Source organism: Gopherus evgoodei, chromosome 1 (assembly GCF_007399415.2).
Source record: "Gopherus evgoodei ecotype Sinaloan lineage chromosome 1, rGopEvg1_v1.p, whole genome shotgun sequence".
Lineage (NCBI taxonomy): Eukaryota > Metazoa > Chordata > Testudines > Testudinidae > Gopherus > Gopherus evgoodei.
This window is the reverse complement of record NC_044322.1, coordinates 177,911,613-178,908,461: the sequence shown is the minus strand read 5'-3', so window position 1 is coordinate 178,908,461 and position 996,849 is coordinate 177,911,613. Positions and strand designations below refer to the sequence as shown.

Below are 996,849 nucleotides of genomic sequence, written 5' to 3'. Positions count from 1 at the left end.
TAATAGCCTCTCAGCTCCTATTCCAGTTGAATTCTCTTTCTTAAACTTGGGAGACCTGGAATTGCCACAGTATCCAGATGAGATCTCACCAGTGCCTTGTATAAGAGTACTAGCACTTCCCTGCCTCTACTGGAAATACCTCACCTGATGCATCTAGGACTGCATTAACCTCTTTCATGGCCGCATCATCTTAGTGGCTCATAGTCATCCTGTTATCCACCAATACATCCAGGTCTTTCTCTTTTGTTGCTTCCAACTGCTAAGTCCCCAGCTCATAGCAAAAATTCTTATTAGTTCCTAAATGCATGACCTTGCACTTTACACTATTAAATGTCATCCCATTTTTACTTCTCCAGTTTACAAGGTCATCCAGATATTCTGTATAATATTCCAGTCCTCCCTCTGTATTGGTAATACCTCCCAACTTCGTGACATCTGCAAATTTTAATAGCACATTCCCACTTTTTGTGCCTTAAATAAGATTGGTCCCAAGACCAATCTCTGAGGTACTCCACTATCTTTGCAGATGACACAAAGCTTGGAGGTGTTGCCAATATGGAGGAGAGCCGAAGTATCATACCAGGAAGTTTGGATGACCTTGTAAACTGGAGTAATAAAAATGTGATGAAATGTAATAGTGCAAGGTCATACATTTAGGGACTAACACCCAAATTTGTAAGTTCTCCACTATGAAGGCCCTGGTATATCCTTCCTTGCATGTATTCTATATGATTTTCATGTGTATGTAATGCTAAAGGTACAGAAAATGTCCAAAGAAGATCTAGCCTCCTATTCTCACTAGTGTAGCTGTAGCGAACACATCTCAGTGCTCTGTTGCACTGTAACTTTTTTTATTGAGGCATTCACCTAAAGCTGTTTGCTTGTACAAAAATACAATTTTTCTTAAAGAGCAATCATTTCAAGGCATCTTTAGAAGATACTTACCTTTAAAGATTTTTCTCTTTCTGTTTCTCTAACTCAGACTATGCCAAGGTTTCCTAATATATTCACTAAAAGTGAAAGATGCAACACTGGCTAATCCTTTTTAACAACTAGTGTCAAAAGCAGTGAGGTCTGTTTTGTCTGTCTATCAGATTTGTTGTCAGGTTTTTTATTATTCATCCCTGTGACAGTAGTGTACATATCTCTGTCATTACTTTATTTTAGTTTAAGAGAAAATTTCCAGTAGACTGATATACAAATACTTGCTTTTGGGGAGGCCATGCCAGTCTCACATCTCTGAACATTTCCATCAGTCTAAATATTAGTGACAATTTGGGGGACACTATAATTAACATACCTGAAAATAAGTTTTCTCTTAGAAGTTCACTCTTGAAAATGAAATCACACTATCCCACACCCAATTTGCAAAGGTGTAAATGGCTACACAAATTTCAGGATAGTGGAGAATCAGACCGAATGTGTCACGGATGTGTGAAGAAAACCGTTTTCCTGTGTATATAAGGCCTAATTCATAGCCATTTGAAATCTCTGGAAAACCTCTCATTGATTTAAGCCTTTGGATCTGGCTTATGGTTGCAACAGAAAGTTGTACTGATGTGCATTGAGGAGAAAATGTCCTAGCCAATACCATGGAAACCATATCAAGTGTGAGTGTTGAATGTTTTTTTTTTATTGTATTGACCTTTGACAAGATACAGAAACAAATGATACCTACCTGTACAAGGGCATTATAACTCTGATGTGTGTATATATATGTTTTTTGTGTGTGTTTTAGTTATATGGAAGCCTTGCTTTACCTTATCTATGCTTATCAGAATAACAAAGAACTCTTGTCCAGAGGCCTATATAGAGGGCATGATGAAGAGCTGATATCCCATTACAGAAGAGAATGTTGCTAGTAAGTGGAATATGACCCTAATTTTTTAGTTGTTGTTGCTGTGTGTGAAATACACCTCTACCCTGATATATGCTGTCCTCAAAAATCTTACGCGTTATATCGAACTTGCTTTGATTCGCCGGAGCGCACAGCCCCCCTCCACCTCCCCCCTCCTTCCCCCAAGTGCTGCTTTACCATGTTATATCCGAATTTGTGTTATATTGGGGTAGAGGTGTAGTAGACAACCTTAGGTAATTGTGATACAAAGTCACAATTAAAAACTCTTTGTACATTCATTTAACAAGTTAAGAGCATCCCTCCTCTGGTAAGAACAGGGCCAACAATGGAGAAGTAATCAGGGCCAACAATGGAGAAGTAATCAATGTAAAATATGAGAATTAAAAGGAAAAATTATAATTTCGGTTCCTACAGAGAGTGTAGCTGCCTGTTTTACTGTGGCATTATAATGAATCTGTCCGCTGCTACACATAGTGTGACAAAGGATAGCGGCACTCCTAGTTTTGGACAGCAAACAGTCACATTGCCACAGTGGAACTAGCTGACAGGAGATCAATGCTAGAAAAGGCAGCAATAGAAAATTGATTCTTTTCTCTCTCCTCTTCTCCCCCCACACTCCCCGCCTCCTTATCTTGATTTAATCAGCCATAGAAAGAAGTAGCAACAAAGGGACTGGGGATCTAGCCTTCGGCAGGGATGGCTACAACATTATGAGTAATCAAGAAACCGTTCAAGGGTCTGTTAAGAGGGAGACTAGCATAAGACCTGACATGTTTAGTGAAGAATTTGCAAGATTGCCCTGACTTAAAACTTGTGATATGGTCACTGCTGATTTCAGATTGTTTGTTTGTTTTTTGTTTGAGGAATAAATCTTTTTTTAAAAAGCTGATACTTGGCGAAATGTGAAATACTAAGTACTTATAAGTTTTCCTTTTCTGTGGTGTTGCATGAAGAAACTAAATGAACATGCTGCAGCACTCTTTGAGTCTGGAGATGATCAGGAAGTAAATAATGGACTGATCATTATGAATGAGCTTATTGTCCCATGTTTGCCATTACTACTGGTGGATGAAACGGAAGAAAAGGATATTGCTGCTGTAGAAGATATGAGAAACCGCTGGTGTTCCTATCTTGGACAAGAACTGGAACGTAAGTCATATGTACTTAGGTGATCAGATGTCCTGATTTTTATAGGGACAGTCCCGATATTCGGGCTTTGTCTCATATAGGCACCTATTACCCCCTCCTCCTGGACCCTATTTTTCCCACTTGCTATCTAGTCATCCTATACGTATTTCTTAATTTCGAAGGCTCCTCCACACACACAGTGCTGAAGACAAAATGATTCTGATCTTGAAGTCGGATAGAGCTTTGATTTTATCTTCAAGTTCTATCTTATCTTACCAATCTTTTATTCTTTTGAAATATGCTTTGAAATCCATAGATGACAAGTATCCTTGTATTGAGTCCTAAAAGAGCTAAGTATTGTATGAAGTTTGTTTAAAGATGGAAAGGTTTAAACCATTGCATATTTAATCTTTGTTTCAGTATATTCCTGATGATCTTGAGAATATTTTAGTCTAGTACTGAGCACTGTCATACTGAATGACTCATTTATTCCTAGCTGAAGCCTAGAGTACTAAGGAAAAGTGTTTTTAACAAAGTGAAACTAACTAAAAAGCAAGGTTGGTGCAGTGGAGCAATTTTTCACTTTATTGCTCCTGTGGCAGCAAGTGTTTATATTGACTTTTTTTTATATATTTGCAGCTAACTTGCAAGAAAAGCTGACAGACTTCTGCCAAAACTTCTAGATTGCTCTACGGAGATTAAAGGTTTCAATGATCACCAAGTTACCTTCCTATTCCACACATGAACTGTGTGAGCGATTTGCCCGAATCATGTTGTCACTCAGCCGAACTCCAGCTGATGGAAGATAAACTCTGCAAACCTTCATAAGCACATCATATAAACTTTTTTAGTTCTTAACCCTTGCCTACCTGTCACAGGGTTTGCTTGTTGCTGCTATAGTTTTTAACTTTTTTTATTTTAATAATCGCAAAAGACAAAATGTCTGTACAGACATTAGCCAAACTACAAACAATTAAAGCTGAGAATCGCATGGGGCTCGGTTTTGTTTCAACCAGAATTGTTGCAACATTACAAAACTGCTTTTTTGCCACCTGTCTGTTACAGTATTACTTGGCTTTTTATCTTAAGATCCTTTACTTATCAACGGCTTTCTATTCAGTCTGGATCATTCTGTGACTGCAACTATTTTAAGTGTCCAGTGCTGTGTAAATACATGGTACTTGATAGCTTGTAAATGAAATGGAAGAATAAAGTTTTATTTATGGCTACTCCTGTGTTTGCAAGCAGATACATTGTATATAGTGTATTATATAGCTATTTTTTTAGACCAGAAAAGAATGCAATATGTTGATGGGTCATTAAGTCATAGGCATAGTTCTTTAGGATTTACAGCCAATTTCTTTAGAGATGGTCACAGAATACTGTATGTCAGCACATTGGAAATCTGTCACAGATTATTACACACCTTACTTTTTGTATATTCCTACTGATCTGTATAATACTGCATCTGAAACACATTTATTTTGAAGCCACATTGGGTTTAAAGTGAGTTAGAGGCTTGTTTCTGAAACAAAAATTAATTGCACCTTTCTTCTATTCATAGGAGACCTTTTTTAAAAAAAAAACAAAAACTATTTTCCGTAGGACTAGAAGCTATATTAGATACAGCAGGAGCTCAGATTTCTTTTGAAAGACTTGATTGAGTAGAGTAAATTAAATGGGAGCTTTGTAATTGTGACATATGTAAGAATCTAGAATCCATCACAGATTAAATTCTCATATTTTTTGTTTTATGAAGTTTGTGTTTTACTTATGTAAACTGCACACTACTCTAGCTCAGAAATGTAATCTTCCACTAACTCTTGCTGTGAAGTTGGTTGCTAGTACTGTTATAGTAAAGGATTTCAGAAATAATATATCTGCCCTAATTTACTTTCTCTCAGAAGTAAATGAAGAGCTTTGTAGAGTTTGTTTTGTAGAACTGAAATACTGTCTGATTTTAATGAAGAAACTCGATTATTTTGTGAAAAGGAGTTAATGCATCCTTTTACCTGAAAATATTTTGATTCCTCGTCCTATAGAGAACATTTTGTGCTAGAACAGTAAAAGATGTAAATATTTGTGTGTACGTGTTTATTGGAGCGACATCAATAGTACTGTTGTTGGTTCTATCTTGTTTTTTCTTTTACTACTAATAAAATAGTGAAAAGGGGAGGAAAGAGGGGATAAAATTCAAAAATTGCCCATCTGGCAGTACAATGGGTCTCACTTTGGACCTCACAAAAATAAATGGTTTAGATTATCCTTAAATCTCATCAACAACCTTAGGCTCTTATTATTACATTTTTTGGGATGGCCCCATTATTTGTATTGGATTGAAGTATGTAAACTGTTGACACATAGATTCAAAGTCTGTTAAAGTATTTTTCTCTGCTGTCATATCAAAAATATTAACCATATTCAGAAATATGCAAAATAGTAACACTACAATAATGCCCAGAAGCCAAGTAGTATTTCTTCTTCCAGGAAAGGAAAAATATAAAAGTCTGAAACTCTGCATATTGTCTTGCACAGCAATTAAGGACAGTGTTGAAGAGCTACAGATACGTGCACTAAGCAGGTGAAAATATGATTTCAAAGAGTGTGGTGATGGTTATCTATCTGTAGCACATTCCATCTGAAGGTGTGACTCAATTGTATATTTACTTACAGTAACTTTTTAAACCTAGAGCTTTTGACAGATTTAACCAAAACTGGTAAGCTTACATCTTCAGGAACAGATAAAAGTGAACTGGGGATTAGATTGAATAAAATAAACATTATCAAGATCATGAGCTTCTTTTATAGTATATAAAAAAGGCCTGAATGTGATTCAGACTGTTTTAATTCCCTCCCCATTTTTCCTCCACTTGGGAGAAAATCTCTTTTTTTCTAAATCTCCAAATATCCACAGCTTCAACTGAGGGCTGAGGAATCTCCCTAACCAGTCCTCCATCAAAAACAGAGAAGACAAGACATTCCATATTTTTAAAATGAAAAGTGGGGGGAAATCGCTCTGTTTGAAAGAAAAGGAGACTTTCAAGATCTTTTATACTCAAGAAAGAAGCAAACAGAAGGTAAAACACAAGTGTTTTTCCTGTGAGTTATCTCCAGTGTTTCCCAGCTAACTTTGTCAGCTCTTCACTGAAATATCGTATGCCTTTCAGTGTAGCATAGTCCATATTGTGTGTTTATTTCACTAGGAAAAGTTTTAAAATACAATTAATTTGTTGTTGAAGAAAAATCCTGTTTTGGATACTTGTTTATTTTGGGATCTTGATCCAGAAGATCCATACAATCAAAAGCATTTTCTCATACCTTATGTGAACTTAAAACTTTGGCACTTATAGGTGGTGTATGGAAAATGTGGAACTTCTGCACTGCCAAAGTCATAAGGTCAAGGAACCTGATGGGAGTTGCATATTCTTTGGCTGCACAGAACTTAGACGAACTCTTTTGGTGAACCCTAAAATATATAAAAACATTCAGCAGTGTAATACTATTTCATATAGTCAGACATTCTCACTGCACCACATTAGTCATTGGACTGTGACCAAATCTGCTCAGTGTATAACTACACATACATAGAATGGGGTAAAGGAAGTGAACCCAAGCTCTTTACCAGAGTACCAGTAGCTATAATTAAATGCACGCCATTTTTTGCTGTCATATAAAACTAAGGACTCTGTAAATTTTATCCAAATTTGAGTAAATGAAGTGCTTGTCAATTTACTGTTTCTGGTACTGATCTTTGTCTGTCTGAGCCATCATGTTGCCACCAGTACATTGAAATCAATGGCAAAATGCCATTGTCTGTCATTAGTCAATGCTGTTGCCAGAGTGCCAGCCAGTACCACTGCTAATACCAATGCCTTGGACAGAAGGAGCAAATGAATCTGAAGAAGTGGAAAGGATGGACCTGGAATGAATCCATGCCCCTAGCAGAAATGTTCATCTTGAAATCATATCTCATGTCAGTAAGGAAGATGATAACCTCACTACTTCATCACCTTTGCATTCATGCACTTTTTAACTGCAGTGCTTCATTGACAATGTAAACAGCTTTGTTCTAGGGCACTTCACCTGTCAGCTCCCTCTTCTTCCGTTCTGCCACTTGTGATAATGAAAAAATTGCTGATGCCTGTATTATGCCTAAATATTCCTTTTCCATTTATTGTTTGTAGCGTTAGTATGAGAATAGCACATAAAAATACTGCTTTTTTTTTTTTTAAGTCCAAGTGTAGTGTGAATTGAACCGTTACAACACTGTTTTCAAGGTTTATTTTTCTGGTTTTGCTGGGTGAATTTTAATGAATATGTTTTTCTACTTTGAACAAAATCTACCTTCAACTTTTGGGAGGGAAGCTCATTGAATTCAAGACATGTATCTTAAAGTCAGCTGGGGGCTTCCTAAAAATATAATTAATCTAACTAGAAAATCTAATTATAATCACCATACAAAATGATCAAACTCTAAGAAGGCTATCTTTTAACCACTTGGCTGCTCAAAGGATTTGAGGAATAAGAGCAAGAAATACCTCAGATTTCCTTATCCACCAGAAGATTTAAAATTTTCTGTGTAAAATAAAACCTTATGGTAATGTTCCAGTTCCAACTCAGAGCGTGATTCTTTTGTTTCTTTTGCAGATAAAACTCCCCTTGATCCTTTGGTTCAGATTCAGAAGGGACATAAAAGTTAGACTCCCTAACATATCAGTAACTCTGTCCTTTGGTTTAATATGCACATTGGGATCCAGAGGAAGGCATAAATTACACCCGCTTATACCATTGTGTTACTTACTACTCTCCTCTCTTCTGGCTCTTCAGCATGTGTGTTACATCAGTGTAGACTCCCTTCAACCATGTGGACCAAATTCAGAGGTGATATGAAATGGCAGAAACTTATTACACTTTTATAAGTAAATGTGTATCTAAAGTTGAATGGGGGTGTAATTTGGGGATGCTGGGAGGAAAAAGTAAAATTATGCCAGTTAGGCTCCCTCTAGTCTTACTGTTACCACTAAATTTGTCCCTGGGATTTCAATCGAAGCGTAACTTGTATAGCCACCAGCTATATGAAGTATGGCAAGAGATCACCCCAGACTTAACCAGGATATCTTCAATTATATAAAAGTCAAGAAAGAGTCCTACCAAAAATGGAAATTAGGTCAAGTTACAAAGGATGAATATAGACAAATAGCACAAGTATGTAGGGACAACATTTAAAAAGGCTAACGCACAAAATGAAACATTCTTCAAATACATTAGAAGCAAGAGGAAGACAGGGTAGGCCCATTACTAAAGGAGGGGAGAAACGAGAGGATAAGAGGCTAAATGTGGGGAAGAATGAGTTAAAATTACTTAAATTAGATGTCTTCAAGTTGGCAGGGCCTGGTGAAATGTATCCTAGAATACTCAAGGAGCTGGCAAGGGAGATATCTGAGCCATTAGTGATTATCTTCAAAAAGCCATAGAAGATGAGAGAGATTCCAGAGGACTCAAAAAGATCAAATACTGTGTCAGTTATAAAAAGGGGAATAGGACAACCTGGGGAATTACAGACCCGTCATCTTAACTTTAGTACCTGGAAAGATAATGGAGCAAATAATTAAGCCGTCAATTTGCAAACACCTAGAAGATGATAAAGTGATAAGTAACAGCATGGATTTGTGAAGAACAAATAGTGTCAAGCCAACCTACTTTGACAGGATAGCGAAACTTGTGGATAGGGGAAAGTAGTAGATGTGGTATATCTTGACTTTAGTAAGGCTTTGATGCTGTCTTGCATGATGTTCTTATAAGCAAACTAGGGAAATACAACTTAGATCTGGAGCCACATAAGGTAGGTGCATCACTGGTTGGAAAACCATTCCCAGAGAATAGTTATCAGTGGTTCACAATCAAGTTGGAAGGGCATATAGAGTGGAGACCCACAGGGATGAGTTCTAGTTCTGTTCAATATCTTTATCAATGATTTAGATAATGACATAGAGAGTACACTTATAAAATTTGTAGATGATACCAAGGTGGGAGGGGTTGCAAGTGCTTTGTAGAATAGGATTTAAAATTCAAAATGATCTGGACAAACTGGACAAATGGTCTGAAGTAAATAGGATAGAATTCAATAAGGACAAATGCAAAATACTCCATTTAGGAAGGAACATACAAAATGAAAAGTTACTGCCAATGAAGGAGTACTAAATATGAGTCAACAGTGTAACACTTTAAAAAAAAAAACATTCTGGAATGTATTAGCAGGAGAGTTGTAAGCAAGACAAAGAAATAATCCTTCTTCCACTCTACCTTGTGCTGATTGGCCCTCCGCTGGAGTAGTGTGTCCAGTTCTGGGCACCACATTTCAGGAAAGATGTGGACAAATTGGAGAAAGTCCAGAGAAGAGCAACAAAAGTGATTAAAAGCCTTTAAAAAAGACTTTTAAGGGAAGATTGAAAAAATTGGGTTTATTTAGTCTGGAGAAGAGAAGACTGGTAAGTTTTCAGCACATAAAAGGTTCTTACAAGGAGGAAGGAGAAAAATTGTTCTTATTAATCTCTAGGTTAGGACAAGAATCAATGCACTTAAATTGCAGCATGGGAGGCTTAGGTGGGATGCTAAGAGAAACTTCCTGTCAGGGTGGTTACGCACTGGAATAAATTGGCTAGAGAGATTATGAATCTCCATCATTGGTGATTTTTAAGAGCAGGTTAGACAAATACCTGACAGGGATGGCCTAGATAATACTTAGTCCTACCTTCAGTTCAGGAGACTAGACTAGAAGACCCCTCAAAGTCACTTCCAGTCCTATGATTCTATCTCTTGGGGAAAAAATCAGCAATGTTTATCGTCACATAACAATATTTCATGACAGTTGAGTACAAGAAGTATCCTGCTGAAACTGAAAAGGAATTTTAGGTAGGCAAATTCTTCAGTAATTACCAAGTGACTGAGGTGGAGGAGTGCCACCCGTTGGATTACCAGCACTGCTCCCTGCAGCATCTAATTTTTTTTTTTTCTTTGGAGGTTTCTTTCCAAGACAAGATTAGCTTAGTTCGAGAGCATTGCCCCAGTTAATGTGGTTATAGAAATAACAACAATGATCTTTAGTGTGACCAACTTAAATATATGTTTAATCCATTGAATTTTAAAATGTAGCAGCAATGAGCCCCAAATTCTACTCCATTTCCATGAGGCTTTAAGTCTCAAAAGTAATACAGCAGGTGTACTTCTACTATGCAAATAATTATAAGGTCTTAAGGCCAAAAACACCATTATGACCATCTACTCTGATTTCATGCAAAACACAGGCCATAGAATTTCACCCAGTAATTTGTATATCAGGCTCATAATTTCTGGTTGTGTTAGAGAATATCTTTTAGAAAGATATCCAATCTTGGTTTAAAGACTTTAAGAGACAGATAATGCACCAAATCCCTAAGTAAGTTGTTCCAATGTGCAATTACCATCACTTAAAAAAAATGTGCTTCATTTCCAGTCAGAATTTATCTAGTTTCGATCTTGAACCATAGGATCTTGTTAAGCCTTTGCCAGTTTCAAACAAACAAACCCAGAGATCAGAAAATTCTCTCCGTGTAGGTATAGACTGTGATCAAGTCACAATCTAATCTTTTCTTTCACCAGAAGCTTAGTCTTTTAGCATAAGTTTCTTACACCGTAAAGGCAGATTTTTCCAGACTTTATATTATTCTTGTAGCTCTTTTCTGAACCCTGTCAGCATTTCCACCGGCATTTTTGAAATGTGGACACCAGAATTGGACACAGTCAGGGCAGCCGAGAGCAAGTTTGGGGCCTAGTGAAATTTTTTTCAGCCGCCCCCCCCCCCCCCCCCAGCAAGGGTGGACCAACTAAACAGGGCCGGGGAAGCTGGGCCCCCTTCCGTACCGCTGGGCCCCAGTAATTTATACTGGCTTCCCCCTCATCAGTCCTGAACACAGTGTTTTGGTAATAGTCGCACTGGTGCTGTACACATATGCAATATCTCCTTATTCCTACTTGATGTTCTCTTGCTTTATATATTGAAGGATCACATTGTCCCTGTTATCCAGAACATCACACTGGAAGCTCATGTTTAGTTTGGTTATTCACCATCCTCTTGAAGTCTCTTTAAAAATAACAGGATAGATGCCATCTTGTAAATATGCCCTACTTTCACTTTTCTTCATTGGCCTTCCACTTGGCTGTTTTAAAATGCATGTTGTTCAAATGAGTCTAGTTTACCAAGCCATCTAGATTGCTCAGTACAGAACAACTGTCTTTGCTATTCACTGTTCTCATGTCATCTGCAAACTTTATCAGCAATGATTTTATATTTTCTTCCAGCTTGTTGATAGATATTGAATAGCAGTAGGCCAAGAAGAGCCCCCTGAGGGTCTGCTCATCCACTATTCAAATTTCCTGGACTAATGAGGCTGCTGCAGTGGTCTTCAGCCTCTCTCCTCAAGTAACAGAGATCCCCTGCATGTGGCTTCATTCAATCAGGCTTTGTACGGGAGCCTTAGATACAAGAATAACATACAGTGATGGTGTAGTAATCGTGTTTCCCCAAAGATAGCACAAGTTGTTCTAAATGTACAAATAGCCAACACACAAGAGCTTCCATAGGAAATAGATTGGGTGTAAAAAGCCTGTGGTGTGTATATCATTTGTGAAATATATTGACAAACTCCCAGGATTTCAAGGTTAATGCTGACTCTCCTGAACCTGAGTTTGACGTAATAGTTGTTCCAGAGCAATAGGAATATAATTAAGGTTGCATCTGAGTTTTCTACAGAAGTGATTAAACCTTATTTTTCAGAAATGCTTTAAAAGGGGCAATAAACTACATGTTGAAATTTTTTTAATGACATTTGAATTTTTCATTGGTTTAATGGTGATTAGGTTCATATAATGCCTCATGTTATTTTTTTTTTAAATTTTAAAGGGGGTATCTCCACTTTGATTGGAACAATTTGCAACACAGCTTATAGCCTTCTGGGGTCTGATTGTGCTTCATGTTTTACTGTACCCCTAGATGTGCCGCTTACTACCATAACAATTAGGTGATCATGCTTTTTTAAATAAAAATTTCAAAAGAGAAAAATAATTAATAAAGAGGAGATGTTAACCCAGTTTTTCAGGTGTGAGGTTTACTATTCTAGAGAAGCTCCAGCAGACACATTGAGGTGACACCATGGGTATGTCTACCCTAGAGCTGGAAGGGGTAAATTTCAGCTCAAGAAGCCACACCTGTGTTAGCTCTCATTGAACTAGCATCCTAAAAATAGTAGCTCCAGTGGCAGGAGGGGCTAGACTCCCTGCGTATGTACCTGTGATCTCAGGCACCCCTCCTGCCATGCCTGCTTTCATAACGATATACCTATTTTCAGTTTGCTAGCTTGATCAGAGCTAGTGCTGGTATGTCACCTCAAGCTAGAATTACACCCAATGTCTGAATCCTAAGAGTTAACACAACTGAGGGGTTTTGGCACAAGAGGTACTTTGACAGACGGTTTGGAACATGAAGCATTTCATGACAATATTGCCACCCCCAAACATTCCATATCTTCAGGGTTTTTTTATTATTACTTAATTCTTTGTCTTCTGGTTTCATAAGCCTTTTGAATACACTTGCTTCATATTTTCCAGGATTTCTCAGCAACCATGAAGCCTAAAAACTTCTTTTTTTTAAATGAAAGCTGAGATTTTCATACAATTCTTTGTAGCAGGTAGGATTTCGATGGGGGTTTCATTCTCCAGTCCATGTTACAGAAGCTTACCACATTCTTCCAGTTCACTGGAGATGAGACAGCGTACACTGACAGACTAATAACCTAAGAGGTTATAAACACTGTTGCTGAATCTGCAAATTCTCCAGTGTCTTTAGCCAAACTGCTGACTTCTGGATCCCCACTGGCTACTTACAACTCGAATCCATGTAATTTGTAAACTGCAAGCAGTTTGCACTACCAGAACCCCACTCCAGTTGGCCTTTTAGTTGTGGCAAACAAGTATATGCCAGGGCTAAATCAAACCTAGGAAGTGTCCATACAGAGTAACTCCATTAAATTCAGAGCTTTTATTTGCATGTTTCTTTGGGAAAATAGATCGCTCTATGCAGAAACCCAGAGCATTTTTAATCATACATTGATGTTCATCTGAATATGTTGGGGACAGATCCTCAACTGGTGTAAATAGTCATAATGCCATTGAATTCATTGGCATTACTCCAGCTAACATCAGTTAAGGAGCTTGTTTGTAGTTTGAAAATGACTTATTTACCCAACAAACAATAGGTCTTCTAGAATTCATAGTCATAGAAATGTAAAGCTGGAGGGGACTTCAAGAGGTCAGCAAGTCCACCCTTTCTCTGCCACTTCTCCCTGGCCACCCACATTGAGGCGGGACCAAGTAAACCTAGACCATCGCTGACAAATGTTTGTCTAACCTATTCTTTAAAATCTCTGATGATGAGAAATAAATGACCTCCCTTGGTAACCTATTCCAGTAGTTAACTATCCTTATAGTTAGAAAGTTTTCCTGATATCAAACCTAAATTTCCCTTGCTGCAGATTAACCCCATTACTCCATGTCCACTTAATGTAGGACAAGAAGAATTGATCGCCTTTCTCTTTATAACAGCCCTTAAGACTGCTATCATGTCCTCCCTCAGGATATGTCTGCACTACAATAAAAAACCCACAATACCGATTCTCAGAGACTCAGGGTCACATGGCTCAGGCTGCAGGACTGAAAAAAACAGTGTAGATGTTTGGGCTGGGGCTGGGGCTGGAGCCTGGGCTCTGAGACCCACCCCATCCTGGGTAAACATACTCTGTCATTTTTTCCCCCCCTCAGACTAAATTTGCCCAGTTTATTTAACCTTTCCTGAGAGGTCAGGTTTTCTAAACCTTTCATCATTTTTGTTTCTCTCCTCTGGATTCCAGTTTCTCCACATCTTCCTTAAATTGTTGTGCCAACTATGAAACATACATAATATATGTTAATGTATTGCAGCAGATCCATATTTGGATTACTTATTTGTGAAATGGTTTGCAGAGCCAGGCTGAAATACACTGGGTTGATCCCATCAAGGGCAATAGGGAAGCTCCCTTTGTCTGAGAGCAGGATCAATTTAATTATCTGTCCTCTAAATCTGTGTGATCTGTTTTGTTTTTAAATTGGATTTTTGACTTAGAGTTTTGTGTCTTCAAAGGAGTTGTCATGAACTATTATGTTAATACTAGCTTCTATGCTTCTGTGCTAATCCACTGATCAAGAAAGGCCCCAGTCCTTTAACCAGTTATGCGTGGGTGAATCCCTGTGCTTGCATGCAACCCCATTGAAATAAAATAAATGGGGCTCCATTTTGGTGCAGGACTCCTCCCAGGCTGTGTCAGTTGCAGGATCAGGGCCTTAATGCATAAACTTTTTAAGCAATAAAAGTCTTTTCAGCCTCTGCACTCCAAGCATTTCTAACAGACACAATAAATGTAAAAAGAACTCTTGTTTTAAGTGACAGCACTGTAGACTGATGTCCTGGTTTTCTTTCAGAGGCTGCGTACAGCATGGCCAAAGGCAGTGTAAGCTGCCACTCTCTGTGCCCAGCCAATGTGCACCAGCTTTCTTTGAAAAGGCTCCTCCAGGGCTAACAGACTTACTCACTCCTTGGTGCCTCCACTGAGACTGCCAACAGGACTGTACATCAGTGCCAACTGTGATGGTGATCTTTGTGGTGTGGAACCATGTCGAGGAATTTGAATGCTTTTCACTCTATTGCTGCGTAATATCTGGGAGAAAAGTTTGTAGTGTATTTTAGGGTATGACTGCGATGGGGAGCACCAACCTTCAGTATTCATAGAACACTTCGGACCTGTATCCTCCCTACCCCAAGTGGATCCCTGGGTAAAATTCCACTGCTCCTGCTACTACAGATGCCCATACACCTCTTAGAGTGAGTTGCTGAGGTTGAGTTTTTTCTGGTGCTGTATTTTATTTGCCAGTAATGACTGTTCAGAAATGGCTGGTGATTAAATCAGCAGGAGAGAGAGAAGGATCAGCCAATGAAAGAAACTTTACCAATGGAAAGTACAAGATCTATGTGGCATTTTTGGGGGGCTGTAAATGGTATTCAGTTGCTGAAACCTCTTTCATTCTGTGGTGGTTAGTGGGAGGATATCTGTAGTGTTGGTAAAATTTCACAGTCTGGCTAACCTCTCATCCCTAACTGAATCTTGTACACTTGTTTTGTCTTCTGATAAAATATTTGGGCTGAAATTCTGGTTTTGCCATCATCTTCAACAGAGAAAATTTTACCCCTAAAACTTACCACAGAATGGTCTAACTTATGTTTATGTCCTGGTGATCCAGTGCACAGTCAGTAATTTAGAAACACTGCAAAAATACACACCCACACTGTTATTGATTATAAATTCTACAAAAACCAGGTAAACCTCTGACACAATTATCCTCTCAATTTTCTGCTCTTCAGAACATTCAGGATATACACACAGTCATGTAATGCTCCCCATGCCTCTTTCACATTATCAAAGACACTTCACTGATGCACAAACAGGATTTTTGGCAGGGTTGAAAATATATTCCATGAAGACTTTGCCAGGTCACTCAAGTAATCAGGGCCAGGAAGCACACACACAGTAAGTCCTGTCTCTTTGGAAATGACCACACTTTGAATTTTTGTAGCCCATTTGTGAAATGTTGCTTCTCTTTGCTATCAGAGCTGACACTGTTGTCAAAGAGGAATATTTGCCAATACGTGCATCAACCTCACTCACTTGAATCTGAAGAAAATCCATGTAAGGCAGTTATCATACATCTGTGGAATTTCTGTGGTGTGGGGTTTTTTTGGTTTGTTTTTTGGTTTAGTTTGGGCTTTTTGCATGAGTCCAAATGTACTCCTATACTTTTAATGTTGGAAATCACAGCAAGAGTCAAAAATAATACTTAGCTCTTACATTGTCCTCTTCATCGGATCATCTCAAAGGACCCACAAAGAAAGTTATTTTAAAATAAGTGCATTAATTGGACTGCTTTTCTTGTGTAAATATATAAAACTTTTGTGATGTATCATTCACCATGTTCCCTAACCTACAAATATCACAATACCCAGCCGGATCTGTTTATTTTTTATACCATTCAGAGGAAAGTGGCTACTGTTTTTGTTATCCTTTCTGGGGGTTCTAAAAATCCCTAACGCTTGAGAATGGCTAATGCCATGTTATTAGCTGGATCCACAGCCCCAGAAAAGCCTGAAGCAGTTTGATCACTCACTTAAATAAGGTTTCTTGTTTCTAACCATGAGTTGGTGATTCCTTATCTAGGACCTCTGCTGCTGAAACTGCATTATTGCTCTGGGAAGAGTCACAGGTTTTTAACCTCTAGTTTAGAGAAACCCTACAAACCATTTCATATCTCAACCTCTCCTCTTTCTATGTGTACATGCCATGAGTCTGGAATCAGAGAGTTATTTTGCAGGAGGATTTGCAAGGTGATCTGTTGTTCAAACAGGAACAATTTCAAAAGACCATGGACAAGATTTTTCAAGTGCTCAGAACCCACAACTGGAACCAGATTTTCCAAAGACTTCAGCTCTTATTTAGGCACCCAAGTATAGGATTGATGTTCAAAAACACTCAGCATCCAGCAGCTCCCGTTTTGACACTGATCAGATTTTCAAAAGAGCTCAAATCACACTGCCTAGCACTTCTGAAGATATAACCACTTATTGTGATGGAGCTGTGCTGTTTTGAGGAATCTGCCCCATTGAATCATTTGAAGATGCTTGTCTGTGTGTACACAAGTTACACATAGTACAGCTCCTATTGCCCAACACCAGTGGACTTGCTCACATTGATCATGGGCATTATATACTACCTCCTATCCAAGCAGGAAATTATCCTTTAGGATCTCCCTGACTCATACGATGAAAAGGACTCTTCCAGTTGCATTTCTGTGGAGCAAGAGTGACATCCAGTGGCTAGCAGATTAGTTTTCCACCAGGAAATACCCAAAAAAGTAATTACCTGTTTTGGGTGTTTGAAGATCAAAGAATTATGCTGGGTAACAAAAACTATCCTTTTTTTTTCCTTTTTTTTTAAAGCAGATGTGTAGTGGGGATAGGTGTCCCAGTCAGGAAATGGATTCTCCTTAAGTGTCCCTGGGCTAGCTTGACTTGCCTTTCCCCACCATTGAAAAACAGAGCTGTGTTCTGCTATGTCCCTGTCTGCTTAATAACAGATGGCCTGATGCTTCTTTGCCTCTTCTGTAGAAATTAATGGGAGTGACATGAATGCTTTAATGTTGTTGTACTCTTGAATGAATAACACAACCTTTGATTAAATAAAATCTAGTGGGCTTCTAAATGAATTTTTACTTGTTCAGCATTTAATCCCGTACTAGCAAGTACATATGGTCTGACAAACGACACTTTCAGAATCCCATGGACAACAATGTATCCTTTGTGTTCTGATATGTCAGTTCTGCATCTAGCCATACTCAAATTAATTACTGAAGACAATTTCTTCATGCAAATTGGGACAGCGTCTCCCTTTTTTTCATGAAAAAATAGCATAGATTAGAAACCAGCTATAGAGATTAAGGTGTTGGTTTTAACCTATAAAGCCCTAAATGGTTTGTGTGCTGGGGTTATGAGAGATCATTTATGCCCCGGAGTGATACTGTGGCAGCTGTGATTATTGAAATCACCAAAGGTGATAGTTCCCCGATTTAAATAGGGAGGGAGTTTGGCAGCATGGCGTTCTTAGTGAGGGGTTGTTGGCTTCGGAACTCACTCCTTGCCTTGACTTGCCAGTGGATATGGTATCTGTAAGGAGAAGCTAATACAGGCACCTAGCTCCCAGGAAGTTGATTGGGCCTCCTGGAGCTACAGAGCGCCCATTGGGAGAGTTTGTTCTCCGTCATTCAAAAAGGATTGATTCTTAAAATATATCTGACACATTTCATATTGTGAATTATATTACACCCTGAGGTTTGGGACTAAATGGGGTTTAGGAGTAGTGGCTGGGTAGGAGATTATTTCAGGCTTAGGGAGGGAATTTGATGGATTGTGCAAGCTGTTGCTAGATGAGACAATAAATCAGAATAAAATGCACTGTAAATAAGACATCATTCACAAGACATTTTGGGCCTGATACTGATAGATTCAGAGACTTGAGGTATGTCTTCACTAGCAACCTTAAAGCGCTGCCACGGAAGTGCTTGAACATGGCTACGTAGTTGTAGCACCAGCGCTGGGAGAGAACTTTCCCAATGCTGGTGCACTGTCTACACTGCCACTTTTCAGCACTGAAACTTGCTGCGGTCAGGGGATGTTTTTTCACACCCCTGAGCGATGAAGTTGCAGTGCTGTAAAGTGACAGTGTAGACAAGGCCTTACTCATTCTCAGACTATAGAGGGAGTGGCAGGAAGTCAGCTCCTTCCAATATCAGGCCTGTGCTACTCTACAGGAAAATACAGGTAGAAGATGTTACACTACTACACATGTACAGTTTTAAAATATTATTTGAGCTATTTTAAAATAAGGAAAAGCTCTCCATGAAGATATATGAGTGAAGGAGTGAAATTGCCACTGCTTATTATTCACATAATATTTTACCGTTCACCGTTTGGAGGAAATGAAGTCTTACTAGGGCTGTATTTGACCAGTGGTGGCAGCTCCAAAGTTAAGGTTGCAAATGAATTCCTGCAAGGGCTGTCAATTAATCGCAGTTAACTCACATGATTAACTCAAAAAAATTAAGCGTGATTTAAAAAAAAATTGTGATTAATCATAGTTTTAATTGCACTGTTAAACAATAGAACACCAATTGAAATGTATTAAATACTTTTGCATGTTTTTCTGAATTTTCAAGTATATTGATTTTAATCACAACACAGAATACAAAGTGTACTCTGCTCACTTTATATTACAAATATTTGCACTGTAAAAATGATAGGATTTGTATTTTTCAATTCACCTCCTGCAAGTGCTGTAGTTCAATCTCTTTATCATGAAAATGCAATTTATAAATGTAGATTTTTTTTGTAACCGCACTCAAAAACAAAACAACGTAAACCTTCAGAGCCTACAAGTCCACTTAGTCCTCCTCCTTGTCCAGCTAAGACAAACAAGTTTGTTTACATTTTCGGGAGACAATGCTGCCCACTTCTTATTTACAATGTCACCAGAAAGTGAGAACAAGCATTCACATGGCACTTTTATAGCCAGCATTGCAAGGTATTTACATGCCAGATGTGCTAAAATTCGTAAGCCCCTTCATGCTTCGGCCACCATTCCAGAGGACATGCTTCTATGCTGATGACGCTCGTTTAAAAAAGTATGTTAATTAAATTTGTGACTGAACTCCTTGGGAGAGAATTGTATGTCTCCTGCTCTGTTTTACCTGCATTCTGCCATATATTTCATGTTATAGCAGTCTCAGATGATGACTCATGTCGTTCATTTCAAGAACATTTTCACTGCAGATTGGTACTTTCTTTGCATTATGTCAAATGTGAAATTTCTAAAGATAACTACAGCACTCAGCCCAAGGTTTAAGAATCTGAAGTGCCTTCCAAAATCTGAGAGGGATGAGGTGTGGCGCATGCTTTCAGAAGTCTTAAAACAGCAACACTCCAGTGCAGAAACTACAGAATCTGAACCACCAAAAAAGAAAATCAACCTTCTGCTGGTGGCATCTGACTCAGATGATGAAAATTAACATATGTGTTGGTCTGCACTGTGCTTTGAATTGTTATCAAGCAGAACCTGTCATCAGCCTGGACGCATGTCCCCTGGAATGGTGGTTGAAACATGAAGGGACATATGAATCTTTAGCACATCTGGCATGTAAATATCTTGTGACGCTGGCTGCAACAGTGCCATGTGAATGCTTGTTCTCACTTTCAGGTGACGTGAACAAGAATCAGGCAGCATTATCTCCTTCAAATGTAAACAAACTTGTTTGAGCGATTGGTTGAACAATTGCTCTAAAGCGGACTGAATGGACTTGTAGGCTCTTAAGTTTTACACTGTTTTATTTTTGAATGCAGTAATTTTTGTACATAATTCTACATTTGCAAGTTTAACTTTCATGATAGAGATTGTATAAGGTGAATTGAGAAATACTATTTCTTTTGTTTTTTACAGTAGAAACATTTGTAATAAAAATAAACATGAAGTGAGCACTGTACACTTTGTATGCTGTGTTGTAATTGAAATCAATATATTTGAAAATGTAGAAAACATCCAAAATATTTAAATAAATGGTATTCTGTTGTTTAATCACATGATTAATCACTAACTTTTTTTTAATGGTTTGACAACCCTAACTTCTACTGCAGTCCATAAAATATGGATTCCCCACTTCTTCTGCCCCTTTCATTCTAAAGTCTGCACACAACATATCACCCTGACATCTACTATGTGAGGTCTGTGGCTGAAGTAGAATTTATTTATCAAATTTGAGTTTGTTCTGCCTAGGGATTCATGATATACAAAAGGTGATCAGCACAGCTGATCTGTTTCAAGTTTTTTGTTTTTCATTTTTTTAAGTGGAGGAAAATTTAGAACTTAATTTACTGGATTCATCCAGTTTTAACTGTTAACTAGACTCTTTAATTAGGTGTTGAAAGTTATTATTTTAAATAATCTCTTTAGAATGGTACTTCAGCAGCTGCTGAGCTAATTTCAGCCAAATGGTAGTTCCAGATGCAGGGGTGGGAAGCAGAAGTCAGGGGTGATTCACTCCCTGATGAGTGGAAATGGAGAAAGAGGGTGACATTTTTTAGGAGAGCCCTAGTTTGCTATGACATCAGAGGCTCAGGAAAGCAAGCTGGGGTGAGGCTGTTGGTGCTCGAATTCTAGAGCCTGAGCATGCAACACGAGGCAGGAAAGGTCTCTCCTACAATGGTGCCCACTAATTGCATTGCTTATTGCTAATGAAACACTGCCTAGTGTAACACTCCAGCACAGGACATGGGGTGGAGGAAGAGAGCGATATTACCACCTTCTCCCTGCAAGCACTATGCTTGATGTGCTCCCCTTTGCTCTTATTATTTCATTTGTTACTTGGCTTTTCTGTGACACCTATCACCATAGTGTTTGATCACCTCACAAGCATTAAGGTTGCGGGAAAGTGGGAGCCGTACCCAGGGGGCTGTGGGCTAGTCTGGTATAGGGGTGTCTATCTCTTCCGTTGAAGATGTTCTACTTTCCATAAATAATTAAATAGTCATTTGAGCAAGGACTTGCATCTCCCACCTCCCAGGTGAGGGCCCTTAAACACCAGGCTACTGAGTCATAAATAGTCCATCAGTGTCTGTCTGTCTGTCTGTCTCTCTCTCTCTCTCTCTGTCGTCTCCCCTCCCCCCATGACTATTTGCCACCATCTCCTCAAACTATTTGGTGAATCTATCCCTTTCTTTCCTTTGCTTTTTTTTAAATGCCCAAAAACAAAATGTGTGTGTGTTTTAACACAGTGCCCCTCCCAAACAGCCCTCTTCTACCCTTTCATTCAATTGGAGCCGCACATATAAAGGCACCTGCAAAGGCAGGTTTAACCTTAAGTGTCTTCCCTTCTCTAATGTTCAGTTTTCATGCACCACTGAGAAAGTTACAAAACAAAACCCAAGCCCAGAATTGCTGACACTGAATTCTTTTGCTGTTGAAATTTATCTGTGGATGTGGAATGTTGCACCTTGGTGAGTGTTTACTTCTTGCCATAGTACATGGTGTTCCATAGCTAAACCACTGGTAAGTCAAGCCAATTACTTAGTGACTGGAATGCTGAGCATTTTGAACTCTCAGATGCATTTGGACACTTGTTATAGCAGACACTGAAAGCAGGTATTTGAAAGGCTTTATTAAAATAACTGCATATTTTGTGCTTACTAAATTCCCCACTACCTTCTTGATCCAGGATGTCCTGTACTCTGTGCAATATTTTGAATTCTTGTACTTACTAACAGAGACTAACTACATGCCTTGTGGGGCCATATCATCATACTCTACCCCTTTGGTATATGGAAAATTGGAATCTTTACAACAACTGTTAGTTCAAGACATATTCCAGCCCGTCATGAACCTGTGGTTAGAAGGGGTACTGTCACTCTATTGCTACTGACATATTTAACACTTGTCACACCTACACCTCAAGGTGCTTTCCCAAAGTGTAAGATCATTGTCCCTATTTTTACATATGAGCATGCCAAAGCATCTAGTGAGAAATGGCATGCTAAAAGTCAAACATGGCATGCAAAATGGGAATGGAAGTCAGATCTCCTAACACCCAGTCCTTTGACCTTTCATCCCCAGTGATGCCTTATCCCTTATTTATTTATTTGCAGGCAGTGCATCTAATTAGAGCTGTGAAAACATTTTTGGTGAACCTTATATCTAGGTAATAAACACCAAACCTAGCCCTGGTTCCCAGAGTTCTGAGCAGACTGACTGATGCGTAGACACGCTGATGACTGAAGCACAAGAAGTACTTATCCAGAGTTCGTTTTTGATGGAACTCATTGGTTTCAACCTGAAATGAAGCAAAATGTAGTTATTTTGGCCAAGTTCCATTTTGAGATTTTGGATTTGTCTGAATGTGGCACATGGGGGCTGGCAAATCACCCAACGTGGGCCCTGCTTAATCTTGACAACACTAGCCTTGGGCTTCTATGAAGGAGAGGTGCTCTGATTATGAACTTACATGCCTCGGTGGCTATTTTGAGTTGAGATTTAATTTGTTTTCTGGGTCTTAACTGAGAGCTGACCTGGCTGGAGGGCTAGGCCATCAAAGCTGCAAACCATTATGGAACCAGGACACAAGGGGGTACTAGAGACGAAGAGTCCCTGCAGTGCCACATCCTGACCTGAGGGGTGTTTCACTGGTAACTATGTTTCCTGCTCTTAGTTATCCTCAAACTATTTAACACTGGCTCTGTCTTCCTTGTAATGTAGAGGATGGGGGAAATGCAATTATCTGACTCCTCTGCACCAAGGCTGTCTTCCCTTTGGGGCGTCTGCCTGTAATCATGTAGAATGAGCATGGATAGAGCCATCTCAAACTATGATAAACATATATTTACATTAACTGCTAAATATCTCTGTGCTTTATATTGTTTCAAGTTTTATTATATATCCTTACAAGATACCCTGCTAAGATTTTTTTAACAAGAGTTATGAAAACTTAACCTCACTGTCCTGTTAAAAATGGGGTTTCCTTTCAGAGATGGGCTTATTGCTCTCCGGGCTTGACACGTGCACATCATGGATAGAATTCAGCCTGGGAGTAATTGAGCATGGCGTTCGCTTTATACCTGGGTGGAATTTTAGACTTGCACTTGTTTGTATTGCAGTGTTATCAATATCAACAATATCAGAATTATTGCTCTGTAGTACAGTAGAGCCTAGAGGCTCCATAGCATGAGGCACTGGATACAAACACATATGTGGTAAGAGACAATCCCTGCCCTGAACGTCCTACGGTGTAACTAGACAAGACAGGTGAAGGATGGGGCAAAGGAGGTACAGTTAATCTTTGTACCTTGGTTACTTGCCCACGTACTCACAGGTAATGAGTAATAGAGTGGAGAACTGAACTCAATCTTCTGAGACCCCAAATTCCACAAAAATAGTGTGTGCCTACCAGTCATGGAAAGATCAGCTCCAACAATTATAAGATGTTAGAAAAACAGCAACACAACAATCTGATTCACTTCAAGTCCTTGGGCTTGTTTTTCCTATGAGTTACTGACACTAGAGAGCAGTTGCTCAAAGCCTAGGACTCGGCAGAAATATGTTCTTTCACTCTCCCAGTAGTTCATGCCTATTATTTATAAACTGATGCCTGATCTGCAAAGGAGAAAATCAATTGCACTATATATCCAGTGGAAGACAAAAAGCTTTAGAGACTTGTCGATACACTTTAAGCATTACCTCATGTCTGTGGGTTGCTGTATGAGTATGGTTGAGAAGTATTTTGTTGCTCTGTATGCTAGTTACTGGGCTGTCTGTCCCAGAGTGTGTGGACCTTTACAAACATTGTCACTTCAAGAATGAGTAAAAGGGAGATTTCTGAGATACCAGGTTGGTTTGATTTTGTTTTTTTTAATTTCTAAATAATGTTGGTGGTTTTTTAAAGTTTCTTGCTTTAAAATTTAATTACAAAAATGAAATTTTCTTTAGATAAGGGTCAGCTGCAACAAAGTATCAGGTGTTATATGTACTTTAAACAAACAGAATATTAGTGATGCTATTCTATTTGGTCTGAGAGCACTAGAATGTAAATAACTAAATCTCAGTGTTACTGCTTTGATTAATTAGCAACTTGGTTTAAAAAAGTAGGCATTTTAAGGAAATGGTTGCTCTGAACAGTACACTAGTATACGTAAATTATTGTTGAAAACTGATACTTACGTTGTGATTGCATTGTAAGTGTAATGATATGTTTACCGACAGGGTATTTTTCAGCCACTGAATGTGTCTGTGCTGTACAGAATTCCAAACAGGGTGTGGTCCCTGGTTTTATTAAAAAAAGACAGACAGACAGACAAAACTGGGAGTCAAACTGTGTGGAAGCCTGTTTGTGTGTCTAGTCCGCTTTTCTTTATTAAAATGTGCACATCTAAAATGGATTACAGTTGGATTAAAACCTCTTTCTTTCCATGACTGCAATATGATATCATTCTTTGTATGAATAACTGTAGCATCTCAGATACCAGTGCATGACAAGTTTGGATAAATAATGACCATTTAATGGTGATTGCTATTTATAGAGCCAACTCTTGGGGTCCTTATTTAGTTTCACTCAGATAAAACTTCTGTTGTAATCAGCGGAAAGTTTGCCTGTGTCATGACCACTGCCATACTACCTAGTCACAACAGGACAGTGTAACCATATTGAACCCAATTCTCCCCTTTGAGCCTTAAAAGGGGTGGAATGAGAAGGCAGATTTGAAGCTGGAGTCACTGCTGTCTTGCTATGTTGAGAGCAAGACTGGTGCTGGAGCAGATCTAGGCAGGGGATCTGAAGGCCAAGGATCTGCATACTGTAGGAATTTGCATCAATGGGTCTGTGGCATTGCTACATGGGACACCCAGCTTCCTCCCATGACGAGATGGCTGCTGTAGTATTGAGATTCTATGAAGAGGAATTTCTGCTGCTTCCAGCATCATTAACTTATGATGCTAAATGAATTGCCCCACTGAGAAACATCATTAGGGATAGGATAGATGCTTGCTTGACTCTTCCTCTTTGCCTTCTCCTGGACATGCACTGCCCACCCTTCCTTTTCATGCCTTTTTGCTCCCCCTCTGAGTTTAATGCTACTACTGATGTTGGAAGGGCAGTGGTTCAGGAGCTTCAGATTGCCCTCCTATTCCAAATGATTGGGGGAAGGGGAATAGAAGCCAGCCTGGTGTGTGTGTTTGTGTAACTTACTATTTAGTATCTTTTTTCTCCCACAAAATTCCCCTTACCCTGAGAGCCTCCTCCAAGATTCAGCCGTCCTCTGCAGTGCACATGTGATTCAGGGCTGGGAAGTTCTTAAAGAATGAATATTTGTAAGGATTTTTAAAAGAAGTTTATTAAAAGCATCAGAAGGATCCATATGAGGTTTAGAAAATGTATCTGAAGTGTTTCTCATAATTGCTTTGTGGACATCTTTTGTTTAATGTATAATAGTATCATTTCTTTTAGGAAAATTAAAATGAGAAATTAAGGGTTTGGAGAGAACTTTTCAAAAGCCTCTAAGTCAGCAGTTCTCAAACTGTAGGTTGGGACCCCAATGTGAGTCGCAACCCCATTTTAATGGGGTCATCAGGGCTGGCATTAGACTGCTGGGGCCTGGAGCTGAAGCCAAATCCTGAGGATTTTCCACCCAGGTCACAGGGTCCCTTCCTGGGGCTGAAGACCTTGAGCTTCAGCTTTGCCCCAGGGCAGTGGGGCTTGGGCAGGCTCAGGCTTCAGTACCCCCCTCCTGGGGTTGTGTAGTGATTTTTTTTGTTGTCAGAAGGTGGTCACAGTGCAATGAAGTTTGAGAACCCCTGCTCTAAGTCCCATTTTCAGAAGTGACTTAGATACTTAGGGACTTGAGTGCTATCGAATTTCAAAGAGTTAGGCTTATAAGTCCCTAAGTCACCTTTGAAAATGCACCATAGAGTAACATTTGCAAAAGACCTTTGGTTCCCTTTTCAAAGATGGCTAAGTTGTATTGGCCTCCTAAGTTATGTAGGTGCTTTTGTAACTAGAACTCAAGTCACTTTGGCACTTTTGAAAATATTATCTTTTGAGAACTGCTGTAAATAGAATGGAGGAAGTAAGGATAAGAGAGAATGTTGACTTGTAGTGTCAGCCTACAAAATATTTTTGTTTCCTTAATTTAGGCTTGCTTTTTTCAAAGAAGGCTCAGGGAGTGAGACACACACATCTCACTCAAATTCAGCAGCAGCTGGGCACCTAACTCCTTTAGGCACCTTTGAAAATTCTGCCCAAAATATCTTAATGGACAAAGAAATGATTGTGGGGGTGGGCGGAACCAACCTAAAAGCTAAATTCTCCTCCTATCCCAAACAAGTACATGAACTATGTAAACTTATGCCAGGTCCAAACATCTCTCTGTTAAGTTGGTTTGCCAACTTTTGTATGGTGTCTTATTAATGGATGTGCACAGTTTAATGGGAACAGTTTGTTTAGATCTCTTCATAGCATTAAGGAAAGGCGGGGGAGCCATAACTTATTGTCTGTGAAATACATTTAAATATTGATTTTTTTTTAAGAGAAATGAGCACTTGAGTAACTGACAGGCTTAATACGTATTATTAAATATTGGCATTTCAAAGGCGCCATGAGGGTGCTTTTAAGAGCCTGTGGAATTTTATTAAGTAGGCTTCAGAAACTGCACTGTGTGCTGTGAGGTATTTTGGTATGGGTTCACAGAGCTGCTGTGACTGTTGCTTTCAAGAAATGTAACCTTTATTTAGAGTATTGTAAACTGAGGGATTGTTGGGGAAATAGGATGTTTGTAGCAGATAAAGGAGTGGAATCTAGCCCTGCTGTCTTCCTGAAAGCATCTGTTAGGACCAAGTTTGGCATAGTTTAGTTATGAACCCAAAACTCCCGTAAGATATATACATACACCTCTACCCCCATATAACGCTGTCCTTGGAAGTCAAAAAATCTTACCGCGTTATATCGAACTTGCTTTGATCTGCGGAGTGCGCAGCCTCACTCCTCAACCCCCGATCGCCGTTTTACCGTGTTATATCCGAATTCGTGTTATATTGGGTCGTGTTATATAGGAGTAGAGCTGTATATCAAATTTGACACTTTTTTCAAATAAGTTTGGCCAAGCATGGCTAAGCTCCCTCCTCCTCACATATCTGTCCTTTCCTGCTTCTTGTGCCAGGTACTATGTTCATGGTTTAGTGTGTGTTTTGCCTGCTGCCTTTTTCCATCCCTTCCTCAGTCTTAAAGGGACAGCCAAGGGGTCAACAACTCCATGCTGACCTTTTAGAAGTGGTATTAGGAGAAGCCTGCTTCCACCCACTGCCATTCTTTGGTATCTTCTGGTGAATGCAGCCTGCCTGCCCACCCCACTGTTTCTGCAGAATCATAGAATATCAGGGTTGGAAGGGACCTCAGGAGGTCATCTAGTCCAACCCCCTGCTCAAAGCAGGACCAGTCCCCAACTATATCATCCCAGCCAGGGCTTTGTCAAGCCTGACCTTAAAAATCTCTAAGGAAGGAGATTCCACCACCTCCCTAGGTAACCCCATTCCAGGGCTCCACCACCTTCCTTGTGAAAAAGTTTTTCCTAATATCCAACCTAGACCCCCCACCACTGCAACTTGAGATCATTACTCCTTGTTCTGTCATCTGGTACCACTGAGAACAGTCTAGATCCATCCTCTTTGGAACCCCCTTTCAGGTAGTTGAAAGCAGCTATCAAATCCCCCCCTTATTCTTTTCTTCTGTAGACTAAACAAAATCAGTTCCCTCAGTCCTCCTCCTCCTTTTTGCATACACTGAGCCTTCAGTGAGGAGATACACCCCATAGGATAGAATATTAGGTTACAGAAAGTATGGAAATTAGCAAAAACCTGCTCACTTTGCAGAACCTTCCCATAGAATGCATGTATTTTTAATTTGGAATTAAATTGAATGTTGGCCTAGTGGATGTCCTTTAGCCATACAATACCTCTTGGAATGTATCTGTAAGATACAGTATATGTCAGACCTGGGTAATTTAGAGAACTAGTAGTCTGAAAGAGCTTTAACTTAATTATGGTAGTACAGAATAATTAGCAGAAAACTAGGATCCAATTTAATCTAAAGAATGGCTGTTCTGAGGCTTTACCTCACCTATAGGCTTTCAAGGCTTTTAGTATCCTGACAAGCAATCTGTCAAGGGAGGAATGTTGAGTGCACTTGTTTTTTTTTGTTGGTTTTTTTTTTAACTTCAATTCCTTCTTTACAGCAGCTCAAGTGACTCCACAGGAACTGTGGCATTTATCACAGACAAAATTAGGTTGGAAGAAAGCATAAAGGTACCAAACTAAAAAGGGATCTATATTCATCCTTAGAAGAAAAACGTTCTCACTTTGCAAACTGGGGGTTAATTCTGCTCTTTCACATAAGGTAAGAGTTTTCCTAAGGGAATTTCCAGCTGGGTTTACAACATATATGGCATAACTATACTTGTACATAGGTTTATATATGGTATAACTATACTTCCGCGTTTCCTAGAAAAAGAAATAAATATTTTGTGTCAAGCTGTGTGATTTGGAGTTGCTAAAGGGAAGAACTCTTTCCCCCTCCCCCATGTAAATAAATACTGATTAGGAAGAAATTTGCATAAAGACTGGGCATATGCTATGGGCCCGATCCTGGGAGGTGCTGAGCATCCTTAGCTAATAGTGACAGCAGTAGAAATTACTGTCCTCATCACCTTACAGGATGATTGTATGTATTAATCATGATGACAGGAATGATAGCATGGGTAGGAGAACTAGAGAGTGTCAAATATTAGCTGCTAAGTAGCAATTAGAGAAGCAAATGTTATTTTTGATACAAAAGTCATGTAATATTTTATTTCAACATGCACACTGCAACCATTAATTTATGTAAGGTTTAGGACTTTTCCAATGGGCATGCCTATTGAAAATATGAAAGTCTTTGTTTAAAAAGCAAGGGTTAATATAGAAAGAATTGAATGCACACAAGTAGCACAGCATAGCTTTCACTCACATTGACATTCTGAAAATAAATGCTTTTGGTTTCATTACCCTACAGGATCTGTTTGCTCTTCAGCACACATAAATTACTTTGATCTCTTGCTCAATGGCCATTCTTTTTCAAATGCCTTTGTAAGTAAATAGCACAGTAAATATTGTGGCAAGATTAAACAATGCGAGGACATTGTCTCCTTGAAAAGGTAAAATTAGAAAGTGATCCTTGTAGTTTATGTATCAAACACAAATGTTTTGGATATATAGTGATCAATAAAGGATTTTTTTGTAAATCCTCTTATATAATCTAAAATTCTCCTTTTAAAAAGGGATTGTCTGAACTAGACCAAATTGCTCTAAATCTATCATATGTCAATGCCATTGGGTCTCTGGATTTGGCATGACACTCAACTGCCTGGAAAGGCAGGAAAGTAGTACAGGTGACAGCTCAGGTTTTGAAGCATTCTCCTGTGACAATAATGTGTTCCAGTGCAGCTCTTAGTACAGGTTGTGGAGACTGGCCTCCAGTGCTTAACTTTCCTGTCATGGTTAATTTTCATTGGGGCTACTTATGTGAGCAAAGTTCAGCGCAGAGCAGGGTATGTCCTGACCAAGAAGGGAAACTTATAAGAACAGCAAGAACTTCATAGAACTATGTCCACTGGACTGTAATAGTAAGGAAAGCCAGCACAGGTGGCCACTGAGTCCTAAAATAATTAAATTCAACACCAGTGAAATACACACAGGTCCAAACCATGGAACCATTAAGCCTGGTGACTGTCAGTTTGAGGTGATGAATTGGAATGTGCATCCCATTCTTCAACATATTAAATATCTGAATAAACCCTCCACCAAAACTCCACATCAGCAGTCCAAACCCCTGGGCCTGTAATGAGCTCTGTGTGGGCACAGTTGGGCCTAAGAATAGGTCAAAAGGTAGCAACAAATTCCTTCTTGTTTTGAATGTAAACTAAAGTAGACATTTCTTAAATGAATACCTTTGTTGAATCAAGGTCCTGTTTTCCACAGCTCTGTGCCTTTAACAGATCTGTATATAATGAGATTTTGCAGTTCTTCAAAAAATACTTGATGTGGCTGGCAGAGAAGATGCTTTATTTAAAACCAGCTCTTCTCTTATCCGGTCACTTTCGTGTAGTAACTTAACTTTTAATGCTTTAGAAACTGATTTTAATAAGCTTCCCCACACTCCCCAAGTTGTCAAATATTCATATTAAAGGGATTGCCTGTTTATCTGGACATGTCCTGGGGCATTGAAGCTGGATTAAAAAAAATCTATTTTAAGAGTGATGGTAGTAGTCTTGCAGATCTCCTGGAAAAATCAAATTCACAAAGAAGAGGACTTTGCTCTGGTTAATTAACCAAAGTTATTTTGTCAAGATTTTAAGCTGATTGCTAGAGCATTTAATTTGCCAGCATCTAAAGAATGACCAGATCTGCATATGGCAAGAAATCACTGAGGTAATAAGAGCAAGACCTTCTTAATCTCCTTGTAAATAACAAGAAAAATGCTAAAGATTTGCCTGTGAGCCAATGCAAAAGATAAAATTGGTGTAATGTGCTGACCTGATCATCTTCTGACCAGTAACCTTGCAGTAAAGTTTTAATTCAGATGGAGCTTTTTTGTAGACCTACCAGAAACCAATGTGAATAATGAACTGTCTTTTGTTGAACGAAACAAGGAATACCCTGGGATTTTATGTATTTACAATGGTGGGAAATGGATCTATGCTTAGACTATCTCTCTCTCTCTCTCTCTCACTGTGTGTGTGTGTGTGTGTGTGTGTGTGTGTGTGTGTGTGTGTGTGTGTGTGTGTGTGTGTGTGTAAAATTTGTTGTGAGTGTCTAGGTTTTCTTGATAAGACATAGATACTTTTAAAAATCTGAATAATAAATATTTTGTAACATACAATCTTTTGGAGACCCTATGTCCTCCTTCATTTGACCAAAATGTCTTCAACTATTAATCTCTGAAGACCTAATAAACAGAAATTTTGTAACGAATAAATCAACAAAGCAAGCCAGAACTCCTGGTCTTGGCAGGAACAAGCAGATTTTCAACAGCTGATTTAAAATGTTTTGAACGTTGTGTGTGTTTACACTCTAAAACATATTTTAAAAAGAAGTTAAGGTTGCAAAGTCAAGCACAAATAAATTAGGAAAAGTGGCCTGTGTTGTTTAGTTTCCTTGGGTGTATGATTAGAGCCAATTGGGAATTTTTTGATGAAATGTTTTTTTGTTGAAAAATGCCAGTTCATATGATTTTTGATGAAACTCTCATGGAAATATTCTCAAGTCAGGATGGAAGTATGTGCATGAACATGAGCCCCCTCTTTTTTCACGGCCCCCATGGGATTTGAACTTAGCTCTCTTACCTCTGAGGTGAATGTCCTAATGACAGAGGTAAGTATCTCTCCCAATTTTTTTTCACAAAAAAACAGAAGGTCTAAGTTTTGTCCTGATGCAGAACTGGAAAAATGTTTGAAATCTCAAAAGTTATTGGATTCTAGTTTTCTCAAAAGTTTTTGCTGGACAGGAAAACTGCTGCCCACCCAAGTCTAATGAAGATAGCTTTTAATTACTTGATCTCATGCTATTTTTTTTCTCTTCGACCACTGCCTCATTCCATGCATTGGTCTGATAATGCTCAGGGAACAAATCATGATTGTGTAGTTAATCAAATCAGTTGCTGTCTGTAAGTCCCCTGTCTATTTGCTGTGGAATTTGGAAGGCATGTAGATAGGTACTGAGGCAGGGGATTGCAGGAGGAGAAGAATGGACTTGAGTAAGGCACCTGAATTGCACACAAGAGATACCATGACATTCTGATCAGAAATTAAATAAAATAACACTGTACAAAAACATTGATTACAGAAAGTAATTGTAAATGAGGAATCATCATATTAGGAGAGTGTTTCTACCAGGGTCCTATATGGATCTATTCTTGGCCCAGTGTTGTTCAATATATTTATCAATGTTCTGGAAGAAAAAATAAACTGTAATACCATTGCTGGTTAAATCTGTGGATGGAGTGGTAAATAATGATGGGAGCACAGCAGTTATATAGCCCAATCTAGATCGTTTGGTAAAGTAGGCTAATCTGAACAATATGGGTTTTAATGCAGCCACATATAAATTCATACATTGAGTACAAAGAATATTGGTCATACTTACAGGATGGAGAACTGTCTTGGAAATCAATGAACTGAAAAGGATTTAGGGCTCACGTTAGAATGAGTTGGATTCAACATGAGCTCCCATTGTGATGCTGTAGCTAAGAAGGCAAATGTAATCCGAAGATGTATAAGCAGGGGAATGTCCAGTAGGAGTAGAAAAGTGGTGTTAACTCTATTTACAGCATTAGTGAGACCATTACTAGAAAGTTGTGTCCACTTCTGGTGTTCTTACTTCTAAAAGCATGTTGAAAAATTGGAGAGGGTCAGAAAAGAGCTACAAGCATGATTCAAAGTCTGAAAACATGCCATGTAGTGAGAGAATAAAGACATTTGATTTATTTAGTTTATCCAAAAGAAGGTTAAGAGGTGACTTTGATCATATTTTTCAAGAAGAGGTTTCTTAGAGTAGATTGGTTTTTAACCTAGCCAAAAAAGGTATAGAAGGATCCAGTGGTTGGAAACTGAAACTAGACAAATTCAAACTAGAAATAAGGTGCACATTTTTAACAGTAAAGGTAATTTTCTATTGAAACAACTTATCTAAGGACAGGGTGAATTTTATGTCATTTGCTGTCTTTAAATCAAGACTTCAACATAGGAGGACTGGAGCCTGGACTAGATGACCTCTCGGGGTCCCCTCCAGTCCTATGATTCTATATCTTTCAAGAAGGTATGTTATAGCTCAAAGAGAGGGTGTGGGCTTGAGGGTGCTTGTGAAGTTCTGTGGCCTGTGTTATGCACAAGGTCAGACTAAATGGTCATAATGATCCCTGCTGGCCAGAATATGACAATCCCATTTCCTGAAACCATTCTGAAAATTTATTGGTTTTCCACATCATTCCAAGGTTTTAAAATTTGTTTTCATTTGGCATTGTTTTGCCTTTTTCTTTCAGTTCTCCCATCTTCAGTATTGCCAATACCAAGCATTAAAAAGTCATGCATCAGGCCCCAAAATAATCTCAAGTTAAAAAAGAAAAGCATTATTTTCTATTGCCTTCTGATTTTTTTTCTCATTTAGAGTGAAGCTGCCTGCCCCTAATTAGTATGTGATCATTTAGGTTCAAAATTCAACCTTAAATACACACAAACATGCAGACGTCCCTATTCATAGCCTAGAGTGGACTCTGCTTTGCCCTGTCCTATCTCCCTAGTGGAGGGGAATTGCTCTTCTATTCTTCTGTATCCCTTTCCCCATATAAACGGGATAGATAACTGCCACACTCGCATTCTGCCTCAATGCTCCCTCTGTATTTCCATCCTTTTTCTCCTCAAATCTTCTACATATCATATTTTCAAAGGCATTCAGATATAGTACAGTGATGAGCGTGGTATCACGACATATATAATGTAGAATAGAATTCTCCCCTCAGTCCATCTCCTGCTTCCTGCATTGCTATGACTCCTCAGTGCTGTTCTGTTTCCTGACACATACCCCCTCCCTGCTGCCTTCACTCCTAGCATCTCCACATTCTCCTGGCCTGTGCCAGGCTTTCATATGGTGAATAAGGTGCCACCATCTTCCTGAAGAGCAACCTGGCTCCAACCTCATTGGAAACAATGGGAAGTGGAGGCCATCTTTGCTAGGCGCAGCCTGATTTTTACCTACAATGGGAAGGGACTTGATGGCTATCTTGCTGAGGGCTGCCTCTGGCTTCAGTCCCATTGACAGTAATGGGAGATGGTGGTCATTTTGAATAAGGGAAGAGGGGAATTAAATTGAAGGTAGAAATTAGAAAACTATGAGAACTGATTATTTTGTTTTTGGAAACTTTGGTTCCTAAGACTAGGCAATATTGAAACTGTAAAAGTCGGGTAATACATATATTTTACATACATATCACAGGAATGCTATGAGGATTAATCAATCTATATACAGTACTTTGAATGTACAAAATGTTGTAAGAAAACGCTAAGTAATCTGAAAAATCAGTCCTGAGATTTAAGTTGGGTGCCCACTCAGTGAGAAACTCAACATTTTATTGAGAATTTTGCAAATGTTGGACTTAATCTATTTGTATCCCAGTATAATAGTTACACTGTTGTGAAGATCGTGTGAGGCAGCCAAATACAACAGTGATGAGTGCAACTGAGTATTCCATGAAGAAAATAATAAATCATTGTCAAAGCTTATTTTGAACATCACATTGGCCATATATATGTAAAAGCTCTGTCCTTCTCCCAATTATATTAACCCCTCCCCTTAATTAATTGTTAAAGTTGCAAAGGGAAGCACGCAAAGGATAGGAAATGCCAGAGCTAAGGTTGCCTTGCCTCCATGTATACACCTATCGAATCTTTGCACACAGGCTTTAATCGATGATCACATTGTATTTTTTTCCGCAGCACCCTGCCTCATTCAGTGGACAAAATGGATGGTGCTCACTGAATGGGTAACTATTCACATTTTCTTTCAGACTAGAAATAAGGTGCACATCATTCACTGTGTAACACCAGGCCTTAGTTAGTGGATACCATCCAAATTCTGATCTGAGTACAGAGTAGATCATATGACTTGTATTTCTTACTCTTACTGTTAGTCATCCCTCTACAGTGACTAAATGACTAAACGAGTAAATGTGCTGGATTTATCATACATCTGATAGGTGACCTGGTTTAGCATTAGGAGTACACGTAATCCATTACACCAGGATAGTATGAGATCCAGGGTGGCAGAGGATTTCTAATTTGCTAACAATTTCCTTTTAGCAATGACTCGAGCTTTCTGGAGGTTAGTTTTTACATAGACTAGATAGCTATTCCTTTTAAATTATCCATATGATCTACTTTTAAAAAAAAATCAGTGAGTCTCATGGTAAGTTCATGTCTGTTCGGTTCTATCTCTGAGTTCATTACAAGATATTGGACTAGTCCCGCTTCGATGCTATTGCAGGGAATTGTGCACAAGTAGGAGCCAAAGTTTACATTTGTATTGGAGCATAGGATTCAGAATCTTTCTTCTTTTTATACCTGTCATGCAAATCTTTGCTCCTCTGTTTGTGTTATGGAGTCAGATACCTTGGGCTCCAAATCTTAAGCTAAATCCTGCAACTTGACTTCAGTGGTTTTAGAGGCATAGGTTTACAGGAAGATTACACAAAATTTAATGAAGAAATGTTCTGAATTTTTAATTTATTTAAGGAAAAGTTTTGCAACCCAAACATTGCAGACTTGTGCTAATGCCCAAAAATGGTCAGTTTCTTTTTGTTTATAGTCAATCTGTTTTCATTTTCAAACTGAAGTATGATAAATGAATACGCAGTGAATGGTGAAATGTATTTTTGCTTTTAAATTTGCGTTAAGTATCTAAAGTGATCATCAAGCTGTAAGGCAACATTATTTTTAATATCTGAGTTTTAAACTGTTTTAACATGTATGTGTATCTTATTAAAGCTGCTTTGCAATTTTCCACAAGCCTGTAATGATGGAATCCATTTTTACAATTGTTCTGTAGCTTTAGCTGAAGAAGATATTTTAATGCTGAGATTTATCATATTTTGGTATACTCTGATTGATTGTAAATATTCTTGATCTTCTGCATTTTACCCAGCACTCCAGGAGCAGTTGAGAGATGCAGTTGTGATTATAAAATAATAATAATTTTAAAAAATCCCGAGGGAAAGTCTGTATCTTCATCAATACAAGGTCAGAAATCTCCTTCCCTCTTCAGAATGGGAGGCCCTTACAAATTAGAAAGATATTGAGCACTTGCAGCTGCCATTGACTTCCAGTGGAGTTCTGAGTGGTCAGCACTTTGGTAAAACAGGCTCTTCTGTCTCAGTGCTGCAGGCTGTTAATCACATTGCTGTAAGGTACTGAATGCCCTCAATTCCCATTGACTTAAGTGGGAGCTGCCCAGAAGACTGTGGGATTGAGTTGTCATTAAATGGAGAAATCTTTCCCTGTCTTTTCCACCTCCATCCTAACACATGGGGGATACATTAAGTACTTCCTTCACTGGCTTTCCTACCAGTTTACACCAGTGCTTGAGAGAGCCCTAAATCTCACATGGAGACATTGAACTTTTCAGTCAGCAAGCAAGCCCCCAAATATGCCCTATTGACGGGCTTGGATCCTCCTCCCCTATGGAAAGATTAATTTCTCTGTCTCAAAACCATGTCAGGACTGGGAGACTGTGGTCCCTGCTGTCCTGACCAATGCTTTTAACCAGCCGCCTTCCATTCAGAAGTTTAATTGGAAGTGCTGTGTGCAGATACAGCAGAACCCCATTTATCCAGTCTAATTAGGACCAGGGCCAGATCAGATGATCAAAAATTCAGATAATGGAAAAGTGCAAGGCTGTAGCGCCACCTAGTGGCCACATGAGACCAACCACTTCAGAACCTTTGTGTGCTGGTTGTTACATTAACAGAGAGCCCGATAATGGAGGGTAGGATAAATGGGTTCTACTGTATTCCATTTTAAGCTCTTAGGGGCCTGATTCTGCTCTCACTGAAGTCAAGGGAAAAATCATACCCTATGTGATGAGAGGATATTACACTTGACCCCAGGCCCTTAGAATAGTTGTTATAAGCAAGTCTCCAAAGCAGACATATTTACATTTATATCTGTTTATTTGTTAAACCTGGGCAGCCTCAAAGTATTTTGGACTGTGTTGGGGTTCTCCTGGAAAGAAAGTGGTAGTCTTTATGTATAAGCCATTAGAATCTTTAAATATCTGCTAGATTCATGTCTTCTCCCATTATCATTACTTTACACACTAAATGTCTCCCAACGGAGCTCTTTTTGGACATACTGGGACTCTTTCTCTCTTGTCCTGGACTTTGTGTCATCATATTCCATTCTATAGGTGTGGATGATTTTTGGAAATCATACCTTTGGCCTCCTTGCCACGTACCCCTCTTCCTAAGATAAAAGTAATTTAAAATATTAAAAATCACGTATGTCGCTAGAAAATCTTGTGTTTTTCCTCGTCAATAGCGGTTACATTTGGAAGCTGGTGAAGTAGTTCAAATAAAAATAGGTCTAGCCTGTGATGTGGATATTGCCACATTTATTCACTTATCAACTGCCTTCTCTAATTGCAGAATAACACTTCAGATCATTTATCATACAGCACTGTGCAACATCAGTCTATGGACTTTTTCCGAACTCTTTAGACTTACGACTTTTATTTGAACTCCTGCCTTTCAGTGCCATTGACCATGTTGCTCATTTATAACCGGTGTGCCATTTATCACTCTCAAGCTTACAAATATTGTTGGGGAAAAGCCTTGAAGTGCAATTATTCATAGTATAGACGCTTTGTATTTGGACTTCCCAGTTTCCATATAGTGTAACTGTTAGGGAGAGATTAGTTACAAAGCTGTAATTCTGTTGAGTACTGTGATACTGTATCATAAACTGTATAGTGATACTCAAGAGGTTTGCGATCGTCAGAGCCCTGAGATTGTTATAGCATCTACAATCCATCTCTGTCAATATCCATTTTATAATAGCTTTTCTTGTAAGCTAGATGTAAAATATTGGTTTTTCTATAGGTTATTAAACAATTTGTTGTATTAATCCTTTCAATGCCACAGCAGCTGTTAACCAGTGCCAGACAGAAACCAGATGATACAAATAGACATAACTGTGCATTCTAAAATGCTATAAAGAAATCTTATATTCTGATTGGTAACTAGATCTTGGAACATCAGAATAAATCAGAACTGCTTTTTTTTTATAAAATTGTATTGTAAATAATTATCCACTGTAAAAAAGTAATGTAGGCCCATTAGAATGCAGGAGTTTCTGATGACGATTGCATGTTTTAATCCAGTCAAAGCTCAGTGTGTAATTAAAAATCAGACCAAACCTAGCCTTTTTCTCTCCTGCATCATCTCCTCCCTTGTGTTCTTTCTGCTCAGGGTTTTATTTATTTAATTTTGTTTTGGTTAATAATGTACAATATTATAATTTCAGTAACTTTTGTCTGTCTTGAAGACAATGGCTTTAGCCTTCCCAGTTTACTGCTGCTGCTTTTCTCTTCTTTTCATTCTCCCCCACCACCCAGCTGTTCTTCATTTCTTATTCCTTCCTCTATTCTCACTTTTCTATCTGATCTCCTGTCCTCTCATGGAATATGTTCATAAGTTTACATACAAAATCAAAAGATGTAAAGTATTTTTCATTCAGCAGTTTATTAGAGGAGCAAAGGTTATGCCTGTCTCAGAAATTCCTTCTTCATCTGGCTGCATGCAAGAATCCAGTGGTGCTTCAGGCTCTAATGGCCCTTTTTGGCCAAAGAATATTTGTTCTTTTAGATCAATTTGTAACGTGGAATCACTTTAAAACTCCATTTGAAGTATGAAATAATTTCTCTGTTCCAGCTAAGATCTCTTTTTCAACACTTCTTCCCTCCCCCCACCCCCCCGCCAAAAAAAAAGCATGGTGGAAGAATTTAGAACAGGGAAGAGTTTAGAGAGTTGAAAACCCCAAACCAAGTGTATGGGATTGAATTGTCCAGTTTCTTTGTCATTAGTAGAGTTGGTCAAAAATCAGAATTTCATGACACAGGACACTTCTATATTTGTTTTTGTCTGAATTGAGATGAAAAATAAAAAATGTTAAATTTTTTTTCAGAACCTAAAGTTCAGAAAATATTTGGTTCAGAAATGTTGAAATATTTTGATCAAAACAAAATATTTTGACATTCTCAAATCATTTTTTTTCTTTTGTTGAACCAAATCAAAATGTTTAGTTTTGGCCTTCTTTGACATTGAACTATGTCTGCCTGATGTGCCATGGTCCCTTATGGGACTGTTCGTGCAGGTGCCTCATGCTCCCTTGTAGTCTGGCTAAAGAATTCTGGAATTCCCATGATACACCATGGTAGTTCAACCAGAGTAAAGACCATGAGACATCATGGGAGATTGCTTAAACTCCCTACCTGCACTACATCCTAGGTGCAACTGAAATCCAAGTAAGTAATAGTAGTTTTATGTGAGCTAATAAAGTATTTTCCCCGGTTTACAGATGAAGAAATTCAGGTGAAAAGGTTGAGAGACTTGCTAATGTTCCAACAAGTCTTTGACAGACCTCCTGAGAACTAATCCTATGCTTTAATCATAAAGAAAAATATTTTGATCTGAGAATGTCAAAATATTTCATTTTGTTCAAAATATCACAGCATTTCTGAATCAAGAATGTTCTGAATCTTTCTTTTCTAGTTGTTGTTTTAAGTAGGGCCTGTGTAACCTATTGACATCTTAAAATTTACCAGAATTTAGCAGAAAGAAAGAAGGATAGGTGACCGAGTATAATCTAAATGCCAAAATAATATGGTAACTATGTTTAGATACAGTGAAAGGCCCTGATTGTGCACTCCATTACAAGCATCCAGATCCCAGTGCAGAGCCCAAATAAAGTCAGTAAGACTCTGTGTGGTTTGTGGGGACCAAATCTATGCATCATTTTGCAGAACTGTGGCCTAAATAGGTTGAATTTATTGACTGCAACATTCAGTCAAAGGAAAGATTATGTTGACTCTTGTAGTGATCACCATTAAAAAAGACAGCAAGTGTGTAGAGGGTAGCACATGTGTATACAAGTTTTCACACTTATCTCGTATCCAAAGAATAAAGAAATATTGCAATATTTCACTGTAACAATTGGCAAGGTATGAACTCATCTGAGTTACTATAGAAATTATAAATATTTAATTTGGACAGACCTAGTCATTATAAAATGCTGTAGCATTTATTTGACCTTAATCTAATAGACAATATGAAATATAGGCATCAATTATACACAGAGTCCAACTTATGTGTAGGGGTCCATTCATGTGGCAGATTGGGGGTCACATACACCTCTATCCCGATATAATGCGACCTGATATAATACAAATTCGGATATAACGCGATAAAGCAGCACTCCAGGGGGGAGGGGCTACGCACTCCAGTGGATCAAAACAAGTTTGATATAACGCTGTTTCACCTATAACGAGGTAAAAAATTTTTGGCTCCTGAGGTCAGTGTTATAGAGGTGTACTGTATATATCCTCCATTACTGGCCAATGATATAGTAGCTGCTGATGTTCAAAGGGTTAAAAATGTGATCCTGAGATTCTGTCGTCGTCATTCACAGAGAAACAGATATGGTAGCACAGTATGTCTTTATATTCTAAATTACAACTTAAATGAGAAAATGCAAATCTCTGCGTGTGTTATGAAGGCATAAAATGAATGATGTGAACCACTGATCACTAAATCTGTTGGCTTCTTAAATCTGATGTAGTTTAAACAGCTTTTCATAAAGAGTCTGAACCTCCACATATATTAAAATAACACAATGGAAGTCCCAAAATAGGAAGTATAACTTAATCTCAGAGATTATGAGAGAAGATTATTCTGGCTAATTATAGGATGACTGGTTGATGGTTATGCAATTCTTGAGAAGTCCTCACTGACTCTGTTTGGAAGCTCTTCTTGATTTGGATATTTCTTTACGTTGTGATCAGTGCATACAGCAGTTTCTTTTCGTCTTATTAGACACATTATTGCACGATAAATTGAGACAAATCCTGCACTGCCTGGGTTTAATAAATTAATTGGTTCCTTTTTTGTAATCATGAATGATGCAGAGAGATGACAATTTCTTCTGTTTTTCAGGAAAGTGATATGATGGTCTGTCATGAAAAAAATGCCATTTTTTTCTCTGAGAGGGGGCTGGGTTTTTGTTTGTAGGCATTTACATTATCCAATAAGGATTTTATTTTGTTGTGTAAAAGGCTCTCTACTTGAGGGCTGATTTCACAACTCACTGCCTCTGTAATAACAAATTATCCTCTATCTCAAAACTGTGGATGAGTGTTTTTGAAGCTCCCAGCTTGACATGAAATTTTTTTTCCTTAGAAACTCGGGATGCACTTTAAAATGTGCACTTTTTAAAAATGGTCACAGCATAGTATGACTATAATAAAATGTTCTTGAGGAAGACTAATCTCCATACACATTTTATTCTTTTTAGGGGTTTAGCATTCACTTCTTTTTTGTTCCTGAGAATGTAAATCCTGTGGAATTCTCCTCTGGAGTCTGCAGAAGGAAAAATTAGGACAATTAAGTCACTTGTCTTTTTAGCTAATTTTTTTCTCAGTGGGTTATGAAAAATTAAATAATTAAAATTGGGCTATAAATAATGCACTGAACTCATTCTGCTGGGAGGTACAGTGTTGTTCTCAGTAGGAAGAGAAATTATACTGTAAATAAAATGACCTCATTCTGTTATCCAGGGAGAGAAGAGGCAAAGAGGAAGGAGTGACTAACACAAATAGCACAGTGGTAAGTCCAACTTTATTTTATTTATCTAAACCTGTCTTGTTTCTGCAGCTCCATACATTTTTAAATAAGAATGATCTTGGCATGTATAAGGGAATTTAATTTAGTATATTCCCTATCTGGCAATATATATTTTTTATACATTTCAGGTAATTTGTAAGACAGCTTCACCCAGTCCCCAAAGAAGGTAAAAACTGGACCATTGGTTGCAGCAGTTGGTGACGGTGTGTTTTCACTTGCTTGCTATAATGTTTTCTAAATTTAAAATTTAGAAGAAATCCTTGCAGTATAGAGACAGGAGAATGTTGATAGCTTAGTTTCTTTGAAAACGTAAAAACACCTCATGACATGAATGCAATTTAGCCTCTTAACATTCTCCTGTACAGTGCTCTCTCTGGTCTCTTTGCTTCCAATGTACTTTCAACCCTGTTATAAATGCCTCAAGGTCTAACTTGTTAACTCTCATAAGCCAGAGTGCTCTGAACCAGTGGAAAATAATCAGCATGGTCTGCAAATTCATGCATCTAAATGTTCACAAATACTTGAGACATACAGCTTTCTCCTAACACCTGCCTGTAATTCCATATTAGATTATGGCCCCTGTGTTTGGAATTATGTCTACAAGTTAAGGACTAATTTTTGGCAGATCTTTCCTTATAGGTAGTGCCAAAGTGTGCCCTTTAAGAGACAAAAATGCATTTGGAAGGCTGGTATTTGTTGATCATTTTTCCTTGAGCAGTGATTTAGGGGTATATCTATAGCTGGGGGTTGACACTTTGTGGCTAATTTTCAAATTAGATAACTGTGAAAAGGGGTTAATTTTAATCTAGAGCATGTATATAATTAGAACTGCTCTTCTTTTCTCCAGCCCCTCAATCCTGGCTGAAAGATGAGATTTCTATGAAGAGAAAAGGTACGTTCTGAACAAAATAGCAATAATCAGTAACATGCTGTAAAATCACACACTATTTTTCATTATTTTTTATTATTCCTTTTCATAATAGATGTGTCTGTGCATTTGAGAACTGTGCGCACTGGTAAAGAGTAGGAGTATTAAACTGCACAGAGACTTTTTTAATAGCATAAATGTTCCTATTGAGTCATGGCTGATTATAGGCTCCATCCCTGTAGTTTATACTCAAACAAAACTCCCGTTGACTTCAGTCTGCAGGATCATGCCAGTAGTTTTAATGACAATTTAATTACAGATGCAAACATTCTCTAAATCAGAGTCAAAGAAAGGCTTTGCAGGTCCTCTCAGACATTAACAGGAGAAGAATAGTCCAAGGTAATGCCTGTGTGTTAAGGTGCATCATCTGTATGTTCATATGTGCACATTTGGCCTAGCAACATTACACAACCTCAAAGATTATTCCATCATATGTCAAGAGCAATCTGCATGGAAGATATTTGAGATGGAGCCTTTTCAGTCAAAATATGGGTGTGTAATAGTTCAGGTTTTGCCATTTACGTGTGTCCATTTTAGAGCCATTCTGAATGGATGTAGGTGTAGCCATACTTTTGTACAGAGTTAGGAAATTCAGTTTTCCCCCTAAAAGCTGAATTTAGTGATACCATAAATTCTTCCCTAAAAATGACTACATGCTTTCTAACAACTTTATCGTTGTTCTGTTTTATGGCCAAATCAATTTGTAAGTTTGCATGAGCGAGAGGTCTAGGTTGAATATTAGGAAACACTATTTCACTACAAGGGTGGTGAAGCACTGGAATGGGTTACCTAGGGAGGTGGTGGAATCTCCATTCTGAGAGGTTTTTAAGGCCTGGCTTGACAAAGCCCTGGCTGGGATAATTTAGTTGGTGTTGGTCTTGCTTTGAGCAGGAAGTTGGACTAGATGACATCCTGAGGGCTCTTCCAATCCTAATTTTCTATGATTCTATGATCAAGATATTTGAGTTGTTTGTATCTATGAATGCATCTCCTACAATTTGTAACACATGAGGTAAGTGTTTAGAACCTTAAATTTATGTAAGGCCACTGGCCTAGTCATCAGTAGAGGGGATCAAACCTGAGACTTCTGTCTCTTACTGTGTGAATCTCTACTGCCTAAGCTAGAACACCCAGCTCTCTTAGCCAAGGCTGAAGCAAACTTATAGGTTGGGTTAGTTGCTACTTGTTTTTGAAATTTCCCTGTTTTGTAACTTTGTAGGAACATGCACATTATGCCTTCCATATGCCTGGGGTTGGGACACCTCTGGGGTTTATGCCATACTTTTCCACAGCTGAAACATGTCAGTGGGTGCTGGTCCTCAGAAGGAGATGGTCTCCCCTGTGTCTCTGACTATAGCTGAATTGGAATGAGCTGCCTAGGTTGGATATTTTCCTTCTTCCTGATACGTTGGGAGAAGCAAAAATGACTGTGCTATTTGCAGCACAGCCACCTGATCCTTCAGGTTCTTCAATTGCTTTTGCACATCCACATCTCTGGTGATCACCATCTCTTCATTAGAGACAAGGTAGATGAGGTAATATCTTTTATTGGACCAACAACAGAAGTTGGTCCAATAAAAGATATTACCTCACCCACCTTGTCTCACTAATAGTCTGGGACCAACATGGCTACAACAACACTGCATGCTATCTCTTCATGACTTTTAAATGCATTTGCCTTGGGCTGTGATATAGGAGCCATCAAAAGCCTTCCTCACTACCTTCTTGGTTTCTGACTTCTGTTAATAGTGCCAGGAAGGTGGGTGGGGTTTCCAACCTCTCCCTCAAACATAGGTTAAGAAGTACAAGAGCATTGTAGAGGGTACTCCACAATACCTGAGAGAGCTGGGCATGGTTCACTTGTTCTGGAGGTATATCTTTTTTCAGAGTCATGCATACTATCAATTTCTTCAGCTTCAATGGGGACTTTGACATTTTTTCTCCCAGATGTTTTTCTCAACTGATAGTCCATATCCTCACAACTCAGCATGGTTTTGGGGTTTTTCTAGGCCAAAGAATCCTAAGAATTAAGAGGCAGCTGAGATCTGCCCCTTAACATTGTTTAAAGAGTAGTATATTTAATAACAAATGTAGTTTTGGTTTCCTAATATTTTTGTCTGATCATTTCTCTCTCTCTATTTAACATTTCTTCATTTAGATGTAAATTGCACATTTTTTGAGGTGAGTAAGCATAGGTATTAGAGGACCTGATCTAACAACATTTACATATGCAAGTAAAGATTGCAGAATTGGATCCAAAATGTGAAAAGCAAAGCTTTTAATGTAGCTTAAAAAATATTTGTAGACTTAGTTTTGAGGAGAATAAAGTTTCCAGGCTCCAGATTGCACTGTGAATTAGCTATTCATAAAAGAAATTGATGACTTGAGGGACTTTCCAGACAGGCAATATAAAGTGTTATTTTTCCTTATATAAATAGCTTGTTAGGCTTTTTAAATGTCAAAGTGGTGAAAGCTCTCCAAATTGGAAATACTATAATAGACATTTGTCATTTATCCTTAAAGTACAAGTAATCTTGTTTCATTAGGAAGAGGTGGTTAAGAATACTTGTCTACTCCTTGTCTGACTTTCATTGTTTCAAAGCAAAAATGATAGTTTTGGAAATATGACATGACTTGACTTGGCTTGAAATCTTTCTCAAGCCTTGAAACTCCTTTGTATTTTCCTCCCTTTGCCGCTATATATATATAAAAATAATATATCTGTTTGGACACTGAACTGCAAGAAGCTTTCCTGTCAAAAATATAATTAGCAACTGGGCATCTATTCTGTTCTCTATAGTCTAATGATGCAGGTCTCCCAGGAATCTTTTCTATTTTTCTAATCATTTTATGGTACTTATCTGGCTCCCATCACTGTAATATTTGAGTGCCTCACAACCCTTAATATTTTTATCATCACAGCGCATACATGTTACAAATGGGGAATTGAGGTGCAGAGACTTTTGGCTCAGATCCTCAGAGGTAATCAGGCACCAAACTCCCACTGAAACAATTTCAGTGGCTTAGTTGGCTCAAGGTAAGAGAGAGGGAGTCTCTGAAGCAGTGGATTGAACCTGTGGCTCTAGAGTCCCAGGCTAGCACTCTAGCCACTGGATCATCCTTCTTCTTTCTCATCATTTAATGTCTTTGAAAAAGTACCTTTTGGATTTGTAAATGTTAAAGATGAAAATGCTGGTTGGGTGAGCGCTACAAGGAGGGAGAGGGAGGCCTATCATTAATCTGTTGTATTAATATCTGACAGGATAATGCTCTTTGTGGGTCATTTGTACTGCTGATTATGTATGAAATCTTCAAGAGTCTGTGGAGAGCTCCCAGAGGCTGGGATGTAACACTGCTCTACAGCCAAAATGCTTCTGAAATAAACGTAGTCCAACTTTACTAATTCTGGGTCACTGAGAACGAAAATGATGCTTAAAATTGTTGATTGGCTCTAGTTTTCAAGATATGATATTGGGTCAGTATATATGACTCTTGACTTGGGAATGGTGGAGGATAAGTGAGTTATAAAAGGAAGGGATCTCAATTTAAACCAGAAATGACTAAAATACATCTTTGACTGGATCTATGAATAAATCTCTGACTGGGTTTGGACAGTACTTGCTTTTGAGGCAAAACAATGAATGATGCAATCTGAAGTTGGTATTGCATCATACATGATATGAATTGCATCATGTTATTCCTAGAAGTCATGGATGATGCAGTCATAACGAAGCTTACATCACTCTGCTGAACAAATTGCCCTATATCAGCTCTAGAAATCATACAGTGTCGTGCTCTCTTCTTTGTCAGTGTTTGATTTTGCAAAGGGACACATTTCTGTTTAGCCAAAGTGAGCAGAGATGCCTCGTACTTGTGTGAACAGTGCAGATAACTTCTGCTATGTTTGTGATGAAGTGACTTTTGCATCACAAAAGCGCAGTATAACCACTATGGTTAAGAAAGCCTATCACCTTTCTTTTGGCTGCAAAATTGGAGATCAGGACAAGAGGTGGGCCCCACACATATGCTGCAACATTTGTGCAACAAATCTTCACCAGTGGTTGAACAGGAAAAGGAAATCTATGCCTTTTGCAGTGCCAATGATTTGGAGAGAGCCAACAGATCATAGCAGCAATTGTTACTTCTGCATGGTGCCTCCAGTTGGGAAAGGTGTGTCAAAGAAGAAAAAGTGGACTGTGCTTTATCCCAACATTCCATCAGCTATATGCCCAGTACCCCACGGAGAAGGACTCCAGTTCCTGATGCACCAGAATCATTCTCACTTGAGTCAGACGAGGAAGAGGATGAAACTTCTGGTCCTGAACCATCAATGTCACAGGACCCACATTTTCTCCCATCCGCCTCCTCTGAACCATACCTCATAACACAAGGTGAACTGCATGACCTTGTCAGGGATTTGGAACTACCCAAGAGTAAGGCAGAGCTGTTGGGCTCCAGACTACAGCAGTGGAATCTCCTGGCAGGCTATCAGGGCAAACAGAGCCCATCAATGCTTGCAGACTATTGCTGGACAGTGACAAGAGATGCTCCATTGAATGAATACAAGAGACAAGCCAAGAAGCTCTGAGTAGACCCTGAATAGGACTAAACTATGTACATAACAGTTTTTTGCCTTTTGTTTCATCATAAATTTTATTTATATAACCCTTTTGCTGATTTTTAAAGTGTTACATAAACAGGACAGTTGAAATATTATCATGTAAAGCAACCATAAACACATGAAAAGACCTAGGTTTACAAAGTATGATTAAAACTCTACACAATATACATAGACATAAAATGTAAAAACTTAAATATCTTAGAAACAGTAGCCAATCAGTTGTTTTAATTGTCATATTTGAATTCAGCACATCAAAATACATAATAAATATCACATTTTATCTCCAAAGCAGACAACTTCTCAAAAATTGTGGACCAGTGTAATCTCTGGACCACACTTAGTCCCCAAGAACAATGCAGTACACTTATTCCTCCCTCCAAAGTGACTCGCCTTAGGACTGCTGGACCTTCAGGTCTTTGGTCCTTCTCTCCTTCTATCAGAGCATAAGTGAGGTGCTGCATCTCTTTGACTGCTGGAAGCAAACTTCCCATAGCCTTTTCCCCTCACCTGCATGCTCTACCTGTACAGCATCAGTGCACATCTGGGGTTCCAAGCAAGAAGCCAGCTGTCTGAGACCTGCATTTGGTTCCTCTGGCATGTCAGTGCAGTCCACATCTTAGGTAACTTCTCTTCTCTGGCTTGGCCCCCTTAAGCTCTGTATTTTGGGAACATAGGTTGGACAGACCTTTGAGACTCTGTGGGGACCTTCTCTTTTCTGAACCCTCCTGATAGACTCCCTGCTAAATTTCACCACACAAATATTTGCATTTGTCATTTTTCCCTGGCTGCCACTTCTGGGCTAGTACCTGAGGGAACTGGTGCTAAAAAAAATAAAATAAAACATTTTTGAAAAAATCTGCAGACCAAATTATGCTGTGGGTGGACCTCTATGTACTGGTGTCTGGATTTCAGTGTAGTGGTTACACAAGGGTCACTGAAGCCATGATTTGACATGTAAAATCTTTTACAGGTGAAGCTGACTCTTAGTCCACTCTGAATTTGCAAGGCTGGCTAGTTTTGTTTTGTTTTCTTTTTTTTTTAAATGTCTTGTTCACCAAGCACATTTGATATGGAAATATTAAGGGACAATAAACATGTAACCCTTCACTGGCATTTTTGAAGTAAATGATCAGAGCAGAAAGATACCCCTGGTTTACACTAGGAGGTTAGGTCGAATTTAGCCATGCTAGGTCGATTTTTATAAGCAATATGTCTACACAACCACATTCTGTCGACCTAAAGGGCTCTTCAAATTGACTGCTGTACTCCTCCCTGGTGAGGGGAGTCGCACTAAAATCGACCTTGCTGAGTCGAATTTGGAGTAATGCAGATGCAATTCGACAGTATTGGCCTCCGGGACCTATCCCAGAATGCTCCAATGTGACTGCTCTGAACAGCAGTTTCAACTCTGATGCACTAGCGAGGAACACAGGAAAAGGCCCGGGAAATTTTGAATTTCATTTCCTGTTTGGTCAACATGGCCAGCTCGACAGCACAGGAGATCATGCGGTCCCAGAATCTTAAACGAACTCCAGCATGGACCAAACAGGAGACACTGTATCTGATTCCTATATGGGGAGAAGAATCTGTGCAGGCAGAACTCTGATCAAAAAGAAGAAATGCTAATATATATGCCAAAATTGCACAGGGCATGGTGGAGAGAGGCTACAACAGGGACACACAGCAGTGCCATGTGAAAGATAAGGAGCTTAGACAAGCCTACCAAAAGACCAAGCAGGCAAACGGTCACTCTGGGTCAGAGCCCTATACATGCCGCTTCTATGATGAGCTGCATGGCATTCTAGGGGGGGACCCTACCACTACCCCACCACTGTGCATGGACACCTGCAAGAGGGAAGTCTCACACAACACGGAGGAGGATTTTATGGCTGAGGAAGAGGAGGAGGAGAATGCGCAGCAGACAAGCGGAGAATCCATTCTCCCTGGCAGCCAGGACCTTTTCATCATCCTGGAGTCAATATCCTCCCCAGTTGGGTTCCTGGACCCTGAAGGCAGAGTAGGCATCTCTGGTGAGTGCACATTTGTAACTACACTATAGGGGTTAAAAGCAATTGTGTTTAATATTTAATTTGTCCTAAAGAAGCAGGATGCATTCGCGGCCAGTACAACTACTGGAAAAGTTTGTTAATGTATCTGGGGATGGAGCATGAATCCTCCAGGGACACCTTCATGAAACTGTCCTGGAGATACTCTGAAAGCCTTTGCAGAAGGTTTCTGGGGAGGGCTGCCTTATTTCGTCAACCATGGTAGGACACTTTACCACGCCAAGCCAGTAGCAAGTAATCTGGTATCATTGCAGCACAAAGCATGGCAGCGAATGATCCTGGGGTTTGGTTGCATTCAAGCAACATTCAGTCTTTATCTTTCTGTGTTAGCCTCAGGAGAGTGATATCATTCATGGTCACCCAGTTGAAATAGGGGAATTTTTGTAAGGGAACAGTAAAAGGACCCCATTCATGCTGGACTGTTTGAGCTTGACTAAAAGGGATCATCCCTGAGAATAGCCACGCAGTGGGGGGAAGGGATTATCCCAGAGAATAGTCATGGGGTGGAGGGAGGGGTGTGCTGCACACCCACCTGAAAATCACAGTTCCTCCTTTTAAATTGTAAACCCAACCAACATTGCATGCTATGGGAAAGGAGGATGCTGCAGTTTGAAACCATTCCAACATGTTATGAAGGTGGAAGAAGCCAATCTCACCTATCCTCTGGCTTGCCGTGGCTGCCTGGAAAGCAAATTCTGTTGCCCAGCCATGTGTGATGTCACCATCCTGGCAGGTGCTCAATATAAAAGGCAAAATGTGACCTTGTACCTAAAGCACATGTGCTGTCTGCTGTGAATTGTTTGATTCACTGTGAAAGACTCTCCCTTTTGTTCTCAGAAATGTATCATCTTAAATTCTACTCTCCCTTTTTATCACCCCGCAGGTGCAAATGTTTCTATGCTCCCCCTATCATCTCCATCCCTGAGATTATCACAGATTAGAAGGTGAAAAAAACGCACTCACAATGACATGTTTTCCGAGCTCATGCAGTCTTCCTGCACTGATAGGGCACAGCTAAATGCATGGGGGCATTCAGTGATGGAGGCCAGGAAAGCATTAAGTGAGCATGATGAGAAGAGGCAGGAGGTGATGCTGAGGTTAATGGGGGAGCAAATGGACATGATCAGATGTCTGGTGGAGCTGCAGTAAAGGCAACAAGAGCACAGACCACTGCTGCATCCATTGTATAACCACCTGCCCTCCTTCCCATGTTCATATCCTCCTCACCCAGATGCCCAAGAATGTGGTGAGAGGCTCCAGGCACCCAGCCACTTCACTCCAGAGTATGGGCCACGTAACAGAAGGCTGCCATTCAAACAGTTTTGATTTGTAGTTGGGCTACAATAAGCAATGTGGACTTGTCCTTCCCTCTTCCTGTACCCCACCTGGTCTACCTTGTCAGTTATCTCACTTTTTTTTTTAAATTAATAAAAAAAATACATGGTTTCAAAACAATAGTGACTTTATTTCCTTTGCCAGCTGTGATTGAAGGGGGGAGGGTAGCTGGCTTACAGGGAATTAAAATCAACAAAGGGGGTGGGTTTCCATCAAGGAGAAACACATACAACTGTCACACTGTAGCCTGGCCAGTCATGAAACTGGTTTTCAAAGCCTCTCAGATGCACAGCGCACCTAGCTGTGCTCTTTTAATCACCCTGGTGTCTGGCTGATTAAAATTGGCTGCCAGGCGATTTCTCTCAACCTCCCACCCCACCATAAAGGTCTCCCCCTTATTCTCACAGAGATTGTGGAGCACACAGCAAGCAGCAATAACAGTGAGAACGTTGGTTGCGCTGAGGTCTGACCTAGTCAGCAAACAGCAACACTGAACTTTTTAAATGTCCAAATGCACATTCTACCACCATTCTGCACTTGCTCAGCCTATAGTTGAACTGCTCCTGACTGTCCAGACTGCCTGTGTATGGCTTTATGAGCCATGGCATTAAGGTCTAGGTTGTGTCCCCAAGGATAACTACTGGCATTTCCACATCCCCAATGGTAATTTTCTGGTGTGAGAAATAAGTGCCTTCTTGCAGCTGCTTGAAGAGTCCGGAGTTCCTAAAGATGCGAGCGTCATGCACCTTTCCTGGCCATCCCACTTTGATGTTGGTGAAACCAACCCTTATGATCCACCAGTGCTTGCAGCACCACTGAGAAGTACCCCCTGCAGTTTATGTACTGGTTGGCAATGTGGTCCGGTGCCACAATAGGGATAAGCTTTCCATCTATCACCCCACAACAGTTAGGGAACCCCATTGCAGCAAAGCCATCCACTAGGCCTTGCACATTTCACAGAGTCACTACCCTTGATAGCAGAAGGTCAGTGATTGAACTGGCTACTTGGATCACAGCAGTGCCCACAGTAGATTTGCCCACTCCAAATTGATTCCTGACTGACCGGTAGCAGTCAGGCATTGCAAGCTTCCACAGGGTTATCACCATTTGCTTCTCAACTGTCAGGGCTGCTCTCATGTTGGTATTCTTGCACTTCAGGGCAGGGGAAAGCAACTCTCAAAGTTCCATAAAAGTGGCCTTACACATGCGAAAGTTTTGCAGCCACTGGGAATCATCCCATACCCACAACACTATGTGGTCCCACCAGTCTGTGCTTGTTTACCAGGCCCAGATTCAGCATTCCACTATATCAACCTGCCCCACTACCACCATGATGTCCCAATTGTGTCAGCCTGTGCTTTCAGGAACGTCCTCCTCACAATCGTCCTAGTGCTGCCATCTCTTAGCCAGGTTCTGCACATACTGCAGGGTAATGGGCAAGGTATTTACAATGCTCGCAACAGCAGCAGTGAGCTGAGTGGGCTCCATTCTTGGCTAGCTATGGTGTCTGCATGGATAACCCAGGAAAAAAGGCATGAAACGATTGTCGGCCTTTGCTTTTATGGAGGGAAGGAGAGGAGACTGACATGTATCCAAAACCACAGGCAACAATGTTTTTGCCCCATCAGGCATTGGGAGCATAACCCTGAATTCCAATGGACAGCGGAGACTGCAGGGACCGTGGGATAGCTACCCACCGTGCACCACTCCATGAGTTGATGCTAGCCAGGGTAGTGAGGACACACTCTGCCTAATTAATGTGCTTAGTGAGGACATACACAATCGACTGTATAAAATAGCTTTCTAAAGATCGTCCATAAAATCGACCTAATTTCGTAGTGTAGACGCCCTTAGATTTCATCATCCCTTCCCCATGCAATTGTGTATATTTTGTCTACTTATATTGTAAACTATTTGGGGAAGAGACCTGATAAACTTTATGTATGTGAAGCACCTAGCACAATGTTGGCACATAATTCCCCTCAAAACCACTGTAAGATGACTAAGGCCTTGTCTACATGAACACTCAGTTTGTGGCAAGCTAAGATGAAAATCTCTTTCCCACTAGGCTGCTGCATCCATATGGATCCTGCATCCTTGTGCTAAACATCTCATAGTGCACTTTGATCTTGCCAACAGTCCCTTACTACACGGGATGTCACTTAGGTTTTTCATCTCTGTACAACAAGATCGGGAGTTGCTAAATGCTACAAAAAGAAACAAGAAATACTCATAGTGAGTATATATTATCAACATTATTTTATTAATAATTAATAATTTGGTATGAGGGGCTAGCCATCCTGCATACATGCCTTGCACCTTGGGAAGGTACATATTTGAGGTGTGCTGCCACAGCTTCCCTTGATTTTTAGCCCACTAGTATGATCAGAGAGATAACACATGTAGGTCTACCCAAGCTGGGAATTACACCATGAGTTTGGTGTCTAGATGTACCAGTAAGGGGTAGATTTATACCCCAGGTTGCTGAGGACTAAGTGTTCATATATACAAGTCCCCAATATTATAATCCATGTTATACAGTGGAGAAATTGAGTGAGAGACTTCCCCAAAGCCACGCAGTTATTCACAGTAATACAGGGAATTAGAATTCACAAGCTGCCCTGCTCTGAGTCCCATACTCAATCCAGTAAATAATGCTGCCCTTCATTAAGGTTGAAATATAACTTTAGCTTACTGTCCTGCCATTGATTAAATATGTATTTAGGAAGCTTGTACTCTTCCACAGCTGATTTGATATATCTCCAGTAATTTCACCGCTTTGTTACATAGGAAGGGAGCGGGGAGCTGAGATGCTCCATAATTTATATTCACAGAAACTAATTGCCATTTTTTCCCTCTAAAGCTTTTACAGTGTTGGATTTGAGTTTGGGGAAAAGATACTAATACTGATATTTTCTCAGGAGATATTATTCTTCCAAGTGTGTTTTTTAACACTAACTTACACCAAAATCATCAGATTCTACTGAAATAATGTAGGACTTGTTTTTTCCAAATAGTCTTGCTCCTAAGAGCTTCTGCTGTCTGCAAGAACTTCAGTTTTGCTGCAACAACTCAAATTCTATCTCCCTGACAGTACCTTTACCCTGCACTGCACAGTGACCTCTGCCCTTCTGACCTGTCGGTTGATGCATTTAAATGCAAAGGCAGGTTTCCCATAGTATTTGGTCATATGGCTTAGGTGGGCAGATGGCTATTCTATTGGTTCTTGTCCTGTTGCATTTCTCACATGCTTGTTGCTTAGGCTGGTCTTTCATTACTCTTGTCTTTTGCCCCTATCTCAGAGGGTTATTTCAGAGAAGGGACTTGGGTCTGAGGCCACTGTAAGTATTCTGGTGGCTTTAATGTCTCAGATATGGCCCTGGTGGACAAAGTCCCTCATCATAGCCCCAAAGGTGATATGTGGATTTAGCTGAGAGACAGGAGTATGACTGCAGCTCTGATCTATCTACATCCATTAAGGCATAGGACTTAGTGTCAGTAGTCAGGTTATTGAAGTGGCAAGGAAAATCTTTCAAGGTCTAAAGGCTTTGAGATATTTTCACAGTAGGTACTACACTTAACACAGGGGGAGGTTTTGTCTTCCAGTATTCTTCTGGACATTGTGACACTGATTTACACCAGTTCAGGATCTGACCTGCAATCCATAATTTCTAGAGATGGTCTCGAGAAGTGCTGTTTCATTGTGATTTTTTTTTAGTTTTCATTGGTCAGATTTTGGTTTTGCAGAACCAAACTCCAAACATGAGTGGACTAGTCTCGGGTTCCATTTTATCTTATTTGCCAGAGTTTGACAAATCTGATTTTAACTTATGTCGAACAATAACAAATGCTGATAAAGACAATGCAGATTTATTTTATATGCTATTGACTCTCCCATTGTTTTTTTTTCTTCTGGAACAGAGAGAGAGAGGTTTAAGGGCAAACCTGAATATCGAGTTAGCCTGTGACCCCAGAATTTTTGTAACTGTCCATCACCTTTCATGTATTAGTAAATTATATTAGCTCTGGGTATTGAAATTCAGCATGACTGCCAATTTCCAGTAATAATGCCAAATTCGTTTATTTCCTGGCATTTCTCAGTAGTTAGCATAGTTGAATTGTGCAGCATTCTTGGTTTCTTGTGTGAACCAAGAAGAGTTAATTGTTTTCTTGATAATATTGAGTAATTGTTTGTTTTTTTAAGAAAGTCTGGCTTTAAAACTTAGAGTAGCTTTGTGAATTTATTTTAGGTTCAGGTGATGTTCTATGAATGTTTGTTTCTTTTTGTAACTGTTGATTCTGTTCTCTTTGGCTTCCAGTCCTCCTCTAAAGAGCCACATCTTAAATGCCTCAAAACAAAATTTGGTACTTTATCAGCAGATTAAAAAAAAACAACCCACATTCAATTAACTTTGAATATAACTGATAGAATTAGATCCAGTATTGAAAAATACTGTTATACCAGTATAGAAAAATAACTATTTGCATCCTTTTTTAGTTTCTAATAATATTGTTACTCTCCACCCTTGTTTAACCAGTCCCCTGCTTTTCTTACTAGTGAAAGGATGAAAGGCAATGCTGTGTCTTGGTAAATATTTTTTTATAAATTATAACTTACATGGTGATGTCTTTAAAGATTTTATACTGCTATTTCAGTGTGAGTGTTCTTATAACTGTCAGTAGAGGGCAGGATAACATTGTCAGATCACTTACAAAACTATTGAAAATTCATGGAAAACTTATCATTTATCCTTATGGTTGCATGCAAAATATTTGAGCATACAGCCAAAGCACTGTGTGCTTATTTTTGTTCCTGTTGGGTATTAGCAGAAGCTTTGTAAAGTCCAATGACAGAGCCGTCAAGTTTTTTACTTAAAAATATTGTAGGATGGCTATGGGAAGGGGGAAGAGTGACCCTGAAGAATTAGCACTGCCATTGAAGAGTAGGTCTGCTACATAGTTTTATATACCAGAGCTTCATACTTGTGTCTACACCACTTTAACACTTTGGGGGTTGGGAAACCTTTTAGGTTTTCCATAGTTTATCCTGTTTTTTGTTTTTGGTTTTTTTTTCACTCAGTGGAGGAATTGGCTGCTGATAGTGATGAATATGTGAAGGGGAAAGATGCCCATGTTAGAAGGTGTGCAAAGTGCCTGGCATGGTGCCACTGAAGAGTGCCCAAAAAAGGTGGAGTCGAGAAGACTGCAGTGTGACCATTTAATGTTCTATGCATGTTCATGTCCTAATCATGGTCTGCAACCATAAAGGTTTGAAATATAACATTTAAAGAATAAATAAGTGTTCAGATTCTGGAGCACAATTTGTGGCCAGGTGGTGAATTTCACAGTAAATTCTGTGATGCAGAATCACTGAGTACGTGTGGCTCTGTACCTTAGTGCCACCAAAAGCCTAATGAAAACTACTTGCTGCAGCAATCTCCCTTCCCCCCACCACACACTCCAGAACACAACCAGCCTGCTGATCTCTGATGTGCTTAAGAAACATACAGGCCACAGGACATGACTCTCCTGCTGTGCATAGTCCATTGGCTGCTGGCACTGTGGAACACACATTGAAATTGCCCCAAGTTGCATGAAGAGCTGATGTAGAGTTGTTAGAGGAAGCCATCTGTAGTGTGCAACAAGTTGGCCTACAAAAATCCAGGAACTGTGCTACTTATTCTTGAGCACCCCCTTCTGGCCTTTTTAGCTATTTTCGTAAATACAGATGTAAAGCGCTCTCACAACACTGTGCGTTCTTCTTCCTGCCTGAAGTGCAAGTGTTCATGATGTACTGGCTCAAGTCCTGTAGTCACGCCAACCTTTCAGTGAACTCCATCGCCTCTCCCTGTGTCACTCTCCTTCTGCATACAGCTGCCTTACACGATGGATTGCTGTTGCCCATGCATAGAGGGAGCCACAGTGGTCCCCATTGTTTAGAGCAGATTACTGCCACTTTGTGTAGCTCCTGCATAATTTCCACCACTTCCCATTGGTGTGCACCACAAAACAGATGAAACAACTATGTCTCCAAAGTGCAGCTGCTTAGACTTTTACTAAGACAACTGGGTTGAGTTATCCATCGACAGTGTAAAACATTGAAGAGAGAGATGAATTACTTAGGGTGGAGAGTAATTGGATGAAAATGAAGCAAAATCAGCTTTTCTTGCTTTGCAATGTAAATTTTCCTGACAGTAAGATTTTATCAGTTGTGGCGTTACTCCTCAAAGGGAAGCAGTTAAAGTCTCTGTTGGTTGAGACATTAATAACTGGAGTGGAAAAACTCCTTTTGTCCTCACTGGGAATGATCCTAAATTCACAGGGAGATGAATTAGGTAACTGAGTGAGTCTTTTTCTATTTAATTTCAGTTATAAAACATGATATTTAACCAGCCCTCTCTCCTGCTGTAGAAATTATTTCATACTAACACTGATGTTCAATTCCTTTTTTATGAGAAGAGGGGACAAAGCTCACTGGCAGTGTGAAACTAAGCAGCTCTGGTTTAAGGTTTGAAGATGAGAAATAAAATGGCATTGTCTTAAACTGTATGCCCCATGCTTGGCAGATAAGAGGTGACAAATCCACCTTTCATCTGAGAAGGTGAGTTCTCTTCCTGAGTAGGCAGACTCTTCCTTTTATTGTTTAAGAAATCTCTCACCAAAGTCCATCGATGCTTTGGAACGAATCATCAGTTGTGAGGGGAAGTGAAACTTTCTCACACTCATGGAGCAGCATTGGTAGTGGTGTCAGCGAAGACTGCAGGTTCATTCTTCTGAACCCGCATTGTATAGTTTCTGATGTATAAGTGCATATTGGCTGACTGGCCAGCCCTGAAAACACCATTATCCTGCAAGGGTATGTGACTCTTAGCTAAGAGTAAGATACCCTTAATCATATTGAACAGTACCATTGAAGTCAGCATGGCTACTTTTGGAGTAAAGGTGATTCCCAACAAAAAGATATCAGACTCTGGCTGTAAATCATATTTTTAAAACTATGTTTTTGTTTTTATTTTCTGTTGTCTTGTCATGTTAGTAGACATACTGGCTGCCGCTTCCAGCAGCTCCCACGATCAATCGGACCTGCAGACATGGCAGGTAAACAAACCGGCCCAGCCCACCAGGGGCTTTCCCTAAACAAATGGTGTCCCAAGTTTGGGAAACACTGCTGTACAGAATAAAAATAGCGTGTTTAAATTTGGCAGAACAAAGAAGAAACCCATCAGAATGGAATACAATTGGTTTCTTTGTGCTACAAACAATGCTATCTTTTACAGGTACAGTACCTGGTACCTTGCACAGTTGTTAGGCAGCCCTGGTTGGCACTCGCCAAGACTTGTACTTTTACCTCCTCTTCTTTACATATATTTTTCCACACCTGCTCATGATGAGTACATGTGTCTTTTGCTGCTATGTGATAGTGAATAGCCATTTGTACAGCTATAACACAAGAACTGCGCCTTGAATTGGCTGACAGAAAGTGTAGATCAGTTATACTAGTACATTTTCCACTTTATATGACATTTTATACATCCTGAAAGAGGCTTAACAGGTCAGGGAGGTAGAATTCCACTTTTGACTCTGTCAGCTAGATGTGTTGCCTGCCAGTTTCTCTTCTCTAACAGGGTCAGCTCATTCTTCTGCTGGTCTTGAGTGGTACTGTCGGCACTTTAATTATCCAAGTGCCGTGGGTACAGTTAGCAAATATTCTTGTACCTTCATACTAGTAGGTAAGATATTAGTTCTGATAGTATTTCTCGTTATATTTGATGTGCAGAGAATAGCTGCATAAACCAGATGTCTTTCTCAATTGTTTTTTTAAAAAAAAGTAAATAAAAGTAACACCTATCAGATGATATAAAAGAAATATGGTGGAACATTCATTGTGATCAGCTGTTATTTCTTGAGAGTAGGTTAAGCTGGGAACCTTCTCCAGGATATAAAACAGAGTTTCCAAAGGAGATGTGGTCTTGGAGTGGGATGTGGTGAAGAAAAGAACTGCAGTCACTGGGGTTTGCTTCCAGTAAGAGAATCCAGGGTGGAGGTAGAACTTTAATTTATTTTCATTCTCTGTATTTACTTCCTTTGAACAATAAATTTCAAATTTTTGGTGACTTTTCTTGTTCAAAATTTTTGAATTGACAAAAATATTAAATGTTGAAAATTTTGCAAAAATTTCCTTTAGCTCTAATAGCAAAGTAAATAACTTTGTATCCGCTGTGTCCTTGCAGTACTCACATTCTGATGTCTGGGCTCCAGAGAATCCTCAGCACAGTCTTTTAAAGTGTCATTTTCATTTATCCCTGAAAAATGTCCCTGGCAAATAAGGCACAAGCTCCCTCAGGTGATTGCTGTTTAGCCTGGCTTCAGAGTTTATTAAGTACAATCCATAATGACCTCAGATGTGGAGGGAAATGCCAGCTGTTCTACATGTTGATACTTAGACTGTAAGCTTTCTGGGGCAGAGATTCTTTTTGTTCTATGTTTGTACAGCACCTGGCACAATGAGGCCCTTGTACATGACTACGGTTGCTCGGTGCTCCAGTAATACAAATAATAAATACTACTACACCTCTACTCCCAATATAATGCTGTCCTTGGGAGCCAAAAAATCTTACCGTGTTATAGGTGAAACAGTGTTATATTGAACTTGCTTTGATCCACTAGAGTGCACAGCCCCCTCCCTTCCCCTCCCTGAGCACTGCTTTACTGTGTTATATTTGACATCGTGTTATATCAGATTGTGTTATATCGGGGTAAAGGTGTACTACTGTGGTCACAGGTTCCAAGCAATTTCACTCCGTGCTCTCAAAACCATGTTGCTTCAGTTAGATGCATATTGGATTACCCAAGTGTATATGACAATATATTATTTTCAGGATTTAAAAGAGAACTAGATAAGTTCATGGAGGTTAAGTCCATTAATGGCTATTAGCCGGGATTGGTAAGGAATGGTGTCCCTAGCCTCTGTTTGTCAGAGGGTGGAGATGGATGGCAGGAGTGAGGTCACTTGACCATTGCCTGTTAGGTTCACTCCCTCTGGGGCACCTGGCATTGGCTGTAGGTGGACAGGATACTGGGCTAGATGGACCTTTGGTCTGACCCAGTATCTCTGTTCTTATGTTATGTTATGGTCTTATGATTTACAAAGTACTCTAAATTTGTGGCTCTGGAGAAGTATTTTCTTCCATGAAATTGTTACACCAACATCTCCAAGCTGGGAAACAATCCACCTGATTTAATTCTACAATTCAGAAAAATGTAAGTTTGCAGCCACTGGACAGAGATGGTTCAGGTGCTCCATATGACCTTCTAATGAGTTGGGCAGATAATAGGAAGCATGCATCCAAACACTTGGATATTTATGTGAAACTCTTTGTTATGGAAATCATTTGAGTAATGGATTTTTAATGGATCTTAATATAAGTTACCAAATGCTGTGCCTGTGCTGCTCTGTTCACTAAACTAACCACTTTCCGTGTGCTCCTTACTTATGCACACCTGTGTCCTCATTAAAACTTCATTAAGGAATACACCTGCAGAAGCTTTACTTGCTCTTATTGCACTCAGGACATTAAATGCTATACATTACATGCTTTCTTACAAGTCTTTGCTCTGAACTTCCAGGAGAAACTTAGGAGCACAGAAAACCACCGATGGCCAGAAATGTCAACCAAACTTTTGAGATTCAAAAATGTTTACTTAATTTTTGGTGGATGGCTCTGATATTATCCAACCCCGTTCACTCATCCCTTGTAATAAGTGAACATGAGAAACCTACAAGGATGCTCACTAAACCACTATGGGCTAACTTTCTTCTTCACTGAAACTCTCCAAGATTTCTTTCACCCAAGGGCATCCATTAAACTTAGCAAGCCTCTATAAAGTCTCCACACACCATGGGGATGCTTATAGGAAACTAGCTGTTCACTTTATTACAGGGTTCAAGGAACATAAATCTACTATTACTGCATTTAACACCTTAAATAAATCACGTATGGTGCATATATAGTGTATATGTTCAAATGAACTTCCTCCAAAAGCTGACTGCGTAGGAACATGTACTCAATGCCCACTGGTACAATTATCAGTCTCTGTTCAGTAGTAGAAGCCCAGAACTGAAGGCCAGAATATGAAAGCTGAATTACTTGTTGCATACAAAAAACCCCAAAACATTACTCTGGGTCATCACTGAGGTCACTGACAGCACAGACTGGGGGAGTTCAAGTTTAGTTTCATGGCAGCAGCTAGTCTCTGGCTTTACATGAGAACTGCAGTTCCCATTACTGGCATTTGCTTATATTAACAGAACCAAAAGTATGTTCTTTTATTTATATATGCGTTAGTGTACACACACTTTTAAAATAATCCTTTATATAGAACAGTCCCAAGCAAGCACCTATTGTATACTGTTCAGTGAAGAGACTGATATTCACATCTTTACAGTGCCAATTGCATTCATAAATTCTTATATCTGTGTTCAGAAAAAAAACCCTCTGAATTCCAAGCACTTCTTTTCTGTAATTATTAGATCTAGTCTTTTTGTCAGATTGTAGCCCAGCTTTTATCATTGTCCCTGGGCAGAATAGTACAACATTTGGGCACTTGACCTCCCCATAAAAACTAGAACAGGAAACTGTAATAAAGAATCCACTCCAAAGGCCACTTGAAAAGAGTATTGCACTTTATTTTTTATAGGACTGAAAATGGGGTCTACTTCAGAGTAGGTAAAGCACTGGATGAGATTTTTGGAAACAGTGGTTTTATATTCTGTTAGTTTTTTCCTCAATTAAAATTACAACTTTCAACGGCATTGTTTTAAAAAAAAAAAAAAAAAAAGCACTCTTTTTTTTAAAACACCGGCATTCAGTGGGGCTTCAAACTTAATGCTAGTTAAATCCTGTAACGTAAAAAAATTAGTAAAATTAATGATGATTTAAAATAATGTTAAAGATGTATAGTATATAGTACACATTCTGACTGTATTTAAAAAAACCGTACATCTCTAGCTCTATATAATGCCGTCCTCGGGAGCCAAAATATCTTACCGCATTATAGGTGAAACCGTGTTATATTGAACTTGCTTTGATCCACCAGTGTGTGCAGTCCCGCCTGCCCAGAGCGCTGCTTTACCGCGTTATATCGAGTCAAGTTATACTGAGGTAGAGGTGTATCTGATTTCTAATTCTTTTAAATGGGGCAACCTGGTTCTTTCTTCCCTACCTTACATCATCAAACTGAACCTCTTGCAGGAAAAGAAGGGTTTGATCCAGAACCCGCTATATTGTAGGTGGGGGAGAATCTTTCCATCAACTAGATAGACTCTTGGGCTTTGGTAAGATGCTAGCTGTACTTGTTGAATGCAGATACTAAAAGAATAGTTTGGGATTTAACATTTCTTTTAGATAATTTTATTCATAGAGGCCCTGACTCTGCAATGATCTCCCCATAAAGCCCCACTGCCTTCACTGGCGCTCTGCAAGGAACTCATTGTAGGATCCGGGCCATAATGTGAAGTGTGTATGTAATTTGTATATAATTCACATATTGGTGTATGAAGGTTTTATCAGAATGAGTTTGGAATGGCTATATCACTCACATCCCTGTTGGGTACCAGATATAGTGATCTATGAGGGAAAAGCAAATGATGGAAAAACCTCTAAGAGTTACCTAAACTGTTTTTGTTGTTTTTAACTCATAACAATGTCACTTGTTTAACATCAGACAAACTAGGACCTTCAAGGGTTAGAGGCAAAAGCTGTGCATCTTCCATTCCTACTAGTACAAACCAGTTTCTAGCTCTTTTGGGTTCTGTCCACAGCTGGCTAGGAACTCCTACCCCTGCTAAAAATTTTCATCTTTTTTTTTTTCATTTTTATCCAAATGAAATGCGATTAAGTTTTTTTTTCAGTTTTTTGGCATCTTGAAACTAAAACAAATTGACTGGTTGGAAAAAAACTGTTTGTTACAATTTTTTTTTTTTTTGCCCAACTGGCTAAAATCTTCTTTTTTGGCTACTGAAAGAAAATTAAAAAAAAAAACACCAAAACTTTGAGGTGCTAGTGAATGAAATTTTTTGGACCAGCTCAAGTTCTACATAGTAGACCTTCAACTTTCAGCTGGTCTGAGTTTGAATATTACATACCCTGTAACTTGGGCCACTGTAACTTGGGCATAAAATTTCTTCATCAGGGAAAAAGAGAGAAATATTTCTGGGATAGCAGCAAAGAATCCTGTGGCACCTTATAGACTAACGGACTTACTGGAGCATGAGCTTTCGTGGGTGAATGCATGCATCAGACGAAGTATTCACCCACAAATCTCATGCTCCAAAAAGTCTGTTAGTCTATAAGGTGCTACAGGATTCTTTGCTGCTTTTACAGATCCAGACTAACATGGCTATCCCTTTGATACATTTCTGGGATAGGTTGCCATTTTGGGGGGAGGAGGCTTAGGAGAAAGGGGACAAATAGTAACTACTTGGATTATTAAAAGTAACCAGTGCAAAGACAGATTAGTGGACAGAATGCAGGGGAAACTGTCAAAGATATTTGGAAAAGTCAATTCATATCATGGATATTATCAGCTCTTCTTACGCAACACGAGTTGCTGCCTGGGCTAACCCCAACTAGGCTATTATTTGTAGCATGCTAGCTCAAGCCGAGCTACAGCATTTCTGTCAATCTGTGCTGGGAAGCACATTCCCAGCTGCAGTGTGGATGTAGCCTAAAGATTCTGGTCCATGCTCCACCCTCTTTCCACCATGCTAATGGTACAAGTGAGCTGGAATCTATCTGAACAGGTCCCTGAGAAGCTAGCTCCACCTGCTGCAGGGGACACAATTGAAAACTAGTTGCGATAGATTAGAACAGCCCTGAAGTTCCTGTGATTTTTTTTTTTTTTAAGGGGCAGAGGTAGGAGCTAAGCCTGTGAGCTGATGGAGTGCAAAGACTATGCACAGCCCCTTCACCCTACACTCATGTACAGCATGAGCGCACCTTGGGCTAACCCCAGCACTGGGTCCCATATCTATCTATAGTTACATATTGTTTTTAATTTAATGTTAAGGATGAGCCATAACCTGAATCTCTTATCAGGAGTCCTTGGAACTTTGGTGGATTGGATAAAATGCAACCCAAATTTGAACCCGTTTTTGACTTTACACAATTAAAACCTTGATTACTTTGTCCAACCATTTTTAGTAAACAGTTGTTTAGATATCTAAAGTAGTCTATACAATTCCTGGAATTTTCCTTTGTGTTTAAAAGGTTTAAACTAGTATGGTTCAGACAAACGTCCAGCCTTGATATGCACCTAATTACTGCTTTAACAGGCTTACTGTCTTATCAAGTATTTATTTGCTAGACTTTCAGTCTATATAGAATTGACAGGTTGGTGTAGGGCTGATTTATTCATTTAAAATTTCTCTCTTATTGACTATGCAAAAGTTTCCACTAATAAGAATTTTCCCCATTGTGCATCATTAATACATTAAGTACACTTCAAATTTTTCCAGTAATTATACGAGAATTGCTTAGCTGATTTAAATGACACAGATGTAGTAGTAATTATACATTGTACATGTGCGACAAACACAATTAATTTGCTGATTATCCAAAACAAAAGTAAACTTTTTATTATAGTAATTTACTCTAATTTAGACACAGAGCCATTTTCTTTGTGTTATGTTTATGCATCTGAGAAACTTACAAAGAGACATGTAATTAGACCTGTTTCATCCCTGGCTGACTGTCTTTAACCAGAAGTCTTATGTGAATAGCTTAGAGACACTATCAGATTACACACATCATGGTGGGTTTTTTAAAATGAATGTATTTATTTTACTAGTAATATCTTTAGATTACTCAAAATGAGAGGTTTTTTAAACAACTGAATTTACACTATTTTAAGCCATTTTTGCTAGACTGTTCGCATTGCACTGGGCTTGAACAATGAAATTAAGGTAGCCGTTTTCACTTTCTGGTTCTCTGGAGCTTCAGGGCTTGGATTACAAATGCTATAGGGGAAAATTCAGTGCCAAACAACTCATTACTGAAAGTGTTTTCCAAAATTTGTGACACATTTCTGTGAATGTGCCTGAAATCTATGGGAGTTTTGCTCTTGCCTTAATGGAAGCAGATTGAGGCCAAATATTAAAATGTTAGAAAGTTCTTTTAATCCAAACCTAAATTTTAGGCATTTAACAACTTGAAAGTATTCATGTTAAGAGATTATTATCAAATACTAAACAGAGTTCTTTTCTGCTGCATGTAACATTACTAGGAGTCACCAGATAGATGGTACATTTACAGATAGTCTTCAAGTTCTGTTTAACACACAACTTGGAGAAATATGTTAGTTTTGGTGTAATTGTTTATGTTGGTCATATCACCAGTAATATAAAAGATACAAACTCTTTTTTTGAGAGGAAAAAGACTTTCAATTCCTTTTGAAGTGATAAATACATTTTTATGACATAATCTAATGGTGGTTGGATATCTCCAAATAAAGAAAAATGATAGATCTGTTTTAATTGGAATGTTTGGGAGGAATGGAAATTAACTTCTAATTTGTCTCTGGATTACCAGTGGTGAACATAATAGGGATACGCCATCTGAATTTTAAAAAAAAGAAAAATCCCAGATGTTGCAAATACTAGGCTTGATTCACCATTCTGGTACACCAGGCTTCGACTGAACCAGGAGAATTACTTGTTACTCTCAGGAAAGGATGATCTTGTAGCACCATGCAGAATAAAGCCTATAGCCTTTTATTCAGCAATCCTGAATGTTCAGAAACATAACTGGAAAAGGGGTGATAGGCTATATGCTTTATATTTTGACTTTTTCTCATGTACCCTGGGCAATTCCTTTACCTTCCCTAGAAGTCACTTTCCTAGGTTCCCCTCTTTCTCAAAATGCCTAGGGAAATCCTTCATTCTTTTGACTTGACTTTAGGGGTAAATTGGTGGCTTGAATCCTAGCTCCTTTCAATTAAAGTGGTCTGCTCTCCTCTGCCATGTCATCTTCAGGTTGGTGCCTGGTGTGGCTGCTGCTCCCCCAAGTCGGTCTGAGGTGTGTTTATTGGGCTAGAGCAATTGGAGGAGAGGTGATGGCAACAAGTTTACATTGTCAATGGGACAATTTGTAGTGCTTAGTGTTAGGACAACACAATGTAATATCAGCAGATTGCTCTGTTGATTCTGAAGTTCTACAAGGCTGAGCAGCGCTGCTGTATGTTTTCTACTAACATTAGGGCCCTGATCTTGCACCGAGTTCCTCAGGGACACATTATTCTACTTTCATGGAGCTCGTTGCAGGATCGGGTCCCTGTCTCTGTATGCATTGATCTATATCTTCCACCAATAGCAATGGACTCTATGTTAGCAATTATGTACTTGAACATTTGCACATCACGAGTTAGAATGCTCTCTGTTTAAACCAGCATATGCTGTCCATTACTCATTTTTATTTATTCAAGATGCTGTTGCTAGTAAATCAAATTTGAATTCAAAGTTGCAGAATCCAAATAAAATCTTACCATGACATTTGGGTCTACGTCAACCCATTTTTATGGATTTAATATTTAGCTGATGGATACCACAGAAGAAGGGAAAAGATTCCACTAAGTGAATATGACAAAGTGTGTGTTTGGTATATATTGTCAAATTACTCCACTGCTGGGAATGGTAACAGCTGTGTAGTGTGCGCCTCATTTTTCTGTTAAAATCAGCTCAAGGTTTGTTACTTGGTTATTTCAATCTTCCTCAGTCTTGGAATATATTTTAAACTAAACTTCATTTGAGTCAGGTTGCTGATGGGGTTTTGGCTAGAAAGCAGCTATCTTCATGGTACAGCTGTGATCAAGGTTATGGCTGCCCTTGTCACTTGTGATAAATGGTCAATGTAAAAGCATAGTTTTCTGGTTATAGAGATCTGTGTGATGACCATTTTCTGTGCCTTATTTTGGGGAAGGAAATGGGCTTTTACAAAGAGCTCTCTATTCTGCCCTGGACGTTCGCATTTAGATACTTTGCTGCATATCTGTGGTAGCCTCGACTAATGGCCAAAAGGGTAGAAAAATGCTGCAGTGTGCTGAGGATAATAGAGGCCTGGGGGTGGGAGTAGGGGGAAAGAATTGGTTGTGAAGACAGGGGTCTCTCAGTCCCTGTGGTATTGTACAGCGGGTGATGAGGCAGCAAAATTGTATATTGTGAAACATAGGCCCAGCTAGCAATGTAGTATGCAGTTTTCTCAACTGTTAGCTTGTCCCACCATTCCCTATCCCTTTGTTTGTCTGCTTATTTACCTGTTACATATTATCCAAATCCTAGACATATGAACTTTCTAAAGCAGGGCCTCTCTCTATGCTCTTTTTAAAAATCTAGTGCTGAGTACAATGGGGCCTTCAGCCCTGTTTGGAGTCCATAGACACTACTGCAATATCACTAAGCAATATCAATGTCTAGTCTTGATTCCATGAGGCGTGCCTTTAATGGTTTCTTACCGATACAGTGTGTTCACAAGCAAGGATTCCTTCTCTTCAGTTGACGGTGTTTAATGTAAGGTTGTTGGTCAGTTACATATCTGTTGTTGGTGATTTATTTAAGGAAGAGGCAGCCAACGCTGCATGTGTCACTGATATTTAGTAGGTTGATGTTGCAAGATCAGTTCTAGTTCTGTTGGTGCTGGTCAGGTACTCAATATAAAATTAACTAAAGAGACGTCAATGAGATGTTGTGGCTTTATTATATGCATATTACCTAACCTGCAGGAAGCAGGTCCCTCCCCATAGTTGTATGAAGTAGTGTATGTCCCTCTATATACTTAGCCTCAGGAAGGAGTTAATATGGGACTAGGTTTGGGGTGTAACTTTTACCCACTTCCCCTCAGAATCCCTGTGTAAAATTTCTCATGACTGACCACCTATATTTAGGCGGGAAAGGAATTTATATCCATTTTAGAACATAAATCTGATTATGGAGCTGCTGCCATGCATGGCTATAATAGGATAAATACTCTTGCTTGTTTTATGTTAATCTTGGGAGTGTATGTGTGTGTTTTTTGTATAGGTATGTATATATACAGTAGTTAAAGAACAATTTCCAATTTATCTTTAGTGATTTTTTAAATATAAAATTTACTCTTTTATGCCTTTAAAAACAAACGTGGAATTATTCTTGAACTATTTGCATCTTTGTCTTACTAAAGGGATTTTGTGGATCATTTGGCAGAATGACAGATTTTTTTTCAAACCCGTTGTATAATTGCTTTGTTAGCTATTTTTGTTATAGAAATAAAGTAATGAAGAGATCTGTGAAGGTCAAGATTTTCTGTTGCAATATTTTTCTCTTTGTTTTTATTTGAAGTTGTCTCGTTTCCCCGTCTCCTACAACACACACTCTTTTGTTGACAAAAAAGTCACCAATTCTATGTCAGGAAAAAAGTGTTTATTTTTCATGTGGGCTTTTGAAAACAATTTTACTACATTCCAGCCTCTTCCTTGCTGAAACCCATCTCAAAATAATTTTGCAGGCAAAACTGGCTTTGTAAACATTTTCTGTACTTCCACTATTTGGCTATGATGTCATTTTCTTGCAATTATGCTCCATGCCCTGAAATATTTTAAGTGGTCAATCATGAGGATAAATTCTCTGCCTCTTTGCACTGTTCCATTGATGCTGGATCTCTCCATAGCGCCATCTATGCCTCCCTTCCTGACTGCTGTTGTTCTTAACTTTAAAATCTCAGCATTAAAATGAATTGCTTGCCTAACATTGTTTCTTTGCTTTAATCTTTGTTGCACCTTTCCCTACTCACCACCTTTACCACTAAAGTCACTGGGAACTGTAGGTCTTTCAGCACATCTGAAAATCAGGCATGTGGTGGATATGTCTACACTGCAATTACACACCCGTGGCTGGCCCATGCCTGCTAACTCAGGCTCTTGGGACTTGGCTCAGGGGCTGTTTAACTATGGTGTAGATGTTTGGGCTCTGGCTACAGTCTAAGCTCTGGGACCTTCCCATCTTGCAGGGTCCTAGAGCCCAGGGTCCTAGAGCCCAGGCTCCAGCCCAAGCCTGGACGTCAACACTGGACATCTACACTCCTTTGCCTGAGCCCCACAAGCTCGAGTCAGTTGGTGTAGTGTCTAGGGGCTTGGCTACACTGGAGAGTTGCAGCGCTGTAAACCCACCACCAGCACTGCAACTTACTCACCGTCCACACTTGCAAGGCACATACAGCGCTGCATCTCCCTGACTGCAGCGCTGGTTGTACTCCTGCTCTGCCTCGGGTATAAGGATTGCAGCGCTGGTGATGCAGCGCTGCTCCGCAAGTGTGGCCACCAAAAGCACTGTAATTGGCCTCCAGGGTATTAGGAGGTATCCCAGAATGCCTATTCAGCCACTCGGCTCATCAGTTCGCACTCTACTGCCCCGGCCTCAGGTGACCTGCCCTTTAAATGCCCCGGGAATTTTAAAAATCCCCTTTCTGTTTGCTCAGCCAGGTGCGGAGTGCAATCAATCAGTGAATCTTTCCAGGTGACCATGCCTCCACGCGCCAAACAAGCTCCAGCATGAGGTTTGATGGACCTCATCAGTGTTTGGGGGGAGGAAGCTGTGCAGTCACAACTGCGCTCTAGCCGTAGGAATTACGATACCTTTCGGCAGATCTCAAAGGCCATGCTGGAAAGGGGCCATGACCGGGACGCGTTGCAGTGCAGGGTTAAAGTAAAGGAGCTGCAGAGTGCCTATTGCAAAGCCCGCGAGAGAAACCACCACTCAGGTGCTGCCCCCACGACCTGCTGTTTTTACAAGGAGCTGGACGCAATACTTGGGGGTGACCCCACTGCCAATCCAACCACCATGATGGACAGTTCAGAGCGAGGAGAGAAGGGGGAGGGGGGGGAGGAAACCGAGAGTGAGGGTACTGGGGTGGGGGGAGACACCCCGGAGTCCCAGGAGGCATGCAGCCAGGAGCTCTTCTCAAGCCAGGAGGAAGCTAGCCAAGTCACAGCAGTTGGAACTTGTTGGTGAAGAAGAAGCAGAGGAGTGTGTTCCTGGTAAGCAGCTTTTATTTTCAGGATGGAAATGTTTAGGGAAAGGAGGGGGGGTTATGGCTGCATGCATCCATGCCTAGATGTGGAATAGCCCATTGATGTGGTCTATCACATCGTGGTAATCGGCCTCGGTAATCTCTTCAAAAGTTTCTGCCAGAGCGTGGGCAATGCGCTTGCTCAAGTTTATAGGGAGAGCCACTGTAGTCCTTGACCCAGTCAGGCTAACGCGTCCGCGCCACTGTGCTGCGAGGGGTGGGGGGACCATTGCTGCAAACAGGCAAGCTGCATAGGGGCCAGGGCGGAATCCGCATTGCTGTAGAAGACCCTCCCTTGCTTCCCAGGTGACCCACAGCAGTGAGATATCTTCCAGGATAAACTCCTGTGGAAAATGTTGGGATAGTGTTCAGTGTAGGTCCCCCTGCAGCTGTTTGCTTTCCTCAACACACAGAAACCCCAGTACAGCCCTGAACCAATCAGTCCCCCTTCCCAGGTGACCCGCAGCAGCGAGATATCTTCCAGGATTAATTAACTCCTGCACCCATTCCCCCTTACTCACCATTTCTTCGCTGCTGTGGGTTTTGTGTGCTCTGGTATGTGGAAAGTATGCTAAAGTGAGACTGTGAAACTCCTTCACTGTGATTATACACAATGCTGCCTCTCTGTTAAATGTTTCAATTTTTGTCTTTCTAATAATAGTGTCCTTGACTACTCAACTGGCCGTATCAGAGACTGCTGAGAGGCTACAAAACCTGAGGAAAAAGCCACAAAAAAGCAAAGAAGATATGGTGAAAGCAGTTATGAATCAGTCTGCCAAAGAGAGTAAGAAACTGCAGGACTGGAGAGAAAAAATGCAGCACTGGAGGGAAAGAGAAAGCAGGAGAAAGGCAGTGGCTAAGAAGAAAAGCATCCTGGCGCACCAAATGGACTGTATCCAGTACTCGTAGCCATGCAGGCAGAGCACTACCATGCCGCCACATCCCAAAGCTCTTTCCCTTGTGCCCCAATGTCAGCTCAAAACCCCCTTCTCCAGCATCCAGGTTCTTACCACCACCAGCTGCCCCCAACACCTATACGTTCACCTACCAGCCCTGAGAACTACGACCCTTACCCTCTGCACTCAACCCCCATCACCATGCAGCATTTTCATCCTGAAGTGCAGCAGTCATTGCACAGCACTCCAGACAGGACATATTCAAACCTCTGACTGTACAGTTCATCTCCCCCACCCGCCCTTTTAGTTATTTTCTTTTCAATAAATGAATTCTTGGCTTTTAAAACAGTTTTTGTAATTGCAGAAAGTGTAAGATACCGTAGCCCAGGAAAAAAACAGGCACTGCAAATCGTTGTAACCACTGCACTTCACTCTCGTGCAAGGCACCAAACATTACTGTTGGCTTTCAGCCTCAAATTCCTCCCTCAAGGCATCCCTAATCCTTGTAGCCCTGTGCTGGGCCTCTCTAGTAGCCCTGCTCTCTGGCTGTGCAAATTCAGCCTCCAGGCGTTGAACCTCGGAGGTCCATTCCTGACTGAATGTTTCACCCTTCCCTTCACAAATATTATGGAGGGTACAGCATGCGGATATAACTGCAGGGAGGCTGCTTTCCCCCAAGTCTAGCTTCCCATAAGGAGATCTCCAGCATCCTTTTAAACAGCCAAAAGCACACTCCACAGTCATTTGGCACAGGCTCAGCCTGTAGTTGAACCGGTTCTTGGTCCTGTCAAGCTTCCCTGTATACGGTTTCATGAGCCAAGGCATTAACGGGTAAGCGGGGTCTCCAAGGATCACAATGGGCATTTCAACGTCCCCTACTGTGATCTTCCGGTCTGGGAAAAAAGTCCTGGCCTGCAGCTTCCTGAACAGGCCACTGTTCCTAAAGATGCGTGCATCATGCACCTTTCCAGGCCAGCCTGTGTAAATGTCAATGAAACACCCACAGAGATCCACAAGCGCCTGGAGAACCATAGAGAAATATCCCTTCCGATTAATGTACTCAGATGCTAGGTGAGGTGGTGCCAGAATAGGAATATGGGTCCCATCTATCGCCCCTCCACAGGTAGGGAAACCCATTTGTGCAAAGCCATCCAGAATGTCCTGCTCGTTCCCCAGAGTCACATTTCTTCTTAGCAGGATGCGATTAATGGCCCTGTAAACTTGCATCAACATGATTCCAACAGTTGACTTTCCCACTCCAAACTGGTTCGCGACTGATCGGTAGCTGTCTGGAATTGCCAGCTTCCAGATTGCAATAGCCACCAGCTTCTCCACCGCCAGGGCAGCTCTCAATCTCGTGTCCTTGCACCGGAGGGTGCGGGCGAGCTCCTCACACAGTCCCATGAAAGTGGATTTTCTCATCCAAAAGTTCTGCAGCCACTGCTCTTCATCCCAGACTTCCATGACGATGTGATCCCACCACTCAGTGCTTGTTTCCCGAGCCCAACAGTGGCTTTCCACGGTGCTGAGCGTTTCCGTTACTGCCACAAACAATTTAGTGTCATACGCATCAGGCTACTCGATATCATTGTCAGACTCCTTACTGTCACTTTGGAGCTGAAGGAATAGCTCAACTGCCAAACGTGATGTGCTGCCGACACTCATCAACAAAGTCCCCAGCAGCTCGGGCTCCGTTTCCCACAGAAATTGCACTGCACAGAAACCATTGGGAGACTCACGATGGTGCCAAACGTGGACTTAAAAACAGTGACTGCTGGGATGTGAAGCGATGCACCCCGGAGCGTTGGGACAGGAAGCAGAATGACCCGCACCCTTCCGTTCCCTTCCCACAACCCACGGCGCCAAAATGGGACGAGGTGCTCTGTGGGATAGCTGCCCACAATGCACCACTCCCAGCAGCGCTGCAAATGTGGCCACACTGCAGAGCTGGTAGCTGTAAGTGTGGCCACACTGCAGCACTTTCCCTACATAGTTGTACGAAGACAGCTGTAACTTCCAGTGCTGCACACCTCCAAGTGTAGCCAAGCCCTAATTGCATTGTAGACATACCCAGTATCTCAAGTTGAGCAACCAAAAAATGAGCCACACAAAATCAGCAGCCACATGTGACAAATTTTGGTTGTAGGATACTTGCTTAGAGTCACACAGTACATAATTGGTGGTCCTGACAATCAGTCCTTTGTCCTAGCCACCATACACTATTGCCACCAAATGTAGAGGAATCTGGGATTGCAACAAATGCAATTTTCTGTGACTGCATGTGCAAGTGGGTCTGCTTAGCAGTAACTCAGTGGCAAGAAATCAAGCTCTAAGATGGTATAAGGTGTGAATAGTTACTTGGGAATCCATTAAATCAGGTAACAATTCTTGTACTGAATAAACAATTGACTGTCTCTATATGATTATACTTGTGCCTAGATATCACAGTGATTGGTGCCTTAGAAATAATGGTGAAGAATTAAATGAACTTTGGTGTATTTTATTTCTAGTTAGGTGAATATATAGGCACAAATCTTTACTATGCCATTGAGGATATCTCTTCTGTTGGGCTAATGCACAATGTGTCTTGTGTGGTTTTGACTGTCAATCAAAATGTGAAATTATGTTCTAATGTCACTGAAACTGCTTGCAGCTGTGCTGTGGTTGGCAAAATAGTGGGGATGAACTCAAGCAATGTAAGCTGAGTAGCCTGACCCTATGACAGTTTATATGTCCTCATATATTAACTAATGATTTATAAAAGGTTATCAGTTTTGTAAGCTTGCAAAATAAATAGTCAGACTTGTCTGAGCATAAGAAATGTCTGCTGCTTCTTCAGCTGTCATATTTCTGAGACTGGTTTAGCAACTTGATAGATTTTACAGCTCAGCCTACTAACTGATTTAATGACTTGGTCTATTAGAAATGCTAGCTGAAAACTAATTTTGGCAGGAGGAATGGTCAGATGCATTCTTCAATGTCTTCAGTTTGAACCGGTTACGGGGCGGGGGGGGAGGGAGAAAGCCAGGAGAGACTATAAATAGCTTCACAAATATTTTACTGTTTGCTTTTCAGTCTAGAGGTAAGATGTTTGGGGACTGATTGTGCAACTTTACCATTGGATCATGAGAAACTAAGTAGGAGGGATAATTATTATACAATTATGTACCAGGTCTTTAATTTTCTTATTGCTATTTTGTCTTCTGTTTTTAAATGACCAAAACTCTGCAACGTCAGCCTGATTCTTCATCACATGAGGTCTTCAAATAAAGATTGGGGTGAAATCCTGAATTTAATGGCAAAACTCCATGCCTTTTCTAAAGAATAGGCACTAGCTCAACTAGACATTTTGGGCCTGCTGCAGGAATTGCTGATTGAAATTATATGGCATGTGTTACACAGACGGTCAGATGAAATTATAATAATCTTCCTTTTGGGCCTTCAAATCTATGACTCTATGTAATTGTCTAGCCTTCTTTGTGGCCTAGATTCATCAAGGAACTGAGGAATATATATAAATAGTGTCACTGAAATAAATAGGACTATTCAAGTCTGTTACTCACATTACCTTACCTGAATTGGAGCTTATGTCCCCAGGGTTGCCCTCTGGCCTTCGTTCAGAGATAGACAGACACTTCTGTGTTCTTAGCTCAGTACACACCAGGCACCTTAACACTTCTCTGCCTTCCGTGAGTCCAGCATTCCGTTTCTTTTTAGAGTGTCAGCAGCTAAGTACCCAAGATTTATATCAAGTAGTCCAATATAAGTTTAGCTCAATGAATTGTTCATTGACAATTTATAGACCAGTGAGCAAAACCAAAATCTAAGAGTATGTCAACACTGCAGCGTAAGCCCTGTCAAGTCAGCTTATGCTGGGTTAGAAAACCCAGACCCTGAGCATCTACACTGATTGTTAACTTTTTGTTAAGAACTTTCTACCCCAGGCTCGAGCCTGGGCCTCTAGCATCCACATTGCAGCACACAGACCAAGTCAAACCAGATGGCTTAGCACCCTCGCAAAATGTTGCTGCTCTAATCCATTGATCATGGTGCATTGCGGGAAAACTTGACTGTCCATCCTACACATTACTGGAAGTCTGAACAGCCCACCAACACTTCCCGCCAGGCAGCCATTTTGGTCTGTGCAGTCCCAGCTCCTGGAGCCAGCAGTGTTGAGGAGGCACCTTTGTGAAGATCTTGTTTATGCTTTCACTCCTGTGTCAGGAAAAAGGCAGAGCTTCTACGAGATGCTGGTAGACATTTTAGCAGCATGTTCTGACCCACCAAAGTCAACTGTCAGAACCTGATGCAGGAGGACACAGATATGGCAGAATCAAGCTGGCTGATGTTGCTCATGACACTCAATGTAACTGCTGATGCTTCCTATGTAGACTGGTACTTCTGGAGCAGGGTCACAAGAACAGACTGATGGATCACTTTGTCATGCAGACCTGGGATGACCAGCAGTGGATCCAGAACTTTAACATGAAGAAAGCTACATTTCTGAAGCTTTGTGAGCAGCTTGCTCCAACCCTCCAGTGTAAAGACACATGCATGAAAGCGGCCATCCCAATCCAGAAGCAGGTTGCTATACCCATCTGGAAGCTGGCTGCTCCAGGTTGCTACGGGTCTGTTGCCAACCAGTTTGGTGTTGGAAAGTTAACTGTGTGTAAAGTGGCAGCAGAGGTTTCTGAGGCAATTGGGCATGTGGTTTACTCCAAGGTAGGATCATAAAAGATATTTGTGAAGTAACTGCTTCCTTTTAGGCAATGTGGTTTCCAATGGAACCAGCCATTGATGAGACTCATGTGCCCCATAGTTGGCCCTCCTTGAGGAGCACATGAGTACATAAACTGCAAAGAGTACTACTCCATTGTTACGCAGGCCTCATGGACCACAGAGGTCGATTTACATAAGGTAAACATGGTCACCACTGGGAAAGTCACTGGTTTTAGAGGCCCTGGCAAAAGAAGGTTTAGTTAGGTGCAGGTGCAGAATGGTTCTTGCATGTGCCATGGGCAGATGGAAATCCCATTACAAACTTGTTTGGATTCCAGTGGCATTAATGTCCACGTCACTGTGACTTGCTGTGCTTTTCACAATCTTTGTGAAGCCAGAGCTGAGACATTTCCCCCAAATGGACCTATGCCAGCGAGGGGCCACTGAATCAGTACCCTTAACCAGAAAGTTCACCTACCACAGCTGGGGTTGGCTTCATCCAGGCAACAGAAATCAGGGATGCTTTATGCTTTCACATTATTAAGTGGCATGGTCCAATGGAAGAGGGAGAATAGTACCTCAGTGAAAGTGCTTGTGAAGGGATCGGGATGAGGCTCATTGATTGTTGGAGGTTTCCATATTTGAGGAAGGGGTGGAGGGTTGATTGCCATGTAATGTACTTGTGAATGACATGACCACTTATCAAATGGGGACGGAGGGGTTGATTCACAGTATGGATTGATGTAAGGAAGCAATTTAAGTATGGATTGATGTAGACAACTGTATTGAGGAATAATGTTTGCATACTAATTCCTAATTGTCTCTGATCGTGTGCTTACCTTTATTATTTGAAATACACATTCTATGAAGTGATGCAGTGAGAGCAATACACTTTCTTGATAAAATAAAAAGCTTTTATTTATGAACATGTATTAGAAAAGTACAACATTCTCCCATTGCCAGGCAGGCCAGGTGCCATTACTGCACCAAAACAATAGGAAGAACAGAACCATACAGAAACAAAAAATCCCAACAAAAACCAGAAAACAAAGTGTGTGGAAAAGTGCAAACAGTCTAACCATGTACAAGACAAACTCCCTTCTGCTGCATGTCCCCTGTCCCGCCCCCCATCATCCCCTTCCTACTTTTCCTGTTTTCCATGCTATGAATAGGTACTTGGATGGGCCACAATGAGAATGCTACACTCAGGGCAGAGTCCCCAAAATGGGGCAGACAATCCCCCAAACAGGTGGTTTATTCTATAATTAGATTCACCAAGCCAATAACAAAGCAGCTTCTATAATACCACACCAGCTAACAAGAAACCAAATACAGTCCCTGTTAAGCATTCCAGCCCTTGATTCCCACCTAAACAGCCAAGTCCAATACAGTGAGGGGTTACTGAAAACCCGATTCAACGTATGTGAGGTTGTACTAACACCTCATAAAATAGGCATGTAGTCAGCGAGTTACCCAAGGTGTGGTTCTGAGCCCTGGTTTTCCTGTACTCAGGCTTGAGCTACTTAATCTGGTCTCTGCACTGGCCACCAGTCTGGTAAATTTGCAGTGCTACCAGCTGCTTTGCTTTTTGCAGATATGTTTGGTCATTTCTGATACTTTTACTAAAGTCCACTCTTTTGCTGGCCATGCCAGATGCTTATCAAAATCTGTCTGTGCTCCTGTGACCATGAAGCAGCATGCTTTTCAAAAGACTACTTCTGATCAGTCTCCATTGCAAACATAGAAGGCTCTCTAATCGTGTGTGCGCAGCTCAGTGGTTGGAAGACAATGGAAGGGTTAAACACTGACTCACCCAGCTGCTGCCGTACACCAAGGAGGTTGCTTCCATTTACTTAGCATCAACTGGAGATCTTGGGTTAGGGAGGACAAAGGAAGTTGGTATATGGTATTGTGGGATACTTTTTTGTTGGACAGCCAGAACCTGAGCAGGGGGCTGTGTCTACACTTTAAAGCAATAGGGCTCTTAACCCTGGGGCCTGGCTTGACATGGACCGGAGACTTCCAACCCCATGGGGTTCTAGAACCCTTGGTCCAAGCCCAAGTCTGAGGGATTTGTGTGTAGACAAAAGTGGGGTTAGGCTCAAGCCTGAGTCTGAGCCTGGGCTTACACTGCAGTGTAGACATACTCTAAAAGGTTTGTAGGTTCATATATGTCTAAATAAATAGCGGTGAGAGGAACTTTGTTGGCTCTAACTTTTAATGTAACTTGAATCCAAAGCATTTTTCATAATAAAATAAACACCCTCACTATTCATAGCAATACACTAGAAATGTTAAATAGAAATCTGTTTCCTTCCAATTTCTTCACAGGTGCATGCTACCTTATTATTGCAAGGTTGTACCTGAATGTTGAGCATTAGTTTTGGTTTCTTAATGAAAAGCGAAGAGTAACGGCTAATAGAAAAACCTCTATTGGCAGTGTTAATTTATGCCTCAATTCAGCAAAGCATTTAAGCACATGCTTATGTTCCATGGAAGTAATAGGATTTAAAAACATTTCTAAAGTTTAGTGCATTTAAGTGTTTTACTAAATAGGGATCAGCTGCAGAGTTGGAGTCTTAATGATCAAATCCCTCCCCTATTTCTATGCTAAAGGGTTCTAGCAGTCTCTTTCACTTTGTTCTCATTTCATATAAAATTGAGATCTGTGGGATGTATGTTCATAAGGTTGAATGTTTGGAACAGCCTGTTCAAACAAATTTTTGAATAATCTACCTGATAGATATATAAAAATATGAAAGAGTTCCTAGGCTTTCCTTTTCAAATCTGAAAGAAAGCAAAATCATCTTGCCATGTGAATCTCTTAACTGTTTGGAAATTCTTAGAGTGAGAAAAAGAGAGAGAGGGAAGATAGTGATTGCCCCCGACACCAAAATTGTATATTAGGCCATTGGCATATAGTGCAGGAACAGCCAGGAGAAAAAGGTTATACCATTTCCTGAACCCATTTTAAATCTCTATAGTATATTAATAGCATAATTTCCTCTGCTAATATGAACCATGGGGGGAGGAGGGGAGCCTTCTTGGTCATGTTCTTTTGAGTAACTCACCTACCACCTACATACTGGCAATCTCCCCAGTTCCTGATCTAAAGTTTGGGAAAGCTTAGAGTTGTAGCCAGATAATTCATCTCCAAGTTGGAAACCCTTAATATCCCTAAGATCTGTGGGAAATATTTAGGCACCTGAATAATAGATATGTTATATTAGGTATTGATTTTTTCTTTATAATAGTATGATCAAGATTTAAAATCAAGGAGCAAAAATCCTGATGGGATAAAAAGACACCCAGATTACACCCAGAAATTTTTCAGACCACTCTAAATTGTTCAGTCAGATCCTATTGTTTTTACCTGAAGGCATCCTCCCCACCCTCTATTTTTTTAAAAAGTCTGTATCTGAAAGACATTTGTCTTTGAACACCCCTGGATTAATTGTGCGTATGGATGCAAAGTTCTGAGGTTCTGGAAAAATGCAGCTTTAATTTAATAGGTTATCAATCTATTCAAAAACCAATATTGTGATTTCTTTAGAGTAATCATCTTAAAAGGTAAGGTGTCTAAATGTGGCAATTGTACATCTTTGCTTTTCCAACTTAGGAAAGTTTTCAGTGATTAGCAACTGCTAAGTTCTGTTATTCACAGAGACTCATGTCCAGTAAAGAAACATCTCTGTTAGCCATGATTGAAAATGCAGTCAGATGGCTGAAAGTGAGAAAGCTGAACTATATCCCAAGGTGGTTTACTAGAAAATAATGCTAACCTCTGCAGCTGTCTGCAGAATACATAACAAGTTGCTTGGCTACTTGAAAAAACTAAGTCTCTAGATAATCAGCCTATATCCCTTTAGAACTAAGGTTCAGCACAGATATATTTATTTTATACAGGTTAACATGGTGTGTTGCTGCAGTGATTGAAAAGCATGTTGTCATGGTATAATTCCCCACTCTGAAACTTAGCGTCCAAGAGATGGGGTACCAGCATGAATTCCTCTAAACTCAATTGCCAGCTTAGGACTTGTAGTGCTGCCACCAACCAGGAATTACAGTGCCTGGTACACTCTGGTCCCCCCAAAACCTTGCCCGGGGATCCCCAAGACCCAGTCCCTCTGGATCTTAACACAAGGAAAGTAAACCCTTTCCCTCACCGTTTCCTCTCCCAGGCTTCCTCTCCCTGGGTTACCCTGGAAGATCACTGTGATTCAAACTCCTTGAATCTTAAAACAGAGAGGAAAATTCACCTTCCCCCCTCCTTCTGTCTTCCCCTCCCAGACTCTCCCTGAGAGAGAAAGTAATCCTAACACAGAGAGAAAATTAACCTTTCTCTCCCCCTTCCCTCCTTTCTCCCCACCAATTCCCTGGTGGATCCAGACCCAGTCCCCTGGGGTCTCACCAGAATAAAAAAACAATCAGGTTCTTAAACAAGAAAAGTTTTTAATTAAAGAAAGAAAAAACAGTAAAAATTATCTTTGTAAATTTAAGATGGAATATGTTACAGGGTCTTTCAGCTATAGACCCTGGGAACACCCTCCCAGCCTAAGTATACAAGTATAAATTAAAATCCGTTCAGTAAAATACAAATTTGAATTCCTTCCAGCCAAATACACATTTGCAAATGAAGAAAACAAACATAAGCCTAACTCGCCTTATCTACCTACTACTCACTATTCTGGACATATAAGAGACTTTATCAAAGACATTGGAGAGAAACCTGGTTGCACGTCTGGTCCCTCAGAGTGAACAACAACCAAACACTAACAGCAAACACAAAAACTTCCCTCCCTCAAGATTTGAAAGTATCCTGTCCCCTGATTGGTCCTCTGGTCAGGTGACAGCCAGGCTCACTGATCTTGTTAACCCTTTACAGGCAAAAGAGACATGAAGTACTTCTGTTCTATTAACTCTTAACTATCCGTTTATGACGCATGTCAAAGAGAAAACAGCCAGGTATTAAGAGTAGACGATCAACATTTTCTTTTGAAATTGTGATGGAAAAGGCAAAGGAACTGACTCTTAACTTATTTGCAATATATTGATCATCAGCAAGCTTTTGATTCGGCTTATGATTCTCTGTTGTGAATATGGTCACAAAATGTTTTTCCAATTAGTGTTTTAGTATTTTGCAAAGAAACATCAGTTTTTCATCAAGTATAAATTGGTATAGTTACACCTATTAAACAATGGAACAGAAAGGACCAATGATACAGTGGCAAATTCTCCTTGTCTAATACAGGAAGGATATGCAAAAAATAATAATAAATCAAGTACATCTACAGGTTTTTTTTTTCTTATCAGAGTTGCACCAAAAAGAGATCAAGGCAAAAGGAAGCTGAAAAATAACCATCTATTAGAATTACCATCTTAAGTGAAAGCTTCACGTAAGTAGTCAACAATCAGAACTGGAAAGGAAACAGTAGACGTTGTAGCTGGATATCTATCCTGGCTCTTTCAGGAGAAGTTTTCCACTTCTAATACTGGAATAGTAACATGGTATGTGGCAGTGAGAATGGAGCACCCATTTGTGTCAGTTAGACTTTTAATCAACTGCTGATAATATACAAATAGTTCTCGTGTCTGGCAAACAGCAGCTGACTTAAATTTTTTTAATATTATTTCTGTTCCCCCGTTGGAGAGCTGGGGAGAGGAAAATCTGATTTTAAAACATCCTCTAGTTATAACTTCTGATTGTCCTCAAAATGAAATTAATTGGGTGGTCAGGTCTGATATGTGAGAGCATTTTAGCAGGATTTTCTCATAGTACTCGATTTCAGCAAAGCTTTGACAGTCTCAGTAGCAGTACCTCCTGAGCAGCTCAGATTTGTGTGTGTCAAATTTCATTTGTAATATGGGTAAGTTCTCAGTGGTAGCCTCGTGGGGAGAGAAGGTATTCATAACAAAGAGGTAGTATTTCAGAGAGACATTGTGGGAGGCTGGTATTCTGGGAGAGATGTTTCAGTCAGGGCCATTTGCTCCTCAAAGTGTTCGAAGTGGATGGTAACAATTTGTAAGAAACTAGAGTCAAGCTAATAAGAACCTTAGGATTGCATGAAGTTCAATAATAGTAGATACTGAGAATAAAGGCCGTTTAAAAATGAAATGTTAACTCCTCATACAAAAACTCCACTGTTGGATGATTCTAAAAGTGTGACAATAAGTAAAGAACGTAATACCTTCAAGAACCCAAAGGAGGAGAATCTGAAGTGTAAAAAAAAAAAAGTCAGTTGCAGAAAGAAATTATGATTATGATTATGATGAGGGAGAAGAACAATGTAAGGCTCAATGAAGGCCAGGTGACCCATATCCAGGCTGGGTGAGCGTGATCAATATGACCTATATTTGATTGTAACATAGATTTGATAGGATTTGCTGAAACAAAACTTCCCATTGGGACCCACTCCAAAATAAATTGAGAGGATTACTACAATTGGTTATGAAAATGTAATTTTTTTGCTCTCGAAAAAAGCACCTCTTCTAAGCCTTTTCCAACATGGAGATAACTGTGGAGAAAAATGTGGGATTTGGGTTAAGTCCTCAGATGTGCTGAGTGGACAAAGCTCCCACTGACTTCCTTAAACTTTGCAGGTACTCAGGAGTTAAGATTTGGTGTTTTACTGTGAATGAAAATGGGTGCGTATAGTGATGTATGACAAGTAGTGGGGAGGAGCATAGTTGTATCCTGAGTTTAGTACATTTTGACCTTGTTTTAGCAATTTGCCGTTATCTGTTGCTTAAAAAACAAAACCTTGAAAAAACGTTTTTATTTAAATGAAAAAAAATCCCCCCTTTAGGCTCATTAGACATATTTTGTCCTAAACATCTTTTATTTCTTCATCCTTTATCTGAATGTTGACATTTTCCTGTTGTGTAAACATTTGCTTTTGACCTTGGTTTTGTTGGTTTGCCCATTTATTCAATATCCATTATACACACAGACCTTATCTAGATTCAGATTTGCCCTGGTTTAAGTAAAGATGTGATTTTAAACCAATTTAGTGGTACATAAGCCTATGCAGATTCATTTTATTTGATTTATATCTGGCTTATATTGGTTTTAGTTTAACTTTATTCCTCATCGATTTAAGCGAATTCACCATATGCCAGGTTTAAAATTACTTAAGTGAGGCCACATAGGTTTTTGTACCACTTTAACTAAGCCAGTTTTTAAACTGATTGATTTAAAGTGCAATTTAAGCATACACAAGGCCATAGTGCTACTTGCCAAAATGGAATGCATAGCTACTCTTGATAATTTTTTTTCCTTTTCAATCTGATCTGAATTTCCTGCCATAAAATTGAGAGGATATTAATTATTTTTTTCCCTACAAAAATAACATTCCATAAATGGAAAACAGGGGAAGGAGAAAGGCTAATCTATATGTTCTTAACTTAATCTTCATTTGAAAATCCGATGTCTCCTGTTATTTCCTGCTTTTTCCTTTTTTCTTTTTTTTTGGAAAGATTTTTCTACTTTCTTTGCTTTGTTACTGAAAAGGGCTTTATTTGTTATTTGTATTGCAGTAGTGCCTAGAGGGAAGGCCCCATAGTGATCGGTGGTGTACAGATGTATTAAAAAAGGGCCATTTCCTGTCCAAAAGATTTTAATCTCAATAGAAGACTATGGATAGTAAGTGTATATTACAAACAGCCTGGTGAGTGAGGAGCACAGGAAAACAATGAGCCTTGGCTTTCCTTTTACCGACAATTGCATTGATCTCTGCCAGCCCTTCATTCTTTGAAAGAATGAATTCACTCACCTTTCCTCAATGCTGCCTTCTCCCCTCGCTAGGTCCTCTATTTTGCTGGATCCTATCTAATCTATATGACCCCATTGTCACCAGAATATCAGACTACCACATTACTTTCTCTCTCTCTCTCTCTCTCTCTCTCTCTCTCTCTCTTGCTATCGCTGTGGGGTGCTTCTCTTCCTACCAGATGACCCCTGAATCTTATTTTCATTTCTGTCCAGCGGATTTGGTTAGCAGATGTGTGTATTTATTTTCATCCATCTAGCTCTGCTTTTGGCTGCAGAGGAATAGCAATTTGTACATTTGAGTTAAATACTCTTCATGGGTAAATTATTTGGATAGACAAGAGGACAGGAAGTTACTTCTAGTAATTCAGCTAAATGATTGGATAAGCATCTTTATTCACTTACAATACCATGAGTGGTGTTTTGTAGCCATTTACAGACACTGTGATTCATTTGTTACTATGATATTTGTTGTAGTGTGGCTGATATTACTAATCTGATGGATAAACTCAATTATTACTGATGCACAACAAATCTCCAGTTTTATTTCCTATTTTAATTTCAAGTGAACAAATTTATTGCTTTTTGCTAAAGAGGCCATGTTAAGAAGAGTCTAGTGTTGTAGCATCTCCTCATGTTCCTTAGTTTGCCTCACTGATATACAAAATTCTCAGAACTTAATGTAGCGCTTGAAACTCAAGCTATTCAGAGTCCAACAACATAATAAAGAATTGTTCCACTGCATGTCTTCCATTATCAAAAACTCAAGTTTGAACAACAAATTCAGTGACATGATCCATGTATCTTGTACTTGGCTTCTGCTGATTTAAGTTACTTTAGTCAATTTTGTAAGAGATTTAATAATAGAAGGATTTTGTTTGTAGTTTTTGTTAGAAATAAGATCTTAATTGCTGCAAAGGAGTAATATCTGATCAAATTTCCAGTGACAAGGAAACTGACTATTTAGATTTTTGAAGTCAATCTTGACTTTTTAGCCTGAGACAAAGATGAAATAATCTGTTGGTATTTATGCACAACAGGAAGTAGCATTGAAAACAGTGCAGGGCAATGGGAGTGTGACATTTGAGAGGATATGACTGATGGTCATGTGAGACGCAAAGGGATTTGAAACCATGCTGATCATGTCAATTCCTACCCAAATGGCTGGAGAGCCTTTTGGGGAATACCAACAGAAACAGACAAGATGTATATGTAACTGAGAGATAGTTAAAGGTGTGAGTAACATTTCTCCTTCTCAGGTTGCTAAGCCTAAATTATCAGCAGTTGCATAACCTACATCTGTTCTCTTTTTCTCTCTTTAAATTGAGTTCTGGTACCTGAGCACCTGCACTTCCCTTTGAAATAAATAAAATCAGGCATCTAGTGCTAATATTGACAGGCACACAATCACTCTCTTACTTCTACTGCCTGTTGTCGCTATTTTTGAGCAGCATGGGCAAACTCTTGGTTCATTAGGAACCCTGGAGTTTGCAGGAGATAAGAAAATTATAGTGAACAAACACAAACTTTAAGAAATTACTCCTTTTGTTTTTGAGAGGTACTCGGTCTGAACAGAAGGGAGAAGAAAATCTTCTCCATGTCCTGATTTGCTCTAGATTATATAGATATAGGGAAGAAAGAGAGATCTTGTATATACGTTGTTGCTTGTACATACATCTCTCTTTCTCTAGCAAACCTTATGCTCCTTTTTTATCTCAAGCCCCGCTTCCTGACACATGCACTTGGAAACTAATTGCAGTGTCCTTTTATTTACAGAGTAATTCCCTCTGGTAGAGAAGAGCACCAGTTGGGGTTAAATAGGTATTTCTTCATTATGGGCCATTATTCTAATCTTTTGGACATAAATGAGTGCATCTCTGACTGCTTAATGAATTCAGAAGTACATACACTTCATAGTCTTATGCTGGAAATACATAGTCGATTAATGATGAAGGGTTTGCATATTTAGGATCATGCCAAAGACTGGCAGTTTCAGATAGGCTCATGGAAATGATTAGAGCAGGCTGAATCCTGCAAAATAACATTCACAAACATTCATCTGAATTCCATACTGCTGAGTATGAGCAAATTGATGCCCCCTCTTGCTTTTTGATTCCTGCAGGGAATCGTCATGCAAATACATGAATTTATATCCAGAAAAGGACATTTGCTAATGAACAATGGTATTATTCAGTGTTTGTTCTTTTTCTATTTAAGAATTTCTGAGAACAGAAGAGATTCCTTGTGAAGTAATTAACTAATCAGTCACCATAGGTGACTGGCAACAAACAACAAAGAGATAAAATGGGGTAGTTCACAAAATCAAGAAAAGATCTGTGCAATTTTTGGATTTTTATTGGGTGAAATCCTGCAGGCCCTTTGCACACAGTACTGCCAGTGAAGTCCCAGGGACCTCGGAATCTCAATACCATACATCAAGCCATATATATATAATATATATGCTGAACTTCCTCAGCATTTCTGGCCAGATGATTTGCTCAGGGTGGTGGTGGGGTTCCAGGCCATAGCTCTTTCCACTTTGAAGTTGCTTCATCCTACATTAGCACTAGTCTCACGCAGTGCTTGTGCCTAGGGGAGTGCTGGAATCAGATTTTGTACCTACTCAGGGCTGGGCACAGTCTTGCTCTGAGCACAGAAAGATCTATTCTTCTTCCAGTGCTTGCTCATATCCATTCCAGTTAGGTGTGTGCACACCGTATGCACGTTCATCGGAAGATTTTTACCCTAGCAACACTCGGTGGGTCGGCTGGGCGCCCCCTGGAGTGGCGCCGCTATGGTGCCGGATATATACCCCAGCCAACCCAGCCACCTTTCAGTTCCTTCTTACCGCCCGTGTCGGTCGTTGGAACAGTGGAGCGCATCGAATCTGGTGCCTGACAGCTCCCCGGTACGCGCTGTGGTTGAGCTTACTATTCCCTCCACGCTGGAGACATTCCCAACGGCGAGAGATCTCATTGCCAAGCGGCACTGTTCATGATCACGGTCCCACAGACACTCCAGGTCTTGTCGGCACTCTCGACCCCAACACCACTTGCAGTCCTGGTGCTGTTCTCCTCCTCAGTACCGGTCGCACTCGCCGCACCGGTCTGTATCCCATTCGCCGACCTGCTACTCTCGGCACCATTCCAGCTCCTGGCACCGCTACAGGCACCATGACTCCCATAGCCGCTCCCGACCTCGAGCCTCGAGATTTCGGTCGACCTCCTGGCACCGCTCTGGCCGCAGGTCCGGATCTCATTCCAGGTACCAGTACGCCGACCGGTGCCGAGTTGGGCAAGGTCTGATAGAGCCCATGGCTTTTCAGCACCTCCACAACCATCCAGACACACATCAGTGTCATCCCACGCGGACAGCTCTTATGCTCAGGACCGCTATTCTGATGTGCCCACCAACAACCTGAGAGCCCATCAGGACCTCCTAAGGAGGGTAGCACTCAATATGGACCTGCAAGTGGAGGAGGTCCCGGAGGTAGAGGACCTGGTAGTGGACATTCTATCGCCGAATGACCCATTAGAGGGACCCTACCCATTTATTCGGACCATCCAGGCGAATGCCGATAATATATGGCAGTCCCCAGCCTCTATCCCTCCTGCGGCCAGGGGAGTCAAGCGTAAATATATGATGCCCTCTAAAGGGTATGATTACCTGTATCTCCATCTTCCTCCCTGTTCACTAGTCGTTCAGTCCGTTAAGGAGAGGGAACAATATGGCCAGCAGGCGCCAGCCCCGAAATCGAAGGAGGCTAGGCGAATGAACCTACTCGGCCGCAAAGTGTACTCTGCAGGGGCCTTACAGCTCTGGGTGGCACATCAACAAGCCTTGCTTAGCCGCTATAATTATAACACGTGGGTGGCGGTGGGTAAGTTTATGGAGCTTCTCCCTCAAGACTCCGGCCAAGAGTTTGCTGCCCTCTTGGAGGAAGGGAAAAAGGTGGCCAGAACTTCCCTCCAGGCCTCGTTGGATGCAGCAGACTCAGCAGCCAGGACTCTGGCCTCGGGTGTTGCCATGAGGCGCATCTCATGGCTTCAGGTTTCAAACCTCCTGCCAGAGCTGCAGTATACCATTCAGGACTTACCATTTGATGGTAAAGGCCTCTTCTTGGCAAAGACTGCCCCAGGCTGCAAAGCCTGAAGGACAATAGGGTCCTAATGCGGTCTCTCGGCATGCATACGCCGCTGACCAAATGCAGGCCTTTCCATCCCCAGCCACACAGCCGTACTCTGTGCCTAGCCAGAGACAGGACTTTGGCACGCGGTGCGGCCGAGGTGGTCGCAGACGACCATCAGGACCCCAAGAGGGCCAAGATCAAGGTCACTCGCAACCACCACCAGGACCAAAGATGAACTTTCAAAGGTGCGCCCGAGGGCGGTGAACTAGTTACAGGCCGGGATCCCACTACTACTACCTCCTGGTGGGGTCCCAGTTAACTTCAGATGGCTGGGTCCTACGCACGGTGGAGTATGGGTACCACCTCCAATTTGTTCTAACCCTGTCCCTCTTTAGGGATCCCTCTCACGAGCAATTCCTCTTACAAGAGGTGCAGACGCTGGTGGACGAAAGGGGCAAGGGGGTTTACTCCTGTTATTCCCTAATCCCCAAGTCAAACGGAGGTCTCAGACCTATCCTAGACCTGCGAGGACCCAACCAGTTTATGATAAGGTTGAAGTTCCGCATGGTATCCCTGGGAACATTTATCCCATTCTTGGATCCTGGAGACTGGTATGCCGCCCTCGATATGAAGGACGCGTACTTTCACATCGCCATCTTCCCTCCGCACAGGAGATACCTCCGCTTTCTAGCCATCCGTCAGTACTTCCAGTTTACAGTCCTGCTGTTTGGCCTTTCTACAGCCCCAAGTGTATTGACCAAATGTACGCCCGTAGTCGCCGCCTACCTCTGCCGACGTCAGATATGCATTTTTCGGTATCTGGATGATTGGCTTATCCGAGGAGACTCCGAGACACACATCACTCAGCATATGGGCATCGTCAAGGACCTATTCACACGTCTAGGCCTGATGATCACTATAGAAAAATCCACTCTGGTTCCCACGCAGAGGTTAGACTTCATAGGAGCTATCCTGAACTCCGATCTAGCCAGAGCCAGCTTATCACAGCCACGGTTTCAGGCAATGGAAACAATCATCTGAGGTCTGCAGACTTTTCCAACGACCTCGGCTCGCACTTGTCTCAGTCTCCTGGGTCCATGGCTGCCTGCAAGTTTGTAACCAAACACGCCAGGCTCCGCCTCCATCGTCTCCAAATTTGGCTCAACTCGGTGTACCGCCCGGACAGGGACCCAATGATCACGATATTCACCATTCCTTCGAGAACCCTAGGCTCCCTAGAATGGTGGCTCACTCCCTCCCTGGTGTGGGCAGGGATGCCGTTCCATCCGCCCCAGCCCTCAATGTCCCTGACGACGGACGTGTCATCTCTCGGCTGGGGTGCTCACCTCTGTCACCTTAGAGCTTAAGGCCTTTGGTCTTCTCAGGAGCTGGCATTCCACATAAATGTCCAACCATGAGAGCAGTCCGCCTGGTGTGCCAGGGGTTCCAGCAGTAGCTGCGAGGCCGTGGTGTCTCAGTGTTTACAGCCAACACAATGGCCATGTGCTACATAAACAACCAGGGATGGACATGGTCCTCCCCCTTTTGTCAGGAGGCCATCCATCTCTGGGACTTTTGCATAGCCCACTCGATAAATCTGGTAGCATCCTTTCTCCCAGGTGTTCGGAACGCCTTGGTGCATTGACTCAGCAGGTCTTTCCTGTCTCACGAGTGGTCGATCTGCCCCGATGTAATGCATTCTGTTTTCCAGAAGTGGGGATTTTTTCCCCACATAGACCTGTTCACTTACAGCGAGAACAGGACATGCCAGATGTTCTGCTCCTTCCAAGGTCTCTCCCCGGGATCGATCTCCGACGCTTTCCTGATGCTGTGGAAAGGCCAACTCCTTTATGCCTTCCCACCGTTCCCGGTGATTCATAGGGTCCTGCTGAAACTCTGCAGGGGCAGAGCGCGCATCATTATGATCATCCAGGCAGCACTGATACACTACGTTGCTCGACCTGTCGATAGCCAACCCAATTACCCTGCCACTCCACCCAGGCCTCATAACTCAGGACCACGGCAGGCTTCGCCACCCAGGCCTGCAGTCTCTTCATCTCACGGTGTGGCTGCTGCGTGGCTAAACCAGGGTGGCAGGAAGCCTTCCACCTGGTCAACGTACCTGGCCGAGTGGAAGTGTTTCTCCTACAGGTGCGAACCGCTTGATCTTACTCCTACTGAGGTCTCCATCCCCTCTATTTTGGACTACCCCTGGCCTAAAACAGCAGGGCCTAACGGTATCATCGCTGAGGGTACACTTGGCAGCCATCTCTACCTTCCACCCAGGCTAAGGTGGGCGTTCCGTGTTCTCACACTCTATGGTTTCGAGGTTCCTCAAGGACTTGGAGCGCTTATACCCTCAAGTACGCCGCCCAGCCCCAACTTGGGACCTCAACCTGGTTTTAACCAGACTTATGTCTCCTCCATTCGAGCCGTTAGTGACCTGCTCGCTGCTATACCTGTCTTGGAAGACAGCTTTCCTCGTAGCCATTACATCGGCCAGACGAGTCTCCGAGCTCAAGGCTCTTACGGTGGTTCCACCGTACACTATGTTCTAGAAAGACAAGGTGCAGTTACGACCACACCCGGCTTTCCTCCCTAAGGTGGTTTTGGCCTTTCATGTTAAGCACACTCAACGCAATGGGAGCAACAATTGCACTCCCTGGATGTCCATAGAGCGCTCGCATTTTATATTGAGCGGACAAAACCATTTTGTAAAACCCCTCAACTCTCTGTCGCGGTAGCAGACAGAAGGATAGACCTACCCGTTTCCTCTGAGGATCTCATCTTGGGTGATGGCGTCCATTTGCACTTGTTATGATTTGGCTCATATTTCCCCAAGCCACATCACCGTGCCTTCTACCAGGGTGCAGGCTTCATCTGCTGCCTTGCTGGCTCGTGTACCTACCCACGAGATCTGTCGCGCAGCTCCATGGTCCTCCATCCATACCTTTGCTTTGCATTATGCTCTGGTTCAACAGTCAAGAGATGCTGCAGCCTCTGGCTCAGCAGTTTTACATTCTGCCACATTTCAATCCTATCCCACCGCCTACGTAAGACCTAACTGGAATGGATATGAGCAAGCACTCGAAGAAGAAAAGACGGTTACTCACCTTTGTAACTGTTGTTCTTTGAGATGTATTGCTCATATCCATTCCAAACCCACCCTCCTTCCCCACTGTCGGAGTAGCTGGCAAGAAGGAACTGAAGGGTGGCTGGGTTGGCTGGGGTATATATCCGGCGCCATAGCGGCGCCGCTCCAAGGGGCACCCAGCCGACCCACCGAGTGCTGGTAGGATAAAAATCTTCCGACTAACGTGCACGCGGCACGCACACACCTAACTGGAATGGATATGAGCAACACATCTTGAAGAAGAACAGTTACAAAGGTGAGTAACCGTCTTTTCTTTTCTCAGTGAAAATGCAAGGAAAATCTCAAAGGCATGGAATTTCCCCTAGAAAATGTTTATTTTTTCAGGTAGACCATTCTATTTTCTTCTCAGGTGGGAGATGAAAGAGACAGCAGACAATCCATCTTGATTTTTGGGTAGGGAAATCAAACCTAAATTTGTAACCATAACTACCCTGACCCACTAGACCATTAAATAAGACTCTAGATCTTTTCTGGATAGATTTTCATACCGCAGTCTCTGCAACTTCTCTAGTTCAGCTGATCTTCAGACAACGTCTGTCATGTCTTCAGTTGCTGCTCTGAGCCCTTCCACAACTCTTTTCAGCTTCTCAGGGCATCTTCCTTCCTGACCACTCAATAAATGTCCTTGATCTCCCATTTAACCATTATAGGCCTTCCCAGTTCCTCTCCATTACAAGTTACCTTTGGAGTTCAGCAGCCAGTGCCAATTGTTTCTTGGATGTCATATTCTTAGTGCATATCAGGGTTGATCATATTTTTATAGTAAACTACATATCACTGCTTTAAATAGCAGTGACCAAGTTCTTTGATTGAAAAGTGCTTTTTATCACCACAGTTTCTCTGATTAAAATATTATTTGCTGTCCATAACTTAGGGCCTCATTTAACAGCTAAATACATTATTGTTGGATATTTAAAAGGACATTGGAGGTATTTTAGATAATTTCTGCATTTTCTGAACTCAAATCTTCAGTTTTTCTATATTTCTTCAGCAAAAATATTTGTTTTTAATATAAATGTATTATATTGGGGGAAAGTGGACAAAACTCTCCACTTTGAGTCTCCAGTATTTTGCTTTCTTGTACATTGCACCAGTCTGACATTTAAATTGCATAGCATGAATAATTCTGTACCTACATTTAGCCTAGTCATACAGTGATGGCATTAAGTGAGACTTCAACCTGCTGAGCAGACATAGAGCCCAGCAGAATAGGCAGCTGATGCCTTCATCCCAGAGCCTCTCTCCTACTATTATGTTGCTACCAACCTCTTATTAACCTCCCTTGCTCCATGATTGGAAGCACTGGGGGTGGAGGCGGGGCGGGGAGACAAAACCTGGACAGCCATGTCCTTCCATCAATACTACGGGTGTACATTTTCAAAGCATTGTGCAGCTAAATCCCTAAACAATTTGCACTGGTGCTAATCAGAGTCACATAGCTAAATTTCTTATTGTTATCTTGAACATGTCTTCATTAGGATCTCCTCCTCTCCCTCCCTGGGCCAAGAAATCAATTCTGAAACATACAACAATTAAAGAAAGGAAATGTAGTTAATGCAAGCACTGTCTCTTTACCTGACCTTGTAGCACCCAATTAATGAAGCACTTGTGATATATAAGATCACTTGCTTAGTGGGGTAGAATACATAGTGTTGCGATATGGAAATAAAACAAAACAAGGTAAGAATGTTATGGAAGTTTCTGATATCAATCTCTGGATTTATTTTCTTGGAACCTTTAATTATGTCAACTGTTAATACTGTGTTGGTCTAACTTGAATATCGCGATCTCACTTTTGGGCTGGCAGATTTTGGGAACAAGTTATATATTAGAATGTAGAGCTCATGGGTAAATGTCCACATTGCAGTAGTTGCATGATGCACTGTTAAACGTCATGTCCTTACCATAATATATTTAGCCAAGGTCTGATTTCTGTGTATGTCTGGTGGGCATTCAGGAGAAATGTAAAGATACCATGATGTGTTTGGAAAGAACAGGTGATACTTCCAGTGTCTTATCCCCTATAACTTCTCTCAAGAAAACAGAAGCTGATGACCAAAGCCATAGGGACAAAGGAACTGCCAGGATCAGACCCAAGTTCCATCTATTCTAGTATCCTGTCTCCAACAATGGCCAGAGTCAGATGCTTCAGAGGACGGTGTAAGAACTCCACCATGCGCACGTGTGGAATAATTCGTTCTCCACATTAGCTCTTACTTTGGTCTCTACTAGCTATACATTGGCTTAAACCCCAAACCATAAGGTTTCATATCCCACAGACAGAATTTGTTGTCATTAATTATAACTATGGATATCCTTGCTCTCAATAAAAATGTCCAGTCCCTTTTGACTCTTGCTCAAGATCTTCTGTGGCAGAGAGATCCACAATCTAATTACACATTGTATAAAAAATTATTTTCTCTGTCAGTTTTGAGTTTTCCATCTTGTAATTGCATTGAATGTTTCCTTATCCTCATGTAATGAGCAGAGCTGGGTGAAATGCAGCCACCAAACTGAAAAATCAATTATTCACTTACTACTACTTATGACTCAATATGTGAGCTCTTGGGGAGTACACAATGAATGATAGACAGACCCTTGGCACTTCCTTGTCTAAGCTGCTTAAATCCTGGAATTAGGGCTTCAGCCCTCCTGAGCACCCAGTTGCTTAAACATGTTCCTGCCCCAGAGCCCATCTGGCTGTGGGAGCTCTGAGTTCTAGGTAAACTTTTAGGAGCAATGTGGCTGTAAAGTAAGGAACACTGACTCAGCAAAGGAATTTCTAATACACACATACTTTACTCTTAAAGCACAAAAGTTACAGATTTATGGGAAACATAAAGTTTTGAACATTGCCTTATCTGAGGAAGCTAATCAGAGCCAGGTCTCACAGACAGGGTGCGAACAGATTTAGAGGGGCTGAATCCCTCCTGCCTCTCTCCCCTACTCTGCCCCCCCGTGGCTGTGATGATCAGCATGAAGCACCTAAAATAGACTGGCCTTCTCAAAATTAGACTGATTTTCAACACCACCTGGATGTCTTAACCCAACATAGTGAAGGGCTCAGTGAAGATTACAACCACAAAATGGTACTCACAAAACAAAATAGAGTTTACAATTTGACTGAAACATACTCCCAATTGGTCACAATCATTAATATTTTGTGAAACAGCAACTTGAACTGAATATGCATGTATTTATACCAGGAAAGCTATGGTCTGTTAATTGTAGCCATTAAAATAAAACTTCACCATTTGAAAGATGCTATATAACTTCATACAGCTAATTGGATCTACCAAATCTTCTGGATTTGTACATTTGAGATATGTTATGCCCAGCCAGACAGAAACATTTTGCAATAGGTGGAATTCTATAGCTAAATGCCTCACTTAACAGATTGTAAGTATCTTGTGTATATTCCCATGTAAAATCTACATTAAAATGGAGTTAAGATTGGTACATAATAGTAAAGGGGGAAATCATTACAGAGGTGTTGCAATTATCCCCAAAACAAGCACTGAAAATCCAGCAAATTCAGAGGTGAGGCTAAATTTAAAAAATATATTGAAGGATGGAAAAACAGTGAAAGTACGCAAAAGCCTGGACTCGGATAAGTAGTGACACCATGCAATAAGCATACAATTAAAATAATTGTTAATGTATTTGTAGTTTCTGATTACATTACATTTTTTAAAAACCCACTTGATATTTGCTCAACTCATGATGTTATGACAGAGCAGATTTCAGTATTGCACATTACAAGTGAGTTCTCAAAAAAAACAAACAAGATTTATTGAGATAAACAAAATCTTGGTTCATTATTTATTCTTTTAATCTTTGTTCTGTGAAAACCAACACAGCTTTTTAAATGAAAGAGAAATATATGAAGAGGTAGCAAACATTGCAATCTTGAGCAACTATGGGGTAGCTATGTAAGGGCTGCCATGACTCTGTTTTCTTTGTACTGTAGTTTTAAACGTTAAGAGCCTATTTATTTTGCTTCCATCACTGCAGTATCTGAGCTTAACCCAAGTTTTTAACAAAAGAGAGGGATGGATTGTGATGCCATGCAGGGAGTAGGAAGGTATAAGGTGTCCCATTTCTGTTGTGCCTGGGCTATCCACATTGTAGTTACAGAGGGGGTGAGGGAGTAACTTTAGTAGGGCTTGTACTAGTTCTCCTGCACAGGTGTGGCAGGGAATGGTTGGAGTCTAGACGCACCCAATATTCTGGCCCACAGAACTGAGCCAGCATGAGGAGAGAACCAGTAGCCATTTATTCACCTCCTCATCCTGAACTCAGCAAGGGGGAAGCAAGGAATGAATTACGAGTCTACTCCAAGGTGCTGCCCCATACACAAAGCAGACTAAGGTGATGATCGACTTCAAGAACACAAAAGCAGATTTTGTTTTCCATAGGGAAAGACACTAGAATGGATCTGTAGAAACCGGGGCTGGGTAGACAAAATGGGGCATGGCATGGCAGCCTGCCCCAGGACCTGGGGCCAGGTACTCTGGGCATTTCTGGACCCTTTCCTGCCAGGTTTGCTATATCTGATTGCCCATATAATGTAGCTGCCAGTGAGGCCTGTCCCAGCATGGTGCCATGGAGGCTGCTTTTGCTCTAAGCAGGGGGCCTGGTAGATCCTGCCTGCACCTACTTGAGGCAGAATGAGCTGGCTGGGTCTTCAGGAGCACTTCCAGCATCTCTTGACAGACAAGTCTGGTTCTGCCTCCCGAGAACTGTGAGCAGAGGAATAACCAATCGTAATGGATCTATGGACTTTCATGATAGAAAAATAAGTTTTGGGGTAAATTAAGATATCTTTCTATTTCAGGATGTGTGGCTTCATTTTTAAATGAGGTGAAATAATCAAGTGTGGATTTTGCAAACACATGGATCACAGTGGCCAGGTCTGTGTTTGATAGGAAGGAGCACAATATTCTGTCCAGGCACAGATGGAAGTGGGCATTTTTGTACCACCATGTCTCTCTTGAGCATTCAGTTGGTTTGAGGAATCTAGAAAGGATCACAAGACCTGTGGACCAGCTTAACAATCTGTGGGAAGATGATACATCAATGGTGATAGAGAAGATAAGTTCTCCAAAATGCCCTTTTATCTTGTATCACCTCTGTCTTCGCTGGGTTCAGCTTTAGTCAGCTGTTCTTAATCCAGATGATGATTTTTGACTAGACACTGAATTACATAGGTAATGATGCTGTTCATGTTTGAGCTGAGGAGGAGGACCCAAGACATTTCAGGACGATTGTTTTTATCCTTGCAGTTTTATGGAGGTGGGACAGCAGGATGAATGATTGTGCTTCCTGTATGTATGAACATGGAAAGGTCGTCCACCAAAGCAACAAGCTCTGTTGGTCCCATAAGAGGTCTTGAAGGTTGATTGACAGGGAAATAGGATATTGGAAGCTGACAGGTGGTTTTGAGACCTTCTTTTTGCAAGCTAATTTATTTGCTTGCTTAGAAAACTAAATTTAGGCACTGAGCAGCAGCTCATGACATCTCTAACATTCAGCAAAGTTGTCTTTAGTTTTGTTTTGAGTATTGTGTTTTAGGGTTGTGGTAGATTGTCCACACCTCATTGGATGAGGGCTATGGCTGTCAAAAGAACTCCCAAGTTTTTTGTATTCTCTTTGATCACCCTAGAAGTACAAGAAACAGTGTTGTGGGTGGTGGCACTGATTGCTGTCATTGCTTCACTGACTAGGGTGACAATATTTCCCTATACTGAATATGGGACCCCTGGTAAAATTGCTTCTGTTCAAGCAAGTTCAACAGCAATCAATCAGAACTATGTTGTATAAACTTTCAAATTAACATCAGAATGACTGAGCCTCCATTAAAAAGAAATACTGTGTAGTTGGATTCTTTCTATTTACCTTCTTAACTTTAAGGCTTTAGGGTTCACATGGGGAGGGGTCTCACATACAGACCCCTACCTCTCCCACACCCATGGGGAGAGGTGACACACACCCATAACCCACTCTCACATGGGGAGTGACCGACAGACCTATCCCTCTCTGTCTGGTGCTCTCTGCCGTCCATGCCCAACTGGGCCCCTGGGATGGACTCGCTTCTCCCAGTTCCTGGTGCTGGGTCTTACTGAGGCAGTACGTGTGAGAGTGGGCGGGAGGAACATGCAGGGTCACATGCCACCCCCCAGATTTCTGCCAGGGTTCAAACCAGAATGTGGCCAGCAGCAACCTTTCGGCAGTGTGCGGGAGGGAAGGGACAGGAGCTGCTGCTATCTACAGTGGAGGAGGAGGGGTGGAAGGCATGACTGGGCCCATCTCTTAGGAGAGCTCATCCCTCCTCTCCCGCCCTCACCCCCACCCCCTATGGTGGGCAGCAGTTTGTCTGTTCCTGCCTGCACAGTGTCAAAAGGCAGCTAACACCTCCAGGCTGCTGCTGGCCACCGGCATAACCCAACCGCCGTCTGTCCCCTGGCTACAGCATGAGCAGAAAGGGGCTTCAGCAGCTGTGGAGCCCAGTTAGAGAGGTGGCTCAGCAAGGGAAAGTGCCTAGAGGACGAAGGAGCACCACTCTCCCTGGGGGCAGGACCCAGAGTGGGGAGCAGGAGGCAGGCGAAGAGGGTGTTAACTCCCTGCCCACGGGGCTGCTGTGGAGCCTGTAGGTTAAGGGTGGGAACAGGCTTGAAATTGCCTCCCTGCCTACTCCAGAGCATAGCTGAGGGGTGGAAAGGCTTCCCCATACCAGTGCTGTGCAAGCCTTTGGCACATAACAGGCTTGGATCCTCCTGGCCAGCGTCCCAGGCTGGAGGGTCTTGGGCTTTCCTGGGGCACCAGCTCAGCCACAGGCAGTGGAGGAAGGAAGGAGCCTGCCCACCAGGCTGTTGGTGAGCTGAGCCCTCCAGCCAGGGACTGGTTCTCCGCACAGCACTGGGACAGGGAGGCACTCCACCGAGGGGGGATATGGAGGAGCAGCAGGGATGGGGAGGGCAAAGGGGGCAAAGCAGAGAGAGGACAGCAAGATGGGGAGCGCATGAAGGGATGATGAGTGGGCAGCAGAGGTAACAAATAGTCACCTGCGCCTGCCCACACACTCTAGCTGCCATGGTATGGATCCAGTGCCAGCTAGAAATGGGACAGGGCGGGGCCAGGGCCTGAGACCCAGCACACTGCAGGGGCTGTGCTGATGGACCAGCAGGGGGAGTGACCTGGGCCCTGCAGCTTCATCTCACCACCAGCCTTGCACACGCACCCCCATCATTGGCAGTGAACCCCCATCCCCACTGACAATTGGTGGGTGGGTGGCTGGTGAGCAGGGATTCAGCCAGCAGCAGAACCTGTCAGTACTGATGGAGGGCTGGCAGAAAATGTGACAATTTGCCAGTTTTTAAGAAAAAGTCCGGACACCTGCAGGAGGGCTTAAATACAGGACTGTCCCGTTTAAAAATGGGATGTCTGGTCACCCTATCCCTGACAACTTCTTGTATGTAAAGGCTGAATTCATGGACGGAGGGCATTGCAGTTTTGATCCTCTGCTTAGTAGATAAAGAGACCATCCAGGATATGAGTGGATCTTCTGTGAAATATGATTATTCCTTCTGGCAACAGGTTCTGGACCTGAGAGGGAGGCAATCAGGGTTTACAAAACAATTTACCGCCCAGAAAAGTTACACCTGAACGTGCTTCCTCTGTGTCAGAAGGTAAGTAGGCTTTCTGCTTGACTTCTGGGTAGACAGTATAGTGAAGCAATTTGAGTTCCATGGAGACTGTTTTTCATGGAGTTTCTACATTAGTTTCTTTGTCATTTTCCTTAATCAAAATAAGCTCTCTAAAGCTAAAGACACGTTGTTAAATTCTCTGTGCACAAAAAACATAACAGATACATTCTGTGCCTTGGGATTGCAGATATGTCCATCCCCCTTTCCACAAAAGGGAACAATATGTCAACTTAAGGTAAATTGAGATGGTGACCGTATGGGACATTAGTCTTTGTGCTGAGGTCCTGGGAACTTATGACATTAACCCGCACTGTAGAGTTCCTGCTTGTGAGAGAGAGCAACAAAAGTAGATAGACTTGTTTCATAGGATAGTTTACAGCCATTTTGGTGCTAGTATATGTCAAATCATTAAACAAACAGTCGTTACCATTTAAAATCAATTTATCCATAATTGCATGTATGAATAGCTGCAGGAAATGCTTGACTTTTGTAATACTAGTCACTATAAATCACTCTTTATTTTATTTATAAAAAGTACATAGTGTTCATATGATACTGTCTGTCTCTTTAAAAGGACAAAGGAATGGAAGAATTCTGGGCAAGAGGCAGGAAGATGGGATTGAGTAGGAAACAGTATTAATTAAAATCAGGTAAAACAGATCTCAGAGTGAGAGGAACAAATAATGTGCTCACTGCAACTGTATGTGGTGGGTCCTTTGTCCGGCTTGCCAAAAGAAAAGGTTCCCTCAGCAGTTGGAGGGAGAGGAAAGGGATGGATTACTTGGATGGGGCAAGGTAGAACAGGAAGGGCCCCCCTCCCAAATCAGTGGAAGCAATTAAAGAATAATGACAACCTGCACAGTACAATTTATTCCTGGGTTCTTCCTAGGGTGACCAGATAGCAAGTGTGAAAATCTGGGTTGGATGAATGTGTGTATGTGAGAGTGGGCGGGGTAATAGGTTGCCTAGATACAGGGGTGAAAGTAAGGCACCATGGGCTGGTACGGTGTACTGGTAAAAAGTGGCTGCATTACCGGCCTGTACAGCTGACTTTGCCCCTTTTTTCCCCCCTCCGGCCGCTGACAGGGGTGGGAGAGGCAAAAGGAGCCGCTGCCCTGGGGCTGGCAATTTAAAAGGTCCCAGGGATATGGCTGCTGCTGCTGGCCCTTTAAATCGCCGCTGGAGCCCTGGGCAGCAAGGACCAGGCAGTGCGGATGGGCTGGCTGGGGGATGCTTTCACCCCTGCCTATATAAGACAAAGACCCTAATAGTGGGATGTCTGGTCACCAGAGTTCTTCCAGATATTATAGGTGAATAAAGTTGTGGCCTAATAAATGCCAGCCATTGCCTCCTGGCTTTTTTCCAGCAGGGCTGGACAATGGCAGGTATGAAAACTATTTTTCAATTATTTGTTAACATAAATATGTACAGAAAATACATTATTTAAAAATAAAGGACAGTAAACCAGTATTTTATATGAATTCTCTTTTAAAAGTAATTAAATGAAAGTAAGCTCATTTTAAATGTTTGTGTGCAGTATTCATAAATAGTGTGTAAAATTATGTATGACTGAATGACATTTAGGAGGATTGGGCAGTTTTTCTGATATTAAAAAAAATCTGAGGAATTTAGTCTTGTAGTAATGCACGTAGACAGGTGTAATTTTTTAGAAAAAGCAAATTTTAAAATAGAAATGCATAGTTTCCTCCTTTTTAATATTTTACTAGAATTAATAGCCCTTTAACTACATTTATTCATTTTGTCCAATAAAATCTGTTTCTAAGTCATTATTGTGTATAGAAAAAAGTTGATATTCCTCTTTCTGGCCCTACATGGCTGGCTGATTTAGTAAAAGGCATAATGGTGGAAATCCTTTGATATATTTTACTCCCTGGCTTTCTTTCTCAATCAGTGTTATTCTGCTACCATCACCATAGTATCTGAATGCCTTCTCCATAAAATCAATAGGAATAGTGAAACCCTCAGTGAAGTTCATAGATCCTCTGACACTTTTTTCCTTTTCAGGGATACAGGGGATATAGAACAATGGAATACAGGTTTATAGTAGTTATTAAAAATGGAAAAGACCTATTCAACCATTGTGTCAAACTCCTTGTGAAAGCCAGAACGTAAGCACCTACATCATATTTAGACATGAGTACCCCATAATTCTCATTGACTACAACAGCTGTAGGGGCTTCTAAGCACCCCTGATAATCAGGACATTTGCTTATTTAGGTACTTAATGTTCCAATGTTGCACTTAGCTCCGCAAAGGTCCAGGAGTCCTCGGCATGGAGCTCATTACAGGAACAGGGCCTAGAGATGGATGTAGCTGCCTGTAGTCTGAACATTTTGGTCATGGTTCTCATATATCAAATGTATTCCAGATGATAAAATGGAAACAACTTTAGTATGTGTATGCAAGGAAATATTAATTGTTGTAGTTTGGACCGTGGGAGTGTTGAGAGGCCTTGGTCAGGGACTGGGGCCTGTTGTGCGAGGTGCCGTACAAAAAGACATTCTTACACCCAAATAGCTTACAATGTAAGTATATCGCAAGAGAGGAAAAGTGACCGCAACAGAGGGATGCGGGAGGCAAGCAAAAGATGGTTAAGAATATTATGATCAGTGCAGCAAGCAATAGCCATAAGTAGTAACATTTAAGCAGTAAACATGGAAATGACATATTTTATGCATATCTTTTGGGGGAAGTAATTTGGCTTGAGATATTTTTTATATTGTCCAATTTTCCATTTGTTGGTTGCTTTTTTATTATACGTCTAGTCCTTCAATCTCTGATTTATACATTGATTATTTTGGTAAAGTTTCTTAATCTAAAATTTCCTTTTATAGTTCTGATTTGAGAACTTATTTATGCATGTAACTGAAAGAAGAATTTGGCATGTTCAATGCTACAAAAGACAAACATACGTGATTCTGAACTCACTTTTAGTGTTGTTTTTCACCCCTGGTGTTTTTGATTTTGCTGATGTATAAATACCTGATTTCAGTTATACTCCTCTAAAACAAGCTTTAAATTAGTGGAAATATACTTTACATCTTTCCCCCCCCTTAAATCAAGACTACTTTGAGGTTCTGAAGTGTTCATATCTTAAAAATAGATGCACATGATTCTGCTATCCACAGGAGTACCTTGCAGGGATTACCCTTATTTTTGTGCCATTTGATGTCATCACCCTAAACTTAGTGGACAAATTAATAATTTGCTTGGAGATCTAGAGACACTGGAGTTTGAATCTTGGATAAATAAAAGTATAAAGAAGACACCCAACTGATTGTTGCCTGATTATTGGTCTGACTAGAGAAATATACATTAGTTTATGTAGTTGTAGCTATTAACATTTTCAAAAATCTGTTTGATTTTTAGCTTTTGAAACTATTATTTCTTAGAACTAGTAGCAATTTCTCATGGGATTTTATCATTTTATGTAGCTAATGTTCTGTCAGTACTGCTATATTGAAAAACAAACAATTTTTAAAATTAATTCTAAGAACTTATTTTATGCAGCATTAACACTTAATATGCTAACACGACACAGGAGTTAAGTACACCAGTAGGAAACAAGCATTATATCTGCAAGAAATTTTTGTTCTTGACATTTTAAAATGGGCACGTGATACCTAGATACTTTTTATTCTTCTGTAATATTATTGTATGTAGTGAGAAATAGTTATTTTCAGTCAAGGCCTATCAAACACATACTAAAAAGTTTTCAATTTCCCTGGAGAACGAAACAATATTATCTCATTATTTGGAGCATTATCGTACCAAATGTAAGGAGCAATGAGAATGTAATGTTATCTAGCTATTTAAGGGAAAATAGGGATGTTTAGAAGGGCAGCTACCACACAAATAAATAGACAAGTTTTATAGAGTACCTTTCATTATTTATACTTAATGTACAATAAGGTATATAGTAACTGTGGAGTTATTGTAGAAGTCCCTTTTGTGATGAAGGCACTACAAAAATCAATGCACACTGTATTTATCATATGGTAGGAATTATCTTTCCACTAGTGACATTTTTGTTAAAAAAAAAAAAAAATTTGAAACTCAAAGCTGAATTAAGCCTGCATTTTTAGACTTGAAAAGCATGAGATCATAATAAGATGGAAAAGAACTATGCTAACATAGAGCCACACCTTGCTTAGGCAAGATATGGTTCCCCAATATAGATCAGATATTAAAATATGAAATAACATTTAAAATATAAAACTGAAGTGCAGGTTTTTGTTAATTAGTGTTTTCAGCAGCACTGGATGTCCACAATCTAAGCATCCACAAACTTAGAATGATCTATAACTGCAAAGGCAAAACTTGCAGAATTTGAGCACCAATTGTAAAACAATTTTCTTCCCACAACCAGTGAATGATCATTAAAAATGCAGGTTTACTTTACTTTCAAATTCAGTATACTTACATATTTTTGTAAGCCGTCTACTCGGAAATTTTGTAAATAGGAAATCAACATAACCCTGAAAACCAAACAACTTCTCCTTCTTGTCGCCATATGCTGCATGTTTTCCCCCTAGATTTTTGTATACTCTATGCTGAAGAATGGTTTCTTTTCTTTTCATGTTGCTCTGTCGGCGGTCATAACAGCTATTCTCTTCATGAATATGTAAATCCCATGCATAAAATCACAAAAATTAGCATGGCAGTTCCCACAATAGAACTTGCCCAATAATGTCTGTCTAATACATGAAAAGTGATGATTTAATCTTTTGAATCTATGAGTGGTTTCAGGTATTATTACACAAGATGCTATAATTACAGAATGCCCAAATACACAAGCTAGATGCATGCACATGCTGAGTGATCACCACGCTTTTAATAAGAACTGGGCATCTGATGTGCGGCTATGATGGAGTGCGTGCAGAATACTTACAGGCTCTTACTCTGATGTTTAGTGACAAGAGGAAAAATACTCTAGATCTGAAATACAATTTCATTTCTAGACTGAGATTTGTTTGGCTTTGAAGATATATTTATTATTTCTTAGTTACTAGCTAAAAATTATGTTTTAAAAAATGTTCGCTAGGTAAATAAGAGGAGGCGGTGATCGTATTCACTGTGTGTTCTTAACTCATGTAGTATGTCAGTAACGAGTGTGGGGGGGAACAATTGATGCATTTTATTATTTAAATAAGCAGGCGTGCTCATGCATATTTATATGACGTACATGCCTATGCGCCGCTCTGTGAATAGTGGCACTGCGGCTTGAATGCAGTAAGTAGGATGATGTAATTATAATAAAACAAAGGGAGCCTCAGTTGATAATTTTTACAATGGAAACATTACAGACGTAAGTGTATTCCGTACACAATAAATGAACCTGAACTGCTGTCAGGGGCTAGAAGGACAGTGTGGCCAGTGCACCTATTGTGTCATTGCTGTAAAAAGCAGCTTACTGATTGGCCACTGTCTGCAGCACATAATACTGACTGGTTATAAAGGACTTGTCTGGGGAAAGCCTGTAGGTACTCCATTGTCTGGCAAAGTTGATATGACTGCATTCTTTTTGCAGGAGGTCAGACAGCTGAACTGTAAAAGCTGCACAGATTTTTTTCTCTCTCTCTCTCTCTCTCTCTCTCTCATTCTTCATTCAACATTTTTGTTTCATGCCCTGCTCTGTTTGCATAGTTAAAAAGAATGCTAATTAAGAGCCCTTGTCTTAAACAGAAAATAATGACTCGGATGTAAAAAAAAGAAACCTGATGATAAGTTTAAAAAATGTTTGAGAAATCAGTCACGGTTCTAGGGAAAAATGAAGATTTTTTTTTTTTTTGTAATCAAGGTAAACAGAGTTTTTATTTTTCTCTTTTTTAAAATGAACGCTGTTCTGTTACTGCAGATTAGGTAATGTTTTATTTCAGGAAGTGTGCTAGCTACATAATTTAGAAGTACACAAATCAGCTGCAATTCAGTGTTTACTAATCCTTCTTAGGATGTAATTCAGTGAAATAACTGGTTTTTTAAAAAAAATTCTTTTCTGTATTATAGACGGATCTAACAACGCAGTCTGGGCTCTGTGCCAAGGGCTGGTATTTCACAGCAGCGACCGCCTTACAGATGAGCTGTGGGAAGCAGGAGGGAGACTCTCTTAGGGTGCCACTACTATGGAGACACAGCTGGGCTGAACAAGATTTGCTTCAAACGACAACAAGAGAGACAGAAAGTGTCTGGTTCGACCGCTGCCCAAGCAGGCAGTAACCAGAAGAGCTAGCAGCCAATCCGGCCATGCTGCACTGTTCGAAACCAGCTCCGCATCTCAGCCAATCAGTGACATCATTGGTGAGAAACTCATTTACATCATGCAGTAATGAACTTTGTTTAACGTATCCTTTTTTTCTCTGAGATTAGGTCCCTCCATTAATTATTCTGCCAGCATAATTTGAATCGCTATGCAAAACAGGGCTACATTTTCCCTGATTTTTTTTTTAAACTGTGTGCTGTCTCTGCAGGTAATCATGGGCACTGTTTCATTTCTTTTTTTGGCACGGCTAAGCCTTTAAAATAGCCTTTCATTGTTAATATTGAGCATATAATTTTTCTTTTTTTTAACGTTTGTTTCCTTGTATTCCTTATCTAGTATGACATTGCTTCCCCCATTAATGTCTGACATCACCTTGCCTAATCTTGAAAGGTAAAGAGGAGGCTGTAGCATGGAGTTTGCATATTTAGCCGCAATCAGTATCTAAGTACTTATTTTAATGCTTCAGTATTCACATTGGAGTGGCCATTTTAGAAACCAGGCTTTCTCTGAAGGCTTTTACATGCATCTGTCACAACTGAGTGAAGTTCAGCACTGTTATATTTCATTTTCCGCCACTTTCAGCCAAGATGTCATTTTACTAATGAATAGAACTGAGGTCATTTCTGAGAAAATTCACCCCCTTCCTCCCACCTCAGCACAATGCACCTGATTTGCATCCATATACCAGAATAAATGAATACCAGAGCCAGTATGAAAGGAAGTTAAGGGAGAGCTTGCATACTGCTTCAGGGTATATTGCAGCAGAGCAAAATATAGAGTTTTTGCTTAGCTATAACCTTTTTGTATTTAACAGTTGCATAGGAACAGAGAAAATATTTGATCTTAGCCCGCAACAATACTTTCTAGCTAGCTAGCATTCTATATCATTAAATAGTTCCTATCTTTTTTTTTAACATGCACATTTTCCTGAGCTGCATTCATTTATAAATGAAAAACATTTGGGGATCCAAGATTGTGTTGAACATTTGGATTTAGTTCTTTGTGGGTAAAGTAATTTGTTATGCAAGTGATTTAAAAGCAGCACAGAATATTGGGGAATTTAGAGTTTTCAGATGTCATAATCTAGTGAAGAAAATTTTTGTTCTACTGTGTCCTAGTAGCTGTAACAGGATCAAATATAAGACAATTGAATATTGTCTTATAAAATTAACCCCTGTGGGCTTCAAGAAGTCATCGATCTCCAGAGAAGCAAAGTTTATTTATTTTTATTTATTTACTTAAAACAAGCAACATACTCAAATACTTTTGCTAGAACGTGTTTGTTTTTTGAATCATGAGAATGTACAATTTGAGGCTTCAGTTGTATGGTGATCCATGTAGTCACTTTCAAAAGAATACAGGGATTTAAACACTAAATCTTGGCTCTTTCAAAGCCTGACGCATTCCATCATCAGTATTCTGTGTGCGGCTGTCCTGATACAGCCACTAGCTCCCCTGCTGCAGATCCTGTAATTTGAATCATGCGTAATAATATATTATCCTACTGGGGGCCTTCTTTCAGTAGGAGAGTGGTTTTATACATTCTGCTATAAGAGAACTCTTGGCTCTTTGCCATCTCATAGCCATTATTCATGCAGGCAATCAAGATGGTCTTCCTTAAGGAATAACATCTGTACAACTGCATGTGCCAAAAATATGCAACCTCCCCCACATTATAAATTAGGCTTCCTTGAAAGCAGGACTACTTGAAAATACAAAAGAATGAAAAACTGAGATTTAAAGAAATTCATCAAGAGTATATTGGGTGTGCCACTTGATGAAATCCAGGAACAGAGACTATCAATGTGGTTAATGGGGGGGGAGAGAGGTAAAACACAACCCACAAAAATCTAGAGGTTGTCCTTTAGCTCTCACTTAACTTTTCCAGTCTTATGTTGCGAACTTAGTTCCCAATTATTACATTTTGCAAATGTGAAGTATACTCTGCTGACAGACTGGTTTTCCAGAAATAGGTCTATGATATCTGGTCAGTTGGAACAGTATGTGCATTTCCCAAGGTGGGCATCTAGGGTAATTTGATGCATTCAAAGAGATGTTTGGTCAGTGTATAGTGAGGGGGGAAAAGGTGGTACAGAAAAGAGGCAAAGGCTATGGAAAATACTGAGGCTTCAACATGAGGGAATGAGCAGCATAAATCCAGAATTCCAACATATCTGAAAAATTAGAAGCTTAATGAAGTGCTTATAGAACTGCCCCTCATCCACTTCAGTTTGTAGGAGGGTTGCTTACATAGCACAGATAAAACACCAGTCGCACTAGACCTTACCATCTCAGGTTATGCCTCACAGCATTTCACACCATCTGGGAACATATCTGCTTACCTTTTCACTCATTCCTAGGCACAACCTCCTTCAACCACATTAAGGAGAGAGAGAGAGAGAGAGAGAGAGAGAGAGAGAGAGAATGTGCCTTTTAAAACATTCTTCAACAGTTAATTTGGTTTGCATATTTAAAAAAAATTTTTTTGACCGTTTCTGCTTTTCTCGATGGAGACAACGGGGTCTTTATTTTAAGCCTGTGGGAGAAGAGAAGGAAATAAGACTGATTTTAACTAGTTGAACTTGCCCTGTATGTTACATCTGTTTGTCTGTGGAATAATACTGCAATAGCTAATCCACCAAAACTGTGTCTTGTTACATTACTGTAGTCTAGTTTGTAGTTATTTTAATTTTAAGCATGAATTAAATTTTTACCTTAATTGCCCTGACTCACCTCTGGTTTCACTCCAAGGAATGATATCTTGCCAGCTTCTTATCCATCAATGCCCTGTATTTCTCCTGTACTGGGGGAGATGGAAGTTCTTGCTGTCATTCCTCCTCTTCCATCCTTCTACAAGAAATAAATATTAAAGGTGATATGGTTAAAAAATCAAACTAAATGTTGCTGATTTAATATTTAAGAACATGCTTTCTTGTGAGATTGGGAAAAATGATTGAAGGAGTATGGCTGGAGTGGTGATCTGAACATGTAAGTGGCTTTGGAACTAACTGTGAATTGTGCCCGCTGTCTCAGCACCTGCGTGCCTTCCAGGATTTTGTCAAATTTAAAATGCTGTAATAAAAAGACTATTTTTTTTTAAAAAGGCCTTATCCTGTCCCTAATATGGTCCAGAGATCAATTAAGTGTTTGACCAAACTTGTCTTGTGCTGCTGCACCATCACTCTTGCAAACTGCCAGAAAGCAAGCTCCAAAGGCATTGAGAATATCCTGCAAACAATCCTGGAGTTTTCAACCCTGGGAACCAACAGAAAGAGCAAACCCAGCAGAACATAATGATCTTGATTGGACATAGGGAGACATAATCTCTCCAGTAAAAATTGCCATTGGGAATGAATAGGTAGACAGAACAAAGTGTGGAGCACTGGTTTTATGCTCATCATAGCTCTCACTACCCAAGAGAAGAGACTCTTAATTATGTTGTGGGTGCAGTATTGGTTGCAGACCACACACATTTCTTTTCTGCTCCTTTTCAAATACATATTATGTCTATTATTGTTCTTTGGTGTTTCTGCATGTTGATAGAAATAATGACAACATGTATATTCTACATGATTCCTTTAAATGGATGATTTAATTTTAATCTCCAAAATCTCTACATCAGGAAGAAATGGACATTGATGTCTGTCTTACTTTTGCTGCTGAATAAAATAGGACATAGATTTTTTTTTTTGAACTTGAGATCTGAGCTTTTATGATCAAAACAATGGAGCTGGATAACTCAGAGAATTGCTAAAGTGGATACAATGGCTGCATTTAATCATTTCTACCATGTTAGATTTTGCACAGTTTGAGAAAGATTCCCCATTTCCTAGAACAGGGAATACTGGCAACACCAGTAGAAACTTATTAGGGCTTGGCTACACTCACACTTTACAGCGCTGCAACTGGGGTGTGAAAAAACACCCTCTTGAGCGCCGCAAGATACAGCGCTGTAAAGCGTCAGTGTAATCAGGGCAGCAGCGCTGGGAGCACGGCTCCCAGCGCTGCACGCTACACCCGTAAGGGATGTGGTTTACATGCAGCGCTGGGAGAGCTCTCTCCCAGCGCTGCCGCTCTGACTACACTCACACTTCAAAGCGCTGCCGCGGCAGCGCTTTGAAATTCCAAATGATAATGATAATTGAAGAACTTGTCACCTCTAGGTCATTGGTTTGAGACCAGACTTGGATAGATGCTTTTTATTTGGTATCACAGGTGATTTTTTTTTTAAATCCCAGACACCCCTTTTCCATGTTTGAGCTTTCTTTTTGCATCAGTTTGCAATGCCTTTCTGTCTGTGAACAGTGTGTTCTTCTTCGAGTGATTGCTCACATCCATTCCAGTTAGGTGTGCACGCCGCGCGTGCACGTTCGTCGGAAACTTTTTACCCTAGCAACTCCAGTGGGCCGGCAGGTCGCCCCCTGGAGTGGCGCCGCCATGGCGCCCAATATATAACCCTGCCGGCCCGCCCGCTCCTCAGTTCCTTCTTACCGCCGTGTCGGTCGTTGGAACTGTGGAGCGCGGCTTAGCTGTCCTCCACGTCCCTAGCTCTCCTTGTTATCTCTCGATTTTCTCTCGTACTGTTAATCAGATTGTTGAGTGTAGATAGTAGTACTTAAGTTAATAGGTTGTAAATAGTTCTTCGCCGGGGGCTTAGCCCTTCACGGCACCCGGCACCGGGCTCATGCCTGGTTCGTCGGGCTTCAAGCAGTGTGCGGCCTGCAAGAAGCCTATGCCCACCAGCGACCCCCACGACGCGTGCCTGAAGTGCCTGGGGGAATCGCACAGATCGGACAAGTGCTGCATCTGCAAGGCTTTTAAGCCAAGAACAAAGAAGGAGAGGGATCAAAGACTCCGAACTCTCCTTATGGAGGCGGCACTTGACCCGGCGGCTTCGCAGGCCGTGATCTCGGCGCCGGCACCTGCTCGCACCGGCACCGAAAAGACTCCCCGGCACCGACCTTCTCCTGCACCGGGGACAGAACCGAGGCCGTCGAAGTCTACTACTCTGGCCAGGCAGACCCGACTGGAGCGCCCGGCCTCAACACCGGCCGCGGCGCCGCCGGCACCGTCGACTCCGGGCCCGGCGGGTCCGTCGAGTCCGGTGCCGCCAAGCTCCCCCATGAGATCTGGGGTTGAGATATTGGTCCCATCCACGCCGGAGACCTTCGCCTAGGCTCGGGACCTCATAGCACTGACTGAGTCCACTCAGCAGCCACCTCCGGTGCGGGTCGTGTCCCGAGGCAAGCCCATGATGTCGGCACCGTCTCGGGACTCACGCTCACGATCGAGGTCCCGACGCCACGGTCGCTCCAGCCGCCGCTTGCAGTCCCGGCACCGCTCCCCTCGGCGGTACCGGTCGCACTCGCGGCGCCAGTCGACCTCAAGACGGTCGCGGTCGGACTCCAGCCGCGGATACCGGCACCGCGACTCCAGGAGCCAGTCCCGACGTTACTCGCCGCACCGGTCGACCTCCCGGCACCGAGCTGGTGGCAGGTCCCGGTCCCGGTCGACCTCCCGGCACCGAGCTGGTGGCAGGTCCCGGTCCCGGTCGACCTCCCGGCACCGAGCTGGTGGCAGGTCCCGGTCCCGATCCCGGCACCGAAGCGGCGACCGGTACCGGTCTAGATCCCGGCACCGTGATAGAACCCGGTCCCGGTCCCGATCCCGGCACCGTTTTGACTCCTGGCACCGGTCCCCGGCACCGAGACATTCTTCCATGCCGTCCCGCGCAGACCCTTACCAACCAGGGTCAGCTCCGCCGAGGCCTTCTAGACAGCCGTCGGTCTCTTCCCAAACGGACAGCGGGTATGCGCTGGGCACCGACCGGCAGGCGGCGCTATTTAGCGATCCGCCACAACAAGACCGAGGCCCGCAGCAATGGGGGTTCTGGACACCCTGGGCATACCATCAAGCCCAGGGGCCCCAACAGCTCCCTGCTAGGCCTGCGACGGCGGAGCGCAGGGCGCCAGAAGCCTCATTGTCTCACCCCCCTCCCTCCCCGGATCGGGAGGAAAGGTCCAAGCAACAAGACTCCGCTCTGGCTCCTGAGGCAGAGGCGAGGGCCGAGGGAGACCCTCCATTAGACACTCTCTTGCCGGGGGTCTCCTCCTCCTCCTCCCCTGATGAAGAGGTGGCTGGTACCTCCTCCAACAGCCCCCCCCCCGCTGGACCTCAGAGCACACCAAGACCTCCTCCGGCGAGTAGCCCAGAATCTGAGTCTGCAAGCCGAGGAGGTCTCGGAAATAGAGGATCCGATCGTCACCATCCTCTCAGCAGATGCTCCCACCAGGGTCGCCCTGCCCTTCGTAAGAACCATCCAGGCCAACGCCAACACCATCTGGCAGTCTCCGGCCTCCATCCCCCCTACTGCGAAGGGCGTCGAGAGGAAGTACATGGCCCCTTCTAAAGGCTATGAGTACCTCCATGTACACCCGACGGCGGGTTCCCTGGTCGTTCAATCGGTGAATGACAGAGAGCGTCATGGGCAGGAGGCTCCAGCCCCCAAATCCAGAGAGGCCAGGCGAATGGACCTCCTCGGCCATAAGGTATACTCGGCTGGGGCGCTGCAGCTCAGGGTTTCGAACCAGCAAGCCCTGCTGAGCAGATATGCCTTCAACTCCTGGGTGGCAGCAGACAAATTTAAGGAGCTGCTGCCGCAAGACGCTCGCCAGGAATTTGCAGCCATCTTGGATGAAGGCAAGAAGGTTGCACACACGTCCTTGCAAGCTTCTTTGGACGCTGCAGACTCGGCTGCCCGTACCCTCGCGTCGGGAGTAATGATGCGTCGCATCTCCTGGCTGCAGGTTTCTGGCCTTCCGCCGGAGCTCCAGCATACCATCCAGGACCTCCCCTTTGAAGGCCAGGGCCTGTTTTCTGAAAAGACAGACCCCAGACTTAAGAGTCTGAAAGATAATCGGGTCATTATGCGGTCCCTCGGGATGCACACACCGGTAACGCAACGCAGACCCTTCCGGCCACAGCAACAACAGCAGCGCAGGCCGTATTCCCAGTTCCGCCAGCGGCAGGACCTCTACAGGCGCCGTGGCAGGAATGGAAGGCGCAGGCATTCGGGGAACCAAGGAGGGCAGAACCAAGGCTCCTCTAAGCCCCCGCCTGGACCCAAGCCTTCATTTTGAAGGTGCGCTCGAGGGCGCAGTAACAGTTTCCCCCATGGATCCTTCCCCCCCGTTTTCCAACCGCCTTTCGTTTTTCTTCCTGGCGTGGTCCCAAATAACATTGGACCGCTGGGTCTTACGCACGGTGCAGACGGGATACCACCTGCAGTTTGTATCATTTCCTCCTTCCCGCCCCCCTTCCTCGTCCCTCTTCAGGGACCCCTCTCACGAGCAATTCCTTCAGCAGGAGGTGCAGACGCTCCTCAGCAAAGGAGCTATAGAGGCGGTTCCGGAAAACGAGAAAGGCAAGGGGTTTTATTCCCGCTACTTTCTGATCCCCAAGGCCAAGGGAGGCCTCAGGCCTATCCTCGATCTGCGAGAGCTCAACAAATACCTGGTGAAGTTGAAGTTCCGCATGGTATCCCTGGGGACCATTATCCCATCCCTGGATCCGGGAGACTGGTACGCCGCCCTCGACATGCAGGACGCGTATTTTCACATTGCCATTTGGCCACACCACAGACGTTTCCTTCGCTTCGTGGTGGGCCTCCTTCATTACCAATTTGCAGTCTTCCCATTTGGCCTGTCCACGGCCCCGAGGGTGTTTACAAAATGCATGGCAGTGGTTGTGGCGCATCTTCGGCGCAATCGTATCCACGTGTTTCCTTATCTGGATGATTGGTTGATTCGGGGCACGTCGGAACAACAAGTCCGCAGCCACGTCCGCGTGATCACCGGCATGTTCACCACTTTGGGCCTCTTGATAAACACGGACAAGTCCACCCTGATTCCCACGCAGAGGGTGGAATTCATCGGGGCCGTGCTGGACGCCACTGTGGCCAGGGCCTTACTGCCATTGCAGAGGTTCCAGGCCTTGTCGGCGATCGTTCAACGACTGCGGACAGCCCCCTTGACATCAGTGCGGACATGTCTAGCCCTGTTAGGCCACATGGCGGCTTGCACCTTTGTGACCGGTTACGCTCGGCTCCGCATGAGGCCCCTCCAGTTGTGGCTCATCAATCATTACAGGCCGGCAAGGCAGCCACTAGACATGCTAATCACAATCCCCCAAAGGGTGTTAGATTCTCTCGACTGGTGGCTAGACCAGTCCGTGCTATGTGCGGGACTCCCTTTCCACCCACCTCAGCCCTCGGTGTCCCTGACAACGGATGCCTCAGATCTAGGCTGGGGGGCCCACCTAGGGACCCTGAGAACGCAGGGCCTGTGGTCCCAGGAGGAAGCGGGGTTGCACATCAACATGCGGGAGTTGCGAGCGGTCCGCCTTGCTTGTCAAACGTTCTGCCATCAGCTTCAGGGTCGTTGTGTCGCAGTCTTCACCGACAACACGACGACCATGTATTATATCAACAAGCAAGGCGGCACCAGATCCTCTCCCCTGTGTCACAAGGCGATGCGACTCTGGGACTTTTGTGTAGCCCACTCCATTCACCTCACGGCTTCCTTCCTCCCCGGAGTACGGAACACGCTGGCGGATCGATTGAGCAGATCCTTCCTGTCACACGAGTGGTCCCTTCGCCCGGACGTCGCCCTCTCCATCTTCCAAAGGTGGGGTTATCCCCGGGTGGACCTCTTCGCGTCCAGAGGGAACAGGAAGTGCCAAGCGTTCTGCTCCTTTCAGGGCAGGGAGCCCGGGTCGATAGCGGATGCCTTCCTTATTCAGTGGTCGACCCACCTGTACTATGCGTTTCCCCCGTTCCCTCTGGTCCACAGGGTCCTTCTGAAGGTGCGCAGGGACAGGGCTCACGTGATCATGGTAGCCCCGGCATGGCCCAGGCAGCACTGGTACCCCATGCTGCTGGACCTGACCATAGCCGACCCAGTTCCCCTGCCCCTTCACCCGGACCTGATTACCCAGGAGCACGGGACCCTCTGTCACCCGGACCTGCAGTCGCTACACCTAGCGGCGTGGCTCCTGCGTGGCTGACTGGTTCTGAGCTGCGCTGCTCCTCACCGGTGAGGGAGGTGCTTTTGGGCAGCAGGAAGCCTTCCACGAGAGCGACATATTCGGCCAAGTGGAAGCGTTTCTCCTGTTGGTGCGTGGAGAGAAATCTCCGCCCTATGGAAGTGTCGGTGGCCGACATCTTAGACTACGTTTGGTCCCTCAAACAGCAAGGTCTGGCCATATCGTCGTTGCGAGTCCACCTAGCAGCTATCTCCACCTTTCACCCGGGTGCGGATGGTCGCTCTGTTTTTTCTCACCCGACGGTGTCTAGATTCCTTAAGGGGATGGAACGTTTATACCCTAACGTCCGTCCCCCTGCTCCAACCTGGGATCTTAACCTGGTGTTGTCCCGGCTCATGGGGCCCCCCTTTGAACCGTTAGCCACTTGCTCCCTGCTTTTCCTCTCTTGGAAGACTGCCTTTCTAGTAGCTATCACCTCAGCTAGGCGGGTGTCGGAACTCCGGGCTCTTGTGGTAGACCCCCCGTATACAGTCTTCCACAAAGAAAAGGTGCAGCTGAGACCACACCCTGCCTTTCTTCCCAAGGTAGTCTCGTCCTTCCACATCAGCCAAGAGATATTCCTTCCGGTTTTTTTTCCCGAAACCTCACTCCTCAGGCAGGGAGCAGCAGCTCCACTCGCTTGATGTCCGTAGGGCTCTCGCGTTCTACGTGGAGAGGACTAAGCCCTTCCGCAAATCCCCCCAACTTTTCGTGGCGGTAGCGGACCGCATGAAAGGGCTTCCTATCTCCTCCCAGAGGTTATCCTCTTGGGTGACGTCCTGCATCAGGACCTGTTATGACTTGGCCCATGTCCCTATGGGCCGTGTGACTGCGCATTCTACCAGGGCTCAGGCGTCATCGCTGGCTTTCCTCGCCCGTGTGCCCATCCAGGAAATCTGTCAGGCAGCGACCTGGTCATCGGTCCACACCTTTGATTCCCACTACGCCCTGGTCCGGCAGTCAAGAGAGGACGCGGCCTTCGGATCTGCAGTGCTCCATGCCGCAAATTCTCACTCCGACCCCACCGCCTAGGTATGGCTTGGGATTCACCTAACTGGAATGGATGTGAGCAATCACTCGAAGAAGAAAAGACGGTTACTCACCTTTGTAACTGTTGTTCTTCGAGATGTGTTGCTCACATCCATTCCACACTCGCCCTCCTTCCCCACTGTCGGAGTAGCCGGCAAGAAGGAACTGAGGAGCGGGCGGGCCGGCAGGGTTATATATTGGGCTCCATGGCGGCGCCACTCCAGGGGGCGACCTGCCGGCCCACTGGAGTTGCTAGGGTAAAAAGTTTCCGACGAACGTGCACGCACGGCGCGCACACCTAACTGGAATGGATGTGAGCAACACATCTCGAAGAACAACAGTTACAAAGGTGAGTAACTGTCTTTTTTCTGAAGCTCTCTTGACACAGCCATGCTCATTTTTATAAGATTCATATTGTCTGAAAGGTTTTCACTAAAATATTCTAACTTTTCATCATTTAAAATGAGAGAGAAACATTTTTTTTAGAAAATCCTCAGTCCAATAGTTAAGTTCTCCACCCTTACCCCCCCAACAAGGTTTTTGAAGCTATTACTTTACCCCTCAGCAACCTATGAAATTAGTCTTTAATACTCTGTAATACTCTGTAATCACACACAGTCATCTACTTTGTTGGAAAATGTCTTTTAGGAGGATTTCATTTGTCATATACTGGGGGGAAACTGTCAGATTAAAAAAAAGGCTTATATTCAAGAGAAAGAAGGAGGGAAAGCTATCTCTGAAGATGGTAAAAGGACTACGATAATTTAAGGTAACAGCTGTTGCAAATCATTATGGCTCTAAAAATGGGGATTTTTTTTTAAATGAGTGAGTTAGTCCAAAAGGCTTGAAAGTTATTTTAAAACAAGGTTTAAATTTGCACAGTAGCTCCATAAAAATAAAACAGTCGCAGAAGCATATTTGCCTCTAAACAAAAAAGAGGCAAAAAAAATGGCAGGAAATATATATTGCAATTACATATACATAGATGGTCGAATAAAGCATGTTAACCTAAGGACAGGCCTACACTACAGACCTATATCAGTATAACTATGTCGCTCAAGAGTGTGAAAAATCCACCTCCCTGAGTGATGTAGTTATTATACTGACCTAACCCCTACCCCGTATAGACAGCGCTATGTCAATGGGAGAGCTTCTCCCATAGATTTAGCTACCGTGTCTCAGGGAGGTGGATTAACTATGCCGATGGGAGATGCTCTCCTGTCCGCATAGGGACATCTTCACTGAAATGCCACAGCAATGTAGCTGCGTTGCTGTAGCTCTGTATGTGAAGCAGGGGCGGCTCTAGCTTTTTTAGCTGCCCCAAGCACAGCAGTCAGGCAGCCTTCGGCAGCTTGCCTGCGGGAGGTCCCCCGTCCCGCGGATTCAGTGGCTTGCTTGCGGGTTGTCCGTCGGTCCTGTGGCTTCGGTGTACCTGCCGCCAAATCCGCGGGACTGGTGGACCTCCCACAGCCAAGCTGCTGAAGGCTGCCTGACTGCCGCTCTTGCAGGTACTGGCAGGGCGCCCCCCATGGCTTGTTGCCCCAGGCACGCACTTGGAACGCTGGTGCCTGGCACCACCGCTGACATCAAGATGAGCCCCAAGTATCTTAACCATTGAAAAACTGAGGGAAGAGCCTCATGGAAGTGCAGGAGGAAACCAGGCAGCAGTTGCTGATGGGTCCAGCCTGCAAAGATATGGCCTACATCTACTAATTGGTCACACTGGCAAATGGGACAGTCAGACCCTGCCTAATGTCATTAGCAGTACATCTAATCACTCCACATCAGAAACAATTGAACTTTTCTCAATTGACTTGAATGCTGGTATATGTAGTGTTAATGTCAAACCCACCACATACAGATTACCAGCTTTCCAGACCGTGTGGATGTTAGCAGCATTCAAAACAAATAGAAGTTAGTAAAATAGTAAAATGGATTGAAACAAGCCTACCCTACCCCCCATGTCAGACTAAGTTTTAGAGCATGAGGATGTTTTTGAATGTTTAAAAATACAAAAGAGGAGAATAGCCTTATTTTTCTCTATTTGTTGTCTTTTTCCTGTCCTCCCATACTCTGATGTTTACTCAGAAAACCATGGAGTTATTTTTTTGCACCTATGCTTACCAATTTTTTAAATTTTTGTGTGTAAAATAAAAAATAAAAAAAAAAACAAAAAAAAACCCGATAAACTCCCAGGAAACTTTAAACAAAATAAAAACTGAAATAGCACAAGACAAGCCCAGAATTTGAGTGTCTGCACATTGGGCCCCTAAGTAAAATGAGCTTGTTTGCTAATCAGGTTGTTTCTTGTCTTTATTTTCAGCAAGGCCTTGGTAAAGTGTTCCCTGAAAGTCAAGGTTGAGTCCAGTGTAAAACCTAGATACTCAGACTGTGGGTCATGATCCAGCCTGTGTTCATTTAGAAATGTTTATTGGCCTTTATTTGACATAGATGGAAGCATAAGGAAACTGTCTTTTTAGTATTAGGTGTAAGTCTCCATCTTTTACAATAACAGGCTATAATTTCATGTCAGCATTGAGAACTTCTTCTAGGTGACTGAAATCCTGGTCCTGTACTGCTAGACAGATGTTGTCTATGTGTAAATAGAATGCCTGGCAGTGGTATTTGGAAAATCATTTGTGAAGGGGTTGAAAAATGTTGCTGCTTAAAACTGAGTGTTTGGGGACATCCAGGAACTGGTTTTTGTCCAACTGAAACTTGGAACTGTCAGCCTGTTAGCAATACTTCCATAGTCATGACTGTCATAAACAGATAAGTAAGAGTTAATAGAACAGAAGTACTTCATATCTCTTTTGCCTGTAAAGGGTTAACAAGATCAGTGAGCCTGGCTGTCACCTGACCAGAGGACCAATCAGGGGACAGGATACTTTCAAATCTTGAGGGAGGGAAGTTTGTGTGTGTGCTGTTAGAATTTGGTGGTTGTTCACTCTGGGGTCTCAGAGGGACCAGATGTGCAACCAGGTTTCTCTCAATCTCTTTGATACAGTCTCTTATATGTCCAGAATAGTGAGTAGTAGGTAGATAAGGCGAGTTAGGCTTATGTTTGTTTTCTTTATTTGCAAATTTGTATTTGGCTGGAAGGAGTTCAAATTTGTATTTTGCTGAAAGGATTTTAATTTGTACTTGTATACTTAGGCTGGGAGGCTATTCCCAGTGTCTATAGCTGAAAGACCCTGTAACATATTCCATCTTAAATTTACAAAGATAATTTTTAGTGTGTTTTTCTTTCTTTAATTAAAAGCTTTTCTTAAGAACTTGATTGTTTTTTTTTCTGGTGAGACCCCAGGGGACTGGGGAGAAAGAGGGAAGGGGGACAGAGAGGTTAATTTTCTCTCTGTGTTAGGATTACTTTCTCTCTCAGGGAGAGTCTGGGAGGGGGAAAGAGGAGGAGGGGGGAAGGTGGATTTTCCTCTCTGTTTCAAGATTCAAGGAATTTGAATCACAGTAATCTTCCAGGGTAACCCAGGGAGGGGAAGCCTGGGAAAGGCAACAGTGAAGGAAAGGGTTTACTTTCCTTGTGTTAAGATCCAGAAAGTCTGGGTCTTGGGGGTCCCTGGGCAAAGTTTTGGGGGGACCAGAGTGTACCAGGCACTGGAATTCCTGATTGGTGGCAGCGCTATAAGTACTAAGCTGGTAATTGAGCTTAGAGGAATTCATGTTGGTACCCCATCTTTTGGACGCTAAGGTTCAGAGTGAGGAATTATACCATGACAATGACAACCTACTTCATTAGGACCAATGACAGTTTGTACAGTAGGCCTGTATGCCAGATTGTATCATACGCATGGTACTACTTGGACCTGTCTTCTGTCTGGTCTGGAAGCTGTTCTCAATGTAGGTGGTGAGTGCCAGCACTTGATCACAGATAACGATGGTTTGGTCTGAAACCTGCTTAACCTACACTCAGATTATCAGAGAAATTGGACAGTAACTTGTTGCCAGTCTGTGGCCTTTCTCAGATTTTGGCAAGGCTATTACTTTTGCTCTGTGCCAGATATTAGGTATTTTATTTTCCTGGATGACTGTAGATAGAAAGATGGCAAGCCATTCTCTGCTAGTTTTCCCCAGATTCTTAGGGAATTCAGGGGAGATGTTGTCAAACCCATGTGCTTTACCTGTTTTCGGTGTTTTGATCACCCTTCCTATTTCATCTGTGGTTCTTCTATTTCATCTTAGAAATGTTCCAGCTGTCTAGCAGATGTGTGACAAGGTCTGAATCACCACTGTCTTCATATCCTTTGAGAAGTTCTGCACACTCTTTATATAGGCAGGGAATGTAGATCTTATAACAACCTCTTGGAATTGACTTGCTGACAGCTTTGTAAATGGCCTCTGTGAACCATGTGTAACTTTCTTCAATAGAGATGTGTGGGATATAATGCTCAGGTTTACCTATCTTCTGATAGTTCTAGGAAGATTTTTATTGGAACTCACAGTAGATATGGTTTTTCCGACTTTAAGGATTGGATGATGATGACTATGTGGGGAGTTTTTTCATACACTGCTTATTGCTTGGAGTGGATGATTATGCTAGTGGTCCAGGTGAGGACAAGGAAATAGGTTTGCTTCCTTCTGGCAGAATGAAAAGTACTCCATTGTTTTGGTTCATGGATAAAATTAAGGTCATGGAGCAAGTTCCAGTCCAAAACGTCAACTCCATTTTGATTGATTTTTCCTCTATCTCCTGGTGGTGTGGTGCCTATTAAAATATCCAACATAGATGGCAGGTGGTGAGAGTTTAGGAAGAACATTTGGGGTTAGCCAGGGTTGGTTAGGGGGCTTTTACACATTTGATACTCTGAAATGACACACTCACAATATCACAGAAGTCTGAATTAGATAGGAATGGGTCCATGTCAGCAAGACCTATTCCAGCATAGGTAGCACAGCCATATTTTTTATGTAGAGAGTAACTTACAAGGTCACAACCTTTTAATGTTAAGGTGGCCGGCAGAAAGGGAGTTGATAAGTGTCTCATGAAGGCAGAATTACCTCTACATTATGTTTGGAGACTAAGAAATGGAGAAAGGAGAAACCTTTGACACTTAGCCAAAGGATTTTCAAGAATGGGCCACTGGCCAAGGTTTCTTGGTTATGGTTAAGATTGTTGAGAGAGCTTGAGAGTCCATGCTGGCCAAGATCTGGAAGATTTAGTAGCAAGTAAACCACTCTGACTAAATGGCAAGGTCTAACGGACTGCTGAAACGAAACAGATATCCTTCAGAAAATGGAACTGCTACCCTCAGTCTTCCAGGCATAAGTCAATCTCTAACTAATGGGCGTTAGGAAGAAATTTTCATCAGAGGCAGGTTATTCCATAACTGCTTTCTCCAGGATTTATTATGTCTTCCTTTGGAACAGGGGGTGGTTTGATTTGGCTGAAACTCTAGTGATCAGCTTTATCAAATGCTGAAGAGAAGTCCAATAGGATGGATATGATTGCACTTCCCTTCTTTATGAACAGGAGAAGGCTGCCATGGACTGCAACATAACAGAGGCACCCACGATTCTGCAACTGACAAGTGGCTGTGGAGACTGTTCAGTTCTCCTCCCTGCCATGCCTTCTTGATTAGCTTCTGCCATCTTTTTATCCCGTTTCTCCCATGGAACTTCAATGTTCTAGGGTTATTCTTGGTAGAAGAACTCAACTAACTGGTGGTTTAAGTGAGAACTATTTTAGTCATTACAAGGCTTAATTTAAGATATTTCATATGGCAGCACATACTGACATTATTGGAAGCAAAATAGATCTAGTCCCCAATGCAAAACAGGTTAAGTTTGTGTAAATACTTTTAAAAAAACCTTATAATTAAAACACTTCTACAAAATTGAAATTATTCCCTAGGTCATCTTGTCTGCAAAATATGGACTTAGTCCTTTGATTACGAGAGTGCTGTATACCTAGCTGAAAAATATTTACAGTGTAAACAGCACCTAAGCGCCAGTTAAAGCTGGAAACAAGACTCTGAGGATTTGGCAATCTGTTTTGTTTTGTAGAATCTATTTCCATATGGAAAGTTGTTGGACAGCAAGGTGGGGCTAGATGAAGATAGGCATAGTGATGCTGAGCCTATCTTTTAGCTGCCTAGAAAATCATTGCAATCCACAAAGCTTGAGTTAGGCACCTCAGCTCCCCACACAGTGACTACCATACAATGAATGGGGGAAGACAGGTGCCATAGAATGCAATTCACAAAAGTGGGCATGCTAGGTGGGAAGCTGCCTAAGCTAGCCAATAGGAGATGCTGACAAGAAGGGTGTGTCCTAAGCCTCATCCCTCTCTCAGAGATAGAAATCTAAATTCAGACTGCAGGGAGATAACTATCTCTGCTTGTGATTCCCAGCTGTGAACCTGATGTTGCCATTAGCTGCCTGTGCCATTGGAGGAAGTGATGGTGCCATCCAGGTTTTAGTCCAGTGGTTAGAGCACTCACCTGGGATGTGGGAAACTCAGGTTCTGTCTCTGCCAGAGGGGGAGAGGAGATTTGAATGGAGGTTCTCACCTCTCAGGAGAGTGCTTTAACCACTGAGCTATGGATAAATACTTAAATAGTTATTGGGCCAGGGAGTGAGGATGACGCTGTAGTCCACCAGTTAGGACACCCATGTGGGAGGTGGGAGGGTCCAGGATCCCAGCTCCCATCACTCTTTCATTAATTATACACAGTGGAACAGCTTCAACAGGAGAGACTGAGAGTGACCCACCTGAGAATATCCCATAGCTCAGAGTTAGAGCGCTTTCCTGAGAGGTGGGAGATCCCTGTCCAAATCCTCTGGCAAAGAGAGAGAGAGAGAGGAATTGAACCTGGATCTACCACATCTCAGGTCAGTGACCTAATCACAGGATTGGCAGGAGTTTTATACATCACAGTGGAGACTAAAACATAATCGACTTAGGCACCTAACTCCTTTTGTGCCTCTAGTCTATTGTTTTTTAGTGTTAGGAATCAGTGCTATGTTTTCTCTAGTTTTGAGAAACAGTCAGTGATTATAAACATGGATGAAAAATGGCTGGATAGGTTTCTGTGCATTAGTATTTAGGAGTTTTGATGTAAAATATACCTTTTGGTCAAGATACTGTTACTGTAAATAATTGCTGGTGGAGTGGTCGTAGTTATTGTGAAACTTGGTGTATTTTTGTTTGGTTGTTATGTTTAAACTCAGATTTATGAACCAATTTTGGAGAAGATGTCAACATACCTTTGGTATTTATACATTTTGTGATGTTACGGGGCACATATTTGTATAATCTCATGGGTCTGGCGCAATTGAAGCAAAGACCATTACTGAGTAAATGCTGCTTCTTCATTTTGAATTGTGCCTAATATTCCTCAAAGCAACTTGAAGTTCTAGTGTTACCCATCTCTCTCTCATATCCGTCCACCTGTTGTCTCGCCTTATACTAACATGGAAAGGTCTTTGATATAGACACCATCTTTTTGTTATATGCATACTTACAGTGCCTAGAACAATGAAGCCCTGATTTCTCAGGTGCTGTATCAGGGATTGGCAACTTTTGGCCCACAGCCCACCAGGGTAAGCCCCCTGGAGAGCCAGGCCGGTTTGTTTACCTGTTGCATCCACAGGTTCAGCTGATCACAGCTTCCACTGGCTGCGGTTCGCCGCTCCAGGCCAATGGGGGCGGCAGGAAGCAGCGGCCAGCACATTCCTTGGCCCGCGCCGCTTCCCACAGTTCCTATTGGCCTGGAGCAGTGAACTGCGGCCCGTAGGAGCCAAGATCAGCCAAACCTGCAGATCTGGCAGGTAAACAAACTGGCTGGCCTGCCAGTGGGCTTACCCTGGCGAGCCACATGCTGAAGGTTGCCGATCCCTGTGCTATAACAATACAAATAATAAATGATGTGTGTCATTGTGCCATAGCTGTGGTCCAGTCATAGACTCTGAGGGCCAGCTCACACTTCAGCACCAGATTTTCAGAAGAGCTAGGCATACCTGGGGGAGTTTTCGAAAACCTGGCAATTAATTTTGGTGCTGAAGTGGGAGCTGAATTCTTCTGGAAACAGGGCCATGAATGTATGTGCTGAACCCTTCTAAAAACTGCAGTCTGACTGAGGTAGGCAAAGGAAGGAATAGGATCCTTATGCCTATTCTCTGCCCCTGGGCTAAAATCAGAACTTTACAAATGCCTGGGAACAGGGAGGGAAATAATGGAATAGCCTATTGGTCCATCTAACCAGGTGTCTTGTCACTGACAGGGGGCCTATTCTTGATGCTTCAGAGAAAAGAGAACACCCTTTGTCTCCTATAATACATCAGACCAATTGTGTAGTTGTTTGTCACGATAAAGGAAAAGTCCTAATATTTTCTTGAATCATACCTCATTATTTAATCATGAAGAGTGGGGGGCAGGGTGGGGGTGTATTCCAGTTTCTAATGGGGGAGGGGGAATAATCAAACCATGTAAAATGAAAACTTGTAAGAATAAACTAAATTATTTCAGGCCAAGATGTTGTATTCTAAGTTTCAGATAGCTGTTCAGTTCAGTTCTAAGTTATAAACTTCTCCAAAATGGGAGTTAATAGAAAGAATAACTGACCTTTTAACTTTAGCAGCATTGCTGAGTGATCATATAATGGGTGTATGGTCCATGGTGTCTGAGTGAGTTATGAAGACTATTTCAGTAGTGTCAGCAGAACTGACAGCCTCCTAGCTATAAATTACAGTGGTGTTGCCTTACTTTTAAGATATTTAGCTGAAAATGGGCACATTGACTTTCTCCATCTGCTGCCTAGTTGGAGTTCTTAGGGTGTAGAAGGAGTTCACTTTCAGGGATGTTTGGGAATGGATTGGCACGCTGGGTCCTGATACATAATTAATTAGAGGCATGGCAGCCATACTGCTGTTAGCTAATCTAGAGCTAGCAGAACAGGATGGATTGGAGTATCCTCCTCTTATCTTCCCAAAAGCTGTTCCATGATTGGATTTAGGGTTCCTTTAATGCCCATAGAAGCATATTGCCATACCACTTTTCCTGTGGGAATGTCTATATGTTTAGATTGTTCCCCTCCCCACCCCCTTATTCTCTGCTGCTGATTCTTTGCCTAGCTGTTTGTAGGGTATGTGAAGGGAGGAAAGGAGAGCTTCCAGACAGTCCAGAGGAATCGTAATCTAGTTTCTTATAGAGGCTAAACTACAGTGTCCCTTTAAGAAAGAAAGTATTACTATAGAATACTATAGAATTCTATTTACTATAGAATACTATAATCTATAGTAAAGTAATAATCTTTACTATAGAATATTAAAATTCTATAGTAAAGATTGCTGTTTTAAAAGAGTTAGTTGGTGATTATGATTGACTGATGCCAATCTGAGCAATTCCCAGACCAGAACATTTACTTAAAGCTTTGGAGTTTCTAATATAAAATATTTTATAGTACAGAGAAGACATTTTTGCCCAGCTCTACTTTTTAAGATGTGTATCTTTGCACACATTTGTGTCTGATTAGGCACTGTGCTACACATAATAGATTTTTAAGCAGTTCCAAAGTAAACTCGAAATTGTCCTATAGAGGAATCTATGCATTTATATATGTACATTTCCCCTCTACAGGAAGATCAAAGAGCTGTAAAGACATTTTCGTCAGCGGTCTTTTTTTATGTCTTATCTTGTGTGACAAATCAGATAACAGTACAATTTATATTCCTAGGGGAGTGAGCAATCTTCTTCTCAGAGGTGGGGTGAGTATGCCGATCTGACAGATTAACCAAAATGAGGAAATATTATTCACAAATGGAATCTAGTGAATGCAAGATGCTGAAGCACACAATGTTTCCATTCTGTGGCATTTCAGTAAAGTTTGGGTGAGAACAGAGATGTTTTTTGAATCAGGTGCATGTGGTGGTGGTGAACGATTTTTCTGTTTCTTTGTTTGCTTTCTTGACATACCTGCATAGCCTTCCTTTGACAAGTGCAGAGTAATTGATTTTATGTACTCCACTAACCTGTTAACAACAGTTTGAAAAACAGAGAAATCATTACATATCTATTTATCAAATATAGCTTATAGCATCTCCTTTCTTGTGCCAAGATCTAGCCCATGGGTTAACCCTTGCCCTCAAAAAAAAAAAATACAAGAGGAATATTCTTGAATATAACTGCCCAACCATCAGCTAAGCCTCACCCCAACAACCTGATAACAGAGAGCGAGAAACAGGCTTTGCACTGTGTCAGGAAGGTTCACAAATCTAGCAGACCAAAAGTGGAAGCAAGTTCCAGAGTTGAGGACCCCTCACAGAGTGCACCCTGCGGGCATGCCCTTTTCATTCATATTGCTGGCCATTATGGCATGAAATCATGGGGGAAGAGGCAATCTGAGGTAACCAGGTCCCAAATCATTTAACCTTCATAGGTTAAAACCAACACAACCAACAGATACAAACTGAGAGCCAGTGTAGATCTCGGAACACTGCTTTTCATCCAGCTGTACTTTAGAAGCAGGTCATAGCATTCTGCACTAATTTCAGCCTCTGAATGGACCTCATGGAGAGCTCATTAGAATCCAGAGGTGATGAGGAGAGCTGGGCAAAGAATGGATTTTTCATTTTTCTGTCAATTCCAAAAAATCAACACATCCCTGTTTTCATTCAAACCAAAAATGAAATTGTGTGATTCTTTTGGCAAATAAAAATTTTGAAAAAAATCATTTTCAGCTGAACAAAACATTTCATTTGACCACCCAAAATATTTAATTTTGATTTTGCGTATTTTTTAATTTTTAATTATTTACAATAAAATTAAAGGCAATTTCAAAAGTTGTTTTGAATTGAGAAATCAAAATCTTTCCTTTCGATAATTGTTCTCAGTTTTTCCAACCAAAACAATTAAGTGAAACTGATACAAATTTCCAAAATGTTTCATTGTTATCAAATCTGCATTTTTCAGCCAACAAAAGCTTGGCTGACATTTTTTCCCCAGGTCTAAGGACTAGCTGTCTGTAGACTATTTACTTAATAGATTTATTTGCATGGCCTGATAATAGCTGTATTATAAATTTTCTATTATCTCCTTAGACAGTTATTTTGCATCTGTCACTTCTGAAGTGCCTCTTATTGATATATGTTGTGTTATATTTAAATATGTTAAACCTTTTCAATAAATTCAAGCTTCTGTAGCAGCCTTCCCTGCCCAACAACCTTCTCCTCATTATTATTGTTATTGTTTTTAATATTCATATTATGGTAGCATCCACAGCTCATTCAGAATCTAGGCTCAAATGTGCTAGGCACTGTACAAAACCTAAGAAGATGCTCTCCTTGTCCTGATGCCAAAAAGAAAGCATGGTTCAAATTTCTTGGTCAAGGTCCAGACTCCAGAGAAAATAATACAAAAATAACAATAATGATGATAATAAGTAAATAAAAAGATTTAACGGTCTGTTCAAAAGCATCTGGCAGTCTGGATTTATCCACCTATTGACTACCCCGATCTAGGAGTTCCTTTTAAGTCTGTCCCACAGCAGTATAAAGAAATGAACATTTGACTACTTCCTTACTTACAAATATTGCATATTTTAAAATGTTTACACTAGCTTTTCATCTACTATTAATGTCACAAAAGAACACTTAGTTTCTTACATTTGATAAGAGACCAGTAGTGCTAAGAAAGATAATGGCTGGTTCTGTATGTGGCATATATAGGCAGGCAATACTGACACCTACCAGTAGCTGCAATATTCTGATCTTTTATATTTAAAGAGCTTTTCTACCCACAGCGATAATCACAAATCACCCAAGTGTGGGAATATAAAAGGAGAATACTAAGTCCTGCTTGAAAACAGTAAAGCAGACAAAAAGAGCCACCCATGAGCAAAAATGGAGGGTTGATTTATCTTCTAATATTGAGTCTTCTGAATTATATTAAGAGGCTATTATCTAAAAAGTGCTGCTTAGGGATATTGATTGGACTCGAGTCCCAATCATTTGAGGAAGATCTATATTTTGAAATTCAGTCAGTGCCAAACTTACAAATTTATTGTCTCTCTGGTGTGGTGGGGGTGGTAAGGTGAAGAGGGATGAGTTAAAGAGGACAAACTTGTAAATTAATCAATTTGCCAGTTCTTTTCAGATTCTTTGTGAACTGGCTAGCAAACAAAGCTATTTTACAGAGGCTCTCCCACAGTTGTCTTCAACCTATTTAAACTAAGAGTTGTACATTTACCTAAGACTATACTTTAAACACTTCAGTCTATTGCTAATATCCTTCCTATTAAATTTGGTGAATAACTTTGACAGTTTCTCAGTGTGTGATTTCAGCTTGATCCTGCCCTTTCCATCCAACTCTAGAGTAGTTACATGGGTTCCTAAGGAAGCTGCAAGTCACTCTTCTTCAAATAGATTCCATTGAGGTCATGAGTCATTGTTAAAATAGAATACCAACCAGGAAGTATAGCAGCATGACTATAGATTTATTTTCTACTTAGGGCTTCTCGAAATGAGCAAGTTATTGTGAAATCAACTATAGTGTGAATTTAAAGTGTAATAGGTATTCCTAACTCCCCATGTGGACAATCTTATTCTTCACTTCTGCAGTTTAGCTTAATCCACTTCCAAAATGGATTAAACTCAACCTCACAAAAGCACTCTTCGTGTGGAATAGAAGTGTCCAATGGGGAGTTAGTGCGGAATAGTGATTCTGAGCTATTTTCCTCAGATAAGCTTTAGAAAACACAATTTAGCAATGGGCAGAACACACTGTGATGAGGCAAGTCCAGATGGCTACAATAAAGTAGTAAGGAACAGGTATGTTAGCCCCAGGCTAAACAAATTCCTGGTACCCTGGTAACCAAATGGCAGTTGCTCCAGGTTAATCAAGACTCTTGGGGCCAATTAAGATCTTTCTAGAAGGCAGTGGAGATAGCTACATTGATTGGGACACCTGAAGCCAATCAAGGGCTGGCTGGAACTAGTTAAAAGCCTCCCAGTTAGTCAGTGAGATTCACGTGTGAGGAGTTGGAAGCAAGAGGCACAAGGAGCTGAGAGTGAGAGGGTGTGCTGCTGGAGGACTGAGGACTACAAGCATTATCAGACACCAGGAGGAAGGTCCTGTGATGAGGAAAAAGAAGGTGTTTGGAGGAGGCCATGGGGAAGTAGCCCAGGAAAGTGTAGCTGTCATGCAGCTGTTACAGGAGGCACTACAGACAGCTGCAATCCACAGGGCCCTGGGCTGGAACCTGGAGTGGAGGGTGGGCCTGGGTTCCCCCCAAACCTCCCATGTCCTGATCAGACACAGGAGGAGTTGACCCAGACTGTGGGTTCCACCAGAGGGGAAGATCACTGAGGTAAGCAAATCCGCCAATAAGCGCAGGACCACCAAGGTAGAGGAGGAACTTTGTCACATTACTTATCTCCTAAATTCTAGCTTTCCAGGCCACAGGTTCATGTAAAATGTTCATAGAAAGTACTCCTATGAGGTAACCTATATCATGCTAACAAACAAGTTTATCTTCTACAGAGAGAGAGTTTTTGAAGCTTCATATAGATATCAAAAAGATTCCTTTATAAAGTGGCTTCTGAGGAAGTTACTAGACAGAGAGAGAAAGAGGAGTTTATTCCTTTAAGCTCTTTCAGCTTGTCTATTTTTTCTCATCCTACTTGTATGAAGTACCAGGTAACTGTCCTCTTCCTACACTTAGACAAATCCCAGACTTGGGAAATGTCCTCAGTTACCTGCATCAAACATGCCTATCTCATCAAGACTGAAAATCTGCAGATTTGCACTCTTCTCTTGTTTTCTTTACAATACTACACAACATGCCCTTTTGTATTAGCTGAAACATCTTCTGATGCACAGACCAATCCTAAAGACTTATTCTTTAAACTTACGTGGTTTGAGAAAATGCTTGCCCTGGAGCATTTTTCCTGCTAACAGAAATTCCAATATAATGCTATGGGTAGAAACATAGAAAAATAATATATGAAAATATAAAACTCTGTACAACACTTTCTGTAGTGTATGGGTTCTACATGGAATTTACCCGACTTGTTAGCTTTCAATGAATAGTATATAATTATACAATGAATAACAGCCTTTCATTCAAGTTCACTGATAGAAAGATAACTCACCTGAGGAATTGCTCAGGGGAGTGCTGTCAAAAATTGCTCATTTCCCTAACACACATGGCATGGCCTTGTTTCTTGTGTAGCACCAACAATGCATTAGTTGATTTTACAGACAAGTAAAACTCTTGAGAGCTATTGCAAGAGAAAACATAATTTTGGTAGCTGTTTTGTGGCCAACATGACAGAGATGGGATTGTGGGATACTTTCAGACATTGTTGTCTTCTAGCACAGGGGGGTTACTATTCTTATTTGTGAATGATTACTTATTTGCTTGCCCTTTGTTGTTCATATAGGGCTTTTATTGACTTTATGTGAACTCTTTTATGGATTATATAATAAATTCATGTAATATATATAATTTATTGATGCAGCACAGTTTAAATAATGCACATTTCTGTAGTATGTGTTGTAAGCTCCAAAACTTGTTTTGATCTTTCTAAAATTAAAAAATTATCAAAAATTAGCATTTCCTAATAAATATTTAAGATATCTCTCTATTTTTAATCACAAGCTAAACAAGGTCTAGTATGGACAGCCCTGGGAGTAAAACCTATGGGTCTGCAGGAAATGATCTTGTTGATAGAAGTTAAGTACTGACAGTAGCACGTTGCCAAGAGAACAATAGGATGTTTTCCCAAAATATATGCTCTAGATCAAATAGGATTAATTCAGGAAAGTTTGATGGCTGGCCTCATACAGGTGGCCAGACAAGGGGATTATAGTGATCTCTTCTGGTTTTATAATCTAAGATCCAAGTCCATCCTATTTACTCTGTGGGGATTGCAGGGCAAATGAGAGGTCTTAAAACTGGTTGGAGAGGGAAATAAAATGCAAATGAGATGAAATGGATTTCTGCCACTTGAGAAAAAGGGATAATAGATATGCTGGGATTCTGATACCCCTGAATCTCCCTGAGAGTTTCAGGCAGGGAGTACCAAGGGATACCTCTACTGTAGGTGACATACTGAGAAGGAACAATCCCTTGAATTTAAACCAGGAGAAGAAAGCCTTGAAGAAGTACTGAAATTCTTTTATTACCCACAGATGTACTGTGGATTAAATGTTACTAGAAGAAAGAGGAAATATATTTCCTCTGTTAGTATTTCAAGACAAGTTTTGTGCTTTATATTATTACTCCTTTCTAATGTTCTTGTATGTCTGTGAAATATATCCACATACATATTGGTGCAATGGTAAAAAAGTTTAATCAGACTGAGTTTTGGGATGGGTACTACGTATGAGCCTTTTACGTGTGCGGCTGCGGTTTAAGACTCCTCCCTCTTCTCTCCCAGGTGTGTGGTATCAATGATATTTGGAGCAGCTTTGCCGCTCTCCTTGTGCAGGTTGAGTCCCAGTTTTTTTTCTTGGTGCCTGATGCCTCTACTTAGAGTGACTTCCCATTGTAGTATATATGCAGGAGTGCTGTGCCTTTAGAACTCAATGCTAATACTACAAGCTGGCAAGGAGTGTAAGTACCTATACATAGGAGACAATAAAGTAAATTTAAGCAAAGGGAATGATACACCAAAAATAACAGTATATCAAATAGAGGAACTTTATAGGAATAGGAAAATAGGATCTGGGGAAAGAAGAGATTAAGGTTAACTGCAAATTAATCAACATTTATAATTAAACCAATCCCCCCATCTCCTAACACCCTCAAACTCCTCCAGCTCCCTCCTTGGCAATTTCCCAAGGTAGATGGTATGACCAAGGTCAAATGTCCTGAGATGGAGTGTTGCAATGCTGTGACAGTGGCCAGCTTAAATAAAAATCACCTTACTTTTTCTTCACCTGTATGTGGAGCAGGGTTCTCATGTCTCCAACCAGGCTCACTGGTTCCCTGATCTGGAATCCTCCTGTGGCCTCAGCTGGCTCTTGGTAGCCAGTGCTGGGTTGGATCTCTCTCACTCTGACTCTGGTCACCGCAGATACAGTGCTCGAGTTGCCTAGGCCGTGCAGCACATTAGAGTTCAAAACATCTTGTTTCAGAGGGAGAGGAGATTTAGCAGGGACTCCATGAGCTGCCCTGTCTCTCTTGCAGCTTTCATACTTAGGACTGGTCTACACTTAAAATGTAAGTTGACCTAGCTACCTCACTCAGTGCTGTAGGTGTCAGGAGGTTAAGGCGATATCTCAATCCCCAATAGAGCTGGAAGGGGCGAATTCCATTGGAAAGAAAGGATTGTTCTGTAGCTCAACAACATGGAATTATGGTGGAGAAATTGCGCTTTTCATAGAGGCTGAATAAAGTTGAGTTGGCTTATGTATACTGTACATGTATAATTCTGATTTTGTCAAGATGAAAGATTTTTAAGCTGTAACAGGAGGATGGATAAGGAGACTCAGCGCTGTGCCACAAAACAGTTTCAGTTACAATTTAAAAAAATATATATATAAAGTTGCCCTGAAGGCCTCACCTATTTCTGGATCTGCCTTTGGACTGACACACAGGATTGCTATGCAGAAGTACTGTCTTTGTGTATAGCAAGGTGTTAGACTTACAGCTTGAGAATGACTGACTTCCTTGCTCAAACAATGACAGTCCAACCATCAGATGGTCACTTTTGCCTTGAAGTGCTTTTGAAAAACTCAGCATTAACCCTAAGGCAGCTTTTAGACTAGTGGAAACAAATTGTTTTCTTCATGGTGGAGATGGAAGCTAAAGGTCAAAACTTAAATTCAGGTTCCTGCAGCAAATTGTTTTTGATCTGATTGCTGCTCAGGAGACCTGCAGTACTTTCATTTGCATTGGGTGTTGTAGCAAGGGATGACATCCAACAAAAATATCCCTGAAAAATTCATCAAAATAATTTACTTGTATGTAACTTATGACATTCTGTTTGTTCCTTTTATATTTGAAAGAATATTGGGAAGAGATCTATTTTTTGTTTTGTAGGGTAAAAAGGGAGAAGGGAAGCATAAGGTGAAATGATGGAGCATCTTTCTTGGACAGGAAAATGAACAATAATGAACTGGAGGAGAGAGTTGGAGTGAGGGAAGAACAGTGACCTCCCACCACTATATTTTAGTTCCCTAAATTTCCACTATAAAATAGCATGAAGCAAAGAAATAGCAGCAGGGACAGAATTAGTGAAATAAGTAACAAATGTGGCCATTGTGACGGTTTTCCCAATGATTTCTGGGTCCTCCTATTTCATCCTGTCCTACATCAGTGCTGACTTTGTTTCCCCTGGGGTGCTCCATGGCCGCTCTGCCCCCAAGGCCCTGCCCCCACCCTGTCCCTTTCCCCAAGGCCCTGCCCTCACTCTGCCTCTTTCTGACCCTGTTCTGCCCCCTCCCTCAAGGCCCTGCCTTTGTTTTGCCTCTTCCTGCCACTTCATCCCTTCCCTGAGGCCCTCTGCTCTCTGCCCCTCCCTCAAGTGTCTCCCTGAGCTGCCAATCAGCTGTTTGAAGGTGCTGTCAATCAGCTGTGGCTGGTGGGTGCTAAGCACCCACTACTTTTTTTTCTTGGGTGCCCCAGGGCTGGAGCTCCCACAGGGTCAACACCTATGCTGTCCTATTGCCTCTAATTCAGTCCCTGCTCTACTTAAAGCAAAAGAGACATGCCAAAGAATAAAGCAAGTGCCATTAGTCAAAACAGACCAGTGCTGATGCAGAAGGCTGTAGTTATGGTTGATGATGATGGGTTCCATAAATTCATGAATTTCATGTTTTATGGGCATTGCTGAGGAGAATGATTCTTCTGTCATGTGGCTTTTATTTTTGTTCGTATGTACCTTGTTCAGATCATTTCTTTTACTGTGACATAATCATTGTTAGTTTTAGCCAAAACAAAACTTTATATTTGCATAAGGACTTGCAAGTCCATTTGCTGTTGCTGGGGAAGGCTTTGGAACACCCTAGTTCCTAGTTTGCATCATAAAAAAAAATCCCAAATGTATCATGATTATTGGCACATTTTGGCAGTTTCAGCAGAGAATTCATGGACTGAATGGATATGGAAGACTGAATTACTCACTCTCCCATAGAGGTAGTCTCTTTGTAACTAGTCAATATCACATTAACAGTTTCGTATAGGAATCTGTGCACTGTTGCTGCCTATATGATAATTCTTCCATAGATAGAAAATTTAATTCTCCAGGACTCTGGCTGGTATTAATTATTAACTCTGAATAAACTGACTTTTTTGTTTCTGTTTTGGAGTTGCAAGTCTGGAAGGAGCCTATTACAAAGGAGATGCAGCAAAGGCTTATATCAAAGATGACATGAGGTGTCTGCAGTTATAGTCTTCTGAATTTGAATGATTTAATATATGACATTTTGTCTGCTAATATTCAAAGCACAAAACGCATCTGCTCTTTAAGTATACCCAAGTTTCCCAATGTGGAGCTAGAGATTTTTAAAATTAATCTACACATTTCCCTATTTACTAAAGTCACAAACTTTCAATATTTGCCAACAAAAGGGTACATGGATAGATGATAGCACAATTTAGTAATCAAATTCTTGCCTTAAATAAGTTTAACAATTCACTTACTATCACTAAAAGTGTTTGGTTCTCTATCTCCCTTTTTCAATTTTCTATGTATCTAATTATTCCTAATGCAACTAATACTGCATTATCTGTATCTGAGCAATTCTTTCTTTGTGTTGATCTATTTTCTGAATTAGGGCCTGATTCTACTGCTTTTTCTCACCTTGAGCAGTACCTTACTATACAATTAGTCCATTGAATTGAATGAGTATTACTTGTATAGTAAGGAGGTACTCAAGGTGAGTAAGGGTGGCAGAGCTGGGCATTTAGTGATTTGATAAGGGTATTTTGAAACGTTTGAGAGGTGGATTAGCTAGTAGATTTTCCATAGAGGATCTGTTGTTTGTAGTTTGTAAAATAAAAGCTAAGTATATTCAATTTAGAAAAATTGAGTGCCATACACACCTGCAAGTTACTGTTAATAGGTTTTTACTTTCATTATAAAGTACAACTAAAATACATATTTGCAGTTTTTTTAAGTCTCCAAGTACCATCTGATTCCTCTGAAATCAGATAAACAACTCCCCTCTTTACGTTTGTAGCATGTTTGTATACATTATGCAGAAAGTAGCTTTTATTTATTATATATATGCACGGCAGTTGTAGTCATCTGTTACTTTTTGCACAGTGGAACACCTAATTCCTTTATCCAGATTTTTTCCATGTCTATGGGCAGACATGTCTTTTCATTTATTAGAGCTGCTTCATTCCTCTGGAATCCATTTAGGTTATAACTGAGTGCTTGAAAGCTTTCATTGCTAACAGTGTCTATTTAGAAACTTGATGGACTGGTAATCAGAGCTAAGCAGGTAATGTTCCTTTTGAATTCAAGTCAAGCTGTGGACAATTTTGAAGTGGGCTTGTGTGGCACTTGCTAGCTCTGCAAAACTGTGGCTTAGCCTCTGTCATATATAGCTGAGTATTTTCATTTGTCTTTGCTTTCTTTTAAAAACTTTGATTGAATCCCCTTTCTTCATGGTTGGTTTGACTCTCCTTAGTGCCAGTTCTCTAAAAACATTGCATTCGCTTTGTAAGTATTTGTAACAGGAAATTTTGAACTGAGATTGTGGTGGGAAGCAGTAAAAATATTAAACATGTACTATTAAGATTTGATGGGCTTATAAAAATCATTGATGTTTATGATTTAGCTCAGATTTATTTAGGGTTTTTGCTTTTTCTATTTAAAAAAAGAAAAGAAAAAAGTTTCCTTTGCAAAAAGATGGGATTTATCTTTATATGCAAAGCAGGTAATACAGCGACTGAAAACTACATTGAAAAGGTTTGTAAACTCAGTGTGCTTGACATAACCTTATTCCCAGATTTTGGACCTTAGCGTCCAAAATATGGGGGTTAGCATGAAAACCTCCAAGCTTAGTTACCAGCTTGGACCTGGTACTGCTGCCACCACCCAAAAAATTAGAGTGTTTTGGGGCACTCTGGTCCCACTGAAAAACCTTCCCTGGGGACCCCAAGACCCAAATCCCTTGAGTCTCACAACAAAGGGAAATAATCCTTTTTCCCTTCCCCCCTCCAGATGCTCCTGGAGAGATACACAGACACAAGCTCTGTGAAACTACGCAGAGTGATTCCCCCTCTCCGTTCCCAATCCTGGAACAAAAGTACTTTCCTATTCCCCCAGAGGGAATGCAAAATCAGGCTAGCAATCCAACACACAGAACTCCCCTGATTTCTTCCTCCCACCAATTCCCTGGTGAGTACAGACTCAATTTCCCTGAAGTAAAGAAAAACTCCAACAGGTCTTAAAAGAAAGCTTTATATAAAAAAGAAAGAAAAATACAAACAAATGCGCTCTCTGTATTAGATGATACAACACAGGGTCAATTGCTTAAAAGAATATTGAATAAACAGCCTTATTCAAAAAGAATACAAATCAAAGCACTCCAGCACTGATATTCATGCAAATACCAAAGAAAAGAAACCATAGAACTTACTATCTGATCTCTTTGTCCTTACACTTAGAAACAGAAGACTAGAAAATAGAACTACTTCTCCAAAGCTCAGAGGAAACAGGCAGACAGACAAAAGACTCAGACACACACTTCCCTCCACCCAAAGTTGAAAAAATCCGGTTTCCTGATTGGTTTTCTGGTCAGGTGTTTCAGGTGAAAGAGACATTAACCCTTAGCTATCTGTTTATGACACGCCCCCCAAATTGCAGACAGTGGGGAAGCTCACTGGCGGCAATTTCCTTGTAGAACTTGAAAATAAACAGATTAATACAACACATGCACCTTTACATATACTACTAAGTATATAACTAACAGACTTTTACATTTTAAGAACACTTTTTAACTACTGGATTCTGGGAAACTCTCACGGGAGAGTGCATCAGCAACTTTGTTAGAAGCTCCTGTGATGTGTTGAATTTCAAAATCAAAATCTTGGAGAGCTAAACTCCAACGAAGAAGTTTCTTGTTGTTCCCCTTGGCAGTATGAAGCCACTTTAGTGCAGCATGGTCAGTTTGTAGTTGGAACCGCCGTCCCCAAACATATGGGCGTAGCTTTTCCAGGGCGTACACAATGGCATAGCATTCCTTTTCACTGACTGACCAGTGACTTTCCCTCTTAGACAGTTTCTTGCTGAGAAACACGACAGGATGGAAGTTGTGATCTGTTGCTTCCTGCATGAGCACTGCTCCTATACCACGCTCAGATGCATCTGTGGTTACTAGGAATGGTTTGTCAAAATCCGGGGCCCTGAGTACAGGGTCAGACATGAGCGTTGCCTTAAGCTGGGTAAAGGCTTTTTGACACTCATTAGTCCACTTAACGGCATTTGGCTGGGTCTTTTTGGTTAGGTCGGTCAATGGGGCAGCGATTTGGCTGTAGTGTGGTACAAATTGCCTGTAGTATCCGGCCAAGCCTAAGAAGGATTGGACCTGTTTCTTTGACCTTGGGACAGGCCACTTTTGGATAGCATCCACCTTGGCCTGTAGGGGGTTTATGGTTCCTCGACCCACCTGGTGCCCCAGGTAAGTTACTCTGTTTTGGCCTATTTGACACTTTTTGGCCTTAACAGTTAGTCCTGCCTGCCTGATGCGCTCAAAGACCTTTTCCAGGTGGAGTAGGTGTTCGGGCCAGGAGTCTGAAAAAATGGCCACATCATCGAGGTAGGCAACTGCAAATTCTCCCAGTCCAGCTAGTAGACCGTCTACCAGCCTCTGGAAGGTGGCGGGTGCATTTCGAAGGCCGAAAGGAAGGACATTGAATTTATACACCCCCGTATGGGTGACGAATGCTGACCTCTCCTTGGCAGGTTCATCTAGCGGTACTTGCCAGTACCCCTTGGTTAAGTCTATGGTAGAGATGAACTGGGCACGTCCCAACTTTTCCAATAGCTCATCAGTACGTGGCATTGGATAGTTGTCCGGACGAGTTACAGCATTTAGCTTACGGTAGTCCACGCAAAAGCGTATTTCCCCATCTGGTTTGGGTACCAGAACCACTGGAGATGCCCAGGCACTGGTAGATGGGCGGATTATACCCATCTGTAGCATGTTTTGGATCTCCCGTTCTATAGCAGCTTGGGCATGAGGAGACACCCGGTAGGGTGGGGTTCTGATTGGGTGAGCATTACCTGTATCAATGGAGTGGTATGCCCGTTCAGTCCGTCCTGGGGTGGCTGAGAACAATGGGGCGAAGCTAGTGCACAGCTCCTTGATTTGTTGCCGCTGCAGACGTTCCAGGGTGGTTGAGAGGTTCACCTCTTCCACGCCACCGTCTTTTTTTCCGTCGTAGTAGACACCGTCAGGCCACTCAGCATCATCTCCCTGGACTGTAAACTGACAAACCTGTAAGTCTCTGGAATAGAAAGGCTTGAGAGAATTAACATGGTACACTTTAGGCTTTAGTGAGGAATTGGGAAATGCTATGAGGTAGTTTACAGCTCCCAGGCGCTCTTGGACCGTGAATGGCCCTTCCCATGATGCTTCCATCTTATGGGCCTGTTGCGCCTTCAAGACCATAACCTGGTCTCCTACCTTGAAGGAACGTTCTCTGGCATGTCTGTCATACCAGGCCTTTTGCTCTTCTTGAGCATCCTTTAGGTTCTCTCTAGCAAGGGCTAAAGAGTGTCGGAGGGTGCTTTGTAGGTTGCTTACAAAGTCCAGAATGTTAGTTCCTGGAGAAGGCGTAAACCCCTCCCATTGCTGCTTCACCAACTGTAATGGCCCCTTAACCTCGTGACCATACACAAGTTCAAATGGTGAAAACCCTAAACTGGGATGTGGTACAGCCCTGTAGGCAAACAGCAACTGCTGCAACACTAGGTCCCAATTATTGGAGAATTCGTTGATGAATTTTCTTATCATGGCCCCCAAAGTTCCATTGAACCTTTCCACCAGGCCATTGGTTTGATGGTGGTACGGGGTGGCAACCAAGTGATTCACCCCATGAGTTTCCCACAGTTTTTCCATGGTCCCTGCCAGGAAATTAGACCCTGAATCTGTAAGGATGTCAGAGGGCCAACCTACCCTGGCAAAGATGTCTGTTAGGGCCAGGCACACAGTGTTAGCCCTGGTGTTGCCTAGAGCTACTGCTTCTGGCCATCGGGTAGCAAAGTCCACTAAAGTCAGTACGTACTGCTTTCCTCTGGGCGTCTTTTTTGGGAAAGGGCCCAGAATATCCACAGCTACTCGCTGAAATGGGACCTCAATTATGGGGAGTGGCTGGAGAGGGGCCTTGACCTGGTCTTGAGGCTTTCCCACTTTTTGGCATACCTCACAAGACCGGACATACTTGGCAACGTCCTTGCCCATCCCCTCCCAGTGGAAGGATTTCCCCAACCGGTCCTTGGTTCTGTTCACCCCAGCATGGCCACTGGGATGATCATGGGCTAAGCTTAAGAGCTTCCCCCGGTACTTAGTTGGAACCACCAACTGTTTTTGCGGCTGCCATTCTTCCCGGTGTCCACCAGAAAGAATTTCCTTGTATAAAAGTCCTTGGTCTATAACAAACCGGGATCGATTAGAAGAGCTGAGAGGCGGTGGGGTGCTCCGTGCCGCCGCCCACGCTTTCTGAAGGCTGTCATCTGCTTCCTGCTCAGCCTGGAACTGTTCCCTTGAGGCTGGGGTCACCAGTTCTTCCTCAGACTGGGGACTTGGGCTTGGTCCCTCTGGAAGCGATGTAGGTGATGGGGTTGTTTCCGTTGCTGGTGAACCGCTCTCCGCTGGTGCACCTGAGGGCATTTCAGGCTCTGGCTGAGCCTTTTGGGTATGGCTGTCTTTTGCTTCTGCCAGTTCTGGCTTGCTGGCGCCCTCTGGCGTTGAGTTTGAAGATGTGGTTGCACTTGCTGGTGCTGGTTGCGGTTCCAGTTCCGGGCCTGGGACTGGAGATGCTGTGGCTGTTTCAGTGGTAGGCATGGAATCCAGGTCCACTGCCTCTGTCTGGGTCTCTGGTAACACAGACGGGGCTTCTGTGGACGGCTCAGGAACAGGAATGGGTCTGGAAGCTTGCCTGGTTTGGCTACGGGTAACCATTCCCACTCTCTTGGCCCGCCTCACCTGGTTGGCCAAGTCTTCCCCCAGTAGCATGGGGATAGGATAATTGTCATAGACTGCAAAAGTCCACATTCCTGACCAGCCTTTGTACTGGACAGGCAGTTCAGCTGTAGGCAAGTCTACAGCTTGTGACATGAAGGGGTAAATTGTAACTTTGGCCTTTGGGTTGATGAATTTGGGGTCAACGAAGGATTGGTGGATAGCTGACACTTGTGCCCCCGTGTCTCTCCACGCAGTAACCTTCTTTCCGCCCACTCTCAAATTTTCCCTTCGCTCCAAGGGTATTTGAGAGGCATCTGGGCCTGGGGATCTTTGGGGTGATGGTGGTGTAATGAATTGCACTCGCATGGTGTTCTTGGGACAGTTGGCCTTGATATGTCCCAGTTCATTACACTTAAAGCATCTTCCATCTGATGGGTCACTGGGCCGAGGTGAGTTACTGGAGACTGGTGAGGTTGAAGAGTAGGGTATCTGTGGCTTTACTTGGGTGGTATGTAGGGTCTTTGGCTGTCCTCGGTTGTAGGGTTTATGGTCTGTGTGCCCCCTGGGGTAATCGTTCCCCTTGACAGTAGCTTTTTTGCTTTCTGCCAGTTCCATCCATTTGGCTCCAATCTCCCCCGCCTCAGCGATAGTTTTGGGATTTCTATCTTGTATGTACCGTGTGATGTCTTCAGGAACACCATCCAAGAACTGCTCCATTTGTATGAGGAGGTTCACTTCTTCCAAGGTTTGAATGTTGTTTCCTGTTAACCAGGCCTCATAGTTTTTTGCAATGTAGTAGGCGTGTTTGGGAAATGACACCTCTGGTTTCCACTTTTGGGTTCTGAAGCGCCGACGGGCATGATCTGGGGTTATCCCCATCCGGTATCTGGCCTTGGTTTGAAAAAGTTTATAGTCATTCATTTGCGGCTTGGGCATTTCAGCTGCCACCTCTGCTAAAGGTCCACTGAGGTGTGGCCTTAATTCTACCATGTACTGGTCTTCGGGGATGCTGTACCCAAGACAGGCTCTTTCAAAATTTTCCAAGAAGGCCTCGGTGTCATCACCTGCCTTGTAGGTGGGAAATTTTCTGTGCTGTGGAGCAATAATTGGCGCCGGGTTGTTAGGGGTGGCTGGCACATGCAGCCCAGCTTTTGCCAACTCCAGTTCATGTTTCCTCTGTTTTTCCTTCTCTTCATTTTCTTTTTCCATTTGTTTTTGTTGTTTTTCCATTTCTTTTTGGTGTTTTTCCATGTCTCGGCGGTGGGCCGCCTCATCTTCTGCTTGTTTCCTTCGGTAGGCCACCTCTTCTTCTTCTAGTTTTCTTTTGTGTGCTGCCTCTTGGGCTGCCTGTTCTCTTTGGAAGGCTGCCAGTTTCATGTTTTCTTCCTTTTCTTTTATCTCCATCTCTTTTTGTTTTATTTCTAGTTCCTGTTTGTGTTTTTCCATCTCTCGCCTGTGTTCAGCTTCTTTGAATTGGTCTTCGGCTTCCATTTTTGTCCTGGTAGACATGGTTCCTGTTTTCTTGTGTTGGGGTGCCCTCCGGTGTTTCTCTTTTGAACTGCAGGCTCTGTTGCCTCCTGAAGTCTGCCTAGCAACAGTGTTTTTTTTCCCTTTCTCTCTCTAGCTAATGTTCAATTAAGGGAAACCAGAAAAACCACTTTATTTGCATGCATATAAGTGCTGGTACTTGCCACCTAATGGGAGGGCTATTGCATGACAAAAGACCCTCAACAGTCTTCTCGCTTAACATGCAAACCACAAACTGCTAGAGAGAGCAGAAAAAAAAAATTCTCTCTGGTTCCCTTTTAAAACCAAACTGTTTCTCTCTGCTAAAAAGCCCTTAGCAGAGAAAAGAAAAATATAATATTCCTACTGGCTTCTGGATTCTGTCTAGATCCCACCGCTGCTACACCATGACATAACCTTATTCCCAGATTTTGGACCTTAGCGTCCAGAATATGGGGGTTAGCATGAAAACCGCCAAGCTTAGTTACCAGTTTGGACCTGGTACTGCTGCCACCACCCAAAAAATTAGAGTGTTTTGGGGCACTCTGGTCCCACTGAAAAACCTTCCCTGGGGACCCCAAGACCCAAATCCCTTGAGTCTCACAACAAAGGGAAATAATCCTTTTTCCCTTCCCCCCTCCAGATGCTCCTGGAGAGATACACAGACACAAGCTCTGTGAAACTACGCAGAGTGATTCCCCCTCTCCGTTCCCAATCCTGGAACAAAAGTACTTTCCTATTCCCCCAGAGGGAATGCAAAATCAGGCTAGCAATCCAACACACAGAACTCCCCTGATTTCTTCCTCCCACCAATTCCCTGGTGAGTACAGACTCAATTTCCCTGAAGTAAAGAAAAACTCCAACAGGTCTTAAAAGAAAGCTTTATATAAAAAAGAAAGAAAAATACAAACAAATGCGCTCTCTGTATTAGATGATACAACACAGGGTCAATTGCTTAAAAGAATATTGAATAAACAGCCTTATTCAAAAAGAATACAAATCAAAGCACTCCAGCACTGATATTCATGCAAATACCAAAGAAAAGAAACCATAGAACTTACTATCTGATCTCTTTGTCCTTACACTTAGAAACAGAAGACTAGAAAATAGAACTACTTCTCCAAAGCTCAGAGGAAACAGGCAGACAGACAAAAGACTCAGACACACACTTCCCTCCACCCAAAGTTGAAAAAATCCGGTTTCCTGATTGGTTTTCTGGTCAGGTGTTTCAGGTGAAAGAGACATTAACCCTTAGCTATCTGTTTATGACAGTGCTAGAGCAGTGTTTCCCAAACTTGGGATGCCGCTTGCACAGGGAAAGCCCATGGCGGGCCGGGCCTGTTTGTTTACCTGCCACGTCCGCAGGTTCAGACGATCATGGCTCCCACTGACCGCAGTTCACTGCTCCAGGCCAATGGGGGCTGTGGAAAGCCACGTGGGCCGAGGGACGTACTGGCCACTGCTACTGCTTCCAGCAGCTCCCATTGGCCTGGAGCAGCAAACCGCGGCCAGTGGGAGCCGCGATTGGACCTGCAGACACAATCATGGCTCCCACTGTCCGTGGTTCACTGCTCCAGGCCAATGGAAGCTGCTGGAAGCATTGGCCTGGAGCAGTGAACCGCGGCCAGTGGAAGCCGTGATTGTCTGAACCTGTGGACGTGGCAGATAAACAAACAGGCCCGGCCTGCCAAGGGCTTTCCCTGAACAAGCGGCATCCCAAGTTTGGGAAACACTGCTCATGCCACAGGATTCCCATTTTGCTCCTTGGCTGCAAAGTCAATCTAAGTCACGAAGCTCCAGGTGCCCAGAGTCAGGATTTTCCTCATAATGTAGATCTGACTTCTTAAAAATAATTAAGAAGCAACAAGTGAAATGGCACACTTCATATTACGGGAACCTGAGGAAAGCATTGCACTTCCAAAGATCAATAAAGTAAGAAGTTAATTTTCAACATGATTGTTTGGAAGATTGTTAAATTATACATGTAATTTATTATGTAATATGTGGTGGAAGAACTCAGACTTCAAGCTTCTGATAATACTAAAAGTGGATCTCGTAAAGAATGGAATAACATGAATGCTTTAAAGCTGTTTTGCACAAGGAGGGTTGACAGCTTACACCTATCCATTTCTCTAAATAAACAGCCTTCTCAAATATATTCCTGGAAAATCAAGAGCAGCATGCACCAGCTGCTTTATAACTGTTAACGTTCCCAAAAGAGTGTTTAAAAAAGAAATTGATTTAAGGAGAAAAAAACAACAATGACCACATGCAGTTTATATCTTTTACAAAATGGTGAGTGTTTGAGTCCATTCTGAGTCAAAATATGCTAAATGGGATAAATTCTTGTTTTAGTCAATGGGGATCTAGTGAAGGGTGCTGGATTAACAGCACTGGGAAATGAAGTCATCTCTATACTGAGCAGACTATCAGTAGTACAGCGTAATAGTAAAAGCACACTACCCTGCCTTTAGCCTCAACACTGTTGTAAGAGAATCATGTGTAAGGGTGTGTGGATATGTAATAATCCACACACTCACATGGTCATCAGCAGAATTTAAATTTTTTACCTTCAGCACCAAAACTGAGATTTTCACCACTTGAGTTACCTTTGCTGTTATACCAATTATATAGACCAGTAAAAAAAAACCAGCAGGAACTTTTTAAAGGGGACAAGACAAAGATGTCACATTTATTATGATAACAATTGATGACTAATAACTAATATCTTAATTCTTATACACACACATTATACCTATTACCTATATACACACACACACACACACACACACATTCACATTATACCTAATACCCATACACACACACATTCACACACACACACACACATTCATCAGGTGTTCTGCAGCTGCTGCATAGTTACCAGTCCTGAAGATAGCTTAAGTTCATGGCTTGATTTTGCAGCTTGGGTTCGTAGCTTGTGGCAGCTAACTGGCCAGGAAAGCCGGGCACAAGGACAAGCTGGATCTCTGTTGGGCAGGCACTGATGTCCTTCCATGTTGGCAGCAGAATGTTACCCAGAGTCTCTCATCTCATCCTTCTTTTTTATAGGCTTTTAGTTTGGATTCAAAGTCTATAGGTCTTGCTGTGTCAAGCTGCCTCTGGGTTTAGATTGATCACCCATCAATTGCAGGCGTGACTTTCAGCCTTGGACCTGGCTTTGATCTTCCTTTTGTTGTTCTGTTGTCCTTTTCTTTTTAGGGTAGATGCTTCTTACTTTGTTTAGGGCTGTTGTCTAGGTCTTCAGCCATTGGTATTTGAACTTTATCTCATCAGGACGGGCTGGGGCTGGAGGTTGATTCCATCATTCATACCTACCTCATTCACACATCTAAACTAAACTAATAAGATTACAGCAGGGTTTGCAAAAATGAAGGTTGGAGGAAGCTTTTACAAAATGGAGTGAGTGTTTTAAAATGGGGTTTGAATTACAATATGGAACAGAAGTTACAGTATAGGCAAGTGTAGTGAATGGTGAACAGAAGTTACATTAATAAAGTGAAACAGTTTCATGTATCAGTTCTACATTGTTTTACCAACTCAGTGTGTATTGCAAAGAGCAGCCTAAAAGTGCACATATTTAAAAAACAAAATAAAAATCCCCACAGCGTTTTAGTTATGGTTCCAAAAGCTTCAGTTGTCAGTTACTACAGTGCTTTAGACAAATATTAATATTTATTTGTATATCAGTAGCATCTAGTGGCCCCAGTCAGAAGCCGTACAAGCATGTAACACAAAGGGACCCTTGTAAGAGAGTTTATAATCTCACAGTTCAGTACAACAGACAGACAGAAGGATCTCAAAGTAATAGTGAGACAATTATGATTAGCATCAGAAGCAGCTGTCATAGCAGGATGAATGCTTCTATAGCCTATAACCAAGCCCTTTCAAGCATCCAGACCTTCTCAAAAAAGAAGAAAACTTTTTTCTTTTATGTTACCATAGCTTCCAGTATATGAACCTGTGTTCACTGCCATTTCCTTGAATAATCTTCTTCTGTTCGCTCTGAAGACACAAGTATTACTCACCATGCAAGCCAGATGTTTCTTCTATCACTATTAGGAAACAAGATGATATTTCTGTTCCCATAGCCCCTGTCTGTACACTACACAAGTCCTACCTCAAACCAATAGTCCTTTTTATCCAGATCAGACTAGAACTCAGTGGATGGGTCCATAATTCAATGATCAAGCTTAGTTCCCTGAGGTCAGGGCTGGCGCTTCCATTTAGGCAGCCTAGGCAATTGCCTAGGGTGCCAGGATTATTGGTGGGTGGCATTTTGCTGGAGGGGGTGGCAGGCGGCTCCGGTGGAGCTGCCGCAGTCGTGCCTGCGGAGGGTCCACTGGTCCGCGGCTACGGTGGAGCTGCCGCAGGCGCCACTGCGGCAGCTCCACAGGAGCCGTGGGACCAGGGTGCGGCACGGTGAAATTGCCGTGCACCTAGGGCTCTAAAACCCCTAGTGCCGGTCCTGCCTGAGGTTGCTTATTAACTGTCCTGATCTTACGATAACTCAGTCACTTTCTAAAACCATATTAAATATAGTCATGCCAACATCAGATCGGTGACATCTGGCTAATATAAAACCCCCTTGTAAAATTCTGTGAAATCCCTAAATTATTTGCTCTAATTTCTCTTTCTGTTAGTCTGTGTTTAGGGCTTCTTGTAAACTTCCATATGTTTCAGTGCATTGCATTCAGTACAAGAACACCATTCTTACTGAATAGTGTCCGGTGAAAAATGAAGACTATCTTGATGTGCACATTAGAATATTAAATCTTTGTGTTTTGACATCAAGTTCATTACCTTCCAGGTGCGTGTTAGGCCCTACAGTGCTTTTAAGAGCATAAAATGCTGATTGCCCATATACTTTGGTCTGTTGATAAAATGCTTCTTTTCCCAAGCTGGAAAAGTAATTCCAATTGACAGATTCAAACTTGCTGAGTCTCATGGCTCCAAAACCAGTCCTCTTTATTTTACTTTTTTTTCTCTTTCTCTTTCCTTTTTTCTTTTATGCTTTGCTTTTCTGCAATGACTTATGTGGAATAGTTTCTACAAATCCAGATTTTTTTTACAAAATTATCTTTTTTTGATAAGCTCAGAAAACAATATAATATAAAATTTGGTATCTGAACCTACTACCCCTTCTTAGTTTTCCCAGTAACTTCTTATAGCTCATCCAGTATGGGTGGTTGTGTGTGGCCCCATTCCAAAAAAATGCAGTCTACATTTTCATGGATTAAAATCTGTTGTGTTACAGATCTTCCACTTTCCAGTTGCATTGGTATTGGGGTATATGTAGATATGAAATTCACATACTCTGAAAAGTTGCTAAGGAGACACATGCATCCGACGAAGTGGGTATTCACCCACGAAAGCTCATGCTCCAATGCGTCTGTTAGTCTATAAGGTGCCACAGGACTCTTTGCTGCTTTTACGGATCCAGACTAACACGGTTACCCCTCTGATGCTAAGGAGACAGAATAACTTTGCCATAGTCAACATGCCTGTCATAAACAGATAGCTAAGGGTTAATGTTCTTTTACCTGGAAAGGAGTAACCTGAAACACCTGACCAGAGGACCAATCAGGAAACAAGACTTTTTCAAATCTGGGTGGAGGGAAGTTTGTGTGTGAGTCCTTTGTTCTGGTCTTCTGCCTGTACTCTCTCTCGGCTATGAGAGGATTTCTGTCTCCTGCTTTTCTAATCTTCTGTTTCCCAGTTGTAAGTACAAAAGATAAGATAGTGATTTATATGGTTTTTTTATTTTGTATTTACATGGTGTAGTTGCTGGAGTGTTTTGAATTGTGTTCTTTTGAATAAGGCTGTTTATTCATATTTCTTTTAAGCAATTGACCCTGTATTTGTCACCTTAATACAGAGAGACCATTTTCATGTATTTTTTCTTTCTTTTTACATAAAGCTTTCTTTTTAAGACCTGTTGGAGTTTTTCTTTAGTGGGGAACTCCAGGGAATTAAGTCTGTAGCTCACCAGGGAATTGGTGGGAGGAAGAAGTCAGGGGGAAATCTGTGTGTGTTAGATTTACTAGCCTGACTTTGCATTCCCTCTGGGTGAAGGAGGGGGATGGGGGGAAGCTTGGCTCTCTCTCTCGGTACCTATTTCCAGGACTGGAAATAGGGAGGGTGGAATCCCTCTGATTAGATTCACGAAGCTTGCTTCTGTGTATCTCTCCAGGAACCCAGGGAGGGAACACCTGGAAGGAGAAGGGGGAAGGGAAATGGTTTATTCCCCTTTGTTGTGAGACTCAAGGAATTTGGGTCTTGGGGTCCCCAGGGAAGGTTTTTGGGGGGACCAGAGTGCCCCAAAACACTCTAATTTTTTGGGTGGTGGCAGCTTTACCAGGTCCAAGCTGGTAACTAAGCTTGGAGGTTTTCATGCTAACACTCATATTTTGGACGCTAAGGTCCAAATCTGGTAATTATGTTATGACATGAGTGGCAGTGGTGAGATAGATAGAATCCAGAAGCCAACAGGAATATTATATTTTCTTTTTCTCTGCTAGGGCTTTTAAGCAGAGAGAAACAGTTTGGTTTTAAAAGGAACCAGGGAGATTTTTTTTTCTCTGCTCTCTCTTGCAGTTTCTGGCTTGCATATTAAGCAAAGAACCATTAAGGAACTATTACGGGTCTTTTGTCACAAAATAGCACTCCCAGTGTGAGACAAGTATCCAGCAATATACATGCAAATAAAGTGGTTTTTCTGGTTTACTTTACATTTAAAAGATTAGCTAGAGGAAGAAAGGGAAAAAGGCACTGTTGCTAGGCAGACCCCAGGAGGCAACAGAGAACCTGCAGTTCAGACAACAAACACCGGAGGGCACCCCAACACAAGAAAACAGGATGTCACGAAAACTGGGACGCAGTACAGCTTGAAGCAATGGAAAAACAGATAGAACTGCTCAGAACACAGATGGCCAGAGATGAGGCAACTCACAAACAAGAGATGGAAAGGCAACAAAAACAAGAAGAAGCCAAAAATGCAGCCCACCACAGAAAACTACAAGAAGACGAGGTGGCCCACAGAAGAGAACAAGAAGACAGAGAGGCAGCCTACAAAAGAGAGCAAGCAGCCAAAGATGCAGACCACCAAAAACAGCTGGAAATAAAAGAGAAAGAGTGGGAACTCCAGAGGGAAGCCCACCGACAGGCCATGGAATTAGAAAAGGCTAAGCAACAGGCTCCAGCCAATCCTAACAACCCTTCGCCAGTACTTGTTCCACAGCACAGGAAATTTCCTACCTACAAGGCAGGTGATGACACTGAGGCCTTCTTGGAAAATTTTGAAAGAGCCTGTCTTGGGTACAGCATCCCTGAAGACCAGTACATGGTAGAATTGAGGCCACAGCTCAGTGGACCTTTAGCAGAGGTGGCAGCTGAAATGCCTAAGGAGAACATGAACGACTATAAACTTTTTCAAAGCAAGGCCAGATACAGAATGGGGATAACCCCAGATCATGCCCGTCGGCGTTTCAGAACCCAAAAATGGAAACCAGATGTGTCATTTCCCAAACACGCCTACTACGTTGGGAAAAATTATGAGGCCTGGATATCAGGACACAATGTTAAATCCTTGGAAGAACTGCACCTCCTCATACAAATGGAGCAGTTCTTGGATGGTGTTCCTGAGGACATAACACGGTACATACAAGATGGAAAACCCAAAAATCTCACCGAGGCGGGGGAGATTGGAGCCAGATGGATGGAAGTGGCAGAAAGCAGGAAAGCTACTGTCAAGGGGAACGATTACCCCAGGGGGCACACCGACCATAAACCCTACAACCGGGGACAGCCAAAGACCCCACATACAACCCGAGTAAAGCCACAGACACCCTATTCTTCCACCTCACCAGTCTCCAGTAACTCATCTCGACCCAGTGACCCATCAGATGGAAGATGCTTTAAGTGTAATGAACTGGGACATATCAAGGCCAACTGTCCAAAGAACGCCATCCGAGTGCAGTTCATTATACCACCATCACCCAAAAGATCCCCAGGCCCAGATGCCTCTCAAATACCCTTGGAGTGAAGGGAAAATTTGAGAGTGGGCAGAAAGAAGGTTACTGTGTGGAGAGACATGGGGACACAAGTGTCAGCTATCCACCAATCCTTCGTAGACCCCAAATTCATCAACCCAAAGGCCAAAGTGACAATTTACCCCTTCATGTCACAAGCTGTAGACTTGCCTACAGCTGAACTGCCTGTCCAGTACAAAGGCTGGTCAGGAATGTGGACTTTTGCAGTCTATGACAATTATCCTATCCCCATGCTACTGGGGGAAGACTTGGCCAACCAGGTGAAGCGGGCCAAGCGAGTGGGAATGGTTACACGTAGCCAAACCAGGCAAGCTTCCAGACCCATTCCTGTTCCTGAGCCATCCACAGGTGCTCCGTCTGTGTTACCAGAGACCCAGACAGAGGTAGTGGACTCAGATTCCATGCCAACCACTGAAACAGCCACAGCACCTCCAGTCCCAGGCCCGGAACTGGAACAGCAACCAGCACCAGCAATTGCAACCACATCTTCAAACTCAATGCCAGTGGGCGCCAGCGAGCCAGAACTGGCAGAAGCAACAGACAGCCATACCCAAAAGGCTCAGCCAGAGCCTGAAATACCCTCAGGTGCACCAGCGGAGAGCGGTTCACCAGCAACGGAAACAACCCCATCACCTACATCGCTTCCAGAGGGACCAAGCCCAAGTCCCCAGTCTGAGGAAGAACTGGTGACCCCAGCCTCAAAATGCCCCCTTTCTTTTCTCCATTTCTCACATTATTTTGTGTATTATTACTTGTCCAATGGCAACTTGTCTATATGAGCATTATTTCACCCATTGTTGAAGTGATTTCAGGTCGCAAACACTACAAAAATAATCTAAACAGTTTTGGAGATGCCTGACCTTACTAGTGTAACCTGAAAAGCAGTACAACATAGCTTGTGAGTAGCAAGCTATTTGTATTTGAACAAGATCTCTTTTGACTTTCCTTTCATATTCCCATTATGCTCTTCCTTCTAAGTATCAACATGAAGACACAATAACTCAGAATTCAGTAGAAATGGATACTTTTGCCAGCTGTGACAATATCAATGCATGGCTCTTATGTATCAGTCTTTGATTTGATTTGATTGTATTTGAGGTCCAGTCCAAAACCCATCAAAGTCAATTAGTCTCATACAATGAGTCAGACACATACTTCTCTGGAAATATGTGAGATTAGATAGCACCAAAGACTGTCTCTCTCTTTCCACAACATAGGAAAAGTCAAGCTTCCCCTTCCTTCTACCAATCTGCCTTAACCCTCGTGGTTGTGGTGGGACCTATTAAAAGTGTGAGATAATGGTTAAATTGTGATGCCCTTTTGGTTCCTCTGTTGGGAGTCCCAGAAAGCATAGCAACTTGCACAAAGCATGATGGCTTTTCATAGTGTGGAAGCTAGACTGGGACTGTAAAATCATCTCACATAAGCCATGGAAAAGCCATTGATTTTTTTTTTAATGACTTTTAGCCATTACCAGCCTAGGATAGATTCAGATAAGTGGCTTGGAGACAAAAGACCTGAGTCATTCAGTTCTCCAAGTGCAGGACTCTTGCGAATGAAATATATTACACTGTAGTGAAAATAATTGATATTACCCTTGTATTATGATTATCTTGTCTCTGGGAGAAAGTGTAAGAAATGTCATTCTGATTTTTTTTAAGTACCAACATTTTCAAGGATATATGCCTAAAGTTAAACACCAAAATAAAGAGGCTTTTACAGTTAATAGCATCTGCAGGTCCCAGTGAGTTTGATCAGAGTTGCAACAACAGTAAAACCAGGCCATTTTGAATTAGGTGTCTAATTATGGATGTAAGTGTCTTAACTGTAGGCAGCCAAGTTCGAATATTTTCACCTAAAGCTTTAATCAAGTTTCCATAATGTGACAAGAAATTATGCCCAAACCTTAATTGTGGAGTTGGTACTACAGCTCTACAATAACAGTCAGGTGAAGACTTTCTGAAAAACATCATAAGCTTTTAAACATATTTAAGCAAATATGCTGAGGGAACACTGTAATAAAGACAATGTGTAAAGTCCCATAAACAATGGGCACTAAACATTGGCTTTATGTCTGGCATCAAAATAAGGAAGAAAAATCCTTTGTTTTGGAACCCTAATATACAAGGAATATTTATAGTGTTTGAAGAAAAGCTGCCTCTGTTTTTTTTAAACAGATGCCAGCGTGGCTTAATGCTGATTTAACCATGATGGCCAAATTCTACTCACAGTAGCACCTCGGTAAATCCAGAATAACTAACTCAAGAAATCAGGGCAGATTACACCAATATAAGTGAAAACAGAATTTTGCCAAACAAGTTTCATGTTGACTCCAGCCACCAAAGCTGAAGAAGTTCAAAGTTCAGTGTGCCAGATTTTCAGCTGGTGTAAATTAGCAAACTTGATTTAAATGGAGCGACCCCAATTTACATCATCTGAGGATTAGACCATAGTGGTGTTCATTAGTTTAAACTGCTCCCATGACAGAGACCATTTTGCATCACACTTCACTCCTTTAATTAATTCCAAATTCATTGCCTTCTGATACACCAGGAAACTGCTGCGTGCTGAACTTGGTAACTACACTAATTTCTACAAGGACTCTCCATTAAAGCATTTGAAGCGCACACATGAATCTTCTAGATTTCTTATTGTATTCAGAGGTTAATTTTATAGTAGGATGTGAGGTTTATTTTTATACCTCTTGGTCTCTTTTACCTTCCCCTGGGGATGTTACATTATGTGGAAGAGTCAAGTGCTCCAGTAACCAAAAACCTGCGGAGCTGGTGCCCCCTGTTTCTCCCCCATCCCTCTGGGGCAATTCAGATTTTTCTGTAACATCTATTTTAACACTCTCTGGCTGAGAGCACTAGTCCTTATTCCCTCTGCTATTAGGATGTTCAGCAGGGCTGTTGATTAGTTGAAATCTAGCCTAAATGGGTAGAATACAAATGGCTCCCCGCCCCTCCCCCACTTCACAAACCTTTTTGTTTCGAATGGGGCCTTTCCCATATAAGCAGTGGTGTTTAAATTGGATAGACATGTTACTGAAACTTGCCACATCCCAGAGCTTCAAAGCAAGTGCTGTAGGCATGGCACTAAATTAGATCCTCTCAATATATCCACTGTTACTGCATCTCTCCTCTTATTCATTGTGCTCTGCCGATGATGCCAGCCTTGAGCACCATTTGTCTACTTCTGTTCTTTCTTCTCCACTGCCTCTTATAGATGAAAAGCCTTCCCAAAGCTAATCAGTAAGGCCATGACTTTCTTCAGACTCCATCTTTAGACCCCCTTTGCTGTGACACCTACAGGAAATCAATCAGTCAACTAATGATGACCAGGTTGAAGGGGAAACTCAAATGCATTATTCTTTTTTATTAATAGTTAGGCTTGGAAGGATTAGATTTTGTTGGTAAAAGTCAGCAAACATCGATTTCGCTGTATACACACAAATTGACAAAGAGATTTCCATCGATAATTGAAATTTACACAGTCTAAGTAAGAAAAATGCTGCTTAAGAACTTAGCAGAGTTTGATTTAATGTGACATTGACAATTTGTTTTAACAATTATAAAGACTGAGCTATTGAAATCGCACCGTCTGTCATTAAATAATTATTTTGATACCTACCATCATTCCCTCAACTGTGAAGATTTAAATCAACAAACATCTAAAAATGGTTAAAAATAAACTTTGAAATCTGTCAACATTATAAAAAATTAAAAAACAAATTCTGGTAAGCTTATTCATAGTTTTGAAAAATCTCATATTTTGAACACAGCAAATTGTGATGCCCTCATCTTCCCTTCCCCATTCTCTCTGTAGTTTATGGCACTTGCCGTTTCTCTTTTCAAATCAGATGGTACACTTTTGGAGGATGGGCCCATTTCTTAATAACTCTGGCTCTTCCAACTTTTGTTCCTCAGTGTTCCTTCACTTCCTGATAACAGCTGGAGCCCAGATTTGCTCTCAGATGCAGCTTGATTCCCCTCCCTCAATTGTTTCTACACCATCGCTTTCATTTTTCTCAATTTTGAACCTAACACAACTTTCAGTTGGTCCAACCTCTTGCCTGTAATCTGGCATTCAGAATAGAGGTGTGTTGCTGACCTTCTGCCAACCTTCTCAAGTTGAGTGGTGCTTTATTCCGCTATAAACCTCACTGATTTCAATGTGATTACATGTTGAATAAGGCGCTGCACAATGTAATGTGGCAGAATTAGACCCAGGATATGTAGCAAAATGTCTTACAAATTGGTGAGAATAACATTTGTAGCATAGGGCTCAATCCTGAAAGAGAGAAGTCCTCTGGCTGTAATCCACCAAAGCACTTAAGTATTTGCTTAAAGTTAAGCACATGCTTAAGTGCTTTGCTGGACGGAGACCAGAGGGTTCAGTCCCTTGCAGGACCAAAACCATAGTCAGTGGTGCCTTCCATGACTAGGCAGGCCGGAGCTTGGGGCAACCCCGTACTGTGTTTAAATAAATCTAGGAACTAGAGGGCCTGAGAAAACAGGGGCTTTTCTGTAACCAGCAGCCTGAGTAAAGAAATCTCTGTATATCCATCAATTCTATCAGGAGTGTTGCTTTTGTGTTTTTTTTGTTTTTTTTTCTTTTTAGGACTCAGCCATCTGGTTCACATTACAAAAGAACTAGCCTTCATTATCTCCTGAAACTTAAACTAATGTTTTGAGATGCCACAAAACTTGGTTTAATTTATTTCTTCAATTATTTTTGTCTGGCTTAGCAATGCCTGGCTTGAAGGACAAGAAGTGGAAGAGCAGAGACATTCTTGTGACACTCCCTATCCATAACTGAAAACAACATAAGGACTCTTTGGATGTTTATCTGTGATCAAAAGTCCTTCTTTAGCCAAGACTTCCAGTACTTTACCTGAGGCAGGTTTTGGTCCGTGGACTTTTTCTTTGATATGTCTTTTCAAAGAAAAAGCCTTTGAATTTCCCTAAAATTCCATAAAATCAGTAGACAGAGGGGTTAAAAAACACAAACCCATACTATTCATCCTACGGTACAAATACTATTACATTATGAAATATGGCGGGCAGGATTTAAATTTTTCATTTTTTCTCCAATAGTTTAATTAAGTTGGCAAGACTTCAGATATCTTAAGTAATCAAATAAATTATGTATTCATTTAAAAGGCCTACACTGAGGCTCAGTACCAGTTGCACACATTTTGATAAATTTTAGGCAGAAAATGTCTCAGTGGAGTCCAACTTTCTGTCTTTTAAAAGCTTTTTATAATCATTTAGTCCAAAATGGTGATGTAGGCCAGAGTTTGAATTCATGGCATATTGCTATAATGCTGCATTAGCTTAATCCTTCATTTTCTTGTCAATTAAGGACTTATCTTTATTCACAGATTCCCTTATCTGTTGTTCTTAGTGTATTTTAATGCTAGTAGTTAAAATCCCTTTGTTTATGGCAATAAGGCACCATTCAGTTTGTGAACTTTATAAAACCAACTTCTGCCAATTTTGCTGTTTGAGAATATCTGGAAAGAAGTGTTCCCACAGTAATTACTTATTCCAGAGATGTTCACTAAAGAATGAAGTAAAGGGAAAGTGTATAAAACAATTGTACACCAACAGAGGCAAGTTTTACCAAGCCCCCTCCCAGCATCTACAGACCACTTACCAAAACATGCACAACAAAACCCCACCAGCCTTGCAAAATAGTACTCAAAAATCTGTTTTCTTTAATGCAGTTACATATAGTGACTTTACAAATATTGGCAATTACTTAAGGTGGTCACATTTAAATAACAGCTTAGCCATAAAGGGTGGGAAATGGCTAATAGAGAGGGAGGGGGTAAATTTTGAACACAGGTCTCAGCTGTCAGTCACTACCTGCTATGACTACTATGGGTCATGGGTAGTGTCACTCATTTCTAATACCCATTTATTCACATTGAAATAGGGACAGGAATGTTAAAATAACAAAGGAGGGAAACCTCAATAAAATGACAACTTAGGCAAAAACCAAGCTTGTATTTTTAATGAATTTTTTTATTGTTTGGTTTAAAAAGAAATCTTGAAATTTTAGTTCAAATGGAAGCTCGGGATGAAAAGGAAAAGGGCATGCTATTTTCTTTCATTAACTGTGGAACACTATTTTCCTTAAGAGGTATTTCTATTGATTGATTGATTGGAGCACCCATAAGACCCAGCCACCATTGAGAGCCCATTGTACAAAACTCTGTGAAGAAGACTTTAATAGGGCCAGTGTTTCACCCGTGTTCCATGCACCAAATTGCTCATGGCCTCAACTTACAAAATTGACTAGCAAATTTGGGTGCTTCCATTTTGAGCCATCTTGAAAAGAGTGCAGATCCACCCCTCCTTTGAAAATCAGGGTGAAATCTTGACACTATTGTTGTCAGTTGATGTTTTTCCCAAGCCCCTTTAAGTTGTTTCATGTTGGACACCCAAAATCACTGCTCAGTTTTGGAAAATTTAGGGTGACAGTTGAAGAAGCCAACTGACATACAAAGTGTATGTGTGTGGGAAGCTGGAGGGATACAATCAAATATTTACATTTTTGTACACACATTTGCATTTTTGGTTTGTTATAAATAAAGTAAAAGTTAGCTGTCCCCACTTGTTTTTCAGACCAACCATCAAATGGCTTACCTCTTAAGGAGAAGGGTCCTTATGATCACTTCCTCATTATTAGGAGCAAAGCTTTAAGGGAAGTCTCTTTATCTTTCAGATGCTAATAGTGTTATGTGCCTGATCTTATACAGATAGCCCTATGTGAATAAGTGTGTGCCACGTCAATACCTTGTGACAGAGTTTGGCATTGGATACCCAAGGAAGTTTTTTCTACAGAAGACAAAAAACTGCAAGTTTTACATTTCTTGACATATATAAACCTGGGTATTTTATTTATGAAATAAAAAAGAGGTGTATCCTGCTCCTGTTTAAATCAGTGACTCTATGTACATCAGGAAGACCAGCATGATTTGTACCAAAGTTTGCAGCTGAAATTGGCAGCTGCCATCTTGTTGAAAGTGACATTTTTAAGAGCCCAATATCAGAGGCTGAAAACAATGTTATGCTTGGATTTAATAAGAGTTAGAACTCTTTGTGCTCCATAATTCTACAGCTAAAGGAATGCATGTGGAATTTCTCCATGACTAGATCTTCAGTTACCTGCTGCAAACAGGAACATGCAAAAAATAAAATAAAATATGTTAAAATAAAATCCAAGATTCACTTTAGGATTAGAAAATGTAAATATTTCCCCATCATTCAAAGTGTTTACCTCTTTCTGCGTAACACAGGGATATGTGCTACAAGGTAACCCTTCTGGTAGCACCTTGAATTATCTTGTTGATACAAATGGATTTTTCATTATTTTATTTCCATTTAAAAAAAACAAAACATTTCAAGTATTGTGGATGTTTTTAGAGGATGAAGTTGGTGAGGAAGGAGGGAGAATAGAACAGGAGGGTTTTTTTTTGTTTTTTAAGTCTGAGGGATTGATGGAAGGGCAACTGAAGCCAGAATTTGGCTGATGGATTCTTTATTACTATTAATCATGCATGAATTGTAAGGAACAGAGCTTGATTTTCAGATCCCATACTGGGTGTGCAGTAATGGTATTTGGAAAAACTATGGTCTGCATCCTCTGCACCTGTTCCAGCTGCATTTGCTCCATTAATGGGGCAGTTGAGTATTCTTTTCTAGCATGGGAGTTCTCAGGTAGCACAAAGCCAACATACCCAATTTTTAGTGCCGCTTCTTACCACTCCCTTCATCTCAGCTGCCCGAAGTATAAAGCTGGTGTAGCTAGAGACTGAACCTCAAATTTGTACTTGTAAACTGGGCAAATGTGATATGGAGTCATTGCAAGGCAAAATGCCATTTTGCCCTTTTAGAGGAATCCTCTTTCAGGCTGGAGCATCACATATTAAGTTTAAATGCTGATTTAAACTTCTATTTCTAATTGTGAAAATATTTTACAAGTAGGATAATAGTTGCATTACAACCTGGAAAACTGGGCTCCTTTATTATTTTTACAAATGATGAGCCATTATCCTGCCATTCATTTTAACTTGCAGTTTAATGGCAAGATATGACCTGCTGTCACTTTTCCACAAGATGGCAGCTGTCAGCAGGAGGATCACAGTTTAGAAATGAGTCTCACCATGTGAATGTCTAGTATACTGCACTGAGCTAAGTGAGTATATTTTTCAGTAGTGCCTGTTTTTTAGAACTGCTGTGTACCTGTCATAAAGACAGACACAGCCTCTGTCTTTTTGTTGTGAACCAAAAGTGATCTTTTTAATCGATAGAGATTACCGAGAAAACATATGACTGCTGGTTCCAACTGACCTGCATACTGAACCCTGAGCTCCACACTTGTCTGCCTGGTTGAACTCTGACTCTTACTTTGCATTCCACTTCTTGTTGTTTAAAAGTGACATTTGCCTGCCAGAAACACAACTCAAGCCATAGCTATAAAATATTGCCTAAGGATGAATATGCTACTGAGACGATTTCACAATTGAGTTAGGTTTCCTTTTGCAAGGAAAATACTTTACATGGCAGTTGCTTGAAAACAAGGGTACTCTCCATTTCCATTGCACTTTCCTGTGTTTGTTTTAATGTTTTTTTGTAAACATCACTCTTGTGCAAAATCAGCCATATTGCTTTTTTTGAAATGTGTGCCTGTATCACAAGTTGCTTGCCTGATTTTAATCGTTTGCCTGATTTTGAAAATAAGGCACAATCATTTTTAATAATGACACATTAACCAGCCAGAACCATTGAGAGAGAAACAAAAGCATCATAAATTGTGAATTTTATCATTTTCCCCATTACCTGTGCTATTATTTCTACAGTGTATTATGTTAATATGTTGTTATAGTAATGGAAGTTAGATTACAAAGTATAATCTTTCACTAGTATGTCACACTTTAAACTCCATTAAATGGTCCTGGTCTTTTAAGCAATCAACATGACAAATGCTTAACTCAGAACTTTTGCTGATATACAGTGGATAATTTAATTGCCAGAAATGATCATTTATAAAGGATGATTCTTCTTCAGACAACAGCCATCTTGTGGGCAAAATGAAGTCAGGCCACAACCTGCTATCAATCTTCCTGTAGAATTCCCATGGAAGTAAAAGAGAGGGTTTTAGCAAAACTTGATAGCTGGCTGATTCTCCAACAACTCACCTTAATTAAATCTCTGAATTAAGGGTGATTTAATTCCCTTATTTAATAGCAAGGGGACACTAAGAATTCATTCATTTAAAATCCCCTTAAGTCCATTGCAACCTAACTCTCCCCCCCACCCACAACAACTTACATCCTTCACCAACATAAGTGATAACAGTAGGAGGGAAACTAAAAAAAACACTAATCAATGTCTGGAAAGAAGATCACCAGTCAGCTGCATCCAATGCAATGCAATCCACAAACAGCTACCTCACGTGGCACAGCCCCAAACCGACAAACAGTAGTTCTTTGTCTTAAAACTGGTCAACACAAGATGTGTGATTAATAAGCCCTTCACCACTGACAAGTTTATCAGCAAGATGTTGAACCCGAGTTGTGTCACAGAAATTGAGTAACCGAAACTGCAGAACTTTTTGTTCTACCTCCCTGGCACCGTCCACCACTAGTCACTTCCACCACCAAATACTCTATACCCAACATATCCAGGCACAAGGAGAACAAATGTGGAAGTAGAGTAATCATTCTGTCCCTTTCTGGACTTATGTGCAGGGAGAGATCACTCAAATCCAAATCTTTTAAGTATGTCTCTTAATATGAAAGTCTAGAGAAGAGATTACTTTGGGCATTCTGCTATTCTCTAAACACTCAGATGCCAAGCACTTTCTAGAGGCACTAACAAAGAAGCAGGTAAAAGTTTCAAAAGCATTTAGAGGTCTAAGTCCCATTTCCAAATGCTATTTAGGAGCTGATGTCATTGATTTCCAGTGATACACAGACTCTGCTCATTCATTTTTGAAAATGAGTTTTATATTCTTTGGAACATTTTATCCTTAGACTCAAAAAGTATTTAGGCAGCACTGAAAATAGGTCTTAGGCTCTGAGTCCTGAGTCAGTTGCTTTTGAAAATTTCACCTGTCTTTCTCTGGCCTGGGAGATTTAAGCACCAGCAGGGATGACACCTCTGATATGATAGGCCAAAGAGCATTTTCCCATTTCATGTTCGATTTCTCACAGATGCTTTCTGGACAGGGACACACGTGCGCGCGCACACACACACACACACACACACAGTCTGCGCTGCATTATTGGGCTGAATATAGATTTAAGAAATGCAAAGAATTACCTTTCCATCCTTATTAGACCTCAGTATATTGTGCAATTATTTCTATATAAGCATACTATTTCTGTTTATGTATAATGATGCTCTCTATGTAACTTATTGTATGTGTGTAGTAAGTTAATAGTCACAACTTTATGATAAGTACATAATTTATGATATAGTTCCCCATTATTGGATTACAGTGGAAATACTTGTATTTCCAATGGGTAGCATCTCTGAAAGAAGCAGAATAAAATGAAGTGTGAATTTTAATTAGAGCATCAGATTGTTATTGATTTCATTTTATAGTTTTTATTTTTTGTATTTTAACTGAAGTATTTTCCTATCATCGCAATAATGCCAGCCGGCTAGGGTAGAGCCATTCTTTTTAGGCCAGTGGAGGTTATAGTAACTTTACCTTGTGGTTCTTACAATGCAAATTTTGCCAATGTACAGTATCTAAATCTCTTTTTAACATTATTGGAGGCAAATTGCTTTCCTGTCATCAGGGATGTGAAATTTTGCCCCGAATGATTGGCTAACATAGTACGATGGAACACAGCCTGATTCTATAATTCTAGTGCTTCTTGACCCTTCCCTCCTCAATCTATCTTCCTCAAATTTAATCCTGGTGTGGATTTTATTACATTTACATAAACATGCAGGATATATACAGTCTAATATATAACCAATTAATAAAACTATAGTTCTACATGGAGAATTAAATGATAGTAAATCAGTGTAGATTTCCCAAGTTGGTAAATGGTTACTTTAACACATTATATCCTGTAACTATGCAAAGTTCTTGTAGACTTTCTGCAGGATGTTTTCACCTCACAAATATTTTGGCCTGTTATTAATACAATGATTTCACCCTTTTTCTTTACACAGGATAACTTTATCAAGGTTTCCCTTTTGACCAAAATTGCAGTTGGTTGATCATGTGTTGTACATTTAAAAGCTGGCTAAAGCTAATGTTATTTTTATGAAGATTGGTTCATAGCAGAACACCAAAAGATGAGGTAGTCTTTTTAGAATTCATTCATATAGTGCCAAGTGTCTGTGGGGCTGTTATAAAGCTGCTCTGCTATAAATGCACAAGGTCTAGCACACTGTTTTTGCTACTTAACTGAGCTCTTCAAAGAAAAGTTCCAAACATAGGTCTCAGTCTTGTAGATACTTGGGCTGGTGCAAACCCATATCATCTGGGCTGATTCTTATTGAAGTCGGTTTTGCACTGAATTAGACACAATTCAGGAAGGCACTTAAGCATATGTGTCAGTCAAAGTCAATGAACTACTCTGTTTAAAGCTATAGAGGTTGTGATGGTGTCGTAGTATAAATCCCAAATCTGGACCTTAGCGTCCAGAATATGGGTACTAGCATGAATTTCCCTAAGCTTAATTACCAGCTTAGATCTGATATGCTGCCACCAATCAGGAATTTTCCAGGGCCTGATACACTCTGGTCCCCCCAAAACCTTCCCTGGGGACCCCAAGACCCAGATTCCCTGAGTCTCACAACAAAGGGGAATAAACCATTCCCTTCCCCCTCTCTTCTTCCTCCCAGCTCCTTCCCGCCCTGGGAACACTAGGAGATCGCCTGATTCAACTTCTTGAATCACCACACCAAGAGGAGTGTTACCTTCCCCCTCACCCAGAGGCAATACAAGCTGCGTGAATATAACACAAAGAGAAAATTTATCCTTCCCTTCTCCCCACCAATTTCCTGGTGAGTACAGACACAATTCCCTTGAAGCTTAACTAGGAGAAAAAAAAATCAAACAGGTCTTAAAAAGCAAAACTTTTAATAAAAAAGAAAGAAAAAAAGTAAAAGGTTTATATCTGCACTTTAGATGGTAAACAGTTACAGGGTCTTCAACTTATAAACAATAGAAAGAAACTTTCTCCAGCAGAAACACAATTTAAGCTACTTCCAGCAAGTACACATATGCAAATGAAAAAAAAAAAAAAAGACTATGACCGCCTTTTTTCTTACTCACAATTCTGAATAGATAAGAGACTGTAGCAGGGAGATTGGCAGAAACCTGGTTGCACCTCTAGTCCCGTCCAGGACCCAGAGAGAACAAAGCCAAACCCAAAACCCACAAACAAAGGCTTCCCTCCACGAGATTTGAAAGTAATTTGTCTCCTGATTGGTCCTCTGGTCAGGTGTTTGCAGGTCATTGTTTGTTAACCCTTTATAGGTGAAAGAGACATTAACCCTTAGCTATCTGTTTATGACAGATGGGTTCCCCTGGGGTGCAACCTGGAACTGGAGTACTGTTGTGCCCTCTGTCTTACCAACTGGAGCTCCCTTTCACACTCTGATGCTGTGACAAGCTATAAACCTCTCCAGGTCCTGCACTCACAGAGACATCCACAGGCAGGACACACCCAGTCGAGTTACATGCATACTTCTCCTAGCCACTCATGAACTAACAATAGAGAGGCTGCAGCCAATTCCTAACAGCTCCACAGCCTAGGGCCCCAAAGCTGTACCATCTTGCCCTGGTCAGAAGCTTGACCAGTGTAAGCTTATTACCTAGTCTTCCCCTCCCTCAATGTTAGATGATATGTGCCAGCTCTAGTTCCTGAGCAGATTTTCCATGCACTTCGACCAAAACTCACTGTTTAGGTAAAATATAAAAGAGAATTATTAACTACAGAAAGAGAGATCTTAAGTCATTATAACGAATAAATGTACAGATCAAAGTTAGTTACCTAGTACATGACACTTTGTGCTGTCGGCTCAAACTCCCTGTGCTATAGAACCCCATCCCTGAAATGCAAAGAGGACTCAACAGCCCTATCCCTGCTGGGGGCCCAAAAGAGCCTGGATTTCTGAGGCCATGTCTACATCTAAAATTTTGCAGCGCTGGTTGTTACAGCTGTATTAGTACAGCTGTATAGGGCCAGCGCTGCAGAGTGTCCACACTTACAGCTAGCAGCGCTGCAAGTGCTGTTAGATGTGGCCACACTGCAGCGCTGTTGGGAGTGATGCATTGTGGGCGGCTATCCCACAGAGCACCTCGTCCCACAGCGGCGCTGGGGCTTGTGGGAAGGGGAAGGAAGTGTGATTGTCTTTCCGCTTCCTGTTCCTGTTCCAACGGCCAGCGTTGCTTTGGTACACATGCGGAGCACTGTGGCAGCATTGTGACTGTACAGCGCTTTTTTTGCATTATCTTTCAAGAATGGATCCTCAGCTACTGAATACCTTACTAATGACTATTGCCAGCACATCTCGCCTGGCTGTGGAGCTATTCCTTCAGCTGCTAAATGTGAGTGAGAGTGACATCGAGGAGTCAGACGATGATAGTGAATCGCATCAATGTGCAGACAGTACATTGCTAGTGGCAGTAACAGACGTGCTCTGCTCCGTGGACCGGTGCGTTTGGGCTCGGGAAACCAGCACTGACTGGTGGGATCACATTGTCCTGCAATCATGGGATGACGAGCAGTGGCTGCAGAACTTTCGTATGAGGAAAGCCACTTTCATGGCACTTTGTGATGATCTCGCCCCCAACCTGCGGCGCATGAACACGAGATTTAGAGATGCCCTTTCTGTGGAGAAGCGGGTGGCTATTGCAATCTGGAAGCTGGCAACTCCAGACTGTTTCCGATCGGTGGTGAACCAGTTCGGAGTGGGAAAGTCCACCGTTAGAATGGTGCTGATGCAAGTTTGCAGGGCCATTAATTGAACACTGACAAGAAGAACCTTGACTCTTGGGAATGTGCAGGACATTTTAGATGGCTTTGCAGAAATGGGGTTCCCTAACTGTGGAGGGGCAGTAGATGGGACGCATATTCCTATTATCTCTCCACCCCACCTGGCATCAGAGTATGTTAATCGCAAGGGGTACTTCTCCGTGGTTCTGCAAGCGCTTGTGGATCACCGTGGGCATTTCACTGACATTCATCCTCTACACCATCCCCCACTTCTCCCTGCTCTGAACTCTCCATCGTGCTCCTAGGATTCACGGTGGGGTCACACCCAAGTATGGCATCCAGCTCCTTGTAAAACCTGCAGGTTGTGGGGGCAGCTCCTGAGCGTCGGTTTCCCTCACGGACTTTGCAGTATGCACTCCTCAGCTCCTTAATTTTGACTCTGCATTGCAAGGCATCCCGTTCGTGGCCCCTTCTCATCATGGACTGCGATATCTGACCATAGGTATCATAGTTTCTCCTTCTGGAGCGCAGCTGTGTTTGAACAGCCTCATCTCCCCACACACTAATTAGATCCTGCAGCTCTGCATTGGTCCATGCTGGGGCTCGTTTGGTGCGTGGAGGCATGGTCGCTGAATGATTGATTGATTAATTGCACTCCACGCCTGGCTGAGCAAACAGGAAGGTGATTTTTGAAATTTCCCGGGGCATTTAAAGGAGGGGTCAGGTGAGCACAGGGCAGAGGAGTTTTCTTGATTACCAGAGAGGTATCCTCAGGTATGCTGAGATACCTGCTTATTCCACGGAGGTCAAGAAAAGCGCTGGTAAGTGTCTACACTTGATTACCAGCGCTGGATCCTCTACACCTGAGACAAAACGGGAGTACGGCCAGCGCTGCAAACAGGGAGTTGCAGCGCTGGTGATGCCCTGCAGATGTGTACACCTCCTAAGTTGCAGCGCTGTAACTCCCTCACCAGCGCTGCAACTTTCTGATGTAGACAAGCCCTGAGAGCCTATCCTTAACAGCACAGGTGATGGCAGCAACTGTTGGGGCTTGGCTTATACAGGTTAGCCTAACTTTGTGGCCAGTTGCCAGATCTGATGTTCTTTCTCCCTACACTTGTTTATCCTTAGTTTAAATCATGTGCACTACAGGTGTTCAAAATGTTTCAAATTTCATTTCTTTTAAAAATTTTGGAAAAAAAATTCAGGAGAAAGATCAATGACTTCCTTCCTCCCCCCTTCACTTTTGTCCAACACTAGAGCTCACTAATTTTTTTTTTAATAAAAATAAGATGAACTGAAGAGGTAGAGAATGAAGCTGCTGCATTTAAATATACCTTCTGTCCACAAATGTGGCTTCTGAGTTTGATTCATAATATTTTCCTGACTTTGGAAAGCTATATTTTTTTCTCTCCTCTTTATTGGAATAATAAAAAGCCACATTCACAGCTGACCTCAGTCAAGCTATGTCAATTTGCACTAGCGGAGTATTTGTCCCAATATGAATATGAATGGCATAAGACTGTGTTAAATTTAGTGAGATATTAGGATGATTCTCTATGGTGGTACCATTCTTTAGGCATGTCTGATAAGACTACAGAGGCACAGCTGATTTTGTACAACTTCCAGAAATTCTGAGTGTAAAGATAAACTCTCAGAAGTGTGGACTGTGAAAGCTAGAAATAACTGGAAAGATGTAAAATCTGACTGCAGCAGAGTAGTAGAGTTGTGCATGATTTGGAACTACAAATGTCTCCAATTTCAGAACATGCAGGGCTGTTAAAGACAAATCTTTGAATTTTGTGGTGGTATTCAGAATTTAGGACAGTGCCCCTGACCAGTATGCAGTGGCAGCAGGCACGAGTCAGTGGTAGATGGAAGTTGTGTTTATCATGGACAGAATAGCTGGAAGGCCAAAGACATTCATTTAGGCAGGCAAGGCAGAGAAGAAATGCACATAGGTCATTGCCACTGCCCATGCACTTTTGTATCAGAAAGTTATAATTTGCTCAAACACAAGTTACTGGGCTCAGTGCAGGAGTTATTCAAGCATGTCAGGTGTTGCTGGAGTTGATCTGCCACCACCTTTTCACACACCTTTACCAGAAAGAGGTTTTGAGTTTTATAGCATTCAGAGTATTATAACTTTTCCACAATATGCTTACCATGTGATGAAAAGGATGGTTTGGAGGAATGCACCAGGTATAGCCTGAGGGAGAAATTTAGAAGGAAATTGACTATACTTACAAGAGTTCAGTGACAGCAGCCCAGACAACCATATCTCCCATGCATCTGTGCACAGCTGTCTGCAACTCTAGCACTACCCCTTTGCTTGTATGATTGTGACTTGTTGTCCTTCCATGTAAGATTGTGTGAGGGGGGAAATCTTCTAAGCTGCATTGTGGAATGGGTTAAAATGCCCACTATACCTGATGTGGGTAATGGACACATTTATTTTCTATTTTATTTTGTTTTTACTTATTGCACAGGAGAGAGCAGGAGCATCTACCCCAAGTCCCAGAGACTGGAGCCTTTTGGAGTGAGATGCATGTCTGGGCCAGCCATGATACCCACAGCAGTGCTACTATCAAAGGCGGTTCTCAGCATTCAAAGGCAAATGGGGATGAGGTGGGTTAGTCATCGCTGCTGTCATGATACGCCTGTGATTATAGTTTCAGCTACTCAGAAGTGCAAGGGAAGAAAAAATGATGTATTTGCTTGAGGCCAAGTCTAGAGTAGGAAAATAGGGCATGTTTTAAAACATGTTAGCTAACATGTTAACATTTTGATTAAAATGATTGTAACTAGGAGTTTGCACCTAGGGTAGACAGGGCAAATTGTGTTTAAAAATGTTAGTTAGTTGTGATTAATCTCAAATCTTACCCCTAGGATTGACCATAACTAGCTAAGATGTTTTTAAATATGACTTGTGTACACTTATGCAAAGGGTTGTTTGAGATCATGTTAGTTAAAATGTGTTACCTAATATGCTTTAAAACATGTCCTTTTTTTAAGCCTAGGAATGACCAGAATGTGTTAGAATCAGAAGAGCTGCCCTAAAGAATACATCAATGGACGTATTTGGAGACTGTTGCCCAGCTAGAAGCAGCTATTCAGGGGACTAAATGAGATACATGTCATAATGAATTCACTAATCTAATGAGAAACACTGTCATTACAGAGTCTCATCACTGGACACAAATCATACTACTAATATTAAAAGATCCTTCAGGATATCCCAAAGGTTTTCTTAGCTGGTCATCAAAGTACTTGCCCCCTCAACTTCAGTCATGTGCCTTATTTTGCATTGTAAATACAAACAAACTAATTTAAATTTTCAGTCAGTCAATGTGTGCTCACCTGTATTTTTGCGTGCACAAAGGCTTTAATATCAAACCATAATGATAACATAGACATCCAAGCTCTTTGCAATCCAACCCAGGTCTCTGCCAAAATCTGTGAGGTTCCCAAGCAGTTAGATTGTGGAAACTTTGTTGGCCAGGGGTGGTGTGTGTGTGTGTTTTCCCCCTGCAATGGCATTATTTCATTGCCTGGGAAAATGACAAGAAGATATAAAGTTCCTTCTTTCTCTCGCCATTTGCCCTTGGCTTGGACATATTCTAATCAATATCTAATTCTACTCTTGTTTAAGTAAATGAAACTCATCCAAATAATGAATACAAACTTGACATATGCATACTTGGAACCACAATTTAATTCTGTGGGGCCATGGCCATGTACTAGGGCAAATATTGGAACAATTTCTTCTTGTAGGAATTTGGAGTTCTTCTTTTACTGCCCAGGCACCATTGATCAGTTCCTGTGCTGTGGCAGTTTAACAAAGGAGAGAAGGACAGAATCTCTGTGCTCCTTGGCATTCCTGAGGAGAACTGAACATTCCTTTTCAGCTCCATGATGGTGTAACATCAAATTTGGAAAAAAGCTGTGTCATCTTATTAGTGTCCACTAGCCCACATCACAGTGTTCTTCAGAGGGATGAGGTCTCTCCATCTTCCAGAACATTCTTGCTTAAGACTGACTGACTCCCTTAGAGAGCTCACCACTAGAGGGTGCTGGCTGTTTGATTTTTAAAGGCACAAGACCCATTAGACAGAAATGTTGCACGTGCATTCAACTGTAGTTCCCCAAAGATAAGATCTTAGATCAGACAATGCCCATCCAGGCTTGGATATGTGAAATTTATATTTTGCTTGGTCACACCAAGACATTTTTTACTACACAAATAGAGAGAAAATTTCATTAATTCTGGAGACTGAAGCTGAGAGATACTTATCAGCTATTGTGTGGAATGGGATTAATTTCCACCTGGTTAAATCATGTTGGTTACAATTTTTTAAAAGCAGTATGTCATTACATGGTGTGTCCTGCTAGGATACTGTCACACCTGGGCTACTTTGATGCTACACATGGGTTTCAGCACTGACCCAAACATACACTGAGTTCTGGAATCAAACCAGATTTTTTTCCCCCAAATAAGTGGAATGAAATTAAATGCATGTACACTAGTAAACATGCCTACGGAAATAGTTCCATAGTTTCACATAAAAACTAAAGTTAAGTAATGAATAAAAATGAATATATATATTAGGTCTGAAAGTTTTCATATTTTTTATTTTTTGATCCTGTATTACAAACTCAAAATTTCCATTGCAGTCTATGCAAGTCCTGGGTGCACAGGGAATGCTGGATTTATATCAATATTATACTCAAAAAACTACATTAAAAGAGAACATTATTAAGGTTGTAAAGTCAAGCCCTCAAAAATTAGGAAATGCCAGAATTAAGATTCCCTGTACAAACTTAATTCAATCCCCTTTAGTGTATTCATTACAATATAGTCTGTATATATGTGACATCTATCTAATTCAGTGCACAGGATGGACCTGCTCTGGGGATGAATCAGGATTGGGTAGTGAAGGAGACAGTTATCTACATGATGCTTGCTGTATTTGCTGCAGAATTTGGAATTGTAATTTGGAAGATGTGTTCCTGTTCTGGTTCTGAGAGATGGTGAGCTTAAGCCCACGCATAGCCAAAAGCCCTCCCCCTCAACAGAAGAGGAGGGACCAGTGAACTCAGGCCATATTGAAAGCTGTATAGTGAGTGAGTCAGGGGACTGCAGGAAGAGAAGATGATCTCAGGGTAAAGGAAGTTGATGGTTGCCCTAGAGGCTTGGATTCTATCCCTGTCTCTGCCACAGAGTTTCTGTGTGAAATTAGGCAGGTTGCTTAAACCAAACTCTTCACAGGTGGTCACTGATTGTTGGTTCCTCATTTTCTAGTTGCCTGATTTGATACCCTGGGATTTGATTTGCAGAAGTGCTGAGCACTCACAGATGCAACTGAAGCCAGTGAGAGCTGTGCTTTGAATATTTCAAGTGGTATGTAATGCTAAATACTTTGAAAAATCAGGTCCATGATGTCTCAAATTGGGCATCCAAAGTTAGTGACTGCTTTTTACTTTAATCTCTTTGTGCCTTAGTTTCCCACCTGTTAAATGGGAATAATAAGCCCTCCTCTCACAATGGTGTTGAAATAAATAAATGTGTATGAAGCACTAAGATGCTCTGGTGATGAGTGCTATAGAAAAGTCCATGAGGAAATAGATGTATCTGTCTTCAGGTGATGGTTTGAATAGAATGCAGTCAATAAGGCATGGGGCCACACGTTGAACAATGAGAATAAAACAAAAAGTTGACCAGGTGTTCAGTAAGCGAGCACCATCCATCCTGTGCAGTGAAATATGTGCAAAGTGGCCAAACTAAGGTTGAACCAGTTATCCTTAATTCTGTCATTTTCTAACTTTGCAATTTTAATAATCTTTATGGCTGTGGGTTTGTATTGGCAGGAAAAAAATCACAAATAGTGTGATTTTGTCATTTGTCCCCATCTTTTTAGTATATCAATGACTCTCACCACAATGGCGGCTCCTGCAGCTCCTGTCTTGCAGGGCTGGGCCTGGCTCCCGACTCCAGGCTTTGGACCAAGAGTGCAGCGTCACAATGCCCCTCAGGTTTGGCCTAGGTGCATTCCATCATGAGGAAGGACCAGGATGAATTTGAGCATCTCTGTAACCTGGTGCACCAGATTAAAATGTCTGGAGCTGGAAGCTGTGCCCACCTGTGTGGGATGCAGAAGCTGCCACTGCTGTGCCTGAGGGGAGAGTGGGGCAGAGAGTGGCCCCACATCTTTTTTTTTAACCCCCACCCAGGCTGGGATTAGGGTTTTGGTGTGGGGCAGAGTGCACTGCTCTGGGTGGTTGGTGCCTCCTCATTCGTCAGGGCACTATTTATCAAAAATCAGGGAGCAGTCAAAAAAAATCTCAACTTACTAAATTTACCACGACTGTTCCCTGATTTTTTTTCATTAAAAAATACTGACACAAATCTGCAGCCCTCATATTCTTTCAATGCGGCAATTTATATATAATACTAAAACTAAAAACATTTCTGGGGATGGCACTTTTGAGGGTTAACCCTGCTAAAATTCAGTAGAACCCCTCCCAAATATTAATTGCTAAGTTTGGCTTAATTTTGATTCTCACCTATATTGCTTGATGAATCATCCAAGGAATTAAAATTGAAATCTGTCTCCTGGCACAAAGAGCAAGCAACGTGGTTGTCTGTGAGGATTGGGGTGGGAAAGAGTCCATAGTTTCCAACCCAAGAGTTCAGACCTGCATCGTATCCCTTCCAAAGTCACTGTGTCTATCCTGACCTCTGTGCCTTTTTTGAGGTGTTGTGGACCACGGTATCCTCATAAATGTTGATCCAGTATCCCTTCCTTCATGCCCTAGTACATTACTGCATTGGGCATAGGTTTGAATGCCCATCTACACAGCAACTCCACTTGTTCCCTCAGCCTTACCATGGGATGTAAGTTGCAGGGAGAACTTAGTGGGCCCTCTTCTGCTAGGTGGAGTTCTCCACATTTGACCATTTAGTGAAGGAAAAAAAAGAAGGCACCCAAAAGAGCTGATATGGAGACTGTACCGCTCCGCTGTGATACACAAATCAGTTTCCCTTTATGGATTCAGAGAATTCAGCTACCTTCTTCCTACTCTGACAATATAAATGTGGAGCACTCATTCTCCATCTTTGTTATGTCTAGATCCCAGAATGAAGCAAAGTAATCACATATTCATCAAAGCTGTCATTCGTGATTCAGGTCAATCCATTTCAGTCATATGTGTTAGAATGCAAAAATATATAACATTCATTTTGACCTCTGTGTAACTTGGTCTGAAATATATTTGAATGATATAAAATACAGGTTTTGTTTTTTGCATTATTCAACTGTTTTTTAAATAAAGCTGCGTAGTGTTTTCTCCTCAATTCAGAGGTGTTATAAAGTGTGTTAGTGTAGTGAGCCTGAGGGGATGCTACTTTAAAAATTCATTCAGGTGTTGTCTTTAAAACTCACTTTTTTCTCTCTCTCTGTACAAGCTGGGATGTGCATTAAATTTAAGTAGAGAGAGATGAGGGGTAAAATTTTCAAAAGTGCCTAAGGGACTTACACACCCAAGTCTCACCCTCAAGAGCCTCATTCAGAGTTCTCAATACTGCACATATAATTCAACATGTGTCATTTTTGAAAATGGAACTTAGGCTTCTAAGTCACTTAGGCAATATTGAAACTTTGACCTGAAGGTTAAGATACCCCCAGAGGTCATTACATATAGTAATTTCCTTATGTTTCAAGAACTGATAGATATCTCAAACTTTAGCTTGTATCTGGAAACATTCCTGAAAGCTTCCAGAATTAATGTAATGAAGATAAGAATGGGATTGACAGGAAGTGTATCATAAATAGGCTTGGAAAAATTAGGTTTTTAATAAGTAAATATTTCATCATACATACATGAATCAATGAAAAAAATATTTCAGCTGATAATAGTAAAAATTTACAGACAGGCAAAGTAAGAAAATTACTGCTTGAAAATTTATCCGAGTTGAATTTAAGGCTATTTGCTTTATATATTTTGATGTAACATTGACAATTAGTGTTTTAACAGTTATCAATCTTCAACTTTTTGAATCTCAACATCTATTGTCATTAAATAATTATTGGCTGATTTCCACCCCACCTTGCCTAACCATCATAATTTCCCACAACTGTGAAGATTTAAATAAATAAATAAAAATTGGGAAAATTTAAATAAAAATTGAAAATGCTTACAAATAAACTGATAGGTGTCGAAATTTAAAAAAAAATGGAAAATTGGTTCTAACTCAGGTTAGAAAATTTCCATCAATCCCCAAGATTCAATATTGCTGTCTTCAAAAGCTACTCCATTCTGTGACCTATAGTGAGATTCCCTCCTTTGAAGTCAATGCCACCGTTTTTGCTGTTGTATCACTTTGTAGTGCTAACATTTTGGTTATTAAGCTAGTTGTAGTGTGGATTTTCTGTTTTTCAGTGTGCATTGAAGGCAATGGTATTGCTGAACTAAGTATGTTGGAGGAGTGTGTACTAGTGTGCTGGTTTCATTTTAGGTTGGTATTGTCTTGCGTGTGAATAGTGCCTTAACTAATGATGTCTTTGGTTTTTAGTGTTTGGGTTGTCGTGAGGAAGTACATTTGAGCAACCTTAACTCTGCCTAGTGAGGATTTTTTGTGGAAGAATATAAATATGAGGCTTGATCCTGCATATGGGAAGAAAGGGTATATTATGAGAATCAGTGGATCTGAGGGGAGGTCACTCAGCTCAGAATACTGCACTTCTTGTAACTCTGGGAATTTGGAAATTGAGCAGTGTGGAACTAGTTGAACCAATGCTTTCAGCCAGAGTACCAGAACTGCTGGTCATTGTGGGATGATCACCTAATTTCCATAACAGTGTTAAGGGCTCAGTCTCTGGTGTACCAGGTTTTTCAGTCTCCACTCATTGTTGGATGGTGCCAGAACTCTCAAGGGGGATGTTCCCTGTTTTGGTTAAATCAGGTTTCCTGTTTTGTTGAGGTAGGAACTCCCCTTGCAGCCTAAAGGAAAGTACACTGTATCATGAGACCAGAGTTCAGATCTGACCACTGCAAGCCTACATTTCACAGTTCTTATTACTGACTGAATCCTAATACATGAACTCGAGAAGGCAATCAGGTACTACCAGTACCACCATTTCAAAATGTAAGTTAGCAAAGGGGTTAGTCATAATCACTTCAGGCAGAGCTGGGAATAGAATCAAGGTTTCTGAGAGGGCAAATCTAAGTTGTATTCACTCAGCCATGCTGCATTGCAGAATGAATGTGACTGTGTGTGTTCTGGCTATCCTGTTTGTAATCACCACACTCCCAGGACAAGAGATCAAACCCAGAATTCCTGGTCTCCCATATTTTACTACTGTTTAGCAAATAGCTGTTCAACCCACTGGAAAAGTGTCTGTCAAGTTCTCCTCTACTGGCTGGTCCAGTAAGATATAGTAATTGTTCCAGTAGCCGATGTGATTAGAGATCTATGCTGGGGAACTGCAGGGTCAGGATTCACACTCTGATGATCATTGTCCTCCTATTGATTGTGACAGAATTTGTTTTATCCAGTTTTGTGAAATGGTTTATCTAATTCACACACTAAGAAAGCATATTTTAAAACAGGTTTTATAGTTCAAAACAATATTATTTGCACCTGACCCACAACGAAGTACAGATGTTCGATATTTCAGATATTTGTCACTCATTTTGATTGCTGATGTCATGTTCTCTGTAACATTTGAAGGATTCACAGATTTTTAAGGTCAGAAGGGACCATTCTGATCACTTAGTCTGACCTCATGACAGGTCATAGAACCTCACACAGTAATTTCTGCATTAAGCAAATAACTATCTGAGCTACAGCACATATTTTAGAAAGATATCCAGTCTTGATTCAAAGACTTCAAGTGATGCAGAATCCACTACATCCCCAGGAAAATAATTCCAATGGTTAATTTCCCCCACTGTTAAAAATGTGCATCTTCTAGTCTGAATTTGTCTAGTTTCAGCTTCCAGCCATTGAATCTTTTTAGACCTTTTTCAGCAAGACTTTTGAGCTGTCTAATCTCTTCCCCAGGTAAGTATTTGTAGACTGTGATCACATTCTCTCTTTTGAGAACAGTGTGTGCCGCATGCCCATGCAGAAAGAACTCTGGGTGCAAGAGCGGTTTCCAATACTGGACATGGTGTGATCTTCACCATCAAATATAGCTGCCATCGGCAGACATTTAGAGAATATGTATCCAACTCATCAGGTGTGCATCTGCCTGTTGTGGGAGGCAAGATCAAGTCTGTACTGGCCAATTCAGTATTTGAATTTCCGTGGGATCCTTCTGGATAAGAGGCACAACAATTGTTATCCTTAGTTAAGCCTTCAAGAAAGTGCTTTTGGTCTGTCCATTCCATCACTCATTTAGAATAATAGGGATGAAACACTAAAAGAGTAGTGTTTTACATGAATTTTGCACCAACTCAGCATGGGTGTAAATAGAAGCTCTGATTCATATTAATACTTTTAAAACCCAGGTGCAGTTTGTAGAGTTCAGGGCTCTAGTTGTCCATTCTGGCTAAGATATGTTTGTGCACAAATGAAGAGGATGCTTTTATGACACTTTTCTTTCTCCTCCTATTCAAGCTGTCCAGAGACTTTACTCCCAGCATGTCTCGGAGAAGCTCTTACTCTCTCAAAGTTGACACAGACCTTTCAATCCTGTTCTAGGAGTAGGGTGACCAGACAGCAAGTGTAAAAAATTGGGACAGGGAGTAGGGGGTAATAGATGCCTATATAAGAAAAAGCCCCCCAAATTGAGACTGTCCCTATAAAAGCGGGACATCTGGTCATCCTATCTGGGAGCCAAAAACCTCTAGAGCACACAAGTGCTCTTGCTATGCCCTATCCCCTGGCCACACCTTTTGGCACACTGCCTAGCCTGGGGAAATTGAAAGTGGTGGCATTTGGAACAAGTGTAGCTGTCTTACATCAGCAAAGGAAAGCTTTACATTGGGTTTTTCTTCCAGTGAAGAAATCCACACTGCTTTTATGGCCTCTTTATGCTGCTGGAGCCATGTAAAGCAGGTTCAGGGCAATGGATGAATGACCCCAAGGGATTGATTTTCCTTGTTGTTAGCTTTTTTATTTGCTCTATTTCTTGGTGTTTGTTTTTTCTCCTTCGTTCTTCTGAGCCTCTAAAGGAATGCTGAGAATTTTTCAAACAGTGTCCTATTTCCCTGGCCTTCCTTCTCACCAGCCTTTGAGTTCCTGCATCACAATTATTGTACCTCCAGTAACTGAGGCCTTATCTACACTAGAAAGTGATGCCACTTTAACTTTACCACTATAGTTAAAGCAGTAAACCCCTAATGTGGCGCCTAGTTATACTGGTATAAAGGTGCCTTATGCTGATAAAATTGTGAGCTCACTAGTGGTTGTACAGACGTAACCATTTTGGTTTTAAAAAAAAAAATCCTCCCCCCGGCAAGCCAAAATAATTAAAGTGCTATAAAGACTGTGTAGATCAGGCTTCAGAGTATTGGGTGGGACCAGAGAGGCTACTGTTATGTTAATAGATCTGAGGCTCTTCTCTTCATAACCCACCCCAGACTGAGTGCTTTGTTTTTGTAGCATTTCCATCCCCTAAAAGTTTTGAGAATGAGTGACCAGGAGAAGAAATCAGTCATGGTCTCCCATGTGGTGGTTAAAAACACTATTATTAAGCAACAGAACTGGACCCAATAGGATCTTTATTGATTACTTGTTGGCACAGGTTAGCTAGTTGCATGTTAGTAAGCCTGGTGTGTAGCTCTTGATTTGTTTCTGAAATGTCTAAGGAATACGGATAGCAGTACTAATGAGAAGTAAATGTTGAATTAGTGGAAGAATCACTTGGCCTAAATTACTCTGAACTTTTAAAATGAGTCTTTCCCATCTCCTTTTTCTTAGCCCACACCCTTTAGAAGCCTGCCTGATTTAACTGATGCAAGACATGTAGCTAGCTTTTGAGCGATGTATCTTTTCTTCTTCTAGAGCAGAACACAAGTTTCGTGTTCATGTCTTAAGTTTTTGTAATGATTTGTTTATTTTTTAAATGGCTAGATCTTTGCTGACTCCCCAGAGCCACACCCAGTGTTGTACTGAAGTCCCCAGGTAAACCAGTTTCTACTTTGATTCATTTCACTTAGAAACAGAAATGTAAGCCATGGCCTCTTGTCCCAGTGGAGTCCTCTAAATGCAGTCTACATAACAAAAGGCGAAGGAGCCAAGTCTGAGCTTAATTTCCGGACAACTGTTTATAGGAGCCTTTATAAAGGCATTCAGTTCAGGAATTGTCAAACATCCCTTATTCAGAAGCCATATAGTTGAATTGTAATGTATGAGTTGCTGTATTAAAATTGGATACCACAGAGAGGTTGGAGGGCAGTGAAATATAGAGCTTTTCCCTCTAGGTTGCTCATTCAAATCTGGCCTTAATCAGTCGTTCACAAAAATTGTCACTGTTTAATTACCTGTGTGAAATGAGTTGGTGGCCTCAATTCAGTTCCCAGAGAGGTTTGCACATCCCCAAAGCAGCCAACTGGCACTAACTGGCACCCTATCTAACCATATGAGCAGGGAGCCAGAGGTCTGAATGGGGACTGATCTACTCACTCAACCTTAGAGATGTTCACTCTAGGTCAGAGTTGAAGGAATATTAGTAGGCTAGTATGTGGAAATCTGCCTTACAACTGGCTACATTATACCTATGTTATGGTGAGACAACTCTATTTTCTATGGCACCATTCATAAACTCTAAAATCATTTCTAAAAACATGAAATTTCACTGGACATAAATGTACAGAATTAATTTGCTGAACTGTAAGTTGACATCAAGGCACAGGAAAGTAAAATTAAGCCCATCCTTGATTAGGGTTTAGTGAATCGTGTGATGGGAGGGGGAAGAAAAAAGTTGTATTTAACTTGCCTTTGTTGTGATGTCTTGAAAAAGCTTGACAACAGTTAGGCTGGTTGATGTGTTGAGACCACTGCCTATTCTGCTGACCAATATTGTGTCTGTCTTTGCTTGTACTTCCCACTCCCACCCCCCATCTGTCAGTATTTATCTGTTGTCTCTTGACTTATACTTAGATTATTAGCTTCTTGGGGCAAGGACTGTCTTTTTCATTTTTATTTATAAAGTGTCTAGCACAATGGAGTCCTGGTCCATGGCCAAGGCTCCTAAATGCTAAGGTAATATAAGTTGTTGTTGTTGTATATAAAAAATATGGGAAAAATTTCAGATTCCTACAGGGACTTAAGTATCTAGTATATGTGTTTGTATGCTCTGCAAATTTGTTGTCCTCTTGTCAGCAGGAAGAGTATTTATTTACTGCTGGTTGAACAATAAAGTAAAATTGCTTTGTGAATAGATTTGTGGGGATTTACTGTTCATTATGAGCAGATATAGAGACAACCACAGGAAATGTTTCCAAATCAGAAACATTTCACAAACTTTTGCACAAATGATTATTCATCAAAACACTGTACCCAAAGTCTCTTGTTTGTTGCTCTCCTGTTTACAGGGTAAGAATCATCCAATCAGGGAGTGGAAACAGAATCATGTATCTCAAGGAACTAACTATATCTCATGAATAGTGAACAGTAATAGTGAGTAAACCATAGTCTTAGTTGGGCCATACTGTTCAGCAGATACCTTAGAAATATGGAATACATTCAGTGAAAATCAGTGCTGGCTCACAAATAGTTTGACCAGCTCTAACACTAAGTCCTTCAAGGCATAAGCTTAGTTCTCTGCTTACTGATAAGAATGGAGCCTAGGAACTGCATATAGTATGTATATTTCCACAAAGCCAAACCGATGTGGTTGGGTTCATCATAGGCTTATATTACTGAAGTGTTGATGATGTTCCTCTAAGCTGCAGTTTATTATCTGCATAAGGTAACAAAGGAAACCAGGGTCACAACTACTCATAACTGAAATGATAAAGTTAAGAAAATAATGCCCATTCCCAGTCATAAAACAATCTTCTCCTCCCCGCAATGCTCTGTCAGAGGATGATTCAATGCTTGGTTATCTGACCGACTAAAACTGGAACACAGAAGGGAAGATAATGATTCTTATCCCCTAAGTGTAGAATTATCTTCTGTGGAAAACGGGAGGGTTTGAAGCCTGATAGTATTCATAACACTGTCAGTGGGCCTGAGAAGAAAACTTACCATTTCCACCAAAACAATGCTCTTGTCTTTTCCAGAATGTTTGTTTTTTATGGTCCCAAAAACTCTTTAATTCCCTGACTGTAGAAAATTTAACTAGGTGCAAATGCTGCATATCAATCTAACATTTACCACTCTGGACATTTGATGTCTCTCCCTGCATTCCCTATAACAAGATGTACCCCAATGGTCACTGTGTCTGACTCTTAAACCTAATAAAAACAGCAAAGAGAGAGAGTGAGATTTTCACCATAAGGGTCCAGAATGTGTCTGCTCCTGATACAGCTCTCTTGGCAGGCACAAGGGTTTTCTGTCTACCTCCTGTGAAGTCCAGGTATGCTTCCCTTGTACTCTGGGGAGCTTTAGGTCTGTTCCCTCCATACTTCGCCAGGATGAAGAGGAGAAGTTTGAGCCATGGTCCCCAAGTCCTCTCCACACTGCAGCAGGACCAGCGCACTCAGGGCCGGCGCAACCCATTAGGCGACCTAGGCGGTTACCTAAGGCACTAACATTTGAGGGGTGGCAGCCGCCCTGGTTGTTGGCGGTATTTCGGGGGCAGGACTGTCTGCCGCCTCTGTCGGGGTGCCATTTCAGGGGCGGGACCTTCCACCTCCTAGGGCGCCAAAAAAGCTGGCGACACTCCTGAGCGCACACAAGGAATAGTCTGTACCTCATAAATAAATGTAGCAGTGTGCTGGTGAGGCCGTGGCACGGTGTGGGCTTTGTACTTCCCATTGTCTGGCTAATCATATATGGTACAACCTAGTTTAAATGGATTAAAAATAAAATGATTAATGAAACCTAAAGTCAGTTTCTTTTGAGCTGCCTGGTTCAAGGTGATACATGAAGCAGAAATGTGGTAGTCCCAGGGCTGGATTAAGGCATAGGCCCTAGGGCCCCAGCTCCTGAAGTTCCATGAGATCAGAATCTCAGTTCTCATTTAAAAAAAAAAATGTTTCTAGCCTCCATGGATGCAAAGAAAAGCATGAGTGTAACTGGTGGCCATTTGTGTGTGCAGAGAGCCTGAAATAGTAGCTCCAGGCATAAGTGTGGGAACTAGGGGTGCGGCAGGTGCCACAGAACCCCCAGGTTTCACAGTGAAAAGGTGGCAGGTGCTGAAAGAATGAAGCTAGCATGATTTCCCAATTCTTGATAATCCCAGAGCTGTGCTGAACCTATTTGGTATAAGCAGGAATTGTGCTTTTTCACATTACTTTTGAACAATCCTGGTTTACGGTTTTGTTACCTAGCCTTCAGCACGCCTGGTATAAAAAGTGTTCCAGTGCCTCTGGCTCCAGGAGATGTGAACTGCTCCCTTAATCTTATTTCTGAAATCTGTTCTCACCTCTGAAAGGATGGGACCATGGTGTGATGGCAGGCCCCAAGTGTGTTTTTCCTGGGGCCCTGGAGTACTTTCTTTCCACCCTGGGTGATTTCCCTTTGTTTGGCCTTTGTTGCTAGAATTAAACTACCCATCTTTGGGCACCTAGGAAGATACAGTTCCATGGGGAATGATGGAATTCACAGTAGAACAACAAAAATTAAGCCCTATTGAGAATATCTTTATTGTAAAAGAGCTGACTACATACTGTAGGCCTAAGCACGGCCAATGTGTGTGTGAGTGGTTGCACATGGGACATAATGGTTAGAAGCCTTTGAAGGTCATGAATGCCAAAGAGGGAGAGGATTTACTTAGAGGGGTTCAAGGAAGAATAACTAGCAATAATGAGATAAAATTAAGACAAGAAAAATGTGTGCTGCATACAGAGGAAAGCTTTCTGACATTACCATTACACCCTGGAGAAGTGTCCCAGAGGGATGTGATGGAAACCCTATCACTTGAGATGCTTAGGATTAGACTAAGTAAAATAGTAGAAAAGATACTGGCAGGAAAAGGGAATGAGGTAAAGTGAAGGATCTTGTACATCACTACATCTACAGTTCTTGACTCTGTTACTGTTTCTTAACAAAAGCTTTGATTTTTGAGTAGAAGGTAACCATTAGCTTCTGCGGTTCATTTCCCTGTGTTCCTCAATTGAGCAGTACCGCTTTGAGCCTTTTGTTTTTGTTTGATCAAAAAGCATCCCTAGAACTCACATCACTGCTGGGGGAGCAAAGGACCACACTCAAAAATCCACACTGCAAAAATGAACTGCTTCTGGATTGCTGAGCAGGGCCTAATCTTACTCTTTGATGTTGTGTACCATAACATTAATTTGGTGGTCATGTGACACCATGAAGTGGGACTGCAAAGTGCCTGGATATTCTGAGGTAGTAGCTACATTTAGCTTGTGCCTGCTAAGTTTCATGATGGGGCAAGAAAAGCTGCTTCCTTCCCTTTACCATTCCTTGTAATTTCCATAAGAAACTTATAATAAAGCTATTTAAAGAATAGCAATATGCATTCTCTTTCTGGCACTTGAGACACTGTAGGCAAAATTGCACGCCATGTTGCATCAGTCCGCAGAAACCTGACTCTATTGTTATGATTGAAACTAATGGCAGAAACAAGTGGCTGCTTTTGCCTTAGCACCTTTGTTCATCTCCCACATTTTCTCCCTTCACTTACACCCCCACACAACCAACCAACCATTTCACTGTATTTGTGTGCTCACCCAGCGATGTGGAAAATGACATACATCACCACTATAACTGTGTGAAATGTTAGCACGCAATTGGTTTTTTCCTGAGGTGTACTTTGGGTATGGAAATTGCTTACCCTTAGATGCCATCTCAGTCCTATTTATCTCTGCTTTCAAAAAAATCCCTTAATATTTTGTTTTCCTTTTTTCTTGTTATGATCACTGGTGGCCCTAAATATATCATCTTTACCTCTCATCCTTGTTCTTGTTTTTCCTTCCTGTTACAGAACCTCTATTGTCCCTTTCAATCCATTCAGTTCATAATTGTAAAGGATTTTTTAAATTTGTTGTATTTTAACTATCTCATAGATTTTAAATATTTTGAAATAAGATCAGGGCGGTTCCAGGCCCCAACACGCCAAGCACGTGCTTGGGGAGCGCTTTGCCAGTACAGCGAGGGCAGCAGGCAGGCTGCTCCGGCGGTTTGCCTGTGGAGGGTCCGCTGGTCCCGTGGCTTCGGAGGACCTCCAGCATGGAAAACTGTCAGAGGCAGCCTGCCTGCTCTGCTTGGAGCGGCAAAATCCCTAGAGCCGCCCCTGCATAAGATGATTATATAGACCATCTCTAATTTTTTTTATTATGTGTTCAAGATCCTCTTCGTTTTTCCTAATGAAATAAGGTCTGTCTTTCGAAAACCCTATTTCTCCACTCTGATGAACAGCAACTGCTTCCATGTGTCAGGGCTTTGTTACTGTTTGTTTATTTGCATAAGAGTAGAAGCTAGAGGTCCCAAATGAGATCAGAATCCCATTGTGCTAGTCGCTGTCAAAACCTATATTGAGATAGTTTTTGTCCCAAACAGTTTTCAATCTAAATAGACAAGAGAGACAAGGGGTGAGAAAAAAGAAGCATTATCCCCATTTTACAGATGGGGAGCTGAGGTACTGAGAGATTAAGGTCAGACAGGAATCTGTGCCTGAGCTGGGAATTGAATGCAAATATCGTCAATCCCAGGCAAGTGCCTGAACCACAATGCCTTTCCTCTTCATCCTTCTTGCTTCAGATCTCTTCATCAATGAACATAGCAAGTACTTTGAAATTCATAGGCTAAAAAGCCCCGGTTCCCATTACTCATGAAATTCAAACAAGAACTTTAGTAAGAGGAGATCCTTATTACTATTTTTTGCACTGATGTATGAGATACAGATCAGATGGATGAAAAGTAATTGCTGATATCCGTATTCTGTTTTTTGTTTAACTCTTAATTTTGTTTAATGGAAGAGTGACCACTCAAATACTGGCTTGATGATTTCCAAGCACTTGTTTGTGCTGAGTTAAGCACATTGCTAAACTTTGTACGTTGCCACTGACAGTTGAGGATTGATTTTTGTCCCTAAAGAGATGTCTTTTTGTCTTCAAAAGAAATTGAAGTTGATTATTGGAGCATTCCATGATAAGAGAGAGACTACTTTATGGATATCTTTGTACCAAGAATTCATTTTTAACTGAGTAACATCAGCAAGGTCATGTTTTTCCTGGCACAAAGAAGGGTTAATTGACAAAGAAATTCACATGGACTTTTAGGGTAAATAAATAAGAATGAAAATTTCCAAGTTCTGATCAGGAAGCTTTATTGTTGTTTTTTGTTTTTTTGGCTGGTAGGTTCACAGTTGGCATAGATAAGTTTGACTACCCAGCTCTGTCCTGTCTGTTTCTTAAATATATTTTAAAAAGCACTGAAACTTCTAGCCTTAATTGCCAACTTTTGTTGAGAACAGAGGTAGGACTTGTCAGGAATGGCAGTGTCACAGCTCCAATTGACCTCCCCTGGATGGTCATTCATCAGGCTGCTGTGAGGTTATTCAGCTGCTGGATCTCATGTGATTTAGGAACCCAAAGTCTGAACAAAATCTAGACACTGCTGCTATCTAGGAGCACACTTTGGGAGCAGATCCTCATTTAGTACCCTGTTCTGAGAATTGCAACCATGCAGCCTCATAGTCCAGCCCCCTAGAACCAGTGCTGGCCACTCAGACTCTTGTAAGATTCAAGTGTCTAGGACACAGTCTAGTGTCTAAGATACAGGTGATTTTTATATACCTTGAATTATGAAAATTTTATTTTCAGGTGACAGACCACTTGCTTCCATCACTTTAGGGCTTTAAAATTTGACTGCCAGTAAAAATCTTATATTAGGAATATTTATTTGTTGAGTGCTCCTAAAATAAGACAGACACGCGTGTGTCTCTGTGTATGTGGGTGTCTGTGTATATATGTGCATGTATAATGCGCGCGCACACACATATATCTCTGTGAGTGCATATCTCATCTTTTCTTACATCATAAGAATGAAAAGGTCCCAAGCATCTGAATAACTGGGATGAATCCACAAATTCTAGGAAGAGAGGTGGCTCTACAGAGTTTTGAGATGGTACATTCCAGCTTGTGTTTGAGGTGTGCACACATCACAGAGCTCTCAAGTAAATGTCTCTGTGTCATGGCTACAGCTCCCTTTTGTCTCCCTGCACACCAAAATTTCACATTCTTTTACCTTCATCTTTTTATTTAATCATGCTCCCACGACCAAAGTATCTCCAGAAATGATGCATTTGATTGATCCTTCAGTGAGGTGCCATATGACAACCTGAAGTCACCTGTTTTCACCTGCTGCCAGCCATGTTGTGGTAAAGCATGGTGGTCAGTGCAAAATCTCTAGTCCTTCACCACATTACTACTGAAGAAAGTGTTAAGAAGAAGCTTCCTCCAGGTAAAACTCCTGTTTGTGAAATCTCCCTCCAAGTATCTTTAGGTGTCTGCAGACTCTAAACCTCCTTTCTTTGGACTCTTGTCCAGATATCTTACCTGAGAAGCCTGAGGAACTAGATTATCTCATTAGTATGTTTTAGGGGCTTGGCTACTGACTATCAGGATTTAGATTGACACTTTGATCATTTTGCGGACCCAGATATTCCTTCCCCAGTTACTTCTGTAACATTGTGTGATGATTATTCTGTCTCCTCTCCTTTTAACAATTGTAAGGCTATGACTAAACCTTTCTGCAGTTCTGAGAAATGCAAGAAAGAGTCCACAATACAGTAGTCCTCAAATCTCTTGATCTGTGCTCCAGTCAATGGAGGAAAAACCATCCCTATAGCCCACCATATTCTACAGTGTTTTGCAAAGGATTGGCAGATTGGAATCAAATGGAAATCAAGGTCCAGGAGAAAACAATAGGCAGTTTTTAGGCTATGGTAGGGTGGGAATGGAGGATAATATGATGTGAAATGCAAGGGCTTGTCTGTTTTGCTGGGTAGGGACTACTATGGTCAGCAGTATGAACTGCTCCTTGTTCCACTTGGGGAAGTTTTAATAGTGACAGGATCTTAGAGTGTCTTAATAAATGCATGATTCTGCCAGGTTTTTTCCTCAATCGATGGGTCATGTGACCCACACAGCACCTTTTTGTGTCCCACAGATTGATCAGCGCTTCTAAAAGCCAAAGAAACCAGCTAAGTAATATTACCAATATCTTCCCCTTCTTTTTGGTCTTTCCTAAGATCCTGATAATTCTGATCTCTTCAGTGATAATCCACCAATTCCATTGTTTAGACAACCTTCTGATGAAAGCCCATTTGTTCCTGAAGTAGTACAGAGGCTCCCAGAGGGTGCTTTGGTAAACCACTAGTCAGTGTGTGCTGTGTGTCCCCCTTCATATACAGGGTGTGAGTGTTTCAGCCCAGAACTACTAAACTTGGCTCTTTAGCTCAAGCTTTCAGCTATGGAGGTCCCCATTCAATCTCCTGGGCTGGGCAAGATGGCTGCCATCTTTGGTTGCCACACTTTGAAGTCTTTCAACTCTCGAATTTTGAGATAATTGCTCAAAAGAGCTCTTATGCATGACCTCTCCTTGTGGGAATTTGCTTCTTTCCCTGAAATGAGGTTTCTTTAAATTAGTTCACACCATCTGGGAGGATGGAATTCAAGAAACCACAAGAAGATTTTCCACCCATGAGAATTGCTATGGATTCTAGTTTTATGGGCTCAGCAACCAATCAGGGTCACCATTCTTACCTCTTCTAGAGTCCCACTTTTCCCTCAGTTACCTTGAGCTAAGAACTGACGGTCTGTTAGAGAAGCAAGAAGTTTGTTTTATTTCAGACACCTGAAATCCTTATGTAGCCAGACCTTTCCCCTGGCAACTATCTCACCCAGTTGAATGTTGGCAAACTGTTTTTAGATATTACGTCTGCCTCTGCATCTTCCCTGACTTATTTTCTAGGCACGACTGTACTGCATACATCTCCCTTTTTCATCTCAAAAGCCAACCTCAATAACCTTAACCAGCTTATTTCTGTACTGTCCTTTGACCTATGTTTTTGGTCCTGTTATGTCACTTTGTCTTCCTTCATTTTTTCCTGAATTGTGTACCCAGCCAGGGTCAACTGATTGCCAGTCGATGTAGGCCCTACACCATTGTCCAGCCTGATCTATGTTATACATACAAAATTTGGGGAGGAGGGCTCCTTCTGAAATAGACTGTGGCTGAAGTGGACTTGGTTGTTTTAATATTTCACTTTTACTCTTTCATTCTTCTGCAAACATGGCTAAGCATGAATACTCTGCCTTGGACATGTTTGGCCTACTGAGGGAGCACTGTGCTAAGGTTTGAAAATCATGAAGATCTCAATGTGCTTTTGAGACACAGACAAATGGCAGCCTGAAATTCACAGTCATGTTTTGCAGGCTCTCATTTAGGATTTTACAGCATTTCAATATTTATTAAGTTCATATAAGGTTTTGTCTGTATGTTAATTAAGGAATTAGTATACACATTTTTACTGGCCACAGGGTAACGTTTGTTATCTGAAGTGCAAAAGTTATCTCCTGGATTATTATCCAGGACCCAGTAAACTTGTGTTTTACTGGTTCTAATTTATGTGTGTTGATCTAATTGAGACGGTATGAATATCATAAAATTCAGTTGATAATTGTGAAGGATGGGGGGAAGTAGGGTTTTAAGCACTAATGCATTGCGAATTAGATGCACAGCTTCTATTGTTATCAATAGGAGCTGCATATCTAATCCACCAAGCGTGATACTGAAGAAAATATACCCTGGGATGTTAGGTGTTAAGGGAGAATGGGCCTCTCACATTCTTTGCACTTACAAGCCTGCTGTAACCTTTTGACACTCTGTCTCTCTCGAGTTTTGTTTCCTGAAAGGAAAAGGAGGTGGGAGAAGAAGGGTTAAGAAGGTGTATCATGCGGAAGGTCTGTTTCAAAGTACTGTAGCTCAGCTGTAAGCTTTCCCTTTTTCCTAGAATTAAATATCCATTTCCTTTTCAAAGAAGTCTGCATCATTAATGTAAAGTAATTCAGTTCAGAATTAGGACATTAATATCCTACTGAGGGCAAAGCCAAGAGAAGTATCAACAACTATAGAACTGGAATCATTGTGCCCTATTATGTATTGCTTATTGAAGATTTTTCTGTGTCTTGAGATGCACATATCTTAGTGTCCGCCACCCCCCAATGAAGCTGATCTTTTGGAGTTGGGATTAAATGACATTCCCTTGCATGGAATCAGGGGTAGGAGTGTTTAAGTAATCAGATGTATAAACTACCTTTGATCACCAAGGATCTCAGGACACTTCACAAACCATGGTCCATGTGCTCTGTCCATTGCATAGCAAGAAGCAAAGATGCCCTGAACTCAAGCAAATTGGGCCATGCTGGATGGAGAGAGTGACTATGGGCTGGTTTCCTTCGCTTGTTTGCTGTGTCTGAGTTTAAAAAAAGATTGGGGATGTCCCTGTGGAGGGAAAAACTGTGGAACATATGCTCCCTGTGTGAATATTCACCTCTCTAAGTGAAAGAACTTGCATGGCTGATTGCATTGAACCGAAGTACCCACAGAAAGAAATGGTGGTTAACTGGTCTCCAACCTCCAGGTGTTTTGAGATAGAAGGGGAGGATATAGGCCTATACAGTCAATGGAAAGGAATCACTTCACCCTTCACAGAGATACAGCCACCTCTGGAACGGACCACGACAGCTGCTTATATATAAAGAGTTTAGGACAGGAAGTGAAAAATATCCATTCCCCTATGGAATGGTAAGAGGAACCCCTTACTTAAGTCAGTATTTGATTCTGGTAATTAAAAAGTGCCATTTGGTCACAGGAGAGAGTATGGAGCCTTGCAGGATTCCCCCCAAGGAGTTGTACAATCCTGGCTATCATCTTGGATTTGCTCCTCTGAAGAATGTGTCCCTATTACAGGTTTATAGCTTCCTTTATAAAAGCTTATTTTGAAATGGCTCATGTTGCCTTTGCTTAGCTGAAATGTGGCAGCAGTGGAGAGGTAATGTTAGAACCAGAAATCAGGAAAAGGAAGAGGCATCAGCCAGGGAAATCAGCAGTGCCAAGAGAAGCCATTATTCTATTATTATTTCCAATGTGTAGGCATTGTTTTAAGTTACATTAAAAACATCCTTTAAATGTCTCATTAGTTGTGTGGTATATTTTCCACATTAATCCATCCAAAAGAGTTGAGCGTGATACTACGATGTGTTTCCAAATGGAGTCTTTGGGGAGTGGCTTGGTTTAACGTTTGTGTGTTAGGGGGAAACCTGAGATAAAAGGCAGTTCCTCAAATTTAGGATGCCTGAAAGATCACAGATGGAAGAACATAGAATGGATTCTCCACTCCTTAAAACTGGCCAGAAACAATTGCCTTTGTCCCTCTTCCAGGTTTCCTGCCTTTTGTTTGCTAAGCTTAGTTTATAAAATCAAGGCCCTTCAGCCCCTTTCTGTATAATGGCTTGATCCTTGAAGTAATCCAGCATGTGTTGAACTTTACTTTTGAAGGTAGTCTTATTAAACTCAACAGAAGGAACAATGTGCATAAAGTTACTCTCATGCTTGAGTGTTTCCAGAGTTATGTCCTCAAATTGCATTTGTCTCCCAGACAGTATACATATATGCTGAAACCCAATAGCAGAACATGGTTGAATTGCAATTGATGAGGGTTGACTTAACTAGTTGTCTTGCTTTAAATTACCAGGAAATCCTTACATGTGTGGGCATGCTGTGTGTATACCTATGGACACAATCATATTATAACATTAATTCAGCTGTATAGTGCATCTACTGTGAACCATTGTTGAAGGGTGCTGTATATTAAATATTATTTATTCATTCATAAATATTAAAGCTAGAAGGAATTATGATGATCTACTCTGATTTCCTGCATGTTACAGGCAGAATATGAAGAGAGATCAGGGTTACATCTACACTACACACCACTGGTGGTGTCATGTAGAGTACATGTAGCTACATGCGGTAGTGAAAAGGAGGTTGTGCCCACATTGCGGTGTGGTAGCTACATGTGTCAGTGAAGGGCTCTGGCTGAGGGGAGGCAGCGGAAAAAGATTTCCTATCCCTGCAGCTTCCTTTCTGCCAGAGCCTTTTCCCCCACAGACGGGAAATGCCAGGTTTACAATGGCTTTAGCGGCTCCATGCTCAGAAGGAGCCCCGGCCTGCTCCGCTTCACTGCACCACAAGACCCTGCTGGCTCCCCCTCCCACCACTTGCTCCTCTTGGCCTGCCCACCAGCTGGCTGAGGGCTGCTCTCCATCACCTGGCCCCACCTCCTGCTTCTCTCTCAGCCCACTGGCCAGACCCCAGTGCATCTCTGGCTCTGGGCAGTCTCTGCTTCCCACCACTCGTGGGGTCCTGCCCATCTCCTCAGAGCCGAGTCACCTGGGACTGGTGCAGAAGCCTGGCCAGTTTCAGCCAGGTGTGGGGGGGGGCGCAGGAGACAGTGTGGGGGGCTTGACTGGGCCCCTCCAGGCAAGTGCATCTTGAGGGACCCTGGCCGGGGCAGGTCCTGGCTTGGCTGATCGCGTCACTCTCTAGGGGCCGAAGCGATTCCCGGCCCTGGGACCAGCCCTGGCTGCACCAGTGGTTTCCCCAGGAATTGAAATTAGGGACGGTGTTCGAATTTACAGGGGGGTGTCAGGACCAATGAGATAAATAAGAGAGATATGAATAAAGTAAATGTTTTGTTAGGACTATGCAAATTTAACATAAGAATAATACAAGTTACATCAAAACACATAACAGGTCTTGATTTCTAAAAAAATATATACATTTAAAAAAATATTTAATTTAAATTGACTTTTGAAAAGTAAGCCATCATGGGGTAAGAGGAAAGTCCTCTCATGGATCAGTAACTTGTTAAAAGATGGGAAACAAAGGGTAGGAATAAATTATCAATTGTCAGAATGGAGAGAGATAAATAGTGGTATCAGGGGTCAGTACTGGGACTATTACTGTTCAACATATTCACAAATGATCTGGAAAAATGGGTTAACAGTGAGGTGGCAAAATTTGCAGATACAAAACTATTCAAGATAGTTAAGTCCAAGGCAGACTGCGAAGAGTTGCAAAGGAATTTCATAAAACTGGGTGACTGGCAACAAAAATGTCAGATGAAATTTAATGTTGATAAATGCAAAGTAATGCACATTGGAAAACAATCTCAACTATACATATAAAATGAAGGAGTCTGAATTAGCTGTTAACATTCAAGAAAGAGATCTTGGAGTCATTGTGGATAGTTCTCTGAAAACATCCACTCAATGTGCAGCAGCAGTCTCAAAAGCAAACAATGTTGGGAATCATTAAGAAAGGGTTAGATAATAAGACAGAAAATATCATATTGCCTCTATATAAATCCATGGTACATGCACACCTTGAATAGTGTGTGCAGATTTTGTCACCCATCCTAAAAATATATATGTTGGAACTGGAAAGGGTACAGAGATGGGCAACTAAAATGATCAGGGGTATAAAACAGGAGGAGAGATTAAAATGACTGGGAATTTTCAGCTTAGAAAAGAGATGACTAATGGGGATATGATAAACGTCTACAAAATCTTGACTGGTGCGAAGAAAGTGAATAAGGAAATGTTATTTAATCCTTCACACAACACAAGAACTAGCAGTCACCCAATGAAATTAATAGGCAGCAGGTTTTAAAAAAACAAAAGGAAGTACTTCTTCACACAATATAAAGTCAACCCAGGGAACTCTTTGCCAGGGGATGCTGTGAAGACCAAAAGTATAACAGGATTATAAAAAGAACTAGACAAATTCCTGGAGAATAGGTCTATCTGTGGCTATTAGCCAGGATGGGGAGGGATGCAACACCATGCTCTGAGTGTCCCTAACCTGTTTGTCAGAAGCTGAGAATGGGCAACAGGGGATGGCCACTTGATGGTTACCTGTTCTGTTCGTTCCCTCTGAAGCACCTGGCCTTGACCACTGTTGTAAGACAGGGTACTGGGCTATATGGACCATTGGTCTGACCCAGTATGACCATTCTTATGTAAAAAAATAATTATAATAATAAAAATGTTTAGTACAGAGACTCCCCAACATAATGACCTCCCAAGATAGCAACAATGTGAGATAACAACCTTAGCAAATAATGCATTTTAAAAATCTTGGCCTACTAGGAAACGTATTTATATAAGTTTCCATTTCCAGTCACAAATCTAGCATTCTGGAGCAAAGTGACTAAAATATAGTCCAACAAACAAATGTTTATTTAACATGCCCCTCACTTTTCCCTCCACCACACTCCACTCACCGGTGTTGTCCTAGGTCAGTGGAGACTCAGAGTTCAGAGGTGCTTTCACGTGAGTACACCTTCCAGGTGGGGAACAAGAAGGCACCTTGCTTGTTCCTCCAGCTGCTCACTGTTCGCTCTGGCCACGTCTGTCCATTGTGCCACCGTTCACTCCACCGCTCTGTTGTCAATGGCCCTGCGCAGTCACCTTCTCCTGCCACTGTGACCTCTGTGAGTTGGTCTCTTGAGGTTCCACCAGCTCTCAGTGATTTCAGCTGAGCTCTCAGTGTGGGAGCCTCGCTCACTGCTAGTGCAGTCTGGGCTGTCTCTTACACAAAAACACTGTACCCACAGGAACACTGTCCCTACAACAGAACTAAGCACTTAGACCTGATTGTCAGTGATTTCAGCTGCAGTGGTCACTTAACAGAACAAAAGACTCTCTATGGAGTCTAATCAGCTCTGTTAAACAGTGGAGAGGGACAGGTCTCCACCCTCTCTCTTGATGCCTTCAAATCATCACAGGCTAAGTACAGTTCTACTGCCTTATACTCATACAATATGAACAACATTTCATCTCCCATTCCCCCCACATTCAAGTGGTTTGTAACCCAACCCCAGCCAAAATCTATCACTTGGACAACACAGCTCTGTTTGCTGGATACCTAGGCAGATTAGGTGTGAATGTAAATATAATCTGGCCCTGAAGCCTTTCCCCACAGCCCTCGCTCATCACTAGCTGTCAGGGAGAGCTTATTTAGACTGTGCTTACAAATAATCATTTGAAATAATTAGGTTGGCCAACATCACCGAAATGAATGCACTGACATCATAAAAAACACAGCTGTATAAGGAAGCAAGGAAGCTAGTCTATGTTCATACTTTTCAAATGTATTCTACTTTTTCAGATACACACATTTTATCATACACTGTATAAGCTTTTAAAGTGTGTATTAATGTTTCAGTTTAAATTCAGATTTCCAAACAGTCACTAAATTGGTATGGAACTAGCTCACAAAACTGGGGGTGGGGGTTGGGGAAATTTGGGGGGGGGGTGTATACCCCCACTGCGGGCGGCGTGTAGGGAATCACTGGGCTGCATTGCCAAGTCAGCCTGGCAGACAGTCACTTCCCAGCAAAGCTGGAGAGTGCAGCCGGGAGGCAGGGCTTGGGAGAGTGGTCTGGGGTGGGGGGCTGGGCTGTGAAGGGGCGGGGAAGATCTGTGTGTTGGACCACTAGGGAGTGGGGGTTCTGTGTGGGAGCTGCTGGGCAGTTGTGGTGGGGCTGTGGGCAGTGGTGGTGTTATGCAGGGTGCTGTGCATTTGTGGGTGGGTCTGGGGGGCCTCTGGGCCATAGGAAGTCAGGGGGTGTTGGGGCATGCTGGCTGGAAGCACAGGGACGGGCAGGCCACTGTGCATCTGGCAACTGCCAGTTTATAAATCATGCCCTCACATTGGGCGGAGCAGGGCTGCCCCGCCATGCCATGCCCCATTGCCTCTGGCTGGCGCCTCACTCTGGGGACTGACCTCCCCACACCATGCTCCATTTCCTACATGGGGCCCACAAAAGGTTAATCTGGCCCCACCAGCAGCAGGGAGCTGGCAGAATCTTTTCGTGTAGCAAGGAAATGCTCCAGTAGTGGGGAAGGCAGCAGGATACTACACTCCTAAAAATAGGAGTGTAGATGAGGAGTCATTGCTTGGACAAGCAGAGAGTGTGTAAGATGTGTACTAACATAAACACCCACTCCCTGTCTGTGATCTACTTGCCAAAGCCAGGCCCCACTGACTACACTGCTATTTATACCAGTGTTGGGGGAGGGAGCTATGTACCAGTGTGCAGTTAAGACATACCCTAAATGAGTAGCCCAAAATCACTGTCAGTCTGTGGCAGAGTCTGGAATTGAACCCAGGGCCAGTCCAGAGTCTTAACCACAAGCCGATCTTTTCTTCCAAACAAAAGGTCCCACAATTTTCACCTTCCTGGGATTTAAACCTGATTTAATTGACTAAGCACTGACAGTGTGGTGTTCTGTGTATGCGAAACAAGGAATTTACAATCTAAGGCCCTGAACCTCCAAGCTGATCCATGCAGGTGATTCTCTGAATTTACAGAGCACAACTGACTATTTAGAGAGTTTTTAACTAAGATTTTAGTGGAGAATAATCCTTGTGAAGGCCTTCAACTGGGAATGAATTTTTATGTGTCATCTTTACCTTCCCATTTTGTGTGTGTTTTCCTGGCTCTTTTCCCTGGTTTCTCACAGCTGTCAGTCTTTTACTTTACAAGTAGAGTGGAGTTGGGCTGAATTAGCTTTCTTCAAACCAGGCACAAGCCTTGATTTGTGGAACTAGTAAGAGGTGCTTTGTGATGCTCCCTGAGATTAAAGTGCATCACCCCTGCAGTGCATTAATCTTGTCTTCCCAGAAAGGGGGAGTCATAGATCTGCTTTTGAAATCAGGACTCCTTCATGGCTTTTCCAGGGAATCATCTCCATGTCATTGGGCTGGCAGAATATGAATCTGAAAATCTTTTTGAAGTTTTCTTTCACACCAAGGAGTGCATTTTTCATGTGTAGGAATTAAGGTGCATCCTCTCCCCACCATGTGTTAAGAACCATGAGACCATATCAAAGCACTTAAATGTTTGAGAACTATTGTTTTGTTAGTCATGGTAGAATATTAAAATGAAAATGTGGATTCTGAACATAAAATGGGAATGGGAGAACCCTGCCTTTCTGCTGCACTCATCTGTTGGAATATTTATAATGAATTGCATGCATTTAATAAAATACTGAGTTCTACACACATGCTGTCCCTTCACAGTTAGGTACAATATAATCATATTTTATACAATAAAACCATGTGCCTCCTTAAACAACCCAGTCACTCTGGCATTTTTGTATGCTTTTGTACGTACTTTAAAGCAAACATTACTTTCTTCTCTGTAATGCTTGCTTGATCCATCTCACAAAATATTATTTTCTGATTTTTCATAGAGAAAACTTTATTTGCAGATGTATTACTGGGAGAGCAATTTAATATTTCTTTGGTTGAATGGTGTTCTTCCTGCACATATGTAGTACTGGAAAATAATTTGTACTTTCAAAGTGTTTATTTGACTTTTTTAAAAAACATTTTTGGTTATGAAAGTTGTAATAAGCAGCTCTGGTACCCCTAATGGCACACCCCACACACTTATGTTGTGTGACCTAAGGTCACAAGTAATGGCTGCAAGCTAATTGATTGAGAAAGGCTTGTCTAACTGGGCCTCTTTGAGTCCTCCCTTTACATTCCTAAATTCTGTGAAGGAGGCACTGGCAGCTTAGCCTTGCGGGGCGGGGGGTTAGAAAGGGAGGAAGTTTCTTCCAGTTGTGATTATGCGCAGAGTTTCCTTGTACTGAGCTTAGTTTTCTCCACCCACTACTTAGGGAGAACTCTTTAACTAGAAGACTAACAACTTAAAGCTTTATCCCTGTGAGTACTAGAAAAGTGATCGGAGTATTTATTAAACAGAGAGAACAAACTGCCTACTTCAGGCAGGGAGGAAGCGTATGGAAATTATATTAGAACTTCAGCAAAGTGCAGAGCTGCATAATACAGAAGTTGGGACTCATATTGACAGGCTAATAAGCCAGCTCACTGAAGGGGGCTCTGTGTGGCAGCTCTGAGCTACTAAGTGTTGGACAACTGTAGGCAAAATGTGAAATGGAACAGGGCAGAAAATAACACACTAACTTCAGGCAATGGTGCTTTCTCGTGGTGAGTCCAGATTTGAAACATTGTTTTAAATGTACCGATTGTTGTTGTTTTACAAACCCTTCTGTTTTAACAAAGCAACAACCCTTTTTGGAAACTCACTGTTTTGCAGATTATTTATCCTTGTAGTGTATGTTAATTCTGAACAGTACAAAATTGGGTCAGAGGTAGTACTTTCCTTGCTGCTTGTACATATGTTTGTCTTTTTCAGGAGGTGTGTCCCTTTTCTAAATCACATTGCTGTAGCTTCATATTTGGTGCAAAATAGCTGTGTGTAAGCAGCATCAGGTTTGCAGCAAACATATAGGTGAAAATAGGAAAACCATCTATAGCAATAGTTCATGCAGTGTGAGCTTTGTGGCATTTCTCCACTACTCCTTATTTTGCCGCCTTATCTTGAGAATGTATGGCACGGTCACTATGAAAAGAGCTTTGTGTTTGAATTCCTGGTGAGTCGAAGGGTCAGGGCCTGTGAGTTATCTGCCTGCCAGCAAGACTCATTGCTGTGCCCCCTTATTTTTCAAGCTAAAATAGAAAACCATATGTCCTCATCCTTTTCAAACATACGTATTTTGAATCCAGGGTTTGCAAGCTCTTTGTTGTGTGTGCTTTGTTCTTTTGATGGTCATATTTTGGGGGGATCCACTTTTGTGCCTATTTATTTCATTGACTTGAGCTTTATTACAGCTTTTTGCATTCCTTTGTTGAGATGCATGTAATTTTATCTTGTGGCAACCTTCAGTGGTTTTGACTTCTATCTCGATATGAAGGATTTTTATTTGTGCACATATTTCTGAAAAGCTTAGTGAGATCTGAGATATTTTGATTTTTATATAAATTCCAAAATTGTATTCAAGACATGGTTTTGTGGGATTTCTTGTATTTGTTTTTATCTTGAGTGCTATAGGATCCTTCAGGAAATGTTGTTTCAAATATGTGCTAACAAAATTAACCAATGTAATGGTAATAAACGTAATCTAAATCACAAGGTTATTTCAGTAATTGACTTTGAATAAAAGCAGTTTTATTAACAAGGCAACTGTATGTAACATTACAAGTTGAGAGTAACATTAGAAATATGTTTGCAAAAATCGCTGAGTTGATAAAATATAGCCTAGTAAATCATCCATGCATTTCAAAGTTACTCTGTGTGTGTTCATTTAAAATGCCTGCTATTTAAAAAACAAACCAACCTAACTCCTGTTCCCATGGTAATGAAAGTACAATTAAGTAAAAAATGGGATTCAACGTAACCCTTTTTTTAAATTTATGGACTTTGTTTTCAGAGAGTAAATTGCTAAATTTGTAAAGTACTGGAGAAGTCTTGGAACTAGAAATCATTTATGTTGGGTTAAAGGGGAAATAATCCTTTAGCAGGATAATCTTATTGAATAATATAAAGAAGTTAGTTGAATAATTTACATAAAGAACAACAATGTTTCTTATTTGTAGCATTTTCTTTTTTAACGTTAATAAACTCATTTGGGAAAGAAAATATTTAGGAGGATGCCTATTCTTAAAGATGTTGTTGTTTCAGGTCTGAGTCAAAAGTGTTTGGCAGAGATGCAAGCCTTTCCAAGCAGACAAGTTCACTGTTCACCTGTAATGTTCATTCTTGTCTGCCAATCTAAAGGTCTCCCATCTGCCCATCAGACTTGACAGAGTCAAACAAAACAAAAACTGGTGAATTTCTTCTAAGAAATGTAAATGCCTCCAGCCAAGTATGGGAAAGAGCTTCTGAAATGTAAGGTAACATTCTGAACAGATGCCATGCCTTATGTTCTTGTTGATTGGATTCCTATCCATTTTAGATTGGGACTTGGGCCGAAGTCTCAGACTGCCTGAAAGAGCAAGCATAGGTTGAGTCCTTAAACGGTAAACTTGAGTGTATTTTTTTTAAGTTTTAGAATACGATTTTTTTTTGTTTTTAAATGAATGGGGGGAAAGGAATATGGACTTGAGATTCTTAAAAACTCAGTCAGCCAAAGTAGATTTTTTTCTTGGCTGGGGGAAGATGGGGGAGAAATAAGTTTTGAAATGTTTTTTCCACATTAAAAGCCTCATGGGAGCATAGATTGATCCCCCTGAAAGCTTTTCAGCTCCTCTAGAGAATACTATGCTTTTTGGTGGTTAGAAAATAGGATTGAGAGTGGGGAATTGTGGGTTCGATTTCTATCTCTGCCAAAAACTTCCTGTGTGATCTGGGGCAAGTCACCTAACTTTTCTGTGCTGCCATTTCCCATCTGTGCAAAAGGGATACTTTCTCACATGCCATAATTAGTGTTTATAAAATATTTCTATGTCTTCTGATGAAAGGCACCATAGAAGTGCAAACGGCTCATTATTTTTGCTGTTCTTGGAAATGTTTGTGGTAGTGACTCAGACGATAAGGAGGTAGTGTGGTTGAGTTCCCAATGACCAACACAAGCTATTGTTAGACACACTGTATCATGGTAGCTACTGTACACAACACTATTGTATATATTTAATATTTGTGTCTGTAGTTAGACGAGAATGACTTCATGGACACATGATAAAATGTGCTCATCTCAACTGTATGTGGTGGGTCCTTATCTGGCTGGCTGGAAGAAAAGGGGTTGTTGCTCCTTTATGGGTTCCCTGCAGGGCCGGTGCAAACATTTAGGCAAACTAAGTGGCTGCCTAGGGCGCCTAGTGATTGGGGGCGCCTAAAGTCCCCTCGGGCGAGGAGGTGGAGTGGAGGTGAGCTGGGTGGGGGGGGGTGCGTGGGAGGGGCTGCCTGCAGTAACGGGGGGGGGAGGGCACACAGGGGAACAGCTCCCCGCCCCAGCTTACCTCCACTCTGCCTCCTCTGCTGAGCACACAGCCCAGCTCTAAGTCTCCTCCAATCAGCGCCGCAAGCCTGGGCGGGGAGGAGAATTAGAGCAGCACCCACGTGCTCAGTGGAGGAGGCGGAGCCAAGGTGAGCTGGGGCGGGCTCCCCAGGCGGGGTTAGCTGCGGTGGCGGGTGGGGGAAGAAGGGGGAAGTCTCCCCAGGCAGGGTTAGCTGCGGTGGCAGGTGGGGGAAGAGGGGGGAAGTCTCCCCAGGCAGGGTTAGCTGCGGTGGCAGGTGGGGGAAGAGGGGGGAAGTCTCCCCAGGTGGGGTTAGCTGCGGTGGCGGGCGGGGGAAGAGGGGGGAAGTCTCCCCAGGCAAGGTTAGCTGCTGTGGCAGGGGGAGGAGACGGGGGAAGTCTCCCCAGGCAGGGTTAGCTGCCGTGGTGGGCGGGGGGAGAGGGGACAAGTTTCCCCAGGCAGGGTTAGCTGCCGTGGTGCGGGGGGGGAAGGGAGGAAGTCTTCCCAGGCAGGGTTAGCTGCCGTGGCAGGGGGAGGAGATGGGGGAAGGCTCCCCAGGCGGGGTTAGCTGCCGTGGTGGAGGGGAGAGGGGAGAAGCCTCCCCAGGTGGGGTTAACTGCCGTGGGGGGATAGAGGGAGTCTCCCTGGGCAGGGTTAGTTGCTGTGGGAGGATGGGGGGGAAAGGGGTTAGCTGTTGCAGTGGGGGGGTATCTTCTGTGGGGGGGCTTCCCAGATGGGGGGCTGAGTTAGCTGCCGTGGGGGGGGGTTAGCTGGGTGGGGGGTGCAAGGGTGGAAGTTTCGCCTCGGGCGCAAAACTTCCTTGCACTGGCCTTGGTTCCCTGTGAAACTGGTAGCAGAGAGGGAGAGAAGCGAAAGTTTTACCCAGATGGAGTGAGTAGTAGCAGGAAGTAGCAGTACCACATCAGAGAGGGGGCCACTGCGCTTCCAGCTGACCAGAAGGGGGGTGGTATTTATACCCCATGCAATCTCAGAGAAGCCTTCTTTCTCACCTAGATCAGGTGGCAATACCCACTTACCCATGAAAGCTGAAAGAGAACTGCGTTCCTTCCTGGCCTGCTGTGGGCATTATGCCAGTCACCTGTTTTTATCTGGGAACTGGGAAGGAATTTCCTGTCACTGCTAGATTGACTGAGGCAAGGTGGTTTTTTTGCCCCACTATGAGGAAGCTGTCGCAGTTCGAGGCAACTGCACCAATATCTTACCTTACTGGTTCAGCAAGAGGGACCCATTTACAGACTTCTGGCTTTCCTGGCTGTCACCTCTATTGGGTGGAGACCTGCATCTCACTACCTCCTGACCAGGCTATCTCCATGCTGCATCAGTCCCTGACCATACTGTGATTTTTCTAGCAAAAGACAGTCTGCCTAACCAGGCCTGCTTGCCTCTCCCCTCAGAGATGATACACAGTGTAATTACCAACCGTTTTAAGTTATCCCACAGCACTTCCTATGGAAGCCTACTGTTACTCTTAAAGTAAAAAGCATTAAAAAGGAAACACATTAAAACCAAGAAAATAACCTATATGCATGCAGATAAGCTTACCAGAGACCATCCCAACCCTAAAGTGGGCCCTGGTCGGGAGCAGTCTTTCAAAACTCCACCCAATGGGTTTCCTTGTGGTTTCAAGTGGGGCACAGTTTCTCTTACAACAGTCACTCACTCTTATGGGGCCTCAGTAGGCCTGGTCCTTTCAACCCTTGCTAAGGATTGTGGTCATCCAGGGATCAGATGACCTGTCCATTTGCTGAATTAGGAAAAAAACCTGTGCCTGTTTTGAACCAGACTTTTTATCCAAACCCCCTAATCCCCTTTTTTTGTGTGTGTGTGGGGTTGTCTGTTGGTCCCTGGAGAATCCAGTTTGAACTAGTATATGTACACCACTCCAGGGGTTGAAAAAGCTGTTAACCAGAGAAATTACATTGGCATACCCTAAATTACATACAGTCTCACAGTAACACATAAACAATTGCATTTTTAATAAATGGATCCAAAAGGCATTGAACTTAAGTCAGTAATGTTTATCTTACTTTCCTAAGTTTCGTCCAGGATATTGTCATATCTGTCACAGAAGACACAGCAGGTTTGATACCCAGTGGGGTGGAGCAGAGGGGTTAGGTTATAATATTGCAACTCAGCATGTAAAACCTCTGGCAGATGTTCAGTGCAGGCACTTGATAGGAAGGGTTATAATTATCAGACACAATGTATTCAAAGGGGATTTATCGGAAGACATCCCTTAATGGAGATGAGGAAAGGAGGTTTGGGGCTTCCACATCTGGAACAGTAGGGAGCCACCCTCCCCCCTTTTATAGCCCCATTAATCCTCCTAGGAGGGGAAAGTAGCAGGATTTCAGCAGCAGGATAGCTGGGACCAGGCTGGGGATTATGTGGAAGTGGTTAAGGAAGTGATGATGACTCGCACTGTCCAATTTATCACTGGGTAATCCCTGATATTTTAAGGAATAATGTTGTGGCCTAATTAAACCACAGCCATCATCTTCTATCATTCTTATGGCATGGCAGAATAATGCTTCCCTTGGCTGGCTTCAGTCTGATACCAGTTTTAGAAATTACCAAAAAAAAAAACCAACCCCCCACAAAAAAACTCCATAGTGCTTTATTCCTTTGGAAGGTTTATATTTAATATATCCTTGATGATAAGGCAGGAAGATACTGTTATTTGTAACATGAGCTAGAAAAGTGCAGATGGTGATTCCTTTTTTTTTTTTTTTTTTTTTTTAGATTATTGTGTCTGAGGAAACTAGTGAGGAAGAGAACCCGGTAAAAGCTTTGTGAAAGGGTGTATATATTTTTTCTTTCAATTACACTTGCACACTTAAATATCAGAGAAAGATTTATAGAGGGGTCTTTCTGGCATCTGAGGTAGTTTTAAAGAAAGTCAGGTAAAGACGGACATATTCTGGGGTTGAAAAGGGGTCATGCATCAAAGAGGTGGGGTCAGGAGCAGGAGAGCTGCTGCTACTGAGAGGTTGAGCAGGCTAGGGCAGGTATAGTAGGAGAACTGTAGCATCTGGGATGTAGGTTGTCACATTATTGCCAAACCCAAGTTTTCAAAAATCATAAATCAGGCACCAGAAATTATTAGATGGGCTAAAAAAAAATCATGATTTTAAAATAAATTAAATAAATAGGGTTTATTTTTATATCTTCTGGTGTCATAGGTGTCTGGCATCATGTTTTCAATTTGTTTCTGCAACCATGAGGGCTAGAAACTTACTTTTTACTTAACAGAGTCTCACAGAATCACATGATTCCAGGGGTCAGGGCTTTAAGAAAAACACCAAAATCATGACTCTCAACAAAATTGTGAGAATTGGGAACTCTGAAGTCAGGCAAGTAGTTCAGAGAATGAGCAGGAAACATCTGCTGGAGAACAGTCCAGATATCTTGAGGGAGACAATTCCTGTCAGTCACTGATAGAAGGCACAACCTCAAGAAAAGTCAGGTCAGGCATGTGGAAGGGCCTAGTCGTCTGATCTGTGTAAAATAAACAAACAAATATTGAGAAGAACTGACTAGTGTGAAGAACCAAGGAAAAAGTGCCGTGTTTCTTCTGATTTGTATGAAAATGTTCCAGTTCATATCTTTTAAAGTTACACACCATAAATAACATATCCATGCAGTAAGATAGACATAAAACTTGCGTCCTTCCATAATTACTGCCACAACACTTCAGAGAAGTGGTAGTGAGGAAATCACTCTCTTCCAGTTCATTTCCACTTGTGTTTGCTTTGCTCTGTCCCACTTCTGTTGGCAGTGACTGCTGGGGTGAAGAGACATGGTAATGCAAGCTGTTGATTAGCTCCAAAAGACCAGTTCCGTCCAATAGCAAAAGCACTTCAAAACATTGTTTTTTAAAGCCAAGCTTGACTTTGCTGCTAAAGTTACCTTCAAGGTAAGAGCTATGTTTGCAGTTTGATTCAACACCCTCTGAAAACATTAAATCTATTTTTGTCTTGTGTATATTATAAATAAATTACTAATCCTTCACACTCAGTGGCACTCAAATTTTTAATATTTCTGCCATTCAGTGTAAAATCCCAGGGGCTGATTGTTAACTACATATGGATTAATCAGATAAGGTTTGTATACTACTGTAACCCTTAGGTGACATATTTTCCATCTTTTTGCATCTGTGCAGTGATTTACACCAGGGCAAAGTGGGTGTAAATCATTACCATTCGGGTTTAATAGTATTTTACACTCATTTACATCTGATCAGGAAAGTCCTCCATAAATACTAAGCATCATTATTATTGATAATATGATGAGTCTGTACTTAAATATGCAGTAGATGGGAATGTGTTTGATAGAGGACTACAAATTAGGACTCCTCAGTTTTGTTTCTGACTCTGACAGGTCCTCTGTATGATCTTGGGCAACTCAGGTCACCGTAATGTCTATTTACTCATCTGTAAAATGTATACGGTAATGATCTCCAGCTCCTATATAGCTCTTCCATCAGCAGATCTGAAAGTGCTTTACAAAGGTCAGTATCATAATCCCTATTTTACAGATGGGGAAACTGAGGCACAGGGCAGTGAAATGACTTGCCCAAGGTTATTCACCAGATTAGTGGCCAAGCTAGGAATAGAACCCGTCTCCTGAGTCCAAGTGGTTACATTATTTGAGGGCATTAGAGTGGAGCAGGAGAGTGACTCGGGTAATGCTAACTGGCTTAACATTGCAGTATCTTGTATTGTTTTCGTTTTTCCTCTGGGGTCAACTGGGTGAATGATGCCATGGAAAAGGGCCATCCCCTTGGCCTGTCCTCTTCCTACCCTGGAGAGCTGCCGCAAGGGGGGCGCCTCAGGGTGGAGGAGGGTAGCTGCTGTGGGGGGGCGCCTCAGGGTAGGGCACGGGGGGTGCACAAGGCGGAAGTTTTGCCTAGGGCGTGACATATCCTTGCACCAGCTCTGCACTGGGTGGCAGAAGGAACAGAGGGTTGAATGTGGGGAATGCTTCTATTAGTTCCATTTCCATCAGTCTGAATTAGGGATTAGCCACCAGTGAGATTTCTATAAATTGTTAAAAGACTGAGTATAGGCCACAATTTGGTCTAAAATCATGCTCCTTACTGCACCATATGTCCGTGCCTAAATAAGTGACATGATTTTTCAAAAGTGCTGAGCATGCAGCAGCTCACACTTAAATTGATTGCAGCTGCTGGATTCTTGACACTTCTGAAAATTATGCCACTCATTCAGGTGCCTGAATATGGATTTAGGAACGTAACTTTAGGCTCCTATTTTTGACTGAATTAAATTATCTTTTTGTTTAGAGTTTCACATAGATATTTTAATTGTCATATTTAATAAAGCTTTTTTCTTTGTTTCAGAGAAGTGGGGAGAGGCAGGTAAGTATGCTTAAAAGAGACAAAGGACCAAATGCAAGAAATAAAAAGTAGATGAGTTACTTGGTGTATACAAACAAACAAGAATATCATGTTTAGCATTGGTGTGAGAGTCATATCTCTAATTCTGTTTTGATTTGGCTAGCATTTTGCCCATTATGTAAAAGTTCAGATACTCTTAAATCTCTATGCACTGTATTAAATATTTTTAGTTGCTATTGAGCTTGTGTAAGATGGATAACGATAGTTTTTGAGATTTGTAGACATAATGAGATAGGAAGTCAGATATTAAGGCAAAAGAAAATAAAGTTTTTATGTAGAAACTTCTTTTTAGAACAGGAGACCTAGTCAGAACTGAGTTCTATTCCTCGGTCTGCCATACTCACCATAAACATATGTTGACTAGGATCAAAGGTGGTCTTTAAAATGTTGCTAACTTACTTTAATATATGCCTTTTAGCCTAGTCTGGAGATGTACTCAATATGACATTGGCCAAGTCATATTAACCTCTCTGGGTTTCAGCTTTCTTGGTAAAATGAGTATAATAATTCTTATGCTTACCAATTTCAAAAGGCTGTTTTAAAACTTAAGTTTATCGGGATAGCTCAGTGGTTTGAGCATTAGCCTGCTAAACCCACGGTTGTGAGTTCAATCCTTGAGGGGCTACTTAGGGATCTGGGGCAAAAACCAGTACTTGGTCCTGCTAGTGAAGGCAGGGGGCTGGACTCGATGACCGTCCCTTCCAGTTCTATGAGATAGGTATATCTCCATATATTATATTATATTAAGTGCTGTGTGATCCTCAGATGAAAGATGCCTATATAGGTGTGAAGTAGTCATTCTATTTCACAATTACATCGGCATAACTTTCTAACATATAAGGGGTTAGCTCAGGGCAGGTGCACAGATGTTTCGCGCCCCAGGTGAAACTTCCACCTTGCTTTCCCCTCCCCCAAGACCTGTAGCAGCTCTCTGCCCCACCCTTCACCCTAAGGGACCCCCCGTGGCAGCTTCTGCCTCCCCCTTGAGGTGCCCCCCCTCACAGCAGCTCCCCCTGGCCTGGGAAGCCATGCGGCAGCTCCCTGCCCCAGCTCACCTCTGCTCTGCCTCCTCCCCGAACACAGTCACCTCTCCACTTCTTCCACCTCCTAGGCTTGCGGCGCCAATCAGCTGTTTGGTGCCACAAGCCTGGGAGGGAGAGAAGCAGAGCGGGGCAGCGTGCTCAGGGGAGAAGACAGAGCAGAGGTGAGCTGGGGCAGGGAGCGGTTCCCCTGTGTGCCGTGACCCCCTTACTTGCTACAGGAGGCACTCCCCATGCCCCCTTGCCCCAAGTCCCTCCGCCTAAATGCTGACGACGACCAGGGTGGCCGAAGATCCGGCCACCACGGTCGCTGCCTCCATTTCCAAAATGCCGCCCCCCAAATGCTAGCACCCTAGGCGACTGCCTAGGTCGCCTAATGGGTTGCACTGGCCCTGGGTTAGCTATCAAGTAAAATCATTGGTCTTAACCTGCACTACTTGAAGCAACTGACACATACCACTGGATTTCAGTGGAAGTGAATTGAGCCCATTCTACAAATTGTTAACTTGCCATAGTGTGACCTTGTGTAAAGGGTGGTTTATTTACTAAAGAAAGAAATTGGAAGCCTGTGACATTTTAATGTCAGTTGTCTCTGACAGGCTATTTACAAATGTATTACTGGTGAATATCCTACTTTGTATTTTTCAAAGTAGATATGTTAATGCCTGCAACAGGGAAGTCTTCAGAGTCTAGTTTTGGAAACAAATTAATTTACTAGTAACTCTAGGAAGACAGCTGCAGATGTAGCAGAAAAGTTACAAGCAACTACTTTATGACTCTGAAACAGTGGATAGTACTGTCGAGTTTGCCCTGTAGAAACTTTTGCAGAAGCTTCACAGCTCATCAAGGTATATGTTGCGCTGGGCACCAGCACAGAAGAAAAGAAAAAACTCAGCAGAGACAGCTAAATAGATTTTAAACTAGTGTGTTAGTAGCACAAAATGTGACAGAACAACAGCCAAACCAAAAATATTTTCTATGTGAAAGATGGAAAAGTGGATTAAACTCTCATGATATCCTTCTTAGCTATTCATTTAGTCAGTTTTCACAAGAGAGCAGCACTCACAATTGGGGCCAAATTTTCATAAGAGATCAGCTCTCATTTAGACACCAAAATAAATGGCCAGATTTCAAAAGTGCTCCACACCTTTGGTATTAAACTCTTTCAAAAGCTGGGCATAAGAGTCACGATGGGAACTGCTAGGTGCTCAGCACTTCGGAAAAAATTGGTTCTTATTTAGGTTTCTAAATGGGAGATGAGTTCCTGTGAAAATCTGTCCCTGGTTATGGTTGCAGAGCCCCTGGAAATCTGGTCCTGAGCTCTTCAGAAAGTCTGGACCCACCTGTCTGGCCAGATAGTTCTTTGGTGGCCAGACAAAGCTCCATTTCTACAACTGCTAGCATGCATATAGGTTCAGAGCTCAGACTGCCAGTCTTTCTCCTTGTTCATGGCATCTAGAATTATAATGTTTCTCTAGGCACTCCTCCATTGCTCACATAACAGATGCCAATGCAGAAAGAGAAACAGGATTCTGTGAATGTGACACAATTCTAGAGCCTGTCTGTAACTATTTTTTATATATTTCTAAATACCTTTTCTGTAAGGGAATGGGAAGGGCTCTGAACTAAAAGATCCTGATGTACATACTCTGCTTTCCTTCATCTCATTATCAAGACCTTTCTTTATGTCTGAAATACTTCTGGGCAAAGGCAGACTGTCAGTGTCACCAGCAAACTAACCAGATGGATTGCTAGGGAGCAACATAGTTTTTCATTCCACAGGGCTGAGCATGCTCCCTTTCAGCTCTCCCACATCCAGTCTGCTCAGAAGTAAGGGACCAAACAAAGATTGTATTATTTTCCTGCATAAGCAGCATGTTTTGATACCATTAGACTTTCCTGTACTTTATACATCACATCATGTTTTTAAACTTAATTACATTTTTAAATATTTCAAAATGAATCTACATAATATGCATTTAAAATGCAAGAAGCTAAAACTAGGTATGCATTAATAGGCTATTAAAGCCTGATCCTACACCCATCAAAGCCAATGGACATCTTTGGTGTCAGTGGGTGGATTGTACAGTAACTTGTGTAATGTGGTAGTTATTTTCCTGAAAAATGTGACTTTAAGCAAAATGAATGTAAATCCAATTTCCCCATAAGAATTAATGTAAATGGGGAGGGGGTTAGGTTCCAGGGAAATTTTTTTCACCAGACTATCTATCTATACACACAGAGAGTATAAGTTATACACACACAATATAATACTGTACACAGCAATGATAATTGTGAAGCTTGGTTGAGATGGTGAAGTCAGAGGGTGGGATATTTCCCAGGGAATGCCTTACTGCTCTATGGAGATGGAGTAAGCATGGGGGAGAGGGACACCCTGACATTAGCCCCTCTCTTTCCCCCTCCCCCAATACAGCAAGCAGGAGGCTCGCAGGAGCAGCACATGGCAGTGCAGGGATGGACAGCTGAACTGCCCGGCAATTGATAGCCTTCTGGGCGGATGCTGCACAGGGAACTTAGGGGAGCAGGAAGTTGATGGGGGGCTTCTGGTCCCCCTGGTTCCAAGCCCCCACCAGCTAGCTCCAACAGGCTGCTCTTTCTGCAAGCAGTGGACAAAGCAGGCAGCTGCCAAGCTATGTTATAAGGCAGCATTGCACAACTTTAAACAAGCATATTCTCTAACTGATCAGCAATGAAACAATGTTAACTGGGACAACTTTAAGTGAGGAGTTACTGTAGAACCTCAGAGTTATGAGCGCCAGAGTTATGAACTGAGCAGTCAACCACACACTTCATTTGGAACCAGAAATACACAATCAGGGAGCAGCAGAGATGGAAGGAAAAAAAGCAAATACAGTACAGTGCTGTGTTAAATGTCAGCTATTAAAAAAAGGGAAAGCACCATTTTTCTTCTGCATAGACAGTTTCAAAGCTGTATTAAGTCAATGTTCAGTTGTAAGCTTTTGAAAATACAACCTTAACATTTTGTTCAGAATTACAAACATTTCTGAACAACCTCCATTCCCAAGATGTTCGTAACTATGGATCTACTGCATGTCTACATTGCAATAAAACACATGAAGCTGGCTCATGTCAGCTGACATGGACTTGGGCTCTGGGGCTATAAAATTGCAGTGTAGCCATTCAGGCTCTAGCCTGAGCCTGAACATCTACACTTCAATTTTATTGTCCCACAGCCTGAGCCCCAAGTCAGCTGACATGAACCAGCCACAGTGTTTTATTGCAGTGTAGATATACTCCTTGTGCACATCTCAGCTGTATGCTGTATAGTGTTGCTAACCAACTGGGAAGCATACAAACAGCCTTGTAATCCAGAGGTCCTGTTACTATAGGAAACACTTCCTTGTGCTTGGGCATCTCAGAAGACATTTGACAGAAGACTCAGTTCCCTGCTACTGCACCTGTGGCCTCCTTTCCCTAGGTGCAGCTGACATTAATACAGGTTCAGGGTCAGTGCCACTGCAGCCAGCTCCTCGGCTTTTCTCCTTTCCCTTCAAAGTTGCACCCCTCTCTGAGTACATGGAATTTGTTGCCGGGAAGGGAGGCACTGACTCAGCCTCAAGCAAGAGCATCAGATCAGCTTCCCACCTAATGTAAGAGATGATGGGATGTGTGTGCATAGTAAGTAAAGCATTCCTTGGTTTCAATGGCATTGGTAGATGCTCGGCACCTCTGAAAATCAGTCTGCTTTTAGCTCCTGGTCTTGCAAATAGTTAACTATGTATTTACCTTCACTGAGTAGTCCATTGAAGTCAATGAAAACAACTCACCTACATCAGGTTAGACTTTTGCTTACTTGGTTACAGGATCAGGGTCTTGTTTAGGTACCTAGATTTGGATTTAGGAGTTTAACTTTACTTGTCCTTGTTTCTAAGTCTCCTGATTTCCTTTGCCAGTGATGAGATTTTGGCTGGAACTGGAGCCAGTCTCACAATGATGCAAGAAGTTCCAGCCCTCTGGTGAATTTGAGCCCTACTTTGAGGAAAAAGACCTGTTGTAATTGCCTGCCTGGCTTACCTCACTGCCTGCCTCTTGGGGCAGAGAAGCCAGAGCTGCTGCTGCAGGAAGAGCTATCTCTCCTCCTTTCCCCACAGGCAGCAAACCAAAGCCATTCTTGCAGCAGGGAAAAAGGAGCTAAAGAGCCCAGCAGCTCAGGGCAGCTCTGCTCTTCTATGAATAAAAAATTGTGCCTCTACTCCCCAGCACCCACTCCTTCCCTGCAGCACTGGCCCAGGGAAAGGGGAGAGGGTAAAGAGCTCTGAGTCACTCCTCCCCTAGCCTGGAAGAGGGATTGGGGTGTGCTGCCACCCTCCCAACCCTGGCAGAAGTGAGTGAAGAACTGCAGGAGGAGCAGAGGTGAGGTTGAGGGATGGAACTGGAAGGGGGCAGAACTGATGCAGGGCCTAAGGTACAGAATTGCTTTGGGATAAAATTAATTGCTGGTCAGGGGATGGGTAGGTGTGGGAGTCAGAGCTCCTGCAGACGGGATCAAAATCATTTAAATCTCTTGAGGCTAGCAAAACTACATACCTTAGTTTAAAAATTTAGACCCGTATTTTTAAAACACTAAAAAGGAATGCTTTATAAATATGAATGTTAGCAAATTTCCTTGATGGTTACTGTTCTTGCATATTTTTCCTCAGTGGAAAAAGGGATAATTACCGTTAGTGGGGCACCTCCTCCTAGCCGCTCTGGGGATTAGCTCATCAGGTCAATGCCCATTCCCGAGGTTGTATGCCATCCTCCGCTTCTCTCTCTGGTCTGCAGTCCCTCTCATATTTCAGAAATCACTGTGTCCTTTTTGTGACTCAGCCCTCCGACAAGGTCACTCAGCATTTCCCCTTTCCGGGGTATATCAAAGTCTTTCCGTCAGCAGCCCTAAGTAGTCTTCCCATTCACTGCCACACGTACCACTCCCTCAGTGGCTAGTAGGGGAACTCAGGTTCCAGTCCAGGGATCTTCAACCCAGCAATTCTGGGCTTTACTCTTCCAGCCCTCACTGCTCCTTCCCTGGACTGCTTCCTACCATTCTTGGTCCCCGCTTTCCCTGGGAGTACCAGCTTCAACCCTCCTTCCTCTTCCCAGGGAGTGACTAGCAGCAGCCCAGCTCAGTTGCAAGGTTCCTGGCTTTATAGGCCTCACCTATTCCTGCACAGTGGAACCTGCTTGCAATCAATTCCCTGCTCTGGCTTTTCCTCCAGATGCATCCTACAGAGTTAATAGGCCTACCTGTCCACCTTAACCCCTTCCCGCCCTGTGTGGGGTGGGCACCCCATCACAGATGGTCTCTAAAAGAGAGTAGAACTGTTTAGTATTATCTATGTTCAATTTTGTTATTGATCCTTGACTTAGATATTTAACCATACATCTCCAAGTGAAACAGGGGGGCAAGACTGGAATCAATTTTACATCTTTAAATTTGGCTAAAATGTAAAGATGTAGCTGGATTTTGTTAATATTATTTTATTGCTATAGTTGAGTAAAATATGGTAGTGTTTTTTGCTGGTTTTGCAGAAAGAAATCCTGACTGATAGGATTTTACCAAACCAAAACATAACTTCAATTGGGATACACAGGACACTCGAGTTGTTGGTAAACCAAATGGGTGACTGTTGCCTGTAGCTATTACATTAAATTGATTGAAGGGAAACACTGCTCCCACCCAGTGACAGAAAAATAATCTGCAATAAAGGTGTATGGTATTACATGTGAAATCAGTTTCACACATTCTATTATGATCACAGTGAAAATACATGTAGACAATGGCATCTTAGCCTCTCATAACATGAAGATGAATGACAATAAGAGTGCCACGAGGAGGAAAGATATCAAAAGTCCAGTGACTAAATATATTAGTGGTCATACTTATTCCATCCCCACTTTAGAATATTTGGGTCTGGATTAAATATGCCTAATTTAGAAGATGTCAGTGGAAAATATTCACTGCAACAGCAGGAATTATTGAATGAGCTCCTCACCTTCCCTCCACTCACTTATTCACCAAATAACATAAGAACATAAGAATGGCCGTACCGGGTCAGACCAAAGGTCCATCTAGCCCAGTATCTGTCAACCGACAGTGGCCAATGCCAGGTGCCTCAGAGGGAGTGAAGCTGACAGGCAATGATCAAGTGATCTCTCTCCTGCCATCCATCTCCTCCTCTGACGAACAGAGGCTAGGGACACCATTCCTTACCCATCCTGGCTAATAGCCATTTATGGACTTTACTACCATGAATTTATCCAGTTCTCTTTTAAATGCTGTTGTAGTCCTAGCCTTCACAACCTCCTCAGGTAAGGAGTTATGTTCTTATTTAAGGAGTGGGACTGAAGTCATGGTCCTTCTATGGAAACTGCACCCACATGTTTGAAAATTTAGGCAGCCCTACTGGGTGCTCTAATAGTGGTATATATACAGGTTTAGATCCATATTTTGGTATTCATTTGATCTCAATCAGCAGTAATTGCATGCATTGACAGCTGTATGCTCATATTTTAGAAATTAGTTAATCTAAATAAAATGGAGATTTAGTCTTATGAAGCCTCATATTGAAATATAGGCAAGTTGGTAAATGTTAACTTTTTCTTGGCCATTGAGGTAATAAATTGGATGGACAGCATGAGGGGGTATCAGATGTGTCACTGAAGTTCCATTATGATTTTAATGGAACTTTGGAACATCGGTGCAATTTTGAAGTGGCGCAGATGCTGGAGTGAAAGACCAGCACTGAAGCAATTAACTGCTGAGAATGTGGTAATATCTATTAGTATTGACATGTAATGGAACTCATACACTGATAATCTCTAAAATGGTCACAGAAACAGATTAAGTATTTTTCAGCCATTTTGTGTTTAATAGTTGCTATCATAAATATAATAGTTCGTATCATAAAAAAACATAAAATATGTGGTTTGGTGTTTTCAGTGTAATCAAAATAACTTTTTTTTTAAAGAAAAAAGCTACTTATTACAATGGATTTATTTAATAATGATCTGAAATGGAGGGAAAATGCTGTTTTTGTTCCATGGAATTGTGACTTGTCTCATTTATATTTGTTACACCACTTCTGTCTGCTTCTTTCACAAAGGAAGTGAGCCAGATTCTTGGTTAGATGACTTTTTTTAATATAGGTGCCTGGATAATCATCTATGAAAATGTTCATAATAATGGAGGAACCATAGTCTGCCCAGGAAACATCTTTTTAAAGTTAGTTTGTGATAGAAAAATAGCTAAATTGGGAATATTCTGATCTCCTTCTTCTACTTGATTCAGTAAGTGCTCAGAGAAACCTATGGGATCCTTCTATCGGGTTTACTTTGTTAGTGGTTGCTGGAAATTTCCATTAGTCATTAGACCTTTCATCTGTTTATCTTATTCATGCAACTGCTAATGTCTTGTTGAGTATTAAATGACAAAGGGTGTCGCCACCATGAAAAACAATATTCAAGCTTCAATCTTTTGCATGTTAGCATATCCATAGATAATGTGTTAAAACGTGCATTTCTCATTGTATATGGGTTCGTAAGAAATTGACTTTCACACCAGATATACAGTAGTTGTTTGAGATAGGTGTATCCATTATCAAAACCTGCTGCTGGAATCCATAGTGTAGTTGTTGTTGTATGTATTGGCCTGGTTATATTGGGAGACCAAACATCTAGTGCTTACGTATTCTTGTGATGGACACATTAGAAATGTATAGAATATAGACACAATTTGGAAGAAAAATACAACTTGGGAGCCCTGATGTGCCTTTTGGTTTTGTATTTCCTTTGTCATTTATCCCCAGTACTAGATCGTTCCCCAAATCTTTAATTGTTTACCTCAGTTTACAGCAATTTACCTCTTTTGGGAAGTGTTTCATTTCATTAAGGGGATCTTTATACATCTTCCCTTAACAACACTGTTCTCAAGCATGCCGTCTTGGAGAGTGAACTCAGCATGGAAACAGCACTAATAATTCCTTGGCTCTTTAATGACTGTCTTTAATATAACTGCAAGGTTTCTAGAGGCAGTGTGGCTAACTGACATTTTTATCATGAATCTTGTGATATTTGCTATGTTACATAAAACCTGAACATCTGGCGGAAATGTGATTTAGTGAGAATCTTAGCTTTCAGTTTAAAAAAAAAGGTAAGTTTCTAGCCCTCATGGTTGCAGAGGAAAGCTTGTAAATGTGACCTGAGTGTAACCTAAAGGCTCAAAAAGGAGACTATAAATTAAAAGAATCCACAATGTATTATGTTTAAAAAAATCATGATTTTTTTTAGAGCTTGACTCATAATTAGTCAATGTTTAGTGCTGGTAAAGTTGCAGTGTGTATCATTCTGCTGGACCTATAATTAGAGAATCTTCCCTTTACTACTGCCAGCTGACATGATTAATGAAACTAAAGAAAGACAGCAGAAAACGGTCAGAAACAAGCCAATCAGTAAACAGATGAACCACCACTAAAATATCTGTTGATGTATATGGTGTCTGGGATCACTGGTACTCTCCTGCTGCTTTGTAATGCCCCAGGCAATTCAAAACAGCCATAAACCCACCTTAACAGGATTTATGGCTGCTTTGTGTTACCTGAGTGGTGCAAAGCAGTCAGCGAACGTACTGGTGAATCTGGCCTAATGTCATTTTTTGTTTTTGTTTTTTTAATGAATCTGAGGAAAAAAATGTAATTGGAGTGTCTAATGCTGTAGAGCAACATGTCATTTAGGCTGACTCCCTAAATTAGGTATAAGAGAAGCCGCTTAGAATGGACAAATTGGTTAGAGGCTATTTAGTCTGTATTGTCCATTTGGTGATGAAAAAATGGCAGCTGGAGCATGGAGACTCAGACTGTAGTCTATCCAGAGAGAAAAATGGCAACTGGAAGTTGGGAGGTATCCAAGATTTGAATTTGGCAGTGAAGGTAGATGGCAGCTGGGATCAGAGAAGCATCAGAGAACTGATAGTAGGATTTGGCTGGGGAGGGAGGCAGCAGCTGGGAGTTGGCAGGCCTTAGAGGTTCAAGAAAACACATTTTCTGTTTGGTATATATAGTTTCCTGTGCCATGCTTTACACACATTTGTTCTGGGAAAACAGCTTTTGTTCAGTATATCTAATTTTCCGGACTCTCATCCTCTATAGGAAATGGAGGGTACCAAAAGTAGAAATGTAACCTTTTCCCCTTTTTTAGAGCTGTTTGCTGCACAGTGGTTTCCTCCAAATTTTTAGTTAATCAGATTTAAACTTGCTGTATAGATATTCAAGTATCTTTACTTACATGTGCACGCGCCAGTCTAAGTTCATAGTTCTTTGTCACACTTGTTTCCCACAATTTAACCACTTTTATTGAATGTGTGCTGCAGTAATTCCCTGAATCTGGACCATTAATTGCAATTTTTAATAAGTTTTGGAGAACTAGCGAATTTCCAAAAGATTGTAAGAAAGCTAATGATGTGCCCCTCTTTAAAAATGATAAATAGAATAAGTCAGGTAATTATAGGTTGTCAGCCTGACATCAGCCCCAGGCAAGATAATTGAGTGGTTAATATGGGACTCAATTAATAAAGAACTAAAGGAGGGTAATGTAATTAATGCAAATCAACATGGATTTATGAAGAACAGATCCTGTCAAACAAACTTGATATTTTTGATGAGAATACAAGTTTAGTTAATAAAAGTATTAATGTACAGACTTTTGTAAATTTATCCATCAACGAACAAAGAATGTAGGCCATACTTATGGGAAGGGGGACTCTATCCTGGGAAGCAATTCTCTGAAAATGATTTTGGGATTGTGTTGGATAATCAACTGAACATGAACTCTTAGTATAACGCTATGGCCAAAAGAACTAATGCAATGCTGGGTTGCACAAACAGGGGAATTTTGAGTAGGGATTGAGAGGTGATTTTATCTCTCTCTTTGGCACTGGTGTGACTACTGCTGGAATATTGTGTCCAGTTTTGGTGCCCACCGTTCAAGAAGGATGTTGATAAGTTGGAGAGGGTTCAGAGAAGAGTCACGAGAGTGATTAAAGGATTAGAAAGCATGCATTATCATGATAAACTCTGAGTTCCATCTATTTTGTTTAACAAAAAGAAAGTTAAGGGGTGACTTGATTACAGTCTATTAGCATCTACATGGGGAACAAATATTTAATAATGAGCTTTTCAATCTAGTAGAGAAAGGTATAACATGATCCAATTCCTGGAAGATGAGGCTAGACAAGTCAGACTGGAAATAAGACGTAATTTTTTAACAGCACGAGTAATTAATCGTTGGAACAATTTACCAAGGGTTGTGGTAGATTCTCTATCTCTGACCATTTTTAAATCAAGATGGGATGTTTTTCTAAAACAGTGTTTCTCAAACTAGGGATGCTGCTTCTGTAGGGAAAGCCCCTGGCAGGTCGGGCTGGTATGTTTACCTGCCCTGTCCACAAGCCTGGCCAATCGCGGCTCCCACTGGCTGCGGATTGCCGCTGCAGGCCAATGGGGGCTGCTGGAAGTGGTGGCCAGTAAGTCCCTCAGCCCGCGCTGCTTGCAGCTCCCTCCAATTGAACTGCATGGCAGAGTTACTGGTGGAGCTGGGTTAAAGGTTTTTCACTACATTTTTTTTCAGTGTAAAATATGGATTCAGTGACACAGAAATGTTTTGCTCATTTCCCTCAAATGTTCATTTTTTAAAAATCCCCTAAAATTGAGATGTTTTGTTTCAATATTTCTTTAAATAAAATGTTTTGATTTTGTGGTGTTAAGTGGCTTTTCATTTCAATATTTCTTTTAATTTTATCTTTTAAAATTTGAAAAAGCTTAAACATGCTCTAAATCAAAACATAACATAACATAAACAAAACATAATGTTTAGTTCAACCCAAAACAATGATTTCCAACTTTTCAACTGAAAAATGTGTTGTTCACTTAAGCTCTAGTTACTAGTGCCAAGAGTGAAACTAACTTCAGAACTTAGAATATCAGGCCCTCTGCAAAAATGGTGAGAGGACCAGACCCTCTGTAAAAAAGTTACACTGCATGGAAGATAGGCAGTTTCCTCAGCTCTTGAGCATCTTCCTGTTCTAAATGGTTTATTTTCTTTCTGGCCTTACAGAGCTGTCATTTTCCCTGGATAGTTTGGCGCACTGCTTACCCAACATGTACTGTTTGTGATGTCTAGCACAGGAGCACTTTAAAACATAAATTGTACAAATTGCAAGTTCACTATAGTGATTGGTTACTTTTCCTGGGTTTGTTCTGTATAAAATATTTTTGTTTTAGTGGTTTGGGTTTAAAAAATGAATGGCTGCAAGATGCTACAGTAATAGGTGCATTGGGAATGGCTAAAATGGATGATAATTGGAACAGCGTGTAAGCATGTAACAGAAATTTAGTAAATAAAAAGACAGGCTTTTCTGATTGGTTATTAGGCATATGTTTTATACAGGTTAGGTGCACTACGTTTTCAAAGTAGTAAATTTGCTGTGTTGTTTACACATCAGGCTAAGTAACAGACAACTTTCAATTACTCTTGCACTTCAGCTGTTTTTTCATCCACTAGGTATTGAGTCCATATAAAACTGAAAAAGCAATCTTTGTCTTGCTTGGGTAAATAGAAGGATCAGCTTGTCTTTAAGTGATTGATTACTTTCAAATTACAGGGAGCTACTTTTAAGTAGACCAGCTTAAGTGATAAAACAAATAAAGGGCTACTTTTTAGGCAAATTAAGCATTTTGGCACATACTCAGCTTGCTTAAATCCAACCCAGTATGAACAAATTTAATAAATGGTACATGGTTTATATTGGGTTGATTTTTCAGTTACATTTTCAAAAAAGTCTTTTAAACAAAAATGATGCATTAAGAACAATTTTAATAATTTCCATCGAATCTTAATCATACTTTTATTTAACTAAAATAAAATGAGTATTTATGGAGGCAGAATTGACAGCATATATCCTAGTTTGCCAATAACCATGTAACAATATGCTTGTAGTTATATTGACTTGTACTTCCATTGCCCCACATTTTCATATGTAGGACATAATAGGAAAAGAGACCTTTTAAAGAATACTAGCACTTTTTTCATAGATGAATGGAGAACAAATGAATTTTAATTTACCACTACACTGTATACATGGGAACTACTGTTTGCATGCATTTACTGTATAAATATTCCTTTAAAAACAGGTTAGCAAAGGAAGCCCTACTAGTGATTTTAGGACCAAATTCTATATAGCCTTTATACAGATGTGCTGTGTTGCAGGGCTACTGTGGTGTGGGGTAGAGGGCAAGAGGCAAAAGGGTCAGTTTTCTATGGGGCTTCTGTTTGAGAGGGCCCCCAAACTGAGTGATGTTGTGACCTAGCTCATAGGGTCTCAGCCTCATTCAAGTTCACCCCAGCCACCCCTCTATTAGGATGGAGGGGCAGCTGTGCCAAACCTGAGTGGTGCCTACTGTATGCCAGGTTGCAGCTCCCAGAACTGGAAACCTGGCCCAGACTTGTGGGACAGGATCTGCTACTGTAGGGTGAGTGTAGGGTGGGCTTGTCCTCCTACATTATCCTCCCCCGCAATGGTAATTTTTTGGAGAGGATGGCAGCTCAGTTTCAGACTTTGCCCCAGGCGTCCCAATATGCATATGTGGCCCTGCTGAGCTGGGTCATGCACAGGGAGCCTGCCCTTTGTGTGACCTGTAAAAAATGTTAAAATTGCAGTCCATGCACTCAGGAGAGTGTGGCAATTGGTCCCTCACTGCATCCTCAGGAGACAGCCCGTAATAGTAATGGTAATAGCCCATCCCCTTTGCCCCAGCCTTCAGAACAGGGTAGGCATGCTGTGGTGAGCAGGCTATACTAGCTCTGCGAGAGATTGTGAACAATCTTTTACTGTCTCTTTATCCCCCTTTTCTCTGCTGTCCTCTTCAACTCACTATATCTTTCTATCTCCAAACCATTTATCAGCTCTTCTCATTTATACCGCACTTCTTTTTTCCTCATCTCTTTCTCTCTGTTCCCTATTCTAAGGGCTGGGGAGAGGGAGAATGGAGGCATCTGCCCTCTGACTACCACTTGATCCTGCTGTGGTGTTCACCCTCTGCTGTGGGTGAGAATGAACTGTGAATGTACCCTGTCATGGTATAATCCCCACTCTGAACCTTAGCGTCCAAAAGATGGGGTACCAGCATGAATTCCTCTAAACTCAATCCCAGCTTAGAACCTGTAGCGCTGCCACCAACCAGGAATTCCAGTGCTTGGTATACTCTGGTCCCCCCAAAACCTTGCCCGGGGACCCCCAAGACCCAGATCCTCTGGATTTCAACACAAGGAAAGTAAACCCTTTCCCCCACCGTTGCCTCTCCCAGGCTTCCCCTCCCGGGGTTACCCTGGAAGATCACTGTGTGATTCAACTACTTGAATCCTGAAACAGAGAGGAAAATTTACCTTCCCCCCTCCTTCTCTCTTCCCCTCCCAGATTCTCTGAGAGAGACAGTAATCCTAACACAGAGAGAAATCAGCCTCTCTCTCTTTCTCCCCACCAATTCCCTGGTGAATCCAGACCCAGTCCCCTGGGGTCTCACCAGAATAAAAAAAACAATTAGGTTCTTAAACAAGAAAAGCTTTTAATTAAAGAAAGAAAAAACAGTAAAAATTATCTTTGTAAATTTAAAATGGAATAGGTACAGGGTCTTTCAGCTATAGACACTGGGAATACTCTCCCAGCCTAAGTATATAAGTACAAATTAAAATCCTTTCAGCCAAATACACATTTGAACTTCTTCCAACCAAATACACATTTGCAAATAAAGAAAACAAACATAAGCCTAACTCGCTTTATCTATCTAGTACTCACTATTCTGAATCTATAAGAACCTGTATCAGGGAGATTGGAGAGAAACCTGGTTGCATGTCTGGTCCCTCTGCGCCCCCAGAGTGAACAACAACCAAAAACTAACAGCACAGCACAAAAACTTCCCTCCCTCAAGATTTGAAAGTATCCTGTCCTCTGATTGGTCCTCTGGTCAGGTGACAGCCAGGCTTACTGTTCTTGTTAACCCTTTCCAGGCAAAGAGATATGAAGCACTTCTGTGCTATTAACTTTTCTTATCTGTTTATGACATACCCTGTCATGGCCGAGAGGGCTTGCAAGGCATTCTGGGCTGCTGGCATCCTCCCACTCTCTGCCTTCTACCAACCATGTTTTGTGCTCTACACTAAAATTCACAGAGATGGTAGTGGAGGGAGGCAGTGTTCTTAACCTTCTGAAACTCAGTTTTCAGGCTGAAATATTCAACGTTTGTTCTCTGCTTGAAGGCGGTGGTTTGGTATGGTTTGGTTTCTTTCTTTTATTTTTGTAAGTTTGGGAGTGGAGAAAGGTTTTGACTGTTTACAGTATGAAGAGAGTGGGAATAAATATAATACTTTTCCCATTTATATAATATAATTATAAGCTCTCTTGTGACCTATTTTTAAACAGCTTCACAGCTGAAACAGTTGGGGGACTGACAAATAAAATTTGGCAGGGAACTAGCCCTCATTTTGTAATAATACAAAGAGGAGACTGGTTTTCATTTTACTGAGTTTTAAGCTACTGAGTGTGCGCAGTAGATTTGAATGACGCGCATGTTAACTGCACAGCTAACACAGAATTTGCTAAGCATGATTGTGAAGCTAAGTTAACTGCATAGTGGAAATCTGGTCAGAGATATTGCTGTCTATTAGTAGGGACACCTGGGGCTGAGGAAAAGGCTCTTTCAGACTTCTTAAAGTACACCAGGACTGAGGCAAGGACTCTAAAAGAAAAATACATTTTTATTTTACTGCTGGAGAAACAGCATGTTTTCATGTAATGAAAGACTGCATCATACTTCATGTCAGCTCTGACCCCTACCCTGCAAGCTGCATAGACTTCAGTGGAATTCTGACCAGGTACTTGGATCTGTGTAGCACGGAACAACTTACAGGATCACACTATAAGGGAGCAGAGTTAAGAGTGGCTATTCAAGCTTCATTTCTTGACTTCTGAATAGTTAATTGTGCAACTTTAACATTCTACCACTGTGATTTATTACTATGGTATAATCTACATTGCTCAAAACAATCTTGAGCTATCTCCAAGAATGGCACCAAATTATTATTTTAAGAGTGACACAACGTCCTATTGGTTCAAAACAAACAAAAACTTCTCCTGAGGCTGCTGCTGTGGCCTTATGCACCCTCTGAGTGCTATAATGGTTTCAACAAGGCTGAGGAAATGGAGTACCCCAAGGAGATAGTCATTTCAGAACAGATTTTGCTTCAAAGGTGAACCCTAAAACTTTGAAATCTTCAGAGGAGAATTGCCCCCCTGGCCATATGGAAGTAGGGTGACCAGATGTCCCGATTTTCTAGGGACAGTCCTGATTTTTGGTTCTGTTTCTTATATAGACTCCTATTACCCTCCTCCCCCTGTCCTGATTTTTCATATTTGCTGTCTGGAAGAGAGAAAATGTATCAGAAATGCAGATGAAAAGCTGCTGATTCTGGCACTGAGACTGTGAGGACTCACTGCTATGCTAGCCTGAGCTTGGAGCCAGAGGCCCTATGGTTTTGCTGGATGTTTTCTCTCCTGAATACATCCCCACTGCAATTTCCTCCATGGTGTCCTGGAGTTTCTCTGTTCCTGTCATCCATTCCATTTTAGGAGCCAGAGTGGGAGCTTGTGGTTCTCTCTCAGACCTGCCTCCTGGTGCTTTAGTGTTTGTGTCAAGCACAACCTCCTCTTGAGTCCTCAATCTCTGCGAGCAACTGTCTTGCAGAGGAAGTTTAACTGCACGTGCCATTCATGTACCCTGCCCCTCCCCTTTGCTGGCACTGTGGAAAAACATTCCCAAGAATGTAGAGGCCTGGAGTGAGGGGCTTAAATCTCTCCATGGAACCTGCAGAAGTTGTTGTTCAGGAACCAGAACTGAAGGATCTGATGTAGGCTAAATTATTTCTTCGGGGCACAGATTGGAGCAACATGGCCCAAAACAGTTTGCAGAGAGGATTCATGTCTGAACAAAGGAGAAACATAACTGACTGTAATGACTGTGGCATGCCTGCGTCTCCCAAAGGAACTGAGGCCCAAGTTCTGTGGTCCTGAAGCTTGCCAAAGAATAATTGGACACAGCATGAGGATTTAGGGGGAAAAATGTATAGAGAAGGCAGGCACAGAATGAGTCCCCACTTGCTGTGCAGCTCAGCAGTCTGCTGGTCAGTCAGAAGTCCTTTGAGGGGTTATTGGGCCATTTGTATGTTCAGTAATAGTCTGTGTGTCTGTCTGTGAGATCATGTGCCTATCTGTAGATGACCCCTGTGAGGTTCCAGCTGTGAGAGTGCATAGCAGAAACGGATTTATTTCTGGAACATATTTGTTACCACTGCAAACACAAACGTTGTTGAGTTTTGAATTTAGGAATTTCACTAGCAAAAGCCACAAGCCCCTATTAGTTGTGCTAAAGATTCCACGTTTGACTTTTGTGTCTTTGTCCATGGGGCCTATGTAGTGGATTCTGCCTTTCAGAGACCTGGTAGCAGCTCACCCCAAGAAATGCAGCTGGTGGGATCCAGGGTGTGATGCAGGCAGAGTGAGCTTTGAGTAAGGTGCAATAAAGGTCTGTTTGTTTGAACCTCTGAACAGCTGCATTATGCTGAAAACTCATTGAAATCTTAAACTCTTAACAATATTTAGAGATATTGTTAGATTCCGTTCATCTTAGTTAGAATGTAACACATTAATCTGATGTCTAATTTTCAATACTGTACTTCCAAGATGAATTGAATGGATTGTGTCTGATTTCAAGCAACCCTATACTTGCTTTCCCCATCCCTGCCCATTTCTATTTATTTATTTTTTGGAAGGAAGTATTCGTTCTGTACTCAAACTTCTTTAATTACCTAGGATAATGCAGTAGAACACAATACAAGTGTCCCAAGTCAAGCTGCCATTGACTCATGTTGTTATAAAAAAGATATGTGAAACAGCATGAGCTTCATATACGTTCATATATGATTTTGATGCATACTCTTATGAAATGAATGGATTAGAAACATAGGATTTATCTTGCTGAAGAAAAGCAGTGATCAGTCTAGTCTAATATTCTCTTTCACACTGGTTTATTATTATGCTTCAGAGGAAGGTTCAAGAAATCCTGTAGTAGAGAGTTATGGAATAAACTGGCCACAAGGAGCTCCAGTAGCTAGAGGCTGGCTTAACTCCGGAGCATGAGAATTTATATCACTTCCAAATCTTTTAAATTCTTAATTCTTTTAATTCTAAATATTATTGATAGTCATATAAAATATTCTTCCTGAATCCTGCAAAGTTCTTGGCCTGGGTGATACCTTGTGGCAATGAGTTCCACAGACTAATTATGTGTTGTATGAAATTTTTTTTTCCATTCACCGGTTCTAAAATTGTCACTTTTCAATTTCACTCAATTTTCCCCCTTTTTCTTTTTTACAACCTTAAATTAACATACTGCAAATAGTGGGTTTTTTTCCCCCCTTTTCCCATGTCATATTCAGATAATACTGGCCAAGATAAAGGCAATTCCAGGAGTAAAGTTCTATGTGTATCCAAAGACAAGGTAGGGAATAAACAGATACTTTCTAAGCTTCCCCATAGTGTCTGCAAATGACTTGCACCATGACCTGCAGGGATCTTGTGCAGGGGTACAAGGTTATAGAAACTAAACTTTTTCATTGGGGTAGATCGGTTAGATCAATTTGGCAGCTGCCTTGTCTGATTAGGAACTTGTTTTTCATTATTTGGGAAACAGGTTTCTATTCATCCTTACTTGGTCACACTGGAAGTAGAAGTGAACCTGAACAGGAGATGTTCTGGCTCTTGGCCTTGAGGTTGTCTATATGGAAATACGACATTGACTTTTTTTTCCTCTTAGGATCGGCTTGGAGTGTTGCCTTCCCTCCCTTTCTGCTATCAGTAGAAATTAAGGTTTAAGATTTGTGCTTGCCCACATTTTTAGTACTATTTTGTATTCAGGCCTGGGGGAGCTTAGAAAGTATCTGTTTATTCCCTACCTTGTCTTTGGATACACATAGAACTTTACTCCTGGAATTGCCTTTATCTTGGTCAGTATTACCTGAATATGACATGGGAAAAGTAATTAAAAACAGCTCAACAGATATTCTAAAAAGATCCAGTTGAGCTGTTTGTAATTACTTAATTTCTACTCTGGAACAGGTAAATGTAGTAAATATGCCTCTTAGGAATCTGAGTGGGGATTTTTAAAATAGTGTATATGTTTATTATATAACAATATATCGTGACATTCTGTGCTTACATATTATCTGTATAAATACTTTTGCCATACACAAACATTTTTATTCTTGTTCCATCCATGTACACTGCCTTAGGTTTCTCTTTATACTACATCCTGTACATTTAAAAAAAAACCTCTTAACTCTTTGAATTTATTTGCCACTTCAGATTCCACAGAAGAAGTCATTATAGTTTCACTTTGTATGCTGAGCAGATAGAGAAGGGTAGGCTGACTGGAGGCACAGACCACTTTTGCAAAACAAGTTGGCACTTGCAAAACACAGATGCCCAAGACTGAAATGAAACTTTCCACTCAGGCACAAGTGTGTCATTTTTTCTTTCTCCATTTTTTCCCCTTGGCTTCTTAAATGTATTGTACAGAATCCATTGCTGGTTTAGCTGTTGGCAGTGGAGCAGCTGTGGAAACCTAATGCAGCTGTTCTTTTGGAAGCCATTTTCATGCGAACTAAGGGTGAATGTGAAGAATTTGTACCTTGTTGTGTTAATGTTTTGAAAACAGAAAGAAGATGAAAACTGTGTGTGTGAAACAAGCCTGTTTTTTTATTCCCCCCCATGCTGGCCAGATTTGAAATGTAAAATGCGTGCTACATTCCTGGGAAGATCCAGTTCAGCCCAAAAACTTGTATTTTTTCTGTCCTGTGTGGATGTTTATGCCTCTCGTTAAATATTCTCTGATCAAATATCTGAACAAGCAAAACATCTCCATCTGTTTCTTATACCTGACACCTTACACTACTATCACCACCACTCTCCTGAAACTGTTCCTGTACCATAGAGTCATAGATTATTAGGGTTGGAAGGGACCTCAGGAGATCATCTAGTCCAGCCCCCTGCTCCAAGCAGGACCAATCCCCAAATGGCCCCCTCAAGGATTGAAGCCTGGCTTTAGTAGGCCAATGCTCAAACCACTGAGCTATCCCTCCCCCCATATGTTTAGAAGAAAAGTCATATTCATTTAATTAATGGTGCCAGGAGGCTGTGTCCAAAGACAGTAAAAAGCCAGTAATGGCAACATTGCCAGGAAAACTAACCATTTGTGATATTGAAACCAATGTGAAATTATGTGGTTAAGTAGTGGAAGTCAAACAAACAAAAGCAACAACAAACATTTTTGATGGGCATACTTACCTATCATGCTGGTGAAAAGTTTTATACTGATTGATCATATATTAATTGACTGACCACTGTTACTTTTAAGTATAAGTTAGTGAGTGGATTTTTAATCTTTTCTCAATACACATGTACATTTTAAACTGTAAAAATATGAGAGAGAGGTGAGAAATGGACGGATTTATTTTCAGAACTTTGATATGGCTTGCTTTTGTTGGAACATTACTCCCTTATTTATGGTGATGTTTGCATTTAGGCTTGCTGGAAAGCAGGAATAGATCTACACCCTACTAGAGGCAAAAGTACCTCTCCTATCCTTCCCAGGAGTTTGAGGTTGCTTCTCTTTAAGAGCAGTTGATGCATGTCCTGTACTATCTGTGCTGTGCTGATGACCTCTGCTCCCTCCTTGTTTCCTTTAAAGGAGAAGACAGGATTTCTCAAGAATGGTTTTGAATTGGAAACAACTTTATGGACTTGCTTTTTTGTTATGCAAATTAACTACTTTAATTACTTGTTTACTATGTTTATGAACTGTCTTTTCCTTATATAAGCCACTTTAATTATCTGTTAGTTCTAATACTTGCAAAAGATTTACAACAAAAGATCTCTATTGATATCTCCAGTTCATAGTTTTCGTTTTATATGCAGTAGCACTCCACCAGGGAATGTACAGGAAGTGAAGATCATGTTGTGGACTTGTCTTAGGCCATGTATATGTGCCTTTCTTATGCTTGCAATTAGATAACAGTGGGCAAGAGGTGGTACAACATCTTTTAGAGATGGTACAGCTTGTTCTCTTTAGTCTAATATTATGTTCTCAGGTTCTTAGATTGTATTCATCTGTTACACATATCTGACTAACAAGGAGAAAAAAGCAAATGATTAACAGCATATAAGTGAAATGCAGACTCAAAAGAAGAGACAAAATTATTCAATGTGTTATACATTTCAATTAGTTTTAATGATCTTTTCTGTTTCCAGCAACATAAACGCACCTCTCCATCCAAAGTGCTTGTTTAAATCTTTTGTGGATTGCTTAGAAAAATGTTTCCACTTCACAAGTCAAGCAGAGATTCAAGTTCTGAATAAAATTTTCCATCAAAAAAATAAATATTTGTTCTCACTTTTGATTTTTTCTTCCTCTTTAACCTTTTGCAAGTTCTCACTGCCAGCTTTCTGCTGAGTGTGGACCAAAACAAATTAAAGCACTTTGTTTTCAAAACTACCTTAAGGAAAAAAATGGTCATGTCACCTCTCTTATTTTGGTTTCTGATTTTTCTGCATTCTGTGAGATTTAGTGCTGAATAAAATTACTGTTCTATTTAGTACAAATGATAGTTTGGGTATGGACATTTTATTTTATATTTTATCCAAACTTGATAGACTCTTATGAAAAGTGATCTAGAAATTAGTGTTAATAAAGTAACAAACTGGTATAGTATATGTTCTATTGTTCTAATAAAGCCCTAGCCCAATGTCCCTAGAATTATCTGTTAAATATGCATCAAAAATCAATACAAGTAAGAATTGTTTTCTGTTTTTAGCCTTTGTTCTAAAAGAGGGGCTCAAGAGTGATCTAGCATAAACAATGAACTATTTCTTATTTTCAAACATCACGATCAGGGTTGAGAGCATTAGATCTTGAGGGTAGTGAAGAATGCCAAACTTGGAACATGAATAAATAAAGGACTTAATGTTTTGTGCCTGTGAGTACCTTAACCTTTACAGGCACAATATTCTTGAGAAATCCGAAGGTTTTAATCACTACATCTTTTAAAGTGCTCTTTAACTGAAGTCTTAAAATAGATTTCAAAACACAAATCATATAAAATTGACAGACACTTAGAAAAGCATGTGCTGTTCTAACCCCTTTTTATTGCTTTTGTTTTCTAGGTCTTCAGGGATTTTACATTCTGTAGCTGGCAAAACAAGTCCCCATTTAAATACTAAGCTTACTACCCTAATGGTAAGTAGTAGTATTGTACAGTAACTTCTCACTGAATGTTTAGTTATGTTCCTGAAAAATGCAACTTTAAGTGAAACGATGTTAAACAAATCCAATTTTGCCATAAGATTTAATGTAAATGCAGAGGGTTAGGTTCCAAGGAAATTTTTTTAGGGCAGACAAAAGGCATTATATACTGTACAGTACTGTACTGTGGTGGGGAGGTGCCCTGGCTTACCCCTGGGGCTCAGGGCTGGGGGCACAAGGCCTGGGAAGGAGTTAGGGTGCAGGAGGGCGCTCAGGGTGGGGGTGCAGGAAGGCGCTCAGGGCTGGGGCAGGCAGGACGTGCAGAGCACTTACCTGGGGCAGCTCCTGTTTGGTGCAGGGGGTGTGCAGGTGGCTCTGTGCAGTGCGGCACAGCCCCCATGGCCGTGATTCTGGGAGCTGCCCTCCCCCAGCAGGCAGGGCCACCCAGAATTCAGGGGTCTTTAGGGGTTGCAGGGCCCTGGGCTAGGGAGGCAAGCCCTCCTGCAAGCACGGGCCGGAGGACTCAGGAGGAGCAGGGGCAGCCACGCAGCCAGTGGGCGGAGAGAAGCGGCGCTTTCCCCTTCAAAGTGCCGCTTCTCTCTGGCCGGCTTTGAAGGGGAAAGTGCCGCTTCTCTCCGACTGCTCACTGTGTGGTTGCCCCTGCTCTTTCTGAGTTTTCCAGCCCGTGCTCGCAGGGCTGCCTTCCGAAAGGGGCTTTAGAGCTTCAGGCCAGGCCCCTGGGGCCCCCCTTAGCCTAGGGCCCTGCAGCTCCTAAAGCCCCTGCATTCTGGGTGGCCCTGCCTGTAGGGGGCAGGGAGGGAACAGCTTCCCCTCTTCCTCCCCCCCCTTCCCAGAAAGTCCTAAGCGCTGCCAAATACCTGTTTGGCAGCGGGGGAAGCGCTGGGAAGGAGGGAGGGAGGAAGGGAGGTGGAGGAGGCGGAGAAGAGGAACTTGTGCAATGCTTTCTTGTAAAGTCAGCCAAAGGACGTTATAAGGGAGCATTGCACAAGTTTAAACGAGTGTGCTCCCTATGGAGCAGCGATGTAACTTTGAAACAACATTAAGCTGGAGGACGTAAAGTGAGGAGTTACTGTATTGGTATTGCTTAATTAGTATGAAGTTGATGACTTGGATGGAGGTAAGGGAATTCTAGTCTTTTACTTGGCCTTTTTAAAATATTTTTATTAAAGTCCTTATGCAGGGTTAGTCCAGTACTGTATATCTGCACTTAGTAGTTTTGTATGTAAACATACTAAACAAACTGACCTACTGCTTACCATTTGGGACCTAATCCTCAAAGGTGTTGAGCACCTTCAGCTCTCAAGACTGGTCCCTTGTATATTCAGAATTCAAATTTAAATGATTTAAAATTCAAATACAATTATTTTCCAACTGCTTTCAGCATGTCTCGGTACTATTTTAGCACATATTATACATGGCATTGATATTGCCAAATATATGGTTTATGCTAAAGGGCAAACTTCAAAAACCTTCAATTTCATATAGTATTTATATGTGTAACTACCTTACTTCTGTTATGTTTACTGTTTTTTCTCCTACCGTTCATATCTTATTCTCTGGCAAAGCTGCTTGTGGTCCTTGCTGCTGCTTTAGTTTCTACATACTATATAAGAAGATGTCAGCTAGTTTGTTTTAAATTCTGGCAATCACAATAATATAGGATCAGATTCCCTTATTCATGCTGAATAGTCCCTTAGTCCACAAGGAGAGACCCATTAACTACAGTGAGACTGTGTTGTAAGGTAGTATTCATTGTGAGCTGGGATAGCAGAATCTACAGCCCATGGGTCGGCAACCTTTCAGAAGTGGTGTGCCGAATCTTCATTTATTCACTCTCATTTAGGGTTTCACATGCCAGTAATACATTGTAACATTTTTAGAAGGTCTCTTTCTATAAGCCTGTAATATATAACTAAACTATTGTTGTATGTAAAGTTAATAAGGTTTTTAAAATGTTTAAGCAGCTTCATTTAAAATTAAATTAAAATGCAGATCTCCCCAGACCGGTGGCCAGGACCCGGGCAGTGTGAATGCCACTGAAAATCAGCTTGTGTGCCACCTTTGGCACACATGCCATAGGTTGTCTACCTCTGGTGTAGCCCATAGTGAGAGAGAAGTTGTCTCTTTCCTTTAAAAGTTACCATTCCAGACACACACACATTGATCAAGGAACTTCTTAAATAAAGAAAATTATATTGCTGACCTGATGCTCCAGATGTAATGCATGGGCTACCATCTATTCTTTTATCCACTGATTTTTAGGCTATACAAGGAATGTCAGAAATAAGGCAAGCCTGTCTGAGACACTGAAAGTGAATAACAGCAATGTAAGAAATAGCAGTAACAAATTTTTGCCAACTTAATCTCAAATAAACAGTATTTGGCTCTGAAATCTGTGCTAGGAGGACAATCGTCCATTTTGCTAAAGGATTATTTCAATTGGTCCTGCTTTGTATGGATATTGCTTACATTTATTTAAAACATTTTTTCTAAGGGATTCCTAGAAATAATATTTCAAGCAAGACGTTATGTTTTTAAGTCCAGAAACCACTTAGATGACCATTAAATGTCTGAGGTCTATACAAAACAACACAGGCTGGTTACATCTATTTTCTCTGCAGGAAGAAGACACCTCCTCATTTCTCCTTGTGCACATGAATGAAAGGGCCTTTTGCTGAGTTTTATTAGGGGTATCTAGAGTAGGTATATTAGCAAATATCAGAAAGAAATGCATTTAACAATGAGAATTGTCAATGAAATGGTATAAAGTCTCATTAACTTTTTAAAAATTGATACTTAATTATGTATAATTTGGTTGACTAAACATTTTAAGATTGATATACAATCTTTATTTATCACTGGGTAATATCAAATGTGTTACTTTTTTATTGGTTATTATATTTATCCATTTGTAACATGCAATACTGAAATATACTGTAGGGTATGTAGATAATATCTCTTAATAAAAATATCCTAGATTAATATGTGAAAAACAAAACAGCAATTTTGTGCTTCCACTAATGTTTTTGTGTAGCTTGGAACAGAAACGGCAACTTTCTCAAACTTTGAGACACTTCACTAGAACTCAGTGAAGAGATATTAACAAGAAGTAGACACGTTGGATTGACACAGTTTGTTAGAGTACAATTACTCTGGGTTTTGTAGTCGCTTCTCATGTTGAAGGTTTTCTCAAGAGGTCATCAAGTCCAGCCCCCTGCATTGAGGCAGGATCAAGTAAATCTAGACTATCCCTCGCTGGTGTTTGTCCAATCTGCTCTTGAAATCCTCCAGTGATGGAGATCCACAACCTCCCTTCGAAGCCTATTCCAGAGCTTAACTACCCTTATAGTTAGACAGTTTTTCCTAGTATCTAACCTAATCTTTCTTGCTGCAGATTAAGCCTCTTACTTCTTCCCCTACCTTCAGTGGACCTGGAGAACAGTTGATCATCGTTCTCTTTATATCAGTCCTTAACACATTTGACAGTTGTTATCAGGTCCTCCACTTTCCTCTGTCTCAAGATTAAACATGCCCAGTTTTTTTAACCTTTCCTCATAGGTCAGGTTCTCTAAACCTTTTATCCTTTTTTTTTTTATGTTGCTATCCTGTAGAGCAGGACAATTACATCCCATGTCTAACATACAACATACCCCAGAAAGATCTTAGCCTGTTTAGCAACTTCATCAAATTGTTGACTCGTATTCAATTTGTGCATTTGGTTTTTCCTTCTTAAATTTAGTCTTTCACTTCTCTTTATTTAATATTGTTTTGGTGATCTGAGATCAATTCTCCAATATGTCAACGTTGTTTTGAATTCTAGTCTTGTCTTCCAAAGTGCTTGCCAGCCCTCCTGGCTTGGTGTCATCTGCAAATTTTGTAAGCATACTCATCACCCATTATCCAAGATATTAATGAAAATATTGAATAGTGAGACTGGGATTGGAAAGGTGAGGAGAAACATACTGGGACTAAGAGCTGGGGTGGGGAAGAAAAGGGCTTGGACAGGTTCAGGGGATGGGTCAAAAGGGGTCAAGGATCAGGGGAATGGGAAGAAGAGTCTCTGCCCTCTAGAGAACACTCCCATTCAGAGTCTGGAGTGCAATTCAAGATGCCTGAGTCTCACCATTCATCCACTGTCTGCAAATATCTGTGAAATCCACTGGAAAAGTGTGCATCTTTTCCCCCTTTAGTGCTGGTCCACATAGAGGACGACAACCTACTATTGCTATCCATTACTATATTAGCTCAAGTGAAGTTGGCTCTAAAAGTTCCAACCCTGCTGATGACCCACATGGATGTCAATATCCCCTACATAAAGGCATTTCCTTTTTTTTTTTCAGTTTGCTTTTTAAAAAAACAAAACCAAAACAACCTAGGATATTACACACAAAAAACTATGTTAAAGCAATATTATTACTGTTGCAAAGTCAAAAGTTAGGAAATGCTAGCATTAAGGTTGCCTGTGCAATTAATCTTTAATTAACCACATATTTTTCCAATTGTAATGATGGCATCTGAAATATCCCCCTCAAAGCGCAAGAGGCAGAATTCAGGTGCAGCAAGCAAAGGGGGATTCTTTATTTGTGGTGCTAGACACATACTCATCCTGCAGTTCTTTGGCTTGGCTGAAAGAGGAAAACAGCTTGCCTTCCCCAGAGTTACCGCACAGGATTTGTCCAAATCTTGGCCCAAATCATGGAGTGGTTTGCCAGCTACACCACCGTATCAGAAAAGAGCGAGAAAAATATAGGTAGCTAGACTACAGAGATCTTATATTTGCCTGTGGCATTGTTTGAGTCACAGCAATAGCTCCTGTTTTCTGATAGTGGTCCCTAAATATATTTACTTGACCCAAGAAACCATATTTTTCACAAAGAAATTTTTCTGAGTTTATAATACTATGGCTTAGCCCATTTTATAGTATGGGTTAAAACTGCATAGAAAGAGATCCAGTTATACCACAAGCCCCATGACAAGCAACACCAAGAAAACCTATAATCTCACAAACATTCAAACTGCAAAACCAAAAAATCCCAACAAAACAAGTAAAAACCCAACAACAAAATTCCCCACAACTCAACCGTCTTTCAGTCTTGAAAGCTTACTTCCCTTTAAGGTTGTAAGTGATAATTTTCAGATTATGCTCTTATGGACAAAGAATCAGATTTTTTTCTGAGAAGCAGTAACTATTGGTTGAAGCATTTTTAAGTGCTGAGTGATACCAAATTTTATCTGTTGGAATAAATATGATACAACTCCAGATGATTGAACTTCGGTTAACCAAAACTCATTAATGTATCTAGGAGCAAACCCTGCTCTCCCCTGTTCTCCAGGTTTCCCTAGTATAGAGAGCAGTGGAGAGGCACTGGCCAAATTACTAAAGGCTCTGGAGAGGGTGCGTTCTGGGTTCCCTAAGTCTGAAATGCTGCTGGATTGACTTATCTGATTTCACAAAATGCGTTTCTTTCAGAAAGTTGTGATGTCCCTAAAGCCTTCAGAAAGTCAGGGTTGTTCTATGTAGCCTTTTCCTTCAAAATTCAAATGATGTAGTTCTGGCAACTATTCATCCATGCCCTATGGTGAGGGTGGGGGCACTGAATGAGATGGTGCAGAGCGGGGATCGCTAAGGCCTTGATCTTGCAAACTGTTCCACACTTGTGGGCCCTTTTGTGGAGCTGTGCCCAAGTCCAAAGGTCTGCCCCTGTTGTAGGATCAAGGCCTTGGTGAAGAAAAGAAGTGAAACTTGTTTGATAAATTATTCAGTATGAATGATTCATTCATATCTGGTACCATGTATACTTGCAGTACTAAATGGAAAGGGGTCATTTTAGCATATTGGTAATTAAAAAACTCAAACAACAAACACAACCCCCAAACCAACAACCTTGAAATATTATAAAATGGCTTCAAATAATACACGTTTGAAATATTTCCTGAGTAAAATTGTTACCTTTATTTAGAGCACTCTAGGGAGCTTTGTACTTACTTATGAAGTCTCTGATTGCCGAGTTTTGCATTTGGAGCCTGTCACAAGGTGAACTGGCCCTTTCCAGGGGATGGGACTCAGCTGCACACTGTGCCAGGCTCAGCTCATCTTTCCAGGTGAATGGAATATGTCCCAGGGTCACATGATAGAAGAGTGTGACTCAGAGCCAGGGCTACTGGCATGTAGAGAGCAGCCCAAGTTCAGGGAGGAGGCTAGAGATGACAAAGGAATAGAAAGAGTCTCCTTATTTTCCAGGCAGACAGCCTGGGAGTGCAACTTTGCAAGAGTCAGGTTAGGACGGATGGAAGCTAGTCTGTGGGAGGAAAGCCTCAGAAGGTGGAAGTAGAGAGCTCAGTGAGTGAGGCTTACAGGGAGTAAATAGGCTCCTACAGGAGACTTCAAGGCAGAGGAAGAAGGCATGGTTTGCGTGTGGATCTTATGTAAAACTGTTTATTTGGGTGACATAAAACTGGAGTCCTGAAGAAAAGGGAATGAAATTCTCGGTTTCCTGAGAATTCTCTGGTGTGCAGACTAGTGCGTTGGGCCACTGGCTTACAAATCACGTAGTCAGTCCAAAAACATGTAAACTCCTCAGGGCAGAGCTTCTCTTCTGATATGTTTGTTCCACAACTAGCACAATGCCAAGAAGCAGGAAGTGTTCTAGTTGTCCCAGCAAGAATGTGGTCTATATATACTTGTTTCAAATATTAGAATAAAAATAGTGTATTAATAGAGCGAAAGCCATTTAAAATAAATATTTTTCCTATACTTAAGTCTTTTTAGGTTCCTCACTAGCCAAACAAAAGTAGGGAAGTCTGGTGGGATGCAAAAAGTAGCAATGAAAGGTATAATTTTATATATTTTAGAACATTTAAAAGCATTTTAAAACAAAAAATATGTGAAGCCTGCCTATTTATCTGGAATTTTGTCAGGATAATCCATCAATGTTTGGGACATGCTTCTAGGTACTTCAGCAGAATCTGACTTTGAATGTTGTGGAAGTGCTATGTAATTTGTGAACTCTGAATGTGACTTAGTGAGGTAAAATTACTGTATAACCCATAGTGGGATATTAGAAATAGCTTATGTTGGCGGTATTGAAATGGTTATTGCACACTTATAATGCTTGAATTCAGGGGGACTAAGCTGGAAGGCAATACAATGGCTTTGATAATAACATCCAGAATTCAGTCCACAGTGACACAGGTGTTTTGCCAGGCTTGGACCTACACATCAAAAGGGCAGTAAACAGTTAAAAAGTACTTCTGGGGAAAAGTAGTGTGTGTGTGTGTGGGGGGGAAAGTCAATTGTTAGCAGCTCTCCAGGGAGACAAGCTGATAGAGGGTGAGGCTATGCAGGGAAAGTCTAAAGAAATTGGGACTTGGACAGCTTCCAGGGACTGGCAAGCCTTTGGGAAAGAGCATGTAGACTGGTTTTATTGTTTTAAAATATGTTCTCTCTTAAATGCTTTTTGTTCTAATAACACTCTGCTTTGAGAGCGCTGTGCAGTCAGTATTACCACTGTTATTGCTCCCAGAGGGAAGAGAACTGCAAGGTCTTCTGAGCCTAAGTCAGACCTGCTGAAGTAATCATGGTTAGCTTCTGGGGACTGCAGCCCAAGTCCTGGTCTGAGAGTGGGAGAGTTGCATGATACCACCTGGAGCAAGGTGACTGATCACCTCAATGTGGGGGGGAAGAGGAGAAGCACTTTGGGTGACCAGATGTCCAGATTTTATAGGGACAGTCCCATTATCCAGGACTCTATCTTATATAGGTGCCTATTACCCCCCACCCCCTGTCCTGATTTTTCACACTTGCTATCTGATCACCCTAGGGCAGAGATCGGCAACCTTTGGCCCCCTGGTGGGCCGGGCCAGTTTGTTTACCTGCCACGTCTGCAGGTTAGGCCGATCGCAGCTCCCACTGGCTGGGGTTTGCCGCTTCAGCAGGAAACAGCGGCCAGCACATCCCTTGGCCTGCGCCGCTTCCTGCAGCCCCCATTGGCCTGGGATGGCGAACCACGGCCAGTCTTGCTGGGAATTGTGCCAGGCTGGGCTCCTAAACCTGTACCACTCTCGGCCACAGGCACTTTCAGTGGATTAATCTGATGCTTATCATATTCCATGAGTAGATATTTCATTCCATTCCATTGTTTTCCCTGTAGTATTCGAGCCACAGTCTGTACAGATTTTTTCTCACTGTGATCTGGTGTGCTAAGGAACCTTTGTTCTATTTCCCCTACCCGAAATAACAAACTGTAACCTTTTTCTTTACCAGTTTCTGACTTTCTCACATTTGAATTGCTCAGAATCTATGTTAGCTGGTAGATAAGTGCTGGGAGTCTGACCCTGGGCTACCGAGACAATAGGGTATAGCTCCTGCTGACTACGCCACTGTGATGCTTCCTGGGGGTAACGAGGCTCATGAGAGTTCTGTCTTTGCATTTCCAACTTTTTAAGCTCGTGCTTCCTTTTCTTCTCTCAGTCTTCACGCTTTCGGTGTTCCAGCTCCAGTAGTCTAGTGAGCCACCCGCTGTGTCTCCAGGGGAGGGGAGTGAGGAGTTGCTTCCCTTACTTGAGACAGCTCTCAGTGCAAGCAAAAGCCAAATGGAGTTTGTTCCAGAGCAGAGTGCAGACACCTCCCTAGAGAGCAGGCAGGAGGTCATCCTCAGGAATGCCCCAGAGAAAGAGAACAGGGTGAGGGTCTTTGCAGAAGAGGGAAGAATTTACAGGGAAGCCCCAGATGGGAAATATAGAAGTCTCGAGGAGCCCTATAAACAGTTAATTGTGCCCACAAAGCATCATGTGGAGTTAATGTTATTAGCCCACAATTATCCTTTTGCTGGTCACTTGGGAATGGACAGGATATATGAAAGACAAAAGAAAAATTTCTATTGGCCCAATATTCAAAATGAGGTAAAGGAATACTGCAAGACTTGTGAATTATGTCACAAATGGAAAAAATCCTGTGGATCTCTGCAAGTCTCCGTTGCATCCTTTATCAGTGATCAAAGAAGCATTTTTTAGGGTTGCAGTGGATATCATAGGGTGCTTAGTCAGGCCAACCCAGAGAGGAAAAAGCTTTGTTATTGGATTTTGCCACCAGATATCCAGAAGCAGTTGCTCAGTCAAATGTAGACGCTGAAACAATTGTTAAGGCACCGGTCTCTATATTCAGCAGCAGGATTTTCCCAAAGCGAATTTAACAGATTGGCGGTCAAATTTCAAGTCCCAGCTATTTGGTGAGTTGTGGAGGATGTTGGGCTAGAGCAACTGAAATCTGCCCCATACCACTCAGAGACAAACAATTTAGTTGAGAGGTTCATTGGGACCCTAAAATCTATGCTGAAAATTGTGTGAACAAGAGGGCATGTGGCTTAGATGCCATGTTACCCTATTTGGTTGTTTCCTTACCTGGAGGTGCCCCAAGAGTCTGTGAGATTAGCTGCATTTAACCTGTATGGGAGAAAGGTCAGAGGTCCCCTGCATATCACTGGAGACTCCTGGGAGGGTGACACTGAAGCAGAAAGGGAACTGGTGGCTGAATATGTGCAAAAAATTAGGGAGGATTTGAAGTCTATGGTGGGACTGGTGCAGGAAAACCTCACAAAAAGCCAAGCAGCTCAGAAATACAGCTCGCAGTACCTGTTGTTGGTCACTTCATGTGGGGGATTTGGTACTGGTGTTACTCCCTGTAGAACTCATGGGAGGGGCCTTTTGAGGTGGTAGAAAGGGTTTACAATGTTACAGTGTATAAAGGTTGTACGGCAGGGTTGCACCTCAAACTGTGCATATAAACAGGTTAAAAGTGTATCACAGGCGTGAAGCCATTGTAAACATGATCTGCTGTGCAGAGGAGGACTCTAAGACAGCCCTTCTTATTGATTTGATGACGGAATGCCATAGTGAAACCCCCTAGAGAGCACTGACCTCTATAAAGGGTTAATCTGGACTAAAAAGACAGAGATTATGATTGTGCTGCAAAATTACCAGCAGGTATTTTCCAGCAGGTGGAACTGACCCATGGAATGGCCCGTAAAACCACAGCCTGCACCCAGCAGAGCACACCGGACTACTGGCAAAATGCAGGAGCAAGTTTGTAAGGAGATAGCAAGCATGCTGGAAATGGCAGTAATTACAGTGTCTAATAGTCTCCGGGCTTCTCCACTTGTTATGATCTCCCAAAAGGATGGGACTATAAGGATTGATGCTGATTATAGAAAGCCTAATGCTGTCACTGTTCCTGTTGCAGACCCTACGCCCAGAACTACTTCTCCTTCTCATTATTATTATTTATTAAATATGAATATTGCAGGTGCACCCAGAGTCAAGACTGGAGCCTACTTTGTAGGTTCTGTACAAACGTATACAGAGACTCAATCCCTGTCCTGATAAACGTGCAATCTGAGGGAGCAAGTGACACAGCAAGGTTGTGGGAAGTATATGCAATTTGTTGGATATTTAAGACAAGAAATACTAATAAAGTGTCAGCTATCTTCATCTGTCAATCCAGCCCTCATTATCTGACCAATTTCTTATAGGCATTGTTGTACAGATTTTCAAGGAGCGATCTGGAGGAGGAGAGGTTATGGCCTCTTTTGATGCATACTAGTTTACAGGCGTTATCTGGCAGGTATTTGTATAGAGTAGTTTAAATCCCTTATGTGAATGGGGTCCTGTGCTTGAGAGTATCTTGAGAGGCGGGGAGGGGGCAGGAGTTGTTTTCTAACTTTACTAGAATCTTGGTGATCTGGATCAGAGGCCTACTTTTGTTTCTACATTATTTTTCATCCTTCAATCAACCCATTCTCTTCACTGTTGAATTACAGCTTGCTGGTATTGTAATTACTATCAGTGTCTCCTCTGTCTAGTATTCCATCTCTACTTCTTCCCTTTTGGGGTCTCCTGTATTGTGCATGGTTTTGGGCTGTGGTGACAATGGTGGCAAATCATCAGACCCGCTCCCCACCACCCCACTCCCAGTTCTTTGCACTGCAGAAGGGAGCTTTACGTAGAGCTGCTCCCAGCTTCTACTATCATGGTTAATCATAAGGAGTGACCTTGGCCAATCAGGAATCCAGAACCACTACCATGTGAACAGTCACCAAACTATGCAGTTTAAAATGCAAAAAAAAAAAAATTAAATTAAATTAAATTTAAAAAGTGGGTGTTTTTCACCTCAAAGATGTCCAAAAAATCCTCTAACTTAAAAAAAATCCATTTTAGAACATATTTTTTGAAAATCAAGGATTTTGTCAGGAAAAAAATATGAATATTTAACTCTGCTTCACTTTGAAGACCGACTACCATGTTCATGATAAGCAACAGACTTACCAGGCAATATTGGTTTTATCATTTTCTTTCTTTGTCTTGGTGTCAGTCTCAGACCTTAGCCTGAAATGTAACCTAGAGCTCGCTTAAAAGATTTATTTTCACTCTTCCAGGGTTTAGGTATATGCTAAAATACCTGTCTCCAGGATATCTAAACCCCAACCCTACAATATCTTTATTGCTATATAAACAAAACAGTGCAATTAAAACATAGGTAGGTTTCAAGGTAGTTTTTCGTAAGTGTCAGAAATTTTAGATCTTTATCCCAAATTAATTTGTCTGATCAACATAGCCATTGTCAGCCCTATGCTGATGCTGAAATCAGGCAACTTTTACTTATTCATTATCCTCTCCAATGCTCTTAAATGAGTATGGTTTCACTGTACTTATGGAGAGGATCAATTGAGCTAATCTTGGGTTAATCCCATTATACTATTTGGCTGGGCTTGTTTACTGTCTCCTTTGTTGTCAAATGTGTACAAACTGTTCAAAAAACATTATCCTGGCTGGGTATTGCCATTAACTTTTATTATGAAATTTCCCTCCCAAAAAGTTTAAATCTGTTTATTATGCTACACATGTGCTCACAAACACATAGAGAGAGAGAGAGTCAAAAAGTGAAGTCTTGATTCATATTCTTTTTGGTACTTTAAAAATATGCCATTTTAGGCACCAATCCTGCAAATACATATGCACGAGCTAACCTTCAGTAACATCATTTTATTTCAGTGGGGCTATCCTCAGTTCTAAAATTAGGCTCAGCCTTAAATGTTTCCAAGATCAGGATTTATAGATTTTAACTTGAGACTTCTAACCATCAATGAATTTAAAAATCTCTAAACCATAACAGATGAACATAAAATGAGGATATATATAAAACGTTAAAATAGGGGATATATACTTTGAGTTCAAAACTATTAACACAATTTATGGATAATAATTAATACTTGTGGAAAGAATGCTTTGTTAAATAAATCTGAGAACAGCTTCAAGCTCCAGGTACTGTAATTTCAAGTTCAATTGTATTATTTTTGATATGTTGGTAGGAAGATGAGTTATGTATTTCTTCTAAAGTGAAAGTGGACCTGAATCAGTCAATTCTGGTGTATAATCAAGAGTCTGACAATATTTGTAAAGTGAACAAACCATGATCTTACTCTCTCTTCTACATGATGGCTTTTCCACACTTTTGTCTAAAAAGTGGGTAAGATAATATGTGGCTAAAATATTTTTGTTTTAATGGTTTTTTTTTCAAGATATATGCTAGGTTTTTTATATAGCTGGTCTTTACAAACTCTGATTCATAGGGAGACTTAGATTAATTTAGCATTAACTGTCCTTTTGTGCTTACAATGTTTATCTTAAATGTTTTACAGTGTGGAAGTTAAAGTTGTTTATTTTGTTTTTTAAGGAAACAATTGACATTTTTATTCATGGAATAAAGATCCTGGTGTTTCTGGAGAAAAAGTAAATTGCACATTTAAAAGTTGATCCAACTTTGAAAAGGGATCATTATAAGCCCTGTAGTTTCTTTTGTTGAGGTTTAAAGCCAAAACTGATTTTGTGCTTTCTAAATATTTATGAAACAGGAAAACTCAGCTGCTGGAATCCATATTGAGGATGGTATCATGGCCATAATGGAAGCACAACTCCTTTGTTGCATAATTGAACTGTGGGAATGATATGACCCCTAATATATATAAATGTGCTAGTTGATTATCTGCACTGCATTTCTACTTACCTGAGTTTCTAATATTACGCTTTAATTTTACTGTAAAAATTCTTGGCATTGAGAGTTAATGTTTGTCCACGTTCCTAAACTAAATATCATATAAAATGTTGCAAGAAGTCTTAGTCACACATATAAGAGTGCAGTTAAGGAATGATTTTGATGTACTCTTACTCTGTTAAAGCCTTATTTTTAAAATAGTTTAAAATAGATATCAATGAGAGGATGTGTAATTGATTGACCCAGACCTGAACTGGGCCCGCGTTAAAAACTCATATTGCTGTTTCTGGCAGCTCTGCCTGCAGAAAACTTACCTGATTGTGTCCTTGATTGAGACAGCACTATTATGATTATTAGCAATTCTGTGAATGTGTCATGTGTACAAGGATTAAGAGTTTTGGAAGTTTTGCACCTCCTGTATATTCTCTGTTATCTCTAACAAAACCTACTTACTTTGATTTTGTTACCCAGATTTCTTTTCCTCTCATTTCTAAAATCTGTGGTGCAGGGAATTGTTCTAATGAACTCTAACTCCCGCAAGTAACACATACTCATGTAAGCAATTTCAGCTCAAGCTAATGAGATTGCTCTCTGGGCTAAGGGTCTACAGGATAAGGCCCTGTGTTTATAAAACATGAAACAGTGGTTTAAAAATAAATAAGCTTTTCATGTTCACTTGTGTGTGGAGAACTTTATATTGGTGAATCTCAATGATATCATAGACATAAATGGTAATTTTTTAAAGGATTAACCAAAAAAAGTAAGTAAGTAATTTTTTTCATAGAAGAGTGATTCCCATCAATCTATGCTTCACAATAAAATATCTTCTCCCACTTTTTTCTCTTCCTGAGCTAACATTTAAGCTACTTTTTAACATCAAGTATTCTAGAAGATGTTGAAATGTTAGTGTTTCCGAGAATTAAGATTATTTTGCCCTTTAAAAGTAAAACTTTTTTTTTCAGTTTTGTAACTTTTGTAATATTCCACACATTTGGTCTTGTGCTCTGTGAAAACTCTTCTTCCTCCACCCCCAATTCCAAAACAATACACAATTGTAGAGTGTAGTTTAATTCCATTTTTTCCCCATGGCTATGATTCTGCAATCCGTTTCCCTCTCCTCTTCCTGGTATCCTTGTAGCAATTTCTAGTCTGTGGGAGATAACTTCCTCCCCATTACTAACCAGCAGGGGGGCCCATGTTTCCTTGTTTCGGAGCTGCAGGACATTTGTTCTACCCTGTTTACAGCCAGCGGGTGCTGTTTTTTCTACCTTATTGCTTGCCTTTTTTATCAGCACATGGGGGGCTACAAAATTGGAAATGATCTTAATTAAATGTTTTCTATACAGAAACAACTAGGCCTTTTTATGTGAAATGCAGGCAGCAGACCTTATCACAAAAGACAAAGACAAATATTTATCAAGGAACAAAAGATGTCTATGGTTGCTTACAACTGGTTTAATTTTTCTTTCTCTCCTGGTGAAGATGTTTAACAAAGTATGATGTTTATCAGGACTTCTTGTTGAAATTCTTTGTTTCCCTGTAAGATCTACAAATGAAACTATTTTTTCTTCCTATGAAGTGCACAATGAAATATACAAAATGCAAACACCTGTGTGTGTTGACTTTGTATTTGAAGATTTTTCATTTCATATAACAGTTTTTTTTTCTTTGTGTTATGAAAGAAATGATCATCGTGGCTATCTTGTTGTTATGTTACTACTGACTCTGTTAAATACAAAATATTCCTTTGTCATGGAATGGTATGTGCCCTCAAGTGAATAAGTTACTAGATTTTACTGATCGCCTAACTGGTGACTACTTATTTTTCTAAATGCTGTGATTAATATTGCAGATATGATAAAACTATTTTTATATGCTGTAAATAGAAGAGATGGAATAGGGATTTATAGACTCTCAATAGTTTTTTTTAATGTTTGGTTGATCCTTTGCCTTTTTTTTTGTTTGTTTTTTTTGAGAATCTTGATCTTTTAAGTGTACTTTAACAAAGATTACTCTGTTATTTTAACACACATTTCCTTAATATTAACATAAATTGATGTTTAATTTACACTTGGATATAATAAATCCTTACTTCTGTGAAATTCTGTTCCAAATAAGTAAGTCATTGGCTACTCTTAAAATCTTGTGCAAAAGCGAGATACAATCTCCTATAAGGAAGAAAAGTAACTTTACAAAGTATCACATCATTAATGGAGAAGAAAATTGTGATTACATTTACTGAAATACCAAGTGTTTAGAATAGCAATATGTACAATATAGCCAATGTTACTGTACAGTTTTCTGGGTTTGATCTTACTGTACAGCAGTGATTAAGCTCCTATATTCGAATTCATATTTGTTTACATGGTTGAGAAACACTGTAAAATATTTTTCCATGGAAAGTTACAGTAGAGTTTTACAACTTACATAAAATTTTTATTACAATGCATCAGAATAAACGTTCTCTAACACAACATAATGTTGTTTCCATTTTCAGCTTTTTGCCATTTTAATGTATTTTGCAATTACTGAGGGCCTGATTCTGCAAGTATTGACTCCCACAAGTAGTCATGCTTACGTGAGTAGTCCCATTAATGTAAATGGGACTCCTTTACATGACCAAGGATTTGTGGGATCAAAACTCGTTTATTCCATATCCATTGTTGTTGTATTTTAGCTTAGTGATGGCAAACAGAACTTTGAAATACCATATGGATAAGAGCTTTTTTTATCACAATATTATCATTTTTCTTTGAAGTTTTCAGCTTCACACTGAGTTCCACAAAACTGTTTTTGGTAAAACTGTATATTGGTATATGAAAAATATTTGTGTGAATTTCTAAATTATTTATCTTTGTACAGTATTTAAGGAACTATACTTTTATAAAAACAATCTATTTTGATGGAAAATGCCCATGCAATAGAATTATTGTAGCCAAAATTAAATCAACGTGATACTTCCAAAACTGAAGCTATTATGTGATTTCTTCTTTAGGGAGATCTGTTGTGATAATGGATATAGAGTTTCCATTATGTTCCTGCTGAATACACAATACAGATGTTTTGCTAGAAATACATACTATCTTTCCTTCTTTCCTTTTCTCTCTCTTTCTCACACACAGACACTTCCCCGCCCCCACAAACAAAGGGTTTTGAAAGCCTCTTGTTATACATAAAAAAACTATTTCCTCTTATTTATGTCTCTCTTTCCTCTGTCACTTTCTCTTTATGCTCACTTGGATAAAATGGTTATGATAGACTGCAGTATGTCAACCCTTTGTGTATTTCCTGTAACATTATTTTAGACTATATTTCTGGAAATAAGTAAATAGGGATATATACATAATACTGTGCTGGTTAACCTATGTCATCTTCTGTTCTAATTGAATAAAATGCTTATCCAGGCTATCTTGGTAATCTTTTGCTGAGGCCCTGTGACAGGAAACAGCAATACAACAGTCACTCCAGTAAGAGAGAGGTTTATTGTTCAGACAGAATACATTTTAATAAAATGCTGGAATATACATTTGGATTGCTGTTGCCTCCTGAGACACATTTTTGTTTTTAATATAAATGTAACTAATTAGACTTGTTAAAAAGCATATACTTCTGTGTTGTTTTCCCAAAAAAACATTTGTGTAACTTGGAGGTTATACGTTTTTGTAACTTGCACCTAACAGAACCTATAATAAATTGATAATACTACAAGAAGGAAAATTAAAAAAAAAATTACTGCTGAATACAGGGCCCAAGCTGATAAGAAAAGCTTTCTTAAGATAACTTATCCCTAAACATAGGCACTGTGCTTTCCTGTTTACTTCTATCACATAACATACACATTATTTCTTGTACCTATAAAGATGTCCGTAATATATTAGATAATATGCTCAAGTACTCAAAACTAATGAAAAATATGCTTCTGTTGAAATGCGCTCACTCCAGAGCTAGACAGTAATTTGAGTTCAGTGTTAATGAGTTACTGCTTGCAATGGCAGTGCTGACCATTTGATATGCTATCTGTTTTCCTTCGGCCTGTCAACATTTTTTTACATGAGCAAATTATTTAGAATCAATTTAATAGAATAGAGAACAATAACTCAAATGCCAGTATTTTTGTTTCATATTTGTACTGTACCTCTTATGTATGGGCTGGATTGTAGCTACCTAACAATATTTTATATGCTTGAAATTGTTTAAAGAGCTCCAGCTTTTCTGCTAGTGCGTTTCAACTGAAAACTACAAACTACGGACCTGATTCTAAAGACACTAACACACCCAGTAACTTTTCTCATGAAGTAGCACAATTGAGATTGAGAGATCACATGAGTAAAGTTACTAACTGTTTTCTCGATAGTGCTATTAAGGACTGACTATTCCTTAAATATCTGACTGAAAACATTGATTGGGCTAATTCAACATTTTCCTTGACATTTTCACAATATTGCCTGAGATCTGAGTATGATCCTTTTCCTGCTTGTCTTTTCAAAAACTAGAAGACTCTTATGTCCCTCTTTCCCTATAAACACATTCCAGCTCACTCCTCCTGCTTTCATTTCCTTTATGTACTGAGAGCAGGGCTGGTAATGACCCCAGACAGAATTCTAAAACTGCCAAGAGACTTGATTGTATTACAGAAACATTTCAATCAACGTTTGTTTTAAATTTTTTTAAAGAGTACTGTCTCTGAAAATATCTTAAACCAACTTCTGCTTTTAATTTTTGTAGGACATTTTGTGAAATATGTTTTATATAAATGTATAGAGCCAACAAGCGCTAACTGAAGTAATACTGGTTTCAGAGTAGAAGCCGTGTTAGTCTGTATCCGGAAAAAGAACAGGAGTACTTGTGGCACTTTAGAGACTAACAAATTTATTTGAGCATAAGCTTTTGTGGGCTACAGCCCACTTAATCGGATGCATGCAGTGGTAAATACAGTAGAAAGATATATATACACAGAACATGAAACAATGGCTGTTACCATACACACTCTAACAAGAGTGATCAGTTAAGGTGAGCTGTTACCAGCAGGAGAGAAAAAAACTTTTTTTAGCGGTAATCAAAATGGTCCATTTACAGCAGTTGACAAGAAGGTGTGAGGGGCGGGGGCGGGGAAGAACATGGGGAAATAGTTTTACTTTGTGTAATGACCCATCCACTCCCAGTCTTTATTCAAGCCTAATTTAATGGTGTCCATTTTGCAAATTAATTCCAATTCAGCAGTTTCTCATTGGAGTCTGTTTATGAAGTTTTTTTGTTGTAATATTGCAACTTTTAGGTCTGTAATTGAGTGACCAGGGAGGTTGAAGTGATCTCCGACTGGTTTTTAAATGTTATAATTCTTGATGTCTCAAAGTAATACTATGGTTCAGAGCAACATTTTCATTCTGTTATAAGCGGTCCCTATTTTTTAAAAAAGTTTCCATTTGTCCTTTCATTTTGCATGTTAAAAAGCCAGTAAATCTAAATATTCGAAAATATTTTATGTAGTGCAAAATTTAGTAGTTATTTCTTGTCCTGTAATTATGGGCACATTTACTGTTCTTTTGTAATCAATGGGAAATTTGCAGTAGATTTAAATAAACCACCCTATAGTTGAATCAGTTTTGAAATGTTTTGTTTGGCCTTCCTGTCAAATGAAATAGGTCTTTTTAGATACAGGTATTAACTTTGCTCATGCCTTCTGTGATTTCTGTCCTTCAGTACTAAGAGGACTTTCCTATGAGAATTTAATATGGTTGAAATCAAATGGTTCACTAGAAAGGTAATAGGATTTTGTAGAAATTACACCTCTACTCTGATATAACGCTGTCCTTGGGAGCCAAAAAATCTTACCGCATTATAGGTGAAAACGCATTATATCGAACTTGCTTTGATCCACTGGGGTGTGCAGCCCCACCCCCCCGGAGTGCTGCTTTACTGTGTTATATCTGAATTTGTGTTATATCGGGTCCTGTTATATTGGGATAGGGGGGTAGGGGTGAACTCTAAAAACTTTTGAAGTTTAAAAGAGAATGTTCTCCTTTCTATAGGATTTTTTAAACATTTTATAGAAAGGATAAAATGTTCTATTCATCTATATAGTATGGTTCAAAAATCCATACAGAATATTTATATTTTTCAGTTAAATTCTATAGGGATTTGCATAGGGGAAAATTTTTCTTATCTTAATTACTATATAGTGGGGATAACTATATATTGCTGTTGGGTTATCGTATAGTAATTTAAGTGAAGATACTTTAAGTTTAGGCAAGGTAACAAAACCTACCTTGTAACCACCTTTGGAAGGCTTCAACAGAAATTAAAGAACTATACAAGTATTTTTTCCATCCTGAAAGAAAAACTGTAGACAAAGATATTTTCAAGTGTGTTCAAATGCTGCTGTTTCTAGTTGATTTGAAAGAATCATACTTACGTAATGATTTATTTTGATAGAAACTAATGTAAATATAATTATTAAATAAGGAGTAGACGGGACAAAAGATTAGATTGTTTCAGATGTTATAAAATGTTGAATCATAGAGGTTTTTTTAATTTATGCAATCCTTGTGTCAACGCTAAAAATGAGGATGTGATTAATGGAGTACTTAGAAGGTTAAGGTGAGGTTTCAAGATGGATTCCAAAGCAATAAAATGTGTAACAGGAAACTTCATGTTGCCTAGTGTTAATGTTCAGGGCCAGATCATAACTACTTGAAGGATAAGAGTGTGAAGTCATTAGTTGTCTGGGTTTATATTGACAAGTTTGGAATAGCATCTGGGGGAATATAATGAATTGTGCATTGATTGTTAAGAGTTTACAAATGAAAAAAAGGTGTTCTATATTATTCATTATTTGTATCATGGTTGCAGAAATGTGCCAGGTGCTATACAAACAAAGGTATTGCAAATGTTGTCCCTAATCCTGCATACAGCTTAATGCATACATAACTCTACTCATATGACTAATCTGATACTAGCAGGTGACATATAGACTTACGTATTTGTGAGCTTAAATCCATTAAAATATATTGTTAGATTCCCATTGCATTATCATATTTACTGAAGAGAGTATGCCATATACTGATAACATTTGTAAAATATAAAAAGAATGTCTACTAACAGCTACATTATATGTCTGGTTGTATTTTTTTTTTTAAGTACCACCCCAGATAAAATACACTGCAATGTTTTAGCTAATTTATTGATAAAAAATAAAGCGTCCTTTGTATTGTCAACATGCAACTTCCATGTTGTATTTCAGGTTACCCTTTTCATGGTTGTCTCTCTGAAAATACCATATTAATAGAGACAGCTGGTTCATACGAGAAACCAAACTAAAGCTGTTAGTAGTTAACGTTTTTTGAAGGCTAAATCCAGCTAGTATAGAACAATGCAAAGCACAATAGTTCTTGTTTTTCCTCCTCCCTCTGACTATAGTACTTTGTAACTTGAGTGCTATGGTGATGAGGGCATTAGAAATACTTAGGCATATGGACATTTTACCAATGTTTTACTACGTTTACTTCTTTTATCCAGTCATGTTTGTTTTAATTTATGTATCTAGAGAGTGGCAGCAGTTAACCAGGTCAGCTGTGTTTGTGATGGGCTCCAAAGGTTCCAGTGTACAGTATAATACATTCCTGTTCCAATGTACAGTATAAAATGGGTCATAAAATACTTGTACTGAGTATGCCATTGTTAGTGCTGGCTATTTGTCAGAGTAAAACCAAATGGAAAAGGTCAGACTTTATTTAAAAAAAAAAGCTATGACGGTCATTGTTTTATTAGCATATACAACTAATATAACTATATGCATGCAGAATACATCAATTAAAATACTGAAAAGTAAGTCTTGTTTTGAAATAGGGTGTATTATATGGTTTAAAAATTACTTGATTTAAAACCATTTAAAAATCAGGTAATGCTGAATGGATTTATTTAGAGCCAGTTTGAAAAAAACAATAATGGTCTCGCTCATTAGCAGACAAAAGGGGTGACAGAAACCATGACGTTTTATGCAAAGTCAGTTTGGTCACTGAAATCAAGGTCATGAATAACTGGCTGCAGGGCTTGCTGGGACAGGAACTATCTTCCTATAATATGGGTTTGTACAGCACCAAGTACAATGGGGCACTGATTCTGACTGGTGTCTGGAGGCATTACTGTAAAACAAGTCTCAGCCCATGCTGACTGGAGTGGCCCCAGGCTGGCCAGAGGAACCCTAGCCCCAGGCTGGCTGGAGGGACCCCAGCCCTGGTCACCCCATACCAGCCTCTGACCCCATCGCAGATGCACCAGGCTGGCTGGAGCAACTCCAGCCCCTCTCCCTTTAATTGGTTAACTGGTATAATTTTAATCATTTAAATGGTTAACTTTTTAAACGATATTTACATCCCTAATGCAAACCTGAACTGTTTTGAGAGATCTAGTATACAATTTAACTGGGCTTCTTTCTGCAGGGTTTAACGTCTTTTTATACAAACTGCATCCCTGATTGCTATAGGAAAATATAGTTAGTGTTACCTAATAACTAATACCAGTGGGAGAAAATATGTTTCCAGTTGAGATTTGAAAACAGAGTCAAGGTGGAAAATGCAAAAGAGGGATCTTGCCGCAGAAGTATAGATGACATAGAAAGAGAGATAGACAAGTCTGATGAACAGGAGAGGAATTTTGACAAGAGGGAATCAAAACTGTCTGCACTGGAGGTAGTCCAGAAGGATGTCCCCAGTGTTGTAGCTTCCATTATAATTAAAGACTGAAGAAGTACAAGGAACCTTAGTTAACTAAGAGGAAGAGGGTGGTAACTAAGTGGTAACTAGCTTTTACCATAGTATGGAAAACCTGAAATTCTAATAAGAGTTAGTGCAGGATATTGTTACATGAAAGGTAATTTGAGACATGGGGTTGCCATCCATCTAGGTTTCCAGTCTCTTTTTTTGGCTTTTGTGTCCAGGTGCCACTTAGGATTGCCAGGTGCCCAGTTTTCAACCTTAAAGTCTGGTAAAAAAGGGGACTTGGCAATCCTAAATGGCACCTCAACCGAAAATCTGGTTACTGGGGGGTGGGAAAGGTGCCGGGTCATTAACCTATGCCAGCTCGTGCTCAGCTGGGGTCACCTGCCACCTGCAGGCAGTCTCCTTGAGACGATCCAGCAAGTGATGTAGGGAGGGAGAGGAGTGAGCAATGGGGGCAGGGCTTTGGGGGAAAGAGGCAGAGCAGTGATGGAGTCTTGAGGAGAAGAGGCAGGGCAGGGGCAAGGTTACCAACAATTAGAAAGGTGGCAGCCCTATTTGAGAGATGAGAGAGAACTGCTTCCGCAAGCAGTTTCTTTAAATCTAGATTGGATGAAAAGATGTACTTAATTAGATGTTATGGGCTTGATATAGATATCACTGGGTGAAGTTCTATGGCCCATGTTATGTGGAAGGTCAGATGAGATGATCATAGTGATCCCTGTGGCCTTAAAATCTATCATACTGTTAGGGGCTTCATAGTAGTTAGGATGGCAGCTAGTGTAGAAGCAAAGGAAGGTTTTTTTGTTTTTTTTTTTAAGAAGGCAACAGACAGAGCCTGATTTCTCAGAATTAGAGAATGAACCAAAGGAAAGGCCATAGTGGTAGAAGAATTAACTGGTGTTTGGAGACAAGAGATGTGTTGTTTTTCTCAATAGACTGGATAATGTAAGAAAGGTGTGCATGGTTCTGTACACAAGAGCAAAAATAGGATAAAGGCATGCCAGTACATGTTAGGCACTACATTCGCATCAGTATTGTTCAGAAATATATTTACATGAGAGAGCTGGATGTCGTGTATGAAATTAGTTTTTCATTTTTTTTTTTAAATTGGTTTCACTGTTCAGGTTCAATTGAATTTCAGCTATTGAAAGGAGGAATTCTTCTGAATAACATTGTAGAACAGTTTTGGCATTGTCCCCACATTAGCAGCATGTTGTTTCTTTTTAGAAATATTTGTCTCATAATGTTTACTTGGCATAGATTTCTGTAAAATGAGACAAGATGGTGTATGTTGGTTACAGATATTGTAAAATAAACATTTGAGTTGCTTTAGAACTTTGAAGCAATCGTTCTTGGATCTATCTCACATAGATTTCATTCTTAGCTTTTCTGGCTCCATTAAATTATCATAGTTTTCTGTGGATCATCTGGTGTGTACCCTAGCTGGTATCATGTTCCACCATAATTTAAATCCCACTATGATATACTAGAGGTATTTTTGGAACACATACCTTTTTAGACCAGACAGAATATGAATATACACTTTTTTTCTTTATGTGCTCAAACTAAATCCAAAGGGGTCTAAGAAAACCTGCCAAAGTCACTCATCTGCAGTGACATTCACACATTTGCACCTAGTGGTGCTCTCAGTCATGCCAGCTAAAATGCCATTTATAAGCAGGGCTGCAGGCAACAAGAAATATTTCCTCTCTAATGCATATGAGTAGGCAACCAAGGCTTCTTCCCTTTTTCCCCACTGTGCGGCACACAGGGAAGGGGAATGGGAGGTCAGCACTGCTGCTACTAGCCCTGATTAGCAGCATGTTCCACTCTCAGCTGAGTAGCCATAGTATGAGGGAGACAGTGCCAAAGGAGTAAGAAATTTAAGGCAGAGTAGAGGGCGGGAAAAATGGAGAAAGGAGTTAGAAGGGCCAGGTGATAGTTCAAGAGGGAAACACTGGGGGAGGGAATAAAGGAGAAGACACTGGGGCTCAGAGGAAATAAGTCACCTAAAGGAAGGGGAAGAATGGTCTTGCAGCTAGTGTACAGTATTGGGAGTCAGAGGTCCTGGGTTGAAATCTCTCATCACTCTTACTGACTTGATGTATGGCCTTGGGAAAGTCATATCACTGCCTTGTGCCTTAGTTTCCCCATGCATGAAATAGGAATAATATTGATCCATCAGACATGTAGGTGAATGCAGCTTTGGATCCTTGCTCAGAGATATATTAGCACTGATTTGTTATTAGACGGGGAAATGATTTGAATCCGAAATGTACTTGCTGACCTTAGAAACTCACATCTGCAAAAGTGTCATTTGAGGAACCACATAGAACCTGGCAGCAATGTACATACATCCATATATACACGCACACAGGCTGTCTGGAAGGAAAATGTGGCCTTCAGATTTTGTCAATTAATCATGAGGTTTCATTTTCCAAAAGGTTAAATGCTAATTTTGAAAGCTGGCAAAATTCATTCTGGAAAAGCACAGATTCTCAGCTACTGTAAATTGTCAGAGCTCCCCTGACTGCAATGGAACTACAGCAGTTCACAGCTGTGGATCTGTTGCAGAATGTAAATGCTTAGTGTATGGTTCACTAATTTCATATTATGATTTTATCCTCATACTTATCTAGTTTTATAAAAGTTGCAGTGGGCTCCTTGAAGTCAGTGGGAGTTGCAGACACTTATGCCAGGGCTGAATTTGATTCACTGTGTGTATTCAAGAATTAAGATTAGGATTGTAGGAGAAAATAAGATCTCATGGCTACAGTGTTCTACATTATTTCCTTCTTGTATGCCCAGATTTGGTCCTATTTTCCAGGGCTGTCTGGAAAAACAAGAATTCCATTTTGTGAAAAATATCAACTTTTTTATATTTGTTTTTGTTTTGCATTGGAAAATTAGAATTTTTCCCAAAAAAACGCACGAGAGAGAGAGACACTCCACCCCCCATAGCCAATTATGCAGTTAATCCTCATTGTGCACCTCAGTCATGAGGTTTATGAAAAATGTGAAGATACTCAGCATCACATGACAGGATAATATGGAACTTCAGGTTCCGGTAGTTAGGGCAATTTACCTTGACAGTCCATGTTATCCTGTCTTGTGAGTGCTGCGTATCTTCAAATTTTTCATAAACCTCTTGATTGAGGTACATAATGAGGATTAGCTGCATAACTTAAGGTATGGCTATACTGCAGCTGCAGGTCTAATTTCCAGTTGGGATAGACATACCTGTGGGAGCTGTGATCGAGCCAGCATGCTAAAAATAGTGGTGTGGCTGTGGCGATGCTTGTGTCAGCATGAATAGCAGCATGGGCTAGCTGCCTGAGTGCAATCCCATCTGAGACCCGAAGTAAGTACTCAGGTGGCTAGCTTGGGCAGGCATCCACGCCACAGCAGTTACACTGCTATTGTTAGAGCTCTAACACAAACAAAGCTCATGTAGGTACGTTTGCTGAAGCTGGAGACTGCATCTCCAGCTACCATGTAGACATACCCAGAGATACGAACACTGCTCTGTCCTGGGAAGGGTTTACATCTTTCAGCCAATTATCTTATGTAAAGATGCTTGTGGGTTTTCCATTAACAATGCAGCTGATCAACAAAGAGAACCTGTCTTATATTTAAAAGTATTGTTGTCTTACAGCAGTGTTTGCAAATAGGAGCCTGAATAGCTGATTAATAAGAGCTAATAATTAAGATTTTTCTACAAGTCTAAGAGAGTAATTTAAAACGACTATCAGGTAAGGACTAGTGTATACTGGAAAATTTCAATGGCATAGCTATCTCTCTCAGGAAAAATCCACACTCTGCGGGCTTGTCTACATTACCTGCTGGATCCATGGGCAGTGATCGATCCAGTGGGCTTTGATTTATTATGTCTAGTCTAGACGCGATAAATCGACCATCAAGTGCTCTCCCGTCGACTCCAGTACTCCACCGGGGCGAGAGGTGCAGGCGGAATCAACGGGAGAGCGTCAGCCATCGATTTACCGCAGTGAAGACACTGCGGTAAGTAGATATAAGTATGTTGACTTCCGCCATGTTATGCATGTGGCTTAAGTTGCATAACTCAGATTGATTCCTCACTCCCCCCGCCAGTGTAGACCAGACCTGAGAGATGTAGTTATGTTGACCTAACCCCCAGTGGAGACATGGGTAGGTTGACAGAAGAATTCTTCCATAAACCCTGCTACCATCTCTCATGGAGGTGAGTTACCTATGCCCATGGGAAAACCCCTCCCATGAGCATAAGTAATGTCTATGCTGAAGTGCTCAGCAGCTCCACTGAAGCTTTTTAAGTGTAGACCTACCCATAGTCTCCATTCATTAGCAGTTAATTAGAGCTGTGGTGAGAGTTTTGCCAGAGAATCAAGGCCTGGCAAGCATTTGTTTTTTGGCTCTCTTGAAGAACCTTGTATTCTCACTGTTGTTCATCCTTTGGCTTGGAGACGAAAAGCAGGACTGAAAGCTTGCCAGTATTTGTGTATTTGTAACTCAAGGTTCAGTCATTTTGTCGGAGTAATGATAGTTGCAAGGAGAAAAGAATATTGCACCTTTTAAGTGCCTATTTTTTCCACTTTGGAAAAATTTCCATTATATTTAATTAACTTCTCTCTAGAGAGCTTTAAAACTAGTCAAAGGAACATTCTTGCCAGTCTCTGTTTCCAGTTTAGTTTTCATAGTTCTGCAAATGATACCTCATTTTAAGCAATCTGGATGAATGAATGTTTGCCTGGAAAAATATTGTTAATGAATAAGCTATTTTGAAGTACGCTTGTTTGCTGCTTTCTATCATTGTAAAGTAGTGTCTTCAAATGTCACTTGATGAAAAATTCTTAGCTGTAATCGCCCTCTCAATCTCCTGATGCAATCTTGACTTCAGTCCACACACAAAAAATCTATTGACTTCAAGAGAAGTGCTTCACATGGAACAATAGCAAAACCAGGTCTAAACAGTAAGATAGACATGAAATATAGGAGAGGATAAATCTATGGATCATTTGTGTGTAGCTCCTTGTACAACAGGCAAACCTGCATATAAATTCCATTTAAAACCTCTTTAACTACATTACCCATCATCAGCAATACTATGATTCCAAAATGCTGAAAACTTATTTTGGAAGAAAACCTTAATTTTTCTCTTTTGTAGTACCTGGAATAAGACCTCTTTGGAAACAAAATGAAGTAAGTGCTGTGCACTTGAAAGGCAAGTGTATATTATATGTTCTGAACAGTCTTGTGGAGTTGCTTATTTATGTTAGCTTGATTGATGACAATCAGACACCTGGTATGAGAGTGCATAACAAGTTAGGGATGAGTTTGCAATGCAGTATAGCAGCAATGAAACGCCAGTGCAGCTTTGGACTTCACAGGCACCGCAGCACAGAGCAATTGGCAGCTTACTTTGGATATCTGAAATATTTATTTTTCTTGCAATGTAGTGTTTACACTACAATTAAGAGACTTTACTTGAGATAAGTGTTCTGTTTTGCAGTCTTACCTTTCATGTGTTAATCAGCGGTTTTGTGACTACAAACAACAGAAGAATTTATATGCAACTAAGTATTATTAGTCTTAACATTATGATTTGCAAAAGAAGTTCTGCCTTGATACATTTCCTTTATGAGTGATTATTATCTATATGCTTTTTATTAGGTAGAATCTGTGTATAAAGTATATACTAACTGCTTACTATGGTACTTGTAGGTCCTGATGTTGTCCCAGTACAGTTTTTTAAGACTGTAGTCTTTCAGAGATTTATAATCTTTCGTTACCAAAACATTCCTGAGCAACATAACTGAGGGTTTAAAAATTTATTTAACATAATAAATAATTCCAAATCAGGTGGTTGATAATTATGGATGCAATCCTTCAAACACATTACTTTTGTCCATTGTCTTAAGTTAACTTGCATAAGTAGTCCCATCTTTTTGTGTTAGATAAGTCCCTCTCACAAAATAAATGGTTTTTATTATGTATCCATAATGTGGCAAAAGAATAATGGATTAGCAGGTGAATCTTATTGTTTTGGTTGGTGATTTTAGGAAAGAATGACAGGAGTTGGTTGGTGGAGGCTTCTTTCATTCAAGTATTATTATTAGTCAAGCATCAACAAATAAATATCAAGAGTTTTGCTGCTCAGAAAAACTTTAGAGATTTTCTTTGGGGGACTAGAGAAGTTCCAGTGAGAGAGGGTCTCTCACCAAGGATCACAACCAACATGGCTCCTCCAGGTGTTAAGTATAGCATGTAAATACACTTTCTAGGTTTTTCCGAAAAAGCTAGACTTCATCAAAGTCAATGCCAAGTGCCTAAATTATTGTAGCTTTTAGTAACAGCCATCTTAAATATTTTCTTCTGCCACTGATTTTGTGTAATGAAACATTTTTGAGGTCTTTATATATCTTATCCCAGAAGATGCTGATTCTCTCTGAAATGTTGTGACCTGCAAACAAGCCTTAAATAATGATTAATAGATTCCAAGACTAGAAGAGACCTCTGTCATCTAGTCTGACCTCCTCTATTACACAGGCCACAGAACTTCCCCAAAATAATTCCCAGAGCAGATCTTTTGGAAAAAAAAAAAACCATCCAATCTTGATTTTAAAATTGTCAGTGATGGAGAGTCCATTATTAAGTTGTTTCAAAGGTTAATTACTCTGTTATAAATGTATACCTTACTTCCAGTCTGATTTTGTGTAGCTTCTACTTCCAGCCATTGGGTCATGTTTTACATTTCTCTGCTAGATTGAAGAGCCCATTATTAAATGTTAGTTCCCCATATAGGTACTTGTAGATCTATAATCAAATCACCCATTAACCTTGTAAATTTGTGTCTATTCATTGTACATCAAGCTGTTAGTATGTCTGTGGATGAAATATTTCTAGTTCAATTACAAAATAATTTCCTATTATTGTGGTTTAGTCTGTAGCTTAAAAACAAGGCCTTGGGCACTCCACAGCTAGCTGGATCTAAATTCTGCTGCAAAAACATCCCCTGATTTTTAAAGCCTGCTGGTGGAGGGAGTCTTTGTTTAATTTAAAACATGTAGATGTTATAGAATTCAATATGAACTTAAAAAATATCAGTACAGTAGTTCCTCTTTCTTGGATAGAAAATACATTGTATTCTCATGTTTTCAGTGGGCCACAGATTTTGTATCTTCACTACCCACCAGATGTAGGGTATCTCCTCTATTCTGCCGTAACCTACAGCAGTAGCATGCCTTGCTAATATATGTGTTAAAGGAACAAGTATTTTCAAGACCTCGGTGAACCTCATTTGTGAGCTACAGTGGACATCCTCAACAACTGTCCAATTTTACCTTAAATGATAAATATATCATGTTACCTAGATATACATATTCGGTCAAAACTTAATATAGAGAATGTCTAGTGAATACTACATACACTACGCTAACATTATTTAGATCTGTATGCAAGTAAAAAGTTTCTAAGAGTAATTCCACTTTTTTTCCTGTTAGTTTAAAGTTAAAATTTTTTATAAGGACTTTCAGAATCTGTAGGCAACTGAGGAAAAATGTATATTAATGTTACCATAACTCTGCCTGATTATATGATTTTGCTGAAATGTTAATTTTGGGTTATAAATCACAATTAACCTAATATTCATATACATGCTTATGTCATCACTAGATTAGATAAATCTTGGTATGTTGATTAATATTCAAAATGAGGAGTGTCTCAACTATTTCAGGCAGATATGTCTGTGTTGGATAAGGAATTTTGTAAATTTAATTGATACATACCTGATATAATTTTAAATAATAAAGCAGTTTGTGTTTTGTTATGTAACTTCACATAACTCTTAACACAGTTGAAATGGATTGAGTGAAGCTGGATTGGTGGATTTTGTCTTTCCTTTAATTCCCGAGAGACTGATGCACCTTTCTTCTTCTTTAGGACCTAAAGACAGTAGTATAAGAAAAAGAAAGAGAAATCATTATTTTACATACTCTTCACTTTGAACATATATGAACAGTGTTTTATTCAGTGGGTCTTTTGCTAGTTGGAATAATTTGAAGTCCCAGATTATAAAGTACAGTATATTGAGCAGTTAATGGGATGCATAGTCTAAAGCAGTTGACCAAACTACAGAGAGCATTTAATTAGGGTGTAGAGGCAAGACTGGGCCTCATTTGTTTTGTATGGAGCTAAATGAAAAGCAAAAAGGCCCCAGTCTGGAAATGTACATAAGCATGTACTTAATTTTAAGCATGAGAATAGTTCTGTTCCTATTAGGGATTCAGATGAGAGGTCCATAGAGGGCAGTTTATATCACATCTGATGACCAGTGGGATACTTCCTCTAAAGCATCTGTCACTGACCCTCATAAGATACAGATACTGGACTGGATCGACCAAAGAACTGATCCAGTGTGGCAATTCCTATGTTCCCATCTTACAATATTATAATTGGTTAGTGGCCTCTTAGGAGCATGCTAAATGATAGGGCATTATTGTGCTTTGTTTTGTGTCATGTATCCTGAGAAGAGATTTTGTAGAGGACTATCCATTTTGTTATCCCATCTGAAAATGCTGTAGTTGTGAGCTCGTCATAGAATTGCCAACTTTCAAATTGCACCAAGCCAAACACCACTTCCCTGAAGCCTCACCCTCACTCCATCCCCCTCCCTTTGCCACTCACTTTCACTGGGCTGGGGCAGAGGGTTCGGGTACAGGAGGGATTGCGGGGTGCAGTCTCTGGGAGGGGGCTCAGGATTGGGGTGCAGACTCTGGGTGGGAGTTCCAACCTGGGGCAGGGGGTTGGGGTGCAGGAGGGGGTGCAGGTGCAGGCTCCAACTGGGTGGTGCTTACCTCAAGCGGCTCCTGGTCAGTGGCACAGTGGGGCTAAGGCAGGCTATCTTAGCTCTGCATGGCTCTGGTGGAGGGGCCAAGGGGCTCTGCATGCTGCCCACACCCATGGGCGCTGCCCCCGCAGCTCCCATTGGCCATGGTTCTCAGCCAATGGGAGCTGCGGGGGTGGTGCCTGTGGGTGTGGGCAGTGCAGACGAAGTTTCCCTGATCACCTCTCCCTGCCAAGGGGCCGCAGGGACATGCCTGCCGCTTCTGAGAGCCACACCGAGCTGGGCAGGGTGCCTGCCTTAGCCCTGCTGTGCCACCAACCGGACTTTTAACAGCCCAATCAGCTGTGCTGACTGGAGTTGCCAGGGTCACTTTTTGACCAGGCATTCAGGCCGGAAACCGGACACCTGGCAAACCTAGCTCATCATTCAGTGTGGTTGATCTTAAAATCATGCTTTTCTTTTGTGAACTAGGTAACATAAGTACAGTAATTCCTAACTAGTCACTGTATATGGTATAGCGAATATTATTATTACCACATTAATGTTGTCTAATTACTAAAGACAAAATTAGGAAGTTTTAATTTTCTCTGTGTATGTTCCATTACTGTGCATTATAGGAAACAAAATTAGGTTAGAAGAAAAACACAATACTGGCAAAAGAAGGCTAGATGCTATCAAGAACTTCCTCTGAGATATTGATCTGGTCACAGTCAGCTGCTTGGAAATTTCTATATCTAAGGATATATTTCTGTATATCTAAGGAGTAGTATAGTATAGTATAGTATAACTGAATCAGTCCATTCAAATGCCTCAAAAATCAACCAAAGATTAATAACCCTGATAATTCTCTCTGATCTGCCCTGGTGTGGGATTAGAGCCTTGTATAGCATAAGGATTAATTCTACTGCATTGGTTAGAATGATAAACACATGGGGCCATGTCCTCAGCTGATGTAAACCACATTGACTTCAGTAGTCCACTAACAGTAAATCAAGAGAAGTCAACAGATGACAAGCTGTGGGAAGATTTTCAGTGGCACAAAGAGCAGTTAGGCATCCTGTTGAAAGTCAGTGGTATTTTGGTGCTGATCTACCTTATGGGCCCAGGCAAATTTCTTCCAGAAGTGATGTTGCTTATAATAATTTTTCAAATATATAATATTAGGTGGAAATTTCATGTGAACAGGTGTTTGGGAACAAATTCTGACACTGTTGCTTCTGTTTGAAAATGACTTGAGAGAATTACCTTTCTCGTCGTATTTTGACACTTCTAGAAAATTCTTACAAATATCTGAAACCCTCAAAAATATTTTTGTGAGTTCTGTTCTAAAAATAGACAAATATTTGGGGGTGGAATGGCATTTTCTTAAAATAACTCTTCCATCCTTCTTATGGAGGTTTAGAAGATCAAAAGTAGTGTTTCAACCATGGAGACCTTGGGCTTCGAAGAAATGAAATTTAGATGGGGGCAGAGGAAATTGTGTATCTAATGCCAGGCAAAAATTAAATAGATTGGAGCTTTGGGCTGGGTACAAGAAAGCAAATATCTAAGAGGGTATTCATACCCAAGAGGCTCAGATACTATCAGTGATGAATGTGTTATAAATCCTTAACCAGATAAGAACAATTAGATAGGTAAAGAGTAAGAGTCTGTTCATGCCCCGATGTGAAAAGCATGATTTCAGGACCAACCATACAGTGGAAAAAATAAAGATATGAAACAGTTAGATACACTATAATGTTTCTCTAATTCCCTTGATAAATGGCAGTTTGGGAGGAAAAACACTTAAATGTAACATGCATACTGTTCTATTGCTTTCTTGTCAGTGTATTCTGTAAAAATAATAACACTGTTCATAGGTTAGAGATAACAAGTGCCTGAAGATGCACAAGGCTGTCTCTTAATATCACGCCCAGCATACATTTATTACATCCCTCCACATTTCATCTTTGGAGTTTTAATTACTGCCTTTATCAGTGATTTGAATTTGGCAGATTGCTAGGATTCATAGGCTAAACATACCAGAATAGAGTTGTAACGTTCTCACCCTAAGCCAGACTTTTACAGACTTTTAGCTATACTTCAGATAGAGAGAAATCAACTTTATTGCTCAATGTTAAATGTTGCTGCATTTCAGTTTTGTTTAATATATTTCAAGAGATGCTGTCAGACACCAGGTTCAGGAGATGAGTTTAAAATGCAAGGAGGATTAATATTGTAGTAAAGGGGTCAGACTAAGCCATGTCTACCATGAGTAAAAGACACTCAGAAGATATGTAAGCTTGCTTTCTGATACTTACAAAGATCCCCTCTTCTGTCTGCAAATTTAAATAGAAAACTTGTGGTTGTTAGGATGATTGTACGCTGAAGTTCACTTCGGTGCACTCAAGTAGTTACCCTTATATGTATTTGGGGGCCATGTCTTTGGCCTTGCTTTGGTGGCAGAAAGGAGCAGTAAAGCACACTAACAGATTAACTGAAGATTCTCCAGATGTAAGGGAATCTCCCTGGTGGCAAGAAGATAACACAGCTGATCCCATCCTCCCACTTTCTGGCATAGGAGGCATCTCAGGGGCAAGCCAGGTGGCAGGAGTCTGAGTAGCCCTGGGGACTGAAGGAGCACAAAAGTGCTTCTGAAGAAGGTTCAGTATAATGCTCTTAAACATCCAAAACTTTATTTAAAAAACCATTTTCTTTAAACAAGGAAAATTCTTGGACCATATGCTATTAAATAAGCATTCCACATCCCTGAGCTGCCACATAAATCTGAAATGTTTAAAGAGCTGTTTTTTGAATGCAAAAAAGATTCTGAAAAATGTCTTAAATGAAAATATTTTCCAAACCTATTCAGATCACTTATAATTGGCCAAAGCCGATTTTTATGGCACTTTCCCAGATTCACACAAACAAACAAAACCTGTTGCTGAGCCTGGGCAGTATATGAGAAATTTCAGCCTAAAAAGAAAATTTTGAGAGATTTTATAAATAGTCTTTTTCCACTTGCTCAGTGTGAATATATATGTATTTTTTCAAAGGCAAGTGACCATCTTTATTAGGGTAAATGCTAGGTAAGTTAAGCTTTTGGTAAAATTTCCAAAATCATTTAAGTGATTTACATGTTTAAGTACTCAGACTTTCAATGGGACTTAGACGCTTTTGAAAATTTTATCCTTTGTGCCTAGCATGGGAAGGTTTTGTGACTATTTTCCAATATTGATTAGAAACTAGGGCTTGCGATTAATTTCAGTTAATGCATGCAATTAATGCAAAACAAATTAACTAGATTAAAAAAGTCATGATTAATCACAGTTTTAATCGCACTGTTAAACAATAATAGAATACTAATTTAAATTTATTATATATATTTATGCTTTTCTACATTTTTAAATATATCGATTTCAGTTATAACACAGAATTCAAAGTGTACAGTTATATTATATTATTATTTTTTATTACAAATATTTGCTCTGTAAAAAAGATAAACAAAAGAAACAGTGTTTTTCAATTCACCTCATACAAGTCTACTCAGTCCTACTTCTTGTTCAGCAAGTTGCTAAGACAGACAAGTTTGCTTACATTTACAGGAAATAATCTTGCCCACTTCTTAATTACAATGTCACCTGCAAGTCAGAATAGGCATTCGCATGGCATGGCTGTAGCCGGCATTGCAAGCTATTTATGTGCCAGGTATGCTAAACATTGGTATGCCTCTTCATGCTTTGAATTGTAGGCTCTTAAGTTTTACATTGTTTTGTTTTTGAGTACAGTTATGCAAAAAAAAAATTTACATTTGTTAGTTGCACTTTCACAATAAAGAGATTGCACTACAGTACTTGTATGAGATGAATTGAAAAATACTATTTCTTTTGTTTCTTTTTTACAGTGCAAATATTTGCAATAAAAATAATATAAAGTGAATACTGTACCCTTTTTATTCTGTGTTGTAACTGAAATCAAAATATTTGAAATGTAGGAAAACATCCAAATATGTATATAATACATTTAAATTGGTATTCTATTATTGTTAAACAGTGCAATTAAAACTACAACTAATCACAACTATTTTTTAATCTCATGATTAATTGTAATTATTTTTGTAATTGTTTGATAGCCCTTTTAGAAACTATTAACAATAATGATTTAAAATGAAAGTGAAATCTTAATCTCAACTGGAATAGCATTACAATTATAATGTGTTCAATGATCTTGCAGTGGCATTGACCCTCACCCCACAACAATTATATTTCCTAATCAGAGAATTTTTTAAGAATATTTGGAATGTCCTGTGGATCCACTCCATTTAGAAGGTTAAGAACAAAAGGCCTGGTATGGAATGCAGCATCAGAGGACAGGCCTGTTTCAAAAATGTTATGTTATATATTTATTTGGTACTGAGATGAATTTTTCTGCATATGAAACTTTTATTCTATTAGCAATTTCAAAGGCTGGTAAAAAGTAGCATTTAGATCATAATCTTTTCAGTGCTAGAAAGACTGTGATTAAAAAAATTCTCTGTTTTGCTGTGCCAGAATGGTGGTATACTTAAAAAAAAAAAAAAAAAAAAAAAAGTTGCTATTGTGATGTAATCTATTTATGTGGCCCTCGTTATCCTAGTATCTGACCTTTCACAAATCTGCGTTTAATATAGAACTATAAAGGCTCTTATATTGTATATAACAAATAGGCAATGTATTACCTTACAGGTCTTGTCTTGCCAACATCTGGGGGCATTGTTCTAAAAAATATGGATTATTTAGGCCTCTGCTGCTTTGCAGGTTAGTTATAAATTCAGGGCAACAGTGTCCTATCACCAGTTAACAGCTCAGGTCATCCCAAGCAGACAATTCATCCTCCTATTTTCCTGTAATCTGTAAACCTGCACTGTTACTTGGCTCCCTCTCTCCTCCCATTAGCCAGTTATGCCAGATAATAAGAAATATTATTTAATGGGGCACCTACATCTAAAGGTATGTTTAACAAAATCTCACCGAAACATCAGGCTGCCAATTCTAATGAGATCAAGTGGGCTCTAGGGAGCCAACTTATCCATCCCAGAGGTTTTTGCAAGAAGCTAGTTGGCATTGCAGTGGAGCTATAGTGATGAAATAAGATTTGAGTAAGGAAGCACCCTGGTAAAAGGGTAGGCATCATATTGTAGTTGGAGAGGTCAATATATAATGAGTTGTCTTTAAACAGATTAAAATTACTTGTGTGATGTCAATTAAGCCGGTAAAAAAAGTGTTGAGAGTGAGATGCTTGGGAGTCTGAAAAGGAAGTGGCAGTTTGTGGAGAGAAGATGGGTGATGGGCAAGGGTTACGGAGAGATTGTTCCTGGGACTAGATGCATGGCTGCTTCTGCCTCAGTGGAAAAAGACCACTAGTGAAACAAACACAGGCAGAAGTAAAGTGCACATGAGGGCCATGGTGGGCTTCAGTTGCAACAGAACCAAGATGGTGGTTCTGTGTGTCTGCATGAGGAATTGTGGGGAGGATTTGAAAAGCCACCATATAAAGCTTGTCCATGCTGCACATTGCAGAGGCCAGCTGTCTGGGTGCTCCCCAGAGGACCCCTATGCAGCAGGGTTTTAGAGAGGCATGGCAGAGGAGTAGCAGGCATGGGTCAAGTGGATCTGCAACTCTGCTTCTCTACTGTCCTTGCTGAGCAGGATGGAGGGCTGGCAGCAGAGCTCCTCCACTGCATGATCTGGATCTCTTTCCTTACCAAACTCCATACAACCTCCCTATGTCACACCCAGCTGCTGAGACTTGGATGGCAGGGAAAGAGACAGGATTTAGCCCCAATATAGGTATGAGATAAGAAGGAAAAATATCAAACAGGGAGAAGAGAACTCACTGATCTGATGCTGTCATGCTGCAGGATCTCTGCCAGAGCACGTGCTACCACTTTCAATAGCATATAATGTAGTAATAGCCTTCAGGGCATTGAATTCTGAATGAAAGGCTGTGGGATTGTGATTTAGCCACTAAATCAGTTTAAGATCTACAAACAATCAGTTTTTTTCACACTGAGAAATATCCAGGGTGTATGCAGTAACATCTTCTCAGTGTGAACGATGGTAAATCCAAATGTCATCAGTTTATTTAAGGTCTCCTGGGCAGAGTAGGATAAAATTAATAATTCCATGTCTTTGCCTCTCTGACCTGATGCCACTTCCTGTTTTTGAATTCCATCACTGCAATATGAACTCTTTTACATGTTGGATTTTTAAATGGACATTAAGGCACTCAGTCACCCAGTCTGGCAATAGTTTCTGCTTCATTCAGAATATTTTTAAATGCCTTTTAGAATATTGTACTCTAGCACTAATTCAAATGAAAATCTACTGCAGTGCAAAAATGCTTCCAAATTTGCTGAAACATGAACTTTTCTTCTGAGGCGGGCTTCACGAATCTCACCACACTGACAGTGGGGCCCAAGGCACCGGGGCACAAGGTACGGGGAAGGCTGCAATCCTCACCTGGTGCAGCAGTGACCTGGCCAGGACTGCAAGAAGGAGGCAGAGTCCCCAGCTGAGGGGTGTTGCTGAACAGTTCCTGCCTGGGCATGACTCGTGCACACATTGCTGGTGGGTGAGTGAATGAGCAGGGTTGTGACAGCAGAGGTGCAGAGGGTTCCCTGCATATCTGCCTTGCTGGTGACACTCTATTGCTGCAGGCACAAGGTATGGGGAAGGGTCTGGTTTTTGCAGGGCAAAGAAATGATCTCTGGCCAGAGCAGCAAGGAAGACGAGGACGAGCCCCTGGCCCGGTGGGAAGCCTCTCTGTTGCTGAATGGCTCTGTCCTCAAACAGTTCTATTGGTTTCATCCCTAATTACATTTTTTAGCATTTTTACATAAGGATGTAAAGTATTGGGGCATTCAAATTTCTTGACGAATTCAAATTCCTGCTGCACTTCCCTTAAATAAAAATGCATTTCTGTTTGCTCTTTCAATCCTTGGCTAATGATGCAAGCACCCGATCATACTTGATCAAATCCTAGAAAATTAAATAATATAGCAAACCTAATTCCTCCATAAAAGAGATGATCATAACATTGTGATATATGAAGAGGGTGGGAGTAGCTCCCTTTTATGGCTACTCAGCCAGCCAGTAGCTATAAAATCCCTTTTAGTAGCTGTTCTCTAATTGCTCCACCTGTAAAGGGTGAAAAAGTCTCATGCTATGCATAGCAGGCACCTGGCCAAAAGAGCCAATGGGAAGGCTAAAACTTTTTAAAATTGAAAAAAGACTCCTTTTTGTCTGTCTGATGTTCTCTAGGGGAGAGGTAGACAGGGCAGAGCTGTGCTGTAAGAAGTTTGGGCCAGGTATGAAAAAATCATTAGGATCATACCTAGAAACTACTTATTTTAAACCCCAGATATGTAAATAGATCAGGAAATGTGTAGGAAGATGCAATTAGGTTTATCCCTTTTATTTCATTATGGCTTGTGGATGCCTCTCTGCTAATCCCAGGTGCTTTTGTTTTGCTTGTAACTTTTAAACTGTAACTCAAGAAAGTTATTCTTAGTGCTTAATCCTTGTAGTTGCACTTTTAAAAATCTAGCAATAGCCTGAGTTCCCAGATGTATTTTCTTCCCTTTTTTATTAATAAAATTAACCATTTTTAAGAACAGAATTGTATTTTTGTGTTTTAAGACATTTGTGCACATGTTGTTTAATTAGCTGGTGGCAAGAGCTGATTTTTTTTGTTTGTTTTGTTTCTCAGCTCTTCCCCGGTGGTGGTGGTGGAAGGGCTTGAGGTACCTCACAGGAAGGAATTTCCAAGTGCGCCTTCCTGGGTTCTCAAAGGGGTTCTGCACTTGAGTGGTGGTAGCATCTACCAATCCAAGGTCAGAGAGAAGCTGTAACCCTGGGAGTTTTAATCCAAGCCTGGAGTGGCCAGTATTAATTTTTAGAATCCTTGTGGGGCTCCACCTTCTGCACTCTAAGTTCCAGAGTGCATTTGTGTTTGCTCTTTCAATCCTTGGCTAATGATGACCTCTAGCACCCGATCATACTTCAGCAAATCCTAGAAAATTAAATATAGCAACCTATTTCCTCTCTAAAATCGGTGATTAGAACATACTTAATATAATATATGTAGTTATGTAGCTTCTATTCTAACTAGACCTGGCTGAAAATTTTCTGACAGAACATTTTGTTGTTGTTGTTGTTGGAAAATGGTTATTTGACTGAATCAAAATTTTCAAGAGAAACCAGGCAGGCCACCTGATTGCCTGCTTTCCCTGACTTCCTTGGCTGCCTGGCAATCTGGGCAGACAGTTTGCCGGGAGACTGGAGAGCTGGGCAGCCTGCCTGCTCACCCTCCAGGCAAATAGCTGATAAGCCAAAAAAATCCATTTTAGTTCTCCCCCAATGGAATTTTCTCACTTTTCCTTCCTGTGAAAAATGTTGAATTTTTTTCATTTAAATTCAGATTTTTTTTCCAAAATCTCAACCTTTTTCATGGAATGGAAAATGCTGTTCCCACATATATCTAGTTCTAAGTCTCTGCAGTATGATGATTTCCATAGATCTGTGCAATCTAATAAACATCACCACAACGTGCGTGTCTTAATTTTAGTTTTAAAATAACTAAAGTTCTTGTCGCAGACTATGGTGAGAAAGAGGCCATGTCAGCTGTATTATGATTTGTTTCGGGTTCTGTGTTAGATGTGTATTAAGAGATGGGCAGGTTCAGTTGTGAGGCAGAGCATGTCAACGACTCCCTACTTCAGCATACTTAAACTAGACCCAAGTTCTGTGACACTGTTGTATTTCCTTTGATATTCTACATAAGTTATTGTCCCTTCAAAGTACAGAGCTCAGCATTTTTGTGGCTAGCAATACAAGGGGCATATGTTTCAAATTATTCTCCTATGCATGTTAGGCAGATTAATTGTGATACTGAAAATTAATAGGGACTTGAGTCATGCAAGGTGTCCTGACTGTAGTGATATTCAATATGTATATTTTTCTTTATTACTACCATCAACTTTATGCCTCTGGCTAGAAATGGACCTCCTCACTCATCATCTTAACACCGTGGAGAACTTTTTGCAGAGAGTGTGAAGGTGAAGTTGTTACCAATGTATAAGTATATAGCTTCTGATTGATAGCCCACCAGTTGAGGCTCTGAAATTTGAGTTTATCCCATAAAGTTTAAACTAATTCAGTCCCTGATTGCATTTAAATCTGCATATCATAGGTTAAAGCAAGTAGCTAGATGAACCCCAGTAATTGTAACTGTATATGGCTTTGTGTATAGGGATTTTTGTGGTGGGAGATGGGGAATTTATATAGAGGATACCAAATAACTTATTTGCTTTTATGGACTATCTCAACTACAGTATATACATAGCTGACTATACTTCCTATAGATTTTGTCCTCTTATAACATATGTATGGATGCCCAGACAAGGTATAGAACTGTATGTTAATGAAAGAGATGTATTCCATGGTAAATCAACTGCTTTGTATGTTCTGACAGTGAGTGTACGTTACTTTCAGTTGAAAAATAAAGAAATACTGGTGCAATGATCATTTTATTATCCAAGATGTAATTTATAAAGGAGATTGTTCACTTGCCTTGAGTAGGTATATACATGGCTCCCAAGCCTGACAATAAAAATGAGAGATATTTGAAGTTGTTTTAGCAAAGCAAAGTAGAAAAAAAAACTGCAGAGAATTCTCAGCATATTTTTCCCTTTCTGTATTAGCCATTGCATAAATGGGTGCAGCACCATTGATTCAACTGGAATTGTGTCCACTTGCATCCAGGGCTGAATTTGGCCTGAAATTCACTGATCATCAGAAAAGTAATGGTCTGAGAGCTGCAGATTGCCTGTCTGTATTCTACATTCTCTCTGTTTACCCCTTAGTAACAAAACCACATTTATGCTCTACTTTCTTACTTCTGCTCGTTCTATAGAAATCAATGCAGATTTAGGGGGGGAGGGGCAGGATTCCATTTTGGCTCACGCATCATCAAAAGAGTTAACTAAATTCCAATAACATAATCTTCATCTTGATATGTGTAGCCTTCAGCTCAGTTGTGCAATAACTACGTCTGTAGTGGTCACCATTCAATTACTGCAACATTTTGAAACTGTTACCATGGCATTCAGTATTCTACTACATACTAAGTACATTATAAATACAAGAAAGGGGCAAATGCCAAGATAAAGTGAATTTTACCTGTCAATGGTAATTGTCAAATTTTTAATGGCAGTCATTTTATAATATTCCTGAACTGGGTTAGGACTATTGCTGGTGATGCACAAGTCATAAAAACACAGCATGATTCTCAGATCATCAGCTGAGTTTGCAGGGCTGAGAGAGAAAATATTGTTCTACTTGTCAACTGAGCAGATCTGATATGGGATCATTGAAAGACAATAATCTTGGAACTGTGCAATAGGGTTTTTACAGAATCACCATTCTGAGTGGAATTGTGCTTCAATCTTCTGTTGCAGACTGTGAAGTACTTGTTCCCTGGAACTGCACCTGTTCAGCATGACACCCTGCTTTGCTGGCGATGTCACATGCAGCACAGACTATAATTGGAGAATGAAACCTGTCTATGGGGGCAAGGTATGTTCCATTCTTTTTCAGCAGTTCATGGTTTGCTAAGGTTCTTCATATTCATTTTTCTACTCAATAAAATATAAGAGTAAAATATGAATTTTATTTTGGTCACAACAGTAGATATCTTTGAGCTATAGGCAAGCTCTATTCTCCATTGCTACTCAGTGTTACATGTGACGCTCCCAGCAGAGTGTATGCTGGAGTGTCACCACTGAGTTACAGCTGAGGGGACAATTCATGGACCAAAACAGAAATTAAAAATGGAAAAGGTATGTCTAAAATACTGCCCTGACTTCCAAGCTGTCAGGACTTCAGGCGCCTGATCCTCCACTCAGCTACATCAGTTTTACATGGCTGTAACTCAACAGTGTAACAGAGGGGAGAATTGGCTCTAATGAGAGGATTATTTCCTTTGGAGAGAAAAATAGGTAGTTGTAATCCCTGTGATTCATACATCTTAAAACATGTTTAGTTTCTGGTAGTATTATAGATTGCAGCAGCAGCAATATCAAATTAAGAGTTACCAGCATGGTACATCCACTATTGGTTACAGTGTAAAACACATTTTATATTTTTAATGATTCAAAGCCGTCAAGTTGTGCATACAGTTTGCTTATGGAAACACACATTATTGGTGTTATCTTTGTCTCCCCTCCCCATTTCTATCCTCTTGTTTCATTTGTTGTGTCTTGGCTTTGTTGTGAATCTGTAAGCTCTTTTGGGCAGGAAATGTGCCTTCCTATGTGTTTGTATAGCACCTATCATAATGGATTCTCCATCCTATTGGTTTCTACCAAAACATGATATAACGAGCAGGCAGGAGCTGGGGAGAATGAAGGAGGTTGAAAAATGAGAGCTTGTGAAACTTTGGGTAGAGAGCAGGGATGGGGAAAAACCACATGGTGAGAGAAAGCCAAATATAGGAGAAGAACTCTATTCTACATAAGAAAGTATCACAGTATAGGGGTTCGATGTTGGGGTGTGTATATGCATTTTTGACGAGGTCCCCACATTTGGATAGATCAAATCCCTATTTCATCTTGATACTTCACTGCGTACAATGGCTTCCTCTGGCATGCAGCTTTATGATTCCGTTGGCTATAGATTTTATATTGTGCTGGAGTTTTCCAGGTGTTTTAATTATTCTAGCATCTGGTTATCCCTGTCCATACATGCATTCATGAGAGCTGGATTATATATATTTAACTCTAACTGGGAACTGGCTCTATAATCCATTTTTGTGTGTTCAGAAGTAATACATATGTTCTTTGATCTGTAAACTTCACAGCTAGTGTTGTTTCATCATAGAATTTTTTTCCAAGGATGTGGTTTTGGGTCACCAATCGTATTAAATTTTATTTGCTTGTATGTGCCACAAGACATGTGTCAAAATAGTGTATTGAATAGAGATGCTGCACATAGACAATAGCTACAGTTTGCCATTTTCTTGTCTATTGATAAATTAGGTTTTAATATCTATTGCAAGGGACTAGGCTTATTTGAACAGGAACTGCTCCATTAGGAAGTTGGCAGCACACAAGCCAAGGAACCTAGGGCCAAATTCAAAGGTGACATAAATGGTGCTGTAAGTGACATGTTGGAAAGTGGGTGTAAATGAGAAACTGCAGGCCAAGGACAGAAAGTTGGTGTTGTATTAAGTCAGGCAACCAACAGGAAGCTATAAGTAAATAGGGGACCTATTTGATCATAATTTGCTGTTGGTTGCTTTTTATATTTTCAAGTCACACCCACTTTATTACATTTACGTAAAACCGCAATGTCATTACTGCTGAATTTTGTCCCCCAGACAATAGTTCTGCCACCTATTACTTCATGCAGAGGAATTTTATTAATTATTGAGTTTTGTTAACGAAGCCACATGAGAGCTCCTCCTCATTGTGCACAATTGCAGGGGAAAATGTTACATTTAGAGTCTGACATGTGGAACTAATTTGCCTGCCTCTGTTGGAGTTCAGGGGGAAATCTTGGCTCTTATGGTAAGGGAAAACATGAGGAATTGTGGGTACCCTGATTCAAGATGCTTCATTTTTACTTTCTCTGTGCGGTACTGCACTGTGAATAAAATATAGTGGTGAAATCCTGTCCACATTGAAGGCAATGAGAGTTTTTGAGTTTGATGGGACAAAGATTTTGCCCTAGGAATCTGTTGGTTTCTACCAATGGAACCTTTCCTTTAGCTCAATTAAGCAGACCTCTTCCTCAGCCTTAGATCCTAATGTCATCACCAATTTTGCTTCCTAGATAATTCTCTGTGACTAAAGTTTGCATATAATTGTTTCAGAGATCTATGCTCAGATACAAAAACATACATGTAGAAATTCTTAAAGATCTTTCCTGTCAGAGGAAATTGTAGGCTGAATATCAAGAAATACATCCTGATGGGGAGACAGAGTGGATAGTGGAATCGTTTTCCAACAGAAATGGTGGTTGCTCTGTTGCTAGATATATTTTAAAACTAGACTGGTCTCTGAGGACTAAAAAATGTACTGTAGGGAACAATTTAGAACTTCCAGAGGAAACACTAGATGACCTAATAGGTCTTCATCTTCTGTTTCTAAGATCCTGAACTCTCTTCTTCATTGTGTGGAGTTTTTCTCCAGATGTCTTTGGTTTACTAAAACCTTTATTTTCAGGATTGGTAGGTGTTTGTTTATTCTCAGTAATTACCCTACCTTTAAAAAAATAATGGGTATTGGACCCCATCACCATTGCATTTGTTGCATATATGACTTTCAGGTCCTATAAAACATCCTATAAAAAGGTATTAATATTCGTACCTACTGCATCATTTCTCTTCTCCATCAGCCGAGTTTGTGTCTTGAGCCTACAGAATTTCATGGTCAGAAACATTAGTGTTGCCCTAAATGACACGCTCATGTATCATTCCTGTCCACACAGTGTTTTGTTAGTCACAAGTGTTGATATTTAGATTTTGTATCAGATCAAAACTCTGGGGGTAACTCTGCATGTGCTCCAAACTACCATTCTGTTTTATTTATTTTTTTCTTTCAGTGTCTCTGAGGCTCACTCACCTGGTTGGAATGGATATACCAATGAGACATTTCCTATACTTTAGTGTAATTTGTGGTGCTTTCTGTTCTGGATAATTAAGAAAAAACTCTAGATAATCTTCAGTTCCCATTGGAGTAGTTTGTGCCTCTAAAGAGTAGGCCTGAATAGCTTTCCATGGTGTATGGGAAGTCCTAAATAGCCTCTCTGAGAAGTGCTCCAGCTGAAGTTTCCTTTATGATGCATCTGTAGCTGCTCTTTGGACTTTTTCCTGCTCCCCTTGCACAGAAGGCCAGGGTGGCATCAGGATGTTCCTTTTTTAGTTCTGCTGCTTCTGGTCCTTCATCCCTCTTGTTTTATTTCTGTACACCGAGCAACCATGCTCTCCTACTTTTAAATGCTTCTTGAGTCCTTGCCCTCATCCCTCACCTTGTCTTTTAAGTTAGTTCATGAAAAAAATAATTTGAAAAAACCCTTCACCTTAGAGAAAACAAGATGCGTACCAACCATACTTGTTTCATCATTTGCTTCTGTATCCTTTCTGTCTGCTCTTTAGTCAGTTACTTTGTCTACTTAGATGTTTAATATCTTTAGGACAGATCTAGTATTCATTCAGGGTGATATAAATTATTAAAAAAAAACCCTTAATTAAATCTGGTTGTTCCTGTTACTTTTTAATCAACATGTTGAATCAATATTAAGCCTTTGTTTTGTTACTTAAAATTGCCAGTGTGTCACTTATTCAACTGAGAGATGCTGCAAACAAGACCCGAGTGTTGGTTCCATCACAGTAGGCTCAGATTTTCAAAGTAAATAAAGTGTTCCTGAGGTAGCTAAGCATAAACTAATTTGCAAAATATTTGATATAAACAAATCTATCTCCACCCAAGATTTCACAATCATAAGAATATTTGATTGTGGGTAGGGGGCGGCGAACCATTTAGTATGAATTGTAACTTGGAGAACATAATAATTTGGCTCCTCTTTCTGATTAATACAAAGGACTTGATAAGTTGCACAATGTTCTTTTTTTTAATTAAACATTTTATCATTGTGCAGCCTTTTATTGACATTCTTCATAATAGAGCTGATAAGATCTTGACCTAGTCTTCAGTAAAGTAACATATAACTCAATATTCTGGCACTCACTGTTCCCTTTAGAATTAAACACATGGGTTCTGATTTTAATTTAAAACCTTATGTACTTTTACTTCCATTTATTTGTTTTACCTTCTCTGTCTTTATATCCTTGATTTATTTGCACTTCAGATACAACCAATTCTGTGGATCTCTATTTCTATTTATTTGGATGTTTAAGGTATCATCTGAATTCACTTCCTCTCTATTATTCTACAATTCTTTCCTTTTCTTCTCTATCAAAAAAATAACAACCACCAGCAAATAAAACACACCCAAAACAACAAAAAACAAACCACAAAACAGTAGCTTATCCTCTAACCTTGCTTCATATGGTACCTATTACATCCAAATTTGATTTGTTAAACTAGCTTGACTCATTTCTGCCTTGTGAAACTTCTTGAGAAGCTTCATGAAAATATGCTTATGAAAATGTTGTTGCTAATGATGCACTGGAAAGCTATTCTATCTCCAGTGACCATAAAACACTCGAGTATGTAGAGCTGGCCAAGTGTCTTCTAACTTTCATGACAGTCGCCTGTTTAGCTGCCCTGTCACTCATTCTCTCAACCCAGCTGGATTCTCACACTTTCAGCTTCGCTGTGGGAAGGCGAGTAAGCATTTGCCTGCAGTTTTGGTGGTGGTAGATGGAGAAGAAGGTGGAAGTCGAGGCAGATGCATAAGTCATTGGGATGATATTGGCCTGAGATTCTCACCTCACTCCTGCAGTAGGCAACAACAGAATCTGCCCAGCAAACTCAGCTCCAGATACCTAAAATGTCCTTCTCCTCAGTTGCTCCAGTACCCAACTATCCCTCAGGAGACCAGCACCCTCCATCCCCAACAAAAGTTACTTTCTCCCACAAGCAGATCCTTCATTCCAAGGAGCCTGAGCACCCAACAACCCTCCCCCCACCCAAGACCACTGACTCCTAGCTGTCTCTACACTCACATATTTCCCATCAGTGTCGTAACCCCACAACAGTACCTACCTACCTTCTCAGTAACCCCCTCACTCCTAGTAGTATCAACAGCCCCAGCAACCACCCTCCCAGCTACCCCAGAGCTTCCCCTTCACTTCCCTTTACCTCCCCTCCAATTATATCCTGACATTCCTGAGCATCCTCCAACCCACCTACCTACTACCCCAAGGTGCAAAGTTTTCTTCTGTCCTCCCACCGCTACTCTTTGGGGAAGGATGCATTGACTTTAAGTAATTTTAAACTTAATGAGATAATTTGCAAATATTTTGCATCAACTGTCATATGTGGTGCAGAACAAAACTTGGCAGCTACAAAAATGCAATAGGAATGCTACAACAGAGTACATTAATCCCTCCCACTGCAGGCATGTTCCATACAGCCATGGCTCCTGATGTATTCTGTGGTGCTCCAGCTGACCCTGAGTAATCACAGAGAGCCTATGAGTGCTGAAGAAAAAAACATGCATCTTACATGGCATTTGTAAAATGAAAACACTTAATTACTGTTGTCAGTTAAGTTCCTGTCATGGTATGAACCCCCACTCTGAATCTTAGCGTCCAAAAGATGGGGTACCAGCATGAATTTCTCTAAGCTTTATTACTAGCTTAGATCTGATAGGGCTGCCACCAACCAGGACTTGCAGTGCCTGGTACACTCCGGTCCCCCTAAAACCTTCCCAGGGGACCCCAAGACCCAGACCCCCTGGATCTTAAAACAAGGAGGGACTGATTATCCCCTCCCTTTCCCCCTCTTAAACTTTCCCTCCCTGGGTCGTCTGGAGAGACTTCACCAACTTACTGGTGAAACAAGATCCAAATTCCTTGAATCTTAACACAAGGGAAAATAAACCCTTCCCCCACTGTGTCCTCTCCCAGGCTTTCCCCCTGTGGGCTATCCTGGAGAGAGAGACAGATTCAAACTTCGTGAATCTAAAACAAAGGGAAATTCGTCTTCCCCCTCCTCCTTTCACCCCACCACTCCCTGGTAAGTTTAGACTCAATTCCCTTGAGCCTTAACAAGGGAAAAAATCAGTCAGGTCTTTTAAAAAGAAAAGCTTTTAATAAAAGAAAGAAAAAGTAAAAATTGTCTCTGTAAAATCAAGTTGGAAAATGTTACAGGGTCTTTCAGTTTATAGACACTAGGGAGAGTCCTCCCCTCAGCACAAATACAATCCTTCCAGCAAAATACACATTTGCAAATAAAGAAAACAAACAAAAAAGACTAAACCGCCTTTCTAACTGGTACTTACTAATTTGAACAGAAGAGATTTTTTCAGAAAGATTGGAGGAATCTGCTTACATGTCTGACCCCTCTCAAAACCCAGAGAGAACACATACACACACAAAAAACCAAACCCAAGAAGCACAAACAAAGGCTTCCTTCCACGGAGATGTGAAAGTATCTTGTCTCCTGATTGGTCCTCTGGTCAGGTGTTCCAGGTTACTGCTAGTTAACCCTTTATAGGTAAAAGAGACATTAACCCTTAACCAGCTGTTTATGACACGGCCCCCAAATCGCAGACAGTGGGGAACCTCACTGGCGGTGATTGCTTCCTAGAACTTTAGAATAAACAGATTCATACAACACATGCACCTTTACATATACTACTAAGTATGTAAACTACAAGACTTTCTACATTTTAAGGACAATTTTTAACCAGTGGATTCTGGGAAACTTTTACGAGAGAGTGCATTAGCTACTTTGTTAGAAGCTCCTGAAATATGTTGAATTTCAAAATCAAAATCTTGGAGAGCTAAACTTAATCGAAGCAGTTTTTTGTTGTTTTCCTTGGCAGTATGAAGCCATTTTAGCGCAGTATGGTTGGTTTGTAGCTGGAACCGCCGTCCCCAAACGTATGGGCGTAGCTTTTCCAGGGCGTACACAATGGCGTAACATTCCTTTTCACTGATGGACCAGTGGCTTTCCCTCTCAGACAGTTTCTTGCTGAGAATCACGACAGGATGGAAGTTGTGATTCGGTCCTTCCTGCATGAGAACTGCTCCCACACCATGCTCAGATGCGTCAGTGGTTACCAGGAATGGTTTGTCAAAGTCCGGGGCTCTTAGCACAGGGTCAGACATGAGCATTGCCTTAAACTGGGTAAAGGCCTTCTGACACTCATTAGTCCACTTAACTGCATTTGGCTGGGTCTTTTTAGTCAGGTCGGTCAGTGGGGCAGCGATTTGGCTGTAGTGTGGTACAAATCGCCTGTAATACCCGGCCAAGCCTAAAAAGGATTGGACCTGTTTCTTTGACTTTGGGACAGGCCACTTTTGGATAGCATCTACTTTGGCCTGTAGGGGTTTATGGTTCCTCGACCCACCTGGTGTCCCAGGTAAGTCACTCTGTTTTGGCCTATTTGACGCTTTTTGGCCTTAACAGTTAGTCCTGCCTGCCTGATGCGTTCAAAGACTTTTTCCAGGTGTTCTAGGTGTTCGGGCCATGAATCAGAAGAAATGGCCACATCATCGAGGTAGACAACTGCATATTCTCCCAATCCTGCTAGTAGACCATCTACCAGCCTTTGGAAGGTGGCAGGTGCATTTCGCAGCCTGAAAGGAAGCACATTAAATTCATACACCCCCGCGTGGGTGATGAATGCTGACCTTTTCTTGGCAGGTTCATCTAGCAGTACTTGCCAGTACCCCTTGGTTAGATCTGTTGGAGAAGTTGAGACGTGCCCAGTTCATATCTACAATAGCTTATCGGTGCGTGGCATTGGATAGTTGTCTGGACGAGTTACTGCATTTAGCTTACGGTAGTCCACACAAAAGCGTATTTCCCCATCTGGTTTGGGTACCGGAACCACTGGAGATGCCTATGCACTGGTAGATGAGCGGATTATACCCATCTGTAGCATGTTTTGGATGTCCCGTTCTATAGCAGCTTGGGCATGAGGAGACAACCGGTAGGGTGGGGTTCTAATTGGGTGAGCATTACCTGTGTCAATGGAGTGGTATGCCCGTTCAGTCCGTCCTGGGGTGGCTGAGAACAGTGGGGCGAAGCTAGTGCACAGCTCCTTGATTTGTTGCCACTGTAGACGTTCCAGGGTTGTGGAGAGATTCACCTCTTCCATGCCACCGTCACTTTTTCCTTCATAGTAGACACCTTCAGACCACTCAGCGTCATCTCCTTCCTGGGCTGTAAACTGACAAACCTGTAAGTCCCTGGAATAAAAGGGCTTTAGGAAGGAATTGGGAAATGCGATGACGTAGTTAACAGCTCCCAGGTGCTCTTGGACGGTGAATGGCCCCTCCCATGATGCTTCCATCTTATGGGCCTGTTGCACCTTGAAGACTATAACCTGGTCTCCTACCTTGAAGGAACGCTCTCTGGTATGTCTATCATACCAAGCCTTTTGCTCTTTCTGAGCAGCCTTTAGGTTTTCTTTAGCAAGGGCTAAAGAATATCAGAGGGTGCTTTGTAGGTTGCGTACAAAGTCCAGAATGTTAGTTCCTGGAAAAGGCGTAAACTCCTCCCATTGCTGCTTCACCAACTGTAATGGCCCCTTAACCTCATGGCCATACACAGGTTCAAAGGGTGAAAACCCTAAACTGGGATGTGGTACAGCCCTGTAGGTAAAAAGCAACTGCTGCAACACTTAGTCCCAATCTTGGAGTGTTCATTCACGAATTTACGTATCATGGCCCCCAAAGTTCCATTAAACCTTTCCACCAGGCCATTGGTTTGATGGTGGTAAGGGGTGGCAACCAAGTGATTCACCCCATGAGCTTTCCACAGTTCTTTCATGGTCCCTGCCAGGAAATTTGTACCTGAATCTGTAAGGATGTCGGAGGGCCAACCTACCCTGGCAAAAATGTCTGTTAGGGCCTGGTACACAGTTTTAGCCCTGGTGTTGCCTAGAGCTACTGCTTCCGGCCATCGGGTAGCAAAGTCCACGGAAGTCAGTATGTACTGCTTTCCTCTGGAGGTCTTTTTTGGGCAAGGACCAAGAATATCCACAGCACTCGCTGAAATGGGACCTCAATTATGGGGAGTGGCTGGAGAGGGGCCTTGACCTGGTCTTGGGGCTTTCCCACTCTTTGGCACACCTCAGAAGACCGGACATACTTGGCAACGTCCTTGCCCATCCCCTCCCAGTGGAAGGACTTCCCCAACCTGTCTTTGGTTCTGTTCACCCCAGCATGGCCACTGGGATGATCATGGGCTAAGCCTAAGAGCTTTCTCTGGTACTTAGTTGGAACCACTAACTGTTTTTGCGGATGCCAGTCTTCCTGGTGTCCACCAGAAAGCGTCTCCTAGTATAAAAGTCCTTGTTCTATAACAAATCGGGATCGTTTAGAAGAGCTGAGAGGCGGTGGGGTGCTCCGTGCCACCGCCCAAGCTTTCTGAAGGCTGTCATCTGCTTCCTGCTAGTCTGGAACTGTTCCCTTGAGGCTGGAGACACCAGTTCTTCCTTAGACTGTGGACTTGGTCCCTCTGGAAGCGATGTAGGTGATGGGGTTGTTTTCGTTGCTAGTGAACTGCTCTCCGCTGGTGCATCATGTGGTATTTCAGGCTCTGGCTGAGCCTCTTGGGTATGGTTGTCTGCTGCTTCTGCCAGTTCAGGCTCGCTGGTGCCCTCTGGCATTGGGGTTGAAGATGGGTTTGCAAGTGCTGGCGTCAGTGCTGGCAACGGTTCTGGTGCTGGTTGCTTTTCCAGTTCCGGGTCTGGAACTGGAGGCACTGGGGCTGTTTCAGGTGTTGGCAGGGGATCTGGGTCCACTATCTCCATCTGGGTCTCTTGTAACACAGACGGGGCCCTTGTGGACGGCTCAGGAACAGGGATGGGTCTGGAAGCTTGCCTGGCTTGGCTGCGTGTAACCATTCCCATCCTCTTGGCCTGCTTTACCTGGTTGGCCAAGTCTTCCGCCAGTAGCATGGAGATGGAATAATTGTCATAGACTGCAAAAGTCCACATTCCTGACCAGCCTTTCTACTGGACAGGCAGTTCAGCTGTAGGCAAGTCTACAGCTTGTAACATGAAGGGGTAAATTGTCACTTGGGCCTTTGGGTTGATGAATTTGGGGTCCACTAAGGATTGGTGGATAGCTGACACTTGTGCCCCTGTGTCTCTCCACGGGATAACCTTCTTTCCGCCCACTCTCAAAGTTTCCCTTAGCTCTGAGGGTTTTTGAGAGGCATCTGGGCCTGGGGATCTTTGGTGTGATGGTTGTGTAATGAACTGCACTCAGTTGGGGTTCTTTGGGCACTTGGCCTTTATATGTCCCAGTTCATTACATTTAAAGCATCACCCAGCTGACTGATCACTGGGCCGAGGTGGGTTACTAGAGACTAGTGAGGTGGGAGAATAGGGAGTCTGGGGCTTTTCTTGGGTTGTAGGTGGGGTCTTGGGTTGCCCTCGGGTATAGGGTTTATTGTCGGGGTGACCCCTGTGATATTCGCTGTCATACGTGGTGCAGAACAAAACTTGGCAGTTACAAAAATGCAAGAGGAATGCTACAACAGAGTACATTAATCCCTCCCACTGCAGGCATGTTCCATACAACCACGGCTCCTGATGTATTCTGTGGTGCTCTGGCTGACTCTGAATAATCACAGAGAGCCTATGAGTGCTGAAGAAAAAAACATGCATCTTACATGGCATTTGTAAAATTAAAACACTTAATTACTCTTGTCAGTTAAGTTCCTTTTTTAAATAGGAAGGTAAATTGCAAGAAAATGTGTTGGCAACTTATCTGGAGCATGGTGATCTCTGTTCATATCATCATCATCATCATCATCATCATCATTTTGGAGCGCTAGGCTCTGGGAGGACTTTGAAGGTAACATAATTAATCCCTTGGAAGGGGAGTGCTTTGTGTTTTATTAGAGCAGTTCTATAGCACAAGCCATGACCTGCTCAGATAGAGGATGTGTTCACCCCAGTAAAGACGGGAAGTGGAGTATTACAGGGAAAACGAGAGCTGAGTTATATTCACCCCTGAAAGCATAGCTGAAGGAAGCCATGTTAGAAAAAAAAAATCCTGGCCTATTTTATTATCAAGAATAGAAATTATACACTTACATAAAGAGGTTACACACTGATCAAATTATTCAAACAGGTGCCTAAATTTAACAGCCTAATTAAGTTACTTGATTTGCAGAGTTTCTGAGCATTCGCAGCTTCGTTTTGGCTCGTCAGGAATTATGGAGCTTCGGTCCCAAGCCCCAGCAAGTCTAACACCAGCTCTGGTGGCTCTATTAACACAGGGTTGTGACCGAACCCACAGTTTGAGAACCACTTTAAGTGGTTGCAAAGACTTGTGCAACAAATAAAAGAACCCCCAAACCAGTGATTTAAAAAATTTTTTAAACAAATGGTCTTTCCTCTGCAGTGTTTGCAATACAACTTTTGCAGCTCAGTGCCAGTGCTTGGGAATCTGCTAGTCGAAAAAATGACTATTTACAAATTATGAGAGAAATGTAGAAGGAGACAGAAGTATAAGTGATGCAAATGATCTTTAAATATCTAATTTCAATCATCTAAATGTTGATAATATAAATTAGGAAATATGTTTAAAAATATATCACTGTATAAGTAGGCGTTTGTTTTATTGCAGAAGACAGAATACACAATCCTTTTACAGGCCAGAGTGAGGTTGGTTCCTATCCATCCAAAGTGCAGTGTCCTATTTTTGCTAGTTAGAGATATTTTGTGAGTCAGTTAAATTAGAAATTAGTTATCAGGTGTGCTAATATTTTCATTGGAAGTGGTAAGGTTCTAAAGTGTATGTTTGCAAGGGCAAGGTAATAATATGGGTCAATTAATTCTGTAATCTTTCACTTATGGAGACCAGGGTTTGAATATAGGTGAGGTTATAAATGTATTTTAAATCAACTTCATAGAGCAAAGTGTTCACATTACAAGATCACGTAAGTTAGCACAATGGGTAGTCTCACCTCAGATCTACTCGGCACTGGAATAGACTAGTGAAGGTGAGGATGAAAAGTACAAAGTGGAGTCTGTGATTGTGTGTAACTTTTGTAGTGTGCTGAGTTGCTCCAGACTTTTAAAAGACATGGAAATTCCTAACTAGTTTGCATAAAGTTGTCTTTTCCATGCCTTTGATATATAAACTAAATGTGAGATGCAATAATAGTTAGATTTTTCTAGAAATTGTATTGCTTGATTTATCTTTTTTTTAAATTTCCCATTTGATGACCAAATAATAAAGGAGCATGTTAAGAGAGAAGTAAACTTACTATTGCTTATTACTGTGCATAAATCTTTAATGCTTTACATTTTATGGGGAAGTCTGTAGCTATTTGCTTCTATTATGTATAGTACCTTAAAGGCGGGATGTACTGTTACAATCTAGCTAGTTTATCAGCTGATAACATAGAAATTAACACCTTTAGTAAATGTTATGGTAGTGATAGAGGTGGCTTATATAAATTGGGGCAATATGATATAGTTTGTGGACGTTTTAGTTTGATTATACCCATAGCAGATCAAAATATTTAATAAGGAAAAGCTTACTTGAAATTATCTAGAAATGCATTTCTTGTGTGTCTACATTACAGAAAGACAACAGTTCATTAGAGCTTCAAGAAGGAATTCTTCTAAATGGAGTTTAAATTATTAAGGTTGAATCAGTAAAATAATAAGTTATATAATGCAGAAATTAGGTTCAGGACTGGTTCAAATAAAGCTTGAAGCCCCCTGCAAAGTAATTTTGATGAGACCCACATCTTCCAGGCTCAGGGTTCAGTATGTCAACTTTCCTGTAGATGCTTGCTTTAAGCAAACTCCTGCAGCGAACTGAGTTCCAGAGTTGGAAGCTGAGTCAAGGAGAGAATAAAAGGTAGGTGTGTGTGTGTGTGAGAGAGAGTGTATTAGTGGAAAGTTAGGAGACAGGTGGTTACTAAGGAAGGATGCTGTTGTGGTGAAGGCGTTGGACTGGGATTTGGGATATCTGGTTTCAGTTCCCGGCCCTGTCACAGACTTCCTATATAATAACCTTAGGAAAGTCACTTAATCTCTCTGGCCCACTAAAGTCAGTGGAAGTTTTGTTGTTAACTTAGATGGGGACCAGAATTTTGCCTTCTGTAAAAATGATGGGAACATCCTTTCTCTCACGTCTCCTCTCTTTTCTACTTGGACTGTAAGCTCTTTAGAGCAGGGAATGTCGTATTGATTGTACAGTACTTACTACAGTAGGGCCCTGATTTGGCTAGGTTTTCTGACACTATCATAATATAAATAAAGAACAATAATATTAGATGTCTGATTGAACTGGAACCTGTCATGTACCCTTATCCATGACTGTGATAAAGAGAGAGATCCTGATTTTCCAGGACACTTTAGTTCTTATGCCCATACAGCTCATAGCCGGTATGAAAAAGCTCATGCTCATTATCACATTGGCAGTAGAGTGGTAACATCACATTAAAATTTGTAGTGTCTTTCAATCTGTGGCTGCGGATTTAGACTGGTACTATTTGATCTGCCCTTGGGGAGGTTTTTAAGGCAACTAGTGTTGCACAACCAATGTGTTTTATGTCATACACTTTACAGCATGAAGCGTAATCTATTAAGCAACATGTTAAGGAAAAAAGAAAAGACTAGAAAATACTACAATTGTGCAAAATAGCCTATTTCTAGTGGAGTTTTCAAAAGACACTATAGGAATTGGGTTATCAGTGCCCACTGAATGAAGTTAAGTACCCAACTCTCTAAGGCCTTGTATTCAGTAGAAGATAAAAGGTGTGTTTGTAGTTAATTCAAGGTAAAATTCTAGCGAAGACAAGGCAGTTTGCAGTTTTTATGAGAGTTAGCTGTTCAAGGTAAAGGCTAAGAAGGAACATAGGGTTTACTGGACCTGCTCATCTGTGTGAAAATTACAATCTGCTTTGTCTTCATTCAGGTGTTACCTCATGATAGCTAACTCAAGTTAGCTAACATAATTAAGAACACATCTTTCCCCTTTCCCCTCTAGTGAAAAAAAGGCTTTAGGTGCTTTCAAAAATCCCATCCTTACTATTTTTTTTCTTGGAAATGACTTTAGCTTGCCTGATTCCCCTCTCCCCCCAATTTGAATTGAGTCCTTTAAATTGCAACAAAATCTCTAAATTTCTGCTCAGGCAAAATTCCATTGAAGTCACTTGGAGATTGCCTGACAAAAACTGAGTAAGGACCACAAGTTTTTTTGTTTGTTTTCTTTATTGTTTAAAATCTATCAAAGTGTGAAAGAAAAACTCCAGGGGTATTTATTTGATAGATCTTTAAATGGTTTCTCTAGTGCCATATATAACTGACTGAAACATAGTGAGAGCTGTGCAGGAGACACCGTTAGTATGCAATCTCCAAAGTATCTGCACATGTATTGAATTACAGTTCTGCTCCAACTTTATTAGAAGACCATCTCCGTGCCATAAACAGTTGTTTTCAATTGTTCCATTTAGTGGTCTGTTGCTGCAGGCTTTCAGAGGTGAGTTGGCATCAATCGGCTGTCCAGAAGAATTCAGTTTTAAGGAGGGATTTGAATGAGGAGGTTTTCATGCACAAGAAGTAGGACACTGCTCTAAGCATTAAGGGCATTGTGGACAACGGCACAAAGAAAGAAGTCCATGGCCAGAAAGCTTGTAAGCATCTTGCCTCGTGCTTATATGACTTTAGAGCTTGTAAGTTCCTTAAACCTGTCCATGTGCACTTTATGTGTGAACCTGTTGACTGAAGGAAGTTTTCTGCTGTTCATGCTCAGTGTGTAGTTTTTCAAATGCTCATAGCTTGGTAAAAAGAACAGGAATACTTAGAGACTAAGGTACCACAAGTACTTCTGTTTTTTTTGCAGATACAGACTAACATGGCTGCTACTCTGAAACCTGTCATAGCTTGATGAAATCAAAGCCATGAATGCTCACTGGAGGCAAATGCTATGCAAATACTAATGCTAAGAAATATTCATGAGAGTAATTATAAGAGAAGTGCCATTTTAACAGCTTTTTGTATTGAATTTACAGTAGGTTCCTCAAACAACTACAAATGTTTGTGGAGAATTTGCAAGCAGAAAAAGGGATGCAATTTATTCTGATTTAAGTAACCAATCACATGGTATAAATAACAAATAGTGCTTGTTTCTGTCAACCAGTTTAAAAATATGTCTCAGGGTCAAATGTGTTTTGTGCACTTTTTCATTGAGGAATTGTAACTAACTAATAAACTAATTAATAAAATCCAGGACCTATTTGCAGGTACCTGGTGAACAGACATAGAGGTTAAATTCATTAGCTATATTGCGAATAATTTAGCTAGCTCTAGTTAAAGATGTGTAAAAGCAAGATTATAATGGAATCAATTTTACAACTTACTGAAAGTGGTCATGCCAAGCAACTGCTACAATATATCCTACTGATTTGCTATTAATATAACATACAGTAGAACCTTAGCGTTATGAACACCTCAGGAATGGAGGTTGTCCGTAATTCTGAAATGTTTGTAACTCTGAACAAAACATTATGGTTGTACTTTCCAAAGTTTACAGCTGAACATTGGCTTAACACAGCTTTGAAACTTTACTGTGCGGAAGAAAAATGCTACTTTTTACCATCTGTTAATTTAAATGAAACAAACACAGAAAAAGTTTCCTTACCTTGTCAAATCTGTTTTTTAAACTTTCCCTTTATTTTTTTAGTGGTTTATGTTTGACACAGTACTGTGCTGTATTTCCCTTTTTTTTTTTTTTTTTTTTTGTCTCTGCTGCTGCCTTTTTGCTTACTTCTGGTTCCAAATGAGGTGTGTGGTTGATTGGTCTTTCATAACTCCGAGGTTCTACTGTATCTGCATTTTGCACCACCTCTAAAAAATGCAAAATATTTTTTTTTATTTTCAAAGTGATAAACATGAAAATAGATTGTTGTTATTTTTACTAAGTGCAGTCATTCTGCTTAGCACTAAGCAGGCATAGGGAAAGCTATAGTCCCTGCCCTGAGGGGAGTTTATAATCTAAGGGCCCTGTCTTAGTATGAGTAGCTGAATTGAAGTCCATGGGACAACTGGTGTGAGCAAGGACTAGCCAGTGAATGTAAGGGTTGGCAGGATTGGATCCAAAGTCACATCTTCCATAACATATTGTTTGATGCTATTGACAACTACAGACATAGAAAAAGCTACTATCAGAAATGGAAAAATCCTCCAAACCGCAGAATGTAAACCCATCATGCTTTAACAAAATTGTCACACTCAAACCTGGTATGCTAGTCTAAAGACAAACTATGAATTGAGGGAAGCCTAGTAGATTGTGATATTTCATGCCTGAGTTAGTTGAGTAACATCTTACATTTTGTTCCTAAACAAATAGTAATGCATGATGGAGGGAATAAGGGGACACTTACATTTTACAACTTGTTTTGTAATCTAAGACATTTACTCTTTAGAATCTTTAGTCTCTATTTTCTCCTTTGTTCTATAATTGATTACTAACACCTCCTTTAACCCACCTTAAAGGGCAAGTAGGAAATTCATGTTTTCTTTCATCAGCCCATCCCTCTGAAAAGCGTTCAATATTAAAACAGTTTGCAAGAAGCAAAGGCAGAAGAAACAAGAGGCCCAGTTAGACCATGGCAAGGTTAAGAGATGCATGCCTGATGCCCGCAGCAAATATTGGCTCTTGTTCCTGTACAGCTCTTGCATGGGGAGACCAAGTTAATTGGGGTATGGCTCTGTTCTTTGCTTTATGTATGACCTTTTATTATCCCTGTGGCCCTGTAGTTCATGCAGTGTCATAAAGCTGTGGGAAAGTCTTCCACATAGTGTTATCAGCTGTTTGAAATTAACTTACAAAAATTAAATGTCTGTGTTTCCTTTCGCCTGAAGGTGTCTGAAGCAGAAAACTGCTAGGAAAGTGGAGTTACTGTGGTTGTGGTTTTGCTGTTGCTATCCTTTTCTTTTCTTTTCTTTTCTTTTCATGCAAGCTGCTCACTGGCAATCAGGTGTTGTGATGGGGGTTGGTTTAGGAGGGGTTACATGGCGTAATTCCCATGAATGCAGGAGGAGGATGAAAAAGATAAAGAAATTTTGTTTTTCTGAGCTGGAGGATTCTCTGCATGACTTCCCCACTGATGGGATCATGTGCTTTCAGGCTGAGATTTTATTAACAATTCAAATGGAAATTGAGGGCACAGGAGGAGCAGATTCTCACATAAACTTGATCTGTCCATGAATGCAGTTCTCTGTTTGCCCTGACCCTGCATGGCTTAAGACACTGCCTGTGAGGCCAGAGTGCTAGACACAAAGAAAGAAATGGAAAGCAAGCACATTCCAGTAGTCTGCACAAAGGCAATGGAGCAGTTTCTAGCAGTCTCCCCAGAGAGAGATTTTATCTCCTTGCGCTAAAACCCTTTAGAATGTTTATTAGTGCTTCAAGCACCCAGTGCTTATAAATTGATATGATGCTGGTTAAACTCTGTAAGTTTCCTCAGAAAGCTTTTTGTGTGTGCGTGCATGCATGCGCTATGAAAATATTTTCTTAATCAAATGTTTATTAATATTGTTTAATTGGTATTAAACACAACAGCCCTTTTTATTAACAAATACTTTCTAGGGATTTTTTAAGCAAAATGTTATTGAATTTTCATAATAAGCAAATGCAGGCAAGTGTGAAGAAAAATGGCATTCTAGAGATTAAATATAGTAGTAACAGGTATGTTACCAGCATTGTTCAAAATTCGGCAAAATTTCAGTTTTATATCACATTGCTTTTTTTTTATGTTGTTGAGTAGATGGTAACTGATATGGAATGTCTGCACTTTCCTGCCCTCCTGAAGATTGTTCCTTAGTAGCTGTACCAATTAAAACATTTTGTGTGCTTGATTTACTTTGTGTTACGAAGCCAGCAGCACCCAAAGCTGAAGCATAGAGTGAATGCCTGAAGCCAGGCTGATGTTGAGACATTTGTACTGACATTGCTTTCTGCCAATGACAATAGGTGATGCTGCATTGCATCAGTGTTAATAAAACTCTGGCTGAGATGAGAGCTAGAATGAAGTGATAACTGCTATTAAAAAAAAAGTTAATGAAATATGGGAACATGATAGGATATTATTATTATTCATATTTCATATTCACTGTATTGTGATAATACTAGAAATGCTGGAGATTTCCTCTAGCAAGCTATTTGATAATTCTGAATTTTTTTAATCAGACTTCCTTTCATGAAAAATTGTACATAGTTATGGAAAACATAAGAAAATAAACTTTTGACCATTTCAGCAAAATTCAGTTTGATCCCCCCATTTAGTGTCTTTTTTTTTCATGAATAAAAAGTATATGTAAAATATATTTATGGTAGCAAGTCATACCCATATGTTTTTTCCATTTTCCTTAGTGTTTAATGCCTTCAAAAACTTTTGATATGCCAAAAAGTAGTTAGATTAGTAATGTGAAGCTAGAAAAGGATATTGATTGAAATCATTTTTTTCTGCTAATTTTATAGAGGTTACAGTCCCCAAAATTAATTGTTGTACTTAGACTAATTGTTAGTAATTAGTGAAAACATTGCTTTATTGCTTTTCTTTCATTTGATACTAATTTATGGCCTTACATTATGAAGTTCAAATCCCAGCATTTTCTCCTTCTCTATAAATATTGTAAGTGGTAATGTGACAAATTAAACTTTTTGCATGTATGTGGTTATTGCTTTATAGAAATGTGATAACTGCAAAGGCAGTATGCTGGCATTGCTTTTCCATTACTTCAGGAAAAGGTTATCCATGCAAGAGCTTCAACGAATTTTTGTATGAAGGAATACATTAGTATGATGAAGCATAAATTGATTTATGTGATACAAGTTTAATCTTTCATATTCAAATACCTCTTAGCTACTTGAGCAGCAGTTTTTATAAAGCCCTGAGTTTTTCTTCCACTTAAAAAAATATTTTCCTCTCAGATTGGGGTTCATGATTTGCAGAGTGATCTTTGCTGGATTTGAGTTACACTGCAGGATCTTCTCTGCATTTTGCATCTGGCAAAGAAATCAGTTTTGATCTAGTATTTATTTTTGTTTTCCCAGTGATTTTTTTCTGTGTAAATGTTTTTCAAGTCTGGAATAGATGTAGCATATAAAAATCTGTTCCACTTTCTCGTATAAGTAAGATGGGGAAAATAGTTTCCTTTATAATTAAAGAAAGCATGAAGTGATGGAAATCTGTCATGAAAGTTGATGTATTGAGGGTGTATCAAAGTAAATAAAAAAGGAAGAGCATGAAGGAGTGAAGTATGAGTTTAAATTACTGTACTTGAGTTTAAATGAAAACCTCAGTTATGTTGGTGGCTCAAAGGGATAATATTATTAAACAGTAAATTTCAAAATACTGTGAAGATGAAGAATATTTGAAAACCTAAAATAGCACAGGACATTCTTTTTTCTAAGCTTTTATAAACAGTTTCAGGAATGATACTCATTTCCCTTAGGCCTGATTCTGATTCACTACAGTCAATGGGAGCTAGAGCTAGAGGTTTTTGATTTCTTGACGTGTTGTGTTTTCTGTTGTTCTCTAATATATCGTGTCAAAATTGATTTGAAAAAAGTAACTTTTTAAGTAGTTGGAAGTATCTTAAATATTACATAGAAATATATGATTTTAAAGTTAAAACTTAAAATGTTTCTTAAGCAGATTTGTACTAGCTCTTTAAAAATTTGCCCTTCAAAAAAGTAAAGTTGTTAAAAGAGATAAACTTGGCAGATGAAAATGAAAGAGTTTATTGTTACGTGTGCGTCATTTGCGGGATTGGAGAAAAATGGTGAAATAAGATGCTTGACAGGTAGGATGGTTTTAAATTTGTTGCTTTGTGGGGTTTTTTTTGTTTGTTTTAAGCAGTGCTTCAGTTAGGAAAACTTTAACTTTTCTACAGAGTGGAAATGCCCCAGTAATCTTGAAAACTAGGCAGTCTCAGAGCCCCCATTAACTTCCAGACAAAGTGTGAGCCTCTTAAACAAATTTAAATAATTATATTCTGTAGTAAGTTAAGAGCAATTGCAGCTCTTCAGGGCTTTTAATGAGAACTGAAGTTTAGGAAGCAACTTGAACAGTTTTAGTAAAATACTTGTATGTAATGTAATCTACTCAAGCAAAAAGGTTAAAGATTAATACTTGCATACATTTTCATCTGCATTACTTATCTGATATGGTTAATATTTATTCTTTATCCTTCTCTCACTTTCTGATCTCTTCAGGGTTTTTGTTTTGTTTTTAACTGTGACTGTATTTTGTGTGTGTTTGAGAGGGGCATGTACAGACACAAGTTGCCAATAAAACATCAGCATTTACCAGAAGTTACCATAAAATGGGAGATGCATTCAAGCATTACAATCAATATGGGTACAACTGTAGAATTTTGGGTATTACTGTGTGGCAGTTGTTGACTTATTAATGATGACCGTTACATATTGGTCAAGTCCTCAGCTATGGCTGAGCTCTGCAATTTGGGGTATGTGGAGAAGCTGTGTTAAGGCACTTTTGCAGTGACTCAGTTCTGGAGAGGGGTACAGCTGAAATTCGTTATCTGAACAATTTAGAACACTGAGAGTTGCTCTAAGTTGCACCAGCTGCAATGGCTCCCAGCATGCTGTTGCAGCAGCTTCCAATGGTCAGAGAGAACATGTATTCTGGCCACATCTTCTTCCCCCATGTATGTGCCTGACCGTACATATGTGACTGCAAGTAGGCTTGGAGTCAGGGCTGGCCCTAGGTGTTGTCATGTTCTGAGTGGAAAATGTTTTTTGCGCACACCAAACAACTGAACATGAAAACAAAGAAAGTTCCTCAGGGATTTGGTGCCCTGAAATGTTGATGCCCAAGGTAGCTGCCATGATCATCCCTTCCTAGGGCTGGCCCTCTTTGTGGTGGGTTGTGTAGTAAGTTTTACTTGTGTTGGATTTTTCAGAGAAGCAGCTGTGGCAGCAGGTGAGAGTGAGGACTAGTGCCCTGAGAGAAGAGTTTTTGTGTTTAGTGACCCTCGCTACCCCACAGCAGGAGACTGGGGCCAGGAGCTAAAGCCCAGCTCTTTCCAGTCCTGCTCTCTCGTATGCCTATGGAGATGGGGAGGTCTGCCTGGCTCTTAAAAATAACTGGAACATAGGTTCCCACACTTCCCCTCCAACCTCACAACAGCAATTGCGCCACTGCCCCTACCGTTCCCCTGCGCCATTCTCTCCCATCCATTTAGGATCTCCCAACCCCTTCCCAGTCCCACGATGGTCCCTGAGCTGTACTCTCCTCCTGCACTGCACCCTACCCCACTGGGGCACCTCGCCTTGCCTTCCTGATGGGCTCACTCTGCAGGGGTGTGGATGGAGGAAGGAGGATGGAACAGAGCAGAGGGAGTGGAGTCAGGAACTCTGATCCTCTGAGGAGAGGCTGCCAGGTGGTGGACCTGCCCAGGTGCAAGTGGCTGGGACTGGCTTGGAGCTGCTTCCCTCCCTGGGCTGCACAGGGTCTGAACCTGAGCCTGGTGGGGTTATTGACCAGCAAGTTTAGATTTCAAATGATATCTTACAAGGCGTATTTTGTCTAAAGATTATCACAGTAGTTTGTAGGGTATGAATACATTGGTGCATTCTATCACAGTACGGTAGCACAGTTGTGCACAGACTGTGTTCCAATGAGACATTCCCAATAATTCACAGAATTAAGGAGATTGAGGAGAACTAACAACTTTATACAACAGTCCTCAGGATGACATAGTTGGAGAACCACTGCTATAGCTCATTAAGAAACAAAAATTAGAGCTGTGTGAAACGTTTGCAATGAAGCCTCAAATCATGAAAAATTTATCTAATTTCATATTCCATTTTAAACTTAAAAGTGCAGACTAGATTCATCAAAAGGTTTGCCAAAGTTCATAAATCTTATAAGTAAACCTACTTGATGTAAGAGCAGGAATCTTACCTGTTCACTAAAATCCTGTGAGGTTTGTAGATTCTATTTGAGATGGGTTCTAACAAACTCCTCAGAACCATTGTGTAGATCGAAACTGAAGATAGTACTTGTGTGAACTCCTTCAAATCCATGTTGTCAAGTTCTGCACAGCTCTGAGGACCAGAACTGTCCTTTATTTTTCATGAGATCTTGAGTTGGAAGCTTTCTTCAGGTGTTGCATCTTATTCCTACCTAGTCAGCATACTGCTGTTTTTATTTGTATTAATGTATTACCTAGGAACTATAGTTGTGGACCAGGACCCCATTGAGATAGATACTGTACAAAAACAGAACAAAAAACAGTTTTACTTGGTGGCTTATGGGTTTTAGTAGCTTTTTTCCTTCAGCATCTACAAATGTCTTTCATCTACTAATTTGTTGGAGATCCTATCCCTATGGTAGTAGTCAATATGGCTATAATGCATATCTCTCACATAGAGAATGCAGAAGTTCTTTACGACTTCATGGATCAGCTAGCAGAACAGTACAATACAAACCTTATCTAGCTCCTGTTGAAGTCAAAGGAAAGACTGCCTGTGACTTTAGTGAGAGTTATATTTGGGCTTTTAATGAGTTGTGCAGCTGTCAGTCTTATCAGTCAAACACAAACATCTGTATAATGAAATGTAATGTTTTAACGTTGGCTATAATCTGATTGGACACTATTTCCTATGTGTACAGGAGGGATGGGTTTGCTTATTTTTCGTCTATAATGTTTATGATCTAAAGATTTTAAGGATACAAACATTATTCACTGCCTCAGAGAGCAGCAGTTCCATGAGAAAAGTTCAATTTGCTTAACAGTTTTTGAGTGGGGTGTTGGGCCAGTTTAATACCACTGTTGGCTATTACCTTAACTTTTTTTAAAATAAATGACCCAGGAGTAAATATAATTTAAAATAGGCAGCATTTTGAAAGTTAAGGGAAATATATTTTTACCCTTATCATAAATGTATTTCAGAGTAGATAAAATTGATCAGTATTGATGCTCAGAATTCAGAAGCATAGGAGTCTCATATCCTTTAAAATATTTCCCCCTCTAGGAGTGTTACCAGAAAGGGAAATAATAAACATAATCATATAGGATGTGGTAAAAGGTATTAAGTTTTCATTGAGATATCATTATAAGAGAGAAACTGAAGGATAGACTGTACTTTCAGTGAATCATGCTATTTGCTTTGATAGAATAATGAAAGTTAAGTCAACTAAATTTTTTTAGCCTGTTAAGCTATGCCATGAAGAAGAAAAACCTACCAAACAGGGTGGGCAGGATCCTTTTATTAGTTTGTTTAAACAGTGATTAAAAAAAGAAGTCTTTTCTGGCTTGAAAAGTCGCATGTTTTATCACAGCCTAGTCTTTTTGTCCAGGCTATTTTGATTGTTGTTTGGTTAACAGAAAAAAAAAAAAGGCTGCTTTAATACTGAGCATGACCATAATAATGAGGAAACAAAGCAATGCAGTCAGCCAGGCATGAAGAATTATTTATTGAAGTTAAGAGGCCAAGTGTTTCATCAGTTGCATTTTAATAATTCTTGGCAGAGGTGTTTGTACTTATACAGCAACTGTTTCAATATCTAATTGAGTTTCAAGCTGTAATTTGAAAATATAACTGAGAACGTGAAGAGAACATTTCCCATGATGCAGTGTGTTTAAACATTTCTTTACATTTGAATCTAAGACTGAAAGGTTGATAATATTTTTAGTTTCATACCCTTCTATTTGTGGAATAGCTAACCTATGTATCCAAGTAATTTTGTTTTTGTTACTTTTGTTCTGGCTCCCTTTTTGTTGCTTCATTTTGTTTCTCATTTATTGCATCTTATCTTAGTTTGGACTGTTAGCTCTTCAGGACAGGGACTTCCATTTGCTATGTGCTTATAAACTGCCTAGCACAATGAGGTCCCAATCCTGCAATACACATAGTAAATAAGATTCCAAGGCTTGTTTACAGTAAATGCTGTAAAAATATATGCTCTCTAATAATGAGACATTACAATTGTATGGTAAATTGTATGAGATCTTTGGAATTGGTAGTTGTTTTTTTTTTTAAACATGCTTTTACTTAACACACCAACCAAAATGGATACAATACATGAGCATATAAAGTTCTTGCTTTTACATGTGCAGCTGTGCTCTTCATTTTACTCCTACTTGCAATCGATTGCTAGGTGAAGCTAGAGCTTTTCAAGAAAAGTCTCGGATTATGTCAGCCTTTGCTTTTAGCACAGTGATGAGGTTATCAATAATGCATTGGAGATCTCAGGATCCTTGAATGTAGGGAAATCACAGCTGGTCAGGGTTTTTAGTAGAATTTGCAGATTTGAACCAAGAGGTCACCCCATTTGCTTGTCAGAGACACACTCCCTCTGTCTCTCTCGGGGATGGGTGCAGTTATATTTGAAACACTGCCATTGAACACGTTATTTAGAAATTCTTATGTTTCTGCAACATAGATCTTAAAAATAGCATATTTAATGCTGTTTGCACTGGCCTTTTGATGTCTTGACCTACCCCAGTTTTTGTTTTAGTGTTTTCCCTAAAAGTTTACTCGTATACTAACAACTTGCTTGACAGCAGTATTCAAGTGCCATACTTGCACTTTCTGGTTATGGTGATGGCTGGGAGTAATAGTGAGGGAGAATACCTGAATGTGGAAATGCGAAGCTGTCTCTTGTTACATTTTATTGATCTCATTCTGGTGTCTTCAATTAAGACAGAAATGTGATGGATGCCTACTTTGCTCACCAACCACTGCAGATAAAGCCTTTTTTTTTTTTTGAGGGCAGGATAGAGGATCCAAGATGCTATGTGATTTGAATTACAGATCAAAGTTGTTGTTTATTTTAATTCTAAAGATATCCTGAAAAGCAATATCTGCAAAATGTGCACCCTGCATTGTCTTACCAATACACATCATCAGTAAAGTATCGTCAGTTGGTTATTGGAATCAGATTGTCATATGATAAAAACTTCTTCCTGTAATCTGAATTTAGAAATAGAAAGAAATAAACTGCCCCACTCATGAAAGAAGCTACCTGCCCAACACTCCAAACAATATCATGTCTTTGTGTAAGCTATAACTTTTTGATGAGATATCTGAGGAAAATGTACTGATCTGAAATATGTAGAGTAACTGAATAGTTTCTATCTATAGTTTAGTTTAAATGCAGCAGAGAAACTGTTTGAACAATTTTAAAAATGGAATTAAAAACAGTGGAGCCAGATCCTAAGCTAATGTGAACTGTTCTAGCTACATGGATTTACACCAGCTGAGGATCTGGCCCAGTATTTAGATTGCTGTTTAGTGTTCTAGTGTGTCATTATAGAATTCTATACAGTGGAATCTCACAGCTACAGAAACCAGAAATATGAGTCAACCACACTCCTCATTTGGAACTGGAAGTACTCTATCAGGTAGCGGCAGAGATTTTAAAAAATCAAACACAATTTAGTAATGTGTTAAACGTAAACTACTAAAAAAAGGGATTAAAAAAAAGATTTGACAAGGTAAGGAAACTGTGTGCTTGTTTCATTTAAATTAAGATGTTTAAAAGCAGCATTTTTCTTCTGCATAGTGAAGTTTCAAAGTCATATTAAGTCAATGTTCAGTTGTAAACTTTTAAAAAACCAGCTGTAGCGTTTTGTTCAGAGTTAAGAATATTCCTGAGGTGTTCGTAACTCTTGAGGTTCTACTGTATATTGTTACCAGTGTTTCTGTACTGATAAATCACTCTGAATTTATACCTATTTTATACTGGCTAAAATATTAAAGGAAGGATTGACAATTTCCAGAAGTATCTTCTGCCATTGGGCCTGATTCTTCAGTCTTGATTCAGGTGAAATTCCCATTGGCTTCAATGTTTAAACTCATTGTGATTGACTAAGTGCAAAGTAATTGTGAGATTCTAATACAGTAACTGACTAATATTAAGGGGTTGACTCAGAGATTTTCCTGAGTCAAGCATGGCTTTGTGTCAGGGGCTGTGATCAAGGGTAGTTGCATTTCCATTATAGAGCTCAATAATTTCAGATTATGGAAGGTGCACTCTCTACTGTAATAGTTTACAAACCAGCAGACTTACAAAGCCCTGTAGCCTATAGCTCCTTGTGTTTTCCAGAGTTCAATAAAACCATTAAGTTATAGGAGTTAAGATTGCATCAGGGTTTTCCCTTTGTTTATATGAAATATATAGTGCAATATACTTTAAACAACATACTGCATATGATATATAACAGAATAACAGTGAAAGTGTCCTGGTATTTCTAGGGAGTTAGAAATAAATTACAACATATTAAACCCTTTTAACAACATTATTGGTCATGGTTCTTTAATACGCCTTACTGTAAGTTTTTACACAAAAAGCTTCAGTAAGGTGAATTTAAGGTTTCAGGCTCAAAGTTTAAGGAAAAACAACAAAAACAAATATTAGAAAACCAAACAATCCAAAACAAATATTTTACTTCTCAAACAGGGCACCCAAAATACCTTAACTCTTCCACCATAGAGATGTCAGGTTGTCATTTTTACTTCTTTGTATGCTAAATATCAAAATTGGTTCATATATATATATATATATATATATATATATATATATATATATATATATATATATATATATATATATATATATATATAATGTGAAGTTTATTCATGGAGGCATGCTTGCTTTGGGTCGAATGATACTAGGATAATTAGCTGCCACATGGAATCACAGGTCTCAATCCTTGGCATCTTGCAGAATTGAGTCTTTGATAATGATCAGAAAATTGCCTTTGCTATGCCACTTGTTTAATGATAAATTAGAACAATTATTTATTTGCATTGAGCATGACCACACAGCAGCCATAAAGCTGCCCTGCTGTACAATTAAAATGGAGGCATTCTAGGTTTTTGGTCACTAGTAAAAATAAAACCTTAGCTATTGACGTATAAGGTTCAATGTTTTTTTGGGTTTGTTCGTTTATTTGTACAGGGAATTTGCTAAGTGGGGCAGAGTTATCAAGGTAGCTTGAGTGCCTTGTTTGAGAGGTGCCAGCTTAACTCTATTTCCTGAATTTCTAAATTTTGGGGGTTTGTAGTTACTTTTTAAATCTAATTATTCTTAATGATAAAGTACAAAAACACTAATACTTCAACCTACTGACATGTTTTGTACAAGGGTTTCCTTTTGGGAGAGTGAGTGAGAGACTGACAGAATTTTGGAGACACACAAATGCTGTATTTAAAAGAAAGAGTCATAGCCTTAGTTTATTTTGTAGAAGGGAGTACTGTTACTAGTTAATTCCAGGCACTGTAATAATTTTTTCACTAAGTGCCTACTTTGAGTCAGACCACTAATATCAATGTCACATTTACCAATACTAGGCTCAAATGTTTGCATTAAGTTTGGCAAGTAAATCACATGACAATGAAAATAGTGGAAGTACTGTGTATCCTCACCCACCCAGCTTGCAAAACCCAACCTCTCTACTGATATTCAGCATGCCCTATACCACTAGTCTTTGATGTCTTCAAGGACTGGGCTTGGCAGTTTTCATCCCCTTAACCTCCTTCCTTCCAATCTCTTGGGGGAGAGACGGAATGTCCACTACCCGTGTTCCCACTAGACCTTAGGGAAATGGTTTCCCACTATGGATCATTACCTCGTCCACTCTCAGAGCCTTCTGAAAGGGCAGTGGTCTTCCCATGCCTTCAGTCAGGCAGAAGGGATAGGTATAGTCTCCTTGCACCAGCCATTACTGAAGTACAGCGGCTCAGAAGCACTTTAATGGTCCTCTCCACCAACACACTAGATGTTTCTTGGATGACGACAGGGTGGCCCTTACTTTGTTGCAGTCCCCTCATCTGAAAGTACATTGGAGGAGATATCCTCCCAAAGAGTTTAGAGGGAAGAGATTAAGTCCACTGTACTTTATTATTTGTATTATTATGCTGCCTAAAAGCCCTCATAATGGACCAGGACCCTGTTGTGCTAGGCACTGTACAAACAAAACAATGGTGCCCTGCCTTAAAGGGCTTACAATGTAAATGCAACCTCTGGAAGACATCAGAGATGACTGAGGGCAGTAGTTGCCTTTGGGAGGGGAGAGAGTTCCTGAGGTGAAATGGAGCCATCTGGGCTTGTTGTGGGGAGGATGGGGAAAGAAAGGGATATGGGGCCTGGCTAGAGTTAGAGAAGGGCCTGGGCAGGGATGAGCAGGGAGGAAGTGCATAGTACATGGTGTTGCCTGCTCTCATGATTTAATTGCAAGTCTCATATCTGAAGTTTTACTGAATGCCTAGTTCCCAGGGACAGTGATAACATAGGAATTTCTGCTTTCATTTACACAACCCCTTGTGCTGGTGGAGAAAAGCTTGAAAAGGAGACCTGAGTGCACTGTAAAGGCTCAAAAACCAGAAGGAAAAAATATTTTAAAAATCTCAGTACTTTTAAGCCAACCTAAGTAATTTCTCACGCCTGACTCATAATTTTTGAGTGTTTGGGTTGGCAGTACTGAGTATACGCTTCTTTTCTGTAGAGCCTGGAATCAGAGTAATACCCCCATCCCAATGTCAGCTTCACAGCCACAAAGACTGATCTGGATTTGAGTCCCAGAATCTGATCCCCTAACCCACATTTTTCTTAGGGGGGAGGGCTAATTTTGGTATCTCCTATTTCCAGTCTGTTTAATTTTCATTGTATTTACATAAGATCATTAGCTGAAAATGATCAATGGTAAAACATTTAAACTGTCATCACCAAGGTTTAGCATTGACTCCTTTGAGAGAAATGAGAACAATTCACACCTTTAATAGGGTTGTTGTTTCAGGCAACTGTTGGGCTACATGCTTAGAAAAACATTTTCACGCTCCTCACCTGTGGCTTTCCCCAGTCTAGGAACTAGACCGTGTCCCAAACCATGGTGTGTGGATGTGGGTGGGAGGAGTAGGGGCCAGGAGCCTAGTTGGATAATGCAGCACTGAGGAGAGTCTGGGCAGTGCTGCTTTTTGTAGACAGCTGGTTAGGTAGTCTTCATGGCTGTCGAAATTACACCAGGGACTGCTCTGGCTCCTGGAATTGCTCAGAATCCAGAGGGTGCAAAGATGGCATAAAGCCACCTTAGACCCTCTGCCCACCTGGGCTCTGGTTCTTAGAGGTGTAGCCCAGAATCTCACCCTATTTGTGAAAACCTGCCTGGAACTTGGAGGAAGGAGCACAAGTTGCAGGAGGGAAGAGTTTGGAGGAGGCAACATGAAGCCAGTCTTATTTGCAATGGGGCTAGAAAGCTAGTTACTTTTGCAGCATCACTGTAAATAGTTCTCTTAATAAAGTATTTAGGTTTAGAAACATGGATTACTTCGTGTTCCTACCCAGCTTTGAGCTTGTGGCACGTGAAACACTATTGGGATTTTTAAATGAAAATTTAGGTGACAGAGCAAACTTTTGTACAAAAGCCTAGATTGTGAAGACAAAGGAAAGCATAGCGGCCTATCTATATAGAGGAAGATTTAAGTCCTTTGTCATTTGATTGTCATTTACCTACTGGGTTTTTCCCCAGATATGGTGCTAACTTTGTCAACATTCCCACAAAACAAGCTGAGTCTCAAAGGGGGTGTTCTATGAAAAAATAATATAATATACCTACTCACATGGACGGGGTAGAAAAATGTTTTCCTACTTTTGTTCTGCATGGTCATAGTTTCCTGTTTTTGTTACATTACACAATAGAAATCTCCCTCACTCCCTGTCCCAAGTTTCCCCTTCTCTGCTTAATATTACATGTAGAATGCAGTGTTTTTTATATTATTTCTTCCACTGAAATACGTTGGAGGCCTTAAACACCAAAATGATAACATTTGTATTTTTTAAAAGCAGAAAATATTTATGCAGTTGTAGTGACTTCAAGGGCCTTACTGTGACAATGTAGAAAACATACAGGCCTAATGGAAATACAGGTTGGGCCATGGGATTACAGTGGGTGACACTCAGGTTTCTAATGGTGGGTTCTGGTACAGAAATAGGCCACAACAGCTGAGCATTAGCTTGTGCATTGTGAAGCAAAAACCTAAAGGTCAAGCCCCATCACCCACTTGATGATCGGGTTGCCAACTTTGTATTGGCACAAAACTGAACACTCTAGCCCCTCCTCTTCCCTAAGGCCCTGCCCCCTTTCCTGCCCCTTCCCTGAGTCCCTGCCCCCTGCTACTTTTCCTCTCCTTTGGTGGCTTGTTCTCCCCCACCCTCACTCACTTTTACTGGGTTGGGGCAGTGGGCTGGGGTGCAGGAGAGAGTGAGGGCTCTAAATGGGTGTGCAGGCTCAGGGGTGGGGCCAGAAATGTGGGGTTCAGGGCAGGGCTACCCAGAGGATTCGGGGGCCAGGGTCAAAGCAATTTCAGGGGCCCCTTCCATAAAAAAAATTGCAATACTATAGAATACTATATTCTTGTGGGGACCCCTGTGGGACACAGGGCCTGAGGCAAATTGGCCCACTTCTCCCCCCGCCCCTCGAGTGGCCCTGAACTTCAGAGTGTGGGAGGGGGCTCTGTGCTGGGGCAGGGAATTGGGGTTCAGGAGGGGGTGAAGGCTCTGGGCTGGGAATGCTGGCTCTGGGGCAGGGCCAGGGATGAGGAATTTGGGGTGCAGGAGGGGACTCTAGCTTGGGGGGTGGGGCCAAAGGATTCAGAATGTGGGAGGGGGCTGGGAGTTGGGTGAGGGCTCTGGAGCCATTTTTTTTCTAAGTAACACGGGTGGTTGTGGCCTATTGTGCTTTTTAGAACAGAAATACTTCAGTAGCCTGAAAATGAGTCAGATAGTCTGTGTATTAGAAATTGGGGGTTAGGTGGGGGGAGGAGGCCTCAGAGGAGGAGAAAAAATTAATAGAGAGAAGAGCAATAAGCATTTAAAGTTGACCAGCGAAAGGGGGAAGGAGAGGACTGGCTTTGTGCCTTTTCATATACAGTATTTAGAACTTTTGAGCTGTTTTTTACCTTACCTCAAAGAGTATCAAAGCTTGTTATACCTGTTTTTGTGGGAAGCCCAAAGGACTGGAACTGGGTGTTAAATCTTTCCAAAGATGGATCTTTCAAAAAACCCAAAGAGGTTTTTCTCTGAACTACTTATCATGAGTTTAGATTAAATAGTTATTAGGGAAAATGATAGATCAGAGTTTTAAACAGTCTGACTTAAAATCCCCACCTCTCTAAATTATTCCAGTCTCCAACTATTGTGAGGTTATACACTCACAGGCCTGTACGGAGTCCTCTGGCCAAATTCAGGATATACAGGAACAGGCATTACTAATGAAAAAAACCAAACCAAACCAAAACAACAAAAATATAACCACTTTGCTTTTGAAAATCAAACTTCTTGGGCCTTTTCTGCATCATAAGGAAGAAAAACAAAACAGCAACAAACAAACAAAAACAGTTGAGTGTGGTAGGTTATTGGATAACATTTCCCTTATGCATCCCCAGTTAGGGCTATGCATCTTACAGTTAGGGAGGAAAGTGGCCATGGTCTGTTTGTAATTTTTTAAATACCTTTGTATGTTAATACCTACACAGGGTGAACATTCATTGTGAGTCTCCTTGTTAGAGTGAAAGCGCAAACATTGCCCTATCTTCATGGCACTTTAGCCAGCAAGCTAGTGGCACAGCCTTGTATTTGTCTCCTCGTTGTTCAGTTTTATTATCAGTGATTTCCTCCATCAATAGGAAACATCCCAGTCTCTCATAGACAAGGCTCCAAATCAGAAAGATTCATTTGTTTGTTTTTTAGTTTCACCCCAGATTCAAAATGTAACCCATCTACTATAATCTTCAAGAAAATGTCGATGTTAGATGTAATGGAGAATAAGAACCATGCATGTTAAAGGTTGATGTACTAGGCCTTAGTGAGTATGTTCAGATAAAAGTCAAACAAAAAAAGCTTAGTACATCATCTCGAAAAGTATCAATAAATAAAAGTAGAATGGGCCAAAGAAGTAGCCATACTAGTGATCAGACTTATTAGTAGTTGTATTAAAGGTTTTAAAGCAGAGTGGGCAAACTTTTTGGCCCAAGGGCCACGTCAGGGTTGCGCAACTGTATGGAGGGCCGGGTAGGGAAGGCTGTGCCTCCCCAGACAGCCTGGCCACCCCCTGACTTCCCCCCTCAGAACCCCCAAGCCATCCACCCCCCCGGCTCCTTGTCTCCTGACCACCCCCTCCCAGGATCCCTGCCCCCTATCCAACCACCCTGCTCCCTGTCCCCTGACTGCCACGACCCCTATCCACATCCCCGCCCTCTGACAGGCTCCCCGGGACTCCCACTCCCAACTCTCTCTGTTCCCCATCCCCTGACAGCCCCGCCCGGAACCTCCACCCCATCCAACCACCCCCTCCTCCCTGACTGTCCCCCAGGAGCCCCCGCCCCCTTAACCAACCCCCCCGCTCCCTGCCCCCTTACCAGCAGCAGGAGCTCTCAGCCACGACATCCGGCCAGAGCCAGCTGTGCTCTCCACGCTGCCCAGCGGGAGTGGTGGGCCAGAGTACAGCCCACGCAGCGGTGTGGCTGCAGGGGAAGAGACACAGCGGGGGAGGGCCCAGGAACAAGGCCGGGAGCTCAGGGGCCAGGCAGGATGGTCCCGCAGGCTGGATGTGCCCACGTCTGTTTTAAAGTATATTTCCCAAAAGGTCATTGGTTTAAGATCAATGTTACTCCACTTTATAGGTGTACAATGCTTCGGCTTCTAGTGTCTGTAACAGCCCTCTCTGTTACAGAGAACTCCAGGATTACATAGAAGGTAAATAGCAGCTTCCTAGCTTCTACTTCCCATTTAATTGCATAAGCAAACAGTAAGTTTGCAAACAAGATTAGGAGTGAAATCATGGCCCTATTGAAGTCAATGGGCGTTTTGTGGTTGACTTTAGCGGGTTCAGGATTTCAAGGTCCCTTAACAACATATGCATCATTATGCTTTGCATAACTTACAACAGCTCATTATCAGCCTCTTATTTATTTCCTCTCCTCTCCAGAGAGAGAGAGAACTCTCCTTCTAAACACACAAGTTCTTGTAAAAATGGAGAGCCTTTTAAGCATTCTTTTAACTACCTGGAAAGGGGCTGTACTGGCAGAGACTTGCATGTTTTAAAATTACCTTCACAGCATCCCAAATACAGAAGAAAAATGTGTGTGTGTGTGTGGGGAAAACCACACGCTTTCCAAAACTGCAAATATCACATTCGCCACCTGTATGAGACAGGGCTGAAAGACTCATTGATCCTATGGGGGGAAACAGGATATTGCATATCATCTACTCTCTAAGCTGTTGTTTTCCAGGAAAGAGACCTCTTAGTTGACTTTTGTAGAATTCACAGCAATCGTTACAGAAGTCCATGAGACACTTGTATGAAACTAGTAATATTATAAAATTATTCCATGTTAATGTCTTATTTGTGATATAGTTCTCTTGAACTGTAGAATATTTTTCCCCTCAGAAAAGTGGTGGTAACTATGCTAGAAGGACAATGTTGCATTGATCTGGAGAGGTGGACAAAATTACCAAAAATTCTGTTATCTCCCCCCGTCCCCAAGTCTTTTGAATGATTCTGTGATTCATCCAGATACAAATCTTCTTGGTACATCAGACAAATGCTTGCATTTTGATAAGAAAATAATTTTCTACAGATACCAGAAAAAAAGAATTGTACTTCATTTCCCAGTAGTGCTTTCATATCTTGAATAACTTTATGATTGTCTCATGAAGACATGTAAGTGCTGAAAAAGCAGTGTAAGAACATGCCCACCCTCTTTCTTACCCTTTTGTAGGGTAAGGAGTATACGATAGAAAGAAGGGAAAGTCGGACCTCTGCTAAACCCTTTAATATACGAGAAATGAGAGAAAATTTATTTACAGTGCCTCTCTTTTTTCAACTGGACAAGGAGTGGTAATAGTTTCTTACAATCATATATAATTAATTTCAGTTGTTTCCTGACTGGTGTCAGGGTGAATTGGGCAGGTCTCCATGGCTCTGCCTGTCTTCCAGAGCCTCCTGGCTGCTGCAAGAATACAGGAGAGGAGGGTTTTCTGCTGTCTGGGTTCTGTCATTACCTGCATAGCTGACCTTGCGCAAGTCACATCACCTCTCTGTGCCTGTTTCCCCTTCTGTAAAATGGGGATAATGATGCTCATCTCTTTTGTAAACAGCTTTGAGATCTACTGATGAAAAGCACCATATAAGAGCTAAGTGTTATTGATTACCACTGCCCAGCTTCCATTTTTTGGATCTCGCCCTTGTGAATAGCCCCAGCACCAGTCTCTTGTGCTAATTCCAAAGCAGACACAGAATGAAACCAATATGATGGACAGTTTCACCGTTATCCACAGGCTTATGAATAGTAGTTGAGAAACTGTTCAGTGTCATGTCGTTTTTCCTATTTTACGGCTTGACGATGCTACGAGCAGCATCTGAGGCACCAGAGCTACCTCTCTGAAAATATAGAAAGACTATATTGCATAAGTTAACGTCTGATTCATTTTTGGAAGGTTATTTTCACAACTATAAGAGCTAGAAATTTTTCAGATTTTTTAAAATGAAATCTTAAATTTTGTAGAAATAGATGGTGTACACACCGGCATCTGCTAGAAAAAGCATCCATCTTGCTATTGGTGGATGAATTTTTCCACTGCTGGATATAGTATGTTGGATATTTTGCAGGACACAAAGTCAAGATACTGAACTGCTATGGGCCAGATCCTTGGCTTCTGAAAGAAAAAAAATGCTAAAACTGAAAATAGTGCTGAGAGATCAGTTTCTTTGCCATACTATTTAAGCTGCCCACACTGGGTTCTTTCTTATGAAAATATTGGATGGTGCATGGATTTTCCAAAGTCATATTCCTGGAGCATATTGTAAATGTTTTAGCTTTGATTATGAAACTAATTCATATATGTATTGGGGGTTTACTAAAAATAGTTCGGTTCTTATTTTTGTGGGACATTGGGGGAAGCTTACGGATGTACACAAAGATCTCAAAAGCACAAAATTAAAATAATCATCATTTACTGTCATAAAATGATAATCTAAAATGTATATAAAACATATTGCTTACCTGTAATTATTCAGTCTTTAAAGTCTAGTGTTCAAGGGAAAACTCACACAAGTAAAGCTACCCATGTGATTCAGTGCTGAAAACAATGTCCTTGGCTTTATGCTTTACCAGTAAATCATTTCACTATGTAGTTTAAATCATATATAGCTATCCAGGCCATACATGTTGTTTGAAGCTTGATCCACTGTAGGAGAATATTTCTCCACAGCTCAAGTCTAAAAAAAGTGAAAGAGAGGGTGAGAAATACACACAGTAAAGATTTTATGGATCTAACTCATAGAGGAAAACTCATGTAAATGAATCATGATGTTGTGTCCTTAGTCCTTCCCTCCTCTATGGCTGGATCTTTGCACATTTCAAGAGTTATTAGAATCCTAGGTCTGAAGGTAAACTTTGTGTGTAGCAAGAAAGTCCTGAGCTAGTTGGTTCTTCTAAAATGTTAAGAGTTCATACTCACCAGCAACCGCACACTATACAACATAAACACTAACCCAAGAACCTATCCTTGCAACAAAGCCCAATGCCAGCTCCGTCCACATATCAATTCAAGTGACACCATCATAGGACCTAATCACATCAGCCACGCCATCAGGGGCTCGCTCACCTGCACATCTACCAACGTGATATATGCCATCATGTGCCAGCAATGCCCCTCTGCCATGTACATTGGCCAAACCGGACAGTCTCTATGCAAAAGAATAAATGGACACAAATCTTACATTAGGAATCATAACATTCATAAACCAGTGGGAGAACACTTCAACCCCTCTAACCACTCAGTGACAGACTTGAAGGGGGCAATTTTGCAACAAAAAAACTTCAGACTCCAAAGAGAGACTGCTGAACTTGAATTAATATGCAAATTAGATACAATTAACTCAGGCCTAAACAGAGACTGGGAATGGTTGGGTCATTACATTAATTAAATCTATTTCCCTATGTTAAGTTCTCCTCACACCTTCTATGAGTCATCTTAATTATCACTTAAAAAGTTTTTTTTTCTCCTGCTGATGATAGCTCATCTCAATTGATTAGACTTTTCCTGTTGGTATGCATACTTCCACCTTTTCATGTTCTCTGTATGTATAAATATCTCTTGTCTGTGTGTTCCATTCTATGCATCAGAAGAAGTGAGCTGTAGCTCATGAAAGCTCATGCTGAAATAAATTTGTTAGTGTCTAAGGTGCCACAAGTACTCCTATTCTTTTTGCGGATACAGACTAACATGGCTGCTACTCTGAAACTCCAATCACTGTTATAGGGCAATTGGTTCATAGCAATCAGGCATAAGCACCTTTTTTTCCAGACCTAGGAAGGGGGCAGGCTTTGAAGGCTGCATTAATTCCAAAATGAGCATTCATGGCCACTTCCAAAGGATTAGTTTTGGAATACAGTTGATAGTCTCAGTGGTTGCATAACTCAAGCAGCTAGGAGTGGGTCTGCCACTACAGATGCAGATTGGAGTTGGAGAGATCCCTAAGCATTCAGCATATACCTTTTTCTGGTTGGCTGTTCCAGAAAGGCTGCTTTATCTTTTGATTATTGTACAGATCAACAGAGTCCATCTGATTTAACATTATGTAGAGGATAAATCTTATGCTCCAGGAAATGGTATAGCCCAAAATACCCATCCATAATGAACTAGAAATATAATATATTGCATGGAATGCCCTGAATTCTCATAGTCTAATGTCATTTAATACATACACACTGCCCAACAATATAGCAAATCTGATCAATATATATGGTCATAGGTAGATAAGCAATTTCCCTTTTATTCACACTCACATAGATATTTGAAACATTTAAGTAAAATTAGTATTGTTTTATATGAGTAACATAAATTATACTTGGAATAAATATTAAATAGCAAGTATTAAATATTAATTGAATAATATTTTCTGCAGCAGATTAAGAAAACTGCATATGAGGATACATGTAACCAATATATTAGTTTATAGACCCAAAGTTCTAGGGAGTATTGTTGTCCTGAGGGATCTATATTTGGAGAGTTTCTATTCAGAGTGAACTGTATGAAATTATCAGATATTGCCCTACACATGCTCCTTTTAGGAGACTCAGGAGTGTATTTTTTCCAGATAAGCAGTCAGTAAGATATCCCCAGTAATTCTGACTCCAGCATTCTGTTTCTGAAGGCAATGTAGGATGCATTTGTAGACTTTGATACATTTTTTCCTCCTTAGGTAAGTGATTGCCTTTTGGCATGATGTGGAGACCCTTTGTCAGCGATGCAAAAGTCATATGGACCTTAAGAACTATTAATTTTGGTTGAACACCCATGGATCAACTGCTAAATATCTATCAGATACACTTATTTTAAATGTTGAATTGATGCAATGCAGTTCTTAGAACAGAATCTGTCCCTAAGTTTCCTCCTGCATATATAATATTAAATATCTGTTGTGAACCTCTAATTGTGGATGTGCATTTAAACCATTGGTTTCACTTCGGGGCATTTTAGCAAACCTGATGACTTTATGGGTTCCCTGTTTAGCAGAGAGTTTAGCAGACCTTTTGGTCTGTTGGCATCTCAAATTATGCTATTTTTGAGAAAAAGCCCACTACTCTCAATGGAGCAACAAGTGTGCATGGTAGCTAAGTATTTTATTTTCAGATGGGTTTCCCATTTTATGTGCCATACTTCGTCTCACTGTGGTTGCAATCTTGAAGGCTTCTGATAGGCAAAGTTTACATTGAAATAAAATGGCAGTTTTGCCTCAGTAAGGACTTAAAGACTGATTTCCAGTGAATTTTCAAAACACTGAGCAGAGCAAAATGGAAGTCAGTTTTCTAATAAAATAGTTGTTTTTTTTAATTTGTTTTAAGATTGCTGTGTGTCATTCTTGCTTGTTGTTGATGCTTAGTTTATGCTGTTTGCTTGATAAACCTTCCTAATACTTGTGCTGTTTTCTGCTGTGAATGGATTGCTTTTGCTGTTTATATAGAGAAAGAAATGTGATGATTTGAAAGTGGTTTCTAGCTTGGAAGGATAACTAATGCACCCAGAATAAAACCAGACTTCCTTTCACATTATGTTTAAAGTACTTCAAAGTGCATTAGAATTATGATTTAGATACTGATGGTGGAATAAAAATATACAAGGCCTCTTTGTACAGTGTGCAAATTAGACTTCAGTTATGTGGCAAAACAGCACAGGATTATTTGGCAAACTGGAAAGTAAGCTGCAGTGTTAACTGATTTATGAACTCATTTGGTGACCTTTGGTTATATTGAAATGATTCTAAAAGTGCATCATACAGTTAAAAGCAGAAGACTGGAGTTCTGTATTTATGGATATTCCCACTATGGGCAAATCTTCAGTAAAAGCGAAAATCAGTCCAGTCCAAATAATCTTTGTGTATAAGGTGAATAGGTAATTGTATACTCTCAAACCACATGGTGTTAGCAGCAGAGTTTGAATCCACAGCCTTCAGATCCACAGAACATACTTCTTCCACTTCAACTATAGGCATAACTGGTGAGAAGGGGAGCATGCTGTTATTATCTGTGCATACGTCTACATCCATGGCACCCAGTCTCAGAGATTGGGTTAGCTGACTTGGGCTTGCAGCGCTCAGGCTTCAGGGCTATGGAATTTCAGTTTAGGCTTTCAAGATTGGGCCCAGCCTCAGACCCTCCCCACTTGTCAGGTCTCAGAACCCGAGATCCAGCCTGAGCCTGAATGTCTAAATTGCAATTTTATAGCCCTGTGATATCGAGTCAGCTGCCCTTTTGTCCCAGTGTAGATGTACCCTATGTGACAAGCCCATCCAGGGTGACACAATACACACGTTGCCACTGGGTTACATGAGTAGTAACTGTATGAGCACTGTAACTCTGTGTCAGGACTCTTGGTTTCTCTTCCTGACTTTGGGAGCAGACTGTGGTCAAAATTTACAGGCAACATAGCAAATGTAGCTGTGCTCCTGTTTGGGTTGTCTGTGGGGACTGAACCTTTGACTTCTTGATATGAATGCTTGAACCTCTTCAACCTGATCTAAAGAAAGAGCACTCTGAGTATAGAGGCAGTAGTCGAGTCACAAACCTCTATGTGTGATCTAACTGCTAAAGGATGACACCAAGCCACACTGGCAGTATCTGTTACAGAAGTATCTGATTTGCCATGTTCCTTCTGCCTGAAATGAGCTTGTGTGAACTCTGTGATCTTATTTGTGAAATGAGTGAATGACAGTTATCCCTTTCCCACAAGGTAATTGTGTGAAACCTTAGCTTTGCTAGAACTGTGAGGTTCACAGAAATATTAACAGGAGTCAGTGGAAGAGTGTTGGGACTAGAATTCATACTCTCGGGGCTTACAGTTTCGTGAAATTTACACTGGGCTGTGGGTGAGTGTAGCAGAGTGGGTCTCTGCTCCTGCCCTGAAGGGGTTAAAAAGAGCCCTGGATAAGGGCTGTGGCTGGAGAAAGCAGCCTTTTAGGCTGGGCTGATTGGGGAAGTGGCAGCAGCTGGGGCCACGCCCCAAACTGAGCAACAGGCCCTTATATAAGGGCAGAGAAACCAGGAGCCCAGACAGTCTCTCTCTGGGTTCAGAGAGAGAAGGGCCTGGCTGAAGGGAACTAAATAAGGTACCTAGGGTGAAGCAGGGCTGGGGAAAGGCAGAGGAGCTCCTCTCTGGAAAGCCCCAGGCTGCAGCCTAGCAGAAGGCTAAGAGGTACTGGGCGTTGCAGGGTGCAACCCAGGGGTAGGCCAAGGCAGCAGGTCCAACCCCCTTTGCCGATGATGAGAGGCTAATACTGCAGTCTGTCCCAGGGTGTGGGGCTAGCCAATGACTGGGCAGTTGCCAAGACACTGAGGCAAAGTGGGGATAGAGGGTGGGGGGTTCCCAGGGAGGGGAAACCCCTAAGAAAGAGGAAGGGGTTACTGCCAGGGGGCAGAACCCCACATAAAAGAGGCACCGGGGTCCAGAGAGGGACACAGGGCCTGTAGCCGAAAGGTGGATCACCGGCCTGCAGAGGGTGCTCTGAGCTGGAATTTGAGCTAATTCCCGAAGCAACCAGCAGGAGGTGCTGCGGAGGTGAGTCACGCCCAGTTACAGTGAGTCAGTCTCTGTTTTTGCTTCCCAGAATAGGTCGAAGGCTGGAGCTATTCATGTCATCAAGAGATGGCTTGCAGAGGGGACTAAAATTGGGTCACTTAAAATAAATTTGGAAGAGGTGGCAACACTGCGCCAAGTAGTTTAGCATCTCCTGCTAGCTTCCCCTTGCTTCAGCTCATCCTTTTTCCAGTCTTCCACTGAGGGAAGGTCTGCATGATCTGAGAATCCCTCTTATCCTTGCAGCTCTTCTGCCATCTGGAAGGATATCCATTTCATTGCCTCCCACCTTCTTATAAGGATAGCAGCCCAGGAAATGCACTGCTCCCATCCTCATAGAGAAACAAGAGAGCAAAGATACAAGGAGGGAAGTAGGTAAGAAAGCACAGGAATGGATGGGGGAGAAGCTCAAGAACAGAACTTGAGGATTTATGCATCATATTAGGGAAAAGGTGCCTTATGCACATATTTGAATAGCTGCACAGTTGCATTATACATGGTCACTAAGTATCTCCTTAATCTAGCACTTAAATCAGCCTCTGTACAAGATGACTGGAGGATAGCTAATGTAACCCTGATTTAAAAAAAAAGGGCCCTGGAAGTGATCCTGGCAATTACAAGCCAGTAAACCTAACTTCAGAACTGGGAAAATTGGTTGGGACTATAGATAAGATCAGAATTATCAAACACATAGATGAACACAATATGTTGGGGAAGATCAACACAGCTTTTGTGAAGGGAAATCATGCCTCACCAATCTATTAGAATTCTTTGAGAGGGTCAACAAACGTGGACAAGGGTGATCCATTGCTTATAGTGTGCTTAGACTTTCAGAAAGTCTTTGACAAGGTCCCTCACCAAAATCTATTATGCAAAATAGGCAGGCCTGGGAAAAGAGGGAAAGTCTTCTCATGGATCAGTAACTGGTTAAAAGACAGGAAACAAAGAGAAGGAATAAATGGTTAGTTTTCTCAATGGAGAGTGGTAAACAGTGAGTCCTCCAATTACACTGCTCTACAGCCAACATGCTTCTGAAATAAATGTAGTCCAACTTTACTAATTCTGGGTCACTGAGAACGAAAATAATGCTTAAAATTGTTGATTAGCTCTAGTTTTCAAGATATATACTGACCCAATAGCATACGACCCTTGATTTGGGAATGGCAGAGGATAAGTGAGTTATAAAGGGAAGGGATCTCAATTTAAATCAGAAATGACTGAAATACATCTTTGACTGGATCTATGAATAAATCTATGACTGGGTTTGGACAGTACTTGCTTTTTAGGCAAAACAATGAATGATGCAATCTGAAGCTGGTATTGTGTTATACATGATATGAATTGCATCATGTTATTCCTAGAAGTCATGGATGATGCAATCATAATGAAGCTTACATCACTCTGCTGAACAAATTGCCCTATATCAGCTCTAGAAATGATACAATGTCATGCTCTCTTATTTGTCAGTGTTTGATTTTGCAAAGGGACGCATTTCTGTTTAGCCAAAGTGAACAGAGATGCCTCGTACTTGTGTGAACAGTGCAGATAAGTTCTGCTATGTTTGTGGTGAAGTGACCTTTGCATCAGAAAAGCGCAGTATAGCCACTATGGTTAAGAAAGCCTATCACCTTTCTTTTGGCTGCAAAATTGGAGATCAGGACAAGAGGTGGGCCCCACACATATGCTGCAACACTTGTGCAACAAATCTTCGCCAGTGGTTGAACAGGAAAAGGAAACCTGTGCCTTTTGCAGTGCCAATGATTTGGAGAGAGCCAACAGATCATACCAGCAATTGTTACTTCTGCATGGTGCCTCCATTGGGAAAGGTGTGTCAAAGAAGAAAAAGTGGACTGTGCATTATCCAAACATTCCATCAGCTATACGCCCAGTACCCCACGGGGAAGGACTGCCAGTTCCTGATGCACCAGAATCATTCTCACTTGAGTCAGATGAGGAAGAGGATGAAACTTCTGGTCCTGAACCATCAATGTCACAGTACCCACATTTTCTCCCATCCTCCTCCTCTGAACCACACCTCATAACACGAGGTGAACTGAATGACCTTGTCAGGGATTTGGAACTACCCAAGAGTAAGGCAGAGCTGTTGGGCTCCAGACTACAGCAGTGGAATCTTCCTGGCAGGCTATCAGGGCAAATGGAGCCCATCAATGCTTGCAGACTATTGCTGGACACAAAGAGATGCTCCATTTAATGAATACCTGAGACAAGCCAAGAAGCACCGACTAGACACTGAATAGGACTAAACTATGTACATAATAGTTTTTTGCCTTTTGTTTCATAATCAATTTGATTTATATAACCCTTTTGCTGATTTTCAAAGTGTTACATAAACAGGACAGGTGAAATATTATCATGTAAAGCAACCATAAACACATGAAAAGACCTAGGTTTACAATTTATGATTAAAACGCTTATCTATACAATATACATAGACATAAAATGTAAAAACTTAAATATCTTAGAAACAGTAGCCAATCAGTTGTTTTAATTGTCATATTTGAATTCAGCACATCAAAATACATAATAAATATCACATTTTATCTCTGAAGCAGACGACTTCTCAAAAATTGTAGACCAGTGTTATCTGTACTAGGATCAGTGTTGTTCAAAATATTCACAAATGATTTGGGAAAAGGGGAAAACCGTGAGGTGGCAAAGTTTACAGATGATACAAAATTACTCAAGATTGTAACTTTTCACAGACAGCTTTGGAATTAACTAAGGGGTCTCTCAAAATTGTGTGACTGGGTAACAAAATGGTAGATGAAATGCAGTGTTGATAAATGCAAAGTAATGCACATTGGAAAACATAGTCCCAACTGTACATACAAATGATGGCATCTAAATTAGCTGTTATCACTCAAGATAACAAATGTTATCATTGTGCATAGTTCTCTGAAAAAAATGTTTGTTGTGCAGCAGCGGTCAAAAAAAACTAACAAATGTTAGGAACCATTAGAAAAAGGATAGCTAATAAGTTGGAAAATATTGTAATGCTATATAAATCCATAGTATGCCCACACCTTGAATGCCATATAAATCCATATTATGCTCACCTCATCTCAAAAAAGATATATTAGAATTGGATAAAAAAAAAAAGTACAGAGAAGGACAATGAACTGATTAGGGATATGGAACAGCTTCCATATGAGGAGAGATTTAAAAGTGGGACTGTTCAGTTTAGAAAAGAGATGACTAAGGTGTGGAATGATAGAGGTTGGTGTGGAGAAAGCAAATAAGGAAATGTTATTTACCCCTTCACATAACACAAGAAGCAAGGGTCCCACAATGAAATTAATAGGAAGTGGGTTGAAAACAAACATAGAGAAATACTACTTCACACAACACACGGTCAACTCATTTCCAGGGGATATTATGAAGGCTGAAAGTATAATTGGGTTAAAAAAAAGAATCTTCATAGAAAATAGGTCCATCAATGACTATTAGCTAAGATGCTCAGGGATGCAACCCCATGCTCTGGGTGTTCCCAGACCTCTGATTGTCAGAAGCTGGGACTATATGAAAGGATGTATCACTCAGTCAAATCCCCTGTTCTGTTCATTCCCTCTGAAGCATCTTACACTGGCTGCTGTAGGAAGACAGGATCCTGAGCTAGATGGACCATTGGTCTGACCCAGTGTGACGATGTTTTTATGTCTCTGCAACAGTAATTTACACACTCTTCAGTGTCATGAGATTTTATCTTCATCCAAGATAGTTGCCAGGGATGGACCTCACTTTAATATTTCATTGAAGGCTGGATCTGTAAGAATGTGCTGTGAGTCTACCTTCCTAATACTGCAGCATAATGTTAACAACCTTTGGGTTTGAGCTTATGGTCTGGTGTTGGACTTCAAACCACAATTTTCTGGGCCAGAATGGTACAGTTGAGCCAGACACACATTGTTTTATTGCTAGTACATACTATATAAATACCTCTCTATTTTCTTATAGACAGGTATGGTACATACCTTGAATGGAATTTATCTGAGATTAAAGAAACTGTTTGGAGTGCATTCTGTGAATGCATATTCAGGATATTACTTAAAACCATAAGCCTCGATATGATAAACTATAACAAGTCTGAAGGATCCATAATGGCCTATCATGTCAATAAAATGCACTTAAAAATCCTCCAGTGATTTGAAGGAGCCATTTCAATCTATTGTATCAACTGTTATACATGGACATCATAAGATTTATTTTCCTTTTCCAATCTCTGTTTAAAAACAAACACACACAGTAATAAGTTATCTTCAAATAGAATCGGGGTACTAAAATAAACCCATATAAGGGGATTTCCAAATTAAGGAAAGAATTTCAAAGGTCTCTCCAGGCAATGAATGTTCTTTTTTTATATGTGTGCTTCAGTGTCTGAGCATTAAAAGACGCTTTAAGGGTGGTGTTTCTGTCTTAATCAATGCTGCTGTTCCGTTTGTGATGGCAGAAGCGAGAGCTAGGCCCTTTTCCTCATGGCATTATTTGTGTTTCTAAACATTTATATCACCTCTTCATTGATAAATCAGAATATTGCCTTCAAAAGTAAGCTCGTATATTAGTCTAAGGATAATTTTCTTCCCCATCCCCTAATAAATAAGCCCTGGTTGTCCCATCCTGTAGTAACCCCCCCAGACAAGAACTCTGGGGGAGCTAATCTTGGGAACATTTTCCTTGCACTGTTTCTTTTCCAATTGGTTCATCAAGGTGTCACTCCCAGAGAACAGGTGGTGGGCCCGACCCTCAAGCCCTGCAGATTAGTACCAGGGACGAAAATAATTTAAGGGATTTACTGGTATGCTGGAGTCCTGAGCAGGGAGCGTGGCCTCAACCAGAAGAGGCGGGGCCTTTAAATACCTAGGCTTTTTAAATCAGCCCTGGAGCTACCAGCTGCAGAGGTGGCTGGGAACCCCAGGACTCAGAGTGATTTAAAGGTCCCAGGGCTCCAGCTGCCGCTACTGCACTAGCCCTGGGCCCTTTAAATCACCACCAGAGCCCTGCCACCGCTACCCCGGGGCTCCGGCAGCGGGATTCGGCCGGCAATTTAAAGGGCCTGGGGCTCTGGCTGCTGCAGGGAGCCCCGGGCCCTTTAAATCGCCAGCCTGGGGAAGCCGGTTGGGCCCGGCGTACTGGCTCTTCCTGGTATGCCGTACCAGACCATACTGGCTTACTTTCACCTCTGATTAGTACTATCATTTCAGAGGGCTTCCACATCAGACAGCTGCCCTCAAGTGGCCACTTAAAGGGAGATCCCTACAATGGAGAGTGTCTGCAGAAAGATAACATATTCTGGACTATATTATTTTTTCCAGGGCAACCTCTATAATGTCAATGGAGGAGTGATACATATCACTTTGACCTGCGCTTGGTCTATCCACGTTTTCTGACCTGCTCACTCCCTTTTCCTGCTTGAATCCCTGAACCCACTGAGAAATTGTCACAGAGTCTGGGAGATGGGGGTTGCTACTTTGGAGAGATGTCTGTTCCTTCTCCCATGTGGGTGAAGAGAAACCACGTGTGAGGGGATTTGATTGTATGATTGAGCCCACAGTTTGGTACGCATTTTAACATACATTTTAAAGTGGAAAAAGCATTTGGTCGCTTCTGATGAAGAGCCAGGAGCAACCAAATCGTGCTCCAGTAATGTAGTTACTGTATATAATAATCAAGAGAAGAAAATCACCCACTTGTAAAGTTTGAGAGTCAGCCTCTCTTCCCCCTTCCCTCTGTAAATTGGTATCACCTGTTTCTTCACTTCATTTTAATTGTTCCCTTGCTGTTGCTGAAGTTCATCCTAATGTGAAGAACCAGTGCAGGGCCCTCTGTATCACTTATCCTGGCATCAGGGAGGCTCTGGGGTGTGTGTGTAAGGGAGGGACCACAGATTTTTATTTACAATGAGGCAATAATCCCAAAACACTATACAATTAGTGCAAAGAAGCTGTGGACATAGGCTGGAGTGGCAGCCACATGGAGCTCTCAACCTCTCCCTGGGTTTGAGGGATTCAGTGATTTTTGCCACTCCACCCCCTGTTTGTTTAATGTCTGATCAGTTGAGTTTTATGCACGTGGAATGAATTTTCCCTGTTAGCAATTATCCCTGACTTCTCGCTTGCAAATAGGACCCCTCATATTTAGCTCAGCCCTTCATCCTTCTAGATAGGCTTGCCTTACATCCTGAGAGTCTGGATTATCCACCTGTGCCCAGTTTATTAAATCTATTTATTCCCCATGTTTTGTTCATCTTAAAATATGAGAAAATTTAGAACACTGCAGTTGCTACAACTGAGAAGAATGAAGCCTCCTTGGGTGCATTAGCGCCACTGCTGGCAGATGGGCAGTGAATGGAAAATAAACAGGCTCAGAAGTTCTGGAAAAAAGAATGCTGCCGCAGGCAAGGGAAGCAGTGGCAAATAAACACAGCTGAACAGGAGGGAAAAGATATTTACATTTGCTTATTTAAGGTTTGCGCTGGGGGTAAACTCAAGTCTGCCAGGGCAGTTTCTCCCCTCGCAATGCCACTTTATTATGAAGCTTTCAGTGAATGTACTTGCTGTTACGTCAGTCGGAACCTTGGCATGATTGGGATACAATTATTTATTTTCTTTATGGCAGGTATGCAGAACGTAACTTTCAAATGAACTAGATTTAAGACAGTTTTTGCTGGTTAGGCTGGAGGATGACATTTTTAGCTCACCTTCAGCTATGAATTGGAGGTGCCGCTGGGTCACAAGAGTCTCAGCTTTAGTGATGAACAGGAGGTGTGCATGAGCATGTGTGCACACACAGAGTGAGGTTTAACCAGCCGATGGGAGACTTTGCTACTTGGTTTTCTGCTCTGTCTGGCTGCCAGTTGACAGAAACAACAGTTTCAGGATGGCTTTAAAAAAAGAAAAAGTTGATGACATCATCAGAACTATACAGGGTTTTCATACCTGTTTCATAAACTGTTTTGCCATTTGTCCTTAAAACTGTAAAAAGCTGCAGCTTAGAAATGTGGATGTAGGTCATCTAGAAGAAGTGTAATATTTTCAACTGCACATTCTAGAACACTACCATACTCCGTATTCCACAGTGTCTTCTATACTGCTTCTCTGATGCATTATTGAGAAAAGGCATCCACTTGAACAAACTGATAAATAAAATAATGAGCACAGAGAAAAATGTCAAAACTAGTCAAGATAGTGTTTTACTTGGAAACCATAGGCAATTTTATTGTCCAAAAATCTGTATGTGGAACATTTTTTATTGTATCTTTTACAACAATGTTCATTTGGCAGCTTATTTTCCAGCTAGGAACAAAAAAAAAACTAGATCACAAAATACTCCAAATCCTGAGATAGAGGAGGAAATATGTTAGGAAGTCAAAATAAAGCATGAAGTAAGCAGTAGTGAAAAGCAGTTTGGTTTTTGGGTTTCAATAGTCAGTTTTAAAATCTGACATGTCTTTTGTTTTGGAATGTGGTGCCAAAGTATATTAAAGCAATCATGAACATAATGATTAAACTGCATTTATCCAAATGACCGTATATAGGTCTTTGAGTTTGCAAGGAGAGAAACCGTTAACATTTTACTATGTTCAAATGCCTCAGTTTGGTGTCCTTCATGAAACTCCGAGATATCACAGAGGGAAAAAAAAAAAAGGGGGGGTTCGTTTTGTTTTTGTTTTCCTGTAGGGAATAGGAAGAGGAGTGTAATTGAGGAAAGAATATTTGGGAATGCTTTTCAGGTTGATAAATCTTTATATTGTTCTAAGATGGACTGCTTGATTTTACTCTGTATGTGTGAATATATATCTGCCATCTGGTGTATCTAATATATAATATATTATAACTTCAAATCTTGTGGCAATGGGAGTAATCATGACCTAACATGATATTGTTTAAAACAGGTATTTTTTCCCACAGGATTATTCTTTATTAAATTATTTGTATTATTATTGAAGAACAACTTTTAGGAATCAGTTCAGGGATTGGTAAATTCATTTCTTAATTTGTGGTTTATGCACTGAATTACAGTTAACAGTAGTTTGGAAGAAAATTGTTGGTAAAAGCTTGTATAATAATTAGAAGAGAAATCATAATAGAAGTAATACTAAATAAATTCTGTAAATAATACAAGGGTTTTGCAGAGATCCATCTTGTCCTTAAGACTTGACTGTTGCATTGTACTTTAAATAGAATTGATTGTGTAGTTGTAATGAAAGTAACAGACTGATTTCTATCCAGAGTTACAAACAGTAAATACAAAAATGTTTCTGTCTTGACCTGCATTCACAGACTACAGAATCTGTAGCTGTAGACCCCAACCTTAATTTAAAATGCAAATATAATATAACAGGCCTGACAGTGTCTTTATTTTCTAGAAAATATACTAGTAGTTGGATTAGAATGTGTCTTCCTGTTTGAATCTTAAGATTAATTTTGCTTAGTAATAATAATATATGTATGGCATTTTCTTTTAAAGGAATTTGTACTGTTGGCTATACCATGAAAACTTTCTAAAGTAGCTTTAAAGCAGGATTGCCTTTTTAGCATCAATCTTTTACCATATTGCATCAGTACATATGTAAAGTCATTCTATTTTGTAAAATATGTTTGATTCCTAAATTTTCAATGTTAAATATTGTCAACGCAGCTTCCTTGTGACTTTGACACAAACCATATGAAGATGCTCTTGGCGCTTTTTTCTATAACTTATTTTAGGTGACAATGTGTTATGAATTGAATATGCAGATTTATAGCTTTATGCTATAAAGTCAGAGATGAAAAGCTGCAGTTATTTGTGTCAGACGCACCGTTCTTTTCATGTGTTTGAATTGTCTTTTTATTTCTGATCATATATATAACTATATATACACACACACAGCAATAAGAATTTAAAATATATATATTTATGCAGGTTTTAGCTCAATAAGAGGTCCCAGAAACTTTTACTGGCAATATGTATTATTTCTATTTTTTTTTTTTGTAGATGTGGTTCAGTCTCATAAAATGAATGATTCAATTAGTAAATTCCTTCTCTTTGTTGCAAACTAAGGGCTTCACCAAGCAAGATAGCAGGACACTTCATGGTTTCTTCCCATGTTTTGAGATTTATTTTTGTCTTTAATTTATTTTCTGTTTTTAGTAAAACAACTTATTGTAATGATGTGCAAACAAGAAAACAAAACAAAAGAAACCCTAACACTTCTGACTGCCAATTTTACTCTGTTGAAGCTTCCAAGAGCTCTCTATTCTTCCCAGCCCACTTGATATCCTGCAGGTTGTGGCAGAACAATTCACAGGAAAAGCTTAGACATTGAGCTTGCATGCTTCTTGACTCCATTTTAAACCCTTTGTTCACATCAGGGTGGCATTTTTTCACACCGCATGTGGCAGCTTTGACTCCTATCCAGCTTGTCTTTTAAAATCAAAGTCTGCGATTTTTTCCATTCCCAGCACTGCTGCTTCCCAAACTGCAGTATTCTTTGCATCTCTCCTAATATTGCAAATCTTAAATTATTATAAATATTTTTAAGTCCACATAGAGTATGTAGCAACAAGACTATTATACCTACAAATTGAGCTTCAATTAAAAATAAACGCTAATTTCAGGAGGGTTTTTTTTAAATAAAAGCTGAGAAAGAAAGTTAGGAATAACTGACTAAACATGCTTTATACTCAATCTGGATTTTCCAGCAACAGAAATTAAGATGAGCTCTTATACAAATATTTTTGTATTTATTATTTATAGTAATAAGTACATATGGTGCAATTTCAACATATTAATATGCTTTGTGTGCTTAAATCTAAATACCTGCAAGCATACTTCTGTCTATATGTAAACTAAAATGCTTTTAGTTTTAAAAAGCTTCTGTCTACTGTTTTACTGTAGGTTTTATATACAATATCAACAATGAATATTATTTAACATTCATTTTAAAGACAATGCAACAAATGGAATTGTAATACATTGAATGCAAACATTGTTAGAAAATGTATAAGTAGGAGCAACATCATTTAAATTAATACTTTATATGACTAAGTATGTCCAGCTAAAATACAATTTGATCCTTTGAATAAATATTGAATATACATTCTTTACTGTTTAGAATCTTCACTATAAATAACAAAGATACAGCTGATTCTATAGCAATATCAGTTACAAGAAAGTATTCTCATCAGAATAAAATAATTTAATTTGGCACTTACTTTATATATAATTATTTTCATATCAATAAGGAATAAAAACCTTAGTCAATAGATATCAATCTTAAATACTTTAAAAATCTTATACTGACTTGGTTTCTTATTCCTTATTGATATGAATATAATACATTAATTTATCATTTACACATATGTCAGGGAGTACATTAACATAGCACTGTAATAAATATTTTGATCTGAGGGCTCTTGTTGGTTTGAATGATCTTTTTTGGCTGCTACTTTCTTCTCAAATACACCATGTATGCTTTTATTCTAATCTTGCATCTTTACAGATTTTCTGACTATTCATTTCAAGATTACACTACAAATATAAGGATAGACCATGCCACTTTCTAAAGCAAAGCAAAATATTAGGTTATCTAGCTATTTAATAATATTTTTAGACAGTGCTTGTGTTTTTATGAATATTTTGAAGAATAGCATAAAAGAACAATACAATAATAAAATAACCATTATGTGGGGCAACCTCTGGCGTTTCAGACAATTTGAATTCACATGTTCATTTCATATAAATATTCTTCTACATTCTAAGCCATTTACTTAAGCATATACTATGCTGTTCAGAAGCTAAATCATCTTAGCTAGTATCATATATTGCAGCAATCAGGAAAAGAAAGAGCATTGTCTAATTAATCTTCATTTTATATTTCAAAGAAAAATATCAAAGGTATACCCAGATCTCTAACAATTTATTTCTAAATTAATAATAATCATGCAGTTTCAATAGTTACATATGCTTCAAACAATTTTTTTGTAAAGTTTAGCAAAAAGTACAAAGTATGTCGTTTGCATTTTCCTATATCTATAATATTTAAGCAAAAGTATGGCTTATGAAAAGAACATTGAGGAGGTACATTTTCCTCCAACTTTATATTTTCTACACAAAACTGTGTATTGTATACTATACAATACATTTATATGTACATACACGCTGTATATTAATATTGTACTTTGGGAGACTGAAGAGTTTAATTACTAAAATGTGTATTAAACACAAAAATAGACGTTGCCTACTGCTAAAAAAGTTTCATTAATCTCAACAAATATATTTATTGCAGAGAAACTGAAATATAGTCCTTTTGCCAAGCAACTTAGCTGTTAGTGCAAGCTTTTTCTATTTAAAAATGTTGTCCAAAAACATTATAAATGTAATTTTTTATTTAAAAAAATAGTTATACATAAAAAGGGAAAAATTATAAAAGAAGAAATTAGCATTCATTCACAATTTAATTCAATAATTTAAAAGAATGTTTTCAAAAGCATATCATGGGGAAACAGACATGGCTGTAAAATATACATGCAAATGTACATATTTACTGTTTAAAAATTACATTTCAAACAATTTACAGATGTTTAACAAAAGAGTCATTTTACTGAAAAACAGTTATCTAATTTTGATTGTGATAATAAACAGCATGGTTAGAAGACTCAGGTATGAATTTCTGTGAAGCCATGTAAGTTCAGTAAGTGTACGAAAATTAGTTTACCTACTTTCACAGCGCATATCTACTGAAGAAATAGCATGATCTTTTTTCATTTAAGTGTCAAATGAAGGAGAATTATAGTAAAATCATTTATCATGATCCATTCCAGAAAATCCCAACTTTTATTGCTTGGCAGTTCCTATTTTTTTCCTGTCTCTCTTCAGACTCTCTTCAGGTTAACATTTCTTCTATTTCCAACCCTCCCCCTTCTGCCCCCCAAAAACAAACAAACAAAAATACCATAGTACCCTTCAGCAAAAGCATGATTGCTTTATGTTGCCTCTCAGCCTCTGGCCTGTCCTTATATTAATCAAATAAAATCATACATACTCCCCTAAAATTCAGCTTGGAGTAATCCTCTACTACTTAAGGATGGATGAAAGGAGAACTCATTGTGAATTATGTTTCATCTGTCACAATAACCTTCTTTATTCTTTGGTGCACCTCCCCTTTGCCTGTGGCAATTAGAGAAAATAGGTATGCCTTGAAGTATGAGATACTGGTATCTCCGTGTGTGTGTGTGTATATATGTATATACATACACACACACACACTGATGTCATATACCGACAACGCTTACTGAGCAACACCCTGAAGATTATATAAGCCCTTCTTGATGCAGGGTGAATTTTGTTAGAACAGAATAGAAGCAGACATATTTTACAAAGAGTAGGTTCTGATGTCTGGCTATAGGTTATTGTTTTTTGACAGGCAGTGGTCGGAGAGTTTGTCATTCTATTAGAAGAGTAAAACTTCTTTCCAATTGATTTCAAGAACATGTCATTTTACACCTTAGATGTTTTATATCTTTGTGTATATATATAATATATATATATATATATATATATAAATAACAGACTATTTGTATATAGTAGACTATTTTATTTGCACATATTCCTAGAGTTCAGTTAAGAAATAATATCTAAGATATGTTTCCTCAGTGATGTATCATAATTATAATATTTTGTATGGTTAAATATATATTTTAAACTACACATTTTTTAACAAATATGAAGCTGACCAGTGAGACCAAGTGAAAATATTTACTGAATGCCAGTGGAATGCCTGGTGCAGGATAGATAACTAATATTTTAATTTTCCCTTATTGTCAGATTGTTTTAATTAATGACTGCATTAGTGTAATGGGGGGTAAGAATCTATTTTTTTTTTTTTTAGTAATCCCTAGTAGACCTAATTTATTTTCTACCATTTCTGTAAAATTTTACTATTTTCTATTTTATTTCTATTTTTACTGGTTCTGTTCTATTTACTATTATACTAGTCACTGAAATTACCTCGGGAGCTTTCGAAATTCATTTGTTATATTATTTTTATATATATTATAGCAAAACTTCACATTATAATTTAGTTTTAAAACAAAAACAGTACAATTTGAGGCTTTTCTTTTTCATTTAAAAACTGCCTCCCTTCCACTTTTTGAGAGAGAACTGTTTTTTCACCTAGAGAGTGCACTTTAAAAGGAAGTGATTGAAAAAGAAAACAATTATTTAAGACAAAAAAATAAGAGTGCTAATTCAGGCAGGCTAAAGCAAAGTAATTGAAGTTGGTGACTGAGCTGTTGGTCTAACATTAGGACCCAGTTAATTAAAGTAAATAAGAAATTAATATATTACAAAAGAAAATACTTGGGGAAAAAAAGGAAAACAGTTTGGCCCACTGAACAGGTTTGGGCACAAAAGTGCTTGCTAAGCTATCTATTTCACACATGCAACGACAGAAGGTTCGATATTCATTCGATCGATGAGTGAAAAGGCACAATGGCAAAATCGGACGGACTTCTTCTCAAATACAGATCTCCAATGTCCCCCTACAGTCTGCAGTCGCCCGGCTGGTGGTGTAGCACAGACAGAGCAAGGGTTACATCAAGGCTGTTCTCTGGACCGTGCAAACAGTCTAGACCAATGACCTGCAGCATCATGCCCTTTGAAGAAGAGGCAAGTTCGGTCATGATGAAGAAAAATCAAGGCGTACCCCTTTTAACAATAGGGAGCAGCTCGTGGCTGCAAAGAGGTAAGCAGGGGTAAGCGAAAAAGGCATCTGCTTCCATGGTTACAGGCCAACTATGAGAACCTTGCTTTTCAAGAGAGACTGTTCTCATGCTCCCTCACAGGCTATATCATGCATTATAAGTAAAGGAAGGTTGAGCTGAAATCCACATAGTTATTTCAGAGTAAAATGATACGCGAGCACATGGCTGTTAGCAAAAAAAAAAGTCACATGACTGTTAAGAAGCTGACTTATGCTGGTAGAGAATAGAGTTGTTTTTTACTCAGAATTAGATGAAGAAGGAAAATGTTTGTACAAAACAAATGTTCATATGATACACAAGATTTCGGCTATTCTCATTCTCTTAAATGAGAAAAGGTCAAGGGTCAAGGTTTTCTTTTTTGACAGGGCCACAAACCCTTTTGTTGAATTAGCATTAGAGAATGCCATTTAAAATAAGTTTTTGCTTTTCTTTTAAAGTACACCTTTATTATAAGTTTGACAGAGCATGAAAATAATGAATTTCTGTCTTTCTGCACTAATTTTGATGTAGTATGTTTTGGTTACACTTTTTGGTTTCATTATATTAATTTCAGAGACGTGTTCTTAGGCAGGAAAGAAAGGGGAAAGTGAATGATTTGATGATAATAGTCTTACCTTTCTCTGAAAAAAGACCTAGAATTTTTGCCTAGCGGAAATGTGATCAGTGGATTTAAGCCAGTTGTGTAACCATTAGCCTTTGAGAATGGTTATGTTTCTACTTTGTTCCTTTCTGCCTTGTTACGTTCTTAATCTGCAGCATATTGTTTTTCCGCTTGAAAAATTAACATGGTTAGTATATTTATTCCAATGGATGTACCCCTATTTTATCAAATGCATATATATTTATTAATAGTACATATTCTATTTAATGAAATGTTAATGTTTTGTGACAACTGTAGATTTTTTTTAAACCAGAAGGATATTAAGGAAAAAAAATAGATTTAAGTCTTAACCATTTCTGTTTTGCAGCATATCATATAATTTATTATGTCACTTTTACCATTTGTTTGTTTATCATCAATAATACTAGATTAACAGAAATATTTGAAATAAAATTAAAAATGGTAGAGATTTAAAATCTGGAGAACTGTTGAATAGTGTTTGAAGTTTACAGTAACATAATTATTCTCTTAATTTACATAAATATTATGCTGCTGTTTAATAATTACAGTTTTTATAGTTCTTATGTTTGTTTAATTTACATTGCTATCCAATAAAAATAAATAATATTTATGAGTGCATCAAGTAGTGTAATTTCTCAGGGTGCATTATGAAATGTATACATTTATGTAAGGGTTTGATTTAACTCTGGTCTAATGAGTACTTACTTGAAATGAAAAGTGCATGTGAGCATACAGTAAGTTACTCTTAAATAATAGTAGATTCTTCAGTAAAGTCTTTGCTCTACATTGCTCATTTTGGGGCCAAACTTAATTAGGAAAGCATCCAAAAAATTAAAAAAGGACAGTATCCATATGCAACACAAACAATTTAGATATTAATGAGATAAGTAGTAACCACATTGTCTTAAAACAGTCATAATCTTGCTTCATCAGATAATTTATGTCCTACATATTCAGCTGTTAAAATGTCTTTGACATGATTGCAAATTGTACCTTTTTTCTCCAGAATCTATTTGTTCATCTTTTTTCTTTACATATTTAATACAATAGGAGGTTTAAATATTACAGTGGAACATGCTACATGTTAGTAATGACAAACTAACACTGATTTATAATGTGTGCACTGTTAGAACGCCAAGCATTTAAAAAAAAATTCTTGTCAATTTTTCATGCTTTATTTTGGTTAACATGAAATACTCTTCATTTTTCTCACTATTATGTTTTAAAAATAGAAAGCTTAATACCCAATAATCATACCGTATAGTATATACCAGAGCACAGATTAGTATAATTATATCAGTCAAAACACAGATAGAATTTACTGTTACAATAGAAATAACATCTTGTTTTCCATCTAAAGACATGATAAGCATTCATTTGAATTGTGATGCTGAGGAGGGAAGATTTGCTTTTTGAAGGAAGACCCTGTTCACCTTGTGTCTGGGATTTTGCTTGCTCATTTTAACAGAATGTGCAAGTCTGCAAGAAACCTATCTCTGGATTCATGGCAGTCTATACAGTGTAGCTAGGGGAGGATCTGATCTTAACTGTATTCATGATCAACTTGTAAAATAATTAGTCTCTTCTTGTACACCGCTGTGGACAGACTGTTGCTGGTGGCATTGTCACAATGAGAGCCAGATATGTGTTTCTGTTGAAGATAAAGACTGCAACTTTATTAGCAATGAAAATATGAACAAGTGAACAGCCAATCATTAGCAAGTTAACCCCATTGTCCCCTGTGGGGCAGTGCAGTGTGTTGCCCTGTTGCTAGACAGAATGGTGGTCAATGTGGGACTCCACCACCATTGAGACACCAAGGTTCTGAACAACCAGTGGCTCCTGCCTTGAGTGACTAGTGAACTTCTACACCTACACTAGCCCATTCTGGTTAAAGTTTAGTCTCTAACTTAGTTGTGTATCCCAATATGTTAAGAATAATGGGGAGTTACTCCATGGGTTCTGCGCTCCCAGTTTCCCTCTGCTGCATGTATTCAACTGGAAGAGCAAATCCTCTATTAAAGTTCATCATCCTCTGCAAGGATGCAAGAGGCTGCAAGGACACTATGCCATAAGGGATAATGCTGCCTCCTCAGCACCATTGTGACATGTTTCCCAAAGTGGCCGCTCCAAAACAAGGAGAGTGAATCACAGGACAGGAAGCACTGGACGTTTCTTTTGTGGGTTTAGCAAGTCATCAAGTGGTGTGACTTGCACAACCAGCAATTGTCAGAGCAGGGTCCCATTTGGGACCCAGGATCTTTCCCAGAGTTCATGCCACCCCTCTGGATGTTCCCAGGAGTGCAGTTGTTGTTTGACTATCAGGATCAATGTATATCTTCCTCACAAGAATGTGGGAAGAAGCTTTAAAATTGTAACATTATAGATGAGGATTTACTGTGTCTGTTGTAAGGGTCATTGTGGGGGATTTATAACCTGGTAATCGTAATTCAATTCTTGCAGAAACTAATCCTATTAAATTATTTTTTTCTCTGCTGGAACAAAAAAAAGTTGACTTATTAAAGATATGTGAACCAGTGGACACCATCTGGCTCAAAAAGGCTCAGAAAATCCGTACAACATCTCACAGCAGAACTGTCTGTTCCATTTAAAATAGCATCACTTGAATGACCTATCTGAATGTTTCTTACAAAACATGCTAGGGAAGCCATATGGACCAGATTAGTATGATACCTGGGAAAATCTGCCCCCTTCTTATAGGTGAAGATCCTGGGATTTGGTACCAAGGGTAAATCATGTCTACCCAGGCACATAATGGCAGCTCCCACCAACATTGTGAATCACTAACTGGAGGGCAGGAGTTAGTCGTGATTCATATAACTAGAACTCTGTTGAATAAAGTCGAATCAGTAACCAGAACAAAACTAAGAAGAGAGCCAGAAGAGAGCCCAGGTTTCTATCAGCCCAGTGCTATACAAAACATTGAAAAAAGCTGATGATGGCTAGATATATAATATCCACTAACATTTCTCTCTCTTAGCACAGCCTCTGAACAATGAGTATGTAAAAAAAACACCACACCAGGGATTAGAGTAGTCTGGTATATAAGGAAAAAAAAGATACCAGCTTAGTGTAGGGCTATTAAAGATGGAGGCACACCTTAGGAGGGTATAGCCACCAAAACTCCCATGATCTTTCCCAGGATTATTCTTTCCTATGATTCCATAAAAGCGGGGAATTTTCAGTCTTGGATATAGGATATTGAAGAGCAGTAACTTGGAGCACTCCAAGGAGCAGGAGGTTATCGGGAAGTAAAAATACATACATTATTCTTAATGGAATTAGGGCTACGTTGGCCTACAGAGTATTCTGTCAAAACCGATCTACTTCGTAGTGAGTCAAGTCATTGGAATGAGGATATTTGTATAATTCTGTCTCTGAGTTATGTTTTGTTATGAAATAGATGCTAAAAGGTAGACATTATATGTGTGCCAAATGCATGACAATGCTTGACTTGGTAGTAATTAATAGTATGGACCACAGTTTGATTTCCTAAACACATGACTACCCTTTTGTTCCCAAGACTATTCTTTCAGATCCATGACTTGCCACTAAAATAGACCCCAGCTTCTGGGTCATCAGGCCAAAGAAAGAATACTCCAGATCCTAACACACCTATCCCCCCTCCTTCCCTCAGAGCTTTGGATAATATTTTCAGGCCAGCGTCCAGATCACTCACCAAAAGAAAACCTTATTAAAAGACTCCAAGAACATTTCTTGTTTACCTTCATATCTTGGCAGTGTTTTGCCCTTGCTATGTTGGAAGCTAGTCTGACATTAGGAGCATGTAGTGTTCAGATGTCTCCCTGTCATTTTCTGGGCCTCCAACAGTGGTAAGCACCATCCTTTCAGTGTGTATACACTATCAATACTAAAACAAGGCCTAACCTTTACTGATTTGTTTTCATTACCAAATATGTTAGTGCAGCTGAAGGATCTGCAGTTCCTATATGTTGTCAGAACAAATATTTAATATGCAGAATGCTGCTGAAAAACTGCTGGAAGGGCTTTGTGATACCCTAGAATCTGGTTGTCATGGTCTTCTCCATGTAACTACACAGCAAAGACTGTGAATGCTAAGACCCTATTTTCCAAGATCTGAGTCACTTTAATTTTTTTTAGGCCCCTGTAAGCTGAAAGTGTCACAAAGATCCACCACCGCCATTGTATGTTAAGGAGTGTCACTTCTGTAGAAAAGCTCCTATCCCCCAAACCCTCAGACTGATTTCGCATTCCTGAGGCACAGGTACACCACTAGAACAATCCCAGGTTCATGGAAGGTGGGTACTAGCTCTGTCTTCCATCAGGTGCTTGCTGCACACCATTTTGGGGATCAATCCCTCACCACATTTATGACATAATGGAAAAGGAAATAAGACTCATGAGGAGTTAATGTGACTGATCTTGGTGTTGACTCTACGTGCTGCTTGTTAAGTGGCTACAGTTTCTCATTTGGTTTCTTCCTATGAAGTAGATGGTTTTAGGAGAGTGAGTTTTTAGAATTCGTCTTAATGAAAGATTTATGTGGCTGAAGTCCATCCTGCAAAACGGATGATTCCTCCACACCTCATTTCAAACATATATTTGTAGTTTTAAAAGAACTTTGCAAAAGGTATATTATCATGGGTGATGGGTGAATGACAGGCTCAGGGAGGCTACCCCTGGCCCGGCCCACCCAACCCATTCCATCTGAGGTTCCACCCTGCAGAATTCCAAAGTCCTCCCCGCACCCATGGCCGCCAGCCTCCCTGACGTCTGAGCATTTCTAGCCCCAGAGAGCCAGGCGGGCGGCGCATGCCTCCCACCCTAAGCACTGGGCAGTGTGTGGCCCCCACCTGAGCCCTAGAGCACCGGGTAGGCAGCACACAGCCCAGCCCTCTCTCCCAGCCCTGGAGCACTGGGTGGAACAGCCCCAAGACCCAGGGCCCTCCCGGCACTGGGTAGCTCCAGCCACCCTAAGTCCTAGATGCCCTAGTCCCATCAGACTTCCCAGAAGAGGAGCTGCCTGCTTGGGCTTGGGCCAACTAGTGGTAAGCAGGAGAGGGCCGTGGGGCAGAGCGTGGGCAGGGCTGTTTCAGGAGGGACAGCCTTCCCCTGCCTATGCTACCCGCTGCCCAGGTATATTACTCACAGGAAAGGAATCTGAAAACTCTTTTAACATCCCCATACTGTCATGCAAAATAAATACAGATAAAAATCTCCAGCCTACCAAGGGTAAGTATCAGGTCACTGAAACTTGGAAGCACAGAATCCTATACCAACTACAAATTATTCCATTAAGAGCCTAAATGCAAATATTATTTGTATATGCAACAAGTAGCAGAATGTGCAAATAAAACAGAAGTGGTTCAAACAAGTGTGAATAACTTTGAAAAGGGTCAACAAATGTAGCCCATAAATGCCAGTTGCAAGGGTGCATTTATTGGAAAATGGGATTTTCCAAATGAGAATTGGGAATCTGAAAAATCTTAGATCATATCCTTGGGATTTTGGGTTTAATGGGTGGTGTGATGACTAAGGCTCTGATAGTTAATATTCAAAAATAAGTGTGAAATTAGATCCTGAGGTAGATACCAAGGACTGAAAGCCTGGTAAACAGAGGTGACATGAGGAAGGAGGGGCATATGGGGTCACATTCCCCCACCCCGATTTCTGCCAGGGTTTATATTTTTATTTCTTTTTTTTTTTTTTTTTTTTTTTTTGCAGGGAGTGGGTTCAAAATATGTGAGCGCACAGTAATTTATCTCAAAACAGATGCCACCAATAGCGAGCTGCTCCCTTTGTCCTCCCGCTTTGCAGTCCTGGCTCATGGTAGTACTGACCCATAACTACCCTCCAGCAAGGCCAGTGAGGCTGCGCCTGGGGAGCAAATATGGCAACTGCCTGAGACTTGCGGGGGGGCGCTGCCGGGTCAGTGGTAACCCGTGGGGCCAAGCCGCTGCCCCGATGTTTTTTTGGGTCTTGCACAGAGACCTGGGGGGGATTTAACCAGGGCCACACTCTGGGTAATGCGCAGGAGCCCCCGGATGGTGGGTGAGGGGGCATTGGAAGCCACCTCTGGAAATCACGCAGCCTCCAGGGGTTTGGGACTGGGGTGCCCCGCTCCTGTGTGTGGGTTTCCTGTTGACTCAGGGTTGGCTTCCTTGATCACATGGTGCCACCCGACCCCCTTCCTGTGAAGTAGCTGGCAGAGTCAGTCAAGTGACCTCGGAGGCTGGGTGAGCTACAAGCTGTGCCCCGTGGGGAGAGGCAGGAGCAAAGGCTGGGCACTGCAGGGAGGGGCTGCTGCTTTCCGGGAGGGGAGACTGAGGGTAAGGGGTGGGGCCTACCTGAGGGGAGCCAAACCTTTAAACTGTGCCCCCCACCCACTATCAATGGATATGCATTGTCTCTGCTTGTAAAGCTGGTATCTTAATGACCACAGCCTTTGAGCTATAACTTGCAGTGCTTTGAAGCAATATTATTAGCCACCTCTGTAAAGTAGTTCCTCACTTCAGCTTGTGAATTGAGTGAAGAACTGCCCCAAAAAGTCTACTAACAGGAGGAGTAGTTCATTAAATGCCTGCACCAAAGCAGAGTGATATGCAAGAAGTATGGAAAAGGGTCTTTTTCGGAACATATGTTTCCCTTTATGCATGGGTAACTGAGTTGTGCAGTGAGCCAATAAACTTTCATGATGCTAGACCAATCAACCGATTCCTTCGACCAAAAGTTGGCATGTGTGGATGTTGAGCAAGATCAAATCTTTTGAGCTGGATAGTCCTGGCCCACTGGATGTTGCAAGAAATTGTGGGGCAAATCTGTATTTATATCGACCCTTCCATCTAATCAGAAAGCAACATTAATACAGTAGAGCCTCACAATTACGAGCACCTTGGGAGCGGAGATAGTTCGTAACTCTGAAATGTTCATAACTCTGAACAAAACATTATGGTGGTTCTTTCAAAAGTTTACACCTGAACACTGACTTAATACAGCTTTGAAACTTGACTGCAGAAGAAAAATGCTGCTTTTAACCATCTTAATTTAAATGAAAAAAGCACAGAAAACAGCTTCATTACCTTGTCAAATCTTTTTTTAAAACTTTCCCTTTATTTTTTAATACTTTGCATTTAACATACTACTGTACTATATTTCCTTTTTTTTGGTCTCTGCTACCTGATTGTGTACTTCCGGTTCCAAATGATGTGTGTGGTTGACTGGTCAGTTGGTAACTCTGGTGTTGGTAACTCTGAGGTTCTACTATATAGCAATTACTTTATGGGCAAGTATTTGTTACTGTTTCCAAATTATACCTCTTTTTGAGGGATTTGTAATAACTCACCAGGTAATTTTTTTTTAGATAAATTTGGATGCAGCATATGAGGGATGCATCAGTATAGTTATATTTTTACATAATGCTTTATCACATTTTGAACCATATTTTCAATTTTATGGTTTGTTTAAAAAATCAAAAGGAGGAATATCAGTCTCCCGATTTTGTTCATTGCAAGGTGAAATTAAGAAGTTATATAGCAGCAAAGGAAAATGCTACAAAAAGCTGTGGCTACACAAGTGGTTTGCTTGTTTGTTTGGGTTTTTTTGAATGAGTTGCTCATAATACATGGGCTACTGCTGAAAGCTTTTTATAACCATATTTTATTAGAGAGGGATCCACTATGAACACTGGATTAGCACTCTGCCATCACCATTACTTTTTCTTTCTTCCCTCCCTTCTCCCGCACATACTTATTCTCCTGGGAAAAGATGGATTAGTGACTCTATTAATCTAATTTGTTTTTTCTTTCCTTTCCAAACTACCCAGTTTTAGTAGTTCTTCCTCACATTTTCCTCCTGTTGTCACTTTTAGTTTAAGACACCAATTGTTGAAAACAAACCCCCTCTCTCATCATTACTAATGTTTTAATTATATGATCATACATCACTTTTCTTGTTTTCTGGGGGAAGTAATGTCAAGCTCTAGTCATTTTTTGTTAATGACAAATTAGGTGGCAGTATCATAAGACAGTATCTATACCACAGTTATACTTTATAATATAGTAGCTGTAATTACAGTATAATTACATAGTGGTTGTGCTTTTTCAGACTTGTATTTAACACTAATTGAACCTCCAGAAACAAAGAAAAAACAAAAAAGCACACATTTAAAAAGCCAATTAAGGTTGTTGAATGTAACAATTTACTGATCTATCACATAATTTACAAAGTTTAAGAGCAAGGAATTGAAAAAGTTAAAGCCAATATAATGCCTGACCCTGGAGAAACTTGTGTCTATACTTTACTTAAAACATTGTGAATAATCCCATTGATGACAAACACTTCAGTGAGATTCTACCCACATTGTGTAAATTGAGCACATGTGGATGTCCTCTAGGGTTGGGGCCATCATCTTAAACTGCCATACATTTCTCATTATCAAGTACAGAGTAATACTTATTTCATTGCAACACAACCACCTTAACTCAAAATGACTACTACTCTTTCAACACTAATATCAGGATATAAAACTCAACTTTACACTGACTGTGAATAGTTTATGTAAATGTAGAGTATGAAGGATGACAGAAAGGCCACTTAACACAATCAAAAATTCATACTACTTTTTAATTAATTGAAAATAAAAATAGGTTCAGAGGGCTAAAATAAGATTTTAAAAATAGAAACTGGTTGCAAACTTAACTATAGAGTAGCTACTCCTGCATCATCATAACCTGAAGATTAGCTACATGATTCAATGACTTATCACCCCTGAAGTTTCATATTTAAAATGTTATACTGTAAATTACTCTGGTTATGTTTTTGTTTTTGTTTTCCGTACGTGCCTATACAAAATCCTGTAACCAGAGGTGGACCATGTAGCTGAATTACTTGTGCTTGTCCTGTTTCATTATGAATACATGTACATTTACATTCCAGCTATACTAAATAAACAGTAGCTATGCTAAAATAATTTGTTGTTTTTATTTTTTGACTTTTAAACTTTTAGCGATTTTGTGTGACAGGTATAACTTCAGAGAAATTACTGTGTGTAGATATTATGAATAAGCAGTCATTACAAGTATTACAAAGTCCAGTCACATTGTAATTACGTTGTAATGTCAACATAAATACAGCATAATTCAGCTATTATATTAGAATATAATTAATATTAAAATACAATATATTAATTTATCAAAGCTTTACATACTCAAGGCCAACAGGCTGTGTTGTTTCAAGAAATGTCAGAATTTAATTTCCTCTCTGAAACTGTATCTATATATATATGAACTGCTTCAGCTACATTTTTTGGCAAAAAATCAAATATCTTAAAATATGCATGTAACTGGAGTGAAGCTTTCTAGATTTTCTAAACTCATTTTATGATACAATACAAAAATGTACAGTTTCACAAATAGAAGATAAAATCAATTTTTCTTTAGTTAAATTAATATTTTACAATATCTCAACACTTTACCTTCCTATAACATAACTACAGTGTTGGAGGTTGTTATTATGTAATTATGTACTACTTTTTACATAAAGATTGGGTTACTCTTTCGGAGTGTAAAATTTTATTTCTGTACTAAATGAAAGCAAAGTGGATGAGTACCATCATCCATCTGGCTAATAATATCAGTATTTGGTTATACTATTTGAAATTCTTGATTTACTGATGTACTATAATTCTCTGGCAGTTAGAATCTTGGGGAAATTTATCAAATCTTGTAAGCTAAAAGATAAGACTTTTTCCCTCTTTTACTCCTGTGTTTTTGTAACTCTGGGATATAATTTTAATTGATTTTGAAAAGGAGTTAAATATAATGTCACTGGGTTATTTTGAAGTGTCTGGCTTTGGTATATGATCCTTTTAATCTTTTACCCTCGTCTTGATTCACGGTATTTCTTTCAGGTGGATGGCTGCTGTTATAACTTTTGGAAAAAGATCCTTTTTGTTTCACAAATTAGGGGTAAGTCTTGAATTCTTGATTTGAAATTTCAGTTACAGGTGTCCATAATCCAACATTAACATGGGTAGTTGCACACTATTGCAGCTGATGTATTTGCAAACTAAAATGATGGAAAATTTTCCCACTTAAGTACCATGCTTTAGAATGTTTTTTTTCTGGATGTGAATTTGAATTTGTTGCAATCATTCTGCTAGTTGATAGTGTTCAGAAATAGGAGAACTTAAGGCAGGAACCTAGAATTAAATCCTGGCCATAGTTGGGAGGGATAGCTCAGTGGCTTGAGCATTGGCTTGCTAAACCGTAGGTTGTGAGTTCAATCGTTGAGGGGGCCACTCAGGGATCTGAGGCAAAAATCTGTCTGGGTTTTGGTCCTGCTTTGAGTAGGGGGTTGGACTAGATGACCTGGTCCCTTCCAACCCTGATATTCTATTCTATGTTTCTAATTCAATGGGAATTTTGCCATTGACTTCAGTGGGGTCAGAATTTCCCCTCTGGTTTGCAAGGAATGCAGATTATCTCAATCTGATTACATAGTGGTCCAGATATTTCATAGAGATTGAAGGTTGGGCTAGTTTGTTTACCTGCCGCATCTGGAAGTTTAGCCGATCCCGGCTTCCACTGGCCACGGTTCGCCGCTCCAGGCCAATAGGGTTTGCGGCAAGTGGCACAGGCTGAGGGATGTGCTGGTTTAAAAGAGAACTAGATAAATTCATGGAAGTTAAGTCTATTAATAGCTATTACCCAGGATAGGTAAGGAATGGTATCCCTAGCCTGTGTTTGTCAGAGTGTGGAGATAGATGGCAGGAGAGAGATCACTTGATCATTACCTGTTGGGTTCACTCTCTCTGGGGCACCTGGCATTGGCCACTGTCAGTAGACAGGGTACTGGGCTGGATGGATATTTGGTCTGACCCTGTATGGCCATTCTTATGTTCTTATGTAATGAATAATGTCCATTTCTGGGCCCATAACAAATTTTTACATAGGCAAAAAGATGTATTATTTTGACTTTTATTAGGAGTAAAGAACAGAAGAGAAATAATGTATTTATTAAAAAAGGCATGTTTTGTTGTTTTCAAGTTTTCCATGACACAGTCAAAGGTATTAGATTTGAATTTTGTCTAAATCAAACAGAAATCTTCTGCACTATATATTTATATCACGCCTATCTAAGACAGTTTTTCTGAGTGTCCATGTAAGAATAAGTTCACCTCCAGATTATATTAATGTTAATATTGAGATTTACACTTGCACATCAAAGGAAGACCAGATCTAACAGGCTTTAAAAATTGAATAATAAATTTAAGGAAAGGTAAAATTAATTTGAATATTTATGTCTGGATATATCATATTAGTAATATATTGTTTATTTTTAACACTATTAATCTTGAAGCAGAGATGTAGCTTTAATCTAGATATAATAATAGCTGGATCTATTTTATGTTCTCCATAAGTCTCTGCCTTTCTAGCAAAAGGTTTGTAGTGATTCATGAATAGCTTGTTTGTTTTGCTTTCTAAAAAATGAAGCCATTATATATTTGCTGTGGAGGAAGCTGAATTAAGGTAGGCTAACAATCAGACTACTGGCATAATACTTCATAAAAAAAAATAGGAACAGGAACCTCTGTTATAAGTTTTGGTGCCTGGTACACAAAAGCATACATTTCTAAGCCATACCAAACTAACAAGAGCTAACACCAAAATAACAAAAGTCTGATCAGTTGCTGTATATGTTTGACATGTCCTACAACAAAAGGAGCTTCTATTATTTCTTCCAAGTTTATTTCACTAGGGACAAAGATTTGGTGAGGCTTTATTCAGCTCATGAAAGTCTAGAAGAGAGTGGAAGACATACGTTTAGTAAAATATTGAATAGTTATTTTAAATTATTAATACTCACATGCACTAATACACATGAAGTGAGCTTTAAATTAGTTAAAACTTGGTGTAATATTGGCAGTTACTTGTGGACAATATTGGGAAGGGAAAAAGAGAAGGAAATATAATTGAGGTAAAATACTCACCATTTTCAAAATGCAACCAGTGAATTTCAGGTATAATAAAAAATGGGTCAGAATAAGAGCTATTTGTTACAAACAGACTGCAGTTTACTTTGCAAAGCACACTGATCATGGTTAACCTTAGCCATTAGTAGAAAACATTACCCTCCGATTTGTAGTAAAATCACAGGGATCTAAAACAACTCCATGTTAACAGCCAGCAATCCCTTTTATGAAAATCCCAAACATAAAGAATACTATTGTTTGCTGCACATGTGGCAACTAGTCTGGTTTATATTAAGTTGAAGTTACTGCCATCTGGTGGGGAGAACAGTACTAAATCACTACAACTGGAACCAAAATAGTAAGGTTTAGTTTGTGCAAGAAAAAAAAAGAAACCTTTTAGAAGCAAACAAATACCCTATATAGGAATTATTATGGGATTGATTTAAAAAGAATTTGAAAATGTACAGCGAAGTAGCCTGGCCTGCAAGAGGCAATTGGGCAAATATATAATTGTGTGAAAGAAAATAAGCTAAAAATTCATAGGAAAAATCACTGTTATCCAAGTACTCTACTAGCCACGCTTTAAGCACAAAGTTAGAATATTTAATAATGCATAGTATAGTTGTTGTTTTTTCTTGAAGAGCCTTTCATACCTTAGTTGGGTGTGAAAATTTTCTGTTTGCATATGATATAGCATATTGTATTTTATGATAGAGGTGGTAATGTGCAAGTTGTTATATCCCTGCACAACCGTAGGCTGCCAAATCATCTGGTCTGGCCCTGTGCTCAGTGCTGCTGCATCTTTATTCAGAGATCTTGTGCAGAAGAGTGAGTCTGCTCCTTCATGAAACTTGAAATATACAGGTTGTATTTCCAGTTAGGCGCAGTAGGCACAGTAGGCGTGCTGGCGTTCTAGGGTGCCTAAAAGTTAAAAGTGGGTTAAAAGTTTCATTTTCCAAGGAAAACATGGAGGTCAGCTGTAGGCAGCGGGTGTGTGTGTGTGTTGAAGATGCTGTGCCTAGGGGCAAGTAAGGTGTAAATCTGACCGTGGAAATATACATGTATTGGTTGTTGTATGTTTTTTTTAAGGAAGAGTCCCATAGGAATGGATTAGCCTTGTTATTATTTTTTTCTAACTTGTCAAAGCTGTTTGTGGTGCTTATAAAACAAATACAATTAACAGGGTCCTTGTCCCAGGGAGCTAATAATCTAAATTAGAGGCAACATTGCAATGAATGACAAACAAAATGGGGATAGAGGTGGAGGATTACAGTAGTGGGATACCATGTACTTATTTTCATATACCTATAGTTCTAGTACTGAGTTTTGTTCAGTTTTACTGTATAATAATAGGGTGTCCAGAATTATTGTTAGTTATTATTTATATTACTACAGTGCTGAAAGATCCAAATAAGAATCGGGCCCCCTATGTATACGTGTCCAAGTAGGTCTCTGCCTGAAGATGACTTTCTTCTAGTGGAGGACAGTGAAAGTGGATTTTTGCTATTAACCTGAGGAAGATTTTGAACTTTTCTGATCATGGCATGAGGGAGACTGTCCTGACAAAAGCTGCCTTATACATCCACTGGGAAAAAAAGACTCCTATATACCTTTTCAACTGTATTTCTAGTACCAAGAGTAATGGGAAAGTTCAGGGAGAAACAAAGGTTTGATTACTCTTTTGCAGTTGGCCATAGTCATTAGACTGAGCATATGACTTTTGATCACTGACAACCAAACTGCCGTGTTAGGACCATGCTGCAAGCATTGCTGTTGATAGCTGACTTGTGAGAGGGTAGAGCTTTGTGGGTATTTAGTCAGTGAGCAGTTAGGTCAAATCCTTTTTGTTTCTCAGAACAATTGTAAGCAGAAATAATTTGTGATATGGAGCAAGCAGGGCCTACTTGATCCTTCTGCAGAAGACCTGCTTAACTACCTTCTTCACTTGTCTGAGTCTAACATAGAAATTAAACTTCATCCAACTACACTTAGAGAGACAAGGTGGGTGAGGTCCAATAAAAGATATTACCAACTTCTGTTGGTGAGAGAGAGATCAACTTTCAAGCCACACACAGCTCTTTTTCTGGGAAAGGACGTGATGCTAGGAATTTCTTTCCCAGACCTGAAGAACAGCTTTGTGTGGCTTGACAGTTTGTCTCTCTCACTGCCAGAAGTTGGTCCAATAAAAGCTATTACCTCACCCACCTTGTTTCTGTAACATCCTGGGATTGACCTAGTTATGACTACATTGCATCCTGCTACACTTAGCAGTTATCTCAGCCTTTTATGAATTACTGAAAAATAGACAGGCATCCTTGCAGTCCCTCCTCATCAGTTTCGTTTGGGATTTACGACTTTTGAAATCTAGTGTTTAAAAGCCCCACATTTATCGTGGGATATGAATGTGGTTATGGTAAGGCTGATGAAAGCCTTTTCTGAGACACTTGGAACCTGTGAGTTCAACTTTCATAAGTGGATATTAATTTTCCTGGTGGCACTAACTTAGTGATATCTGCTGATAGACAAAGCAAGTTTCAGGTTCTTGTGAATGATTCACCTTGTATCAAATTTGACGTCTGTAAGGGGGAGCTATAGGCTCATCAGACTTCTTTAGCACGGTGACTAACCTCTGCTGTAGTGAGCCCATTACCCTGACAACATTCTTTCCACAAGTTCATGCTCATTCCATCCTTTTCAATGAATGAAACATTAAAATGTACATGAGGTTCTACTTCTACTGGAGTAAAGCCCTTAGAAAGTCGACCAAACTTTTTGTATCCTCGGACATCAATTCCTTGAGCAGTAGTGTCACTAAGAGTACTGTGTTGAAATAGTCGCCTGATTGCATTTTGCAATTTTGTGGCCTGTCTGGTCTAAATTAGAAGGACTCACTATTTCTGAGAGAGGCTGGGCTCTGCTTCCTGCCTCAAACAAATTTCCATTGCAGTCTTATACACAGCAGCTACATGGTGATAGTTCCATACACTTCATTTACAAAATGCTTGCTTTGATTTAGCCTCTGTCTAGGAATCCTGCTGTGATCTCTCAGACATGAAGAACCAGTTTCTGAAATAGGCAACCCCAAACTCTTCCACTCCTGATAGTTTTGTGTCTTTTGGGATGTCCCTCATTCTAGTTGGTCAAACATATTTTTTGTTTGTTTGTTTTTTCTCTTTTTGACTCCTCTTAAAGGTCTTTGATGGGTTACATTTGGTGGTTTAGGGGAGGTATATTACTTGTCCCTTTTATTGTGCATGTGTTTGTGTATCTGTCTATAAATAATATGGATACACATATACACATTCATGTGTAAAATTGCAACAAGCAGCAAAAAAACAACCAACTAACAATATGGAAAAGGATAATACATACACACACACACACGTTGGGCAGGTTTTTCACTCCTGGAGAGCTAAAAAAGGCAAAGGGAAAAGCACAACCACAAAAATTGCAACAGGCAGCAATAACACACCTACTTACAATATGAAAAAGAACTTTATAAAGTTCTATTTCATATTGTTGGTGGGTGGGTTAAAAGTTTTTTTTCATATTGTTGGTAGGTGGGTTATTGCTGCCTGTTGCAATTTTTATGGTTGTGCTTTTCCCTTTGCCTTTTTAGCTCTCCAGTAGTGAAAAACCTGCCCAACTGGTACTTTTACAGGGGAAATTATTTACCTTGTAATGCTTCTTAGAACAGCATACCACACATGATGTTCAGTCATCCCCAATCCCCCAGATTTTAGAGGAAAACTTTCTGAGGTAGTGTGTGTCTTTATATTTTGTTTTGTTGGCATCATTAATTTTGAAATAACTTTGGGTAGTGATTGACTGTTTCTTTGAGAGGCCTTTTCTTGTCTTGCAATCAGGAACTTACTGGAAGGTTTTAACAGCAGGGCATTATAATGCTGGATGGTATGTGTCCACCAATTGTGACTCATGCTCCCATTCACTGTTGCTGACCAAAAGATCCTTTAGAGTTTGTTGAACTCTCCCTGACTCAGGCCTGGTCTACACTAGTCTGTTATTTCGGAATTAGCCGAGTTAATTCGGAAATAACATGGTTCCGTCTACATGATCAAACCGTTTTTTAATTTAAAGGGCTCTTTAATCCGATTTCTGTACTCCATCTCTGCAAGTAGAGTAGTGCTTAAATCGAGATCATAGTCGCAGGTTAAAGGTATTGTGGATGCAATTCGACATTATTGGTCTCCCGGAGCTATCCCAGAATGCTCCCTTGTGACCGGTCTGGACAACACTCTGAACTCTGATGAACTAGCCAGGTGGGAAGGAAAGGCCCCGGGAACTTTTGAATTTCATTTCCTGTTTGGTCACCATCAGCACAGGTGACCATCAGCAAGTCCACCATCACAGGAGATCACGCCTTCCTGGATTCGCAGACCAGCTCCAGCATGTTCCATATGGGAGGTACTGGATCTCATCACATGTTGGGGAGACAAGTCTGTTATGGCAGAACTACGTTCCAAAAAAAGGAACACAAATATGTACGCTAAAGTCTCCAGGGCCATGACAGAAAGAGGCTAGTCCAGGGACACAGAGCAGTGTCATACAAAAATCAAGGAGCTCAGGCAAGCACACCAAAAAGTCAGGGAGGTGAATGGGTGCTCTGGGTCACAGCCCCATACATTTTGCTTCTACCATGAGCTGCATGCAATTATGGAGGGTGATGCCACCACTACCGCACCACTGTCTGTGGACACCTTCAAGGGAGGAGTTGCACAGAGCAAAGAGGAAGAGTCATTGGAGGATGAAGAGGAGGAGGAGGAGGAGGACAGTGCACAGGGGGCAAGTGAGGAATCCATTTCCCCCCTAGCCAGGAACTATTCTTAACACTGGAGTCAACAGCCTCCCCCCACACACTCCCAAGGCGGGATCCCGGAACATGACATTGAAGAAGGTACTTCTGGTGAGTGAGAGCCTGATCGGAGCCACGCAGCGGGGGCGGGGGGGGACCCAGCTGCGCTGGGCTGGGCTGGGCTGTTCGTGTTTAGTTTAAAGGGCTTATCCCTGCTCAGAGCCTCATCAGAGCCATGCGGTGGGTGCAGAGAGGGAGGGGGGGATGGTTGTGTGAAGCGATCATCCCAGAGAACCTGCAGGCCCTCCTTTTATATGGCAAACCCACTAGGCATTGCTTGCTATGGGAAGGATGCCCCAGCAGTTTGAAACCATTGAAATGAATGTAGAAGAAGCAGAACCCTGCATACCCTAGGCTGCCTGCAACCTGAATTCTATTGCCCGGCTGTGTATGATGACTTACTCACACCAAAGTGTCCCCTTTGTTCTCTGAAATGTATCTTTTAAAAGACTACCCTCCCTTTTTCTCCTGCAGGTGCAAATGTTTCAACGTGGCCCCTATCTACTCCATCCTAGATGCTGGTCCAGATTAGAAGGCGGAAAAAAACAAATTTGGGGACGACATGTTCACCGAGCTCATGCAGTCCTCCCACACTGATAGAGCCCAGCTGAATGCGTGAAGACAAACAATTGTGGAGTCCCGTAAAGCATTACAGGAACACAAAGAGACGAGGAACGCAGGCAGGGCTCTATGGTCAAGCTCATGGGGAAGTAAACTGACATGCTCTGCTGTATGGTGGCTCTAATGCGGGAAAGGCAGCAAGACCACAGACTTCTACTGCAACCCCTGTATAACCATCCTCCCCAAGTTCCATAGACTCCTCACACAGACGCCCAGGAACATGAAGGGGGAGGCTACAGGGACCCACACAGTCAACCCCAGAGGATCATCCAAGTACCAGAAAGCTGACATACGCAAACTTTTGATTTGGTTTCTGGACTTGTCCTTCCCTCCTCCTCCACCTTCTTAACCCCGCTTCCCCAGTCTGCCTTATAATTACTCTCAATGTGTTGTGCATCAAATAATAAAGAACAGTTTTTAAACAATTGTGACTTTATTTCCTTTCATATATATAGGGTGTGGGTAACTTCAAGAGAAAGAAATACAACTATCACACCCTACCCTGGCCAATCATGAAACCGGCTTTCAAAGCTTCTCTGATGCACAGCACGCCCTGCTGCACTCTTCTAATCACCCTGTTGTCTGGCTGTGCGAAATTGGCCACCAGGCGAGTTGCCTCAACCTCCCACCCTGCCATAAATGTCTCTCCCTTACTCTCTCAGATATTGTGGAGCATACAACAAGCAGCAATTACAATTGGAATATTGGTTGAGCTGAGATCTAACTGAGTCAGTAAACTGTGCCAGCGAGCTTTTAAACGTCCAAATACACATTCTACCCCCATTCTGCACTTCCTCAGCCTATAGTTGAACTGCTCCTTACTACTGTCCAAAGTGCCTGTATACAGCTTCATGAGCCATGGCATTAAGGAGTAGGCTGGGTCCCCAAGAATAACTATAGGCATTTCAACATTCCCAACAGTAATTTTCTGGTCTGGGAAGTAAGTCCCTTCCTGCAGCTGTTCAAACAGACTAGAGTTCCTGAAGATGCGAGCGTCATGCACCTTTCCCAGCCATCCCACGTTGATGTCAGTGAAACGTCCCTTGTGATCCACCAGTGCTGGCAGCACCGTGGAAAAGTACCCATTGCGGTTTATGTATTGGCCTCCCTGGTGTTCTAGGGCCATGACAAGGATAGGTGTTCCATCTATCGCCCCACCGCAGTTAGGGAACCCCAGCACCTTAAAGCCATCCACAATGGTCTGCATATTTCCCAGAATCACTACCGTGGATAGCAGCTGGTCAATGATTGCGTTGGCTACTTGCAGCACAGCAGCCTCCACAGTAGATTTGCCCACTCCAAACTGATTCCCGACTGACTGGTAGCTGTCGGGCATTGCAAGCTTCCACAGTGCTATGGCCACTTGCTTCTCCACTGTGAGGGCTGCTCTCATTTTGGTGTCTTAGCTCTTCAGGACAGTGGACAGCAAGTCACAAAGTTCCACGAAAGTGGCCCTACGCATATGAAAGTTTGACAGCTGCTGGGAATCATCCCAGACCTGCAACACTATGCGGTCCCACCAGTCTGTGCTTGTTTCCCGGGCACAGAATTGGCGTTCCATGACACAAACCTGGCCCAACGCCACCATGATCTCCTAATCACCACATGCCATGCTTCTAGGAACGTCTATGTCCATGTCCTCATCAGTATAGTAATTGCATTGTCATCGCTTCCTCGACTGGTTTTGCAGGTACTGCACATGCTGCTGGATAATGCGTGAGGTATTTACAATGGTCAAAACTGCAGCGGAGGTCTGAGCGGGCTCCATGATTGCCATGCTATGGCGCCTGCATGGGTAATCCTGGAAAAAGGTTGCGAAACGTAGGAGGCCTATTTGGTTTAAGATGGCCAATAAAAGGCGGTAAATGGTTGTCTTCTGTAGCTTTCAAGGAGTCAGGAAGCTCGATAGAGCTGCAGGAGATCAGAGTTTGTGGTGGAAGCATGAGCAGAGTTTGTGGCGGAAGCTGTGGAGCTCAGGTCACAATGGCTGAAAAACGGCGGGGAATTGTTGCCTTCTGTAGCTTGCACATGAGCCCAGGAGAGACAACATGGAAAAATTAGGTAGCGATGCAAAAGCGGGAGAGCAAAATTTGCGGCAGAAGCTGTACTGCTTGGTTCACGGTAGCCGAAAAAGGCAGGAAAGGGTTAGATAAAAGAGGAGATAGAAAGACGAGAGGACATGCGAGGTGGGTTCATAGTACCAGAAGACATGCAATGCACTGTATTGCACTGTCTGCTGGCAGTATAGCATCTGCTTTAGCTTTCACAGAGGGAAGAGCGAATGACGGCACACACCCAGAAACATCTGCGAGAATGTTTTTGCCCCATCATGCTCTGAGAGCTTAACCCACAATTCCAATGGGTGGCGGTGATATACACCCATGTCTTCCAGGAAATATGGCAAATTTAAATAATGGCCCATTGCATTTAGGTCTCTGAATCATCATAAAGATGTTGTGGTTTAGGTCAACACAACATAGCTGTATGAGCATGGACTTCTGTGGCATACTATAGTGAAAGACATTATTTGGTTTTGAAGTGTAATCTTCAAAGTCAACATGATTATGCAAATCAATAACTCCAGTAGTACTATTAATTCTCTCACAAATGAATATATTGTCTCATTTAATTATGTAGCACACTTGTATTGTACCACTCAAGAATCATCTGTGTAATTAGTATTTATCTTGCATTGTGGCTTTCATCATCTAGACCTAGACTGATTCCTCTACCCCCCCCCAACTATATATCACTAAATGACAAAATCCCATAAACAGAGTTATATCTTAGGTTTAAAGGCTGACATACTTTAAAACAAATATAACCAGACAGCTGTCTGTTGGCTAAACAATTTAGGAAGCCCAAAATTTATCTCTATGCATCCTTACTTGGATCTAAATCAAAGTGTATGAAAAATTATATCATTTTTATCATTCTGCCTATTTTTGATTAAAACCTAACCTTGTATGGAGGCCTGCTATCATGAAAATTTGCAAATCTGAAGGGATGTACATATGGAAGAATGACAAAATTCAGGATAATTGTAAGGTAGGCAAAGAAGGAGTTTCTAATTGGAGGATTAACTTTTGCTGTCCTTAAATCAAGCAAAATCCACATTTATTCAGTTAGAGTTTTGCTTAAATAATGGCTAAAGAATTTGACTCAGAGTAAATACATTCTGGTTCTTAGAATTCCACATGCAGTTTCAACTGACTATTATATTCATTCCCTGTACAAAACTGTAACATAATGTTGCTGTGCATTTTTAGACAGTTGCCACTTTCTGCCCTACGTATGGTTGCATATTAGTGGTGGGGGAAATGATTCCTCTATAAGTAAAGTCTATGAAGTAATTTGGGCTCCTTTGAGATGAAATGAGCCAATTCAATGTAAGATGTTTCACTTTTTTAATTTTCAAACTCTTGTTCACTTATCTTACAACAAAAATAGATACATGTCCTGTGAGTATACAGACAAGATGGGTGTGGTAATATCTTTTATCTTTTATTCCTTAAGTCTGAGGTAGAGCTCTGTGTAGCTTGAAAGCTTGTCTCTCTCTCCAACAGATATTGGTCCAAAAAAGACAATACCTCACCCATCTTATATCTCTAATATCCTGGGATTGATATGCTACAACAACACTGGATTTATTGCTTATTACAACAATCTGTAACCCCTCACCTCCTCTTTTTGTCCTATAGCTCCAGAGGTATTAAATGGGCCACTCTACCTTGAATGTTCCCTTAGAATATGTGTTAACTACTTATGCTAAACAATCCATTCCATCTTGCATTTAGCTCTTACACTCAGAGTATCTTTTGCAGACTTAGAGTTCTACGTGGTGCAAAAACTTGTTTTTCTTACCAACAGAAGTTGGTCAAATAAAAAAAATTATCTCACTCACCTTGTCTTTCATAGTTAAGATATGTTATTCAGCTTTATGGGTTAGTGCTAATTGGCCTTTCAGCTCTGAGAGTGTAAGCTCAATGCTTGATTAACACCACAGGTATTTGCCTTTTGTCCCTAAAATAGGTATCTTTTTCCACATCACAAAACTTTAAACTTTACAGTTAGATCTGGATCATGTTATGTGCTCAGCTGAGTACCTTCTACTCCCATTGGTCTTCTGAGACTACTCAGCAATTCCCAGTTAAACCCCTTGATAATTTCTGAATGAATCAGGAGAATGAGACCTGGTCTACACTATGAGTAAATCGAATTAACCCTGCACCCGTCCACACCACGAAGCCCTTTACTTTGTTATAAAGAGCTCTTAATATCAATATCAGTACTCCTCCTCAACAAGGGGAGTAGCACTGAAATCGGCATTGCCATTTTGAATTAGGGTTAGTGTGGCCCCAATTCGACGTTATTGGCCTCCGGGAGTTATCCCATGGTGCACCATTGTGACCGCTCTGGACAGCAATCTGAACTTGAATGCACTGGCCAGGTAGACAGGAAAAGCTCCGCAAACTTTTGAAATTCATTTCCTGTTTGCCCAGCATGGAGCACTGATTAGCACAGGTGACCATGCAGTCCCAGAATCAAAAAAGAGCTCCAGCATGGACTGTACGGGAGATACAGAATCTGATCTCTGTATGGGGAGATGAATCTGTTGTATCAGAACTCCATTCCAAAAGACAAAATGCCAAAACATTTGAAAAAATCTCCAAGGCCATGATGGACAGAGGCCACAACAGGGACTCAACACAGTGCTGCGTGAAACTTAAGGAGCTGAGACAAGCGTACCAGAAAGCCAAAGAATCAAATGGACGTTCACGGAGGGAGGGACGACTGACGACTGTAGCTATTCCACAGTTCCCGCACTCTCCAAAAACTATTTGAATTCTTGGCTGAACTCCCAATGCCTGTAGGGTCAAAAACACTGTTGTGGGTGGTTCAGGGTATATATCGTCAGCCTTCCCCCCTCTGTGAAAGCAAAGGGAAAAAATCGTTTCTCACCTTTTTTCAGTGTCACCAAATGTCTACTGGATGCTGCTGGCAGACACAGTGCTGCAGCGCTACACAGCAGCATCCCCTTGCCTTGCCTTGCAGACGGTACAGTATGACTGGAATCCGTCATCGTCGTCCTGTAGGTGCTCCTGGCTGGCCTGGTGAGGTCGGCCGGGGGCGGCTGGGCAAAAATGGGAATGACTCCAGGTCATTCTCTTCTTTAACTTTTGTCTAATGGAGATTCAGTCCTGCTTGGAATATCATGGCAGCTGGAGGCTTCTGCCTCAGGCTGCTCTCCCAGTCAGCAGCACCGTGCGGTCATGCCTACCCAAGCCTTCTCCTTGCTACCAGGGCTCACAATCAGATACTTAGACCTCTACATTTTGCTGCAAATACAAAAATTAAGCTGCGTTTAGAACTCTCCCCCAACATACATATCCTGGGACATTTTGTATTTTACCAGTGTCTACCAAAGGCCCACACATTCTACTTCACTGTAAGCCAACTGCCCTCCCCTCCGCTCTTTGATCTCTGCTTGCAAAGGCAATAAAGTCAGTGTTGTTTCTTATTCATGCATTCTTTATTACTTCATCACACGTACAGGGGGATAAATGCCATAGTAGCCCAGGAGGGGTAGGGGAGGAGGGAAGCAATGGGTGGGGTTGTTGCAGAGGCACCCCCTAGAATGGCATGCAGCTCATCATCTCTGCAGGATGTCTGGGGCTGTGACCTGGAGCGGCCGTTTGTCTCTCTGGTTCTTTAGTAGGCTTACCTGATATTCTAGGCAGGACTGACTCTCCATTAGACAAAACTTAAAGAAGAGAATGACCTGGGGAGTCATTCCCATTTTTGTCCAGGCGCCCCCGACCAACCTCACCGAGGCCAGCCAGGAGCACCCATGACAGCTGCAGATGTACAGTATGACTGGTAACCATCTTTGTGAACTTGCAAAGCAGCATATGGTACAGTAGGGCTGGTAACAGTCTCTGCTAACTTGCAAAAGGCAAGGGGATGCTGCTGTGTAGCACTGCAATACCGCGTCTGTCAGTGGCATTCAGTAGACATACAGTGACAGTGAAAAAAGGCTGAACAGGCTCCATGGTTGCCATGCTATGGCGTCTGCCTGAGCAATCCAGGGAAAAGAGTGCGAAATGATTGTCTGCCGTTGCTTTCACGGAGGGAGGATTGACTGATGACATTTACTCATAACCACCCAGGACAAATTTTTGGCTCCATCAGGTATTGGGATCTCAACCCAGAATTCCAGTGGGCAGGGGAGACTGCGGCAACTATGGGATAGCTACCCACAGTGCAACGCTCCGGAAGTCGAAGCTAGCCTCGGTACACGGATGCACACCGCAGAATTAATGTGCTTAGTGTGGCTGTGTGCACTCGACTTTATACAATCTGTTTCCAAAAATCAATTTCTGTAAAATCGGAATAATCCCATAGTGTAGCCATACCCTGAGTGTTACAAGTCAGAACTAGATGCATGGGCATAATTTAAGTCTGCCAAATGCTTGCCTTTTTTTACTTCTTATTATTACTGCTACTATTACTTTATTATTTGTATTAATAGTAACTAGGAGCACTAGCCATGAACTAGGACCCATTGTACTGGGTCCTGTATAAACACAGAACAAAAAGATAGCCACATCTCAAAGAATTTACAATCTACATATGAGACAAGAGGCAACATTTAGATACAGATGGGGAGTACAAAGAAACAATGAGAAAACATTGGTCAGCATGATAGGCCATGGTCTCAGCATGCCAGCAGCCTGTTGTCAATTTTTTTGTAGGCATAACAAAAAAGGTGAGTTAAGAAGGGTTTCAAAGGAAGATAATAAGGTAGCTTTAAATTGTAGACATTTAAAGGGAACACATCCCAAGCATGAGTGACAGCATGGAAGAAATCATGAATATGCTGTTTTGAAAATTTAACAAGTGGGAGATATAGACTGGAATTATGGGCCATCAAAGTTGGGAGGCAACATCTTGATAGTGAATAAGGAATGGTAGGTATGGTGAGAATAGGCCATGAAGGGCCTTGAAGGAGAAGACAAGTAGCTTATTGATAACCATAGAGCCAGTGGAGAGATGGCAATAAAGGGGTGGCATTGTTAAAACAAAACAAAGAACTAGGAGAATGATCTTTGCAACAGTATCTGAATGGATTCGAATAGAGCAAAATTGCATTTTTCAAGACCAGAGAAAAGGATGTTGCAGAAATTAAGATATAGGATGATGAGAGCCTAGCCAACAGCTTTAGCTTTGTGAATGGATAGATAAGATAGTATCTTAGAGATCTTACACAGAAGGAATCTCCAAGACTGTCCGGATATGAGGACTTAGAGAGAGGCCCAAGTTGAAGATGACACACAGCTTACAGGCCTAAGTGACAGGCTGGGTGGTGATGGTGGATCAAGAAAGGAGGGTTTGGGGGGAGATGCCTACGAGCTCTGTTGTAGCCATGATGAGCTTGGGCTGGTGACAAGACATCAATGAGAGGATGTCAGAAAGATATTTTATTTTGGACAGAAGAATGCGGGTCTAGAGTAGGAAAGTAGATCTGTGATTTGTGTTTATGGATGAGATTACTCAGAGATAAGATATAGAAGGAGACCAAGGACACAGCCTTGTAGAACCGCCACAGAAAGTTAGAGAGTGGATGAGGATCGTCCAAAGGGCACGCTGAAGGAGTGTTTAGAGAAACAGAAGGAGAACCAGGAGAGGACAAAGTCACAGAAGTGAAGGAAGGGCAGGATTTCAAGAAGAACATGGCTGATGGTGTTAAAAGTGACTGAAAGGTCAAGGAGGAGGCTTGAATAATAGTTCTGAGATTTAATAGGGAACAGGTCTTTAGAGACTTTGACAAGAGTGGTTTCAGTGGAAGCCAAGGGGCAGAAGCCAGATTGGAGAGGGCCTGGAATGAAATTGGAGGAGAAGAACTCCAGATTGTAAACAGTGCACACAATGAGCTTAGAGATGAAAGGAAGAAGGGAGATGGGAAGGTAATTGGAAGGGTAAGTAGGGTCAAGGATGGATTTTTTTTTTAAGATGGGAAAAACTACAGCATGTTTGTATTGTGTGTGGGGGGGGACAGGAAAGTAAGAGGATAAGGAGAAGAATTAGGGAGATAAGAGTGGACATAAGGGTGAACAAGATATGAGATGGGGTCACTGAGGAAAATAGAGGGGTTAGAGGAGGAGAGTAATCAAGGAACATCTGGTTCTGTGACAGAGAGAAGATGAAGAGAGAAGGGGAAAAGAAAGGCAAGCCACGAGGAGGAGGAAGTCAGTGCTGTTGTTTGTTCACTTTCTGAATACCAAATTCTGAATGCTAACTTAAATTTAAAAAAAAAAAATTACTGTGGGATAGTATGAATATATAAGTTACAAGATGGCCACTTGTTTGTGTGTTTTGCATAGATTTTTTTTGTGTGCATTTTGAGTGCTACGGTGTCTTTAACATTTTGTTAACTTTTATTGATGCAGTTGGGGGCATAGTGGAGTTTAAAAAATGTCTAGTAACATATCAGATTCATCAAGATTTGTGTAAGTCATGATATCTGTATGCTGGTGAAATAACAATGCCTTCTTTATAACAGTATGATCTGGAATTATTTTGAAGTCTGAACTGCAATAGGTAAAAGTCCTTCCATAAGAGTGGATGTTGTGGTGGAGTGACTTGCTGCTTCTGAAAAAGAGAGTGATAAAATATCGACTAACAAGATACGGAAATAAGTGGATTGACCTAGAGAAGTTGATCATAGGCCGTTACGTTTTTTCCCCACATTGGAATAATTTTTTGATCATTTCTTCAAAGCATTTTGGAAATGGTATAGACAATAAGATGAGGGCCACTAGGCTGTGGCAATCTGATTTCAAGTGGGAACAGAATCAGGTGGACGATTTAGCAGTCTTATTCACAAATTATTTTGTTGAGTTGCTAGGTCAGCCAGTCAACTCTGTATATGTTATCTGTGTAGTTACCTAGTGGTCTAGTTTATTTAATCCTTTCAAATTAAGTGTGAAATAATATTTTTTTCAAGAAGTTAAACAATGTAAATGTAGCTGGCTTCAGTTATTGGAAGAACACACCAGATAGCCTCAAAGAACACAAGAATTCCATCTCTTATAGGAAAGCAGTTTGAATTCTCTCCATTTGTTCTCTCAGCTACACAAATTGATGGTTGAACAGTACAAATCTGAGATGTATCTGCTGATGGTATTTTGAAGACTGGTCATACATGTTAAACATTCAGTGCAATGAGGTTTGCCTTTTTTTATTCTTTTCTGACAAGAAGATGCTTAGGTCTCTCAAGAATGGGAAAAGTTCTAGTTCCATGTAACAAATAGTCCTTTTTGACCCAGTCTCAGACAAATATATCCCCAAGTATGGAATTCCTAGCAGCAGCAAATGCAAATGACACTTTTTATGAATACATCCCCCTTATGTATGAAGAGATTCTTCAACAAAGGGTTTAAGAAATAACCCAAAGTATTTCAGGTATGTAGAGAAGATCCCTGCAACCACAGCTAGTTCTCAAAGGAAGCAATTGGAGCCCTATAGTGATTTTATTACCTTGGCTGTAATTGTTGGTTGAGTGTTGAGGGTATTAGGGTATGTCTACACTACCTGCCAGATCAGGTAGCGATCGATCTATCGAGGATCGATTTATCGAGTGTAGTGTGGACACAATAAATCGATCCCCAGTCGCTCTCCCATTGACTGCTGAACTCCAGCTCGGTGAGAGGCGGAGGCAAAGTCGACGGGGGAGCCATGGCAATTGACCACGCACCGGGAGGGCGCAACGTAAGTTGAACTATAATATGTTGACTTCAGCTATGCTATTCTCGTAGCTGAAGTTGCGTATCTTAGGTCGATACCCCACCCAGTGTAGACCAGGCTTTAGTAAAGCCTCAGTGGGCTCTACTTTCCAGAAGGCTTCCAAAGCTCAGTAGCACAGGGGATTTGCACCCCAAAACTGGGAATATGCAGAGACCACATTGAAGAAATAGTGTGAATTGAAAGATATGTGAATCAGTTGGGTGAAACACTTATTTTTTATTAGAGGTTTTGTCCATGTACTATGACATGATACACCATTTAGCTGGGATTTTTGCATCTTTCCTTAAAGAGATGGCTCTGGTGATTTCAGGAATCAGAGTTAGGACACTGAATAACATGAAAAGGAGTCACATTGGGCTTGAGATATGGATTAAAGCCATTCATTAGTTGAATATGCTGCATGTTCAGCCTATTCTTTGTCTAGGGTGATCTTCTGCAGCTGAATCAGACATCAGTTTTGTTTTAGTTCTCACTGTCCTTCATCTTTCTCTGACTTTTAGTCCACACACTTACGGCAAATGTTGTTTAAAGGAGCTTGTTAAAACACATAGGAAACATAGACTGTCTTTGAAACTACTATTGGGGATAAGATGGTCATCTAAAGCTGATTGTATTAAAGCTTTGAGGAGAGGATACAACACAGTTAAAAAAGGACAGTCCAGAATAGCTCAGAGTGCAGATGAGACACCACTGGAATTGAAAATGGGTCATTTTATTCTAGATGAAAGCTGAGAAAACTTGAAACAGCAGTGATGACAGTGGTGCAGGATACTGCTCTGTAAAGAATGAAGTATTTCAGCAAACACGGCAGTCAGGTACTTGCGCACCAAGTACTTGAAGTCGAAGCACTTGTTTGTGATATGAAAATCTCAGAAATAGAATTGCATCAAGAATTAGCATGTGGGATGATCACTCACTCCTGAAGTGGTTCTTTGAAGTTCAAAATATCATCATTCATAGACTCAACTCAATATATGACCAAATTGTCAAAGTTACAGAGGAGGTTAAGTACTTAAATGCCCCCAATTACCATAGTGTCTGAGTACCTCCCAATCTTTACAGCATTTATCCTTGCAACACCCCTGTGAGGTAGGACAAGTCTGTTATCTCCATTTTACCCGCTAATTTTTCCCTGTGGGTGCTCCAGCTTTGCAACACCCACTGAGTTGGCGCCTATGCCAACATAGCGGGTTGAGGGGAAAGAAAGTCAAAAGCATAATACCACTATCCCCTATTTTATATCCTCAGTCCATATGCCTGGAGAAAACTAGCCTAGAAATGGTCTGGTCGTCTTCACTGAATCACAGAGTTGAGCAGTCCCCCATTGTGTGATGCTTGTGCAACTCTCTTACAGAATTGTAGATCCCTTGTTTACAACTCCCTTGCTGATTAATGGTAATTTAAAACCCTATCTGGGTGTGGATCACCTCCCTTGTTGTTACTGGAGAGGGAGCAGTGGGAAGCTCCCAAATTTACAACATATTTCAGTAACAAAGATACATCAATCTCATAAACTTTATACACACTAATGATATACATATTTGGACAGAACAGTGAGTGTGACAGGTTGGCCCCCTTTAAGATGCCATCTGATGTGTTGGGATATCACGGGGCCCTCCTGTTCTGGACCATCTTTTTACCTGTCTTGCTGAGCCAGGCTCTTAAGACTCCTCTAGCACACACACTGGCAGGGCCACTCCCAACTGGAGAATGACACAGACTCTGAGATCAGCTCTGGGAAGACTCAGCTTAAGGGACTTGCCCCAGCACTCAGGTGTCCATCTCCCTTGGAGTGCAGACCCAATGGTATATTGTGTCGTACTGTAGAGAAATCTATACAATGCAAGCTCATAAATTCACCCCCTCCCTCAATGTGGGGGAAGATAGGCACAACTTCTTGCCCCCTCCAGTTAGAAATGACAGAAACTGGGTTTAATAATAAACAGAACAAATTAACTATAAAAAGTAGATTTTAAGTGGTAGAGAGATCACAAAAAGAGCAAAGCATATTACTCTGCAAATTAAAAAAAACCACACAAACTAAGCCTGTTTGACTAAGGAAATTGGTTACAAATAGTAATTTCTCACCCTAGATATTACAGGAAAACTGCAGAAAGTCTTGAAAGGCAGCTGCACTGGTCTGCAGCTTGAGACCTCAGGTATTATTACTCACAAGCTTTATGCCCTTACAGCTCGGGCTCAACCCTTCTCCCCCCAGTTCAGCTCTTGCTTCCAGGTGTTTCAGTGTCTCATTGAGTGGGGAGGCAGAGGAGAACCACAATGATGTCACTCTCCTGCCTTATATAGCTCTTTTGTAAGGCAGGAACCCTTTGTTTTCTGTGATGAGTTTTGTGACCCATGATGAATCAACAAAACAGAAACTAGCAACTTTCATTCTCTTGTAGAAGCTGTGTAAGATGGAAAGCTTTTTTCAGTAATTGAAAGCTACTTTGGATTACTTGTTTCACACTTATTATATTTACAAAATATACTACTAGAAATATTAGGTGAACACATGAATCCACTGTAAAACTAGTTTGACAGCTGAGTCAATTTATAATTATTATTGACTTGAGTATTTCAAGTTTCCTAGTGCAATTTTCCCTGAAGCAATTTAGTTATGGATAATACTGATAGTTATGAAATTAGATACTGTGACAAAGTTCCTCCTCTACCTTGGTGGGGTCCTGCACTTATTGGCGGATTTGCTCACCTCAGTGATCTTCCCCTCTGGTGAAACCCACAGTCTGGGTCAACTTCACCTGTGTCTGATCAGGAGTTGGGAGGTGTGGGGGGAAACCAGGCCCACTCTCTAATCCAGGTTCCAGCTCAGGGCCCTGTGGATTGCAGCTGTCTATAGTGCCTCCTGTAACAGCTACATGACAATTACAACTCCCTGGGCTACTTCCCCATGGCCTTCTCCAAACACTTTCTTTATCCTTACCACAGGACCTTTCTCCTGGTGTCTGATAATGCTTGTACCCCTCAATCCTCCAGCAGTACACCCTCTCACTCGCTGCTCCTTGTACCTCTTGCTCCCAGCTCCTCACACACAAATCTCGCTGACTAACTGGGAGGCTTTTAACTAGTTCCAGCCAGCCCTTGATTGGCTTCAGGTATCCCAATCAATGTTGCTATCTCCACTGCCTTCTAGAAAGATCTTAATTGGCCCCAGGTATCTTGATTAACCTGGAGCAACTGCCATTTGGTTACCATGGTACCAGGGATTTTTGTAGCCTGGGGCTAACATACGTGTTCCTCACTACTTTACTGTAGCCATCTGGCCTTGCCCCATCACAATACATTTGAAATTTTAACTCATTGCATGTAATATGTATCAACATGTTTTCAGCATTGTGTATGAATTGTAAGGAGTAAGCTCTTTGGGGTCTTTATAATAAATAATAAGTTGCAGTTACTTAAAAAGAAGTGACCCTCTTCCAAGAAGTCCAAGAATTCTCATTTGTCTTGTGTCTTAAACATTGTATATAAGGATATCCCTTTGGTGGAGCAACTCAAGTGGATTTCTGCAGCTGTAGGGATACCAAAGCCCTATCAGCTCCTATTAGAGTTGTGGAAAAAAATTCTGGCTGAATAGTTTATTTGCTGAAAACTGCAGTTTCAGTATGATTGAAACAATTTACGAATTTGCCAAATAGTTTCAGAGAAAAAAAAAACCAGTAGCTTGGGTTAGATTTACCCAGGTCTTCCCCAGTTCCAGGTGGGCACCCTGAACATCAGACTATTGACTTTTTTGGGATGGGCTTTCTGTCTCTCCTGTTAGAGCTGTTCCACTTTATATAAAATACTTGAATAGTCACTGGGCAAGCAAGAGTGTGAGAATGATTCTATGGCCTGGGAGTCAGGGCATCTGCCTGGGAGGTGGGAGACCTTTAAGTCCTTGCTCCAGAGTAGGGGTTTGAACCTCACTTTATCTCCTACATTCCAGGTGTCTTCCCTAATAACTAGGCTCTCAGTTATAAAGAGGGCTTCTCCTCCTCATCTGGTTTTGTGACTCCAGCCCTTTATTTCCTTTGTTTTTATTTTTTAAAAGTTAAAAATGCCCCAAAATGGAACATTTCATTTGACCTAAAACAAATTTTGTGTTGACATTTTCAGTTTGCAAAAAATTCTGAAAATTTTCAGAATTGGTTTGGGGTTTTTAGAACCACCAGTGAGCCAGAAAGTATCAGCTGTAGCTCCTTTAGCCTTCAAGATCTGAACAGGAGTTACAGTGAGAAGGAAGTGATAGTGTGTACAATGAAAGGAGGTGCCTACCCACTAACGCTAAGGCTCTTTGGCTCTGTGCAGGAATTCTAACCTGACAACTCTGCCAGCTTCAGAGCATTGTTTTAACCACTTGTTCAGTTCTGTAATTCAGCAAAACCTATCTACTTTGCATAATTTGACCTGGCTACTGTACATGGAGGTATGTAAAGTGTTCCCTCTTTCAGACGTGAATCGGTTGGAAACTAATGTAAGAGCTTTATGGAAGTTATATTGCCTTGGGCCCTATGGATTTGATCAAAGAAAGCTTTTGCTACAAGTTTAAAAGCTAATCAGACATACAAGTTTATAACTAGAAGGGAAAGATTGATAAAATCTTTTCCCTAGGTATTTGGCAGTTTTCATGTGCTCAATAAAACAAAATAATATATCAAAATAATATTTAAAAATATATAATACTTAAATTGCCAAAAATGTAATTACTCCATGTAATCAAATTCAGATATTTTTCTACTTGCTTCACTAAGCTTTCCATTTGCTCATAATTCTCTTAAAAAAAGAAATAATCCCATTTATATTAGCTGTGTTTTGGAGTGTTTATTTTATATGGTCCTATAGCTGGGGTGAAAAGGAGAATAAAGAGAGCTTTATTTTCTATATACAAGTGTTTTCTTAGCTTTACGAGTTTATGTAAACAAGATTTTTTTTAGTATTTGTAATATATTCCAAAATATAAAATTTTTGAAAAACGCTGCTCCAAATTTCAAATAAATCTTTCCTTATTAAGGTTTAATATGTTATAGCACCCACAAGTGTGCTAGGCTTTCAGCTCTTCTGACAGGAAATAAAATGCTAATCATAAATCTTAATTTCATTGTTTTAAACTTCTGTTCCCATTTTAAAATTAAAAATGGTAAACTCTGTTTGCACTAGCTTAACTTACATTATATTAGATCACCAACTGGGCTTCGTTGGTGGCATGTAGTATCTGTGGCAGGCAAAACAAAACTAAAGAACGTGTCTGTAGAATTATTTAAAAACAAACAAAAAAATCTTCTGATGCCAGTGCTTTCTTTCGCAATCATAAACTGGCACAACTCTTCCCCGATGGGTGTGCCTCAGTCTTTTCCAAATTAAAAGCAGATATATAAAAACAAAGGGAAAACAATAACAAATGAAACTTAGTTATCTTGTCCTTTTTTCTTGGAGAGCTCCATGGGCTAGCTGGCTCCCTCAATTTCGCCCCCTTTAGTGAAGAGGGAATTCTCCCCGTAAATACTCAGACACCTTTTCCAGCAGACCTTGATAGAATCCCAGATTGCACTCCTGGTTGCCATTAAGACTACAACTCTCATCCTGCTCATCTCTTGGTCTGGTGAGAGAGGCTGGCTAGAAGTACCCATCACCAGCTTGATCCATCACTTCTGAGGAAAGCTGTAAGCTTTAGCTCACCCTGCTTCTTGAACTCTGTTCTCAGGCCCTTAAACAGACTTCAGTAGTATTGGATTTTCCCACACTAAAAACTGTTTGCCTGAAACCACTTCCATTTTTACTCTAGTGACTTTGCTGCCTGTCCTACAGGTATGCATTAAAAAAAGAAAAAATAACTAGAATATGGTGGTAGCTATCCAGTAAAATGCCCCTCGGAAGCCTTACAGGTCTGTTACAGAATCCTTGCACCTAAAACTCATGCACCAAATTATTAATCTGCTTTAGAAAGAAAATATCAACATTCTTTAATTGTGCCATTACAGATTACATTCAGCTCAACTAAAATGGTTGTGAAACTTTCCCCTACGCAAATATTAGATTTGTCTGCATGTGTTATGCCCCATTCTGGGGGTGCCATTGTGTAGAGAGAGAAAAGGAGAAGAGGAAGAAGGAAAAAACAAACAAACAAATAAACCCACAAACTTTTGAAAGAATCTCATGGAGCTGCAAATAAACCAATAAGAGTATTAGAGACCTTTCAGTCTCAGGATTGGATTACTGCTATTTTAAAAAATGTTGTCACGTAACAAGTACCATGAGACTGAATTCCGGGAGAGAAAGCCCAGCACTGTAGACACAGTAGCCTTATGAAATGCTCATAAAAATTTACCAGCACAGGCACAGAACTTGTTCCTCTGCCCGTACTATGATAACTCTCTATTCCAGTAGATGAGTAGGATTTTTCAAGGCTGGTGTATAGTACTTCTATTCAGCCTCTGTAATGCGCAAGAATTTAAGCATGTAACATCTCAAACATTATCCTAAATCCTTCCAGTGTTTTAGCATTAGCCATAGTATACTGGAAGAAGGAGGCAAATATACATTGGGTTATTGCTGCTTGTTAACAGAAGGTGCCTTCTGTTGAATATAGAAGCCTAGAGCTGACAAACCAGTTTGGTATTCTTTAATGAAATACAGTTAATCTGTGTATACTTTCTTTGACATGGTTATGCACTTAATAGTGCTGCACAGATGGTACAAGCAGTGAGCACTGATGTCTGACTGTAATTGATCCTATCAACAATGACATACCTTGAACTGGGCTGTATCACTTTACGTCACATATGGTTAATTAAGTAAGAGCCCAAATACACTAAGGAGATTTTTATGTTTATGCTTAGGAAAACAGTCTAGACAGGTGTTAATGTAAATGAAGTTAGTACTTGTCAAAGGTGAAATACTCCATATGTAACCCTGCTTCAGTCTGCAAATAAATACAGTTTGTGTTTTCCTTCATGATGTTGCCTCTGGAGATCTGCAATGTAAAAGCCATGTGCCTTGCCATATATTCTGGGGAGCTACTTCAAAATCGTAAAACTCTTACGTATGTTCCTTGGACTCAACATTCTCCAGCCAAGGGTGCAAATGATTTTGCCCCCCAATGTTCCTCTGTTCCTCTCCCTCCTCCTAGCCATTGTAGTCATGCAACCATCCTTCTCCCTGAGTGGATTACAGAATGTTCTAGTAACCATTCTATTCCATGTTAATCCTGACAGTATAATGTTAGTATGGTGGTGTTAAGTTATTGTAGGGTTTACTTTTTTGTTTGAACTGAGTCAAAGAACAGGGATCCATCTCCTGTAACAGTAGACTCTAAAAAGAGAACAGAATTCAAAATGTTCTCCACCTGCCTCATGCAAATGTGTGTGGCAAAACATCATGACCTCAATTATTTTGTATTCATGGAACAGAATCTTGTACACCTTTCCTTCATAGCGCTTGACACCAAAATTGACTCGACAGGACATGGTTTGTTGTGATTTGGTTCTGGCCCTTCAGACTCGGTAGATATGGTTCACTGTGCATGTTCCATGTCCTTGGTACTTGTTTGGCTGTCCATCATTCTTTGGAAAGTTACCACCTGAACCTCATCCCTACCTCATTGAATGTAGAGCTCTCTGTCTGTGTCAGACCTCAACGGCCACTGGCACTTTTCTCACTTCCTGTTTTACATGTTCTAACCCACAGTGAAGTTTGAGCTGCCTTTGAACTCCAATCTCATGCAATCTGGCATATTTTGGAATTGAAAGGTCGCTAAAATTCACTACAGGTGAAAACAGAGACAATCAAAAAGGAGACTAACCCAAAGTTCTTTGGAGAAAGAGGAGATAATCACTAGTTTTAGGGGAAGTGATGCAACTAAGAGTCCTTTCTAGGTAAAAGAAGGACCTGGATGTTTTAAAGTTTGAGTTTGCTAATCTGTACATACATCTTAAAAGGTTGGAAACAACTGTCCTGTAGAGCACACTGTGTTGCAGTGTTAAAAATAGTTATGGTAAATCTTACAGTATATAGCTAGGCATTGTATTTAGGATAACATTTTAAAATGATGTCAAGTATCAGAGGGGTTGCCATGTTAGTCTGGATCTGTAAAAAGTGACAAAAGAGTCCTGTGGCACCTTGTAGACTAACAGACATATTGGAGCATAAGCTTTCGTGGATGAATACATCTGACGAAGTGAGTGTTCTCCCATGAAAGCTTATGCTCCGATACATCTGTTAGTCTATAAGGTGCCAGAAGACTCTTTGTCACATTTTTAAATGAGCTGATTTTTTGTAGAATTTATTTGCGTTAAACTGAAAAGTTGATGTTCAGGACCTTGGTGTAATTTATTATGCAGACAGGGGCCATCACAAAGTTCTTGAAAATGTGCAGGTGTTTCGGTCTAAAGTGTTGTATGGAGTATTATAGGGACAAAGAACAAATGTGGAATCCATGTTCATACCTGAAATCCCACGAAGTTTTGGACGTGTTGGAATTGAGGTTTTGGTTCAGGCCCATCTCTAACTGAAATGTTCCAATATTTCCTAGTTCATTGTGGATAATAATCAACATTGAAACCTTCAGACGTGCCCTCATTTAGTTTTTCTAATTGATATATGTGTGATAGACAAGAATGTAGAGCAAGGGCCAGTGAAAGAAAATATACTATTTAGTGAAGGATTGTTTATTTTAAGCAGCCAGTTAACACAAGCAAATGAGTTGGAGTGTAATAAAAGATTCTAATTATAAAGATTTGAGAATATTTATTTTGAGTAAGTCACATGAAGCATAAGATACTTAAACTATACATTGTTGGCACTGAATTCTAAAAGTACAAAATAAGGAGCAGGGCTAATTACAATGTTGGAGACAGCCCAGCACTGACAAAATGAAATGGTGTGTGTTTATATCCTTGTCAAGGAAGGCTTTCAAAACTCTTTGTGATAGATTTAATTAATATGAGGGTTTCATATACACACACACACACACACACACACACACACACAGAAAAATATATATATGGAACATTCATATTAAAGCAGAGACAGTTAAATGAGAGACTACATTTATAACATTTCCCCACTTTTTTCCAGTCATGGGTAAATCTCAAAAATTTTCAGAGGTTTAGCTTCAGTGTATGCTCATGGTCTTGAATGACTATCTGAATCATTTACACCTCTTGGTTCTGCAGAATTGGGATGGCAATCTTGCAATAACAAGATTCCTCGGACTTCCTGTTTTTGGCCTGAGCTGGAATAGTTAAGTGCAAAGACAGAAAGTTACATAAACGAAAAAAGTTGCTCAAATACTTTCAGAATCTAAAAAAAGGTTTTACTATAGGAGGAAGGAATCTTCACTTTTACCAACCTATATCTGCTTGTTTGCTCCATGCTTCTCAGCCTGAAGAGTTCAGTACTGTCTTAGGTAGTGACTTTTTATACCATGGTGGTTGCCTCCAATTTCAATACAAAGTCTTTTTTCCTGTCCTCCTGATCCCTTGTCTGATTGGGTGACATAAGATGGGAGTTTTCCCTCCATTTCAGATAACATATGTTCTCTATACTTGCCTTATTTGAAAACACCCAGGCAATTGTGAACTTAATCTGTCACTGCTAAAATGTAGTACTTGATGAGTATCATGGCTAAGCTCTACTGCCACCCTCAAGTGATTGTACTATCACCACATTGTAATTAGCCTCATTAGTTTTAGAAGCAGAAGTTTTGAGGTCATTCCTGACTTGACATTCTTTTTGTGTGATAGCCAGCTAGTCTGTTGCTAGCAACCAACAGCCCCAGTGTTCCTTAATGCTTTATTGGCCTTGCAGTCTCATTTGGGGGGGAAAAAAGTGTTTAAGATTATTTTAATAACTCTTTGTATTAAAGTGCTTGCTTATTTATAGATACAAAGTGCAAATATGTATGTATATAATGGAACAAAATAGTTCCTATAACAGGCTTAAGACGCACAAGAATATTGCATAAAATGGGATCTTGTGTGCTTTGTATTACAGAATAAGACAGCATGAAACAGTAACTAAATAAAAAAAACCATATAAACATCCCCCAAATTTTAGGGCACTAACTTTAGGTCATTATTCCTGCTGTGGAGGGTTTTTTTAATTCCTTTTTAAATGCAATTCATATTCTGCAACACACTTGTGTGGAAGTTGTGCTTGAATTTATAGTAACTGAAACCATGGAGGATTGATTGGGAGTATGATTTAGAATTAGAAGGGCAAGAAATTCCAACAAATAGCATATTATGGAAGGGCACATTTTGGCTTCTCTTTATTACATATAATGGAGGTTAACAGTTTCATTTCCTATTACACTTTTATTTTAAATTACATTTAGGCCTTAATTAGAGATATTTTTTTAAAAGTGTTACGTTTTAAAAAATTGAAAGCCATATTGGTTTTTCAAAGTGAAAACTGTATTCAGACGTGTTTAACTTTAAAAACAATGAAAAAGTTTAGGCTGTGAAATTATGTAGTGCAGCACTAATGCCCAGATTCATCAAGAAGGTATTTAAGCACATGCCTAAGCATATGAATAATCCTCAGTTGGACCTACTTTCCTGGTCAAAGTTAGGCATGTGCTGAATCAAGGCCTAAATTAGGAGACCTGAGTTGGGAAGCAAGCTAAAGAGTCCCGAGCTCGGTCCAGTGGAAAAAGGATGGGACCCACAAAATCTTTTGTTGGATAATGTAAGCAGTAATACTAAAGAACTAATGTAAGCAGTGATACCAAAGAACTAGTTGGTGCCTTGTTTTTAATATGCTAGCTTTTAAACTTCTTAGGGCATAGATTTATATCTTGGTAAGAGCAAAAGTGAAAATTAGTTTGGTTTCATTTTAGTGCATACTGGCACTTTTCCACATCAGGGTGATCACATAATTGAAGTTTTTGGTAAGGCTGGGCTTTTAAATAATGGGCTAATTTAAGTCATGATCGTTGTAGTGACCAGAGAAATGCAGGGAGGGTTTCAAAGCTTGTGTTTGCATCGTTACTGGCTAGAATCAGTGGGTGAAATCTTGACTCCATTATATAAAGTCAATGGCAAAACTCCCATTGACTTCACTGGTGCCAGGATTTCACCTCATGTTTTCAGTTGCTTTCTTTCATGAACACCAAATGCATTCTGCTCCCCTACCTTACCAAAATATGAAACAAAACAAATAAAAATATGAAAATAGCATTGACTATAACCACAGAGGAGAATGTGCTCCACAAAAAGGATAGGCTGGAATAAGAACCACAGAGTCCAAATGCAAAAATAAGTCCGGGGAGCCCAACTCGAGAAAGTAGAAAAACCAGATATTTGAGCTGTCTGTTAAACACAGTAGAATGGATTTTAACGTAATTTGATACTTATGTTTTTCCAGCCCTAGAGCTAGGAAGAGATGAATAATAATATAGTTGGTAGTTGAATCTGGGAATTAGATCAAGCTTTCTTCTTTTTTTTTTAAATTGTATCAGACAGTCTTTCTAACCTTAAGTACTGTTCTGTGTGTCTGTTACTGATGTAGTTCATTCTCTAGTTCACAGAATCATGAATTTTGCTGTGTCACATTTTACCTTTTCACCCATTCTCTGTTCTTTTAAGACTTAGGATGTGTTCCTAACACTGATTTATTGTATGTTTATAAATAGTTAAAAGATGGCTGAATAACCCCATAAAATTTTGGAAGAATTACAGGAGGAGATTTTCAGAAGTGCCTAAGGGATTTAGGAGTACAAGTCCCATTGAAAAATCCTTTTTGCTCCTATAAAAATCTCCCCCTTGATTGCTTAGGGTTTCACATTAGATAATCAGAGAAGGGTTTTAAAGGGCCAGATAAAAGAAAAGAAACAAAATAAATTGCAACAGTATTAAGAGGTCAGGCATGTTTCTGTAAGAGACCTAAGAAATGATTTTTCTAATCAGTCATTCTGTCCAGGAAATATAGGACCAGTTAACTTGTAACTTGATCATGGGTGAGAACTCAAAGTGACAAGTGGCAAGATATGAACTATGACTTTGCATAGTAGCCCAGGGATACCTTTTTGTGAATTATAGGATGCTTCATGAAGCCATTGTGCCGTAAGAACCTTCAGAGAGAAGCAGAAGAGCTGGACTAACGTTTGCAGGCAGTTTATCTTCACTCTACTGGCAAATAGTTTCTCAGATCATTTTTAACTGGATTGGATGGAACAAGAATTGTACCATGCTTCCTCTGAAGTAATTGTCAGAAAAGTAATTTTGTTAAAATGACATCTTAACTCATTCTCCTCACTTGTAAGGTTCTACAAGGTTTCAGTCTCATCTCATCTCATCTCATGGGGTTCTATCCTGCCCTTCTTTTTTTCACCTTGTTGCTCCCTTTGTCTTGTCATCCTACTTTCTCTTTCATGACTTTTTCTATGCTGCTTCTTTCTGCTGGAATGACATCTCTCTTTCTGAGCACCAAAAATCTTCACTCTCCTCCTCCAAATCTTTCCAATCAATGTATTCCACAATCCCTATCAAAAGAGTTACTTTGGCTTTATACCGTAACCCCCCTACATCGATTCCCATATGCTACAGTATGTGACAGCTCCAAATGCTGTCAAAAAAAAGACTCTAGTGAGCTGTTGTATCTGATAGACTATTTTTTGTGTCCCACCAGGAGTGAAATCATTACTCGATACAGAAAAGAAAATAAACTAGTCCACACTCACGAGACACCTGGCTCCCAGCCAGGCAAAGGAGAAAATAAGGACAGAAAATCTCTTAGCTGCGTGGTGGATTGGAGGTAATGTGAGAGTACAAGAGCAAGTGACCCTTTTAATATTCTGGAAATCTTCTTTAAAGGCCCATGCCCTGTGGTCAGTGGGAATCAGAGGGACACCGTGGGCCCTCCAATCATGTAGCTTCCATTAATTCGGCTATGATTGGGCAGTGAGCTAGATTCCCTGCGTGCTTCAGTGTGCCCTATTCCCTACAGAAAACATCCTATTCATGAAAGATGGTGGGAATGAGAATGGCCAGCATGGATTATTTTATATTTACAGACAGTGGTTGCAGTTCGATTTTTTTTTAACTTCTTACCTGCAGATAAGATATTGCTGGTTTGAGCAGATATTCCCTATACGTATAGTGCAGAAAGCTATTAGACCTGGTAATAGCTCACCTTATTATGAATTATTCCTATTACTTCAGTGATTAAAGGCCCTAACCAGGATTGGGCTCCTCTATGCTAGACACAGTACAAATGCATAGTAAGAAACAGACAGTTTGAAGTAAAACTAGACAAGTCAGACAAAGGATAGGAGAAAAGACATTTTGTAGTGGGGAATTGATTCATATAGATTAGAGTTCTGATTCAGCAAAGCAGTTAAAGACCTGACTTGATTTCCCCTGAAGAGATAAGGTAGGAGGGGTCAGGCTTTCTAGGTGATACTCTTTAATGTTATGGCTGACTTTATGCCAGTATGGAAGTTGTATGCACATCTACCAATTGGGATAGACATAGTTTATAAATGTAAGTGATCTATGAATATTTTCCTGTAGCTCTTGGAGGGAGATATAATTAGCACCCACCAAAAAAGAACAAAAAGGAAAAAAAAACTTGGTGCACAGGACTGACCATTTTTTTAGAGTGGCGAAAGCATTGTGTCTGAGAAATTCACAGAATTTCAAAAATAATTATTTTGTTTAATTGTTGAAGACATACTTATTAGCCCATATCTTTTTACTCCCACAGCCATTGCTTTTGCAGCCATACATTAGAACAGGGGTCGGCAACCTTCGGCATGCAGCCATCAGGGTAATCTTCTGGCGGGCCATGAGACATTTTGTTTACATTGACCATCCACAGGCATGGCCCCTCACAGCTCCCAAAGGCCGTGGTTTGCTGTTCCTAGCCAGTGGGAGCTGCAGGAAGTGGTGGGCTGGAGGGATGTGCTGGCCGGCACTTCCCGCCACTCCCATTGGCTGGGAATGGCAAACTGCGGCCAATGGGAGCTGTGGGGGGCCGTGCCTGCGGATGGTCAATGTAAACAAATGTCTCACAGCCCACTAGCAGATTACCCTGCTGGGCCGCGTGCCAAAGGTTGCCAATCCCTGCTTTAGAAAGATGACAAAAATTGCTTACTGAATCGTAGTTTCTCTTGTAGCCTGATCTATAGATTATGAATAAAAATTCCCAGTTATCATTTGAGGCTTGACCGGTTCTTGTCCTGAGATCAGACCCAGTATTATTAAAATTATTCTATAGTTGGGAACTCCAATGTGCACAGGTGCAACACTCACACTATAGGAACTCTTCTATGTTTACATAATTTATGAAGACATTTAGCAAAGTCACACACACTGTAACTCAGTAAGGTAGAGATAATACAGTAAGTACATCTGAACATCCATACTCACACCATCCTTTGAAAAACAACCTGAAATGTTAGCCATCATCTTCCTCATCACCATCACCTTCCTCATCTTCCCCAGTGGCCATCATTCTGGCCCCTCCCCAGGGCTACAACTCTCCCTCCTACTGCCCTGGGATGCCACTTCTATATGTTACGCTAACCTTACCGTGTGTAATGCTTATTCAACAGGATTTTCTCCCCTCTTCCTTTTGTATTTCCTCCCCTTACAATTGTTAAGGTGTCCTTCTTCTAAAGGTTAGTTTATTTATGATTTCACCCCATTATCATATATCTCAATTCATTGCCGTGGCACTCTTGCAGTCAGATGTTCCATCCAAAACCTTCTAGAAGCTGGTGTCAGTTCATGTTCTGTGGTTGGCTGATGTCATGGACAAAATCTCTCCCTACACACACTCTACTTCCAGTTCCCCAATGTTTATGAGTTACCTAAGTTTATCTATGCCAAAGTTCATAGGCCTCAAGCCTCATGTGAGCTGCTGAAGCCAATATTTTACAGGATATAAACCTATAGGTTCCTTGCATTACTGCTGAATATAATAAAGGAGAATATAATGCAAGGCAATGAATATAATAAAGGTAAATTGGTCCACTGGGCTACACTCTGAAAAAGTGGCTTTGTTCAAATGGTATTGATTTTGTTCACAGCACTCCTGCAGGGCTAGTGGGCAACAAAGCAGAGATGAATGATTTGGGATACTCCATTTTTAATATTTCTCCTTATCTGCAGCAGTAACTAGCAACAACATAAGGACAGGCGCTATAGGATTGTCTACAAGAGGAGAATTTCCTACTGTTTCTAGTAGTGGTTCAGCTCCATCAGTGTTAGCAGTGTTGGGAGTCATCATGTGGAAAGGCGACCATTATTTTATGCACCCACATAACCAAATCTAGCTAAAAGCTGGTCTAATTGACACTTTTCTAAAAAAAAAGTATTTGCCAACTGTAGGCAAGGCTTAAGTTGTTCAAGTAAGGCCTGTTGTCGTTTGTAATTATCTCTTTAAAATTTAACTCTGATAAGTATAGATCGATTTTTTTTAAACACTTGGCATTTATCCTTCACCTCTCTTATTTCATCCAAGGCTCTCAGAGCATTTAATTAAGTCTTGTAACACCCCTGTGTCATAAGTAATTGTTGTTATCTCCATTTTGCAGAAGGGAAAACTCTGTCCTTATCTAATTTAAACTAGGATAAATCTGGGATAACTCCATCAACTCCTTGTCTGGGGAGCAACCCAGCATTTGAATCTGACTAAGACCAGCATTTGGGTGATCAGAACTTCTGAAAATCAGATCCTAACTGAATATCGCAAAGCCATACAGTCGGACGGAAGAACTTACTCAGTCTTCCCATTGGTTGTATACCTCAGCCTTATAAGTTCTGGTTCCCAGTCGTCTGAACTGAATTCCTTTCCTAAACTGCTTCATTTACATATTTTACATGTACATAGTTTATAAATGAATTCTACAGTTAGACCTTCCAGTTTAAATTTAACATAATCCTAAACTACACTTGGATTTTTCTGATGGACTTTCAGAGTATGTTCTTATTTTCTTTAAAATGTATATATAAAGATATAAATATATTTATGCCTTTATATGCCATTCCTGGCCATTTTTGAACTGCTGTTTGAGAATTTCACTACCAACACTTGTGGGGGGAACAAAATGAGGGGCAAAGGAATGAAGTCAGTATGAACTTATTAAGAAAGAACCTCGAAATCAAATGTTATGGCAAAATAGAAGCTTAAAAAGTCCTATTCGATTTTTCACAGTTGTTACTAAGAACTTGGAAGTGTTCCTTTTTTTTATCTTGATTTTGTTCTGTGATCTGAATAAATTGGTAGATATTTTTCTATTTCTAACTGTATGGTCTAGACCAGTGGGCCTCAATCTTTTCCATGCCGAGATCTCTGCTATACTGCCATATAGTCTGGACCTAACTGAGACACCATCTTTCATTTAGTAATATGGAAAAGGCAGGGTGGTCATGACCTCCTGACATCTGTTCACAATAGGGTTGTCAATTTTGGTTGGATGTATTCCTGGCGGTTTCATCACGTGACATAATCTTTAATTCCTGGAGACTCCAGGACAATCCTGGAGGGATGGCAATCCTAGTTCACAACCCAGGTTGAAAATCCATGATTTGTGGTAAATAATCCAGTGTACTTTAAATAGCAAGACAATTCTAGTGCACAGAGTGAATCATTTGGGAAGAATTGTCAATATCAAGTCAAGCGCTAATAAAAAAAAAGTGAGTCCTTTTGAAAATGCAGACTTAAATGTAAACTCCTAAAAACTGCTGTTCAGTGCATTCTAGGATTGAGGCGGAATTGATTCAAGTAATCTACCACTATAAGAATAATATATGTTTTACGTGAAAATGGCTAAAACACTAAAGCCTGGGCAAAATACATACACTCTCACACACAATGTATTTTCACTGTCCGACAGCTGAAGTAATTTTGGCTCAACTGTCAGTGTTCTAATTGTATAAAATACATTTTATTCTTAAAGTTCTGGATTCCTTGAGCTATTTTTTTTTCCAGAGCACGGTGGGCAGGAGTTTTTTGTTAGTTTTTCTTGGCTTTTTAAAAATATTAAAATAAAGCCTGAATAAAATGCAGCTTTAAGAGCAAAGGGAGTATGCAAAAATGCTGCATATGAAAAGTAAATTAATGTTTGTTTCTCCAGGTTTTTTTCCCCAAGCCAGTTATAGTAAGTTGTGTATTTTTTGGGTATTAAATTAAATTAGTTAAATTTACATTAAAGCCATAAACACTGTGTGAACTTCAACACCAATAAAAACTTTGGAATTCACACCTAAGTTCATACACTCACACAATACTGTAAGTTACTTTCAGAATGCTTGTGGAAAATAGTCATAGAAATATTTGCTGTGGTTATCTTTATATTAATGAACACCACGAGTAAAACTAGCAGAAGACTGATTACTAGGGAAAAGAATGTTTCAGGAGAGGAAACGGGAGGAGAAATGGTCTGCATATTTTTCTAGTGGTTCCTTGAAGTTCCCATTTGCCCATGGCCTTTGCCCATTTTCAGAACTGAAGTTGAACCCCAAACTTTGGAGATTGGACATTCTTACTGCTTCATGTAAATCATATGAATGACAGATATCGTGAAAAATACAACACTAAAAGATCTGGAAATTGATCTTCCCCCAATTTCTTTATATAAAGAACATCAATGGAAATAATACAAATGCAAAAAAAAAGGGGGGAGGTATTCATTATAAAGCCATGTCAAGTACATATTGTGGAAAGTATCTTGGATTCTGACTTAATTAAATTAGTTCATATCTAATCATAAATTAGATGCTCAAACAGTGAACTTGAGTTGATGAGAAGACATTTTTAAAAATGAACCTTTGATTTTATTTATTTTTGTTTGATGCAGATACTTTTGTTTGTAACAAATATATTCACATAGAAATATGATAAATATTCAGTAGATTTTATTCAGCTAAAATTTGCATTATATTTAAGGCCCTGCTCAACTTGTGATATTGCAGAATTGCATATTGCACAATATTAGGTATTCACCGCAATTTTGACAGTGGGAGCCCCATCATGGGCGAGGCTGTCAGTCGGAGCCCCGGGCGGTCAACAGTGGAAAATCATGGAAAAGTAATAATGGACTTCATTACCACATTACCAAATAATGAGGTCCATTATTACTTTTCTGCAATTTTCCATGGTTTGTTCACAACACAGCTGCAATTTCGACAATCATTTTTGCAATTCAAGTAGGGCCTTAATTATACTATCTTGGCAAGTTAGGGCTTTTCTTTTCGTCTCTTCTTTTTCTCTCTCTTTATTTTCTGTTGAAGATCTGAATCTTGGTTATTTTAAATTTGGGGTGTTTCTTTTGTTCCTGAGTTTCATTATTATAATACTGTAGTGCTTCAGTTTGCGATGCTGTATTTAAAGGTGAGATTGCCTCAGTTGCCATTGTAAACCACTCTTTGTAGAAGTTTAAGAACTTGACTGTAAATAACTTGCTGTGGAAAGTCAGCCTTTAAGTTCTCATTGTTGGAATGATTTAGCCTTCATTTTTTCTCCAAATAATAATAATAATAATAATATAAAAAAGGGTTGTACATGTTTATTAGTGTTTTTGTGCTTCTATGCCTCAAAAATGTGTTTATGAATATTGCTTAAGACTTTAAGGGTTTCTTCTCTCCTCATTCAGCATATTGAAAACCGATTGACATTAATGGAAGTTCCATCTATGGAGCAAGGGAAAAACAGACTTTGGTCTTTAGGAGAGCCCTGGCCATGGTCATATTAAATGATCAGAATAACAGAGGTATCTTTTCTCAGTTGATATATGCGCTTGATTTCCATTAGTGACAATGGGCATTATGTGCACAATGAAGGATAGTATTTGGAACCCCAATTTGTTGACTGCTGCCCATTTGCAGTAAGTTCTTGAGTAATACATCTAGTAACGTTAACATCCTAGTGATGGAGATCAATATAATACTCTGTCCTAGTTACTTTTAATATATCACCACTCGGTATGAGAGTGCAAAAGTGGCACAAAGTGCCAGAAATAATCTTCTCATATATGCTCACGCAACACTGTTTTCCATCAGATATACAGTACACCTATACCAGCCATCGCATATGTGTTTTCTCCAGCATGTTGCCACACCAGTGAGTAAAAAATTCACAGATACAAAGCCTTTTTATTAAGAGTTATCCATATGTGGTAATATGGAACTGCTACTTTTCTGCTACACTCATACTTAGCCATAGCTCATTTCTCATTGTGTATTCTACGTGGACTCTCTTTCAGTGCCTTTTGGGTCTCATAAAGGTCCTGAGTTTGGAAAAAGTCAAATTCCATCATATTTACTTAAAACTGCCATTGACTGAGTAAGAACTACAGGATGGGTGCAAGGTAAATATTTTTGATTAAATAACCATTTTGCAAAAGATTTTAAAAAGGAGAAATAAATATGCATTACTCTTTTGTATTGTATGTAAGACCCACATTTCTTTATTTAAACAGTGCCGTACTTTGTGCCAAACTTGTCTCTTTGGTATATATGTGTCACCCTCATTAAATGGGGCCTGTGACTGGTACACACATCTTTTGGCACACTGAACTTGCACAATCCACTTTGGCCTACTAAACTCTCTATGTGGAGATCAGAACAAAAGGGATGTCCTCCTTGGGCAGCCTCTCTCATAGATTTCATCTTCTTTTTCTCCATTTCTCAGATCAGCACTATAGAAGTATCCCTGAGGTAATCTTGGCCATATTGGACACTCACTTAAACACCTGGAAAATCCCCATATAGATTATAAGATTCTGATCATCCCTTCCCTCTCGTTGGCCAGAAAGTTCTTGATCATCCATTGGAGGTGAGGAGGAAAGGGGGCTCCTTGGGACACAAAAGGGTCCCAACAGGCCATCAAGTTCTGGCCCACATTGGTGCCCCTTGGCCCAAAAAAGGATAGTCTGATGTCCATCTGACCAGCAGGCCAGGTTCTATAAGGCCTATTCAGCATAACTGTGCCCTCCTGTAAGCTTTATTCCATCTTTCCCAACTTTATTTGACTATGTCTGATGGCCAGAAAATGAGCTATTGCTTGCTACCACTGGCAAGGGATTAAAAACTACTGCAGCATCTATTATTCCAAGCTTCTAGCACCCTGGCAGCACTGAATTGCAATTCTGTTCTCAGATCATCCTGATATATTTGAATAATTTGTGGACATTCTTCTGCCAGCTGACAAGAGGTTGCTCTCAAGACGCTGCCTAAGCTGGTGATACCAAGGATGTACCTAATGGGATTACATACATTATATCAATTTTACTTGTTTGCCAGGATCTCATTCATAATCAGAAGCTCTACCGTTGTAGTCAAAAACATTTGGTTTCTCTCACAGACAGTACATGTCAGAAAACTGCAGATCCTTTTTATATTAGAAATTGTTTCAGTCTTGCTGACAATGTTCAGAATTAGATCAGCTAGTCTGGAAAAGCACCTCTGCACCAACATTGCAGTCTGTTTGTAGACTATTTAAATGTAAAAGTCAAAGATGCACAAACACTTTAGAAGAAACCAACATGAACGATGGCCCCTTTCATAAACAATGTTAATTTAAAAAATCATTCTAGGAGAAGGACAGATTTTCTGCGTTTAATTGCATACATGAAATGTGTATCTAATTTACAGTGATTTCATGTGAAAACAAGTGCATATATGGATAGAATTGGCTGTTTATATGTGGAGGTACCTGATAGTTTTATATGCAACCACTGTCATAGTATACCCAAATCAGACATAGTAAAAAGTTCATTCCGGTTTTAGAGACGTTGCTGACTCCAGCAATATGCCCTGGACTTGAAATGAAAACTCCTTTTGGAACCTGTAATATGTCTAGAAGTGGAATATGAACTTTCTAAGTGCACCTGCTGTGTAATTGTGTGTATATTTTGCAAATAGTGTTTCACAGCTAACTTATTTAGCAATCTGGCCAAATCTGAATCTAGTATGAATCCTTTTAAGGATGTATCACACTAGATATCAAAATGTTTCATCTATTGATTTTGAACTATTGTGGCAACATTCTTTGAAGTTTGAAATGCATGATTATTGTGTGGGTTATTACCTGTTGATTTAGTTACTGACATTTCGAGGTGAAAGTAAGCTGGTATGCCCCGGTATGGTGTACCAGCAAGAGCTGGTGCACTGTACCGAGCGGCCTGGCTTCCCCAGGCAGCAATTTAAAGGGCCTGGGGAAGCAGCGGCTGGAGCCCCAGGCCCTTTAAGTTGCTGCCAGAGTCCGCTGCCAGAGCCCTGGAGTAGCGGCGGGACTCTGGGGGCTATTTAAAGGGCCTGAGGCTCGCGCTGCCTCTACGACCCCGGTCCTTTAAACTGCTGCTGGAGCCCTCGGCGGCTGCTGCTGCTACCCCGGCGGGGGAGAGGACATTGATCAGTACAGGGCAGGCTGGGGCTGGCTCTGACCGCCCCCCCCATCCCTGCCCCTTCCACCTGGGGCCCCGCCCCTTCCGTGGGCCAGAGCTGACACCAACCCAGCCCCCTACCGGTAAGTCCCTATTTCTACTTTCACCCCGCTGACATTCAAAATATTATTCAGAAAGTTGTTTTCAATATACTAGTGTGTAGTGATCAGTGTGTCATTTTACTTGTGTATGTTTATTTTAAAATGCAGGCTACAATATTCTAATAACTGAACCTGCCATTGAGAGGCTAGTGAATAAAATCTGCATGACAGTTCAGTTTTGGTTTAAACATAGGTCTTGCCTTTTATTAACCAGTTCTCAGGAACTTTTGTCTGTTACCTGGCAGAAAACTAGTTCAGTTTGTTGCACTTTGGGGCAGCTTTACAAAGGTAAATAGACACCTAAAGATGCAGATAGACCTTAGTGAGATTTAATAAAGCACCTATGCAGGTTAGGTGCCTAATAGCCATTGGCTTCAATTGGAATTAGATGCTTAATTTGGCTAGACTCTTTTGTAAATCCTACCAGGCACTTATGTATCTTTAGGCACCTAAATACCTTTGTAAATTTACCCCTTTATGTCTCATTCAAGCTCCACTGCATCAGCACCAATACAAACCAAAGGATAAATGAGATTCAATTCCTAAGCCTCAGATACCCCAACAGAACAGTGGTCTTGGAGAAGTTTGAGGCCTAGCCAGGAGTGCCTTCAGCAAGGCTGAAATGCACACCAGTCTTATGTCTCAACAAAACAGAAAATGTCTCCCTAATTAAGTGGGTAACAAAGAAATACAGTCACATCTTGGCAATAGCCCAACAATTTTTGGCTTCGTAAAGTTTACAAAAACTGCTACCAAGAACCATATGTTCTTCAGGTAAAGGGAAAGCCCACACCCCATTGTCAAATTGTGGTTTGCAATTCCTTCCCACCCCCAAAACTGGTGTTCATCAGTAGTTCGCAGCTTTTGCCTACTAGAGCACAGGTGTGTTAACCAATTTAGGAAAGTAATGGTAAACATATCCATTTCCCAAAACATCAATTGCTTCCTTCCACCTTCTGGCAATGGTAAAGGATAGTTGTGAAAGTGTGTGCATTTCAATTTGCATTTATTTATTGTGTTTGAATTAAAGGTGCATGCAGCTGTGATTCACTAATAACTGATTAAAGTGTCTTTTTATTGAGCTACAAAACCTTCAACAAATTAATAGAAATTTCAAAACACCTTGAAAATTGCAGATACTTAAGTCCTGCATTGAGTACTGAGACAATTGAATAAATAGTCACATCACTTAATTCTTTCTCTTGAAAACAGTTTTCTTATTAAATTAAAAAAGAACCAACATGATTATTACTAATTGATGCATGGCTAAGAAATATCTTCCATGTTTTGTTTTTTTCAGCGCTAATGTGAAATTTTCACTAAAGATAACTTTTATCATTTCAGTTCTTTTCTTCCTTCAATATACAGTTCAGAATCACAGAGCCCTATTTAAAATTTAAGCGAACCTTTTGTATTTTCCCCACCAAATGTATGCAATAATTGAGTAGTTATATTTTCTGTTACTTTGAGGTAATGATTTTGATAAGTTACATTTCTCCAGCTTCCCTCTCCCCACCAATCAGATCTTAATTCAAAGAGAACTGTTTTTGAAAGAAAAAAATATGAATTATTTTCTCTTTAACTACAACGACAGAACTCCAAATATAACAGTAATGAAATGTATTATTTTATTGGGCTGAGCATGTTTAAGAAAGATTTATCCTCAGCCCCTGTAAATTGTCAGAGCCCCATTGACATCAGGGGAACTATGACAATTTATGCCAGCTGGGGATCTGGCCCATGCTATTTAGGGCCCATTCCTGTAAGATGTTGAGTACTGGTTGCTTAGCTCCCTGATACCTCATTAACTTGATGGGTGCTCAGCACTTTACAGGTAGAACTCAGCATTACATACTCTAACTCTATAAAAATCCGATTAAAGGTTTTTCCCTTTTGCATTTTTTTTTAAAAATTCTCTCCTTTGCTAAGTCTTAGACTATCTATAATTTTGTGTCCAGCCAGCCATTTATTAAAGGGTTTTCAACATCCAATAGTGTATTTTTAGTTTTTCTAAGCCACGTTAGAGGAGCTTGTTGTAAGTGAAAGATCGTATGGAATTCATGTTAGATGTTCCAACATAAGCAGCAAATTAAACAGGGCCAAATTCTCCACTCTGAGGCGCACTTAGGGCTGCTGGTGAAGTCACTGGATCATGAGCATACCTAAACACACATACACTGTCCTATAGTTGTCAGCAGCAGAAAGGAAGGGCTATAATTATGAAGCCTGTAATTTCCAATAACACAACTGCCATTGGTTGACAGGAGGAAGTGGAGTACTCTTTTCAGTCTTTGAGCACAAAACCTTCTGAGAAATTTGTCTAGGTTAGTTGGGTTCTAGGGCTGAATAATTTATGGGATGTGAAATAATGTCTCTTTCAGATGGCTGGTCTTGAGAACTGGGAGTAGCAAAGTGTGAAACACTCTCAATGATCCTTCTTCCCCTCACACAGCTAAAGAGTGTATTAGACTAACTCTCCTTAATCTTTTCTTTCACTTTTTCTTCAGCTTCTTACTCCTCCTCCCCCCACTATCTGTTGTTTCCTTTTCTCATTTTCTCCAAATTGTTAATGTATTCTGATTCTTATTATTTCATTATATTTTTAATCAAGACTTGTGAAACCTCTCTTCTTAATCACCCTTTTACTCCCTCATTTCCCTACTTTTGTCTCATCTTCCCCATATCTGTTTAGAACTTCCAGGGTGATTGTTGGCCAGAAAGCTGCTCCTCCCCAGCCAAATGCTGTGAAGGAGAAAGAGATTCTTGCTCCTTTTCCTTTCTCTCCCTCCCTGTTCAGACTAATTAGACCCAAATATGCCCATCTTCCTTTGCCTTTTCTCCAACCTTGTTAACAGGGCAATGGAGTCCTGAAGATTGTTTCTTCCTTCCTGCATGAAGCTCACAAAGCTGTTTTGTTGACCTTACATTTCCTTGTCCTTTATGTCTGACTCAGCTGTTCTCAGTCAGGCAAGGAATGAACACTTCCTCTTCCACCTGAAAACAACTGATAGCTGATGAAAATGGGGTGGCTTGCTGCCCAAAACTCCAGGCTGTGGACTCATGACAATCTTGTATTCATATTTTTTTAAATATACGTGAAACACTTGCTTTGCTAGGAACCTCCCATCACAGCTACAGAAGATATGTACATCACTTTCAGAGATGAGTAGAATGATGATGTATCAAAAAATTAAGCAATGGCAGCTGTCATCCCTTCTTACTATCCTTTTTAAAAATCACAATGTTAAATGAGACATTGGTACAAAATGAAATATGCAGAACCTGTTTCTTAAAATATTTGCATTAACTTTAAATCTTGTAACGGCACATAGCCCATTACATTCCATGATTCCAAATTAAAAATGTATCGCTTATTGTGTATGATACTTAAACAATTATTTGTCAGAGTATATGTACCAGTGAGTGCATATGTTCCATTGGCACATACGCACAAGTCCTGTTAATCTTACTGGGACTTAATCATACTCATCCAGATGATAGTTTGCATCTAAAACTTCAAAAAAGTTTCTCATTCTGCTAGTGTGATTAGAAAGTGTAAGGCCTTTTCTAATAACAAATTCAATTTTTTCTGGACTTCACATTGAAATGGTAATCCCATTTTATATATATTATAAATATGAACCCAGCTTGTAATGATATGACAGTAGCCGAAAATTACTTTTCATAAATGCTACTTATTCAGCTATGACCCAGAGGATGCATTAGATTAAGCTAGAAACTTCTTCAATACTGTCTAAAATAACTAATAATATGCTCCTGTAGCTGGAATAAAGGTTGCAATGAGTGCTATTTTGTTGAAAAGGCATCAGTTACTCTGTATGCAACGTGACAGATTTACATATTTTTGTGAATTACAGAAAAGGAATTGAACAGGATCTACCTAATTTAATCTATCAGATATATTGTATTTCAAAGGGACCTATACTTGAATCTTACTAGGATTTCTGAAAGCCTAGACCATCAAAATACCTTGGTAACAATTGTGATTCAGTGTAGATGTTTTCTTTAAACAAAAATCTGATCTGATCTAATCTAATCTACCTCTTTACCTATTATAGTAGTAAGGTCCCCATCAATGTATTCCAAGGCCCTAACTGTCCACTAAGAAACAAACCCGTTTCATTTTATGTTTTTGGCCTAACATATTCAGCTGTAATAAATATATCAGCTCAGGTTTTTGACTGTTCTCTTTGATCTCCATAGAACGCTCTTTTTCTTCTTATAATAATAATTAATAATAATTAATTTTAAATCTCTGATTTATTGCTGATTCATTTAGGTATCTGAAATATCTAGTTGATCAATTATAAAGGAAAATATGATCTTAACAGACCATTCTGTTTTGTTTTATGCTGTGTTGAATGGTGAGGACTTAGATACTGTTATCTTTAGCACCCAGACCTAAGAGAAATATTGCTAAGTAGAATGCAACAATAATAATAATACAGATTAGTAGGTTTATCCATTTTATGGATGAGTGAATTGAGAAATAGAGACATTAAGGACATAATTTTCAAACCTGGATGCCTACAGTTTGAAAATCAAACTACTCTTGTTTAAATGCCTAATTATGGAATCGGGGCCTAATCTTAGGCATTTAGGCCCAGATCCTCAAAGGTGTTTGGATATCTAACTCTAAGATTCTTTGATACAGGATCTGGGCCTCCAGTATGAAACTTTGGCCTTAGGGCCTGATTTTATTTGGGCTCCTAAAGGTGTAGATAGGTGTCTAGCAGGATTTTCAAAAGTTCATATGCGCTTACCTCCCAGCTGGTCCTTAGTGGCTGCTCAAACTCACAAGCACATCAATAGCAGAGCCTGAGCAATGCAACCTTGCACTGGTACCTCACATTAGGTAAATGACATCACAATGTGCTTTTAACTACAAGTTGCTAAAAGTTTAGTAAGCAGGCTACTGCTCAGCCGACAGTGATGCTGGCATCTGAGCAGCATCGGCTGTACTTAAACAGGTGAAACTAAAAAACAAAAAGATAACCTCTTTCCATTTTGGTTGTGTAGTGTCCCTGTTCTCTAAGAGACTTTTGTCTGAAAAGTTTACATTAAAGAGTGAAAATATTTTAAGAGTCAACATAGTGCTAACTTAAAGGCATATAAATTGGTGGAATGATTGGTTACTTAAGCTTTACAGTTGGACAGGTAGTTTTGAACTCTAGACATAATGCTGCAGATCATTGTGAAGCATACATTGAAAAGCTTGACGTGATGCCCTAATCTAATCTTTCTGAGGAATGCACATATCACTTGCATTTTCTACAAGTTTTATTCCTGTCTTGTGGATTCATTATATCTTCCCTTAAAATAATGGCAAAAGAATATTGTGTGCAACAACACCAACAAAACAAAGAAAATTAAAATAAAATTATGTGTAGGAGAGTGAGTACCTTAGAGCCTCTCTAAGACTATAGACTGTGGACCAGATTCTGCATTTTTCTCTTGCCCTTTACGTCATGCCAGTGGTGTAAAGAGGACACATAACTGGCAGAAACAGCCCCTAGAGAATACCCTTGGTGACACAGAGCTGTCAAAACAGCTCCACATCAACCCTTCGTTTAAATCTCCTGGTGTAGCTGTAGTACCATGGGCTGTTTGGGGAAGTAGGGTAAATGATCAGAGCATACATGCTCCAGCTGTCCTCAACTACCAAAATTAAGGAGGGCCATTGGAGTTGAAATAGGTTACAGAATTCCTGAGGCTGTTCTAACTTGTGCCAGAAGGTGTGCCAAAAATATGGCAAAGACCAAAGGTGTCTTAAAGACATCTTTACTCCCCCTCACTTCATTCCTGTAAAAAAATGGACATCTGGAGAAATGGAAGAGAATTTGGCCCACTGTTGTCTAAATTGCATAGTTATCCTTAATATACAGAAGTCACTCATTGTCAGCCAACACTTGCCACAAAGTGGCACAGTTATGTTTTATGGTCAGTACAAGGAAATAGTTTGATATCTTAGCTGTCGCTGTGTGGTCACAGCTGTGAAATGCTTACCCTTTAATTGTGACTATTATATAATAAAAACACTGCAACAGCACCTTTCATCTGAGTATCTCAGAGCACTCAATAAGTTTTGAAATTGGTAGGGAAGTATTTTTACCCCATTTTACAGATGGAGAATCTGAGACTCAGAGTGTCAGATCCTCAGCAGAGAAATCTTTTTACTTTGGTGGAGGTATGCCAATTTACACCAGCAGAGAATCTGGCCCAGACCGTTTAAATAGCATACCCAATGTCACTGAATGAGCTACAGGCAGAATCTGAAATGGAAACCAAGAATCTTGATTTCTAGTCAGCCCAAGCCACTAGACAACATTCGCACTTACTTTATATTGTACTTCTGAGATGTCAGCTGGTGTATTAGAAATTTCACATCTGCTTCAAATGAAGGAATAAGATTTTTTCTGTGTAGTGATACTTTTTTTTATAGATTTTAATGTTTGTTTAAAGACTGCTTTTTTGTTGAATATTGAATTTTATTTCAATCTTCATCCTACTTGTTTAAAAAAATAGTTTGAAATAAAATCACACACACACACTTCGGTGCAATATGCCAAACCTCCTTCCTAGTGACCATTACAAAAATGAATACTATAAGATGGCCCAATTATTTACATATGAACTCAAGAAAATGGTCAAAATACCATGACTGCAGATGATAGACAAGAGGAGGTAAAATAAACTCTTTTGGGCAAAAACCACCATGTGGGTTCTGACTTTGTACAGTACCTAGCACAATGGGGTCCTAGTCCAGATTTCCCATGTTGAATCAGTGGAATGGTAAAGTCAGACACACTGTTACGCATAGTGGAGGGTACCAGATGCTTCAGGGGAGCACATTAAGTCCACTATAAAGGACATTTAAGCATTACTGTATCTGAGGCAAGTTTCTTCCTAACTCCAGGCAGTTAGTAGTTGTGTTCCATCCTGAAACATGAACACTCATATCCCATGAAACCCTTTAGCCCTTTCAACACACAATATCTCTACAAACTGTGATGTATCTTGCTATACATTTATGAAATTTCACAGCCATCCCGCAAGTCAACATAACATGTTAGGGAAGCATGTTCCTTGGGAATGAAAAAAGCTGTAGAGTAGGACAGTTAACTTGTTAATTTGAAATGTCTCAAAGTCTCAAACCCAGGGTTAATCTGTTTTTTCTTTCTATATTATATGTGAAAAGTTTTACAGTATAGTAGACATAGTATATGAAAATTCAGATTGCAGTTGGCCCTACAGTTGGAGAAAGGCACAAGAAGAGAGTAGAAGAAATTGTGGGAGTCTCAAAGTCCAGAACAGACTATATGGTTTGTAAGCCTAGGTCATAGCTTTGGCCCATTGCATCTGCTTTCCAGCTTCCAGTAATGCTTCAGAGGAAGCTAAAACTATGCAACAAGTCACCTAGCTAGTTTTCATAATAGTGTATATGTATTGATGGACTATTATCTGTAGACCCTTGTGGCAATCTCTTTACACCCTTGAAGCAGAAGGGATGAAATCCTGACCCCACTGAAATCAATTAGAGTTTTGCAATTGACTTCTGTGGAGTGTGGATTTCACTCCAGGCTTGTGATTACTTTTTATCTGGGAGCATGATATTAGCAAACACATTATTGGTCATAAAGTAATAGTTTAATATGAATATATCCAAAGTAAATAAATAGAAGCAGAAAAAATTCAGTCTACTTGAACATTTAAAAGTATTCTAAGTGTGTATCTGATAAGACTACCCAGCAAGGAAAAGAACAGATGTTACTGGTGATAGAGAACCCCTCATTATTTGTGAAGGAATGTTCATGAAGAATGGCGAGGGGTGATGCCAGGCAGCTCGGGGAGGGAGTGTTATCTCTACCTTTGACTCACCTGAGTTCAAAATGACCTCAGGCCCCCCCTTGAGTTACAATTTTTGGTTGTACCTCCCCAACCTGGGCAGGCTGGGTGGCCTGCTCAGGTGAGTCAAGGGGTGGAGGTGGCACTCCCTCATCAAGCTCCACCATGCAGCATTTGCCCAAGCTGTCAGGTGTTGCTGCTTGCCTCTCACCAATGTTCCTCCATGCCCTTTCTACAGGGGGCACTCCACAGTTTGAAAACTTTTGTACTAAATAAAATGTATTGTCCACCATTACAGAATTTTTCTCGCATATCCCCCGATGAGAGCTTGCATACTTCAGTTTGAAAACCACTGCTCTACACCATTTATGAGAGTATAGAGCTCTATCATATCTCCTCATAGTCATCTCTTTTCCAGGCTGAAAAGTCCCAGTCTTTTTAATCTCTCCTTATATGGGAACTGTTCCATACCCCTAATCATTTTTGTTGCCATTCTCTGTACCTTTTCCAATTCTAATATATCTTTTTTTGAGACTGGGCAACCAGAACTGCAGAAAGAATTCAAGATGCAGGCCTACCATGGATTTATTATGATATTTTCTGTTTTATTATCTATCCTTCTCTTAATGATTTCCAGCATTCTGTTTGCCTTTTTGACTGCTGCTGCACATTGAGTGGATGTTTTCAGAGAATGATCCACAATGACTCCAAGATCTCTTTCTTGAGTAAAACAGCTAATTTAGACCCCATCATTTTGTATGTATATTTGGGATTATCTTTTCCAATGTACATTACTTTGCATTTATCAACATTGAATTTCTTTTGCCATTTGATTGCTCACTTACCCAGTTTTGTGAGATCCCTTTGTAACTCTTCACAGCTTTGGAATTAACTATTTTAAGTAATTTTGTATAATCTGCAAATTTTGCCACCTCACTGTTTACCTCTTTTTTTCCAGATCGTCAGGGACGTCCTTACCCATACGCAAAGTACGCAGCTGCGTACGGCACCAGGAAATTTCCTGGTGCCCTATGCAGCTGCATTCTGCTCCAGTCCCTGCCTGCCTCTTCCCCGTGATCTGTGCCCCTGCTCTGCCGCAGCCCCAGCCCCACCTCCACTCCAGCCCTTCCTCCTAGCCCCATCCCTGCTCCACCCCTGCCCTGCCTCTTCCCATCTCAGCTCCGTCCCCACTTCAGCCCTTCCCCTGAGGACTCCAGAAGCAGTTGGGCCCGCCCTCGCTGGTAAGTAGAGTGACCCGGCCCCAGCCAGATCCGCTCCTCTGGCTCCAAGTCATATTGCTGGCAAGTGCTGGGGGCTGGTTCACCCCTGCCCTCCCAAACCTGGGAACCAGGGGAACAGAGCAGGCTGGGGCTGGGTCACTCCACTTCCCACTGGAAGTGGACACAGCCTCTCCCCACAGAGGCCTGGGGCAGAGTCCCATCCCCCCCGAAGGGAGGGGGGCCGCATAGGGTCCCAAAATAGATAGGGACTGCCCTGGAGATTGTTTATGAATATGTTGAACAACACCTGGTCCCAGTACAGATCCCCACTATTTACCTTTCTCCCTTCTGAAAACTGACTGTTTATTCCAGCCCGGTGTATCCTGCCTTTTATGCCTTTTAACCAGTTACTGATCCATGAAAGGACCATCCCTCTCATACCATGACTGCTTTTTTTTTTTTTTTTTTTTTTTTTTTTTTTTTTTTTGCTTAAGAGCCTTTGGTGAGGGACTTTATCTAAGACTTTCTGAAATTCCAAGTACACTATTGGATCACCCTCGTCCATGTTTGTTGATCCCTGCAAAGAATTTTAATGGATTGGTGAGGCATGATTTCCCTTTGCAAAAAACACATTGACTCTTCCCCAGCAAATCATGTTGAGAATGGAACCGATTGAGAATCTGAAAGTAGAAGGCACCTTCGATGAAAGTGATCATGAAATGGTGGATGATTCTAAGGAATGGTAGGAGGGAGAACATAAAGACAATGGATTTCAAGAAAGTAGAACTTTAGCAAACTCAGGGATTTGGTAGATAAGATTTTATGGGAAGCAAATCTAAGGGGAAAAACAATTGAAGACAGCTGGCAGTTTTTCAAAGAGACATTATTAAGGGCACAAGAACAAACTATCCCACTGCGTAGAAAAGATAGAAAATATGACAAGAGACCACACTGGCTTAACCAGGAGATCTTCAATGATTTAAAAATAAAAAAAAGGGTCCTACAAAAGTGGAAACGAGGTCAAATTACAAAGGATGAATAGAAACAACACAAGTATGTAGAGACAAAATTAGAAAGGCCAAGGCTCAAAATGGGATCAAACTAGCTAAAGACATAAAGGGTAACAATAAAACATTCTACAAATACATTAGAAGCAAGAGGAAGACCAAGGACAGGGTAGGCTTGTTACTCAATGGGGGCAGAGAGGAGGGGGACAATAACAGAAAATGTGGAAATGGCAGAGGTGCTTAATGACTTCTTCGCTTCACTTTTCACCTTTTTTTTTTTTTTTTTTTTTTTGCATTGCCTGGTTGTTAGGAATGGGAGAATCTTAAACATTTTATGTGTCTTCTGCATTTGGGTTGGTTGGTTGGTTTGGTTTTTTTAACTCTTTAGGATGCACTCAGTTCATATTTTCAAGGGTTTTTTTCTTGCAACCATGAGAACTGTTAAGTGTTTCTTTTTAAAAAAAACAAACAAACCTGAGTTTCTCACCTGATCACTTGATTTCAAGAGCCAGGGCTTAAAGGAAACACCAAATATTGCGAGGCTTGTAGTAAAGTCACAGTGATTGCAACACTGAGTTTGCTGCACTCTGCAGTGCATACTGTATGTTTAGCTTTGTGATATGATTTTCTCTGTGAAAACCTCAATAAAATATATTTGAAGAAAAAAGGAGTGTTCCTCTAGTTCTTATTTGATAATTAGACAGAACCGTGCCCCTGGAAGATGTCAGCACACCAATTATTCTCTCCTTATAGTCTACTTTTTTGCTTTAAATTAGTGTACTTCAGCATTTGTTTCACGTTGTCTGGGGAGGCAAGGCTGGGTGACAGGGTTGCAGTGTGTGTGTGAGAAGCCAATGAGCTTTCTAGGGCAGGGTGGGGCAGAGGAACTCTGTGGTTGTGACACCATTGGTGAGTTTGGGTGGAAGTGCACCAAAATTCTAATGGAAGAAACTTTGTTCCACTTTTGCTATATAATCTGATGCTATATAGTTCAGAAGGGATGCCTCTCAGTGCCCCTGTTGAATTTTATGTATGTTTGTGTTCCACTTCAGATACTCACAAGATCTGAATGTTTCTTTTTACATTGGTTACAGAATATGGTGTGTCAGCTTTCATGCACCATACCTGTAGCTAATAGAGGTTTATATTTTCTTCTAATGATCTTACTTTTCACCTATGAACTTTATATGTAAATGGATACATCAAGTTCTAATCTAGTTTATGATGGTGCAAACTGGAATAACTCCACTGGTTGCAATTGAGTTATTCTGAAGATTGCACCAGTGTAACTGAGAACACAATCTGGACCTGTGTGTGTACAGGTATATATATGCCTACGTACACAACACTTATATGTATAGTATTTATGGGGGAGGGATGGCTATACATTATTTAAAAACTGTTACAAAAATACAGTTTAGGTAGAAGAACTAATGAGAAAGGGAAAATAGATGTGTTATTTCTTATTCTTGATGAGTCTTATTTTTTTTGACTTAGCACTGATTCTATCTTGGGTGCCAGTTGGATTTTGGAATGATGTGCTCACATCTTTATAGTATGTTCCAGTCCTCTTTTGTCCTAAATGGTCACTTCTCCTCTTTACTTGAATTGAAATGCTGAGCTTCTGCAGGACTATAATCTCATTTTTATTTCACTCCAGGGGAACAAGGGGTATTAAAATTGCTCCTATATGACAAATCCAAACATGGAACATATTTTAGCAGTACAACCCTAGCTCTATCATATGTGCTGTGCAGAGTCATCATGGCCATGGTGCATAGCTCAGAGCCGGAAAGCAAACAGCTGCTGTAGCCTGATTTGAGTTAAAATAGTGTCAGTGTTTAGTCTGGCGCACTGCTTCAGGAGAGATTGGCAGCTGGGTCAAACAAAGTCATTCCATTGGCTCCTTTCCCAGTTTGCTTCTGCTAGTATTTAGGTACTAATGCAGTCTAGGCCCCTTTTCTCAGGGATAGCCTAACATCTGACCGCACCCTCTTTGCTTTTTAAAAAATGCCTTTTCCCTCTTTAAGATAAATCTGCTATATACAATCTGCTGCTAATTGTGTATTAAGAATATTTTTTTCTCTTGAAAGCTGATGTATCCTGCTCTCACTGTGGTGTAGAAAGCAGTCTATTACAGTGCTGGATTAATCAAAGAGGCCTTTATGGTTCGTGAAAGAATATCTATGTGCTTAGACAGGAAACTTTTTGATCCACTGAAAAGCCAGACGACATCTAGGTAAGGCTGTGTATCAAATCTGCTTTTATGGGAAAGTTGTGCAGCTCTGTTAATTGTAAATGCTTAATGTTTGCAACTTGCATGAACATTTTGATTATCTTTTTAGAACATTTGGGAAATAGCTACTCTTATATATTAAATCCTTCTCCCTCCCCCTCGTTTTAAAGCTGGTGAAATGTTATAATTGTCTGTTTACTATTTATAGAAATTAAATCTGTATGGGCACACTACTCCTATTTTGGGGAGGGATTTTTAGTAGACACTTACAATGAAAGTTCTGTTAGCACATGAAAATACTTTTAAAAGTGCAGTAGATTGAGTGAATTTACAGGGAAAGCTTTCAGCTTTTAAAGAACGCCTGCTCAATTATTTAAAAGTAGTTGAAAACTGTTTAAACTAACGAGGGTTTAATTACAAAAAAGTTCAATGTGGCTATGGAAGGAATATTAAGTAAGTTGTCTTTGTCTTATAATTTTTAATTTTAGTTGTTGCTTTAGCCTGTTGGGTCACATTTTTTTGTCAGCGCTGAAGGCTGCCATGAATTGGTAATGAGGGCCCCTTGTGCACATGATTTTGGCACCTTGCCAAAATCAACTTCCCAACAGCAAGCTTTCTCTAAAAGAACCTGGAGCATTCTTTTTGTGATTAGGAATCATTTGTGAAAGCTGCTACAACCAGTTGTGTAGGCATGTCAAAATGACTTTGTACAGTATATCTGACACATTCATTTTCTTTCTGGTTTTCCCTAATGTACCAAATTGTTGCTATTATCATTCTAAATTTCCGTAGCTCACTTGCCATCAAAAATAGGTTACAATGAGCTAAGTCATAAGGAGGAAGGCTTGTCTTTTATATGTATAGCCGAAACAGGCTAATTTTATCTCATTTGAGCAGTATACAGTGCTAAGGATTGTTTAAAACACCCCTGGATAAGTAGCAGATGAATTCTTTAAACAGTTAATCTCAGTGTGTAATACTCAGTGAACAGTAAGTAATGAAATTTTCTAGAAGTTTCTTTGTGCGCACAGTAAAAGTTACCTTTTTAATCTAACTATTCAAATATAGGCAGAATGTTGCAATTTTTAAAAAAAATAACAAACCTTTGAATTTATGCTAAATTTTAAAAAATCTGGCTATGAAACTTTCTGGAATAGTGTGCAACAGCTGCAAGTCCTTTATTATTAAAAACGGAACAGGAGAGTTACTTTAAACATTAATAAAGAACTGAGAAAGTTGACATTTCAGTGTTTTCAGAGATCAAAAATTTGTAGAGATTGTCACTGTATTTTATATGCACTTATTCATTTTTTATATTATCTAAATAAATTTGGCCCAGTAAATGAATAGTTCACTATCTGTTTCCAACAGTGAAGTACAGTAATTGGAAACTAAGGACCTCCTGTTACATATTGTATAGCTTGCACCAGTACTGAAGGCAGATTTGTGTCTACTCGATGTAAAGGGAGTATATGAAGCAAGATTTTTGTAAAGATTTTATTTTACTTAGCAGTACTTGTGGTTTTAGCCTTTTAATTGCTTTTTTCCTCTTATATTTAAATCTGTTTTCCCCTTGACTTATAAGCAAAGTCAAGTTTAATAAGCAGCATCAATAAGAAACGAGGCTTTCATCACTACACTACTCTGCTCCCTTTTGCAATAGCACCTGCAGTTAGAATGGGCTTTGTAGGCATTGTGTATTTCTTTTTTAAGCATACATACATTTTGTATAAAGTGTATTGTTCTTTCCTTAATTATTACACAATGCAAGGTATAACTAGATTTAGGGAAAAGCACCTGGAACAACTTGAGAAGCTTTAAGAAACCTTCAGGGTCTGAAAATGCATATTAATTTGTGTAGAAAAATGTTTGTGCATTATTGTGTTGCTATGGACTGAATTATGATACTGTACGTTCTTTCCTAACATTTAAATTGTAACACATGGCGTTTGCAGAGGAGAAAGCTGACAAGATTAAAAATACATTGAAATAACAATTGGCCTGTTTCTGAAACAGCATAACATGTGTAAGGTCTAATAGATTTTAGTGGAGATTTTATTTTTAGGTTTGCCAAGGGGTGAAAATATACTGCAGCTGAATCCTGTTTTACTCTGAAATATTGCCGGAAAATGACAATATAGTGTATAAAAGGAAATGTCACAGTAGCATTTGGGAGAGGGGGGAAATAAATCTTGTATCCAATATATAAAAATAATTTTTGCTTGTGTCTCTAAATTAGATACAGTTGATTTAACCTCCCTTATCCCTCTACCCCCCAATTTCTATCCCATTCATTGCCAACTACATTTTAAAGCACGGTTTTCAGTACAAAAAGTGAGCACTGGCTATCAATACTTTGTGCATTACTTGTAGAGTTTCATATTTTATAGAGGTAAGGGGGAGGACCAAGTTATAAATCATAGAATGTACTGCTCTAAAAATTTTGTGAGCCATTTTCTAAATCCAAAGTCAAGTTCTCTATTGTGATAAGCACTAACTTCAGAGATTGTTAGTGTCTAAAGTAAAGGAGAGTTTGCAAAGAACCTGAAGACAATGTAAATTTTATTTTAGACTACTGTAAAGTTCACAAAAGTACCTGACATGCTAGTTAGTATTTTGCTTCATCAAAAAATATTGGCTAAGTCAGTAAATAATATTTAAAATTATTTCCTCTTTCTAAATCCTGAAACAACAAATGAATATTTCTTCACTACAGCCAGGTTGATACATGACCTGATTTGTTAACTTTCCTGGAGACTCAAAAGTAAAGCATACTAAATATTCCCCATCAAGTGATTTTTACACCTCTCTGAAATGGTGTTATTTTAACTTCCTAATTGGCCTTCTTTAACTTTTGTTTTTTGTTTGTTTATGAAGGTATCACTAGTGTGAAGAATTGTAAAATTGAAGTTTACTCTGATTTTACTCTATAGAACAGCTGAACTTCCAATTGCTGATTTTAACTTAATAAAATAATTGGTCCTCATTCAAAATATTACAATTTTGCTTTGTAGTTTGCACTGTTAACCATGACACATTAATGCTTGAGGATTTTGCTAATAGTGCAGTGACAAAAGGACATTGTCATTTTTTTCCAATTTGTAACAATATCTAAAGTACTTTTTTCCTCCTCCTTAAAAAAATCAAATAAATACATTACAAAGCATGTTCGATTCACCAGGTTAACAAACAGACTTGAAAAGACAGCCTTCAGATTCAGAAATTTGCACTGTCATTTTTAAAGCTTGAGAAATGAAACAGAGGATTTTTTTAAATGCATTTCATTCATGTAAACTAAGCGCTTTGTTCTATATGGTCTAAATTCCAGCAATGAGATAAAGAAATTGCTACACTGGATAGAACATAATTATTGAATTTTGGCAGAACTTCAGTGAACTCTGCCACAAAAGATTAACGTACACAGTGCACTCTTAGATTCTAAAGTAACAGAGTTAGATAAGAGGAGTACATACCAGACTCCAAACTTCATGGGTTAGAAAAAAAAGATGATGTGGTAAATTCAAGTGTTAGTTTTGTTACAAGCGACTAATGGTAATGTGTTGTTGGCTCAGTGATAAAAAGTACAGTAAATGACTAGAAATTCCAATTTAACATGAAATTATTTTATTTTTTATCTTCAGACTTTTAGCATTATATAAGAGTAGTATGATTGCTGTGTATTCTTATGCAACGAGAATACAAGCATGCAGACTACTTATAGTGTACAGTGGTGTAATTTACTAATGGAATCTCACTTTATTAGCATGTTATGTGCACTTTCTTATTATATATATTTTTTCTGTGTAGTGATTTTAAGAGTCTGAATAAAAATGTGTGAGTTTCCCCAGAGACTACATAGACAAAATAGTTCTTGATAATATTCCCTTCTCTGTTCTTTCTGCCGCAGACTCTCAAAAGTTTACAAAGTTTGTTTTAATTAACAAATTGTTGGTATAACCACACCATATTCTGATTGGTTATTTAATAATTACTGTATCCAAATATTGTGTTTAACTGAGAACAATGATATATGATCTTAGATTTGTCAAATTTCCCAAGAAGGACCAATAGAATTACAGAGCCTTTTTAAATATCTGCAACCAGTTCTCTAAGGGAAAAAATGGACAAGAATTTAACCCTGCCCTTCTTAAAATGGCTATGACATACTAACGTGACCCAGAACCCCCCTGTTCCTGGTAGTAATTCCAATGTCGACTCTGCTTTCTGCACACAACAATCACCCAGATATTCAGTAGTTTCTGGCTGTGGCAGGGCTTTCTGTCCAGGTGGCGATGCTCTCTTTTCTCTTCATGTAGCATGTTCTGCACCAGTCACCAGCCACAATCTTGTTTCCAGTTTACAAGTAACCAAGTGGACAAACTCCATGTGTACATATGCACATGCACACTATCAGACTAATTGGTTTAAGAGGAATAGTCCCAATTAATCCCATCAAATCTACAGTCTGAAATGAGAGGGATTTTGGCAGTGCGTCCATGGGAGTGTTTGCTTGCTCTTTACCCCACCACTAGGCTGTTATCTGCAATACTGTGAATTACGGTAGAATTAATTCATATCTATATTTTAAAATGTTAATGGCTCAGCATCTTGTAAAAATCCCATTTCTTCTAAGGCACTGTTTATCTCATTCCCAGACACATCCCTTATTATGCTGTTCTCCTATTAGCAATGCTAGTGAGTGTGGCAGCTGAGGAAATGTGAACACTTGGGGCCTGATCTAAAGCTCATTCTAATCATTGGAAAGAATCCCATTGACTTCACTGGACTTCAAATCATACCCATGGTGAGGAAGCCTTTGTAGGATGCAATTTTTTTTCTTTCTTTCCATGACTGCTTAACCATTTCTGGTAGAGCGTACTTTTCCTGCTCCCTTGCTTAAGTGTCTCTTAACTGTAAACAGAATCAACATCTGTCTCTCTTAAAAGCTGAAGATATGATTCTGGGTATTTCACCTGGTTGCTGATTGTAGTATCATCTTCTATAAGCAGCCCCATTGTCTTCAGTGGCCTGACTTGTGGAGGATGGTAATAAAGTTACGAAGGGTGGTGGAATGAGCTCCGAATTTTGTAAAAAGAAGTAGCATCTAAGAGCTTTTTTTTTCCCAGCTACTTTGCATTCTTTTGTTTCTAAACTTATTCCCATAACCTTGCTTTGATTAAATAAAGCAGTGTCACTATTTCCGATTTATTTATGTGGGTGTGCCAGCTGGTTAAGTATGTGCTAACACATTCTCACTTAAAAAAACTACATAATATAAAATATTTCCAAGAGGAATCAGAAATAAATTCCCAGTGCCACTGTTTTGATAATTAAAAACACTTTTCCTTCCAATAAAGCTGATTTCAAGTGGTTTCTAAGAAGCAAATGATAAAATGAATACACAAAATAAACTTATTTTTGTGTAATAGTTGAGCACTATTGAATTCTCAACAGGCTTTGTACACCTTATGAATTTATCTTGTTTGCAATACATTTTACAAGATGTATGAAGTTTGCCTGTTTGTAAGATGTAAGATGTATGAGGTTTGCCTGTTTTTCCAAGTAGACAGTGGACATTTTTAGTTTTGTGTGATTCAGAAAAATGAAAACATATTTAACAAAGTAAAACAGTTACCATCGATTAGGGAATAGCAGAAAGAGCATTCTCACTCCTTCACATGGACAACTAATATGTTCATACTGTGAAACCAGGTTATAATTTTACCACAATATGATTGTTGCCAGTTAACCTTCTTAATTCCCCTAGGAGATTAAAGGGCTAGCTGTGTGGCCTAGTGAATGTTCTATACAGCAGCCCATCCAGCATTTGTAATATTATTGAATAAATAGTTCTTGGGTGCATTTTTAAAGGGATGCCCAATATGCATAGGTGTGGCACACAAAGCTTGGAAGTATGAAGAAGATAGATTAAGGGACAAATCTTGCCCTCCTTTCCCAGCATATATGGAGAACCTTGGATGTAGGAGAACCAATGCTGCTTTGAGGTCGGAGGCAGCAGAATTTGGACAGCCTGTGCAGGGAATGCATGCCCTCTAGGTGCTACTGTGCATGGTCATGGTGGGATTTTGGTGATGGGAGGGCAGGAGAGAGGCCAAATAGATTTGTGGATCCATTAGTGATTCCTCCACAAAGAAAGAGAGTATAATGGCAGAACTAGTATTCAGGAATCAGCTCTACAATTCCTCTGTCTGGAAGAGGGAGAAGAATCATTCATTCCAAACCTCAGGGCTCTTGACAGCACATAGTGAAGTTATTTAGGATTTGGTCCCAGGAAGAATTTTCTGTGGCTTCATATAATCCCATAAAATTTAATTTCTGAAGTGGGGGTGAAAATTAGTCAGGTGAGTGTGTTTTTACATTAATGATATTGTGAAATCTTTTTTCCCGAAACATATGAACTGATAAGCAGATAGAAGTATGCTGATGTGACATTTATAGCTCTGTTCTTAGTTAATTGAATGTTTATGAAAATAGCCATAGCAATTTATACTAAAATATGGTAGTTTATTTGGCTGTATCAGTATGTTCAAGGATTACTCTTTTTTATACTTTAAGGGAGAAAAAAAACTATTTGGAAAAGTTGTACAGACTAGTGTCCATTTCTGACTGGTGTGTCCTGGGAGATTCAGGGATTCCTATATCAGAGTTAAATACATTAGAAGTAATCACTGTCTCCCCTCCCAGATGGTACATACAGATGTTTGCATGTCCACCTTAGACACGCTGAAAATTCTGAAAGAATGATAGTGCAAAAAGGAATATAAAAATAATGTACAAATCTGGAACTTCATCCTTTGTCAAAAATAAATGATGGGGATGTAAACAAGCAAAATATTTATTTTTTCCGTCGTAAGCCAAAAAGACCCAGATTACCATAAGATCAAGATGTTTGCAGTTTATGAAAATGTTTTTGACTGAACTGAAATATTGTGCTGGCAGATCAGAGTTGTAATTGTCTTTTATAATCATAGAGTTTGACTAAAAATGCAGGATGAAGTATGATTATGACACTAAAAGTCTGAAATAAAATGTAAAAATAACCAAACAGAAAACAAACCAAAATGAAACCCTACACAATGCATCTCATTTGAAGAGAGAAATTAATTTACTAAATTCCACTCCGCAGACTAATAAACATAATTTTTAATGTATATCTTTATGACTTTCAGGACCAGACAGGACAATTTTAGACTCACACTTATTGTGATATCCTCAGTGGTAAGTACCTTAACTGCAATCAAGTTTACTGCATTTTTTTTGTTGAGGAAAGGCCTCTTTTAAGATCACAGTTGCTGCAGCTTAATCACATACCTTTGTATGTAGTTCTGGAATAATAGGATAGTAATGTGATATACTGTATAATGCAAATCAGAGCAAAGCACAAGTGGTTGCTAGCATTTGTGTGGCCAGATATAAAAGTTTCACTACGGATACAAGCTACTGCTTTCCTTCTTGAGGAAAATGCAATTAAAAGTGGTTTCCAGCTGTGCTGGCACACATCTGCTACTTTCAAAAGTAAATTTTGCAAATATGAAATAAAATGTTGTATTCATCACCACTAAATTGTCAGTGGGTTTTTACATAATAATAAGAAAGATTAGAAGTATTGACATTGCCTTTATAAATAAGGTATGCTTAAGAAATGTACAGTAGCATTTCATGTTTGCATTAGGTTCTTTTCCATATTTTCCATGTGGTTTACAGTTAATCCGCTAAACATTGGATGTTTCCTTTAGATTGCATTCTGTCTATATTTTGTACATATTTTTGGTCTTTCCCCCTGATTTGTTGCTTCTAATGTTTTCTTGAAAAACAGGATCATTGTCTTCTAGGATTTCATCACTTCCAGATGTTTGTTCTTCACCTGAAGTTATAATCCTCTGTTTTTGACTTCACCATTAGTTGCTGTGGAGATGTCTATGATCTTGCAAACAGAGGATTAAGATTTTTTGGTGAGGAACAAACCATGGAAATTGAAGTACTCTTAAGAAAGAAAGATGCTCTTTTAATGTAAATATTCCTAGTTTAAAAAAATGTTGGGGGAGAAGTATAAAATATAAACAAATTGTTTCTAATCAAAATATTCTTCAAAACTTTTCATAAGTATCAGCATTTCTTCCAGTTAGTCAAAGAGCAAATCCTATTAACCAGAAATTGGCTCTTGCTTATGAAAAGTCATTTCAACCTCAAAAAGGAACTTTAAAATTTTTTCTTAGAAAGTAGGAATTGTTGTTGACTGACCCTTTCCTCGGAATAATTTCTGTTTTGAAAAATCAGCATTTGCTGATGAAAAACTTTTTGTCAGAACATTTTCAGTCATCTTAAGTAGAAATATGTATCACAGGACAAGCATGTTACGTATTTTGCATATCTTAGTGCTTTCCATCCGCTGGTTCTCATTGTGTGGTACAAATATGAATGAATTTAGGCTCATAGTATGCATTTGAGGTAGGCAAGTTTTATAAATCTACATTTTGCAGATAAGGAAACTAAGGTACAAAAACACGAAGGCCCAATTCAGCAATCCTTACTCATGTTGAGTAGCATTTACTCTTGTCAATAGCTATATTGAAGCCAATGAAAACTGGTTCTTAAGTGACTTATGCAAAGTCAGTATGTCCATAGCAGAATCAAGAATATACATCAGATTTCTTGTGTGTGTCTGAGTCCTGTACACTGATCACCGTGCTTAGAGCATATTTTTTCTTTGCTCATAACATGCTAGTGCAAGTGTCTCAACTCTTTTTAAGGAAAGTGTGAAGGGAAAAAGTCAATCAAGCACGATAGGTTATCTTATATATATATAAATAAATATGTTTTAAAGAGAACCCCACAAGGCTCTACCAGCCAGATATTGTCATCAGATCTTCCACTTCTGTCCAAATCTGTCACCAATGCCTCTAACACTGAATACTAATGCACCTGCTTCTAACCTTTCTGCTATTGTCATTCCTGTATTCTTTGCCACTGCTGACCCTTCCCCCAAACCAAATGCTCTGTGCAAAGATTGTCTCGTCTCTCTCTCTCTGTTTGTTTCTCACCAAGCACAATGGTATTAATGGAGGCCTTTGGAAGCTACCATAATATAAATATTTACTATTAATAATCGTCTCCAAAGCAGCTAAAGGAGCTCTTCATTTTTGAACAGTCCAATCTGATGTTGGCACTTGACTGCAAATTTGTAGGTTCAATGGAAGAGTCTACATCCCTGAGCAATGAGAGTTAATCTGTTTAGAAGTCATCAGCTCTGTCTCTGATATAGCTATCCAATGACTCAGTCTGAATATACATCTGTATTGCTAGTGCAATTGCTATTAACAATCCCTACTCAGTGCAATCATCATGTTCTTTGATTCCTTCCCCCACCACTCTCTCCCCCTCCAAAAAAACCCAACCTTTCAACATAGTGAGGTACAAGTGACACAGAGTGATTTAGATGATAGATCATCAAAGGCTCCTACTATAGATACAGATTTATACTTCACTCAGAACTGTTGTGTCTGGAGCAGACCATGATGGATAAAATAAGGGATTCTACAGGAGGTAGTAGTCTTGTTGTAGTATTGGAAACAAAATCTCTTCTGCTCTTCTAATGGCTGCCTTGTATACCTTAGGGTATTTTAGTCTCCTGGTGGCCTCTCCAAGAATGGTAAGGAAGAACATTCTCTGTGCTTTTGACTTAGCAGATTCAGCTACTTTCTCCATGCTATCTGCCTTACTTTCATCAGAGGTCCAATCACTATGCTTGTGTCTGCCCAAAAAATGCCCCAACTCCATTGTCAGGGACTTCATTTTGATGTATGTTAAACAGGAGAAAATGTTTATTTGCATCTTACAGAACGTATGAGGAAAAAAACATAAATCAGAAGGAGGGTTGTTTCCTACACAGCCAGTACTATGGAAGTCATCTTTAAACTGCCTCTTCACCTCCCAATTACAGAATATTTTAAGATTAACTGGATTTACAGCATTGCATAAATTATCTAGATTTGACCCTAATAAGAGAAATAGAAGCCTGACAGGTTCTAAGAAGCTTTCTGGGCTTAACAAATCCTTTTGCATATATAAAATATCGCTTAGTGGCCTTTGTGTTTTGCTAGTGGATCCAAGCCACACTTTTGAAGAACTTCATGGACATGCAAATAATGAATCCACCCATGAGGTACAAGTGTTTTTGTTTTCAGTGACGTGTCTAGTGAGACAAGGGCAGGCGGTTGAGGGGGAAAAGGACTCTGGCTTCTGTCTTTAAAAATAGACCTAAATGGAATACTGACTGCCACCTTAATAAATCATTGAGACAAATCTTTCAGGTACTATAAAAGTTACACAAGCGGTTTATTCCATGTCACAGCCACTAAAGGGTACTTGCATATTCTCTAGTACGCTGATAATATGCTCTTGTGGATCAGTGATCTTCAGGGTACGACATGCCTTGTGACATGTATTCCCACAGTATTCTTTCCAAAAAGTTAAAAAAGTATGGATTGGATGAATTGACTATAAGGTGGATAGAAAGCTGGCTAGATTGTCAGGCTCAACGGGTAGTGATCAATGGTTTGATGTCTAGTTGGCAGATGCTATCAAGTAGAATGTCCCAAGGGTAGGTCCTGGGGCCAGTTTTGTTCAACATCTTCATTAATGAGCTGGATGATGGGTTGTCATGGTTTTTGTTCCTATGGCAATTGAGTTAGATTGTTAGGGGATAGCCCAGCCAGCTTTGGCCAGTTAGGCGAGCTCTGTGTCTGTAAATAAATGGTAGTTTTGTTAGCTGTCTGCTGTCTGACCTCAAGTGATTTCTTCCTAAACCAGCTGCCCCCAAGGATATAACAAGTGGCGACGATGGATGGGGTTCCGGTGCTGCTCCAGTAACAGAAGGAAGTAGAAGTCAAGGAAAAGAACAGACAAACAAAAAAAACTGCTTGTTTGCACTGACTGGGAAAGTGAAACTAAAAATCATGGCTACTCTGACCGGGCCACTGGAACCTTTTGATAAGAATATAGTGCAGTGGCCTGTGTATACTGAGCGTTTTGAGCTTTTTGTTATTGCAAATGACATTACAGAAGCGAAGAAGATGCCAATATTCTTAAGTGTTGTAGGGGCTAAAACCTACTCCCTGCTACGCAGCTTACTACACCCTGTTAAGCCTGAGACTAAATCTTACAGTGACATCGTGGAAATCCTGGGGTCCCATTTTTCCCCAAAACCACTGGTAATTGCTGAAAGATATAGGTTCCACAAAAGAGACCAAAAAGAAGATGAAACAGTTGCACAATTTGTAGCAATTTTAAAAAAGCTAGCAGAACACTGTGAATTTAAAGAGATGTTAAATGATGCCCTGTGTGACAGGTTAGTGTGTGGCCTCTACAGTGAAGCTATATGGAAGCACCTACTGACAGAGGCTCAGTTTACATTACAGAAGGCTGTTGATATTGCTGTCTCCATGGAACTGGCTACAAGGGAGGCGCAATACATCGGTGCATCCCCTGGGGTGCAAAAGGTATTACAAGAACCTACCCACAAAACTGTGCAGAGTCAAGAATGTTACCGCTGTGGTAAGCCAGGTCACCAGGCATCAGAATGCTGGTGTAAGGACCTGGTGTGTCGACACCGTGGCAAAAAGGGACACATTGAGTGTACCTGTAAACAAAAGAAAAAGAGGCCTGTGGTCTAGCCAACAAAAAGAGGAACCCTGCATACCCTAGAGCAGACCCAGGATGATCAAGGTGACACCTCATTGCAAGAGAAAGTGCCACTGCATGTTTTGTCTTTGGCAGTGGGCTCACATGAATACTGGGTAACCCCGTTGTTGGATGGCAAACCTATACGCATGGAATTGGACACCGAGACTGTGTATAAAGTCTCTGAGACTGTGTATAAAGAAAAACTGCAGCATCTTCCACTTAAGGCAACAAAAACTGTTCTGAAGACGTATACGGGAGAAGCTGTGCCCATGTTGGGCACTATTGATGTTAAGGTGGAGCTCAGTGGACAGGCTGCTAAATTGCTACTGTTTGTGGTGAGAAGTAACTACCCAGCCTTAATGGGTAGGTCTTGGCTTGAGAAGATTCAGCTGAACTGGGCAGAAGTGCACCGGATGACTAAAGAATAAACCAGTCTAACCCTTATACTAAGGAAACATGCTGCTGTTTTTGGAGATGATTTGGGAAGTATGAAGGGAATCACTGTGACATTGAACATTAAACCTGACAGTCCACCAAAATATCTGAAAGCCCAAACTGTGCTATATGCCATCAGGCCAAAAGTTGAAGCGGACCTGGAGCACCTGGTCACCAATGGAGTCCTAATACCAGTTACCCATAGCTCGTGGGCCACTCCTATCTTTCCAATAGTGAAGAAAGATGGCTCTCTCTGGATCTGCGGTGATTTAAAAGTCGCTGTCAACCCAGTGTTGTGTGCAGAGCAATACCCACTTCCCCTCATCGATGACCTCTTCGCAGGCCTGGCTGGGGGACAAAAGTTCAATAAGATTGATCTGAGTCAAGTATATTTACAGATGCACGTCGATGAAAAGTCCCAAGAGCTGTTGACTATTGTGACTCATAAGGGGTTTTATCGATACTGTTGCCTACCCTTCAGAATAATGTCTGCTCCTGGCCTGTTCCAGAGGGCTATGGACCAGTTCTTGTGTGGCTTGTCAGGAGTTCAGTGCTATCTGGATGATATCCTGGTCACTGGAAGGAATGAAGAGGATCACTTAAAGAATTTAGAGGCTACCCTACAAAGACTGGAAGAGTATGGCCTACGAGTTTGCAAAGACAAGTGTGAATTCTTCAAGCCCTCTGTTGAATATTTGGGACACATCATTGATTCTGCAGGTCTTCATAAGGCCCCTGAAAAAGTTAAAGCTATTGTGGAGGCTCCTCCACCTCGAAATGTAAGCCAGCTGCGCTCATTTCTAGAACTACTGAACTATTGTGGAAAGTTCATCTCACAGTTAGCCACACTGCTAAAACCACTTCATGAGCTCCTGGGGCAGAACAAGGCCTGGAAGTGGACTGAAGCCTGTGATGTTGCATTTAACAAAGCTAAGGATGCATTGCTAAATTCTGAAGTTCTAACGCACTTTGATCCATCCTTACCCCTACAATTGGCCTGCGATGCCTCCCCTTATAGAGTGGGAGCAGTCGTGTCACACATTATGTCTTTGGGAGAAGAGAGACCTATTGCTTTTGCTTCACGCACTCTAAGCAAAGCAGAAACTAACTATGTCCAAATCAAACGTGAGGCATTAGGAATTGTTTTTGGAATTCAGAAGTTTAATCAGTACCTGTTTGGGTGAAAGTTTACTCTTCTCACAGCCCATCGACCTCTGACGTCAATTTTTGGACCCTACACAGGCATTTCCCCCATTAGCTGCTAGTTGTATGTGTAAGCAGTGTCAGGATAAGCTCTACACTGACATCTGGTGGAAAGAATTTCAGAGAGTATATTTGCATAGGCACGCCTACCCTATCCCAGACTGCTGAGCGGTGGGACTGCTTGGTGATAAATGACTCACCCTCAGTTGAGTGGTACTTGCTAGACAAGGGACATGGATTCCAAACCCAGAGAATTGAGAGAGGCTGGGGACAGGTATCTGTGCCTGGTGGTGCAGTCTCCTTGTGGAGCCAGAAGCACCAGTTGCACCCCCTCCTCTCTCCACTGTGGAATATCAGAGTTGATTTTTTTTATTCCCTCAAGAATCTAGATACAGGTTACTGAGCTGAAATCACTTTGGCTAATGGTGCACTGGCACTGGGGCTCCCCTACTATGAGCTGGAATCACTAAAGAGCTGAAAATCACTAAAGAGATGACATTATTGAGCTGAGAGCACTGAGTACAGTGCTAACTAGTGGGGAGCCCAAAGCTATACTGTGGAACAGAGCTGCTGGTGGAGTGGAGCAGTTTGTGTGGACGGCTGGAGCGGGTCACGGGACAGCTGGTGGAGCAGAGCAGCTGGCAGAGCGGCTGGCAGAGCGGAGTAGCTGTGAGATGGGTGGAGCGGCCCACAGAGCGCACTGAGCCGAGCAGTTTGCAGGGACAACTGGAGCAGCCCACAGTACAGCTGGTGGAGCAGAGCAGCTGGTGGAGCGGAGCAGTTTGTAAGGACGGCTGGAGGAGCAAAGTGGAGCGGCCGGTAAAGCGGAGCAGTTCATGGAGAAAGTGGGAGCAGAACCCACGGAGAGGCAGGGCAGTTGGCCCCGGACCACTTAAGGTGCCCCTTTCTACCCAGGCTGGGGGGAGGGACCTCTGCAGATAAACTCTCGAACTTTGGGGGCTGCACTGACCCAGGACAGAGACTTTTGGGATTGTGGGACTTTTGGGACTGTGGGTGATTTGGGGGGTTGCTGGACTCGAGCCCAGGAAAGAGGACACAGCCCAATTTCCTGGGGTGGGTCTTTGCTCACGGTTGGGTCTATGAACTCTAGTTGAGGTGTTTTTCCCAATTTAGTGTTTGTTGTTTATCTCATGTATTAAACCTTTTCTGCTACACCGAGACTCTGTGCTTGCGAGAGGGGAAGCATTGCCTCTTTGAGGCGCCTAGGGGTGTGTGTAAGATTTTCCCAGGTCACTGGGTGGGGGCTCGAGCTGGTTTGGCATTGGGTTATTGAAACAGAACCCCTGGATACTGAACCCGGCCCTTGTTGCTGCCAACTCAGAGGGGCAGAAGGGTTACATATGCAACGCTGCGCATTGTTACTTTCAGCACACACATATGAAATCAAATATCAGAAGTCCACTCTGCACGGCAATGCAGATGGCCTCTCAAGGTTGCCTTTGCCGGTCAAACATCAAGATAGTGCCCAAAAGGAAATCTTCTACTTTGAACAGGTAGAGAATACACCCATCACTGCTACTCAAATAAAGAAGGCAACTCGCGTTGACCCAGTATTGTCCCAAGTTATGGACCTGGTGATGCATGGAAAATCTCGACAAACCTCTCCGGTCTCACCCGACCTTGTTACCTACATGTCCAGGAGGATGGAGTTATCGGTCCAATCTGGTTGTTTGTTGTGGGGGAGACGTGTCATTATTCCACCACCACTGAGATCACAGATGTTAGAACAGCTACATTCCGGTCACTGAGGAATGTGCGCATGAAGGAAATTGCATGAAGCTATTTTTGGTGGCCTGGATTTGACAGTGCTATTGAAGAGAAGGCAAAAGCTTGTATGTCATGTCAGGGTATGAGGAGTGCACTCCAGTGGGCACCCCTACACCCGTGGGACTGGCCTGAAAACCTGTGGCAACGTATTCACATTGACTTCGCTGGCCCCCTTGAAGGAATCATGTTTTTGGTGGCAGTAGATGCCCATTCTAAATGGCCAGAAGTCTCTATAGTGCAGTCCACTACTGCAGAGAGTACTATCCAAAAACTACGGGGACTTTTTAGTCATTTTGGTCTGCCAGAACAACTTGTGAGCGACAACGAGCGTTCGTCTCTCAGGAGTTTCAAAATTTTATGAAGGCAAATGTGATACACCACATCACGTCAGCACCATATCATCCATCCACCAACGGATTAGCTGAAAGATTTGTGCAGACAATGAAACACGCTTTGAAATCAGCAAGGGGACAACACTCCATTCAGAAGCGTCTGGATACCTTCTTACTTTCCTACAGAAACACACCTCATGCTACGGCCCAGGCATCCCTGGCCTTTCTAATGATGGGACGACAGCTGCACACTTCCTTTGATCTGCTGAAACCTTCTGAACCCCGACAAATTGTGTAACATCAGCAGCAATATCAAGTCATCAGATGGGCACCCAGAGCAAAAGACCAACCCTTTAGCCCGGGACAGCCAGTTTTGGCTCGGAATTATACTTCCAGAGCTAAATGGATCCCTGCCACAATTATCACTCAAACAGGACCTGTTTCCTACACAGTCCGGACTGCAGAGAATCTTACCTGGCGGCAACATGTAGATCAGCTGTTGCCAGGTCATGCCAGTCCTCAGGATACATCTGCAGTTGAGTGGTCTGACTTCACCTCTTCTGGTGAGACACCGACTCACGAATCACCTGTTCCTGACTGTTCTCCTCCATTACTGCCGGCAGCTGAGATACCCCTTTGCCCAGCACAAGCTGATACCACCTCCTCACCTGTTCGTGCTGCGGACCCTGAGCCCATGGTACTTTCGGGTGCAACAACACCAGAAGTTTGCCGTAATCCACCTAGAGACAGAAGGCCTCCTCATCAACTGGATCTTTAGATAGAGTGAACCCACGGTTATGGGGCAAAATAATCCCCAGAGTTTAGCCGGGAATGGAGGCAGTCTACCCTCCTCCTCTAGTCTAGTGTGTGTTATATTTAGGGGATGTTATTATTGGGGGGAAGGAATACGTTGTGTATTTGGTTGTCATGGTTTTTGTTCCTATGGCAACTGAGTTAGATTATTAGGGGATAGCTCAGCCAGCTTCGGCCAGTTAGGCGAGCTCTGTATCTGTAAATAAATGGTAGTTTTGTTAGCTGTCTGTTGTCTGGCCTCAAGTGATTTCTTCCTAAACCGGCTGCCCCCAAGGATATAACAGGATGCACTGCACAGCCAGCAAGTTCGCAGAGGATACTAAGCTGGGGGGAGAGGTAGATATGCTGGAGGATAGGGATAGAGTCCTGTCATAAACAGATAGCTAAGGGTTAATGTCTCTTTCACCTGGAAATAAGTAATCTGAACCACCTGACCAGAGGACCAATCAGGAAACAGGATTTTTTTCAACTCTGGGTGGAGGGAATTTTGTGTCTGAGTTCTTTGTCTTCTGCCTGTATGCTCTCTCGGATGAGAAGTTTTTCTATTTCCTGCTTTCTAATCTTCTGTTTCCCAGTTGTGAGTACCAAAGATCAGATAAGGGTTTATATGTTCTTTTGTATTTGCATGTCTATAATTGCTGAAGTGCTTTGAATTGTATTCTTTTTGAATAAGGCTGTTTATTCATGTTTCTTTTAAGCAATTGACCCTGTATTTGTCACCTTAATACAGAGAGACCATTTGTATGTATTTTTCTTTCTTTTTCTATAAAGCTTTCTTTTAAGACCTATTGGAGCTTTTCTTTAGTGGGGAACTTCAGGAAATTGGGTCTGCAGCTCACCAGGGAACTGGTGGAAGGAAGAAGTCAGGGGGAGGTCTGTGTGTGTTAGATTTACTAGCCTGATTTTGCATTCCCTCTGGGTGAAGAGGAAAGTGCTTTTGTTTCCAGGACTGGAATTACAGAGGGTGGACTCCCTCTGCTTAAATTCACGGAGGTTGCTTCTGTGTATCTCTCCAGGAGCATCTGGAGGGGGGAAGGGAAAAGATTTATTTCCCTTTGTTGTGAGACTCAAGGGTTTGGGTCTTGGGGTCCCCAGGGAAGGGTTTCAGGGGGACCAGAGTGCCCCAAAACACTCTAATTTTTTGGGTGGTGGCAGCAGTACCAGGTCCAACCTGGTAACTAAGCTTGGAGGTTTTTCATGCTAACCCCCATATTTTGGACGCTAAGGTCCAAATCTGGGACTAGGTTATGACAAGTCCAGAGTGAACTAGACAAATTGGAGGATTGGGCCAAAAGAAATCTGATGAGGTTCAACAAGGACAAGTGCAGAGTCCTGCACTTAGGACAGAAGAATCCCATGCACAGACTAGGGACCGAGTGGCTAGGCAGCAGTCCTGCAGAAAAGGACCTGGGGATTACAGTGGATGAGAAGCTGGATATAAGTCAGCAATGTGCCCTTGTTGCCAAGAAGGCTAATGGTATATTGGGCTGCATTAGTAGAAGATTGCCAGCAGATCGAGGGAAGTGATTATTCCCTTCTATGTGGCACCGGTGAGGCCACATCTGGAGTATTGCATCCAGTTTTGGGGCCCCCACTACAAAAAGGATGTGAACAAATTGGAAAGAGTCTAGCGGAGGGCAGCGAAAACTATTAGGGGGCTGGGGCACATGACTTATGAGGAGAGGCTGAGGGAAATGGGCTTGTTTAGTCTGCAGAAGAGAGGAGTAAGGGGGGATTTGATAGCAGCCTTCAATTACCTGAAGTGGGGTTCCAAAGAGGAAGGAGCTTGGCTGTTCTCAGTGATGGCAGATGACAGAACAAGGAGCAATGGTCTCAAGTTGCATTGGTGGAGGTGTAGGTTGGTTATTAGGAAATACTATTTCACTAGGAGGGTAGTGAAGCACTGGAATGGGTTACCTAAGGAGGTGGTGGAATCTCCATCCTTAGAGGTTTTTAAGGTCCAGCTTGACAAAGCCCTGGCTGGGATGATTTAATGGGTGTTAGTCCTGCTTTGAGCAATGGGTTGGACTAGATGACCTCCTGAGGTCTCTTCCAACGCTAATCTTCTATGATTCTTCTACGATTCTATAATGAAAAACAAGTACCCCCTTCCTTTTGAGCAAACAAGTTTATTATTGGTTAAGTTCTGGTGCTGCTTGTTGAGCACTATAAAGGATAAAGACATGGCCCATGCCCCAAGAAGGACTACAGTGTAAATGGACAACATACATCCGACAGGATGCCCTGGGGCATCTGGAAGAAGGCTCTGTATTAACAACCTTTTAAAAAGATGTAGGTTAGTGTGTGTTGGCTTTGTGGAATAAGTGAGAACTGAGAGAAGATAGTGGGTGCCTGGTGCAAGTAGGTAGCCCTACTGGAATGTATGGGACTTGCTGGTTCTGCTGATGCCCTTTTCACATCACTCATAGGTTGCCACTTCAGAGAAGCAACCAACAGCACTGGCAGCACTGGGCTTGGTGTGCGGAGCAGAATCAGACACTGGGACACAGGAGTGAATGCCCACCCCAACTCCTCTTCTCCCATGGCAGATGATGTCCCAGACCCACCCCCAGTGGTTCAATCATCCTCCTCGTCGCCAGGCGAGGCTGTTGCAGGGCCCTCTCATGCCAGCTCATTGGACAATTTTGAGGAGCATCAGGCCCTGCTCCAAAGGGTGGCCATGAATTTGGGCCTGGAGGTGGAGGAGATGACAAAGCAATTGGACACCTTGTTTCATGTGCTCTCGGCAACAACCCCCTTATGAGTTGCACTGCCAGTGCATGATGGGGTCTGGAAAATAGCTAGAGCCCTCTGGCAGACCCTGTCCTCCATTCCACCCATCTCCAAAACGGCTGAAAAGAACTATTTCATCCTGGCTAAAGGGTTCAAATACTTGTACACCCACCCACCTCCGGGGTCACTGGCTGTGTCTGCTCCCAACGGCAAAGACATCCAGGCAAACCAGTTCTGCCCCCAAAAATAAAGTAGTAAAGAGGCTGGACCTTTTTGGAGGAAAGATTTATTAAACATCCAGCCTTCAATTCAGTGTAGCAAATCACCAGGCTTTATTGGGGAGATATAACTTCAATCTGTGGGATTCCCTCCGTAAATTCAAGGATTCCCTGCCCAAGGACTTGTACAAAGAGTTCAGGACCCTAGTTGAGGAGGGAATGGCAGTGACTAGATGAGCCTTCAAAATGGTCTGGGACATGGCTGATTCGGATGCCAGGGTGATTGCATCAACTGTGGTTATGAGATGCAGTTTCTGGCTTCAAACCACAGGTCTGTACCAGGAGATGCAGTCCTCTATCCAGGACTTCCTGTTTGATGGGAATGCTGATGAGTGCAAGGTTGCATGGACTTAAGGACATTTGGGCCACACTCTGCTCACTGGTCCTGCAAACGCCACAATTTGCGAGGAAGCATTTCAAATCCCGTCCACCACCACCACCAAGTTCTTAGCCACCTCCGCAGGCCTCTGCTAGAAGGAGGGACAGAGACATGAGTTTTAGTTGTTACTACCCTTCTACCTCCCACACACCTGCTCAACCTGACCATAGGGGCCAGAAGTGCTTGTTTTGAGGGTTCACTCAAAAGTGACATTCCAGTCAACTTTCTAGGTCCATCCTTTTTCCTCAACTGCCCCTACTGTTCGGCCTGGTTGTGAGTGACCTTGGACCACTGGGTGCTCGAAATTATATCTCTGGGCTACACCCTACAATTCTTGGCTGCCCTCCTTCCCACTACCCTTTCCTCTCCCTCTTCAGGGACTCTTCTCACGGGCAACTCCTTGTTCAGGAGGTCGAGATCCTCCTGCAGCTGGGGGCAGTAGAGGAGGTCCCTTGCAAAATGAGAGGGAAAGGGTTCTACTCCCATTATTTCCTAATCCCAAAAGCGAAAGGGGGCCTAAGACTCATAAGACCTGTGACACCTCAATCAATCTCTCAAGAAGTATGTTTCATATGGTCTGCCTGGCTTCCATCTTTTCCTCCCTGGATCTGGGAAACTGGTATGCTGCCCTCGATTTGAAGGATGCTTATTTTCATATCTCCCTCTTCCAAGGGCATAGATGGTTCCTCCATTTTATGGTGGGCTGGTGCCATTTCCAATTCATGGGCCTACCATTTGGACTCTCATTGGTCCCACTGGTGTTCACAAAATGTATGCTCCAGTGGCTGCTTAACTGAGGCGTCAAGATGTCCAGGTCTACCTGTATCTTGACAATTGGCTCATCAAGGGCAGATTGAGATCAGGTACAAAGGAGCCTCAGTCTGGTACATTCAACCTGGGCATGTTGATAAATCATAAGTTAACCCTCAGACCAGTGCAACGGATAGAAATCATAAAGTGGTGCTCGACTCCATGCAAGTCAGAGCCTTCTTTCCAGATGCTCGTTTCCAAGCCATGTTGGAGTTGATCTCTCATGTAAGGGACCACCTGCTCACCACCGCTCGCACCTGCCTGAGATTGTTAGACCACATAACAGCATGTATGTACATGGTCAGTCATGACTGGCTCCATCTCTGGCCACTGCAGATGTGGTTAGTGTCAGTCTACATCAGCAAGGCATGATCTAGACTGGGTAGTCAGGGTGCCGCATCATATATGGTCTTCCTTGGAATGTTGGTTGGACCCTGGATCGGTACTGGAGGGAGTTCCCTTCATGGCCCCATCCTCACTGCTGACCCTGGTCTCCAATGCATTGGACCTAGTCTGGGGAGCCCACCTGGGCGAGCTCAGCACACAAGGCCACTGGTCGCAGGATGATCTGTCCCTCCACATAAATGTCTGAGAGCTCCAGCTGGTTTGCTTGGCCTGCCAGACTTTCCTGCCCCACCTGTGGGGCAAGGTGGTACAGGTCCTGACAGACAATATCGCTGCAATGTTTTACATCAACAAGTAGGGTGGAGTCAGGTTGTTGGCCCTTTGCTAAGAAGCTCTCCATCTTTGGGACTTCTGTGTGTAGCATGCCATTCATATGGTGGCTGTGTACCTTCCCAGGGCCAGGAACATGGTAGCAGATTGCCTCAGCAGGACCTTCTCTTCTCACCATGGGTGGTCGTTCCATCCGGAGGTGGTCAGTGTGATCTTCCAAAGGTGGGAAACTCCCCAGGTGAACTTGTTCGCATCATGCCAGAACAGGAAATGCCACATGTTCTGCTTGATTCAGGGGATGGATAGGGGCTCCGTGTCTGATGCCTTTTTGCTCCCATAATCAGGGACTCTGATGTACGGCTTCCTGTCGGAGCCCTTAATCCACAGCGTCCTCAAGAAGATCAAACAGGAAAAGGCAAAGGTGATCCTGATAGCCCTGGCTTGGCCTCGGCAGCACTAGTTAAACACGGCACTTGACCTTTGGGTGGCTGCCCCACTGCAGCTGCCTCTCTGGCTACATCTGCTGTCCCAGAACCGTGGCAGTCTTCTGCACCCAAACCTGGTGGTACTACCCCTGACATCCTGGCTGCTGAATGCGGAAGAACAGGAGTGCTTGGCCTGTGTCCAGCAAGTCTTGTTGGGCAGCAGAAAGCCCTCCACCGGGGTGACCTACCTAGCCAAATGGAAAAGGTTCACGTGCTGGGCCTTGGACCAAGATATTAAGACCCAACAAGCCTCGCTACAGGCAGTCTTCTGCACCTCATGCTCCAGGGTTTATCCTTGTCCTCTATTAAGGTCCATTTGACTTTTATTTCAGCCTTCCACCCTCCATTCCAGGGCAGGGCAGTCTTTGTTCACAACATGACAGTCCAGTTTTTGAAAAGTCTGGAGCGTCTCTACCCTCTGGACCCCATCTCTCCTTGCAACCTGAATCTCATGCTGTGGATCCCTCCCCTTTGAGCCTCTGGCTTCCTGCTCCTTTCTCCTCCTTTCCTGGAAGGTTTCCTTTCTGGGCACAATAACGTCCACACGATCTCTGAGATCAGGGCGCTTACTTTGACACGACCATTTACAGTGTTCTGTAAGAACTAGGTCCAGCTGCAGCCACACCAAGCATTCCTGCCCAAGGTAATGTCACAGTTTCATACCAGCCAGGACATATATTTGCCTGTCTTGTTTTCAAAGCCTCATAAGTTGGAGGAGGAGTGCAAATTGCACTCTCTGGATGTCAGGAAAGCACTTGTCTTCTACTTCAACAGGACCAGGCTGTTTCATAGGTCAGTGCAGTTGTTCATCATGGTGGCGGACAGGATGAAAGGTTGTCCAGTGTCCACTCAGATAATTTCACTCTGGATCGCTGCCTGCATCCGTTGCTGCTACGGTCTGGCAAAAGTGCCTCCACCAGTGATTGTAAATTCCTACTCGACTAGGGGGAAAGCCTCACTGGCAGACTTCCTGGCCCAAGTGCCTATTCAAGATATCTGCAGGGCCGATAACCTGGTCATCCATCCACACATTTACGTCTCATTACGCACTGACCCAGCGGGCCCAAGATGATGCTGGCTTCAATAGAGCAGCGTTGCAAGCCACGTGATGGTGAACTCTGAGCCCATGTCCAGGGATACTGCTTGTGAGTCACCTAAATGTAATCGACATAAGCAAGCACTCGAAGTAGAAAAAACGGTTACCTACCTTTCGTAACTGTTGTTCTTCAAGATGTGTTGCTCATATCCATCAAGAAGGAACTGAGAGGGCGTAGGGCTGGGCGTCTAATATACCGACTCATGAGCGCGGCACTTCAGAGGGTGCAACTGCCGACCCTCCGGATATCTCTAAGGCAAAAATCTCTGACAACTGTGCATGTGGGCATGCAGACACCTGAAATGGAATCAACATGAGCAACACATCTCAAAGAACAACAGTTATGAAAGTAGGTAACCATTTTTTCAGAATATAAGCACCACCACCACAGAAGAAATCAATGGCTGCACTCCTGAGGAGTACTGAACATACAGCACCTGTCAGTCCCTTTTGAAGCTGCCTCAAAGGCCTAGAGACAGAAGACAGCCTTTTTGATTTTCCCAGCTCTTGTGACCTACATAATTGTCATTCCGGTGATTTCAGCCAACAAAGATTGCCATCAGCTACCTTGGTTTACCTTTTGGTGGCCTACTTCATGACCATACTTTTAGACGGATACATTCATCCCAATTCATACTGTAAAAAAAAAATAGAAAGAAAAAGAAACAGCCATCTGTATTTGTTTATAAAATACTGTGTTTCTTTAGCAACAGTGTAGTTCAAAGCAAGCAATGTACGTTTAATGAGAATCCATTTAGATAGTAACAGTTTTTCAGAGTACTCAGAAATATTAGGGAACTATGACATAAACAACAAGGTACAAAGATAGTGCTTACTGCATATAGTTTGCAAAACTATTGTGAGTTTTTGATGATTAAATGATATGAGGATGCAGCAACAGTATCCTTAAAAGGTATGCAGCATATAGCTGTGGGCCAGATGCTAGAGCTTAAAAAACAACAAAAAAACAGCCTTGTAAAAGTTATCAGGTTGAAAATTTATGATGATGCCACCCTAGGTCCAGGAAAGTCTTGGAATATAAACTGTTCCAGTCACTAAAACTTTCCTTTTAGGCAGTGGTGCCTACTTGAGTTGTGATTTTTAGAGTCTAATTTCTCTCTTTACTGGGGGATGGCAATTTTTCCATCCATTTACATCCTCTCTTGTCAGAAACTGAAACTGAATCTTTACATGTACTAGGAATAGACAGGCAGCCCTATACATCGCACTTTTCTTCTAACAGTGTCCAGCCTCAGTCTTTTTTAGCTTTAGATCAGTACCTAATTCCCTCTAGAAGGACACCATTCCTGCATCTATCTGAAAAATAGACTGCTTGACCTCCAGTCAGCCACTGTTTTCCAGCTCTCTCCCAGTTTTAACTGCTGGATCCAGCAAGTATACATTCATTTTATGGGATTTATATAGCACATTTGATATGCTGAGCCATGATCCTTCTGGAGCATAACTGGTCTGATGAAACCCTGGGCCATATGAGACTTGAAAAGAGCATTTGCTCAGATTTAAATGGTAAGCATGAAAGACTAGGTGGGGCTAGAGACAGGGACTGGGGACAGTAAGCCCCATCAGACTTTCAATGGGGTAGGAAACTCTACAAGAACTTCTATTAACTATAGAAGGCCTTTAAGAAAGAGAGCCTCCATACCGAGTTGTTGCTGGCTTGGTTTGTAGCATAGGTTGAGCAATTTTCTGTTTGTGTTCAAGTAAACTCATTTCTGTTCTTGTAAGTAGTGAACACTATAAACCTCAAGCATAAAACCTTGGCAAGCAAAATGGGCTGACTGGAAGTTTTGTTCTTTTGTTGCTGAACCAACTGATCCAGTCCCACCATTTTACAGTGACATCACAAAAGTTACAGAAATAGTTTGTAGCAGACTGCATTTCACACCTGGGTGCAACGTGGACCTGGGCACCATTTAAGATGGTTATTTCCAGCACGCAGGAGATAAAAGAAACTAGATGTATTCTACAGATTTGTTGCTACCAACTTCTCACTGATAATATGTTCAAAACACTTGAGTTTTATCTGATGGTACGTTGGCTCATAAACACAAGGGACATACAAGAAAGTGTGTTCATGAGGATCCTAGCAGAGACCATCAGCTCATTGCTTGAAAGCAAAAATCCCAGCTGAAAATCAGGTGAATGCTGGCCAAAAGGTTAAGAATTCGTTTTGAAATGGACGATTTCCATTTTTCTTTTAAGGAAAATTTCTCTTACACTCCTGCACCTATTACTAGCTTAACTACTGCAATTCTTTCTTTTATGTTCTTCCTTAAACCCCTACCCTGAAAACTTCAGGGGCCTCTAGAACTCAGGAGACAGAGGTGCCTCATGTTTCAGAAAGCTTGGCAATTATCATCTCTGTCATCTTCATCAACTTCCTCTCCATTTCCAAATCCAACCTTCAAATTGCTATCATGGTTTTCAAAACCCTCTAGAGACTCACTACAGCACAGTGCTTTAACTTCTCTGCTTCAGCTCCTGATTACTCTACTCCTTCTAGTCATTGTCCTCAGCTCTGTTCCCTCCTTCCATCTCTTCAAATTCAGGGGACTGCTCTTTTACTTATGCTGCCCCATCTCTTTTAACCCTCTGAAACAGAGTAACGTTTCCCTTCTTTGTATCTCACATTTATAGAAAGGTTTTATTTTGCTCTCCACGTTTGATTGACACCCTCTGGAAAGCACTTGCTGACAATGCTTATGAAGGATGACTGTCCAAAAAATAAATGTTAAATAAGTTTTAGTCTTCCATTTAAATTCATGCAGACCTATAAGTCATTCCAAGCTAATATTTATGCAAATGATTAATCCAGATCTGTACTTTTTGTTGTTTAGAGTATTAAATCTTTAGCTCAGTTAATGGATTAATGTGTTACCTTTACTATGCAAAGGGATGAATATGTCATTTGGTATATGGCACAGTGTCCTCTTTCTCATAGCTCAACACTGAGTGCTTACTTATATGATGTATCCTGAGCCTCCATGGACTTTCCTAGGGTTGCCAGGTAGGTATATGGAGTCCAGTTACCTTGCCTACAGCTTAACAAACATGAAATAAAAATAAAACATACAGAAAACAGCATTACTAAAAATTATAATTAATTGATTTATGTTAACTGGAAACCTTTAGTTACAAAGAAAGACAGTAAAACTTACAAGCGCTCATGAGGGCAGGGGACTGGACTCGATGACCTCTCGAGGTCCCTTCCAGTCCTAGAGTCTATGAGTCTATGATTAGGGATTTTTATCTTGATCTCTGTCCTGGGATCCGTCAGCGTGTTGGAGGGTGGGGGTGTTGCTGATACACATGGAGACTGGTAGAGCACCTCACAGCTCCTTTTGTTTTGAGCTTACATCTCCAGAGCTTCTCTTCCACTACATTCTCCAAGGGCTGTAGTGTAGGTTGCCTAAAATTAGGGTTTTTTTTGTTTAATCACTCTTTCTGAATATGAAGTAGGTTATATGATGTGTGCAATTAGCACCCGCTGTTCTCATATATTTGTAAATTGCCAAGAAGCAGGTCCTACCTCCCTAGAGCCTGGGTATTTTAGGAAATTTGCTGGAACTTTAAGAATTCACCTGTTCCAGATACATAAATATTTCAGTCATCTTAATCCTTAGACACTAAAAACCAAATCCACTTAAAAGGGAAAATGTCAAGGAAAAAATAAATGCATTAGTAAAATATTGTAGAAAAACATAACTGTTTCCTTGGTCATCTACACAGTTTACTGCTCATCCAGAGAATGCTACAAGGAAGCTGCCACTTTTTTCTGGATGTTTTTCCTGAGAAGTGATCTTGCAGTATAAAACAAGACTATTGAAAACAAGGCACAGATAAATGATTTTCATCATTTTGCTCTTCACACAGTGAGTTCAGTCCTATTCTTCCATGTCCGGTTGTGCAGCAACACACAGCATCTTGGAAATCCAACTGTGACACATTTGTTTAACTGCAAAGCAGATGATATGTGGTGATATGTAACATATTGGAAGGCTGGACTTAAACCCACAGTTTCGAGCTAAAAAGTAGACATGGTCAGAAATGCCTTTTTGGAGTTGGAGACTGGCAAGATATCATATGCACAGTGATATACAGTAATTTAGACAGCATCTACCATTGGTCATAAAGCTTCTCTGGTGCTTTAAAATAAGGTGCCATATTACCTGAAAAGGATAATCCAGTGCCGTTCCAATATTGTAATGTGAAATATTTCTTCAAGTGAGTAATTACTTTAAATTAGTAAGTAGAAGAGGGAAGCCAAACAAAGGTTTGGAAGATGCAGACTGAGGCAAATAAAATGTCATACAATACGGTGCTTAGAAAATGATAAAGCAAACCACATAAACATATAAAAATGAGAGGAAAATGCATTCCTTGACTGGAAAGTTTTTGAACAATTAAAATCAAGGAATCAGTTATTTAGGGAGGCATTTCCCTGGTTTCCTCTCAAATAAAAATTATTGCTTCTGTGTTAGTTTGGGACAATGGATGTCTGAGGCTTATGGTAAGGAATATATCTGTTAGAGCATCTGCATGCTTGTTTAAAGTTCATTTTATATTACAATCCCATTTCTTTGAAGGCCTTATGCGGTGCCTTTAAAATTGGCCATTATTCAGATCCAAAGGTACAGTATCTGTATATGGCTAGGGAACATAACTGGAGTCCAATGAACCAGAGCTGCACTGTACTAAGTTTTTATCAGTCCTTGTAGCAATAATGAAAACTGATCCATTCTTTCACTTGTAAGCATGTTTCTGGGGGTTTTGGTATGTTGCGCAGTATTGGGTTAACAAGCATTCGTGTTTGTAATTCTATCATCTAATTACAGGAAATTTAATGATATTGCATAGTAACAAAGAATAAATTCAAAAAAGAAGACAAAAGAGAATGACTAAATTAGTTTCCATCCAAAGGAGAGGATTTTTTTTGAGGTTAGTAAATTGATGTCTTTACAGTGGAAAATTCATTTGTTGTGGTTATATATACAGATATATATACACACATGCTAATTATTAGCATTTGTGTGTTTTTTTTCTTTTTCCCTTTTGTGGCTATAATCATGAATTAAATAATTATATGAAAAATTTAAATGCACAGTCATAAGTAGCAGGGCACTGGTGGGGCTCAGGAGCTTGATAGATTGATTTCAATGGGATGAGATTTTCATCCCTGGTTTGTAATAACCGAGTGGCTGATCCAAACCCTATTGAAATCAATGGAAGGATTCACATTGACTTTAATTGAGTTTGAATTCAGCATCTGGTGGCTATCCAGTTGCTCATGTGAAATGATTTGGGTTTCTAAGTCCAGTTCTTAGTCTCGATGTTCACATCACAAAAGAGCTGGCACTTCTGTTAACATTCTCAGCAGATAATCTACAGGTTGAACTGACAGGGAGACCTAATTAGAATTAGAAATACTTGTTCAAGGTCAGGTTTGTTTAGACACATTAGCAGGGTAGTTGGAAAAGCTGCTTCTGCTACCATGTCTGCTCTACTTACTTGGTCTATTGGTAAATAGGACCTCAGACTTTAAGAGCTCTGAATCCTCAACCTTTCACAAACAATAAAATCACTATGCACACAATTTTCAATCTTAAAGTTAAGCACCAAAATAAGAATATAGGTATCAAACTTTCGGCTACTTGAGTTGAAACTTTGGCACAGATAATTTATGTAAATCTCATAAAGATTTAAGTATTTGTAGGTATATTGAGGAGTTTTACACTACGTTGTTTGTGTATAGTGATTCATTGGATTAAAGTGGTTCAGTGTCCAAGATGTGCTAAAAACTACAGCATACAAATTCCATTTAAAATTATTTTAATTGAGTCCATAATCAATTAACTGTGATGCTCTTTATGTCAAATGTTCTGGCTAAATTAATAGTTTTACCTGACTCAGTTGGTTGGTTTATTTATGATCTGAACATTACATTAATAAAAAGGTTCACTGCTTGGTAACTCATTGTGTATGGTAACTATTATTTTTTTATTCAAAATAAATCAAATTTTTAAAAAATTCAAGTTGGAAATCTCTCCAAATTAAAAAGTTAAGTCTGGCAATTATATCCTTAAGTTCCCATACCTTTATTGAAAAAATGCATTGAGTTTATTCTAGAATTCAACAACCATGTTTTTTGTGACTTTTGTCACTTTAATATAGTTATACTGTCAGTTTAATGGATATTTCTTTTTATTGTTGTTACCTCTTATGGGAAAAGTCCTAAAATTATGTAGAATTTAATAGAAAATTATAACTTTTCTTTATTTTTTGCCATTTTATGGGATTTACTACAAAATTAAATCCTGTTATATAATTATGTAGCATAGTTCAAAAATCCTATGAGAAGTTGTTATTCATAATTACAATATTTAGATTTTGTCAGTAACTTCTATATTAAATTTCCACATGAGTCTGTTGTTTTCATTTCTATTATTTTCTCTAATAATTTTCTTCAGTGAGGAAAATTGGGGGATGTTTGTATGTTTTTTGTTTTCCCCTTTAAGGTGAAACTCTACATTCACTTAGGGTAAAAGCATTGAAGTAGCTTACAAGCCTAAATCTCATTTTCAGAAGTAATTTAAGGAGTTTTAATGGGATTTCCACCTAAATACTTTTTAGGATCTGGTAGCTAAGTGCCTAATTTCCTTTTGAAAATGAGATTTAGGGTCCTGTGTCACTTAGGTGCTTTTGAAAAATTTACCCTAACACTTTATGCAGTCTCATTGTCCCTTAAAAGACAGAGACAGATCATGGATTTAAATCTAATCAGAATTTGGCTCCCTGTAAATTTACATGTGAAGGCTCTCACATGGATAAAATTCTCTAAATTACATACTACATCAAAATTATATATTACTTGTTTTAAAAGGTACTGTTGTCATTAACATCTGGGGACATTCTGCACCAAAAATAATAAATTCTGTGGCCCAAAATCAAATTCTGCTCACAATATTTTAAAATTCTGCGTATGTTATTTGTCAAAATAACACCATATAAACAAGCGAATTTCAATTATTTTGGTAATTTATTTCAAAATACCTGTCAGCAAGTATGTCTGTAAAAAAACTGACAGCAAACAAAGAAAAAAAAAAAGATTCTCCCAGGAGTAGAGAGTTAAAGAAACACTTATGACAGCCTAGTTCCTGTTTCTCTGTTATTCTTTGGGGGAGTGCTGGAGGAGTCTGTGTGAACTGGGAGAGGGTATTTGGGGGTGTTGGAGGAGGTATTTGGGGGGTGCAGAAGGGGGCTGCATGGGGCCGCTCCAGTCCAAACACCCACACTCCCTCCCCCCAGAGCCCATCTGCAGGCTTTTCTCCACGCATCTTTTTACTTCTCTTTGAGGGACATGGTGCAGCCCCGCACATCCTCACCCTTTGCGAGAACCAGCACAGCCAGAACTAGCACGCCTGCTTCCATCCCTGGGTGGATGAGGACCAGACCCAGCAGTCAGAGTACACAGAGCTGCAGGGCCTCAGTCCCCACCGGACCAGGTGCTCTGCTCACTGTGGGACCATGCCCCTCCTTTTTCATTCAGGGCATGCCAGGAACTACCGCCTGCCAACTCCTCCCATGCAGGCACACTGTGAGCTGGGGAGCTGGATTCTGCCAGGGCCAGCTCTCCCTATCAGCAGCCAGCACTTCTCACCGTCTATTGTGCAGGAAAAAATAAAATTCTGTACAGAACATTAATTTTGTGCAAATTCTGTATTACACAGTGGCACAGAGTTCCCCCAGGAGTATATCATATGCCCAGTTAATATCATGGTATTCATTATAACTATATCAGGTTTACAATATTCTACTTGTTTTATGGGCAAGTCATTATTTGTGTGTGGCCATTCCCTCCTATGCTCCTCTTGTAAGGGGATAATTACCTCTTCCATCCTTCCTTTGATTCAACACTGTCTATTGTTTTTGCTCTTATTTACCTTGTTATTTCAGCTGCCAGGCCTATAAGTTTGTACTACAAAATTCTCAGGATAAAACAGTGGGAAAATGCTTTTCTAAACAAATTAACATAGTCATTTTAATCTCTTGTTTCTGAAGTACAGGACCCCAGACAACATTTTGAATTAATAACTTTTAAAATTATGGATTAAAATACAAAGCTTTTTTAAAAAATATTATAGGATTGCAAATAAACCAGCTTCTGAAATGCTTCATTATTATATATTTTGCACTTTCGTGACGTAAAATATTCAGGTAATATTTATTTCAAATAGAATTTTAAAAGTCATTCCTAACCTAGAACTTGATGCAATGTTTACTAAGTTTCATCTTATAATTTTTTTACAGCCTCCTTAAAAATAAGTAAATGCTGAGAACCTTAATCATAGAAATTGAAAATGCATAGCTGTAGTCAGAAAATATATTCTGTTAATACTGTGTTTAAAATCATATCCTTGAGGCAGTAATTCCCCAATTGAAGATTATGTAAATGAGAAACTTTTACTGTGTTAAGTTGCTCAGATCACTTGTAAGTTAGTTAGCTGAGTGCTAGCTTTCCACATTCATTTGTTATCATTTATATTGTAGGTCTGCATTCCAACCGAAAATACCCTAGTCCTTTACAAACTTGTCATGGGCCCCAACTCAGCAAGGCATTAAGACACAAGAGGTAGCTGTCCCATTGTCTACTTGGCACCTGTGCCTGAGCTAGCATACTGCATCCAAGTCTGGATGCCAGACTTTAGGAAAGAGGTGGATAAACTGGACAGAGTCCAGGGAAGAGCAACAAAAATGATAGATTTAGAAAACCTGACCTATGAGGAAAGGTTAAAAGCACTGGGCATGTTTAGTCTCAAAAAAAAGAAGACCTATGGTGGGGACCTGATAAGTCTTCAAATATGTTAAGGGCTATTACAGAGAGGACAGTGATCAGTTGTTCTTCTCGTCCAGTGAAGATAGTGGAAGAAATAATGGGCTTAACCTGCAGCAAGTCAGATTTAGGTTAGATATTGGGAAAAACTTTTTAACTGTTAGGTTTGTAATGTTCTGGAATTGGCTTCCAAGGGAGGTTGTGAAATCCCTGTCATTGGAGGTTTTTACACCTGTCAGGAATGGTCTAGGTTTACTTGGTCCTGCCTCAGTGCAGGGAGCTGGGCTTGATGACCTCTTATGGTCCTTTCCAGCCCTATATTTTCCCTGAATCTAGGATTTTATTAATTCGTTGTTTCTACAGTAATGTCTAGAGGCCCCAACCAAGACCAGAGCCTTGTTGAGCTAGGTGCTGCACAATTGCATAGTATGAGATAGTTCCTGCCCCCAAGAGATTTCAATTTAAATCATACAAGCAGACAGTACAGTGTGATGGTCTGCAAATAGCATGTTAGTGACACATTTGAGGTGGCAGGAGGATTGTACCTTTTCTTTTTGAGTAGGGTTTTGTACAAAAAGGGAATTCTCTAAAGGAAAAGAAAAGACAAAAGAAATAAGAGGACATTGGGCACAGAATCAATATAGGGCTCAGTGGGATAGATGGCTATAAAACTATTAGAATAAACTCTTTAAGGTTGAGTATATCCAACAGTTTTATTAAAAAAGGAATAAGGTTTTTAGAAAGAAAATAAATACAAGAAAGACTTTTTTTGCTATTTTTTTATAGTAACAACGAAAACAAACTGGTACAGAGGAGTCCCTGTCCATTACCACCACAACAAAAGGCTTGAGGAGCAAAGTGTGTTCCCCAGGGAAGGCTTAAGATTTCAGTGTCTATTTGGAGTTAGTGTGCAGTCCCGGAACTGGATGCAAGTTTGGATAGCACAGTCTGTGATCTAACCAGATTTGAAGGGGAGAATAGCAACTTGGCTTAGGTAGAAATAGATGAAGTGCTTAGTCTCATGAGTCAAGATAGAGGGTATAAGGGAGGAAAGAAAGGGAGAAGTAGAAGAAAAGGAAGGTGGGAGCAAGAAAGGCCAGGTGAAATCAGGTGGAAGTGAAGTGAGCATGAGGGAGGGGGCAGGAGGAGCTGGAGTGATCAATAACCAATCAGCACAGAGGAGCATGCTCAGAGTCATAACAGAGGGGGAGGGAAGCAATGACATCATCATTGTCTAAAGGTCCCTGTTTGAGGGTATGTCAGAGCCCTGGGTAATTACGAAGGTGGCTAACCTGTGCTGAAGCCAACGCTGCCGCAACTTTACTGCTGTGGTACCTGAGCTAGCTTGATTAAAGCTGGCTTGCGTATGTCTACGTGAGCCACAATCACACGCTTTGATTGCAGTGTACTCATAATCTAACCTAAATTTTCTCATGATGGGTTTGCCATATCAGTACGGACTCTGGAATTGGGGTATAAAGAACAGGAAGAGTGAAGGAGATATGCTGGTGTTCTAAGACTAGAGAACTCTCGAGTGAAGTCAGGCAGATAGTACAATATCATTTTTCTAGTGTACATAAGAAATTTTTTTCTTCGCCATATTATTCAGTGTAAGTATCACACACATCCATTCTCCTAAAATGTTTTGTTGTGTTATGGTAAATTCATAAAAGTGCCTAGAAGGAGGAAGCATTTGTTTTAGCATAATCTGAATGTTTATAATTAGAGGAATAGTTCAAAAAATTGAAGGTTATTATGATGTACAAATTGCTCAGCATATAGATACTTAGCTATTTCATTACCATTTATCCAATATTCAGATAGCGTAATTGCCTGCAAAAAATATCAAATGTGATCATTTAAAAAATATTAATAACTATAATATACCTGCTGTGGTTTGTTAATGAGTAAGGACATAATTGTTTTTGGGAGGTATGAGGAGTTTCATCCTCTAACATGGTGACAACATGCCTAGTAGGTAAACTTGATTGTAAACATTGCATAATGTTGCTTTTAAAGACACAAACAAACAAAAAGTTTGACTTTATCTGTTAATGTTGCAGTTTTAGTACTTGTGTGGTTATGGTTTGTAAACAATGCTTATTTTTTACATAAACAGTTAAAAAATAATTTGAAAGTTTGAAAAACATTGGTGTACATGTTTAATATATGTACAGTTTCTTAGAAGTAGAAATCACCTATGCTGCTGTGCTGCAACATTCAAGGTTCAATCCATCATTCCAAGACCCAAGGGGCCTAGATTTGACACCCTGCTTAGAAACCTTAGTTCAGATTGGTTGGAACAATGCCACCTTATGTTCGGGTCAAAAGAGCAGCTGTAATTTGTCTGGGTAGCACTTTAATTATGTACAGCAAAGCATAGAGCCTATTCTTAATAATAAACATAAAGCTAAAATGTATCCATTAGCTTTATTTGTTATCCAGATCTGATTTCCATCATCTTGATGCAATGTTGGCTGGAGCTTGATCATACAGCTAAATATAATTTTGTAACAATCTTCCTCAGATTAACAGTTATATTCAGTGTAGGAGTTTGCTTTCTACTGTTCAGTAGATCTTGCTTGCCATTGTTCCTTGGAACTGAAAATATGAGAATAATTTCACAGTAGGAGTTAGGCTTATATGTGATTGTCACAGTAAATAAAAATCTTAACTGTTTTTTTTCTTTTGCAAATACTAGGCTTGAACATACTCTAGTGTATAGTAACAGTCCAAATATGTTTTTGGTTTGTATCTATTCTTATCTCCTTTTTTATTTTATTTTATTTTATTTTATTTTATTTTGGCACTGCCTGGTTGCTAGGAACTAGAGAACCTTAAACATTTCCAGTGAGCAGCCAAGAACTCTACAGAAAGTTTTAAATCTAAGAGAAGGTTTTGAGTTAGCCCCACTGGTGTTACGATAACCATTTGAAGTCTCCTTCATTCTAGTTGAGAGGGCAAATGGAAGACAGTTGCTCTGTGTCCAGATTGGACAGCTTTATGCCCTTGCTACGGTTTCACAGGAGCTCCACTTAGGGAGACTGTTTGGGAGTTGTGCTGAATTATTCCAACTCTCAGGTGCCTGTCCCTGCCTCCTCTCCAGGCAGGCCGTCCCACTTTGTGGGCTGCACTGTATGGCTTCAGACCCTGAACAGAGCACAAGCTGTGTGTGTGCTGCTGTGCCACACCTCCTTTCAGAAATTTCCGTGGCCAGAGTTCCATAGCCTGCTTTCTTCAGAATCCTTGCAGTGACTCAGACCCATTAACCATAAGAAATTGTTTAAAATACACACAAATATCTTGCTATCTCTGTAAATTACTTCATCACCCGTGATGTAAAAATAAGACTTGCACACACTTGAGTTGGATCTTTTAGCTCTGCACTTTGACTGTGGCACTCTTCTGCCAGGTTGTGTTTGCTTTCTCTGTTCATAGATATTTTTGTCCGTTTTCACTTCTGCCATTCTCTTCCCCTGCCCCCGCCCCTATTCTTCCTTCTAATGCTGTCCCTCAGCATGTTTTTCCTCACTGATTATCTTTTGTGTTCTTTATTCCTGCACTGATGCTGTAGCTAACCCAGGGGAGGTTCCTTCTCATGCACTTAGCTCAGTGCTATGATGCACTTAGACACTGCTGGCAACTCAGCTTATCCATATTATTATGTTGTAGTATCTGAGCCTAGTTCACTGAAAACAGATGCTTTCAATATGTTTGTTTCCATTAAATAACTTAGCACTTTGAAAATTCCTATGGGTAAGAATTTACTGGGTTATGTTCTTCCCATGTATAAACTGACTTTACTTTCGTAGCCTAACTCAATGTGCTTTTATAGTCTCCATTCTTATGTACTGTAGTTCAATCAGAGCATGGAGCAGGATGGCATTGTGTTGTTTATACTACTGGTCACGCTACTACTTTGTATTCACTGGAGATTTAGAGGTACGACAGCTGCATATAAATATGTATAGTTGGAGAGATTCATGATGTGCCTTATTCTGGTGCTCGTTGACGGTAGTGTAGCCACTGCAAATCAATGAACGTTTTCCTCGTCTATCAGCTATTTGCTTTCTTGAACGCAAACAAAACGGTTAAAACTCCAGCAGCTCACAGAGGATTCCTGAGTGAGCAAGACTTCCCTGCTACAGCACTCAAAACATTTCTCTCAATCTACAATAGTTTTTAGAAGATAAATTTAGCATTGAGCAGATTAAATTAGCTCTTAGTGTGCTGTATTTAGAAAGAAAAACTAATATAGATTAATTCATTCCATTCAATCAGCATATTTTTATTTTGCAACAATTTGCATGTCTCATTTGAATTGCAGTCTGGTAGGAAAGCATTTTGAGAATGGTGCACTGATCATAAAATGAGTCATGAAAGCTTTTGAAAAAATTAGCAAGCATTTCATCTATTGCAGCTTAAGGAACAAAACACTGAGCAATTCATTGGAAACAGTGTATTGGGATTATAGCCTTCTCTGATGAGCTTCTGGTAGCTTTTTGAGACAGAGTGTAACATTCAGTTTAAAAGTCTTTAGCAGTTCCATTTCACTCCAATGCGTCTGTACTCTACTGTATATTGTGTAATACTTCCATCATGGGCACTCCACCCACTTGCCCCTGAGCAAGGGCATTTTTCTCTGCAGGAGCAGGAGATACGTCTACTGGAAACTTGTGAGTGCTCTTCAGCAGGATAAATCCAGTGGTGGGTTGAAGTCTCTATAGAAAACAGTCTTCACACTCTTGGTACAGGCTTTAGTTCCCTGTCCCTTACCCAGGAACCTTAACATGGAAACCCAGTCAAATCCATATATGCTAACAGAAATAATGCTTGAAAGGAAGGGAACTAATAAAACACACATAGTTGGAGAATGAAAATGTAGAAGTTAGGCAAACCATGTTCATTGTCTTTATTTAAACTTAGAAGGATTAAAGAAAAGAAAAAGAATGCTATAAAAATGCTGGATAGAGTTCCAAATATAAAACTTCATAATCCTGCCTTCTCATCAAGCACCCTCAGTGAATGGGGTCCTCATATGCAAAGACTATCTCCCGGCACACTCACAGGGCCCTCCTTCCTAAAGCATATCCGCTATCATTATCATGGTTATCATGCATGATTATCAAAGCACAAGTTGAAAAGCAGAAAACTCCACAAAGTCCACTAGGGACCTCACAGTGCAGATTTAATTCATGTGGACAGAGTTCTGATGCTATGGGGATTGGTTCTATGGAAAATGGCAAGATGGAGACGTGGCTAATGTGTGTGTTAGGGTGACTAAATATCAATTACAAAAACTTCAGCCTGAATTGCGCAACTTCTAGCTGGCTGGAACGTGAGGCCCATTACTGGAGTGAGGAATGTAATGGTGGTCCAGGAGAGAGAATGCACAAAACAGTAGAGTGGGGTTCTCTCAAAAGCACAATGAGCTAGATTGTGCTTTTACTGTCTGCCCTGTGGAAGGGGAGATGCATGGCTATTGTGCCCTGGGAGCATTACAGGAAAGGAATGGTAACTTAGAGAAGCATGATTCCTTCCTGCTCCTCCTTTCTCCCGAGGAGGAGGAATGTGCTACTAATAAAAACTCCTATTAGTTGCAGATTGGTAACCCCTGCCCCTACTCTCACTGACTCAGCTATGCTTAGCTGCATATTGAGGGGATGGAGCCAAGGCTGTGCCCAGTCCCTGCCCACTTGCTCAGCAGAGGAGTAATAAACTGTATACGGATGCCTCTATGTAGATGTGTATATATAATAAATTACGTTGAGAGGCGGGGAGATGATGTTCAGCTGAATGTGAAAAACCTGAGTGAAATGCTGGCCTTAGTGAAGTCAATGGCAAAGGTCCCCAGAGTTTCATCTCTATGGTTTTCCTTCCACTCTTCTAGAGTCAGTCCCTGCAAGTACACTTTTCTTTTCCTTATTTATGCTAGAATGCTGTCTATAGCTATAATGACGCACCCTCCTATTGTACATGCAGCTTATACTGGCAAAAGAATTCTCTTTCTAGCATGGTTTTATTTAAGAACAATATAATTCTAAACAGTCCTATTCTAAAAGATATTCAGACATGGTTTCATTGTCTTTCTAAGTTAGTTATGACGTTAGGCAGACATGCTGCTATTTATTCCCATTTCTGTGACTGGCTCACTAACCTTATTGTTCTCTTTCCCCCAAAGAACTACCCCAAACAGAGTTCTTTATAACCCCAAAAGGGAGGCAAGCCCAAAACTCCATTCAGGGATTTTGCTATTACAGATTTAATTATTGTGGTAGGTGCTCAGATACTAAGGTGATGGTCAACATTACAAAAACCTTGAAACTGGCAGTTTCCAAAATGGGAGTTGGGGCAGGATGTGTCAGGATTCTACAGGCTTAGTGAGGTGATCTCTTGCGAGCTTTCCAGAGTAGGCCTTTTGGACTAGTACATTTTATAAGTCATTTGTGGGAGCAGCTAACCTACTTATTCAGCAGTGACTTGGCTCCCCTCCTTTTAAGTTGTGGTAAAATGGACAGCTAGAGGTTCAGAATTTCAGGTCCATAATAAATAGTTCTGTATGTTACAGCATGTTATTTATTGGAAATGTAATAATTTTGTTGAATCAGGCCATAAAAAATACTGTAGTCTTAATGTTCTACTCATCCTACAGGAAATGAATGTCTTCTTTTTATCTTTACAGGAGTGTAGCCAGGCTTTGTCTAAATGGGGCATTTGTCCTGGTTACAACTATCTGTGGCCTCCCATTCTCATGGCTGGATGCTGCGAACCCCTAGTGGAGACAGGCCAAGACAGGATATGCACCAGTGTTTCTTACCCCTTATTGTGAAAACAGAGCAACCTGCACTGGTGTAAATCACATCTTATAGCAACCTTGCCTGTCTGTGCCAGTGCAGCTATGCTGGCCACCTATGGATCATATTCCCACTGTAGACATGGTTTAATTTTTATTCAGTAGAATTCACCTTTTAGGAGAGGTGGTGTTTTAAGGTAATAGATCAAGGATTCTTGCATGAGTATATTGACCCTTGATGTCACTGTTTCTTCAAAGCTGGTTTGTTAAACGTTAAATCACATCATAGGGGAGCTGTAGTCCTAAGTGCTTGAGTGATTTGGGGACTTCCCCTTTTCCCAAATGTGGGTACAGATCTGGGAATGAGTGTCCCATAGTATGACTTGGATGGGACATCTCATCACAGGGAGAAACTTTCTTTTTAGGCACAGGTGGGAGGTGTCCCTTAGAAGAGTGGCCCATTTCTTCAAGGACTTTTGATGATTCATAGCTTGGCCTGCATCCCTGTTTATATTGCAGCACAGGAAGGAGCCCTGTGGCTTGAAAACTACTGTCTCATCTGCAGGAATTAGATTGCTGAGTGCCAGATTTGCTCCAGCTTGTGTCTTTTAACTAAAGCTTTGTGTGGGTGTGTGTTGTCCCTAATTTTCCCAGCCGTAGATGAAGGCCAGGATCCTTAGGCTCTGAGCCCCTTGGATGGTGGGTGGCCCATTTAAAGCAGCAGATGGTGATGCAGTGAAGAGCTGATTGTTGCCATTACCTGTTGGAGGCAAGGTTGAGCTGGCGGGGAGGGGGGGAAGAGAGGGGTTTGCATTATTCTGCAGAAAGATCAAAGGCTCATGACTAGAAGAAAAGCAAGTCCATCAGGGTGAGGTAGCAGAGTGGCTGGACTGCAAGAAAATGTCTGTGAAGAAGCAAATTTTTCCAGAGTCCCTCAAGTTTTCATGCAGCCGAGCCTTTTAACTTTAATCCACCCTAGTGTTTGCAAGTCATATGTTGGCACTGGCATAGAAAACACTGCTTGCATAACTAAAAAGCAAAGTACAGTGCCTGCAGTAAATGTCGTTTGGAGCCCTAGAGTTATTAAACCATTCTGAGGTACTGTTTTGATCCTTAATACACATTCCAACATCGCCCACATTTTCCCATAAAAATCTGAGTTGAGAGACAGGATTAAAATACAAATATTTTAATAGGTGAATGGAAGGATAGATGGTAGAAAGTGAATAATACTCATTTATATAAATAATTAAAGTCACTCTGACATAATCAGTACAAAACAGATTAAAAATTAGAGTGGAAAGTGTATTGAAAATAGCACAGGCATCCCTGCTGCATTTAAACTGTACATAAAAACTACCCAGAATACATTTGTGTTTTTAAAAGGTCTTACTTCATTGGGTAAAGGCTATAGTGTAATTCACATGTAGTTGGTCTAAGTGTCACAAAATTAGAAATATTTCATAATAAAACATAAACGCCAGATTCTGTCAGGCCATAGTGGGTGCACAAAGGGTAAGGCAAAAGTTGCCTTCCACTCCTTTTCTATGGACCAGCCACAATAGTTCCCCACAGGAGGCACAAATGATTCCAAAGGAACAAGAAAGGAGATATGCCAGAGCTGTCAAGGCATACAGTGAGGGTGCAGGCTGCACTGTATGTAGGAATGATGAGGTGCATGTGAAGCCCCTGCACTCTGTAAAGTTTCTTAATAATACACACCACTTTTCATCCCTTGACCTCAAAGCATTTTACAAAGCATGATGATGTCCATTTTACAGATGAAGAAAAAGAGTTAAGGTCTCCTGACTCAGTGTCCTATCCATGGCACCAACCTGTGCCTATACTGAGGTTCAGTGCCTCACCAAAATCTCACTAGGGTTGGTTAGCTCTACCCCACCCTCAACTTTAAGCCTATGTATTAATTACAGTCTGGCCCAAAAGGCCCAAGTGAATCTGCCTGGGTATTCCATTCCTTCCCTGTGGATACAGCTCTTACTTCTTTAAGATATAAACTATAAAATATGTAGGGTCCCATCAAAGTGGTTCTCCTTTTGGGTGAAGGTTGGGAAGACAATCCCTCTTTTTCATGGACACTGATTCCTCACATCAGAATTGTTTTTTATATTTTTGCATGCCTCCATTTTTGAATGTCCAATTTGAAAAAGGTGTCATTTTCAGGGGTTCGGATATCCAGCTTCATATCTCACACTGGGCACTCATAATTAGAGGACATTTTAAAAAAAGGTTTGGCCTAATGGCTTTGTTTATATCTATGTAAAATAAGACTAATCTTATTTTCACAGGAACAATACTAAGAATGGTTCAAAAGATCTATTTAACCAGCTTTTGGATCCTGTTTTAAAATAAATATTATTCTGTTGATGATATTCACATAATCTTACATTTGCCTTCATTATAATAACTCTTTTTTGACATTCAGAATGCCCAGTTCCAAGGCTACTATTATAAATCAGTTTCTGAGCTATTTTATTGATCCATTAATATAAAAAAGTGAAAATATTTGAAAAAATATAAATCTTAACAAAGCATATTGTAAGAAAATTAAAAAAATCTGAATTTTTGATTTGTTCAACAAATAATCAAATAAAGTTTTCTCTAGTCACACAGTAGACCTGTGTCAGAATTGGAAATATAACTCATCTTCCAAGTCCAAGTCCAGTTCCTTAACCACAAGTAATGAACATCAAGATGGAATATATCCCTCTGTTCATAGCATCAACTCATAGGTAATCTGCAAAAAGGGAAAACGGTGAGGCAAGAAACAGAATAGAGCTTGATATTTTAGAGACAGAGGGCAGGACAGCATTGTAGATATCAATACCGGGCTTGAGGATGGAAGGGGCTAGGGTAAGCAAAGAATCCCAGATCTGAGGCCATTGAAGTTAGTGGAAACCCTTCTGTTGACTTCACTGGGCTTTGTATGAGGCCCCAGGAGTAAAAATCTGTCTGGTGCATCTAATACAGCCAAGTTGCTTTTGAGAGTAGTGAGACAGGGCAGTTTTCAGAAAGGGGAAGTGGTGAACAGTTGTATGCAACAGTAGTGTGAGTAAGGTCATGATTCTCTATAATAGAGAAAAGGGTAGTCAGATAGCAGTGAGAAAGGTAGCAGATTGGGCAAGCCTTTGGAGAATGAATATGTGGTTAGAGGAAAGATGATCAAGGTAATGGAGGTCAACAGACATGCTGAACTCACACCAGTGAGGATGAACTCAGAGGAAGATTCATCAGAAAGAGGATGCAAAAAACTTGTCAGAGGAAAGACAGGCCAATCTTGAGAAACAGGGGTAAACACATTGAGTGTGAGACTGGAAATGAAGGATGAAATATTCATAGAAGAATGACTTTAAAAACAGTACAGAATTTGGATTTTTGACTATGTTTTAAGATTAGATGTTTTTGGCTCACTAAAGTTGTGTAGATTTATAAAGGGAATAAGAATAACATGCCAAGCCATTTCATCTCACCTGTGTAGCTGTAGGTTAGGTTAGGATAGATTTGTGAGCTGAGTTACTTGAACTGCAAATTCAGCTATGTGCTGCATTGGGAAGATGAAATTCTGTTTCCTGTTTAGCCTAACTTTTAAAGAAACAACAGTTCAGCATTTGGCTGGCAGCTCTAGGTACCTTAGCAGCCCAAGATTTGTTAACAGGAAGTTGAGTAAATAGAAATGAAGTTTTGAAAGCATAAAACATCTGGAACATTTTAAAGATGATTGGAAATGTTATTTGATTAATTTCTATTGTGCTAATTATACTTATTATAAATATGACTTAAGACGGTTTCCACTTTGCAGCCATCCGTTATCTTATGTAACTTGTGGCTTTACAGTTTTTTGAAAAGCAGCTTTCTATTCATGTGGTGTCATTAAAAAATACATGAGAAGACAAATTACAAAGCTTAAGTGAAACAGTGCCAAAAACTTAAACAAGCTATTTTGCTAAACAGGGCAATGCACACTGCATATATATACACCTCTACCCCAACATAACATGACCCAGGAGGGATAGCTCAGTGGTGTGAGCATTGGCCTGCTAAATCCAGGGTTGTGAGTTCAATCCTTGACGGGGCTACTTAGGGATCTGGGGCAAAAATCTGTCTAGGAGTGGTTCTGTTTTGAGCAGGGGGTTGGACTAGATGTCCTCCTCAGGTCCCTGATAATCTATGATTCTATGATAACACAAATTTGGATATAACATGGTAAAGCAGTGCTCTGGTGGCAGGGCTGTACTACTGTTGGCTAGGAGAAACACAATAGTGCTGCTTAGCAGCACAGTTCAGCTAGCAACTCCCAGTGCACAAGACAACAACCGTCCGCCCCCAATGAGTGATCAGAGGTGTGGGTGAGCACGTATAGGACACACCAGCCAGCCCGAGATGGCCAGGAGTGGAGTCCTTTAGGTAACAGCCTGTCAGCCCCCTGTGGCAAGTCACCAGCATATGCGAGCGGACCCATCTCTACCTGCACAAAGCTCATTATTTTGCCACCATGTTGGAAATGCTTCTGGAGTGGCCACCCACAGGGCCAGCCTCACCCGGCTCCCACATCTACCGGCAGTCTGGGGCAGTGGCAATGAGGCGCAGCAGAAGGGCACAGTGGGAGCCACCAGGGCAGCAGCCTACCTGAGCTTCTCCCCACCCCACAGGGCCTAGCTCCCCATCGAGGAGTCAGGGTGCACGGTCCCTGCTGCCCACATAGCAAAGGCTGCAGCCAGCTGGCATGGCCCTCAGCAGGGAGGCAGGACCGAGGAGCCACCTCACCCAGCAGGGAGGGGAGAGAGGACAGAGACCGAGCCCTTGCATGAGAGGATCGCCGGGGCAGGAAAATAAGACTCCCCTGTACCCTGCCTAGAGCGAGATTTCAGCAAACAGCCCGGGGATAGTTACTGTGTAACTCAGACCTGCTGTGGTCACAGCTGCGGCCATGCTGGCCCCTCAGCCTAGAGCAGGGTTGTAAGAGCTCTGACAACTAGCTGGGGACCAGAGAGCTGGGGATTAGTGTCTGTCAATTGAAGGCCAAAGCAAGATCGATATAACATGGTTTCACCTATAATGCAGTAAGATTTTTTGACTGCCGAGGACAGAATTATATTGGGGTAGAGGTGTGCGTGTATATATATATATGGGGGTGTGTGTGTGTATATATGTATTTATATATATATATATAATTTAAAATTAAAGTATATAAATAAATTTACAACATAGTGAGCCAAATTTTGCTTATTTCAATCATTTAATGGAGTCATTCTGTATTTACACTGCTGTAACTGAGAACAGAATTAAGCACATTATTCCTAGCTTGATGCTCAGTACTCAACAGCACTTTTTACAAAATGTCAGGTAGATTTCATGTAATGCAGCTGACACAGTGCATACTAGTTTTAATGCCCCGGAATATATTTTAGGTCATATTAGGAATGGCAGTCATGGTAAGGTAATTGTTATAAACAACAAAGCTGTCAGCTAAAGATTATTTGGTGGAATAAAGTTATCTAGCCTAGACAATAGAAACCTCCATTTAATTAAGCAGCTGTCACTATCACTTAGCCAAACTGAGGACAAAGCACCAGATTATGCCTGACCATTAACACTGTACAGGGTGTACAGTGATGGGCGAGGGAGGAAGGATGTAAGAAGCCTTTCCCTACTTTACACAGCCCATGTAAGGGTCAGGCAACACTTCAGTCTATCTGCTGAAGGGAATGACGGAGATGCTCCACCTCCCCATGGTAGTTAAGAAGTGAGCCTATAAATCTGCTCCTACACCCCCAGACACCTACTTCGTCAGGGAGTAAGCTACAATATGTTGTAGGTTCAAGGCTCTTATGTATGTGTGAGTTCTGGGAGGCATTTTGGAAATGTCTTCTGGTGCACTTCTTGAGGCAATGCAGTTCTTTATTCCCTCCTCCACTTTTATGAGTTGTGATTGAATGGTGCAATCTTGCCATCAGTAATTATTACATGGTAGTTAGGCCTGTTTTCAGTGCTTTAGAGGAAAAATGCTTAAAAATCCTTGTCCTTGTGAGCAACAGGTTCCTGGAGACAATTAACGTAATCTAGACACTTCATTTTGATTGTCTTATGACATTGCTCATGGTATTTCACCAGCCTGCAGATCTGCATCTAACAGGGCCAAATTCACCCATATGAAGAGAGCCCACACAGGGCTTTATGCAGCACTTGAATTCTGCTTCATCCCTGGTTTGACGGCTGAAGTGGGTCTGATGTGTCACATAAGCCTTGAGTGAGCCCACAGCAGCAGGACGGATTACACCCAGGTTGAGTGTCCTCATGCTAAAGGAGGAGGCTTGTTTGCATAGAATAAAGCTATCACAATTTTCACTCAAAAATCAATCTAATCCTTTGTGATACTTGAAAAATTTCAAGTAATTCTTTAAAAGAAAACATATCAACATTTTCTTTTCACCTCTGTTTCTTCGACTGAAGTGGAAAAAAAATTAAAAAATGAGAGCGAGAGAGAGAGAGAGAGAGGCAGTTCTGATGATATTCCTACACTTATCAGAAATGCACAAAAATATCAGAAAAGCTTCTTCTCCCAAAATTTCCAGCTCAGCTTGAGGTCACAAGAGGGTGAGAGGGTCACATAATTTGGATAACTTTCTCTGCCAAACAGAACCTTCAGTGTTAATTCTTTTATATATTATATTAAGAGTACCACAGAAATGGAATTTGAAAAAGATGCATGCAAAACATAATTTATTTTAAAACCAGGAGGTTCAATGGACAAAATGGCTCTTCCTTTTCTACAGACAACATACTTATAGTTGTCTCTCCCCTTCATCCCCCCCCACCCCAACATTTGTACATTTTGATATCATTTTGTATTTGAAAAACAACACGGTATTCATTTAAATTAGCACTCTATGTTCTATTGAAATTGAAAATGTTCAAACCATGTGATACGATGGTCAACTAACTTTAGCTGCATAATAATTACAGAAATTGTCAAATAAATGGTATCATACAATTCTGAAAGTACAAATTTATCCAGAATGCAAAGAAGGCAGACTCCCTGTAAGACTGATAAAGCAAGTATTTGCACATTTGTTATTAATATTACTTGCTATAGTAAACAGAGAATAATGTACCCATGGGATGTTCTTTCAGTGAAATTGACTCAATTCAGAAAGCATACACATATGTAACTTCTAAGAGGTCTTAAGTGGCGCAGAGGCATTGTGCTGGCAACCCTTACATGCTTAAGGATATTTAGTTGTTTTTACAGTGCTATCCATTTAAACACTTTCCTTTTAAAATGTTATATTTATTTTGCAAACAACAATACAATGAGCAAGATATTCAAATTAATACAACAATCATTATGACTGACCTCAGGACAAAGGAATGCAAATATGCAAGTCTATTACTTTGTTTTTAGCTCCTGGGTTTGCTTTATTATTGGGGTACTTTTATTTATTTATTAGTTACTATTTTAAAAAATGTTGAGACAGGAAAGAGCCAGTGCATAACTAACAGATCAGTGTAGTTTATAATGCAATTTAAAATGCACATGATACATGAATGTTAAGTTACAACTTGATTAATACATCCAAGTGACACAATATTTTAGTGTATTTTCTCCCATTTTATTGCCAATATAGTTTTCTCCATCCAAGCTATGTTTTACCATTGTTTCAATCATTCTGTGTAAACTGGCGCTGTGTTAGATTTACCTTTTCTGAGTATATGCTTTGTGCCAGTAATAGACATTTCAGTACCTGTTTCATGGTGTTTACTGAAAAATTTAATTCATTGCTAGTTCCCAGCATTTGGAGAAGGACAGATCTTTGTATTCACAACTGTGGAAAGACCTTTACGTATATTACTCCAATGTTTTTCTGGCTGGCGACAAGAAAAATGTATATGGGAAAGGTTATCTGATGATTGATGGCATCTCCAATATTTACTGTAGTTACCTAAATCTGCTTTATAGATATACTCTGATGTACAATAAAAACACTTTGCTTTTGAGAACCAGAGAAGACTATTTTCTTTTATGTAATCCCTGTAATACTCTGTACTCAGTATTTGCTGTGTTGCAAACACTTCCCTGTACTGTGTATAGTGAATACAGCAAATAGTGAGGTACTGCTGTCTAGTTATCTGAAGCAAAATCAGAACGCTTACAAGTACAGAAACTGTAGATGGAATATTTTATATAAATTTCCCATTAAATTATATGCTTTTATTTTTTCAAAGACAAAATAATACTGAAAAATGGTTATTATGTTACCCTAAGGGCCACAGTACTTTAGATTGTTTCCTCTCTGTCCTGAGCTTGAGGAATCCTTCCTATTTTTATATTTATTGGTCTACACTTTCATGCTGCAGAACCTCTGTCTGAACTGTTTCCTGTATTTGTTAGCGGAGATACTCTTTATCAAAGTTAGATTAATTTGAACACAGAATAAAAATTTTGTAGCAATCTAGACTCCTCTCTGTTCTGCATATTGAAACAGCCCCAGAGAGCCAAACTACTGTATTTATCATAGTGGAAATTGATTCTTTACAGACTGTTAGGATTGATATTCTACATTTTCAGAAGTCACATGATATAAATTAGAGTGATATACCTAATGGCACTTTTTCTGTGCGTTGGTCCTCCAGTTTAGATACAGCTAATATCCTGTGAGGCAGAAGATGGGGATGGCAGGGTCACATAGTGAGATGATACTGGATGGTCTATCCAAGGGCATGCTGGCTAGCACCATGAAGGTGTGAGACAGTATTAGATCACCAGGTTACTTAAATCATTCCAGTATGGCTAATTCCTGCTGTCACTTTTTCAAATGGGGGTCACTCACTGCTGGATTCTGCCAGTGAAGAACCTTAATGTCAAGCTCCTAGAAGAAAGTAATGCTGATGATATCTGGCTCCCAGAAGATCAGGAGGGAGACCCACTACAAGCATTTCTCATACACAAGAATCTATTGTTCTGGAAAAGTTTTCTGGTACCCACCTTGCACAAGTAGAAGCAGCTCTGCTGAACTTCTTGTTGCCCCAGGCCTTCCTGTAAAAAACAAAAAAACTCTGCCATAGTGTTCCGCCTCCACCTGATAGAGGGAATTTATTGAATATTCTATGGCTGCTCTCTCTAGTCCATCTAGTTTTCTTGGGCTTAGCAACAACATCGTCACTTCTATGCCCTTCCCTGGAAATCATGGGGAACCAGGGAGCTTGTTTAAGCAGCTGGGCCGAGAAACCCAATAGCACTGTTTCCCAGTAATCACAGGGAAGAGCGCCCACATCCTGCAGTGCCTCTCAGTAATCAGGCCTCAGCAGTGAACATGGAATACTTCCCCACCACTTTAGAGCAATGCTATACAACTGTGCTTATCTGAGGAATGAAGGAAGTGCATTTCACTGTTCACACTTTGGTCAGCACTACCTCCAGTGGAAAAGTGGCCTCACACCATACTTCCACTACCAACAGCACACATGTGGGATGCCTACTGTTCGGAACACAGAAATCCTCCTTTCTGACTACAAGAAACAGCATCATGGCAAATAGTGGGTCATGTGGCCAGATCCTGGCTGAAGGAGGTCCTCTCCCACTTCCTTCTTACAGACCTTCTGGGGCATGTCCCTCCATATTGGCAAAGGCCTCTTGCTATGATGATGAGGACTGTGTACACAGCCAGCTAGATTGTCCTCCTGATACTGGTACTGTTGCACACCTCACTCCTCTCTGACAATCAGAAAATATCCCAGATACCCTTTTCTTCTTTTGGCATTGTTTCCACCCCATAGAGAACACTAATTAGAAGAGAGACTCTCAACGATAAGAACATAAGAATCATCATTGGTTTGACTCACTATGGTCCATGTATTCCAGGGTAAGCATCTGCAGGTTCAGCCGATCGTGGCACCTACTGGCCGCGGTTTGCCACTCCAGGCCAATGGAGGCAGCGGGAAGTGGCGGCTAGCACATCCCTTGGCCTGCACCACTTCCCGCAGCCCTCACTGGCCTGGGATGGTGAACCACGGCCAGTGGGAGCCGTGATCGGCTGAACCTGTAGACGCAGCAAGTAAGCAAACCTGCCTGGCCTGCCAGGGTGCTTATCCTGGCAAGGCGCATGCCAAAGGTTGCCAATCCCTGATGTGTTCTGTCTTCTGAGAGTGGCCAATACTAGATGCTTCAAAGGGAATTAATAGGACAGGGCAATTCTCAAGTGATCCCTGTCAGTCAGTCCCAGCATTGGACAGTAAGAGACTTAGGAACACCCAGAGCATGGGATTGCATCCCTGATCATCTTGGCTAATAGTCATTGATGGACCTGTCCTCCATGAACTTATTTCGTTCTTTTTTGAACCCAGTTATATTTTTGGCCTTCACAACATCTGGTAACAAGTTTCACAGGTTGACTGTGTGCTGTTTAAAGAAGCACTTCCTTTTGTTTCTGTTGAACCTCCTGCCTATTAATTTCATTGGGTGACCCCTGGTTCTTATGTTATGTTAAGGGATAAATTACACTTTTACTTTCTCCACATCATTCGTGATTGTATAGACCTCTATTATATCCTCCCTTAGTCATCTCTTTTCTAAATTGAACACTCCCAGTCTTTTTATTCTCTCTTCAGATGGAAGCTGTTCCATACCCTTAATCATTTTCATTGCCCTTCTCTTTACCTTTTTTATTTCTAATATATCTTTTTTGAGATGAGGGGACTGGAATTGAATGCAGTATTCAAAGTGTGAGTGTACCATGGATTTATATACTGGCATTATGATATTTTCTGTCCTTAACTTTCCCTATCCTATTGGTTCCTGTTAGCTTTTTTTACTTCTGTGGAACATTGAGCAGATGTTTTCAGAGAACTATCCACAATGACTCCAAGGATCTCTTCCTTGAGTGATAACATCTAATTTAGATCTCATCATTTTGTATGTATAGTTGGAATTATGTTTTCCAATATGCATTACTTTGCATTTATCAACTTTGAATTTCATCTGCAATTTTGTTGCCCAGTCACCCAGTTTTGTGAGATCCCTTTGTAATTCTTCACACTCAGTATTGGTCTTAACTATATTCAGTAATTTTGTCCCATCTGCAAATTTTGCCATCCTTTTTCTAGATCTTTTATGAATGTATAGAAAGCATTGGTCCCAGTACAGATCCCTGCAGGCCACCACTATTTACCTCTTTCTCTTCTGAAAACTGACCATTTATTGCAACCTCTTTGTTTCTAGTCCTTTAACCAGAACTCATCCATAATAGATCCTTCCCTCTTATCCCAGGACTGCTTACTTTGCTTAAGAGCCTTTGGTGAGAGATCACAAGTTTGTTGACCCTCTCGAAGATTTCTAATAGATGGCTGAGGTGTGATTTCCTTTTACAAAAGCCATGTTGACTGTTCCCCAGCAAATCATGTTCATCTATGTGTCTTGTACTTGTGTTCTTTACTACAGTTTCAACAGTTTGTCTGGGTGCTGAAGTTAGGCTTATCGGCCTGTAATTGTGAAAATCACCTCTAGAGCCTTTTCTGAAAATTGATGTCACATTAGCTATACTCCAGCCATCTGGTCCAGAAGTTGATTCACATGATGGGTTACATGGCACAGTCAGTAGTTCTGTGATTTCATATTTGAATTTCTTCAGAACGTTTGGGCAAATACTATCTGGTCCTGATGACTTATTAATGTTTAATTTATCAGTTTGTTCCAAAGTTTCCTCTATTGATCCTTCAGTCTAGGACAGTTCCTCAGATTTGTCACTGAAAAAGAATTGCTCAGCTGTGGGAATCTCCCTTACATCCTCTGTAGTTGAGACCAATGCAAAGAAATAATTTAGCTTCTCCTCTACGGCCTTGTTTTCCTTGAGTGCTCTTTTAGCACCTTGGTCATCCTATGGCCTCACTGATTGTTTGGCAGGCTTCCTCCTTCTGATGTACCTAAACATTCTTTTGCTGTTGGTTTTTGAGTCTTTTTGCTTGTTGCTCTTCAAATTCTTTTTTGGCCTGACTAATTAGACTTTATACTTGACTTGTCAGAGTTTATGCTCCTTTCTGTTGTACACAGTAGAATGTGACTTTCGATTTTTTGAAGGATGCCTTTTTGCCTTTGACTGCCTCTTTTACTATGTTGTTTGGTCATAGTGGCATTTTTTTGGTCCTCTTACTATTTTTTTATGAGGTGTATGAATCTAGAACCAAGAACAGCATGATCCTAAAACATTTTCCTGTCTCCTCCTTTCTCTAAGCCCCTTGAAAAATCTGTACCACTATCCTGTCCAAAAAGATTTGGATTGGAGGGATTCTCATGCTCTTGCATCTCTTGTCCTCCACATCCATCTCTGAGAATCCCTGTCAGTTTTCTGAGATTTTCAGAACTCACTCTTCAGAATCCTGCTTTTCCTGAGCTGTGCTTGTTTCTAAGATGAGGGAAGATTAAAAACGGACAAGGTGGGAGCATCAAGCAAACTTAAAATTAAAAAAAATTTCTTCCCTGCTCTTCATATCATCTGCTCTGAATTCCTCTTGATGGTATGAGCCAGATTCCAAACCAGAACGTCAGCTTTTGAATTTATGGAGAAACTGATAAGCAAGGTCAAAGAGGCCCTTTAGATTGTGGGAATTATACTGTGAGAGTACCAAGGCCTCCCTCAAAATGGAAAAGCATGAAGAGAAGAAAGCCTTCCCAGTCCTGAAATTCATGGGGGTCATTGTTGATTGAGAATATCCATTCTTCTTAGAAGAAGAGCTCGATAGAATTCCTAAAGTATAGAAATTTTTAATTCTGTGCCAACCTGAAGGTGAACTCCAAAATTGTGCTCGTTATTAAAAAGATAGTAATCCCCCATTGAAGGAATTTAATTCCAATAACTATGCAGACAAAAACCTCTGTTCCAAACTGATGGATTCCTTGAAGCAGAAAGACAAATTTGCACAAAAGAACAAAAGTTTCCTATTTTTTTTCCAATAGAATTTCTGTAGGGATATTTTAAATGCAGGTATTTGTTTAAGAATTAGTTCTCCATCTTGTTCCTAATAAACAGCTGTACTGTATGTACAGACATATTACAACCATCATTACTGAAAAAGACTCAAATTTGTTGTTCCTTGTGCATATACACAGTCAATTATGTTCAGGAGGTGGGACAGACATTCCCAAGAGCTTCTAGGGTTTCAAGAAGCATTTGGGTGACTTTTTCCAAACTACCTCAAGACTTAATGGTTTGGATGGTGTTCTTTGTTCTGGATTTGTTTTCTTAATTGCTGTGAGACCTGTTCCAATTCTGTTTTTGTATGAAATTTCCAATAAAGGGATTCTGTAAAGCAAGTCCTGAATTCTTAGAGGAGAACAGTATTACAACCTTTGATTTATTATTCATCCAATCCTTATTAATCTTTCTTTTCCACAGTTTTTGCCTTATCCTTCCCCTGCCCCTTCAAGATCGATATCCAGGTAGAATCTGTATGGGGGGGTTTATTAGCAATACTAGATGAGAGTATTAACAATCTTTATGTAAATATATGCTTAAGCAATTATATTGACACTGTAGGCCTCTTCCAAGAGAGTAGGATAACCATAAAATCCATTACATAATCTTACAAGCTGGTGGTTTTATGATACAGTATATGCTTTCACCCACTTGGTTAGAATCTTGCGGATTTTAGATTTAAATGCCCCATAGCACGTTTTGAAAACATTTTTTTTGTGAGAAGAATTTAAATGAGGCATTGCTGAAACACCTTCAGTAAACATTTTTATAGAATCAAAGAGTCGATGCAATATCAGTGAGGGTAATGGAAGGAATGGGGGGAATGTAGCGCCTCTTCCTATTCATAATGAAACCAATGTCAAAATACCCACTGCTAGCAGAATCAAGTTTTATATACAACTTTGTACAACTAAGAAAGAAAAAGGCAGGTACTGACATATTCACAGAGTGGAGGCTCAGACTAATAATGATAGTTAAATAAATTCAGTGATGAGAATATTTATGGCTGCTTAAATTGTCACTACGTGCCCACCCCATTTCTGGAGCATCATAAATAACTGTGGGTCTAATTCTGCATTTTTAGCCATTTATTGGTATGCTTTTGTGCGTCTCAGTAAGTATTAGGGAAGAAGAAGCATCTAAAATGGAAACTTCTACTACATTGTTAAGGCTAAAATGTAATTAAGATGCCTTTGGTCCTGCATTTAAAAAATAAAGTCCTAAAGGTAATTAGAATATTGAACATGAAAATGCACATGTTAAATCCTAACTCGTTTTGTACAAATATTCTTGCTTAACACTTTTGGATTGTATATTTTCACAGACATATTTTGGGTATTGATGAATCGGTTTTTAAGAATCATTGAATTTTTGAGCAGTTGTAGGTGATTTTCCCCCTCCTCTCATTTCAGAGCTTCATATCTCATGTATGACCTTTCATTGGACTGTTGCTTTGCCGAGGCTTTAGTTTGTTTCTGCTCTTGGATTTCTTTGAACAAATTAATGCTAATTGTGACGTGTTCCTGCTTTTGGGTCAGTGCAGGCACACAATTCGATCTGCAAAAAGATCTGAGAAGCTTCAGGAATCCATGTGTGCAAATTCAATTGCCAGATTTGGACTATGTTTTGAACAGAAAAAATATTTTCCATCATTAATCTTGCTGAAAAAGGAAAGAAGAAACTGCAAAATATCTCAGACAGGTAGCTGAGGAGATGGCAGGAGTATGTCCCTGCCCAAGGGCTGCTTGACTCAATTCTCAGTTCTGAAAATAAGATATTGGGTCAAAATCTCTTCTGTTACGTTAGTGCCATGTGATTTTGTTAGAGCTACACTTGTGTAACGAAAAGGAGAATATGACTCATTAACAGCTTGCGTTTTAGGTGCTGAAGTTAGATGGATTGATCTAACTGTGTTTGTGATATGTTTCTGTACATCCACATGGCCGATTATTGGTCCATTCCAAAATTGTGCACATGGCTGCAGTCAGTTTCTTGTTTGTTTAAATAATGCTAGGCACTGTAACCTGGTGTGTGTATGAACATTTCCACATACTGTACAGTATAACTGAAACCAGTTACAATGATACTTTTTGAAGGAAAGGAAAGAAGTTCCCTTTCTGTATTATTTGCGGGGCTAGTAGTACTGCTTATTATTAAGGTTGCTCAATGCTTCCTATTATAAAATCTCATCTGGAGATGACTGAGTGTTGTGCAGTGAAGGAAACTGTTGACTGTAGGACACCTGCTTCATTTGTTACATTTGTTGGAAGGTGTGTAGTGAAGAAAACAGGAGATTACAGGAAGAGAAAATTAAAGTCTTGTGGTTAAGGCAATTGAATGCTGCCCTGGAGAATTGGATTCTATCCCTGCCTCTGTCATAAAGTTCCTATGTAGTGCTAAACAAATCACTTAAATGAAAGTTTGCACAGGTGGTCACTAACTGTGTGTTCCTCATTTTCTGGGTGCCCAACTTGATACTCTGGGCCTGATTTGCAGAAGTGCTGAGCACTCACAACCGCAACTGAAGTAGGTTGGGGCTGTGCTTGAATATATAAAGTACTATATAATGCTAAATAAAAAATTATATAGCAGGTCGTACGTGTCTCAAATAGGGTTGCTAACCTTGCAGGTTTGCCCTGGAGTCTCCAGGAATTAAAGATTAATCTTTCATTTGAGATTATGTCATGTGATGAAACCACTAGGAATACATCCAAGCACAACTGGCAACCATCGTCTCAAATTGGTAGAAACCTTTGACCTCCAACTTTCAGTGCCTTAGCTCGCCATTTGGAAAATGGCTATAATACCAATCCCTTATCTCACAGGGGATTCGTGAAGATAAATAGTGTTTGTGATGCATTGTGATAGAAAAGTCCATGAGTTAATTCATAATTCTGTCTTCAGAGCAGGGTTTAAATAGTGTGCAGTAAATAAGGCCTATGGTGGCACATTGAACAATATGGATAAAACAAAATATTGAATGGCTGCTTGTTAACTGAGCACCGTCTGTCCTGTATATTAAATGAGCAGGGATCCTGTGGGGGAAAATAGCATGTGATCATGTAATTAAAGACTGTATTATAATACATATCCATAAAGGGCCCAATTTAAGATTGCATAGGGCAGCCTTGCTTCAGGCATAGCTTAACTTTTGAGTGCTTGACTTTGCAACCTGTACTTGTATTTTGAGAGAGAGAGTGTGTGTGTGTGTGAGAGAGAGAGAGGAGAAACCAATATTTCAAAAAGCATCAAACTATTTTGAGTTTTTTACATTTTCTAGCAGAGATTAAAATCTCTGAATATTAGGCATGTTAGAAGGGAAATTATTCTAGAGTCTTTTTTGTACTTAAATATATGGGGCTGCTGCCATATATATTTTAGCAAAAAGAATAATCATGGCCACTGGTAACTACAATCATTAGTTTCTCAGTAGGACATTATGGGGGATGGTGGCGGTGGCAGTGGTGGTGGTGGTTGTTAATATAAATCCTATCGGTCATCCAGGGCCCTAACTTCTAGTGAGGTAGGCATTTGATGGATTTTAAGATATACTGGGGTTAGTATATTTTTACTGTTCAAAATTTGTATGATATGAACTTCTTGTTTCTGTTTATTAATTTACTATTAGAATTATGGAAGTGAGAGATGGATTATATTTTAACACTTTTTTTTCTTTTACAGCTTGTCATCATATATTCTTCAGAGGTCTGCCTATTATGATAAATTGTACAGGTAAGAAAAAATATATAAAGAAGTTAGTTTATTGATGGGAAATATTCTTTAAGATTTTAGGGACTAATTCCTAAGGAACTTCTATAGTATTCTTAGAGAAACATCAGCAAATCTATTGCAAAAATATTGAAAATGCCAATGTTGTCAGTTTCCAGTTAAAAAAAAAAAGATCATCTCAAGAAATATTTCCCGGGTGGGAGCAGAGTTTATTTTCCCAATCTTATATGTATTTATTCTTTTTATCCATTCATCTTCTCCTCCCTCGTGTTCTCCTGTTGTCTCATTTCCCCCCCAGTTTGTATTAGTATTTACAGGTTTTCAAACCTTGGTAAGTTCTCCCATTCATGCTGGCTGTTGTCAGTCTGCCTTTTCCTACTCATCTATCAGCATCTCAAGTAGTATTACCTGTTGACAGTCCACAGGCAGTATTTCAATACCATGGGGATGGCATAGCAACTGTGGGAGGTAGGGTCAACCAACGGTGTCTTTACAAAATGATAAATACAGATTTGTTAAATTGAAATCAATATTTAAAATTAATTGCTCTGTTGTGAAAAGCAACTGGGTAGCAATGACTCTGGGCAGAACATCGACTCCTCAAGTCTCTTTTAGTGTGCCTATAGTGGTAGGTTGATTCATTTTAGAGCTCAGAGCTTTTACATCTTGAATTCCTGCTTGCCTAGTCACTGTTGTATTAAATGATTCTGGCATCAGCAAAGGATTTTCATTACTTGATTTCCATTGTTGTGTGTGTTCATGATGTACTTTGCACCATATTGCATGCATGGAGTATAGTTTTAATTCTGCCTTCTTCAGCTGGCAAGTCCCATCACTTTTATGTTGCCTCAACTTCCGGGAGCACAAGAAAACACTGGACATCTCAAGCAGGTTACTTGCTTGTTGGGAGAGAAATGAGTGGACAGAGACAGATTTTTTTCACAGACTATTTTTACTTCCAGAATGCATATAGGGATTGATCCAAAACCCACTGAATAAATAGCAGCCTTTCCATCCATTTCAATGGACATTAGAACAGGTTGTAAAGACAGCTAAAATTACTGCTGACAGGCAAAACAAGAGAAGTCAAATTAATGTAGATTCTCCTAGTTCTATTGCTTCTCTTGTTTCATATTGTATCCTACCGCACCCCTTTCGCTCTGTCAGTAATGTTAGCCTCATCCCACTCTTAGTTCTCTCACTCTCTTCTTCGTGCTTTCTTCCATGATGCCATCAACACCTAGAACATCCTCCCAACCCAGTACTCCAAGGGGTAAACCTCCTTTCATTGAAGTCTCTCCAAACACTCTCTTCTTTCACAGGACCTTCCAGTGCAAACCCACCCACTGTTACCATTCCAGTTTCTTTCTTTGAATAAAAAAAAAAAGCTCAGTTGTTACCATCTTCTCGGCTCTCCTGCAATGTTTTTGTTTGTGTTTCAGATTATAATCTCTCACTGATAGGAAATGAGGCCAATATTTAGGAAAGTGACAAGTGACTTTGGGTGCCCAGCTTGAGACACCTTGAAAGGACCTAATTTTCATAAGTTTGGTGAAAAGGCCTGATTTTCCATAGATAGAGGCTCAGCACTTTTTGAAAATCAGGCTTTTTCAAGGTTCCTCAAGTTGGGCACCCAAAATCACTAGTTATGTCTGAGAATCTTGCTCCACGCCTTTATTTCTGTCTTGTACACCATCAAACAAAATATCAACCTTTAACAAATATCAGTAATGATATCACTTTCATAGCTCTGGAAAAAAGAAAACTTTTTTCAAGTTCCAACCTGACTCCTCTTACATAAAGATGTCTCCAATTGCTAAGCAAAACATGTCAGTCAAACAAATCAGTTTGTAAGAACATGTGCCTGAACCCAAAGCACTTGCACTGTCTGCCTGTTTAGACTGTAAGATGCACAGAGTGTCCCAGAAGAAGGTACATTCTTAGAGCTTCAGTGTCTGTGGCTTTACCAGGAAGCAGCAAAACCCAGCAGCTACCATAAATACTACTGTAGCATAGGCAGGAAGAGATCAACATGTTTTGTATATAGTTTTCACATTATTATGAATACATGGGATTCCTATGTATCTGCTGCATACTTTAAATAAATAATAGCACATTTCGGTACAGGTTATGGAGCTCTTTGGGCCAAGCGCCATTCTTTTGTATGTGTTTGTAGAACATCTTGCACAGTAGAGCACCAGTGCTGATTGAGACCTCTGCTTGCTACCACAATACAGGATAACAGTGAAGTAGAGTTTTCTACAAAGATGGATATTCAGGAATTACCTCTTTAAAAAAAACCAAAACCCTGAATATTACATTTTGAGGAACATATTTTTATAGACTTTAAAACTTTTATGAGTGTCCCATATAGCCAGTTCTATATGTGAACACAGGTAAAAATACATCTCTACCCCAATATAACATGAATTTGGATATAACGCGGTAAAGCAGTGCTCCGGGGTAGGGGAGGGCGGAGCTGCGCACTCCGGTGGATCAAAGCAAGTTCGATATAAAGCTATTTCACCTATAATGCAGTAAGATTTTTTGGCTCCCAAGGACAGTGTTATTTTGAGGTAGAGGTGTATGTGCTTTATCTAGAACATTGATACTCCTATTGAGGCTTGCGAGCTGCAAGTAGCTCTTTAATGTCTCTCCTGTGGCTTTTTCAGCACATGATATCAAAACACTGTGTGATTCAATTATTCACCAGTCTAAGTTATTAACCAATCGGGATGCTTTTGCTATGTTATTTACTATATATATATATAGAGAGAGCATCCTGATATCTATATCTATATATAGAGAGAGTGAGCGAGTAAATGAAAAAATAAATTCACACTACTGTGGCTCTTTTAGGTAATTGTGATTGCTAATTTGGCTCCTGAACCACTGAGGTCTGAGTATCACTGATCTATAACATGCAATCTGTGTACGGATGCACATGTACAATTTGCAGTCTCAGATTCAGAGGTCTGTTTGAAAATATGAAAGTCATTTTTTTAATCTGCTTTTTATCCATTACTGTACTAGTGCTGGATACACTTTCTTCATTATGAAGAGTGAATCTGGGGACTAAGTGGAATAGTGAAAGCTTCAATTATCTATTTTGGAAAAACATACTTAAAAATATCTGTCAGAGGTACAGCTGTGTCAACAGTGGTATAAAAATCCATTGTATTTATAAATAAATTCATTTTAACAGTCTGAATTTGTAAACAAATTTGTTTCATCCCTCCCCCTCACGATGGCATCTTGTGACTCTTTTAGCTACTGAGTTTAATGACAGAAACAGGGTAAGTTAATCACATTTTTTAGAACATTCTTGGAAAATAAAAAATTTTATGCTCGGCTTTCACACAAGAAACCTACTTATAAGAGTTGTGTTAATCCAGTGAGGAAACAGAAGCAATGCCATGTGATGTAACAGATTATCCTTGCAATTCAAATATGGAATACACACAATGAACTGCTCACAGATATGCTGCAAACCAAGAATTGTTCAAGCCACAGCAAAATTCACTTCTGTGCAGAGAGCTAGCATGAGACCTATAACGTAAGTCTCTTCTGACACATCTAATTCCAGCTACTGTTAGAGATCAGATACTGGACTAGATGGACCTTAGTTTTGATTCAGTATGGTGATTCCTAGATTCTTATTTTAAAGGCTTAAGTAGCATAAAATCTTGTTCTGCTCCTATGCACAGGAGTGAATTTATCCAGAATGATTAAATTTGAGAAAATCACAATCTGCCTTTGGATAATCTGTAAACAGAAGGGGAAAAAGTGAAGATTGTTGAATAAATGATTCATTATGAATTATTCACCCAGCTTTTAGTCAGAATTCCATAACCTTTGTGTTTATACAGAATACACATTGGTAATCAGTGTCCTGACTGAAATGAATCAGTTTTATTCATTTTTGAAAGATTTTTAATTATGGCAATAATTTAGTTAAAAAACATAGTTGCTCATTCCTTGCAGTAAATAATTAGTCTTCTGTGCCATCTTTCTTAACCAGTGATGAAGGCATGGGGACACACAGATGTTGTCAATAACACTGTATAAAGCCATCTGTTAGACGGACTCTTTCTCTTTTGGCTTGAGGGACAGGACTTTGAAAGGAGCTCAGACATCTGACTGTAAGGAGATAACCTCATGGATCTGGCCATGACTAAGGACTTATACTCATTGGGTGTTTCTCTCCTACTTTTGACACAGTGACTCAAGATATTAGATAAATCCAAATGGAATCACAAGAAGGAATCCTGGCCCCATTGAAGTCAGTGGGATTCTTGCTATTGGCTTCAACAGAGGTCAGGATTTCACCCACAGTGCTTTTATCCAATTAATGATTTTAGACTCACTTCTATTTTTATCTCATTTTCCTACCCGTGTAATAATAGGAGCTACCTCACTGTGCATATGCTGCAGCTCAGTGGGATGAGACAACTCTCCAAGATTCTTGCTATTCCAAACTGGCTGCTGTGAAGTTTGGAGTAATACAATATACACCAGCCTTTTCCCTCTGGAGACTATGGTCACAGTTCTCCCCCTGTCATCTGCTCTATGGATCTTTTATGTGCAGTGCACATCCTTTTTGCATATTCTGGGTCTGATCCTGCTCTCATACAATTCAAGCGCAAAACTCCCATTGATTTCAATGGTGCAAGCTTGAGCACTCTGCCCTTTTTGCTGTATGCAGAACTCTCATTGGTAGCAGTGGGATCTTCATATGTGGACCAAAGGCAGAATGTTTAACAGGTGTCCACAGTGCAGATCAGTGGTGGGAATTCAGCCCTGATTAGCTGATATGGAGAACAGTCCATTTTAAGATCCCATGTTAAAAATTGAACCCATGTCTTCCATGTAGCACTTTGGTGTCACTAACTGAGTATTTCCCCCCTTTTTAACCAATTTTAAATTATTGAGACATATTAAAATGAAATATAAACAATAGAATGATTTTCTTCTGAATATGTGAGATATGTAGTCAGCGTCTACTTCAGGATCGGCAACATTTGGCATGCAGCCTGCCCGGGCCGGTTTGTTTACTTGCCACGTCTGCCGTTTGACCGATCGCGGCTCCCGCTCCCAGAAGGCAAATAAAAGGAACCAAACATTTTATTATTTTTAAAATCTCATGATTTTTAAGGCAGTCTCATGATTTTGGGATTCCAGATAATGTTTTTTGACAGCCTGGGCTTGGTTGTACTGTATGTAAAATGTAACAATAGTTGTATATATAAAGATCACTAAATGTTGTCTTAAAAAGTATGGTTACTGGTTTTCTTCTCGTATTGAAGTCAGACTGGAAATTTCATTTTTGTCCAACCTATTAACATGTTTGGGGAGAAAAAAATTGCCATCTGATATCTTCACTATTTGAGTCCCAGTAGTTTACAGGTATCAGAGATAATTATATATTCCTTACTATATCTACAGCTCCTCATCCCATAGTCTGTTGTTACCTAGAGCACATGTCAAATGAAATTTATGATTGGTCACCTGAAATAGACTGAACCACTGATAAGGGGGAAATACCTTACTGATTTACAGATGTGCAGACTTTTACAACTATTTATATAGAGATTTGGCATGAATTTTCTAACAATAGGACACCGTGCATTTAAAAATTTTATTTCTATATTCAACAATACAGCAGCATGCAATAAAAATATCTGACCAGAAGAAAGTGAAATACAAGCCTCATATTAGTGATATGCAACCATAACTTTTGTGGCTTTGGCATTGTTTCAGCATGTATAAGTAGAAAAGATACTAACTTGTTTATTGTTTTAGAATCCCTTAATCTGTATTGCACAAAAAAATCTGTCATATATCCAGAGAAGCGCATGCTTAGCTTTGAGTAGATTTCAATATCTAAAATAAAATGTAATCTAAATATGTCAGATTCCATATTTTGTAGATTAAATTAATGTCTTCAAAAATTATTTTATTAATGTATCCCTTAATACACTTTTACTCTGGCTTTCTTAGAGATTCATAAAGTCACTCATTTAATTTTCATAATATGAAGCAACAGCAAACAATAGTTCCTGAATTGTCTCAAACTTATGGCCAAAAGACATTTTTCACCAGTGTTTGTAATCTCCCAAACCTCTCTGCGAAGATTTTAAAATACTCTCAGTATTGACAGGTTTGTTTTCTGATCAGTTGCAATACAACAGCTCCCCAAATAACAAGGAAAATAGAACTGTAGAAAGAAAAGTGTGGGTAACTTTGCTAACAGTAATGAGTTTAAATATTTTCCATCTATTTGTAAAACTAGCTTGTTGGAACTAATGCTAGCTATAATAAATTTAAGAAGTTAAATTAGAGAGGTTTGTGTGCCAATTCTGTCTTCAAACAGCAATATGTTGTAAAGTTTGGAGATTCTATTAACTCATGATGATTATAGAATCAAGAAAAAGACTTTTTCACAGAGAATAAGTGATTCATATATTTATGGTATATCTTAATTATATTGAGACTGGATTACCACAAGGTTTTGAGTAGGGGTTGCCAGATGTTGCCACTATTCATCAGATATACTCAGACCACCCCCTAATATTCTCAAACAGGGATATGTAATAGGTTCTTCATTGGCTTACTGAATATTAGTAGATGAATTTTAAAAGGGCTACAGCCTCAAAAATATCAGGATATTGCTGAATGATAACTCCAGGAAGGGAGGAAGATGCATGAAATCCAAAGAAGAAACACTTACTTCATAATATGAGAAGGGAAAAATGATTGAGGAGAGAGCCCCAAAATCACTGGTTGTGTGTGTACAGAAGGAAGAGTCCACCTCCCTTAACAATGTTACAGACAGTGGAGGAGGGTAGAATGCCTTTTGCGGCACGCTAATGAGCCTTATCCTCCCACTCTGAGTACTTTAAGCTGTTTTTTGTTTTTAAAAGATCAATGTCCCAACCCGTCAGCTGGATCAGAGCATGTTCAACTCCACCCTTAACGCAGTCATTCCTGGAGCAATGGGGGTTATTGTTATTACTGGTTGCATTGTACCATTTGTATGTGCATGAGCTAGACAATAAAATAAGAAAATAACTTTTGCCCCAAGAAGCTTACAGCGAATATTTCACATGTACTGTAACTGATAATGTGTTTGCTCGGGAAGGAGGGGACACAAAGGAGAATGGAAAAAGTGACAAATGCTCAGGGGAGAACATAATGAAAAGGCTAAAAGCACACAGTTTGTGCCTAATTTGCTTTATATTTCTTTATTGCTGAGCTTATTCTTGTCATTGTTAAATGGATGGATTTTATTTTGGCTATCTTCCTCTGTTGCTTTTCAGTCCCACTTTTGCAGACAGTGCACAGGCTTAGTAGTCTGTGTGTGTATGATTGGGACAGTAAACATAGGAAGTGGCAGAGAAGAGAAAGAGGGGGGGAGATTTTGTCCCTCCTACCTGCAGGGTCACAACTTCCTAACGCATCATTTTGTTTGGGAGTCTTTCATCTTTTAGAGCAGGCTAACATTTCTTCAGTCTGGATCATCTTGCCTTGGAGCCAGCAGTCATTGCCTCTCAAGAGATGTGGCTGAAGCCCACAGCTCTAGTGTGCTGGATTGTATCCAGAGCATTTAAAACTCTTGGTAGCTTTTGTCACTCAAAATAAGCTAAGGATTACCAGGATTAAAATTTAAAGGAACAACATTTTGCAAATATTGCTAAACACTAGATTTTTTAATACAGTGTAGTTGTATTTTTGATGCAGTTTTATTTAATTTTTGCTTGAAAATTCAATTCATTTCTGACCCCTCATGCTTTCACGTTATTGTTATGTTTACACTTCATAATAGTCTGACTGTAGTCATACTGTGGTTGTGCTTTTTGATAACTAACTACCACTTATTCTGAGTGCGTATGTATACATGCGTGCATGCTCATGCATGTGTGGAGAATTGTCAAACTGGCAGATATGTCTAAAATATATTTCCTTCTGTGAGAAAGATGCTAAAGTGCTTGTGTTGCATTTCATTTAGATCTGGGTCAGAGATCCTGTCCCATGAAAGTTAATGAGATTCCAAAACTTTTCCCATTCTACTTTAGGGTGGGGAGGAAGGAGAGCCATCCTCCCAAGAATAGTCAATAGCCCAGTTGTTATGGCGCTAGTTGGGATGTAGGAGACCCAGGTACAAGTCCTTGTTCTGCCTGATATGCACATTCCAAGAGACTGCCATTACCAGCCAGCTGCAGAGTTACAGGTCTGACGCATCTTCCGCTGGGGTTACATTCCGCAGTCAGAGCGTAAAGTGAAAATCGCGTATAGTCAAAATTACATTGAGTGTAATGGCGGGCAGAATCGCACTACAGGAACAGTATTACAATTGTTATTTTTCTTTTTTTTTTTCTTGTTTTTGCCGATCACATAAAGCTGAAATCACACATGTTAAATGCACCTAAGATGCAACAGACCTGTAGTCAGTCTGTCTCTTTCCCAATGAATATTTAATTATTTATGCAAAGTGGAACAGTTTCGGCAGGAGACATGGACAAACACCAACCCCAGAATAACCTGGTGAGTATGTCACATAACGGGGATATAGGGAATGACAGGTTCACATCCTTGCTTTGGACCTCCCAGCTGATTGCCCTAACCACCAGGCTATTCTGGGGACTCTCTCACTCACTCTCATTTGGACCAGAAGTTCCACCCTTGACCTGAGGAAACTTTTCTGAAGAAAAGCCATTTTGAAACATTCCTAACCAGCTCTGTTTTCTTTATAGCATGCAACATGTGTGCACTGTCTCCCTGTGGCAATAAAACATGACAAATGTTAAATGTAAAACAAATGATTTGAGGCACAAATACAGATATTAAGCCCTGCACACATACCTATTTCAAAGCTGTGCTTATGATAGTTATGATGTTGCTCACTCTGGCAAAGAGACAGTAACTCAAATTTCTCAGGCTTTTAAGGAGGTTGTAATTATCTCCCATTTCACTTCACACACAGTGCTAATTAAGATTTTAAACAATGGCTGTAGACTTCTTTTCCTTTTTGGAATCTTATCAGAGAGTTATTTCATAGTTCCTTAAGCGCTTGCAATGCACCTTTAAAATTTTAGTGCTACATTTTTGTATAGATATAGGACTCCACAGTGTTTTTAAAACTATGAAGGGTCCTGTGCTGTAGTCCTTACATAGCCCACACACCTCTTGGGCGTGGTGCTCTGTCCCCTCTAGTGGCACCAAGACTACTTAGTGATTAATGAGTCTGCTACAGCCTTAGCTAAGGGCCATGTGGCTTTTAGCTCCTGCAGTAGAGCAGGGATCGGCAACCTTTGGCATGCGTCCACAAGTTCAGCCGATCCTGGCTCCTACTGGCTGGATTCATTGCTCCAGGCCAATGAGGGCTGCGGGATGTGCTGACTGCGGCTTCCCACGGCAGGTAAACGAATTGGTCTGGCCTGCCCGGGTGCTTACCCTGGCAGGCCATGGGCCAAAGGTTGCCAGTCTCTTCAGTAGAGGTTCATGCATTTAGCTTTAGAGGTCCCAGATCCGATCCTGCCTGCCAACAACCAGTGTTTGTCAGTGTTACACTTACACTAGTAATCCATACATACACACATAGGTGCTGACTTCCTCTTTACCTGGTGGTTGCTTGATCCCCCGGCCCTTCTTCATCTCGCACCTGCACTGCCCTTGCCCTGCCCCCATTCCACCCCTTCCCCAAGGTCCCTGCCCCTTCCTGCCTCCATTCCACCCCCTTCCCCCAAGTTCCCACTCCTGCCCCACCTCTTTTCCACCTCCTTCCCTGAATGCGCTGCATCCTTGCTCCGTCCCTTTCTGCCCAGAAAGTCCTAAGCGCTGCCAAACAGTTGGCAGGGGGCGGGAAGTGCTGGGAGGGATGGGGAGGAGTGGGGACACGACGTGCTGGGGGGAGGAGAATGACGCGGGGAGGGGGGCGCTTGGCTGCTGATGGGTGCAGAGCACCTGCTCATTTTTGCCCATGGATGCTCCACGGCACCTATGCATACACAAGTAGTTTCATTTACTTCAATGGGGTTATTTTATTAAGTAAAATTACTCGCATGAGTAAAGGTTGCTCTCTTGTGTCTTAATGTTGTGGCAATCAAGTGGAAAATTTACAAATCCGATTCCTAAATTTAAGTAACAAAACCCTTTAGGCACATTGTAACTGGGCCAACTGCCTCCCATGCACTCCCTTGTGGCCTAGGTCAAGCCACTGAGAACATGCCTCAGTTTTCCCTCTTGGACTAGTCAAGAAACTCAGAAGATCCATTCCCATCCCTTCTTGGGTTGTGCTTTATTAAATTAACAAACATTCAAAATAGTGTTCAAGTCCATCCAAAAGTTCACACAAACAACGGATTTTCCTCCTCCTCCCAGGCCTTCCTACTTGGGGCTTTTCCTGCTTTGGCAGGCCACTCCCAGGCCCAATTGGTTGGAGGCTTGGTCCTAACTCTCAGGACTTTCTGCTAGATCCTGTTCACTTCCAGCGGTCTCTAATCCCTGAGCATTGCCGTATAAACAGCAGTAGCAGGCTGCAATCATCCTGATCTCTCCTAGGTGTGGCTCATTCTGTACTGAAGATTAGCTAGCCCCAGCCCTTAATGGACAAGCCATCCTACTACACAGCTAAATAACTAGTTTGAATTTTCAGAGTTAATGAGCACCCACAACACCTATTACCATCATAGTTTGGAGTGTTCCGCACCTCTGAAATTGAGGACTCCTTTCTTTTGGTGCCTACATAAGGATTTATGTGTTTAACTTTGGACAGTCAAGGTTGGAAATTTTGTTCCTACATTATAAAATTCAGTTTTCTTTTAATTTTCTTTTACATCACTTGCAAGCATGTATTTTTTTCCCTCGAACACGAACACAGTACCATTCTAACATTAGCCAGGAATCAGAAATACTGTGGATCAGTGTTACCTCCTTACCTGATACTCTGTCTGTTCCAGATTGTCCATCGCTACCAGTGTTCTCTGTTTTTAGAACAGAATGTTTCTAATATGTTGTGATAAAGCTGAGGAGATAAAATAAAAATAAAAATATTGTGAGGGGATGGGAAGGAAACAAACACTAAATTTCCTTTAGACTTTTGAGAGTCAGCATGTTAGAAAAGTCTCATGCAGACAGAGAATTAGTATGCATTATAATTATATATTATATTTTGAACATTGAAGAGAAATTTTCTTATACAGATTTTACATGTAATTTTACTTATTTGTAAAACTAATATTTATGAAAACTCTTTGTATCCATATTAACAACAAAAGTAATGGAATAATTTTCTCTCTATAAATATACACACACTTATACAGACTTTTTCACTTACAGGAATCCTTTAGAATGTAAAATCAATATCTTACACAATCATCAGCCATTCTGCAAGAAGATATGAATTTTGAGACTTGGTAGTATAGCTGAAATGTTGATTTATTTTCATCCTAATGCTTTTGCCTCATCCTATAAATAAGTAATAAATATATTTTTTATGAAACATTCAGTTTAACAGATCAGCAAATGATTAATTTTCTAAAGACAGCACTTTGCAGGTTGTTGTTTGATGTCTTTGTTAATATGAAGAGGCTCCATGACTGGTATTATCTGTGACACAGGAAGTATCAGTGTATTTCCCCTAAAAGACTGATTGAAACTTTGAGAACAAATTGCTCCTACATTATAATCCTCTTCACTACGAAGAGTAAGAAGAAAAGGGTCATATGTTGCCATTGATTTATATAAGTATCTCCTAGCTGACAGTAACAGGAGCTTCACAAGTCTAATAGAAAAAACTTTGAAAAGCGTCTGTCCCACATAAATGTCATCAAGGTTTTAATTATACAACCTACATCTATGTTGAGCAGATCTTATTTGTGTAAATAATCAGTTGTGGCCTGCAACCTTTACCCACAATGTATGTGAGTGACTACGGAAAGCTGGCCTTCATAGGTAGCATGGGTTGTCTGGTTACATAACCAGACAAGCATTCAAGGGATCTGAGATCAATTCCTGGACATACAGCTTCTTTTGTGGCTTTGGGCAAGCCACTTAGGGTACATTTACAGAGCAAAAAAACAGCTCCAGCAAGTGTCAGAGCCGGGTCAAGTGCCTCGGGTTCATGGAGCTTGTGCTGCGATGCTAAACGTAGAAGTGTAGACATTCAGGCTCAGGCTGGAGCCTGTGCTCCGAGACCCTCCCATCATGCTGGGTTTCAGAGCCTGAGTTCCAGCTAAACCTGAACATCCACACTGTTATTTTAGCCATGAAGCCTGAGCTCTGCAAGCCCGAGTAAATTGACCCTGGCTCTGACACTTGCTGCCACCTATCTTCTTTTGCTGTGTAGACAAGTGTGTCTGTACCACGGATCTCCATCCCCAAGTGGGTTAATAATACTTCCTTTCTCTAATACTTTGTGTCCTCTCTGTTTAGACTTTAGAGTCCAAAGTTGTTCAAAACATGTGCTGTATCTCTTGCTCTCTCTGTCTTTACATATATATAGCCTATGCACTATTTGAGCACTATTCTGTACAGGGGTGAATTTCACCCACTGAATGGTATTTATGTGGGTAGACCTACTACTCCTGTAAGTACATACTACTCACATTTTGCATTGTTAGGAATATTATTATTTATATTACAGTAGAATGTAAAGGTCCCAGTCAGGATGGGGGAAGGCTCCATTTTCTCATGGATAAATCATATGAAAAAAATGGCACAAACAGTCTACAAGCAAAAGATTGATACAAAAGATTGAATTAGAGGAATATTAATTAATCTTCCAGTGGTGAAGGTCAGAGGTATTACTTTGAGTCACAAAATAAGTTAATCAATAGACTTAGGTGTATGCTTGTAGTAATTATGCATTTCAGAGTAATGACAGTGATATGGAGATGTTGTTAGTGACTCCAGAGTTAAGGCTGTACTGAGATTTGCACTTCAGGCAGGACTAAAATTCTTCTCTTTCACATTTTAAATGATAGAATTTACTTCCTAAATTGAATACATTAACTCTTCACTGCGCATTAAATTTTCCATCATTCCCACCCCCCTACAAGATTAATGAATTTGTCAGAGAAGAAGAAATGTCTCTTTTTGAAATGTAACCCTAAGAATCTTTTTGGTTTGTTTTCCCCCCTTTTCTTTCTAGCACAAGAATTACAAGCCACAAACTTTGAACTATAGATAGACCACCTTTCAAAATTTTTAAATAAAACCGAATAATAGTTATTCCCTTAAACCTCAGCAAACAGCAACTTACCTATTACATGCAGGTCTATTTTAACCCCTCCCCCCAATTTTTTATCATACTCCACTTTCACACCTTGGTAAATATAAACACTATTCTCTTCATAAGTATCAGCATTAAAAACGGAATGTGAATGGAATTGGGAGCAGGACTTTAAGGGATGGCGTATGGAAAAGCAAATGATTGACCCATAGGTAACTTTAAGAAATATTCCCAAGTTAAAGTAAATTAGATATTTTGAGAACAGAGCAGAGGCATGGTGGCTGGGAGAAAGAAGTAAAGTTTTTATCTGTATTTAAATTCGGTTTTATCGTACTGGAATAAGTCAAAGTAGTGAAAATTTTGCCTACAAATCAGTTACAGGATATAGCCAAAATAAATTAACTTGATGATAAGGGAATAAAAAAATATATGGATGGCATAGATCCCAGGGTAATTATCCTCACCAGTCAACATTTTCAAACATACCAAAATTAAAAAAATGCCATGTGAGAGAACTAAAATATTTAAAAATAAATGCTAGAAATAAATGTAATTAGGCTGCTGAATTACAGTTAAATACTTTTAAAAAGTGTGTGATATCAGAATACTTTTTCAAGTGTGCTGGTGTATCATGGGTGTAGCCTAGGGAAAGTGAGTGAACTTGACACACAAAATTTGACTTTTCATTTACATTACGGGGGGAAATGTAGAGGCACAAAATGGAATATTTCAGAGTGGTAGCCATGTTAGTCTGTATCAGCAAAAACAATGAGTCCTTGTGGCACCTTAAGAGACTAACAAATTTATTTGGGCAAAAGCTTCCATGGGCTTTAGTGGCTTTTAGCCCATGAAAGCTTATGCCCAAATAAATCTGTAGTCTCTAAAATGGAAATACTGTTTTCTATTCTATTCTAAACTATATAGGTTCTCATACCTCCCTCAGTACTGTAAGATCTGAGTGCTTAATGCACTGCTAGAAGGCAATATAACTTACAGATATTGCTTAATGCATTACTTTCACAATAGGATGCTTTTAGAAAAGTTGTTGAGCTCTTAAATTCTTTCATGCATTAACTGGGCATGCTTGTGGAAATTCAAAATAACATCACAGAAAAGGACAATATTGATGCAAATGATATTCAATCTGCCAAGAGAGATGATCTAGAAATTTTGTCTGACACTGCAAAGACATCAGGAAGTTAAGGATAATAAGTGTTTGTCATTGGATCCAGGAAGTTGCCATACACCTTTAGGACAATTAGAAAATGTACATCACAAAATAGTTAAAGAGAGAATCTCTGCTTGGACCATTCTAGGTACCACCAAAAATTATACAAACCTGGAGCCCATGGTTATCAATCAATTGGTGTGCCTGTGTCTGATTTTCTTAGAATTCACTCAGACAAGGAGATAGCAGTTTCAGTGGCATGTATCCACAATATGAACTTCTCTGAAATCTGTGGGGCTGCTATGTGGAATTTGATTTTCATTGTGATTCTTTCAACGTGACAACAAAAGCAGATTCTGGTTTTGGTAGGTCAATGCTGAAGTCATGGTTTAAGGAGCAGGGGTCTCCACTTAGCCAAGGAGGAAGGATTGGGCTCCTAAATAGGGAGAGGAAGCCATGCAGGATTCTTACATGGACCCAGAGTGGGCATGAAGTTAAGCAATTAATAAGTGATTTGCCCTCTTTAGAATATGTGCATAAACCAGAACCTGCAAGGGAGGTATATGTTTGAATTAGTTTGATGTAGTAAATGACTGAAAGAACCAGAGATGATTGAGTGCAACACATGTGCAAGGCCACAAGGGGGCATGCTGAAAGGTAGCACGCCATGACAATTCCTCACATCCAAGCATCTGTGACAGCAGAGAAGGACAGGCGACTTGACTGGATGGAACTCAGCAAAAAAGGATACCCTCTTTAGACTTGCTCAGCTCTGCTGCTCTATGCATACTGCATACTTTGTGCATAGCACCATGAGTTATATATAGTGTATTGATGTACTTTTTCTAGAAGATTCACACTTTTATGAATGTTTCCTTCTCATTCACAATCACATGGTTGACATAAGCCATTTGATAATAGGTTTTCTAGATTCTATCTCTGTACTTTTCATCAAACTGAACTGTTCTCTAAATGCTGCATTCCATTTCTCTCCTGTATGATAAAAGCTATCCAGAAGGGCATTCCAGAATCTGATTGCTATGTTTTGTTTGTCATTTGGTGCTTAGACTACAAGTAGTGTTTACCATAGTGTTTTAGGAAAACACTTTTCATGAGGCAGGTATTTAAGTAAATATGACTCCATCCCTTAACAAAAGGAAAATAATGTGTTTGTTGATTAAACAATTCAGGCTGTTTATTTGCCTGTCATACTGGAAGGGTTGAGAAGAGGAGAGTATCCTCTACAGGAGATCCCACCCCTTATGACTAGGCTGCTAACCCTTGGAAATCACCATGTCATGGTGATCTTGCTTCTGCCAAAGAAATTAGGATAAAATGCCATTCATCACCCATAAATTCAAGTTCTAGTGCAGTAAAACCCAAAGAGTTCACCCTGATCCAGTGCACATTTCTGTAGAACTCCCACCCCTTAAGTCCCTGGAGTAAGAGACCCAGCCTAATCATGGGATCAAGATCTATTCAGTGATGGTGAGAGCGCACATTGTTCAGGTCCACCACGTTGGATAATTCTTATTTAAAACGAAGACCACGTTAAACACTATAATTATCATTATTATTTATTAATTTTATTTATATTGTGGTAATATTTAGTTGTCTCAGCCATAGAGAAGAGTACCCCACTGTGCTAGGTCTTGTACAAACACAAAGCAAGGAAGGTTGTGGAATACCTGTGTCATAAACAGATGGTTAAGGGTTAATGTCTCTTTTACCTGTAAAGGGTTAACTAGCTCAGTAAACCTGGAACACTTGACCAGAGGACCAATCAGGAGACAAGATACTTTCAAATCTCGGTAGAGGGAAGCCTTTGTTTGTGTTTTTTGAGGTTTTGCTTTGTTCTCTCTGGGGGCTAGGAGAGGCCAGACATGCATCCAGGTTCCTCCAATCTTTCTGAAAAAGTCTCTTCTGCTAAATTTAGTAAGTACTAGTTAGAAAGGCTGTTTAGTCTTCTGATTATTTTCTTTATTGCAAATGTATATTTTGCTGGAAGGATTGTATTTCTGTTTGCTGCAACTTGTATTGTGCTGGGGGGAGGATTCTCTCTATTCTCTATAAGCTGAAAGACCCTGTAACATTTTTTCATCTTGATATTACAGAGATAATTTTTTACTTTTTCTTTCTTTTATTAAAAGCTTTTCTTTTTAAGAACCTGATTGATTTTCCCTTGTCTAAGACTCAAGGGGAGGGGGTCTGCACTCACCAGGGAATTGGTGGGAGAAAGGAGAGAAGGGGAGAGGAAAAGCCTGATTTCTCTCTTTGTTAGGAATCTATCTCTCTCTCAGGGAGTGGTGAGGGGGAAAAGAAGGGGGGGAAGGCAAATTTCCTCTTTGTTTTAGATTCACGGAGCTTGAATCTGTATAGTCTCTCCAGGATAACCCAGGGAGGGGACGCCTGGGAGAGGCAACGGTGGGGGAAAGGGTTTACTTTCCTTGTGTTAAGATCCAAGGGGGTTTGGGTCTTTGGGTTCCCAGGGAAGAGTTTGGGGAGTCAGAAAGTGTCCCAAAACACTATATTTTTGGGTGGTGGCAGCTCTATCACTTCTGAGCTAGTAATTAGGCTTAAAGGGGTTCATGCAGGTACCCCATCTTTTGGACGCTAAGGTTCAGAGTGGGGATACTATCTTGACAACCTGTCATTGGAGTTTTTTAAGAACCGGTTAGACAAACAGCTGTCAGGGGTGGTCTAGTTCATCCCTTGGCTTGCGCTGCTTCCCGCCACCCCCATTGGCCCAGAATGGTGAACTGCATCAAGTGGGAGCCGTGATCGGCCGAACTTGTGGATGCGGCATGTAAACAAACCGGCCCGGCCCACCCCGCCAGAGGGCTTACACTGGTGGGCTGCATGCTGAAGGTTGCTGATCCCTGGTCTTATTATACTTGGTCCTACCTCAGCTCAGGGGGCTGGACTATATGGCCTCTTCAGACCCTTTGCATACCTACATTTCTATGATTCTGTGAAAAAGACGTTCACTGCCCCAAAAAACTTACTATCTAACTCAACATTCACTTGTCCTCTATCACGAAAAAGAGATCTCATTGAAGGGCTGAGGTACTCTTATAATGGGAAATAAAGGTGTTCAGATTACTCCTACAAAGGAGAAAAATACCTCTTATAAATATGACACATCTCAGTCTTCTGAAATCACTCTTATTCAATTCAAGTGTTGAGTAACTGAGTGCAAAAAAGATTTTTAAATTAATAACTGAACAAGTTGTGATAGCTACATTCATTTCACAGTTCAACATATTTCAAGATCTTCAACAAATCATTATATGGTTATTTATAATACGTGTCTCACTTTGTCCAAATCTGTGGCTTTGTGTTAGTTGTCAAGAGTGAAATGAAACTGTCTCTTAAGCACAAGTATGTTTCCAGCTACATTGTAAGCTATAATAAAGTTCTATCATCCCATCAGGAAAACAATTTGATAATGCCAAACTCACAGTGTTCTTTCCCAATAACACATGTATGTAATATCTTGAAATTTAGTTAAGGATTCTTGTATTGATATGGCTTTTAAATTATTAAATCAGTGGAATTACTGACTTCATGTATTTGTTTTGATAAATTTAATCTTTATTTTCAACCTATTATATATAAATAATGTGTATTATTAGTTTCATTATTATTAATTTTTATGACTATAGCATCTAGGAGCCCAAGTCATGCATACACAGCATATAGCAACAGACATATATATCTCAATAGAGAACGTTGTATTTCAGACCATTTGTGGACATTAGAGATCCCATGACACTTTGTAAGATGAGAGCTGTTAACCCCAATATCCTGACCAGACAGTATTCCAGCTCAGGTAATTAAATATTGTACTAGCTGCTCAAATTGTGTTGTATTTGCAATTGGATACTGGGTTTTTTTTGCTACTTTGTACTAAACCAGAGTGTGTTTTTATGCACATGTGCACAAGCAAATATCATTGGGGAGATGCCATTGACTATAGTATTTTTCTTCAGTTCTTGTCCTGGAGGATCTTAACGCATTTTACATATAGTATTTAAATTTCATAATTATATTGACTATGGCACACATACTGCTGAAATATGAGCCATCTGTGGACCGATATGTGGCAGCCGAGCTGTGTACTGCAATACTATAAAATTGTGTAGGACAAGAACCGAAAAAAATACTGTGCCTGATTGCAACCACAACATGAATTTTCAGTAGGTGAGATGTATTTATCTGGGTTGAAATTTTTAGCTAGGACTTTGAGGCTCATGCTTTTCAAAAAAGTATTCTGAGGTGTTTGATGTCCACAAGTGCTCAGCATCATTTAGATCTCATCTTGAAGATAATACTTACAGCTAGTTCTTGCCTCTGCTACTGACATGTTGCATGGTATTGATTGAGTCATTTCACCTCCTCATGCTTCGTTTTCCCTTCTATGAAATAATTATAGTGATTCAGTACCTGCTTACTTTTGTAAAGTGCTTTGAGATCTATGGGTTGAAAAGTAATATTTAAGAAATTTTATCATTCATTTTATTTATTAGACTGAAAAATATATTTATATATAACTTATTGCTTGTAACCTATTGCTGATTACAATCACTCAGGCCCATAGCCCAGCAATACAATTTATACAAAGTTCCATTAAATGAAGAATACTTGCTATTAGTATTACATTACCGTTGTTCTATATATTATATGAAGAATTTGGTAAATATAAAATTGAAGTAAATAGTACTTGTTAAAAAATGGGGAAAAATCACTATATCACTGTATAGATAGTGAAATTCACTTTTTGTTTTTGTGTCTAATCTTCTATGGAGTCTGAGAAATGCACATAAAATCCTGAATCCTAGAGTTGGTATGTTGGATTTCTGATTTACCTGAGATGTGGGAGGAAATTCATAAAACCAGACATCCCTAAATGTTTTAGTCAGATGAGAATGATTTTGAGTGATAGTTCAGCAAGGCTCTGTAGTAATTTAGATCTGATTGATTGATTACAAACAATAGCATAATTATAAACCATGAGTTAAACTTGCCCACTCGCCTTCAGCCACATTACTTGTAACCTCCAGCTGTTACCAGCAAAGCAGAAGATACTCAAGCATGAGAAAAAAATGGCAGAATCCCAGTAGATCCACAGCTTACCAGGGGCAATTCTGTATTTGGAGGAGTGTGCAATTTCTGTTTAACTCAGTGGATGATTTTTGTACATATTTGAAGGTAGAATTGGACAGGTAGTTCAAAGCATCCTCATTGGTGCATGACGTATGTAGGTCTAACTGAAGACCTCAAGTGTTATTGTCAGGCCTCAAAGTGTTTGTTATAAATGGAATCCAGGGTATGAATCTGCACATAGATCCAAAAGAAATGGGAGAGATTAACAGAAATGTAACAAGAGTTTATACATAAACGTGAATAGGTTGTCATACAGTGCATTGATACAAGTGGGATGAATGTTGCATCTCATGGACAAAACTTATTTTATGAATGTTTTCAAATGCGGAAAGTAGAAATAAAGGGTTGAAAAAAATGTCTGTTGTGAAGCTTTTCCTGTTATCCATTCTGTCAACATTTTGCCAACAGAATGTTAAGAGCCATTAGGAAAGGGATAGGAAATAGGACAGAAAATGTAGTAATGCCATTATGGTACACCTAAGACTTGATACTGGGTGCAGTTCTGGTTGCCTCTTCTCAAAAAAGATGTATTAGAATTGAAAAAAGTACAGAGAAGGACAACCAAAATGATTAGAGGTATGAAACAGCTTCCATATCAGGAGAGATTAAAAAGACTGGGATTGTTCAGTTTAGAAGAGAAACAACTAAGGGGGGATATAATAGAAGTCTGTAGAGTCATGAATGGCTGGAGAAAGTGAATAGGGAAGTGTTATTTATCCTTTCACGTAACACAAGAACCAGAGGTCACCCAGTGAAATTAACTGACTGCAGGTTTAAAACAAACAAAAGGAAGTACTTCACACAGTGCAGTCAACCTGTGGAACTCTTTGCCAGGGGCTGCTGTGAAACTCAAAAGTATAACTGTGTTCAGAAAAGAATTAGATAAGTTCATGGAGGATAGGCCCATCAATGTCTATTAGCCAAGATGGTCAGAGATGTAACCCCATGCTTTGGGTGTTCCTAAACCTCTGACTGCCAGAAGCTGGAACTGGATGACATGAGATGGATCACTCAATAATTGTCTTGTTCTGTTCGTTCCCTCTGAAGTACCTGGCACCAGCCACTGTCAGAAGACAGGATACCGGGCTGGATGGATCATTAGTCTGACCAAGTTTGTCCATTCTTATGTTCTCATCATCCATTTGGTTCAATATTTTATGACAACATAACATTCCTCTGTCCAGAGCACTCCTCTGACGTGATCTCCTGTTTCTGCTGAAATAACATCACTCTTTTGTATTTAAAGGATTATCCCTGATAGCCCAGGTTTTCGAGAGAAGCAAAGTGGAGGAAAACTTGCTATTTGTTCCACCTCGGTGGTGGTATGGCACTGCAGTTATTCCATACTCAATGGATAGCTGCTTCTCCCGCAACAATTGCAGCTTGTTGCAAAGAACAAAAAGGGCGCCTTTATTTGCTGTAAAGTAGAACTTTTAAAACACAGTAAAATGGCATTTGGGAAGATTCATTTCAATTTTAGGTAGTTGACTGATCTGACCATGTTTGCCTCCTTTTCTTCATTAATACCCGTATTTTGTTCTCACGTGCCTCAGGGGAATGACAGTAATTCAGACAAATGCCATATTTGTCTGTGAACAAGATTATTCTTGTGTGTCCAAAAGTATTTTCTATACATTATTATTTGCTGCTGTTCTGTTAAACAGTCTGATTCCTTCTGCAAGGAAATAGGCATAGTATCAGGAGACACAGGTGACCAATCAGATCCCACCTGAATTGTGAATAGTCAAAACAAATCTTGCAAGGGTTTGCAAGTAGCCCATAGACTGAAATTTGGAAGACAAATAAATTTGTTTAAAAGCTTGTCTGCTCTTGAATATTTCAAGATCAGGAAAAGGCTTTAATTCACAATGAATATTATTTATGACGAATAATGATACAGACTCTTAACAAGGAGTCTCCTGCCTGTTTAGTTGTAGCTGGAGAATTTAATTAGGTGGTACTAACCTTAAAAAACAGAAAGATGGGAAGGCATACATCCATTTGAAGAGATGATAGAGGAGGCAAGAAGTTAAAAAAAGGTTACCTTGCTGATTTCAGAGCCTTCAAAGTCACTCTTTCTTATGTTGCATACATTTTACAGTCACCTCTGTCTCCCCAGTATACCAGTGCATTGCAAGCTGTGGTCTGCAGAGCAAAGGTTTTTAATTCCCTTTCGTGAAGTACCAGGCTCTGCTAAGATGGCATATATAAAAGTTGTCATGATTCAGAGAGATGCTCCCATCTTTCTCCTTCTCATAAGGAGGGGAGTCTCTGTGGGTTCCTACAATCCTGGTTGGGACTCCAGTAGCTCTGCAGGTGCCAAGAGGATGAAAAGCTACTTAGAGCTTTACTATGGCTGGAATCCCCAGCACAATCAGGCTTCCCTATCACCACCATTTTCTTACCTATATTTGGGGTAGCAGGAATAAAGTTCTCCTGTTCAAAGTCATGGTCCTTCCCCCTGCCTTCATGCCACAGCTGCCTGCTCAGGCATGGACAGGACCACACACATTGGTGCGTACTGTTTTTCACCCTTTGTGACATCACCACATTGTTTAATGGGTAGGGCACTCATCTAGATCTTTACCTGTTGTCTTGCATGCGTGGACAAAAGTGTCCTCACTGAGGACTAGCCACATACGAAGGTGCTCTTCTACCCAGAAAAGTGATTCTAAAAATGATTGTGTGGATTCATATGTTGATTATCTCTCAAAGACTCCAGCTCAAATTGGCGTAGTTTATAAGTAAAAATATATTTTGTTTTGTGTATTATTTTCAAACACTGCAAAACTCACACTGTGGTCTAAAAGTCAAGCTCTTTTCCTTTATTTTCTCGCACATCACCATTTTGCATGCCAGAATTTGCCCTTTATCTGTTTTACCTGGACAACAGCATCTGTCTTCAAATTAAACTATTAGTTACACCTGTGTAACTGCACTGCAGGTCAGCGGGGAGGCACTGGTGTAACAAGGGCTTAATTTGAAGACATTATTCTGAGAATGTAATTTGGCCAACAGAATCTTTAGGGCTAATGATGATGTGTAAGACCCCAGCTTCACTTTCGTATTCCTAGCTGAGTTTGAAGCACTGGCAGTTAAGAAAAAAGATATTTTGATTTATCGCTAGAGTAAATCAGATGTGAAAGTCACTGAGACACAATAAACATGGAAGCCCAAACTGCCTTTTTCCACAGAATCACTCCTTAGGTTACAGTCACACTTTAAGTTGACTGGATCAACTGTTCTTGAGTTATTGGTGAGTTTGAAAATCTGAAATAATAGTTCTTAGGCTTACAGACTAGTTCGCATTGGGAGAGCTCTAAGAATTTTATGAAACAAGGTACCATCGTGCCCATTTTAACAATTGAGGCACAAAGAAGCTACATAACTTGCCCAAGGTCACACAGTGAAGTACAGTCTCTTTACAATGAGTTCAGAGGCCTAAGACTGGAGAGTTTTTAAAAGGATCAATGGTATTTTCCCTATTAATAACTAGATATGGGTAAGGCTTTTCCTTAACCTTTCAAAAAGGTTATCTTTGGGCTGAGACCATGCATGTGAAATTTCATTCTAATGTGGAATTTGTTTGCAAAAGCTTAGGAGGAGTAACTGCACTACCACAGGATGGTCCAGATGCCATCCTAGTATGCCATGGTGGAAAAGAGAGGGAGCTGTTCTTTTAAGGGGCCCTTAGCTCTGGAACAACATCCGCTCATCTCTCAGTACTAAAATAGCCCTGATCTGTTCACTAAGCCAGGCACGCTGTAAGGTGCCTTTATTTTCTGTGGAGGGAAGGTGGTTGATGTATATGGTGGGGTGGTTTAGGGGAATGAGGGAGATTTATGAGGAGTTGAGTTCTGCACATGGTCACGGGGTAAACTGCTATTTAATGTTATTTGTGTTCTTGTAGTTTGTGTTGGGGGCCCTTAACACTTTGGATCGGTGTCCCTTTATTATTATAGAAATTCAAAGAAGTAACTTGAAGTTTCAGTTTTAATTCTAACATTCACTGTTGCAAACCCTATATACAGTGAATGAAAGCATACAGTGGGTGGGAATGCATGTGTATGTGTACATTCAATATGTGTTTTACACAATGTGACTGATCTGATCAGGAGTGGGGAGGGGTGTCAAAGAGTGACCCTTTGATTGGGGTCTTTATTCCTGCTTCCTTAAGGTCAGATGGCTGGGATTTGTGGAATCTCTCTCCTTTGACCCTTCCATTCAGTCATTTCTTCCTTTGTAACATAGCCAAAATCCATCTTTTCCTGTTCATCCTATTATGACGATCATCCTCTCTGCCTTGATAATTTTCTGCTTGAACTACTCTCACCTTCTTTCTGGCCTTCCTGACAACCCTCTCAGTCTACTCTGTTCTGTCAAACTCCTCTTCCTGTCCCAGTGCCCTAGCTAGACCTATCAGCCCCTTTCATGAATCCTTCCATATCCCTTCAGCATCAGTTTCAAAGCCCTCATCCTCACTTTTTTGGCTGGTACTGTTCTGCTTCCATTCAGCACTGGCTGCCCACCATTTTTCTGTTCAGACCCTTCTCTCCTCCAGTTCCACCTCTATTACCTCACTGTTCCTTCTGCCTTTAAGGACTTCCATGACATCTCCCATGCTGCCCACAGAGCCTGGATTGTCCTTCCTGGTCCTTTTCTCCACATTATAACCACTCTGTCCTCCTTCAAATCCTTCATCAAACTCCCTTCCCACAATCCCTCATATAATGAACCTCTGGTATCCTTAAAGTAAAGAAAATGAAATTAAAAGTGTAATTATAAAACAAAAACAATGAGGGGTGCTGGAGCAATATGTGTAGTGGGGGTGCTGAGATGTATTGAACCAAACTGTAAATCCTGTATATGATAGAACCACTTCAAGTCAGGGAGCATGGTAGCACTCCACCCACCCACCTAGTGAAAACAAGAGTGTTAAGATGATAATACCCTACCATCCTTAAGATCCTATTATCTTACTGTGTTTTCCCTCTCCCTCTTCCTTGTCTGCTACTTCCCCCATTGCCTTGCCATGTCCTAATCAGTTTAGATTATAAGCTCTTTGGGGCAGGGATCCTGCCTTTACTTATTATGCAAAGTGCCAGGCACAGCTGTGGTGCTATGTAAAAATATTAATTATTAATAGTAAGTTTGGAGGTTCCTCCACATGTCCCTTTTATTAATGTAAAAACTATGGACATTACTATTTTTTAACATTTACATTGCAGCAATTCCTGAAACTGAAGTAGAAGAATTGATTTGATTTCTGTTAGTTTGTTCACACCACTGAACTCCAGATAAATTCTCTTAACTAGCCTATTTTATGTCCTATAGAAGTGTATCATAGTTGGCATTTTTATTTGGCAGTCTTGTGACATCTTACATTAGTACAATAGATGGGCGGAATAGAAAATATAGATTTGAAGCTGGGTAACTATATCAGATGCTTATCTATTTAATAACTTGTATTTTTTTATAAATTCAATCTGTATTTAGGAAAGGGGCAGTGCAGTTTTCAAATGTGTTGGTCTGCAAACTTGCACACCAGCTGTCCTAGTCAGTAGTGAAGATAACAGGGCTAAGGTGAAGGTATTCATGCTATTGGAAATACAACTAGCTTTCTCAGGAGACTGCTTTGAGGAAGATTGCAGCAATATTGAATCCCCACTGTTACTGGTGGGTATTGCTGTGCACATATATAATTTTTGTTAGATAAAATCAGGAAGTAATAAAATGGGGGAAAGAAGGGCTGTGAGATCTACTATATACTACGTTTTATATCTTAAGGAGAAAAAATATCCAGGGAATGTTGCTTTAATTTGTGGGGGGGAAAGTGTGCTGCTTTAAATCAGAAAACTTGCTTTATAGTAACTCTTTTAGTTTGGGAACCATTTGGGTGTGTTATAAAGTAAAATTGCAGAGTAGGCATGTTTACTAGACCTTTAATTGCTACATTTAGTAGAAAGGCTTTTTTTTTTTTTAAACGACAAGAAGCCAGAGTTTGCTGTGCAAATGAAGCAGGCTTCGCAAGAATCAGATTCACTTTGGACGACTCTTCACATTCCTAGTCATCATTACATTAGGCAGCACAATTCCATCTCTGGTTGATGGGCAGAAAAAGTGGGCAGCCTGCCAGGTAGACGTTTCCATGGCTCCCAACCCCCAAAGGTGATGCGTTTTTCAGCTAATTCAATGAAGAGTGGGCTGAACTTTGGGTATAAACTAGACAATAGCTGCCTTCGCAGTATCAGCAGAATGGTTTATGGGAATGCACTCCACATTTGGCAGAGAATCATGTGACCCTACGGCTGAGATTTTGTGATGGTGCCAACGGAGACTTGGAAAGCAGCACCCGTTCTGACTTTTTTCCTCTTTTCTTACATGGCTCAGAAAATGGTGGATCTTAATGCTTGATTTTAGCCAGACTCAGCAAGCGATTGAGCTTTGAAGCACAACTTTGCCTTTATTCTGGCTTTTTTGGCACACCACCAGGAGGCTGTCCCTTTCACGCCTGATAAACTCTGCTGCTTATCTCTAACTAGGAAAATAGATAGATAGATAGATAGATGTATATACAGAATATTTAAACTTAACAGAATTTTAAAACTACATGTTCTAATTTTTTTTATTGCTGAACTGTGGTTTATAACAATCTTTTTCACTATCTGAAGAATAAAAGTTCTTACTGTTTAATGAACAGGCGTTTGAACTGGGCAAATGGGGTGACAACACTGAACATGAGATCATTGCAGCATAGTGTAGCAAACTGGCACCCTGCCTTTTCACCCCTTTGCTTCGGCAGATTTGTGCAATCCCCATTTATAAAATCAGCACAGGGGCTAGATGAATTCTCTGGTCTCTTCTACCTCTATCACTGTGCAGGCACTTGCAACAAGGATTGGTGCAGCTTTTGCGCAGTGCTTTGTGCTTGGAATTTCGAGAAGAACGAAAAAGAAGACAGGCATCCTGGTCCTATTCCGAGAAATAACAGGAGCCTAAGAAGAAACAAATCTGAGTTTGTCCTAGATACAAGAGTGATGGAAAAAATGTGAATCTCCTGCTTCAAAAAAAAAAAATCTGCTGCAGTTTAACTACAGAACATCAGGATGTGTTAAAGCTTCTTAAAACAATATAACAAATGAGCCAAGTGATTGTTCTTTTACTTCAAAAAAATCTGTATTATTTAGATGGCGGTAATACAAATTGGCAGTGGGTGAAAACGACCTTTCATAACAGGTAATCTATTTCTTTTATTTCTTTTTTTCCATGGTAACATGCTAATTTGAAACTGAGTCCTGTGTATCAAATGTACAATAGCAACAATCACAACCTCTGTTGTACTAACTTTGTTTCACTGGTGTTTGATCTATACTGCTAAAAGTAGAAAAGTAACGAACAGGAAAAACAGAAACTATATAAATAAGTAGTTGGCACATTTTATCTTAGCTAAGCACTGAAGTTACTCAAAGATTTTAATGGTTATGTATTCAGTATAAGCTTTGGTTATCTGTAAGAAAATGGGTATTTGGAGCTGGTTGTTATGGAAAGTCCATTCTTTTTTTTATATAGTGTGACTCATGCTTTCAATTCCTAAAGAGAGGAGTGGGGGGGCGGGGGCGGAAAAAGTTGAAGCTGTAGGAGAAGATCACTCTTGTAAGCAGTATATTAGAGCAAAGTTATTATTGAGTTGGTTCACATACAATCTTACAATTTGTGTTTAAATCCATTACAAAGAATTCACTGTAATAAGCACAGGAATAAAAGGCACATTATTTGTAGTTTCATGCAGCAAGTCTGGTTTGCTGCTAGTAACAGTGCCTATTTTAGGATGTTTGGTAAATCAGCACTTGTCCGTGAATAGTTGAAATTGTGCTTAAGATACCCATTCAATATTTTTGTGAGAAGTGCATACAAAGTTATTGCAAGTTTAAAGCACAGTGCTGTGTCAGCAGATCAATTGTTTCTTAATCATTTTTGCCTGTCTTTGGAAATAAATTGCTAGGCAATTGGAACAATTTGTAATAAAATTCATTTTACCTGGCAAACAATGAAAGTGTTGTCCAAATCAATATTTTTATATATTTTCAGTATGACTTTTTTCAGTCTTCATCTATTCTTTTGAATCTTTTATTAAAAAGTCCCTGGACAGAAAATACTTTGAGACATAAAATGTGTGTTCATTGAAAACTTTGATTTTCTTATTTTTAAAAAACTGTAATTTTTTGTTTCTTTTCTTATACAAACTTTATAACCATCTTATGGCTTTACAAAATATATTTAGTGAAGTTTAAACATGTATTTCACAATTTATAGATTGCCAGTTGGATAGCTGATCTAAGACTACCTGCTGAATTGTGCTACTTTATATTTTTGTTGCTTTGCAGTGAATTGTGGGAAATTACTAAATGGATATCATATATGTATAGGAAAGATATAGCTCTATTCACCTATATTAAAAAGAACAAATTTATTGTGATTTCCCTCCAATACTTGCATAAAAATAACTACATATGTCAATAATGTTTATTCATATAATGGAAAACCTATTCTTGCATTCTAAAGAACATAATTCTTTTGTAAATTTAAGCATAGCAATCAAATTATATATTTTTCTGAGTTTTTACAAAAGTATCTTTTTAAAAATTATTATAAGTGTAATTGAACTTAACTGTCTCCAATATTTTTATATTAAGTTCCATGCTAAATTAAAATCAGATAAGCATCTTTAAGCAAACCTTTTTTTATTTTCTACCAGGTGTGCGCTTCTGTTTTTGGAATTGTTAATACAATTTTAAAAATTAGAAAATAAAAAAGAAGAAAAATACAAATAACACAGTCACTTTGCCTAAGTGTGTGTGGCTCACTGCATGTTTTGCCAGTGGCCTTCAGAGGGGCGTTGGTTTCAGATCTTTAAAATTATGGTTACTATCCTTTTACATATTTCATGTTCTAAAAATACTTTCACAGAATAGACCTTCTCATTATTTCTCTCTTAATCGTTTTCTTGTTTTAGTGCAAGGAAAAATTACAACGGAAATGAAAAATGAAGAAGTTGGTTATACCAGAAATCAGTGAAGGTAATAGTGATCATCTTAAACATTTTTACATATATAAAATAAACAAATATTTTATACATATACATATATATATTTTAAATAAACAAAGCTGCGGGCAAGAACACTGAAAATTCTAATGTTAAAGCATTGTCTTTTTGTTAAAAGGGAACGTGACAAAAATAATCTTACAGATATCTGTTAAACTTTTTTCTTTTATTGTTTTCTGTTGGGAATAGTGCACTACTGGTTGTGTTTATACTTTTTTCTATGCAGCTTTAGACTAACCTGAAAAATCAATATATAATTTAGATCTTTTACAATATATATGAAATGCAGTGACCAATGTGTTTTTTTTTTTATGAAATGTTAAATACGTCTCTGTCATTCCTAGAAATGGAAATATCTGAGAAGTACTCTCTATAGCATCCATTAGAATCAATCAGTAAAAGATGTAAGCAGTCAGTATCATGTGTTTGATAATATAAGTATTCTAGGCATAGGGATTGGCTTTTATGACAAGATATGTTAACCCTTTGGCTTCAGCAGAAATCATGTATAAAGTTTTATTACTCTCGAATGCACACATGTTGTACATAAAATCATAGCAAGTTTAAAACACACATTTCTGGAAAATAATTTGTTTAAACGATTACAAAAAAACCCAAGTAACATACTGTAGATGTTCTAAGATTTAATCCACTAAATTATTCAAAAACACAATGGTCATTCACAGGCATTAGATCATTGTTGTCATTATCAAACTAGAAGTATTTGCTGCAATTTTCCATATACTGAACAGAGTATGGGCCTGATCCAATATCCCTATGCTAGCAATACTCTCACTCTCTTAAATGAAAATTTTGCGAGATTAAGGACTACAGAGTTAGGCCTTTAATGGGAAACAATTTAAGGCAGATACTGAAATCGAGTTCAGATACAGATTTTCAGCTGCAGATTTTCAATAACCTGCTAAAACCAAATCATCTCTACAGCAGTTATTTTAACAGGTACACCTCTGCTGCCAATATTTTAAAAATACATTTGTTATTATGCTGTTTTAGAATTACATTCATTTATCATATATTGATCTTTAAAATATTGAGATGAAATTGCATTCAAGTAAAATATTTAGATTATAAAAACATGTCTGTCTGTCTCACCTGTTGAGTTACTGAATATTTCTACAAAGGGCCTGTTTGGATGAGGCACCATATTTTGGGTCAGTGAAAATAAGGGCGAATTTGGTTTATGAGTTAATCGTGAAGTTTTACCAGGAAGCAATATTGTTTGGAATTTTAGTGAACAAAATATATAAACTAATTTCTGGGGGGTTATTTTTATATGCTTTGGTTAATAATCAAGTTCTTGGTAAGAAGTACCTGTAAGCATTGTAATATGATGAAATCTCCAACCAGTCTTTGCAGTGTTATATGCTGGAGCCCAGCTCTCATACATGATGGATTTTCAGATACAGTGGGTTGATTTTCATTGTTGGTTTCTAGTACATTTCATATTCAAGCATAGAAGCCAAACATATATTGTTCATATTATTTCACATCTAATATGGGACCCAATCCTGCATTCTTTGGGCCTGCAAAACTCCTATGGAAGTCACTTCGAATTTTGGATGCACCATTGTTACAAACTTTATGCAAAATAATGTTTGTTCTGATTACGGATAAAAAGATTAGATAATAAACCTGTTAAATATTGTAGGTTTTTTGTATTTTCCTCTTTTTTAAAAAAAGTAGCAAAGTTATTTTCTGAAGGCCAATCGTTGGATAATATATTTTTACAGTTGGTTTAATTATAAATGCTTCACAAGTTATTCCGTCCTAAGTATTCCACATTTCATTTAAAATGGGAGATGCTAGCTGATGGTGCCAATTGGCATAAACCCGTAGATCCGATCTTGTGGTAACGTATACTGCACAAGCTCGCTTCTATGGGTCTGTGTCACTCTGGTGATCTGGCAAAAGATTACATGACAAGCTACTTGATGATATTTGAAAATCTGATGTCTAAGTGATTGCCTCAAGTAAACGTGGATTTTGGACTTTTTTGTTAAACTTTTATTTCTGTTGTGCTTCTGTTCTCACGTGCCCTATTAGTGGTATTAAATCATTTTGTTCCATTTGATTTTTTTTAAAGCACACATCTTAAAATCAGAATAAAAATTTATACTCATATTTAAGGAACTTAAATATTTTTTTTCACAGAGCAAGGGTAGGGTATACTAGTTTTAAATAAATACATAACATTCCACAATGTTAAATTCAAATAGCATGTGGTCAAAGGAAATAACTAAATTTGGATGTCTTCTTGACTTTTATTTTACAAGACACTAAGTGACCACAGTGAGTTCTTTTAGAAATATAGTTGGATTCACATCATCCCTTTGCAAGTTTTTCTTAAAAAGAAAAGAACTGGATGAAACAGATTGCTAGCAGTGCCCTCAAAATAGACAAATATGTATTTTCATTATAATGTTAAAAATGGAACATGACTGAAAATAGAGTTAACTATATTTAACATTTTCAAAATCCACCCAGTAGAGAGCACATAGATATGTGGCTGCCATATTTGAAAGAGATGCTGAAGATGCGAAGAAGACTTTATGGTCATCGTTGGAAGCTGTGTGCATCCGGGTTGAGGTAGTAGGTTGTATGGTTTAGAGTTACACCCTGGGAGTTAACTGTACAACCTTCTAGCTTTCCTTGGAGCACACTTGGGCCATCGAGGAATTCATCATCATTTTAATCTGATCAGGGAAACTGTGCAAAAAGGTATTGTGTTACGGCTATACAGAATAATCACTCTAAAGCTTTATTGATGTTGAAATAGTCCTGATTACATGATTATTTCATTCACATCCTGTTATGAACAATGCTAACATGTTCTCCTAATGGACTGTGACTACACGCTACAGACACTTAGAAAAGAGTGATGATGCTTTAATTCCATTAAAAACAAGGCCTTAAAATTTGATTTTAATTTACAGATTGATAAAATATCAAGTATTAAATATGGTACTAATTTTCTCTAGGATTAGCTAATCCTAAATAGTTGAAATTTGTTGATATTCTGCTACTGTACAGAAACAAACTATTTAAAAAATACTTACTTCTCCTTATGACTCTTTGGAATAAATATTGCATCATGCTGCTTAGGTAGAGACATAGTATTATTGTTTAGTCCTGAGCTTTGTGTGGGAATGTGATATCCTTTCTTATGCATACATTGTCCTACATTGTCACCTGGGTTCTAACCTGGCGCTCCCCTACTCTTCCATTGTTAGATTTCAGACACCACTCTGCCCAAGAATCTCAGTATTGACTTGCTGCACTCCAGGCATTCTAGTTCTAGATCCTCCCATAGTTCTATCAATGTACCTGAATCGTGACCACCATACCCCATTTGTTCATAATCAAACTCAAAACTTAGTCTCTGTGCTAAACTTTAGATTTTTAGGATTTAATTCTGGCATACAGCCATAGCGCATCAGGAGATGAGAGACCCTGCCTATATCTCCCAGAGCTCCAGCAAGCATCTTAAAGAGAGTGCAGTATGTGCTCATTTCTGCAGCCAGCCCAGAGGGGACAGGGGGCCATGGTTCCAGCTGCTCCTGCTCTCTTTGCAGAGATTAGTGCAGATACTAGAGCTAGCCCTGTAGAGAACTTGTGCTTCCTGAGTGCAAGTCACCTATTTTTTTTGGGAGGGGGGGAGCGGGGAAATGATGATAGAGTTTAGTGGAGAGAAAAATACTTTGACCTATGGCAGTTAATCACTTTTCAAGCAAAACAGGTGGATGAGTGTGTATAAATCAGAAACTGTTTGATTTTTATGTCCTGTGTTAAATATTCTTATTGTGTACTTTCCCGTCTGTCTACTATGGCCCTAAAAAAATCATTTTACATTATGTATATGAGTACTTTTGACAGACATTTCATCAAATAGATAAAACAATCCAAGGACTATCATGTTTAGGCCTTGTAAGGTTTAAAAAGGCATTATATTTATTGATCAATTGATACAAGGCACTCTTACGCCAAAATAAGAATTCCACACAAGGGATTGCACTGATTTAACTAAATCAGTTTCTGAACCAATTTAATTAAATTGATACAACTTTCCTATGTAGACAAGGCCTTGTGGATGCGAAGTGTAAAGGGGATGAAATTTTGTAAATCATAGCATTACTAATAAGAAATATAATACTGGAGCACATTGTATTTTTTCAGCAGTGAGACCTCTAATGCCATCTTCCTAGCAAATAACAAAGGTTTGTATAAAATGAGCATTGTTCTATGTTGGCTGTTATATTATGTCCAGTAGCCTAGCTTTCTTCTGAAATTAGCATTAAATAGGTCATTCTCTGAGATTATTTAAATATGTGACCATTTATATATTGTGTTTTACAAAAGACTTGACAATGTTTTGCTGCTATCACCCTAAATCAAGGGCAGGAAATAAAACTCATTCAGTTCTACTATAAGTGAAGGCCAGAGCTTTTATTAGTGAGAATTTTTAACCACGTAATAAAGTTCCCAGCAAGAAAAGAAAAGAGAATATGTCCAATTTCAATGTACTGCTTGTACAGGTCCCAGACCCTTGGGGACAAAACAGGAATCGCAAACCAATGAAATTTGCCTCAAGCTGGAATCTCCGTTGGGGAAGAAAATTGGGCTGATAGGAGGCATGTCTTGAATCTGTGCATGATTGAAAAAGCCTTTCCCACCATGCTAACATGACATACCGTTGTCCACTCTTTGCTAGCTTTGTACTCATTTTTGTTATGGCTCAGAACCACAATTACTACAAAGAATTCCTGCCATCCTAACACTGTGACAAAGGTCAGATCAAACAAGCAATCTGCTGCAGACTCTCTTTTTTTGAGGTGCTTCCTGTATGTGTCAGTAGGAACAAGAACCCTATCTCACCCCACCTGCCATTATGAACAAGGTACGAGGATGGATAATCTGAAGGTCTCCAGTGAAGAAGCATGAAAGAGCTCCCCTCCGATCAGCAATCTTAAATTCCCCATGTTGCAGTGGGAAACAAGTAAAACGGTCTGGCAGACTCCTAACTGCAAGTTATCGTACAAGAGATTGCTGGCCTTTCAGTGGCCAAGCATGTGCAGAGGGAAATTCAGATCCTTTCCTTTTGATTTTCCTCCCCTTGCCCTGTGAGGTATGGGAGGAGAGGAAACCCATTTTTTCATTTTTTTTTTATTTTTAATTGAATTTGCTTTTGCTAATTAATAGCTGTAGCAAGGAGATTAGGAAATTGTACCTGCATGATAGATGCCTGGAAAGTGTAAGAGCTAGATTATGGCTTTTGAGAGACAACCTTGATTAGGAGATGGTGTGGAGTTGCTCCCAGCCAGTGGGGGTGTGCATCAGACAGTTTTAGTGAGCTGCAGCTGAGCGAGTTTGGAAAATGTGTTGCTCACCCAGGAGGCTGAGCTGGGGCCACTCCCAGTCTAGACAAAAATGTTTATTGTCCTCTTTGGATTAAAAGTGGCCCCAGTCATCACCAGTACATTGTCTTCTTTTGTTTTTATTTTCTTTTTTGTACTTTAATTCCTTTGGAAAGAGATGTCACTGCTATTTTCTGCCAACAAAGTAATATTTTATATTAATTTTACAAAATAAGGAGAATTGTTTATTCTGATCTGAAACCAAATAGAAATGACTGTTACAGAAACTGTGGGAACATTTCTTTGGTCTTCTAAATGCACGATATAATTATAATTCTATCCAGTATAGTTTATAGGTTGCCATGCAAATTTTCCGTGTGTCATCATTAACTTTAATTAAAATGTTTTTACTTTGCAATGTGTAATATGTTGTTTCAAGGGTTATCAAATTATGTGCACAAATTTATGGGAAAGTCAATTAATTTTGAAGCAGATTAAAGCAGAGAATGAAAAACAAAAAGAAAGGAATCTATTAAGTACAGCTGGATGGAGCAGGTTATATTCTTTAGTTTCATTTTGAAGCTATAAAATATGGTCTGTTTTTTTGCAAAACATAGCATTCTTGACCTTTAAAGATGATTACTAGGCTGCCAGAATACCAACTGATCAAGCAGTAATTAGCGTTGTGTTGCTGTGTTGTGTTTTCTGCTTTAGGAAATAAATGCACCCCTATAACATAGTTTATCGTGAATGTTTTAAAGTATAGGACAAATCTGGCAATATTTATTCACATAAGTAATCTTTTCTAAAGTAAGCCCATTGATTTCAAGTAGTCTCAGTACTTTATCTTCACTTATACTGCCTGTGTGCATAGGGAATATTCACATGGGTAAGTGTTGCAAGATTGGGTTTAAGGGTATGGGCATCTTGAACTCCTATTGATTTCTCTGGGAGACACAACTGTTCAGTACCTCACAGGGTCTGGTCCATGGAAAGAAATATTCCAACCGTTCTGTATATGTTATTGCAGACACTGACCAGCCAAATGTGCTTGTCAATTATACAGATACCTTTTTGGAGATTAGCATAAACCATAACCTGGTTCCAAACCCACAAACTTTCTGGGTGTTCAAAGTATGGATACAAATTTTTCAGGTGGCACCCATGCCAAATGCATATAAATCAACTCATCTGAGTAAGGTAAAGAGAATAGCAAGGCACAAATCCTAAGAAAATTTATACAGAAAGGACACTTTGGAGTTAAAAATCATGGGCCAGATTCATGGATACAGTGTGGATGCTTTGAGACAGTCCAGTGAAACATAGCAGCCATCAACCCAGTTTAGCTGACTGGTTAAGCCAGGTTTATAGCTATTCTGCATTGCCAAAACAATACGAAGGAGCTAGAGCATATCGGTGAATCTGGCTTTGTAAAGTTTTAAGTGATATATTTTCAAATCCTTGTTAGATATAATCCCTTAGATTATCAAAACTGAAAGAAATTTTAAAAACTAATTATCTTTTCATAGTTTCTGCTGATTTTCATTTAACGTGGACAAATGAAAATAAACTGGTCAATTTTACTGTAGTTTTTAGTCTCTTTCACTTTCTCTTGAACTAGCTCAAGGCACCAGTCTTTTGGCTTGAGAATGTAAGGGAATGTTTAAACCCAAACCAAAGAAATGTTTTCATTGACATTTTTAAAAGAGAGAAATCCACTAACAGCATTTATCAGCCTGTGAAACTTTTCTTTGTCACCATTCAGGAGACATACAATAGATTGCTTATCAGATAAAGGGGGAACAGAATTACACTTGATATTTTTTGTGTTATTTTGTCATGGTTTCAAATGACAACCTGTTACCCAGTCAGGGTGGTCTCCAATACAATTTCTTCTATTAAGTTATTTTTAATAAAACTAAAATGTTGGGTCTGAAAGAGTCTCTTTAAACATGACTATTACTTTTATTAGATGAGTAAATGCAAAAAGCTAATGCGCATTATATCTACCACAAGAATTAAGCTTATTTCAGCTTGGTCTTTTCTCACCTAGTAAAAATATTTACATCCAAGTGATGTTTTTTGGCTGTGTTTAACTTTGTACGTGGTTGTTGGGGCTTTCAGCTCTATTTTATTGCTAATGGTTTAATTACAATTTATGTGGCAATTTCAGTTACATTTGATGCAGTATTTCCTTTCCTCCACCCCCTCTTTTGTATTACTGGTTTGTTCCTGTAAAACACACACACAGTAGGGAAGAGACTTGTGTTTCTGCAGTAGATCTCACATATGAAACTTTCAAAGAAACATTAATTCATATTTCTACATGTGTGGGCTAGGATAGGAGGAGAAAATACTTGGAAAAAATAGGTGTATTCTTGTCTTCTCCAAGAGCAGCACAACATACCCTGTGTAGAATTCTCCTTTTTTAGATAGATATGTATGTTCAGAATTGGTTGTGTCCAGTCTTCAGATTCATGTGATTAATATTTAACTTGGACCTATGCAATGTTGGCCATATGTCTATACTATGTGGTCATGTAAGACCCCATGTTCACTGCCATAATAGCACAGATGGAGTGCCCGCTGTCTTTAATGCCCTGCCCCCACTTCCTTTGGAGATGGAATTCTCACCTGAATCACACTGCTTGTAAACCTGATCTAATGACTTTTCTTTTTGGTGCTGGGTGTGGTGGACAGGCCTAAGTGCAAATGTTTCTGGTATGTTCAAGCCAGCTGGCCAGCACACCAGGAGCATCAGGAAGATGATGCAAAGTCAACCACAACACACTGTGTCCCAGACTGCTCGCATCAGAGTTCAGACAGTCTTGTCTGCTACCTGCTTTTAGAGTCATACTGTATTTTATTATTTTCTTAGTATATTCATATATATTCTTTTGCCATTTACCAGTTACTGCCCTGATCTGTGCATTTTAAATCTCTCAGCCAAACTACTTGAGCTTTTGTTTTCAGTGTTGGCCTTATGCTTATCTAGGAAATAGATACCCTCATATAACCATTCATTTCTCGTATATGATCTTCCACTTGTCTCTGGTTCACGTTTGAATTTATTTCCCTGTTGCTCCATTCCTACTCCTTCACTTGCTGATGACGAATTTGCTAGTGACACAGCCTCCAGAGACTGCAGAGAAGCACAGAAAAGACAGATTTGGGTTTTGCAGAGGTTTGGGGTTTGCCCACAGTCAAGGAGTACTATGGGAGACTGAAGGGGAAGATGGAAGGGGAGGGAGGAAAGTGTTCTAACCCCAGGTGCACAGGGAGCCAGGTGGTTAACCAAACCGAACTGGAACACAGCCGGCATGGAGGGGTTGTGTCTGCTCTTCCAGCCAACAGACTGGAGCATCAGTCTTGTGACAGGGTTGTATGACACCATAACCTTTGATTCAGTGAGCAGATACGACATCTTTAACCACTACATAACTCTTCCTACACAGAGCCTGAAAATTTGGGTTTCATATGGGTAGATAGATTTCAAAGTATGTTCTTGGATTCTGAGCCTTCTGAGGTTTCCCCATGCATAGACCTGCCTTTCTAGTTTCTAGGCAGATCCACAGTTTTGAAAATAGGTGATTGATAGTCCTTGAAATGTACTGTGTGTATTTCATTTTGCAGTGATATGCACTGTGTAGATCTGAGAGGAGAGTCAATAGAACTCTTAGAAATACCTTATCTGCTACAGTCATTACACTTTGGTGTGGTAGAGTAGCTTGCTTATCTATATTTTTCTTTATTTAAAAAAAAATCTAATCTTTCTGATGATTCCTAAAAATATGCTTTCACCTTCTCTTTACATGACTACCTCTTTGGGGTGAGAGTACCTCAAACTCCATGCGTATTCAGGGTTGGTTCAAGGTTCTGCACGGCCTCATGAGGCTGATCAGCTGAGCAGATGCACAGGAATGCCCATTCGCTCCTTGTATGCCATGGACACAGACCCCTGTGAGGATGATCCAGGGTTTCCATTGCTTCACGCAACTGGCTTTGAGGAGTGTGGCCACTATTTTAGCCCATATGAAGACTCACTCATGTTTATCCTGACTGGAGGGTGGATTCACCTCTCTGACCACTCTTACCTTTGCAGGGCTCAAATGCTTGGGCTTATGCAAGTGAAGTGAATCTCACCCTAAGTCTTTGAATCCCCTGATGTGACTTCCAGCAGTGGCTGTGTTAACTTGTGCCAGTTCTGAGGGTGTCCTTCTGTGATGTAGAGTCTTGTCCCGAGGAACTAGATTGTGACCAATGGCACCTCCTATTTTTCATTGAATGTCTACCAGATTTTGAAAGTTTTTGCCCTCTACCAATCCAGGCCACATTTAATTAGCAATGACCTATATACATTAAGATCCTGATTAGATTTCTGATTTCTCGAGCCTGATGTTTTATAGTCATTTTCTGAGGCAAGTATTCTAAAGCACTAGGGGTTAGATTTGGTATTATGGGCAGGCTTCAGGATACAATATTTATTAATAAACTGAATCCTATATTGGAAAAGGATTTCATTAATATGCCTCAGTACAATGTACTAGAAGATTGCTGTTTTGCTGAAATTATTTGGCTTCTAGTCTAAATATCTTATTATTCACAAGTTTTATTGTTACCATTATTGACATTTCTAATGAAAACCAGGGCCAGTTTTTTTTAAACGAGTAACAAATAAGTAACAAAGTTAGCACCTAAATTCCTGTTTAGGGTAAAATATTTAAAAGTGCTTAAATCTTGTTTTCAGAAACATCTTAGGAACCTAAGTCCCATTGACTTACAATAAGGCTTAGGCTCCTCAGCGCTTTTGACAATGGGACTTAGGAGCCTAAGTCATGTAGTCACATTTGAAAATTTTCCCCTTAGGTTCATAAATAAGTGGCCTGATTTTCAGTTTGATCCATGTGGACTGCTCTGTGGTGCTGCAGTTGCTCAGTACTTCTGAAAATCAGGCATTTATTATTTGTCCAATTATGGATTTACAGGACATGCCTAACTTTAGGCACTCAACTTTTAAAACATTGTCCTAACTTTCCTACTATTGTACAATTGGTGCTAATACTGTATACTGATTCTGTAGTTTGTTGACATTGTGCAAATGTGAAAAATAAGAATATTGGCAAAAGGATCATGAAAGAAATTAGCAGCTAAACACTGAGCTCATGTAATATAGGCCTGAACTCTGCTATGTGCTGTGCAGGTGCTCAAAGGGGGCTGGTGAGTAAGGATCTTTCTCTTCTTCCCCACATGAAAGGGCAGCTCTACATTTTTTGCTGCCCCAAGCACAGCAATCAGGGAGCCTTCGGTGGCAGTTCTGTGAGAGGTCTTCTGGTCCCGCGTCTTTGGCGTACCCGCCGACGAATTGCCACTGAAGCCGTGGGACCAGCAGACCTTCAGCAGAAACGCCACCCTCACGACAACTGGCACCCCCTCACCGGCTTGCCACCCTAGACACGCGCTTGCTGCGCTGGTGCTTGGAGCTGCCCCTGCCCACATGAGGAATTCTGGATCCTTCCTTGGATCTGCTGAAGGGGCTTTTGCCTTGTCCCCTGTTCTGCGTTCAAGCATGTTGATGTCAGTGGCGCATGCAGGCTTCTGCTGTGAGGAACAGTCAGCACAAGGTTACAGTGGGCTCTCGTGAAACACTCTATGCTGCGGCTGCTGGTATGGCTCTTGTGCCAGATAGGATTAGAATCACTCTACCCCTCTGCCCTAGACAAGGCCTTCAAGGCAAGGGCAAGATTTTGCTCATAGTGAGGAAAGCTCAGAAATCAAAGTTAATAGTTGGCTGAAAATATTTGAAATATATGTAAAATGTATTTGTCTAGCTACGTTATTAATTAGTTATATAGTTATGCAAACATACAAGATGTTTTAGCAATATAAGGAGATAAGTTTAAGGTCCCAACACTGCCCCGGGCCTATCTAGGGTCATGCCAGTCAGTAGGCCAATGGCATGGGGATCCATGCTAACAGAAGGCCCAGGTAATCTCAAGCAAACAGTGCTGTATCTTTCAGTGTGAACAGCTGTAGCTTTGTCATGAGGATGCCCTTTAAATTAGGAGAAGCTGGCTATTTTACTACTGCATAGAGTCTTCATTTCTGTATGTGACCCTAGTTTAATGATGTTCCTTATTATGTAACATGTTGGTAAGGCTGACTTCCAGTTTTATGGATTGTGCCTTGAATTTATCTGTGCCTAAACTCTTTTTTCAACAATGACTTACTACAGGTCTAGTGAAAATATCTTTGGTATTTTTGGTCAGTTCTCTTTCCTTGGATAATGTACCATTTAACTTTTACTTGATTTATAACTATTGATTCTAGCAGTAACATTTGTTTAACTTATATTAACAATAGACTGGATAAAAGATCACATTTTTGGTGATTTTCAACTAGGATTTTCAATGGCTCCTCACAGTGTTTCTGTCAGTCCCCTGGCAGTATATAGAAAATATTTTATTCACTAGCCTCTGTAAACAGATGAATTTCCAGTTAAGAAAAATAATGGCACCAGCCTTTTCTGGAGGCTAGACAGAAAATTGCTATTCATCTTGTGGTTATGCCGCCCTTCTGCAGTTCTGTCCTGCTGCTAGTGGCAGTGCTGCCTTCAGAGGTGGGTGCCCGGCCATCAGCCGCCGCTCTCAGGCTGCCCAGCTCTGCAGGCAGTGCTGCCGCCAGCAGCAGCAGAGAAGTAAGGGAGACAATATCATACCCCCTCACTTCTGTGTAACTTTTGACTTTTGTCTACAAGGGAGGCTAAGGCAACTTTTGGGGGGCTATAGACCCTGCAAACTCCCCCACCCCCAGCACCACCCCTGACTGGAGAAAAGAGAAAGACCGAAGGGTGGAGGAAACAGGTGCATGTCTGATCAAGGGAATTAGGAGAAGGATAAAGGAGGAAGGTAAATTGAAGTGGGTATATACAAAAGTGTGTAGGGGGTGCATAATGGAGGGGGCTCTGGTGTATTTGTCCATGGGAATGTAGGGGGTTCAAGAAGGCGGGGGAAGCTTGAGTGTGTGTGCAGAGGAATACAGGGAGATGCAATGAGCAAAAGAAGTTTGGAAGATGGTGAGAGGGGAACTGGAATGTATGCTCTGGCTGCTTTGCACTGTTCTGATGAAACAAAGTGCCTTAACTCTCCTGTCTACTCTGGTTGCTCTATGCAGCTCCAGGGTGGCATAAAGTAGCCAAAATTTACCAGTGAATCTATCCATAGAAGTTAAAATAAAAATGATTAAAAGTCAAAACTTGGCATCTTCAGGTAATTAAAAATGTCAAATGGCAATGACTCTCTTCGAGTTTCTTGTTTTAGTCCTCATGTATAATCTTTTTTAAGGAAAGTCACAGATAAAAATGACATGAAAATTGAGTTACTGTTGAAAATACATAATAGTGATTTAGGGTAACATACAGTACAGCAATGTTGCAATCCTAAAAGCAATAATTACGAACCAAGAAAATTCAGAATTTAAGTATAAACTTAAATCCAAATATGTTAAAATATGGAAAAACGCAATAAGGGCATTCAAATATACTGAATTCTGCCCTGTACTGACACAATTTGGGGGATGGGGGGAATCTCATGTGTCTTTAAAAATCAGATTAATCTGATATAGGACCACAAACAATAAAATGCCACAATCATAGTCCTATAGTTATTGTATAGTTTCACTACAAGGCAAAGTTTAGGTTGTTGGGAGCCATAACTGTGCCTTAACTGAATTTCCATACTTAACAGGAAGTAGCAGGAATCCAAAATTAAGAGCCTGAATTAAAAAGGATAAGAAACTACCAAATGTTATGTGATGCATAACTAATCTGTAAAACTCACTACCATAAAATAGCGTTGAAGGAAACCCTGGGTAAAATTCAAAAAATTCAACGATTGTATGAAAAAGGATGGTATTTGTAGTTGCACTGGGACTAGTAATTCTCCTTGTTTCCAACATAAACTGGATAGTTGCTGGGCTCAGGAAGAACTTCCTCCTTCTGATAATTTTTACAATTACGGTCATTACAGGAGAGTTATGCCACCAAATGCTGATCACTTCCAGAGACAGGCTGCTAGACTAGGAAGATAGTAATTATTCCATTAATGAGCTATCTCATTAATTCAACCTACATGTCACTAAATTTGTTCAATCCATAAAAATCTTTGCTATTGCAAGTCTCCAGCTGATTAAAAAAAATAATTATCAATGGTTCAAATTTTCCTATTAAAACCATATGGAGAGTATGAGCTGTCTTAACACAGCAGTAAATATACTGGAGGATATCTAGATCTTAACTTCAGCTATTTCAGGCATTGAGTTCAGTGCCCTAGATGTCAAAGTGGAGTTTTAAAAAATCCATTGAGACAGTTGTTTTGAAAAGGAAGCTAGTCCATATACACATAACTATATTATACATGGACATCATTTTCAGTATTCCAGCTTATAAAATTGCATTTTTGCATACATTTAATATAGGAATCATTAAAAAATTATTTAAGAAATATGCTACTAAAATATTGTCAGAAAGTAGAATTGTAAGAAAAGAACATTTAGGGCTGGTGTACACTACTGTTTAAGTCAATGTAACTTATGTCTTTCAGGGGTGTGAAAAAGACAACCCTGAGCGATGTAAGTTACATTGACCTAAGCGTTGTCCACACTGGCGCTATGTTGGTGAGAGATGCTCTCCCGCTGACACCTCTTGAGGAGGTGAAGTAATTATGCCAATGGCAGAGCTGTCTCCCATCGGCATAGCATAGCTTCACCAGACATGCTACGGCAGTGCAGCTGTGCCGATGTAGAGCTCTAGTGTAGACTTGCCCTTAAATAGCCATTTATATGTGCTATAAATTTGTCTTAAAATGATCTTCAAGCACCAGCAAGGTACCCTCTGGCTCTTATTGCACACAAGGGAAAACATTAGATTGAAATGAGCTTCTTCATATCTGCAGCCAACTTTGAAGGGGAAAATAAACATTAAAATGTGTATTCATTCTTTTAAAACGTAATTAGCAATTTAGTAGACAGATGCTAATTATCTGCAGACATCTGCAACATGTGATCTATTTTACTGTATTTGTGAATCTGAGTTAGAAAACTCTACAATGTAGTCCCACCATAATCAGCTGTTTCTCTTCTGGTTTGAATTTGAGAGAACTGTGTTAAAGCTCAGTTACACCTATAAATCCACAATCTTGTATTTTATAAAGTGAATCTCTGAAAACATAAAGCCCCAGATGCTCTGTTTACATTTTTTAGACTTGATCCTACATCACTGAGGTTTCGTTTTTCTGCTTGGTTAATTTACCCAAATCCAATACAACTCCATACATTTACATTACTTGTGGTATCATATTAGTGAGAGCAACTATTCATGACCACTGCTTCTAAAGCTAGTTCTAATTGAAACAATTATTTTTCCTAACAGGGCCAAATTCAGCTGCCTTATAACTTCATTAACTTAATTACTCACAGCAGGGCTCAGTTTGGCTTGGAGACTAAATTTTCCTTTCCTCACTTCAGTGCAGACCGAGAAACTTCGTTTGGATCTGCAACTTGTTTCTGAACAACTATTTAATGAAAATCAAAGCTATACTATCACAGTTTTTGGAACTTCTGCTTAAAAGTAACATTTAATTTTTACCCTTATGACAAAATTAGTTAACAAAAATAAGCGCTCATTAATCCATTAACACATGTAAAACACCGGAAATAGATTAGGCACTTCAATTTTAATTTTTTTTTTAATAATTTCTTGTTTTTCTTAGTCACAAAACTCCATGCCCAATACAAGCAAATTCTCTGGTCTCAGGCTTGCATCTCAAATGTGTGCAGAAGCCAAGCATATATAATACCTGGCTATTAAAAGATAAAAATTCCCCTACTATAGCTTTTAGGAGAAATATGTTCATATATTTAATAGAGTAAATTAAAATATATTTAAATAAAATTCAGGCTCAATCACCCTTAGAAGTCATCCTTTGCCAACAGAAACCACAGGGTGGTATCTGAGATGCCACAGTTTATCACTATGCTTGGAGTCAGAGATGCCAGTGATAACTTTTGTAGTTAAGAGTTGCCAAATGCTTATTTTTTAATACCTGCTTTTCCTCTGTGGGCTCCAATTCAAGAAAATACTTAAGCATGTGCCTAACCTTTGACTTTTGAGTGGTATCGACGTAAATGAGACAAGTTGTGTTTGTTAGGCCTGGTCTACACGACGAGTTTATGTTGAATTTAGCAGCGTTAAATCGAATTAACCCTGCACTCGTCCACATAATGCAGCCATATTTGTCTACATAAAGTGCTCTTAAAATCAATTTCTGTACTCCTCCCCGACGAGGGGAGTAGCGCTGAAATTGACATTGCCATTTCAAATTAGGGTTAATGTGGCTGCAATTCGACACTGTTGGCCTCCGGGAGCTATCCCACAGTGCAGCATTGTGACCGCTCTGGACAGCAATCTGAACTCGGATGCACTGGCCAGGTAGACAGGAGAAGCCCCGCGAAGAATTTTAGTTCCTGTTTGCTCAGCATGGAGCGCTGATCAGCACAGGTGACCATGCAGTCCCAGAATCAAAAAAGAGCTCCAGCATGGACTGTACGGAAGATACTGAATCTGATCTCTGTATAGGGAGATTCCAAACGACAAAATGCCAGAATATTTGAAAAAATCTCCAAGGCAATGATAGACAGAGGTTCAACACAGTGCTATATGAAATTTAAGGAGCTGAGACAAACGTATCAGAAAGCCAAAGAATCAAATGGATGCTCATGGAGGGAGGGGCGACTGACGACTGTAGCTCTCCCACAGTTCCCGCACTCTCCAAAAACCATTTGAATTCTTGGCTGAGCTCCCAATGCCTGTAGGGTAAAAACATTGTCCCGGGCGGTTCAGGGTATATGTCATCAGCCTCCTCACCCCTTCCCTCTGTGAAAGCAAAGGGAAAAAAATCTTTTCTCACCCTTTTTCAATGTCACCGTATGTCTAGTGGATGCTGCTGGCAGACGCGGTGCTGCAGCACTACACAGCAGCATCCCCTTGCCTTGCCTTGCGGACGGCAGACGGTACAGTATGACTGGAATCCATCATTGTCGTCCCGTAGGTGCTCCTGGCTGGCCTTGGTGAGGTCGGTCGGGGGCGCCTGTGCAAAAATGGGAAAGACTCCAGGTCATTCTCTTCTTTAAGTTTTGTCTAATGGAGATTCAGTCCTGCCTGGAATATCATGGCAGCTGGAGGCTTCTGCCTCAGGCTGCTCTCCCAGTCAGCAGCACCACGTGGTCGTGCCTACCCCAGCCTACCCCTTGCTACCAGGGCTCACAATCAGATACTTAGACCTCTACATTTTGCTGCAAATAAAAAAATTTGCCGTTTAGAACTGTGCCCCAACATACATATCCTGGGACATTTTGTATTTTACCAATGTCAACCAAAGGCCCACACACAAATGGAGATTCAGTCCTGCCTGTGCTCCTATCCTAGTGCTTATCACAGATTCCCATTTTCAGCTATAGGCTGAGCAAGTGCAGAATGATGGTTCACCCTACTTCGCTGTAAGCCAACTGCCCTCCCCTCCCCCCTTTGATCTCTGTTTGCAGATGCAATAAAGTCAGTGTTGTTTCTTAGTCATGCATTTTTTATTACTTCATCACACAAATGTGGGGATAATTGCCATGGTAGCCCAGGAGGGGTGTGGGAGGAGGGAAGCAATGGGTGGGGTTTTTGTAAGGGCACCCCTTTGAATGGCATGCAGTTCATCATTTCTGTGGGATGTCTGGGGCTCTGACCTGGAGCGGCCGTTTGCCTCTCTGGTTCTTTAATAGGCTTGCCTGATATTCTAGGCAGGACTGACTCTCCATTAGACAAAACTTAAAGAAGGGAATGACCTGGGGAGTCATTTCCATTTTTGTCCAGGCGCCCCCAACTGACCTCACTGAGGCCAGCCAGGAGCACCCATGACAGCAGCAGACAGTACAGTATGACTGGTAACCATCTTTGTGAACTTGCAAAGCAGCAGTCGGTACAATAGGGCTGGTAACTATCTTTGCTAACTTGCAAAGGCAAGGGGATGCTGCTGTGTAGCACTGTAGTACCGTGTCTGTCAGCAGCATCCAGTAGACATAGGATGACAGTGAAAAAAGGCTGAATGGGCTCCATGGTTGCTGTGCTATGACGTCTGCCCAGGCAATCCAGGGAAAAGGGCGTGAAATGATTATCTGCCGTTGCGTTCATGCAGGGAGGATTGACTGACGACATTTACCTATAACCACTCGGGAAAAAATTTTGGCCCCATCAGGCATTGGGATCTCAACCCAGAATTCCCATGGGCGGGGGAGACTGTGGGAACTATGGGATAGCTACCCACAGTGCAACGCTCCAGAAGTCGACGCTAGCCTTGGTACTATGGATGCACATCACCGAATTAATGTGCTTAGTGTGGCCGTGTGCACTCGACTTTATACAATCTGTTTCCAAAAATTGATTTCTGTAAAATTGGAATAATCCCGTAGTGTAGACATGCCCTAAGACACATGCTTAAGTACCTTGCTGAATTAGAGCCTAGGGTGAAATCCTGACTTCACCAGGGTTAATAGGAATTTTACCATTGACTTCAATGGGGAGTTCTTCCTGTATGTGCTTTTGTCTCTTTATATGCACTGCTTTAGCTCACCTTGATTTCTTAGGGCCTGATACAGTATAAAAAATAGAGGTGGCTACAGCCTTAATATGAAAGGGTTAATTTTTGTTTGCTTCTTTTTTAGTCGATGGTTAGATGTCTCAAGGGTCGTGTAATTTACTGCAGATTTTGTAACACAGAGCAAATCTGGTCATTGTTTTACCGCTATTTTTTGACATGCTTCCTATGATTCTGTGACCAGAAATAGCTTAATGCCCAATGCTGCCTCCATAGACCTCTGGAACTCCCATTAGGTCATTAGTGAAAGCCTCTGTATAGTAACCATGTCTTTACCTAAATCCACAGAACAGCAGCGCAAAGGATTTGGAAAACATGGAGTGAATCCCGGCCCCAGTTAAGTTTACAGGAGTTTTGCCATTAACTTCAGTGAGGCAAGGGTTTCACCCACACTCTTTCAAACAAGATGAAGGAAATGTGTACAGTCTACAGTGATGACTGAGGAGTCATGAAATTGTGTGGCAGTGTAAGAATGCAGAAGTGGAGGCTAAAAAAATTTAAAGTTTTATGGAGGAAACACTTAACTTTAAATGAGGAAAATTTTATAATTGTTTTTCTTTTCTAATTATTGTTACAACCTACCAAGAAAAGTTGTGTTATTGCCATCATTAGAGGTAGTCAAGGCAAGAGCAGACAATATACCACTGGGGATGAGGTATTAAACTATGGAAACTGGCCTGCAACTGTTGTCTAGATAACCCTTTGGGCCACTTTTCCTTAATTTTTATGAAACTGTGAATGGCTTACCATGTTTGGAATAGCATTACCCAAAAAATAATTATTATTATTACTTATCTGAAACTATACAACCCAAATAGCTAATTGTTAGGATACTATCAACAAAGAATCATGGGCAGAAAAGGTGACTGCTATAACTGTAAACTTTCAGTAACACAGAAAACATCGTGCAAATCTTTCACATAATTTTCTATCAAATAATGTTCTTTGGAGACTAGCTATTTGGGCTCTTGGTTTTCAGCAACTTTTTGTTTTTTCAGATAAAACCTAATATCTAGGGATATATCAGTTTTCATTTTGCTACTGTTCAGTGACATCCACTGAAAAATTACTATAATCTGTGAATGAAAGAAAGGAACATCTATTCACCATCACATACATTAAGATTTCATTTCAAAGAGATATCAGTAACACTTAGTAAAGCAAGAGTGTGCTGGGTGATGTATCTGTAGACGTAAGATGTAACAATGGTAAGACATTTCAAACACACCTCTGTAGCAGCGAAGAACAATTAGGAACACACATGAGCAAGCTGAGATGCAAAAGCATGAGTTCTTTCCAACAAAGCCAACTGAAACTTCAAAAGGGGCATTCATACTTGTGAAAACTCCAGATGCATCATACCTAAAGAACAAATCTTTAGCATTTTTCTTTTAAAATACAGTTACTTAACACTTTTGCTAATTATTGAACTCATGTTCAAAGAGAGATTGTTGTTTAGTAAGGTCAAATAACATTTTAATTTCTGACACTTAGGATTATTAAATACCCAATGGATTTTTTAAAAATATCTTTTCTAATAAAATTATAGTTTGAATTTGATATTTTTCATTCCTACCTCCACTACTTGATTTGAGACATTGGGTATAGGTTCAGGCTGTGAATTCTGGAGCATCTAAGCTGGTCGGCACAGTGTAATTTTGTTGGACTGTGTTTCAGCTAGTGTTATCCTGTGATGTGATCTCACCTCTGGAATCCATGTCTGTCACTTTTCACTTAGATGGTTCATTACAAACATGATGACATCCCTATGCAGCAGGAAAATATCACTATCCCTGTTATTCATATGGTGAAACAGAGGCTCAGAAAAGTTAAGTGATTTGTAAGCTCATACTAAAAGTCAGTGTCACCAGGGCCATCTCTACCCATACACAAACTATGCAGCTGTGTGCCAAATTGCCCCAAATTTCCCAGTGCCCTATGCAACTGCATGCTGCATCTAGCTCCAGCGGCCAGCCCAAGCCCCCGGACGGCTGAGCCAGCCCCTCGTGGACTGCACACAGCAGGGCCCAGGATAGCAGTCTCTTCCCCTGCCCCACCCCCTTCCCTCAGCCCCTACTCCGCCCCTGCCCTGCCTCTTCCCACCCCTGCTCTACCCCAACCCTGCCCCCACTCTACCCCTTCCCCGCCAAACCCTGTCCTCTGTGTCCCACGGGACTGCAGCAGGAGTCGGGGTCAGGCCCGCCCTGCACTCATTGGGCATTGGGAAATGGAGCTACCCCAGCCCACTACACTATGCCGGCTCCCAGCCACGACACCGGTGAGTGCTGGGGGGCAGTTCCCCTCCTTCCCCCAAGTCTGGGAGCCGAGGGAGCAGAGCAGGCTGGGGCTGGGTCAACCCTTCCTTTGTTTCAGGATATATTTTCATTATACAATAGAAGAATCTGTGTCTCATCAGTACTGAAAGTTTTAAAGGTCTAGACTTTGATATTTAGAAATATCCACATAAAATGATTGTTTTTATTTTTTCTTTAAATATTGCTTCCACAACTGCCAAAGCCTATTGCAATTCCATGTCATTTGTTTTATTAGCAGTGCTGATGACATGCTAAAACTGAGGCCAATCAACATAACAGCAAATTTAGACTGATGAACTAAAATTTTTCCTCATATTGTGTTTGACATAGGGCCAAATCCTATAGACTAGGAATTGGCACCCTTCGGCTCGCAGCCTGCCAGGGTAAGCCCCTGGTGGGCTTGGCCGATTTGTTTATCTGCCGTGTCTGGAGGTTTGGCTGATCATGGCTCCCAGGCCAATGGGGGCTGCGGGAAGCAGCACAGCGTGACGGATCTGCAGGCCACAGGCCAAAGGTTGCTGATCCTTGCTATAGATCTTATTCAAGTAAATGTTCCATTGACCTCACTGTTACACCACTGTCAGTTTCTGACTGGAATTCATGGTCTTGGCTTTAACTTATAAATGTTTTGGGACCTGGCTTGAGAGATTTCCTCTTTCTCTGTGCCATGATAACTCGGTTGAGATCAGCTGGAACTCCTTTGGAACAAACAGGAGATGGTTATTGGCAGGGCATCTTCCATGGAGGCTCTTCTCTGGAATTAGTTTCTTTTGTGGGTTCACCAGACCCACCAAAGTCTATTAACCTTCTGGACACATTGAAAGACCCATCTTTTGTCCCTTACATTTGTGTTTGAGTTTGTGGTGTTCTTACAGTATATTAATGAGGTCTTGGTCTAGCTTTTCCAGCATAGATGAGCATTTTAATTATGCCACTTCTTGTGGGGGGAAACATCTGTGTAAAATCTAAAATTCTACAAACAATTCAGAAACTATAAAGAAACCAGAACAAAACATCCACATTAGCAATTTAAGACACTAAAGGGGGAATAAAATAAAGAATTAGCAACATGTAAATACAAATTATTTCAATTTTTAAAAAAAGTAAATTATCTTTAAAAAAATATTTTTCATTAAAATTCATTATTATTCATTCTGTAAAGTCCTGATCCTGACACACTTGCACTAAGTAGTATTTACTGTAGTCCCTTTGATTTCTCTGGGACAACATGAGGAGTAAGAAGCTACTCAGCTTGAGTCAGGGTATGAGAATTGGGTCCTAAAGACTAAGTGTTGACTTTAAGGCACAGTCCATTGTAAAGAGCTGTGTGGAGCTATGGGAGGTATTCTACCTCCCTGATGCAGAATGCTTCCTGGAGCTCCCCAGCATGGCCATTATTACACACCTTTGAGGTGCGGTTTTCTCCTCCTCCCCCCCACCCCGCGTTGCTCTGATCCCAGTGCAGAGTGGGCATGTGGGCCTGGGCCTGCCTCCCCCACCACGCACACACACACAGAACATATGGCTCTGGAGAAGTCCCTGTATTCCCTTGAGTTCAGGGACTGCAGTTCTGCTTAGTGCTTATCCAGAAGTTAAAGCTCTGTGTTGTCTTCTTATCTGTTCCCCTGAAGTGCACATCCATACAAAGGCTTGGAAGAGTCTGGCCTTAAAGTCAGAAACTTCTTTTATAAACTGAACTAACTAACTAAATAAATAAATGGAAGTCCTTGCTGAGTAATGACTGTAAAGTTTGGCCCACACAGACTAGATGTTCCTTCTTCAACATGGGGCTTTATTGTTCCTTTTTAAGATATAAATAATCACAAAAAGAGGGGGAACCAGTCATTATGCACCCTAGGGCTCTCCTTGGAAATGAACACAAGTCTTTATAATATATATGACAACATGAGAAAAGAAGCCCAAGAATGTCATGAGAATGTAAGCCAGGTTATCCTTGACAAGAAAAGAAAGATGCTTAGAAAACATTTGAGAATCTGATATGTCAGTGCAAAGTCAGTTGCGTCTGGGAAGTGTGAGGAGTGGAAAGACTAGAATGGAGTGAAAGCAGTTATGGAATAATTGTATAAAGTTGGTGTGAGTACAGCAAATGGGCAACATGTGTATGTAAACTTATGGAAATCTATGGAAATGAACGCAAATTAAAACCTACAGGTTTTTAGTTTGAAAGTGTTGGCAAATATGCAACACCTATTGTGCTGGAGAGGTGGAAAGAAAGATAAGATACAAGAGATGTGGTTTGTTTAGGCCTCAACTATATTACTTAACTCATCTGGGAACTACTAGGCAATAACTCATACAGTGCAGGTCATGATTCCTTCCTTAATCATTTCCACTTGGTGGAGGGCTGCCATCACCCCACCACCACTCGACAGCTGGTCCCAGCTAGTATGAGGCTTAAGAGGTCGGGGAAAGGACTTGTATCCTTGCTGTACCAGAAACTAGGTGCTCCAACCTTGTTCCTTAGCTTCTTTAGGATAAGACTTCCCTTAAGTCCACTTCCAATTCCTGTTTATTAGTGAACCTTATCCCCTCTGTACTGGATATCTGCACTGGATACCTGCCTCAAAGAGGCTTCAGCAATTAGCTTGGATATATATATATATATATATATAGGCACATATGCAATACCTATTTTACCTACAGGTAGCACCTATTTTTACTTAAAGACAGCCAACTTAAATTTGACTTAAAATTTAATTTTGTAAAATAAAACCATAATAGCAATATGAATATGTTCCCTTTCTGGAGAGAACCCCCCCCCACATACTCTATAACAACAATTGTTTTCAAATACATGAACAACATTCACCAGCATTGTATGGAATCCGAATATTGCAGTGCTATAGATTCTGAAGGGAAAACCGAGCATGTACAAAACTAAAACTGACATCACTGATTTTCATTGTTAATGGTATGAGGAATGTAAGTGGTGTGTTCATAGCATACGTACAGAGAAGTTAGGTAAAAACATAAATACTGTTGCTGGAAAGCGTAGCAATATAACACTAGCTTATTTCTTAGAAAATAACATACAAGAACCCATACATACAGAGAGAGAAAAATCAGGCTGCTTCCTAAGGCAGCGAGTCACAACTCACCATGTGATTGTCTAAGCTGGCTCTTTCCAGACTGACTGCTGCCCCCAGAAGCTTCACTACAGAGCCCCTAGCCTGCAAGCAACATCAGAAAATGCCCCGCACTTGAAGTGACAGCTTGCCATTCCAATACAGTCCTCAACACACCACATTAAGAAGTAAACCAAGAGAATGAATAAAGTGATCTTTAAAAATTCTTTTAATAATGTAAGATGTTAGTTATTGATAATGTAGGCAAAGAAGTGTATCTGCCTGCAACATATGGGATGAGATCTCTCCTCGCCCCTGCTCTGGCCTCTTTATGCTGGTAAAGCAGCCAGAGTGATGTAAAAGGGCCTAAAAACACTGGATCTGACTGGGGGAGAATTGTCTTGACCCTAGAGTTGAGGAAGACAGACATCAGACTGTCGTCTGAGGACCTCCTATCAGTCCCTGACATATGGGTTGTTTCAGGGGCAGGAGTGCCATGGGTAGCTGGAGTCAGGCTGCCATAACTTAGACAAGGCTCCAAAGCCATCTAAACCTGCAGAGCAGTGCGAGATGGAGATGACACAAAGTTGGCATAAAGCCATGTTAGCCCTCTTCTTCCACACTCAGTGAGTTCTGTGCTTTACAGCACAGAATCTCACCCATAGCTTTTACATTGACAGTGTACTTTTAACTCATCACAATATGCGGTGAGAACTAAATGAGCTCAAATTGCAATATTCAGATCTGGATTTCAAGCACCCCCCAGTTCTGGGGTGTTTTGGTTTGGCACATTACAGTGACTGGGACCAGCTGTGAAATTTTGATGCAAGTTCAAAGTCCAAAAAAAGAGAAGTTTGGAGGGGTTTGGATCTAGGGTTTCAGTTTAGGTCTCTGAACTTAAATACTCTGTGTATTCAAGTCTGGTGCTGCCTAGAAAATTATTGCTTCAAGTTCCTTTGCTTCTGGTATATCTGGAGAGTTGATGTAACAAGGATGGTCTCTGAATCTTTACATTCCAAGAGGGGGATAATCCAGTTCAGTATTTCCACAAAGCAAAATTACTTTTGGGAAAGAATAATAGAGAACTTGAGCCAAATTCTGACCAGTTATTGTTGCTCACATCTGGATAAGGTACAGACACTACTCTGGAGAATTGGAGGGTAGCAAATATTGTGGTTAGTTGTTGAAAGCTGTTTTGGATTAAACCAGTTAAACTTACTTCAAGACAAGGGAAAGGGGGAGAAACTATAATTTAAAATCGAATTATAAAATACTGAGATGATCATAATAGAACCTAACCATGTTATTAAAACACAAGAAAAAGAAGAGTCAGCTGACATAATTTTCTTGGACTTTTACAAAATCCCTCATGAGAGACTATTAAAGAAGCCATGGAATCCCTTGGTGAGGGGTAATGTTCTCTCATGGATTAGAAACTGACTAAGAAACAGAACACAGGATAAGAATAAATAGCCAGTTTTCATCAGAGCAAAAAGTTAACGATGGGGTTCCACCAGGTTCCAGTGCTAGGGCAGATGTTGTTTAATTTGTTTATTAACGATCTGGAAAAAGGGATGAGAAGTAGGATGGTAAAATTTGCAGATGATACAATTATTTATGTTAGTCAAGTCCAAAGAAGACTCTGAGGAACATCACGGTGACCCATCAAAGCTACAAAAATGGGCAACACAATGACAAATTAAATTCAGTGTCAATAAATGCAAGGTAGTGCACATTGGAAGGAATAGTTTGAACTGCTAATGCATTTTACTGGATTCTAAATTACCTGTAGCAGTTCAGGAAAGAGATCATTGTTGTAAACAACTCAGTGAAAACATATGCTTAATGTTCAGCTGTGGTAAAAACAAGCAACAAAACCTAACCACCTAACTATTAGGCTACTTAAGGAACAGGTGGGAAATGATACTGATAAGGCCATGACGATATTATATAAGTCATTGGCATCCCTATATTTGCTTTTGATCGCCTTTTGTCAAAAAGGATATAACAAAAATAAGCAGGGGTTCAGAGGTGGGTAAATAAAATTATTAGAGAAATGAAAAATCCTCTGTGTAAAGAGAGATTGAAAAGATTGAGACTGTTTAGTTTGTAGAGAAAAGAAGCAAGATGGGAAATGTTTATCTGTTATAGACACAGTAGATAGGTTGTTGTGCTGCCTTTATACTGATTCTCACTACTAACCTACTCAACTAGTTCTTTTCTCTGCTTAGTTTCCTTAAAATTCACTATAGAATCTAGAGATAAGAAAGACCCTTTAGCTTGTAATGTTCTAAACTTTATGGCTGTTTTGAGATATATGTACAGACTATGCTTATGAATACATGTATCTGTATACCGGTATATAAAATTATGCTCATAGTCTACGTAGGAAATGTACAGATATACACATAGTTGTAATATACTTGGAGTTTTGCTAAAGATTTTTGTTTCATAGCATCTCATAAAATCTTATTCTCAAAATTAATTCAACTGGCTTGGATATAGAAATACTGGATTGAAAATTGGATAAAGGACAAGAAACAAAAGATAATGATAAATAGTAAATTGTTAAATTGGGGGGGAACAGTAAAGGGGATTCCACAGAGATGTGTGCTAAGTCAAGTCTTATTTAATATCTTCATTAATGGGCTAGAAGAGGGAGTGAACACCATATTAATGAAACTCAAAGATAACAGTTAACCTGAAAGATTTGTGAACTCCAATGGAGACAGAAAGTTGATACAAAGAGATCAAGAGAGATTAGAGATATGGACAGATAATAGGAAAAGTGAGATTTAATATGGAGAAATGCAAGCTACTTTTGTAGCACAATAACATTGTATACAGCTAGTTGACTCGACTGCTTATTCTTTGGGGTTCAAGCCTCCTTTGTTCTCCCCTTTTTGTGTCTGGACCTTGATTGTCACACAGACAATGCAGATACCTTACACTGATACTGGGTGAAATTCACCCCATGTAGCGGGCCCTCATAAAGGCCTACTCATCACTTCAGTCCTCAAAACTGAGCACAGATCAGATTTAAATTAGTATTATCGACCTGTGCTGGCCCTCTACAGAGAGGTGAATATCTGTTGTCCTTGTATGGTCTGCTTATCATTTCTTTAAAGAATATGGTGAAATTTACCTGACATTTATTTTCATAAAACAGTGATGACATTTTCTTATTAGTCTATTCTTTCCCAGTCTTAATATTCAACTGTTTCATCCCTGGTAATTTTTTAAAATATTTATCTGGACTAAAGATCAGACTCCTGCTGTTTACTTTAAAAATAGATACCTCATCAACCTTCCTCCGCTCTTCTACAGAGACTCTCAATGATGCATCAGCATTTATCCACTGCCACTACTCAGTTATCCCATATACCAGTTATCTCCTACTCTAGGTGTAGAGAAATACTGTGGTATGTCAGATGTCTCTGGGCAAATTCTGACTCTTTAACAGTAACTCCTGCATGTTCCTCTGTCAATTAATATTAATATCAATATTGAGGAAACAAATCAATTAACTATTTTTACATAATAAGACAAAATGACCTCAATAGTACATCATGGTATGATCTGAGTTCAGTCACAAGTAAAAAAGGAGGACATAACATATTCTGTCTCCATTCATGAGTTTTAGTTTAGTTCTGTGGGTGATGATGGCCCCGGATGTAATGAAGTACCTAACAGAGAGGTGAGTGATTGTGGTGAATGAGAAGGCTTGGTCCTCACAGACAAGTTATTTCCTTTGCTTAAAATCTCATTAGCCGTAACATCTGGAAGGGATAGGTGGATTATGAAAAACGTCGTAATTTTCCATTTAGAATATTTTCCCTCTTTTGGGGGAAATAAGCTGAAATGTAAATACTCCTGTAGATCTTTAATCCCACACCTAAACTGTGGGAGAGTAATTCATAGAACATATTTGAAATTATTTCTTTTGTGCATCAACCCAGATTATGGCCCCTCAGCAGACAAAGACACCATTCTTTTCTAGTATTCTAAGTGTAGAATTCAACCTTGGATCATCTTGAAGAGTTGGGAGGATCCCAGGAGACATGATTGTAAACACAATAATCAAACTAAGGATGCAGACTAAAGTGTAATGCCACTTGATGCTTCATATGCTTTCTAATTTTTCCCAAACAATTCTAAATTAAAGGGATGTAAAAATATTGTTTGTTCATCTAATGAAGATATAATTAAGAATATTAATCTAGATAAATGTATTAGCTGTTTCCCAGCCAGGCGTCTCTCACTCACTCTCTACAGCCACGTCTCCATTTATGATAGAAATTAAGAACTAAAGTTTGCTTTCCATCTGCCAATCATCATCTTGTGGCTTCTTTCCAGCAGTAGCAGGAACATATAAACAACTTGTGGGCTGCCTGAGCACCCTTCCGTCCTAGATAAAATTGAAAAAACAAAAATATTAGAGACCTTGTTCCGTTTCCATTTGTCACCATTTCTGACATTGAAATACTGGCCCCACTGAAGTAAACGGCAAACCTTCCGTTTACTTCACTTGTGTCAAGTTATCTCCGAGAATCTCTAAGGACTTACAGGAAGGCCCATATCTTCTTTCAGATATGCACTATGGCTATCTGATACTTGGTATAAATTCTTTATTTAAAGGTCTTATTGCAGCTTCTTAACCAAATAGCCATATACACCATGGTTCTGCCATTCTCTAAAGACTGCAGCTTCTCAGATCCACATGCAGCATGGTATCCTTGTTACAATGTGTTGTGGTTTGGATAGAAGTGGGGTGTTTATAACCAATCTTTGATTCCAAATCTGCTTTGTAAAAAAAGGCAGATTTGCTCTGAGGGCCATTTCACAAGTAAACTACAAGTGACTTGGAAAGGATTATGCATTTGAAACTTGACATAGTCTAAAGATATGTAGAATTCACGTAGCCAGGCAGTTTGCACACTGACTGCAAAGAGGAGTAGACTTAGTGTGCAAACTGCCTGGCTACGTGAATTCTACATATCTTTAGACTATGTCAAAGTTTCAAATGCATAATCTACTCACTTAATCCATCACTCCTGTGCATCCTGTGGATTTCTGATGCACTTTCAAATATTTTTATCTCCTTTGTGCCAGTTCTTTTAAGCAGAACTTATTTGTTTGCAAGGGGGATGGTAGATCACACAATCCACCATTTTTTCATATGTCATAGATATGATGTTAATTATATTCATCATTTTTTATTTTTGTTTGGAATCGTATGTGAGAGAGACACAGCAAGCACAGAAATTACTTACAGATAGGTACACAGTGTTGATGGCATGCAACATGTGTAATGAAAGATACCCCAGATGCTGCCTTTCAATGTGTATTGTATGCCACAAGCTCAAAAGCTGATGCTTGGAATACCTTCCACGTCAGTGATAAGCAGGCTAGTTGCCAAACAATAAGGCAAAATGTTGTCTCCTGTATTGGGTAGTATATTTTACAGGTGATCTGTGTATATTTGTGGCTGTAATGGTCACAGTGAGCTTATGAAAACTGCAGCAATTTTACATTTTAAACTATAACTTGATCACATATTGTATAGCAATTAAACTCTTTTCAGCACAACATCCTTTACTCTCTCATCATTCCAACCACAGTTTCTAGGCTGATTTATTTACAGTGGCAAATAAATTAACAGGAATCTGTTGGGAAAATAACACAGCAGGGCACAGATCATCCATAAGTTATTGGAATGTATTGGAGACATTTTTTTACTTCAGAAGGTGGAGGAAAGCTACCAGAGGGAGTGGCTGTTCTAGAGAATTTTGACAAATAGGAAGGAACTGGTTGAGAATTTGAAAGTGGAAGGCAGCTTGGGTGAAAGTGATCATGAAATGATAAGAGTTCATGATTCTAAAGAGTGGTAGGAGGGAGAACAGCAAAATAAAGATAGTGGATTTAAAGAAGGCAGACTTTAGTAAACTCGGAGTTGGTAGGTAAGATCCCATGGGAAGCAAGTCTAAGGGGAAAAACAATAGAAGATAGTTGGCAATTTTTCAAAGAGACATTATTAAAGGAACAAGAGCAAACAATCCCACTGCGTAGGAAAGATAGGAAATATGGCAAGAGACCAGCCTGGCTTAACAAGGAGATCTTCAATGATCTAAAAATCAAAAGAGAATCCTACAAAAAGTGGAAACTAAGTCAAATTACAAAGGATGAATAGAACAAATAACACAAGTATGTAGGGACAAAATTAGAAAGGCCAAGGCACAAAATGAGATCAAACTAGCTAGAGACATAAAGGGTAACAAAGAATTCTACAAAAACCTTAGAAGCAAGAGGAAGACCAATGACAGGATAGGCCCATTATTCAATGGGGGAGGGGAAAATAATAACGTGAAATGAGAGAGGTGCTTAATGACTTCTTTGTTTCAGTTTTCACCAAGAAAGTTGGTGGTGATTGGACTTTTAACATAGTGAATGCCAGTGAAAATGAGGCAGGATCAGAAGAGGCTACAATAGGGAAAGAACAAGTTAAAAATTACTTGGACAAATTAGATGTCTTCAAGTCACCAGGGCCTGATGAAATGCATCCTAGAATACTCAAGGAGCTGACTGAGGAGATATCTAAGCCACTAGCAATTATCTCTGAAAAGTCATGGAAAACCGGAGAGATTCCACAGGACTGGGAAACAGAAAATATAGTGAATCTATAAAAAGGGAAAGAAGGACAACTTGGGGAATTACAGACCAGTCAGCTTAACTTCTGTACCTGGAAAGATAAGGAGCAAATAATTAAGCAATCAATTTGCAAACATCTAGAAGAAAATATGGTGAAAAGTAACAGTCAGCATGGATTTGTCAAAAACAAATTGTGTCAAACCAACCTGATAGCTTTCTTTGACAGGGTAACAAGCCTTGTGTGTAGGGGGGAAGTGGTAGAGTGGTATATCTTGATTTTAGTAAAGCTTTTGATACTGTTCCACATGACCTTCTCATAAATAAACTAGGGAAATGAAACCTAGATGGAGCTACTATAAGGTAGGTGCAAAATTGGTTGGAAAACTGTTCCCAGAGAGTAATCAGTGGTTCACAGTCATGCTCGATGGGCATAATGAGTGGGTCCCACAGGGATCAGTTCTGGGTCCATTTCTGTTCAATATCTTCATCGATGATTTAGATAATGGCATACAGAATACACTTATAAAGATTGCAGGCAATACCAAGCTGAGGGTTGCAAGTGCTTTGGAGGATAGGATTAAAATTCAAAAGATCTGGAAACTAGAGAAATGGTCTGGTGTAAATAGGATGAAATTCAGTAAGGACAAATGCAAACTACTCCATTTGGGACAGAACAATCTGTTGCACACATACAAAATGGGAAATGACTGCTTAGGAAGGAGTACTGTGGAAAGGGATCTGTGGGTCATAGCAGACCACAAGCTAAATATGAGTCTACAGTGTAACACTGTTGCAAAAAAAGCAAACGTCGTTATGCGATGTATTAGCAGGAGTGTTGTAAGCAAGACGCAAGAAGTAATTCTTCTGCTCTACTCCTCTCTGATTAGGCCTCAACTGGAGTATTGTGTCCAGTTCTGGGCACCACATTTCAAGAAGAATGTGGACAAGTTGGAGAGAGTTTAGAGAAAAGCAACAAAAATGATTAAAGGTCTAGAAAACATGACCTATGAGGGAAGATTGAAAAAATTGGGTTTGTTTATCTGAAAAAGAGAAGACTAAGGCCTGGTCTACACTAGTTGGTTATTTCAGAATTAGCCAAGTTAATTAAAAAATAAAATGTTTCCGTCCACATGACCAAATCATTTTTTTCAATTTAAAGGGCTCTTTACTCCAATTTCTGTACTCCACTTCGGCAAGTGGAGTAGCGCTTAAATCGAGATCACAATCCGGGGTTAAAGGTATTGTGGACGCAATTTGACATTATTGGTCTCCCAGAATGCTCCCTTGTGACCGCTCTGGACAACACTCTCAACTCCGATGCACTGGCTAGATGGCAGGAAAAGCCCCGGGAACTTTTGAATTTCATTTCCCGTTTGCTCACCATTAGCACAGGTGACCATCAGCACAGTCCACCCTCACAAGAGATCACGTAATCCCGGGTTCACAGATGAGCTCCGGCATGGTCTGAACGGGAGGTACTGGATCTCATCGACGGGAGGTACTGGATCTCATCGAACGTTGGGGAGACGAATCTGTTATGGCAGAACTACGTTCTAAAAAAAAGGAATGCAAATATGTACACTAAAGTCTCCAGGGCCATGACAGAAAGAGGCTACTCCAGGAACACAGAGCAGTGTCGTACAAAAATCAAGGAGCTCAGGCAAGCGTACCAAAAAGCCAGGGAGGCGAACGGGCACTCTGGGTCACAGCCCCATACATGCCGCTTCTACCATGAGCTGTATGAAATTATGGGGGGTGATGCCACCACTACCCCATGGACACCTGCAAGGGGGGAGTTGCACGGAGCGAGGAGGAAGAGTCATTGGAGGATGAAGAGGAGGAGGAGGAGGAGGACAGTGCACAGGCGGCAGGTGGGGAATCCATTTCCCCCCCTAGCCAGGAACAATTCTTAACGCTGGAGTCAATAGCCTCCACCTACTCCCAAGGCGGGCTCCCAGACCATGACCCTGGAGAACATACTTCTGGTGAGTGAGAGCCTGATCGGAGCCACGTGGTGAGGGGTAGGGGGAAACGCAGCCACGTTGGGCTCTTCGCGTTTAGTTTAAAGGGCTCATCCCTGCTCAGAGCCCCATTGGAGCCAAGCGGTGGGTGCGGGAGGGGAGAGGGGGGATTGTGTGAAGCGATCATCCCAGAGAGCCTGCAGGCCCTCCTTTAATATGGCAAACCCACCAGGCATTGCTTGCTATGGGAAAGGGGCCTGGCAGTTTGAAAGCACTGAAATGAATGCGGAAGAAGCAGAACCTCATGTGCCCCTAGGGCTTACGATGGTTGCCTGCAAGCTGAATTCTGTTGCCCGGCCGTGTGTGATGGCTTACTCACACCAAAGTGGCAGGCACTTCAGTATAAGAGGCAAAATGCTAACTTCTACAGAAAGAACATGTGCTGTGTACTATGAATTGCCTGTTTCACTGAGAAAGAGTGTCCCCTTTGTTCTCTGAAATGGATCTTTTAAAATACTACCCTCCCTTTTTCTCCTCCCGCAGGTGCAAATGTTTCAACGTGGCCCCTATCTACTCTGTCCCAGAGGCTGGTCCAGATTAGAAGGCAGAAAAAACGAACTCAGGACAACATGTTCGCTGAGCTCATGCAGTCCTCCCACACTGATAGGGCCCAGCTGAATGCTTGAAGGCAAACAATTGTAGAGTCCCGTAAAGCATTACAGGAACACGAAGAGAGGAGGGATGCGCGTGATGAGAGCAGGCAGGACACTATGGTAAAGCTCATGGGGGAGCAAAATGATATGCTGCGCTGCATGGTGGATCTAATGTGGGAAAGGCAGCAAGACTGCAGACTGCTGCTGCAGCCCCTGTATAACCGCCTTCCCTCCTCCCACCCAAGAACACGAAGGAGAAGGCTACGGGAACCCACACACTCACCCAAAGGGTCACTCAAGTACCAGAAAGCTGGCATATGCGAACTTTTGATTTGGTTTCTGGACTTGTCCTTTCCTCTTCCTCCACCCCCCCAACCCAATACCCCTTCCCCCCCAGTCTACCTTCTGATTTCTCTCAATGCGTTGTGCAACAAATAATAAAGAATAGTTTTTTAACAATTGTGACTTTATTTCCTTTCAGATATATAGGAGTGGGTAACTTCAAGAGAAACAAACACAACTGTTACACCATACCCTGGCCAGTCATGAAACTGGCTTTCAAAGCTTCTCTTATGTGCAGCGCGCCCTGCTGCACTCTTCTAATCGCCCTGTTGTCTGGCTGTGCAAAATTGGCTGCCAGGTGAGTTGCCTCAACCTCCCACTCCTCCATAAACGTCTCCCCCTTACTCTCAAAGAGATTGTGGAGCACACAACAAGCAGCAGTTACAATTGGAATATTGGATGTGCTGAGATCTAACTGAGTCAGTAAACCACGCCAGTGCACTTTCAAACGTCCAAAAGCACATTCTACCAACATTCTGCACTTGCTCAGCCTATAGTTGAACTGTCCAAGGTGCCTGTGTACGGCTTCATGAGCCATGGCATTAAGGGGTAGGCTGGGGTCCCTGAAGATAACTATAGGCATTTCAACATCTCCAACAGTAATTTTCTGGTCTGGGAAGTCACTTCCTGTAGCTGTTCAAACAGACCAGAGTCCTGAAGATGCGAGCGTCATGCACCTTTCCCGCCATCCCACGTTGATGTCAGTGAAACATCCCTTGTGATCCACCAGTTCTTGCAGCACCATGGAAAAGTACCCCTTGCGGTTTATGTGCTGGCTGCCATGATGTGCCGGGGCCAAGATGGGAATATGCATTCCGTCTATCGCCCCGCCGCAGTTAGGGAACCCCACCACATTAAAGCCATCACAATAGTCTGCACATTTATCAAAGTCACTACCCTGGATAGCAGCTCGTCATTGATTGCATTGGCTACTTGCAGCACAACAGCTCCCGCAGTAGATTTGCCCACTCCAAACTGATTTCTGATTGACCGGTAGCTGTCGGGCATTGCAGGCTTCCACAGTGCTATAGTCACTTGCTTCTCAACTGTGAGGGCTGCTCTCAGTTTAGTGTCTTTGAGCTTCAGGGCAGGGGACAGCAAGTCACAAAGTTCCATGAAAGTGGCTCTACGCATACAAAAGTTTTGCAGCCACTGGGAATCATCCCAGACCTGCAACACTATGCGGTCCCACCAGTCTGTGCTTGTTTCCCAGGCCGAGAATCAGCATTCCATGGCACAAACCTGGCCCAATGCCACCATGATCTCCCAATTGCCACATGCCGTGCTTCTAGGAACGTCTGTGTTCATCTCCTCATCAGTATAGTAATTGCATTGTCGTCGCTTCCTCATCCAGATTTGCAGGTACTGCACATACTTCTGGATAATGCACTAGGTATTTACAATGGTCAAAACTGCAGCGGAGATCTGAGTGGGCTCCATGCTTGCTGCGCTATGGCACCTGCACGAGTAATTGTGGAAAAAGGGCGCGAAACATAGGGGAGCTGTTCGGTTCAAGATGGCCAATAAAAGGCAGGAAGTGGTTGCCTTCTGTAGCATCTGCCGTAGCTTTCACGGAGGGAGGAGCGAGTGACGACACTCACCCAGAAACACCCGCGAGAATGTTTTCCCCCACCATGCACTGGGAGCTTAACCCAGAATTCCAATGGGCAGTGGGGACTGAGGGAACTGGGATAGCTACCCACAGTGCACCACTCCGATATTTCATGTTAGCCTTGGTACTGTGGACACACTCTGTTGAATTCATGCGCTTTAGTGGGGACACACAACACCGAATGTATAAAATCAATTCCAAAAATTCAAATAGAATAACTTTGAATTAATTTTGTACTGTAGACATATCCCATGAGGGGACATGATAACAGTTTTCAAGTATGTAAAAGGTTGTTGCAAGGAGGAAAAAAATTGCTTTTCTTAACCTTGGAGGATAGGACAAGAAGCAATGGGCTTAAATTTCAGCAAGGGAAGGTTAGGATGGATGTTAGGAAAAACTTCCTAACTGTCAGAGTGGATAAGCACTGGAATAAATTGCCTAGGGAGGTTGTGGAATCTACATCATTGGAAATTTTTAAGATCAGGTTAGACAAACACCTCTCAGGGATGGTCTAGATAATTAGTCCTGCCACGAGTGCAGGTGACTGGACAAAATGACCTCTCGAGGTCCCTTCCGGTTCTATGATTCTAGAATGGACAGTGAGAATGAGGTCGAAGATGAACTTCAGATAACTATACATGGAGACACAAAGCTGCAGTTCAGGAAAACCATAACCTCTGAAAATCAGAGAGCTGATTTTAATAAGAGTTCTGTTGTACTAGACATACTCTTCTCTACAGTAATTTCAGTTCAAGTGCCAGATATTTCTAAGTATGTTCTTTGTGTGTTGATGTATAATTCCTCCTAACAAAGAAATTAAATATGAAGGGATCAAATATCAGTTAGAGCGTATAACGACAATTTCTTTCAGTTAATGTCTGCTTTCCCTTTGTGTGTATTCTTTGGCTATTGTTTGTGTGGTGGCTTCCCATCTACAGTTCCCGCCAGTCAAAATATCTTTCTAGTATTTCTTATCCTCTTTGATTATCCACTCTTTTCTCCATTGCCTAATGCCTCTTGATTTCTTTCTCCCTGTACTGTTGTTTCAAATTTAGCAGCAGAACAGTTTATTTAGCTCCATGGAGCAGTTAGAGATGCTACCTGTATGAAAGACCCTATATGATATAAATTTGTGTAATTAAATGTTATATACAGTACAAACATGGTCTCAGATGGGGACAACCATAATCTGTGACTAAGGAAGGGCTTGGATAATTGGATGAGCTAGCTCAGCAGATTCTGAAGTTGGCATTCAGGCTCAGAAGATCCCGAGTCAAACTTCCAAGCCTGCTGCACTAGTTCTCCAGCTGGCTGATTCACTCAGCAGGGCTTTGGGCTTTATGTGGTGAAAAACATCTGCATGCATCAAGACTTGTGCTTCAAGGTCTGTCTTGACAGTTAAGTTCCTGAATGAGCCAGAGCGCTGTCACTCTAGCCATGGTAGTAGTCACCATTCACAAAATCTAATTTACCTGACACCCTGTGGGTACATAACCTTCAGTGGCAGATTAACAAATTTGCCGCCCCTAGGCCCACAAAAAATTGCCGCCCCGCCTCCCCCCCCGCACAAGTTCACCTTCGCTCCCTCACAGCAAGCCTGGGAGGGGAGAGAAGGGGAGTTGTAGTGTGCTTGGGGGATGGCGGAGGTGGAGTGATGGTGAGCTGGGGCAGGGAGTAGTTCCCTGCCCCCCACTCCGAAGAGTTACTCCCCGCGCCTGCCGGCCCCAGGTCACCTCCATTATCCCCCGAGTGCACCACTACTCGCTTCTCCCTCCCTTCCAGCACTTTTGTGCGGCAAGCCTGGAAGGGAAGGGGGAGAAAGGAGTTGTGGCACTTGGGGGATGGCAGCGGTGGAGCAGAGGTGAGCTGGGGCGGGGAGCAGTTCCAGGCCCCCCAAGGTTACTCCCTGCACCCATGGGCCCCCAGCTCACCTCTGCTCTGCCTCCTCCAAGCGCACCACTACTTGCTTCTCCCGCCCTCCCAGCGCTTTTGTGCGGCAAGCCTGGGAGGAAGGAGGGAAGCGTGGTGCCTGGGGGAGGAGGTGGGCTGGGGATTTGGAGAAGGGGTGGAGTTGGGGAGGGGGCGTGAGCAAATTTGCCACCCCTGAAAATTTGCAGCCCTAGGCCTAGGTCTTGTTGGCCTAGGCGATAATACACTGCTAATAACCCTATTTTAAATACCAGGCCAACTGGGAAAACTGATGTTTGAGTAATCGATGACTGGCTCTATATTCCCATGGTGGTGACATAGAAGAAGAGGGAAGGAAATAATTTTGACAATACAGAATATTTACTATAAAGGACTAGTGGTGGCCTAACAATGCAGGACGTGGCAGATGAATTGCCAATTGGTGCCTTTGAAACTGTGGATTTATGCTGGTCATTTTGGTAGAGTAACTAACCAAAAGGTAGCATACTATAAGTGTATTCGCTGGGAACTTCCATCTTTTTTTCAGTCACATTTAACTCCCTTTTGCGATATTTTCATCCGAATCTGAGATAAAAACTAGGTTAAGCTGCAGTTATCAATAACTTTAGGGATGTTGTACATATCCCCAGTCCAATAATTACAAATTTAGAAGATTCAGAGCTCAAGTTACACTTAAAAGAATTTCAGACATAATAACATATGGAAATGCATTGTTAAAGCACCCAAACACCCTTAACTTGATCCTGCAGTGATGTCATATAATAAGGATACAATTGTGATTAGTGCATAATAAATCTTGTAGTCTCAGATTTGATTAAAACTGGATTTTAAAGGCACAGTAAAGATTTGTTTTGGCAGGACATGTGCACAGTGTCACTACAGGGCAGAGTTAAGGGTGTTTGGGTGCATTCCCATGCTTCTATAAGATAATTGAGGAGAGAAGCCCAGGCAAAAGTAGAGAGCATGACAGTCTTTAGGAAGAAATGAGGTATAGATGGGATGGAACTGATGGGGAGGAGACATGCAGAAGAAGGTGGAAAGCCAGTACAGAGATGTGCTCGGAAGATAGTCTTGTTAGTACTGTTTCAGTAGCACTGGAAGGGGGAAATGAGACAGATACAAGCAGTGAGGCCTGAATGAGTTTTGATTATTTTTATTTACTTACTTTTAATAACTGCTAAAGGAAGTAGATTGACTTTCATGCAGTTAAGGTAAAATTATGCCTTTTGAAATGCATATATCCCATTTATCAATGGGAGCAGACATGCATCAAAGGGCAGAATTTGGCATATTTTGTGATTGACAGTACATGTGTATAAATCTTGTCCTAATGTAGATTTGTTACAGGTGCAGTATTTTTATATTCTTTAGGTCTAGTCTATGCATGAAACCCCTCAGTTATATACACATTTTCAGTCTCTGTTTTTTGAAAAACAGTCAAAACTACAGATTGTATGAGCTTTCAATATTCATTTTTATTTACTTCAAAAATGCAACAGATTTGCTTTGTGATTGCTTTTCTGAGGGAAATGATGCATTGTAATCAATTTATTCTGTGCAATTTAAAATGTCAAGGACATTTTTGTTACTTAACTAGCAGCAATTTTTCTATGTGGGATTTTGCTGCCTTTCTATTTATTTATTTATTTATTTTAAAAGATTTTCTAATATTGAAGTAAAACTATTTAAACGACTTGTTTCTCTGAGAATTCTAGTCCAGCATATCTTAATGCAGTACATGCTTGTTATTGTCTTTTTTTTTAAATTAACACTCTTTAAGACTTTAGGGAATAAGTAAAATAGATTTCAGAGACTCTATTTCTACTACTGTATTTTATAATAAAAGTTTTTTCTTTATGATTTTTTTCTGTGCTAAGATATGACACGCAGGCAAATGTTTCCTTGATTGTCTTGATAACTGACTAGGAAAGTTCTTTAAAGATGTTAAATATTTGTTTGTAATAAAAATGGCATCTGAGTGTATAGTTCAATTAGAATTTCTTAGTAACAAAATGTAGGAAGATGCAAATTGTTCCTATGTACACATTAATTTGATGAAATGAACTTTTTTTATTTTTGTTTCTAGAACTATGTGTGGATTCTGTAGATACTTAGGCCAGTCTTCACTGTTGGTTGAGTTTATTTAAAGAGCTTTTCTAGTCACCTTTGAACCCAAATGATTTCTCCAGATGTACAGAAGTGAACAATGTAAAAATCTTGCTGCTTCAGCAGAACAAGATCCAGCTGGCAGGGAACTGGATCTGCAAGTCATTGCTTACAGCTGTGTTTCGATTTATGTGATGGTTGAAAAAATAAATTACTAGATTAAATGGTTAGAAAGAGGACTCTTTGTTTAGCCCTTGTGTGGGGACTGAAAGTGTTTATGGTGCTGTTTTCTACACAGCCTTTGCAAAGTAAGCTGGACAAACAGACTTATTCAAAACTCCTCAGAAATGTTGCACATTCAGCTTTATATCATCACAGAAGAAACTGTATGTTTTTGTATAATGCTGTCAACCAGCAACTGTTTTAAAGGTCTGTGGCCTCTGATGGTGGCAGTCACATTTCTGTCTTTTAGCATCGTAGTTTATCATTAGAAGCTCTTTAGTTTAATAGTTAAACACTTTAAAATGTGTCTCTTAACATGCAGGCCACTGTCAAATTCATAAATTGTTAAAAGGTTTATTATTCCAGTTTTGTAGATCACTTACCTTTCACTTTGCATAATAATGCTGATGCAGTTGTAAATCTGGCACGCAACAACTTAGAAGACTAGATACAATGAAATCAGAAATTAAATGCCAACAGTTTGGACTATTAAATATTTTCTTTTAATGTTCTAAAAATTTAGATGAATATGCTACTCAATGCAGGGATTAGGTTTTATTGCACTAGCCCTGATTCTACAGAGATATACATGCTTGATTTTATGTACAGTGAGGATTTCCATTGACTTCAGTGAGAGTACTCATGCTTCAAGTTAACCACAAGTCTTTGTAGGATTGGAGAGGAGGAAGAAGGGGTATGCTTTGCTAAGAACTATGCACATTTTATGGTGCTATATTTGGGCCAATCTCATGACGTATTGGGAGCCCCCAACTGTCATCAAAGGTAATGCGAGTTTTGGGTGCTTAGCCTTTCGCATGATTGGACCTGACGTTCTTGAGGTGAAATCCTCACTCCATTGAAGTCAATGGGAGTTTTATCATTGACTTGAATGATGACAGGCTTTTACCCTTGGAGTCAGAGTCTGATGCCCTTACTCAGACTAACTAGTACCATATCCCACAAGTGATTCCACTCAAGTAAATGGAACTACTTGTGGAGTTAAAGTGCTACTTAGTGTGCAGAAGAGTATCAGAATCTGGCCATTAATAATAATAAATTCAAAGCCTGCATCTCAAGACCAGGTAAATGTAAGAAAAGATCAATAATATGCAACTTTCAGAGGTGAAAAAACAGGGAAGTAACTGTATGATTTTAAAGCTTTAGCCGACTTGGTAGTAGTTTACAAACCCAGAGACATTTTCAGTGCTTTGTATCTGTTTGTTCAGCCTGATTTTCTAGCAATAATTTTAAGCAGACAATTTAGTTTCATTTTACAATTATAAAGCTGTCAGTGGCCATGGATTGATATCAGTTACATTGTAGCAATTAAGGCACATTTCCTAAACAAATGCATAAATAAATATGGAATATGATGGTTGTATTATGTTATAATTGTTATTCTATCAAGATTTAATTACTTTCTTAAATAGGTTTTGCACAAATCTTTTTCAAAGAGCTGTCAGTATTCTTTATGAAATCCTACGCAATGCTGACAAGAAGAAGTACTAAATACCAGAACAAGAGTTCTGTTCCAAGTCAAAAATGAAATCATATAAGCTGGCCAAGTTCCACCATAAACCACCCTCAGAAATACCAGAGGCACACTTAAAATGTTTATAATAGAATATTTCCCCCTTCCCGTTTTTTTGTCCCCCAGCAGCATTTTACATTAAGAACCATGCAACAGAAAGTCGTGGTGATGCAGAATAAATAACCATAATGTATCAGAAGCAGACAAAGGTGTGATTGATCTGTCTGGAATTGGCAGACTCTTTCGCTGCATCAGGCTGTTTCTTTGATCAATGAAGTTATAGCCTCTGACCCTTAAAAAAATCAATGCAGTTGATTGAAAGGAAAGAGACAGAACTGTGAGAATGCAAGATAGTCTTTAACCTTCACTGTCTAAAAAGTTTTGAATATTTTTGCATGCGTTAACACCTACAGTTTCATATTTTATTTTTTAAAAGATTACATTTCTTCAGCTCAGTTTTGAAAACTCCTGTACAAAGTTCTGGAATAGTGTCTCTTATTGTGAATGTATGACACAAAGGCATATCTTTAAACAGCATCGTTCATGAAAGATACACACTGCTGTGCATCAGGTTTTCTTGCATAAATTCTAGCCCTGATCCTAGCAAACAGCCATGCAGATAGTCCAGTTAATTTCTCTGTGAGTGTAGCCTAAGTAAAGTTGCTCAAGTATTTTGCAGGATCAGGCCCGCTGAGTGTTGCAACTACAGGGTGAAATTCCGGCATGGGAAAGTGGGACCTCTGGCAAGAAACAACGTCTTTAAACCCTTTCCTGAACGTCTGTCAATAGATACAAAATATAGCTATCAGGAAATAAAGAAAAAGAGAAATTTCAGAAAATATATTTAGCTAATATTTAAGACTATATGGGTCTCCTGAATCTTATGGGATTAGCAGACTGTATCCCCAAATAAAGCCTATCAAAACATTTAAACTCAAACTTTTGCCCCAGTGATCATGCGTTTTATTACCATGTTTTGTTTACTCCCAGGCTGTTTCTTCAGATTAGACTAGAGCAGTATTAATATGAAATAATTAATAAAATCAGACTATAATGTGCTCTTCAATAGACAAAACAAATTAATTTCACTCGGTGTTTCATGCTTTTGGACTTCTTGAAAATGAAGAGGTGTCCTCACTGGTTATTTTGTATCACAAATAATTAAAAATGAAAAGATTTTTTTTAAATTGAATATATCAATAAAATCAAATGCCATTTAATACGGATGAATATACTTTCAAAGTAATTCAGACTGCAATAATTTGTGCTGTCATGTATATTAATTTTTATTAAGGACAGGTAAACTGATAAGGCAGCAAAAGGAGGGTAAAGTTGTAGTTCCCAAGTATGAAGAATTCTTGCAAACTTGCACAGAAAGAGTTGGAAGGTCGCTTTTTCTGTGTAAGTTACTATTTTTGTGATTTTTTTTTAAATTCAGCCTTCTGGTTGTACGCTCCATTTTATGCAATTAAAATGAAATACATTATGCTTAAGTAAGAATTCTGATCACAGTGAGGGGAAACATTGTCAGTAAAACAACATTAAGGGTGGGTGTGAGGAAGTTTGAATCAAGGAAGCAATAAAATAGATTTCCTATTTCTAGTTTATCTGGAATTTTTCTGAACTCTTTATCTCCTTGCTGTTCAACAGGAAGAGTTTTCCTGAACAGCCATACAAAGGTATGGCATACCGGTCACTCTCAGTCTCTCTCTTAAACACTCACTCGAACAATATGTAAAAGAGATACACTAAGAGGCTAAACCATAAGCCTCCACATATTTGCACCTCTACAAAACAACTGTGTGTTTTTATATCCCACTTGGAGCGCGCACAGATTATAACAATTGAAACCTAGACACCACAGTCACACATTGATATTATTTACATTTCCCCTTCCTTTTTAGAAGATATAGTCTAATTCCCATGCAATAGTATCTCTTTTTTGTTGTCGTCCACCACCTCTTTCCTTTACATTGTGTATGTGTACATATACATATTACACACACAGAAAAATCTCATTAATATTAAAAATCACATTTAGTCTCATTGTCTAATCCCCCCTCACCACTCCCAAAAAGATATCTCATACACGAAGGTACTTTGACATCTAACATCCATGTCCAGCCTCTCTGCTCATCTTTCCCTGCCCTCACCCCATAAACAATAGTTGCGGAGGCACTTCTATTATTTTTTGGTAACTGCAACAATGGCTGCTGATCTCGTTTTGCTCTTTATATACAGACTGCATCTTTTCACTGTGGATGTGAATGCTGTCCCCTTGTGGATGATGCTCACAGTCTAAAATGCCGTCTATGTTGTACTGCAAAGTAAAGCTGAGCAGTGTGTCTGTGTGCCCTTCCTCTGGCTGATTTTGGTGCTGAACGCATCACATTCCTTTTTATCCCTAAAGGACAATAGCCAGCTTCTTCCTGTGTCTTGTGCCACTGTCGAAAGAGCCCATCCCTGTAAGGATATGAACCTGCAATCTTTTTTTCCCCAAGACATTAGTGGCCATGTTGTCTTCATGTCTAAATCAAGGCAGAAACAAAGTAATTCCTGGCTGAGGACTAAGTCCCTTGGATCCCTGTCAAAAGGCAACTGTGCTAAGCACTGAATCATATTCTAGGATGAATCTTACTAAAAAGAAATAGGCAATTTTTTCCATTTCTACATATGAAATCAGTTGAATCACTAAATCAGACATTTGATCCCCAAAAACTATATGTCTTGTATAATGATATTGCAGAAAGTTTCCTTGAGCATGCTCCAAAAAAATGTGATCTGATTTACAAGACGTATTTCAAGAGTGCCATACCCATGCTCCTTCAGGTGTAGTCCTCTGTAACAGATTCCCTCGACTTCCTTGCCTAAACCTTTTGTATTGAGACAGCCATTGAGTGCTGCTATCCATTCTCAGCCTCACCCCTACCCTACTATCCAGCCCCAAAATATAGCGAGCACCAAAATGTGTTCTATTTAACTATATACCTTGAGATATAAAGCATATTCTGTCAGATGACACTCGTAGAACTGTATGGACATATGCTGCACATCCTGCTTCTCCAACTGAAAACAGACCTACAATTAAAAGGTGTGGTTCTGGGTGGAAACAAAGGCAATGCATACAGAGATTGATGTTGCTGTGAATGTAATGGGGATTATTTTATTATTTTGAGTGTGCTGGTGGGAATATAGCAGTTTTAAGTAATCTGGAGTTCTGGATTTGTTTTGGTTCCCCCCACCCAATGTGTTAAAACTTGAACAAGAAAGATATACGACTTTTGCTAAGATGTTTTTGATATAAAGCTTTCTGATCTTTTCAGAATTTGCAAAAAGAAAAACTTGTTACATTGATGGAATTTTTGTCTGTAAGCAGGAAATGTTAATCTAAAATGAGAGCTAAAAGACTCTGCTTCAGTGGCTGAGACTGACAGCTCTGCGTTTCTGCTGTTGCATATGGGAGAAAACTGTGGATGCAAAATGTAAAAAGACAAGGGAGATTTTGTGCAACTACAATATGCATATAAAGGTATCTTGACATAAAAAACTTTTTAACAGCTGTTCATGGACTAAAAATAGTTTATCCTAGAGGTTGCTTCACCAGAAATGTATGGTCCCTAACTAGGTTGTGGGAGCAAGAGTTCTATAATATTGGATTAGTAGCAAGGGGTGAACAGCTCCCATCTAATTCAACTAGTCCTGTTGTATTTGTAATCTCCAAGGAAACAGCTGAGTTGAATGTTAATTAAACAGTGTTCTTTGATCCACCCAGCCACTCCCAGAGGCATAATAGCAATCATATATGGCAAATCCATAATGATATGTTTAAATGAATGCATCTAACCTAACCATATTCAAACTTAAAACATTTTTTGCTGCCCCACCTCCTTATCCCATACCATTTAAAGCCTAGGGAAAAAAGCTAAGTTAAACTATAGTCCATCTGGAAGGCAGGGTGACAGGAAGCATAAATTCCTTTTTAAGGCTGTATAAGGGTTAATGATTAGAATAGTGGAATCAGGAAAGACCTTAAGCCCAGATCTATGACAGTGGTAATTGAGCTGATTGACTACAACATCTCATTTCAGACGACTATTGATTTAATTTAGTCTGTGTGCCCCTTGGTCCCAAAGGTGCTCCCAAGTGAAGCCTCAGCACTTGAACCTGGATACTTTCCCTCCTCACCGTCTGGACATAAATTTACAAAATGCGCAGCCATTTAAAATGTTGACTTGTCCTCATGGTTTTACTCTAAAGTTTCTAATTTGAGCAGATTAATGTTTTTAACCATTGAGGAGACAGAGGCAGAGAATGTGAGGTGGCACAGACAGAGGAGGAAAACAAAAGATGTGGCTAGTATCTGCATCTGTTGTTTTTGATTTGCAGAGCTAGCAAAGGCTTCTTTTTGGAGGCTGTCCACAAAGCTGGGCTATCAGGAGGCAGTTTGCTGTACACAAATGTTCAATTATTAAAATAGAAGACGTTTTCCCGCCTGTGATACCCATAGCAAGGTCACGACATTAATTTATCCAGGGTATTATGGGTAACTATACAGAAAAAAGCATAAAGGGCACAGATGCTGGAGCAGCAAAAAATGGATGGGTCTGAGCAAATGGAGATTAAAAGGGGATGACCAATCTAATGTACGTATAGCAGTCAGAAGCTGGCATCCGTCACAGACTATTGATGGCAATAAGTATTTTAAGCCATGCTGTGAATTTGTTAATTTTTTTAATACCTCAGTAAATGCCAAACTGAATGCTATAATCCTGTATTTTTTTTTCAGTTCTCCAAATCTGATTTCAGTCTTACTTTTGTTGTCTCATGCTTGGCGTTCTTCTCTCGCTTGCTTTCTCTGTCTGTGGGTGTGTGCCTCTCTCTGAGATTACAGACTTAACTGTTTCCTAATTGTCTACTTTTGGTGTATTAATGATGATTGGTCATGAGTTGGTGTACAATCTGGGTTTAGATTTCATACCATGATGTTTTTGTTTTCTGTAGTTCTGGGGGGTTTGTAGTGTTTTCTCTGGAACTTTTCTGCAAACTAGATGCCCTTCAGGTTTGCTGTCACAGTTATGTTGCCAAACTGCTACCTTAGTTGGTACTGCAGTGTTGCATTGCATGTTGGGATCTGTCCGTGTGGGTAAGCTGAGAATTTTCTACAGCACCAGACAGCTTTAGAATTGGCTTGGAATTGTGTGCTGCTCATCCCTCTTTTGTAAATAATTTTTATACTCCAAATCACTGTGTCGTGGTATTGTCTGGTTAAAATAATTGCTCACGTAAAAAGGGATGCTAGTGAGTTATTACATGTATTGTCATGAAAGTACTTGTTTTAAGAACAAAGGAACACAGGAAAAACACACTCCATAACTGTGCTTTATGGATTTCATAGTTATAATACAAATGTGCCTGCATTTATCTAACAAAGCTTTGTTTATACTGTGATATAACTTACAGGTATTGTGCATATGTATAATTACATAACATTATATACTGTCTATATATATACCACACACCACGTAGATACTCTAGATAAATGACAGAATATATAGATCAATATTATGCATTATGAGGTACTCGCGTGCCCACTGTTCTGTATATTGAGTAGTATATATTGCTTCTATCTGTGTGTGTGTGTGTGTCTCTCTCTCTCTCTCACATACAGACACACACACACACTCTATTTTGTATAAGGAGGTCTAAAAGAATGACTAATGTCTTGTGAAGCATTGATTTAAATCCAGCAATTTATTATTTCAACACCGTATTGGTGATTCAGATCTTGGCAATGATTTGGCTAAAATAATATAATTCCTACCAAGTGAGAGTACAACTAGTTTTAAAAAAGCCATCATTTGGATTCACATTAAAATTAGAAATTTCGTTTCATTATTCATCAAAAAATAGGAGAAAATTCTGGATCCCATCAGCTTATGTCCTTTGCACCAATATTTATTCAAGCAAAGGAAAAAATGAAGAAGGCGTAGAATGAACTCTAAGACTGTTAAAGAATTGCTGGCATTATTTCTCCCTACATCACGTGTGAGCCTGGGTTGCCTACTATTCCTGAGGCAGAGGATCGAGGATGAAAGTCTGTGTGTCAGAGCCTGTTTTCACAACTGCATTTGGAGATCTGTCTTATTGATTAGGAGAAAAAGGGGGAGGGAATAGGAGTGTGAGGTGAGGGGAGGACCGACTGACTACTGGCTTATTGCAGCTCAAGACATTTTCTTCCGGAAAGATGTCAAACAACTGAGACACTGCAACAGAGGAAGTAGAAAGGTGGAAAAATAAGAAGAGGGACCCTTTGGAAGAAATGAAGGCATTTCTTATGAGAGCCTTGAGGCTTTTTTCTTTTTTTTATCCTTCCAACATCTGACCTGCAAGGGCTAGAGTGACAGCGTCATGCAAATGCTGCAGTCCAGCAGGTCTGAGAGAGGGTGGATGCTAGACAGTGAGTTAATGTTAATGATGAGTGCAGTGAAAATACCAGCCGATACCACCCCCTCCACACACAACAGCTCTGAGTCAGCATCCGCTGCTTTGCCTTGCCTTTTTGTGTGTATCTGTGTGTGCGCGCATGTGTGTGTCTGTGTGTGTGTGTGGCTGTGTGCGTGTGCGTGGAAGGTAAAAGCGAGTCAGTCAGTGAGAAGCAAAGGTACGTTTGAGAGCAACTAAAATCTGACTGATTTCCATCTTCAGAGCATCAGATGTATTCCCTAAGGAGGATGGGTCTATGTGATGGGGGTGGTGTAATTATGTTAATGTCATATTTATAGAGGGGAGAAATTTTCATTCTAATTATTGGTTGAAAGCCGTGGTCAAAAATTGCTTGGAAAACCCATGCTCTGTTTTGTTTTGTTTTGTTTTTAAGCATGGAATGAAATCTAGGGAATGCTTGGATTTTTTTTATTGTTTCATTTAACTAGTTAGTGTCTAAGGCATAATTGATTGAATAGAGCATACCAAATGACAAAGAAAAGCTCCTATATAATGTTGCATTATATCACTGACCAAAATATTTAAAGTAATCCAAGATGTATTGAAATCTGAGGTAACATTTGGAGAGAAGAGTGAGGGAGGGCAAGAGGGTAGTAAGGCAATTAGCAAATATTTTCTTCAGCATAGCTTTCTGTACAGCTTACTTGTAAATGGATGATTCACCTGTTCTACTAGCATATATTCTAATTCTTCCCCCCTTCTTCTCTTTTTCCCTTTAAAGCTGAACCGCTTCCTGAAGAGCACTGAATTTTCTATACCAGATTCTACTTCAGTGGCCAGGACCTTTATGGCCACTTATTCTTTTGCTCTGGATTCTGAAAAAACATCATGGATCCATCCCTAAAGTAGAAATGTTCCTTTCCGTCCCGCAAGCAAGGCTAAAGATTGGAGGAGAATGAATGTGAATCTAAATTCAGGATTGCAGTCATGCTATTAAAAGTTTTCAGCTTCAGAACAAAATGATTTGGGAAATATGATCAGTTTTCTTACTCTGTCAACAATTTTTAAAAGTTGTAGGTGGTTCAAGTGACGACTCAAATAACAACAATCTTTGCATGTCAATAATTTCTCAGTTTATGGAGTGAAAGGTAGTTTTGAGTTTGGAAAAGAAGCAGTTGTTAATATCAGCCTGTAATGGGATTAAATGTTGACTATGAGGAAGAGGCAAAAAGTAAATAAATGCCCGAAAGTTACCCTTGCACTGAGGATGGGTTTAAAGTGCTTTATATCCTAGGGCCCACCTTACTGTAGAGGTATAATGGGGAAATATTTCCATTAGAAACTCATTAACAAGCATTTAATCCATCTTTAGAGCATTAGAGGAAATAGAATCAAACATTTACTGTACAAATCTGCTGCAAGCAGACTTTAACCCATTTACAGACTTATCCTTCTGATGTATTGTACTATGGCTACTCATGAGTCAGAATAGCAAAGATTTTATTTGTACTCCTTTTTTCCAAAGTTGTGGAATCTATTCTAAGTATCTTGATCAATCAGCTAATATTATTGTTTTGAATGTATGTGTGTATATTGCCTATGTATTTGATCTTTTCCACCCCCTACTTGAAAAGGTGGGGGGGGTTTATACAACAGCAACAAAAGTTTTACTGAATGTAATCTTGACATCTAAGTGATTCAGATTATTTGAAGACGATTTCTACTGGATCATATCGGACTTTTCCTAGTCCCTGAGACCCTAACTTGTGAGGTTTTTTAGCAACAATCACAAGTCAGGCTCTTGGGACCTAGGCGGAGGGGAACCAGCAGCTTTGGACTTTATTGATTGTTTACTGCAATATTAACAGAACCAAAGGAGATTTTCTTATCTGGGGGAAAATATTTATTTCAGATGTTAAGCACTAGTGTTATGCTACAAAAAATTGCTTCTGTGTATTGTACAATATAAAGATTCTACATAATTTGTATGTTTGGAAAGCTATATTGTAGTGGATAACATATAACATTTAGAATTTTAATTTAGAAATTTAAAATGAATGACAGATCTCTACATAAATCAAGTACTGAAGAATAAATGTTTTCAACCATAATTTGCTATTATAGATCCTTCTGGTGGATAATAAAATGAAACACATTTTCAAATATATTGCTATAATATTTAATGAACTTTTTGAAACTTACAAATTATACATTGATCTGTGAGGCCTAGCAAATGCATTCATACTGTTGTCCATGGGGTAATAATCTGAGCGTGCAAGAAAACTGTTGCTTCTCTTTTCCTGTAAGGCAGTGCAGAGATTCCTTTATAGTTGTAACTGTATCTCTTAGTCTATATAATAATACAATAAAGGTTCTAATTTGGTATATTAACCCCTTACTCTGAAAGAAAAGAGAAAGCTGGTGTCAAATTCATAATCCTGTGTTGAAGTCACTTTGCACACAGAACCACATACTTTTCATTTACTTACTGTATCTCAGCAGAGAAGACCGAACACCAGGAATTAGGCTCAAACTTTAGTCTCTTCTCTCACTTCTTACTTTTCACTAATAAAAACAGATTAACTTCAGTGGCTGAATACTTCAGTGGCTTCAGCATAAGATTTACCAGGACACAGCTGCTTTGTAATGTCTATCACTCCTAAAGTGCTGAACCAGAACACAGAAAAATTGACTGTATTTCTTAATGTTTTATAAGAAATTTGGTCCTGATTAATTTTTGTTCAGTTTCCTGTATTTAACCCAAGATGGTGCAGCACCCTGTTAATAGTATACTACTGTCACACTTCACTGATTGAAACAAAGGCTTTACTTAGGGCAAGCATCTAAACAATTTGGTCATTTTGAAATTGATATTTGGCTCCAGTTTATTTTTTTCCACATATGTAGGAGGAATTGTGTTTTATTGTAATGCTATTGTTAAAATAAATTATTATTAAACAGAATAATTCAAGGTTTTGTTGTCCTATTTTCTTACAAAACAAAACACACTCTGTATAGTTTTCAATCAAGTCACTAAAACTACAGTTCAAGCTTTACTTAAAAAAAATTTCTTACCTGTCCCAAAGATATGTAGTTTCTAATAATGATGAAATTGTTTTCTTCATAAAGCCATCAATCTTGCATGCTCAGAACACTTAAGAGTTACTTGGAAACATTTGATCCATCCTAGATGTACTAGTAATTCTTTTAAGGAAAGGTGTATTGACCTATGATGGTTTCTATTTATGTCACCTGAGAGGAGTAGATCTAAATCTGAGTACACAGAACTAAAATATCAAACCCAGGATGATGGACTGATGAGGCACTTTGGTAGCAATTGACTTTATTATACATAATAGATTCTCTGACTTGTTTTAAAAACAATATAAAGGTGTTGATCAGGTGAACAGGTATTCTGCCCTGATAAACTATATAGTGAGATCTAATATATTGCAGGTGGTATAGACATGCTGATATATATCATCTATGGTATTTAAAATATGCATAGCATTTTCCAGAGTACAAATCCTGACTATGCTTCATTTTTCAGATAAATTATGCACATAAATGTATACATAAGGGATCTGTAGTGCATTTAGGTATAAGCACAATTTTCTTGAATGTGGTTAGTTCATATCTAATTTGTCCATGTCTGTGATTCATTTTACAATTATCCTTAAGTGTAAAAAAAAGACATTAGATGCTGCATTTGCACCTGTCTCAGTCATGAACTATAACACAAAGATTCCAAATATTTTCTGACAGTGACAGTGGTGATCAAATGAATCCAGAAAATAACCCTGTGTGGCTTATTTAGTGTTACATCAAAAACATGAATCCAGTGAAGGGGGCAGAATATTGGCTCTGCAGCAAAAGCTTGAACTCTGATAATATAGTGGGTATTCTATACCAACCCTATTCACCACTGGTCCTTGGAAAAGGGAGAAAAAGTTGGAGCACACTACGCCTTTTTATCTATTCAAACAATGCCAAACTAAGAACTGGCACATGATAAAGCCTTCATAAAAATATATAGCCCTGTCTTTTACTCAGGCAAAACATCCATTGAGGTCAGTGAGACTTTTTGCCCATGTCCGGACTGCATGATCAAGCCCACAGACAGCCTATGGAATGCAGTCTTTTTTATACTTTGGCAGGATGTATTACTTCTCTTATTAGCTGCTTGACAGCAAACAGATCTTTTGTGCTTATGATTTATATATAAAAATGTTGTACACACACGCACACATATAGAATGAAAATTTAGAAAATGTATATAAATTTATATATATATATATATATATAATGTGTATTCATTCATGTGTCTGCTACTTTTCTGTTGCAGTATAATATTTCTAAATGCTATGTAATATGTGATTTTGGGTAATCAGCTCATGCTACAGCTTTAAAAAAAACCCTCTAGCAACAGAGAGAGAGAGAGAAAAAATGATGTGTGATGCATACAAAAAAGGAGTTATATTAACAATTCGATGAATTCCTAGTTGGTAGACCAGACTGAGCCAGACGCATATATAACGGCTGTCTGCTGCTGATGTGAGCCTGCTCAATGCGGTGGAAATGAAGGATCACCTAGCCCCTGACACCAGCTTATTTGTACGTTTTAATTTTAAAAAGGAAAATTACTGTTTTACATAAACATCTTAACCCCTGCATGATTTTCCTCCTTCCTCACCTTTTCCTTCATATTGTTTGCTAATTTACTGTCAACTTAAAGTGCTGTTTAGCTGGAGCCCAACAACAACATCAGTCAAAAAGCAAGGGGAAGTATTAGCTTTTCTTTGTCTGCCACATACAATTGGGTTATTATCATGATAATCATATATTTTAACTTTTAATCTTCATAGGGAGGACACGCATTTTCCAGGATGTCATTTTTAAGCATTTTTAATTTCAACAAAGACAACGCTTTTCACGTTATACCAAAATAAAATATGTTTATGGCTCATGCCAAGTGTGATTCGATCAGTACCATTCATTAACCTGAAAGTCCTTAACACCTTTGTATATATAGTGTTAAATCTACCAGTCAGGATTCCTTTCCAAACCTTACAAACTTTAGCATCCATTTATATTATCTAGGGGAATGCTACATGAGCCTGGGGAATTGTTAATTAGTCCAAGTTAATTACTTTTGGAATTAGAGGAAAGGATAGTCTACCTTAAACTGTATCACAAGAATCTACAGTTATTACATTTCAGTGCATATTCCTATTCATCTGATGAAATATATCAATGAAGTTTGACAGAAGATGTTATCCATTTACATGGGTAATGAAAATCGGCACGTCAATGGTTCGCTAACTCACAGCTTTTTTCACCACTTTAAGATGCAGTGCAACAAAAATATCTGTAGACAGTAACTGTAGCCATCATTTTGATTTGTCCATATGATGACTGTACTCCGTTCCTGACTGGGTACTTAATTTAGGACTGAAATGCAGCTATTTCCATCTGCAACCCAGAAAAGAGACCAACTTTCCAAATTCAATGTTATATATACAACCCCTTGACATTACAAACATGGTTAGAAAGAAGCAAATTTACATTCAAAAGATAGGATCCCATAAACAATTGTCGAATAATTGTATCACTCAAGCACCAGATAAATTTTGGGACTACATTAATTTTGCTGTGTAGGTTCATTTAAAGTCCCTTTGTCTAAACAAGGCATTTGTGGGAGACATCCCCTTGGTAATATCTTTCATCATTTGTTACAATGAGGCTTCAGTTTTCATTGAATGCTGCATCTTTCTAGCCCTCCGTAACACCAGATTCATCCTTATCTGATGAAATACGTTAATCTAGTAATATTAAGTTGTATGTAAAGCTACTTTTTACTTAGTGTCCTGGTAACAGGTGAAATATGGAGGCAATTGAGATTAAGTGAACATAAGATTCCTTAAATCAACAGTGACAAAACTACGTTATACGTGTAAGAATTTTTAACCTGATATAAGTTGGATTTAAAAATCATATAGTTGATTATTCACTGAAGTTTCTCTCATAGGCTTTCAGCATTGGCATCTTTATTCTTGTTCCTGCTTGTTTCGGAATTAAGAATTAGTTTGTAATTGTGTGATACAGTAGCTACAATAATGATGGTTAGAAGAATACAAGTATCCTGCGGGGAAAAAAGCAGATCTGGGGTTTTAATTCTGCCCATTAGTGATTGTAACAGGCCTGTCATTCTTTGCGGTAATCATTTGCTTCTTATTTATTTATTTATTTTTAAGTAACAGAACAAATTAACATAGTTTTGCTGAATAGTTTTTCCTTGTGCATGATGAGGAGTGAAGGGAAAACAATGTAAAATGTCCCACCCTTTTAAATAAGCTTTTCCTGGAGTGTAAAAATACTGACAATGAGTAGATCCCATTTGATGGGTTTTACTTTAATAGATTCTCTCAGAATTATAGTAGAATACTGCAGTGATGAACTACATATCAAAATAGTTCTACTGGTAAGTTACTGGATACTGAAAGGAATGGATGGCATCAGCACAAAGACCCAACTGGAAGATTTTTTTCCCCTTCATTTAATTCCTTTCACCTAGTAGGCTCCCTAAGCAGTTGGCAAAACCCAGTATGTGGCTAAGTTATTGCTCTAGTGTGCCTCACACAAAAAGCACAGTCTTAGCATTTGTAAATTTTCTTCAGGGAGGTTTCTAATCTAGGCAGCATTTGCATTTGGGGATTACACCACAATCTGTTTCCCACTACCTCCCCCTCTAACATGTAGCCCTTTCAACTTCTTCAAAGAAGTGGAAAAAAGTAGGTTCTTTTATTAATAGCAGAAAACAAACCGACTGCTGGACTTCCGTGGCAGAGCTCACATAATGCAGCAGGGTGGGAACTGTAACAAAGAATTCTTGAATGCACTAAACATATAGTGAATCCCCATTTAAATTCACTGGTAGAGCTTAGAGTACAATGAGTGGAAAGTTTAAAGTAGAAATTAAGCAGGCATAAAAGGAAAATGTACTTTTAGTTAAGGTAGTTATTTCCTTTAACAGATTGGTTCAGGAATTAAGTTGCAACTTGAATACTTCCTAACAAAATGCCTTTTTTATTAATGTATCCCTTTACCCAAAATATCATGCTACATTAGATGAACAGATGCTCTCCTATGAATAAGAGAGAATCTGTTTTTCTAAATACATGATGATTTTAATATCAGTGCAGCAGTTAGGAAGGGAAGAGACCTTTTAGATCACAGTACATCCCTTTGCCAGGGTAAGGTACAGTATCACACTTCTGATTTGAAAGAAATCTCTTTGTGTCCTGAAGTAAATCTGAGAGTGTTGTCCTGCAGGGTTTCCAGTTTTTCTGTACTTTTATTTTCTGTGTACGTTCTGCTGTCCCATAATGGATCCTGAAAAAAAGGCATTCCTAAATAAAGAACGGGGCAAGATGGTCACTGTTTTCTGATAACGATGTCATATGAAATGGAAGCACAATGTTAACCCTTATAGGTCCCATTCTCAGTGCATTACACTGTGCATCTAAACTGAAGTCTGTGCACTTGTGTTCAGCTGCTGGCCTTTCTCCCTTCCCTAAAAGAAGAAACCTCCTTCTCCACTGTGGTATTCTCCTCACCTCCAGCGGAATAAATTCCTTTTTATAACCATCAATGTGAAGCACCACAAAATGCACTCTATCCCCTACTCTAGGTTTGAATTAACCCCTGCCTCCCACTGTTACTGCTGCTTTGGCTCTATGCCTGTTCTTTCACTTTCTGGATATGAGGACCCAGATAAGCTGGCTCCCCGCTAATTTTGCAGCCTGAGGAAATGGATCAGGAACTAGAAATAGGCTGTGTCAGGAATGCTGTGCCAGATATCAGTGAGTGTCCCCATCATCAGGAAGACAGGGCTGACAGGACTCATTCCAAAGCAATGTCCTGGTCTTCTCTGGCAAACCAAAGCACACTACAGCTTCCCCATTTCCTCCAAACTCCTTTGGTAACTAGTCAGTTAGTGGTTTCATACTAGCTTGTTAGCTGCCTGATTGTGTGGCTTCCTAAGGGTTAAAAATAAAGCAGCTAAGCTCCCCTTATCATTAGTTTTCTTCCATGCAATGGTGTGGTAGCCTTGGTCATTAGCTATTAAAAATAGAAGGGATAATATGTAGAACATAAACCTCAGAGACTGTGATTTGGGAGGCAGGAATTATCTGCTGTTATGCCACCTTCAAGGACACTCACTACACTAGATAACCTTGGCTAGAATGAATGCTCAGCTTTAGCAGTATTCTTTTATTTTAAACCAAATTTACTGCTCATTAAAAGTGTTGGATTGACAGCCCTGGAAACTTGAAGTCCTTTGCTTATCCACAGACCGGCTAATCCCGTAGCGGGTATGCAGGCCCACTTCTTGGATGGCCCCTGGAAGCAGACTATTTGCACAGCACTTCAGGTGATCAGACAGGCTAGTCAGTGCCTAATGCATGTCCAGAGTTGTCTCATACTTGCTCACACAGTGCACAGAGACTGACTGTCTTGGTCTGTGTGGCAAAGGAAATGGGGATGTTGACTGCATCAAAACTTACCATGCCTGGAATGCAAAATGGCTGCTTGCAGCCATTTCGTGGCTAACATGGTATCACTGCCTCTTCCCCCAAGACTAGAAGCAATTGCACTCCCACTTATGTTTCCAACGGGAGGGCTTATCAAAACTGTAGGGATGTAATGTGTCTATAGTCTGTGTGTATATATACATAACACAGCTGCCCATTTGGCAGCTTAGGGTGACCAGTTATGTTTTAGGTAAATCTAGGGGAGCCATGTGGAAAAATACAGGGCAAAACTATTTTTAAATTATAACATCTCCCACAATTCTGTATGTGTCACACCTGTGTACATTTTTTTCTGAAATATAGCCTAAAGAGATGCTATATTGACTTGTTAGAAGTCAGCCGGTCACAGGTGTCTATAAGGGGTTTCCCTTAAAAAAGAGGGCCTTTTGGTAACCTGCCCTGACTGACTCCCCGGAATGAAATTTTGCCTGAATGTTACAATTAGCTGAGGGCTGTTGGTGTGTCGGGGTTGAGTGGAGTGAGGCACTTTTATTTGTTTATGGTTACTGTAGGCTGCAGACTGCCCTTATAGCATTTGGTGATCATTTCTTAAAAAATGCTTGGGGAAAATCACAATCATCAAGTTTAATGGCTAAAATTCAAAATGCTGTAACAAGGCACGTGCATTTGCTATCTAAGTCAGATAAGTGTTTGAAGATTGGAGAAAATCAATCCAATGCACGTGGAATGAACATCAACCCATGCCTAAGAATTCTCTCCACCGAATATTAAGCCTCTCCTACTATACATGAGTATCTTTTTCTCCTATGCCATGGCTTGTTGTTAGCTCAGTAGAAAGATGATCTTGTAATTAAGACTTTGGCCTATAACTCCAGAGATCTGGGTTCAGTTCCTTGTGTGACCTGGAGCAAGTTGCATATCTCTCTGCCTCAGTTCCCCATTCAAATGGGTATAGTTATTCTTCTTTTCTCCAGCCCTATGTCTTGGCTAGTTAGAGTGTAAGCTCTTGAGGACAGGGATTGTCTCTTTCTAGATGTGTTCACAATTGCTAGTACAATGGGGCTCTCATCTTGGTTTGAACCTTTAAGCACTACGGTAATATCAATAATGAATAATCGGATCAAGGTCATGGTTTGCTTGGACAGACATTTTCATAGATATTGGTAATGTACCCAATGATTCAGGAATTGCAAGATTGGACCCAGAAGGGGAGTAGCAGCAGTACAATTTTCCCGACACCACTGTCCGTGTGCGTCAGGGTTTGTGGACACTTACAGTGCGGCAGTGGCTCAGCTGTGTCCATGCAGCCATGTCGCTTTAGCACTTAGTGAAGACACTACCGATGCCATCAGGAGAGCTTGTCCTGTCAGTTACTCTCCCTCCCCAAGAGGCAGTAGCTATGTTAACAGGAGAAGCCCTCCGATCGACATAGCGCTGTCTACACCAGGTGTTAGGTCAGTGTTACTACATCGATTGAATGTGGATTTTCCAGACCCTGAGTGACATAGTTACATCAACATGTCTGTAGTGTAGATCAGGGGCTAGTCCCATTCTTCAGGGACCACCACTTATATAGATGTGCGTGGGATGTTCAGTCTTCCAGACCATTCAGTCTTTAATCTCCACCCTAAATCAGTTCTGGTGGTGTATTTTTGTAATGTGGTTGTCTGTCCACAAGCAGCTGCATTGAACACTACAATTTATTTCACATCTGTCACTAGCTGCCAGATTGTAGTAATTTTCTGTCACTGCTGACTTAGGTCACATTTAAATCAGTGATAGGTTCGTTGTCCCAGTGCCCTGAATCTTGTATTCCACACCAAGACCTTCCAACGTAGTTTCTGCACCCACATTTATGAGTTTTCACATAGAGCATTTAAAATGCTTCCAATGGTTTTCTGAGACGTCCAGTAGGAAAAGTATTGTCAATAAATTGCTCTTCAAGAAAGAGTTGCTGGGTGCACTAATTGTCTAGATAAACACTGTTCTTTACACTTCTCCTAGTTCTATATTATATATATATATAGTGTTTCCTGCTTACTCTCACAAAGGCCAAAATCCTTTCCCCAGCATCCTGCCCATACCATGAAGTGACAGCAAACTCTAATGACTGCAGTAGGCTCTACTGCTCTTATGCAGCTGCCCCATAAGGACAGCATAGTCATATCATCTATGCCTCTGTGCCCATGCCCAGCCAGCTCCCAAACACCAGCTGCATTAAGTTATGCTAGGAGACTTGGTGCCATATAAGTAATGGACCTGCGTCTGAGGCTGGCATCCTCCCCAACACAGCAGAATTACAATGCTTCTGTTTTATAGATTCAGATATTTTTTTAAGTCATTTCGCCTCCTGCATAACATGAACCATATAAACTTCTGCATCAAGCCCATAACTTCTGACTGGGCTAGGGCATGTCTTTTTAGTAGACAACCAATCTTGATTATACATATTTTATATGATGGATAATCCCTCATCACCCTTCCTAAATTGTTCCAATGATTGATTACCTTTACTGTTAAAAATTTGCACCTTATTTCTAGTCTGAATTTGTCCAGCTTCCGCATATAGGTACTTGCAGACTGTGATCATCTTTTATCCATCTCTTGGATGAATTAAATAGATTGAACTTCTGCAGGCTTCCACTGAAAAGCTGGTTTTTCCAGACCTCAGATCAGTCTTAAAGCTGTTTTTTCAAACTGTTCTAATTTGTGAACATCCTTTACACGTGTAGGCACCAGAACTAGACACAGCATATCAGTAATGATCTCACTAATGCCATATGCAGTGGCAATAATGTCTATTTCTACCCTGTATTCCCTTGCTTATACATTCATAGATCACATCTGCTTTCTTAACCACTCCATTGCACTAGGAGCTCAGGTTGAGTTGGTTATCCACTCTGACCATAAGTTACTAGGGCCCCTCTGCATTTGTAGCTGAAAGGGTAAGGGTATGGGGCCAGAGTTACAGAAGTTCCTAAACAGAGTAGATGCCTAACATCCATTGAAGTTAATGGGAGTTGTGCACCTAATCTATTTGAGCACATCTGTAAATCTCACTAGGCACTGATCTGCATCTTTAGGCAAGTAAATACCTTTATAAATCTTTCCCATGGCTCTATGGAGTAAATCCTGTCATCCTGAGTCAAGCAAAACTCCCGTTAAAGTCAACAGGAGAAATAACTGAGAATCTGAGGGCTTGTCTACACTGGCATTTTACAGCACTGCAACTTTCTCGCTCAGGGGTGTGAAAAAGCACCTCCCTGAGCACTGCAAGTTTCAGTGCTGTAAAGTGCCACTGTAGAGAGTACTGGTAGCTATTCCCCTCATGGAGGTGGTGGGGAGAGGGTTATGCCGCGCCTACACAGTGGTTTTTTTAATGCTGTGTGGAGGTGTTTTTTTTATGCCCTTGTGGAGGTGGAGGGGTTTATGCGGTGACTACACAACCACATTAAAGTGCTGCCAGTGAAGACATGCCGAGTATTTGACCATACAATATCTGGGTCATTTCTAACTCTTTCTAATCATATGTATAAAGTGCAAATCACCTTATCACCTAGGGGGTGCCAATGTCAGTATTTGATATTCTCTCTGAATGGTATGGTTAGCACAATATCTTAATCTTAATTCCAAATGGAATAAAACTGGGACTATAACTCTGAATGTTTGGAAATTTATCTTAACATTCAGTATTTCCCATGCTTGTACTTCACTTGAATTATAGAAATACACTGTCTTTATACAGGTGAGTTAAAATGACCTCTGTAATGTAACTAGCTGCTCAGGATCATGTTTTAAATACAGTCTTCCAAACAGGGGAGATACAGTTTGTCATAAAGCATGTTTTTAATGTATTCCTCTGAAGATCTGTAATCTATTCCTTTCAAAATGCTTGTTTATTTTCCTCAGTCTAAGTAAATCTTTAGGCCTGTATTTTATCGTTTTCTTATCAAGGATGGGTGGGAAAACGACTGTGATTTTAGATAAGCAATGCAAGTTGGTTAAGAAAAGAGGTGGCTGTCATCTGTAGCCTTTCCAGACACTGCAGTACAACTCCAGACAGTCACCTGAGTATTATCACTTTGTCTCAACTATAAATCACAGTCTGGTAATGGCCAAGGCTGACACCTTGGCATTTTCAAGAAGAGTAAAAGACCTGATTTGAATGGAAATCAATTTCATTTCACAAATGTTGGGACACTGCTCCAAACCTTTTCTTGTTCTTTTTTATGTCTTATTTGGGATTCCCATAATCTTGATAAAGGATTAGTTCTGTTATACGACTTTCACTTCCTACATACTATATACAGTTATAGAAGTGTCTCTCTAGAAACAGCACCCTGTGGACATCGCTCAGCGTGTGTAAAGGAAACTTCCCTCCCTTGTAATCTTGTGCAGGTGGTGGCACAGTCCCCTTTTGGGCTGTGGCACAAGCATCCTTTGAATTCCCCCTTCCTCACTGGCAGGTACCAGAAATACCTGGGATGTGGTGGGGGGCATAATCTCAGACGCCATGGCACTCAGAGCTGGCCAGGTCTGGCAGGGAGTGAATGCCATAACCCTTGAAAAGACAGCAAAGTTGTTATCCTAGTCTGAGCTTCCCAGGCATTCTTTCTGGGGAGGTGGGATGAATTGGCATCAGAGCCCCACCATGCACACATCCCATCCAGCCTGGCCCAGAATCTATGACAGAAACTTTCCCTAGGCATTTTCTAAAATTTTGATGCAGAACAAACAAACAAAACCTTAGGGAATGGAATTATCCCTGAATGGGTTTTTTTTAAAGCTGACCCATATGCTAAATTTTACATGAATGTACTGGCCTGGCCAGATATTCCCACAGCAATCTCTGCAACTGAGGCACCCAGAACAGAGTTGCAATGACAAAAACAAAAAGAGGAAAAAATCAGAAAAAAAATAATGTACCTTTCCCCTAGTTGTCTCTGTCATTCATGGCTGCTAATATAACAGGATAGCTCTTCCAGGTGAAGGTTCCCTGTGGGAGCAGCTGCTCTGGTGCGCCAGACTACATAATACGCATGTATAGTCCAGCAGGGGACTTCACAGCCACAGTAGAGCAAGACTTCATTGATTAGCCCAGCAATCACAAGTGAACAATGAAGGGTACTTTAAAAAGCATAGTTAAATAATGAGAATCCATGTACATGTTCCTGTACAGCAATCCAGTGCAGGAACACAACTTCCTTGAACTGACTGTCAGTTAGAAGACAAGATGAGGGTACTTTCAAAAGTGCCGTTAAATAATGAATGAGTCTGGTACTAAGGCACGTTAGCAGAGCCCTACCTACCATTTTGATATGGAGCTGCCATTGGATAGATAGAGTTATCTGAAGGGGAACGAGGAAGGTTGTCCAAGACTTATAGTGAAGGACGGTACACACAAGTGGCTGATGTCGTTCTAAATTCAACTACTGAGAACAGCATACAGCAATTTTTTTTATGCAATGAAAACATAGTGGTGTTTGTGGTAAGATTCAGTTTTTGGTGTATGATACCTTTGAAAAATTGTAAGAATAACATGAAAAAAAAAACAGCAAATGCAGCATAGTCCAGTGCATCAAATGACATGCAATGCAATGGCAATGCATGTACTGGATGCTGCCAATTGCAAATATGTCCATTGGGTGTATCTCAGCACATCACTAGAGGCAGCAAAGAGAGAGTGCTGTTGTGGGATGAAAGTGCTGACAGTCTGGATTACATTAGAGTTAACAAGGAATGCGTTCCCAAAATAGCCCTAGCAGCTGCATTTGTGAATATGGAAGTTTGGCAAAACTCAGCTGAAGACTTATGTATGCCTGGGCAGATATCTGCTTTGCGTCATTGAGGCCCCAGGTCACAATTGTGCTTAACAACCTTAATTAAACTCAGCTGTTTTACCTGTTTTGAGGGCTTTTTTCAAACACTTTTTGTAATGTGTAGGCATACAGCCTTCCTCGTCACATCACTATTTCTGATGGTTTTGGCCCTTTTCTGATAGTTGTGTAACTTTTTGAGCCCATGTGCATTGTTCTGTATAATAGAGGAATTTTAATACGGATTTGATTGCAAGATGTATCATGTAGCACTGTGATGTTTTCATGAGTAGTTTTCAGTGTAAATTAATGCCCTACCTACATATGTACTTACAGAAGGACATGATAAAGCTCTTTGAAATAAAGATGATGGGTGAGATCCTGGCCCCATTAAAGCCAATGTGAGTTTTGCTGTTGACTTCGGGTACAGGATTTTACCCAGTAAATGTTAGGTTTGGAAAAGTTGCACCCCTCCACCCTAACATATCATTCGTAAAGTTTCTAGTGCTGAAATAATCCATATTATGAATCTGATACTACCTTTCTTATGCTCCCCAAATGCCTATTGATTTTCTTCTGCAGTTCTGGGAATCCAAGCAATGCAGGACTGAGGCCACTGTAACATACAGGGATGTATTTCATGCTCTAGGAATTCTTTTCACATTAAAAAAAATTACAGATTCATCTAAACAGCCCAGGTTGAAGACCGGAGTATTGCTAAATACCAGCTCTGCACTATGACTTTAAGTTATTCCATTAAAGGATATATTTGCTTAGTTTACTTGCACTTTTTTTAAAGTAGCAATTGAAGCAACCTCACTATATTCCAGTTTTACTCCATACAAAAACTGTTTTTAATGGAAACTGAATTTAAATATTTGTACTGGATTTAAATGAGATATTTAGTTTTTGTAACTTGCAACCTGACTGGATGATTCATATATTGTATCTGTCACTGTAATTATGGGCCCATAATTTGTAAATGTCTATAACTTTTGCTAAAATGTGCTTTGATGTAATCTGCAGCCCCCTTTCATAAAGCATAAGGCAGTTCTTGTTACAAAACCACAATGTAATATATACTGGTAAATGTTGATTTTAAGAGAATTAGATCAAGATACTCTGCTCCATAATTCCAGTTTATCAAGACATGTTACAACATATTATATGAAGACAATCAAAATGGATTTAGTTGGTATTTTCTTCAGTCATTTCTTTCAAGTTCTGGCTGTGCAGTATAAACAATTGGTTACTCAGCACAGTTGTAACGAATGCAGTTGTGACTTTGATCCACTCGGTGTGGATATTACGAACCAGACCTGGTTCTCCACTGGTGCACTTTGCGTAGTCATTTACACCTGTGCACAAAATACTACCAGGTCAGAAAGGTACTATTTTTCAGCCACTTTGCACAGGTAACTATGCTAGGTGTGGTGGAGTGGGAAAGCAGATTCACTGTGTTATGACCAGATTTAAAAAAACAACCCCACCTTTAGCCTAGATAACAGCTGTAGCTATAGCACATATTTTAATCTGATTACAAGGTGGCTGAGGTCTATTCATGCATGCTGGACTAAATGGATTTGGTCTCCCAGTGGGTCCATAGCCAAATTTAGAACCACTGAGACTGATTTGTTTTGGCTGTGGAGGGCCATTTCGGTTACAATACAGATGGGATGTCAAAGGAGCCTGAAGGAGTTAGGTTTCAGAGTAGCAACCGTGTTAGTCTGAAGGAGTTAGGCACTTGAATCCCATTGACTTCAAATGACAGTAGGGTCCTGTGCTCCACTGGGCCCCCTTAAAAATTCTGCATGAATTTGCTCGTTCACAGAGATGACTTCCCTTAAAATATTTGGATGTGACCATTTGGAGAATTACATTCTGAAGTTAAAATGGCCTAATGTTTTCAGTGGAGATTTGAGTGAAATCTCTTGGGGCTAAATTCTGTCCCCAGCTATGTGGATGCAGCTGTGTTGGAAGTCAGTGGGCATTTCACGCACACATATAAAAGCCAGAATTAGGCCACTGGACTGCACTACTGTTATGGCCATAATAGCCTGACAATATTTCTCTCTATATATGTCCCTTTTTTTTTTTTGTGAATGCTGATGCTAAAAATCAAAGACACTTTAATCAATAAATGTTTCTAATGCTGCTGCCATGACAGAGCGATGTCCTCCTTTTCATTAACTGATGATCTTTTCCTACCATTTTGTACAAGCCCCAGAGGATTAGCCGAGGCACGTGTTTGCATTTCAGTGGAGGAGCTACTGGAGATCAGCAGCATTTACTCTAGCTTATAATTGTAATAATTGTAAATAACAATTTTAAATGTACAGGCCTGATGTTCTTTAATAAGCAACATCCTAGTAAAGTCATAGTTGGGGTTGTTCTCCTCTAGCTGTTCAAGCACAATCTTCAGTCATACCAGTGAGAATTACAGGTATACAGCAAGAAGAAATGAGACCTCGGTAAACAATCATCTGATTATCCCATATCTCAGTTAAGGCAATCTGGAGTTTTAGGCACAATTCTCATGGGGCTGTCCATTGCTCCACAACCTGCCGGGCCCCTGCCCCTCCTGGAGGTAGCCACAATTTTCAGTGCCGTTCACATCTATTGGCTTTATTGTTTCAGGCTGTCTGCATACTCAGGTAGACATCAGTTACATTTTGGTCATCTTTTCAGTATATAGATGGCATCTATAGGGTTATATTTTATTCTGTTTCTTTAAATGAAAGCTGAGATTCTGATCTGCTGTGGCTTCAGGAGTTTGGGTTCAGGTTGAATATGTTTTAGTCTGGTCCTGCATTCTCCCAACGTTTGCTTACCTAAATAGTTTTCCCATTTCTGTACTATTTGTTCTTGAATTTTCTGTGAGACTAGACTTTATCAAAGAAAATCAGGTGTCACTACTAAAATTCACCTTTAAAAAATATATTCTGGACAAGTTTGTGGACCATATCCTCACCTGCTATAAATCAGCACGTTTAACCCTATTTACGCCAGCTGTGGACTTGGTCCTATAAGGCCTTTGCAGAACTTGAAGAAGGAGAACATTCCCGGATTGATTTAAAAGCATGTTATCAACACTTCAGAAATGTAAAGCACAGCTAAAGTCCACGGTTGGGACATTTCTATTTGTAGTGATAAAAATGGGGCCAAAATTCATGGCTAGCATAAGCTAGTTCAGCTCCATTGACTTCAGCAGAAATGCACCCACTTATGTCAGCTGTCATTCTGGCCCATTGAAACTAACAGCATATCATCCCTTTAATGTTCATTATTGTTAACAGGAACTATGTATACATATAGAAGGAACACATACCCCAACACTCTGCAAACATCCTAGGCCCCTAGCAGCTCAATGAGACTACTCATGGGAGTAAATGCTACATTCAGTAGTAATTGTTTACAAGCTCAGGTCCTTAATTTTGGCATTTGAGAGATGCAAGGAGAACCTTACATACTTGTATTCCCTACTGTTTGCAATGGAAGAAAAATAATTGTTTTTCTCCACACAGTGAGCGACAACTATGATACCGAATAACGTACTGCTGAACAAGTCATTTTTCCGTTATTACTTATATAACATCATGCAGTAGCAGTAGATGTGCAACCTGCTTTACAAAGTACAGAGGACCAGAATAAGTATTCCTTTTTTAGGCAGACTTCCAACTGGAATAATGGAAGTTCTTCCTGAGTAAGGTGCAGGATCAGGACAGCAGTTTACCCAGTAATATGAAGGAAAATTACATAAGATAAAAAACATGAGGATGATGTTTCATCATCACGCTTTCAGGGAGGAAATGATCTGCCACTATAAATCCCTAGTAGAAATCTAATTTAAAATTAAAAGTTACGCAGTGTTTTGAGATTCAATAGCATAAATATGTGATTGGTTGAATCTCACTGTTTAGCAATCTGCTTTGAATAGCACTGACTAGAAACCTGAATGCACGTGTAACAGAAGTGCTGACCAAAATAAATGCTTGGTTGGGTTGGGGTTTTTTTGGCTTACATTTATTTTCCCAACCACAGTATTTTATTTTATTTAATCTCTCTCTCTCTCTCGCACAACCCCCACCCCTTATGAAATCTCAGCTAATCTGGTTGACATCAGGACTATAGAACAAAATGCTCAGAAAGTGACATGATCTCTGTGAAGCGGCAAGCAGTAATGCCTTGTTTTCAAAATAAAGAATTCATTTTAGGTGCTGAAAGAACTTTTGTGGCTGTAATTAAGAAACTGACAAACAGGCAAGTGGATTTCTCTAGTTATTAGCAAATTGTGTACAGTGCAGGCAGCTGTAGGGTGAGATTTCTTTTTATCTGGCTAATGGGGATGGGGGAGGTGAGGAGAGAGAAAAGCCCAGTTCTGATGTTATCTTTGAGCCCCACCCTCACCACCAAACAGAAGTTCCCTTGAACTGCTCATGGTAGCAAGCACTATACTTGGTAGTAAGCGTTTGCAGGATTGGTCCTTAGTTCTGTGCTTTTTAGAACCATAGATTGATTATTCTGCATATGATCTACTGTAGCTGTTTGGTGTGGGGTACCATTTCCCGGCCATTGAGCTGAGACCTTAAACTCATTTTACTCATAACTTTAAATAGTTCTTTAACCACAGTGAAATCTCCGAAGTGAGAGTTAGTGCTTTAATCTACTAAACTTTTCCCTTGTGGATATTTTGGGGAAAAGATAGGGGGAAGCAAACGCAATGGTGAAAACCAAAGGGTTGACTGGTATGAAAGAATTTTGGACGAGCATGAAGCAGGCGCCTTTGCTCTCCAACCCCCACATACTTCTAAGTCTGCATGTTGAGAGGGGAAGAAGCTGATATTGCTCGCTCTAAAATTAATTCCCAGTTAGCCAGTTACTCCTAGATTTTAGCTCAGAGTACACTATAATTGCATTTTTCATTTCAGTAATTATAGAGCATATTAAAGTGGATAGACAGCTGTAGCAAACTGGTTCTTTAGACATGCATACTTGTCCAAGATCAAATGGCTACAGCATATTTAGGGTTACAGTCTCCTTCTTTTCCTTCTTGTTCTCCACTGCAGTGGGTTTTTTTCAGTGTTACCATGGCAACACTATATCTGGCTGCCAGCTCTGTCGTAAGTTATTGAACTGAGACTGGCTTTTGGTTTAGCAGATAATTAGGTTCTGTCTCACAGGTTCATTTTCCTGTGACTGGGACGTGAATATGACCTACAGCTGGCCTCAATTTCAGTGTCACAGACAAAACTTTAACCCTTCCTAGGCTCGCCACTACTGTACCAACAGAAGCTGCTGGTGGTTAGAAGCACTTTCCCTGCAGTTTGCAATGCGAATCACAGAGGATCATTTCCCAGTTCTCAGTTTATGCCAGTCCTGCTTTAGGAGGGAGGTGGCTAAGGTTGCATTCACACAGTGCGGTGTATATGAAAGGGATGTTATTAGCACCAAATGAATAGTGATAATCTGGTATGTAGATTGGTCAGTAAGGTAAGTTCAGTTGGGTATCCTGATTGATTAGTGACCCTTTAAATAATAGAAATGGGAAGGGCACATTAGGCATTTCTGCTTGAATCAAGACTATGCAATATTTCCAAGGGACCTATTTTAATATATAGGGCCAGATTTTCAGATGGTACAAATTGGCTTGGCTGTGGAGCTCTGCCAATTTCAAACAGCTGAGAATCTAGCCTGATGTTTGTAATGCTAAACTCTGCCCTTTTCTTCTTGTCCTTTGTGCAGGAATGTAGGACCCAATCCTGTGAGGTTCTGAGCACCTTCTGAGTGATACTATGTGGCCCTCAGCTCTTTTTCCCTTTAATGGGCCTTGAGGGAGCTCAATACCTCATGGAATCTACTCCAAAGATCAAATATTAAGCAATTAGCTACAAGGAGAAAGCACCACCATTTTCTTTAGCAGTGTGTTTAAACCTACTTTTTTTCCCTCTGCCAGTACAATGAGTAGTACGGTCTGACAGTTATAACAACAGCTAGCAGGGCCATAGCCCTTCCCATGGGAAAATGCTCAGGAGAAGGCACTGGTTGAAGGAAACTTCTATGGTGTTTTACTCAGAGAGTTTTCCCTAGGTTGTTCCCAGGGAGATGAGGGTGAAGCTTTTCCCACCTGAAAAGTGGAAAGGGTTTCACTCCCACAACCCACAGATCACAGAGATTCCATCAGAGGCATAGGACCACTGGTGCAGAACACATGCATCTGAGGCCCTCTGCTCCCTGACTGGCCATCAGGCAGCACAACCCCACCAAGCTATTGGGACTTCCCCTTCCTGAAGCTGCCTTTAGCACTCTTCTTTCAGGGGATCCCACAGCAAAGAGGATGCTTATGCAAACATTAATGGAACTTCATCTGCTATCCACACATAAATCTTCAGACACAGAATATTCTCTGTGGGATCCCGGGAAAGAGAGAGAGACAGATCTAAATGAGGATCCTGGGGACAAAGACTACTTCCGTCTCCTCTTTGTTCCCCTTAAAATTATTTGCAATAATATCTCTTGATTGGAAGGTCACAGCATTTAGCCAGGATAACAGCCTTGCTTGTATGGAATTCACCCCATTCAACTAATCTCACAGCCTGGATTTGGGGATACACAGTAGTATGTTTAAAACCTGCCTATTGTACAGGACAAAGAAAATGGTATAACACATACTAGAGACAGTGGCTTTACTATTCAGATAACTGTGCAGAAAGCTACCAGTTTAGCACATTTGTATAAGTCAAATGATCAAAAAAGACTCTCAAGGTAATTCTTGATTAGCATATTTAGTGTGGATTATAGCCCTTTTCAATATGGGATAAAAGGATCATTGGAGGGTTAAACTGGGAATGGGGGTGGGTGAGATAGGGAAGGTCCCTCCTGAATTACAAAATGGATGGAAGAAATTCCACAAGCTGATTGGCTGACGAATCAGCCAGCTAGATTATATTATTGCATATTACCTCTGCTGGTGCCTCTGCTTACCAACACCGAATTGGCTAATTCAAAGTCAGGAGTACATTGTACAATACCAGTATATATGTTATTTAAAATTCACAACTAAACATTTTGAAGGCACATTGGTTAAAAAAATCATATTTATCTCATTTACTTCTCATCATTAATGGTGAGTTGTTTATTTGGGGGGGTGGGGTAGCATTTTTTTTTATTTTACTTTTTGCATCTTTCTCAGTTTGGACATTAACATATAGGCTAGTCGGGGTCAGTTTTCTTTATAGCTAGTTTTAGGTCCATTATCTAGCTCTCATATCCTGGTACAGTCCTGTAATGTTGGAACTTCAATCACTGTTCAAAGCCAAGCAAAAACAAAACTAAACTTTTAAATGGAACCTTAATGAAATGCATGGAAATATTGCCAGGGAGCTTAAGCCTTATAAAATTTAGATATGAAATCTAAATGTTTGGCCTAAATCAACATGACATTGTGCCCATAATGTAATATAGTTGAAAACGAGGCTAAGCAAACCAGCTCAAACGAGAAATCACCTATTCATCAGCTAACATGAAACTTGCACTGCATCATTTTCACGATTTTCAGATCTGTTTGTAGACCAAAGCATCCAAACCTCCAAATCACGTCTTGTTCACCCATAACTACTTGAAAATTACTTTCTGTTTCAGGGGTCTTGGATGAGGTAGACTGACCCCTTAAGGGTTGTTTTCCTCCCCTTAAGGGTAACAATGTCCAGTCGTCAGCCAGGAATAAGTGGTGATTGGAAGGAAAGCCTTTGACTGTCCCCCAGATCCACAAAGGTGCTAGGCACCTAAACCCCAGATTCAGGTGCCTCAAGCTTTGTCTATGCTTGCCTACACTTGCAGTGATGTGTAGGGTATGTGTAACTACACAGCACAGTGAAAGGCAGGTTGCCTCCACGCTCATTGTGGTGTGTAGCTACACGTGGCAGTGGGGAAAGGCTACAGCAGCTCCTTGCTGCCTCCCCCTGCCAGCGCGTTTCCCCATTGCCAGAGCCTTTCACTGTGGTAGGGAAAGGTTTTGGCAGTGGGGAGGAAGGGGGACACAACTCTGCTAAAAGTAGCAGAGTGTAAACATGGGAGGTACTGCCTGGGAGTGTAGAGAGCTGTGTATGGTATATGTACTAGGGTTCAGACATGTAGGGCAAGCCACTTGCCTAAGCAGTGCTTCATTGTCTACATTAGAGATCGGCAACCTTTGGCATGCGGCCCGCCAGGGAAGTTCCCTGGCGGGCTGGTCTGGTCTGTTTACCTGCAACATTCACAGGTTCAACCGATCACAGCTCCTACTGGCTGCAGTTTGCTGCTCCAGGCCAATGGGGGCAGCGGGAAACAGCAAGGGCCAAGGGACGTACTGGCCACCGATTCCCACAGCCCCCATTGACCTGGAGCGGCGAACCACAGCCAGTGGGAGCCACAATCGACCGGACCTGCAGATGCAGCAGGTAAACAAACTGGCCCGGCCTGCCAGGGGGCTTTCCTGGTGGGCCGCGTGCCAAAGGTTGCCGATCCCTGGTCTACACTGCTATTTGTACTCTTGCTAGCTGGGAATGCAGTCTATACTCTGCACACCACCTAAAGCCTTGGGTTTCGTTGCCTAAGTCCCAGATTTAGGCTCTACTGTGAGCCACTAAAATCCTGCCAAACTCTGGGCTCTGAGCTCACTCAGCACCTAAGTTTTCAGGGTAGAAGTTTCCTAGGCACCTATGTTCCTGCTTCAGGGTCCACACACTGCTGCCTGCCTCTGGGTGTCTAGATGCCTATCTCTCATGTAAAGCCCAGAGCAATTCACAAGTCGGAGAAGACAGGCATTTGGCTGCCTAAAGTGTATGTTGGGCTCGGTCCAATAGGCATGCTTTAGTTATTAGTGTTAATTTTTCAGACTTATTTGAAGATTTGACACTTACCTGTAGGTTTCTAGGTCCAGCATAAAAAGTGATTGCCACAGCATACAGTTAAACTCCTTTGCCACTAGAGCAGAGGTTCTCAAACAGTAGTCTGCAAGCTTCATTCAGGTGGTCTGCGGATAGTTCCCTCTCAGGTGCGTGCCTGGACAGCAATGAAGGGCCACCCACCTAATGGCTCCCGTAATTATGTTCCTGGACCCTGGCAAAGACGCACATGTAAGGTGAGGCGGTGGCCTTGGGGGGAATAAGGGGCAGGTGGGAGGGGGCAGTGGAGTGAGAAAGGGGGATGGGGAGGGAATGTGGGACATGCAGGGCTCCAGTGGCCAGAGAAAGAGGTGACTTTCCCCAGCTCCAGAGCTGTGGCTACTGGGGAGAGATGGCCCTCCTTCCTCCAGCTCTGTGGCTGCTGTGGCGGCGGAGAGAGGGAGAGACCCCCCTCCTTCCCAACACTAGCTTGGTGGCTTCTGCACTAGAAAGGTAAGACTACTGATATTAAAATATGAGTTATGTGCTTTTATTTGTAGAACAAAAAAACCCGTTAATTATTATTAACGGTTTTTTTTATATTGCAGTTTTATCCAAAGCGCTTTACAATCGTTAGCTAACGATACAAACAACATTTGGAAAGATCATTAAGTGGTCTACTGACACCCTCAGCAATTTTCAAGAGGTCCTTGAAAAAGAAAGTTTGAGAACCACTGCACTAAAGGTCAAACAATGTGACATGAGCATGAATTCAGGAAGAAAATAATGATAGATCCTCTAGCAGAGTGGCATCTCAAAATATGCCAAATGAGAGAAGCACTAACATACTATACTATAAATGTAAACTTTAAGGCAAAAGAAGAAACATTTGGACCATAAACATAATTTAGGAAATTTACTTAGAGCTGGTAGAGATTTTTCAAACAAAAATTCTTTATTTGAAAACTGGCCATTTTTTCCAAAACAGAATTTATTTATTTATTTATTGAAAGTTTCCATTTTTTTCAACAAAACCCCCAAATAAAAACCGTTTCACTTTCTTTTCTTTTTTCCCTTTACTCCCTTTTTTTTCCAGTGTCAAAGTTGGCAGGGGAAAGCATAGAGGGGGAAAACAAAACCTGAGAACCAAATATTTTCAAAACTGAAATTTTTCTGTTACAATTTTGAATAACTAAAATAATTGCTCCTTATAAAAACCTGTAAAACTAAACTATAATTATTCCAATTCTAATATTTTGGTAAAACTACTATTTTCACCCAGCTCTAATCTTAATGTTGCTGACAGATTTTATGCATCTGGCTCCAAACCATAACTAAACACTTACTTTTCAAATACAGAATGTGTGGGAGGAGTTCTTCTATGAAGTCACTGAAAGGACCCTTTTCAGAATAGATGACCTCTGACAGCCACAAGGCCTCAAAATTAAGCACATATCAAACATTTAACCAATTTTAGTTATTGTCAAACCTAAAGTTATATTTTACCAGATTAAGATGCAGATCCCACTTCCAGCTTTCCTCTCTTTCAGGATCCCAGTCCCTATGGAAGGCAGGTTTATGATAATAATGAATTAAATCCAAAACCATAAATTGGGAATGCCTCCATAAATCCCCCTCTGAATTTAAAGTTACATATGCTCATACATCATTTCCATCTCCACTTCCCTACATGAACAAGAGGCAAATACAAAAATTAGTGTATTAGAGGTCTTTCTTTGACTAGATGGTTTTGTAGCAAAATTATTGTACTGGCTAGGTCAGTGCTTGTTTCTTGGTATTGCTAGAGGTAGCCTCTAAAAGATGTGGCTCCTCCCAGATGGGAGGGACTTCTGTCTCAGGAAGTAACACTTAGAGGGAGTTGAGGCATGTACTTTCTGACTTGGGCGGGGAGGGAAACTGTACCACCAGCAGGGAAGCTGTCTCTGTACCCTCTTTCTGTAATAAATAGATATTCTGTTGTTAGATTGAGCTTGTGCCATTGTTATTGTTCCAGGGACTCTACATGTTTGTGTTAACCCACCAATAAGGAGATCATGAGGTCATGTAACAGTATTACAGAGGCTACCTCTCCATTCAGAAGTTACCTCTCCAGAGGCTACCTCTCCATTGCCCACACAAATGTCATTGAATCCCCCGAGATGCAGGACTGCACAAATGTCATTGCTTGGAAGCTACAGAATAATCCGCTTAGTTCTACTGAGAGCCTTCCAGGGTACAATATACTTCACAAAAGCCATTTTTTACTGTAGCAGAGCTTGTAAAAGTACAGTAGATCAGGACTTTCAGAAGCATTTTACTGGAGTTAAGCATTTTTAATTTTTAAAATGTGTGTTTTATTTAAAAAGTTAGATCAGTGGCCTAACCCAGCCTGCTTCCCTTTGTATATTAAATAGTGGATTATAAATTGTGTCTGGGTTGCCATACTAATCAATCATATCTAATAATCCTTAGTAAATCCATGGGTTAGGCCTTTTCTAAAATAATTTCCATGCACTAATAGCAATAAGATACATCAGGCAGTGCATTTCTGGGAATTATTGCACTTCTCAGGTGACTGAAGTCACTCATTCTCCTACCTCATGCTTCACAACACAGCTGAGGCATGAAATTATTCCCTTCCAATGTGATGCTTTCGCCTGTCCTTATTTCTTAAATGATTTGCAAGGATTAGTGTGTTAATAGCATTGTGAGAAATTCAAAAAAAGGAGACAGTAATATTTTATATTAAAGTTATCAATGCAATCCACATTTTGGTGATTTTACTCAAATCAAGAAAACCTTGATCTAATATACATCAAAAGTGCCTGGTTGTGAAAGCATGGAGGGCACAATAGCGTTCTAGGAATTGTGCTGTAAACAAAACCTATATGTCATTTATAGTGGAAATTACTGAAATCTATGAGTCTATATATTTACAAGAAGAAATGCATTTCCCTGTCTTTTGATAAGTATTGTCATCTGTCTGTTACATGCAACTATCATTCTTTGTCCCCGAATTTTATGTATTCAACTGTGATTCATTTGAAATTGTTTTATCATACCTTGATTGATTTGCAGACATAATACAAATTCTCCTGAGACAAATATATCATTCCCATATTAAACTCTAATCATTTCCAAAAGGTGCTGTTTTTTCCATTAACATTTTAAAGCAACAGTCTAAGCTCTTTTAATTCACTGTAGTGCTGACAAACCACTACATTCCCCCCTTTTTTTTCACCTAGTAAAACTCCAGTTGTAACATGAAGATGCCACAACAATATCTTGGACAAGTTGTTTTTCAAGTTTGCAACAAACTTATATATACGCAATAGGCCAGATAAGCTGCCATGACTTAAAAGGCCAGAGGGTGTATTGTCTAGACCCGCATTTCTCGAAGGGGGGTCCATGGGCCCCTGGGGGTCCGTGATGGTATTCCAGGGGGTTTGTGAGCCCCACTGATCAACTCCTCCTCCTCCCTCACTCAACTCCTCTCCCTTCCAGCACCTCCTGCACGCCAGGGAACAGCTATTCAGCAGCGTGCAGGAGGTACTGGGACAACAGTGACGGGATGTGTTTGGGGAAGGGGTGGAAAGAGGTGAGAAGAGGAGGGGCAGGGGTGAAGTGGAGCAGGAAGAGGTGGGGGGATTGGGGGAGGGATGGAATTGCAATGGGGCCTGGGGCTGAGTAGGAGGGGTGAGGGTTCTGCGAAAAAATTTAAAGAAAATGGGGGTCCTCGGGTTGCTGAAGTTTGAGAATCGCTGATTGAGACCACTACAGCCTCAGCCTTCTGTATGGGCCTGATCCAAAGCCCCTTGAAGTCAATGGAAAGACTCCTGCTGATTTTATTGGGCTTTGGATCAGGTCCTCTATCTCTATTCTCTCTGCTTTTACCCTCACTGTTCACTTTAAGCTGGGAAAACTACTTCCTTCTCCTCAGATCTGTTTTATAACTGATGCCAATAAGCAGAGAAGGAAAAATGGCCACCATATTAAAATGTGCTTCTACCCTAATCTCTCCAGGGAAGATTCTTTGTTCTACCTGTTTCTGAGACTCTGACAAGTTGTACTGTTTGACATTTTTTGTCCTCTTTTTCCTTTAATTAATGTGGGCATCTAAGCTGTTCCTGGGCCCCAATTCAGCAAAGCATTCATCTATATGCTTAACTTTAAGCATGTGAGTATTTCAATTGATGTCAATCTTCATTTGACATTAATAGGACTAATCATATGGTTAAAGTTCTGCACTTAAATAAGTGCTGTGCTGAATCGGGCCTTTAGCTGTTTCATTTTCTGTCTTAATGACATACATAATGCATTTCAAGAAAATACAAATGGCTAAAGATGAAAATGTGGCTATTGGCTTTTAACTCTATCTCACTGACCCAAAATCTGTTTAATATGAAATCATGGGTGGGTTTAATTTAATACGTACACTGAGTAATCCTCTACAGAAGCAAATGTAGCAGAGCTATTTTATAGACAGCTCCATTTTTCATTATTCTATATTTATTATATTTTAATGTTAAAGTAAATCGACAGATCACAAAAAAACATGTTGTTTGCAGCCGTGTTACACTGTTCCATTCCCTGTATCCACCCTGTATCCAAACACTTATTCACGGGTTACAGTAAGTAAAATAACAAAAACGATAGAGCAAAACATTTATGGCTTTACTGAGTCATGTAAGTGACTCCCATGGTTAAAAGTAAAGATATGTTTCTCCCTCCCTTTATGAGCCACTCATATCTTAATATAACACATACTTTATCTACAGCTATCTTGTATATGTTCGTGATGGCTAATCTTGGTTAAGACATTTCTCTTCCTGAGGTGGGAGGGAGGGATCACTCTGAGTGGTGTAGATATAAATGAGCCAGTCCATCTCTTCTCGAAAGAGAAGAGAAATGTCACCATAGAGATAAGCCATCTTGTATTATATACAATACAGTATGCAGAAGTATGTTTTTCTCCCAATGTTTTATATGGTTGCTCTTGTTTTACATGACAACAAAGTGGTTGGAAATATAGAATTCTAAATTAGGGACAAGTGAAATGGTAAAATCCTCTATGAAATTTTGCCCCAAACTGCATCACTGATTCAAATCCAGCCCTGACTGGGAATTGCCCACATTAATAACTGAGAGAGTCCTGATTAGTTTGTGTGAAATGAATTGCTGGTCTCAATTCAGTTCCTAGGGGGCAAATGTCCACCTCACAATTTGCACTATCACTGGCAGTCTTACAGACGCCAAGTAATGAATGGGCATGGAGATTGGGCTTTCCCTCCAGGTTAGGAATGAAGCATATTGTTGGGGCAATATGGGGAAATTTGCAGTGCCACTTCCCAATATATAATTGTTTTTGAATAAACAGAGCGCTGTGGTTGTCAGGACTCTGAAGCCAGTACCTTTCACAGCATTCACTTAGTTTATGAAAAGTTTTCAGCCAAAATCTAAGTTGAAATCTTTTCAGAGGCTTAAACATCTTCTGTTAAGTGTCTTTTTTTTGGTTTTTTGACTAGTCTTTAACTTCTTGCTTCTGATTCAGGAGGAGACTGGAAGCAAAATATTGAACCACTTACAAGAAAATGCTCTTCTTGTGATAATTCCAGCCTGACCAGAAATAGTTAGTATCAGAAACTTCAGGAGTCTTCCTGCCCAAATCTCCAGACCTTAATGGTTTTGATTGCTTGGAAAAGCCTCTGATCTTCTGGGTCCAAACTGAATGGAAATTCTGAACCTTTGGAATACTTCTGAATTCTTGTCTATTACTATTCTGAATACTGATAATGCTTAATAAGTGTGGGTTGCCATATTATAGGATAAATAAAATCACATATAGCTAAATAGTTACTATCTATACTATCTAATCTGCTGGGAGAGTGTTTAGGAATGAAATACATCTACAATATTTCACATCTGTCAGTTTCTGGATGCTTTCCTGACACAGTACTCTTTGGATTGTACTTTACCAATTCATATTGCACCTCTTTTAAGCTTCAAATATGAACAAGAAGAATTAATTTCTTCCTACCCCTTCCTTTTCTACTATCTGATTAACATGAACATCAGTCCTCTGGAATACATTATATGGAATTTTTACTTTGAGTGTTAATATCTGTGTTTGAGTGTGTCTGTACACACTCATTCTACACATTCATTTTAAGTCAATACAAGTGACACATCTTCTGGGATATGATTTATCTACCTGTATTTCTATAGTCTATGTTGTTATTTACCTACTGTCATGGGTAGTTTTGATATAATCTATATTTCCTTTTATTATTGCAACAATGGATCTAAATATTTTTATTGCAGATCAATTGACCTTTGGTAAGAAGAAAATATTTAATTAAGTATTTTAAAATGTTTCTTGTTTTATTTTCCTTTTCTTCTTCATACAAAATATCACCTTTGATTAATAACAAACATATGCAGGCTTTATTCCTCTTATCTGGGTATCAGCGGTAATTGGAATCCATATCCATATCCAGCCTTGCAATCATGCTGCAAAAGGCCAATAAATTCCCGCTGAGTGTGTTACTTGTTAAATTTAGTGCATTGCATTCAGAGTAATGAATAAAAGCAGTGGGCCGTTACTGTCTGGTTGGCAGAGAAGGAGTAAGAAAAGCCAGACTCCCTGGAGGCCCCAAGCAGGCTTAAAACTGTTACAGGCAGAAGCAAGGGACTCCCTAAGCATCACAGTTCAGTTTGTCTCCCTTAATTTCCTTTTCTACCAAGACTTGGGAGAAAATGGAGGGAGGTGAGGTAATCTATTACATTCATACACCATTTATATACACCAATATTCCCTGCTATAGGCTCTCTTAAAGGCAAGTGTGTTTAAAAGTAATATATTTATATTAATCAATTAATCGATGACAGGTTTGACTATGCTTGAGGGGAGACATTTATACATGTATGCTGTTTAATTTAATTACAAACACTTAAAATATATACACATATATAATTATCTGCATATTCTGTTAACCTTGTGTTGGTTTACTAGTTGGTAAAAAAAATATCAAACTTCTAGGTCTTTAGATTGGACATGTAAACTTTTGTTTGATTTAGAAGTAGGTATGTCTCTTGATTAAGATTTAAGTATACATTGTATGCTTAAATACTAAATACAGATATTATATGAGCCTTACTATATAATATAAAAATACAACATTAAAATCACGAAAATTGATTCAGTGATGTCATGGAGTAAATCGATGCTATATAATTGGAGTCTCAGTGAATATATCCACAAAATAGTTTTGACTATACTGGTTGCACTGATTTTTGCTCACTTCTGTAGTGTTTTATTTATTATTTTATTTTTGCATTTCTGCATGTCTTTTAGTTTCTGAAGAAGTTTGAGTGTGTGTCCAGCCAATCCCCAGAAAAGAGAGACTATGGGACTAAAGCTGTAGAAAGATTTAGTCTTATATGTAAACTCGTTCTTCCCTCAAATACACAAATTTTGTATCAGGGCCAACTACCACACCTAGTCTCTTGAACCAGAGACATCTAACAGTTGGAGTGTAGACTGTCTTAATCAGGTACACGTGGTCTGGATCTCTCATGTAACTTTGGTTTATTATCAAGTGAACCAGCAACAAGCAACCAAAAAATTGTAAAGTGAAATCCTGACCCTATTGAAGTCAATGGCAAAACTCTCATTGACTTCAATAGGGCCAGGATTTCACCTATAGTGAAAGGATTCTATTATAGTCCTTCCAGATTTCAAATGATTTTCATGGACTCGCAAAGAAAGGGCCTAACTCTTCTCTAGTGTATTCAATGGGAGAAGAAGCGGAGGCATGCTCTAATGGGGAGATTTTCAAAGGCACCCAGGGGAGTTAGTCACCTAACTATCGCTAAATCCAACCTCCAGCCACAGATGATAGCCATTCTACTATTTCTGTCACAGTCAAAATCCCTTTCGCTCACGACATAATAATTAGAAGCAACATTCTTCCAGCCAATCATATACTATTCACAACATGGTATTATCTAAATTTAAGGCCTTTTCTTCATTACCTCTGTCATGGTCTAACAGTCAGTTAAGTGGCTAGTTTACTTTCAATCTGTGCTTTCTTTGTCTCTGTAAAATAGGTCTCATAGTTTAAGAAAAAGCATGTAAAGTGACAATTTGAGTGGCTGTTTATTCTGAGTTGGATGGTTATAAATTTAGGTTTTGGTGTTGTTTGTCCCGGGTAGCTGTTAATGTGTGTGAAAGAGGGGGTTTATGCCAAAATTGAGACATTTCGACCCTGATTTTTCCAAGGTGCGGTCATCTGCAGCTCACATTGTCTTTGGATAGCACTTACTTGGCCCTGGAAGGATGCTCTGAGAGGGAGTGGGACACTGATCAGCAAGAGAGGGAATGCCAAGAGAAAATTTAGCTGAGACACATACGTGAGCAGAGAAGTTGTACTTCTATATTACCTTTATAATTTAATGTTGCTAACATTATTCCAAATCATTTGTGAACGAAACAGTTCTATAGTGAGGAAACTTAGATAATTTACTTAGACATATGACTGTATGGGTGACAGAACATGGGAACATTGTTGTATTTAATTTTCAAGTGCATCATTTCTTTTACTTGATTTTTTTTTTTTAGTCCAGATTTAAAGGCCAATTGGTTTCTGGTTTTTGAAAGTTGCAGAAATGTGATCGCTGGCCTCCTTGACTTCATCTCCCATGATACATTTATGGTCTCTCCTCTGGTTGCACAGCCACAGTGCATCATAGGCATCACATGATCATGATGCATCATGGAATATGCAGTCTATCTAAAAAGCATAGCCCATAGAGGAGAATGGTGACATGAGATACCTAAACTACAACTCCCAGAAGGCAACATGCCACCTCAAGCAGATACATTAGTGTTGAACTGACATAATAGGTACTCCTGGGGGAATTCTGCACCACTGCATGTGTGTAGAATTCATATCCTCCGCAGATTTCATTGCTTCTCTGAAGAAAAATTACTTTATGATGGAGAAGCAAAGGGAAGCCTCAAAAGTGGTCACGCAGCTCTCCGCAGCAGCGCAGGTATCATTTTTAGATGCCCAAAACAGTTGCAGAGAGGTAAATCACTGCAGATGTGAAGGGGTGGGGACCCCACATCTGGTGCTGGGTCAGATCTACCCCTGTCTACCTAACCTCTGTGCATCTGGATCCCTCCCATATGCAGACCCCCCCCCCGGTGAGCCTCACCTCTTCCCTGCACTGGAACCCCCACCCTACTGAGCTTCACCCTCTGCATCTGGAGCCCTCCCGCACCCAGATCCCCTAGCTGAGCCCCACCCCCCTGCATCTGGACCTCCCCAGCCTCACCCCAGCTAGTGGCTCCTACCCTGTGCTGGGCTCAGCTGCTAGTTCCGGCTGGGCTAGGGGTAGAGGAGGAGCACACTTCCCCTGTTTCCTACCCCCATTGCACCTCAGTTGTGGAGGAAGGAGTTTCTGTACAGGGAGCTGCTCTCCATTCCACCCACCTACCCATCCCGCATCCAGACCTCCACCCCTATACCCAGACCATCCCCTGCCGAGCCCCATCTCCTTTCATCCAAACCCCACCCCTACACCCAGACTACCCCCCCTGAGTCCCCTGCACTTGAATTCCCAACCTGATGAGCCCCACCCACCTACATATCTGGACCATCCAATGAGCCCCCCACACCTTGACCCTCACCCCACTGAGCCACAACCAGCTGCACCTGGACCCCCACCCCACCAAGACCCACTCCCCCAGCACACAGATCCCCTCACTGAGCCACTCAGACCCACCCTGCTGAGTCAGAACCACCTTCCCCTCGACCCTCCTGCAGAGTCCCATTGCCCCTGCACCCTTAACCCCCACAACACCAATAAGCGCCTGTGCATCCAGATCCCCCCGCATCTTCTCACTGCTCTCACCCAGATTGCCCCACCCATAACCCTCTCACTCCACACTAAGCACCTCCACACTGGAATCCTGCTGGGCTGAATCTGCCTGCCCATACCTGTGGCACCTGGCATGGGGCTGCTAATCCTCGTGAGTTGCTTCACTTGCTACTCCTGAGGGAATTCTGACCCCCAGCATTTAAAATTCTATGCCAAAAAAGTAAAAATTCTGCAGATTTTATTTGTCAATAAATCAGTGTGCAATCAGTGCCTGAATGAGGGGAAGGGGCTCACAGGCCACTGGTTGCATGGACGTGGAAGATCCTTCTGAAGCTCCCCAGCTCCGTGACATGGACCTTTGGAGCAGGCCCAGTTCTTCTGCTGTGTCAGGATTGGGTGCAGCCTCACTGTTGAATCTGTGTTCCAGGGAGTGGGGAAGGTTGCAGGGTGAGCTCCCACCTCTATGCAGCCAGTGGCCTGTGCGCCTCATAGCCATGCTGGAGCCTCCACATTTATTTATTGACAAGTAAAATTTGCAGAATTTTAACATATTGTGCACAGGATTTTTATTTTTTGGTTTGGAATTCCCTCAGGGGTACTGATAGAAAATGTTTTGTTTCAGTGTCACACATCATAATGTTTTGAATTGTGTTAATCCAACCCCAAATGAAATATTTTGTTTGAATTTTCCCAATAGAAATTTCAAAAAGTTGGGCAAATCGTATCATCAAAAAATTATAATAGCATAATAGAGTGCCCATCCTCCCTCTAAAAAAATCAGCAACAAAAGCTTCCAGCCCAGATAAAATCCCCCAACCCTTCGCATGCCCTCCTTCCATAATGTTTGAGTGGAAAGATGGGTTTTGCATCATATTCGGAAAGTTAACAGATCCAGGCTCTGACTGCAGTTGTCAAACCATCTAAGGCTTTAAAGATTAAAGCCAACTCAAACTCCATTGTGTTTGCTACGCCCTTGTTTTTGTCTAAGGCAGGCAACTATATGAGTATGATTCTTCCTAAATTTATGAACAATGTGGTGGGTGAGTATGCTGAAAGAATCTGCTTCCCGATACAGGTTACGTCATCATCTCGTTTTCCATTGATGACTGGTCCAAGATTAGCCTCGCCTTTTAGTGACACACTCAGGCCTCCTAATCAAAAAGGGTCTGCACTGACTGTTCCTGGATCTGCCCACTAATGCATGAGCACACACTCTCTATGGCTCTTTTGTCATCGGTAGATTGGGAGGAAGTAATTGAGCAAAGCAGTTGCCCTCACAAATATCAATAGGTTGGCATGCACACTGAAAAATCTGCCTTATTCTCTGTGAATGAAGGTGATCTTCATTTTTCTTAATGAGGAACAAGTCTGGCAAGAATTCATCATTTCTTGTTTCTAAACCACATCACTAATATCAGAGGCTTTTCTAGCAGCACATGATTTTTTGTATCAGACACTCAGTAACAGCAGTGTGTCTACTAAATTGCTGTGAGACAGAAATTCTTCAGTGTAATGCTGTCTAGATAGTGCATGTGCTTAAATTTTACTCATTAATATACTCATTAGAATAATGCTGTATATGGATAGGAAAATTACTGTAAGCCCCGCAAATAAGTTTGGAGTACTAGAAGTAGATTGGTTGAAGAGATAGACACGTAGTCATTGGTTTTAGTTTCTTGTTGCCAAAAGGCCGTTTATAGTAGGAAATATCCTGATGAAGTTGGCTGGAGCTCAGGAGAACTTTTTTGGCTTGAATCTCTTTCTTCTGGCCAAGAAGCTTTCTCAGGGAGGGGAATAGCATAAGACTGGCACATGATTCTTGGCAAAGCAAGTTTTTGCGCTTTTGCAAGGACTCTATAATCTTTCCTCATCATAGCAGGGGACCTAAGTTATGTGAGTGCTTGATTCTGAGTAGACCATTTATGTGGTTGATTTATTTTTTTCTTTTTAAACTGTGACTGTTGGCTGAGACATCCATATTTCCGAGATGTATGAAAGAAGCTGCCCACCTGTCTGGAGCATGGAGAACATGTCTTGATAAATATCTAATGTACATATCAATCATCTGTTTCTTGATCTACCTGGAAGATATTGTGCCAAAAATAATTTGAGTATCCTGATACTTTAAGTTGCCCTAACATTTTCTCAGGTGTAGGACTGGATACATTCCCAGACCTTACATAACCTTACAAGGCCAACTTTTTCCTATTTTTTTTTCTGGTGAAAATGTCAAAAGTAATGAGTGCCATTGCTAATATATTCTAAATGTCATCTTAACTTCCTATGGGGCAGCAACTTTAGTCAGCAAAACCTCAATTTGTACTTGGCAGTGCAACTGAAGTCTCAGCTCTGTAGCTAATGGCTATAATCCAGCTGTTCTTCAGCTATGATCCAGGAGCCCCAGGTGGTCTGCTGCGCACTTGCTAGTGGTCCAGAGATAGCTGTTGGGTCACATGGTGCAAGCTTTACTCCATACTGCCAGCTTCTAAATCCCAATGAAAGAAAAATAAAATGACATTAAATCTAACTCAGCTGTAGAGTTTTCATGGGATCCAAACTGGGACAAGAGTTGGTCCATGAGACAATCTCTCCTTTAAGCTGTGTGCCACACTTCACAGATCTCTGAGAACCCCTGCCCTACTAAGAGAGAAAGGACTCATGCTCTCATTGTGTAGACTGCTACACACTAAGCATTTGTGTCACAGCACTCCTGGACTCAGTTTCTGTGACTCCAGCATGACTAGGGACCTTCCATGATGCTCAGGGGAAGGATGCTCAGTGAAGTGAGAATTAAGCTATGTCTACACTACAGCCTATTTTGGTGAAATTTAAGCTGTGTAGGCATGTGAATAACCTCCCCCTGAGTGACATAGGTTACACCGACATAAGCGCTTGTGTGCACAGTGCTTTGTCGCCAGGAGAAGCTCTCCCGCTAACATAGCTTATGCTGCTCACAGACATAGGGTTTTTATGCTGATGGGAGAGCTTTCTCCTGTTGGCATACAGCGTCCTCATCAGATGCGCTGCAGCGGCACAGGTGCATTGGTGCAGCTGTGCCGCTGGCACTGTACATATAGAAATGACCTTAGTGTTTTAACTGGAGGATAGTCATCTGGAGGTCGATTTTAAAGAAAACATTGAGCAAATAAATAGGTTCTACAGGTATATTAGCCTGGAAGTTCAAGAGGGCACTCATGTAGCCCAAAGTTATTGTAGCTTCACGGCACTCGCACAGAAACCAGAGATTATAAGAGAGTGTGAATCTCTACCTTAAGAGAAACATTAAAAAACAAGGGGAATTAGCTACAATACAACAACTTAATTTCACATATAGTTTGGGACCTAATGAGAGTGTCTACCCTTGAGTGTGTGTGTGTGTATGTGTGCACGTGCGCAGAGGACGGAAGGAAGATTGGAGGTGAACATGTTTGAGTAGGGAGGGAGGAGTGAAGTAGAAGAGGTGAATCTGTGGGATAGAAATGAAAGGTTGAGAGACTAAAGAGGGGAGAATATGAATGAGCAGAGGAATGGAGATCCTCCTGAGTATTGGTTAAGTGGCCTTGTGATTAGTGTTCTTCGATCCAATAGACAATATCCAGATTTGATTGACTTTCGGAGTCAGTTCTACAGAGACCGATTATGGCAAAGTTAGGAGCAGTGCTGAAGTGCATCGTTCCATGTATTTTTCTTAAGGAAAAACAAGAAAGACAGAGCAAATATTAAGCCTCTGTCAGATGGGGCACAATGACACACTCTAACACTTTGCATCTGTGAAATAAAATGGCAGCTCCCTCTTCAGCCAATAGAGTCCTTTCATCTGTAGAGGTTCCGCACACAGAAAATGGAATGGCAAGCCTTCTTTTCAACTGCCTAGTTATACATAAACCACACACTGCTCCAGTAAATGAAAAACAATCTCCTTAATAAGTTTATTTCTGTGAGAGGTCTATATTTACACTGTGGCTGAAGATGGGCAGTGAGCATCTGCTTATCTTCTGCATACTCATCTGCCCCCATGATTAAACCTATTCAGTGGGGTTTTCATTTATTTTGCATTCACCTAATGTGGAACTCTGAATCCTCCTTTGGCAAGTAACTAGTGTTTTAGGTATGGGTATATTCTGTAGCCCAGGGGTAGGCAACGTATGGCACAAGTGCCGAAGGCGGCACACAAGCTGATTTTCAGTGGCACTCACACTACCCGGGTCCTGGTCACCGGTCTGGGAGGCTCTTCATTTTAATTTAATTTTAAATGAAGCTTCTTAAACTTTTTAAAAACCTTATTTACTTTGCATACAACAATAATTTAGTTATACATTATAGACTTAGAGAAAGAAACCTTCTAAAACCGTTAAAATGTATGACTGGCACATGAAACCTTAAATTAGAGTGAATAAATAAAAACTCGGCACACCACTTCTGAAAGGTTGCCGACCCCTGCTGTAGGGTGACATTCAACCTTCCCCTCCCCATCATGGATTAGAGTAGAAGCTTGTTTCTCCTCTGCTCTCTTTGTGGGAACTTCTGGCCATTCAGTCATATAAACATGGACCTAATGAACCCATCCCCATATCTTCCTCCTACTATGGCCTATTTTGAGCCAGCATGGAGCCCAATTCCATGAATCTCCCACATGCAGGGCTACTGCAATGCCGAGAGTCTTGTGTGGGTCTTCTGCTAGTAGCAGAATTTCACCTCTGATGCATATTCTGAAACACATTCAGTGGAAATGAGTCTGTCTACATGATCTAGCAACCAAGGTGTTAAATAATTTTATTGCTAGTTTGAATTTGGTGGTATTTATGGCAGAAAAAAAAGTTACAAATGCTATGGCTTAATGATATCCTTGCCCAATATCTTAGTGGAAGAACAGTGCGTAGCATATGAGCTGGGCATTTCTCAAGTTTATTATGAAAGCATCTAGCTCAATTGTCAAGCACCAATTTCCTGTTACAGTAGATACTTTTGCTTTTATATTTTCAAGAGGCACAAATGTGTGGTGGATGGCTTGATCTGGTAATATAAAAACTAAGCAAGTTTAATAGATGCATGTAAAATGGAATTAAATATATTTGGGATGAGTTCTATTAAAGTACAGTCCAGCTCCAGCTACATCTATATCTTTTTTCTCTGCTTTCATAATCTGACTTCAGTAAGAGACTTCCCACTGAAGAGAGTCTTTTTATTATGTAATTTCTGGAAAGAAGGTTAATTTTTTAAACTATTCCCCTGATCTCTTCCATGGGATTACTGTCACCGCACATCTCACTCTGCTCTTTCCTGAAGAGACAGATAGCCTACAATAATCGCTCATGTTCTGCCTTCTGTTATCCAGAGCTAAACAATTCACATTTAGTACAGAGCAGTGACTAAAACAATCATGAGAAACAGGAGATGCAGTATTCATTTGTCACTGGATTGAACAAATCTTGATTTCAGGCGAGTCATGGTGAGACGGAACAACTTCCAGTGGCACTGCGTGGCACACATTTTTGACCCAGTAATACATTCATCCTTCACTAGTCATGCACTGAGCAATCAAGGGTTGTGTGGGAATAACTGGTGAAATGAAGCAGCAGTTAAAGGCATACTGTACATTTTCTTTATACTCCAGCAGCAGAAAAATGCACTCTGTAGTTCATTAGGTGACACTGCTTTTTTTAACAAATGCATTTTTCTTCAACCTCACTTCTTTCTATGCATGACAATAAATAAATAACTGAGCACTTTCAGAACACTAATCATCCTTTGCTCCTATAGCACTTTGTAATGAATAGTAAGGATCATTTTCTCCATCACACAGATGGAGAAACACTGAGAAGTTAAATGACTTGCCTGAGGACACAGAGCAAGTAAGTGGCAGAGCTGGGACAAGAATCCATATCTCCTGATTCCAAGCCCAGGGTCCTCTCCCCTGAACAGTGCTGCATCCTTGACAATAACAAACAAGTGTTAAAGTATGGGGTAGGTGGAGCCATGGATCTCCTTCTCCTATGCTAAAAGCTCCTTCTTTCCATAGCTTGGGTAAGCAAGGGTCCCCCACAGCTCCCCATCCTGCTTAACTGGTATGGGAATAGTTCCCCCTCCTGCTGCAATCCACTTTAACCACCAGTGACAAGGGCTAGCCTAAGCATCTTCAGAAGTTCCCAGCTAAAGGAACTAGCATCTGCTGCTTTCTTTAAAGGAACGAATAAGATGCCACAACAATGAGCCCCTCCTCCATAACTGGTTAAATTGTACCTGTAAGAATGAGCAGTGCTCCCCATAAGCCATTCCTCTATGCAATGGAAAAAGGAAGTGAGACGAGGTAGTCTGGGCAGGCCTGGATTAAGTCATAGGCACGACAGGCCCATGCTAGAGGCCCAGCTCGTGGAGTCACATGAGATCTCATTTTAAAAAAATGTTGCTAGTCCTCACCTATGCAAAAAAATGCTTGAAAAGAGGAGCTGATTTTAATTCATGCTTGTCTGAGTCTATTGGCAGCTTGAAACAATAGCACCCAGGGGAGAAGACCTGCTCCATTCACCTTAACTCTGAAAACTTTTGCCACTCCAAGGAGGGATGGGGATTTGGGATCATCGTGTGAGGTGTGTTTAGAACTTTGGATTGCCTTACCATAGTCCTGAGTCTGTGTTTGGTAAATGGAGAAAGCAGATGACTGAGGGAACTCTCATTTATTATCTGCTTGTGCCTGTGTGACACTAAGAACCGCTCAATGCTAACTGTCAAAGGGTACACTGCTGGGAAAAAGCAACTTTTAACAGTCCTGACAAACTCAGTACACCTAACACACCACTTTCAGAGTATTTAATCCATCAGTGATGTCATGAGAAGACTCTAATGAAGACATGTCATACTGATCGTCATAATCATTATGAGATGTCTGTACGGGTGATATTTAAGGAGTTGTGTATTTGTACTAACAATTGGTTTTAAAGTGTGTCACCAACCAAAGAGAAAAACAGACGTCTTGCAGACAGGATGTAAGATGTGTATCCCTGGCAAAATGTAAATAAAGCATTGCAAGCCAACCAAATGGAATACCCATTTATTTACAGAGTCAGGCACACACTGGAGAATGAGATACAGGGGGTCCTCCTGACTCTGAGGTACACACAGTGAACTTTGGGAAATATAAGGCAAAAACACCCCTTTCTCCTGTATGTGAGGAAGTCATTGGGCTGTGCAATTGTAGTCATGAAAATGGGATCCCAACCTGCCCTGGTCAGAAGCTCTGTAAAGACTTATGGGTGTGATAGGCTTCCTTAGGCAGGAGGTTAGCCTGTTAATCTCTAGAAAGTATGTTATGATTTTGTTTTATACGTAACCTTTCTGTTTCCATTATCCTTAGTATCTCTTAACCTTTGATAACTGATGACTGTTTTCACTATAAATCATTGTTTCTCAAACTGGTGCCACCGCTTGTGCAGGGAAAGCCCCTGGCGAGCCAGGCCGGTTTGTTACCTGCCCCATCCACAGGTCCGGCCGATCACAGCTCCCACTGGGCATGGATCACTGCTCTGGGTCAATGGGAGCTGCTGGAAGCGGCAGCCAGTATGTCCCTTGGCTCACGCCACTTCCAGCAGCCTCCATGGGCCTGGAGCGGCAAACAGCGGCCAGTGGGAGCCGTGATCGGCTGGACCTATGGCCGGGGCAGGTAAACAAACCGTCCCGGCCCGCCAGGGGCTTTTCCTGCACAAGCGGTGGCCCCAGTTTGAGAAACAATGCTGTAAATAGAACTCAATGCTCAGATATTGGATGAAGAACTGATCCTGAGTTGAATTGTCCAAGCTTATGTGCACACCTTTCCCTTGGGGACAACAAACCTGGAATCACTGTGAGTATTCAGTGGAGAAGGGGCTGAACACTACAGGGGAACATCAAAGAGCCTCAGGAACTGGGGTGCATCTATTGTTACCCTGCAAGGCAAAGTAATGTCTGTCATAGCCCACAGGAGATTGTTTGGGCAGCTAACAGGCCGATGGTGTCAGGGAGGTGACATCCACTTAAGCACAAAGAGGTCTTCCTCTCACTGGATGCTGGGGATCACAAGGTGATTCTGAGTCCTAGGTACCCTGAGAACTGCCACACGCTGTTAAGAACTAGCTTAGTTAAAATAACTCTGAAACTGTCTATTTTCTTAATTAAATTGAATTGAATGTGAGAGAGAAATTAGGAGCAGGAAATCAAACCCACATGTCAACTTGAGCAAAATCCTAATGAGTAATATGTGAATTAAGGAAATCTTATAAAAAATGCTGCTTCTCCTTACATTAGATTCCATCATGATGTATGTGGGCATAACTCGGTTGAAGCCAATGGATTACTAACTACATCCACTCGCACCAGAGCTGAATTCGACCCACTGAGCTAGTTAGTCCTCAGCTGGTGTAAATCAGGATAGCTTTATGGACTTTGATATAGCTATGCTGATTTACAGCAATGAAGAATCTGGCCCCTTTATTTTTAATGCAAAGAGCAATCAGATGGTCTAAGTGATTTTAGATTTAAGTTTAAACACTAAGGTCTTGCCTATATGTAGGGTGACCGGATAGAAGTGTGAAAAATTGAGACACTTTTCTTTTTGGTCTATAAAAGACAAAGCCCCTAATATCAAGATGGTCCCAATAATATCAGGATGTCTGGTCCCCCATCTACATGGTGCATTAGTCTGCACTTCAGCTCTGTGAATTATAGTGTGCATGAGCATGTTGTGCACTAACTGGTCCATTTGCACTCGACCCTGCTGATGAGCACGTAAAGTTCCCTAGTGTGCCTTAATGTAGTCCTATTTCAAACAGTACTACATTAATGCACACTAGGAACCTCTTAGTGTGAGCCAGCACTAAATAGGTTAGTAAGTGTATAATATGCTAGTGTGCACTACAATTTACACTCCTCTAGTGCAGACTAATGCACCATGTAGACAAGCCCCAAGAAAAAAACACCTGCTCTGTGCTTCATAAATTGGGACTCCCTTGCCTTTACTAAACAGCCTTTGGGGCTGCAGATTAGCTTTACCACTAGCTGATGTGGAGAAATGTGCAAAGAATGAATTTGAAATGCAGTTCCCATTAATGTGCAGCTTCTTTTAACAACAAAATTCACATGCACCAGTCTAAAAATAGTTCAGTGGGTAACATTCTTCCTTTCTGATTGGTGTTGGCAGATCAGAAAGGAAAATGTCACCAATAACTGCAAAAAAATGCAATCCATTTACGTGGGTAAAGACACATAAGTAAGACATTGACACTATTTTTTTAACATTGAAAAGATTTGTGGGTACACTCTTTTGCCAGGGATGAAACACTTAAAAAGAGCGAGTGACATTAACGGCCTTTCAAATATTTTCAGAAGACGAGGATCCAATTCTTCTTGTCTCCAAGTAGAATTGTGAGTGTTAAAAGTTGGATTTTTCTCTTGGATTTCTATGCAGAAAAAAGAATTTTAGGGACAAACAATTATGGCCCATTAAGATATGCTATACAACAGTGTATGAAGTTTTACCCATGTCCACTTTCTAGTCCCAATCTACAATGTATAATGGAAATATTTGGCTTTTATATGAAGAAAATAGAACTATAAAGCATTTGAGTTTCTTGCTCCAGCTACTTGCTTTTTTTGCAGGTCATCATTCAGATTTTAAAAGATTTGTTACAATTACCTAGGGGCCTGTTTACAAGGGGAAATATTTTTGAAACTTGTACTAGTGAAAACATGCATATCTATATTAGGGGTGTGCACTGGTGCACATTTTTTAATGTAGATGGGATTGGGGGTTGTGTCTGAGAGTATTTTTTTTTTGTTTGTTTGTAGTTTTCTCTTTTTCAAAAGGTTGCTGGCCATCACCATGATACTTGAAGAATCATAATTTGGGATGGGATTATTAAGGGAACACTGTCCATTTCAACAGCACACACCTGTCTGAAATGCTTTAACTTACTATTGCTTTAAGTAACACCTAAGATTCAGTGGAAGGGGACACTTTGTTCACTTGACAGCATTTCATATCTAGTTAAATTACACTGTTTACTCTGCATAGGTGGCTTTTCCTTGCTCTTAGTGGGGGTCCTTTCACACAGCAACAGGGAGAGAACCTTTTTTCATGGCAATGTGCTTGTAAACCCCAAGTATTGACAGAGTAACTCAGAGACAACGAGAGTGCCTGAAACTGCTTTCAAATCTCTCTCTCTCTTTTTTTCTAAGATGACTTTCCAATTCAGTTCCACTTTAAAAGGAAAATATGTAAATATTTATTTGGGCTTTTTCATTTTAATTAATCAGGTCATCTTATTTCTCTACTTCTGAAATGTAACAAACAGCCCTGGTGATAATTACAGAACTTTCCTAAGAAATTAACACTTCTTAGCTAAGACATTGACTCATGTTCCTCTCTTCCAGTTCTGTACTTTGATCTGGCCCCTCTGGTGATGCAAAAGGGCTAGAAAACTGGCGGAGCTCTCTGGCTAGGGATTCCAATACTCCACCACACCACACCACCACCAATTGTATGCTGTTCTCCTTTCCCCTGGGGCTCCAGACTTAGGGAGCATTTCAAAGGTATGGACGGGAAGAGAAGGCTGGTTGGACTATTACTGTGCTCCTCCTTATTCTTTAATGTTTTAACTGCCCACGGGACTGTATCAGCTGCTGTTCTTTAGACACCCCAAAGTTACTCTACTCTGCCATAACTGTATCTGGCACAGAACTGTCTCTATAACTGGGATGTGGAAATTAGCATATTACTGCCCTTCTGTCCCCATCCCCACACTCCTGAGTTAAATCTAGAGATGGAATAGTGGCAGATTCTCAGCAGCACCCTCTATCTGCTTGTTTTGTATAAAGACAGCCCTGATCCTTCAGAGAGAAACATTGTCAGACCTCGGTATCTACACAGATCCTCTAGTGAATTCACTGGGGCTCCATGTAGGTGCAGGGGTCTGCCCATGCTGTTCTTTTTGTGGGATCAAGGCATATGAAAATAGTAACATTACAGCCATTAGTAAAAAATGAAAAATAGACAATAAATAGGAAAGCCATTTACTTAAACATATTCAAATATAAATGTTTAGTGAATGCTATCTTTACAATGTACAAACCTGACTGCTAAGTATTTTGTAGTTCTTTGCAATTATTGATATATAATATGTGAGTTCTGATAAGACCTAAATTTGCCAAAGAATTTTTGTTTCCATTTGCAAAATCATAAGAACCATCAATTGGTGAGAAAACATACGTTTTGTTTACTCTCCAAGGAAACTTTTTCCTAAAGCAAAGATCCCACTGATTTCTAAGGCCCTAGATGATCCCTTTCAAAAAGATGTTTTAAAATATTTTAGAGATGTGTCATATCTAATTTGGTATATCTACTTCAGCTGACACTGTCTAGACATTATATAAATGGCACTCACTCATATTTAGCACAAATAAATGTGTGTTAAATTACATAATAAGAGAGCAAATGTCTTTTCTCAACAAACTGTAGGGTTCACTTCATTTTATCAATAAGTATGTCTTTTTCCTGTTCTGTGTCCTTCCTTGATGACTTTTTCAAAATCTTCACACTTTTTCCATGGTTGTGTGTGTGTGTGTGTGTGTGCGTGCGTGCGTGCGTGCGTGCATGTGCTCTTTTGTGCATGCATAGCTTACCTTTTACACTTGTAAATTTCCAAGGGGATGAGTCTCACTGAGAACTTGCCTCTTTGTTAATTTGCATAAATAAAAGAAAAACAGTTACGGGTTTTTTTTTAAGTCTGCATTCAAAGACTTGCTGTCTATAGGACTAAAATTACTTCATTTCACTGGTATAAATCTGAAATAACTTCACTATATTCATGGATATAAACCAGCCCATCTAACTCCAGTCCTTTACCATGTGCCTGAGCAGAAGACCTCTCTACTAGGAGCAAAGTAAGTCTAACTTTCAATCTCAGCTAGTGGTGTGCATACAACACAAGGGACCAGACTATAGCAGATGAACTCACGGTACTGGTCTCTGCTTTGGTCCGCGATGCTGTGATGTAAAGCTCAGACGTAAAGTGAAACTTGCTGTTGTTGGGAGTAAAAACTTAAGTAAAAACAAAATAAAATAAAGTTTGGCTCCTAAATCCATAAACAAACAACTAATTAAGGCCCTGATTCTGCATTGTGATTCATAAGGGTGGTCTGCTGCTCTTAAACAGAGCTCCATCAAATTCAGTGGGATTCCAGGAGGGTGTGGCTATCTACCTGGATGGACCGCACACTACAAGATTGGGGTCTAAATGACCTGTTTTTCAGAGGTGCTCAGACCCCACAGGTCTTATTGATTACAGTGAAGATAAGGCCCCCATGTCTGACAAAGATCTGTACAGAATATTTCACTTTGAATCTGCTTCTAAGCGGATATTCTCTGCCCCATGCTTCTGGTTCTGGGAAAATAATCAATTATTGTGAGGTCGAGTGAAAGTACTAAATTACAAGTGTTTCAGTTTGGATTTGTTTCCAGCTTTAGATGGTCATTCTGCTTGTTGGGTTTTTCATTTTAATGAAACTGATTCCTTGGTCTCTAACATATCTCCTTTCATTTTCAGAAGCTAGTTCTCCAACTCCCAGTGCAGCCGGGATGGTGCAATATAACAACAGAAGGCTTTACCTTGTTATGCCTTCTGAGTGCTCACTTGCTGAGGCTTTAAAATACTCACTGGAAAATGTTTCTGTTGTATTTTGGAATGAATTACTCTGCCAGAGATGTACCTATTTAGCTTTCAGTCCATATAATCAAAAGTGCCATCTGAACAATTTAGGCTTGAGAAATAAATTTAGAGCCTGAAGTGTGGGGCAGTAAGTCTAAGAGTGAAACAAGATCTCACCCTTGTATTTTAATATATAAATAAATATGTATGTATATACACACACATTCAAGTGGTGTCATGACTGCCTCCATTAACAACACAGTGAGAACGAGGTGATCCTTTCGTGTCTTGAATGATGAAAGTGACTCAAGTATCAAGTTCCAAGCACATTTGCTTCTCCTCACATCTACAGCAGGAAGAAATTAGCAGCTGAGGTTTTGGCAGAAAAACCCTCTAAATGAACATCCACAGGGGTGATGTTAGAAAAAATTTAAATCTATGCTGAACCATCTAGTACTGCTGTTTCAAAGGCCTTGTATTTAAGGGAGAAGCAGAGCTGTGAGCATTTGTGAAAACCTTCCTGAAGAGGTTTTCTTTTGCTTAAACAACAACAAAGCCTCCTCTTCAAACTTGTGAGCCTACAGAGAGATTAATTAAAGTAAGTCAAAAGGAGAATATAAACAGAGGGTGAAGACAGAGAAATTAAACACTTAAACATGTTTAGATAAAAACAAGCCTTTCATTTGGCGCTTGCAAACTCTTTCCCCCAAATGCTCTTGTGTTCAGATAAAACTATTGAATTTCCAAATATAAATAGATAACTACTGGCAGCTTTCTGGCTTGCTTTTTTTATCTTGAGCCTAACGGGTGAGCTGCATCGAGTATGTGAGCTTTTCTTAGAGAGCCCAGAGGGGCTTGCTCAGCAGCTTGTTGCAGCTTCAATAATAGGACTGTATAAGAAAATTAAAAAGAAAGGGTAGCTTTGAACAGAATTGATTTTCTTCCCAGATTCAGCTGCAAAGGCCTTGCTCCTACTCCTATGGAAGTCTTTGGAAATTTCCCATTGATTCCAGGGAGATCAGGCTTGGACCTTGTATAACAATCTGCTCACGTTTGCTCCAGGGCCCTGATTTAGCAAACTAGCCCAATTAAGTAAAGGACTTAGGCACATGCTTGACTTTAAACACATGTTTAAGTGTTTTGCTGAACTGGGCCCTGAGCATAGGGGATATACCAGTGATGCCATTTAAAAAAATGTATTTCTGCCACAGGATAGCAAAATCAGCAACATCAGTTGATACTGTCAATAATAGAGCAGAGTTTGCAGGATTCCTGAGTCAATCATTTAATATTGATTATATCCTTGGGTCCTTTCTTGAAATATTTCAGTCAACCTTGTAAGAAAAAAAGACCCCTTGGAAGACTTAAGGAGAAGAGCAGAAGCAGCTGGCAGCCCTCGGTAATTGAGGTTGTGGGTGCAAGTTGTTAGAGCTGGCTGCTAACATCCAACAAGTGGCTGGAATTGGCCAAGCTGGGAGACTTGTTGAGTCAAAACATCCCCCAGAGATCCTCTGCTGGATAAATAAGGCTGCTGTCCTGTGGTGGACTTTCCGGAAGAGGTGGGTATCCTGCACTCTTATGGTGTTGAATCCTTCTGTCAGCCTACCTGCATGGTAAATGTATGGGGGTTAATCTACTTTCATCCCTTTCCATTCTCTGTATCTGTAATGGTGAATCTGGCCCATTGATGCAAGAAGCAATATGTTATCTTCAAAATAACTGTAACTGAGGCAGCAACAAAAATACAAATTTATAAGGGAAAGTGCCTCTTGACAGATACAAAACCCCAGTTGTCACCACTAAAGTCTGCCCTCAAAGAGGAATCTTAGTTTCTGAAAGATTGGTCCTCCAAGGTGTTGATAGCTCGTAATGCCTGTTGAACCAATCCCTGTCAAGGGCATTCATCACCTTGCAGGCTTGAGCCCTCAGGTATGTGTCTTAGCCCATTGAGCAGCTTGAGATGTTCAGATATGGCCACAGCTTCAGAACATTACACAATAGTGTGGAACAGAGAGCAGTTTATCTTTAAAAATCAGAAAAAATGGGTACTATCTCAGGACAAGATAGCTTCCTCTTGCAGTAAAGACAGCAAAAGAGGTGTTAGCAAATGGACACTTCCCTGAGGTACTCCTCGTGGACCTGCCATCCACCTCTGATCATTCATTTGGGGGTGGGCTTTGCCCCAAAAGAATAAGCGGCAGATCCACCCCAGATCTCTTAGCCATCTACATGGAGGTCAGTGTCTCCCCAATAGCTCTGACCCCCTGATGTCCTATCCTGTTCCCTACTCATAACCAGGGACCCCCATAGCCAAACCTGTCCTTGGGACCCCCTCTTGAAGAAGGTTCCTCATGAAGGAAGGTGGCATATCAGGAAAGTTGATACAACCTGCAGCTGTCTTATCTTTCCCTGGTAACTTCCATTACCAGTGGGAAAGCTAATACCAGTCTGGAGCAAGTGGTGGGGGATAGGTGTGGGGGCACCATGTAAGGAAGTTGGAAGTACGATCTGGTCTTAGGTAACTTAAAGGTACCGAGTCCTTCCATATTTTCTCAGTAGTCCGTTTTTACTGAAAGTCTGCCACATTTCCAGAAGCGAAGTCAAAACGGCTAAGCTAATCTAGTCATCTGAGGCAGAATAGCCACTTAATCATCTTATTTATATTCCCTCAGTCCAGAATTGCTATTTAGTAGAATGACATTTTCAGAGGATGGGAATTTTATTTTTGAATGGTGTTTCTATATTGTTTTCTCAGCTTTGTCAGTGTGAAGTAAAGCAAGGAGACGCGCTGTGGAACAATAAGGCAGCAAGTTGGGTGGAATACCCGCACAGTCAGGTATGCAGCGGGGCTTGAGAATGTGTTTCCTACTTGAAGTCTACCTAGGAAATATTTCTTTCCTTTGTATGTCTGCTTCACCCATCTTGTACAGCACGGAGAGCAATGTTTTGCCACACAGAAGGAACAAAAGGAAGGTGTACAGGAATAATCATTAGGTAGGGTTGTTTAGCCTAAGCTACGGAATTTGATGTTTTAATCAGGAAAAATATTTTTGAGAGCATAAACAAAGGATTCAGGAGCCCTGGATATTATTTTAATCCGTGGGAAAGTTCAAGGCCAAACTGCAGATGGAACAATGAGACAAAGGGTTTGAGGTTATTATTGACATTGTTGTCCTTCAAAAAAGCTTTCCGATGAAAATGGAGAAGTCCTTTGAGGAGTGTCACCCTCCCGTTCTGAGGTTTGCTGTAAACATTGGGAACTAAGAAAATAGAACAATGTCTGAAAAACAAGTGACTGCCTATAAAGTAACATAGAGACATAGTAGATGGGAATGCTGTCCACCAGTTCTGCTCCCACTCACAGGAAACTGTGTCATCTGATCCTAAGTTTTGATCCCTAACTGTTGCTCCAGAGGAAAATGAAATATTCTAAAATGTCCCTCACTGTGCCATGCAAGAAAATTCATTTCCAGCCCCCAAACTGATAATCACTAGCACTTTTTGCATGTCAGCACAATGGCTATAGCTAAGCATATAACCCCATTTCTACATAGAGCCCCTTGGATGCTCCAGCGATTGTCAATTTAATTTCTTACAGTAAAGCTGTGGTAAGGTAGATTCTACCAGCCCCTCTGATCACACGACTTTAATGTAGATGACCTCCTGTGGCAAAAAGGGTAAGCAAGCAATGTGAATGACCAGTGCTTAATTTTATTTCTATTTCTGTTGTGGTTGGATGTTTACCCACCCCTCTCTACAGGAGTATGGCTGGCTGGCAATCCCATCTCTTTTCCAAAAGGTGCCAAGAATTCCTTTATTCCTGCATTTTGTTCAGTACATTCGTAAATTATAAGGCCAGAAGAGATGACTGTGATAATCTATTCTGACCTCCTGTGTAATAGAGGCCTTAGGACTTCCCTGAACTGATTCAATTGAACTACTAAAACATGTCTTTTTTTTTTTTTAAATGCATCTTGATTTGAACATTTCCAGTGATGGAGATTTCACCACAGTCCCTGGTGAATTGTTCCAATGGTTAATTACTGTCACTGTTAAAAAAAAAACTGTGCTTTATTTCCAGTCTGAATTTGCTTGTTTCAGCTTGGTTTGTACCTCTGACTGGGCAATCTCTGGCTACTTTCCAGCAACATTTTTTTAACCTTTTCTGGAGAACCAGCTTAGTCTTGTGCTGGCCCAGGATTGAGAAGAAAAGAATATAGAAAAGGCACCTTTGTATTCTCTTTTCTGGAACTCCATTCAGCAACCTTTGGCCACAGCTCACAATCTGCCCCCAAGTTGCTTGCTTGGTAGTACAATGTATTACTTTTAGTGTCTGGATGGTATGACCACAGGTCTCAAACCCAGGTCTATAGAACTCATAGGAGCAGCCACATGCCAACCTTCCACTTGCCAGCCTGCTGATGGAGACTTAACTGGGAAACACAGAGCTCTGTCCTAGCATGAGGCTCCACCCCTGAGGTCCAATTGGCAGAGCCCCAGAGCAGCAGATTGGCCCTACTTAAAACAGCAGCAGGAACAGGCAGCTGTCTGAATACCTGACTTCCATTCTGCTCCCTTAGCACAGCCATAGGTGCTGGTGGAACACACACACACTCTCTCTTTCTCTCTCTCTTACTTTGAAGTGGTTTCCATCACATAGAGGGTTTACAGTTTCGTTCAATGGTTCTCTGCACCCCCACTATACAAATAGTTCCAGCACCCCTGCTGGTATCCTGACTGGGCTTGACTCCTGGCATCTGATCTGTGGTTCTTGACCTCCAGTTTGTCTCCTGCTTCTGGTCTCCTCACCCAGCTGACTCCTGTCTTGCAATTGTGGACTCTGGCTCTGACCACTAATTCTGGCTGCTCACAACCTGGCTGTAACACTGGACAAAGTTGTCTATTCTACTCTCAGGTACAAAACATGCAGAAATGTATATTGACATATCTAAGTTTACAAAGGAATTGACATGCTAAATATTAGATGGCTAACTCATTTTCTTGCCTCTTCCAATGGGGGTGGGAGGGGAAAGACTCATCTATTGTAGAGACATAAAGCTACCATAATGCCCTTGGTCAACTGTGTAATGCTATAAAATGAAGACAAAAATTCTTCCAGGCTCTTTTCTGTTTACACCGTGATTCATGAGAGGTGATTTGCAATCGAGTTTAGAATCAAGCCTTGCAAATGTTTTTCCATCCATGCCTGCTCAATAGTCTTTCATTTATACAGAAATTTCAGTACACTCTTACAGTAAAACTAAATCTCAGGAAGCTCAATAGCTAACAAAACAAATTAATAAAAGAACTAGGAGAACATTTGGGTGTCTTCCCTATGCAGAACAACAAATATGGCTTATAAAACTATCAAACGCAGCACAGTCATTACGCCTGCCTTACTGTGTATTTATATCATTTCAGAATTTATCAGAGATATTGATTGGGTGCAAGGGCAGTAGCAGTAAAATATTTGTCTGAAGGCTGACAACAATATTCAGCCATTGAAGGAACTCTTTTACCTGAGGTCAATTATCCTACTGTGTCTGCCCGTTGAACCCTCCAGTAATTTTCAGTATTCAAGATTCAGCATTTTTGCTTTTTTAACCTTGTAAGTAAAAAGCAGCTGTTGATGGGCTGGACTCACAGAGAAGAAGTCTTCAGCTGGCTGATCTCCTCTTCAGTAACCCATCCTCTGAGGATGCCTGGGTTTCTCTTCTGAGAGATCCTAGGAATGAATGAAAAGCTACCCTAGCTTTTGTAAGTGTTCTCTGAATGGGCTTCCAGAGTGAAGTAGGCTTCTTCTAGATTCATGCTAGCCTTCTTCACTGCACACGTATAGGTGGTTGACCTTCACAGTAAGCATGATACTTTTTATGGACTGTTGTCCTGAACACCATTACTGAAAATGTATTTTTGTGCATGGGAAGTGGGGGTTGTTTTGTTTATTGGTAATAAAACATTCCATTATCATTCACATGAGAGGAATTTAATAGGATTTCAATAATCTGGAAAGTTAGTATGTTGTTTGCATGTTTTTTGCATTCATGAATATTAGACTTGGGTGAGTATGTTAATCAAATGTTGGCAATAATATTCAGCCTTTTTCTGTTCATCAAAATTCTCGGATTTTTACAAAATTTAGAAGAGGAGGGAGGATGTCACAATTTTTGCCTAAAAGCTTATTTGGGGGGAAAAAAGTCAGCCTGTAATTTGGCTTTGTGAATCAGTTAAAATTAGTTGTCATTAATTATTTCTAATTTTCTAAAGTATTTGTCCATGTGTAGCTTCTGATTGGTATCAATTAGTATTTCAACTTCTGTCCCCCTTTGAATTCTGGAATGTGTTTTGATTGTTCAGAGAATTAATTTTGGATTATTTTATTTGTTGATGAACATTCATGTGAACAAAATCCCCCTATGTAAAAATTTTGCAAAGAAAATGGAAAGTGGATTCACAAACACAATAAACAGAAATATATATTCAGTTGCTGAATAACAAAAAGTGTTCACTCTTTCCCAATTCCAGGCTCCCAAAGTGAAGCATATGAGTAGTTCCACCAGGTTGAATGGTATTACTGGCATACTTAAAGTCAGGCATATGCTTAAGGGCTTTGCTGGACTCATGCTTCAGTAAATATGTATGCATATAAATACACCATGTGGTGGTGGTACCCATGTGGTAAATTGCACTGATCATGCACTCTGGACCACCTCACCTACCTACTAATCCATCTCCCTTGGGATTTATTCTAACATCTTAAATCTATGGACAGCTTCAAAGAGTTATTTAAAATACAGGTGGGAAGTGTTTGCTTTCTTCCACATTTTTTTACCTCAGCCTGAGACCCAAAATAAGCTGTATTCAGTATTGGAGCAGTAATAGGTTTGTAGTCTAGTATCTACAATAAAAGCTTCATACTACAGGAAAGGGAAAACTTCAAGCTTTCTAATGGGCTGCAATATCTGTCACACCATCATCTTCGTCATCAACAGGGATTGAACCCAGGGGTCTCTAAGAGCCCCAATTCAGCAAAGCAGACAAATGCATGCTCCAATCCTTTGCTAAAACAGGGCATAGGTCCATTAGCTGAAAGTTGTAGCAGAATCGTATCTCCTGTCAATTGAGCGCAAAGGGGAACTTGTTACACACGCTGACCAGGGAGTTACATATGTCTCTGGATGGAGGAAACTCTTCCTGAGTGTCTGAAACCTATAACTAAGGCCCTACTAAAATCCTTATCCATTTTGGTCAATTTCACGGTCATAAGGTTTTATTTTAAAAATAATAAATTTCATTATTTCAGTTATTTAAATCTAAAATTTCATGATGTTGTAATTGTAGGAGTCCTGACCCAAAAAGGAGTTGTCTTGAGAGTCACAAGGTTGATGGAGGGGGTTGCAGTACTACCACTCTTACTTCTGCGCTGCTGCTGGAGGCGGCACTACCTTCAGAGCTGGGCAGTTGTCGAGTGGTGGCTGCTTGCCAGGACCCCAGCTCTGAAGGCAGCAGCAGTGCAGAAGTAAGGATGGCACGGTATGGTGTTGCCACCCTTACTTCTGTGCTACTGCTGCCTTCAGAGCTGGGCCCTCAGTCAGCAGTCGCCACTCTCTGGCTGCCCAGCACTGAAGGCAGCAGTGCAGAAGTAAGGGTGGCATGGTATAATATTGCCAGCCTTACTTTTGCGCGGCTGATAGTGGGGCACTGCCTTCAGAGATGGGCACCTGGCTAACAGCTGCTGCTCTCCGGTCACCCAGCTCTGAAAGTAGTACAGAAATAAGGATGGCAATACTATGACTCCCCTAAAAAACCTTGTGACTCTCCCTGCAATTCCCTTTTGGGTAAGGACCCCTAATTTGAGAAACTCTGGTCTCCCCCGTGAAATCTGGTCTTTTGTGTGCTTTTACACTGTACTATACAGATTTCATGGGAGGAGATGAGATTTCACGATCTGTGATGTGTTTTTCATGGCCAGAAATTTGGTAGGGTCCTACCTACAGCCATCTCTTTAGTTATTTAGGGCCAAATACTGACAAATGGGGACTAGCTTAACCTCACTGAAGTTTGGGGAGTTTAAAGGACTTGACACATCTCAGGATTTAGCCTGTGCTACAGAATTACTCTTATGCAGAATTATTTGAAGAGAATGAAGGATGATCACATTCATTACACAAGTGACAAAAACATCTTTCAGCTTCTATTTGGCTTCATTGTGAATAGCCTTATCGGGTATTTCTTCCCCCCCCTCCCTCTGCACCTCAAATCTGTATAGTTCAGCTAGACCCATTCTGTTTATAGAAAATCCTTTCAACAAACAACTTTCACAGTATAACTGTGTTTTTACATTACTCTTCAAGATCCCATATAAACCTACCTGGAATAAACATTTCTAGGTGGCTTTAAATAGCTGAAAACGTTTATTTGAATCTTCATTTCCCATATTAAAAATATAACAGTGAATCTGACAAACTTCTTTCTTTTCTTACTCTTTTTTTTCTCTGTACTTATCAGTAATAAAGCCCTACTAAGGATTATCTTAATCCCCATTGCTGATGCCTACTTTAAAGAGGACTCTTGGATTATTTTACTTAATGTACTCTTTTAAGTATCTAGTGACGTCTTTGCCCTTGACTCAGACATTTAACCAAAGGACAAAATTCTTCTGTCTGGGGAGATCCTTTTGCTCAGCTTCAGATTTACTGTACATCAGACTGATCAGGGAGTGAAGACTCTTGTGAGTTTCTTTCCTATCACAAAAATATACTTCCAATGCATGGCTCAAGCTGGCTGTAGAAGAGTTTGGAGAATCTACTCTGCCCAAAGCTGACATTCACCCAACAATGTAGCCCTAGATTTAAACTAACTAAAACCGTGTTCACTCTTTTCATGATGCATTATTCTGACTTCCATGTGCAGAAGGGCTCCTCTATGCTTTCCTTATCTGAAACTACATTGTTAGCATATTCTGGCCTGCATTGCTCAATGTGAGTTTCTTCCACAATAGTATGTCCTCAGTAATAGTTTTAATATGTCACAAAAAGGCCAGAGATCATGTAACTCCTGTGCACTCTGGTAAATTATATTGATAGTAGCCAAGACAATTGTCTTTAAAAAGTAAGCAATAGGATTGTGTTGTGCATGGCATGGTGCAGTTTATGGTATATAACATTTTGCCTTTTGCTGAGAGACACACCACAGGTCACAAGGTGAAAAACTCATTTCTGAATTTTGGATGAACAATCTGTGTCTCCTCTCTATCATCATACAATGGTAGAAATTGGTGATGCAGAAAACTAGTCAGACCACCTAGTCCATTGCCTGGCAGTGCTGGATCATTCACTGCATTATACAGTATTCCATATATTAGTGCAGTAGAGTAAATCCATAAAAAATTTCAAACGTGAGTGTCCAAACTTACACCACAAAATCTATATTTTTGTTATATTTCGGCATCTATAAAAGTGGCTTGATTTTTTTAACTGGAAAGAATCAACTGCTCCCATTGAATTTTTAATCTAGCAATTAAAGGGTTAATTATCTCTGGCTCTGTGTTAATTAAAATGCCTTATTTAGCTGCCTAAAGTTTTTAGGCACTCAAGTTTGAAAATGTTGGCATTAGTCTCTTGAAGAAGTGATTAGTGGAACGTGTGCTGTGTTTGAAGCTAGACACTGTTTTGATTTCTGTCGCTCCTTGGAAACCTTTTCTTTGTTTCATACAAAGTGATAAGGATATCCAAGTAGGTGCTTCGTGATTTTGCAATAGAAAACTCTTTTATTATAAAGGAAAGAATACAGAATTCAGAATTCAAGATGTTTGGAATCCCTGGAACAACAGCTGGATGGTTTTGTCTTGATAAACATTGTCATTTTGTCTTGCTTCTATATGGTTTGTGCTATTCAATGGGAAATGTTAGCCATTTATTTCGTACCAATAATATGACATTTCAGGTGTCCAGAAATACTTTTCTACATCGATGAACTGAGAGGTTTTGGACAATTATCGTTCAGCACAGAATTCAGCCTACTGTATAAAGCACATATCTAGCATATATGTAACAGGACCTCTCAGCAATACAGAGAAGGCTGAATTAAGTATTGTTCAGAAAACAGAAAGTTAGAGGAATAGTGAGTTAGAATGGTCACTGGGTTGGGATTCAGGATTAAATTTAAAGACTTCCTTGGTGACATTGGGCAAGTCACTTATTCTCTCTGTGCCTCCATTCCATATCTGTAAAATGAGGGTAAAATGCAGTCTTGTTTGTACAGCACCTAGCACAATGGAGTCCCTACTTCAGATGGGACCATTAGGTACTACTGTAATGCAAAAGAATAGTAATCAATAAAGTGAGAGAGTGGTGCACTCTACTAAGCTCAGTTGAGCTTGGTTTTGTGACTTTAAGAAATGAACCATAGGAGACATGAGAATGAGGGATGAGTGAGACACTTCAGCCAACAGTAGACCTCACATAGTCAGTTTTCAAAGATTAATAACTTGTGTGAACCTGACAGTAGGATGTTGCCATAACAGATGCAGCACATAGTTGGTGAACTGTATTTCTCAGACCTATCTGTTTAATGGACAGGGTTTAAAGACTATTTGTTTGCATTCCCCATTGTGACACTTTAAGATTTGTCATCTTGGTCACTCCATAGCCACATCCAAGTGATACACAGAATACTTCTTCTAACTTTAGAAAATTGTATACCATCTCTATTCCCTTGCAAATTGTAAACACTCATTATTGTATAACCGTGACTCTTTAGAGGCCTAAGTGTTTTCTTGTACCTTTAGAAAAACCTAGAACAAGTTTTAGTTTAAAAAAAAAATACAGAAGACATAGTATATGAAATGTTTCTATTTTTTGTGCATGACTGAAATCTTGTGTACTCATCCTTGGTGGTCTTGCTTCTGAACTGCTTACTTAATCCAAAATCTCATTGATGTGAAGTTATTTACTCCTAGGCCTGCTAAATGCTTCTTATCTAGGGTTAATTACTCTGTTTTCTATAGCGCCACATGGTTTGATACTTTTGGTTTGATAAAATATATCAGTCTACACTTGGTAAATAATCTTCAGCCTAAACACCATTAAAAAAGTAAATTTCAAATCCATTAAAATTTGTTTGAGTTATTAATGATATGTGGAATGCTTGTAACAGTGTAATAAACTTGCATATCAAACAGATATTGAATTCTGTTGTCTTGAACATCGAGATTTATTGAACCAAGTGATAAATATTGAGTCAAAGTTGAGTTTAATATTTACCTCAAGGGTCAATAAATTGTGATGTTCACTGAAATGTGAAGTCAATATGTGTATTGTTAATGGATTCAGATTTTTTTCAACAGATATATCTTGAAATCTCTCTATTATGACCATGAATGTCCGAAGTGGCAGGGTTTTGGTTTTTTTTTTTTGCGCCCAACTAATATTATAAAGAAGGAAGATGAAGTTAGTGATCCAGAAGCAGAAAAGTGCATCTCACTACTGAGAAGCTGGTTGTAAAACAGATTTGCATATGTCGTCTGATAGGCTCATTAAGGGGGAAAAAACCCCTCAGAAGATAGAGCTTTCTCAGGGGCTGGCAGAGGTGAAAGTAAGCTGGTACGCCCCAGTACGGTGTACTGGCAAGAGCCGGTGTGCTGTACCGAAGCGGCCCGGCTTCCCCAGGTGGCAATTTAAAGGGCTTGGGTGCTCCCAGGAGCAGCTTGAGCACTGAGCCCTTTAAATTGCCACCGGAGCCCTGCTGCCGGAGCCCTGGAGTAGTGGTGGGGTTCCGGGGGCTATTTAAAAGGCCCGGGGCTCCCACTGCCTCTAAACTGGCTGCCGCTGCTACCCCAGGGCTCCGGCAGGCTCCGGCGGCTATTTAAAGGGGCAGGGCCATAGAAGCGGCTGAGCCTGGGGCCCTTTAAACTGCTGCTGGAGCCCCTAGCTGCTGCTGCTACCCTGGTGTGGGAGGGCATTTACCCTCCCATCCCCGCTCCTTCCGCCCAAGGCCCCATCCCTTCCAGGGGCCAGAGCCGGCCCCATCCCAGCCCCCTACCGGTAAGTCCCTATTTCTACTTTCACTTCTGGGAGCTGGCCCAAGACACTAAAATGAACTCCTACAGAAACTAAGGACCTTCACAAAGCTTGCCACCGCCTTCCACTCCAAGTGCAAAGTGCATTTCTTTGACTTTGCCTTCTTTAACATAAACGTGTGTATGTGAGAGAGAGGTGGGGAGGGCTAAAAAATCCAAAACAAAACACTCCACTGCACACATTTCTCCCCCTGATATTAGGCTACCTCTACTTTACACGCCAAGTGGTGTGTTGGGTATGTGTAGCTACGTGCTGTAGTGAAAAGCAGGCTGCATCCACACTTTGGTGTGTAGCTACACTTGTTGGTGAAAGGCTCTGGCAGGTGGGAGGCAGCAGGAAAAGCTTTCAGCATCTCTCCCTTACCAGAGCCTTTCTCTGAGCGGGTAAAGTCTCCAGCAGCTGGAAGACAGGAGAACACTACACAGCTAAAAATAGCGTAGACCAGAAGGCACAGCTTGGGCAAGCAGAGAGCTGTGTAGGATATGTACTTGGGTACACACCCAGCCCCTTCAGGAGTGTATGTATTCTACTTTACTCACCTAAGCTGTGCTTCACTGTCTGCACTGCCACTTAAACCCACATTACAGGGCTACCCTAGTGCATATGCTACACGCTACGGAAAGAAATGTCCAGTATGGAGCCTTAATCACATTGCTTCATGCAGTACTGGAAGGTGCTCAGAAAATATGGTGATGAATGTGGTGTAAGAATCTGTACAGAATAGAATATAAATAGTTGTTGCTGAACTCAGGTTGAGTCAATCACAATGCAGTTATTTACTGAAGTGAATGGATTGGTTAACATTATGGGTGGTTGAAAAATAGGAATTCTTTTCCTTGGAAATTTATTGGATACAATTCCTTGGAAACAATTTTCATTTCATTGAAATCTTCTCTGAAATTTGTGGATTATTTTTGGATGCAACAATTTGAAATTAAACTTCATTTTGAGTCTATTTGAAATGAAATGGTTTTGAATCGAATGGAATTGAAACAAATACACACACACATACACACACTTTGGGGGGGGTTCATCCTTTATCCCTTTTAAACAGTTTTCTTTTCAGCTCTGCTACTCGCTTTTTTCATGACCTTTTCTATATCACTTAACCACTTAAACACTTCTCAGTAAAATAGGGATGATATTGCCTGCTTACCTACCTCTGTAAAGAGCATTCACCTTTCAAAGGGAATTGGTAGCCTACTTCTTTTATGACCCTTTGAAAATCCCAGCCTAAAAGCTCTATAGAAGTATTATTAATGAGCTAGTGAAAATGTGGCTGAAGACATTTTCTGTTCATTCCACCCTATGTTTTTATCAGCAGCTTATTGAAAAATGTACACAAGTCCATTTTTTTCTATTCATCCTTTGTTTTTTTGTTTTCTTGAAAGGGGCTTTAATATACGTCTTATACACTTGAATTTTTAAAAATTATCAGGCCCTAATAGCTAACTCCCTAGCAAGCTGATTATCTCACAGATTGCACTGTGTATAAAAATGCATTATAATTTGTGATTAGGATATTTTATGGTGACTATAATGTCTTATGAAGAAAATATTGTAAATTAAGGGACGAGTCTCAGACATTTCAAAAGGCAAGTAAGGACATTGGCTAATGATATATTATTCCCTATCAGAGGTTAAATTCTTTTTCCTATTTTATAATATGACTTAGAAAGACACTGCATCATAAAGGAAATTAAATTTTAAAATTGCATTAAAATAACGTTATTGTCTAAGTTTAATGTATTAACACAAGGAAATTGAAACTTAAGCCTTTGCTGACTAAAATGTGTCTAGATATTGCAGTTCATATGGTATATAAAATTACTCATTGTCCTAAGATAGACGATCGTATTAGTTGCAGTATGTAACACAAGGGAAGAGTTAAAGCTGGAACATCAGCTTATCTTTGATTTTTTTTTTTTGCTTTTAAGGTTAACTCAGACACAAGTGCTATTTTAGTGCATTTTGTACTTGATACTGATTAAACTAACACAAATTTAAAAAAAAAATCAGAAGTAGGAAGTCTGCCAAACAGTCAGTGAGGCCACTGGATGATCAAGGTGCTCACAGAGCACTCAAGGAAGATAAGGCTATTGTGGAGAAGCTAAATTAATTCTTTGCATTGGGCTTCACTGCAGAATGAAGTGAGGAATGGGGGAAGATTCCCATGCCCAAGCCATTTTTTTAAGATGACAAATCTGATTGAGGTGCCAATAGAGGAGGTTTTGGAACAAATTAATAAATTAAACAGCAATAAGTCACCCAAGAGTACTGAAGGAACTCAAATATGAAATTTCAGAATACTATCTATGGTATGTAACTTTTCACTTAAATCAGCTTCTGTCCCAGATGACTGGAGAATAGGTTATGTGGTAAATTTTTTTTTAAAAGGCTTCAGAGGCAATCTTGGCAATTACAGGCTGGTTAAACCTCACTTCAGCACCAGGCAATGTCCCTTTTTTTTAAATTGATTTTAATCTTAGAATCAGCCTTAGCATTTGCGATTCCTCACTTGTCCCAAAGCACAAAAAGTGTCCTCTTAACACACATGCAAGTCTGCATTAGAAATATTTATTTGGTACATGTGCTGGCCACTGCTTCCCACAGCCGCCATTGGCCTGGAGTGGCGAACTGCAGCCAGTGGGAGCTGCAATTGGCCGAACCTGCGGACATGGGAGGTAAACAAACCGGCCTGGTCCCCCAGAGGCTTTCCCTGAACAAGCAGTGGACCGACTTTAAGAACCACTGGTCTAGTTTACTTGGTCCTGCCTCAGTACAGGGGGCTGGACTTGATGACTTCTTGCAGTCCCTTCCACTCCTACATTTTATGATTCCATGAAAACAGAGAAAATGGAATTAAAACCTAAGAAACAGTTTTCTTAGAATATGTAGATTTACACTTCTTGTGCACTAAATTAGGTGAGGTGTTTTCAGCTCAGTTATAAAGGAAAGTGAATTGCTTACATCTCTTAAAAGCAAACTCCTCTCCACTATCCTTGTGGTCAGGTTATCAGCATGACGTTGTTCAGAGATCAACAATTAGTAACTCCTTCCTGTGTCCAGAGATCTCTCTTGTTGAGCACACTTGTCTCATGTGTCTTTCCCCATTCTAGGGCCATTATACCAGCTTTCCAAATGGATTTGTGTCCAGTTACCTAAATACACAATAGAGTTTGGACTTGCTGTTTTGTTTATCATAGAATATCAGGGTTAGAAGGGACCTCAGGAGGTCATCTAGTCCAACCTCCTGCTCAAAGCAGGACCCATTCCCAGACATACTTTTTGCCCCAGATCCCTAAATGGTCACCTCAAGGATTCAACTCACAACCCTGGGTTTAGCAGGCCAATGCTCAAACCACTGAGCTATCCCTTCCCCTGATGAACCATTGGTGATACAAAGATATTTAACAATTATTACTAGCTGTCTTTCAAAGTCTTAACAACCTAGCTCAGATACTAGCTTTCAGACCCTGAGGCTACCTTGGCTGTTTGTATCCAGATTTGGTCAGACCTCTTGTTGAAATTCCCTTTCTCCAAGACACATGAATTATAGATAGGTATCCAGACCCTCAATCACATCTCATTTATAGTGCAGCCGTCTTCCTGTAAGTATAAATTTTAACAAGAAATCCAAAATAAAGACTGGTAATCTTTAAAGGCAGCATATCAAGGCCTGAGGTAGCTGGATTTTTCAGGAAAAGGAGAAACAGTCCTCTGAGATACCATGGTCTGTGGTCAAGCCTATGATTATTTCCAGCTACAGTAATACTATTGACATGCAATGCATAGATAGAGTGCTCCTGGGGGAATTCTGCGCCATTGCGCAATGCAGAATTTTGCAGAAATTAATGCTATGTGCGCAGAATTTCCTTTCTCCCACAGAAATGGACTGCAGTGCTGCTAGCCACCACTAGGGTCCCAGCAGAGCCCAGCTCACACATAGAAGACAGTGCTGGGAGGAGGGAGAGGGAGGTAGAGGCTTCCTGGCAGTTGCAGTTCCAAGCATGCCCTGAGGGAAGGAGAGGGCAGTGTGTAGGAAACTCTGTGCAAGCCTGGGACTGAGCATCAGGCCGTTTCTCCCCCTGGATCTCTGGGGGGTAGAGGGATGGGTGTTTGGGCTGCAGAGGGCCCATGGCTGGACTCAGGGTGGGGGCAGGTATCTGGGCAAGGGTGGCCCCGTGGCTGGCCTCTGGGGGAGGGGAGGTATCTGGGTTAGGGTAACCCTGTGGCTGGGCTCTAGGAGGGAGAAGGGGGTAGAGAAACAGGAACTAGGTTGTCATAAGGGTTTCTTTAACTGTCCCTGGGGGAATTTTTGTGTGTGTCTGTATTGTTACAGACATACTTGCTGACAGGTATTGTGAAATAAATTACCAACAAAATTGAAACTGGCATGATTATACAGTGTTATTTTGACAAATACAGTTTGCAGAATTTTAACATTATGTGCGCAGAATTTTTAATTATTTTGGCACAGAATGCCCCCAGAAGTAATAGATTTTAAACCAGAATAGCTAAACAATACGATTGCCTTTAATTTATACTCTCCTTTCAGGCACTGAGGGCTGTGGTGGGGAGAGATACTTCTTCCCCAGCCCAGGACCTGCCATGGCAGGGAGAGGCGCCCCTCTCCCGGTCCCAACCCAGACCTGGCTTGGACTTGCCACAGATAGGGAAGAGGTGTCCCAGCCCCAACCAACCCCGGCCTGGACCTGCCATGGACAAAGAAGAGGCATACTTCCCCCATCCCCAACCTGGCCTGGCCCTGCCACGGATGGGGGAGAGGTGTCTATCCCACAGCCCCAGCGCCGGAGCTGCCATGCCGGGGAGAGATGCCTCTCCCCACCAGTCCAGGTACTGCTTCTAGAAGAGAGAGATGAAGGGAGTCCTCTCTCCTCACTGTAGCTCCAGGGCAGCCTGCATCCCAAACCCCTCATCCCCAGTCCCACCCCAGAGCCCACACCCCAGGCAGAGCCCTCACGCCTCCAATCCAACCCTCTGGCCCAGCCCTGAGCCCCTCATCACTGGCCCCACCTAGATCCCATTCCCCCAGCCAGAGCCTTCACACCCTGCACTTCAATCTTCTGCTCCAGCCCTGAGCCCCATCCCACATTCTAAACATCTCGGCCCACCCCCACCACATGAATTTTGTTCCGTGCACCAATACGGAGATGATGTGTCACACAATACCTCTGTATTGGCGCACATAACAAAATTCATTCCGCACATGTGTGGCAAAAATTAGAGGGAACACTGGTAGTAATATAGTTACCAACACTCTCCGCTTCCCACAGACAATTCTCCTCACTGCCAGAAAGTTGTGTGTGCATTCTGAGGTGTGTGAAATCTCTGCTTGTCCAACCTCATGCATACCCCGGTGAACATATGCAAACACAGAAATAGTCACTCGATCTTGGGACAGACACGTACACGCACGCGCGCGCACACACACACACACACACACACCACTTACCCACTATTTCTCTAGTGCCTCCCACCCAATGGAATGAAAGGGAATTGGGATTCACTAATGAGAGTCTTCTGTGATTGCCATGGAGTGGCTGGTACTGAAGATACAGGCAGTAGCAGTGTAAATCTTTATTTCCATTAGAGAGCGGGACTCAGTGCTGCAGCAGTGCATATCTGCATTTAGCAACAGTGAGTCACTGAAATTATGCTACATTTGCTCTTATCTGGGAATAACTATAGTTGTTTGGGACCTGAGTGGATGACAACCTTGCCTCTCTGGGTACCCTACTAAGCTGTTGGTCCTTTGACACCTGTCAGTGCTGAAGAACTGACTGCAAGAGCCAGGTAATAATCCGTAAGAATTAGCAGCCAGCCTGACAGAGGAGGGGGAAGCACTCAGCTGTGCAGTGCCATGGCTCCATGCTCGCCATGGCGCTACCTCAACAGTCGGGGGCCAGTGTGGTAGGTTAGTGAGAAGGGAACTTGATGCAACTGCTCAGAGTTCCAGAGCAAGGGGTGTTACTATCACCTTTATCCATGGTTGGGTCAGGAACCAGAGGCTGTGGGAAAGTCTTGCATTTTGCTCTGAAAGTCATGAGATATATGGGCATTCAAATCTCTTGCAGAACTGAGTTCCATGGGTGTGGGCCAAGGCCAGAGAATGCTGTTTCCTCCTTCTCTTGTGTTTGACCCTTGTGATTGACAATTCTTTTCTTCACTGGGCACATAGCTGCTGAGGGGAATCAAGGAAGCCAAGGCTAATCACATGGAATATGTTGAAAAATAAGGGTCTAAGGCAGTGTTTCTCAAGCTTGTTAATATCATGACCCTTCATTCAAAGTCAAAAGTGTTCACAATGTCTTTACAATTATTATAAAGTAAGAGTAAAAAAGGTAGCACTGATAACAATTATAAGCCTGGAGAGAGAGTGAGTGAGTGTATGTGTGTGTGTGTTTTGAAAGGCTAACAGAGAATATTTGACCTTGAAGGTAAGGATAAGGGTACGCAGGAAGTGGAGAAATCAAGAGTTTTCTTTCCTTCAGATTGTAATAACATTTTCAACACTTCACAGCCCTCTGCCTGCCTTTCTTGACCTCTCTGGAGGTTGCAATCCACCAGTTGACAAACCCCAGTTAAAGGGTACTCAAATGGGCACTTAAGCACAGATATATCCATGCTGGTCACCACAACCCCCCCACTGAGACCCCGGATGAAGTCTTTGCATTTTGTTAAAAAATTGGGGTAGGTATTTTTGGATTAACTGAAATTGCTTTAAGTGATTAATGCACAAAAAAGCTAGTGCTATAACTTATTCTGAAGCGAATGAATACCCTACACAAATATAAAGACTAGACTCAGTGGGAAGGCAGGCCTTGAACATCATGAATGGATTAACTATCAAAATAACAGCTACAATTTAAATGTAGCTTCAAAGTTAAGGACTTGATACTGCAAAATTTTGCCCACTGGACCAGTTCTTACTCACAAATCATCTCATTTATCCTCTGTGAACTGATCTACTTTTTTTTTTAACCTTGTTATAGTTTTGGTCTTTACAACGTCTCCTGGCAGCCAGTTCCACAGGTTGACTGTGCCTTGTGTGAAGAAGTACTTCCTTTTGTTTGTTTTAAATCTCCTGCGTATTAATTTCATTGGGTGACTGCCGGTTTTTGTGTTATGTGAAAAAGTAATTACCATTTCCATATTCACTTTCTCCACACCAATCACAATTGTATAGACCTCTATCATATCCCTCCCTTAGTTATCTCTTTTCCAGCTGAAAAGTCCCAGTCTTTTTTATCCCCCCTCACACAGAAGCCGTTCTATACCCTTAATCATTTTTGTTGTCCTTCTCTGTACCTTTTCCAATTCTAATATCTTTTTTGAGATGGGGTGACCAGAACTGCACGAAGTATTCAAAGTGTGGTTATAACATGGATTTCTATAGTGGCATTACGATATTTTCTATCTTATTAGCCATCTCTTTCCTAATAGATCCTAACATTCTGTTAGCCTTTTTGACTTTCACTGCACATTGAGCAGGTGTTTTCAGAGAACTATTCACAATGACTCCAAAATCTTTTCTGAGTTGTAACAGCTAATTTAGACTCCACCATTTTGTATGTATAGTTGGGATTGTTTTCCAATATGCATTACTTTGCATTTATCAACACTGAATTGCCTCTGCCATATTGTTGCCCAGTTACCCAGTACACTGCTCCCTAACATTGTCATGTTCTGTAGACCTTCCATCTTAGTAAGGTACACACCAGATGTGTTCATCATGGGATTCATTAGTACTCTGGCAAGTATGGCTGAGGTTCATTTAAATAAGGTATTTTAAACACAGCACTGCCTACTAGCTGAACTGCATAATACAGGTTAGCATGCCATTATATCTCCCCCAATTTACAATATTTACATTATCATGCTATCTTTCAGTGTCAGTATATATCAGTCTGTCTCTGAATCATAAAGGTGTTTTAATTACATGACCCAGGAGAGTAACAACTTGATCATCTGGCTGTCCGTGAGTTGCACTGACTGGCTGTAGTTGGAGCAGTGGGCCACATGGATGTGCTGGCTGCTGCTTCCCACAGCTCCCGTTGGCTGGGAACAGTGAACCGAGGCCACTGGGAGCTGCAGGCAGCCATACCTGCAGACAGTCAATGGAAACAAAATGTCTCTCGGCCCACCAGTGGATTACCCTAATGGGACGCATGTCGAAAGTTGCTGACCCTGGTTCTAGAGTCTTTGAGTTATCATCTGCTTCTTTTTCTGCATCTGGCAGTTGTAGAGATTACTCTGTTGAATGTTCTTTTTGATGAACGAACTGTAGATGTCAACAGTTTCTGCTGAACTCTCCATTGTCAGTCTCAATCACATACGATCTGAGCACTGAATTTTTTCTTTATGACAGCTGGAGTTGTCCATCCTTTTTCTCTATCTAGTCTTACACTAGGTTCTAGACCCAGCAGTTCTCTGAGTGATGTCTGTTGCAAGAATATTAACAAGCTCTTCTAGCCCTTGTATCTGACTCAGCAATTCTCATCATGTCCGACCACTTTGAAGAGATATTCTTGTCCAAAGTTGGAACAGTAGTTCTGAGTTATCTTCCCATGAGGAGCTATGCTGGACTATATGCAGCAGGTGCTATTGGTGTTGATCTGAAACTCAGAAGAGCAGGGAATAGATCATCCTGCTGTAGGATTTTCTTACATAGCTGCAAGCTCTCTCAGCCTCTCCAGTCACTTGTGGATAATTTGTTCAGAATTATTTAAATTCTCTTACAGTGAACTAGGGTCCATTGTCCATCACTACTTTTTTTGGAATACTGAAGCAAACAAAAGTTTCTCAATAACACTGTGATTTGTTTATGTATTTCAAGTACACTATTTCTGTATACCTGGAAAACATCCATAATGACCAAATAATGATGTCCTCTCAATTCACATAAATCTACAGATAGACTTTTCCAAGGTCTCTCTCTCCAGCAAGCACACGCCATACAACATAAACACTAACTCAGGAACCTATCCTTGCAACAAAGCTTGATGCCAGCTCTGTCCACATATCTATTCAAGTGACACCATCATAGGACCTAATCACATCAGCCCTGCCATCTGGGTCTCGTTCACCTGCACATCTAGCAATGTGATATATGCCATCATGTGCCAGCAATGCCCCTCTGCCATGTACATTGGCCAAACCGGATAGTCTCTATGCAGAAGAATAAATGGACACAAATCTGACATCAGGAATCATAACATTCACATTCAAAAACCAGTGGGAGAACACTTCAATCTCTCTAACCACTCAGTGACAGACTTGAAGGTGACAATTTTGCAACAAAAAAAACTTCAAAAACAGACTCCAAAGAGAGACTGCTGAACTCGAATTAATATGCTTCCAATCTTTTGTCTTTATTCACAGCCAGGGGCTCTCTGACTTAGGTTCCTTTTCATTTTCAAGTGGATTTGGTGTTTATAGTTTTATCTTCAATGGTTTTCCATTGACTTTTCTGGGTTAATGCAATGGTGGCTAATTGAGCAATATACTATGTAATCAGCTAGCCCAGGAGGAGTGACAATTCCATCCTGCTTGAATGGGCCTTCACTGAAACATAGGATTCCCTGGTGACTCACTTTCACTCCAAGACTATAGGGGCATAGTTTTCAGTATAGTTAAACTATTCCTTAAATGTTACACGTACACACATCTCACAATGATTACGAATATCCATAAGTTACAAGCTTTCATTAGAGACCTCACATGCTACCCTTTATGGATAGATACTGTGAAAGCAGTATAGTACGTGTAGTGGGTTTGTCAAGTCTGAGACAGGAGCTGCTTGTAAAGAACAGTGAATCCTTTGCCAGTTGGCACCAATGGGGCTCCGTGTCACACTGAGCAGAGCTTGGGAAAGGCTGAAGAGCTGTGCCCAGCGTGGAAACTTGAAGACAGATGGACCTTATGGAATAGTAGTCTTTATGTTGAGTTTATTTTATATTAATAAACCAGACCCCCAAAAGGGGCCTTATTGGACACAAGCTTTTGTCATTGAGAAGACTGAGTGAAGTGGAACTGAGGCAGGGTGCTTCAGAGACACCCCAGATCTTGATGGGATATTTAGGAGGTGGCTGACCCTGGTACAAACAGTATTGTACACAAAGCATGGGGGGAAGGGGATTATATGGAATGCTGATGAATTTTAAATTGTTAGGTGACTGCAAAGTGGAAGCACACGGGGAAAATGTACAAATAAAGATAGAGCTCAATTATTTAATTTCAAATAGTGTTTGTGTACAGAAGGAGATATTCCAGACTTGGAGAAATTAGAATGTCAAACAAACTTCCCAAGTGAATGTTGATTTATTAGTGAAACATCTTTTTCCACGTCAGTAGGAACTAACCTTACCCACACCACCTTACATGGCCCATTTTCAACCCTCACGTCTCCTAGGCAGAGCACATGTAGAGACTCACTGTAGTTCCACCACATGTCCATTCCAATAAAAGGGATGAAGCAGATAGCCAGACCCATAAAGACAATCTATCCCCACATGTGCTGCTGTAGTAATTAGGCCTGTACCCATCGGCAGAGAGAACACTGCCCCAAGTAAATATGAATTGGGAGAAATTCTTCGGGTCCCTTTCTAATAGGAAATGGCTGATGGTAATTTCCAAACAACTGTTACTTGCAGCATGGGTCCTACAAACATACCACAGTACCAGGAACCTCGCTTAGCCATGCTTAGATCCAATTAAAGGCATATCAGTAGCTCTCACATAAACAATAACTCTGTTATAAACTATAAAGATGCCCAAAGAGTCCCTGAGGGAACATGGATAGGGCCTCAAAGTAGCTATGGAGGAACATTTTCTTACAATTGCAGGGGTTAAAGGTAACATAAATTTGTTGTTGGTGACAATATTAATCTACCATTGTTCTTCTTCAGCCATGTAATGGTCAGATTATCTTTGGGTCACCTGGATTTGCCATATGCCCTTTGTTAGACACAAAGTCTTTACTGGTCAAGATTGGAATGTGTCACACTCATTATAATTTAAATGGTGTACAAAATTTGCAGTTAAACATCTATAATCCTCAGGGCTGTGGAATATGGCTGCCAATATCCGGAGAGGTTGGATTTGGCTAGATTATCTGGTGGGTGGAACTGGTGAACAAAAGCATAGAATTTGACATGTGGGAAAACCAGGGTGACATAGGTGAAACAACCTTAAAGGAGTCCTGGGTCAGAGTGGCATGGCACAGGTTCTATCTGCCAACAAATCTATACATTATAAAACAAAACCAAAGCTACATACTTTAACACAGATTCCAACTTAACCTCAAAACAGCCTTCAAGGTTTCCTTTTCTCCCATTAATTCAATGGAGAAGTGAATTTATTGCTTTATTAATTTACTATCAGGCATTAGGATGGCAGCTTCCAGTTTCTGAGGTAGGCTCATTTGCCATCATATGAATCACTAGCCTTCAACAGAGATTTCTTTAATATTTTATAGTGGGGTTTTTTTACTTGTAAATTGCAGAAATAATTTACCTATGAAAGATGTGGTGATAAATGGCTCCTATAAAGAGAACATCTGAAAACCTGTCCACTTCATGCCAAGTATCTAAAAGGCAGCCAATGTCTCTTGAAAATTGGCCTAAATGGGCCATCCCTGCCTCTGTAGTGTAAAGCTGGACACAGTAGAAATACTGACCTCCAGATGCTGATACTTTTTAATTTTGTGAGGTTCATAGAGGAGTCATAGAAATACGGAAGGTAGATACCCTCTTATTTTATGTAATATTTAAGCTAAAGACTTGACCCATTCAATTCTGAGAAGTAAGAATGTGATACCACTTTAATCACTGTCTGTGCTAGACAATCTGACTTCTGTCTTCAGAGTGGCTCTGGTGAGTGGAAGTGTGTTTTATGTCTAAAGATTACCCTGTACAGCACAGAAGTTAGAATGCTTTAGCATTGTGTAGAGTCCTGAGGGATATGAAGGGAAGTTTATGGCTAAGGATACCATTTCTCAAGGACTTTAAGGCTGTTTCTACTGAGTGGATCCAATATTTTAAATTTCAAGATTCAAGGACAGATAGCAAGTTATTTACAAGCCAGGTGGGGTAGGAGGAAAAATGCAGCCAAGAGTTCCACACACTGCGGTTCTGGTGATATAGTTCTTACTATAGTACAAGGATTTTCAAACTGGGAGTCGGGACCCCTTAGGGGGTTGCCAGGTTATTATATGGGGGGTTGCAAGCTGTCAGCCTGCACCCCAAACCCCGCTTTGCACCCAGTATTTATAATGGTGTTAAATATAGACGTTTCCTGACTTACGCAAGCATTCCGTTCCAGAATGCCTTCTGTAAGTCGAATTTTGCATAAGTCGGGGATGTATATCCGACAATTATGCAAAAAAAAAAAAAAGTCCACTTATGGAACTTTTTCCGTAAGGGCGGGTTTGTGTAAGTTGGGTTTGCGTAACCCGGGGAGCGTCTGTATATAAAAAAGTGTTTTTAATTTATAAGGAGGTTCACTCTCAGAGGCTTGGTGTGTGAAAGGGGTCCCCAGTGCAAAAGTTTGAGAACCATTGCTATAGTATTTAGCAGGTAACTACATCTGCTATATGGAATTAGTCATATGGAATTAGTCTGGAATGAATGAATGGAATCATAAATGTAGGTACACGCAGTGCTATCTTCAAAGACCATTGGAGAGTATCATTGATATTATTTTATAAACTTTTTCTTTTGCACAAAGATGTGCGGGCATTATATATAAGATCCAAGCAGAATTTCTTCTGTGCTAAATTTTGGAACTTCTCTATTATTACTACAGTCTGGAATAAATTCAACATAGCAGCAGTATTATATGGTGTCTGTATTCATAATAATCAAGGCATAATAGTTTTCATCATAAAGATTTGAGGGTTTTATGATGAGATTTAGGTTCATAATTTACAAATGGGCTAAATTAATCTGGCATAATGAAGTTCCCCAAAGAGGAATTTGATTTCCTATGAAAAAATGCTTACAGAATTTGCAGAACTTGAATCCTAGGTACCTCAATTATCTGCTTTTCTCATTGGCCAACCCAAATTTATGACAATGAAGATTTAAGTTTCATAGCTATTCATGCAGTAAGCAACAGCAACGCATGTCTGATTGGTGTGAGTTTGTCAGTACCATCCCATCAGGATCTGTGACTTGACTAGAGTTATATATGTTGTCACCATCCTTTAATACAGATTAGCTCTGGATTGCAGCTGAAACAGTAACTTGTACACTCATATTTATGAACTTGTCTGGTCAGAGTTGAGACTAATCAATTATTCCACCAAGGACCTTAGCAGAATTTGTGCACATGCCTCTGTTAGTGAAAGAGTGGCACATTAATCTGTTTATTTCTCTTTTCCATTTGACCTATTTAGAGACATTGAAAATGAATTAAAGAAAGCATTAAAAACAAGAGGCAGAGCAAGCAGCACAGTTCATTTCTTAGACTTAAAGGGCTTTACAATTTAGTATCAAGGATAAACATACTGTACTCCACATATGAATTGCATAATGTATGTGTTTTTCCTTTCGTTATTTTGTACTATATGAAATGTGGCATTTGCAGGATTTTTTTTTTCTGTTCTAAGTCGATGACACAAAATCCAGTATCCCTGAGGTAAGGTTAAACAGGAGCTTGTATAGGCGGAGTTGAAATTCAGACACTGCAGATATAATCCATCTCCCTGACACATGCAGTGCTTCATTGTGAGACTGCCAGACACAGTCTGCTGAGATGAGAATGTCACAGAATACCAAACTAGGGGGAGATGGAGTTTTGTTCATCGTTACTTTAATCTGTGAATACCCATCTAAAGATCTATATGTAAAGCTATGGGTAGACAGAACTATAAATAGATTTAGTTACTAACACAGAAACAATCAGAGGAGAGAATATAACATATGCTAGATGCCCAGAACTACCTGAAACAGTTAATCAGGGTAATTGCTGCCATTTACATCAATTTTTTTGTGCAGATGCTGAGTCACCGCTTCAGCTGTCTAGCAAAGACCAGTGACTTGTCTGCCTCTACCAGTGATTTCTGAACTTAAATGATAGAGAGCCTAAAAGAAAAGAGTGCATTGTCATCAGGAGGGGATAGATGCTGTATCACAGAGGAAAAATGGCTCCTTTGTATTTTCCAGATGCTACTAGTGTTTTGATTACTATCCAGCTACTCCCATTCCCGTATGCATATAAAGTTCCAAAGGAAAAAAAATCAGCAATTAAGCAATAGTCTAGGTAGTTAAGGCTCTACAATAAATAACCAGCTGCCACAGTGTCTGAGGTTTTTTTCTCCAGCAGGAGGCAAAGATGCATGACAGCATCAAGATAAATTATTGTTATTAATCACTACTTGAGCTTATATTTCGCCTAGGATTTCAAAATATTTTGCAGATGTAGAACCCATTCCTGCAGGATATTGACCACTTCCAGACAAAGGCTGAGCACCTTGCAGGATCAGGCCTTATGCACAGGCAGACTCTCGCCCATCACTAAAATACAGTTCCTGCTGTGATGAAAAGCAAGAGCTGTTATATAGTGTACTGCAAAATGACACAGCAGTTCAGAACAGGAAGTGACATGTACTTTACCTTATCCAGGCAGAGCTACAGAAAGAATTCAGGTGGACAGAATGTACCTAAATTGGAGTTTGGCCAGGACAACAGGGAAACTGTATGCCATGGGAGTTAGTATTCATTTGACTTCTATTGTGCACACATCAGGCTTCCCTTGGCTCTACTTACTATCCTGCAAATACCCTAGTCCTCCATGCAGCCTCCCCTCCAACATGAAGGTTTACTCACCAAAAACTGGGCTTTACTTCCATGTGATCACCCGCTCCCAATCCAGCACATTGTGATATCCTAAATCAAACTCAGCATCTGAACTCCTCTCGGTTTTAACTCGGTTTCCCCCCATGCTACCTACTTTATCTTGGCAATTCTCCCTTCTGCATTGACTCTCCCTTTACTTCTCTCCCATCACCTCATTTTCCAAGTACTCCATTTGCTGGTTGCTCCAGAGGTCTGGGGAAGGGGAAGTGACTGGAGAGGACTGTTGAGGTAACCTGTATGTGAGGTACTTACTTGGCAACAGGAAACATGAAGAGAAGGACTGAGGTGAGTGGGAAGATCAATGGCTTAAAGGCATAATCAGCCAAACATATTCCCTGCTTGCCAGCATCCGATTCCATTATGTTAGGGACTTGCTGATGGGTACACACATGGGAGCACTATCTGTTCTCTGCTACCTCTCTTTGCTGCTTGTGCATTAATGGCCTCCTCTCAGTTGTGTGAGTCAGTGAGAGACTAGAGAAGATGTGGGGATGCAGTACTCATCTGTGGCTGTTTGGGGACAGCTGCCTTAAAAGATGAGGGCAGAAGCAGATGGGAGGCTAGGGACTGGGGCGATTGTGAGGTTCCTTTTACTCAGTTACTCTGGAAAAGAACATTTTTGCAGGGAGGAGTGAAGATCATAATCATGGTGAAAGAAAGTAATGGAGATAGAGAGAGAGAAAATTCTCTACACTGCCAGTGGCTGTGCCCAGACATGGGATTTCTTGTGACCATATGTGGTTTAAGATCTGTTTTATATCTCATCTGAAGAAAAGCATCTCTGCAAATACTGTCTTTAAACCCATGATATCGTATATATGCAGTACCAAGTAAGAACAAAGAGCAGCACTTCCTGTACCACTAAGATACCTTAGAAGTCACCCCTCCAGGCCTGATCATATTATGAAAGCAGATGACATCAAAGCACAAGTACCTTCAGGAAGCATTTATATACTCCTATAGCCACAGATGAAAGGAGCCACTGTGATAGGAATATATTTCAATAATTTTGTATATATTTCAGTGACTTGTTCTTTATTCTTAGTTCTATGTTTGAGGAAAAGATTTGGATTAAATAAGAACCAACTTGAACTTTTGCCTAAGTCTGAAAACAGAACCTCTTTAATAAATTGAAAAAAACAAGTAGAAATTAAATTTTTTGTTCTTTTTGCATCTCTACACTTCCTGGCTTTGGCTAGATGTGGAAGGGCAGTAATACAACAAGAAAAAGCTATCTGTGTGATATTCTTAAGCAGCTGAAACCAAGTAATATTGGAATCACATAAGAAAGCTTAATTTTTTTTGCAAGATTTCCATTTCAGTTTTCAGACCAAAGTAGTTCAGATAAGCATCCATACTTTTAGAGAGGTGATTGCTTTAGCAGGAATTTGACAAGCATAAATGGTATAATCATCCACTAGATTTTTTTAGTTTTTCTTGGGTCTGCAAAAAACGTTCTTTGTATTTTCTGAGGTTTTATTTCTTGGTTGAGGAAGAGAAAAAATATATAGTAATATTTATACTTATACTTCTTTGCACAAGAAGATCTCAAAGCACTTTGTAACCATTAAGGACTAGTGATGGTCAAAACCTTCCAAATTTTGAAAATTTTAATGAAAAAAGGGACATATTCTGCAAGAAAAATATACATGAAAAATGACTACCATTTTTTGACCAGCTCTGTTAATGAAATAAATGTACCATCTTTCTTGTACGGTAAATTTTATTCCTGTTCTACAGATGGGAAACTATGACACAAAAAGGTTAAGACTTACATTGTCCAAAGTGAGCACTGTCTTCAAATGGGATCATGAGTGCTTGCTATCTCCCCAAATTGGACCTGGTGGCCAAACTTTTCTTGTGTCTCTAAAGTTAGACCCATAAATTAATGTTAAGGCCACAATCTGGCACTTAAGCATGTGTTTAACTATACTTATGTGGATAGTTTCATTAAAGTCAATAACATCAGTGCAAAAGAAAGTTATGGAGAAATGTGTCCCTTTCATCCTCCATCCACAGTGATTGTGCCCACTCATGGGATCTCTTATGATGTCAATAAGAATACTGATGTGAGTAGAGATATGTACATGCTTCAGTGTGTGCGGCAACATCAGGTCCTTAAAAGCCTATGCAAGTGGCCTCAGGTTTGAGTAGCTGAGCATCCACAAATCCATAAGAAGTAAATGGCAGGTGTGGGCACCTCTGAAAAGCAAGCCTTTTATTTAGTTGTCTAAATACATCTTTAGGTGCCTAACTGGGGGCATCCAGGCTTGAAAAGATTTGCATAGTTCTCTAAAGTTGGTCACACAGTTTTAGAAGCCATGAAAATTTAGGGCTAAAATACTTCTGCAAGGTAACAAAAATCTGTGGCAGAACTGGGAATAGAATCCAGATCTCCTGGCTTCTAGCCCTATGCTTTAACTTCAAGACCATCTGAGTTCTCACATTAGACTATATTATTGAAGTTTAATAGCACAGGGGCTTTGTCTCAAGTTGGTAGTCCTATGCTACTACCATATTGCTTGTCGGCAGGTAGAGAATCTATTGTGAACTCCTGGCACTCTACTGATATAAACCAAGCTGCTGGCAGGGTTGAGAAAGGTTTGGGCATACAGACTCCTTAAATAGCTGAGAGGCAGAAGTGGAAAGTGGTGGGATCAAAACATTGAGTAGTATGAAGGTTTTGTGACCATTAAGCTACATGGGTTTGGGGGAGCGGGCGGGGATGGGGAGTGTTGGTATGTTGGCATGACGAGTACTAGTAGGGTTAAGTGTAAAAAAAAAAAGTATGATTGTTTATTGTGGAGGTGTAATCTGTGATATTTTTGTCTATTTATTCTTTGCATTACCTTATGGGGAATGTGATGCATGGTCCTACTCTACTCTGGTGATCTTTGAGGTTTTTTTCTGCACCCTGGTCAGATTATGTGCACATTTATTTCTTTGGTGGAGAATCTCATATGGTAACTTTATGGGAATTCCCAGCTGTATTTTATCAAATAACCTGTATTGTGAGTTCAAGTTCAATATCGCTGTCATTCCTTGTGGAAAAAGATCTGTCTATTATAGATTTCATGTAGCTGAATATTGTCTGCCCACCACAGAGACACTCTTCATCATACAAACAAGCTGTTCTGTGTGGGCAAACTCCAGCACCTGTATGGAACAGATAAGAGACAGAGCCATCCCTTGGGTTCAGCAGATCAGGGTGACCACTACAGGTCCTGCACTTTGGTAGGCCCTGCGCTTTGATAAAATCATGAGGAAGTGGGCAGGGAGGTGAGGCAAGAGGCAAGCAGGCAAACAAGGAGGCGAGCAGCAGGCAGGAGAGGGGTGAGGAGGCAGACAGGCAGATGGCAAGGAGGAGAACAGCGGGCGGGCTGTGGGGTAAGGAGGTGAGCAGTGGCCACCCCCTACCAGAACCTCCCGCTCCCCCCAGCGCCTCCTGCCCACCAATCAGTGCCTCCCCTCCCTCTCATCGTCTACCGCCTGCTGTGGATCAGATGTTTCGCGGCATCAGGAGGCGCTGGGGAGGAGGGGAAAGGAGCGAGGGCACAGTGCGCTTGGCGGAGGGGGAGAACTGGGCAGGGAAGAGGTGAGGTGGGAGGAGGTGGTGCAGAGGTGGAGCGGGGTGTAGCAGGGGTGGGAAGAAGCAGGGTGAGGAAAAGCAGGGCAGGGCTTTGGGAGAAGGAGTGGAGTCAGGGGAGATCCTGGGCAGAGCTGTGAGGGAGCATCCTCTGACAGATTAGAAATTTAGCACCTATGTCCTGGGCCCCACATTCCCCTAGGGATGGCCCTGATAAGAGAACATGCTTTTTAGTCTGAAGAGGCATCACTAGAAGATTCTTTGGAGAATCAGGCACCCCGGCTAAACTGGCTATACTCCTTCTAGTCAATGCTGTTCACTTTTGGAACTGCAGCAGTCCACCTTCTCTCAAGACTTGTAACTGACTTTGCAGGCACTTTGTACCACCACAACTGCTCCCCCAGCAGGATTTTCATTAGTAGGGTTTTCTGAGGAATACACCAATGGTGAATTTTGCCCATAGTTTTAAAAACACTTTAGCATTCTCCTGGATGAAAGAACTCTGAAAACATAATGGTCTTATTAATAATAAACAGCATGTGAAAATTAAACCTAGACACTCAAATACACTACTTATTTTCCATTGCTCAAGACCTGGGTAAATAAGCAAAGAGAATTCTACCTTTACTTGTCAAAGGTCATAGGGAATTCTGCCATATGTTCTTATGGAAAATTTCATGCACAGTAATTGATATTCCCGGAAAGTGCTAAATGATTTTTGCTTCCAACATATTGTTTGGTGTGCATACTGAATAACTCTAAGGCCAATGTAAATCTAAGGAATATTGCAGGAATGTAGCATAATCATACAGATGAGTTACAATAAACTCTTTCTTCAGAGTGAAGTTAATTTCTGAAGCCGTGTGCTTCTAGGGTGTGCGCCAAAGCTCAGTGAAGGCAGTTGGAAACTTTTCAGTGATTTCACTGGGCTTTGGTTCCTGGCCTTTGACTCTTCCTTTATCAGCCTGTTGCAAATATAAATTAAACAGATTTCACAGATATCACTAAGGACATTTTTGTGAAGCTCTTATAAACTCCAGTGCATTTCCTGCCTTCACAAGGGGGCGTGGTCAGCAGTTTGCAGGATGGGGCCAGTACAGTTGGAGAGTAATCTGCTCTCTCCTTAGGAACTAGTGCCCTGCCCAAGGCAGTGTCTCTCTTGCTCTTCTGGGTTAGTGCAGCTCTGCACCTCCCGATGCACACAGATACCATTCTCCAGCCCATAATGTGATACATTGGTGTTGCATATGTATACTACACTCCATGTGCTGTATACACTTCTAAACGGAATGGAAAACAGGCCTGCCCTGATTGTTTTGTAGGATTTGTTGCCTATCATCAATCTGTACGTTAAGTGTAAAAACTACCAAAACCCTCATTCTATTTAGATGATTAATCAAAAATACAGTATTAATGCTCGGCAGGATTACTTACTAGATTATAATTGAAACTGACATTGTAATTTTAAGTAGGACAGTGTCCAAAGGCTTGGATTTTTATCATGAGAAGCATACAAATCTGCATAAACCCAACTAGAAGTAGTCTTTTTTTTTAATGACTGTATATATATAAATATCTTGAATATCGTCTGTTGGGAGTATTACATATATAGGTTATTTTTAAAGCACTAAAATCAAGTAGTAGTACAATTCCTGAAACATTTTTGTAGCAGATACAAATTGGGGTGTGGATGGGTGTATGTGTGTGGAGGGGGTGGGAGGTGTATGGTCTCCAGGTGTCTCCCAGTCCCACCCCCTTTGCATTTGCCTGTGGCTCAGGTTGGAAAAGTCTCCATTCTGGACCAGTTGCCATCTATTTAGAGATTTCTAACATTTTATTTTCCCTCTGAAGACTGTACAGGACTCAATTTACTAAGGTAGTCTCTCTTTTTACAGAGAAAGATGAAGAATAGTACCCACAAAACCAGTAAAAACTCTCTAAAACATGTCTAAAATAGTCTGCAAAAAAACCTTTGTGTCACAAACAGAATATGCGAAAGCATAATGCACTCAGACCAAATGTGCTCCACCATTATGTATTGTTTATATTGTCAAGTGCCTGGGGACTGGATCTGGACCTAGATCTGTACATGGCTCTGCCACTGCCTTACTATGTGATCCCGAGCAAGTCACATCCCCTTTCTATGTCCCTATTTCCACACCCATCTTTTGCTGCTTCTATTTAGATTCTAAGATGTTCAGGGGGACTTGTACCTACAATGAACCCTAGTCCCTCTTGAGGCCTCTGTGGGTTACTCTAATATATACAATAAAATGAGTGTATTTCAACTTAGCTTTTTTTTTTTTTTTTTTTTTTTTTTTTGCTATGATCCCTTGCTTAGGCAAAACTGCCACTAGAGACCCAAACCTGCAAGTCTCTCTCTTTTTTTAAAAATGTATTAACTACCTCTTCCACCAGTATGCTATTGAAAACTAATAGCTTCCTGTCATTGCAATGGAGAGCGTGTCACAGTGGTAGCGGAGGGTGGGGTGTGTGTGTGTGTGAGAGAGAATGCATGCGTGCGCGTGCAGTGCTGCCTGGGGAAGTTATTTTAACAGAAACAAGATTTGGGAAAGAATAGAAGGGCAAAGACAAAGCATCAGCCTCGCTGCTCTGTGGGTTTGAAGCAGCTGTTCTGTCACATGAGCCAACAGCAGCCAAGTTGACTCAGTGGAATTCTGTCATAATTATCCAGACTCATTATGAACCTCACCTGGTTTTAATTTAGTAATATCACTTACTGAATATTTTTTCCATGATATGACTTATGTGTGGTGAGTGTAAGTACGGCGGGGATTCATGTAGAGGCATCTGACTCTTTCTCCACCTCATTTTCCCCCTCCTATCTTATTATGTGAAATTCCTGCAGACATACCAATCACAACCACATGAATACCAAAAGAATTTAGCATCATGTTTTTAAAATAAATGCCAAAAGAAGCAATAATGACTTCTGCTTACTGTAAAGTGTTGCCAGCTTAATTATTTGTCCTATTCTGAAGGTTTACATGGGATATTTGCCAAGATCTTCAGGAGCCTAGCAGCAGTACAGTATGCACAATATACTTCATATACTTACCCCCTTTCTCTCTCACTTGTTTCTGTGAATCACACCTCTTACTATATGCAAGATTTCCATGCACAATGCTCTGAAGCACATTACTTCCGAAAATGCTACTGGATCTTAGTGTAGTAACAGTCTAGCTATATAACGAACTTCTCCGGAGCATAATATAAAACTGTGAGCTGTGTTTTTTTGCACTATCAATTACAATATTTTATGTTTAAAATCAGATACTGACTGGCTTTTATTCAAACATTACTGGTGTTTTGTTTTATATTTGCCAATACGTTATTTTGGGGGTAGTCCTGTCAAAAGATCAAGTGTATTTTAGCAACGGGAAAAGGAGCCAAATCATATATATCAATCAATTATATACAAAATATGATACATATTATAACATTTATTAAACCTAAGAAAAGCAAACAAATTCAGAGCTAAAGCTTGGCATCCCATTCTTAACCCATCCTACTGTATCAAAGAACTGCAAGGGATTTGGGACATGTGCAGCTGCAGCACCAGTTTACAGAAAGAGGAGTTTAGATTAAGTGGCAACTTTAACTATAGATGTTGTTTTGTTTTTAGAAGACTGTTAGCCGTTCATTTTTCCATTAACATAGTTTATGTAGTCTACTGGAGATAAGGTTTATCTGGGGGCCTACGCTTTCAGGTAATAACTATGTGAGAAACATCTTCTTTCCAGTAAGGATGGATTTCCAACACATTATAAATCTTACATTACGAATGTCCACTACCGTCCTTCTAAGGGGCCTACCGCAGTTAACTATTGAAGTAAATGGGAATTCAGAAAGCTGCTGTGCAGCCACAGTAACCATCTTCTGATTTAATCCTTGCCTTATTAAGAAGGAGGAGGAATCAAACTAACCAAACCAAACCAAACCAAGCCACCTCAACCTTAGCACCAAGTAACCTGAGTATTTTTGATAAACGCTTTGCTTAACACATTTTTGTTTTTCAAATTAACTATTTAGTTGTGAAAAGGAGTCTCATTAATAGCATTCCCTTCTTCCTACCAATGATTATGAGTCTGATCCAAGGAATTCAATTGGCTTCAAGAGGGTTTGCATCAGGCACAGTGAAAGAATCCAGCTTACTGTGGGGCAAATTGTGGAGACCTTACTCACATGGGTGAGTATACACTCACAGAAGTAGTCATATGGAAGATAACAGGACTACTCATGTAAGAAACTGCTCATCAGTGGGATTAAGGGGGATCTGGCCCCATGGAGCTATATTTCTCTAGCTGTAGAATATATACACCTTATGGCAATGGGACATAAGCAGAAACAAATAGATGTTGAGGGTACTTGGCACTTGCCAGGATCAAGCCTATAGACTTCATTGGGAGCTGTAGATGCTCAACACCTCCCAGAATGAGAGCCCAAAAATATAGATATTTTCTTGTTGGGTTGAAGACGTGCTGCTCCTCAACTTGAGTGCACATGAAGGTTTTATTAATTCTCCAAAGGGGAAAAACAAAAGCGGCTAAAGGGAAGAATACCAAAGACAATCACATTGCCAAAAAGTTTTTTATTTTAAGCACATGTTTCTGGAGGGGTGTGACCTTTAGGGGATGCTTGGTTTGTACAGCTAAAAGATCAGCATTAGATCTATTTTCTTTTTTCTGTTTCATGTTATGTACAGTTCAGTGGTTGCCATTAAAATCTTTACAATTGCTGTTTGCACGTTATTCATCTTACTGCTGTTCTAAGTCTGGGGAATACTGTGGTAATATTAATTAAGCACAAAGAAAATTTGTAAAGATTTTAATAGTTACCACTGCACATGACTGACTCAGATTCATTCAACTAATCCTTCAAAAACAATTCCCCAATACAATCAATTGCTATGGCAGGGGACTACAGCAAAGAGCTGCACTTTGTCCCTTTCCTTTTGGTGCTACAACATCTCTGGTACTGGCATTTCCTTGCATCAGCTATGTGTTTGCTCTAAAAGGCCTACAGACCAACTGTTGTTTAATGTATGGTTTCTTTTAATCACAATGTAATTTATGGAATTTCTCTAAAGGGGAAAATATTGTAGAATAAGAGCAATGCATGTCCTACAAATTAACCAACCAAAATAGCAGAGAGGGCAGATATACGTTAACAAAAAAAAAATTTTTTCAAAAATAGTCACCCGCCCCACATCTCTCTCTCTCTCTCTCTCTCTCTCTCTCTCTCTCTGCAGATTGTTACTTTAAGAACAACTCTGAGCAACAGGTAATGTATAAACTGCTCCACCCCGTGAATAACCCAGGAGGCATGATGACTCAAAGACCCCCTTCTGAGTCATATTTCCTACCCTGCTTCCTCCTTGTGGAAAAAAGGAAGGCTAGTGACTTACTGCAAGACCATAACAACAATGGATTAGGACACCCTCTCTCCCCGCCCGCATCTCCCTCCTAGATAGGATCTGTGAGTAAGGAGGTGGAAATAAGGCTCCATCCACTCTCTGCCTGCCTCCCATTCACCTGCTCTGGGAAAGGAGTAAGTGGGCAAGAGCTGTGCTGACTCCTACATACCTGGATCTAAGGAGTGAAATCTTGATCCTATTGAAGTCAATGGCAGAACTTTCACTGATTCCATGATTTCACTCATGGATTTTTCCCCCTTAGTTTTAAAGACTTTATCTAAGAGCAACAGCTCTCTGCTGTCGCTGCTGTGAGACATGGAGCATAATAAAGGATAGAAAATCCTGAACCTGCACTAGTTAGAAGCAGTGACTCTATGGCACGCTTCTTTCTTCTCTGAACCCACAAGAACCCCTCTACAACCCTTCTACAACACACACATGTGGTTCATGTTCTCCAGCTCTGAGTGCAGCCACACTACAGGGCATATTCCTGCTAGGCCAGCAGAAATACTACGAGCCAGCAACAGCAGCATTAACTACCAGTAAGTTCTGTTCCTCTTGCTAGTGGGCGAAGTAGGACAGAGGGGTGGGGGGAATGATCAGCAATAGCGCAGCTCCTTCAGGAATAAGGTGAACCTGCAGGGCTGTTTCTTTGCCTCTAAGATCTCTAGACACCATATATCCCATATTCCACAGATCCCTTCCTTACATCCCTCTGTATGGACCCTGTCCTATATTGTTCAGCATCAAAGACATTGCCAGCACTCAACAAATAATCATCTCTGCCTCTGTAGTAAGAAAAAGTAATTTTCATACATCTTTGGCAACATTTCAGTCCAGGCATACACAGGTGCTACTTGCATTGAAACCATAGAAAGAAGCACTTGCCTATGTCAGGCCTGATTTGGATCCCTCATTCCAAATTGACTTTTAGTGCAAGCATATAGATCTATCATATCTTATCTTGTCAATGTTGGGGGCTTATACTGCCACCTTTTGTTGCAGTATCTGAGCATCTTCTAATAAAATCAATAGCAATTAGCAAAATTCCCAGTGGGCCTCATGAAGTCTCATTGACCTTAGGGTCATTTACACAAGATCATAAATCTGAGACCATTCCCATGAACTACTATGTGGTATAACTTCAGGTGTTTCTTTAGATGGTTTTTTAAATAAATTATTATGAACAGATCATGTGTCAGGTATTTCATCTGCCCTCAGTTTACCAACAGTAATTGGATGGTTCCTTCTTCGAGTCATGACTCCTAAGGTATGCCTCAACAAGATATTTCAAGACAATACCAGGGTGATGGACACAGTCTAAGAACCTAAATAGGATTGAAGGAGAGTGCCCTTCTGATTCAATTCAGGGAAGATGTTCTATGCATTGTAATAATACTTGACATAAGGGGCAGCATGAAAGAATGCACAGAGATAACTATGTGAGAAGCTGAGAAATGAGACTTACATTGCGGGAGGACTAGAGAAGGTGTGGAGAGTGATGTGATAACAATCAACCTGAAAAAGCCAGCATATGGCCATATGTTTTGAATACATTAGATTTCATGCCCCAGTTACCACTGGATTGCCGCTGAAGACAATAGAGCAGAAGACACCAAAACAAATTGACAATGTGAGTTTCAGAGTGGTAGCTGTGTTAGTCTGTATCAGCAAAAACAGCGAGGAATCCTTGTGGCATCTTAGCGACTAACAAGCATAAGCTTTCATGGGCTTCTTCAGATGCATGAAGTGAAAAATACAGGAGCAGGTATAAATACATGAAAGGATGAGGGTTGCTTTACCAAGTGTGAGGTCAGTCTAACGAGATAAATCAATTAACAGCAGGATACCAAGGAGAAAAAAATAACTTTTGAAGTGGTAAGGGACTGGCCCATTACAAACAGTTGACAAGAAGGTGTGAGTAACAGTATGGAGAAATCTGGAGAGGTTTTAGTTGTGCGCTGTAGGTGACGGCTAGTGGCGTTCTGTTACTTTCTTTGTTGGGCCTGTCTTGTAGTAGGTGACTTCTCGGTACCCTTCTGGCTCTGTCAGTCTGTTTCTTCACTTCACCAGGTGAGTATTGCAGTTTTAAGAATGCTTGATAGAGATTCTGTAGGTGTTTGTCTCTGTCAGAGGGCTTGGAGCAAATGCGGTTATATCTTAGAGCTTAGCTGTAGACAATGGATCATGTGATGTGGTCTGGATGAAAGCTGGAGGCATGTAGGTAAATATAGCAGTCAATAGGTTTCTGGTATAGGGTGGTGTTTATGTGACCTTCGCTTATTACCACTGTAGTGTCTAGGAAGTGGACCTCTTGTGTGGACTGGTCCAGGCTGAGGTTGATGGTAGAATGGAAATCATTGAATCTTGGTGGAATTCCTCAAGGGCCTCCTTCCCATGGGTCCAGATGAAGATGTCATCAATGTAGCGCGAGTAGAGTAGGGGCGTAAGGGGACGAGAGCTGAGGAAGTGTTGTTCTAAGTCAGCCATAAAAATATTGGCATACTAAGAGACCATGCTGGTACTCATAGCAGTCCAGCTGACTTGAAGGTATAAATTGTCCCCAAATCTGAAATAGTTGCGGGTGAGAACAAACTCACAAAGTTCAGCCACCAGATTTGCCATGATGGTATCGGGGATGCTATTCCTGATGGCTTGTAGTCCATCTTTGTGTGGAATGTTGGTGTAGAGGGTTTCTACATCCATAGTGGCTAGGATGGTATTTTCTGGAAGACCACCAAAGGACTGTAGTTTCCTCAGGAAGTCAGTGCTGTCTCAAAGATAGCTAGGAGTGCTTGTAGCGTAGGGCCTGAGGAGAGAGTGTACATAGCCAGATAATCCTGCTGTCATGGTGTCAATGCCTGAGATGATGGAGTGTCCAGGGTTCCCAGGTTTCTGGATTTTGGGTAGCAGGTAGAATACCCCTGGTCGAGGCTCTAGGGGTGTGTCAGTGTAAATTTGTTCCTGTGCTGCTTTAGGGAGTTTCTTGAACAGATGATGTAGCTTCTATTGGTAATCCTCAGTAGGGTCAGAGGGTAATGGCCTGTAGAATGTGCTGTCAGAGAGTTGCCTAGCAGCCTCTTGTTCATATTCCAACCTATTCATGATAACTACAGCACCTCCTTTGTCAGCCTTTTTTATTATGATGTCAGAGTTGTTTCTGAGGCTGTGGATGGCATTGTGTTCTGCACGGCTGAGGTAATGGGGAAGTGATGCTGCTTTTAAAAATTTCAGCTCGTGCATGTCGATGGAAGCACTGTATGTAGAGTCCAGAATGTTGTTTCGACCTTCAGGAGAAGTCCACACAGAATCCTTCTTTTTGTAGTGTTGGTAGGAAGCTTCATGTGTGTTAGTGTGCTATTCAGTGGTGTATTGGAAATATTCCTTGAGTTGGAGACGTCAAAAGTAGGATTCTAGGTCACTGCAGACCTATATCATCTTTGTGGGGATGGTGGGGCAGAAGGAGAGACCCCGAGGTAGGACAGACTAGTCTGTCGGGCTAAGAGTATAGCTAGATAGATTAACAATATTGTTAGGTGAGTTAAGGGAACCACTGTTGTGGCCCCTTATGGTATATGTGCCAACTTTCTCCGGCACCGGTGGGTGCCTGTGCCCCCCATCCCTTTTCCTGCCCTGACTCCACCCCATCCCCACCCTCTAGCCCCACCTCCATTCCAGCCGCATCTCCAAAGTCCCCGCCCTAACTCCACCCCTCCCTATCCTTATTAGATCCCTTCCCCAAATCCCCACCCCAGCCCCACCTCTTCCCCCAATGTGCCCCATTCCCTTTCCTCCCCACTCTCTCCCTGTCCTGCGAATCAGCTGTTTGCAGCACAAGTGCTGTGAAGGAGGGGGGAAAAGCAGGACGTGGTGGCGTGCTCACGGAGGAGGTGGAGGTGAGCTGGAGCAGAGGGGCAGGGTTGGGCCATGGGGAGCTGCTGGTGGGTGCTGAGCACCCACCAATTTTTTTCCATGGGTGCTCCAGGGCTGAGCACACATGGAGTCGGTGCCTGTGCCTTGTGGTATATAGGAATTTAGATAGGTTTTTTAATCCACCCCTTTTCATAAGTAAAAGTAGTGTTCATATATGCATTTGATGTACTTTGCTTGGGAAAAGAGGCAACTAGGATTTAAGAACAGTAGGCTAGTAACACAGGATCCTTTTGTTGAAATACTAGCTTTTAAAGCAAGATCTGGGAAAATTATATGGGTAAAAAAAGAGCACACTTAGGAAGTGTATCCTTAACTAATGGCCACTGCAGAAGAAGAGTATATGGCAGCCTGTTGTATCCTACCATGATATGAAGGCATCTCATATGTTCTCTGTGGCTGTATTATCCAATCTGCAAAGAGCAAGGTTGTGAACAGGTGTAACATAGGACTGTATCGGCTTCCATGGAAGACTTCGCATGGTTTGGCCCTTTTTTCGATCAGTTTTTTGTGCCTGTGTTTCTCAAAATGTTCACAGCCTATATTGATAGTTGCTCTCCATTTAGGTCTGTCCTTGGCTGTGTCTTGGCAGTTATCAGTATTTATGCCACACGAGCTGAGATTCTGCTTATGGGTGTCTTCGAAGCATTTATTTTGTCCACTGCATCTTTTGAGTTTCAGCTCACCATAGAGGACTTTTCTGGGGATTCTGTCATCACCCGTTCTGATAACATGACCTGTCTTTCTAAGATGAGCTTTGATAATCAGTGTCTCAAGGTTGGTTCTTTTTGCTCTTTCAAGGATGTTAATGTTTAACACTCTGTATTGACAGTAAACTTTCAGGATAGAGCAAAGACAGAACATGTGAAATTTTTCCAGTTGCTTGATGTGCCTGTGGTTAACTGTTTATGTTTCAACCTGTATGAAAGGGATGCTATCACCACTGGATTTTATATCATCACTTTTGTTGACAATTAGATGGTATGCTGGTTGAGTATCCTATGGCAAAGTCTTCCAAAAGCCTGTCCTGCCTTTCTTATTCTGAGTGATATTTTTGATCTAAGGAACCATCACTTGAGATGGTGCTGCTAAGTATGTAAAGTGATTGACATTCTTTAGTTTCGTACCATCAGTGGTGATGTTTGGCATGGTGGTTGTGGTTAACAGAGGACTTCAGTTTTTTCCAGCTTGATGGTGAGTCCAAACTGTTTTTAGTTGCTTATTGGTACCTACCAAGGATAAGCTGTAGGTTTCATGTTTAATTTCATTTGTTTGATACCTCTTTCCACTTCCTCAACAGTACATAACATAGCAATTTCTTCATGTATGGGGTGCTCTGTTGTTTGTCTAGCACTTGTGGGTTGACAGTAAAGGGATGGTTAAGTAGCTCAGTTAAGTGCTACATCTATTGTTCAGAGATGCTTCTTTTGTTGTCATTCAAGGTAGATCCATCTGAACTCTTTAGTGGAGCTAGTCCCAATTTTGTTGGGCCATAAATGGCCTTCAGGGAGTCATAAAACAACTTTGTATTGTTAGTATCAGCTTAATGCTGTACTTCTACTTTATTTTCCTACCAGTTATCCTGTAGAACATGAAACCATCTTTGAGTCATGGCTTGCAGGCACTTGAATTTGTCTTTTTTTAATATTGATTCTTTGTCATTCTGTCAAGACATAAATACATTGTTCCTCTCCTTGAGGATTTGATTTCATCATCATTTTTTGATTTCATCATCATTTTCATCAAACCAGTCCTAGAGCCTTCTTTGATTTTTGTCTAGAGTTTCTCCTGAGGCTTGAAGAATGGCTAATTTGAATGAATTCCACTTTTCGGGTGTGTTTTTGGGTGATGATGTAATGCTACCAATTTTTTTGCTGTCAGTTTTCCCTCAGATTTTCTTGAGGAAATGGTTATCCTCAAGATGTTGGTTTTATTTGTTCAGCATTGCTTCATTGGGACACAAAAGAATATGAAAGGCCAATGGCTCTGATCATCCTGTGGTTAGTCCAGCAGTTTGCTCCTCACATTTCTCTGCTGATCTTGAGGTCCCTGATGTCTCTTTCCTGTCTGACAAAGTCCTAGTGCTTTGACTTTGTGTGCATCCACAAAGTTTTATATTTTGTCAGCTTGCCTGAAGATTGTGTTGGTAATAAAGAGCTTTGGCTCAGCATACTTGCTAAGCAGGAGAAGACCATTCCTGTTAATTTTTCCACTCCATTGTTTCTTTATTTCATCAGTTCAGGCCTCCCTGTCTTTTTTTCTAACTCTGGCATTAAAGTCTGCCAGAAGTTTGAGTTTGTCTTCATTGTATTATGTCATCCAAATCAGAATCAAGCTGTTCTTTTATTTCCTTTGTGCTATTTGTTTTGTACAATTTGAGCATAAGCAGCAGAAGGGTGACACCAGGCAGTTAGCTGGGGGGCCCAGATATATGAGTACATATTTTTAATGGGGAGGTTGGGGAAGAAGTTCAAAAGCTCATTGGATAGTAGCAATGCCCTTTTCTTTAAGGGCTCCAATCCTCTACGCTTTAATTAGACCCTGTTCTTTCATGTATGTATGTGGGTAATCCCATTGCTTTCAGTGGGTCTGATTTCCCCAGTTTTATGATGGTGTAACTAATGATTTTAGTGGAGTTACACTGAGACAGAAATAGTCTGAAATAGTGACCAGTCAGTCACATTGGACTATAAACTTATTCACATATGTAAGTGTGCAGATAATCAGAGCTTTTGCTCTTTTTCAGGTGAACTTCCCATTTAGAATGTTGCTTCAATAAATGTAGCAGAAATATGTCCTATAGCCACAGATGTTTCAAATACAATGGTAATCGTTTTCCTTTGTATCCTTCCTTACACTAAACTCCTTGTTTTGAATTTGGATTCAGTCACTTAAAACAACAGCTTCATACTTCACATTTATTATTATTATGAGGAGGCAGTGTGGTCTAGTGGATAGTGGACTGGGACTCAGGAGACCTTACTCTGTCCCAGATCTGTTTCTATGTCTCAGTTTTCCCATCTGTAAAATGGGAATAATGGCATTGACCACCCTTGTAAAGTGCTTTGTGACCTACTAATGAAAAGCACCATACAAGAGGTATGTATTGTACTAATTATTAATTATTATTGTTTTCATTTATTTATTTTATTATGTTTGCTTGGCAGTAGCAACCTAAGACCACAGTCAGAATTCCGCCCCCAAAATAGCTACTATATATTGGGATTGTTACATTTGTCAAGGATTATGAAGGACGCTTAGGGCCAGGCTTGAAATCCTTATTCACCCTTTTCAACTTCCACTCTCATGAGTATTCCATTAAAGTCACATGAGTAACTGCTCATCAGCATGAGGAAGGAGCCCAACAGCCTGTTCCTTAATGAAAGCAGCAAAGAATCCTGTGGCACCTTATAGACTAACAGACGTTTTGGAGCATGAGTCCTCACTTCCTCAGATGCATGTCCTCAGAAGTGAGTATTCACCCACGAAAGCTCATGCTCCAAAACGTCTGTTAGTCTATAAGGTGCCACAGGATTCTTTGCTGCTTTTACAGATCCAGACTAACACGGCTACCCCTCTGTTCCTTAATGAAAACATTCTCATGTTCATACTCACGACCATTGATGCTAATGGGAGATACAAATATGCATCAATGGCAGAACATATCCCCCAAAGTTCTACTAGTAACTCTGACAATGCCAAAGTAAGAGACTTGTAGCAATGTACTTAGTGAAAATGGTTGCTTACTGTGTTAACTCAGCTGCTCCAATGCAGGTAAAAAGTGCTCTTCCATCAGGTCTCATAGGACTTGTTAGACTGGCTCATTTGACATTTAAAATTTCCACTTTGCTTGGTGGAAAAACTGGAGATCTGCCAAGATTTGATTATGTACTGGACAGTTACAGGTCCCATCCAATCTCCTGCTTTCATTCAAGCAGTAGTCTGAAGTGGGGCAACCACCAAAAAAATTGATATGATTAGAGAATGGAAGTGTGCCTGGAGCTATGTATGAAACTCCAATAGCTTTTCTGCATTAGATTTCTAATAATATTGCCTGTATGCTGAGACAGAATTGATTTTACATCAAATCCTACATGGTGCTGAGCTCTCCCCTTTAAATGTAGGTTTCTTTGATCTGCCTCAAAGGAAGTGCAGGGAGTTTACAGGACTGTCTCTTTTGTTCTCAGGTTTGCTACTGACTTTTACAGAGATGAGACATACACACTGTGCTCACCTACAGAAAGTTCTCTTGTTATTGTTTACCTTCATCTCAAATAAGTCATTTTAGATTGAAAGGATACTGTTACTCCTTTGTGAATGGAAAAGAATAAATTGAATGGGAGCAGAGAGAAAGAAAAGGTAGAAAGTATGGGAGGAAGAAGAGATGAAGGAAAGAAGGGTGGAGAAAGAGGTGTCACTTTCCTCTCCCATCTTTCATCTCTTTTATTTCTTTTCCCCCTTCCCTTTTCCTTAATCATATTTCACCTTCTGTTTTCACCTTCCTTACAACCATATATAATAGATTGGCTAAGTTTTTCCCCCTCTTTATTCTCATCCATCCCTTCTCATTCTGTCTCATTTTCCTTCTCTTACCATCTTCTGCCTTCTCATTTATCACACCTTATTAGCTGTATTTATTCTTATATATATATATATATATATATATATATATATATATATATATATATATATATATATATATATATATATATATATATATATATATATATATATATATGTCAATAATGTTTGATTAATCTTACTGCAGTATCCACTGCTTCTGTCTGTTCACTAATCTGATTATTACCAATCAATGGATTCATATAGCAGTACTAGTAATTCATGCTGTACCACTAATACTCAATTGACTGTTCTCCCATGATCTGGTGGTTCACACCAAAATCATATCTGTAAGTTACTGATTAAGTGTATAACTTGTATCAGTGTGTCCATCAGAAACATACAGTTTGATTACACTGGATGTTTAGATAGATAGAAAATTTGGACTGATGAAATTGGGATAAGAGTAAAAGAGATGAAATGACAAAAGTGAAATTTTATGGGAATGCATCAATAGTTTGGCCTTTATTTTCAAAGGTCCTCAACACCCAGATCTCCCATTGGCTTCAATTGGATTTGTAGATACTCAGCAGCTTTGAAAATCAGATGATATATTAACATAGATGTGGAATGGATACTCTATACTTATATCATACTCCCTTCAGCTTCGTATCCTGGAGTCAATGAGCTAAAACATTAAAGAAAACCACTGGAATTCTGTACCCATTCTAATTTTGAAATCCATTAATCAGAGATAATATTTTCCAACTGAGAACATGTAAGATGTAATCTCAACAGAATACATATAAGGGACCAATCTTCTCTTAATACCTCCAGAGTTGTCTGCTGAGTTCTCTATACATTGAGATAAGATAATACTCTACAGTACCTGTAAATAGCACACAGAACAAATTTGCTGAAATAGCACAGAGAATAAATGTTGAAAGGAGCATCTGCCTCCCTCCGTTATAGAAACTATATTGATAAAGCGCCCCCCACCAATAATTTGAAAATTGACTCTTGTTTGAAAGTCCAAAAAACACAAAAGCACTAAAGTGACCAGATTGGGCGTTGAGCAACATCCGTTCTATTCCCATGTTTGACATTGTCCCACCATGTGACCCTGGTTGAATTGGTTAACCTTTCTGTGCCTTGTTGTCCTCCCCTGAAAACTGGGACTAATAATACCTTTCCAAAGTGCTTTGACTTCCATGGCTGAAAATTGCCATATAAGTGCTGAAAACATATTACTATTGTTTTGTTATTTATTATGTTACATACTCTAGCTGGTGAAAGCCAGAGTTGTTCTAACCTTTGGCTGGATGAAACCATACTTTGGATGTGAACTCAGAGTTGGAATATATAGTAGTATCTTTGAATCATGTAAGAAATTGGCCTGACAAATAAAATTGTTCTGAAATTTCCTTGGCATATTTCCAGTGCTTATGGGAAGACTGAATCTTTTTCTTTTCAGCCAGTGTTACCATGATTTTGTTGTGGAGCTGCTGTCACTTGTGCTATATGCTAATAACAGCTAGATATTAGCATGAAAGGCAGTGTGTTCAGATACAACATTTCCTGAGACAAGCAATAATCAGTCTGATGTCAATGTCATGCTGCAATCAGACTCTGACAAGGCTTCCAAATATCTTGAAAGGAACTGTTCATCCCTGAAAGCTGCAGATCAAAACCATAACTGAATACAAACTAAAAGGCTGCTGCTTGTCAGCTGCATAATATCCATGATGAACACTATATGCATAAGCAGAGGCCTGCTACCACCAACACCAGCAGCAGCTTAAATGGACTGGGTTGGACTACCACTTTAAATTGTATTGCATAATGGTGAAATCTAAAAATAAAGTTTAAAATTCGTTAGTTATCTCTAAAGCCCCACATTGCCCTTTCTGAACTTCAAATTGATTTTAAAAGTGTACTACAGACTTTTTAAACATTTCAGTGCTTGGGACCGTCTGTCAGTTGCTTGTTCATCTGTGTAATGGTCCAGTGTGGGGGCTTGGCCCTCTCAGGCGCGGCTGGGAGCCAGTCTGCCTCGCTACCTGAGTTTGGGTGAGCTGTCGATCTAGCTGGGTGAGGCAGGAAACAGTCAGGAGCTCAGGCCCTCAGGCAGGGGCTGAGCAAACAACAGTATATAATCCCAGGCCCTTGGGCAGAGCGGGGCGACAAGCAGTGCAGGGCTCAGGCCCTTAGGCAGGGACTGAGCAAACAAACAGTTCAAAGTCTAGAAGAAAGGCCTCCTCAGGCCAGTGAGAGGGGGAGTCTGCCACCGGGGGGGACGCAGACCCTCCCAGTCCACTGCGTCCCAGCCCGGGGCCCTAGCAGCGGCAGGCAGTCTGCTGCTGTGTCAGTGGGGATCCTGGCTGCAACACACTGACATTGGTTCGGGCTATCCTGGAGCCAGACTAGGGTCGGCTGCCCCCGGGCCACTTCCAGTCTCCCCCCCTGTTGGTACCTGTGGATCACCTGCGTCTTCCGCAATGTCCCATACCATGGGCTCCTCAGGATACTGAGCGTTGGGTAAGCGGGGCTGGTCCTCGGGATACTGGACGTGGAGAGGTTTAGGTGGCTTCTCAGGGTACCAGCAGAGGGGCAGGCTCGGCCAGTCCTCCTCCGGGTAGCGAGCACGGGGCAGGCTCGGCCAGTCCTCCTCCGGGTAGTGAGCCCTGGGCAGGCTCAGCCAGTGCTCCTCTGCATAGCGAGCATGGGGCAAGCTCGGCCCAGCGGGAGCTAGGGCGCCCGCGTCTGTCCTCTCCGGCAGCCAGCAGTCAGCTGAGCGCTGGGGCCAGGCCTTTATACTTCCTGTCTCACCACTTGACTTCCAGGGGACAGGAACAGGCGGCAGTGGCTCCGCCCACTTCGGCATCTGTTCTGGCTCGGCCCTCTCAGGCGCGGCTGGGAGCCAGTCCGCCTTGCTGCAATCTATAACATGAGGAATTGAGGAAACATGGGCTAGTGGTTAAAGCACAGGACTAGTGTAGGAATCAAGAAATCTGGGGGTCATATTATTTCAAGCTGTGCCACAGATATACTTGCTGTAGCTGGGCATGCCATTTAATCTTTATATGCCTCAGTTTCTCAGCTGTAAAATGGGAACAATACCTAACTCACAGGGATATACTGAGTCTTAAACCATTAAGAGGTGTGATGAGACTTAATTCATTAATGTGAGTTTACCTTGCTTTGGGATTGTTGGATTGAAGACACTGTAAAATAGCATATGCCTTTAGACGCTGCCCAGACTATGGGATACTGTGCTGTGCTTCAGAGACATACTTCTGAGGCTACTTCCTCTTCTTTTTACCTTACCCTTTGGGTTTAGTAATTTGCTCATGGCCAATACAGGTTGCTAATTACAACAATCCCCATGTTGGGGCGTGGTGTATCTAGGGTTTCACCCCTCATGACCAACCTTCTGTGCACAGGTAGAAAAAAAACTTAGAAATGGACTTCATACAATTGGTGTACCTGTTTACATTTGTGGCTCTGGACCTGTAGTCCATGCAGGGATTGATAGGCTTTAAGGCCAGAAAGACCATTTTGACCTCCTGTCTGGCTTTCCTGTAACAGAGGTCATAGTAGTCACTTGGTGACATTCTGCATCTAGCCCAAAAGCTTGTGGTTGAACAAAAGCATATGTTCTATAAAGACAATGAATTTATTTAAAGACTCCAAAACGATAAAGAATTTTTACCCCTTTGTAATCTGTTCCGGTGGTGGTGGGAGGGGGCAGGGATTGTTACCACCTCTTATTCAGTTACATGGGTGCATGGTCCAACTCAAAATCTAGTCTCATATGAGGGCAAAGTATGAAGTATTGTGGTATTCTCTATTTATTGGCCTATATTTTCTACCCTATACTGTTATGTAATATTTGCTGTATTCTCTCTCTATATATATATATATAAATTTGGGTTCAATATTCTCTCATTTTATCTAATAAAAATTTAGATTAAATTCCAAAGTTTGGAAAGCACTTTGGGATACCTTGATTCTTAATGTCAGTTCTTGGTATGTTTATTGAGACTGTAATCTGCTGCTTTGTGACTCCCATGCTTTGTCTTAAGACACTTGGTCATAGGACGTTTGCCTGCTTTGCACTATATCTCTCACTTCTGATGTCTGAGAGGGGCCATGGGCATAGTATGGTTGTGGGTCTGGGAGCCCAGTAATACCTGAAGCGTGTGCTGATTTTATTTATATTTTTTGATCTTGTTTAAACATAATTTCATGACATGGTGGGAGCAAAGTGTAGACAGGGCCAGAAAGTAAAACAGGGGAGTTATGCCTCTCAGCCTCCAAGGGCCGGCATGTAGGGCATTGATCTAAGAGTGTGGGATGTTAGATAGCAATGCTGCAATCTCACAATTATATGGTATGAATGTATTTAATTGTTTTAACTTTATATACACATTCTATAAAAAGGAGTGCCCATCCCTTCCCTTTACCCATTTAAAAATCCAGTTAAACAGCAAGAACCCCTCTTCACCCAAACACAACATAAATCACAACCTAGTAGCTCAAATCATATTTGCACCCTCTCTGACCTCCCACAGGAGTCCTCCCAGTTTCTCTCTCAGTTTATGAAAACACATGTGCCTCGTAGCTTGTTCTGAATGTCAACAGACTAGGACTATTTCAGACTGGGGGAGGGGGAAGGCATGAGTTACAAAGCTGTTTAGAGAACACGCTATCAGCTCCCTCACCCTTTTATACAAGTGAGCCTCCAGCCCGGGCATTGCTTCTGTGGCAATATGGCATGGGGATAGAGGTGGTGTTTCAAATAAGTAGGCCCCAGGCCATTTTGGGGTTATTTCTATTATGGTGGCACCCAGGTCTCCAGCTGAGATCAGGGACCCACTGTGTTAGGCATTGTGCAAGTACAGTAAGAGACAGTCCCTACCCTGAAGAGTTTACAACCTAAATAGACAAAACAGATAACAGCTGGGAGGGAAAACAGGCCCAGAAAAGTGATATTAATTTCCCCAGCTCACACAGAACTAGAATCCATGCTGGCTCCTGCTGTTTTCTTTTATGGATCAAAACCAACACCTTAAATTCTAGTTGGTATCGAATGCAGGGCTGGTACAACCATGTAGGATTTGGGAGGCAGCATTTTCTTCGGCAGCGACCACGATCTTTGGCCGCTCCAGTCACCGCCGGCATTTAGCCGGAGGAAGCTGGGGCAGGGGAGAGCAGGGAGGGCCACCTGCTGCAAGTAAGGGGGTGGGGGCGGCACGCAGGGGAACTTGGGGAGGAAGTGGCGAAGCAGGGGTGAGCTGCTTCACTTCTCCCGCCTCCCAGGCTTGCGGCGCCAATCAGCTTAGGCGCTGCAAGCCTGAGAGGTGAGATAAGTGAAGCAGTGACGGCGTGCTCAGGGTGGAGGCAGAGTAGGGGTGAGCTGGGGTGGGGGGTGCCTCAGGGTGGGGAGTGGGGAGCTGCCAACGGGGGGGAGGTGCCTCAGAGCAGAGAGGGGGAGCTGCTGCGGGGGGTGGAGGGGTAAGGTGGAAGTTTCGCCTAGAGCACGAAACATCCTTGCACTGGCCCTGACCGAATGGATTGTCAGTGCAGATCCAAAAGTACTTGATTTCATGTGATCCTGGAAAGATGTTCCCTTTAGCAAATGAGCTATGAATTCAGCACCAGTTTCCAAATAGATAGAAGATGTCGAGCACATTGCAGTAGTCTAATCTGGAGATAACAAAGGCATGGATGACAGAAAATGACATTGTATTTCATATTATCTCACTTTCCGAATGTGGCATTTCTAGTGTACATCATTCAGCCTAACAAAAAATGAGAACATCAGGGTCCACATTCTACCTTGATTAAATGGGTTTAAATCCAGAGCAAGCTTGATCTTTTTTTTTTTTTTTTTTAGTCAAAGCATAATGGTGGAATTTTTAGTTTTGCATGGCTATTTGCAATTGCAAAGAAATATTTAGCACCAATGTAGCTGAAAGTAATTTGTATAAAGCATAAGGGCAGCAAATGGAAAGTAAATATGACAGATCCATACTTTGAGTTTATATCAATGAACTCAGGTGAAAAGTTGGTCCCATGTCTTCATGCGACAGAGGTAAATTTTGAGTGTAAAATGACAAAGTCTTAGGAGTAAGGTCCATAGACATCAGAGGTGACATTAGAAGAACTTAGCAGAGACATGGGTTATAGAGAAGACCAAATAAGCATGAGAAAATGTCACATTTTTTCTATGATCTCTGATCATACACCAGTGGGAGCAGGGGGGCTATAATGCTAGGTTATCGATAACCGCTATATTGTCAAGGTTGTGTGGTATGCTGCCTCTGATTTCTTTAGTGTGCTGCTGGTACTAATTTCTCCATCAAAATGTTAAGGAAGTATGAAAAGAGGACTTTGCAGTACTTATAAATTCTGTGGATGTTATGCAAAAGTTATTAGAGAAACTAGGTGGGTGGGTGAGGTAATATCTTTTATTGGACCAGCTTGTGTTGATGAAACTGACAAGCTTTCGAGTTTACACAGAGCTCTTTTTCAGGTTAGGTCTGAAGACAGTGGATCAAATTCTGCCTTCATCTACACCAGTGTGACCTCGTTGAAGCCAGTGAGCTTCATGGGGATACCTAAGGCAGAATTTATCCAGAATGTTGATTCCTTACCTGCATTATTCCTGTAATAGAAAATGATCAGAAATGGAGAGTTGCACTGTACTGAAATAGATATTTTTCTGATAAAATTGATATTTCATTTTTTAAAAAATGTATGAAAAATCATGTTTTCAGGCTGATGATTATTCCTGCTAATGTTCTGGAGACCTTCCCCTGGATCTTAGATCAATCCATTGTCAAGTTCCTTAAAGGCAACATCATTTATAAATTGTGTGAACTGCAGATGTATAATTCATGGGAAGCATTAAAGTATGGTCTAAAACACTTGTATTAAAATGTAAGATGATCTTGTATTAAATCATATTTATAGACTCATTTTATAAAATAGAGCCCTCCTGTCAGAAATTTGATTTTAGTTTTCATAAATTCCATAAAATGGAATTGAGACAACAATGTTGGCAGCTAAATGGGCTGTTTTAAAATCATGTGTTGATCTGTCATATTTATTTTCCATTATCTGCCCTTATACTTTCCACAAATTGCTTTCAGCTATATTTTTGCTAAATGTTTTTGGAAGTGCAAAGGGCCGTGTAAACTGCAAATTCTACCATTACTGCTTGACACCACAAGCTCAAGGTTAATGGAACTTCTTTGTGGATAAAAGGAAAAGTAGGTTTTAAGCTGAAACACCTGGTTGGTATTTCCAAACTGCAAGGGTCCTATAACACTAATCACATAAGGAAAGGCCAGAGACAAGTCCATAATTAGTCAGTGTCTATTGCTAGATTTTGCTCCAATGGTCTCGGGGGGTTTCCTAAAATTATGTGCCCATTGTGCTGCACCATACAAGCTACCCCAGCATCACTCCCTGTTCTCAAACATCTGTTAAACTAGATGTATTTTGAGAGGTGTGAGTAATATTCCTTCTTCACCTGGTAACGATTTTCCTATTGTAAGAATAATCTGAACTGGAAATCTGTACCTCAGATCTCATTATGAGGCTTTACCAGGAAGTCAGAATTGATGTGTAACATCTCACTGTAACAAACTAGAAATCTGCCTCTTTGCAGCTTGCTGACTACAATCTCTTCTGGAAAAAAAATGTAGAAATTCACCAGTGTCCTAACTTGACAAATGGTCAGAGGTGAAAGTAAGCTGGTACGCCTCGGTACGGCATACTGGCAAGAGCCGGTGTGCCGTACTGGAGCAGCCTGGCTTCCCCAGCTGGCAATTTAAAGGGCCTGGGGCTCTCAGCAGGGGCTGGAGCCCCAGGCCCTTTAAATTGCTGCCAGAGCCCTGCTGCTGAGTCCTAGGGTAGTGGGGGGCACTAGGGCTTATTTAAAGGGCTGGGGCTCCCACTGCCTCTACTGCCCTGGGCCCTTTAAATAGCTGCTGGAGCCCTCAGCTGCCGCTGCTACCCCAGGGCTCCGGGGGCTATTTAAATGGCCGCGGTGGTAGAAGCAGGGGAGTCTTGGGCCCTTTAAATAGTCCCCAGAGCCCTGGAATAGCAGTGGGGCTCCAGGGGCTATTTAAAGGGCCTAGGGCTCCCGCTGCCTCTATGGCCCTGGCCCTTTAAATTGCTGCCAGAGCCCCTGGCTGCTGCTGCTACCCCAGAGCTCCTGCAGGCTCCAGCGGTGGTTTAAAGGGCCGGAACAGTAGCGGCAGCCAAGCCCTGGGCACTTTAAACTGCTGCCAGAGCCACCGGCTGCCACTGCTACCCTGACGAGGGAAGAGGAGGGCAGGCCGGGGCTGGCTCTGACCCCTCCATCCCTGCCCCTTCCGTCCGAGGCCCCGCCCCTTCCGGGGGCCAGAGCCTGCCCCAACCCAGCCCCGTACCAGTAAATCCCTATTTCTACTTTCACCCCTGCAAATGGTTCACAGTAGCCATGCTTATAATTACACCTAATAAGGCATTCCACTATGTTTTGGCAATATTTTCCCTAATGTTTTGTTATCTTTGAAATTTTATCTAGAACTGTACTGACTTTCCCCAATGAGAAAAAGTATAGCAATGTTTGCGGCTGTGCAGAACACTACAGATATATTAAAGCTCACCGGTTCCAAGGCCAGAAGAGACCATTGGGATCATCTACTCTGATCTCCTGTATAAAACAATCCATAAAACTTCCCCAAAATAATTCCGAGAAAAACATCCAATCCTGATTTAAAAATTGTCAGTGATGGAGACTCACCATGATCCTTGGTAAATTGTTCCAATGGTTAAAGTACTTTCACTGGCTTATTTCCAGTCTGAATTTGTCTAATTTCAACTTCCAACAGTTGGATTGTGCTATATGTTTTTTTGCATGATTGAAGAGCCGGTTATCAACTATTTGTTCTCCATGTAGTTACTTATAGACTGTAATCAAGTATCCCCTTAATCTTCTCTTCATTAAGATAATTAGATTGAGTGCCTTGCATCATTGCTATCAGGCAGGTTTTCTAATTCCTTAATCATTCTCATGGCTCTTCTCTGAACCCTCTCTAATTTATCAACATCCTTCTTGAATTGTTGGCAACAGAACTGAATGCATTATTCCAGCAGCGGTCACATCACTGCCAAATTCAGAGGTAAAATAATCTCTCTCCTCCTCTTGAGAGTCAAGGGTTGCATTTGTTCTTTTGACTATAATGGGTGCTCATGTGCATCTCCTTATCCATTATAACCTCCAAATCTTTTTCAGAGTCACAGCTTCCTAGGATAGAGTCCGCCTTCCTGTAAGAATGGCTTACCTTCTTTAATCCTAGTTATATACACTTACATTTAACTGAAATAAAATGCTTATTGCTGGATTTTATCCAGTTTACCAAGCTATTCAGATTTCTCTGTATTAGTGACCTGTCCTTTTCATAATTTTTCCACTCTTCCAATTTTTGTATCTGCAAACTTTATCAGTGATGATTTTATTTTTCTTCCATGTCATTGATAAAAATGTTAAATATCATAGGACCAAGAACAGGTTCCTGCTGAACCCCACTTAGAAACACACCCACTCAGTACCACAGTTACATTTTTAGACCTATCAGTTAGTCACATTTTAATCCATTTAAACTGCACCGCCTTAATTTTACATCATTTTAGTTTTCAATCAAAATGTCATGTGATACCAAGTCAAACCCCTAACAGAAATTTTATTATATTACATCAACTCTATTACCTTTATCAACTAAATTTGTAATCTCATCAAAACAGTCCTATTTGACAGGGTCTATTTTCCATAATCCCATGTTGATTGGGAACTAGAAAGGTCTGAAAGATGTAAGATAAATGATAGTATATCTAATGACAATAATACATAGCTCTTAATGAGCGCTTATTGTCAGTGGATCTCAAAGCACTTTACAGTGTCATTATCCCCATTTTACAGATGGAGAAACTGAGGTATTGAGTGGCGACATCACTTGTCCAGGGTCACCTAGCAGGCTAGCATCAGTGCCAGGAACAGAATTCAGATTTCCTGAGCCCCAGTCTAGTTTTCTATGCACTAGGTCACACTTCTCTGAAGAAAACACAGTATGGGCTAAGTAATAACTGGAAAAACTACAAGCACCTGAAAGTATCGTCACAGCAAGTAACAGACTCTCAGAATGAAAGATCAGTCATTTTGTGGAATCATGCTGACACCATTCTTTTATTTCAAACTGTTGTTTCCATACAGCCACATTCAGCCCTGAGTGAACCATGTATGGAACTCTCACTCCAGCCCAGTATTTAGCCCTAATGCAGAATATGCCTCTTTGAGTCTTTCAATCTTAAAAGGACACTTCTATACCATTTTTTCACTATTGGGATCTGATTCTTCTCCCCTTCTCATTGCCACAAGCCAGGGGTAACTTCACTGAAATCAATGGACTTAGAATTTTCTCATTGGGAACTGACCCAAGACTATGATTTCATTTCTTATAGTCTGCCAAACATTGGTCACCAAGGTAACACATTTTGGTTGTGCAAGTTTCATGTGGTTTTGAACAAACACTATTGATCTTTTCCCAGAACAGTTATTATCACTGCCTATAATAGCTAGATTCAAACATTCTATACACACTCCTAAGAGCCATCTAATGTCCTTCCTTTTTATATGCGTGCATAGTTTTGTAAATTAAAATTCAGATGATTTCCCCATCATATTATAATAATGTTAGTTATATTATGTATTTATACCATTTTACCTTGCTGCTTTCAATGATACTTATGTAATATGGGAGATATGATTTCAGGAATTACCCTGAGTGGTTTGACCCTAGGTTGGTGGAGCAATACAGAAGTGTTGCACTTCAGCTATATACAAAACCAGTGGGTATTTGGTGCTTGAACAGAAACTGCTGGCAAATTTGTGTATTAGCACTGGTGTCAATTAAAGAGGAGGCTATTGCTTGACCTCCCGGATGGAGGAAAGGAATAATAATCACAGCCATGGGAGAAAGACTGAAGGTAAATAGTGATTCCCTCCAAAAGAGATAGGGATCCTCTGGATACTGTGGCACCTGCCGCATTTGGATGTGGGCATGGATGGAGAGAGCTTGTACTCAGATGGAGGCCAGAGGGTCATACCATTGCCACCAAGACCAAACAAAGGAGGAGGAGGAGAAGGAGGAGGAGAAGATGTACTTTTAAGAATGTGCACTAAAGATTAACAAGGGATTGGGTTCACATCACCACCAATGGACATGTAAAGGTTTTTGTTTTGGTACATTCCTCCAGAACCCTATCCAAAAGAAATGGTATCAGGAAATGTGTAGCACTCCATGGGGTTGAAAAGAACACACTCAATGAAACCTCAGTAAACAACAGTATGACTGCACTGCAACATTCTAGATGCTGATGAAAATGTGGTGTTTGAAACCAGCTCTTGACAAATAGACAAATCAGCACAAGATAGGCAAGGTATCGGTGACTCCTAACATGTCAGGATCTGATTTTGTAGTTTGTGTAGCTAAGAACAAATTTAAATGGCCAGCGACCATATCTTTCGGATTATTTCTGTTGTCTTGTTATTCTGTTGTTATCCAAGTCATAAGTATCACCTGAGAGAAAAACAAAAGAGTTATTCAGAATGATCCAAATTTCCTGAAATAGGGGATTAAAGGAGGAACAGGGTGAATGAGCAACAACATCAGCATAAAAAGAACCTTCTACCCCTGTCGGTATGAGGAAAGGACATATACTCATGGAATACTTTGACAGAAACCAAGCCAACATCATTGGCAAGGAGTGCTCATCCTGTTGTTGCTGTAGTTGTAAAATAAAAGAAAAATACTTGCATGATAAAAAGAGACAAAGAGTCCTGTTGCACCTTATAGACTAACAGAAGTATTGGAGCATAAGCTTTTGTGGGTGAATACCCTCTTCATCAGATGCATGATTGAAATCCAGACTAACACGGCTACCCCTCTGATACTTGCATGATAAGTTATCCTATATTTTCAAGTCAATTACCTTAATTAAATTCTTTTCTCTTTTGCCTCTTTTATTCTCTCCTCTTCCTATTAACTATTCTTTCTTCGGTATCTGCCTTAACAGAGGCCTCTGTATGTTTTTGTAGTAAGGTTTGAATTCAGTGGAGTAGTTGCACAAAGGACGGATTTGGCCCAGTATTTGTAGCCTCATTGTTCCCATACATGAAAATGAAATGAGCATCAAGATATTTTCCTAGTGATTTTTAATTGTGTTTTACATTTTCATAATTGAGACATGGATTGTACTAACTAAATGCATTCTTGGAGGGGACTATTCCTGTAAAGTCCTTATCCTTATTGATGGAGGGCTGTGTGTGTGTGTGATCTCATCTTTATATATAGTGCCATCTCCTCCTCTTCTATGCTCTGTGGAAGACTCCCTTGGGTCCAAGGCCCATGTGAGGAAAGGAAGTGGTGACTGAATGGCCCTGGGGAAATAATGGTTGGGCAAAGGCAGGGGACAAACTTTGTCCTCTCTCCAAATCTGAACAGAGGCAAAACACTGTGAAAAGCAGGGAGCTGTGCAGGATAATATCTAAAAATATTCTGAGTTAGAAATAGTTGGTGGGGAAAGAGTTAAATCTGTGCGGGGGGAGAAAGAGAGAGAGAGAAGAAAGGCTGGTTAATATGGAAGGAGCGAAGAAGGATAGTACTCTCCTAATAGAATAAAGTAAAACTATTTAGTGACAAAGGAAGAACAAGGGAATAACTTGACAAATATGGAAAGAAGGAAGGATGGGTTTAGGGCTAAGGGATTAGATTAGGATTGAGGAGCTCTAGGTTTAATTCTTATCTCTGTTACCACTTATTTCCTTTTTGACTTTGAGCAATTCATTTATTTCGCTCAGATTTATCAGGGCATGAATGGAAGTTAAACACCATGCTCTCATTGATTTTTTTCAGTGGGAGTTGAGTGGCTTTTGTGCCTTTGAAAATCTTGCCCTTTATTTTTATGCAGCCACATTTTCAAAAATGCTCAGCAGCCAACAACCCCCAGTGAAAAGCTAAGTGCTTTTGAAAATCTGGCCCTGAGTCTCTCCATGTGTTAGTTCCTCATTTGTAAAATAGGGAGAATAGTTCCCTTCTACCATTCTTTATCTGTATGGTCTAGTTAGATTGTAAACTTTTTGGGGAAGAGGCCCTCACTTACTGTGTGTATATATACAGTGCTTACTACAATGGGGCTCCAATATTGGCTGCAACCATTTAGTCTTTACTCTGTTACGTCGAATTTATTTTTCTCCAACCTTCTCTTGCAGATTCCTACCATTGGATTCTCTCTCTCCGTTAACTGAATCAATGTTTCAGGTTCCATGGTGGTGGGTGTGGTATAAGAACTTGAATAGAATAGAACAGAACTTGTTTTAGGCCTGTGCAATTAGTAGCCACTTTGATTTGGAAGGGCTGTTTCCTGAAGTACTAGTTTAATACAACAGAGGGGGAATGGCCCACAGGCTGTGGTACCAAACAATCATAGAAATGGACTGGGGAGGGAACTCGACAGGTCATCTAGTCTAGTCCCCTGTACTGAGGCAGGACTAAGTATTATCTAGACCAGGGGTCTCAAACTCAAATGACCATGAGGGCCACAGGAGGGCTAGTTCATTGGCCTGAGGGACACATCACTGACACACACACACCCCTTGCTGCCCCCGGTCCTGCCCCCACTCCATCCGTTCCATGAGGCCTCACCTCTTCCTTCCCCCATTCCAACCGCTTCTCACCATCTCAACTTGCCCCCTCCCTGCCCCCAGAGGGTGCATGAAGATGGTGGCAGGGGCTCAGGGCAGGGAGTTGGGGTCCTGCAGGGGGTTGGGGTGCAGACAGGAGGCTCAGGGCAGGGGATTGGGGTGCAGAAGGGGTGTGGGATGCAGCAGGGGGCTCAAGGCACTGAGATGGGGTGCAGGCAGGGGGATCAGGGCAGGGAGTTGCGGGGTGAGGTGCAAGAAGGCTTTGGGCTCTGGGGTGGCAGCGGCACACACCGGGGTCAAGGCAGGCTGCCAGCCCCAGCCCCGCCTTGCTCCGCTCCAGGAAGTGGCTGGAACCATGTCCCTGTGGCCCCCTCGCGCGCTGCTTGCCATGCTTCCAGGTACCTCCTCCGGACCTCCCATTGGCCGCAGTTCCCCATTCCCAGCCAATGGGAGCTGCGGGGGGATGGGGGGCAGAGGTGCCTTGAAGCCAGGGCAACACACGGAGCCCTCTGCTTCTCTTCTCCCCCCAGCCCTCGCCGGCCGCAGGGACGTGATGCCAGCCACTTCAGGGGGCGGCGCGGGGCTCGAGGGGGGCAATCCCACGGATGTAGTTTGCCCACCCCTGGCCTGGAGGAAGGCTGGAGGGGCAGGCATGGGCCTCTTAGCGGGCTGTAGGAAATAGCCCTGCATGCTTGAGACCCCTGATCTAGACCATACCTGACAAACAAAGTCTATTAAAATGACACTAGGAAGATAGTGTGCAAAAGATAAGATGAAAAAGATGAGCTGAAAATCAAGACAGAAGAGAAGTAGTGACTGACTGACTTGGACAAAAGGGAAGAAGGAAGAAAGAGGTTGATCAAAGACAAGAGTATATGAGAAAGAAGGGAGTGATTTAAGTCTGTGAGGCAACAGGGTAAAGAAAGGGCTGAGAAAAGGAGAAAGGAGGAGAGAAAGAATTAAAAGAAAATTACTGAGTGTAATTCTGAAATGGTATTATGACCTTTAACGGGTTATTAAATATTTGCTTGTGTCCACTTATGTTTTCTGAAGGTGAGAGGAAGAGTGGGAGTTGATGATAAATTTTCGTGTGAATGTGTTAAAATGCCTGTCAAGGGAATTATTAATTCTCTATACACTATAGAAAGAATGAGATAAAAGAGAGGTTGTATACAGAGAGTCAGGATTTGTTGGGTGATTTTCTGTGTAAACTCCACACAGAAGATGAAACATTTAATTTTCTCCCACAGGGTCCTCCACCGTGTAAGCATGGCCTATGTTCTTTATTCCTACATGTATATAATTACAGATAACTGTATTAAAATCCATATTAACTCATCTGGGAACTATCCAGCAATAACTCATACAGTTCAGGTCATGATTCCATCCTTAATCATTTCCTGCTGGTGGAGGGCTGCCATCGCCCCCCCACCATTCCACAGCTGGTCCCCAACCAGTTGCTTGGACGCTTCTGCCCTCCCCTCATGTGAGGGTTAAGGGATTGGGGAAATGAGGTTGTCTCCATTTTCTACCAAATATTAGGATCTCATTCCCCGGCTTCTTTATGGGATGCCTTCCCCAAAATCTACTTTCAATTTGGGCTTGAGATGGTGCTCTGGTTGGAGGGACAGTATTTATATACCCCCTCTTGGGTATGTGGGGGGTCAACGGCTTATCTGAGCTCCACCGGCCTGCACACCTGCTCAGATGATGTCTTTCTTACTCTCCCAGTCACTATCCCTCTTCCAACCCCAAGGGAGAGGGAATCTTAAGAATCACTACTCTCTTCTCCCACCTGTCCAGACAAAGACCCCCTGCCTTTGAGGCAGAGGTAGAGGGTGTTGTGTTGCGTAAAATGAGTGTAGCACACAGAGTGAATCCTAGAGAATTATCTCACAAATGCTTCTCAGGCTGGCTCTGTTGGCAATGTTATGGTAAAGATGGATGGAAATGGGTTATGTTTATTGAGATTTTCTTCCCAAAATTGCTTCTCAGGCCTGCCCAAAAATTCTAAGGCTGGCTCCCCTTTCCAATTGTATCAAAAACTGTATCTAGGCTAAAATGTCACAAGACATCAGATCTTAAACCTGTCTATGTTCCAGGCTTAATACTGTGAGGGAAAAAAAGCAATGTGTCTCTGGTAGTCTTTTTTTTTTCTTTTTTAAAAAGTAGATTTCTGAAGTTATTCCAAGTTTTAGAATTTTAGGAGAAGTCCTAGTGAACATGGTTTGGTGGGCAGAGTGAAGGTCAAAGTTGTATGATAAATGCATCTCACACATATGCCATGAAAAGTAATGTAGACTGAGGTTTTCAAAGCTACCTAGAGGGGTTAGATACACATTTTCCATTAAAGTTAATGAGAGTTGTTCATCTAGAACCCCTAGGAAGCTTTGAAAATCTCAGCCATAGTGGTTTTTATAATACAATTTTTCAAGGAGTTTAAGATCCTGTGGACCCTCTTGGCTGTAGCTGACCATTGCATTTCCCCTCTTTGTTAACTACCGGTAGCTTGAATCCTCTTTAACATTGGTAATACAGTCCATTTTCTAAAGATAAAAATGCATATAATGATGGCTTCACTATCAGTGTGGGGGATGGGTGGGAACAGAAAAGAAGTCTGGATAAAAGTCAATCTGGGGTTAAAGCCTAAATTTAACTTGTCTTTGGCAGACTAAGTTTATATTAGCAATGTTGGCTTATTTGGAAAGGAGAATGGAAGGAATTTACTATTTGAAATGGGTCTCATTTTGTGCAATCTTTATCTCTCTCTGCCTGCTCCCCATCACTGTCTCATTGGTCCCATGAAAGCCCCTGTGGACAACCTGGAATGTAAGTGAATCTTTTTGCTTATTATCTGAGGGAAATTACAAATACAATCGAAGTCTTGGGCAACAGTTGGTTCTAATTATTGTGCCAGAGCATGCAGGGATACAGCTTTCTAAAGTAGGGAATCGGAAAACTGGAGATACTAAGTTAAACAGTTTGAGATATATTTGTGTACAAATTAGTTTAGAGGAGAAACAAACTCTCTTGTAAAGCACAGAACAGATTCAAAGTGATCACATGTTAACAAAATCCCTGAGGATACTCAGATAAAATTAAGCAACAATACAAGAAAAGAAAACAAACAAACAAAATTGTTATACAAAACACTTGGGAGTATCCTGAAGAATATCCAGCAACTACATCTGTTATTGGATGATGAAAAAGTGAGGACACCAAACAACCAAGTAGAAGTGCCACCACCATATAGATCAGAATAAAGTTTAAGCTACTAAAATAGTTAAGTGTAATAATTATGGCAAAAAAGGCATAATACCAAGTTTTCAGATAATAATTTTCCTCTGTAGATCTCAAAGTCCTTTACAACAGAGGTCTGTATCCTTATCCCCTTTGTGACATCCATTTTACAGACGGGGAAACTGAAGCCCGGGAGGAAGTGCATTGCTGAAGGTCACCTAGCAAAGTAGTGACAGAGCTGAGAATTGAAGCCAGGTCTGCCTGAGTCCTAATCTAGTGCCCTTTTCATTAGGTTATGTTGCCTTCCCACAAGGAAGTAATACTGGGGCCTCAGTTAGGGACAGGATAATGAAGCAAGGCACTGCTAGCCAGTTCCCGGTTTGTTCAGAAGTGCCATGCTATTGCTTCTGATTTTATTAACCTTTAGAGGGCTCCTGGATTTGGATGGGGGTATACAAATGTTTTACTTTCTAAAATTGTATAGAGATTATTGGTAAGCATTTGAAACTGACAGGACTGGATCATGGGACTAGATAGTCACTTACAGGTGGGTATTTTTACCCCCATACAGATCATATCTTATATCTTTTTCAGTGTTTTTACCCTCTTAATATACAGAGTTCAAAATAATGCATTTTCATGGGCTTAGCCAGCTCATTAGGCCATATGTTCTTTAACAAATAGAGTATCTAAGCTTTTCAGTCTCCAAGACCCATTTTGTTAAGGATGGAAATAAATGTGGAAGTAAAATTTTTAAAAATTTAAAAAACCTAAGTTCCATTGGATGCTTTTGCAGTAAGGCACTCTTGAAAATATTATTCATTGTCTAAAATGAGCGACAATACAGCACAATCTTGCAAGGACAGACCAATGGAATAGGTGAACTAATGGGGTGCCCATCCAGATTAAAAGAAAATAAAGGACAAATGTATGGAAAAAACACCAGACAAAGTCTATCTTTATGGGACAACACCTCAGAATGTTTTCTGCTAGAACAGGGGTCGGCAACCTTTCAGCGGTGGTGTGCTGAATCTTCATTTATTCACTCTAATTTAAGGTTTCGCGTGCCAGTAATACATTTTAATGTTTTTAGAAGGTCTCTTTCTATCTCTATAATATATAACTAAACTATTGTTATATGTAAAGTAACCAAGGCTTTTAAAATGTTTAAGAAGCTTCATTTAAAATTAAATTAAAATGCAGAGCCCCCTGGACCAGTGGCCAGGACCCGGGCAGTGTGAGTGCCACTGAAAATCAGCTTGAGTGCTGCCTTCGGTACCCATGCCATAGGTTACCTGCCCATGTGCTAGAACAAACATACACTGAAAAACACATCTTTGTATGACAATATTATTTGTATTCTTTGATTATTAATGTGAAGTACAGGATAGCTACATGAAAAAGATTATCACCTACTAACCTACAGTATCTAATTTATATAAGTATGGGATACAGACAGAATATGAGCCCCAATTGATGCCATATGAACTGAGGATGATTTGGGAAATTATTCCAGAGGGTGAGGAAGAGAAGAGGTTGCACACTCCCAGCAGTAAGAGAATAAAAGGATTTAATGAGTTTGTGATGAGGTGTGTATCCCACACAAGCAATAAAAGGGTTATGGCATGCCTGAGAGGCCAATTATGCTACGTAGCTGCACCTGTGTGGTGGGCCAGGTTTAATTAAAGATGAAGCCCAACAGGGGAAGGAGTTGCATAGTGACTAGAGAGAATGCTGCAGCCCCTCTCTTCACACTAGCAAATGGGGATGCTGGCAGTGTCAAGGAGGAAGCCTAGACAGACAGTTGGCCATGGGATCCTAAGTAGAGAAGTCTGACAAAAGGCCAGAAAAGAAAGCGAGCAGCTAGCAGGGTGGAGTGTGCTCCGTTGGGGAGCCCTGACAAAAAGGCAGAATATGGATTTTGAAGGAGCTAGCCTGAGGAAGTGTTAAACTGAAGAACAGAGTGGGATGAAAGGTCAAGGCTGAGGAGGGTAGAAATTGCTTTGTCTGTATTTTTGGATTTGGAATTTTGTTTGGGGATTCCAGGGAGAGCCCTGAGAGCACCTGTTTCTGAAAGAAGGGTGAACGAAGAGAGGTTGTGGAGAGATGGTCTGAAAAAAAAGACTATAATAGGAAGAAGTCAAAGAGATGCAGCAGCAAAGAGGAGACTTTGGCTGCTGGTTACAGTGTCGCTGGACTGAAAGGACACTGGATGGTCTTTTGTCAAACTTCTTATTACTCTGGAAAGGGCAGAACTAAAGTGTGACCTGGCCAGAGGGCTGAGTGACAAGAAGAGATGCATCACTATGAGCACTAGCAGGAGATTCAAGAGAAAAAAGAACTGCTACAACTTGTCCAGCCCTGAGGGGGTGCATCAACCATGAATCCACCTTTCTAAAGGGTTGCATTCTCATCTTCTATTCTGGTCATTTTGTACTGTTCTGGCATTACAGGGCAGTTAGAAAACTGCCCTGAAGGATTTGGGCTGCGGATTGCCCTGGTGCGAATGAGTCCCAGTATGGTGTAAGGCTACCATAAGTAGCTGTAGGCCACCTACTCCCTCCGCACATCACATGATGGGGCTGGGGAAATCCGTGTGGGGAGTGACACATCACAGGTATATCCAAGGAAGGTCAGAATGCACAGTGGCTGATCCTTGGATGGCAGAGTGGTCTCTGTGGGACCCACGCAGTTAAAAACAAACTTTTCACTCAGTTCCAAGGTTGGGGAAATGTAAAGCTGGCTGAGAGTCACCTTTTCACCCACACTCAGGTATGCTCAATTCAGGTGAAGAGCCAGCCCAACACCTGCAAATATCTGAAAAGCTGGACATCAAAGAGACATAGGCATTGTTGGGAATCCACAATCTCAGTAAGGCTGTTTGAAACATTGGCAAATGCTTTTTTGTTTTAACCATGGAGACAGAGGTGCTTACAGTTTAATTAGAAACAATCAGTTCTCCCTCTGCCTAAATTGCTGAATAATAAACTATAGCCACGAGAGTTTGTCCTCTAAACATTCTCACTACTCTACTCAGCCAGACCCTTAGGTGAGCTGAATTCTATTAGGACTATCTCAGCTCTTGTGAACTGAAACTCATTTAATTAAAACTTATGCATACTGATTTAAGATTGCTATCTACGTACAGCATCCTCCATAAATTGTGTGCCCAACTTTTAAAAATGTAGGCACTGAGCTGGAAAACCATACAATTTGTGGTATACTTTATTACTGTTTATTCCTCATCTTGGTGGCTGGAAAGTGGGAGTAGAAGCAGGGATGTGTTAACTGTGTTGGATGGTAGGAACAACCCTAGGGGAAATGCTGGGGGAAATGTTGTTTCACCTCAAACAAATATAAGACTCCATTATCTTTGTAGGACGTGGAACAGGACTGTGAAAATGGAGATTACTCTGTAGCCTTTGGGACAGGAGGCAACTCAAGTTGACTCACATTACATAAGTAATGTAACAGCAGCTTAAGGAATTGATGAGTGAGAGGCTGATTATCCTGCTGAATGTAATGCAAATTGAGGGATCTCAGCACTTTACAGGCTCGCACTTCATAGCATCTGTTATAACTATAAAGGGAAGGGTAACAGCCCTCCTGTGTACAATACTATAAAATCCCTCCTGGCCAAAGACAGCAAAATCCTTTTACCTGTAAAGGGTTAAGAAGCTCAGGTAACCTGGCTGACACTTGATCCAAACAACAAGGGGACAAGATACTTTCAAATTTTCGTGGAGGGAAGGCTTTTGTTTGTGTGCTCTTTGTTTTGGGGGTTGTTTGCTCTTGGGACTAAGAGGGATCAGACATCAATCCATGCTCTCCAAATCTTTCTAAACCAGTCTCTCAAATTTCAAACTTGTAAGTAACAGCCAGGCAAGGCATGTTAGTTTTATCTTTGTTTTCTCAACTTGTAAATGTTCCTTTTGCTAAAGGGTTTACCTCTGTTTGCTGTAACTTTGAACCTAAGGCTAGAAGGGGTTTCTCTGGGCTCTTTAATTCTAATTACCCTGTAAAGTTATTTTCCATTATTTTCCATCCTGACTTTACAGAGATGATTTTTATCTTTCTTTCTTTAATTAAAAGCCTTCTTTTTAGAACCTTATTCATTTTTCCTTGTTTTAAGATCCAAGGAGGTTGGATCTGGACTCACCAGGAATTGGTGGGGAGGAAAGAAAGGGCAATGGTTAATTTCTCCTTGTTTTAAGATCCAAGGGTTTGGATCGGTGTTCACCAGGAACTTGGTGGAGAAGTCTCTCAAAGCTACTCAGGGAAGGGTTATAGTACTTGAGAGGAAAGTATTCTGGAGGCAGGGGGAGGTAATCAGGGTTTCCCAAATAACTCATAAATAAGTTGAGTGGTGGCAGCAAAACCAAATCTAAGCTGGTAGTTAAGCTTAGAGATTCTCATGTAGGTCCCCACATTGTACCCTAGAATTCAGAGTGGGGAAGGAACCCTGATAGGATCATACACTCTATGTAGTGTGACAAAGTTCCTCCTCTACCTTGGCAGGTCCTACGCTTATTGGAGGATTTACTTGCCTCACAGATTCACTCTGTGAGTCAGGAAACAGCCCAGAGACCTTCCCCTCTAGTAGAAGCCACGGTCTAGGTCAATTCCTCCCGTGTCTGATCAGGAGGTTTGAGGGGAACCTGAGTCCACCCTCTACTCTGGGTTCCAGCCCAAGGCCCTGTGGACTGCAGCTATCTAGATTGCCTCCTGGTACAGCTACAACTACCTGGACTACTTCCCCATGGCCTCCTCCCAACACCTTCTTTGTTCTCACCACAGAACCTTCCTCCTGATGTCTGATAACGCTTGTACGTCTTAGTCCTCCAGCAGTATGCCTACTCACTCTCAGCTTCTTGCACGCCTCTTGCTCCCAGTTTCTCTCACACACACACTTCCTCTCCTCTGGCTCTCTTTGGCCTGACTGGAGTGAGCCCTTTTATAGCATCAGAGGGGCCTTAATTAGAGTCAGGTGCTTAACAGCCTCACCTGACTCTTAACAGGTTAATTGGAGTCACGTGTTCTCATTAGCCTGGAGCAGCCCCTGCTCTGGTCACTCAGGAAACAGAAAACTGCTTATCCAGTGGCCAGTACATCTCCCTTCTACTACTCTGCTGTTCCCAACTGGCCTAGGTCTATCACATATCCCTCCCCCTTCCCCGCTCAACACCAAGAGGTTGGGCAGCTTGGGACGCCAGACAGTGTACACGTGATAAGCCATCGGCATTGCCATGGCGACTTCCTGCTCTGTGCTGTATGCAGAACTGGAAAGTTGGAGGGATAAGAACCACCCGGTTACCCTTGTGTTCTTTTCCTTCTTCCATTGCATCCATTGAAGAGGGGCATGGTCGGTCATGAGGACAGATCTGCACCCCAGCAAGTAGTAACACAATGTTTCCATGGCCCATTTTATGGTGAGGCACTCACTTTTTACCACTGAGCGACGTGCACCCAAGTACCCCACCCTCCGGAGCGTTGCGTCACGCTGCCCAAGAACCCCGCTGCCCCTGAGCACCATGCCGCTGAAGCCCGCCCCCGCCAAGCGCCGCGTTGCCCAAGTCCCTGCCCCCCCAGCATGGAGCCATGCCTCCCAAGCCCCACCTCCCCCCAGCAAACCAAAAAAACAAAAACAAACCCTGAGTGCCGCCCCGTCCCAAAGTGCCACCCCAAGCACGTGGTTGGTAGGCTGGTGTCTGGAGTCAGCCCTGCATTGGTAGTAGGTTTGCTAGGCCTCTTGGGCCTTCTCTAGGTGCTCCCTCACTATGAGAGTGACCCGGGCTATCCGGTCCCCCATCTGTAGCACATGCTCTATTATGTTCTTCCCCTTACTGGGTTCCTTCTCCCAAATGTCCTTGGCTGTGTCCAGAATGCCTCGGGGGTTGCACCCATATAACAGCTCAAAGGGAGAAAATCCAGTTGAGGCCTGAGGTACCTCCCAGGTAGTGAATATAAGGTAAGGTAGTAGGGTGTCCCAGTCCTTCTCGTCCCGACTTACCATCTTCCTTATCATAGCCTTGAGGATTCGGTTAAACCTTTCTACCAACCCATCAGTCTGCAGATGATAGACTGAAGTTCTCGGGATATGTATATGGAGGTCTTTCATTAGCTTCGACATAAATGGAGTTCCTTGGTCTGTTAATATCTCCCTCTGTAGCCCCACTTGGGCAAAGATCCCCACCAGCTCTTTGGCTATCGTTTTAGAGGCTGTGTTCCGCAGGGGGATGGCTTCTGGGTAGTGAGTAGCATAGACCAAAACAACAAGTATATATTGGTGGCTCCGAGCTGTCTTCTTCAGGGGTCCCACTAGGTCCATGGCTATTCACTCAAAGGGGACCTCTATGATGGGAAGAAGTACTAAACGTGCCCTCAAGTGGGGACGGGGACTGTGCAGCTGACACTCCGGACAGGACGCATAGTACCTCCACACTTCTTCATGTACTCCAGGCCAGAAGAACCATCATAGGACCCATGCCAGGGTCTTCTTTACCCTCAAATGCCCCCCAAAAAGATGACTATCGGCAAGACTTAAGACAGCATCTCATGTTTTTGAGGTACTAGGATCTGCTGTACCTTCTGCCCCTGTACTGGTGCAACCCAGTATAAGAGATCCTTCTTCATTATGAAGTAGGGTCTGGCCCCAGGGTTTTCCCTTCCACGGAGACCCCATCTATTTTGGTCACCTCCTTCCTGATGTTGTCATACCTTGGGTCTTCTGCCTGTTCCCATCCAAAATTTCCTCTCCTGGGGCTAATCTGCCCGAGATCTAGGGGTCCAATCTCTGTTGCCTCTACTGATTCAGAGGCATTAGGGTGGGGGTCAGACTCGGGTGCTTCTCCCTCCTGGACGGTCTCCTTTTCAGCTGCTCGGGTCCACCTACCTATGAGAGTGACCCTTTGGCTTTGGGTCAGTATTTGGGTTCCCAAGGCCTTAGCTGCCCTTCTTTCCCTTTTTGTCTTTCTACCCCGACTAATTTCAGCAAAGAATCCTATGGCACCTTATAGACTAACAGACGTTTTGGAGCATAAGCTTTCGTGGGTGAATACCCACTTCGTCAGATGCAAATGGGTATTCACCCACGAAAACTCATGCTCCAAAACGTCTGTTAGTCTATAAGGTGCCACAGGATTATTTGCTGCTTTTACAGATTCAGACTAACACGGCTACTCCTCTGATACTTGTCACTAATTTCAGAGATCCCATCTTTCTCAAATCCCCCTACTGAGAGTAAGTCTTCAAACCCTAGGAAGTCCCTCCCTATGAGCACCGGGTATGGGAGTTTAGGGACTACACCTGCTGCTACCTCAGTAGTGTTCCCTTAGATCTCGATTTTTACTGGGCTGGTGAGGTAGTAACTAACTGTCCCATGGACACACGTTATCCCCGTACGTTTAGCTTGCAGCATCTGACTACGCTTCACAAGCTTCCCTGAGATAAGCGTGATAGCACTTCCCGAATCAACCAGTGCCGTGGTCTCTACCTCATTTAGTTTCACTGGTCTGGTGTACATATGTGGGTTAGTGAGACCCTCACAAGGTGGATTAGGGAGCATGGGTCTGCCCAGTTCCCCAGGTTACTCTGCATAGGCTCCTCAGCATTGGGTCACTGTGCAGCTATGTGTCCCCACTCCCCACAGGCATAATATCTGTATGGAGCTCTAGGGGTTCCTGGGTCTCTTGGTTTGGACAGTCTAACATCACGGCCCTCTTCTCTCTCAGTGCTCCAACTCTTTGTGCCTCTGGTGAGCCTTCAGCCCTTCTCTTTTTCCACCTGGGCCCCCTTGGTGGCCCAGTCACCCGAGCTTTAGGGCCTAGTGCTGCTAGTTTAACCCAGGGTGCCTCTTTCTTAACTGGTCAGGTCAGCTCCCTCGCTGTCCTTCGCCTCTCTACCAGGGCGACAACCTCGGTGGAGGGTTCATTCTGGCTTACCCAGGCGCGAAGGTCTGGTGGTAATCCCCTTTCGGTTGATGACTAGAACCTCTAGTATCTCTTCCGGACTCTGGGAATCCATTCGCAACCACTTTCATGCGAGATGGATGAGGTCATACAGTTGGGACCACGGGGTTTTGTTTTCCTGGTATCTCCACTCGTGATACCACTGGGCCCGCGCTGTGGTTGTTACCTCTGATCTGGCCAGGATCTCTGCTTTCAGCTAGGAGTAGTCTGCTGCAGCCTCTTCAGGCAGATCATGGTAGGCCTTCTGGGCCTCCCCACACAGGAATGGGGAAAGGATGCCAGACCACTGATCTTGAGGCCAGGCCTCCCGTAGGGCTGTCCTCTCAAAGGCCAGAAGGCATGCCTCTACATTATCCTCCTGTGTCATTTTCTGCAGCCAGTGGCTGGCCCATCATGGCTGTGGTTTAGCTCTGTAAGGGTCTTTACCTGGTTTACTAGTTCCTGCAACATAGCTCGGTCTTGAACAGCCTGGTCCATCAACAGGTGATTAGTCTCTTGCTGCAGCTGCACTGCCTCCTGTTGGGCGGCTGCCTGGACACGGGTAGTCTCCTGCTGGGCTGCTGTAGTTTGTATCAGTGCCCATACCATGTCATCCATTGTGGTGAAAAAAAAAAAAACCCTCTCCCTTTTTTTTTTTTTTTAAATCACTCTCCTTCTTCCACCGCACTATGCACAGAAGATCCCACTGTTGACACCAGTTGTGAGAAAGTTCCTCCTTTACCTTGGTGGGTCCTGTGCTTATTGGTGGATTTACTCACCTCACATATTCACCCTGTGAGTCAGGAAACAGCCCAGAGACCTTCCCCTCTGGTAGAAGCCACAGTCCAGGTGACTTCCTCCTATGTCTGATCAGGAGTTGGGAGGTTTAGGGGGAACCTGGGCCCATCCTCTACTCCGAGTTCCAGCCCAGGGCCTTGTGGACTGCAGCTGTCTAGAGTGCCTCCTGGTACATTTGCCAACAGCTACAACTTCCCGGGCTACTTTCCCATGTCCTCCTCCCAGCACCTTCTTTATCCTCACCAAAGGACCTTCCTCCTGATGTCTGATAACGCTTGTACTTCTCAGTCCTCCAGCAGTGTACCTACTCACTCTCAGCTTCTTGCATGCCTCTTGCTCCGAGTTCCTCGCATGCACTTCCTCTCCTCTTGCTCCCTCTGGCCTGACTGGAGTGAGCCCTGTCATAGCATCAGAGGGGCCTTACTTAGAGTCATGTGCTTCACCTGACTCTTAGCAGGTTAATTGGAGTCAGGTATTCTCATTAGCCTGGAGCAGACCCTGCACTGGTCACTCAGGAAACAGAAAACTGCTTATCCAGTGGCCAGTATATCTCTCTTCTACTACTCTGCTGTTCCCAACTGGCCTGGGTCTATCACAGTACAAAACTAGTAACTCTAGATGCGGTGAAATTCATTATTCAGAATTTACTATTACTGTAATTTTAAAAAGATAGGTAATATTCTCAGTGATGTTATACTGTGCTTTTGGATAGATGAAAAATATGGAACAGTTCAATAAAGGTAGCCAACTAAGAAGACGACTTTAAGGACAGATTGTAAATATGCCAGTACTTCTTGCTTTCTGGAACATAGTCAATTTCTTTGGGGCTCTGATACTGATTTCTAAGGTCTGAATCAAAAGAAATTGTTTAGTTTTGACTGTTGATTTCCAAACGAGGAGTTTATAAATTGAATCCGACAGGGACAATACACATGTTGTCATTTCCAGCTATGTTCAATCTCTGAGCTCTGCAGGTAGCTAAGTCACGCTGTGCCTAGCATCACAAAGGGCTGCAAATGGGGCAAAGGGGGCAAAAGAAGCTTTTCTCTCCCTTGTTCCCCTCTGTGGGGACTTGGCATAATCTGAACCTTTATGCCCAAGGGTTCAGAATGTAGTACCTTCCCTGATGCTGACTTCTCTGAAAAGGGGTGTCAAGCGATGGCCCCAGCCCTTGTGTGTACAGGTAAGGCTGGCTCAGCACAAAGGAGTGGGTAAAGAGCATGCTAAACAAACTAGTTCTGTATATTTAGAAGAATTTCACTTAGTCTTTGTATAAGAATAATTTTAAAAAGGGGCTTGAAAAGAGAGAGCAGTTCCTTGGTGAACAAAGGAAAGGAGGGAGGCCCAAAGACGAGGGGGCAGCTGTGAAGAAAAAGGATACAGAAGAAACATTTAGAATGGATGTTTGGGAGGAAAAACAGGCAATGAAGGTAGAAGTGCATGAATCTGTGGTTAAGGCACTAGTGTGTGGAGATCTGAGTTCAAATGCCACCTCCACCATAGACTTCTTGTTGACCTTGGCCAGTGGGCTCAGGCTGCAGGGCCTTCTAACTGAAGTTTAGATGTTTTGTGTGGGCTGCAGCCTGAGCTCTGGGACCCTCCCATCTCACAGGGTGCTAAAGGCTGGGCTCCAGACCAAGCCCAAATGTCTACGCTGCAATTAAACAGTTCCACAGTCTAAGCCCCATGAGCCTAAATAAGTTGCATTGGAAAGCCCCAGGTTTTCTATTGCAATGTAGACCTGCCTTTAATTTCTCAATGGCTCCGTTCTCGATCAGTAAAATGGGGGAGATTAATACTACTTTTTTCCCATCCATTGTCCATCTGATCGATGTGTGTGTCAGAGAGACTGTCTCTCGCTATGCGTTAGTGTAGTTAGCACAATAGAACTCCTTAACTTGAGGGTGTAGTTGCCATGCCACTGTAATATAAACCATGCAGAGTTAGGCAGGGCAGAGAGAAATAACATGGAACTCCTGTGTATTATTTTCTTCAGCTGCTTCCACGTGCATCTCTTTTTCTCCCCCAGTCCCAAGTAATGGCCTCAATAAACATCTCTCATCACTAGCAGAGAGTGACAGAGCTGGGCACAAGCCGCTGCAGAAAAGGAAACAACAACCCAAAACATCTTTAGCTTAAGGATGTTCTATCTCTAGCAGGTAAATGAGCTTTAAAAAGGAAAACAAAGCGTTTGTTCCTTCAATATATCCACATTCGGGGGACAAAAGAAATATGTAGTTTTTCCAGTGGCCAAGTAATAAATGGATCTAGTTGCCTTAATAGGCCTTCCAAGAAATATTATATGTTTATTCAGCATAAATGAGGCAACTTTTACCATTTGGTATGAATCAGTGTCTTATTGAGTTCTGATGTTTTGTATTCTCAGTGAGGTGCTATTTTTACTCCAGAATAAGAGGTGGGGGGATGAAGGAGGTAATGACACCAATTAGGAGACATGAATGTTGTTTACAGCCACTTCTCATCTCCCATGACAATTAGATCGTAGGAATAAAATTTGTGCACAGAGCTGAAAAGACAACTCCAATGGAATTTTTGAGTGTGATTTATTCTTTGTTGTAATTGAACCTTTTAAAATCCATTTAAATGTTACAGGAAATATATCTATGTCAGAAAATACGTGAGCTGTTGTGTCTATAGGAATATTTTTATGTTCCAATAAGTGAAATTTTATTTTTATATAGCACTTTATAATGCATAGAATAACAAAATGCTTTTGCAGGCAAAGGTAATCTTTGGCTAAACAGATGAGGAAAGTTTAAGAGGTGAGATTTAGGAGAGGAATCTGCTTGGGGGGAAAATCCCATGTGGTTGGGCCTGCACAAATGAAAGAGCAACTGCAAATTACAGAGAACCAAGAGGTGTAGAAACTAGCAGAGCAGTGGAATGAACAGTTGGGTAAGACATCCGTAGAGTGTTATGAAAACCAGTGGGCAGATCTTCAGCTTCTATATGTTCTCGTATGCTGATAGAAGTCAAGTGGCTATGACTATGTACACTATCTCAGGATCTGCCTCCAGGAGGACTTTCCCCCTGCACCCAAATATGATTCACAGTGTGATAGGAAACCAATGAAAATAAAGGGTAATATGATCCTTTTGTGTGTCTGTGACAGGCTGTCTTATTTTGGACTCCATAAGATTGAAAAATTATGGATTTAGGATGTCCATAAAGAAGGAATATAAATTGCTAATAGATAAGGAATACAGTTTGGGGAGATGAGAAAAGAGGCGTATGGAAACACTCCAGGAATGAAATAAAAGAGAAGAGAGAGACGAAGAGAAGGGAAAATAGTTTGAAAAAAGAAAAACAAAAAAGAGCATAAAGGGTAGAATAAAAATGATCTTTGGTTAAGACTAGAATTTAATGGGATATTTTGGGGGTGGAGGATGGGGGTGGGATTTGAGTTTGTAAAAGTCAAACAACTTTAAAATAATTTTGTTTTATTCCTCTTCTCTTACTGATTGTGGCTGGGCCTGGAATCAAAAATACTAAACTATCATGAAAAAGGCTATTCTTGCTCTATTTCTGGACAAATAAAAATCAGAATGTATTGGAGCATATACAAGAGCCTGATTACACAAGATATTTGGCCTTATTTTCAGACTAAAAAGGGTAAGCTAAACATCAGGGGTGAAATCCTGACCCCACTAAAGTCAATATGAGTGTTACCACACATTCTAGAGCATTGGACACATCTGAAACTTTGAGCTAAATGGGGTCACTCATATTGCTGTTTAGATATCTTCCTAGTGGCTGCACAGATTTGGAGGCTAGTATGTGACAATTATTCTAGCTATAAGCTGAAAAAGTTCTTCACTTTAATAATAACTTAAACTAGTATCAGGGTAGAATAATACATTTTAATGATACTTTGTCCTTAAAATGTCCCTTATATTGTGCAAATCTTTTAACTCCAATACAGAAGACATGCAGATCCAGTCTAAAACAAGACATGTTGAAGAATCCTTTGAATTCTCACTTATAAAATATTCCCTCCAAAATCCTTAAAGATGGTTTTCAGAGACCCACTCTCTGAAAAGATGATAGACTTTTCCATTTAACAAAGGGGCTTCCACCTTTATCTTTGTTACAGGACTTTCTTTAATCATCAGTTTTTTGATTCATTCTAGCTGACTGACCAGAAATTTTGGCCACCTTTCATGTAAATTATGCAATGTTTTAATTTAATCTGGATAAAGCTGTGTGTGTGTTTTGGTTTCAAATATGTACAAATTATGAGCAACACTCCTATGATTATGGTACAGAATATTATTGCAAAGCAGTTGCTGTCTACTGCATCAACTTTCTCGGTATTCTCTTGCTGGATTCGTTATTCAATGGACGTCTAGTAATTTTACTAACTATTACATTTTTATTTTATATCACACTTAAATTACAGTACAATACAAATATAAATAATCATCTGATATCTACAAAGGGTTTAATACAAAACTATCAGAAATAAAAATAATGTATTTTGTTAATCATAACTTAGATCTCTCAGTGTAGCAAGTGAAATCCTACTTCAAATTACTTATTGAATCCCCTTAACTCCACTTTCCCACTCTAGCTCTTTCCCTTGTAGTCCAGTATCTTCATAAGTATCTTCTCAGCTGAAGAAAACAGGATAGAACTGTTTGGGTCATAATAATGCTGCTCTTTAACTGGTGGAGGGGTAGCTCACTGTTGAGCTGGGCTGGACCTAGCCAGGAGGTATGGATACTGAAAAGAAACATGACTGAAAGGACTGAAAAGAAACATCAAACCTGTCACAGAAAACGACTTCTATGCCACCACCGCACAGTGTGTATATGTAACTGTCATAAACAGATAGTTAAGGGTTAATGTCTCTTTTACCTGTAAAGGGTTAACAAACAGGGACCCAAACACCTGACCAGAGAACCAATCAGGAAACAAGATACTTTCAAATCTGGGTGGAGAGAAGCCTTTTTTTGTGGGTTTTGGGTTTGTGCATTGTTCTCTCTGGATCCTGGATGGGACTAGATGTGCAACCAGGTTTCTGCCAATCTCCCTGCTACAGTCTCTTATCTATTCAGAATAGTGAGTAAGAAAAAAAGGCGGTTATAGTCTTTTAATTTGTTTTTCTTATTTGCAGATGTTTACTTGCTGGAAGTAGCTTAAATTGTGTTTCTGCTGGAGAAAGCTTCTTTCTATTGTCTATAAGCTATAAAAACCCTGTATATTTACCATTTTGTTTACAGAGACAAGTTTTATGTTTTTTTCTTCTTTTATTAAAGTTTTCCTCTTTTTTAGAATCTAATTGATTTTTTGGTTATCTTTTGTAAAACTCCAGGGAAGGGTGTCTGCACTCACCAGGGAATTGGTGGGAGAAAGGAAAGGGAGGAGGGAAGAAAAACCTGCTCTCTGCGTTTATCTCTGTATCTCTCTCCGGGGAAGAAGGGAGGGGGAAGGGGTGATTCAAGAAATTGAATCACGGTGGTCTCCTAGTGTACCCAGGGCAGGAAAGAGCTGGGAGGAAGAAAGGAGGGGGGAAGGGAAATGGTTTATTCCCCTTTGTTGTGAGTCTCAGGGAATCTGGGTCTTGGGGGTCCCCAGGGAAGGGTTTGGGGAGACCAGAGTCTATCAGGTGCTCTACCTAAGTCCTGATTGGTGGCAGCCTATCAGATCTAAGCTGGTAATTAAGCTTAGGAAAATTCATGCTAGTACCCATATTTTGGATGCTAAGGTTCAGATTTGGGAATTATACTATGACAGTAACGCGCACACCATCTGGGTGTGGTGCTCTGTCCCATCTAGTGGCACCAAGACTACTTAGAGAAAGTTTAAAATGAGTCTACTCTACAGCCTAAGCTAAGAGTCAGCTGGCTTTTAGCTCATGCTGTAAAGGCTCATGCAGTAAGCTCCACAGACCCCAAGTTTGATCCCACCCATCGACGACCGGGATCTCTCAGTGTTACATATACATCAGTGGAAGATAATCAAGCTACTTCTGAATATATTTTGCAATCTGAACAATGCTATATAGCAATGTTTCTCAAAACGGAGTCGCCGCTTGTGTAGGGAAAGCCCCTGGTGGGCCAAGCGGTTTGTTTACTTGCCCTGTCTGCAGGTCCGGCTGATCACGCCTCCCACCAGCTGCAGTTCACCGCTGCAGGCCAATGCGAGCTTCTGGAAATGGCAGCCAGTATGTCCCTTGGACCGTGCTGCTTCCAGCAGCTCCCATTGGCCCGGAGCAGCAAACTGCGGCCAGTGGGAGCTGCGATCAGCTGGACCTGTGGACGTGGCGGGTAAACAAATCGGCCCGGCCCTCCAAGGGCTTTCCCTACACAAGCGGCGCCCCCAGTTTGAGAAACATTGCTATATAGATATACCACTCTATAGAGTCAGGTGAATAATTCTTGATGATGAGTGAGTGTAAACATATTCGTGTAACTGATATGTGGATACATGGACAAACAGTGAATTGCATGAGTTTCACAGCTTGCTGGATGATATATTCAAAAAGCATCTGTGTCAGCCACTGGCATGGTTTTTAAAAAGCCACTCTTTTTCTGAATTTATAAAAATCACAAGGCAACCAACAAATAAATGCATGGCTTGCTGCCCAAGGTCTTTCTTTTGGTTTTATTATCCTTGATAAAGATATGAATGTTGTAAGAGCAGTGGAAGAAGGCAAATTCACACATATGCTGAGTCCTGTATGCTGTCTGAACCTGCTGTTGCATGATCTTCTTACAAATGACAAGTATTATTAAAAATCTTCTGGCTGAGACTATTAAAATCTGCATCCATTTGTCACTCGAAAGAAAGCTCAGGAGAAAAACCGCTCATGCAAAAACTAAAATAGGAAGTGCCAATTCATCCGAACCCCTTGTAATGCCACAAAGTGTGCTTAAACATTGAGGCATCAGTTAATACACAGACAGGAGGAGGTGCGGTAAACAAATGAGAAGCTACGTTTTTAATAGCAGGGCAATAGAGATTTGTGAAATGCTCCTGTGGACTTTCAGCTTCTAATGGTGTCCACACACAATGTGGTCTTTCCACCAGGCTTTGGAGGAGGATTGAAGACCGATAGTGATTCTTCTTCCTGGAAAATGAATGACTTGTTTCATGCAGCAAAAGCCTTCCATTAGCTTTTTAGCTACCTTTCGTGAACATTAGGGTGACCAGATGTCTCAATTTTATAGGGATAATCCCTATTTTTGGATCTTTTTCTTACATAGGCTCCTGTTACCCCCCACCCCCATCCTGATTTTTCATATTTGCTGTCTGGTCACCCTAGTGAATATTGAAGACCAGTTCCCCAGGTGCTGTAACCTGAGGTAGCTCCATTGAAGTCACTGGCGCCCTGCTAAATTGCACCAGCTGAGGCTCTATCTAGCCCTGAAACATCATTCTCTTCCAATCTAGCGTCAACATTAAAGGAGACCGCTAAAGCAAATCGTTAATCTGAGGCCAGATTCTACCACCCTTTGTCTTGTTAAATACTTTAATCATTGATTTCAATGGGGGCTGTTAAGGGGCATGAGTAACTGGCAGAATCTAGCCCTGATTCCCCAGCAATCAAAGCTTGATGCTAAGGAAAGGGAAGATCTAATTATAAAGCAACACAAGTACTATGACATCTGTGCATCCTGTCTCTTCCATTCCAGTAGCTCCTAGTCTAAGATATAGTTCAGAAATAGGAAATATGAAGTTCTGATTGAAATCTGACTGACAGCAGCTACCATTCTAACACTGTGGTAGAAGTCTGCTGAATGACAATAAATAATAGGCATTTGCTGGCACTCTGCACCAAAGGTGGATTCCAATTTATGTGAATAGCATCCTGAAATCAGAGCTGAAGAGAGTGATCTGACTTGACTCCTATGGCTGTCCAGGCTTTTTGTATGTGGAAATGATGTAACTGACATATCTGAACATTTTCTAGAGTGAGCAGGGCTGGAAAACCAGAACTGAATATTCTGAGAGATGCTATTCACATAAGATAAAATTCACCCTTGGTGCAGAGAGGCAGTGTGGTGGGGTGGCTGCCCTACACAGGGAGAAGGAGGAGTTAAAATCAGCACCAGGGAGGCTGTGCAGAACCCACTAATCAGGAAAGGGCTTATTGAGCCCACCAATAGGGGGAAGGCTTGCTGGAGCAGCCAGTCAGGGCTGGCAAGGGCGATATATAAAGAGCTGCTCAGCAGAGCAGAGAGAGTCTTTCCCTGGAAGGCAAGGGGGAAGGACTGGCTGCCTCAAGAAGCACCATTAATAGAACTGTGCTGGGTGTAGGCAGCAGAGTGCGAGGTTGAGCTGCTGGCTAACCACTGCCAGGCTGGGGCTTTGCTACAAGGGCTGAGAGGGTGTTAGGGCTATGGGGAAAGTGGCTCAGGGAAAATAGGCAGCAAGTTGGAAGAGGGCAGTAGGTGGCTGCCAGCAATAGGATCCCCGGGTCAGGACCCAGAGTAGTAGGTATGCCTGAGTCCCTCCCCTCCACCCCCCACAACCCACTTGCAAGTGAGGAGAGTGGCTGGTATCCATACTGAAGTTTGCCCTTGATGTGAGGGGCTGGACCTTGGACTGCAATTGGCCACTGAGGCAAGTGGCGGGCTAAGGACTGCCAGTCCCCCAGAAGCAGGAAGATACCAGAATGGGGGCACAGCCAGAGGACCATGCCCAGACGAGGACATTGTCGTCTGGGGCATGATGCTGGTCCAAAGAGTGGAGACAGCAGTGACAACAGCCGTGACACCACTAGCTGAAGGCAGACTGGAAGGGCTGAGAGCTAATTCCCAGGATGGCAAGCAGGAGGCCCCGCCGTGATGAGTCCTGTGCCATTACAGGCAGCAAATGTCTTTAGCACCTCTAACCCTCCCCTCCCCCACATTGGTTAACCATAGGCCTTGGAAGGAGTCTTTGACAACTGGTGTGGTAGTCACCAATCTGTGAAGCTCCTGAGACATCTGTTGAAACTGCATTTATGGGAATCCGGTGGCTCCAATACAATGCTGAATGGTTGCAGGAGTTACTTCAGCCTGTAGATAATTGTAATGGCCATAGACAGATCCATAGCCTCTCCTGGCTCCACTTTTAGGAGGATTGGAATTCATGGCCCCTAGAACACTTGTGCTTCACTAACATAAAGTCCAGTTGCTCTGACTTTATGTGGATATATTGATTGATTTTCTTGCTTAGGGAACCTATTCCTGCCCCCGCTGAAATTAATGGGCCTACTCACATGAGTAAACTGATGCATGTAAGTTTTTTTTTTCAGATTTGATCCTAGGAGATGCCTGACTAAATGTTATTTCTGTATCATGATTAGTAGAACTAGAGTTCTACTAACCCCTTGAAGGGGCTGTTATTGAGAAGACATCAGGGGAACAGGGATCATGGGGAGCTAGGCTGGAAGCAAATAAACCAGAGCGGTGCACAAGGTTCTAAGAAGTTCCACCTATTCAGCTTAACCTGCATTAAGCTTCACTCTTTGCTAATGAAACACAGAGACCATATCAGGTTCAGGCCGTCAGTCATACACACCATGAGTCTGGCATCAGAATGTTTGTAGATGCAGTGCAAGAAACCAAAGGGAGAGTACCATAGATATTGGAGACAGTTTTGAAAGCATATGGGAATGTTCTCAAAGGCGATGGGTTGCCTTGAAGAAAAGCTGGTACTGGAGGTAGACCCCACAGTGGGGTCTCTGTGCTTACCATGAAGGCAAATTCCAGTGGCATTATGTAATGCAGTAAACAAGGACCTTGAAAGTCTGCTGAGCAGGGACATCATAGCACCTTTAGAGGCCAGCACAGCCTGGGTAAGCAGCATGGTGGTGGTGGTAAAGAAGCCATCAAGCAAATGAACCAGGCATTGAAAAGATGCCGATATCCACTCCCCACAATTGATGGAATCTTGCCAGAACTTTCCAAAGCCAGAATATTTACAGGCTGAAGTGAGGAAATGGTTCTGGCACATAAGCCTTGATGTAGAGTCCAGCATGCTGACAAACTTTGCAACATCAATTGGTTGGTACAGATGGCTGCACATGCTGATGGACATAAGGCCAGCACCACAGATGTTCCAGAGAAGATTCACCCAAGCACCGGAAGGGCTGCCTGGGGTGAAAATAATTGCAGATGATATCCTCATTGTAGATGAAGGGAACAGTGATACAGAAGCTGAATGAGACAATGACAGAAAACTACCTGCTTTTCTACAGAAATGCAGGGACACAAACATAAAACTCAACCCAGAAACAATGTGAATCAAATAGCATGTGGTGACATACATTGGACGTCTGGTCACAGCAGAGGGACTGAAAGCAGATCCCAACAAGATCATGACACTCAGGGCTTGTCTACATTAGCAGCAGGATTGACTGACAGCAATTGATCCAGTGGGGGTTGATTTGTCTCATCTAGTCTAGATGTGATAATCAACTGCTGAGTGCTCTCCCCTCAACTCCGGAGTCAATGGGGGAGCATCAGTTGTTGACTCACAACAGTGAAGAGACCACGGTGAGTAGATCTAAGTACGTCAACTTCAGCTACGTTAAGTTGCGTAACTTAGATCAATTCTCCCCTCCATAGTTTTTCACAACTGAAAATGTAAATTGGTAAAAAAAATTAAAAATGTATAAATAAACTGATATTTGTCAAAATTATGAAAAAATAAAAATCAAATTCTGCTAAGTCTATCCATAGTTAAGAGCGGTTTGAGTTTTGCACTTAAAGCTAGGATTCAGTTTCTTCATATGTTTCTGTGTGAAAAAAATTGTGAATTCTAGATGAGAGCAAATTAGAAAAAAAGTAATAGCTTTACTCTTGGTCCCGTATATGCATACTCATGAAAATATTGGTGCTCGCACAAGAGTACTTAGGTTTTTTTTTAAATCAGGCATTTCAAAGAGCTTCAGTCCTGTAATGAGTACAGATAAATAAAGTTAGACATTGTGGAAACAAGTTTTTGTGCAAAAGAATGTGTTGTGTATTTTACTCCCTTCCTTTCCTGCTCCTTTTTCCTTTCCTACATATATTAAATACAGCCAAAATCTTTTGACCTTCAGGGCATGCTCTAAGGCCTATCTGTTCTCCCAGACTTTTGAGAAAAGGGCGAGTGTGGAAGAAGATAGAAGGTGCATGAATTGTCAGTCCCGATAGGTTGAATGGGTGAGAGAGAGTTTATAATCTTGGTTTATTTCATAATATTTTATTTGTTGTTTCAGAATGTATGTGAAACAATGCAGGATGAAGGAACAAATTAACATCAGTTACTTGCAAACTCGTGTTTACCAACTGCAGGACTGATCTTACAGTTTGTGGTAAACCGAGTTGCTTGAAGTGGGGAGCTAAGACCATGACTGTCTGCTCTTCCGATCGTGCTGCCCAAGTGGAACAACAAGCAAATTTGTTGGCACACCCATGGAGAAGAAATAGTGGGTGCTCAGCACCCACTGGCAGTCCTGAGGATCAGTCCTCCCTGTCCCCCAGAGCACCTACCGCATACTGGCGGCCCACATTTCTAATCTGCCAAGGGGTGCTCTCCCTCAGCTCCACCCCGGCCCTGTCCCCACACCACCCTTGCCCTGCTTCTTCTCACCCCCTTCCTGCCCTCACCTTCCCTCTTCCCCACCCCGTTCAGCCCCCTCCCCTGAGCACGCTGTGCTCTTGCTCCTCCCCTCTCTACCCCAGCTCCTCCTGACGCCATGAAACAGCTGATCTGCAGCAGGTGGTAGGCACAGGGAGGGAGGGGGAGGTGCTGATCTGCGGGACACACCGGAGAGCAGAAGGCACTGGGGGAAGGGAGAGGTGCTGAGAGGGGGATTGCCAGTGGGTGCTCAGCACCCACCATTTTTTTCCCCATGGGTACTCCAGTCCCGGAGCACCCATGGACCCTCTCATCCACCATGGATCAGCTGTTCAGTGGTGTGTAGGAGGCGCTGGGGGTGAGGGGAAGATTGGGGGCAGAAAGGGCCAGGGCAAGGGCAGAACAGGGGCGGGAAGCTGTGGGACGAGTGGGGGGACTTGGAGGAGGGGGTGGAGTGGGGGTGGGGCCTGGGGCGTCGAGCACTCTCTGGGATCTGAGTAAGTCAGTGCCTATGATCCCGCCATTATCTATTTCCAGAAATAAAAGAATATGCTTTGCTCCACGTGCAGTTCTCAGAAGTATCCTTAAAGAGATAGCAAGTTATGGAATGATAAAAAGAGGAGTATCCATTGAATTGTGGTTATTGGATATTTTAATGTCCAGATTTCTCTAGCTATTTACTTCTCTAACATAAAATATGTTACAACTACAAAATTTCATATATTAATAAAAACAAGTTAATCAATATAGGAGCAGCAGTTGGCTATTGGTAAAGTTCAACACTTAATCATAATTAGGTCAGGAAAAAGTGATAGATCCAACTGTAAGAAATTGTATAACTACCACAAAATAAGTAACCAACCACCTTTAAATCATCAAATTGGTCAAGTCTGGCATTGACTTCAATTACTTCTGTTCAAGTGCACTTGAAATATCAATTAATGTTCCACACTTAGAATGTACACTTTTTCCAATTATCAAATTAAGATTTAAGCTAAATCAATGAATGCAATGATAGTTTAATTATATTTAAACCACGTGAAATACACAATGAGGAAGTGTGTTCATGCAGATAACCACCTGGGTGCTATAGACTGAACAAATTACTGAAAGTATTAGGGCTGGGTTTTTTTGGCATACATTCATATTATGCTCCTATCACTGCAGCAGCCACCCTTGGTAGATAGATGGATACAAACAGAATAGGAAAAATTATAGACTCATGTTTTTTTTCTAAGGGCACCAGGTGTTTCAAATGCCACTAGAAGGGTGCTCCAGGCAATGCCATGCTGTTCAAGATAGCTTGGCATAGATTAGCTGAAAGCCTTTTGTGTCTCTGCAGATTTTGATTAAGAAGCAGTGTCAGAACTCCTCTGGGCTTTCCCTTGGTACAGTGTAGCTAAGGGATTTTTTAATCACAGCTGCCAAAAATATGCCAGCTACGATAATTACATTTCAATTTAAATTCGTAATTTAATGACATTTTTGAACCAGAACGTGGAGTATAATGTCATCTTGCCTCCCCACACTTACCCCACAGCAATGCTCTTTATGTTGGAGACAATTAAAGGACCCAATCCTACAAGGTACTGTGTTGCCTTCGGCTCTCAATTAAGTCAGTGGGTGCTGAGAGTTTTGTGGTGCTCAGCACCTTGCAGGTTTATGCCCACTGACAGTCCCTTTTCGTTTTCAAGGACAGAGTCCCAAATTTAAATAGATTGAACAGCACCATTTTCATGCCCTAATGTCTGAAACATGCACCAAGCCCATCATGAAGCAGAAATATAGGACAATCTGTTTGGGCCTCTTATTTTTAATCTGAGTCCACTGGATTTATTTTAGTGTTTAATGTTTTATACTTCTCCAACTTCTACACTTTATATGTGCTAATGAGAAGTAGGAAACAAAATCCTACCTACTGAAACTTTTCTATTTCTTTGGAGGGACTAGATGAACCCAAGACTTTCTGTCTGCCACTTTTTTTTCTTTTTCAGGGCATACACAGGAGCCTGGCAGTATTGGCATACTGTAGTGGAAGTCATTTTCCTTTGTTTTGAATGCAGTTTGTATGGACATTTACATAATAAAATGCTTGAACAAATAACAGATGGTGAAGAGGCACTCATTTTGCTACATGTTGGAAACACAATGCTATTCCTTAATCAACTCATTTCTCTTACTTTTGCCTACAGATGTCTTACCAGCTATTAAACCTTAGGGGTTATTCAACTGGTGAAAGGTTTGAAGACAGGCAAAAAGCTCTCTGCAGAATTTCCCTACTTCAATCAAGAGCAAATGCTGTGCCCTGATGGGGATTCTCAATCCATCAAAAGTAGTTTTCACTGTCAGAAAGGTAAATAATAATCCCCTCTATCTGTGACACTTGGGTTGAAACGATTCACAGTAGAGTATGATAAATACCACCATTGCACCAGGTCTTAAATACATTTATCTCTGGATTTTTGTTAAGAGCAGAAATCAGGAACAGAAAGACCTAACCATGTTAATGCTGATGATTAGCAATATCAATTCTCAGATAAATGCCATTAATTTTCTGTGAGAATTAAATTCCGGAAAAAGAATGTCTGTCTGATAGAATGACCGCCTTTTAGCCTGTGTACAGTACACTCTCACTTCCAGACCATAATTAGAATTAATGGGCCTAATTCTGATCTCACACCTGTTTTACATTAGTCTGACTCCACCATTGACTTTAGTGGAATTACTTCTAATTTACAAAGGTGTGACATCAAAATCAATCCTGCAGATGAACATGGAGGTCATTAGTATGGACTGCAAGTTAATTCTAACTGCTACTCTTTTTATTTGAGTTTACATAGTGCTTTTCATTTTAAAACCTCTGAGTGCTTTACAAATACTAATTAAGCTTCCTAATGTCCCTGTGAGGTAGGTAAGTATTGATAGACCCACTATTCTTTGAGTAGTACAGATGACCAACTGATGATAGTTAAGAAGGTCATCCCCTGTGGACAGGTTATTCTGAAATTGTTGACTATGGACTTTCTTGTACCTTCCTCTGAAACATCTGCTGATGGCAATTGTCAGAGACAAGATACTGTACTAGATGGACAATGGGAGTTAGGCTCCTAAATCTCTTTGAGGGGCTGGGCCCATGTAATTTGACTAAGGTAGGCCAGATAGTATAAAACATAAGATTAGAGCCAAGGACTCTTAGTCCTATACTTAACCTCTATACCACACTCTCTCACCTTCCCCATCATACAGGAGAAGTGTACAAATGTGTAGGGATGGGTATATGCAGTATACTTTGAACTAACTTCGGGTATCTCTAGCAACTAGATATCCATGGCTGGCGCACGCCATCTGACTTGAGCTTGTGGGTCTTGGGATGCAGGACTGTTTCATTGTAGTGTAGACTTCCAGGCTTGGGCTGCAGCCTGGGTTCTAGGACACTGTGAGGAGAAAGGGTGCCACAGCTGGGGCTCCAGCCCAATCCCAGAAGTCTACACTCCAATGAAACAGCCAATGCCCTACAAGCCTGAGGCAGTCCACACGGGACAGCTTTTTTGTGTAGACTACTTGGGGGGCTACTAGCTGTTGCTTTACAGAAATGTAGCCAGAAGACACGCTATCTGGAGGTGACATAAACTGGTCAGGCAGTTGATATTTATTTTAAGTGTCCATTTTATTTTAAGGTGTGTGGGACTTGATCCAGCAAAGTGCTGAGTGCCTTTTGTGAGGTGCTAAGCATCTTCAGCTCCCACTGAATCCAGTGGGGGTAGCCTATTGTAGCTACAGTTTTTTGGGAAAGTTCCCATTCCTGTTTTGCAGCAGCACTTTAAGTTAGAGACTTTTTAAGCCTTCATGCTTCCTGGCAAATGCAAGATTAGCTCTGTGCCTTCACCCCTTATGGGTGGAGCCTGTAATCTTTCTCTCAGGTGTGGTGCCATGATGCATATTTTGTCACCTCTAGACTGTACAGCGGCAATGGGTTCAACGTGGGCTATGACTTAAACTCATTTGAAAGCTAAAGCTGAAACCCTGACACTAACTTGGTTCATGACCTTCGGCAAGTTGCTCAAACCTTTCTGTGCCTCAGTGTCATCATCCATGAAATGGGGATGCTGTTAATAGTTATTGTTTGAATACATATTATGATAGCACCCAGAGGCCTGGCTCAGAGCCCCATAGTTTTAGGTATTGTACAGATATACTGGTAGGTGTGGTTCCTGAACCAAAGAAACTATAGTCTGAAAAGACAAGTGATGCACGAAGGATGCAGGGTTGAAATAGTGCATAAGAATGAATCTAGAACCCCAGTTCCTGGAGTCAAGAGTTGGCATAAGAATCTCTTCTTTTATTAGAAGAAAAAAATTAAAAACTCACACATGCAGAAAAAAGCTTGACTATGTGAGGCCAACGTAATCACTGCAGAGGTGTATGCCTGAGTCTGCAGACAGCCTGAAACAACAGCTCCGTGACATATGAGCTGTTTTTTTTAATGGATTGTTAAATCTGAAATACATTGTTTGAGGGGCCCCTAATAACACCACAGCTCAGGATTCTGTGTGTGTTCCACTGCCAGTACTCCATGATAGCTCTCCTGAGGTGGTGGTAGCAAGGAGTGAGGAGTGGGGTCACAGAGGGTTTTTCTAAACTGCAATTAAACACCTGCAGCTGGCCCATGTCAGTTGACTTGGGCTCACAGGACTTGGGCTGTGGGACCACAAAATTGCAGAGTAGACATTCAGACTTGGCTTGGAGACCGGGCTCTGGGACCCTCTCCCCTTGAGGGATCCTTGAGCCTGAGCTCCAGCCTGATCCCAATGGTCTACACAATAGTTTTACAGCCCTGCGGCTCAAGCCCAAGGCAGCTGACATTGGCCACACACGAGTGTTTAAGTGTAGTGTAGACATACACAGACTCATAGTTTCAGGCCAGAAGGCACCACCAGATCATCTAAGGATGGGGCCACAGCATGGGGACAGAGACATAAGGAGTCCCATTTTGCATGCACTTAGGTCCCTAGTTGCATTAATCTGGCCCTACAAAGATGGGGAGAGGGAGACATAAAGAATGTATTATATAATATAACTTTGCAATTGAATATTTAAATAAATCACTTTTCCCAACTGCTCCTGAGCCTAACCACTAAATGTTGATTGGGTTTTTTTTGTTTGTTTGTTTGTTTTTGGTACATGTGATGGCAGATGTGGACCTTGAGATGAATTCTGAAGGCAAAGAATTATATCCTCCTTTGAGACCTTTGGATGAAATGCAAGATGTTATGTAAGTACTAAGTATTATTCTTAATAACAATATTCAAGTGAATGAGGCAGCAGGATTTTGCTCAGAAAAAAAGATATGCAGCAATATAACAATGAACAAAAAGAAGCTAACCCCAATGAACCTACCTTTTCCAGGTGTAATAGGTGTTCGGGCCAGGAGTCTGAAAAAATGGCCACATCATCGAGGTAGGCAACTGCAAATTCTCCCAGTCCAGCTAGTAGACCATCTACCAGCCTCTGGAAGGTGGCGGGTGCATTTCGAAGGCTGAAAGGAAGGACATTGAATTCATACACCCCCGCATGGGTGACGAATGCTGACCTCTCCTTGGCAGGTTCATCTAGCGGTACTTGCCAGTACCCCTTGGTTAAGTCTATTGTAGAGATGAACTGGGCACGTCCCAACTTCTCCAATAGCTCATCGGTGCGTGGCATTGGATAGTTGTCCGGACAAGTTACAGCATTTAGCTTACGGTAGTCCACGCAAAAGCGTATTTCCCCATCTGGTTTGGGTACCAGAACCACTGGAGATGCCCATGCACTGGTAGATGAGCGGATTATACCCATCTGTAGCATGTTCTGGATCTCCCGTTCTATAGCAGCTTGGGCATGAGGAGACACCCGGTAGGGTGGGGTTCTGATTGGGTGAGCATTACCTGTATCAATGGAGTGGTATGCCCGTTCAGTCCGTCCTGGGGTGGCTGAGAACAATGGGGCGAAGCTAGTGCACAGCTCCTTGATTTGTCGCCGCTGCAGACGTTCCAGGGTGGTTGAGAGGTTCACTTCTTCCACGCCACCATCTTTTTTCCCGTCGTAGTAGACACCGTCAGGCCACTCAGCCTCATCTCCCTGGACTGTAAACTGACAAACCTGTAAGTCTCTGGAATAGAAAGGCTTGAGAGAATTAACATGGTACACTTTAGGCTTTAGTGAGGAATTGGGAAATGCTATGAGGTAGTTTACAGTTCCCAGGCGCTCTTGGACCGTGAATGGCCCTTCCCATGATGCTTCCATCTTATGGGCCTGTTGCGCCTTCAAGACCATAACCTGGTCTCCTACCTTGAAGGAACGTTCTCTGGCATGTCTGTCATACCAGGCCTTTTGCTCTTCTTGAGCATCCTTTAGGTTCTCTCTAGCAAGGGCTAAAGAGTGTCGGAGGGTGCTTTGTAGGTTGCTTACAAAGTCCAGAATGTTAGTTCCTGGAGAAGGCGTAAACCCCTCCCATTGCTGCTTCACCAACTGTAATGGCCCCTTAACCTCGTGACCATACACAAGTTCAAATGGTGAAAACCCTAAACTGGGATGTGGTACAGCCCTGTAGGCAAACAGCAACTGCTGCAACACTAGGTCCCAATTATTGGAGAATTCGTTGATGAATTTTCGTATCGTGGCCCCCAAAGTTCCATTGAACCTTTCCACCAGGCCATTGGTTTGATGGTGGTACGGGGTGGCAACCAAGTGATTCACCCCATGAGTTTCCCACAGTTTTTCCATGGTCCCTGCCAGGAAATTAGACCCTGAATCTGTAAGGATGTCGGAGGGCCAACCTACCCTGGCAAAGATGTCTGTTAGGGCCAGGCACACAGTGTTAGCCCTGGTGTTGCCTAGAGCTACTGCTTCTGGCCATCGGGTAGCAAAGTCCACTAAAGTCAGTACGTACTGCTTTCCTCTGGGCGTCTTTTTTGGGAAAGGGCCCAGAATATCCACAGCTACTCGCTGAAATGGGACCTCAATTATGGGGAGTGGCTGGAGAGGGGCCTTGACCTGGTCTTGAGGCTTTCCCACTCTTTGGCATACCTCACAAGACCGGACATACTTGGCAACGTCCTTGCCCATCCCCTCCCAGTGGAAGGACTTCCCCAACCGGTCCTTGGTTCTGTTCACCCCAGCATGGCCACTGGGATGATCATGGGCTAAGCTTAAGAGCTTCCCCCGGTACTTAGTTGGAACCACCAACTGTTTTTGCGGCTGCCATTCTTTCCGGTGTCCACCAGAAAGAATTTCCTTGTATAAAAGTCCTTGGTCTATAACAAACCGGGATCGATTAGAAGAGCTGAGAGGCGGTGAGGTGCTCCGTGCCGCCACCCAAGCTTTCTGAAGGCTGTCATCCGCTTCCTGCTCAGTCTGGAACTGTTCTCTTGAGGCTGGGGTTACCAGTTCTTCCTCAGACTGTGGACTTGGGCTTGGTCCCTCTGGAAGCGATGTAGGTGATGGGGTTGTTTCCGTTGCTGGTGAACCGCTCTCCGCTGGTGCACCTGAGGGTATTTCAGGCTCTGGCTGAGCCTTTTGGGTATGGCTGTCTTTTGCTTCTACCAGTTCTGGCTCGCTGGTGCCCTCTGGCGTTGAGTTTGAAGATGTGGTTGCAATTGCTGGTGCTGGTTGCTGTTCCAGTTCCGGGCCTGGGACTGGAGATGCTGTGGCTGTTTCAGTGGTAGGCATGGAATCCGGGTCCACTACCTCTGTCTGGGTCTCTGGTAACACAGACGGGGCCTCTGTGGACGGCTCAGGAACAGGAATGGGTCTGGAAGCTTGCCTGGTTTGGCTACGTGTAACCATTCCCACTCTCTTGGCCCGCCTCACCTGGTTGGCCAAGTCTTCCCCCAGTAGCATGGGGATAGGATAATTGTCATAGACTGCAAAAGTCCACATTCCTGACCAGCCTTTGTACTGGACAGGCAGTTGAGCTGTAGGCAAGTCAACAGCTTGTGACATGAAGGGGTAAATTGTAACTTTGGCCTTTGGGTTGATGAATTTGGGGTCAACGAAGGATTGGTGGATAGCTGACACTTGTGCCCCCGTGTCTCTCCACGCAGTAACCTTCTTTCCGCCCACTCTCAAATTTTCCCTTCGCTCCAAGGGTATTTGAGAGGCATCTGGGCCTGGGGATCTTTGGTGTGATGGTGGTGTAATGAATTGCACTCGCATGGTGTTCTTTGGACAGTTGGCCTTGATATGTCCCAGTTCATTACACTTAAAGAATCTTCCATCTGATGGGTCACTGGGCCGAGGTGAGTTACTGGAGACTGGTGAGGTGGAAGGGTAGGGTGTCTGTGGCTTTACTTGGGTGGTATGTGGAGTCTTTGGCTGTCCTCGGTTGTAGGGTTTATGGTCTGTGTGCCCCCTGGGGTAATCGTTCCCCTTGACAGTAGCTTTCTTGCTTTCTGCCAGTTCCATCCATTTGGCTCCAATCTCCCCCGCCTCAGCGAGATCTTTGGGTTTTCCATCTTGTATGTACCGTGTGATGTCTTCAGGAACACCATCCAAGAACTGCTCCATTTGTATGAGGAGGTGCAGTTCTTCCAAGGTTTGAACGTTGTTTCCTGTTATCCAGGCCTCATAGTTTTTTGCAATGTAGTAGGCGTGTTTGGGAAATGACACCTCTGGTTTCCACTTTTGGGTTCTGAAGCGCCGACGGGCATGATCTGGGGTTATCCCCATTCTGTATCTGGCCTTGGTTTGAAAAAGTTTATAGTCATTCATTTGCTGCTTAGGCATTTCAACTGCCACCTCTGCTAAAGGTCCACTGAGTTGTGGCCTTAATTCTACCATGTACTGGTCTTCGGGGATGCTGTACCCAAGACAGGCTCTTTCAAAATTTTCCAAGAAGGCCTCGGTGTCATCCCCTGCCTTGTAGGTGGGAAATTTCCTGTGCTGTGGAGCAATAATTGGCGCCAGGTTGTTAGGGTTGGCTGGCACATGCAGCCCAGCTTTTGCCAAGTCCAGTTCATGTTTTCTCTGTTTTTCCTTCTCTTCATTTTCTTTTTGTTGTTTTTCCATGTCTCGGCGGTGGGCCAACTCTTCTTCTGCTTGTTTCCTTCGGTGGGCCACCTCTTCTTCTTCTAGTTTTCTTTTGTGTGCTGCCTCTTTGGCTGCCTGTTCTCTTTGGTAGGCTGCCAGTTTGATGCTTTCTTCCTTTTCTTTCAGCTCCATCTCTTTTTGTTTTATTTCTAGTTCCTGTTTGTGTTTTTCCATCTCTCGCCTGTGTTCAGCTTCTTTGATTTGTTCTTCGGCTTCAATGTTTGCCTTAGAAGTCATGGTTCCTGTTTTCTTGTGTTGGGGTGCCCTCCGGTGTTTATCTTCTGAACTGCAGGCTCTCTGTTGCCTCCTGAAGTCTGCCTAGCAACAGTGCCTTTAGCTAATCTTCAATGTTAAGTAAACCTGAAAAAACACTTTATTTGCATTTATATAGTGCTGGTAATGACTCTCAATGGGAGTGCTATTGTGTGACAAAAGACTCTTAATAGCACCTTAATGGCTTCTTGCTTAACATGCAAGCCACAAACTGCCAGAGAGAGCAGAAAAAAAAAATTCTCTCTGGTTCCCTTTTAAAACCAAACTGTTTCTCTCTGCTAAAAAGCCCTTAGCAGAGAAAAGAAAAATATAATATTCCTACTGGCTTCTGGATTCTGTCTATCTCCCAACCGCTGCTACACCATGTCATAACCTTAGTCCCAGATTTGGACCTTAGCGTCCAAAATATGGGGGTTAGCATGAAAACCTCCAAGCTTAGCTACCAGCTTGGACCTGGTACTTGCTGCCACCACCCAAAAAATTAGAGTGTTTTGGGGCACTCTGGTCCCCCTGAAAAACCTTCCCTGGGGACCCCAAGACCCAAATCCCTTGAGTCTCACAACAAAGGGAAATAATCCTTTTTCCCTTCCCCCCTCCAGGTGCTCCTGGAGAGATAAACAGACACAAGCTCTGTGAAACTACACAGAGATACTCCCCCTCTCTGTTCCCAGTCCTGGAAACAAAAGTACTTTCCTCTTCACCCAGAGGGAATGCAAAATCAGGCTAGCAAATCCAACACACACAGATCTCCCCCCCCTGATTTCTTCCTCCCACCAATTCCCTGGTGAGTACAGACTCAATTTCCCTGAAGTAAAGAAAAACTCCAACAGGTCTTAAAAGAAATCTTTATATAAAAAGAAAGAAAAAATACATACAAATGGTCTCTCTGTATTAAGGTGACAAAATACAGGGTCGATTGCTTAAAAGAATATTGAATAAACAGCCTTATTCAAAAAGAATACAAATCAAAGCACTCCAGCACTTATATTCATGCAAATACCAAAGAAAAGAAATCATATAACTTACTATCTGATCTCTTTGTCCTTACACTTAGAAACAGAAGATTAGAAAACAGAACTACTTCTCCAAAGCTCAGAGAAAGCAGGCAGACAGAAAACAAAGACTCAGACACAAACTTCCCTCCACCCAGAGTTGAAAAAATCCGGTTTCCTGATTGGTCCTCTGGTCAGGTGCTTCAGGTGAAAGAGACATTAACCCTTAGCTATCTGTTTATGACAATAACAATGAACAAAAAGAAGCTAATCCCAATGAACCTGAAAGTGTCCAAAGTGAATTAAGAGCAGGATTTTGCTCAGAAAAAAAAATATGCAGCAATATAACAATGAACAAAAAGAAGCTAACCCCAATGAACCTGAAAGTGTCCAAAGTGAATTAAGAATCTGACTTTGTTTGTGAATAGTAACGTTAGAATGATTCATTGCAAATGATTTCTTAAATAGATTTTACCCCTCTTGTTCTGTTCATGAGTTGTCTAAAAATTGATCACATTATTTACATATTTGTTTGTCATTTGTAATTGTTCGTGAAATAGTTTTTACAAGCCTGTTTGGGACTATGGGTTTTAATGAAGTATTTGCAGCAATAGTTCCTTCAAGTTCTGGATATTTGGAATTAGCTATTTAGGCTGTGTGATTGGTCACTTAAATCACATGGTATGCATTTTGTTCCCTGATTGGATGGCCTAACCTTTATAAACAAGACTAGTGCTTTTAGACAATCATCAGAGTATTGCATCTCTCAGGCAGGCAGTGAGGAACATTTTAGAGAGCGAGAAACATGGCAACAAGCAGGCCTAAGAACAGTTAGAATATCTGAAATCTTTAGTACTTCTGTTTTGTCCAAGGAAGAGAATTATATCTGGCTACACAGATGAACCCAACATTATAAATAACTGAGTTCCTCCCTGCCTAAGAAAATAGGAAAAAATATAATCCAGATTTGCTGGTTACACAGTACACTTTACATTCACTTTTCTCATTGTGTTCACACCAAGAAATTTTGCGTGGGTGCATGTACAAGCAAGTTCATATTTGTGAATGCTCTGGTTAGAGCATGTCCAGCTCATTTGCCTTCCTGAGTGCCAGGAATCTGGACAAGAGTTTCAGGGAGCTAGTTTTTAACTTCCCAATCCTATATTCAGCACACATCATGTTACATGTATTTACCAAAAGCCTGAATTGAAAAAATGGCCTCCCTTTTATGACATGCTATCATCCAGAACAGTGATTGCTCATACATATTTGTTCAGTATTGGATAACCACGTAGATGCAGGACCAGATAGGAGGCTCCATAGCAGGGGTAGATGTGGCTGTCCCCAGGCACTGATCCCTTTGCCTTGATATTTGCGAACACTGAAGACATCAAGCTCCATATTCTGGGGAGGCAACATGTGCAACCTGTTTCCAGGCAAGGGGCTTTTCTGTTACTCAAACCTCCCCTCTTCTTCAAATTGGCTTCCCCACAACTCACTGCTCCTCACAAGGAATAATCAGTCAGTTATTACTTTGAAAATCACTGGATTTCTCACTCCTCCATTCTCTTCCTGCCTCCTAACACTTTTGTTTCTAAGCACACAAAACCAGTCTAATAGAGGGGTTTAGCAGGGTAGCAATCTGGTCAGGAATATATACACAAATTTCTATATTCTTATGAATAAAAGAGCTCCTCCTATAAACATTTATGTGGAGAGAAAGGCATAACCTGAATGTTTGCACAAAAGTGAATGGACAAGGATGTTGACAGGATGGGCCTGAATAGTGAATTGAAATTAGCAAGCTTGATAGTGAGTAAATTGTACCAGTATTCACCCAGCTCTGTTTATAATGAGTTAACTGTGTAGGGGAGACAGGAAAAAGGAAAAGACTGACAAACTTAGGTAGGTAGAATGTTTGACTGCATAGTTTTTTGTTTTTGTTTTTTAAAGCAGCAGGGATGAACAATGTATAGCATGGAATCCTGCAGAGGAAACTTTCTTGGGCAGACCTGTGGAGATAAGATTGTTGAAAAAAACAAAACACTGCTTAAAAGCAGCCTATGATATCCGTTGCCACCAACTAATTTGCAAGACTGGGACTAAGAACAGGTGACAGATTTAGCCTACTGTCAGTATGTATGGAAAAGGGATACATCTCAGCAGATTTTGTCAGGCAGGAGTAAAGCAGTGAACCAGAACTAGGTCTGCTGGAGACCTGGTGATGTATTAAAAGCACCTGCAGGCATTTGTGACAAGAGAATATTTTCCTTTTGTGAACAGCAGTAGAAAGGAAGAAGTCCCCCCACGGGGAATTCATGCAATTGAAGACAACTGGGCTACAATACTGAACCTGAAAAGAAGGCTTATTTTGGCCACATGAAGTAGCTACCTCTGATTTAAAATCCGACTTCGTGTTGTGTTCAAAGAAAAATAAGAAAATGGTTATAATGTAGTTGGCATTGATCCCCTGTGAAGATACAACTGATGTTGCTCAGAAGCTTAAAAAGAGAATAGCATTTCAGTTTTGAAGAGGATGGAGGGTGTAGTAGAGTATATAGGTCTTAAAAATCCCCGCATAGCCAAAACAAAGCACTAGGAATGATGAACACGTCCCTTTGTGAACAGTGGGAAATTGGATGATATAACAGCGTCCTTAGATACAACAGGGTAGGTGCCACATGGGCCAAGAAGAGACTGAATAAAGAAGCCTTTGGAGCATTGCTGCTAATGAGCATGAAAGAGAGAATAGGTATCTAAACAAGGAAGTGTAGAATGGTATAGATTTAGAATGTAGGTCAAAATAATGTGTCCTCCATGTGATCCACAAACTCAGAATCCTAGCATAGTAATGGGAGTTAACCTCAAGTATATGAAGCTTGCCCTTTATCCAGTTAAACAAAGAAGCAAGTAATTGGAGAGATGACATCTTCATATGTAAAAAGTTGATGGAAAGACACAATTTAGTATCATGTTAATTTCCCTCTATCCCCAGTAAACTGAGGGGTTTTGTTGGCCATTGGGATTAAATAGAGATGGCTTTACTTAAAAGGAAAAATATTTAAAAGTCCTAACAGATCTAACTGAATCACTATTGGGATGAAGATTTAACTGAATCACTATTCTAAAACTTTGTTTTACATCTCAAATGAAACGAGTGTTAAGGAAGTAATTTGTATTCAGTTTAGAGTGGCATAAAGCAGAAATCACAAAATTTATAGTTTACCAATGCTTATTTGACACTTTTGTGTAGGTATAGGTACAGTTCTTACTTCAGAATATAACACCAAGAAAAAAGTCCCATTTTAAAAAAACTGAAAACATCTGAGTAAGTCCAATGGCCTTAATATTTATAAGACATATTTAGGTGCCTCTGATGGAAGGTGCTCTGATACAAGTGCAAAATATTATTGTTATTATTTTGTTATAACCTCACAACCTTAACTTCTTACATTCAGGCTCTCACTGATTCTTTTGGTGCCACGTCTACAACATCTCAAAAATGTCTGTCCTTTCCTTTCAATCCCCACTACCAAAATGCAAGTCAACACCCTGCTATCTCTCAACTACACTACGGTATGCCATGTCTCCCAGATTCTTCCTTTTCTAGTCGATGCTGCAGCCAACATCATCTTCCGGCTGCTTTGATCATGTTATCCCCTTCTTGAATTCCACCACTTGTTTTCTGTCTTCACTTTTAGGGCTCTGCACAAACTCACTGTGCCCACCTTTCCTCCAGTATCTCTTCCAGTACATCTTTGCTTATTTATTGTGTCCTGCCTTTCCTCCAGTCTGAATGAACCTTATTTCCTCTCACATTTGTGCATCTCTTTCCTTCTTCTTGTGTCAGCAGCTTTCCACTTCCTGTACATCAAGCCACCTTACACATTATGATCTAGTAGATAGGGCAATGGACTGGGAGTCTGGAGACTTGAGTTCTGTGCTGATTCTGTACCTAACTTTGCACAAGTCACTTCACCTTTCTATGCCCCTGTTTGCCCATCTATAAAAATACAGATAACAATATTTACCTTCCTTAGTAATGTGCTTTGAGTCTGTGGATTGAAAGAGCTATGTAAAAGGTAAATATTATTTTTAGATTCCACCAAAAAAGAGATTAGAGCCTGCATTTTCTGAACAAAAAGTGTCAGTCGTTTAAAAGTTTTATAAATTAACGGACAATTGTGCTGGCTGGAACACAGGTGCCACTGCTATTGTAATCAGGTGTTGTAAGCAACCAAGTGTACATAAGGGCAGAATTGAACCTGGACTGTGTAATTAGCACTTTGTCAGACCATTTTTGTGTGTGACTGTATCATTGTGGTTACTCTAGTTCTTAAATAAAAGGATATTCACTGTACCATAATACTGATACTTGTGAAGTGTGCCCCTTGTTTTCAAAGGAATACATTTTTCGACAGCAAATGGAAATGTCTGTAGCTGTATGTGCTGATGAAATTCCACTTCATGCTGCTATGCAAGTGCGTTCACTTTTCACCCGCTGGGTATAATATAAATGAGCTCATAAATGAAAGACCAACATCAGCAAGGTAATTATTCAGCCAAATAAATAAATAAAATAAACTCCTGAACACCACCACCAAAAACCCTCTTAGATTCAGCATTCACTGAGTTGATTCCACTCCCAAATATAGCAAAGCAATACTATTTTAGCCCTTCATTTCTAAGTCTTGGGTCCTGCATTGATCCTTTGTAGCTATTTTAAATCCTTGAATATATGTGTAATATGGGCCTTTAACAGTTACTTCTGGGAACGCCACTGAGTTTATGTGCATAATCCACTGTTGTTCATTTCTCTGACGGAGGCTACTATACTAATTGGCAGCCATTCCACAGCCACGCTGAGAACTAAAAAAGCTTTCTAGGAGACAATGTCATATTTGGATACTAAGCCTCTCACCTCTGGCGTATATGTTCCAATGTAGCCCAGAGTGCTGTGGCTAAAAGTTGTTACCATGTGATGAAGTTATTTTTCAGTGGTCTATGCAAAATATTTGGGTTGGCTCAATCCAGTTCCCAGGGGACAGTTGCCTTTGGCACTAACTAGCACCTTTGTTGGCAATCGTGGACAAAGAGGCCAAGGAATAAATGTACATGAAGACAGAAATATCTTCCATCCCTAGGAGAGGGCCCTCTAGATCAGAATTAAGGCACGTTGAAGTTGTGACATTGGGAAATTTGCCCTGTCACTGCCTACACTGTGTCTATTCTGATTTCCAAGGCTCAGTCAATCTAGCTCTTGAAACTCAGATGCCAACCTGCAAGTTCATATGAGATTTCCGGTATACTACAGGAAGAATAAAATGCTAACTAGGGCCTAAGCTTTGGCATTTAATTCCTGCCATTTGTTTCAGTAGAATCTGTCTGTCCAAATATCAGAGGGGTAACCGTGTTAGTTTGGATCTGTAAAAGCAGCAAAGAATCCTGTGGCACCTTATAGACTAACAGACGTTTTGGAGCATGAGCTTTTGTGGGTGAATACTCACTTCCTCAGATGCATGTAGTGGAAATTTCCAGGGGCAGGTATATATATGCTAGCAAGCAAGCTAGAGATAATGAGATCAGTTCAATCAGGGAGGATGAGGCCCTGTTCTAGCAGTTGAGGTGTGAAAACCAAGAGAGGAGAAACTGGTTCTGTAGTTGGCAAGCCATTCACAGTCTTTGTTCAATCCTGAGCTGATGGTGTCAAATTTGCAGATGAACTGAAGCTCAGCAATTTCTCTTTGAAGTCTGGTCCTGAAGTTTTTTTGCTGCAGGATGGCCACCTTAAGGTCTGCTATAGTGTGGCCAGGGAGGTTGAAGTGCTCTCCTACAGGTTTTGGTATATTGCCATTCCTAATGTCTGATTTGTGTCCATTTATCCTTTTCTGTAGAGACTGTCCAGTTTGGCCGAAGTACATAGCAGAGGAGCATTGCTGGCATATGATGGCGTATATTACATTGGTGGATGTGCAGGTGAATGAACCGGTGATGGTGTGGCTGATCTGGTTAGATCTTGTGATGGTGTCGCTGGTGTAGATATGTGGGCAGAGTTGGTATCAAGGTTTGTTGCATGGATTGGTTCCTGAGCTAGAGTTATAATGGTGCAGTGTGCAGTTACTGGTGAGAATATGTTTCAGATTGGCAGGTTGTCTGTGGGCAAGGACTGACCTGCCACCTAAGGCCTGTGAAAGTGTGGGATCATTGTCCAGGATGGGTTGTAGATCCTTGATGATGCGTTGGAGGGGTTTTACCTGGGGGCTGTATGCGATGGCCAGTGGAGTCCTGTTGGTTTCTTTCTTGGGTTTGTCTTGCAGTAGGAGGCTTCCGGGTACACGTCTGTAGTTTTGAGAATGCTTGGTGGAGATTTTGTAGGTGTTGGTCTCTGCCTACCTTCATGCCTCCAGCTTCCATCCCGGACACATCACACGATCCATTGTCTACAGCCAAGCACTGAGGTACAACCGCATCTGCTCTAACCCCTCAGACAGAGACCAACACCTACAAAATCTCCACCAAGCATTCTCAAAACTACAATACCCGCACGAGGAAATAAGGAAACAGATCAACAGAGCCAGACGTGCACCCAGAAGCCTCCTACTGGAGACCAGCTTCGCCGCGGTTTGCTCTCCCGTTCCCGGAACCACCCAGCAAACCTCAGGGAAGGAGACCTGCTTGCTCGGGGTTCGGGGAACGAGAGAGCAAACCGGGAAAGGAGACCAGCTTCGCCGCGGTTTGCTCTCGCGTTCCCCGAACCACCCTGCAAACCGCAGGGAAGGAAACCTGCTTGCTCGGGGGTTCGGGGAACGCGAGAGCAAACCGGGAAAGGAGACCAGCTTCGCCGCGGTTTGCTCTCGCGTTCCCCGAACCACCCTGCAAACCTCAGGGAAGGAGACCTGCTTGCTCGGGGTTCGGGGAACGAGAGAGCAAACCAGGAAAGGAGACCAGCTTCGCTGTGGTTTGCTCTCGCGTTCCCGGAACCCCCAGCAAACCTCAGGGAAGGAGACCTGCTTGCTCGGGGTTCGGGGAACGAGAGAGCAAACCGGGAAAGGAGACCAGCTTCGCCGCGGTTTGCTCTCGCGTTCCCGGAACCACCCAGCAAACCGCAGGGAAGGAGACCTGCTTGCTCGGCGGTTCGGGGAACGAGAGAGCAAACCGGGAAAGGAGACCAGCTTCGCCGCGGTTTGCTCTCGCGTTCCCCGAACCACCCTGGAAACCTCAGGGAAGGAGACCTGCTTGCTTGGGGTTCGGGGAACGCGAGAGCAAGCCGGGGAAGGAGACCAGCTTGATTACCAGAGGCTTCCTCAGGTATGCTGGGATACCTGCTTATTCCACGGAGGTCAAGAAAAGCGCTGGTAAGTGTCTATATTTGATTACCAGCGCTGGATCCTCTACACCCGAGACAAAACGGGAGTACGGCCAGCGCTGCAAACAGGGAGTTGCAGCGCTGGTGGTGCCCTGCAGATGTGTACACCTCCTAAGTTGCAGCGCTGTAACTCCCTCACCAGCGCTGCAACTTTCTGATGTAGACAAGCCCTAACTCTTCCAGGCCATGTGCTGGGCAGCTTGTGTTTGGGACAAAAGAAGCACAAGCCGCATACCCAAAAGACTATGCAACTACATCTTCTCCATTTTATCTTCAGTTCTGCTTCTTACCTCTGGAGTCACTTTTCTACAAACAAAGCTCTGAACTAAGGACTGAATGATGTATTCCAGAGGGACTTTCAAGCCAGCAAACTCACCAGTATTGGTAGGAACCTCATGAACTTTGAATCTTTGTATGTATGTGGCTGCTTTACCATCTTTCTTTTTGTTCTTTTTTATGTATAATAAATCTTTAGGATTTGATACTAAAAGATTGGTATTTGGGGCAAGATCCAAACTTATACTGACCTGGTAATGTGGCTGACTCTTTGGGGTCAGAATAACACTTTGTATATGTGAGCAGAGTTTTTCAAATAACTTCTCACTGCCCTGGACCTAGGTGCTGACTGGGAGCCAGAGAACTAGAATGCAATATGGGGGCTGTGTGATTTCTTTTTTGTTTCTTGATAACCAGTGTGGGGGATCAGAAGCACAGTTTGTGACTGGTTGGGGAGTTTAACTTCAGCTTAGCCACCTGTCTTGGGAGTATTTGCTCTCCCTTTTGCAGCCTGCCCTGACTTTGGCATTTCCAGCGAGGGCTGCCCCAGGCACACTGGATCAAAAGTAGAAATTCAAATCCATGGTTATTAAAATATATATAACTCCAGTCAGTAAAACAGATGTTATTTATTATCTATAGAACACCATAGGTGTACATAGTGCTTACAGTATTAAAACATTAAAATTATTGACATTTAACTTCTACTAGAACTGTATTGTCATGTCATACATACTGTGTAATATCTTTGGGCTCCCCATGATATTTGCTGGTAGAGTTGTCAAGTTAAACTGGGATATCCTGTAAACATATCATTAATAAATCTATATATTCGTCATGCTTTCCTGCTCAGTCTTATAAAACAAGCTGCATCTATCTATCAAATATTCTAAATCCAGTTGTCCAAGACAAAGTGGGGGATCAGAAGCACAGTTTGTGACTGGTTGGGGAGTTTAACTTCAGCTTAGCCACCTGTCTTGGGAGTATTTGCTCTCCCTTTTGCAGCCTGCCCTGACTTTGGCATTTCCAGCGAGGGCTGCCCCAGGCACACTGGATCAAAAGTAGAAATTCAAATCCATGGTTATTAAAATATATATAACTCCAGTCAGTAAAACAGATGTTATTTATTATCTATAGAACACCATAGGTGTACATAGTGCTTACAGTATTAAAACATTAAAATTATTGACATTTAACTTCTACTAGAACTGTATTGTCATGTCATACATACTGTGTAATATCTTTGGGCTCCCCATGATATTTGCTGGTAGAGTTGTCAAGTTAAACTGGGATATCCTGTAAACATATCATTAATAAATCTATATATTCGTCATGCTTTCCTGCTCAGTCTTATAAAACAAGCTGCATCTATCTATCAAATATTCTAAATCCAGTTGTCCAAGACAAAAGTTACAGCCTCTAGGCCCACATTATTCTCAGGGAATATTTATTTAATCCAGTGACATGTCAAAGACACACAATCCTTTTTTTACAGGAACAAAACCATTACCAGCTGGCTCAAGTCTCTGCCAGTGTCAATATGTAGGAAGAATTTACAAAAGAGAAACAGACCAGCCGAGGAAAAGAAAGAAGTCATCAACATTTTCTAATAAAATTATCACTGAAGTGCCAGAAAGGCTGGGAGAAGGCAGAGCACTTATATTGTTTATTATACAGTGGTAACCACATCCCATTCCTTCTTCTGTTTTCCATATCCCTTTGCTGATTAATCACTTCTGTACCACTGAATGTACGCATGGGACAAAATACAGCTCCAGAACTATCCCATATAATGTAGCTGGTATGGCACCTTGACATTCTAATGGGGTATCAAGCACTTCAGAAAACACTGCTGTGTTCTACCACTTCACAGAGGCTACCTCAGGAGTCAGCAGCAAAGGGAAAGAAGGTTGTCATTGATGTGCCTAGTCCCATCCAGTTCTTCTTGGTGAATGTGAGGGCAAGTACAGAATAGGGCTTCAAAGGGAAGGGGTGAAAATGGGGAATGCTCAGGGTTGTTAGAAGGACAGAGCATTTTCACCAAGACACATGAAGCAATTTTAAAAAGTTAATCTCTGTCACAGACAATCATTTTGGAAACATTGACTGCCATGTCATTTTGGAAGAACTAACAGTTCTCCCTGTCATGGGGTTTGCTCTACTCACTGCGAGGATGCCTCATTGTAGCCTGTCTGGGGATTAGCTCACCACTGGCATGATGACGCCTCTTGTGGCTTCTCATCTCTTGTGGCTTCTTTTACACCCCACAAGCGGCAATGTTTTTTTCTTCAGAGTTTAGACCTCCGGCCAGGTCACTATAGTTTCTCCTCTTTCAGGGTATCAATGTCTGTCTAAACAAACTGCCTCAGGCATTAACAGGTGCGTTGTAAACAAGACACGAGAAGTCATTCTTCCTCTTTACTCTGCGCTGGTTAGGCCTCAACTGGAGTATTGTGTCCAGTTCTGGGCACCGCATTTCAAGAAAGATGTGGAGAAATTGGAGAGGGTCCAGAGAAGAGCAACAAGAATGATTAAAGGTCTTGAGAACATGACCTATGAAGGAAGGCTGAAGGAATTGGGTTTGTTTAGTTTGAAGAAGAGAAGACTGAGAGGGGACATGATAGCAGTTTTCAGGTATCTAAAAGGGTGTCATCAGGAGGAGGGAGAAAACTTGTTCACCTTAGCCTCCAATGATAGAACAAGAAGCAATGGGCTTAAACTGCAGCAAGGGAGATTTAGGTTGGACATTAGGAAAAAGTTCCTAACTGTCAGGGTAGTTAAACACTGGAATAGATTGCCTAGGGAAGTTGTGGAATCTCCATCTCTGGAGATATTTAAGAGTAGGTTAGATAAATGTCTATTAGGGATGGTCTAGACAGTATTTGGTCCTGCCATGAGGGCAGAGGACTGGACTCGATGACCTCTCGAGGTCCCTTCCAGTCCTAGAGTCTATGAGTCTTCAAAGTCCACTGCCCTGTTCATGCCATTTCCCCAGTGGTTGATAGGGGAAACTAGGCCTGTGCTCTAGACTGGGTTCCAACTTTGGGACCCTACAATCAGCAGCTAAGGTCCATGCCATCCCCCCTTTGCTGTTGTTTTTCCTAGCCTTCTTTCTCCTTTTTTCTCTCAACTCTGAAAGTGACTGCTGACACTGTCCTACTGCAGCTCCTTTCTGGTGTCCTCTCCCTGGCTTTCTCCAAGCCCCTCCTCTTCCCAACCAGCTGGGCTTCAGGTTCAACTAGGGATGTATAGTCAACTTACACCTCACACATCTCATCCTGTCAAGTAGCACCTTTCTGAGCCATTTTATCCCTTTCAGGGGCAGTGTGTGGTGAACATCCCATCACACTTCCTAATTAAATGGCCTTAAATAATGTCCTAGATGCTAATCCCCCACCCAGCTTGAATGAATTTTACGCCAGCAAGGAAAACATTTTAGTTCCTTGAAGACTTAGGCCCCAATCCAGAAAAGCACTTTAGCACTTTAAGCACATAAGGAGACCCATTGACTTGAGTGAGACTTATATTTTTAAATTTAAGCAAGTGCTTTAGTGTTTTGTTGGATTGGGGCCTTAATCCCTTCAATTCCTTTGTGAGCAACCTATCTACTTTAGGCACTTATATGGTCCCCATCACCATGTTATCTGAGTGCCTCACACTCTTTAATGTGTGTATCCTCACAACACCCTTGTGAAGTAGGGAGGTGCAATTATCCCCATTTTACAGATAGAGAACTGAAAGTCATTTGGATTTTGCCATCTATACTAAGATGTGTTTTATTCAAAGCTTACCAAAAACTGGAAAAAATCTTGTACTGCAATTTTGGATTCAACATTGATATACAGCTTAATGTATTTTTGGACCATATTCAGACCTCTTCTTCTGAACACCCAGGAGCAGATGTGGCCAAGTGGGGTACAACAGTTCATCCAGTCACTGGAGGGTTCATATTTCACAAGTGCTCCATGTCCAGAACAACAAAGTGGTCATTTAAGTTGGGACTTGGGGGGTCAGGGGCATGAACTGGGCTTTTTAATAAGGATGTTCACTGACCTGATTGCCATACATGCTATGCAGATAACTCCCCTTTCTGGAAGGAATAATTTCTGAAAGAATCTCTTCTGAGGTTTGGGTGAACAGATGAGTACACATTTGTTAGGTTTTTTCAGTATTAATGTGTTCCTGTCTCCATGATAAAAATGAATAGAGCCTTTAGTGAATAAATTTGTGCATTGGAAAGTAGACCTGGAGATATCTGAGAGATGAAGAACAATGTCTAATGATCTCACAAATAACTTTATCATGTTGGAATCCCACTGGATCTTTAGTGATGGATTACATTTATCACATACTGAATCTCTTACTTATGGCAATTTTCTAAAGTTACTGACTTCTCTGCCAGTTTGGCTGTTGAAGCTGGAATAAAGTGCCCATAGTTTGCAATTTAGCTAAACAAACCCTTGAGATTTTAAGCGACCTTCTTACATCTAAAATATGGCTTACTTTTAATAATTTTTACCAGAACTGTCTCTGGAAAGAGGGCCAAGGAAGCAGACACAGCCTCTCAAACCTATAGGTCACTTTATAAAACAAAAAAAGTAAAAGAAAACACAGAAAAGAGATGGAAACACAGGAAGAAAAGAAATAAGTTAGAAAGTAGATTGGACAAAGCTATAGAAATTAAGGATGGACTAGAATACTTAAAGGTCTTTTCAGTCTCTGAATTCAGGTGGTATAAAACAATTAAAAGATATCAATCAGTTTTAAAATAAATAGATGCTTTAGGATTCTAATATATACCTAATGCTACTAGGTTTGTAGCTGTCTGTAATGAGATATGTACTGTTTCTTTTACAGTTATAAATGGGGAAGCCAAGCTGGAGGAGGGTCTGATTTAGATAAAGCACTGCAGTGAATCAGGGGGAAAGAGGCAAAGTAGTTTGAAGATAATTCTGTTTTTCTTATGGTAATAATGTTCCTTTTTCAGTGTTAGAAGACAGAGGTTCTAATTTTCTACTATACTGTGTGTTTTGAAAACATTTAAAATATTTATAAGTATTTAAAAACATATTCCTTAAAATTCTCTTTTTAACTTTTTTAAATGCTCCCTTCAAGTTTTTCCCCAAATAAAACTGAGAATTATTTGTATTTGATCAAATAACATACTTGAATTAACTATTATTTAAATGCAATAATTTGCTGCACTAAATTCACATTTTTTAAAGAACAGAAAAAGATGTAAATACTCATAATGAATAAATCAGTAGTTTGTTTCTTTGAAGAAAAACTTTTATTTAAAGAGATTGATTATTGATTTTGTTGTATCCCATTTAATGAATCATTATAAAAGCCCTGGTCCTTCAACCACTTAATGTAACTCACACCCACTTCAGTCAATGGGAAGTCTATGCCTGGAGCAGCAAGATTTAAGCTCGTAGTGCCTGATCTAAGACCCATTGAAGTCAATGGGAATTTTCCATTTGCATCAGTGGGTGTTGGATTAGACCTATAGTTTTCACAGTGGAGAGGTTTGTTTAATAGAGCAAACATGCACAGAGAAACAAAATTCTTTCTTTGAATGCATGTGTACCGTTCCTGTTGGTTTTAACGGGAATTGTGTGAGCATTGTAGGGTGAAGCATTACCCACCTTTTGAAGAGGATTAGTCACTTTTGCTATAAAATCAATATCAGCATTCAACAACGGGGACTGAACAACTGAACACTTAACCCTGCTGAGCAGCTGCTCAATGTCATTAGCTTTCATTGAAGTCAGGATCTCAGCTCTCTCATCGGCTACACTCTCACTCTTGGTCCTTGACTTTGGAAGAGAAGTTTTGATCTTTCTACTATGTCAGTGTTCTACATCTGGAACTGAGACAACAAAATACATTGACTAGCTAATCTCTATATTATATTATTATCTAGTGAATCTATATTTCTCCTACTGATGGTATTGCACTCTGAATAAAAGGAAGGGGTGAATACACAGGCACAGAAAAAGGTCATATAAGGCTTTAGTTATGTGTGAATGGTCCCTCATGAGCTTGTGATAGTATCCCAGGAAACACATTAGCTTTTGGACCTCTTGGAGGGTTTCTGGTCTCTCTTGCTTCAAGCATTGAATAGGTGCCACATCTCACTCAATTGTAATCTTCCCTGATCTTGGATTTATCTTTTAAAGATGTGACACTGTCAAGGTTCCTCCCCCACTCTGAACTTTAGGGTACAGATGTGGGGACCTGCTTGGACACTTCTAAGATTAATTACTGGCTTAGATCTGGTAACACTGCCACCGTCCAGAAATTTCAGTGCCTGGAACACTTCCTGCCCCCCAAAACCTTCCCCTCCCTGGGCAGCCTTGAGAGGCTTTTTCACCAGGTTCCTGGTGAACACCGATCCAACTCCTTGGATCTTAACACAAGGAGAATTTAACCATCCCCGCCTCCTTTCCCCCACCAATTCCTGGTGAGTCCGGATCCAATCTCCTTGGATCTTAAAACAAGGAAAAATCAATCAGGTTCTTAAAAAGAAAGCTTTTAATTAAAGAAAAAAAGGTAAAAATCATCTCTGTAAAATCAGGTTGGAAAATACTTTACAGGGTAATCAGATTCATAGAGCCCAGAGGAACCCCCTCTAGCCTTAGGTTCAAAGTTACAGCAAACAGAGGTAAAATCCTCTCAGCAAAAGGGAACATTTACAAGTTGAGAAAACAAAAATAAGACTAACACGTCTTGCCTGGCTGTTACTTACAAGTTTGAAACATGAGAGACTGATTCAGAAAGATTTGGAGATCCTGGATTGACGTCTGGTCCCTCTTAGTCCCAAGAGTGAACAACCCCCAAAACAAAGAGCACAAACAGAAGACTTCCCCCCACCAAGTTTTGAAAGTATCTTGTCCCCTTATTGGTCCTCTGGTCAGGTGTCAGCCAGGTTTACTGAGCTTCTTAACCCTTTACAGGTAAAAGAGACATTAACCCTTAACTATCTGTTTATGACAGACACATAGCAGACTTTAGTTTTACCCCATGCTGTTACTTAAAACACTTTTCTTACATCTCCTATGCAATGGTCAAAACCAACTATACTTCAGGATGTCATCCACCAATGGGATGCATATATTAACATATAGACTCTCCAAATACTTGTTCATACCATGTTTGAAAGTTGTTCATGAATTTGTCAACCTGAACAGAGTGCAGTTTCTCACAATGGTCCAGTTTGGATCCAGGCCTCCTATTTTAACAAAACACCCAACATCATATCATGTAAAACATGGTTCTAGGTTATGCATATCATTATACTCTACTTAAATAAACACTAAGACAAAAATATGACCTCATTCTTCATCAGTGCTACACAGATAACACTGTATTTATGCAGTTCCTTTTCACCAAGTTAGTGTTCACAGTGATTGTTTTTCCCCTGGATTCTTCTGCATCCATAGTGGAATCTAAAGGTTCCTTTAAAATGTACCTGCTGTTGCACTACTTGGTCTTGAAGCCCATGATGGAGTTGCCTTGCAGTGAGGAGGACTTGATAGGACTCCCTTCTGATACCATCAATGACGCACATTTCTTTACTGTAGGTGTCACTGTTGAATATTGAGCAAGACTTCACCTCAAAGCTAAATGTGCAACCTTCTGTTGACTCAGATACTAAGAACTTCAGAGTACTGAGCATATCTCCAGAGCAGTGCTAAAAAGTATTATTATTGCTGCTGTTGTTATTATTTATTTATTTACCATGAAGTGCATTGAGGCCACAATCAGGAATCAGGATCCCATTTTGCTCAGCACTACATACACACATAAAAAATGATAGTCTGCTCCACAGAACTTACAATCTAAATATATGACTATATACTGTCAGAAGGCTATTGAACTGCTGCACCTTGATTTACATTTAAATTTTAATGAGATTGCAAGATGATTGTAAGCAGCCTACTGTTTGCAGTAATGGAGTAACAAAAATTAAGAGTTCATCTCCTGAATCTCACTGTGAATTTTGCAAGTGTCATTTTATTAATGCCTCATGTAAAAAGGATATATCATATTAAGTTTCTTATTCCATAAAAATAAACAAAATTTTAAAAAATCCAAAGTAAACATAGAAAAATGAGAGAGTGGTTGCCATCTCAGGCCTTTTTGTACTCATTGCTATGTAAATAAACAAGAAGGCAGTGAGCTTACATGTTTGTTTATCCCTATATTTAAATAGACAAGCAAACAAAAAATCTGGGATGTCTAAAAAAATAAAACAAAGACAGATAATTATTCTTTTCAGATCTTTAATGTTTCTCTAATTGTCCCAAAAAAGTAATTTCTTTTTCTTTTGAAGTGATTTCCCCAGAACATTTTTATAAGTGGTGGATTTTCTGATATTCTTTCAGAGGGGGCAGTTGGCAGGGCAGGCAATTCATGAGACCACGTGGGGTGCCATGCTTGTGGGGGTGCCAGACTTGGGATGCTGTTTTTGTTGTTAACAACAAAAGGGGGCAATAGAATATTTGAAGTAAAGTGTTTCAGGTATTCCATATGTGGATTCATTTTTCACTAATCTCTTAGAACATTGTGGACCTTAGTAGAATCTCGTGGAACCTTCTCAACTTTCTGAGAACTACATTTTCCTTGAACCTCCTAGAATGTTGTCAGCCATGCTCTCGCAGGTATATAAGAGGCAGGGTGTGGCCAGTCAGTCAGTCAGATATAAGAGCCAACTGAAATGAAGTGAGTCCAGCTGTGATATTGTGAACTTTTTTTTTATTGTGTAATTGTGAATGCATACTTGTGTTTTAAGACTTGGAGAGTGTAAGTAGCAGTTAATAAAGGACATATTTACTGAGACGCCAGAAATATCTATCGAACCCCTATCTATGCAACAATATAAGAGAAATATTGTTTGGGAAGGTGGGGGTGCACTGAAGATGCTCCTTGCCTGGGGCACCATTTGGTCTAGGGCTGGTCCTGGTAGTAGGAGAGAGAAGACCAACATGTTTTGTATTTCAGGTCCTGATCCTACAAACATGTATGTGTGTTGTTTAACTGTAAGCATGTGAGCAGTTCCTCTGATGCTCATGAGACAGCTCACATGCATGTGCTTAAAGTTAAGCAGTGTTTGCAGTATCAAGGCCTTTGATATTTTATTGATAGGTTTCTATGATAGGGAATATTTCACAAAGATCATTACTTGGGGTGAAGTTCTCTTTGGGAAAGACTGTCCAGAAGGGTCTAATTATTTCACAGGTCCATGGTATCCCTGGCCCTGTTTAGGGATGCGTAAGTGGAGTGGCCACACAGGGAGACCATCAAACTGGGGAGATGAGCTCCATGACAGCTTGGAATGGATTGATTTGGAGAGGAGTATAGGGATGGAACAGGGAAACAGGATGCTGGGTATGCATTTAGGCTATGTAGAAGCCATCCATACAAGGAGTTGAGGGACAATAGTTGATGTTCTAATCCATAGGATGGAATAGTTGCTGCAGAAGGGTTGTGTTGCAGATGTCTGGTCAACCTCGACGTTGGGGTCTGTGTGGCTTTCGTCCTCTGAACAACTGCTTAGTTCCCTGTACAAGGTCAGTTTACTTGTGCTTTGTGTTAATGTATGGGAGATTGGGGGTGAATTTTTGCCCTGATTTTTGCATTGTCTTTTGCTAGTGTGATTTCACCCATAGCAACATCAGTAGAAAAGGAGACAAAATCCTGGACTCATTGTAATCTAGCAGTTTTTCCAGTGACTGTAGTAGTCTGTTATAAGGATTAACTGCTTCCACAACATTTTTATTTTTGCCGTAAATGAAACACATTTGAATTGTAAATCCAAATTGATTCCTATATTAGTGATTAGTATAATATTCCATAGATGTGATTATGAATCTTTTGAATTCTGTTACTCAAATTCGTGTTTCCTAGGAAGAAACTTGTAAGAGTGCCACTACTTATTCAGCTTCAAAATGGATGAAGACTTTAAAAGCTCCAAAATATTAAATAATGGGTTGCATTTCTGTTTGGTAAAAGTCCATAAAATCACATGGCCCGTGAGCAAATGTGTGTTTAATAGACTTTCCTTGAGGTCCACTATTTGTTTTTTTGGCTTGAGAATTTGTGTTAAGTTCTACACTCACCTTGTAAAGTTCATTCTTTCCTAACTACATTATACTGCCATTATAAATGCTCTTGTTAAAATAACACCTCTTTATTAGAGCATGGCTGCCTGCTAGTATAGCTGCAGTAAGAGCTTATCAGTCTTTCCATTGTAAATATAAATCTCTATTTTCAGAGATTTATAACTTAGCTATAAATATTATTTTCAGGCTGAAATTTGGCATACAAAGCCTCACCCCGAGAGCACAAGTGTTTATTACAGGATTTTTTTAAAAAAAAGGTTTTTTTTTTAATTATTAAAAAAAAATCAGTACAAAATAACCAGAAATGGAAATGGGTTCAGTTGCTTTTAGCAGTCTTGTGGAGTCATAGAGAAGTTAGAGAGAGACAAAATTGCTGTATCAGCCAATTCTTCTTGCCAATGCAGGACTGATCCTCACAACACATTTTCATTCTGCCCAGTCAAATTCGTTTTCACATGTTTTCAAACAATTGGGCTTCCAGTGAACCCACTGGAAAACCACTCTATTGCCTAATGAGTTCTCATAGTTTGGAAGTTTCTTCTGAGACCCATAGCAAATTTTTGATCTGTCAATTTGCTATTAAGGTGACAACTTGGTAAGTCCCTTCTGATAAAAGTCACTTGGTATGGCTTTTCCCAAAATTTGAATCATAGGAAGTGGGTGAGGTTCTTGCTATCATGTACAATGACAGGGCTCTACAAGAAATGCTTGAGGGTAAGCTTGGCAATGGTAATGCTAAGGTATTGGAGTCTGCGGTTAGCAAAAAGCCCAGGCAAAGATGTGTGTTCTACAGCATTTGCTGGGTGTGGCTAGTGTCATGCTTAGATGTATTTCTGGTTGGAGTGCATGACACCAAGCAAACCTTGCCCCCAGATCTCTTGAACTTTATTCTTAGTACGATAAGCTTAATCTTATGAATGTGTCTGGTATGGTGGATCAGAGAGGGAAGAAGCAATCTCAAAAATATCTGGTTCCTGGGCCATAGAATCATAGAAGTGTAGGACTCGAAAGGACCTTGAGAGGTCTTCTAGTCCAGTCTCCTGCACTCAAGTTAGAACTAAGTCCACATAGGACTTTGGAGATAAACACCTTGAAGTTCACCCAGAAGGTGATTGAGGGCCAATGCAGAACAGGGTTGTAATAGACTCCTGCTGGTATGTCTTGCTCATAATCAGGCAACTGAATTGTGCATTAGCTGAAGCTTTCAGGTGGCTTTCATCAGTAGTTCCAGGCAAATAATATTGCAGTAGATTAGCCTAGATCAGGGATCAGCAATGTTTGGCATGGGCCAGTTTGTTTACCTGCCGCATCCGCAGGTTTGGCCGATTGCAGCTCCCACTGGCCGCAGGTTCGGCTGCTCCAGGCCAATGGGGGCTGTGGGAAATGGTGGCCAGCACATCCCTCAGCCCACGCCGCTTCTCGCAGCTCCCAGCCCCCATTGGCCTGGAGTGGCAAACCACGGCCAGTGGGAGCCACAATCGGCCAAATCTATGGATGCAGCAGATAAACAAACCAGCCCAGCCCACCAGGGGGCTTACCTTGGCAAGCAGCATGCCGAAGGTTCCCGATACCTGGCCTAGATGTAATAAAGACATGGATGACCATGATGAAGTCTGCATCTGACAGGAAAGGGCACCATCTTTTGAGTAGGAAAGAGGAGGAAAGAGGTGTTTCTTTGTGCTCTTATAGTCTGGGAATCCATGAACAGAGAGCAGAATAAAATCTCAGTAAAATCGTTAGATTGCAAACCACACTGACAGTGGGTGGGCTGATGCCCTCATAGACTTTGCTTTTTTTGAATATGTCATCACTTGGTTTGTGATACTTGGCTGCCCCAAACAGCTCCTGCAAGCATCTCATAATTCTAGATAAAAAGTGCAAAGAGAGCTCTATAAGTAGGTGTAAGAGGTCACCTGGTTATGTAACAAAAAGTCTTTCACTAAGCATGTCCTTTTCCCAAATACTTTATTCTCTGGGTTTCTGAGGCCTACGTGGTTTAAAAAAGAAAGATTTTCATAAAACCAAAACTGCAAACAGAGCTTGGTCTCTAGCCCAGCCTTCCCACAACTGGTTGTGGGTTTCTCACTTCTAAAAGACCAGTCTTCTCGCTGACTATTTGAGTTGTTTTCATAGAGTTGGTGGGCTTTCATTTAAAGCAGCATTTCCCAAACTTGGGGTGCCGCTTGTTTAGGGAAAGCCTCTGGCAGGCCGGGCCGGTTTGTTTACCTGCCGCGTCCACAAGTCTGGGTGATTGCGGCTCCCACTGGCTGCGGTTCACTGCTCCAGGCCAATGGGGGCTGCGGGAAGTGGGGTCCAGCACATCCCTTGCCCATGCTGCTTCTTGAAGCCCCCATTGGCCTGGAGCAGCGAACCATGGTCAGTGAGAGCCGCGATTGGCCGGACCTGCAGATGAGGCAGGTAAACAAACTGGCTCGGCCCACCAGGGGCTTTCCCTAAACAAGTGGCGATCCAGGTTTAGGAAACACTCGTCTAAAGGCCTGTTTAGGCCTTCATTCTCCAGCTCTGCTTCATTCCCCTATGTGCTGCCAGGGCTGAATAGAGTTTGCCCAGTGGTATTAAGGTGAAATTGTATCGACTGATACAACCTTTATACTCTAAATATAACATTCCTGTGATTATCTCTAGCCACCTGCTTCCTCAGCTTTCAGTGTATCTCTCCTCCTCATTCCCTGGCCCTTTGTGTGCCTCTCCTCTCCTACCTTCCTTGTCCATTATTTCTTCTCCTCTAAAACATATTCCTCCTGCGATCATTTTATCTGTGTCTGGCTTCCCTTGGCTTTCCTCACTGAAAACCAGAGAGAGGTCCACTGTGCCTCACTCTCCCAACGTTGTTGCTTTGGAAAAAGAAGGTGATACTGGAAGTTTTTTGTTGTCTACACCAGAGACCCCTAATTGCTGGTGGGGCCACTTCAGAGGTGACCTAGGTGTTGCAGGGCCTAGAGCACAGAGGTTTAATTGGAGTTCAGAGGTGGAGGTCTATTTACCATCCTGCCCAAAATTACCATATGTAGAAGCTGGGACACTGAAAAGATTTGGGGGGGGGGTTAGTTTTGGCCCCTCTATTTCTCTCAATTTTTTTTGGCAGAAGGGGAAGAAAATACAGAAAAGGGGTAAACTCCCCCCAAACCTAAAATGTTTGTTGTTTGATCTTACATTGAAAAACTAGAATATTTTTACTGAACCAAAACTTTTCTGCAAACATTTTCATTTGGTTCCAGAAGCCATTTTATATATTTAAAAATGCTGATGAAAAGATATTCACCGGCTCTAATTCTAAGTCCAATTCTGCACTTCATTCTGCCCTGGCCCACATGTACTTAGGATGTGTTGATCCAGCATAGAATTGTCTTACAAAAGAATAAATTGAATTATTGTAAAATAAGCTAGATGGAATTATTTATGGCATCACTCTTATTAAGCCATTTATTTTCTTGAGGAAACCAAACCAAAGTAAGTCTTGCCTCTTCATCTATAGTTAAAGCCCACCTCTGTCAAACAACCATTTTTTTGTTGGTCCTTTGAGTGATCACCTATGACAGCTTTTGTGGTATTTCCTATGATGAAACCACTGTGTATTATGCAATATTTTGCTTTTATATTTTGGTGTGTGAAAATGTGATATATAGTAAAATGGAAAATAGTGATATGCATATTGGTTATGTCAAGAAGAGAAAATGTGGAAGTTGTTTTCATTACTATATGTTCTACCTATTTTGGAGAGGGAAACAGAAAAAGGAGTGGGCATTCATAAGAAAAATATATAGAAGCTTGTACAGAGTGCTGAAGTGAGTTTTCCAATAAATGTTTGGAAAATACCACCAAAATATGTTATAGTACGTAATTAGAACTCTGTATATAATTTACTCTTATTTTTCTTAATGTATTTAATAGGCATTCATTCATTAAAAATATATATATTAGAACCACATTTTCTTACAAACTAAGTCTATTCCATGCTGTAGATGCACATTCTGAAATCCACTCAATTTTGTAATACTTCAGCGACAACACTCTACAGTACATTACATGGGATCTATAAATATCTCATGTGAAAGGTATGATACAATAGATTTAGGGGGGAAAAGAAACAGTTGATACAGATTTTTACCAGTTCAGTCTTCATGCATGAAGTACAGGGAAGTATTAATGACTTTCAGGGCCATAAATGTATGCAGGTAAAGCTCCCATTTAAGGTACACCTGTGAAAGACATATCATTGTGAAGTTTTTAGTATTTTAGCAAAATAAACTTTTTGGTTTTCTTGCTGATCTCTTTCCAGGAAATCCCCAAAGCTGCAATCTTAGTACAATTTATTTCCTAGACTTTTGATAGTTAATCTTAACCCTTATTCATGTGAAACTTCTCATTCTTTCATGTAACTGTACAGTGGCAATAAGGGTGAGAAACTAAGTGGAGTCAAAAAGGACCTTGTGATTTTTGGAGACAAGAACTTGAAAGCCTTTTGAACAGTAGGAACTTGAGGGATAAAAAGAATCAAGGTAAATTGTAAAGTAAATAAGAGTATTAAATGCAGGTATCTGTACTTAACTAATTGTATGTACCTCTGAGTTTTCCTTCCATTTCCCATGTAAAGAACAAGGAATTGCAGCTGTAAAAAAAAAAAAAAAAAAGGACATTTTTCCATCTCAGCAGAAATAGTTGGAAATTATATTTGTGCCAAAAATGTTACTATCAGAAATATATGAAGACTAATTTAACCATAATGAGCCTTCTGCATTTACAAGAAAGAGAACAGTGTCTCTAAATTATGACGGTACAGGCCAAAATTTTCAATCATGGATTCCTAAAGTGAGGTGGCATAGTTTTAGCATTAACTTCACCTTTGACCACACACACACACACACACACACACACACACACACACACACACACACACACACACACACACACACACCTCTGATCTTCCTCAAGGCAATCTCATAAGGTTTCTGGCTCCTAGATGTCACCTCTCTCTGGTAGAGACCCATGTCCCTCTCCCTCCAAACCAGGGGTTTAGGTCTGCATTTCCTCTAAACCTCATTGTAATTTTTCCCAATGGGTCTGACTGGGGTTCAGCACCTGTGATTAACTGCTATCTAAGGCCTGTAACGGCGTACACCAATTACCACACAGACTTCATAAAGCAAACTGCATTTATTCTTAAGGTAAAAACATTACAGAGAAAACATTTTAAAACAATAAAAGTTCCTATATGCATGTTAAAAGCTTACCAGAAGAAACCCATCAATCTTATGGGTCCACTTTCCAAACTCTTCTCTAAACATTTGTCCCCCTTGGACATGAAGGCCTGTCTGTTTGCTGGGAAGAAAGAGGCCCTAAGTCAGTTTTAACCCAATTTTTTATCCCCAAAGTCCTGTCTTTGTTTGATGGTGTCTGCACAAGCCAGTTTAAACTAGTACATGCAAGTCTCGCTTGGTAGTGGTACCTCCTAGGAAGTGTTTCAACCTAAGTGATTTTCCTTAATCACCTCCCGCTGTTTTTGGTTCCTGGAGAAAATATGGTATCCTCCTCCTTGGAGTTGCACACAATCCCTAACTCACAGTGATACGTAAATAGATTTGTCAGAATTCAATTTTTTGAAAATAAAGGGCTACATCTTCAGCTGCTCAGTGCCACCTTTCCACTTCTCTGATCCTGGAGCTGCTGAGGGCTGTAAGTTAGGGCAGGCTAAAGGCTTTACGTCAGCCAAGGCTTTTCCAACATGGGGCCTTGGAGATAGCTTTAAGTCCTCTTTGCACCAGGGACATAATCAGGGCTAAGGACCTGCCCTAATGTTTTTATTACAAATGACACTTCTGACTTGGTTATTAGTAGTTCATCTTGGACCTCCATCTGTAAACAAGTTAGACTGTCACAGCTGCTTCCTCACGGAAACTCCTCAATCCATACTACAATCTTTGAGTCCTGGGATATCTCTGTTCTGTGGACATACCTACATTTCTGCATGCTCACAGATTCTGGAGTTTACTGCCCTTTGCCATAAGCCTGAGGTATTTTCTGTTTCTAACCTTGCCCTTTCACGTCTCTAAAGTAGAATCATAGAATATCAGGGTTGGAGAGGAACCTCAGGAGATCATCTAGTCCAACTCCCTGCTCCAAGCAGGACCAACCCCCAACTAAATCATCCCAGCCAGGGCTTTATCAAGCCTGACTTAAAAACCTCTAAGGATGGAGATTCCACCACCTCCCCAGGTAACCCATTCCAGTGCTTCACCGCCCTCCTAGTGAAAAAGATTTTCCTAATATCCAATCTAAACCTCCCCCGATGCAATTTGAGATTACTCCTTGTTCTGTCATCTGGTACCACTGAAAACAGCCTAGATCCATCCTCTCTGGAACCTCCTTTCAGGGAGTTGAAAGCAGCTATCATATCCGCCCTCATTCTTCTCTTCTGCAGTCTAAACAATCCCAATTCCCTCAGCCTCTCCTCATAAGTCATGTGCTCCAGCCCCCTAATTATTTTTGTTGCCCTCCACTGGACTCTTTCCAGTTTTTCCACATCCTTCTTGTAGTGTGGGGCCCAAGACTGGACACAGTACTTCAGATGAGGCCTCACCAATACCAAATAGAGGGAAACAATCACATCCCTCTATCTGCTGGCAATGCCCCTACTTATACAGCCCAAAATGCCATTAGCCTTCTTGGCTATAAGGGCACACTGTTGACTCATATCCAGCTCCTCATCCACTGTAACTCCTAAGTCCTTTTCTGCAGAACTGCTGCCTAACCACTCAGTCCCTAGTCTGTAGCAGTGCATGGGATTCTTCCATCCTAAGTGCAGGACTCTCCACTTGTTCTTGTTGAACCTCATAAGATTTCTTTTGGCCCAATCCTCTAATTTGTGTAGGTCCCTCTGTATCCTATCCCTACCCTCTAGCATATCTACCACTCCTCCCAGTTTAGTGTCATCTGCAAATTTTCTCAGGGTGCAGTCCACATCATCCTCCAGATCAGAGATCAGCAACCTTCGGCACGTAGCCTGCCAGGGTAAGCCCCCTGGTAGGCCAGGCTGGTTTGCTTACCTGCCATGTCCACAGTTTCAGCTGATTGTGGCTACCACTGTCCATGGTTCATTGCTCCAGGCCAATAGGGGTGGCGGGAAGCAACGGCCAGCACATCCCTCGGACTGTGCCACTTACCACAGCCCCCATGGGCCTGGAGCGGTGAAACATGGCCAGTGGGAGCCACGAACGGCTGAACCTGCGGACGCGGCAGGTAAACAAACTAGCCCAGCCCGCCAGGGGGCTTACCCTGGTGGGCCATGTGCCAAAGGTTGCTGTTCCCTGCTCCAGATCATTAATGAAGATATTGAACAAAACCAGCCCCAGGACTGACCCTTGGGGCACTCTGCTTGATACCGGCTGCCAACTAAACATGCAGCCATTGATCACTACCCGGTGAGCCCGACGATCTAGCCAGCTTTCTGTCCGTGTTATAGTCCATTCATCCAGCCCATACTTCTTTAACTTGCTGACAAAAATACTGTGGGAGACCGTATCAAAACTTTGCTAAAGTCAAAGAATAACATGTCCACTGCTTTCGCCTCATCCACAGAGCCAGTTATCTCATCACAGAAGGAGATTAGGTTAGTCAGGCACAACTTGCCCTTGGTGAATCCATGTTGACTGTTTCTGATCACCTTCCAATCCTCTAAGTGCATCAGAATTGATTCCTTGATGACCCACTGCATGATTTTTCCAGGGACTGAGGTGAGGCTGACTGGTCTGTAGTTCCCCATATCCTTCTTCTTCCCATCTTTTTTAAAGATGGGCACTATGCATTAGCCTTTTTCCAGTCATTTGGGACCTCCGCCGATCACCATGATTTTCAAAGATAATGGTCAATGGCTTTGCAATCACATCCACCAACTCCTTTAGCACCCTTGGATGCAGCACATCTGGTCCCATGGACTTGTGCTCATCCAGCTTTTCTAAATAGTCCTGAACCACTTCTTTCTCCACAGAGGGCTGGTCATCTCCTCCTCATGCTGTGCTGCCCAGTGCAGTAATCTGGTAGCTTGTTTGTGAAGACAGAGGCAAAAAAAGCATTGAGTACATTAGCTTTTTCCACATCCTGTCACTAGGTTGCCTCCCTCATTCAGTAAGGGGCCACACTTTCCGCGACTTTCTTCTTGTTGCTAACATACTGAAAAAACCCTTCTTGTTACTCTTAACGTCTCTTGCTAGCTGTAACTCCAAATGTGATTTGGCCTTCCTGATTTCACTCCTGCATGCCTGAGCAATATTTTTATACTCCTCCCTGGTCATTTGTCCAATCTTCCACTTCTTGTAAGATTCTTTTTTGTGTTTAAGATCAGCAAGGATTTCACTGTTAAGCCAAGCTGGTCACCTGCCATATTTACTATTCTTTCTACACACTGGGATGGTTTGTTCCTGCAACCTCAATAAGGATTCTTTAAAATACAGCCAGCTCTCCTGGACTCCTTTCCCCCTCATGTTATTCTCCCAGGGAATCCTGCCTATCAGTTCCCTGAGGGAGTCAAAGTCTGCTTTTCTGAAGTCCAGGGTCCATATTTTGCTGCTCTCCTTTCTTCCTTATGTCAGGATCCTGACCTCGACCATCTCATGTTCACTGCCTCCCAGGTTCTCATCCACTTTGGCTTCCCCTACTAATTCTTCCATGTTTGTGAGCAGCAAGTCAAGAAGAGCTCTGCCCCTAGTTGGCTCCTCCAGCACTTGCACAAGGAAATTGTCCCCTACACTTTCCAAAAACTTCCTGGATTGTTTGTGCACCACTGTATTGCTATCCCAGCAGATATCGGGGTGATTAAAGTCCCCTATGAGAACCAGGGCCTATGATCTAGTAACTTCTGTTAGTTGCTGGAAGAAAGCCTCATCCACCTCATCCCCCTAGTCTGGTGGTCTATAGCAGAGTCCCACCATGACATCACCCGTGCTGCTCACACATCTAAACTTAATCCAGAGACTCTAAGGTTTTTCTGCAGTTTCATACTGGAGCTCTGAGTAGTCATACTGCTTTCTTACATGCAATGCAACTCCCCCACCTTTTTTCCCCTGCCCATCCTTCTGGAACAGTTTATTTCCATCCATGACAGTACTCCAGTCATGTGATTTATCTCACCAGGTCTCTGTTATCCCAATCACATCATAATTCCTTGACTGTGCCAGGACTTCCAATTCTCCCTGCTTGTTTCCCAGGCTTCTTGCATTTGTGTATAGGCACTGAAGATAACTTGCTGATTGTCGTGCTTTCTCAGTATGAGGCAGGAGTCCTCCCCTCTTGTGCTCTCTTGCTCGTTCTTCCTCCTGGCATCCCATTTCCCCGCTTCCTCAGGGCTTTGGTCTCTTTCCTCCAGTGAACTTAGTTTAGAGCCCTCCTCACTAGGTTAGCCAGCCTGCTTGCAAATATGATCTTTCCTCTCTTTGTTAAGTGGAGCCAGTCTCTGCCTAGCACTCCTTCTTCTTGGAACATCATCCCATGGTCAAAGAATCCAAAGCCTTCTCTCCGACACCACTTGCGTAGCCATTCATTGACTTCCACGATTTGACAGTCTCTATCCAGGCCTTTTCCTTCCACAGGGAAGATGGACAAGAACACCACTAGCACCTCAAACTCCTTTATCCTTCTTCCCAGAGCCACGCAGTCTGCAGTGATCTGCTCAAGGTCATTCTTGGCAGTATCATTGGTGCCCACGTGGACAAGCAGGAAGGGGTAGCCATCCGAAGGCTTGATGAGTCTTAGCAGTCTCTCCGTCACATCATGAATCCTAGCTCCTGGCAAGCAGCACACTTCTCAGTTTTTCTGGTTGGAACAGCAGATAATGACTCAGTCCCCCTGAGGAGAGAGTCCCCAACCACCACCACTCACTCCTTCTCTTGGGAGTGGTGGTCGTGGAACCCCTATCCCTAGGACTTCCAATTGGTGGAGTCTCCTGATTGCTACTCTAGACTATAATATTCCTTGAAACAATTTAAATTTCATAGAACATTGTAAATAATCTAACTTGATAATATTTTTCCCAAATTACCCAATATTCATTCTAGCAGCATTATTTGTTATACAGTAATATGCAGTATTTGAAGTGGCCTTGCTCGTGGTAGTTTGATGAGCCAGTACCTTTTCTGAGGATGCCATGTTGGCCCCAAAATCTTGATTTTAATTTTTAAAAGAAAAAATAATTCTAGAGCCCTTGTGGTTGTGAAGAAACCTTTGAAAATGTGAACTTAGTGTAATGTGAGACAGGGATGTCTGCTTGAGTCTTTGGAGAGCCTGAAGCACTTGTTCTGAGAGGGTCAGCCCCTTTTCTCTGAATGGAGAACTAAGACAGCTGTCCAGTGATGGTAATAAGAGGACCTCAGGTAGCCCTATGTGGTTTGTTTGTTTTTCTATGAATCTGTTTGAGGGAGCAAGAACAAAACATATCAATATACCCACTTCTCCATTGGCACTATTCTATTAATGATCTTGACACTCCATAGCTGGTCCCGCTTCTTGGGACTCTTCCCAGATTTATGATTCACCGGCAGATATAGGGTAGCAACCACTTTTGCCTTGCCCTAGGGAGCATCCATGTAGTTAATGGCTTCAAAGTATGCTGTACTTGGACCAAGCAGAGAAGGGGAGCTGATCTAAACACAGCTGTCTGCTGTGGTGGCTTTATTGTTCTGACATCAAAACAGAAACCAAAACCAAAGTGAGGATCTGCTCTGGGGAGGGCGAGTGCAAAGCTCCCAAACATTTAAAGGGACAAAACATCACAAAGGGGACCGCTGTGATGGAATGAATGCTGTAAACTCATAATGGATGACACTGTAGTTCCCTAAGTAACCAGAGGACATGATTGCTAGCATCTCTGGGTTGGCTTTAATCAGCTAGGTGTCCAGGGGGGCCTCAGACAGGTTGTGTTTACTCACAGGTAGTGATAGGGATTGTGATTGGAGACCTAGAACTCCATAAGCAGTGGCATCAGTTGGGGGGTTGGGGAATGCCCTATCCCCAAGATGTTTGCTTTTGGTCAATAGACCATGAAGTGATTGGGGGGCACATGGCCTAACCACTTTTAAGCAGTGTTGTCATATTAAATCATAGAATCATAGAATATCAGGGTTGGAAGGGACCTCAGGAGGTCATTAGTCCAACCCCTGCTCAAAGCAGGACCAACACCAACTAAATCATCCCAGCCAGGGCTTTGTCAAGCTGGGCCTTAAAAACCTCTAAGGATGGAGATTCCACCACCTTCCTAGGTAACCCATTCCAGTGCTTCACCATCCTCCTAGTGAAATAGTTTTTCCTAATATCCAACCTAGACCTCCTTCACTGCAGCTTGAGACCATTACTCCTTGTTCTGTCATCTGCCACCACTGAGTTCAGCCTAGCTCTATCCTCTTTGGAATCCCCCTTCAGGTAGTTGAAGGCTGCTATGAATCGCCCCCGCCCTCACTCTTCTTTTCTGCAGACTAAATAACCCCAGTTCCCTCAGCCTCTCCTTGTAAGTCATGTGCCCCAGCCCCCTAATCGTTTTTGTTGCCCTCCGCTGGTCTCTCTCCAATTTGTCCACATCCCTTCTGTGGTGGGGGGACCAAAACTGGAGGTGGCCTCACCTGGAGTATTAGACTAGATATAATGTAATATAGATTTAGATGTATAAATCTAATATATAGTCTAAATCAGTAAAGCTGCTGCTGGAGTGGTCCAGAGTGATGCTTTGGCTGTGTGGTCACATCGTCACTGAAATGTCTGGATGAAAGGGCATCTGGACCAAGTGGTATTGTGACTTGATGCAAGGGGAGTCTGTTCCTGTCAGTCTGCACAGACTCATGCGCTTATATAAGTAAGAGAAAAGGGAAACTTCCTGGCCAAGAGAGACCTGAGGTCCCTGTGACAGGAGGGCAGTGAGATGAGCCAGGTCAAAAACAGGGTTTCTGCTGAAGACTGGAATTAAACCTCTCCTCTCCTTCCCCTCCCCCCCCCCCACAAAAAAATCTGAATTGGTATCACTGATTAGAATTTCTAGATTGCATCAGTCCTGCAGGAAACCTGGAGGGATGACCACTAATGTAAGCCTAGGAGAAAAGATCAGAGACAAAGAGTAAGAGATGGGCATTCAGGTCACCTGAAGAATTACTTGATCTAACTGAAGTAGGTCCCCAAGGGGATCCAGTGGATATAGTGTACTTAGATCTTCAGAAAGCTTTTGGCAAGGTCCCTCACCAAAGGCTCTTACGCAAACTAAGCTGCCACGGGATAAGAAGGAAGGTGCTCTCATGGACTGTAAACCTGGTTAAAAGATAGGAAACAAAGAGTAGGAATAAATTTTCAGTTTTCAGAATGGAGAGAGGTAAATAGTGGTGTCCCCCAGGGATCTGTTCTGGGACCAGAAAGAGGGAAAGGGAAAAGGGGAACAAAAATAATTAGGGGTATGGAACGGCTTCTGTATGAGGAGAGATTAATAAGACCGGGACTTTTAGCTTGGAAAAGAGATGGCTAAGGGAGATATGACTGAGGTCTATAAAATTGTGACTGGTGTAGAGAAAGTAGATAAGGAAGTGTTATTTACTCCTTCTCATAATGGAAGAACTAGGAGTCACCAAATGAAGTTAATAGGCAGCAGGTTTAAAACAAATAAAAGGAAGTATTTCTTCAGACAATGCACAGTCGACCTGTGGAACTTCTTGCTAGAGGATGTTGTGAAGGCCAAGACCATAACAGGGTTCAAAAAAGAGCTAGATAAATTCATGGAAGATAGGTCCATCAATGGCTATTAGCCAGGATGGGCAGGAATGGTGTCCATAGCCTATGTTTGCCAGAAGCTGGGAATGAGCCACAGGGGATGCATCACTTGATTATTACCTGTTCTGTTCATTCCCTCTGGGGCACCTGGTACTGGCCACCATTGGAAGACATGATACTGTGCTAGATGGACCTTTCGTCTGACCCAGTAGGGCCAGTCTTATGTTCTTAAGTATGAAGAGTGTGAGGAGTGAATTAGTGTAAATAGCCAGCTGACATATATACTCCATATAATAAACTTCCAGGACTGTCACAAATCTGTGCCACTCTGAAGCTGAGAATGTCTGTTGAGTCGCTGTAAAATGAGTTAAACAGCTACAAGCATGGTTGAGAACTCTTTTTTTGTTCCCAATATCAACAGTCCAATGATGGCTGGAATTTGTATTGCAGTAGTTAGATATGTATCTATGTCATGTCAAGAGTCTTAGATTATAGTGATATCACAGGTAATTCAACCAACCACCATCTTTACTCTGCAGCTAATTTTTCATTCAAACAATTTCATTGGCTGTAGGAGGGAGACTGCACAGATGGTGAATTACCTGACCCAGCTGCCACACCCATGCAACATGATGGGTTTTCAGCTACTAGTATTAGGCAATGTGCATGGTTTCCACAGTTTAAGCCAGATCCTCAGCTAGCGTAAACCAGGGTAGCTCCAATGAAGTCAGTGATGAAGCTGTACCAGTTAATGCCATCTGCACATCTGGTGCTCTGTATGTTTGTGTCTGTGTTTTGTTTTTTTTACTATATCTGTCTTTACTTCATACCTTAGATTTGGTAGCTGCAGTAATTCCTTTTTATTTTACTCTGCCATGATAATTTATTATATATATTTTAATAAGGAAATATGAGAGGTATTGATTTGCTGTGATCCGCTTTGACATCATGCTGTATTTTACCAAGTCTATAAGAAAGATCAGGGAATACCTTTCTGCTCTGAATAATGAATACAAACACAAAGAGAGTATGGTGACAGTATAATTTTTATTACTAATCCTCTTAAATAATCCTTGTTTCAGATGGATTCTGCTAGTGAGATGTTTTTAACAGCCCTGGAATGGCATGTGCCAGTTTTGCTCTGAGAGATCTAACATACAGCACATTTTCTATTTTAATATACTAAATTTGAACATGAATGGTATCTGTAAGTATACCATATTGGAATCTTTTGAGTGAAATATTTGTAGGTGAAGATGCTTGAAATGTGAGATGGGGTTTTTTGGTTTGTTTTTTTATATTTTTAGGAACTCAGAAATGTTCCTTAGACCTCTTCATTGTAATCCCTTAATATTCTGCATTGTGAATTTTCCCCTACATTTAATTCTCCACCATAAATTATGATGAAATACTGATATTTGCCTTAGTTTTGAATACACACAAAGAAGTGATTTAAAGTTTGATGTGCTTTGAATCTGATTCTACTTTGTAATAAAGCCAGATCACAAATCACAGGAAGGAATAATTACTTTAATTAATCCCCCAGTATAGTGTGCTGAGCAGACAAATTTTAAACTATAAGTAACACAGTCATTCAGGCAGGTCTGACTAAATTTGATCTCCTCTTAATCTCCAAAGTGGCCATCTATCTTTCACATTCAAGAAAATCAGCTATAGTAAGAAAACATTTTGAACCCAGGCTGAGCCAGAAAGTCTAATAATCTCCAACTTGACGGATGAATTGTTCCAAATACTGTGTGTGTGTGTGTGTGTGTGTGTGTGTGTGTGTGTGTGTGTGTGTGTGTGTGTATATATATATATATATATATATATATTATTAGGAGCAGAACCTGGCACCCTAAGCTCTCTGTTTCATATTCTGTGTGGTTACTGATTTTTTTTCTTTAGAGGTCTTTTGGGAGGAGAGTAAATCTGTCCTGAATTCAGAATAGTACGATGTTTCTATTTCAACCCACAGGCTTTACTGGATAATATTTAGTTCAAGTCAAAGCAATCTGATATTTCTTTAAAACTGGGCACTTCAAACCCGAGTGTTAAAATTTTGCACATATAGTATTTTGTGGTTTTAAACGTTGGTTTTCATTGTCCTTTATAAATATAAAATATAATATTTTCCATTAGTGTAACACAGCACCTCGCCTTGCAAATGGAAGCATCTGAGACTTTTAAAAAGTGGAGCAGAATCCATTTTGATAATATTGCATGTTCTTTGTAGGCTCCACTCTAAATATTTCCATCTGTCAGAGTCCTCATTTAGTATTCTGAATAATGGTGGTGGGGGTTTAGGGTGGAGGGAGATACTTATCTTAATTTCACTTTCTTTTCCAGGGTTTAGTCTTCTTAGAATTTCTTCTTGGATTGGATAAATGTGTGTTAAGATTTATAGTCATTTCTTTGCTAAATCTAGCTCACTTCCTTCCTCTGCTAAGACTCTATCCAGAAATCCAAGGCGTTATTTGCAACTATTCATAACCAAAGTCCTCTTTTTTTTTGTAGCATTAAAACAAACAAAAAAAATTCATGCAAAAGTGGAAGGACATTTGTAAAAACAAGCTGGGAATGCAAGTGAAATACCAAAAGGGTATAGACATTTTATTCCCATACCTGCTCAGTATACCCAGACAAGAAGAAACTTTCAGAACAGAATCTATAGTCTTGACATCAGCATTGTATGTTACTATTGTATCTGATGCTATCTGAGTGATTACCAGTCAATGTACACCTGAAGTCCTCCTTATTACTTATGGCATTTGTTACCTTAACACTCTGGGAAGATTAGGAAAATCCTGACTGAGCAGCACTAGGACATCAAGATGTCAAAATATCAACTGAAAAAGCAAATTTCAATTTTTGGATTTCCACATGTTTTAGTGGCTCCCACTGATGATGCTATATATATAAATGTTTGCCAGCATTTCCATTATAAACTCTGTTTTATGGGGTCCTTTAATTCAGCTCTATAAAGTTGCTCTGGGTTGAAACTTGATGCATAATGTTATGGTTTGTGAGTGATTTTTTCTTTACAAAGACCCATATCCAGATAAATATAAATATATATGTGTATATATTCTACTTAGAAGATCCTATAATTCTAAAATGGCTTTTGTTGGTTTTTAACATTTTTTTCGTGAGTGTTTAAAAGCCATACATAGATGCCAAGGAAATACAACGTGTAATCCACAGGCAGATATAAAATATTTCATAAATCAAAGTTTTCTCCCATATCCAAGGCAAATTTTGGACTAAATGCTAAGAAAACAAAAAGAAATCTCACAGCAAATCCTATAACGTCCAAAACCCATGAACTTTTGTGATGAAATTTAAATAGATGGTTCTGTCCTTCATTGGCAGACTGAATCCTTAATGTAGATTTAACTCCTGCTGTTAATAGGCACATATAAATCAAAATTGACAGAACAAGAACCCATCTGTCCCTCTGTCCATCCCTCAGACCAAACCCAAAACAATAAATGTTATGATTTCCAAAAATGTTTCTTCTCTCCCTTTTCAGACATCTTTCATTTTCAGTTTCCCACTGGGACTGGCAGTGTAGGAATATGTGTGAGAGGGACTTCCAGCTCAGTTTTTTAGACCAAACAGGTTTTGAGAAAACACTGAAACATTTGGGTCCTTATCTACACTGGAGAGTCTGAAGCTCAGTCCTTCTGAAAAAAGGAAGGCAAGGAACAAGAAGCAGCCAATGTGACTTTCCAAATGACTGGTCACAGATCCAAGGATTACAAAAAAAAACAAACCGAAAACTTTACTAGACATGGAAAAGGAGGAAAAGCAACCCATCAGGAACACATACTCCACTGAGGATTGTCAGCAATGGTAAGAGCAGCGACAATGGAGAATGTATTCAAAATAGCCAAAGGAATTAAGAGGGGAAAGCGTTTCTTATAAATATATTGTGAGAAAAAGAAGTACTATGGAGAAAGTAGGCCCATGAATAAGACCTGGTCTAAACCTCTTTGAAATCAATGGAATGATGTCCATTGATTTCAATACACTTTAAATCAGGCCCTAAATACCTAATCCAGCTCCCATTAAAGTCAATGGAAAGATACTCATTGACTTTATTGGGAGCTAGTTTGGGCCCTAAATGAAAAGTATAGTTTCAGGTTGAACCCAAAACTTTTTTTTGGGGGGGTGGGGGGAACAGAGGGAGGGAGGGGTGGGGTGCAGTTCTCCCTTTGGAATCTGAATTTGTTCAGCTCAGATTCATAATAGGGCACTGAAGCAACAAGGCTGCCCATAGTCTCAGGCAATTTGTTAATGTGCAGTTTCTCACCTAAGTGATATTAATAGTGCTTTTTAAAAATTTTCACAATTTTTAACATGAAGTCAAATATATTACAAATTTTTGTTAATATCAGCTCTTCTTGTTGCCAGAGTGCCATAACAGGCACTACTTAGTGGTGGGAGAAGTAAAGGAAAGGAAAGGAAAGGAAACCTAGTTGTTGCTTTATATAATCATTGATCTGCACTTCAAGAATAGGGGGAGAAGTTCAGTATTACCAGCATAGGGAATAGAGCCCCACACAGAGCTCCTACATAAGAAGGAAGGTCACATACTGGATAGAAAGCAAACATGAGAAGTATGTTTTGATAAAACCCTATTCATTCTTGAAGTTGTTATATTTGGTCTGGACTATTCATTATTAATGGAATATCCATGTTGCAGTGGAAAAAAATCACCTTTCTCCATCTTTTCTATACTGAAACATTGAATTAAATTACTCTACACTCCGTTTAAGACATTTTATTCTGATGGCTCATTATAGGCTTGCTCCTATTACTATTGAAGTCAATTACAAAACTCCATTGGCTTCAGTGGGTGCAGGAATGAGGCATATAGTTCAAGAAAAATTGTGATCAGAACATCTAGAATCCTAGCCATCAATCCTTATGCATGTTTGTAACTGCTCTTGAAGTCCAAGGAATCCTTACCTAAATAAAAGTTGCAAGATTGCTCCTGTATAGTTAGTTCACTTTGAAAAAGCTAAAATAAAAAAACCCAAAATATTATTAGCTGGACTTTTTTTATGCAGTCTGTAAAAAAAGACAGTAATTTTCATTCTTATTCACCCATAAATTCTAGTAATTGTGTGCTGAAGAAAAATGTCTTAACTGCATTTCAGAAATATTATGGATCTGAAGGCTGTAAGACTATTTTAACAAAGTTGTTCTTTGTTTATACAATAAACTGTCTTGTGCTAAGATTTGGTAACTGGTATATAACCCAAATGATTGTTCAATTATATCTTAAATTAGATCATTCAGTAGTGAGGCAAACAAGCTGACTGGGTTTTCGTTGATGAGGAAATAAAGGAATACACAAAAAAGCTTTAATCTTCTAGTAAGTCTTTTTCCAGAGCCACAGTAAAAGATTGATGTTATATTCTAGATTAATCAGTCAGACTAATTCTATGGATAAATGTTAATGAATAGACAATAAAAGAATATTTTCAGCATCAAGCAACAAAACCCTTTGTGAAGTTACTATCTGGCAGAAGGTGAATTTGTTTGTTTGTATATAATATTCAACCATAGCTGAATAAGAACAGGGTGTTAAATTGTGGAAAAGCTTTTTTTTCCCTAAGATAATGCTTTTGGAATATTAAATAGGGTATTTCTTACATCTAAAAGACATCAGTGCAGAGACCTAATTCTGCCACAATGAGAGAAATTGTCCCCGGAGCAGCACTTAAGTCCCACATAACATCTATATTGACCTTCTCCCTAGAGGTGAATTTCACCCAATAAAACCAATGTTTTATTAAAAGGTAAATAAAAGGTTGTTACAAGGAGGAGGGAGAAAACTTGTTCTTCTTAACCTCTGAGGATAGGATGAGAAGCAATGGGCTTAAATTGCAGCAAGGGCAGTTTAGGTTGGACATTAGGAAAAACTTTCTAACTGTCAGAGTGGTTAAGCACTGGAATAAATTACCTAGGGAGGTTGTGGAATCTCCATCACGGGATTTTTAAGAGCAAGTTCGACAAACACCTGTCAGGGATAGTATAGATCAGGGGTCTCAAACATGCGGCCTGCAGGATTATTTCCTGTGGCTGCCAAGCTCCCCTCACCCACTGCCTTCCCCTTTCCCCCAGCATGCCACGTCCCCGCTCCTTTGCCTACCTCCAGCTTAGCGTTTCCAGGAGGGAGGGGGAAGGAGCAGGGAGCCACATGCTCAGGAAAGGAGGTGGAGAAGTGGCAGAACAGGGGTGGGGATTTGGAGAAAGGTTTGGAATACGAGTAGGAAGGGGGTGGAGTTGGAGTAGAGACTTTGGGGAAGGGGTTGGGATGGGGCGGGAAGAGGTGGGGCAGGGGCGGGGCCTCATGGAAGGGATGGAGTGGGGGCGGGGCTGGGGGCAGTGTGAAGGGGGGGGCTTTTGTACTTTTACATGAAAAGGTGTCAGTGATGTGGCCCTTGGGCCAATGTACTAGTCCTCATGCGGCCCTTGTGGTGATTTGAGTTTGAGACCCCTGGTAGAGATAATACTTAGTCTTGTCCTGAGTGCAGGGGACTGGACTAGATGGCTCCTCGAGGTACCTTCCAGTTCTATGAGTCTATGAATGTTACCTCTCATAAAGTAAAATACTGGTCCTTAATCCTGATCCAAAGCTCACTGAATTCAGTGGAAGGCCTCCCACTGATTTCAGTGGGGGTTGGGTCAGGCTTTCAAAGAGTAAGTGTGGCAGAAATGGGACCCGTGTTAAAAAAGCCTTATTAAGTTTTCAAAAAACTAGTACTCAAAAGTTAAGAAATGCCAGAGTTAAGGAGGTCCATGCCTAGAGACTTGTAGAGATGCTGGGAATTCACAGCTCACATTGATTCCAGCTGTAGTTGTTGAGTGCTCATCATTTCAGAAAATCAGGTCCTAGATGTTCCAGGTTAGGCACTCAGAATGAGAGAAACACGCTATTCATAGTCCTTTGGTGTGTGGGGAGAAGTGTATGTGAATTGCTATCATCACATATTGGCAAATCCAAGAGTAGAACCACATTCTCTTAGGTTATAGTTAATTGGCTTATTCATGACACCAGCCTTTTTTTTCTGCAGTCCTTTGGCTCCTTTATTACACATCTTTCAGCTTCTGCAACAGCGGTCCTCCACACAACAGTTTAATTCACCCTGAGAATATGTCTACACTGCAGTTGGGAGGTGCAATTACAGCACATGTAGACATAGCTGAACTAGTTTTGCTCTAGTTAAATCAAAGCTAATTTGAGTAGCAATGGCAGTGAAGCCATGGCAGCATGGGCATACTCAGGGTCCTGTGTGGTTGAGACTAAACTGTACAGTTACCTGCACTGCTGTAGCTTCACTGCTATTTTACTTGAGCTAGCTTGGGTATGTCTGCATGTGTTGCAATCATGCCTTCTGTTTGCAGGGAAACATACCTTGAAGATTTTAATGAGACCTGTCCAACCTGTGCGTTGAGGGGCATATTCACCCAGGTGCAGAGCACCAGTATGAGGCTTCAACACCATAGGTCCCACTTCAGCCTTGTTTTAAGGACTTATGTGGGACATAAGAGTTGCTTATGACGTATACTGGTACTCTGCACAAGAATGAAATTTTATTGAGAGGCAGGGATCTCCTGGAAAAAAACAACATGCTCACGTAATTAAAGTTTGTTTAGGAGCTGTATTTCAAACATCCATATTTTGGATGTTTTAATATTTTCATTTTTTACTTAGTGGAAGTTGTGGGTGCACCTACACTGAAGTGGTTGGGTCCCATATGCCTGAACATGCATTATTTAAAATGAAACCCTCATTTTAGCTCTGAAAAAGTGCATGCATATATACATCCATATTTCTTTTTTCTTCCCTGCGATTTAACTAAAATGTTAAGCTTTTCAAAACCTTTTTGAAATAAATAAATAAATAAAATAAAGCCATGCTATTAAATTGTATACCCTGTTTCAGCCCAAAGCAATGTGAAGTGGTTGTGATACTAGTGCTTCAGAATTAGTGTTTCTACTAGAAACACCAGCTTGACCTCAATTATATCGTTTCTCATTGGCATCATTACGTTAGCCTTTAATCCCATCCTTTGTGATGTTATGAGTATAAAACATATTCTCTGTAAAATTGTTCTTGGAGTTTGCGAGAATGCTACTGCAGAAATATATAAGTACTGTTAAAAGCATCTTTTCAGAGAATTCAAGGGTGATTTTTGTGAAGAGGTAGAATTATTACCAAAAGCTGAGAATCTGTTTTAGTTGAGTATTTCATGTATTAAGTAGATCAGGGATCAGCAACCTTCAGCACACCAGGGTAAGCCCCTGGTGGGTCGGGCTGGTTTGTTTACCTGCCGTGTCCGCAGGTTTGGCCAATCACTGCTCGCACTGGCCGCGGTTTGCCATTCCAGGCCAATGGGGGCTGTGGGAAGCAGCATAGGCCAAGGGATGTGCTGGCCACTGCTTCCCGCAACCCCCATTGGCCTGGAGTGGAGAACTGCAGCCAGTGGGAGCCATGGTCGGCCGAACCTATGGATGCGCAGGTAAACAAAGCAGCCCAGCCCACCAGGGGGCTTAACCTGACGGGCCACATGCCAAACATTGCTGATCCCTGATTTACACAATGAAGAGAATGTGTTAGTCTTCATTGTTGTTTCACCAGTATAGTTACTGAGATTCTTCATACATTTCGTATCCAACTGGTGAGTAAACGCCTACCCTCCCATAAAGAGTCATTATCCTTCATGGGACCTAAACCTAGTTCTTATACAGTTAATGAAAAGCCATCTGAACCAATGACCACCCTGCACCGTTAAGCAGGGGGTTGTTTATCTTAATGGCCGAATGAAGGGAACAATGCTTTATAGGACCAGATAAATGGCTTGGAAAAGGAGTAAAAAGAGGTCTTCATTAAAGGAATGAATGGGGCAGTTGGGGACTCCTATGATTGGTACGACAAGGAGCCAACCCTCCATTCTTATAGCCCACCTTAACCCTCCTATGAGGGGGGTGGATGGTAAAGTCCCAGTCCTGGATTTGCTGGAGGAATCTGGATGAAAAAAAAGGGGGAGCTAGTGGGAGCCCCCCGGGTATGGTAAAGTCCCAGCAAAAAATTTGGAGGGACTTGGATGGAAAAAGAGGGGGAGCTGACAAAAGCCCCCAGGTAACTACAGAAAAACATGGGGTTACCTGCACTGTACACTTTTATCTGCCAGGTAGTCCCAGACATCCAATAATAAAGTCGTGGCCTGATTAAACTTCTGTCAAATATCTCCTGTCCTTCTTTCGGAATAGCCAGACAATGATAGAGTGTTCTTTGTATCATCTGTCCATTAAAACCACTTTCTTAGTCACAATTACATCAGCCAGAAGAGTTAGTGTGTTAAATGAGCTGATGGCAGACCTACCATTTAGAGTCTTTCACAAAAAGCAAAGTTGTTTTATGTCCAGACCTCTATTTCTTCCTAAAGTAGTTACAGACTTTAATATAACTCAGTCTATAACTTCCATTTTCTATTAAGTCACATGCACATCAAGGTGAAGCTAGATTACACATACTAGATGTGAAAAGAGCTTTAGTTTATTATCTAGACAGGACAAAAAAATTCAGGCAAGGCTAAAAATAGGATGGGGCAGGTCATAGCTCCACAGACTTTACTCAGGTGGATTATATTCTACATTCAAGAAGCTGATATGTTGAAATCAGTCCCTATTCCCACAGGAATTAAAGCTTTTTCCACTAGAGCAACATCAACTTCATCTGCGTGCTCCAGACACATACCCATTATAGAAATTTGAAAGGTGGCGACTTGGCACTTCATCAACATTTTCACCAAGCACTGTTCCTGAGTCTCTAATCTCTAGCTCAGATGTCCAGTTTACAAAAGTAGTGTTACAATCACTTCTTAATTGCTGTTCCTCATCCCACCTTCCTTTCATGGGACACTGCTTGCTAATCTATCAAATGAGGGGGACTATGCAGAGTTCACTTGAAGGAAAAATGAAGGTTACTTAGGCTTTGTCTACACCAGCACTTTTGTTGTTAAAACTTTTGTCATGCAGGGGTGTGAAAAAACACCCCTCTGAACGACAACATTTTTAATGACAAAAACCGCTGGTGTGGACAGCGCTTCATCGGCAGGGGCTGCACTCCCGGCAATGAGGCTACTTCCCCTCATTGGGGGTGGTTTTTTTTGTCACCAGGAGAGTGGCCAAACAGTGCACCTTACAATAGTGTGAGTGCAGCGGCACAGGTGCACCGTTGTAAGGTGTGCGGTGTAGACATAGCCTTATTTACCAAGAAGGTTCTTTGGAAGGGACTATACCTATTCACAGTCCTTCCACTATTCCTCAAAGTCCTAATTATACACTTGGAACTTTGAGGGGATCGTAGATGGAACAGAGGTGTCTGGGATGCTATGTCCTCCTGTTTATTGCCTTGTCACTAGAACATTCAGGAACGATGAAGGGGACATGTGAGCACTCTAATGGGCACTGCTAGTTAGGGTTCCACCATCAAAGCCGCAGTGGTTGGTACATCCCATGAGTGGGAAGAATCTGAGTTTCAAGTAACCTTTATTTTTCCAGACTGACTAGGAAGAGGTTTCCTATAGGCTCTCCCCATAGAGCAGCTGAGTATGGACCTAGTTTGAGTTTTACCCCAATAACATTAAGCATGACATTGGACATTGTCCAGCCATTTAGTAACAGACTCAGTGACTGTCTAGCCAAAGCTAACAGATACGGCAGGTAGGGTTCCAAAATGAACTATGGAAAATGTAGGTGTAAACTGTGTTTTCTACAATATATGTTCTTACCAATATAATATATTCAAAGCTTCAGCCTTGAGACTCAGGTCCATCTTCATCATAGCTGAAGGAATTAACTCTGTGCACAGACACCAAACTAATTTCTCTCAGAATGCATCTCCTCCAGTATCTGCAAGTTGTGAGAGCTATCCTGGAACAGACTCTTTCCAAGAGGTTAATTCTGCCTACCTTACTCATAACGAGTTAGTACCTTATTCCTTGAGTATGGATTTCAATGGGGACTACTCAGAAAGTAAAGTTGTACTACTCAGTGTGAAAGTGACAGAATCTAATCCTTAGCCATTTGAACCTTGATTGATGATAATGGGTATCTGTGTAAAGCATTTTGTATTCTTGAGTGTTTGCATGGCCAAGAAAATTTCAGCAATTATAAAATTACTGAGGACATAGAAGTAAAAACCAAAATGTTGTGTGAAGTCAGAGGGATTTTTAAAGTGTGAACTATGTCTATAGAAGTTTCATCTCTCTTTCTCTCTTTTGAGATTCTGTGTCACATGCTAGATATATTTATTGTGTCCTCTGGCTAGTCAGAACTCTTCCTGAGTTGCATTAATATTTCTTTTGGCACTGAACAACCTTGAAGAGGATATGAGAAGCATACAAAAACATTCAGAAGCTTTTATCAGGTAGAGCTGCAAGTTTATTTTAAAGGAAATGCTTAGTGCAGTTTCAGTTTTAGAAAAGTCTTCTTATGTGTTTTTTTTCCTCAAGACATAATAGTAAACACATGAAACTCCAATGTCTTCTGAGCCTCTTTCTTATATTTACAAACTATGAATTCTAAGTACTTTTTGTGCTTTTAAACAAACACATCTACCGTAAAGGTAAAAGCACAGGGAATACTGGTGTTCACTGGTGCCTCAACATAGGCTTTGTTTTGTACATATGAAACTTTGTGTGCATGCCTATACTTTCATGAGGTTTTTATTGGCACTATCACCTTTGAGTGTAGGTTACAATTTCTATCACCAATATATTAGGTGACAGTGCACAAAAAGAGTGTGCTCAGATGGATGCACCTACAGAGCTGTGTATCCATAAAGTCTCATTAACACATGTGGAGTCTGCTCACTGACTATCAGGCCCAAAAATAATAAAAGAACAATGAGTTAACAGTAATTTCAGGTATCAGATCTGCAACTGAATCCCGTTGCCAATCTTTGTGGTTTTATGTCCACATTTCCCTATATTTTAAAATGTCTTTTCTCCCCTGCTGTTGATTTTAAAAACCACACAAAGACTAGGGAAAAACTGACTAACTATACAAAAGAGACAGTAAAAATGACCATACCTAAAGGGTGAAATTCATAAGGTAAGTGGGGACTGAATGGTATTTAGGCTTTATGCTGACCCTTTGTACAGGGATGGATTTCACCCAAACTGAAACATGAGAATTAGATTTTCCCTTAAATCTTTCTAGGCTAGCAATTAGAAATGTTACTTGTAACAATAATAGGTAAGCAGTTTTCAGGCCAAAGTGTAATATTTAAATTGATGGTTTCCCTTGATGTTAAAGTTTAGGAAAAAATATTAAGGAGGGAGTGAAGTTGTTAAACCTCATCTTAAATGAACTGTAGAGACTAGCTGAAATGGAAAAGATAAATCCTCCCATACAAGACAATTGTCAAGCTCTTGCAGATGCTGCCAAGGCACATTACAGTGCCAAAAGAGTAAAATAGAACAGTAATAGGTGATAGAGTCCAAAACCACAGTCTGAATCCAAATCTGACATTCCCCAAAGGTGAGGGGAGTTGATATTCATGTGTGGTTTTGTATATGTGAGCATATGGCTGGTCCCACCAACCATAGTAGCCTTCTACTTATTCAAAGTTGAATTAGTTACTTATTTAGGCCCCAGTCCAGCAAAGCTCTCAAATGTGTGTTTAAAGTTTAATATGAACATGTGTTTAATCACTTCTTTTGGACTGGGGCTTTAGCACAAGTATTAGGGATAGTGTTCTTGGTACTGAAATTCTTTGGCACCTTGGTGTCGATGGCTGTATTTGTATCTATGGAACTATGATTTGTTACAAAAATCTCTCTTGATGGGATATGTGCTCCTGTGAACCTCAGACACTCAAGCAAACTTGTTCAATAGTGGAATATGCAGTACCTTAGTTTAGTGTGTGATTATATCTTGTGCTAATGCTTGGCTCCAGAAACTATAGTAGCCTGCTCCCTAGCACTCCTTTACCTGAAGTAGTAGGAGCTTATGCTTTTTGCTACTGAAGACACCATGGTATCCATAGCCATGTGGTCATTGTTCTTTACGTTAAGAGCTGGCATTTTTGCCCAGGCTGATCTCTTGTGCACAGAGTATAGTGGCATTAACAGACATGGCACAGGTGTATGGTTGGTCTAAACATAGACTTTTTTTTCATATTGTGAGACTTATTGTTCCAAAACCTATTTTTATGTCCTCAGAAGACATGAGTACATTTTCAATAACAGTAAAGCTATGTTCATCAGCACTTGTAGCCTAGCTGGTGAGATCTACCTTATTTTTTAAAAAAATAATACAAACAAAATATCTGTCTACCTATGTTAGATATTTCCACCTGTTGCCTTGAGATCCAGTAACTGCAATATCTTTCTCCAGTGATTAGCTCCTGCTCCTATTACTGGCAGAAATACTGTGAGTCATGTCTGTTTTGAATCTTCCAGCTTTGCAAGTCTCTTATCTAATCAGACCTAAGGATGAACCATACAAAAGGAAATAAGAGACAGCTGATAAAGAAAAGAGTTAAGTTGCCATTTAACCATTATAGTGGTTGAAATGTTTGTTTCTTTGCCAGGCAAGACGAGATTCAACAACACAATTAAAACACTATTGAAGTGTACCTGAGAGCTTTGTAAAAACAACATTGCATAATATATCATGATCATTCCAAGTCACTTCCGTGCCTTGGGTAAAAGCCCTCTCTTTTTGGAATCCAAGGCAACTCAAAGGGAATATTGATTTTTCCTTTACTGAGAAATGAGACTCACATATTAGGTGTGAAAGCTGCAGACACAACATAATGACCTTTCTCCTTGGCTTCTTTTCTAACATAAACAGAATCATTTTCATTGCCTGAGTGGATATTAAACAGTAAATCTTGTAGCTGTGTTTTTGCAAGTACAGAATCTATGCCTGTTTTATCCAATTAGCATACTTATCACAAGAGTAAAAATGAGTAGATATAGCTTTTAATTTCTGAAAGTATCAGTTCTATTCACTAAGTATTAGAAATGTCTGCAGCTAGCTGATGATTTCTCCCATCTGTTCTGGTACTGAGTGGTGCTGCATTCTCCCTCTATTTTAGCTCTGATACGGGAGTTTGGATTCAGTTGGTAATTTCACTGACAGCATAGAACCTTGGCTGACCTCTGTTTTATTCCATGCATTATTATTACTTTTTTTGCACAGCCTTCATATAACTATCTATTGAACAATGCTTCAGGTTGCAGACATGTCAGTATTATATTTACTGCTTTAATTATGTAAAACTTTAAACAAACTTATCAATACCTGACACATTACCTTAGGGGGAAATATCCTGACCATGAAACAGCATGGGAGCCCTACTAAAACTACCCAAAACAAAAGCTTCAGTTTCCAACAAAGTCATTAAGGTCCGATTTTGTTTTTACACCTGCTGTGTTTCAATCTAATCACTTCATGCAAGACTTTCTAAAACAATAGGCTGAGGCTGGATGTGTTTCCAACTATTTGGTGTTAGTTCCTTTCCCCATGATTTAAACCAACTGTAATTTCCCACACAGTTATCACCTCTGTTGAGTTAGACCTGTTCCTGAGTCAGCATTCTATGTGTGCGTGTGGCTCAAAAGGCGTCTCTGACCTGTTTTCTCTGTCACTGCAGAAAAATAACCTCTCATGGTGGAATACTGGAAATGCACTGCAATCTATCAATTCATTTACTCTAGCTGGGACTCAGAGTAGTGGCACAGCACTAGAGAAACAAAGAAGAAATACACAAAAGCTGGAAGTGTCACTGAATTGTTCCATTGAGCACACTTCTTTTTTGCTGTTTCTACCTTTGTAATCAAGCCCATATTTAAAAGATTTGCCTTGAGATACATATTGGTGGTGAAGAATACATTGGGGGGCAATTACTGTTTCCATCAAATACATTTGGATGAGATTCAATTCGCTGTCGGCATCTTTGGTACTTCAGATGAGTCATTTTTTTGACAGTGGTAAAGAATGATAGAAAGAGTTGCTTTCTTCTAACATTGAACAGGGAACTTTATTGGAATCAGGAAAACATTATTTCCTATACAGTACTACTTTATGTCACTCTTTGGCTTGCTGTAGAGCTTCTGCCTCGTATCTTCCCTAGCCCCATTTTTGCTTGGCTTCCAGGTCATCTGTTGGAGTTGAGGAAGATTTTGGCTGGTTGATTCATTTAGATGATCAAATCCCAAAGATGTAGACTCCTGATCAGTATAATGAGAACTATGCTCAACAGGATGATCTTCTGTCAGCAAGGCTTTTGTTATTCGTACCATTGCTCTTAAGGTTCAACAGCAATTCAGCTGGGTTAAGAACCAGCTAACAGTGCCACCTATTTCTTGTCCAATAACTACCTTGATTAATGTCAACCGTATAGGGTCTTAAGGTGCAGCTATGACCATCAGCAATCATGGTTGTCAAATATTTTTCTTCATCTTGTTTTATCAGTTCTGTGTGGCCTTGTTTAAGATTGGGTAAGCTTTGAGATGCATTCAAAAAGTTAGAGAGACCCTGGATCTCCTAGACTTAATATTGCTTAGTCTGACATCACTGAAGTAGAGCCACTTAAGACACAATTATGCCTCTAAATGTGGTACATTGCTCTATTCTGTCAACTGCAAGTAGCTGAGCTGGGCTTACTCTGGTGACCGACGTGGGTATAACCCTACAGTTCAGCAGAGCTAATGTCTGATGTTTTCCTTATAGATTTATGTTAGTAATCTGTATTGCTCTTTCCAGTTCATTCCCTTGTGGGAGGTATGGACTAGAGGTAACATGCCTGAAATCATCTTGTATCCAAGAAGTTTGAAAACCCTCAGTAGCAAGCTGGTCTTTGGGGCAGTGACTGTCTTTTTGTCTTTTGTTTGTATAGCACCTAGCACAATGGGGTTCGTGATTGTAGTTTTTACAGGCTATGATAGCATAAATAAATAAATAACATGACCAATAATAACTGAATAATTCTTCTTCAGTACCATAAAACAAGAAAGTATCTTTTAATTTTTATGTTGATTTCTGGGTATAAAGAAATATCAACATTTCTACAAATTGAAAGAAAGAAAGAAAGAAAGATGTTACCAGATTGACATGTTCCTTTTCTTTACATAGGTCTAGTGCTATGGTCTCCCAAGGCCTAACAGATGATACTAGAGAGAAAAGACTATATCTTACAGTAGAGTTGGTTACATAAGCTACTGGCTTCCACTATCACCATTTAACTGGGGATGTGGTCAATAGATTTTGTAGATCCTCAAAACTGATCTCCTGTGCTTAATCCCAGACCCACAGAGTGCATTTTGAGCTGTTCATAAAGAGTTTGGCCTTCAGAAAACAGGTTATATAAGTATTTGCTCCATCATTTTTCTAATATTGAGTGCACTGGGTCTGTGTGCTGATTTAGGGTCCAAACCAGACCAGTAAGGGGTTGTTGCCACCTGCCCAGCAACTCTGGGTGACTTAATGCTATTCTGCTGTGGCTCATCGCCCTGACACCAACAGCCAGCATACAACCATGAAGTTAACATCCTGCTTTTCACTGCCCAGTTACTTTTCGCAGAGTGACCCCAAAACCTTCCCAGTCCCGAATTTCCCCAGAACCATCTGCCAGTGTGATAATCTGCTGGGTTTCTCAGAATTGTGTGTTACAGTGCTATCCCTCTCAGTCTCAGCTAGTCAGAGTTTTGCTACTGCTAAGCTGTGTGACAACTCCCTTGTAAGCCAGTTTGTCTGACTTGCCAGCAAACTTTTCAGGTCTCTGAGAGGCCCAACTTTGCCTTTCAGATAACAAACAGTGAACCCCAACTCGTCAGTTCCCCAGAGACATCTCCCTGCAGTGTCAAGCTCTCTCTTGGAACAGTCACAGCAGTTAAGTTTGTTGCTCCTTTAAGGAGACAATACACTGCAGCTCAATAATTTAAGTGGGGTTTGACAGACACTCATTTCAATCACAGCACTGAATTGGTTTATTGTAAAAATAAAATAAGTTTATTTAACAAAAGGGCCTAGGATTAAGCAATATCAAATATAAGGAATAAAGATAGAAAGGATTACAACAGTGGTGGGCAACCTGTGGCCCGTGGGCTGCACACAGACCATCAGGGTAATCCGCTGGCAGGTTGTGAGACAATGTTTACATTGACCGTCTGCAGGCATGGCTGCCCACAGCTCCCAGTGGCCATGGTTCACTGTTCCTGGCCAATGGAAGCTGCGGGAAGCAGCGGCCATCACGTCCCTGCAGCTCGCGCCACTTCCAGCAGCTCCCATTGGTTGGGAACAGCGAACTTCAGCCACTGGGATCTGTGGGCAGCCGTGCCTGCAGACAATCAATGTAAACACTGTCTTGTGGCCCGCCAGCAGATTACCCTGATGGGCCATGTGCGGCCCGTGGACCACAGGTTGCCCACCACTGGGTTACAAACAAACAAAAGTACAAATAGACTTCTAAGATTAAAAGTTGATTTCAACAACTTACTATCTTTGCCTAAGCAGGTTTCTCATCTAAACTCCGTTCCCAGAGACTTCAACCCTCTTGCCTGGAGGATCCAGTGTTATATTATTTCAAGAGCTCTGGCCCCTTTAATGCCCCAAATGATGGATGTCAAAATGTCTTTTTGTTCCTATTTCTGCCAAAATTCATTGACTCTGTTATAAGAGGCAGGAATGCTTCCTACTATTCTTCATTTTCTGTTGATGTCCCATTCTGCTTGTTTTTATGTAAATGGGACTTTCAGTGTTTTGATTCTATAAGGATTAATTTAATTGGAGACAGGTAAACAGCTACCTTCCCTCCTGTCTGGGAGAAAACCTGTTTCTCTGTGTGTTTTGTCACAGACTTTAAAGCATAATGTCAATGAGTATCCATAACTCTTCATGTAGTGTTATACATACATTTCACAGTGATATCAATCACCACCAATGTATCAAATCACCAGTGTACCACAGCCTTTCATAAAAGACCTTACTTGATATACTTGTATAATACCATAATATTGTATACAATCAGTTAATTCAACTGTATATCATTTGAGATTCAGGCCCCCTGTTTTAATAGCCTAGTAAATTTTGAAATGCATTATTTGACAAGTAAGACCAGACCAAGCTTCTCTCTTCTGCTGGGGTGTAGATGCCATGCTGTCTTCCCAAAGTTCATTGACCCTACTTCAGATGGCAGGAAGGCTCCCTGGCGGTGTAGTCTCCATCCCTTGTGGAGATTAAATGGTCATCTTTCCCCAGGTGCTGTCCTAATGGCTTTGCTTACCTTCAGTGAATGTGCCTTCAACCTCTGCCTGGTGACCAGGTTGGTCAGACAAGCAAATACAAGTTCCTTTGTCAAAGAAAATTGGGTTTATGCATTGCTTTCCAAACACATTTTAAGAACATAATTCTAGCATGTATTTATAACTCTTTGCACACACCTCATGTATATGTCACACAGTGATTTTCAGGACCAGCATGTTACCAGTTTGTATCTTATACCTTACATAATGCCTTTTAGATACAGATTTTACAACAGTGTGTTAGGTGTAGTGACCATGTTAAACCTGACAAGAGTTGCTGATACAGAGTAGTGAACCACCAATGGGTTTTGTAATAGTCTGTTGGCCCTTTAAGACAAGCTCTGGGTCCAGAACTGCCTTGTTCCTGGTTTTCTCCCAGAACTGAGCCATTTTAAGGCACATGGGAATTGTAGGCTGTGCAGCAAAGAATGCTGTGAAGGGAGGGTGTCTCTAAACTGCACTCTGTCCTTAGAATGGAGGAAAACTAAAGAGGCAGTAGAAATGTCCACTAAGAAGGTCAAGGAGGAAGCAGACGGAGATAGAAAGACTAGAAAAACCCTGAAAAGAAGATGGCTGTGGTTCTCTCTACTGAGGAGGAAAATAGGAAAGGTAAAGGTCTCTCCAGACAAAAGGTAAGAGGCAAACAGGAAGAATAGGGAAACCTGGGGAGGGAGAAATTTAGATTCAGGTAGTCAGAAGTTTGGTACAGAGCCTATGTTGACACAGAACTGAGGGTTAGTAACATGAGGTTTCTGGTAATACCTGTGGAGTGGTGGCATTAGCTAGAGAGCCTGGTGTAGCCAAAGCCTCAGGGATTAGCAAAGGAACTGTGGCAGAGGAGAAGAAGCAAGGTTGAGAGTTGGATTTGATGCAGTTTTATTGTCCAGGGCCCAAGGCAAAAACTCTTGGAATAGGGACAGTGGGAGCTCCCCTTGGGCTCCCACGGACAACTGGCAGCAATACTATTAGGCCTTGGAGGGGTGGCATTCACTGGTTTTGTTGTAGAGCTAAATCCACTCACATGCACAGGAAACTGAAGCTACAGCTACATTACCACAATGGGAAGGTAAACCAAGGAACTGCATCAGTTCAAATATATTTTTAAAAGTGGCATTTCAGCCATAGCTTCCTCTTTCTCATTCTTTCTTTGTCAGTTGCATGCCCTAAGAATGGTACATGTCTTTGGCATAATATATATTTTTCTCTATTTAGTTAGCCTGATTTTAAAGGCACTTTAATATAATATAATATAATATAATATAATATAATATAATATAATATAATATAATATATGGAATGGAAATATAAATAAGGATTCCAAGATAAAAATAACAATGATAGCCACCATTATGTTTCAGGGCAAAAGTTGATAGCTCAGGTCAGAGGGAAGTTGCCTTCCATCTCAAGAATTTTGTGTGTGTGTTATTTGGATTTTATACGTTCTTCTAAGGCATCCTATTTATACCATTGCCAGAGGATCCTGTGGTGGAGTGATCGCCGACTGTTCCAGATTGATAGTCCCTGTGTTCCTTTGCTAACTATTCTAAAATGTAAATCCTCTCTATATGCAGTTAACATGTGAAATAAGCAGCTGCTATAATTCTTGTACAAGATAGAAATCTGTGACTTTATTCAGTCCTTGTTATTTACATTCCTTTGGGATTCCTGTGACCTCTTCCTGGACATCTTGGTCTTAAGCTCAGTGCTGCCTTCAGTGTTTGTTTCCTTTTTAAAATGATCTTACAATAAAATGTAATGATACTAAGGTATATTATGGGTATTTTTACATTGCAGAACTAAATAATGTAATTCAAGATAAATAAAGACAAGTGCAAAGTACTTCATGTAGAAAGGGAAAAATCAAATATACAAACACAAAATGGAGAATAACTGATTAGGTGGCAATGATGCTGAAAGGGATCTGAGGGTTTTAGTGGACCACAAACTGAATATCTGTCATCAATGTGATGCAGCTGCAAAAAAGACTAATCTGATTCTGGGGTGTATTAACAGGAGTGTTGTATGTAAGAAACAGGGGGGTAATTGTCCTGCTGTATTTGTCACTAGTGAGACCCCAGATGGAGCACTGTGTCCAATTCTGGGCACCACGATTTAGGAAAGATGTGGACAAATTGGAAAGAGTCCAGAGGAGAGCAACAACAATGATAAAAGTTTTAGAAAACCTGACCTATGAGGAAAGGGTAAAAAACTAGGCATGTTTTGTCTTGAAAAAAGAAGACTGAAGGGAGGACATGATAACAGTCTCCCAGTATCTTAAGGGTTGTAATAAAGACGATGGTGATCAATTGTTCCACTGAAAGTAGGACAAGAAATAATGAACTTAATCTGCCGCAAGGGAACTTTAGGTTAGATATTAGGAAAAACTTTGTAACTATAATGATAGTTAAGCTCCGGAAGGGAAGTCATGGAGTCCCCATCATTGGAAGCTTTTCAGAACAAGTTGGACAAATACCTGTCAGGGATGCTCTAGGTTTACTTGGTCCTGCCACAGCACAAGGGGCTGAACGTAGTGACTTCTTGGGGTCCTTTCAGCCCTACATTTCTATGATTATATGAAGATAATGATCTGCTTGTAGCTGTTTGGAAAACAAATAAGAAGTACAAATTCCGCCAGAAACAAGTTGTTTATCAGCATCACTGACATACTCTGATGCTTACTCAGTGAGTGAGACAAGAATAGAATACATTGCATTATTACAGAAAAATCTGAAGAGCTCAGGGGATACGTGGAATATTATTCTGTTATTTAGGAATAATAAATGAAACAGCTTCTTGTTTTCTGTTGTTGGCTGCCTGTGCAGTTTGTACTTGTTTTTCCTTTAATTGCACAAGACGTGGTGCCGAATGATAACTTGTAGTTGCTGTTGAGGCTGGTCGTTGTTATACTTAAAGTAATATTGTGAATGTCTTTCATTTTTTGGCAGCAAGTATGAAAATTAAATTTTTAACTAAATTTTTTATATATGTACCTGACATAGGGAAGAAAGCTGCTTTGCCCTACTGTTGGCTCTTAACCTGTTTTGAAAAGTGCACACTTCCAAGGTGGCCCCTATGTGTCACATTCTTATCTCGCAAAATGGGCATCTCTGCAGTTGGGGCCAGAAGTCAGGAAGATAGGAAAAATAATCTGCAATCATGTCATTAAAGATTGTCATCGTGCATACGTACAAGGGAGCAGAATTATGGTTGCACAGGCATTTCCTCTTGCCTGATACCTGCTGGAGGCTCTCTTGCTTCTCTCCTTCCCCCTCCCCTCCGGGCTCCTCCTGCTACTTCCCTTTTTCCCCACCTGGCTCCTGTCCCCTATACTTCCCAACCCCTTATTCTAGCCCTCCCCATCATTATTTTATAGAGAGAAGTGTCAGGCAACCTTAATGACAGGCATTGCTACACTTCACTGCCTATACTTCACACACAAAGAATTAATAATAATATGATATGATATAATTAATAAACGACTACGTGTCTAAATTTTGCAGCTTCCTGTACAACATCTCCCAGATCTGACCGTTTACTCTCTATCCACACAGCTATAACTCTTGTCCAAGCCCTTATTATCTTGTGTCTCAATTACTGCAACTTCTTCCTCTCTGGTCTTGACAAATCCCATCTAACCACATTTAAATATGTTCAAAACCTGGCTTCAAAAATCATCTTCCTGGCTCATTGCTTTGACCATGTCACCCCCCTCTTTGCCTTCCTACATTAATTCCTCTTTTTCCACTATATTAAAAATAAACTGTCTTTATTTTTAAATATTTTCATAGTCTATCTGCACTCTACCTATTATCTATAATACACTATGGAGGCATAGACTCCTGCCTCTTATCTACCAGACACAAAAGGCCAGAGCTCTTGCAAGCTGAGTAAAATGGGTCCCTCAACCAAGGAGGGAATTGAAGTCTTTAGAAACTGAATATAGGTGAGAAACTTGCTCAGGCAATGATCTGTATCCTAGAAAAACAAGGGAAGCCAGCATCTTGTACTTCTGCGAAAGGTCCTGACTGAGGGAAAGTCAGTAGTGGCTGGGAAGAAGAATGACTGGTGTCAGAAACCATCTTGAACAAAGCCTGTGCTAGATTAAGTTTCAGAATTTTAAATGTATGTTTTCACTTTTATTTGTTTGTAACCCTAACTTTATTTGTTTTACTGGGCATTACTTACCCTATATCTTGTTAATAAGTTTGATTAATTTTTACTATAAACCACCTCAGTACTACATTTGCAGGCACAGCTGCAACACACATACACACATTACATTAATAAGCTGTAGTATGCTTTTGTCTCTTTCAAGGAACATATGAACCTTATTAGGTCTCTGTCCAGAAGAGAGCTGGACATTGTAGAAGACATCGTTCTGGGAAAATTTGGGACTGGGAGTGTATTGGGGTCACCTTGCTGGCTAAGTTCCCTGTAAACTATACGGCCATTTAGCATATTATCAAGGGCCATGAAGCACATGATAAAGGGCTGCACAGGGTCGCAGTGAGGAGAGGCAGCTCTCCCCCAGCCAGCGGCGTATTATCGCCTAGGCCAACAAGGCCTAGGCCTAGGGCAGCAATTTTGCAGGGGCGGCAAATTTGCTCACGCCCCCTCCCCAACTCCGCTCATTCCCCAAATCCCCGGCTCGCCTCCTCCCCCAGGCGTGCCTCGCTTCCCTCCTTCCACTTCCCTCCCAGGCTTGCCGCACAAAAGTGTTGGGAGGGAGGGAGAAGCAAGTAGCGGCGCACTCAGAAGAGGCAGAGTAGAGATGAGCTGGGGCCCGCGGGCGTGGGGTGTAACGTGGGGGGGGAACTGCTCCCCGCCCCAGCTCACCTCCGCTCCACTGCTGCTATCCCCCAACTCCCCTTCTCCCCCATCCCTCCCAGACTTGCCACGCAAAATCACTGGAAGGCAGGGAGGGAGGGAGACGAGAATAGTGGCGCACTTGGGGGATAGCGGAGGTGACCTGTGGCCGGTATGTGCGGGGAGTAACTCTTTGGGGGCGGAGGGGCAGGGAACCGCTCCCTGCCCCAGCTCACCATCACTGCACTGCTGCCATCCCCCGAGCACCCTGAAATTCCCCTTCTCCCCCTCCCTCCCAGGCTTGCCGCGGGGGAGCGGAGGTGAGATGGTGTGGGGGCGAGAGGGACGGCGATTTTTTGAGGGCCTAGGGGCAGCAAATTTGTTAATCCACCACTGCCCGCACCCCAGAGTCTGTACCCCCAGCCAGAGCCCTCACCCTAACCCTCTGCCCTAGCCCTGAGCCCTCTCCCACACCCCAAATCCCTCATCTCCAGCCCCACCCCAGAGTCCACACCCCCAGCCAGAGCCCTGATTCCCCCCTCCCACAGACTCCTATCTTCTGCTCCAGCCCTGAGCCCCCTCCCACATTCCAAACCCCTTGGCTCCACCCCCACCACACATCACCTCCATATTGGTGCACATAACAAAATTCATTCTGCACATGGATGTAAAAAATTAGAGGGAACATTGTTTGCTGGTTTTAACCAAGGCTGGTGGAAGCTAGAGTGGGTCTGTGGGGCTGTTGACAGGCAGCTAGAGTTGTTGCTCCATAGCACACCGACATTCAAGGTGTGAGCTGCATGCTTGTAGGCTGGCTGTAAGTGTTCCACACTGGGAGCTACAGCAGCAAATGTTGTGAGGCATTCAGGGTTGCGGAACAAGTGGTGACACATCCCCTTGCTAGTCTGATTTGCACTCCCAGAACATTAACATTGACCTGAAGAGGAGCTCTGTGTAGCTCAAAAGCTTGTTTCTTTCACCAGCAGAAATTGGCCCAATAAAAGATATTACTTCACTCACCTTGTCTTTCTGCTCTACTAGTAAAGCTCATATGTCTTTGATTATTCATATGTCTAATTTTTAGGCAAGCAACATCATGCATTTTCCCATGCCACTCCTTATGCATGGAAGGAGCGCCTTGTAAAAAATCGACAAGGCCACTACATTATCATATGTTAAATCTCTCCTTAAAACCTAACTATGTAATTTTGCCTATAATATATCTAACAGTCATTGGGCAGCTGGTATTCTGTGACTTCTGTCACTGCTATTTATTCCACTGTTCCTATATATCTCACTATTCCCTGGTGCTCTGTTTGCCATATCCATCTATCAATCATCTCCCGGCTTAAACTTGATTATTAACTCTTTTGGGTAGGCCCCCCTCTTTTTGTTGTATGTTCATACAGGACCTTGACCTCTAGGCACTGCGGCAATGCAAATAATAATTAAAATGTGTTTCAAGAGAATCCAGTAAACACCCAAAATACATCATATTTTCTTTACAGAAATTCTATTACTTTTTAAAAGCCCCAAAATTACACTATTAGGAAATGAACAGTTAAGTGGATCCATTGTTCCTCAATGCCAGACCATCTTTCATCCAGTGCTGTAAACCCAGCTGCTCTGCAGTGCCAACCCAAATCAATCTAAGATTCAATTCTTACATATTTTCAGGGATAAGGGGGGTGGGAGAGAAACAGCAAATAGGTCCCCAAAAATTCCAAGATCCAGTAAATGTATGGGAGAATGAAAGAAATGAAACAATCCCATTGTTGTCTCCTTTATAGTTCTCAATCACTGCCAGAAACATTTAACATAATGGAGTCTTCTATTTATTTATTTTATTTAAAAACAAGATTATTTACTAAAACTGGTGCATTTTATTTTTATTTAAACATGTATCTGACGAATGATGGCCTTTTTATCAAAATGAACATTTTCATTTTGGTCAAAATTCTGTTTTTTCCCTCCAAAAAACCTAAACCTGAGCTTTTTGTTGGAATATTTTACTCAAAATAAACTGAGAAATTTTTACATTTTGGTTTCAGTTTTTCATTGAAAAACCAAAACAAATTATGGGGAATTTTGAAAAAGAAAATAAAAAAAAATCCCACAAAAATAATTGGAATTTTTCAACTAGCTGTCTGATTTCCTGTGTTTTATTTTACTTGTTACTCTATGCCCAGTTCCCTCAAAAGCCAATTATAGTCCTGTAAATTGGATAACAGATTACTACTATATATAATAACCTAGTTACTGTTGAAGCTTAGTGATATTTTTATCTAAACACAAACACACACAATCACAATATTGCATTATTTATTTTCCCTGTATGAATTACTTTCAAAAAGCAGATGTGCTGCCAATTAGATTGCTTTAAGCTTGTAGCATTCTGTATTTTGGACCAGAACATGTGTTCGTTAACATTTATCATTTTAAAAAAAGTAACACATAATTTGTAACATAAAGCTGCAAATGTAAAGAATTTGCATAAAGCTGCAAATGTAAAGAATTTGGGTGCTTTTTAATTCTTCCTTTTCTCTCCTAAAAACAATCTATTTTTAACTAAAAATTAACCATCTTAGATACCGAGACATAGAACTTTAGATCCAAATTTAGTTTAACATGTCTGACACACTGGATTTATGCAAAAGAATGGACTTTTCTTAGACTCACCCAGCCACACTGTAATTTCTATCATGGCAAGCGGGGGCCATTTACAAAATGGCATTCCATCAATATGAAAAAAATGTATTTTGGACTTAAAACATAGTCTGGACCCAATTCTGTCTTAAACATGTTCCATCCTGAATCTTGCAATAGACTTCTGTTTTGCAGGACTTCAACATGAGTAAGGCCCAAGGTAAAAACACAGTTTGGTCCCATATATGTTGCAAGACTGAGATGTGTTTTAACAGTGTCAGTGTCAATTTTGAAAATGTGAATAAAGTTGTATCCAAAAGCATAATATAAGTGTGCAATTGTAATTTATCATCTATTTTTCAGTATTTTAATTCTACTTTTTTTTCTGGTGGTATCTGCAATATAGGTGCTTTAAGACAACTGTTTAGGAACATAAATAGAATTTTAAAAATGAGTGTTCCATTATTTTGAACACAAAATTAGGAGAAAAAAGAGGATGGAGAAGCATAACTAACAAAAGCTGATAGTTGTTCTAATATTTTGTCTCTCCATGTTCTTTCCATTGTGTGTTGGCTTCCCTCTGCACTGTGGTGTATGGAGACACACTCGGCCAGTAGCGAAACTTTGATCCCTGATTTCACATTCCAAACACAAATCCCTGCCAGGATAGGCAGTGAACCAGTGACATCTGCCAGTTCAATGCAGTTTCTCTCTCTTTTTTTAATTGCTCTGACATGTTCAAAATCACTGTGTGCCAAAGCATTTATTGTATAAAGAAACGTTTCCCAGTTCCATATGCCTTGGCATGTCTCCATCAAGAAATGAACACCTCTTGCACTACAGCTGGATAGTCCAAATGGAAAGGTTTGAACTGAATTTGAAATTGGAACCATTCATGGAAAGTTCAGTGCTTCCAGTCCAGGCAGAAAGCACTTTCCCCTTTTCTCTTATGACCTGAATAGCAGTCGTTTGTTTTATTTCGCAGCATTTTGCCTTACAGAATTAAGGGCGCAAATTCACCTCCAAAATCTTCTTGACTTCACATCAAATGGCTTCTTCTCACTAGTGTATGTCACTTTTACCATAATAGGCCTTCTTTACTCCAAATTTCTTAAGCATTAATAATAATAATAATAATAATAATAATATATATTTTAAAAATAGATTTTTGGATGAGTATACAGAATCATATTTAAAAATATGTGAGTTCCATTCTGATGTGGGGAGAGAGAAAGCTATAATAAGCCTTACTTGCTTGCAATGTAGCAAACTCTACATCAATTTTTCTGTTGTCACAGTCGCACGTTGAGTTTGCAATGAATATTCACATTTGATTGTGAATATTCAGGTTTGTGCACAAATACCTGTATTTCCACAAATAATAGCTCTTTCCCAAAGGCTAGTGTAAGCAAACAAAACCAAACAAAAGCCAAAACCAACCAAACAAAAGGAGACTTGCACATTTACCGATGAGTGAGCCAAAGACAACTGGAACCCGTCAGATGGAATAATGAATATGATATAGACGTCAATAAATGTGTCCCTGCTGTTTGTCTAGCTATCATGCCCTCTCTATGTTCATTGTCTGTGAATAGTCTAGCAAAGGAGTTTACTGGCAGGAATGTCTGCAGAGAGTAAATTTTAGTTTTGTAATTTTGACCACTCGTAAGCAAAATCTGGATTCTAAAAGTTACTTTCATGCAACCACGGAATAGAAACAATATGATGGGCTGGATACTGGCCCCTACTTTGTGGCTGTTTTGCATTGCTCTGGTTGTGCAAAGATATTGGATAATTGGTAGATCTGGTGACCAGAGGTTTCACCTCTTCTAGGAAAATCCTTGGGTGACATAAGAACTTCAGTGGCATCTATATCACTCCCCTCCTTCTCCATTCTGTGGCCTAGTGAATGTGATCACGGTTTTCCTATGCCCCAGAAATCCCTGGGTGCCAGAAGAGCCCCTTCTTTAGGTAGCTCAGAGAAAATTAGAGCAGCCCTTAGGTTGCTCTAACACACTCTGGGAACTAGCCCAGTCCCCATCCAGCCCCAGGATGTGGCTGGAAGGAGGAAACAAAAGGGATACTTAGAGGCAATTTAGCTCTCCCTCTCCCCTCAGTCTTGTGTCAAGAAATATGCAGCTGTACAGTAGGATCTAGCTCTGGCTCCAGCTATGCAATCAGCAGTAGCACACTTCAGATTTTGAATTTGTGAGCTATCTGCAGCCCAGGAATTATTTGCAGAAGTGATTCAGCAAAGAGTCTCAAAGAACAAACTAAAGGAAACAGTGAACCAATTGTGGATGATTCAAACAGATGAAGAATCAAAACATGTCAAATTATTCACTACCAATTATTCACTCTGTTCTTTAAACCAGTTTAACTGTATCATCCTAAAACTACAATATTAAAGAATTTTTTTTCTTCAAAAAGCAGCTTCTTGCCTGTGACCTTATAAACCATGTTCCAGCTAGGAGTAACTTTCAACAGCTGAGTTATAAATCCCTGTAAATAGGGGATTTAAAAAGGCAATGCTGACAGACCCTTATCTATATGCAGCATGAGCAGTTTCCATGGTAAGATAGTGTTTCCTTTTTTTACTCCTTTCCTGCAGTTATCCTTAATTTTAATCCATTATCTATTACTTTTATTAACTCTTTCCATTTTTCTCAGTCCAGGGCTTAGCATTTTTCTTGGCAATGAGTCTTTAAGAGACACATGGCCACCTAAGATCCTCAGCTGCAGGAGATACCGTGTGCAGAAGAGCACTTAAAAAGTCACGCAACTCCTCCCTCTTCCTGACAATAGTCACTCAAGTGTCCTCTTTCCCAGCTTTTGGGAACACTTAGGTTGTTTTTTGTTTGTTTGTTAAAAAACCCAGTTGCTTTTTTCTTTCACCTTGCTGGAGCTATAAAGGGATTTTTGCAGCCTGAAGACCCCAGTATGGGAGGAGAGAGAGGGTCAACATATATATAAGGCTAGCTGGGATGGAACAGCTAATTTACATACATTTCCTACCTTTGAGCAGCTCTGCATATGCCAGGCACAGGATGATTGCTGCTCTTTCCCTGCCTAATCCCTTTTATGCACTGACACAATCTTCCCTAGAACTATGCAGCCAGATTATTTGGGTCTCTGGTTACATGCCTCATTCAACCATGTAACTTGAGGTCAAGACTAAGACCATTCTTTGTATGCCTGATTAGAGAGGTAGGGACCAAAAAGCCCCATAAAATATACTGAACAATGGTACAGCTATAAAAATCACATAAACAAAATCTCAGCGCTTTGAACAAAATACTCCAATATGATTAGCACAAGTACCTTTTTTTTTAATCCTGTAGTTAGCACACTACATTACTAGAGGTGTCTCCAGTAGAGATGGGATGAGGACAACTGGGTTTCTTTTAGCAGAACCACGTTAGCTTGGATTTTTGCTTTGCAAACCCATGTCAAGGTAGTCTGAATCCAGAGTTTCTTTTAATTGAACTGTCAAAGTCTGAGAAGCAGGTATTAGGATCCAACTTTGACTCGTGTTTTGCCCATCTTTATTTATTTATTTGTGTTTGTTTGTTTTGTTTATTTTGTAAGGAGCTGTCTTCAAACCTGCAAGCAGAATGATAACTTTTCTGGGTTGACAGAGTCAGAGTACATTTATTATCAGTCTCAGTTATCAGTCCACAGCAGGAACATTGCAGTGGATTCTGTCTGAAACATATGCCATGTGTTTTACCTTTTTTTTTCCTCTCTAGTTTAAAGCAAATCAAGCTGTAACTCCTCTTTTCATACTCCTTTTTAGGTTACCTTGCAGATTTTACAGCATTTCTGTACCCCAATAGTTACAAAAGAAGTTGAAGGTGGCATCTCTCACAGCAGATGTTAAACTAAGGTCCCCTCACCACTTGTGATCATTCAAGAGCCTGTGCCATTTTTTGCAAGGATAGGAGTAACTAGCATCTGTTCTGGTTAAATTCTAATTTGGGTAATTAAGCCTACATAAATTCCTCCCAGAATCCTTGGGTTTGGACTTCTCTTTACTTCTTGTTCCAAACTATTATGTGTTTTTGCTGTCTGCTGCTAAACAGCTAATCTGTTTTGTCGCTGTGATGGGTGAAGTGTTTTCTTCATAAATTGTAGTTTGTAAAAATTTTTTTGAATCTTTCAGGATGAAAGGGAATGTAACAGTGTTAAACATTGTATTATAATCATTATTTTGTGCAATCTTTCTAAACCCAGTCGTACAAAGTGCTTTGTGCCCTCAAGTCTCGTTGCTTGAAAATTGAAGGCACTCAGGAGCTTGCAAGATCAGGCCCTTTGTAGTTGCTGGGTGCTCTGTAGCAGTATATCTCATAGATGTAAATGCAGAATACTCAGATCCCAGTTCAGCAATGCACACAAGCATATGTGTAGTCATATTGAATTCAGTGGGACAATGCACATGCTCAAAAACCTTGCTGAATTGGGGCCATAGACAATAAAGATAAATTCTATTCTCAGTGAGACTTGTGTTTAGGTACTACAATTATCAAATCGCCAAAGTAGGGCTGTACAACATCTAATGCATTTTCCTTGACATATACATATTTCCATTTCCTATCAGTGCTGTCAGAGATTTCTGGATACATACTTCAAATACACATTATCAGTATTAACCAATAGCTAGTCCAGTGTGATCACCTAAGCAGGTTTTATTCATTCAAGGTGCTGATTTCTGGTTGTCAAACACAGAAAAAGCCTCTTTAATCATTTCATTTCCCGAAATTAGAATGGTCAAATAATCTGAAAGATTATTTTACCATCCTGAGTGTTTCCAAAAATGGCAGATATGAATTATTGTCATATACATGTCTAAGAAACTGTAGTAGCTAGAGTACATTTAATAAATATTTAAAGTTTTGATCCTTTTGGTCCTTTTGAGCCATTACCCTCTTCACCCTCATATTCTCAAGTCCCTTATTTATGAATCGGTGGGTGTAGTTGGTTTGTTCCAAGAGTGTATAGCTGCAGCCATATTGCAAATCAATTTTTAGAGAAATGCCGGTTGAAAGAGATGAATCTTGCAAGAAGATTGCAAGACCTAGACACAACCTAATAGCAGGTGGTGGCAAATCCAATAGCTAAAGTCATTCTCTGGAGGACACCTTGGTGCTGGCCAAGTAAGTTGAACCTGGCTGTATTAATCTTAGTTTTCCTTTGAAAAATATTTACTAGAAAGGACAGAGAGGAAAGTAATTTATGAAAGAACTTAATAGTAGTTTATTTAGGGATTTGAAAAGAAGGATCTGATTTTGGGAACTATACCTTGGATTGAATTTGCAGCCACTACAGATCACTGGGCTATTACAATTCTGCACTATTGTCAGTTCACTGTGTTTAGCAGACATGGCTGCTGTGTGTGAATCTCTCTAGTCTGTGAGAGGCCTACTGAGTCAGGTCAAAATATAGCATGTTACAGTAATCCAGCCTCAGGGTAACACGTACCTGGATCATTGTAATTAGATCCACATTCAAGAGGTGAAGGTGCAGTTTCTTGGCCAACCTAAGACAAAAGGCCTTTGAGCATTGTTGGTGTTTGAAAGAGTAATGAGTCTATGGATATGTCTACACTGCAGCAGGGAGCATGCCCCCACCTAGTGATTTCCCTACCCCCCCTAGGGAGGGCATACACCGCCCCTGAATTTCTCCAACACCCCCTCCTCTCCCAGTTTTGTGAGCTAGTTACATACCAATTTAGTGACTGCTTGGAAATCTGAATTTAAACTGAAACATTAATACACACTTTAAAAGCTTATACAGTGTATGATCAAATATGTGTATCTGAAAAAGTATAATAGATTTGAAAATTATGAACATAGACTAGCTTCTTTGCTTCCTTATACAGCTATTGTTTTTTATGATGTCAGTGCATTCATTTCGGTGATGTTGGCCAACCTAATAATTTCAAATGATGATTAGTAAGCTCTAAACGAGCTCTCCTTGACAGCTAGTGATGAGCTGGGGCTGCGGGGAAAGGCTTCAGGGCCAGATTCTATTTACATTCACACTTAATCTACCTAGGTATCCAGGAAACAGAGCTGTGTTGTCCAAGCGATAGATTTTGGCTGGGGTTGGGTTACAAACCACTTGAATGTGAGGGGAAAGGGGGATGAAATGTTGTTCTTATTGAAAGAGAAAAGGGTAGTAGAACTGTACTTAGCCTGTGATGATTTGAAGGCATCAAGAGAGAGGGTGGGGACCTGTCCCTCTCCACTGTTTAAAGACAGAGCTGATTAGGCTCCATAGATAGTCTTTTGCTCTGTTAAGTGACCACTGCAGCTGAAATCACTGACAATCAGGTCTAAGTGCTTAGTCCTGTTGTGGAGACAGTGTTCCTGTGGGTACAATGTTTTTGTGTACGAGACAGCCCAGACTGCACTAGCAGTGAGGTTCCCCCACTGATAGCTCAGCTGAAATCACTGAGAGCTGGTGGAACCTCAAGAGACCAACTTGCAGAGGTGACAGTGGCAGGTGGCAGCAGAAGGTGATTGCGCAGGGCCATTGGCAACAGAGCGGTGGAGTAAACGGTGGAACAACAAACAGCCGTGGCCAGAGTGAAAAGTGAGCAGTTGGAGGAACAAGCAAGGTGCCTTCTTGTCCCCCACCTGGAAGGTGTACTCACGTGAAAGCACTTCTGAACTCTGAGTCTACTCTCCACTGACCAAGGACAACACCGGTGAGTGGAGTGCGGTAGAGGGAAAAGTGAGGGGCACGTTAAATAAACATTTGTTTGTTGGACTATATTTTAGTCACTTTGCTCCAGAATGCTAGATTTGTGACTAGGAATGGAAACTTATATAAATATGTTTCCTAGTAGGCCAAGATTTTTAAAATGCATTATTTGCCAAGGTTGTTATCTCACATTGTTGCTATCTTGAGAGGTCATTATGTTGGGGAGTTTCTGTACTAAACATTTTTATTATTATAGTTAATTTTTACATAAGGATGGTCATACTGGGTCTGATCAATGGTCCATATAGCCCAGTACCCTGTCTTCCAACAGTGGTAAAGGCCAGGTGCTTCAGAGGGAATGAACAGAACAAGTAATCATCAAGTGACCATCCCCTGTTGCCCATTCCCAGCTTCTGGCAAACAGGCTAGGGACACTCAGAGCATGGTGTTGCATCCCTTCCCATCCTGGCTAATAGCCACTGATGGACCTATTCTCCAGGAATTTACTAGTTCTTTTTTTAATCCTGTTATAGTTTTGGTCTTCACACCATCCCCTGGCAAAGAGTTCCCTGGGTTGACTTTATATTGTGTGAAGAAGTACTTCCTTTTGTTTTTTAAAACCTGCTGCCTATTAATTTCATTGGGTGACTGCTAGTTCTTGTGTTATGTGAAGGATTAAATAACATTTCCTTATTCACTTTCTTCGCACCAGTCAAGATTTTATAGACCTCTATCATATCCCCTTTAGTCATCTCTTTTCTAAGCTGAAAATTACTTTTTAGGATGGGTGACCAGATCTGCACACACTATTCAAGGTGTGCATGTACCATAGATTTATATAGAGGCAATATGATATTTTCTATCTTATTATTTATCCCTTTCTTAATGATTCCCAACATTCTGTTTGCTTTTGTGGCTGCTGCTGCACATTGAGTGGATGTTTTCAGAGAACTACTCACAATGACTTCAAGATCTCTTTCTTGAGTGTTAAAAGTTAATTCAGATGCCATCATTTTGTATGTATAGTTGACATTGTTTTCCAGTGTGCATTACTTTGCATTTATCAACACTGAATTTCATTTGCCATTTTGTTGCCCAGTCACCCAGTTCTGTGAGATCCCTTTGTAACTCTTCGCAGTCTGCCTGGGACTTAACTATCTTGAATAGTTTTGTGTCATCTGCAAATTTTGCCACCTCACTGTTTACCCATTTTTCCAGATGAATATGTTGAACAGTATTGGTCCCAGTACTGACCCCTAAAGGACACCACTATTTATCTCTCTCCATTCTGAAAACTGATAATTTATTCCTACCCTTTGTTTCCGATCTTTTAACCAGTTACTGATCCATGAGAAGACTTCCATGATGGCTTACTTTTCAAAAGTCAGTTTAAATTAAATTTTTTTTAATTTATATATTTTTAGAAATCTAGACCTGTTATGCGTTTTGGTGTAACTTGCATTATTCTTATATTAAATTTGCATCATCCTAACAAAACATTTACTTTATTCATATGTCTTTTATATATCTCATTGGTCCTGACACCCCCCCTGTAAATTCGAACCCCCCCCATTTAAATTCCTGGGGAAACCACTGCCTCCCCCAACCTGGAAGACAGATATGTGCTAGCTGTCCTCGAGCTAACGCTCTAAAAATAGCAGTGTGGATGTTGGAACATGGGCAACCACACAGGCTAGTCACCTGAGGACAGACCCAGATAGATGCCCCAAATAGAGGAAGAGAGAACAATTCCTGCTAGGAATCATTAAATGATTATTTATATTAATCTAAATATAATTATTGTCTTCAAAAGTTTAGAAAGAAAACAGTAAGGACTGCAGCATTTTGTGGCAAGCATTTTACTGAAGCAAAAGTATTTCAGATGTCTGCTTTTTTGGCTGAGGTTTGCCACCTAGTTCTGCCATGTGACCCAATTGAAAAGAAGCTAGTTGACATACTTTTCACTTCAATTGTATGCATGCCACATGCCATAAAATGTTGTAACCCCCGTTGAGACAATGTTCTGATCAAGCACTTACTATTTGTTCTGTACTGTCACAGATGGTTTTTATGATGTGCGTGAAAAGAACCTTTCCCCTTTTAGTCCATTCCCAATGACTGTCTGTTTCCAAGTAGGGATCTAATTATTGTTCTGATAGGAGTCAGATGTAATTTATGTTGCAAGTTACTTATTGCATTCTGGGATCTCTGTGACCACTGGTCTGAAGTATATGGGCACATTTTCCCTTTTAGCATGACACACATATAGGAGATAGCTTGAGAAATTCCTCTTTTGGTGTAATGTAATTCATTGAGTGATTGTCCAAGAACTACATGAATGCGTCAGTTGCAGGTCTTTATACTGAGACATTTAAATGTGATGATATGCCTAGGAAAACATGTAGCCAGCCTACTCCCATACGAAAAGGATGTGGGGAGTGAGTTATTTCCTCCAAGGAGCAGAATAGAGTATGTTTCTAAAATGGACTTCAGGTGAACCTGTACAAATTGCAACTGTGCATCTCAGTGCTAGATGCCCACAGTTGTGACCAAATCATGCCTTCTGCTCAGCTCTTCCCTCAGGACCACAGGTAATATATGGCTGTGGAGTTAAGCATATTGGGCAGAATGCCACAGGCATTATTGAGCATTTCATCCCACAAAAAAAACTCATATCAGTCACTTTTGTTAGATAGTTATATTTAGATATAACAATTGTGCATTTCTGAGCAATTATTACATGGCTAGGTGTAGTAGAGTTGAGTACTTATCATCTTGTGGCCATAATGTTACTATGAAGTCTTTTCTCTTTATGAAAATAGATGGGTGATTCAGAGGACCAGTACTACAAAAAGAAATGAAGCTATTAAATATTGAAAGTTGAAAACACAGCACACTTACAAAGCAGCCTCTTACACGTTTGGAAGTGATTGCTTCTCTCAGCAATCTGACCATGACAAAAAGTGCCCTGAAAAACTCTAGCCCTTTATTGGGTGGTATTTCCCCCCGCCCCACACACAAAAATTCTTTTCACATAATTTTATGTCAGCATTTTAAAACATGGATGCCCAGTATTACAAACCTAAATAAACATAGTCTGATTTTTAAAGGTGCTGAGAACCTGTAGTTCCCACTGACTTCAGTGAAAAGTTCTCAAAACTTCTGAGCCAACTTAAGCATTGTTTAGGATCCTCAGTATTGATTTAGATGTCATGTGAGGTTGAAAATTTTGGCTTCAGCACTTGATTCCAATTGCATAGCTTTCTACCTAAGATGACACTTCCTGGGATCCCCTTTGACTAAGTGTTACCTAATCAGATGTAAACTGACTCCTTCAAGTGAATTGCTCTAAGGGGATGCTTGCCCTAACATGGAAGAAAGCTATAACTGAAGGAACTTTCATAACCAGACAAATCTTTCTAACAGGAGAGGATGCTCAGATTTGAAAATAGGGAAGAGTGTTTGATTACATGGCCCCTTTCCTTCCAAGCTGTTTTTAGTAGAGGACCTTTCATATTCATATAATGAAGACATATAATTTCCTTTATGAATGTGCAGAGTGATTTTTAAAGGGAGGGGAGCAGATTAATCCTCCTGCTTAGCACAAGATGGTGGCTCTAAAGGAATTGTGACTTACTGAGTATCTCTGAAGCAGAATGCATCCCAGAGATATTCCTCGGTATAATAACCTGCAGAACTTGGAGTAAAGAGCACAGGTTGAAGGAGAGAAGAGTTTGGAGGAAGTTCCAGGATGTCAGTCTGTGTGCCCATGGCTAGCATGCTAACTACAGTTGGAGCATCTTTGTAAATCGTTCTCTCAGTAAAGAGTCCATTTAGTTTTACAAACATGAAGCCCTTTCATGTTGTTATGCAGCACATGCTACATGTCACTCCTGGGGTGATGCAGTTTATGCACCACCCCTCGCTCACTGTTGAGATTGAACGCACAATCTAGCCATTGAGGGGGGATGTGCTGCTTCACTTAAGCTGGGAGGGATTCTCTGGGAAGAGCAAAGGACTTCAGTGGACCCTGAGAGGAAGATTAGTTTGGGCATTTGATGTGGTCTTTAAGTTGGATCTTCAGTTACTCCAGAAGATGGAAGAAGATGCTGGCTGAGATGGTCTATTTCTGGTCAAAGGAAGTGGCCACCAAAGGGAGGGTGCAAGAGGCAAAGTTCTTCAAATGCTGTGTGTAGGCACAAGGGAGTGCTTCAGAGGTGAGGATACATCCTTACATTGTCTAACCTGCTGTTCTTCAACAGGATGTGATTTTCAGAGGATGTGTGCTTAGTACTTTCTGAAAATAAGACCTCTTTCAAATGTCTCAGTTTGAGCACTCAATATCACTAGTCATACTTGAAAAATTATATAAAATGTGCACACAAAGATAAGCTTTGCTTGAACTACTGATTGGATAATGAATTGTGTTCTATCTGGTATTTATTAATAGAAGGGTACATTTGTAAACCCTTACTTTCTCATTATAAAATACCTCAGAGAAAATACTTGGGCCAAAATTCTCTAAAGCAGCTGTCCATGTTAGGTGCCTTGAGTTGAGGACCTAAAAAATGAAGCACTCAAATCAACATCTGCTTTTGAGAATTCTCGCCTAAATGTTTGGCAATTCTGTTTATGGAGCCAAATTAAAAATAACTGGTGCAAGGAAGTAAGAATTATGTCTGCCCTCTCTTGGGGTTTCCACTAGTGGGGCAGCTTTAACTTCTGACACCAGTAGGCACTGGATCAATACACTCCTAACAGTCTTGGACATCTTTCTGACCAACACTGCCTGTTTTGTCTGTCAGGCCTTTTATGGCTTCCTCTGCATAAAGGAGGCTGCAATTGCTTTTTTCTTCCACAACTGCATCTCTGGTGTAAATTAGTGAATCAGAGCCCCTAAAGTCCTGATGTTACCTCTTTTACTACAGTTCCTTTGGTTCTTTGTAATAGACTTGTATATGAGTTATGTAGCAAAGCATCTGATTTTTATTATGCATGGATGGTTGGGCAAGTGATCAGCAATAGTCAAAGACATTAAAGGAATCAAGCTTGATATCAATTACTTGGTTCAACAGGTCAGGACCGCCTGGTGTTCAGAGAGATAGTCCTATCCATAAACTAACACATTGGCACATGTTAGGTAGGAGCAGGATCCTATAAAGTATGGGAACATTTGCTGGCATGGCGCATATCTGCATGATCCAAACTGACTGAGTACTACCACCTGGAAAGACACTAGGCACTGTACAAAAGCACATAGGAATACTCAGTTTCTTTAACATTTAAATTAGAAATCAGGGGCAAATTTTTAACAGCAAGAGTGATTAACTCTTGGAACAAAAATCTTAAGGAGACTGGTGGATTCTTCATCTCATCTTCAGAGCAGGACTGGAGACCTTTCTGGAAGATATTCTTGAGTCAAACACAGATTATTGGACTCAATTCAGGAGTAACTGGGTGAGATTCTATGCCCTTTGATATAAACGAGGTCAGAATAGATGATCTAATGGTCCCTGGTGACCTCAAATGCTATGAATTTATGAATAAAGCCTATTGAAGTCAATGGAAAGACTCTCTTTGACTTCAGTGGACTTTGACGCAAATCCCAAATGAACATAACAGCAATAAAGTCTCATGGTTACATAGGCACAAATTCTGCACCACTTAATGTTTAAAAATATTTTTAAAAATTCTCCAGTCAAGCTTCCTGTGTTCCCTTAATACTTGCCATCTCCCACTCCCTCTCTCCTAAGGAAAAAAGTGACCCTGGGCTTGCAGCGTACTGGTTTTATATTCTTCCATTTTTAGTTTGTTTTTCCTTTTATAAGAGCCTAGTCCCAAGATTCTCTCTATCCAGTACTAGTAGGTTTGTTTTGTTTTGCTTTTTAAAATTTAAACTATCAGCACAACTTCCTCAGATGATGAGGAACCCACCTTCTATGCGCTCTCCCTGTGTGATTCCTGTCCCATGTCATCCTGAGAAGTCACTAATGACTTCTTTGTTCTCTCCTCTAATGCCTTTTTAGTAAGGCTGGACAGGAAATGACTTTTCCATCCTGTGGGAATTGTTATGTTGAAATTTTCCCATTTCAATTCAGGATGAAAAGTTGGAATCTCAAAAATGTTCATGAACTGATAAACCAAATAAAATTGTGGTTCACATCAGTCAACCCACTTTATATATTTGAAACATTGTAATTTCTATTGTATTTAGTATAAATTAAGTTATTTCAAAATGATTAAATGAAACTTTTCATTTTGAAAGTGGGAATTCTTGACAGCTTCAGAACTTTTTTTCAATTTCTTTTGAGTTAGGAAATTCATCAAAATGGACCCTTTCTAGCAAACAATTTCTGTTTTGATGAATTGGCATTTTTTAGCAAAAAATATTTTGGCCAAAAAATTCCCAACCAGCTCTACCCTGCAGGTGTCAGATGCAAGAGGGAAGAAGGTCCATTGACAACTTATGGAGTGCACACTTGGGTGTCCGTGTGGTCTCAAGATGTAAAGGTGCTGCCAGCACTGCTCATTACCAAACCCACTACTTAGTTACACTCCTTCCACACCGTTTCTTTCCCCCTATCGCCTCTACCCAATAGTGACACTTCCAACCCCATAACCCAGCTCACAGATTCTGGAAATGCTGACATCACTGGGACTCCTAAGTCTGTAAAGGTGTTACCCCTTTTATCTGCAGGGGCCAAGTGTCCCCCAAGTCCTTGCTCTGTTGGAGGTGAGAGTCAGATAGTTCCCCTGTTGCTGTTGAAGCTGCATGCCCCTGAACTTTGGCTCAGTAGGCACTAAGAGGACTCAACCTCCTACCTTGTTCCCTGGTGCTGTCAGCAGTGACTGCTGTTCCTCCCTGGCAGTTGCTGGGGCTCTCTCAAAAGGTATTTCCATGAAAGGCTCTATCCTACAAGATGCTGGAGCGAGATGGGGAGGGCTGGAGCAATATACCCCCTAAAGACCTCATTCTGACATAGAGGGCAGGTAAGAGGTGGGGGGGTTTCAGCTAGCTCCTTGCTGCTTTGGTATTGGTTGATGCTGCCGAATCTCTTTATAGAGGATGCTGGGCTTTCTCCACAGCATTTTTATCGGATTCAGAAATGTGAGATTGTCCTAGCATGGTCATGTTGCCAGTGATAGGCAAGTGATAATGCTGGCAACAGTGATGATCAAGCAGCAGAGCAGCCAAGTCAGATCCAGAAATATAACATGCCTTGCCTGCACCCTGATTGTACAGGAATGAAAAATGAGGGAATGAGCATGCTATATAGATGTGCATTGTTAATTTCTGCACCATGCCATGCTGTCTGTATTCAAATGGAACAAAGACTGTGCACTCTAAGTTTGTTTTGATTGCCATGGTAATATATTTGAAAGTCTCTCCTTCTTGTAGATAAACAAATGAAAATAATAGAGCATTGGCAAATTCAATCCAATTGACACTGCCTTCATTATAATACTGGGAGTTCTCCATTGTAACTACCAAATAATGTAGAAATCCTGGAAAACGGTGAGATGAATGGTATCCCTTCCTTTTTTTTTTTCTGTTCTGATATTTTCCTGTTACTGCTCTTTTCCCGCTGATGTTTGTATATTTAATTTCATTTATAGTTTAAAAGTTGCTTTTGTAAATATTTGCTTCCTTTGATGTTGTACACTTGAGAGTTTAATAACCTCAAATTGTTTAATGGGCTCCTGTCTTTTTTAAACATCTCACCAGATGTAATTGAATCTATTAGATAAATTATAGTCTTGAGACTTTGTAAGGGCATGTAATACAGAGGAATTGGTTTGCATTAATTGCCTTCAAGGTTAGGCACCAGTGAGTTGAACTGATTTTTTTTCCACCCAGAGAGCTGAATTGTTGATGAATGCCAGAGGAATACAGTGAGATCCCATTTCACAATGGGCCTTTACTGGGCATAATGGGCCAGATTCTCATTAGCAATCCATTTCTTTTGTGCTGGTCAGGCAACACAATGGGACTAGATTTTTCAGTATAATTGGCCAGTAGAGGAAAACTCTCAGCTTCATTATGCCAATCCTTCCCTCGATCTATATACCAGTGGTGTAAGATAAAGCAGCCCCATAGATCCTCTAGCTCACATGGGGTCAGAACAAACAGGCGCTTGGAATCAGGTGGGTGTGGGTGTGGGTGTGCTGCTGGAGGACTGAGGAGTACAAACATTATCAGACACCAGGAGGAAGGTCCTGTGGTGAGGATAAAGAAGGCATTTGGAGGAGGCCATGGGGAAGTAGCCCAGGGAGGTGTAGCTGTCATGCAGGTGTTACAGGAGGCACTATAGACAGCTGCAATCCACAGGGCCCTGGGCTTGAACCTGGAGTAGGGGGCGGGCCCGGGTTCCCCTCAAACCTCCCAACTCCTGATCAGACACAGGCGAAGTTGACCCAGACTGTGGGTTCCACCAGAGGGGAAGATCACTGAGGTGAGCAAATCTGCCAATAAGCGCAGGACCAACCAAGGTAGAGGAGGAACTTTGTCACACTAGATATGTCAATTCTAAGAAAGTCTAACTCACTTTTAAAACTTGTTTAACTCTTAGGCAAAAGCTTAATCAATATTTTGTTGTATTTGCTCACATTAGGTAAAATCCTTCTCTTATGCTGATATGAAAGTAATACCACTGCATACACTGCAGATTTACACTGATATAACTGAGTGTAGGATTTGGCTCAACATATGAAGTCAAGGATTGAGATCTTTTACACTTTCCATTTTGATACATTATAAAGTTTATTTGAAACCAAAGTCCCTAATTTCTCTCCCTCCTCCATGCCTTGCATACTATAAACAGTGATCTAAAAATCAAAATTTGAATAGGTTTTATAATAATATACATTACAGAATGTGACTGATTGCTCCCCATTCTATGAATTCCTGTATGTTCCTATCTGACTGGCACATCCAGTGCAAATAAGCTAGTCACATGGTAATAGTTTTCAGCATTGTGCCAGAACTGAAAGAGCTAGAGCTGAGATCACCATGTTTCTCACCATTTAATAAGGTTTCTAAGCCTGCTAAACATCCATCACAGTCCAGTTTAATTTAACATTGAATACCCCTGTACTGATAGACTCAGAGACTAGGTATTTAAAAAGATATATGTTGATTAACTTTGCTGCATATTGAATAGTATAATAAAGCTTTAAAAAGGGAAATCTTTACGGCTGGAGGTTTGGGGACAGATGCTCCTTTATGCCAAAGTGTCTTCTAGATGTTTTCTACTTACAGTACAGTTTGAGGGAGCGATTAGGACAATATTTAGATATAGAAAATATTAACTGATTATCTTGCAGTCTCACTTCTTAGCCTATAGGTAGGTGCCTTATAATTTGCACTGTACGGTCTTGATTCAGGAAAGTGCATAAATATGCTTAACTCCTTTGAAGTCAGTGGGACTTAAGCACCTTGCTTAAAGTAAAGCATGTACTTAAGTGCTTTTCTCAATTCCTGCCTGACTACTGAACTTCTGAATTCTGTAATTTAAAATGTATCAAAAAAATAAGAATTACTATGGAAATAAAGAATCTTTTCATGTACTAAATATTTCTGATGTGAATCTGAAGCCAAGAAAACATTTTTCTGATTGGATGCCTGATTCAAACAACAGCTTTCAAAATACCACCATTATAGATGTCACGCCCCTAAAATTTCTGGTCAAATTTTTAAAACTTTTGTGCCTAAACTTCGGTGCCTAATGCCATATTTAGGCACTTACATAAAAGTGGCCCTGATTTTTAGAGAACTTTGAATATGAAGCTCTCATGAACTTCAGCGTGATGTCTGGTTCTTCGGCTCTTCTGAGAGTCAGGTCATTTATATTTGTGTGTCTGTGTACAGGTTTAGATGCACAGTGTTAGGCACCTATATTTGAAAACGATGGCTTGTATTACTGTTTGGGTTCATCATACAATCAAAACACACTCAAGGATTTCTCTTTGTGCAGACTGATTTTTGTGCACTTAGTACTAGTTAAAAACCTGCTAGACTTCCAGCAAAATTGTAAAGAAGTTTAGTAAACATCATTTAAAATATTCCCCCAAAACAAAACAAAAAATACTATCAAAAAATTGCAGTTGGAAAATACATCATTAAGTCTACCTCTGCCAGTGTGCGATAGTTCCGTACAACAAGCAGGAAGGGGTGACCTTATTTCTGAAACTTGGAACTTGGTGTCAGGAGAGCTACATTCCATTCTTGGTTCTCCCATTAATCTCTTGTGTCACCATGAGCTAGTCATATGGTAATCGATATGCTTCCATTTCCCTTTTGTGAAACAGAGATGATAATGTTTTCTTACATTTGAAGAGCTGCTGTTCTATATTGCAAGAATTTCTAACGTACTACATGTAGCATGCTGCTGGGTTTTTGGATGCATTAAATAATATTTCACACTTTAGTATATGCTACCAGTGCATCATCGCTACACTTTAATTAAAACAGAGAATGACTTTCAGCCCAGTCTCCTGCTATTCAGGCTGTTGAGAGCTGGAAATATTGCAGGCAGAACACTCCTTGCACAGAGAGAGAGGGCACAGCTCAATAATGTTCTTTCTACCCGTCTGGGAAACAGTAGTGATAAGATCCTTAGAATTCTCATGGTACTCAGGATTTTAAGGAAGCAGCAAGGAAATACAAATGCAGGGTCTGTGCTGGTAAAATGTGGGAAACTGGTGGCAACCCAGAGGGCCCCGACAAGGATAATGACTGTTTTGCTCCTCAGTCAAATCATTATCATAAAATGTATTGGGTCAGAAGGTTAGCTGGTGTCAATTAGTGTAGCTCAGTTGATTTCAAAGGAGTTATGCTCATTTATACCAGCTAAAGATCTGGGCCCATGTGGTTAATTCATCCCTGCTATAACTGCAGTGAGTTAGATACAGAGGGGTAAATTTGGCCTAATAAATTTGGCTTACAACTGATAGGCTTCTGATATACCCAACTGACAGTGTTTTCAGTGGCCTGATTCATAATTACTATATGAATTAATAAACGTCTTCCCTTTTTCTAGACACTAAGGAAGTCCTTTATTCAGCATAGTCAAATTAAACATCTTTCTTCCCTTGGATGCCATTAATACCAAAAATCTGCAGTCCCTTTTGGTAAACAGATTTATTTATTTATTTATTTATTTTATTTAAGAAAGTGATCTGTTTCTCAGTAGTGCCAGCTGTAAGTTTAACATATGATGCAGGGATCTCTACTGCTATTCTGTTTCCTTTTTTATTAAATAGCACAATAAATAGCAATATACATCCCAAGCGATGTGACCAGCATGGAAGTTAGATCTGCACCTCAGGCAGGCTGAACTTAAAATTGTTTAAAATGAAGATAATTTTTAACCAAAGAAACCAAAGCAGCACCACAATCTCTAAAATATATGGGGTTTCACAATTACAAATGGTATTATCTGTACATCTTAATTCTTTGTTAATAATATGTCCTTACTTTTGTTTCCAGCCTGCATATAAATTGCCATATCTCACTTCATAGCTGTGTAACCAAATTTCCTGCAGCTGAGGCCTAGCTTTTCAATAGCATTTAAAACCAGCTTCTCATATTTTATAAATACCCTTCTTATTTTACTGTACCTTAATAAAAGACAATATATATTTGAGAGTATAGTATATATATTTATATATATATTTATATATATATATACTGTACTCTCAAATATATATATATTGAGAGTATATATATATATATATATATATATATATATATATATATAGGTTGATGCTACCGAATCTCTTTATAGAAGATGCTGGGCTTTCTTATAGTATGTATAATATATATATTTGAGAGTATAGTATATAGTATACTCTCAAATATATATATTGAGAGTATAGTGTGTATATATATATATTTGAGAATATAGTATTCATTTAATACAATAAAGAGTCTTTCATACCTCTTTGTAAATTATAACTGATATATGATAAACTATGCACTTGTCTTAGAGACACTTTGTATACAAAAGTTTTTTTGTCTTCATCAATCACAATACACACAACTTAGGTGCATGGAATTACAAGAAGAGAAGAAGGAAAGTGTGTGGTTGGTGGCAAATGTGTGAGAAGAGAATAGTTGTAGGGTTTTAAGAATCTAAATAAAATTACATTCCAAAACAAAAGCCCAATGTTAAAACAATGTTGTTTACGTTGCAAAAAGTCAAGCACTCAGAAGTTTGGAAATGGCAGAATTAAGGTTGCCTATGCAACCTTAATTCTGCCCCTTTCTGCATATGTATTATCATACAGTCTTTAATTACATGATCACATATTAGTTTTCCACAGGACCCAGACCTCATTCAGTGCACCAGAGGAGGAGTGCTTAGGGAATTAGGCAGCTGTTCAAATTATCTTTCATCTTCATCATTCAATATGTAGCTGCTTTTACTTACACTTTCCAATTAGTTGCTTTCCCTACTGCATTTCCTTCTTGCTGGATTGCCTTATAAGTTACTTGTTTTACACACCTGCAGATTGCTATTATTCTACTGTGCCATGTACCTCTATTTTCTGATCAGTTTATACCCAACACATAGTACCATCATTTGTATCGGTGATTAATTGATCTTGGAGTCTTTAATGGAAGCTGCTTCTGTTTATTTCTGGGTGCATATGCCTAAATTTGGCCTATTACCCTAAAAATAGGGCCAGCAGCTGCCACTCCTAGTTTTCTATCCCTATTAAGAATGAAATTAAGCCTTTGTCTCTTGCCTTCTGGGAATTAGGTTGTTTTTACCATACAAAGTGAAAAAAGAATATAAATGGGCAATACAATTTGTACTTCCTTATTAATATTGTATCTGTTATCTTTTGTCACTCCCTTTGCTGCTGTAAGTGCTGTGCGACGTCTCGTTAGTGGTCATGCTTTCTGATTTCTGTCCTGTGTTTTAAACCTGTTTCTTATTTCCTGGCACCCAGTTTTTGCTTTAGGGTTATTTTAATGTATGTTATTGTCATTCTGACTCCTGTTTGTGGTGTGAGATGATGCTCTGAGTACATTTCCAAGAGTCCTTTTAGTTCTCCACATTCATGCAATTTTTTGAAGGACTCCCAAGTTCATATTACTTTGCATAATATCACTGATATGGGTAAATCTTATTGTTTCCTTAGGAAGCTTTAGGCATCATCAGTAAAGATAAATGTCATCTGATTTACGGATTTCTTTAGGGGGGTTGTGTATTAAAGGTAATTTTAGACATTTTGGTTTTTTTTCATGCGTGAGTGATTAAACAGCTGTACAAACTTTGAGAATCTTCTGAGGACACCCCAGTCTCCTCTACAGAAAAATATTACAGAGCAGAGGATCGGCACCAATATGGCAGAGAAGCTGAAGACTGGTACACCATTGATTTCAGTGAGTGCAGGATGGAGCTACAGGCTGGCAACACTGCACTGGGAAAAAAGAGAAGAAGTGGTGACATTACAGAAAATTAATATTTCAAGACCTTAAACCAAAGTCATCTTTTTTTTCTAGTTTCTTTTTAACTTGAAATTATAATTTAGTACAAACCATGTTTAACTTGTATGACTGGAAAATCTATTTCAGAATTGCCAGGCCCCTGTGATGGTCTTCACTGGGGGGAACATTGCCTAGTGGTCAGGGGCTTAGGTCCTTTGACCTGCAGAGGGGCTTTGGTAGAGGAGCCTGGCCCTCTCACTCGACTGGGCTCTAGCCCAGTGTCCTGTGGGGGTAACAAAAGGGTCTGACACCCAGGATCTCCTTAAGGCTGCCCTCCCTGGGCCACTTCCTACCACCCTGCCATTGTCCACAGTTCATAATCTATACAGAAAAGCATAAAGGGGGTCCGCTAATTGCTTGGCACCTCTTTGTGGCAAGGTAACTATCTCCCTCTTGGAATGGCGGCTGTCTCTTCTTGTGCCTTGGCCCTCCAGCCAGGTTAGTTTTGAGTCTCTCCTCTTCGGGAATAGTCCATAAATCAAATACGGAAGCAATACAAATAAACTGGGTTAGTAGGTGAGAGGAGGAAATGCCTGCCTGTCAGGGTCTATCAGAAGCCAGTCCTTCAGGAAGTTGTTGAAGTAGAGATCCTGCCTTCCCTCAGCCCTTTCCTCAGAAACTGCAAGGTAAAAGTCCTTTCTCTTCCCTGGCCTGACCACTAGTGAGCTGTTCTGCACCCTTTTAACTCCTCCTCCATGTCTTGCAGCTGTGGTGGGACAGGGCTGGCTGAGCCCAGCGCAGCTCCTTAACCTCTTGTTGCCTAGTGTGGGGTTTGTATACCCCATCACAGTCCCCCAAAGTCATGAGATTGTCTTGATGATCATAATATTTTTTTAAAATTATAAATGTTGAGCTCTTTATATTGACCTCCTTGTTTCTGAATCTTTAAGGAGCACATAGTCAAGCTTTTTTTCTACAACTACAAAGGCTATGACAAAATTTTTAAACTGTTAATATCATGATTCGGAGAGCTGGAGCTTTAAAGAAAGCATCAAATATTGTGAGATTTGTGATAAAATGCTGGAGTTGGCAATGCTATAGTATTTTGGTTCTTCCTTGGCTTAATGGCTAAGTTATAGAAGGCTGCTTTATCTCGTTTTTAGTCTGTTAGAGGGTGTAGAGTGTGCAGTTTTATGCACTTGCCAGAAAATGTTGTACTTAGTGCATGTCAGTTGCCAGAGAACTCAGAGGATTCACATCCCAGATGTATCTTTGAAGAAGAGAAAATATCACTTGGGCCATTCAGGTGGCTACTTCAATTGCAGTGAAAGTGAAATACCCAGTTTCTTTGATGCATGGACTGAAGAGATAAGTATTTAGATCAATTTTTTGTTAATTGGGTACCTAGAACTAGGCACTTGTACCAGTATTAAGGACAGGGCCGGTGCAACCATTTAGGCAAACTAGGCGGCCGCCTAGGGTGCCTAGTGGTTGGAGGTGCCTAAAAGTCCCCTCAGGCCAGGAGGTGGAATGGAGGTGAGGTGGGTGGGGGGGCGCACGGGGAGGGCTGCCCGCAGTAACGCGGGAGACGCACAGGGGAACAGCTCCCCGCCCCAGCTTACCTCCACTCTGCCTCCTCCGCTGAGCGCACAGCCCAGCTCTAAGTCTCCTCCAATCAGCGCCGCAAGCCTGGGCGGGGAGGAGAATTAGAGCAGCACCCACGTGCTCAGTGAAGGAGGTGGAGCTGACGTGGGCTGGGGCAGGTTACCCAGGCAGGGTTAGCTTCCGCGGGGGGGAAGTCTCCCCAGGCAGGGTTAGCTGCCATGGTGGGGGGGGAGGGGGAGTCTCCCTTGGTGGGGTTAGTTGTCATGGGGGGACGGAGGGGGAGAGGGGTTAGCTGTTGTGTTAGGGGGGGTAGCTGCTGAGGGGGGGGCTCCTCTGGTCAGATGCTGAGTTAGCTGCAGTGGGGGGGGGGGGAGTTAGCTGGGTGGGGAGTGAAAGGTGGAAGTTTTGCCTAGGGCGCAAAACTTCCTTGCACCGGCCCTGATTAAGGAACTTAAATAAAAGTAACCTTATGTTCAGAGGCATTGTGCACCCACAATTCCCCGTTGGAACTGTCCCTGCTCCAAAGCATGAGGACTCCAGAGCTTCTCAAAGAAAATGTCTCAAGAATGTTTTTATATGTGCAAAACAATATTTTCCCCTAGCTACGTTCTTGAAAATGGCAAATGTTTTTTTCCAAAATTAAAAATAATCAAGCTGAGGCAGACACCTGGCGCAGAAAATTTCAGCCCAATTGGTTACAGTTTGGCAAAGTTATTAATAACTGAAAACAGGGTCTTATGAGAAGTTTCGGGCAATCATAATAATAGACACACTACCAGCTCTGTTTGTAACTAATTGTCTGAGTTTTTTCCCCTCCACCTGTTTCAGAGTCCAAGGATAGAAGCAGGGCAGTCCTTAGAAGGGTGCGAGGCCCGGGGCAGAAATGATGAATCTGTCACTTCTGAGACCGACTGTGCCAGCCAGTCGTGCCGTCCTATGGGGCCCCTCAAAGCATGGGGCCTGGAGCGGTCTCCCCAGTTCGCAGTACCCTAGGCACAGCTCTAGCTGGAAGGGTCCTCTGTGATCATCTAGACTGACATCTATGACACAGGCCATAGCACTTCCGCCAAAAAAAAATTCCTTAGAAAAACATCCAATCCTGATTTTAAAATTGTCAGTGATGGAGAATCAACCCTTGGCAAATTGTTTCAATAGTTAATTACCCTCACAGATAGTATGTCTGAAAATCAGACTGAAAACTTACATCTCCCACTGACTTCAACTGGAGTCCTGGGTGCCCAGCACTACTAAAATCAGGGCTATGAGAGATCATAAAATGGTAAGATAGGGCCTGATTATATAAGAGATCCATATCTGATTCCTGCTGAAGTCCATGAGTCTCTGCATGGAAACATATGTGTATCCTTTTGCAAGAAATGGGTTGCTGATAGTAAGTCAGAATACCAAATGTATATTCTAGAGTCCAAATTTACTTGTAATTATCAGCTGAGCACAATTTTGGCTTCTGTAGACTGGAAAACAATTAATAAAATCAATTACTAAATTTGTCCATGGTTACTTTGAATCCATAATTTCTTTCTAATACATGAACATTTAAATAATCCATTTAGTCATCGTTGTTACATATTAATTCACTATTTTGTCAGACCGTAGGCAGCTACCACATGTGGGTTGGTTTAAACACTGTTTTCATTAATTATTATACTGTCTCGTCCTGCAGTGTATGTAAATGAAGGTTAGTATGAATTTGTCAGAATTATCTTAACTTTATTCCATTTGTCAGGCATAGTGGGTTCTTATCTGGCTCATTGTTTTGAGAAAGCCTTTCTACACTTGTCTCTTTAATTTCATTTTGCATGCAAGTCTAGTGGGTTCTGCACTAATTTTCCTCATTTCCTACTGAGGCTTTATTTGCTTTCAAAATGGTATTTGCTTATAAAAATGCATTTTAAGACTTGGGTGTGTGTCTCATTACGTTCCATTATGTCTGACCCACATCTGAGTCATATGCTATCGAGTCACTTTAAGTGGATAAAGCAATTTGTTGTGATGATTAAAAAAAAAAGTATAAATGAACGGCTCAGCTTTATGGACAAATTTCCTTTCTTCCAGTGTTGATAGTTTGTGCAAAAAGCAGAGTTAATATAAGGGTGAGCAGATCTATGGGCTACTTTACTCTGGCTTACATAGATAAAAGATAGAGAGAAATGTTACTTATGACGCTGATGCTCTCAGCTATATCAAAAATACTAGAAGCTGTTAAACAACAAAACACAAGATCATGTTTTGATCGTGGAAACAAATAGCTGAGTGACTTGATGAATTGAACATAGAAAGCATAGCATAGCAATACTCAGGCCATGGTTCTTGAGCTGCATGTGGTTCTTCAGTTCTGCTTTTTGCTCTGTTCAGGGATTGGATTAAAGCAGTGGTTTTCAACCTTTTTTCATTTGTGGACCCCTAAAAAACTTCAAATGGAACTGCAGACACCTTTGGAAATCTTAGACATGGTTTGCAGACCCCCAGGGTTGAAACCACAGTTCTATGGTAACAACAACCTTTCGTGGACCCCTTAGACATAGAGTGCGGAGCCCCAGGGGTCCATGAACCACAGGTTCAAAACAGATTGAAGTGTTGCATGGTGCCTCTTATGTTGCAGTTTCCTTCTGGGGAAAAATGGCAGTTTAATACAAAAACAGGCAGATAATTGTGGGCTGTAATGGCATTGATAGGTCAGGCTTATTGAAACTGGATGCCAGACTTCAAATACCAAATTTTTCTTTCATACTTTTCATCTTTGCAATGCCATTAACTTAAATGAAGTTGCTCCTACTTTACACCAGTGTTAAGGGTATGCTTGCACTGTAGCTGGAAGGTATCATTGCCCGTTCCTGTAGATGCACAAAAATTAGCTTCAATGCAACAAGTGCGCTAAAACTAGAAGTGTAGCCAAAGGGGCCTGAGCAAATACCTGAATCCCAAGCAAAATTGTACTCAGTGCAACTAGCTACTCCAGCAGCTTGTGCTGCCACTACTCTGCTGTTTTTAGTGCACTACTGGAACTGTCAATCAGAGCTCTCAGCTGCAGGGTAGATGTACAGTAAATGAGCAGAACTGAGCCCCTCACTATATTCTTCAATGGACGTGAGAGACAGCAAAAAGGAGATTATAGAAAAACAGAGATAAACAACAGAGCTGGTAAACAAAGGGATGTGTTTATGTATGTAACCTCCTGCACTGCATTTGGTTTTTGGCCTGTCTGATGAGGCTACCAGTCAGCGGTTTTTCTGTGATGGTAAAATCACTGGATGTCTAGAATATTTTGGTCATCACCAACCTGGACAAGCGTCACTTAGTGAAGCAGTAATGAAAGAGTCTATATGTGATTAACATGAGCTATCCTGTCCCCATTGAAACTTTATCATCAAACTGCAGGTACATATCATGGCTGTTGTGCAGGATAATTTTAACAAAAGCTACTTTGTGACTCCACTTTGCTTGACATAACAAACCTATGAATTAATGAATTTACAGCTGACTTTTCTTTATGATTTGTGTGTGTTGGGGTGAGGGGTGTCTTCAGACAACCAAAGCTTTGAGCTAACGCTAGTGGATTAGGTCAAAGAGAAGCTTTATGGATTGGGACAAAACCAAAGTGCCTCTAGTGTACTGTTCTGTTAAGTAACTATTTTGCTACCTCTCCATATCATATATAAAGATAATTACTAGGAGAAAAGATGAAATTTTCTTTCTTCAATGTTACTCGCTTGCTGGCTAATCCCAAAATTGTGTGGACTCCAAAGAAATGACCTCACTGTAGAGCAGCTACTTAAGGTGTTGAAGATAATGCTTCTGTATTTCAAAAATGAAGCTAAAAATACTTTTTTGATCTATCTGTAGTTGGAAGTTTGAAACTCTCTTTAGCAGTGCTAAAAACAGCCCACCAAACATAGCCCTCCCAGATATGCATTAGTGACAATAGAGGTCTGTGCTAGGTGTTGTACAAACACAATGGGGTCTTGGTCCATTGCTTGGCTCCTGGGCACTATCGCAATACAAATAATAAATATAATACTGTTGTAACAGGGCGCCCCCTCTGTTACTGTTGTCTTCTGTGCACACTGTCCACTTAGAGACTGCTTGTAAACATCAAGTGTTGCCTATTTACAGCATTCCCTCATCACCTTTACAGCATTGTGCAGCACCTTAGCTACAATAACACATAATTCCACAGCACCTTAGACCAATGATAGGAGAGGGAAGAGATCTCTCCTTCCAAGAGCTCTCTTGGCTTTGGCTCTGGCTCTCAATGCCACGCTGCCTTGACTTGCCTTGTCTCTGCCCCTTTTCTACTTCATTCGTGTGTTGTCATCCTATATTCCTTGAGCTAATGGGCTAATTAGCACTTTAACTCTCCCCAGGCCATTCTGATCTGTCAATTAGGCATAACTTTGCCTGTTAGATTCCAGGGCAATTTAATTGGTAATATGGTGATCAGAGTGCTGATATAGCTGCTATTGCCCAACACTTCGTCACAACTCTTAATAACAAATAACTCATTAAGCTTGATTACGATCTCACACCAGATCTACCCCAATTTATAACTCCAATTACTTTGAGATCAGAATCAGGCCTTGCAATTAGGCCCCAATTTACAATGGGCACATGGTTAGTTTTAAGTGTGGTTATGAGTAGTTCCAGGTTTTTTTGAAGGGACAGAACCATATTTTTGTAAAGATACTGTCTTTTTTTGTCAGAAGGGCTACTACATAGATTTAGAGGAAAACAGTTAAATTAACAGTGACTTAAGGGAGAAAATGAGAGCAAAAAACTAATATTATTATTAGATATCAGTACCATCATGACTTGAAAAATGGCTGTCTTTCTATTTTAGAACTTCAATAAAATACAATTTTTTTCCCTTCTAATGCCAATTAATCTATATCAGAATAATTATTAACATCTGGATTTTGTCTTTTTACCAGAGAATGCTTGTACATCCCGACATCTCTGCATAATTATAATCCAAAAATAAACATTTATTGCTTTGATAATCCTCAATTTGCTGAATATAAAATAGCCATCCGCTTTAATGTTGCAGAAGTTCAGATGTTGGTCTGGCATTTGTTTGGTGATGTGCCCAAGTTCATTTGGCTAAATTGTAAAGCAAATGTTTCCTCTTATTCTTAACAAGTATTGCTTGGGATTATCTGTAGTTAGCTGATCAAGCACAGATCTTAAAAAATATGATTAAAGTAGGTATGTTATTGCTTCCATCTTGACTAGGACATTTCAGCACTTTATATGTGTTTTTCTTGATTAAGAACACTGACGGGAGGGTTATAAAAGCATGAATGGAAGGGAGGTATCTAAATTCCACTGAAACTTAATGGGGGTTGGGCACATCCCTTTGATAATCCTCTTCTCCAAATGTTTCCTTCCTGACTTGGAGGCCAGAAGGTTTTTTCTAGAAGTCAAGGCATCAACAAGAATATAACAATGTATTAAACCTCCCCATCAAAATAGCCTCCAGTGTCCCCTTCTGACTGCACCTATTTTCTAGCTCCCTACTGTCCAGGGAGAAAAGACGGGCCTAGCAATAATGTGCTGAAAGTTAACAAATGCATGTTGTTGCTGATCAAGTGAGGAAGCAGATTTCAGAAGCACAGGTCCTAATAGAGGGCACTCTCGTAGCAGTGCCCTCTCTATTTTTAAGAACAAACATTTTAGAGAAAGCCCTTCCCTCCAAATCTATAGGAGAAGAAGGTTTGTGGGAAAATGTTGCTTGTAGTAATGAGATCACACAGTAAATCAGTTCCAGCCTGTGTTCATCTTGAGGTTCTGATGCCTACATGTAACTTATGGTTGAAATAGATTTTAAAATATATCTCATTTGTAGGCAATGTGGTAGAGTGAGATTCAAGCGGGAATTGTTCAGAGCATGGACTCAAACATTTTAATAATGTGGACTACATATTTACAGAGAGACTGTCACATGGACACTTTACTTCCCGTTCATGCAGGGAACTTCCCCTCCCATTTGCCACTGTGCCCAAACTCACTGCCCATCAGAGATCATGTGACATCGTTGCAGCAGCTACAGCAACTGTTCATTTGGGAAGATTAGATACATTCCTAATACAATGTATTTTTTGCTGTTATTTAATGCTAATTATCTGGAAATGAAGGGAACCAACATCATGTGATCACCCAGCTCTTTGCAAAACACCATCAAGTGCCTCTGGGCAAACAGCAATCCATGAGTCACAGTTCAGAACCTTTGCCTGACTGTGTTGCAGTTTCTCATGGGAAAGAACTATCTCTTACAGGTATCCTAGAAACATTAGTTACATTTGGCTCTTTACATTAGTTCCAAGAGCTGAGTCAGTGATACGTCATTATTCATTTGCTCCTGTACTCTAATGTATAGAACTTGTTACAGCTTTTCTACTACTGACTGTGTGTCAGAACCAATTTTATTTTCCATTTCCTGAATAGATTTCACTATAGTTTTTTAGACAAGATACTTGGAACTTGATCTACTGAACCACTTCTTCACCCACCCACCCAATCAAATTATCTTCAATGGCTAATGTCACTTTTGTCATGGCTCTTAGGGGAGTCTTGGAGTCCTGAATTTTCATGTCTTTAATTTCATGTCTATAATTTCGTATTTGGGAATTTGGGGGAGAGTGACCATGATGGTAGAGAGACTGATTCTGCAGCAGGACTATCCTACACAAGCAAGTGCTGTCAGACTGGGCCCCAAAATGTTGATCAAGCTTCATGGAAAGCTGCAAAGTTAGGCCCTGAGAGACACAGACAGCTAATGGAGGGGGGGGGCGGGGGAAGCAGAGTAGCTGATTCTCAGTGAGAACTTCAATTACCTGAAGAGTCATTAGGAAGCTTCCCCCTCCCCTTTGTTTTTTTTAAAGAAAAGACAATTAAAATAATTGGAGAGCCAGGTTGAGTTTACAAAGGTCAGTTGTACTGCAAGCCCTGCTGTGTTCAGAACAGCACTGTTTTAATTCTCCATTTTCATTGCAACTAGCAAGGTTAAAATTTGGTTAAACAAAATGCTCATTGTGACTTTTAGGTTTTTCTATATTTCCATGTCTCTCTTCCCTTTTCACTATGATTAAAAAAAGACTTTTCCTTAAAATTGCTAGGACAAATTTGCAGCCCTACTAATTGGGGAGAGCTGGGTGATTGGCATTACTGTTGCCTTTGTCATTTTTCTCTTTCTAGTGGACCCAATCCCCATGCTGGAAAAATTCTGTAACACGTTTGGCAGAACACAGGTTTTGCTTATAATTTTTCTTGATAATTTTTTCCTTTCTCTTTTACTGGTATGATATTTTAAAACACCTCCAAAGAAAAAAACTTCCAAAAGTCAAGCAGGCTACAAGTGCTGAATGCAAAGAATGGAGGGGGGGGACTCTAAAAGTGACCTTTTTCCATGGCACAAAGACAAGAAGGATTAGAAAGTGCAAGTGCATTTAAATTGGCTCCTATCTAAAGCCCCAATCCTGCTAACTCTTATGCCCATGCTTAACTTTACTTAAAATATTGTAGTAGTAAGAAGAGGGATAGGAGGAAATAGCTGAATGAGACTACTGACATGAACAGAGTAAAGCATAAGTGTTTGTAGGATCAGGGCCTAAACTTCTCTTTTTGATTTCATATCAACCAGCAGACCCTGACAGTGCATCTGTCCTCTGTCTGTCATCTTTGATTACATCCCAAAAGTGCATTCCTTCCACAAACTATTCAAATACTTTTCATTTCATTTTTAAAAAAGAGCTTGTGCAAGCAGAGCGTGCTATAGTTATGAATAGATTCCAGCTTCCATTCCAAGATACTATCTTCAGCTGATCATAGTTTTCCCAAACATACTTCCATAGGCTTAAACTTTCCATGCAAAGTTTTAGCCAAACTGAACCAGCCATTTCTGACAGTATTTTCCCCATATATGTTCTGACTAGAAATTTTGGACTCATATAATTTGAAAACAATGCTAGAGAGTTAAAACTTGGCTTGATTTGTACTTGGGTCTACAATCTAAGTTGTTTTAGTTATGAGGATTTAAAATGAACCAATTCCATGCATATTCACCATGTTCCATGCATGGATTTTTTTGCTTTCTTTCTTGTTTTTTATGTGACAGGATGCATTTGCTGAATTTAAATGTTCAGAACTTAAAGATACTGATTCAATTTTCTTTAAATATAATTCAGTTTTTTATCTCAATGCAAGATTTACTAACCAAGACATATTTTAAAACTGTTCAGAAATACACCTCTGTGATGGTATCTTTCCCCAATTTGAACCTTAGAGTCCAAAAGTTGGGGTACCAGCATGAATTCCTCTAAGCTCAATTACCAGCTTAGAACCTGTAGCACTGCCATCAATCAGGAATTCCAGTGCTTGGTACACTCTGGTCCCCCCAAAACCTTCCCTGGGGACCCCCAAGACCCAGACCCTCTGGATCTTAACACCAGGAAAGTAAGCTCTTTCCTTCACCAGTGCCTTTCCTAGGCTTCCCCTCCCTGGGTTACCCTGGAAGATTACTGTGATTCAAACCCCTTGAATCTTAAAACAGGGAGAGATGTTCCTTCCCCCCTCCCCTTCTCCCTCACACAGAGGCAATACAGATTCAAGCTCCGTGAACCTAAAACAAAGGGATTCCACCCCTCTCCCCTCTCTTCTCTTTCTTCCCTGTTAAGTACAGACTCAATTCCCTTGAGCCTCAACAAGGAAAAAAAATCATACAGGTCTTAAAAACAAAACTTTTAATAAAAAGAAAAGAGAATAATGAAAATCACTGTAAATTCAAGATGGAATATTACAGGGTCTTTCAGCTTATAGAAACTGGAGAAAAAAGCCTCCTCCAACAGAAATACAATTTAAAATACTTTCAGCCAAATACACATTAGAACTCTACCAGCCAGATACACATTTGCAAATAAAGGAAAAAAACATTTAAAGACTATAACCTCCTTCCTTACTAAATACTTACTATTCTGCATATATAAGAGACTGTAGCAGGGAGATTGGCAAGAACCTGGTTGCATGTCTAGTCCCTTCCAGGACTCAGAGAGAACAAAGCCAAACCTAGAAAAACAAACAAAGGTTTCCCTCCACCGAGGTTTGAAAGTATCTTGTCTCCTGATTGGTCCTCTGGTCAGGTGTTGCAGGTCACTGTTTGTTAACCCTTTACAGGTGAAAGAGACATTAACCCTTAGCTATCTGTTTATGACAACCTCTACCCTGATATAACACAACCTGATATAACACAAATTCGGATAGAACGCAGTAAAACAGTGCTCCCGATGTGGGGGATGGGGCTGAATACCCCGGCGGATCAAAGCAAGTTCGCTATAACGCGGTTTCACCTATAACACGGTAAGATATTTTGGCTCCCGAGCACAGCGTTATATCGGGGTAGAGGTGTATATTGGTTTGTGTAGCTTACACACTTAGATGATGTCTACACTACAAATTACTTCAGTATCACTTACGTCTCTCAGAGGCATGAATTATCCACACCCCTGAGCAACTTAAATTAAACCTACCTAAGCACCAGTGTAGACAGTACTGTGTTGAGAGGCGAGCTTCTCCCACCAATATAGCTATCGCCTCTCATGGAAGCAGGACTTATTAAGCCGATGGGGAGAGCTCTTTCCCATCAGCTCAGAGCGTCTTCACCAGAAGCGCTACAGCAGCTCAGCTCCATCGGTGCAGCTGCACCACTGTAAATGATGTAGTGTAGACGTAACCTAGGTCAGGAAAAGAAGTGGTTAACTGCCTTCAAAGGAAGCCATGTACAAAAGGCCTAGCTCGCCTCAAGAGAAATTTCTTAGCCTTCAGGCTGGAAGAAAAGATCCCCACTTGCACTTTTTAGGGCAGATATATAAATGTGAAGGGGCAGTATTGTAGAGTTCTTTGAGCAGAGAAGGAAGGGCTTTTTTTCTCTCTTTGTATACAAGGGGAATAGAGCTAGGAGATTCTCAAGCCAAGTACTGACTAGAAAGCATGGAGAACCTGCAAAACTGACTGCTTTATTGGCCTTGTCTTCATGACAAAAGCGGGGGGTAGGGGTGGAGGAAAGGTGTGTTCTTAACTTAAATTAACTAACTTAGGATGAAATGAGTTAGCTGGTTAAGTTTAAAGACTGATCTCCCACATAACACTTCCTCAGAATTTAAAGATTGAACAGTTTCCCACACATTTTTTTTAAAAGGGAAACCCATTTCTGTGTACACTCATTAGATCCTATGCTGTATTTATATTCTCTATAGAAATGAATTAGTCTTCTTTTCAGACAACAGATATTTGCAAATCAGCACTAACTTCACTGACGTTTACCAAACTGAGAGTTCATTTGCTGTTTAGTCAATGTTCTTTATATTTGGAATTTTCCACTCTCTTGCACTAGAAAGCAAGTTTGCATTTCTATCTTCTGTGCTCTAATGCTTCACCCAGTGGTCATGCAGCTTTATCTGTCATGCAACATTTCTCTGAGACTTTCCTTTCTTATTGTTTATAATGTTTCTAGATATCAGAGTTGCTGCACGTAGAGCAAACTGTTCATATTTTTGAGCTCACTTTCTAACAGTGCATAGGCTGCATGGCCTTTTTATGTGGACAGATTTGGGGCTATTTAAGTACATAAAAATAACCTATACTGGTTGACTATGGGGAGTGAGGGGGCAATCTGCAAGTTTTATATAGGCACAAGTGTGTTCTTGTAGTACAAGGATGAAAGAAGACTTTTATTAAGAACAGATTTTTATTGTCACACAATGTAAGGAGAGAAAGTTTTCAAGCAAATTGCTACCAGCTCAATCCCTTCTGATCCATTAATTTTACTGTAGCAGTAGCTTAGGTAAGTTTTGCTTTTAACGAGAGAGATGTTTGAGCAGGAAAAATTGGATCCAGAATGAGACTTGTAATAGGCTAAAGATCTAAGACGTTCAGATCTGGGATTTTGGTTTAGTCCGTTATAGAGAGAAGTCATTTGTAAAATTTGAATCCATTATTAATCCCCTCTTTCCTTTGCCCAAAATTCAGAGACAGTTTTCCTAGTGAGTTAAAAATCTACTGGAGGTCCTAGGTCAGTGGTGAGCAACCTGTAGTCCGCAGGCTGCATGCGTCCCCTCAGGATAATCCACTGTTGGGCTGCGAGACAGTTTATTTACATCGACCGTCCGCAGACATGGTTGCCTACAGCTCCCAGTGGCTGGGAACGACCACCACCATTGCCTTAGATTGTTTGTTTTATAGGTCTTAGACATTTTATAGGGTTCTAAGAAATATAATGAGTGTATAGTGGCTTGTAAGCGTTATTAAAGGCATTTAGGTGTGGCTGGCTTCTCCTTTCACCTACATAACACTCCTATGCACCATTGCCTTGCACCATTACTCTCCAAGCATAGGTTATGCACCTCCCCTTAAAACTAGAGCCCCTCAGAACCATTTAGATCTCTTTGACAATCACAGAATTTGAATGTCCCTGCTTGCTGTGTTGGGTCCATTGCATTCCATGCAACACAGAATCTGGCTGGCCCCTTACCTGTCCAGAAAGGTATTTAATACAATTTCAGACTCCAGCTCCAACCAGTTTTGTGATGGCTTGCAGACGAAACATACCCCACCCATTGCTGAGTATTGTAATAAACTCCATCCCTGATGGAAAAATCAATATATAAAGCTTAGCTTGTGTTCAGAATGCAAGATGTTTTATAAGCCAAGGCAAAGAGCAACTCTGGGAAAGGTTACATAAAATCATAAATATAAAAGTCCATTTAAAGATCTCTATATATCCACCCCCCCCAATTTGCATAACAAAGTTTCTTAAAATAGCTTCCATTATTAATCAGAGTTTGCTGCACTTCTTCATTGTGATACACAAATACAAGCATGCTCAGCACTTTGCCTGGATCTACCCAAGGATTCCCAGATGTTCTTTCTGAAAACAGTCCCCACCCCCGCCAGCCTTCCTACTTAGATGAAAGGAATCTGTGCCGTTTGAGATCTGAATATGTTTCTTTCTGCACGTGCCCATCACACCTCAAACCCTTCCCCTCCCCCACTCCACCCCACATACCAGGCATGTCCATGAGATACACTTGAGCAAGAAACTTGAGATCATTCTAAAACACCCATTTTTCCCATTCTGTTGTGCACAATAGACTAGCTTCATCCCTGGTGTAACTCCATTGAAGTTATACCACCAGCTGCCATCTCTAATGATATTTGATGTTTTATTTAAAGCTCCAGCTGCTGGAGACAAGTGATTACATGAAAATCTCAGTTTTTTTTTTTAAAGTGTAAGTTTCTAGCCCTCGTGATTGCAGAGAAAAGCTTGAAGATGTGACCCACGTGTATCCTGGAAGACCAAGAAATAAAAAGATCCCCAAATGTATTATATTTAAAATGTCATGGTTTTTAAGTCACCTTCTTGATATTTGAGGCCTGAGTCATGATTTTTGAATGTTTGGGGTTGGCAATAGTGCACCAGGAATGAACTTGTTCACTGAGTTTACTGCATTTGGGGAGAAATGCATCTTGGTGTGGAAATCTGGTTCTAGACTCTTCACACCCCTTAAGCACTTGTGTTGGATCTGGCAATAAGAGTTTGGGGGAAGACCTGCTGTGTGAGTGGGCTTTGTGTCTTCTCCACATAAGTGAGAACCCCAGGGAAAGGATTGAAGAGCTGTTTGGACGTAGCTTGGGGTAAGGAGAACTACTAGATCATTTACAGTGAGTCCATGGCCCGATTTCAGAAAGACTGAAATAGCAGCTGCAGAGGTGTTAATTTTCTGCCTGCCCCCAGGGTGGAGGGAAGGTTGAATTCCTTCCCCTTGCCCCTTGTGGTGTTGCTTGCACAAAATCACATGACTGTGGCTTTATATGAGTATACATTGGGAAGTGACTTTCACCCTTACTAATGAGGTTTTAGTTGGACTTTTAAAAACATGTATAGTTTGAACTCACTTCCCTACATTTGCTGTACTAGAAGAAAGATCAATCCAGTAGAGGCATTTAGATGAAATATCTGTTCCTTGAGGTTTATTCTGATGTACACTGGTATATTTTATGGATGATTACAACAAAGATACTGTAAATTAAATGTAATAAAGTGTCGTGATCTCATTTAAGCTACATTATGTAGTAAAAGTACAAGTATGTGGCACAGTGTGACACATGGTTTTATAGCACTAAAATAACCATATATATTGCTTTGGTTCATGACCCTGCCTCTTGCTGAGAAACCCTTTCCTCTTGTGGCTTGAACTTTCTCCACCTTTTCTTCATCAGCTACCCTACCTTATGCAGCTATCGAGTAAACCTGCTGTGCTGTTAGAATTTCCATTCCTGGCTGAATGTAATTAATAAAATCTTTGTGTAAATAAATATATGATTAACCAATTTGCTTTTAGAAGAGCATTACATTTGTTTTTATCTTATGGTCTGTTTTTCTAATTGCCTTCTTTATAGTGCTAAAGGATAAAGAATTTACAAGAGATGGAGTAAGTTGTGGCATATTTTGATCCAAATTGGAATCTTTCTATTTGGTATGTTTTTTTTTTTTAAACAAACATTGCTGCTTGATTTTGCAATGCCCTGTACTTGGGTCAGAAGGTCAAATTATTTGTGATAACTCAATTCCTATGCGTTCCTCCAAAGTGGGTTTTTTTTGTCCTTCAGATGTAAAGTATCCAGTATAGTTGCAGTGATGAGAGGGCATCCAGACTCTCAGTAGGAATCTTTTCTTTAAAATACTATTCCTGAACAGGTAAATGAAATATACTTAAGCTGACTACTGCCGATTGACAACAATAGACATTGATGAGGTAGAACCATAAAATTGTTTCAAAACACTGCATACATGTGTGATTTTGCTTTTCCAGACATGTCCATTAACAGTATCTTCTCTATAATATCAGGTTCTTAACTAGTAAAATGGTATCTCTGAAGGTGGATAAACATGACAAAGTACAGTACCCACATCTTACCAGGAAATTTTGTTAGAGAATCCTTGTGCTAGGATATGTTTTTCGATTTAGTGAACTTGAAACTATTGCCAAAAGATAAAAGTCATGGAGAAAAATATCTCCATTAGGGAAAAAAAATGTCACTCGAGTTTGATAATAATTTGAGGGGGAAAAACAAATCTGACTGCTGTGATATGAAGTTGGCATTAACCCTGTCGTGCTCTGAGTTATTTTTCCTCTCTAATCTTTTTTCTTGATTATGCTGCTAGATACCTTTTGGCATGAACCAAAGTTGGCTCTCTTGGGTTCTATGCTTTAATGTGGGTGCATCTTTCCATGGCATCATTTGTGTTTGGACAAGAAGTTCCATATTTTCAGGCTATGTGGATAAGGAAAAGTGGTAGCATATCTTCCCAGGTGAAGTACTAGGAATTCAGAACTGGAAGGGACAAATCTCTCGTCTCTGAAGACATCTTTTTTTCAAAGACGAGTGTTTGGAGATCTTTGCAAACATTCCAAAGTGCTCTTTTTTTTTCAAGTGTATGTTTGAGGGTGAGGGGAGAGCAGGGCAATTCCAAACAGTCATCAGATATGGAGTTTTGAAAAAGCAAACATTTTAAACACTTACAGGAGGAAAATGAAGCAATGGTAGTCCATTTTGGAGTAGATATCAGCAATATCCAGTCCTTCAATTAATCAGTAGATGAAAATGCAGTGGATGTTCACATATATACTGTAATTCATTCAGCTCTGATGTCATTTCATTACAGTTTATTTTATCTAAAAATATTGGGCCACATCCTCAAAGGGTTTAAGTTAGCATAGCTCCATTGACTTCAAGGAGGTTGTGATAATTTATGCTATCTGAGGATTTGGCATTACTGCTGCTGAGTACTTTCAAAATATGACAGGTTTTGAAGCAGTTTCCCAAAAACATATTTTAAAAAAATTAAAATCAGGTTTTTAAAATGAAGGTTTCTGAATTTGCTACATGAGCCTCAGTAGTGTAAGCACTAATATCCTTTGAGCTGCAGATCTCCATAGGCCTGCTGTGCTACACATTGATTGAAAAGATAATGCAATCTTTAAAATGTGCTCAACTGGCCTCAATGCATTTTTATTTTGGAGGCGCTAATCAGGGGCGGCTCCAGGAATCAGCACACCAAGCGCATGCTTGGGGCGGCAAACCACTGGGGGCGCTCTGCTGGTCGCCGCGAGGGCGGCAGGCAGGCTGCCTTTGTCGGCTTGTCTGTGGAGGGTCCGCTGGTCCCGCGGTTTTGGAGGACCTCCCGCAGGCATGCCGCCGAAGGCAGCCTGCCTGCCACCCTCGCGGCGACCAGCAGAGCGCCCCCAGTGGTTTGCCACCCCAAAGCCAAAGCCGCGGGACCAGCAGACCCTCTGCAGGCAAGCCGCCGAAGGCAGCCCACCTGCCATGCTTGGGGTGGCAAAATGCCTAGAGCTGCCCCTGCAGGTAATGTAGATAAAGATAAGAGGGGAAGAGAGAGAGAACAGAGGGAATTTACTAGGTGCTTGAATTTCCCATGACTTGGGAAACTTAGTAAAGCTAGCTATGAGTTTTAAATGGTAGTTTCCTGTGGCTAATCACAATTTTCTTAAAAGGTCAAAACTTGACCATATTTGCAGGGGAGAGGGAACTTGCATGTTTATTTGTTTATTTTTATTGTTAGGTCTTGTCCAGCAGGCCTGCGCTACAACTTTACACATTAAAAACCTGGCAAATATTTTAGTAATATTGTTCTCCGGGGGGGAATAGCTGAAAAACACTGCTCAAGGAATGGAAAAGTTACTAAGATCAAGAGGGGGATTTGAGTCATGGAATTCAGGTGCAGATTCAAATCTGAATCCAAACTGTGCCAAATTTTCAGGATGTTCTGGTTCAGCCAGTTATTAAGATCTAGCAAGGAATAGGGGAAGGTGAAATGTGGGGGAGGTAGAGAGAAACCTGATTCAGTGCTCTGTTACAGCCTCCTCTCTACTGAACTAATAACTTATTACTATAATGCCAGAGCCAACAACCTTGGTCCTTATTTCTCATTCTAAGTAGCTTTTCTATCCTCTATCCCAACAGTAATATTTTGAACATCTGTTGCTTGAAGGACCAGGTGATATTTTTTTTACTATATTTTTCTAATTTTTTAAAAATATGTTAATGTTTCTTCTGTGTGTGTCATGCCAGCTGTCTCAGATACTAGAAGCATGACGTGTCTGGGTGCTTGCTAAGCACCTGTCCCCTCTGTTTTAAACTATTGCTCCATCTAATTTTCCCCAGATACTAATATAAAACTATTTTAGGTCACATGATGATGTTTCAATTGATCAATTTTTTACAAAAAATCCAAAAAGCTTGAAAATACATATACTAATTGGAGATGAAAACAATAATGAAAAAAAATACCTTTCTTAGACCTTCTCTACACTACAAGTGGTATAATTTATGTCGCTCAGAGGTGTGAATAATCCACACCCCTGAGCAACGTAAATTATACCACCCTAAGCACTGGTGTAAACAGCGCGATATTAGTGGGAGAGCTTCTCCCACTGATGTAGCTACTGCCTCACACAGAGGCAGGAGTTAAGCCAATGGGAGAGCTCTCTCCCGTCAGCTTACAGCCTCTCCACCACAAGTGCTACAGGGCAGCAGCACTACTGTAAGTGTGGTAGTATAGCCAAGTTATCAAATTGGGATATAATCTAATGCATCTATGTTCAATTTACATTAACTTTCACTGAAGATACCTTTAAGGGAGTGTACTACCCCTTCCAGATTTTTGGAGGGAATCCTCCTGGTCTTGGATCAGAATAACTCCATCTCCAGGTTTGCCTTTTTGAAAACAACAGGGGGAGGAAGTGGTCTCCAGAAGGCAGGCTGGGGGCTGTAATGTTAACCCTGTTCTAAAAGCCAAATACTGGAGTCTGACAAGCAAGGAGGTGATGAGGACAAATCTAGTTCCAGGTAGTTCCTAGCTGGGCTATCCATGGGGCACAAGGGAACAGGGTCACTGGTAAATATAGTTTCCTCTGGAAACAATGTGGGAGTCTTGGGCTGGGACAAGGCAAGCTGGGAAATAAAGGCCTATTTAAACCCTACCTTTTTCCCAGCTGAAGAGAGACCAGGAAGGAGGCAGGCTTCGCAAAATCTCTCCTGAAAAGCTCTGAGCCAAATGAACTCACCATTTTTTTTTAATATGGTTTTGAGGCAGAACCCTCTGAGGAGGATCTGAACCAATTTCTATGGAGATTGTGCATATCCTGGGACTGCCTTTTTAACAAGATGAACTAAAGCCCCTGGCAGAAAGTGAGATTATAATAGATAGACTAAACTGATTGGATGAAGAAAAAACATGGTTAGCTGAATTATGCGAGGAGATAGTTCTGACAGGTTAATGAACAGCTGTTAATTTTGTCTCAAAAGCTAGAAATGGAAAAGATGTTTTAAATAATTTAGTCCAGTTGTCCACCCTTGCCAGTGAGAACTGTTCTCCAGTATACATTCTCCACTGCTTTGTCCAGATGATATCGTACATTACTCAAACAATGGAGTTTCCGCTGCTTTCCTTGGGAGTTATTTCTACCACATCTTCTAGATCTCACCATTAGGAAATTTTGCTAAACATTTCTTCAGTTAGTTTAATCCCATTACCTCTGTGTGTCCTATTGGACCACTCTAAATGAATCCCCTCTTTTGTTAGTGCTTCCAGTTTCCAAATAGTTGTAGACAGTTACCATAGCACTCTCCCTCCTCACATAGTCATCATTTGGCCAAGTTATTGTTATAGTTTTATTTTTTCATTAGTCACTCTCTCCAATCATTTTTATTGCTCCTTTCTGAATTCCTGCCAATTTGTTGACATTCTTCTCTTGCTGGAGCCTTGTCAGATTGTAGCACACATTCTCCTATTCCTTTCTCTCCCACTTTGTCTGTTTGTGTCATTTTGCCTTAAAGAAAATAGAATCAGACTTCAATGACAACAGCCACTCCAGACCATCTGCATTTAACTTGTTCTCTTTTTCTCTCAAATTGACAGCTATGAACATATTGAATACCATTCTAAAAGACTGTGAAGCTGGGATTTCCCTTACAAAAGACTCTTTACAGCAGAAGGGAATAAGGGATAGTGTTATAATGAAAACTTTACTTAATATTGGACATTTCACGTTTTACCTATTTAATGTTGTAACAGCAAATAAGGGTTTTATTAACATTTTATTTCTTGTTGAGCCCAAGACATCCCTTCATTAATACAACAGTGTCCAATTTCTCACTCATTTATAGTATACTTCCAAAGTCCCCATATGTGGATCCTCTCATGACTTCAGTCACCCTGAGGGAATAGAAGGAACCCTAATCACATACACTATTTTGGTTCTTCTCTTTTCTTGTAACAGTCTCCAGTATAAATCCTCAAATAACTAATCCACAGAGGTTGCCCCTTGATGGGTTCTCCAGCCTATATTGGACAACTGTCCTTTTTAAGAGGAGCTTAAATTCTCTTCCTTGGGCCTATCACAGGGTTGCCCAGGCCAACCCTTTTCTCCCAGTTACTTCAGTGAGTGTCAGTTTAGGCTCTCATCATTACTCATTATTAGAGAGCCTAGAAGACTGAACCTCACAAAAAGGCTTCTCTTGGGTTACTCTTTAGTGGCACTTTAGATTATGCTCCCTTTAAAAACCAGATCTATGCAGAGACTCTTCACGGTTCTCCTTCTCCTGTAGGCTCCCATACCCCTGTTCCACAGCAGATACTTCGTTTCTCTGCAGAGACCCTGTGAAAACTGAATTAATCAGAGGATCCATTAAATTATGTTAATTAAAAACAAAAACAAATCTTGAGGTTTCATGGAAAAATCAACTAACATAATTCCTAAAATTGATGGGCATGACGCATAGTGAAGGGAGATCAACTCCAATGTAGAATAATGTTTTCTTTCTTGAGCAAGGTCAAAATGTTTCTGTCCTTTCTAGAAAGGACAGAGTTTAATCTTATGTTCTGCATTTCAAGTATTGTGACAGCAAATGTACCATGCAGGAACTAGGTGATGAGAAACTTCTACCAGCATACAAAGCTTGGCAGTGGAAGGGAGAAAGGTTAAATTAGCTAGCTATCAGAGGGGAAGATGGTATGTGTGTACTAGTTTTTTTATTGCTGTATTCTGACCAAGTCTCTCAATCATCTTTTCATGAGACAAATTTTGTGATGGACCAAAAATTGTTACTGTGTGTACTTTTTTTTTCCAAAACCACCTAAATGACTTAGAAATCTCAGGGTAATATTTTTCAGAAATACCTAAATGACTTAGGAGCCTATGGGTAAAAAAAATTTAAGTGCCTGCAGTGACTTAGGCAATGGGACTTCGAAGCCTAATGAGGAGACTTTCAAAGGCACAAATAGCAGTTAGGAGCCTAAGTCTCAATGAGAGTCAATGAGAATTAGACATACAACTTCCGTTTGTGCCTTTGAAAGTCTTCCCCTAAATCACTCAGGGTATGTCCGTGCTTGAACTGCAAGTATAAATTCCACCTTGGGTAGACATATGTGAGCCAGTTCTGATCGATATAGTGCACTAAAAATAGAAATGTAGCTGCTGCAGAGTGAAGGATTAGAAAATGGTAGGTGCAAATCCTGTTATCCCAAATGGAGTTTCCCAAACACTTCATCCATACACAGTGGTTTGGCTAAAACAATAAAACACATTTATTAACTACAAAATGATAGATGTTAAGAGACTATAAGTAATGAGACATAAAAGTAATAAAATTGCTTAAAAGGAAAATGAAGTAAAACACAATTAATGCTTAACTTAAACTAGAGTGAACTCAAAGCAAGGTCTCTCTCACCACGTTCCCCCAGTCCAATGCTGCTTCTTTTGTTCTTCCGGTGTCTTGGATGCCATAGGCAGACAGAAAAGGAGGAATGATTTGGGGTGTCTACTCTCCATTATTATAGCTCTTTCTTTTCTTCAAGAAGCACCTCCAGCTGAGGTTCAGGAGACGCAATATCTGTGTGGACGGGAACCCTGAGATGTTTCTTTTTAAGATGTAGATTTTTTGCCCATGTCTCTTTTCCTACCAATGAATAGCTACTCAACAGTTGATATCCCATTTGGCCTGTTTACACCTGGCTGGGGCATTAGCTTGTCTCTTGACTCTGAGGAACTGATTTGACCACTCCCCAGGCTTTGAGTATGTCTTAGACCATGTCTACACATACTGCCGTGACACAGCTGTACTAGTACAGCTGCACTACTGCAGCACGTGGTGTGAAGATGCTCTAAGCTGATGGGAGAGAGCTCTGCTGTTGGCATAAAAAAAACCTACCTTGCAATCAGCATAAGATATGTCAATGGGAGAAGCTCTCCTGCTAACATAGCACTGTACACACTAGCGCTTATGTCAGTGTAATTTATGTCATCCTGGGAGATATACATTTTATCAACATAGGCAGTAGTGTAGACATGTCTTAGTAACACCACACAGTGGAATCTTACAGCTTTACATACAATGTTGCCACACGCATTTTATTAGGACAATATTGACCAGAGTTTTTTTCCAATTATACCTCACATGACATATTTACAATAGTGTGCAAGGAGTGAATATGGGGTACAGACTGTCACAGTCATCTAGTTGTCAAACTGTGGCCTGTGGTCCACATAGACCTGGTTGATCATGCAGTGCTGTCTCTTCTCCATGTTTTGGCTGCTAAATATAATTAAATGACAGATAAAGGTGCATTACTTTTCTAATATAATTTTTCCATATAAGCAATATGTGAGGTGACCTTATGGGTGTCCATGAAGCTATCCCTATCTCTCTGTTGAAATGTGAACCACACTATGGAAAGGTTTGATAACCCGTGGTCTGTGCTCTGCCAGTGAAGAGCTGTCATCTAAAATGTATTTTTGAGTACATAGTGTAGCCTTAAATATCTCAAGCAAGGAGAGTCCTACCAGTTCCCTTGAGAGAAACTTCTACAATTTATATATCTTGCTCTCAAGAAGTTGCCTCATCTTAAATTTTCTTATTTTTTAATTTCATCCCATTACTTATATGCAAGCTGCCTTCATATCACTCTTAATACTACTACTCTCTCCTTTGTGTTTACATTATTTAAATATTAGTAGACTTTTATCATGTCTTTTCCCGCTTTTAATTTCCCAACTCTTGGTCATTGCTTTGTATAGCTATATAGAGTAGAACAAATTTAGCTCTTTTAGTCTTTCTTCATAAATCAATCCTTTCACATGAGATTGAGGTAGAATTGCACTTGCATACCCACAAGATGAATTTGTCTCTTCTGTGTCTGGTACTAGAATGAAAGATCTTTGGGAAGGGACTTTCTCCTTGTTTCTACAGTGTTTACTGTTGATACTTTAATGTAAGTACTAAACCTGCAGTCAGACCTGCTCTACTGGACCCTTACATCCACAGAGATCTGCTGTTGACTTCAAGGGTGCAGCCACATGGATCCAATTGCAGAATCAGGGCCCTAGATTGCAGATTTCTTAGGGCAGTGGCCAATTGTCTATCAAGTGTTATGCACACAGCACTGTATAAGCAATAATAAAGTCCTGCAAATCCTAGGTGAGTGCTATTAATCACAGCACTTACTTTATTAAAATAGAAATTCAGAGACACTTTCTGTACTGACCGACAGCCCACTAACTTCAATAAAACTGTGCGGTGTAGTACTTAGTGTAACACAGTTCGGAATTTTGGTTCTGTGTGATTATTTTAGTTTAGAATAAATCAACTTTAGTTTTTAAAGTTATACAATAAAACTGTTGTTCAGCTGAAGATTGGCAAACTCACTGAATATAATATGTTGTAAATATTACAAACTGAAAAGAAATACTAGTAACACATACATAGTTTTTCACAGCTGTCTGTTTCAAGAGCGATATCACTGGCAAAGTCACTAAAGATGTGTCAAGAGAAGAATACGTGGAAAAAACAGCTTTTGTCTCATACTCTCTGACAAGGTACTTGGCTAAGTGGGCACAAAGATGGAGGCAATATCAATTACTATATTGTTGCCGTTTGTTGCAGTCACTCCTAAAGGCCCAAAGCAGATCAAGGCCCCATTTTGTTAAGCACTGTGCAAACACATCAATATAGCTTTTGCTATCCAGTTAGAGGCCAGAGTCAATAAGTGAGTGAAATAAACAGGTGAAAGAACTAGAGGAACCGCAATACAATCATATGATTACATGAGTAAATCAGCGTACACAACCTGATGATTAGGAATAATTTAAACTCTCAATATTTACCATTTTTAAAAAAAGATTATCGAATATAACCCTCTGGATTTCCTAGCTTTTGCCTCTATCCTAGGGTTTCTCAAACAGGAGTCGCCACTTGTGTAGGGAAAGCCCCAGGCGTGCCGGCCTGGTGTTTACCTACCCTGTCTGCAGGTCCAGCTGATTGCGGCTCCCACTGGCCACGGATCGCTGCTCCAGGCCAATGGGAGCTGCTGGAAGCAGCAGCCAGAAAGTCCCTCGGCTCACACTGCTTCCAGCAGCTCCCATTGGCCCAAAGCAGCGATCCATGGCTAGTGGGAACTGCTATCGGCCGGACCTGCAATGGGGCAGGTAAACACACCAGCCCGGCCCACCAGGGGCTTTCCTTACACAAGCGGTGACCTCTGTTTGAGAAACCCTGGTCTATCCCTCCTTTCTCTACCCTTGGAAAAAGTGATGCTGGCCTTCCTACTTAACTGTTTGTATGTATGTATACACAATAGCTCTGCTACAGCACCACAGCTACGGAGCTGTAGTTGTGCCGCGATAGGGCTGCAACATAGACGCTGCTGATATCAACAGGAAGGGGTTTTTTGGTTGATGTAGGTAATCCAACTCTCCAAAAGACAGTAGCTAAATCGATGGAATATTCCTTTTGTCAACATAACCAACTTAACTACAGTGTTCACGGTACAAAATTTTTCACATTCCTGAGAGATATAGCTAGGTCATCCTAAGTTTTAGATGTAGACCAGGCCTCGGCATTTTTTCTTTCTCCCTTCCCTGTTATGTGATCATGATAGATAAGCAACTGAAAGACTAATCTTTATTCTCTGGCCCCAGTCAGCTGACTTAAAGCACCACCATCTACTGCTGGGATATGCATCTCCCAAAATGCTTTAATGTGTGGTTGGAATGTAATTGTGTTGGCTGGGGATAGTAATCTTTGGAGCTGAAACTTGGTGAACTTGCTATCTTGTTGATCATTTACAAATGACAAAGAAAGTGTCAGTTTATTTTACAGTACTATAGAAATAAACAAGGTTTTAATTTCGGTCTCATTCTCTCTAGATCATAATGAAAAGAAAAATATCCTTACCTGATGTTTCAAGTTTTTTAAATTACTTTTCTCATCTGGTTGAGCTTCTTTTCTTTTAATTTCAGAAACAGACTCAGACTACAAATACTAGCACAGAGTCAGTTCCTTATAACCACGACCGGCTCTAGCAATTTCGCCGCCCCAAGCACAGCGGCATGCTGCTGTGGGCGCTCTGCCGCTTGCTGGTCCCGTGGTTCCAGTGGACCTCCTGCAGGCGTCCCTGCGGGGGATTCTGGTGGTCCCATGGCTCCGGTTGACCTCCCGCAGGCATGCCTGCGGATGCTCCACCGGAGCCGCGGGACCAGCGGACCCTCCGCAGGGACGCCTGCAGGAAGTCTACCGGAGCTGCCTGCCACCCTCCCGGCAACCGGCAGAGCGCCCCCCGCAGTGTGCCGTCCCAAGCATGCGCTTGGCATCCTGTGTCCTGGAGCCAGCCCTGCTTATAACCCAGCTCTGCCTTCAGATACACAGGCACAGCTCCCAGTGAAGTCAAGGGAGTAACACTTGTATATCCAAGGGGAAATTTGGGCCTTTTGGTCTTAACACTAGCAAATATGCCATAAATTATGTTAAAACAATATTAACTAAGAAATTTCATTTCCCAAATGTGGGCCATTCTATTTGTTCTGTGTCAACCACTTATTTTTTCAATAAACATTTCTAAATGAAGCCACATCTGGTGGCTGATTAGTTGAGTTATATGAAAGATAACTGAGTTGGAATTAGGTATCCTAGACTAAAAAGCCTTTAGGAATTCACTCAAATTTATGCTTTCATATGTGGAGTGCAATTTAGTTTTAAATTTGTGGTACTTGTAATAAACAAACTTAAATTTTCAAAGACTTCTTTGTTTAGCAAGAGTTTTAAATGTGGGATAATCTACTTCCTTCCCATACTTCTAAAAAAATTATATCCTCTCTTGCTCATATTACCTGGACTCAGTGACCTTTGGATGAACCTTCCCAAGCCACAAATGACCTGGTACTGTACAAAAATACCAGTTCAATGTGCGCACAGTTTAGCAGTCAGTTGCACAAGTGCCTGAATGAATCTTTTGTAGATGTAATTACAGATAATATTGCATTGAATTTGACTACAACAGATGTTACCTAGGAAAACGTGTTATTTTGATCATTGTAATAGAAATCTTTAATTTAATCATTCTCTCTTGGTAGCAGATTTAAAGTTATAAATGTTATCTTTTTTTTCTATGTTTGGGGCTTGATTCTGATCCCACACCAGTGTAATTTCATTGCTGTCCAGGATTTACCATGCTGTAACTATGAGCAGAATCGGGCCCTAGTTGCCTTTATTGGTTTTAAAACAATGATACACAGCTATACACATTAAATATTTGGAGAAGCAAATACTTTAGGACTTGAGGATATTATTTTTGTACATAACACTTTTCACCTCTCTCTTGTATGCTAGCATCTTTATATCAAATAGATTCCTTCCACAGTGCATGAGATTCTTCATGTTCGCATCTCATTGAAATATTTTGTTCTGTGTCAATGCCCCATTTTTCAGAAAGACTGGGACACTCATAACCACTTTCTCTCCAGAACCAAGGCAGTAGCAGTTCATTGTCTTAGAGACTCTGCAATCTCACATGAAGCAGATATGAAACAAACCACATTGTAGCCTCTTGTTGCTTTGTTGGTGATTTCTAGGAGGGGGAAATGTTTTTACTGGAATCTTAGAAATGATTGTATTTCTGAGGATCCATTCAAAGAAATACAAGTGACTCTTAGTTTGCCAAAGTAGATATAACTTAGGCTTGTAAATCTAGTTACTTTTGAAACATCAGTTACATTTGCCATATTTTCATGGTTTTCCCAGTGCAACCATTGTTTATGCTGGTGCCTTCTACCATCTAGAGTCCCATATAATTGAGCTTTTTCCCCCTAAAATTGTGTTGATTTTTCTTCTGAATTTGTTCCCATTTTTCCTTTTTTATAGATAATACAATGATTATGAAAGGTCCTGGACTGAAAACCCTAGAAACCAGAATTATCTGGCCAAAGCAGCCCCAGAATGGGCAATAGCATGAGTAATGGCGGGATGAGCTTCCCTTATCAATGTGCTTCAGCAGTAACCTGAAAGGACCATCTTTACAGGTAAGAGGATTGTTCAGATTCTTAGTTTGGCTAATTCTTGGCTTCACTGCTGTGGCTGTGTTGACAAGAGTACCAATTAGTGTGGATTTTTGGAATGGCTGTTTGATGTAGATTATAGATTATAACAGTGGTGCCCAACCTTATTACACAGGAGGACTACATAAACTTAAGCACAACCTTGTGTGGGCCAAACAGATTCTACATATTTTAATAATATTTAAAGTCACCTGTACTGATTTATATTTTAAGTTCTGCTTGTTTCATATGTATGTAGATAGGTTGTTTCTATGTATGGTAGTGTCTATTTACACACTTGTGTAGGCTAAAATCATGCCAACATAATGACAAAATGCTAATGAATTGGCAGTTAGTGTGTTGTTTTAAAGCAGGCTGCAGACCTTATGAAGTGTTTTAGTGGGCTGTTTATGGCCCATGGGCTATAGATTTGGCACCTCTGGATTATAGAATTGGAAAGGACCAATGTGATCATCCAGCCAGACTTGTTGCATAATACAGGCCATCAGACTTCCTTGAATTAATTCCTGTTTGAACTGGAGCATATGTATTAGGGGCTATATGGATGTTTTTCTATTTCACTTAGAACTGGACCACTACTGAATAGCTATCATGTTGTGATGTGTTTTGGTCAATACTGATCCTGGCCAATATGAACTGTAACATTAAGTTGAAAAGTTCTGAATTCATCTTACCAATCTTCTGAGCTCTCCAGTTGTTCTAAGGTTCCCTCCCCTTTTATTTTCTTGTCACTTTTCTACTACTTTACTTTAAATGAAAGAAGTTGACTAAATGGGGACAAGTTAATTTTATGATGTTAACTCCATTTAGTGCAATGGAATTACATCAGAGAAGAATTTTTCCTATTTGTTTTACCCATGGTTAGTTAGAGCAGGTTACTTAAGTGTCAGGACTCCTGATTTCTGTTTCTGGCTTTGCAACTGACATGTTATGCATCTGATGAGAACAGTGGAGAACCACATAAAGAACTGCTTTCTTCTAACACCGAAAAAGAAATAGAGAAAACAGTATGACTCCCAAACCTACTTTGTGTGGGCATCTCTCTCTTCTGCTACTTCATTGTAGAGCTTCAGACTTGAACCATCCACGTCTCTCTCCCCGAGTCCCATCTGGCTTCCTGATACAGATTTAAAGAAACAGAACATATATCCTCACCCAATTGTGACCTTAGCCTGTCACTTACCCTGACTTAGTAACCTACCATTGAAATGGGTGTAATAATTCTCACCTACCTTATATGGATGGATTGTGGGGCTTAGTGTTTAGACCATTTGAGATATTTGAAGGAAAGACACTTCCAAAGGTTCTCAGATCACTGGTGGTGTGTGGAGAGCTGGCTGATCATGTGATGCTGTCTCTCTTCACTTCCAGCGGATAAAGCATGTTAAAAGACAACTAAAAATATCACTAAATACTTTCCTACTCTTACTCTCCCACATAAGCGATTGCAGTATTTATCTTGAGGTTGTAATGTGATCATATCTGGGAGAGGATGTTATGAATTGGAGAGGAGCTGATCCATGAGACAGTGTCTCCATTAAGATGTAATCTACTCTGTGGGAAAGGCTGACAAAATCTTCTAATATACAGTAAATGTAAAGTAGTATTCTATTGATTGTCTTCCAAGCATGAATTCCAAAGCAGTAGCACAACGTTCAGACAACAAGATCATCTCCTGTAACCAAGAGCTCTGAGGTTACTGATCGTTCTTCATTTCAACATTAGAAATGATTTCTATTGTTCTCTCTGCCTCAACATTGGGGACATGCATTAGCGATCTTTTCACTTTCTAATGTGCAAATTCAGAGAGTCTATCTCTCTCTCCCTTTCTATCTGACTTGCTTTCAGGCTGATCCAAGATAGCTGCCCAGTCTGGCAGTCATCTGTTATGATTGAGGGCTTTGTAATGTTAAAAGATTATGCCTCTTTAATAAATCGATGTAACTTTAAAATATGAATGGATTAAGTCTTTTATTTGCTTAAAATACCACCACTCTCTGGCTTTGCAGTAAAGGAGCACAGAAAGATGGTTGTAGAACAGCAGCAGCAAGTGACTCTAGACAGAGTACTTCCTAGAAATGTGTATCCATGAATGTGACTATCTTGCCATTGGTGCTCTGTTAGTGATCAAACTGTAAGGCCTGGAAGTGTTGAAATAAACCAAACACTTTGTTATTTAAATCTGAGGAAGACTGAAAGAGTGAGGGGAAATAGAGTGACTGGGAAGATCCAATCACAGGGAGAAGGGTTGGAAAAAACAGGCAGCATCCTCAGCCCTTCTCATACTTCCCCTAAAAATATATGGAGATTTGCACTGCTTCTAGAGTATGGCCTAATGCTAAATAGTATTGGAACAACTTTCAGCCCATTCAGTAAATTTGATCTGATTAAGAGCCTTTGATCAGATTCACTTTCCTCTCCTGATTCTCTTTCTGCTAAAGAATTGTTGAGGATTATGGCTGTCCAAAGTTGGTACAACATGAGAACAAAAAGAATAGCCCTAAAGCCCTAACCCAATAGAGAGTAATAAAGAACTGAGAGAGAGTAAAGTAATTAATGCAAACCAACATGGGTTTATGGAAAATAGATCCTGTCACACTAGATATTTTTTATGAGATTAACAAATTTGGTTGGTAAAGGGAGTAGTGTTGCTGTAGTACCTAGACTTCTGAAAGGCATTTGACTTGGTGCCATGCAATATTTTAATTAAAAAACAAGAGCAATATAAAATTAATATAGCCCAAATAAATGAATTAAAAACTGGCTAACTGATCTGTATTTGGCACCACTGCTGGAACATGGTATCCAGTTCTGATTCCAACCATTCAAGAAGGATGTTGATAAACTGAAGATGGTTCAAAGAAGTGCCACAAGAATGATTAAAGGATTAGAAAACATGTCTTATAGTGGTAGACTCAAAGAGTGCAGTCTTTTTAGTTTAACATAGAGAAAATTCAGGTGATTTGATTGTAGGCTACAGGTATCTACATGGGGAACAAATATTTAATAATGAGCTTTTCCATGTAACAGAGACACATATAACGTAATAACGCAAAGGTTTTACTGGAAGCTGAAACTACATAAATTCAGACTGGAAATAAGGTGTGATTTTATTTTTTTTTAAACAGTGAGAGTAATTAGCCATTGGAACAATTTACCAAGGGCTGTGGTGGATTCTCCATCACTGACCATTTTTTGAATCAAGATTGGATTTTTTCACAAAGCTATGCTCTAGGAATTATTTGGGGTAAGTTCTGTGGCCTGTGTTATACAGGAGGTCAGACTAGATGATCATAATGGTCCCGTCTGGCCTTAGAATCTATGAGTCTATGTAACAGACATAGGCAAAAGGAGTAGAATATATGGAAAAGCCACAAAAGAAATTAACTCAGAAAGAAAGCACCTATATTTCTACATGCCCACACCATTTCAGAATGCTAACTAGAGTTCTCTCCATTACCTATGATTCTGTTACCTCACTTTAGGATTTGTGCTACTCCTGGGATTGTGTGTACACTTCCTTTTTAAAATGCCTGGATAAGAAATACAGAAAGCTTAAAGTCTGATTCAAACTATCAGAAACAAGACAGACAAGAATTCTACAGGTTTCTGTGACCTGAGGATTTTGCTGTAAGGTATTTGAAAAGGCTCAAGTCACTCATTAAGTGGACCCATTAAGTTTGGTCCATATTGAGTGCAATATAAAGCCTTATGTTCAGGCTAACAGTACATTGTTATTTAATATCAGTAGTTTTTATGATGCTGTATGTTTTCAAGGAGAAAACAAGCACTGTAGATTGAAACACATACTCTGAAGTCTTGTGTGGTAGATATTATAGCATTAAGAAGATGCAACTAAATCAGGCCTTGGACATTCCTTGCAACTCCCAGTACATACTCAACTTTATTTGTACAAAGGTTGATTATAATCAAACTGAATAGAATAGTCAAATTGAATACAATAGTCAATTTTGTGATGACTGTGCCTTTTGACAGGGTATACCCATAACTGTATTGCCCAAAACTCATAAGACATAACACAGTAAGAGAGAGTGGGGTCTGGTTTGTGGATGTGATCTCTATGAATGTGAAGTTAAGCTAAACTTCTCTAAGTAAAGTACCTATTTTCTAAAGCTATGGTCAAATCAAGTAACTCTCTGAAGATCCTGGTTAGGAAGCAGTTTTTCCAGAATGTTCATTCTATTCTAGTTTTGTGTAAATTGTAAAATACACATGGACAAGTAGTCAAATTACCGTTTGACTGAAGATGCAATCCAGTTTTTGCTTATGTGCCCCATGACTCTCAGACAATGACCTTCTAAGCACATGTTCCACCAGTGGATACTCTTGGCTAACACTTCCAAACATGAGGGTTTTCTAAACGTGAGATTTTCAAAATTGCTCAGTGGTGGCCTGACTCATGGCCCCATTGAGGTCAATGAAGATTATACCACTGACTTCAATAGGACCAGAGTTAGACCACTGAGTCGCTTTAGGCACCCAAGGTGGGGTTTTTAAAAGTTAGGCTTCTAAAATCATGCTTAGACACCTAAAAGTGCTATACAACAAGCAGCTCTCATACACTTCACTGAGCTTTGGATCAGGCCCAAATAGAGAACTCTGTGTTCTGAAATTGTCAATCAAGCAACTTTCCTGAGCACAAAGGAACCCCTATGTGATGGGAGTTAGTGATGGGTCATTATAAATACTGCATTCCAAACACCACACTCACTGTGGTTCTGCACAGCTTGATGGCTGTGCAGTTGGCTTGTCTATCACAGCAACTGTTGAAAAGCTGTAGATCCTTTGATCTTAAGCTGATGGAGCTACTTTGGCATTCATTGAAACACTGTGTCTGTTGGGAGGTGAAGCCTTGCAAGAAAAACGAACTAGTGGTTACAATAAATAGATTGTTACCAGAACCTCTATTGAAGAAAGACTGTAATTGGGACACTGACTGCTTTCGGAAAGTGCCCTCCAGTTGTTGCTTTTAATACCATTGGCCTATGGAATGAGAATGTATGCTCTGCTGGATTATAATAATTCTTAGGAACATACTAGCCCACAAACTAAGCACATTGTAAAACCGTTGTTTTCACATTTTTCCAATAAAACTCCATGATACTGTAAATCTGTTTTTGTTCTACTTCTAATGACAGAAATGTGTTTTTCATAAAAACAACTCCTCTGTCAAAATACAAGATGTAGGATAGTGCTGTAATTCATCCATTTTTGTACCAGGGGTTGCATGACCCCTTGTCAGAACAATAAATTACAATTACTGCTTAAAATATTTTTACTTATGAAATGCTTCATAAAATTCAAAGTGTGCTCAGTTCTGCACTGTTGCTGCAGTTCGTGCAAAGGTAATCCAAAACATATGAGCAGTTAAATGGCAAAAAGTCTGGTGATGCACAAGTACTTGAAGTATTTACATTTGATTGATTGGTTTTGACCTAGTGCATTTCAACCTCGGTTATCAAAACTTCCTGAACAGTCACGTACCCTGATTAGATTAAAAATTGCCTCGATTTCCACACAGTGGTATGTAAGAAAACAGAATTGTACTAAATGTAGCTCGTTTTTTAAACTGACTATACTTCTAATTGCTCAAAGATAGCAAAATATGTGATGCATATAACATTCAGTAATTAAGTATATCAATAAGGGAAGAGAGCTACAAAAACATAGTATGCAATAAAATAAAACACGGCATTATTTTATAAAATATCGTAATGAGGCCTCTTTAGTGGACAGTTGAGCTTATTAGATATCATACATAGTACAATAGTCACCACTTAACAAGTCAGCATTTTCCCACACTTGCTTTACCACACAGTGGTGCCTGAGATACCAAAATATTTCCCTGTGGTTGGAAGAATTGTGATATTATGTTAGATAATTATGGGAAAAAGCTGAATTATTAATGGTAACCGTAGTAACTGTAATGAAATATCTGTACTACATTTAGATTTTCATCTGTATCTCAAAATGTGATTTTATGTGCTTAGCTTCGAAGATGGGAGAAGATTGTTTCAGACCTTTCACATAGGGAAAAAGAGAGGAGGTCCTTTGGAACAGTCACCTACCAGCTGAAACTGACAGATTGTCAAGAGACAATGCCCCAGCAAGTAGCCTTAGTGACCCCAGCATGCTCTTGTGATGAGCACCCAAACCAATTTGAATTAGGATGGGTCTACTGAGAGAAGCACATTGAAACTCTCACAGTCACATTCCTTTTGCCGGCTCAAATCCTCCTATAAGTTCGTTCTGTTCTGCCCCCATAACTGAAGAGAAAGGCCTATCTAGCTTAGCTTGTAATAAAGTGTAAGATTTACATGAGACTAAATTTGCTTCTCGGCTCTTTGCGATTTTAAAAGCCCTTTTTCTCTGGTGCTTTATTCCAACTGCTAAATACATACATTTGGTTTCAAGAAGGCTGTTGGTCAATATCACTGGGCAGAGGTTCTGAAATGAAGAAATGCACATGCTTGAAACCCAGCCAGGGCAATAAGCAGTTGGTACCCATGGAGTCGCATTCTTGGGTTCTGGTCTGAGAGTGGAAATATCATGAGATTCCACCCCAACATAGGGAAGGCAAAGAGAGGTCAAAACCAATCAATCAAATGTAAATACTTCAGGTACTTGTGCATCACCAGACTTTGCCATTTAACTACTCATGTGTTTTGGATGGGGGAAGGAAGCACTCAGAAATCAGAAAGGGGCCAGATGCAGCAAACCTCAGAAACATGACAGCTACCTGCTCTGGCATTGTCGTTTCACAAGCAGCTAGGTAACTATTAGAAAAGGCACCTCCTTCTTTCCCTAGATGAAAGGGCTGAAATTAAGTCAAGCACATAAATCACATTTGGGGATACAGATGATCACATTGTGTCACTGTAACTCAGGGCTGGCCTTACCATGAGGCAAACTGAGGCAGTTGCCTCAGGTGCCAGACTGTGGGGGCACCACTAGGACCCAGAGTGTAGGAAACTGTGTCCTGCTGGTGCATATGTATTCTCTCTGCTTTAGATGCAAAGAGATGGTGGAGGGCTGTGCTAGAGGAAGAAGAGCACAAGAGACATAAAAGGCAGGCCGGAGAAAAGGTTAGAGGGAATAACAGAAAGCAGCAGAAGCTGCAGGGAAAGAGAGGAGGAGCCTCTTATGTAGCTTTCTAGCACCCCCAGGAGCCTGGACTGATTAACACCAGCTTCTCAGAGAGCTTCCTGTTTCCTGCTGCTTCCCTGAACCTGCTGGAGGAGAACAGGCAGTTAACTGAAGTATTAGGAGTCAGTTAGGCCCTTAAGATACTGATATCTTCCCTCACTGCCTGCTTATTTGTCCCCTTCAACTGAGTGTTGAGAGCCACTATAGCTGGCACAGAACAGCAGTCATGAGTGAAAGAAGAAAACGCCCCTCTGGGGCAGCATTCAGAAAAAGCAAGCAAGCAAAGGAAGCTTTTCTATCTAAGCAGGAAGGAGCTGAGATACATAGACACAAATGTTTCAGTTAGTCAGAGTGCAGGTTACCTGGCAGCTACTGCAGCATCCATATCTCCATCTCAAATGGATGTAACCATGCACATTTCTGAAAAAAGTGTAGAACAGAGAAGTGTGTGGTGGAGGTGCAGGAAACAGCTGCTGCTAAGTTTAGTTCCTTAAGTTAAGATGATCCAGGACTGTGGACCCACTTGAGCAGTAGCCTGAGGGACTTCCTTGTACTGCATGGGCCACAGCAAGTGAAAAACTTCATGTTCCCCAAAGACAATGAACATGGAAGTTTCCATCCAACACATTACTGGTGTGAAATCCCCAATGGTGACAATGTGGAGAGACCATGGCTTATGTACTCAAAAACCCAGAATGCTGCATACTATTTTTGTTGCAAACTCTTCCAGTCTAATGTTCCAGGCACATTGGGCTCTACAGGAATAAAGGACTGGTAAAATCTGGCTAGAAATCTGGCATGCCATGAGAAGGCAGCAAATCACCAGAGAGCATTATTCCATAGATGCAAAAAGCTTAAGATGACATTAAAGTTAACAGCCACCATAGATGATCAGCATCAAGAGAAGATTGCATCAGAGTCTCTTTACTGGCAAAATGTTCTGAAAAGGTTCATTGCCATTGTGAAAATGCTTGCTACCCAAAACCTAGCACTGCCTGGCACTTCATAGACTCATAGACTCATAGACTCATAGACTCTAGGACTGGAAGGGACCTCGAGAGGTCATCGAGTCCAGTCCCCTGCCCTCATGGCAGGACCAAATACTGTCTAGACCATCCCTGATAGACATTTATCTAACCTACTCTTAAATATCTCCAGCGATGGAGATTCCACAACTTCCCTAGGCAATCTATTCCAGTGTTTAACTACCCTGACAGTTAGGAACTTTTTCCTAATGTCCAACCTAAATCTCCCTTGCTGCAGTTTAAGCCCATTGTTTCTTGTTCTATCATTAGAGGCTAAGGTGAACAAGTTTTCTCCCTCCTCCTGATGACACCCTTTTAGATACCTGAAAACTGCTATCAGGTCCCCTCTCAGTCTTCTCTTTTCCAAACTAAACAAACCCAATTCCTTCAGCCTTCCTTCATAGGTCATGTTCTCAAGACCTTTAATCATTCTTGTTGCTCTTCTCTGGACCCTCTCCAATTTCTCCACATCTTTCTTGAAATGCGGTGCCCAGAACTGGACACAATACTCCAGTTGAGGCCTAACCAGCGCAGAGTAAAGTGGAAGAATGACTTCTCGTGTCTTGTTTACAACACACCTGTTTATGCATCCCAGAATCACGTTTGCTTTTTTTGCAACAGTATCACACTGTTGACTCATATTAAGCTTGTGGTCCACTATGACCCCTAGATCTCTTTCTGCCATACTCCTTCCTAGACAGTCTCTTCCCATTCTGTATGTGTGAAACTGATTGTTCCTTCCTAAGTGGAGCACTTTGCATTTATCTTTATTGAACTTCATCCTGTTTACCTCAGACCATTTCTCCAACTTGTCCAGATCATTTTGAATTTTGACCCTGTCCTCCAAAGCAGTTGCAATCCCTCCCAGTTTGGTATCATCCGCAAACTTAATAAGCGTACTTTCTATGCCAACATCTAAATCGTTGATGAAGATATTGTACAGAACTGGCCCCAAAACAGACCCCTGCGGAACCCCACTTGTTATACCTTTCCAGCAGGATTGGGAGCCATTAACAACTACTCTCTGAGTACGGTTATCCAGCCAGTTATGCACCCACCTTATAGTAGCCCCATCTAAATTGTACTTTCCTAGCTTATCTATAAGAATATCATGCGAGACCGTATCAAATGCCTTACTAAAGTCTAGGTATATCACATCCACCGCTTCTCCCTTATCCACAAGGCTCGTTATCCTATCAAAGAACGCTATCAGATTGGTTTGACACGATTTGTTCTTTACAAATCCATGCTGGCTATTCCCTATTACCTTACCACCTTCCAAGTGTTTGCAGATGATGCCTTTGATTACCTGCTCCATTATCTTCCCTGGCACAGAAGTTAAACTAACAGGTCTGTAGTTACCTGGGTTGTTTTTATTTCCCTTTTTATAGATGGGCACTATATTTGCCCCCTTCCAGTCTTCTGGAATCTCCCCCGTCTCCCATGATTTCCCAAAGATAATAGCTAGAGGCTCAGATACCTCTTCTATTAACTCCTTGAGTATTCTAGGATGCATTTCATCAGGCCCTGGTGACTTGCAGGCATCTAACTTTTCTAAGTGATTTTTTACTTGCTCTTTCGTTATTTTCTCTTCTAAACCTACCCTCTTCTCGTAAGCATTCACTATACTAGACATTCCTTCAGACTTCTCAGTGAAGACCGAAACAAAGAAGTCATTAAGCATCTCTGCCATTTCCAAGTCTCCCGTTACTGTTCCCCCCTCCTCATTGAGCAGTGGGCCTACCCTGTCCTTAGTCTTCCTCTTGCTTCTAATGTATTGATAAAAAGTCTTCTTGTTTCCCTTTATTCCCATAGCTAGTTTGAGCTCATTTTGTGCCTTTGCTTGTCTGATCTTGCCTCTGCATTCCTGTGTTATTTGCCTATATTCATCCTTCGTGATCTGACCTAGTTTCCATTTTTTATATGACGCCTTTTTATTTTGTAGGTCACGCAAGATCTCAAGGGTAAGCCAAGGTGGTCTTTTGCCACATTTTCTATCTTTCCTAACCATCGGAATAACTTGCTTTTGGGCCCTTAATAGTGTCCCTTTGAAAAACTGCCAACTTTCCTCAGTTGTTATTCCCCTCAGTCTTAATTCCCATGGGACCTTGCCTATCAGCTCTCTGAGCTTACCAAAATCCGCCTTCCTGAAATCCATGGTCTCTATTCTGCTGTACTCCCTTCTACCCTTCCTTAGAATTGCAAATTCTATGAGTTCATGATCACTTTCACCCAAGCTTCCTTCTACTTTCAAATTCTCAACAAGTTCCTCCCTATTAGTTAAGATCAAGTCTAGAACAGCTTCCCCCCTAGTAGCTTTTTCAACTTTCTGAAATAAAAAGTTGTCTGCAATGCAGTCCAGGAACTTATTGGATTGTCTGTGCCCCGCGGTGTTATTTTCCCAACATATATCTGGGTAGTTGAAGTCCCCCATCACCACCAAATCTTGGGCTTTGGATGATTTTGTTAATTGTTTGAAAAAAGCCTCATCCACCTCTTCCGCCTGATTAGGTGGCCTGTAGTAGACTCCCAGCATGACATCACCTGTGTTTTTTACCCCTTTTAGCCTAACCCAGAGACTCTCCACCCTTCTGTCTCCTATGTCCATCTCCACCTCAGGGCACTTCAGATCAGTTGTCTGTGGCAAACAATGGAACTTCCTTAAAATTGTGGAGCTGATGGCTGAGTTTGATGCTGTACTCCAGGAGCATCTAAGAAGAGTCACCACCCAAGATATGTACACATACCACTACCTTGGAAAATCAATTCAAAATGAGATCATACAGTTACTGGCAACAAAAGTCAAACAGAAGATTGTGGTAGATCTGAACTCAGCCAGATATTATTCTGTTATTCTGGACTGCACACCTGACAGCCATATGGAACAAATGATTTTAATGGTATGTTTTGTAAGAACAACAGAACGTAGTGAAAATGTCCCTGCAATGGTGACGGTCAGAGAGCATTTTCTAGAATTTATTGACATTGATGATACTACAGGAGCTTGTATGAAAAATGTGCTTCTTAAAAAACTGGAAGTTACGGGAATTGCGATAGCTGACATGAGAGGTCAGGGCTACGATACTGGTGCCAACATGAGAGGAAAGAACAGAGGAGTGCAGATACAGATCTGAGGGTTAAACCCTCGAGTTTTTTTTGTCCCATGCAGTTCTCATTCATCGAACTTGCTGGTCAGTGATGCAGCATCTAGTGAGGCTGCTGAATTTTTTAATGTAATTCAAAGCATCTATATATTTTTCTCCGCATCAACTCATCGATGGCAAATTTTGAAACAACATTTGGGAACATCCTCTCTGACATTGAAACCACTGAGTGCCACACAATGGGAAAGTTGAGTGGAGGCGATAAAGTCTATCAAACACAAAATTGGGAAGATAGATGATGCCATAGTTGCCATTATGGAGAATAATGCTATGACAGGAACTGTTCATGGGAGAACAGTGGCAGAGGGAAATGGAACCACCAGAAACATACATAACTTCAAATTTCTGTGTGGCTTAGTGTTGTGGCATGACATACTGTTTTAAATAAATGTTGTAAGCAAGAGACTCCAAGGTGTTGACCTTGATATATCTGGAGTGGAACAACTGGACAAAGCAAAGTCATACCGACAGTCTTACCAGTCAGATGAGGGATTTCAAAATGTTCTGAAGAGTGCACAGAAGTTGGCAGAGGAACTTCACACTGAAGTTATTTTCCCACCCATTCAAGAATACAAAAGTCACCGAAGAAGAAAACATTTTGATTACAAGGCACGGGATAACCCCAAACAACAATTCAAAGTTGCATTCTTTAACCGGGTGCTAGATTGTGCAATACAGTCAGTTGAAGAACGTTTTATGCAGTTAAAGGAACACAGCAGTGTATTTGGGATGTTGTATGATAATCCAAAACTCCTCATTATACCTGAAGAAGATCTATATCAGCAATGCAGGGCACTAGAGACAGTGTTGACACATGATGACATGCGCAATATTGATGCAAGTGATTTAGGTGATGAACTGAAAGCCCTTTCAAGAGACATTTCATCAGGATCAATTCTAAAGGTTGTTCTGGAATATATGTGCACAAATATGATGACCACCCTCTTTGAAAATGCTTTTCTTGTTCTGTGTGTACTTCTAACACTTCCTGTAACAGTTGCCAGTGGAGAATGCAGCTTCTCCAAGCTGAAGTTAAGAACACATCAACACTCCACAATGACACAGGAGAGGCTGGTCAGCCTGGCAACCTTGCCCAGACTGTGGACCTTCAGCAGGAAGCAGCTGAAATCTTTGCAACCAAGAAGACACAGAAAGCACCACTTTGATTACTCAAACAGATAAAAATGCCAGTGTTTACTATGCAGACAAGAAAAGTTACATTTGCTGTTTGGGCATTTGAAAGTTGTGTTACTTAAAATTTTTGAATAAGGCATTTTAAGTTGTTAGTTCTCCAGAGCAGTACAATGAAAGAAGTAGAACAGGAAGGAGGCAGAACTGAGATCTTTCAAAGTTTTGGCCCAAGCAAGAGGGTATGGGGGCATCATTTGAACTCCCCGCCTGAGGTGCCAAAATGTTGTGTGCCAGCTCTGCTGTAATTATATCTGAAATAATCTAAATTTCTCATTTGTGTGAAACTTACTGGACCAGGTCTTCAGCTGGCTATAACAATTTACACTAGTTGAGGACTTGCGCATTGTGAATTTTTCTTCAGAACATTCCAATTAGGGATTTAATCTCTCTCGATGTGTGTTTTCTCACTTGCTTCCTATAGTGCAATGTGTGTGGTAGAGGAGGTTAGATATGCATAGGCAATTTAAATGGGGGTATGCACTGTTCAATACTGGACAAAGAAAGCAATTTCCAGTCAGGCAAGGCCAATCATTTGGCAGTAGTGGCAACTTGATGAAATAACATCTGTTTCCAGAGAGTGAGGGTGGACAAAAAAGGTCATTTCAACATCAATAACCTCTCAGGATCTCCAGCAAAACCAAAATGTTAATTCTAAGCATATTTTGGAATTGGGGCAATTGATCATTGGTCACTTTTGAACTGGGTACCTAGTCAATCAGAAGCAACATAGAATAATAAAAAAAGTAGACTTGAAAGTAACCTCAAGAGGTCAGCAAGTCCAAACCCCTGCACTGAAGCAGGACCAAATAAACTTAAACCATCCTTGACTGGTGTTCATCCAACCTGTTCTTAAATACTCCAATGTTGGGGTTTCCACTGCCTCCCTTGAAAGGCTATTACAGAATGTAACTACTTGTATAGTTAGAATGTGTTATCTAACCTAAATCTCCCTTCATGCAGAGCTCAGGAGTTCCTTTCTAAAGAAAATAGGAGAGTGTATTAAGTGTCTAGAAAGGCCTGAAAAATCTTTGGATAAAGTGAGAATTCTTTTGCTAATGTATCAGTTCAGAATTTCCCATGGAACTGATCACTAGCTGCAGAACTGAGGTCCAAAATCTAAGCTCTCATTTAGAAAAAAAAATGTTTCTAGCCCATGTGGTTGTGAAAATAACCTTAAAAAACATTTTTAAATGGGTAGGTAAGTCCATATTTTTGTAGTTAAATAAATGGCCTGATCTTCAAAAGTGATGAACACCCAGCATTACCCACTATAGTCAATTGGCGCCACTGGTGCTTAGCAGTTTTGAAAATTAAGCCTGTGTTTGGTGCCAAAATATGTTGTTTGGGTGCCTAAACTTAAGCTTAAAAAAAATGTTGGACAAAAATATATATCTGTCATATACATACAGAACTTGAAAAATCCAGTAGCTAAATTACCTTCTCAGTTGAAGAATTTTACCAGCCTTCAACATCTTTCCATGAAGCATTGTAAATGTAGGACTCCAATGTGGTGGCTCAACAAGAAGGGAGACCATGGTACATCATGGGAGTTGGAGTTCATTCAGGTAGCCAGACCCATAGAGGAGAATGGAGGTATAAGGCCCCAGAACTAAAGCTTCCAGGAGGTACTGTGACTGCACTTCCAAGTCTGAATTTTTTTGGCTTTCAAATTAAAATTTTCAGCTTTTGATTCTTTGCCAAAAAGTTGAAATTCTGTGGAAAATTTTGAAGAAGTTTTCTTTTTAATTTCACTGAAATTTGCTGTGGGAAAAAAATTACAACCAGCTGTAATTCGCAGTGAAACTAAAAATAATTGGGTCAATTTAATGCTGTCACACCTTGGCAATGGTATGGTCAGTCTCAGGAGCAAGTGCTGGAAATGTCAATTCAGGAAAGGAGTCTGGGGTAGGAAGGAGGAAATAGGGCTGGTTAGTGGGAGGACTTCAGATCTGTCACTTGCTAGCTGGAGGTCCTGAGAAAGAGGAAGATCCCCCTCATTGTTGAGAGACATCACAATGATAGGAATCCAAGCATGGCAGAGAGTATAAGATTAAATACCTAGCTCTTATACATTGTCGAGAGTGACAGAGAGAGAGGGAAGACTTAGTAGGGAAGACAAGTATTTCTGTCGTGGCCATCACTATAGCTAAAGAGAACCACAGATACAAATGCTCCTGAATTTTGTGTGTGTTCAGAATCCAGATCCAAATGCCACAGCTAACCTCTATTTCTCCATTTGGGTGGACCAAAAGCCTGGATCCAAAGATATCACTGAACTTTTGCAGGAGAATTGTACCAAACTTAGGTTTGGATTTTTGTGCCTTTGGCCCATCTCCCCTGTTTGCTCTTTATTTTAAAGCAGTCACCATTTTCATAAAGGAAATCATGGGGTTGTACCTTTTTAAAATTTTGCTGGCAGCCTCTTCAGCGCTATGCTGGAACATGACTCATGTTATGTTTCAGCCAGTAGTTTTAACCAGATGTTCAAAAGGCTTTTTGAAAGCAAATGCTATGTTCATATTTTTTCCTTTCCTTTTCTTTTTCTTTTTTAAAGTATTTTTCTACATAGTTTCAGTTTCATTTTGTGAAACATACCGTACCTAGTAATAAAACAAGGTACTGATATTGCAGACACAAGGGAGGCATCATGTAATAAAGTATTGTGCATATTTATATATGTGACCAACTTCTCTTCCATATGAACTGCTGGTGAAATACATGATTTAAATATAAACAAACACACAACTGGAAAAATTAACTGATTCTTTTAGGGCCAATTCTGTAGCCTGCCTTCACACTGAATAGTATTTACTCACATGAGTAATCTCATTTACTTCAGCAGGACCACTTGCATGAATAAGTACCAGTCAGCTTGATAAAGGCTGCAGAATCTGGCCCTTATTGTAACTAACTTATTACTTCTCCCACATCTTCCCATGTACATGCACTTCTTGTAAATATGTAGGGTTGCATTATTTTGGTATCCAACACAAAACTGGTAGTTTTTAAAATAAGTTTAGTTCTGGGGAACTTGTACTCTACTACATATCAGCAAGAGTTGGTCACATAATTCATAACCAATAATTGATTTGAAAAATGTTGCCTTTTTTTCCTGTCTCTGAATTGTCACCATTTTCTTATATGTTTTTATTGCTTGAAAGTTTTTGACAGACAACTTCTGTGATGAATTCTTGTCCTGCAGCTTGCTCATGAGTGGCTTACAGTACTTGAAGCTTAAGCTGCTTTGAGTGGACGTGAGTCACAGGATATTGGATACATATAACTCATAAAATCAGGCTTTTGGTATGAATACTTACAATTTCAAATTAAACATTCACTTTGTGACCATTCTGCAGTATTTGCTTAAAACTAGGTGTTTTACCAACCTTCCTGCCAGTAAACTCTTGGCCATAATATTTGCAGAAAATGAACACAAAAGGTACTAACGCAGTCGCATCAAATTAATTTAAACATTCCAATGGGTATTTGTGAAAATTATCTTGCTGTGCTTACCCAGCTCTAATTACAGCCTTACTCTTCTTGGACCAATATATAAATATGTTCTTTTTTTTCGTTGCAACAATAGTTCAGGGGAATTAGAGAGTTCTTCAGAAGAGCAAAATTATTTTTGCTTGAAAAGAATAATGAGAAAATGTGTCAAAATATGACAACAATAACTATTATTTATATCTGTCACTCGGGAAAGATCATACAGCTGACCATTTCAGGTCCATGCTCCATTTAACTATTTTCTGCTTGAGCCAGCCTTGAAAGTCTACACAAATGTGAAAATTCCTAAGAGGAGATGGTCATTCACTGAACCTTCTGTGCCTCCCCCATTTTGTTCATTCCCTCATGGGCCTTTGCCCTCTTTTTGATTCAGGGTCCCATAGCTTTCACTTTTCATTTTGTGCCTTTTCGGGGGCAGGGAAGGGCACTATTTGAGTTACATGAGAAAATAGACTTAAGGAGGGTTATCCTTATGACAACTTGCTGTCTGCAAGATTTTCTGAATTTCCTTTTTATTCTGTTAGTTCTGGTGAAAGATGCTGATCAATTGACTGTGGCAATTGAATCTTTTAACCAAAAATGTCAGGTTACACAGAGTTACAAAACTGGTGTAGCTTATCCTTGACTTGAAGTGATCATTTGTAGAAGTGAAAACATAGTTCAGTATTAGGCACATAGGACTAGAAGACACCTCATGGGTCATAGATATGTCTATACTGCAGTTAGTTACCTGTGGCTGACCTATGCCAGCTTACTTGTGCTCTTGGAGCTTGAGCTAAAGAACTGTTTAATTGCAGTGTAGACATTTGGGCTTGAACTGCAGCCTGAGCTCTGGGACCCTGGCACCTCTAGACTAGACTGCAACTAGACTGGAACATCTATAGTGCAAATAAACAGCCCCTTAGCCCGAACCCTGGGAGCCTGAGTCAGCTGGCATGGGCCAGTATTGGGTTTTTAATTACAGTGTAAACACACCCGTAAAGTCCAGTCTCTTGCTATCACAGGCAACCCCATCATGCAATCCCATTCATGTTTATCAAGCTCCATCTTAAAACTAACTACACCTCTACCTCGATATAATGCTGTCCTCGGGAGCCAAAAAATCTTATCACGTTATAGGTGAAACTATGTTATATCGAACTTGCTTTGATCCACTGGAGTGCACAGCCCTACCCTCCTGGAGCGCTGCTTTACTGCGTTATATCCAAATTCATGTTATATCGGGTTGCATACTATCTGGGTAGAGTTGTATGTTGTTTGCCTCTCTAACTCCTATTGGGAAGCTGTTCCAGAACCTCACTCTGATCATTGGAAACTTTTTTCTAATTTCCAACCTAAATGTATTGCTTGGTTGAAAGAGTAAAATCATTTGAGGGGAGGGATTTGAAGTTGTTTATATTTCGAAGGGTTCAAAACACATCTATATTGCTATTTAAAAGTCTTTTTTTAATATTTGTTTTACATTTTATCTCATTGTATCAAAACAGTTATCAAAATTTTTCATTCACAAAATAATTTTGATCCTCACTTTGGTGATGTTTTTGACAAGTTTTTTGATAAACCTTTTTGAATCACAAAAATGCAATTTGCTATGATTTTTTTGCAATATAGACAATTTATGGAAAAAAGTTTTCAAAAAAGGTAATTTTTCAACAACAACAAAAATCTTCAAATGGCTCCATTCAGTACCTATTTTAGTGAAGTTTTTTAGCTCAGATTTAATTTGTATTCTATGCTAGCCAGATATGCAATGCATGAGTCCAGTTGATTTCTATTATTTATGTTAGACATTATTTGGTCCTGTGTCATAGGTGCTATAAGCGCACACAGCAGAAGATAGTTCCTGCCCCACTTTCATAGAGAAGACAAAGGAAGTATTCTTAATCCTATTTTATAAATGGGGAACTGAGGCACAATGAGATTAAATTACTTGCCCAAAATCACACAGGAAATCTATTGAATTCAAATCTCCTGAGCCCCAATCCAGTGCTTTAACCACAAGATCATCTTTCCTCTGTTATGAAACAATTGTGAATTTTCAAATTGTGTCAGGAAACTATTTCTATTTACTTATTTAGAAAGCTAAAAGGAGAATAGTCTTTGAGATTCATTACTTAGCAATCTACCAGCTCTACCATCTTGCATCTCAGAAGGAATTCATCACATAATTACTGGAAGGCTTTGAAAGCCTTTTTGTTTTTGTCCACTGATTAGTATAGCAATCTATTTTGAAAGGAATGTGGGCAGATATACGTTATCATGTATTTGTTTCAATACTAGCTTTTTTTGCAGTGAAATGTATGAAGCTTTTAAGTAGTCTGGTTTGAAGGCTCTGATGTCAAAGATAAACTATTAGGATTATAAATACAGTTTCTGTAAACTTTTGTAAGTACTGTAATCAGTAAGACTGTCTCATCATTTGCTTGTCTCCCTTGAAGTGCTGAAGCTTTTTCTTGTTAAAAACCACAGGCATTTATGTTAGCAGCAGACATTAACAGTTAAGTCAAACATGTAAAATGAGTTAATTGTACAATGTGACTTGCAGAAAACAAAATTTCCATTTAACTCCATGTTTTAACACATTTTGGGTTAAGTGCCCTACACCACTTGGCCTTCTCTCTTTTTTTTTTTCCCTACAATTCAAATCAGTATTCTGGAAAATTGGCCTTCGTGCCATTGATGAGCTGCTAAACTTAAGAAATCTCCAGAATATCCTACCAGATTTTATTCTTTTGTTGTAGAATTGTTTCCATCTAGTGATTAGATATAAAGATGGAAAACTTAAAGGTTCTCCCTTCTCACCCCACCTGACTTCCAAACATTGGTAAATAACCTTCCATGTCAATGAACTATATGGATAAAAACGTAGGACTAATTTATGTAGCTGTGGGAATTAAATATACATTACTGAAAGTTTAATTCTGTATCCAACATTTGGAGAAATAAATATGCACTTTAAACTCAAACTAAAATGCACATTGAGCATACAATTAGAATATTAGTGTCTAGAGATACATAATGCCACATTGGGACAGGTCTGCTGTGTTAAAAGCACACAGTTATGCATATATGCATGTGGTTAATTTAAGTGCAAACCCCAATATGTATGTACAGAATAAGTGTGTGTAACCCTTCTGCCAGGCTGAATTGATAGCAGCAAGGGCCGGGTTCAATACATAGGAGTCCCTTCCCTACAACGTAATGCAAAACCAGCTCAAGCCCCTACCCAGTGACCTGGGAAAATCTTACACACACCCCTGGGCACCTCAAAGAGGCAATACTTCCCCTCTCACAAGCACAGAGTCTCGCTGTAGCAGAAAATGTTTAATAACATGAGATAAACAACAAGCATTAAATTGGGAAAACACCTCAACTAGAGTTCATAGACCAAACCGTGAGCAAAGACTCATCCCAGGAAATTGAGTCGTGTCCTTTTCCCTGGACTCTGAGTCCAGCAACCCCAAAATCACCCCAAGACTTCAAAGTCTAATACCCCAAATGTCCCTAGAGTCCAGCAACCCAAAGATCACCCACAGTCCCAAAAGTCCCACAACCCAAAAGTCTCTGTCCTGGGTCAGTGCATCCCCAGAGTTCAAGAGTCTATGTGCAGGGCTTTCCCTCCCCCCCAGCTGGGTAGAAAGGGGCACCTTACGTGGTCTGGGGCTGACTGCCCTGCCTCTCCATGGGATTCTGCTTCCGCCTTCACCACAAACTGCTCCGCTGTACCAGCCACTCCACTCTGCTCCACCAGCCGTCTTGTGATCCGCTCCAGCCGTCCCTGTAAACTGCTCGGCTCTGCTCAGTCCATGGGCCACTCCAACCATCCCACAAACTGCTCCGATCTGCCAGCTGCTCTGCTCCACCAGCCATCCTGTGAGCTGCTTCAGCTGTCCACGCAAACTGCTCAGCTCCACTTGCTCCGTGGGCCGCTCCAGCCGTCCCCACAAACTGCTCTGCTCTGCTCCGCAATATAGCTTCATGCTCCCCCACTAGTTAGTACAGCACTCAGTGCTCTGAGCTCAGTAATTTTAGCTCTTTAGTGATTTCAGCTCTTAGTGATTTCAGCTCATAGTAGGGGAGCCCCAGTGCTGGTGCACCATTAGCCCAAAGTGAGTTCAGCTCAGTAACCTGAAACTGGATTCTTAAGGGAATCAAAAATCAGCTCTGATATTCAACATGGAGAGAGGAGGAGGAGGTGCAATTGGTGCTTCTGGCTCACACAAGGGGCCCACACCACCCGGTACCAATAATTGTCCCCAGTCTTTCTCAGTTCACTGGGTTTTGGAACCCATGTCCCTTGTCTAGCAAGTGTTACTTAGTTGATGGTGAGACTTTCTGGTTCTTGATAATGGACCTACTAGCTAGCTTTCTGAAAACACTCAAAGAGACCAGCTATCTGGTTGCTGGCAGAAGTGAGTGGAGGAGTGGAGAAGGATAATAGACCACTGCACTCCAGCCTTCCTCAGGAACATCTGGGATTGTCAGTACTTGATGTGGGAGGATGCAGGTGGCAGGAAGAGATGTTGTGGAAGACTGGTGAGTGAGGGTCTTTGAAAAACCTGGTTCTGACCAAAATATCGTATCTAAACTCATTCTTGTATTATCCACCTGGTCAGAACTGGGAATCTTGTAAAAATGTCTGCACTGAGAATTTGAGTTGATTGATTTTTGCCTTATTTATATAGCAGCTTGCCACTATAGGAAAGAGAAGAAAGGGGTTTCTGTGAATAGCTTTTGCCTTGCTTTAATTACTTATGCAGCCTGAGAAAGGGCCCGCCAGACTCAGTGCTGAAACAACTCTCAGAGACGGAGAGAAGCTGTTTTGTTCCTTAGTAACAAAGGCTGTTTAAGGAGCTTGCTGGAGCTTTCCATGTGCTTCACAAACAAGTTGCATATATTATATACACTATGTGCAAATATGTTTACACTCTAGATTGAAATATGGTGTCCCATTCATGTCTCATCTGGAGATAAAATGGGGCTCAGGTGAAGAAGAGGTGCAATGAAGAGCATCTGAAGCTGAGCAACAAGAAACTTAAAGGCCCTTAAAGAGGGACTCATTTCTCATCATCATGCAAAGTTGGTATGATGTGCTGGTATTTGTCAAGCAAAAGCAGCAGATATAAAAAATAAATGCAGGCTTTGGTTGCCTAAACAAAAAACTGACATAAATATCCCAGATAACACCAGATTTGGTTATACAGTCTCAGGGTATGTTACACCCATGTCACTGACACTCACAAGTTGGGAGTTTACACCCTTTTTACTAGCAATAACTAGAGCGGCTGCGTTTTTGTCTTCCTAGTTGCCATTATCACTTCCTAGTCACCACCTGGAAATTCCTCTGACCAGAAAGAAGAGAGATGCAGGTCTCCACCCAGAAAGGCAATGGCTGAGAGCGGGTGCCCTTGTTGGATCGCTGAGGGGAAATGCAGACAAAGTTGCTCTGAACCATGATAGTAAATATTATCGCTCCTTTATGTTTTAGCTCCTGGTATGCTCTTTCCTTTTTTGTGGTCACCCCCTCCCCATAATAATAAAAATAATAATAATAAATAATTCAGAATAGTCTAAATCTCAGAAATAAAACTGTGTAAAGCCTTCTTAAAGTGGCAGTCTGAAACCTCACAATGACAACACACAAGTTGATACATCATTAGGTGAAATGACTGAACATTATTTTAATATGACTATTTTAGACTGCAAAGAATAGTTAAAGGTTTTACAGGGTGTCATAAACAGATAGTTAAGGGTTAATGTCTCTTTTACCTGTAAAAGGTTAACAAGCTTAGTGAACCTGGCTGACATCTGACCAAAGGACCAATCGGGGGACAAGATACTTTCAAATCTTGGTGGAGGGAAGCCTTTGTTTTGTGCTTTTTGGGTTGTTCTTTGTTCTCTCTTGGGGCTAAGAGAGGCCAGACATGCAACCAGGTTTTTCCAATCTTTCTGAAACAGTCTTCCATGTTCAAAATAGTAAGTATTAGCTAGAAAAGGCGGATTAGATTTATGTTTGTTTTCTTTATTTGCAAATGTGTATTTTGCTGGAAGGATTTTACCTCTATTTGCTGTAACTTGTATCTTATGCTAGGGGGGAGGGAGTCCCTCTGGTCTATGTAAAGCTGAGACCCTGTAAACATTTTCCATCTTGATTTTACAGAGATAATTTTTACTTTTTCTTTCTTTATTTAAAAGCTTTTCTTTTTAAGAACCTGATTGATTTTGTCCTTGTGTAAGACCCAAGGGGACTGGGTCTGAACTCACCAGGGATTGGTGGGGGGAAAGGAGAAGGGAAGAAGGTGAATTTCTCTCTGTTTTAAGATTCAAGGAGTTTGAATCACAGTAATCTCTCAGGGTAACCCAGGGAGGGGAAAGTCTGGGAGGGGAAAGGTAGGGGAATGGTTTATTTCCCCTTGTTTTAAGACCCAAGGGTTTGGGTCTTGGTCTCCCCAGGGAAGGTTTTGGGGGGACAAGAAGTGCACCAGACACTGAAATCTCTGGTTGGTGGCAGCGCTATCAGATCTAAGCTAGGAATTAAGTATAGAGAAGTACATGCAGGTCCCCACTTTCTGGACGCTAAAGTTCAAAGTGGGAAAGAGACCCTGACATAGGGTCTTGGTAAATTGTAGCAGGGAACAAAGACTTTGGAGTGCTTGCAAATCCACGTCCAGTTTTTAGTGTCCCAAATTATTCTTTTTTTTATAAATTGCCATGTTATCCTTATCTAACATTCTTTTAATTGGCTCAGAAAATGAATCACGCATTTTCCTGGCTCAGTTGAGGATATTATGCTTTAGCCACTCCGATTTATTCATGGTTTGACAGGGAGTCTTCTCCATGAGACTATCAGAAAAACACTTTCAGCAGAAATCTCCCTTTGTGATGTTAGTCATGCTGCTCAATGACCAATCTTTCTGTAATGCTAGCCACTCAGCAGACCCTAATCCATGGATCATTTTTGGTACCATTAGCCACAAACAAGATGACTGTTTTATGGGAGCAGATGGTTGCTGGTGAGCAGTTGTTCTATCCAGATTAACATGGCTACTCCTCTGATACTATTCCAGGATGGTGAATCTATGGAAGACCAGCTATCTGACAAGTAACCACTTCACGTTTTCTCTTTTTAGTTACACCAGCCATTAAATATCTTTGGCAGTACAATCCACTAACGCATACCACGGAATACCTTCAATGCCAGTGGTCTACAATTGCAGCTATAGTTGGATGGAATGTCTATCACATAAAGCCATTTTGCCCCCCTCAGGCAGCACAAAGTGGCTGTATTGTTGCTGGAAGTGGCAAGTGGGGAATTCCTGTTGTATAGGGGACTCTTGCAGACATAAACCTGGTGAAGGCAGTGTAGCTGCTTCCTTTGCTAGCCTCCTCTGCCTCCTTCTAGTGTAGGCAGAGAGGGATGTAGCAGAGCTCCTCTATGCCTACCCACGACTGGTATAAATGCCCTGATTGACCTTCTGCCAGTCACATAAGTTAGAGCAGATCCAGCCTGTCTGGTCTGAATGGAATTCAGCTGCAGGGGAGAATCTATTCTGTCACCTTTAACTAACCAGCCTCTAGCAGTGACTAGTCCAGCAGCGGCATCTGACAAGGGTTGCTAGCTGCTTTTTTGGAGAAATTCTGTCCCCACTAATTTCAACGGGGTAACAATTTCACCCTATAAATAATTCAGCAAGTCATTGGTAGTATGAGCCTCCTGAGTAAGACTGCTCCACAGTCAGTATTTGACGCTGTTGGCCAATGGATAGGAGTGTGCGCCATAGATGCACTGAACCACCAATTAATGGTGAATGTCCATGGAACAGTCTTCTGTGTTACAAATATGGCTCTTTCCCCAGTGGTGAAATTAGAAACTTAGGTTTTATTATACTAACAGAGGCAGCATTCTTGAAGAACTACAGTTACTAGAAAGTAACCTTTCTTTCTTTTGAACGTATTTCCTGTCATTTCCTGGAAATGTTGCAGTTGCTCCTACTTACTGACGTCTTTCTTTTGGGGAAAATATTCTTTTTCTGGAAAGACACAGATTTTTAAATTTAAGAAAAACTTTAACAATTTCACTATATACATTTATTAGCATGAAATTGTTGTAGGAGCAGCAATGATCTCTATGCTCTGCATAACCTATATGTTCAAAGGTCTGTTACACCTTCCCCCACCCCTTTGTCTCCTCTCACTCTTTGAACACTTGTGAAATGGCTTTCCCCCTCCCGCTCCCCCCTGAAATGCTTGTGGGATGAATGGGCTGGTTGAACAGCTGGAAGATCAGAAGAACTCCCAGGTAGATAAGGTGTCTGGGACTCTGATTAGGCAGCGCTCACACACCCAGTGCATGGACACTGCCCGAAGTGAAGCATGACCAGCCAGATGCAGCCAAGTCATCTCTAGTCACAGGCCATGAGGTCCTTAAAAGGGAAGGGGCCATGTGCTTGGCAGTGCACTAACAAGATTGTACCTCCTGTGAAGGCCCTTCACCTGGACCTCCTGGCCAGTGGATCGCTGTGTTGCATTTCATCATGCCTCAGGAAGACTTACCTTCATCACACTGTCCATTGCTGTGCTGTGGGACACTTACCTTAAAGGATCCTGACATCTCCAGTGCCATGCCTGTCCTGGCAGTGTGAGTATGCGAGTGTGAGTGTAACCCCCTCCCTCACCTCTTCTTTTGAGCTTAGCCATCAGTAATAATAAATGTGGTGCTTTCTTCCAAACTCTGGTGGGTCATTAGTCCTCCCTAAGCTTACTAGCTGACCCAATTTCGGGTTACATAAATAATACTGTATACATTGTATTGTATTCTGTAGAAATTTGAGTGGATGCACAAATATGTAACCATCCAGCAACTTTAGCCTCCATATTTTTTTTTATTCTTTTAAAACACGTGTCCTTACAGTCTCCAGGTGCATTTTCACTTTAAAAGCTCAAGCTAATAATATCTCCACATGGGCAATAATAGCCAACAATTTACAGGTCATTTTATAATAGCAGCACTGCTCATTCTTATATACAATCTTAAACAAATCTCTTCCCCAGCCCAACCTCTCCCCACATAGAACTCAATAAACAAATGGGCCATATGCCATGCCCTGAATATCAACATAGTTAGGTTCTTTTACAAAAGTAGAAAGAATGAGTTCCAGGTATTGTTGGCCAAATTGCCTCAGCTTATCTCAACCGCTGTGGTAGGGCAGAGAGTGAAGAGGTCTGTAAGGTAGCCAAAAAAATATCTGCCACAACATTCTTCTTGAATATATTTAGTTTAAAATAATGAGGTTTTACAAGCATGTTATTTTAGGTACTTGGAATGTTCAAACTATACCGTTCCAATTTCACTTGTGATCTAACATATATGGAAGGCAGAACCCACATGCTAACCACTAGTCCTTTTATCTCCTTATGTTACAGTTTGAAAGTAGTACATAGGACTATAAAAGAAAATGACTATTATATCATTATTATTTTCTGTGCTTCATGAAAAATATTTTCTTTAATGTATGTTTCATTAAGAAACTAAAGTGAGCAGAAATTATGCCTGGTCCAGAGACTCCTGTCCAAACTTGTATATTTTTTTCATTATCATTCCCAAGGAGTAAGGTTTTAACAACGCACGTAATGCAGTAGTACTGCATAGAAGTATGAAAAAATGTAGTCTAATGGCCAACATTTTCAAAAGCTCCTAAGTCCCATTTTCCAAAGTGATTTAGGCACTTGAATTACTTTCAACACGTCTTTGGCTCCTAAATGCCTAAAGCACTTTTGCAAATGGAAATGAGACTTCTAAATCACTTGAGAGCTTTTGAAAATTTTAACCAGTATTTTCAGGACAGGAGTGTGAGTAACCACTTATCCAGTTAAATTATAGTCACTTCAGTAAGTTTCCTGCATCAGAATCAGTTGGGTAAATGAGTCAATACATCAAAGTTTACTTGAACTTGTTATAGACCACAACATATTAAATCTGGGGAATCACTGACTTGTAGCAAAGCTGTTTAGTTTACTCCCAATGGAAATTGCACAAGCTTGTTCCATGTAGAATGCAGATTGGGGAGTTTATTGAAGACATCTGGTCAGGTGGTTTGGGGGACACTTAATTGTTGTTATTGTTTTAAAACTCACCTTAAAAACATGGGAAATTGTAAATTGGGATGGGTGAGTTGGTTTGTGTAAGTCTGAACTGACCCAAACTTTTGTCTGTACCAGAACTGGAAATAAACCTTTTCTGAGATTTCAAAAAGTTTGTTTAGCAATTTGAATCATTATCTTTTTTTTCATACAGTTCTTGATTCTGGCTGGAAGCAGAAACAGAAGATCTGAAATACCACAAATCTCATGGTACTTCTGACCTGATCAGAAATTTGAAAGTAGTAGTAATCTTGCAAGACAGTGCATTCTCATGAATTTCACACTCCAGTTTGCCAAATCAAATAGATAGATACAAACAGGCATTCCAAAATATGAATGATTACCTGAAACAAATAAGAACATAAGAACATAAAAACGGCTGTACCGGGTCAGACCAAAGGTCCATCTAGCCCAGTATCTGTCTACCGACAGTGGCCAATGCCAGGTGCCCCAGAGGGAGTGACGCTAACAGGCAATGATCTAGTGATCTCTCTCCTGCCATCCATCTCCATCCTCTGATGAACAGAGGCTAGGGACACCATTCTTTACCCTTCCTGGCTAATAACCATTTATGGACTTAGCCACCATGAATTTATCCAGTTCCCTTTTAAACATTGTTATAGTCCCAGCCTTCACAATCTCCTCAGGTAAGGAGTTCCACAAGTTGACTGTGCGCTGTGTGAAGAACTTCTTTTTATTTGTTTTAAACCTGCTACCTATTAATTTCATTTGGTGACCCCTAGTTCTTGTATTATGGGAATAAGTAAATAACTTTTCCTTATCCATTTTCTCTACATCACTTATGATTTTATATCTCTATCATATCCCCCCTTAGTCTCCTCTTTTCCAAGCTGAAGAGGCCTAGCCTCTTTAATCTTTCCTCATATGGGACCCTCTCCAAACCCCTAATCATTTTAGTTACCCTTTTCTGAACCTTTTCTAGTGCTAGAATATCTTTTTTGAGGTGAGGAGACCACATCTGTACACAGTATTCGAGATGTGGGCGTACCAGGGATTTATATAAGGGCAATAAGATATTCTCTGTCTTGTTCTCTATCCCCTTTTTAATGATTCCTAACATCCTGTTCACTTTTTTGACTGCCTCTGCGCACTGTGCGGACATCTTCAGAGAACTATCCACGATGATGCCAAGATCTTTTCCCTGACTCATTGTAGTTAAATTAGCCCCCATCATATTGTATGTATAGTTGGGGTTATTTTTTCCAATGTGCATTACTTTACATTTATCCACATTAAATTTCATTTGTCATTTTGTTGCCCAATCACTTAGTTTTGTGAGATCTTTTTGAAGTTCTTCACAATCTGCTTTGGTCTTAACTATCTTGAATAATTTAGTATCATCTGCAAACTTTGCCACCTCACTATTTACCCCTTTCTCCAGATCATTTATGAATAAATTGAATAGGATTGGTCCTAGGACTGACCCCTGGGAACACCACTAGTTACCCCTCTTCATTCTGAGAATTTACCATTGATTCCTACCCTTTGTTCCCTGTCTTTTAACCAGTTCTCAATCCATGAAAGGACCTTCCCTTTTATCCCATGACAGCTTAATTTACGTAAGAACCTTTGGTGAGGGACCTTGTCAAAGGCTTTCTGGAAATCTAAGTACACTATGTCCACTAGATCCCCCTTGTCCACATGTTTGTTGACCCCTTCAAAGAACTCTAATAGATTAGTAAGACACAATTTTCCTTTACAGAAACCATGTTGACTATTGCTCAACAGTTTACATTTTTCTATGTGTCTGACAATTTTATTCTTAACTATTGTTTCGACTAATTTGCCCGGTACCGATGTTAGACTTCATCTCTCAATATTTTGAAGTTTATCCTCTCTGCTGCTCTCTTTAGCAGTAGCTACAAGAAAATTATACCCATCAACCCATTAAAATATATAAAAGAGAGAATTCAATGAATTTTTACTATGTCTCATTCTTTGCCAAAGGTTGGTCAGAGTGAGAAGAAATTACCATTAACTATGCTATGCAGTTACACTTTCTGCATAATTATTAAACTATCCTGACAATTATTTCAGGTGTCACAGGATCATTATTGTGTGTCATAATATGATGTTGCATTGTAATATCATTGTGTTACTGTTGCATCATAACAAAATGTGTCACTATATCATTGCCACACTATATCACAACAGTATGACACAGTGGGCCAAATGGAGTTGCACTCATTAACACCAGATCTGAGTTTGGCTATTTTGAAGTTAAGAAGAGTTTTGCCATTGATTCAGGAGCAGTTACTAAGTTTGTCCTCCTGGACACTTGTTAAAAGTGAATCATAGCCTCATCTCTATAAAAAATGTACAAAATACTCCCAGCGTAGCCCTTCAGAAGCAAGCAGATGCAGCTTTTAAGGTTCATGTCAGAGTAACAATGGGAATCTTAACAACAGTGAAAGAAACTCCTGAAGGTGTTAAACCTAATTAAACATATCAAGAGTGGCCATCTACTAAAAACAGTCTGATCTCTCTATGTTATATTGCTCCTGTCAATATTTTAGTGCTAAATACTAATAATAGACTGTTCTGATTTAATTCAGACTTACAAATGTCTATGTGTATGGTTTTTATTTGTGAGAAATAACCCTTCCAGATAAAATATTGCCAGTGTAGACATCCATAAGACCCTTATATTGGACCTGATTATACTCAGAGTTTTGCCATTTTATTCCGTGGGAGCAGAATTAAGCCTATGGTCAAGAAAGCGCATGTATTTTTTATTTTGAGTGAACCCATATATTTAGAAAGGACAAGTATTCAGTTGTCAGTGTTAAAGACAATGACCCTACACTGAATACAAGCTTGTTTTCACTAGGAAATCTTAACGTGTTTAAATACAGTTCTACGGAGACAAGTTAGCAGATATAATGCTAACCATGACTGAATTGTCAGTATAGGGTTTGGTTTGTGCCATCTAATTGTGGGTCAACCCTGGTTGTGTTTAAACATAGGGGATCAGATCATCAGCTGATGTAAATTTGTCTTAGCGTCACTGAAGTTAGTTTATACCACCTGAAGATCTGGCCCAAGATTTCCTAGTGAAGACAAGGCCTCTAAAAGAAATACTGAAAATGACAGATATTTATAATATAGAAGTAGTGGTTTATTTTGTGTAGCCTGAGGGTCCAGACCTTCAGAGATGAAACAAATCTGGACACAACACAAATTTAATTTTCATATTGGAAGCTGTCAGGTGCATATTTAGTACTAAGTGTGAAACAAAGTGATTGTTAAAAGTCCCTTCCTAAATCCAAACTAATCTAGAAGGATTCTCTAAGCATTTCATCCACTGGGACTGATTATCATCAGTAACTGATGATTCTCCAAGCTAGACTTTAACACAGTGAGCACTGAAGCTTACTGACTGTATATTTAATATTTTGTAATAATATTTAATATTAATATTGTGTTGCTTTTGTTCATGTGTTAACCTTAGAATAAAATAGAACAACAAAGGCTGCAAACAGTTGCCTGTGTGGAAATCAGATTACAGTTTATGGCACAAAATGCTATAGATAGTGAAGTTCTGATTAAGATTTAAATGCAAATTAGATATAGTGATTTAAAAACTGACCTTTGGTACAGAAATATACAAGGATCTTTTCTCATTTCAGTGCACGTACAAAGACTATTAAATGCAATGAAAATCAGGCAAGAGAAATTTTCCTATTCCCAGAAGAAGTGGCAATTTACTTGAATCAAAAATTTATAATAATCTACAAAATTGTTTATTTTATAATTTAGGGCTCTATTCCTGGCAAAATGACTTAGGCAGTCAGATCAGGTTCTGCTTCTGTCGGCAGGGTTGCTGGATTTTCTGGAAGCAGAATCAACATGCAGTTCAAAAAGAAATATAACATCTTTTTATTTTGATTTAAGGTGACAGAATTCAAATTCTGTTTGGGCAAGTGCACTTTGCAGTTTCTCTTTCTCTCACTCTCTCTGTACATGTATGTATGTATTTATGGTTTTAAATGTTCATTGTAACCATTACATTGGATGATAGGAGGCCTGAAAACTGACCAATTTCCAATTAAAATATTGATAGTAATAGGCCAAGTTGTGGCTCATGCTTAGTTTGATCAGGACATGCAAGAATAAAAGACAGACACAAATATGGTTTTGGGCAGCAGGCTGCCGTTTTATTAACTTAGTTCCCTTCCCCATTGTTATCTTCCCAACCCCTCTCACATATCAGGCATTTAATTGGGTCTAGTGTAGGGTTAGAGGGCACATATCATAAAATGAAAAAGAGTGGATCCTCTTAACCTTAACCCCTAAGACTCAACTCACTTCTGAATCTTCTTGCCACCACCCCCTCACCTCCATAAGGAGTGTAGAAGTTATCAAGGATACCTCCATCTGCAAAGACTTCAGATCTCCCCTGTCTCTTACAAGCATAAAGTCAACAAGCAAAATCCAGGGTCTCATTTACCTCTAGGAACTAGCCCTTTTAGCCTTTTTGCTTTATTTAGCATGGGACACAAGTTACAACAAACTAAACATGGATGTAGAAGTGCTTTACAGCAATATTCCACATGAGGATGGACTACAAGCTGTCAGGAACAGTATCGCTGATGAGACCACAGCATGCCTGGTGGCTGAGCTTTGTGACTTTGTCCTCAGCCACAACCATTTAAGATTTGGGGACAACTTATACCTTCAAGTCGGTGGCACTGCTATGGGTACCCGCAAGGCCCCACAGTATGCCAACATTTTATGGCTGGCTTAGAACAACGCTTCCTCAGCTCTTGTCCCCTAGTACTTACCTACATGCCTCCAGCTTTCATCCAGGACACATCACACAATCCATTGTCTACAGCCAAGCCCTAAGATACAACCAAATTTGCTCCAATCCCTCAGACAGAGACTAACACCTAAAAGATCTTTATCAAGCATTCTTAAAACTACAATACCCACTTAGGGAAGTGAGGAAACAGATTGAGAGAGCGAGACGGGTACCCAGAAGTCACCTACTACAGGACAGGCCCAGCAAGGAAAATAACAGAACCCCACTGGCCATCACATACAGCCCCCAGCTAAAACCTCTCCAGCACGTTATCAATGATCTACAACCTATCCTGGAAAATGATCCCTCACTCTCACAGACCTTGGGAGGCAGTCCAGTCCTCACTTACAGACAACCCCCCAACCTGAAGCAAATACTCACCAGCAGCTATACACCACACCACAGAAACACCAACCCAGGAACCAATCACTGTAGCAAACCTCATTGCCTACTCTGTCCCCATATCTACTCTAGCGACACCATAAGAGGATCCAGCCACATCAGCCACACCATCAAGGGCTCATTCATCTGCATGTCTACTAATGTGATATATGCCATCATGTGCCAGCAATGCCTCTCTGCCATGTATATTGGCCAAACCGGACAGTCCCTATATAAAAGACTAAATGGACACAAATCGGACATCAGGAATGGTAACATACAAAAGCCAGTAGGAGAAACTTCAATCTTCCTGGACAGTCGATAACAGATTTAAAAGTAACTATTCTTGAACAAAAAAACTTCAGAAACAGACTTCAAAGAAAAACAGCAGAACTAAAATTCATTTGCAAATTTAACACCATTAATCTGAGCTTGAATAGGGACTGGGAGTGGCTGGCTCATTACAAAAGCAGCCTTGCCTCTCCTGGAATTGACATCTCCTTATCTATTATTGGGAGTGGACTACATCCACCCTGATTAAATTGGCCCTGACAATACTGGTTCTCCACTTGTGAGGTAACTCCCTTCTCTTCATCTGTCATTATATAATGCCTGCATCTGTAACTTTCACTCCATGCATCTGAAGAAGTGAGGTTTTTACCCATGAAAGCTTATGCCCAAATAAATCTGTTAGTCTTTAAGGTGCGACCGGACTCCTTGTTGTTTTTGTGGATATAGACTAACATGACTACCCCCCGATACTATCTATACAGTAAATTAAGCATGTCATAAGGCATAGGATTTACCATAACGGATCAGATCACCACTCCCTTAAATCTAGCATCCTGTGTAGAAGAATGATGAATCCCAACACCTCAGTTAGTGCATTGCCAGTTGTGTAGTTCTGTACCTGGTGGGGGTTTTGTTCGTATCTGTTATTCCCTGAAGCATATGAAATATGATCTTAGCATGTATAGCTGGACTTAGAATTGTCAAACATTTATTAAATTCCAGGTACAGTATTTAATTCTCTGACTTTCTGTAGCAGTGAACACCACAATCTGATGCAAAGATGTGGGCCTGTGTTGGAATTGTAAGAGGGTTGTCTGGGTTGTAAGAGGAAACTGGAAAACTATCTGGAAACTGGGGCTGGAGCCATCTGAGAGAGACTTTAAATCAAAAACCCTTTCCTCTTCTAAGCTCATTGACAGGATTCAAGGAATCCTAGAAAGAATACAGAATAAATATTTGGGAAGTAAAGGTAGCTGAAGCTCCCGGTCACCAGACAACCAGGCTATTTTCTACATCCGGCAGGAAGCAGAAACTGGAAAACAGAATGAGGACAAGGTGACCCTGATAAAATTATAAGAAGTCTATGCATCAGAAGCTTAAGTGAAAAAGTTGGTTCTTTATTTGTCACTGTGGTGTATGGAAAACATGTGTTATAATTACAAGCTATCATTTCAAGTATAATGAGTGTCCTAGTCCTGCTTTCAGGCAAAAGGGCTCTGTAGATGAGCATGAATCTGGGACTTCAGCAGTTAGTTTGTGAAGAGCCAGCCTAGAGTCAGGTAGGTTGAATTGTACCTCTCTGCTTTAAGGAGCAACAACCTACTTCAGGAGTCGGCAACCTCTGGCATGTGGCTCACTAGGTAAGTACCCTAGTGGGCCAAGACAGTTTGTTTACCTGCTGCATCCACAGGTTCAGCTGATCGCGGCTCCCACTGGCAGCGGTTCGCTGCTCCAGACCAGTGAGGATGGCGGGAAGCCGCAGCCAGCACATCCCTCGGCCTGCACTGCTTCCCATAGCCCCCTTTGGCCTGGAGCGGTGAACCATGGCCAGTGGGAGCCACAGCTGGCCAAACCTGCAGACGCGGCTGGTAAACAAACTGGCCTGGTCCACCATGGTACTTACCCTGGCGAGCTGCGTTCCAGAGGTTGCCGACCCCGGACCTACTTGGTCTCTCTCTGGTTTTGGTTCTTGTGTGTTTGAGTTGTGGATTTTAAGAAATAAAATAATGTTATGTTGAAACCTTCCAGCAGGAGTATTTTATGGTTTTTATCTAACTTCTCTGTTTGTGTGCCATAGAACATAAGCTTCCTGATAAAGGAAACACTTTCGTTCAGACCAAGTTTGTCCCTGAGAGAAGAATCTGGGAAGCCAGCATGTGGGCCTAGAAAAGTCATTCTGTAATATGTGGTAGTAGACTTGGGATCTAGAATTCCCTCCTTGTAAAGAGGGACCATGGAGGAGGTTCTGCACCTGATGACACAACAGCAAGCTGTTGCTCAGGAGCAACATAAGCAATGGCAGGTCATATTGATCCAGCAACTCATGTAGCAGCAGCAACATCATGAGGCCTAAATGGCAGCAAATACATCATCATCAGCAGCCACTTCAGGACCCACTACTGACAGCATGCCCATCTCCACTCAAATGTAGGAGGTGGAGGGTAGTCTGGCATTGAAATTTACAAGTTTTGTCTTGGCTATGACCATAAAGCATATCATTGTTGTTGGGGAGTAGCAATGGCAGCTACCTGGAAAAGAATATCCAAAACCATTCACGTAAATCCTTTTCTCATTGAGGAAGGTCAGGGTGCATGTTGGACCCTTGGCAAGAATTAAGAAAGGAACAGAATTTCTGTTAAATACGCCATGTTAGACTGACAGATGTAACAAAGGAGGCCAGTTTCTCTCTTTGTCCCTCTGCTGTTTCCCAATGTGATCTGTTATATGATCTTGACACTCAAGGCCAGGCTGTTGGATGAAACTATGGAGTGTGTGATATTTGACCTGTCCTTCATTCTTCCAAGAGAAGAGTCTGAGAATAGGGGCGGGCACAGAAGAAGACCAATTCTGCTCTCGTTGAAATCTCTGTCAAAACAATCAATTGACTTCTATGAAAGCAGGATGTTGCCCAGTGAGTAAGAGTATAGATAGTACCATACAGGAAAATATGCTTTCTGCTACCACAGTATCACTGGTCTTATTGTCCCCCTATCTCCAAGTGCTCCAGCCCCTCCATGTAAGCTATTGGGTAGGGGCAGTATTTGTAGTCAGTACTGAAGACTAAACTGCGAGCTGCCCGATCAGGTATGTTGGATGCTGACAAGAATCCCATTGGGGGGCACACAGGAATTGTTGGCTCCATTGGTAATGTCATTTTTATAATTTAGTTTTCTGGTGTGAGAGTAATGTCACCTCCCCTTACGTACCACACAGAATTAGGAGAGGGGGTTGCCCACCCTACCGAAGCAAAATAGATTTGGGATGTCTTCTCATGATGGGTAAGAGAGTTAGTGAGACAGTGGGATGATGCAGCTATAAGATGTGGGATGACACTTCCACTTAGCAAGAGAGAGTCACTGAGCCCTTGAAACTGGGGGTGTTCCAGGATGGATATAATAGCAGCAGCAGCACTGCTGCTCTTGGCACAATGTGTATGCATGTGGTGCTGTCATGGCAGAGCTGAGATGGTGGTGCTAGATGTGGATAGTTTTTACTTTGATTTGTTCTAAAGTATTTACTATTTATTTCAAAAGAAAACCCTTTGTTCTCAAATAAGAACAGCTTCTTCTTGATTCTGTGAGGGGAGAAGGCTGAAAGATTATTGTGAGAATGAAATGTAGTAATGGACTTGCATAAAGAAGTTTGCATTTCCTATCTGACTATATTACGTTTTCCTTTAGCATGTGTGAGGAAGCCACACTCTGGCTATGATGAGCCCTGACATATATGAAACTTTACTTTTATTTATGATTAATATTTTTAACCAAGCTTCTAGCTGTTATTAATTTCATTACATTTGATATATTCAATGTTTATAATGTGTTGGAAAGCTGAAAAGTGCTATATTGTAGTCAAACAGTAGTTTGCACTATTGTGGTGTCCTTATTCCCATTAACTTTAATAGAAGTTATGTCTGACTAAGGATGTCAGGAATTAGCCCGTTACTATTATGATTTATTAAAAGGAGAAGTGGTGTTATGATGTCTCATTTGATACTATTGCATTGCACTATATGCTTATCAACCACAATGCATAACAAACCATGGTCTGTTGTACACAGAGGAGATATAATGATGGAGTAGAACAGTGAGTCAGAGAAATTGGATGTCATTCTTTACACAGAAATATAAGGGGCAGTGTGACAGGGTGTATCAACCCCACACTGGCAATGGGGGTTAACCAACTGTTTTTTGGGCCCAGGATGCCATGGCCCCTCACCCTTGCTGGGCATGTCCCCGGGGAGGGGGCATATAAAAGGAAGCAGCTCAGCTCAGTCTGGGCTGGCTGAGGAGGAGAGTGAATGTGTGCTATGGGCTCTTAGTGAGGAGCTGATGGAACTCCAGATCACCAAGGCTGAACACGCTATGCAATGGGATACCAATCAACTGCGGGACTGAATGGGACCTTAAGCCACTACCAATAGGGGAGACGCCCAAGATAGGACTAAAGGTAGGAAGCAACCCAGGGAATGCTTTCAGGGACACAGAAACCTGAGAAACTGGATAATTGATTTCAGAACCTGCTGGAGTAGAGTGGGCCTGGGTTCCCCTACCCTCCCACTACTGCCACTAGGGAAGATAGCCCCATAAACTCTTGCCATCAGGCAACACTGCTGCCGAGAGGGGGGACCCCATAGACTCTTGTTATTGGGCACACTGCCACCAGAGAAAGGTCAGCTCCTTTGAACTTGTGTATCTAGGCACTGCTACCACTGGAGAACAGGCAGCTCCTTAAACTCATACCACTGACACCATGGCCGCTGAAGTAAGCAGCTCCTCACTGGACTCTTATTACTAGGCATTACCGCTGCCAGCGAGGGGGGGGGGTGTTGGACTCTTACCATTAGGAGCTACTGCCACCAGAGAGGGGGCGGCTCCTCAGACCCCGTTGACCCCCTGACAGAGAGAGAGATGGACGTGAGAAAGAGGATTCTGCCTGATCTCATCCTATACTTTGATTGCTCTTTGGGGCAGGGATCATCTTTTTGTTGTGTATATATCGTGCTTAGCACAGTGGGGCCCTGGTCCCTGATTCGGACGTCTAAGCGCTAGAACCATGCAAGTAAACAAACCAATTAATAAAAATAAACAAGGCAAATGCAGCAGTGAGAATGAAATGTAGCTGACAGCAGGCACACTGTTGGGATATACAGCTTCCTCCTCTTATCCCCTCCTGCTCTCCTTTCCACATACCCCAAAAGAAAAAAATGTCATTGGTACCCAACTACCTGTTCATTTTTTGATCTCCATAAATAACTTGGCTGAATCCACCAAATATTCTGATGAGAGCAAATGGTTGCCGTAGGCTAATGGAAACCATCAAGAGCACTTACTGATTTTCTCCCTCCGCACCGGCTGTAATATATACAAACATACTTTTTTTCAATATTGATAATTTTTAGCATTGTTTAGTTTGTCATCAAATTGACTCTAGTGATGGTTTTTAATTCGGTATTTATGTTTCTGTCACAGATACACCAGCCAGGTCCTCAGCAGGTATAAATCAGCATAGCTCCACTGATTTAATGGGCTGCATCAGTTTACAGAAGCAGAGGATCAGGCCCAATGTACCGAAGTGAGAAACTGGAAGGAGTAAATCATACACCAGGGTATAAAACATCTATTGGTGGTCAGAACATCTGTTTATTCCATGTATATCATTAAGGTCTTGATCCAGAGTCTCTGAGCTCCCACAACTCTAATTGACTTCCCTGGGAATTGCAGGTGCAAAACACAGCTCAGGATCTGTCCCTAAATGCACTGAAATGATAGCAGCATTTTCCTCCTGTCTTATCTTCTCTTTGTGTTAGTAAAATTACCTTTGATTACAGAATGTTTTGTGTCAAATCTAATGCAAGATAAACAATAACAAATGTTTTCAGAAGCCTAAGAAATAATCCTTTAATAATACACGCATAGATATATTTACGAAATATTATACTGGAACCCCCAGCCCTCCCTTTTTTTTCATTCTAGTCTGTAAGCTTAACACTGTGGTATTGTTCTTCAGTATTTGGTTTCCAGTCCAAATGAATGGGCCCAATTTACTGTGGACATTTCCATGAAGATAATTGTGTGGCTATTTGTAAATAAAGAAAGAGGCATCAGGAGATATTTCTTGGTTTCACAATGGCTCAAAATGAGTTGTGGTTTTATTATATCTTGCCTCATATTTTTAAAGGTGGAAGGCATTGTAATTCCCTGTCAATGGAGAGCAGCCTTTTACTTCTGTAATTAACCATTACACAGTGGCAGTATTTGACAAAGAGTATTTTGTCCCCCAAACGCAGCTGCATTAAAATAGTCTCTGAGACCTGAAGGGCCTCGTCCTGCCTCCACTGAAATCAATGGCTAAATTCTTTTTAACTTTAATGGGGCAGGGCAGGTCTCAATCTGTATAAAATACAATGATATGAATGTAGATGACTGAGAGCCAGATCTTCCCCCAGTCTGAGGCCATTTTCCAGTGCTCTGCCAGCCAAACCTGCCTTAAGCATGTGTGGAATTCCCACGCCACAGATTAGTAACAGCGCTACAAAAAATGCCTCTTCCCCCAGAATCAGCTGTGGGGTGGACAGAGAGGATAAGATGGCCTCTCCACTGCTTCAGAGCCCTGGTTAGCTAGAGATCTGGCAGGAGATCCCACCCTTACTTCCAGCCACCAGCTCTATGATGGAAGGATGGGGTTACCATTGGAAGAGAGACTCTGCAGGTCCCTGAAGTGGCCCACATGCTGCTGCTGAGAGTGGGACACAGCAGGTTGAGATTCTGAATTTTGTAGAGGAAAGCCGGTCTGTGTGACAGCTATGCACCTGCACTGCACACGGGAATCTGTGGAACCTCAAAGGGAAACAGGCCCCTGAATGATGACTGAAGGGCCGATGCTGGAGGGGCACTTGGGGCTGTTGGTTTGCTGATAAATATGAATTTCTGCCTCCCCAAAGGCGAAGGTTCTCCATCTCAAGGCGAGGGGTGGGAATTTGTAGTTAACATACACCAGACTTGGGCTACGTCTACTGTACACAGCTTTTAGCGACAGGACCGGCTCTAGGCACCAGCAAACCAAGCACGTGCTTACGGCGGCACAATTCCAGGGGCGGCTATGTAGCTGCTGTTTATCGGCTCTCCTGCTGACAAAAAACTTCTACTCCTGATGAGTGGTGTTTGCATTGTCGGCAGGAGAGCGCTGCTGCCGACAATGTGCTGTTCACACTGGCACTTGTTGTGGCAAAACTTTTGTCTTGGGGGGGTGGCAGTATTAACACCTCTGAAAGACAAAAGTTTTGTCATTCAATTGCCAGTGTAGACTTAGCCGTAGGCAAACTTTGTGGAGGGGATTCTTGGCTGTCTTAAAGCTTCTGCAATAGTTCCTACACCACTCCACCTCCCTGTGACTGACACAGAGTGTGTGACTGGGCATGGTCAGGATATCCATGCACCTCAGAAATCCCTAGCTCTCTTAATAGCCTCTTACAGCCATAAAGTGTCTGCATAAATTCTCATATGTGCCAGGGAATAAACATTCACCTCTCCTGTGCTGTTGGCTAGAGCTCAGGTATGAAGTCTGTGCTTTTAAAGGGAATAGTCTGAACTGTGCATGGAGACATAAAAAGAGATGAGGATAGGCCTTCAGGTGTGCAATGAAATACAGAACTTACAAAAGAAGATTTCTTATAATGTGTATTGCAATAGTGCCTAGAGGCCCGAGATAGATTGAGGCCCCATTGTGCTGTGTGCTGAACATACATGTAGTAAGATACAGTTGCTGCCTCAAGGAGCTTAGAATCTAACTAGACAAGACAGACAAAGGACATATTTTATCCCCATTTTACAGATGAGGATTTGAGGCACAGAGAGATTGTTACTTGACCAAGATCACACAGAAAGTCGTTAGCAGAGATAGGAATTGAACTTAACCTAGTTCTCCTGAGTCCTTCCTAAGCCTTAACCATAAGACCATTCTTCTTTTTCTCTCCCCTCTCAGATTTTGTTGATATTGGCTTATTAGAAAAGGAGACATTATTTCAATTTCATTGGCAGCATTTCCAGAATTACAACCAAGAATGTTTCCTTAATGCAATGTTGTCAACTTTTGCAAATTTACCAGGAATTTGGCCCCTGCCGCAGGCAGTCTTGTGATGATGCAGAAATCTACAGCCTTCACGTGATTGTTTTGGAAGAGGGAGAAGGGCCAAAATCATCCTACTCATTATAACTTTGTGAGAGTTGGTAACGCTGTAATTGTCACGCACGCCTTGAAAGAGGGGAGCATTAAAATTAGAAAAGCAACCAGAAAAGAGATTTTTTTTAAAAATGTCATGATTTGAGGGGCCAATTTCATTACTGGAGAAGGGGGGCTGACATGATTTTTGAACATCTAGAGTTGGGACTACTTGAACACACACAAAGATGATTCTTCCCTTCATTCCCATTAACATTTAAATGCAGAATTGGGCAAACTATGTAGAATATGTATTCAATCTGGTATTTCAAATTCTCTTTATTACTGAACTTCAGATCTTATCCATACAGAACTGAAATATCCATTTTCTTATTTGTAGGTATTCCCAAAATTTTGATGCAGGATTAACTACTAAAGGTCTTTTTTTGCCTTACATTGTAGGGCATGGCCAGCAAGTGGCCTCTGTGAGTTAAACACAATCCTTTTTTTTTTTTTAAACCTTTCCACTACCATTTCGCCTTATACAATTGATTTAATACAAATAAGTGTTTGTTGACACACTCTGGAAACTAGTTCAATTCCATGAGAATTGCAGAAAACAAATTTTTCACAGCTTCTGCAAACTTTGTGCATGTCTCCATGCATGAACTGGACATACCATTTTTACTGCAATGGCTCCTACAGCATATTTACTACAATTACCCTTATATACACACATACTATAAGTGAGCCCAAAAGGAACTTGTGTGTATATATTGTATATTGTGTGTAATCTGATGGAACACCTACTGCATGAAATGTATGTCAAAGGAGTTGCCAAAAAAATCTAGATCATCACTTCTAAAAATATTTTCAACTATATATAGGTCTTTTGGGAACCTATAAAGAACACTTGTGTTTCAGAAAATACACCAGTGTAATCTGAAAAATACAGTAGTGATTCTGATCACTTATTGCACCAACTAATCAGACCTAATATTTTGCTGTTTCTTGCATCTAGATAAATCAGACAAACAAATTTATTTTTTCTCATGTCCCAAACTTGCACTGTTGTAGTCAAACATATCAAAATCAGGATTTTGCACTGGAAGGTGAGTTAACTTCCCAACACACTGGGCACTGATTCAATGTAATTACAAACTGTTTTGCAGCCTTCTGTGAAGTTGAAATACAGTGTTGCAGTTTCTAAGCCTCTTGACCCCCCTTAGTCTCATACAGGTGAACAAGTCAAACATCTACATTTCTCTAATGAAAGCAGAACCTATTATGAGTCAATTGTGTTTATTTCAGACAGAACATGTGCATGCCAAAACAGTAAATTACAAGCTGTGTACATTGGTCTCCAATACTTTTGAACTGATTATGAAAATAATTAGGAAGGCCCTTGTGATCCAAAGAGCCCCTCAATACCCACTGGCAAAAGACCCAGTACACTGTAACTCATATCAGGCCCTACACACTCACTCCCCCCCTACACACTGCTGTCATAATGTGTGTCCAAAAGGTATCTTATAAGTTATCATCTATAAACTGGTAGGGAATACTGGTCAGGAATATCATTGAACCATGTATGGATGGATTGTACATAAAGAATTATGTGTGCTGGAAATATGTTCTTAAAATATGTTTTGGAGGCAGGGCATAAATCAAACCTGCCATAGGCAAAGGAGTATAGATTTACCTGTTTGACCTGCTTGATTGCAGGCAAAGGACAATGAAAGAATAGTTACATTCAAAGCAGTACTGTTATATTGAATTAAGAGTGAGACTGTGGTTAAACCAACTGACTGTGTACACTGTTTACTTGGAGCCAGCAAACAGAAGTTCTGTGAGTATCATGGCAAGAGAGACTGGACCCTACAAAGAGATGTGTCTGAGAAACTTGGAAAGTGGGGTTCACTGATTGTAACCTGTAAGGCAAGATAAAGACTGGTAGAGACTCCAGGAGTTTGCTGGTGAAGTGGACAGATTGGTGTGGCGGGGAGCTGGCACACAGTGTGGTCTCCAGCAAAGCTCATTCTTGCTGAGGTAGAGGGTTAATACGGTGGCTTATGGTTCTGGATTCCTTAAGGAGAGTGTCACAGCCCTATTTTTACTTGACTTCAAGAGGTACAGGTAAACACTGTGTATTTCTGAGGCATTCTAAAAGATGAGTTACAGCTGTCTTAGTGTCCAAGATTAAATTCAAAGAAGTTTACAGTGCTCAGAACTGCAAATCTGGTAAACAGCTTTCTTGTCCCTCACATGCAATAAAAACTATATACATTGGTAGAGATGGATGGTCAAACAGCAGCACACAGAAACATCATCAAAGTACTTCATTGGCCACTTGCCATTTCTCAATTGAATACTATGATAATGAATGACATCACTGCAGTTTAATGTCCCTTACAGACTTCCTACTTACACTGCCATAAAGTATTAAATTTCTACTTCTGAATATCTCTGTCACTCTCAATAATAAGTTGATGTTTAACTAAAAGTGACTGACTGTTCAATACCATTATTGTGTCACTATAGCAGGGTTAAGTCAATGTATCATCTCATGTTGTGTCCCAGAAAAGTTAGTTAGACAGGGAATTGCAGTCATGTTACCAAATTTCAAATTAACTGCACCAAAAGACTTCAGGTTGTCAGTTCAACTCTTCTGCAATTTCCATCCAGTTTATGCATGTTTCATTCCCTGTTCATGGAGTCATAATTGGTTTAATAGCAAAGCTTAGATTGAGCACAAGATACATTTTAGTGTTAAACTTTTGGAGGTTTCAGTCATCTCTCCAATTTTAATTAAGATATGTGAATGCCTTGAAATTGTCCACAGCTACTACATTCGACAGTGCCCTATGTGTAAGATCATTTACTAGTTATTTTCACTTTACAAGTGGGAAAACTGAGGCATTGAGAAATTAAGTGATTTGTCTAAGGTTACATAAGAAGTTCCTAATTCCCCTTATAGTGTCTTGACCACAGGACTGTCCTTTGTCTCCCTGGTTGTTCTTGAAGATATCTGTTCATTTAATAGGTATTTTTAATCCATTTATATTTTGTGAAACATATTTTGATTTGGGCCAAAGAAAATCTAATGTTTTTCTTCTCAGAGCAAATGTCTGTTGACCGGTATTCTTGTGTGTTTGAAGTTCTTTCTTTCACAAGTTTATTGCTTTGTTAGGTCTTCATTTTCAAAGGCATCAGAACATTCCTTTCTATTTTGGTTTGGTCTGTGAAAAGTATTCTTGGCTTCTGTAACGAGGCGGTGTGGCTCCCCTCCTCATCTGGGAGGGTCGAGCCCCGTCAATCATCCAGGGGGGCAGGGCCTCTAAGTGGAAGTCCCGCCCCCAGAGGGTCAAGCAGCGACCCGGAAGAATAAAAGCCGGCCCTCAGCCCTCAGTTGGAGCCCAGCCACCGTCAGGAGCAGACCTGTCTGCAGGAGCTCCTGACTGGGAAGCCACTGAGGCCGCAGGCCGGTGTCCGGACTGGCCAGAACCTCCTCGTGCCTGCTACGACGAGGAGCTGCCGGAGCTGCCCCACGCCTGCTACGACGAGGAGTGGCCAGAGCCGCCCCGGTCCTGTTGCGGCCCCGAGGACCCCCCGGAACAGGCCTGGCCGAACTTCCCAGAAGAGCTGCCGGATCTGCCGCCCAGCCCTGGCCGTGAGGAGCCGATGTGGTGGGACGTCCCTGAAGGTGATCCCACAAGCCAGGTAGGCTCGGAGGGGGATACAGGACTGGGTGGCAGACTCCCCCTCTTCCTGCTGATTGCCACTGCTCTGCCCTGCTCCAAAGGGCCAGAGCTGTTAGAACTGTGTTTGGTGCCCCGCCCGAACCAAGGGCTGGGCCCCTTTGCCTTTGCCACTGCTCTGCCCTGCTCCAAAGGCTAGAGCTGTTAGAACTGTGTTTGGTGCCCCGCCCGAACCAAGGGCTGGGCCCCTTTGACCTTGCCACTGCTCTGCCCTGCTCCAAAGGGCCAGAGTTGTTAGAACTGTGTTTGGTGCCCCGCCTGAACCAAGGGCTGGGCCCCTTTGACTTTGCCACTGCTCTGCCCTGCTCCAAAGGCTAGAGCTGTTAGAACTGTGTTTGGTGCCCCGCCCGAACCAAGGGCTGGGCCCCCTTTGACTTTGCCACTGCCCGGTCCTATCCACAGGGACCGACTACCGGCGCAGTGGGCGACAGTCCCAAGAACCGAGACCCGCAGAGGACAAGTCGAGGCCGGTGTGGCTCCCCTCCTCATCCGGCAGGGTTGAGCCCCGGTGAGTCTCACTTACAGCTTCATCCAAGGAAGAAGCACTTATGTCATCCTTTGGAGGTATGATATATATCCTTACTTAGGCATTTTTAGTGGGTGGAGGAATGCATCTTATAGAAACATTACCTGTTCAACAAGCATCCTTTACTATGCTTCTGTATAACATGATAATAATACTTAGTTCTTACATAGCAAAGCTCACTTGTAGATTTCAAAGTGCTTTACAAAGGAGAGAGCAGCATGATTATTCCCATATTACAGATAAGGAAACTGAGGCACAAAGAAAAGGAAGTGACTTGCCCAGAATCATTCAGCAGGCCAGTGATGAGCTGGAAATAGAACACCAGTCTTCTGAGTCCCACTACAGTGCTCTGTGCACTACATAACAGTGAAATCTGCGAATGTGCAGAGAGCCGCCCTAGGCTTATGTATCACTGCTAACGTTCTGCAAAGATGTGAATAACTCCCATCAGCAAATACTGGGTCAAACTCTGACCTCAGATTAAATCTTGGTCCCAATACTTTTGCCATTTACAGTACTTCAGTGGGAGTGGGATTTGGCTCTGTTACATTGTCTAAAATCCAAACTAATGCCATTGAAGTCAATGGAGAATTTAGCTAGTTTACCTTTAATATTCTTTTGTTTTCATGATCAGAGCCCCAGCCCACTAGATGATGATGGTCATGAGGGTTTAAGGTGGTAATTCTGATCCATATAACAAAAAACAGTTGCAAATTGAGAATGCAAAGGGCGTGAGAAGTATTGTACCCTTTCACCCTAAATACATAATATATTTCTCTTTACTTACATAATAGGAAATCTGTCTCTTTTCATCCAGATAAGCAGACTACATAAAAATACAATTGCAGGAATATAGCCCCTTTTCATGTGGAAGGTATACTCTGTAATTACTGTGGCAGCAGAAAATTACCCAGTGTTAAAGAGCTATATAATCACATTTAAGAAAGTCAGGTTTTGATTAATCAGAGCATTTATAATATGCGGCAATCACAGAGGGGAAAACAATCTATTGGTAACTTATTAACATTTACATGGTAAAGGTGCAGATTGGACAGTCTCCATATAAAAGACACTTTTTTTTTGTGATCCACCAAATATATTAACTCTGCCAATAATGAAACATCAATCCTTCTCTAATTAAGGGGAGAGTCGACAGAAAGGGGGAAAGTGTTTTCTACCTCTAAAAGGCAGAAATATTTTTAAATAAAGGGAGAGGGCATCCGTTGTTGTTTTTGTATTGCCGATTAAACTTGTGTTGTTTCAATTGTCATAGAATGTCATATTTCTGACTGCTCTCATACAGATATATTTCAGAGTAGGGGAAAGAACCTACTATTTTTATGAAGTTTATGAAGAGTTTATGAAGAGACTGCAATAATTATTGTGTCCTATTGCTTCTGTAGGCTAAGAACTATATATATAATATATTCCAAGTTTGGAAACAAATTCACAAGTTTTAAGGGGTAAAGAAGGACCCAAAGTTAATGGAGTGTCTATCAGTTGTCTTCTGTCCTACTGTTTTGTCAGTATTCCAAAAGAAAGCAGCAAAATGGCAGCTGCTTGTATTCTCTGAATATTGCTTGCTTCACATCAGTGCCAGATTTTAATTGAGTGTGCAAGTCTTTGCATGGACACAAAGGAGTATATCACAAAGCTTCCTTTGGATTTTTCTGCATGAATTCACCCACGGTACTCACCCCCATTCCTGTTGTCCGCTCCAAAAATCTATCGTATGCCAGTCTTGCCTTTGTGCAGTGAGTACAGTAAGATGTTCTTCTGTGGTAGACACACACACAGGATCAAATCTCACACAGAATCTGCGGTGCAGTTCACAAAACTGAAAATCATGGAGAGTTCTACCCCACATATGACAATTTTCATATGGTCCTTAAATATTTTCAGGTCTGATCAGGACCGGCACCAGGGTTTCTCGCACCCTAGGCGCACGGCCATTTCACCGCCCCCCGCACTGATCCCGTGGCTCTGGTGGAGCTGCCGCAGGCATGCCTGCGGAAAGTCCACCGGAGCCGTGGGAGCAGCTGACCATCCACAGGCATGACTGTGGCAGCTCCACTGGAGCCGCGGACCAACGGACCCTCTGCAGGCATGCCTGCAGCAGGTCAACCGGCAAAATGTTGCCCACCAATAATCCTGGCGCCCTAGGCGATTGCCTAGGCTGCCTAAATGGTAGCATCGGCCCTGGGTCTGATAGCAAACCTTGAGGGCATAAACCTTGAAGAAACCCAAAAGTTCCAGTTCTCATTTCATAGTGAATTAAACATAGATGCAAGGAATCATGTCTGTATAGAGCAAGTTTAAGGTTTTAAGAGCACCAGGGATTTACTAAAAGAAAGGAGTAGATGAGGAAGAGAAAATTTGCCAATGGGGGAGATAATGTCAAATGCAAATAGAATTTAAAGAATGTATGAGACTATTATATTTAATCTCAACTTATGTGTCATTTCAAGTCTGTCAGCAAATAAGTTGGTCGAGGGAAATACATTGTTATATGTATTATGTATGCCATGTGGGTTACATAGCATAACAGCTTGCTCAAGTTAGGAACATGCGTACTGAGGACTTCCAAGATGAAAACTGGATATTTTTAATATATTTCATCTTAGAACATCATGCTAATATTAATCTCTATCAATGAATAACTGAGGATGGTAAATTGTACAAATAAAAAGGAATAATTACACCACCATAAAAGGAAATGTAGATCTAGCCTTACTTTAAATTAGAGGAACACAGTGTAGTCATGTTCGAGACTGATTAGAAGGGAAGCCAACTTTGAAATGTTGCCAGATATTTTGAATGACCCTTTCTCTTTCTCTCTCACATCCATGACACACTGAGAAGCTTTGCTGCCTACTGCAACAATCTCTTGTTTCAGTATGAAGAAACTGTCAGAGATAAGGCAAGCAGATATGTAATATTATAACCATTATTTATTCTGGATTAATGAAAGGAAAAAATAGCCCTTTTAGTTGCAACTCGCATGCAGAGAAAACATTCATCCTACAGGGGCCAGACTGTCTATTGTATTCACAGTATATTTGTAGTTAGCCGGTCTATCAGCTGAGATGAATTGTTACATTGGCATCCAGTGATATCAGTTTTAATTATAGGGCAGTCATCCAAGTCCTTTCCCATTCTGCTTCCACATTTTTATTATTTATTTTCCTTTTTCTTATAATCATCTCATCAGGTATTTGGGATATACAGGTACTTCAAATGTTGTATGTTTTGATTGTTTAAAAGAGCTGGAGGGAAAAACAAGTAATTAAATCAATGGGATGCCATTCAAGAAATCGGGGTCCAGTTTCCAGATGAAACTTCTCTCTCCTTAGACTGGGAGGACCTTGAAGTTCTTGGTAGGCAGCTCTAGAAGAAAGGAGTGTGATTTTTACCTATATGTCACTTAGCAGTTGAACCCACTGGCCACTGGGAGTCCCATCCAGTCGTCCTCAACCACACATGGGTTGCTTCAGTACAGGTTTTTGGGCAAAGGAGTCTAAAGATGGGGGCAGAATTGATGAACACCCTGAGGATTAGTATTAAAGGGCCTGCTGGGAGAAAAAAATAAAATGAAAGAGGAGTTGTGGCAAGTACTATTTTCTCCACATTTGCTCTCCTTTTCTTTCCAGATGGAAGTCACTGTGGCTCTATGCTGTCATGTACATTTAAAGATGTATTTAGACTATGTGCTTTCTAGAGAAGGGAAAGTGCCTTATCTGTGTTTGGAGACCACATCATGGGCACTCCTATCTAACGAATGATGTTAAGGATTGCCAGCAGACAGTTGACACCAGCAGGCTATAGTCTGACTCTTCAGACAATAGGACTGGCAGCTTTGATATTTCCTGTGGGCCTGGCATACAGTTAGGTTGCTTGGTAGGCTTTCTGGATGCCAATTTTTTAATTTATTCCCTAAGCATTCTGAATATTTCAAAATCTGTACTTATTTATTAAAGAAAGTGCTGGCAGAATAGAGCACAGAATATTAAAACACAGCATGCCAGGGTGAGATATAGGATTTTCCAAACCATAAGCAGCAATCATAATAAAATGCAGATGCAATGATGTTCAGGGAGCATTGTGGTCATAAAGAGTGAGGGAAGAAACAAGTGCATAAAAGGGAGAGCTATTGAAAGAATGCCTTTGAATTATGTTAGAGACATTATGTGAGGTGTGTTGCAATTACACAGGTTTGTTTTCAACATGTAAAGACAATGGGCCACTTTCATGCCTGGTGCAATTCCCTTGAAACTAATGGAAATACACCATGCCTGAATCTGTCCCATCTAAGCATAGTTAAGTCTATAAATATCAATAAAGCAGGGGGAATGATGTACCAAAAAAATATATATATGAACATTTCTTAGAGTAAAATCCTTGAATTAATTTTTAAATTTATGATCCTTTTTATTCCTTTTATGTGAAATTCACAATTATTATATTTTGGTCATGGAAAACAATAGTCTCAAAAAGGCTCATTCTAATGTATCTATACCAGAAGTATTTGTGTAGCCTTCTTGAAATTTATTTTATTTTTCTCCTGTTTATAGAAATTTGTCATCCTATCGGGAAGTAGAAACAATATTATCTGACTTAGGACACCAGTTGCCACCCATTAGCCACCTGTTCTGTGTTTGTACGGCACCTATCATAAAGGGGCCCTGGTCTAGAGCGGTGGCTCCTAGATGCTGATGCTACCACAATACAAGTACTAATAAATCTTGAAGTGTGCAAAATCTAGTTAAAGTATATAATTTGTGAATAACTGAAATATGTTTTCATAAGGTGTTCACTAAACAAATATGAATAATGAGTAAACTTGTGAAATTCAGGCTCTGTGCAATTAACTGGGAACAGGAAAAAAAGGCAAAATTTGCCATATTATTACTTACAATTATTTTGCCCAGTTATAGCAGGACAAAAATGCACCAGTACCAAGAAAGTAGGAATACAGACAGACTGAATTGGGGTGAATTTTACCCTTATTCTTCCTTTACTATAGCATTGATGCATTTTTCCTTTTTTATTACTGAAAGAAAAGTGAGAGGAGTGGTTTAGAAAACAAAAACATGGTGACATTCGTTTAACCTCAAAATTAATTGAATTTTTTTTTTTAAAATTCCAGCTCTAAAGTATTAAGAAAAACATCTACAATTAGCAAAGAGAGAGTTGCTCTATCATGCAATATATGTATTGCATATTACAGGCCCAGATTCTGTGCTGCATCCAACTTTTGCTGGGCTCAGCAGACAGAAGGGCTGTCAAGGAGCTGACTTCTGATCTTTGATTCTTTCTTGGGCCCAGCTATGGACACAGCTCAGAACAGCCGAGGAATGCTGTAAATTTCACCTGTTGGGTATAGCCTCATAGGAGTGATCCAGCCTCTCCTCTTGCCTGATTGTCCTCATTCCCAAGATTCAATTAGAGATCTTTGTCCTCAGTAGTGAGTGTTTTGGCTAACCTTTGCCCAAGTTGTTAGAAATCTGAGAATACTCTAAGATCCAAGATAGTTTCCAGTGGCAACTAGGGTTCCAGGAGCAAAGTGCAGTTTTTCTACCACCATCTCACTAGGCATTTGTGACCTGTTCTTTCTGGCCTTTCCCTCACTACAGTAATCCAATTTGTCATGTCTACATTTTACTACTGCAGCGTATTCTACTTGAAGTCACATTTGAAGACCATCTGAAACACTGTTCTTAGAGTGGTGTTAGCTAATGGAAATATATTGCACCAGTTCTACATGAGCTTCATTGGCTTCTTGTGTGCTTCTGAGTGCAATTCAAGCAGATGTCTTTGGTCTATAAATCCCTGTATTAGCTTGGTCTGTGGCAATCTAAAGACATTAATCTCTCCTTTTGATCGGCCATGGCAGTTGAAGGTTTTTTGGGGTGTTTGAGTTTACAATTTCCATATTAAGCATGATGTGCATGCTCTTGGGGGGCATTCTTTGCTCTAGAATTTACTTTCCCAGATGACCTGACAAAATCAGAAGCCGTTCTCTTTTTTAGATGTTTGTTTTGAGCAATATTGAAGGAATGGATGATTGGAGTGAAAGAGAAGTAAAGAGATTGACTGACTGTTCACGGGGATTAACCTTTTGTCTACTATAACTTGGAAAAAAAGGCAGATTTATTGTTTTTGTTCCACTGTGTACTGTACATGTGGTCTAAATTATGTAGAAGAGCATGCTTTTGTCAATCTATATATAATAATTAAATGGAAGGTGTTTTAATTGTCTGTCGGTCATACAGATACAGTTAAATTAACCCAGTGTATGGCAATTGTATTATTATATGTTGCCAGTCACTTACAAAAAGACAATTTAAAAAAAAAAAAGCCAAAGTCAAACACTGACATTCCGATCATGCATTGACCCAAACCAAAATCCTCAATCTGCACACTCTAGACCTTTGGGAAACCTGAGATCCAAACCTAAACTTTGTGGTTTCCTGCTGTTGCTGCAATAGGGCTGAGCCAGAGCCTTGGCTCCAAGCACCTTCAAACATTTAAAAAAAGGCTTTTCAGCTTTCCTCTCAAAATCAAGAAACAAAATTTTAAAAGCTCAAACATCTTTAAAATTGTAATTTTTTTTTTACACTTTTAATGGTTTCCACAAGGATGCAGATGAATTTATAAAGTGCCTGTTCTGCATGGCCAGACATGGTTTTTCATGGGCAGTGTTGACAGCTCTGAGAGAGAGGAATTTTTAAACTAGTGCTAGGTCATCCAAGGATGCCCAAAAACCAGGTCAATTATTTGGCTGTTTATGGTGTCTGTGTGATCAGACTTCAGCTGGATGGCCAGACAGGCGATTTTCAAAACCTCGTGGTTATAAGAGCTCATATCATAATGTCAAAGCTCTTTCTCTGTTTTAAAATGTGTCTGACTGGCCATCTCTCAGATCCATTTCTGGGAGTCCTTTCTTGGTGTGCTGTCTGTTTTAAGGGTACAGATTGGACAACAGCCAATGAGGAGCTTTTACTTTAGCATCTTAATCAGTGACTCCCATCATGCCTCTGACACTACCAATTGTAGATCACTTGGAACAGCCAGGTGTTTGACCACATGTTTCGCAGCCCACTCCCTTGACACACACTCTTAGTGTTCCAGCCCTTAGGTACTTGTACAGCTTGTGGGCCGCTAAACACCAGGTTTGAAAATCCCGTGGGTTCCTGTCTCCAGGTGGAGGCCCTAGATGGATGACCAAATGGTGATTATTTGTACCTGTAGGTTCACATCCTAAGTAGTAGCTGGTTGGCACTCAGCTCAGGAGGGGAATGGGGCACAAAGGTGCCTGTTAGTTCTCCCCACCCAAGCTCTACTGTTTGTGGCTTCCTTGTCTTTGAGACACCAGGCCTCACCTGATCCTGAGGAGCACCTTAGAGTAGACTTGGGATGCAGCAGCCCACAACAGGAAGTTCCACAAAGCTGATGAATTTCTGAATAAAAGGATAGTCTGAGCATACCCCTTTCTCCCCCATAAGCACACCTCTTACCCTGAGATATGAGACATGGAGGCAGTAGCACAGAGCCAGTGATGCCATTCCTTCACTTCTCAGGAATTCTTCTGGACAATTAAACCAGCCTTTTAAATTTACTCTGTGCTGCCAGAATGACGCAGAGTATCTTAAATTAGGGCAAAAATATGGCCCGTGGTCCTTTTGTACCTTGTTTCCCTGAGTTTCAGGGAAATGCATATATTCTGTCTGTAAATGGTATGGAAGACAATTACTCCCCCACCCCTGCCAAGAAAAGGATATAAGGATATTTATATTTATACTATTAAATGAACCCTTCGTAGCTTCCAGCCATGTTGCTAAAAACCTTTTTATTTGCTTATTGGATATGAAAATTCTGTTTTTTACAGGCACATTAGTCTTTTTCGCAACACTGGTTGAAAATTGGTTAGGCACTGAGGTAAACTCCCGATGTTAACACTAGAGGACCACAAGCTTTATGATGGAAGAGTGTGTGCTTTCACCTGATATCGATTTAAAGAGAATCTGTTGGCTGGAAATTATTGTGTCATTATTCCGTTCAAACAGAATGAACTCTTCTTAAAATCAAAGGTAATATGTTTTCAGGATTTGCAAGGGAGGCAGGAGGAAGATAAATCTTCTCAACCTCACCTGTCCCCAGACCTCTTTGTTAACCCTTTGACCTGAGTAGCCAGCCCCACTGTGTTCTCTGTTTTTCAGATAGCAATAGACGTGATTGGGCAACCTTTTGGTTTATATATCTCTGAATAATGGTGGAATGATCCTGATGTAAAAGCAAAAGGTGCTTACATTTGTGATGGCAGCAATAGAGATGGTACAACATCACACAATGGATCCTGGAAGCAGATGAGTGTCAAAACAGCATGAAAAACCCGTCTCACACTGTTAAGGCTTTCCAAATTCTCCCAGAATAACATACACAATCATTTCTGTGAAATCAAAACTAATATCCGTGTCACCCCTTCACAAAGGAAAGTAGATTCAGACAGGAACTAATCACCCTGTTCAGTTTAAAATAGAGAAATCATCATTTTGTTTTAGCCGATTTCCTCTACAATATGTTGTTCTTGCATGAAAACATGCTGTGTATAAAATGGTTGCATTAAAGCGTTAGCAGTCTGAGATACAATGGTGGACATTGTTGAGGTTATAACAAACAGTACATTTAGTAATGGAAGAGTAGGGTGTGGGTGATGATATTTGGAGATCTAGCACACCTTAGTGGAAACAGTTAGTAATACAACGAACATAAGGATTATTTGTTTTGTTTTTTAATTTAAGACTGTGCCTAGGCAATGGTGGAGACAACAGCATTTAATCTGATCTAGTTTTTAATAATTTTATTGTGATTTATTTATTTTAAGAATGTGTGATTTCCGTATATCTTTATTTGCATGGCAAGAGAGGTTTGATTATAGTGTTTGTTTGTTTGTATGAAATCAGAACATTCCCTTTTTTTAGGGTCATATCATGGAGAATAGCTCAAGTCCTTATACACACTTTATGCAGTATTCTGACAGAACGGGATCACTGCCACCAGAATGGATAGTGGTTGAGGATTTTATTTGCCAGAGCTACTGAGCACCTAAAACTCCAGTTGAAGCCAAAGGGATTTGTGGATGCTCAGCACTTCAATGACTGAAGTCCTGAATTTATGGGAAATTGAACTGTGTCCTGAGAGTCACTCATGCTGATGCTACTCATAATCTCCACTGCTGGTGCCAATGCTGATTTTTATGATCTGGGAGGTAAGGGGGTAAGGGGAACTCCATCTCACTTCTGATTATAAAAAAAATTGAACCACCATTAGAAAAATATACTGCTGACAGTATTATCTGGTCTATGACATGGGACTCCAGAAAAAGAAAGACATGAGTAAGATAATGTATTACATCACTACGCAAGGTTACTATAAAAGAAAAATGAGGAACTCCAATACAAATAGAAAATTATATCTTCCTTGCAATTGTCACAATAAACCAGGCAAAGAAACAAAAGGTAGAAAGAGGAAATATGCTTTTTTCACAGATGCTCATCCTCACAGGAACTAGCTGGTTCAGGAATTTGGTAATTGGTATGAAGCTTTTCATCTCTATATCTCATTCTGTTCAGGTTCTTATCCCATGTCCATTAGTGGGGTATCTGAGTGCTTGGTTTCCAGTCCAGACTGATTAGTGACCAAGATATTGCCGTTTTATGGCTGTTCTATGACCTGTGTCAAATGAACAATTAATTTTAGCTTGTTTCCTAGTGGAGAAGTATCTATATCACAGCAAGAGCCATCCTAATTAGCATTAACTGGGACCCCTGTTGGCAGTCTTTCTATAGAAACAAAATATGTAATGGTCATGGCAGTTGAGACAGTAGTCCCAGCCCTAGAGAGTCGACTCACCAACTTGTTTTAAGAGATTTGCAGGGCCCTTCTGAGGAAACTTGCATTGACAACACTGTGTCTGTTCAGCGGAGAAAGAGAAGATTTTGATATGGGATTTTCAAACTCTCCTAAGTGACTAAGCGCTAGTTTCCCTGAATTTGAAAGGTCTAGTCTTCCTAAATCACGTAAGTACTTTTTGAAAATCCCACCCTTGATTTCCAGAGCTGTCAAACTGACACTTTCCAGAAGGACTTAATTCACATTTTTTTAAAAAGTTAGTTAATATGAAAATCTCTATCCCTCCCCTCAACACCGCAAGAGTAGTGAGATTTCTGGCAACATTGTACAATGTACATCACAGGTCACATGTAGTTGGCTGATTTCACTGACAAAGACAGATTTCTCACTTTTTCTAATGCATTATAAACACTTAGGAAAAATAGCTGAACAGGTCCATTTCCCCACGATTTCCTACTTTATTGATCCAAGTTTTTTTTTCCCCTATCCTTGGTAAGTGGCCTGAGACAGAGTGCCACATTTGGAAACACTGAAACACTGAAGTTAAACTGGGGCATAAAAATGAACACAATAGAGCTAGATAGGTTCTGGTCTTCATCTTGGTTGTACTAATGAGTTCAAGACTCAATATTCAGGTCTTTGGATCTTATGGAGATCAAATTCATCCAGGCTTATCTGTTCTTTCTTGGTTTTGTATCCTGTACATGTGCCTATTTAAAGTGAATATGAAAGTGTAGGCTTACTAAATATGCTATGTAAAATACAATTAGTGTGCATTACTCATTGCTGAAGCTTAAAATAAAATGTGGCTAATTTCTGCCTGCAACCCAATTGATCTCCTTGGTACAATGACTAGTTGACTGTTTCATGTAGTAATAATTATTGACAAGGGACAAAGCGTAGAGCAATCAGAATTTGCCCCACTGTTAGTTCCCATCATTTGGAGCTGCACTATCTTTGAAATAGTAAAAGATATCCATAATAGATGTGATTTCTAAGATCTTCTGTAGGAGCTCTTTTCAAAAGCTTTATTGTTTCCATGGATGCCGCCATATAATCTAATTATTCCTGAGGGGTTGCCTATTGTAACATAAGATTCTTCAAAGGAAAGGAAAACAGCAAGGTAGACCATCTGAGCAAAATTCTTTTATCTGTTTAGGACAATGTTTCACAAAAGCTCTAGCTGGGAGGGGAAAGAAATCTCTTCCGAGCCGCCTTTCTTTCAGATTTCAAGTTGCTATAATCACGTAAAGCAGCTCTGTGTACTGAAGGTTTTCTTGTTTCCTTTCATTGGATGATAGAAGACATTTCAGCCCCATGTCCTCTTTTTCCAGTGGAAAAATTAAATCATTTATATTTAAGATCTACTGTAGACAGACAAGGGTACGGCAACCCCAAGCAGTCAGAGAATACAGCTTATGCACAACACCTGCAGCTTGTCAAAGGGATAATTCCATTCAACCCAGCAGGAATTTTTTCTTGATAAAATCCACAGTGGTTGCAAGGGAGTTGATATTTACATCCACCTCATTAAAGTTAATCAGTTTCCTATTATAACTGGAGTCTCAAAGCCTTAGTCTGGATGATGAATATCACTTGGCTTGTGTAACTGCACTATTTTTGACCTTGGCCATTGTCCTAGCCAGGTGTAGGCTCTGATACTGTGTGATGTTTCACAAGACACCCCCTTGCACCTGCATATCTAGGCTTCTGCCACTATTTATCAAGGAGGCTTCTGAGGTGTGGCAACATATGATGGCAAGTAATCACACCACATCCTGTGCATGTGCATTCTTTCCTATTGCTTTGATCACATGGAATTGCTGAACTTTCTTTCACACACCTACCATTCCAACCCATCATAGTGTGTGCATGTGTGTGGCGGGGCGGGTGTGTGAAGGAGATGATGCAGAATCCTCTCATCACATGGAGTGGGAGGAAGAAGGAAGCCCCCCTACTCTATCTATCCTCATCTTAGCAGTCATTATGGTGCAAGTGATTTCTTTGCACAATTATGCTGCAAGTTTTTCCATTTTTCCAGCCTGTTATATGCATGTGAAAAGATTTTTGCCAGTATTTAAGTGGCATGCTTCTTACTATATAGTCCATAAATGGGGATCACATTTGTATAAAGTTTTCATCCTATTTTTATGGGCATTAATGTCTATTTACAAATAATGCCCTAAAGTATAACTGATTCATCCAATTTTTTCCCATGTGCAACTTTTTCATCAACAGCTAGTCATATATTTTATTGATACAGGCTTTATAACATGTAAGCCACAATTAAAAAAAAAATATTGACAGCTGTTCTGATCCCTGATTCCATATTATTATCAGGTCCAATTCAGAGTCTGTCTTAATTTTAAAGGTCTTCATGGGTCAGGACCAGGAAAGGTTGGAAATTGTCTCACTATCTGTGACCTTGCTAAGCCATTAGGAGTAGTAGAACTAGAACTAGCCAGAGACTATTGGGACACTGACGGAGGTATGTTAGTGCTGGAGCCTAAGCTATGGTAGACCCTGTCACAAGTAACCAGAATGTGTTGTAGCCTAACTGCCTGCAGAGCACTGGGCAAATCCCGCCTTTTTGTAAAAGCCAACCCACAACAGAATGTAAGCCTAATAAAACCCTCAAAAATCCCACCTAAAATACAAGTATTATCAGCAAACCGTAAAGGGAGATGAGGAGTAGAGTTCTTTTTTATTGGACTATTCTGCCTCTTTTTTTTTTTAAGTGTACTTCAGTGAAAAGATGAATGGTGATGGCACTATATCTATACTATATTAGGTATTTAGCTAGATTCTCATACCTCTCTAGGGTGACCAGACAGCATGTGTGAAAAATCGGGATGAGGGTGGAGGGGCAATAGGACAGTGTATAAGAAAAAGACCCAAAAATCGGGACTGTCCCTATAAAATCAGGACATCTGGTCACCCTATACCTGTCCACCACTGTGGAACCTGAGGGGCTTGAATGTTTCTGAAAATCCAGTGTTTCTCTTAAGTAGAGGTAAATTGCATGTTTTGATTATAGGGCGTGAGGGGTGGTAATTATGGGGTTAGAAATATATTGAGGGAGTGTGAAATCAAAGAAATAAGCTTTATATTTAGTTCTGAAAGTGGCGAGGTCCTGGGGCAGGGGGAGGGAGAGGGAGTCTCGGTCCAGCTTCTGAGCAAGTTCTTCTTCGAGTGCTTGCTCATATCCATTCCAATTAGGTGTGCGCGCGCCGCGTGCACGTTCGTAGGAAGATTTTTACCCTAGCAACACCCGGCGGGTCAGCAGGGCGCCCCCTGGCGTGGCGCCGCTATGGCACCGGATATATACCCCTGGCAACCCGTCCGCTCCTCAGTTCCTTCTTACCACCCGTGTCGGTCGTTGGAACAGTGGAGTGCGGCTTAGCTGATCTCCACTTCCCTAGCTATTCACCGTTCTAGTACTCATTGAATATATAGTTGTATAGTTATAGTTGTAGTTTATACTTTATTAACCTTTATTAACGTAGTTAGTGTATATACTTAGAGGGTTGGGGATTAGCCCCTTCCCCTCTCCCGGTGCCCAGGCCCATGCCTTGTTCACCAGGCTTCAAAACATGCTCGGCCTGCTCCCGGCCGATGCCAACGGGAGATCCCCACGACTCCTGCCTATAGTGCCTGGAGGAATCCCATCTCACAGATAAGTGCTGGATTTGCAAATCATTTAAGCTGCGGACAAAAAAAGAGCGAGACTTTCGCCTTAAGCAGCTCCTAATGGAGGCGGCGCTCACTCCTACAGCCTCGGCACCGAGTGCCGCACAGTCCGCGCCGGGGAGAAGTGCCTCGTCGCCACCGGAGAGCGCCGCCACCGCCAAGACGCCCCGGCACCAGCCGTCACCGGCACAGAAGACAGCCCAGCACCGCTCCCTCTCCCCACATGCCAAGAAGGCCAAGGCTCCGGTGGCTCCAATACCTGTGCCGCAGTCAGAGCATCAGCCAAGACCGAGTCGCCCGGCACCAACAACTGCCGCGATCTCGGCACCGTTCATTCCAGCCATGCAAGAGCCGTCGAGTCCGGTGCGTGACAGCTCCCCGGCACATGCCTCGGTAGAGCTTCTCGTTCCCACCACGCCAGACACCTTTTCAATGGCGAGGGAACTCATTGCTCTAACGGAGCCCACCCTCCCTCAACCCCCGGCACCGCCAGCGTGGGTTGTTGCGTCAGCGAGGAAGCCAGCCCTGGTCAGGCCACCTTCCATTGACGCCGCAGGCAGGCACCACTTGAGGTCGAGATCTCGCCAGCGTTCCTGATCTCGCCGCCGGTCCCGGTCCAGGGGCTGCTCGCAGTCCCAGTACCAATCCCCTTCTCGGTACCGGTCGTACTCGCGGCACCACTCAAGATCCCGCTCTCCAGACTGGTACTCCAGACGGTGGTCCAGCTCCCAGCACCGTTCTCGCCACAGCCACTCTCACCACCGAGCTTCACGATCCCAGTCGACCTCCCGGCACCGTGCTGGTCGCAGATCCCGGTCAACCTCTCGGCACCGGTACGAATCCCAGTGCCGCTCTCCGGCACGGCACGACGTATGGTACCCTGCGCACGGGGCCCCTCCTCACGTGCACTCTGCTCCGCCATGGCCATCATGGCACCCATCTGAGTCTTCACACGCTGACAGCGCCGTGTATGGGGATTCAGACCCGCAGAGCCTTCTCCTTCAGGAGGCTCAGGGCACGGAAAAAGTGCCTCAATGGTCTTTCTGGACACCTTGGGCATATCATCAGGCCCAAGGCGAGCCTACAGTACCATCTCGTTCCGCCCTGTCGGAACACCGAGCACCAGAGGCCATTGTTAGCCGCCCTCCTCCAGCGGGTACAGACGACTCGGCTCTGCCGCCGGACCCTCAGGTGTTCCTGGACCCTGATGTTCCTCAAGAACAGCAGTCACTGTATGATCCAGTCGTGCCAGGTCTGTCTTCCTCCTCATCACCAGACGATGCAGTGGCTGGTACCACCTCATTGGGCCCGCCCCCGATTGACCTCCGAGCCCACCAGGACCTTCTAAGGCAAGTCGCCTTAAATATCAACCTCCAGGTGGAGGAGGTCCCGGAGGTGGAAGACCCGGTCATGGACATATTGTCGGCAGATGCGCCAACTCGTGTGGCTTTGCCATTCATCCGGTCTATGCAAGCCAAAGCAGACACCTTTTGGCAATCTCTGGCGACTGTCCCTCCTACGGCCAGAGGTGTGGAAAGGAAGTACATTGTACCCTCTAAAGGGTACGAATATTTATATACCCATCCTCCGCCATGCTCTCTGGTCGTTCAATCTGTGAATGAGAGAGAGCGCCATGGCCAGCAAGCTCCTGCCCCAAAATCGCAGGAGGCTAGAAGGATGGATCTATTGGGGCGTAAAGTCTACACCGCCAGAGGCCTCCAACTGCGAGTGGCTAACCAACAGGCCCTACTCAGCAGATACAATTATAACACCTGGCAGTCGGTGGATAAATTCACTGAACTAGTCCCACAGGACTCCCGCCCAGAATTCCAAGCCCTTCTGGAGGAGGGGAAGAAAGTGGCATGGACTTCCCTGCAGGCCTCGCTCGACGCTGCTGATTCGGCGGCCAGAACAGTGGCCTCAGGCATTACAATGAGGAGAATATCGTGGTTGCAGGTCTCGGGTCTACCTCCTGAACTGCAACATACTATTCAGGATCTTCCGTTTGAGGGACAGGGCCTTTTCTCTCAGAAAACGGACCCTAGACTCCAGAGTCTCGACAATCGAGTCATAATGCGTTCCCTCAGGATGCATACTCCGCAAACCCAAAGACAGTCCTTCCATACCCAGCCTCAGTGCCCTTATCCCTCACCCAGGCCACGACAAGACATTAGCAGGAGGCGTGGTCGTGGGAACCACAGGAGATAATCGGGTTCCCAAGGGGGCCAGAATAATGCTCCTGCCAAACCATCAGTGGGACCAAAATCAAACTTTTGAAGGTGCGCCCGAAAGCAGAGCACCAGTCCTTTCCCAGGATCCTCTTCAGTTCTCCAACCGCCTTTCCTCTTTCCTCCCTGTGTGGGCCCAATTAACCTCAGACCGTTGGGTCCTACGCAAGGTGGAATTTGGATACCGTCTTCAATTTGTTTCGCCCCCTCCTTCCCACCCGCCCTCCCCGTCCCTCTTCAGGGATCCCTCTCACGAGCAATTCCTCTGGCAGGAGGTTCGCACACTCCTCTCAATTGGAGCTATAGAGGAGGTGCCGGAGGAATTCAAGGGCAAGGGATTTTACTCCCGATATTCCTAATTCCCAAAGCAAAAGGAGGTCTCCGTCCCATCCTAGACCTGCGCGGTCTCAACGTCTTTCTGAAGAAGTTGAAGTTCCGCATGGTGTCATTGGGGACCATCATCCCATCCTTGGATCCCGGAGACTGGTACGCTGCTCTCGACATGAAGGATGCATACCTTCACATCTCAATTTACCCTCCGTACAGACGGTACCTACGGTTTATGGTGCACCACCAGCATTTTCAATTTGCAGTCCTTCCATTTGGCCTCTCCACTGCCCCGTGCATGTTTACAAAGTGCATGGCAATAGTGGCTGCCTTTCTCCGTCGTCGGTGCATAAGCGTCTTTCCTTACCTAGACAACTGGCTGGTCCGCGGGACATCCGAGGCCCAAGTCACCAGGGATATGGCCGCCATCACGAGCCTATTCGAGCGGTTGGTCCTGATGATCAATCTAGGGAAGTCTACTCTAGTGTCCACTCAAAGAATAGAATTCATTGGGGCCATTCTAGACTCCAAGCTCACAACAGCCTGCCTTCTGTTACCCCAGTTTCGGACGCTAGTCTCGGCCATAGAAAGCCTTCAAACTTTCCCGACGACCTCGGCCCGTACCTGCCTCAGCCTTCTCGGTCACATGACTGCGTGCACTTTTGTAACCAAGTACGCCAAACTACGCCTGCGTCCCCTCCAAGCCTGGCTTGCCTCAATTTACCGCCCAGGCAGGGACTCCATAGACATGGTCGTCACTGTTCCTCAAGCCATCTTAGGCTCCCTCAACTGGTGGCTAATGCCTTCCCTGGTGTGCGCAGGGATGCCGTTCCAACCGAGACAACCCTCAGTGTCCCTAACAACGGACGCCTCGTCTCTTGGCTAGGGGGCACACATAGGCCATCGCCGCATGCAAGGCCTCTGGTCAGCTCAAGAGCTGTCCTTGCACATAAATGTCCAGGAGCTGAGAGCAGTCCGCCTCGCCTGCCAGACGTTCCAACATCACCTACAGGGCCATTGTGTTCTAGTGCTTACGGACAACACAATAGCAATGAACTACATCAACAAGCAGGGTGGGACTCGATCCTCCCCCCTTTGTCAGGAGGCGATCCAACTGTGGGAATTTTGTATAGCCCACTCTATAGACCTTGTAGCATCCTTCCTCCCAGGAGTCCGGAATACCCTGGCAGACCATCTCAGCAGATCCTTTCTCACCCACAAGTGGTCGCTTCGCCCGGACATTGTTCACTCCATCTTCCAGAAGTGGGGCTTTCCCCACATAGACCTGTTCGCTTCCCGCAACAACCGGAAGTGTCAGAGGTTCTGCTCCTTCCAGGGTCTCACCTCGGACTCAATATCGGACGCCTTCCTAATCTCTTGGGCAAACCACCTGCTTTACGCCTTTCCACCCTTCCCGATGGTGCACAGCGTTCTCGTAAAGCTTCACAGGGACAGGGCTCGACTGATTTTGATAGCTCCTGCGTGGCCCCGGCAACACTGGTACACCACGTTACTGGACCACTCAATAGCCGACCCAATCCCCCTGCCCCTCTATCAGGACCTGATAACGCAGGACCACGGCAGGCTTCTCCATCCAGACCTGCAATCCCTCCACTTGACGGCGTGGCTCCTACATGGTTAACCCGATCGGAATTATGCTGCTCTGCCCCAGTACAAGAGATATTCCTGGGTAGCAGGAAACCTTCTACTCAGTCTACTTACTTAGCCAAGTGGAAATGGTTCTCTTGCTGGTGTCACACGCGGGATGTTGCACCTACAGAGGTTTCCATCCCCACTATTTTGGATTACCTCTGGCATCTCAAACAACAGGGCCTCGCGATCTCATCCTTGCGAGTACACTTAGCAGCTGTTTCTACTTTCCACCCCAGCGAAGGCATTTACTCTGTCTTCTCCCACCCTATGGTTTCAAGGTTCCTCAAAGGCCTGGAGCGTCTATTTCCTCTTGTGCGATGCCCCGCCCCTTCCTGGGACCTCACTTTAGTTCTAACGAAACTTACATCTCCCCCGTTCGAGCCATTGGCAACCTGCTCGCTCTTATATTTGTCATGGAACACTGCCTTCCTGGTAGCCATTACATCGGCTAGGAGAGTCTCTGAACTTCGGGCTCTGATGGTGGACCCACCATACACGGTGTTCCACAAGGACAAGGTGCAGCTACGCCCACATCCGGCATTCCTCCCTAAAGTAGTCTCGGCCTTTCATCTCAACCAGGACATATTCCTCCCACTCTTCTTTCCCAAACCGCATGCATCACGTACGGAGCAGAAGTTACATTCGCTTGACGTCCGTAGGGCGCTCGCCTTCTATATTGACCGTACGAGGCCCTTCCGCAAAACGCCCCAACTCTTTGTTGCAGTGGCGGACCGGATGAAAGGCCAGGCCGTCTCTGCCTAGAGGATTTCGTCCTGGGTAACAGCGTGCATCCGGGTGTGCTATGATCTAGCTCACGCCTCTCCGGGTCGTATTACCGCACATTCGACCAGGGCTTAGGCCTCGTCGGCTGCCTTCTTAGCTCAAGTGCCTATTCAGGAGATATGCCGAGCAGCTACATAGTCTTCGGTACACACCTTTACCTCCCATTATGCCCTGGTCCAACAATCCAGAGACGATGCAGCCTTCGGCTTATTAGTCTTGCATTCTGCAGTTTCTCACTCCGACCCCACCGCCTAGGTAAGGCTTGGGATTCACCTAATTGGAATGGATATGAGCAAGCACTCGAAGAAGAAAAGACGGTTACTCACCTTTGTAACTGTTGTTCTTCGAGATGTGTTGCTCATATCCATTCCAAAACCCGCCCTGCTTCCCCACTGTCGGAGTAGCCGGCAAGAAGGAACTGAGGAGCGGACGGGTCGGCAGGGGTATATATCCGGTGCCATAGCGGCGCCACGCCAGGGTGCGCCCCGCCGACCCGCTAGGTGTTGCTAGGGTAAAAATCTTCCAACGAACGTGCACGCGGCGCACACACACCTAATTGGAATGGATATGAGCAACACATCTCAAAGAACAACAGTTACAAAGGTGAGTAACCGTCTTTTCTGCCTCATGTGCTCATGAACCTCTCCTGCTAGCTACATTCCAGAGAAATGAAATTGTTTACTATCATGGGTGGTCATGGTCATGGAGAGAGAGGCATTCCCTCTGGTTACTAGGGCTATTCCCATAGAGGGCTCTGATTAGCAAGACAAAAGCTCTCCAGTTGACTTTGTATTCAGTAAGAAGCCAGAGCACTGGAATGATGTGTCCGTGGCAACCTGCATTTCTAAGCAAACAGGCTATTACATTTGGTATCCACTCAAGCTGCTTCCAGGTCTGTGCGGCTTCAGCCCTAGGTGTGAGCTGACATAACCAAGGCTAGAGGCGGCAAATGTGTGGCTCAACATGGCATGGATCCGAGTCCAATAGAAGGGTGTTTCTAGACAGCTACAGGTGGGAGTGTGGGCTTTTAGCAGTTGTGGTTCATTGGATTGGCATAAGGAGCCCTGGCGAGTCCAAAATGACCATGAGGCTTTACAGCAATGAAACAAGCTGAAGACAAATGGCCATGGTGGAATCTGCCCTTGAGAAATGTTGAAATATGAAGTGGAGTTTTCTAAATTCTAAATGGTTTTAGAACACTTCAAAACAAAGGGCAAAATGATGAGTGAAAAGGACAGCACTGCTGGGACTGAGGAACCACACATCCTGAAGCATCCAAGAGGAATTATAACGGCATTATTTCCATGCCTGCCTAGCTGGGTTGGGCTGGAGGGGAGAAGGTTGTTCTCAGAGCAGTGCTGTGGGGCAAGAGATGAGGTTGCTTAGATTACCTTAATATGTGTGTTTGCCATGTTTCTGGATTCTCAGCTTTTCAATGGGACAGAGAGCTTGTTCTAGCCAGGCCAAACATTGCTTGTGAAGGTTTAAAAAAATATTAATTATTTTTTGTCCTCAAGCCCAGTACAGTTGGGCTCATGCCACTGTGCTGGGGGAGCACAGTATTACAGGTATAAGGATAAAAAAAAGTTTTTAAAACTCAGAATGGGTTTATGATAAATGTATCATGCACTGACTATGTGATGGCATAGTGTGGTATAACACTTTTATAATCAGGGTGGATGTGGAAAATCTGCAGAAATTGCCTGTGCCTTGCCAACTGTGAGTAATATGACATTCCAAATTGATGCAGTATTGCCAGCTCTTGTGGCTTGATTGTGCATCTAAAGATTCTGGGGAGAGGTTTTTTGATTTTGTTTTCCTGGCTCCTGAAAATGCAATGAAAGGCTATGAACTCACAAATTTTCTCATTCAAAATGGCCACTATCTCCCATGACTGTCGATGGGGCTGAAGCCAGCAAAGATGGTCACCAGTGCTCTACCCATCTATGTGCATATGGAAGTGAGGCTGCTCCTAATGAAAATGGCTACCTCCTCCCACTGTTTTCAGTAAGACTGAAGTCATGCCCACAGGCAAAACAGCTGGCATTGTATGGTTCAAAAGACTAGACAGGACATTATTAGGATACAATGACTGATGAGAGAAGTAAAGAAATGATGAAAGGTGCATAGGGAGTTTGGGGGTAGGGAGCAGAGTACTGTCGAGCAGGAGGCAGATTTAGGGGGAGCAGGGGTGTCAAGGTCTTATTCCCACTTTGAACTTTAGCGTCCAGAAAGTGGGGACCTGCATGTACCCCTCTAAACTTAATTCCTAGCTTAGAACTGATAACGCTGCCACCAACCAAAATATAGCGTTTGGTACACTTTCTGTCTCCCAAAAACCTTCCCTGGGAACCCAAGACCCAAATCCCTTGGGTCTTAAAACAAAGAGGAATAAACCATTCCCCCTCCTTCCCCCTCCCAGATTTTCCCCTCCCTGGGTTACCCTGAGAAATACACTGATCCAAACTCCTTGGATCCTAAAACAGAGAGGAATTAACCTTTCCTCCCACCCTCCTTTCCCCCCCACCTATCCCTGGTGAGTTCAGACCCAATCCCCTTGGGTCTTACACAAGGAAAAAGAAATCAATCAGGATCTTAAAAAGAAAAGCTTTTAATTAAAGAAAGAAAAAGTAAAAATTATCTCTGTAAAATCAAGATGGAAAATGTTTACAGGGTCTCAGCTTTACATAGCCCAGAGGGACTCACTCCCCCCTAGCCTAAGTATAAGTTACAGCAAACAGAGGTAAAATATCTTTCCAGCAAAATACACATTTGCAAATAAAGAAAACAAACAAAAAGACTATTCTGCCTTCTAGCTATTATTTACTATTTTGAACATGAGAGACTGTTTCAGAAAGATTGGAGAAAACTGGTTGCAAGACTGGCTCCTCTTAATCCCAAGAGAGAACAAAGAACAACCCAAAAAGCACAAACAAAGACTTCCCTCCACCAAGATTTGAAAATATCTTATCCCCCGATTGATCCTTTGGTCAGGTGTCAGCCAGGTTCACTGAGCTTGTTAACCCTTTACAGGTAAAAGAGACATTAACCCTTAATTATCTGTTTATGATTGGGGAATAGAGAGAGGCCCTGAAGAAATCCAGGGAGAAGGGGAGGGCAGAAGTAGACTAAGGGGAATGGTGTAATGGGAGGAGCAGGAAGGAAGCTGAGAGAGGTGCAGAGAATAGTGATGGAGTGGGAGAGGGACAGAATGGTTGAAGTCACTGACAAAACTCCCACTGATCACAGTGGTGCAGGACCAGGACTCGTATATCAGGGTGTATTTATTCTTTGTAGGGAATGTCGCCAGTGGCACTCGTACTGTGTATCATTGGCAGGGCTGGATTAAGACATAGACTATTTAGGTATCATTGGCAGGGCTGGATTAAGACATAGACTATTTAGGTATGTGCCTAGAGCCCAAATTGTATGGGTTGGGCCTAACCTGAGCTCTGGCTGGTCTTGGTCAGATACTACTGTAGGCACTGGCCACTCCACTGCTCACTCAGATTTGGTCCTGTGGCCCCTCCATTACCACTGACTCAAATTGTGGGTCCAACCAGGTGAATTGTTTGAGGTAACACAACAAGTTTGTGGTAGATCAGGGACTTGAACCCAAATCCTAGATTAGTACCCAAACAACAGATCATCGTTCCACACAACACTGTGAGTTTCCATTTCCTTTTCCTAGTTGTACACCAGCTAACTCCAATGACTTTACTTGGTTTCTCTTGATTTATACTAAAATGAGAGAAGAGTCAGGCCCATCATTTCTACAGCTTCTATCTTTCAATCTCTGTCATGCTCTCATTTAATCTCACATAGTTCTTGCGGCAAAATTATGTAATTTAATGCAGAACACTGAAGTAGAGTCACAAAGATCACTTAACTTTTCCATTTGTATATCCCAATCAGTTGCCCCACAATCCGATGTTGTATTAAAAGTATATCATTTCTTTACCTTGTTAGAGGCAAAGTCCTTCTTGCATCTTTGAGGGGAAGGGAAAGAAAATTGTCCTCAAGACTTGCCTTCAAGACTTGATTACAGATCCAAGTCAACTTATTCTTAGCTCTCTTTGCTGCTTCTGTTCCCTGCATATATTGTGCAGTGGAATATGCTCTGTCATTAGGTAAATGCTTGAAAAACTATGTGCTATTTCTTCCAGAGTAAAACTGACTCACCTCAGAAAAGACACCCTGCTCGGTTTCTCTTTGTATGGATGCTCTGTAGTAACTACTTGGAACAATTCAGTAATTGTATAACTATATTGCCCCACTTAACTTTTTCCTTTTATTAACTCTGACTCTTCTAATGTGGCAAAAATGTTGATCCCCATGTTTTATGGAGTATATAAACCCCACACTGGATAATAAGTGGTTGTTTCTAAAACAAGTCCCCCCTCCACACCTGCAAGGCATGCACAGGCTGGAGAAGGAGCTTAAAAGGGGAGCAGAACAGCTCTCTTGTTGGCTGACCAAAGAACAGAACAGACCTTCAGCCCTCAGCTCCTGAGAAAACGCTGACTAAAGGCAGGAGCTTCCCAGGCAACAACTGCCTAAAGGCCCCTCTCTGCGGGAAGGAACAGCCAGATCCCGTTACACCCTCAGAGGGAGTAATTCCGCTCCATCTCTTAGCACAAATATACTGAGTTAGTAATTCCCCTTGTGTTTTGTTCATAGGCTACCCTGGAATGGGAAATACTTTGAAGTGACCTGGCTGGAAGGCCAAGTCACAGCAAGAGGAAGGCCACCACAGAGGCAGAGCAGCCACCAGCAGGAGACCGCAGTGGAGAGATAGCCACCACACCATGCCCAACCACAAGGAGGTGGCAGGAGTGAGATGACCCCTTCAACCATGTAAGAAAATGGGTACAGTTTTAAAGAATAAACATTCTGTTTTTTGTGGTCTCTCTATCTTTTCTTCTGCTGCTGCCTTGCCCCACTGATATACCATTCAAGCATTGGGCCTAGTCAGTTTTATGTTGGGATCATCAAACAAAGTTGTGCATGCTAGACACCATTTTGGAGGATAAATGGAAGATCCAGATTCATAGAGATGGACAGAAATACAGAATTACAGAGTCTAGGATTGTAACAAAATGACCAAAATATTGACTAACCAATTCTGAGTCATCAGTGTTTTAACCTGAAGAGCAAAGAAAACTGAGGAAACCACTGAAAAATAAAATAGCATTACTTCTTGTGTAACTATTTGGTCAGCAGATTAATATGGCCATTGTTAAAATAATCACTGTAGCTTTCTCTGTTGAACAGTTTCTGTATGTTGGACATCTTCCAAACCAATACCAACATTGACGTATTTGGTAACTCTTGCTAATGCCCTAGTTACCTTGAGAGTATGCATCAAAATATTACATAATACTTTAGGATAAACCAACTATAAAAAATCATTAACAAATAATATGTTGTTCTGTGCCAAGCCATTGCTCACATGTTTGGAATTGCTTATTCTGTTTTCCTTGATCATTCTTGTTCTTCTTTTAACAGTGCCAGTATTTGAAACAGACTTCCTTTGTGCTGGAGGCTTTGATAAAGAACACACATTAGCCAATGTACAGTATGTAGTCAGTTGGGTGCACAAATATGTACATTCTTTCTTCCCACTATTTTTTCTCTGGGCTACACTGTGTTCTGAGGGGGGACAAGGGGTGGGTTTGGTTTTGTTTTTGTTTTGTTAATACATCAATGTGATGTATAATATGGTCATCAGAACAGTGGGCCAAAGACAGATCTAGATCTAGGTAATATAATATTACTTTGGGTTATTACCAGTTCCAGCAATTATTTAGTATCTGGACCAGAAGAATTTATAAACATAATAATGTATCAAACTTTTCAGACTCTTCTTTGTATCACATCACATTGATCTATGTGGTCTCATGTAATAACAAAGTCTGCCTCCTAAAATAACCTGAGTGATATAACAAATTATATAAGAGATTTGCTAGCAATTCCTTACACTGCTTATTCTTTTTAGCAATGATTTCATGGTCTAGGGGGAGAAGTGTTGTGAGTACGTAAGAGGACAAGACTGGGAGCTAAGACTTTTGTGTTCTATAAACTGTTGTTGTGTGGCCTTGGGTAGGTGACTAATGTCTCTTTGAGTCATTACTGTTGATATGTGCCTATTTTACAGAGGGAAAAAATATGAAGGAATAGTGGGCATGATCACCTCTCTTTAGATGAAAGATGTGCCTAGCTGTAAATGACCGTATATGGCCTGCCTTTTCTCTTCCTGATGCTTAACGTCTGTGCCTGCCTTCCAACAGACACTACAAACTTAAGTTGACCCAAGTTAGGTCAAATTACAGACACCACAGTAATTACTGCAGTTTTCCATGTCTACACTACACTACCTTCCTCCTTTCGGTGGTGCGTGTCCTCACCAGAAGCACTTCCACCAACTTAAGAAGGGCAGCATGGAAGGCCAAAGTCAGGGCTCTCGGCTCCACGTGGAACTCCCTGCTGGACTCTCAGCTCCGTGTGGAACTCCCTGTCAAGGCTCTCAGCTCTGCTCCCTGCTGGGAAACTGGGATCTCAGCACCATGCCCCTAATCTATACCCTCCTTCCTCCAGGCGGCCCCTGACATGCCCCTGCTCTGGCAACAATATGCCCAGTGCTGATGCCTTTTGAGTAAGTGGCATATGGGTGACAGAGCTGGTTCTGTGTTTGGTAAGTAGGAAACCTGTGATGGTGTTGATCAGGGATCCTTTATTTCTGCCTCACTGCCAATCAGAGTGAAAGCATTTTATAATGGTGTAAATGACAAGACGTTGGGCAATGGTGAACCAAGCCCTGCATCTGGACAACCCTCTGGCCCCTTGATGCCTTTGCTCTAGGGCAGGGTTGGGCAGTGTGAGGAAACCTGCACTGTCACTGCCAGTTTTGTACCCATACTTGGGAAGCAAGAGGATTTCCATGTCCAGTACTGTTAGTCCTGTGTGTCACACGTAGGGTTGGGTGAAAATCATCCATCAAAACTGTTGATGGAAAATTGAGTTTGGCTAAACAAAATTATTTTCAAAAAGTGCCTGCTTTCCATGGGAAATTTCCTTTTTTTTGTTGTTTTTTTTAATATATAGGCTGAAAACTGCTGTATTTTGATTTGGGAATTATGGAATCTTAGGACTGGAAGGGACCTTGAGAGATCATCTAGTCCAGTCCCCTGCACTCAAGGCAGGACTAAGTATTATCTAGACCATCCCTGACAGGTGTTTGTCTAACATGCTCTTAAAAATCCCCAATGACGGAGATTCCACAACCTCCTTAGGCAGTTTGTTCCTGTGCTTAACCACCCTGACAGGTAGGAAGTTTTTCCTAATGTCCAACCTAAACCTCCCTTGCTGCAATTTAAGAGCATTGCTTCTTTTCCTATCCTCAGAAGTTAAGAACAACATTTTTTCTCCCTCCTCCTTGTAACAACCTTTTATGTAGTTGAAAATTATCATGTCCCCTCTCAGTCTTCTGATTAAACAAACCCAGTTTTTTCCACAATACTCTTTTCTATGCAGTCATTTCCCATTTTGTATATGTGAATTTTGCTGAGGTGCCTCATGGGATCTGTAGTTTGGTTGCCTCATGTCCCCATTCTCTTCTGTGGACTGGGCTCCCCAATCAGACTAAATCTCCCATGATGCATTATATACAGGGACTCCTGCAGTGCACCACCTCCGCTCTCCAACAGGGGAGACTGTGATACATCATGAAGATATAATCTGACCTGGGAATCTGGCTTAGATGAGGCACACGAATTACAACTTCCATGAAGCACCACAATGGCATTTCCGAATCAAAATATTTGTTTTCAGCTAACTTTTTGTCTCTAAAAATGTTTAAATTTTCCAGGAAGAGAACAATTATTTTATTAGCTCTGGTCACAAGCACTAAATTCTCTTTTTAAAATATAATTTTAAAATGCTTGCATTTGTGTGAAACTAGTCATATCTTAATGTCCACTGACATTTGTATATTGCCATGTGTCTTTCCAAATTGATTACCATTTCTTTATACATTGAATTCAGAAGACCAAAAATTGATTAATGTCAAAGAGTAACCCAGTTAAAGTTCTTCACTGAGCACTGTGCTGAATGAATCTTTTTGACTGGGGGATGGGAGGAAGGAGGGATTGTTTGGGGTTTTTTTAGAACAGGACAAAGGGAATGCATTTTTAAAAGCAATATTTGTTCTCTAATTGTGACCACATTTCCTTCTGTAGAGCATACAAGATCAACCCTGATTTAGATCAGAATTCCCTTTCCTGCAATAAAATGACAGACTGTTCTAGAACTTTTCTGGGTTTTATTTGCCTCGTATGGTGGTGACAATATTTTGGAAAGGAGAGGAGGAAGCTCTCGTCTGATCCTTTTGTCTTTCATCTCAGATTTTACAGAAGTGACTTGTTGATGAAAACTTATTACTGAGGAAGCTTTTTACCCTGATCTGTGACAATCGTAGAAATAAAACTAGATCAGATACGATAATCAGCCAATCAGTGAAGCAGAAAAAATATATATTTTCTAAATGTTATTATCAAAAGTTATGGATAAAATCGTATTGATTTTAGCTGAAAAATATTAATATTCCATGAGGTGCTAGTTTAAAGAGGTTACCTACTTGTAGAATTTAACTCAAGATACTACAGCAATGTTACATTATATCAATTTGTTACATTCAATTTTGATGCAAAATGAAAGCCTATATTTTCAAAAGCGATGAGGGATTCTGGGCATCTCCATTTTGGGTTACCTCATTTTAAATACAACAAAGTGATCTGATTTTTTTTCAGAGGGCAGATGCTCAGCACTCTTTTAGGTCATCTCAAGTTGGCCACCCAAAACTGAGGCATTCAAAATCACTGGTCACTTTTGAAAATTTAGGTTGGTGGAAACTCATAAAAGTAACCTGACGAAGCAGGAGGAAGGTGGTAATCCCAAACCCTTTGCATCTGATCTTAATGCTAAACTCTCCTCGTTGTACAAACAAAAAACACTGCAAACAGCAGATTTCTTTTGAGATAAAACAGCTAAATGGGTTATAGCAGGTGGCACTTTGTTAGATACAGAAAGAGCAGGGCCGGCTCCAGCTTTTTTGCCTCCCTAAGCAGCGAAGGCCCCCCCCCCCAAAAAAAAAACCCAAAAAGATAAAGCTGCGATTGGCAGCACTTCAGCAGCAGCTCTACCATGCCACTTCATTCTTCAGCGGCAATTCAGCGGCGGGTCCTTCCCTCTGAGAGGGAGTGAGGGACCGCTGCTGAATTGCCGCCAAAGACCTGGATGTGCCGCCCCTTTCCATTGGCAGCCCCAAGCACCTGCTTTCTTTGCTGGTATCTGGAGCTGGCCCTGAGAAAGAGGCATTTAATTTACAAGAAGACTAGTGAGTGTTTGCACTATACAGCTCCAAAAACATAATTTGGTATCTCTTACTTATTTACATTTTTAGAAGAAATACTTTCATGTCAGAATGAGTGCCTTTAAAAACCAATGAATAAAACCTGATTGCAAATGTAAAAGGAGAGCTTTCAATCCTTCAGTGTTCTGATCTTTAGATTTTTACCTTATTTTTGTGCTTAACAACAAAGAATGTTAACACTAAGGGGAAAAAATAACTGAAGGCCTGTTAGTTTATCAGCATATAACTGGCTAATATTAGGATCTGTTACTACATGTAAAGTCTCCAGACCATTTGTTCAGCCACAGTTCTAGCAGGTGAAAAACTGGTTGGGAACATTGTGGAGTTATCATTATTGGGAGTGATGCGAGGGACTCTCAGGATACAGATTGATGGTAAGGGCACTGGCCTGGGATGTGGGAGACCAAAGTGCAAGTCCCTCCTTTGCCTGTATCAGAATGATGGGGCTAGAAGATCTCTCCTTTAAACCAGACCGAACAGGGAGTTGAATCTGGATCTTCTACCTCCTAAATCAATGCGGGTACGTCTACACTACCTGCCAGATCGGTGGGAAGTGATTGATCTATCGGAAATCAATTTATCATGTCTAGTGTAGATGTGATAAAATTGATCCCCGATTGCTCTGCCATTGACTCCGGAACTACCGCGGTGAGAGGCAGAAGCAGAGTCGATGGATGAGCGGCAGCGGTTGACTCACCGTCGTCCTCACAGCCAGGTAAATCGACCTAAGATACGCCAACTTCAGCTACACTATTCACATAGCTGACATTGCGTATCTTAGGTCAACCCCACCCCCAGAGTAGACCTAGCCCTAATCCCCAGGCCACACCCCTTCTAGACACATGTGATCTCGCTTTCTCTCTGGCATTTTGACATCTCTTTCCAATCACAACCCTGAGTTTTTAATTTGGAAAATGTACATTTTGACACAATTCCTGTGATGTTTTCCAGAATCTTTCTGTATATGCAGGGGGTCCCTGGTATATGTCAGGGCTGCGTTCTTGAAAAGGGCAGTGGATACTGAAATGATGGATACTGGGGAATTTTGGGCAGGAGAGATGGGAATGCTTTTGTTTCTGTTAACTGCAGAATCAGCCAAGATAAAAGGAAGCAAGTAGATTTGGAGCAGAAGGAAGGCGCAAGACACACCCACACACCATGATTCTGAAGAGGAGCCATAAACAAGAGGGGGAACTCAGACGTCTCAGAGGACTCTGCCCTAAGAACAAAGAACTCTCTAGAGGAATTTGAGGTAGCGAAATGCAGATAGGAATCTCTATTATTTTGTCTACAACTGTGTATGTCTTGTGCTAAATAAAGAGTAATGGTATTTAGAATCTTATGCAGTGTGTCTGTTTGCTTCATCTAACATGTGCCTCTGAAGAGTTATACTGCAAACGTAGAGCACCCATATGGTTGCAGTTCTGGGACAAGGTGTGGTGAAGTTTCTGAGGAGTCACCGCTGGTCCTGGAGGCCCAGGTAGCTGGGCCTTGTGGTCCCATTTCTGTGAAGAAGTAAGAGCCCAGTGCAAAAGAGGCCAAGGAAATAGACCATGCTGTAGCCTACTCAAGTCAAGGGAAGTTTAAGGCAGCTGGGTTCCAGTGAATGGCAATCCAATACAGAAGCCTGATGGATGCCCAGCCATGGGGAGCACTACCAGGGGTGTGTGGGTGACAACTCTGTCTTCTCAAAAACCTTCAAAAGATTTTGGCTTTATTCCGAATCAGAACAAAAACTAATTTTGAAAGTTTCTGCTAAATGGAATTGTTCTCCAGTCAGCTCTTGATATTTAGAATTGACTACACTATAGATGAATCCATGTTCTTTATTATCTCTATTTGTGACTGTTCTCTCACTCTCCTGAGTTTGAACTAACTATTTTTATGGGGTTTTTAAAATAATGATTCTTCTAGAATTCCACTATTTTGCCCAGGCCAAATATTGTTCAAGTGGTATAAGAAAAATAGACTGTCCCCAAATAACGATCACATAAGCAAATAAAACAATTCGCAGGGAGAATGTTGAATCTTCTCTGATATAAATCAGCTATTAAAACTTTCTCAGAAAGAAAAGTAACAATATTTAACACTATTTCCTTCTTGAATTGTGGACACTAGAATTGGACATAGTATTAAATGCATATTGTTTGCTTGCGTCCAGCTTACGAAGATCATTCTGTATTAGGCCTGGTCTACACTACAAGATTAGATCTACATAAGCTGCCTTGCATCAATCTAGCTGTGGAAGTATCTTCACTTAAATTTGGCTCCAGCCAATGTTAGTGCCTCTCTACATCAATTTAGTAACACCACCTCTCTGCACAGCAGAGTCATATTTGAGGTAATTAGATTGATGCAGCGTCAGGGTGGACACTGTGTTGCTTACGTCAACTGTTACTGGCTTTCATGAGCCGTCCTACAATGCCCTACACTGATAACACAGTCAATACAAGTGCTCCTGGTGAGGATGTGCACTGCCAACACAAGGTGCCATGTGTGTGCACACACAAGCAATTTAATGACTGTGGTGGCTGCATGCCAACATAAATTAGGTCAACATAATTCTGTCGCCTAGATATGGCCTCAGTGATCTTCCTCTTTTTTTTATCTACCTCTCCCCATTGAAAGTATGAGCTGTAAAGGAAGGATTCTAGTACTTTGGGTTCTTGTAGCTCCCATTCTAGCTGTACTGCATATTCCAGAAAGAGGAGTCATGTCTCCAAATCCTCTCTCCTTTAGGCTTTTCAGATAAGCTAGTTGCTCCAGAACCATTGATTCTGTTTCTGGAAAGCCAGCTGCTTATGTTTATTTGTTTGGGTTTGGGGGGGGGGTTCCCCCAGAAAAAACTGTAACACAAGTGTCTGCAACAGACTAATGAGAGACCAGTTTTCCACTTGAAGTACAAGATCTCCTTGGTTTGTTACTGGGTTCCATGACAGTACAGTCATTGCAATACCAGTAGTACAGGAGGAAGCAAGTTGACAGCAACTCTGGATTCTTGGGCATCCTCTCCAGAAAATGTAATTTCTCTCTCCACATTCATACCAACACAGATTAGATCATGCATCTTAATCAGCCACAAGGTTAGTAGATAAAACTGACTTACAAAGATCTTTTTTTGTATTCTGGTACAAATGTAGTTGTTTTCTTCAAAGTGCCTTACAAACAATTGGCAGATTTTTGCCTCTAATAGTCAAATAACTGAGTATTGTGTGTTGGTGACTGGACATTCTAAAGGCCAAATTGCACACTCAGTTTAATTAGACCCAGTTCCACCAACTTATGAGAGGGCTAGATTTGAGCCAAATTCAGGTAATTGGGTTTGTTCTTTTTTCGTTTCCTTTGGAATATGTCTTTATTAAACAGTAGGCAACTTTGCTATTTTGCACCATGTTGAGATGACTGTAAAGTTTTACAGTTAAAACGTTCTGCCAATTAAAACTTTATTTCTTTAATGTTTGTGTAATGTCATAATGTGTTCCCATATTTTAAGACCATACCTAAGACAACAGCCATCTTAAATTCTAACTCGTTAGAGAAACACACAGAGCACTCCCCACAAGCAGAACATAGACCTGGATCCTAAAACAGATGGGACAATAATGAAAGTCCATCCGGCTTGGTACACAACTGGTCAGTTTTAAAACTTATGAGTATTATTGAAAATTCTCCAGTACTGTTCACTTATCAGCGCAGCCATGATGTGCAAAAATTATTCATCATACTTTTTATTTCAATAATAAAAACTTAAATGTGTATTTTACCTGTTAATTAAAAATATACAGTATCTTGTACTTTCATGAATTGCCACTAGGGGGTGCTTTGTCCCTTCTTATTTCCAGAGAACTAACCTTGCCGATCCATATTGTTTAATCTCCGAGTGGAAACCACAGACCAATGTTGCTCATGGGAGTAAATGAACAAATACCTATGTAATTGTTCATTTCACTTCCCTGATCTGAGTGTTATTTAATGCTGCTAAGATTGTTTTTGTAGTGCTACTGTGTCTTCTCTTGGAGAGAATATGTTCAATTAGCATTAGGGGGAAAGAAAATGCATTACTCATGTGAAGGAAGGGAAGTTTAATCCTCTTTGAAATAAATTAGCTGTTGGAACTCTTAGAGAGAGATTTTTTGCCACTTACTCTCATGTGAAAGGAAACGTCAGAGCCTTCTGAATCAAAATCCACTGACTACAACAATGCACCCTCACTCAACCCAGCAAATAAGGCAGTCAGTAGATTAAAAGAATCTGACTTCAACAAATGTCCTCTGGCTAGCTTTTCCCGAAACATTAGTTTCATTAGCAACAAGAAGATGTAAAAGATGTAGAGAGCTCTTGAAAAGAAAGTGCTCTTCCTCTTTTTCCTTTTCCTGTTTCCTTTCCACTGTCTCAGCAGGTAAGTGGAAGAAGATATAAGGAGAGGGGTAGGGAGTTGCAACTATATGGTCCGTAGAGGGAGTGGGCTGATTGCTCTGTCCTTAGAACATTCTCTCAGGCCTCGTGTCTACATGAGAAAAGTGTATCAGTATAAGTGTAACTTAAATGGGTTTTTAACTGGTTTAAACTGGCACAAACCCAAGTGTTTCAGAGTAGCAGCCGTGTTAGTCTGTATTCGCAGAAAGAACAGGAGTACATGTGGCACCTTAGAAACTAACAAATTTATTTCAGCATAAGCTTTCATGGGCTACAACTCACTGTGTCACTCGTACTCTGGTTTAAGAATGCTTTGTTTCGGCATGGAGTATAACTTAATTGGTGAGTCAAACAAGTGCAACTTTCTCATGTAGACAAGGCCTCTCACACACTTGCCTATATGAAGTTTTCCTTGGCAATCACAGCCAAACCCTTTGGAATAGGTAACTGAGATTAGCCTTTGCCTATACCTAGCCCCACTGTTTTTTGTTGCCTTTTTTAATTTGTGTCTTCAAGCTCTTTGTGGCAGGGTCTGTTTTTCTGTAAGGTATTTGTACAGCACCTAGCACAATAAGGTCCTGGTCTATGGTGGGGGCTCCTAGGCACTATGATAATACAAATAATTAATCCTAATAATGGGCTAACGAAGGAGCAGAATCAGAGCAATCTGGGTAGGAGAGAGAGGGCTGACTCTCTCCTGTCTCATCCAACGTGGGGACCTAGCTGAGAACATATAAGCCCAGACCCATAGTCTAAACTAAGCACGGCAGGAGACAGCAGGTGAAAGGTGAGCACCGGAATACAGAGGAGAAAAAATGTTTAAGTCTTGCCCGTTGGCAGAGAGTGCAATGCTAGAGGAGTGAAAGTTGGTTTGAAAAAGTGATGCGGCCAGTGATTAGAGTTGGACAGCCAGGCAGTCAGATGGAAAGGAAGTCCAATGAGTGGGAGGTAGACAGTGACCGTGCCTGGAGCTGGTTAGAAGATGTTCAGTGAAAAATATTTGCAACAACTACAGAATTTTTTAACCCAGAAATTGGTATTTCTTCACTTCATTCACTAACCATGCTGCTGTGTCTGTTTGGAAAGGTGATGGAGTAGCACACAGAAGACCTAGTAACTCTGGGATAGGATGCCTGGCTTTCAGAGAGACCACTGGTAACATTTTCAAAAGTGCCAAAGTCTAATTTTCAAAATGACTTTAGGCTTTCAGTGCCTAGACTAAGTAAAAGCCAATGATGTTCATGCTCATCAGTGCCTAAGGCACTTTTTCAAATGGCCTGCAGGCTCCTAAGTCACTTGGGGTTTTTTTGGAAACTTTTACCCCAGATCAGGCCTATCCTCTTGCTGGTCAAACCAAAATCTGGATTATTCTCAGTACTAGGCATAGACAGTCACTGCTGGATGTTAGAATCTATAGAAGTGCCCAGTGTCAGTAATCATGGACTATTCCTGGGAAGGGTTAGGATTAAGTTAAGATCCAAAAACAAGGTGAGTGCAACTGGAGACAAATTTGATCTTGATAAATGAAAGGATAGCTCAGTGAGGGAGGCAAACAAGGAGACTCTTGGAGGGTGTTTCAAGCCATTAATTTAATGGGGCTTAGATGTCTCATGAGAACCTGCTCTAAATTATAACTGAGCCCTGTGGATTCTGGTGGCTTAGCTTAGCTGTGTCATTGCTGCTTGTTGTGGCAACATGGGTACTACTTTTTTTCTAGTGTAGCCACACCATAAGAGAAGATCGGTAGCAGAGAACTTATAAAGATTATGAAACAGAGTAATCAGGAGGGTCCAAAGAACAAGCTTACGCCTCTCGTAAAGGAAATTGGTTACATATTATAAACATAGCTGAGATAGATCATGCTCAACCCCAGGAGAGTGTCCTGGGCTGCATGCATCCAAAAACCAGTCAGATACTGGGGTATTATAGGTTTTGTACCAAATGCTTTCCTTTCCTTCTCATGATCTGTTCATTAAATAAAACTGTCTGCTCTAACGTGACTGTCATTGCAGTGTCCGAGTGGCTATAAGGCAGGAATTAGTGTTCTGAACACAACGGAGATGAGATTCCAGACAGAATTGTGCCTTACAGAGACTTTCTAATAGTGACCTTTTTCTGACCTCCACCTCATCAGTTTAGTTTTCAGTCAGTCTGGTGATTGTGTGTGTAGGCTGTGAAAGACAGTCACAGGGAGTTGGCTTGAAACCAGGCTTCAGAAATTAGAAGCTAGAAGAAATTCTGGCATGCTGCAGGGATATATCAGGCCAGCTGAGTCCGTGATCTCAGCCTTCGTAAATGAAAAGGGATTACGGTGGCAGGATGTCTAGGAATGTGGTTTTATGGGTTTGTCTCTTCCCTTCAAGGGAGCTATGGCAATTTATACCAGCTGAGTATCTAGCCCCTAGAACTAGTTATACATCCTATTCATTGGCTGATAAACTATCTAATATCAGAGAACTCTACTGGGTTCCAGTAAGAGCTTTACAGTTTTAACTTTGCATATGAAATATTATTGCAGAATTCACATTATTCCCTAGTACAGAGGATGCTGCAAAACCTGGGTAACATAATTTGCAACATACATTTTAAATAGTGAGCACTGATATGCCACATGTGGGAGGCTTCCAGGAGATGGAACAATGGCTTCTGTAAAGTTTACATTTAAGGAAGGACTCTCACAGGAAAAGAAAAGAGAGTGAAATCAGTGTGAACTATAATTTGTCTGTGTAACTCCTCATCTGCTATTAGTAAAGCTTGTTTAGCCTACTACATGTAGACAACTCAGATATTCCAGCTGTTGCCTTATTCCCATATCGGATACTAAAGGCAGAGTTCAGCGCTGTGCTTGTGCTCTGACAAACCCTGGTACCATGCAACTACAAGGCAAATTCTGAGAGATACTGACCAACTGTGCCTCCTATTGGCTCTCTTTCAGTATAGCCTAGGGGCTAGAGCACTAGATTGGAACTCAAGACTTGATTTAATTCTGGGCTCTGCCACTGGTCTGCTGCATAACACTGGGAAAACTGCTTCCTTCCCCGTGCCTTAATTTTCCAGTCTGTAAAATGGGAAAGGACACTGAACACCTTTGTAAAGTGCTTTGAGATCTATAGATGAAAAGTGCTATATTAAAGCTAGATATTATTATTTATTATTTGAAACCAATAGCATTTGAAGGTGCTCTCAGGAACTAGCAGGGCCTTGGAAATGACTTCTCAGTACGTTCACTCCCAGACAATCCATGTATATGAAAAGAAAAGATGGACCATGAAGTATGCTGGCAAGAGGGAGTTGCAACTGACAACACTATCTCCACCATTTATCAATCTAACTCACTAAGGCCCATCTAGCCCCCTTGGGCATCATTTGATGAGAGTTCAGGCAGTGTGAAACAGATTGTTCTGCTGAGAATGTGCTATTAGGTAACACTTACTGCTACATCAACCACTTATGAGCTGAGACAGCCTGCATTACATGTTAGCGTACTAAACCACTTGGCATTTGAGGGTTTTCTATTGTGCATCAGTGCTCCAATCAGTGTGGAGGGCATTGATAATTATATCCGGCCATCACTTCACTGCTGCTGTTTAGGGCTGAAAAAAAGATGAAAGAATGTCACTTTGTTTCTTCTTTGAATGCTGTTGCTGATAATGAGTCATACATAAGAAAGGCCTGGGAGGAAAAGGGTTTTGTTCACATGCCTTGCTTTTCACATTGCTTAAATTTAATCATCTGGGAATCAGTGTTCGAAAGTGCTTTAAGATGCTGTGATGCAAAGCATTAGACTAGCATTACAAAATTCTACTTAACTACATGCTCCGGGGCAATTGGTCTAGGGTTGTTAGATTGATGGGTTAGAAAGATGGTGGAAGGTTTTTTGTTACCTGTATCATAGTAAAAGGTGAACAAGGTCATTTTATGCCTGGGTAGTAAATTTTCGTAAAAGTTTTGCTAAGCTGCTTTTTTAATGTAAGATATCAGTACTGTGACAAATCTGTGATCTAAGAAAGTCATGGCTACACACCATGGCCATTTGGAAGTTCAAGGCAAGGTCAGAGAGAGAACTTGGATTCCCCTGTCCTAGAAAAGCAAGTCCTACACCTTGAGCTAAAAGGGAACAGTGGTAGCTCTCCCAATATCGAGGACTGTGAAATATAGCTAAGCAGCTGAGTCCATCCAATAGAGGTCATTGGTACACAGTTGCACGCATGTATATCAACCAAGACACTGTAGTATTATTTTATTTATTTTCAGTAATAGTTTACTTATCTTGATAAGAATATACTTATCAAGGATCTTTTATACGATGCTAACTGGATATTTCCTCCTCAGTTAATTGGATGCCCAAATAACTATGGCAAAAAATCCTGCACCCACTTCCATCTGCAGTTGCCCAATGGGTCAACTCAATGAAGTCAATGGATCTGCATCATTTACAATCTGGCCTAATGTAGCAACTAGATTTATGGATTTACTAGATTTATCGGTACTCAATGCTGTGCTTCCCAAATATTTCAAAATGGGATTAACGATTTACCTCTCACTTTCTTCTTTCCTAACTTATAGAGCAAATGTCCTGACTCATTGATAGGGATTGACGGGGTAGGGAATTGTCCATTGTTGTTTTCAATTAGCATGTAGCTATGTTGGTCCCAGGATATTTGAAAGACAAGGTGGGTGAGGTAATATCTTTTACTGGACCAACTTCTGTTGGTGAAAGAGACAAGTTTATGAACCATACAATGTTCTTCAGGTCTGAGAAGGGTACTCGGGACACATCTACACGTACAGTGCTGCAGTGGAGCAACTGTACTGATACAGCTGCACCGCTACAGCGCATGTAATGAAGATGCTGTATGCCATCAGGAGTTCTCCTATCAGCATAAAAAAACCACCTCTGCAAGTGGCATAAACTAGGTTGGCCACAGATGCTCACACTGACATAGCGCTCGCCACACCATCGCTTATGTTGGTGTAACTTACATCGCTCGGGGGGTGGAATATTCACTCACCTGAGAGACATAAATTATACCAACATAAATGGTAGTGGAGACATAGCCTAAGGGCTTGCCTATGCTGGCACTTTACAGCACTGCAACTTTCTCACTTGGGGGGTGAAAAAACACACCTCTGAGTACAGCAAGTTTCAGCACTGTAATGTGCCTATGTAGACAGTGCACCAGTGCTGGGAGCCACAGTCTGAGTGCTGGAAGTTACTCCCCTCATGGAGGTGGCTCTCTCCCAGCGCTCGGCCGCCATGGCAGCACTTTAAGGTTGCCAGTGTAGACTAGCCCTTAGAGTGTCAGAGTGCAAGACAAGGTGGAATAGATTGTTTAGTGTAAAGTAGTTAACACCTATTGTAAGAGACCACTCAAGGTGTAGTGGCCAGTTAACTGTTATATCTCACCACTCTTGTTTATGTGCAAGTTAGAGACAGAGAGAGGTGTGTCAGTGTGAAGATTTTATTGCATAAAAGCCAGTTTTCATTTCATTCTGAATGTGGTCAGGTCTGTGGTCATTCTTTTGACTTGTGGGAGAGAGTTCTATAGTCTAAGACCACGTCTACATTACAGACCTTACAGTGGCACAGCTGGGCCACTGTAAGGTCTTCCGTGCAGCCGCTCTTTGCCAGCAGGAGAGAGCTCTCCTGCTAGCATTATTAAACCACCCCCAATGAGTCTGCATTCCTCAAAGCCTCTCCTGATGACATAGCACTGTCCACACCAGCACTTTTGTTGGTGAAGCTTAAGTCGATCAGAGGGGTGTTTTTTTCACACCCAGATGAACAAGTTTTACCGACAAAAATGCTTGTGTAGACAAAGCCTAGATCTATCTCCTGTGAAACTTGTGTCTCTTGTACTTACAAAACTCCCTAGTGGTCAGTAGTTTCAAAGTGGAAGCCAGTGGAGCTATGCCAATTTATGCCAGCAGAAAATTCTACCCTGAGACTAGTAGAGTAAGCCAGACAGACCAGTTTCTGAAAACATATAAACAAGGTAGTCTTACAGTATTCTGGAACTTAAAAGATAAGACTCGAGTCCTTGGGAAAGAGAGAAGATCCTTTCCGAGCAGCCATTCACATGCATGTAAAACTTCACTTATTTTATGTTTTCTCCCTCTTCCGCTAATTGCCTATAAATGCTTATTTTGTTTCATCTCAACTGATAGAGTCTTATATATGAGAAATGCCACATGATGGTGCTCTCAGGGGAAATGGAGCTCAGTGCTCCAGTGAAACAGAGAAAGTGTCACAGGACACATACCCAGTCTTCTTCCATAAGGCCTGTAGAAGCCCAGCCCATAGAGAAGGAAAAACGCAGGATAAATGTTGTTCAGCCAAATCCACCCTGTGCAGCTACAGACAAAGGATGCATGAGAAATTGCCCTGTGCACCCACAGACACTCCTGCCCAAAGAATCAGCATGGGCTTGGCTAGTAATTGTTCAGCCATCAAGAGGCACTGATAGCTGAGAGGAGGACCTGGCCAGAGGCCTGAATACCCACTAGTATCTGGCAGAAGCATTTCATTCACCTTTCCTTAGCAGGTATTATGAGTGCAAACGTGTGCAATGACTTTGGTCTTTGCTTAGTATTGAACCCAGGACCCCCAGGGTTAAAACATGAGCTGCTATAGCCAGACTTAACAGGCTGAAGCCCAGAGCCACAAACATTACAATACTGAGCATTGTGGTGCCTAACTTTTAGGCACCTAGAAAGTCACAGGACTAACACTGCATGCTTTAGATTTTAATAATGATGCAACTTGTATAAATCTTTGCCTCAGTCAAAACTATTGTATCATGCACGTTGTAGGCATTTGATGGCAAATTCATGTTTCTTAAGTAAAAGCTCTGGCTACAGAACTACTGATGGGTAGCCCATTCACATTGTGCCTTCAACGGCAGATTGTCTTCAGCTGTCTCTGCTGAAAACCCTAGCTATCCCCTCAAAGAAGTGTGAACAAAACAGACATCTGAAAGTCTTTTGTAGAAAAACAAAAACCATGATGTTTATAAGGTGCTTGCTAAACTCCATTGCAAAACAAATTTACTTTTTGTTGCAACCCATCTGTCTGTAAATTGCCAATTACGTTGTACTCGCTCAGAGGTACAGACCTGTCTCTGAAGCCCCTGCCACACAATAACAATACTCTTCTGTTTACACACCCAACCTACAAAATAAAAGATAATAGAGTAGGAGAGGATATCAGAAACCTACATCCATTCCCTTCTCTCTGGGGGAAAAAATATGCCTCCTACTGCAACCTAATATTCTTTACTTGTTGACCAGGTAATATTCTTTTGGACTGGCCATAGATATCATGGAACACTGAACTGGCATACAGAGCTGAAATGACATACAGTGTAGCTGCAGCATATGGGAGGTCGGTAGGGCTTCTGTTGCTCATTTTCTGATAACTTTTCTTGATGTAATCTGGACTAGGGCTGGCTAGGGTTGGATTAGCAGGATAATCCATGTGAGCAATAAGCTTTAAAATCTTGTCTGCTGCAGACAACACATCCCTGCAGTGTCAGGGTAAAAAGGCAAAATCTTTCCACTCTCCCTCTCTATTGTTGCATTCGGTAATGGAGTAGGAATAAGGCATCTGTCAAACAAGACTGGCATGTCCCAGCTGGGCAGGAACAAATACTTGATTTTTTATGATTTTATTCTTATTTTATATGTTCTTTATCCAGCAAAATACAGATGCAGCTCTGCTTCTCTCCACTTGTCTGCTTTTGTCTCTTATTATGTTGCCTCTCACCCCACAGCCTCCCCAGCTCTGTTGTTAATGCCAGTCTTACCTGCTCATTTGTCAATGTCTTATTCTAACATCTCTAGGCTTCCTTCCTACTTTCCTTTAGGGTATGTCTTCACTGGTAAGCCTGGGTTATTGCCCCTAACCTCCTTTCCATCCACACACAAACCCTCTCAGTCGAGTATGGTACTGCTTCCAACCTGGGCTAGCTGGCCAGTCTTGAAGTAAGGGCTAAAATGTGAGCGAAGCTTTCACTTGGGCAGGTAACACCACACAGTTTGCTGTGTATACACAGGCTAAGCCACTCGAGTGTTGATAAGCCTCCAGTCCCTTTCCACAATTCACCCTTTGTTCCCAGAAGGACAGATAAGTTCTCCCACAATTCACTGGGAAAGAATCATAGAGTGACTCAGCTTATTGTAAAAGAAAGAACCATGGAATATGCACCCAGAATTCCTCACAATATACGTAGGGGAGTGAAGCCCCATTGTGGACTCAGCAGCTATCCAGTGTGGCTGCTTACACACAGGCTAAGCAAAGCCAGATGCTCAGACCCAAGTTCCAATCACCTGAACTTACTCTGTAGTGAAGACCTAGACTTACACATGGAGCTCCCTCCCTGAAATGATTTGTAAGGTCATGACTCTCTTTTTCAAATCCGTCCTTGAGACCCCCCTTTGCCATGATATCTATAAGAAACAAGAAAATTAATGATGGTTAGTTTGAGGGGCAGACAGGGGTTAGGTGGTTGTTTTCTTTTTATGTGACATCTTCATTATTGGAGGTTTGCAACCATGGTATCCTGATTCTGAAAGATCTCTAATCTCTTGTGGATAAAGAGTCTTTCTGATCCACCCAGCATATCACATTGTCTGTCCAAGGTCTTCTTTTTGTGTCTTGTGTTCTTCTGCCATTAACTTTCCCTTTCCCTTCCAGTGCCCATAACTGTGCATCTCCCACTGAAACTCTTAAAACGTGCCCTGCTAATTAGTTTTCTCTTTTCATAAGATTTCTAACTAGTGTTTATTGAGTTCCAGTCATCTGCAATACTTTTTCATTGGTTACATGGTCAAACCTTAGTATTTTCAGAATTTTTCTATAACCACCATAATTTGAAGGATTGTAATGTTTTTTATTATCTATTATTTGAGTGTCCTTGTTTCACATCTGTAATTTAACACAAACCAAATATAAATTTTTGAGTCAGAATAAAGTCTTCAGATTTCTGTCACTCTTCTCTGTTTAGAATAACTTTTAAAATGCAAATGTGTTTATGATAGAGTAACCTGCTAGTGACACCTATATTTAGGTTGCTTAACATTTTCCATTATAAAGATTATTGTGAAGTTCTAATACCTCCATTGTTAACAACATGCCTTTGAAATTGAATAGGGAGAAAGTCTTCAGGCTAGAGAAGCGCCTTTTCTGAGTCCTATGAAATTTCATCCCATTTGCTGCAATATAAATTGTTGAAAATCACTTTTTCCCTTCTGCTACTTGTGTTCCTCAAGAAAGTGTTGGCACTCTATCAAAATAACTGAATATGAATATTCCAAGAGCAGGTTCATGCCATCACCAAGGCAGGAGTAGCAAAATCTGGAGTGGGAATGTCTGGGAGCTGCTGGCGTAGTTGTAAGTGGAGGAGGAGAAGGAGGTCAGTCTAGGTATCCTCAAACAAACCCACATGTTCCCGTAGCCCAGCAGCCCAGTCCACCCCGCCTCTGGGGTTGCAGCCTTCTGCTGCCAACTAATATAGAGTCCTGTAGTTCAAGTGGTATAAGTCCATGCTGCAGTGCTGAAAGTACAGGTTGCACAAAATAGAATTTGGTTTTTTTCCTTTTAACTTTAAAACACACACACGCATGCACACACACCCCTTGCGCATTACATAGAAAAAACCTACATTAATTGTTATTTTGGTTTCAAAAATCAAGCACTCAAGAGATAGGAAATGCCAGAATGAAGGTTGCTTGTACAATCTGCATTCGGCTCCCTTGTGCGTATGCCTTAAGGACAGAGTCCTAATTGCATGATCATCTGCTACTTTTTCCACAGGACCCCTGCTTTATTCAGTGCACAGGATGGAGGCACAAGGAGGCAGAATTAAGGTTGCGTGGAAACAGCCACAAGAGGTGAGAGACGCACTTCGCCAAAGGGTTTCAGAGCTATTTTCTGGCACCAGAGGAACAATGAGCTCTAGTGGTCACAAACCCTTCTGTCCCTGCTCTCTCAAGTCTCGCCCCTTTTGATCCTGTCCTTTCTTGCCTGTTGCTGTCCTAGTCTTATTTCCCCTGTCCCACTGGTTCCTGGTCCTTGTTTCAGTACCAGTCTCCTTGCCAAGACACACTCAACCCCCAGGCTCCTTATCTCAGTCCCAGTCTACCACTCTGGATCCCCATCTGAGTCCCTCCTCAATCCTCTCCCCAATCCTCGCTCTCCATGCAAACTTTACCCCAGTTTTCCCCTGCCTCCTTGCCCAGCCAGTCCCACTCTCTGCTTCCCCAGGCTCCTCATCTAAGTCTTCCACCCCACTCTGCCCCTTGGTTCCTTGTCCCAGACTCCCCTCACATCCAATTCTTCATCCAATCTCATTCTTCTCCCCTGCTCCCAGTCTCCCCACATACCTCCTTTTCCTAGTCACCTTGCCCAGCCATTCCTGGACATTTCATCCAATATGTCTTAAGGCCTGCTCCACACTTGAATTTTGTAGTGGTATAACCTTTTCAGTTATTTTTTTACCTAAACAGTAATATCAGTAATATAACCCCTAGTGTGAGTGCAGCTAAGCCGATATAAAAGTGACTTATACCGGTACAGCTTATTCCCCTTCCTGTATAGGAATTGCTATACCAGCATAAGGACCTTAATACTAATGGCATGGCTACATTTGCAGATGTAGAGTGCTGTGAGTTAAACCAGCCCTCGGAGACTGCAGTAGAGAAAGCGCTGCAGTGTGTTCACACTCTTAGCTGCAAGCACACTGGCGTGGCCACATTGAGAGTGGTGCATTATGGGCAGCTATCCCACAGAGCACCTCTTCCCATTCTGATGCTGTGGCTTGTGGGAAGGGGCTGGGAGGTGCGGGGCATTCTGAGTCTTGTCCTGACACCCTGTGATGCATCCCTTTGCATCCCAGAAATCCCTGTGCTTCCAGCCACATTTGGAGCCATCTTTCAATGTTTTTTGTATTGCATCTTCTGTCTTCCCTTTCGGTCTGTGGAAATGGAAACTGAAGTGCTGAGGAGTATGCTGATGGGTCTCACCAGCACGTCACATTTGGCAGTTGAGTTACTCCTTAAGCTACAAAGTGACAGGAGGAGTCCAACAATGATGTTGACTTGCGTAACGCATATGACATGAGATTGCTTGTGGCATTCACAGACATGATAACCACCATGGAACGCCACTTTTGGGCTCAGAAAACAAGCACTGAGTGGTGGGATCACATCATTATGCAAGTCTGGGATGACGAGCAGTGGCTGCAGAACTTTCGGATGAGAAAAGCTACTTTCATGGGATTGCGTGATAAGCTCACTCCAACCCTGCAGCACAAGGACACGAAATTGAGAGCTGCCCTGCTGGTGGAGAAGTGGGTGGCTATTGCAATCTGGAACCTGGCAACTCCAGACAGCTATCGATCAGTCGCTAACCAGTTTGAAGTGGGAAAGTCGACCATTGGAATCATGTTGATGCAAGTTTGTAGGGCCATTAATCGTATCCTGCTCAGGAGAACCGTAACTCTGGGTAATGCACATGACATTGTGGCTGGTTTTGCACAAATGGGTATCCCTAACTGCAGAGGAGCGATAGATGAGACGCATATTCCAATTCTGGCACCAGCCCACTTAGCCTCCAAGTATGTTAATTGGAAGGAGTATTTCTCTATGGTTCTCCAGGCGCTTGTGGATCACCGTGGGTGTTTCATTGACATTAACACAGGCTGGCCTGGAAAGGTGCATGAAGCACGCATCTTTCGGAACACTGGCCTGTTTAGGAAGCTGCAAGCTGGGACTTTCTTCCCAGACCAGAAGATCATCACAGAGAAAGTTGAAATGCCCATTGTGATCCTTGGAGACCCTGCTTACCCTTTAATGCTGTGGCTCATGAAACCATACACAAGGAGCCTTGACAACAGCAAGGAGTGGTTCAACAACAGGCTGATTTGGTTCAGAATAGCCATAGAGAGTGCTTTTGGATGTTTTAAAGGCTGCTGGCACCATCTGTATGGGAAGCTGGACTTGGCACATGACAACATCCCCACGGTTGTATCTGCGTGCTATACCCTCCATAACATTTGTGAAGGGAAGGGTGAAAGATTCACTCAGGCATGGAACTCAAAAGTTCAACACCTAGAGGCTAAATCTGAACAGTGACTGTTGCTTTCCTGGGCTAAGGTATCTTTTACTTAATGCAATAATAAAGAATGTTTTCAAAGCCAAAAAATTCATTTATTGAAAAGAAACACAACTGCTTGGGAAACAGAAAGGGCAAGAGGGTGTGGTGGGGTGGGGAACGGTTCAATCACAGATTTGCGTATGTCCTGTTACCATAATCAGCCTTCCTGTCTGGAGTGCTGTGCAATCAGTGCTGCACTTCAGGCTGATAAAATGCATTGTGATGGGGTTGAGTGCAGTGGGTAAGGGTTGTAGTTTACAGGGCTGAGTGGTGAAGCTACAGGTGTTGGAGGCAGCTGGTGGCAATAAGAACCCGAATGTTGGGGGGAAGTGTGTTGGAGGTGAAATGGGGGCACAAGGGAAAGAGTTTGTGGACAAGGGCTGCTGGGTGGGGGTGGGGGGGGCATGATAGTGCTCTGCCTGCATTGCTATGAGCACCTGTATCAAGTCCACTTGGTGCTCCATAATAATTAGCAGCCGCTCCATGTTTTGGTGCCGGTGATCCACATTCTGCTGGCGGACCGTCTTTTCACTCTTCTGCCACTCTTGGGCTTTTTGATTTTCATTAAGGGACTGCTGCATTACTTCATGCAGCATGTCGTCTTTGCTTCTATGTGGTCTCTTCCTAGTTCTTTGGAGTCTTTCAGTCGGTGATAACAAGGACAGCTGAGATCTCAAGGTTGCATCTGTAAAGGCAAAATGCAATAGCTAACAGAGGCAGCATTGTTCACACCAGACAGAGCAATGATTCCCCCATACTTAAAGACAAGCACAGTCTACACAATAGCAGAATTTGCCCATCCCAAAGCCTGCAGACATAACCTACAGGAGCAGCAAAATGGTGAATAGGCACAGAGGCATGGGAACTGATTGTTTCACAGCCGTACTGTCCTCTGGGTTTCTGTGCCTTAGGGAGAGCTAACAGCTGCAGGGGGCCCCTATACTGAACACTTTCCCCACATTTTCCACAGGACTTCATCCTGGAAGATATCTCGCTGCTGAGGATGACCTCGGAAGCAAGGAAGGGTCTTCTACTACAGTGCAGCTTCCGCCCTGGCCCACATGCAGCTTGTCTGTGTGCAGCAATGGTTCCCCCGCCCCTCACGGCACAGTGGTGTGGACAAGTTAGCCTGACTGGGACAAGGAGAACAGTAGCTCTCCCAAGGAACTTGCACAAGTGCATTGCCCAGCTTCTGCATGAGACCTTTGAAGAGATGATTTAGGTCAATTACTGTGATGTGAGAGAGCACATCAATGCCCTATTCCCCATCTAGGCATGCATGCAGCCCTAACCCTCCTCACTCCTAGATCCCACACCAAACAACTTCCTTCCCAAAATAAAAGCTGCTTACTGGGCACCTCCTCTGGTGTTTGTCCTTCGCCAAGCACTGGCCGCTGTGAGTGGCTACCTTCCTCCTAGCTTGAGAACAGCTCCTGGCTGCATGCATATAGGGATGCCAGGGTGTCTCCCTCCTCAGCACCCTTGCTCCCGTTTTGCTCCTCTTCCTTCTCTTGCCTTGTTGAACTGGGCTCTGAAGTGTCCATGGTGGTACTTGGAGTGGAGGTGATGTATTGCATCCTGCTCTTTGTAGAAACGGCAGGTCATGGGGACAGCACTGGAATGACTGTTTGCCTCGCGGGCTTTGCGGTAGGCATTCCTCAGCTCCTTCACTTTAATCCTGAACTGCAGTGCATCCTGGTCATGGCCCCTTTCCATCATGTCCCTTGATATCTGCCCAAAGGTATCATAATTCCTACGGTTGGAGCGCAGCTGGGACTGGACAGCTTCCTCCCCTCAAACACTGATGAGATCCAGCACCTCGCCATTGTTCCATACTGGGGATTGCCTGGAGGCATGGTCACCTGGAAAGATTCACTGAGAGCACTCCATGCCTGTCTGAGCAAACAGGAAGGGGATTTTCAAAATTCCCAGAGAAATTAAAGGACAGGTCTGACAGTTGGTCACCTCAGGGCAGGGCAGTAGAGTTCAAAGTGATGACCACAGTGGCTAACATAGACATTGTGGGACACTTCTGGAGGCTGATCAGAGCACATTGACAGACCAGGGTGTCCACACTGGCACTGCGGCGCTCCAGCTGGGGCGCAGCAAACGTTATTCCACTCGCCGAGGTGGAGTACCAAGAGCACTCTAGCCACGGAGTCCAGGCGTTCTACGTGCCTTGCCAGTGTGGATACATCATGAATTAGGGTGCTTGGGGCTGCTTTAATGTGCTCTAACTTGCAAGTGTTGCCATGCCCTAATATAACTGCACTCACAGTGTGGGATGAGGGTTGTACTGCTTTGATTATATCAGAATAGTTAAAGTGGTACAACTTACTAGTGTAGACAAGGCTTCATTTGGCTTTCATCTTAAACTGTAAAACATTTCAGAGCAGGGAGGGACTCTGTGAGTGTTTACACAACACCTAACAAAATGGCACCCCAGTCCTGACTGGGGCCCTACTGCCGCATAAATATTAAATAAAAGTCAAAGATATTCAAGTGAGACGCTATTGTTTAAAAGGGATTGACACTAGTTCAAGAGATGCATAATCATAGAATAGGTCATCTGTTATGTCAGTAATGTAGAGATCTTTAGAAGAACCATGATGCAGAGGGATGTCATCCCCCATTTCTGCACAGTAAAAAGACTTGAATCATTTCCTTTGAGGAAAGCATCTATATTCAGAAGAGCACTTAAGCATACGATTAAGTCACATTGAAGGTAATGGGACTTAAGCACCAGCAAGTTGAGCATGTGCTTAAATGCTTTCCTGAACTGGGAGATTGAGTTAGAGGCTGAAAACATGTCTAATTTCTTTTTTTTTATAAAGTACCTAGATGTTTTGAGGAGGATGAGAAAACTGTCAGATACCTAAGCCTGTGAGAGTATTTGGACCAGTACCTTTCTAGACAGGGCAGTACTCAAGAGTTGAAAGAGATCTACTCACTGACAAGGTTAATGGCATGTAATATATTTAACACAAGGTAGTTGATTAGCTGTGAGGGGGGATCTTCAACTTGGTTAATTGTAAAGGTGATTAACTGTGTTCTAAATAAGGCTGTGAGCCATGGCTTTTCCTCTCAGAATAAATGTAGTGATAAATTGGTTAAATTTGGATTGGGGAGGCTGGAGGAAGTGGCATTCTGCCAGTGCTTTAAGAAGCTTTCTTTTTTTATTGATCCTAATATGTAAACTATCCTAATGACTTTGGATTGTGTAGGTGAATAACATGGGAAATGCAGCATTAGCTACAAGAGATTACTTTGTCTCTTTAATAAAGATGCAGGTACAAGTATGTGTTCTACCACAGGTTGAAAAACAAATTAAAACTATAATCAATTACATTGAGTGTAGAAGATTATGGATGCAAGAGAGTGGGATAATTGCACTGTCAGATGGCATGGAGGGTTTGCCACCTGTCATTTGTTTTTAACAATGGGACCCAATAATTCTCAGCATGGACAACAAAAAAGATGCTCAGAGCACATGGCCTTTGGTTCAGAGCTGAGAAATGAAGCTTGTTCATGACCATTCAAATTACAATTGCATCATTTACTAGATAAGCAAAATGCGCTTCTAACCTATTGCAGCTAAAAGCAGTTGCATTGTTAAGGATCCTACTAATTATATTTAACTGTCTTCTGTAAGAAATCTGTGCAGAATGTACCAAAAGGTGTCTGGCGCAGGCTGTAAGGGCTATAAGCTGCAGACAGTGCCATGTGTCAGTAAGTACAGTTGTGGGAAAGAGCTAATTTTCACTTTTCAAGTATTCACTGAGATTTTTATAGTGAAAAATTTGATCCAGGCTCAAATGTTAGCTTCTTCCACTACTGATGATAGTTTTACAGGGCAAAACGTCATGCTGTTGCCCATTTTTATAAAATGGGCAATTGGGGCGGGGGGCATATTTTACTTTTTTGTGATTTTTTTAACAGCCTTTTTTGACTTCTTTAATCTTTTAGTAAAATTTGATCCTTTAGTTTCTTTGGCTTCTGAAATCTCCCAAGCTTTCATCTCTGCCCCCCAAAAGTTACCTGAAGATATCTGTATTGCAGTCTGCAGAATTTAGTTTTACTTGCTGACTCCAACCATTTGTGAAGAGTTCTGTGAAGCTTTTTGTGAATGATGCTGTCACAGAATTAATAAGGGCCAGGACCTGCAAACACTTGCTATGAGGCACAGTGCTTGGTCCTGGGCCGGCTCACTGTAGTGAGCAATGTATCTGGTAGCAGATGTTTGCTATGGCATTGCACTGTATTCTAGTGTATTACAATGACACCTGAAATTAGGATAGCTAAAGTAAAATACTTTGTGCTTTTCAGGGAAGGTGAGTTATTCCTTTCTCTTGGAACCAAGCAGAGGTGAGAAGAGATCATATGAAACATACCTTTACCAAATGTTCTGATGAAGTCTTTTTCATTACCTAGTAACATCATCCATCAATATGGTGGACAAACTACAGCTCTGATCTATACAACCACCAGACAAATGGAGATCCTAGTGTTTTAGACAGCTCAGATTCAACAGAGGAGGATGACTTTCCAATGCTACATGAAGAAGTGGAGACAGCTATGAAATCACTCAAGAATGGAAAAGCTACAGGTATTGACAACATTCCAGCCGAATTGATGACATCATCACTCTGCCAAAGAAAGGCAACCTGCAATTGTGTCAATTGTGTCAAAATTAGTGGACCATAAGCTTAATTAGTCATCCCAGCAAAGTGATGTTGAAAGTCGTTGTCATAAACAGATAGCTAAGGGTTAATGTCTCTTTCACCTGGAGCACCTGACCAGAGGACCAATCAGGAAACCGGATTTTTTCAACTTTGGGTGGAGGGAATTGTGTGTCTGGGGTCTTTTGTTTTCTGGCTGCCTGCTTTCTCTGAGCTTTGGAGAAGTAGTTTCTACTTTCTAGTCTTCTGTTTCTAAGTGTAAGGACCAAGAGATCAGATAGTAAGTTATATGGTTTCTTTTCTTTGGTATTTGCATGAATATAAGTGCTGGAGTGCTTTGATTTGTATTCTTTTTGAATAAGGCTGTTTATTCATATTTCTTTTAAGCAATTGCCCTGTATTGTGTCATCTTAATACAGAGAGACCATTTGTATTTTTTTTCTTTTTTATATAAAGCTTTCTTTTAAGACCTGTTGGAGTTTTTCTTTACTTCAGGGAAATTGAGTCTGTACTCACCAGGGAATTGGTGGGAGGAAGAAATCAGGGGAGATCGGTGTGTGTTGAATTGGCTAGCCTGATTTTGCATTCCCTCTGGGGGAATAGGAAAGTACTTTTTGTTCCAGTACCGGTAACGGAGAGGGGGAGTCACTCTGTTTGGATTCACAGAGCTTGTGTCTGTGTATCTCTCCAGGAGCACCTGGAGGGGGGGGAGGGAAAAAGGATTATTTCCCTTTGTTGTGAGACTCAAGGGATTTGGGTCTTGGGGTCCCCAGGGAAGGTTTTTCAGGGGGACCAGAGTGCCCCAAAACACTCTAATTTTTTGGGTGGTGGCAGCAGGTACCAGGTCCAAGCTGGTGACTAAGCTTGGAGGTTTTCATGCTAACCCCCATATTTTGGACGCTAAGGTCCAAATCTGGGACTAAAGTTATGACAGTCGTATTGAACGGAGAAGCCGCAAGTAGAAAATATCATCGCTGAAGAACAGGCTGGCTTTCATGCTGGAAGAAGTACCACAGAACAGATTTCCAACCTTCATGTTCTATGTGACAAGTACTTATAACACCAGCAGGACATCTACCATGTCTTTGTTGACTTCAAGAAGACAGTTGACAGAGTATGGCACAAAGCTCTCTGGGCAACCATGAAGAAGTACAATATTGGTCATAAGCTTATTCTTACCCTTAAACAACTGTATGCCAAGGCCAGCAGTGTAGTTCTCATCAACGGCACAATAGAGAGTGGTTTCACACCACTGCTGGAGCCCGGCAAGGCTGCCTTCTTTCGCCCAAACTGTTCAACATCTACTTGGAGCACATAATCATGACCCTCTGTGTAGACAGTGCTATGTCAGAGCTTCTCTCACCAACATAGCTCCCACCTCTTGTGAAGGTGGAGTTTTTAAGCTGATGGAAGAGCTCTCTCTTATCAGCTTAGATCAGAGGTGGGCAAACTACTGCCCACAGGACCATCCTGCCCAGCCCCTGAGCTCCTGGCCTGGGAGGCTGGCCACCAGCCCCTCCCATGCTGTCCCCCCTCTCCTGCAGCCTCAGCTCGCCCCACTGCTGGCATAATGCCCTGGGCAGCAGGGTTGTGAGTTCCTGGGGCAGCACAGCTGCAGAGCTAGACCTGACCCAGTGCTCTGAGCTGTGTGGTGATGGCAGTGGCGGCATGGCTGGCTCCAGCTGGGCGGTGTGGCGGTAGTGCTGCCAGCCACCGGTGCTCCAGATGGCACGGTAAGGGGGCAGGGAGCAGGGGGGTTGGATAGAGGGCAGGGGAGTTCGGAGTGGTGGTCAGGGGGAGGGGGTAGGGTGGATGGGGTCGGGGGAGAAGAGGGGGGTTGAATGGGGCAGGGGTCTTGGGGGGGCAGTCAGGAAGGAGGAGGGTTGGATGAGACACCAGGGAGTAGTCAGGGGTGGGAGTCAGGGGCGATCAGGAGACAGGGAGCAGGGGGGATGGATGGGGCAGGGGTTCTGGGGGCAGTCAGGGAGAAGGGGTGGTTGGATGGGGCAAGGGTCCTGAGAAGGCCATCAGGAATGAGAGGAGAAGTTGGATGGGGTGCTTGGGGCAGTCAGGGACAGGGGTCTGGGGGTAGTCAGGGGACAGGGAGCAGGGTGGGGAAGGATGGGGCAGGAGTCCTGGGGGGTGTCAAGGAACAGGAGGGGTTGGATGGGGCAGGAGTCCTGGGGTAGGGGAAGATATGAGGTGGGGGCCGGGCCACGACTCCCTCCCCTAACCAGATCACCATACAATTTACGAAACCCAATGCGGCCCTCAAGCCAAAAATTTTGCTCGCCTCTAGCTTACAGCATCTTCACCAGGAGTGTTACGGTGTGCTGTGCCAATGCAAGTTTCTGGTGTAGAACTGCCCTAAGTCTCTCCTGTTCTCTCCCTGTGGCTCATAGTTTAATCTCCTGAGGACTGAAATGCTTTTGTATAAAGCTATTGCATTTAATATAGGGCTATCCAGGTGAAAATTAATGGCTTCTGATATATAGGAGGTCAGAGATGATCTAATGGTCCCTTCTAGCCTTATATTCTATGAAACTATGAAAAGCATTTCTTCATCTTTCTGCATGGCCTGAATTAACTTTTCCTGTTAGGCAGGTTTAAGTGGTGAGTGTCATCTTGAGTTATCTTTTAATCTTTCATCAATGACTGAAATGCTGCAGGATGATGACCAAAACACATTCAAGAGTTCAGAACTGTATGGAGTGAAGAGTAGTGGTGGTTATAACAGGAGGCCAGAAATTAGGACAACTGGATTCTATTCTTAGTTTTGCCATTTACTCATTGAGCTTCACTGCGTAAATCATTTAGTCTATCCATTCCTCAGTTTGCCCATCTTAATACTGTGTGTAATCATATTTAGGGGTGAAAGGGGTGTTTTGAAAAACCAAGTAATATTTGGTAAAATGCTTTATTATCTTCATATAAAACTGCTAAATAAATGCAAGGGTGTGTCTACACAGCAAGAGTTGTACAGTGGCTAGCCTGCCTGAGCTCCTTTGAATCCAGGTAGTATAGGTAGCAATAACAGTGAAGTCAGTGCAGGGTGGGCTTCGGAGCAGACTAGCGAGCCATGTAAGTACCCAGGATCAGTGTCAGACTTGTACTAACCATTGCTGAAACCCACACTGGGATATCTTAATTGCTGCTCTTACCTGAGCTAGCTGGACTCAAGCCAGCTCTGATAAGCTAGTCTGTGCACAGCTTTTGCTGTGTAGCCATAAATCTAAAGTCTGAAACAGTACTACATTACAGCATGCTAGGGAACTGTTAGTGCGCACCTCTTAAGGTCTACACAGGCCACTCAGTGCTCTTTAGAATTCACACCCCTGTAGTGTATATTGCCACACCATGTAGGCAAGTCCTAAGACATACAAATTTCCCAAAGACATGCCCTCAGTAAGGAGGTCTAGTGGCTGATGACTAACAAACAGCATTAAACAATGTATTTCCCTGCCTGCCTTCCTGTTTCGTGGTTAGAGCCAGAATTCTTGGATTATGTTTCCACCTCTGCCATCTAGTTGCTGTGTGAACTGGGCCTTAACTTCTCTCTGCTTTGCTTCACACACATGTAAAATGAGTATAATAATACCCATAGTGTGTTGTCATGAAGTTTAAAGCCAGAAGGGGCCAACAGATAATCTAATCTGACCTCCTTTATAGCGTAGGCCACCAACACCACCCAGCACCCACACACTACACCAAAGTATTACAAGCCACAGGAGACTAGACTATTATGTGCCAAGGGCAGAGAATAGGAGGGACCAAGATGAACCAATGCCCAAGGCCCCTGCAATGGCAGGGAAGCGATTAAGAGAGATATACCCAGATGACCCTGGCATTTGGCCTGCAACCGCATGCTGCAGAAGAAGGCAAAACAAAACCCCATGGTCACTGCCAATCTGGCTTGCTGGAAAATTCTTTCCTAACCCCATGTATGCCAATCAGCTAGACCCTGAGCATCTGAGCAAGAACCAGCTAGCTAAGTCTTTGAGAGAGAGAATACCTGGTGCCAACTCAGACCACTGTCTATCCCAGTCCAATTTCTCATCTCCAGCCACAACTATCGCTGATGTAGAGGGGCGGAGATCCCTTCCTGATTTCTCCAAGTGACTGGTTGAAACGCTGAAGCATGAGTGTTTATGAACCTAAGACATAAACCAAAAGTGAGCGCCAGGGCTGCTGAGCCCTGCCCCCTACCATCACAAGCCATCTCATCATACAATTGCACCAATACATTTGTCCAGCTATTAAAACTAATTAGGTTGCTTTCCCCCATAGCTCCTAGTGGGAGGCTGTTCTAGGACCTCACCCGTGTGATGGTGAGAAACTTTCAAATTTCTAGCCTGAATTTGTTCACAACCAATTTTGTTCTTGTGCTAGCATTATCCTTTGGCTTAAATAGCTCTTCATCCTCCCTGGTATTTACATCACACACCTAAACCCCATGTATTTATAGAGAACAATCATATGCCCACTCATCCTTCTTTTTGGTAAGCTAAACAAGCCAACCTCTTCGAGTCTCCTCTCATAAGATAGGTCCTCCATTTCACTGATCATCCTAATAGGTCATCTCTGCACATGTTCCAGTTTAAATTAATCTTTCTTCAATGTGGGAGACCAGAATTGTACACAGTATTCCAGCCGAGGTCTTACCATTGACTTGTACAATGGCATTAATACTTTATTTCTGCTGCATATGCCTTGCCTGACACATCCTTTTTTCACAGCTGCATCAGAGTGGTGGCTCAAAGTCATCCTGTGATCGACCTACACACCCAGGTTTCTCTCCTCCTCTGTCGCTGCCAACTGATGATCCCCCAGCTTGTAGCAGAAATTCATATGATTAGACCCTAAGTGCATGACCTTGTACTTTGTGCTATTGAATTTCATTGCATTTTTGTCACTCCAGTCTTCAAGGGCATCCAGATCTCCCTGTGTAATATTCCAATCCTCTTCTGGATTGACAATGCCTCTGTGCCTCAGTCTGGGCCTGTATTTCTCTGTCTCTTAACTCTAAGGCTCTTTTGTGGGCAGCTTCCTCCCTGGCTGCCTCTGCCTCCACAGCCCTTTTGTGGGCAGCTTCCTCCCTAAGTGCCTCTGCTTCTTTGAGTTTTAATTGAAACTCACGGTCCTTTTCCTTCTCTTCTGCTTCCAATCTGGCCAGCTTTAGTTTAGTAACTGCCTCACTGATAGTCATTTTCCTGCTCTCTTGTGCTGGGCCACACCCCTCTGCTGTTCACTGAAACTGGGGTGCACTCAGCTCAGGGGCGTCTTAGTTAACAGAGACTTTCCCAATGCCCAGTGTTTAGCCTTTCTGGGCAATTTGCAACTTGTACAACTCTAGCTTCTTCTGATCGTCACTCTTACTTATTTTGCTTATCTTTCTGTCCCTACTTCCCTTACCCGAAAAAAGCAAACGGAAAATAACAAACCAGTAACCACTTTGTCTGTTCTCCAGATGTGACACCTAAAACTCACTTTAAATCACTACCAGTATCTCAAAGCAATCAGCTGTGCACAGATCCTGCCAACTACGCCACTGTGATGGGTTGGATCACAGAAACCCCCTTGGGACTGCCAACTGATGTGCTGAGACTACCTCTAGGCCCGTTTTCCCTGGCAGCTTTGGACTTCAGTGGTTTGAGCCAGACATGCTAGCCTACTACAAAATCAGATGCAGGTCTGAACAATGTCCCTCAAAAGCTGCAGGTTTAACTGAAAACAGCATAAGAAGTGTTCCTGTTTCCAACACTCAGATGCCCAGCTCTCAGTGGGGTCCAAACCCCAAATAAATCCGTTTTACCCTGTATAAAGCTTATGCAGGATAAGCTCATAAATTGTTCGCCCTCTATAACACTGATAGATATGCACAGCTGTTTGCATTCCCCCCCCACCCCCGGTATTAATACATACTTGAGGTTAATTAATAAGTAAAGAGTGATTTTATTTTAAAAAGGAGGATTTAAGTGGTTCCAAGTAATAACAGACAGAACAAAGTGAATTACCAAGCAAAATAAAATGTGGCCCACAGGACAATTCCCTCTTGCCCCAAGGAGGATGCTATTTTGTAGAAGACCATGGAGTCTTCTGTACAGTGTGACCTCCTATGTGCAATGTCATGCATGGAGGACATCATTTTGGACTACCTAAGCATAGGTACCAACTTTCTCTCTACCCAGGAGGGGGTGCTCGAACCCTCTTCCTATGCCCTAGACTTTGCCCCCACTTCACCCCTTCCCCCAAGACACCAACCCTCCTCTTCCCGCCCTCACTCCACCCCTTCCCCCAAGGCCTCACCCCTACCCCACCTCTTCCCTGCCTTTTTCCACCCCTTCCCATGAGCACGCCCCGTCCCCTCTCCTCCCGCTCCCTCCCTGCACTTCCTGCATGGCGCAAAACAGCTGATCCATGGTGGGTGGGAGGCGCTGGGAGGGAGGGGGAGAAGTTGATTAAGGGGACTGCCAGCAGGTGGGGGAGTGCTAAGGGGAGGAAGAGAGCTGGCTGCCGATGGGTGCTAAGCACCTGCTAACTTTTTTAGCACTCACAGAGTTGGTGCCTGTGTACCTAATGCATGCTGGTGTTTCACAGCACATCAGAATTTAAATCTGTCACTCGGTCTAGCAATGCTTTTTTTTTTTTAGTTCAGTACAGAAAATGCCAAGTTCTGGACTTAACACAACTTCCTGTCCCAGAAAGAGCTCACTTTCCTAAATTACTAAATCACTTTTGTCTAATAATAGTTTTTATTTTGCCCAATCACACTTAAGTTAATTATCACAGGAAACTATTAAAGTTAATCAGTGAAGAGAGATATTAGATCCTTCTTGTAGGAATTACAGGCTCACATGTGAACTGTGATTTTAAACTGATTTTGGATTTTAGCACGAGTGATAGGCCCAAAACATGTGACCAAAAAGAATGAATTAATGAGAAAGAAAAGTTATTTGTGTTAAATTTCCAGTGACCTGGAAATATCAGTGTTATCTTATTTAAGGTTTGCACAAAGCAATAGAAATAAAGAAAACATGGTTAATTGGGCATCTGGTCAGTAAATAATTGCTTAAAAATACTTAGACCAGTAATTGGGGGTGGCGGAAGAGAAATATGACAAAGTGAGAAGGGACATAACCTTGAAAAGAGTAGAGTGCAGTCCTAAGCTGCATCAGCTAAATTCCAATAACCAGCAGTGGCATCATTTGTTTGTTCATCAGAGCTTTTCCGTACCCTTCTGGAGTCACACCGTATTAGGAAGGTAGCTCCCAAGCCTGTGCCAGTTGTGACTATTTTGGCTAATGTTTAAAGCAGCATTGTTGTTCGGGTATAGAATATAAGGGTGCATATACTTATATTGATATTTTGGATGTAACCAAGAGCAAGTGGTCTTTGGATTAATAAATACATGCTTTTGTGGAAATTGAGTCATGGTGAACCTTAAACTCATTGGGAAAATTATTTACAACACTTCTGCTTTACCAAAGTAATACGGCAAAGAAGCTAAATCAAAACTTATAATTAGAGCCCTGCAAATCTGAGGATATCCACTTTATATCTGCGGACTATGTTTGTGGATCAGATGTGGATACAAAAGGCTTTACTTATAACAGCTTCAAATTATACACCATAAAATCCCCTTCACCCATGGGAATTTCTATGACACATTACTCCTGGACAGGGGCAGCCCCAGGCCCCAGCATGCCAAGCGCGTGCTTGGGGTGGCATGATGCGGGGGCGCTCTGCCAGTTGCCAGGAGGGCAGCAAGCAGGCTGCCTTTGGCGGTATGCCTGCGGAGGGTCCGCTGGTCCTGCGGCTCCAGTAGACCTCCCGCAGGTGTGCCTATGGAAGGTCCGCTGGTCCCACAGCTTCGGTGGAGCCGCGGGACCAGCAGACCCTCTGCAGCCACGCCTGCGGGACGTCCCCCGGAGCCGCAGGACCAGTGACCGGCAGAGCGCCCCCCGCGGCTTGCCGCCGTGCTTGGGGCGGCAAAATGTCTAGAGCTGCCCCTGCTCCTGGATGACAAATGTTGTAAATATTAAGTGACACCGGACACTTCTTAAGGTCATATAGGAAGTTCAGATATTCTCACCACAGGAACTGACATCACATTTGCATCCCTCTGTTGACTGGTAGCAGACTTCCAAGGTCTTGCATAGAGGAGAAATCAATGTCATAGAATGTGGTTGCATATTGTACAAATTTTATTTACACACACATGCCAATCCTGGAACAGAAGTAGTCATTAACAATATGCAGGCAACCCACTCTTTTAGAAAACTCCAAACCACAAACCACTACCCAGTTCCTCAGGAGTAGTTGCTTTAAAAACTGATGCTAATAAAAGAGATTAAGGGACAGAGCAGCCTCCCTTACTATTCACCACAGCTCCCCCAAATAAATAGCGTTAGAAAACAAACACACAAAATTTTCTTCCAAGACAAATCCCATGCTAAGAAGAAAAAACTTATAAGACTATTAGAGAGACAAAATGGGTGAGGTAATTGTGACACTGCATCCCATATTCTTCATAGAGATATTATGATATGATTATGGCATAATTCTGATGTATTTTATGCAAGATAGGTCATGTGAGATATCATTGGAAAGGTTATGATTTGAATATAACAATCATACTTGTACGCATGTATCATTTTCGTATCTGAAGTTAGGAATATGACTATGTATTTGTGTTACAAATGTGTTTACACATGGGGAATGCCCACTAGGCAAAAGGCTCTCATTCTAGATGGCTGGCTGGGAAGGGCCCATTCAGGGTAATGAGCTATTAGGAGAAAACAATAGGCCCCAGAAGGAGCTTATCTCCCACCAAGGAGCCTTCCTGAGGATGCTACAGACAGCCTCCAAGTCATGGCTGCTGTGACACTACCGGGACATGTGATCTGGTCAGGGGCAGCTCCAGGACCCAGCACGCCAAGTGCGTGCTTGGGGCGGCAAGCCGCAGGGGGTGGCAGGCAGGCTGCCTTCAGTGGCTTGCCTGCAGAGGGTCCGCTGGTCCTGCGGCTTCGGAGGACCTCCCGCAGGCAAGCCGCCGAAGGCAGTCTGCTTGCTGTGCTTGGGGCAGCAAAATGCCTAGAGCGCCCCTGGATCTGGTCACCTGGTGCTGGACTCCATCTTGGAATATCAGTATTTTTCCAATGGCTGGCGTGGGAACCCAACTTTGAAACAAAGGGTTCCCGCAATATGCAAAAGCCATTTAAGGCAGGGCAGTGACATCATCAATGTTCTTCACTGACTCCCCACCCAAAGGGGATCCTGGTAACACCTGAGGAACAAAGACAGAACAGGGGGAAAGTGCTGGACTCAGGCTAAAGGGATTTTTAGACTGTGAATGGAACATCTGGGGTTTCTAAACTATAAGCCAGTGCAACTTGCCCCTTAAGAATCTGTAGCCTGCTTGAATCATCACATAGGGTGAGGATCTGCTATTCATATCCAATCTCTTTAATATATTAAGGTTAGATTGCTTTTTTGTTTATTTGCTAGGTAATCTGCTTTGATCCGTTTGCTATCCATTATAATTATTTAAAATCTGTCTTTTGTAGTTAATAAACTTGGTTTTGCTTTGTCTAAAACCAGGGTGTATGGGAGTCGTAACTTGAGGCAGAAAGCTGTTGTATGTTCTTCTCCACACTGAGGGAGGGGGAAAATTTCATGAGCTTACGCTGTACAGTTCTCCATGCAGCGCAAGATGGTATAATTTCGGGTTTACGTTCCAGAGGGGGGGTGTTGCCTGAGTAACTGGGAAGTTCCTTAGCTGGAGCCTTCCCATGCAGAGCTGATCACAGTATCTGCATGTAACTGCAGTGGAGTATGTCCCTACTTGTATGTGTGCTGGAGAGGGCTTGAGAGCTTGTCACAGGAGTACAACGTAAAGGGAACCCAAGCTGGTGGGTCAGGCAGGCCCAGTGGTACTCCTGTTCCAGGTGGCACCCCAGAGGGAACCTGTTACAGTAAAATATTGTAAATTGGTATTCTATTATTGTTTAACAGTGTGATTAAAACTGCAATTAATTTTTTTAATTTCTTTTGAGTTAATCGCTTGAGTTAACTGCAGTTAATTGACAGCCCTCATAGTTTATTGGACCATCTTTTGCTGGTGAAAGAGAGACACTTTTGAGCTACACAGAGCTCTTCTTCAGGTCTAGGAAAGGTACTCAGTGTCACAGCCAAATACAAGATTGAACAGATACTTTAACAGAGGTAGTTAGCACATATTCTAAGGGACCATTCAAGGTGATGTGGCCCATTAACACCTCTGCATCTTAGGACAGATTGTAGTAATAAGAAGACTATGGCCTGGTCTACACTAGGAAACTGTCATTATAACGCTGTCACTCAGGGGACACGGTTAAACCGAGCTAATACCCACTGTAGGCAGCACTAGTTGATAAGACAGTTCTCCCATTGACCTAGCTACTGTGTCTCGGGGTGGTGGAGTACCTCCGCCAATGGAAGACAAAGGAAATGTCTCCACTGAAGTGCTGCAGCAGCACTGCTGGAATGGTGCAGCTGTGCTGCTGCAGCATTTTAAGTGTAGACAAGCCCTCAGCCATCCTGTGACTTCTACCTTAATATGTACTGCATCTCTTTAGACCATAAGCCTTTCAGGGAAGCATCTTTCTGTGTTAAATTACAGAGAGAGAGAATGTAGAATCATCATGTGCCAAGTTTCTAAATTAAGCAAATTTGAGACTATTGGAATTTCCAGCCCAGCCTGGAATTGGCTAACTACTATACCTTTTCCTAAACATTTAATGGAAAATCATTGTTATGCATGCACAGACATGCTGTGAAGGGAGGGAACAGAGAGTACGACAATATAATTAACTGTAATATGACTCCTTGCACTCCCTGAATGCTGGGAGTGAGGTGAGAGTAGGTGGGCAGTAATACATCATAGCCAAAAATGGAATGTGTCCAGGAGGCCTGTGGATCTGATCAGTGCCTTATCCCCATGTGCAGCAACTAACACCAGGAAGGCAACATAGGGGGTGAACACCCACTGCAGCTATTTTGGATTTGTTGACAATGTCCCTGCTGAGTATGCTCTCCTTAGGGGTCCTTGAGATGTTACGTCTGAACCAGACATTACATTTGCTTCCCAACAGTGCTTGAGCACAGCTATTTGTTTTCTCTCCAAGCCATAATTTAGCCCTTAATAACTAGACAATAGAAATCATAGAATCTTTCCTTACTTAAGGACCTGTACTCTCCCTTGTTATGAATAATACCTTACAAAAGGGTTATATAGTCTTTAATTAACAGAATAAGCTCAAACATGTTTATTATGCTTTCTCTTTAAATAGTGAAACCTGATGTTGACAGCAGATGTGTAAGATTATCCCAAAAATCTCCTAGCTTCTTCTTGATCAGCTATTTTTTTTGTTTTGTTTATTTTGGAATGTTAGTCCTTGCAAGAATGATTTAGGAGCATTCTACCTGGTTTTTTCTTATCCCCTATTCATAACATCAGAGTGGTTCTATCGGAGAGTTTGTAAACACTAGAAATCACCAGTAATTATAAGTTATGAATTTTACAAACAAAGAAAGTTCCTGTTGTGTTAAGAATAATAATATAGAGTCCAGAGATATAATTAGGAAGACAAGTAGTGAGTAAGAGATTAATTCAAATTGCACAGGCAACACTTCAGGAAACTTTATTAAGCAGAATAACCAGTTTTCATAAAGCTCCACCCTTACAACGCTCTGCAGAGACATTAAATAAGCAGTAATATACAATAGAATATGTAGTCAGTCAATATGCACATCTTGGGTGTGGCTTAACATACCCAAGAGGTGTATCACTAACTTATGCACACCCAACCTTGCATTTGTTACTGCACTTGTAAGATGGTATCTTGACAAAAACAATATCAGTTGATGTAGTTACATTTCTATGAAGTACAAATCCATCAGACAAAACAGTGGTAGTCTGGTGCTTGTATTTGCTACAACTACAGACTTGTTTTAGCTTTGGATCTCCTAATGCAACAGATGACAAAACAGTGGAGGACAAAGGTGTCTGTAGCATCCCGTATTTTAAAACTGTAGAGCAGGGGTAGGCAACCTATGGCACACGTGCCAAAGGTGAGGCACACAAGCTGATTTTCAGTGGCACTTGCGCTGCCCGGGTTCTGGCCACTGGTCTGAGGGGCTCTGCATTTTAAATTAAGCTTCTTAAGTGTTTTTAAAACCTTATTTACTTTGCATACAACAATAGTTTAGTTATATATTGTAGACTTATAAAAAGAGACTTTCTAAAAACATTAAAATGTATTACTGGCACACAAAACCTTAAATTACAGTGAATAAATGAAGACTTGGCACACCACTTCTGAAAGGTTGCTGACCCCTGCTATAAAGTCTGTAGTTGTATCAAATAAAACTACTACAACATCTATGAGATGTGACTTTTTAATTCCCTAAAATACTTCCTCCCTCTCTATATCCTTCCCCTCCTTCCATTCCCCTTTTTGCATCTTTCCTAGGCTACCATTACTCTCTTTTCTTCTCCTGGTTTTGATAGCAATGGGAATTTAAAAGAGAAACTCTTGACCCCAGCCTTGCTTCTGCTGTGTGGTGCTGGTGGAGATATGAAAAGGGAGTGCCTCTGGCTCCAGCTATGACAAACAGCTGTGTTATTGTTAAACAGCTGTGTGGAATAAGCTGATAGTAGTGGCTTCTCTTTTGATGCTCCACTACTGCTGATTAGCTAAGAAAAAGGGCAATGCCAGTGCTTCATTTGTAATTAGGGTGACCAGATAGCAAATGTGAAAAACAGGGCGTGGGGGGTAATAGGAGCCTATATAAGAAAAAGACCCCAAAATTGAGACTGTCTCTATAAAATCAGGACATCTGGTCACCCTATTTGTAATGAAAGAGGTGCGAGGGCTCAAGCAATTTTTTTACATTTGTAACTGATGCAGCAAGCCCAGAGGTGCCAGGGCTATGAACTACCAAGCCAAGAGGTACCTGGGCTTAGCCCTGGCACAAATGAAGCCCTGGAAAAGGGGGTTACATCATTGCTAACACCAGTACAGGTATTGTTAATAACAGATTGAAAAATTGTTAGATAGACACACCGTTAGTGATGGGTACTAAATATGGCTAGCATGGTTAATACACATTTAGTAATGCATAGCAGCTAACCTGTGCTGCCCTTGACAGTAGACAGAGGCTGTGTTTGTTAAATGTCAAGGCAGGCTGAAAAACTTGGACATCTGAGGCAGGGAAAGACAGGGCACAGAGTAATCAGATGTTGGGGTTACTGCTGAGGTTATTGTGGGTCAGCACTATTGTGGCTTTGTATGGGCAGTTCTGTATGCCTTTGTGATGTAGGTGTTTTTCATTTTAGTAATTGTACCTTTTAATTACTATGAAAGCACTTACAGCCAAGGGTAAGCATCTGAACCTCAATGAAAATACACACATAAATACTTAATTTTGATGGTCTCTGTGTGTGTGTATGCCTTTGTTTCATCCAAAGAGGGAAAATATCCCCAGAAAGCTGGTCCTAAAAAGTAGGGCATTTCATCCTGCTATCAACTACCAAAGAAAACAGCATTGTTATTACATGAGTTGCACCTTTTCAATGACTGTATTACAAGCCTGAGGCTGTCTCTGGGTGTGGCAACAGGAGGGAGGGGATGTCAGACTGTCGTTCTCTAGTTTCAGGCTGTCAGTTGTTTTACCAGATGATAGTGCTTCGGCAGGCTGTTGTGAGTTTTGTCCAGTCAGTTTTATCTCACTTTACCATATATAGAGCAACCCACTGCTTGCCTGTGGGGGAATCCTTTGGATACTGGGCATAAAGGCTGCGAACAGCCTGAGCAATTATTGAAGAATAACACAGGATGCTCTGTTCAAGAGAGATCTCTTGAATATTTTTTCCCCTTTAGCTCTTCTTCCCCATGTTCTGCACTGGTCACTAGTTTTTTTTTTGTTTGTTTGTTTGTTTTCCCCTTCTCAGTCCCTGTGACCTATCATCTGAATAGTGTGTGATGAGATGTATCTGAAAGTTCATTTTGCTGAGCATTCAGCCTTTGACCAACAATACACATGGCAGTGTCCATTTTCACTACCAAATTGCTACACTTCTGACTGGACTGTATTTTTCCTTGTGTTTGATTTTGCCAGGTGAAATAAATGGGTTGTTTAGAAAGGCTGACTTGACTCAGAGAAAAACAAAGGAAAAAAATACATAATTCAGCAGTTTTTTCTCTACTGATTTTTTTTTCTGTTTACTTTCATTTTCAATCCTTGTTGATCGCTTTTTTTCACTTACCTTTAATAAATTAAATGTTGATTCTACTTTTTCTCTTCTGCCTTTGGCAGCTGGTAACAGGGCTGACTCCAGGCACCAACTCAGCAAGCAGGTGCTTGGGGCAGCCCGTCAGGCTCTTCGGAGGCAATTTGGCAGCAGGTCCCTCAGTCTGTCTTAGAGGGAAGGACCTGCCACTGAAGAAGAAAGTGGCGTGGTGGAGCTGCCGCTGATCATGATCGCGGCTTTTTTTTTTTTTTTTCTGCTGCTTGGGGCGGCAAAAACCCTGGAGCTGGCCCTGGCTGGGAAAACCCTCTGCACCAGCTCCCAGAGTTTAATTTTTTTAATTAAACATAAAAGTTAGTCCAAAAGACATCTTTTAACCTTCCCCTTTCCCTTATTCATATCAGCAAATGCTAGCATATACTTATAGCTTTGGGTACAGTAACTTCAGAGTCTTAAGAGCAAACTGCAAAGGTGTCTGTGAGGTTTTTTTAAGGGGGGAGGGACCTTGTACTTTTGTTGTTTTTTGTTTTGTTTTGTATTTTTGCTCCTTTGTGATGTATAAAGAAAGTTTGAATATCTTTATGGTTTCCTTTGGTCATTTTCTACCTTAAACCTGATCTACCACTGGGAAGTTGTACCAGTATAATGACGTTCAGTAGGAGTATGAGGATATTTTGTTTGTTGTTTATTTTTACCACGGTACTTATGGCAGTAGAAGTCATGGTGTGGATGCAGTTATAACAGTATGAAGCAGCATGGTTAAAGCAATATAACTTTCTAGTGTAGATAAAGCCTTAGCAATATCAGGAATGTCAAAATTGGTCTTCCCTAGTCCTCTTTGGAAGACTACTAGGGGTAAAAGGGATGTTTACTGTGAACTTACAGTGTCCTCAACCCTTCAGTTAAGGTGGTGTATCTTTAACAAAGGGGCTTCATTTATTCAAAATATCCATCAATCATTGAAATTAAATAGCTGTTAAGGCTACCTGGGGCCTGATCTTTAGGTAGTGTAAACCATCATAGGTTCATTTAAATCAACAGAACTGTGCTAATTTAAACCAGCTATGGATCAGATACAATATGTCTGACTACAAATCTCTTTCCCTACTAGTAGACTATCTTTCACTCCCCTGGCTCACAGAATGCTTGTTATATTAGAAATTCAGGTTCCGTCTAGGTCGGAAGACTCTCTAAGGATTGGCGAACCAGTGAAATATTGACAATCAGATTTAAAAAAACAGTTCCAGGCCACTTTAATCATATAAAAGAAGAAATGAAAGCACAAGAATGTTGTCTTTGCTTTGCAAGTAACTTTTTAAACCTTAGTATAGTCAAACTTGGGGCCTAACATTTCAAATTTCAAAGAACTGTGGTGTCGTGGTTTGCAGGAAGAAGATGGGCAGGAGGGATAATTTGTGTGAGCTGTCCTGCTTCTTGGCAGTGTTTTTTCTTCCCCAACTTTCAAAGGCTGGCATCTCCTAGATTTTTTTTTCTCCTGTATCTTACCTGTTTCTTAAACAGCTGCACTTACATTACAGCAGTGATTCTCAAACTTTTGTTGTGGTGACCCCTTTCACACAGCAAGCCTCTTCGTGCGACCCCCTCTTATAAATTAAAAACACATTTTTTATATTTAACTGTATTATAAATGCTGGAGGTAAAGCTGGGTTTGGGGTGGAGGCTGACCGCTCACGACCTGGGCCGTTGCAACTATTTAGGCGACCTAGGCAGTTGCCTAGGGCACTGGGATTTGGGGGGTGCCATTTTCTTCGGTGGCGACCAGATCTTCAGCTACCCTGGTCTCCTCCGGCATTTAGGCGGAGGGAGCTGGGGCAGGGGAGCGCGGGGAGGGCTGCCATGCAGGGGAACTCCTGCCCCAAATCACCCCTGCCCAACTTCCTCACTCAGCACGCCATGGCTGCTTCATTTCTCCCACTTCCCAGCGCCAATCAGCTTAGGCGCCGCAAGCCTGGGAGGCGGGAGAAGTGAAGCAGCCATGGCGTGCTGGAGGTGCTTGTGCTCGGAGCAGGGGTGAGCTGGGGCGGGGGAAGGGTGCTTCAGGAGCTGCCTCAAGGGGGGCGCCTCAGGGAGGGGGCACCGGGGGCGCAAGGTGGAAGTTTCGCCTAGGGCGCGAAACATCCTTGCACTGGCCCTGCTCACAACCCCCCAGGTAATAACATTGCGACCCCCTGAGGGGTCATGAAGCCTGAGGAAGTTGCAGGTCTTAAGGGAAAGGGATTCTTTAAATGAACTAATCTGATATCTTTAAAAAGAGATTTTGGTTTCTCAGTATCCCTCCTGGTCATTAAAGACTGGAGCTGGCATCTGTGCTAGCTTGAATTTAAATAGTCCCTGCAGGCTCTTCTAGTTAAAGAGTTGTTTGTTTTATTCATTTGGTTGCTTCCTAGTTATTTCTGTAACTCCAAACTGAGCTCTTATGTTTGTTTACTTGCCTCACAGACTATTATTTCTTTCTCAGCGCTTGTGTATTAGTTAGTGAAAAGGTTCAACTCCATCCACTTTGCTTTTTATTGCAGTCTTTTACCTGGAGTTTTTTCCTGCCGTGGTTTCTTTACATATATTAACAAACTGTGTGAATATAAAAATGTTCCCCATTAGCTCAGAATAGGATAAAGTTCAGAGTCAAACGTGCTCTTGTTTTATTCAATACTGTTACAGTGTTGCCAGCCATCATGATTTTATCATGAGTTTCATGATGATTGTTTTCCTTAAAGCCCCAGCTCCTGGAGTCAAGTGGATATGTGGTGATTTCTGCCTTCATTCTAAAGAAAAAGTAAGTTTCTAGCCATTGTGGCTGTAGAGGAAGTTTCAGAATGTGACCCCACCACACCATAAAGGCTCAACAAGCAGAAGGCAAATAAAAAGAACACCAAATCTGTTACTTTTATATAATCTCCTCATTTTAAAGCCAATCTCATGATGTTTGGTGAGCCTGACTCATGATGTCTTTGAACATTTGGGGTTGGCAGTACTACTAATATACCATCCACCTTTATTGTTTCCAACAAACATTTACAAACTTGAGGGGCTAAAAGGAAGCACTCAATTCTGTAGTTAGGCCCCTTAAAAAAGGTGACCTGCTTTTTAGAAGGGCTGAGCATCTGCAATTTACTTCCTCTCTTATGCCTCTCTATTCCATTAGCAGCAAAGAATCCTGTGGCACCTTACAGACTAACAGAGGTTTTGGAGCATGAGCTTTCATGGGTGAATACCCACTTCTTCAGATGCAACTGAAGAAGTGGGTATTCACCCACGAAAGCTCATGCTCCAAAACATCTGTTAGTCTATAAGGTGCCACAGGATTCTTTGCTGCTTTTACAGATCCAGACTAACACAGCTACCCCTCTGATACTCTATTCCATTAGGAATGTAGGGCCTTCACCACTGCCTTCTCAGAGAGCAGTAGAATAGGTTTCCATAAGCACCACAGGACCAGGTCATTAGCCTACACCCAGCCCCATACCAGGAGGGCCAGTTGGCTGCCTTTAGGCTGGTTTTGTACCCTTCAACCTGTCTGGCATGGGTGTGACCCTACCAGGAGTTATGATCCCTCCAGCATAGCTCTCATGGTCATAGGGGCGCAAACAGGCCTTCCCATCACATAAAGATGCACTTCCCAGGAAAGGATTTTACAATTTACTTCACTGGTGCCAAAATATGAGTGCAGGCTAACTCTAAACACACTCAGGTTTGAAAATGTTGGTCATGAACAACAGCACAATGCATCTCATTCCCACCTAAACTTATCTTTTAACTATGCTGTGTTGGATTTAGTCATCAAATCACCCATATATTCTCACAAGTCTTCCTTCTTAGCCTCTTAACTTGTCTCTCTCTTCCTACGGGGGCATGTCATCATTTCAGAGTTTATACTCCAGTTCCAGTTCTGTGTTGATAACAGCCAGTTCTTTCTCTCACACCCTTCTTGTACTGCACTCTTTCAATCTTATTCCCAAGCACAGTTCCATTTTTACTTTTTTTCATTGAAACATCACTAAGGGTAGCTCCGCCTACTTGGCAAGCAGCCTGCAATGCCCCACCACACACCTCATCCACTTCCATTCAAATGTGACAGACCTTCTCTTTAAGATCTTTCATTGCCATTAGTTCTATAAGTCTCCTCTCATTCCTATGCTCTGCCTAGTTTGTCCTCTGCTTAGATCCTACATACTCTCTTCTTCTCTGTCAGGAGTCAGTCCTTTGCATCTGCAGCTGCTGACTAGCCACCTGGGAAAGTATCTCAACCAGCATATTGTACTGAGTCCCTCAAAATTCAACTCTTCCATACTGTCTTTAAATAATAAGAAAGAGTCAATCTATATTACAAATTGTGGTGATCTGGGCAATTTGTGTTTCCATGATCGTGTCTAATTTATGTGAACATGACCAAATTATGTTATAACCACTTGCTACCACCCAAAGTTCCTTATTATGTTTATAATATGGTTTTATTTTAATCTAATTAGATTCTTGTACCATATCCTCTCTATGGAATCTCAGTACTTTCCACAGTGAATAAACAGAGTGAACAAAGTGACAAGCATCTGTTGCATGTATTTTCCTTTCTGTTGATGTTCTTATGCATTATCCATATTATCATACTATCTAGGAGTCCCAGTCACAGACCAGGACCCCATTGTGCTAGGCACTGTACAAACACAGAATGAAAAGACTCCCAGGGAGCTTACAGTCCAGGTATAAGACAAGAGACAACAAATGAATAGAGATAGATGGGGCAGTGTAAGGAAATAGTGAGACAAAATTTTGCCCGCATGATAGGCAATGGGCTCAGGACACCAGAAGCCTAACCGTTATCAAGTTTTTTGTAGGCATCATGGCAAAGGAGAATTTTGAAGAGAGATTTGAAGGTGGACAATGAAGTAGGAGAAATTTTATATGGGAATTGAACTTTTTTAAAATTTTGTTTTTTTTAATGTGTATCTGAGTTGTTGTGTTCTATACGTTAATGTTTGGGAAGGCAGAGTTGAAGAAATTTGCTTTGCATTTGGATCATAAGGAGGTGAGGTTTGAAGAAGTCCTTGAAAGAATGAGTTCCACAGTGTTGGATTAGCTTCTGGGAACGCTCTCTTCTGCATGAATGAGCTTCACCCTGACAATCAACAATTCCAGCTGGGCCAGAGAAGAAGAGTTGTCAAGGACAGTGGAGGGCCTAACACAGGAGACGGCAAATTATGGCCCTCAGGCCAGATCCGGCCTATCAGGGCTTTCAATCTATCCTGTGGGATTGCCAACCCCGTGGCACCGCAGGGCTAAGGCCCTGGGCCACTTCCAGAAACAGCCGGCACCACGTCCCTGTGGCCCCTGGAGGAGAAGAGGCCAAAGGACTCCATGTGCTGCCCTCGCTGCAGGCACTCGCCCCACCATCCGTAGTTCCAATTGGCAGGGAATGGGGAACCATGGCCAGTGGGAGCTTCAGGGGTGATACCCACAGGTGAGGGAGAGGGCAGCCACTGCCCAGTTTCAGATGCAGTTTCAGTTTCGGAGTTGGGTCAGGCCTTAAGTACAGAAGCAGCCCAAGGATTGGGGGATGAGAAACAAACAGTTCCTTTGCCCTTCCCCTATCACTTTCAGTCAGCTCCATAAAAGAGGTTCTGGTCTTTATTCCAAGTCAGTTTCAGACGCATTTTTAAAACTGCTACTCATGCTGGATAAAACTTGACAACATCACAGCATAGTAAAACCTTTAAAATCCAGATTCAATAAGGTGTTTGTTAAAGGTAGTTAGGACTGTGTAATCTGTTTGCGAAACAATGAACAGGTTGGACAAGTTTCAATATCTTCTTGACATTATGCTAACTCTGGCAAATCTGCTGACAGTGTAAACAATACCTTATTCTCACAGATAAGAACTTTTTAAAAATGGCTTGTGTAATCATTTACAGCAAAACCTGTTTTAAATGGTCACCGAAACAATGAGCCTTTAACTAACTAAAAATATAACAATATTGTACCGGAAAGTTTTACAATACTTTAATGTGGGTATTTATTGGAGGTTGCTATTTCAGATTTCATTGTATTTAGGGATATTCTGGTGTTATGTGTAGTGCTACTTTTGCAAGCAGTCATTAATAAGGAAACCACTTTTGAAAGCTAAATTTTACATATTTAGAATCTCATTATGGAACACTGGAAAGAATTCTCTCCCAGGCCAGATTAGCAAGGATTTAGGGTTTTTTCTGCTTTCCTCTGCAGCATCGGGAATGGTTCACCTGCTGGGATCACCTAGTTATCTCACCTAACCAATACCCTGCCATTACAGGTGCCTCAGGCATTGGTGATATCTTGGGCCAGGTGTACACTACACACTTACTTCGGCATAACTATGCAATTCAGGAGTGTGGACCATAATCCTCTTGTAGACAGTGCTATGTCAGAGCTTCTCCAGCCAACATAGCTCCCACCTCCTGTGAAGGTGGAGTTTTTAAGCTGATGGGAGAGCTCTCTCATCAGCTTAGAGCGTCTTCACCAGAAGTGCTACAGTGGCGCAGCAAGTTTCTAGCGTAGACATGCCCTTAGGGCTTGGCTACACTTGTGAGTTACTGCACAATGAAGGAGCCCCGTGCACACTAACTCACTCCCTGTCTACACTGGCAAGGCACGTAGAACGCTCTGACTTCACGGCTAGAGCTCTCCTGGTACTCCACTTTGGCGAGTGGAATAACGTTTGCTGCACCCCCACTGGAGCGCCACGGTGCCAGTGTGGATGACCTGTCCTGTTAATGTGCTCTGATCGGCCTCCAGAAGTGTCCTACAATGGCTGTTCCAGTCACTCTGGTGATCACTTTGAACTCTACTGTCCTGCCCTCAGATGACCAATCATCAGACCCGCCCTTTAAATTATCTGGGAATTCTGAAAATCCCCTTCCTGTTTGCTCAAACAGGCGTGGAGTGCTCTCAGTGAATCTTTCCAGGTGACCATGCCTCCATGCGCCAGGCAATCCCCAGTATGGAACAATGGCAAGGTCCTGGACCTAATCAGTGTTTGGGGGGAGGAAGCTGTCCAGTCCCAGCTGCGCTCCAACCATAGGAATTACGATACCTTTGGGCAGATATCAAGGGACATGATGGAAAGGGCCCATGACCAGGATGCACTGCAGTTCAGGATTAAAGTGAAAGAGCTGCGGAATGCCTACCGCAAAGCCCGCAAGGCAAACAACCACTCCAGTGCTGCCCCCATGATCTGCTGTTTCTACAAAGAGTGGGATGTGAGACTTGGGGGTGACCTTACCTCCACTCTGAGTACCACCATGGACACTTCAGAGCCCAGTTCAACAAGGCAGGAAGAGGAAGAGGAGCAAAGCGGGAGTGAGTGTGCTGAGGTGAAGGAAGGCACCCCAGAATCCCTAGATGCATGCAGCCAGGAGCTGTTCTCAAGCAAGGAGGAAGGTAGCCAGTCGCGATGGCTGGTGCTTGGGGAAGGACAAAGACCACAGGAGGTACCCGATAAGCGGCTTTTATTTTGGGAAGGAAGTTATTCAGTGTGGGTTCTCGGGGCGAGGAGGATTAGGGCTGCATGCATGCCTACATAGGGCATTGATGTGCTCTCTCACATCACAGTAATCGGCTTCAGTGATCTCTTCAAAGGTTTCATCCAGAACTTGGGCAATGCACTTGCGCACATTTCTCGGGAGAGCCACTGTGGTTCTTGTCCCAGTAAGGCTAACTTGTCCATGCCACTGTGCCATGAAGGGTGGGGGGACCATTTCTGCACACAGGCAAGCTGCATGTGGGCCAGAGCAGAAACCGCATTGTAGTAGAAGACCCTCCCTTGCTTCCCAGGTCGCCCTCAGCAGCGAGATATCTTCCAGGATGAAGTCCTGTGGAAAATGTGGGGACAGTGTTCAGTATAAGGGCCCCCTGCAGCTGTTGGCTCTCTCCCTGGCACAGAAACCCAGAGGACAGTACAGCCATGAAGCAATCAGTCACACTTGACCTTGTGCTTACACACCATTTTGGGGCTCTCTGTGGGTTTATGTATGCTCGCTTTGGGACAGGCAAATTATGCTATTGTGTAGACTGTGCGGGGGAATCATTGCTCTGTCTTGTGTGAACAATTTTGCCATTATAGATGGAACCTTGAGATCTCATCCGTCCTTCTTATCACCGGCCGAAAGACTCCAAAGAATCAGAAAGAGGCCAGGTAGAAGCAAGGAAGACATGTTGCAAGAAGTAATGCAGCATTCAAGTAATGAAAATCAAAAAGTTCAGGAGTGGTGAGAGAGTGAAAGGAGGATCCACCAGCAGAACAAGGAGCACCGGCACAAAAGCATGGTGCTTCCGCAGCAAAGCATGGATCGGCTCATAAGCATAATGGAGTGCCAAGCAGACTCTACCAGGTGCTCGTAGTCATGCAGGCAGAGCACTATTGCGCCCACTTCCCCCTGCAGCTCTTGTCCCAAAATTCTTTCCTTTGTGTTCCCATTTCACCTCCAACCTACTTTCCCCAACATCTGGGTTCTTACCACCACCAGCTGCCTCCAACACTGGTAGCTTCACCACCCAGCCCTGAAAACTACGACCCTTACCCACTGCACTCAACCCCCATCATGTAGTACAGCCATCCTGAAGTGCAGCACTCATTGCACACCACTCCAGACAGGACATATGCATATCTGTGATTGTACCGTTCTCCACCCCACCCCCTTGCCCTTTCTGTTTCCCAAGCAGTTTTGTTTCTTTTCAATAAATGAATTTTTTGGCTTTGAAAACATTCTTTATTATTGCATAAAGTAAAAGATAACTTAGCCCAGGAAAGAAAAAGGCACTGCAAGTCGGCGTAGCAAACACAGATTCCTACTAACATTGGAACCACTGCACTTCTCTCCCATGCAGGGCACCAGACATTAGTGGTGGCTTTCAGCCTCAAATTGCTCCCTCAAGGCATCCCTAATCCTTGCAGTCCCCTGCTGGGCCCCTTTAATAGCCCTGCTCTCTGGTTGTTCAGATTCAGCCTCCAGGTGCTGAACATCCAAGTTCCATGCCTGAGTGAATTGTTCACCCTTCCCTTCACAAATGTTATGGAGGGTACAGCACATGGATTTAACCATGGGGATGCTGTTATCAGCCAGGTCCAGCTTCCCATACAGACAGCGCCAGCAGCCCTTTAAATGGCCAAAAGCACACTCCACAGTCATTCTGCACCCACTCAGCCTGTTGTTGAACTGCTCCTTGCTGCTGTCAAGGCTCCCTGTGTAGGACTTCATGAGCCATGGTATTAACGGGTAAGTGAGGTCTCCAAGGATCACAATGGGCATTTCAACTTCCCCTACGGTGATATGCTGGTCTGGGAAAAAAATCCCCGGCTTGCAGCTTCCTGAACAGGCCAGTGTTCGGAAAGATGCATGTGTCATGCACCTTTCCGGGCCAGCCTGTGTTAATGTCAATAAAACACCCATGGTGATCAACAAGAGCTTGGCGAACCATAGAGAAATACTCCTTCCGATTAATGTACTGGGAGGCTAGGTGAGCTGGTGCCAGAATTGTAATATGTGTCCCATCTATCGCCCCACCGTAGTTAGGGAAAGCCATTTGTGCAAAGTCATCTACAATGTCCTGCTCGTTACCCAGAGTCATGGTTCTTCTGAGCAGGATGCGATTAATGGCCCTGCAAACTTGCATCAACACAATTCCAACAGTCAACTTTCCCACTCCAAACTGGTTAGCAACCTATCAGTAGCTGTCCGGAGTTGCCACATTCCACGTTGCACTAGCCACCCACTTTTCCAACATCAGGGCAGGTCTCAATATTGTGTCCTTGCGCCAGAGGGTGGGGGCGAGCTCCTCACACAGTCCCATGAAAGTGGTTTTTCTCATCCGAAACTTCTACAGCCACTGCTCGTCATCCCAGATTTGCATGACGATGTGATCCCACCACTCAGTGCTTGTTCTCTGAGCCCAAAAGCGGTATTCCACAGTGGTTAGCATGTCGATGAATGCCACAAGCAAATTTGTGTCATGCATTACTCGAGTCAATATCCTCATTGGAGCTCACACTGTCACTTTGGATCTTAAGGAATAACTTGACTGCCAAACGTGACATGCTGGTGAGACTCATCAGCATACTCCTTAGCAGTTCGTGCTCCATTCCCACAGACCAAAAGGGAAGACAGCGCACGCAGTACAAAAAATTTTGAAAGGTGGCACCAAATGTGGACGGAAGCACAGAGATTGTTGGGATGCAAATCGATGCATCACTGGGCATTAGGACAGAACCCAGAATGCCCTGCACCTCCTGCTCACTTCCCACAAGCCACAGCATCAGAATGGGAAGAGGTGCTCTGTGGGATAGCTGCCCATAATACGCTACTGCAAGTGCCGCAAATGTGGCCACACAAGCAGCTGTCAGTGTGAACAGATTGCAGCACTTTCCGTACTGCACTCTCCGAAGGCGAGTTTAACTCACTGCATGTGTAGCCATGCCCTAAGTCTCTCCTGTTCTCTCCCTGTGGCACATAGTTTAGTTTCCTGAGGACTGGAATGCTTTTGTGTAAAGCTATTTTGTTTAATATAGGGCTATCTGGGTGAAAATTAATGGCTTCTGATATATAGAAGTGTAGGAGCAGGATTTTATAATTGTACTATGAGAATTAATGTATAATTTCATTTCATCCTATCAGCCACCGGCCACCCTTTTTGAATAGCAGAAAAGAATGATTCTCTGGGACATTGGTAGAAATGCATTTGACAGACTGTCAGTGTCTGTACTGACCCTGGGCAGGGAAGACCAGAACAATCCTTATGACGGATTATGGTCACCCTTTTGTTTTAGGATAAATTATAATGTCTACTATGGTTTCCTATATGTATTACAAATTAGGTACTCTAGTTAAATATGCATTTCTTTGTTTTAAGGTTTAGTAAGTAAGAGACAGGATCTTGTATTGTGTCTATGTTAAGGAGATTAGAGAAACGTTGAAGGCCTGGGCTTCAGTTTGAATTGTTTTGGTTATGAAACTTAGCAAGGTTTAATTTACAATGTCTTTTCTTGCTCAACATAAAAACTGCTGTATACCTTTGAAGGTCTCTGTAAAAGATTGTGTGAATGAGGAATGTATGCATTAGGAAAAGATAAGCTGTGAAGGCCGTTGTTATAGCCAGATGGTCAAGGAAGAAGGAGTGAAGAGACTTAAGGACACAGAGAACCATCAGTGCACATCCATAATTAAGGAAGGGCAGATTGATGACCCTGAGGTAAGGCTGGCACCCCTAAAAACAGGACAATTGATTAAATCATAACCAGGACAGGATGACCCTCTGGAAGTGTATTGGAATGTTTACATCAAAAGATAGCACCAATTAAGAAGTAACTGTTCAGAAACTGACACGGCAAAATCCATAAACTTCAACGGAATAAAAAGACTATAAGAACAGGGTGCTTTGCTTTGGGACTTTCGGTTTGTCTCGCCACACTCCAGGAGCATCGGATTGCGACTGATAGAGCCCAGGTCCCCTCTCTGACCAATCTGGCTGGCCACTAGATTATAGTTACCAGTCGGAGTCTGGATCAAACATCAGTTGGCAGGACTGGGTGCATGGTGTGTATGTATGTGTGTGTGTAATTGCAAAGGATATGCTAACTGCTGTATTCTCAATAAATCTGGTGTTTTTGTCTTCTCCCCTACAAAGATCCCATGTGCTTCTGTAAGCATAACAGGAGGTCAGAGATGATCTAATGGTTCCTTCTGGCCTTATACTCTATGAAACTATGAAAAGCATTTCTTCCTTTTTCTGCATGGCCTGAATTCACTCTTCCTGTTAGGCAGGTTTAAGTGGTGAGTGTCATCTTGAGTTATCTTTTAATCTTTCATCAATGACTGAAATGCTGCAGGATGATGACCAAAACACATTCAAGAGTTCAAAACTGTATGGAGTGAAAAGTAGTGGTAGTTATAACAGGAGGCCGGAAATTAAGACAACTGGATTCTATTCTTGGTTTTGCCATTTACTCATTGAGCTTCATTGGGTAAATCATTTCATTTATCTATTCCTCAGTTGGCCCATCTTAATACTGTGTGTAATCATGTTTACTTACCTGAGAGGGGTGTTTTGAAAAACCAAGTAATATTTGGTAAAATGCTTTAATCTCCTCATATAAAAATGCTAAATAAATGCAAGGTGTTTTTATAGGTACTATATTGAATCCCCCCTCCACCTTGCTTTGCATTGCAACATGCTGAAAGTTCAGAAATCTGGCTGTTTTACAGAATAGCAGAGTCTGAATACTAATCCCACCTAGCTCTTATACAGCACTTTTCATCAGCAGATGGGAAAGTGCTTTACAAAAGAGGTCAGTATCATTTATCCCCATTTTACAGATCGGGAAATGGAGGCACGGAGAGGTGTAGGACTTGCCTAAAGCCACCCAACAAGCCAGCGGCAGAGGTGTGAATAGAGAACCCAAGTCCCATGAGTCCCAGTTGCTGCAAGTAGGTTGAAGCAGAAAGAATGCTGGACTGTCAATAAGACAAAAAAATCAGTTGTTATTATAAAAAAAAATATTCTTTTAGGGAAAAACCAGGTCATATTGATATCAATGACAAAACTCCACTGAATTCAATTGGGACGAGGAAGAAGAGAAAAATGAGACATCTTGATAGTGCTAAAGTTCACAGTGTTCACACCATTACACCTTCCTGAAGGTGGTGAAAGAGAAGGCAAAGGAGAAGGCAAGCACCCCCAGGCACATTGGAAAGTCGGCGCTTGTGGCTACAATGGTGCAGCTGCACTGCCATAGGGCTTCAGTGTAGATGCTACCTACACAGATGGGAAGGCTTCTCCCATCGGCTCCTCAAGAAGTGGTAGCTAGGTCGACTTAGCACTGTCAACACTGAGGGTTAGTGCTTGATCTACACTAGAAAATTAAGTCAGTTTAGCTACATTGCTCTCGGGTATGAAAATTCCGCACTCCTGAGTGGCATAGTTAAGCCAGCCTAACCCCTGTGTAGACAGTGTCAAGTTAACAGAAGAATTCTTCCATTGACTTAGCTACCCTCTTTTGGAGAGGTGGATTAACTACACTGATGTGAGAATCCTTTCCATCAGTGTATGCAGTGTCTACACTGAAGTGCTACTCTGGCGCAGCTGTGCTGATGTAGCATTTTAAGTGTTGACATACCCTAAATTGGGAATATCTATGTGACTCAGGAACATGTATTTTTCACATTCCTGATGGACAAAACTATATGGATGTAAATTCCTAGTGTACATCAGGTTTGGACTCTGACTCCATGTAGCTTTCCTGAGTCATACACAAAATAAATCACAGGAGACTTTGCTTTTAAAGGCAATATCCAGGTTAGTGATTGATCAATCAAGAATGTTTAATGAATAACTGAGTGAAATAGTTTCCTAATTGCCTAAGATAGCACAGAATCGATTCTGCATGTTTTATCATTAGCAGGAAAAAGGAAAGATTATTTCTATAATAAAGAGAAAGTGAGTATGCTGGGTCCAAATTTATGGAAATCTTAAATGTGTTAGACCAAAGAGTTGAATGTTGGGCCTGAATAAAGACTGCAGGTGAAAGCCTGGCCCCAATGAAGTTATTGGCAAAGCTCCCACTGAATTCACTGGGGTCAATATTTCACACTGCAAGTGTTACCTCCATAAAAGTCATGTATATTATAAGAGAGACAAAGTGAGTGAAGAAATATCTTTTATTGGACCAACTTCTATTGGTGAAAGACAAGCTTTCAAGCTACACAGAGCTCTTACATAAGAGGTACTCTTTGAGGTATTTCCCCGGATCTTAAGAAAAGCTCTGTATAGCTTGAAAGCTTGTACCTTCCACCAACAGAAGTTGGTCCAGTAAAAATTTTAACCTCACCTACCTTGCCTCTCTCCTGCAGGGCCACTGAGAGCGGGTTTGGGCCCCAGTGAAAAAAATTTTTAGGGCCCCCCAGCAAGGGTGGAGTGGCTAAACAGGGCCGACGAAGCCGGGGAAGCCAGGCTCCAGGCCCCCTTACGGACCACCAGACCCCAGTAATTTGTACCAGCTTCCTCCCGCTCCATCGGCCCTGCTCTCCTATCCTGGGACTGACAGGGCAACAACACTGCACAATATTTATTATTCATTATTTGTGCTACAGTAGGTTCGAAAGGACCCAGTCAAGGATGAGGGCACTATTATGCTAAGCACTGTACACATGCGTAACTAACTCTCTCATCCCCAAAGGTTATGTCTACACTTTCCATACTGTATTGCTTAGACTCAGAGTTAGAATGCCATTACCTTGAGGTACTTACCACATTTTAAAGGCTTGTGTGGATGCTCCCCACACATTTGTACCAGGCTGTAAATGTTTGTTCTCTCAACTAGAATGATTCCTACATTATTTTAAGAACAACTGTCTCTGCCTACAATGCACAGTTAACTTGGGAGATTGGCACCGTGGATCTGAGCATCCCAGCTGCAAAGCCTAACCACATTACTGCATCCTTACTGTTTTTGCACTTGCTATGTGTGTCTGGGAGCGTGTCCCATGGCTCTTTATGCTGAGGTGCTTTTGCATTTTTTCCCAGTCAACTGTGTCAATTGGAGGAGAACATGTCTGTCCTGTGGAAGGAATTGGGGGAAACAGCACTGTAGGACTATCAGTATTCAAGTGATTGAGGGTATGTCTACACTTACAATGCTACCGCATTGCAGCTGCACTACTACAGTGGCACCACCATACCACTTCAGCTATACCGCTATAATCCATGTCCCTAAGAGATAGTAGCTAGGTCAACAGGAGAATTCAGTCAACCTAACACTGTCTACACCACGGATTAGTTGGGTATAGCTATGTGTCTTGCGGGGTGGGGATTTTTCACACCCCAAAGAGACAGAGCTATACCAATGTAAAATCCTAGTATAAATCAGGCCTTAGTCTGTGTCCTCACTGCAAAGTGGATAGGTACCAGCTAGGGTGCCCAGATAGCAACTATGAAAAATAGAGACAGAGTGTGGGGGGTAATAGGCACCTACATAAGAAAAACGCCCCAAATATCAGGGCTATCCCTATAAAATTGGGACATTTGGTCACCCTAGTTCCAGTGGTGAGTTGGAGCCGGTTTGCACCACTTCGCAAGAACCAGTTGTTAAATTTAGAAATCCTTTTAGAACCGGTTGTTCCAGGACAACTGGTTCTAAAAAAGCTTTTAAATTTAACAAAAACTTGGGCAGCTGTCCACCTGGCCCCTGGCTTCAGCTTACGTCCCCCTCCTCCCCTGAATGCTCTATCCTCCTTCTCCTCCCTCTCCCCTGCTTCCCGTGAATCAGATGTTCGTGGGAAGCCTGAAACAAGGAGCAGGCAGGTAAACCGGGGCTGGGGGGCGCAAGGAGGGCTCCAGGGAGGCACGGCGTGGCCCTGTCTGGATCCCGCTGAGCGGCTCCCCCTGGCCCTGGCCCTGGCCTGGCCCCGACCCAGCGCCCCAGCCCGGTCCCAGCCAAACACCCCCGGCTCTAGCCCCAGTGGCTCCAGCCTGGCTCGGGCCCAGCAGCACCGGTCCCGGCCAAGCGGCTCCGGCCTGGCCCACAGAGTCGGACCACATGGCGCCGGTCCTGGGCCCAGCTGAGCAGGCCCGGCCCAGCCCGGCTCAGGCCCTGGCCCCAGGCAGTGCGGTAAGGGGGCAGGCAGCAAGGAGGGGGTGTTGGAAGAGGGCAGGGGAGTTTGATGGGTTGTGGGGGGCTGGATAGGACTCGTGTGGTCAGAGGGCAGGGAACAGGGGGATTGAATGGGGGTAAGGGTCCTGGGGGGGCAGTCAGGAAGGAGCAGGGGTTGGATGAGGTGGTGGGAGGCAGTCGGGGACAGAGAGAAGGGGTAGTTGGATGGAGCAGGGGTCCTGAGGGGCCAACAGGAATGAGAAGAGGGGTTGGATGGCGTGGTGGGGGGCAGTCAGGGACAGAGAGAAGGGGTGGTTGGATGGAGCAGGGGTCCTGGGGGGGCATCAGGAATGAGAGGAGGGGTTGGATGGGGCGGCAGAGGGCAGTCAGAGGACAGGGAAGGGGGGTGGATGGGTCAGGGGTCCTGGAGGGGGCGTCAAGGAGCATGGGGGATTGGATGGGGCACGACTCCTGGAGGGGGCACGACCCCATCATGGGGTGAGGAGGAGGGAACCTGTTGTTAATATTTTGGCAGCTCATCACTGCCTAGTTCCAGCCCAAGTGAAAGTGGAACCTAGGTACTAAGCCACTACCTCAGCCAGGTAAGCTAGCCTGAGTTTAACACCACTCTAAACCTAGGTCAGAGGTTTTCCTGTGTCGATGACGTGGGGGAAGGGTTAAGGCTAAAATCTGGGTAAGCGCTTGGGTTAACTGTGCAGTGTACACATACCTGTAGCCCTGATCAAGCATATGGGAAGTGACCACACCAGCCTCCACAGATGTTTTAAGTATGAGTTAATTGGTAATGGAGATAAACAAAATATAGTGTAGATCTATAGTCTAATAAAAAGTCTAGTGAAGAAAAGCCCAAACAGCTTAAAATCTCGTATAAAATGGATAACAAGTGGATACAACAAACAGATGGTGGACCATACAAGGTAACAGTGAGATTATTCTAGTAAGTGTAATAAGCAGTGGTAACAGCACACTGATTGCCTTGCCATTGTTGAGTTTTTTGTAGGCATCAGAGATGAGTTTTAAGGGTAGATTTGAAGGAGGATAATGTAGTGGCATTGCAGATTTGTATGGTGAACTTCTCTCATGCATCAGTTGTGGCAAAGGATAAAGCACAGAGATGCTTCTGGGAAAATGTGACTAATGGGCAATAAAGGGTGGCATTGTTGGCAAAGTCAAGGTGGCGGGAATAATGCATGGACAGCAGGACAAGAGATGATATCTAGGGTGGGGCTAGATCATGAATGGTCTTAGAAGTGAAGATAAATATTTTCTGTTTCATGTAGTGGAAAGGAGGAGCTAATGGAGCTAAGGTGGTCAAAGCAACAAGCTAGGAAGATGACCTTTGCAGCAGCATTTATAATGGATTTTAGGGGACATGACTGCATTTGTCAAGGCCATAAAGGAGGTCACTGCAGTTGCTTATCTACATTACTCCTGGATAATACAAGAAAGAAAAATTCTCTAAATTGATAACAGCTTTCTGTGAAATTGCCCTAATATTAACTTTTTACCTAGCTACATTTTGCTACTAATTCTAAGCTGAGACTGATCTGACCTTGGCAGAACTCAGGAAGATGGAGAAGAAAGGAGGCAGTAAAAATCTTGTGTTCTTCTGGATTTTGGAGGTGGCCAATGATCTATCTGATCAGTTGCATGAGTTACAGCAGCCTTGGGGTTCTGATGGTTTTGCTGTCTCTCTATGCCAGTGTAAAATGCAAGGAATGCGCCTAAAATCAAGCTCAAGCAATTCAATCTGCCTGTTACATACTAATGATAAGGTAGCCTTTGCAATTTTCAAATACTGTATTTCCTTTTTCACCACACCTGTATTTGCTGTAACAAGCTCAGGTATGAACTGGAGATGGACTATTATGAATACAATACAGTTTAATATTACAATGCATAGTTTGTACAGTTATCTCACAGTGCTCAGCTGTTACAGCAATGAAAGTGTTATAATAAGCTGCAGTTGAGAGCATGAGGTAGACCAGGCATTGAATTGCAAGTAGCAAGCACCTGTGTTTAGAATTGGTTGATACCAGAAGGCCTGACTATACTCATTCCCTGTTTGGGGACAGCATGTTATGTCATGGTACATGTATTGTCTTGCCAGTGCAGACATCCTTAATTGTTAGGCAAGGGGTGGGCAAACTTTTTGGACTGAGGGCCACACCTGTGTGGGGAAATTGTATGCAAGGCCATGAATGTAGGGCTGGGGCAAGGGGTTGGGGTGCAGGAGGGAGCTAAGGGCAGGAGGTTGGGGTGTAGGAGGGATGCGGGGTGCAGCAGGGGGTTAGGGGGCTTAAGGCAAGGGATTGGAGTGCGGGGTGCAGGAGGGGTTCAGGGTGTGGGCTGCAGCCTGGTGCTGCTTACCTCAAGTGACTCCGGGCTGGCAGTGGCACACAGCATGTCCAGCAGTGGCTCCTGGGGGTGCGGAAACTGCATCTGAAACTGACTTGGAATAATGACCAGAACCTCTTTTATGCAGCTCACTAAAAGTGATAGGGAAAGGGCAAAGGACTGTTTGTTTCCCATCCCCCTGATCCTTAGGCTGCTTCTGTATTTAAGGCCTGACGCAACTGTCATTAAAATCTTCCACTGATTTGAATGGGAATTGGATTAGACTCCTACCTGATCTCCAGGATAGTTTAGAGCAGAGTATATAAATGATGTTATCTGCCAATTACTTCTCTCTGGACCATTTTAGCCACAAGGGATTGCTGTAGCACACACATGGTCTGGCCATGCAGTCTTTTCTTCCAGAACATCTCCTCTACCCAGTGTCTAGTAGTTTAAAGACAACTACAAAAGGTGTCTTAACAAGGTGATAAAAATGCAGAAAGCCACAAAACCTTATCTACCTGTTTTTTTGGCAAGGTACTGTGATATATCTTAACTTTAGTCAGGCTTCTTATACTGTGTCACATGACCTTCTCATAAGCAAACTTGGGAAATATAGCCTAGACAAATCTACAGTAAGGTGGGTGCACAACTGGTTAGAAAACCATACTCAGAGACTAGTTTTCAGTGGTTCACAGTTAAGCTGGAAGGTTATATTGAGTGGGATTCTACAGGGATTTGTCCTGGGTCCAGTTCTATTCAATAGCTTCATAAATAATTTGGATAATGGCATGGGTAGTACAGTTATAAAATCTGCGGCCAAGCTGGGAGAGGTTGCAAGTGCTTTGGAGGATGTGATATAATTCAAAATGATCTTGACAAACTGGAGAAATGGTATGAAATAAATAGGATGAAATTCAGTAAGAACAAATGGTAAGTACTACATAGAGAAAGGAATAATCAATTGCACAAATACAAGATGAGAAATGACTGCCTAAGAAAGAGTACTTCTGAAAAGGATCTGGAAATTATAGTGGATCACAAACTAAATTAGAGAGACAAGGTGGATGAGGTAATATCTTTTATTGGACCAACTTTTGTTGGTGAAAGACAAGCTTTCAAGCTTCCACAGAGCTCTTCAGCAAGACATGACATGTAATACTTTCACTTCTAGTCAGTGCTGATAAGGCCTCAACTGGAGTACTGTGTCCAGTTCTAGACACCACACTCTGGGAAAGATGTAGACAAATTGGAGAAAGCCAGAGGAGACATACCAAAATGTTTTAAGGTACAAAAAACATGATTTAAGAGGAAAGATTGAAAAAATTGGGTTTGTTTAATCTGGAGAAGAGAAGCCTGAGCGGTGACATTATAACAGTCTTCAAGTATATAAATGTTTGTTATAAAGAGGAGGGTGATAAATTGTTTTCCTTATCTACTGAGGACAGGACAGGAAGCAATGGGCTTAAATTGGAGCAAGGAAATTTTAGGTTAGGCCAGGGGTCGGCAACCTCTGGCACGCGGCTCGCCAGGGTAAGCACTCTGGCGGGCCGGACTAGAATATTTTTTTTAATGAATGCAGGAGCTAGGTGTTTAAGAAAAACATCAAATATCCCATGACTCAAGATAACATTGGAAGAGTTGGTAATATATGATTATATTGAGTATATGGATTTTTTAGTATTTTAGAGTTTGATCCTGGAAAGACTTATTGCCAGATATAGGACCCATGACTGTAACTGAATTTATTCATGTGCAAGGATCAATTTCTTATTATTGGGCACTGACATATTTGCTTCAGTGGGACTACATACAATTGTAAGTGTTTGCTGGATCAGATTCTTAGGACTAACCTACATTACCACCACCAGTAAATTGTCACTGGTAGAAGCATATTGGCAGTAAAAATGACTAATTGTTGGCTGCAGTACAACAGTCACAGTTGCTACCACTGGTGATTTCACCTATACTGTCAGTTAGTGAAGATACATAAAAGTACTTAACATGAATAAGGATGTTCTCCCACATCAGCAACTTAATGAGATAAAAATTCTTAAGAGTTTGTTAAAATACAATACTATTATTAATTTTATTCATTTTATAAATGTTATTAATGTGTATTGCATGTTAATGAACCCAGTCATTATTTACCCTGAAAATATGCAAAGGAATGTCTAACATGAATTACACTTGAAAAATACAAACCAACAAACAAAGTGAAAAATATAGTGTTAATATTTTTAAAAGGAAGAACTACATTTTTTTTCCTTTTCTAGACAAGCTTTCCAGTATTTTTTATAAAACTTTTTTCTGTTCCTCTTTAGGGAATATGGTGTGATACAATTTTCTTAATTTTGGGTCACACTTTAATAAACACCAGCAGAGAGTATGGGCCTTGATGTTACTTGCTTTTACCAGTTTCAGTGGTTTTTATGTTCTGTTTTATGTGAGCCACTGATTTTAAATAAACATTTACATACAAAATTATTATTTTAAGCAAATTGTTTCCATATTTTACTACTGCAAAGGCATCAGAGGGTAAAATGTTATCCTGTTAAAGCATTTTGCTGAAAACTGTCTCCAGACAAAGAACAGTAGTAGCAAAGTATGACCTATGACTCCCTAATAATTATCACCAGAGTGAGCTGTTAGTATGAACAGCTTTCAAAATTATTTATAAACTAACTTCAATCAATGGCAATATAAGAAAAATACTCAGCTGGAATTACTACACTTTTAAAAACAACAGTTGATTTTGGCCAATTTATCCTTTAAATTATTTCCTTTTAAACTTCCATTCCCCTCAATGAGGCATTGATTTAAATAGAACAATGTAAATGATGCCATTATAGAAGAATGGCCATCTAACAAAACACTGTTTTAAAAAAGAAGTTAGGGCTTATGCATTTTTGGGGTGTGGGTAGGGCGGGCAGTAAGAGGATATGGGAGAGAACAGACCCTTTAGCCTTGTCCATTCTGTTCTTGTCTACACATGTTCTTGTACTACCCTCAGTGCATAAAACTACTTGTCTAACATCTGTCACATATAGTTAGTTTTTTCTCTCATTCTCTCCCTAGGGGAAGAACTGTGAATGCAATGTAGACTTTTGGTTTGGGGGATTTTTTCTTTTCTTTCCCTTTTTTTACTAGTAAATATTTACCAAAGAATCCCACTGTTGCTAACACTGATTCAACCAAACAGGTGGTAGTGTTGGGTCTAAACTTTTGGTGAACTTTGGAGCCAAAAAACACCCAGACTGGCCGTCTCTGCATAATCCTTTCTGAACCTTTTTTTGAACAAAGCACTGACCTGCAAACTACTCATGACACCCCCTTCCTCAAGTAGCCATTAGCCTTTATCTCTATGCATTTACTTGTTAAACTTGCTCTTCCTGTAAAATCTTGATTGATTATGCATGACCATTATCTTTTATTAATCACTTTGTTTACTTCTGTGTATAAATATTGATGCTCACCCCTAATAAAGGGGCCACACTTATTCTAAAGCTTTTGGGGTAGTGTGAGCCCGTTGATCAACGCATTGGTGTCTGGTCTCTGACAGAATTGTGTGCCCAAATTCCAACTCCGCACGAGCTTGGGTGTTGGAGAGGTGAGTGAGGACTTGCTTTATTACCTAACAATTTGGGGGCTCGTCCGGGATTCCTTCTGGTGCGGTACCTCTGTCCAGTGGTCAGACCACTCATATATGAATTGGCAAGGCGCCACAGGAGATTTCTCCTAGCCAATTCAATATTGAGGGGTCGTGTATTGGACAGCAGGGTAAACGCCAGTTGGAGGGCTCCTGTCAGACACCATGGGTCAAGGGACTAGCGTGCCTCTTGAGAGTCCATTGGGGATTGTAAATAAGTTATGGAATGAAGGGAAACTCCCAGTACAGACAGGAATGTCTAGGAAGAAGTTGTACACACTATGTGTAAGGAATTGGACTGGGTATACCGCGGTATTGGCCGACTCGGAGATGAGGTGGCCTTCGTATGGCTCTTTCGAGCAGGCTGCCTTAAGAGGAGTAAAGAGCCAGATCGAAAAAGACCATCCGGGACAGTTATGTTACTGGTTTTGTTGGGACACAGCAGCAGAGCTGTGGAAATCTTTAAAAATTATGGCAGTCAGGTACTCTCCCGAGAGTGAACCCCCTCCAGGTTATTTCGATGAAGGGTGTAGACCACGGCGTGTTTTGACTCGTCAGCTGGTCCCCTCTGCACCTGCCCCTATTCCTCCGCAGGGGGACTCTCTCCTTGTAGCAGAGGGGAATCTGCAGGATCCCAGATTGGAATTTGTGCAGAAGGATGAGGAGGAATTGGAGGGGCAAACCTCGGGAGGAGTAGTTACTAGGCTTAGGTCCAAGCAGGTACAGCAGGGTGCATGCCCCCCCCCTGAGGATAGCCCAGAGGATGTCTCCGTCAAATCTCTTGCGAATAATAAAAGTATAGTTAGAGAGATGCCTTTACAGGTGCACGATCAACCTTATATGGGCAATGATGGACGATTGCAACATGCTAGTATTGTGGAATATAAAGGATGGCTAGAATGGGATTTGAAAGAGTGGGGACAGTTGTCAGGGTCTTTTGGGGAAAATCCCCGAAAGATCATAGAACTTCTAGAAAGATTGTTTTTAAGTTATAATCCTACTTATACGGATGTGGATCAGTTGTTAAGTAGAGTTTTGACCGGAGAAGAACGTAGTAGATTGTGGATGGCAGAAAGGACATGGGGAGATAGCAATGCAGCTAATCTTACTTGGATGGATAGGCGGGATCTGGCCGCTGGCTGGAATCCCCTAGACTGGACTCAGCTAAGGCTGACTCAGCTGCGAACAGATAGAGAGCGATTGTTAGAGAGACTCAAGGAAATGGCTCGCCGCTCGCCTAATCAGGCTAAGTTCATGCAGATTCGGCAGGAATCTGATGAGCCGCCCAGAAAGTTCTGGTCGAGGCTATTGGAGGGGGCCCGAATGTTCACTCAGATGGATCCTGAGAGAGAAGCAGACCACCCTACTCTTATTTCATTTTTTGTGAATCAGTCGGTGCCCCCTGTAAGGGATTACTTCTTAAAGTTTCGCCCTGGTTGGGGAGGTGAGTCAGTCACTTCAGTGTTGGAAGTAGCTGATTTTGCCTGGGAGAAAGAAAGGGAAAGTAGTAAAAAGAAAGAGAAAAAGGAAGAATATAAGCTGATGGCTTTAGCTTTTCACGGTGGTGTTCGAGGCAAAGGCCGTGGCCGTGGCAGGGGATTCCAGGGTGCCCGGGGAAGAGGGTCCTGGCGACCCCAGCCATCAGGAAATTGTTTTCAGTGCGGACAGCCTGGTCACTTTAAACGTGAATGCCCCTGGGGACGCCCAGAGGGTCTGGTTGCATCCGCAGATGCTTATACAAGTGAGGAATACACCCCTGCACCACCAGCTCAGCCCATCCCCCAGGCCTGGATCAACTACGGGAAACAGCAGCAGCCGCAGCAAACTCAGCCTCCTCAATGACGGTACCCCGGGGGCAAAGGCAAACAATGTGATGGTCTTATTTCCTTAATGTCTTTAGCCGGCTCCTTTCTCACTTTCTCCCCTCCCAGCAAAGAGCCTCGTTTAACCCTTTCAGTCCAGGGACTGCCTGTCTCTTTCCTCATTGATACTGGGGCTACTTTCTCTCTTTTAAATCATGCCCCCTCTCCCTGGCTATCCTCTGAGGTTAAAACTGCGACTGGGGTGGAGGGCAACCCACAGTCTCTGGGACTCACTTTGCCTTTGAATGTTATTTATGCTGATAAATGTTTTTCTCACCGTTTTCTTTTTTCCCCAGCTTATCCGATCCCTTTGATGGGCCGGGATTTACTCTGTAAGCTTGAGGCTACTTTAACCTGCACTCCTGAAGGGGTAGGATTATTGATGACAGTATTAGGAGATTCGGCCCCTACTCAGGGTAATTGGGAAACACCTCTCTCTCTCTCCCCTGACCTCACTGACTTGCCTTCAACCCTCTGGGGAATTTCTGACACTGATGTTGGCCTGCTCCTTTCGGCAGAGCCCGTAAGGATTCAGGTAAAGCCTTCCTTAACCCCCCCGTCAGTCCCTCAATACCCCCTGTCGCTGGAAGCCCGGGAGGGCATCCGCCCCATTATCGAGGGATTCATTGCACAAAAGCTAGTCCGCCCTCAGCGCACTCCCTGTAACACCCCTATACTGCCTGTCAAAAAGCCTCCTAAAAAGGACGGAGACCCTGTTCGTTGGCGCTTTGTACAGGATCTACGAGTTGTTAATCAGTATGTGGTCCCTCTTCATGCAGTAGTTCCTGACCCAGCTACTATCATCAGCCAAATCCCCTGGGATGCTGAGTGGTTCACTGTTATTGACTTAAAATCAGCTTTTTTCAGCATTCCTGTGCACCCAGACTCTCAGTATCTCTTTGGTTTCACCTGGGAGGGACAAAGTTATGTCTGGCAACGACTTCCTCAAGGCTACAGAGACAGCCCCACGATTTTCAGCCAGTGCCTCCGCCACGACTTGGAAGGTTTCACCAGTCCGCAGGGATCCACATTGGTCCCATACGTAGATGACATCCTATTAGGTAATCGCGAAGAAGCTGCCCTCCGCATCGATGGTAAGGCACTTTTATTATACCTACACACCAGAGGCCACAAGGTAGACCCTAAAAAGATTCAGTGGGTCTCACAGAAGGTCCGATATCTGGGCTTCCTGTTAACCCCAGAAGGAAGACAGATGGACCCAGCCCGCATAAAGACTATTCAAAACTGCCCTCTACCGAACACCAAGAAACAACTTCGAGGTTTCTTAGGATTAATTGGCTTCTGTCGCCCCTGGTTGCCGTCCTGCGGGGAGTTAAGCAAACCGCTCCACCGACTCACTGCTAACCTTGCTCCTGACCCTTTGCAGTGGTCCCCGGACACTATTCAAGCCTTTCAGTTACTCAAGGACAGTGTGGCCTCCTCCATGTCTCTCCGCCCCCCCAATTACAGCAAACCCTTTCACCTTTTTGTCCACGAGAGGGGCGGAATTGCTAGTGGTGTCCTTACCCAGCTGAGCGGGCCCCACCATTTCCCGCTTGCTTTTTACTCTCAGCAAATCGACCCTGTCGCTCAGGGAACCCCATCCTGCACCCGGACTCTGGCAACAGCTGCCCTGCTGATCACAAAGGCAAAGAGCCTAACCCTGGGTCATTTTACCACGGTTTGGACCTCTCATGCCTTGTCAGCCCTTCTGCGTAGGGGCACAACCCAAGTCTTTTCGGCCCATCGTCAGCAACAGCTAGAGGCCGAACTCTTAGAAGACACTAACCTAATTTTTGAAAGGTGTGGACCCCTTAATCCAGCTACCTTGCTTCCTGACCTGCCAGTCCCCCAGGACCAGCACGACTGTGTGGAAGTAGTTTACAGCATCTTACAGATAAGAGACAACCTGTTTGACGTGCCACTGGACAACCCCGATTGCATCCTCTTCTCGGACGGAAGCTCCTTCTATGTTGATGGCAAGAGTTTCACTGGTTATGCTGTCACCTCTGAATGGGACATTCAAGAGGCCGCCTCACTGCCAGGCAACTGGGGAGCCCAAGCCACTGAACTCTATGCCCTGGCCCGAGCTTGCCAGTTGGCCGCTGGTAAGACCGTTACCATTTTTACTGATAGCAAATATGCTTTTGGAGTTGTGCATTGTCATATCCACCTCTGGAAGTTTCGAGGTTTCCAGACAGCTGCCGGTAAACCCATTCAGCACCTCCCCCTCATCCACAAGCTTTTGGACGCCCTCCAAAAACCCTCTGTCCTGGCTGTAGTTCACTGCCGGGCCCATACTAAAGATAGCAGCCCCGTTACCCGTGGGAATGCCCTGGCTGACGCCTCCGCCAAGAAGGCTGCCGCCTTACCTTTAGCCATGCCCACATTGGCTATTGCAACCTCCTCCTTTACTCCACCGCACCCCGTACCAGTACCCGCTGCTGAACTAAAATCATGGGAAAGCCTCGGGGCCACTCTGGTCAAAGGGACCTGGCTTATGCCAGATGGCCGAGCCTGCCTCCCTCGCTCCACATACCCCGTGGCAGTTCGCTGGCACCATGATAAAGGGGGTCACTACGGCACGCACGCCCTCGTGGACACTATCGCTCGCTTTTGGTATGCTCCAGGCATTCAACCCTATTGCCTATCAATAGTGAAAGCATGCAGCACATGTCAGCGTAATGGACCTGCTCCACCTCTTAACAAAATTAAGGGTGGAAGACCTCCGCCTGCTGCTCCATTTCAACATCTTCAAATTGATTTTGCAGATATGCCAAAGGCTTTTGGGAAAAAGCACCTCCTTGTTTTGGTTTGCCCTCTGACTTCCTGGGTCGAAGCTTTTCCTACTGCTAATTGTACTGCTGCCACAGTGGTGAAGATTCTCCTTAGAGATATTGTACCCCGTTTTGGCATCCCTCTTGTGCTCGACTCAGATCGCGGACCTCACTTTACTGGTCATGTCCTTGGCCATTTAGAACAAGGACTGGGCATTTCACACTCCTTTCATACACCCTACCACCCCCAGTCTAGCGGGAAAGTTGAGCGTATGAATAGGGAACTTAAGTTTACATTGGCTAAATACTGTCAGGAAACAGGATTAAAGTGGCCTCAGGTACTTCCCTTGGTCCTGTTTCACCTTCGTACTCGCCCAACCCGCGCATTGGGATTATCCCCCTTTGAACTGCTCTATGGACACCCCCCTTTCAAAGGCGGGGCGCTACCACGTGCTGATGTTTCACTATTGGGAGGGGATCATATGACTGCGTGTCAGTTTCTCTCCCTACAGGCTCGCCTCCGTACCCTTTGGAAAGCCTCGCAGTTTTCCCAGACCGTGCCGCTGGAGGAACAAATCCACCCGTTCCAACCAGGGGACTTCGTCTGGGCCAAAAAGTTCGTTCGTGACGACACCCTCCAGCCAAGGTTTACTGGACCCCACCAGGTTCTTTTGACAACCCAGACTGCAGTGTTCCTGGAAGGACGCAAATCTTGGATCCACCACTCCCACGTCAAGCCAGCCGTAGTGGACCACAGTGACGGACCAGCAGCTCTTGTCACCACTGAGGACACTGCCTTCGACCAGTGGACCAGCTTACCTCTCTCAGACATTAGACTTAAATTAACTCGAAAAAAATGAGAGGACCCTTTATTCTGACAACTGTATGTTTTTTATGCTTTTTCAGTTTATTTTCTGCTTATGAAGATAATGCTTTTATTAGATATTCCCACGAGGTTAAAACTCGTATTTTAGGAAATAGAAGTGATTGCTGGGTATGTACTCAATTTCCAGTAAATGCAGCACAGGGACTCCCCTTCACACCCATTCCCCTAACCACTGCTAATATGACTTGGATGCCACCGACTAGAATAAAAGATCCAGTCCAACCCAATCTTACATGGGACAAAACAGAAGTGCCAATTAACAAATATCTCAGGGTAACCAATCAAACAGGATCACTGTGTTTTGTTAAAGAAAAAGGGTCAACTTTTGTGGGAACAAGTAAATGCAACATATATTTTAATGGCACCGCCTTTAGTAAAAATCTTGGCTTCAAGCCTTGCGCATCCCACTTATCCCATATGTGGATCCCTCACCCCGATCCAACCTTTTCAACTTTTTCATGGAGGGGCAGGTTTTCAGAGTCAGTTTTTAAAAAGCCCTGCTCAGATCTCGAGGGTGTCCAACTAATTGTTAAAGGATACACAATTGCCTTCTACAACTGCTCAAGCAGTACTACACTGCCCTTTGAGGACAACACTACCAAATTGTGCCTCTGCAGTTCACACAACGACCCCTCTGCGTTACCAGGGGAACAGTGGTACAACGGGTGGTGGGTTACCTCCTACTTTGAGAAATGGAATACCCAAAACGCATTATATGGAACATACTGGGTGTGCGGGCCCAAGGCTTATTATTTTCTCTCCCCTGATTGGGCAGGGTCATGTTATTTGGCATGGCTAGCACCGCCTTCTCGGATCTCCCTCACTCCCCCTCATTTTCCCCACGTTCGTAACATCCGTGAAACTGACAGAGATATTAATCTCCGTGATGGTTTGTCCTGGCAGCGGTGGGCTGGTCACACTAGCTTGAAGGGTGCCATCATCCGTCTACAGGGACTATTAGAATCTTTGACCAATGAAACTGCAACCCTATTTGAGAATCAGGCCGGGGAAATGTCCCAGCTGCGCCAGTTGGCTTTGCAAAACAGAATGGCTTTAGATATGATGTTAGCAGCCCAGGGAGGAACTTGCGCCCTCATAAATGAAGAATGCTGTGTTTTTGTAAATGACACCTACTCTGACACTTTTCAACGTACCAAACACCTAAGGGAAATGGCTAAAAACTACTCCTCTGGCCAGCCACCTTATGATTGGTGGGGAGCCTTATGGAATTGGCTGCCCGGATTTGGGTGGGTTAAAAACCTCTTGGTGGGTGTTGTTGGGGCCATGGTAGTCCTTATAATACTGTGTTGCTGTATTCAGTGTGTCCCCTCCCTCATAAACTCATGTAAGTCAGTTTATTCTTTTCCCACTTCAGCTAAAAGCCTTACTCTCTTCGAATTGGCCCAGGCTGAAATTGCCAAGCGGCCCTTGAGATCTTGAAATAGGGTGTAGCTTTTTGATTAATAGTTATCTCAAAGCTACAAATGGAGGAATGTTGGGTCTAAACTTTTGGTGAACTTTGGAGCCAAAAAACACCCAGACTGGCCGTCTCTGCATAATCCTTTCTGAACCTTTTTTTGAACAAAGCACTGACCTGCAAACTACTCATGACACCCCCTTCCTCAAGTAGCCATTAGCCTTTATCTCTATGCATTTACTTGTTAAACTTGCTCTTCCTGTAAAATCTTGATTGATTATGCATGACCATTATCTTTTATTAATCACTTTGTTTACTTCTGTGTATAAATATTGATGCTCACCCCTAATAAAGGGGCCACACTTATTCTAAAGCTTTTGGGTTAGTGTGAGCCCGTTGATCAACGCATTGGTGTCTGGTCTCTGACAGAATTGTGTGCCCAAATTCCAACTCCGCACGAGCTTGGGTGTTGGAGAGGTGAGTGAGGACTTGCTTTATTACCTAACAGTAGCAAAGTTGGGAAGCTCAGGCCCAGTCTACACTAAAAAGTTAGGTCAACCCAGCTACATCGTTCAGGGGTGTGAAAAATCCAGTCCCTGAGTGATGTAGTTAACTGACCCAGCCCGCTGTGTAGACAGCGCTAAGTCAATGGAAGAATTCATCTGTTGATATGACTATCACCTTTCAGGAAGTTGGATTACATCAGGAGAATCCCTCCCATCAGCATAGGTAATGTTTATGCTGATGTGCTACATCAGTGCTACTGTAGTGTTCATGGGTAGACAAGCTCTTGATGGAGACAGTCCTCTGGTTCCAGCAGCCATTTTCAATGATGTGCTGGCTAGATTTGCTCTTAGGTTTAACTGACATAATGCTAGAAATGGCTGCCAGATCCAGAGAGCCATTTACACTAGAGCTCCCAGTGTTGCTAACACTAGTACAGTTGAGTCACAATTAGTAACAGTGAGAATATTTTGCAAGAATTCTGTAGTGTAGAACAATGCCTCTCAACCTTTCCAGGCTACTGAACCCCTTTCAGGAGTCTGATTTGTCTTGTGTACCCCCAAGTTTCACCTCACTTAAAAACTACTTGCTTACAAAATCAGACATAAAAATACACAAGTGTCACAGCACACTATTACTGAAAAATTGCTGACTTCCTCATTTATACCATATAATTATAAAGCAAATCAATTGGAATATAAATATTCTATTTACATTTCAGTTTATAGTATATAGAGCAGTATAAACAAGTCGTATGAAATTATAGTTTGTACTGACGTAACTGGTGCTTTTTATGTAGCCTATTATAAAACTAGGCAAATATCTAGATGAACTGATGTACCCTATGGAAGACGTCTGCATACCCCCAGGGGTACAGGGTTGAGAGCTACTGGTGTAGACAAGTTTTTTACCCAATGTTCTTCTGAGCAGAGCTTTCCTATCATGCTACTACTATGGAATGAGATGGGAGTTTTCTTTGTCCTATCATTATTTGTATCACTTATCTATCAAATACTGACAATGTGCTTAATAAATGAAGTAAAATTCCATATTATAGAATATAAAGAAGGATGGTTCTGTAGGAAAGCATAGGACTAGGAGTCAGAGCTGGATTCTATTCCAGGCTCTGCCGCAGCCTTTCCTGTGTGATCTAGGGAAAGTCGCTTTGGTCTGAATTCACAAAAGGACTTAAGACATTGCAATGCCTTTGAGCACACCTATCAGATCAGGCCCCATTCGAGCTCCTTCACATCATTGTGTCTCTCCCTGTGTGGTGTGGGGGCAGGGTGAGAACAGCTTGAGGGCTGGGTTAGAAGCTGGTGGGGAAGTGCTGCAGGTTAGAACTACACAAATACTCAAAGGTGATGCTTTCTTGTTCCTTTGCACAAACCATTTGAACTATGCCTTTCTTCCTATCCCACTTGTTCCTCAAGTACTGCAGATTATTCAACAGGACAGAACACAAGTCAATCTCAAAGTGTGCAAATGGCCCAGGTAGTTCCTGTTCCCAGGCCTCCTGCATATGTCAGCCTAGGGACTCTTTAGCACTCATTCCTGGGGATTCTTTAGCACTCATTCCTTTCCAGACTTATTGACTCAAGAGAATGGCAAGGTCTGTGTGACACTGCACACCATATTCTTCATAGAGATATTATTGATATGATTGTGGCATAATTCGGATGTATTTTGTGCAAGATAGGTCATATCAGATATCATTGAAAAGATTGATTTACTGAATATGATTATCCTAGTTGTATGCATGTATCATTTTTGTATCTGAAGTTAGGAAGATGACTATGTATCTATGTTACAAATGTGTTTATGCATGGGGAATGCCCACTAGACAAAAGATTCAGTCTAGATGGCTGGCTGGGAAGGGCCATTCTAGTTAATGAACCATTAGGAGAAAACAAAAGGCCTTGGAAGAAGCTTATCTCCCACCAGGGAACCTTCCGGAGTACATTACAGACAGCATCCGAGTTATGTCCGCTGTGACGCTACAGGGACATGTGACCTGGTCACCTGGTGCTGAACTCCATTTTGGGATACCAGTGTTTTTCCGTTGACTGGTATGGAAACAAAGCTTTGAAACAAAGGGTTCCTGCCATATGCAAAAGCTACATAAGGCAGCGGAGTGACATCACTGTGGTTCTTCACTGACTCCTGAAAACACCTGAGGAACAAAGACAGAAGTGGGGGGGAAGTGCTGGACCCAGGCTAAAGGGATTTTTAGCCTGGGAATGAAACACCTGGGCATTCCAAGCTGTAAGTTAGTGCAGCTTGCCCCTTAAGAATATGCAACCTGCTTGGATCATCACTTAGGGTGAGGATCTGCTATTCATATCCAATCTCTTTAGTATATTAAGCTTAGTTTATGTGTTTTGTTGATTTGGTAGGTAATCTGCTTTAATCTGTTTGCTATCCCTTATAATCACTTAAACTCTATCTTAGAGTTTGCAATTCTAAGGAAGGGTAGAAGGGAGTACAGCAGAATAGAGACAATGGATTTTAGGAAGGCGGATTTTGGTAAGCTCAGAGAGCTGATAGGTAAGGTCCCATGGGAATCAAGACTGAGGGGAAAAACAACTGAGGAGAGTTGGCAGTTTTTCAAAGGGACACTATTAAGGGCCCAAAAGCAAGCTATTCTTATGGTTAGGAAAGATAGAAAATGTGGCAAAAGACCACCTTGGCTTAACCATGAGATCTTGCGTGACCTACAAAATAAAAAGGCGTCATATAAAAAATGGAAACTAGGTCAGATTACAAAGGATGAGTATAGGCAAATAACACAGGAATGCAGAGGCAAGATTAGAAAGGCAAAGGCACAAAATGAACTCAAACTAGCTATGGGAATAAAGGGAAACAAGAAGACTTTTTATCAATACATTAGAAGCAAGAGGAAGACCAAGGACAAGGTAGGCCCACTGCCCAGTAAGGAGGGGGAAACAGTAACGGGAGACTTGGAAATGGCAGAGATGCTTAATGACTTCTTTGTTTCGGTCTTCACTGAGAAGTCTGAAGGAATGTCTAATATAGTGAATGCTTACGGGAAAAGGGTAGGTTTAGAAGATAAAATAAAAAAAGAGCAAGTAAAAAATCACTTAGATGCCTGCAAGTCACCAGGGCCTGATGAAATGCATCCTAAAATACTCAAGGAGTTAATAGAAGAGGTATCTGAGCCTCTAGCTATTATCTTTGGGAAATCATGGGAGATGGGGGAGATTCCAGAAGACTGGAAGGGGGCAAATATAGTGCCCATCTATAAAAAGGGAAATAAAAACAACCCAGGAAACTACAGACCAGTTAGTTTAACTTCTGTGCCAGGGAAGATAATGGAGCAAGTAATTAAAGAAATCATCTGCAAACACTTGGAAGATGGTAAGGTGATAGGGAATAGCCAGTATGGATTTGTAAAGAATAAATCATGTCAAACTAATCTGATAGCATTCTTTGATAGGATAACGAGCCTTGTGAATAAGGGAGAAGCGGTGGATGTGATATTCCTAGACTTTAGTAAGGCACTTGATACGGTCTTGCATGATATTCTTATAGATAAACTAGGAAAGTACAATTTAGATGGGGCTACTATAAGGTGGGAGCATAACTGGCTGGATAACCGTACTCAGAGAGTAGTTGTTAATGGCTCCCAATCTTTCTGGAAAGGTATAACAAGTGGGGTTCCGCAAGGGTCTGTTTTGGGACCGGTTCTGTTCAATATCTTCATCAACGATTTAGATGTTGGCATAGAAAGTACGCTTATTAAGATTGCGGACGATACCAAACTGGGAGGGATTGCAACTGCTTTGGAGGACAGGGTCAAAATTCAAAATGATCTGGACAAATTGGAGAAATGGTCTGAGGTAAACAGGATGAAGTTCAATAAAGACAAATGCAAAGTGCTCCACTTAGGAAGGAACAATCAGTTTCACACATACAGAATGAGAAGAGACTGTCTGGGAAGGAGTATGGCAGAAAGAGATCTAGGGGTCATAGTAGACCACAAGCTTAATATGAGTCAACATGTGATACTGTTGCAAAAAAAGCAAACGTGATTCTGGGATGCATTAACAGGTGTGTTGTAAACAAGACACGAGAAGTCATTCTTCCGCTTTACTCTGCGCTGGTCAGGCCTCAGCTGGAGTATTGTGTCCAGTTCTGGGCACCGCATTTCAAGAAAGATGTGGAGAAACTGGAGAGGGTCCAGAGAAGAGCAACAAGAATGATTAAAGGTCTTGAGAACATGACCTATGAAGGAAGGCTGAAGGAATTGGGTTTGTTTAGTTTGGAAAAGAGAAGACTGAGAGGGGACCTGATAGCAGTTTTCAGGTATCTAAAAGGGTGTCATCAGGAGGAGGGAGAAAACTTGTTCACCTTAGCCTCCAATGATAGAACAAGAAGCAATGGGCTTAAACTGCAGCAAGGGAGATTTAGGTTGGACATTAGGAAAAAGTTCCTAACTGTCAGGGTAGTTAAACACTGGAATAGATTACCTAGGGAAGTTGTGGAATCTCCAGCTCTCTGGAGATATTTAAGAGTAGGTTAGATAAATGTCTATTAGGGATGGTCTAGACAATATTTGGTCCTGCCATGAGGGCAGGGGACTGGAGTCGATGACCTCTCGAGGTCCCTTCCAGTCCTGGAGTCTGAGTCTATGAGAAACTTTTTTGTAGTTAATAAATTTGTTTTTGCTTTGTCTAAAAGCAGTGTGGGTGGGAGTCATAACTCGAGGCAAAAAGTTGTTATATATTTCCACTCCACACTGAGTAAGGGGGTAAATTTCTCTGTACAGTTCTCTGTGCAGTGCAGAATGGTATAATTTTGGGTTTAAACCCCAGGGGGTTGGAGTGGTACTTGAATAGCTGAAAAGTTCCTTAGCTGAAGCATCCCCATGCAGAGCTGATCACACATCTGTATGTAACTGCAGCAGGGTGTGTCCCTACCTGTATGTGTGATGGTAAAAGTGTAGGTTGGAGCCTGGCAGAGGGCTTGTCAGGCTGGTCACAGCAGTATTGTGTACAGGGAGCCCAAGCTGATGGGTCAGGGGGCTCAGTGATACCCCAGTTCCGAGTGGCACCCCAGTGGGATCCTGTCACAATCTGACATCCCAGTCCCAAAGTTCTTCACTTTACAGCTGAGTATTTGGATGGGTGTTGGACCTAGAACATTCCTGTTCCAAAACTGTACAAGCCGTTCGTACTAATAGCAGGAAGGACTCCAGCAGTCCTATGTGGAAGCATTTCTCTACCTGGGCCCAGCAGCACCATATGTCTCCTGAGACAATAGATATTCCAGCTACTTTGGATTACCTGCTTCCCCTCAGAGTAATGGATCTTTCCCTTAGCTTGATACAGGTTCACTCAGAGGCAATCAGCCCTCTAATGGACAGTCTTTACTCACTCAATCACCTCCAGAATTCTTAAGAGTGTTCATTAGAACTTTTCCACCAGTTAGAAGACCAGCCTCTTAATGGGACCTTAATTTTGTACTTTCAACACTTACCAAGCCTCCTTTTTAATACCTGGCCACTTGCTGTCTTACCTGTCTATGAAGGTTGTCTTTCTTCTTGCTATCATACGTTGGCCAGACACCTAGGTGAAGTGGGAGCCCCAATGGCAGACACACATTACACAATATTTCATAAAGATAAGGTCTCACTAATTAACCCCTAGTTTCAGAATTCCCAGGGCCACCCAGAGGTGGGGCAGCAAGTGGGGCAATTTGCCCCAGGTCCCCACAAGAGTTTTTCTGGGCCTGTGGAGTGGGGTCCTTCACTCGCTCCAGGGGCCCCGGAAAACTCTCATGGGGCCCAGGCTCCCGGAGCTTCTTCTGCTCCAGGTCTTCAGTGGCAATTTGGCAGCAGGGGGTCCTTCCACTCTGGAACCTGCCACTGAAGTGCCCTGAAGACCCATGGCAGGGGGTCCTTCCAATCTGGGACCTGCTGGCAAAGTGCCCCAAAGACCCGCGGCGGGGGGTCCTTCCTCCCCGGGACCTGCTGCTGAAGTGCCGGGTCTTTGGTGGCAATTTGGTGGTGGGGGTCCCCTGAATCCTCTGGGGGGCCTGAGAATTCCATATAAACAAGATTATTCACTTACCTGTGTTCTTCCTGAAGCACCAAGCCTCTAGTATAGAGACTTCATTCCCTTGACATGAGATGAACTTTGCCATTTTACCTACAGAGAACAAAACAGATCAGAAAGTTATGGATGCCATAGCAGAACAAGCCAGGTCAAGCTGTTTCCTCCGAAAGGACTTCCAAGTTTATCTCTGTCTGTATCCTACTTTATCAGCAGGCACTCCTTCCTCTCCCACATGGGATATGGGCTCGTTCTATGAGAGCCAGGCAGCCTCAGTGGCATCACTTCAAGAAGTATCTTGATATTTTCAAGGCAGCAACATGGACTTCCATTCACACATTATGCCTTGGTCCAAGCCTCTACTGATGCACCCTTTGGAAAAGTGGTTCTGTGAGCAGCAATATACCTACATAATATATGGAAATATACCTATCTCATAGAGCTGGAAGGGACCCTGAAAGGTCATTGAGTCCAGTCCCCTGTCTTCACTAGCAGGACCAAGTACTGATTTTGCACCAGAACCCTAAGTGGCCCCCTTAAGGATTGAACTCACAACCCTGGGTTTAAGCAGGCAAATGCTCAAACCACTGAGATATCCCTCCCCTCCATCTCTCTGAGTACTTGCTAGTCAAATCATCAGTCATTCACAGATCACATCCATAGTGATCAGAATTCAAAGTAAAAAAGGAAGTTACTTACCTTTTGCAACTGGAGTTCTTTGAGATGTGTGCTCTCTATCTGTGTTCCACTACCCACTCTCTTTCCCTCTCTGCTTCAGATCCTCTCTGATTTGTGTTAGCAGGAAAAACTGGAGAGACATCAGCCTGTACTGCCCCTTAAACCTTCAGCACAGAGTATGAGGAGGGCAATGGTGCAGGCAGGCATGGACTAATGGACTAGAATTCTCTGGTCTCAGGCGCATGGAGCACATATGTACCTGTAGTTGAATACAGGTAGGGACCACACTTCTTGAACTCCAGTTACAAAGGGTAACTTCCCTTTCATACCTTACAGAGTTTTGTTTCAAGCTGTTTGCAAACTCAGGGTGACATTGCTGCACTGGTTCACATTTTAAAGATGATCTTTGTAATCATCTGGGCTAGACACTTAATTATTTTTTAATAGAAGTTTAGGTGCTGGAGCACAAGCTGGCAGCCACAACAAAAAACAAATAAACAAAAAACCTCATTTTGCTAAGCTACTGTGAGTACTAGATTATAGTTCCTTGCTCCAATGTCTCCCTCTTCCCAATAGTGACTTTTCTTCCCATGCTGGATGCTCTCCTTTGATCCAAAGTTCAAAGCATTGACTTCAGAAGGAGCATTTCTGTTCACTTCAGAGGGCTCTGACTGAGGGTACGTCTTCACTACCCGCCGTATCGGCGGGTAGCAATCGATTGCTCAGGGACGCGATATATCGATCCCCGAATGCGCTTATATCGATTCCGTAACTCCACCAACCGGAACGGAGTTGCGGAATCGACAGGGGGAGCCACGGATATCGATCCTGTGCCGTGAGGACGGTGAGTAATTTGATCTTAGATACTTCAACTTCAGCTACGTATTCATGTAGCTGAAGTTGCGTATCTAAGATCGATTTTCCCCCATAGTGTAGACCAGCCCTAAGAGCCTTTCTTCCTTCTTTGTCAGTAAAGTGCTTCTGGCCTCCTGTTTCACCAGATCTTATCTCACTTTCAGCAGTATAGTCACCTACACCTACTGCTTCCCCAGCTTTGTTAATCTCAGAATTTCAGGGTGTCACACCTTGGGTATGGCTATAGTTGGAGGTGTGCAGCGCTGGGAGTTACAGCTATCTTTGTACAGCTGTGTAGGGACAGTTTCACTTGCCAGACTTAAAAGCATACCACCATCGATTTCACAGGCATGACGGGCCTCCTGAAAGCCCACACGTCTTGACAAGTCCTGGAAGTAGGCTATCTTGTAACAGGGATGCTTGATATCTTCATAACACACTTTTTGACCTTAAATACCATGACAAAGAAGATTAATTATATTTCTACTTGCTACTTACTGAAGGAAGTCATGCTTTATTTTGATAGGGGTTCAGCAGCATTAACCCAATCTCCAATTTTAACACTGCTGGTGTCATGCACATCTTGGTCCCTGTCCTAAAATCCCTAAGCAGATGAAAGTCCCATCGAAACCACTGAGAATCCTTTTGACAACTATGGGAATATTCCTTGCTTAAGGACCGCAGGGTTGGGCCCCTTCCTTAAAAGTAGTATTTGTTTTTAAAAAAGTGCTGCGTATGGGATCAATCCCACTTCTATTGGCATAAATGGCAAAATTCCATTTGACTTTAATAGACACAAAATTAGGCACTAAGGGCTTGTCTACATCAGAAAGTTGCAGCGCTGGTGAGGGAGTTACAGCGCTGCAACTTAGGAGGTGTACACATCTGCAGGGCACCACCAGCGCTGCAACTCCCTGTTTGCAGCGCTGGCCGTACTCCCGTTTTGTCTCGGGTGTAGAGGATCCAGCGCTGGTGATCCAGCGCTGGTAATCAAGTATAGACACTTACCAGCGCTTTTCTTGACCTCCGTGGAATAAGCAGGTATCCCAGCATACCTGAGGAAGCCTCTGGTAATCAAGCTGGTCTCCTTCCCCAGCTTGCTCTCGCGTTCCCCGAACCCCGAGCAAGCAGGTCTCCTTCCCTGAGGTTTGCTGGGTGGTTCCGGGAACGCGAGAGCAAACCGCGGCGAAGCTGGTCTCCTTTCCCGGTTTGCTCTCTCGTTCCCCGAACCCCCGAGCAAGCAGGTCTCCTTCCCTGCGGTTTGCAGGGTGGTTCGGGGAACGCGAGAGCAAACCGCGGCGAAGCTGGTCTCCTTTCCCGGTTTGCTCTCTCGTTCCCCGAACAAGCAGGTCTCCTTCCCTGCGGTTCGCAGGGGGGTTCGGGGAACGCGAGAGCAAACCGCGGCGAAGCTGGTCTCCTTTCCCGGTTTGCTCTCTCGTTCCCCGAACCCCCGATCAAGCAGGTCTCCTTCCCTGCAGTTTGCAGGGGGGTTCGGGGAACGCGAGAGCAAACCGCGGCGAAGCTGGTCTCCTTCCCCGGTTTGCTCTCGCGTTCCCCGAACCCCCCTTGAAGCCGCCCAACAGCGCTGCAGTGTGGCCACATCTAACACCACTTGCAGCGCTGGTTGCTGTAAGTGTGGCCACTCTGCAGCGCTGGCCCTATACAGCTGTACTAATACAGCTGTAACAACCAGCGCTGCAAAATTTTAGATGTAGACATGGCCTCAAGCAAACAGCTGTGAACATTCCAAAGCAATCCCCCTGCCTCTTCTCGAGCAAACAGGAGCTGTGTTTGTTTTTTAGATAAGCAGCTCCGGGGAGCCCGGTCTTCCGGTTTGTTGTGAACAGGCATTCTGGGATACCTCCTAATACCCTGGAGGCCAATTACAGCACTTTTGGTGGCCACACCTGCGGAGCAGCGCTGCAATCGTTATACCCCAAGCAGACCAGGTGTACAGCCCGCGCTGCAGCCAGGGAGTTGCAGTGCTGGATGTGCCTTGCAGGTGTGGACAGTTACTAAGTTGCAGTGCTGAAAACCCTCTCCAATGTAGCCATGGCCCTCGTGATAAATCTTGCAGATTTTTGCATTTAATCACAGTTATGAGCTATGACTTTTCAACATGGATTTTAGTGATTTACTGAGATCCATTTAATCAAGAATATTTCTTGAAAAATTTAGATTTCTGACACATCATCTCTTACACTTAAAAACTTTCTGATTTAAGACCCAGTTTTTTAGCAGCGTTGATATAAACTTAAACGGGAGTAGGATTGGCCCTATGGAGACTAGACAGAGTGTGGACTTCAGGTTTCTAAATGCTATACAGTATTTCACTTAATTACTAGCTAGTGTTTATTCCACATAAGGGTGAGGATCTCCAGTCTAACAATGAATCATTTTCTCTTTCTGTAATACATATACTTACTTCATCATATTTTTCATGGTATATAATGTCTGTGTTGACACAAGAGGTGATACAAGAAAGACTTCACTCACCCAGTCTATGATACTAAAGTCCAGTTAACCTTTAAAGTACTAGTCTGCAGTGCATACAAAACAGAGCAACAAATCGGAGGGAAACAAAACAAAACAAATATATTTCAAGGCACTGTAAACACGCTTTATATGAAATCCACTGTATGCAAAGATTTTCAGTTTGTCTCTAGTATTTTAGATTAGTAAAGATTTTATTGCAACTCTCTGAGAAGCTACTTAACATATTCTTTTCCAATTTGCTTTGCCTTGGAGATCTCACTAAAGGTTTTATCTATACCAGTTTAAGTAAATTGATACAAAAATCAATCTAATCCTTACTGTACATACACTTAAACCACTTTAACCATTGCTTAAATTACAGATGCTAAATAAAGCAGTTTAAGCAAGGGTTAAACTGGCTAAATATATTGACATTACATGTTTATACTAATTTACCTTGACACATTTTAAATAATCTTGAATTCAACAGATGCAACCTTTTTGTATAGACAATACCTAAGACTGAAAAATTAGACCAAGTTTGAAAACTGTTACATTTCTGAAAAATATTAGAAATTCTGATTTGTTTTACATGATCTGTTTTATTGACAGATAATTTAGTATGTTACAAAGAGAAAACATATTTAAGGTATAAACCAGGGATCGGCAACCTTAGGCATGCAGCCCCCATTGGTCTGGAACAGCAAACCGCAGCTAATGGGAGTCATGACCAGCCGAACCTGCGGACGCGGCAGGTAAACAAACCATCTCCTCCCATCAGGGGGCTTACCTTGGCGGGCTGCATGCTGAAGGTTGCCGATCCCTTGTATAAACAAAAGGAATAAAGTTGAGGGTTGAGCTTTCAACTTTAACTCTGAATTTTCTCGCTTTTATGCTCTTAATTTCTTGATTTCTCTGCTTTAATATTGCGTTAATGCTAGATGTTTTTCTTCATGGAATAGATAATAGTCCTGATCTGTATAATTAAATAAATTGCAGGGAAAAAATCCTGATTTAAAAGGCTATGCTAATTATGCAAGATCATCTTGAAGGGGAATCTAAACAAGTTTAGACAATGTGAATTGTCATGTATTTATCGTGTAAATGTTAACTGTACTCTTGTACTCTTAGAGAAAATGACTTGCATCCGCTTAACCCTCTCTAACCTTACAAAGACCACAGAGACTCACCCTCGGCAGGTAAAAGCTGTAGCTTTATTTACAGTAACTAACCATTTCAAAATATGTCAGTGCATATTCATACAGTCATTATCCCAGCAGAAATGGAGACTTCATGGATCACATCAGTGATCAAAGCTGTGGTCTATGCTACAAATTTATGATGGCATAACTACATTGCTCAGGATTTTCCACACTCCTGAGGAACATAGTTATATACCAACCTAGCCCTCGGTATAGACAGTGCTATGTTCATGGGAGTGTGATTGCTTCTTGCGTAGGTGGAGTACCAATGCCAATGGGTCAAATAAAAGATATTACCTCTCCTGTCTTCACTAGAACTACAGTGGCACAACTGCACCTATGGCTGAATAACATGCCCTGTTAGCTAACAGGTAAGAGAAAACTCTTTTGAATAGTGGCCCATTAGATTTAGTAATATATATCCAGGGCAGAAATGACCTTGGTTTTTAAGGTCTTATCTGAAAGAGTCACACACAACAAATTGTATAATAATATGTTGAAATATTTTATGAAGGTGAATAAATATCTTTAGCTGAACTCCTGCCAAAATTCAAACCTGTGGTTCCTGGATGTGTGAGGCCTAGTTTACATACAGGTTTTATGCTAGCATAACTATTTCATTTAGGGGTGTGGGGTTTTTTTTCTCTCAGAAATAGTTACACTGCTACAGCCCCTAGTGTGGATGCACTTATACTAGTATAAAGGTGCTTCTACTGGTATAGTTTATTCACCTTCCTGTTGGCTGTATGTGAATAAAGTACACCAGTAGAAGCACCTTTATACCAGAATAACTGTGTCCATACTAGATGTTTATGTTGCTTTAAGTAAACTGATATAGTTAAATCAACAATAAATATTAATATGTATTAAAGCACAGTTATATATTAGATGCTTAGACCACTGGACTATGGGTGAGCCACACACTGCACACCACTCTATCTTGTACTATATACAGCTATGTAACTGCGATGGTCTTGTTTCCTCTGGAGTACAAATCTTATTTTCTAGGAGTCACTGTCCACTGATTGGAGCTGCCATTTTATGTTCAGTACAGATGAAATGTATTACAGAAGAAACACACACTGTACTCTTTCACAGAAACTTTACTTTTGTTTGTTCTTATTTTCTAGTTTCCTTCAATCAAAAGTAAATCATTTAGAGTGAAAATATGAGGCTGTTATATATGGAAAATACATACACTATATATTTATGGGATTGGTGATGTCTGAAAGTCAGTGGGGAAATGCTGACTGTAAAGGTATGTTTGTTGTTCAGTATCATTTCACAGTACTGGGTAATGATTGTCCTATATGGCATCATCTATACTGGCAAAAATGGGACTAACAATTTTTATTACCAATGGTAAAAAAGAGTTATATGACATGGATAAGTTTACCTGTGACTGGTCTACACTACAGCTTCCCCAGTTGCCACCAGAGGTGTTGGTTATGGCTTCTGTTTTTACCCATGTAGACAGTCTATCAGATCTCCCCTCAGCCAAGGCATTTTGGCAAAAATCTCTTACAACTGCTGCTTCAGTGACGGTAACTGTAACTACTGTATATAGGGCTCCATGTTTTAACCAGTGACCCTGTCACCTAACCCTGCTCAAAGGACTTTTTAAATGCCACAGGGGGATCACAGCACTACACTAGTGCTCCCACCTGATCTGAACTGATGCTGCAAAATAATGATGGGACCTTTTAACGGGGAGCGGAGAAGGCAGGAAACGCTGATGTTAACACAGCCCAAGTAATTTCAGTTGGAGTCACCTTCTGCTGCAGCCAGGGCCAGAGGGGTGAGTGGGTAGGTGACTCTGAAGGGGCTAGGTGAGTAATTTAGCGTGACTGAGTTGTAGAGGGTAAACTAGAGCAGCAGCTGGGCGGATTAGCCGTAGTTGCCAGGCTGCACTGGAGGGGAAGCGTTTGTGTGTGGCTGTAACCGTGCTGGGACGCGGCTGGTGCCCCTGTCGGGGAGGGGGGCAGTAGAGGGTGTAGCTATCGGGGCTGTAGCTGGGTGTCTTGGGGCGCATGTCTGGGCAGTAGTGGCCAGTAGCTCTGTGCAGTGGGAGGGATGGGTGGTGTATCGCTGGGTCTGGGGCTGTCCTGTAGCTGTGAATAATTGGTGGGTCGGCGCCAGCAACTCTTTGTCTCTAGTTTCAAAGTGGTAGCGGTGTTAGTCTGTATCAGCAAAAACAACAAGGAATCCTTGTGGCACCTTAGAGACTAACACATTTATTTGGACATAAGCTTTCCTGGCCACCTGATGAAGTGGGTTTTAGCCCACGATGGCTTATGACCAAATATATTTGTGAGTCTCTAAGGTGCCACAAGGACTCCTCCTTGTCTTTGTCTCTAGTCTCTGCTCAGGGGGTGGGGAGTGCCCGGGAGGCGGTAGCCGCCCGTGTATCACGGGGGAAGGAGGGCAGTGCCTGTGCGGTGTGTGTCCTCGGAGGGGGAGGGAAGGGCTGGGCAGTGCCTGTACTCTGTGTGTGTCCCGGGGGGAGGGGGCAGCGCCTGTACTGTGCGGGGTGTGTGTGTGTGTCCCAGGGCAGCGGCTGTGCTGTGTGTGTGTGTGTGTGTCCCGGAGCAGGGGGCAGCGCCTGTACTGTGCGGCGTGTGTGTGTGTCCCAGGGCAGCGGCTGTGCTGTGTGTGTGTCCCCGGGGGAGGGGGCAGCGCCTGTACTGTGCGGTGTGTGTGTGTGTGTCCCAGGGCAGCGGCTGTGCTGTGTGTGTGTCCCCGGGGGAGGGGGCAGCGCCTGTACTGTGCGGTGTGTGTGTGTGTGTCCCAGGGCAGCGGCTGTGCTGTGTGTGTGTCCCGGGGGAGGGGGCAGTGCCCGTGCGGTGTGTGCGCGGGGGCGGGGGGTGCCGGTGGGGCTGTGGCCGGCCGGAAGTGACGGGCCGTTGTTCACCTGCTGGGAGCGTCCGTTGGGAGCCGCCGTGTTGTGAGGAGGACGCCGAGGCGCTACCGCCGCTGCCCCGCCATGGAGCTGCCGCCACTGGCCGCGCTGCTGGGGAGCCTCCTGCTGTGCTGCGCAGGTGAGAGCCGGGCGGGGGCTGATGTGGGGGTGCCCGGGCGGGCAGAGCGCGCCCCTCTCCCCCCTGCCCCGCCGCTCGGGGCCAGGCTTCGGGGCTGCTGTCCCCGGCACCTCCTCCCCGGGTGTCGTTTGTAGCACGATGCTTCCCCTCCCCCCCCGGTACCCCAGAGGCGGGCTCACCGGGTCCGATGTGTGCTGCGGGCGGGGACCGGAGGGGCTGGATTCTCACCCGCCAGCTCTGTGCCCCTGCCCGGGGCCCTGTCCCCTCCGTGCACCGCGTCCCCAGCCGGTGAAAGTGCCTCGGGATCCTTCAGTCGGAAAGTGGCTTTGTGAGCGGGGCAGGATGCGCCCGGCGCGGAGCCCAGACCCACCTCGGCGCTGATCCAGCCTGTTCCTCCTTAAAAAGCCATCGCGTGGCGCCTTGCAGCGCATTTCGCTGGTCTTTTCGTGGCTTTCAGTTGGATCCGTGTAAAAATGTGGCTCCGTAACCTGCAATGTAGGAAATGTGGATTAAATGGGAAGCTCAGGGCAGAGCTAACTTTCTCAACGAGTAACTTTTACAACGTCATTAATAAATTCCTGGGGTGGAAGTCAAAGCAAAGAGTATAAATTAGTTGGAAATACTTTGATCTGTCCGCAGCGTATTAAGCAAAAGGAGCTGGCATGTTGCACTATGTGTTTCTAAAACAGGTCCTTGTTTTGACACCCTTTTGGTTGCTAAAAGGTGGATAAGGATAGTTTACTTCTTTCAATGTATATGCAGTTATTTTACAAATTATAGAAATTTTAGGTAATGGCATTAAAATGTGTTCACTATAGTTTGCCTAAAACACTTATTTTCGATCCTGTGATAAATTTTATCAAAGTGATATGTTAATTTCACCTAATTTTAGGAAACTGCTACAGTTATCTGTTGAAACACTTCCTGTTTTCAAAGCTTCCCGATATTTTGTACAATTTTGCATCAATTTCGATGTAATACAAAATAACTATGAAACACCTGGGGAGGTTAAAAGTTAGAAAAAATGCTTTTCAGGGGCATTAGGATGACTCTCTCTGTTTCCTGTTGAAATGTTAATGCCATTGTTGATGACACAGCTGTGTTGGGGAATTACTCATGGGATCAAAATTTGTTATAATAGAATCTCCAAATCTAACCTTTTGTGTGACAATGCATGAGTAGTTGGAAACTTTGTCAACTTCAAGTAAAAATACATGGCTGGTTTGCTTTTTGCTGTCAGTTTTACTGAATATATTACATTTGTTAATTAAGATTCATTTAAAAATATTTTCCATGTACTTAGAATAGGCACTGTGTATAATCTGGATTGATTGATGTTAATTTTGTGCAGTTAGAAACTTTTTGTTTTCGTTGAGTTTCTTGGACAGTTCTGTCTAGAGTGAAGTTTGAGCACAAATTTTATATATAAACACAAAACACTTGATTCGGGTGAAAACTCTGTATATAGGAAAAAATACTTACAACATTACTTTCTCTTTGCAAATCATTAAACTGTGCCAGTGTATATAATCCCTATAATTTGACAATTGTTAGCACATCATGTTGATATTTTATCATAAAATGGAAGTCAATGACCCAATGTGCTAGTGTTAATTTGAAACCGAGTAGCAGGAAATACAATTTATAGTTCTGATCCGTCTTTATTTAAAGGTGATTTGAAGAACAGTTGCTTTCAAAATGAATTTTTGGAAAGGGCAGTAATCAATGTTCAGTACACCGTCTATATTTAGATTTCAGAAAGACGGTAAATTTTAGCTTTTTATTTTGAATTTTCCTTCTTCCAATATTGTGTTATGCAAAATATTTTATGTTCCTTTAAAAGAAAGGAATATTTAAATGATTATTTTCAGTATTTTGATAGAGAAGTTTTTTTCAGATTATCTTTTTCCACTTATGACAATGATTTAGTTTTCAAGTATTCAGTTATCAAGTTGAGGAGATGCTGTAGTTATGGACACAGTATAGTTTTCAAATTCCGATCATCTTTAAGTGGACTTGCAAATATGTCTATTGTCTCCGCCTCAAATTAAAATATAAGTATTACATTAAAAATATTAAAGAATGTTAAGGTTATAAAGTCAAGCACTCAAAAAGTTAGAAGATGACGGAATTAATGCTGCATATTCCAACTTTAATTCAGCCCATTTATTGTACGTGTTAGGATATCATGTGGTCATGTAATTAAAGACTGTCTTTTCAAAGGTCCCTCCTCATCCTGTGCTCATAATGGGTTCTAATTAACTCCATGAGTAGCAGCTATTCAGTGTTTGGTTTTATCTTCACCATTTGATTTGTCTTCCCTTGTCTAACTTATTGTACACCCTTGCTCTGCTTTGAATACAGAATTAATTTCCTCATTGGCTTTTCTTACAAAGCTCATCATTGTAATATCAATCTGCTTCATAAACATTAATTTATTTTCATAACACTTGAGTGAGATAATGTGATATTCTGTTGTCACTTTACAGATGAGGAACTGGTACAGAAAGAGATTAAGGTAGAGAGAGCCTGCTAATTTTGAGATCCCAGTTTGAAGCGCCAGGGGACAGATTTTTATCAGAGAATTTGACGTTACATGTCCAGAAGAGAGCTGTATTGACTTCCATTGTAGTTGTGAATGGTCATCTCCTCTGCAAATCAGGCCCCCAAATGTGTCAGATTGAACAATTAAGATTTGGAACAAACTGATTTAAGTCGGGGTAGTCAATTATTTTTTGTCAAGGTCCAGACTCTAGAGAAACATTTTTCACACAGCAATAACAGTAATGATGAAATTTATGTAAAAAGATTTCATGGTCCATTCAAAAGTATCTGGCGGTCTGCGTTTGGCCCACAGTCCGCCTATTGACTACCTGGGGCTTAAGTGATTTGTCCAGCATCATACAGAAACCCTGTAGGAGATGGGGGGGGATAGAAGTCAGTTCTCCGGGGTGGCATTTAACTGATTTTTTCATGAGACTATCTTATCTTTCTGTAGTCCTCTGCTTTATTCACTCATTCCAGCTTCTCTGAAACAAATGATGCAGAAGTCCTACAGACAATAGCCTCATTTTCTATGCAGTCCTGGTTCATTTCTAGGACACTGCCTATTCGGTGCACTGAATTAAGCGGAGGTCATGTGAAGAAAAAAGTGTGTGATCATGTAATTAAAGGCTATATATCATGAGGCATACCCACAAGGGGTCTGAATTAAGGCTGTATGGGCAACCTTAATTCTAGCATTTCCTAACTTTTGAGTACTTGACTTTGGAACCTTAAATTGTTGTAAAGTAGCTTTTTATTTATTTATTTATTTATTTATTTTTTGGAAGAAATTTCCTAATTTATTTTAAAGCAAATGGGGGGGGGAAAATATCACAGAAAAGTAGGGCTGGAAAGTATCTTGAGAAGTCTAACCTTTTCTCCTCCCCACCCCATTTACTGGGGAAAACCCATAGGTTCCCTGATGGTGGCACCATTTCCTAGTCCTTTCCATAAAATGGAGCCAACGTTGAAGACTTGGTTCTTCTTGGGTATGACTTCACTATCCGCCGTATCGGCGAGTAGCAATCAATTGCTCAGGGATCGATATATTGCGTCTCATCTAGACGCGATATATCAATCTCCAAACGCGCTTATATCGATTCCGTAACTCCACTAACCTGAACGGAGTTGCGGAATCGATAGGGGGAGCAGCAGACATCGATCCTGCGCCGTGAGGACGGTGAGTAATTCGATCTTAGATACTTCGACTGCAGCTACGTTATTCATGTAGCTGAAGTTGCGTATCTAAGATCGATTTTCCCCCATAGTGTAGACCAGCCCCTTGTTTAACAAGAAGTTGTTTCTGCTGAAATGTCTGTGAAACTGTTGAGGCTTTTATGAGGTGGTGAAGGGGGAGGATGTTTTAGCACTGCCTGTGGGCTGAGGCAGGACCAAGTCAGCCTCCAGCAATGGGGATTCCACAACCTCTCCTAGAATCCTGTTCCAGAGCTTGACTACCTTTTAAAGTTTTTCTTTCATCTGACCTAAATCCCACTTGTTGCAGATTAAGCCCATTACTTCTTGTCATAACTTCAGTGGACATGGAGAACAATTGATTGCAGTTCCCTTAATAACAGCCCTTAATATATTTATTAATTTGACATCTTTTCTCAAGACTAAACATGCTCATTTTTTAACCTTTCCTCATGGGTCAGGTTTTCTAAACCTTTTATCATTTTTGTTGCTCTCCTCTGGACCCTCTCCGGTTTGTCCACATCTTTCCTGTGTTTAGGCATGGCTGGATTTGGTTTAAATCAACAAATGTTGGTGAACAGTTTTAGCTGACGCATTGAAAGAGAGAAATCCATCTGTAACAGTCAGCACAAATGCAGCTCTGTTCCTCTTCCCCACCCCCGCACCTTTTGCCTGCAGGGATTGGATGATGACACCAAAATTGGTCATTATTAGGGGGTTGGAATCTTTGGAGTTTGGCTCTGAAGCACAGACGTCTGCCACTTAAGCTAAGGGACTTAAGGTTGTAATCTTTTATGTGGACCAGACTGGAAGGAGGTGACCCACACACTTTGCCGTGTATTTGCTGATTGGCAGAGGACTGTTGAGACAGTATAATCCTGGGTTCAATTCTGGATTGTACTTTAATAGTCACAGACCCTTACATCCTGATCCCTTAATGATTTTCTTCTTTCACAGCTCCTATCTCAGGGTATGTCTACGCTACGGGATTATTCCGATTTTACATAAACCGGTTTTATAAAACAGATTGTATAAAGTCGAGTGCACGCAGCCACACTAAGCACATTAATTCGGTGGTGTGCGTCCATGGTCCGAGGCTAGCGTCGATTTCTGGAGTGTTGCACTGTGGGTAGCTATCCCGTAGCTATCCCATAGTTCCCGCAGTCTCCCCCGCCCATTGGAATTCTGGGTTGAGATCCCAGTGCATGATGGTGCAAGAACAGTGTCGCGGGTGATTCTGGGTAAATGTCGTCACTCGTTCCTTCCTCCCTGAAAGCAACGGCAGACAATCATTTTGCGCCCTTTTTCCCTGGATTACCCTGGCAGATGCCATAGCATGGCAACAATGGAGCCCGTTTTGCCTTTTCTCACTGTCACCGTATGTGTACTGGATGCCGCTAACAGAGGTGGTATTGCAGCGCTACACAGCAGCACTCATTTCTCTTTGCAAGATAGCAGAGATGGTTACCAGTAGTTCTGTACCGTCTGCTGTGCCACTGTAAATTGGTGATGAGATGACGGTTATCGGTTGTTCTGTACCATCTGCTGCTGTCATGGGTGCCCCTGGCTGAGGTCGGCCGGGGGCGCAAAGGCAAAAATGGGAATGACTCCCCAGGTCATTCCCTCCTTTATGTTGTATCTAAAAACAGAGTCAGTCCTGCCTAGAATATGGGGCAAGTGTGCTAGAGAACCAGTGTACCAAAGAGCACAGCCGCTCTATGTCAGATCCCGCAGAAATGATGAGCTACATGCCATTCTAGGGGGTGTGCTGCAACAACCCCACCCGTTGCTTCCCTGCTCCCCCGACCCTCCTGGGCTACCGTTGCAGTGTCCCCTCCATTTGTGTGATGAAGTAATAAAGAATGCAGGAATAAGAAACAGTGACTTGTTAGTGAGATAAAATGAGAGGGAGGCAGCCTCCAGCTGCTATGATAGTCCAGGTAGGACATTAGACGGTACGGAGGAGAGGAGCCCAGCATCCCGCTGCTATGATAGTCCAGGCAGTAGAGCATCTTTTCTTTAGACATGAAAAGAGGGGGGCTGATAGAGCTCAGTCCCCAGTTGCTATGATGAAGACAGTTACCAGCCGTTCTGTAACATCTACCGGGAATGACCGAGAGTCATTCCTATTTTTACCCAGGCGCCCTCGGCTGACCTCACCTGAGGCCAGCCAGGAGCACTCATGGGATGATAAGGACGGCTATCAGTCCTTTTGTATGGTACCGTCTGCCATACAAAGGAAGAGGATGCTGCTGTTCACTGCCGCTGCACCGTGTCTACCAGCAGCATGCAGTAGACATAGGGTGACATATAAAAAAGTCAAGAAACGATTTTTTTCCCCCTTTTCTTTCACGGGAGCGAGGGGGGTAAATTGACAAGATATACCCTGAACCACCCCGGACAATGTGTTTGACCCTACAGGCATTGGGAGCTCAGCCAAGAATGCAAATGATTTTTGGGGACTGTGGGATAGCTGGAGTCCTCGGTACTCCCTCCTTGAGCCGTCCATTTGATTCTTTGGCTTTTTGTTACGCTTGTCACACAGCACTGTGCTGTGGACTCTGTATCATAGCCTGGAGATTTTTTTCAAATGCTTTGGCATTTTGTCTTCTGTAATGGAGCTCTGATAGAACAGATTTGTCTCCCCATACAGCGATCAGATCCAGTATCTCCCGTACGGTCCATGCTGGTGCTCTTTTTGGGTTTGAGACTGCATCGCCACCCGTGCTGAACAGAGCTCCACGCTGTGCAAACAGGAAATGAAATTCAAAAGTTCGCGGGGCTTTTCCTGTCTACCTGGCCAGTGCATCCAAGTTCAGATTGCTGTCCAGAGAGGTCACCGTGGCGCACTGTGGGATACCACCTGGAGGCCAATACCGTCGATTTGCGGCCACGCTAACCCTAATCTGATATGGTAATACCGATTTTTAGCGCTACTCCTCTCGTCGGGGAGGAGTACAGAAACCGGTTTAAAGAGCCCTTTATATCAAAATAAAGGGCCTTATTGTGTGGACCGGTGCAGCGTTAATTGGTTTAACGCTGCTAAAATCGATTTAAATGTGTAGTGTAGACCAGACCTCAGTCTCACTTCACTTTCCCTCTGTCTCATCATCCTTTTGCATTCCAGTCAAGTTAGTTCCTTCTCCATGCTGCCTGAGCACCAGCAGTGGAGGATTCAGAGCTCCCTGTTCATAGTTCTGGTGCCTGGCACAGCAGACTCCCAGCCACCAAGAGGAACAATTTCAGGGAGAGTTCTGCTTACTCTTGCAGCCTTGGAATAGATCATGCTTATTTATTCTGTGGGGATGGTACATGTGCAATCTGGTAGGAACCGTATGAGGATGGATGGTGAACATATGATAATTACAAAGAGTCTTTTGAAAATTTAACTGCTAAAGTACTAACCTTTTATTGAGTTTGTGTAAGCCAGGGGTCCCCAAACAGTACCTGCGGGCGCTATGGTGCCCACCGGGACATCCATGTGCGCCCGCCTACTTGTCTACCGGACAAGCAACCACCGAAATGCTGCCAAGAAGTGGCAATGTCAAGAAGTGCTACTGGCGAAATCCTGCCGAATTTCAGCGGCGACTCCTCTTGATGACACTCCTTTACGGCGGCATTTCAGTGGCCAATTCATTGCTGCTTGCCAGTGGCGGTGGTCCTCGCCGGCTAGTCGTCTGGCGCACGCCCCATAGAAAGGTTTGGGACCACCAGTGTAAGCTATGGATTGCCCCGTATCTCCGTGAGAGTTTCATAGAGATCTCTGAGGCAGATTCCCATGGAGTGAGGGAGTCAATCAACATCTTGTTCTGCCTCTCAGACTAGGCATGTGGTGGTATGCGCATCATACAGACACACAAGCCTGCTTTCTGCAACCCTCCTGCCCCCAACAACTCACTTCAGCGATTCCCGAAATCAAAGCTGCTTACTAGGGGCCTCCTCTCCTGTTTGCACTTTGCAAAGCTCCGTCAGCTGTGACTGGCTAGCCTCCTCTTGGGTAGAGAAGAGCTCCTGGCTGCATACATCTCTGACCTCTGAGTCATCTGCCTCTGGGTCCCCCACCCCCTCCACATCCTTTTCCAAGTTTTCCTCCTCGTGGCTTGGTCCAGTCTCGACTGGCATGCAAGCCAACAAAGTATCCACAGTGGCCTTCTCAGTGGAGGTTGGCTTGCCACTGAGTATCGCATCCAGCTGTATGTAGAATCGGCAGCTTGTGGGCTTAACACTGGAGTGGCGGTTTGCCACCCGCAACTTGTGGGCATTCTGCAGCTCCTTCACTTTGACCCTGCACTGCAGTGTGGCCTGGTCATGACCCCTTTCTGTCATGCATTGTGAAATCAGTCCATAGGTATCATAATTCCTACAGCTGGAGTGCAGCTGGGAGTGGACAGCCTCTCCCCAAATGCTGATGAGGTCCAGCAACTCAGCATAGCTCCAAAGGGGGGATCGCCTGGTGCATGGAGCAGGCCTGGCCACCTGAAAAGGTGCGCTGAGACCACTCCATGTGTCACTGAGGAAACAGGAAGGGACTTTAAAAATTCCCAAGCAGTTTAAGGGGTGGGGCTCACTGTTGGTCACCTGATTTCTGAAAATCTAAAGTTCAAACTGATGACCAGAGAGGTGAGAACAGCCATTGTGGGACACCCCCCGGAGACCAATCACAGTGCTGTAATTGACCATGGTGTCTACTCTGGTACCAAGGCGCTATACTTCTGGTGCAGAAAGCTGTATGCCTCTCATCGAGGTGTTTTTTTTTTTTTTAATAGCGCTGCAACTGCAGTTTCTGTGCACTGCGTGGCTTGGCAGGTACACACCTTGGGAGTTACACTGCAGAAAGCTGCTTTACTGCACGGAAACTTGCCACTGTAGACAAGGCCTTAGTGACTACTTCTGTTTCTTCGCTTTCCCAAGCAGCTGGTAGGTGGTTCATATCAGATTTGGGTTACTTTCAGGTTTCTGTAGAGCAGCAGTGAAATTGACCAAGCTACTAAATTTCACTTGCTGCTGTTTTCTGGATTCAAAGACAAGTATTGAATTGGTTCACATATGGAAACATATCTTTGCAATTGTAAGAGCTAGAAATGTTAAAATGAGAGCCTACATTCTTCAGAAATTGGTGGTTAGCTCCTTCTCCATGCAACCTACCTGGGAAAGCTTCCTACCTGCTACTGGTGAATGGGCGAATACTTTGTTTCAGTCACTGCGTTATCTCTGGTTTATTCGCTGGTAAAGGGTTTAGTCTTTTCCAACCCTTGCTTTTAGCTGATTTTCAGGATTGTTGGCTGAGGGTATGTCTACACTATGAAATTAGGTTGAATTTACAGAAGTCGATTTTTACTAAACGATTTTATACAGTCAATTGTGTGAGTTCCCATTAAGCACATTAAGTTGGCGGAGTGCATCCGCAGCACCATCACTAGCATCGACTTTCAGAGTGTTGCACTGTGGGTAGCTATCCCACAGTCCCCTAAGTCTCTGCTGCCCATGGGAATTCTGAGTTGAGCTCTCAATGCCTGATGGGTGGTTTTGGGTACATGTCATCAGTCGTCCCTCCCTCTATGAAAGCAAAGGCAGACAATCGTTTCGCACCTTTTTTCTGTGGAGATGCCATACTGCTTTCAGCAGACGGTGCAGTAGGACTGCTAACCGTCATCATCCAACCACTGCTTCTGCTGCAACTCTGCTCTCCTTGTGCCATGGATCGACCTTGCAAGTCCTCTCATCATTCGGCATAAAAATCTTTTCTCATGGCATCCTGTCGTCACTCACCACTTCTGCTGCAACTCTGCTCTCCTGCTCGTGTCTCGATACCTAATTTCTCCGTGTTGTCATCATGGGCTCCCGGGAATGTGTTATTTTTGGGAAATGTGTGCAGTGCTAACTCTTGTCCTCCACCGCTTCCGCTGCAACTCTGCTCTCGTGGTGCCATGAATCCACCTTGCAGGTCCCCTCGTCTTTGGGTATAAAAATCTATTATCATGGCATCCGTCGTCATCCACCGCTTCTGCTGCAACTCTGCTCTCCTGCAGACAATACCACGGCAAGAATGGAGCCTGTCAGATCGCTGCTGCTGTTGTGAGCATTGTAAACACCTGCAGTATGTGCAGAACCAGAACCTGCAAAAGCAGGTGAGGAGGCGAAGACAGCGCAATCATGATAGTGATGAGGACATGGACACAGACTTCTCTCAAAGCACAGGCCCTGGCAATTTGGACATCATGATGGTAATGGGGCACGTTCATGCCATGGAACACCAATTCTGGGCCTAGGAAACAAGCACAGGCTGGTGGGACCACATAGCGTTGCAGGTCTGGGATGATTCCCAGGGGCTGGGAAACTTTCGCATGTGTAAGAGCACTTTCATGGAAATTTGTGACTTGCTTTCTTCTGCCCTTAAGCACAAGAATACCAAGATGAGAGCAGTCCTCACAGTTGAGAAGTGAGTGGTGATAGCCCTCTGGAAGCTTGCAGCGCCAGACAACTACTGGTCAGTCAGGAATCAATTTGGAGTGGGTAAATCTACTGTGGGGGCTGCTGTGATCCAAGTAGCCAATGCAATCACTGAGCTGCTGCTATCAAGGCTAGTAACTCTCGGAAATGAGCAGGTCATAGTGGATGACTTTGCTGCAATGGGATTCCCTAGCTGTAGTGGGGAGATAGATGGAACACATATCCCTAGCTTGGGAACGGACCACCCTGGCAGCCAGTACATTAACCGCAAGGAGTACTTTTCAGTGGTGCTGCAAGCACTAGTGGATCACAAGGGACGTTTCATGGACATCGATGTGGGATTTCCAGGAAAGATACATGATGCTCGCATCTTTAAGAACTCTGGTCTGTTTGAACAGTTGCAGGAAGGGACTTCCTTCCCAGACCAGAAAATAACTGTTGGGGATCCTGAAATGCCTATAGTTATTCTTGGGGACCCAGCCTACTCCTTAATGCCATGGCTCATGAAGCCATACACAGCTACCCTGGACAGTAGTCAAGAGCTGTTCAACTATAGGCTGAGCAAGTGCAGAATGGTGGTAGAATGTGTATTTGGATGTTTAAAAGCTCGCTGGCAAAGTTTACTGACTTGGTTAGACCTCAGCGAAACCAATATTCCCATTGTTATTGCTGCTTGCTGTGTGCTCCACAATCACAATGTGAGAGTAAGGAGGAGACGTTTATGGTGGGGTGGGCGGGGACCCCCTTAGAATTGCATGCAGCTCATCGTAGAAGTGGCATGTCTGGGTCTCTCATCCAGAGCAACCATTTGCCTCTTTGGTTTTTTGTTAGGCTTGCCTGAGCACCTTAATTTTCACATGGCACTGCTGCAGGTCCCTGTTGTAGCCTCTGTCCATCATGCCCTTGGAGATTTTTTCAAATATTTTGGCATTTCGTTTTTCGGAACGGAATTCTGATAGCACGGATTCATCTCCCCAAACAGCGATCAGATCCAGTACCTCCTGTTCGGTCCATGCTGGAGCTCTTTTGTGATTCTGGGACTGCATGGTCACCTGTGCTTATGAGCCTGCCATGCTAGCCAAATTGGAAATGAAATTCAAAAGTTCCCGGGGCTTCTGCTATGTACCTGGCTAGTGCATCTGAGTTGAAAGCGCTGTCCAGAGCGGTCACAATGGAGCACTCTGGGATAGCTCCCGGAGGCCAATACTGTCAAATTGCAACCAAACTACCCCAAATTTGACCTGGCATGTCAGTTTCAGCGCTAATTCTCTCATTGAGGAGGAGTACAAAAATCGATTTTTAAAATGGCTTCGTCATGTGGATAGGTGCAAGGTTAAATCGATCTAATGCTGCTAAATTTGACCTAAACTTGTAGTGTAGACCAGGGCTAGAGTTGGCTCTTCTCTCAGTTGGCTGATTTTTTTTCCCCTTAAAAACAAGCTTCACTGGCATGCCTATAATCTTCTTAAGTAACTTAACAGGTTGAATTCTTGTTTTTGAGGTAGATAAGAAATAATCTTTATTATAAGTAACTATTTGGAACAAATCCATCAGATTAACTTTTCTTGTTTATGAAGGAAAAATATATCCCACTTCAGCAAAAATTTGGAGTTTCTGCTTCAACTCTTCGGTTATGATATATACACTAATACAGTGTTTCCCAAACTTGGGATGCCGCTTGTTAGGGAAAGCCCCTGGTGGGCCGGGCCGGTTTGTTTACGTGCCGCATCTGCAGGTCCAGCCGATCGTGACTCCCACTGGCTGCAGTTCGTTGGTCGAGGGACGAACTGGCCACCACTTCCAGCAGCCCCCATTGGCCTGGAGCAGCGAACTGCAGTCAGTTGGAGCCACTATCGGCTGGATCTGCGGACGGAGCAGATAAACAAAGCGACCCGGCCCACCAGGGGTTTCCCTACACAAGTGGCATCCTAAGTTTGAGAAACACTGCACTAATATCTTGGCTTAGTATTTACAGATAAATCTTCCCTTGACTTAGGGGAAATATAGAGAATTTTAGTTTCAAATAGTAAGCTTAAAACCGTTTAGTTTGTGATCTATACTGACCTTTCTCTGACTACTTCTCTGTTTTTTGTTTTTGTTTTTTCATCCCCTCCTCTATCTACCATCACCACAGGCAGTACCCTTGGACTCACTTTATCTCTTAGCAGTTCTGGAATAAGGAAACATTTTAACACCTCTGTGCTGTCATTCTTTCTAACCAGGTCTGCTTGAGGTCAGAATACCACATTTTACGGAGTCTATATTTGGTTATTTTTGTACACCAGCACATTTTAAGGTTAAAACGATCAAAAGCAGGTTTTTAAAAACATTTCAGTAGGTTCACTTTTGCTAAATAAAATCAGTTCGTAAAGTAGAGAGGGTAGTTGCTTCTGAAATTGTGAATGTTAAAGGCAATTTAGTCTGATTTGCTTTTGTTTGTTTGCCTATTGCTTTTTCTTCCTCTGCCCTAGAGAGCAGTAGGCACCCATGTCAAAACACTTAGTGTGCAGTTATATTGGCAAAACTGCACTTTGCTTGTATAGTTTTATTTTGCTTGGAGCTGAGGGCTGAGTGTAGTTGAAATAAGCTATACCGGCAAAAACATGCTTTTGACAATACAAACTGTGTCCATGCTAGGAGTGTGGTGTCGGTATAGTATACAGATATAGTGGCAAGCTGCTCCTAATATAGACCTGACCCTAAACCTATTTTGAGAATATGATACAGGCATAAGATGGTAAAGTGTGATCATAAACCACATGTACTACTAGCTAAAGGCTGATCCACAGAATCTATTATGTCCATTAACACCCATTTGAAATGCTATTAATTCTAAAAAATGCATTGTATTCATTAGTTAGACATTCTGTAATATAAATAAGTAGAAAAACTAGCAACACTTACACTGTAAAAAGGAGACTAATGTGGCTTTGCTCCTTGCTCTTGAAGACTAAGTTTAAGATTCAATGTAACTGAGTTGAAAATTGTGTTGGTTTGCAGATTTCCAGGTGACTGGGATACATGGGAGTAAATCAGAAGTGCTGCTATATCACTACAGTGAGATACATTTCTAGATAAAGAACAGTGGTTTGAGGATTCTCTGTGTGGTGATCCTCTTGACTATTATTGTAGTCTTGTAAAATCCCACTTGAGCAGCACTAGTAATATAAGTGTTTTTATATATTCAACAAGGTAAAGGTGGGTGAATGGATTGTGGGCTGGCAGAATTAACTGTCTTGTACAGTTGAATTATTGGGTTATCTTAGAGAGTTTGTCCTGATTTTTTTTTGAGAGGGAATTGTGTGGGATAATATATGACAAATGCAACATGTCAGGTATAACAGAATTTAGATATGTCTATGTGACATACAGATTAACCTAGGAATGCATGTTTCTAGTATCTCTTGACTATGTGATTTGAAATTACACTGGTAGTATGTATGGTTAAATTAAATTAAATGCCCTTGTCTACAATAGACTATGTAATCCTTTGTAATTGAACTGGTGAGAGAGCATCAGTGTAAATATTAGCAGTACAATGTCCATGCTAGTTACGGTTTCTCAGGTGTAGGTCAGCTGCAGTTCTGCCCTAAACTCTCAGTAGTGCTGTACCATCTGATGCCAATTTATCTGCCCTTTGAGTACCTATCCCACAGATCCTGGCACAGCTGTCTGAGGCTGTGGGTTTCTGAGAGTTTCCAAAAGGCCATCTTGGAGCCAAGGTAAAGGTGGGTGAATGGGTGGGGGAATGTTGAAGTCTGACCTCTTCTCCCCCTCCCTCCCAATTTACTGGGGAAAATCCCATAGTTTCCCTACTTCTGGTACCATTTCCTAGTCCTTTCTATAAAATGGGGTCAAAGGTGAAGACTTGGTTCTCCTTGCTTAACAAGAAGAGTTTTTTCTGCTGGAACTTCTGTGAAAGTATTGAGGCTTCTATGAGGTGGTGGATGGAGGATGTTTTAGCACTGTCTGTAGACAGCTTGAGAAGGAAGATTAGTTCTTGGAATTTGTAATTCACCAGTCATGCATTCATCATGCTTGGAGTAGACAACATTGCACTGTACTTGCAGATGGTGGCGTCAGTAGGTAGAGCATCACTTTTGCGTTTGGATCATAACTCCAGACTGAGGGTATGTCTACATCTACAATTTTGCAGCGCTGGTTGTTACAGCTGTATTAGTACAGCTGTATAGGGCCAGCGCTGCAGAGTGGCCACACTTACAGCAACCAGCGCTGCAAGTGGTGTTAGATGTGGCCATACTGCAGCGCTGTTGGGCGGCTTCAAGGGGGGTTCGGGGAACGCGAGAGCAAACAGGGGAAGGAGACCAGCTTCGCCGCGGTTTGCTCTCGCGTTCCCCGAACCCCCCTGCAAACCGCAGGGAAGGAGACCTGCTTGCACGAGGGTTCGGGGAACGCGAGAGCAAACCGCAGGGAAGGAGACCTGCTTGCTCGGGGTTTCGGGGAACGCGAGAGCAAACCGGGGAAGGAGACCAGCTTCGCCGCGGTTTGCTCTCGCGTTCCCCGAACCCCCCTGCAAACCGCAGGGAAGGAGACCTGCTTGCTCGGGGATTCGGGGAACGCGAGAGCAAACCGCAGGGAAGGAGACCTGCTTGCACGGGGCTTTGGGGAACGTGAGAGCAAACCGGGGAAGGAGACCAGCTTCGCCGCGGTTTGCTCTCGCGTTCCCCGAACCCCCCTGCAAACCGCAGGGAAGGAGACCTGCTTGCACGGGGGTTCGGGGAACGCGAGAGCAAACCGCAGGGAAGGAGACCTGCTTGCTCGGGGATTCGGGGAACGCGAGAGCAAACCGGGGAAGGAGACCAGCTTCGCCGCGGTTTGCTCTTGCGTTCCCCGAACCCGCCTGCAAACAGCAGGGAAGGAGACCTGCTTGCATGGGGGTTCGGGGAACGCGAGAGCAAACCGGGGAAGGAGACCTGCTTGATTACCAGAGGCTTCCTCAGGTATGCTGGGATACCTGCTTATTCCACGGAGGTCAAGAAAAGCGCTGGTAAGTGTCTACACTTGATTACCAGCGCTGGATCACCAGCGCTGGATCCTCTACACCCGAGACAAAACGGGAGTACGGCCAGCGCTGCAAACAGGGAGTTGCAGCTCTGGTGATGCCCTGCAGATGTGTACACCTCCTAAGTTGCAGCACTGTAACCCCCTCACCAGCGCTGCAACTTTGTGATGTAGACAAGCCCTGAGTTCTTGAAGCCTATGATGAGCAGCAATGTCTGCATAACTTCAGAATGAAATGGGTTTTACAGTATCTTGCTTTGTGGAATTCCAGACCTTATGGATAAGAGCTCTCCTTTGTGTGGGAAAAAAGGTCTAGTTGCCTTGTGGAAGCTGGCTACTGTGGACAGTTGCTACTTATGTGGGACCATTTTGACAGTAGGAAGCCTATGATGAGTGAAGTTTGGTCATTTGTAGGGCATATAATGTGTTGAAGAGGTGCATGGTTAAGGATTTAAATAGCTGGGACTCCCAAACTGCATGAGCTATTGAATTTATGTGCACATTTTATGGCAGCCTCAAATAAATCTAAATGCATAATATTGGAAAGAGGTTCAAACTATTCAGTGGTGTTACAAGCCTTAATGGCTCACTATGGCAGGTTTATGGATGTGTACATTGGGTGACCAGGCAGTGTACGTAATGCTAGAATTTTCAAAATGTGTTGATCTCTCAGGGGCTGCTCTTCCTGAACAAGTGGCATAGATGGTTTTTGTGTCCCCACTGATTCCAGGTGACCAGGTATATGCATTTTTACAATGGCTTGTAACCTTTTCCTGACTACACAAACCTGAAGAAATGCAGCTTCACTGGTATGCTCAGTAGGTTAAGGATGGCAGTGGAAGAGTATGCTGTCAGGAGACTGAAAGCGAGTGGTGGATGCCTGACCTGCAATGGCTTGTTTGTTGGCTAATATAGCAATTGTCATATGTCTGCTGCATTTTGCATAACATGTAAAAGCAGAGAGGAGGTTTTCACTGAGTATTGAGTGTATGCACAGCTGGAGAGACAAGCAGTTGCACCTGAGACTGTTAGTGCAGACTGCAATTAACACACTGCACAAATTAGAAATGCTCCATGTACACATTTTCAAAGTGAAAGTGTGAATTTGATTGTGGAGTCATGAAGTGAATCTGATTAGTAGCTGACAGAAGTTTCTTTATGCTGCGGTACAGCTGTTTCTGTACAAAAAATATCTTTATCATTCTTTTTGTGTGTAGTTTAATGTATAATGCCTAGATAACTTTACAATTGATTTATATTTTATAAGCGAGGGAGTTGGTTTTAAATGTTCATGTCTGCAGAACTAAAAACTCAATTCTAAACAAAGCCATGACAGTTTACCTTCCTCGAAGCAAGCCTTTTCCAAATGGTAGTTGTAAAGCTTATACAGTCAAGGAGTGTCATTGTGTGTGGAAGCCAGTGAGAGGGGAGGGGGCTAAATGGGAACTGGCCTTTATAGAACTCTGAAATGGATGGATAGATTTTGCCCCAATTTTCTCAGTTTTTAATGTTTTGAGAAGAATGAAAAATTTCAACACAAGAGGTGACTAAAGAAGTTTACTATGTAAACCATTTTGTTACTTAACTGTGTAGCAGGCTCTAACAGGCATCCTTTATAATGTAATGTTAGACCTAAGACTGAATGTCAGTCATCTGACTCTCGTGCTAATCTCTTATTTATGTATCTGAGAAACAATAATTAAATTGTGAGTGCTGCTGCAAAGATCATTCTCTCAGCCTGTTGATTTTGATCCCTTGTCACAGATCAAGTCAAGTGCTTGCTCTTTGCCTCTCATTGGACTGCTGTGAGGGAATCCTGCTACTGAATCTCAGGGAGTTTGAAGCCACCAGAATGTGAATAGTTGAGGCACTGCTGTTTCCAGGGACACTCTTGAGGTGCAGATTTTCTATCTGCCAGACTCCATTGTTCACTTGTGAAATTTTCAAATGAGCACGTTTGTTTTCTCCCAGGCCTTCTCCTCATGCTTGGGAGGAGTTCCTCACAAACGTACGAAAAACTGCCTCATTATCCTCTTTCCAATCTCTCCTGTGGTGCTTACAAAAATTGACAATTGTATCAGCACACAAGCAGCATAACACTGTCTCTCATACTGACCAATATTCTCTCATCGTTTCCTTTTACTCCCCGAACTGTCTGTACAGGTCTGTTGCATCTTACGCACATTTAACATGCACGATTTCAGCTTTACACGGTTGGCAAAAAACAAAAAAAAGAGAAAAACAACAATTTGAATACTGTACCTATAGTGCTGGCAATTCCTCTCGCCATTACACTCAATGTAATTTTGACTATATGCGATTTTCGCTTTACGCGATGACTGCGGAACGTAACCCCAGCATAAGATGCGACAGACCTGCATTCATCTGTTGTCTCTTGTCTTGTATGTAGATTGTAAGCTCGTGGGAGGCGGGGAGAGGGTGCATGTTTTTGTTCTGTGTGTTCAGCTCCTAGCACAGTGGGATCCAAGACCAGGGCTTCTAAGCATGATGGTAATAGAAATAATGATTAATCAGGGAGGGAAAAAGCCTAATATAATCTCTCTCAAAACTCATAATTGTGACTTCAGAACTATATTTATACTGAAATTCCAGTATTTATTCTACCATTATCTATCATCAGTGAAGCCCCATGGATGGTAACAATAGTGGAAATACTAGTATGGATTAGGACAGGTTTTAATCACTATGTCAGCTAAACAGTGATGGTAACTTTATCCTATTTTTGGAAATCTGCCTCCCTCCCCCGCCCAGGGAATATCCTTCTCCTTTCCACTTGCTTGAGCATTTTCAGTGGGTGAGGTACAGGAGCCATTCTCTGTCTGGTGCAGTGGAGCTCAATGGCAGAGTGAGAGCGGGGGGTTGCAGACTTTCCTTGTGGCGCTTTCCTTGGTGTAGCCACAGCTGAGCCCCTGCTACTATCTTGTGGCAGCAGTGGTGACTCCTGAAAGAGCTTCTGCATGGGATGGGGAGGGACTTGGGTGCCTGTGCCCAGTCAGCTGCATGAGCTCCCACTTCAGTTCCTCCTGCTCCTATTCATTTGAACTGTGTAGGGTGAGGTGGGGTAAGCTTGTGAGCTACAGAGAAGGATCCCGAGGACTGCTAGTTTGTCAGCCTTACTGTAAAACTTGTTGCCAGAGGACCTCTTCCCATCTAAAGAGTCAGTCCTCTGTTAGGAGAATGTAGAGGATATTCTTGGTTCAAAACTCTAAATGTATGATTTCTGTAGAGTGAACCTATGTAGATAACTTAACTTCCTCTGACAGGCTACTGAAGAAATTTTATCAGTTCCTCATATATTTTGTTCTTGTAATTAAAAGTGGGAGTGATCACCAGTCAAACTATTACTGTTGAACTTAATGAAATAAGTGGGGAAAACAGACCCTTTTAAAATACAGACATTTCTCTCTATGACTGCTTATGCTGCTTAATCCTTTCTTTCTGTTCACCTTGATACATCATAAAGAACCCCTTTTCATGTCATCTCTTAAAATAAGTTGTGTTACTGAATAAGTTTGGTAACACTATTGACATAGAGCTCACCACATGCTAAGAAAAATTCTATTGTCCAGTAGCTTTGGACAGCCAAAAGCCTACTGTCCTCTGGATAAACTGCTACCTTACATTTAAAATTCTAGATGCTTTGATTGACAAAATGTCTGACATGCCCAAAATGAAAGTGACTTGCTCACTTTTCTTGTAAATGTCAGCAAGGACTTAAAAAAGGAATATGGGATTTTGCAATGTGTCTCAAATCTCCTTAGTGGCACGGGAAACATGGAGCTGAGAGGAAAATCAGGATGCATCTGGTTGAGTGAGAGCAAAAAGAAAAGCCGCTAAAGTGAACTAGAGGTAGAGACATTTGGGGGATGATGGGCACTATTTTAGTATAGTGTATAGCTGGTGCCACTATTCAGTTTTTTGTTGACACTGACTTTCCTACTAAGGCATAGGGAGGTAGTGCTCCTTCTGTTGCCAAGATCCCGGTTTTGTTACTCTGCTTCACACTGTCTGCCTCTATTAAATTTATGTAGATTGCTCTACTGGAATTTCAGGAGGCTTTACTTGATTGCAGACTGACCCACACCAAGTTGGATCATTTAAATGTGTCCAAATCAAATCAAACTAAACTCATTAAACATGCATCTTGAGTAGTTCTCCAGTCTGAAGATCCTGGATATTGGAATAGATAAAGCTCTAAACTTAAACTTGTTTTGTTGATAAAGCTTTTTATAACTCTGTTGGATAGTGGTTGTACAAAAGGAATTGTAATCTTTGCTTTCCTACAGTAATGAAAAGAATACAAGTGTTCTGTGCTTCTGAACTTGATAACTATGTCCCTGTGGAGCAAGGTCATCAACTACTGATGTTGCTAGGAAACCAGCTCAGGAACAAGAGCTTCAAAAATGTTCAGAACAGTTTGTGAATACGGGGATAGATACAAACAGAATGGACTATTGGGTAAAGATTAAATTCATTTATTGTCCTTTCACTTTCAAATTTATTTTAATGATAGTCAAGCAAAGTATTTAGAAAAGGCCTTTGTTCACTTTGGAGTTACTTCCTAAGGCTCAGATTCTGCAAACACCCATGTTAACTTTACTCACCTGAGCAATGGAGACTACTAACGTGAGTAAAGCTAAGCACAAGTTAGCTGTTTGCAGGTTTTGAGCCTAAATTATCTATAAATATTTCAAGTTATTAATCTTTAATCTGAGAAGAAATAACTTTTCTGACAATTTCTAAGTGCAAGAGGGTAATAAGAAAAGCCAAAGAGGAGTTTGAAGAACAGTTAGCCAAAAACTCCAAAGGTAATAACAAAATGTTTAAGTACATCAGAAGCAGGAAGCCTGCTAAACAACCAGTGGGACCCCTTGATGATAGAAATACAAAAGGAGCGCTTAAAGATGATAAAGTCATTGCGGAGAAACTAAATGAATTCTTTGCTTCAGTCTTCATGGCTGAGGATGTTAGGGAGATTCCCAAACCTGAGCTGGCTTTTGTAGGTGACAAATCTGAGGAACTGTCACAGATTGAAGTGTCACTAGAGGAGGTTTTGGAATTAATTGATAAACTCAAAATTAACAAGTCACCGGGACCAGATGGCATTCACCCAAGAGTTCTGAAAGAACTCAAATGTGAAATTGGGGAACTATTAACTAAGGTTTGTAACCCATCCTTTAAATCGGCTTCGGTACCCAAGGACTGGAAGTTAGCTAATGTAACGCCAATATTTAAAAAGGGCTCTAGAGGTGATCCCGGCAATTACAGACCAGTAAGTCTAATGTTGGTACTGGGCAAATTAGTCGAAACAATAGTTAAAAATAAAATTGTCAGACACATAGAAAAACATAAACTTTTGAGCAATAGTCAACATGGTTTCTGTAAAGGGAAATCGTGTCTTACTAATCTATTAGAGTTCTTTGAAGGTGTCAACAAACGTGGACAAGGGGGATCCAGTGGACATAGTGTACTTAGATTTCCAGAAAGCCTTTGACAAGGTCCCTCACCAAAGGCTCTTACGTAAATTAAGCTGTCATGGGATAAAAGGGGAAGGTCCTTTCATGGATTGAGAACTGGTTTAAAGACAGGGAACAAAGGGTAGGAATTAATGGTAAATTCTCAGAATGGAGAGGGGTAACTAGTGGTGTTACCCAAGGGTCAGTCCTAGGACCAATCCTCTTCAATTTATTCATAAATGATCTGGAGAAAGGGGTAAACAGTGAGGTGGCAAAGTTTGCAGATGATACTAAACTATTCAAGATAGTTAAGACCAAAGCAGATTGTGAAGAACTTCAAAAAGATCTCACAAAACTAAGTGATTGGGCAACAAAATGGCAAATGAAATTTAATGTGGATAAACGTAAAGTAATGCACATTGGAAAAAATAACCCCAACTATACATACAATATGATGGGGGCTAATTTAACTACAACGAGTCAGGAAAAACATCTTGGAGTCATCGTGGATAGTTCTCTGAAGATGTCCACACAGTGTGCAGAGGCAGTCAAAAAAGCAAACAGGATGTTAGGAATCATTAAGGGGATAGAGAATAAGACTGAGAATATCTTATTGCCCTTATATAAATCCCTGGTACGCCCACATCTTGAATACTGTGTACAGATGTAGTCTCCTCACCTCAAAAAAGATATTCTAGCATTAGAAAAGGTTCAGAAAAGAGCAACTAAAATGATTAAGGGTTTGGAGAGGGTCTCATACGAGGAAAGATTAAAGAGGCTAGACCTCTTCAGTTTGGAAAAGAGGAGACTAAGGGGGGATATGATAGAGGTATATAAAATCATGAGTGATGTTGAGAAAGTGGATAAGGAAAAGTTATTTACTTATTCCCATAATACAAGAACTAGGGGTCACCAAATGAAATTAATAGGCAGCAGGTTTAAAACAAATAAAAGGAAGTTCTTCTTCATGCAGTGCACAGTCAACTTGTGGAACACCTTACCTGAGGAGGTTGTGAAGGGTAGGACTATAACAATGTTTAAAAGGGAACTGGATAAATTCATGGTGGCTAAGTCCATAAATGGCTATTAGCCAGGGTGGGTAAAGAATGATGTACCTAGCCTCTGTTCGTCAGAGGATGGAGATGCATGGCAGGAGAGAGATCACTTGATCATTGCCTGTTAGGTTCACTCCCTCTGGGGCACCTGGCATTGGCCGCTGTCAGTAGACAGATACTGGGCGAGATAGACCTATGGTCTGACCCGGTACGGCCGCTCTTATGTTCTTTTATTCTAAATGTAGACACAAAAATAGTACATGCTTAGCAAGTCTTTGCCACTGGAGTATGCAACTTTTTAAAGAGATTCCTGTCAGTAATCATGATATCGACTGAAACTATTGCACCTTCTATTTATTACAAGTAGCACCCAAGATATAACAAATTAGAGGAGAACATATATATTTTTTTCAGTTTCTTTACTTTGTGCATAGACACATTTTGCCACTTTCATAGTTTCTCCTGTTTGTGTGATCCTTTAATACAGCCACAAGGGGAAAGATTTCTTTAAAATAGGAAAACATGATTACATTTACTTTGGATTTGTATACAAAAATAAAAAGAGCCCTAGGCACCCCTGTCATAAATTGCAAAAAGAAAAGTAAAACTAACAGCCAGCAGAACTCTCCATCCACACAGACCGAACTTCATGCTCTATGGCAGCCCTTGCAAATAGATTTACCTTCCAGTGTGTCCTCAAAGTCAATGGACCTGGCCTATATTGGGAAGAGGGGAAGCTTGTTCCAGAACTGCAGTCCACTCACATAGAACACTCTAGCTCCCTCTGTTAAATTCAGAGGAATCCAACTTCAGCATCTCCACAGTTCACAAGTGTGACAGTACAGTACAAGGAGAGATGTAGTCTCTAAGGGCTGGCCTACACTACAACTGTAAATTGAGCTAAAAGTTATGCTATTTCAGCTATGTAAACTACATAACTGAAGTTGACATAACTTAGGTCCCACGCTGTGTTCATGGGAGACGCTGTACCACTGACATACCTTATTCTTCTCAGGGAGCTGGAGTACGGAAGTCGACAAGAGAGCGCTCTGCCATCGACTTAGCAGATCTGCTAAATTAACATTGCTGCATTGATTGCAGGAGTGCTGATCTAGTTGTAACTATAAACATGGCCTAAGTAAGGTCACAAACTCTAGAGCTTCATAGGTCAAAACCACTTCAGTTCAGTCCAGAAAACCAATAGGCATCCAATGTAGATCGCAAAAGAAAAGTGTCATGTGCTGCCATTGAGAATCACCACTTATTATAATCAGGCCATTATATTCTGCGCCAATTTAAAATTCCAGGTTGAGGATATTGCAATAATCCAATATGTAACACAACCCACAAAAATTGACAGAGGGACCTGGTGGCAAATGAAGTAAAAAAATTTTTTACCTCAACTTTTTACAAAATAGTGAGCTTGCAGATTGTGTATTGGAACGCCTTGCTCATAGCTGAGTTTGTACAGCATTAGATGTACTTTAGAAATAATTTGTGCTAGTAATTTTATGATGATGATCTCTGCGCAGTAATACTTTGCCATTTAGAGCGGCTGCTTTTCTTTAGTTTGCAGGGTTGTTGTAGCAGTGTTGGATATTAGAGAGACAAGGAAGGTGAGTGAAGTAGTATTTTTTTTTAATTGGGCCGACTTCTGTTCATGAAAAAGACAAGCTTTTGAGCTTACACAGAGTGGTGTTTACACTTACCAGAATACTCAATTATTGGATTACTGCACAGCCTCAAAATACTCTCACCAACATCATATAGCTTCTGTGCAGTAGTTCCTTTTTACAAGTTGCCATAAGCCATATATGATATGTACTAGGCTCCTGGTGGATCTGTTTTGTTTCATGCTGAGCAGGAATTTAGGAGTGCCGCTGACTGGGAGAGGTTTTATAGTGTGATACTGACTCGCATTGTAATCCCTCAGCAAACGGCAAAAAGAGTTTGTGGAAGTTAACTTGTAAATCTCAGTTTTTAGCATTCATGCTGACCTTTAAGACTTTCAAATAGATATAGATAATCTTCTTTGGTAGCACAACTCGGTAAAACATGTATGAGAAAAACTCTTTTTGCCTACCAAGATTTAAATTAAGGGATTGGTTTATATCCTACACAATTCTTTAAAAATGTATATATTTTCTGCTACTGTAGTATTCAGTTCAAAAAAATCTACCTTATTACCCACAATAGTTGCATACCCTGAAGTAAAAAGAACGAGGAGTACTTGTGGCACCTTAGAGACTAATAAATTTTTTTGAGCATAAGCTTTCGTGGGCCGAAACCCACTTCACTGGATGTATGCAGTGGAAAATACAGTAGGAATATATATATACACAGAGGACATGAAAAAAGCCCATCTTAACTGATTAGTCTTGTTATTGTTAGTAGGGCAACACCCATTTTTTCATGTCCTCTGCATGTGTATATATATATATTCCCACTGTATTTTTCACTGCATGCATCCGATGAAGTGGATTTTAGCCCACAAAAGCTTATGCTCAAATAAATTTGTTAGTCTCTAAGGTGCCACAAGTACTCCTAATTCTTTTTGCTGATACAGACAAATCAGCTACCACTCTGAAACCTGATACCCTGAAGTGTAAGCAGCAATATTATCTCATCTCTTCCTTTCTTGCCCAAGCACTCCAAACCTACCAAATTTAAGAATTCTTGGATGTTTTCCAGGGAAATTAAATTAAATATAGCTATGTAAATAAAATGCTTAAATGCAGCCATAGCTTTTTCTTTTCCACTTGTTTTATTTTCACATTCTTTCCCTCAGTTTACCTTTCTCCTTTTTCTTTTTGTGGATTCGTCTTCCTTGCCCTCTCAAATTCTCACTAATATTAAGTTTGGATTTCTTTAGTACTAGCCAAAGCAGTCTTTTCCTATCTGTTTCTTCCCTACTGCATCTTTGCCAATTGTTCTCACTAATTCCCTAGTTGCTGCTTGTTTGTTACTACTGCTCCTTTCTCCCTTGTGTGTATTCTTTTTGCTTTCTCTGAGCCTTCTAGAATAAATTAGGTTGTCTCACTGGTAAGGTAGTTTTCAATAATAGATGTTCTAAAAATTTACTAGGGCTTATGCACCTAACTAATATACATTTCAAACCTTGTCTTTCAGCACTTGATATTTAGAGCTTCTAAAATAAAATGGAGATGATAGTGAATTGGTCCATTGGAATTGAGTTTCTCTTTTTAAAAGAAAACAAATAATTTGAATTAAAGGTTACCTACAGAAGGGGGAAAATAGCCTGTGTTCTTTATCCTGTTTCTTTAAAGTGCATAAAGAGAGCTGGGACAGATTTCTTTGAATTTTTTTATTAAGAGTATCAGGTCCTAATTTCCCTGGTTTTGGTGGAAGACTATGCAAACAGTGGGATCACAATGTCATAAGAGTAGCTGATTACCAGTGTAGGTGAGAGAAGGAACTTTTGTAATTGTTCTACTTAAATTTATTATTATAATTAATGCAAAGTCCTGTCCAACTCTTGAGAGGGAAAGAGATTCAATATCCAATCAGCTATGTATGATGTGTTTGCTTGCAGAGTTGCACCAGTTTAATTTAGATGTGAATTTAAATAGATTTTGTTAAGCATTTGGTGTAAAAAGCTATGTGGATACTTATTTAGGTTTAAACTGCATTTATTTCTGTTGAGTTTAAATTGATTCTGAACAGGTTTAACCTAAACAGAAATAACATCAATTTAATTAAATTTGTACAAGTTTGTGCTTAGACAAGGCTTTAGTACAGGGATCGGCAACCTTTGGCACGCAGTTCACCAGGGTAAGCCCCCTGGCAGCCTGGGCCAGTTTGTTTACCTGCCGCGTCCGCAGGTTCGGCCGATTGCAACTCCCACCGGCCGCGGTTCTCCGCTCCAGGCCAATGGGGGCTGTGGGAAGTGGCGCAGGCCGAGGGATGTCCTGGCTGCCGCTTTCCACCACCCCAAGTGGGCTGGAGTGGCGAACCGCAGCCAGTGGAAGCCACGGTCGGATGAACCCGCGGGCATGGCAGGTAAACAAACCGGCCCGGACTGCCAGAGGCTTTCCCTGAACAAGTGGCGGCCTGACTTTGAGAAGCACTGCCCTATAATAAAGAGTTTACAGTGCCATTGCACCGCGGTAAGCTCTCTAGTGTAGCCGCTTTAAGGCGATGGGCAGAGAACTCCTCTGTCATCTTAATTACCCGATAGCAACATAATTTAGGTCAACCTAAGCTGTGTTGTAGCCATAGCCTAAGGGCAGGTCTACGCTATGGCAGGGATCCATGCTCTTAGATCAATCCACTGGCGGTCAATTTAGCTGGTCTAGTGAAGATCCGCCAAATTGACTGCAGATCACTCTCCAGTCGACTTGCACTCTACTCTGATGAGAAGAGTAAGGTAAGTCAACGGGAGATTTTCTCCCGTCAGCCCTCCTTGGTGTAGACCCCATGGTAACTCGACCTAAGGTACATCGACTCCAGTTATGTTATTCGCAAGTAGCCTAAGAAATGAACCTCTGAAAGGGTGACCAGGAAATGAGTAATGTGAACAGGACATGAATTTTAATGACAGTCCCTTTGAAGTAGCCTTGCCTCTTCCTGCTCTGCCTTCCCTTTCATCATCAGCCTGTAATGTTTCTTGAAAAATTATGTTTGGTGTTATATTATTGGTTATTTTACTTTAAAATGAAAGTCAAAGACTCTAACTTCACTAACACTGTATTCACTAACTTAAAAACACAGTTTTAAAATCAAACACCTGAAAACTATTTTTGCTTTATTTACCTGTCAGCACAAGGTTCTGTTTCTCTGGTACAGTTGATGTCAACAGCATAGGCAGTACGAGAAATGTAGGTCTGGTACATGTTAGGTCTGGTACACTTGCTGAGAACATGACTATATGGAAATCCCACTAGTGCTATGATTGCTTCAGCTGCACTGGTGGTAGCTTGGGTGGGACAAGTGTAGGGAAGAGTGTAGCAGATTGTAAAAATTTTACCACTGTCAACTAAATGTGCTTGGTGATCAAAAATGCTGGAAGTAGCAAGAGCCTTGCCTACTTTATAGCTCTACTCAGGCTTTCATTGATCCAACTGAATCAGTGGTTGCACCAATGGGAGATTTCTTAAAATTAGAGACCTAATTGTGTTAGAAGTACTGAACCCTTAATTTTAGTCTTGGTTTTTGGTTTGTAAAAGAAGAATCTTCAGACATTTCAATTAATTTTCTGCTTTCTCCCTTTACCTGTGTTGTCTTACTAGTCATATGGAGAGGCTAGGCATATTGCATCAGGAAAACATCTTCACCTTCAGTTCCTAGGAAGTGGGCCATTAACTCACTATATCAGTTGAATTCACTTTAGCATGAAGTCTGTATTAGAGCAATAATTCTGCTGTAGTTAAGGTTAAGAACATCTTTCTGTTTAGAACCCAGTTCCTCTAAGTGCTCTAAAATCTACACCAATTACTTGGATTGCCTCATGGGAGTGTGAGGTTCAGTAAGGTGCTGTGCTCTTATGACCCCTACATTACTGATCTCTAGATTCTCTTTGCCCCTGTTATATTACTCAAAGTTGATTGTGTCTGTTTCAAGAGCCAGGAACCTTCCTGGGGTTCAGACTCTGTACCCTGGCAAGATTGTTTAACGGTCTTCTTCCCTGCTTGTTTAGTTTAATGGCTTTATTTACTTTATATGCAAATGTGTTTCTATTGTCCTCCGCCTGTAATCAGGTCAGAAGGTAAATACACATTAATTTGTCTCGGGCAGGCTGGGTTCTTGCTCTGCCTCCCAAACACATTTTAAGAACATATTTCAAGCACACATCTATAACTTTTTGTATACAGTCTGTACATACATAGCACACTGATTTTCAGGACGAGCATATCAACAGTTTACATATGATATCTTACATGACACCTTTATGATGTATGTTGGGGCACTGTGTGTATCAGACCTGATGGGATATGGTGGCCGTCTACCAGCTGGCATTGAGGGACTCACAGACACCCCCGCCCCCAGTAGTAATATCTATAAAGTTAATCGTTGTGGAAGAATTCTTGTATGTTCAACAAAGTGCACAAGGGCTTTTTTTCTTAAGTGCTATTCAAGCTGTAGTTGAAATTATTCTTAAAAGATCTTTTGAATCTTGTATTGCTATGTAGAATAATTGTAGTTTTAACAAGTCCTTTACTGCTATGTGATCTCTGATGGATGGGTTTGTGCTTATTTTTTCTTGGCTGTATTTATTGGCTGAGACTGGAAAAAATGTGGTAACAAGCAGCCAGAAACTGGATGAGGCTATAGAAATTCAGTCTGCATCTCTGTTATACTGTAAACTCCGAGTAGTTTTAAAATGCACTTTAAAAAAATAGTATGGGAACTTTGATTCCTACATACCTCTTCTTCATGCTTCCCATGGATGGTCATTCTGGACTCTGTTGGTTAGAGTTGGATTTAGCTGGAAGGCAGACCTGGGGATGTCTTACTCTCTTACTGAGGTGATGGTAGGAGAAAGGGGGAGGGTTGAAGGGAGAAGGAGGAAGCTTTAGTAGACTGACACATAGGGTATGTCTACAGTGTGGGATTACTCCAATTTTACAGAAATCGATTTTTGGAAACCAATTGTATAAAGTCAGTGCATGTGGCCACAGTAACCGCATTAATTTGGCGGTGTGCATCCATAGTACCGAGGCTAGCGTTGACTTCCGGAGCGTTGCACTGTGCGTAGCTATCCCATGGTTCCCGCAGTCTCCCCTGCCCATTGGAATTTTGCATTGAGATCCAAATGCCTGATGGGGCGAAAAACATTGTCGCGGGTGGTTCTGGGTACATGTCGTCAGGCCCCCTTCCCCTCCCTCCCTCCCTCTGTGAAAGCAACGGCAGACAACTGTTTTGCATCTTTTTTTCCTGGGTTACCTGTGCAGATGCCATACCATGGCAAGCATTGAGCCCGCTGAGCTCAACGCAGGAACCATAAACATTGTAAACGCCTCGCGCATTATCGTACACTTTATGCTGAACCAGAACCTGCAAAACCAGGCGAGAAGGAGGCAGCAGCGCGGTGATGAGAGTGATGAGGACATGGACACAGAATTCTCTCAAACCGCGGGCCCTGGCGCGTTGGAGATCATGCCGGTAGTGGGACAGGTTCTAGCCGTTGAACTCCGATTTTGGGCCCAGGAAGCAAGCACAGACTGGTGGGACCGCATAATGCTGCAGGTGTGGGACAATTCCCAGTGGCTGCAAAATTTTCGCATGCGTAAGGGCACTTTTATGGAACTTTGTGACTTGCTTTCCACTGCCCTGAAACGCCAGAATACCATGATGAGAGCATCCCTCACAGTTGAGAAGTGGCGATAGCTCTGTGGAAGCTTGCAACGCCAGGCAGCTACCGGTCAGTCGAGAATCAATTTGGAGTGGGCAAATCTACTGTGGGCACTGCTGTGATGCAAATAGCCAAAGCAATCATTGAGCTGCTGCTACCAAAGGTAGTGACTCTGGGACATGTGCAGGCCATATTGGATGGCTTTGCTGCTATGGGGTTCCCTAATTGTGGTGGGGCAATAGATGGAACCCATATCCCTATTTTGGCATCGGAGCACCAGGGCAGCCAGTACATAAACCGCAAGGGGTACTTTTCAATGCTGCTGCAAGCACTGGTGGATCACAAGGGATGTTTCACCAACATCAACGTGGGATGGCCGGAAAGGGTTCATGATGCTCGTGTCTTCAGGAACACTAATCTGTTTAAACGGCTGCAGCAAGGCATTTGCTTCCCGGACCAGAAAATAACCATTGGGGATGTTGAAGTGCCTATAGTTATCCTTGGGGACTCAGCCTAGCTCTTAATGCCATGGCTCATGAAGCCATACCCAGGCGGCAGGGACAGTAGTCAGGAACTGTTCAACTATAGGCTGAGCAAGTGCAGAATGGTGGTAGAATGTGCATTTGGACGTTTAAAAGCTCGCTCGCACTCTTTACTGACTTGCTCAGACCTCAGCCAAACCAATTTTCCCATTGTTATTGCTGCTTGCTGTGTGCGCCACAATCTCTGTGAGAGTAAGGGGGAGACATTTATGACGCAGTGGGAGGTTGAGGCAAATTGCCTGGCCACTGATTATGTGCAGCCAGACACCAGGGCAGTTAGAAGAGCATCAGGAAGCAGTGTGCATCAGAGAAGCTTTGAAAACCAGTTTCATGACTGGCCAGGCTATGATGTGAGTTCTGTTTTTCTCCTTGATGAAAACCTGCCCTCTTGATTGACTCATCCCTGTAAACCACTCACCCTCCCCCCTTCAATCACAGCTTGCTTTCAAAGGAAATAAAGTCACTATCGTTTAAAATCCATGTACTCTTTATTGATTATAAAAATAGGGAGAGAACTGACAAGGTAGCCCGGATGGGGTGTGGGAGGAGGACAAGAGGGAAGGAAGGAAAAGGCCACTTCAAAACTTGTTGCATGACAGCCTTTTACTTGGGCTGTCCACTGGGGTAGAGTGGCAGGGTGCACGGAGCCTCTCCCTTCACCCCCCCCCCACGTTTTTGGGCATCTGGGTGAGGAGACTATGGAACATGAGGATGGGGGAGGGTTGTTATACAGGGGGTGCAGCGGCACTCTGTGATCCTGCTTCCGTTCCTGAAGGTCCACCAGATGCCGGGGTATGTCTGTTTAATCCTGCAGTAGCTGCAGTGTTGCATCCTGCCTCCTCTGATCTTCCTGCCGCTACTTCTCATCTCAAGCGTCCCTCCTGGCCTCGCATTCGTCCCTCCTGGCCTCACGTTTGTTGGACACTTTCCTGTACTGTGATACTGTGTCCTTCCACTCAATCAAATAATCTCTTTCACTGCGGGTCGATTGCATGATTTCAGAGAAAATTTCATTTTGCATGCGTTTTTTTTGCCACCTTATCTGAGAGAGCCTTCGGGATGGAGGAGGGAGGCTTGAAAAATGTGCAGCTATGGGAGGGGAAAAAAGGGAGAGAAGTATTTAAAAAGATACATTTTACAGAACAATGTGTATACTCTTCCATAGTGAACAACATTATTCATATTACATAGCACATGTGATTTCGGTACAAGGTCGCATTTTGCATCTTAATATTGTACAGAATTTTAGTTTTAGTTACTACTTCAGATAATAAATTACCATTTTTAAGCACTTAACCTACTAGTCTATCACAAATGTTGACTTTCAGCAAGATGTTCGCATCCAGCAAGAGATTCAAAACATCAAATACTTTTCTAGTTCATCTCACAGTTTACACAGTGAAATGTTCCTTTTGGAACTTTTCCTGATTGCTAAACAAATACTGTGTGATTCTACTCTAAAAAACATGACAGATGAACACATGTTGTAGATATAAGATTGTAATATATTATGGAAAGATAGCTTCCGGCCGTTTACATAAATCTTTTTTTATGACAATCCTGTTTGGTCATTGTATAGTTTCTTGCTTCTTTCGAAGCATTGGATTGAGCAGAATCTGTCGCTTGGAAACACATTCTTCTTTGAGCATACCATGCAAATGAGGATTATGCTGATTTTTCCAGGAGGAGATCAGGCAGAAAAGGCTGACACAAAAATTAAATCTGAAAACGCAGTAGGATTTTTGGAAAAGATTAACTCACCCATTCCTTTAAAGCAAAATGATCCTTATGTTTCAAGAACAAGTAATTTAACGTCAAGATTTCACAACTGTCCTGTCAGACTTAACTGACCTTAGCAGTATGCTATATGTCCTTATCTTACCAGAGAGGTAGCATTAGGATTGTGGTATGCATTTAGTGTTGTGAAAAGTCACTGTTAACTAAAACCCTTTGATATGTATGCTTTTTATAGGACTTACGTTGCATAAAACTAGGGTGTGTTTGTGTAGGATATGGAAATTGAGGAAGAGTTTAGCTTTTCCTTATGCAAGTGACTATTTATAGGACTCCCAGGTTGAACTGATTAACATTATATCCAGTTTGTTTCATTGTTCAATAACAGAGTATGGCATAGGGTTTGTTGGGTAAGTGCTGCTAAAAATGTCTGACTAGACAATTTCAGTTCTGTACACTTAACCGTGTATTATGGCCAAGATTTTCCAAAGTGAGTGCCTGATGTTAGGCATCTGTATAAGCAGGCTGACTTTCAAAGATGCTGAGCTCCAAGCAGTTCCTATTGCAGTGAAGGGAGCTATTGGATGCTCAGCACTTTGGATAATTAGGCAAGTTATTTATCCACTTTTGAAAATCTTGCCCTATGTCTAATGGAAAGTTTATCATAAAAACTGAATGTTTATCCATAGATTTGAATTATTGTTTGTTGAATTAATAGAGGTTTAACACTTGTTATACTGCCACTTTTTTTTCTAGGTCTAACAAAAGGCCTAAAGATAACTTCAACTAACCAGCCTATGGTTGAAAAAGCACAAGGAGAGAAAGTTACATTGCCATGTACATTCACTGTCTCACAAGAAGATCAAGGCCCACTAGATGTTGAATGGGTCTTAATACCAACAGATAATCAAAAGAAGGAACAAACAGTGAGTAGAGACAGCTTTTTAGAGACCTTTTAATTCCTAGTTGTTGTAAGAGCTCTGAATGTTGAAGCTTTCTGCCCATAAAGAACCTCTTGCTCTCTGAATTTTGTTCTTTCAAGTCAGGGAACTTGTGATCTTGCATGTCTGTGAAGCACCATGCACAGAAATTGTAAACAATGAATGCCAGTTATATAAACATCATTAAGATCTAGAAGGACAATTGATTGCTCACTATAAGTTAGTGAATGGTAAAGAGAAAATAACTCCAGGATAATTTAATTTTAATTTTTTTTCATTTCATAGAATCATAGATTATTGTTACTGATAAAGACAATGCTGTGTTGAACCAAACAAGTCTGCTTTTACTAAGAAAATATTAAAAAAAAATTCTTAGATCTTAAAATATTAGTCCCTTTCCCATTCCATTCTTTAGAAGCAATACCAGTAAATTTAGATAAACCCCTTCATGCAGAGGTTTACAGTATAAGTATTAGCACATGGCAATTTTAAACAGCTATTAATAGAGTTTATTCATTTTTCATCAGATAAATTCCGTTGGATGGGGTTTTTTAATTGTTCTGATTAGAATTATTTTTACACATGAAAAAATGTCTTCCAAAGAAATAGAACGGTAGTTCATTTGAAATATTCAAAATGCTATGCAGATTTGTTTGAAGAAAATACTTGTTTTTTCTTTTCCTTTTAGATTATCATGTACTCTGTAGACAGGATTTATAATGATTACTATGAAGCTATGAATGGACGAGTACAGTTCACTAATCCTGATCCCAGATCTGGTGATGGCTCCATAGATATCCTGAATCTAAAGTCAGCAGACACAGGCACATACCAGTGCAGAGTGAAGAAAGCTCCTGGAGTTGAAAGCCAAAAAATACAGTTGACTGTGCTTGGTAAGATAATTTGTACAGATGCTATATGCTATATATGTTTTTGAGGGCAAATCGTTACATGCCATATTACATTTGACGCTTAAAATAAGAGAGATGCTTGTGTAAAATAAATTCATAATCTAATACTAAATTGTAAGTGGATAAATTGGGCTGTCAAACGATTGTTTTTAAATCTCGAGATTAAAAAAAATAACCGCAGTTTTAATCGCACTGTTAAACAGTACTAGAATACCATTTATTTATGTTTTTGTGGGTTCTCTATATTTTCAAATAGAGGGTCAGGGGTGGGGGTTCTGGGCTTCAGCCTTGCTCGGGGCTCCATCCCCTCTTGGTGCATGGGGCTCTAGCCCCCCTCTGCTGCTGGTGCCTTCCACCCTCACACATGTAAATGATAAATGTGTTTAAAAAAATTAACACCATGAAGTTTGATGTCAGTTAATAGCAGGTGTTACTGTGATTAATTGACAGCCCTATTATTTAGTATTCAAAAATTAGAGGATTGATACCCTTCCTCGCCCAGTGGAATGGAGGAGGAGGAGGACAAAAATGTAGAAATAATTAACATTTCTTGAAAATGGCTCAAAAATTGGTTTGCCCTTTGTATGAAACATAAGAATTAAAAAATATAGGCTGATTTCAAGTTTTGTACAGTGAAAAATGATTTATTTGCTAAGGCCTTGGCTACACTCACACTTTACAGTGCTGCAACTGGGGTGTGAAAAACACCCCCTGAGCGCTGCAAGATACAGTGCTGTAAAGCATCAGTGTAATCAGGGCAGCAGCGCTGGGAGCGCGGCTCCCAGCGCTGCAAGCTACACCCGTAAGGGATGTGGTTTACATGCAGCGCTGGGAGAGCTCTCTCCCAGCGCTGCCGCTCTGACTACACTCACACTTCAAAGCGCTGCCGCGGCAGCGCTCCGAAATTCCAAATGTAGCCATACCCTGAGTCTTAATTAATGGACACCATAACTGACTTTTAATTAATTTAAATAATACTTTATGTATTAGTGAAGCCAGCAAGGACTAAATGCTACATTGAAGGATCACAGGAAACTGGAAGAGATCTTACCCTGAAATGTGTGTCACAAGAAGGTTCCCCACTCTTGTCCTACAACTGGAGGAAATTAACTGGCACAGAGGAACTTCCGGCGACATCGTTATTAAGTAATGTTTATCCTTTGCTATTGTAATATATTTAAGATGGATAATAGGCTTTGTCGTCTTGTTTTTATTTCACCTTGAAATGCTAAGTTTTTTTTTATGCCTAGGCTTACTGTCTTAAGATCTGTTACTTCACAGATTACCTGTGTTAGACACATCCCTTACACTCTTGGCAAGGAAGTATTCTCAGCAGACTAGTGGTATGGAGTACCAAGACCGAATACTGAAATTAAATGCTATGGAATAAGCTTCCAGTTATTCATAAAAGAATGATAGTATTATATATGACAGCTCTTTGCAGCTTGACAAATGTCTCATTTTTTTCAAACATGTCAAAATAACTAAGACACTGACTTTTTAAATAAAATTTGTTGTAATGGATTAACACCTTTTGAAATATTGAATAATCATTAATGGAACATTTTAATTAGTTTCTTCAATATTTTTAGATAAAGATACAGGTGAACTGTCTATGAAAAATGTCTCTGAGGACTACTCTGGTACATACAATTGTGTGGCTGCAAACAGAGTTGGCACTGATGACTGTTTCGTTGTGCTAAATGTCACTCCCCGTAAGTACTTGCTGTATAGTAGTTTCTGCAAAATAAGAAATGTTGATGAATGAGTTAAAAAAATAAACTCATTTGATCCTTTTGTAATCTATAAAAGAAATTATGGTGTAGAACAGGTAGCTGACACCATTTGTAATTTTGCCATATTTTTGAGTATTGAGCATTCTTTCAGCTCCAATAAACAAGCCAGTCTTTTTTGACCTGTCTTTTCATGTTTGTGTGATACACTTTTTTTTTTAATTTAAGCATAAGTATGCATGTATCAGTTCAGTAATATTTCTCAGTATAAGAACATTTGTTTTTATTTTAAGGTATACACAGAGAATTCTCTAGTTATGCAAATTCAGTTAAAGGCCAGTATTGTAGTAATTTGTGTTAATCTATTCTAGCTATAAATACAGCTGGCACAATTGCTGGAGCAGTTATTGGAACTCTTCTGGGTCTCTTTTTATTGGCCTTTCTCGTCTTCTGTTGCTGTAAGAAACGTAAGGAGAAAAAATATGAAAAAGAAGTGCATCATGATATTAGGTAATGGCCCATTGTCTTTACCCTTTGAACTGTAATACCTGAAACTAGAAAATAACTTCCTCTTAATGTTTTCATATGGGTAATATATTCATTATGGCTGATTAGAATTCTGCATTGACCTAAGCCAGTACATTAAGCCAGTGTGACAGCTAAGCCTAAAACCTTATACTTTTAATGTCATATACATTAATATGCCTGTGTCCTATTTTCTGATGTTTCAATATTTTGTTCAGTTAAAAAGGATTCTGAAAGTGGCAAATATTTGAAACATTTTTTTAAAGTAGTAAACAGTATTACTATTTTTACACTTTTATTTTTGTAATAGAAAAAAACAGTAGAAATTTTATAAATCTCTCAAAACACTAATACATTCTTGATTTAAACCATTTTTATTTTTAACTATTTTCAGAGAGGATGTTCCTCCTCCAAAGAGTCGTACTTCAACAGCCCGCAGCTATATAGGCAGCAATCGTTCCTCTCTGGGTTCAATGTCTCCCTCCAATATGGAAGGATATGCCAAGACTCCATATAATCAAGTACCAAGTGAAGACTTTGAACGTTCTCCTGGTCAAAACCCAAACTTTCCACCATCAAAGGTAGCTGCACCTAATCTAAGTAGAATGGGAGCTGTCCCTGTGATGATTCCAGCACAAAGCAAGGATGGGTCCATAGTATAGAATGGTGTTTATTTATGCTTTTTTTTTTTTTTAATTCTATACAAATTAAAAAAAACAAAACACAACCTTGTTCCAACCTACATTTAAAAAGTGCACAAAATTGTCGTTAAAGAAAATGAACAGTTTGTTTGAACAGCCATCACTTTTGCTTATTAATTTTGAACTGTTAAAATATATTAATTAATTGCTTCAGCAAAAGCATTTAAGTTCTGAATGAGACATGAAACAATGGAGGTATCTGAATTTTAGATGAAAAAACGCCATGTCAGCTAGATGTGGAATTCTGAATATGAAACACAACGTTGTATGTTTTTGACAGTGAAAAGACATTGCAACTGTACTCCATGAAATTAGATTTCCAGAAACTTCACCCTCAAAATTTTTAATGACTTAAATATTTTGTCTCCTTTAGCCATTCTGTGATAATGGCCACAGTGGCTAAAGTACTTGAATGATCTGAATATTTCACTGAAAGTCTGTGGAAATCTTTAACTTTTGTAATGTGCTTTTGGGGCATCTTCTGAATTGCTGAGAACTTGTATATCATGGGCTACCAGTTGCAGTTAGTTGAACCCAGTCAGCTAATAAACTTTATTTTGAGATTAAATGCAACAAGTGGAAATGCTACAGGAGACCATGCAAGCTTTATGAGACCCCAATTTTAAGAGAAGAGCATTTTATTATAGTCATGCCAAGCAATCCAGAACTGTTCACTGACATTAAAGGGACATCATCAAGTTGTTGTTAATGAAACCTAGTCTTCCAAAACTTCAGATCAACTGTTGTTTTCCCATGAAAAATGGATGTGTGTTTGTGGACAAATAGTTCAGTTATGCGAGATAGGTATTTATCTGTCAAGATTTTCAGAACCTTGCTTTAATTTTCTAAATCTCACTGTAGGTTTCTAAATCCATATTTTGATTCCAAAGAGGTAAGCACGCAGAAGCTCTATCTGCATTTAATGGGAAATGAGTGCTTGTGAGTTGGTAAAATCTGCTCACTTATTCTGGAAACTTATTTTTGAACCAGGTGTGTATATACACAGTACAATATTAGTCTGCTATTTTAGGGCATTGTGTAAACATTTTTTTTATACAAAGAATTTGTAAAGGGGTAAAAGAACTTGGTCCTCAATGTCACCATTAAAAACAAACTAACCTCTAAATATTGGTACCAAACACTTAATTCCATTTACTTTCTCATAACAAAAATAGAATTTCAAATAGTTTCTCTTCTTCATGCAGTGCGGTTATCCAAAATTGTAGATATGGAACTAAAATTTATTGTTGAATTAAAAAAAAAGAAAAAATAAACTTTCACAGTTTACAAATTTAAAAAAAAAAACACCTTTCCAGTGTGGTTTCTGTACTAGTTTCAGACTTATTAAAGTACTGTTGATATCTTGTGGTGATAGCTATTGCATTGTTGTGGATAGTGTATTTGAATTTTGCATCCGTTTGAGTCTTTGTAAATTTAAAATGTCAATAGTGGATATTAAACTGCCAAATATTCTTCAAACTGAAAATGAAGATAGAGTGCAACACTGATCTTATTTAAGCTAAATGTCTGAACTGCCTGTGTGAAAGATACTAGGTATATCTGTATTACAATGATGTGAGACAAAAGTTTTTCTCAAATGTTTAGGGAAGCTTTAGGCTATAGTGTCTGTTTTTTCTATAGCTGACTCGGGGCTTGGCTACACTTGAGAGTTACAGCACTGGTGGTGGCTTTACAGCACTGTAACTTACTCCCTGTCCACACTGGCAAGGCACGTACAGCGCTGTATCTCCCTGGCTACAGCGCTGGTTGTACTCCACATGGACGAGAGGAATAAAGAGAACAGCGCTGGTGCTGCAGCGCTGGAGTGCCAGTGTAAACAGTGATTAATCTTACTACGCTGTAACTGACCTCCCAAATTTTCCAATAATGCTTTTAACTAAAGAACTCTCTTTGTTTTGTTGTGATGCCTCTCTTTGTTTTGTTGTGAACTCGGCTCCCAGAGCTGGTTTATCTAAAAAACAAACACAGCAATTGTTTGCTCCAGCAGAGGCATGCAGGGAATGTCCACAGCTAGTGTTTGCTTGAGGTGAGAAACAGCACGGCGGGGTGGAGGAGGGAGTCCATGGGAGCAGCTACTTATCTGGTCTGAAGGCTATTTGCATTTAAGAGTGAATGAGAAGAGGGGTGGGGGTGTTGGCTCCAAAAATCCACTCTCTCTCTCTTTCTCCCCCATGCTCCCTGTCACACTCCACCCCACTCCCCTCTTTTGAAAAGCACGTTGCAGCCACTTGAACGCTGGGATAGCTGCCCATAATGCAACACTCCCAACACCGCTGCAAATGCTGCAAATGTGGCCACACTGCAGCGCTTTCCCTGCACAGCTGTACGAAGACAGCTTTAACTTCCAGCACTGTACAACTGCAAGTGTAGCCAAACCCTCAGTCTGTGAAATTATTCAGGTTGCTCTTAGATGTTTGTCCTAGTTGTAGGTAGGTACACAATTTTTTATCTGGATTATTATGTAGAGTATATAAACCATTTTCATTCTGAATTTAGAGGAAGTAGATATTAAGTATTTTAGATATGTATAAAACTTTCCACATTTTGGGACATCTTTTTTAGATTGTAATCAGATACTGTTAGAACTAAGATACTTTTATCTTTCCTCTGTGCCTTTCCAATAAACTGTTATGCCTGATTGTAACTTAAGTTTTTTAAAGAAATTTCTGGTGCCTAAATTACTTTTTTTTTTTTTGAAAGGTGCTTCTTAAACATGAAGGTATAGACTTTACAACACTGTGACCTGATTTTGTCTTACATACTTTTTATATTTGTACCTCTTCCTGTCAATATTTTGGATGTGGCTTAAGTTACTCTGCATAATGTTCTATATTTCAAAACGCTTTGGTTTTGCTTGAACTTCTCTTTACAAACTAGTGAATGTTATGTTCCTGAAAACATTCACTTTCACTCTAGTACCAGATTAGATGATTAGACCCCTCACATATTATACATAATACTTTGTAGTTATTTTCCAGACACATGAATACAATATTCTTTTTTTAAAAAAATCTTAATTTTAAGAAATTTTTGAAAGTGTACGGCAGCAGTTCTCAAACTGTGGGTGGGTCCCTCAACGTGGGTCGCAATCCTAATGGGGTTCCCAGGGCTGTCTTAGACTTGCTGGGGGCCATAGCCGAAGCCTGTGCCCAACCACCCAGGCCAAAGTCGAAGCCAGAGGGCTTCAACCCTGGGCAGCGGGGCTCAGGTTACAGGCCTTCTGCCTGGGGCTGAAGCTTGCCCCCTCCCTCCTCTCCCTGGCCAGCGCAGTGGGGCCCCCGGGCTTGGGCAGACTCAGGCTGTGGGTTCTCCCCTCTTCCCCTCCCCACCCCACCTGGGGTTGTGTAGTCATTTTTGTTGTCAGAAGGGTGTCGAAGTGGAATGAGGTTTGAGAACCCCTGAAGTAGGGAACAAAGACAATCCCTTCCTATATCCAGTTATAAACACTGGAGAGAGACTGTCACAGTTGATTGATATATTAGTACACCAAAATTTTGTCTACCCCTAAAGTAAGGTGTTTATTTTAAAAATGCTGTTATGTCAATCTTGAAAACTGATCATCTGCGCAAAACAAGTAAAGCACAGATTAAAAGCCAGCAGTAGGACTGGGCAACTAGCTAACAGTCTAAAGTGCTTGATTAATCCATCTGTGGACATGTTTGTGAGATGGCCACTTGTTGCGTTGTCCAATACTCCATACTCTGGTCAGGTAAAGAGGCAAGATACTGAAGAACATAAATATATTACACCAAAGCAGGTGTAGCTGCATTTGTGCTTATTTAATGCCCTGTCAGCTCACAAGAAAGGAGTAAGTGATGAGAGGGAAAGGACAACATGATGTGGCCTCAAAACATAGCTTTTAGGCCTTGCAGCCTTGACAATGTCTGTTTATGAAATTGCATGGAAGATAAAGTAACAGGAACTGACACTGTCCTCTGAAATACATAGGGCTACCTACTTGGGATAGACTTTTTGTCTCAAGTACCTAACATCCAGGCCTATTGAATGGACAAAGTATTATTATGAAGGCCACCTTATTACTACTATAAATCTGATTAATATCACAAAATAAATATTGTTTTTTTCTTTAAATTCAGACTCTAATTTACTTAAAACAGATACTAGATTAACAGTGTATTGTCCATTTAGAAATGGAATGGATGGGACCAAAAAGCTTGTCCCAGTACTTCCCCTGCCCTTCAATTAGAGTGTTAATTGTTACAGATCAGACTTCTAAGGAAAACTCTTACAGGAAGCAAGCACAGCTAGTTCACTGATTAAAACACACCATCCTCAGTGCCTCATTCACACAGTCTTATAGTTGAAGATAAACTCTTTTGTAAATATTAAATCTAAATGAACTGAAGAAGTGATAAGTAGTTAATTGGATGACTGAAAATGTAGTTTTCCATTGTCAGTGGGGCATACTCTGATTTTAGTTTGGGATGAATAAAGTGTGACAGCTTTATGTAATTTGAACAAACACTGCATTAGACCAGATATCATAAACTTCCTTTTAATAAACTTTCTGAAACAGATATTTAAAGATTTTTTTGTGAGGTGTTATTTTACACTGAAATTTCATGAGTAATTTTTTTAAGCATTTAGTGCATTAAAAATGCCTTTTTCCAATTCAGCAACATAAATATCCATCATATTTTTGTAAATGCCATTAACTGTGGTATTTTGTCTATTCAGAAACGTACAAAAGTACACATTTAATCTAATGTTGTGTAGTATATTGTTACATTCAGATTAGATGTCCTCATACCTCTTGTTTAGTAACAATACAGCTAAGTGTTAAAGATGTGTTTAAAATATCTGTCTGTAAATCAGGGCTTTTCTGCAATAGAGGAAGCCAACAGTAATAGACAGTAGTTTTCATGGCAGACTTTTGTTCTTTGTACTCTTGCCACGTAGGAGGAAAGTCCACATTAGGTTCATCATATCACTTAAACCCTACTGAAACACTGCATTAAGTGTTTATAGGACCTTTGGGCTTCTCCATGATGTGGCACATTTCAACTTAATTATACTAAAGCAATACTGCCTAACGGAGTAAAGGTCTGCAACTGGAAAAAGGTATACAGTACTTCACGTGCACAAAGCATAGTATTTGATATTGGTATGAATTTCAGCATGTTTTATATTTAATTTCTAAGAATTTAAAGTAGAAGCATGGACATTTGTAGGAGTCCATTTGTTAAAAAAAATGCTGGAGTTTCATGACAGACTTGTGTATTTTTTGAAATAAATCTGTTAGAGAAAACAGTAGTCTGTCTTTATTCTAAAGCAGAGCTTGTTTGTGTCTTTTAGTTTTCTCTTCCTCTTGAACTTTCTTAAGTGTACTAATAAATGTGACTGTCCCTATCATGTTGGTGCTCATCTTGTTCTTTCTTATTCCTCCTTTTGTTACCGCTTTCAAATTGAATGACAAATAGCAGTTTAAACTGGATATTTTAAACTTTTCTGTGGATATAGGCATGCACCTTCAGATTCTGTAACTTGATTACTCATTACAATATAGATTATAGCTTATATTGATGTTTAAGTTGGGTTGATTATCCACTTTCCATTGCAGGAATAAAATATTTGAATATAAACTTGTTCCCCCAGGAACTTAACCATTATTACTGTATATGTCCAAGTGAGTGCTATTCCCTGTCATTTTCCCTTTCTTAACCAGTCAAACACGTTCTGTTACAATAAGATTTCCTACAGGTCAACGTAACCCCCTCAAGTTGCTTATTTTAAGTGTTGTTTAAAGTATTTTATTAATATGTTTTATGATAAACTTGGTCTGAAGCCTGTAAACATGGCAAATTCTTAGTGCATATGTACAGTATTTCTAGTGGTATTCAGTTCCTCAAATTTTGAATTTAAAATTTCATTGATTTCTATACATTTATCTAAGTTAAATTTGTGTAATTTAAAAATTGTTCTATGCATATGAGTACTGGATATGTATTTATAATAGGCATGAATACCACTAAGGGCTTAAGGAAGTAACATACATACATAAATAACTGTTGTTTTTTTTTACAATTTGAAAAATACTCTGAAAAAGATACATAAGTTAATGCATGTTTAATTAAATCTGTACAGTGCCAAGCACATTTTGAACTTTGCTTCCATATATATATAATTAATGGTTGATCAATGGAGCTTAAGAAGTGAACACACTAATGAAAAACCCGTAATGACAATAACTGTTTTTCCCCTATATAGCTGTCCTTTGCTGTCCTTTCAGTACAGAAGAGTTTTGTTTTAATATAGCCTGGAAATTAAAATAAGCAGTAAACTTAAGGCAGAATGCAAGGAAACAAAGAGATCAGCATTCTAAATCTAACAAGTTTCAATTGAAGAAAAACTGATCTGATTTTAAAATGTTCATAAACAGGCTAGACATATATCCCTTACCAAGTGTCATGAGCCATCTCCAAAGTGACTCGGTTTATTCAGTTGGGAATGAGGAATACCTCTGAAAAAAGTAATACCTGAAAGGAGGAGCAATCAGAAAAAAGGTCCAGTGAGATTAACAATTCTAGAATACATGTCCTGCAATAGAAGTGAAAGATTGCCGACACTCATTTAACAATCTGGATCAAATGGTTTCCCTCAATGGCTGAACCTGGAAGGAAGAGGGAGCAGTCATCACTTATGAGTTTTTTTTCCTGACCAGCTGCATTTCCTTCACTCTGGATGCTGTGTTTTCATCAGTTAATCTCCTGCCTCAACTCCAGGCAAACACCTTCTAGGAAGCAACAAGATGGACAGGCAGAAGATGCACAGGTACAGCAGTGCCCAAATTTCTTCAGTGGCAATTGTGACATCCATTTTTGCTCTTCCTTGAGACAGAGTACAGCAGGCCCAAACTTAGTCTGCCTCCTTTCTGAGCATAAAGGCCTTTTCCATGGCAGTGGAAGCAACCTTGAAATTTCTGAGTACCCTGGCTTCTCAGTTTTGGTGACTAATACATCCCCCTCTGACTGAGTCCTCACTGGGCAGCCAATGTTAGAAGCTGAAACTCGCATTCCTTTTCCCCTTTCAGGACAGGCAGTCTTGAGCTATGCTATGTTTTACTTTCCCCTGGGTGGGGTCCCTCCCCACACGCCCCCTGGTCCAGTTTTCATCACTCTTGTCCCCACTTCAGGACTTCAAGGGGAGGGGGTGAAGTCCAGATCCACTACAGCTAGATCTCTAAAAGTCCTTTGTTTCCACATAATGCTGCATAGTCTTCTTCTCCTGAGCCATTTATAGCCCACTGTACTAGAGCCATGACTTATCCTATGGGCTGAAAGGAAAAGGGCTTCAGCAAGGGACTTGTGTAAAGCTGGCAAAAGATGATCCTTACGTACCTATATGCTACTACAAATTTGTTATTTCAGCTTTGGCAGATACTATCCTTAGAAGGAGCATCTTGACCACCAGAACTAGGGGGTCACTGTGCACTCTTTATATCTAATTGATCCAGATTGTCAAATGAGTAGGAACAGAAAGAGATTCTGTACTGAAAAATTGGATTTTTGTGAAGAAGCATTTGACTATTTGGGATTCTTCCAGACCGTAATTACATTAGTGCTGATAGTTAATTAGTTATTAGTCTTGCTATTTTAAAAACATTTTAGTCACTTTAGGTTTGCCCTTATCTAATTTTTTCCATAAGCATCTTTAAAGGCTAGGGAATAATCCACCTAAAGAAAGTGTGCAAAAGCAGCCTGTAGATAGTGTTGCTGTGTAAGGAGGATAAGCAGTTATAAGTTGATTGGTCACTAGCAGACTCAAAGAGAGGAAAGTCCAATAGTCTAGACCAGGGGTCGGCAACCTTTCAGAAGTGCTGTGCCGAGTCTTCATTTATTCACTCTAATTTAAGGTTTCACGTGCCAGTAATTCATTTTAACGTTTTTAGAAGGACTCTATCTTTAAGTCTCTAATATATAACTAAAATATTGTATGTAAAGTAACCAAGTTCTTAAAATGTTTAAGAAGCTTCATTTAAAATTATATTAAAGTGCAGAGCCCCTTGGACTGGTGACCAGGACCTAGGCAGTGTGAGTGCCACTGAAAATCAGCTCATGTGCCGCCTTTGGCACCCGTGCCATAGGTTGCCTACCCCTGGTCTAGAGACTACCAACTACCTTGTGGCAGAAACTTGAATTACAGGAAGGGAAAATGTCGCTTTCTAGGAAAAGCAGTTGTTCAATAAAGGAAAAAATAGAAATGTCTACGTGCCAGAAGCTCTGATTTTTCCAAAATTTTATTTTTTATTTATATAACATACTTAGAACCATAAGTTAAATCAAAATTGACACAGACTCTGTTAAAACAAACTACAAACTCCCTAGGAAAGAATACCACCACCAAACTCCCATTCCCATAAACTAATTCTTTGTGCAAAAGCCTGTCTAAATAGACAAGGTTTTCTGAACACCTCAGTTAGGATCCGTGAAATAAATTGTGACAAAATTCCTGCTTCCAACCTTGTATGGACAAATCTAGTGAGTGCCACCTCTACTTATATCAGTTATGTTGGGATGGAAGACTAGAAGAAAGGTAATCAGGGCTAAAATGTATAATATTTCATGAATCTCCAGCCAACAATATTAAAGCACATAATTACTGGAGTTCAGTGACAGCAACCACTAGCTGGGCCTGAGTGTTCTGTGGAATAGATTAATAAACTACGGGATTATTCCGATTTTACATAAACCGGTTTGTAAAACAGATTGTATAAAGTCGAGTGCACGCGGCCATACTAAGCACGTTAATTCGGTGGTGTGTGTCCATGGTCCGAGGCTAGCGTTGATTTCCAGAGTGTTGCACTGTGGGTAGCTATTCCATAGCTATCCCATAGTTCCCGCAGTCTCCCCTGCCCCTTGGAATTCTGGGTTGAGATCCCAGTGCCTGATGGAGCAAAAATCATTGTTGCGGGTGGTTCTGGGTAAATGTCACTCATTCCTTCCTCCGGGAAAGCAACGGCAGACAATCATTTCGCACCCTTTTTCCCTGGATTGCCCTGGCAGACGCCATAGCGTGGCAACCATGGAGCCCTTTCAGCTTTTTTTTTTACTGTCACCATGTGTGTACTGGATGTTGCTGACTGGCGATACTGCAGCGCTACATAGCAGTATTCATTTGCTTTTGCATGATATCAGAGACAGTTATCAGTCGTTCTATACCGTCTGCTGCCATTGGAAATTGGCAATGAGATGACGGCTATCTGTCGTTCTGTACCATCTGCTGCTATCATGAGTGCCCCAGCTGAGGTCAGCTGGGGACGCAAAGGCAAAAATGGGAATGACCCCCCGAGTCAGTCCCTCCTTTATGGTATCTAAAAAGAGAGTCAGTCCTGCCTAGAATATGGGGCAAGTGTACTAGAGAACCAGAGAGCACAGCTGCTCCATGTCAGATCCCGCAGAAATGATGAGCTGCATGCCATTCACGGGGGTTGCCCCTGCAACAACCCCACCCATTGCTTCCCTCCTCCCCCAACCTTCCTGGGCTACCCATTTGTGTCATGAAGTTATAAAGAATGTAGGAATAAGAAACAGTGACTTGTTAGTGAGTTAAAATGAGGGGGAGGCAGCCTCCAGCTGCTATGATAGTCCAGGCAGGACATTAAGCAGTGTGAGGGGGAGGAGCCCAGCATCCCACTGCTGTGATAGTCCAGGCAGTACAAAAGCTTTTCTTTTCACATGAAAGGAGAGGAGGCTGATTGAAGCTCAGCCCCCAGTTGCTATGATGAAGACGGTTACCAGCCGTTCTGTACCATCTGCTAGGTATGACCAGGAATCATTCCTATTTTTACCCAGGCACACCTCCCGGCCGGCCTCACCTGAGGCCAGCTAGGGGTATTCAGCAGCTATCAAGCATATTGTACCGTCTGCCACCAGGGAGGGGAGAAGAGCGGATACTGCTCTTTACTGCTGCAGCATCGCGTCTACCACCAGCATTCAGTACACATAGGGTGACATTAAAAAAAGTCAAAACGATTTTTTTTCCCTTTTCTTTCACGTGTGGGAGGGGAGGGGTACATTGACGAACTATACCCTGAACCATGCCAGACAATGTGTTTGAACCTACAGGCACTGGGAGCTCAGCCAAGAATGCAAATACTTTTTGGAGACTGCTGGGGACTGTGGGATAGCTGGAGTCCTCAGTCCCCCCTCCCTCCCTCCATGACCGTCCATTTGATTCTTTGGCTTTCTGTTACACTTGTCACACAGCACTGTGTAGCCTGGAGATTTTTTTCAAATGCTTTGGCATTTTGTCTTCTGTAATGGAGCTCTGATAGAACAGATTTGTCTCCCCATACAGCGATCAGATCCAGTATCTCCCGTACGGTCCATGCTGGAGCTCTTTTTGGATTTGGGACTGCATCGCCACCCATGCTGATCAGAGCTCCATGCTGGGCAAACAGGAAATGAAATTCAAAAGTTCGCGGGGCTTTTCCTGTTTACCTGGCCACTGCATCCGAGTTCAGAGTGCTGTCGAGAGCGGTCACAGTGCTGCACTGTGGGATACTGCCCGGAGTCCAATACCGTCGATTTGCGGCCACACAAACCCTAATCCGATATGGTAATACCGATTTTTAGCGCTACTCCTCTCGTTGGGGAGGAGTACAGAAACCGATTTAAAGAGCCCTTTATATCGATATAAAGGGCCTCGTAGTGTGGACGAGTACAGCGTTAAATCAGTTTAACGTTGCTAAAATCGGTTTAAACGTGTAATGTAGACCAGGCCTTGATCTCAAAGTTGGAGACATTTGAACAAAGTAAGAACCTTTTTTTGCAAATTGTCTTAAGAAATTGGCAGAGTTTCAGAACATTAGTGTATCTGCTAAATTTGCATGATGTCAAGACCACTAAGATGGGGACTTTGTTTAAACCATAGTGTATTAGTGGTGTTACATATGTTTCTATCAGCATAGTAACATCACCGCCTCAAATGTCATTGTCTATGGCAACAGAAGCACTGTTCTTTGAGCATAGCTATGTCTACAGTGAGGATTTTGCTGGAATAGGTTTGTCAGCCAGAAGTGCGTGTGTGTTTTGTTTTTTTTTCACACCCAGGACCAACATAGCTATGCTGACAAAACATTGTAGAATAGAATTGGCCTGACACTTATCCCAGATCTTCATCTCCACTATACAAACTGTTAGTGCCTAAGAAAATGAAACTGGGCCAGTGTCACTAATTTCATTAAAATATACTTGTTAGTCAACCCTGACGGCAGATAAATACCAGTCCCCATTTCAAAGCATGCACTTGTCAAGATAGAATTTTATTTTTTATCTGCTCTCCCATTAATATGGTTTCAATTTACCACCAGTCTAGCTTAGGTGAGAATTGAGCGACTTAACCCAGAAATTGTATGAGATGAAGCTAGTAACTAAGCTGAATTTTGACTTAAACAAGATGACGAATTTTGGGACACAGCTGGTGGTTTGCGGAGTGCTGTCAAAAGCTTATGTTGTGGCTGCCAGTACTGTGCATTTTATGAGAGTAAATAGGATGCCTTTTCCCATCACTTGTAATCCCATAACTGCTGAAAGCAAAAATATTTCTTCCAGAATATAAAATAACTTAGTAAGATGATGGCAAAAGCCTGGTTTTAAAATATATTAATGTTTATGCCCTTTATCCATGTACTATAGTTTTCCTTCAATAAAAAACGAAAGGCGGCACTCTCAGATGAACCACCATGAATATAAAACAGCAAGGATGAAATCACTCATTTCAATTTTTTTTTTTTAAAAAAGGGTGGGTACTAATGAGCCCAAGCTTCTCTCTGATTCTTTTCTTTAACCTCTTTACACTTCTCTCCATGTTATGCATTGTAGAAGTATAATTTAAACACACAAGGATATGGCCACTTCTGAGCTGGTGCCCCTGTTGATCTCGTGACTATCACAAAGTGTTGCTTTGTCCGTCCTTAGTTTAAGGTTGCAAGGGTGGCAACAGTATATATTAATATACCAGGATGTCTCAAAGCTAGGACACTGTTAAAGACAACAAGAATGTGATCTTTGATGTATGTTGTTAATGTTTAAAGGTAACCTACAAAGAGGTGGGGTCATGGAAATTGGACTTGTTTGAGAAGATGTGTAATATAGAAGGCTATTGGATGGTCAGGCTACAGGAGAAAGATACTGAACAGGTATCCTCTGGTGACAAGCATTCCCAGTTCAGCACTCCTGACTGCTAAATCCTGCCCCATTAGGAGTGGTCAGCACCCCATTTCCCTTCATATACAGCCACAAGAAACTCTCCTAAAGCAACTTTTTCCCAAACAATTTTGCATCTCCCACCATCACCAATGAAGGGATGTTATTTCACTACTTTACTTGTGGCTCTCAAATATTATTTATGCAGTACCAGGGAGGTTCATGATGCTTTACAAATAATGTGGAAGGGCTCTGTCTTTAGTATGATCTCAAAATATTAACCAGTCATTTGACCTCTGTGCTTGTCAGTGCAGTATTAGTCCTTCATGTTCTAGAGTAACTGTTTCCCCAATAACTATCTCTTCTCCCCCCACCCCTGTTAAAGGACACTGGCTAAATAATTAAACATTTCCATCTGTAACAAATAGACCACTTCAGGTTATTAAACTGAATTTTAAAAACCTGATCTAGTGTTCTCTATTTATGCTTTGTTTACTAGTTGCCTGTCTTTGTTTTGGTCAGTGAAAATAATTTAGACTAGATAATTTTAATTTTTATTCAAGTTTACTTTCTGGTTTGCATGCACTAACACAATGGTGCAATATCTGGGTTCCAAACATTGCATTTGTGAGAAGTTCTAGATTGCATTACTTTTATTTTAAAGTCATTATATTAACTTGTGCATATGCACGTTGATGCTTTTTGTAATTGTGGGTGCGTTTTATAAAATCAAAATCTAAATGTTCAGACAAATTGTACTTGAATGTCTTTTAAAAGGACACTGTCAGGTTTGTTTTTGTTTTGCTTTTTCTTAAAGACTGAGACTTTAAAAAATCCTACTTTCTAGCAGAGAATGTTTTAAATAACATGTCCTGATTTTAGGGAATAAATAAAGTTGTTTTGCTAGTCTTATCAATTGTTTTTAAAAAGGTTAATAAATAATTAGTAGAAGTTTTTTAAAAATGGTCATTCAGTTGTTAGTGTCCAACTGAGTTAACAGATTGCTTATGGTAATGGCATATAACCATTTATAACATCTTCTGCTGATGTACCTATAATCTGTAACACATACTGATCATGTCTCTAAAAGCTTTATAGCTTCTATTAATCGTTTACACACAGAACCTTAATATAAAGTATGGCCAATTTTTTTATAATGTGGGTTGGTTTTGTTTTTGTTTATATTTTGTTTCTCTGATATTTTAAAAAGCTCTTCTCAGGGAAGATATTAACTAGTGCTGAACTTCATGCTCATGGTCTCCTGCACCTATTGAGAGTTCCACTGACTTCCCTGGGACTCCGCTCAGGCACTAGTGTCTGCCTGCCTGCAAAACAAGTTGTAGGATTGGAGCATAGCTGACTGGCTATACATGGAGTGCTGTGAGACCAATTTAGCAAATTGAATAAATAGATTTTTCCCTCCACAGACTTATTTCAGCTATGCCAGTCGTGTTACTTTGACTATAGTATGAATGCAGTGTAGTAGCTGTGTCGGTCCCTGGAAATTAAAGAGACCAGTTGGGTTTGATAGTATCTTTTATTGGACCAACTTCTGTTGGTGAGAGAGACATGCTTTCCAGCCACACACAGCTGCTCTTCGGGTCTGGTGTAATGTGTTTGTCAGGCCGAAGATGAGAGTTGTTGACAAAGGTAACCCTTTGTCAAGGGGGTCTCTGTATCACAGTCTGACCCCTACAGAACAGGGGGGAAGACAACACTGCCCAACCTGAAGAAGAGCTGTGTATGGCTCGAAAGTTTGTATCTCAGCAACAGAAATTGGTCCAATAAAACATATTCCCTCTCCTTTAGTATATATGACATTTTCAGCCAAAACCATGTGTGTTTTTTCAAGTCCAGTGTCCCTTTGAATAAAGTATAAATAATATAAATTTGAATGGTCATTAAATGTGATGTGAAATGAGTATTTTATAGTATCAGAACATTTTAAATAGGTTGTAACAGATGTATTCACAGGCAGATGGTAGAAGGAAGTGTTCTAGAGATCATAAGTTAGTCATCTTTATTCTACTGGCATTGGATCATAATACTCTGTTGGCTAGACTGATTTAGCAGGATATAACAAATTTCATGCTTTTTAAATAATTGTATTTAGCTGGACATTGTTTGACAATAACAATTTATTTCTGTATAGTCATTCATAGCATAGTATAACATTAAAAAACCCTCTTAAAATGACTATACTGATTATTTTAAAAATGAATGAATTGTTATAATGTGAATGTCTAAATTATTCATTATTTCTGCACATTCACCAAAATGTAAGAGTGTGAGTGTGTGTGTGTGTGTGTGTGTGTGTGTGTGTGTGTGTGTAAAAGCAATAAGACAAAACAGAACTTTCAGGACCTGATCTTAAGTCTATGGAAAGAGTCCCTTCTGCCTTGAGTGGGCTTTGGATCAGGCCCCCTACTTGGTACCTTAATAACCTTTTATAATTCACAATTCCCTAGGTACAATTAAAAAAATAAAATAAAATGAGACCATTAGTCGAGACCATGTAAAAAGAAGAGACATTCTGAAAAATACTACAATTCCAAATAATCCCTCCGTCTCCCGCCCTCCAACCCTCTTCTTCCCCCAATAGGTTAAAACATCACAGTGCTTGAAACTGAAACATGCTAATATGAAATATGGTTTGGTAAGAGAATATTGGATGTCCTCTTGTGGCCAACGAATTCTGATTGTCTTAATGGTTTTTTTTAACAGTGACTGAAACATACAACACATTTGCTTGTGACTTGCTATGATTTGTTAATTCATAGTAAATCATTTTAAAAATTGTTATGTGCTGTATGGTAAAGCAAAAAGAATTTAGCCTAACTTCTTGGATTCCAGAAAATTATATATGCTACTACAAATTATAATTCTGAAAAACAAAAATGAAAAAATAGAGTAAAAATTCTATTGTAATTCATATCAATTGCAAAAGCAATAAGTTGACCTTTCTGCATAAACTTTGGAAGGAAAGCTGAATTATATGCAAATAATTTAAAGGAAATGTACAGCTTGATATATAAACTTTCTCTTTTGATCTGGTTTAACTGTTATAAAAACTATTTGCAGACTTTTTAAACGTAGGAAGCCTTTAGGCAGGTGTGCACCATACCATTGCATAAAATATTTGGAAGTATAAATTAAGGAGTTGCAATGGAAAAAATAGTTTTGAAAAGCACATAGAAGTTGACTGTGTGTATGTAAATATAATAAGGATCTTATTAAAGTTAAACCTGACTTTAACTGAAAACTGATTAACTCAAAGAGAGCGGCTCTACACTTTTATATTGAAGAAATGTACTTCACTAAGACATTGAAATATCAGCTGTCCTCAATGCAGCTGAAGGCATCTAAGGTCCCTGGAAATAACGTTTCCTGGTTCACTGCTCTTCCAGGGGAGATGTAAATTCCTAAGACAGGTCTTAATGTATCTGATGAGATGGATTTACTTAGGAAAATGAAAGTACATTTTTCTTGTATTGGGACGGTAGAGTCTGATCATGCCAGCTCTCTCTGTTTACAGAGACATCAAGACTGCACATTTCAACAATGTTTTTAAAGATGAGAGGGTGAAGCTGTCTAGTTAGCTGAGAAACTGACAATAGATTCCAATTAGTTAATTGTAAATCTTAAAGTTAGCTATCAGTTGGAGTAAATTCTTTTCCTTGTATTTCTTGCTCAGCCCTTGCGTCGATCAGGACAGAATACATATGTAATATCATACATCAAAGGATCTTTTTTGAGCACATTTAAGCTTTGTTTTTTATGACATATATATATACACATCAGTAAAAGGCATGGAAATGCTCTATTTTAGCTGGCATTTGTCATAAAATCCACTAGAATTTTTTGCTACTAAGGTCAAGAATTGGGGGAAAAAACTCATGCCTTTCCTCACTTAGTGGCTGGCTGAATTTCCATTATTCCCCTGTGTCTTGTTATATCTGGTTAGCTAGGAATTTAGTCAGCGCTTGGAACAGGCATAGGGGGTAACTTACTGACAATGAAAATGGGATCATTTCAGTGTGCACATGAATTTTTGTTCAGACAGCATCCTATATCTTTGTTAAGCCACTTTAATCCCTACCTTGCATTCCAGTTCTGCAATTTGGAAGGCAAATGAGAGACTGATGTAACTATATGGAGCCCCACTGAAATCAATGAAGCTCTACATAAGCACAGCAGAGTGCTTGTGCGCAATGGATTTCATGTTCTGAAATCCCACCTCATATTCAACGTCTGATCAATATGCTCTTGAGAGACACAACGATGCCACATAAGGTCTGGGTTTTTTCAATTTTTTAGTCCCACAAAGCTTCCAAAATGCTTTGATTTAAGCTAGCTGTAAATTTGTTGTTACAAAGAACTAGATAAATATTCATCAGTATGAATGCTGGTTTCAGTTTTGTAGAGTTAAGGTCAGAAGAGACTAATTAGTTTGACCTGTATGTCACAGGGCATTCAATTTTACACAGTTGCCTCCGTATTGAGCCCAATAACTTGTGCTTGACAAAAGCATAAATTGCGTTTGGCTGAATGTATCTTGCAGATACATTCCAGAACACTGAAGAAAATGTTGAATAGTATCAGGCTCCGTGCCAAGTCCTGCAAAAACCCCATTAGAAACATCCCCACTTGATGAGGATTCCCCATTGATTACTACATTTTGAGATCTGTCATTTTAGTCCATTTAACATGTGCTTTATTGATATTGTATAGTGCCAATTTTTAAATCAATGTCATGCAGCATATTAAGTCAAAGTATTATATCCTACACAGTTATCTTTATCAACCAAACTGGTAATCTCACCAAAGAAGATGAAATCATGATCATTTGACTAACTCTTTTCACAAAATCATGTTGTTTGGCATTAATTATACTCCTATTCTTTAGTTCATTATCAATTGAACCCTGTATCAGCTTTTCCATTGTTTTGCCCAGGACTGACATCAGGCTAACTGGCCTATATATCAGTACAATATTAGCATGCTTCTAGTCTTCTGGAATTTTCCTAGTATTCCAAGATTTATTTAAAAATAACTCCAGTGGACCAGAGATCTCCTGAGCCAACTCATTTAGGATTCTTTGTGCAAGTTATCCAGGTCTCTTGATTCAAAAATGTTTATCCCTACTACACATTGCATAACATTATTCCTAGTTACTAATGGACTGGAAAGTATTTCTTCATCATATGCAATACCGGTACATCATCTTTCTTTCCAAATACAAAACTGAAATATTAATTGAACAGTCTTTTCTGCATCACTATTTAACAGTTTTGCCATTCCATTTAGTAATGGGCCTATACCATAGCTGTGATGTTTGTTTGTTTGTTTGGTTGGTTGGTTTGTTCCTAATATACTGTACAAACTAACTCACTCCTTCTTTGAGAGTAAGCCCTATGTGTATTCCACGAAGGATACAAATGTGCTTGAGACCAGAAGATTCTTGCTGCTAGTCTATTGGTCCATACCTGCACTCTTTCTTGTGTTCTGATCCAAGAGTATAAGGGGCCATGCAGACTGACCGTCTCTCCAGTTCCTTCTTACTGCCACATGGTCTGGGATGAAGCCCCCCAGTGTTCACGACCAATCCTAGACTCTGTTTTTGTAAGAATTATATAACATTTTTATACAAATCTCCAATATTTACAGAACTGTCTACAAAAGTTGATAAAATTTTCTTAGTAAGTTAATGCCCCCTACCCCATCCCCACACCCACCCACCCCTCTGCTCCTTCCCCCCTTTCCCAGTCAGCGATGAGCACTAGAGGTCCCTGTACTACCTCAGAGAAGCTCATATCTCCACTCAGTGCAATATCAACCACTCCTTTTTGTCACAGACCTCTCACGTTGGGGTGTTCAGGCTTAGGAAACACTTCCTGGAGGAGGCTGAGTTCCCAGTGAGATCCAGGCTAGGCAGACTCTTGTACAATGGGCTGAGGAGTCAAGGAGCACGTCAGCCAGCACTGTTTCCTCAAGGAAATGAAGTCCACTGTGGAAGATTTGCCCTTTCAGGGAAACAACTTATCAGTCTTTTGACTGAACAAGGCCTTGCACTTATTAAAATGCTAAAGGGCAACCCTCCATTCCTTGGGGATATACACCTCAGCTGCCAAGAGGAATTACACAAGACAATCTTCTTTTACCGGAGAGCTTATGAACTGCTGCAAAAGTGTCAGAGGATGCAATGAAATAAATATAATGCTCCTTCTGCCTCTTCTTTCCAGGAGCCACATCTGCCAATAAGTGCTTTTGGTGGGATCTGTGAGAACCACTAACCTACCCAGGTGCCAGGTCCTCCCTCCTCCAAGATCCGATTTCGCGGCTGCCTAGCCCAGTTTTCCCATATATCGTGGATGATTACAAACAAACAGATTCCTGATACTATCCACTTTGGTTGTACCATAGAGTTCCCCTCTTCCATTCAAAAACCCCCTTTCTCATTCCTTTCAGAGACTGCTCTCATAGGAGATTGACTCCTTACTTCTACCAGGACCCATAGAACCCATGTCCTGATATTGAGGTGGATAGGGATTTTATTCCCAATATTTTTCAATTCCCTAAGAAGAAAGAGGATAGAGATGACACATTTTAATGTCTTTATCCTAAAATAAAGATTCAGGATGGTCACACTGGTATTGATAATCTCACCCCTAAACAGATACAAATGATAAATGGATCCTGACCTGAAGGATGACTCCAGCTGTACCGTCTACAAGCTTGGCTTTGAACAATATATGTATCAGGCACAAAATAGAAAAAATAGTTCTGTTCCCTCCTATAGTGTGAGACCCTCTAGCTTGGGGGGGGGGGGCAGGACAGGGAATGTGTGTGTGTAAGAGTCCCATTTGCTGCACCTCCTCAGAAGATTTTAATTACGGATGTCTCCCTTGTAGGCTAGGGCATTCATCTGGCCAAATACAGCTCAGGGAACATGGACTCCTCAAGAGTCCAGGGTATAAGTGGATCTCCTGGAACTCAGAGCAGTCCAAGAAGCCAGCAAAAGATTCTTACCATTCATTCACTTGCAACGTATTCTGCTGATGTCATACAATGTGAGAACTGTGTTCTACATCAACAAGCAGTGGGAGTAAGATCACCCTTTTGCATAGAAGCAGTCCACCTATGGAACTGGTATCTTTGTCATCACATTACCCTGTCAGCTGTTCACCTGGGAATACAGAAAACAAAATCCTTTAGGAGATCACCTAGACTGTTTTGTAGCCCTTGTGGAACACATGAAAGGCCAAGCAATATCTTCACAAAGACTATCAAAGTGGATCTTTGGCTATATCTGCTCAGTTACTGGATGCTCCTCCACCTTACGGAGTGAAGACCCACTCCACCAGAGTAAAAGCTCTTTGAGTAGCTTTGCTTTGGGAAGTGCTATGCCTTGAAATGAATAAAGTAGTCATTTGGAGTTCTATTCATACCTTCACACAACACTCTCAGTGAAAGCCTTCTCAGCTGATGCATCCTTCTGAGTCAGTCATCATCTATACCACAGAGATCTTCGCACTCTCCTCCATCCCGAGCAGTGCTTGTCAGTCACCCACAGTGGAATACACATAGAGACCAGCACTTGAAGATGCAAGAGAGGTTACCTACCTTCCATAACCACAGTTCTTTGTGATGTGTCCTCTCAGTCTGTACTTTACTACACACTCTCTTTCCCCTCTGGTTCACACCATCACTGTTTCGCGGCAACAGAAGCAACTGGAGAGGGAGTTGGTTTGCACCACTCCATATATCCTTGGATCAGAGTACAAGAAGATAAAGAGCACAGGAGTGGACCAACAGATGCTGCTTTTCCAGTTTCAAGTGCATGAGGAGGGCATGCATACTCACAGTAGAATACAGATAAGGACCTCACACCTCAAAGAACTCTGGTTATGGAAGATAAGTAAACTCTTTTTATTATCCTTGCCCTGACTGCCATGGATTTTTTTCCCTGGTGTCTTTAGCTTCCCTTATCAATTTTCTACACTTTATAACTTCTAATTAATATGAATTTCTATTTTCCCTTTTGAATTCTAGTTGCTGCTGTCTCTTCTGCCACTGAACCAGGATGGTCCCTTAGCCATAGTTGTTTTCTTTATTGATTGTGGCCATCTAATAAACTCTTCCTAAAGAATTCCCAATTTTAATTATTTTCTGTTTCTTTCCCCCTAATCAATTTCATTCATAATTTTCTTCATCTTCAGGAAATTAGCCCTTTTGAAGTACCGTGTGTGTGTGTGTGTGTGTGTGTGTGTGTGTGTTTTACTGATTTGGGACTGTCCTTCGTTTGTCCATATTGAATGTAATCAGGTCGTTGTTGGTTGTCCCTAGGCAACAGGTAACTTAGAGGTCAGTGATTAATTCATTTTTATCATTATGAGGTCCAAAATAGCATTACCTTCCGTTGGTTGTTGTACTGTTTGTGTTAGAAAATTGTTTATAATTTTTAGAAACTCTGATTTACTATTGGTTGCATGAAACCACCTGCGTTTCCTGAATCGAAGTCCTATGTTGGTTGTTGATTTTGTTGCCTTGGGAATGAAAAGACATTTATTTTATTATGCTTTGTTTGCTAAAGAGATTTACCTGCAGAGGAAGGATAAACTGAGGAAAATAAAACTTGAGGGTTTCAGGATTGACAGTACTTTGGACAGGTTAATATGAACTGGAAAAACTGGAGTGTACCAAATGAAAACCCAGATTTGAATAACAGATCATTGCTCCTCCAGATGTCTGAGAAGATATGTGATTGTTTTGTTTTATTTTATTTTATTTTTTGCATGTCAAATAAATACATCTTCTGGTGAAAGCTGCCCTTTTGGGGCAAGTATCATCTGCATGAGAAGCCTGGGTTGGAACAAAGGGCCTAATTTAGACTGGTAAAAGTAGGTGTCATTCTTCTTCAGTCAATGGAGTTTGCATCCGTTGACATCAGAGCTGAATTTAACTCAATATTTTTTCTAGCCCAGCCTTTTCATCATGAATATTCTGATAGTTAGTGTGCAACATAACAGAGGTTTTCCAAAACTGAGGGAATATCTTGTTAACTTGCCCTAGATTTGCTTGTATAAGGAATGGGGACAGAGCATTCCTGATACAGGCCCTCAACTCTGGAATCTACATCCCTACCCTATTGTTTGACAGAAGCTGAGTTTGACCTTGAGGCAGTCGTCATCTTTGTGGCACAGGAGAAGGAAAGTTATTTTTTGTTGGGAAGTGTTCTAAATTAAAGTGATAAATAATAGAGACACAAATCTAGATGCACAAGCATTAACCTAAATGTTTATGAAGAACAATGACAGATCAAGCTAGATTAATCTTGCAGCTAGATTTACAAAACTAGTAGGCAGATGGCCTAAAGCAGTGGTCCCCAACCTTTTCCAGGTGGCGAGCGCCGGACGACAAACCACCAAGGTTCGTGGCCAGCGGACAAGCCTCCGCCAAAATGCCACCGAAGTAGCATTGTCAAGAAGCGTCGCCACAGAAAATCAGCGACATTTCAGCGGTGGCACCTCTTGGTGACACCGCTTTTCAGTGGCATTTCAGCGGATGCTTGTCCACCAGCCAGTACGTGGGCACACCTAGATGCCCCTGCGGGCACCATTGCACCCATGGGCACAGCGTTGGGGACCACTGGTCTAAGATAAATGCAGTTATCAATTATCACTTTCACATGGATTGAGTAGCTGGAGTATTTTACACAAAGATTAATGCTAATCAGCAGAGTGTCAAGTTATAAGAAAGTGTCTATAAGAAGTGTTATAGAAGTTCCAGTCTGACTCAACATCTTCATTAATGATCTGGAAGAGAAAATAGTGTGCTAATTACATTCATAAATACTATGGAATTGAGGCATGTTATGAACAGTAGTGAAAATGAGAAATAATACAAAGGCACAATTTTGGAAATAGGGTTAGACAATAACAAAATGCAATGCTTCCCGGACAGTTGCAGACTTCCATGATATACTAAGAAAAGACATTTTCTGTATATTACTGGAAATGACTTATGCTGACATACAGCAAGGGGTGATAGTAGACAGCGTATGAGATGTATATGATCTTTCAGCAAATTGTGACAGCCAAAAAAAGCAAATTGTTGTTTTGAGTTGTGTCCTTGAACAGCAATTTGGGGCATCATGTCACAAAGAAGGGAGTTTATAGTTCCTCTTTATACATCATTTGTGAGATGAAGACTGGAATATTCTATTTAGTTTTGAGTACCTCTATACCAGAAAGACATGGTACTCAGAAGGCGGGTGGGAGGGAAGGATCAAGGGACTGGAAGAGCTGATTAATAAAGAAACATTAAGAATGCAAAATAAATATGACTAATAGCCAGTTGCTGTGGAAGGGACTTGATAACTAAGTACTTAAAGCCTGTAAACACAAAAGAGGAAAAATAATTGTAGGGTGAAACAATTGGTAACTAGGAGTGATGGAATAAAATTAAGGAAAGGATATGTTAAGTTGAATTTCACAAAAATATCTTCATAATAGTGATGGTGGAAGACCCTCTGCTTGTGATTTTAAACTAGACCAGATAAATACTAGAAAATATGCTGCAGAAAACTTTACACTAGCTGATAGATGAACTAAGGAGTCTGATCCTATAGGCATAGGAAGCAATAGCAAAACTCTGACTTCAAAGGGAGCAGGTTCTAGATCGGGGTGGGCAAACTACGGCCTGCGGGCCGAATCCAGCCCACCAGCTGTTTTTATCCAGCCCTTGAGCTCCGGCTGGGGAGCGAGGTCTGGGGCTTGCTACGTTGTGGCGCTCCAGCTATGGAGCAGGGTTGGGGGCCTGCTCCTAGAAGCAGCGGCATGGCTTCCCTCCATCTCCTATTCACAGGGGCCTCTGCTTTGCATGCTGCCACTCCCCCAAACGCCACTCCTGCAGGTCTCATTGGCCAGGAACCCCAATCAATGGGAGCTGCAGGGGCAGTGCCTGCAACAGCTCATTTCTATTCTAACATATTAATATTGGGACTTACTCTCCACTACATTACACTGATTTAATGTAGGAGTAACTCCATTGATTTCAGTCCTAATGATCTGCATTTTAGTATAATTAGGATGAACCTAATGGTGTTTGTCTTAATTACAAATTTACTTAAGTGATCAAATATCCTAGCACCTCATATAGATTAATGGTATTCTCTTTTTTATAGTATGACCTCGCATACAAGATTCATGATATCACAGTGGTATAAACATGAAGAAAAAGGCTGCACTTGTCCTATGAATTTCAACTGTGGAGAAACTGAAGTATATTATGAAATGAAGTACTGTTTGTTTCGTCTATACCTATTTTCACTTTAGAGTCAAGATTACATACTAGACTCTGCTCAGTTTTTCAGGTAGCATTTTCTTTTAATTTTACCTATCTATCGATGATGCAAAGTTTACAGTGAGACAGTTCAAGGATTTTTCTCCACTAGTTCTAGGTTTTAAGAATTAAAAAATAAAAAATAAACTCTTTTCATAGTATGAAGATAGCAATGCCTCTGGGTAGAAGTAAAAATTCAAGATGAAATTGACAGAAATCAACTCAGGTGGCAAAAAATGTAGCTTGTTATGCAATTTGGTGCTGAAATTATTTCAGTCCAATCACAAAGGAATAAATGTGATTTTAAGTTTTGATTTAGACTGAATTTTGTTTACAGCTAGTTAATTGCCTTATTTCTTGATAGGAAGTGTGCCTTTCATACTGTATATTTAAATGCTGTGATAATATTGTCTTTTTAATACTGTTATAAAAATGATTTCTATAAACATTTCTTTTAAAACACTTTGCTATATTGTGTTCCAAGACTGTAAATCTTATAACATATATTTAATAAAACATTACATTATAATATGTACAATATAATACAGTATAATAGTACAAGCACACATCAAGATATGGTAAAATATATGCTGCAATAAGTGATGTCAGTTTATGATCCTACCTTTCCTTTTCATCATTTTATCATAGAAAAGAGGGGCAAAGAATATGCAAATAGTCATGGAATTGTTTAAACAAAGAAATTTGCATACATTAGCTTAGATTCTCCCCTGTGTTAAAATGGCTTTGTACAGTTCTGAGAGTGCAACGTGGCCATAAATCTGATGGCAGATAGCAAATCCACACACTGTGTGGCTGGCATCAAGACTGTGGCCTGGAGAAAGAAAGCATGGTGGGATGAAGAATTCCAGTGCACCAGTAATCCCCAAACACTGGAGTGGCTCCTTGTTACCATACATAATCAACATAAATTACAGCAGCCGGAAGGACTAGGCTGACATGCAGTAGCCTACTGTTGAGGGAACACAATTGTCGTTAAACCATTTTGTGCGCACAGAGAGAGACTCCTGAGGTACACTGTGTGCTCATCAGTGACTGCTGAAGATCTCATTTGACTGTTGAGTTAGTGAATCAGTGTGAGGTAATGTGTTTGTATTATTTAAGGCTTAATGCAGTGATTTCTACCATGCTGTCTCTCTGAAGGTACCCATGTAATCTGATGATACAGGCTGTTATTCCTTCCCTGATGATGGTAACCAGTGAAAGTGAGAGTGCTAGTTGTTAGATTTGTACTATCCTGATTTTGTCTGTGCTAGGATTATACGCCAAAAAAGACCAAAACATAAAATCTGACTAGAGAGAGAGAGAGAGATATGCATATATTTGCTTTAGTCAATACGCATGAAAAACTAATCAATATTCCATAATCAGCTTTTTAAAGTAAACACATGCACACACTCTCTCCAGTGGTATAACCCCTGTACTCATAGCAGATGGTAACTGGCTGCTCACAGAGAAAGGCAACATTCCCTCTCACTGGGCAGAGCACTGATAGTCTCCTGAACTGTCAATCCACTATGTTTGATGAAGCCATTGACTCACTCCCACTGTGTTCTGTCCTGGATGGAGCTGTCCTCGTATCCTTCTTTAGGCGAGATTACTAAGGCCAGCAAGCAGCTGTAAGGGGCAAGCCTCCGGACCCAAGAGCATTAAATCTGAAGTGTACAAATGTGGAGGTGCACACCTGGCAGGAAACTCACCAGCCTTTTCAAGACTATATGGGAATAGGGTACCATGCCCCAGGAGTATAAGGATGCTTTCATAGTCCATGTGTACAAAAGGAAGAGAAACATATCAAGCTGTGACAACCATTGCGGAATCTCACTGCTGTCCGTAACTGGGAAAATCTTTGCCTGGTTGTCCTCAACAGGCTCATCTCTCATTTAGTGGACCTGGTGTATCCAGAGTCAGAGTGGCTTTTGTGCTGGTTGTGGCACCATGGACACGATTTTTGCAGCCTGACAAATACAAGAGATGGCTCATAAACAGAATAAGACCTATATGTGGTATTTGTTGCCCTGACCAAGGCTTTTGACAACAGTGAATTGCGAGCACCTGTGAAAACTCCTTCATAAATTTGTGTTCCCAGAGAAGAGGATTGTTGTCATCTACTCACTTCACAATGGCATGATGGCCAGGGTGATGGAGTGTGGTGACTCATCAGAAACCTTGCCTATCACCAGCAACTCCAAACAAGCATGTGTAGTGGCTCCAGCCCTCTTTGCCACCTTTTTTTTCAGCCATGCTCTTGTTCAAATTCCAGGATTTTGGCAAAGGGGTACACATCCGGTTTAGATTGGATGGTGGTCTATTATCTACAGTGACTCAGGGCCTGCACCAAGATAATCAAATAGCTTTTTAAGAGAGCTCCTGTTTGTTGATGACTATGCTGTCATTGTACACATACTTGTCATGTATCACTTTGCCTAGGACTCAAAATGCTTTGGTTCACAGTCAGCCTGAACAAGACAGAAGTCATGTACCAGCCAGGACTAGACTATGAGCATCACAGGCACCATGAGTCCATTGTCACAACTGACAACTCACCCCTCAAGTCGACCAGGAATTCTGCTATCCGGATTGCACACTTTCCAATAACACCATGTTGGAAGATGAGATTATTCAGCATCTCACAAAGGCCAGCATGACATTTGGCAGGCTCACCTTCAGGCTCTGTCGGGAGCATGGAGTTTTGCCTCAGAACCAAGATAAAAATCTACCATGCTGTTTTTCTCACCTCACTCCTCTACGGCTACGAGATATGGATTCTATACTGACAGCACTTCAAACAGTTGGAGAGCTTCCACTTTCACTGCCCAAGATCCATCTGCAACATCAAGTAGTAGGACAGGATGCCCTACACTGAAGTCCATGAAAGGTGCCAAATCCGTGGAATCGAGAGCATACTCAGGGCTTAGTTTTGCTGGGTCCAACGCATGGTCCCTACTGAGGTTTCTGTATACTGAAAGTGATACTCTACAGCCAACTGTGCACAGGACCCCACTGTAAGGGTCATCCCAGACTCAAATATAAGGACATTTTGAAGGCTAACATCAAATCATTCAAGATAAACATTAAAATCTGAGAACTCATTGCTCTGGACCAGTGGTGGGCAACCTGTGGCCCGCGGGCTGCATGCGGCCTGTCAGGGTAATCTGCTGGCGGGCACTCAGACAGTTTGTTTACATTTGTACTGGTGCCCGTAGCTTCCAGGGGCTGCAGTTCGCCGTTTCCAGCCAATAGGTGCTGCGGGCAGCAGCGCGGGCTGCAGGGATGTGCTGGCCACCACTTCCCACAGCTCCCATTGGCCACCACTGCTCTGGACAGCCTCAGATAGAGAGGTCTGTGCCATAAGTCCGTGTCTACTTTTGAGGCATGGTGTGTGAGATCACAGTGGGGGAAGATATCATGTCGTAAGGCCAAGACCTCAAACCTTCCCCCGAACAACTATGCTTGCTAGAAATGCAATTGCATTTACAAATTCACAACAGGACTTGCTTCCCACGTGAGAAGCCATAAAAGCAAGTATACTGAGACCTCAAATCAACACCAGCTGAACACTCATCTGCAGAGAGAGTGAGAGTGAGTGTGTGCGTGTGCATGTGTGTGTGTGTAAGAGAATAGTGAAGACATATCTAAAGTAAGTTTAGGAATTTGGTAGGGTCCTAAGAGTCTTTGATATGGGACTGTAGTGATGCTTACAATGGAAAGAGTTCTTATTTCTAGTTGGAAGAGGAAATGGTCTGACCAGAACAGATGATTTAGGTGTTTCTTATATTGATATCCTTCCTGAAGATCTAAGCAGCTCTGTGCTGATCCAGAGAGTATGAGAGCCCTAAACTTTCTTCTCATGTCAGAAGCACCATCTGTGTAGATGCTGAAGTCTCCTAAGATGATGAGGTTTGCAAATTTAAGAAAGCTTTGTTGAGCAGAAACTTAGATGAGCAAAATGCCAAGGAAAAATGTACTGATGAGTGACACCAGGAGATGAGTGCTAAATAAAGACACTCAAATCATTTGTGGCCTGACTGATTGCTTTTATACTAGTGCAAATCTGGCATAATTCTATTTAAGGTATTTATATGGCTCCTATTACTATAGTATCTGAGCACCTCGCAGTCCTTAACGTGTTCATCCTCTTAATAGCCTTGTGTGGTATAGAAGTTGTCATTATTCCATTGTACAGCTGAGGAGCTGAGACAGAGGCCTGGTCTACACTATGCGTTTAAACCAATTTTAGCAGTGTTAAACCTATTTAACGCTGTACCCATCCACACTACGAGGCCCTTTATTTCGATATAAAGGGCTCTTTAAATCGATTTCTGTACTTCTCCCTGACGAGAGGAGTAGCACTAAAATCGGTATTACCATATCGGATTAGGGTTTGTGTGGCCGCAAATCGACGGTATTGGCCTCCAGGCAGTATCCCACTGTGATCACTCTGGACAGCAATCTGAACTCGGATGCAGTGGCCAGGTAAACAGGAAAAGCCCCGCAAAATTTTGATTTTCATTTCCTGTTTGCCCAGCGTGGAGCTCTGATCAGCACGGGTGGCAATGCAGTCCCAAATCCAAAGAGAGCTCCAGCATGGACCGTACGGGAGATACTAGATCTGATCGCTGTATGGGGAAACAAATCTGTTCTATCAAAGCTCCGTTACAGAAGACGAAATGCCAAAGCGTTTGAAAAAAAAATCTCTAGGCTACACAGTGCTGCATGACAAGCGTAACGGAAAGCCAGAGACTCAAATGGATGGTCATGGAGGGAGAGAGGGGGGACTGAGGACTCCAGCTATCCCACAGTCCCCAGCAGTCTCCAAAAAGTATTTGCATTCTTGGCTGAGCTCCCAATGCCTGTAGGTTCAAACACATTGTCTGGCGTGGTTCAGGGAATAGCTCGTCAATTCCCTCCTCCCCCCCCTCCCCCCGTGAAAGAAAAGGGAAAGAAATCGTTTCTTGACTTTTCAATGTCACCCTATGTCTACTGAATGCTGCTGGTAGACGTGATGCTGCAGCAGTGAAGAGCAGTATCCACTCCTCTCCCCTGCCCAGTGGCAGACGGTGCAGTAGGACTGGTAGCCGTCCTTGTTATCAACCCATGAGTGCTCCTAGCTGGCTTCAGGTGAGGCTGGCCGGGGGCACCTGGGTGAAAATAGGAATAATTCTCGGTCATTCCCAGCAGATGGTACAGAACGGCTGGTAACCGTCCTCATCATAGCAACTGGGGACTGAGCTCCATCGGCCCCCTCCCTTTCCTGTGTAAAGAAAAGATTCTTTCCTGCCTGGACTGTCATAGCACCGGGAGGCTGCCTCCCCCTCATTTTATCTCACTAACAAGTCACTGTTTCTTATTCCTGCATTCTTTATAACTTTGTGACACAAATGGGGGGGACACTGCCACGGTAGCCCAGGAAGGTTGGGGGAGGAGGAAGCAACGGGTGGGGTTGTTGCAGAGGAACCCCCCGTGAATGGCATGTAGCTCATAATTTCTGCGGGATCTGACACAGAGCAGCTGTGCTCTCTGATACACTGGTTCTCTAGTACACTTGCCCCATATTCTAGGCAGGACGGACTCCATTTTTAGAAACCATAAAGGAGGGATTGACTCGGAGAGTCATTCTCAGTTTTGCCTTTGCGCCCCCGGCCGATCTCAGCCAGGGGCACCCATGATAGCAGCAGACAGTACAGAACGACAGATAACCATCATCTCATTGCCAGTTTACACCAGCAGCAGATGGTACAGAACGACTGATAACCGTCTCTGCTATCATGCAAAAGCAAACGAATGCTGCTGTGTAGCGCTGGAGTATCGCCTCTGTCCGCGGCATTCAGTACACATACGGTGACTGTAAAAAAAAAAAAAAAAAAAAAAAAAAAAAAACCTGAACGGGCTCCATGGTGGCCGTGCTGTGGTGTCTGCCATGGCAATCCAGGGAAAAAGGGTGTGAAATGATTGTCTGCTGTTGCTTTCCCGGAGGAAGGAATGAGTGACAATATTTACCCAGAACCACCCGCGACAATGATTTTTGCCCCATCAGGCACTGGGCTCTCAACCCAGAATTCTAAGGGGCAGGGGAGACTGCAGAAACTATGGGATAGCTACAGAATAGCTACCCACAGTGCAATGCTCCGGAAATCGACACTAGCCTCGGACCATGGATGCACACTGCCGAATTAATGTACTTAGTGTGGCCGCATGCACTCGACTTTATACAATCTGTTTTATAAAACCAGTTTATGTAAAATTGGAATAATCCCATAGTGTAGACATACCCTGAGGCTAGGTCTACGATGAGGGGCCAGGGGGAGGTCGACCTAAGATACTCAACTTCAGCTATGCGAATAGCGTAGCTGAAGTCAGCGTGTCTTAGGTCAATTTACCTGGCCATGAGAATGGCAGCGAATTGACTGCTGCCGCTCCCCTGTCGTCTCCGCTTCCACCTTTCGCCGTGCTGGAGTTCCAGAGTCGACGGCAGGGCCATTGGGGATCGATTGATCACTACCCATCAATCCAGCAGGTAGTGTAGATGTACCAACAGACTAAGTAATTTCCAGTCCTGTTTTTCAGCACCATTGTGATCCTGCTTGGCTGATGCCTAACCCTGTGGGTACCTAAAGTCACTCTGCTCCTAAGTTTTCCTAAACCTCATCTTAGTGCCTATATTTCTGCCACTGGGCATGTGCACTGCTGCCTCACTTTAGGCACCCGGGTGCCCATCTCCTGCCTAAACCCTAGTCTATTCATGAACCAGGGGAAATGTAGGTGTTCAGCTTCCTAAGTTGCATGATCTGGCTGGCATGCTCAGAGGCCACCTAACCACAAAACATGGGGGTGGGGAGTGGGTGGAAAGGAGGAGGACTTCCCTTACACCTTTTAGCCTGCTGATTAGGATACTCACCCAGGATGTGGGAAACCCCTCATTCAAGTCCCTTCTCCTCATCAGGCTGGGGGCGGGGGGGGATTTGAACGGGGATGTGCCACCACTCGGGTTAGTGCCCTAACCAGTAGGCCTTGGGATATTTCAATGTCGTTCCCCCTCAATCTCTCTTATTGAGGTTGTTCCATTTTAATTAAATATTGGGCCACAAAGTATTAGAATGACTTTCTAGCCAAGGGATTAGGGCACTGACCTGAGGGACAAATCCCTGTTCAAATACCTTCTTGTCAGGCAGAGGGGAGATTTGAGCCAGAGGTCTCTCCTATGCTAGGTGAGTATCCTAGCCAGTAGGCTAAAGGGATAGCCTCCACTGCCCCTCACCCCGCCCCCTAATCTTTTGTGGAGTTAGGCAGACCTCTGAGCATGCTTACTGGATTGGGCCCCACACACAACTTAGGCAGCCAAACTCCTATTTTCCTACCACTTTGTGACTCTCAAACAGATAAGCATCTCTCTGCAGCCTGGGCTTAGGCACCATATGCAGAGCGAGACACAGTGCTTAGGATATACCCCTCCAGTCAGCATCTCCGTTGGCTATTTTAGGCCTGCTTAGTGTGTAAACTTCATAGATTGCATTGTAAGGTGCCTATCTCTCCCCAGTTGTGGTCTAGGAGCCTAGGCTTCTAACTTACACGTGTGTGTTAAAGTGTTGTACCTGTGATTTTTTTTCTAGATGCCATGATGCTAAGTATCACATCTCCTAAGTCTCTCTTGAGGATCCTACCCTGGGGTACTGAGCATTGAAATGAAGGGAATTGAATGTGGGCCTCCTATGTCCTAAACACTGAACCATCTTTTTTAATTCTGTGTCTGCACACAAAAGTCATACCACTATATCAGTATATGTGGCACAACTTCCCTCACATGGATACAATTATACCAAAATAAAGATACTTATACCAGGATAGCTTATTCCCATACAGGAAGGGAAATAAGCTATCGTGCTTTAAGATTTATTTATACCGGTATAACAGCATCCATACTAGGCATTGTATAGGTGTAACTAAATGAATAAAAAAATCACATCCCTCATCTCCATAGTTATGTGGTAAGTAGACTGTGTGAACTGGACCTATTTGCTCATTCCACTGAAGTCATTGAAGCTGGTGAAAATTAAGAATCAAGTCAGCATCTTGCCGCCATAGTTTGCTATAGACTCTGGGTTTCATCCATTAAATAATTTGAAATTCCTAAACCACAACATTTCTTCCATTATTGTTTGCCATATTGTTGTAGCCGTGTTAGTCCCAGGATATGAGAGAGAAAAGGTAGGTGAGGTAATTTCTTTACATAAGAACAGCCATACTGGATCAGACCAATGGTCCATCTAGCCTAGTATCATGTCTTCTAACAGGGGCTTTAGAGGGAATGAACAGAACAGAGGCAAATTTATGAATTGATCTATCCCTTGTCTGGTAGCTTCTGGTAGTCAGAGGGTTAGGGGTACCCAGAACACGGGATTGTAGCCCTGATCATCTTGGCTAACAGCCACTGATGGGACCTGTTTATCAAAAAAATAATGGCTCTGGCTGGGAATCTTCTTCACATTCTCTGTAGTGAAGACTGATGCAAAGAATTCATTTAGCTTCTTTGCAATGGCCTTGTTTTCCTTGAGTTTGGTGGCCCCACTGATTCTTTGGGAGGCTTCCTGCTTCTGATCAGCTTGACATTAGCTATCCGCCAGTTATCTGGTACCGACTGAAGAAGAGCTCTGTGTAGTTCAAAAGCTTGTCACTTCCACCAACAGAAGTTGTTCCAATAAAAGATACTACCTCACCCACTTTGTCTCAACACTGACATTCACTTTAAAAACAGCACTGTGAGATTCAAGCAGAAGTCAAATGTAGTTGTTTTTAAGAAGGAAAAAACATTATAAAATACTAGATGTTCAGGCTATTATCCCACAAATATCAATATACTTTGGCTCAGCTTGCATTATATTCTTGTTTTCACAAAATGTGCTCATTTAGTCCTGTGTAGTGTAATAAGTGGCTCACGGTGATACTTTGATGCTTCAAGTACTATGCAGTTTTACCTATCTGAAAGCCCATTTAAGACAAAGATTCTGTTATGCTAATGCAAATAATTGACCAGTCTGAGATCGAGCCATTGTGTTTCTTTCCTTGTCAACGGCACCCTCTCCTGCTGTTAAGTGTCACTGTAATGTGACTCCAGTCTGTTTAGTAATTCAGACAAGAGATTCCTTTGTGACACTAATTTTAACACTACCTAAGCAGTCAACTGGCACAGATGATTGTTTGTTTGGTATTGGATGTTAAGCTGGCCTATAACCTCTTTAGGGGAACTGGGCTAAAGTATCAGCTTCGGCCTGTAATGTCCATTTCTAAAACTCTAAGTTGCTTCTCATAGCAGTAACCACTGCATCTTTTTTCTTTTTTTTTTTTAAAGAATTGACATAACCTAGGGATCAGCAACATCTTTTATTATTATTGATTATTTATTTGTATTACCTTAGCATCCAGGAGCCCTAGTCATGGATCAGGACCCCATTGTGCTGGGCTCTGTATAAATATAAAAACAAAGAAATAATACAGGCTGCCCCTAGTTCTTGAGCTTAATTTCATGATCTAGTTCTAACAGTGTGGTATTGTTCCATTTCATCTAAATAACTACATCATCACAAGGGCACATTTGTTTTCCTCTCTGATACAAGGGTGACCAGATGTCCTGATTTTATAGGGCCAGTCCTGATTTTTTTGGTCTTTTTCTTATGTAGATGCCTATTTCCCGCCTCCCATCTCGATTTTTCACATTTGCTGTCTGGCCATCCTATATGATACTCCCACTGGAGCCACCTGTTGTAGTAACTAGAAATTAAACATAATTATTACTATTTATGGTACCACCTTGAGGCCAAACAAGAATGGGGCCCCATTGAGTTAGCATTGTGCAAACTGAGACATAAGGCAATGTCTTCGCTAGAAATACTGCAGCTGCACCGCTGTAGTGTTTCATTGTAGATGCTCACTACAGGGACTGGAAGAAGAACTCTGTTGCTGTAGTTAATCCACCTAGAGGTGCTAGCTAGGTCAACAGAAGAATTGTTTCCTCAACTCAGCACTGTCTACACCGGTGGTTAGATTGGCTTAACTACGTTGCTCAGGGGTGTAGATTTTTTGTACCTATGAGAGATGTACCTAGGTCAACCTAACCTAACCTTCTCATGTAAACCTGACCTAAGTAAGCGAAACAGATACAGGGTGGGGTAAAGAGATTTAACACTCCAGCACAGCGAACAATAGGATACTTTGCACTAACCTTCATGTTAGTGCCATGATTTTTGGAGGAGAGAGTGGGTGATGTTTGTTCTTTTAGTTCTTTGAGTGGGGTTTTATTAGGAGGGGATCAGTTAAAGAGAAAAACAAAGGAAGTGAGAGGGACCATAGCAGGGAGTAGAGAAAGGGGGAGAGGGCAGGCAGGGGGAGCAGAGAAGGCAGGTGGAGTGAGGTTGAAGTGAAGAGACTGTGAGGGAGAAGGGGTTGGGAAGATCTTCTGGCAAAAGGCCAATCAGTAGAGTGCAGCGTGTGGACACTGTAGAAAGCAGTCTGATGACATTGTCAATGTGCGAACAGTGCCTGCCTGCTGAGGTGCTTCTCGTGTCTGCTCCTGTTGGTTTGAGTTTCTGTAGTCCTTGGGACTGGCTCTTCCCTGAAATTTTTCTTCTCCAACCCCACATAAAAAGGGTGAGGGGGTCTGTGTGTTCTAGTACCCTCAAACAGAGGGGGTGGGTCACACTTGCACTGTCCTGGATTTGGGAGGTGCTGGGAAGAGGCATTCTTTACTATTGGGCTGGGAGGCAGTTGCCCTGCCCCCCACACCTTGGTTTGCCTTGTGTGCTCCCCTCCCCCCGAATTTTTTATAGCTCCTTTCCAGCTGGTGGTGCAGGGTCTCTCAAGGGCCTGCAGGGGTAACTGAAGTGGGCTTGGCAAGGGTTCTAATCACTGCATTGTCAGCAACACCTTCCTCTCCCCACTGGCTGGACAGGAGAGTACCAGTGGTGTAAGGTGTTAACTGTGGAATGAGCTCTGCCCCAATCCTTGCCCTGGGCCTGCAATCAGTGAGACAATCCCACAGTGTCCACCACCCCCATTTCTCCCCAGGTTAGAACTGGCATGTTCCGTCCTGCTCCTTTTAGGACAGGACAGGCCCACTGACCCCTCATGAGCAAGCTGCAGCCCTAGCAGGGAGTCAAAATCAGGAATGTTGACACAACTTGGCTTCCCATCCTCTTACATTTTTTTGAAAGATGCCTCTGGTGCTGGAGGGGTGGAGGCAGTGTGAGGAGAAAGGGATGGTCTCAGCTATAGTTTTGGCAAAGTGCAATCCAATCAGTAACCCCCCAGACACAGCCAATCCTAGCAGTGCTATGTACTGTCTATGCATCCAGAGAGAGAGAACTGCAGCACCTGAGTGGAGAAGGCCAGGACTGCTACTGAGATCATCCTTATGGGAATGGGTGAGGAGCAGCCAGAGCAGTGGTTCTTTCCCCCTTTTTGTTTGGTCAGCCAGCAGAGGGATGCAGAAGCCTGGTGGGCGGGAGGAATGTAGGATAACCCCCTTAAAGGGGTGTAGTAGTGTGATACTTTGGGAAAGCTGTCTACGTACAATTTATGAAATCTGTTTAAGATTATGAACTCTCTGGATACGTCTTCATCAAACTGCAAACTCCATTCTGAGTGCTGTCTGCCTTGCCTGTTGTCTTTTTACCTACACCCTGGAATGCAATTCCAGGGAGTGGTGACACAGGGGTAAAAATGGAGGATTGTCAAACCTTGATAACCTCCTATTCAAACGGAAGCAGCACTGGACAAAGAAGGTGGCCAAACCAAGAAAACTAGTTCTGAAAGGTGGGCTAGCAACAGAGCACCTAGTGGGCACTTGGAACACCTGATGAGGCTAATCAGAGGGTCACATGACAGGGGACTTGCAACTTTATAAAATGAGGATTCTCTCACCAGCCATTTTAGAGACAGAGAAGAGACCAGCAGCAGAAAGTAATGCTGTGCAAGAGAAGGATCCTGGACACTCTGAAAGACTCTGATCTAAGCCCAAAGCACACTCCATTGAGGTGAGGAAACTGAGGCAGGTAATGATGTGTGGGTGTGTGTTTTGCTTTCCCTGGATCTGTATATTTCTGTACTGCCTACTGTAAAGAATAATTGTTTTAGAATCCCTTTTGTGTTATGTGCTTTAATAATCATGTGTCCCTGGAGAGGTAAACTGTAAAACAGTGCAAACAAGGGTTGAAGCTCTGAGAAGGCCTATACTTAAGCAGCTGGGTGTCCTGGGGGCCTTGGTCAGCCACACTGAGGTCCCATCTCTGTGACAAGATATGAGACAGAGAGTCTGTGCCCATGTAGTGTGCCAGAGAGGCCAAAGAAAGAGACAATGCTGGAGCCTACCAGTACCAAGAAGAGCTTAGGAGCAGGCGGGTCCAGTGTGGTGGGATCCTGTCATAGTACAATTCCCCACTCTGAACCTTAGCGTCCAAAAGATGGGGTACCAGCATGAATTCCTCTAAGCTCAATTACCAGCTCAGTACTTGTAGCGCTGCCACCAACCAGGAATTCCAGTGCCTGTACATTCTGGTCCCCCCAAAACCTTGCCTGGGGAACCCCAAGACCCAGACCCTCTGGATCTTAACACAAGGAAAGTAAACCCTTTCCCTCACCGTTGCCTCTCCCAGGCTTCCCCTCCCTGGGTTACCCTGGAAGATCACTGTGATTCAAACTCCTTGAATCTTAAAACAGAGAGGAAAATCCACCTTCCCCCCTCCTTCTCTCTCCCCCTCCCAGACTCTCCCTGAGAGAGAAGGTAATCCTAACACAGAGAGAAAATTAACCTTTCTCTCCATCTTCCGTCCTTTTTCCCCACCAATTCCCTGGTGAATCCAGACCCAGTCCCCTGGGGTCTCACCAGAATAAAAAAACAATCAGGTTCTTAAACAAGAAAAGCTTTTAATTAAAGAAAGGAAAAACAGTAAAAATTATCTTTGTAAATTTAAGATGGAATATGTTACAGGGTCTTTTAGCTATAGACACTGGGAATACCCTCACAGCCTAAGTATACAAGTACAAATTAAAATCCTTCCAGCCAAATACACATTTGCAAATAAAGAAAACAAACATAAACCTAACTCGCCTTATCTACCTAGTACTTACTATTCTGAGCACATAAGAGCCTGTATCAGAGAGATTGGAGAGAAACCTGGTTGCACATCTGGTCACTCTCAGAACCCAGAGAGAACAACAACCAAAAACTAACAGCACACCCAAAAACTTCCCTTCCTCAAGATTTGAAAGTATCCTGTTCCCTGATTGGTCCTCTGGTCAGATGACAGCCAGGCTCACTGATCTTGTTAACCCTTTACAGTCAAAAGAGACATGAAGTACTCCTTTTCTATTAACCCTTAACTATCTGTTTATGACAGATCCAAACCCAGTTGCTTGGTGAGTGTCCAGCAAGGGGATCTCAACAAGGGCCGTGACAAGCAGTTAGTGCAATAATTTCCCTGCATGCTAGGAAGCTCTGGAAGACTTCTTGTACTTTAGTCGCCTCACCTCCCAGCATACTGTGGCCAAGCACACTCATCACTGTAACATTTATCTACACCTATTAATACATGAAGGCTTTGAAGAACTGTTTCCACTGTCTTATCTCCTTATCTCCTGGGTATCCAAGCCACTCCAGGGGGCTGCAAGAAGATTTTGTGTTACTCCTTTAATAAAATTCAGTCCACCTACTGGTTTGGTTCTGGTTTCTATTTATATCTACTGATCACCTTCCCATCTCCTGCCCTGCACTGGTCTTTCCATCCCTTGCATTGTAGAATAACTTCTGTTGGCCCTCTGATGTTATATTATCATGACTTTGCACCGCTGAATTGGGGTTGCTTGCTCTGAATTTTTTTTGTCTACCTACAAAGTCTCTACTGTTGGCCCTCACATAGGCCCCAAACCTGAAAACACATGTGTGTCTAGCTTTATGCATGTGAGTAGCCCACTGAACTCAGTGAGACTCCTCTTCTGCATAAAGTGAAGCGTAAGTGTAGCTGTTTGCATGATCAGGGCAGTTTCAATGAGAGCTTTTTCTGAAGAAACACTGTTGGAATGGGCCATTTGCTAACAGGCAAAGAGCTCCCCATTGTGTCCAGTGTCCAGTGAGACAGGAGCTGCAACTTAGGGACATAAGGAAGGGAATAAGAAGAACTGAATTTGGTATTTAAAACAGTTAACATATGTTCAATACCTATTAAAAAAAAAAAAGGTAAAATGCTTTTAATTAGCATTGTGCTCTAAAGGGACTTTTTCAGAAGGAGATATTCTATGGTGTAGTGCAGTGATCTTGTTAGCAAAAGTTTCAGACACATTTGTTCAAAGAAGTTACATGAATCCAGAATCCTCTTCCTCCAATAACCGGGCATGCTGGGAAAGGATTTTGTAAGATTAATGAATATTGTGTGACCACTCAGTTGGATGTGATCAGTAAAGCTCGTACTATGTGTATCTCTATCAACTCTTAGTACTTTTGATTTTAAAGAGCTCCTCCTGATAACCTGGGGACGCAGTTCAAATTGTGACAATTCATCACATGTTGTTTTGACATTTAATCAAGAGATTTAATTTTATTCATTGCCTCAGAAATTTGACACGGACATTTATAAGGCTATAGAACTAAATGAAATGCAGAATCAGATCCATTACTTTATTTTTTGAAAACCATATCAAATTCCCCAATCTCATTTCCATCTCCATAGGGCTGAGCTGCACATCAGTAACACACATTTTTTAATATTTTAAAGATGAAAGTATTTTTACAATGTATATTTTGGTTGAAATCCCAAACCTGCTGAGTTTTGCCGTTGACTTAAATAGGGTCAATATCACCCATTATTTTTAAAGCATTCTGCTCCCTACTGAGGGAAGTGGGACACTGTACAAAATAATAAAAACAATATAACTCCCAGTAAACATTTTAGTATAATCCATCCTCATAAATTCACATAAATTAATAAAAGAGGTAAGGGGGGGGAATATAGAGAAGAAATGACTATTGCAGATTTGGTGCCTTTGTGCCTACTCCCACTCCCATTAAAGTTATAGGATATTTGTCCAGTGAATTCAGTGGGACATGATTGGGATCTGTAGTTTTTCCTGAGAGAGGTATCAAGGGACCTTGTTTTTCTTTACTTGCTTTAAATTTTCTCAGCGTAGTACTCATCATAGCAAAGGCATCATCATCTGCCAGCCTAAGGTTCTGGTCCTGCCCATCTCTTCTGCACGGAGCATGATTTGACCTCACTCTGGGACTCAGTGTGGAGTTTAATGGTGGCTTGCTGTGTAGATCAGGTGGAGGATCAGGGCCAAGGATATTGTGGAGGGATCCCTAAGTAGTCTGTCATCGTGCCTGAGGGTGTGTCTACTCTACACTTCAGTCAGAAGTGTGACTGCAGCATACCCAAGCTAGCTTTGATCTAGCTAGCTCGAATAACAATAGCAATGAAACTGGCAGCAGCGTGGGCTAGCTGCTCCAGTAGGTACCCAGAGTCTTGCTGCCGCTTCACTATTATCTCTGATTATGGAAAAAGAAAGGGGTGGGCAGATCCCCATTGACTGCAGTGAGGCTCCATGTGGCACCCTGCCTTTGCAGTTCTCTTTTCAGGAACAGGGCCTGAATTATTAATAGTTACAAAATGTGCATGAATGAAATAAAAACGATTCACTGAAAAGGAAAGCAGGGGAGCGCTGAAGAATTAATTTGAAATTGGATCTCTAGCAGCCCCTGCAAGCAAAAAGTGAAATCAGAGCCTTTCAATACACAGGGGCAGAAGTACCAGTTTAATGTGATTCAAAGAAGCCAAACTGCACTGGCAGCAGGAATTTAACTTGCCTGACTTTTAACATAAATATCTGAGATCTTGATGTGTGCTTCACACAGGTGGTCTGCACTGCTCCATGTGGCAGCTGTTAAGCAGAGAAATCAAACATGTTAAGAACATTGTCATTTGGTCTGGATTGGTTGCTTATTTCTTATAATGCAGGGTTTCTCAAACTAGGTTTACTGCTTGTGCAGGGAAAGCCCCTGGCAGTCTGGGCCAGTTTGTTTACCTGCCCCATCCCAGGTCCAGCCGATCGCGGCTCCCAGTGGCTGCAGTTTGCTGCTCCAGGCCAATGGGAGCTGCTGGATGCAGCATGGGCCAAGGGACTTACTGGCTGCTGCTTCCAGCAGCCCCCATTGGCCTTCAGTGGCGATCCATGGCCAGTGGGAGCAGCGATTGGCCAGACCTGCAGACAGGGAAGGTAAACAAACCAGCCTGGCCCACCAGCGGCTTTCCCTACACAAGCGGTGACCCCAATTTGAGAAACACTGTTATAATGCAAATGTGTTGATGTTCAGTAACCTGACAAAGTGGTGCAAAGCCTCAGTTACTTAGCGCCGAAGACATAAAGTGCTTACAATACATAGTGTATGCACAGTGTACATTATAATACACTCTACAGGCACTCAAAGTATGCTGCATGTATTAAAATCATTTCAGTGCTAAACGCCAAAAGCATTTCTAGGTGAAGGAAGTGGATGGAATAGTTCTGCTTCCTGCAGCAACATGATATTCTCCTGTCACCACTTTTGAGATTGCTGCTTGCCAATGTTATTTCCCATTGTCCCTGTTTCAACTGTTTGCCAACCATAAAGGCTCTTGATCTCCATGCAGAAATATCACTGTATCCTCACCATTCTCTTCACATCCTTCTAATGCTCTCCTCTCTGTGCTGCCTTCTGTGCAGCCTTCAACACTTGGAACCCCCTCCCTGATATTTACAACACAACTTTCCAAAAGCCATATTAATGTGCCTCTTAGGGGTAACAAGGCAGTAGTAAATCTGATAAAACCTCAAACCAAAATCACGAAACTAGCAATTCACTCACCCAACACTTGGTTAACAAAGTGTTAAGGTTGTCTGGCAGTGCCTTTTATCCTTCCATAATGGCAAATCTTTTTGTGTAAACCTCTGAAAATCAGAAAATGCTGAGTTAAGGTATGCCTCACCCTCTTCCCACAACCTTCCTCAGTGTGGTACTCTGTCCCCCTCTGGTGTTGGCTTGACCACATATGAAGGTTATGAGCTTGCTAGAGCCTTGGCTAACAGGTGTGGAGTTTTCTGCTCAGGTAGTAGAGGCTTAGACTTTCAGATCCACGCTTTGGTTCCCAGTGCTGATGACCCACCCAGGGGCATGGTGTTACAAGTAGTGGACACACTGGACCACCTAATTGCTTGACAACTTCTTGTGTCTCAAGTTACTCTCTGCAGGTGGAGTCCTGTGCTTATATGTAGCTCCACTGACTTACATGGGACTGACTCCATGGTAGTCCAGGCATCTGCTTTTTCTAAAGTACTTGCAGGACCAGGGCCTTCCAATGTAAACTTTCTGGTGCAAGGACCTTTTCTTTTTTAACAAAACACTTGTTTGGAAGATCTGCTATTGTTAAGTAAGGATGTGGCAAGTGGCTGGAAAGTTCAAATGGACGCCCTTCACCTAGTTGCAGGGCTCAGTGACTGCTGAGCAAAATGGAGAGCTTCAGACTAGTTCTGTATTGGTATAGGGATGTAATGATAAAATAAAACAACATATTTGCTGAACACAATCTCTCCTTGCATTTGTGTGAAGAGCAATGCAACACATACCATGCAATTGGCACAATATAAATCAGTAAATGATAATTATTCACTCTTGCATTTTAGAACTCTTAGCATGTGAAAAAAGAGAGACTCCTCAATTATTGCAGAAAGGATTTTATTATCACTTTGGGTGAACTATACATTCACTATGCCCAGATCCTGAATGGTATTTGGGCATCTGGGAGTTGGGCACCCAAATACTTTTGAGATTGAGTCATAGGCACTTCTGAAAATTGTATCTGGTATCTGATATTTATTTACGTGTTTGAAGCAGTTATTTTTATATTGTTTCTATGTCACAAAGTGAAGGCCATGCCAAATAATAAGAATGAGTGAACTGAAACAAGATGTCAGACTTCTATTTTTTTTCCTTTAATTCTGTTATTTATTCAGTCTTGGGAACAGTACCAGAGTATACTACTTTATATTGGTCAGTAAACAGTTTCACTTCATTACTGTGATGATCTCTATTAGACTGGGATCATTCGTTGTAAGTTGTACGTAATTTGTTTTAGTAAAAGATGTGATGATGCATGCACCAGTTTCGTATTTCATCTTATGAGACAATAAATGTACACTTCATCAAATCACTATTAAAACCAACCATTTACCAATAAACCAAAAGATACACAGACTTCATGAAGCCTAAACTAAACAATGATGCCAAAGGAGGTAGTGGAAGGGTAGCCAACCTGTCCAAATAAAGCTGTGTGACAGAATGGGCTGTGTCTGTATCAAATTCCAGATTTCCACACAACACAAGTACACTTGGAAATGTAGGCACAGTAATATAATATTTTGCAACAAGACTGTGCAGATTGACAATGGTTGCTCATCTTCTGTGTGTTCCAGATGTATTTGTTCGACATTGCTCTTCCATGTAGAAGAGGGTCATTTATGAATGAGTTTTTCCCTGTGGCTTTTCCCTGTGTGAGATGATTCATGTACAGAAAATGTGCATTTTCAGGAAGGTTTACATTTAAAGAATAAATCACTAGAAAGGCCTGCAGTAAAAAGGCTATAATGCATAGAAATCTGAAGCACCAAAGAAATGTGATTAGTTAAAGCCAGTTAAGATAGGGCCCACTCACTGGGTTGAATACTGCAGCAATTGTGATGGATCATCTGGTCATTTGTTTTAAAATTACTCCTCCTAATATCCTTAAATATAAAAATAAAACTTTTAAAGGCAAATGGCATACAGAACATATTAAAATGCAGACACTTTATATTTGATTTTTTTATGTATAATATTCAAATATCTACTCTCTGAAGCATTGTACAATGTAAAAGCCTGTCATGATTGTATATTAGTAGTGATAGATTGGAGAGTCATGACTATATTGGTGTCAAACCATTACTTCTTAAACTGGAAGTATCTAATGGAATGTCTAATGCTTAACAAAATTGAAGTCTTTTCCCATTTTGATCATTTTAATATTTTTCCACGGATGCTGATGTAACTTGATAATTAGTACAAATTCAGTCAAACAATGGCATTTGCAACTGTTCTATCTTATTTGGGTCCAGTGAAGATTTATAGTATGGAACAAGATTTGCATTTGTGTACATCTGATTTTTCTATTGCATCTGTTTACTGTGAAGGGAAGAGAGGAAATCATGATAAATATAGTTTAAAATATTTCTCTTTTATGAATCAGAAGTAATATATTCCATATTTAACAAACTGTCCTAGAGTATGAGACACTCAGAACAGAACTCCTCACAAAATACTTGGGACCATTCTGAAAGATTATTCAATTGGCTGAACATTACTGTTTTTGCAAACAGGATGCCCTGTATATAAATGGAAATGTTCAGCAAATTTAGCTCCATCATATAGGTTTATTTTTTCCCCAAAACTACTTATCAGCATAAATATATTCCTAGAAATCTTTCTTCTATGGAAAAAGTTGTTCCGCTGGGATTTCAGCTTTCACCTGCATTGTTTGCAAGCTACACATTTGCAGTGTTCTAGTGTATGAGTCCCTAAAAATAAAATTTACAAGAAATGCCTGCAGGCAAGTAGGAAACTGGGGGACTAGGCAGCTCAGAGGATTGGTAATTTATCAGTCTTTAGTCCATCGATTGTCAGTTTGAATTCAGCCCAAATTAATGATGACCATATGTTATTACTGACAGACAGCTGCTTTGGGGCTTATGTGAAACGAGTTGAGCATTCTCGTTTCATTTCCTAGTGACCAAGTGTCTTCGTTACAAGGATACCACAGTCTCCTAGCACAGCAGATCTTTCAGTTTTGTCCTCACTTTGTAATTAGATCTCAGTGAGAGTCCCAAGCATGCAGAGTGGGAGGCTGTACAACTTTTGGTCATGGAACATCAAGAGTCAGGGACTGATGGAAGGGGGGAGGGGGAAGGCTTCTAGAGCAGGTCATTTTATGTGCTGGATAGGCCTATGTGCTTGCCTGGATATTCATAGCTCTTCAAGTTGTGGAGATGTGGTAGTGGAATGCCTTACATTCTTGTGTAATTAATCTAGCCAAAACAAAAGCTCTGTAATTTCAGGAGCAAGGGTCATATCCACTGATCTGTCAATGAGTTTTCCAGCTGAAGAGTGGAACAGGAATGTGGTGTTCAATAAGCATGTAGCTAGGACACCCGCCTATCTCAAAGGCCTGAGATGCCAACCAAGGAATGTGGCAATGTTCTTGAATAGCTTCACTTTTGAAATGTTGTTTCTGTGAAAAGAGTCATATGGCTAATGATTCAGGACTTGTGCAGAGATTACCTGATGATTGCCTGATTAGGAGTGCTCCTTAGCCAATTACATGATGGAATAATACTACTAATATGAACAGCCAGAAGCCAGTCAAAAAGGAGAATTGGCTAATGTCAATTTGTTGTTTTCCTCATTTATTTCCTCGCTATCATAATAAGTATTTGAAACAGAAACCCTTCTTAAAATAGGACAAATACTTACTGCAATAGGAAATCTCATTTAGAATCACAGTTAATTTGTTTTTAATGTCTGCACAGATACAGTTCTTAGGCAAAAATAGATTCTGAATCAAAGGGAGCAAAGACATGCTGTTGAACTGAACAGGGTATTGATTTTGTGGGGGGAGTCTCATTTGATCAAGTAGAACTGAACAACAAAGCAATCCAAATCCAAAGGATTCATCTGCTCAGGCATCATCAGGATGTAGTTGAGAATGAAAACTGTTGCTTCATTATGAATGTGATGAGTGCTGAATGCTGGCCCTGTATGGGGATCAATGTGTTTCTGATTCTGAAACTGTCTCGGGAGCACTATGAAAAACATCCACTTCTGCAGAATGGGAAATCCATCATGCTCCAGGAGGGTGTCTAGGAGGCGGTTTATGAAAGGCAGGGATTTATAGATGAGAGAAAGAAAATATTAATGGACTTCTTATAAATGCCTATTATTGTTATGGCATCACCTAGGCATCCCAGTCATGGATCATCTTCCCGCTGTGCAAAAGTGCTGTACACCTACCTACACACCCACACATATTTACCTATCCATGACTTAAAGCTTCCTCTGAAACCTGAAAATATTTCTCCCCTCACCAGTGTTGTGCTCAGTTTGTAATTATGACTCGTATCATTTCTTTAAATGTAAGTGGTATTGTCTTGGTTCTTTTCTAGCTTCACTTATATAAAGTCAAATCATGCCATAAAGTTTGCCTATTTAATTATTTTTCAATTTAAAAAGTATCTGTTCATTCTAAAACCAAATATACAGAGACATTTACACAGGGTTGCCAGATCTTGCAATTGTATCATGATTCTTGCCATATTTGATTGTTTTTCTTAAGGCCCTAGGTGCTGGAATTCAGTGTGTGTGGAAAAAAGGCAACTTTCATTTATTACAAACAAACAAACAAAAAGTCAACTTTTAGCCTTCATGTGGTAAGGCAAAGAAAAAGAATCCCAAAAGTATTATTTTATTAAGAAAAACCTCTTGATTTGTAAGGCAATCTCATGATTTTAGGGGGCCTGACTCATGATTTTTTAGTACTTGAAGTTTGCAATACTGTTTACATATATGTGTTATATGAGGAAAGGAAGTATTGTCTAGTCCATTGCAGGGAAGTAGGAGCCAGGAATCCTGAGTTCTGTTCCTGGATGCACTACTGACTGACTCACCACATAATCTTGCGCTAGTCACTGAGATTAGACTGAAGTCAACGGGCTGTGAGTCAGGGCCTTAGCTGTGCAAAGCAAACACAACTCCATGTTAAGCTTTCCATTTTTTGGGCTCTCTCTGTTTTGGAAGATTAGGAAGAGACTCAAGGAGTCTCAAGGAGAGAAGATGAGTTATTCCTATCTCTTTTTGATGATGGGCACCGAATATAAAGTTAATGGAATAGAACCATATAATTTTCCTCTTTGAGGACCCGGTCCAGCTAAGCACTTAGACCCATGATTAACCTTAACATTTACTAATTAACATTGCAATTACCATTATTTATATTGTGCTAGTGCCTCTAGACCACCAGCTGAGACTGGGGTCCTCTTGTGCTACATTCTGTACTTACAGAATAAGAAAAAGTCCCTGCTCTATAGAATTTATTGTCTAAATAGACAAAACAGACAAATGGTCAGAGAAATGGCACACCTACTACTATCCCCATTTTACAGATGGGGAACAGAGGTACAAACAGATGAAGTGATTTGCCCAAGGTTGCACAGAAGAGACTGTGGCAGAGCCAGGAGCTGAACCCAGATTGCCCAAATCTCAGTCCAGTGCACAAGGGCATCTTTCCTTCCTAATGTGGTATGCACTGTATACAGACAAACAGAAAAGGTATACTAATAAATGGAGGCATCAGTTGTGCCAATGAACTGAATTATTTAACTGAGTTGGGAGAGGAAGGAAATTGAAGCCCCGTGAAGCAAAGGGTAGGATTATGGAACTGTATCAACATTTTTAACCTATGAACTTTTCTTTCATACACTGGGTGCATGACTGCCAGAACTCTGCAGTGAGAGGTGTTTATAGAATTCTTTGGTTTAGTTCCATGTGGAAAGTCTATACAAATGGTATGAATCTCTTTTTGTTTGATTTAATCTGGGTTGTTGCAAAAACAGTTATATCCGTTCATTTCTGGAGATAAAAGTGTATACAGTGGAAAATAATGTACTGTGCCACTTGAAAACAATTCACAGCAGCAGATATTTCCAGTGCAGATCAGATGGTGAATTTGTGATCTGAAATTTGGATTAGAAGCATATACTTTATATAATATAGCAGACAGCTCAAACTGAAGCTAATTCACTATTTGAATATTTGTATTTAGAATCTTGTGTTCCTTCAAGAATTGCCACTTGATGGTTACTTCACACACTAATTGAGATTAATTTGGACAGTATTTGTGGCTAGGCAACAGATTGTATGTTTTATAACTAAGCAACTGAAAATCAATAGCTAGCTTTTCAGAGGAGTTAGTATTTGAAGTGGAAAGTAGTCCAATTTGTGGTCTGGATTTATGGTAGTTTGGTATGCTTTTAAACACTTCTGCGATTTGGAAGTTACTGCACTGAATGTCCATTGCAGTTTACATTGTCTTGTATCAGATGGTGTAAAGAAAATCAGAGTTACTAGTATGTCTCTGGCCATTGTACTGTTACATTGACGCTCTCACTGTGAGTTATCTATGTTTTACCTGTATTGGAAGTGGAATTTTGTTACCGTAATACCGGCAGTGCAGATTGCTAAATAAATCTGTTTCTACTTGGAAAGCATATAGCGGTGTTAGTGTGGCTGGGGCTTAGAAACACTATATATCCATATATGAATGGTATATTAGTTTTACCTAACACATTTTAGAACATGCCTAGGGCCCTACCAAATTCAAGGTCCATTTCGATCAATTTCAGAGCCAGAGGGTTTTTTAATTCGTCAGTTTCACATTTTCAAATGTTTACACCTGAAATATCGGTGTTGTATGTGGGGTCCCAAACCAAAAGATACCTAGAGGTGAGTCTGATTCCCCACCCCTGGAGCAGCTGTGCAGGGGAAGGATCAGTCCTTCCCTCCCTAGTCTGGCCAGTCTGGCTGGGGCGCTCAAAGCAGCCCTGGGGGAGATCAGATCTCACGGGGAAGGGCTTATTTCACGGTCCGTGGTATGTTTTTCATTGCCGTGAAATTGATAAGGCCCTAATTATACTTATTGCTGTGGCACTAGTGGTCATTATGCTACATATAAAAACAAGTATCAGTTAGGGCTAGTCCTGTCTCATGAATAGCTCAATAGGCACTGTGACTCTCCGAACCATAATTCCTTCCCTACTTCCTCTTTGTTCCCTGGCGGTAGTCATCTACTGCTAGCCTGAAACAGCATGAAACTACTCCTCCATCACATACTGGCTCAGATACATCGAATAGTGGAGATGAAGCCAAAACTCCATACATTCTCTGCCTCTTTAGGGGGAGTGCAGATGAGTATTAGTGCCACTTAGTGCTAAGCACCCAGAGCTAAGGTCCAGGTGGCTTGTGTAACAAGGAATTAAAGATCCCACTTTCACACTCTATTTTCAAAGTGTTGTGATTTGTGGTCCTTGTCGGTATAGGAATCAATTAAAGCTTTGGAGTGGAAGGAAGGCAGGCGTCAGTGGGAGTCTTAAATTTTTCAAACAGTGGGTTGGGAGCTGAATTTGGGCAGGAATGATGAAACTTGGAGACGGACAAGAATTAAACCTCTGGAACCAAACAGCCTTGAACGTAGTGAAGTCCAGATCTGAACTTCACTGCTAGCCTCCCTCTAGAATAGGCTGATTCAAAATGTTGGGTACAGACATCCCCACATTGTGGACAAGCTTGAATGCAGATAAAAACTTTGGGCCCAGACCTGTTCCCTTTAAAATCAATGATACTTGCCACTGAGTGCAACTGGAACAAGAATGAACTTGCTTGACGCTTAGTCCCAAGTTTAGTTAAAATGCAGTTGATTGTAGATGAAAATAATTAGCCTTTGATTCAGTCATACAAAAATTCTATGTCCCATCCCAGCCTCTCTGCCTGAATCCCCAGCTGGGACCTATTATTTGAGCTCTGCGGGAGGTTAATATTATATAAGAGGAAGAAAAGTACATAGTCAAGTTTAAAGCTATTATTGAAATAGGCAAAATAATGTTTCTGCGTGTGTGCTGTCCTAGGTCAGACACCCTTTTCAACAATGAATACAGTAATATGAAAAGTGACAGGGAGACTTAGACCTCCAAATTGCTTAGATGGAATGAGGTCAAGTTTGGCAAAATGCATTAAAATCAGCCGGAGAGATTATTTAAAAAATAATTGATTATAACATGCCACATGGTAGGTATTACATCACTCTTTTTTTGCAACCTTTACCAGTGCCCTAACACTAATTTGTATCTCTGATGCAACGACAGCTGTTGAGATGTGTTTTCACTGCAGATAATATAAATATCTATTTTCAGTCTCTCTATATAATCTAATCACTGTGTGTTGTTGATGTCTGCCAATTTGCTTCTGTGGGATGGATGGGGGGGATTCAGTAATATTTTTGTCAGGAATATAAAACAAAACATAACACGAACACCAGATTTTGTATCTTTCGAACACAGAAGGAGCTATGTACAAAAGACACAGACACCAGAAAATGTGTTGGCAAGTCCTGATAAAAGGACTATGGGACCTCAAGGCCACAGATATTTAGGGAGCCCTGAAGTCCCGGGACACTGCTGCTACATATTAAAGGTGAATTCCAGAGCTAGAATAAAAACTGAGTTATTCACAGATTTGGTTTCCAAATGAGCCAGCCAGCCATGCTCTCTGTGTGCACATGCCAGGTGGCCAGATATAAATAATCACACTTGAACTTTCATAAAACAAATGTTCTTTTCTTGAAATCCCCTAGCACTTCATGGTTTGCTAAAGACATCCTAAAACTGGTATATGTAAGTGTGTGTTTGTAGATAGCCTGTAATAAATCATATAATGAATAGCATTCCTTATGAAGTCTTTTGGTCCCCAGTGCTCCAGTCCAAGGTGTTTAGATCCAGACCCAGACCCAGGAAAGCACCTAAGCACATATTTAGCTTATGCATATGAGCAGTTCCATTGACGTTATGTGCTTAAAGATAAGCATGTGATTTGCTAGATGAGGCCTTGGTGCACTATATAGAGAAGTAAAGGTAAAATCTGCATGAAGCAGTACACAACCAGAATGATGAGAGATATATTCTATTTTCTGTAATAACCTATTTGGGGATTTGGTGAATCCCTGAAATGGAGTTAATGTGTACAGAATTCCAGCCTCTCTGAGGCTCTTTGGAATTAGATGTATCCTGACACATCAAAATGTACAACAGGATCATTTAAATTAATAAATGATTCTGCTCACCACTGCATTCCCTTACATCATGGTTCACTACAGCTAAAAGACAGGAGGGTAAAGTGTCAACTGGCCAACAGTACACCTAATAGGGAAATGGTCACAGTATACATAGCATGTCTCCTTATAGGGGTCAGATGTAATTGTATAGTAGCCAACAAAAATGTGTTTACATAGACGTGAGGGGACAGTATTGACGTTACATGGCTTGGGTTGTGGCTTAGGGAAAAGGGGCTGATCCACAAAGGGACTTAGGCCGAGTGTTGCAGTGCCTAGCGACAACTTATAGGCACCATGCTGCTTACTGGAATTCACAGCCATGAGCTAAGTGTCCAGGCTCCTTATACAATATATGGGGAAAGATAGGTGCCTAAGAAAAGGATCACAGAAGCCCGCATGCTGAGTAGGGAGCTGCCTAAGCTAGCCAACAGGAAATGCTTAGGAAAGAAGTGTGGCTTGGGCCCTGCTCATCTCAGAGAATTAGATGCCTATCTCTGCTTAGGATTCACAGCCATGAACCCTCTCCTGGAGTTAGGTGTCTAAACCAGGTCAGCCCTTTCTCATGGAAAAACTGAGGAAGAAGCGGTGATGATGGTGTGTCCCCTCCTCAGTCCCCAAGTGGTTAGACCGATAATCTAGCGTGTGGGAGACCAACTAAGGTTCAGATCCCCATTCTGCCTGATTTGGAGCAGAGACTGGAACCTGAGTCTCCCAGACAAGTGTGCTAACCACTCAGCTATTGTCATTTTTTTTGGACAAATGAGTATTTTATACACACTGGAACATATTCAACAGGAGAGACCCACCCCAGAATACCCCATCACCTAGGATGCTCACTTGGGAGATGGGAGCCCTGGGTTCAAAATCCTTGGACAGAATGGGGGTTTGAGCCTGGGTCTCCCACATCCTGGGTGAGTACTCTACCTCTGAATTAGTGGGGATAATGTCACTTCCACCTGCAAGCTAGGCTTGGGAACACCTAGTTTGAAGATCCCACTGAGTCTTAGGCATGAGCTAGGCACCAAGCTGCTTTGTGACACCAGGGCTTAGGTCTCTTTGCACATAGCCACTGTCAGAAACTTGGCTGCTTATGGGGTTAGGCAGCAGCTGAGTAGGAGTTTTGAGGGTCTAAATTTTGGATTTAAGTACCTAAACTAGCAGGTAGGCACCTAAATCCCTTTGTGGATCCAACTCAAGGGTGTTTTTGTAGCATCATGTGTTTGTGACCTTCCCAAACCTGTTCAGGTAGGTAAAGCAGATGGTAAGAGAGTATATATTTATAAAACATGGAATGAAGAGAAGATCTATTTTCTTACACATGATTACTAACTTCCATGTTACTATTATACACTACCAAGGTAAATTGTCAAGGCTCCATTGAAATCAATGGAATGATGACAATTTACTCCAGCTGAGAATCAGCCTCCAGATCTTTACCTGTATTAGCTAGTTATGTGGCTATGGCAGCCAGGTCTATGGATAGATCAGCAAACTCGGTTGGAAGGGCCTAATTTGGTAGCTGCTCCAAACTCTCTATTTTGTGAAGGAAATCCAAGTACTCTTTGGTCTTTAGCACTTTTTTGCTCCAAGCATCATCCAATAGAAGAAAATATGGAAGAATGATATAATATTGTGTTAAGGAAAAGCGCATGTGGCATTACTGTGGAAATCCTATTTCTTTAAAGGTATGAGTTTCTGAAAGCCATGCTCTGACATATCTTAATGCTTAATATCTGCTATGAACCAGTCGATAGTGATAATCTATGGTGATCTTTTATAAAATATTTTAGTTGGTTACATTATGAATTTGCAACTCTATTGCTTAACTGCTTAAAAACAAAAACCTAGTAAAATAAAGTAAAATTGTAGTTACTGAAGTCTACCACCAGAGAGGGCTTTTGCTCTATTAAATATTAAGGGCTAAATGTCAAATATATCAAAGGGAAACGTACAAAGAGCAGGGCTTACCTTCTTCTGCTGGTGTAAATGTCAAATTGGCAGTTTGTGCAGTAGTTATAATTGGATTTGGTCTTTATTATATTTATTCTACTTGTGAGTATTGAGTTGTCCTTCTTCAGATACCAGGGGGAAAATAATGCATTGAAACATCAATCGTTCAGAAAAAGTGCAAAAATATAAAATTTAGTCAAATCCTTCTAATTTCACATAGTGTTGGTTCAAGGATAATTGTCAAGATAGTTTAGAAAATGGAAACAATTGAGATAAATTAGGGATAAACTATTCTACTGGATAAATGACAGGAAGCTAATAACGGTCAGATTCTGATACCTTTTCACTGAACAGCACCTGACTTCACAGGTGGTCTCATGGGAGTCAATAGCTGTACCCTTCGTGTAAGGTGCTACTCAGCATTGGCAGGGCTGTCAGAATGTGGCGCTATGGAACACTGCACTTCTCATTGATTTTGAGGCTGTATAAAGATCAGGAGTTCTATGGGGATTACTGGGTCCAATTGATATTTCTTCTACTCTCCACCAAATGGCATGTGGCACACTAACCAAATATTGCTTAAATGCACAGAAGTGGCCATCCTTTTTAGACTTCAGATCATGCTCTATTTAAGCACTCAGGTTTCTGAAGGGTTGCTTAAACGTGAAGGACTCCTGTCCATACCTTAAGGTTTATTTTTAAATTGACATCATAGTTATATTTTCTGAACATGGAAGTGCGTGGACTTCATGTTTTGTTTTTCTGTGCCTAAAAAGAGCTTGGTCAGAGTCTGTGAATATGATCTTTTTATATCTGATGGCTTATGTCCTATAAGACATGTATCTGCTCTGCAGGTTTCCGGTAGATGAGGAGGCCTGGAACAGCAAATGCCCAGGAGCGTAACTTCATTCATTTCTGTAGTCCCTTTGACTTCTGCGAAGATTTCCAAGTGCAGGCCCTCCCCCAAACCCAATCTTTCTTCTCAGAGGAGTGTTTGGAAATGTGGAGTTAAATCATATGCTAGATCTCTGCTAATAAAAATATAGGGATGAGTAGACAAAGTGAGCAAGGCCGGTTATTATTTTAACCTATTTACTATGGAAAAAATACATTATGTTGTACAAACTGCAAGGTTTCCAGTACTCAAGAGCCATTGGGCCTCATCCTGCATTCCTTGCAGAGTCAAAATTTCTGTGACTTCAGCAGAGCTTTGAACATACAAGAAATATAGATTCAGATCCATAATGAAATCCTGCTCTAAATGTGGAGGTGCACTAGTTAAACACACTTTCCTAAATCATCTGTCTTCTCATCTAGATTTCCAAGTGTGTACCATCCTGTTTGTCTGTCCTTTAGATAGTTCCCAGGGCACAGACTGTCTTTAATATTGTGTGTTGCACACTCCACAGCACATTGTTGGCACTAAACAAATCATTAACAGAACCACCCCCCACAGGGTAATGTTTGTTCCTGAAAATTAAGGCTTTGATCTTGCCTTGGGAGCTACAAAAATCAGACTTGTGCCTTCAGCAGGATTCTGCATGAGTGCTGGTATCTGTGCTAGAGGCTCCCGAGGCATGATCAGGGCATAAATTGGTTCAGTTACTGGAAACCTCAATCTTGGAAACATATCCCTTCAAATGTGTTTAAACAAAACCTAAATTTGGGACCTAAATTGACTTGAGTGTGATTTCTTCCTCTGCTGGCATTCAGGAGCATTACATTCAACATTGGGAGAGCGATTCTCGGGTCCTATTATGACAGAAAATAGGGACCGACTTATTCACAATTATGTGTGATCAGATATGAATTTGGTGCTGAGCACTCACAACTTCCGTTTACTTCAATGGAGCTTGTAGATGTGTTGTGTTGTCTCTCAAGATTGTGCTACTAGAGAGGTCCAGGAGAGGAGTCAAATTGCTGTGTGAAATAAAACTAGGCCCAACTCTGTGAGAAGCTAAAAACTTCTGGCAAGGGGCTGAGGGTTCCTGTGTCCCATTTACTTCACACAGGATCAAGTGCTTTATTTTTAAAGAACGTTAAATAAGTCTTCCCTCGCTCTATGATATTCGCAGCCAGTGCTTTATACTTTTCCATGGTCTTTCCTCACCATTCTGATAATTGCAGGAATGTGTCAGACGGATGGTGCAGAAGGCTTTCTTTGCTTCTGTCATGCACTGCTCAGGAGTCATTAAGGCCCCAGTTCAGGAAAGCACATAAACATGTGCATCAGTTCATCCTTAATCAGGAAAGCATGCCAGGATGTACTTATAACTTTAAGCATAAGCTTAAGCTCTACCAACTTCAATGAGACTTGAGTACTTGCTTAAAACTACACATGTGCTTCCATGCCTGAGGGCTGAGTCACTGCAGGTTCTGTTTATAGGATAAGTCAGTGCAACTGAGTGAGTAGCCCTGGTCTGGCTGCAGGATTGCTCACACTGGGCATGTTTTCCTGAAGCCTAAATGAACAAAGTAACACATTTAAAAGGTTCAGAAGCCTAATTATCCACCTCCTTATACTGTGAATACCAGGAGCTGCTTCTCTTCTGTAAAACTCAGGTAAATCAGAGGAGGATCAGGTCCCAAATGCACATGAAAGCTCCAAATCTAAGGATGTCTTTTCAATTATGCTTTCATTTCCTGACTCTTAGATCTGCCTTCATCTATTTTGACTCTCCCTGGCACAGCACTAAGCCATTGTTTTCACTATAATATCAGCAAGGGACAGGGAAGAAAATGATGCAATACAGTAGCTATGCTGCCCTTCTCCAGCACACCCCAATGACAGCTTTGGGGGATTAAACTGGAAATTGAAGGTTTAAAGTAATTGCCTTGAAAATGTTTGGTTTTATTTCTCTTTTACTAACATTTTAAGACAGGGCTTCACATTTTAGTGGTGTTAATCCACAGTCTCCCATAGGATAAAAAGGGAGTTTGGATTCGAAGAAAGGCAGCTCAGGATAGGAGTGGTGTAAAGTTTGTTGTTTGCAAAATGTTTAGCTGCAATCTAATTCTGGGGGAGAGGTGTGTCTGAGTTAAGTCTTTACAGTGTCTGGAGCTTGAGGAAAGGGGAAAAACTTCAAACCACAGATCAGCAGAAGTGGACATGTGTCTTTTCTTAATGCTGTGAACATTCATCCTGCTATGTGTGACCAGGCACAGAGCTTGCTCTCCATTGTTGACTAAAGAGATTGTTTTGAACTGTGGACATTGGACAGGATTGCCATTAGATCCTAGCTATTTCAGAATGTATGGAGGTAAACTGCAGGGAGCTTCTTTTGTTCAAGTACCTAGCATTGTACTCCAAGCTTCATAATCAGGAAATGAGAAATTTCACCCTGCAGGCCTTTCCAGTGACCACATTTTTGGGTTAATCCTCTTTTTGAATAAAAGGTGATAATACTATTTTATACATCCATAGCACCCACCCTTGGAGGATCTCAAAGCACTTCAAAAACATTAATGGATTAAGCTTGATAATAACACTGCTTATTATTTCTAATTTTCAGATGAGGAAACAAGCACAGAGAGGGCATTGGGAAATGGCTTGCATGAGGTCATGCTGGAAGTCAGTAACAGATCTGGGAGTAGAACCCAAACATCAGGTCAGATTCTCAGCCCTGCTCTGACTGCTCTGTATTGCTCCAGTGGTGCAGAGGAGTACTGACTAAAGCCAGTGAAACTAGTCAGCTGTGGACTCCCTGGATATGGTACAAAAGGAGCAAGAATCTCCCACATGATCCTATTTGTGTAATCCCATAGTGGGAGGGTATCCCAAGGAATGTATAGTCACTGCCACTGCCACCCCTGCTGCCTTCTGCTTAGAGGCATTGCTGGATAGGGAGAGGTGCATTGGGGTCAAAGCCTGAGCTCTGTGCATTCCAGAAATGACCAAGCTGTTGTTTGGTCCCATGGTCTAGGTAAGAGCGGCCCCTAGGCTGTTGCAGGTTGGTCCTGAGAATCAGGGAGCCATGACAACTCCACGATGCCCCCCACCATTGTGCCCACAGCTTAGGTAGAGGTACCAGACTGGGAGCATCAGATAATCAAAGCAGATGATGATTCTGGCCAGTTCTATCAGCATTCCCTTAACAGAGAGAAGAGTGAGATGAATTAGGGGAGATATCTTCTTTTTTTCTGTTCTGTTTAAGTGCAAAATGTTAAAGATGCCCTATCTATGAGACATAACATACTACACACAAAAAAAGCTACATTAAGGTTGTAAAGTCAAGTCCTCAAAAGTTAGGAAATGCCTGAATTAAGGTTGCCTTCTCCATAATTCAGCTCCCCTTGTGCGTGTGCCTCAAGACACGGTCTGTAATTACATGATCACCTACTATTTTTTCCATAGGATTCCTGCTTCACGAAGAGCACAAGAATGAAGGGTATTTGCATAATGAGTGGCTATTCAATATTTTTCTCCTCTTTGTTCAGTGTGGATCCCTAGAATTAATTTGCTGCACTCTATTCAAACCCTGCTCTGAAGACAGAATTATTAATTTCTTCATGGGCGGCTCTAGGGTGCTCTCCACTTTAGTATCTGAGTGCTGCACAAATATTAATGAATTAATTTTCATAACCCCCTTGTGAGACGAGGTGTTATCTCCATTTTATAGATGGGGACCTGAGGCAGAGAGTTTAAGGTCTAAGGTATCCACTAATTTGAAATGTCTTGGACCGTTTTTTTTTTCCCCTCGAGAATCTAGCATTATATACTACTTTTAAATGGTCAAAGCACAGTTTTTGATGCTTAGGCCTTATTTACTGCATGTTAGTAAAATCCTTCTCTGAAGACATATATATTAATCTCCTCACTATATACCACCTGAAATGCTCAAAGCACAGTTCCCACTGACTCTAGTTGCAGCTGTGAGTGCTCAGCACTTCTGCAAATTGGACCCTGGGTCTCAGGTTAGACACCCAGAAACTGAGGAACACAAAATTAGTGATCAACTGTGGGAAAAGTCTGGTTTAAATGACTTGCCCAGCATCACACAGGAGCTCTGTGGCAGAGGCAGGGATAGAATCCAGCTCTCCAAGGTAGCCTTCAACTGCCTTAACCAGGAGGCTGTCCTTTCTCTTCCCTCAGTTCCCTACCTCATTCACAGTAGGCCTTCCAACTTTTTCAGCAATTGAGGCAAGAGTCCTACAAACAACAGCCTCCTTCACTATTCAGCCCTGATGCATCTCCAGAACAGGCCCATCCTGTGCTTTAAATAATGCAGGTAGTCCAGTGGAAGAAAAAACAGTATGTGATCATATAATTAAAGATTGTATTGCATGTGCTCAAGGGGGCTTGATAAAGGTTGCATAGGTTACCTTAATTCTGTCATTTCCTATCTTTTGAGTGCTTGACTTTGCAACCTTAATAATGGTGTGTGTGTGTGTGTGTGTGTGTGTGTGTGTGTGTGTGTGTTTGTGTGTGTGTGTAATTTACTAAGTTTAAAAAAAAAGCCTAGGAATTCCATAATGTGGCATCATATTTGTTATGTTCACAACAAACATAAGAAGTTAGATTAAAAACACAAGTATTCTTGCTGGAAGGTTGCAGCATAATTCTACTTTATTTTTTTGGAATTCAGATCAATAATACTCAAGGACTCAAAAACAAAGAGGGACAACTCAGCTGCTCCCTAAAACAGTGCTACAACTCACCCCACCTGATTGTTAATCTCAGATGCTTCATTACAGAGCTACCTACCTTGTAAGCAGAACTAGGAACAACACCTGATCCTGCCCCCTTGCCTTCTCCCTTAAAGTGATAGCTTGCAATTCCAACACAGTCCTCAATATACCAAAATACTGATACCCATATGGGTCAGCAGCAGAGCTCGAACCTTAAGCACATAGATCTCTGCCACTTGAGCTAACAGAGTAACTGATAGCAGTAGTAGGTTGTCATTCTCTATGTGGACCAACACTAGAAGGGTATTGGACACTGGCCAGAGGGTTTCACAGATATATGCTGACAGCAGAGGAATGGTGATACTCTGGTTCCATTCTGGCTGGCACAGAATTTTCTTTATTCCTCTCAAGCTCGATGCTTTTATTCCCATCCCCTCAAACCTGTCTTTGTCCCAGTCATGTCTCTTCTCCACTCCACTTCCTCATCCCAGCCCCGTTCTCCTAACCCAGTCAGTCTAGTCTGCACTCTGCAGGCTTCTCATTCCAGTCCCAGTCTCTTTGCCTAGCCATTCTCAGTTTGCCCTTCTGGCTTCTCTTCTGATTTGTCTCTTTCTATCCCACCCTGGCCTCCAGTTCCCTCCTGTCCACTCCCATTTTCCATGCACATTAGCTCCTAGTCTCTATAGCCCTCCCTGAACTTCT

General features: G+C 41.1%; 1 protein-coding gene, 1 long non-coding RNA gene and 1 pseudogene across 13 annotated transcripts; all 3 read left to right on the top strand.

Annotated features, from left to right (window-relative positions):
• The first annotated feature begins 2,725 nt into the window (after positions 1-2,725).
• LOC115644309 lies at positions 2,726-3,731 on the top strand (annotated as a pseudogene).
• A 20,195-nt stretch (positions 3,732-23,926) lies between these two features.
• LOC115659560 lies at positions 23,927-513,583 on the top strand. Of its 11 annotated transcripts, XR_004002582.1 has the most exons (18): positions 23,927-24,081; positions 28,473-28,633; positions 41,647-41,695; positions 41,842-41,916; positions 42,561-42,605; positions 98,020-98,111; positions 104,157-104,447; positions 164,665-164,803; positions 174,255-174,305; positions 222,976-223,048; positions 264,154-264,271; positions 328,775-328,832; positions 379,818-379,963; positions 384,616-384,764; positions 387,151-387,199; positions 434,999-435,049; positions 463,625-463,688; positions 511,409-513,583. It is a non-coding gene; the product is annotated as an uncharacterized LOC115659560 (long non-coding RNA). The 11 variants fall into 11 exon arrangements; XR_004002585.1 differs by lacking the exon at positions 174,255-174,305 and having other exon boundaries at positions 41,842-41,879; XR_004002581.1 differs by lacking the exon at positions 174,255-174,305.
• Positions 513,584-902,779: 389,196 nt separating this feature from the next.
• CXADR (CXADR Ig-like cell adhesion molecule) lies at positions 902,780-962,538 on the top strand. Of its 2 annotated transcripts, XM_030579855.1 has the most exons (8): positions 902,780-902,897; positions 934,984-935,153; positions 935,857-936,061; positions 937,070-937,225; positions 937,672-937,794; positions 938,184-938,322; positions 938,732-938,918; positions 962,412-962,538. In XM_030579855.1, exons 1-8 carry the CDS (start codon positions 902,843-902,845, stop codon positions 962,451-962,453), a joined length of 1,077 nt encoding a protein of 358 aa, XP_030435715.1. In that variant the 5' UTR covers positions 902,780-902,842; the 3' UTR covers positions 962,454-962,538. The 2 variants fall into 2 exon arrangements, with proteins under 2 accessions (XP_030435715.1, XP_030435707.1); XM_030579847.1 differs by lacking the exon at positions 962,412-962,538 and having other exon boundaries at positions 938,732-940,761.
• Positions 962,539-996,849: the final 34,311 nt, after the last annotated feature.

Coding starts and splice junctions, on each gene's coding strand:
- CXADR (XM_030579847.1), top strand. CDS start 902,843: ATGGAGCTGCCGCCACTGGCCGCGCTGCTGGGGAGCCTCCTGCTGTGC. Junction 902,898..934,983: donor CCTCCTGCTGTGCTGCGCAG/GTGAGAGCCGGG, acceptor TTTTTTTTCTAG/GTCTAACAAAAGGCCTAAAG. Junction 937,226..937,671: donor TCCGGCGACATCGTTATTAA/GTAATGTTTATC, acceptor CAATATTTTTAG/ATAAAGATACAGGTGAACTG.